Source organism: Armigeres subalbatus, chromosome 2 (assembly GCF_024139115.2).
Source record: "Armigeres subalbatus isolate Guangzhou_Male chromosome 2, GZ_Asu_2, whole genome shotgun sequence".
Classification (NCBI taxonomy): Eukaryota; Metazoa; Arthropoda; class Insecta; order Diptera; family Culicidae; genus Armigeres; species Armigeres subalbatus.
The window spans coordinates 113,482,240-114,485,053 of record NC_085140.1 but is presented as its reverse complement, the minus strand read 5'-3'; the positions used below and the strand labels follow the sequence as shown (position 1 = coordinate 114,485,053).

At 40.2% G+C, this 1,002,814-nt stretch overlaps 10 protein-coding genes and 2 long non-coding RNA genes across 18 annotated transcripts; 7 read left to right on the top strand and 5 right to left on the bottom strand.

The window, feature by feature from the left end:
- Positions 1–137,808: 137,808 nt before the first annotated feature.
- LOC134214974 (uncharacterized) lies at positions 137,809–138,729 on the top strand. Its single transcript, XR_009979986.1, has 3 exons — positions 137,809–138,081; positions 138,195–138,389; positions 138,453–138,729. It is a non-coding gene; the product is annotated as an uncharacterized LOC134214974 (long non-coding RNA).
- Positions 138,730–145,515: 6,786 nt separating this feature from the next.
- On the top strand, positions 145,516–147,927 carry LOC134214973 (uncharacterized). The gene is made up of 3 exons (XR_009979985.1): positions 145,516–145,782; positions 145,870–146,113; positions 147,481–147,927. It is a non-coding gene; the product is annotated as an uncharacterized LOC134214973 (long non-coding RNA).
- A 9,781-nt stretch (positions 147,928–157,708) lies between these two features.
- LOC134214971 (probable small nuclear ribonucleoprotein Sm D1) lies at positions 157,709–159,475 on the top strand. Its single transcript, XM_062694244.1, has 3 exons — positions 157,709–157,879; positions 158,001–158,308; positions 159,253–159,475. The coding sequence occupies exons 1-3, from the start codon at positions 157,866–157,868 to the stop codon at positions 159,309–159,311; spliced, it is 381 nt and encodes a 126-aa protein (XP_062550228.1). The 5' UTR covers positions 157,709–157,865; the 3' UTR covers positions 159,312–159,475.
- Positions 159,476–165,049: 5,574 nt separating this feature from the next.
- On the top strand, positions 165,050–168,584 carry LOC134210691 (cleavage and polyadenylation specificity factor subunit 5-like). Of its 2 annotated transcripts, XM_062686901.1 has the most exons (6): positions 165,050–165,412; positions 165,473–165,611; positions 165,731–165,856; positions 166,454–166,619; positions 168,024–168,138; positions 168,202–168,584. In XM_062686901.1, the coding sequence occupies exons 1-6, from the start codon at positions 165,288–165,290 to the stop codon at positions 168,221–168,223; spliced, it is 693 nt and encodes a 230-aa protein (XP_062542885.1). In that variant the 5' UTR covers positions 165,050–165,287; the 3' UTR covers positions 168,224–168,584. The 2 variants fall into 2 exon arrangements, with proteins under 2 accessions (XP_062542885.1, XP_062542886.1); XM_062686902.1 differs by lacking the exons at positions 168,024–168,138; positions 168,202–168,584 and adding an exon at positions 166,678–167,930.
- Positions 168,585–185,776: 17,192 nt separating this feature from the next.
- Positions 185,777–186,786, bottom strand: LOC134214970 (neurogenic differentiation factor 1-like). Its single transcript, XM_062694243.1, has one exon. The coding sequence runs from the start codon at positions 186,383–186,385 to the stop codon at positions 185,777–185,779; it is 609 nt and encodes a 202-aa protein (XP_062550227.1). The 5' UTR covers positions 186,386–186,786.
- Positions 186,787–186,969: 183 nt separating this feature from the next.
- LOC134214969 (enkurin-like) lies at positions 186,970–188,155 on the top strand. Its single transcript, XM_062694242.1, has 2 exons — positions 186,970–187,717; positions 187,786–188,155. The coding sequence occupies exons 1-2, from the start codon at positions 187,112–187,114 to the stop codon at positions 187,978–187,980; spliced, it is 801 nt and encodes a 266-aa protein (XP_062550226.1). The 5' UTR covers positions 186,970–187,111; the 3' UTR covers positions 187,981–188,155.
- Positions 188,156–195,601: 7,446 nt separating this feature from the next.
- On the bottom strand, positions 195,602–197,535 carry LOC134214968 (E3 ubiquitin-protein ligase parkin-like). The gene is made up of 4 exons (XM_062694241.1): positions 197,139–197,535; positions 196,539–197,080; positions 196,146–196,482; positions 195,602–196,082 (listed from the first exon to the last, which is right to left on the bottom strand). Exons 1-4 carry the CDS (start codon positions 197,394–197,396, stop codon positions 195,771–195,773), a joined length of 1,449 nt encoding a protein of 482 aa, XP_062550225.1. The 5' UTR covers positions 197,397–197,535; the 3' UTR covers positions 195,602–195,770.
- Positions 197,536–209,095: 11,560 nt separating this feature from the next.
- Positions 209,096–635,355, bottom strand: LOC134210688 (protein still life, isoform SIF type 1). Of its 2 annotated transcripts, XM_062686893.1 has the most exons (31): positions 635,223–635,355; positions 623,255–623,439; positions 623,072–623,190; positions 622,414–622,612; positions 622,200–622,346; positions 607,624–607,989; positions 607,251–607,464; positions 606,969–607,191; positions 606,686–606,902; positions 605,698–605,745; positions 591,002–591,194; positions 590,677–590,934; positions 590,472–590,616; positions 270,483–270,628; positions 254,041–254,452; positions 253,801–253,983; positions 253,319–253,747; positions 253,063–253,249; positions 252,888–253,002; positions 252,672–252,823; positions 252,183–252,487; positions 251,928–252,122; positions 251,760–251,868; positions 251,385–251,702; positions 251,155–251,312; positions 250,910–251,097; positions 238,417–238,588; positions 238,167–238,353; positions 237,947–238,097; positions 237,779–237,882; positions 209,096–212,175 (listed from the first exon to the last, which is right to left on the bottom strand). In XM_062686893.1, exons 1-31 carry the CDS (start codon positions 635,327–635,329, stop codon positions 212,087–212,089), a joined length of 6,021 nt encoding a protein of 2,006 aa, XP_062542877.1. In that variant the 5' UTR covers positions 635,330–635,355; the 3' UTR covers positions 209,096–212,086. The 2 variants fall into 2 exon arrangements, with proteins under 2 accessions (XP_062542877.1, XP_062542878.1); XM_062686894.1 differs by lacking the exons at positions 590,472–590,616; positions 590,677–590,934; positions 591,002–591,194; ... (8 more) ...; positions 623,255–623,439; positions 635,223–635,355 and adding an exon at positions 443,659–448,104 and having other exon boundaries at positions 251,155–251,702; positions 252,183–252,505.
- On the bottom strand, positions 635,341–766,346 carry LOC134210690 (uncharacterized). 5 transcript variants are annotated; one of them, XM_062686897.1, is made up of 5 exons: positions 766,296–766,346; positions 726,266–726,350; positions 725,594–725,683; positions 651,385–651,545; positions 635,341–635,476 (listed from the first exon to the last, which is right to left on the bottom strand). In XM_062686897.1, exons 4-5 carry the CDS (start codon positions 651,445–651,447, stop codon positions 635,375–635,377), a joined length of 165 nt encoding a protein of 54 aa, XP_062542881.1. In that variant the 5' UTR covers positions 651,448–651,545; positions 725,594–725,683; positions 726,266–726,350; positions 766,296–766,346; the 3' UTR covers positions 635,341–635,374. The 5 variants fall into 5 exon arrangements, with proteins under 5 accessions (XP_062542881.1, XP_062542879.1, XP_062542880.1 ...); XM_062686895.1 differs by having other exon boundaries at positions 725,594–725,729; positions 766,296–766,339; XM_062686896.1 differs by lacking the exons at positions 725,594–725,683; positions 726,266–726,350; positions 766,296–766,346 and adding an exon at positions 667,441–667,630 and having other exon boundaries at positions 651,385–651,743.
- A 51,758-nt stretch (positions 766,347–818,104) lies between these two features.
- LOC134209170 (uncharacterized) lies at positions 818,105–821,194 on the top strand. Its single transcript, XM_062685152.1, has 4 exons — positions 818,105–818,363; positions 818,532–818,633; positions 818,929–820,131; positions 820,191–821,194. Exons 1-4 carry the CDS (start codon positions 818,105–818,107, stop codon positions 821,192–821,194), a joined length of 2,568 nt encoding a protein of 855 aa, XP_062541136.1.
- A 107-nt stretch (positions 821,195–821,301) lies between these two features.
- Positions 821,302–823,669, top strand: LOC134209168 (uncharacterized). The gene is made up of 4 exons (XM_062685151.1): positions 821,302–821,336; positions 821,414–821,658; positions 821,797–823,272; positions 823,365–823,669. Exons 1-4 carry the CDS (start codon positions 821,302–821,304, stop codon positions 823,667–823,669), a joined length of 2,061 nt encoding a protein of 686 aa, XP_062541135.1.
- A 35,108-nt stretch (positions 823,670–858,777) lies between these two features.
- Positions 858,778–900,010, bottom strand: LOC134214966 (protein lin-28 homolog). The gene is made up of 5 exons (XM_062694239.1): positions 899,477–900,010; positions 871,866–871,972; positions 871,622–871,794; positions 871,437–871,563; positions 858,778–859,714 (listed from the first exon to the last, which is right to left on the bottom strand). Exons 1-5 carry the CDS (start codon positions 899,562–899,564, stop codon positions 859,709–859,711), a joined length of 501 nt encoding a protein of 166 aa, XP_062550223.1. The 5' UTR covers positions 899,565–900,010; the 3' UTR covers positions 858,778–859,708.
- Between the last annotated feature and the right edge of the window lie 102,804 nt (positions 900,011–1,002,814).

The following is a 1,002,814-nucleotide window of genomic DNA, read 5'->3' as shown; positions in this document are numbered from 1 at the left end:
CTAGTTACGTATTGCTTTCTACCCCCTTGTCTTTCTGAGACCAGTTGGACATAATTTAAATTATGTATTTGTAACGCCTAGATGAGAAAGGTTTAATGTTCATGCACCCCTTCGTACAATGGTTTTTAAGTCCTGGGTGAATATTTCTCAATTCTACCCAGATATAAATTCTCAGTTTTTGGTATTTTCTGTTTCTCAGGAAAAACGAAAACACAAGCACGAATTGCACGAAATTGACCTTCCACTAACCTCATCCAGATCCACCAACCTGTCAGACAAGTGGCTTGTATGTACACGCTTTCCTCCATTTAGGCGATGTACTTCGTGTCACGAATTCATGTATCTATTTTGTACTCTGTGTTGTTCGATATATGGTGAAAAGCCTTATTTCAACTTAAACGTCATTCTCTCATTTAAGGTTTCGCAAAAAACATTATAAAGCGTGTAATAAGATAATTAGAATAACAGACAAAAACAAAAAAAAATATACTAAGTTATGAACATATCAGAGCTACAAATTGAGATAGATTTTGCGTAGGAAATAAGACATAATATTATTTCAACACATATTAATATAATTTAATGGATTTTGGCTAATAATGAATTAATAAAGCTTTATTACTCAGTGTAAATATACAAACAAAAAGAGAAAAGCTTGATGAACTGATAAGGTATTTAAAAATGAGTATTTACTGCAATGTTTCGAAATTCATGTTTATAGATGTTCGACAATCTTGACACATTTTATTTCATTTTTTGCTTGTACATGTTGTAATCAACTAATGTTCAATTATGAAAAAAAATGAGACACTCAACAATCGGACGAGCGGCTCAAACTAAACACCCGCATCGATGGAAGACTCCCTAGCTTCTGTGACCACCGTTGGTGATGGTTGGCTTCGCTGCATTGAGAATAACTGTTTAAATTATATGCAATTATCGTTCTCTCTCCGGACTACGTAGCTGGGATCTGTGCCGTGAGGTCCGGCACGTTGCCATCGACCGACCGTGTGTGGGTGGAGTGGAATTAGCTATGAAGCGCACCATCAGCTTATAATGTTAATTACACTTTAGCTCCATTGAAAACAGAGAGAGAGAGAGCGGATGAGTCAGAATATAATATGGAAATCTCAGGATTTGATAGTGCCATTAGTTGTCGGTGATGGACCGCAGGAAGTGGCAGGATGGGGCTGGATTTAACGATTATTAATTTAACTTAAATTAAGAATAAATGTTGAGGAAGTCTACCGGTACTGGTATTTTCTCATTTCTAATCCACTTTTTTTAGCAGGACCTAAACATGCATATTTTTGCAGGAAAACATAAATATAAATATCACTGCTTGCTGCAAAAACATAAAGAAAGTGTGAGCTTAAATTATCTTCAATAATATTGTTTTATCAAGCTCTGTATTTCAAATTTTTTTAAAATATCAGCTCTCATTCAAACAGAAATATAATCATAAAAAGACAATCGTGTCAGCATCAATCCTTCTTTGAAAACCACTAATGAACTATGCAGAACCAATAATCACACATACACACAATTTAAAATTTAATTAAATTTATTGCTACACAGATGGTTGAATGGAAATTGGTTCTACCCGCAAACAACATAACTGTTGAGGTTGAAACAATTGCAAGTCATTACTGATGCAGTCTGCCGTTATCCTCCCAATTGTTATTTAATCCTCCCGCTTTGATCTCCCTCCATGTTGGGTGTTTTTTCGGTCCAAATAACCAAAATATTGTTCTACCTCTTTCATATCAACTGTGTGCTAAATAAATATACCACTCAGTGTTGTGCTTAATCATTATCAGACGATCATGATTGCAATTTTCCAAAAACTTTTCACGTGAAAACAGTAGGCGAGTTGTCGCCGGCGACAACTTCTCCAATTTTGTACTCAAACGATAATAAACACAGAATTTTCATTCAATCATTAATCTTCACTAATAATAGCTAATTGTCAACAGTCCCGTTATATCTTCTATTTGGCGTTATAGTTTCATGCTATATGAACAATAGTTAAAAGGTAACGTAAATGCTTCAAATCAAGATACGATTTTCAAACGATTTTAATCGCTGGCGAGTTTTAATCACTTGATAATTTAAAAGTAAAATCGCGGGTGAGTTTGATCATTCTCGATTTTTCGAAAATTTGATTTTTCCCAACCCTGATACCACTTTTCCAAAAACAATGATTTATTTGAAATTGAATTCCAAGGAAAATTCTTCGGATAAAACGGCATAGGTGATTATTCAGACTTACCTTGCATTGATTTTCCTGTTGAATATTTTACAGTCATTTCAACTAACCTGAAAAAAAAATTAAAAAAGAAGAATAATCTGAATAAATAAGTTTGAACAATGGTTGTTTGTTACGTAGATGGATTTCATCAATTTCTCTGTTTACTACCATTTCCACAACTGTTCCCTTTACTATTTCTTGTCGCAAGATTCAGGATAATATTGGTTACTTTCTTATTTTTCACCGGTTTGGTAAAAAATAAAGTAATTTTGAATACAAATGAATAGCTAAGAGTATCACGTTTACACTGGGAAAATCTAGATAATATATTTGTCTAGTGATTACCGACATGGTATCGAAACAAGAGTTGATTCGCCAGAAAACTATCTGCGGTGTAATGGAAACTCCATCTGCATCCCACACATGGATCGCGAAACACCTGAGTATTCATCATTCAACGATATTCCGCCAAATCGTGGAGACTTCGACGATCCAGCAACAGCTGGCTAACCCGGTGAACGCCAGGAAGCCATTCGAGCTGCAATGCAGCGGAAGAAGACGAATGTTTTACGTGGTTAGTCATAAACACGATGGAGCGTGCAGGCTCCCACGTTATCAAGGTCTGGAAGTCACCTGGAAGGAAACGATAAACAAGCTGTACCGAGATTGATTGCCGAAATCAAGGTGCGTCGCGAGGGACGAAGAAACTTATATCAAGGCAGATAACAAGATTTGTCGTTTCTGGAAAGTGAGGAAGGTGAACAAATTCACCAAATTCGTAATAGGCACTAAAGTTTGTTTCAATTACAATCCGGACACTTCATAGATTTTCTAGCTAACCAAGAAAAATGGTCAAATCTGCTCACTTAAAGGTGAATCCCGATAAAATTCTTTTTCAAACTTATGTAGCATAAATATCAGGAAAGAAGGACCAATGGAAACCAACATGTAACGCAGAATTGGGCAACTCCGGATCAACCCCATTCCTTTTGTAACAGGTTTTAAATAAATTATTAAAATTCATAACTATAGCGTTACGTGATTTATGGATTTAAAAAAAAATAATAAAACGAATAACTACATCTAACATTTTTATTTGTGAATGTCCTTGGAAAAATCAAAAAGTTGTACACATAAACAAATATTTGATTCTCAATGTGGAAAACGGAATGAGCAATATTTTTAGGAAAATTCTTCTGAATATCTGTGATGTAGTGTTCTAAAATTTTAAGGGAACTTTTTAGAACTTCCACGGGAAATTCGTTAGAATTTAAAAAGGGAAATTCGTTGGAATTTAAAGGAAATTCGTTGGAATTTGAAATTCGTTGAATTTAAAGAAATTCATTAAATTAAAAGGAAATTCGTTGGAATTTGAAAAGATTCGTTGGAATTTCAAAGGAATGTTGAATTCTAGAATTCGTTGAATTTCAAGAAATCAATGAATTAAAATTCAAATGAATTCGTTGAATTTCAAGGAATTCGTTGAATTTCAAAGAAATTCGTTGAATTAAATTTGCATAATGTAAAGTTCGTTGGAATTCAAGGAATTTGAATTCAAGGAAATTCTGAATTCAAAGAATTCTGAATTTCAAGGAATTCGTTGAATTCAAAGGAAATTTGACAAGAATTAATTCAAAGGAGATTCGTTGAATTTCAAAGGAAATTGTTGGAATTTCAAGGAAATTGTTAGAATTCAAGGAAATTCGTTGAATTTAAGAAATTGTTGATTCCAAAGGAAATTCGTTGAATTTCAAAGGAATTCGTTGAATTCAAAGGAAATTGTTGGAATTTCAAAAATCTCTTGGAATTTCAAAGGAAATTCGTTGAATTTCAAAGGAAATTCTGGAATTCAAAGGGATTCGTTGAATTCAAGGAATTCTGAATTCAAGAAGTTGAATCAAAGGAATTCGTGAATTCAAGAAATTGTTGAATTCAAGGAATTGGAATTTCGGAAATTCGTTGGAATTTCAAAGGAAATTCGAATTCCAAAGGAATTCGTTGGAATTCCTAAAGGAAATTCGCTGGAATTCCAAAGGAATTCGAATTTCAAAGGAATTCGTTGAATCAAACGAAATTCTGGAATTCAAAGGAAATTCGTTGAAATTCAAGAAATTCGCTGGAATTTAAAGAAATCTGCTGAATTTCTAAAGGAATTCGTGAATTCCAAAGGAATTCGTTGAATTCCAAAGGAATTCGTTGAATTTCCAAAGGAACGTTGAATCAGAAATTCGTTGAATTTCAAAGGAATTCGTTGAACTCAAAGGAAATTCGTTGAATTTAAAAATTCAAATGAATTCGTGGAATTTCCAAAGGAATTCGTTGAATTCCAAAGGAAATTCGTTGAATTTGAAGGAAATCTGAATTTAAAGGAAATCTGTTGGTAATTCCAAAGGAAATTGAATTTGCAAAGGAAATTGCGTTGAATTTCCAAAGGAAATTCGTTGAATTTCCAAAGGAAATCTGTTAGACTCAAAGGAATCTGTTAGATCTAAAGGAAATCTGTTGAATTTAAAGGAAATCTGCTGTTAGAATCTCAAAGGAAATTCGTTGAATCAAAGGAATCTGGAATTCCAAAGGGATTCGTTGGAATCCATGAATTGCTGAATTCCAAGGAATTCGTTGAATTCCAAGGAATTGTAATCCAAAGGGCTGGAATTCTGGAATCTGTGAATTCCAAAGGAATTCGTTGGAATTCCAAAGGAATTGAATTCCAAAGGAAATCTGCTGAATCCAAAGGAAATTGCTGGAAATTCTAGGAAATCTGTCAAGTTAAGGAAAAGCTGGAATTTCAAAGGAAATTGTTGAATTCCAAAGGAAATTCGTTGAATTCCAAAGGAAATTGCTGAATTCCAAAGGAAATCTGGAATTCCAAAGGAATCTGGGAATTTCCAAAGGAAATCTGTTGAAATTCCACGAAATGCTGGAATTCCAGGAAATCTTGAACGGAAATTGGAATTCATGAATCGTTGAATTCCAAAGGAATTCGTTGAAATTCGTAAATTGCTGAATTCAGTTGAACGTTGAAATTCGAATTTCCAAAGGAAATTGCCGAAATCAAAGGAAATTCGCCGAACTCCAAAGGAATTCGTTGAACTCCAAAGGAATTCGCGAATTCCAAAGGAATTAGCTGAACTCCAAAGGAATTGCTGAACTGGAAGGAATTGCGAATTCCAAAGGAAATTCGTTGAATCCAAAGGAAATCTGTTGAACTCCAAAGGAAATTCGTGAATTTCAAAGGAAATTCTGGAATTCCAAAGGAATCGTGAATTCCAAAGGAAACTGGATTTTCCAAAGGAATTGGAATTCCAAAGGAAATCTGCTGGAATTCCAAAGGAATGCTTGAATTCCAAAGGAAACTGGAATTCCGTTGAAATTCGTTTAATCCAAAGGAAACTGTTGAATTCCGAATCTGGAATTGAATTCAAGAAATTCCAGGAATTCAGAAATTCCACGGAAATTGTCTGAATCCGTGAAATCTGGAATCCAGGAAATTCGCTGAACTCCAGGAATTGCCGAATCTCAGGAAATTGTTGAATTTCCAAAGGTTAAGCTGGAATAGGAAATTGCGGAATCCCAGGAAATCTGCTGGAATCTCCACGGAAATTCGCTGGAATTTCCACGGAAATTCGTTGAATCCACGGAAAAGTTAAATGTTGAATCCAGGAAATCTTGAATTCCACGGAAATCTGTAATTTCCAGCGGGGAATCGCGAACTCCACGGAATTGCGAACTCCAGGAAATCTGCCGAATTTCACGGAAATTCGCCGAATTCCAACGTAGTCTGCCGAATCTCACGGAATCGTGGAATCTCCATCGAATTGCCGGAATTCTCACGGAAATTGCCGAATCTCCACTTATCTGCCGGAATTCCACGTAGTCTGCCGAACTCCACGGAATCTGCTGAATCTCCAGCGGAATTGCCGAATTCCACGAAATTCGCGGAACTCCACCGGAATTCGCTGGAATCCACGATTGCTGCCGGGAATTCCACGGAAATTGCCGAACTCCACGGAAACGCCGAACTCCACGGAAATCGCTGAACTCCACGGATCTGCCGAATCTCCACGAAATTCGGCCGAACTCCACGAGAATTCGCCGGAATTCACGGAATTGCCGAATCTAACGAATTCCCGAATCTTAACGTGAAATCTGCCGAATCTAACGGAAATCTGCTGAACTCCACGGAAATTGTCCGGAATTTCCACGGAAATCTGTTGAATATTCACGGAATTGCCGAATTCCAAAGGAATCTGCTGAATCTAGGAATTCGCCGAATTCCAGGAAATTCGCTGGAATTCCAAAGAATTCGTTGAATTTCAAGGAATTCCGGAATCTGGAATCTGAAATCCAAAGGAATTCCGAATCTGGAAATTCGCTGGAATTCAAAGGAAATCTCGGAATGTCCAAAGGAAATCTTGAATTCCAAAGGAATCTGCCGAATTCCAGGAAATCTGCGAACTCCACTGAAATTCGCCGAAACTCCACGGAACTGCGAACTGAATTCGCTGGAATCCTCGGAATTGCCGAATCCACGGAATTCGCGGAATTCCACGGAAATCTGCCGGAACTCCACGGAAATTCGCCGAATTCCACGGAATTCGCTGGAATTCCACGGAATCTGCGAACTCCACGAAATCGCCGGAATTCCACGGAATTCACTGGAATTCCACGGAATTCAACCGAATCTCATCGAAATCCGAACTCCACGGAATCTGCCGAACTCCACGGAATCTGCCGAATCTCCACGGAATCTCGCCGGAACTCCTATGAATCCGGGGAACTCCACGGAAATCTGCCGAATTCCACGGATCTGCCGAACTCCACGGACTCCGAACTCCACGAACTCCACGAAATCTCGCTGAACTCCACGGAAATTCCGAACTCCACGGAATCTGCCGAACTCCACGAATCTGCCGAACTCCAGAAATCTGCCGAACTCCACGGAAATCCGCCGAACTCCACGGAAATCTGCCGGAACTCAAACTCGGAATTCACGGAACGTCGAACTCCACGGAAATTCCGCCGGAACTCCACGGAAATCTGCCGGAACTCCACGAAATCGCCGAATTCCACGGAATCTGCTGAACTCCACCGGAATTGCCGAACTCCACGAAAATCCGCCGAATTCCACGAACTGCCGAACTCCACGGGAATTGCCGAACTCAATTTGAAATCGTCAGAACTCCACGGAAATCCGCGGAATTTCCACGGGAAATTGGTTGAATTTCCACGAAATTGGTTGAATTCGACGGAATTTGCTGGAATTTCGACGGAAATTCGTTGAATTTGGAAATTCGTTGAATTCCACGGAATTGCTGAATTTCCATGAAATTGCTGGAATTCCACGGAAATTGTTGAATTTCCACGGAAATTCGTTGGAATTTCCACGGAATCGTTGAATTCCACGGAAATTCGTCTGAAATTTCACGGAATTGCTGAATTTAGAATTGCTGAATTAATGTTCCGGAATTTCACGAAATTCGTTGAATTTCCATTGAATTCGCTGGAATTCCACGGAATTCGTTGGAATTTCCACGGAAATTCGTTGAATTTCAGGAATTCTTGAATTCTGGGAATTGTGAATTTCCAGGGAAATTGTTGAAAATCTCTGGGAAATTTCGCGGGAAGCTCTTTGGAATTTCATTGAGAAGTTCTTCCAAATTTCCCCGAAAAATTCCTCCTATTTTTTTTCAAAATTTTCGCGTATAGATCTTTGGAATTTCCTCTGGTTTCTTGTTTTAATTTCAACGGAAACCAATACGTTTTAAAACATTTGAATCTCGTAACTCACGCATGGTTGAAAACTGCTAAAAATATTTCGCTAAAAATAATTTTTCGTTTTTGATTCTAAACCGTTAAACAAATGAGTCTAGAACGGTTGTATACTATTTCGCCGAAAAACACTTCGCGGTACGCGGAATGCACATTTGTTCCAAAAGACCGCTGAATGCCATTTGACGGAATTCAGTTTGAATAATTATCATTGAAACATTTTCCGAATTTTCTGCTTAATTACTTACAATCCGGGCTAAATTCTTTAGGATTGCGATTTAAATAATGAAAGAAGGAAATCCCCAGTAACATTATGGTTTTTAATGGTTTTAAGGCATGGTCTTGAAGAGCGTTATAAAACTAAGAATGTTATTTGGGAATGGCCGCAACCAGTCGGTATAAGTAAATAAACAATGCCTTCTTGAAATGGACACTCGGTTGCTAGGTATAAAGAAAAGAAAGTCCCTTCTATGAATCAACGCATCAGCCCGGTAATGATAATGCCTAGATAATGCCTACGTTGAATGGATGCGTCTGCCCTAGAAATGGTCGAGTTTCACATTTTGCAAACCCGGACCCGACCCGAAACCGGAATAAAAAAATCAAACCCAACCGTACCCGAGAATTTTTGCATTCGTTAACCCGTACTCGACCCAAACCTGGCATACATTTTTTCGCTTTTGTTTTAAACGAATGAAATGTAAGCCAAAATAATGAACTAGCCTCACAATTAATAAAACTGAATAAAATAATGTTCAGTGTTTTATTTCTTAAACCCGTACCCGACTCAAATCCGATTTTTTTATCTCACAAAACCGTACCCGACCCGAACCCGATATTGTACTAATATTTCAAACCCGAACCCGTCGGGTTTCAAAACCCGAGACCCGACCATCTCTAGTCTGCCCGGTATAATGCGAAAGGAGTTGATAATTTCTTCTTTAAAAGAACGTGTCTGACCGGTATGAGGCGAAGGAGGAGTAACGCCTTCTTCAAATGGATGCATCTGCCCGGTATAAGGCGAAAGGAGTTGATAAAACATTCTTCAAAAGAACGAATCTGCCCGGTATAAGGCGAAGGAAAGGGCAATGCCTTCTTTAAATGGTAGCGTCTGCCCGGTTCAAGTCGAAGGGAGTTATGTACCACTATTAATGGGAAAAAAAGGCAACAAAAACCGAAAATCGTTGCCAGTAAAAGTAGTACATTTACATTTATAAAATTAATTTGGGCCGAAAATCTCGTAAATAAAGTTAATTCAATTCAAAATCATTTTAAACGACAGTAAACCAACTTGAAATTCAAAATAGGTTTAAAATCTGTTGCGGAAACATCCATGTTGTCAAATTTTCTTTTCAATAAGTTGATTTAAGTGGGTAGAACTGCACATGTACCACTTTCCTGCAGCAACGAAATTGCCATTGTGATATATACCAGAAATTAAAAAGTGCATTCCAGATTTAGTTGTCGAAAATCCCTTTTTCGTTATTCCATTACTAGACCTTTGCTCACAGAAGCAGTTGGTGTAAAATATAAAATCGCAAAAAATGGGTACCACTTTGCGGGCACCGGTTCATATGAATACCAGTCTATGTTTACATTTTATTTACTGCTACTAAGCAACAGGCAGCTTGTTGTAGCAATTCTTGATTTAGTATCCTGCTTGCTAGCAATAAGAATTTGATTTGCAAATAGATTGAGCTATATGTATGATTATCGAAATAATGAAATGGGAAAGGGACAGGAATCAAACCCTTGATCTCCTGCTTACGAGACACAAGCAGTGGCAGAAGACTACCAAGCATCTTCATAGAAATGTTAAATGAAGTGATACATACTGCCTGAAACAAATTAATTTAGCATTAGTATTAGCATCCCAACAAACAATTTAAGCAGAAAAAGCTAGTTTTTAGCTCAATAATAGTATTTTGGTTGAATAAACGCTCTATCAGCTTCCAATCAATAATTGTTGAGAATTGCCAAGGAATATTTAGTATTATTATTGTCGTGTGTTCTTTGACATTATTCTTCCAGACATCGTTTTGCTTCCCTTTTTATGAAAATTATGCACAAATAGCATTTCACAGCAGAATAAATCGAAATTTTTGTGTTTCAGGTAAAATTATTCTTTTGATGATTGCGAATTAACAATATTTTTTAAAGTGAGAAAGGATGTTTTTTTTTAGTGTTTCTCCCCCCCATCTATTGGGTCAACCTGGGAAACTAAGACTCAATTGTATAATTATATCTACGAACTTTCTTCTGGAAGGAGATTCTCTATTCATCCCGTGAAATTAGCATAAGTGTCTCTGCTTATGGAACCACCTCACTCATTTTGAGACCCTTTTTACAGGATTTTGATAACAAAATTGCAATAACAATATTGCAAAAACCATGCCGCACTAAAAAAAAACATTTGTTCGCATAACACAGAATAACGTTAGCCACGCTAACTAGTGTCAGATAAATAAGGATAAACAAATGCCAACAAGTAGGTATTTTGCTATATTAAAGCATATTCTAACCGAATGTTTGAAAATTTGGCAGGTAAAAAACGCTGTTAGCCAATAATTATAATCTTTGACAATAGCAACAAATTTACAAAAACTATTTAACTTTTATATCCAATACCAAAAAAAAATTTTTTTTTTGTTATTGTAATTTTGATAATTGAATCAGTTCTTCACTCAATAAAACATTGTAAATTTTAAAAAACCAATAATTTTAGATGAATGTTTTTCCTAAAGGGTAATTTTCCATCAGTTTCAAGTTCGACTGGCTGACGATTGAGCTATTTGTAGATTCGACTTCCTCGTAACATCCTGCTAAAGTAGGTGTACTGAACACTCTTGCTATTTATATAGATTTATTGGAGAAGTGTTTTCCGGTGGGCACGAGAACTTACCATCCCACAAATATAGTGGCAATAGCATCCTTAGCACCATAACGTACTTCCAAGCTATAATTAGCTATGATTGATGACAATTATCCCCGATCACCGATGACGGTCCCGTATCCGCACAGTCCACAACCCTAGTGGTGTGGGCACCATCCTAAGCCCGCATACCGCCACACACTGCTCCGACATGCGTTTGTTGATTTGTATACTCTGCGGGGACTCTTTGTCAACGCCGTATAGTGCCCTGGATGGAAGCCGTCGTCGGATCGCCTGCCGTCGAGGTGTTGTTTCGGAATTGATAGCATTATTATGAGTGATTTGATTTGCATTTTAAACCATCCCATCGCCACACCGCTCTGGCATGAGCATACTCCAGTTTCGAGATTGAGCCAGCAAGCGCCGACGTCAGCCCCTAGAACAACAAGCCTGGTGTCGCCGCCGGAGCAACAAAGGAAACGCCATAGAAAACTGGATCGCGGCCGCCATTAGCAGCAGGAGGCTTCAAGAAAGGGCTTTCGTTTTGGCTTTACGCTTGGCGCGCTCAACTGCTGTGGTTTGGGGAGAATAGTGCTGAATAACAGCTGAAGCAACCGGAAAGGCTCAATACGCATTAAAATGTTTATAAAAATCAAATGACTTAAATTAACATATTTTACAGGTCTGGAAGATCAGTTCGCCACGTGCTATTCAAATCTACAAATTGATTTTTTTATGACTGATACGCGTCATTCGATCCAAAATTAGAAGGTGAGCTCTGTTGGTTGTATCATCAAATAACGAAGAATTTTTTTGAAGGCACCTGTTAGCCTTAGTAATGCAGCATAAGCAAAGCTTAAACTACTAGAACATATTGAAAGCATATTTTTCATAGAATCAGGCATTATAATACTGGTAAGTATATTTCATATTGGAATTTATGTAACAATATGAGCACATAGAATGTAAAAAACTAGACACCTTTCAACAATTTTTGCCAATGATGGTTTCAATCATGAAATTAGTTACAGCGAGATCATTAGCCAACAACTTATTACAAAAAACTGAAGTTCGTTATGGGTTGTATCGTACACGCCTTGTAGCACTGTATTATTTTTACTACTTTGTTCAATAGTTACCGAATGTTCCAGATGTGGGAAAATTCAGGCTGAAGGTACATTTACCATCACTCCCTATGCCATATGGGTGCGTGCAGAACCATTAACCAACAGCCTGTTTGGTCCATAGCTACTGTTCCGGCAGCGCGGCAGATTATGTGCAGTGGGGCCACTTGGCTGCCGCCCTGGCTCGGTCCTTCAACCGATTTATTATGCGGGAATATAGAACCGTGGCGTCAACGCAAAAATTTATTGGGAGCCCAACAAAAGGATGGCTTTCGATCTAGGAGTGCTTGAAGCCAAATGGGTTATTCAAGTGGAAACAAATATTGGATTGAAAATATTATGAGAATGAATTTTGGTGTTAACAAAGATGAAAATGAAAATCTGCGCAGCTTCCCTATTCCTGTCCCAAACGTTTATCACTCGGCCACATTCCAACCGAATTATTTAGCTTCTAATGGTTAGCATCTTCTTTAATAATGTTTAAAAAATATGTCACACCTTGGTTGCGATGTTACGGAAGATGCAACTTGTACAAACCTGGAAAACATCAACATCTATATCGTATAACACAGGGCCATCTAAAACTATGATGGCTTCTGAAGCCTAAACAAAACAATTTATGGCAGCTAAAACTTGATAACCTATGAAAATCGCTATGAGGGTCTACTCGAACGACAAAAATAATCATAATGGTATTTGTAAATATCAAAGTTACTTGGGAAACAACTTCAAAATAAGGGATTTGCTTCAATGCCTTGAAACAAAAGTTGCATCATTTTGTTCCCCAACAAATGCATTCAAAGACGCGTTCAAAACAATTAACTGAACCGACAGTATCCACACTTCAACTGACCACAAAACACAACCTCAGTTGTAAAACTGCGTAGATAATTCTCATTGCTATTCATTGGGGCTCGTGATTCATCGAGCTTAGCGTCAGTTCAAAAGTTGCACGCACTGCAGTGACTTACCTATTAACGTCAATTGTGGTCAAGCCATCTTCACTGACTTCCATCGATACGTGAGACCAATAACACTGAATCGACGACAATCGAAAGTCATAGAACAATGCCAATATTTTACCGGCTGCAACCAATTCACCCATATGCGAACAAAGCGTACTGTCGTTTGGATTAGGCACCGCCACTCGTCCATTTTCGGAACCATTGCACGACAATCCGTTTGTCTTGGCGATTTGACGACTGATGGTCCTCCGATGTTTCCAATGCCATGGCGAACCTGCAGCACTGAATCGGTACGTGCACTTCATGACGATGGACGGACGTGTCTTTTCAGATCGGTTTGACGCCTACGCCTTATAACAGCGCGCTGCAGCGTCGATGGAGTGTAGATTGTAATCACATCACAGTCAGTCAGGCACCATCGCCCCGCCGCGCTTGGATACGGAGGTGTGATGCAAAATGAGGATTATGATGGGTGATTAGGCAATACCGTAAATGGGTTGCGATTGAACCAGCGAAGTGCGAAAATGCAAGGGAGGAATAGAACAATGGCAGAAAAACAAACGGTCCTTAATGAACATGGAATTCGCGGATATGTACAGAAACAGTTGAAAGTCGGACTTATAGTCGGAATTTCATGCAGAAGATTATCTCATATTCTGACTTCCCTATCATAAGCAACTATACTTCAAGACTTCAACGCTCTGGTAGCGAATTGAGGAATTCGCTACACAAACGCTAAAGTCGTGTTCTGCTGGAGTAAGGGTAGAATTTGATCCAGCTGGAAGACGAAAAAGTTCAGAGAAATAGAAGGTAAATCGTTACATTGATGTCAGCGTCCAGATGGAGTGTGGAGTGGAGTAAAATTTTACTACTGCCAGAGGGTTGGCCATCAGTATCACCTATTTTGCACGGAAGAATATCCGAAATCACAGCTGGAGACACCCAAATGGAGAAACTTGCAACCAGATAGACCATGTTTTGGCAACATTTCTCGGATGTTCTCTGATTACTACTACGTTGTCAGTAAAATTTGAGCACGGTAGGCAACTGTATCGAATGAAAGATCACAGCGGTCTTTCCGTTACAATATTCAGCGAAGAGCAGCCGAAAATGCAACCACCGTAGGAAGAAAATACAGTATGAAGGAAAGAATGGAGCAAAATGATATGCGGAGGTTTTATGAGCCTGTCAATGACATGCGGAGTAAGACAGCGCCATTTCCCGTCATGTGCAACGACCAAGACAGAATATTCTGACAGATAAAACTGAAGTGCATGTCGAATTGGAAGAAACACTTCGAGACTTTGTTGAACACAGTGGAAGCGACCCAAAATAGCACACTTGACATAAAAGAGTAACTGTGATTTATGTATGCCCAAATACAATCATATATGAGTTGCTGCACCCAAATTGTTGCTACTCGAGGGATGGACAAGTTGTAGAATCGCCTACCACTAGATGAGGTTAGAACAGCCATTAGAGAGCTGAAAACAATAAGGCAGCGAGGGAGGACCAGCTCCCGGCTGAATTTCTTGAACATGGCAGTGAGCAGCTTTATGAAGTATTATGTCGAAGATATGGGAAGACGAGGAATTTCCTGCTAGCAGCCGGTTGGACGGCCTTTGCTCAATCTTTAAGAGAGGGCATAGACTGGAGTACGCTAAGTACCAAGAAATAACCGTCTAGAGGTCTAATAGCCTATTCAGATTACGCCATTAATGACATAATAATTGGCGTTTCAGGGTAAATACGCTTTATGATGTCATTATTTACGTAATATTCCATACATTTTGCGCTGTCAAAAGATACCCGCTAAAAAGAGTCATGAAGAATTTATTACGAACAATTATTACGAGAGAGCTTTCGTTCTAACTGGGATGCAGGGAGAAATTCAACAAAACAAAACTGACAAGCGTCACGCTCTCTTTGCCAGATAGAAAATTCTCTCTGTTTTCATTTCGTTTCGTAGTTGACAGTCATGCTCTTTCTGTCGCAGCAGGGTCGAATGCATGTTAGATGGAAATCTTCTGAGCGCTGAAGAATAACTCGGATTGTGATGGTTTTGTGGAAAGCATTTTATATGATGAAAATAATGATGATAATTATCTATTCTCCACTTATTCAACATGAATTGTTTAAAAAACAGATGCTCTCTAGAATTAACATGAAGTCTTTAACTTAAACTTAGATTTAATAGAACAAATCGAATAAATTTTCAAAGTTCAAAAGGCCAATGCGGAAGACAATTTAAAACGTAGGAATGGTTGTAAAACGAATATATTTGATGAATAAACATGATTTCATGAATTGTTTCAATTCTGCTCCTTGAATGGCTTAATATACTTTGGATTTCAACATTTTTCACGTGGGACAGCTGTATGATTTGAATGGGATGTATATATAAAGTAGAATAACCTTAAATAAAACATGGATTGGTAATGCATTAATTCATCAAAATCCAGTTTAAATTATATCACATTCACACGATTCGATTTTTGTTAGAAGCTGTATCATTGATTGTCGAGTAGAACGCAATGGTTCAGTTTCCATTTAAAAAATAAATTGCTGAGTTGCCCTTCATACATGGAGATAGTGGTGGAAATACATTTTAGTTCGATAATATTTCTTGAAAAATTGGTCCAATCGTCCTTTTTTTATTTATTTGTGAGAATTCCCAAAAGTATCTAAATTTTTCTATCAAATCTCCGTTCGATCATAGTACAGAATCAAAATACTTTTTAAACTTAAAAATAAATTGAGGAATAGTCTGATTCCCCGAAGAACGGCGCTTCCAACTAATGAATGTAGCTTCGCTCATTATCCTTAATGAGAGCTTCAAATATTCTTCAAAAATCCCTTTTCATATTTTTTTTTATATTTTTTTTTCGTAGGAACTTTGTTCAGAAAAAATGTTCGATTGTCGCCACACAAATGCTTGATTTCGCAAATTAAATTTTAAAACTCTCCTTGAATTCAACCCTGTATTAGCGTGCAAATGAGGAAGCATGGAAACGTCAAGATATATTATCTTGCTGCAGTCTGAACACCTCGTAATAATTGGATACCCTCTCCTTAACAAAGTCATAAATAGCCCAATCTGAATAGGCTATAAAGGCGAGTTTAGTACTTTCCATTTAATTCCACTAAGTTTTGTTATCTTTTGTATTCCGACCTCAACTATGAGGACGTCTTCAGTGTCTCGTACTTGACTCGACCAAACCCAGGTGTTCGCCGCCAACATTTTTGCCTCGGTGCGCCGCCTCGTTTAAAAGTTGTAACGCCAGTATTTTTCACGCCGATTCAAATTTGAAGAATTCCGCAGAAGTTTTCGAGGAAATTTCGAAGATTCAGTGGGACCTCCGTAGATTTTTCCAATTGATCCCTAGAAATCATGTTAGAACTTCCAAGAATTTTTCCATTGAAATTTCGACAAATTCTCCGTGAAAACTAAGAAAAACTTCGACTGCAAATTTTGAAGGATTTCCCGTTGAAATCCAAAAAGTGTGTTTTTGAGATAGAATTTGTGAACGGAGATGAGTCGTTTGGCAGAAACCCATTTTGCCGAAAGCCACAACACAGCAAACATTGGAGGTGACTAAAGCGCTTATATGACCGAAATAGTTCTCTATGGTTTATATAGCTAAACTTGTTTTGCTGGTAAGGCTGAAAAGCTGTTTGGCCTAATTTTTCGTTTGACCAAGCAAACTATTTGGCTGAGGCCCATTGAGTCTGAAATTATTTTTACCGAAAATGTCATTTGGCAAATCAATTCCTTTGGCTGAAAAAACAGTTGGCTAAATTAGCTCAATTAGCTGAAATGGTCGTGTGGCAGAAAGGGTCATTTTGCCGAAACGGGTATTACGCCGAAAGTGTCGTTTGGCTAAATTGGTCATTTTGCCAATAAAAAGCCATTTACCCGAATAGGTCATTTGGCCGAATATGTCGTTTGGCTTAAATAGTTGTTAGCTTAGCTTTGACTGACTACACATATCTATGGTTGCTACTCCGTGATTCACCAGAATCAGTGAAATTGCACAAAGAATCAACTGGATGATAGCCTAGGATTGTTCAAGCATTCCCAGTGTGCAAGTTTCAGTGACACAGCATGACATGCACAGCACATGTTTCGAAATGGACAAATTGATATGAAATTTGCGAAAAAAGAATCCACGTGTCTCCAGTGACTCAGACCCTCAACCTCCTACTCTCTAGATAGGCGTGATAACCCCTACACAATAAGACCACTTAAAGGTCACGTTTGCGGAAAGACACCAGAATCCAGTACAAACCTCCACCGCGGTTAGCTCTTTTTTGCAAATTGAATATCTTTCGGATACTTGATTTGTCCAATAGCTACATGTGCTTTACTGTTGTATATCCACAGTCAAGCGAGCGCCCAACCCGTTGTTGGGGGTCGAAGGACAAAAGGTCGAAGGTCAAAAGATCCAGAAGGACAAAAGGTCGAAGGGTCAAAAGGTCGAAGGGACAAAGGTCGAAAGAAAAAACTGCGTCAAAAGGGTCGAAAGACAAAAGGTCGAAAGAATGAAAGGTGCTTCGTTTTATTTTTCTCTCCTTTTACCTTCTTTTTCTTCCTTTATTTTCCTTCCTCGTTCTTCCTTCTTAATTAATTTGTTTCCTTCCTTCCATTATTCTTGCTTTCCACCTACATCCTTCCCTTATACCTTTTTAGTCTCTCTTACATCTTTCTTCCTTCTTTTTCTTCTTTTTCATACTTTCGTCCTTCTTTATTATTTATTCTTCTTTTCTTTTTTGTTTCCTGTTTCTTTTCTTTCTTGTTTCTTGGTTCTCTTTCTGTTTTCTTTCTTCATTTTTTTCCTTCTTTCTTCCATCTTTCTTCTTTCTTTTTTCCTTCTTTCTTTCTTACTAATTGTTTCCTGTTCTTCTTCCTTCTTTTTTCCTTCCTTTTTTCTTCTTTTTTCCTTATTTCTTCCTTCTTTGTTCTTTATTTCCTCTATCTATCTTTCTTCCTTCCCTGTTACTTGTTACCTGTTACTATCTTTGTTTTTGTTTACTTGTGTCTTCTTCCTTCTTTCTTTCTTGATGTTTTCTACAATGTGTCTTATCTCCTTCTTCTTCATTCATTCTTCTGCTTTCCTTCTAATTTCCTTCATTTTTACTTCTTCCTTTCTTCCTTCTTTTTCTTTTTTTTTCTTCTTTCTTTCCACCTTCTTTCTTCCTGATTTGTTTTTCCCTTTTCCATCCTTTTTCTTCATTTTTCCTACTTTCTTTCTTCTTTCTTCTTTTTTCCTTCCTATTTTCGCTTTTCTTCATTCTTTCCTCTCTCTTTCTTTCTTCTTCCTTCCTGTTTTTTCTGCCTTCTTTTTATCTTTCTTTCTTCTTTTTGCCTTCTTTGCTTCTCTCTTCCTTTTTTCTTCTTTCTACTTTTTTTCCTTCTTTCTTTCTTCTTCCTTTCTTCTCTCTTTCTTTCTTCCTTCTTTCTTTTTTCTATCTACTTTTTTTTTGTTTTTTCCTTTCTTCCATCTTTCTTCTTTTTCCTTCTCTGTTACTCGTTTCTTTCTTCTTTTTCCTTTCATTGTGTCCTCTCTTCTTTTTCTTTTTTCTTCCTTCTGTTTTCCTTTATTTTTTCTTTCTTCCATCTTCCTTCTTTATTCCTTTTTCTTTTTATCTTTTTGATTCATAGTTGAACTTCATCTTAATCTCATTTCTTATTTCTCTCTTCATTACATGTCACTTTTTATTTCTCATTTTTTCCTTTATACTTCTCATTTCTCACTACTAACTACTCATTTCTCACTTCTCATTCCTCACTTATCAATTCTCACTTCCCACTTCATACTTCTCATTACTTCCTTCCTTCTCACATCTTACTTTTCACTACTCATTTCTTGTGTTTTTGTCTTTTCGACCTTTTGTCCTTCGACCTTTTGACCTTCGCCGTTATGACACATATTCGACCTTTTGACCTTTCGACCTTTTGTCCATTCGACCTTTTGTCCTTTCGACCTTTCGACCCTTCGACCTTTTGTCCTTTCGACCTTCTGACCTTCGACCTTTTGACCTTCGACATTTTGACACAGATTCGTTGGGGGCATGGAGTGCGATCCTCTCGTTTAATAAACAATGTGCACTCGCTTGACTGTGAATATACAACAGTAAAGCGATTGTACGACAATTGCCCGAAAACCAATTCCCCGAATGTAACAATTCCCCGAATGCAATTTCCCCGAATGTAACAATTCCCCGAATGTAACATTTCCCCGAATGGAACAATTCCCCGAAAACATATTCGCAATGTACTGTATGTATCCAAAAAAAGCAGCGTTTAAAGATACGTTCAAGTCTGTATTATTGGACATTACCAGCGCAATATCCTTTGATGAAGATGGGCGTGGTCAGGAGTAGTAATCCTCGCTTTCGTGATTTTTATCCTAGATTGAAATCAAGGATCACACCTTTCTTGATTTCTGATAGCAATTTGAATAAGGATTTCAAAAGAAAAATATGAGTATCACTAGTGTCCAATCTACAAAGTACACCGTAACTATGCTACGCTTGTCAGCTCAATATCCTTTGGTAGTATTATACTTATTGATCCTCCAAGATGTGTTTTTAAATTATAAAAATATCAGGGTAGAATGATTTCGAAGGTGCTTTTTGATCTATAATAGTCGAACAACGGCTGTGTTTTTAAAAAGCAAAATCGCAAACAGCAGCAATTCCGATTGAAAACGTTTTGGTAAATATTTTTATCTTCGAAATCAAGCTTCTGTCCTGTAAATACCTTCTTAAGAAGTATGAGGCAATGGTTGATGTGAATCCTTCTAAAAACAAATATTGCGTTTGCCTAGACTAAGGCAATGGTGAATGTGATTCCTTCTTTAAAAATAATGCATTTGCTCGGACTAATGCAATGGTAAATGCGTCGCTTCTTTAGGGAGTGTTTCCCCAGATTATTATTGTTATTCTATCTTTAATAACACGTACCTGCCCGAAATAAGATAATATGGATGTAATCCATTCTTAAAAAGAAAACATTTCCGCGAGGTAAGGCAATGCTGGATGTGGTCCCTTCTTCAGAAGTAGGTGTTAGCTCGAAATAATGCAAATATGAATGAATTGAGAATTATAATAAGGATTAATGTGCTCTCTTATTTTGATGCCAATTTGGCCAGAATAAGGAAAAAATATATATGTATTGAATGTATAATATTTTATCGGAAAACATTTTGCCGAATCCATTTTCTCAGAATAGCATTAGGCTTTTTTTAGGCATATAATTGCTCCAAATCTGGCAAGCGCGCTCTTATTAGAGATGGGCAAAACAGCTCATTGCAGTGAGCGGATCTGATCCGTTCAGCTCATTGAAAAGAGTCAGCTCCTTGGATCAGCTCTTCAGTTCTTTAATGTATCATAATTGTTATACTAAAAACATAATTGTTAATATTATTATTTTAATTATTGTTAAAAATTTGAAAAATTTATGTCATTCATTAATTTATTCATTCATTCATCATTCATCTATTTACCTTTCTTTGAAATTTTTAAAATGTTAAGCTACAGTGAGGTAATAATTTCTATTGAAAAACCGACAATTTTAAACTAATAACATTTCTGACCGTCTAGTTTTGAAGTCTAGGAGTTCATTTAGAACCATCACATTTATTTCTATACAAAAACTAACTCAACATTATTTTCTATTCATAATTCTAAGTTACATTTTGTTGATCACGTTTCTCAAATCGTTAATTTGAATAATTCAGTCCCTAGTCTCTGATATGTATATGAACCATATCACGTGTCATAAGTTTTCTCTGGGGGCAGTAAATCAATGCCTTGTTTGCGCGCGCTTCTAACCCTTCTAACCATGCGTAGTTGACATTTTCATACAAGCGAGCCCATTCATCTATATTGGTTCCCGAAATGCGAGAGAAATAAAAACAAGAGAGTAAAAAAAATACAGAGCACGGTGCTACAAACAAACCGAGTGCACATGTAGCAGTATGCTGGCGGGAAAACCCGTCGCAAGTAAAAGATCCGCTTCGTGCAAGACACAGCTCCCAGTTCGGTTCGTTTGAACCACACGATTCGCTCGCTAGAATCGGTCGCGACTGATCCGGATCGAGATCCGTGTCGCACGGATCTGAGCTGGTGGCGCAGCTCTCGCTTCCATGTCACAGCAATTTCGAGCTGGACGACGACATGAGCGGAACTGAGAGTTGTTCGGATCTTCGGATCTTTTGCTTAGTACGGTTCGCGTTCGCTACCGCACTACTAGGTATTTTTTGTGTGTCCGTTCGTAGCGCCGAGTATGTGGGTATGGGTTAAGAAATAGATGGCAAGCTAGATTATTTTTGCTTGTGTGTTTCTTATTCCTCTCTGCAGCAGAAATGATTTCTGTTGCTTGGCTAGATGGTGCTGTCGCTTGGCTTGATGGTGCTTGAGGTGCAAATAAAAACGATCAGCACGTGCGCGGTACTGGACTGGAATGCTCATGCAAGCTCGCTTGTGTTGTGTACCGCGAGCGTGGTATTTTCGTTTGTGCTGTACAAAATACAACAGCGCGCGTACTCGAGTGCGTACGCTCGAGGGAGTTTCTCTAGGCGCGTGTTTGACAAAGATTTCATCAATTTAAAGTGAGCTGATGAGCTGGGCTTCTTTAAAAAGATCCATGGCTCATCAGCTCAATGTAACTGAAAGCGAATCTTTGGAACAGCTCCTGAGCAGAGCGCCCATCTCTAGCTCTTATAGTGAACAAATTATCTCCTCTTCTTGTCTTATTATGGACAGACGTTCTCTCTCGAGTTTATATAAAGAAGGAATTATCTCCTCCATTAGCATCACATCGGGTAGACGGGATCATGTAAAGAAGGCACAGTCTCATTGATTTACTTTGTTTCACACAAACGAGTTCATTTAAAGAAGGGACTACCTAGCCTCTTTGCCTTATACCGGGCAAATGTGTTCGTTTGAGGTAGACATTGTCACTTCCTTTTGCTTTAAACCGGGCAGATGAATTCATCTAAACAAGGACACTAATACATTTAAAGAAAGCAATATCTCTTCACTTCGCCTTGGGCTGTTTTTCAACTTAGTGTTCCACTAGCATTTCCACAGTTATTGAAACCTCTCCCGTGCCTGCCAGTTGCATGAATGTCTTGTGTGGCAAGTGCAATGGACACACTGTGCTCAAAAAGCCGAAAATGCTGCTCACCCGGAAGCGTCCTAAGCCAAACCGAGAATCAAACTCGCAACCTCTGGATCAGAAATCCTCCAACCGCTTTGCGCGCACTCAAAAAGAAGAGAGAAGCATTCGGGGAAATGTTACATTCGGAATTGTTTCATTCAGAAATTGTTACATTCGGGGAAATGTTACATTCGGGGATTTGTTATTCGGGGAAATTGCCTTCGGGAAAATTGCATCCGGGGAATTAGTTTTCGGGGAATTGTCGTACAATCCAGTAAAGCACATGTGGAGATTGGACAAATCAAGCATCCTAAAGATATTCAATTTGCAAAAAAAGAGAGCTAACCACGGTGGAGGTTGGTACTCGGATTCTGATGGCTTTTCCGCAAACGTGACCTTTAAGTGGTCCTGTTGTGTAGGGGTTATCACGCCTATCTAGAGAGTAGGAGGTTAAGGGTTTGAGTCTTACAAAACACGTGGATACTTTTTCGCAAATTTCATATCAATTTGTCCATTTCGAAACATGTGCTGTGCATATGCGCAGCCAAGATTTTTAACAAAAAATGATTTTCGTACGGCCGAGTTGTCGAATAATATGCAATTAATTCAAATGATCAATAACGGCGCCGGTCACGTCCTTGTAGTCAGTTAGGGAGAGGGAAGGAATATTAGTAAGTATTTTTGATATTCGAAGACCATGTTTACCTCTGGGACTCCACAAAAACCACAGGAAGGATTATCAGTTAATCGGTAGACATCGTTGGGTCTGGATTCACTCTGATAAGCGATGCGACCATGTCATTTTGGCACAATTTTAACTATGATTCGGCCGCACAAAGCAGAACAAATTAACTACCTGCACACCGAGCAGGAGCACGATCAACCGCGTATCAATTGATTTACTTCTCGATCGCACAAAGCACAACTAGACCAAAGCGTTAAAAGTGTCGATAAACCGAGCATGAACACATGCATGGCAGGTGGAATATGCAAACCGTTAAGAATCGCGTTCTGGACGACCGAAACGACGCGCAGCATATGTCCAAACTGTGCAGGATCGCGCACTGGACAATCGGAACGGCGCGCAGCACTCTGTACTTACTTGCTCGATGGCTATGACAAACTATTGAAGATCGCGCTTGTTTCGACCGGAGCAAAGCGCAATACATGCGCATGAGGCACGGAGCACCGAATAGATATTTTATTATTTTCCCAACGACTAAAACATGCACTGCACTTACTTGCTCGATGGCTTCTTCTCTTCTTCTTATTGGCATTACATCCCCACACTGGGACAGAGCCGCCTCGCAGCTTAGTGTTCATTAAGCACTTCCACAGTTATTAACTGCGAGGTTTCTAAGCCAGGTTACCATTTTGCATTCGTATATCATGAGGCTAGCACGATGATACTTTTAAGCCCAGGGAAGTCGAGACAATTTCCAATCCGAAAATTGCCTAGACTGGCACCGGGAGTCGAACCCAGCCACCCTCAGCATGGTCTTGCTTTGTAGCCGCGCGTCTTACCGCACGGCTAAGGAGGTCCCTGCTCGATGGCTACTGCAAACTATTGAAGATCGCGCTTGTTACGACCGAATCAAAGCGCAATACAAGCGCATGAGCCCCCGAAAACCGTATCAACCCCGTTTGGCTTAAATGGTTGTTTTGCAGAAAGGACATTTTCGGGCTAAATGGCTGTTTCTGCCAAAATCTATTCGGACAAATTACTTTTTCGGCCAAATGACATTTTCAGCCAAATAAACTGTTAGGGCAAACAACTTTTTCGGTCAAATTACCAGTTAGGCCGAATGTGCATTTCGACCTAATACCGTTTCGGACAAACGTTTAATTCAGCCTATGGGAATTTGGTTAGAGTTAGATGGCACTCAGCCCAACGTGTTATTCAACCATGTGGCATTCGAACAAATGGCTTTTCGCCGAATGACTTTCGGCTAAACGACAGGTAGGGCCGTTTGTGCCGAAAGCCACAAGGCCAAAAGGTGTTTGGCCGAACAAAACCATTAGGCCAAAACCCATCTGGCCTACAATTTTATTTAGCCGAAATGGACATACGGGTAAAAATGTCTTTCGGTCTACTGGCCATTTCGCTGAAAAAGTCGTTCGGTCGAAATGGTCGTTTGGCAGAAAGGCCATTTGGCCGAAAATGTTATTTGGCCCAACGGGTGAATATTTTTGACATTATTAACCGTTCAGTAATCAACATTTGGCCGTTGAACCAAATGACATTATCGGTCGAATAGCCATTCTACCAAACGAGCCATTCTACCAAACCATTTCGTCTAACAACAATTTAGACCAAACGACATTTCCGGCCTTATATCCAGTTCGGCCAAACAACCATTTCAGCCAAACGACGTGTTGTGGAAGAGTACTTTTTAGGCCAATATAAAACAAAAAACTGTTTTCCGTTGTATAATCGCCAAAAACGGTAATTTCGGCCAAATGCAATTCGGCTTAATGGTTTTCGACTTAACGTATTGTTCGACCCTCACTCTTATTTATTAATTTTGCATTGAACTTTCGAAGAACTTCTTATGGACAATACCAATAATTATCTGTAGAAATCCCAAGAAACTCCTTCAAAATTCCGATTTTTATCCATTGAATTATCGAACAGTGTTCTGAACAATATTAGTTAAAATTTCGTATGATTCACCGTGGGTATTCCGAAATATTCTCCATAGAAGTTTTCAAAAATCCCGTACAAATTTAAAAGACAATGCATCCACAATGATGTTCACATTTTGAACAAATTCTGTGTAAACTTCGAAGAATACTCAGAACTCTTCCGTGGATTTTCCGAACATTTTCCTGTAGAAACTGGGAACAATTTTCGTACAAATCTGAGGAATTTTCCATTTAAATTCTAACGAATTTCCACGAAAATACCAAACAATTTTCTTGGTTATATCAAAAGTGCTTCCATGGAAATTCCACATAATTTTCAAAACTTCAAAGCAGCTGCTATGGAAAATCCTAAAATAATAATCAAATGAATATGAGGAGAAGCTCAGAGATTTTTTCCGACGAAATTGAAAAGATTCTCCTATTGAAGTTTCGAAAACATCCTGAAAAAATGCAGAAAAAATCTTTCAGAAACGAACGTAAGACAATCTTTACGCCGATTTACGCCGCCGCCGACCAAAATTGTGACAAACGCTGCCATCGTTGATTTTCGGACCGGCGCACACCTTCCTTCCATAATTCGGCTTATTAAAAACTTCGTAGTCGTAGCTTTCGGAGTATTTGAGCGTAAGGTATTGCAGACAATACTTGGCTGTAAACAGGAGAACGGTCCCAGTCAACACAAGATCGTACATGATGTCACATAAGATGCTAAAGTGGAGGCCATATAGGAACTTCCCCCTACAATATGTACGTATATCGCCTCCACTTTGGCATCTTATGTTGCATCATATACGATTCTATGTTGACTGGGGTTAACATCGCACGAGTCAAAGGTAAGAGAGGTGTGTGAAGGACTGGATATTGTTAAGCTTACGGCAGACTACGGTGGGTTGGACACGTTGTTCGTATGCCGAAAAAGTGACAAACAAAGATAATGTTCAACAGAGAACCCGGAAAAGATTGTAGTCTTCGTGGATCTGGGGGCGCCAAACGTTCAGCGTAGGCTCATCGAGGAGGAGCTGTAGCCCATCAAGTATCGAGTAAGTGTGAAGGGAGGAGTATTCTTTAAAAAATAAATTACTGCTGATCGCAGGGGTCGATATTATCCAAATGGTGAACACATATTCTTTATCTTGTGTATAGACTATTATAGATAGGGTGGGCATACTATTATGAAAGGGATAGGTTTTTGATGGCGGAATTCATGCATTCAAGTGAGAAATCATCCTCATTTCATCACATAATGATCTTTAATCTATAGTTGTGCCCTTATCCATAAGTGATAAAATAATAGTAATACAATAACCACGGTTCAATTATTATCTAATTGTATCAGCAACTACGAAATGAAACTGACAGTTTCGGGCTAGGCCTGGTACACACATCTAGTTTATGAATAAAACTTATCTAGTCTAGTCGACACAACAATAATTTTAGTTTAAACTTTTTCAAAACCAGAACCCAACCGTTTTTCAACGTAAGTCATATTAATACATATTCATGAATTTTAATTTTAATTTTAATTAATTTATTAATTTTAATTAAAAGGAAAATTTACTCAGAAATATTCGGAGCCCTAATAACGTAAATCGAGAATAAAACTACAAAGGTATGAGCAAAAAAGTTGTTCCTTTTTCTCAGTGATTTCAGCTCCAAAGCTCAAAATTGTGTATATGTTTGAACTTTAATTTGGTGAAATAATCTTGTAGCTTTCAATCTAAGTTCATTTGTTTACAATGTTCTGAAAAACTCCGATGTGAATATGTACATTATGTAGAAGATTTTGGTTTGAAAAATGTATTAGAGACAACCACTTTCCTCTGGTGAGACTCGAACCCATGTACCTTCCATACATTTTCAATCCTCCACATAATGTACATATTCACATCGGAATTTTGAAAGTCCATGTCGAGTGGCCAATACCCGAAAATAGGCAATTAGCTTTGATTTAACTTCATTTGTTTTTTAAATGGGCCTTTTGTCTAGATATAGAAAACCGATTACAATACCAATAAATGTATTCATTTGTTTTCATTTGCTAAAAACCAACTACGTTCCAAAAGCTCCACAATGGAGAAGCAATAGCATTGCATCCCATTTGTGTATGTGTGTTTTCATTTATAATTGTTAAAATGGTCACTATCATTCTGTAGGACTACTCTTGCCTCTGCTGTATGGCAACGTACATTCCAATCCAACTATTTAGTTATGTACATTGAACCATGTTAAATAAACGAACATTCCGTAATAAAGCTAAAAATAATCCTATAATTAAAGAGGTGAGTGTGTTATTTGTGCGTGAAAGTGAACGCATACAATGATATGGAAATGCTAATATCATCTTCCAAACCAAGACGTAAATTTTAATGATAAAATTAGAGGCGAAAGTACAGATTTGATAGTTTCGTTAGGCTACGATTTATAATCATCATTAAAATTGCCCTCTGCTCGCTTTCAAATCCACTTCTATATGAAAATCTTCATTCTTGTCTGTACTTACGCCTCTAATGAAAATGTACGTCCAAGTTTAGGAGATGATCGCTGTAGAAATATATAATTAATCAATCTTGAACCAATCATAACGAGATCTAGTTCGAGCTATTCAATTGTCTGATAGCGAGTTTGAAAATGCATTTTTTTCTAATTTTTTTCTAAAGGCTTAAAAATATTGAACCGGAGCATTTGCGTTCGAATAAAAATCTGCTCCACTGTTGGAAAGGTGGTAATAAATTAATTACTTAATCGTCTCAATTCACTTGCTCTTCGGTAAGGTTATTCGTTGAAACTGTCACTTTTAAGTTTGAATTTAATTCGGAAATTGAGCTAAATCCTTCCTTTTATCCATAATCAACTGAAAAAAGCAAAGCTCATTTTTATTTTAGCACAATCCAGTTATAAGTTGCAATAAATTTGGACAGCTTAACTAACATAACACTCGTGATAGATTTATTTTATTTTATTCTATTTGATAAAAAATAACATGGGAAACGTAGATGTTTCAACCCGTAACTATCGTGCACCTCTGTCATGATCATCTGCCAGACGCACGAGACAATAGCCAATAACGAACTGATAATGATCGGCTTAATTACAATTTCGACTAATACAAGTTATTAGAAATGCAATTGGCGGGTGACAATGATGATGATGGTGGTGACGTGCGATGCGATGGCACCGACTGATTGGGGGAGCTGTCGATAATAATCGATTTGCGTTCACCCCTTTCTGGGGTTCAATTTTCGTTTGCATCCAAATTGGTTTTGGCGTTTCGATCCCGACCCGAGAACTCTCACCCGAGAATTCCTCAGCCTGCGTTTGGACGTACATATGAAAAATTAAAAAAAAACATATGTTTTGACAGTTATTGTAATGATTTCTCTTAAAATAAAAAAAAACATTGAATGTATGTATTATATAATAACTGTACTGCACTGAATATGTATTTCCATAGCCTAGCGGTGAGATGTGTGACTACGAAGATGCTGAGATTAGTGTCCTTCGAAAATAAAAGCTGATTTGAAAAAGATAAGTGTTAAATTGACATAAAATTGGAGTCACCCCACATTTCTTTTACTCGGGCTGCCTCGTCCATATCCACACACAAGAAAGGGGACAGGCGATTAAGCCGTTTGCCTTATGTAATTGTTTTATACCGTCACGTATGACGACGAGAACGCAACAATTGGTTCGTGGAGTTCCTTTTCCGTGGCGTGCGAATGGTGGTTCCAAGTTCTCCCGGCAGTCACGGACGGAAAATATGATTTTTTCAGTATAATAATCTCAGGATACGTTTGTGACGACGACGACGTCCGGTAGTTGTGGGGCGGGAAACAGGGAGAAACCGAAATGGCTTTGCGTGTCGATGGTCTCGCCACGCGAAATGATAAATAATTTCGACTCTCTCCACAGCGGTTTCGGAAGTGGTAACCTGCATCTATGTCAGTGGAGAAGTAAAATTTATTATGATTTGTAACGATTCGATTTTCATTGAGTCGATTTCGACGAGCGACCGAACAACGCTCGTAAACAAGTGGTTGATGTCGATGTTATGATCTAATTTGCATCCCTCTGCCGGATGGGTTTCTTCGCCGAGCGAGGAGAAACATTGTGTTCGATTGATTGATATTGTGTCTCTCATATGCATGCGGTGTGGTACGTGTGGTGGTGGAACATGTGCCAATATGCACACAATAATCTCTGGCCCGGGGTAGCTGATTGGTCGGTAATTAATGAAATTACGGCCAACATCAAACGGGAGAACAAATTGCTCGATGCGACGAGATATTTGCATACGGGTGCGTGTTTGCATGCTGTATAATCTGGACTGCGCTCTGGCTCATTGCTGAGCTTTTGAGATCGATAACTGAGCATATGCATGTCAGCATGTGAAGCAAATATATTACACGCAGTTTGTAAGAACATTAAATTCAGTTATATCGTTTTAAATTCCGTACCGCGTTCCTTTAATGGAGCTGCGTCATTGGTCAATGTCAGTGTGAACCAAATGAACATTTCTTTCTTTCTAATAAAGATGTTCTCATGTAAGAGAGCTGAAAACACCACAAATTGAGTATCTTCTGACATGACCATTCACCATCCAAAAAATCGTTATTGGAGCAAACAAATAAAATTTTCATTAAACATTGGTTCCACAACATTTCATTTTTGGCCAAAACAATTAAAGTGGGTCACGTTTTTCAATATTAGTACCGGCCTAATACATGCAAAAGAAAACCTACATATTGGAATTTTTTTGTTTTCAGATGGTCCAAGAGTAAAGACGAGTAAATGTTTCAAAAACCCAGTAAGAAAGAACAGAAAAGATAATATAACTAAATCCCAAATTTGGCTTTATCACAGTCCAAAATCTTTCCACTATTCCTTTTCACGAACCTGGACCCTATGACCAGAAGAGATCATTTAGGGATTTCGAGCAGGAAGAGCCAAATTTATGAGTTTTATGAAATTGTAGATTTGACCTACTTTACAAAAATGTGGCATTGAACTTATTTCATATTCTACTATTCTTTAAAATGAAATTTCCGTTTTCATTTAACTGCGTTTTGCATTTTATTTATTATCATTTTTGTTGAATATGATGCTTCATTGGATATTTGGAAACAGCATGCACTAACAGCAGGACAAACTCTTACGCTTACGATCTAAAGTTATTATGCAGGGGATGTAAAGGTTCCGAAAAAAAACGCATTTTAATGAGACAATAATCAATCAAACGGTAGAAACCTAAAAAAATGTTGGCTTGATTTTGGTCAAACATTAGCCGAAGTTGGAAGATTGGAAGTTGAAATAAAATTCAAAATAGATATGAAATATCTAGATTTAAATCTATGGCTAATCTGTACTAATAAAATAATTGCCCTAGAAAGGTGCTGCTTAGAACAAACAGTTGTAGTATAAATAGAAATTCCAATGAAATTTGTTTAAAGAATTCTATAAATTCGATAAAATTCTCATCGTACTTGAAAATAAAATGAAATTTTAAAAATGATGTGTACAAATTCGTGATATTAAGAGCCGCTTTATCAACATGGAGTTTCGGAGTGCCGAATAAACTCGTTGTACTTCAAGAATTTTTTTTTGGGAAAATCCTTGAACCTGCAGCACTTTTTATCACTGTGATATTCAAATTGCTGGAAATCTTCTAATACACTTCAATTTTGCCTGAAGCTCAGTACACGGGGGTCGCTTTTTACGTGTTTTTTATGATTATGGCTTTTTGGTTATTTTATACATTGAGTTGACTTGAAGAAAATCAGATGATAGGTATTGAAATTTTTTGGAAATTTATTAATTTATGGAGAAGAATGGGAAAAGAAGAACAATGGGCCCTTATAAATATGTAATAAAAAATATGCCCAAGTAGTATGAACAAATAATAAATATTGAAGAAAAGAAGATGATCAGTTTTGTTCACGAATACACACAAAAATTCGATGGAAAGACATAATATTTCTAAATGAAAAAAAAAGTCTTCTGCTTTCGAAATTAAGCCTTTCGTGTAAGAATAAGTTTTAGTATCCTAGAAATATTTATTTGTGTCAAAACAGAATGATACAGCATTGAAAAAATAATTTGTTCAGATTTCGAGTAGTAAAAAGTGAGAAATCAGAAGTGAGTAGTGGGATTTCCGAAGTGTTGATTGAGAAGGGAAGAATGAGACATTCTTCATTCCTCACTACACAAAAGAAATAAGAAGTGAGAAGTCCGAAGTGACAAATGAGTAGTGAGAATTTTCGTTCCTGCTTCCTCCACGCTCATTCTTACTTCCTTCTTCTATTTTCCTGTTTTCTTCCTTTTTCTTCCTATTTTTCTCTTCTTTTCCATACTTTCTTCTTTTTTGTTCCTTCTTCCCTTTTCCTTTTCTTTTTCTTTTTCATGAACACATATCTCTCATCTTTCTTCTTCCCAGTTCTTTCTTTCTTTTTTCTTTTTTCTTCTTTCTTTTTTCTTTTTTCATTTCCCTTTTTTTCTTCTTTCTTTTTCCTGCTTCTACTTTCTACTTTATTTTTTCTTCTTTCTTTTTTATTCTTGCCTTTCCCTCGTTCTTGCTTTCTTCTTCTTTCTTCCTTTATCATGCATCCTTATTCCTAATTTCTAAATCCTAATTCCTTATTCTTTATTCCTTATTCCTTATTCCTTATTCCTTATTCCTTATTCCTTATTCCTTATTCCTTATTCCTTATTCCTTATTCCTTATTCCTTATTCCTTATTCCTTATTCCTTATTCCTTATTCCTTATTCCTTATTCCTTATTCTTTATTCCTTATTCCTTATTCCTTATTCCTTATTCCTTATCCCTTATTCCTTATTCCTTATTCCTTATTCCTTATTCCTCATTCCTTATTCCTTATTCCTTATTCCTTATTCCTTATTCCTTATTCCTTATTCCTCATTCCTTATTCCTTATTCCTTATTCCTTATTCCTCATTCCTTATTCCTTATTCCTTATTCCTTAATCCTTATTCCTTATTCCTTATTCCTTATTCCTTATTCCTTATTCCTTATTCCTTATTCCTTATTCCTTATTCCTTATTCCTTATTCCTTATTCCTTATTCCTTATTCCTTATTCCTTATTCTTCCTTATTCCTTATTCCTTATTCCTTATTCCTTATTCCTTATTCCTTATTCCTTATTCCTTATTCCTTATTCCTTATTCCTTATTCCTTATTCCTTATTTTTTATTCCTTATTCCTTATTCTTTATTCCTTATTCTTTATTCCTTATTCTTTATTCCTTATTCTTTATTCCTTATTCTTTATTCCTTATTCTTTATTCCTTATTCTTTATTCCTTATTCTTTATTCCTTATTCTTTATTCCTTATTCTTTATTCCTTATTCTTTATTCCTTATTTCTTATTCCTTATTCCTTTTTCCTTATTCCTTATTCCTTATTCCTTATTCCTTATTCCTTATTCCTTATTCCTTATTCCTTATTCTATATTCCTTATTCCTTATTCCTTATTCCTTATTCCTTATTCCTTATTCCTTATTCCTTATTCCTTATTCCTTATTCCTTATTCCTTATTCCTTATTCCTTATTCCTTATTCATTATTCCTTATTCCTTATTCCTTATTCAATATTCCTTATTCCTTATTCCTTATTCCTTATTCCTTATTCCTTATTCCTTATTCCTTATTCCTTATTCCTTATTCCTTATTCCTTATTCCTTATTCCTTATTCCTTATTCCTTATTCCTTATTCCTTATTCCTTATTCCTTATTCCTTATTCCTTATTCCTTATTCCTTATTCCTTATTCCTTATTCTTTATTCTTTATTCCTTATTCCTTATTCCTTATTCCTTATTCCTTATTCCTTATTCCTTATTCCTTATTCCTTATTCCTTATTCCTTATTCCTTATTCCTTATTCCTTATTCCTTATTCCTTATTCCTTATTCCTTATTCCTTATTCCTTATTCCTTATTCCTTATTCCTTATTCCTTATTCCTTATTCCTTATTCCTTATTCCTTATTCCTTATTCCTTATTCCTTATTCCTTATTCCTTATTCCTTTTTCCTTATTCCTTATTCCTTATTCCTTATTCCTTATTCCTTATTCCTTATTCCTTATTCCTTGTTTCTTATTCCTTATTCCTTATTCCTTATTCCTTATTCCTTATTCCTTATTCCTTATTCCTTGTTCCTTATTCCTTATTCCTTATTCCTTATTCCTTATTCCTTATTCCTTATTCCTTATTCCTTATTCCTTATTCCTTATTCCTTATTCCTTAATCCTTATTCCTTATTCCTTCACTTTGAGAAGATGGAGGAAGCCTACATCAGACTGAAGAGGGAAGCCAAGCGGATCGGACACGTCGAAGACGAAGTACATGATAGGAAGAGGTTCAAGAGAAGACAATGTGAGCCACCCACAGCGAGTTTGCATCGGTGGTGACGAAATCGAGGTGGTATAAGAATTTGTGTACTTCAGATCACTGGTGACCGCCGAAAATAATACTAGCAGAGAAATTCGGAGACGCATAGTGGCTGGAAATCGTACGTACTTTGAACTCCGCAAGACGCTCCGATCGAATAGAGTTCGCCTCCGTACCAAACTGACTCTACAAAACGCTCATTAGACTGGTAGTCCTCTAGGGACACGAGACCTGGACGATGCTCGTGGAGGACCAACGCGCACTCGAAGTTTTCGAAAGGAAAGTGCTGCGTACCATTTATGGTGGGGTGCAGATGGCGGACGATACGTGGAGGAGGCGAATGAACCACGAGTTGCATCAGCTGTTGGGAGAACCATCCATCGTTCACACCGCGAAAATCGGACGACTGCGGTGGGCCGGGCACGTAGCCAGAATGTCGGACAATAACCCGGTGAAAATGGTTCTCGACAACGATCCGACGGGCACAAGAAGGCGAGGTGCGCAGCGAGCAAGGTGGATCGATCAGGTGGAAGATGACTTGCGGACCCTCCGTAGACTGCGTGGTTGGCGACGTGTAGCCATGGACCGAGCCGAATGGAGAAGACTCTTATAAACCGCACAGGCCACTTCGGCCTTAGTCTAAATAAATAAATAAAATAATTATTCCTTATTCCTTATTCCTTATTCCTTATTCCTTATTCCTTATTCCTTATTTCTTATTTCTTATTCCTTATTCCTTATTCCTAATTCTTTGATAAGAAAATTATTTTGAGCTTTTGAGTGGAATGTCTTCACTTGTCATAAGACGAGTTTGTACAATCCCATTGAATTCCACCACTTAATTGTATCTTGACAGATACGTATTTCGACCTCAACGGTACGCATATGTTTTTCTACAATATGTCGCTTTCGGTTAAACCGATTTTCGACACAATAACCGCTTCGGTCGAATAGAGTTCGGTTAAATCAGGCATTCGAGCCTCTTGAAAGGATGCTTCCGAGCCTCTTGAAAGGAGGCTTCCGAGCCTCTTGAAAGGAGGCTTCCGAGCCTCTTGAAAGGAGGCTTCCGAGCCTTTTGAAAGGAGGCTTTCGAGCCTTTTGAAAGGAGGCTTCCGAGCCTTTTGAAAGGAGGCTTCCGAGCCTTTTGAAAGGAGGCTTCCGAGCCTTTTGAAAGGAGGCTTCCGAGCCTTTTGAAAGGAGGCTTTCGAGCCTCTTGAAAGGAGGCTTCCGAGCCTCTTGAAAGGAGGCTTCCGAGCCTCTTGAAAGGAGGCTTCCGAGCCTCTTGAAAGGAGGCTTCCGAGCCTCTTGAAAGGAGGCTTCAGCCTCTTGAAGGAGGCTTGAGGCCTCTTGAAGGAGGCCTCTTGAAGGAGGCTCGAGCCTCTTGAAGGAGGAGGCTTCTGAGGCCTCTTGAAAGGAGGCTTGAGGCCTCTTGAAAGGAGGCTTCCAGGCCTCTTGAAAGGAGGCTTGAGGCCTCTTGAAGGAGGCTTCTGAGCCTCTTGAAGGAGGCTTCTGAGGCCTCTTGAAGGAGGCCTGAGGCCTCTTGAAAGGAGGCTTCTGAGCCTCTTGAAAGGAGGCTTGAGCCTCTTGAAGGAGGCTTGAGGCCTCTTGAAAGGAGGCTCCGAGGCCTCTTGAAGGAGGCTTCCTGGAGCCTCTTGAAGGAGGCTCTGAGCCTCTTGAAGGAGGCTTCTGAGCCTCTTGAAAGGGAGGCCTGAGGCCTCTTGAAAGGAGGCTTCCAGGCCTCTTGAAGGAGGCTGGAGGCCTCTTGAAAGGAGGCTTCTGAGGCCTCTTGAAAGGAGGCTTCCTGAGCCTCTTGAAGGAGGCTTCCGAGGCCTCTTGAAAGGAGGCTTCTGAGCCTCTTGAAGGAGGCCTGAGCTCTTGAAAGGAGGCCTGAGCCTCTTGAAGGAGGCTTCCGAGGCCTCTTGAAAGGAGGCCTGAGCCTCTTGAAAGGAGGCTTCCTGAGCCTCTTGAAGGAGGCTTGAGGCCTCTTGAAAGGAGGCTGAGCCTCTTGAAGGAGGCTCTGAGCTCTTGAAAGGAGGCTTGAGCCTCTTGAAGGAGGCTTCCGGGCCTCTTGAAAGGAGGCTCTGAGCCTCTTGGAAAGGAGGCCTGAGGCCTCTTGAAGGAGGCTTCTGAGCCTCTTGAAGGAGGCTGGGCCTCTTGAAAGGAGGCTTCTGGGCCTCTTGAAAGGAGGCCTGAGCCTCTTGAAGGGAGGCTGGAGCCTCTTGAAAGGAGGCTTCCGAGCCTCTTGAAAGGAGGCTTCTGGCCTCTTGAAAGGGGAGGCTCTTGAGCCTCTTGAAGGAGGCTTCTGAGCCTCTTGAAAGGAGGCTTCTGAGCCTCTTGAAGGAGGCTTCTGAGCCCTCTTGAAAGGAGGCTTGAGGCCCTCTTGAAGGAGGCTTCTGAGCCTCTTGAAAGGAGGCTTCCGGGCCTCTTGAAAGGGAGGCTTCTGAGCCTCTTGAAGGAGGCTTCCGGGCCTCTTGAAAGGAGGCTCTGAGCCTCTTGAAAGGAGGCTTCTGGGCCTCTTGAAAGGAGGCTGAGCCTCTTGAAAGGAGGCTTCCGAGCCTCTTGAAGGAGGCTGGGCCTCTTGAGGAGGCTGGGCCTCTTGAAGGAGGCTTCCGAGGCCTCTTGAAGGAGGCTCTGAGGCCTCTTGAAGGAGGCTTCCGAGCCTCTTGAAAGGAGGCTTCTGAGCCTCTTGAAAGGGAGGCTCTGAGGCCTCTTGAAAGGAGGCTTCTGAGCCTCTTCAAGGGAGGCTTCTGAGCCTCGGTGAAGGAGGCCTCCGAGCCTCTTGAAGGAGGCTTCTGAGCCTCTTGAAAGGAGGCTCTGAGCCTCTTGAAAGGAGGCTTCTGAGCCTCTTGAAAGGAGGCTTCTGAGCCTCTTGAAGGAGGCTTGGAGCCTCTTGAAAGGAGGCCTGAGCCTCTTGAAGGAGGCTTCCAGGCCTCTTGAAGGAGGCTTCTGAGGCCTCTTGAAAGGAGGCTCTGAGCCTCTTGAAGGAGGCTTCCAGGCCTCTTGAAAGGAGGCTTCCGAGCCTCTTGAAGGAGGCTTCTGAGCCTCTTGAAAGGAGGCTTCTGAGCCTCTTGAAGGAGGCTCTGAGCCTCTTGAAAGGAGGCTCTGAGCCTCTTGAAGGAGGCCTGGGCCTCTTGAAGGAGGCTTCTGGGCCTCTTGAAAGGAGGCTCTGAGCTCTTGAAGGAGGCCTGAGCCTCTTGAAGGAGGCCTGAGCCTCTTGAAAGGAGGCTTCCTGAGCCTCTTGAAGGAGGCTCTGAGGCCTCTTGAAAGGAGGCTTCTGAGCCTCTTGAAAGGAGGCTCTGAGCCTCTTGAAGGAGGCTTCTGAGCCTCTTGAAAGGAGGCTTCTGAGGCCTCTTGAAGGAGGCTTGAGCCTCTTGAAGGAGGCTTCCTTGAAAGGAGGCCTGAGCCTCTTGAAGGAGGCTTCTGAGCTCGTGAAAGGAGGCTCTGAGCCTCGTGAAAGGAGGCTTCTGAGGCCTCGTGAAAGGAGGCTTCCGAGGCCTCGTGAAAGGAGGCTTCTGAGCCTCGTGAAAGGAGGCTCTGAGCCTCTTGAAGGAGGCTTCTGAGCCTCTTGAAAGGAGGCTTCCTGAGCCTCTTGAAGGAGGCTTCCGGGCCTCTTGAAAGGAGGCTCTGAGCCTCTTGAAAGGAGGCTCTGAGGCCTCTTGAAAGGAGGCTTCTGAGCCTCTTGAAAGGAGGCTGAGCCTCTTGAAGGAGGCTTCCTGAGCTCTTGAAAGGAGGCTTCTGAGCCTCTTGAAGGAGGCTGGGCCTCTTGAAAGGAGGCTTCCGAGCCTCTTGAAAGGAGGCTTCTGAGCCTCTTGAAAGGAGGCTGGAGCCTCTTGAAAGGAGGCTTCTGGGCCTCTTGAAGGAGGCCTGAGGCCTCTTGAAGGAGGCTTCTGAGGCCTCTTGAAAGGAGGCTTCTGAGGCCCTCTTGAAAGGAGGCTTCTGAGGCCTCTTGAAAGGAGGCCTGAGCCTCTTGAAAGGAGGCTTCTGAGGCCTCTTGAAAGGAGGCCTGAGCCCTCTTGAAGGAGGCTCTGAGCCTCTTGAAGGAGGCTTCTGAGCCTCTTGAAAGGAGGCTTCTGAGCCTCTTGAAAGGAGGCTCTGAGCCTCTTGAAAGGAGGCTTCCGGGCCTCTTGAAAGGAGGCCTGAGCCTCTTGAAAGGAGGCTTCTGAGCTCTTGAAGGAGGCCTGAGCCTCTTGAAAGGAGGCCTGAGCCTCTTGAAGGAGGCTTTGAGCCTCTTGAAAGGAGGCTGAGCCTCTTGAAAGGAGGCTTCTGGGCCTCTTGAAAGGAGGCTTTGAGCCTCTTGAAAGGAGGCCTGAGCCTCTTGAAAGGAGGCTTGAGCCTCTTGAAAGGAGGCTTCTGAGCCTCTTGAAAGGAGGCTTCCGAGCCTCTTGAAGGAGGCTTCTGAGCCTCTTGAAAGGAGGCCTGAGCCTCTTGAAGGAGGCTTCTGAGGCCTCTTGAAAGGAGGCCTGAGCCTCTTGAAAGGAGGCTTCCTGAGCCTCTTGAAAGGAGGCTTCTGAGCCTCTTGAAAGGAGGCTTCTGAGGCCTCTTGAAGGAGGCTTCTGAGCCTCTTGAAAGGAGGCTTCCTGAGCCTCTTGAAAGGAGGCCTGAGCCTCTTGAAAGGAGGCTTCTGAGCCTCTTGAAAGGAGGCTTCCTGAGCCTCTTGAAGGAGGCTTCCGAGCCTCTTGAAAGGAGGCTTCCGAGCCTCTTGAAAGGAGGCTTCCGAGCCTCTTGAAAGGAGGCTTCCGAGCCTCTTGAAAGGAGGCTTCCGAGCCTCTTGAAAGGAGGCTTCTAAATTATCATCTCTTACTACTCACTACTCCCAACTCACTTCGAATATCTCACTTCTTACTACTATCTTCTCAAAATACCATAATCCAAGGTTTTAGTAACGTTAAATATATAAACTAAGAATTGAATCGAATTTTGTTGAATAATAATCGAGAAGTCATATGAAAAAGTACTGTGGAGAGTGAGGAGGAGTGTTTCAGAGCACTATAACAAAGTTACCGTCGAACACAAAAATAAAAGAAATGTGATATTAAAAATTGGTTGACATTATTCTTCATTCTTCAAGAATTTTGGGAAAATAAAGAAAGCGATTCGAAAACAAACCGTGCTACATCTCATAACCTATTATTCCGGAACTGGCGTAAATTTGAACTTTCTCAACAACCATCACGAACGAGCAACTGGCCGAAACATAAATCAATTAGTCTCATAAATCACCCACAGCGCCCAACGCCACGACAATTAGGGATATAAAAGCACCACAAAACTCACCTGTTGATCAGCACTGTTGCTCTCAGCAATGTTGTTGTTGCCGCCGAACATCAAGAATGATTTTTTATATATGCACCTTACAGTGAAAACGCAGATGACGGAAATCACTAAACAGATAAAGCACAATAAAACAAGTGTCGAATAATCTGGTGCGATATGATTAGCAGAAATAAGTACAATTAAAAGCACGTCAGTGGTCGCGTATCAATTTCTGAAGAAAAAAAAAACGCTGATAGACAAGCACAAATATTGACTGAAAAAAACATGAATTACAAATTGGTTTCTATCCGAAAGTTATCACCTGTATCAAAATGTTTCATGTCATTTGTTGCTAAAACTTCATCCAAATATTGTTCATTGGTTTTCATTTTCAACATTCACATTTAAACACTGCTGAAACCAAGCTCATGTTTGTTCACCAGTATCCTTGTTTTTGTTCAAACGCACTTTCGATTTAAAGTTGATTGGCTATTCCGTTTTCCGCAAAAAAAATCAAATGGAAAACCGTTCGAATGATCCCAATTCGTTCGAAAGTTTTGGCTGTTTGTAAACAACCCGTTCTGGTGTTGGTCATTGGTATTATATTTGCGTCACGCTGGTACTCAGCTGATACTAGATGATAAAGTCCATAAATCAACACGATTGTATTAATAAATCCGGATTGACTGTTGATTGGATTTTTGTTTTACATAAACAAGCGAAGCACTGCACTCGATAGGCTTTTTTCACCTTTCCTCTCGACGAGTAACTTTTCAACAGATCGCAAAAAAAAACTTTGTGAATGCGAACGTATAAGCAAAACGAGAGGCCACCATATGAAATGGAGGCAAAGCACAGACTACCGAGGGTGCTTGTCTCTAGTTCACAGGTGGATTTTTTTTTCAGTAATTATCTATCCCGACAAAAACTCACTGATCGATATCGGGATATTTCAATTGGCAGCTGAATGGAGGCTTTTCAGTGAGTTAACTTATACATTCAAGGGTCAACCCCTGCTCATCCCGAAGTTGATTCCCAGGCCGACGCGATCCACTACTAGGAATGACTTGTTGATGCAACACCGTATCATATTGGAATTCCACGGAAATTGATCATCGTTGTTAGCGCTTTGCTTTTTTTTATCTCCACCACCGGACTCGCTGAGTTCAGCATCCACCGAAGGGATTATGGTTGATTAATTAATGTCGTAGTAGCGAGTAGCTTGACTGGCAGCAAGTGCGTAGGCACTGAGACAGCTGACAGCTGTGGTCAGGTTTGATTCTAGGAGTCATGTGTAAAAATAATAATAATAATAATAATAATAATAATAGTGTAAAAATTGCATAGCGTTTTCGAAATTGAGCAATAAGGAAAGTTCTTACAATCAAGAATAATGCGAGAAAAATGATTATTTACCGCAGTCGAGACTTTGTATGATCTTGTAGACCTAGAATGACTAGACGTATTAGTGCGGGGATAATGAATGCGATTTGCTTGAAGTGGTTATTGAAATCAGTTTCTTCCTCAGGCTTCGTCTACTTCTATCTAAAGCAAATCGAAGACTTTGTACATATATGTATTTTTTGTATCAATTAACTAGAGTAAATCAAAAAGAAAACTTTTACAAGGCCGACAGCAACAAATGGAACCACAAAACGCACCTCGCGCCAATCCTCATCGCCCTAATCGGTTCATTTAGAACTAATTATCCGCGAACAGATGCACGAGTGTCAGCCGCTAATGACGCATCCGATGTGTATCTTCTCTACATACAATGATCTGGGACCGACCGGTGTAACACGCACATTTTTTCCTATCACCTTTTTTCCACAAATCACGAGTCAGAGCGCAGTCATAGATGATTCGCATTAGCGCGCCTTCCATCAACCATTGGTAATCGCTTAGGACGTTGATGTACTTGCTGTGGGAAAAATTAATTATTTATATCCCGATGCCGGCCACTACTAGGCTACCCCTTGGACCAGTCACTGACTTCGCCTACAGACTATATTAGCATGGCAGTAGTAGGTTGACGGCTTTCAAGTGCTTCTGTTTCATCGTTTCAGCGTAGTAATGTAAGCAAATAACTGCCCAGACAGACATCATCATCATCATCATCATAGTCGTTCTCGCATCGATGATAGGCAGTGGTGCGCTAAGGGACAAGCCAACCGGAGTTCTGGTGCTCCTGTTTGTATTTACTGCCGTTCGATCAGAATCCAACGGAGAATGAGAGCGGAAGTTTACAATTTCCATTCTTAGATTCGAAATCATTGTTCACCGGTGGCGGAAGTGCTCTGTTTTTTATGTTTTTCTGTTTGTCTACACTTCGTTTGTGTTTTAAAGCAATTTGTTACCGTCAACATTTACATGCTCGGGAGGCTTACCATGGTAAGTGGAATTCATCAAGTGGATGCAAAATGGGAATAATTAGATTTTAGTTTCCAGCTTTTTTTAGATATTTTCGAGAAGAAGGATCAAATCCATAAGGAGGAGCTATGCCAAACAGCTTGACTCATGACCTAACGTCGTGCTTACTCGAGTATTTCCAATGCAATAATAATATAAAAATTAAAAAATAATAGGACACCATCCACAGTTTCCTCCATACAGAATAGTTCCCCTCCAACAAGTCAACAAAAAAAAAATGCTAGGGGAAGGAGGGGCAATATGCCTAGCTAAGCATAGACTGCTTTTATGCCTTAGCTATAAAGATTTTTATGGGTGTTTCTCCCTCACGCAACAGTTAAACAATATAGCTAGATGATGCCATATTAAAATTATAAAAAATCTCAATCATATTGAAAATATTCACATTTCAAAAAAGTGGTGATATTTCGTTGCCGGAAAACTCATGAGGCAAAACGCCTTTTAGCAGGCAGCTCTTAGGGAACAACGTACCATGCCATTTGAAAGAAGGCTTCCCAGCTTCTTGGAAGAATTCTAAGCCACTCGAAAGAAAGTTTCCTAGCCATTTGAAAGGGGGCTTTCCACCCCTTTTGAAAAGGGAATTCCGAACCTCCTGAAAATGGGCTCCCAACCCTTTTGAAAACAGGCTTTCGAGCCACTCGTGGGGGTTGGCTGAAAGAATTCCAAGCCCCTCGAAAGGAGGTTTCGGGCCTTTTTGAAAGGAGGTTTTCGAGCCTTTTGAAATGACGTTGCTGAACCTTTTGATAGTAGTCTTCCAACCATGTTGTAGTCTTTTGGTCATGTTGCTAATTTGACCAGTTTCTCACATAACTCCAGAAGTGAAGCAATTTTCAAGGATTTTATTAAGGTACCCCGGGGCAAGTGAAAATACGGGGTAAGTGGGTAATATGGCTGTCAATTAATCGGTGAACGTTTTTAATTGTAACAATGTTCTAGAAAGATGAAGCAGAATTATCAACGAATTCGCCTGACACAAAAAAAAATGAAATCAAAACCATTTGCGGCACCATACTTATGGTATTGTTTAATCATGACTTTAAACTACCGGCAAAATCTATCACTTTTATTTTAATTCATTTGAACATTTGAACAACATTTTCGATAGAGCCATTTTACCTGGTTTTAGATTGTTGTCTAGTGAAAAATAACTTCGACACTCATATATCATATGGATCTGAATCAAATGCAGTTGATATCGTTGGTTTAGTTGTTAAGAAGTAGTGTACAGTTGATTTACCAAATGTGTATTTTACTTTCTGAAAATTATCTCCCTCATGGAAAAGAGCAATGGTTATAACTATGCAAAATTTTCCGTTTACAGTGCAAACAATCTACTTATTCTACAATAGATCAACAGGTTTTGTCTTGTGTTTTGTTATTTTTAAACTTCGCATCAGATTAACAGATTTTAAGATAAATAAAGTGCTTAAGACATAAATTGGCCATTTCGTTCTATTATAAATTTATAACACCGACTGAAAAAAAACGTTCCTTTTGAGGTTCTAATTTATGAAATAATTTGTGTTAAACAGAGAAACATTCATTCGAAAAGTGAACAATTGCTTATCTCTTCCATCTAACACATTTGGTAAGAAAGTAAGCTAATGTAAAGCCAGATAACAGACAATTAAACGGTAAACCGGCTGTTGTCTTGATTTTATATCTGCTAACATTGTAATCCCTTTCTTTTGCCGAACGAAAGTCTCCCTTGTCACCGTACTAATTACGTAAGCATTTTTTCTGGGTTTTCAACACCCCCCCCCCCCCATGTAAGATTTTTCCCATACAAATCATTTTTTATTTATATGGAGCGTAGGAAATATGCAGCCCACCACTCCCCCCATAAGTGATTACGTAATTAGTGTACGACCCCCAAGCAATAAACTTCCACCGATGATCTGAAATACTACGAATCAGAAATTACATGAGCATTATATCTACATTTTTCAAATTAGTTTCGTTCGACAGTATAGAGCAGAATAGGTCCCACTTGCCCCGTTTGAAGGGTAAGTGGTAAATTTATTTAAGACACTACCAATATTTTTGGTACCGAATAAATGGCTTACAGCACGTCTACACTTCAACAACGGAAGCATATAATGATGTACTACTTGATACTTGATGGGCTACAGCTCTTCGATGAACCTACGCCGGATGGAGTATCCTTCTCCACTGGACTCGATCCTGGGCCAATCGCTTCCAGTCGCCCTGAACATTGAGCGCCCTCAGGTCCTCTTCAACTGCAAAAAGCCATCGGGTACGCGGCCTTCCACGAAGCCTGCGGCCTCTTCCAGGTTCTCTACTAAATATTATCTTCGCTTGACGTTCTTTCGGCATACGAACAACGTGACCAGCCCACCGTAGTCTGCCGTGTTGTATAAGCTTAATAATATCCAGCCCTTTATACACCTGGTACAATTCGTGATTCATGCGACGCCGCCAGGTACCGTTCTCCTGTTTACCGCCGAGTATTGTCCGCAGCACCTTACGCTCGAACACTCCGAGAGCTCTCCGATCAGCCTCCTTTAACGTCCATGTCTCATGGCCGTATAAAGCCACCAGAAGAACCAGAGTAGTATACAGCGCGAGTTTTGTTTTCGTTTGCAGACTACGGGACTTAAGGTGGTTACGAAGTCCGTAATAAGCCCTATTTGCAGCTGCAATACGCCTTTTCACCTCGCGGGTAACATCATTATCGCAAGTCACTAATGTTCCAAGATACACAAATTCTTCCACCACTTCAAATTTTTCACCATCCAGCACCATTTCGCTACCACCACCACTAATGAACCCACGTTGATTGCCAGTGACCATGTACTTCGTTTTGCTGGCATTGATCGTGAGTCCAATCCTCGCTGTCTCCCTCTTAAAAGGCACAAAAGCCTCTTCCACGGCACGGTGATCAATTCCGATAATATCGATATCGTCCGCAAATCCCAGGAGCATGTGCGATTTTGTGATAATGGTACCGCTTATTTGCACACCAGCTCTCCTAATCGCTCCCTCGAGCGCTATATTGAACAGTAGATTCGAGAGTGCATCACCCTGCTTTAATCCATCTAAGGTAACAAATGACGTCGATATTTCATCCGCAACCCTTACATTCGATCCGTCCCTTCCGCAACCCTTCGATCCGTCCAACGTTATACGAATCAGCCGTATCAGTTTCGCCGGAAAACCATGTTCAAGCATAATTTGCCATAATTCATTCCGTTTCACTGAATCGTACGCCGCCTTGAAATCAATAAACAGATGATGTGTCTGCAAGTTGTACTCCCGGAATTGGACAAGGATTTGTCTCAGGGTAAACATTTGATCCGTCGTTGATCGGCCCTCACGAAAACCTGCTTGGTATTCGCCGACGTAGGACTCTTCAAGCGGTCTCAATCTGTTGAACAGAATACGGGACATAATTTTGTACGCCGAATTAAGGAGGGTTATTCCTCGGTTATTGGCGCACTTCAGTCTGTGCCCTTTCTTAAAGAGAGGGCAAATGAGGCCGTACAACCAGCTAGCAGGCATTTCCTCGTCTTCCCATATTTTCGACATAATATGGTGCAGAACTTCATAAAGCTGCTCACTGCCATGTTTGAGAAGTTCAGCCGGGAGCTGGTCCTTCCCCGCAGCCTTATTGCTTCCACCTGGCAGCCACTTCAGTTTTATCTGTCAGCAAATTCATTTGTTGGTCGTTGCACATGACGGGAGATGGCGCTGTCTTTCTCCGCACGCCATTGACAGACTCATAAAATATAACGATGTATCCGTGGTTAATATCCTGAAATACCCTGTTTTCTAAGTATGCTTTAGCGATATTGCTGAACTAGCGTTTTTTTTTAGGTCCCACTTGCCCCGGGGTACCTTAGCTCTAACAGGAGATATATTCCTTATCTTTCTACGCTGTTGAAATTGACCAGTTTCTCGCATAACTTCGAAAATAAAACAATTTTCGAGGGTTTTTAGCTATAACAGGAGAAACTGATCGACATTTTTTGGAAAATATGCATTTTTCAGGGTTGGCTAAATTAGGCACTAAGGTGGCCAAAACCGGTACACTTCCCCTACTTCCAAGAAAACAAATATTCCTTTAAAAAGTCATTGAGAAATTTTTTCAGGAATTCCCTTAGAAATTCCTCCAGAAATTCTTTTGAAATAGCTTCGAAAATTCCTTAAAACAAATTCTTCGAAGTTCATTCCAGAATTCCCATGGAAATTTCTTTGGTATTCCGTTAGCTATACCTTGATTTATTCCACCGAAAATTCCTTTAGGGAATTTTCCATAAATTCTTTCTGGAATTTCTTCGAAAATTATTTTTGGAATTCCTAGAGGTGATTGATCTAGGTATTTCTTTGGAAATTCCTCCAGTAACTTCTTCGGAAGCTCCTTCGAACAGTCCTAGGGAATTTATTTTAGCAATTCTTCCAGAAATTGTCTTAAACCTTCGGAAATTCCGTTTCGAGTTTCCATAGAAATTGCTTCAGAAATTCATAAAGGTATCTATTTAGAAACATATTTGAAAATTTCTCCAGGATTTCTTTTCAAAAATCCTTTGGGAATTAGCGAAGCATTTCTCTGGACACTCTTTTTGTGATTCCTTCGGAAAATATTCCGAAAATTCCTATGCAAATTTATCCAAAAAAATCTTTGGAAATTCCCCCAGGAATTTTTTTGAAAATTTTTGAGTATGAATGTATGGTGAAAGTAAATCTCTAAGGAATTTTCAAAGCAAATGATTTCTTCAGAAATTGCTTCGGAAATATTTCCTGGAATTCCATCTGAAATTTGTCCAGGAATTCATTTGAAAATGGCAATACGTTTTTTTTTTTGCAGTTTGAGAAACTGCATATTTGATATTTTTGGACCGACTTCTAGCTCGGTGATGGGTGTCACACCACGATATAAACGTTTCTTGTCTCTCCAGAACCTCCATATTCCAAATTTGGTTCCATTTGCTGGATTAGTTCTCGAGTTGCGCAAAAATGTTTGTTCAATTTGTATGGGAGATCCCTTTCTAGAATACGGAGGGGTCTCGAACCAACAAAGACACATTTCTTGGCTTCAACACCTTCCAAATGCCAAATTTGGTTACATTTGCTTGATCAATTCTCTAATTATGCAGAAATTTTTGTTCCATCGGTATGAAAGCCCCCCTTTCTAGAACGGGGAGAGGTCTCGAGCCATCTTAAGAACCTTCCCCGGCACTAAAAAACCTTCTTCTTATTTCAATCAAAGTTAATTGCCTATTTTCGGAGATTAAACCACCCGACTTGGACATTAATTTACAATGTTGTGAAAACTCATATGTGAATATGTACGTTATGTGGAAGATATTGATTTGGAAAATGTATTGGAGGTAACCACTTTCCCTTCGATGGGACTCGAGCCCATGACCCTACAGTACGCTAGACTGGTGCTTTAACCAACTAAGCTACGAAGGACCTCCGTCGGCCTTCGCAACCTAGCGGCTACTGAACGAGCTCGAGATTCCCAAATTGGACGCATAGTCAAATCACTCGCAATCCATTTCGCAAGCCAACACTTCCACATGTGTATAGTACACGTCCACATTAGAGGAGCGTGAGTATTTAGAATGTATGGCGGCTGTACACATTCTTCATCAGCAACTGTACTGATCAAGTGAGGTTGTGTAAGCTATTTGCCAGTCGGTCGTCAAGCTCAGACCCGACCGCATTGCGTAGGCAAGAGCACGCAACTCAGGTTCAGTTCAATCTGAAGCTGACTTCTTAAACTTTCCACTTTGGTAGACATTTTATTGTGACATGTATGGTATTTAGAGCAGTGAGATGATGCAAAGCTCGGTTGGTCTACAAATGGTTTTAACTTCGTTATGTGCGTAATATCACTGGCTTCGGCCAGACATATACCAGTATTTGTTACCTGTCAAGGAAGCAGGGTCTACCACTGGTCGAATGTGACGAGGACGAAAGCATTGTTGTTTCGCGTAATGAGTAGGAGTCAGGATTAGTCCAGTTCCTGGGAAGTTTGAGTGCCGTTGACAGAGAAATCAGGTGCGTCAAGACAATGATAGAGCAGTGAGATGATGCAAGGCTCGGTTGGTCTACGAATGGTTTTGACTTCGTTAAGGGCGTAGTATCACTGGCTTCGGCAAGACATATACCAGCATTTGTTACCTGTCAGGGAAGCAGGGTCTACCACTACCACCGAATGTGGAGTAGTCCAGTTCCTGGGAAGTTTGCGTGCCGTTGACTGACAGGGAGGCAGGGTTTAACACTAGCGATCAATCTGGAGCAGTGAGACGATGTAAAGCTTGATCGAGACACCGCTGATACCGCGAACTCGCTGCAATTCGAAGGCGAGAGATTACATCAAATATTGACTAAGGTTGTTTCTTAGCAGCTGCTTCACAGCAATTTTGAACTTCCTTAAATGTGCTCGGATTTCAGAGCCGTGAATTAAGCATGGTATCGACGATTTCCATTCGCTAATTTCCATAATAAGAGAACGATTTTTCCCAGTTTCTGTGTTTCTACGTGCCATGTACAAGTTGGTCCGATTCCTGGTTTCATGTGAGTGAGGCTAAGATTGGACTGATGGACGGAGCTGCATTTGAATACAGGTCAAAAGTAGCAGATAATTGTGGTTTTCCATACACTATTTTCACACAGCGATTTTGTGTAGTTTGCTGTGGTTTCAAGACAGTTTTTGCGGCATCTCCCTAGACAGACACTAAATATTGCAGTTCAGACTGAACGAATGCTATGGTACATAGTGATGAGTTGTATCGTTGGAAGGAATTTAGTGATTCTCCAGAATATTCCACAATATGAACTTATATCGCTCCCAAGATTGTCCACATGAGCCTTCCAACGTAGAGTAGGATTGAATATCAATCCTAGGTACTTGTAAGTCTCTACTTTTTTATTGTTGTTGTGCCAACTGTAAGCTCTTCGTGGATAGCGTTTCTTCTCCGAGAATAAAACACCATGTAGTTCGTTTTTTTTTTGAGGTTCAATGACAGTAAATTTTCAGCGAAAAACATCTGCAGTTTGCATATGTCTTCCCTCATCTGCATTATCAAGCAAGCAGTGCTAGTAGCTGTGTACGCTAGCAATGTATCGTCGGCAAATAATCTTAATTTCAAATAATCGATAATTTCGATTTTACAGAAAATTAAGATTGATTGAAAGTTACGTTTATGTGCATGCTCCAAATATGTTTTGATAAATTCTTCCGAAATATCCTAGAAAATTTTACAACATATTTTTATCTGTGTTTGGCTTCTATTTAATGCTAATGTGTAGTTTCTGGACTCATTGAATTTATTATATTTTTAAGAGTCTATATGATTTTATATACAGGGGTTGAACAGAATGATCGGGACAGGCAAAATTTTGTCATAATTCAAACGACCAAAACTTTGGTAATTATCATTCTTCATTTTTCATTCTGCCACTGTTGGACGGAAACATTCATCAAGTTTTGGAGAATGATGTTCAGACCGGATTGTTTAGGGGCATATCAAAAATGCTTTTTTTATTTTAATGTTTTTGCTTGAGTGATTGTTATGTTGATGTCACAGATCGGTCTACAAACACTGAGTTCTGACAGTTTCCGTGAAATCCGAATCAAACATCATGAGTTTTAAAGACCATAACAAAGCTGAAAAATCATAAGGGTTGTATACAAGACACGACCGCCCAACGTAAACTACGTGAAACAGTTTGGTGAAATGAAGAATCTAGTGCCATGATCCATGAGTATTACAAAATTACTCTTTGGATTTCTTATGAAATTTACATTTTAAAAGGAACTAATATATTTATGTAATTAAAACAAATTTAGTGAATTCTCGAGTTTTGTATAATATGAGTTGTTTATTTTGTTTAAATTCATTTCATTGTTCTTTTTCGAATTTTTCGAAAAATATTCTAAATGAGCTTAACTAAACTTGGGTATTTCTAAATTTCAATTTATCAGGTATAATTGCACTTTTTACTATATTTAACCATTAAAACTTTAGAAATGAGGATAACTACCCTCAAATCACTGAAGACGCACACATGTTTTTGCAAAGACCACGCGTCAAAGCACACTCGTGATTTCGCTACTGACGGCATCATTTCGATTGAACTGTCTCCATCTCCATCTTTCGATTGATTGTTAATAATTCGCCTTCCCAATCACAAGCTGCAACAAAATCAAATAAGATCTTGAGAAAATGTCACCTGGCTGCCACTGATGCCATCCATACGAATTCATATTTGTAGCATCTCCTCCCGGGGCGCACTCGTGATTCTGCTACGGACGGCAACATTATGGCGTCGCCAAGTGGTTAATTTGCCCTTTGAACAATATTCGCCTCCCCTCTTCCTTTGCATAAGATGGTGGCCCTGAGAAGAACCGATTGACTCGTTCAGCAACTCCGCCGATGCTGGGACCGCTGCCCGCGACATTTCTAATGAAATGCCACGCGCGCGGGGGAGAGCAGTTTTCTTATCATCAATAAAGATGGCTCATTAGTCCCGCCTCTTTGTTGTCCGGTATGGCTGCAAATATTGTGTAACCGTCTCACACTCACCAAAGGGGCGTGGCTACAGATTCAACTTTATTGATTACAAGAAAGCAGGTCTCCCGCGCGCGCGAGCCATTTTGTTCGAGATATCGCGGATGGCAGACCATGATACCACCTTCGGCATCGGCGGAGCTTCTACCGGAAATTTTATTCCCGGCGATGGTGTGGGTCGCGCGGTCGTCGTCATTAACATTAGCAGTGCTCAGATTAAATTTTCTTGTATGAAGTAGGGGGAATGACGGCTTTGGCAGGTTTTGTTCTATTATTGTCAGGGGATTTTTGTTGGCCATATTTAATGAAATTTGGCCACAATATTCTTTGATATGCAAAGAATGTTTAGGCCAAATTTGAGCATAATTAGTAAAAACCCCCCTCACAATAATAGAACAAAACCTGCCAAAGCCGTAATTTTCCCTACTAACGATTGGCTACCATCAATGAAAGTAGCTCTTAAGTCACAATTTTGATTAAAGTAAAACTCAATTGCTTGGTGATGGCAGATTGTTTTCCGTCGGTAGTAGAATCACGAGAGCACGATTCAGAGAAAGATTTATAATTTTAGTAGATAGTCATCCATGCGAATACATTTTTGCAGCTTCTCCGTTTGACGCGCGCTCGTGATTCTACGTACATACAGAAAACATACGATGATTCAACTCATCCATGAGTTTTTAGTTGCTGAGTTGAGCTTGATTTGAATCGTCCATGAGTTTTTACCACAACAGTACTGAGTCTGAGTCTTCCCCTTAGACGTAGAGTTTACGTCAAAAATGTGCGAGCAAAAAACACGTCCGTACTCGATTTGGAATGAGACTGATTGCGCCACGCGCGCGGGAGAGAGCAGTTTCTTATAACCAATAAAGATGGCTCATTAGTCCCGCCTCTTTGTTGTCCGGTATGACTGCAAATATTGTGTAACCGTCAAACACTCACCAAAGGGGCGTGGCTACAGGTTCAACTTTATTGATTACAAGAAAGCAGCTCTTCCACGCGCGCGAGCCATTTCGCTCGAGATGTCGCGGAGACCAGACCATGGTACCACCTTCGGCATCGGTGGAGCTCCTACCGGAAATTTTATTCCCGGCGATGGTGTGGGTCGCGCGGTCGTCGTTCGCAGCATCAACAGCACTCAGATGGAATTTTCTTGCGTGTCTCTACGATGGCGGCTATGGTGGTGTTTATTTTTGCAACGGTTGCGTCTGAAGTGTCATCAGTGAAACCAGCTCTTAAGCCATAATTTGAGGCGAGACGAATTTTGATCAAAGTTCATATTAATCGCTTGGTGATGGCTGATAGTTCCCGTCGGTGGCGGAATCACGACCGTGCGTCTGGGACGCTACAAAAATTTATTCGCATGGATAGCATCAATACCAGTGAAATTTCCCCTCGAGATTATTAATTTTACTGCTACTTGTTTCAGGTTTAATTTCCATCCATGCAAATACATTTTTGCAGCTTCTCCTTATGACGCACGCTCTTCGTTCCCACCGATGGCGTAGGTAGCGCTCGTAACAGGATCGTTGCGACAGAGAATCCAACGATGGCAATGTGTTGCAGTGTAGCGGTAGAACCATAGAGCCAGCATCTGCATTTGAGTGAAATACTCTTGTGATATTCTGACTATCGAATGGTTGCTGTTGTGTTGGTGATAAGAAATCCGCATGATCTAAAATCTGTCCTTTTCAGGGCATTAAATTTTTCATTGGAGGAATTTGGTTTGACTGAGAGTAAATTCATGATATTGTTGCAATAAATCGGCAGCAGTAACGCAAAAATTCATAAGATTCAATCCATCATTCGACTTCTGCAGAGTAAGTGATTAAAAGTCCATCGAAAGATAAAGACGCTATTAGTGTTTGAAATCTATCCTAATTTTGCGACGGTCTCGAATTTGGAAATTTCCGTTTTACACCCTGTATCCCCTTAGACGTAGTTTACGTCAAAAAATTATTTCAACTTAACCTTCCTCCCAAACATAATGGTGGTCCTGAAAAGAACCGATTAATTTCCACTTATGTGCCTCATCAACAGCACGACGTTGATTGCCAGATTCAACGATGCTGTTGGGAACACGGATGAAAAGATGTACTGCTGTTGCCACTACCGCCACCACCACCTGACGGAAAATTTCATCCGCAACATGACTCATAAATCTCAATCAACGAGCCGAGCCCTCCCGTGCGAACGAAATCGTCCGTTCTCCGTGACATCTTCTTCTTCTTCTTCTTCTTATTGGCATTACATCCCCACACTGGGATAGAGCCGCCTTGCAGCTTAGTGTTCATTAAGCACTTCCACAGTTGTTAACTGCGAGGTTTCTAAGCCAGGTTACCATTTTTGCATTCGTATATCATGAGGCTAACACGATGATACTTTTATGCCCAGGGAAGTCGAGACAAATTCCAATCCGAAAGTTGCCTAGACCGGCACCGGGAATCGAACCCAGCCACCCTCAGCATGGTCTTGCTTTGTAGCCGCGCGTCTTACCTCACGGCTAAGGAGGGCTCCGTGACATGCAGAATTAAAATGACGCACGCACGCGAAACACGGGGCTTTTTATACACAAGGAAAACGAAGCAGTGGATCAAAAGGATCAAAAGTCTTCCCCTTAGACGTAGTTTACGTCAAAAGTTCGTCCTATATAAACTTTCTCAATCACTTATCAATCACTGAATCATTGTTCAAAATTAAATCCACAGCAAGAAGAGTAGTTAAGTGCTAGACAAACATCATATAATTGAGCTCAGAATCACGCTAGAATATTTCAATGAAACATTTTATAGTTCCTAGCGGTGGTACTATAGACAAATTATTTCTACTTAACATTCCTCCCAAACATAATGGTGGTTCTGAAAAGATCCGATTCATTCCCAATTATGTGCCTCACCAACAACAAATACTGGACTGCGCGACAGCCATCTGATGATTCGGCTCTACGCACGCCGTTAATTGCCAGATCCAAAAATGATGCTTGTAACACGGATGTAAAGATGTACTGCTGTTGCCACGGCCGCCACCACTATCGAACGAAAAATTTTCATCCGCACCACCACAGCCGTTGTCGCTAGGACCGCTTCTGGACGCCTTGGTCCGCTTTCCATGAAATCCAGAATGAGAATGACACGGGGCTTTTATACACAGGAAAAACGAAGCAGTGGATCAAAAGGCCCGTACCTCTTACTGCAATCTGATGTCCGTGTTGGGGATTTATGATTTTTGAATTTTTCACCCGGTTTGGAAAGAAATAACATTTTCAATAGTTTGCCGTTGATAATGAACAGTTTTAATACAATTAGCAAATTGGTGCAAAGAAAGATCGAAAGTTAAAGTTGCCATTACCGTTTGAAATCTTACATGATTTCGTTACGGTCCCCAATTTGGAAATTTTCATTTTGCACCCTGTATCCGAGGCTTCCCCTTAGACGTAGTTAATTTCAAAATGCGCGAACAAAAAACACGTCCGTACGTGCTGCTGTCTCGAACTGGAATGGGCCACGCGCGCGCGGGAGAGCAGTTTTCTTATAATCAATAAAGATGGCTCGTTAGTCCCGCCTCTTTGTTGTCCGGTATGACTGCAAATATTGTGTAACCGTCACACACTCACCAAAGGGGCGTGGTTACAGGTTCAACTTTATTGATTACAAGAAAGCAGCTCTTCCGCGCGCGCGAGCCATTTCGTTCGAGATGTCGCGGAGAGCAGACCGAGACCGAGCAGAAATTTTATTCCCGGCGATGGTGTGGGTCGCGCGGTCGTCGTCATTAACATTAGCAGCGCTCAGTTTAAATTTTCTTGTATGATGTAGGTGGATTGACGGCTTTGGCAGGTTTTGTTCTATTATTGTCAGGGGGGTTTTTGTTGACCAAATTTTATGAAATTTGGCCACAATATTCTTTGATATGCTATGATATGATATGATAATTGATATGAAGTACTAACGATCGGCTACCATCAATGAAAGTGGCTCTTGGGAGCGTCCACAAATTACGTAACGCTTAGAGGGGGGAGGGTGGTTGCGCGAAGTGTGACGACACATACATACTTTTTAGATGCTTCATACAAAAAGTGTGACATAGGGGGCAGGGGGGGTTGAAAATGCCCAATTTTTGCGTTACGTAATTAAAGGATCTTCCCTTAAGGTGACTCGGGGAGGCACTACAACCGTGTTATTTTTCCTATCTTTTGTCTCTTTCTAACATTGTCACCTCGTAATTTTGGAGTGGCGTATTTCGGTTTTCAGTTGTTTGATGTAACTGTAAATGTATCAGCATGTAGATTGCGAGTAAGCACGCGCCAGTGATACTTTTTCAAAATCATAGGGTTACTGCTCCTGGACTTCATCTCATAGCTCCGATATTGGTCCTACGAAAAACAAAGCAACGAAAAGGTATTTGACTTGTTTATTATTTTTGTGATTTTTTTCAGCAGTGAGCATGCATGTTAGCAAAAAGAAGGAACGAAATTGGTGCCGTATTTTTTTGTTTCGCGATGAGATGAATATATGTACAGTGAGATTGAAAACGGAACAGTTCCCCTATTTGTTGTAGAAAAAAAATAAGCATTAATGATAATCAATAGTATCAATAGAATTGGCAAATTGCTGAAGGGTTTCCGAATCGATTGATAAGCAAATGTCGAAAATAAGATAAAGACGCTATTAGCGTTTGAAATCTATCCTAATTTTTGTGACAGTCTCGAATTTGGAAATTTCCGTTTTAAACCCTGTATCTGAGTCTTCCCCTTAGACGAAGTTTACGTCAAAAAATCTGTAGCAAACATCAATACTGACGCCATACAATTTTTTTCAGTCATAATGCGAATCAATTGTTTGCATGGTCTCCTTCCGATACTTGCTTGGGATTCAACTACCGACGTTAGCGTTGCGCTTTGAAAAAAGTTTATCTCGGAACCGATTTCTTTTTCAATCAACAGGAAAAATACAAAATTAGTCTCTCGGGAAAATTTCATGTTGTGCCGACAACATCAAAATCGTTGCAAACGCCACATTAGTGAATAAATGCTTGGACCGGCACTAATGCTATGATTCCGCTACTAATGTCAAACAATTATGCTTTGTTCTATGAAGAAAGTTCGTCTAATATCAACATTCTCAATCACCAAAATCATACAACTCCGAATTACGCTAGAAAATTTCACCGAAGAATTTTCCAGTTCCTAACGGTTGCACTCTAGGAAAATTATTTCAACTTAACCTTCCTCCCAAATATAATGATGGTCCTGAAAAGAACCAATTAATTGCCACTTATGTACCTTATCAGCAGCCACTGGGCTGCGCGACCCCCATCCGATGATTCGGCTCAACGAACGCCGTCGATTGCCAGATCCGCCGAAGATGGGACATGGATGAAAATGATGTGCTGCTGCTTCCACGACCGCCATCACCACCGACCGAAAAAAATTCATCCGCACCATCACACCGCTGAGACAGCCGTTGTCACTGGGACCGCTTCTGGACGCCTTGGTCCGCTCGCCGCGACATTCAGAATGAAAATGACGCGCGCACGTAAGTAAAGTAGTAAAATTCTTCTTTATTGTTTCATTTTCTGTTCTACAATTATTTTTTACATGTACAGTGCTCGGCCGGCTAGGCCCTCCAACTTCAATTTTAAATTTTTATGTTTACATTGTTATTTAAGTGTTAATATGATATATCATGACGGCCTTTAGGAGGCGCTGGTGTGTTTTTTTAAATTTGATAACCTAACTACTATGTACACTAATATTTACAATAAGAAATTTGATAACCTAGATTGGAACTAGCGCCCTAATTGGAGCCTGATCCGAATGCAAGCAACGGACCTAAACTTTTCTTTACACTCACCAAAGCGTTCATGTAAGGTTTTATTCCGGCCAGACGGTGGACCTCGGATGTTCTTGTCCTGGGAGGGGTGTTGAGGATCATCCTCAGGAATTTGTTTTGGACCCGTTGAAGTTTGAGGTGGTGGGTTTTAGCGCAGCTCTCCCAGACCGGCATGCCATATTCGATCACAGGGAGGATGATTTGCTTGTAGACAGCAAGCTTATTTTTCAGGGACAATGACGACCGGCGGTTGATCAAAGGGTACAGTAGTTTCAACAAGACGTTACACTTTGTCACCGTTTTGTCAACCTGTTGCCTGAAAATAAGCTTGCTGTCGAGGGTCAAGCCAAGGTAGCCGGCCTCATTGGCCCATTCCACGGTCGTGCCATTGAGGATGATTTTACAGTCCCCAGGCGGAACAAGTTTAGGGATTTGGAGTGGGGAAAATGATGACCTGGGTCTTCGCCGCGTTGATACAGATCTTCCAGCTGGTGAGGTACTCTGTCAGGGCATCCAGGCCTCGTTGGAGTTTTGCCACTAGCGCTCTGATCACTCTACCGTTGTAGACGATGGATGTGTCATCTGCGAACAGAGACAGAATGCCGCCTTCTGGAGGTTCTGGCATGTCGGAGGTGAACAGATTGAAAAGCAGGGGCCCGAGGATACTGCCCTGGGGAACGCCTGCGACGATGTTGTGCGCATTGGAACTCGCTCCGCTGATTGAGACCCGGAATGTCCTTGCCGACAGGTAATTGTTTATGATTTTCACCAGGTAGCTGGGAAGATTGTAGCGTTGTAGTTTGTACACCAGGCCATCATGCCATACATTGTCAAATGCCTTCTCGACATCGAGTAAGGCCATGGCGGATGTTTTCGAGACAAACTTGTTCCGTCTGAGGACGTTGGTAACTCGGGTCAGTTGGTGTACAGTTGACCGACCGCGTCGGAAACCAAGCTGTTCCTCGAGCAAGATGTTGAGATTTTCGGCAGACTCAAGTAACCGATGATGAATAGCTTTTCGAATAGCGTGGATAAGCCTTAGAGGCGGCAGATGGGTGGCTAACTGTTGGGGCAGGAAGGATCCTTCCCAGGCTTCCGGATGGGGATGACTTTCGTTGACTTTCAGGACGACGGGAAGTAGCATACCGGAGACACTGATTAAAGATCAGCGAGAGGTGCTCAAAGAACGCAGCACTCATGTGTATGAGTTCGAGATTCAGGATGCTGTCGAAGCCTGGGGCCTTCATGTTCTTCGATGATTTGATAGAGGCCGTCAATTCCAACTCCCCCGAGAAGTCGTTGGGAATCAAATGGATGTTGTTAGCATGCTTGGATAGCTGCTTCGTGTGGACTGACGATATTCTGCCCAAGATTGTGTGAGCTGACGAAATGACGACCTATTTTAGCGACCTTCTCTGCAGGAGTTATCAAGCGATCCTTAGAGCCATTATTGTCTAGTGGGATCAAAGGTGGAATGGGCCGAGGCTTGGATTTTAGAATTTTGGTCATTTTCCAAAACGGCTTAGCATAATCTGGGAGAGTGCGGATCTTATTCGAGAAGTCGTTATTTTGAGGTCCACCATTCTGGCCTTGATAATTTTGTGATTCGATTGCAGCGTGTTTAAGCTCAGGCAGTCCAGTACGCTGAAACTGCCTGCGAGTGACATTCCGCAATCGAATCAAATCTTTGGTGAGTGTATCGATGTTTAAGGAGTTGCTTACCTGCCGAGCCGTCGGTACGTGTTGCTCTCGGGCCGCCGTGATCGCCTCCTCGATAGCGCACAGCTGGCGGTCGATACTTTCCGGCGTCTCCGGACGCACCTCGTAGTCGACGGTGTTATCGACGCACTGCTGGAAACGCTGCCAGTTCACTCGGTGGTAGTTCCGCCGTAACTGCTGGTGCCGATTGACCGAGGAGCCCAGTTCCGCCACCACCGGATAGTGATCCGAACTGAGCTCCTGGTATACAACCGGCTGCGAGACGTGGTCACTCAGGTTTGTTACGTAGAGGTCGAGCGTTGCGTGGGCACCGGACCGACTCAGCCGAGTGGGGAATCCGGGCTCAGGATCGTGTAGTGGCCTTCCTCCATGTCGTTGCTCCAGATGGTGCCGTTTCGATTGCCGCGACTGTTGCCCCAGGCTTGATGTTTGGCATTCAAGTCGCCGGCAATGATATACTGGCCTTGCCTCCGCGTCAGCTTGACGATGTCCTCCGAAGGGCAGCCGATGATCCATCGCCGGCTTTGGCTTGCGTTGGACAGTACGCCGCGATGAGCGCGATTGTGCCGACCGAAGTGGTGATTTCGACACCGATGGCCTCAATGACACTGAGCTGGAAACTTGGAAGCAGACGACAGTTGATGTTGCAGCGAAGAGCGATGGCCACACCACCTCCCCTGGTCGGCCGGTCGAGTCGCACGATGCGGAAGTCCGGGATGTTGATGTTCACCTCCGGTTTTAGGTGCGTTTCGGTGATGAACGCCACGTCTATTTCCTTCTCCTCAAGGAAATCCTTCAGCTCGATTGTTTTGCTCTTTAGCGAGCAAGCGTTCCAGTTGACCAGGCCCACCCTAGCAGCCATTTTCAATGATGAACATGCCAAGTGTGAAGACCTGGTCGAATCGGGTTTTGCAGCCGCGCAGTCGAGTGGCGAGCTGCGCGAAGATCGGCATCAGTTGCTCCGGAGTGTACAGCGGGGCAGATTCTTCCGGTGGGACGGCTTCGTTCTCCGACTGCCGACGGAACCCAGGAGGAGGAAGCGGGGGCCATTCGCTGGTGGATGGTGCCGACGATGCTGGAGCTTGGACCGATGCAGTTGCCGCTGCCAGTCGCTTGTGCGGCTGTAGCGGTGGGAGTATTGGAATCACACGACGGGGAGCCGGGATAGCTGGAAAGTTCACCTCGTTGATTACAGGAACACGGTTCTTCTTCGGAATGGTCCTGGTGGAAGCCTTCTTCCGGATTTCCAGGAACTCGGCTCGCTTTGGGCAGCCCTTTGTGGTGGCCCGATGTTTGTCGCCACAGTTGGCGCATTTGGGATCGGCCACCTCCATTTTGTCGCACTCGTCAGTCGGATGGGGTTCGCCACACTTGTTGCAGCGCGGCTTCATGCGGCAGTTCCTGGTGCCGTGCCCGAAATTGAAGCAGTTGGTGCATTGCGTGACATCGCGGTGCACTGGCCGATATCGCTCCCAGTCAACGACGGTGTAATTTATAACGCCAACCAGCTTCAGGTCCTTCCAGGTAGTGGAACCGTGCTCCAGATGGATCAGGTAAAGCTGGTCGCGATATTTCCTCGCCTTGTCGTGACGAGCGATCTTGTGGACGGCTACTGGCTTCAGTCCGCAACTTTCAAGCTCTGCTTGGAGCTCTTCCTCCTTCATGTCGTGAAGTCCTCGCAGCAAGGCCTTGAGCGGCTTCGTGCCGGGGTGGTCATGAGTGTAGTACTCATACTTGTGGACCTCGAGGAACTCCACGACGGATTGATGATGGTCCCTGTTGGCCGGCATCACTTTCACGCCCTCGCTGCAGAGCCGAAAAGTACATTTCAGCCCCTTAGCGATCAGCTGGCGAATTTTTGGTCGTAAATCCGGCGGATCGCCCTTCACAAACACGGGCGGGCACTTCTCCTTCCGCTCCGGTTGCACCTGCGGCAGCTGCGATTGCTGCTTCTTCCTCTTTTTCGGCGGATTGCCGGCGTCATCAAGCGGCAACGGCGAGAACACGTTGCTCTGCAAAAGCTGCTTGGAGGGGTTACCCGCGCCTCCAAGAGCAGTGCGCTTAGGCACTTTTCCAGCGACCGAATCGGCCACCGAGTCTCCCATGACGGGTCCGGGAGAAAATAACGCCAACGCGACAAGCGAAAACGCAAACAGCGAAAGAACGAGAAAAACACTTCGAAAAAATGCGCGAGCAAAAAACACGTCCGTACGTGTTGCTGTCTCGAACTGGAATCCTGAGGCAACGCGCGCACGCGAAACACGGGGCTTTTTATACACAGGGAAAACGAAGCACTGGACCAAAGGCCCGTACGTTACTGCAATCTGATGTCCGTGTTGGGGATTTATGAACGGAATTGAATTTTTCACCCAGTTTGGAAAGAAACAACATTTTCAATAGTTTAACGTTGATAATCAATAGTATCAATAGCATTGGCAAATTGCTGGAGAGTTTCTGAATCGATTGATAAACAAATGTCGAAAATCCATCGAAAGATAAAGACGCTATTAGCGTTTGAAATCTATCCTAATCTCGTGACGGTCTCGAATTTGGAAATTTTGGTTTTACACCCTGTATCTGAGCCTTCCCCTTAGACGTAGTTTACGTCAAAAAAAATGAAAAAAAAACCTTTTTTTAAGGTCACTCCTGACGGAAGCCAATTTTCAAAGCACTCGCGTTTTCAAGGGCACACCATTCGATACGGGAGCCACGCACAACTGTCATTTTTATATTTTCAGGCATGCTGCGACGCAGCAAAGCCGAAAAAAAATGACAGTTGTGCGTTGCTTCCGTATCCAATGGTGTGCCCTTGAAAACGCGAGTACTTTGAAAATTGGATTCCGTCAGGAGTAACCTTAATAAAGGGGAAAATGGTCTAAAATGCACCCATGAGAGAAAATAGCCCCATTGACATTACGTTTCGGAGCGAATGTTTTCCTTACATTTTGGCATTACCTATTAAGTACCGAGTCATATACACAAAAAATCTGCTATTGCTGTTATTGCTGTTGTACCCATTCAAAGAAAATTCTTCTAAATATGTTTAGATAAATTCTTCCGAAATCCCCTAGCAAATGTTACTATTTAAATAAGAATTTTTGTGGAAATTCAAAAGAACTTCTCACGAATGTTCAAAAAACCTTCATTTGAAGTTGTAATAAGAATTTATTTCATATAAGTTGGCGATTTCTTAGTTGACGAGACGGTCTACGAATAGTTGCAAGTCAAACGAAGCACAATTCTGTAGAATTTAACAAAGAAATTTAGAAGAATTCTGCGTAGAAGTATAGAAAAACTTTCTAGTAGATTAGGGAAAAAAATTTTCCAAATCAAATTTAGAAGATATGATTCCCGATTTGAAACATGCCCTGAAACAATCCGGAATAACTCCAATGTCCAATGGTCTGGACATAAATTTAACCTTATATTCCAAAAATAGATGAATTTTTCTCGTTGAACAGTGGCAAACCAAAAAAAAACTGTTATGGTCATTTGAATATTGACAAAATTTTGCCTGTCCCGATCATTTTGTCCAACCGCTGTACTTCACCACTGCACAAGGTTGCATTTGAGTGATTCCACCCTTCTTCCTCGGTGGGGAAAGTATTTTCTTATTCCTTACTTCTTGTGTGGACATTTTTTCTACTAGCTTTCCTTTTCTTTTTTCTTTCTTGTATGCATTTAGTAATATATCATATTTGTCCTGCTTATTATTATTTTTTCCATTTGCACCAACTTTTTGTCGTTTCCGGAAACTGATTTTTTATCTTTTCATTGCACTGATTTAGTTTCAACAAACAACTCAACCCTTTTTTTAATGTCTGCATAGGTTTTCCTTTCTTCTTTTAGCTAGTTGATGATTACTTTTTGTTGACACTTATCACGAAAGAACGGTATGAAATGCTGCACATTATTAAAATACAAAAATTAGGAAGCTTTCACCTTTAACGAGATGCAATACCATGCAATCGACCAATAATCGTTTCACGATAATCTGCTAACCAATAAAATATATCCGATCATCCTACTCGAAAAGGTCGATAATTAATATCAAACAACCAACGACGATTATTTAAATGGCTATGATGGTGCTCTTTCGAGTCCAATTCCAGTAGGCGCACACGCGGCACGTGAGTGCTCCAATCGATGCGGATAAATTGGTCGGTAAACAGATCCTGTGATGAAAATGGCATTTATGAGTTGGAGTGACAGTGATCCACTTAATGAATATTATCAACGGCACATGATGCTGCAAGACTTCGGTGCTGCATCCACAAACACACCTACGTACAAACGTGGGCAAATTTAATTGTTGGAATGTTAATGTCATTTATAATAATTGCTACACAACTAATAAACATAAATATTTACGGCTTGTTAAGGCAGATAACACCTCTTGCTCCAGGCGAGCCTCAATACACTCCAATTATCGTGAGATTCTGGCAACGTATGGGCACGGTCTCGGATTGAGTTTATACAATGGATATTATCTGCGATTGCAATCTCTCGACAAAGAGAGCTGGAGACGTCGCGGTGTCTCAACGTTGGGAAAATATTTTTAAAAATATCGCTGAGACACTTATAAAATAGTTTCTATTTCATAACATATTATACTGATGTTTTTATTGATTTAGTATTTATATCCATTCTAAATCCAGTAATTATTTAACTCCCTGAATGTTTACAAACGTATCGGAATTCAATTGGAATTATGGACAACTTTTCCCTAAATTTCCTATTCAGATAAAAAAAGAAATCTAGACTCATTGAAAATAACAAGTACTAAACGTACCCCAAGCATAGCGAAACTAAAACAACACAAAAACACCGACCGTCTCCTCCGCTTAATCTGGTGCTTATTTATATACACTTTAACTGCAACACTGCGCCAACTTAAGTTGTGATTTGCTTTAGATTGTTTCTTTTGTTGCATCCGACGATCTGCACCGGCCGGCTACTGCCGCGGCATTTCCCCGCCCACATCACGCTCACTTCCACGACGACGACGACGACGGTCGCCTGATGCAACGCAGATCCCACCTCACTCATTCTACAACATTCGAAAGGGCCGACGGAGCGAGCTGTTCGAAACAGATTCGCGCCGAAAATACAACACTTTGATGGCACTAAAAATAGAAATTCACTCTCGCAGCTGATTTACCCAACATTATTCGCCAGCAGCGGCGGCAGCGTGACCAAGAGCTGCAAAAAAAAACACGGAGCTGACTCCTCCAAAATGTTGCTTCCATTGCTCTGGCATTACATCCGACGTCTTTTTTTCTATTCCTTCTAATTGAACATAGAAACCATGAACAACCGGAAAATGTTTGTCGGAAATATTATGACTTTTAAGAGCGTCTAAGCAGGAAGGAAATGTGTAGATGCTATAATATAAATTAATATATTGCACTTTAATGATTGTGAATGGTATCATCAAGAAGTACTAGAAGTATTTATTACTTTTTTAATGCAAAAAAAAAACAAGTTGGTGGATTAATCTAGTTTTTTTTTTAATATTGTGCGATTTATTCATAATTATATCATATTTTCTATATTTCATCTTAATTTAGATTTCAAAAGCTGTTTAGTTTTTGGCAAGTTAATAAGTAATTTTCATCGTATTTTCATTCTGAACATTTTTTTAATTATATATGAAAACTTGTGGAATGCTTATTTGATTCCCATACTACCATTGTTTGTTTCCATTATTCAGAAGGAACTTATAGCAAAACTAATACACTCACCAATGAGGTGACTCCGTAATTCCAATCCATTTTCAAGCACTCACCTAAAATGAAACCAGAGAAAACCATTGTTAGTTTGAAACGTTAATCATTTGGTACATATTTCGCTCGCGACGACGACAAAAAGAAACTTAAAACATGGAGTGATTATCGCGTCTACGGAAGCTGAAATCAATTAATCAAACAGGAATGCCCGGTAACTACTATAATAATGACGCGGTAATTACGGGGCCAAGGACAAAGCTATTGTGTCGTGGTATGCCGTGTATAGAAGCGTAGTAAAGGTCGATGAAAACACCAAAGCATCAACTCGAATCGGGCACGACCGAAGAGCTACGAACAATTATGAACAAAGGTGGAAAAATGTTTCCTCCTGGAGTGAACTTAGAACCATGAGCGTTGAATCATTGCTCGGTGGCGTGATAGTTAAAGTTTGGAATCATGATTTTCACCAAGCCAACAGGTGCTTTGAAATATTTTTCAAATATTTAAATAAAAATGTAGGTTGAAGTTAGAGCTTATCAATATTACGACCCCACTGGCTAGAAAAACAATCCATAGACGTTATTTACTTGCTTGTAACAATTTTTCAAAAATCACTTTATCGAAAAAAATCTGTGATACAAATCACATGAAGTTCAAGTGCTTAACAGGATAAAAACCCACAGAATTTTCATATGTGCCTCTTCTTCGATTCTATGCTATCTCAATGCAATAGATAACAAGTACTCGTTCCATTTCACACCAATTGAGGAACTATTGACGGGGTGATCTAATGACAGTTCTTCTTTCTGTTCCAGAAGCTCATATTTTCCGCTTCGTTTATCTCCCATTACTGCACACAATACACACACAATTGGTGAATCAGATAAGTTTTTCTCCCGTTTCGCCACCAGCAAACATTTTAGCACAAGTGCCATTGATAACCACGAACAAACTTCACCCCGAATATCGCTGGGAACAGAAAGCAGATTATCCCATAAACAATTCCGCAAAACGGCCTCGTCAAGCTGTCTGGTGCAGATACATAACCCCATTGCCATCCATGCTTCTTGGTTGCTTAGAGCGCCATACGAACCAGTTTAGGCGGCGAACGTACGGGGAATAGCTGCCAAACGATAGCGAACCAGCCAAAACAAAAAACTGGAATCGGAAAAGAATAACCCACTGACGGAACTGACTACACTGGCACTGGAGGGATGGGGGCCTTGAGTTTTGGACGAGATTTCATGGCAGGAGCCGCATGTTATGTGTACCAAGCGGCCTTGTCCTGTCGGTCGCCAAGTTTGAATAGGAAGAAAAAAACTAAGATTGCGATTTACTCATTTGCTCCGCCCTTTACAATTGCTTGATTGTGTTCAGGGATGCTGTAAAAGAAGGTTAGCCTTGGGGTTTGAATGCAATGGAAATGTCACATTCAAATTGGAGAATTCAGTATGCTTATGGCAATTCTAGAAATAAAAAAAATCCATAATTTTTTAATGGATAAAATATAGAAAATAACAAATTGATAACACATACGGAAGAATCATTTAAATTTTTCCTAGAAAAGCATACAAAACTTTTGTTTTTGTATTTCTTGTGGAAATTCAATTGATTTTTCAAAGGAAATTTGTTTAGATATCATTTCCACGGGAAATTCGTTGGAATTTCCACGAAAGATTCGTTGGAATTTCCTCGGGAAGTTTGTTGGAATTTCCAAGGGAAAATCGTAGGAATTTCCTCGGGAAATTCGGTGGAATTTTCTTCGGGAAACTCGTTTGAATTTTTTAAGGGAAATTCTTTGGAATTTCCACGGGACATTCATTGAAATTTCCAAGGGAAATTCTTTGGAATTTCCTGGGGATATTCGTTGGAATTTTCACGGGAAATTCTTTAGAATTTTCACGGAAAATTCTTTGAAATTTCCACTGGAAATTCGTTGGAATTTCCACGGGAAAGTCTTTGGAATTTCCACGGAAAAGTTGTTAGAATTTTCTTTGGGAAATTCGTTGGAATTTCCACAGAAATTCGTTGGGATTTCCAAGGAAAATTGGTTGAAATTTCCACAGGAAAATCGTTGGAATTTCCACAGAAAATTCTTTGCAATTTCCACGGGAAATTCTTTGAAATTTCCATTCGTTGGAATTTCCTCGGGAAGTTTGTTGGAATTTCCAAGGGAAAACCGTTGGAATTTTCTGCGGGATGTTCGTTGGAATTTTCACGGGAAATTCTTTAGAATTTTCACGGAAAATTCTTTGAAATTTCCACTGGAAATTCGTTGGAATTTCCACAGGAAAGTCTTTGGAATTTCCACGGGAAAGTCTTTGGAATTTCCACGGGAAAGGTGTTGAAATTTTCTTTGGGAAATTCGTTGGAATTTCCAAGGAAAGAAAATCAGAAAAATTCTTTGAAATATGCATTCGTTGGTACTTCCACGAGAAATTCGTTGGAATTTCCACGGGAAAGTCGTTGGAATTTCCACGGGAAATCCGTTGGAATTTTCACTGGAAATTCGTTGGAATTTTCACAGGAAATTCGTTGGAATTTCCACGGAAAATTTGGGAGAACCATCCATCGTTCACACCGCGAAAATCGGACGACTGCGATGGGCCGGGCACGTAGCCAGAATGTCGGACAGTAACCCGGTGAAAATGGTTCTCGACAACGATCCGACGGGCACAAGAAGGCGAGGTGCGCAGCGGGCAAGGTGGATCGATCAGGTGGAAGATGACTTGCGGACCCTCCGTAGACTGCGTGGTTGGCGACGTGTAGCCATGGACCGAGCCGAATGGAGAAGACTCTTATATACCGCACAGGCCACTTCGGCCTTAGTCTGAATAAATATATAAAAATATTCCACGGAAAATTCGTTGGAATTTCCTCGGGAAATACGTTAGAATTTCCTCGGGAAATTCGATGAAATTTTCTTCGGGAAATTCGTTGGAATTTTCTTCGGAAAATTCATTGGAATTTTCTTCGGAAAATTCATTGGAATTTTCTTCGGAAAATTCGTTGGAATTTTCTTCGGAAAATTCGTTGGAGTTTCCACGGGAAATACGTTGGAATTTTCACTGGAAATTCGTTGGAATTTCCACGGTAATTCGTTGGAATTTCCAGGGAAAATTCGTTGGAATTTCCAGGGGAAATTTGTTGGAATTTCCAGGGGAAATTCGTTGGAATTTCAAGGGGAAATTCGTTGGAATTTCCAGGGAAATTCGTTGGAATTTCAGGAAATTCGTTGGAATTTCAGGAAATTCGTTGGAATTTCAGAAATTCGTTGGAATTTCAGGGAAATTCGTTGGAATTTCAGGAAATTCGTTGGAATTTCAGAAATTCGTTGGAATTTCAGGAAATTCGTTGGAATTCCAGGAAATTCGTTGGAATTTCAGAAATTCGTTGGAATTCCAGGAAATTCGTTGGAATTCCAGGGAAATTCGTTTGGAATTTCAGGGAAATTCGTTGGAATTCAGGGAAATTCGTTGGAATTCCAGGAAATTCGTTGGAATTTCAGGAAATTCGTTGGAATTCCAGGAAATTCGTTTGGAACTCCAGGAAATTCGTTGGAATTTCAGAAATTCGTTGGAATTCCAGGGAAATTCGTTGGAATTCCAGGGAAATTCGTTTGGAATTCCAGGAAATTCGTTGGAATTCCAGGAAATTCGTTGGAACTCCAGGAAATTCGTTGGAACTCCAGGAAATTCGTTGGAATTCCAGGGAAATTCGTTGGAATTCCAGGAAATTCGTTGGAATTCCAGGAAATTCGTTGGAATTCAGGGAAATTCGTTGGAATTCAGGGAAATTCGTTGGAATTCCAGGAAATTCGTTGGAATTCCAGGAAATTCGTTTGGAATTCCAGGGAAATTCGTTGGAATTTCAGGAAATTCGTTGGAATTTCAGGAAATTCGTTTGGAATTCAGGAAATTCGTTTGGAACTCCAGGAAATTCGTTGGAATTCCAGGAAATTCGTTTGGAATTCCAGGAAATTCGTTTGGAACTCCAGGAAATTCGTTGGAATTTCAGAAATTCGTTGGAATTTCAGGAAATTCGTTGGAATTTCAGGGAAATTCGTTGGAATTCCAGGAAATTCGTTGGAATTCCAGGGAAATTCGTTGGAATTCCAGGAAATTCGTTGGAATTCCAGGAAATTCGTTGGAATTCCAGGAAATTCGTTTGGAATTCCAGGAAATTCGTTGGAATTCAGGAAATTCGTTGGAATTCCAGGAAATTCGTTGGAATTCCAGGAAATTCGTTGGAATTTCAGGAAATTCGTTGGAATTCCAGGAAAATTCGTTGGAACTCCAGGAAATTCGTTTGGAATTTCAGGAAATTCGTTTGGAATTCCAGGAAATTCGTTGGAATTCCAGGAAATTCGTTGGAATTCCACGGAAATTCGTTGGAATTTCACGGGAAATTCGTTGGAACTCCACGGAAATTCGTTGGAATTCCACGGAAATTCGTTGGAATTTCACGGAAATTCGTTGGAATTCCACGGGAAATTCGTTGGAATTCCACGGAAATTCGTTGGAATTCCACGGAAATTCGTTGGAATTCCACGGAAATTCGTTGGAATTCCACGGGAAATTCGTTGGAATTTCCACGGGAAATTCGTTGGAATTTCCACGGGAAATTCGTTGGAATTTCCACGGGAAATTCGTTGGAATTTCCACGGGAAATTCGTTGGAATTTCCTCGGGAAATTCGTTGGAATTTCCTCGGGAAATTCGTTGGAATTTCCTCGGGAAATTCGTTGGAATTTCCTCGGGAAATTCGTTGGAATTTCCACGGGAAATTCGTTGGAACTTCCTCGGGAAATTCGTTTGGATTCAAACGGGAAATTCTTTGGAATTTCCACGGGAAATTCGTTGGAAATATACGGGAAATTCGTTGGAATTTCCACGAGAAATTCGTTGGAATTTCCAGGGGGAAATTCGTTGGAATTTTCACAGGAAATTCGTTGGAATTTCCACAGGAAATTCGTTGGAATTTCCACAGGAAATTCGTTGGAATTTCCACAGGAAATTCGTTGGAATTTCCACAGGAAATTCGTAGGAATTTCCACGGAAAAATCGTTGGAATCTCTACGGGAAATTCCTTGGAATTTCCACGGAAGCTTCGTTGGAATTTCCGCGTGAAAGTTGTTGGAATTTCCACGGTAAATTCGTTGGAAATTCGACGGGAAATTCGTTGGAATTTCGACGGGAAATTCGTTGAAATTTTGACGTGAAATTCGTTGAAATTTCGACGGGAAGTTTGTTGGAATTTCCACGGAAAATTCGTTGGAATTTCCACGGGAAATTCGTTGGAATTTCCACGGGAAATTCGTTGGAATTTCAAATTGTAAAACAAAAATTCATTTTGGGTCTTCCTTATAAAATTGCTTTTTCTAGTGACTGAGAGACACTTAAAGTATTAGGTGCATGAATCTGTTTTTTATTTCTGGCGTATGTATCCGCGCATACATTCGGGTATATAAATCAGCTTCAATCACTATTCTTCTGAGCTGAGCTTCAACTAGATCACCAATTTGCCTCGTTATAGTTTCCTTTATCATCGTAGGCACGCTGCTACCATAAGATGCTGACGAACTGTGTGCATCCCTGGGTTCGTCTTCGATACCATTCAACACAAAAAAAAACCATCACCTGATGGTACGCCGTAGCTGGAGCTGCAAATCCGTTCCCAACTTTAAATGAAATGCAGAAATAGTGAAGCGGAAGTTTCACGCTCTCGACGCTTTGTTACTGATTTCTTCCAGAATGCTCGAGCACAAACGTGAGTAATGCGAAAGGAGAGCAAAATTATAATGCAATAAAAATAAAATGATCGTTCTGCACGACAGTACAAGTTGCTATTCATTCTGAAGCTGATGTTTCAAAACGCGGTTACCCTCATCGCTCGAACATTGTAGAGTAATGTGGGGTCAGGCTGCGATAGAAATAAGTTTACGACACTAGAAAAAACTTATTTAATAGATTTAAACTGAATTTCGAGACAATGTCAATATTTGGAAAACTATGATAAACTTATGTACACTACTTCATAATATATTCATAGATATTAGAAGCATATTTAATATGAGCAGAACAGTAATATAATTAGGAAGAAAAGCTTAATGAAAAGCTCCCCCAAACACTCTATGCATGTGCTACTAGGAACGGCTGAGACACGCAAGGAGCGGCTTCCGTGCGCTCCCGTTTCCCATTATGTGCGTGGTTAGCGGAAATAGTTGTTTTATGCAAATGCTACCAATTGCGATTAATGGCATGGATTGTTGCCCACCGCTAAGGACTAGTCATTCGGTTTGCTAGGAAGCAACGTCCCAACCATTTATGATAAAGACGTTAGAGCACAGCAGAACGGAAAACGTGTTTGATAGAGTAGAAACAGATTTGTTTCTTGTCTTTTGCTTGGTTCTGTAAACTGTGATTTGAGAAATGTAGCCACGTCCTTTTTATCGTCAATGTGTCTCTTTGTTCTTGAGTTTCAACTTAGAACATTTTCTAATACATAAATTGGCATTGAATCTAATCTAGAATAGCAAAAATCGGAATAAACCCGATACATCAACAAGTTAAAACTGAATAGAACTTGATTTAACTGCAAAACTCTTGCCATCACATACAGAATCAGATTATTTTTGTTGGCACCGAAAATTAAATAACTTAACAATAGAAGCGTCATCGTCCCCCTCGTTGCTTTGCTGACACAAAATAAGCCAGAAGCACAAATTGGCGATGAGAAGCCGGTCTCGCACTCAAATTCTTTCTTCTCGTTCAAAACTCGTTGCCTGAAACAAATCGGTTTGGAACTATCTAAGTATTTCATCTTGAATAAATGCCAATATTTTGCGTTAGTACCATTATTAATCACTATTCTTTACCTTCGATGACTACCCATCTTGTGAAATTTGGCGTTTGGTGTCATCGTAATGTTCTTGTTAGCTAGACATCATATCAGACAGCTCAACACTAAAGAAAACTTCTAAAACTTAAATCCGGAACTAGACATTAAACTGTGTACAGTAACAACCAATAGTTTTTACCCTCGTGTCGCAAACGCTGTTAAGGTAGCGAGGCTTAAGTGTTTGAGAGAGTCAAGATGTTTACTTCTGCAGGCGAATCAACGAGCAGATCTGCGTTGGCGTTGACGTTGATTCATTGCTGATCGTTTAGGTTGATTCAAATCTAAAACCGCACGAACCACCGTTGATGTTGAGCTTCCTAAAACTACAATGTGACGCATTCGTTGCATGATGAAGCATTTGTATCAAATCTCGCATGCCCATCATACATGAAATTATCAACTTCTGGTTGAGTTATCAAGTACAAGAAATTATAATTATTACTACAATCACAGAAAAACAGATTTAACACTGATGAAATTTCCATCGCCCATAAAACGGTTGTTTTTAATTCAACTTATTTGCAAGTTTCACACTCAGAGGCGCGCGCATGTTTGTTGACTTTGTCGTGCAATATTCACGCAAGATGGTAATAAAGTAACTGAGCAATAGATTTTTCAGCTGTTGCATTTGTTTGTCTGTGGCACAAAGTTTTCCGAATCAAGCAATCTAGGGTAAAAGACCCAAGCATGGAGGAACTAAGTTCACAACATTATCCATTCATGCAAAGTTACAAACGCAGTTTTGATTAAATTTTATGTACATTGCCAGATTTAATATATGCATTTCGCTGATGTCTTCAAATTGTCTTTTGACTTATAAATTAATCGATTTGTCATATAAATTGCTGCGAATATTTCTCGCCTTTTTCATAACCCTCACAACCGCAACTAAAGGTTCTCCCACAAAAATTGGATAGCTTACTCTTCTATTTTGCCTGCTAACAAATACAAATGTTTCTACTCTGCTAATTATGTACACGAGATTGGAATATTCCTTAATTTTATGGGAAAATTAGTGTCACAAATTTTACAATTGCGTAGAAATTAACACACCTAGCGAATCTAATTGTACCGTTTTTCCTGCACGCACAGCGTAAAAATTGATTCAAAAATATGAAATAAACAATACAATCACCATTTCATTCATCATTCTCCATAATGTCACCGATAGTGTTACTACTTCTATCAGTTGTTTCGATTGCATTCGCTTTGAACTTGGATCTACAAGGGGAAACGCAATCGAATTCTGCCAAACCGTACACCGTACGAATACTAAAATCAGCTTGCCTGGGCTACCCCAATAAGTATGCCCGGGTTATGACATGTCGCACAAAAGTTAGTCGAAACGCCGCCACAACGATCTCATTCCATGGTACACTTATCCGACCCATTGAGACCATGTTCGGGTCGTTCGGTCTAAACTACAAGTACACCAACGGCTACCAACCACTGCTGATCGAACTGCAGGCGAACGCCTGCGAGTTACTACGAAAGAAATGTGGAAACGTAACAAGGTGGCGAAATTTCTCTACGAACTGGGGATCTTGGAGTACGTTCCGTGGATCAAACCCTGCCCATGGCCACCGGTAAGCACTCTAGGTTAGGTTCTAAACTGTTGATATTTGAGAAGTTATTTTGTGAACCATTTGTTTTTAGGGTAATTACAGTGTAGTCGATTTTACAATGAAGGAATCGAAAATGCCAAACTTCTTGCCGGCCGGAGATTTCAGATTCGACATGCGACTCTACGATGCGGACAATGAGACAATTCTAATACATCAAATTTTCTTTTCGATCAGAGCGAAGGGAATATTGGATTTGTCGATGGGAAAAAAGTAGCCAATGACATCTCAAAGTAAATTAACAAAATCAATAACAAACATAGCAAGTTAGTTTTGAAAATTCAACCACGTGTAAAATTGCACCCAATTTCAACAAACGAATTAACATTCGATATTTAATTAAATTTGACGGAATTTTTCAAGCAAACACGGTTTAAATTTATTTTATACTAGGCAAACCACCCCGATCTCGCTAGGGTTTTATTTTCGATCTGTCAATCATTTAGATCGTCAATCATGACATTCCACAGCCACATACAAAAAAAGCACCGGCAAATGCAAAAAATACTACAAAACATAATCAACAAATCTTTTTTTTCTATTGCCTCTGCTATTTAGGATGTGGGTTTTACACTTAATGCCTCCAACAACATTGCGAACAAGACTCAATTATATTGATATTATATTGAAATCATTGACGATTTGAACATGATAAATAAGATTTTCGATCCATTATGCTTTGTTTATTTATGATTAAATTAAGTATAATGCAAATAAGATTAGGTAATGTAATAAATGTAATTAATTTATTTAATACAATAAATATGGTAACTTTGATGATTTTATATAATGTATGGATTTATAGGAAATAATGATTAAACAGAATATAGAAAAAGTAGCAGCCCACCGAAGATAGATTTCACAAAATAGGTAATAGGGGAACAGACGGCTTTGGCAGGTTTTGTTTTATTATTGGCAGGGGGCTTTTTGTCGACCGAATTTTATGAAATTTGGCCACGATATTCTTCGATATGCAAAGAATGTTTAGGCCAAATTTGAGCAAAATCAGTCATAAAAAACCCCCCTGACAATAATAGAACAAAACCTGCCAAAGCCGTCATTCCCCCTATATTCGAGATAAATCTATTCCGCTTTTTGAATTAATAAGGACATAATTGTCTTAGCGCCTTACAATAAAAAACAAGTTAAAGCTGGGACTGCTTTTTATTAAGTTGTATAAAGAATTTTACAAACACAAGTTCCACGATTTTTTTGCCTTTCTCGTATACAAAGTATACGTAAAGGCTATAGGATCACTCCAAAACTGAACTTTTGATAGAAGGCTCGGATTAGGGACGTTCCGATATTACCGATATATCGGAATATCGATATATTTGTTTCGATATCCGATATTTTTGTATCGATATTTTACATTCAATATATCGGCCATATCGATATTTTCGCTTCCGATATAGATAGATCGAATAGGAAAAAAAGAAACTCAGAAAACAACCATAGCATTTTATTATGTGAATGAAAGTATCTCACATAATAAAATACATATGCAACTTTAGTTAAAATAACCATAAAACGGATCTGGAATGTCGTATTTTTGAAGGAAAATTTCTTGATAACGTGAGTGATGTGATTAAGAAGAGCGCTGCCGCCGTTCACAGATTTTGCAACTCACTGCAACTGCATCATCAGCTCGCCACTACTGGGCAGAATCTGTAACGTCGCTGATTCATAGATTCTCACGCCAATTCAACCATATATACATGTTCCTAGGGAAATTCAGAAAAGTTTCCTTTACAGATTAGGAACAGTTTCCTGTTAAGAACACCTCCTGTGCCTATTTTTAAGAATTTCCTGTGGAAGTTTCTGTCGTATATTCAGAAGAATCTTTCGTGGAAACTAAAGAGACTTTCCTTTGGAAGTTCAGAATATTTCTACGAGTTTTCTCGTGGTATTCCAGAATTTTCTATAAAAACTTTAAAAAATAACTTCCGTTAAACTTCTAAAGAAAGAGTTGGTTGTTGAAAAAATTATAATAAAAGAAATGAAATATGACAGAGTTTTCCATAGCAAGAAGAATGGTCACTGAAACATTAGCATCCGAAAAATTGCTTATTTATTTCAAAACAAAATCTTACAGACTGGAACTCACGTGAAAATATGAAACAATTCCCCGTGAAAACTCAAAAGAGTTTCCATTAGAAATTGAAGATAATTTCCTGTCTAATTTTCTGTGGAAATAAAAAAATAATGTCTAATTCAAGTGAAGGTTCGGATTTTTTTGTTTTTTCAATCTTGGGTTTATTTGGATGGCTCATTTGAATAGGTTCAGAATATTTCAACGGGTGTAAAAAATGGAATTTTTGATGAACATTTAAACAGATTTCCGTTGAAATTCAAAACAAAGAATTTTCTGTTGAATATAATCAGATAATATTCTGTAAGGATAAAAATTGATCATTTGTTCCGGAGAGATTTTTATTGCAAGAAGAATTGTCAATGTAATTCCAGCAAATTTCGCAGACAAATTCATGTGGACGGAAAAAAAATTGAGCGGCCACTACCGTTTAAATCTATGACGAACGCCGCCGCCGATGATTATTGAACTGGAACACACTTCTAGAAGCAGATTGGATTAACTAATAGAAAAAGTTATTTGTAATTGTTTTTGTAAATGAGTGGAAGAGTGAACATCTTTTAATTGTTCCCATGTCTGACATATCATATGATTTTCCGATATATCGATATTTTCATTGCAATATATCGGTGATATCGATACATTGATTCGATTATCGTATCGAATAAAATATCGATATTTTTAGGTATCGGAACGTCCCTAGCTCGGAGACCCATAGTGTTATATACCAATCGACTCACCTCGACGAATTGAGGTGATGTCTGTATGTGTGTATGTATGTATGTGTGTACAAAAATGTGAGCCACACATCTAGGTACTATGCATTATTTGATTTGCTCGCAACAAGTTGCAGTCGACGCGGATTGCTGTCTAGTTGTTTCCTATCGAAAATTGACCCGATCGGTCATTGCGTTCCAAAGTTTTTAAAAAAACATTGTTTTTCTGCCAAGGATCCTCCCTTGGGATTTTTTTTTTCAAAAACGAAAAAACATTTTTTTTTCAAAGATTGCAGCAATGCATTCAAATGACCGCAAATGTATATGAATTCTCGCTTAACTTTTTAAAAGGACCTAAGTGACATTTTTTTCATTAATTAATTTGAATACTGCAATCAATAGCTTTCATGTTGTTCTGTTGATTGCGCTATTAAAATTAATTCATGAAAAAATGTTACTTAGGTCCTTTTGAAAAGTTAAGCGACAATTGATAGAAAAAGTAAAACCTATCCCACTAAAGTGCTATTTCGACCTCTCTAATGTCAACCGTCTAAGACGAATTAAGTACTCTTCATTTAATTCCACCAATTATTTTCGATATCTTTGCAGATACGTATTTCGACCACAACTGTGTGGTCGTCTTCAGTGTCTCGTACTTGATTTGACTCTCGAAGTCAAGTCAAGTATGAGACACTGCAGACGACCACACAGTTGTGGTCGAAATACGTATCTGCAAAGATATCGAAAATAATTGGTGGAATTAAATGGAGAGTACTTAATTCGCCTTAGACGGTTGAATACATTCCACTAAAAGAGCTTTATATGTTTTTCTCTCTCTTATGTGTTTTTCTTTTTTTTAATGCGCGAGAAAGGCACCACCAACGCTAGGTGGATTGATCTGGTTTTTTATCAATACAAATTGGGAAGAAGAAAAACGTTTTTTTTTCTCAGATTGCAAATCAAGACGAATTAAAGTTATTATTTCTATTAGCTCAGCTTGCGTGAGGTGCCCCTTAATATTTTTGGGATATGGGATGGGATACGATTAAATTTTTGGTATTATCAGAAATCGTTTGGAAGGCAAATCAAAATTTCTAGAATTAATTGGGCATTGGTTTCGTTTTTGTATAGATGTAGACTAAATAAATGAATGGTTTCGTTTTTGAAAGAAAATGGTCTTATTCCCAAACTTTGATGTTATGAACGGGAAGATCCGAAAATTTGGAAAATTTGATGTAAACAATTCCTGAATAATTTATCTTATCGTTTTCGTAGGCTTTCAAATTAAAACAACATAGGGGGAATGACGGCTTTGGCAGGTTTTGTTCTATTATTGTCAAGGGGTTATCTATAACTAATTATGCTCAAATTTGGCCTAAACATTCTTTGCATATCAGAGAATATTTTGGCCAAATTTCATAAAATCAACAAAACCCCCTGACGTTCCCCCTACATTAACCCTTATCCTCCCTTGATACTTTTTAGGCACTAAAAAATGACTTCAAAAAATCATAACTCCGTTGATTCTCAACCGATTTTGACGATTCACCTACCAAACGAACCGGTTAAGTCTCTAGTTTTCAAACCTGGGAAGAGAATTGACATTGGCCACCTGGTTCCGGAATAATTCCGGGGTCGAGTGGGGTACCTTTTTTTTCAAATCAAATGACCTTGCTAAAAGTCTTAAAACTAATTTTTTTATGTGTCCTACTTCATGAAATCACGAGACATGTTCACTAGTGCGGCTTCCAGAGTTTCTTGGTGGGTTTGGACAGGTTCTGCGGCATTACGGGGACCTTGTTCCCCCGGGGAAGTGGCCACTTTTTGATTCGTTCCGAAACCCATCTTGCGATGTCTTAAACTTCATGATTCTGTGAAATGAGCTCAATAGAGTCTAATTTGAGGTACCTGAGTGGTTCTGGCCAGGTTCCGTGGCATTTCGGGGATCTGGTTCCCTCGGGGAAGTGGCCACTTATCGATTTGATCCGAAACCCATCTTGCGACGTCTCAAACTTCATGATTTCGCGGAACAAGTTCCACAGAGTCTAATTTGAGGTACCTAAGTGGTTCTGGTCAGGTTCCGTGGCATTCCGGTGACCTGGTTCCCCCGGGGAAGTGGCCACTTTTCGTTTTGATTCGAAACCCATCTTGCGACGTCTCAAACTTCATGATTTCGCGGAACAAGTTCAACAGAGTCTAATTTGAGATACCTAAGTGGTTCTGGTCAGGTTCCGTGGCATTCCGGGGATCTGGTTCCCCCAGGGAAGTGGCCACTTTTCGTTTTGATTCGAAACCCATCTTGCGACGTCTCAAACTTCATGATTTCGCGGAAGAAGTTCAACAGAGTCTAATTTGAGGTACCTAAGTGGTTCTGGTCAGGTTCCGTGGCATTCCGGGGACCTGGTTCACCCGGGGAAGTGGCCACTTTTTGATTTGATCCGAAACCCATCTTGCGATGTCTCAAACTTCATGATTTTGCGGAAGAGGCACTAATGAACATGTCTCGTGATTTCATGAAAAAGGACACATCAAAAAAAATGATTTAGGACTTTTAACAAGTTAATTTGATTTGAGAAAAAAAGGTACCCCACTCGACCCCGGAATTATTCCGGAACCAGGTGGCCAATAATAATTCTTTTCCCAGGTAACGTCTTTTGTTCTCCAATCAAAAATATACCAAACGTACTGTGTTTAGTTTCCAAATTACACTAAATAAAGTTCAACCAGTTCAAATCAAAGTGTCCGTTTCTCAGTATGTTGTGAAGCAGTTAACTGTGTCAGTCCAGCGGTTCTCAACCTGGGGTACATGTACCCCTGGGGGTACCTTCGCTGGGCCCAGGGGGTACCTCGGATTAAAATGCATAATGGCGTATTTTAACTTAATGATGAAGTTTTGATATAGGTATGTACATATTTTTCAATTTCAAGATTTTGTCTTGTACATAATATACATGGCGATCAGTAGCTCAAAGACTATTGAAACCTTCCCCTCACAACCAACGTAATGGATGAAAGGCTGATGAGGGAGAAAAGATCAAAAGGATAGAACCATTAATGAATATATTTTAAAAATCTTCTATGGTATCTACCTGATTGAAAGTAAGTTTTGAATGATAAGAATATGAATATGAGTAGTCGTATGAACCACTTAAAAGACATGGAGGCTTTTTGCGAAAAGCTCAGCTGCTTCGAAAGCCTTCTATTAAAAAGCTCGGAGAACTTCTTCCAAGAGTTTCGGAAACCTACTTTCAAGAGGTTCGGAGGCCTTAAAAGCCTTTCTTTTAAGAGGTTCGGAAATCTTCTTTCAAGAGACTACAACACGACAAGCCTAACTACAAGAGGCTCGGAAACCTCTATTAAAGTGGTTCGGAAGTGGTAAAGTGGTTCCCGGCCCGGAAGGCCCGGAAGTCTCCTTTCAAGAGGCCCGGAACCCTTCTTTCAAGAGGCCCAGAAGCCTCCATTCAAGAGCCCCGAAAGCCTCCATTCAAGTGGCCCAGAAGCCTCTATTCAAGAGACACAGAAGCCTTCTTTCAAAAGGCTCGATAGCCTTCTTTCAAGAGGCCCGGAAGCCTCCTTTCAAGATCCCCGGGAGCCTCCTTTCAAGAGGCCCGGAAGCCGGCTTTCAAAAGGCCCGGAAGCCTCCTTTCAAGAGGCCCGGAAGCCTCCTTTCAAAAGGCCCGGAAGCCTCCTTTCAAGAGGCCCGGAAGCCTCCTTTCAAGACGCCCGGAAGCCCCCTTTCAAGAGGCCCGGAAACCTCCTTTCAAGCTTCCGCGCTTTTCTTCGAGTGGCTCAGAATTCATCTTTCTAGAGGCTTGGAAGCCAACGTTCAAGAGGCTCAGAGGTATCCTTCTGAGATGCTTAGAAGCCTCGTTTTAGGTGGCTCGATGCCGCCTTCCAAGAGGCTCAGAAGCTTCTCTCCAAGAGTTCGTTGTAATGAATATTTCAGCCAGCTTTATGGAGAGTCATATGGGAACTGCTCCTGGAATTCATCTCATGGCTCCGACATTCATTCCATCAAACACAAAGCAATGGAACACAATTTGATGTGTTTCTTGCTTTAGTTTTTTTTTTCAGCAGTGCTATGTACATGTTGACAAAAAGAAGCAACGAAATTGCTCCTGTATTTCTTTGTTTCGCGATGAGATGAATATATGTTCTGTGAGATGGAGATCGGGACAGTTCCCCTATATTGTGTTATTTTTCAGTCCCCCATTTTTTATATATCTTATGAGTTACACTAATTTTCATTTACAGCAAAAAATAGGGGATACCTCAATTGATGCAAAAGTGCGAAGGGGTACCTCTCAAGAAAAAGGTTGAGAACCGCTGGTTTAGTCCATCAGTCTGGTTTAATTTATTCATTCAGTCAAAAAATAGCGATATGGATTCCAATCCCTTGCCTCAACATCTGTTCACGGTTGTTGAATTATTTTGATTCAGAAGGTTAATATCAGTCTTTTCGTGATTTTAATATGTGAGAATCAGGCCCAAAGAATTGGGCCTCTATGCAACTGTACTAACGACGAATGATTTATTTGCTTCCGATTTTTGTACTTTGTAGGCACTATTACATTAATATATTGAAGTGCTTAGGTGTAAGAATTTCGGTGTCCCACGGTAGGAGTTTTATGTTTTGATGATTTTTATTTAAAAATTCTTGGATTTTTGATTGGGAAACTGAAATTGTAATACTGTGAAGTGAATTATGAGTAATATAATTCAAATTTTTGTATTAAGAGTTAATTTAATTAAATGGCAATTTACATGGGAAAAATGTTCAAATTGTCGTACAACTTTCAAATACTGACAAATTTGATTGTTCAACTTCAATTCAGTAATTAAATAAGTCAGCGGATATCTCATTAATTTAAAAGTGTTTTGCCTTTATTTAGTTGGCGCTATTTGTCCATTTTACTCATATGTCAATAAAACCGTGTCAACAATGCAATCAGTAAAAACCCTAAATATTCATTACGATTTGCAGTTCAAGCACAGTCACTATGACACCATTCTGGTCAACACGCAAACGTATGACATCAAAAACTTTGCGTTACTGGGTGTCGATTAGGGTGTCCCAAAAAAAAACACTATGTTTGAAAAGTCATGGTGCTCAAGCTTTATATGGAAGAAAATCGCATCTGGAGCATTTCTGTAGAACAACCCAAAATTCCAAAAAATAGTTTAGAGGTTCAGACAGAGCGATTTTAGAAAAAAGCTGCTTTTTGCACTTATTGTCATATATTGGCTACATACGCCACATTTTAATCACTTTTTTAATCGTCAAATATTTTTTGATTTTTCTGTGGATCATAATGAGTATATTACATGGTAATTCAGTTGGTATTATGCAATTATATGGCCTCTAGAACCAATTCAATATTATAAAAATGCTTTTTTTCTCGGCAATTTTCGCAGAAATTTACCTTGTGTCCGTAAAATATTTTTTTCTCGCGCATTGTCAACCACTATTCAAAAAGTATTTTTTATAAGGAAAGTTTTCGTGAAAACAGATCGAAAAATTATTATAACGGGGCTGAGATATTAAAGATTTAGTAAACCCTTAAAACCATGATTTTTTGCTAATCTATTAAAATTCAACAATATTTTGGTGGATATTTCAACAATTTTAACGTTTTTGACACCAAATAGGTATGAGAATATAAATCCAGGCTGAAGTTTTATTAGAATCTTGGGTTGTTCTACAGAAATGCTCCAGATGGAATTTTCTTTCATATAAGACTTGAGCACCATGACTTTTCAAACATATTGATGTCGATTTGTCAATTTGTTTTTGAGTTGCGTTTTGATATCAAAGCCTACTTTTTACTTTCACTGATTACTGTCAAGTATTTGAACAGGATAAGATAGATTACTTATCATTTAATTACTCTATTATACATGTATAGATATCTTATAAGATGTTGTACGAATTTCGATACCTACCTCACGGTACTTTCCACTGCACATTGCTATTTCTGAATCTAATTATGGTCCGATGTCATAGTTTGATATTATACCAAAACGAGCCCCGTAGGACGGTTTTTTTAGAAGTAGACACTGTGATTTATTCAACAAGCTCATTATGTGCAATTCCATCATAACTGTGGACATAACTTTTTTTAATTTCAATACAATACCCGGCATTATACCTTTTTGTCTCAGGTACCCCCTGGGACCAGCGAAGGTACCCCCAGGGGTACATGTACCCCAGGTTGAGAACCGCTGTATTAGTTTGAAAAGGTAAGGAATTGAACTTATTGGTCTGTGGCTATCGATGAATCAAGGGTCGTTAGCAGGATTTAATAATAATAACTTGATAATTAACTTGATTCCAGTCAAGAAATATTTCCAATATGAGAAAAATGGTAGAGTGATAGAACGAAAATTACTATAATAAAGGTAAATAAATTCTATAAAACTGTAAATTAAGTCGATAACAAAACAGTAGAGAACTTATCAAACATATCTATTTTAGGCTCGCAACAGTCAGCCAGATTCAAAAACATTTCGTGGTAGATCCTGAAGATTTTTTGATGGTACTAGATGAATTTACTGTGGTTTGTTAATATTTCAGCAGCTTGGAAGCACTGGTGAAAAAAGGGCACCTATCGCCCTTCCATAGCTGCCACGCTTCTGTACCGGGCTACTCTCTTGCCAATTGAAACTTCCGCTAGGCAAACTTTGGAATGGTCTTGCTATTGACACCGCTCCATATTTGCTGGAGTTGCTGGAACAGGTCACTATCACAAGAACACATATCCAAATACAATCTGCACATTTCACAGAAAGAAAATTATAATTGGAAAAGCAAACTCATTTTATATAAGGTACACTGGGGGAAGTGTACCAGCCGAAATTCTGTAATATTAATCTATATATGTAACAAACTATACATTGCAATTTACACAACTAGCGATTCTAATTGACCAATTTATCTGCACGCACAACGTTTGTTCTAATTATAAAATACAAACCAACGCTATGTTCGTCATTCCGATCAGTAATCTCCGAAATGTCACTAAACGTGTTATTACTTCTATCAATCGCTCCGATTGCGTTCCCCTTAGACTTGGGCCCCCAACAGAACTTGCAGCCGAAAACCTCCAGACCGTACACGATACGCATGTTGAAAGCAGTTTGCTTGGAACATCCCAACGAGTACCTTCGGGTCATTGAATGTGGCATAAAAGTAAGCCGCGGTGCCGCCACAACAACCACATTCCATGCCATGTTTCACCGACCGGTTGAGACCATGTTCGGGTCGTTCAGCCTCAAGTTCCGTTATACCAGCGGTTACCAACCGCTGCTGTTCGAGATGCAAATGAATGCCTGCGAGTTCCTTGCGAAAGCACCGGGGCAGCGTGACCGAATGTCGGAATTCCTCTACCAGTTGGTGATCATCGAGTACACTCCGTGGATCACACCCTGCCCATGGCCGGTGGTAAGCACTCTTAATATTGTTGGTACCCTTGACAAATGATATTATTTTTATATTTTAATTGCATCCTAGGGTAACTACAGTATTGTAAATTTCCATCTGGAGGAATCAAAAATGCCAAGCTTCTTGCCGGCGGGAGACTTCAGATTTGACTCGCGGCTTTACGATGCAAACAATTTAACAATGATTAATCATCAACTATTCTTTTCAATCAAATCGAAGGGAATATTAGATTTGTCTATGGGGAAAAAATAGACATTAAGTATAATTGACAGAATTCTCTGTAATTTTTATCCTGCAGAACAGTCACGTTGCCAATAAATATCGAATAACTGTGTAACTATATAAGGTTATTGTAGAGCGGCGTTAGGTTAGGTATAGGATTTTTGGAAAAGTAATAAAAGTTTCCATAGTTTCTGTAACAATAGGACTCCAGTCGAAAACACCCGTCGTTACCTTACAAGGAGCCCACTGGAAATATGATTAAAACAGACTTTATTGGATTAAAATTCGACCATGGATGAAATGAGAGGTGTGCGCCGCCGCAGCCGGAATTTTTACATCGGCGCGCCGCTGTTCAATATTTCTTACCCCTTTAGAGCAAAATTGGTTGTACTGCTGACAGGGTTGGTGTCATTCTCTGAGCGATGATCTTGATTTTCTCACCAACACTGTTCTGACCTTCCCATCTGGACCTTTGTACACTGCAATTCAAGTATTTCATTCAACCAACATCCTCTATTCGAAGCTTCATCAATTATTATCACCAATTCCCTACACAATATTCGTAGAAGTTCCGATTGCTAGCTAGGACGATTACAAGCTAGCTGCTTGTGCCAGAAACGATTGTTTGTTTGTCGTGCCGCCTGTTTGCCTGTTTGTAAGCGGCACGACAGGTTCAAGTTGCGATCGTGATCGAACTGTATGGAATTGTTTCGTCCTAACAACAGCACGTTAGGCGTCAGCGGTTCAACATTTTGGGCGTGCTCCGGAACATGTGTGAGCGGCCTATTGTTGACAGTATTCATTATTTCACACAATACCAAGTCCTTCCACAGACTGGAGTGCGCCAATTACCGAGGAATAACCCTCCTTAATTCGGCGTACAAAATTATGTCCCGTATTCTGTTCAACAGATTGAGATCGCTTGAAGAGTCCTTTGTCGGCGAATACCAAGCAGGTTTTCGTGAGGGCCGATCAACGACGAATCAAATGTTTACCCTGAGACAAATCCTTGATAAATTCTGGGAGTACAACTTGCAGACACATCATCTGTTTATTGATTTCAAGGCGGCGTACGATTCAGTGAAACGGAATGAATTATGGCAAATTATGCTTGAACATGATTTTCCGGCGAAAATGATACGGCTGATTCGTATAACGGATGAAATATCGACGTCATTTGTTACCTTAGATGGACTAAAGCAGGGTGATGCACTCTCGAATCTACTGTTCAATATAGCGCTCGAGGGAGCGATTAGGAGAGCTGGTGTGTAAAGAACAGTATGTACCATTATCACAAGATTGCATATGCTCCTTGGATTTGTGGACGATATCGATATTATCGGAATTGATCGCCGTGCCGTGGAAGAGGCTTTTGTGCCTTTTAAGAGGGAGACAGCAAGGATTGAACTCACGATCAATACCAGCAAAACGAAGTACATGGTCGCTGGCAATCAACGTGGGTTCATTAGTGGTGGTGGTAGTGAAATGGTGCTGGATGGTGAAAAATTTGAAGTTGTGGAAGAATTTGTGTATCTAGGAACATTAGTGACGTGTGATAATGATGTTACCCGCGAGGTGAAAAGGCGTATTGCAGCTGCAAATAGGGCTTATTACGGACTTCGTAACCAGCTTAAGTCCCGTAGTCTGCAAACGAAAACAAAACTCGCGCTGTATACTACTCTGATTCTTCCGGTGGCTTTATACGGCCATGAAACATGGACGTTAAAGGAGGCTGATTGGAGAGCTTTCGGAGTGTTTGAGCGTAAGGTGCTGCGGACAATACTCGGCGGTAAACAAGAGAACGGTATCTGGTGGCGTCGCATGAATCACGAATTGTACCAGGTGTATAAAGGGCTGGATATCATTAAGCTTTAACAACCCGGCAGACTACAGTGGACTGGTCACGTTGTTCGTATGCCGGAAGAACGTCAAGCAAAGATAATATTTAGTAGAGAACCCGGAAGAGGCCGCAGGCTTCGTGGAAGGCCGCAGGCTTCGTGGAAGGCCGCGTACACGATGGCTTTTTGCAGTTGAAGAGAACCTGAGGGCGCTCAATGTTCAGGGCAACTGGAAGCGATTGGCCCAGGATCGAGTCCAGTGGAGAAGGATACTCCATTCGGCGTAGGTTCATCGAAGAGCTGTAGCCCATCAAGTATCAAGTAAGTACCAAGTCCTTCAGGTGTCTTTCTTCAGGCATTGCACGAAGACCATTTTTCAATTTAGCATTCAACTCAACACAAGTCACTCTAACAGGCTGCTCAGTCCGTGCGTTACCGCATGAATGTGAGTGGCCCAAGTAAACGCATGGTGAATGTTTGTCATTTGCATATTCGTGGCGCACTGGGTGATGTGAGTTCAGCTGTTTACTCCTCTCCCTCTTCGGAAATGTGAGATTGATTTCAAGGAAGGAAGAAAATAAAAAAAATAAATAAAATCCAGTGTTGCCGAATATTTACAACCCTGCCTCTCATACTCAACGAGTTCTCAAGTTGCAGCTGATCTAATATATTCACTAGCTTCTTCAGTCATTGACCAGCGCTAGTGAAGTTGGTACAATTGTTCGTATCTAGTGATGGTACAACTTCGAGGTGCACTGCACTAGAAGTCATGCTTGTAAAGAGTACCACCCATCTTTTTTCAACTCGACGGCAAACCTTGACAAAAAGTTATCTATTCCAGTGTTGGTAAACGTGAATGCGAAAGGAGAAGTTTGCTCTGGTGGAAGCATTCCCATAAGCGAAATTCGAGGTTTCGCCCTGATCTCACGACACTTGACACAACGTATTTCTTCACCAGCGAGCGAATCCGGAGAATACGATGGCGTTGTTGACAACAGTTTCTAAACCTTGATGTGCAGTAGCGATTATGCGTCAGAGTCAGTGACGGGAAATGTAAAAAAAATGTCGTGAGATTGCAATTACTAATTTGCTTTTTTTCGGAAGTTATTAACAATTCGAATTTTTTTATAAACACTTAATGCTTAAAAGATCCTAGAAGATTGTCGAACAGATCGTTGTTTTAAGTACAAAGTCAAAGCCATGAGAGCGAAATTAAAAAATGTCACGGAATGTCATGACATTAATGTCATTTGACACTAATTCGGCTCTCACGCCACCAATAGTTATAGGGTCCATTGAGGGCTATTTATATAAAAAACATAATTGTAAATAATGTGTGAAACGGTTATTAGATAATTAGTCCAATGGCATCGAAATGACATTTCCCGTCACTGGTCAGAGGGTTATCAACCTCCAACAGCTTGTTGTCATATTGCACGCATTCCCCATGCAGGTTAACCTATATTGTAGGAAGGGCGTGTTCTCCATGCTTCGAATCTCTTGTTTGAAGCCCTCTGATTGCACCTTCGTGTGGCACGCATTTCTTGCATCGGTCATATCATATACAGTAATTGTCAAACTTTTGGGCTTCTGGTTTTTGGGTAATTTCAATATCATTCACATTTTCAAATAGCATGCTGTCGACCATATTAAACATATTTGACCAGCATTCATCCAACTCAAGCAAATTTTGGAATCCGTCAAAAAAAAACGTCTTCGTCACTTCTATATCCAGTTCTTCTTGAAGTACTTTTATCATTCGGTTTGCCAAAAAAAAAGTCTTGAAGCTCTAATCGTGCCACAGTTAACAACTTCAAGGGAGTAACTACTTTATATTAGGCCTATTCATGTTTTCAAAAAGTACTATAAAAAGTAGTATAAATTTGACAGAAAGTTTATTTTAGCATAAGAACTTTGATTCCGGGCTGACCGGTTGAATTTTTGATACTTTTTACATAGACCAAACCTTCTCGACGATGCAATATATAAATTATATGTATAAGCAAAGGCTTTGTATCCGGTAACACATAAAGCATGCAGAAAGCATTGGAAAACGATGTTAGTTCTGTAAAGTACATAGTACCTTGCGACACGAACTTCTTTAAGCTTCTCAGGTTTACGCAACCACCCATTTAATTTCGGGACCAAACTGCCTGGAATCTCGTCGTCCCAGCCTGTCTGCAGACGCCATAGTTCCTGAAAATATGGAATTATCAACTGTATTGTGATTGAGCTAACCAAACATAACGGATCGAAGATGTCCATGATGAACTTCACCAACTGTCGTTTTGTAAGGATACTCTTACCAGTTCGGAAACTTTCAATAAGTTTTAGGAATTCCAACGAAAAGAAGAACTCATCAGAGCGGAGATCCCAAATAATGCCAAAAAACTTGTGGTACTTGTACTATTCTCAACGATCAATTCCGGATCCAGTGAACACTGAGTTTGACTAAAACTTCTCTAGCCTAAATCTACCGTTTCTATGCACATCGATGACTCGCTAAATAACGTTCACATAGTATTACTTAAACACCACACATTCCACACTTCTTCCAACTCTTCGGCGTTGAAATTTTTGACGAAATGTGCCATGACGGAATGAGAGGACACAGCTCCAAAGATCATCATCATCATTACATACTCGTCGGGTGGAAGTCCTGATCCACTCGACGAATGAGAATCTAGTGGAGCACTTGTTCTATGGCTGCTACAAAGGCGAACTCAGACAGGACAGGACGTGACAGGACCAAGTGCTTGGAGTTTCATGAAGTTAATCGGGTTCCAGCTTCCAAGCGAATCCGTAAAATAATATGTATTCCCACCGCATTAGCCGGAATTTTCCAAAATAAATCGATATATGTCACAAATTATGGATTGCAATTTACACAACTAGCGAATCTAATTGAGCTATTTATCTGCACGCACAGCGTTTGTTCCAATTATAAAACACAAACCAACGCTATGTTCGCCATTCCGATCAGTAATCTCCGAAATGTCACTAAATGTGTTATTACTTCTATCAATCGCTCCGCTTGCATTCGCCTTTAACTTGGATCCAAAACAGAACCTCCAGTCGAAAACCTCCAGACCGTACACAATACGCATGCTGAAAGCAGTTTGCTCGGAACATCCCAACGAGTACCTTCGGGTCCTAGAATGTGGCATAAAAGTAACACGCGGTGCTGCCACAACAACCACATTCCATGCCATGTTTCACCGACCGGTTGAGACCATGTTCGGGTCGTTCAGCCTCAAATTCCGATATACCAGCGGGTACCAACCCCTGCTGCTCGAAGCGCAGATAAATGGGTGCGAGTTCCTCGGGAAAGCACCGGAACAGCGTGACCAAATATCGAAATTCCTCTACGAGTTGGTGATCGTCGATTACGTTCCGTGGATCAAACCCTGCCCATGGCCGGTGGTAAGAACTTTTATTATTGTCGTTTATTGAGAAATAATAGTTTTTTTTTTGCTTTTTTAAATTACCTCCTAGGGGAATTACAGTGTCGTAAATTTCCAACTGGAGGAATCAAAAATGCCAAGCTTTTTGCCGGCGGGAGACTTTAGATTCGACTCGCGGCTCTACGATGCAAATAATTTGACAATTATTAAACATCAACTATTTTTTTCGGTTAAATCAAAGGGAATATTAGATTTGTCTATGGGGAAAAAATAGACAAGAAGAATAATTGACAGATGTTTTTACAATGTGGCGAATAGAGCATACATAACCATTATTATAAACATGAAGTAAACCAGAAAAAGGATTTATAATTTATACCCAGCAGTACAGTCACGGTTCGAATAAATATCGATTAACTGCATAGCATACAGCTAACCAACATTAGCCGGCTAACATATTTTATTTGAATTTTAATAAGTTTCTTTTAATTACCGATAGATATTCCCGACAAGTTATTGCGGTTTGGAGTTAGGTTCTGTTTCAACTAACTGCACTATGAAGTTCCCTAGCAGCACAATCCAGACCAATTTACTGCAAGCTACTTATACACATATGACTGAATTTAGTTGTATATGAGTAATACAAACTAGTTTACCACGTGTGCTACTCGGGTTTCGAGTAACTTCTTCTTCTTCTTCTTCTTCTTATTGGCATTAGATCCCTTTACTCGGGCAGAGACGCCTCGCAGCTTAGTGTTCATTAAGCACTTCCACAGTTATTAACTTAAACTTAAACTTAAACTTAAACTTAAACTTAAAATTAAATGAAAATCCTTTTTCGTTTCATCACTTATACTACTCACTCACTTTTCGCAAGAATTATCGCAGAACAATTACAAAATTGTATGGCCGCGCCGGTATTCGAACTCAGAATAGTAACAATAATAGCAGTGGGGATGCGCTTACTCTAGCCACACCACCACGCTATCTGTATGAAAGTGTTAAGTTATTTGTTCCACATAAGCTACTACCATTTGCATTTATGATGTAACGAAAAGACTCGAATATCTTGTCTTGTCTTGTCTTGTCTTAGCACATGCACAGCCAGTATTGAAAAGCACCCTGGAAATGTCGGTTGTACTCCCGAGCATTTTCTTGTCTGCATTAATATTTGCAGCATATTGTAAATTTGACACAAGACACAAGTATTAAAACGGCCAGGCCCACCGTGCAGGCTTGAATTTGGGAAATAACGAAAAGACTCGAATATGAAAGAAAAAGAGAAAACCAATGATTGGTGGCAATCGAAGTGATCAAAAAATTGTTATCACTCTCCAGGCTGCTCTTCTTTCCCGAAAGGCGATTTTTCACCGAAAATTTTCGTGAGGGAGCATCCTGTGCTCCTGAGATTGTGTGAGCATTACGAACCCTGGTAATAATGGGTATTAGTTGGCATAGTTTTTGATACAGTAGAACCGCTATCGTAACCTGACCACCGGGAGTGTATTTTGCTGAGTAGGCTTCGGATCGCGTTATCGCTTCTAAACTGAACCACATTGAAAACACGGCTTAGGCTTTTCAGATAACTTCACACAAATGATTTTTTTAGTCGCTTTGAATGCCTTTCCAACTAACAAAAAAATCCTTTCCTGTGGCACTCACGGATATGCAGAGGATTGCTCAATCCCTGATAGTAATGAGTGTAGAATAGGGTGGCTCAAATTAGTATGGGAAAAACTTTTTTCAATTTTTTTGATGGGCCGCCCTCTTATTCGGTTCTATTTGATGCCCTGATGCTCTGGACAAAATTTCAGCCAAATCGGCCAACGTTTGGGCGGTGCTAAACTCGTTGGAAGTTTATATAGAAAAATGTATGCAGAAACATCCAAAAACAGTAAATTGCAGCTGGACTACACAACTTACGATGAAGAACTATGGTACTCATTCAGATCTTGTAGAATTTAATACATAATGTTATGCTGAAAACCGCGAGAGAATAAGAGTTTGCCCGGCTAAGTTATTAGCATTTCTCTGAAGTGGGGTTTGAGCAAATTTCGTTTCTTTTACCTTTGAAAAGAAATAAACTCACCCCTACAACACTCCAGTAAAATGCTAATAACTTTGCGTAATAAACTCTAATCTTCTCGCGGTTTTCAGCATAATATTCTGTATTTAATTCTACAGGAACTGAATGAGTATCATGGTTCTTGATCGTAAATTGTGCCTTCCAACTGCAAATCACTGTTTTTGGATGTTTCTGCATACATTTTTCCATATAAACTTCCAACGAGTTTAGCATCGCCCAAATGTTGGCCGATTTGGCTGAAATTTTGTCCAGAGCATCAGGGCATCAAATAGAACCGAATAAGAGGGCGGCCCATCAAAAAATTTGTAAAAGTGTTTTTTGAGCCACCCTAGTGTAGAACTAATTTTCTCTTTTTAGTGTCATATTGACTGTGAGGACGTGACCGGCATCGTTATTGGTCTTGAATTAATGAAACTCTAGCATGTACAATGAGAATAGATCTCTAATATATCTAATAGATCCCAAGAAGACTATTCAATTGGTGTATATATCAAACTCCTAAATGGAGGACCAAAAATTGGTAGGGTGCTTCCATAAGCAGAGACACTTATGCGAATCCGCGGGACAATAAAGAATCTCCTTCCAGAAGAAAGTCCATACATACAATAATATAATCTAGCTCTCGTTTCCCGATTGACCCAATTCTGGATCCAGTGAACACTTCAATACCAAATTTTCAAAACGACCTATCTGCTTTTGTAATCAAAGATTCAAACGTCGATTTGGCGAAACTGATAGCACTCCCAGGTGAACCAACACCATCAACAGGTAGCAGAAACCTTCACCTATGGATGGCGCATAGATTCTCACCTGATATCTTCGACAATTCTCCTATGATTCCGAAGTTTTACCCGCATGTACAATGTACATTAGATTGATCAACTCCGTTAGCTCTATAACATTGCCCTCAGTGCATAGTGTATTGAATGTATTTGAATATGAATATTGCTTTATTGAATGAATATGAGCTCTGATTGCAAAACCAACATTCTCCCACCGTACTTCTGTAATATAAATCTACATATGTAACAAACTATGCATTGCGATTTACACAACTTCTTCTTCTTCTATGGCTCTACATTTCAGTTGGATCTTGGACGGTTTTTTCTATTTAGTATTCTATTACCATTCTCACAGTTTTTTTAATTGAAAGCCTATCTATGCCCGTCATTGCATGAGTATGCATCTTGTGTGGCAAGTACAATGGACACACTATGCCAGGGAGTCGATAATGTTACCCACCCGAAAACTAGACCGGAATGAGAATCGAACTCGTCATCTCCGGATTGGCAATCCTACACCTTTGCTCGCAAGTTCATCTGGAGACCCTTTACATAACTAGCGAATCTAATTGAGCAATTTGTCTGCACGGACAACGTTTGTTCTAAATCTAAATAATTATAAAATACAAATCAACGCTATGTTCGCCATTCCCATCAGTAATGTTCGAAATGTCACTGAATGTGTTAGTACTCCTATCAATCGCTCCGCTTGCATTCGCCTTCAACTTGGAACCACAACAGAACTTGCAGCCGAAAACCTCCAGACCGTACACAATACGCATACTGAAAGCATTTTGCTTCGAACATCCCAACGAGTACCTTCGTGTTATCGAATGTGGCATAAAAATAAGCCGCGGTGCTGCCACAACAACCACATTACATGTCATGCTTCACCGACCAGTTGAGACCCTGTTCGGGTCTCTCAGCCTCATGTTTCGATACACCAGCGGTTACAAACCACTGCTGATCGATACCCAGATGAATGCTTGCGAATTCATTGGGAAAACGGCGGGGCAGCGCGACCAAATGGCGGAATTCCTCTACCAGTTGGTGATCGCCGAGTACACTCCGTGGATCAAACCCTGCCCATGGCCGGTGGTAAGAACTATTATTATTGTTGATACTTGAGCAGTGATATTATTTTTATACTTTTAATTGCATCCTAGGGTAATTACAGTGTCGTTAATTTACAACTGAAGGAATCGAAAATGCCAAGCTTTATGCCGGCGGGAGACTTCAGATTCGATTCGCGGTTCTACGATGCAAACAATTTGACAATTATCAAACATCAACTATACTTTACGATTAAATCAAAGGGAATATTAGATTTGTCTATGGGGAAAAAATAGACAATAAGAATAATTGACAGAAATCATTACAATGTCTCAAATAAAGCATACATAATCATTATATTCATATAGTGTGGCGGAAAAAAGCTTTGTAATTTATGTCCTGCAGCACAGTAACGTTGCAAATAAATATCGATTAACTGCGTAGCCTACAGCTATCTTATATTTGCCAACTAATTTTTTATTTTGATGTTTATGACTTTGTGGGTTGCCGTTAGGTTCTGTTTCAACTTGCTTCACTATGAACTCTTGACACAACACATAGGATTTTCGTTGGTCCAAACTTTTCTGTAGAACAAACCAGCACAAACTGTTTTCCCATTTGGCAGTCGTTTGTTAAACAAATTTACAATCCGGCTCTATTTCATCCTTCAAAATGTTCCGTACAGATAATCGGCCATCGATCATGTGCCAAACAAGCGGATGGAAGCAAAAGCTGGATAATTTTATGAATTATTGCCGTCATTAATTCCCATGTTACATGTTACTTGGTCACATTGGATTGGCATCGGATTCAACTTCGATCGGACACATTGTATTGCTTCTGGAAAAGTGTGCCAGAAGCAGCAATTCACATAGCAGCAGTGGTGATTTGTTTTCAGTCGTGAGAAGAACATGAATACTGAAGTAAACGAAATATAAATTACAAGGCAAAATTCAAGGTTAAAATCAATCCCTAGTTTAAAGTTTCATCTAGGAATTTAAATTTGATAATTTATTGTATGTGTAACAGTTTAATGTCGATCTATGAAATAAATGAACATAAATCTATTATGAAAAAAAATCATAACTTGACTTACTTTCTATCATCGTCAAGCGGATACAGAATAGAACAATTGAGCAACATTTTGAGCATGATGGTCGTACAATTCGAATTTGCTACTCCGTGATTGACCAGTACAATCGGAATTGCACAGGAAACCAATAGATGGAGCATGGGAGTTGCTTTCCAAACTCGATGTGCACAGTCCGAGAGCTCTGGGACTATTAATGGTCAATTACGGCGCCGGCTACGTCCTTACTGTCTATCGGGGTCTATCACTCGCCCACTACAAGCCGAGTATTCCGCTGGTTTTTTTTTAAGATAGCGGATGGTCTTGGTTAACGGATCGCCTACATGATATGATACAAATGATGATTATGTATTCTAACTGGATGCAGAAACGAACTTTTCTGTTAATTTCCAATTCTAACAGAATGCTAGAATAGTTGCGTGTTGAAGCTATAGAGCAGAAGACAGAAACGGTATAAACTTCATTATCAGTTCTACCGATTGCAAGAACATGCGAATTATAAGAAAAGATACAAATAGGATAATGGAACGGCCCTGGGATTGAAGCTACGACCTCCTGCGATAGCCATTCGACCACCAAGCCCGTCGTGAATTGAACAATTGAGCAAATGGCTTTTTTTTTGTATAAGATCTTTCGGGGGAATTTGTGGACGAACTACAGGAGGGTTTTCCGGCAGAACACCTGGTAGAATTCCAGATGGAATTGCTGAAGAAAGTTCCATAGGTATTCTCGGAGGAACTTCCAGATGAATTCCCGGAGGGACTTCGGGAAACATTCCGAGTGGAATTCCCTACGCAACTTCCGCAAAAACTTCCGGAAGTACTTTCGGGAGCAACTTCCGGAGGAAATTCCGGTAGAATTCGTAATGCTCGGAGAAATTTTTGAATGAACTTCCGGAGGAACTTGTGAAGGAGTTTCCGAAGGAACTTGTGAAGCAACTTCCGATGGAACTTTCGGAAGAACTTCCAGAGGAACTTCCGGAGGAAATTCCAGTGGATTTCCTGGAGAAATTCTCGGAGTAATGTGCTGAGGAATATCTGAAGGAACTTCCGGAGGAATGACTAAAGAAACTTTCGGAGCAATTGCTGGAGGAACTTCATTTGGAATTCTTTGGATTTATTGAGGATCTTCCGGAGGAATTCTTGGATAAAGTTCTGGTGGAATTCCTGAAAGAACATTTGGAGGAGTTCCTGGAAGAATTTTCGGCGGAACTTCAGGTGGAATTCTAGAATGAATTTCCGGCGGAATTATTGAAGAAAATTTTGGAAGAATTTCTGAAGGAACTTTCGGCGGAATTCGTGAAGAATTTTTCGGCGGAATACTCGAAAGAGCTTCCGGCGAAATTCTTTGAGGAACTTCCGACAGAATTCTTTAAAGAGCTTCCGGCGGAATTCCTTAAGGAACTTTTGGTGAAACTCTTGGAGGAACTTTGGTGGAGTTCCTGATGGAGCTTTTGTAGGAATTACTGGAAGAACTTCCAGAGAAATTCCTGGAAGAATTTTCAACGGAATTCCTGAAGGAACTACTTTCGGAGGAGTTCCTGGAAGAACTTCCAGTGAAACTACTGGAGGAACTTTCGGCAGAATTCCCGGAAGAGCTTTCGGTGGTATTCCTGGAGAAACTTTTAGCCGGATTTCTTGAGGAACTTCCGACGAAATCCTTGGATGAATTTCCGGCGGAATTCCTGAAGGAACTTTTGGAGAAATTCCTGGAGGAACTTTCTGGGGAATTCCTGAAAGAACTTTCGGCGGAGTTCTTGGAAAAACTTCGGACGGGATTCTTTGGGGAACTTTGGGTGGAATTCTTTGAAGAACTTCCGGCCGAGTTCTTGGATTAGTTTCCGTCGGAGTTCTTGAATTAGTTTCCGGCGAAATTCCTGAAGGAACTTTTGTAGGAATTCCTGGAGAAACTTTCAGTGGAATTTCTGAAGAAGTTTCCGGCGAAATTCTTTGCGGATTCTCTCCGGCGGAATTCTTGGATAAAATTCTAGTGGAATTCCCGAAGAGACGTTTGGAAAAGTTCCTGGAAAAACTTCCAGTGTAATTACTGAAGGAACTTTCAGTGGAATTGCTGGAGAAACTTTCAGTGGGATTCCTGAAGGAACTTTTGGCTGAATTCTTAGAAGAACTTGTGGCAGAAGTCTTTAAAAAGAATTTTTAGATGAATTTCTGGCGGAATTCCTGAAGGAACTTTCTGTGAAATTCCTGAAAGAATTTCGGGTGGAATTCTTTTGAGGAACTTCCAGCGGAATTCTTGAATTAGTTTCCGGCGGAATTCCTAAAGGAACTTATGGAGGAGTTCCTGGAAAAATTTCCAGTGAAACTACTGGAGGAACTTTCGGTTGTATTCCTGAAGAAACTGTCAGCGGGATTTCTGTACGAATTTTCAGCGGAGTTACTATTAGAATCTCCTGCGGATTTTTTTGAAGAACTTCCGACGGAATCCTTGGATGAATTTTCGGCGGAACTACTGAAGGAACTTTTGGAGAAATTGCTGGAGGAACTTCCGGAGAAATTCCTGGAGGAGCTTTCGGTGGAATTCCTGAAAAAACTTTTGGCGGAATTCTTGAAAGAACTTCTGGCGGAATTCTTTGAGGAATTTCCGGTGGAATTCTTTGAGAAACTTCCGGCGGAGTTCTTGGATTAGTTTCCGGCGGAATTCCTGAAGAAACTTTTGGAGTAACTTCTGGAAGAACTCCGGAGAAATCCCTGGAGGATCTTTTGTAAGAATTCCTGGAAGAGCTTCCGGAGAAATTCTTGGAGGAACTTTCAACGGAATTTCTGAAGAAACTTCCGGCGAGATTTTTTGCGGAACTTCCTACGGAATTCTTGGATGAATTTCCGGAGGAATTCCTGAAGAGACTTTTGAAGAAGTTCTTGGAAAAACTTCCATTGGAATTCCCGAAGGAACTTTCGACAGAATTCCCGAAACAACTTTCAGTAAAATTCCTGGAGAAACTTTCAGTGGGATTCCTGGACGAATTTTCAGTGGCATTTTTGTAAGAACTCCCAGGAAAATTCTTGGATGAATTACCGGCGGGATTCCTGAAGGAACTTTTGGAGAAATTCCTGGAGGAACTTTCGGCGGGATTCTTAAAAGAACTTCTGGCAGAATTCTTTGAGGAACATCCGGTGGAATTCGTGGATGAATTTCAGGCATAATTTCTGAAGGAACTTTTGGAGGAACTCCTGGAAGAACATTTCGGGAGAAATTCCTTGGTAGCTTTTGTAGGAATTCCTTGGAAGAATTCCTAGGAGAACTTCTAGTGAAACTACTGGAGGAACTTCCGGCGGAATTCCCGAAAGAACTTTCGGTGGGATTTCTGGCTAAAATTTCAGCGGAATCTTTGGACGAATTTTCAGTGGAATTTCTGTAAGAACCTCCGGCGGAATTTTCTGAGGAGCTTCCGGCAGAGTTATTGGATCAGTTTCCGTCGGAATTCCTGAAAGAACTTCTGGAGGAACTTTTGTAGGAAGAGATTCCTGGAGGAACTTTTGTGGGTACTTCTGGAAGAACTTCCGGAGAAATTCCTGGAGAAACTTTCAGCGGAATTTCTAAAGGAACTTCCGGCTAAACTCGTTGAGGAACTCTCGGCGGAATTCTTGGATGAAATTTCAGCGAAATTTGTGTAAGATCTTCCGGCGGAGTTTTTGGATGAATTTACGGCGGAATTCCCGAAGAAACTTTTGGAGAAATTCCTGGAGATTTTTTTGGATTTGTGTGGAAATCTTGAAGGAACTTTCGGTGGAATTCTTGGAAGGCGCAATTCTGGGATGAATTTTCGACGGAATTCCAGAAGAAACTTTTGGGAGAATTCCTGGAAAAACTTCCAGTGGCATTACTGGAGGAACATTCGGCGGAATTCCCGGAAGAATTTTCGGTGGAATTCCTGGATAAACTTTCGGCGAGATTACTGGAGGAATTTACAGCGGAATTACTGAAGAATCAATTCCTGGCTGTGTAGCTTCGGCGGATATTTTATAGAGATTTACTTTGGTAAGCACCCTAGTAACATTTTGGTTTTATGCTGGTTTTATAACACTCTTGAAGAGTAAATTATGGTCTTCACGAGCGTTATAAAACTTAAAATGTTACTTGGGCAATGTGACCTATGGAATAAGATTACATTAATGCAAATTACTAACACTATTCTTTTGTCCAATCCAGTCCAAATATCGTGACAAGCGATAAAACGATTTGCGGACACTAATTGATTAGCATTAGTATAATAAACGCTCTCCGAATCTAACCAATTTGAATTTGAATTGTTTAAAAAATGATATATTTGATTACAATTTTCATAAAAAACGATTCTTTGGAGTAGTTTTCATACGACAGAAACTCAAATCCTATATGAAAAAGTACACCAACTACCAATTAAGACATCGGAAATTGAACTTTTCGAACATTGCACTGCCTTCATCATGATAGTCGTGATTTGATTCCTCCCATTTTGCACATCCACTACCAAAAATGTGTCAAGTGCGTGGGAATCACACTTTCCATCGTTTCATCACCTTTCATCGCACTATCGTCACAGCTATCGTCATTTACAACCGTGTACCACTGCTAACGGAATAGGACCTTGATTGACTTTGCAGTACTACAGTGCAGTGAAATACACACATGACATCAATCAATCAATCAATCGAACAACCTGTGTTGATTTATCTGAACCGCAATTTTTTTTAGAATTTGTGTGGGACTTCTGGAGCATTCTGTGTTATTAATTACACTGTGTATAGGTTTGTGTTGTTAAGTCAAAAACAAAAGAGAAAAAGAATTTAAATACTCCAGTTCAAGTATGCAAGAATGAACAATTTTAAAATCAGTAAAACGCAACTTTTGATGTTAAAATTAAAAAGCATTTCATTTTAAGACGTTTCCACAAGTTTTCTATTTTTTCATAGGGTTGAACAATTTGTTAAAATTAATCGTGTATTATAATGCGAACTCGATTTCGACCGCAAACGATCTTTGATATGTCGCTTGCTTCTGGCAATAAGATATTGGAAAATTTCGATTTTTTATTTTAAACTAGTTCACCGCTTTCACACGAACTTGATTCCTCTATCAAAACCATCTTTAACGACGAAGAAACAACGCAGAACGGAGAGTATCCAAAGTATCGTGTCACGATTCTGAAACTATTTATCCTTATCTGGATCAGCGCAACTTGGCGGTTCTAAACATTTCAGTTTAGTGTTTTCCTTTTCCAGCACTGGTATTCCATAGCACACCGTTATATACGGGCCATAATTTAAAGGGAGACTAAGTTCCTTCACCCAACAAGGATCAGCACAACGGTTCTCGTCCCACCGATAATTACCACTCTGCATCGGTGCATGTAAACAAATACTTTGCAAATGAGTGGTCCCCCCTCCATCGTATCAGTTTGCACTAGTTCGGCTCGGTGCAACGCAGCAATCTACCCACCATGGGATGAGATCCTTCAAGTGCCTCTTTACTTACGAGGCAATATCAATACCCATCATCCTCGCCTCTCACGGTGCCACGTGCCACGCTTGTCTCCGCCAATATTTATTCATGGGCTAGCACACGTAACCAATCTGACGCAGGACCCGCACATCCTTGTGTAGCACCTCACCACCATCCATGGTCGACTATCAGTCAGTGGGGCACCCCTCGGGTTAATAGTTGTTTTCGCTTGTTCTATTCACCCAGAGCAAATGAAATTATGACAGTTTTTTCCTTTCTTTTTCTCTTCGTAGGTTCCATTATCTCTGCTTCGAATCCACGTGTACCTACGGTGTAGGGTTGGTTTATTGGTTTTGGACATGCTATCTCAATTTGGATAAACATTCTTCTTTGCTTGCGTCCTTTGTAGCAGTAGACGGGTTTCGCCGGGTTAGATTTATTAGCGAAGAAGATTAGTTATTGTGCCCCGCGATTTAATCGTGCAAATTCTAGTTGTACATTAGGGCTCTATACCCTAGTTACAAACTCACTCCACTCGCCAAAGAAGACGATCAACGGATGCGAAAAACTGAAAGCATAAAAGCAGTCGCCGCTTCTCTGGCAAACATGTGGACTCCTGGAATGCCCAGAAAAAGCGAAAAAGCTTTACGATGATGTCGATTATAGATCCACATCTACTGGCATACACCAGCCCTGCCTTTATTTCGATGGGAAGAATACACACGCCTAGGAAAATAATCCACCACGCAATTGGGACCTACACTGTGCTGATGAGAGGATAACGGAACAAAGGCAATGACGACGTAATGTTGGAGTAGAGGGCGGAGAACGGCCCGCTGGCACAACATGCACTGACTGTTCTAACAGCGCAGACCAAGAAAATTATCATAAATTTCAGGAAACAGTGCTGATAACCTGCGATAGTGATATGGCTATGTATTTCTGAGCCAAGAAAAGTATTCCATGGTAATCTGCAACTTTAAGGTTATCTAGTGCAAAGCCAAATACATTTCAAATTCGAAATACTGGACAAGAACACATGCTTGCAGCTATGGTTATCAGGGAATTGTTTCCCTTCACTTCAATAGGAATCGCAATAAAAAAAATCTCGATAGTTCCATCAAACTACCACCCGATCGTCATAATTTTGAACAGAAATCGAAGACAGCTTCCCATTCATCAGTAACGAAACGACCTTCACCCTCGCCACCCGGCCCTTATTCAAACAAATCCCCATATTCTACCATCAACACTCGCGAACAACTCGATCCAGATGTGATGATGAGCGCTTCGCACGTCACTTCATTCGTTCGGTCGCTACGCCAGCCAGATGATAGCCCGACGAATGGCCACAGCAAAGCGGATTACGAACAAAAACAAATCAAAATTTTGCACAGTCATGGAGTTCGCCTTTCTGGCTGCTCCATTCTTGCGATTGCGAAGAGCCAATTGAATCGAACGAACGAACGAACTCCTCCTTGTGTTATTGGATCGAATCGAACGTAGTGCGCGCGGTCCAAAAACGGTACGGGCCCGTGCGATTCTCGTTCTATGCCGTACCGATGCGATGCCCAGAACAATCCCACACAGTCAGTGGTAGTTCACCTCGATTGTATGAAAAATGAATGCAGCGAGAAATAGAAAGGAAACTCCGAAAAGCCGGAGAATAACACAAATGGGTGTACCACAAGCGAAAAAAAAAAGAACACATTCATCACATCAACGACGCCGTAGAGGAGCATATGGCCTTCGGTCCCATCATCGAGGCCGAACTTTGAATGTTCAATCAATAACCATGAAAGTGAGAATTTGGTCCCTCGAATGTTATAATAAGAGGCGACAAGGTGCACAGCTAAAAATAAGTTGTCTTTTATTCATCAGATCGCGGCTGTCGATTCCTTTGGTTGATTGAGGGCAGCGCAGATTTTGAGCATTGAACTATTGTTCGATTATGGAATTAAATGACGTATAATAATTATTATATATTGTTAAAATACTGAGTAGAATATTTTATGATATTCAGAAGCTCAAATCTCAAAACTATTCGTAATGCAGACATTGTTGATTATTTCCTTTGCTGTATTTTTTTAAATTGAGCAAACATTGAAAGGAATCCAGATAGTATAAAATAAATAAATTTATTTGAAACATATTTGTATGCTAACTACAATTCAACTGAATCATAGATAGATTGGAGGTAAGGTCCAGGCATAAACAATTCTATGAGGAAAAGTGGCAAATCTAGTACAGATGTATTTTGGCTAGAGAATCACTGGACTGCTATGAACTATAAAGCCATCTGGAAATCTTCCATAACTGGTGTACTTGAAATATCATGATTCTGAGCATTCCAAAGTCGAGTTAAGTACGAGACACTGAAGACTGAAATAAGTATCTGCAAAGATCACAAAACGTAGTGGAATTAAATGGAAAGTACTAAACTCGTCTTAGACGATTGGATTCCGAAGTGTTTTGTCTTAAGTTTTCGGTGAACGAGATATTCTATCCTTTTGGATTACAGTATTGCTGGTTTTCCACTTTAACGGGTTGAACGTGTTTTAGGACATTGGAGTTGTTTTGGACGGAAAGCCTACTGTTGGGGAAAACTATATCAAGCTATCAAGGAAAGGAAAACTATATCAAGATATAACGCCTCAGGTTTTGGGGCGTTAATAAAGCTAAATGCTCATTAAATTTATTGAATTTCTAATACAGTTTATAATTAATATTTTATAAGCTGCCGACAACGAGTATTACAAAAGATTCGATGAGCGCCTGCAAAACTATAAATTCATCATTATAACATTTAAATTTAACGAATTTCATTGTCTTACTTACAATTCAGTAACGTCGAAATCAATAGAGACTTCTCCAACATTCTTGAATATTTATCCCGGGGTATGGAATCAACTATAACTCACTCTTAAAATAAGGATATTTACTTATAACAGAATTCTTTTGGACTTAATTTCCCTACTTCAAGATAAATCTAAATTTATGTCAAGGTTGGGAATTTACATTATTTGAATTGCTATTAGCTGTAAAATTATGTTCAATATGGCGTAAATTTGAAGGAACCTCTACTAGAGAGTCGTTCCCGGGACAAAAAATCCCGGGATTTACGAAATTTCGGTATTTCTCGAATTCCGGGATATAAAAGAGACAAATAACTGTGTTCAAGTTTGCTTGAAAAGTATGAGTTGCTTTTTGTCTACAGTAAATATACGCTGAAATATGTACATCATTCACTACATGCTAGACAGGATTCAATACCAAATTTTCAAAACGACTTATCTGCTTTTGTAAACATAGATTCAATCGGCGATTTATCGAATCTGAGAGCACTCCCACTTAAACCAACACCATCAATACCTAGATGAAGACTTCGGTTACCTGTTGATGGTGTTAGTTTGCGTGGGAGTGCTCTCAGATTCGACACATCGACGTTTGAATCTTTGTTTACAAAAGCAGATAAGTCGTTTTGAAAATTTGGTATTGAATTAAACAACCCGACTAGAAGAGCATAACAAAAACTGAACACAATTTTAACATATTGTGGTATTTATAACTTAATTTGATACAATTTTTGTTCTTAGTAGCCATTGTCTTTCAAATGTTATAACAGGATTTTATCATAATATGATTTAAAAATGCTCAACACCGAATTGCCCAACAGTAGGCAATTAAAATAGATGTAGCAAAGTCTACCAGTCATAGATATCACAACGCTAGTGATATCATTTGAAAATGTTGCCTAATTTGTAATATTGTTAGTTTCATGTTCTTGTAAAATATTCTTGTTCAGACAAAAACAAAAAAAATCTGTTTGTTGACCGCAATTCGGAGACCTATCTCGACCGGTAAAAACATTCCAACTGCACAGAAATAATATATTTTGTATCTGATTCTGTTATAAATTTCTAACAAAATATGTTATTTTTTTGATAAAATTGTAACAAAATTTGATAGTTTTTTGTTTCTAGTAGTGTAATTTTTTATAGAAATTTAGATATTTTAACAACATCCTGCACCATATTTTTAACAAATTTGGTTATAAAAATTTAGTATAACATAATAACATATGTTGATATAATTTTGATATGACTTTCTAGTCGGGTTATCATTAACAGTTAGTTGGGAAGGGACAAAGACCAAAATACTCGTGGTGACTCAAGGTTAGAGATTACTTTATTCAGGACGGACGGGGTAGGGATTTAGGTTTAGGTTATTTCAGCTGCACATCCGGGTTGTTGACGTCATAACTGGTGTGGCGTCCCGACTAGAAGAGCATAACAGAAACTGAACACAATATTAACATATTGTGATATTTATAACTTATTTTGATACAATTTTGTTCTCAGTAGCATTTATCTTTCAAATGTTGTAACAGGATTTTATCATAATATGATTTAAAAAGTGCTTAACACCGAATTGCCCAACAGTAGGCAATTAAAATAGATGTAGCAAAGTCTTCCAGCCATATAGATATCACAACGTTGATATAATTTGCAAAGGTTGCCTTATTTGTAATGTTGTTAGTTTCGTGTTCTTGAAAAATATTCTTGTTCAGACAAAAAAAAAAGTTTCGTATTGTTGATCACAATCTGGAGACCTATCACGAACTGTAAAAAATTGCAACTACACAGATACAATATATTTTGTATCTGATTCTGTTATAAATTTCTAACAAAATATGTTATTTTTATGATAAAATTGTAACAAAATTTGATAGTTTTTGTTTCCAGTAGAATGATTTTTGATAGAATTTTAGATATTTTAACAACATCCTGCACCACGTTTCTAACAAATTTTGTTATAAAAATTTAGTATAACATAATAACATAGGTTGATACAATTTTGATATGACCTTCTAGTCGGGGTAGCGTCGTGCTCGAATTATGCTTCGTTACCCTTAAATAAATACTGAGTACTGTATTATTTGAAATTTTCGCTACTGCTGGTGTTGCGATTTGTGAGCAAATTCTTGTAGCTAACAAATTTTCAATGATTTATATAAAGTTACTGCAGTTAGCGTTATAGCTACGTTATTAATGGAATTCAACTGTTTAACATATTTGTAGAATAGTCTTCGCCCTTAAAGTTCACCATACAACACATTTTTAAATTCAGCACTGGAATGAGTTATAATTACAAACTACAACCCAGATTACTAAACGTAACCCAGTAATCGTAACCCTAAATGATAGATTACATCCTTGGTGAGCTGAAGTGTGATTCCATGTTGAAAGTACAATGCAAACTTGTTTTTAAGTAATACATCACTAAATTAGTATTGCACCAAATTCACGTGCATGCTACATTATTTTCAGCTTCGATTTTTTGCTATTGAATAAAATTGTTATAAAAAAAATCATTTTGATTAATACTATAAAATATTCCGGGACAAGATAAAGGTTCGGGATTTGGACTCTCTAACTTTCACCGAGACGAGCATGATATGTGATCAAAATTTATCGACGCCATGAACACCAATTCAGTTCGACAAATTCGGTTGGTTTTTACAAATGAACTTTGTATTCGTAGCAAAGCCTTGTAAATTTCTGATCGGTGATATTTCTCGTCTTTCGGCCAAATTGCTACAATTGGTTTTTTCATATTGAAAATATCCTTGATAATAAAGTGCCAGTTTACTCTAAAAGTCTCGCGTGATTTTTGGAAGCATCGTATATCCAAAAGAGAGGCTTTCTTTTTTTCTATTTCGAATATTACAAAGTCATCTTATTCTTCTTATTGGCATTACATCCCCACACTGGGACAGAGCTACCCCGCAGTTTAGTGTTCATTAAGCACTTCCACAGTTATTAACTGCGAGGTTTCTAAGCCAGGTTACCATTTTTGCATCCGTATATCATGAGGCTAGAACCATGATACTTTTATGCCCAGGGAAGTCGAGACAATTTCCAATCCGAAAATTCCCTAGACCGGCACCGGAAATCGAACCCAGCCACTCTCAGCATGGTCTTGCTTCGTAGCCGCGCGTCTTACCGCATTACAAAGCCATACTAACATTTAAATCGAATTTTCAGCACAGATCTGAAGAAAATAGCTTTGTTTAGTGTGCTGAGGCAAAAGAAAGTGTAATGCAAGAGACATACATTGGACATACGATATTTTCAAAAATCATGCTAGAACTGTTTTCGGATAACCAATGAGAAACTAAGCCAAACAATCTGCTTGCATTGTATTACAGGCATACCTCGATAGTACGTACACCTGCGTTATTTTAGTGTACGTACTATCGAAGCACACTTTGATTTTTTTTTCGCCTTTTTGTTTACTTGGGAGCAAAATAATGTTTATAAAACCACCCCGAACCCAAAATTTCGATAGAAGGCTTTGTACTATAAGCATATTTGTATTTGTATTATAGTACACAACGGACCAACAGGCCCCAAAATTTCTTGAAATGGTGCCTACATGAAGCATTGAGGAAAATCATCGTCTTTGTAAATGTGGGGCTGTTGTTTTTAGGAAATATTGCATTTTAATGCTTCGGAACATCCATAAATTACGTGACATTTTTAGGATCAACATGTATAGGAATAATGTTTTAAAGATTGTTATCGTACAAAATTATACATGTTACTACAAAAAGCGACGATTGGGTGGGTTTTTAGATCACTACATTTTACGTGACGTATTTTGAGGATTTCCCTTGTGGATTTTATGGGAATGAAAAGCTTCAAGGTTGCCCTGAACTGTCACTGTCGTTGCGACTCTATTGGCTACATTGACGCTTCCTTACCAAAGCGACATACTGTCAGCTATAGCAACAGTCGCATCGCGTTGGTTTTGGAGGAACCTTTATTAGGATTGATAGTTTTATGAGTACATAACACTAAGATGTTTATAGCGATAACAAGATAACTGATTTCGAAGATTTGTGATGTATTTTTGTAAGTTATTTTAATTTTCTCATCCTGAGAGACGTTTTTGCCTTTCCCGTACACCGTGGTGTAACAGAAAGGCTATATGTTCTCTCCAAAAAAAACCTTGATAAGAGCCCGGAGGCCAGCATGGCCATTAGATCTCTCAATTCAACATATTCTCCGCCAAGTATAAAGATACTTTCTCTGAAGATGTGGGAATTGTTCTTCAAGAAACTAAGGAATTGCTCGTAGAACTCTCCCTGAAATTCCTACTAGAATTTCTTTCGTATTTCAGTCTAAAATTATTTCATAACTATTTTTGGAATTTGTATGGAAATTCAAAAATATTTTCCTCTGAAAATTCCTAATAAACTTTAATTGAAAAAACTTCTTATTTTAGATTTTCTTCTATATTTGTTTCAGCCACTGTTCTAGGAATTCCTCGGAGTATTTCCCCAGAAAACCCATCAAGAACTTATCTAAAAAAATTTCCTTAAACTCAAACCAGGAACTCCATCGCGATTTTCTTCCCGAGCAGGAGCTACGACCTCGATAACAGAAATTGGTATGAACTAGCCTTGCATAAGAGGTAAAATACCAAAAACTTATATGCAGAATACATGAGGCATAACATGCTTAGATATTTCAATACCAAACGAATAATAATTGGTTATGCATTTGGTATTATTCATAAAAGTTCATAAAAGAGTATGGTATCAATAACAGCATTAGGTATTATTGAGACCAATTTCTTCATTCTCCACGAAATCCTTTGGGAACTCCTTCGGATACTCACAAAAAAAATCCTTAGGAAATTCTTCCTGAAAAAGCAAAATATTTCTGTGGGAATTCCGAAACCATATCCCGGGTAATCCTTGAAGAAAATTTCTAGGGAACTTATAAAGGGATGTCTAGAGGAATTTGTGGAGGATTTCTTCAAAAAATTTCCGAATTCATTGAGGAATTTCTGAAAGAAAAAGCGGTATATTTTCGGAAGAATATTTGGAGAAATAAGCAGATGAATTTTCAGACAAATTTCTCAATAAATTTCCGGGAGAATTCTCGAAGAAAAAAATCCCTGAACAATTTTCCAGGAGAGTTGTTGGAGGAATGTTCGAAAGAGTTCTCGGGGTGTGGTGTGAGTAGAGCTTCCACGTGTACTTCTGAAGAAATTCAAAAGGAATTTCTGGAAAGATTTCGAGGTAGTTAATGATTTCTATCTTAGTGGAATTTCTGGAGTAACTCCAGAGAGAATGTCAGGAGGAGTTTACATGGGAATTTCTGAATGATTTTCTGGTGGAAGTGCTAGGAAAGGAGACGTGGATATTTCTAAGGGAATTCCTAAGTGAATTGCTGAAGAAATCACCAAGGAAATTAGCGAATATTTGGGCATATTCGAACGAATTTACGGAGAAATACTTGGCAATAATTTAAGATGAATGTTTGGAGAAATGTTTGAGAGAAACCACAATAAAAATCTTATGACATTTTGCTAGCGCACTCCTATGAATCCTAGTCAAATTATTGGAGGAACTTCCGCAAAAATTCTGGAGTAGCTTTCGGAGGAATTTCTGTAGGAACTACAGTAAGAATTTCTAGAGGAGCTTCCGGAGGATCTTTCGAAGGAACAAACGGAAGAACTTCCGGAGGTTCTTTCGGAGGAATTTGTGGAGGAACTCCTGGAGCCACTTCCGGAGAAACTCCTAAAAGGTCTTCCGGAGGAACTCCTGGACGAACTTCCGGAGGCATTTTTGGAGGAGCTTACGTAGGAATTCTTGGAAGAACTTTCGGAGGAATACCTCGAGGAACATCCGGATAAATTCCGGAAAATTTCTAATGCACGAAATTAGGAACTTCCGCAGAAACTCCTGGAGGATCTTTCGGAGGAACTCCTGGACGAACTTCCGGGGGAACTTCTGAAGAAACTCGGCATCGCCCAAGAAAGCAGCACACGAATAGCAAAATTTCACTTCCTTTTTTTTGGATCGCCTGTTTCTCCTCTTTATTGTGTATGACACGACAAATTAAGTATGTAAACCACTTTTCACACTTGATTATCACCACAAAGCGCAAATTTATACAATATTTGCTCTATGTTTCACTAAATAAAATCGGGACTGTTCGTTTTCTTTGACAGCAGCACACTTCGGAATAGAACGAGAGAATGTGTTGGGGAGCTACAACGCACGCGAGCACAAGCTAAAAAAGATACCACGCAGAATTATATGCGATTTGATTTTAGCGAAACTACGAAAAAAATATTCTAACTTACTAAATTTCTAAGAGAATTCCTTATCAAATAATTTACTTATCAAACGCTAATTTACTCGAGTTCAGTCGCAGACGGAATAGTTATGCTCTATGCAGCCTTTGTAGTTTCGGTGCCATCAGTAGCCATCACGGGCGTTTGCCATCCATTGTTCCCAGTGTTTTTTGTTCGCCAGTGCCTTTCAGTGGTAGAAATCGCACCATAAAATCAAAATGAGTGACAGTGTGTTTGTGAATACCGTTCAGTTTCGGTTCCGAGTTGAAAGCCCGCATTCCTCTTGGGCAGAAATCGCCAGCTTTTTTAAGCAGCTGATGACTGATTTATTACTTATGGACACAGCGTACAAAACGGCACATGCTCTCTCGCTGTACATCAAATTCGTTTCACGTGATGCGATGGACGAATTCATGAGGAGAAATATGAGGCCGCGAAAGTTTGTTTACTTAAGTGGGACGTCGGTTGAAGTTCGGATGGAAATGGCAGGTACCAATTTGCGGTACCTTCGCGTATTTGATCTGTCGCCGGAAATTAAAAACGAAAATTTATCGCTGGTGCTCGGATTATTTGGTAAAGTGGATCCCACGGAATGGGGTCAGGGACACCTGTTCACAGGTGTTCGGGGAAGATTTTTTTACGACGGACTGAAGGATTTATGCTTTCGGTGTCAAGTAGTTGGTCATCGACGGGATTCCTGCCCTCAACAAGCGCGGAACAAGCCTGGAAAGCAAGAGAAAGGTACCACGTATGCTGGCGTCCCTAGATGGAAAGGAAGAAAAGCAAGTATCATCGGAAACTTCGGATGATGACTTCATCGAGGTTCTAGAGGAAAGTCCAAAGTCAGAAAACAGGACACAGTCGGTTGTACGTGACAACAAATAGGCGGATAAAAGAAAGTAAGAAAGACGACGTAACACTGGAAGAGGTTGCAATCGCGATTAAGGAAGCTATATTAAGGAAGGCTCATCTTTCAGCTTCCGGGTCTGGCTCAAGTGCCAGTTCGACAACACGGCCGAAAAAGAAGTGCGTCCGGAGATCATATTATTAATAATATCAAGCTCTATCTGGAACAAGGGTGAATGACGCAAGAAAGGATTCTCTTCGTCGACTTCCCCTCTTTTGAATAAAAATGACAAGCAGCGGATTTCTTTGTATTTTATCATCTCAAAACGATAGAAAACAATGCAAACCTGCATTCTGAGGCGATAAACTGTAAAGAAATCCTCTGCTTGTTACTTTTATTCAAAAGAGGGGAAGTTGATGAAGAGAATTATCTCTTGCGACATTCGCCCTTTACCTGATAGAGCTTGATATATTATATTTAAAGGAATATTTATGTTATTTTTTGCTCTCGGCTCTGTATAGTGTTTCTTAAAACAACTGAGCCTCAGGGTGTCGACTCAAATTAGAGTATAAAATTCCCTGACTTTCCAGACCTCTCGTCGAAAAATTCCAGATATGAAAAATGTTATTTTTTTTAAATCCTAGTAGCGTATGAAAATCTCTGCCTGTGTGAATCCTTGAAGTCCATATGGGTTCCTGAGCTACTGGAAGCCTTATCAGTTCTAGAAACAGAACATTGAGAATTTGTAGTATATCGTAGGTAATTTTGGTTGTTCACAATGATTCAAGAAAATGCGCAGAACTCCTGAAATATTTTCATAATTCATTCCAAAATTGGCTCCAATTAATGTTATAAGTTTTCTGGTACTTCATCCACCATTGGGAATTCTCACGGACTCCCTGGAGTCGCAATGGACCTCCAAGTCTACTGACGGACTTCTTCAAATCGTCGAAGTTTTCATTATCTTTCTGGAAATTTGTGTGAAATCTTGTATCTTTTGATACGACTTTTGAATTCTTTCAAAACAATCGTGGAAGCTTCTAGAAATCCTTCTAATGCCGTTAAAAATCTTAGGGATTAGGTATTTTCGTATATTTCGAAACCTCCTTTGTCTCTCAAGCATACTTACGGAGTAAGAATTCTTATTCACTCTCTGTAGAGTTTATGGACTTCTAAAAATAGTTACGAACTGCTAGCAATCTTCCAGATAATTAAGAATGCAATCCCTACAAGCTCACATAAATCTATACAGCACACACAGTACGCCCAGCAAAACATTTTAACCCTCTAAGACCCGGGACGAACGGATTTTTTTCAAATGGCTCGCATTCAGCACCTGATCGTCGGAATTCCTCGCGGTTTCGTTTGTGCTCAATGGGAATAGCTATATTTTTGCTCTGATACATTTTCAAATAAAAATTTTTGTTCAGGTCCGAGTTATTGCTAAAAATAAGTGCAAACATCTCTTCAATATTCTGGACGTGTTCATGCCCAAAATTTATCAAATCACCCATCAAACCAACCCAAAAAGATATTTGTAAAGATTTTTAGTCGATTCCGATGTTTTCACCATTTGAGTAGGGCAGGATTGCCTGAATTCAGGGCCGCATTCAGGGGCTACAATGGTAGAGTATGGGCTAAAAATTCAATTACAATGAAATTTGCATGAGCATGCGGCTGCACAAATTTAAAAATCAGGAGTTTTAAATATTTAATTTTCAATTGAAAATGAGATTCTGAAATTCTTATCAGGGCCAGATTTAGGGGTCGAAATGGGGGTGACCAGGGGCCATATCACCAATTGCAATGAAACTGGGCATGCGACTGCTCAAACTTCATGAAAACACATCAGGAGGTCAAAGAACTCTGTTTGAATATGAAATTGACCTTCTGTAATTTTGACCAGGGCCGGCTTCAGGGGTCCAAATGGGGAGGGCAAGGGCCATATCACCAAAAGCAATGAAACTGGGCATGCGACTGCTCAAACACCATGGAAACACATCAGGAGCTCAAAGAACTCTGTTTGAATTTGAAATTGACCTTCTGAAATTTTGACCAGGGCCGGATTCAGGGGTCTAAATGGGGAGGGCAAGGACCATATCACCAAAAGCAATGAAACTGGGCATGCGACTGCTCAAACACCATGGAAACACATCAGGAGCTCAAAGAAATCTGTTCAAATGGAAATTGATCTTCTGAAATTTCAACCAGGGCCGGATTTAGGAGTGAAAATGGGGAAGGCAGTGCCATATCACCAATTGCAATGAAACAGGGCATGCGACTGCTCAAACTTCATGAAAACACATCAGGAGCTCAAAGAATTCTGCTCGAACTTCAAATTGTCTTTCCGAAATTTTGACCAGGACCGGCTTCAGGGGTCCAAATGGGAGAGCAAAGGCCATATCACCAATAAAAATAAATCTGGTTAGTGGGCATGCGACTGCTCAAACTTCATGAAAGCACATCAGGAGCTCAAAGAATTCTGCTCGAACTTCAAATTGTCTTTCCGAAATTTTGACCAGGACCGGCTTCAGGGGTCCAAATGGGAGAAACAAAGGCCATATCACCAATAGAAATAAAACTGGGCAGTGGGCATGCGACTGCTCAAACTTCATGAAAACACATCAGGATCTCAAAGAACTCTGTTTGAATTTGAAATTGACCTTCTGAAATTTCAACCAAGGCCGGATTCAGGGATGAAAATATGGAGAGCGGGCTGCTCAACCATCATGAAAACACATCAGGAGCTCAAAGTATTCTGATTGAACTTGAAACTGCTCTGATACAACTTTCAGGAATTTCTCCGGAAAATACTCCAGGAATTCCTCTAGAAGTTCCTCCAGGAATTCCTCTAGAAGTTCCTCCGGGAATTCCTCCAAAAGTTCCCCCAGGAATTTCTCCGAAAGTTCCTCCAAGAATTCCTCCGGAAGTTCCTCCAGGAATTCCTCCGGAAGTTCCTCCAGGAATTATTCCGGAAGTTCCTCCAGGAATTCCTCCGGAAGTTCCTCCAGGAATTCCTCCGGAAGTTCCTCCAGGAATTCCTCCGGAAGTTCCTCCAGGAATTCCTCCGGAAGTTCCTCCAGGAATTCCTCCGGAAGTTCCTCCGGAGGTTCCTCCAGGAATTCCTCCGGAAGTTCCTCCAGGAATTCCTCCGGAAGTTCCTCCAGGAATTCCTCCGGAAGTTCCTCCAGGAATTCCTCCGGAAGTTCCTCCAGGAATTCCTCCGGAAGTTCCTCCAGGAATTCCTCCGGAAGTTCCTCCAGGAATTCCTCCGGAAGTTCCTCCAGGAATTCCTCCGGAAGTTCCTCCAGGAATTCCTCCGGAAGTTCTTCCAGGAATTTCTTCGGAAGTTTCTCCAGGAATTTCTCCGGAAGATCCTCAAGGAATTCCTCCGGAAGTTCCTCCAGGAATTCCTCCGGAAGTTCCTCCAGCAATTCCTCCGGAAGTTCTTTCAGGAATTCCTCCGGAAAATCCTCCAGAATTTCTGCCGAAGTTCCTCCGGAAGTTCCTTCAGAAATTCCTTCGAAAATCCCTCCAGGAATTCATTCGGAAATTCCTCCCGGAATTCATTCGGAAGTTCCTCCAGGAATTCTTATAGAAGTTCCTCCAGGAATTCCTCCGGAAGATCTTTCAGGAAATCCTCCGGAAAATCCTCCAAGAATTTCTGCCGAAGTTCCTCCGGGAATTCCTCCGGAAGTTCTTTCAGGAATTCATTCGGAAATTCCTCCAGCAATTCTTTCGGAAATTCCTCCAGGAATTCATTCGGAAGTTCCTCCAGGAAATCCTATAGAAGTTCCTCCAGGAATTCATCCGGAAGTTTTTCCGGGAAACCCTACAGAAGTTCCTCCAGGAATTCCTCCATGAATTCCTCCGGAAGTTCCTTCATAAATCCCTCGGGAAGTTCCGCCATGAATTCTTCCGGAAGTTCCTCCAGGAATTTATCCAGATGTTCCCACAAGAATTTCCCTCAAAGTTCCTTCAGGAATTTCCCGGAAGTTCCTTCAGGAATTCCTTCGGAAGCTTCTCCAGGAATTCCTTCGGAAGTTTCTCCAGGAATTCCTCCGGAAGTTCCTCCATAAATACTTTCGAAAGTTCCTCCAGGAATTCTTCCGGATGTTCCTACAAGAATTTCCCTCGAAGTTCCTCCAGGAATTTCCCGGAAGTTCCTTCAGGAATTCCTTCGGAAGTTTCTCCAGGAATTCCTCCGGAAGTTCTTCCATAAATACTTCCGAAAGTTCCTCCAGGAATTCGCCGAAAGTTCCTCCAGGAATTCCTCCGGAAGTTCCTCCAGGAATTCTTCCGGAAGTTCCTCCAGGAAGTTCCTCCAGGAATTCCTCCGGAAGTTCCTCCAGGAATTCCTGGTGGAACTTCCGAAGAAATTCCTGGCGGAACTTCCGAAGAAATTCCTGGCGGAACTTCCGAAGAAATTCCTGGCGGAACTTCCGAAGGAATTCCTGGAGGAACTTCCGGAGGAATTCCTGGAGGAACTTCCGGAGGAATTCCTGGAGGAACTTCCGGAGGAATTCCTGGAGGAACTTCCGGAGGAATTCCTGGAGGAACTTCCGGAGGAATTCCTGGAGGAACTTCCGGAGGAATTCCTGGAGGAACTTCCGGAGGAATTCCTGGAGGAACTTCCTAAGGAATTCCTGGAGGAACTTCCGGAGGAATTCCTGGAGGAACTTCCGGAGGAATTCCTGGAGGAACTTCCGGAGGAATTCCTGGAGGAACTTCCGGAGGAATTCCTGGAGGAACTTCCGGAGGAATTCCTGGAGGAACTTCCGGAGGAATTCCTGGAGGAACTTCCGGAGGAATTCCTGGAGGAACTTCCGGAGGAATTCCTGGAGGAACTTCCGGAGGAATTCCTGGAGGAACTTCCGGAGGAATTCCTGGAGGAACTTCCGGAGGAATTCCTGGAGGAACTTCCGGAGGAATTCCTGGAGGAACTTCCGGAGGAATTCCTGGAGGAACTTCCGGAGGAATTCCTGGAGGAACTTCCGTCCTGGAGGAACTTCCGGAGGAATTCCTGGAGGAACTTCCGGAGGAATTCCTGGAGGAACTTCCGGAGGAATTCCTGGAGGAACTTCCGGAGGAATTCCTGGAGGAACTTCCGGAGGAATTCCTGGAGGAACTTCCGGAGGAATTCCTGGAGGAACTTCCGGAGGAATTCCTGGAGGAACTTCCGGAGGAATTCCTGGAGGAACTTCGGAGGAATTCCTGGAGGAACTTCCGGAGGAATTCCTGGAGGAACTTCCGGAGGAATTCCTGGAGGAACTTCCGGAGGAATTCCTGGAGGAACTTCCGGAGGAATTCCTGGAGGAACTTCCGGAGGAATTCCTGGAGGAACTTCCGGAGGAATTCCTGGAGGAACTTCCGGAGGAAGTCCCGGAGGAACCCGCGGAGGAATTCCTGGAGGAACTTCCGGAGGAATTCCTGGAGGAACTTCCGGAGGAATTCCTGGAGGAACTTCCGGAGGAATTCCTGGAGGAACTTCCGGAGGAATTCCTGGAGGAACTTCCGGAGGAATTCCTTGAGGAACTCCTGGAGGAGTTGTTGGAGGAACTACCGGAAGAATTCCTGAAGAATCTTCCGGAGGAATTCCTGGAGGAACTTCCGGAGGAATTCCTGGAGGAACTTCCGGAGGAATTCCTGGAGGAACTTCCGGAGGAATTCCTGGAGGAACTTCCGGAGGAATTCCTGGAGGAACTTCCGGAGGAATTCCTGGAGGACTTTCCGGAGGAATTCCTGGAGGAACTTCCGGAGGAATTCCTGGAGGAACTTCCGGAGGAATTCCTGGAGGAACTTCCGGAGGAATTCCTGGAGGAACTTCCGGAGGAATTCCTGGAGGAACTTCCGGAGGAATTCCTGGAGGAACTTCCGGAGGAATTCCTGGAGGAACTTCCGGAGGAATTCCTGGAGGAACTTCCGGATGAATTCCTGGAGGAACTTCCGGAGGATTTCCTGGAGGAACTTCCGGAGAAATTCCTGGAGGAACTTCCGGGGAAATTCCTGGAGGAACTTCCGGAGAAATTCCTGGAGGAACTTTTGGAGGAATTCCCGGAGGAACTTTTGGAGGAATTCCCGGAGGAACTTCTGGACGAATTCCTGGAGTATTTTCCGGAGAAATTCCTGAAATTTGTATCAGAGCAGTTTCAAGTTCAATCAGAATACTTTGAGCTCCTGATGTGTTTTCATGATGTTTAAGCAGTCCGCTCTCCATATTTTCACCCCTGAATCCGGCCCTGGTTGAAATTTCAGAAGGTCAATTTCAAATTCAAACAGAGTTCTTTGAGATCCTGATGTGTTTTCATGAAGTTTGAGCAGTCGCATGCCCACTGCCCAGTTTTATTTCTATTGGTGATATGGCCTTTGCTCTCCCCAGTTGGACCCCTGAAGCCGGTCCTGGTCAAAATTTCGGAAAGACAATTTGAAGTTCGAGCAGAATTATTTGAGTTCCTGATGTGTTTTCATGAATGAGCAGTCGCATGTCCAGTTTCATTGCTATTGGCGACGTGGCCCTGGCTCTTCCCATTTTAACCCCTCAATTCGGCACTAGTCGAATTTTCAGAAGGTCAATTTCAAATTCAAACATAATTCTTTGATCTCCTAATGTGCTTTCATGAAGTTTGAGCAGTCGCATGCTTAGTTTCATTGCAATTGGCGATAGGGCCCCTGCCCTCCCCATTTTCACTCCTATAACCGGCCCTGGTTGAAATTTCAGAAGATCAATTTCCATTTGAAACAGATTTCTTTGAGCTCCTGATGTGTTTCCATGGTGTTTGAACAGTCGCATGCCCAGTTTCATTGCAATTGGTGATATGGCCCTTGCTCTCCCCATTTGGACCCCTCAAGCCGGCCCTGGTCAAAATTACAGAAGGTCAATTTCAAATTCAAACAGAATTCTTTGAGCTCCTGATGTGTTTTCATGAAGTTTGAGCAGTCGCATGCCCAGTTTCATTGCAATTGGTGATATGGCCCCTGGTCACCCCATTTCGACCCCTAAATCCGGCCCTGATAAGAATTTCCAGAAAGTCAATTTCAATGGAAAATTAAATATTTAAAACTCCTGATTTTTAAATTTGTGCAGCCGCATGCTCATGCAAATTTCATTGTAATTGAATTTTAGCCCATACTCTACCATTGTAGCCCCTGAATGCGGCCCTGAATTCAGGCAATCCTGCCCTACTCAAATGGTGAAAACATCGGAATCGACTAAAATCTTTACAAATATCTTTTGGGTTGGTTTGATGGGTGATTTGATAAATTTTGGGCATGAACACGTCCAGAATATTGAAGAGATGTTTGAATTACGCACACTTATTTTTAGCAATGAATCGGATCTGAACATAAATTTCTACCTGAAAATGTATCAGAGCAAAAATATAGCTATTCCCATTGAGCACAAATGAAATTGCGAGGAATTCCAACGATCAGGTGCTGAATGCGAGCCATTTGAAAAAATCCCGTTCGTCCCGGGTCTTAGAGGGTTAACCACTGCAATACTGTAAATAATTTGGTCTGAATACACTCAGGTCGTTTAATTTTTGTCGATTGTGGCCTTCGGTTTAAATAAAGCAATGGCCCCATGGAAAAATATCAAAAAAAAAAATAGGTCGTGTTTGTGAAGAAGTGGCATAACTGGTCTCAAATCCTAAAGGGATCTATGCCTACTCCATTTATTTTATCGATTTTTAGTTGTTTTTCAAAAATGGTCTTAAAATTCCAGCATTGTTTTATTTATAGAAAGTTCAATTGTTGATAGAACTAGATGTCAGACAACTGCAACAAGCAAATAAGAAACTTAATAAGGAACATTAAATAGATAAGAAAGTTATTTTGAGCTGTGGAATGTTTTCACCTGTCATAAGTCGAGTCAAGTACGAGACGGCCTTACTGTTGAGGTCGAAATACGTATCTGTCAAGATACAATTAAGTGGTGGAATTCAATGGGATTGTATAAACTCGTCTTATGACAGGTGACAGCAAATAGAGCTTTTTGAAGAACTCGTAGAAATATGTTTGAAGACTCCTTGGCAAACTTTTTATATGAATTCCTTCACGAAGACATTCAAATTTGAGTCAATACTATACAATCTACTAAGTTGCTGGAGCGGAGCTTTTGAAAAAATCTACTGAACATCCATCGAGGAGCTCCAGGATAAAAACTATCCTTTGGGATTTTTTTTATGTTTCAGTGATAATTCTGAAGTAATTTCTGGACAAAATTATTAAAGATCAACCAGAATATATCCTGATGAAATTGTTTTATAAACATCAAAAGCAGCGAATGTAAAACTGAAACATTAGCATTGACAACAATATTATCCTCCTATTGCGTCCGAGCATGATTATTGATTATGGAGACATGGGGTACGAGACGAGTAACGTCATTTCTCAACAGTAACCATTTGAGCAACGTGGCTTTGGAACCTCTGTTATTGCTTAGAGATCAATAAAACAAACTCGAATACCATGTGGAACATGAAAAGGGCCCAGAGTAGACTGTTAGTCTACAATGACTGCCAACAGCAGTGGATGTAGCTGTCGACTATAACTGCCTCGGAGTATTGTTTATCGGCTATGCTGTCTGATGACCAGCTAAAACGCTATAATCATTCTGATCCGAGGTTTCAGTAGTTTTATTGGTCCTTTTTCAATGGATTAAAATTGGTTCAGAAGTTCATTGTTATAAGTGTCCTTAGTTTAGTATGTCGCTCAAGTTTTTAAAAAATCACTATAAATTTTCAATATTGGGATTTGTGATTTTTCCCTGACCTCAATCAAAATTTCCTGACTTTCCTGACATTCCAGGTCCAAAATGAAATTCCCTGACTTTCCCTGACTTTCCAGGTTTTTCCAGGTAGTCGACACCCTGTAAATAAACAAATTGAAAAAACTCAAAGGTGCAGCCCAATCGGGTTGCACGCAAAGGTGACGTTGAACTACGTAGCTATATGGTACAGGTTTTCGACTTTTCCGTTCGATGAGACCAATTAAAGCAAGCGTTTTTCAAGCCCATAACGAATCTGTTTTCGTTTTTATCCTGTTCTCCTGAGATTGAGTGGACATTACGAACCATAGTGATGTATATAATTTATAGACCAACATTTGAAAAAGATGATAAAAATAAAATTTTCAAATAAACGAGGATGAATAACACTCTCAACCGATCACATATCCAAATTATGAATTAAAAAAACTCGCTAGAGAGTAAGAATCGTTCGATAATTGTATCTCGATTCGAAGCATTATATTGGTAAATGCTACTTTTGAACTTATTTTCCTACATAACATTAATACACAATGTCAAACATCCGATTGAGCTTCATTGTTGACATTCAATTGGAATTAGTTAGGTTTACATTGAGGGTCTGTTCAAATATTACGTAACGCAGTAGGGGGTGGGGGGTTGTCTAATTTTTGTTACGATTGGTTACACAAAATATAGGGGGTGGGGGTCCATCGACATATTGTTATGCGTAACAAATTAATTGCATAGAGAAAAAATATTTAAAATGAAAATAAAATAGTTGTTTTCTTCAAAATAGCATATAATCTACAATGAATAACAATTTATTGTATCGTGTTTCAACTTCTAGCAAAAACAAGATTTTTTCAAAAAAATGTATCTGTTACGTGTTACGCATAGGGGTGGGGGTAGTTCAAAGTTTTGTTACAGAATGATACGAGGGGGTGGGGGGTTCTTGAAAACAACGATTTTCGCGTTACGTAATATTTGAACAGACCCCTGAAATAATAATTTTGTGTTTATTATTAATCGATTGCAAGATTTGAAAAGTTATCGCCGATGACAACTCTTCTACTTTTCACACTTGATCAGTTATCATTGAATGATGATTCCAATAATCTGGCTGATAGTGTGCCGCTGCCTTGACCACTGCTTGACAGTTTGAAATATTATTGATAATAATTATCATTCCTTCACGTGATTTGCGCCGGACTTTGCATTTACTCCGTAATCTTTGCATTTACACCTAGGAATCAGTAAAAACGAGCCCAAAAAAATAATAGAACACATCTGCAGCAGCGGAGAAGATTCCGATACTCTCTACTGGCATCAATAGACGTAAACGAGAAGCTATCGTCAAATGCCCCCATGCTTTAGAGAGAAAACGCGCGTGTAAGTTAGCAGAAACGAGCTAAAAGCCCTGTAAGTTGCATTAATTTGACGTCTATGATGGCCTGAGGGCCCCAGTTAGAGGGGACTTGAGAACAAAAGCGCAGAATCCGGAGATGGCGAGATCGATTCTCGATCTGATCTAAGATGTTTCAGGTGGGAAACATTCTAATGCTATGGCGGCAAGGAAAGCTTTCAATTAATTACTAAAGAAATACTAATAGATTACTTTGAAAAGTTCCAGTTGGAATGTAGTGCTATGGAAGAAGAAGCTTGCAATGCACTTATGAGATTGGCAGATTCACCGAAACCGATTCCTAAACTGTTAGCAAGTTTCAATACTAAATATTATCATACATAAATACTGTAATACAATGGAGTCACTTTTTACGCGGAGGATATGTGCCGCGTGAATTAAAACAACGAAAAAACCCGCGTAAATTCCAAAATATGTCTGAATAAACTGCAGAAATCCCAAAATTCGAGTGAAAAAAAAAATCACATAAAAAGCGATTCGTGTAAAAAAAACGCGTGAAAAACGACTTCAGTGTACATTGGAAATGAAGCGTTGACTCTTCCTTGATCGAATGGTCCAAGAAAATGGAAAATCCATCGAGAAACGGCTGAGATATTAACGATCAAAGTCTATCATATTTTCGTGACGTTTTTTGATTTTTTGCAATTTTAAAGTGTACCCCAATATAGAAAAGACAGACGTAGTTCTACGTCAAAAAACGCTAATTTATTGCCTTATTATCTGCCCATGACAACAATAAATTTCCAATGTTTGTATTACATACTAGCAGACCCGACGAACTTCGTTCCGACTAAAATTAATTTATTCTCTGATTAGATCTCGAGTTATGAATAAATCATTGTTTCATTTGTATGGTAGCCCCCCTTTCCAAAGCGGGGTGGGGTTTTGAACCATCTTAAGAACCTTCCCCGGCCCCAAAAACCACTGCATACAAATTTTCACGCTGATCGGATCAGTAGTTTCCGAGTCTATAAGGTTCAGACAGACAGAAATTCATTTTGACGTAAACTACGTCTAAGGGGAAGACTCTGATACAGGGTGTCAAATGAGACATTTCATATTTCCTACATATTTCTTAATTTTGATTATGAATTCTATAAACATATTTTTTGTTGCGTTATCACATCTATGACCATTTGTTCAGCAAAGCATCGAAATATTTAAGTTGGACCCCCGGGAACATTTTCTCGATTTTTAAGCTAAAATTAATGCCGCTTCTAATTCAGTTGCTAGCTTAAAATAATAAATTTGTTCTGCATTTGTTTGACTAGTATCCTGGTCGCAGAAACATAAAAACATAATTGTATTAAGATATAAATATTTCTGTTCTATTAAACTACCATCCGCTTCAAAAAAGACTGAAGCAACTACATCAAAATGAGCACATGTACACAAATCCGGTCAATGAAATTTCGAACGACCATTCTTTCGAAAATCTTTGAGTTAATCGCAAGGTATGCCGCAAAACAGTTGATCAAATTCCTATGGAGCTTTTTGCTCTCTTTATATAATTCTGGCACAGAAAGATATAAAATTATAAAACTTAAGAATCTTTGTTACAATGACAGAAAAATCAACAACGCATTCCATTGAAAGTATTAGGACAAAACTTAGGCAACCTTCGCACTCACAACAGAGATTGCATTAAAGAAATATTTTTATAATCCTCAAAAGATCTTGTTCCATTTATTTTTTTGGCGATTTCATAAGGATCATCGGAAAACTCTTTTGTGCCTGCTGTAGTTAGAATTTGTTTTTTAGGATAAAAAAATAGATTTAGAAACCAGTTCGTATCAGAAAACATTTCTTTTGTAGCACAATTCAGATCGATTTGGCTGCTTCTCAAGTCTCTTTGATTTTTGCAGAGAAATCTCTCACCTATTCAGAAAACCATAATAAAGCCTCTTCCTAACGTCAGTAACTACAAAAACCCTATGTTATTCTGGAATTTGATTTACGACTCATAATTTTATGACTCATGGAATGTATGACTCATAAAAAACACTTTAGGATTCCAAATTTGTGTTCATCGGTACTTAACTATTTCAGCACATAGCATACATTTTGGAATTGCATGAATACTTATATTAATTATGACAAAATTTCGTGGAATTTATTCCACATCTAAAGAGTTTCAAAAATTTCAAGTTTCAAAAAAATCGAGATCTTTATGCATTAAGTAATCATGGAAATGCTTGAAAACTTTCAGAAATATACTCATCGAATTTCATTTATAGATAATTCGAAGAAGATTCTTGAATCTTAGATTACACACTTATCCACATTTAGTAACATGGAGAAGACAAGTTGACACAGACACAGCGTTTTGAAGCAATCACAGCATCATTGGAAATCAATTGTACTTTCCGCGATTTTTTTTATGTTAGTTCTAGGACGAATGAGAGATAAACTTAGTCAAACAATTTCTATTGCAATCCATGCGCACAGTGCTTTAAATCGCCTTTGAAAATTACATCCCACCAGCTGGTTCCATGCCCCCCCCTTGACCGAGACAGTTAACAGTAAATAATATTTGAAAAAATGTTTTAGTGACAAAGGGCGCAGAATATGGAGCCGCGCATAATAAGGCACGCTCATGGTAGTACCTAAAGGCATAGTAACTTCTTACAGTGCCATAAGAATTGAGAACGCTATGCCTACTCACCTTTTTTGCTGCTGGTAGGCAAATTCGCCTCTATATGACCGCCTCAGCGGCACATCCCTCGAAGACGTTGCAGAGGAGAAGCTAATTCGGGCAGCGCACTACGTTGGACGAAAATAACGATGGTCGATGACTGGCACAGGACTGGTTTCTTTTTTGTTCTCTAAAGCGACGAGGAACTGTCGATGGCCAATGTTTGAACTGACGCGATGAGATTGTCCATGTTCTAACCTAAGCTTGCTGCACATGTTCCGTTACCTAACCTTCCCTCCCTACAGACCTTGCACCTTTTGACCTTAGCACGCTGGAAGCGCATACCCTCCCATCCAAAGAATCAGAATCAAAATGTGATACGTTTCCAATTTTGTGTCAATTTTCCCTTCGCTTGACGTCTTATTTTTCATCGCCAAGTTTGCAGCAGTCCGTCAGCGGGTACAGGAATTTTAATTGGTCCACAAGCCAAAGCTTGTCGCAGTCACCAAAAAACCCCGGCTGTCTGTTTCGAATGTTTGACGGACGGTGTGGTGGCTGCTGGCTGGTGACGGTTTTCCCCCGGTTTCGAATTCGAGAGGCCTCAGGACGGAAAAAAAAGCATGACTCGTGCAAACCGGCCCGAACCGGAGGGACAATTTTGGCAAGCAACTTGTCTTAAGTTTCGTGTGAGCCGTAGTGGAAGGCGCGCACATACACGGGGTCGATAGGCACAGAACAGAAGCGGTAGGTAGCAGTGACGACACGGACAGCCCATGTGATTTACATATAAAATAGATATAAAGTTGCACATAGCGACCGAGAACAACAAAAACAGAATCCCGATCCGGAACGATTGGGAGTAAGGAAAATGCGACACTTTTCCGCCCGTTTTTTTTTTTGTTCGTAGTACACCGTCTTCGGGTATAAAGTATAGTGAAGGGACTACCCAGCGGACCGGTTTCGGTGGAACGGTGTGTGAGTGCGGGACGTTAAATTTATAATCCTCTTGCAGTTCTACCAATCTGGCAAATCGCCAATCATCGAAAAGAATAGAGAAGTGGCGACGGAGATCCGTACCGAACCGACTCGAATGCTTCTCGATGTGCAGAATAGCGTTGCCGGTTGTCTTCTGTTGATGATGATGCTCTGCGATCTACGATTGCGGCAACTTATTTGCGACTCGCTTTGGTTACAAAGCAGTACACCGGCACTGAATTGCAACTAGAAATTGCGACGAAAAAAAAATGGATCCACTGTCCAGGCGGTGCACAAGGAAGCAATCTGGCAAGTGCAGCAGCACGAGGTGTAAATTTGCGTCTCATTAGAACGGATCGATTTCCGGCAATGGGTTCGCTAATTGATGCCAACAGTTTTGCCGCCCATGACAGTCGGCGGCGGTGGTGCATGATGCACTTTGCTGTCGTGGGGGAGTTGATGCTGCGGAATGAAATCCGCCGCAAGTAATGTTGGATTAATTGAAGAATTTTGTTGGTTTTCTCTGAAATAGTTTTTTTGTCCAAATATTACAGCTAGAATGATGCTTTTTTTTATTGATTTAAAAATCACCAAGGGATGCTTATGAATAATATTATGTTCAAAATTTAAACATTTTTTGTATATTAAAAGTATGCATGCGATCGTTTCAACAACATTTAAATCTAGATACAGATATCACAGTAACATGAGAGAGGATTTATAATATGACAAATGACGCAGAATTCAGTTTAAACTGAAATATAGAATAAAATAACATTATAACCATTCCTAAGAATTTCCAGGGAAAATTACGAAGAAATCTATGGTGAGAATTTCAAACATTCCCCGTGGGCTTCCAAAGAATTTCAAGTCGAGAATACGAAAAATTTCTCATGGAACTTCCAAAGAATGTTCCGAGAGACTTCAAAAGAACTTTCCATTGCAATTTCGAAAAATTTCTCGTGGGATTTCCGAAGAATTTCTTATGGGAATTCGAAGAATTTCTCATGTGACCTCCAGAGACTTTTCCGTGAGACACACGAAGAATTTGGTATGAGAATATAAAAAAAAAACTCGAGAATTTCTCATAAGGTTTCAGAAGAAATTTCCGTTAGACACCCGAATAATTTTCCTTGGGAATTTCGAAGAATTTTCCGTGGGACTTCCGAATAACGTCTCGTATGGAACACCAGAAAAATTTCTTGTGGGCACCCCGAAAAAAAAATACGTGAGACATCCCAAGAATTCTCCGTGAAAATTCCAAAGTAATACCCGTGGGACTTCCTAAGAGTTTTTGGAGAGAATTTCGAAAAAAAATCCCGTCCAACTTTCGAAGACTTTCTCCGTGGGACACCCGAAGAATTTCTCGAAGGAAATTTTAAAAAACCAGTGAGACTTCTAAAAAATTTTTCGAGAAAGCTCCGAAGAATTTCCCATGTGAATTTCGAGTAAATTTTCGTGTGACTTTCAAAGAATTTTTCGTGGAAGTTTCAAAGAATTTGTAAAGTGAGACTTCCGAAGAATTTCTATTCGGGCTTTTAAAGTGTTTCCCATCGGAATTAAAATAAAAATCCCATGAGAATTCAGAAGGATTTCCCGTGCAATTTACGAAAGATTTTTTTTAGGAATTCCCGATTCTTCGAAAAAAAAATTGTCATGAGACACAAAAAAATGTGTGCGGAAATTTAAAAAAAAAACTTCGTAGTACATCAGAAGAATTTCCAGTGAGACACAAAAAAAATTCTCGTGAGAATTTTTCGTGGGACTTCTAAAGGATTACCCGATTTTCTTGAGAAAGTCCCGACGAATTTTTCGTGAGACAACCGAAGAATTTTCCGTGGAATCTTCGAAGAGTTTCTCATAGGACCTCAGAAGAACTTTCCATTTCAGTTACCGAAAAATTTCACGTGGGATTCCCGAAGATTTTTTTTGTGTGACTTTCGAAGGTTTTCCCGTGAGACACTCGAAGAGTTTCCTATGGGAATTTATAGTAATTGTCAATAGAAAATCCTATGAGACTTCTGTAGAATTTTCTGTAGGACACCCGAAGAATTTCCCGGTGGACTTCCGAAGAATTTCTTCTGGAAGTTCTAATGCATTTCTCGTGAAACTTCCAAAGAATGTCCCGTGAGGCTTCCAAAAAAATTCTCTTGGGACCTCAGAATTTTCCATGGCAATTTAAAAAAAAAATCTCTTTCGACCTCGAAGAATTTCTTGCTGGACACACAAAGAATTTTACGGAGGACTTCTAAAGAATTTTTCATGGAATCTTCGAAGAACTACCCATGGGACTACCGAAAAATTTCCCTTGGGGCAAATTACCCACCGGACTTCAGAAGAATTTCACGTGGGACACTCGAAGGATTTCCCGTAGTAATTTCGAAGTCGATTCCTTGAAAATTCCGAAGAATTTCTCGTGAAAGCTCTGAAGAATTTTCCTTGGGAATTCCGAAAAGTTTTGAATTATTGCGCGTGAGACGCCCGGAGAATTCTCTGTGAGACCTCCGTAGATCTTTATTTTCTTTGAGACATCTAAAGAATTTCATGTGGAACCACAGAGATTCTGTGAGACTTCCAAAGAATTACTCGTGGAACCTCCGAAGAATTCCCCGTGAAATTTCCAAAGAATTTTCCGTGGCAATTCCGAAAATTTCCCGTGCGGGTCCCGAAGAATTTCTCGTGAGGATTCCGAAGAATTTTTCGTGAATTCTCGAAGAATTTCTCTGTAGACCTGGAAGAATTTTCTGTGGGACACCCAAAGAATTTTACGAAGGAATTCGGAACAATTTCTCGTGGAACCCCCGAAGAATCCTCCATGACACTTCTAAAGAAGATCCCATCAGACACTCGAAGAATGTTCCATGATAACTCCAAACAATTTCCCACGGGCTTTAGAAGAATTTCCATGAGATTCCAAAGAATTGTCCTTGAGACTTCCGAAAAATTTCCCGTGAGAGAAGAATTTCACGAGGGACATTTGTAGAATTTCTTGTGAAACCTCTGAACAATTTTTTGTGAGACCCTTGTGTGCAATTCTGAAAAAAATTCGCTTGGAATTCCCGAAAGATTACTCTTTAGACTTCGAAGATTTTCCTGTGGAACACCCAAAGAAATTAACGTAGGCCTTCTGAAGAATTTTCGTTGAACCTCCAATAAATTTCCCGTTACACTCGAAGCATTTTCCGTAAGAATTCCGAAGAATTGCCCACGGGACTTCAAAAGAATTTTTAGTGGGAGTTCTGAATAATTTTACATGGGTCATTCGGATAATAGAAGTTCTGAAGAACTTTCATTGGGAATTCGAAAGAGTTTCGAATGGTTGTCCAGAGAATTCTTGATGGGACTTCCGTAGAATTTTATTTACCGTGAGACCTCTGAAGAATCTCGTGGAACCACAAAAACATTTTTTGTGAGACTTCCAAGGAATTTCTCGTCGAACCTCCGAAGAATTTCCCGTGAGACTTCCGAAAAAAAAATCCACGAAGAATTTTCCTCATGGAACCTCCAAAGAATTCCCCATGACACTTTCAATGAATTTCCCGTGAGACACTCGAAGAATTTCCCATGAGAATTCCAAAGAATTTCCCACGGGACTTTTGAAGAATTTCCCCTGAGTGTTCCAAAGAATTCTTTGTGGGACTTCCGAAGAATTTTATTTCCCGTGAGACTTCCGAAGAATTTCTCGTGAGAATTCCGAAAATTTTCTCTCAAGACCTCGAAGAATTTACTGTGGGACACTCAAAGAATTAACCGTAGGACTTCCGAAGGATTTCCCGTGAGCATTCCAAAGAATTGCCCACGGGACTTCAGAAGAATTTTCCGAGAATGTTCTGATGAATCTCACGTAAGACACCCGAAGAATTTCCCGTAGTAATTCCGACTACATTTCCGTGGAAATTTCGAAGAGTTTCAAATGATTTCCCGTGGGTCACCTGGAGTTTTCTGTGGGAAGAATTATTTTTTCGTGGGACTGGAAAAATCGTCTATGGAAAGTTCCGAAGAATTGGAAACTCGAGATTTCACTTTTTTTTCTTCATGGTTGGAAAGTCATAAAACGTTAATATGGAGCATATTCACATAAGAAACAAATTTATGTTTATTAAATTATAAAAAAAACAAGAACTTGTCTCTTCATGAATGGCAGAGAGAAAAACCTGACGATTGTCTCGGAAACTAAATTATAACTACGACGTACAACAAGAAGATTAAGGAAATTTAATCAACTAAAATTGGAAACATTTCACTAAACTGATTCTCTGTCTTTCTAATATCTCCTAAGTGACATTTCCTGTGTTGCCTCCCTGCAGTGTGGTTCTATATTTATGCCTATTCCTAGAATGCCTATTCGAATCATTTCGTCCTTATTTTCTACATGCTGCCGATCTACTGTGAGCCACATTGCTTTGCATAACCATTCACAGATTTCTTTTCAGTCCCATTCATATCCCATTCCAAGATCTATCCCCATTAACCCTGACCTACTGAGGCGAGGGGTAAAAAAAACTTTCTTCCGTTCTCCCATCGACGTTCTCCATTCCGCATTCGTCGTTGTTGTTGACCCCGCCATCCCGCCCCGCCCGCAATCAATCTCCTTCCGAATCTCTTCCGAGCGCATACACACATTCACATCAGTTCGTTGCAGGCGGCACATTCCGCCCTTCCCGGAATTAGCGCATCATCCCAACCCAACGGTCCCGAATCCGCGTGCTCGAGAACACATCATCGCCAGCAACAAGAGCAACAACAGCAACGAGGACACGGCATCGACCCCAGGGCACATCCCGTGATGTAAGAAACCAGCGCGATATAATTATAGAATCGAGCCAACCTACCAACCAACCAACCAAACCGACCAAGTCGATTTGCCGAGCGGCAGATTTATTCGCGGCTTGATAGGTCGGTTGATACGCGCGCGAGCAGCGCACGGTTGTTTTATCGCCAGACGCGACGCGACTCGGGGAGATCTACGACTACGATACGAGATTGGGCTTGACTTGAACAGTCAGTGTCGAGTTGCGAATGTGATATTTTGGCATTTCAATGACGACACGGGGGATAAGTCCGGTAGGGACCAGAAGGTAGGGCGTACGACGTGTGGTCATAAATAGTATAGCATTAATAAGTACACTACTTTGGTATTTATTAAGTAACCACAATGAGACACATCGGACACGGATACTAATTGGCGCTGGTCGGTCGGTGTCCGATCCAAGCTATACCAACAGTAAATAAGTCTCTCGACGGAGCGGCGGAGGAAGCCTCATGTGAGTGTGCGAATTTGTTTTCGAATTTTGATTCACACCTGCAGTGAAGCGAATCTGCGGCAAGTGACGATATGTGCTCGGATGCATACACAGAGCAGAGCCGCATGCATGCGGCTTCATATTATGCGCTTTAGTCGCGGTCTCTAGCTTCGGCGGACGGGTTGCCAGCTGAAAGGGTTTTTAAATCTCATTCCTATCTTAGTTTACGGACGAACGAAACTTTGAAACGAATTTAATTCGTTCGGAATGTTTTCCCATTTGATTGAAAAAACGAAACCAAGATTCAATTATAATTTTTAATCAAAGCAATCTGTAAAACCCTACAATAATAAATTACTTTTTCCGCTGTTGTAGCCCGTAGCGACTGGTTGCCTAATTGTTGGCTTTGCTAACAGGAGCCACATCTGCGATAGGACGGATCTGAAGAATTTTACGAAACTCAACAACTAAAAAGGAATGGACGTTTATGGACGTATGTCAAGAATGACGCTCTGGTGGCAGAGGTCAATTTTGCTGTTACTTGAGGAGAACGAAGACTGCAAAGCTGTGCAGTGCGTGGAAGGATCTGGGGGACCATGGTTGTCTTTATCCTTCGGGAGCTTCTCAAATCTTGTGACGCATTGACAACGGCCCTGGAGACACGTTCGGACGACAAACTCACTTTAAACCTGATTCGAGAGAAGCTGTTGGACGAGGTCAGTAAATAAAATCAAAATTCAAATCGGGGATCAACACTGAAAGTCGCTGCTAGAAAAGCCATTGTGTGCCATTTTTGTAAGCAGCCTGGCAACAAACAACGGGACTGAAATCAGCTCAGAGAATAAAAAAACAGGGTCAAAGAAACAGAACTAGGAATGAGCGATTTTCGGGAAAATATTTCTTCGATAAGTTAGATACGGCATCAGGTGAAGTGGAGTTAGCAGATGGTAGTTGCTGTAGCTGGTACTGGCACCTGCGTGATAGGATGCGTGGACAGTTCTGGAACAACGAACAAAGTTGGATTGCATCACGTGATGTTTGTGCCGAAGCTGTCAACAAATCTCTTGTCGGTGCTTACTATGACCACGCGGAATGCAGAGACGAAGTTTGATGGTGAAAAATGCAAAATCATTGTCAACGGAAACGAGAGCGCCATAGCAACGAGCGATCAAGGGACTATATCGACTGAAGAAACCCGAAAACGGGGCTCGCTGCGAAAGTAGCCTCTCACATGCGAGATCGCCAGCACACGTGGCACCGGAGATTCGAACATCGGAAGCCGGATGTATTAGATGTCTTGTTGCAGAAGAATTTGATCAGCGGATTGAAAGTGGCCGATTGCGGAATATGCGAGGGATCCGAATGCTGTGTAAAAGGAAAACAAACTCCCTTCCCAAAGACCATCGAGAAAACAGACTAACGCACCGATAGATCTCATCCACTCGGACGAGAGCTGAAGCTTCAAATACGGTCGTGTATCTCCGGAATCATCTTCTCTCACGAGCTGTGACATGCACGTCGTTTGAGCTCTGATGGAGACGAAAGCCAAATGTTTCCCATCTGAAGGTGTTCGGGTGCAAAGCGTTTGTTCATGCGCCTGAGGAAAAACGAAGCAAACTCCAGGATAAGGCGAAGGAAATTACGTTCGTCGGCTATTCCAATAACTACAAGGCATACAGGATCATCGACATGACCACACCGACCGATGCAGACTTCAGTTCCTGCGACGAATCTATTCATGAAGAATTAGAAGAAGCTATTGTGAGAAGATCCGAGTGTTCAAATAGAGATGTCGTCCCACAGCAGTACCATGAAATAAGCAACATGGCCCTGGTTGCTAAACCTACAACCTGAACCAGATTCTATCGCTCGCGCTGTCTAAATTTGACCTGATGAACCGTTGGAACTCTCCCAGCTGGGCGTTTTAGTCAGAAGTTTGGCACTGACTATGACCAGGTGGCAAAACAGTTAAATTTTCGAACCTTGCTAATCATTGCCACACGTCGTCAGACTTCGTGCAGACGTTAAAACGGCCTATTTATAAAGAAGTTTACCTCTGTATTTATGCGTCAACCAAAGGGATTCCAGACTGATAAACCCGGCGAAATATGCCATCCAATGAAAAGTCTCTACGGTTTGAAGCAATCTGGTCGAATTTCGAACCAGACGACCCAGAAACCAGAAAATTAGGATTTCTACAATCATGTGCCGATGCGTGTCTGTACGGACGTACTCGAGGTAACAAGCAAGTGTTTATTCTTTTGTACGTAGACGACATTCTGATCCTCTGCGAATCTGAAGTCGAGTACGAAGCTAAAGATGCTGCGAGCAACAGGAAAAAAATTAAATTGAGGCTGCTGTGGAACGTGCGACAGTATCTGGAAGATTCACGTTGAATCAACAAAACTACATCCAGCGATTGGCATACCGATTCGGACTCGAAAATGCAAAACCAATCATTCCGATGGACCTCGGCTGGCTTTCTTCAAGTAAAGGAGGAGCAGACCAGTAAGCTACCAAACAACATCTCGTTCGCTAGCTCAGCGATCAGCGTGCCTTCCCTTACTGGGAAGGAAAGTGACCGCTCCAGATGCTAACGATTGGACTGAATCCAAACGTACGATGCGTTATCTGTCAGCAACAAGTCATTTACGATTACGCCTAGGCAAAATCCAACAGCGGCTTCCTCGTCGCTTTTGGTGGTAATGACAACAGCTGGACGGCAAGAAAGCAAACAAGTGTTGCATTGTCGTCAACCGAAGCCGATGTTCCAGTTCCAAGTTTCACCAAGTTCCAATGCATTAAGGACCTCGTTCAACAAGAACAAGCAAGAACTTCAATAAGTAGAGCTGCTAAGAATTTGTCGATTTGAAAACAATCCACATAAGCATAAACATTGAAAGGCATTCAAATTTTCAGAGCAACTAGTTTTGAAATCTCCCTCAAATGCAAAGGCGCTGGTCAACAAAAGCAATTTAAAATTGGAAAAAGTGATGAAGAATTCTGAAGAATTTTCCATGGCAATTCCAAAAAAATTCCCTTGGGACTTCCGAAGATTTTCCCTTTAGACCTCGACGAATATCCTGTGGGACACCCAAAGAATTTTACGTAGGACTTCTGAAGAATTTCTCGTAGAACCTCCAAAGAATGTCCCTTGAGACACTCGAAGAATTTCCCGTGAGAATTCGAAAGAATTGCCCACGAGGTTCCAGAAGAATTTCCCGTGGAAATTCTGAAGAATTTTAAGTGGGACATCCGAATAATTTCTCGTGAGATTTTTTTGTAGAATTTCTCATGGGATCTCCGCAGAATTTTTTGTGAGACTTCCCAAGAACTTGCCAGGGCAAATCCGAAGAATTTTTCGTGCGACTTCCAAAGAGTTGCTCTTTAGACCCCGAAAAATTTTCTGTGCGACGCGAAAGACTTCTGAAGATTATCTCATGGAACCTCTGAAGAATTCCCCATGGGATTTCTGAAGAATTTTCCGTGAAACACTCGAAGAATTTCCTGTGAGAAGTCCGAAAAAATTTCCCACGGGAATTTAGAAGAATTTCGCATAAGACTTCCAAAGAATTTCCCGTGGAAGTTCTGAAGAATTTCACGTGGGACATCCGAATAATTTCCCGTGAGACTTCTGATGAATTTTTCATGGAACCTCCAAGGAATATCCCGTGAGACACGCGAAGAATTTCCCGTGAGAATTCGGAAGAGTTGCCCACGAGGCTCCAGAAGATTTTCCCGTGGAAATTCTGAAGAAATTCAGATAGAACATCCGAATGATTTCTCGTTAGAATTTTTTATAGACATTTTCATGGGATCACCACAGAATTTTCTGTGAGACGCGAAAGACTTCTGAATATTTTCTCGTGGAACCTCTAAAGAATTACCCAAGGGACTTCCAAAGAATTTTTCGTGCGACTTCCAAAGAATTGCTCTTTAGACCTCGAAAAAATTTCTGTGGGACACGAAAGACTTCTGAAGATTTTCTCGTGGAACCTCTGAAGAATTCCCCATGGGACTTCCAAAGAATTGCTCTTTAGACCTCGAAAATTTATCTGTGGGACACGAAAGACTTCTGAAGATTTTCTCATGGAACCTCTGAAAAATTCCCCATGGGACTTCCAAAGAATTTTCCGTAAAACACTCGAAGAATTTCCTGTGAGAAATCCGAAAAAATTTCCCACGGGAATTTAGAAGAATTTCGCATAAGACTTCCAAAGAATTTCCCGTGGGAGTTCTGAAGAATTTCGCGTGGGACATCCGAATAATTTCCCGTGAGACTTCTGAAGAATTTTCCATGGAACCTCCAAGGAATATCCCGTGAGACACGCGAAGAATTTCCCGTGAGAATTCGGAAGAGTTGCCCACGAGGCTCCAGAAGATTTTCCCGTGGAAATTTTGAAGAAATTCAGGTGGAACATCCGAATGATTTCTCGTTAGATTTTTTTTGCAGAAACTTTCATGGGATCTCCACAGAATTTTCTGTGAGACGCGAAAGACTTCTGAATATTTTCTCGTGGACCCTCTAAAGAATTACCCAAGGGACTTCCAAAGAATTTTTCGTGCGACTTCCAAAGAATTGCTCTTTAGACCTCGAAAAATTTTCTGTGGGACACGAAAGACTGCTAAAGATTTTCTCGTGGAACCTCTGAAGAATTCCCCATGGGACTTCCAAAGAATTATCCGTGAATCACTCGAAGAATTTCCTTTGGGAAATCCGAAAAATTTCCCACCGGAATTTAGAAGAATTTCGCATGAGACTTCCAAAGAATTTCACGTGGGACATCCGAATAATTTTTCGTGAGACTTTTGTAGAATTGCACCGCAGAATTGTGAGACTTCCGAAAAATATTCCAAGGAAAATCCGAAGAATTTTCCGTGCGACTTCCGAAGAATTTCTGTTTAGACCTCGAAGAATTTTCTGTGGGACACCCAAAGAATTTTACGTAGGACTTGCTTGTGGCACCTCCAAAGTATATCCCGTGAGACACTCGAAGAATTTCCCGTGAGAATTCCAAAGAATAGCACACAATACGTGAGAAGAATTTCCTGTGGGAGTCCCAAAGATTTTTGCGTGAGACACCCGAAGAATTTCCAACGGAAAATGATTTACAAAGAAGTTCTCTTGGGAAATCTGAAGAATATCACTTAGGACACCGCAGAACTTTTGTAGAATTTCTTGTGAGTCCTCCAAAGATTTTTTTGTGAGACTTCCGGAGAATTTTCCATGGCAATTCCGAAAAATTACCCTTCTGACTTCCGAAGAATTTCCTGTGAGACATTCAAAAAATTTAAAGGTAGGATATCTGAAGAATTTCTCGTGGAACCTCCAAACAATATCCCGCTAGACACTCGAAGAATTTCCCATGAGAATTCCGAATAGCCCACCAGGCTTGAGAAGACTTTCTCGTGGCATCTTCAAAGAATATCCCGTGAGACACTCGAAGAATTTTTCATGGCAATTCCGAAAAATTACCCTTCTGACTTCCGAAGAATTTTCTGTGGAACACCCAAAGAATTTTACGTAAGATATCTGAAGAATTTCTCGTAGAACCTCCAAAGAATATCCCGTGAAACACTCGAAGAATTTCCCGTGAGAATTCCGAAGAATAGCCCACGAGGCTTGAGAAGACTTTTCCGTGAGAGTTCCAAAGAATTTCGCGTGAGACACTCGAAGAATTTCCTGTGAGAAATCCGAAGAATTTTCCACGGGCATTTAGAAGAACTTCCCATGTGATTTCCAAAGAATTTCCCGTGGGAGTTCTGAAAAATTTCCCTTGGGACTTCCGAAGATTTTTCCTTTAGACATCAAAAAATTTCCTGTGGGACACCCAACGAGCTTTACGTAGGACTTCTAAGGAATTTCTTGTGGAACTTCCAAAGAATATCTTGCGAGATACTCGAAGAATGTCCCTTGAGAGTTTCAAAGAATTTCGCGTGAGACACTCGAAGAGTTTCCTGTGAGAAATCCGAAGAATTTCCCAGGGAAATTTAGAAGAACTTTCCATGGGATTTCTAAAGAATTTCCCGTGGGAGTTTCAAAGAACTTCGCGTGAGACACTCAAAAAATTTCCCTTAGGACTTTCGTAGAATGTTTGTGAGACTACTGAAGATTTGTCCTTGGCAATTCCAAAAAATTACCCTTCAGACTTCCGAAGAATTTCCTGTGGAACCTCCAAAGAATTTCCCGTGAAAATCGGGTGACTGTTAGACCAATATAAAGTGCAACACATTTTCGATTTTTAGTTTTAAACTTCAAGAATAGTTAGAGGCGTCGAGAAATATGGGTTCTCTGGGAAAGTTGACCTTAAACACTTTAATAAATCGATTGAGCGAATCAAAATATTTGACGGAAAAGGTAATTTAGCAAGTAATAACTTTTATCAAACACAATCGTCGTTTCGGGGACGTTTCGAAATCTCTTTACAACGCACAAAGAGCTATAAGTCAAGGCGCTAGTATTTAGTGGCCGCTATTCATCATTCATGAGGTGAGACAAAAATTAGGAATTAAAACGACTTTTGTGAGATTCATCCAGCTTCTTGCCTTGCCCAATGACAGCTTTGAAAAGAAGCCTAGCTTATATTGTACCGGGAAACTAAAAGGATCGAATGAAACACGATAAGAATCGATTTATCATCGAGATGTTATGAGTATTTCCATCTTCTTCGATAAAATTCGAACCTACAATTTGGACCCGAAAAACAAATATCATTGGAACGGACCCTAAAACCGATGGTATGATAAACTATTCAGATTACTTAATTTATGATAATAAGGCTGTGAACCATTCCAGCAATTCGTTTAACTTTTAGTTAAAATTTGACAGTTCGATGGTTATTTTCCCATCATGGTTAAAATTTTACTCCGAAGCCGACCCATTTGAGTTTTGACAGATTGATAGTTATTAATGCTGTCCAATGAGCAGCTCGAAGTAGCTCGAAGTTGTTCCCGTCCTGCTCGTTCTTTTTTGTCAACAAACGGGCATGAGCGTGACAGGAACAACTTCGAGCTACTTCGAGCTGTTCATTGGACAGCACTATTAGGAACAAAATGGATTTGGCGCCAATTTTCTGGCGAACAAAGTTTAACTATCGAACTGTCAAATCTAACCATGCTCCGGAGCAGGGTTATTTTTAACCACGGAGAAATAGCCATCGAATTGTCAAATTTTAACTAAAAGTTAAACGATTCGCTGGAATGGTTCACAGCCTAAATATCATGATAACTTGAAGTAAATCTCAATTTTTCAATTCAATTTTGTTTCTCCAATTCAACACGATAATAATATAATTAATATTAATATAATAAATGGCATAATCTGAATAGGTTTATAAGACTCCTCCAGCGAGTGAACCCAAAACAGTCCCAAAACACTGGCAACCCTTCCGGTCCCGGACTAACACACCGACAGGCAGCAGACGTGATCTCTACTCCGCAATCATGATGAACCACCACAACATGCTGACTCGTTTGCTCGATTTTCGCGAATTTCTTGATCCGCACAAAAGTCCACGACTGTCCCTCCGGGGCCGTTGTTGCTCGTGATCGCTGTCGTTTGTTTGCTGCTTGCTGCCAACTATGTGGGCACAAAGTGAGCCGCCACCGATAAAATCGGTGACATTTCGTAATTTTTTTTTCGCAACACCGCGGCCAAGTCCTTTCAATCTCATTCGCTCGTTGCTCGCTCGCTCGCAATTCCAAAATGCTGTCAAACTAGAAATCCGCCCGTACTTCCCACCTGCTACCGCCCGGAGGCGTCTAGCTTTAGAGGTCACTCTCGTGAGCTGCACGGAGGGCCCCCACCAGCAAAGCATCAAGAACGTGACCCACATGAACGCACTCTGACTGGATTATTGTGTTTACGCTTTTCTCCCCTGATTCCAGCTGCTGGCTCCTCAGCCACCACGAAATGCACAATCATTTCCCATCTATGACGACGACGACGACGACCCAAACGACGGATCAGGGGGTTTCCTCTTGCGGTTTTTTATCTCTCAGTGCTTCTTCACCTTCTCACCCAAATGACAACACCAGAAGCAATCGCAAAAAAAAGGAATGCCAAACGGAATCCGATTGGAACCCAACGGGGTGAACTGGAATCGAATTGGTTTTACACTCGAGAAACTGAGAATTCCACTTGAGGGTTCACTTGTGCACCGATCTGTTTTGACGGATTTTTCGCTCGACACTTCACCGCGGGTGATACTATTTTAGGGCACTAAACTTCCGACCGATTGCAGCAACTTTTGTCACACGAGATTCACAAATACGCACAGAAAAAAAAATCCGCAATTCCAAACTGGGCGAACGTCCAACCAAAGTTTTGTGCTTCGTCTTTTTCACCACCGCTGCTGCCGACGAGAATTGGGAGTTTCAAGTCCTCTTTACGCTGCTGACTCTGATCCCGGACAGCTCGACTCGGGGGAAGGCGACGAATTTTCTTCCAATGTTTTCCACCGTGCACCGTTTTACAACAATCGAAAGGAACCTCCGCGACAAAAGCTGGCTGTGACTGCGACCAACAAAACCAGAATTATGATTCCTGCAGCTCTTGCTTCGATCCGATTGGATTACACACACGCACGGGGAAAAATCCGGAGCCCTGCCAAAAGAACGCACCGCTGCCTGTGTGTGGAGGAAAAACGCGAACGCCACGACGGACGCCGACAACGAGCTGCTAAAAAGTTATTTTCCTTCGTTTTGCCTTTTTTCGGTCTGGTCCGAGATCTACTGTCCCGTTCGTTCCAATTAGAACTTGCGCCTTTGATACGCGCGAGGTGTTTTCCTCCTACACAGCTGCTGATGATGGTAGGCCCCAGAGGCTGCGATGGTGATTATTGTTATAATGCCGTCCCGCTCGCTCCCACGCACGAGTTGTCAAACTTGGTCTTGTGATGCTGTGATGATGAATGGGAGAGCGTGACAGCTCCCCCGAAAAGTTTACACCCGCGCTGGCGTTGACCCTCCCGCACCAAAACCAAAACTCATCATCAATGATGACACAATCTGTCAAGAAATGAAAATGAGCGATCTATCGAGGAGTAGGACAAAGCTGTGTGATATTAAAGAATATTTTGAAGTAGGACTTCGTTCACACATCTAATTTTCACTGAGAAAAGGAACTATTTTCAAATGGGCTTACATAGGGTAAAATGCCCAATAGTGGACCCCCTAGTAGCGGAATTTTGCTCTTCCTGTCATACGGCTTAGAAATTTTCAAAATATTAACTCTGCTTGATATCTAACAACAAGCTCTGCATCCCCTCTTCACGATACATACATAAAACACCCAAATACGAGACGTTATTCGTTGAAATTAACATTTTAAAGTCTAACTGAATTCGCCCTATAGTAGACCCCCTGGGGGTCCATAATAGGAAATTGCTTCCCTATAGTCGACACTTCATTTGATTTTCATGTTTCGTTTCGGGACGTTCTTCTTGCCTATTATGGACCCCCCAAAATATTCCTATAATGGACACTCTCGTGTTTATTTTTTATAAAATTGTAAAAAATCATCTAATTTAACTTTCCATAGCATTTCCAACGCATGTAATCAAATCATAGGACTGTAAGGTAGGTTCTCGCGGTAGAATTTCATAGCAAAATGTTGACATTGTGCAGTAATATTGAAAAAATGGCTGGAGGGTCCACTATTGGTTGGGGGTCCACTATTGGTCACTTTACCCTAATTCTAACCTTGAATATCGGAACGGCGGCTGTGCTCTTCAAGTGAACTATTTTGGTGAACTTATGAGCCTAACAGAAATAATACCACCGACGAACCGACGTGTTACTGGCGCTGTTTGATTGTCCCATAAATTTTAACGGTCATTTGCTTTTGCGGGCGATCGCTTCTGTCAAATTAGCAAAGACGTACAAGATGTTTTTGCTGCAGCATCATGTTCTAAGTTGCAACTGTTATAACTGTTTTGGGGTTATTATGAGCGTAATTTGACTCACCTTTGAATTGACATCAGCATTTCAGGTGGTTTTCTTAAAATTAGTCCCGTTGGTTTTTTCCTAATTCGACTTCAATGATGCTGCAATGCTGTAATTCTACACAGAAAAAACAAACATTGTTCTAATTAGGGATCCTATATTAAGAGATGTGCGAATACTTTTCCAGACGATTTAGCAACGCTGTTACTTTTGTAAACAAACGCTGCCAGCACTTGCCATGGCGCAAAATGTTGGAGCTCGAACATGACTTTGCGCATAATGGCATTTTCAGATTTCGTTATCTAACGTCCAACAGTGCATTATCACTAAAAGAAAATTGCAATACAAATGAACAAAGTACCATGCATAAACTAGACTACTTCAACTTGCCAATGTAAAACAAATTGTTTATTCGACAAAACTTTTCGTAAAATCTTTTTCATTACAATCGCAATACCTTTCAATCCGCAGAATAACAATGTTCATTTGGCTCAGATTATGACAGCTCTCAATGCTCGATTGGCTCAAGATGGCCGCTTTCGCATATCTCTGAATGTTCTAATAATTATTTTACCTTTTTGATTTAAAAAGCGTTTGATTTTGTTTGAAATAAAAGTAGGATTGATTAACGTAAAAATTATGCTTTAGCATTGAAAGTGTTTCGAAACAATTTTTTTTTTTTTAACTAATTTTATTTGCTAATTATCTAATACATGCATTCATCTCTTAGACTAGGTGTTCCGTGTTTTCTTAACACTATCATCCTTATTTGCTATGTTACATTTTTAGTTATTATTAATACATTTCAATTGCCTCTGGCAGTTAGAATATTTCCTCTGGTTGAATTGAACCATGTAGGAATTACAATGTTTTCTACTTAAACTTAACCTTACCTAATTTATACTAAGGGTACAAGGAACTAATCGTTGCAATAGAAGATTGCAACGATTTTTGTCTAAAATTGGAAATTATTTTGTTGGACATTTGTTGCAATGTCTCAATATTAGAAATTCTATGAAGTTCATTGGTACTATACCACGGAGGCAACTTCAGAATCATTTTCAGAATTTTATTTTGAATCCTCTGAAGTGCCTTCTTTCTGGTATTGCAGCAACTAGTCCATATTGGCACAGCATACAACATGGCAGGTCTAAAAATTTGTTTGTAAATCAAAAGTTTGTTCTTAAGACAAAGTTTTGATTTTCTGTTTATAAGTGGATATAGACACTTAATATATTTGTTACATTTGGCTTGAAGGCCTTCAATGTGATTTTTAAAAGGTCATTTTTGATCTAGCAGAAGTCCTAAATATTTAGCTTCGCTAGACCAATTAATTGGAACCCCATTTATACACAGAAAGAAAAAATATTGTGATACTGAATATATCGTACTTTACATCTGAAAAGCGCCAAATTTTTGTTAAAATAAAAGTAATATTGATTATCGTGACTGTGGTAACTTTAATTTAAAAGTGCCTTTCGTTTTTCTTGAGTGTAGATTTAAAAGTTCTCCCTTTTACGATAAAAATTGTTGAACAGTCAAACCACCCGCTGATGTCAAGTCTATCGAGTGGACTCAATGACAGCAAAAGTGATCGAATTATTATTGTATTGTTTTTAAATTATCATCCGATCCCGCGTACGAATTCGATCCGAAACATTTTTTAAAAAGTTTGGATTGCGACGTCTGCAGCGGCAAGGGTTGATATTCTGTAAGCCTCCTCGAGATAAAGGTAAGTACTCTATATTAACGACCAGCCTGCTGCTGATTACCGCACCGTCGACCTTCGGCGACCGTCGACCTTCGGCTAACTAATAATTGATTTTCTTATTTCCCTTATTTCAGAATCAAGCCATGACCGTTTCAGCAAATTGTTTGGTACTGGAGCACTTTCATGCTGCCCGCTCCCCTTTTTTGTTATTCATGGTGAAATTCACTGCTCACCTACATCGAACGCTCGTGCATTTACTAGCAGTGTACTCAGGTAATTTACTAGCGGTGGCGAAGACTTACATGCCTCGAATAAAATCGGAGCGCCAGGTGAAAACATATTTTGAATGTGCGTTTATTATGTTACTCTAAAATAGTTCTATACGTTTACAGGCTGCTTAGGGTGGAAAATCGCAAGGGATTGTCTGCAGCGAATCAAAATAAATTGGCGGCGATATAGATAATCACCGAAGATGTTCTCCTAGTATTTCGAAATTGCCATGTCTTCCGCATTCCAGCACCAGGCAGAAACGCAGTATTGACTCCAGCGCAGAGATACAACGGCAACAGTTCTTAATTTAAAAGTTCATAGTTTTCGTTGAAAACAGCATGTCTTTTTCCATATTTTTGAATGAATTAAATAAAACTTCCATTTCAATGTTGATTTTGATAAGCAAACTATTCAAAACATGAATGTTTAAAAGGTTGTAAGTCAAAAAAGGTGCAAGATTTTTTGTCTTGGTTTATTTTTGATTTACGATCTTTTGAAAGTTCATGTTTGCATTACTCATTCAGTTTCCTCGGTTTCTCCTAAAACAATCATACTCTTTCTTTCACATTGTAATCATTTGGATTTGACAGTTCTATAGTTTTGTTTAGAAAAGTTTAAACTTTTAATTTCAGAGTTGCATGCCACTTTTGAACCGTCGTTGACGCAAAAGTTGCTGTACTTTTATTTCAAACATACGCAACTCTCTACGAAAAAGAACCAACGCAACTTTTTATTTTAACCAATGGTTTTTTTGATTCTATCAATGATTTTTCTTTCTGTGTAGTGACAATATGTCTGCTAGAAGGTTTCAAATAAGAAGCTCTCGGCTTATGTGGGAAAATTATAAGCTGAGTTTTGGAAGCATTCGGGGAAATTTTCCATTTTTGCAAGTAAGTGGAGAAAATATCCAAACTTTTTGCAATCTACTACAAATGACACGAAGGCTACGCCCTTTGGCTGAGAGACCTGTGTCATCTGCAAACGAAGATTTTTGACACCCTGGTGGTAAATCAGGTAAGTCATAATTCAAATGTTATACAATATGGGCCCCAGTATGCTGCCTTGAGGAACACTAGCTCTTACAGGTAATCTATCAGATTTAGAATTCTGATAGTTTACCTGCAGTGAGCGATCTGATAAATAATTTTGGATCAGTTTAATAATGTACAGAGGAAAATTAAAATTCATCAATTTTACAATCAAACCTTCATGCCAAACACTGTCAAATGCTTTCTCTATATCAAGAAGAGCAACTCCAGTCGAATATCCTTCAGATTTGTTGAGCCGAATTAAGTTCGTAACTCTTAATAACTGATGAGTGGTTGAGTGTCCATGGCGAAAACCAAATTGCTCATCAGCAAAAATAGAATTGTCATTAATATGAACCATCATTCTATTTAAAATAATCTTTTCAAACAGTTTGCTTATTGAAGAAAGCAAACTGATTGGGCGATAACTAGAAGCCTCAGCTGGATTTTTGTCCGGCTTAAAAATTGGAACAACTTGGCGTTTTTCCATTTATCTGGGAAGTATGCCAATTGAAATCATTTGTTAAATAAATTAACCAAAAAGGATAAAGAGCTCTCAGGAAGTTTTTTGATAAGTATGTAGAAAATACCATCATCACCCGGGGCTTTCATATTTTTAAATTTTCTAGTAATAGATCTCACTTCATCCAAATTAGTTCCCAACGAAGGGTCAAAACATTAACTTGGTTGAGAATGTCTTCGAAGCTTCGTGTAACCTGATCCTCAATTGGACTAGTGAGACCTAGACTAAAATTATGGGCACTCTCGAACTGCTGAGCAAGTTTTTGAGCCTTTTCGCCATTTGTTAATAAAATTTTATTTTCCTCTTTAAGCGCTGGAATTGGCTTTTGAGGTTTTTAAAAAATTTTCGTTAATTTCCAAAAGGGTTTCGAACTGGGATCCAACTTCGAGACATTATTCTCAAAGTTGGTATTTCTCAGAATAGCGAAACGTTTTTTAATTTCATTTTGCAAATCTCGCCAAATAACTTTCAACGCGGGATCGCGAGTTCTTCGGTATTGCCTTCGCCTCACATTTTTAAGACGGATCAGTAGCTGAAGATCGTCGTCAATAATAATGGAGTTGAATTTAATTTCACATTTAGGAATTGCAATGCCTCTGGCTTCGACAATTAAATTTGTCAAAGATACGAGCGCATTGTCAATATCACTTTTGGTATCCAAAGAAATATTAACATCAAAATTCCTATCGATATATGTTTTATATAAATCCCAATCAGCTCTATGATAATTAAAAGTAGAGCTGATTGGATTGTAAATGGTTTCTTGTGAGATTTCAAATGTCACAGGAAGGTGATCAGAGTCAAAGTCAGCATGAGTTACCAATTGGCCACACAGCTGACTTGAATCCGTTAAAACTAAATCAATTGTAGAAGGATTTCGACTGGAAGAAAAACAAGTAGGGCCATTGGGATATTGAATAGTATAATATCCCGCAGAACAATCTTCAAATAAAATTTTGCCGTTGGAATTGCTTTGAGCATTATTCCATGAACGGTGTTTGGCATTGAAGTCACCAATTACGAAGAATTTTGATTTGTTGCGAGTCAGAATTTGAAGATCAGCTTTCAACAAATTCTTTTGCTGCCCATTGCATTGAAACGGCAAATAGGCTGCAATGAAGGAAAATTGACCAAAATTTGTTTCAACAGAAACTCCCAAGGTTTCAAAAACTTTGGTTTCAAACGAAGAAAATAATTTATGTTTGATACGTCTATTAATGACGATGGCGACCCCACCATAGGCGCTGTCAAGACGATCATTTCTGTAGATAAAATAATTTGGATCTCTTTTAATGGAGAGTCCTGGTTTTAAATAGGTTTCAGTTATAATGGCAATATGCACATTATGAACTGAAAGGAAGTTGAATAATTCATCTTCCTTACCCTTTAGAGAGCGGGCATTCCAATTTAGAACTTTCACACAATTATTTAGATCCATTAAAACGGAGTCCGATAACAATTTTTTGTGTACTTTATACCAACCTGAACAGCTTCTGGTATGGTATTTGCTTTGAACATTGCATCAATCATGTGATGCAATTGTTCAGTTAAAAAATCAAAATCGGAAGCAGTCATGCTACCTGAATCGGCAACATGACCGTTATTTTCCGTTGGGACATGGGTATAAACCTAATTTTGAGAAGAGAAATTTTGTCTACCAGCAGCGATGTTTGCATACGTAGGTACATTGGAAAAATTGGAATTTACTGAAGTGCTTGCTACCCGTTGACGAGTGGCAAAATTTGTTTGTGAATTGTGGTGGGTATGAATTGCTCGACCGGTAACTGGTTTCGAAATTTGAGCGTTTGAAAAATTTCTACCCGTCGAATCTGGGATCCGATTGGAATTTCCCGTCATCAATTTTGCACGGGAATTCAAAACTTTTGCGTGAAGGGCATTCCCAGAAATTGGATTTATGATTGCCCCCACAATTTGCACATTTAAATTTATTGGAATCTTCTCTCACAGGACATGCGTCCTTGGCGTGAGAGGTTCCACCACAAATCATGCATTTAGCATCCATGTGACAAAGTTTGGTTCCATGACCCCACTTTTGGCACTTACGGTACTGGGTGGGGTTTTGGAAATTTCCCCCAGGCCTGCGGAAATGTTCCCATGTAACACGGACATGAGACATAATACAGGCCTTTTCCAAACTTTTCATATTATTTAGTTTACTTTTCGAGGGGTGCGCCACTTCCACGATGAGCCGTAGATGAAGCTTCCTTGGCACAAAGATTTTCGCGATTAGAATGATTTTCTTTGCGATGAAACTTTGACCTGCGATTAGCGCAATTAATCGCGATGAAGCGCGATAATGATGCGATAAACGCGTTGACAGCACGAAACTGCTCGAAAATTTTGACTGTCAAAAATGATGACATTTCTTGCTGTCCGATATTCGATCACTATATTTCCACAACAATTTCAATTTTCAATAACAATTTTACTTGAGTTGACGGAGTTTCGGGTCCTTCCGGTTTGTTCCCTGCTGCATTTCTGCAGTTCCACGTTTCGTTAGTCCCTTGTTTGGCTCTCTACGGAAAATGCGAGCTTCTGACAGTGTCCATGTTCCGGTGCGTTCTTCCTTGCTCGCCGTAGCGTTCCATTTGGATATTCGGTTCCATTTGGACAGAAGACCTAAGGTTATGAAAGTGTTTGAGTTCCGGATTTTAATCGAAGTGTTCTCCACATTGATCACCCGCTTCGGCGTTCCAGTTGGTCACTTGGTTGGGCATCTATGATAGATCTGTGCAGAACCTTATCCGGAGGTAATGATTGTTGATTTTGTTTCTCAAATGAATGATAATAAACAGTAATATAACACCGGCAGACTATTTTTTAAAGAATATGGAAAGGTACACTCCAGTACCATACCATCCCAATTGAAAGAATTCTAGAGAAGACTGGCTTCGTAAATCCAACCTTGGAAGACCTCACCGAAAGGCTGATTGTGGCTGATGTTCGTGAGCTGTTTGAACTCGCAAACCTCTCTGTGAGGGACCTACTGCTACGAAAATAGTTGAAGAACTTATAATAGGAATTTAATAAACCAATGGAACTCGAAATAAACGGAGAGAAAGCGCTACTGTTGAAGATAGCGGAGTCGTGAATAGGAACTGTTCTGATTTTGCTGTAAATTTCTGTTCTGATTTTACTGCCATTTTTAGAATGGTTGGAAGCTTCAAAAAGAAGGGGTTCTTTTGGGAAGTTTACCTATAAGATTAGTCCAAGATTTTAAATGGGAAAAGGACAATTTGTAGTTCTGTGGAAAATACGAATGATTTACAGTGGAAATTTTGAGAAATTACCGTAGAACTTCTTGAAAATCATTTGGGGAATTGCCCGCTTAAATTGTAAAAAAAATGTCCGAGCTCACTTAGCATACTGTTTATTCCATACCATCACGTAAACTACATTGTTAATTTAATAGATCGTTTTTCGCTAATCGTCCGTGTTCGGAAATATGATTCACTCGTACGAGATCCACTGAAACATCTACTGACATTGTGACGTTTGTGGCCAGTCCATACCACCGACGGTTACGAAAGCGCTTCCAAAGCCGAATTTTCTTATCTCCATGCCGCTAGGGCATTTACCGGCAAAAGCGAGAAGCCGATGCCCAAGGACGTTAATACGTTGGTGTCCTTGCGGGATTAGTTGTCACCGATGCCATTGAATTTACCTACTCGAAATAAACAAAACATGTTTGGTTGGTTACTCTGGTAACAATGGATCGCAGTTTACGATTCGAGCAATAAACAGTTGCGATAAAGCACGATGGGGTGCGATTATGCGATTCACTTCGCGATTAGTTGCGATAATAAAAGCGATGGCTTTTCGACCAGAATTTTATAAGATCTGGCAGCGATTAAGTGTGCAATGCAAAGTGGCGTCCCCCTCGTTACTTTTGTTAAAATGAACTAAATAAAATTCTTGAGAAATGCCCCTCTGGGAAGTATCAGAGTGGGATTTCTTTTTCATCTTAATTACTTGGACTGGTGAAAATCCAAGTAATTGAGAAATTTCAATTTTAATCTCATCCAGTGATTTATCATCACTGGGGAGACCTTTCAAGACGACTTTGAACAATCGCTCAGTTTTGTCGTCGTATGTGAAGAATTTATGGCGCTTCTCAGTTAAATACTGAAGAAGACGTTTGCGATCGTCAAAGGATCCCGGCAAAACGCGGCAGTCACCCTTCCTAGCAATCTGAAATGAAACCTTGATCCCCTGAAGGTTACTCAAAATCTCATTCCGGAAGCCAGTAAACTCGGCAACATATACCACAATTGGCGGAATCCTTTGCTTTTTCGCATGAATCGAATCACCTGGGCTAGAGGTATATTCGATTTGCTCAATTTCATCATTAATCAAATCGAACTGATTGCTCAGTTCGATTGGAGAAGAATTATTTCCGATATTAGAGTTAGAATGAATATCTGAATTCTCCAGCTTCCTTCTATTTTTTCCGCGCTTTGGCAGGACGGTCTTGAAACCTTGTTTCTTTGAAGGAAGTGGAGAATTCAGAGACTCCCCCTTCCTCTTGTTTTTATTAATGCTCATGGCTGAGCGTGGAGACGTGACCTTCTAAGAGGTTTTTTCCCAGAACGGTGTCCCTGCAGGATTACCACCGCTTGTCGGAATTTTACTTCCGCAAACGGGTCCAACGTAAAACGAAGGCACGGGTCCTTGCAAAGATCGTAACGGGATCAGTGGGTACAAATAGCGCTAAGAAGCACCGTTGAAATTAAAATAGCTTCGGGTAGTATTAAAAACTTCTTTCCGCAAAGAGAGAAAGAACCGCACAGCACGAAAGCACGATGCGGTCTGTTTCGAAACAAATCATTTTGCATAAATAAAAGTTTTTCCTTTTAACGCAAACATTGTAAAACTGTTGAACCATCCATTTAGAATTACTCTTCTTTTTTTTTGCCGGTGTCAGTTATTGTGCGTGATTTCTTGGTGACTGATTGAGCCGACCTTTCGTCAACCGTAAATAAATTGGACTTCTGGAATAAAGTTTGCCTACTGACTCCGCCAATTTCAACAACTAGGTAATTTATTAGCTCATTATAAATACTGCATCTTGATTAATTTGCGACTTTGCGAAATATAATATACATAATACATATGTTACGAACGTTTTCTTTTCTACACGAAAAAAAATTTCATAACGAATGTATTCGGCAAAACACATACATTTTTGCCATTGCGATTTCATAATGAAAAATATATCTAATTGGAATAAATGCTATGCGATACTGCATACGATAATCATAACATGAAACTTATACATTTCATGTCATATGTGCATATACTGATTAGGGTTGATAAATAACCTGCATACATAAATTTTATGGTCGTCATTTGAAAAACAATAACAAAACGATTAGATTCATAAATTAATTTTCAGTCCGGTGATTCCTACACTGGCGGAGAAAAAATTTCGATTTTCATAAACTCTGCCTTATGAAACATCAAAAATTCATTCCATTTCTATTTCATAAGCCCCTTATTAAAAACATAACAAAACTCACGAAATTCATAACTTTACCTTATGAAATTTATAACCCATTCTTGTGTAAAATTTTCATACGGTGTTCTTATGAAAGAACATGCGTTCATTTCGAGTGACATTTCAGGAGAAAAAAGTGAGTAATGTGGATGACCTGGTGGAAGCAGCTTAAACGGAACGGGATCGATCTCGGCAGCGTCATGTCCGAAGTGATCGTTAACTGGTTTCACCAGCAACGTGGAGCATGGCAACGCTCTGTACTGCACCGCTTACAAAGCGACCTAAACTACAAACACGAAGTTAGAGAACGAAAGGACGTCAGGAATGGAATTCTCCCAAACTGTCCTCAATCGGCGATGTTTCGAAATCCATGGTTGTCGGAGGTAAGTGCTGGGAAAAGAGGATGAAAATGGGAGTTTTTCCGTTGTATAAGTTTCTAGTGAATACTAAATTATGTTTCCTTCCTGCAGATGCAACTTTCGTGGGCCCTCGCACTGGTGGCAATGAAGGCATTCCTGATTGCGGTCCATCGTGCAGCAGTGCAACCCGTCACACCGGTCCGGTCTTCCAAAATGCATCATATATATTAAACAGATCCCGTGATTCCGTGATCCGTGATCCCGACATCATTCGACAGGCTAGAGGAATTTCAAAATTGGTGGACGGAAATACCGACAAAAGGACAATAATTGAAAAATTGATTAATAGTAAATGGTAAGTCTCCCTCCGGTGTGGCTCGGATACTTCTGGAGTCGCACAAACTTCTTCCAGGGCAAGCAGTGCAAACCGTCACACTGTTCCGGTCTTCTAAGAACCTTATCCCAATATGAATCATAATCAAATTTTCTCAATATTTATACTATTCCTATTCATCGACGCCCTTATCATTTAGTCCAAAGTATTTTGATATGAAATGTCATATTCATTATTACATGTTTAAAATTTGACTTCAAGATACTCTATCTTCTTCTTCTTCAATGGTTCTACATTCCAACTGGAACTTGGCTTGCTTTTCAACTCAGTATTCTGTTGGCATTTCCTCAGTTATTTAGTAAAAGCTTTGCTTTTCCCACCATTGCATTGAGTATTTATCTTGTGTGGCAAGTACAATGGATACACTACATCCAGGGTGTCGATAATGTTTCTAACCTGAAAACAACCTAGACCGGACCGAGAATCGAACTTGTCTCATCCGGATTGGCGATCCTACTCCTTTGCTCGCAAGGCTACTGGAGACCCGTACTCTGTACCGAGTGATTAATTTTGTAGCCTGAATAGGCTCGGAATAGGCTATGAAAGCCATAATTCAGGCTGCACCTATTACCATACCATGGAAAAAGTTCTATATGTCCCAAACTGCTTCACTTACTTGTCATAAGACAAGGTTTGTTTTTTTATAGATATGTTATTCGACCACAACAGTAAAGGCTCCGTCAGACGTTGCAAGCAAATCACTCGTGCGAGCGAATGATTTCTGAGAGCACTCGCAATTGCAGTCACACGTAGCAGTTTTTTACTTCGAGCAAATGTCAGATTTACTCTCATGCAAATATAAACAAAAACGAAAAACTTGTTTTTCGGCCACAAAATCTAATTTCATTCCAATTTTTGCAGTGCAACACTGTCACCTGAAAACGTTTTCACTTTTGCGAGCGAAAAATTTGCTAGTGCTGCACTAGCAAGCGCAATTCCGTTTCTGCGAGTTGAAAACTTTTAACGCTTAGCAGTCACACATTGCAAGCGAGCGTTTGCTTACGAGTTGTCATTTGTTTGCATGCAATCACTTTCAGTGTAGTCAGACAGGCAAATTTTTGACAGTTGTCACTTTCTGCGAGCAAAATGCTCGTTGCGAGTGATTTGCTTGCAACGTCTGAGCGCACCTTAAGGTCATCTTCAATGTCTTGTTAAGCTGAGAAGTACGAAAGACTAAAGACGACCACACTATTGAACTCGAAATACAAATCAGTAAAGTTACCATCAAGTGGATTTACAATATGATACTTAGTACTACATATATAACTCTTGTTTCATTATGAAAAACTTTAAACATAATTTTCTTTTTTTTTCCTTTTCTATTTTAGACTTCATCGCCAACATCGTGACATCCTCATTGGCATGCTTAGATCTCGGATCATAAGTTAGATCGCACTTTTAAAAACCAGCCATATGCTATGACTACCTCAGATAGGACGATTTAGTTGATGAAGAAGTACAAACCGTGAAGATGGCATTAGTATCATTAGTTTTTTTATTTGGAAAAACATGCCAACACCTTTTTTCTGAACTACAGCATATTTTTTTATGCAAAAATCAGATGATAAAAAACAATTTATATAATTTTTGAAAACGTGACTCTTTGGCAGTTGGCATTCTGGTTGACAGCTCGGCCTGTAGTAAAATCAAGTTAGGGGAGTTAAATTCACAAAATTATTAAGAGTTCCCGTGCACCATTCATAAAATTTTGAATTCAGTTTCAGTTTACATTCATAACAGATTCCAGATGTATATATATAATCTATAAATAATAATCTATAATAATCTCAATAACTCAAAAAAATCCAATTCGTTTTGAGGTATAGGACAGGAGATAGGAGATATGTTGTCTACCCGAGCAAGAGAAATTGGCTTAATGATACCTAATTCTGGTATCGATAGCAATCTCTGTTATGAACTAGCCCTGCATAAGAGGTAAAATACCAAAGGAATAATACTAAAAACTAATATGCACAATATTTGACCCATAACATACTCAGTTTTTAAATTGAATTTCAATACCAAATGAATAACCAATTATTATTTGTTTGGTATTGAAATACCTAAGCAAGTAATCTAATATGTAATCTGCATATAAGTTTTTGGTATTATTTTTTGGTATTTTACCTCTTATGCAAGGCTAATTTATACCAATTTATGTTATCGAGGTCGTCGCTCCTGCTTGGGTACTGCTACTAAGATTCTCTGTTGTAATGACTGTTACAAAACGTGTTTTCTTTCATTCTTGATAGTAATTTTAAATATATTTAAAAACTCATTGAAATCAAACAAACAAACAAAAAAAACATACAAATCCGTTTAGCGGTGTATATCATGTTTATTTGAATGTTAAAAACGTTCAAGTATTTTACAAGCCTAGTTAATGTAGTTTTTACTTATACTAGAGACAGACCAATGGTATTCGTACCACGATTCATACTGCTTGATAATGCCTAGCATATAGTATATTTGTAGTATTTATTAGCTTTGTGAATGATTGTGTTATAGTGATTCATAATAACTAGTTTTGAATCTACAATTGATCAACTGAGTTGACTTCATTTGACTTGAAACAAGACTAGACAATAATATCAGACTATTTAGCTTTCTTTAGTTTAGATGTTTAGAAGTTTGAGTCAAGCGACTTTATCTTAACGTAGTGTAATGTATTATTATTTGTATTTACAGTAATTAGAAAAGATGATTAATTAATAAAGTGTAGCTCGTGACTAAAAAAATAGTTAGGCGTTATTATTTTTGAAAAAAAAAATAATCTTAATAACTAAAACCCAATTTCACTTAAGAATTTCATTAGGCAAACTTATAAAATTTCATAAGGTTGTCTAATGAAATTCATAAGGCTACTTTAAGGTAAACATAAACATCAACTATAGGTCTGGTTCATCCAAAGTTCATTCAGCATCATAAGGTAACCTTATGATTTTCAAAGTGTTTCCTTGTGGCTAATTTTCATAAGGCAAATTAATGAAATCCAGTAGGTTTTTTACGGCAGTGTACGTTGTTTTCTTTCATTTTTAGGTTGCATGATTTTTTAAACACTTGTATTGTAGAATATAAACATTTGTCTTTATTCAAAAGTTTTCTTTCCATTACAGACTTATTTAAGAAAGCCTCACACCTCGGGAAATATTCCCAGCGGATTTTGGTCACCATGTGTTTAAGTGGAGCCGCGCATTTGATTTTCCGTAACCGAATCCTGAAAACATCACACAATCAGAAAATGGGGAAAAATTCGCGGATTAAATTCCCGAGGTGCGAGATTACCTTTAGTCTTAGCACATTAATTTAAAACCTCGTATATAACAAATTGCAGGCCGACGCAATCACTATCGTAGATGCGCGTTGATGTTGATTTTTCCGGCGCGGGATCCTCCATCAATCACTGAAACTTGAAAATTTTGTTGGCATGGTCGTGAATAAATTTTCTATCACATAATTATGTTACGTACCTGTTTTTCTCTCGGGCAGTATAAACTAAAATAATGGAAAAAATTGGAAACATTCACACGCGAGCTCACACGGATAAATGTAATTTATTGAGAAAAAAATGACCGGATCCAAATCGTCCATGTTGCTCCGGATCCAGCGCCGCTGCTTGTTTCTCAAATATATTTCTAATGAAATGTATAAGTTTAGACTAATACGTTGTTTTCTTTCATTTTTAGGTTGCATGATTTTTTAAACACTTGTATTGTAGAATATAAACATTTGTCTTTATTCAAAAGTTTTCTTTCCATTACAGACTTATTTAAGAAAGCCTCACACCTCGGGAAATATTCCCGACGGAATTCGGTCACCATGTGTTTAAGTGGAGCCGCGCATTTGATTTTCCGAAACCGAATCCTGAAAACATCACACAATCAGAAAATGGGGAAAAATTCGCGGATTAAATTCCCGAGGTGCGAGATTACCTTTAGTCTTAGCACATTAATTTAAAACCTCGTATATGCGTTTTAATTGGAAACAGTAAATATATACTTTTGCCGGTAAAAGAGATATCGCCAGGGGGGAGGACACTTGAATCTTTTGATTCGGTTTCATTTCCGATTTTTTCCTAAATCTTCTCGAATCATTTTAAATCTTTCAAATCTTTCAATTGATCCCGCAATTAAATCCCGCCTACGTTTTTGTTTTAGTGTACATCTGTCAAAGAACATCAACATGTCCGGAACATCTCCACCGCACCACCTCAACCAGAAAAACAAAGGAATTCTTTCAGGAGTCCTACTATAGGGATTCCTCTAGAAGTTCCAACGGGAATTCCACCAGAAGTTCTACCAGGGATTCCTCTAGACCAAGGATTTCTCCAGGAGTTCCACCAGGGATTCCTCCAGGAGATTCACCAAGGAATCCTCTAGAAGTTTCATCTGGTATTCCTCCAGGAGTCCTACTAGAGATTTTTCTAGAAGTTCCATCAAGGATTCATCCAGGAGCTCCACCAGGGATTTCTCCAGAATTTCCACCTTGGTTTCCTCCAGAAGTTCCACCAAGGATTTCTCCATAAGTTCTACCAGGGATTTCTCCAGGAGTTCCCACAAGGATTCTCCCAAAAGTTCCACTAGGGATTTCTCCAGAAGTTCCACCAGAGATTCCTCCAGGAGTTCCACCAGGGATTCTTCCTGGAGTTCCACCAGGGATTCAATCAGGAGTTTCACTAAGGAATCTCCAGAAGTTTCACCAGACCTCCTACTAGGGATTCTTCTAGAAGTTCCAACGGGAATTCCAACAGGTATTCCTTGAAAAGTTTCACCAAGGATATCTCCATAAGTTACATTAAGGATTTATTTAGGAGTTATACCAGGGTTTCCCTCGAAGTTTCGAAGTCGAAGATTCCTCCAGGAGGTTTACTAAGGAATCCTCCAGAAGTTGCACCAGACATTCTTCCAGGAGTTTCATCAGGGATTCCTCCAGGAGTTTACCCAAGGATTCCTCCAGGAGTTCTACTAGGGATTCCTCTAGGAGTTTCACCAAGGATATCTTCAGAAGTTATATCAAGGATTTATTTAGGAGTTGTACCAGGAATTCCTCAAAAGTTCCAAAATGAATTTCTGCAGAAGTTCAACCACGGATTGCTCCAGGAGTTCCATTAAGGATTCCTCGAGAAGTTCGACCAGGGATTCCTCCAGAAGTTACACCAGGGATCCTTCAGAAGTTCCACCAGAGATTCCCCCTAAAGTTCCATCAAGGAATCCTCCAGAAGTTGCACCAGACATTCTTCCAGGAATTTTTCCAGGAGTTTCACCAAGGATATCTTCAGAAGTTATATCAAGGATTTATTTAAAAGTTGAACCAGGAATTCCTCAAAAGTTCTAACCATGAATTCCTACAGAAGTTCAACCACGGATTCCTCCAGGAGTTCCATTAAGGATTCCTCCAGAAGTTCTACCAGGGATTCCAGCAAAGACTTCTGCAGAAGTTCCACCAGGCATTCTTCCTGGAATACCTCCAGGAGATTCATCAGGGATTCCTCCAGGAGTTCTACCAAGGATTCCTCCAGGAGTTCCACCAAGGATTCCTTTTTACCAGGGATTCCTATAGGAAGTCTACCAAGGTTTCCTTTAGGAATATCAGCAATGATTCCTCCAAAACTTCCTTCAGGGGTTCGTCCAGGATTTCCGCCAAGGACACCTGGACTCCACCAAAGAGTTTCAACTGGAATTCCTTCAAGATTTCTACCGCAGATTCTTTCACTATTGTCCCCAAGAACTTCTTTAGGAAATTCACTAAAAATTCTGCTAAAAGTTTTTCCAAGAATTTGTGGCTGAATTTCTGGGGGAGTTTCAGATGGATGATGGAGTTACTGTATGAAGTTGTGATGGAATCCCGAGCAAAGCTTGAGAGCAAAACGATAACTTGTTTTGATGTTTTGAAATCGCCGAATATGATTACTTAATTTGATATCTTTTTGATCGTTTTAACGGTTAAAATAACAAAATGTATAGCAGAAAAATCTTACTGTAACAACAAATCGAAAACTATTCCTGCTATCGATTAGAGCAAATCGAAAACTAAATTTGATATTGGTTCCGATAACAATTAAGTACAAAGTTTGATGTCAGATCATACAATTTAGAAATCTACAGCAAAATGAGATCAAAATATGTAATCAATCATTGTGACATGAGTATAGTTAACCATTGAAGAGCCCCTTATCCAGTTATAAATGTTACACACACACAAACACTTATTCCTATGTAAGACACTAAAGAGAAAGCCATCAATAAATCAGTTTTGTTATAGATACGCGTCCGAGTAGCATGTCATTCTTACATGGTGTCAGAATAGTCGGAAAACGAACGCAAAACGAACGGTCCGGTGGCGCGAGTTGTGTAATAGTAACTGAAATTACTAGAGAAAGTGAATATGTCTGAGGAAAAGCCATATTGATGCAGGGAGCATCAATTAAGCCCCGAAGCCACTAGTGATTGAAGAAAATATGGCGGCGAAGTGGAAGCTTTGGTGGCGTCAATTCCACTGGTATTCAGTGGCAACGGAGCTTTCGCAAAAACCTATACAAACGCAAGCAGCTACCTTCCTAAGCTGCATCGGTGAAGATTGTGTGCGTGTGTTGGATACTTTCGGACTCACCGACGTGCAAGAAAGTGATATTGGTGTGCTAAAGCAAAGTTTGATAGCTACTTCGTTCCCAAGTCTTGCCTCACATACGAACGTTATGTGTATGGGAAAATTGTGCAACAAGAAGGGGAACAGTTCGATGCCTTTTTGACGCGTGTGCGCGAGCAAGCGAAGAAATGTTCATTCAGTATTCTGCACGACTCACTCGTGAAAGACCGGTTGATTTCGGGAATGGTGTACGACAAATTAGTTCCGCAGCTTCTTGACGATGCGTTGGACTTGCAAAAAACCATCGATATAATTCGAAATTATGAGTTGTCCCTGAAACAGTATCAGGAAATGAGAAAGCAGCCAGAAGCTGAAGTGGATGTGATTTCAAAACAAAACGCTGCAAAAGCCCGTCGCGTAGTAAAGAACGAAACTGTGCAGTGTAATCGGTGCGGCAGAGAACATCAAAGAGGTTTTTGCCCGGCTTATGGAAAAACATGCTTTAAGTGCAACCAGGTGGGACATTTCGCTGGGCGGTGCTTCGGAGCAGGCGGTAGTAGTGTTTCGAAAAGCAAATCTGTGAAAAGTGTGACCTGTCAAAAAGAAGAGGAGCTATCAGTAGAAGAGCTTTTCATTGGAAGTATTTCGGATGACGACGAGAGCTCCGAAGAAGCTTGGTACGAGGAAGTGAAGATCAAAAACAAAACCGTGGTGTTCAAACTTGATAGTGGTGCGGCCTGTAACGTGATACCAATTAGTGTAATCCGTGAGCTGGGATTTGAAATGTTTCCGTCCAAAACCAAACGACTGGTTTCATACAGTAACCACAAAATGAGTGTAGCCGGTGAAGCGCAACTACCGGTGGTTGTCAGAGGAAAGTTGAACACTGCAACATTCAAAGTGGTTGATGGTGAAGTTACTCCTATTCTCGGAAGAAAAACCAGTGTTCGTTTCAACCTTATTGCCAGAGTGGATCAGCTGAGTATGGAACAATCGTTGTTTCAAGGTCTTGGTTGCGTCAAGGATTTCGTCTACGACATAGACCTAGTCGATAACCCTACCTTTGTCACCTTTCCTCCACGGCGAATTCCTCATGCATTACGGCGAGCAGTGAAGGACGAACTGGACACGATGGAGCGAATGGGTGTCATTCATCCTATCAGTAAACCAACACCGGTAACAAACGCAATGGTTATCGTTAGGCAAAAAGGTAAGCTGCGAATCTGTATCGACCCTTCTCAAGTTAACCGTAACCTCCTCCGTCGAATGCATCCCCTGTCGACAGTTGAAGAAATATCTGCTCGTATATGCCACTCCAAGTTTTTCACTATACTAGATATGAAAAAAGGTTTTTGGCAAATACCTGTATCGGAACGATCGATGGAATATCTGGCTTTTTCAACTCCTTGGGGTAGATATACATGCAAAAGGCTTCCCTTCGGATTAGCGTCAGCCCCGGAAGTTTTTCAAAAGTTAATGAACAACTTGCTTATGGGACTAGAGGGCGTTGAGAGTTCGATGGATGATATACTCATCCATGCCAAAACGGAAGACAGGTTAGAGGAATTGACAAGAATTGTTTTGAAAAGGATCGAATTGGCTGGACTGAAACTGAATAGAGAAAAATGTATGTTCAATCAAACATCAGTTAGATTTTTGGGGCATATTGTAACACAGCAAGGTCTACAGGCAGATCCGGAAAAGTTGAAAGCTATCATGCAGCTCAAATCACCAACATGTAAATTGGAATTACAACGCGTTCTAGGGACAGTCAATTACGTGGGGAAATTCATCAAAAATCTTTCAGCCATTACCGAGCCTCTGAGAAAATTGTTGATCAAGGATGTCGAATGGTTCTGGGATCGTGAGCAAGAGGATGCGTTTTGTAAAATTAAACAATTGATGATTTCACCTCCTGTTTTAAGTTTTTACGATGTCAATGCCCCAGTAACTCTTTCGGTAGATGCGAGTTCCAAAGCTTTTGGGGCGGTACTGTTGCAAAACGAAAAACCTGTAGCATACGCGTCAAAGTCCCTTACATCGGCACAAGAAAACTATCCACAGATCGAAAAGGAGGCTGCTGCGATCCGCTTCGCCTGTAATAAGTTCCATGAGTATATCTATGGAAAAGATCTAGTCATTGAAACTGATCATAAACCTCTTGAATCGATTTACAAGAAGTCTTTGGATAGGGCTCCTCCACGACTCAAGAGAATTCTATTGGACGTTTTGCAATACGATCCAAGGATCCAATATAAAAAAGGGAAGGACATTCCATTAGCAGACATTCTTAGCAGAGACGTAGACAACCATGATGCCCCAGAGAAAACGGATGAATTGGAGGTTCATATCTTGCTTCAAATGTCTCAACCTGCAAGACTCGAACTAGAGAAAGAAAGTGCAAATGATCCAGAACTTATACAACTTTCGAAGATCATTATGTCCGGTTGGCCAGATGACAGGCGAGACGTTCCAATCGAACTGCGCTCATATTGGAACTTTCGTGATGAATTGGCTTGTTACGAAGGTATGGTATTCAAATCGCACCAAATTGTCATACCAAAAAAGTTGAGAGCTAAGATTTTAGCGATTATCCACTCAGGGCATACAGGAATCCAAGGGTGTATAAGTCGAGCAAGGCAACAAGTATTCTGGATTGGAATGACGGCTGAGATAAAACAGATGGTGGAAGTATGCACTGTTTGTGAAAAGTATCGACGTTCGAATCAGAAGCATACAATTATCAACAATCAAGTTCCTACCTTGCCTTTCGAGATCGTCGGATCTGATCTGTTCCACTTCCATGGAGAGGACTATGTATTAATTGCAGACAGCTATTCAGGATACTTCGATTTTGAGCGCCTGAAACAAACTTCGTGCAGAGCAGTCATTGCAGTTCTCAAAAGATGGTTTTCTTGTCATGGAATTCCTCGAATCCTATATACTGACAATGGTCCACAGTACTCTTCAAGTGAATTTGCCAACTTCAGCAAGGAATGGTGCTTCGATCACGTAACCTCTAGTCCTCATTTCCCTCGTAGTAATGGATTGTCAGAAAGATTCGTTCAAACAGCCAAAAATGTGTTAAAAAATGTTCAGAAGACAAAACAGATATTGATCTCGCTATGATGCTATTACGGAACACCCCAAGGGATAACAAGTTACAATCACCAAGCCAGCGGCTAATGGGACGACGTTTGCGAACACCTTTACCGAGCACGCAGAAGTCCTTGGAACCATCTATTGTCGACAGGGTTACAGAAAAGCTGAAAGCCAAACGAGTACAGCAAAAAGTATATGCCGACAGAGGAGGTAAGGATGCTCCGGAGTTCACAGAAAAGCAGCATGTAATGATACGCAATACAAGGTCACGGATATGGGAAGCGGGTGATATCGAGAAAACTAGAACAGCCGAGATCTTATTTGGTGAAACTTTCAGATGGTCAGATAGTGCGCAGAAACGCCCGCGATATAAGAAGAACAATCTCGTCGCCGATTAACATTGAGCCTACGACTTCGGAATATAAGACTCCACCTCCGGATACCGATCCTGAAAAGTGCCCAACGGAAAGGGTACCACACATGCTTGCTGAGACAGTCGTAGAGAATCATCAAAGCGAAGAACAGGTGGGACAGCGCACAAGAAGTGGTAGACTGATTCGTTGCAGAAGAAACGACGATTTCGAATATTATTAATGCGGTTTTGGAAAGGGAGATGTGACATGAGTATAGTTAACCATTGAAGAGCCCCTTATCCAATTATAAATGTTACACACACACAAACACTTATTCCTATGTAAGACACTAAAGAGAAAGCCATCAATAAATCAGTTTGTTATAGATACGCGTCCGAGTAGCATGTCATTCTTACAATCATGATGATTCATATTTGAAATTAAATTATGATTTCAATTTGATATCGAAATCAAAATATGTTTTCTATAGGCTCTCATTATGTTTTCAGACTTTGCTCGGGATTCCTGGTGGATCAGTTTGATGGAAGCTTTGTACATTTTTTTAAGGAAATCCTGGAAGAATGTGGAAGGATTTTCTTCCATAAATTTTTGGTGTTATTCCTGGAAGAACTCCTAAAGAAAAAAAAACCTGAATTTTCAGGAGGAATTCCTGGTAATGTTCCTGGAGAAACTTTTTCAGGAATATCACCAGAAATTTGGTTTGGTTTGCTGGTGGAATGCCCGCTTAAATTTCGCTTGGAGGAGGTAAAATCGAAGCCAAAGGCTGATTGTTTCTTGGGGGGTCAGGATTTTTATTTTCCGCGCCCGAATTCCGAAAACACTGATATGCTAAAATACATTGGGAAAAAATCCGCGGGCCAAATTCCCGAGGTGTGAGGCAACCTTAACCAAATAGAGTGCGATGAAATCCAGTGTGCAACAATGTCCACTGTCTCAGCATTCTTCTAGGTACGCGGAACCGAATTGATTTCTCCGTTCAGGAACTTTACAATAAACGTAGCCTGCTGAATTTTCCGTCGTCGATCCAAGGTATCAAGACCAAGTAATTGGCATCGTTCGGGATAGGCAGGAAGATTCGCGGGGTCCCGCCACGGAAGATGTCTCGATGCGAGCTTGATGAATCGTTTTTGGATACGCTCGATTATCAGATTCCATGTTTCGTCGTTTGGCGCCCATACAATGGATGAGCTTTCGAGAATTGGCCTTGCGGTTCGGCAAACCGCATTGATAATGGGTAAATCTGATTTATTAACCTGTTCTGAGGAAGTTACGCTATAGTTTGTATTTATGCGGGATGCCATGGAAAATTTGAACCAATTTTTCTCTATTTGGGATCATTGCGACATTATGGCCCTTATGAAACAACTGTGTCGAATTTATTTCAACCATTCCAAAATCTCCACAATCTTGACCCTCCTGCTACACCGCATCAGATTTAATGATTTCGATGATGATTGCTAAAACGGTGTAATGTCTGTCAAACATTTTTGTTCGCTTCAGCTTTCTTTCAGCGGTGTTTATATCAAAACTTGCAAAAAAAAAACTAGAAGTGAAACAAGCTTGAAGATTTAACAAAAATCGTTATAAATCGTTCAGTAATAGTGGAGTATTTATCGAATATTTTCTTCTAGTTGTTGAAAACATCATTCAAAATGAAATTAGTGCGGTAAGTTTGACATTGTTTTTGAATTCTTCGATACTAACCAATAAGGATGCTCTCTGTGCTATATCTATAACCTCAAAGATTGCGTTCGGTATTTAATAACCGGTCCCGGTCCATTTTGTAGATTTTTGATGAAACTCAGCCACGAAACGGTCACGGTGGAACTTAAAAATGGAACACAAGTGCACGGAACGATTACTGGCGTGGACGTTGCGATGAACACCCACCTCAAGGCAGTGAAGATGACCATCAAAAACCGAGACCCGGTCCAGCTGGATTCGCTCAGTATTCGGGGTAACAACATCCGGTACTATATTTTGCCAGACAGTTTGCCACTGGAAACCCTGCTGATCGACGATGCTCCCAAGACGAGGGCCAAGAAACGGGAGGCTAATCGCGGTGGACAACGAGGACGCGGCAGAGGAACGCGAGGTAATTTTGATAGAGACATGGGTGATAGCCGGACTCTGTTTTATGACCTATTCAGTTGGTTGAAATTGCAATTTTTGTGTTCCTAATACTTAAGTGCATTCGTACATTCAGCGGAGTACTTAAATTATTTATTTCCCAAAGTTATCAATCTAATTCTTATACATGATAGATGAATATCCTACTGCAGCTGTATCTTTTCGTCATAAAGATTGGCTTAGTTATTCCAAGTAAAGAAACAAGTCGCTAGACTTGAACGACTGAACACTTTTATCCTCCATTCTCTTGAATGAAAAAGGGGACGTTTTTAGTGAACAAATTGACTTCAATTGAAATTATAACAGAAAATATAATGATTCTAAGCCATACGATGGCTAACTGATAAAGCCAACATCCGCTCCAATAAGAACTTTTTTATCGGCCTAACCTTGATAAGTTAGTATACTTTCGATCAATTAAAAAACTAATTTTTTTTCAACTTTTTTTAGAAGTATGTTTCTGTTATTTTTTATGTGATTTGTACAGCTTAATTTTGGTTGTATTGGAACTATGATAGACAAGAAAGATGTACGTTATGTAGAAGATATTGATTTGGAAAATGTATTGGAGGCAACCACTTTCCTTTCGATGGGACTCGAACCCATGACCCTACAGTAGGGTTATGGGTTCGAGTCCCATCGAAGGGAAAGTGGTTTCCAAATCAATATCTTCCACATAACGTACATATTCACATATGAGTTTTCACAACATTGTAAATTAATGTCCAAGTCGGGTGGTTTAACCCCCGGAAATAGGCAATTAACTTTGATTGAACAGACAAGAAAGGTTATTCTCTTATCGATTTCATGATTAAACTCTGGTTGATTCAATTCGTTATCTCTAAACGATATAATAGCCGGAAGTATTATTGTTGTTATCCAGTATGTTAATATAATGTCAACTTTCAGGTGGCCGCGGTGGTCCAAGAGGTGGACGTGGAGGCCCACGAGGTCGTGGTAGACGCTAAGATCCGGTTTACACTTAAGCATTCAATAATTGTCCCCATCACTCCCTGCATTAGAATTAGGAGTTTTAGGTACACAAGAATCCCATTTCCCATCATTTTTTTTCCAGAATTGATTTCACATAAAGTGAGTTGAAATAAACACAAACATATGAAAAATATCACAATTTTGTGTTTTATTTCAATTATTTAGAGAAAAATTCGTCTTAACAATACTGTCTTTTAGGAATGTTTACGCCCCAGCCACCAGTACATAAACACCGTAGATCAAGAAGCAAATAAAAAATAAGCATGCCGCAATGGCAAAAGATTTGGAATTTTCGCGGTGCAGTTTGTGCAGCATTTCTTCGTTGGTTTCGAGCATTTTCTTAATTTCCATGATTTCGGTTTCCACCTCTTTGCGGCGATCCTCCGGCATTTGTGGGTCCTGGAGCCGTCGTTCCATCTTCCGGATTCGCTCACGCAGGTCAGCTATTATTTCGTTGGAATTTTCGATCTATAAAGGATTTATTTGTGATTTAATAAATTAAAATTGTCAGTGATTTTAAACTTATACCTGCTTCTGAATTGCACATGGTTTGGACATTCTGATGTGATGCGAAATGATAAAAACTATTAATGTTAATAATTGTTATTTTATTGAGTACGGGAATCCGTTAGTTTACACTGTGTATCAGGTCAAGCAAAACCTTATGATTAATTACTATTAACCTCTATTAACGCAGACGGTATGAATATCTCAAATGTAAATTAATACAAACATTAAAAATTTGTTAGATATACAATAATAAATGATAAATAACAAACCAAAATTTTAGGAAAACGATATGCGTTTAATGATCGAGTAAATAAATAGAACCGCCCACCCCCGCTAAGCGCCTCCCACTAGTCCCACTCGCCCGTGCCCGTGCCACGGCGACGCTGCTCCGGCCGGTAAAGTAGGAAAACAAACCCTCAAACTGAAGTTTATAAAATTCCGCGCACGCAAAAAAAAAGTTGCTGTTTTACACGATAACCGCAAAATACTCAATAATTAGTACAAAATACGCATTTCGGTGACCAACTGGGACTACCCAATAAATGGGTAAAACTCTTTTACACGGTAACCGCAAAATACTATTTTTATGAGTACATTTTACGCAATGCCGTATACGTCACAAAATGACTTCTTTTTACTTCTCAATAGGGAGTAAAAAATATGCATTTTCATAAGTTTACCATCAACCTAAAAATGCGTAGAAAATAGTACCAAACCGTTTTCTATTCGTGCGTGCTCGCCATTTTGCATTTGAGTTACCAAAAGTTTTGGATAAGGAAAAAGTTGGGAATTCTTAAGCTTTCGGGTAAGAATTATTATTTTGAATATAAAATTTCCCTTGTTTTTGATAGATTATCTAATCATTAATAGGTATCTTTTGCCTTGTGACCGGCTGCTAAACTCACATTCCCAGGTTATGTGGATTAAATGAAAGTTCATGTCAAGCAGTTTCACTATTTAACAAGAATGAGGAATCCGGTTCCTTACGGAATACCGACTGTGAATCATTAGTTCCTACGTACTTTAAGCGTTTGGAACACATATTGTAATGTCACCTACCAAAACTACAGCCATAATCGGACGTTGATAATCCGTCACATCCGGAAGGCAAATATATGGAATTCGAAGACAACGTTGTTGCAACGAAGGATGAAAAAATCACAAATAGGAACTATGTTTTAATAAAGAATACAATGTAAACTTGTTTTATTTCCTTTTACGTCTGAAATAGTCGGTCTGAAAAAAAATTTAGTATTTTCGATGAGCCAAGAAACCCGCCCATATATTTGTTTACTAAAAATGCGTTAATTTCACTCATGAGCATATTTATTGGTGGGATTAAAAGTACGCAATTTTTGACATAGAGCTCGAATGCGCTTCCGGATGTGACGGATTATCAACGTAGCTGTAGTTTTGGTAGGTGACATTACAATATGTGTTCCAAACGCTTAAAGTACGTAGGAACTAATGATTCACAGTCGGTATTCCGTAAGGAACCGGATTCCTCATTCTTGTTAAATAGTGAAACTGCTTGACATGGACTTTCATTTAATCCACATAACCTGGGAATGTGAGTTTAGCAGCCGGTCACTAGGCAAAAGATACCTATTAATGATTAGATAATCTATCAAAAACAAGGGAAATTTTATATTCAAAATAATAATTCTTACCCGAAAGCTTAAGAATTCCCAACTTTTTCCTTATCCAAAACTTTTGGTAACTCAAATGCAAAATGGCGAGCACGCACGAATAGAAAACGGTTTGGTACTATTTTTTACGCATTTTTAGGTTGATGGTAAACTTATGAAAATGCATATTTTTTACTCCCTATTGAGAAGTAAAAAGAAGTCATTTTGTGACGTATACAGTGTAAACTAGAAATTGCGTAAAATGTACTCATAAAAAGAGTATTTTGCGGTTACCGTGTATGCATCTCGACTCGAGATAAAATATACACGGTTAGAAAAAAGTACCTAATTTTAGGTACTTTTTTTTTTCTCTTGCATCTCCCTCCCTCTTCCTTTTGTTATAATAAAGCAAAACCACTCAACAAGGGCAGTAAAGTGCGGTAAAGTGTGGGAACCCAACGTTAAGTAATCCAATGTTTACAAAAGTTGAGTGAAATTTACCTAACTTTTGGTTAGTTTCTATTCAAAATTATGTATATTTTACTCAATATTAGCTGAATTTGACTTAATATTTCGGGTATACTTATTCAAAAGGACGTATATGATTTTGTAAACAAAGATCCAAACGCCGATTTGTCCAATCTGGTGGCACTCCCACGCAAACCAACAACACCAATAGGTAGCCGAAGGCTCCCCCTACCTCTGTGCTGCCGTAATCTGAAAAAGTGACGTATACGCCATTTTCCAAAAATGATATTAACGAGTATTACTCATCGAGCTCTTTAACAGAAAAATGGAAAACATGATGTTGTAAAATGGCTGTTACGTCACTTTTCCAGATTACGGCAGTGTGGTGATGGTTTGCGTGGGAGTGCTATCAGATTGGACAAATCGACGTTTGAATCTTTGTTTACAAAATCACATACGTCCTTTTGAATAAGTACCCGAGATTTCAAGAAAAAATTACCTTATTTTGGGTTCCCACACTAAACCCCCGATTTGAGTGAAAAGTACCTAATATTAGATACTTTTTTCTAACCGTGCAGAATACTGCAGCTGCCCTCTAAGAAATCTGAGTCCGACAGGAACTTGACATCAAAGGGAGGGTCAGTGAGACAGAGTCCGATCTGAGTCTCAGCAGAGCAAGATCCGCCTTACATCTCGCGATTCTGCACCGGTTTGCGTCGAGCTCGTCTGACTTCGAACATGCGAAATGGTTTGACGTTTCAGCCTGATATGGGTCCGATGTCTTGCTATGGAACGTCAAGCCTCATCAAGCACTTGATTTGAGGCTCTTCTTCTTGTTTTCGTTTTCTTTAGTATTTTTTGATTAATGTACAATGTAATGACAACAATAAAATGATTTTTTATCTTTGTTTATTGAAAGAAACTTTATTGAATCAGATTCAAAATTCAGAATGATAAAAAACTAAGAACCGCTTAGATCTTATAGAAAGCAGCAATGTCAACCGACTGGCCAAAGTCTTCGAAATCCTGGATCTTCTCCTGCATCTCGTCAACGGAAACCTTGTCATTCTCGATAACACAGCAAATATGCAGTTTTTTAATACCGGGACCAGCTTGGTAGCACCCCAAAGCAGTCCGTCCATCTCGATAGTGCAAACATTGGTCTCCATTTCCTTCATATCGGTCTCATTATCCCACGGCTTGACATCCAGAATGATGGAACTCTTGGCAATCTTGTTGGCAATCATGGCGGGTTTCTTCGATTTCTTGTCTTTTATATATAAGAGAGCGTGAGAGTAAAGAAAATTTGACAGTTAGCCCATATATTTTCTGTCAAATTTGCCGTTTCCGTCGCCGTTCCGTTATATTGCGTTTGGGGCTTAAATCGTCGATTTCCCCATTGGGATCGTTCAAAAATTACGTCCATCGTTTTTCGGCATTTTCAACCCCCCTCCCCCCCTCCTGTCACAAACTGTCACAAATAATTGACCCCCCCTCCCCCTGTACGTACATGTCTCATTTATATTTTAGCGATTACTGTGGTTTATCTTTTTCGTACACTATTTTCACAATAACATAGTGAGTTATGTCCCTTACTAACAGTTTGAATGTTTTTAAAATGCAAGTTGTTTCTAAAATGCTTTCAGTATTTTTTTCTTGTGGACGGACGTCACATAAGACGAACCCCCTCCCTCCCCCTGTCACAAACTGTCACAAAACTCTGACCCCCCTCCCCCCCTCAAACCTTGGACGTAATTTTTGAACGGCCCCTCTTGGGAAAAATATTGCAAAAAGCAGTTTTTTTGAAAACTAAAGCGAAATATAACTAAATGAAGCATCCACCGGATATAGTAATGTTCAAGATTTTTTTTTATGTACAGGTTATCCGACTTCGTCAGTAGATGGGAATAACCAGCGCGGGGGGGAAACATACATTTTCAGTGCAAAACGTAAACAAACGAGCATAAATTCCATACAAAAATCCAAGATGGCTGAGTTGTGGATAGTGACAAGTAGGATAACCTGTACATAAAAAAATCTCGGTAATGTCTTCGCTATTGAATGATGAGTTGTGATGAGTTTTGAGACAAAAATACTTCCCCCATCCATCTGGAGAATACTTTTTCTTCTCGGTGGGTGGTTTTAATACTGGAGGGTGGTACGAGCACGTGGCTGTATTTCTCTTCTCGACAATGACTGGATGACGGTAATTTGAGCCTTAAGTGTGTGGGTTAACGGGGGTCGTAGTATTAAAAACAGCTGCTTTTGCCAATCTTAGGTTCTTTCTTAAATTACGTAACGCTAAATTTTGTGATTTTAGACCCCTACCCTCCCCCACGTAACACTTTTTGTATGGAAGGTTTTATTTTTTTTGTATGGATCGTCCCCCTCCCTCCCCCTTCAGCGTTACGTAATTTGTGAAAGAACCCTTAGACAGTTATCTATTGTCTACCCGGAAAAAAGATATTTTAGTTACTAGATAAAGATTGTCGCTGTCGTCGCTGTCCGGAACATCTTTTGCTGGCGAGGATAGGGGAGCTAAATGTCAAAGAAGGAAAATCCATACGATTTGACAGGTATGTACCACACATGTTTCGGACAGCAGAACAAAGGGAACAGTAGCGACAATCTTTATCTAGTAACTAAAATATCTTTTATCCGGAATAAACTTAGAACGCTTTTTATACCGAAGTTGGGTTTTTCTCCAGATACAGGCAAATAACTCACTTCGGAGGTGGTGCGCTGGATTCGCCCAAAGATGCGCCAAGCAACGCATCAATTAGTTTGACAGATAAAACTTCGGAAGAAAGTTCGGTTCGGAAGTCCCGACTTCCGAATTCTAAGTTGGTGCTACGCCGATAATATAAATATGAAAGTTACGCTTTTGCACCTTTTGCACGATTGTTAAGGAGATGTAAACAAATTTAGTGTCGGAGCTGTCAAATAAAAAGGCCTGTCAAAATTCTTGACGGAAAAGGTAAATAATTTATTAATAAATATACCTACTAGGTACACCTTGTGTCAACTGTATAAAAGAACATCAGCCACAGGGCATGATCAGTTCTTCTTTAACCACTTCAGCTCGCAACTGTCAAAGTGTCAAACGGAGAGAGAAAAAAGTGCAAAAAATTAACTCCTTTTACGAGTGCGAAAGTTTTTCTATCTTGGACTCCAAAGTTTATCATTTATTAACATAAAAAGTGCTACAATCAAAAGTGAACAAGTGCTTCGACCAGTTAGTAGTGGAATTTCGGCGATTGGGGTGTAAATTCTCCGGTAAATCCACCCGACAAAATCTGCCGCAGAGCGGCTTCGCCTGTCCGATCGCAGAAGTGAAAATCAAAGATGGCTACCCAGTCCGTAAACAAAACCGGCTCCGGCTGGCCGCGGCGTACCAGCCAGGGTACGCTGAATGACATCAGCAAACCGCAGGGCAACCAATCCATGACACTGAACCGGACCATCAATTTGTAAGTGAAGTTCGATTGTGCGAAAATATTTCGCGATTAATTTGGATGACGGCATTGCAGGTACCCGCTCACGAATTACACATTCGGTACGAAGGAACCGTTATTTGAGAAGGACCCGTCAGTGCCGGCCCGTTTCCAGCGTATGCGCGACGAGTTTGACAAAATAGGAATGCGCCGCTCGGTGGAAGGAGTTCTGCTGGTTTGTATTCAGTTTTTATGATGTGTGGGCAGGGCTGGTAGTGGGACGCAGTTATAAGTGGTTATAAGTTGATGGCTTCATGAACAATAGACAATGTTATAATATTTTATTGATTGCAGGTTCACGAACACGGCCTTCCGCACGTGCTGCTACTACAGCTAGGAACGACGTTCTTCAAATTACCCGGAGGAGAACTGAGTGCCGGGGAGGACGAAGTCGAAGGACTCAAACGATTGTTGACAGAGGTAAGTCGGCATGTTCGCTCAGTTGGTTTGTTTTTCGTTTCTTTTGTAGGTATTTCCGAAGGTAGTTGTAAGGGAAGATTGTATCAACTATCGTTTAAGAAAATAATTATGAGAATGTAGTTTTCCATGTATCGAAAAGAAATGTTAGTTTCTTCATGATAGATTATACAGACTATTGTAAAATGATTAATGATTGTAAAACTGTATAATCAAAATTGTTGCAATTTTGAAACAAGAAGAAACGTGATTCGATTGAAGATTGTCAAATGATTTAGTCAAATCAAAATTATTTTAAGGTAGTTTTACAATGTTGTACGATTTGACTAAATCGTTTCCTTGTAGTTGAAAGTTGTTAACATTTTTAATTCTATTCTGCTTGTATTGCTTCTTCACACAAAACATCAAAATCAAACAAAAATGTAACTAATCGCAAAAATCCTCACTACAAACAAACCGCACCATCACCACTGTGTATTCTCTCCATCTATATGTCTTCGTATGAAATACTACTACGATTACGAACCTATCTACTTTGAATCCTCACCACGAAAACGAACCCGTTTGTGTTATGTTGCGTTTGTATATCATCGACTTCAGACTCTAGGCCGGCAGGATGGCGTCAAGCAGGACTGGATCGTCGAGGACACGATCGGCAACTGGTGGCGGCCGAACTTCGAGCCACCGCAGTATCCATACATTCCGCCGCACATCACGAAGCCGAAGGAGCACAAGCGGCTGTTTCTGGTACAACTGCACGAGAAGGGTAATGTGTTTCGCATATATGCAATGCTTTTATATCTTAACTTAATCCTAATTAGTAGGTGTGTAACGGGCAGTCTGTAGGAGAGGGGAAACGTAAGCGTCCTATTTTAAATGGTATAACGTTCTTTTTTTAAAGTCTGAAGATTCGAGTGAAAATAAGATATCAGCTATTGAACAGACCAGAAAGAGAAGATTTATTTTCATACAAAATGGTCATGTTTGGGTATTGAAATCTCAATTTAAAAAAAGAAATGAGCAATAAAAAGCCTACAGATAAGTTTCATTGACGAACATCTCAAGTCATCTTCTGTAACAGTCGAATCACCATGACTCCAGAATTCCATTCCCAAACATGACTTTTCTGTATGAAAATCAATAATCAAGCCAATGTTTAAATGTATCTGCCGAGCCGCGATGTATTTCAACATTGCACATATAAAGCTGATTATTTTCTCCATGATTCCTCGTTTAAAGATTGTTGTGTTTGCAACTGTTATTAGTTTTGATTAGCATTCTTGCAAAGTATTTCTTGTTATCGCTAATGATCGATGTATGACGCTTACGTGGGGCCTAGGAAGTAGGATACCAATGTCAACACAATTTGTATAACAAAGGAAATGTTTTCACGGCCAAATAATTTGCCTTGTTTGTGTTGTATTTTTCATAATTTTGTTAATTGGTTCTGTGATACATTTTCTAGTGATGTGAATCGCCTAGGACATGAAAAAATGTTTTGATGTCAATTCAATTAAAAAATATTGTTATTAGTGACTATTTAAAAGCCATTTGTTCAAAAGGAATTGTTATAATTTGTTAAACGATAGTAATTGTATCTTTCGACTACTGTCAAACGTTTGTAATATATGAAACCAATGATACTCAACCAAAAATGTAATTAATATTTTGTGATTTGTAACGCATTTGAGAATTGTAAAAAGTTCCTTTTTCCGAAGATTAGCTTCACATAAGCAATATTCTTCAATTGACAAACTCCAGATTCGAGGTTACCACTAATTAGAAGAAATATCAGGCTTTTCGGTGACCGCAGATATAACTTTATTGTACCTGAATAGATTCAGACGACAGCTGTTGGAAATTACGATATCCATTCAATGATATGTTAATCGAATAAGAAAGTTTTTAGTCCGTCTGTGATAAAATTTATGTCCACAGCTGCAATTAATTGTATTTACCCAATATTGTACCCGTACATTGTTGTTAAGATGTAAAAATGTGTACTTCTTCATTGCTTTTCATCGATAAAGGCCTGTAAAAATGATGCAATAATAATGAATGCTGAAAAAAGAAAGAACGCCCCCTAGTTTAAATTTTAGTAATTAAGTGATTGGACTGAGCATCCGTTCCAAACAAAGCATACTAATCGCATTCAATTTTTTCCCTGCAGCGCTCTTTGCCGTCCCTAAGAACTACAAACTAGTGGCGGCCCCGCTGTTCGAACTGTACGACAACTCACAAGGATACGGTCCGATAATATCGTCCCTGCCGCAGGCTCTTTGTCGGTAAGTTTGCCTTTCTAGTATTCTGCTTTGGCTTTTAAATAAGCGTGCTCTTCCTCCCACCAGGTTCAACTTCATCTACATGTAAGATTACGGCAGCAGCAGACGGGATCAGGAGGAACCGCAATAGGTGGTGCCTCCCCCACCCGACCCAGTAAGCTGCGAAAAGGGGCGCAGTCGCTCGTTGGAAGAACCGGCTTAAGGTAGGAGGGATCCACCCTTTGTATGTGTATGTATGTGTGTGTGCGGGCGCGCGTGCGTTACGTAGCTGTGAGTGGTTGCGGCAGTGTAGGCGCGGTAACGAGATTGCGATTCGTTGATTTTTAAGTAATGGAACAATCTGCCACCATGAGATTGATGACTGGTCGACGCTGCTGGTTGTATTAGTTAAGATACGGCGCCGGGCGACCCGATCAGCTACGAAATAAAGTGAATGGAAATTGTGAAAACTATGGTTTCTTTTTGCTGCGGAATGTATAGAGAACACAAGCTGTTCAGAGAGACATGAAAAATAGTAATCTCACGATGGTGAGTGGATGCGAAAATGTTCTCGGGACAATTTTCGTCCTTCACGATTGTGTCTGTTCAGGATTTTTTTATCATAGGAAAACAGCACATTTTCATAGCATTGAGCAATTGGCTGTAGATCATCAGAACAGATAGGCCATGCAGCCTCAATAGAATTGAATAGCAGCCTGAATAGAACTGAATTACTTTGCAAGAGGTAGCTTACCCTAAGATGCAAGCATTGGGGACGATTTGCCCCAGTTGGAAGAGTTATAATTATAGTTTGGTTAAAGATGTGGTCGAGACAGCAAAAGTATGTCAAGACTCTGGTTGAAGATTATGTGAACGAGCTGATAAATAAATAGGTACCTGTAACAAATTTATTTCAAGGTTTAATGTCTCCTGGATGGTGGCGGTACTGTTGATAAGAATGTAAAAACATTATGGGCCCATAGATCATGGGACTGGTGTCCTCTGAAGCAAATATCTCATTGGATGCAGTAGAAGCAAATATTCTGCAAGACATCAAGCATGAGAAAAAACCAGGACTAGCACCGATGAAGGGACTCTTTACACACGCAGTGCTGAGCAAAGTTCATATTCGGCGAAATTTAATAGTCTATGAAAAACAAGGGCATTTCGTTATAAAATACACTGAACGAGTCAAGCCGAAAGCCAATTTTTTTTAGTATGTTTGCCATGAAAAAGGTAACAAACGGCGCACGGTATTTTGAATTTGGAGGAGCTTTTCACATGGCGTCCATAAAAAAGACAGAGTTACAGCGCGGAACGGTAATATGGAACCCATTGCGATAGATACCGTTGGGTTGCATAGTGAAGACGATGAATTGATGCTCAATACATTTTGAAGACCTACACTGCCGTTCTACGCATAATTGTCTTATGTACATAGGAAATCCCAACAAACATGGGACAAATATGCGTATGACGGCAGTACAACTTAGCAGCAAATGAAGCTACAGGGTATGGCAATCATTCGCTGGTGTCGGGTTACAAAATGATCGGTTGGCAAATTGTGTCACGTGTTTGGAAGGTAAGTAAGCCCGTCAACCATTCCAGAAGAGCGATACAAAACCATCAGAGTTACTGGAATTGGTGCATTTTGATTGCGATTCCGATGCGGTCCAATAGCTCTATCGCTGGGAAGCAACCATTATTTACTTTACAACATTTGTGGAATTTCTGAACTATGTATCTCATATCAAAGTCTTCAATTCGCCTATGAATGAGGATTCACATCGAGTCCCAACTTCTTAGCCGCCTGGACGCACCCCTACCCATCACAGTCGAGCCCCTTCTGAAAACAGGATGCAGTCGTCCCGGTCCTGTGTCCAGTGGATAGGCCTTCAGAAATCCACATGCAGGCAAATACTCAGCACGTCTGCCTTAGGGCCGATGCCCACGTAGCGGTTTTTTACGCAGCGTGCACGCCGCGTTCACGCAGGGTACCCAGCATCAAATGGAGTAATGCACACGTAAACGTGTGACCGACTACATTTGATGCTAGGTACCTTGCGTGGACGCGGCGTGCACATGCAGCTTGAAAAAACGCTACGTGGGCATCGGTCCTTAGGGTTGATCAGACCAGAAAAAAGCTTCTTTGATATTTTTGAAAATTCTTCCGACACGTGGTGGATTGTAGCGATGAATGCGAGCACGTGCTATTTGTACTGAGGATAATTTTTTCACATCTATGAGAGCCTTGGAAAATAATCACGAAAGTTGTCATTTTGCTGTAAGGCACAATATAAAGTAGTCACCGATCAGTGCTATGGTCGTCTTCACTGAAACATGGCGCGGTATCTAGTCAGGTGTTATAGCAACAGCCTAAAAACTACTATAGGATGAGTATTGGTTGCTGTTAAATCTAGCCTAAAGCCCAGAATGTCTTGGGAATGTCTTGAGCAGGTTTGGACGCCAATCCAACTGGGCGATCGAAAGCTGTTTCTTTGTTCAACATACATTTCACCTGATCGAACCTTTGATATTAATTATGTTGGAAATCTCTGCGTTGCTCATTGAGCTCAGAAAATATATGAGTACGTTGGCAACATAGAAAATTCAGCAAGTGAGCAAATCGTCTTTGTTGCGAAACAATTTGATGCTTGCAAGAAAAGTTATTAAGAAAATACTAAATCGTGGAAAATTCAATTGAACACGTAAAATAATAACATATCAATAGGGAGACTGGGTAGACTTGATCCCCTTTTCTGATTTCCGATGTATCACAGCCAAAAATAAATAAATATACGCGATTTCCACACAGACTCTCTAAGAAATATAGTATTTAAGGTGATTATAGAATGAAGCCTGTGGTGAATTTCAAATTCACCACACGTTTATCTACATACATTTTCAAAAGCCCAAATCTGACGTAATAGCTTTCGTACAGTGTCGAAACTTAAATTATGATTGTTCAGCATTACTAAGCAAACGATCTACCATTATTTCAGCGTTCTGGTTCTTTCATCTCGTGCTCTTGAAAAAAAGATTGGAAAAGCACGTGGTTTACAAAATGGCCGATTTCTGGGTTTATTGTATAATAAATAACCTTAACTTTACTGATGTATGACAGTTGTTGGGACAACACTGGTCCGCGTCATGTCGCATCCATTCGCGAAGTCGAAGCAAATTCTGCTCTTCCCTCCTATGGGAAATCCCATTGCTATCTGTCAGAGTTTGAGTGAAACATGGCCGCCATCTCCTCTCTGTTGCTCTACTGTAAAAACCCATAAAGAACTGTCATTGTTTGTGTGAAGAATTTTGCTTCGACTTCGCGAATTGTGGAGCGAACTTAAACATGCAGTAGATTGATACTCGAAGAAGTAGGAAAAGAGGAAAGGGAAATAGTGCCATCCGGGAGAACCTAAACAAACAAAAATTGGATTCAAGACAGGTTTGCAAGTTTGGAAAAGAAAAATAGTGCTTTAGTTTCGAGGTGAAGATTAATATCTATACAATAGGTTGGTTTTGTTTCGGTTATTGTGTTACCAAATCTGGTCGGGTGATAACAAAACATTCAACTAGTGCTGTGCTGCCCTTCTACGCATAATTGTCCCATGTTACCCTTGATGAAAAATCTCAAACTCGAGTCAATTTGTCCCACTGAAAAAATAAAGTTGATGTCTGATAATAATAGAGGCTGAAAACTGTTTAAATAAGTAGGGATTCGTTTTATGTCCCGGAAAAGTGTTGCCTGCTCTCATAACATCCCAAAAATATTTGTTAAATTTTAAGATCGAATCGATTTTATAAATTGGTGGGACAAATTGACTCGAGTTAGGATTTTTTCATCAAAGGTAACATGGGACAATTATGCGTAGAACGGCAGTGTGGTACAGGGGTGACCAAACGTTATTCGGCGTCTCACAGCATATAAATTATTTGAAGGCTGATTAGAAATTTCTGCAGGAAATAGAATAGACCGTATCTCATAATCGTAGGAAGGAAGGGTAGCCAAGGAAAAGAAGGCAAACTAAAATCCTTTGATCTGTCGTTAATAAAGGCCGATTATCAAAGACAGTTTGTATCGATTTAATCACAACAACAGTCCTTAAATTATTGTTGTTATTGACACACAATCGATTTTTTGAAGTGCTGTCAAAAATCGACTTTTATAATATTTGGGGGAAATTGATCCTTCTCCAAGAACTTGCTTTGATAAAATTAGGAAGGTGCCCTCAGATTTTTTAAATATTTTTCCTTCAAAACGCGCGGAATTTTCGAATTGCTGTGCGTATACGTGAACGATTTTTGTTATTGAATCCGACAGCACATGCAATTTTAAAATTTGGGGAGACTTGATCCCCTTTTTATGATACCTACGCAATAAATATTTTTTCCTGACAACCCTTCATCAAATCCGTCAAATCTACAAAAATTAGAAGCCTGAGAATAGATTTATATTTTTTTGAATTTTTTCGCCAAATTTTTGTATGGGGGATCAAGTGTCCCCATATTGAGGCAATAACTTCAAATCCAAATATCCTAAAACTTTGATGGAATGCTAACATTTTCATCAGTACAGATCATTAAGCATATTTATGGCTTTGTGCTGTGAAAAAACGAAAGCATATGGTCATTATTATGAAAAGTTGTTCAAATTTTGCTTGGCCAATAAAAAAATCTCTAGGAAGGTCAAAACATACAAACCGCCCTGCAGAATAAATAAGGTTGTCAATCCAAAAAATAACTCACCACATAAAGTTCATTTATCTAGAGGATCTATACTGAAAAATACGCTAGAACAAAACTACTTTAGTTCTCGATAAAACAGAGGTTGATCAAGTCTCCCCGGGGATCAAGTCTACCCACCTTCCCCTAATGGGCATTTTTGTTTTCTTTATACACCCAAAAAACAAATCTGACAATTATTGTATACAATCTTGGTATATACAATTCTGTAAGCTTTTTATGCAGATATTGTATTAAAATATTACAAATCTATAAAAAGTTTAATACAACAATTATATGGAAATCTTCCGAAATTGTATATGTCAAATTATTGTACCGTTTCTGTTAGGTTCTTATTATGCAGAACTGTATTAAAATCTGCCATCCACTGGTTGAGTGTAACTTTGCGTACAAAAATCCGATCGTTTCGCAGCAACATCTATCTTACAGATTAGGAAATATTCTATGAAGTCTTCGGGTTGCTTATATTTGAATAATAAGCGGGCCGCATCAAGGAACGATCTTACTGGGCGATTTCTATAGTAATTTCCATACTAACTTCAAACTGCTCGTGCTCGGTCAAATTAGAACCAATTCAGTTAACAGTTTATGTGCATTGTGCATGCATGAGCATGAGCATGATGACCGTGCATTTCGTAGTTGCTACTCCGTGATCCACCAGAACAATCGCAATTGCACAGCAGCACATGGAACCATAGGATGGAAGCATGGGATTTGCTTTCCAACCTTAATGTGCACAGTCCGAGAGCGCTAGTATTTTGGATGGTCGGCAAGGAAGGAATTGATGATGCAGTTACTTGCCCACTGCAAGCCGAGAACACCTCTTCACTTGCCACGAGTTCCTGCGGAATTTTATTGGAATCTGGGGGTTAGGTTTTACGGCAGAGGTTGCCAATGTGATAGTAATGAAAGAGTGGTGTATATTCTACTACAGTATACTCCCGCTGATCCGACAAATGTATGGCCGGACTATCGGGGTTTCTCTCGTTAATCCGACTGTCAAGTCCATACAAATGAACCAAAACAAAATCAAAGCACAAATTTGTAAACTGACATTTTGTGCTTTGATTTTTAATGTGTTAAAAAAATTCTGAATTAGCGAGATCCGGACTAGCGAGATCCGGATAAGCGGGGGGATACTGTAATTGGATGCCGAAACGAGCTTTTTTGCTCATTTCAAATTCTAACAGTTACCTGCTAGAACTTATCAAGTTATAGAGCTTATCAAGGATAGAAGATGGAAACGGTATGAAAAGCCCATTTCCAGTTCTAGCGATTGCTAGAACATGAGAAATATATGAGAGGCTACAAAGTAGGAGGAATGGAACGGGCCTGGGATTGAACTCACGACCTCCTGCGTATGAGACAGAAGCGGTAGCCATATCACCGACAAACCGACGTTCCTTCTCATATACAATTCTTCTAAATTCGTCGCAATTTATTCCACTTACTCCATCTGTGCGATGATTTACACAACAGCTCTCACATGTGTGCGGGCAAACTCGAGCATGCACTCACTAATGAATTTTATCAGCTATCGAATAATAAACAATATTCGGGATTACATTCCATCTGATAATTTTTATCATAAATATCAATCACCCCCCTGGCGTCCTATACTACCACAAGGGGTTTGACAATAGCCACCATGTCCACGGACGGTAGCTCATTACCGTCCGTTGTTATTGTACGAAAATAAACATTATGTGTTTTGTTTACTATTTGTTTTGGTTAAATCTGAAAATTGTTTTCGAAATAATTTGCAAGATTTCCATCTTTGACCATGGGAATTATGTTATTTGATGATAAAATATAATAAACTTACGAATTGGAGTGAATCAATAGGTGAAATCAAACGCTACACGAAATCATATTTCCAGGGATATAGCGCAGCTGTCACCCCCATACAGATGCACCGTAGTAAACATGAATTTGACACTTTTGGAAATTCTGACAGTTTTGGGCATTCTGACATTTTCGATTTGTGCACGCTTAATTCAGTTGACCTTTTTCCATGAGTTTCAACTGGGTTAAGTCCTCTAAATGACTCGTTTTTTTTGGCGTGCACGTGAGTGCAATACACGATTCAGAGGAATAAATAATTTTTAAGTTATAAATCTGTGTAAGTCAACGAATAAAAGAGTAAACATATCTAGGTATGTATTTTATGCTTGCTACGGTGATTTTGACTTTTGCTATACCCCTGCATATTTCATAACTTGTTCTCCCGCTCCGAATCAAACAAAAGATATTATTATTGTTTATAATGTGATGAGCATCACAGTTGAAATGGTCCGGGGATGCAATTCGAACAACATTCAATAGTGAAATTGAAATAAAATAAATGGTGTGCAGAAAGATGTTTTAGGATTATATTTACATGCCCATAATAGCTGGTATTATTTTTGAATAATTTGAAAATATGTAGCCAACAATAGTTTGGATAACATGTAGTTGCTTGTAAACGCACGATTCGGGAGAAGTACTTTTCAAAATGTATGCTGGACATATTCATGAAGATGTTCGCTACGCTGAAAAGCATGTCTTGCCACGGGGTTGATATCAATATATTCATGCTAGAACTATTTTTTAAGCTAAAAACGCTTTCTGTAGTGATGGTACAAGATTTTAACTGTCAATTATCAATTATCCTCTGTGAAGGAATTTCTGTGATCATTTCCGAAGGATTTTCTGATGGAATCTATGGAGAAATTTTCAAAGGAATCCTGGAGGAATTTCCTATGCGATTCCTGAAGGAATTTTTGACTGAATGGCTGAAGTAATTTCTGGGTGAACTTGCGAAGGAATTCCTGGAAGAATTCTTAAGTAATTTACAACATTATTTTGTGAGGCAACCAATTTTTTTTTACTTGTTTGAATCGATTATTTTGCTGCTAAAATCCATATATGGCAAGTTTGTTTTTACCTGGAAATTAATGTAAAACACCTGGAATAAACCTGGAAAAATCAGGGAATTTTGTTTTTGCAGATGAGTAGACACCCTGTTTTATCAAATGATCATTTAAGTCAGCAGTGACAGAACGAGTTATTCCGTGTATAGTAGAAAATCGAAAATTTGTTTTCAATAAAATGAAATATCTGCAGTTATCAGACGTCGCAACTCATTTCTGATTAGTGCGCATGATAGTACATCCATGCGTGCATGATGCGCACTACTAATGAAATATTTCAAATTGTCGCGGCTCACCGCGCAGCGCGAGTGCTCAATCGCGCGGTCCGGTTTGGTGGCGGCCCGACAATACTACACTGCAAGTAAAACAGCGTTATTTTTTTTGCCAATTTTGGAATTAGAGAGGCCCGTCGGTTTGTCGGTGGCCATATGACCACAAAACCCGTTGCTACAAACATCAAATGTTAACGTTCAAGCATAAGAGAGCAAAAAAAAATTAAATTACTCTAAACTCATGCTTAAACCTTTAATCTTTTTTTAAGTAGTTGTTCGTCGGGCGGTCTTATCTTGTATAAATATAATCCTTCTGATTTTTAAACTCTGTGATGCGATGTGAAGCGATCGTTGCTTAAAAGCCATAACAGAACGGCGGGGCCGTTCAATCGGACGCTGGTGGAAAAAGTGATGACCACGCTGATTGATTCAGGGATGCCGAAAATTTTGCATATGTAGTTGACAGATTGGTAGCGAAGACAATTCATAATAAACAAAGCGACACACGCGCTTCAAAGACTAAAACGTATCGAGAGGAGTGCTCTGCGAAGGTTTGTCAAACATCGGACAATCCCGCTCAAACGCCATTACGTCACACTCAACCGTGAGCACAAGAGAATCAGCAAGCGATGCTTTCATTTCTATCAGCGGAACATCCAGCGTAAGTTTCGATCGCAACCTAAGCAGTTTTGGAAATTTGTGAAGAAACGCGCAAGGAGTCAACGGAGTAACAGCTGCTACCACCCGCGATTTTTTTAGAGAAATTGGCGAATGTGTTCTCTAACCAGAATTTGACCGTGGAGCAAATTGAACTAGCAGCAAGACACACTTCGCTTCTGGGTCAAACACTTAGCATTGTTAATGTCGATGAAATGGTAATAGTATGAACCTCTTCAAAGCTTCAATCGTCTTTCAATCCAGGGCCTGCCTGACAGTTTCCCTTCTGTCTAGTGCCTACATCAAAAGACATATTGAATGATTGATGACTCCTCTGCTGTGCATCTTTCGTGGGTCTATGGCATGCGGTATTTTTCCTTCCTGTTGGAAGTCAGCGAACATGTTTCTGGTCTACAAGAAGGGAAATGGAGCCTTTATAGAGCCACTTTATGGAGTTCTAAATCAGGCACAGGAGATTCCTATACAACGGAAAGTATGGCGAAACTGACGTCAATTATTATTGACCTGTCAGTTGCTTTCGACATAATAAATTACGATAGAGGCTCTAACGATTGAGAAAATAAAAAGATTTGGTGTCAAAACAACAGACTTGTAGAATGGTTTCGTTGGTACAAGTCAGGTCGAGAGCTAAGTGTTATCATTGGAGATGATCAGGCTCCGTTAATTTCCGACCGATGTGGAATGCATTCCGCAAGACAGCCATTTGAGACCATTGATTTTTCTCCTATATTTCAAAGATGTGCACCTCCTTAGAACTCCACGACTACCCTATGCTGATGACCTCAAGTTTTATCTACAAATCGGCTAAATCGAAAATTGTATTTAGCTTCAGCGATAGCTACTAGTTTTCGATTAATGGTGTAAGTAATAATAAACCGTGTGATTGTCAACCCAACATCTGCGGAATGTTGTGAACTCTTCGCTAGATATTTTTGAATCCGTATTCAAAGCTCTGCTACCGATTATTTATTTATCATCAGACTAAGGCCGGAGTGGCCTGTGCTGCACATAAAAGACTTCTCCATTCAGCTCGGTTCATGGCTGCACTTCGCCAACCACGCAGTCTGCGGAGGGTCCGCAAGTCGTCCTCTACCTGATCGATCCACCTTGCCCGCTGTGCACCTCGCCTTCTTGTTCCCGTCGGATCGTTGTCGAGAACCATTTTCACCGGATTACTGTCCGACATTCTGGCTACGTGCCCGGCCCACCGCAGTCTTCCGATTTTCGCGGTGTGAACGATGGATGGTTCTCCAAACGCAACACTTTCCTTTCGAAAACTCCCAGTGCGCGTTGGTCCTCCACGAGCATCGTCCAGGTCTCGTGTCCGTAGAGAACTACCGGTCTTATAAGCGTTTTGTAGATAGTCAGTTTGGTACGGCGGCGAACTCTATTCGATCGGAGCGTCTTGCGGAGTCCAAAGTACGTACGATTTCCAGCCACTATGCGTCTCCGAATTTCTCTGCTGGTATCGTTATCGGCGGTCACCAGTGAGCCCAAGTACACGAATTCTTCAACCACCTCGATTTCGTCACCACCGATAGAAACTCGTGGTGGGTGGCTCACATTGACCTCTCTTGAACCTCTTCCTATCATGTACTTCGTCTTCGACGTGTTGATGACTATTCCAATCCGTTCAGCTTCGCTTTTCAGTCTGATGTAGGCTTCCTCCATCTTCTCAAAGTTACGTGCCATGATATCAATGTCGTCGGCGAAACCAAATAACTCTGCTACCGATGCCGAAGCTGAATCCGCCTCGCTAGACGTTTCTCGGACTTGATTAGCCTTACAACATGCGTGGTCACTCCCGCAATGGTCATCGCAGCCGCCAAGAAGCTGAAAAGCTCTCTGCCTCCGGGTCTGGATGGATTCCATCTGTTTTGTTCTGTCGCTGTTCCACTGCTTATGCCGAGCCTCTCGCTTCTCTTTTCTCCCGGTCACTCGATGATGACGTCTTCCGGAGATTTGGAAGCAATCCTATATGTATGTGCTATATGTTTCCTGTCTTCAAAAATGGTGTGAGAAGGGAAGTCAGAAACTACAGGGGGATAGTTAGCTTATCAGCTGCGTCCAAGCTATTCGAAATAATCGTTAGTGAGTAAATCGAAGAATTACATTTCAACAGAACAGCACGGTTTTATGCCAGGAAAATCGGTCACTACGAACTTGCTAGTTTTTACTAACACCTGTGTGAATGCCATGGAAAGCAAGGGATAACATCTACTACCGACTTATAAGCAGCCTTTGATAAAATGGACCACAGCATGCTGCTGACCAAACTTTTTCGGCTCGGTAGATCCACAAAGTATTCATCATGGTTGAGCTCTTACCTAACTGGAAGGAAACTTCAAGTGAAAATTGATTCCTATGTTTCATGAACATTTATTTGGTAATTCGATCGGCTAACGATTGTCACCGATTACAAAGTTTGCTGGATATCTTTGTTGCCTGGTGTCATCGGAACCGACTTATTATCAGTGTTCCGAAATGTTCCGTGATGACGTTCCATCGATTGAAGGAGCCAATATTGTTCGATTAGACGGCACGATACTTGAAAGAGTTGAGATGGTTTCCGATCTTGGAGTCAGGCTGGATCCAAAGCTGACATTCAACTATCATTATACTGCGATAATTTCCAAAGCAAATCATCAGCTTGGCTTTATTGCTAAAATTGTCAAAGATTTTACCGATCCATATTGCTTCAAGTCTCTGTATTGTGCGCTTGTACGACCTATCCTTGAGACCGCTCCTATTGTGTGGACGCCAAATGATGTATCGTGGTCCCTAAGGATTGAACGTGTTCAGCGGAGGTTCATTCGGATAGCATTACGCAGTTTGCCTTGGCGTGATCCAATGAATCTTCCAGCATACCTTGATCTCTGTAAACTGCTTGGTATGGATACCCTAGAAAGAAGAAGAAGAAGAGTGCAGCAGGCAACATTCGTTACCAAGGTACTGATCAACGAAATTGATTCTCCGCAGTTCCTTGCGCTACAACGTCCTCTCCGGCAACGATCATTGCTACAGGATCGATTCCATCGAACTGCGTTCGGCTACAATGTTCCGCTATCGTCGATGATCCGGACATTCACGGTTGTTGAATATCTTTACGATTTCGATCAAGAATCTTGTACCAGATTAACATCAATGTCACAACTGGCAACACTGCCGATAATTAGTGACGTGATTTGTTCGGCATAGAAATCAACCGAAATTACTACCGAAATCGAGTGAATAAATTCGGGAGTGGTTTGTAAATCGGTGGTTCAAGTGCTAATAATCGCGTAAATCGTGCAAGCAGGCGAAAAACTGCAACTTTTCATTATGAAATAATAGTTAGAACTCCCAGTGAAGTGCACTTTTTAGGGAGGAAACAAGTGATAGTGTGCAAAAGAAAGAAAAAGAACATCTTGCATGCAAGTTATGGTCTGTGATGGATAGTTAGTTTATTCATCTATGGACATTAATTGGAATAGTGCTGAAGTGCTTTTCATAACCAAATTGAGCCAAAGTGTTCAAAGTGAAAAAAAAAAAAATATTGCCGCATCGACCTATCCATCCAAACGTATGGAGTGATGACGGTAGGTACAGCAACAACTGTTTTATTGTTCTGCCTTAGAGAGCGAGTGTTGAAACACAGCGAGACAGTGAGACGAACGATCTCTCAACGCTGCTGGCGGCATAACAATACCGCACAGAAGGCAATACAAAAATCTCAAATAGGGGATGCTGGTCATAAAAGCTTCATGCCGGTATTAATATAACTTTTAATACATCACTATTATATTTTACCATCCATCTGACTTTACCTTTAGTTTGCTTTGACACTTGCTTATTTATTTAAGCCTGTTTTTTTTTTTGGTTTTATTTTTATAGTTTATTATTTACTTATTGTAATTTTGTCATATAATTTATTTTTATTTATATACTTATTTATTTATTTATTTTTATATATTTTATTATATTGTGGTGTATTCAATGTTATATAATAATACAATTTTTGGGAATGAATCAGCTAAAAATTGATAGTGGAAGACCAGAGTATAGGGCTAACCGTGATTAAGCAAAACATTTAAAGATACTGGTGATGATGTAATGATTCGTAAATCAGAACAAAAATATCCCAGGACTTTGAAGAGTACCCAATTACGGGGAAAACCCCAATATCTCTGGCCATACTACAAATTATGCTAGTTTTATATCCAAATAACAAAAAATGCAAAATAGCAAAATCAAGTTCATTCAAGTGAATCTACATCATGCAAAGGGAGCAACAGCTGTACTTTGTAAGAGATTTGCTGAGAGCAAACTGGATATCGCGTTAATTCAGGAGCCATGGACGAACAATAGTAGAATATTGGGAATTCCTACAAATACTTCTAAGGTATTTTACAAAACAGGACAGCAACCTCCCAGGGCTGCAATTTTGGTGAATGGAAGAACAAAAGTGCTTCCAATTACAGAGTTTATTGAACGAGATATTGTTGCGGTTATGATGGAGGTACCGACAATTCGTGGAAAAACGGAAATATTTGTCGCCTCAGCATACTTTCCGGGAGATGCTGACGATGTGCCTCCACCAGAAGTAGCTGCTTTTATTTCATATTGCAGGAAGCAAAATAAAGCTTTCATTATCGGTTGTGACGCAAACGCTCATCACACTATTTGGGCTAGTTCGGATATCAACAAAAGAGGTGAAAACCTGTTCGACTATATTGCAAAAAATGATGTAGATATATGTAACAGGGGGAACAAACCCACTTTTTCAAATGCCATCAGGCAAGAAGTTCTTGATTTAACCTTGTGTAGTCATACACTTTCGGAAAAAATCAAAAATTGGCATGTATCAGAAGAAATATCTCTATCTGATCACATGCACATATTATTTGAATATGAGGCTGGAAATCAACTCATAGAAACCAAAAGAGATCCCAGGAAAACTAACTGGGAATATTATATCTCAAACTTGGCTAGTGAGGCGGAAAACTTAAGCACCTCATTAAATACTAGTCATGGACTTGAAAAAGTTCTAAGCAACTTTCTTGCTTGATACTGAAAGCTTTTCAAGTCAGCTGCGCTGCTAAGAAACGATCTTCAAATAGAGACGTATCTTGGTGGAATACCAACTTACAAAAGATGCGGAAAAAACCCGGAAACTCTTTAACCGGGCTAAACGTACACAACAGTGGGAACAATACAAAGAATCCCTAACTGCTTACAATAGAGAAATTCGAAGATCTAAAAGGATAAATTGGATACACACTTGTGAAAACATTGAAAGTACTCCAGTAGCTGCTAGATTGCAGAAAGTCCTTGCTAAAGATCACACAAATGGTCTTGGGACTATTAAAAAAGATGACGGGTCTTTTACCAAGACAACTTATGAAACATTAGAAGTAATGATGCAAACACACTTCCCGTGTTCTATCATCAATTCACATGAGGACCAGAATGCATCTGTTATGCAAACTGGTGTTAATGAAGCCAGGCGAGATATTCAACAAACGAATAAAGTCACTGGGATCAATTGCACCATTAGCAATGCTGGCATTCTGGCCAATGAAATATTCACTGAACAGAAAGTTGAATGGGCGATCGATTCACTTGAACCCTTCAAATCTCCAGGTAGGGATGGAATTTTTCCTGTACTACTACAGAAGGGAAAAGCAATCTTAACACCCGTTCTGACTAAGATGTTCCAATCGAGCTTAATATTAGGCTATATTCCGACTGCATGGCGGGGAGTGCGTGTCACATTTATCCCAAAAGATAATAAGAAGGATAAATCATCCCCAAAATCCTTCAGACCAATTAGCTTATCGTCCATTATACTGAAAATAATGGAAAACTAATAGATGAGCATATAAAATCATCTTATTTAACGAATACTCCTCTGAGCAAAAATCAGTTTGCATATCAGGAGGGTAAATCTTCAGTAACAGCGCTTCACAAGTTAGTTACAAAGTTGGAAAGATCTTTTGCAGCAAAAGAAATTTCACTTGCAGCGTTCCTCGACATTGAAGGGGCATTCGATAACACATCTCACAGTTCAATGAAGAATGCTATGTTGAAACAAGGTTTCGATGTATGCATTGTTGACTGGATTGGCGAGATGTTATCAAAACGAGAAATATCGGCAAACCTTGGAAGCTCATCAATTAGTGTGAGAGCAGTAAAAGGGTGCCCTCAAGGAGGCGTACTATCACCTCTATTGTGGTCTTTAATCGTTGACGATCTTCTCAAACAACTGGAGGCTCGAGGCTTCGAGATAATTGGCTTCGCAGATGATATAGTTATATTGGTGAGAGGAAAATATGACTGTGTTATTTCTAATAGAATGCAAATTGCCCTAAATTTCATCACATTATGGTGTGAAAACGAAGGATTAAACATAAACCCTTCAAAGGCCACACTAGTGGCGTTTACAAGGAGAAGAAATTATTCTTTACCTACATTAAAATTGAAAGGAGCAGATTTGAAACTTTCAAACTCAGTCAAGCATCTTGGCGTTCGACTTGACAGTAAGCTGAATTGGAACTTACATCTTGAAGAAGCATTCAGCAAAGCTACAAATGCTTTATGGATAAGTAAGGCGACGTTCGGTAAAAAGTGGGGACTTAAGCCAAAAATGATTCAATGGATTTATACGGCGATTGTGAAACCCAGAATATCATATGCCGCATTAGTATGGTGGCCAAAAACAAAAGAAAGGGTGGTACAGAAGAAGTTGGGAAAACTTCAAAGATTAGCTACTCTTTCAATAACTGGTGCGATAAGAAGCACGCCGAACACAGCACTAGACGCTTTGCTCCACGTGCTACCATTGGATCAATTTATTCAATTAGAAGCAGAGAAGAGTGCTTTGAAGATCAAAAGAGATTCAAACCTCTTCGAAGGTGACCTAACAGGACATCCTAGTATTCTAAACAAAATAAGTATCAACTCACTGATCACAAACAACGATGATTGGATGAGAAGAAGATACAACTTTTATCGATGTTTTGATGTAATTAATCTTGAGCGAAGCACATGGACAAATGGTGGACCAAATCTTCGTTCAGGATCGATTGTGTTTTACACCGATGGTTCAAAACTGAACAATCAAGTTGGAGCAGGCGTGACTGGCCCAGGGACGAATATTTCGATTCCCATGGGAAAGTGGCCATCTGTTTTCCAAGCTGAAGTTCAGGCTATTCTTGAATGCTCTAATTTATGCTTACGGCGAAATTACAGGCATTCAAATATTTGCATAATGTCTGATAGTCAAGCAGCATTGAATGCTCTGAAATCAGCAAGATGCACATCTAAACTCGTTTGGGAATGTGTTCAGTCACTCCAAACCTTGGGTAGTCGTAACAAAGTGAACCTATATTGGGTTCCTGGTCATTGTGGCATTGAAGGCAATGAACAAGCTGATATGCTGGCAAGACTTGGTTCATCTCGACAATTCATAGGTCCAGAACCTTTTGTGGTGTATCTGAGTGTTATCTTAGAATGGAACTGAAATCTTGGGAACATTCAAAAATAGAGGACATTTGGAAGAACACCTTGATTGCGAGGCAGTCTAAACGTTTCATCACACCAAACGTATTTATCACTCGCAAAATCTTAGATCTTTCAAAAAAGATCTTAACACATATACAGGTCTTGTAACAGGCCATTGCCCGAGCCGTTATCACTTGAAGCTGCTAGGAAAACTTCAAGATGATGTATGTCGCTTCTGCGGTATACATGTGGAAGACTCGGAACATCTGTTATGCCATTGTCCGGCAATTTTAGAAAAAGATTACAGTTCTTCAACAGGGGCTGATAGAACCCTCTGAAGTTTGGAGAACAAGTCCCAATTTGGTAGTGCGATTCATCAGAACCATAATACCGTATTGGGAAGACGCTGGTAGTCAAGGTGATGCAATTGCTCTACATAGCAATGATGCGTCAACTTGACAAAGCTATATGAAATGGGGCATATATCACAATAGATCTAACAAATGGTCGCAGTGATTAAAATACCCAACAGGGAAAAAAAAAAAAACATCAATGTCGTACCACGAGCGTTATACGTTATACATAATGGAACCGTTTCGACGCATATGCTACTAAAATTAAATTGATCTCTGTCAGTGAATTCCTTTTCAATTTTAGTCAGGAAACCAAGAATGGAAGCTGAGCTTTGGATTCAACCCCGAGCAGGAGCGAAGGCCTCGATAACATAAATTGGTATGAACTAGCCTTGCATAAGAGGTAAAATACCAAATAATAATACCAAAAACTTATATGCAGAATACCTGAGGGATAACACGCTTAGGTATTTCAATAACAAACGAATAATAATTGGTTATGCATTTGGTATTGAAATTCAATTTAACAACTGAGTATGTTTTGGCTTATATATTATGCATATTAATTTTTGGTATTATTCCTTTGGTATTTTACCTCTTATGCAGGGCTAGTTCATAACAGAGTATGGTATCAATAACAGAATTAGGTATTATTGAGGCAATCTCTCCTGCTCTCCTGTGTACACAATGCCAAGATCTGTTGTGATCCGTAGAGCGATGAAAAGTTGCACATTTTGGGACACTGATCACAAACTTATTTCATCTTATTTCATCAGCTTGCATCAAAATTGTGATGCTGATTGGAGAGGAATTTCTAATGACCTAGAATCAACAACCGGCTATCTGTTCAATATGCAAGGAGCTGCTAAAATTGTGAAATGTTATAAAACAGCCAACTGTAATAGCACTCTCGTTATGTGAGACTGAATTCCTGACTTGCGAGTGGTGATGTGATGGAAAAGTCATTGTTCACGGATGTAGAAGTTAATTTACTGTGATAGTCAGATTGCCATCAGCATATACATTAAAAATTTTGTTAATTTTAAAAATTGAGGAAAGACAGCCGAAATCATTATTTGATGAAGTTCTACAGAACTATAAGTACTCACAATTACAACATTTTGAAACATCTGTAATGATATCATATGATACGCTTTTGGACGTAAAAAATAAACTAACTCAGTGTTTTTGCTTTTCATTTATATTCGTTATACAAAACCTTTTACAGAGTTTGCAATCTGAAACATTTGGCAACGCAAGAACATTGCTCATCCACATATTCATACAAAGCACCGCCTGTTTCCCTCACGATTCTAATTCCGGCCCTGCAATATCCGAAACTGGACAATCCCTCGCATCGGCAGTCGTACGGGTCTCTGTGATGACAACCGGGTTCCACCAGTGCTGCCTTCAAATCGTCATCCAACTTCAGCCGAGTTCGCAGCAGATTGCACGTGTTTTGACTCAACCGAAGCGACAACGTGTCCATGAGTTCGTCGCGATCCAAGGCTCGGTTGCGACGCAGCGCCTCCGACAGCAGACAGATGTAGTTCTTCGCCAGACGCAGCGTTTCAATCTTGGACAGCTTTTGCGGAACCGTTTGGTCGCACTTGACGATCACGCTGTACAGCTGAGGCAGCGGAAGGCAACGCCGGAGGCGATCCAACGCATCATTTAGGCCATGCATCCGGTTGCGTTCCCGTTGATTGGCTTTGAACCGTTTGGTGGCTTCTTTGGCCACCAGTGTTGACTTCCGGGACGATGCTCTGGGCTGAAAGGTCTTCATGTTGGAACTGATTGCATATTTATCGGGGAGCTTTTCACCCTCCATAGTTTGTATCGATTAGCGGAGGCATTTTCCGCGTTAATCTAATTTTCCAATCCTTATCAGGCTTATGCAAACGAGCGGTACTCGAGTGATAAGAGCTTATGTTGGTTTTGTTTAATTGGCTGTCATAAAAAGTGCTGACATGCTGAGGGTGTCCATGGAACAGTTACAGTTTTCCCCCAGATCCGGATGCCTTGACCACATTTCTGAATGCGCAGGGCTGTTAGGTTAACATTCCATAGATACTCTTATAGAAGTAATATTCTTGTTTTTGTTGAAATGCACTTTTGAAAATAATTCAAACGAATGCGACTCGTCTCATAACATTCTATAAGATTTGCACCTAATTCATTTTTCAAAATTTCGTAAAAAATTAAATACTGTAATTATCAAATTGCAATTCATGCCATGTAACTAGCAAATCAATATTTCACATAATTTCAATAACCCAGATTTACCAGCCCTGAAAATTAAATTCCTAACGCGCATGACCGACCAATTTCCCGCCAAACTAAATTTCCGGTGGTATCGCAGTTACCAAGGTGGAACCATTTGTGTTTGCCATTCAGGGTCATCGTCGGTTGCTATGGACCGGGCTTTTGTTTATTTGCACCAAATAATTTGACACTCGTAAGATTTGCAAACTTCTGGGACTTTCTCATCAGATTATCGAGTTCTTCCACCTGTTTCGGGTTGAAAACAGCCCAATAATAGAGTCCAGCCATCGTCATGTCCATCATCAACATTTATCATCATAACGAAAACATCTACAACGTGGAGAAGAAACCGCCCGAACGTCCACCGAAACCGCCGCTCTATCACTCGCGCTTTGAACATCAGGTCCGCCGAGAAACAAAGTCCAGCAAGGATGCCCATCGCACGATGGGCTACGCCAAAATTCCTCTGCAAAAACCGGACGAGTTTCTCAAAAAGAACTGCGGGATCCGCTTCCGGGCTACAAAATCGGCTCCGGTTCGCCTTTGTGCCGATCACAAACCACCTGTGCCGAAAAAAGAAGATCTGGATGCCTCCCGGCAGCAGATACTGAAGTGCGTCGATTTCAAGGTCGAGAACATCAAAAAGGTGGCTTGTGCCAACCCGAAGAAGGTTCGACCACGCTACGCGGATACAAGGAAAGGAGATTTTCACGATCTGGAAAAGTCGGGCCTGGTACCGGTTTACATGTGTCAACCGAAGTACGGCAAGGTCCCAGAGTATCTCCACCGACGCAAGAAGGACTTGGAAGCGCAGAAGCAACGGCTGATGGACAAGATGGCTGAACAGAAGTCCGCCTGTTCGGCGATTTCGCAGGAGGAACGGCTGGAACTGTTGAAGGTCAGCTTATTGAGTACAGTTTAGTGATTCCCAACTACAGAATTTTATCTTATTGTTGCACATTTCAGGGGTTGAAGAAAAACTGGGAAAATCTTCAGCGGGAGTACCAAAGTCTTCCATTGTTGATTGATACCGTGCCTAAAATGATCCGCAAAGCCAAATTGGAAAAAGGTCTGAAGGAGCTGGAGAAGGACATCCTGATGATGGAGAGCAGCCCCTACATCTATGTCTACAGCGATGACGAAGACAAACAGCTGCCTTAACAAAAGTGAAGTACATAACCGGAAGTGTTCCAGGAGGGTGTTCTCTATTTTGATATTTTCAGCTTTCATATAGTAAGACTCGTAATATTTTTTCTCTACTAAAACTAATAACGTGTGTTTTCGAGTGATTACGATTTTAGCCGTAGTATGTGAATTGTGCAATAAATCTGAAAAAATCTTCCGTATACTTAAAAGAATCGATATTTCAATTAGCAGTCTAATATTGCATGAAGAAGAAGACTAAACAGAAAAGATGGTATCCGAAATTTCCGACCCCGTACTAACTGCATTGAAATAAATAAATTTGATCGAAAATTAGACATTCTAACACGAACTTGCAAATGGGGCAAGATGGGTCAGCACATACTAAAGGACATAGTTCGTATTCAAAAATCCTCAGTTCGAGACAGCAGCACGTACGGACGTGTTTTTTTGCTCGCGCATTTTTTCCAAGTGTTTTTTCTCGTTCGTTCGCTGTTTACGTTTTCGCTTCGTCGCGTTGGCGTTATTTTCTCCCGGACCCGTCATGGGAGACTCGGTGGCCGATTCGGTCGCTGGAAAAGTTCCTAAGCGCACTGCTCTTGGAGGCGCGGGTAACCCCTCCAACCAGCTTTTGCAGAGCAACGTGTTCTCGCCGTTGCCGCTTGATGACGCCGGCAATCCGCCAAAAAAGAGGAAGAAGCAGCAATCGCAGCTGCCGCAGGTGCAACCGGAGCGGAAGGAGAAGTGCCCGTCCGTGTTTGTGAAGGGCGATCCGCCGGATTTACGCCCAAAAATTCGCCAGCTGATCGCTAATGTACTTTTCGGCTCTGCAGCGAGGGCGTGAAGGTGATGCCGGCAAACAGGGACCATCATCAATCCGTCGTGGAGTTCCTCGAGGTCCACAAGTATGAGTACTACACTCATGACCACCCCGGAACGAAGCCGCTCAAGGCTTTGCTGCGAGGACTTCACGACATGAAGAGCTCCAAGCAGAGCTTGAAAGTTGCGGACTGAAGCCAGTAGTCGTCCAAAAGATCGCTCGTCACGACAAGGCGAGGAGATATCGCGACCGGCTTTACCTGATCCATCTGGAGCACGGCTCCACTACCTGGAAGGACCTGAAGCTGGTTGGCGTTATAAATTACACCGTCGTTGACTGGGAGCGATATCGGCCAGTGCACCGCGATGTCACGCAATGCACCAACTGCTTCAATTTCGGGAACGGCACCAGGAACTGCCGCATAAAGCCGCACTGCAACAAATGTGGCGAACCCCATCCGACTGACGAGTGCGACAAAATGGAGGTGGCCGATCCCAAGTGCGCCAACTGTGGCGACAAACATCGGGCCACTACAAAGAGCTGCCCAAAGCGAGCCGAGTTCCTGGAAATCCGGAAGAAGGCTTCCACCAGGACCATTCCGAAGAAGAACCGTGTTCCTGTAATCAACGAGGTGAACTTTCCAGCCACCCCGGCTCCCCGTCGTGTGATTCCAATACTCCCACCGCTACAGCCGCACAAGCGACTGGCAGCGGCAGCTGCATCGGTCCAAGCTCCAACATCGTCGGCACCATCCACCAGCGAATGGCCCCTGCTCCCTCCTCCTGGGTTCCGTCGGCAGTCGGAGAACGAAGCCGTCCCACCGGAAGAATCTGCCCCGCTGTACACTCCGGAGCAACTGATGCCGATCTTCGCGCAGCTCGCCACTCGACTGCGCGGCTGCAAAACCCGCTTCGACCAGGTCTTCACACTTGGCATGTTCATCATTGAAAATGGCTGCTAGGGTGGGCCTGGTCAACTGGAACGCTTGCTCGCTTAAGAGCAAAATAATTGAGCTGAAGGATTTCCTTGAGGAAAAGGAAATAGACGTGGCGTTCATCACCGAAACACACCTAAAACCGGAGGTGAACGTCAACATCCCGGACTTCGGTATCGTGCGACTCGACCGGCCGACCAGGGGAAGTGGTGTGGCCATCGCTCTTCGCTACAACACCAACTGTCGTCTGCTTCCAAGCTTCCAGCTCAGTGTCATCGAGGCCATCGGTGTCGAAATCACCACTTCGGTGGGCACAATCGCGCTCATCGCGGCGTGCTGTCCAACACAAGCCAAAGCAGGCGATGGATCATCGGCTGCCCTTCGGAGGGACATCGTCAAGCTGACGCGGAGGCAAGGCCAGTATATCATTGCCGGCGACTTGAATGGCAAACATCAAGCCTGGGGCATCAGTCGCGGCAATCGAAACGGCACCATCTGGAGCAACGACATGGAGGAAGGCCACTACACGATCTTGAGCCCGGATTCCCCCACTCGGCTGAGTCGGTCCGGTGTCCACGCAACCCTCGAACTCTACATAACAAACCTGAGTGACCACGTCTCGCAGCCGGTTGTCTACCAGGAGCTCAGTTCGGATTACTATCCGGTGGTGGCGGAACTGGGCTTCTCGGTCAATCGGCACCAGCAGTTACGGCGGAACTACCACCGAGTGAACTGGCAGCGGTTCCAGTAGTGCGTCGATAACACCGTCGATTACGAGGTGCGTCCGGAGACGCTGGAAAGTATCGACCGCCAGCTTAGCGCTATTGAGGAGGCGATCACGGCGGCCCGGGAGCAACATGTACCGACGGCTCGGCAGGTAAGCAACTCCTTAAACATCGATACACTCACCAAAGATTTGATTCGATTGCGGAATATCACTCGCGTACTGGACTGCCTGAACTTAAGGCACGCTGCAATCGAATCACTAAAATTATCCAGGCCAGAATAATAAGATCCGCACTCTCCCAGATTATGCTAAGCCGTTCTGGAAAATGACCAAAATACTAAAATCCAAGCCTCGGCCCATTCCACCTTTGATCCCACTAGACAATAATGGCTCTAAGGATCGCTTGATAACTCCTGCAGAGAAGGTCGCTGAAATAGGTCGTCACTTCGTCAGCTCACATAATCTTGGGCAGAACATCGTCAGTCCACACGAAGCAGCCGTCAACGAGCATGCTAACAACATCCATTTTATTCCCAACGACTTCTCGGAGGAGTTGGAGATCTCAGCTGGCGAATTGACGGCCTATATCAAACCGTCGAAGAACATGAAGGCCCCAGGCTTCGATAGCATCCTGAATCTCGAGCTCAAACACATGAGTGCTCCGTTCTTTGAGCACCTCTCGCTGATCTTTAATCAGTGTCTCCGGCTCAGTTACTTCCCATCGTCCTGGAAGTAGCCTGGGAACCAGTGGCATAGCCACGGGGGTGGTTTTGGGCATAAATCCCCCCCCAAACACAAAATTTTTAGAAGAATTTTTTTTTTCGAAAAAAAAAATGTTCGGAAAACCCCCCCCAGACCAATTTTCTGGCTACGCCACTGCTGGGAACGATCCTTCCTCCCCCAGAAGTTATCGTCCTATCAGCCTTCTCTCAGGGTTATCTAAGCTATTCGAAAAAGCTATTCATCACCGGTTACTTGAGTCTGCCGAAAATCTCAACATCTTGCTCGAGGAACAGTTTGGCTTCCGACGCGGGCGGTCAACTGTACACCAACTGACTCGAGTTACCAACGTCCTCAGACGGAACAAGTTTGGCTCAAAAACATCCGCCATGGCCTTACTCGATGTCGAGAAGGCATTTGACAATGTGTGGCATGATAAGAAAATTATTTTGATCTTTTTAGTGGAATGTTTTCACCTGTCATAAGACGAGTTTATACAATCCCATTGAATTCCACCACTTAATTGTATCTTGACAGATACGTATTTCGACCTCAAAAGTAAGGCCGTCTTCAGTGTCTCGTACTTGACTCGAGTCGATCTTGACGTATCTGTCAAGATACAATTAAGTGGTGGAATTCAATGGAAATTGTATAAACTCGTCTTATGACAGGTGAATGTGTGGCATGATGGCCTGGTGTACAAACTACAACGCTACAATCTTCCCAGCTACCTGGTGAAAATCATCAACAATTACCTGTCGGCAAGGACATTCCGCGTCTCAATCAGCGGAGCGAGTTCCAATGCGCACAACATCGTCGCAGGCGTCCCCCAGGGCAGTATCCTCGGGCCCTTGCTTTTCAATCTGTTCACCTCCGACATGCCAGAACCTCCAGAAGGCGGCATTCTGTCTCTGTTCGCAGATGACACCTCCATCTTCTACAACGGTAGAGTGATCAGAGCGCTAGTGGCAAAACTCCAACGAGGCCTGGATGCCCTGACAGAGTACCTCACCAGCTGGAAGATCTGTATCAACGCGGCGAAGACCCAGGTCATCATATTCCCCCACTCCGAATCCCCTAGACATGTTCCGCCTGGGGACTGTAAAATCATCCTCAATGGTACGACTGTGGAATGGGCCAATGAGGCCGACTACCTTGGCTTGACCCTCGACAGCAAGCTTATTTTCAGGCTACAGGTTGACAAAACGGTGACAAAGTGTAACGTTTTGTTGAAACTACTGTACCCTTTGATTAACCGCCGATCGTCATTGTCCCTGAAAAATAAGCTTGCTTTCTACAAGCAAATCATCCTCCCTGTGATCGAATATGGCATGCCGGTCTGGGAGAGCTGCGCTAAAACCCACCACCTCAAACTTCAACGGGTCCAAAACAAATTCCTGAGGATGGTCCTCAACACCCCTTCCAGGACAAGAACATCCGAGGTCCACCGTCTGGCCGGAATAAAAACCTTACATGAACGCTTTGGTGAGTGTAAAGAAAAGTTTAGGGTCCGTTGCTTGCATTCGGATCAGGCTCCAATTAGGGCGTTCCAATCTAGGTTATCAAATTTTTATTGTAAATATTAGTGTACATAGTAGTTAGGTTAGCAAATTAAAAAAAAAACACACTAGCGTCTCCAGAAGGCCGTCATGATACATTATATTTTAAAAATTAGGTAAAAACATAATAATAATAATAATAATTAAAATTGAAGTTGGAGGGCCAAGCCGGCCGATCACTGTACATGTTTAAAAATAATTGTAGAACAAAAAATGTTTAAATAAAGAAGAATTTTACTACTAGGTACTTACTTCGTATTCAAAACATATTTTTCATTGCTGATGTAATCATTTTAAGGTTACTTTTGAGCATAATGATGTTAATTTGCTAATTAAAAATGTGTATTTTTTGTCTTTAAAAAAGCAATACTCGGACGGCTTGTTTTCATAAGAAATTACAGACATGTTTAAATGTAGTGCCATTTATTAATCCGAGGCTTTAAAATCCTTTGTTATTCAATAACATCATTGGCATTAAAATCATATGTGTGTAATTTAATATTGTGAATAAAAACAATATTAATTGCAGAATTTAAAGGTGACCCATCTTGCCCCTGCATTTTTTGATTGACAGAAAAATAGACTTCTACTTAAATGACTTAAAATGAAATAAAAAGTAGAATTTTTGTTATTTCATACCGCTGGCTTACAGATTATGAGCTATTCTTATAGATCCACGTTGAAAAGCTACATTAAAATGTTTTTATTTTGAGGCATTGAGGGTTCGCCTCATCTTGCCCCATCCTACCCTATTTGATGGATTGGCACACGTTTTCTGTCTTGGCTGTCCGAATTATAAATTTGAGACATCATCTGCGTAATCTTTGCCTATACACAACACTTTTCATTATACACTCGAACTTTGGTGCATGGATCAATCCGGTTGGGTCTCCAAAAATTTTGAAAACTCGCGAAGGTAGCTCCAGCCTTTCTGGCCAGCCCTCTATGTCGATCCCAATCTCGCCATCTGATGATATCAGACTGTCAAGGTATTGAAAACCTTCGATCATCCGGCTACTGTAACATTTGAGGGGCTGTTCCCGTTGCCACTCAACCACCTGGTCCTGCTGACGTTGATGGTGAGACCCGCCGCAAAGAAGCATACGGTCAGCTCGTTGAGCCCACTCCGCATAAAAATGCGTCGCAGTACTACCGTGAAGTACCCTAATTTCGCGCACTTAAGATCTAAAAGTTAAAACGTTCATTAAAAAACATGTAGTGGCCATTTGGAAACATTTGCTACTGCATCACGTAGTAGAAGGATTCTAGGTTCTCAAAAAAATGTTACTTGCAAATTTTGCTGCTATTAAAAAAAAATTGGAGCATGAATCCGAGACCGTTGTATGCTCCTTATTTCGCGCAAGAAAATAGGATAGTTCCTAATTTCGCGCAAGTGTTCCTAACTTCGCTCATGTTTGGAATTGAATATCGTTATTGGTTTGATGAAATATAATCAATTAACCAATAGAAGCATGCATCCATTGTTCAAAATATACAGATAACGATATCAGACAGCCGTCAGTGACCCATTCTTTAGTCGAAATGGTATGTGCCTATATTTCGACCCTGGAGCTTTGCTTAGATTTTACTTCATGCATTTTAATTGACACAAGTCATAATTCCTAAAATATCGTTTGCTTCTGAAATATAAACCATATTTTAAGAAAAAAGGCATTGTATGAGCAATGTTTAGCTGGTGTATGAAAAAAGTTTAAATTTTCGAAACGTCATGAAAGAAAGTCTTAAATTCCGCTATCTCTTACATAGGACATCTTCAAATATGTGTTTTATTCAAGACATCTTCAATATTATATACATTATCGAAAAAGCTGCTGTAGTTTTATCTTAAGTTTAGCATCAATTTACACATCGCACATTTTAGCATCATTTTACACATCGGATTTGGTAGCTATTGCAGGCACTGATCTATAAGATTTTTCAAGTCAACATTAGTCGATGTCGGTGGTTATCCACCTGAAAATTAGATAAAAAGCGTATGGGAATGAACTTTTCGGGTTCTGTTCAGTGTAAAACTGTCCTGTGTATTATATTGCTTTTGTTTCATTAGAATGTTGCAAATTAAACTACGCAACAACAATAAACGAAATAAGGCACCATAATTACTCTCATATACCTAATTTCGCTCACAAAGCGAAAGTCTAAATAAACACAAAATACATAAAATTTTACACTTTTCAATAGTAATGACGAATAAACATATCCAACAGAGCATAATGGATACAAATATTTCCAAAAAAGTAGCCAGTTTTGTACAGTAAAATCATTTGTTTACTTGGGTCATGTTCTTCGTCGCTGTGCTAAGCACAAGCAAATATGGCGGTCGATGCGAGGATCAAAATGAAATAATTTTATTTGGTGTACTAAACCAAGTTTGTTTTTCAAATTTTTTCGTGAAAAACGTTCAACAACAATGATATTTTGTAATCCTCCAGATTTTTCAATTTTGACTGGTACCTAAAAATTGAAAAAAATAAATGATTTTATAATGCGCGAAGTTAGGGCGCGCGCGAAATTAGGGCACATCACGGTAATATAACATAGCGTTTCCTCATCATTAGCGGAATCATCGTCTAGATGTTCCACAACAATAAGCTGCCAAAGCAAGCCCCAATGTATGGTACACGGTCAATTGCATCCACCATGATGTTTGATTACGCTGATGGAGATGAAATGCATCCTTGCCATTTCTTCAACTATCCGAATGGGGTCAGACAAAGCTCCGACCTTATCAGAAAAATCCCCCACCTTGAGAGAAGTTATAATTAAATCCCTATTGAATTTTCATTGTACTCAATTCACCTATCTTGTTGATGAGCATAGATTTGGGGGAAAAACTGACAATGATTTCGTGTGATATATACAGAATAATATTTTTCTATATTCACAACAAAATATATATTAAAGAAAATATAATTATTAACGGCTAATTTTGGCTAATCTCAATCTTTTGACCTGACTTAGAAGAAGCGCAAGAAATAAAGAAAAAATCCAACGCATGCATTTGTAACTAAACTCGCCCTCACAGTCCTAACCAAACCAGTGCGCTGCCATGCAGTCTCTGGTCCACGGGGTCTGGCAGACCCAGCACCACTCAAAGCCGCAGCCAGACCGAGTGCACACCATGTGCATGCAGCCTCCATCGCGTTCGGTGGCCGTTCGACACTGGGGGCAAGGTTTGGTTGTAACTTTGATGGCAATTTTGGAAGCCTCGTCCCACCGAGCTTCGGACGCACGCAGCGGGTCGATGGTGTAGTTCGGTGCGGTGCCCGCACTCGATTGCGGCGTTTCCAGACATTCCCCTATGTGGTACCCTTGCAGGCAGTTGCGACAGAACACGTACTGGAAGCAGTTTGAAACTTATCAAAACTTTAGAAATGGTAATTATGTTTTTCAAAAACCCACCCCACAACCATTCTGACATTGAACACGTTTGCACTCCGGATCCACAAGAAGACCCATTCCACATCCCGGTTGGGGGCACAGCACCCCTCCGTTTCTCAGGACATACTCCTCGGTGGCAAAGCGTTGATATCGATCATACTGTTCCTTCGACAGTAACTTGAAATGGTGCACATCCTCAATGTAGGAATTCGCGCAGCTCACCGGACATTGCAGTGTGTATCCACCATTTGGGTGTTCCAGAAATTGGCGCTCCAGCAGCCGAGATGCGCAAAATTGACGGAAGCAGTCGAGACAGGTTACGTGACCAGCCTCACAGGGAAATACCAGCACGGTGTCACTGGAATATGATTTTTGTAATTATTCAAAACATCTTATCGAGACCCCAGTCTGTACCTTATATCGATGCAAGCTATGCATGGAATATCCTTATGGTTTGTCTTGATCAGATTCAAAGGAGCAGCAAAGTCCTTCTCACCCCCGGAGGAGTGCTCCGAGCACTTGAAATAGAACTCAGTAAACGGTGGATCGCCAAGCTCGTTCTCTACGCAGGGAATTTCGTAGTTCTCACAGTGCCCAGTGATTCGTTTTTTCTTCAGCACATCATCCCAACAAGCGGGATCACGGTGGACCGTGAAGGCACCACTTTTACAACAACCACAACGTACTCGCAGCTTGCCAGTACAAACCTTCTCACACTGAGAGCAGTACACAAAGAAATGAGCTTTCCTTCGTTCCCGGGAAGGGCTTCCAGGTTTTTCGTTCACTTCCGTCATTTGGAGGTCGGTCAGCGTTTCACATAATGGCTTTGTGGAAACTGGTTCCTCAGGGGTTTCTTCGGAGATGGGTGTTTCTAATAATGTTTTCCCGTTGCTTTTCTTTGGGAATGTTCTCGCTTTGACTGCGTGGATGATTGACTGCTGACCGAGATCACACTCCTAAAAGGACATCGTCAGTGGTGACGCAACATCAATTTCAATATCTGATTCTACTTACGCTTATAGTAATCGTATCGGAGAGTTCCTTCCCGGCGAAGATGATTTTCAGCTCGTCCGGTGCAAGGCCGAGCTGTGGAGCCACAATTTGCTTCACGTCCTTTATATCCATGTGCGGTTCCAGATCCACCGACAAAGTATTGCCGGTATTTGTTTTCACGTAGATGCTCAGGGTGTTCGAGAGCTTCTTCCGTCCGAACGAAAATATTGCCAACATGTTGTAGATTAAATTCTTAAAAAAGTTCACAAAGTCGAACATTTTATTATACGCGAAAGATTGACACGAATATAACCCATTCCACGGTTGGACAGGATTTCTTTTCTTTCTGCAGATTTTGCCAAAATCTTGTACAAAATTAAAAATACGCAGCTCTTTAAACCCGAGACGAGATGCAAAACAGCTGATTGGTAAATAAAAATAAACATTGACGTTTCATCGCACAAGATCGCACACACAGTAAAAAAATGCGAGTGATGTGTCAATAGGGTGGTGCTTTTCCAATGGATTTCTGGATAAAAAAGTTAATTTCTTCTGAACTTTGTTCATATTGTTTATTCATCATCAGACTAAGGCCGGAGTGGCCTGTGCTGCACATAAAAGACTTCTCCATTCAGCTCGGTTCATGGCTGCACTTCGCCAACCATGCAGTCTGCGGAGGGTCCGCAAGTCGTCCTCCACCTGATCGATCCACCTTGCCCGCTGTGCACCTCGCCTTCTTGTTCCCGTCGGATCGTTGTCGAGAACCATTTTCACCGGATTACTGTCCGACATTCTGGCTACGTGCCCGGCCCACCGCAGTCTTCCGATTTTCGTGGTGTGAACGATGGATGGTTCTCCCAACAGCTGATGCAACTCGTGGTTCATTCGCCTCCTCCACGTACCGTCCGTCATCTGCAACCCACCATAGATGGTACGCAACACTTTTCTTTCGAAAACTCCCAGTGCGCGTTGGTCCTCCACGAGCATCGTCCAGGTCTCGTGTCCGTAGAGAACTACCGGTCTTATAAGCGTTTTGTAGATAGTCAGTTTGGTACGGCGGCGAACTCTATTCGATCGAAGCGTCTTGCGGAGTCCAAAATACGTACGATTTCCAGCCACTATGCGTCTCCGAATTTCTCTGCTGGTATCGTTATCGGCGGTCACCAGTGAGCCCAAGTACACGAATTCTTCAACCACCTCGATTTCGTCACCACCGATAGAAACTCGTGGTGGGTGGCTCACATTGACCTCTCTTGAGCCTCTTCCTATCATGTACTTCGTCTTCAACGTGTTGATGACTAGTCCAATCCGTTTAGCTTCGCTTTTCAGTCTGATGTAGGCTTCCTCCATCCTCTCAAAGTTACGTGCCATGATATCAATGTCGTCGGCGAAACCAAATAACTGGACGGACTTCGTAAAAATCGTACCACTCGTGTCAATCCCTGCCCTTCGTATTACTCCCTCCAAAGCGATGTTGAATAGCAGACACGAAAGACCATCACCTTGCCGTAACCCTCTACGGGTTTCGAAGGGACTCGAGAATGCCCCTGAAACTCGAACTACGCACATCACCCGATCCATCGTCGCCTTGATCAACCGTATCAGTTTATCCGGAAATCCGTTTTCGTGCATTAGCTGCCATAGCTGGTCCCGATCGATTGTATCATATGCGGCTTTGAAGTCGATAAATAGATGATGTGTGGGCACGTTGTATTCGCGGCATTTCTGCAATACCTGACGTATGGCGAACAACTGGTCTGTGGTAGAGCGCTCACCCATAAATCCCGCTTGGTACTGCCCCACGAACTCTCTTGCAATTGGTGTTAGTCGACGGCATAAAATTTGGGAGAGTACCTTGTAGGCGGCGTTCAGCAATGTGATTGCGCGGTAGTTGCTACAATCCAGCTTATCGCCCTTTTTGTAGATGGGACACACGACACCTTCCATCCACTCCTGCGGCAGAACCTCATCCTCCCAAACCTTGGTAATCACCCAATGCAGCGCTCTAGCCAGTGCTTCACCACCGTGTTTAAACAGCTCTCCTGGTAGTTGGTCAACTCCAGGGGCTTTGTTGTTTTCAGCCGGCCGATCTCCTCCTGATTTCCTGGAGATTCGGAGCCGGAAGTCACATGTCCTGCGCGCGTGCTCCTAGGTTCATTACCATACCGCCACCGTTGTCTGCCATATCGCCATTCAGGTGCTCTTCGTAGTGCTGCCGCCACCTTTGGATCACCTCACGCTCGTTCGTAAGAAGGTTCCCGTTTATGTCCTTACACATATCGGGCTGTGGTACGTGGCCCTTACGTGAACGGTTCAACTTCTCATAGAACTTTCGTGCGTTATTAGCGCGGTACAGTTCCTCCGTCTCTTCACGGTCTCGATCTTCCTGCTGGTGCTTTTTCCTCCGGAAAATCGAGTTTTGTCTGTTCCGCGCCCGTTTGTATCGTGCCTCGTTCGCCCTCGTGCGGTGTTGCAGCAATCTCGCCCATGCTGCATTCTTCTCCTGAACTAACTGCTCACATTTGCCGTCATACCAGTCGTTTCTCTGATCCGGAGCTACCGTGCCTAGTGCAGCGGTTGCGGTGCTTCCAATGGCGGATCGAATATCTCTCCAGCCATCTTCAAGAGATGCTGCGCCTAGCTGCTCTTCCGTTGGGAGTGCCACTTCCAGCTGCTGCGCGTAGTCTTGAGCTAGTCTACCGTCTTGTAGCCGCCCAATGTTAAGCCGCGGCGGACGACTCCGACGCGTGTTGATCACCGTCGAGAGTTTTGAGCGCAGACATACTGCGACGAGGTAGTGGTCGGATTCAATATTCGCACTGCGGTAATTCATATTGTACACTGCCGGAAAAAAACTTCCGAAAGAAAAGAGAAAAGAAAATCAATTGAAAATCATAAGGTTGCCTTATGGAACAGAATGAACCTTGGATGAATTTTGCCCATAATGAGACATATGTTCCTCATAAAGTTTGCCTTAAAATTTTCATTGATTGACCTTATGAAATTTCATAAGGCAGTGTTATGAAGTGCTTATATAGATGATTTACAAAGGCTACAAAGCAAGACCATGCTGAGGGTGGCTGGGTTTGTTTCCCGGTCCGGTCTAGGAAATTTTCGGGTTGGAAATTGTCTCGACTTCCCTGGGCATATAATACCTTATGAAAATAAAATAAAATGAATTCATTGGGTTTCATAAGGCAAGACTTATGAAAATCCAAATGTATTTTCTACCAGTGTACAAATACATAAAATCACAGATAACAGATATTTAGGCTAGAACAAATTTTATTGAAAATCCTGTGTAAACTTTTGAATTGATATAGAAAAGGTTTACTTCTACTGCGTTGAAGTCACTTGAATGTTTGCATAATTGCATGTTCATGTAAGTAAGATACCAAGTTATTACGATATCTATAAATGTACCCATGAGTGTTTCTCAGGCAAAAATGAGCCTCCCAGAGCAAATCATGGATAGGGATTTTAAAAACTATTCAGCAGCATAGGGGCCGTCCAGAAACCACGTGGTCATATAGGGGGGGGGGGGGGGGGGGGGGGGTTTTTGGAGAATGACCACGATAATATGGGGCACACACTTGTGGTATTCGTACCATGGTACAAGGCGACAAGAAAATAATTCCAAGGCTATCTTTAATGAAGACAATAATTGGTATGGCACTTATTTCAAGATTTTTGTACCATGGTACGAATACCACAAGTGTGTCCCCCATATAAGCCACATGGGGGGGGGGGGAGTGTTACTCTCGAACCACGTGGTTTTTTTACACGACAAACTTTTGGTGAATAACACGGGCTGTGTAAAAAATACAAATCATTAAAATTTAATGATTTAATCATTAAACGCAAAGCGCATCTTAGGGCCGATGCCCAAGTAACGTCTTTTCAACTCAGCGATAAAAAGACGTAGGTGTGCATCGAGAAAAACCGGTAACGCAGCGTCGGTCGTAACGCCGATGCATATTTGCGTTATTTGACAAGCTTAGCCTTAGATCCTTTTTCTACAAAAAAAAAAAAATAAACGAAAAAATAGGTTGCGATTCAGTCTCAATTTCCACAAAAAAAAAAATGGAAAGGAAAAATGGAAAAATATTAAAAAAATTCCGCCGCAGATGGTTTTTGGCATCACGCCGCCGACACTTTTGCATCAGCGTACTGCAGCTACAATTTTGAAAAATGTTAATTTTTTTACAATGATCCAAGAAAAAAACTTTAAAAGAATTTCTTGTGGATATTCAGGAAAAATCCAGTAAATAAATTTCCTGTAAAAACTTTGACATTACTTCATACAATCCTGTTAAAGTGCTGGCATGCAGAATGATTTTCGAACAATTCTCTCTGAAAAATTTTGCTTGGAAATTTTGCTACAAATTGTTAATGAAAAAAAAAACAAAACATCTCCAGTGTAAATTCCGAAAAATTTTCCTTAAGGTGAATCGCGTTGGAGCCCAATTTCAAATCTACATAGCACTTTTGAGGGCACATAACTTGAAAAGTAAACGACAGACAAAAGCAAAAAGTAGTTTTTCACTTTTGCTCACTTGCAGCATACATGAAAAAATGGTTTCCAGATGTGCTAACCGCCTAAATATTCACATTTGTGCGAGCAAAAACGCGAGGTGAGAGATAGCACGGCCATTGTGGCTGCCATTTTTGGACGCCGCCGTAACTCACCTTAAAACTCCGAAATAAATTCCATGTGAATTCTGTCTGAAAATTCAAAACAGTCCCGTGGGAAATACATATAATTTTCCATTGGAAAAAAATGTTCATATTTTCATATTTTATTTTACATTCTAATGAATTTCTTCGACAAGTTCTTTCGATTCTTCCAGGTTCGAATCGAAACCAATTTTTTTTCTTCATTTCCAAAATAAGTTTTTCGAACATTTTAAGGAGTGCACTTTAAAATGTTCAGTCTCCAGTTGAACCGTTTGTTTGAGAAACTGCATATGTAACATTTTTGGCCAAAATGAGATTTTTATATAATCTGAATCCTTGTTCAAAAATACGTATTCTGGCAAAAAATACGAAAAAAAAATTGTTCAGGAATGTATGATTTTTTTTCGTTTGTTTGAGAAACTACATATATCCAAGAACTTTGAAGAGCAATTGTGAAGTACTGCTTATAGTTTTAGCACTGGAAGTGCCACAAGGTGTTGAGTTTTGCCAAAAACAATTGATCTGTATCGAAGAAATCGAAAGATTCGGTGCCAATTTGTTCAAAAACAGTTTTTTGTTATTTTCTCGAAATTGTGTAAAATGGACTTATGCAGTTTCTCAAACAAATGATTCAAATAATAATTGAAGTCAAATTAACCCAATGGACCTACTGGGATATTATATCATACATCATTCATAAGTTAGTTAATTGGATAAATCGAATGATCCAAACTCCAAAATTATAATTGGTCTATAATACATTCATTCCTCTATGAGTCACTTATGAAAGGACCACTGACTGAAGCATATTCGAGATGTGGAATAGAAGTTCCTTGGAAAATTATTCGAAAGAACCATCTGAGTGACCGAGAAAATATTTTTAGTATGACATCATTGGCTTCCACGATATCAAAATAAAATTTCAAGCTCTGGATTGAAAATCTGTTTAATAGAGGAAAATAGAAATTTTTATTAAATAAATATAGAATTACTACAAATAATGCAAAATTTCCATAAACAGTTAAAAATTTTCCACAAAACAATAATAAATTAGCACTTGTAAAAGCAAAAATTGCAATTATGAAATAAGAATTTTCCATAAAGAAATCAAAATGTTCCACGAAAAAAATACAAAATTTTCATGAATAAATCAATATTAGCAATAAACAATTACAAAATTTTTATTTTGTGGAAAATTTTGTAATTATTTATTTCTAATATTGATTTATTTATGGAATGTTTGTATTTTTTCCGTGAAAAATTTGGATTTCTTTATGAAAAATTCTTCTTTCATATTTGCAATTTATGGTTTTAAAAGTGTTAATTTATTTTTGTTTTGTGGAAAATTCTTAATTATGGAAATTTTGCATTGTTTGTAGAAAATTTAATGGCAAGATCGAGTGAAAAACCCTAAATATGTACGTTAAATCCTTTTTACATCATCCTGAAAGGGTTAAATAACAGAATATAACAATAAATTCTAGAATACCAAAAGGAACCCAAAGATATTAAAGACTGTAGATTTAAAATGAAAACTTGCATATTAAACCAAAACTGTATAATTCAGGCAAAGGAATATAAAGGATATTGTGTTACGGTTCTGATTAGAATCATAAAAACTTGGCATAATGAAGAGAGTTTTGAGATTCTGAATAAAACTTGTTTGCGCTGCGAAAAACCTATTAAAATTGGAAGGTAAACTAATTTGATGATTCTGAAAACAATACTGAAATTTCTACCGGAATGCTACTCAAAAGAAACAACAGTATGCGGTTTTATTTGCATCTCTAAGATTACATATTAACTTTGTGATTCTCTGATAAACTTTTTGTTGTAAGAGTTCAGTTCAGATGCTTCGCTGAGGTTAATATCTGGAGAATTTCCAGTCCCTCCAGAGCTACGGAAGGTCCCAAATACTCTTAGGAATGTATAGCGATATTCAGTGATGAACTTTATAATTTATAATTTTTCTCGAAATGTTTATAACATATACGAGTCCACATTTTTTTGTATCCTTTTGTATCCACGAAGGTGTGCGAGTTCTAGATATCCTACTACCCGATACACATTACAACATGATAGCATCATTAAAATTTTCGAATTCATGAAAATTAATAATTTCCATGCTGGGTTTAGTTTGATTTTGAATCAGTTGAAATTGTCCATCTTCAAAATTGATCGGATTAACCATATGTTTTAGTTACATATGTTTTTTTTTTGTTTTTGTACTTGAAAAAAAAAAACAACGTAGTCTTAGGGAGGGGAGGGGGTTCTGCTAAATGACCACGACAAGCCACATTAGGGGAGGGGGGGGGGGTGGAAATCTTTAAAAATATGACCACGTGGTTCCTGGATGGTCCCCATCTTCCGTCGTCTGTAACCATTAGTGAATGAGTTCGTGGGAAGTTATCAAGCCGGCTTCGTTGACGGCCGCTCGACAACGGACCAGATCTTTACTGTACGACAAATCCTTCAAAAATGCCGTGAATACCAGGTCCCAACGCACCATCAGTTTGTTGATTTCAAGGTGGCATACGACAGTATAGACCGCGTAGAGCTATGGAAAATTATGGACGAGAACAGCTTCCCTGGGAAGCTTCCCAAGTAACCAAAAGTTCCTTTAAGAGTACAGCTTCAGCTTCTCCGAGCTGCTTAAGCGAAAAACGTACTCTTAAAGGAACTTTTGGTTACTCGGGTTACCAGACTGATCAAATCAACGGTGGATGGTGTGCAAAACTGTGTGAAGATTTCGGGCAAACACTCCAGTTCGTTCGAATCGCGCCGGGGACTAAGACAAGGTGATGGACTCTCGTACCTGTTATTCAACATTGCGCTAGAAGGTGTCATGCGGAGAGCCGGGTGTAACAGCCGGGGTACGATTTTCAACAGATCCAGTCAATTTATTTGTTTCGCGGATGACATGGACATTGTCGGTCGAACATTTGCAAAGGTGGCAGAACTGTACACCCGCCTGAAACGTGAAGCAACAAAAGTTGGACTGGTGGTGAATGTGTCAAAGACAAAGTACATGCTTGTGGGCGGAACCGAGCGCGACAGGGCCCGCCTGGGAAGCAGTGTTACGATAGACGGGTATACCTTCGAGGTTGTCGAGGAATTCGTCTACCTCGGATCCTTGCTAACGGTTGATAACAATGTTAGTCGTGAAATACGAAGGCGCATCATCTGTGGAAGTCGGGCTTACTACGGGCTCCAGAAGAAACTGCGGTCAAAAAAGATTCGCCACCACAGCAAATGTGTCATGTACGGCAGGTACGAGACGGCGTGGAGCGCAGCGAGCGAGATGGACAGACCAGGTGCAAAACGACTTGGCGAGCGTGGGGCGTTTTCGAGGATGGAGAGATGCGGCCACGAACCGTGTATTGTGGCGTCAAATTGTTGATTCAGTGTTATCTGTTCAGATGTAGACTAAATAAATGAAATTAATCACGGCGCTGTAATGATTACAGGTTGGTAATTTAACAATTACAGCCCGCTTCCTTCTGGTCGCCAGGAATTAACCTTGAGAAACTTCGGTGCCGTTTATTTGGCAAAGTAAACTTAAAAAAGCACTTGTCATAAGACGAGTTTGTACAATCCCATTGAATTCCACCACTTAATTGTATCTTGACAAAAACGTATTTCGACCTCAACAGTGAGGCCGTCTTCAGTGTCTCGTACTTGACTCGACTTAGTCGACTTCAATTATCGACTTAGTCGAGTCAAGTACGAGACACTGAAGACGACCTTACTGTTGAGGTCGCAATACGTATCTGTCTAGATAAAATTAAGTGGTAGAATTCAATGGGATTGTACAAACTCGTCTTATGACAAGTGAAGACATTCCACTAAAAAGCTCAAAATAATTTTAACTTTATTTATTTATTTATTTATCTTCATCTTCAGTGTTAACTGTACAGGCTGGTTTAAAACTTATATGCTAACTTAAAATTTGCCTTAATCTAGTTTTGAATATCGTTCTGCTACAATTAAAATCGAACCAATCAATGTCGTTGAGGAGGTTGAAACAACGTTCCAGCGGGTGGTTTTGCCCAAACAGTGTGGAGTGTCGGACAGACTGGAAGAGCTGACGTTGGCGGGAGCGACGGGCTGGGACATGAAAGTTAACTTGCTGCAAGAGCTCAGGGCAGTCCATGTGGTTGTTTATAATGTCAAATGCACATCAAATTTGGTGATTTCAATTATCGCCACTGGCGAAATTCCTTTCACAGTTCTGAAATTTAAACCTGAGTTAATTTTTGCCACCATCCACAGCATTGGTTGTGTTTTTCTTATTTTTACTTGGATTCGTCAGATTTTCTGAATGCACAATACGTGTTGCCTAAGCTCAGGGCGTTAGTGAATTAAATATCCGTTCAAACCACCATTCCTAGAGGACAAGCAAGGGGTGGCAAAAACTAGATCATGGGGGTGACAAAAAATAATAATGTGTGGCGAAAATTGAATCAGAATACTTGCTAACTAAACGGTATATTTATATGAATTAAAAATAATTTATCGTCATTATTAAATCAGATTTGCCGGAACCTCCCCAATAATTAGAATTTTTTGCCTTTTGCGTCAATTTTAGAGATAAACGTACGTTTAGGTTGGCGAAATAGAGTACTTCTACTCTAATAACATCAGATCTCGACGTTTCATGCATTTTAAAGTAATTTGGCATCAAAAGCAAAAATTCGATTTTAGACTTTTCCTTCGGTACCCCCGCAAACCCCCCCCCACCCCTGGGAAAAATTTTCATTGGTAAAAATTACAAAACTTTGATGAATTTTAGGCACCCCTAAATTATGTCCGATTGAGTTCAAATTTTGCATGGGGTCATATTTTGGGGTAATGAAACTTGTGAGGAATGTCTTTTTTTTTTAAATTAGAAAATGTCATTTTCATTGGCACCCTAAATTGTAAATTACGAAGAATATCCAGAATACGCCGATGATCCATACGAACCGTATTCAGAGATGCATCTGAACACGAGAACGCGTGTTCGTGTTCAAAACGTTCTGAACACTGCACACTGTTCCTCAATAACCAATCCGAAGATGAATAGTCTTCTCCCTTCTCAGGGTTGGACAGAGCTTTGAATAAACGTCACCATTTAATGCCCAAATGGGGGTTAAGATTGTCCAAGCGAGAAACAACGAGTTGTGCTGGAGTGCGCTCGTCGTTTATCCATGGGATAGATACACATAGGTACACATTGTAGTGAAGGCTCCGGTATCGACTTAACGATTTCGCAACTGCATCTAGACCAAGAATCCGTAATTAACTTTATGTGCTTTTTTAGCCATGTGCGAGATTCCACGTTTGCGCACTTGAACCAGATTCTGCCAGACGCGACACGAGTCAGCTAATGGAGACGCATGGCCTTTGAAACCGAAGTTTAATACTCAAGCACATGAGCTTTTGTATTTTGAACAGGTTTTAAGGTGAAGGTGGGTTGAGTACCAAAACAAAGCTTTGAAAGTATTGGTACGATGAAAACTGTCATACACTGTAGTAGTATTGGTGTTGTATTTATAAAATAACAAAGAATAATAGTAGGGTGGTTCAAAAAACGACCCAGCTCCACCACGCTCACTCGATTCCGTCCCATGCTCCGAGTGTCCTCAAAAAACCGATTTGAACAAAAACTGGTTGAGCGCAAGCCGGTTCAAGTTTGTATGAAAACTAGTATGGAAAACTAAACCTTTTATTACACTGGCTACGGCGCTTCCCCTCCAAAGCTGGCGAAAAGAGAACCCACATAGCTGAAAGCAACATTCCAGAGACTTCACTGAACGAAAATCGCACTGCAGGAAAGATCCATTGATTACGTATAGCAAATATAGCATTTTATACCCCACTCACCCTTATGTCACACTTTTTGTATGAAGCATCTGCCCCTGGTGCGATACTGTAGACTAGACTGGAACTATCTGCCCCTGATGCGATAGATATCACTGACAAATTCTGGGTATTTTGTTGAATTGCACGTTTCACTGATGCCTTATAAGAAGCCTAATTATCATGCGAAAGATTTGCAATCTCAATTAAAATCGACTCCTAACTATTGGAACGACCATTCAATATGGAGTTGAAGCTCTTGAATATTTCATCCAGTCATATGGTCTCCCCCTAGCTAGCGCCCAATGACGGAGTGCCAGAATCAGAATAATGTAAAATTCAACCTCGCCATATCAACTGTCATACAAACCTGAAAAGACTTGTGCACGATAAGCCTCTATTCAAACCAGCCCAAACCATTGGATGACATCCAAATTATAAATCATAATCGACTGAGCGTGACGGAGCAAAATTATTTTTTGAACCACCCTACTTATTAGTTTGCTGCTGCCGGTGCCGGTGCCCCGCGGTGTTTACATTCGCTCCGCGGTCAGTTTTTAATCGTATTTTTCGGGCAAAAATAGCAGTTTATATTAAGTTTTCGGTTTAAACAAGTGACTGATTTTGAAAAGTGATGTTTAATTTGCATTCCATCAACATTTCGGGCTGCTCATGTGCGGAGAAGTGAGTAAAAACTTGATTTTTTCCGTGCCCTTTGAGAAGTAGTGAAGTGCAGTGATAAACCCACCAAATCGCGAACGGCTATTAAATTGGCAGGAAACTGCTGATTTATGATAATATTCGAGCCGAAATACATAGGACTCGTTAGATAAACATGTTCATTATCACGGGAAGTGAATGAATATGCTGTGAACAGGTTAGTAATTTCAATATTAGACTTTTGTTCGATGCTGTTCGATGCATTCGAATGTTGGTGGGAGAGGAGTGCGGGAGTTGTGGGGTTGACCAGTGGAAGGTCCGGTGCCATATTGACTGCCATCGTGGTACTCTTCCAACTATGTCCTTAAGAAAGTGCGGAGCAGAGCTTTCTCCAGCAAAGTTGTCCAATTTTTTTTTGTTCTATTATGGACAAAATATCCTTCAGTTGAGATCCAGATGTTCCAAAGAATAAACATGATTCTGCACCATGCTCTGGTAAAATCTTTGAATCTGTAATGCATCGTAAATCACGATACATTACTGCAACATACATATTGGATGGGTGATTTTTTTTCCATAAACATGATTAAATATAATATTATAATAAATCCAAAAAAACTGGATAAAGACCTTCAATATTGATCCGTACATCTGAACGGCTAGTGATGATGATGAATATTGGGTGCCGATGTTCAGGATTTTGAAACATATCATTCGTTAATTGTTAGATTTTTTTTTAATTTGAATGGATGGTCTGTGATAGTATTTCACTAACAGAAGGATACAACTCCAGAATCCAATAGTGTTTGTGTATAATTATTTTATTTATTGAATACTTAGACATCTCAAAAAGTTACAAAACAAATAAACAAGAATCAGTTTTGCTCTTCCGCATTATCATTATCATCATCGTCGTTATCGTTATCATTTTTTCATTCTTCTGCTCTAGATGTTCTTTCCGTTTTTTTTTTTGCATTCGTTATGCCGGTGTTGCGTTTTTCCTTCCCTTCATAATCGTTTCCATTAATGAATCATCGTTATCATGTTATCATCATCATTCACAATCGTCACTCGTTAACATCTATCCATGCAGGTTATTTGTTTCTGTTCTTTGAAAGTCGCTCTTCTGTTTGCTGCTTACATTTCTTAATTGGCACAATTTAGTGTTTCTCTCATTTGTTTTCTAATCTTTCGTTTTGTATAGGGTTGCTCCTATAAGTGTTCGTTTTTTTGTGTTTTGAATTTTTGAATGTATTAAAGAGTATTATCCTTGTGATAAGTGTATGTGTGTGAAAGTGTTTGCCGATGTGTAGCAACGCAAAGTTAAGGGAAGGGGTTGTCTCATCGATTGATAGCTTGTTGTTTACTTTTGAGTAGTGTTTGGCTATACGAGTCTAATTTTTTTGGGTTGTCATTAATTTTTTTTTCTCGAGTGTACTTGTGTTAGTGTTTAATATGTACGTCCTATTTTTATTCGTTAGCAAACGCAAAATAATGTGGCTAAATGAAGTTCTTATTTTGTTAGCATTTTGTGTCTGCGTATTTGTTTTCTTGTGAACTTTTTATTTTCTGAATGTGTCTTTTTCATATAACGAACCACTGACGTAATTAAGTTTATCTTTGTTTTATATTTTTCTGTGTTTGATAACCATAGATTATTGATTGGGTACGGTCGATCACTTCTCCTATTGCAATTTTGGATTGCGTGCTCGCTTCACTTTTGAACGCGAAGGTATTGGAAAGTCAACATGGTTCTTTTTTCAGGGTGTTGATGATTTGCGTAAATGTGTTTGCTTAGGGCTCATGAGATTTGGTTCTCGTGGGATAAAATATCGTCTGAGAGGAATTGAAGTAAAATATTTAAATTAAATTAAATTTCTATCTCATCGTAATGTTTTAACTGGATAAACAGCACGTGGTGGATTTCTGTTTAGAATGATAAAAATCATATTTGTAAAATATCAACTGCATTGTCTTCATCGTTTTTGTTCTTTCTCGTATTCTGCTGAACGGGCTAAGGGATGTGCCTAATGTGTGTTTAAAACATAATTGTCGTGAAATTTTATCATTGTTTTTGTCGATTTTTCATTTCAGTTTTCTTATTAAATTTCATAATAATATTTCAAGTGGTTTTGTATGTATATTTTTATAAATACTTCTGTGAGGGAAAGAACGCGTGCAGTTGTCTGTTTTTGTTACTTGTTTTAGTTACTTTTTATGTAAAAGGAAATATACGTATTTTAACTATAGTTTGATGATTCTTTTTGCGGATTGCAAGACTTCCTAGATTTTAATTTTAAGTGTTTTATCTTGTGTTTACGTTTACTTATTTTTTCTCTTCTCTTGAGCCATTGTCAGTGTCACCCGTGGCCTGCTGTGATTGGAAAGAAGTACATTTTCTGTAGTATAGATGCATGGTTAGTGATTAAAAATTTCAAATAAAATTTTGAAATTTCTTCCGGGAAACTCTAGTTTTTTTTTCATTAAAGGTATACGTGTTTTTTTTACTCTTATTGTTTCTAAAATCACTAGATTTATAGAAAATTTGTAAACCAATTAGGAAAACCTTTAATTAACTAGATTAATTGATAGTGATTATCGAATTTTCTGCTTACCCCATTTGATCAAGGGTTTGCAACACAAAAGTCAATTTTATCTTCGTTCAACCAAAAATCTAGACCACTATAAGAGTTAGTCAAACTTGTTTTTAATCTGGGTTCTAACACATCCAATTGGATTCACAATGTATAAAATTCAATTCCCTTTCATTTAGGTTTAAGTTGTTTTTACTTTCAACTGCATTTTTAAACGATTTTTAAGTGTGTTCAAATTAAAGAATTAGTAATTCACAATCAAATGGTGACATCTTTCGTTTTTTTCTTAACATTAGCGGTAAAAGTTCAGTTTACTGCTAATATAGCTGCAATTACATCGTTTTTACTTTTCTGAATATTTAAAAAGTATCAGAAATACAAAGTAAAATAAACAGTTTCGTCTCGCTTCAAATCTGTCGCTTGACATTACATATCTCAACTGATATTCATGTTTACGGATAATCTTGCTACGTTTTCTGTCTTTGTGTGGGTGTGCCTCTGTGGTTATTATTATCTTCCATCGCTCCCGCTTCACAGTAATAATTATAATAGTAATAATAATCATAAACTTGTTTATTCTTAACTACATCTTGCAATTAGAAACTATCACTAAGTTTTGCTCTGCTCTCATAAAAATTCATTTTTGTTTCACTAATATCATCCATAGAATTTGCTTAATTTGTTTTTTCTTATGCTACTAGATTCTGAAATTTCTCACGTTTTTGGCTCCCTTCTCTCTCTCAGTCACATGACGCGAAAAATTTCATATAACAATAAACAATCGTCTTTCATATCCACTTGGAGTAAATACACCATGCTTACATTTCAAAACATTGGGGAAACAACGCTGGGGTCAAGAGTGAATAAAATGTGCGACAGTTCTCCTGTCCCCACATGGGAAGATTTTTCCTCTTCAACAGCAAGTGGCAGAACCGCCCTCCCATACACATTCCGCAGCAGTCAGACAAAAAGTCCCGCCCTTTTTTTTCTCTCAGACTGTTGTTACAAATTGCTCTTTCAGCTTGCACTCTACTCTTTGCCCGGCACCAATTTAACAGCCCCCATGGTCACATAGCAACCGCCAAATAAACCAAAACCCTTTCTCTGTCTACTGCGCAACTCTTGAGTGCTTTGCCTTGATCTCTATTGTTTACATACATTTGCCGTTTGCTTGCGCGCCTAACATGGGCGCATTGTTTACTTGTTTGAATCATCTTTACGTGCGGTCGAAGTCGACTGGGCATCACATAAACTAATCATGTCTCTAGGCTTCCACACCGGGGATCCTACAATTAAACAAGAAAAAAGTAAAAAATGGCCAGATTTAATCAATTTGCTTCGGTGGATTAGTCCAATCGGATGAAGAAAAGGAGAAATAGATAGAATGGAAGAAGTAGAAGAAAATAGAGGGGTTTCAGGATTTGGAAAGAAAGTGAGAAGAAACTACCGAGTAACTGGAGAACTCAAGGAAACCATAAGAACTGATGAACGAGAAAGGTTCATTCACTTAAAATCAATCAAAACTAATTAAGGAGGATTTGTTTATATTAAGTATAAAAATTATGAAATTGTGCTTTTTTCACTGTTTTGTGAAGTGCCAATGATCGTTTGCCAATTGTGTATTCCTAAATAAATTGTTTTCAGTGCTTCGATTGCATAAAATGTTTAATCTTTTATTTACTGCTGAACACTTCCATATGATAGCTCCGATGTTTTACGTCTTGCGTTCAAACGGTTTAACACACGTCATTAAGAAAATTATAACTAAATTGGTTCAGACTAATTGAAAATTACTACACTACTTAGTTGTGATTAAAACGAGCTAAAAAAGTCTAACTAATTTAAAAAGATTTGAATTTCATAAAAATCTACACTTGTTTACTTTGTTTTTTTTTTAACGACTATCTAATGTTGGAAAAATGTAAATAGTTTATCTGGTATTATATTACATACTACATTTCCTAAGGTTGTCATATTAAAGAGATGATATGCTTTTTAATCATTAACATAAGGATTTTTTTAATGTGTTCATGTTTCTAGTTTCCGAACATTCCATTTAACAATCGCAGTCGAATCGATTAAGAAATACTGGAACGACTTTTTCAAGTTTAACCCAATTACGCGTATTTCTCAATACGTGTGTTGCATATTTCGACTTCTATAAGATTTTTCGATCTAGTTGAAACTTAATCTGCCTTTCAGTTGGGTATTTTGAAGAGCTATTCAACAGTTATTATTTTTCCCCATTCAAATCGTTGATCGAAAGCATGATAGGTACTCTCTGTATGCCTACCATATCAGGATGGTCGGCAAAAAATCTAACTCGCCATCTGAAAATTTGGCATTCGATTCCCTAACTCACAAATTGTGAGTCCCAACTGGATACTGTGGTATGTAAATTTTTATCTCAGAACTAAACGTTCATTGGACTTTTTAGAATTTTTAAAAATTGAAAATTAAAGAATGCTAGAAAGCAAATATTATTTATCGGAATGGCTTATGGAGAACCTCCTCCTGAATCCCAAAAAATCTCATCCCTCGTTTACAGGAATCTGAAGAGTGAGAATCAAAAGATTTCCCTTCCAATCGTACGGAAAGATTAAATTTAAGTTGATTTTGTGTGGAGGCGTGAGGAGGTGCGTGGTACTTCATAGATTACCGTCGCAAGGAAGTTTTGAATCGAAAACTCGTTTAAAAACAATCACGACAAAGTTTAAAATGGCTGCTACAATTGTCGTTTCAATCCTCACCTCGCGTTTTTGAGGGTACAAGTCTCATGTAATAAGTAATGTAATCATTTTTGACGCATACTGCAACGCGACAAATTTAAAAAACTGGCTTTTGCTGGTTCCTGCAAAAAGCCGTGGCTGAATAACTTTGTAACAGTAACAAAGTCGGGCAGAAAGTTCATGAAAATTCCTGGAAATTCTTTAAGGCCATGTATACTCTATGCTTCACGGAGAAGTGGATTTGAAGAGCGGGACAAATCATTAAAGATATCATATGGAATCGCTATAGGACCTAGATTCGACGGATCAAGAAAAACCCTTCTTTAAAGTGGGCCGGCCGGTGTCGGGCCTAAACATACACTAGTTGGTCGATAAAATCCAAGAAATTTGTTGACCTATTTTCAAAATCGCTGTCGGAAGCAGGATGGTCGATATAAATATTCAAATTGAGACCAAACTGATTTGATTATTGTGGGAATTATGTGGTTTGAATCAGTTACCATCAGCGTGTGATTATAAATTAACACCCAATCGGTGAGCAGCAAGCCATGACTCGGACTATTCTTGTCAGCTCTCCGTGGCGAGCACACGCACCCATCGAGAGCTGCTGTCATTGCATTCCGAGCAACCATTTGTTGTCACACATTTTGGCAATCCTGCCAGGTTATTTTTTGAATCCTAACGCTGATATCAAAAGGTGATGGTTAAAACAAAAATCAAGCAAGGTGATTAGTGTTGCCATTTGTCTGGAAGACCGCTGGGAACTGGTTTGTGATTTGGAAAATCACAAAGCACATCTGGAAGACCGCTGGAAACTGGTTTGTTGTTCAGAAAATCACAATGCGCGTCTAGAAGACCGCTGGAAAATGGATTGTGGTTTGGAAAATCACAAACCGCGTCTGGAAGACCGCTGGAAAATGGATTGTGGTTTGGAAAATCACAAAGCGCGTCTAGAAGACCGCTGAAATTTGGATTGTGGTTTGGAAAATCGCTAAGCGCACCTGGAAGACGGCTGGAAAATGGATCGTGGTTTAGAAAATCACAAAGCGCGTCTAAAAGTCCACTGGAAAGTGAATCGTGGTTTGGAAAATTACAAAGCGCGTTTGGAAGACCGCTGGAAAATGGATTGTGGTTTGGAAAATCACAAAGCGCGTCTGGTCACATTAATTTAAAAAATACAATCTACTGACTTCCATATCGTTGATCTGCGATTGAAAACCACGATGTTGTTTATTTTGGAGGTCAGTTTTCAAAGGAATTAATCGGTTTCTCAAATGCAACATTTTTTTAGTTCATCTGAGTTTTCAGAATATTATGTTTCATTTGTATGGAAGCCCCCTTTCCAGAAGGGGGAGGGGTCAATAAAGCATAACAGAAATATTTCTTGCCTTCCGAAACCTCCATATGCCAGAATTAGCTCCATTTGCTTGATTAATGTTCGAGTTATGAAGAAATTTGTGTTTCCTTTCCAAAGTGAGGAGGGGTCTCTAAACATCTTAAGAACCTTCCCCGGCCCCATAATATGCATGGCGATCAGTGACTCAAAGACTATTGAATCCCTTCTTCCACAACCAGCACAGTGGATGAAGGGAAGGAATAAACCAATTTTAAAAATCTTCTATGCAATCTACCTGATTGAAACAAAATGTTGAATGATATGTTAAGAATATGCTTCTGAGCTAAAATTTAGAGTTTACACGTTCGGAAGCCTCCCTTTGTCTCGCATGATTACTTTTTTCCGAAAAGCTCAGTTGCTACATTGCAAGAGGATTGAAAGCATCCTTCTCCCAAAAGGCCGAGAGCCCCCTTTTTAGATGCCCGGAAGCCTCCTTACTAGAGGACCGGAAGCCTCCTTACTAGAAGCTCGGAAGCCTCCTTTCAAAAGACTCGTAAGCCTTCTTTTAAGTGGTTCGGAAATCTTCTTTCAAGAGGCTGGGAAGCCTTCTTTCAATAAGCTAGAAAACCTCTTTTCAAGTGGTTCAGAAGCCTCCTTTCAAGATGCCCGGAAGCCTCTTTTCAAGAGGTTAGAAAACCTTTTTTCAAGAAGCTGAGAAGCCCACTTTCAATAAGCCCGAAAACTTCCTTTGAAGTGGTTCAGAAGCCTGTTTTCAGGAGGCCCGGAAACCTCCTTTCGATGGCCAGGAAGCCTCCTTTCAAGACGCCCGGAAGCTTTCTTCCAAGATGCCCAGAAGCCCCCTTTCAAGATGCCCGGAAGCCTCCTTTCAAGAGGCCTGGAAACCTCCATTCGAGAGGCCAGGAAGCCTCCTTTCAAGACGCCCGGAGCATTCTTCCAAGAGGCCCGGAAGTCTACTTACAAGATGCCAAGAGGTCTGGGAACATCCCATGAGAATGAGAATTTCAGCCAACTTTATGGAGAGTATATATCCAGTTACACTTATTTTCGTTTACAGCAAAAAATAGGGGGTACCTTAATAAATGCAGAAGTGAGAATGGTACCTCTCAAGAAAAAGGTTGAGAACTGCTGGTCTAGAGGATACGTCGATGATGCCGACTGCTACGAAAACGGCGGAGATATCGTATGCAAAGGAATATCAGTGCGAGAAATGTGAGAACCCGAACAACGTAGCAAGAATAGTAGCTTGCTATCGATGTCATCGTCCGTATCATCGTACGTGTGTGGAGGAGGTCCGCGACGTTTGGCATAAGTACGTTAGGCATAATGACGTTAGGCATAAGTACGTTAGGCATAATGGACGCTAGGCATAAGGACGATAGGCATAATGCACGTTAGGCATAATGGACGTTTGGCATAATTCTGCCTTCTTTATGTCTTATGCTGTTCTTTGGGACATTTTATGCCTAAAGTCCATTATTCCTAACGTACATTATGCCTATCGTCCGTTATGCCTAACGTCCATTATGCCTAACGTACTTATGCCTAACGTCCATTATGCCTAACGTACTTATGCCTAACGTATTTATGCCTAACGTACTTATGCCTAACGGGGTATACCCGTGTGGAGGTACCTGACTATCTCAATTGTACACACACAGCAAAAAAATTTGACTTTTACTGGTAATGTAATCAATAAAACTAATGTAAATGCAGATCATGTAATCGTTTTCTCAATGTAATTACGCGTTGAAAATCATGCACATAAACAGAGCATGAATTAAACCGTATAAATACATCACCCTACACTTTATTGAAAACAATACTTTATTCACCCTGAAAATTCATTTATAAACAATTAAGTTTACATGATATTATGTGAACCGAAACTATAGATGGCCACTCTTGCGACGATCTCGGTAGAATATAAGCAAAACAAACAATTCCATCAAGGCAGCTGCAAATGCAGCGGGAAACCTTCGATTTCGACCACCGTCATACTAAAGTGAAGATTTTTCATTACGACTAAAAAACAGCATCCACGATGCTGCATTTCATCGGTGTACTTCATCAGGCGTTTACTTAAATCGATGGAAAAACTTCAAATTCTTGCACTTCATCCAGTCAGATATTCCCCCTTGACGGTGCGCATGCGCCTACTCAGAGCATGTAAATTTACATTACCTAGCCAGAACCCGATCACGACGGGTTCGATACTGTATGTTTGAATCGCCATAACTCAGAACCTGTTACTCTTTAGACAACATCGATTTCAAGAAGTGAAGACGGTAGAGTGGTATCAGAACGGGCTATCACTCTGCGGACCTGAGTTCGATTCTCATGTTAACCGATTTTTTTTATTTATATGGCATAAAATAGAACATGTAAATTTAAAGCAACGGATGATAAGTGATGTAAAGATAAAATGAAATGTAAATTTCTATCGTTTATCATGCTCTAATTATGTGCATGATATTTGATGTAAATGTACATGATTCGTTCGAACAGTGAAGTAGATATGTGAAAGCACTATTTCTCGGTCGACACGGATTCAATGACAAATCGAGTACCACGAAAAGGAAAAGGAAAAACAAATGAAGGAGAATGCATTGCAACACAAGCTACGCTGAAGTAGAAGAATCTCGACGAGAAATACGCGCTTCTGAAAGCAGAGTTTGATGATGATGAAGCTGGCAGTCGCCGAAACCGATGGCGCCAGAATATAGAATAGGCTCAAGGAGTTGATGGAATTTTTCGGTGGCAATCCTACCTTTTGGGACGCCGATCATATTTTTCCGTCTATTTCGATCGGCCCTAGCGTGGCTGAAACTGGTAGAAGGATGCTATTTAGGAACACTAAAATACTAACAAACCCTATGACTCAGGAAGGAATGTTTTGCCGAAACCCGTGACTGAAATAGCTAGCAAAATGAGCGTTGAGAGTGCGTGTTCAATCACAGATTGAGGGCAAGAAACACCATCCATCGTTAGATCCAAGTGCACAAACGGTCACCATAGCAGCAGCAGAACGATCTTCAACAATCAGAAGATGTGGTTAGCAGGATTTCGACTTTTCGGTTCGCTGATGAGACGAAAATCCTTTCGTGTCATCACTTTCACCTCTCACTCACTTTTCTCGTGCATTATCACAGAACAATTATACAAATTGTACGGCCGTGGCGCGATTAGAATCCAGAATATTAATACAATAACAACGTATTAACAATAACAGCCGTAGCGATCCGCTCACTCTAGCCACATCACCACGCTATCTTCAAGTAGGTATTAGGTTATTTGTGTCACATAAGCTACTACCATTTGTATTCAAGGGACGAATCAAGTATGACGCGACGTCCACTAATTTTTGAGATTTCTGACACGATTTTTGGTATACCTTGTATACTGACTATGACCGCATATTAGTCCCATATGAAAAACAAAAAACTGGCATTTGTAAGGCCGCGCATTACTCAAGTATAGGCAGCCCAATTTTCGCTAATTTATATTCGTTTTCTTCTTCTATTTGGCATGAAACTGGAAAGATTTCAAAATCTTTTTGTATGGGAATTTCAAATATTGTTTATTTGTATTTATAACACGAAGTTGACATTATAATTCGACGATGGAAAAATTAATATGTGCTAATTTTTGTTTGTTTTTAATTAATAGGAAAAAGGTTATGATGGAATTCTGAACAATCGATTTGTTTTCTAGATAAGTAATGAACGCAAAAATTTGTATCAGAAAATTGATCAATTTTTGGCGAGACAAAGTTCGCTGGGTAGCTAGTTTCGTGTAATTCCCGTAATATTGTATGTTGAAAACATAAAAATGTTCACCCTTTCTTGCTTGGATGAGGGCTCATTGACAAAGAAGTGGCTTGTCAGCTGATTCCCGTTAGTCAATTTGAAGAATTCAAGAAAAGATGGCAGCCAGTTATTCGCGTTGCCAGTGCAAGCACTCTAGGTCAGCTGTGTCTTACAATACAAACCATGTGGTATGGAGAGATCTTTCTCGTCGTTATCCATGGCGTGGTAACTAATCCACATAAACCTGGGAAGGTTACGCTCCTTTTTTGGAATGCAGCAGTAAAACCAAAAAAGGAATATCTCTCAAAGACAAGCTATTGAATGGTCTGCACCTTCTAATGTCGTTGATAACAGTGTAAAAATGTATCGCTAAGTGTGAATAAAAAAGAAGGATTGAAGGGGAAGTGGTTTCTTTACAGAAGAGATCAACCTTTGAAACCTGATGTATTTAAGATTGAGCAGGTTCACCGGCTCACCATGTTTGGAAAACTTTGTAAATAACATGAACGTGAGTCTGTGGAAAGAAGATTTTTCGGAAGCGGCCACGACTACTAAGACAGCCGTGATACAGAAGAAAAGATGGCGAAGTTGACTCCGGAGAATTGGCATCGAATGAGCTCAATACGACGAGGCGAATAATATTGAGATCCAATGTGAGTATGTTTGATTCTCTCGGCTTGATCTCGAAAATGCTCGTTCACGGTTAAATTTATTATTCGGGAACTTTCGAGAAATCTAGTTAGATGGACGTTATAACTATATAAAAGTACCCTCAGGGCACCCAATTGAAGTGATTTGGATAGGGAGTGTGAGATTGCCAACTTCCTATTGTTAACTCTCCATGAGAAAATTGCGGGCACTTCTACCCATGTATTGGGTCAATCTGGGAAACGATGGCTAGATTGCATTACAAATAGAGCAAATTTATCTCAAAACTACTCAAATTTGCTCCACTAGTTCTCACTCATGCGAGCAGAAGACGCTTCGGAGTTTGGACAACCGGTTGATAATGGATGTCGTCATTTCAAATCAATGAATTTAGAGTGTAAATACCTAGTTCTCATGGCTGTAAAACATTACGGCTCCGGAAGTCTCGGTAACCGTAATAGTGACCGAAAATGGAACTTGTCTGATCTACACAATATGGATATCAAGCATGATTTTGATAAAACTTTTTGAATATAATATTTTCATTTTTTTCTCACCTGGCCCCTAGTCCTAGTGAAACCGAAATAGTGGTCAATAATAAAACCAATTTATATGACATGTTGATGTGGAAATAACGAAATATAATTTGTTTGATCTAGATTAGCTCTAGATTTTTACGGTTTGATACTGTTGTGTTGGAACCTAATATAATTTACCTTTTCGAATAGCGCAATTCTTTATTTAGACGCCCTCCCCTGTACGCTACAGCGCTGGTTGTATTTAATGTTGGTTTCAACCATTCATTGTTTTTAGGAAATTTAGGAAATTTCTCCCTCCTCCTCCTAAATTATTATTAGATTTTTTTGGAGTTTGAAATTATTTAAAAATTCAATTAGATTTGGTTTAACTTCGTATAAACTTTATTTGAAAATACTTCAACTTCTTGAAATTTCTTCAGCAATTATTTAGTAGTTCCTTCGAGAATACCTTCTGGAAGCCCATCGAGATTTTTTGGTGAATCTATGAAGGGATTTATAAAAGTATTTTTGAAATAATTACCGCGGAAGGCAGGAGAATTTGCGAAAGAATGTCCACAGGCAAAATTTGGGTGGCAATGCCAGGAATGAAAATTGGGGGCTTTTGGATTTTTCTATGAAAGTTTCTGTGGGAATGGCTGAGAGAATTTTAAATATATATAATTTCCTGAAAGATTTTTGTGTGCATTTCACAGGAATTTGATAGTGATGAACTTATTGTTACATAAAAAATCACTTTAATAAAGACATAAAAAAAAAAAAAAACAGGAATTTGTGGAAATTTAGTGGAAATTTCTGAAGAGTTCCCGAAGTAGTTTATGAAGAATCCCTGAAGGAATTTCCGGAGGAACTTCAAGGAGTCTTTCAGGAAAAATTCCTTGAGGAAAAGCTGCTGGTCATTCTAAGGGACCATCCATAAAAATCTAAATAATACCAAGGTAGGTTTCAGAAATAATCCATGTGATAAATTCGTAATATCTCCGGAGGATTTATCTGATGAACGGAGGAGTTTTGAAAGGAATTCCTGAAGAAACTTTCGAAGAAATTATTGAAGAAACTTCCTCAGTAGGAATTCCTGGAAAAGCTTCACTTAGATTTTCTGGTGGAACATCCGTGGAACTAACTTCTGGAGAAACCTTCGGAAAAAATATGGAAGAACTTCCGTTGGAATTCCTGGAACAACTTCTAAAGGAAATGATTGAGGAATTTTCGGACGATTTTCTGGAGGAACTTCAAGAGGAATTCTAGGAGGAGTTCCTGGAAAAGTGTCCGGAGGAATTTTTGAAGAAACTTCCGGAGGAATTCCTGGAAGAACTTTCAGAGGAATTCTGATAGAACTTTCTAGGAGCTCCGGGAAGAATTCTTGGAGGATTTTTTAAAGGAATTCCCGGAAGAACTTTATAACTAATTACTGGTGGAAACTCAGAGGAATTCCTGGGAGTATATTTCAGAGGAATTCTTGGAGGAACTTTCGGAGAAATTCCTGGAGCAACTTGCGGAACAATTCCTGGAGGAACTTTCGGATGAACTCTTGGAGGAACTTCCAGAGGAATTCCTGGAGGAACTGCTGGAAGAATTCCTGGAGGAACTTCCGAAGGAATTCCTGGAAGAACGTCCGGAGGATCTTCCGGAGGAGTTCCTAGAGAAGCTTCCGGAGCAAGTCCAGTAGGAACTTCCAGAAGAATTCCTGGAGTAACTTCCTGGATGAATTTCCTGAGGGATTCCTGGAGGAACTTCCGGAGGAATTCCTAGAGGATATTCCGGAGGAACTCTTGTAGGCACTTCCAGAGGAATTCCTAGAGGAAATTCTGGAGGAATTCTTGGAGGAACTTCCGGAGGAATTTTTGGAGGAACTTCAGGAGGAATTCCTAGAAGAAACCCCTTAGGAACTCCCTGAGGAATTCCTGGATGAATTTGCAGAGGAATTCCTTTAGGAACTTCCAGAGGAATTCCTGGAGCAACCTCCTGAGGAATTCCTGGAGGAACTTCCAGAGGAATTCCTGGAGGAACTTCCAGAGGAATTTCTGGAGGAACTTCCAGAGGAATTTCTGGAGGAACTTCCAGAGGAATTTCTGGAGGAACTTCCAGAGGAATTCCTGGAGAAACTTCTGGAAGAATTCCTAGGTGAACTTCCGAAGGAATTCCTGGAGTAACATGAAGAAATTCTTGGAGGAACTTCCGGAGGAATTCTTGAAAGAACTCCTGGAGAATCTTCCAAAGGAATTCCTGGAGGAACTTCCGGAGGAATTCCAGGAGGAACTACCGGAATATTTTCTTGAGGAACTTCCGGAGGCATTTCTGCAGGAACTTCTTGAGGCATTCCCGTAGGAACGTCCAGAGGCATTCCTGGAGGTATTCCTGGAGGAACTTCCGAAGGAATCCCAGGAGGAACTACCGGAAGATCTTTTTGAGGAACTTCCGGAGGCATTTCTGCAGGAACTTTTTGAGAAATTCCGGAAAACTTTTGACGCTTGAAATTTTTGCTCGCCGACTCACGCCGCTGGCTAAAACTAATCTATTATGCCGCCGCCGGTAAAATTTTTATTGACGCACAGGTCTAGAAAATGTCACAATAATTTTCCATAGAAATTGAGAATTTCCAGGGGAAATTTAGAAGAAACTGTTATGGAAATTTGAAGATTTTTTTCCGTGAAAGTCAAAAAGAACGTTTCATAAAAATTAAAAAAAACTTCCGTTTCTTGAAAAAAATCTTTTCGTGGATTTTTTTTATATTTCCGTAGATATGCATAAAAATGTTCTGTATAACTTAAGAAGATTTTCAGTGCATACACTTGGTATAGGGCAGAGGTTCCCAAACTGTGGGTCGCGACCCCCAGGGGGATCGTGGGCTGTTCAGTGGTGGGTCGCGAAAGACAAATCTTAATTCATAGTTTTGTTACTATTTTGTCCCACAAATCTATTCCATATTTTGTCTAACTAATGATTGGATGATTAAAGAACAACAAACCTGATGAGGTCAATGGCCTTTTTTTGTTATACGATATTTGGGCAAATAGAAAGAATTCTTATACAATCCAAATGTAAGCCCCGAGCCCAATCCAAAATCAATCCTAATCCAATTCAAATCCGATCTCATTCAAGTCCAAATCTATTTAAAGTCCAATCCAAATCTAATTCAAATCCAATCCAAATCTAATTCAAATCCAATCCAAATCTAATTCAAATCCAATCCTCATCAAATCGAAATCCAATTCAAATTCAATCTGAAGAAATTTCAAATCCAATCCAAATCCAATCTAAATTCTATCCAAATCTAATCCGCATCCAATCCAAAAAATTTGCGGATTTTTGACAAATACAATAATGGGATATAAGCAATTTATTATAATTTGTCCAATCTAACGCGAACTCATTGTTATCCAATTTCACAAAACCAATGGATTTGGTACCTGGTGCTGGTGGGTCGAAAGCAATATGGGATTCAGCTAGGTGGGTCGCATATCCAAAAGTTTGGGAACCTCTGGTATAGGGCACTGCACGGGCTGCTTTGTTTCTTTCTCGCTGCAAAGAAATTAGAAAACAACAAAGCCAGTAAATGCCCCATTGGGCACTGCATGGAAAAATCTTTTTCTCCTTCGTTCTTCATAAATTTTGACATTTACTGGCGTTGTTGTTTTCTCATTTCTTTGCAGCGAGAAAGAGACAAAGTAGCCCGTGCAGTGCCCTATAAAATGCGAAACAAAGATGGAAGGGGATGAAAACCAAGGCTCTTTCGTATCCTGATGAAAACCCTCAAAAAGTAGTACTCGCATTTGAGTCATCCCTCATCTAATAAGAATGCGATAACCGACAGCTACGTACAACTGATAGCACGAATAAATTGATGGAGACGCGTGGTCATTCGCATGACCACATGTAGAAGAGCTTTATTCGATTGTTAACCCTTAAATGCGCAATGTTGTTTTAAAACAACAAACCGAAAATACGTTTAATGTTAATGATTTCAATGGTTGTTTACGTTAAAAATATTTCCGACGATTTCTAAAAAAATCGCCTTGCGCCTTTAAGGGTTAATGAGTGGTCGAAGAGGGCTAATATGAAAGGCAAATGTAATCTGCGACAAATTTGGGTTTCAGGTAGGTAATTGAGTCTGTAAAGCTGCTGATCAGCTCCTCCAGTGCGTTGAAGTTGAAGGGAAAGCAATCAAGGAAAATCAGAGGGTAAAGGCAAACTGGCATATTACAACTGGAATTCCAGGCAACAGATTTATCATCAGTGTTAAAAGATATTTACAAAGGGCCAGTGGCGTAGCCAGAAAATTGGTCTGGGGGGGGGGGTTTATGCCCAAACCCATCCCCGTGGCTACGCCTCTGCACATGGCTACTAAAAAAGACACTTTATTATTATTATTATCTTTATTTAAGAGGCTTTCAGCCCTTGGCTTGCTCATGGCTGCAGTCAAATCTTTGCTAAGCTTAGCTACTTGTTAAAAGGAAATCGAAATTTAATTTTCAAGAAGATAAGCGATTGTCTTCTTTTCAATACGATGAAATTCTCCAGAACTAAAACCGCTCAGTAAGTTCATCTTGAATGTTCGGAAACTGTAAACACATTTTCAGATTAGTTTTTTACTTGAAATGCAACACATTCCATTTGCGCTCCCTAAGTTGAATAAAAGTGGAAGCAGATTTTTGCTTAGGAAAATAGCAAAATATTCCTATTGGAAGCTACTAAATACTTTACTACTAAGGAAAACAAGATTAATTTGGACCACTAATTAAATTTTACTATATTTAGTACATTTAATAGCTGAACTGTGAATAAATGAGAAACATTTGTGCACACATTTCTTCATTTATTCTAAATAGATTTTTTTTTGCAAATATACAAAAATATCCAAAAGACTTTCTTTGTGATTAATGCAGTGGTGACGAAGACAAGTCAGTGTAGTTTTTGCTTACTTTTTTATATTCATAGCTAACTTGAGATCATGACAATCTAACCACTCCTCAACAAATAACTAATGTTCTACTTACATTTTTCAGTGAAGCACTCGTCCTCATGTTTCATGCAATCTTTTTCAGTGACGTTTACTTAGGATTATTTTTTTTACATGTGTTAACATTTTTGTATTATATATTTCTATGTTGTTTCGCTTTTTTAATCATGTTTTGTGAAGCACTCTTTCAATCAACTACTAACAAAAAACAAAGCTTTGAGTTTCTTTTCACGTTTATGTGTGGAAACAGAATATTTTTTAGCATGTTAATTTAGTAATTGAACCAAACAATACATCTACTGGAATAAGTTTACGGTAAACAGAAAGCTATAGTAAGGGACTCGTCAAAAGCAACATCACACACGTAATAAAAAGAAAACCTGAGACCGACCGACAGATGGGTTGTTGTGCAGGGGAACAGTCGTTCAACTAAAACCATTAGGAACATAATGCAGAAATATGAAGTACGGGGTCAACGGAAATCACGACAGTGGCGTCAATTGTTACAATAAGCGAGTCTAGTTATCAACTAAGGGAAGAAGAAACGCAAAAAGACGGAAAAAAGGTGTGTTAACCATTCGACACTTTTCGTATTACCGGATAAGCCCATATCGAGGAAGGTTCGACTGTTGTGCTCGCCGTCGGAGCAACTGGTTTAGTGTGTTTGTTTAAGTAAGTGATATTAGTCATTAGAGAGCACCACAGGAAAGTTGCTTGAAAAAAACGCAACTATTCGAAACAATTCGAACGGGGTAACTGCTTTCAGCACGAGATGCTGCTGTTCGATGGAGTTGAACTGGTTCCTGGTATGAATATCATACGCACTAGACGGTTAACAGTTTTTCGCTTGATTATGATTTAATTTAATAGTCTTGTTGCTGTACAAATTACTTCGGTCTAAGGGTAAATATGGTAGGATTAAAACGTGAAAACGTATAAAAAGTTACTACTTAAATCCAAAAAAGGGCACGATCTCGCTTTATCATTTAATTTTGCCTTACCCGCTTTTTCGATTTTAAAATGGAAGAATTTTTCTAAAAAAATATTTCGTAGATTGAATCAGCTAGCTTTTATCTCGATTTGTTTTTAAATACGACCTTTATTTGTTATGATTAAGTATTAGTAGAAAAATTCCTTTCCTTTCCAGCATCTTTAAACAACCTCCATCGACAAAATAACAATCTGATCTCTGTACTAATATCACCAAATTAAGGATTGTTTATGGATAAAGTTTGAAATATTTCTTCTTAATTTTGTTTAAACGTTTCTATTCATTTTTTCTGGTATAAACAACGAGTTTTGATATCGATTTGTCCTTTCTTTAAATTCAATATTTATCTATAATTAGTGTTTATTAAAATCGTTAATATAATTTCAATACTAGTAATATAAGTACGTCGCTTACAAGATAATTGGCACAAAATCACAACTTTTATATAAAATATTGTTTTTGTATTACACTTTCTTTCAACTGGATCTTACGTCGTTCGTTCAAAAAACATACTCTGCACCGAACCATTTCCTGTTTCGGTTGGTTGCTCGGAACATAACAGTGTCGCAAGAAAGGAAATCATAAAACATGCTGCAAACGGTTCGTCCCTTACGCCGTCATAATGTCATTGAGTCGCCTCGAGTAGAGTCAGTGTGGGTTGTCAGTGGAATAATGTTAATGTAGGCTAGCTAGAGACTGGGAGTAGTGTTGCCGCGTCCACCGAGGGTCGTGGAGTCTTTTCGTGTGATTCTCCCGCTATGTAGGACTAGACTGGTTAACGTTCACCTCTATAACACCTGTATTAGTTTGGATTTGTTGCTGTATGCCTAGCTGCTATATGTTAAGCGAATGTCAGCTGCCCTTCGTGGTTTCTTTCATGTTATAAATGTTGTATAATTCTGTCTGAGTAATTGGTTTTATTTGCTATTCTGTTGTTCTTTCATATATGTATATTCATCCTACTAGTTGATCTACTGCTGTTAAAATGTTCTTACAAGACATTAATACTAGTTTGCTTCTGGTTGGATTATTTGTTTACTGTATAAATGTTATGGTATCTCAGGTCGACACTCTATGTGTAATCTCTATTGGTTTTGTCCTATGTCTTGTTCTGTGTGTGATTCATTACTCGCGCTTATTAGATTTATTTAAGATTGAATAATGATTCGTATACAATACAGGGCCTAATTGTTGTTTTACTAACTAGATTCATAATTCAGTAATAAATTTTAAAAAATATTCAGGAGATTGCAATAAGAAAAAATGGCGTTTGCAACAATCAAGGTTTGTTGGAAATTAGAAACAGGACGAGAAATAACGCACATAGCAGGAAATTATCGCAAAACGAGTACAAAAATTACGGACCTACCTTCCCGTACAATTTTTAATGTCAAATAAAATCTACATCACCTCCTTTCATGTGACATCAGTTACCAGTCACCTTGTATTCTTGAACATAAATCCAAGTTTCACACCGTGTATTCGCGATATTTTAAAAACGACATCCGTGTGGAAAATTGTGGTCTGAGTAGACGACATGTCAAGTTTTAAGTAAATTTGCATTATACTCCTCTGGAAGAAGCCAAATTTAAAAAAATCATGGTAATCAAAGAGATCGAGATCTTATTTTTAAATTATTCATTGATGGAAACTAGCCAGCTAATAAAAACCGTTTGCAACACGATTCTTCACCAGAGGCATTTACCGTTTAGGAATTGAATTTTATTCCTACCATCAAAGTCCAATATCATGCAAAAGATTTAACGAGACTGTTGACATCGTTTTATTCTCTCAAATGAGAATTGGAATCATTACCGTTTGAGAATGATTCAGCAAAGCAATGGTATTCCGCTTTAATAGCATGTCAATTGCAGCACTCGAATTGATGAAAGGGGCAATCTTTTTTTAATGTCCAAAAGGACGTGACCAATGGTAAAAAATCTGCGACACGAAACAAGTACAATAAAACCTGAAAATTAGTCACAAGCTCCATTTGTGAATTCTTAGTAGGATGCTGTTCAATATTTGCTAGATTTTCTATCTATCTAACTGTATAACAGTTATGCTTTTGTGAACAGACTAGCCCTAGCAGCACACATGTTCCACATAACGTACTGCAGCTAATATGTGACCACAATCAGTCATAGTGAAGCTCCTGCAACCATTTTTGTCTGGTTTATACTACTCAATTTTTAAGTAACAATTATGAATTGATCCTTCTCGTTAAAATGATTGGCTAAATAGATTTTTTTCACTTTCTTAGGATGAAATACGCTAAAGAACTAATAATTCCATATTAGAGACGTTAGGATTGACTTGTGAGACTGAAAAACTAAAATAGAAAAAAGTACTGCCGCTTTCAAAAATATGTATTTTTTGAGAAAGTTGTCCCTAAATAAGTAAAAGAATCATGTGATTTTTTGACAGGAAACGTCAATTATTCAACATGCTTGAGACTAGACTAGAAGTAAAACATTTTCTCGATGTCAGCAACCATTTTTCCTGTCGGTATGCGTTACTTACGGAATTATGTACCGGAATATTTTACCGGTAGCAAAATCACAACTGATATTAGTTGATGTGGGAATGCATCATTTGCATACAAATCCACCATTTTTTTTCTATAATCAGTTTTTTTTTAATTTTGTAAAACTTGTTTATTTTTCTAATGCATTTTTTTTAATGAATTTTTGGATTTGGTCTCAGTTAAAATAGATTTCAGATATGAAGTAATATCAATACCCCTAAAAACCCAATAAGGAAGAAATAAAAATAAATATTTAATAACAGTAATAAGCAGAATCTCTTAAAGGAGGGGCCAAACATATGGGAATAGTAAACACTCACGATTGGGTGAAAAGTTCGTATTGATGTAATTGGTTTGGAGTGTAATCAGATAAGTCAAATCCACGTTTGAGCGTTTTGAAAATTTGTAATTGAACTCATCAGTTACAGAACAATAGAAATTACAAAGCACTAGGGTTCAGTTTGCATTTTGCCGTCGTTGCAAGCGAAAAGTTGTCTACGTGTGATAATAGGTTCGGTAGGTAGATACCAAACAGAAGATTTCAGTGCAATTCCGATTTCCGCCCCCCGTCCAACACTGATGTAAAACTTATGGAAACTGTTTACAAAACAAAACGTCGGAAAACAGATCTTTATGTGTGAAATTCACCTTGTCGGATGCACGACGCGTTACGAAATAATCGTGAGCCACGAAAGTTTCATTATTCGAACGGAAAGACTGCGGAAGTTCCTATGATTGTTGCGGAAGTAACATCCAGTACGTTAGGAAGTTTCATTTTCTACCATTTTTTGAGCCTCGATCATTTGTACATATATCTATGAGTGTACGAGGTGTCTTTATAGACCGCCGTCGCTGAAAATTGCAAAACATAAAGTGGAGATTTTTTATGATGGCCTGAAAAGTAAATACTTCGAGTGCTAAAAGGAAAGACATAGCAAAGATGCATGTCCTCAGCGAAATAAATGGATTCAATGGATGCCCAAGAAATTGTCAATTAAGTTTGCGGGAGTAGTCTTAAGAAAGTTTTAAGGAGGAAACTATCGAAGTTCTGGACGAAGAGATGCGGCAATCTGTGGAAAAGGAACAAAAGGACTCAACGAAAATAGTGTTTAAAAATAAAACGGACCAATTGTGATACGAGGGTAAAGGAATTATAAATTACACGAAAAAAAGAGAAAATGTAGCGGGAATACGCTGAAGAACAACGTAAGAAGAAGGAGGAGGATTTGCAAGAACAAGCGAAGTAAGCAGCTCGTAAAAACACACGAAAAAATGCAATGTAATTTAACTACTTTGATGTTTAGTAAGTAAATTGGCTCCGTAGAGTTCTATATAGAACAAATGAGCCTCAAATCAACACATTAGATTAAAACCAGTAGGATAATTGATCTGATAGTCGTGGGTATTCCTATAGTTGCGGTAGTGAAGTTTTTTTTTCCAAATATACACAATAAACGCAGCAACCCTATTATATGTCAATTAGTTGACCTGTCATTACGTGAAGAAGAGGAAAACAGTTTATGATTTCCAAAAATACTTTTATTTGTTCCGTGCTTTTATTTATTTCCTGCTCCCTATTGCCATAGTTGCGAGCCCCGAATGAAAAAAAATGGGATTAGTAACTATAGGAATACGATTTAGAAAATATCGCAGCTATTGGACCAATGCACCAATTATTGGAGGATTCATTTTAGGTTTACAATGAAGGGAGCTTTAGAATACTTTCTACTCAAAATGTAAATGATGACTTTTCGAATTCACCAATAAGGTAAGCAAAATAATGTATAATTTGTGTGCAAGTGAACAAACAGTGGTAGAACATGCTTAGTTTCTTCAATATTGGGTCAATTATCCTGCAATCAGTACATTTGAAACAAACAAAGTAGAGGATACTGGACAGTGGACACACATGATCCCCACTTTTTGTTTAGGACATTTCTTGATGCATAAATTTAAACACTTTTTGATGAACTTGACAGACAATTTAATTAGCTGTTCAAAACATCATTGATAGCAAATATGTTTTCCTGAAAGTTATCAACATATCGATTTTGTCAAAAGATAGAAAATTAGGCCTTTTCAAAACTTGCGGGAGACTTGAACCCCATATAGGGGAGAATTGATCCCTTTATGAGCTGAACATAAGGCCAAATAAACTATATTCAAATCCTAACAATTCGTCATTGTCCAACGTGAAAACAGTCTTGCGAATATAAAATACAATAATATCCCGGTTTTATCACCCCATTTTCTCATATGACAAAATCGATTTTTTTTAAATTTTTTTATTTGTATCACAAGTGTGATCCAGTTATGCCTTGGAAAGATAAAATACGTGAACGGAACCCGCTATTTCTTGTCAAAAAGGCTTACGAATTTCTTGACAGGTACTCAGAAATGATTCATAATAAACCACAGGGGGTGAAATTTATTTCATGAAAATCATTATTGTTTGCAATATTTTTTTAAATAATAAAAAGAAAAATTAAAATTTTCAAAAAAATTTGGGATGACAAAATATGGTCGAAAACGTGATAAAATCGGGTCAAAAACGTAATAAAATCGGGGGTAGACATAATCGGGGACTGACAAAATCGGGTCAATACTGTATTTTGGTAATAAGTAAGGCAAGTATTTTTGAACAGTGATAGATAGAACAAAGTAGGCATGCATTAAAATACAGTGGTCACTGGTCATTAGACTGGCCCAGGAAAGAAAAAGTTGTCTAATTCCACGGGGCACCCCCCAGGATTGTATCTTCGGGTGAGAAAATCAATCTCTCAAAATTTCAGCTTAATCGCTTGTTGCATAAGCTGGCGCATCTGATTTGAAGTTTGTATGGGGATTTCTGCCAAAATATATAGGAAAATACACCTCCTTCATTCATTAGATCTGGTAATTGGTTCTGATTGCTCGATTGAGCTCAGAATTGCAAAAAGGGCAGTTGGTATGTTACAGAACAATTTCACAGAACATCATGATGATTAAATGAACTTTTATATAGGTTTCGGCTGATGCGATTCGATCAAAAACCCAAAAATACACAAATCAGCTCCTAATAAATCAGCCGAAAATTATATAAAAGTTCATTTAATCATCATGCAATGTTCTGTGAAATTGTTCTGTAGCATACCAACTGCCGTTTTTGCAATTCTGAGGTCAATCGAGCAATCAGAACCAATTTCCAGATCAAATGAGTGACGGAGGTGTACAAACTTCATACAAATCCCATACAAACTTCAAATCAAATGCGCCAGCTTATGCAACAAGCGATTGAGCTGAAATTTTCAGAGATTGATTTTCTCACCCAAAGACACAATTCTGGGGGGTGCCCCGTGGAATTCGACAACATTTTTTTCTCCCCATAGTAATCTGGGCCAGTCTACTGGTCATATTACAACAACCATGATTCTTCCAAAAAGCTCTTTTTTTGTACAGGGTGCGGCAGAAAATAATGCGAAAATTGGTTCTATTTCTTATAAATCCCATTTGAACTGCTTCAAGCAATAATCTTAACATTTTCGAGGTCCGTTATCATTATAAGGTCTTTTCAAACAAATTTACTGAATGTGTGCTTTATTTTTATTAATAGTATCCTCAAGACGACGCTGGAGCTAGAACACGCCTTTTGAACCTAGTCCTCCGACATCAACTGCCATGTGCATTGTGCATGTTATTGCTGACAGCACAACTTGTTTCACTACTGAACATTTTACTGTGTTCCAACTATTCGAAAAGAAACAATATTTGCGTATGTGCCATCAAATATAACTCTCTTGCAATCTAAAAAGCGCAAGAGGTGGAGCCTACGGAAACATCCTTTGATTGCAGTAAAATTGCAATGATGTTGCAAGATACTACAGCGGAAAAAAGTAAAATTAAAATAAAAAACTGGATTCGATTCATGGATCTTGTGATTGACAGTCCTTCACTCTATCACAGCACCACTCAACACTTGGAAGGGACTGCATGTTGACTCACCATAAAAACCATACGATTATGAAGTTTTGTACTCGGGTTTTCTGTTACTTGATTGCACCATCACCGGAAAAAATGTGAGTTGTCAAAACGTTGAACAATACTAAATCAAACATGAAGACACACTCGACTTATCTGCAACTTAATTTAAACAAACAAATACATTTTGAAAGACGCATTGAACGCATACATGGTCAAAAATATGCAACTTAATGATTTTGTTTCGTGTTTGCAACATAAAGTGCAGTATTCTTTGGTTGTTTGTTTCCAAATGTCAAACACGTACTGAATTGCAATGTTAATGAAACATTGATCACTACTTGAACGTTTTTGACATCTCGATGCAACTTTTTCGTGCTTTGATGTTTTTTCCAATGCCTTTAAAGAAATTGAATAGAAACAAAGTGCTTTTTGGAAGATGTTGCGTGTGCTACTTGGGACGTTAGGATCTTTACACAAGAGTGGATGTTTTGCAGGCTCGTGCTTCAACATACGCCCCAATAGTATAACCCAAAAGATAAAGATCCAGACTGCTAGGGGGCCACAAATCTTTCGACCAAAAATTCATTTTGATCTTCAGCCATTGTTGGGTCGATTGGACGTGCGACATGGCACTCCATCATGCCGTAGGACAACGTTTTGATCCTCGGAGAATTTGGCCTTCCCCCAGGGAAGCACTTGGTCCTTTAAAATACCGATAAATAATTCGATGAAAACAGGCGGCAGTTTCAAACCGTTCGACGCCCCAAAGCCAAACATCATGACACCAGTTGGAATTTAAACTTTACTTTCTTCAGAACTTCCACAATTTTCTTCGGTGAAATAAACCGGTCCGTGCGGCCGTTGGCGTCAGCATCGATGCTGAAAAGCTTTTCGCGTCGGAAAAAAGGATTATATTTTTTTCTTTCTTCAACAAAGAAAGCAATCTTTTTGAACGAGTCACTCGTAGTTCATATACCCGGTCCGTAATCAAGTGGCGTTTCACTTAAGCTTTGGGAGGTACATGCAAGTGTTTTTTGATGGTTTTCGCATAAATTTCTCAGAAATTTTGACATCATTGGCAAATTTTCTGATGGAACGCACCAGGTTGCGACTAATCTTTCCACGAGCCGATTTGATCGCGTTTGGAGCACGGACGTCCACTTCCCGGCTTCCGCTACTTACACCCATCATGCAGAGACATTTTAAGGCGACCAAAAGACATCCTACCACCATAGCAGTCTCATTCGGCGTCTTCTGGGCGAGCAACAAACTAGTAATCACTTCTTTTGCGTTCATTTTTACAAATTTACAATACAACAATTACAATCTCTCGGTGCGGCTTTTGAAAGTAAACATAAACAAATATACTTTCAACAGAAATTAGTCACTAGCTACTCGAATTAACCCAATATTCAAGTTTAAACATTTTCGCATTGTTGTAACTTTGTAACTTTGTAACTTTATAACGTATCTTTGTAACTTTTAAACCTAATTATCCTGTCTCTAAATTGAAAATTGGCCACACCTCAAAATTCACGATGAATAGAATTCATGGTTAATCTTTTATATAAATAAAAATTAGCAAAGTTTCCTCCATAATCAATTCGTTTTTGGTATCCGTAAGGTTTGTATGCAAAAAACTGGTGAATTTGACGGGGGGAGGTAAAAAACGGTGAATACAACTTTGGATCAGTTAGGATCAGTGGTTGAGGAAAAAGAAACTATAGTATGGAAATTGATCCAGAGTGCGGTGCTGCCAATATTTCATTACTTTATAATCGGAATTCAGCCAAATCACACCATTTCCATTTGTTTGCCAAAGTTTTTGTGTAACAGATTCAATAAATTACAAATCGCATCGGACATCGTTCAACACCATAACTGAGGATATCCTACAATAAATGTACGCATATTTTGACATAATATACTTTCCGCTTTCCTTTTGAGAACAAACATCCAGGCAAAGCTGGGTATTTTTTGCTAGTTGTAAATGAATTGTTGGATGAGCCTACTGATAAATAATCTTTAGGAAGACAGAACAAGAAGACTGACGATGAAACACATTGAAAATAGAGATTGTAAGTAAACTTGCCCTAGTGCTTTTCTAGAATGTTTCCGTTGGAAAATTAATTTACTTTGAATTGTAAAATCAATTTTAATATAGATACAGTACATCGGCTCCGTAAAGCTCTAGAGCGTTTGAGCCTTTCAGATAAAGAAGTTAAAAAAAATAATTCGGGCAAATTTTCCATTTCAAAGAGTTTTTACGTGTAAATGCCAAAGATCATGTTCGAACTAATAGTGATGAGAAATGAATTGGGATTTTTTTTGTGAACAAATACTTTAATGAAATTCAACAAAAGTTGCAACACATGTTTTCTTATTTCAATCTCTTGGTTTTTCAATCATAATTATCGTCATACCATACCTGAACTTGAAGACATAAGTAACCGAATCGTGACTCTTTAAAGAAATATTTTTTTTCCGGACGCGAACTTAGCAATAGTTTTTATTTTGGAAATCGCTATTATGTGCAGAACGATGCTGCCTGTTCAGTGGGTTTCTATACCTTTATTATTGTTGTTTTGATTACAGTTATATCTTTTGATTTTGCTGCTACGAAGCTTGATTTGCTGTTTTGTTTTTGATTTATTTTTCTGCTATGTCGATCAGTGTACGTACGTTTCTGTCAAACGCTGTTCAATGGGGCAGCTTGATCTTACTTGAAGTCCTACTTGTTCAACACTTTTATCAAGCTACTTTAACCTACGTCAAGTTGATCAATCAACGCTCATTTCGTTGTTTGTTTCAGTTTTGAATCTCGTGACGAATCCTGTTATATAGTTGAGATAAAGCTTTGAGCATTTATTAAAGCGTTTGATTGATATTGACCTAGAATTTTGTTACAGTAACAATTTTGTAATTAGATATTCGAACTGTGATAAACATGTAGCTCAGACTCATTCTTGATGAATAATCACTGTTCCAAATTTCAAGGTCAGATCGCATCCCAGTTGGGTAGGCCAACTCTTACGTACACTGATCCATTAGGTTCTATTTTTGTTGATTATATTTTTTTTTGATTATTACTGTTTATTTATTCTGCATTTATGTTTGCATTTGATGTTTGCTTGTCCCTATAGGTAGAATGGTTAAGTTGTGTTAGATTATGACATCCATCGGTTGATTTACTGAGAGGTTTTATTTTCCATTAGGTTACACGCGAACCGTACTCGAGTTGCTATCGTTGTGTTAAAAAGATAATCCGTACCATTGTTTGAGCTGCGTTAAAAAAAACTAGATATTTATAACAAACGGTCCACCAACGGTTTCTGCGACTTCGCGGACACCTCTGAATATTGCTTTGACTCGACTCTTCAAGATCACGCCACGATCGCGGGATAGATGAACACAAACGGGTAACCGGGCTTAGACATGAATCTCATCGTGATCGAACGAACCCTGCTTGTCGAAGCTGGCCTGGTGGTACAGCTTGGCTCGGGACGATTTCTTCCGCGCACGACTTTGCCGTGCGCGGGCTTTTTGTTATGGAGGCTTCATGTCCTGCTGCATGATGCACTCCATACAAGAAGCGTAGACCGGCTGGTGCTGCTGTGGCAGCGGCTGAGGCTTGCGGTGGTGATGATCGTGATCGATACGGGCGTAGTGAAGGCTGGGGCTCTGACCGTAGTCAAGGAAGGTGGAACTGTCGACAGAGCGGGACGGAGTTAGACGATACGTACGTTGCGGAGACGAGCTACGGCTGTAACTTTTGGGAATGGGCATGGGGCCACGGTTGTGGTAACGTTCGGGGGACGGAACTCGACTGTAGAAGCGCTGAGGGGAGACTCCGCCACGACTGCTGTGACGTTGTGGGGATTGGGCTCGAGAATGACGTTGCGGTGACGGGCCACGACTGAAGCTTTGCTGGGGTGATAGACCGTAGCCGTAGTATTGCTGCTGGGGAGGAGATTGATTTCTGTAGTAGCGTTGTGGCGAAGGACCCCGGCTGTAGTTTCTCTGGGGAGATGGTCCTCGACTGTAGTTTCGCTGGGGAGAAGTACTCCGACTGTAGTTGCGCTGAGGGGAAGCCCCCCGACTGTAGTTCCGTTGGGGTGACGGGCCACGGCTGAAGGAACTTTGTGGAGAGATACCCTTGAAGGAAGATTGAGGCGACAACGACAGACCACGGGTGACAGAAGCTTGAGGTGAAAGGCCACGGGCATAATAACGATTGGGTGAGGTGTCACGGCTGTAGCCGTTCGCTGGCGAACTGCTGCGGCTGATTGACTTACGTTCCGAGGAAAGACTGTGACGTTTCTTATTCTCTATGGAAGACGTATCAAAACTAGTGTTGGGTGAATAGCCACAGGTATCGTAACTATCTACGGATTTTTTACGGTCGGTGCTTCCCACCGAAGCACTTCGTTTAGCTCGTCGATGTCGTTCTTCTTTGGTATTTTGGTAGATATGAGGATAGTCTTTCTCAACACCCAGATATTCATTGGACATAGAAAGGTAACAACGATTGGACGATTGGTATTGCTCATAGTCGGAGGACAAGTTGGGATCGGTTTTGGAAGCAGTACTGTCGGAGCTCTCGGATGGTTTACTAACGCTGGGACTGGAAGACCGTTTAAGGATTCCACTAACTACAGCTCCATTCGCATTCTTCTTTTTAAGGATGCTTTCGCCGGCCTTTTTGTTCGGGTTCGGGCTGGAGGACCTCCTTGCCCGGTCCGGACTTTTCTCAATTCGCACGTTTCGTTCGATATCGATGCTATTCCTGGGAGATTTTATTTTGATTATTTTAATGGGGCTCTTTTCTCGTTCAACGTTTTTACCGCGTTTAGGGGATTTAGATTTTTCTATGTTTGGACTGGCCGAGGCATCTGGCGAAGAGTTTGTTGATGATGCACTCAGCGTGTTCCGCGATTCGTGTGGTTCCGACTCTTGCTTCGGGGAATTGATTTCTGGTGGAGGGGGTGAAGGAAAGTCTTCCAGTGTGAAATGCTTTCCTTCATTCCTCGGAGAGCTTGAATCGGATTTACTTTCGTCGACAGATTTAGGAGATTTGCACGAGTTAGAATCATTGGACTGGGAGTAGATTGTAGTGACTGTGTTGTGTGTGGCAGTCGTGGTCATGGTCGTGTTCGTTGTTGTCGAGGTCGGTAGTTTTCCCTGCTCACTTTCGAGATGTTTTTCCTTGAGATCTTCCATGTATTGTTCGATATCGGTCTCGATTAGACTGTCAAGGTTCAAATCCTTCAGGTGCTTATCTATTGCACAATCGGTTTCGGTCTGTTTCGGTTCGTCGGTTTTCGTTTCAAACATTTCTACTACACTTTTATCACTACTAGGAGAAATTCGCTTACCTAAGTCCTTCATCAGTACCGGATGATAGGTGGCCGGTGGGTGCGATGACTGGATCAAACGGGCCTGACTTCCGGTGCTGCTAACGGACAGAGTTGATGTGGTGCTGTTTGGGATAGAGTTATTTGTAGAGCCGTAAAATGCGTATGTCGAAATCTACCGCCACTTACCTCAACGTTAGATGATTCGGTGTCTTGCCCAGTGAAGATTTAGGTTTGACTGAACCTTGCTGTGAATCGTCCTCGCCTTCGGATTTGGTTCCAGGATCTGCCTTTTCCGGCTCACGCTCGCTCATGTTACGTCTGCATGCGGCTACTTGTTCTGTGGAGACAATCATTACGGTTAGTCATTACATTGGAATTGCACGAGGTCTGCTATGGCACAACAAACCTCCAACGTCTCCGACGGTCTTACTGCGCATTCGGAACTGTCCGCTATACTGAGGGACCGGTGGATCATCGGCCTCCTGACTGCCGGATGTGGTGTTGTCGTAGTCGATGTTTCCAGACGAGTGGCGCTGATTGATCTTAGATTTTTTCGGCTTACCCAACGTCTGCGAACCTTGCATTATTTGCGGCTGTAATAATAATCGAAGTATAGCATTCGGGTTGAAAGAAAAAGGGGTTATGAATTTTCCAACCTGTTGCTTAGGTCGTTCCAGGGTTTGGGAGTTACCGGACGAACTACCGATGCCAGTCATTGAGCTCATGCTGCCACCCATGCTCTTGAGCGAAGGAATCGACATGTTGCGCACACTTTCACGGATGATCTGCCGAATCGTTTTGAGGAATGCATTACGGAAATCGCCAGTGCTGAAAAACAGATGATTAACGATTTAGGAAACTATTGATTTATTCTGTTCATGGGAATATAATTTTCTGGTAACAAAATCTCCATTAACGCCACATTTTCATTTAAATCAATTAAAAACGCTCTATTTTAATCAAGATTCGTGAATAGTTTGGTAATTGAAATGTAAAACTTTTTCCACACTTGTCGCAGCCTAGCCATCTGCTTTCACAACGCTGCTCTCTTCCACTATATGAGTAGCATCGAGACCGATATGCCAATAAAATTTAATTTTATTCTCCGCAATTTCCACAAGAAACTCTCTTTAATTTCCTCACGAAATTTTGTCGAAGTTTTACTGATCATCCGCGTTGAATTCTTCTGAATTTCTGAGGGAGTTTCACTCACGTCTGCGGAAAATTCTTTTAAATTTAAACGGGTTTTTTTTTTCGTGATTTCCCTGAAATTTGTAAGGTACACTGGGGGAAGTGGAAAAGGAAAAATCGATAGTACATGTTTGAATTAGTGTAAAACCAGTTTAAATTATTTAAATGCGTTCAATCAAAATGGGCTATCAAAAACAGTTAATTTTGCACCAACTGTGCTGTAATTCATACCATTTTGGTCGCTTGAAACTTTTGGAAATAGATTTTAAAATTAGGAGTTGTTTTTCCACTTACCCTAGTGGGATGGGGTAAGTGGAAAACCCATGTTACCTTGACCTTCAATAGTGATGAGTAGTTACATATAACTAAAATCAATACGATAATTGCTCTGAGTATCTTTTGTGGAATAATTTCATTACCTTAACGGAATAGATCCTCAAGGAATTCTCGTAATAGCTAGGGGAGGGCTGGTTTTGCCTTCTCGAACACTAAGTGTACGTAAAATCTATATGTTAGCTCCAAAGATGAACTTTTTGAAGGAAAAATGGGACTTACAGGGTTATAAACTAATCAACTTAGTTTAACGAATTGAGATGATGTCTGTATGTGCGTATTTGTATGTATGTGTGTTCGCAAAGCACATACAAAATTATCAGCTATTCTTAAGCACTTGTCCTTAACCGATTTGTTCGCAAAAAAAATTGCATTCAACGGCGAAACTTGTTAGGAATAAAAATTAATGTGAATTATACAATATATTTACCTATCAGTGCTATTTTTAACTTTCTTATATATTTTTTTCATATGGAAAACATGTGAAAGGCATCAGTACCGATAGGTGGATTAATCAGGCATTTTCTCATTTATATGAATCCAATCACCACTGGAATCACAATGATAACAAAAAAGGAACATATTAAGATTCACAGCTATCGAAATAAACCCTGGAGGGAAGAAAAAATTGCGTGATTAGAACATTATCCACTTTCCCCACAGTGTTTGATACCTGGGGTAAGTGTAAAATCTTTGAATTATTTGCATTCTTGGTACAAACCACTATCATTTGAATGGGATTAGTGATTCACTTGTAAAAAGAACAATTGGTGCAAATAAGAATTGATTTTATGAATGCAAATATCAATTTCTCGCGAAACCTAAAATTACAGTTCAAGCGTTAACCGTGTTAGTGTATGTGTTATACAAATTTCAACATAGTATTAGTGTGAGCATCAAAGTATAACATTGCATGATGCTATGATGTGGTAAAAACTGTAAAGTATGTACAATTCCAATTTTTCGAGTCGATTTTTACACTTACCCCCTTTTTCCACTTCCCCCAGTGTACCTTACTGAAATTATTCGTAATTTTCAGTGTTAAGGACAAGCCTCTCAGAGTCCAAAACTAAATGTATTCGCGTTTTCAATGGCACATCATTTACAACGGAAGCCACGCACAACTGTCATTTTTATTATTCCATTCATCAAGTGACAGTTGTGCACGGCTTCCGTTTGAAATATGATGCATTTAGTTTTGTATTCCGGGAGGCTTGTGACTTTCGTTTAACTTTTACTGACGTTCATTCGCCAGTTTCACTAATTTGCCTCTTAATAATGGAGACGTTGCTCCACAATCTACTAGGCCGGTAAATTGATTTGGTTTAATTAGGATATTGTAGAGGGATTAAAAATGTAATGCAAGGGCTCAGTGCCCTCCTCTACTAGTTCTCCCGTGGCGTGTGGGAGCGTTTCCCGAACAAATGCCTTTTGCCCACATCGACAGCAAAACATCATCGCTTGTGATGTCGGAAAATCGTGAAATCGATGCCCTTTTTCGTGACAATTCCTTCAGCTGAGCCTTTTGCAGTTTAGGTATTCCGATGCGAATTAAATGCTGATGATATATGATTCGCCATTGGATGAGTAGTAGAACTATAATTACATCAAAAGCTTCAAACCATGCTGAACCATTCATACCAAGTCCTGAACGATATTTTCGTTCAGCTCTACACATCTTAGTAGGTCCATTAACCCTTTCAGGCACAAATTTTTGTAAGCGGTATTACCCAGTAAATTTGATGTATTCCATTTGTTTTCATGATTTATAATGGAGAACTGACAAAACAAGTTGAAAAATATTTTTTTCGGGATGTACTAGATCATCCAAACTGTCCTTGAGTCCGGAACTAGCGATCTACAGTTACAATGCCAGCTTTTTTGTCACTCTAAGCTTGGATATGTATTCAACCATGTCCATAACATATTCCTAAAGATTAAAAGATATGGTCATATGGCTTTGGGATATCATGGGTCATCCAAACTGTCCTTGAGTACAGAACTTGCGATCTACAGCCACGAAACTGGATTTTTTCGCCACTAGAAGCTTGGATATGTATTCAACCATGTCCATAACATACTCTAGAGGACCATGATACATGGTAAGATGATTTTGGGATATCCCGGGTCATCCAAACCGTTCTTGAGTTCAGAACTTGCGATCTACAGCCACCACTCTAGCTTTTTTTGTCGCTTCAAGCTTGGATATGTATTCAACTATGTCCATAACATGTTCCAGAAGACCAGAAGACAAGGTGAGATGGTTATGGGACATCCTGGGTTATCCAAACCGTCCTTGAGAACTTGCGATCTACAATCTCCACTTTAGCTTTTTTCGTTGCCTCAAGCTTGGATAATTATTTTTTCATCGCTTCAGGCTTGGATATGTATTCAACCATATTCATGAAGATCAGAAGACATGGTTAGATGGTTTTGGGATATCCTGGATAGGAAAAATCCTACAAGTGGAGCATATCTTAAATTATCTTACGATATCCGATAAACCAAGTCCCGAATTATATATCCGTGCATTGCTGATGATGAGGACATTGCAAAAGCTTTAGTTGAACTGGTAGATATCGTGGGCTGAACTCGAGAACGTTTTAAAGAGCCTTGAGCATCTCATATTCCTGAAAATTGATGACTGGCTTGACGCTTCGAATGACTTAACTTGATTAATTTCAGAATTATCAAATAATGGGGAAGGGTCTTTGGCCGAATGCCACTAGGCCGAAAGTTGTTTGGCCGAATATACCATTAGGCCGAATGGGTCATTTGGCCGAAAGGGTCGTTTGGACGAAAGGGTCATTTGGCCTACAGATTTATTTGGCCGAAAGGGTCGTTTGGCCGATTGGGTCGTTTGGCCAAAAGGGTCATTTGGCTGGAAGGGTTATTTGGCCGAAAAAGTCATTTCTAGACCAACATTTGAAAAGGGCGTAACAGCCAAAATTTATTCCTTCTGATTCTTTGTCTACATGTATAGCTATATATGTGGACGAAGAATCAGAGGGAATTAATTTTGGCTGTTACGCCCTTTTCAAATGTTGGTCTAGATTTGGCCGAAAGGGTAATTTGGCCGAAAGGGTCATTTGTCCTAAAGGGTCATTTGGCCGAAAGGGTCATTTGTCCGAAAGGGTCATTTGGCCGAAAAGGTCATTAGGCCGAATGCAACTAGGCTGAAAGTTGTTTGGCCGAATATATCATTTGGCCGCACAGACCATTAGGCCGAAAGTCAGTATGCCGAATGAGTCATTTGGCCGAAAGGGTCGTTTGGACGAGAGGGTCATTTGGCCTACAGATTTATTTGGCCGAAAGAGTCGTTCGGCCGAATGGGTCGTTTGGCCAAAAGGGTCGTTTGTCAGAAAGGGTTATTTGGCCGAAAGGGTCGTTTGGCCGTAAAGGTCGTTTGGCCAAAAGGGTTGTTTGGCCGAAAGGGTCATTTGGCCGAAAGGGTCATTTTGCCCAAAGGGTCATTTGGCCGAAAAGGTCGTTTGGCCGAAAATGTCATTTGGCCGAAAATGTCATTTGGCCGAATGCCACTAGACCGAAAGGGTCATTTGATCAAAAAGGTCATTTGGCCGAATGCCACTAACACGAAAGTCGTTTGACCGAAACGGTCGTTTGGCCGAAAGGGTCGTTTGGCCAAGAGGGTCGTTAAGCCGAATTGGTTATTTGAAAAGTGAGAAATAAGGAAAAAGAAGAGAGGCGTCTCACTTCTCACTCCTCATTTATCACTTCTCGCTGTAAAAAACTGAAGAGCGCGAAGTGAGTTGTGAGACGTCTCACTATTCACTTCGCGCTTTTAATTTTTTACAGCAAAAAGTGAGAAGTGAGACGTCTCAGATCTCACTCCTCATTTCTCACTTCTCACTGTGAAAAAAGAGGAGCGCTAAGTGAGTAGAGACGTCTCACTACTCACTTTGCGCTTCTCACTTTTTACAGCGAGATGTGATAAATGAGGAGTGAGTAGTGAGACGTCTAACTACTCACTTCGCGCTTCTCACTTTTGACAGTGAGAAGTGAGAAGTGAGACGTCTAACTACTCACTTCGCGCTTCTCACTTTTGACAGTGAGAAGTGATAAATGAGGAGTGAGAAGTGAGACGTTTCTCTACTCACTTCGCGCTCCTAGGGTCAGAGAGTTGAGCACATTTCCCACTCGAAAACATCTTACATCGAGAATCGAACTTAGCATCTGCGGATTGATAATCCTACGCTTATGCTCACAAGAATAACTTCGGAAACATGTTTCCACAAGTAGTAGGGCAATTATATGATTTCCCAGAAGAACCAAACAGATTTTCATGGAACCTAAATTTTCTAGATTCGACAGTCTGAAATCGCTAGTGTTTTTTAGCTCAATGCGGGCTTGTGCTTTTTCGATATTGAAGATATCGAGTAAGACAGGTAAAATCTACCTGCCCGACTATTTTTAATCAATTTTGCTGGTTTACCGTTTCGATGGCAAAACTTCTTGAAGGCGCATCAGCTTATAAAAAGCAAGCATTCTTCCGGAACAATATCAAAAATGTTGATACTAATCCAGTATTCCGCGAGCTATAACGGCCGAAAATTTGCCTCTGGATCAAATTTAACGTTCTTAAAGGTCAACCATCCCCACTGTTCTAAGCATTCTGAACAATGTGGTAAATAATAAGCTGAGGATGCAATAGATCCACACTTTCTTATTTGCTGCATTGCTCAGATTGCTCCTTCTCACTTCTATCTTCTTCCTTTTTCAGTTTTTTCTTTCCTGCTTCTTCTTTCTTCTCCCTTCGAATTTCTCCCTTCGAATTTCTCCCTTCTTACTTCTCACCTTTCGTATCTCACTTTTCCCTCTTCGCTTCTTACTTCTTACTTCTCCCTTCTCACTTCTCACAATATTTTTTTTACTTCTCTCTTCTCATTTATTTCATTTCACTTTTCGCTTTTCTCATCCAAAATTATTTATCAGACCGCTCACTGCAGGCGAGACTGCAGGTAAACTATCAGAATTCAAAATTTGATAGATTACTTGTAAGAGCTGGTGTTTCTCAAGAGGCCACGGTCTAACCAGGTGGTGCATAAAATGGCCAAACAGAGTATGGAGCACCAAGATGGTGAATGGGGTTGAAAAGTGGTGCACAGTATAACCAGGTGGTGCATGAAATGGCACGGTGGCGCATCCAATACAAAGCATAGGGTGGATAGAGTGGCGTGCAATATAACCAGGTGATGCATGATATGTCCAAAGAGATCAAAGCGCACCAAGATGATGGATTGGGTGGCAAATTGGCGTAGCGTTTGGCTAGCTGGTGCATGCCCAGTCAGTCAACACAAGACCTTATATAATGTCACATAAGATGCTAAAGTGGAGGCCATATAGGTACTTCCCCATAGAATATGTACGTATATGTACGCCCACTTTAGCATCTTAAGTTGCACCATATACGATTTTGTGTTGACTGGGTGATATGACCAAACAGAGCCGGGAGCACCAAGATGGTGAATGGGGTGGCAAAGTGGCGCACGGTCAACCAGGTGGTGCATGATATGGCTGAAGAGAGCAAGGCGCATCAAGACGATGGATGGGGTGGCAAAGTGGCCTCTTAAGTAACCACCAAGCATTAATTAATGCATGTAATCAATCACAGATCAGCATATTAAATGCTAATTGCATTAGATCAGTTTTAACGATGTAAAGATGCATTCATTCATCAACTGTCAAGCAATGATACACTAGTTCAGCGTTACGAATGCAGCGATGCATTACTTATGTTTTATTTCAACATGTCAAAGTAATGAAGCATTATTTCGGTCGTAAAAGGGCCTTTTTCCTCTTTAAGTCAACTTTAATGGCTGTTGCAAGCATATATGGCTCCATGGTTATTTGGGCTACTGTTTGACCAGGTGGTGCATAAAATGGTCAAACAGAGAAAGGCGCACCAAGATGGTGAATGGGGTGGCAAAATGGTGCACGGTCTTACCAGGTGGTGCACGAAATGGTAGGGTGGCATATACAATACCAAGATGGTGGATGGGGTGGCAAAGTGGCGTACGTTTGGTACGGTGGCGCAAGCAGCATCAAGATGGTGCATGGGGTGGCAAAGTAGCGCACGGTGCACGAAATGGTCAGACAGAACAAGGCGCACCAAGATGGTGGGCGGGGTGGCAAAGTGGCGTACCGTTTGACCAGGTGGTTCATAAAATAGTGAAGCAGAGAAAGGCGCACCAAGATAGTGAATGGGTGGCAAAATGGTGCACAAAATGGCAGGTGGCGTATGCAGCACCAAGATAGTGAATGAGGTAAAGTGGCACACAGTATAACCAGGTGGTTCATGATATGGCCAAAGAGAGTAAGGAGCATCAAGATGATGGATGGGATGGCAAAGTGACGTACCGTTTGACCTGATGGTGCATGAAATGGCAACGTGGCGCATGCAGCACCAAGATGATGAATGAGGTGCCAAAGTGGCGCACGGTTTGACCAAGTAGCGCATGATATAGCAAGAGATTGAAAACAATTGAGCAGGAATGTGCTTATTCCGTAGACACTTTCGCTTTTCCGCTACAGAAATCAAGCGATCCGGATGTTTTAGATTATAAAAGGAACCGTGAAGGTCATTCACATACTTTCCGGATGCGATCCGGAGAATTCGGATTAAAAAACGAACGGGAAATGCTGTAGGGAACATGTTGTTTACAAATTGAGAGATTTTTTTTCATATTTTTTTTGTTTTCAGCAGAAATTTGTTCGTTTCCAAATTGCGATCGATGTTCCGGTGCAATGACAGATCGATTTGGATGGGTTTGTTTATGTCAAGATCCGAAAAGTAAAGTTTTTTTTTTGCCATAACTTTGTAGACCATAGTCCTATCCAGCCAATTTTCAATACGAAATGGTAAGACAGGATTCTCATTTGATACACACATACATTCTCATTTGATACACAATGAATGATGATACACATTTGAATGATGAACAATGTAAAAGCTTCCCCAGACCTAAGCGATTTCATCGCCGCAACTAGTCTCTGCAATTCTATCGTTGGATCGCTGCAGGCAAAATATGTATTTTGAAGGGAACATATAGCCTTTCAGTATAATTCGTGTCCGAGAAAGACAAAAAGGGGCCTCTGAATCAATAAAATAGGACACATAAAATAACCATTTACAGATCCTTGATATCTCTACTTGATGCCAGTCATGTTTCCGCTTGTTGCTGAAGATTTTCCCGTGGAAATTCATAAGAACTTCCTTGTAGCTTCAAAAATATTTCCGGTAGAAACTCAAAGGAAACTTCCGCTGAAAATCTGAAATTCCGCCAGTGGAAATTCATAAAAAACAAAAGAAATTCAGACAAATTTCTGAATAGGAAATAGGAGGAATTTTCCCTGGAAATTGGGAAAACCTTCCAATCGAAATTCAGAAAATCGAGAAAAATGATCGAAAAAGCTTCATGCTTCTCGTCTATCGTCGATGAATCAGTTGACAACAATTCTGCAATCCTTGTTATGTACCCAAACACATCGTTCTATGGTGGCGAGGTTACGTTTTCGTCTGTCGAATGAGCAACTGCTTCATCAGGATTGGAACTACATTGGATTGATATAAATGACAAATCTTAAAATTTTGTCTCAAATGCAACAGCTTAATTGACAATCGATCAAGCAATTGCAAAGAAGGAAAATAGAGGAAGCGGGCTTCCATGGGAAAGTTATTGGAGCGAGAAGTTTGTGAGCATGTTCTGGAGAAAATATTTGATTCATGGAATTAAGAATAAACATATAGAACACTCCTACTTGAGTCCCTTCCATTCCAGCTGCGTTCATGTTTTTTCAAATAATCATGTTTTGTTAATTATAACAGTAAAACATTTATTTGAATTCATGAATTTGATATACAAGCCTATAGTCAAATTTCAATCCCTTTTTCAACCCCCCTCTCACAACCTAGATACGTTCCCTGCTGTGAAAATAATCATATTATATATTATAACATTGAAATTCAAAAATTAAAATTAAAAAAAAAATCGGAGAAAAAAATACTCCGGATAATCGAGTCTAAAATTCCGAAGTTCGATACTCCGGATAATCGAGTCCCCGTAAAATCGAGTCTCATGATAGTCGAGTCCGACCTGTATTATGTAGGACCTAACACAAGATGCTTAGTTGGCCAGAAGAGATTTTTTTTCTTTAATGCCATTGACAATCTCAATTTATGGAATGTGAAAGAGAATAATACCGTTAACTGTATAACCACAAAACTCTCAACTAAAGGAACATAAAACTGTTCAAATTAGTTTTAAATGATTTTTTTCCATGCTATGAATGACATAGCGGCTGCTTTTTGCCTCACAAAACTTTCAAGCTTCAAGACTACTAAGTAAGATGGAAAACTGTACAAATAAAAAAATAAATAAAATACATATTCAGTAAACATACCGTTTGATGCGTTCAAAACACAGCTCGATTGATGTTAACTCGTAGAAAATTTTCAGAAGCATTTGCATTTTTTTCCTATTTCTTACAATTCCGATTCTTCTGATATCTTCGACACCTACGATTGATCAATTCTTCCCACGAGAAAAAGCGCATCCAATGCCCGAAACGTCAGGCAGAATTAAGGGATCCTATAATGAGAGATATGCGAAAGCGGCCATTGTAAGCCAATCGAGCATTGAGAACTGTCAAAACGTGAGCCAAATGAACGTTGTTATTGTTGCAGATTGAGACGAGATTGAGAGGTATTGAGAAAGATTTTAAGAAAAGTTTCATCGAATAAACAATTTGTTTTACTTTCGCGAGTAGAGGTAATTTAGTTTATGTATCGTGTTTCGCCTATTTTCATTTCACTTTTATTTTAGTGATAATGTTTATTTAAACACTGTTAGTGGACAGACAAACATATTCCAAATTATTATTAAATGCAAAGTCATATACAAGCTTCAACATTTTGCGCTGCGGCAAGTGCTGGAAGCGTTTAATAACAAAAGTAACAGCGTTGCTAAATCGTCTGGAAAAGTATTTGCATATCTCTCATTATAGGATCCCTAGTAGAAACGCAAACGTTTGCAACGTTTTGTTTGCTAATGAATCTCTGTAGAATTATCGTTTGTTAAACTAAAATTTCTTTCATGCAAGTGTTTTCTCAAAATTTTCATAAAAACGGAGGACATTTTAGCGCAAAAGAAGAACATATGATTTTTAATGAAAAAGGAGGACATGTCCTAGGATATCATATGGTCACCCCACTCCGGGAGCGTTAATTTCAATGTTTTTAGTAGGAATTCGTTGTTTCCCAAAACGCATCTGCTTTGGCATCTGCTATTCCGCTGCAGGAAGCAAGCGATAAGCGATCCGGATGTTTTCGGTTATGAAAAGAACGGGGAAGGTCATCCGCACATTTTGCGGATGCAATCCGGAGGTCGTGAATTATAAAATGAAGGGGAGCATTGTCCGGAACGTTTTATTTATAAATTTTGTGGTTTTTTTTCAAATATTTTTTGTGCTCATGTGAAATTCATTCCCAAGTTGCGATAAATGTACCGGTGCAGGGACGGGGAAGGTCATACGCACATTTTCCTTTATCTTTGTTTGCAGATGACACGGGCCTTTTCGCCAAAGGGCGAAGCCTTCGTGTCATTTGTAGTAGATTGCATAAAAGTTTGGATATTTTTTCTCCACTTAGGCCGATACAATTATTAAAAAACAATTTTGTCTCTTCCCCCTCGGATTATTTTCCAAAAAATAGTATTTTGAGGGGGCAACAAAATAAAATTCGGATAATTTTGAGGATTTTCAAAACATTCTTTAACAAATCCGAGGAGTTTTTTTTTTATTATTTTAATTTTATAATCCATTTTTTATTATTATTTTATTATTATAAATGGAAAATTTCCCCGAATACTTCCAAACTCAGCTTATAATTTTCCCACACAAGCCGAGAGCTTCTTACTTGAAACCTTCTAGCAGACATATTTGGGTGGGTTTCAATTAATTGGTCTAGCAAAGCTAAATCTTTAAGACTTCTGCTAAAAATCACATTGAAGACATTTAAGCCAAATGTAACAAATATAAGTGTCAATATCCACTTATAAACATAAAATTAAAACTTTGTCTTAAAAACAAATTTAGAATTTACAAACAAATTTTTAGACTAGCCATGTTGTATGCTGTGCCATTATGGACTAGTTGCTGTAATACCAGAAAGAAGGCACTTCAGAGAATTCAAAATAAAATTTTAAAAATGAATCTGAAGTTGCCTTCGTGGTATAATGCCAATGAACTTCATAGAATTTCTAATATTGAGACATTGCAAGGAATGTCCAATAACATAATTTTCAATTTTAGACATCCTAAATAATCAAAATCTTATGACCGATCGAAATATCACCATTTGAATAAATATATTTTCTGACCGGAAATATGCTGCTTTCAGGGGATATTTTTGTGGCATAGAGATTACCAAATGCATCATAAATATCAAAGTAAACTCAAAAGCTTTCGATATTCGGATGATAGAATCCTGAGATATGCTAGGATGAGATGATTTTCTTGTTTGTTTCAGCTCGAGCTTCAATTTAATTTATAAAAAGATTGTGGAGGGATTTATCATTTAATCATTAAATGATTTGTTGACAAAATTATTTTTTTTATCTTGTACTAAGCCATGTTTCTTTTTTGAAGAACCATTGTCAGGATACATGACGGCCATTGTCGCAACAAATGATAAACCTATCTCGAAATACAAAATTTAGTATGTGGTGAAGAAAGCATTTTACTTGTTTAGCATTTTTTGAAGCAAAATTTTAACTACGAACTTTAGGACACGTAGTGGTCAACAAACAAAGGACATAATTCGTCATTACTTACAGTTTGTATTTCTTACTCAATCACTGAAGCAGATGTGCTCAATGCCGAGTAACTATCTATCGTAACTCTAAATTTGCAATCAAATAAATATACATTAATCAAAGTAGTTTCTATATGCCATACTGCACTTGTCTAATTAGTGTATAACATAATTAATTACATCATCTCCTTAAATCCATAATGAAATGGACGTAACCGAAATAACCAGCCAGTAGAGTTATTGACGTCAACCCAAATATAATTAGAAATTTACACATTGAATGGTACTCTTCCAGGAAGATACATTTCGAATAGCATTTCCATTTGAATCCGTTACATCAAGTGTGGAATTCTCATTGACCATGCTAAGTAGGAGCATATGCTGCCGGGATTATGTGTCTGCATCATACGGATTCAGTCTCCCCGCAGTAGTGCCTTTCCCAGCACGAACAAGTGTCTGTTTAATTAAAAATAAAAATGAAACCCACTCCCGAGAAACCATTTGTTGATTTTATCCGAGTTGAATAATCCTATCGTCCGTCCGTCTCGGAAAGCTGATACGCTGCCACCGCACCGGCCGGTTGCGCCACAGAAAGCACATTTCCACATCCCTTTCATCGAACGTGTCTCATCGTCATCAAAACTATTTCCACAGATAAGCATCGGACCTTCCTTTCTCTGTGCAATTTAATCACCTTCGGTAAGCCGATTTAAATTAATAGATTTTTTCGCAATCACTCTTTTCAACGCCGAACGATAATAACATGCCCGAGACCCGAATGGTAAACAACTCACCTATTGGAAAGCACGTAGACTTTTTCCGATCTTCGTTGTAGTTGCGATCTGAGGTGGATCAACTCCCAGAGGAAGTGCGAATCCATGTCCTTGGCGGAGGAAGCACGGACCTGCACCTCGGTCACCGGTATCAGAACCTGGTAGCGGATGATCTCCACTTCGTTAGTGGCATTTTTGCTCGAAACGCCCTGTGAAGTGTAGATTTGAGATTACTAAGAGTTCAACGCCATTCTTTAACGGCTTACCATGAGCTTCTTCTTCTGACGCAGTCGCTCCTTGCACAGGAACACGACGGCCGATTTGAATACGAAGCACATGGCGTGCAGCTCGAGACCCTTCTTGATTTTGCCCAGGAAGTCCGAGATATTCAACCACTCGACGCCACCGTAGTATAGCAGGTCACCTACATGGGAATAAAAGTTGATAGATCCGTCTGCCCTGAGGAGATCGGTGGCAGTTGGGTGAGCCATCTTACCCGGACTGAGGTCGATCGGTTGCTTGCAGGACTTCTGGTGCTGGCGGAAAAGGTGATCGAAGATGGCACCGTACTCTTCGTGGATTCGTTGCATTTCGTTGATGTGCTCGGCGACCTTCTCCATGCCTTTGAGCGCTTCGACCAGGTGCAGGTGCTCGGCTGCGTTAGGATCGGTCAAGTTACGAAGCTGCTGCAGCAGCAACGGGTACTTGAGTATACGCTGGATGGGCTTGATCAGGAACGATTCCAGAGTGCTGCTGTGCTGTTGCTTGGGGTTGCGGGCGACTAAGAACTCCTGTAGCGCTTGATTACCTTCATCTGGGAGAAAAATGTCATGAGGTTTTCAAACAGAAAATAGTTCTTGCAGAATCTTACTGGGATGTAGAACCTTTTGCGCTTTACTGTGACTAGCGCAGAAGGAAGAATACAGCTTGAAGTGGTTTACGTAGTACAGGAAAGCTGAACCAATGGCAAAAAGTACATTCTGGAAAGAATTCAACCCTTTAGTATATTAAAATACAGTGTCTTCAATGCACGACATACTTTAAATTGACTAGGATGCTCCAGTTGATGAAAGTCTGGCTCTAGATCAAGCGCTTCCTCTAAATTGCTCAAGAACTGCCGTTGGAATGTTACAATTTCCTGAATATTTCCAAACAGAGCGGTAATTTCGGCGTTAGATAGAAAGGTCTCACGCTTCAGGGGTTCCAAGTAATACTCGAGTAGGTTGTTTAAATGCTGTTGATATTAATCCATTATTAGTTCATGTACAGCTAGAGAATTTGATGTTCAATTCACCTTAACGTAGGTCTTCTCCGTCTCGACCAACTCGAGAATCACCTTGCGCAATTTCTCCGCATCGGTTAGTTGACGTGACGGGGTGAGCATGGCGTTTGATACAGACGAGGCAACCGAGCCGGTGGGGCTCGATTTGCGAGTTTCCTGCGGGGATCGGCAAAAGCCGGTAACTTGTTCGGCCGATTTGAGCAGATTTTCGATCTCGAAGCTATTGGTACGGGAAGACTGCTTCGAGCGGTCCATGTGCGGATCGTTGGCTGACGGAGCCGGGGAGCTCTCGACCTCCGGAGAATACACCTCTTTACCTGAAATACACGAGCGTCCTTCATTTGCAGAAGAACATGAATATGATGGTGGTCATTGATTTGGAATAGTTTCAGAACTTCCCATGACGGAAGTCGTTGAACACATCGAAATTCAGAGCAAGACACACGGGGAAATGGAGAAGAACTCTTAAAGTTACTGAGATGAACGAATCGATAGACTTACGCCAACCAGGAGCAGGAACGATGAGCCCGGAGATCATTTCTTCGCTGATGACCGGAGGATCAGATGGCGGTGGAGGACACACCAGAGACTCGATGATGTCGTCAGTTGAGCGCATAATTCCCACAAGATCCGGTGGTTCTGTACGTGATGATCTGTGAAATGATTCAATCAAAATTAAACCTCACTTTTCGATGCAGAATCATTCGTGACATTTACCTCATCATCATGCATAAGGCTTGTTCTTCCTGGAGCACGCTTTCTAAGTACATCATGTCCAAATCCGAAACGATCGCGCCATTTATCACAATTATTTCATCGCCTTTGATAACTCCTACAACGGTTTCGAAATTATCTATATGTGATAAACCTTTCAACCGAAATGAAACCTTACCGTTTTGCATAGCTAGGCTCTTGTCCTCAACACGGCTGACGTAGCAGCAGAGTTCATCCTGACGATCAGCATTCTCGATGAGTTCGGCTTCGACCGAGAAGCCCCACATCTGCTCCAGTGTAGTTCGTTGTAACTCTACTTGATACAAAATTTTTGCGCAAACTTCAACCATTTCGTGAGTATGTAGCTGTTGACAGGGCAAAGGAAAACATTGCTTATTCGGATATTCTTCTCTGATACCTCCCAGGTCACTTACATATGTTTCGATCAGATCATTTCGATGAGGAACAAAATAGTTGTGATCTTCCATCTCGCGGCGTTTCTTGACCCGCACAAAGTGCTCCATGGGGTTGAGATTTTTGCGCTGGCAGGCACTGGCCAGGAATTCCTCCACCGACATGCCCTCGCGTAGATACACCGTAGCGAACGTGTTCTCCGGCAGGGCTACCTTGTAGGATTTCTCCGGCTCGTCACGGGTGTTCATCTGCATCGACCGACGGCTGGAGCCACTATTAGAGCGCGACAAGATCGGCGGACGGCGCTTGGTGGCTCCACGTCCCGCGAGCAGATTGTTCAACAGTGACGGTGACCGAGCGCAGATGAACGCATGGAACGAAGACACCGTGAAGACGCCCAGCTTGTTCAGCGTATTCTTCGTGGGACGCGATACGTGCGTTAGGAGAGACTGCGGACAAATACATGTAATTTGGTAAAGAATGGAATAAAGATGAAAAATACCTTTGGATTTGGAAGTTCTCCGTTCTGCAGTGACGCCATATAGCAGCGCAGACGGAATTGCTCGCAGTGCAATCGCTCAAGGTTCTCTTCCCACTGAAGAATCTGCTGCTGTATTTGGTGACGCGTGTCCGTGTCGGTGACTACACTCTGCTGCAAATCGGCCATGTGCTTCAGCTTGTGATCCTACATCAAGTCAAATTTGGTAAATGCTTTCTACACCCCATATCCTCTGTTACTTACCGATTCTATTGCTTTTTCTAAACGGAAAATCTCCTCTTGTAATAGGTGTAACGTACCAGTCTTACCACGATGTCTTGCAAACGCTGCAGCACAGGCACTATGTATACTGTTGACCCAGTTCTCCAGCTCGACCTGGCAGGGCGCCTGGAACAGGTACGCGTCGCCGAACGCCGTGCTCAGACAGAAGATGTAGTCCCGCTTCGGGTGCTCCGGTATGGGCTGCATGATGGCCCCGTCCACGATGATCAGGTGCTTCGGGGCAGCCTCGACCGAACGGCCCTCGCGCGAATCGCACGGATAGAACAACAGGGTGGTACCTTTCAGACAGACCCAGTAGCCCTTCCAGCCGCGCTTGCGGGCCAGCTCGATCTGGTGCTTCTTCCGCAGGAGCCATTTCTTTACCGAAAGGAATCTATAATGAAGGGGAAATAATGGAAAATCGTAAAATGAATAAATGCATAAATGAATATTTGAATATTTGCAGTTTCGTTTAATTTGACTAGTGTAGTAAGTTTTGGTCTACATACAAGAGAATTGAAAAAAAAACTCGGTGGAAGAAATGACCAATTTTTAATTCCATGGACAATTTTTAGCACAGAAAGTTCTCTAAAATTAGACAAGAAATTTTACCGAATTTAAAGCGGATTTTTTGAAATATTACAACGCAAAAGTCGTCTAAATTTGTAAGGAAAATTCTTCGAATTCTTCACTAAAAATTCGAAATTTCCTCGGAAATTTTGTCTTGGAAATCTTTGATAGTTTCAGGAGAAACTCTTCGGAAGCTCTAACTGAATTTATAAAAATTTCAACGGGAAATTATTCTTTATTTCCCTGGGGAAATCTTCGAAGTTTTCAAGTTTCTTCGGAATTTCATTGTGAATCAACAAAGGGGCCATCCGGTACCGAATCAGCGTGTAACCTCTAGACTTCTCCCTCTCTACTCCCGCCGAGGTTGCATACGCGGAAGTAGGCGTCTTCCCATTTTGCAATTGTGTGCTAGCGGATGTATGCCAAAAAGCCGTCGAGTACGCTCCCAGTCTCTTGCGCTCATTGGCACGGAACGAAGATCTGGCAGTTCTTCCCTGCCAAAGTAAATTGTTTCATCTCGCAGCGTTTTCGAAGGAGGGATAATAACGAGGTCTTACGTAGGTCGGTTGAGGATTTGCTGAATACCGTTTTTGCCAGATTCAAGCAATGATACATCGATGAATTCTTTCGCACCGTAGTGTCGGGTAGGTGCATTCGGGAATGGCCTGACTTTTTCCGACAACCTGCCCTCCCAGTGTAGCGTATTTTCTGGCGAAGCTGATCATTTCAAACACGAATCAATGTGGGATTTCAGACGGTTTATGATCTTTTGTCTAGAACATGATATCAAGAGCAGACTTTCATAAACTCGTTCTCCAGGCTGTTTTTTTAAAATTGGTTTAGGGAAGCCATTGCATTGGACTAAATTGAGTGTTCCGAATGGGCTAGATCAACTCTACGCAGCTCAGGGAAGTTAAAGACACAAAGACTATCGCACAATTTCATATTCTGGTGCCCCAAATATGAAGTGTCACACGTTAGCTACAACATTCATGCGCGATGCATCTAGCTAGAACTATTCACAAAGTTCGTCCAGAACTTATTTCACGGACTGTACAAGAAGAAGAACTATTCAAAGTCGTTTCTTCGAGGGACATGAACGTCCTTCAAAGAACGAAAACATACGAGTTTTTAAATTAAAAGATTGTGAACACTTTGGATTAGCATTTCACGTCGGAAGTTAACATTTCTAGATCCATTAGTCGGAGTGTCAGAAAAAAGGGCGAGGCCGTCACTTTGCATCGCAACATCAATTGAACTTTTTGTTTGAAAAGCACCATATGTGACATTGTTTAGAAAACGGACAATTCAGGGAAACGTTCAACCCCTAAGACTCGCATCAACCAAGTTTTGTACACATATATCGATTATACGAAATATATCACAGTGAACTCTCCCTAACTCGATGTTCTGTAGCTCGATATTTTGCCTTACTCGATGAAATTCAAAATCCCTTGAATCTAGCATACTGTGTTCCCTCCGTAAGTCGATATCTCCGATATTATCTAAGTCGAAGTAATTTCTCAATGCATTTTCACCTCGCTAACTTGATGTTGTCAGAATCAGTTCACAATTGCACGATTTAGTTAGAAGCTAGAAGTGAAAAGTGATAAGCAAGAAATGAGAAATAAAAAGTAAAAAGTGAGAAAAAAAAGTTATAAGTGAAAAGGTAGAAGTGAGAAGAGAGAAATTCGGTGTAAGAGGAAAAAACTGAGAAATGAGAAAAATGAAGTGAGGAGTGCGAATTAAGAAGTGAGAAGTGGAAAGTAAGAAATGAGTAGTTAGAAGTGAGAAATTCGGAGTGTGAAATGAGTAGTGAGAAGTAAAAAGTATGAAGTGAATAATGAAAAGTGATAAGTGAAAAGTGATAAGAAAGAAATGAGAAGTTAGAGATTCGGAGTAAGAACCGAAAAGTGAGAAGTGGGAAATGTCCTCACTTCTCGCTTTTCGGTTCTTGCAAAGTAAGAGAGAAATGAGAAGTGAGAAATAAGAAGTGAGAAATTTGGAGTGCGACCGAGGAATAGATAAGATCGATTAGAAACGAGATACTTTCTCTTTCTTTCTTTTTTCTGTCTTCTTTCTTCTTCCTTTTTTTTATCTCTCCATTCACTTCTCACTACTGATCATTTCGCTTCTCACTTCCCCTAGCTTCTATTTGTTTAACTACTCACATTGTACATCTCACTTCGCAACTATCACATCTTACTTCTCACTACTCATTTCTCGTTTTTTACTTTTCATTACTCACATGTTACTGCACTCATTTCACTACTCAATATTCACTTCCGTTTCCCAATACTCACTTCTCACTACTCTGTACTTGTTTCGAACATCCCGTTTCTCACTACTTAGTTCTCGCTTTTCACTATTTACCTCGAACATGTCACTTTTCATTTCACTTAGTAAGAAAACGTATTTCAACTATTTGACCAAACGGAATTCGGCCAAAGGGGCAGCAGGGACTATGTCCAAGGGCTTGACGACCCCTCCCCATGGCCGCTGCGAGTTAGGGGGCCTGCCTAGGATGTGGTGGGGTTTGACAGTGGGCTCTGTTAAACCTCTACAAAAAGCTGCATGTGTCTGTAAGCAGGCCCTATCAAACCCAGCCAGCACATGAACGTATATGGTGTCGTGTAGGATGATGAAGTGCAGGCGATAGAGGTACTTTTCCACACAACATGTATGTATATCGTCTCCAATTTAGCATCTTGTATTGCACCATGTACGATTTTATGTATACTGGGAAGCGACCGTGTGCCGCTCAAAGCGCACAAGCCCAACACGAGTGCCAACCGGCACATCAGGATTAATACCAGTGAGATCCTGATTACGGTATACTGGTCACGGCAAGCGACACACACCCGCGCGCGAAAGTAATGCAAAATAAACGATTTGTAAAATTAACGTAAATTTACATTCTTATTTAACCTCAAATAGAGATAAAATAAGGGTTGCTGAATGACATTAGCTTTCCGATTACTATCAATTATTTTCAATTTTCATCCTGTTTCTTTTTTTTACTATTCTTACGTTAAAGAAATGATGATGCGGGCGCCTAATCCGTAATTCAAATGAACAATCACAATCACTCACTTTGAGCGATTGATTGTTTATTCTCGCGAAGAATGAACAATTGAACAAATTAAGGAAATGCTAATACTGCTGTGTAGAAGTTGCATAGATCACATCACTTTCCATGGTGAATCCCGATCTATGTTACAGATTACCCCACCCAACTAACACTTCTTCCTTCCCGTGGTAATTGTGGAGATGCAGAGGTATTCTCGGTCTCTAGTAGCAACAATTACCACACACTCAATTCCCTCCCTTTCCCAACTGACTGTAAGGACTTGGCCGGCGCCGTTATTGATCAACATTTGCGAGCTGCTGAAACGTGCACTTCGAGAGTAGTTGGTAAATCCCAACCACTATTCACTTGGATCGTAGTGCAATTTGCACCAGTTCTGATCAATCACGGAGTAGCAACCATTGATATGTACAGTCAGTCTAAGTTAAGCTAAGCTAAGCTATTTGACCAAACGGCATTCGGCCAAATATAAATGTGTTCCCTTTCTGGATACCTCCCTAACTCGATGGTCCCTTCAATATTGAGTAAGTGAGAGTTCACTGTATATAAGAGTTAAATCGACTATCGCGTATGGTTGATTTAACCCTATTTGTGGTTGTATCAACCAAAAATATTGTTATTTGTAAATCATTGCAAAAATATTGCAGATTTGAATCAAAATCCAATTGATTCTACCATGTTTTTTTCTCCATGATAGCCTTCTGAACGCAGAAAAAAGATAGAAGAAGAAAGAGAAGAGAGTAGAATGGGTAGAACAAGATGGAAGAAGGAATAAGGGAGATTGCAAATGAAAATAAGTTACACTAAATTAATGATTTCGTGTGTGTTACTTCTACGTGAAGTTAAACGATTTACAATGATATGGAAATGCTAATATCATCGTCCAAACTTGGACGTACATGTTCATGATAGAATTAGAGGCGAAAGTATAGAATTGATAGTTCCGTTAGGATACGGCAGGCATGAAGAATGTTTTTATAGAAGCCGATTTGAAAGCGAGCGGAGGGCAATATTTGTGATGGCACATATCACACGACCTTCCCCTTCTGCCAAGCTCCCGTATGAAGGGGGAGGGAAGAATATCAGTGTGGAAGCTGATATATCTCCACAGGCAAAAGGAAGGTGGTTTGACTTGCTCATATGCCATCGCGTGCGGAAGGATTTGCTATCGACGAGTACTGCCTCCAAATTTCTAATATGACATCAGCATTTAGGGACACAGCAGGTATTTCCGTCCATCGTCATAGGGGCTAAAATCAACGAAAGCAACGTACATTTGCTAGAACTCCACTATAGCAGAACGTTTCTCCTGAGCTTACGATTTGATACGTATGAGTTTTACAAAAAAGCGTTTTTTTATTGGTTTTCGAGACTATGACGAACAGACGAAAATACCTGCCGTGTCCCTAGTCGAATAGGATTTTTATTGCACAGTTCTGTTTTCCCATGTTCTCTCCGAGGCAGCCAAGTTGGTTGCGACGAGACGGACGCAATGAGAAAACAGAACTGTGCAATAAAAATCCTATTCGACTAAATGCTGATGTCATATTAGAAATTTGGAGACAGTACTCGTCGATAGCAAATCCTTCCGCACGCGATGGCATATGAGCAAGTCAAACCACCTTCCTTTTGCCAGTGGAGATATATCAGCTTCCACACTGATATTCTTCCTCCCCTTCATACGGGAGCTTGGCAGAAGGGAAGAATGATATGTGCCATCACAAATATTGCCCTCCGCTCGTTTTCAAATCGACTTCTATAAAAACATTCTTCATGCCTGCCGTATCCTAACGGAACTATCAATTCTATACTTTCGCCTCTAATTCTATCATGAACATGTTCTTCCAAGTTTGGAAGATGATAGGGACACGGCAGGTATTTCCGTCCATCGTCGTAGGGGCTAAAACCAACGAAAGCAACGTACATTTGCTAGAACTCCACTATAGCAGAACGTTTCTCCTGAGCTTACGATTTGGTACGAATGAGTTTTACAAAAAAGTGGCTCTTTTATTGGTTTTCGAGACTATGACGAACAGACGAAAATACCTGCCGTGTCCCTATTAGCATTTCCATATCATTGAAAATAAGTTGTTTGTATGTAATGTTTCGTGTGTGGTTGTGATACATTATTATTATTTATTCAGACTAAGGCCGAAGTGGCCTGTGCGGTATATAAGACTCTTCTCCATTCGGCTCGGTCCATGGCTACACATCGCCAACCACGCAGTCTACGGAGGGTCCGCAAGTAATCTTCCACCTTGCCCGCTGCGCACCTCGCCTTCTTGTGCCCGTCGGATCGTTTTCGAGAACCATTTTCACCAGGTTACTGTCCGACATTCTGGCTACGTGCCCGGCCCACCGCAGTCGTCCGATTTTCGCGGTATGAACGATGGATGATTCTCCCAGCAGCTCATGCAACTCGTGGTTCATTCGCTTCTCCACGTACCATCCACCATCTGCACCCCACCATAGATGGTACGCAGCACTTTCCTTTCGAAAACTCCAAGTGCGCGTTGGTCCTCCACGAGCATCGTCCAGGTCTCGTGTCCATTGAGAACTACCGGTCTTATAAGCGTTTTGTAGATAGTCAGTTTGGTACGGCGGCGAACTCTATTCGATCGGAGCGTCTTGCGGAGTCCAAAGTACGTACGATTTCCAGCCACTATGCGTCCCCGAATTTCTCTGCTGGTATCGTTATCGGCGGTCACCAGTGAGTCCAATTACACAAATTCTTCTACCACCTCGATTTTGTCACCACCGATGTAAACTCGCGGTGGGTAGCTCACATTGTCTTCTCTTGAACCTCTTCCTATCATGTAATTCGTCTTCGACGTGTTGATGACTAGTCCGATCCGCTTGGCTTCCCTCTTCAGTCTGATGTAGGCTTCCTCCATCTTCTCAAAGCTACGTGCCATAATATCTATGTCGTCGGCGAAGCCAAATAGCTGGATGGACTTATTGAAAATTGTACCACTCGTGTTAATCCCTGCTCTTCATATTACCCCTTCCAAAGCGATGTTGAATAGCAGACACGAAAGACCATCACCTTGCCGTAACCCTCTGCGGGATTCGAAGGCACTCGAGAATGCCCCTGACACTCGAACTACTTACGCACATCACCCGATCTATCGTCGCTTTGATCAACCGTGTCAGTTTATCCGGAAATCCGTGTTCGTGCATTAGCTGCCATAGCTGGTCCCGATCGATTGTATCATATGCGGCTTTGAAGTCGATGAATAGATGATGTGTGGGCACGTTGTATTCGCAGCATTTCTGCAGTACTTGGCGAATGGCGAACACCTGGTCCGTGGTGGAGCGTTCGCCCATAAAACCCGCCTGGTACTGCCCCACGAACTCCCTTGCAATTGATGCTAGTCAACGGCATAAAATTTGGGAGAGTACCTTGTAGGCGGCGTTCAGCAATGTGAATGAGCGGTAGTTGCTACAATCCAGCTTGTCGCCCTTTTTGTAGCTGGAACACACGACACCTTCCATCCACACATGCGGCAAAACTTTCTAGTCCCAAATCTTGGTGATGATCCAGTGCAGCGCTCTAGCCAGTGCCTCACCACCGTGTTTAAACAGATCTCCTGGTTGTTGGTAAAACCCAGTGGCTTTGTTGTTCTTCAGCCGGCCAATCTCCTCCTGGATTTCCTGGAGTTCCGGAGCCGGTAGAATTATGTCCTGCGCGCGTTCTCCCAGGTCCATCACCATACCGCCATCTTCGTCTGCCACATCGCCATTCAGCTGTTCTTCGTAGAGCTGCTTATTTATTTATCATCAGACTAAGGCCGGAGTGGCCTGTGCTGCACATAAAAGACTTCTCCATTCAGCTCGGTCCATGGCTGCACTTCGCCAACCACGCAGTCTGCGGAGGGTCCGCAAGTCGTCCTCCACCTGATCGATCCACCTTGCCTGCTGTGCACCTCGCCTTCTTGTTCCCGTCGGATCGTTGTCGAGAACCATTTTCACCGGATTACTGTCCGACATTCTGGCTACGTGCCCGGCCCACCGCAGTCTTCCGATTTTCGCGGTGTGAACGATGGACGGTTCTCCCAACAGCTGATGCAACTCGTGGTTCATTCGCCTCCTCCACGTACCGTCCACCATCTGCATCCCACCATAGATGGTACGCAACACTTTCCTTTCGAAAACTCCCAGTGCGCGTTGGTCCTCCACGAGCATCGTCCAGGTCTCGTGTCCGTTGAGAACTACCGGTCTTATAAGCGTTTTGTAGATAGTCAGTTTGGTACGGCGGCGAACTCTATTCGATCGGAGCGTCTTGTGGAGTCCAAAGTACGTACGATTTCCAGCCACTATGCGTCTCCGAATTTCTCTGCTGGTATCGGTATCGGCGATCACCAGTGAGCCCAAGTACACGAATTCTTCAACCACCTCGATTTCGTCACCACCGATAGAAACTCGTGGTGGGTGGCTCACAATGATCTCTTTTGAACCTCTCCCTATCATGTACTTCGTCTTCGACGTGTTGATGACTAGTCCAATCCGTTTAGCTTCGCTTTTCAGTCTGATGTAGGCTTCCTCCATCCTCTCAAAGTTACGTGCCATGATATCAATGTCGTCGGCGAAACCAAATAACTGGACGGACTTCGAGAGAATCGTACCACTCGTGTCAATCCCTGCCCTTCGTATTACTCCCTCCAAAGCGATGTTGAATAGCAGACACGAAAGACCATCACCTTGCCGTAACCCTCTACGGGTTTCGAAGGGACTCGAGAATGCCCCTGAAACTCGAACTACGCACATCACCCGATCCATCGTCGCCTTGATCAACCGTATCAGTTTATCCGGAAATCCGTTTTCGTGCATTAGCTGCCATAGCTGGTCCCGATCGATTGTATCATATGCGGCTTTGAAGTCGATAAATAGATGATGTGTGGGCACGTTGTATTCGCGGCATTTCTGCAATACCTGACGTATGGCGAACACCTGGTCTGTGGTAGAGCGTTCACCCATAAATCCCGCCTGGTACTGCCCCACGAACTCTCTTGCAATTGGTGTTAGTCGACGGCATAAAATTTGGGAGAGTACCTTGTAGGCGGCGTTTAGCAATGTGATTGCGCGGTAGTTGCTACAATACAAATCCATTCAGGTGCTCTTCGTAGTGCTGCCGCCACCTTTGGATCACCTCATGCTTGTTCGTAAGAAGGTTCCCGTTTATGTCCTTACACATATCGGGCTGTGGCACGTGGCCCTTACGTGAACGGTTCAATTTCTCATAGAACTTTCGTGCGTTATTAGCGCGGTACAGTTCCTCCGTCTCTTCACGGTCTCGATCTTCCTGCTGGCGCTTTTTCCTCCGGAAAATCGAGTTTTGTCTGTTCCGCGCCCGTTTGTATCGTGCCTCGTTCGCCCTCGTGCGGTGTTGCAGCAATCTCGCCCATGCTGCATTCTTCTCCTCAACTAACTGCTCACATTCGCCGTCATACCAGTCGTTTCTCTGATCCGGAGCCACCGTGCCTAATGCAGCGGTTGCGGTGCTTCCAATGGCGGATCGAATATCTCTCCACCCATCTTCAAGAGATGCTACGCCTAGCTGCTCTTCCGTTGGGAGTGCCACTTCCAGCTGCTGCGCGTAGTCTTGGGCTAGTCTACCGTCTTGTAGCCGCCCAATGTTAAGCCGCGGCGGACGACTCCGACGCGTGTTGATCACCGTCGAGAGTTTTGAGCGCAGACATACTGCGACGAGGTAGTGGTCGGATTCAATATTCGCACTGCGGTAAGTGCGTACGTTCGTGATGTCGGAGAAGAATTTACCGTCGATTAGAACGTGGTCGATTTGATTTTCCGTTACTTGATTAGGTGATTTCCATGTGGCCTTGTGGATATTCTTGCGGGGGAAGAAAGTGCTTCGGACTACCATTCCGCGGGAGGCTGCAAAGTTTATGCATCGTTGGCCGTTGTCGTTCGATACGGTATGCAGACTATCCGGTCCGATGACCGGTCTATACATTTCCTTCCTTCCTACCTGAGCGTTCATGTCACCGATGACGATTTTGACGTCCCGCAGTGGGCATCCATCGTATGTCTGCTCCAGCTGCGCATAGAACGCTTCTTTCTCGTCGTCGGATCTCCCTTCGTGTGGGCAGTGCACGTTGATGATGCTATAGTTGAAGAAACGGCCTTTTATCCTCAGCTTGCACATCCTTGCGTTGATTGGCTGCCACCCAATCACGCGTTGGCGCATCTTCCCCAGCACTATGAAGCCGGTTCCCAGCTCGTTGGTGGTGCCACAGCTTTGGTAGAAGGTAGCCGCTCGATGCCCGCTTTTCCACACTTTCTGTCCTGTCCAGCAGATTCACTGCAGCGCTACGACATCGAAGTTGCGGGGATGTAATTCATCGTAGATTATCCTGTCGCAACCTGCGAAGCCTAGCGACTTGCAGTTCCATGTTCCAAGCTTCCAATCGTGATCCTTTATTCGTCGCCTAGGTCGTTGCCGATTGTATCGAGTCGTATTATCGTCTATGTCGTTCGTAATAGTTGTTTTTAAAGGCGGCTTATTGGGCCTGCGCAAACCTCCTATCTCGTCGGAGGGCCGTCGTGTCAGGGCTGTTTAGCGTCCCACCTAACACCAGGACTTGGGCTTGTGCGCTTTGAGCGGCACACGGTCGCTTTGGCGGAGCCTACTTGCGGATACATGCAGCTTTTTATAGAGGTTTAACAGGGCCCACTGTCAAACCCCACCACATCCTAGGCAGGCGCCACAACTCGCAGATGGCCTGGGGAGGGATCGTCAAGCCCTTGGACATAGTCCCTGCTGCCCGGGGTTAATTTGGTTTAACTTATTGCAAATTTGTTGATGGGCCGCTCTCTTTTTCGGTTTTATTTGATGCCATGATACTCCAAACAGAATTTCTGCCAAATCGGTCAATGTTTGGGTGGTACACCCAAAACAAATCTGTGTGACATTCTTTGTATCAAGCATTTTGTATCAAATCTCGCATTCAAACCGATCAGAGAATGTCATACTTGTTAATACAGCTCATTGCATTAAGTCGGTTTATTTGGTTTCGATCAATACATCCAAACGAATCTCGTTGGCTCCTCCTAGAACAAGTATATGAATCGTGTACAGCAATATGACTTTAACCCACACAGTCTTCCTGATTCCATTTAGCTTGATAACGGAAAAGGACACAAATATGCATGATGCTTATTCCACTCGTATCATTCATTGCTATCCCTGTTACCCTTCCACTTGTCACATCCGCATAGCATGAAACGTGGATTATGATTGCCTTTGGGCACGATGTTCCTCATCTGATAAATAGTCCAGATGGATGGCGCGTCAGTCAAGATGTGCTAAGGGTGGAGGGTCCGGGTTCGATTCCCGTCTTTGACCGAATTTTTTTGTATGGTTGCTGAGGTTGTCGAAGTATACAGCATTGCACTCCTCGATGGGGGAGTGTAAAATTAGATTCAATGTAGACACTAACACATAACCAGTTCTTATTTTCTCGTGGCCGGAGACCTAATGCAAGGGCCTGCCGTTTACTTAATACAATCTGAGCATATGTCGCAAATTATGGCAAACTGTACACGAAACTAATGCGAGATTGCAATAAAATGTTGCAATCTCTGGTTGGGTGATACTTAACTTTTTGGAAATGTATACGGAAAAATGTATGGAGAAACATCGAAAAACAGAAATGTGCAGATAGATGGCACCATTTACGTTAAAGAACTATGATACTCATTCAGTTCATGCAGAATTAAACACAGATTGTTATGCAGAAAACCGCGAGAAGATTGGTGTTTACCCGGTAAAGTTAGGAACATTATTAAGAAGTGGGGTTCGAGCAAATTTCGTTTCTTTTACTCATGAAAAGTAATTTATTAACTCATTCAACACTCCAGTAAAATATAAATAACTTTCCCGGATATACTCGAATCTTCTCGCAGCTTTCAGAATAACATTCTGTATTTAATTTTGTAAGAACTGAATGAGTATCATAGTTCTTCACCGTAAATGGTGTCAACTAACAGCAAACCACTGTTTTTCGATGTATCCCCAGATAAAAATCTCAATAGAAAAACAGTAGAAATAATTGTACCAGTACGATGAAATGAATGGTAATTACGCCAAACTTTATTAAGGTCACTCCTGACGGAATCCAATTTTCAAAGTACTCGCGTTTTCAAGGGCACACCATTCGATACGGGAGCAACGCACAACTGTCATTTTTATTTTTTCAGCTTTGCTACGTCGCAGCATGCATGAAAAAATAAAAATGACAGTTGTGCGTTGCTTCCGTATCGAATGGTGTGCCCTTGAAAACGCGAGTACTTTTAAAATTGGATTCCGTCAGAAGTGACCTTAATTGGCTCATTCACAATAGAATAACATCAGATTATATTGTTTTCTACCATACAATAAAAAATGGGAGTTGTTATGTATCTTTACAATAAAAAAAAATCGATTTCTTCTCAAACAAAATTTTGCCATTACAATAGACATTCTTCTTCTTCTTCTTCTTCTTATTGGCATTACATCCCCACACTGGGACAGAGCCGCCTCGCAGCTTAGTGTTCATTAAGCACTTCCACAGTTATTAACTGCGAGGTTTCTAAGCCAAGTTACCATTTTTGCATTCGTATATCATGAGGCTAGCACGATGATACTTTTATGCCCAAGGAAGTCGAGACAATTTCCAAACCGAAAATTGCCTAGACCGGCACCGGGAATCGAACCCAGCCACCCTCAGCATGGTCTTGCTTTGTAGCCGCGCGTCTTACCGCACGGCTAAGGAGGGCCCACTACAATAGACATTATTGTAATTGTATTGCCCTCATTTTGCCGGTAATAGAATCTATTGTACGTATAATAGACCAGTGCATGATGACGTAGGTTGACAGTTCACAGAGCTTTTTCACCGGGACTTAGCCTCCGGCGAAGCTTCCGATAAAATTGTTTCGTCATTTTATTCGCACGTAGATGTCCTTTGTGATTGATTTCATGCTGAATGCAAAGAATATCAATGAAATATTTGGATCACAGCAATTTTAAATTAAAAATATGAATTTTAATTTTCCCCTCATCGATTTTTCTATCACCTTGTAAACAAGCTCTGTGAACTGTCAAAATAAGTGAGGTTAAGTTACAGTTTGCATTGGTCTATAGAATAACAATATGGCAACTTGATTGGTATAATATGGGAATAGTAGAGTTTATTGTATTTTTATAATATTTTATTGTAAACCTATTGTATTTTTTATCCGGGTCTTCACACATTTTTTCGTATAAATTTCTAACGAGCTTACTGATTTGGCTGAAATTTTTTGTTTAGAGTATCAAATAGAACCGAATAAGAGGTAGGCCCATAAGAAAATTGAAAAAAAGTTTTGAGCCACCTTATAGTACAGTCAGTCAAAGCTAAGCATCTAAGTGACTGGCTGCTGATCTTCATTACCCTTAAGGCTCAAGAAAAAGTTTATCTCTGATAGGTGCAACAATCGTTCCCCTGAGAGATGTTCTTGAGAGGGTATTCCGGATATCCAGCTTTCCACGCTCGCCATAATGGCGGTTGCCATAAAATAATTTGACAGTATCTGCTTCCGACGCCGAACCGCCTTCGACGCTGCGTGGTATCTAAGCAATTAATTCGTTTTGTTTATTTACTGAAAACTCAGGAAAAGTGTTTGCCATTGTACTATCAGCCTCGATTCAATTAAAATATATTGATTTTCTATTTCCAGGACACCTTCCAACATTTAGTCAGGAGTGGATACATTTAACGATTTTTACAATTACTGAATGCATATATGTGGATGACCGCAGGCTCATCTGACCAGTAATGTAGATTTTGGATGCTTTCGTCGATGGCCCCTGACGCATCCCACATCCAACCGCTCAACCACGTCCAACCAACATAGAAGACCTTTCTGGTTCTTGGGGATTATGCAATGTCAGTCTGCTTAAGAATTTCTGCTAAAAAAAGCTAAAGCTTCACATTTTTGAGCTCATATAGAAATATTAGAATCATATTACTGTTCATGAATATTGATAGCTATTCATTGAAGATCTAAAAGTTAATTCCTTGAATGATGTTATTATTTCCTTGAATGATTAATATTTATTTGAAAATGTAACCATCGCGCAAACTAATTGCTTGTGTTTGATGCACATAATAATATCAATTTAATAATAGTCAGCTTCTTTTAGCTTTCTTTCAAATTTCCTACTTTTAATTTTCACAAATATCAACGAGAAATTCTTAGACATCCCAAACCGAAACTAGTTTCGAATGGTTATGGATTTCTCGTGGAAATACGGAAGAATTTGTCATTGGAATAAAGAAGAATTTCCCGTTGATAATTGGCAATTATTCCAAATTGTTACGATAAATTCAACTGAATGTCCAAAGAAAATTGTTCCGAATTTCCACGGGAACCCCATTACTATTCGAAAGAACTTCTCGTGAAAATTCGGAAAAAATCCTTGAAAAAAAAAAACGGTCAGTTTGAAAAACGACTAACACGCAGGGAAACAGCATAATAAACCCCAGAGCTCCCTGATGTTCGTCCCCCATCAATGAAGATGGATGCTAACAATATTGCTGTCTAATCTGTAGGTTGAGGTAGCCCAAGGTTTCTCCCATCCTACTCCTTCTTTTTTGTCAACAAAATGGAACCAAGCGGGAGGGGAAAAGGTTCGAGCTACTTCAAGCTGCTCATTAGTCAGGACTCGCATGCCAATACTTTCGTAAGCCTTAGTCATTACTGACAAACGGATTGAGAATGCAGCAAAGTGCATAGCCGAAAACATTTTAAATCCACATTATTTCTGGTCAGGAAAGACAGTCATCCATATAAATACATTCATTAGTTGGTAAAACTCGTTAAAGACTCCGCTCCTGAATAGCTGTTGGAAAATGTCCTGGAAATGTAAAAATATTAGAAGTTTTATAAAATCAAAGCTAATAATTTGCAAACGCTTTTTCGATTTTTTCAGTAAATAAACAAAATGAATAGTTGCTAAGATACTTTGCAGCGTCGAAAGCAATTCGGCGTCGGAAGCAGTTAGTGTCAAATTATTTTATGGCAGTCGCCATTATGGCGAGCGTGGAAAGCTGGATATCTCGCTTAACATCTGAAAAGGGCCACTCAAAACGTAAACATAAAGAAATGCCATTCGAAAAAGGTGCATCACAATTTCAATTCCTATTTCACAGGTTTATAAAAGCACTAAAACTTTTAAATACGTAGGGTGAGAATTTTTGAAAACTACATGTTAGGCTACCTATCAACACATGTTTTTTTAATCGAAATAATTAAACTTTTGTGTTGCCAATCTGAAAGTAAATCAAAAAGTAAATAGGGGAAGAGGCCCCAAAACGCCCCCCCCGATGCAAATCGCCTTTTGTGGTTTCCCTCATATTTACCGTCATTAAGATGTCCGTAACAAAACTAGATCTAAAATTATGTAGGTTAGGCGAAGAAAGTTTCAAAATAGTGCATGGGAAGGTCGGAAAAACCAAAAATTTCCACATTTTGAAGAAACATCTAACATTTTGGCGAGGCAAAACGCCCTAGTGGCAATAGCCTACAAAGTACTTGCGTCTCCACGCACTATCCATACTAGAATGCTGATTCGCCGACGCGTGGTACTTTGTTTCCTAGGAGCCGCCAGCTGAAAGGCGTTTGGCCTCATGAGTTTTCCGGCAACAAAATATCACCACTTTTTTGAAATGTGAATATTATCAATATGATTGAGATTTTTGACAATTTTTGAATGGCATCAACTAGCTACCTTGTTCAAGTGATGCATAATGTAAAAATACCCATGAATAGCGTTACAAATAAGACAATAGAGCAGTGTTTGCTTAGCTAGGGCATATTGCCCCCCCTTCCCCTAAACCCGAAAAATCAAACTATTTCGGCTAAAACGTGTTTTTACGTTTAAATCGACAAATATAAAAAGTGACGTCCTATATGCCTTGCCGGGTGAAATAAAAAAGTATCACCCAGACCCATTTTGTTTTTGCGCTGCCGTCAGGGCCAATTTTGCAGCATGAGTTATAGAGCTGTTGTGGAATGTTTAGTTGTTGCATACGGACATGACAGTGGTAGGGGAACATGCCTCAACCCCCCCCCCTCCGCTCCGGGGCAAAACGACTTTCGGGTATTAACTTATATTTAGGTGAAGAGGCCCCAAAACGCCCCCCGGGGCAAAACGACTTTCGGGTATTCACTTATATTTACCATGTTTGAGATAGCCTTAATAAAACTAGACGCGAAATTATGTAGGTTAGGCGAAAAATGTGTCAAAATAACAGATAGGAATGTAGGAAAAACTGAAATTTTCCACATTTTGATGAAACATTTAACATTTCGGCGAGGCAAAACGCCCTAGTGGAACTATCCTACAATGTACTTGCGTCTCCACACACTGTCCATACCAGAATGCTGATGTGCGTTGGTACGAATGGTACGTTGTTCCATAAGAGCTGCCTGCTAAAAGGCGTTTTGTCTCATGAATTTTCCGGCAACGAAATATCACCACTTTTTTGAAATGTGAATATTATCAATATTATTGAGATTTTTCTAATTTTAATATGGCATCAGCTAACTATTTTGTTTAGCTGTTGCGTGAGTTAGAAACACCCATGAAAATCGTTATAACTAAGGCATAAAAGCAGTCTATGCTTAGCTAGGGCATATTGCCCCGATGAAGAAAAAAAAAATGATTGGTCAACTGCTGACAAGTTTCAAGAACGAGTATAGAAATATCAAAGAGACTTACCCCGCTTTCCGAACCGCTCCGGTACAATTGAACGATGCTGCGGCGGTGCCAGTGGCTTTCGCTTTGTACGGTGAAGCCATCACGCTTTCCCCGTCGTCCTCATCTGACACGGCCGTCGTCAAGCTCATACGATCATCGTCGGAAATCTGTAATCGAGACGGGAGAGGCAAGGAAAATATTGTTTTATTGAAGTGGTTTTTATGGTGGATGGCACTCAGTGGTATAAAACATATTACGATCGATGTGATTTTGAAAATAATAGCTCCATTTCGAGGGATCAGCGATATTGCTCGCACCTAAGCTGGGGAGGGTGGACCAATGTATGCATTCCTCCAAATTCTTCAGAAACAAGACAGTAATCGATTGAAGGTGTTTCGGGTAGAAATATGCAAAGTGGAACGTACTAAAAATTTATACAAAATGCAATAACAGTATTTAAATAAAAGAAATGTTTTCATAGTAATATATTTATGATAATCTAAGCATTGGAATTTCATTCTTACAAGCATCTGTTACATACTGAATAAAATCTTCCTGCGAATGATTTCACGGTGCATTTCATGCCATTTGCCCGTACGAGATGTGAACAAACGGTAATGGACGCGAGATTTGAGTATTATTGCCGCAAGATGTTGGTCGAGGCAACCAGGGCCAGGTATTGATCCGGTTCCATTTACGATGTTTCTCCAACATTTTTTGTTTTGCCAGCAATAGGGACCGAGAGGAGCGAGTTTCCGCTTACGCTAGAGTGGATTTGTGTCGATGCATCCAGATGCCGTTCGTTGTCATAGATGCGGCTCGCTGTTGGGAGAAGGTGGAGGAAAAAAATGGGAAGCTCTGCATCCTAATCCGGCGCTCTCGGTATCCTGAGTTGCCGAGGGTAGAACAGTCATTGATTTGTCACGATTCAGCAATAATCTTTTATATGACAATATAAAACTGCACACTCGGTTGCATTCATTGCTAACATTCTCTCCGTGGAGTTAGGAGCTACCTTCACTTCGTACACTATCCGGTGTGTCATACACATTGCGACATCATTTTTTTCTGGAGTGTAGATAAAAAATCCACTTCTGAGCGGGATGGTCGATTGCTACCACTCGATTCGTATAAGCACTAAAAACCCTTTTAGAGTTTTAACAATGATTGGTGGATGGTAGCGAAAGCTTTCACATTGTGGGTGATTGCAAACTGGTTTGTTTGAATTATGAGCGCTACATCCCTCTTGACAATGGATTACGGGCGAGGATTTTTCTGTCTACTAGTGCAACAACGCCAATGGGGTTGTGATCTATTTCTCTGTGCTTCGGATAACTATCGTTGCATATTCTTGCTCCGTTGACACTCAATGCGTGACGCGGTTCTAATATAATGCGTTAGCAGGATTTGACTGACTTGTGATACTTCATTCGTAAAAAAACGTAAATCAATTCATATTCATGCGTACACTTGTCATAGGATATCCTCAGTTTAGAGCTAAGGAATATCCGATACGATTTGTCTGGGACTGTCTGGAAAAATTCTTCCGGGAATACTTTCAAGAAATTCCTCCATGAATTCCTTCAGGAAATCGCATTGGACATTTTTGCAGAAATTCTTTGGTGAACCGCTTCGGGCAACCTTCGGGGAATTCTTTCTTTCAAGGCGGCATTCTTGCAGCTTTTATTACAGTCATCGCTCCAAGAATTTCTGCGGAAATTCATCTAATTTTTTTAAATTAATTTTTAGAATTTTAAATGGTTCAGAAATCCTTTTTAGACTGTGGAAATTTATTTATTGAACTTCTAATAAAATTCTTGTGGAAATTTCTTTGTGAAAATACCGTCGGATTTCTCCTGTAAAAGTACGATCGGAGATATACGAAAATATAAAACAAAACTCCTCCTGAAATTTCTTTGTTTTTTTTTTCAGAAATAGCTTTTGATACAAATCGTATCGGATACCGTAGGGGACCGAAATTCGTAAAGAACCGTAATCCGTCCACCTCATGTGATATTCATGTATTGGGAAATAATTTATTAATAATTTAACTCATCCTGTTTATATACTTGACAGTAAGCTATTTGGCCATTGTCTCGAACGAGTCTAGTTACTCCACAAATGTTGTCGGTAAGGATCCAACAGCGAAATATCATACAGCGATGGTTTATGTTGCTGCAGAAAATGTGTTTATCACGGTGGTTTTTAGCCGTAAATCAATGAGTAGTTGGGTTGTCGTTAGCTGCAGCAGCACTCAAGAAAAAGTTTTCAGCTGTCTTATACACATCGAAGACATCTGCAGCGATTTGATAGAACATTATTGAGCGGTATTCGTAAGGTGACCAGACGTCCCGCGATTCGCGGGACAGTCCCGCTTTTTCGCCATTAGTCCCGCGCTAAAAAGAGTCCCGCGAAATGCCCCGCGTTTCACTTATTTCAAGATATAATGTCCCGCGAAATAAAGAAATATTTAATAAATAGCAGTAATTTAGTAAACGTTCTTCAAGAACATATAAGATTTTGAAAATTTATTATATTGATTAATGGTTTTCGATTTTCGTCACATACAAAGCATCGCTCCGGAGGCTTGATGAGTGGTCTTTCACCCAATGCCACGGCCACACTCGCATGTGGTTTAAACCTCTTTTCTGCGTCCAAATTATATTTCTTACATCTTAAATAAAATTATCATCAGTAACAAATAGATTAAGAAAGAGCTAAACAACTGTGCACTGTGGTAGTGCAACGCCGAGCGGCAGCACAAGCGCTCACTCAAAACACGTGTTTGCCGGTTTACAATTTTATTTCGTCCAAAAATTTCTCGAGTTTGAGGAATTTTGACAAGCCTGCTTTGTTGTATTCTAGGGATCCTGGTCAAATCCTCATGGACACGAGAACGAGGAATGATTCAATTGGATATCTACTAAAAGAGCTATAATAAGTGAAATAGAAGGTTTGAACGTGCTATTGAGGAATATTTTACTCAATCTGCAACAATAACAATGCTTTTACAGTGAAGAACTGAAATCATTTAAAAATTCACAGAAATAATAAATTTTCGAGATTTTGCTACTATACAGTCTGATTTATTAGAACAAATTTTTAAATTTTGTCCAACGTTTCGACATCGGGTTCGATGTCTTCTTCAGGGAAAAAAATGGTTTGCTCTTTGTTACGGAACGCCTATCATACTTAACAAAAAGCGATCAATATTTTTCTCCTGGAAGAGGACATCGAACCCGATGACGAAATGCTGGACAAAATTTAAAAATATGTTCTAATAAATCAGACTGCATTGCCGAAAAATCTCGAAAATCAACACTACAGTAGAAGTCAACAACTAGAAATAATAAAAAAAAACAATGGTCCTTTGGCCCAGATTCTGACAGTTCTGAAAGGATAGTTGGCTAAAGATCTCTGAATGTAGGATCCCTAGCTCAACAATTTCAACTTACATCGAGTTCGTATGTTGTTATTATTTCAGTAAAAACTTTACTTGAAATCTAAGCAAGTTCGACGAATTTTAAGTAGCTCGTATCTTTTTTTGTTTCAAGCTTACGGAAAAATTTATGATCTGTCAGTTTGCGGGGAATAATAAAAATCCTGAGTAAGATGTAGGCATTTTAAGCAAATTTGAGCGCTCTGCCTAATTGCATGAAACGAATAATACGATCACTTTGAATGTTAGCTAAAAGAATCATGCAACCAATACAAATAAGTTTAACCATCAGGAACTCGCACCGTTGTAAAAAGTTGAACAGATTCATTCATTCACAAGAGAGGTGAGATTGTGTGATTGATCCAGGGCCAAGCGAGTCCCAGTGGGGTTTATCAAATTTTAAAATTTTGACTTAAGCACATCTATCTTCTATCTTCTATCTATATATATAAAAATCAATCTATGTATGTATGTTCGCTAACTACTTCTGAACCACTTGGCCGAATTCAACCAAATTTGGTACACACGTTCTCTATCCTCAGGGGAAGTTGACAAAGGGGGTGGGAGGGTCATTTAGAAAAGGGGGAGGGGTTTTGTTTAGAAAACGAACAATTATGTGTAACTTGCATCTCCTAGGGCCGATTTCAATCAAATTTTGTACACATATTCAATATAAGGAGACAACCATATGAGAGTGTAATCTTTGAAAGGGGGGAGGGTCTGGAGGAGGGGTATGGTTCAGAAAACAGGTAATTCAGAGTAAATTCTGAACCCCTGCACCGATTTCAACCAAATTTGATACAAACATTCTCTACCTAAACAAAAGATAACAAAGCGGGTGGGGCGGTCATTGTAAAAAAAGGGAGGGTATGGGGAGGGTTGTCTTTATAAAACGAGCAATTCAGTGTAACTCCCAACCCCAGTACCCATATCAACCAAATTTTGTACACATATTCACTAAGAGTAGTCGATCATATGGAAGTGTAATTTGGTAAAGAGGGAGGGGCTGGGGGAGGGTATTGTTCAGAAAACAAGCAATTCAGTGTATCTTTTGAACCCCTGGACCGATTTCATCCAAATTTGGTACACACATTCTCTATCCTAAGGAGAAAATAACAAAGGGTGGTATGATCATTGGGAAAAAGGGATGGTAAGGGGAAGGGTTGTATTTAGAAAAGAGCAATTCAGTGTAACACCTAACTCCCAGGACCGATTTCAACCAAAATTGGTGTACACATTTTCTATCCCAAGGAGAAGATAACAAAGGAGGTGGGAGGGTCATTGGGGAAAAAGGGAAGTTATGGGGAAGGGTTGTCTTTAAAAAATGAGCAATTCAGTGTAACTCCCAGGATAAATTACAACCAGATTTGGTACACTTATTCTCTATTTTTGGAAGATGTTTATTGAAAAGGTAGAAGGGCCAAACAAATATATAAAAATAGATTGATACAAAGGAACAATTCTATGAGCGGTAGATCTACCTCTGTGGGTTTTGTGCTACAGCATTGGACATTTTAATTGAATAATTTACTTTTCAGTCCCTAGCAAAGCCGAATACATATAGCTATTAGCTATCTATATATCTCGGATACTTATTCAACGTATGTGACGTATGTGATTTTGTAAACAAAATTTAAACGTTGATTTCTGCAATCTGATAGCACTCCCACGCAAACCATCGCCACATACAGGTAGGGGAGGTTTCGGCTACATGTTCGTTGTGTTGGTTTGCGTAGGAGTGCCATCATATTTGACAAATCGACGTATGCATCTTTGTTTACAAAATCACATACGTCCTTTGAATAAGTACCTGAGATATATAAAACTCAATGTTTGTATGTTTGTGTGTATGCTCCAGCCTAACTTCTGAACCCATTATCGTATTGTTTAGTTATCGATCAATTTAACCATTTATCGAAATTATGGTTGCCCAGTGACAACCAATGAATAATGTGTTTCCTTCTGGATGGTGAATGTGATCCCTTCTTTAAAAATAGACGTTTGCCCGGAATAAAGGCATCGGTGGATGTTTTTCCTTCTTTAGAAATAAACGTTTGCCCGGAATATGGCGATTATGGGTTTGCTCCCTTCTTCAAAACCAGTCAATGTTTTCAAATGAAATCTGCCTTCTTCTGATCAAATGATGAAGTATCGATAAGAAAACGCAATTATCCTGTTGACCAATTGGTTTATTCATTTTCCGATTGTGAAAAAAAAACTGCGAATCAAACTGGCAATTCCGAGCAAGGCCGGGTACATAAAGCTATTTTTGAATAAAAACAAGGATTTAACAAATTTTGTCCCGCGCTGGAACAAAATATATCTGGTCACATTAGGTATTCGTCATCGGCAACACCAGCACTCAAGAAAAATTTGCTCGTGAGGATCGCCGTTCGATTTCTGTTAGTGATTGATTGGGGTATTATTGAAAAAATCGGACAATTTCAGGACACTCATTTTATACAAGAGAGAGTTTATTTGAGAAAAATGACCCCCAAAGTACGCATTGTTCTGAAACTGTGTCGGGGGGATAATTTTCACCAGTGTAAAAGATCTCTTTTCGTATCATAATTGGTAATCCTGAGAAGAACTGACTGTGGTTCTTGCGTACCACATGACAACAGCTTTATTCACACATCTGTTAGCAGCGACCGAGGCGTTCTTCAAGGTTAGCTGTCATGCTGCTGCATTAAATGCCATCACTGTTTCTTTCTTAGCATTTCCCCCTATAAAACTAAAAGTAAATCAGAATCGGCAGCCAAATAAAATTTATTTGAAGAATTGGAAATTTTCCATAAAAAAAATAAAAAATTGTCAATCAGGGTCAATTGACCAACAAATAAATATAAAATTTCCACAAATAATGCAAAATTTCCATAAACTATTGAGAATTTTCCACAAAACAAAGATAAATTAGCACTTTAAAAGCAAAAATTGCAATTATAAAAGAAGAACTTTCTATAAAAAAATCAAAATGTTCAACGGAAAAAATACAATATATTATTCGGCAGAAATTTTTTTTCTTGCAAAAAAATTGATTTGTGGAAATTTTTGTAATTGTTTAATGCTAACATTGATTTATTTATGGAAATTTTGTATTTTTTTCGTGGAACATTTTGATTTCTTTATGGAAAACTCTTTTTATATAATTCCATTTTATTGTTTTGTAAAAAAATCTTAATTGTTTATGGAGATTTTGCATTTTGTAAAAATTTTATATTTGTTTATTGCTCTTACCCTGACTTCTTTATTGTCAATTTCCTATTTTTTTATGAAAAATATCTAATTTTTAGGGGAAGTTTTTATTTTGGTTTACCAGAAATGCTTATTTCAATTTAATTTTTCTCCATATTTACCATAACTTTTAAACGCCACAACTGATTTTAAACAAATATTATAGAAATTAATTGAATAATTTTCAAAAAATCGATGCGAGCTTGCTTTTTAAAAATTATTATTTTAAATTCTGCCACATCTTCATCGTATGGAAATTCTATCTCATATAGAACCGCCTGCAAAAAAAGCAATGGTGGTGGATATTCATTCGACTTTTTTTTCCGTTCCTCAACCACGGTCCAACCAAACCACACAGGAATTCCCGAGTCGTACCAAAACGCAGAGCAACGCCACGGCCGCCGTATCATCCCGCAGAATCGCTCGCATCGCATTATGGCGATATTGACTTTGATGTTTTAATAATGAACGGTTTCGCTCGTTGCCGACGCTGGCTGCTGCGAATCCTGCCAAGATATCACGGTTCTGTGCCGGATTTCATCCAGCACCTTTCTGTTTCACGGGTCGCGTCCCGCGCACCTTGCTATGCGTTTGCTCCCACTCAACCCTGCTGCGAGGGTAACCAAGCCGCCCAAACACCTAATGGGTCTTTTTTTCGGTCCTGCTCCCGTAATCGCCTTGTTAGGCTGCTGGCTGGTTTCACCTTTGCGTGCTAATATTGTTATAGCCAACCTCCCGGACGGCCTTATTTGGCGGGGTGGGGGGAGGAAGTACCGGAAAAGAAATAAAAACATATCCCAAGGCAGGGTGTGAGATTTTTTTTCTCTGCTCGTTGCTCGTTCGCATGAGCATCATCTTCACCCGGTTAGAATTTTAATGGTCGCATAAAAATATATATTTCAATTACATCTCCGGTACAGTGAAGAAATTTTTACAAGTCGGTACTTTGTAGCCGACAGCATTCTGCCGTTAAAGTATATCTTAACTGCTTCTCTTTGAGGATGTGCGACATTTCCGCCATGTATTTTGAATATTTGAGTAGGAAGCGCGATACGATGGTTTACTCTTAGAATCAATTCAATATCTGTCTTTACTGGTATTACCTTCCCCAGCTGGGACGAACTTATATTTTTAGTGAAAACTGCTATAGTTTGCATTCGTAAATAGATTTGGATATGCCACATGGAAGTCGGAGGAGTTATCTACCCTAGTTTCATCATGACCTCCTTTCTCAGCACAATCTTGCTTTGAAGGCACACATTTTTCTCGCTGAGCTAAGGAATGCGAAATGAAATGCGAATGAATAACGAAAATTGTGATTTTTATTAGAAATTTAGAACATTTTTTAATATAATTGCAGAACAAATTTTCACTGAAAATCCCAGTTTTTTCTGCATACTTTGAGAAATTTCCCATGGAATAAAAAAAAATCCAACTGAAATTCGGGTAAAATAAATCCTTTGGAAATTCAGAAGAATTTCCCTTTGAAAGAAAAGTTTTTTTCAGAAATTGGCTCCTTAGCAAAATAACCCTAAACGTCCGTCGTCGACTATTTGTGGGTTGGCACACAGCTGGGTTAAGATACAGTTTCAAACAAACTATACAAACTATACAAACTTTCAAAATCTCCTATTGGCAATCAATGATGGCAATTGAGCTTCTCCGAAACCTGTAACCAAATTTACAACACAGAACTCTCTATGCAACCACGGAACCGATTTAGCAATGCAGTGAGCAACCGTTTCCTTCAGGATCCCCTCCTGAATCGTTTAGAGAGCTTCCCGGAAGCTCTCATTCCCGCGCTCGGCATGTTGACTTGGCCTTTTTTTGATCAAGCAACATAAGCATTCGAGCAAGCAGCGCAACGGTTAAGAGGAAGTAGCACGAACCCGGAAGCCAAGTGGGAGCGCGCGGCACAAAAGAAATAGCAGCGCAGAGACGCACATAGACAACACTCTTCTGGGCAACTGCAGTCACCGCCTTCGTGGGAAAACGAGCAAAAGAGGGAGGAGCGGGCGAGCCGCTGGAGAAACGGAAAAGCACTTTGCACTACACACCGGGGGGAAAAACCGGGAAGAGATTGTCAAGTAACACAAATATTTGTAGCCTGAAAGCACAATGTTCGGTAGCTTCGTGTTCGGCTGGGGCTGCTACTTTTAGTGCAGCTAGTTGCAGAGCAGGTTCCCTTTGCCACCACACCCAGCTGCTGCTTCTGCTGCCGGAGTGGAATTGAATACGAGATGATGTTTGTACAGTTTTTAGTTCTTTCCCATGTCTAGTGGTTGGATGGGGGCACGTGGGTAAGTATGGAAACGTATTTTGAGGGGATGCGATATGTTATTCTATCTTTCGTAGCACAAAGCTGCGTCAAGAAAACAATGTCCGTAAAAATGAGGACGCCATAATAGTGAAGATGGGAATCCTTTTGTCAACATTTCATTTACTTCAACTTTCTCCATCTGAAAATTGAATCCAGCTTTCGCTTAGTTTTTTCAATGCTTCAAGAATGAAATTCTTTACAATCTCGCATATCCCTGAGACCCTTTGCTCGTTTCCCACCACAATCGCCGAACAACGCCTCCGCATTCTAAAACTCGGTCCCTACGTCATCACATCCTGTTTCTAGATACCATACCCAAGATACAGAATCGCTTCAATTGCGAGCGTGCAGAAATACAAAGTGTTTCCTCCATGGGGGTACCTAGTTAAAGTTAGTTTAAAATGTCGTTATTTGTTCCACCCGAACGACGACGACGGTGCGGGTGACGACTGGGTTTGGATAGGGAAAAGGATTTTTCTGTTAGTTTCTCCCTGGGGAACCAGTAGGCCACAAGGGACGAATAAATAATCGTCAGCAAACTGCATTTAACTAGTACAGTCGGTCGTGAAATACGTGTAACGACTTGGAGACTGAGCAAATAACCGCTTGATGCATCAAACGATTAGAATTTGTTTGATTTTTTGCTGCTTCTTGGGATCTGTATGGCACAGTACTGACCCCTCTAGTGTCTAGTATTTACATTTCCCATGTACACCAAATAATATTATTCTGGCACATCTTGGAAACTTCAAGACTAATAATATGACTGCAATACATATCAATTACGACAATGCATGGATTATACACACTTTTCCGAATATACAAATTAAGAACATTTCGGATGTAGCCTCAAAAAACATGGTGGTTTTACATCTATTATCCGACTTGTGAACTGATTTTATAACTTCCAGGAGAATGTTTTTGTACGGATTAATAAAGGTTAGCAGCATTGTTTCTCCAAATACGTGGGATGTAAACATAACGGTTACATTCAGATTGCTGCTGTTTCTCCCGACGCCATACACATTCCGGTTTACTTCTGAATGCCATCACGGTCCTAAACTTCGGGTTGAGCTGAAGGTTAATTTAATCGTCGTTCTAAATCATTCGAAATGCATTATTTCACTTTTTGAAACAATGATTTGTTCTTGGTTTTAATGATGATAAATTTCGGGGTTCTCAACCGTAGCTTCGGCCGAAGTTGCAGAAAGAGTTTTAGTCACTTTTTGCCTGAAAATTGTATGAGTAGTAATTATTCACATTGAAGTTAAACTTATTTATAATTTATACCTGGACTGTTGTCAGATTAGTGTCAAAGAACTATTTGGCATTTTCCTGCAACATATCTTTGGTAAATAGAAAGCCTCTGCGCTGGTAGTCAAAGATTAATTCCTGCAATATCGGCATAGAACCGGAGCGGTTGTTTAGGCGTTCTTTAGTCTGCAGACCTCATAAGAGTACCCAGTGTAAAAGTGTGCCCAAAACCATGTCAGTCATTTTATCATCTGTAAATGCATTCAATAAACAGCAAAGTGTATTTTTTTTAGTTTTCATCCTCTTTGTTTTCATCTTGCAGTGAAGTATGGCGGTGTCAGTCCGTATTCTTCATACTTTGATTATTACCGTCGTTCGGGGTGACATTGGGCCTAGGGGGTAAGATTGGGCCAAAAACGAAAAATGTTTCAATTCCTAATATCTCAGAAACTGTTACGAATTTTGATCAAAACATCCAACGGATCGAAATTATAGTAAAATTCACGTCTAGGAAATCACAAAACAAATTCTAAGAACTAATTGTGTTCGTACTATAATGCTTGGAATTTGAATGTAAAACTATTGACCGAATGAACCCATATTAAAATAGTGTCATTAATGCCCCACAAATCTATTACATAATTAGTTTTTAGATCGATGGATACCTGGTTATCATGTTACGATAATCTGTTGTTGTTTTATCGAATTTTATGAATATTTATAAAGCGGTTCTAGTTTTTCGTAGCAACGAGCAATGCACGCTGAAAAGGGGTGAGATTGGGCCAAGCTTTTGGTTGCTTTGCCATACATAGTTGGTAAGAGCCGTAATGTAGGCAATTATTTTTAATGAACGATTGAATCGTTGCATCGTCACCGCGGAACTTTATTGTACTTGGCCCAATGTCACCCCCTGTGAGGGGTGAGAATGGACCAGTTTTAAACAACATATAACTTTGAAGAATTTCCCTCATTTATTATTTTTTTCCCACACAGTGATAAATTCATTGTTCAAGCTTGTACCAAACTAATTAAAACTTGATTCCAATGTTATCTACTAGAGCTTTGTAACATTTATTTGGAGCATACCACATTTTGGCCCAAGGACACCCCCGTTGGCGGTATTTTTAAGAACCTCGTGCAAATAGTGGCCCGGTTTCAGCGAGAATTACTCAAGTAGCGTTTTTGACGTAGAACTACGCCCTTTGAAGGATAGGGAAAGAGGGGTCGTTCTGTAGATTCGAATTTGAGACCGTCACCAAAAGTGGTCAAGAAGTATGTAGCTCAGCCCCCTTTCATTCGATTTTGGAAATTTAGGTATCAATCGATCGACTCCTTAAGATTTCCTTAACTATTAAAAACCATGGCTCAAAAGCTCTAAACTACTGAAAATTGAATTTCGCCAGGAACTGTCAAAATACGCCGTATTTAATAACGTATTCAATACGGTAAGCCAACCAATCCCGTTCGTGCATTATTTTAATTGCTAAGCCTACTTTCCAATGCCCTAAAAGCTTACTGTCAAGTAACTGAACAGGATAAGATAAATTATTTCTAAATTAATTACCTTTAACCTGCTTTAATTTATTGATAACAAGACCTCCTGAATCGAAATCCGTACCCATGGACGGATTCCGATTAAAAGGATCAAAGTCCGTACAGTTACTTTTGGACCAAACATTTAAATAAAATCAGCCAAACGGACTGGACCGCCACTATAAATGGTTCAATACGCACCTTGACAAGTAATTTCTTCGGTTTGTATTCCACTGATCTTATTTTATTCATTGTTAATTAGCAATTTAAGCACAATCACTTTTAGTACAATTATGGCCAATATGCGAATTAATGGCGTCCTAAAGTCCGTGTTTGCTGAATTTGTGATTTGTTTATTTTTTTTATTTTTATGGATTTAATTTCAAAGCCTACTATGTACCAAAACTACTACCCATTTCAATATGGGCCATTCGAATCGAGACATGATTTTGTCATCATAAGTTATTTGTTATTTGTTTGTTTATTATCCAACTGACAATGGTTGTTTCAATGAATATGAATTATTCTATTCTACATCTATTAGGTAACGTCTTGCCGCCTTACCGCCTTGCAGCATCTGATCAGTGCTTCGATATCATAGTTCTCGTTGAGACTTGGCTGAATGATGACACGCTTTCCAGACAGATATTTGGTCCTGCTTACGAGGTTTTTCGATGCGATCGAAATTCCAACAACAGTCGTAAAACAATAGGTGGCGGTGTACTGATTGCCGTGAATTCTAGTCTTAAAGCAAAAGCTGTCGAAAAATCATCGTGGGACTGCCTCGAGCAGGTTTGGATAACGATCGAATTTAGTGACCGTAAACTGTTTTTGTGTGCGCTATATATCCCACCTGACCGAGTCCGGGATACAGAATATGTTGAAGCTCACTGCAGTTCGCTTTTTAATATTCTAGAAATAGCAACTGCGCTTGATGAAATCATAATTTTGGGGGATTTTAATCTACCGAGCATAACGTGGATAACTTCACCCAACGGCTATCTCTACCCAGACACAGATCATTCTTCTCTACACACCGGAGCGGTAAAGCTTCTCGATAGTTATAGTTCAGCAGCATTAGTTCAAGTTAGTTCCATCGCCAACGAGAATAATCGTCACCTTGATCTCTGCTTCATCAGTGATCATAGCACAGCTACATCTTCACTGATTGCACCTGCACCGCTAGTAAAATCAGTGGCACACCATCCGCCGCTGCTCGTCGTGGTCAACCTCGGATTGACGCATGATTTCAATACCTCTTATGAATCCGTATCTTTCGATTTCCGCAAAGCCGACCATCATAACATCACTGAGCTACTGTCTTCCATCGATTGGCGTAACATCCTGGACCCAGAAGATGTGAATATCGGAGCGCAAACTTTTTGCAATGTCTTGGCGTACGTCATTGATCAACACGTTCCAAAGAAAGTTTGTCGTAAGATAGTTAGTCCTCCATGGTACTCCAGCTCGCTGCGACGGTTGAAAACTACTAAAAAAGCTGCTTTACGGCAGTTTTCCAAGCATCGTTCAGTCTCACTGCGCAACCATTATGTTAGGCTCAATTATGAGTACAAGCGAGCCAGTAAGGAGTGTTACTCTCGATATCAGCTTAATATTCAACGCAACCTCAAATCGCATCCTAAACGCTTCTGGCAATACGTCAACGAGCAACGCAAGGAATCTGGATTACCTTCCTCCATGACGCTCAATGACAACACGGCATCTACGACCCAGGACATTTGTTCGATCTTTTCCGAGAAGTTTTCGAGCGTGTTCTCAAACGAGGTACTAACAGCCGTGGAAATTGAGAACGCTGCGATTACTGCTCCGACCGTCAACCAAACTCTTGGCGCCTTCGACATTGATGCAACGATGGTTATCAGTGCTTCTTCTCGGCTTAAATGTAGCTTCTCTCCGGGACCCGACGGTTTTCCCTCGGTTTTACTGAAAAGACATTTGGACGTTCTGGTGACCCCGATACTTCTTCTCTTCCAAGCATCAATCAATAGTGGTATTTTTCCTGCTTGCTGGAAAACTGCAAACATGTTTCCGGTTCACAAGAAGGGCAACAAACGCGATATCAATAACTACCGCGGGATCACTTCGTTAAACGCTGTTTTCAAATTATTCGAGCTGGTTATTTTGGAGCCACTTGAGGCCCATTGCAAACCGTTTCTCAGTAACGACCAACATGGCTTCACGTCTGGGCGATCGACAGCTACTAATTTGCTCTGCCTGACTTCCTTTATAACAAATAGTATGGTACAACGTGCGCAAACCGATGTGATTTACACGGACCTGGCCGCTGCTTTCGATAAAGTGAATCACGACATTGCGATTGCAAAAATGAACAAGTTCGGCATTAACGGTAGCTTCCTACATTGGTTCCGTTCATACCTCACAGACCGTAAGACCGCGGTTATCATTGGAGATAACCAGGCTCCCAGCTTTATTTCAACATCGGGGATACCTCAAGGTAGCCACTTGGGTCCATTCCTTTTTCTATTGTACTTCAATGACGTGCATCTAGCTTTGAAGGCACCACGATTGTCATTCGCTGACGACCTCAAGATGTTTTGTCTAATTCGCTCAACAGAAGATAGTTGCTTTCTCCAACAGCAGCTTGAATTGTTCGCTGATTGGTGCAGACTCAACCGTATGATGGTACACCCGAAGAAATGTTCAGTAATTTCCTTTCCGCGGAAAAAAAATCCGATTCACTTCAGCTACCGTTTGTTAAACGCAGATATCGTACGCGTGGACAATATTAAGGATCTGGGAGTAATCTTGGATTGCCAACTTACATTTAAACAGCATGTATCGTATGTTGAGGGTAAAGCTTCTCGAACTCTTGGATGTATCTTCAGAATCGCCAAAAGTTTCACCGACATCTACTGCCTAAAAGTGTTATACTGCTCTTTATCGCGCTCCATCTTAGAATATTGTTCTGAAGTCTGGAGCCCAAACTACAACAATGGCGTTGAAAGAATCGAGTCGGTACAACGCAGGTTTTTGCGCTTCACACTACGCAAGTTACCATGGAGGAACCCTGTTCAGCTGCCGAGTTACCACGATCGTTGCCAACTAATTCATCTGGAGCCCCTGTACGTGCGTAGGAATACGGAGAGGGCTTTGTTCATCGCCGACGCTCTTCAAAGTCGCTTAGACTGTCCAACGATTCTTGGGCATGTGAACATTAACGTTGCCCCTCGGTCTTTGAGAAATAACCTCATGCTCCGTTTACCTCTCCAACGCACCAACTACAGCATGCACGGTGCGATTACTGGATTGCAAAGGATCTTCAACAGAGTGGCTTCAGTGTTCGACTTTAGTGTTAGTCGTTCTAATCTTAGACGAAGGTTTTCCAATTTGTTTGCTCTTCGTACATAGTTCTACTTTTCGTTTATTTTGTAACTTGTTGAACCATCAAGAGCCTGTACGCTTTAGTATTAGTTTGAATAGCATTATATAAAATCATTTGGGCTGTAAGATGCCTGTTGATAAACACATTAAATAAATAAATAAATAAATAAATAAATAAATAAATAAATAAATAAATAAATAAATAAATAAATAAATAAATAAATAAATAAATAAAGAAACGTCCGGCGGTACGAAAAACTTCTAATAGTCGTTGTCGAAACACGTCAGCAGAAACATTGTAGTCAAAGTATGAAAAGAATTGATTTAATTGATGGCAGATTGCACGGACGGGCTCGTTCAAAGCATAATTGCTGCTCCTCGACTCCAGAAAAAGAAAGCTACGATGACGAAGCGGTCTTTCTGGTGCGTATATTTGAATTTGGGTCAGCAATGCTGAACAATTGATGTCACCTGTGATCAATTTTCCTGCAAACGTTGCTTTAGCGAATCTTCTTCTTATGTCAAGTGATTCGATTCTCAAAATGACACCGCTCCTCGTACGGTGGCAAATTCCATTGGTCATGCCAACCAATAAAGCGTAGTGCACACCGCACAAATTTTTCTTGACGGCCTCTATTCGAACAATTTAATTGGCTTGAAAAGGACAACAACATCATTCGATTCCAATAAAGATCTCACCATGGAGCAATGGAGAGACCTGAACTCATCAGCGATTTTGAACCTAAAGCCAAGTTGACGATTGGCTCTGGTCACGATATCGTTATAGTGGACACGCAATGTGAGGGCACTGTCCAGGATGACACCAAGGCCCTTAACTTGCTGAGCCCGAAGAAGAGTCTGTCCGTTGAGGACGTAGTCGAATGTGAATGGCTGATTTTTCCGATGAAACGAGATAATGTTGCATTTTTCGATACTTAGTCTTAGCAAGTACCTTGAGCTCACTCAGCAAAAATATTTAACATGCTTTGTAAATAATAGCAGCCCGAGTAACATTTTATTATTTGGAATATTTTTGTGTCGTCTGCGAATAAGTAAAGGCATCCAGGAGGTAGCAACAGGGAGGCGTCATTTATAAAAATAAAAATTAGAAGGGGCCCAACATTGCTACCTTGCGGAACTCCAGAATTATTGGCAAACAGTTGGCATTCCGAACCAGTGTTGTAAAATGTCATTTGCATTCGTTTGTATAATTTTCCCAGAACTTTTTTCAGAAGGTAGCTATCAATTCATATTGTATGACGAACTTATAGCGGTTAAATGGGCCTACAACTGTAAATATGTAATCTGGGGCGTGGGAGGCAAAATGTCATTCAAAAGTTTTCACTCTCCAGCCTTTGATGTTATACTTAGAGCAATATACCCTTGGACAAAAATATAACCCTACTCAAGCGTTATGAGTACATTCAAAATTATGGAAGAAATTTTACTTCTAAAGAAAGTTATGAACAAATTATTCAAATGACATGCAGATGACATTTTACAAGCCTGTTCCGAACAACCTATTTTTACGCTGACCGAATGGTTTCACGAGTAGGATCTGAACCAGTCTACGCTCCTTGAGGATGCTCCAAGTCTCTCCAGTTTGGCAATTTCGTGGTCAACTGTGTCGTACGCCGCCTTCAAATCCATGTGTGCAGCAACAACCTGCCAACCTAAGTCCATGCTCCGCAAGCAGGAGGAAGTAAACTTCATCAGATTCGTGGATACAGAACGCTTCGGATAGAATCCGTGCTGATCTTTGTCGATGTAATTTTTGCAACACGATTATTTCAAATAACTTGGAGCAAGAGCACAAGGAAGTAATGCTCCGATAGTTCGCGATATCACGTTTGTCTCCTTTTTTTGTGAATTGGAAATATGAAGGAAAATTTCCAGTGTGTCGGGAAATTACTACGATGAACTGATTGCTAATTGGTGGCTTGAATCAGTGGCGTAGCCAGAAAATTGGTCTGGGGGGGGGGGGGGGGGGGGTTTTCTGAACATTTTTTTTTTGGGGGGGGGTTTTATACCCAAAACCACCCCCGTGGCTACGCCACTGGCTTGAATAAATATTTTTTTTGAAGAGGCTCGATTTTTTCTCTTAGAACATTTTTGGGACTTAGAAGTTTTTTCAGATGATGAAGAATTTTTGCATCGAATTTTAACATCGGACGTACGCAAACGTTTTCGTAGCCAAAAATATCCCCCTATGCAAAACTTGAGGTAAATCGGACATGATTTAGGGGTGCTCAAAATTAACCAAAACTTTTTTTTTTCTCGAAGGGGAAATAATGTTATTGTTTTTTTATGCCAAATGACTCAAAATGCATGAAACTTTGAAAATCAATTTTTAGAAAAAAATCGACTGTCTTTGGGACTTCGAAAAAATTTCTTATGACGAAAACAATTTTTCATCGAATTTAAGAACTGGACGAATCCCTAAATCATGTCCGATGGAGCTAAAATTTTGCATAGGGGCATATTTCACGGCTTAGGAAATGTTTGCGTGACCGGTTTTTTAAATTCTATGAAAAATTGTTTTCACCATAAGAACTTTTTTCGAAGTTGATTTTTTTGGAGTCCTTTGGCATCAAAAAACAAAACAATATTTTCCCTCAGTGAGAAAAAAAAGTTTTGATTAATTTTGAGCACCCCTAAATCATGCCCGATTTAGCTCAAATATTGCATAGGGGGATATTTTTGGCTACGAAAACGTTTGCGTATCGTCCAGTGTTAAAATTCGATGAAAATATCTTCATCATCTGAAGAAAATTCCAATTCCCAAAAATGTTCTAAGAGCAAAAATCAATTTTCTCCAACAATTTTTTGAAATAGCATCGGATCTCGACATTTCATGCATTTTAAGTCATTTGGCATCAAAAACAAAAAATCGATTTTCGACTTTTCCTTTGGTCCTCCCTTGGGAAAGTTTTAATGGGTAAAAATTTCAAAACTTTGATGAATTTTAGGCGCCCCTAAATCATGTCTGATTGAGCTCAAATTTTGCATGGGGTCATGAAGCTTGTGTGCAATGTCGTTTTTTTTTAAATTCGATGACATACATTCCATTGGCACCCTAGTTGAGTGAACCCAAAAGTTGTGTAGAGTAAATACGATCGTCAAGCCAGGTTTCGTGAAATCGTACGCTGCCTCCGATACAGTTAAAAAGAAGTTATCAATTTTTGTCCTTAGTCCACGCACATTCTGGTGGTAGACTCGAAGAATATTAGATGAACTATCGAGTGAGTCGATAGAAGTTGCAGACTGGAGAGCTTCACAACGGTTGTCAACCGGAAATAAGAATGTGTCGAGAGATTGATTAACCTCCTGCATATCTGGACCGAGTGGTCCTGGATTAGATGTAAACAGCTTATAATAAGTAAACAACTTTAGCCACTGCTCCTCCCGTTTTGATGAGTAACACCACTTTTGCGAGAAAAAAATGTCACTCATAACCCATGATTTAAAATCCAAACTCTACTTTTTTGGTAAATGTTGTGTTGAGAAAAAATTCCCGAGGAAATTTTAAAGAATTAGCTGAAGAAATTTCGGAATAGCTTTCCAAGGAATTGCCGAGGAAATTTTGACGAAAAATTTTCCGAAGAAATTCTATAGAAATTGCCGAAATTTCGAAATTCCAAAAAATGGCGAGGAAAAATCGGAAAAAAAATTCAAGTATATTTCGAACAATTTGCCGAAGAAATTTCAAAGAAAATTTCAAAGTAAATTTTAACAAATTTTCCGAGTTTATCGAAGAAATTGTTGGAGAAATTTCCGAAGAATTTTCCGAGTACAGTCAAACCTCCATGAGTCGATGTTCTATGACTCGATATCGACTCATGGAAGCAAATTATGCCATATTAAAAAAATATTTTCTGGATTACTGTGATGGTCCCTTCAAACAGCTTTCCAAAGAAATCCTTTTCTACATCTCGATATTTCCATGAGTCGATGGTCCCTTCAGTATCGACTCATGGAGGTTTGACTGTATATCCATACAATTTTCCGAGGAAATTCTAAATAACTTCCAGAGGTAACATCAAAGAGTTTTTAGTGGAAACTTTCGTAGGATTTGCCGAAAAAAAAATTGCATCCCGACAAATTTCCGAAGAATTTGCCGAGTAATTCTTGAAGAAATTCCTAAGGAGATTAGAAAGTTCTTCAGAGAAAACGCTGCGGCCTAATGCCGAACGAGCTATCTGTTGGTTTGATCACTTGTGTGCTATCTTATCGAGCGTGCAACTCCGTTCGTTGCCCGACGAGGAAAGAGGCAAAGTCATGACCTGCTTTTCACTAGTCAATGCTGGCAACCGAACCGTTATACGGATGATATTTGCATATCTGTCATCAATGCACGCTGGAAGTGGATTGCCCGATTTCTTATATATCTCACCCTCAAAGAAACCTCATAGAATTTCCCGAGGAAGTTTCGAAAATATTGCCGAAAAAACTTCGAAAGATTTTACCGAGGAGATCCCGCAGAATTTCTCGAAAAAAAATCCGAATTTTTATCAACCAGCTATTGAAGAATTTCCTGAAGGAATTCATAGCAGAGCGAGTAGCGTCGTAAGTCAACTCACAGCGTGTGTATCGTGGACCTTTATGACAACAAAATGAGCATCGCCAAATTTATTTTATTCCCTGCAAACGGCTAAGAATGACTTTGATGGAGATTATGCTCTGCATAGTGAAACTTGATATGTGAATGAATAAGCTTAACTAGTGGTAGTTTTCTCGATTTCCCTGGACATAGAACTATCATCGTATTGGCTTCATGGTATAATAAAACTGGAAATAAATGGCTAGCCTTAATAAAATAATAAAATAAAATCTCTTCTAGTTTGAACCGTAAAAAGTGGCATGCGTATAGAAAATCAGAAATAAAATATTTGTTGTATTTTGTCCTAGAGATCATATCACTGCGATGCATAATTAATGAGAACGAGTGATTCAATCAAACAAGCCAATTCATTTTTAAATGTTGCAGCTCTCTCAAACAGCAGCTTCACCTAATTTTTTATATCAAAAACCGAGACAAAACTTTTCAATGAATCCACTTTTAATTTTATTGTCGCTCATTGCTATTGGCAATCCATTTCAATAACGTTTAATTATTTGGTCAAGCCAAATACCACCTAGGGACACGGCAGGTGTTTCCGTCCATCGTCGTAGGGGCTAAAACCAACGAAAGCGACGTACATTTGCTAGAACTCCACTATAGTAGAACGTTTCTCCTAAGCTTACGATTTGGTACGTATAAGTTTTACAAAAAAGCGTCTTTTTTATTGGTTTTCGAGACTATGACGAACAGACGAAAATACCTGCCGTGTCCCTACATAAAATGTAAACAAAAAATCCGAACGATCAGAACTAGGGCAATTTTGTGAATGTTTCTCAAGAGAGTGAATTTTTGGTCAGAAAAATCGTGCTTAAGGGATGAATCTAATGAAAACAAAATTGTCTAACAGTTCAGAATAGTTAACCAGTAAACACAAATTAAATCATCCTCCTGCCACATGCCTCCTGTCAAGACATTTATTTTCATGACTCTTGCTCCAGCCATCAGAATTTGAAGTGATCGATGAGCTCCACTTTTTTCATCTATTCAGGGGAAATATTCTAGATGAACAATGATCAGAAGCAGGTGTTGAACTTAATCTTAATTAAAAAAACACCTTAATCAAGATAAAAAAAATGATCAGAAGCGTAGTTTCAAAAGGTTTCCCCAACGATCAGGCCACGCTGATATTTGTCAAAACTCCATAGAAGAAATGAACCATTTGTTTGAGAAGTCCATTTTACACTTTTTCGAGAAAACAACAAAAAACTGTTTTTTTTAACTAATTTGCACCGAATCTTTCGATTTCTTCGATACAGATCAATAATTTTTGGCAAAACTCAACACCCTGGGGTACTTTCAGTACAAAAAATGTAAACAGTACTCAACAATTGCTCTTCAAAGTACGTGGACATATGTAGTTTCTCAAACAAACAAAATTTTTTTCATACATCTCTGAACAAAATTTTTTTTTTTCGTATTTTTTGCCAGAATATGTATTTTTGGACGAGGATTCAGAATATATAAAAATCTCATTTTGGCCAAAAATGTTACATATGCAGTTTCTCAAACAAACGATTCAAATGTGTTCCTTACTTACAAAACCAAAAATATCTTTATGAAACCCAAAAGTTTCCTAGAACGAATCGGGGATACAACTCAGCCACCACCAGCGTGATCTTGGCATGCTCGTTGCACAAGTAGGTAAAAATGGTATCCTTGGAAATGTGAAAAAAAATCGTTAGGTTTTCGAATATTGGAATCCCGTCGTTTTTGAGCTCAAACAATCAAATTGTAAATTCTTATATATCTGGATTAATCTCTATGCTGGATTAATCGAACTATACTAATTTACATTTGACCAGGGGGAGGTTGCCATAAAAAAAAACCAGTTGATTTAACCATTGCAATGCAGTAATGTTTGCTAGCCAAGTGTTGAACTTATCATTTAAGGCTCCGTTATGCTTCTCCGGATTTGAGCTTTAAAATTAGGTTTAAAATGAAAGAACATGAAAAACATTCATTTATAGCATTTGATTAATGAAGAATAGGTAAAAAATGAATGAAAGGATCAACTCGGGAGTAGCTCGAGATTAGAAAGTTAATTTCATTTGAAAAAGAAAAAAAAAGTTGTTCGGGACTCCTCGGTTGATTTTTTTTAAATACCCAGGGAATGAAAGGTAAGAAGCTATATTTTCACGTAGGTGAAATACTGATTTTTTGTGATAATATTGTTCTACCAAACACGCTGCTGTGGAATGTGGGTTCGATTCTCGCAAAATTCTCCACTGGTCCACTGATTGACCTATCCGTGCTCTAATGCTAGGTATCAGTGTTGTAAAATGTCATTTGCATTCGTTTGTATAATTTTCCCAGAACTTTTTCCAGAAGGTAGCTATCAATTCATGATGTATGACGAACTTATAGCGCTTAAATATGCCTACAACTTTGTCTAACAAGACATTGCTGTAAATATGTAATCTAGGGCGTGGGAGGCAAAATGTCATTCAAATGACATTATGTCAAATGACACGTGACATTTTGGAGAGTTTTCACTCTCCAGCCTAAGATGTTATATTTAGAATAATGTACCCTTAGACAAAAATATAGCCCTACTCAAGCGTTATGAGTACATCTAAAATTATTCAATAAATTTGACTTCTAAAGAAAGTTATGAACAAATTAGTCAAATGACATGCAGATGACATTTTACAAGCCTGCTAGGTATTGGAACAACTTCTCGCAAGGGCAGCTGTTGTATAATTGGTAATTCGTCCGAGTACTTAATGTAATAGTGTGGGTTCAAGTCCCACCGGCAGCCGAATCTTTTTTCGCAATATCTCATAAAAACACCTTAAAATGGCAAACTTAAATATTTGTATCAAAATTAAACATCTTTTCCAAGCTTAGCAAAGCTAGGTATTAAGTATTTAGTCTGAGCGATCTCTGGTTAAAGACGAGGAGTGATGAGACGAGAGTGCTGTATATAGCTGTAAGATCTTTGCTTCTAACCTTTTCAAGCTTTTGCTCTGTGGAATCAAGTGTAGAAGGACAGATGCCAATCTAACAATGAGACGGAAATTGCTCATCACTATGTCCAGCAAACCGGAAGAATTGATTTTAATGTCTGCTAAATAATGTATTAAAATGTCTCTCTACGTGGCATTGCCTCTTTTAATTGAATTTGAGACAGCTCAAGTTCTTTGGGCTGTGGAAAAAAAACTTCAAACCATGTTTAAATAAATGCCAAAAAAAAACCGGTGCTTAAATTTTTCAGCACGAGGCTTGTGGATTGTGCTAGCTTTGAACGGCAAAAAGGAAAAATGATTCTATGGAATGTAAGTTAACAGTTCTCAAATTAATCGCTGCTTAGAGAAGGTTGCCAATGCTGGCAGTGAGGCTTAAAATTATTTCATTGATTTGAAGCCAGCGTAAAGTTCTCGATACCAATAGATGTTTTGAAATGACACACTTAGGCTGGAGAGACGTATGTTCTATGTTAAAACTTTAGTGCTCAATTTTTGGCCAGAATGTCCTTTGTAGGGAACACTTTGACCAGAATTAAATAAAACATGACTAAGTTGTCATTTACCTCTAGTCTTGATAAAAGGTTCAATCGCAGCTTAGAGCAGAAGTATTCCCCATTATGAAGATCTTTTTGGGCATTTATTCAATAAACATTTACTGAAGGCTTTGAGAATATGTGGACTTAAAAAATCGACAGTTTTAAGGAAATGCATTTGAAAGGTCAAAAAGCTTTATTGAAAGCTTTTGTTTTTGTACCTAATTCGAATTGCTTTTGATACCCTTCTTTTTCGCTAAAAAAAATCAGAGGAGATTGTGAACAAAAGCAATTGACATTATGAATCGTTGCTATGGAGACCGACCATTCATTATCGTAGTCGGAGCACTGCTCCATGGTAAAACGAAGCCACATTTAATTTTCATTGTTTTGTGCTTCGACGATGATGTCGGCCGAGCACATGGGTACTACCTATTATCGCAGTTCAGTTCCAATTTTGCAATTCTAAAAAAAAAAACAAAAAGCACCATAAATCCCCGCGATAATCATAAACCAAGCGCAGCGACAACAAGCGAGGGTAAACTGCGCTCGCCCCACAAAATATATGTACCCAAAGTGAAAACACAAAACAGCACATCGCAGTGTAAGTGGGATATTTTCCCTATATGATGCATTTCATAAAGCTAAGCTTTGGCTTGGGCGGGCAATCCTTTGTTTGGCCACTACCTACCACACCCTCGGGAGAGCAGGGAAAAAGGTAAAGCTTCTATACGCTTCTATCGTTGTACAGCGACTCAGCGAAAATATCTATCTATCTATCTTCTATCTATCTATCTATCTATCTATCTATCTATCTATCTATCTATCTATCTATCTATCTATCTATCTATCTATCTATCTATCTATCTATCTATATATATAAAACTCAATGTTTGTATGTTTGTATGTATGTTTGTATGTATGTTCCAGCATAACTTCGGAACGCATTGGCCGATCTCAACCAAATTTGGAACGCTCATTCTTTATCTTAAGGAGACGACGATAGGGGGGTTATGGATGCTGTTCGGAAAAGGGGGAGGGTGTGAGGGAGGGGGGTATTGCTTAGTCATCCATCAACTCAGTGTACTTTCTGAACCCCTTGGCCGATCTCAACCAAATTTGGAAAACTCATTCTTTATCTTAAGGAGACGACGATAGGGGGGTTATGGATGCTGTTCGGAAAAGGGGGAGGGTGTGAGGGAGGGGGGGTATTGCTTAGTCATCCATCAACTCAGTGTACTTTCTGAACCCCTTGGCCGATCTCAACCAAATTTGGAAAACTCATTCTTTATCTTAAGGAGACGACGATAGGGGGGTTATGGATGCTGTTCGGAAAAGGGGGAGGGTGTGAGGGAGAGGGGTATTGCTTAGTCATCCATCAACTCAGTGTACTTTCTGAACCCCTTGGCCGATCTCAACCAAATTTGGGACACTCATTCTTTATCTTAAGGAGACGACGGTAGGGGGGTTATGGATGCTGTTCGGAAAAGGGGGAGGGTGTGAGGGAGAGGGGTATTGCTTAGTCATCCATCAACTCAGTGTACTTTCTGAACCCCTTGGCCGATCTCAACCAAATTTGGAAAACTCATTCTTTATCTTAAGGAGACGACGATAGGGGGGTTATGGATGCTGTTCGGAAAAGAGGGAGGGTGTGAGGGAGGGGGGGTATTTCTTAGTCATCCATCAACTCAGCGTACCTTCTGAACCCCTTGGCCGATCTCAACCAAATTTGGAACACACATTCTTATCTTAAGGAGACGACGGTAGGGGGGTTATGAATGCTATTCGGAAAAGGGGGAGGGTAAGGAGGGACGGCAATTGCTAAGTTATCGATCAACTCAGTGTAAATTCTAAACCCCTCAGCCGATATCAACAAAATTTGGAACACACATTCTTTATCTTAAGGAGACGACGATAGGGAGGTTAAGCATGCTCTTGGGAAATAAGAGATGGTATGTGGGAAGGGGTATTGTTTAGCAATCGATCAACTCAATGTAAGTCTTGAGCCCCATGACCGATTTGAACCAAATTTGTATCAAATATTGTCTGTCCTAAGGAAACGATTTTAGTGGATATTGGTAGGTCCGTTTAAAATGGGGATGTAAACGAACAGTTTAGTATACCTTTTTATCGCATGGGTGAATTCAAACCAAATATTTAAACACGTATTGTTTACCCAAAGAAAACTATTTTAGAGAGGCTTGGAGGAGTTTTTGAAATGCGGGAGGATGTTGGGGTTGGGTATTGTTTAGAAAACGACTTTATTTGAAATCCTTCTTATTTAGTTCATCCGAGGTTCTTTGACATTGTACAATGCTCCGAAAACAATTCCTCAAAAATAGCAGATCCTCGACAATAACATTTCCCTGAATGAAGCAGGCCATTAACATAACACTATTTGGCCTAAGGTCATTCGACATGAAGTGAATTTGGGATAATACTGAACAGCATCAGAAAAATCTTTCATAGAAAGCATGCATTTGCTGGGTATAAAGCAATGATAATTGTTACCCTTCATCGGAATCATAGTTTGCCCGGTGAAAAACAATGAATAATGTGTTTCCTTCTGGATGGTGAATGTGATTTCTTCTTTAAAAGTAGGCATTTTCCCGGAATAAGGCAATAGTGGGTGTGATCCCTTCTTTAAAAATATGCGTTTGCCCGGAATAAGACATCGGTGGATGTTTTCCCTTCTTTAGAAATAGACGTTTGCCTGGAATAAGGCTATTCAAACCCCCTTCATCAAAATCAGTCAATATTTCCAAAAGCCTTCTTTTAATCAAATGATGAAATATCAACAAGTAAACACAATTACCCTGTTAATCAATTGGTTTTATTATTTTTCGATTGTGAAAAAAAACTGCGAACCAAACTGGCAAATCCGAGCAAGGCCGGGTACATAAAGCTAGTTTGAGAAAAAAACTATCTGCTTAAGGTAGGAGGGGGAGAGTGGTCCAATGCCAACAGCAATTCTCAAACCTGTAATGCTTTGTAATAATAACGATTCATTTAAAATATCACTGCTGCTAGTGACAATCAATTGATGCTTATTGCAAAATAATAATCCACAACCATGCGTCTCCATATTGAATTTATGCAGCATGTCGTAATTCCCTAACAGTATGCCTACAAGATAAAATGCAAACATCGATCGATCAAATCCGATCATAATTTTATGATGACACACTCCAGATTTCTTTATTAAGAAACCTCAGTGGCGCATTTCCCCCAGTGTCTCTCTCTAGTGTCTTCACAAGAACATGTAGAATTTGGCGTAGGTAAGCAGTAGCTCCCAAAAACCTCACAATCTGCTCCAACTTCTTCTCATTTGCATGATATTTATTCAAAAATATGCGTTCTACCCGTCCCGACACCGCCGGTGCCAGCCCCAAGCAACGCGTTCGTTGGTTGGCGCAGAATAAATAAATGAGAGATAATATTTATTGTGTGTATGCATTATTTTCTGCATACGTTCGGTTGTTGGCACTAGCACCCCGCCTCTTGACACTGTTTAACTTGGCTGCGGTGGGAAAAAGGAGTTAGGACAGGCGCTAAAGCTAAGGCATGACATGGCACGATGCTGCAGAACGGAAGCAAATCTTTTAAGTGAAGACAGCAGCGCGCACCATGCACGAAAGCATTCACCGGAAAAGTGCGCTTTCGAAATTGTCGGTATGTTTGATCGGTTTGGTTGACTGAACTATGTATCATTCGTAGCGAGTTTCAGTAATTGTTACATTTAGTAGATCAATGCTCAATGCTCTCAATCAGCCAACAATTTTAAGGCTAAATTTATTGGAATAAGCTGCGCTACACCTTTGTAAAACATTGCATGTCAGTATTCTTCAAAACAAAAAAAAAGTCTATATAATAAGCCACCCTACTATACTATTCGATAGCACCATAATGATATTTTGTAGAAGAATTTTTTTTTTGTTTCTATAAAATATAGTTTTGGCATAAAATGAATCCACGTAAATCCGTAAAAAAATGCTATGAACACTCCAAAGAATTTTCCGAATAATTTTCGATAGAGATTATGGAGAATTTCCGGTTGAAATTTTGGTGAATTGCTCGTGAAAAATTTGAATAAATTGGCATGAACATTACAAAGGCTTTCTTACAGAATTTTTGGTGGGTCTTACAGAGTTTGTGGTGGAAAATTAAAATATTATTAATATAATGTTGTAAATCTTGTAAATTCAAATAATTTTTAGTGGAAATTTTCAACAATTTCTTTAGAAATTCCGAAGATTTTCCATCGATAATTCCAAAGAATTTGCATTAGATCTCCTGAAGAAATTGCCGTGAAATTTATGAAGAATTTTCAATGGACATGTCGAAGAAATTCGCTTATATGTTCAACACAGAAGAATTTTCTGGGAAAATCCATTATAATTTTAGCCGAAGTTCAGAATATTACTTCAGTGAAATTCATTAGATTTTTCTGGAGAGATTATTTGAGTAAATTCTATTAAAAAAATCCGCGAAGATAAAAAAACAAACAAGTGTACTTCACACAAAGCTGATGTATTCATATTTTCCAGAAAAAAAATAAAATAAAAAAAGTCTACGTAAGCTTTTGGTATACACCCCGTCCCCCTACGTAGACTAACGTAAGAGTCTACGTGGTTTATGGGACGCCCGCATTCAAGAGATTCTTCCTCTGGGTGTGTTGGGACGCCCGCATGATGAATATTATTTTGGATCTAATGGATCACAATTCTACATTGGTGGGACGCTCGCAAGAAGTATGATGTAATTGTTGATCGGATAGATTACAATTCTGTGTAGTCTGACGCCTCTATACAAGTTATTCTGCTTTCTGCGTTGGTGGGACGCTCACTATAGATAAATTACACAGTATTTTGTTTTTATACGATTTTTATTCGCTCGTATTTTTGATTGTGTGACTTCAATTCACCATTTTGCAACATGTTTCAAAAACTCCTGAATAAATCAAAGAAAAATCACATGATAATTAATACGCGTTTAACCACGTATAACATTTAGGATGAGTGCAAAATTAGGAAAATGTAAATCGTGTAAAAAACAAAATCCAGTGTATGTAATTGTGGATCTGATTGATCGAAAGGATCTCAATTATGCGTGTTGAGACGCCCGAATACAGTAGATTCTTTCTCATCGTTGATGAGACGCCCGCAAAAAGAATTGTATGATTGTGGTTCAGATGGATCGTAATTCTGCGTGGAGGGACGCGTGTATACACGATTTTCTACTCGCCGCAAGAAGAATGCTATAATTATGGATCGGATAGATCACAGTTCTTCGTTGGTGGGACGCCAACGCCAAATTTCATAGAACTGCGTAGTCGTATTAATTAATGATCTATTATTACAAAAAATAAATAACATGAAACTTAGCTTTTGTATCGAGTTTATGAATATTTGCTTTTCCGAACAGTTTCACCGAGGTAGTACTGTTTGCCCCGCGGAGTCTGCATTATGCGATGCAAAAATTCCCCGTACGCTTCGGCTGCGTGTAACAATTTCCCTCCAATGGGTTCACAACCTGGCGTGGAGCAGTGTGTTACCAGCGAGCTGCTCTCTTTACTTTCTGCTGACTACTTCCGGTGTTTTTTTTTGTTTCGACACAGCACACAGGACTAGATGCATACACACATATATGGTTGATGTTGCCGAGTGCATCATGATGAGGCACATGGTGCATAGATGTGGGTCAAAGGAGCGAGCATCCAGTCAGCACTATGCCAGTGCTGTGTGCTCTTGTGTAACGATGACGTGCTTTTGAGTGGTACCTCTACCCGGTAATAATTACGTAGTTGTGCGGGGTTGGGGCCGTTTGAAATGCTTCGGCAAATTGTAGCCCGCAGGGTTGTAAGTGAATCAAATTGCAATTTACGGGATGGTTCCGTGTGGAGAGCAAAAGGAAGAGCACACGTCAAATTTATCTCGCTCTGTTTGAACTCTAAGGTATTTTTAATGGTTTAGGTGGACATGTGCTATTACTAAATTATTCAAAATATTGAAAACCCTTCCAACGAAGAGCGATTCGATGTTGAAATTAAGCGTTTTAAAACTCAATTTTGTTTGTGTTACAATACTTTGTTCTTTCGTAGAAATGACTGCAATAAACTTATGTCTCGATTGAAAAATAGATTCAATGGAAAGTATATTGTTGGATCTCGTAACTCACCAATTAAACAATCCAAAATATAACTTTTGCTCAACATCAACTCAACGTTTCCATAACACATCATTTTGAGACAACGGGTGAACTTTTGCTTTTGACGCCTTTCATAATCCTTTTTGTAAAAAAATCCAATTTGTGAGGATAAATGCTAATCATCCCTCCATCAACTGTCACAGTCATTCCACTTCGAATCTTCCGGATAACATCATCCAACTTTACAAGACATTCAAATCCCTCGTGCTCGTTCCCATCGGATATAACCCATGTCAGTTGCGTTCCCAGGTTGAGTCCCAACAATCCGTACATATTAATCGACACTCGCCCGTAAAGTGCTTGGTTCGGTCGGTGAGCGCGCGAAAGAACGCTCAAAAATTGTCTCCCAGATTGTGTTGCATCACATCGCATCGCAATCGGGTCCGACACTTTTCACTTTTCCAACCGGCTGAAAATCGAATCTAATCCAACAGCATGCGGCAGAATGGTTCCAATTGTGTCGCATTGGAACATCGCCGCCGCGGTCTGATGCTTCATCTTCTTCGCCGGATGTGCAATCAAAAAAAGGTCTTACATGTGCTAGCTTCCGAACCGGTTTGGGAGATGGGAGCAGTATGCCACGTTCATGCAAAAGTTTTTGAAATTCTCTATGAATTAGAACTGATTTACAAGTGTGAAAAATCTTCGATCTATAACATAACTCTAACTTGAAGATTGTAGCTTAACTATTAGTCGAAGATGTTAAATATGAAACATCATCGAACAATTTATGTAATACATTGAGAAGCATCTTGACGCTCCATCTCCCATGAAGCGATTCATTCCATATCGTTCGGCATCCATCCGAAGCGTTCTCCCGATAGCGGGACTGATTTTCCCATTTGTTCCGAATTATTTTTATATTATTTGGAATGGAAATCAATTTCTTCCGGCATCTCGTTCTGAGCGCCAAGCGCCGAGCGCTCTTGTAGCAGCGAGTCGCGCCATTGGAATTGGATCGAAAGTGGATCTAGGTACGAGAGAAATCCTTTCCCCATCCTTGCTGTGTAGAGTTATATTGCAGTCGTTACGACACATTGACATTCATATACGGTGGTTCTTCTTGTCGTGTTGCTTTGGGTGAATCACTTCAGCCGTAGTTTTTCTAGAAGTAAATTCGTGAGGCCGGGAGCTACTATACATGCCATAGACGTTTGAGCGTTATTTGCGAAAGATAGAGAAGGTGGTACCTGATTTATCGTGACATATTTCTCCAATACATATTGCTGAATGAAATGTCAAATGTTAAAACGCTTAAAGTGCTTTATATTACAGAGATATGCATAACTGCAATTCTTTATACATGTTCTTTTCATGTTTGAATTTCTTAACCAAACGTTTGTGCTCTTTCTCAGAACACGAAATTCTCAGTAGGAAATCTCCTTATAATTTTTCAAGTCATTGATCCCAAAATAACCTCAAAATCCGTTTAGAAATCGAACTACAAATTCATAAGCTTAGATTAGCATTGTACATATTATGGTTAATACTGGATAATTTACCATAAAATCAAATGAATACATAATTATAATCGTTAGCCGTGCGGTAAGACGGGCGGCTACAAAGCAAGACCATGCTGAGGGTGGCTGGGTTCGATTCCCGGTACCGGTCTAGGCAATTTTCGGATTGGAAATTGTCTCGACTTCCCTGGGCATAAAAGTATCATCGTGCTAGCCTCATGATATACGAATGCAAAAATGGTAACTTGGCTTAGAAACCTCGCAGTTAATAACTGTGGAAGTGCTTAATGAACACTAAGCTGCGAGGCGGCTCTGTCCCAGTGGGGGATGTAATGCCAATGAAGAAGAAGAAGAACATAATTATAATATTAGGATTCCTGCTTTACGAAAATACGTTTCATTAATTGATGGCAATCGGGATGGAATGTTTGTTCGAAATATGTTGCTCCAATCGATAAAAAGTTTTCCTCTACAGGTCTAGAATAGGATTTTACAACTCAATTGGAACTTGTTGTATCTTCAATCGACTACTTTTACTGGGAGATGGGCAGTGCTAGCACATTGATTTAGTGAAAAATCTTTCCTATAGTTTGCTTTTAAAAAAATCTGGTCTATTTGTTCTATCATTTGTAATTAAAGTTGAAAGTATAGGCAGAAACAAGTTTTAACATGGGGTAAGGTGAGTTGAATGTAAAAGCGATACAAAGTTGGTTAATTCAAATCAAATGTTTTAAATCAAGTCCCAAGAACCATTTATATACTATTAACAATCGAGAAAAAAAACATTTGTGATTTTTGGGAAGCATGCATTTTTTAAACCAGCAACAAGGCCAAACTAGCAACAAGTTGCCCTTCGAAAAATGTACCGCCACTGATCGAAGTAATCGATTGTCATATTCAACCAGTCAGCAGGTGGTACGATTGTGACACAAAATACGATTTTAAATAACTTATTAGCAATAAGATCTACAGCTACAGATAGAGACAGGTAGCACCAGGTAGGGTAATACAAAGGTAATATTAGTAGCCTCATTTGTTATTTTGTCTTTATTGTCAGCGATATTTGTATTCATTTAATTCTTGTTTTACAGTTTTGATACTTGAAACAAGAACGACATTAGCAATCTTAAACTTTTGAATCAACTATACTAGTTGAACCACACCGACTTTGCTCGGGTTTGTATTGTTTGCGTTCAAAGAACCAATAGCTCATTGCAGTGCCGCATTATTATTCATAGTATTTATATATAGAAGGCGTGTCGCACACATACATTTTTGCAATGCGGTAATCAATTATATTCGATATATTGATGAAGATGACTGCCTTGTTTCGGTAAATACTGCAACGAAACCTAGCAATATGAGTTTTTGTCGATAGAAATCGATGAGTAGAATTCTTCAATAATAATGAATCCTTTTTTTTTTTATTATAATGGCAAACACAAAACCAATTTGACCACTGTATTTTGTTAAATTTAATGCTGAAATCGTGCAATACGAATGTCTGCCGTAAACGAGGGACTCATTGAGCAGAACACAAAACAGAACCTCACGTTTCTCACTTCTCAAATCTCATTTCTCACTTGCCACGTCTGAATTTTCATTTCTCCCATCTTATTTATCACTTCTCAGTTCTGTCGTCTAATTTTTCATTTCTCTTTCTTCACCTCTCGCATGTCGGTCCTCACTTTACACTTTTATCTTTTCTCTTCTCACATCTTTTTTTCTCACTCCTCGCTTCTTAGATTACATTCTTTTCACTTCTTACTCATTACTTCTCATATTTCATTTTCTACTTTTCGCGTCTCGTGTCTCATTTCACGCTTCCAACGCTTCATTACTCTATACTCCCATCTCATTCGACACATCTTATTCTTAACTACGCCCTTCTAATTTCTCGCTTTACACTTTTCATTTTACTAATTTAATTTTTGCTTCTTAAATTGCGCTTCTCACATCTAATTTCTCAATTCTTGTGTCTCGATTCTCATATCACAATCACTCATTTCTCACACTAGTTTCGCACATATCATTTTTCAATTCTCACTGCTCTTGTTTCACCCTTTTCTTGTCAAATTTAATTCTCGCTTTTCCTACCTCACTATTCACTTCTTATGTCCCAATTCCCAGTTGACAGCTCTCGATTCGTTTCTCACTTTCCATCACTTACAAATTTTCAAGGTTTTTATCTTCCATTTCGATTTTCTCACTTTGAAATCTATGATCAAAATATGTAAGTCACACGTTTTATCAAAGTTTAGCTCGTAGACAGATCCAGCTGTCTTCTGTTAGATTTTTTTTTGCTCTAAAACAATAGTTTTTTTTGCCCTAAATAATAAAACAATAGTTTAGGGAGCAACAATACAATTTTCGTAAAATTTTTACGATTTTCAAAACATGCTTTATCAAATTCATGGATTTTTTTCATTCTATTATTTATTTTTTATTATATACACATTTTTTTTAAATTTTTAGGACGGCCTTATTATGAAAAATGTAGTAAAGATAACTTAGCACAATTTTTTAAATGTGTTCTTCCACGAATATGAAGGTCATTGAACATATTTTTTTATAATGTTAAAAAAAACTTTGAGAAATTTTAAATTTTATCTCAAAGATAAAGTGTGTGTCATCCTCTACCACTCACCCAGCGGGCGTTTGTCAAGTAGTACTACGAATAATTTGACCATATCTCATGCTCCGTTATGGTGTTCTTTTTGTACTACGAAGACTAGTACTACAAAAAGGATTAATTCCTGAAGCAAGAAAGGTTTATTGTAGAAACGGGATGTACTAGTTGTTCGTAACAGAGACAGCCAAACTTCACAAGGACGTCCTTACTCGTTCTAACTACTCAGGGAAAAGAAGGATTGTATGATATTTGCCAGAAAACCATTTGACAGAATAGACCAAATGCAAGAAAGTCATTCACCAGAATAGATCATTTGCCAGAATGTACCATTCCCCAGAAATGATAAAACTGTAAACTCCGATGATAATTGATGGTTAAAGAATAAATAAAGAATTATGGGTCTGAGCCATATGACATAAAGGTTGTTATATGAACGTAACACAACTTTGACCTGCGTCAAAAATGAAAATTATTTTGTATAACGGGGATATGGCGTGATTTAGTAATGATGGGTTCTTCGGTATACCGTTTTGATTCATATTCCGAACACTAAAGCACTTTTTATTGCACATGAATAAAAATATTGTTGTTTCCATGCTTCGATTGTTCGAAATTTGAGTCTGTTCGGGATTTGAGTCGAAACGGTTATTCATTTTCATGGAAGTGATTATTTAACATAACACACAGTTTTCGGAAGCACGGATACTATTCATAAAAAAAACATTAATATTTGCTTAATTCAAACAAATTGTTTACGAGTGGATATGACATTTCTTTGTCTCATTTCGGACACAGACTTTATTTCAAAAATTGTATTGACATTGTCTAGGAAACTGGAGCTTGTAACAATAGGTAAATATCATTTCGTCCCTTATATCAAGCAGATGCTTGCTTTCTGCGAAGGGATTATATAATTTTAACTTATACTTATTGACTACGATAAAACATGTAAATATGAAAAACAACAAGACAAAGAAGCCTTCATATCGAAAGTGTTACTTTGTGCCAGTTAACATTATGACAAATGACACGATTTCGAAAATTATCGCGATTACTGAAAAGAAGGAATCATTACTGAAAAGAACATTCAAAACAGTTTTGTGTGGCATTCTTTGTATTGAGCATTTTGTCAAAGACGTCAAAGACGAAACACAGAGTGCACTGTGAAAAACGCATAATGCGAATCCATATAGGTGACAATTTGTTGAAAAACTAAGTAAAACACATATTCATAACCCCACCCTCACGTTGAGATTGAACAAGAGTAGCCAAAACTGAACGTCAAAGACGAGACACAGGATACACTTTTTTTTTAATCTTCATTAACACATTCACACTTTTTTTTTAATCTTCATTAAATCTACAGATCTGTATACCTACAGATACAGATTTTAATCTACAGGGTACACTGTGAAAAACGCGTAATGCGAATCCATGTAGGTGACAATCATAAAGTACACTATGAAAAACGCGTAATGCGAATCCATATAGGTTACAATTTGTTGAAAACTAAGTAAAACACATATTCATAACCCCACTTTTATTTAACCTCAGGTTGAGATTGAACAAGTGTAGCCGAAACCGAACGTCAAAGACAAAACACAGAGTGCACTGCGAAAAACGCATAATGCGAATCCATATAGGTGACAATTTGATGAAAACTATGTAAAACACATATTCATAACCCCCTCTTATTTAACCTCACGTTGAGATTGTATAAGAGTAGCCGATTATCTCGGTGTTGAACTTAATCTAGAATTAAAAAAACACCTAAATAAAGATTAAAAAAAAAAAAAAGCCGATTATCTCGGAGAAGCAAAAAGTCAAATACGCCATAGCTCCGGTTAGCGCAGCAAGGGCTAAATACTGTGAAGGGGGCCCTGGAGCTTCACAGGCTCCGATTGCGGTTAGGTTCTTATTAGACCCCCCTAACCATTCATTCGTAGGCATGGTAAGCTTAAAGCCACATCACACCGAGAATTATGGGTCACCATGGGACTTTTACCACCGGAACAGGCAATCCGTAATATTATTCCTAGCCGGATAACCAGCTGCCGACACCATACGGCTATCTAGGCTGTTCGTGGAGAGAAGTTAACATTGACTTTACTTCAACTCTCAATGTGGCCGAACAGTCTTTCCTGGTGTATAATCCAAATAGTTAGCGTGTCAATCAAGATGCGCTAAGTGTGGAGGGTCCAGGTTCAACACTCGTCTTTGGCCGATTTTTTTGTAAGGTTGCTGAGGTTGTCGTAGTATACAGCATTTCATTCCTCGATGGGAGTGTAAAAATAGATTCAATGTCGACACAAACACTTAACCATTTCTTATTTCTCGTAACCGGGGACCTAATGCAAGGGCCTGCCGTTTTCTTAATGCAATATGTGCATTAGGGTGGCTCAAATTTGTATGGAAAAAACTTCTACAAATTTTTTTGATGGGCCGCCTTCTTATTCGGTTCTTTTTGATGCCCTGATGCTCTGGACAAAATTTCAGCCAAATCGGTCAACGTTTGGCCGGTGCTAAGCTCGTTGGAAGTTTATATGCAAAAATGTATGCAGAAACATCCAAAAACAGTGATTTGCACAATTTACGATAAAGAACTATGATACTCATTCAGATCGTGAAGAATTTAAAACAGAATGTTATGCTGTAAACCGCGAAAAGATTAGTGTTTGCCCGGCGAAGTTATTAGCATTTCTCTGAAGTGGGGTTTAAGCAAATTTCGTTGCTTTACCCTTGAAAGGAAATAAATTCACCCATACAACATTCCAGTTAAATGCTAATATCTTTGCCTGATAATCGCTAATCTTCTCACGGTTTTCAGCATAACATTCTGTATTTAATTCTCTAAAAACATCATAGCTATTATAGCTCTTCATCGTAAATTGTGCCGTCCAACTGCAAATCACTGGTTTTGGATGTTTCTGCATACATTTTTACATATAAACTTTTAACGAGTTTAGCACCGGCCAAACGTTGACCGATTTGGCTGAAATTTTGTCCAGAGCATCAGGAAATCAAATAGAACCGAATAAGAGGGTGGCCCATCCAAACATTTGAGAAAGTGTTTTTTGAGCCACTCTACTGTGCATATGTCGTAAATTACGCGAAACTAATGCGAGATTACAATATAATGTTGCAATCTCTGGATGGGTGAAGAAACCGATCATGCAACAACCCGAGCAAACACATATGTCAAACGACAATGTGGCAAACGACTGTATTCCAAATTTAAAAAATAGCATGGCCAATTCTGGGGAATGGTTCATTCTGGCGAACGACTGTCTGTCCGGTCTAGGATGTTTTCGGGTCAGAAAAATTCTCGACTCCTTGGGCATATTGTATCCATTGTACTTCCCACACCTCGGCTCGAGTTCATTCGGAATTGCATCAGAATCTGGGGGTTAGGTGCTATGGCAGAGGTTCGTCTTGGTTAACGGGTTGCCAATGTGATAGTAATGAAAAAGGTGATATATTCTAATTGGATGCTGAAACGAACTTTTTTGCTCATTTCGAATTCTAACAGTTTCCTGCTAGAGCTAATTAAGTTATAGATATAGGAATAGAAGATGAAAACGGTATGAAAGCCCGTTTCCAGTTCTAGCGATTGCTAGAACATGAGAAATATATGGGAAGATACAAAGTAGCAGGAATGAAATGGGCCTGGGATTGAACCCATGACCTTTTGCGTATAAGGCAGAAGTAGCAGCCACCAAGCCCCTTAGTTGACCGTTAGATAAGAATGGTTGACAGTAACACAAGAGGAAAATGTTTGTAGTCATCATGTTTATTGTCCTACTTACACGCGATGTCACAAATAAGTGTTTTCCAAAAAATATATTGGAGTTAAGAAAAAATATGTTTATAATTATTTATGTTCAAACACATTCTCGCAATTCTGCCAATACTGCCAAGTCGAATGACAGTAACATGAGAGAGAGCGCAAGCAAAGAGAGTCTTCTTTTTGCACATATGACATATTCTCAAAGCACTCTATAGAGTTTTCGTTCACACGCAAAAGAGATAGTAGTGCCTGTCCCATGAGCAGCTCGAGGTAGCTCTAAGTTATTCCCATCACTCTTATATCCATTTGTTGACAAAAAAGAACGAGCAGGACGGGAGCAACTTCGTGCTGCTCATTGGACAGTAGTAGTGTAACTAAATGCAGGCCAACCGAATCACTCTTCAAATCACAATAGGCACGAAAATTTCGGTTTGATATTCATTGCATATTGTGGAAATCTAAATAAAACACTTATGCAGGTTGCTATTTCAAACTGTGTAGTCCAATTGAGTATAAACTGCGCAATAGTGAGAAACATTTTAGGAATGTAATATTTTTACTTTAAGTTTGCAAATCATCATATTCTTCTTATTGGCATTAAATCCCCCACTAGGACATAGCCAAGTTACCATTTTTGCATACGTAAATCATAAGGCTAACACGATGCTACTTTTATGCCTAGGGAAGTCGAGACAATTTCCGAACCGAAAATTGCCTAAACCGGCACCGGGAATCGAACCCAGTCACTCTCAGCATAGTCTTGCTTTATAACCGCGCATCTTACCGCTAGGCTAAGGAATTTGCATATCATCAGTCTCTGTTTTGGCGATAAATTATTAAATATCTTAATAGTAAACAACATTAACTTTGTCTATGTATTTTAAACGAGGGATGCAACGTATTTCAGAAGGCAACTTGGAGTGCCGAAACAGAGGCAAAAACAAACTAAACAGTGAGACTGGAAGATATCCGCTACCGCAGCACTAGAAAAAAAGGCGATTCCGATATCCGCCGCAGTGCCCTGAAATACCTGCGAAGGGTATTAGAACTCATATTGCTCAACTCAAGAAAGCACAGCATTTAATAGAAAAACATGAATGGAAGATACAATCCTATTACGCCCATAAGTAGACTATGTGCTAATATTTACGAAACATTTGAAGTAAATGCTCTTTTCGTAATCGGCCAAAACCGGTTATTATTGGTTGTGCAAACGTTCATCCTCGAGTTCCTTCGACTTGTCCATCAAACCCTTCAGAAGAAACACCTCAACGGCTGCGGGCCACATTTGTTCTTTTTACTGTACCACCTCTCTGATCCTATTCCATTTCCAATTTCCATTCTACTTTACTTGTTAGAAGATTGGTTTCATCCTCCGGGTTTTTTTTTCTTCATTTAACTCACCAGTGAGTCCGCACCGGCCAGAGCCTTCTGGATGATCCATATCGGGCGTAGGCAGTCTTCCCAGAATGAGTGATTCCGGGAATGTTTCCATAATATTTGACACCGCAGGGGAAGTTTTTGCGTTCACGGACCGACGTTGTTGGCCGGTCGGAAGCAGTTCTATCTAACTCGTTCAGATGGAAGGAAATCGGGGACCCACTGGGCGAACGACACGATGACGACGACCCGCGTGCCACGTTTACTTGGGTTGGGTGGCCGATTGCTTCGTCGACGAGTGGCAAGGAGGCTCGCTTTGTAACGTTGGGCTATTTGCAATTTAAGAAACATAAATATTTGATGCTTGGATGAAGAGTTGAGATGCGTTTTTTTGCGGTAATCCCTTGAAGGGGTTTAAGGTTATTATTATTCATTTGCCGTTGAAGATTTAACGAGAACCTGAATGTAGCCCAAGTAGGGAGAAGAACCATTTCGTCTTCGGTAGCTCCATGTACTTTGTAATATTCAAATCATATTTAAATATATCGAAAATTAGGCGGAGAGCTGAAAGTTTAGCACAAGATTATTTTTTTCATTTTCTTGCTTGTAACGCAACCCTATACGCAAACTGGAAGAAAGAACGTCTGAATAATTTGCATGATGAATAAAGCTTTGTTTAGTTACTTTGAGAACCAAATGGATTTTGGGGGATTTTCCCTTGTTGTCGTTTGAGATTGGGTTGGAGAAGAATTTAAATCTATTGTTGAAGTTGGAAACATAGAAATGGCTGTAAATTTTCATCTCAAAATAAAAGAGATGATAAAAGGATTCGAAAATTTTCAATTTTTTCAAGCATTGCCGTATGATAAAATCAACTCTTGAACTGTAATTCATTCAAAGTAAAACGGGTCGATGTTTTACCTTTTAAAAATTAGAACCGACTCAAATTGAATTCATAGCGACTCAATTAGGAGAGAAACATTATTGCTTCGCAACTAATGATGCTGATTTTTATTAGCAGATTGTTTTATCTGATATATGCTTCCGAATGGAATTCATAATGAGATAAATGTTTAAAAAAGTACATTTTAAACTGATGCAATAAAAATAATATAACTTTTTCTATGAATCATGCCATAATAGTTGGATGTATTCCAAAAATTAGCATAGATCCTGATAGCACGGAGACGGTTCATGACTGCACTCGTGTAGGTGACTCGAATGGTGAGCTTTCTGAACTTTCCAGTTTGGTCTACCGAACGGAACACAAATTACTTCCACGCATTCGAGCACTGAGGCAATAGCCCTGGGCTCATCATATCTCATGGATCATCGGTCGTTAACGTCGGTCGTTCGGTCGGTCGGTCGGCGTCTGACACACCTGGGGCCATCGTCCTTCTGGGCGTTTGTCAAGCGAACCGAAAACCGGTGATGTCGAATCTGGTTCCATCAACAACTATCTACATTAAAGTTAAACATACACCGACACCCGGGGGTATGTACATCTGCTGCAGCCGCTGCTATCGTCTGCCGATGGTTGCGGAAAGTGATATACTTGTGGATATGTACCGGCTCACAGTTGCTACATAGAGGTCTGTTTGTCAAAGATTTGTGAACCGTTGCTAGCCGAATTGGTACATGCGTCATTATTATTGCATCTGATTATATACCGTTTTTAACATCTGTATGGAAGAAAACGCAATAGAAAATGGTAAGAATGGTTCATGTGCCACTTTTGATGGCAACAACCCATATGAGAAAAACACGACGACGATGACAGAAATAGCAAACGTCCGGTGAGCAAGTTACATACAGAGAGTCAGGATTTTTGGGCTCCATAGAGGGATATACGGATGGAATGCCCGGAATTGGGCCCCAACAGGGTACAGAAAATATGTTGCATTATACCAAGAATGTACTAATAATGGGGAAAGGGGGGTGGGGCGAGCGAATGTCGTTTTTCACTCCGAAGGATTTTGGGGATTCGTTCACCTTCCCGTGGGCCAGCTTTGCTGATTGCCGATGCGAGGTAAGAGAACTGGGGGACCGGAAAATTTGGAATGTCCTCCGACTTGCATTATCTGGCTGGTCGTCGCCCGGAATTGGTTTGCTTGGATTTGCGAGCGATGTCAAAACGGAAGATGGAAAGCGGACTACACGAATGGAGTTTGATTCCAGGCATTTTCCAATTAAGGAAAGCGTGTGTTGTTTTCTATGTTTTGTTTGATTGCGCAGAGCTAATGAGGAAAGTTTTTTGTTGGTTTTGGAAGATGTACAATCCTGTTTGGTATGCTCGTTTCTATTCGGAGAAAAACATATTTTGTCTGTTTTCAGACAACTGAGTAGATAATACCCAGATAGAGCAAAAACATGGCCAAACCATATACTTGTAGTCTTAAGGACAAGCCTGGAATCCAAAACAAAAAGCAATTTCCTTGGTATTTTGTTCCGAATGCCCTTGTGAAATTGTTCCGAATTTCCTTAGGAAATTCTTTTGAATTTCCGTTGAAAATTCGAAAGAATTTCCCCGGGAAATTCTTTCGAATTTCCTTGGGAAAATCTTTTGAATTTCCTCGGGAAATTCTTTCGAATTTCCTTGGGAAATTCTTTCGAATTTCCTTGGGAAATTCTTTCGAATTTCCTTGGGAAATTCTTTCGAATTTCCTTGGGAAATTCTTTCGATTTTCCTTGGGAAATTCTTTCGAATTTCCTTGGGAAATTCTTTCGAATTTCCTTGGGAAATTCTTTCGAATTTCCTTGGGAAATTCTTTTGAATTTCATTGGGAAATTCTTACGAATTTCCTTGGGAAATTCTTACGAATTTCCTTGGGAAATTCTTACGAATTTCCTTGGGAAATTCTTACGAATTTCCTTGGGAAATTCTTACGAATTTCCTTGGGAAATTCTTACGAATTTCCTTGGGAAATTCTTACGAATTTCCTTGGGAAATTCTTACGAATTTCCTTGGGAAGTTCTTACGAATTTCCTTGGGAAATTCTTTCGAATTTCCTTGGGAAATTCTTTCGAATTTCCTTGGGAAATTCTTTCGAATTTCCTTGGGAAATTCTTTCGAATTTCCTTGGGAAATTCTTTCGAATTTCCTTGGGAAATTCTTTCGAATTTCCTTGGGAAATTCTTTCGAATTTCCTTGGGATATTCTTCCGAATTTCTTTGGAAGTTTTTTTCGAATTTCCTTAGGAAACTCTTTCGAATTTCCTTGGGAAATTCTTTCGAATTTCCTTGGAATTTTTTTCGAATTTCCTTGGGAAATTCTTTCGAATTTCCTTGGGAAATTCTTTCGAATTTCCTTGGGAAATTCTTTCGAATTTCCTTGGGAAATTCTTTCGAATTTCCTTGGGAAATTCTTTCGAATTTCCCTGGGAAATTCTTTCGAATTTCCCTGGGAAATTCTTTCGAATTTCCCTGGGAAATTCTTTCGAATTTCCTCGGGAAACTCTTTTGAATTTCCTTGGGAAATTCTTTCGAATTTCCCTGTGAAATTCTTTCAAATTTCCATGGGAAATACTTTCGAATTTCCATGGGAAATACTTTTGAATTTCCTTGGGAAATTCTTTCGAATTTCCTTGGGAAATTCTTTCGAATTTCCTTGGGAAATTCTTTCGAATTTCCTTGGGAAATTTTTTCGAGTTTCCTTGGGAAATTCTTTCGAATTTCCTTGGGAAATTATTTCGAATTTCCTTGGGAAATTCTTTCGATTTTCCTTGGGAAATTCTTTCGATTTTCCTTGGGAAATTCTTTCGATTTTCCTTGGGAAATTCTTTCGATTTTCCTTGGGAAATTCTTTCGAATTTCCTTGGGAAATTCTTTCGAATTTCCTTGGGAAATTCTTTCGAATTTCCTTGGAAAATTCTTTCGAATTTCCTTGGGAAATTCTTTCGAATTTACTTGGGAAATTCTTTCGAATTTCCTTGGGAAATTTTTCGAATTTCCTTGGGAAATTCTTTCGAATTTCCTTGGGAAATTCTTTTGAATTTCCTTGGGAAATTCTTTCGAATTTCCTTGGGAAATTCTTTCGAATTTCCTTGGGAAATTCTTTCGAATTTCCTTGGGAAATTCTTTCGAATTTCCTTGGGAAATTTTTCGAATTTCCTTGGGAAATTCTTTCAAATTTCCTTGGAAAATTCTTTCGAATTTCCTTGGAAAATTCTTTCGAATTTCCTTGGGAAATTCATTCGAATTTCCTTGGGAATGTTTTTCGAATTTCCTTGGGAAATTCATTCGAATTTCCTTGGGAAATTCATTCGAATTTCCTTGGGAAATTCTTTCGAATTTCCTTGGGAAATTCTTTCGAATTTCCTTGGGAAATTCTTTCGAATTTCCTTGGGAAATTCTTTCGAATTTCCTTGGGAAATTCTTTCGAATTTCCTTGGGAAATTCTTTCGAATTTCCTAGGGAAATTCTTTCGAATTTCCTAGGGAAATTCTTTCGAATTTCCTAGGGAAATTCTTTCGAATTTCCTAGGGAAATTCTTTCGAATTTCCTAGGGAAATTCTTTCGAATTTCCTAGGGAAATTCTTTCGAATTTCCTAGGGAAATTCATTCGAATTTCTAGGAAATTCTTTCAATTTCCTAGAAATTCTTTCAATTTCTAGGAAATTCTTTCGAATTTCCTAGGGAAATTCTTTCGAATTTCCTAGGGAAATTCATTCGAATTTCTTAGGGAAATTCATTCGAATTTCTTAGGGAAAATCATTCGAATTTCCTAGCGAAATTCTTTCGAATTTCCTCGAAAAATTCTTTCGAATTCCCTTGAAAAATTCTTTCGAATTTCCTTGGGAAATTTTTTCGAATTTCTTTGGGAAATTCTTTAGAATTTGTTCGGAAAATTATTTCGAATTTCCTTGGGAAGTTCTTTCGAATTTCCTTGGGAAAATCTTTCGAATTTCCTTGGGAAATTCTTTCGAATTTCCTTGGGAAATTCTTTCGAATTTCCTTGCGAAAATCTTTCGAATTTCCTTGCGAAAATCTTTCGAATTTCCTTGGTTAATTCTTTCGTATTTCCTTGGGAAATTCTTCCGAATTTCCTTGGGAAATTCTTTCGTATTTCCTTGGGAAATTCTTTGGAATTTCCTTGGGAAGTAATTTCGAATTTCCTTGAGAAATTCTTTCGAATTTTAATGGGAAATTCTTTCGATTTCCATGGGAAATTCTTTCGAATTTTCATGGGAAATTCTTTCGAATTTTCATGGGAAATTCTTTCGAATTTCCTTGGGAAATTCTTTTGAATGTCCTTCGGAATTTTTTTTGGATTTCCTTGGGAAATTCTTTCGAATTTCCTTGGGAAATTCTTTCGAATTTCCTTGGGAAATTCTTTTGAATTTCCTTGGGAAATTCTTTTGAATTTCCTTGGGAAATTCTTTTGATTTTCCTTGGAAAATTCCTTGGGAAATTCTTTTGAATTTCCTTGGGAAATTCTTTTGAATTTCCTTGGGAAATTCTTTTGAATTTCCTTGGGAAATTCTTTTGAATTTCCTTGGGAAATTCTTTTGAATTTCCTTGGGAAATTCTTTTGAATTTCCTTGGGAAATTCTTTTGAATTTCCTTGGGAAATTCTTTTGAATTTCCTTGGGAAATTCTTCTGAATTTCCTTGGGAAATTCTTTTGAATTTCCTTGGGAAATTCTTTTGAATTTCCTTGGGAAATTCTTTTGAATTTCCTTGGGAAATTCTCTTGAATTTCCTTGGGAAATTCTTTTGAATTTCCTTAGGAAATTCTTTTGAAGTTCCTTGAGAAATTCTTTTGAATTTCCTTGGGAAATTCTTTTGAATTTCCTTGGAAATTCTTTTGAATTTCCTTGGGAAATTCTTTTGAATTTCCTTGGGAAATTCTTTTGAATTTCCTTGGGAAATTCTTTTGAATTTCCTTGGGAAATTCTTTTGATTTTCCTTGGAAAATTCCTTGGGAAATTTTTTTGAATTTCCTTGGGAAATTCTTTTGAATTTCCTTGGGAAATTCTTTTGAATTTCCTTGGGAAATTCTTTTGAATTTCCTTGGGAAATTCTTTTGAATTTCCTTGGGAAATTCTTTTGAATTTCCTTGGGAAATTCTTTTGAATTTCCTTGGGAAATTCTTTTGAATTTCCTTGGGAAATTCTTTTGAATTTCCTTGGGAAATTCTTTTGAATTTCATTGGGAAATTCTTTCGAATTTCCTTGGGAAATTCTTTTGAATTTCCTTGGGAAATTCTTTTGAATTTCCTTAGGAAATTCTTTTGAAGTTCCTTGAGAAATTCTTTTGAATTTCCTTGGAAAATTATTTTGAATTTCCTTGGGAAATTCTTTTGAATTTCCTTGGGAAATTCTTTCCATCTTCCTTGGGAAATTCTTCTGATTTTTTTTTGGGATTTCTTTTGAAATTCCTTGGGAATTTCTTTTGTATTTCCTTTAGATAATATTATCGAATTTCCTTAGTGAATTCGTTCGAATTTCTTTGAGAAATTCTTCGAATTTCCTTGGGAAATTCTTTCGATCTTCCTTGGGAAATTCTTTTGAATTTCCTTTGGAAATTCTTTCGAATTTCTTTAAGAAATTCTTTTGAAATTCCTTGAGATTTTTTTTTGTATTTCCTTGAGAAAATCCTATCGAATTTCTTTGGGAAATTCTTTTGAATTTCCTCGAGAAATTCTTTTATATTTCCTTGGGAAATTCTTCCGAACTTTCTCCAGAAAGTCTGCTGAATTTTTCCGCAAAGTCTTCCGAATTTCCTTAGGAAATTCTTCCCAATTTCGTTGGGAAATTCTTCCGAATTTCTTTGAGAAATTTTTACTAATTTCGTTGGGAAATTCTTCCAAATTTATTTGGGAAATTTTTCCGAATTTATTTGAACGAATTTTGTTGAACGTTTTTTTTTTGGTATCCTTGGGAATTTTGTTTTCCAATTTCCTTTGGATTTTTTTCGAATTTCCTTGAGAAAATTGTTTTGAATTTCCTTGGGAAATTGTTTCGAATTTCCTACGGAAAGTCTTCCGAATTTCCTCCGAAAAGTCTTCCGTATTTCTTCGGGAAAGTCTTCTGAATTTCCTTGGGAAATTCTTTCGAATTTCGTTAAGAAATTCCTCCAAATTTTTTTGAGATTTTTTTCCGAATTTATTTGGGAAACTCTTTCGTATATCGTTTTGAAATTCTTCCGAATTCTTTTGGGATATACCTACTTCCATGAAAAATTCTTCTGGGATTTTTTTTTTCATATTTTCTTGGGAAATATTTAAAAACTTTTTTTGGAAATTATTCCGGAATTTCGTGAATCATTCTTCCTAGTTTCTGTGTGAAATAAGAGTTTTTTGTGGGAAATTCCTTAATTTTTTTTTGGGAAATTCTTCTTGTTGGAATTGCTTCCGAATTTCCGTTTCAATAGGAATGCATGCAAAAGCTAAATATTTTGCAAACTTTTAAAGTCAATACAAAGTTTTGTTTTAAAAGAAGTAGATAATGCTAAAAAAACAAATATAAATTATCGCTCGCTTTCATCTGCTCCTAATAAGTACGACTGTCACGACCCTGTAGATTTCAAACAAAGCGTTGAATGCCAAATCTCGTTCATCCATAAACGCTAAAATTATATAAACCCATCCCAGACAGGTGAGAACTCATAAAGACCCTCCATCCCTCGAAAAATATTAGGACACATTCCGTTCCATAAATTACGGCGGGTTGTGGTTACGGGTGCTCACCTGAACCCTGTGAAATTGCCACGCAGCAAAAAAAATGGTGTCTTCCATTATGTACTTCCCGGCTTCGCTCCTCGAAGGAATAGAATTTGTTTACGACCTAGAAAGCAGTAACAATGAACTCCGAAACATTTCTTCTAGAGAAAAATCCCGACGCCGGGCACAAATGAGAGGTACCGGTGGAACAATGCCTCTCGATGCTTAGGACACTGAGCGTGGCACCTTTCTGGGTCGTTTTTCGTGATGATGGTGGTCGTTAAGCAGCTCGAAGGCAGGTTACAGCGGTCGAGCTTCACTCTGTGCAGCATAGAATGTTGGCAGACGTAAGCGGATAAATATTCATGAAATATTATATTAGCGTGAAAATCAGCTTGTTTCGAGTTGTGTCCCACGTTCCAAACTCCTCCGAAGTAAAGCCGCTCGCTCCGGTAGTTCTTGCCGCCAGGTTTGCATACGGAAAGAGGCGGAACTATGCACACCAGGTCACGTAGGTGAAATCGAACGGAGATTCTGCTCGGCGGCAGATGAGAAGGGTTCTTGTGTATAATTAAATCATTTTATGCTCGATACATAATTAGTACGGTGGAGGAGCGAATCCGAGAAGCCGACTGATGCGCCCGATAGCTTCACCGAGCCTCTACAGGAGTCGGTTCAGTTTCTTGGCTGGTTGGCTGACAAAGTGTGGCCACCACACGTGCCGAAGCTATTTTCATCGTAAGGAAATTAGATGCCAACCTTTCCCAGAAATGGATTCCTCGACGGCGGTATCGGCGTATCGTTCAAATCGTTCGAGCAGAAGTGTCGGTGATGTACATTTATCATGCATGGAACAGAATCAAACTCCTGCAAGAAGTTTTCTGTATAAAAGGCAAAATCGAAAATAGAACAGAATAATGTTCGGAGAATGTCTTTGTGTTAATTTGTAAATCATATTTTATCAAAGGTGTTCATCACTTAATATGTCTCTAGGAAATGTCGTAGGTGAATAACAGAAAGAAAGTCCATTTGTGACGTTTGTAAACGTTTCTAATATCATTCTACCAAAAGTAATGTCATTATTATAGTCTTTATTAATGAGTTTTGCGCTAGGAAAAGTATAAAGTTCTATTTTTGAAATTCAGTAGATAGCATTCTTTTAATGCAATACAAATTGCATCGATCACTAATCAAGGTTTGTCTTAAAGAGTCATGCTTTGTTTGGCTCATCGATCTGAATATACATTACAACCATAAGCCAGCTTTAATAAATTGATTTCAAAAACAGTATGTTGTATCGATTTTAATTTATGAGTTGCAAATTTTATGTATTATTTATTAAAAATATATATTTTTATGAAAGCAAATGATGGGGTTTCTAGGTATTGTCAAGGAGATTTTTGTTAATCAAACTTTTCAAGACGTGTCCATCAGATGCTTTAACATTCAAAGAATGCTTATGTTTAATATAAGCATCATTGTTCATAAAATAAAATATATCTATCCCGAAGCTGTTTTCCCTTGTGGTATATCGGAAATAGAATCTCCTATGCACCTTGAAGAATGATAAACGTGGTAATACCTGTCGTATTGTGTTTTCGAGAGACTATTACAGCTGCCCCCGCATATACTGTGGCGAACCAAAATCCGCACATCAAAGCACATCGGTGTCTGTGGAAGTGACTATAAAATACAATACGAAAGTAAATGCCACGTTTGCCTCTCCACCGGTTGCTCGAAAGACTCTACTCTCCAGATGTAAATACATAATCGCATCAGATTGTGAGTACTTACTTGTGATGGAAAAATCAATCCTTTGTGTGGGATTTTTATTGACTGAATTCTGGTCCTGTGGGACAAGACTTGACAATCGTTACGTAACAGTATTTTAACACAGGGTTTCTCGAGCTTTTTCGCAAATAGTATCCGCTTCAATAATCTCCCATTCTTACCAACCACTAAGGTTGTAAAGGCCTCGTGCCTGGTTTTGAGCTTCCGATAAATCGAGTGCTTAGCATTCCGTCGAACTGTTGGGGATGCATAGCGAAAATAAAATATTATCTTTATTTAAGAGAAATGCAGCCCTAGGCTGGCTCATCACTCAAATAAAAAATGTGGCAACTTTTTGGTTCACAGAAATTTGGCCTTTATTCTAAAATTCAGATTCTTGGATTTATATTTATAATGAATCTGATATATTGGTGTGTAGTTATGAGTTTTAAAATTTTGTTGGGAGCTAAAAATTCTTCACAAATCCTATAGATTTTAATTCCTAAATTTCCATTACCAAGAATGGTTGCTTTTGATAATTGTTGCATATAACTCGCTCTCGGCAGAGAAAAAATTCAACGTTACTTCTTCCATTCACTACAGCAAGTTTAAACTATTTGAAATGCGCAACACAAAGAAGAATGTATTTTTGTCATGCTATGAACAAATGTGATAGCCGATAAAAAAAATGGCTGTATAGGGCAAATGATCCGATAGTCGTGGGTGTTCCTATAGTTGCGGTAGTACAGTATGCGGAAAATCTAAGAATCAAACGCAGCAACCCACTACGTCCAATAATAAAGTGTTATGTCAGAATACAAACCCAGTGAAAACAGCATTGATTATCTTAATAAACTGGTAAATATCTTCAAAATACCTTACTAAATTTTCGCCTTTGCTCCAATAGTTGTGGTAGAGTTCCTATAGTTGGGAGTCCCGAAAGAAAACAATGGGATTCGCAACTATAGGAACACGAATTAAAAAATACCGCAACTATACCTAATACCGCAATAATTGGAGTTGTCATTTTAGTACGGAATACATGGAATACATGCGACGGAAGCATTTTTCCATTAAAATAGATGAGGAAAACTATCGAATATATATCCAAGGTGAGCGAAATAAGCTTTGGAATAAGTCTGGGAAAATGAATAGTGTTGGAACGTGCTTAGTTCCTTCACTATTGGATCATTTACCCTAGTCATCCTGAAAAAGCCATCGAAAATGTAAAAGCGACGTATTGATAATGAACTGATAAAATAACCAAAAATTGTAGAATTTCAAGTAAAAATAACAAACAATGTTCGAAATTCAATCGCTGTAGGCAGTAGGCATGCCTAACAAAGGAACAAAGGAATGTGATAAGAAAATTATTTTGAGCTTTTTAGTGGAATGTGTTCACTTGTCATAAGACGAGTTAATACAACCCCATTGAATTCCACCACTTAATTGTATCTTGACAGATACGTATTTCGACCTCAACAGTAAGGCCGTCTTCAGTGTCTCGTACTTGACTCGACTCGAGTCGTTTGTTAAAAGTCTTATAATTTTTGAGACCGATGTTGAACTTAATCTAGAATTAAAAAAAAAACCTTAATAAAAAATTTAAAAAATACCCAGATTAATCCACCTAGCGGTGATGATGCCTTTCTCGTGCGGTGAAACAATAGTATTTTGGGCATTACTTCTGAGCCCATCGTCCGATCGGGCCAATTTTCAATAGGAAATAATGAGACAAGATTCTGCGTCGAATGCAACCTGTTGCGAGGAAATTGGTTTAGGGTAAGTGCATTAAAAACGAGCTAGACTTTTTTACGCGCTTTTTTATGAGAAAAAGTATTTTGGCCATAACTACCAAGCCCATCGTTCGATCCGTCCATTTTCCAATAGGAAATAATAGGGCAGGATACTGCGTCGAATGCAGCCTGTTGTGAGGGAATCCGGTTAGAGTAAGTGCATTAAAAGTGAGATAGACTTTTTTACGCGCTTTTTTATGAGAAAAAATATTTTGGCCATAACTTCCAAGCCCATCGTCCGATCCGGCCAATTTTTGGAAACAATGGGACAGTATACTGCGTCGAATGCAACCTGTTGCGAGTAAATTGGTTGAGGGTAAGTGCAAAAATAGTGAGCTAAAATTTTTGCTCTTTTGGTGCGCACACACACACACACACACACACACACACACACACACACACACACACACACACACACACACACACACACACACACACACACACACACACGCGCGCGCGCACACACACACACACACACACACACACACACAAACACACACACACAAACGCGCGCGCGCACACACACAGAGACATCACCTCAATTCGTCGAGCTGAGTTGATTGGTATATAACACTATGGGTCTCCGAGCCTTCTATAAAAAGTTTGTTTTTGGAGCGAACATATAGCCTTTACGTATACTTAGTAGACCTGTGCGCCGAAGTATTTGTAAACGGCGGCGGCGTAAGGCCATTTTAACACCGGCGGCAGCGGCGTCGGCGGCGTCACGCCGTAAGCAATGTTCGGCGGCGGCGTGAATCGGCGCACATAGGAGTAAATGAGGTAAATTCCTGGCCATAATTATTTGGTGCTTTCATTGATGTTATGTACACTTGTATGAAGTTTAACTAATGTTACAATTTGATTCTGATCATTTTTGGCGACATTTGATTTTTAGTTTGATTAACCCTCAAACTGCCGATACGAATCTTGACAACTTAAAACAACTCGTTCTCTGTCAATTTTCTACTAAAATGCAAGCGGTTTCAACTGTGATCAAGGGGAATAGTAGTTCCAGCATGCAGATGGGTAAAATGGCCAGGATGACCCTCCCTCTTTTGGAGGGGGGAGTTTTAAAGTGTGGCATAAGTTTTGAGCAAATGTTTAGTATTTTGAAATTTTTAACGTCGTGACAGGTATTTTAGTATAAGTAAATAATGGTCAAAGTGAATGGTTGACAACAATGGCCAAATAGACATAAATTGACCTCCGGATGACCTCCGAATAGGTTCCGGAAACCCGGAATATCCGGTATAAAAGGCCAGCATAGAATCACCGAACATGTCGGTCTTCCGACACATCAAACTTCTTAGAATCTCATAGATAACTTAGAAAATGCCATAGTTTCTTAGTAGGGTAAAACTGGCCATTTGATGGCCACGGAACAGGTTCCGGAAACCCGGAGTTGCCGGTAAAAAATGGCCAACATAAAACTACAAAACAAATTAGGCTTCCAACACCTCAAACTTCTCAGAATCTCATAAGTAACTTAGAAAACGTCATAGTTTTTCAGTAGAGTAAAACTGGCCATGCAATGGCCACGGAACAGGTTCCGGACACCCGAAATTTCTGGTACAAAGGCAAACATAAAATACATAACAAATTTGGCTTACGACACCTCAATCCTCTTAGAATATCATGAGTTATCTAGAAAACGCCTTAGTTTCTTGGTATGGTAAAACTGGTCATGCGATGGCCATGGAACAGGTTCCGGAAATCCGGAATTTCCTGTAAAAAATGGCCCACATAAAACTACAAAACAAATTAGGCTTCCGACACCTCAATTTTCTCAGAAACTCATGAGTAATTTAGAAAATGCCTTAGTTTTTTGGTAGGGTAAAACTGGCAGTGTGGTTGCCAGGTTCCGGAAACCCGGCATTTCCGGTAAAAAAATTCCAACCTAAAAGTACAAAACCTATTAGGATTCCGACGCCTCAAACTTCTCAGAATCTCATGAGTAATTTAGAAAATGCCTTAGCTTCTTGATAGGGTAAAACTGGCCAAGCGATGGCCACGGAACAAGTTCCGGAAACCCTGAATTTCCGGTTCAAAAGGCCAGCATAGGTCGGAATATATCGGTCTTCCGACATTGCAATCCTCTCAGAATCTCATTAGTAATCCAGATAACGCCATAGTTTCTTGATAGGGTAAAACTGGGCATGTGATGATCACGGAACATTTTCCGGGAGCCCCGAATTCACGGTACAAAATGCCAACATAGAACTATAAAACAAATCCAAACCCTTATCTTACCTTACACCTCACTTCTCCGGTACTAAATACCAACGTAGCAATACAAAATAAATCAGTCTTCAAACATTTTTATGTTCGGATGGACCACTTTGACCGGCTATTAGATTTATCGCAGCATTCCCCGTATTCTTAATGTATAAGGTACCCCGGGGCAAGTGGGACCTAAAAAAACGCTAGTTCAGCAAAATCGTTAACGCATATTTAGAAAACAGGGTATTTCAGGACATTAACCACGGATACATCATTATATGCTTCCGTTGTTGAAGTGTAGACGTGTTGTAAGCCATTTATTCAACTACAAAAAAATTGGTAGTGACATAAATAAATTTTCCTGGGAAACCCACTTACCCCTTCAAACGGGGCAAGTGGGACCTATTCTGCTTTATACTGTCGAACGAAACTAATTTGAAGAATGCAGATATAATGTTCATGTAATTTCTGAGTCGTAGTATTTCCGATCATGGATGGAGTTTTATTGCCTGTCAGTCTTTTGTTTTTGGCAAAAAGAAAGGGATTGCAATGTTAGCAAATATAAAAACAAGACAACAGCCAGTTTACTGTTTAATTGACTTTTATGTGGCTTTCCATTAGCTTACTTTCTTACCAAATGTGTTAGATGGAAGAGATGAGAAATCTTTGTTCACTTTTCGAATGAATGTTTCTCTGTTTAGAACACAAATTATTACATAAATTAGAACTTCAAAAGAAACGTTTTTATTCAGGCGATGCGCAGTGTTGTAAATTTGTAATAGAACCAATGGCCAATTTATGTCTTAAGCAATTTATTTATCTGAAAATCTGTTAATCTAATGCGATGTTTAAAAATAACAAAATACAAGAAAAAACCTGTTGATCTATTGTAGAATAAATAGATTGTTTACACTGTAAACGGAAAATTTAGCATAGCTATAACCATTGCTATTTTCCATGAGGAAGATAATTTCCAGAAAGTAAAATACACATTTGGTAAATTAACTGTACACTACTTCTTAACAACGAAACCGACGATATCAACTGCATTTGATTCAGATCCATATGATATATGAGTGTCGAAGTTATTTTTCACTAGAAAACAATCTAAAAACAGGTAAAATGGCTCTATCGAAAATGTTTTTCAAATATGTCCCACTTGCCCCATGTATGTTAAAACTTAAGGGCAAGTGAAAATTTCAGATTTTGGCTTTAATCAAAACTTTTAAATCGTTTTCGATGTCACACAATTATTTAATTGCTCAAAATATTCACTTTCCACATCAATGATGAATTTAGAAACGACTATTTTTTTGGAAATTCATTGAATAAAAATAAAAGTGATAGATTTTGCCAGTAGTTTAAAGTCATGATTAAACAATACCATTAGTATGGTGCCGCAAATGGTTTTGATTCCAATTTTTTTTGTGCCAGGCGGATTCGTTGATAATTCTGCTTCATCTTTCTAGAACATTGTTACCATTAAAAACGTTCACCGATTAATCGGCAGCCATAGTACCCACTTACCCCGTATTTTCACTTGCCCCGGGGTACCTTAAATGCATCTCCAGTTACTCCAATACTATTGATAAGCAATGCAGTATCGGTTTCGATATAGTTCTTGTTATTTTCTCTCAAGAGGATCATGATAGCCTATTTGGACCCTTTACAGAGAGCAATCTCATTGAATGTGCGCCCCTTATCAATAAGAATTCAATCCTTTCTTGAGAAAACAGAACAGTAATACTATTATTCGACTAAGTATCGGAGCCCTAGCCACCTCTTTGTCTTGCTTCTACAATATCACCAGTAGAGCACCACACCTAGGATTTAGCTATATGTACAAAACCATTTCTAGCTAAAACATTTGTCCTGCAGTGAGAATTTCCTTCATCTGCAGGAAAAATTTAAGTTAGTTATACTTCAGATACTGCTATTGGTAGCGTAATCCTTAACTAAAACAACTTATAGACCTTGCTCGAAAAATGGATTTAGCTAGGGCTCGGTTTTGTAGATCTTACTCCATAAGACACTACATAAAAGTGATCTATTCAACGTTACATGACAAAGCCTACGAGGAACTGCAAAATAAATCAGTCTATCGACCCCTGAAATGGCCACGGGACAGGTTCCAGGATTTCCAGTGAAAAAGACCTACACCTAAGACCTACGACACCTTGAACTTCTGAGAATTCAACGAGTTTTCCAGAAAACGCCAAATTGCTCTTTTACTGACAATTTTATAGCCACAGAACAAGACTCAGAGTCCCTGGAAAGCCCATTTCGAAAGCCTAACGTGGCCTTTTGTACCGGATATTTCGGGCTCCCGAAACCTATCATGAAACTATGGCGTTTTCAAAATTAGTCATGAGATTCTGAGAAGTTTAAAGTGCCGGAAGACCGCTTAATTTCGTGGTTCTATGATGGCTTTTTGTACAGCTTGTTACGGGCTTCTGGAATCTATTCCGTTGTCATCACTTGGCCAGTTTTACTCTACCAAGGAACTAAGACGTTTTCTGGTTTTCTCAAGATATTCTGAGAAGTTTGAGGTGTCGGAAGACTTATTTGTATTGTAGTTTTATGTTGATATGTTTTACCGATGATTTCGGGTTTCCGAAACATTTTCCATGGTCATCCCATGGCCAGTTCTACCCTATCAAAAAACTATGTTTAAAACTTTGGCATTTTCTTAGTTACTCATGAGATTTTGAGAAGCTTGAGGTATCGGAAGACTGATTTGTTTTGTAGTTCAACGTTTGCCTTTTGTACCGGGAAACTCGGGTCTCCGGAACCAATAAGAAACTAAAACGTTTTCTAGATTACTCATCAGAATCTGAGAAATTTGAGGTGTCGGAAGCCTGATTTGTTTTGTATTGGTTTTTTTTTACCGGAAATCCCGGGTTTCTGGAACCTGTTCCATGGTCATCAAATGGCCAGTTCTACCCTACCAAGAAACTATGGCGTTTTCTAAGTTACTTGTGCGATTCAGAGAAGTTTGAGGTGTTGGAAGACCGATATATTCCGTGATTCTATGTTGGCCTTTTATACCGGATGTTTCGGGTTTCCGGAACCTGTTCGGTGATCATCCGGAGGCTAATTTATATCTATTTGGCTATTGTTGTCGACCATTCACATTGACCATTAATTACTTATACTAAAACATTCGTTATGATGATGATTTCAAAATACTAAACATTTGCTCTAAAAATGACACTTCCAAACTCCCCCTCTAAAAGAGGGAGAGTCATCCTGACCATTTTACCCATCTACTTTCTGGAACTACTATTCCCCTTGACCACAGTTGCAACCGCTTGCATTTTAGAAGAAAATTGACCGAGAACGAGCTGTTTGAAATTGTCAAGATTCGTTCCGGCAGTTTGATGGTAAAAAGTAACCTTGAGAAAAAATATGTTACCTAATTGTCAATTCATTCATCTAATCCGAGCACCAGCATTTTTAGCGTTATTGATTCATTGAGGGCCCTCCTTAGCGGTGCGGCAAGATGCACGGCTATAAAGCAAGACCATGCTGAGGGTGGCTGGGCTCGATTCCCGGTGCCGGTCTAGACAATTTTCGGATTGGAAGCATAAAAGTATCATCGACCCTGAGCATAAAAGTATCATCGTGTTAGCCTCATGATATACAAATGCAAAAATAGTAACTTGGCTTAGAAACCTCGCAGTTAATAACTGTGGAAGTGCTTAATGAACACTAAGCTGCGAGGCGGCATCGTCCCAGAGGGGGATGTAAGGCCATTGAAGAAGAAGAAGAAGAAGAAAGAAGGTTTATTTATAATTTGGCGTCAGTAGTGAGAACTTAAATTTAAGAAGATAATCAGTCAAGCGATAAGTCAATTGAAAAAAAGCCAGCCAGTTTCAAATATAACAAAATTTTAATTAAGGTGTCGGAAGCCTAATCTATTTTGTAGTTTTATGTTTGCCATTTTTTACCGGAAATTCTGGATTTCCGAAACCTGTTCCATGGCCATCGCACGGCCAGTTTTACCCTACCAAAAAACTAAGGCGTTTTCTAGATTACTCATGAGATTCTGAGAGGGTAGTTTTATGTCGGCCTTTTGTACCGGAAATTTCGAGTTTCCGGGACCTGTTACGTGGTCATCGCATGGCCAGTTTTACCCTACTGAAAAATATGGGGTTTTCTAAGTTACTTCTGAGATTCTGAGAAGTTTGAGGTGTCGGAAGCCTAATTTGTTTTGTAGTTTTATGTTGGCCATTTTTTACCCGAAATTTCGGATTTCCGGAACCTGTTCCGTGGCCATTGTATGGCCAGTTTTCCTCTTCCAAGAAACTAAGGCGTTTTCGAAATTACTCATGAGATTCTGAGAAGCTTGAGGTGTCGGAAGCCTTATTTGTTTTGTAGTTTTATGTTGGCCCTTTTTTCCCGGAAATTTCGGGTTTTCGGAACCTGTTCCGTGGCCATTGCATGGCCAGTTTTACCCTACCAAGAAACTAAGGCATTTTTTTAAATTACTCATGAGATACTGAAGATTTGAGGTATTGAAAGCCCAATTTGTTATGTAGTTTTATCTTGGCCTTTTGTACCGGAAATTCCGGGTTTCCGGAACCTGTTCCGTGGCCATTGCATGGCCACTTCTTCCCTACTGAAAAACTATGAAGTTTTCTAAGTTACTTATGAGATTCTGAGAAGTTTGAGGTGTCGGAAGACCGATATGTTCGGTGATTCTAAGCTGGCCTTTTATACCTGATATTCCGGGTTTCCGGAACCTCCTCGAAGGTTATCCGGAGGTCAGTTTATGTCTGTTTGACCATTGTTGTCAACCATTCACATTTATCATTAATTACTTATACTAAAATACCTGTCACGACGTTAAAAATTTCAAAATACTAAACATTTGCTCAAAAAATGACTTATGCCACACTTCAAAACTCCCCCCTCTAAAAGAGGGAGGGTCATCTTGAGCATTTTACCCCTCTACATGCTGGAACTACTATTCCCCTTGATCACAGTTGAAACCGCTTGTGATTTAGTTAAAAATTGACCGAGAACGAGCTGTTTTAAGTTCTCAAGATTCGTCCCGGCAGTTTGAGGGTTAAGGGTATATGGAATGTATTTTAAATTGGCGATCTATGAAAAAAAACACCAAACATCAACAGTTATAAGTATAACTGATTGGATAACATATTTTATCATTAGTATAACATTATCCGTCATAATACATAATGAAATCATGGATTTCTTGGCGATTCCTATGCGCTACAAACAAAGAACACTGAAAATCTAACTTTTTATTCAAACTAGTATAACTCTGAAGTTCGGACGAGTTCGGATAAGCTCTTGGCAGCAATAGAAGCTTGGAAAAGTTATCTTTCATTCTGTTCTGGTTTCAGAATTCTATTCTGTTTTATTCACAACTAAAACTTAATTTTAAAATTTGAGAAAAAGTATTAGCGTGTCTGAACAAGTGTTTAAAATATGCTTAGAGTGCATAAACAACCCAAATAAACATACTTATTTATTTCATTATATGATCTAACATACCTCAAACTAGAAAGTCCATGTTGAAAAGTCCATCAAAATAGTAAATAACGCTGCGAATAACTCATTTTATGAGCATATTTGAATGGAGAAAAACGCCATTAGTTTTATTTAAAAAACAACAGACTTTCATCGACTATCTTTCAATGTAGACATACTTGTTTCGCCCTGAAAACCCCACATGGTTATTCTACAAGCTATATATTATGGAATGGAACTAAATTTGTTTGGGTTTATTCAATTTCATAAATTTGGTTTATGGCCAGGTATTGACTATAGTTACTCCTTAGTGCGATGTGAAGAATTTTGAGCTGAGAAAAAAAAATCACGCAGCAAGGCATTTCATGCTTTTTATGAATTTTAGGTTTTTTTTTGTTCAATTGCTAGCCTCAGTCAGACTGATGAGGGGAGCATTCTAATAGCTATAGCTTGTATCTCCACAGCAAAAGTTAACATTATATCCTCCACTAGGACATTTCCGCATCACAGCACATGAGTTCATTGGAAAGTACTTCGGATATAAATCCAGAAATTCGTGTGGAAATTCCTGAAGATATTCCTCAGAAAATTCGAGAAAGGAATTAATTAAAATTTCCCTAATGAATTCCTTCAGAACTTCCACCAAGAATTCCCTTGAAAATTTATTAGGGTATTTCTTCGGAAATTCTTTCCCAAATTTTTTCAAAAGTTCCATCAGGAATTGCCTTCTACTTGAGGGATTTCTTCGGAAATTCCTTTACGGAATCTTTTGGGAATTTCTTCAGTAATTCATTCGAAACTATTTTTAGGGACTCCTTTGAAAATTCTTTTAAAAATTAGATACCCATGGAAAATCCTTCAAGAAGTTCTATGAGAATACCTACGGACACTGTTTTAGAAATACATTCGAAATCCATTTGGGAGAAAACCTTCAGAAATTTCTTATAGAAAATCTTTCAGTAATTCCTCAAAACATTTCTTCAGAAACTCTAAGAAAATATTTTTGGTATTCTTTCGAAATTTCCCTCTGGAATTCATTTGAAAAATCTCTTCAGGACTTCTTTTCTAATTTCTTATAGGAATCCCTTCGGATATTCCTTTAGCAACTCTTCCAGAAATTCCTGTAGACTTTCGAAGATTTCCTTTTAAATCACTTTAAGAATTATTTCGGGAATCTCTTCAGGATTTGTATTGGGAAATCTTCAGAAATTTAGTTTGTAAATTCCTTCATTTTTTTTAAAACGTTTTAAGGGTTTATTTTTTTTGAAAATAAGTTTAACTTTCAAATACCTTTAAAAGTTTCTCCTAATTCGAATTCTTTCCGGAACTATTCCTGCAGTAATTTTGTATGGTTTACTGAAGTAATTTTCTAAATACTTCCTGGAGGAAGTTCCAATTCAGTTCCAATTCCAAAACGTTCAAAATAGTGCCTTATGTGATCAATGCTGACGGAAAAAGGGACCAAATCGTGACTTTCAGTTCCAGAAAATGAAGTGAAAGTGACAAAATGTTGACCTTTATGTGGCAATGGTGCTTATTTAATTATTTCTCAGACATAAAATTATTTCGACTCATCAAGTTTATAAGTCTGCGGTCGGAATCTCTGTTGTTATGGAAAATATAGCAACGTTATAAAGAATTTTAGAAACTAACTTTCTTTCTTTTTTCCAATTCACTAAACATATATACATCTCATCGCGAAACAAACAAATACAGCACAATAATCATTGTAACTTTTCACAAACATGTGTGCTCACTGTTTAAAAAAGCACAAGCATAAGAAACAAATTGAATTAATTTTTATTGCGTTGTTTTTCTTTGATGACCATAGGAGCTATGGGATGAAGTCGAGGAGCAGTAAATCTACATTATGAGATCATGAATTTTACGAACATAAATGGACAACTTACTAGTAAGCATAATAAGAAAGTGTTCGAGGAAAATTTAGCAATTCCGATAAAATTAAACTACGCGCGCATGTTTTCTACAAGCTTTGCCAGACTTGGGTTAAATTCCACATAAGTTTTCAAAGTTTACGGGAAATACCAATCACATGCGTAAAAAGCGACTCCATTCTACGAAACATGTTAGTTAACTGGGTAAATAATTGAGTGGGTTAGAAGCAACAGGGTGTAAGTGACATTTTGGTCAACTTTGAGTTGACTATAGCAAAAAATGCTTTGGTTTTAGAACTTTGCGTCAATATATTTGAGTTTGACCCTCAATTAAGGGTTTGCCCTCTTATGATTTCAAAAAATATTAAGGAAACTCATGAGCTTCATTACTTCAAGCAAATTGAATGAATCCATGAAAAAAATGGGAATGTTAAAAAATCTTATCAAGCATTTATATTTTATCGCTGAAGACTTTTTTTTTCTTTATGGCCAAATATACTGAAACTAAAATTGTTTATGTTATGCATTGTATTTTGGATGTAACTTTTACAATTTAAAGAAGTTTTAAGAAAAAAAAAAAAGAAAAAAAGCAAGCAAGATCAAAACTTTTTTATACATTCCAAAAGCTTTGTACGGCAATCGAAATTATAATTTATTTATCAAAAAAAAAACAACAATCTTCTCCCCGTCTAATAAAAACTGTAATATTTGCGTCAAAATTATGTTATTTTAGAATTAGTTACAGCACAGATTCTTGCCAGAGATCAAAGAATCATTTCAAAATCTATTTTTTTGTTAATGACATGTCTGAACAAGCAGTTTGTTCGGAATATCATACGGTGCGCGTCAAATTCAAAATCATCAATATTTTTAAACATTTGCGATTTTTAATATTTGAGTATCCAAAATTTATGCATTTTCAGCTTCAGATGTATATCATCTGAATATATTTTTAAACTTTCACAAGCATTGATACGTAATCAATAAACCGCCTCAAATCCCATTACCTTATCAAACACAGATGCAGATTTTAATATTTCGATTCATTTTATGTTACAAAATTTGTATATTTATTTGTTACAAAAAATGGAAAGCATGTATGTTAGCTTAAGGAATGCATTAATGACCTTTCGACCAACCCCTTGCTCATTTTCGGTTTCCTCGAAACACTGGAAAGTATATCTAAAATTGAAAATATTAATCTGAACGTAAACAGTTCAATTGATACGAAATGAAATTTAATAGTTTTTGAAAAAACTTATAAAATCGACAAATCCCTGTGTGCATTAACTATGACATGGAACCCTTTCAATAAATTATTGTCGAAAATCCCATAAGAACACCAAGTTAAACGGTTGGCAAAATTTCAAAGCGAATATTAAGTCACGAAGAAGTTAAGAGCAACTTTCGGACTAAAAGGCACTTAGCGGTCATTTTTTCCGATCCGTCATTCAATTTCCGCCATAAACTCTACGAATTGGCCAAAATTAAAATTAGCCAAAAGTTTCAAAATAGTTGAAAAAAGTGACACTAAAAAGTGATCCGCTACCACGCCTGAGATTGCGGAATATTCGAATATTCTCAAGAATTCCTTGGGAACTTGCAGCAGGAGCTCCTTCGAAAATTTCTACATATTTTTTTCGTGAATACCTTTCATAATTCTTTAGGAAATTCATTCGGTAAGTCATCAAGAAATTCATTCTAGTATACCTTCAAAAATTCCGCCAGGAATTCAATCGGGAATTTCTCCAGGAATTCCTTCAAAAAACCTCCACAGATGAAACCAATTTCTCTGGAGATTCTTAAAAAACTCTTCTACAATTAATTCTGACAATGAGCAATTTTCAAAGGAACTTCTTAAGGAATTACCGACATGCTTAAATTTCTTAAAGAATTTCTTTGGACATTCCTACAAGAATTCCTTCGTATTTTTTTTTCCAAGGGAATCCTTCAGAAAATCTTCCAGACGGAGATAAATTCCGAAATTCCTTAAGACTCTAAAAATTTTCTTCAGGTATTCCTTCAGAACTTCCTCCAGGACTTTCTTCGGAAATTATTTCAGGAAAACCAAGAAATTTCTTTGGGAATTGTTTATCAAAATAAATCGAAACCGTTATTTTAAGAACAATTCTGGCTATTTAAGTACAAGGAGAGTGAAGGAAATGTTCAATTTGGTGGGTCACGTGCCCATCGTGTTCCAGCTTCAGAAGCCAAGTTACCATTATGCTTTCTGTAGCCAATAAGACCTTGGATGATCTAACATTTAACACGCTAATGCGGGTAAAAGTGACAGAGATAGAAGCAAACAAGTCTGCTGAAGGTATAACAGCTATTTAATTAATGCCCGATAGGTTGCCTTGGTTCGGCAGATGCAAACGATCTGCACACTATGATTTTTGTGTTGGCCAGCATAAAAGCGGACGCATGGTGCTTAGTTCCTTAGGAAATGCTCGACAACAAAACGTTCGGAGATTTCCTACAAAAGCTCTTTTTTAAAATCCAAAATTCTTATGAATTGAATTGAAACTTATGTTCAATTTAGTATGATTGTTTTGAGGCAAGACAAAAGTATAGTATTTTTCATAGTCTTTTTATAAGATCGTTTGGGATGAGTAAATTTCTTCATTAATATGAGTAAAGAACTGATCCCCAGTATATCTGTGATCTTTTAAGGAATATTCAGAACCGCTTTTCAGAAATTTACTCAATCAAACTACAAGATATTCTCCTAAAGCTGTTGTGACTATTTTTTTATTAACCAGAGAATTAATTTGAGAAAAAGTTATAAGCTACTTTTGAAATAACATTTCATATATTTCAACACTCACAATCAGCCTCTTGCACCTCTCAGCCCAATTACCAATCACATTCTCCCGTTTCCCAGCATGATGTTGGCACACATCCGCCGAACTTCACTAACAAGCAATGACAACATTTCCGCTCGGGGGGCAGATTTATCATCGCTGGTTGCTCATCATCAATATTGGAGTGATAAACTCACGGCGACATGAATAATGCGCGAAACTTTTCACCTTGCTGCGTTCGCCTTTGTTACAGCGACTGCTGTCATCTTGACTGAACGTTTTGCATCGTGTGCCGTCCACCTCCACCCCCGTTCCCCCGGGGTGTGATGAAAATGGGCGAGATATCCTACTTCAAGAATACAACTTGCCAAAAGTCGTTTTACCACTCGACGAACGGAAACCATTCTGTGCACACTTTTTTTTTCTCTAGCAATATTTATTGACGTCAAGCACAAATTCCCAACAAGCTGGCTCCATCCGGTGACGTGTGCAAAAGCTCTCACCGACTGACTGTGTCTGTGTGCGATGATCTCTATCGACTAACGATGATTGGGTTTGGGGTTAGTAAAAAACTTTGTAATGCAAAAATTGGTAATTGATGTTTACTTCCATCTACTTCCTAACATTTTATTGTGAAAAATATCTTGGGATTGTATAAACCTTTGATGCTTTTGCTCAAGTCTTTTCCTAACCACAAAGAGTTTCGTCATTTTTTAATGGACCCTTGTACATTGATGGCTTCCTGCATGAGCACAACACTATATACAATGACCACTCGAAATTTGCATTTTTGCTGTTGTCACTATTTCGATTTTTTACATAAGGGTTCACCCTTCCACCCCAAAGATACACGGAGCTTCGATCCAATTTCGAACACAATTGATTCAAAATGTTGTCATATTACATTGCAAAAATAGCGATCAACCTCTGATGTTTCAATAAAACCTTTTAAACAAAAACGTTTACCTTTGATTCTTGCTATCACAAACCAAAATTTAAAGCATCGTTCAAGCAGAAAAACATTTTCGATATTTTCTAACGCAGCCTTTACCCCACTAAAAGTCAGAATAGGTACCAGTCCACGTGGCAATCCAGTATCGTTGGTGTCGCATTTAGTAGGTGGGGACCAATTGATGCCGTCATGTTGTCTCGAATATATTGGAAACTAAATAAAGAACCAGCTGCTGTGTTTGGTTGGTTCACCATTTGTGAGTCAACATAGTCATTGAGGGTTTTTTTTTACCAATGGAAGATAAAAAAATGCAGAGAGGAAAACCGGAGCATAAATTCTATTTCTTGCCGTACGGAAAAATGAATAAATCAATTTCAGGTCAGGATGGCAGCATCGACCGATCGGAATAAGGAGACATAGTGTGCTAGCTTGAAATCTGCTCGGGTTTATGTTTCTTTTATCACAAGATTTTATCCTCCTTTCGATTTTTTTTTGCACTCAAATAGAGTAATCATTATTTGTGACTAATCCACACTTGAGTTCAAGAAATGCCTATTGTCGATTGGATGCATTAAAATTGATTATGTTTGATGTATGTTTGACCAATGACAATTGATTCCATTAAAACAAACTTCCCCATGTATAATGCATCGGAGTGAGCTGTAGCGCGATGCTCATCTTCAGTTTTGGGTGCAATTTGTATCGCAAACATGGAAAAAAAACTTGCAAAAAGAATCTTCCAAATTGGCTCTGTTCCGTTCCCGTGATACAGCACAAATTGATCCAAAGAGATGCTGTCGTCCAGTCAGTGCTGTTGGAAGCGCATAGCTACTGATGGCAATGGAGGCAGCAGATGTGGCCACCTTCTCGCAACGGGCACCACCGTACCGCTGCTATCGCGCCCCTCGATCGTAATAAAAATAATCTTTGAACGCGAACAAGACGTTGACATTTCAATTCATTCTTTTCCCGCTTCTGTTATTTCCGTTGCCTGTTATTTCCGTTGGGAGCGGTGTTCTGGGTGGTCGGGATAATGCACAACGATGACGCTAAAACCAATTGACATTTTTTGTGAGTTATTTTTTCCCTCTAGGTAGATTTTGTCACTTTGGAAAGCTTTTTTTCCCGTCCTTCACTCAAGTAGCTGAACTGAACTTATCGGAAAATAAATCGTAATCGATGTGACAAAATAGATGATGCGAAAGTAGAACCCTGCCCGATGACGACGAAGCATGGTATGGTGCGGTTCGGGTGAGATTCTGCGAGGGGTGCGACAATGATGAATGAAGATTGAATGCTCGCGATACTGGGAAATAGCTTTCGAAACGACTACAAATGTCAGTCGGATTTAGATAAATCATGTTTATCGGGCTCTGGTTATAATGACAGCGTGTTTTGGCGGTTTATTTTTCCGCCGTTTTAAAAATTTGATTCGAGCAATTGAACAAGATTATACTTAGTTCATTCGGTTCCACCTCCTATTGATTTTTTTTTCGCCTGGAAAATCGGTAAAACTCGCCGAGTAAAATCAAAATAATTTCCGAGAGAATTGAAAATAATATTCTTTGAAGATTTAGAAGAATTTACTGTGATGTTTCAACAAAAAATCCTAAAATAATTGAAAAATTTTAGGGGGAAACTATAAAAAATTGCCATGAAAATAAGAAATAATTTCTCTGCAAAGAATAAAAAAAAAACGCGTCTCTTGATCCAGGAAAAAATCCGAATAACTTCTCATGGAGGATCAAAGAATTTTTTTTTTGTGAATTCAGAGGATTTACGTTAGAAAAAAGACTTCCCTACTAGGGTAGGAATCGAACAAACACCTCTCAGCACGTAAACGTGACGCTAATTGCACGCCACCACCGTCGAGTCGGTAATACACCCAAATCTCGATTCAGCTATAAGTTATAGCCCTTTACCACAGATTTTATAGCCAATATATTTTCTTAAAAAATATTTTTCAATTTTATGTAAAACTTGTCCCACTACAGTCAAACTGCGTGAATTGAAGTATTTCGCAGAATGTGGTGTTTCTCATCAATTTTGATGGAGCAGAATGCCGCTTGAGTGGATTTTATTCATCGTTATTATTTTATTCATCACATGTATGTAAAACAAAGCGAAGCACACCGAGGCTGTCTCGTCAACGGCAAATACCATGAACCGTCAGCTCATTCTCTGTCCCGACCCCACTTGCATACACAGCGTGTTTGTCGATGTCCACCGCCCGTTAGCTTGGAGCGTGCAACAGTATCCCTCAAGAGTCAGAAGCCGAAGCTCGTTGAGGGCATCATTTGACATGGGCACTAGACAGACACACACACACGTAGGAGGTGCCAGAGACTCTTCATTTTTATCCACATTCTGAAATTCTAAACCTCGACCATCACCCACCACCGCCAACAGGTCATGGACAGCCGACCGACCGACCGACGCAGCAATTGGAACCACTACTGGGCACCGACTGACGACTGACCGGCTTGTCTCTCGCTCCCTCCGTGTGTGAATGTTTGAGTTGGATATGTTTATTTTAAAGTGCGGTAGGGTGTTCTGCCGACCGCAACTTGTTGTGGCATCCCAGGCACAGCCTCGGATCGGATCGGTCCAATGGGGAATCTCGTTAAAAATAAATCACGAACCTGGCGGTGATGTCACAGGAACAGAGCGCATATGGTATGGCGTAGAGAGCTTCCCGCCCCACCAAGGCTGCACGGTTTCATGGCGAGGAGGGTGCTGGTGGGAGTAACGAGATTTACGGGTCAGTCACTGCCGTGTCAGGCGGGGCACAATTCGCTGGTTGCCACGCTACGCTTTGTAAGCAGACAAACGGACGTGTCCTTTAGAAAGTTTTTCATAATAAAGGAAGTGTTCAGTGGCAAAAATGCACGCACCAAGCTTTGTGATTTATAAATTACCTTGTCTTTGTTATGTTGTTTAAAGTTTGACTATCTTGTTTGGTTGTCTGTGGCCTAGGTATATGTGGCGTATCGAAAAATCGTGAGCCCTAGACCTCAAAGAAAGGAAACGATGTGGTCAAAAAGATACATTGGGCTCCTGCCACCCAGCTCTTGGTGAAGAAGATCAATATTAGTTTAACCACAGGGAATATAGGTCTAAGGTGCACTAACTGAGAAGTTCTTACTATTCATTGTGAAATAAATTGCTTGAATTGTGAGAAATAAGTCGCAAAATCATCGAGTGCCAGATGTATTTATAATTCAGCATAATTCCTTACAAAACCGTGGAGATTTTTATATACATTACCTAAAATTCATACAGAAACGTTAAGATTACATTCAAAGCTTGATCAAGAATCTGGAAATTGAGGATAAGCGTATGTTAGTGCTCACTTTTATTGTTTAAATATGTAGAGAACTTTTATTCAAATTTTTCTCGAGCTTCAATGTCTATTCACTGTGGTTCACTTTTAAGGACAAGCCTCCCGATATCAAAATATAAAACTCCTCGCGTTTTCAAGGGTACACACACGGAATCCCATTTCGCGGAGGCTCACTATGCGGAATCCCATTTCCCAGAGTCTGGCATTCCGCGGAATGATGTTTTTTAACGGAAATTCCCCATTTCGTGGATTGATATTTCCTGGAATGATCCATTTCGCAGGAAAAAAATATACATTCTTATTTTGATTTAATTTAGAATATTTAAGCATGACAAGGTTATCATTAGCATACTTACTTATAAGAATAGAAGCGATCCTGTCCGGTTGTTCCTGGTTGGAAATTATTGTTCTGTAAGTATCCTGTGGGCGTGATTGGGACAGTTTTTTCTTCGGTTCCGACTTGTGATGTCAAAGGAAAGATCGCCGGAATAAATTATTAGTCTTCTCATTGGTTTGGACTTGTAATGTCGAAAACAATCTGGAAGAGCGTCGGATTGAATGATTTGTTCATCGGTTTCGACTTGTAGTGTCGAAGACGATCTGGAAGAGCGTCGGATCGAATGATTTGCTCACCAGTTTCGACTATCGAAGAAGTTCTGAAATAGCATCAGATTGAATGATTTGCTCATCGGTTTCCACAAAGAAACTCGGGAAGAGCTTCGAGCTGAATGATTGTCTAATTGGTTTCGACTTGTGATTTCAAAGACGCTCTAGAACAGCGTTAGCTTAAGGTGATTATAGAATGAAGCCCGTGGTGAATTTCAAATTCACCACATGTTTATCTACATACATTTCCAAAACCCCAAATCTGGCGTAATAGTTTTCGTACAGTGCCGAAAATCAAATTATGATTGTTCAGCATAACTAAGCAAACGATCTACCATTATTTTAGCCCCATACGGGTTATGGTTCTTTCATCTCGTGCTCTTGAAAATAAACATTGGAAAAGCACGTGGTTTACAAAATGGCCGATTTCTGGCTTCATTCTATAATCACCTTAAATGATTCATTCATCGGTTTCGACTTGTAGTATCGAAGGCGCTCTGGAAGAGCGTCGGATTGAATGTTTTTTTATCGGTTTCGAATTGTGATGTCGAAGACGCTCTGGAAGAGCGTCGGATTGAATGATTTGCTCATCGGTTTCAACTTGAAGTGTCGAAGACGCTCTGGAAGAGCGTCGGATTGAATAATTTGCTCATCGGTTTCTACTTGTAGTGTCGAAGACGCTCTGGAAGAGAGTCGGAGTCGGATTGAATGATTTGTTCATCGGTTTCGACTTGTGATGTCGAAGACGCTCTAGAACGGCGTCAGCCTAAATGATTTGTTCATCGGTTTCGACTTGTAGTATCGAAGGCGCTCTGGAAGAGCGTCGGGTTGAATGATTTTCTTATCGGTTTTGAAATCGCTCTGAAAGAGCGTTGGATTGAATGATTTGCCCATCGGTTTGGACTTGTAGTGTCGAAGACGCTCTGGAAGAGAGTCGGATTGAATGATTTGTCCATCGGTTCTGACTTGGGATGTCAAAGAAGTTCTGGAAGAGCGTCGGATTGAATGATTTGCTCGTCGGTTTTGGTTGTGTTGTTTCTTAACTGTTTCGGCTTAAAAAAGTCGAAGGCGGAAGAGCGCCAGCATAAATGATTTATTTTCTCATCCAATCTATTAAAATCATTTTTCTTCAAAAATATATTTGCATACTTACTTATAAGTCTTGTACATGAATCAGCTCGATATTACTGCCTAAATGCTGTTTTCTATCTCATACCGAGAAAACGTGCATGTAAAGGAGGGCACTCCAAGTATGTTTCAATATACTGGAAAAATGCAGACATTTTCAGATAGCGGTTTCCGGTTTTGTCTTATACCGCTCAGCTATTGTCTAAAATGCATACATTGCATACAAACTGCATTTTAGTTAGGAAGAACCCAGTTTTTCTCTAATACAGTCGACTTTCAGCATCTCGATGTTCTATAACTCGATACCTCCTTCATGTCGATGGTTTCCTCGGTCCCTTCAATCTACATACAGGGAACTGTTCCGATCTCCATCTCACTGTACAGATATCCATCTCATCGCTAAACAATGAAATGCGGCACCAAATTCGTCGCTTCTTTTTGTCAACATGCGTGCTCACTGCTGAAAAAAATCACAAAAATAATAAACAAACCAAATTCCTTTCCATTGTTCTGTTTTTGATGGTATGGAAATAGGAGCTATGAGATGAAGTGGCGGGCCGTTCCCCTATTTGGACATTTTACATATCGATAGCCTCCATATCTCGTGTGTGCTCTGATCATATTTTGTTCAGGATTCACTCTCCTTATGTCGATATGTTCAAATTTTTAGACTACTAGACCATCTTTGAACAATAACAAACGCATCAGTAACAAAAAATTACGTTTTTGTTTTATTGTCGTTTTCATATCAACGAGCTTTTTTGGATCTAGTACCCATTTTAATTTTCCTTCCATTGCTCGATCTCTCCCTATCTCGACTGTCCCATCAATATCGAGATTGTGACAGGCGAGTGTATCAGGAAAACGCGTAGGGTAAGTAACCTCATACTGGGCAAATGCGTGCATTTTAAGATGAAGTTTTTGTTTTTGTCTTATACCGAAAAAAACGCGTGCGTGCAATGAAGGCTAATAAAAGTATTCGTCAATATATCGGGCAAATAGATTTTTTTTATATAAAAAGTAGGGTAAGACGGTATAATATGCCCCCCTAAGGCAACTCCTTGATAACTTTTTACTTTTCAACGCAATTTATGCAAACTTTGTGTTATTTGGTAGTGCAGGAAGTCACAAATGCATTGCCCGTGAGTAGTCACATAAAAATATTACAGATAACACGTAATAAAGCTTTTTTGAAAAGTCGTGAAAAAATGAAATTTAAAAAGTGCCTGGGCAATACGCCCCACCTCAACCAAAATCATTTAATAGCCCTTCATTAGTATTTTATCAATCCCATAATAAAAAGGCTACAAATCCTTATGCGCTTGACATTAAAAAACCAACATAGGTCCATCCAAGCAGGTATGAATTACATTTCAATATTTTCCATACAATTTGGAAGCAACTGCTGCAGGCTCGCTGCGCTTGTGTCCAGTTGGTAAGGGCATATCGTCCTGCCTACACTGGGGCGTTTTGGCCAGTGAAACATGTTTTCGAAAATCGTTACATTTTTGAAGATGGAGACAATTTTATATCATATTAACAACTGAGAAAAGTAATTTTGTTGCCCAACTGAGTGTTCCAGTGCAAGTTTTGCGGACAGTATGCCAGAGTCGCTCCAGAATGTTCAGCAAAAAAACATTAAAAGTTACATCAAAACTGTGACTTTTTGTATTTTGCATATATTTTCATTAAGTAGGGACACGGCAGGTATTTCCGTCCATCGTCGTAGGGGCTAAAACCAACGAAAGCAACGTACATTTGCTAAAACTCCACTATAGCAGAACGTTTCTCCTGAGCTTACGATTTGATACGTATGAGTTTTACAAAAAGCGTCTCTTTTATTGGTTTTCGAGACTATGACGAACAGACGAAAATACCTGCCGTGTCCCTAATTCAAAAATATTCCCATATTCACGTAGGAAGATGGTTTTACAAATATTTATAGGTACCAACTGAATTTGACCCTTAGTTAGTTATAGTTTTCTAGAAATCAAAGGGGGGCGTTATGGCCAGGTGGGGCGCATTATACCGTCTTACCCTAACGGAAATCTGCAACCAGATACCTGGGGAGGCGAACCCAGATACACTAAGCCTTACTCCTTCTTCTCCAGTCATTACCCTGGCCCGCAATCAAGCAATACATCGGGGAGTTACTATTTGAGTATTGCGCTCTTTCCTGGACGTACACCAAGTGGTGTACGTATGCCACCTCGGTATTCTCCTTCCGTCCGTCCGTACCCCTTCCGTTCGTGCGTACCCTCAGAGTAGGCAATTATCTATTATTGAAATTCCGCGAAAGGGTCATATTCCACGAGATTATTTGCCGGGAAATTTCGCATTCTACGGAATGTCATTCTGCAATTTGGCAGTGTGTCCCGAAAATGTCGTTCGGTCGAACTGATCATTTGGACGAAAAAGGTGTTTGACCGAGCAGGCCATTTCACCGAAAATTACATATGTCGAAACTATTCGTTTGGCTGAAAGTGCCATTTGGTCGAAAAACTCGCTTAGTTTCGACGAAACTCGGGTTCGGATTTGATTGTGCCTTGCAATAAAGTAACAGCTTACGTAATGCTTTTCCAAAGGTGTCATAGATGTTTAAAACTTGTCTGCAGTTCAAATAGCTTGTGCTAGTAAAGCATTTACTGCTACAATCCACCATGTTGCGGCCAAATTTTCATAAATATCAAAGCAGCTTTTCTTTCTGGAAGTATGGCTTCCTTATGCGTTTATCTTTTATTGCTTATTTTTTATTGCGATTAAAAAAATAAGAGGATGAGTACATTTTTGTAATCCGCGGTACAATATAAACGCACACTAGCTGATTAACTTTCCGGGTCACAGAAGCAGAACAACAAATGCCGGATCGAGCTATCATTCTGCGTGTTTTGGATTAGGTATCAATCTTAAAACTTTAAACGTTGCATTCGAAACTCGAATAAATCGTTTTCCAACCGCACAAAATATAATTCAGCACCTGATCTGCGTCCTACTCAAAGCTTGATCAATCACGAACGATGCATTCAATAATTCGGATAACATTCGCTGTACCGTCATGGTATATAGGAATTGCATGGATTTTTCCGTAGCCTTCAACAGCGTGCAACATACGAAGTTGCCACAGAAGCTTCAAAGGGAGTTCGGGTTCACATGCGACGTGGATTTCTACTATGCTGATTGATCTCCGCAGGGCACCTGTCTTAGCTTAGTGATTGTTATTCAGCTTATTCGTCAAGAGTTTGCCTTCCTCTCTTAAGTGTCAGCCCCATCTGTATGCAAATGACCGACCCTTCTGCAAAGCTGAAGGATGGAGTACAGATGTTTGAAATATTCGATCTAATTTGTCTTTAAAATCAGAATTTTCCTACACAGTTTGCAAAGAATATGTTCTTTTATTTTTCTCAATTTTCAACAATTAAATACATTTGATTCAGTGAGTGCATCTAATAGATTGTTATTTAAGTTTTATAAATGTCACTTCGATTTGTCAAAATGGTACACGCCAGAGCAACGCGGGAGCAAATTCTGTTCAAAATTAGACGATTGGAGACGATGTACGTAGCGCAATACTTGGCCACTACCTTTCAGGCAACTACCGCCACTATCCTATGCTTCCTCCACAAGGCATGGAACAAGACTTTTACTCAATATACTATGCAGCACCTTTGGCGTGAACTGACGTACCGTACCAGAACATTTCACTTACCAGCGCTCGCAACAAGTAAGAAGTTTAAGTAAGCGCATTCTTGAATGAATTGGCCTTACAGGAAAAAGTTGATTGATCAAATTGATTATTTGGAAGAAAGCACCGTCTATCCGAAATGGTCATTTGGCAGAACGGACAGTACAAATGGGTCATACGACCGCAAATGCCGTTTGTACTGAACTCGAGTGGCGATCTCTCTTCGCTTATGTGGTCGGGTCGGGATCTGACGACCAACTGGCACAACCTCACACAACCCTACTCCATTGAGCTCGGTTGCTGATGAAGCAAGTGTGTAGGAGCCGGACAATACTAAATACTCATCCTACTTGGTTGGCATGTGTACAAAAATACATATGAGACAGTTAGTTCTGAAAATGTATTGCGAGAGTTTGGCGGGTGGCTTGGTGCTGGGAGTTTGGTTTCATCAGTACCTGCTAAGCTGCGGAGGCCGACGTAGCTTAGTAGGGAAAGCACCTGTCTAGCGTACTGGGGTCGTGGGATCAAAGCCCACCGAAGGGGCGGTTACCCTTCAATATTTTTTCCGAACTAAATCTATCACATTTTGTGCATATGCATAATCGAGTTTCAGACATAGCCGTTTGTTTGTTCAGTTGCTCAGTATCAGTTGTACACGACGCTGCAGGTGCGCTCTGCTGAACTTTTGAGTATTATCAGTTTTGCGATGTTATTATTTGCATGATGTCATTGTTTTCTACCAGTGCGTATTGATCTGACAATTTGGCTTCCTGTACTTACTGCTGGCTAGGAGGAAATAACTTTCAAAATGAGTGAAATGTTTGTTAATACGGTGGAATCTCGTTTCACAATTGACTCGCCAAGACCGTCGTGGAGTGAGATGGCTGAGTTCATTGAAAAACTCGAATATGATGTTTCGCTTGTAGAAAATATCTACAGAATGCCGGAAAACAGGAGTGTTTGTATCAAATACAAATCGAATGCAAATGCCTTTGGTTGCAAAGCCTTATTACATTTCAATTATGCCAATGGAAAAACAGTGGAAGTGTGCATGATGGCTGCTACGTTCGAGTTTTTGATTTTCTGACGGAAATTTCCGATGACGATTTGTCATTGGTGGTGAACAAATACGGAAAGGTAAAACGCATTACTTGTGAGAGGTTTCCTGTAAGCCTAGGGTTAGATCATGTTTTTACCGGGGTTAGAGGCATATGGACGTGGACGAGGCAATCCCGCCGTCGATTGTGGTTAATAATCGGATATTGACGGCTTACAGAAACCATGTTTTATATGTCAAGATACTGGCCATCGTAAAAGTTCTTGTCCGACCAGGAAAAAAAATGGAAACGACTGCGAATGAAACCAGAATTGTGGATACGCCGAAAAAAATAGTACAAGGTGAAGAACCGGATCCTGTGAAAAATGAAATTGTAGAACTAGAAGAAGAAACTATCGGAGATCATACTGATGAGCAGGAGGCGCAAATGCAGCAGACATTTGAAAATTCGGAAAGCAAGTGTTCGAGACACTTGTCATATATCAGTCACTGTGACTCATATGCGACCAAATCCAGTCACATTGAAGTTGCTGCAACAAAATCGATATGAATTGTGCTACTAGGGTCGATGATGATTTCATCCAGCGGACGTAAGGGATTGCTAACTGCTGGAAGTTGGTGAATGACTTCAAAGCCGTGATGAAAGAGATGACACGGAAGCTATAGGCAAGCTAGCATCGGGTCCAATTTGCTTCAACAGGATCTAGCAAACATGCTTCTCGGCGAAAAAGCTCTGTTCTGAACAATAAATGATATTTTTTTAACTATAGCATTCGGCTCCGTAAAGTTTGTAGAAAACGTGTGAGCCCTCATAAACAAAACAAACAAACTCCTCTGTTGGTCGTGGATTTGGTCACATGGCCAAAAATGCTGTTTGTCCGAACAGTATTATATATGAAAAAATATGAGTAATAATGAATAAGAAACCCGACCAGTTAGTAATAACAAAATTAAATCATAATTATATCAATATTTTTTACGAATAACAATACCTGCAATAATTTTGCTACAAATTCTCTGTCCTGGATGAAGAAATGAATATTCCATGATAATTTTGTTCTTTCCAATAACATAATTTGAAATAATTCTAGTTATTTTCGCCAGTAACAATTTTGTTACAATTTTTGTTATTTTAACTACATGTTTTATAACAACCTCTGTTAGAAAAAAAAATTGTAACAGAATAAAAAGTTCTAATATAAATCTGTTAGTATCTACTGGTCGGGAAAGAATGAGAAATGAACCATGAGAAACGATAAGTAGGAATTGAGAAGTGAAATAAATACTAAGAAGTGAGATGTGAGACGTCTCATTTCTCACTTGTTACTTCTCAATTTTCATTTTTTATATCTCACAGTGAGTAGAGAAAATTTAAAGTGAGAAGCAACAAGTAAAAAATGAAAAGTAAGTAAGAATTAAGAAAGGAGACATGCCACATTTCTTCAAATTTTCACGGGAGACTAATTCAAATTTCTAGGAGATTTTGCTTCAAATTTCTACAGAAAACACCTTATGAATTTTTATAGGGAATAACATGATTTTTTTTTAATTTATCGCAGATTGTCAATTTCCACGGAAAACTATTGTTTCTTGCGCGATTCGTAGTGCTTTATATAGGAAGCAGAACACTCGCAAAATTCTGATACATATTTGGTTTTGCTTTGTATAGTCTGTAAGTAAATTAATTCGTGTCCGATTTAATTTGTTTTGCTCATCGATTTTAGTTCACAGAAACTATCGAGCGTGGTATGTTTTTTCTTCTCGTCGAGGAATAATGATGGAGAATAAAAAAATCATGCATAATATAGATAATGGAATCTATAATTGAGCGAAGATAAATCCTCTGTCTCCAAACGAACTGTCAAACACAAAATGATCAGACGTCCCGCATTTCGTGGGACAGTTCCGCATTTTCACTATTTGTCCCGCGAATTGTCCTGCGTTTTACTTATTTCAAGATAATGTCCCTCAAAACACAGAAAAGTTTAAAAAATTGCAATCATTCAGTAAATATTTTTAAAGAACTTATTAGATTTTGAATAAGTAAAGTTTTATTAGTTTAATTGGTTAAATTGACTAAAATGGTTTAATTGGAATTGCACACCTACTTAGGGTCTATTTCATTAGGAGAATTAAACTTACAAGCGACAGTTCGAAAATTAAAAAAATATCCGGTCATAAGAATGACTGGTGCGACCCAGCAATTCCAATATGACATCGATAAAAAATGATTCAATATCTGTCAAAAGTAATCTTTGTCTGCGAGCAGGGTTATTTGATAATTATTGAAATGTCAATTTTAAGTTTAATTTCAGTTTTCTTCAAATGAGACAGACCCTCAAAGGTTTATAATAAATAAAAAGGATTGAAAGATCTAAATATGCTCGTTATCGATCCGTTATTTAAGATGACTGACTTGATACTAAAAAGATGAAAATAGTCTTCAACTAGAATAGAAGTTCTGAAATAATTATTTTTTCGATCACAGAATCAGAATCACAGAATCAAAAGGTTGATACACAATTATTAGTTTTTTTTTAAACAACTTTTTAAACATAATACATACTATTGGTCATCGCAGAACCATAAATTAATATTCCAACAACATTTTATACATGATAGTTCAAATTGAAAACAAAAATGTTTTCAACTATCAGTTGGTTGGGAAAATAACAGCTTTGTTCATTGAAAGCTGCTAAATGGCATTTGTTTCAGAAAAGGTTTCTGACGTTCGTTCAACCATTTCAATTTACATCGTGTTATTTTGTCGCTATTTATTTCAGTAAAACAGTCTTGAAAATTGAGCAAGCTCGATGAGTTTGATATATAGCTAAGATTTTGTTTTGTCTCACTCTTATACAAAAAATATAATTAATCTTCTGTCGGTTTTCCAAGGAAAAAATACCCAAATTGCATTTTATAAGAAAGGAAACTTGAAATAGCTCAGCGCACCTAATTTTCGTTGAAAAAAAAATCCGGAGTAAGTTAGCCGTCTACCTAATTACATAAAACAAAAAATGCGTTCTCTTTTAAATTTAATTTTTTTTTATCGTTTAACCATGGAATATTGAAAAACATACTGAAAATTGATTTCTTGCATAAATTCTTTTCTGTTGTTGTATAATTAACAACATAATGGAAGTCATAGGCAACGAAGGAAACCAGCGTTTGCTTGGACGGAAATTTCAGTTCAGTGTCTTGTCATTTTTTTTACAGCCTCCGCCATTATGGCACGCATGAAAAGTTGAATACGATGAAGCGTTAGAAAAATTTAAAGTTTTGTCTCAAGCAATTTTGTAAATTTAAACTTTATTCTTACTGATTACAAAAATGTGATCGCCGCCGTTTTTAATCATTGGCACTGAAACTTGAACACTGAAAATATTTGAGCAATCCCAGTTGACCATTAAGGTGTATCCTTGTGCAATTTCACTGTTTCTTGTACTCTTCACAGAGTACCAACCATAGATATGTGTAGTCAGTCAATGCAAAGCTGTACATACTAAGAAATTCCGTCAAACTTCTGCGAAAGAACCTGTTATATTTCTTTTTTTGCGGTAGTAATTCGTAATCTATAATCCGTTGAATTACCACGAGAATTAACGTTGAGTTATTTCGTCATAAATCCGTTGAATTATCATAAAAAATGTATTCATTTATAAATGTGTAGTTTTAGGCTCCGAGTAATAATTTAAACATTGTTGAATGAGGTGAACCGGTCAAGGGCCGAAAACCTCATTAATAAAGACAATAAAAAAAAACATTATTGAAGTCCAGCTGGTAATCATATGGCCTATAGAACAGATACAAAACCGAAACTACAGAATCGAATTCACCACAGGATTGCTTGATGTCCCAAAACAAATCTACAATTTCAACAATACAATAGCTTAGAGGTGTAATTTGACTCATCAAGATGCTGGCTGCTGACGACCCAGTGCCATGTTAGGCTTGATGTCCTGGGGTATGATATTTTCGATGGCCGTACCCAAGTTCCAAAGTGAAAAACAGATAAAAAGTTGGGTTGGTCCGGGAATAAGCGGTTTTGGGAGAGCTTGAGGCTACGTCCTTCCTCAAAATCACACCCGGCTGCTAACAAACTACAGTCACGTACAAAGACCGCTTACGCAGATGAAGCAAATACTGTCACTATCAATCCAGAGTGTGTCGTTCCAAAGAGTAGATGAGAACCATTCAGATGGGTTGAATAGGGGGAAGGTATCAGCTATCTTCCGTTGAAGCGTACCGGCACACAGACACACACACACCGACGACCGGTGGACCACATTTCTGCTCCATTGAGCCACGTCAAAAATCCGAATCGAATCGCTTGCATCATGATCCTTGTTCTTGTATTCCCAATTCTAGGATGGTGGGTACCAACCCAACAGCACGGCAACGTTACCGTTGTTGTTTCGGAGAACATGGTTCCCTTCTTTTCTTACAATGCAAATAGAAAGTGAAGAGGAGCAGAACGACGGACGAGTGGCACACTCGTCCCGAATTTAACGCATGAAACGTGTACCAGACTGACAAAACCAACTGTACCGTATGATTTCCACCCATATGCTGCTCCGGTCGCGTCGGACAGTGGCGTGTTTTCGATCGAGAGTAGGAACAAAAATGTTAGCCTTTAAGATCTGCATTGAATATTTTGTGGATGGTAAAATTCTTTTTCCAGTCTGTCGCACTTTTTCCAACTGACAAGTTCCTAGATCTGATCGTTAATCAAACAAGATTCGTTTCAAGATTCAATAATTTTCGAAAAACAACAGAGCGTTGATTTTTATACTTATACCACACTTCAAATACCCATTCTAATGTGCTCTGAAAATTCTATGAATTTGAAGCTTCATCAAGATGTAAATATATAAAAATTCTTTTCCTTTATCCTCCGGCAACTGTACCTTATTCGGTACATTTGAAACTGGAATGGCAATAACTACATCAGCGGACCGACCGACGACGGATATAGGATGGGTTGGGTTTCGGCAGGAGAAGTTGGTCGCCGAGCTTGAACACGGAGCTCAGGAAATGTGTTCATTGTTGTTTGTTCAACCGAGATCTGTACTAAGCGGTACCTACTATCCGCCCGTCACCATCCATCTCGCCGGCCTCCAGAGAAGCTCGCCCGCCTCTCAACTAGGACACTGGGACGTGTTCGGAAGATTTGTGAGTAGATTGAAATGAAACATAATATTTATCTAAGCACACCCGACGGCAGGAATTCCCTGCTGTCCCGGTTGAATGCCGGATACGTATGCGGGAGTATTTTTATGAGACATAAAACTCGAGCAAACAATGACACGAACAAAGGCAATACACAATTTGCACTGAAAACCCTTTTCATGGTCCAACACAAGCACGCTTTTACGCTTATGGCGTTAGCCCATAACTCCACTTACATCCATCTGACTGTATGTGAGGGCCTTCATTTAGCATAATCAATGTTGGTCCGGAGGGGGTGTAATTTCTCTAAAGTTGGTCTAGATTCCAAAGCATAATTGCACCCGTCGTTCAATAAGACAAGTTGTGCTTAGCAGGAGCCATAAAGGATATTTAGAGCCTCAAGTTTGAAAGTGATGCTGAACGATACATATGTTCAATTTAACTCCAATTAGAACAGAAACGGATTTTCGCCCTAGGGATGAATGAATTTCAATTTTGATCTGATTCTTAATTTTGATATAACTCTCGTTTTGGTTCTATATCTGATGCTAGATTTGGTTGATGTTTGGTTTTGGACATGTAATTGGATTTGAGAATGAATTTCATTTTTAAATTTGTTTTGATATTGGATCTATATATGGTTTGTTTATCTTATAATAATTGTCAGCGTTGAGTAGTCTTGCCATCCCTTAAAAGAATCTGTGCTCAACTGAAAGCTTTTCCATCTAACTTCTACTCAAACAGTCATTACAAATAACAAACTTTCTAATTCGAGGCAAATGGTATTTGATTTATCTTCTCCAAAAAACAAACGGTAAGTAATGTGCGCTGCGACAAAGCTATCTGCTGATTTCCGAGAAGTCGATACTTTCTGAAAGTGTCAGCTCGACGTCCATCAAATGTTCAAGACAATTGTTCCTGCACTCGAAACTTCTATTTACTTCCGCCTGTTGGTGCGAAGCTTGCGCTAACTATGAAATATTCACGTTCTGACTTCACACCGGGCACCAACAGCATCAGGCAGCTAATCAAGAAACTTCGCTTCAACCCCTTGCTTCAATCCTTGCGCTGCGCTGCTCGCCGGAAAACGTCATAAAGACGCTCGCCGTGTGGCCCTCCAATCCAGCTGGAACACTTCAATGATATGTCTACCGTCGAGAAGCGCTCCCACATTTTATTTTCCTGACGTGCCCTACTTTCAACTGAAAGCACAGAGAGATTGCACCGTGCCCGCGCCCCTCCCACAGGAACGAACGAGGTGCGTCACACCAGCGCGATGCATTTCCTCAGCCCACCCTCACAGAGCAAGCAAGTCGCAAACAAGACTCGAAACGGACTGACAGTAAGTGGATGGGCGGGAATCAGCGCGCGAGCTTAAAATTCAAACAAGGATTCCACCCCCACGGCATGTGGCCTGACCTGACTACCTGGGGAAGTGCGGTGTGGTATGCAGCTCGTCGCGATTCTTCACCGTTGTGAATAAAAGCTTCATGGAATTCTCGTCGTCTTGAACAGTTGTCGGTTGACAACGATTATCGACGATGATATTAGAAACAATATTTATTTTTTTAATAATAAATGATAACTGTCATTTATTCAGTCTCTGTGTAATTTTATAAATCTCGTCGCACTAGGGTGGTGCGGTATGGATCATTTTCCCCTAGCGTTGTAGGATGTGGTCGTTCTAACCGTGACAAACGATGACGCGTGATTGTTTCATTGCAGCTCGGTGCGACCCCAATAGTAGAATTGGTACGGTGGGTCACCTCTGGATGTTGGCCGCACAATGAAATATTATCTATTCATTTGAACCGGGTTAAACTGTAGAACAAACGCCAAAACCAAATAGATTTTGGATGACTGCATTTCACGGTGCCATTCGGTATGGGCAAACAAGCAAGTGCCGTGTTTCAAATATTATTTTGAAGTTAATTGAGGTGTCATTTTGTTGTGCTTCAAACAAAAATTCGATGAGATATAGCGTGGTAAAAACAATTTAAGAAACATTATAGTGTATCAATAGTAAAAACACTGTGCTGACACTTTTACAACTTAAAGCACTTCTTTATGTGCAATTGTTATTAAAACAATGTTCTAAACATTTGTTAAAAATCGTGAAAAGCTTTGTTACCGTGCCATCAAATTGTGCTATATTTTGAGTTTTTCTTAATATTTGCTTAGTGATTTTGGCAATGCAAAATTTGCTTTTATTGAAGATGTAACGAGGGATGATGAATTAAATTCCGGAATTGTTCCATGAACAAGCAAGGAGAAGATAACAGCGATAAACTGATGTTCTTTTCAATCAATTGCTACATTTACGATGCTGTACCTTCAAAATCTCGAGAGAGGGCATTTCTTGTCTTTAAATACAGAAATTTTGTAGAATTATCATCCTTGTTTTATGATGATGAAATGAGAAGCAGGGCTTAAAATTGATATAACAGAAAAGTAGCGGACTGCTCTTTCAGCTTTAATAATAAATTGGACCTGTGCACCTACTTCCAAGTGTGCAGAAATTATTGGATGACTACCCACAATTGTAACTATAATTGAGCTGATTTTGTTGTACAAGTATGCTCGGTAAACATAAACATATTTTCTATCAAGCTGCGTCTAATTTCCCAAAATAAACACAAATTAAAAGTGACAGTTGAATAATTTCCAAAAAAACGCTACTAACACCACAAGATTACGTTTGAAAGACATCAAATTATGTTGACAGATGTCTTATCGATCTCATTGGAAAGCATGTGCGATTTTTATGACCGGTTCATTTTTAATGTCACTTTTAAGTTGAATCCGATTTTAAATCAGGAAATAAGACGCAGCCTTAGAAATCGATTATTTCCTTTAGGAGCTTCAGGAATTGCTCCTATAAAACTTTGAGAAACCTATCAGAATTTCTTAAGTGTTTTACATATTTTCAAATTCAATTGTTTTTATTCGTAAACTCAACCAGATTTTTTTTATTTTTCTTTTAAAATTACTCCAACTTCTTGAACTTCTCTTGGAGTTACTTCAGATGTTATTTTAATAATCCCATTGAGAATATTTTCTGGGAGCCCATCAGGAAATAAATTTCCGAGGCAATATTCTAAGAAACAGATGGATTTACAGAAGTATTCTTGAAGTAATTTCCGCAAAAACTCCTGGAGGAACTCGAGGAAGAGAAGGCAGGATAATTAAAGCAAGAATTTCCAGGGGTGGATTAGGGTGCAGTAACAGGGAAAAAAATTGGGACTTTCCGAAAGTCGCATGGTCCTGATCCTGAACCACATAGTCACGCCGTTCTTGTGAACAACAAGTGTACTTTTTTCGAAGGTGCTGTACTTTTTACAACGGTCCGGGTCTCGGAAGGTTAAACAGAAACTCGAAATTCGGTAATTAATTTTACTGAAAAGAACGGTGATCTGAAAAATTACAACAGTTTCGGTAATTTTTTGCAAATTAATTTTAAACTGTAAAAACTGAATTTCGATACTTTTTTAATAATTTACAGAAAACTGTGAAACATATTGCCGATGAAAATGTAGAAGGGCTGTATAACCTATTTCAATACTAAGCTGGGATATCGGTAAACAAGCTCGGTAAACGCGTTGGATGACATCTCATTCAGCCATATTTTTTTCACATTCGGTTCTATTCTTGAGATCTTTCGTAAATCATTATGAAGGGAACTTGAATTGAATGATTTAGTATTTCTTAATGCATTTCGAAATCCTACAGTAAATCATATTGTCTGCTTGAAATTACCAGAATTACCTGAGGGACTTCTGGAAGAACTCCATGATGAACATCCAAAGGAATTTCGAAGAAATTATTGAAGAATTTTCCTGAATAATTTTGATGGAGTTTTTGTAGGTATTACGGGGAAAATTCAGAGAGGATCTTCCTGAGAAATTCCTGGAGAAGCTTCTTGAAGAATTCCAGCAGAAATTCTCCCAATTTTTCTGTTAGAACTTACAAAAGAATTCCTGGAGGAACTTCCGAAGCAATTCTCGCGTAACTTTTCAAAAGGACCTAAGTAACATTTCTTTCATGAATTAATTTGAATAGCGCAATCAACAGAACAACATGAAAGCTATTGATTTCTGTATTCAAATTAATTCTTGAAAAAAATGTTACTTAGGACCTTTTGAAAAGTTAAGCGAGAATTCTTGTAAGAACTTTTAAAGGAAAACATGGAGGAACTTGCGGAGGATTTTCTGAAGGAACTTTGGTGGAATTTCTTGAGAAACATCCGAAGAAAATCTTGAAGAAATATCCTATAAGAAACTGTATGGAATTTGTTAGGAATTCCGGGAAGATTAGTAGGAGAAACTTTCCAAAAAATTCTGGAGAAACTTCCAGAATTCCTTGAGGAATTCCTGGAGGAACTTCAGAAGAAATTCTCGAAGAAACTTCTTGAGGAATTGCTGGAGGAATTTGGAAGGATTTTTTTTTGGAATTCCGGGATGAATTGTTGGAGAAACTTTCCAAAGAATTCCTGGTGAAGCTTCCTGAATTATTCCTGGAAGAACTTCCAAACTAATTCCCTCAGGACCTTTCGAAGAAATTTCTGGAGGAACTTCTTGTTGTAGGAATTTTAGAAGGAATTCCTGGTAGAACTTTCGAAGGAATTCCTTGAGGACCTTCGGGAAAAAATTCTGGAGGAACTTCCAAAGGAATTCCTGGAGGAATTTCCGGAGCAATTCCTGGAGGAGCTTTCGGAGAAATTCCATGAAAAATTTCCGGCGGAACTCTTGGAGGAACCTCTGGAGGAATTCCTTGTGGAACTTCCGGAGGAAATCCTGGAAGAACTTCCTGAGGAATTCCTGGAGGAACTTCCTGAGGAATTCCTGGAGGAACTTCCTGAGAAATTCCTGGAGGAACTTCCTGGGGAATTCCTGGAGGAACTTCGGAAGGAATGCCTTGAGGACCTTTCGAAGAAATTTCTGGAAGAGCTTCCGGAGGAATTCCTGGAGAAGCTTCCCGAATAATTGTTGAAGGAACTTTGGAAGAAATTTCTGGTGGAACTTTTAAAGAAATTCCTTGAGGACCTTCGGAAAAATATTCTGGAGGAACTTTTAAAAGAAACCCTGGAGGAACTTGTGGAGGAATTTCCTGAGGAATTCCTGGTGAAGCTTCCGGAGAAGTTCTTGGAGGAGTTTCCGGGGAATTCCTGGAGGAGCTTTCGGAGAAATTTCTGGAGGAGCTTCCGGCGAAACTGCTGGAAAAGCTTCCGGAGGAATTCCTGGAGAAGCTTCTCGGATAATTGTTGCAGTAACTTTGGAAGGAATTTCTTGAAGACCTCCGGAAAAAAATCTGGAGAAACTTCCAAAGGAATTCCTGGAGGAATTTCTGGAGGAATTTCCAGAGGAATTCCTGGAGAAGCTTCCGGAGAAGTTCCTGGAGGAGTTTCTGGAGGAGTTTTCGGAGGAATTCCATGAAAAATTTCCGGTGGAACTCCTGGAGGAACCTCTGGAGGAATTTTTGGAGGAAACTTCAGAGGAATTCCTGGGGTTACTTACTAGGGAACTCCTGGAGGAACTTCCGGAGGAAATATGTGGAGGTACTTCTGGAGGAATTATTTGGAGGAACTTCCGGAGGAAATCCTGGGGGAACTTCCTGAGGAATTCCTGGAGGTAATTCCTGAGGAATTCCTGGAGGAACTTCCTGATGAATTCCTGGAGGAACCTCCTAAGGAATTCCTAGAGGAACTTCCTGAGGAATTTCTGGAGAAACTTCTTGAGGAATTCCTGGAGGAACTTCTTGAGGAATTCCTGGAGAAACTTCCTGAAGAATTCCTGAAGAAACTTCCTGAGAAATTCCTGGAGGAACTTCCTGAGGAATTCCTGGCAGAACTTCCTGAGAAATTACTGGAGGAACTTCCTGAGGAATTCCTGGAGGAACTTCCTGAGGAATTTCCGGAGGAACTTCGAGAGGAATTCCTTGAGGCCTTTCGAAGAAATTTCTGGAGGAATTCCTGGAGAAGCTTCCCGAATAATTGTTGGTGGAACTTTGGAAAGAATTCCTGTTGGAACTTTCAAAGAAATTCCTTAAGGACCTTTGGAAAAAAATGGTGGAATTCCTGGAGAAGTTTCTGCAGGAATTTCCGGAGGAATTCCTGGAGGAGCTTTCGGAGGAATTCCATGAAAAATTTCTGGCAGAACTCCTGGAGGATCCTCTGGAGGAATTCTTGGAGGAACTTTCAGAGGAATTTTCGGGATAACTTCCGAGAGAACTCCTGAAGGAACTTCCGGAGGAAATATTTGGAGGAACTTCCGGAGGAATTATTTGGAGGAACTTCCGGAGAAATTCCTTATGGAATTTTCGGAGCAAATTCCTAGAGGAACTTCCGAAGGTATTTCTAGAGGAACTTCCGGAGGAATTCCTGGAGGAACTTTTGGAAGAACTTTCGGAGAAACTCCTGGAGGAACTTCCGAAGGAATTCCTGGAGCAGGTTCCGATGGAATTCCTGGAGGAACTTCTAGAGGATTTATTGGAAGATCTTTCAAACAACATTTCAGAGAAACTTTCAGATGGAATCCCGGAGGAATCCCCGGAGAACCTTCTGCAGAAACTTCTCAGAGGTGTTTTCGGAGGAATGTCCAGAGGTATTTCTCGATGAACTTCCCAATGAAATTGTGGAGGAACTTCCTGAAGAATTCGTTAAGGAACTTCTGAAGAAATTCCGGAGAAATTTTGGTGCTTGAAACTAGTTCACGTCGACCCACGTCGCCGACGCCGATCACCAACGGCGTGACGCAGCCGCCGTTGGCTGAAAATGATCAGTCACGTTGCCACTGCAATAAATAGCAAAATGTTTGGAAAAATTCAGTAGATAGAAGATCTATTTTAGTGACACTAACTACTGCCAACTAAAATATCTGTTTTTTTAATCTGTCTTGAAAAACTAAAAACTAACGATGCGAAGCCTATAAGGTCTTGTGAATGTTAATGTGAAAAGTAATAAATGATATATGATAATTGACAAGTGAGAAGTAAAAAATAAGAAGCGACAAAAAAAAACTGAATTTGAGAAATAAGTAGTAAGTATTAAAACGTTTCACATTTCTCTTCTCATTCCTCATTTGTTAGAAGTGGGAAGTAAGATGTCTCATTCTTCGCTTTTCACGTCTCACCTTACTTTACTTTCACTTACTTTTGGGTAATGATCTATAAATAAGGTTTAAATATAAACTTTTTATTTTTCACTTGTTTCTTTTTATTTCTCACTTTCCATTCTCACTTCTTACAGTGAGAAGTAAGAAGTGGCACTTCTTATTTCTCAATTCTTATGAGAAGTGAGTGGTCTCACTTCACCCATCCCACTCCTAATTTCATCTTTCTCACTTCTTTTTATGAAAAGTCAGAAGCGAACTTTGCACAATGAGAAGAGAGAAGCGCTCTTTGCACATTTATTTTTCTCTTCTCATTTCTTATTTCTTGCTTCTTACTTTTCATTTATCTTTCTCATTTCCCACTGTGAAAAGTAGCAAATAAGAAAGAAACAGATAAATCCACCAAGCGTTGGTGGTACCTTTCTAGCGCATAATAATTTCATGAAAAATCGCAAAGAAGAGGTCAAATCAGCTTAACCTAAAATTTTAGCTAATTTGGTTGTACTTTGAGTGAAAACGCACAGTGGAAATTCGTTCCTCAGCGCTTCCGATTAAACTCTAAACATTGTATAAAGTGTAAAGTGAGAAGTGGTAGGTTTTACTTCTCACTTTTCACTAATCATTTCTTGCTTCTCACTTCCAACTTTGGAAAGTGAGTGGTGCGAAGTGAGAAGTGAGGCGTCTCACCACTCACTTCCCATTTTTTACTTTTTACAGTGAGAAATAAGAAATGATTAGTGTGAAGTGAGAAGTGAGACATCTCGCTTCTCACTTCACACTAATCATTTCTCATTTCTTATTCCTCATCCTCACTGTAAAAAGTGTCCCACTGCTCTTCAATCATTTATCATCTCACTTTTCACAGTGAGAAATTATAAGTGAGAAATGATTAGTGAAAAGTAAGGGATAAGACGTCTTGATTTGTACATAGTAAAAAATGGAGATAGCTATCTGGTTTGGATTTGACCACAAAACAGACGTCTTTTTTCACTCGACCAAAAAACTTTCGGCCTAATGGTCTTCGGTCAAATGGCATTCGGCCGAAAGGTTTTCGGCCTAACGGTCCTTTCCTTTAAAAAAGTGACGAAAAGGTTTAAAATTGCGTTTTAGCAAAACGCTCGAGTGGTGGTGTAAAATAACTCAATTGCATGTGAAACAATGGTAATCGCATGATTGTTTATTTATCTTAACAAATTGAGCCGAAATTTTATGGCTGAGGTAAAAGAATTGCTAATAGTAAAATATTATACAAGAAGGAGGGATTTAGCTCAACCGTCCCATTGCAGATCGTTAATGGATAACGGATATTGAATTGTAATAATAATAATTTATCCACAAATGTGCTACAAAAGATTATACGAGTGATTTTATGAGTAAGGTCATTTTGCCCAGTAAATCCGTATAGCATTGATCAAGTAATACCGCGAGCAAATTGATGGAGTCGCGTGGTGTGTAGTGCGTTGTTCGATTGATAATGGTTGGAGTGTGGTGGAAGCTAATTTTTTTTTCACTCAGCATTGCTTACAGGCTTCATTTGATCAAGTTGCGTTGAGACACTCTTACATATTATAGAGCTTTTCAATGAGAGTAAAAAATAATTTCCAATTGATTTCGTGTTGTTTTTTTGCGTCCATTCAATCACTTCAATTGCAACTTACAACTTCGTGTCGGTGTATAAACGTTCAGTCCACTTGATTCGAGTCGTTAGTGAAAGACAAAACTTTCAAGATAGTCTTCGGTTTGGGAGGGCCTGAATGACTCGTAGAGCAGTAACATTTCGAATATTTTTTTCATTTTCTCCAGCCTTTTGGTGCTATAACTTTCAAAGAAATGTTTCCATTTATGAATATGCACATATATAATTAGGCTACCACGATGATTAGTTCATACAATGGTTCAATATTGAATTTTCCAATTCCTAACAATCTGGGAACTTCCGAGAAACATTCGAATCTGTGCCCAGGTCACGAAACACACTAATTATCCCCTTACTTCCTGTTCACCTTTGAAAATGCCATCACCGCAATTGCATGCTTATGATGCCATAATTTCTATTTTTCTACCAAATAGATCAGAAGGTGTGTGTGTGGCAAAACGCAATATCTCATCTGCGACCTGCTTTTCGTTTCGCCTCGTCGTTTGAAGTTGGCCCGTACCTATACTCGACTGTTGCATCGCGCTACAGGCTACAGCCAGCCTCCGCACCAGTACTGTACGTGTGCATGTGTGCGTAGCTGCAAAGGCTGTAATTAAATTCAATTAGAAAATTATTCCAACAATTTTATGCAATCATCCAGAAGACCACTTGTTATTCCGGTGAAACTCTTGCAATTGAGCCGCTTTCTCTCGTTATCCAGCCGGGGAGAATCCGCCGCAGCGGGTGCTGCGCTGGCGGGGACGATGCTCGAAACGAATGAGAAAAGTACGACCGAACGGAAAAGCCAAACCCACAGGATCTGGAGTGGCTCATTCCGCCGCACACGGAGCACTGTCCCATTTCATTTCTCTGCCATGATTTTGAACACTTTACCTACCGGCCAGAGGAGGCGAGGTCGAGCACAACGAAACAAAAGAACTTGACCTTTTCCGGGTTTTGACGATGGATGGAAACGACGATGATGACGGTTTCCGTTTGACATTTTCCACAACCACGGAGCAACTTCATCTCTGGCTTGCGTGTGCATGAGCACATAAAATGTTTCAGCGTGCTTCAGTTAAGTTCAACAGGTTGTTACCCTTGGACGCATATTCGTTTCATGTGGCTATAATTGATAGATTTAATCTGAGTTATCAGAAGTAATCTTTGGTACATTACGTCGAGTAATGGTGTATATTTACCCATTAGATGTGAGGTATTTTGATCACATTGCATGATGTGTTTCAATTAAGGTTTGTTATCACTGATCCTGCAGCTCATTTATCGTGGAAAATATATTCGTAATTGTTGTTGCTAAAATTTCGACTGTTGGATTCCAGATTCCGCTTTTGCATATATTTGCCGAAAGAATATTACAAATCTATTGTTCAAATATTGAATTATCAAATTATGATATATATAGGTCAATGAATATCAGCCTCACCATATTGCACAAATAATACTCTCCCGGCACTCCCATCTGCCCAGCAGGACACGAAAAGGACAACGCCACACATAAATTAAGATTCCACTCACGATAATGATGATCACCGCCGACCGACGATGATGACGACGTTGATAAGAGAAACGTGGAAGCAAAACAACAATGTCATTAAAATCGGAAGAAAGTGCTGCTCGGTTGGGTGCGGGCTGGGATCAGCACCGTCGCTGTCGTCGGACGTGGGTGGAGGACACAACCCAGATAGGACAAAACCGGCAAAAGTGGAACCCTTTTCCAAGAAGATGGACAGATGAAGACCCTTCTAGTGTCTGTAGGGGAAATGTAAGATGGTGTAGTGCCTTGTTTGTGTATTTATACGTTGTTCTATTTTATGTACTTTCGCACTGCTAGCTTTGCAGTTAGGAAGTGCCAGTCCTAGCTTAGAGTCTTAGAGTGATGACTATGAGGCTGGAGACATTTCACTCATCAATTCTACTAGGTGGCGTGTAGTAACCAAAGCGTAGTCACCCTACTCTAGTAGTAGGCGAGAGTCGGCCAAAGGCACCACGACAGAATTTCAAGATACTGCTCTCACTCGCAATCGTATTCCAGTCCAACAGCCGTGCTTTATGTGCCCTGGTTTCTTAAGCAGGTGGGTGTTACATCTTTGCCAGCTGTGGTTTTACATGCGGTTTTCGTCTCCCACTTCGAGGACAAAGGATACCGAGCAGCGAAATGGAGAAATGGTTGTCTGACTGACTGGAAGATACCGAAAGGGACTCTACCGAATAAGCTGGCGGTTGCGTCGAAAATATTGATTAGTTGGATGAATTCCAGCTCTGAGTAATGAAATGGAGCTCGTTATAGTCGTGGGTGAAACGTGACATATTTTACTCTCGTTATGAGTTACACAATTTTTTTTCCATATAATTTAAGGCAACAAAGTAAATTCCCCATACGGAAACAAAACAATCGACTTGAGAAAAACGACAAACAAGTCATGCCAAATCATGACTTAAAAGCGTTATTTAAAGTTTTCTTGAAATTGGAGAGAAAATTAGTAGAAAATCGAAATTTTTCTAATTTTCTCATGTAATTCAGGTGAATATCCCCTGGAAAATTGAAGCAAAATTCTTCTTATGGGTGCTCGTTAGAAATATCGTCCTACTCGATGCTGCTTTTCCATCATTGCGGTCCGCAAAACACCCCGAAGACTTCAATTTGTGAAGATTTGCCAGCTGATGTCCATAATCCTTCCGTTTACGCTCCATAACCCAAAGTTATAATTGTCATAAATCACGCGTAGCACGTTCCAAAACAGACTCAACGTGACATCTGTGTCGCTCCTAATCTTAATATCCCTCTCCCTAATATAATAACATGGCCAGACAAATTCAAGCTGCCGCAAACAACATCCGGTAATGACCCGATAAAAATGAATTTTATTGATCATTCCCGTCAACTGATTGCCAGTGCCCAGGAGATTTCGTTTGGTCCTAAATAAACATAACACCCTCGTTCCTCCCCAGCAGCATGCCCCTTCGCCGCCGAGCCACATTTTTATTCACGCGAAATTGGCTAACACCCATAAAACATTGATGAATCTGGTGAAAAACAAACAGCCCGCGATTTTTAGCCAAACATCACTATTCGAACCAGACAGCGAAAAAGTTAACGTCGACGTCGACGTCGTCATCGACTCTGCACGTCGTCGCCGGCCGAGCCTGATTGACTTCGCGCGCTGCTGCTGCTGTCTGAATTTGTTTATGCAGAGGGTGAAAATGGGCCGCGCGAATAAATTGACTTTTGGAAAGGTCAAACCGTTCGAGGATTATTGTTCCTATCAGCGCAGCGCGGCTTTGTGGGAAGTTGCTGCCGCTGATGATGATGCGCCGTATACAATGTCGACTCTGATGATGTTGGGAATTTCTGACGAGTCACTTGGCGGAATACGTCGGTGATTTTTTTTTGCATTTTGAATGATTTCGCTTGTTCTTAGTTATTGTTGGATTTCATTTATCTATGTACATATACATTATTGTGGGCTCTTACACCCATGGATGGCAGATTTCAATACTGTTCTACATAATAAACTAACATAAACTGTATAAAATTTTGCCATATACACTTCGGAAGATTTTTGGTAGCATGCAAAACTTCGATTTAATTTGTTAGATGTAGTTGTGCCTTAGATTCGATCCCGCCGATTCAATTTGTTTGCTTATGGGTTATACCAAGAGTATGATAGGCGAAAGACGATTTAGTTCGGATCTAGTTGTCATGTTTTCTTTCGTTGTCGGTTAAGGTAATACGATGCAGTTCAAGTAAGGCTTTATAAATGGAGGAGTGACTAATCAATGCACACAGGTGTGTGGCATGAGTTTATAGAAAAAAATATTTTAGCTCTTTTAGTGGAATGTCTTCAACTGTCTAAGACGAGTTTAGTACTTTCCATTTAATTCCACCACGTTTTGTTATCTTTACAAAAACGTAGTTCGACCTCGACTGTGAGGCCGTCTTCAGTGTCTCGTACTTGACTTGACTAAGTCTCTTTTGACCCCTACAGTTACCTAACGTATTGGGCTGGTTCTTTTCCGATGGCACGATGCCACACATTTGGCGATGCTTCCCGGGCATAATCTAGACCTTACGTAAATTTAAGCACAATGGATACGTGAACGTACACAAACGTACCCATTATGCGTGGCTCTTTAAACAAATGCGTACACGTTTAATTGTATAGAGTACTGCATGATGACGTAGTTTGACAGTTCACAGAGCTTGTGTACAGGAACTTAGTCGCTGTAGCAACTTCCGTAGAAACTGTTTTGCTATTTATTAAGAATATTGATATCTTCTGAGATCGAATCGTGGCACAATGGTCGGATTCGTCAAATTTCACGACATAAATCGATAACTCGAAAACCATCAGTGCTAGAGTTTTGACGTCTTCAGAAGAAATGATCTACAAGAAGAGATCTATTTTTGGTGTAAGTTGTCATTAGGGTGGCCCTTCGGTAAATTTTTTTGGAAATGTATGTTTTTATCCTTTTGAGTTAGGAGTTCATATTATTCTACAAAGTTGTAGAGAATTTAATTCTAAGCATTTTTGCTCAATAAACATTTATTATATGAGATAAATATAGGTGATGTTTTATGACAAAATTGCTAAATTTAGATAGGGTGGTCCCGAAAAAAATAGTTTTTAGCTTCCACTTTCATCAATTCAGAATATTTTCAAAAACTGTCTTAGCATCGCTTCACGGTCTTTGGATGGCGCATCTTTTGGTTACATAAGATGGTTGATAGCTTTATTTTCAAGCATATTATAAGCGTTTTTTCATGAAAAAGTGATATTCTTCTGAGCATTATACTGCAGCTAGTAGCAAATATTAGCAAAAAATTCAATCGTAATCAGAAAGTATACATGCAGGCCCATCAACTCCATGGTATTTCATTTGTCCATGTTTGTCCACTTTTGTTTGATAATCATATTAGTTTTTGGATGAAAAATCAGCTATTCCATGGAAAACACATATACCCTATCTCTGATTTTTGCAATATTTGGTAGAATCATTCTTTTTCGAAAATAAATAAACTCACTTTTTAATTTTGTCCGATTTCGATTCAGGGTGGTCGAAAAAATCTACATTTTTGAAAAAATATTTTTTTAAAACATAATTTTTTAACTACTGGACCAATTATCAATGTTCATGGAATCACATGTAGTCATTGGGTACCCTCATTTAGAAACTGTGAAAATGAAATTATTCTGCGAATTAGCCATGGAAAACCAACTTGATTTTTATGATTTTGTATTTCGCCAGTAGCGCTCTTAAGCATTTATTTCATAAAAACACCTTGAAAATCGTTCCAGTAGTTAAAATGTCAAAATGATTTTTTCGACTTCTTACACGAGTTGATTTAAATATTTTAGATAAAGAACGATTCTTTGTGGGCTTTGTGGCCGTGCGGTTAGCGCCGTCAATCGTCTAGAGGCATGGACTATGGAGCGTGGGCTCGATTCCCGCCTCGGTAAAAAGGAAACTTTTCGTGATCGAAAAATTCTACACCGGTCCACTGGGTATTATGTGTCCTGTCAGTTGTCTAGGTGTTAAGTGTTCAGTCTGTACGACCTCTGGTCGAAGACGGTGTTCTTGTATTTTATTCTACCAAATATTGTGAAAATCCAAAAAATGATATATGTGTTTCACCCTAATTTTTCGTACACAAATAATACTATCGTCAAACAAAAGTGGGCAAACATGGACAAATGATAAACCATGGATTTGATGGGCCTGCATGTATACTTCCAGATTACGATTGAAATTTTTGCTAATATTTGCTATAAGCTGTAGTAGAATGCTAGGAAAAATATCACTTTTTCATAAAAAACACTTATAATATGCTTGAAAATGAAGCTATTAACCATCTTATGTAACCAAAGATGCGCCATCCAAAGACCGTGAAGCGATGCTAAGACAGTTTTTAAAAATATTCTGAATTGATGAAAGTGGAAGCTAAAAACTATTTTTTTCGGGACAACCCTATCTAAATTTAGCAATTTTGTCATAAAACATCGCCTATATGAGATAAAATAAATGTTTATTAAGCAAAAATGCTTAGAATTAAATTCTCTACAACTTTGTAGAATTAAATGAACACCTAACTCGAAAGGGTAAAAAAATACATTTTCAAAAAATTTCACCGAAGGGCCACCCTAATGACAATTTACACCAAAAATAGATCTCTTCTTGTAGATCATTTCTTCTGAAGACGTCAAAACTCTAGTACTGATAATTTCGAGTTATAGATTTATGTCGTGAAATTTGACGAATCCGACCATTGTGGCGTGGCAGGAGTCAAAGCATATCACTGAAATCAGATCAAAATGTTTTTGAACAAAAATTATGAATTTTTATTTTCGGCTCATCTGTTTCAATTCTAACACGTGGTAAACAAGCTCTGTGAACTGTCAAAACAGTGAGATTAGGCCAAGATCTTGCATTGGTCTATGGAGATTAGCGGAAGCACAATCCAAAACATTATTCTTGCATAATTTTTCCACATCCCAACTGCACTTTCTTGCAGTTTAGACGTCAGCCATATTAGGGAAGTTTTGGCCAATTTGTCCATCAATTTTTGAAAGTTGCTGTAATCATAGTTCTACCATCCCTTTGTCTGTCGTAACCCATCACGAATGTCTTCATCGCGTTGTCAATTTCAATGTCTGTCGGTGATCCCTTTCGTACGTCCTCTGATTGTTGTCTCTATAGAAAATGTTTGTTTGTTCCGTTACAGATATGAAACATTTTCAAGAATGGTACCTTCAGTATCGTAATTGACCTTCTCCGTCAAACATTGTATTTCGTTTTATATAGTCTCAGTCAATGCTTTGGCTTATTTTAGGTCAACTTTCCCGAAGATCCCATAGGGTAAGGGAGGTATTTTGAATCACCAGTTCGACGGCTCATATTTTGGACCACCGAGTGCAAATTCCTCTTGGTGGTTCAAAATAAGAGCCCCCGTAAGGGTGGTCTAAAATACATCCTTTGCCCTATTTTTCGAAGCCTGTAACTAATTTTAAAACCTCCCATATGAACAAAGGTTTAGAAAAAAATCTGATTGCATCTGACGACGCGTCATGATCAGAAATAGACTTCAAAGAGTAATTTTTCTTTTTGCCTTCAATCAGGTTATGTGGTCATGTTGGGCATTCTAGATATTTTCAAACTTTTTTTGGGTTCAAGTCCCATCCCTGGCCTATTATTTTTTGTTAATTTGTCTTGCAAAAACAATGCGGCAAGAAAGGTCAATTGGCGAAACTTTTTCGCATCGGTAAAAACTTGTAGTGATGGTAACAATATATCTGTGTGAATAAGAGGGACTCTGCTTTTAGGGTGTTGTTCGTATGTTTCGCATTTGAAGAATTTTGAAGGTCTGTGACGATTATGTTCTGGCATTTTTTGTAAACACTTATTATGCCAAGAAAAAGAATCTCTGCGGAATGATACTCCATCTTAGTTTGTTTTGGTCGGGCTGATAGATAATGATGTTTTGAAAGAAGGCTTCCGAGTCTCTTGTATGAAGGATTCCGCGCCTCTTGAAAAGAACTTTCTGAAAGGCGGTTTTCGAGCCACTTTAAAAAAGACTTCTGATCATCTTGAAAGGACGCCTCTGAGCCGCTTGAAAGTAAGTTTCCAAGCCTCTTGGAAAAGGAATTCCGAGCCCTTTGAAGATAAGTTTCCGAGCCTCTTGGAAGAAGGGTTCTAAGCCCCTTCAGGGGAGGCTTCCAAGCCTGTTGAAAGAAGGCTTCCGAGACTCTTAAAAGGACGCCGTAACTGAGCCTCTTGAAAATACGTTTCTAAACTTCTTAACAGAGCCTCTTGATGGGAGGTTTCCGAGCCTCTTGAAAGGAGGCTTCCAAGCCTCTATAAAGGAGCCCTCCGAGCCACTTAAAATGAGGCTTTTAAGTATCTTGCAAGGACGCTCCTGAGACATTTGAAAGTTTGGATCCGAGCTTCTTAAAGGAAGAACTTCGAGCCTCTTTAATGGAAGACTTCCAAGCCTCTTGAAAAGAGGCCTCCCAGGTAACCGTGAGTCACCAAAATAAGCCGTACGTACGACTATAACGCTATCACAGAGCTAATAAACTTTATACTGGCTCTCTATCAGCCCTATATAGCCGAAAAGGTGAAATAAAATGCTAATGGTTACCTGGGTTCCTAGCCATTTAAAAGGAGGCTTCTGAGCATTTTGAATGGAAATTTACGAATTTTTTTAAATGAAGACTCCGAGTCCCTTGAGTCCCTTCCTAGCATTTCAAATAAAAGCAGAATAGAAGAATAGAAGTATTGAGAAAAAAGCTTAAAAGAAGGTTCCCATGCCCCTTGAAAGGGGGCATTCTGGCCTCTTGGAAGGAGGCTTCCGATCCTGTTAAACGTTGGTTTCCGAGCCTCTTAAGAGGAGACTTCCGAGCCTCTGGAAAGGAGGCTTCCAAGAAGCGTTGAAGGATGCTTCCAATTGTCTTGAGACGAAGCAGTGGAGCTTTTAGAGGAAAAGTCATCTTGTCTCTTAAATAGAGGCTTCCGAGTTTGTAGATTTTATATTTTAGTTAAAAAACATATTCCTAACATATAACTCTCTCTTTTTTGCAAATTGAATATCTTTCGGATGTGCGATTGATTCGCATTCTATACCAGCCCGTCCAACCCGTTGTTGGGGGGCATGGAGTGCGATCCTCTCGTTTAATAAACAATGTGCACTCGCTTGACTGTGGATTAGGGTGTCCCAAAATTGGACCAAGTCTGGGATTTTGGGGGCTCAACCTTCAAATGAAAGCTTAAGGTGTAACAAAAGAAAAATTGTTCTACGACAACTCTGGGAAATGACGTTTAGGGGTGGCCCCGACGCGTTTTATGAAAAAAGTGCATTTTTTATAGGTAACATCGAAAATACCGGTATATCGGAAAGAAATTCTATGAAACCCATCCATTTTATATTTTTTACATTTAACTAAGGGTCTATACTTTATGGTTAAACTTTGATACCGCATGTTTTAGGTCTATATATTTTTCACTGATGCTTTAAATGCACAAAAATGATGAATTTTTCTTAATATTTTTTTATTAATGCACCCAAAACGGGTATCCATCATAATGCTTTCGAAACTAGATATACATAAAAAGATGGGGAATTTTATAACGAATATTTTGCTAAAAATAGCAACCTTCTATCTCTATCCGTTTAAAAGTTATTCACGATTTACTGCAGCTTGGAAAAAGACTTTTTGAAATTTCGGATCATAATACCTGGATCATGTTTAAGTAAAGAAACGCCTACTTTTCCATACCAACCAAATGAGTGCTTTAATAACCAATATAGCATTCATATGAGTTGCATAATAGTAGTTTGTGCAACTAGTTGCAAAAAGATGATTTTTTCAGCACGAGTTGTACGTTTATCCAATTAGGCTTGCCGAGTTGGATAAATACTACGAAAAAATCAAGTTTTGCAACGAGTTGCACACGCTATTTTTTGCAATGACGAAAAATGGGCTTTGGTATGATAAATCTGTACCAATATTGTATAGTTTAGTTTAATCCTCACGATCATTCTTACCAACAAATCATGTTGCTGCAGAGAGCAATCAGATGTTATCGTGCCACATTGCATAGTTCGACAAGCCAAGAAGCAAAGTTAAACTTGCTTTTGAAAAATGTTGATGTTATGTTCATCAAACTATTTAATTTATTACTAGGCGCCGAAAATACACTATTTGAGCACTTACCCAAGCTAATTCAGCAAAATGTATTCATGTAATTACTGTTCTGATGTTGGTCTTCCATTATAGCACCCAAATGAGTGCTATAATGAACTTTATGCAACTAATTTGAGTTGCATAATGTTCATTAAAGCACACATTTCGTTGGTATGGACAAGTAGGCCGTTTTATCACTCAAAGACGAACTGTAAACCAGGTATTATGATCAGGAATTGCAAAAAATTGATTTTAATACTTATTTGAGTGTTATAATGGAAACCCAACGATGGACCAGCAGTAACATGACTGACTACAAATTGTTCAGTTAGTCTAGGTGAGTACTCAAATAGATTGATGAATATGGTTTCAAAACTACCAATAGGTAGGTTCAGCTATCGTTTCATGGTTTGGTGAGCTGTGCAATGTTTCACGATAACATGGAAATTTATTGTTTTCTGACCAACTTGATTTTTTAACCAGCACGATCATGTGAAGTTAATCCGGCTGGATCATTTTGGTCCCGATTTATCGATGCAATCAATTTATCATTGTATTCAGTATTGGTAGGCAAAATAGTTCGTAATTAGTGAAGATTGTTCTTATTTCCAGAGATTCCGTAGATGGTAGATGCCAAATATTTCAATATGCATTATAAAATAATAATGATAATAGTAATTTGTGTAACTAGTTGCAAAAAGATGATTGATTCAGCATGGTTGTACGTTTATCCAACGAGGCTTGCCGAATGAGATAAATACTACGAGTGCTGATAAAATCGAGTTTACCAATTAGTTGCACACACTATTTTTTGCAATGGCGTAAAATGAGCTTCAATATGGCGTAAAATATGACAAATCGATATCAAAATGATCTAGTTGGATTTGCTTCACATGATCGTTCTTGCAAAAAATCAAGATGGTCACAAAACAACTAATTTCCATGTTATCGAGAAACATTGCACAGCTCGACAGTTTTGAAACCATATTCATCTATTTGAGCACTCACCCAGACTAACTGAACAATTTGTAGTCAGTTATGTTACTGCTGGTCCATCGTTGGGTTTCCATTATAACACTCAAATAAGTATTAAAATCAATTTTATGCAACTCATATGAATACTATACTGCCGTCATACGCATAGTTGTCCCATGTTTGCTGGGATTTCCTGCGTACATGGGACAGTTATGCGTATAACGGCAGTATATTGGTTATTAAAGCACTCATTTGGTTGGTATGGGAAAGTAGGCGTTTTTTACTTAAACATGATCCAGGTATTATGATCCGAAATTTTAAAAAGTCTTTTTTCAAGCTGCAGTAAATCGTGAATAACTTTTAAACGGATAGAGATAGAAGGTTGCTATTTTTAGCAAAATATTCGTTATAAAATTCCCCATCTTTCTATGTATATCTAGTTTTGAAAGCCTCATGATTGATACCCGTTTTGGATGCATTAATAAAAAAATATTAAGAAAAATTCATCATTTTTGGGCATTTAAAGCATCAGTGAAAAATATATAGACCTAAAACATGCGGTATCAAAGTTTTACCATAAGGTATAGACCCTAAGTTAAATGTAAAAAATATAAAATGGATGGGTTTCATCGAATTTCTTTCCGATATACCGGTATTTTCGATGTTACCTATAAAAAATGCACTTTTTTCATAAAACGCGTCGGGGCCACCCCTAAACGTCATTTCCCAGAGTTGTCGTAGAACAATTTTTCTTTTGTTATACCCTAAGCTTTCATTTGAAGGTTGAGCCCCCAAAATCCCAGACTTGGTCCAATTTTGGGACACCCTACTGTGGATATACAACAGTAAAGCACATGTGGAGATTGGACAAATCAAGCATCCGAAAGATATTCAATTTGCAAAAAAGATAGCTAACCGCGGTGGAGGTTGGTACTCGGATTCTGATGGCTTTTCCTGCAAACGTGACCTTTAAGTGGTCTTGTTGTGAAGGGGTTATCAAGCCTATCTAGAGAGTAGGAGGTTGAGGGTTCGAGTCCCTCCAAGACACGTGGATTCTTTTTCGCAAATTTCATATCAATTTGTCCATTTCGATACATGAGCTCTGCATATGCACAGCCAAGATATTTAACAAACAAAATGAATACCATTTTGATAGAATTAAAAAGACACAAACTAAAAATTTGTTTCGAAACCTCGCATTATATGCGATTCATCGGCAAACTTTTCATTTTACTTCTCCCAAATTCATGCACCATTGATTGAAGGAAAAAAGAACTATTCCAAAATCATATAATTTAGGAATTTATCTGTAAGCAAATTTTCAAATCTGCCAAACAACAATGGCGAGTTCTCGATAAACAACAAAGTAGACCAGAAATGTTCGTTGTTTTGATCCTAAAAGATATTTAAATTACGTTCAAAATGCGTGTTTTGGTTATACCACAGATACAGATATTTAAGCTAGAATCAATTTTATTGTAAATCATGTGTGAACTTTTGATATACCGTGCATCCCCGATAAATTGAACGGTACCTAATTCACCAAACGGAGTTCATTTTTAATTTAAACTTCTAGTTACTCTATTTTTATCAGAAAAACTGATTTCTGGCTGCTCTCTTTGCTGGTTTGTTTTTATTCTGCGTTCTGTTTCACAATGTTTCGTTTTTCTTTTCTCGATTCCACGTGCTAAATGATGTTTGAACCATTTTTAATTTGAACAATGTTCAAACGAGCAGGGTTCAAACTAAAAAGTGTTCAGATTAAAAACGGTCATATTACCGGGGGTCCATGGTACGCTGACTTACTATTGCCATCTACTCAACTAATTGCCGAAGTACATACGGACAATAGAGGTAATAAACTATAGAGGACGATTGTCGCTGCGATTCCCTTTGTTATCGTCCCCAAACATGTTGGGTACCTATCTGTCAAAACGTACTGATTTTTCCTTCGTTGACATTTAGTGCCCTATCCTCGCCAGCAAAAGATGTTTCGCCAGTGACAGTCTTCCTCTATAGTTTATTAGCTCTATTATACGGACGCAACTGATAAGTAACGGTCGGCTGCGTTTTACACAGTAATGATCATCGCGCCCCCGTATCCACGTTCCGAGTCGTGGGTAGGACAAGTAGGAAATGCCAATAACGGCAACAGCTCTGATACTAGCATTAGTTTCCACCTTTGTGGTAGCAGAGAACTTCACGATCATTCATATGTGTGCTAGTGTGGAAGGTATAGCAGGAGGAATCGTTTTGGTAGAACGTGGAACACTGAAAAAATAAGATAAACAGAATAGAAAAAGGACGAGCATACGATCAAACCCACGACCTCCAGCTTATAGATGAAAGCGGTAACGACTAGATCACCGAGCTTATCTTCGAAATCGATGCACATTCTACCTATACTGCTGCGAAAAGCATAATAGTTACTGTACCATGTTGATATTAAATCCATATCAATATGGGACAGTTATTCTTGCGGTAGCAACGTAATCAGTTCTCAAAATAGTCAGGACTTCACTACGGACAGAATACTAACATAATTTAAGAATTTTCTTACGATTATCCTAGGGTTATAGGAAACTTTTTTTCCGTTGGCATTTAATAATCCATTTAAGCGTACTTTATTTATCTTAACTTCCAAAATGTTTAATTAATTGCATTTGCTGATTTTTGATTTAGTAAGTCAAGTAAGGTCAAGCAAGGGCAAGTAAGTACAGAATACTGCACGTCGGTTCGGTCGTCAAAAACGCGATCCTCCACAGTTTGCATATGCCATCGGGCATGTATGGTGACTATTGCCCCTGCTCGGTTCATAGACACGTCGAACGATCTGGTATCGTTGCAGTTTGTGCGGTCGGGAAGTAAATCAATAGATATGCGTTTGATCGTGTTCCTGCTCGGTGTGCAGGTAGTTATTTTTTCCAGCTTAGCTGTATCATGGTTAGCTAAAATCACTGTGTATAAAGAATGGCACGGTCGTATCGCTTATCAGAGTGAATCCAGATCCAACGATGCCTACCACCTAACTGATAATCCTTCCTGTGATTTTTGTGGAGACGCAGAGGTAAACACGGTCTTCAAATAGCAAAAACCACCTACTAATATTCCTTCCCTCTTCCTAACTGACTACAAGGACGTGGCCGGCACCGTTATTGATCATTTGAAAATTAGAGTCACTGAAACTTGCACACTGAGAATGAACAATCCCAGTCAATTATTCAATTGATTCTTTGTGCAATTTCACTGATTCTGGTCCATCACGGAATAGCAACCATAGATATGTGTAGTCACCTAGTCAGTCTCATTCTCATTCTGTAACTCATTCCTGCCAGCCAATCACTTCATATTATCTTACCAGAATCATGGGTAGGACAATGCTTTGACTGTCCAGGAAAATTCATGAGTAGAACATGTCCTACTTGTCCCACCCACTCCCGGCGCCATTGATCGCGCCATCTCCAAACGATTGCCAATCGCGTTCCAAATGTTCGATGCATTTGAATCAACGGTTGCGGATATTTACTCACGTACATACATGTGCTGGAATATAAACAGAAGTAAAAAAGAAGTATTTGGATTTCCCAGCAAAATGATTCAACGCGTTGAATATTTTCCATGTGATAGTTAAGTAACCTGTCAAGGCTTTGACTAAGTTCTAATTAGACGGATTAGCTACATAGCTTATTACTACTGGAGAAGGCTCTCGGATATATAATTTAGTTTGATTAAATAAATCCAAACTACTCCTTGTTGAGTGGCTGCCCAAGAGTTAATCACCCACCACTTAGATACTGGAATAGCTAGCTGAAAATGAAGTCTTGTGATGCACCAGTGCAGTGTAAGTCATCAGTCAATTAGTTTGCAGTTCCTCAATTTAAGTTCGACATGCGATTAATAACTCCGAGCAAATCAATTGCAGCTTGGCTATCTGAACAAAGGTATATTACTTTGCCCATACGCGATGAACCGGGCTAGGTCCGAAAATCTCGTAAATAAAGATAATTTAATTCAATTGAACTTTGCCCATAACGTGGTGCTGCAGTGCGGATTGCACTCCACACGTAGTGGCAAATATTACCGCTTGAAAAACGGGGCAGTTTCTACTCAGTGATTTGAACTGTTCCGACATCAGTTCACGCACCTGTTTTACTTTCGATGAGGGAGTCGTCAGTGTAACAAATAATGCTGTTCGACGTGTACTTCCATCCAAATATTTTCTCCTAATTCTTTCAGGGTAATCGTTTTGAAAATGTGCTAAATTGAAAACTTCTTATGAGAGTGAGACTATCTGGAGCAAGAACAGTTTTGTCCCAATCAACCATTATCGGTAACAACGAAGCATCCATAGGAGATTTCCATCATATATAGTACATAAACCCAATAAAAGACGTATTTCCTGATGGGGATGTTATAAGTTACATCAATTGTGACAATTGTTACATCAATTGTGACATCTCGAAAATTCGGGTCGATTGTCCCTTCAATATCGGTTCATGGAAGTTTGACTGTAGAATGAATGTCAAACTCCAAATATAATACTGCTTAGAACCGCTTCGAAATTTGATTCTTTGAAGGTCCTCCGAGAAGGAGAATCTCCCATCAAGCGAGTGGCACCCATCATTGTGATAGCCCAGTTTGATCCGGCCAGTTTGTTTCCTCGCCGAAGTCATCATTCGGTGCAAAGATTGATTGCCAAAGATAGTTTGTTATTTAAAATTCGACAACTTGTTTCGAATACCACGTTTGATTCAAGAGTGTCTTAAACATCAATCAATGTTAGCAAGCTTCCAAAATTCGAAGTAATTACAAATTAAATATCAAAGGCTAGGACTTTTATACTTAAGAGCAAATGTGATTAAAATTTTATATGTTTTCCAGTATCCAATTTATGATTTCTGTGTTCATTCTACTATAAGAAATTCAAAAAAACGTCGAATAAACTAAAAATAATTATAATTGCCAATCTAAAAAAAATGTGTTTGTTTGTTATAAAATCATAATTCGTGCAAATAACGAATAAAAGACCAACAGCATTGATTTCTAGCAATGCAATGACAACTTGTCTCATTGAAAGCATACGACACGACATATGTACCCACATTCTTACTGCGCACATTTTCATCACCACATTTCCAATCAATCAAAATTTTCTTTAGAATTTTCTATTTCTGAACATCCGGCAGCCAGCCCAAAAGCGTCAGTGTCGATGACAGATTCCCGTTTGGCGGTACCGACCCGTCTGGTTCGCATCTGATGGCGGGAAGCTTCTTCAAAGGGCATTGACAGCGACGACAGGAAGGCGATGCACAGTGTGCAAATTCGAGCCAAAAAACGGACGCAATTCAACCACGGTATGTACATATCTGGAGATTACCTTAAAAAAATCACAAAAATCCAAAGAATCTGATGGTGCCGACCCCTTTGCCGTAAGAATACTGGAAGTGTCCTATTTTGTCCAATTTCCCCTACAAATAGAAGATTTTGCTAATACATATTTTCACATTAATCGAAAAGACAGGGAAAACCTTGACTTGTGTTATGGAAATATCATAATAGGCCTCCCATATATTTTTGAACACGGATAAGTGTCTCATTTTGTCTAATATCCCCTATAAAATGCTTCAGATGATACACATTTAAGATTCGAGGAGATCATCAAATGAGTTACTGTCAGTTATGGAATTCAGGACGATGAAATAGTGTTATCCTCGGACAATTCACTGGGAATCTGTTTAGTGTCTGTTTTCGTCTGATGCCCCCTATAATTTAAAAATATTTTCAAAAGAATAACATCAAATCAATTTTCAATTTAGGAAAATGTACTAAGATCCTTGAAGACTATTGTAGGCATATCAAAAGGCTATTCCTTTTTTGCAGGGTCCCTTCAGTGTCTCATTTTGTCCAATATCCCTTATACGTTGAACCTTTTTTTCAATTTATCAGAACACACAAATTGAAAGCTCGAGAAAATTTTGTGAAAATCGGCGAATTATCTGGACAAAGAAATGTGACTTTTCCTAGGGGGTTGAATAGTGTCTGATTTTGCCAAATATCCCCTATAGTTGAATGAAATTTTAAAATCAGATAGAGCAAATCAATTAATAACTATGAAAATTATATTAGCATCCTTGCTTACTTAGTGGACATATTAAAGAGAGGTTTTTTTTTTCTTTTTCAGAGTGCATCGTCCAGTGTCTCATCCTGTCTAATACCCCCTATACATTGAAATTCTTTTAATGCACAAAAACATCAATTAAAGCTCGAGAGAATTTTGTGAATTGTGCTAATTTTAGCAAATCACTTGAATAATAAAATAAGGACTTAGCCTCGGCCTTAGCTAATTAACAGGGAGCTGGGTAATGTCTGATTTTGGTCAATATCCCCTATATTTAAATGAAGTTCCAATATATAGTAGAGCAAATCAATAAATAACTTAGAAAACTATATCAAGATCTAAGCTGATTTTCACAAAATTCTTAGTTATTTTGATTTGTGTGTTCGTATGTATTAAAATATTTCCTAGAAGGATATTTGTCGGAATGGGACACTGGACGGTGCACTAAGAAAACCAACCTTTCTTTAATATGTCCACAATAATATGCACCGATCTTGATATAGTTTTTTAAAGTTATTTATTGATTTGCTCTACTATATATTGGAACTTCATTTAAATATAGGGGATATTGACCAAAATCAGACATTACCCAGCTCCCTGTTAATTAGCTAAGGCCGAGGCTAAGGCCTTATTTTATTATTCAAGTGATTTGCTAAAATTAGCACAATCCACAAAATTCTCTCGAGCTTTAATTGATGTTTTTGTGCATTAAAAAAACTTCAATGTATAGGGGGTATTAGACAGAATGAGACATTGGACGATGCACTCTGAAAAAGAAAAAAAAAACTCTCTTTAATATGTCCACTAAGTAAGCTATCTGATTTTGAAATTTCATTCATTTATAGGGGATATTTGGCAAAATCAGACACTATTCAACCCCCTAGGAAAAGTCACATTTCTTTGTCCAGATAATTCGCCGATTTTCACAAAATTTTCTCGAGCTTTTAATTTGTGTGTTCTGATAAATCGATAAAAAGGTTCAACGTATAAGGGATATTGGACAAAATGAGACACTGAAGGGACCCTGCAAAAAAGGAATAGCCTTTTGATATGCCTACAATAGTCTTCAAGGATCTTAGTACATTTTCCTAAATTGAAAATTGATTTGATGTTATACTTTTGAAAATATTTTTAAATTATAGGGGGCATCAGACAAAAACAGACACTAAACAGATTCCTAGTGAATTGTCCGAGGATAACACTATTTCATCGTCCTGAATTCCATAACTGACAGTAACTCATTTGATGATCTCCTCGAATTTTAAATGTGTATCATCTGAAGCATTTTATAGGGGATATTGGACAAAATGAGACACTTATCCGTGTTCAAAAATATATGGGAGGCCTATTATGATATTTCCATAACACAAGTCAAGGTTTTCCCTGTCTTTTCGATTGATGTGAACATATGTATTAGCAAAATCTTCTATTTGTAGGGGAAATTGGACAAAATAGGACACTTCCACTATTATTACGGCAAAGGGGTCGGCACCATCAGATTCTTTGGATTTTTGTGATTTTTTTAAGGTAATCTCCAGATATGTACATACCGTGGTTGAATTGCGTCCGTTTTTTGGCTCGAATTTGCACACTGTGCGATGGTTTGCTGCACCCCAAGACGAGACTTCCGGCGAAAAAACGGGACGGACAAATTTTGATGTGGTGCGAAGAAGTTGTGACGAATTGAGGTTTAATTAAAATGGTTCTTTTTGAAGGTACCCTGTTCGTGTTATGTTTCACTTGAAGTGATAATGTGATGTTCGTTTTAATTTGGAAGCTTCTAATTTTCGGACGGATAATTTGTCAATTCGAAGGAATAATATTCATTCTTTCAACCACTACTCGACTAATCTGATAAAGGAAGTAATTTATGTTGGAGTAGGTAATAATTGAATATTATAAGACTCAGTACACGCCGACAATTTGAGGAAGTTTCAAATTATTCTTCTTCCACGGAATTTAATTTCTTTCATTACTTCGATCCTTATTCGCTAATTGGCAATTCTTTGTGCCAAATTTGTACCCTGTTATGGCGCGTACAATTTCGTTCGAGCACTGCAGATAGAGTTTCATTCATCAGCAGCAGGGAGATTGAAAGGTGCAAGGCCAGAAAAGCTGCTACAACATTGCTGCGTAGTGTAAAATGCGATTAAGAGGCATTAATCCCGGCTCGGAGTTTGGTTGGAAGCGACACGGTGCGGTGTGGTGCTGCAGTCGGTGGCGCTTCGCCCTAATGGATGGGCGGATGGATGATGATGGCGGTGGTGGTGATGGGAATTGAGCTGCCGCACCCTGGATCCAAATTGAATTTCGTTCAAAGTGCGAAGCTACGAAAATGATTTGAACGAAGTTGAAGTGTTAGGTAAGTAGGATGCTCGACAGTTATAAGCAGTGATTGGGTGGAGGGTGGTTTCTTTTATCATCGACGGGACTAGATTGGATGACGACGTGGTGGTCTTCTCCGACAAGGATCAGTGCATTAATTTTCATTAGAGTGAAGTACAAAGAAGGTCGCTGGGTGAAAATGCGCTTTTCAAGAATCCTTTTAGCGACTGAAATAGTGCAATGATTGGAAAGTATTTGGTTTAGCTGTAATGGAAAATCAGAAGATTCTTTTAAGCTTTTAACTTCTCAAATGCGTTACATTTCATTAAAGCAAGCGAACTTTCCATCAATAAATGTTGAAATAAATATTGGGCATATTCCAAATTCATTAACGTTCGAAGATAAATCCCTCGAAAAGAAAACATCAAAGAAGTTTCATCCAGCAATGCATAAATTAGCTCACCCTTGTCAATCATGTCAAGCTCTCCCTATCGAATGAGCTCCTAATAGCGTCAAAGCATCTTCTGAGCACACCGTTGTCGATCAGATTTACTACTTACTCCACGGGCCCGTAAAGATTCAATCTACTTATGAACGCAACCGAGCCGTTCGGAAAAGTTTGGTCCCTTTCCGAACTTTCTAAGCCACTCAGTAGACCGCATCGTATAAAAGCGTGGGCCCAATTGCTTGGTGTCGCTCAAGTTTCCGCATAAGCTTATTACAAACTTAATCAAACAAAATTGTTGAACCCTCGACGTTCGGTACTGGATGTGCGTACGACGCGCTGGGACCCAATCTGCAATGCCGGGTGCCTGTCAGCGAACGGATACGGTTTTTGTTTGGGCTGTGTGCTTTCGAGCGTCGTATTCGTTAGAACTTGACGTTAACGGTTGGTGAAAAGGGTTTAAAGGACTGATTGCGGATTTTTGCAACTGGCCTTCGAAGAACGACTATGATGACTGCGAAACATTTACACATTTTTGTCAATACTCAGAACAAATCTATAAAATAATTTTCCTTCAAAAACAAATGGGCTTATGTATGTTCCAGCGTAGCTTCTGAATCTCTTTGGCCAATGTCAACCAAAATTGGAACAAATATTCTCTGTCCGGAGGAGACGATTTTCGGGAAGGCGGGGCTGTGATGTCATTAGAAAAGAAGGAGGGTGGGGTATATTTGGAAAATGCACAATTCAGTGAAAATTCTGAAACCCTCGACCATCACATTTAGAACACATATTCTCTGAAAATGACTTTTCCCGAAAATCTCATTTCCTCGAAATTGTTATCAATCCGAAGATGTCATTTCCTCGAAAATTAAAATAAAATGTCTTTGAAAATTACATTTTTTTTTCAAAAATGATATTTCCTCGAAAATAACAAGGCCAAATCTCATAACACATGTCTCCGAAAGTGACATATTTCCAAAACATATGTTCCTTCGAAAAAATATTTTCCTGGAAATGTTTTTTAAATGGAAATATCGTTTCCCCAAAAATGATCTTTCCCGTGAACGACGTTCTCACGGAAATGTAATTTAGCCGGAAGTGTGGTCTTTCGAAAATAATATTTCCATGAAGAGGACGTGTCCACGAAAATTACATTTTCTGAAGAATTCGAAAACAACATTTGAGAATGTCATTTTCCTGAAAATGACTTTTCCGCGAAAATAACATTTTAGCCAAAACAAAATTCACCGAGAATGTCAATTTCCCGAAAACAACATTTCCTTGAAAATAACATTTCTCTGAACATGTTTCCCCGAAGATGTAAATTCCCTAAAAACGTATAAAAACGTCATTTCCCCAAAAGTTTCATTTCCCCGAAAATGACGTTTCTTCAAAATGACTTTACCCTGAAAATAAATCGAATACAACGCTTTCCTGAAAATATTATCTCTCTGAAAACGTAATTTCTTCAAAAATATAATTTCTCTGAAAATGACATTTAGTTGTGCATGTGCTAAGACCAGACAAGACGATATAATATTTATCTTAGAATTACATTTCACTGAAAATGATATTTCCCCGAAAATAACAATTTCCCAAGAATGATTTTTTCTCAAACATTTATCTAAAGAGATTTTTTTTCCGAAAATTATATTCCCTCAAAAATAACATTTACCTGAATGACTTTTTACTGGAAATAACACTTTACTGAATTTTTTTCTTAGAAAATGACATTTTCCAGAAAATTATGATTTCCTCGAAAATAGCATTTCCTCGAAGTAACATTTCCCTGAAAATGAATTTTACAAAAAATAGCATTTCTTCGAAAATGTTACTTCCCCGAAAATGTTATTTCACCGAAGATGTCATTTCCTCGAAATTAATATTTCTCAGAAAATGACATTTTTTAAAAATGACCTTTCCTCGAAAAAAACAAGTCCAAGTCTCACACTTGTCTCCAAAAGTGACATATTTCCGAAAATTATGTTCCTACTAAAAAAATATTTTGCTGGAAATGACTTTTTAAAGGAAATAACGTGTCCTCAAAAATGTTTTATTTTTTTCATGAACGACGTTCTCACGAAAATGTCATTTGGCCTCTTTTTACGGCAGTTTTTCATACGTCACTTCGTTTTACGACCTCCTTTTTACGGCACGTTACGCCACGTAAAGTATTTGAACCATTATTGACATCTAGAAGTAAGCCTATAAGAAGGAACTCTTAGAAACCCAAAGCATAAAGTAGATGCTTTGTATATTCATCATTTGCCTTCAACAATTGATCCATTCCAGGTTATCCAAGAATTTCCTGGAGTCTACACGCGTAACCAACGACCTAAAGTCTACAAGCGTAACGAAAGAGCTGTTATCCCTTTTTAAAAATGGTTCATGCCCTATTTGATATATTAAACCAAATTCCGTTCCAGGTCATCCAAGATTTCCTTGGAGTCTAGGTCTTGAGGTCAACCCTTGTAACCGAAGGGCTGTTATCTCTTTTTGAAAATGGTGCATGCCCTATATGATCGATTAAACCAAACTCAATATGTCTTATGTTCCCAGTGTATTTGTCTTTCACTTTCATTTCAAATCCAGTCATATGAGTTGGTTTAAGATCTCCAAATTGTCCTGAAGTTTAAATAAAATTGTCAACCGAATCAACCAAGGCTTCTTTTATGTCAACGGTCGCGGTATCAACCCAATTATGTCCTCTGAATATTTTTCATTCACTTGCGTCTCAAATCCAGACATATGAGATGTAGTAAGATCTTTAAATCGTCCTGGAATTAGAATTAAATGGTCTGCCGAATCAACCAAGGCTTCCATGATGTCCCCAGCTGCGGTATCAACCTAATTATGTCCTCCGAGTATTTTTCTTTCACTTGGGTCTCAAATCCAGACATATGAAATGTTGTTAGATCTCTAAATTGTCCTGGAGATTGAATCAAATGGTCTACAAAATCAACAATGGCTTTAATGATGTCCCCAGCCGTGGTAACAACCCACAAAAAAATGTGCTTGGAGGAGGCGATTGGGTGCATACCTGTGCTGGGGACATAGGGCAGTTTGGGGAACCTAGAATATGTCATCTTCATTTATAAATTATATGCATGTGCTCGAATGACATAATCGGGAACCGAGGTGTGCCAGCCTAGGGCTAAAAGACTCGCTAATAAAGATAAAAATGGGAACACACCTTCATTGGGGACATAGTTCCAAGCGAGGTTGATTTGGTAGACTATTTGGTTCCTACTATGGGGCAATTTGAAAAATCCCACGTAAACTATAAATATTAGGAGAACACAATTGGGGTGATACATCATCCAAGTCAATGTTCATTTGGCAAGTAATCTAAATACAATTAGTGGACATAATGGCGTTGATATCGTGGTTGGGGACATAATAGAAGCCTTGATTGATTCGGTAGACCATTTGATTCAATCTCTAGAACAATTGGGAGATCTCCAGGACAATTTGTAGATCTTACAACATCTTGCATGCTAAAATTTGAGATGCAAGTGAAATACTAATACTCAGAAGACAAAATTGGGTTGACACCGCGGCTGGGGACATCGCGAAAGCCTTGTTTGATTCGGTACACCATTTGATTCAAACTCCTGGATAATTTGAAGATCTTACAACATCTCATATGTCTGGATTTGAGACGTAAGTGAAAGACAAATAATCGGAGGACATAACTGACCACCATAATTGAGGCACCATGGAAGCCTTGGTTGATTTATTAGACCGTTTGATTCAAACTCCAGGACAATTTGGAGATCTTGCAACACCTCATATGTCTTGTTTTGAGACGCAAGTGATAGACAAATACTCGGATAGACCATTTGATTTAAACTCCAGGACATTTTGGAGATCTTACAGCATCTCATATTCCTGTATTTGAGACGTATGTGGAAGACTAATACTTAGAAGACAAAATTAGGTTGACACCGCGGCTGGGGACATCGTAGAAGCCTTGATTGATTCGGTAGATCATTGAATTCAAACTCTAGGACAATTTGGAGACCTTAAAACATCTCATATACCTGGACTTGAGACGCAAGTGAAAGACAAATATTCGGAGGGCAAGATTTTGATAATACCGTGGCTGAGGTCATCATGGAAGCCTTGGTTGATTCATTAGACCATTTGATTCAAACTCCATGACAATTTGGAGATCTCCAACACCTTATATATATTGTTTTTAGACGCAAGTGAAAGACAAATACTCAGAGAACATAATTGAGTTGAAACCACGGCTCAGGACATCATGAGGGCTTTGGTTGATTCGATAGACCATTTGATTTAAACTCCAGGGCGATTTGGATTTCTTACAACTTCATACATGCAAGAATTGAAGAAGCAAGTGAAAGACCAATATTCAGAAGACAAAATTGGGTTGACACCGCGGCTGGGGACGTCGTGGAAGCCTGGGTTGATTCGGTAGACCATTTGATTCAAACTCCAGGACGATTTGGAGATCTTAAAACATCTCATATACCTGGACTTGAGACGCAAGTGAAAGACAAATACTTGGAGGCCATGATTGGAATGATACCGCGGTTGAGGACATAATGCAAGCCTCAGTAGATTCGGTAGACCATTTGATTCAAACTCCAGGACAATTTGACTATCTTATAACATCTCATAAGCATGGATTTGGAGATATCTTAAAATACCTCATGTAAGACGCAAGTAAATCTATTTAAAAGTAACCAACGATCAATAAATTAAGTGAAATAGGGGTAATGACGGCTTTGGCAGGTTTTGTTCTATTATTGGCAGGGGTTTTTTTATGACTGATTATGCTCAAATTTGACCCAAACAATCTTTGCATATCAAAGAATATTGTGGCCAAATTTCATAGAATTCGGTCGACAAAAACCCCCTGCCAATAATAGAACAAAACCTGCCAAAGCCGTCTGTTCCCCTACTAGAAATTTTAGCAAAAAATCTTTTTACGTCACATTTGGTTTACGGAAGTTTCCACAAAAATTCCATTTCCTGAAGAATGTAATTTCTTCGAAAATTTCCGAAATGTAACTTCCTTGAAAATAATATTCTCTGCAAATATTTCCCACTGGAAATAACATTTCCCCGAAAACGAAATTTCTTCGAAAACAACAACACCCCGAGAATGTTATTTTCCTGAAAATGACTTTCCCTGAAAATTATTTCACCAAAACAACAAGTCCCCGAGAATGTAATTTTCCTGAAAAAAACGTTTCTCGAAAATGTCACTTTTCTCCGAAAATAGCATTTCTTTGGAAACAACATTTCCTTGAAAATGACATTTCTCTGAACATGTTTCCTCGAAGATGTAATTGGCAGCCCTAACTTTGCACCGTTCAATGTGCAAAAACGATCCATAAAAAATGAAAAACGATCCGTAAATAACATCTGAATGGAACATAAAACGCTACCATAAATCCATAAAATAGTTCGAGAGATTCCATTAAGAATAATTTTATGATCCATTCCATTATGAAAAATGATCCATAAAAACTATATTTTGATCCATAAAATTTGAAATTTTCGCAATTTTTATCCTGATGATGATCCATAATTTCAGTAATATGATCCATAATTTTGTTCATATGATCAATAATTTTGATAATGTGATCCATAATACTTGGAAAGAAGGCCATTTGTCATTTGTCATCATTCATTTGGATCATTTGTCATACCTTCATGGGAAAATAGCAAAAATTGTATTGTTTTTCTTGACCATGTTAATGGAACATATTTCCCTATTAATTGTTAAATTTTAATCAAGTTTATGGAATCTCCTGAACTATTTTATGGTTTTATGCTGGCGTTTTATGGAACATTCAGATGTTATTTATGGATCATTTTTCCTTTTTTTCATGGATCCGTCTTTATTGTTTATATGCAAAAGTATGTTTTGCCGATGTAATTTTCCCGAGAACGTCATTTCCTCAATAGTTCCATTTCCCTGAAAATAACATTTTCCCGAAATTGACGTTTCTTTCTCTGAAAATGACATTTATCTTAAAATTACATTCCACCGAAAATGATATTTTCCCGAAAATAACAATTTCCCGAGAATGATTCTTTCTCGAACAGACATTTCTTCGAAAGTGATTTTTTTCCGAAAATTATATTCCATTAAAAAATAACATTTACCTAGAAATGACTTTTCACTGAAAATATTTTTTTCTAAAAACAACATTCTCCCGAAAAAGTTATTATTTAGGAAATGCCATTTCCCCGAAAATTATGATTCCTTCGAAAATAGCATTTCCCCGAAAGTAACATTTACTAAAAATAACATTTCTTCAAAATTGACATTTTTCCAAAAATGACTTTTCCCGAAAATGTTATTTCCCCGAAAATGTTATTTCTCCGAAGATGTCATTTCCTAGAAAGTAACATAATATGTTACATAACAATTATTATTTCCGAAAAATATGTTCCCTAAAAAAAAATTTCCCTGGAAATTCCTTTTAAATGGAAATAGCATTTCCCCGAAAATGTCATTTTTCCGTGAACGTCATTCTCACGAAAATGTCATTTCCTCGGAAGCGTGATTCTCCCGAAAATAATATTTCCATGAAGAGGACTTGTTCATGAAAATTACCTTTCCTGAAGAATGTAATTTCCCCAAAAATTTCATTTTTCCGAAATGGATATTTCTCTGAAAATGTCATTTCCGTTCCGTTCCTCTTCCAAAAATAACATTTCCCTGAAAATAACGCTTCCCGAATTCTGTGTTGAATCCTAGAATTAAAGAAACACACTAATAAAGCTTTAAAAAAAGCTTCCCCGAATATAACGTTTTCCCGAAAATATTATTTCTCCGAAATTGTCATTTCTACAAAAATATTATTTCTCTGAAAATGACGTTGTGTGTGTGGACTAAAATAAATACTCCCCCTAAACAATTAGAAAATTTCCATAAGAAAATAGAAAATTGCCAATAAAGAAATCAGGGTATGAGCAATGAATAAATATAAAATTTCCACAAATAAAACAAAATTTCCATAAACAATTAAAAATTTTACACAAAACAAAAATAAATAAGCACTTTTAAAAGCAAAAATTGCAATTATAAAAGAAGAATTTTCCATAAAAAAAATTAAATGTTCCACGAAAAAAAAAATTCAAAATTTCCATAAATAAATCAGTATTAGCAATAAAAAATAACAAAATTTTCCACAAAATAAATATATTTTTTCCATAACAAAATAAAAATTTTCCATTTTTATTTTTAATTTTCCAATGATCATTAATAAGCAATAAAAAAAAATAAGAAAATTTCCATAAAGAAATATAAAAAAGCAATCAAACTGTGCTTTTTTTCCATAGATAACCCCTTCTTTAAAAGCGTTTAAAGTTCATGTAAAATTTCATCAGCTTTATTGCTTTCTTGTATTTTTTAATGGAAATTTTCTTATTTTTTTATTGCTCTTTATTGATTACTAGCGAAAATACCCAGCTTTGCCCGGGTGCTTATGTTGCAAATGTCATATAGGTACTGAACTATTTGCAGCACCGCACTCTAGATCAATTTCAGTACGATTGTTTTGCTTCCCCAAAAGCTGACCCAAAATTGTGTTCTAATGATTTTTTACATTTCCCCGATAAATTTACAAACTTTTTGTATATACAAACCTTGCGAATCTTAAAACGAATCGATTGGGGAAAAAACCGGTCAACCCGTTCGCGAGTTAAATCGTCAGAAAGGAAATCTCAACTCATTTTTATTATATAGATTTTGTGGAAAATTTTTAATTTTTTATGAAAAAAATTATTTATTTTGTGGAAAATTTTGTAATTGTTTATTGCTAATATTGATTTATTTATGGAAATTTTGTATTTTTTTCGTGAAACATTTTCATTTCTTTATGGAAAATTCTTCTTTTATAATTAGCATTTGCTTTTAAAAGTGCTTATTTATTTTTGTTTTGTGGAAAGTTCTTAATAGTTTATGGAAATTTTGTTTTATTTGTGGAAATTTTATAATTATTTATTGCTCATACCCTGATTTTTTATTGGCAATTTCCTAATTGCTTATGGAAAATTTCTAATTTTAAATGGAAATTTTATTTAGCTGCCTGTGTGTGTGTGTATCTTCAATCTTACCCCCACTGTCCGGCAGTGGTATTATGGAAGAAAGCTGTCTTCAATAAAGTCAGCTTTAGTCCGGTAGTTAGAAGGTGTTAGCTCTACTGCAGCTCCAGTGACCCATTTCAGACTGCCTGGTAACTCACGTCCAGTCAGAGATTACTTTCACTTGCAATAAGCCCCGCCTGTTGATGCTACCATTATCAATTGGATAATGGATTCGTTAACAAACTTCCGGATTTTGAAATCCAGCCCGTATTTAGTTTTGGAATCATATAAAAACATTTTGAAACAATCTCACCAAATTGATCAAACTCCGGATAAATGAACTGAGAAAGAAAAGACCATAACTAGTGTCAACTAAAAAATCACTACTCTTCCAACGCTATTCCGAGCAATTCGTTATTGATCCATATTTTCCTGGAATTATCACACATTCAAACATATTTTCACCAAATCTCGGGTACTGTTTCAAAAGGACGTATGTGATTTTGTAAACAAAGATTCAAACCTCGATTTGTCCAATCTGTGGGCACTCCCATGCAAACCATCACGACCAACAGGTAGCCGAAGTCTTCCCTTACCTGTCTGTGGCGATCGTTTGCGTGGGAGTGGTATCAGATTGGACAAATCGACGTTTGAATATTTGTTTACAAAATCACATACGTCCTTTTGAATAAGTACCCGAGAAATATATCCGCGTATACAAATTACACAAACGGTTTCGCGCGCTCTAATAAGAATACACTTGAGTAAATATCACCAAATCTCAAACTTCAGATAACTTAAACTTTTTTCTTCTAGTACATATGCAAAATATATACATCAGCCGAATCCATTTCTTGCGGAAACGATAAAAAACGTGACAGCAAATTTCAAAGCAACCATCCGCGCGCATGGCTTGCTGCGATCATTTCTCTGAAAATGACGTTTATCTTAAAATAACATTTCACCAGAAGTAATATTTCCCCAAAAATAAAATTTTCCCGAGAATGACTTTTCACTGAAAATAACATTTTTTCAAAAACAACTTGCTCCCGAAAGTGTCATTTCCTGGGAAGTGTATTTTAATAATATTTTTTCGAAAATGACATTTCCCCAAAAATGAAATTTCTCTAAAAATGTCTTTTCCCGGAATATGTCATTTCCTCAAAAATTATATTTCTCTTCAAATTATATTCCACTGGAAATAACATTCCTCCGAAAACGACATTCTTTCGAAAACAACATTCCTCGAGAATGTCATTTTACCGAAAATGACTCTCCCGGAAAATAATATTTCCCCGAAAATGACCCTTTCTGGAAAACAACGGTTCTTCAAAATGTCATTTTTTCCGAATATGACGTTTTCCCGATAATGATATTTCCCCAAAAATGACGCTTCCCCAGAAATACCGTTTCCCAAAAAAGACGCTTCTTCGAATATATATGCCATTTTCTCAAAAATGTCATTCCCCAAAAAAAGGCAGTATCGCGAAAATGACGATTTCTCAGAAAATTACATTTTTCTGATATTAACAAATGACCGAAAGTATCTTTTCCTCGAAAATATCATTACCTGAAAAAAACATTTCTGGAAAAGCAACGTGCTGAAAAAATAATCTTTTTGTAATTTGTTGCATAAAAAACTATTAGGTTAGTCAAGAACATTATTTAGCTCTTTTTTAGTGGAATGTTTTCATTGTCATAAGACGAGTTTAGCACAATTCCATTCAATTCCACCACCTCGTAATACTTTTACATATACGTATTTCGATCTCAATTGAACCATTTGTTTGAGAAACTGCATATGAAACATTTTTGGCCAAAATGAGATTTTTATATATTCTGAATCCTTGTCCAAAATACGTATTCTGGCAAAAAATACGAAAAAAAAAATTTTGTTCAGAAATGTATGAAATTTTTTTTCGTTTGTTTGAGAAACTACATATGTCCACGTACTTTGAAGAGCAATTGTGGAGTACTGCTTACATTTTTTGCACTGAAAGTGCCCCAGGGTGTTGAGTTTTGCCAAAATCTATTGATCTGTATCGAAGAAATCGAAAGATTCGGTGCAAGTTTGTTGAAAAACAGTTTTTTGTTGTTTTCTCGAAATAGTGTAAAATGGACTTATGCAGTTTCTCAAACAAATGATTCAATTGTAAGTCGTCTTCAGTGTCTCGAGGTGGTGGAATAAAATGGAATTGTGCTATTTTTAATTTCGTCTTATAACAGCATTAGGTTAGTGTTTTTTTACGTCATTATTTTCGGGTGCAAACTTACATTGAAATGTTTTGAAAAAAAAAAACCGTTTCTGCTGCAGCTCGAATTAGATTCTCTCCAACATCCAATTATACCGCTGCAAAAGTCATTCCGCGAATTCCACCCGAACATAAAATCTCAGTCACCCTCGCAGTGATTAGCGTCTGACTGGCTCTTGTTTTCCAATTCACCTTTTTTTTGGTTATAGCTCGACTGTGCCGCGCTAGGTAAGGTAGCTTGGTAGTTTGCAGAAAACTCCATCGTTTTCCATTCACGTTTCCAATGGCAAAGTGCTTACTTACAGATGTGGTCCCGTCTAACGACCAGGAGTTGAGCCCAAGATCGCATTCGGTGTGGAAAGCAATGTTTGAATCTGACGTATCTATCACTTTGGCACCTCACTTGCCTGCCGTGGCCTCTAGTCTAGTCCGTAGGAAAACGCCACGAAAGGGATTTTGCAAGCTCTAGCCCGCGCAGGTCACAGGTCAAACAATGTTGGTGGTACTGCGCTGCTGGATGGGATTCGTGATACGCCTCGCCCAGCAGTGGTGGCTGGCAACACTGCACCGAGCACAATTGGACGAAGCCGGGTGCTTGGGATGTGGAATGGCAACTGAAGAATAGTCACCATGTAGTGATAGTGCCACTAGCATTGCACATTTATCATGGTAACACCCTTAGTGACGTTGTCGGTGCCCAGCTTTAGTGCCGCATATATATGCAGTACGTTGTTGACGAGGAGCGAGCGAGCCTGCGAGCGCGGCGCATACACCCACATAGTTACGCTTCACCTCGCCAGCCATAGTGCTGCGATGTGCGAGAGGGATTGGATTTGAATAGAATTATAGCGTTTCGCTGCTGCAACCAGGAACCACCATCGTCGTCATAGTCCAAGTAGTTATCGTCGACAGCGGTTTAGTTAGGATGTTTTTTATTCATGGAGGGAGACTCTGAAAGTACGTATGAAAACGGACTGCGAATTTTTGAAACCTAATTGACTATTGAAGACATATCGCGGGATCCTAAGCAAACAAGGCTAGAGGAGGTAATTGAATTTCTGAAACAATGTTTTCGAAGGTTCATGACGGTCAAATGATCGACACTTGCGGTGTGGTACAGCCAAAATCAATAACTTGGGCGAACAGTTTAACAGCATGTGCAATATTTTTGTGAATCCATTTGTCTTCCACTCGCTACGTCAATGGTCACCGTATGGTTCCGCTGTGTGCTATTTGCCCGAAGGCAGCCAGCAACCGCCGTGATGTTTTCCTGATCCTGATATACATATCACTATGCCAGCCAGTAACCATTTGAAGGATGGCTGTTATCACATGGGAACTCACAGCGCTGGAAAATCTCGATGGAATTAAATTGATGGATGTCTACCGGAGCTCGAAGGCAGAAATCGTGTGCACCGCACACACACACACACATGCACCCCGACAAACACACGATCCAGGGCTCGCGCAGTTCAGGATGTGCGGAAAAAAGCTCCGTGCTACTAAGCCACGTGACTACCGGTTGCAGTGTTTGATTGGGCCGGATTGCAGTTTTTCCCATTTTTCCCATGCAATCAATCGAAATTCGCCGAGTTGAATTAACATTTTGCATCATCAAGGCCGTCATATTCGGTGGGGATGAATTTAGATGAATGAATTTAAAAAGGTGCAAATGTGAAAACACCGCAGATGGATTCAGAAGTAATTCGAGTTATAATCTGCTTCATATTTCGGTAACACCTCCAGATCCTACGATCAATATTGTATTATAAATATTATATATGCTGAGGGATTATTGACGGAAAATTATATTCTGGGCGATTCCGGTAGGTTTAAAAGGTTGGTACGCGAGAGTTAATTTTTACGGGTTGGTAACTAAAAAGCTTACTGCTTACTGCTTACTTAGGCTTTTTGGAACTGAACATTATGGTAGTCCACATCAAAATTTGTTTATATTTTTGATTGTATGTTTTTGAGAATTCAAGAGTCCTGGCAAAATTCCAGGCAATTTGGTGGTTACTCTGTTCTCCATGTAAGGAGCGGCTCACAACGCGTCTGTTCCCCATGTTAGGGTTGGTTGACCATCGTCCGAGTGCCAGCGAGTGACTCACACACCACACTGCATAGTGTCGGCATCAAGAAGGCAGCCTCTTCAACGCCATGCAGGTAGCGCAACCCTGGTAAGGTAGCCTACCAAAGATTCTACAGTTACCAAGAAAGGCAAAAGAAGAGCAAACGGATTGATTCAATGGCAACAGATCCAGCAACGAATAAAGGACAACGATTGGAACGTTAGATCTGGGAACGTAAGATCTTAGAATGAACCCGCACGTGTTGGGCTTCTGCCTCGTGGCTTCAATACAGGAAATACGGTGGCCCAGAACTGGAAAACGTGAATTCCGGGAGGTGGATCCCATAGCTAACATTTCATTCAAGCACCACATCTATTATAGCGGTGGGGACAGAGCAGAACGTGGGGTTGACTTCATGATGATCGGGAAGCAGATGAAGCGTGTTATGCGGTGGAAGTCGATAAGCGACCGCATGTTGCGTGAGGGGCAAATTCTTCAACTATAGCTTGATCAGCATCTATGGCCCAACGAACTATAAGCCTGATGACGCGAAGAATGAGTTCTATGAGAGCCTTGATAAGGCCTACGGAGAGTGCCCAACACACGATGTAAAAGTTGCATCGGGGATGCAAATTTCGCAAATCGGAAGAGAAGATTTCTTTCGCCCTGTCATTGGTACGGGAAGCCTTCATTCCGCTACCAACGATAATGGTCTGCGACTTGTGATCTTTGCTGCTGCTAGAGGGATGACAGCAGGGACTATGTCCAAGGGTATTACGACACTTCACCACGGCCTCTGCGAGTTAGGGGGCCTGCCTAGCACTTGGTGGGGTTTGTTAGCGGGCTCTGTTAAACCTCTACAAAAAGCTGAATGTGTCTGCAATCAGGCTCTATCAAAGCGACCGTGTGCCACTCAAAGCGCACAGGTGCCCATGGAGTGCCAATTGGCACATCAAAATCAATGCCAGCGAGATCCTGATTATGGCATTCTGGTCGTGTGTTAACGGACCATGTCTTGGATATTGTAATATTGTGAAGGCGAGGGCTGGCAGTCTGACATTCTACTCTCTTAGTAGAGCCGGGTGACACTGACTCGAAACGGTGAGTGGGTAAATGGCTAGGCTGTCTTCCGTCTCCTAAAACCGTGGCGGCCTTGTAACAGCCAATCCTGCCACTAAGCTTTGCCTGCTGGGTGAGAGTAGTCTCAGATACCCTTTCCTGACTTGCGCTGATCTGACTCTAAACACGTAAGTGTCAACCCTTGCATGGTCTTCCAGCATGTCCTAAGGTGGGAAGAGAGAAGGCCGACAAAGGTGCCCAAACCGATGCCTTTTCCTTCCTTGGAGGAGGGACCATGGCCCAAGAGGCCATTGATTTAGCCCTGACGACCAATGAAGAAAAGACTGCGCCTAACCTTAAACGGCTCAGTCAGCAAACCGACGAAGGAGCTCAGAGCAAAGCCAAACGACGTGTGACCATAAAGGCCAAACGTCGTCTGGACAGAGCAGATCGGGGTGCAAAGGAGCCCGAAGGGCGTCGACCCGAGAAGGTGACTTCTCGGCCCAAAAAGGTGAAAGGCAGCAACCAGGCCAACAAAGAGGGTACCAGCAGGTCTGTTTTTTTTTATTTTTTATTAAGGAAAGAAAAGCCGGCCTGTGCCATCGGCACAAGGTACCGAACATCCCTGGCAGCTAATCAGTAGGGCAAAGCGGAGGTCAAACGCCTCTCGACCCGCAAAGAAAGCTAAAGACAGAAGCGGGGCCTTGTTGGGGAAAGTTGATAAGGAAAAGTACGCCGAAGCTTTTAAAACGATGCGGGTGGCCGAAAAGCTTTCGGCGCTGGGCTTTAACTTCTCGTGACGTCCACACGTCTGTAGAGTGGACGTCCAAACGCCCTATGCCAGCTCAACCAACTTCTCAGGGTCGACTCTTTCCTGCTTGAGGGACACAACGACACGAAACGGGGAGAAGCGGGGGACAACACAACAAAGCTATCGACGCAATTGCATGTCAGGGAAGCGGGTAATTAATTTAAGTACAAGATACATTTTACTTATTTATTTTAAATGGGTTCTCTTCATTTTTTTGATTTTAGTGGTTAGTTTCATGTTAGTACCGTTGCGGCCGATCGATGCTTTTCCCTACCTTGCGGTTGGGCGGAAATCCGCCGGGCGAGTGGTCCTATGATAAGACTTTCGGTGTCCGTTTCGTATGGGGTTCGAATTTGGGATAGGTTGGAGGCTCGGCAGAAGCTTGACTTGGTCCCATGCCAGAAACGATGTATCGGCAGATAGATACCATGGCCGGAGACGATAATGCTTTCGGTGTCCGTTTCGTATGGGGTTCGAATTTGGGAAAGGTTGGAGGGTCGGCAGGAGCTTGGCTTGGTCCCATGCCAGGAACGATGTATCGGCAGATAGATTCCATGGCCGGAGACGATAAACGGGCAGCTGTAGCCGGAGGGGTTAGACGGAGTTCACGGCTATCAAGGTGCTAGGTGGTGCTGAAATCTCCGTCCGATGCTTAGCAGGGTCTGAGGGGAACTCGATATCGGCCGGTAGACGACCGAATTTTCATTCACTCGATGAGTACGACCGTTACTATAGCCGGTGAGCTGAAATCCCTGGCAGGCACGTGAACAGGATGGGAAATCAGCTAGAGGTGGCCTGATTACACAGTTCGGAGCACACGCGAATACAGCACTCAAAATGCACCGAGAGGTGGCACGTTGCACCTGGATTGCACAATATCACCCTTCCTTGGTCGTGGACGGGTAGAAGCTAATCGTCCAGGTTATGTCGGATGCTTCTCGATTTTCCCAGCTAGGAAAGGGGGGGGGCTTCTTGGTTGCACTGAAACCGAGCCCGGATTATCAATCCTACTTTCGACCGGGGTTCACTTTCTCCGCCCGATTTTACACCCTTCGCGATCTGCTGCGTCCGCACTTTACAACGTCCTCGAACGAACTCCTCGTTTTTTCCGTTTTTTCATCCTTTCCTTCTCCCTCTTCTCGCTTTCGCCTGGATCTCTGATGTTCGCCCTTTTTCTCGCCGGGGTTGGGTTGAAGCGTCGCGTTAGTTTTTACACTATGAAGACGGAATACCCAAATAGGTTACAATTTTCCTGGGTATTCCGCCTTATGGGTACTTCATGCGCAGTCTCACAGGATAAGAGCTCTGTACGCCTAAGAGGCGGCCCTTTTTACACGCAGGTAGCCTACCTTGGGTTACCGATTGCGGATGCCCAAAAGGTGAGGGAGGGAGGGAAGTTTTAGATCGGCTGTATGACCAGTGAACAAACTACAGCCGCCTTCAGTGGATAGGTGCTATCGGTTCTTAGAGTTGGTCCTACACAAGTCCTACAACTGTAAGGGTCCAGACCGTAGCAACCTGTGTCGTCGTTGTGGTGAGGAAGGGCACAAGGTGCAAGAATGCGAGGCACCAAAGTGCCTCATCTGCGCCAGCAAAAAACAAGCCTGTAACCACGTTATGGGTGGATCTTCGTGTCCCATCGGAGAGACAAACAAAAAGAAGCAAGTGCAAGTAACACAGCAGCTGCTGTGACAGTCGGTCTCGGAGATGAGGATCGATGTCGCCCTTCTGGCTGACCCGTACAACGTCCTTGTCGTCCGTACCCGATCCAAGAGGTGGTACACTGCTCTGCTGAGGGTGTCGCGATAGCCAAGATCAATGGTGTGTTCTATTGTAGCTGCCAGATGATCGATAGGCTATTGTCTGACCTAGTGGGTCGTAAGCCGGCCGTCATAGCAGGAGATTTTAACGCTGCAACGTGCTCGCACCGAGGATGAAAGAGTAGACCACCGTGAAGTGTTTCAAGCCACGAAACTGGCCTTTAACAAGGCCATCAAGAGCAGTAAGAGAGCGTGTTTCGACAAACTATGCGAAGGAGCCAACAGGAATCCCTGGGGTGACGCTTATAGGACAGTGATAGCCAAGACCAAAGGGAGCTCTTCACCCCTCGAACGGTCATGGATAGGCGGGCGAGGATTATCGAGGTACTCTTCCCGTCCCGAGCTACAAGTCCCTGGCCTCCTGCAGCACAAGGCAATATGGGTGCGGTCCAAATGGTGGCTCCATTGACGAACGAAGAGTTACTCGCGGTGGCCAAGTCAAGCAATCAGTTCGGTTTTCGTAAGAGTAAGTTCACTTTGTGTTAACTCGGTGGTAAAGACTGCCGAGATAGCGATCCAACAGAAAAGGCGAGGTATTCGATACTGTGCGTTACTGACACTTGATGTGAAGAACGCATTCAATAGCGCAAACTAAGATGCCATCGCGCTCTCGTTACACCGGCTTTAGCCTGCCGGAGGGCCTGTACCGAATATCGGAAAGCTATTTTCAGAACCGTGTATTATTATACTAGACCGATGCCGGTCAAAGAAGCGATCCTTTTACCACAGGATTTCCACAAGATTCAATACTGGGCTCGATATTATGGAACCTTATGTATGACAGGGTTCAGAAGCTATAGTTCCCTCATGGAGTTAAGATCGTCGGTTTCGCCGATGACGTAACTTTAGAGGTCTACGGGAAGTCAATTCCCGAGGTAGAACTGACCGCAGCACACGCGGTCAGCACGGTGGAGGGTTGGATGCAGTGATTCACGTGGGTGAAGCCGCGATCGCATCAAAGCGGAGTTTGAAGCTCCTTGGGGTCGTGATAGACGACAAGCTGACCTTCGCTAGCCATGTCGACTATGCGTGCAAGAGGGCTTCGACTGCTATTGCGGCAATATCGAGGATCATGTGCAACAGTTCCAAGATGTGTGTCAGTAGACGTAGATTACTTGCAGGCGTTGCCGTATCTTTTCTTAGGTACGGCAGCCCGTCCTTGGCGAGAGCTCTGGGGGTAACCAGTTACCTGCGGAAGCTGGAAAGTACGTACCGCTTGATGTGACTCAGCGTGATATCTGCCTACCGCATGATATCACACGATGCAGCCTGCGTGATTACGGGCTGCCAGTCGGGCTAGTCATCCGGGAAGACGAGGAGTGTTTCGAGCAACGTGGCACCAGAGGAGTCCGCGAACGCCTCAGGGTGACTTCCGTTGCCAGATGGTAGCGCGAGTGGGATAACTCTTTTAAAGGTAGGTGGTCCCAACGGGTAATACCTAATATATCGAGCTGGGTGGGGAAACCCCATGTGGAAGTTCACTTCCATCTGACACAATTCCTGTCAGGCTCCACAGGTTTGGGCACGCGGAGAACCCCGTCTGCCCTGACTGCCCAGGTGTTGCTGAAACTGCAGAGCACATACTGTTCGTATGTCCTCGTTTCGACGCCGAAAGAAGAGCTATGCTAGACGTTTGCGGTTGGGACATAACCCCGGAGACGCAAACGAACTCCTACCACACGCACTCTTTTGTCCCACTCTACCCTACTGTATATCAAAAGATCCATTTGTAACTGTACGAAAACGTTTCTTAAAAATTACTCCTGAACATGTTAACAATTTTTCAAACCTATTAGGTACCCGAACTCTCGATAAAATAGTACTAACGGGTAACCACTTCCTCTTCTCTGTCGAACATCGTGATGGGGTGTCATACATTTGTAGCTACACATATTTCCAGAACCATCCCACAACCGAAGGTGCAGCGCAGCACAGCTCACCCCACCCGCAGCATCCAGAAATGGCGCAACCCCGCCGCTCGGTCGTGGGTGGAAAACAGTCGGGATGGAACATCGAAAAAGAAATCTATTTATCAATGTAATGATGTAATTTCGATCTAGTTCTGCTGACTGCTGACTGTTGCAAGCCCGACAGGAGGTGGAGCGCACACAATCAGGTTATTGGAATTTGAGTGTTTCTCGGAAATGTATGACGAATGAAATGGGAAACGAAGTGAGCACGGTCCGGATGCCGGACCGTGAGCTGGAAAAATGAGGGCACCGGTCAGCGTGATTTAATGTAATCACATTTCTGCAGCGCGATAATGCAGTGGAGCATGCCATTTCGGGCGAAATTCCTGTCGGTTTCCGGAAAACGATATGGCATCAAAACATGAGCAATATATATCAATTCAATTAGTGGGGAACTATTTCGCTGCAAGATATTTCTGGAATTCCACAGAAGATGTTCCAACCCTTGGTTTTATGTGTCAGCTTCATTAAAGCTTTTTAAAATAGAACTGCAACAGGAACCGGCTTTATTAGGTTAACTTCCTGAAACCCCGGCCATTCATCAAAAGGACATTTCTCCCCAGAAGATTATTAACGGTAATTTGAAAATAATTACAGCCATTTGTTCGCAGCCCCGGGCGCTATCAGGACGATGATCAACTCGGTTTCAGCAGTCTTCACGTTTACTCGTTTGCCCAAACTCATTTGGGTTCCAAGGCCATCCATCCGACCAGCAACGAGACCATTGAAATATTCCAACTATGTAGCGGCAGCACCAGCAGCAGTTCGTCGGAACGCAAATGGCCCCCGCTGGTGCACTTCAAATGGACCAACCAAACAATCATCGAGGAATGGATCGCAACGGGAACGGAGCAGAACGGAACAGTCACCGTGCGGTTGCCCGAATAAAGGTTTGATTTATGAATGTGAAAACTTGAACACTTTGAAATCCAAATGAGGTGGAAAAGTTTTTTTCGGCACACGATCCGAAAGCGTGGTTGCACGCAGACGTCGAAGTTTTTTGGAATTGATTGCATTTTCGGAAGATATTAAGTCTATCCGACTCATGCCACATTATTCATAGTTTATTTTATTCAGCAAAATTCCACGCCGTAAAATTTATTTAACTCAACATTTAAAAATGAACATTTGGATTAAAAAAAAAATCTATAAAAATGTGAAAAAAATGCTTGCCATTTCTAATTGCCTACAAAACATAAAGCCAATATAAAACTCGTCAAATAATAAATTACGCATAAAAGTTGGCGGAGGGCGATGAAATGCGATTTTTCTTTGTTGAAGAATAAAATTTTGTGATTTATTTGATAAGGAACTTCTGGTGAAGCAATAATATTCACCAGACATCGACATTCGTCGACCACAGTGTAGCACCGCGCCAGAAGCGCTGGAGAGAAAATTGAACTGTGATGATGCTAAAGTCACGGCACATTACCCCCCTCTGTATCCGCACCAACCTGTGTCGGTGGCCCGTAATGTCGTGGATGCGTACTCGGCAAATAATCCGTTCGGGTGGAAAAGGATCCGGGTGGTACGGAGATGCACGGACGCCCGTGTTGATTATGTTGAACTAGCGCGTCCCAGCTGGGTTGGATTGCTCGTCGAAAGCGAATCTACGGTAATCAAATTTTGCACACTGATGGTCCGCTGACTTGGCAAATGGTTCGGAGCGAAAAAAAAACACGAGTTCATGCAATTGGTGAGAAAAAAAATGATGAAAACTAGCGATGACTTCAAAGTTCGGCAGACGGGGAAGATGCTTGATGATGCGTATCTTCATTGGTGGAGGCTATTTTTGATGTACAGCATGGAAAGAAGGAGAATATTTTAGAGAAAGCTCTATGTTTCTTTTTCTGATCATTTCAGGATATAAGTCCTGTTGAAAAAAAAAAAAGGTTTTGTAATAATCTTTGACTTTATTTTAGATTCAATCAATCAATTCATTTGATTAATTAAATTAGGGTATTTAACGTATTTAGCGTCATAATATTTAAGGGTCGAATATTTTCAAATAATTTAATGATTTTAACTACTGCAATATTGATCGTTCCTCTCTCATATACTTTGTAACGTAGTATGAAACAATAAAACCTAGCTGTTTCACTCTTTTCCATCCAACCTGCGAAAGACTCCATATCCAACTGTCTATTATGAAACATATTAATACTGAAACAACCAATTCAAGTAATCCTAGAGCTAAGATGGGGTATTGACTCCCGAGGAGCTTGTGACTTCATATCACCACGGCGAACAAAAACCAACAAAGTGACGGTCCATTTGATTCGCTGCCGAACGACCACGTTAGCCAACCACTCAAGCAGAGCCCCGATGATCGTAAAGCTTTATGGAACGACGCCCCGACTAATCCCCCTGCTCTCTTTGTTCGCTGGTTCGGAAGTTAGAATGGTGGCCAGATTCGCGTTTCGCCTTTTCTGCCCTTGCAATCTTAGTGGTTTTTTTTTCGTCGACTGGCTGTGTTTCTTAGCGCCACTCTGAAGGAAAGACAGATGACTTCAGCTTATTGAAGCACTCATGGTGAAATGACGGGAGAAGGCAAAACAGGCTATGGGTATAAAGCCTTGAGAGGCAAACCTTCTTGCTGGTTCTCTCACGTATTTGCCGTGCTTGATTTAAATGCAATAAAATAACTGGCAGAAGAACGCTGTAGGACACAAGAATTTGCATACATTTTGCTAAAATTTTACAATTTCTTGAAGAAAATCGATTTTAAAGCTTAAACGTATGAACCATAATGTATCATGCGCCTCCACCCTTTATGCTGTCCCAGTCGAAACATCCGACAATATAAGATGTCAGCTTTCGGGTGTTTAGCTTTTGTTTTTGTAACAAAATTTCATTCCTTCTCGTTTATTGGGATTGGCGTATCAACTTATTTTACGGAAATGTGGAAAAAATACCAGATCATCTACGGCAAATATCTATTCCCTCTCTTTTTTACGAAAAATATGAACATGTCAATTGCAATAACAGATATTTCACTGATGGTTCTCGCATTAACGGATCCACTGGCTTCGGTGTTTTCAATGTAACTTCAACCACCTTCCGAAAACTTCAGGAACCGTGTTCGGTTTATGTTGCTGAGCTGGCAGCAATTAACTTCGCTTTGGGGATAATTTCAAATCAGCCCGTAGACCATTATTTCATCTTCTCGGATAGTCTTAGTTCTATCGAGACACTCCGGTCGATGAAACCTGTTAAGCACGCATCTTACTTTCTTACAAACATAAGAGAGCAGATGCGTGTTTTCAAATATACTATATTAACAATATGATTCACTCTCACGAAATTTTGGCGACACCGCATGTGGCGCCATCCGTGCCCAAAAGGATCGATACACGCTGAAACGAAACTACCCTAAATATGAGGATCGGTAAGCACACACACTTCAAAATGTCATCACAACAAAAAATAGTCTTATGTTTTTTTGTGCACATAATCGATTAAAGTTAATCGAATACCAACAGAAAATCAAATGTTGTAGCAAAATTTGGTAGACATTTTTTTACTAAAATTTATAACAAATTAGATGCTGCGCGTTGAACCGCCGGTGCACCATATTGATACACGGTGAAACATTTGGGAAGCTAGGAGGTTGCTGTTGAAGTTGATACTTAATATTCTGCATTCACTTCTCGTTTCATACTCGCTCTCTGTTCTCACCCTTTTTTGCCGGTTTTCATCTTACATTGGCTCAGTTCTGCAGCTCGTTTGGCTGCCATATATTTTTATTTTTTTGTTGTTTTAATTTTAAAAATATTTAGAGACATCAAATAATACCCAAGCAGCATAACTTGTTTCACTACTAAACATTTCACTGCGTTGCAACTATTCGGAAAGAAACAATCTTTGCATATGTGCCATCAAATATAACTCTCTTGCAATCTAAAAAGCGCAAGAGGTGGAGCCTATGGAAACATCCTTCGATTGCAGTAAAATTGCAATAATGTTGCAAAATACTACAGCGGAAAAAAATAAAATAAAAATATAAAACTGGATTCGATTTATGGATCTTGTGATTGATAGTCTTTCACTCTACCACAGCATACAACACTTCGAAGGGACTGCATGTTGACTCACCATAAAAACCATACTATTATGAAGTTTTGTACTCGGGTTTTCTGTTACTTGATTGCACCATCACCGGAAAAAATGTGAGTTGTCAAAACGTTGAACGATGGTAAATTAAACATGTAGACACATTCAACTTATCTGCAACTTAATTTAAACAAACAAATAAATTTTGAAAGACGCATTGAAGTTACATGGTAAAAAATATGCAACTTGATGATTTTGTTTCGTGTTTGCAACATAAAGTGCAGTATTTATCGGTTGTTTGTTTCCAAATGTCAAACACGTACTGCATTGCAATGTTAATGAAACATTGATCACAACTCGAACGTTTTTGACATCTTAATGCAACTTTTTTGTGCTTTGATGTTTTTCCAATGCCTTTAATGAAACTGAATAGAAACAAGGTGCTTTTTTGAAGATGTTGCGTGTGCTGCTTGGGTACGGTTCTTTGGGAAATTTGACAGTAAAAAAGTCAAAGAATCGACTGAGAGAAAAAAACAAGGTTATACTCAAGGACGTAAATCTTCGTTTATTTTATCGAAAATCATGTGTAAACTTTTGAATTGATATACGTTGGCCCACTACTGCCATCTACTCAACTGATTGCGGCAGTACATACGAACGCAGCAGATTAACAACCGTCGAACGCAGTCAATGTATTTGACAGCTGCATTCGGGCTGCGTTTTCAATAACAATGTTCCTTGCGCCATCTCCAATCGATTGCCAAACGCGGTCCCAATTTAAAACACTTTTGAATTAACGGTTGCGGATGTTTACACACGTATTGGATGCCAGCCTCAATATCTGTTATCTGTGGTTTTACTCTCAGTTGCATAGACGTTTTGATCAGACGCTCGACAATGCAGGCACGAATATCTCGCAGCATGCTGTCAAACTTCCATACCAAATTATCCACCCGATCCTTAACAGCCGATTGATAATCAAACGTAAAAAATGAATATCCACCGGGATTGAAATGAATATTTGGAATTGCGGTTGATTTGCACCGATGAATGATTATTATTTTACTTTATATACTAAACAGATTTATATATTTTAAGAATCTGACTTCAGAATGTTAAATCCATGCACTGCAGTATGAAATGATATTCATATTTTGATATTTCAAATTGAATATCAATGTACTAAACTGAAGATTGATTTTGACACCGCACAAAACAACGCTGGCACCGAGATTCGACGCTTCCTGCTGTTCGTGTACATACCGTCCTATTCATTCGCACATTCAAATTTGTGAAATACTGGCGACTAGATTGTGTGTTGGATGTCAACTATTTGAGTGTACCCCATAAAACATCCCACCTACTTTTCCCCCGATTTAGTCGGTTTTCGTCGGTTGGATCGGCCTACTTTGCAGCCGACTAATCGGTTGTTTGTTGCACAGACGCTTATGGGAGTTTTACAGGGGCGTTTAGCGATTAATCGATACATTAAATCGGCCAACCAAATCAACTGATTTGAAGCAACTTAGTTGGCAGATTAATCGGCTAACGTATTCTAGGGCACAACATCAATTAAACCGACGAAATCGACCGATGAAAACCTAAAGAATCGCATGATTAATCAACTGATTCAATTGAATAATAAAATATAGCCGACGAAATCGGTTGATTAATCAACTTATTTAATTCAATAATAAAATATAGCCGACGGAATCGGCTGATGAAAAGTAAGTTAATTGCTCGATTAGTAATTATATTATAAAGAACAATGGACGATTCTCGATGAAATCGGTTGTTTCTGTTCTACCAAATTAAGCTATAAATCGGATGTTTAAAACAGAAAACAAACATAACCCGACGAAATAGGGTGATTTATCTTTATTTAGTTGGGCGATTTTAGTTGACATCGCCGATGGTTGAGTTGTGCTGCAGAGACTGCTTCACATCCCGGCAAGACATTAAATAATTGGTTACGCCATCCTATACAGTTAGGGCAAAAAGCCGTATGCGCCGGCCCATGCGTTGACGATCGTATACGGCCCGGGTATGGAAGTCGTCTTCCTGGCGCCAATGTTTGTCACTTGTAAGGAAATAGGCTGATGAGAGAGATGATTTATCAATACTTTAAAAATAAATACGCACGAAGAAAAACAATAAACTTTACCTTAATAGAATGTAGACTCAAAATTGATCATTATTAGACCATTCTCAATAGATACATTCCTGCCTTCGAAAGTTGTTTCACCCAGCCTCCATAATCTCTGGCAGAGACTTTTTACGTATTTGTTGAATTAAAAATTGTATTTTGGCCATAGCTTCAGAGTCCATATAGATCCGACTAATTTATCATAATGGGATAGGAATCCTTGTCGAATGAAACCTGTTGCGAGCAAATCAGTTTAAGATAAAGTACCCAAAAATAGGCTAAACCTTTACCCGTTTTTGTATAAGAAGCTGTAATGAAAAATAAATTTTACACGAAAAAAATATAAAAGAATATATTCCGGCCATAACCTCTGAGCCCATTGTCCGTTCCGGTCAATTTTCAATAGGAAACAGAATTTCCCGTCGAAAATTGTTGCGAGTTAAGGATAATTGCCGAACATTTTTGCGATACTTTTTGCGCACACACGCGCACACATTCTCAACATAAACACACATACTTGCCATCATATTGCACTACATGTTGCAATTTACGTGATAGATATTCACATTTTTACTAATTTTAATAATTATATTTGGTTTACTAATCACAACATCTTCATAAGTAAACAGTACGCTAAGCAAATGTAATCTATCAACCATTATTCCGATTTAATCGGGAATATAAACACTACTTAATCCATTGATTGATACGTGGATATAAATAATGTCTGAGAGTCACCCGACAAAATAGGTTATCCATACAAATGATTTGGTCGGCACCAGATTTAGTTGGTATTCATGATGGTCGATTTCCACGATACCCGATTTCGTCGATGATAAAATCTACTGGTTTCGTCGAGACCTTGGTCGCCACCCAATTTCGTCGATGATAAAAACAGATGTTTTCCTTGACACCTGATTAAGTTGGTGATAAAATCAGTTGGTTTCATCGGCACCCGACTTCGTCGGTGTATCAAGAAATTTCCCATCTGTCAAATGTTTTATGGGGTAGTGTTATCATGACGGTCGAATGACATTTTGTCTGCACGGCTTATCATCCGTTTATCAACTCCCGATGAACATTTTTGTTAACTTAGTGACAAGCTAAGAAAATAATTATTTATTATTAATTTTTACTGAGAAAAAAAATTATATCACGCTCTGAAAATACTCAATAAAATTACAAATATGAAACATTTTGAATCTATTTATTCATCTGTTTATTCACAAAATTATTTTAAATATCCCTTGTCACGTTTTAACTCACATTTCAAAGATTGTTTTTCTGATTGAATTATGGTAGGATATGAACACAAAATAAAACAGCCGTGAAAACCAACACAATCGCACTCAAATTTATTTAGAATGTGGCAGTAATCCAGCTGCAATTTGACAGTAGGACAGTAAAATCTAAATGAAAGTTTTGAGTAAAGACGGGTTCATGAAACTAACGAGATTAGATCTAAAACGTAATATGAAAATTCGGAATTTGGTTGATTGCAAACTTGCTATTCAGTTTGCAGTCAACGAAATTGATCCTACGGTTTAAGCATATACGAATGTAGAAAATAATTCAAGTACTTCTGGGAGGAATTCGTTAATCAAATTGATTTTGATGGAGGGTAATTGAGTAACATGACCAATCCTGAAAAAGCATTTTTTAAAAAAACAAAATCGATCAGTTTGAACAGTTAAGAAGCAAAGCCCTCCAAATTGCTTTAATTGCAGTAAATAATGCAATATGTAAATAAAACTAAGTTTGGCCACCGAATCCATATGATTTCTTCCAAGGCCGATACAAATATTTAAGGACTATTTTGTCTCCCCCCCCCCCACCGGATTTTTTTTTGCCAAAAAATAATATTTTCAGGGGGCAACAAAATAAAATTCGGATAATTTTGAGGTTTATAAAACATTCTTTAGCAAATCCGAGGAGTTTTTTTATTTTTGACCCTTCCTTCGGAAGTGTATATAATTTCGCTTTGTATGCGTTACTCAGGCGTGTTACGTTATTAATCTACCAATAAATCTCTTGAATTATTAAATAAAATGTGTGGTATTAGGAACAAATTCACTTTAATATTGAAAATATGATTATGACAAATGATATGGTATGGAAATATGCATATTTTTCTGATTTGTTTCAAAGAAACAATTGATTTTAATTGAGGAACATATAGAAGCATGTACCAAACAATCTTCTCAGAAAAGCAAAAACGTAAAAATTTAAAGGGATTTCAAAAATTTCTTCAGTGGAAACTAGATAGCAAATGTGAGCATGTTTTGAGACACCAATAGACCACTTATTAGCATGTATGTGTGCGTATGTGTGCAAATTCTAAAATTCACTACCATACAAATCTAGCTCATTTTTAAAGTATTAAACAAGATTAGTTTTACAAAATTATGCATCAATGTGGCGAAATATATGTTATTATTGAACGCTATTGAGTTTCGTTCAGATCAATGACTGATTTAGTTAGTTCTGGAATAATTAATATCGAGGTCTCTGGAAATTACGGGTACAATATATGCTACCAGCGTTACGATAGTTACTAACCATGTTACAATACCTATTTAATCCGACGTGCGCTTGATAGATAGGCAGCATGACATACAGTGCGTATTCGTTCATTTTGTTGTTACTCAACACATGGAATCCGCCTTTGGGTAGGCAATTAATTTTTCACGTTATATGTTCAATCGCGGTGGGAAGTTGATTACTTTAATCTCGTTTTAAATACTGGAGTCTGATAATATTTTCTTACGACTAAGGAAGGGTCAAAATCTCACTGTAGGTGGATTAATCAGGGTTTTTATTTTAATATTTATTTTTTATTATCCCCCCCCCCCTTGACCTTTCGGAGACCAGTAGGACAAAATGTTAATTAAATATTTGTAACGGCCTAGTTTGCTCACCACGTCAAAATATAAAGCTATAACATCCTTTTGTTGTGGTATGCCATATTGTGGACCTGATCTCATTATCAATATGGCTATCTTATCTGCAAAAAAAAATCTGCACTTCATTATGCCATACAAAAGTTGAACAAAAAGGGGTGGGGGTGGTGGCAACACTTTATCAAAATTCAAATGACCATAACTCTGTGAAATATCAATAGATTTCTTTGGTTCTGCCAGGGTTCGAAAAGAAAACTCATCTTGTTTTAGAAAATTTATGTTCAAAGCACTGAATACCGGCAAGGATGTTATCGATCATTTAGTAATCTGCGTTCAATCACTTATTAGTTTGTCAATAACTTACTCCAGAGGCTAAATTTCAAAATGTGTTGTATGGTGGACTTCTAGTGCGAAGGTTTTTCTACAACTAACAAGTCGGTGTTTGAATTTAACTTATAACGGAGCTATAGCGCTAGTAGCAGTAACTTATACTAAATGATAAGAAAATTTATCCAAAATTTCAATCATTTAGTATAAGTTACTGCTACTAGAGCTATAGCTTCCTTATTAGTGAAATTAATTGAACGAATTGTTGGGCAGGGTTGTAGATAAACCTTTGCTCTAGAAGTCCACCATACATCATATATTAAAATTTAGCCTCTGGAATGAGTTATTGACAAACTACTAAATGATCAAAGCATATAACTAAATGATCGATAACATCCTTGGATACCGGAGAATATCAAGATTTTTAGTCACATTCTTGTTGGATTCACTGCTAATTGATGATTGGGAAGCCGCTAGGCCTATGATAAATTAATCGCGAAAAATCTTGCAAATCCGTTAAATCACTGCAGAGGATGCAGAGAAAATCTCGACTAATTTTTATTAATTTTGCCTTCGGTGAAAGCATGGATACAAACCCATCCATAGATATAAAACTGAAATTCTAACTCAGAAGGAAATTTAAGCATTTAAATGAAAGGCACTAGAAATATTAGTTTTGGAATCAATATTACGATAACATGTATTGATTATATTATTAAATTGAAATAAATTTAGCAAAAAATATTTGGCAGAAGAAGTTGCGAATACCTTCCTGCTTAACTAACATCAAATACATTTTTCGAGAAAAGTAAGAACTGTTGAGAACACCCGCATGTGATGCAAATTTCTGGTGGTTTACTAAAAACTAAACATTGCTTTCCACGCATATATGTTAGCACCTGGATGCTGGCAACTATGGATAAAAAATCTTGCGAAAAACTAGCTAATGCTTGCAATTATTTTCGACCCAAAGGAAATTAAATCAATATTTTCTAACGCGCCGCAAGCATTTTCTTGTATGCGGAACAGCTTCTATTGGAGCAGTCGGATCACAATTTATTTTTCTGTATTATCGAAAGTGTAAAAGAAAAAAAAATCGATTTGTGATGATCGATTTATTCAGAAAAGTATGGACATCCCTGCACTGTCGTATGAAAACTTTTCAACAGTATGACTGTCACTGTAAATTGGCAGGAAGATTAACTAGAATAAACAAGAAGAAAACACGTTTAGATTCCTCTTCGCTCGCTAGATGATGTTGTTATCACCGGCAAATGGTTCGCCATTTCGTTGTATGGAAAAGCTCGAAGTGAACCATATTGTTAATATAATATATTTGGTGTTTTGGTCAAAAGATCATTCAAGACTACCTTTGTTTGGGTCCCATCTCACTGCTCAATCCACGGCAATGACAAGGAAGACTCTCTGGGAAAGGTGGGCGCACAGGAAGGTGATGTTTGTGATAGACAATTCTCGAGCAACGAGATTTTCCCATTAGTCGTCAGAGTATTTACTCTTCAAAGTTGGTAAAGAAATTGGACACACAACGAACTTGAACGCTGACTATTTTCCATAGTTCCAGAAGTTTCTGGGCGAGCGTGGTTCACAGGTGAGGACTTAAGTCGAGGCTTCATTCGCGTGATGTCGAGACTTATGTCTAATCACTATTCACTAAACGCACATCTGTACAGAATAAACCTTGTCGATAGCAACTTATGTAGGTGCGGAGCCGGTTATGATGACATCGATCACGTAGTTTGGTCCTGCTCGGAAAATGACGCCTCCAGAGAGCAATTATTGGATACTCTTTTGGCCCGAGGTAAACAACCCTTCAGGGAAGTTCGAGGTGTGTTGGGGGATCGTGATGTTGTCTATGTGCAGGCCATTTATGGTTTTCTTTGTACTTCTGAGTCGTTCTGACATCAAAATCTATTTTATTTTTATTTCTTCAAAGTTTTTTTTTGTTTAGTCTCTGCCTTTTTGTTCTGTATTTTTTTAAATCGTGCTTGTATCAGTTCGCGATACGCAACTTCGTGTTAGGGATCAGTAAATCGAAATAATTTTATAATTATATTGATTTTTTTTATTTTTTATTATAGACTCTTTAAAATTTTATTCGAGTCTGTCAAGGGTAATTATATGGAATCCGCGTTTCAATTTCAAGTTTTTAATAATGGTTTCCAAAGCTCTACGTGAAGAAAAACTCAGCATTACAATTTGAAGCTTGGTGTTGTCATGAGTACCCTGTCGGACTGAAGAAACAGTTGCCCTTCTACCCTGCAGGTTAGTGCCCCTATGCAAGTTCAGTGCCATCCTGATGCCTCGACCGACTAAAGTAAAACTTAGTTTTATCGCTTTTAATGATTTGAGAGATTTATGCCACGATATTGTTTATCGCCGCCTGCAAATTCATTTTATCAAATGACAGCAAATTCTGCAAACTCTGAAAAATCTATGCAGTCCTGATGGATTATTGTGGAAGATTTCCATTGGTTATTGTTATTTCCAATTTTGTAAATATTTCCGTTGTAATCTTGAGTAACTTACGTGATATTTTGGAAGGTTTTCAGTGGAAAATCTGAACATTCAAAAATATTGCAAAATATTGCTCAGAAAAAAAATATGAGACTTTTGAGAAATTATCCGTGCAAATTTCGAACATCCTCTTGTCGAAATTCTAAAGAATTTCCCTTAGAAATTCCATAGTATTTCCCAAAAAAATGTAGTTGAAATTCCGAAGGATTTGACGTTGAAATCCAGAGAATTATTTTATGAAGAAAAAGTCGTTCGGGTGATTTGGTCATGTGGCTACAAATGACGTTAAGCCGAAATGATCGTTTGGTAGAAAGGGTCAAAACCCCGAAGGAACGGGTCCACATTTTCGGCTCTTTGACTCGTTCTCTCGTGTCGCCTAAATGGCATTCTCAGGCAAATAACCAATTCAGCCAAGCGACTTTTTCGACAAAGTCATTTTCGACTTAACAAATGTTCGGTCAAACGATTATTTCAACCAGATGGAATTTCAATAGATGGTCTTCGGCTAAACATGTTATTCAGCCAAGTGACATTCGAACAAATGGCTTTCCGCCGAAAGAATTCTGGCCAAACGACGGGAAGGTCCATTTTGCTTGAGGCCGAATAAGTCGTCATAGTCAGAAAGTAATGTGCACGAAATGATCATACGATCGACAATGTCGTTTGGCTAAAATGATCCTTTGAGCTAAAAAGTCGTTTGCCCGATTAGACCATTTGGTTGAAATGATCGTTTGGCGGAAAGGGCCGTTTGGCCGAATGGGTCAACATTTTTGACCATATCACCTGACATCTCGGCCGAATCGGCCAATTCGCCCGTTCGGCCAAGTAATATGTTTGCTCAAACGACTTTTCCGATCGAAGGACCAGTTCAGGCTATTCGGCCAAACGACCTGTTAACGCAAACGGTTTCTTCGGCCAAATTCCCTAGTAGCACAATTGCAGTAACTCATATATGACAGAATTTGGTCGAATATGAGTAATATAAACTTATTTAGAACATGTCAGCTGCTCGGATCCCGAGCAAAGTCGGTTAACAAAGTGAGAGCAAATTGATATTAAGCTCTGCTGTTGAAATTATATTGAAAACAAAATTTGATGTCAATTGTTAGTTAATACAAATTGATATCGAAACATGTTTTCAATATGCATTGCTCAGTTACCATAATGATAGCAGCTTTACATCAAATTATGCTGTCGATTATCTAAAATTTGTTTTACGAAGAATAAAAGCAATCTGCAAACAAAATATGCTGTTGTTGTTATGAATGCTCATAAAAATAATCTAATTGAATACTCATTTTGTTATCAAATTAAAAATCTCATGATATCAAATTTAGTAATCATGTTGATTTCATTGATAGCAAAATGTGTTTTCAGTATGATTTCACAGTGTAAAAATAAGCTCTCATTTCTGCTGTGTTAACCGTTAATCCATACAAAACGAGATCAACTGAAGTAATCAAATAATTGACATCATGACAGCAAATTTTGATTTCAATTTGATTTCAAACTTTGCTCGGGATTGCCAGTTCGACCGTGTGTCGTTTTCGGTCAAAATACATTTTAGGTTAAACCGTTTTCACCCTCATAATCGTTTCTGCCAAATGGTATTCGGCTAGATGACTTTCAGCTTAACGTGTTGTTCGGCCAAATGACCACCAAATGGCTGAATGACTTTTGACCAAACGACCCTTCTTCTTTTCGAATTTTTTTTTTCGAATTTCCAAATAATTTATTATGGACCAAATCCAAAGATATTCCGAAAAACTTTCGGTTTAAATTCTGAATAGTACTTTTTTTTTGTTGGGGCGTAGAACCACTGCGTCCATTGAGTTGAACTTTTGTGGTATACCCCTGATTACCCTTAACTATGTATTCGCATCTTGTAGGTTGATCACCATTTGTCAAGTAAACAATCTAAGACGCGTCTTTTCCCAGTCCGGTATAATTGAGTTAATAAAACCCACTACCTTTCCAGGATCCAGGCTAATGTTTTTCAAGTGATATATGCTCGGGCAGTGCCCGGTTATAAAGCCAGTGAAGGTGCAAAGAGCTCTCTTGCTGAGCTCCAAGAGCTTTTCGGTTACTTTAACACTTTTCGGCAACCAACCAGTTGGTCATCAACCTTTGTGCTTCCCAGGATTTCAATTCTATTTTTATAGTACAGTATGATAAACCGCAGAAAGGTTCTGGGCCAATAAACTGTGTGTTTGAACCTCGTTTTGCAAGCTCGTCTGCCTTTTCATTACCTTCAATGCCACAGTTTCCTGGAACCCAGTACAGATTTACGGAGTTCTCTTGGCACATTCGCAATGAAAGAATGCAGTCCCAGACAAGTTTTGATGTACATATAAAGCTACTCAATGCTTTGAGTACCGCTTGACTATCTGTGAAGATATAAATATTTCCTCTCTACACACATATTAGCACATTTCATTATAGCAAAAATTTCCGCTTGGAACACCGTTGGATAGTTTCCCATTGCCACTGAGATCGATATCCCAGGGCCGAAGATTCCTGCTCCCGTTTTTGTTCCTATTTTTGAGCCATCTGTGTAGAATTTTATGGAACCGTCTCGAACAGTGGGACCTCCGACTTCCCAGTCCATACGTGATGGCTCACGTATGTAATAAGGAATGTCATAGTTCTCCACAGGTTTCATCCAGTCTCCACTCATATTCATCACTGGCCCATATTGAAACTTTTGTGAGATACTCAAGTGGCCCACTAAATCGCCTGACTTGAATAACTTCAATCGTTTAAGTTTTTGCATATTCTTTTCCGCTTCTAACTGCACGAATTCATACAATGGTAGCAGATTTAGAATTGCATCTAACGATTTTGAAGGAGTGCTACGCATCGCTCCCGTTATAGCAATGGACACTAACCTTTGCAGTTTTGTCAGCTTCTTCTGTGCAGTAGCCTCTTTTGTTTTTGGCCACCATACAAGAGCAGCATATGTCAGTTTTGGACGAATAATGGAAGTATAAATCCACTTTATTTTTTTATTTTTGGTCTTAAGTCCCATTTTCTTCCGAATGTTTTAGAGCATATCCAGAAGGCACTAGTTGCCTTTCCGATCGCACACTTAATATGAGCATTCCAGTTTAGTTTAGAATCCAGAATGACTCCCAGGTATTTGACCTGTTCACTAAGCTGAATTTCTAGTTCTCCAAGCTCAAGAGCTTTTAGATCAAGTTCCTTTTTCTAGTGAATGGTACAGTTACAATTTTTGACGGATTAATGCTAAGGCCTTCCCGAATACACATGATATTGTCAAATTTCCCCCTCACTATGATGACAATATCATCAGCAAAGCCTACAACCTCGAAACCTTTTTCTTCTAAGCTTCCTAGAAGATCGTCTACAACTAAGGACCACATTAGTGGTGAGAGAACTCCTCCTTGAGGGCAACCTTTTGTTGCCCATACTGTAAGAGACGAACTTACCAAACTCCGAACTCTGAAGAGATTTCTCTTTTTGCAAGCATATGGTGTGAATCCGTTTGATAATGTTCGTGTCGAAGTTTCTTTTCTTCATGGCACGATCCATTGACGAATAAGAAGTGTTATCGAAAGCTCCTTCAATGTCCAAGAAAGAAAAAAAGTGCTATTTCTTTTAGATACCACTGTATGAAGTGCCGTAATTGTTGGCTTACCGGACTGGTAAGCAAACTTGAACTTAGACAGTGGATGTTTAATCATGTAATTTGAGTTGATATAATCACTCAACACCTTTTCCATAGTTTTCAATAGAACTGATGAAAGACTAATGGGCCTGAATGATTTAGGATGTATCTTATCTCGCTTTCCTACTTTTGGTATGAAGATAACTTTTTTTTTACTTTCCTCCAAGAAGATGGAATATAATTGAGTCTTAGACTTGCCATGAAAATCTCAATTAACGGCGGAATTAGCACTGATTCTCCGTTTTGAAGCATTGCTGGAATTATTCTGTCCGGTCCGGCAGATTTATAAGGCTCAAAAGATCTCACTGCATTCTCTACCCTGGCTTTCGTAAAGATATCGTCAGCCAAGGCTTGTGCAACATTTTTCGCATCATCAGACATTTTAGTTGTTCTTGCTGAACATCTTTGACTTTCAAACGAACCACTTGTTGTTGGGTCTACACACATAATCGATCCAGGAAAATGGGTTTTCATAATCAACTTTAATGTTTCACCAGAAGTTTGTGTGGAAAATCCATCCTTTTTTTTTCAGATTCCATAGTTCATTAGTATGCTCTTTTGCCCTCTGAAGTCTCGCGACTTCTGGAGTATTGCTAATATTTTCACACGTTTGAACCCAAGATCTTCTTTTGGATTTTCTTATTTCGTTATTGTACTCAGTAAGTGCACTCCTATACGGAGTCATATTCGAGGTTCTTTTTGCTTTATTAAAAAGTTTACGAGAACTCTTCCGCAGGTTCTCCAATTTTGAGTTCCTAATCCTTAGTGAAAATTGAAAATAACAATACGCAGAAATTATGAACAATTTTTGTTCAAATTTCGAAACATTTCCCACGGATTTCCGAAGAATTTATCATAATAAAAAGCATGAAAATTCCAAAGAACAATTTTCCGTTGAAATCCACATTCCAATAAGTTTCTTGATAATTTTCTTTGAAATTTTCAGAGAGTTTCCCATGAAATCCAGTAAGAGTTTCAATCATTTGGAAATTCCAAAGAAATTGCGTGTAAATTTCATAAAAGTTTGAGGGCTATTTCCGGAAGAAAATCCACAAAATAATCAATTGTTATTTTGGAAAAGCTTAGAGGAATTTCCGCGCGGATGTTCCAGTGAAATTCAAATGATTCCTCCGTTATTGTCTTGAAAATATCACAAAAAAGTCTTGAAGGAAAGAACGCAATGGAAAAATCGCCATGCCGATGCACCTCACTGCTGACCAACGTTATGACAAACGCCGCTGCCGATGATTTTAGGACCGGTGCACATCTCCACCTATGTTATCTTCTTTTCCCAAACAGCCTAGGTAGCCATGTAACACACACAAACTTCAGATAAGAGTTGAGATGAAAAAATGGTGTCATAACAGCAGTACAAGTGTTGATACAAGAGTTGTACAAAAACATATTGGTCTCATATATAGTTTGACTTATGTTTTCGGCAACACATCTAAAATCTCACAACAAATCTAAAAAAGTCAAATTTTACTAAGTAACAAAAATTATTAATTATGAAAACTTTTTATATCACTTCTAAATAATAAGTTTGTCTTATTTCAATGTACTTATATGTTTTGCTAAACTACTCTAGAAATTATCTATAGTTGACACTTGAAAATGATGATTCCCCATCATTTTTTTGTACGCCACGCATTTTTGGAAGCAAAAATATTTCGAAAATTGGATCCGATGGAATTCAAATGTCGGAATTAGGTATGTAGCAAGTAAGCAAACGTGAATATAATCTTTGGGGAAAGATGTGTCTCAAAGATATTTCGAAACAACTTTTTTAAAACCAATCTCACGATGACAGATGACACGGATCATAATGTATCTTTACCTCGCGATTTTGGACGCAAAAATGTTTGGAAATTTGTGCCCACTAGAGTTCAAATTCGGGAGCTATAGACGCTAATTCAAATAAAAATGCAAAGTTAAATCGTGAGGTGGAGATGGAAGATAGGATATCTAATATCAAATAGGATATCTGTTCCTATATTAATAACAATAAAGCAATGTGCACATAAAGTACATTGATTTCTCACCCAATTGTCAAGAACTGTGAGAATAATTATGCTCAATTCACATAATTTTTAATTGAGAACTACTTGATGACTTCAAAAATGCAAAATAATCACAAAATTAGTTTTCTAGCCATTTAAATCAAATTTGGTGCAAGTTATTGTTTACACACGCAATAGTATCCAATGTTCTATGCAATCAACGTCAATCAGCAATCGTTTCTATTCGTCGTCTGGAATCTGGAGAAATTTATACACAACGTAGGGTCGTCCCACCCTGGACGATATTGTAGAATAAATGGCATAATTGTTTAAGTGTTGAGTTCGGAGACGAGTCAGCCTAGAGCTGAAAGTCTTCTAATAAACATTAAAAAAAGGGTGTTAAGTAGGGTGCGTTTCTACTCACGATTGATGTGAATCATTCATGAGTTTTGAGATTTTGAGTTTTCCCAGCGTACGATCGATACTTATGTCAGCCTTGTGTGGTGGTTTGTTTAAAGCAAAGGAAGCAAATGCCATAGCAAGGCTGAACTCTAATCAAACTTACTGTTTCTCCTGTATGTATCTCCGTTACCGGTGCGACGCAGCAAAGCTGAAATAATAAATATGTCCTTATCCTTGGATATGAAAAATCTGTCGGAATCCGGGGTGTAAGGACCGAAAACCAAGGCCCACTTGTATTTCAGGCAGAAGTATTCCCAATCCTAAAATATGCGCGGCTTGGTCTAAGAGGAAACTATAGACATGTATTTCTTGACGGTTAAGATGCTATACAGTCATTGAAAGCGAACACTTACAACTCAAGACTGTGTTCTTGCACTAAACACTCTTGTCACTTGCAATCGCGTTACACTATATTGGATCTCGCCATCTCCGGATTGGCAATCCTACGCCTTTGTTCGCAAGGCTAACTGGAGAGCCAAGACTGAAGACATATGCGAGTGGGAGCAGAATACTCTAATCCAAATATCTAAGTGCTAAGATGTATGAGTTTGGATGCTCCATGGTACTTTTCCTGCATATGGAATAGCAAAATGATTTATTTCGTTTTGCTATTGAAAGTGGGATCTAGCCTTATCAACGTACAACTTGAGTACGGTTGTCAATAAAACAATAGAATTAATTCTTATGAAATCATCAAATCGCTTTTAACCTGCTTTAAAGCGGTAAGCCCTGTCATTTCGACAACACTTAAAATGTAATATCATTTATCCTTCGGGAGGTATTTTTACCTCCGTCATCGCAGGATAACGCCGAACATATATATTCCCATATAGTCACCGCCGGAACCCAGTGGTGTGATGTAGCGCGCTCTTAGTCAAGTGACATTATCTCATATTTTGCTTTTGTACCTTTCAACGAGCGTGTCAATAGCTTCCCGTCATTCTTGTTTTTTTTTTACTGTCCGCCCTCACTCAAGGGCCTCGGGCCCAGAAAAAAAGCTCATTTTACCCACCTTTTCCGAAAATGAGAAAGTACAAACTCATCGACGAATGGTAGCAAGATGAACGCTTCATGGTAACCAGCATATTATGCGAAAAATAATGACGAAGGAGTTCTACAATTGCTATTCTCAATTTTGTAAAGATGTTCAAAATTGGCTGAAAAAATGTGGATTTGAAAAATTCTTATTTTATTTTTGCTTTTCGAAAAACAAGAAAATGATTATAGTTTTTAAAATTTCAATTATATTTTTGCTTACATTAAAAATATATTTTACTACAGGGCATTTACATTTGACTTGACGTACGGTTTGCCGACAGTTTGCTGAGTGTAATCCCCATCCAACAGAAAGAAGGCAATCTTCCTCATTCGTTTCGTTCCTCCCACCTCGCAAAGCTGTCATCCAAAATAACGGGGAAAAAAAGAGGGAAAAAAGCAAAACGAAACTTTTCCACTCCGGGAAGCACAACACGCATCGGTCACATGCTTTCCAAGGATGGATGGCTGGGTTGCCATGCCATCGCTCGCTTCTCCTGCTGCTGGTGCGATGATTAGACAGGAAAGTAGGTTGCTAGCGATGATGACGAATTTGATGCTTGAAAAGGATCTAAAAATGATGGAAAAATTGAAGATTCATCCCAGTGAAGTCGATCACCGCCCATCCATCGTTGGTGGCTCTAATCCGAAAAATGGGCGAACGTGAACTGAAATCGGGATAACCCCGAATTAAAAGGGCTCCAAACCGGGCGGCGCTCGTTGGCAGATGTTTTGGTTCGGTTAACTTGGGTTACCTTTCGGTGCGCTGGGGTGGACGTAATTCGATTTTGTCATGTGTGTCTGGTTCGGCCGGCTCGTGGAACGGAAGTCGGTCGATCAGCGGAAAATTGCTCAATTGTTTGAAGGTATTTGGGATGTTATCCATAGCCCTCGGGGGAAAAAAATGTAAATTATTGATGGGCGAATGCCAAACAATTTCCTAATTCCATATGCCAATAAGCGTGTAAGTACCGAGAAGAAGTGTTTCAATATGCCATGCAAATTTGTTGAATATGGTACAGTTGGAAGATTGAAGATTGTCTTGAAGATTAATGTTTTAGGTGGATAAGTTGATTGGAATATGAACATGAATGATATAAAAAGTTTAATTGAAGTTATAGTTCAATATGATCTTTATCGGTCAGAAGAGATGAATATTGGAGAGGAGATTTTTTAGGGCATTAATCTCTTTGTTATGGGTGTAGAATAGTGAGAGTATTATTCTTTTGCGTTCTGAAAAATTCTGGATGCATTGTGAAGCCATATAAGAACATGGAAAAATTTGGTATTTCCTACCTTCCTATCGATTATTTTGACGCTGTTTTCGCCTAACCTACATAATTTTTGGTCTAGCAGGGTAGGAGAGAGGTCTGTTTTGGGGCCTCTTATCAACAGTTTCACCCGAAAACAAACGATCCAATCGAAGAGCGCATTTTCTATAGCACCTCGAGTGACCCTTGAGGTGAAACACATTAGAATCCATTTTCAAAACTATACATCACGCATTCAGATGCACAAATCTCTAAAAGCAGCATACATAAACCAGCGGAAGCGTATAAAAAAAAACACTAATTTACTGTGGTAACCGATGGGAGATGTTTTTTATTTTTTTAGAGGAAGCTTCTTCATAATGATGCAAAGGATGTCAATGACACTAATGAGAACAAATATTTTTATGGCAAAATGTCATATTTGTCGTTGGAGTTAGAACTTTGACGACGAGGCTATTGCCCTCAAACGTCTGTGAAAAGCCTTGCTCGGAGTAGCCAGTTTGACTAGCAGGTTTTTACAATCGGGAAATCGGGAAACTAAACTCGTCTTATGACAGTGAAAACATTGCACTAAAAAGAGCTAAATAATTTTCTTGGAATCGTGAAATGTTAAAATCAACTGGTCAACGGTTGTATTTTGTTATTGATACTTCATCATTTGACTTGACAGACATAATTTGCTTTTGAAAACATTGACTGATTTTTAAAGAAGGGATCAAATCCACCAAAGCCTTATTCCGGGGAAACGCCAGTTTTAAAAGAAGGGATCAAGCGCACCATTGCCCTAATCCGGACAATGGCTTTAGGCCAAATGTCTGCTCTTTTCAGTATGTCATTTTCAACGAAATGTCATATACGGAAAAATGTCATTTCTGAAAATTTAATTTTCCTTAAAAATTCATTTTTGGGGAAATCCTATTTTTTTGGATAATATTATTGATGAGGATTTGCTGTTTTAAAGAAGTTTTAACAATTAGTTTTCCCAGAATTGTATAATTTCAAAGAACCTCGGATGAATTAAAGTATGGGGTATTTTAATTACGTCTTACGTCCATTATACCTGACGACATATATTATGTCTAATGTTATCATATGCTTAACATACTAATGCATAACCTCGCACTCTTCACCACCCACACACTTTCCCCTCTTCCCAATGACTGTCCCACCCCATCTATAATCGTCTGTTAAAGTTAGAGATATGTGTCCCAATATTTGTTGAAATCGCTTAACGGGTTCAAAAGTTAAACTAAATTGTACGTATTCTAAACAATACCCATTTTCAATAACCTCCTGCATTCCAAATAACTCCCTAAATTGTAATTGTTTGTAAAAATTGTAATAATTGTTTCCTTTGGGGAGAAAATACTTGTTCCAAATTTGATTGAAATCGACCTGTGCATTAAAAAAATATACAAAACTGTTCGTTTCATAAATATGCCCTTCCTTTCATTTCTTTGTTACACTCTCACCCAATCTAATATCGTTTTTCTTAGAAGAAGAATATTCCCCCTCCCCTTATCGTCATTTCCTTAAGATAAAGAATGTATGTTCCAAATATGGTTGAATTCGGCCAAGGGGCTCAGCAGTTACAGTGAGTTAATCGATAATTAGACAATATGCCTCCTCCCACACCTTCCCCCTATTCTTAAGATCATTCCATCCCTTATCGTCGTCTCCTTATAATAAGGAATGTTTGTTTCAAACATGGCTGAATTCGGCCAAGGGGCTCAGCAGGCACACTGAGTTGATCAAAAACTAAACAATACCCCTCCCATCACACTCTCTCCCTTTTCCAAAGATCATACCGCCTCCCCCTACCATCGTCTCCTTAAGATAAAGAATGTGTGTTTCAAATTCGATTGACATCGGTCAATGGCTTCAGGTGTTATGCTGGAACATGTATAGATATACGAAGAAGATAGAAGATAGAAGACAGAAGAGTGTCATTCAAGTAAACAGTTTGCATATGCCACCGGGCATCCATGGTGAGATTTTTTTTGTTGTCGATGGACAGCAAAGGAAATTGATTAGTATTTGGAGGATTGTGTGTCAGTGCTAAGGGTATGCAATAAGACACTTTTTCCTAACGAAACGAAACGAAACGAAATTCAAAATATCTATGCGGATTCGAAACGAAATATATATTACATTCGAGAATTCGAAACGATACGAAATCATGGTGCATTTAATTCAAAATTTTACGAAACGAAACGAAATTATAATTTTTTCCGCGGAATTTTTATTGAACTAATTTTACATTATGTACGCCATTCTGATTTCGTTTGCAAGTCAAATAACTGCTTTGAGACCAATTTGAGACCAATAGAGAGAGTAACAGAAAAAGCGGTATGTGATAAATCGCCGCGTTCCCGTTCACCATTGGCGATAAGGCAATACCCCAGCATTTGTGCTGCTTTCAAAGGAATTCTTCGTGGAGTGTGTGCTCCCAAAACTTCCATATGCCAGATTTGGTGCCATTTGCTTGATTAATTTTCGATTTATGAAGAAATTGGTGATTCATTTGTATGGGAGCCCCCTTTTCAAAGATGGGAAGGGTCTCGAACCATCTTAAGAACCTTCCCTGGCCCCGAAAATCTCTGCATACAAATTTTTACGTCGATCGGTTCAGTAGTTTCCGAGTCTATAAGGTTCAGACAGACAGAAATTCATTTTTATGTATATAGATATATAGATTATGTGATTATGCTGAAGCATACTTCATATTGACTTATCAGCGTGGTTTTATGATATTGAGCTAACTCAAAACCAGAAAATTAATGCATAGATTATATTTGTTATCTAGTGGAATAATCTTCTTCTATATAATGAAAATGAGTTGAGATTTGCTTCATGACGATTTAACTCCCGAACGGGTTGACTGATTTGTAAGATTTTCTTCCTAATCGATTCGTTTTGGGAACCGCAAGGTTTGTATATACAAAAAGTTGGTGAATTTAACGGGGAAATGTAAAAAATCATTAGAACACTATTTTGGGTCAGCTGTTGAGGAAAACTTTGTTTTGTTTTTGCACAGAAATTGATCTAGAGTGCGGTGCTGCAAGTAGTTCATTGTGACCCTTTCAACACCCGGTCAAAGCTGGGTTTCCTTCGCTAGTCATTTATATATGTGCCAGGCGTATACGCAGATAGAGAATTGTTAAAAGCATACATTTTCTCGCTAGACGAATTCTCTGCACCTTTTTGAAAATGTACAAAGGTATTTCAGTTCGTATGTGATCGCAAAGTTTTTACGTCAGCAATTTGCCATATATAAAGAAATAATTTTTCCTTTCTCATACAAATACAAAAGGATATCATTTCCTTACAAATTTACTCTTTTTTAGGAAGCTTGGAAACCCATAGTCTTATATGCATTCAACTCGACGAACAAAGCTATTGTCTGTTTGTCCTTGCATAATGGGTGGCCACTAAATAGCGAGAATAAAAGAATTGCTCGGGAAGAAAACTACAAAGAAGTACAATCTACAGTTCAATCTGATATACGTTATATGAAGAGTTGGCCTTAGTCTTTATACTTAGAATAATGAATGATAGCATATGGTCCGTGGTTTATCATGCGGCGTAGTTTAGTCTTGTAGGTTTCACATGACCGTTGGACGGCAGCCATTTCCGGATGATGCTTCTGATCCTATTAATGAGTTGCTTCGTGTCTTTTGACTTTCAATCACCTTTGAAAACATTTAAGCACGGTCTACTTAAAACCCTTTAACAGTTTTCGAGATATTTTCACGTTAAAAGTTGTCCACGGTGTATATTTTCCACGATCTTTGTTTGTTCGAAAAATTTGTGCATCCTTTCTGTTTTGATGGCATTTTTGAAACTACTGAACATGTTGGATTAAAAGTGACAATTTTCTGAATATTATAAGGATTCATTTACATAAGGAAATATTTCTCTGATAGCATTAATGTTCTCATAAAAAAGTATTGAAGTATTGAAATTTCTGTTTTTTAGTGACCAGACCACTCGTTATGTGTTTGTGCATATGAGGCATGCAAAAATTGTTGTCAATTTTTCATCCCCAACCGACTTCAATTGAGTGCAAGTAACAGCTGCTATGGACAGTATGAGCCGGTCATGCCCTTACAGTCAATTTAGGATTAGGAGAGGAAAATTAGTTCGACACTCATTATTATAGGAAACCGAGGAATACTCTGCATCTCCGTGAGCACCACGGAAATCTTTGGTTTGTAGAAAAGGTAATTTATGTTTAGAAGAATATTTATTGTAAACGAAATTATTTTGAAAACTCGAAGATGAAAACCGTATTTCAAATCAATCCAACGCAAAATGATGTGCTTCGTTTAATAATAATATTTTCCTTATGGCCTTTTTAACTCTTAAGCGATGCTTAGTCATGCGCTTAAACCTGGTTTGAGGCATAAGAGATGAAGAAGTTGGCCTTTATTGAGAAAGAGGCACTCTGAATATACTTCACAAAGGCCTCAGAAATCCATGCCACGACTTTGTCTCTATGACAAAGTTGTACTGATCCGATTCATATCTGATTATATTAACACTGTTAGACTGACAACGTCTTAAATATTGAGTCGGATCACTTTTGAAGAAAAAAACAATGCGATAGAATAGTTAAAGATGTTTTTCGTTTTTTGTTGGACATTTCTAACAAAACACTGAAGATGTTTTGTAGAAGAAAACTAAGTACGTATTTGTCGACTCAGAATGGAATTTTGTAGAAAGCTTTAATAGAGAAATTTGTATGACATTATGTTTTGAAAACAGATTGAGGCTTTTGTTCAGCGGCGCAGCCAAAATTCTTGATAAAACACGACCGTATGAGACAGTATGGCTTAAGTCTAAATTTGTTGCGAAATTCCGCGAAATTCCGTTCAATTTCGAACCATCTGAAACGAAATTTTTCGAAATACCGCATATGCTTAGTCAGTGCTGCGTGTCGTTTCAGTTGTCCAAAACGCAATCCTCCACAGTTTGTATATGCCACAGAGCATGCATAGTTAGGAGTATCCATGCTCGGTTCTTAGACACTTAGCATGTTGTGCACTTAGACACTTCGTGCTTTGTGCGGTCGAATAATCGTCGCATCTCTTATCAGAGCTAATCCAGATCAAACTGGTGCAGGTAGTTAATTCGTTCTGCTTCATTGAACGTGTTAAGTTAGTTAAAATCAGGGATTAAATCCTAAAGAGAAAGAGCAAGTTTCTCACTTATCATATCTGTATATGTAGCATACCGCGAGAAACTTTTTTCCCACGCTGTCATGATAGAGAACTGATTCGGGATGTTATACCCCATGATAAATTTCTTTTAGAAAGCTCCAAATGTGGGAACCACTGGCTTTGATGATGCATTTCAACTTGTTCTACACAGCTGTGCAGTAACCAACACGAAAGGAGTGAAAACAAAGCGAGAATCACCATTTTTCTAGAAAATGTCAGATTTGAAATTTAGTGGCATTGTGAGTTCGCGATTGAGCGTGTTTCGTATCGGAAGCAGATCTGGGTTTTAGTTCTGCTCTATGCGGTCGGAAAATAATAAATTAGTTCGCGATTGATCGTGTTTCGTATCGGATGCGGATCCGCGGTTAGTTCTGTTTTGTGAGGTCGGAAAGTTAATTAAGTAGTTCACGATTGAACTGGTTTCATATCGGACGCGGATCCGAGTGTTGTGTAAATCAAATAGTTTTTATTGAACGTGTTTCGTATCAAACGTGAATCAGGGTTTTAGCTTTGTTTTGTGCGGTCCGAAAATAAATTAATTAGTTGGCGATTGAACGTGTTTCGTATCAGACTCGGATCCGGATTTTAGTTCTGCTTCGTGCGGTCCGGAAATAAATCAATTAGTTTTTATTGAACATGTTCCGTAGCGGTTCCAAATTTTAGTTCTGTTTGTGTGGCCCAAAAATAAATCAATTGGTTCGCGATTGAACATATTTCGTATCAGACACGGTTTTAGTTCTGTTTGTGCGGACCAAAAATAAATCAATTAGTTCGCGACTGAACGTGTTTCGTATCAGAGGCGGATTTGAATTATAGTTCTGTTTGTGCGGCCCAAAAATAAATCAATTGATTCGCGATTGAACGTGTGACCCGAGCTTTAGTTCTGTTAGTGCGGCCAAAAATAGATCAATTAGTTCACATCTGAACGTGTTTCGTATCAGACGAGAATTCAAGTTTTAGTTCTGTTTGTGTGGCCCAAAAATAATTCAATTAGTTCGTTATTGAACGTGTTTCGTATCAGATCTAGACCCGGGCTTAAGTTCTGTTTCATGCGGTTCGGGAATAAAGTAATTAGCTTTTATGGAACATGTTTCGTATAAGTTCTGTTGGAAAATAAATCAATTGGTATCAGACATCAGACGCAGTTCCGAGTTTTGGTTCTGTTTGTGCGGCCTAAAAATAAGTCAATTGGTTCGCGATTGAACGTGTTACGTATCACACGCAGACCCGGGTTATAGTTCTGTTTGACGTGCTTCCGAGTTTTAGTTCTGTTTGTTCGGACCAAAAATAAATCAATTAGTTCGCGCCTGAACGTGTTTCGTATCAGACGCGGATTCGACTTTTAGTTCTGTTTCTGCGACAAAAAAAAAATCAATTAGTTCACGATTGAACGTGTTCCGTATCAGACGCAGACCCGGGTTTTAGTTCTGTTTAGTACGGCTCGGGAATAAATCAATTAGTTTTTATTAAACGTGTTTCGTATCGTGAATCCGGATGTAAGTTCTGTTTTCTGCGGTCCGAAAATAAATTAATTATTTGTCGATTGAACGTGTTTCGTACCAGACGCGGATCCGGGTTTTAGTTCTGTTTCGTACAGTTCAGGAATAAATCAATTAGTTTTTATTGAATGTGTTTCGTATCAGACCTGGATCAGGGGTTTAGTTCGATTTTGTGCTTTTGGAACATAAATCAATTGGTTCACGAATGAATATGTTCCGTATCAGGCGCAGTTCCGAGTTTTGGTTCTGTTTGTGCGGCTCTCTGGCTCCCTGGTTTTAGTTCTGTTTCGCGCGGTTGGAAATAAAACAATTAGTTTTCATGGAACGTGTTTCGTATTAGACGTGGATCAGGGTTTTAGTTCGGTTTTGTGCTGTTGGAAAATAAATCAATAAGCTCGCGATTGAACGTGTTCATCAGACGCGGTTCCGAGTTTTATTTCTGTTTGTGCGGCCCAAAAATAAATCAATTAGGTCGCGATTAAACGTGTTCCGTATCAGACGCAGCCCCAAGTTTTAGTTCTGTTACGTACGGCTCGGGAATAAATCAATTCATTTTTATTAAACGTGTTTCGTATCAAACGTGAATCCGGATGTTAGTTCTGTTTTCTGCGATCCGAAAATAAATCAAGTTGTTGTTGATTGAACGTGTTTCGTATCAGACGCGGATCCGAATTTTAGCTCTGTTTTGTGCTGTTGGAAAATAAATCAACTAGCTCACGATTAAAAGGGTTACGTATCAGACGTTCCGGGAGTTCTGTTTTAGGATGTGGACAGCGCAGTATTTGGCTGAAAATATATGAGATTCCGAATCGTGTACATGCATTGAGAATGGATAGCAAACCCCAAGCCCCATTGTTTGTGCGATTTCGCATGTTCTAGCCAATGACTGAGAAGCAATTACGAATTGTACGATCATAATACGGTATGACCCTAAATATTCATGCTCATTTTGCCATTTAGTGACCTTGTTGATTTCTAATTATTTTTTGCAGTGTGAAAGAGATAAAGTAGACCTCGCAGTGCCCTATTGGTTGAGTTTCACACTCATTCATCCAATTGGTATCCATACGATGTAGACGAGAATAATTTGCTCCGGTGGAGAAGAGAAAAGAAAATGAACCATCAATTTTTCTCTCATTAGTTTGCAGCAAACGTTGAAAAGTTTCGTGCCAAAGCAGAAACCTACCCATTTTACCAGGCCATTCATATTTCTGGTTGAATGCTCATTTGCAGTCCCGTTGATTACTTTAATCAAATGGAAATGCATTCGGTGGTGGAATGAACAACAAATATGGACAGAAAGAGTTTTGAATCGTAAGTGGGTTGCAGAGAACTTTTTTTTTCTCGTTTGGCACAAAATAGAAAGGCGTTGATGAATCAAATATGCAAATATAAAAGAATAATCTTAAATGCACTGCACACGAATGGTAACAATTTGTCATTAAGCTCAATCATATTTCGCCGACAAAACCGAGTCGTATTAGTGCAGAAAATTGGTTTGATTTATCAATAGCATACCCTCAACGATTGTAGTTTATTATGTATTACGCAATGAATAATCTTGTTTGATAAATTATTGTCTGAATTTTTATACTTTTAAGGTCGAAGCGTTTAATTAAACGATTTTTGTCGACAGCTATAGAAATCAACTTCGAGCTCTCATTGGACAGAGCCAATTTCACCTACATAGAATAACCGCGGTTAATCTAGCCTGAGGTTTATTAAAAAGTGCCAATGCATTATTCTCTCGCCCATATGTCATAAACAGCCAGGATGATGAATGGATTCGCCAATATCGAGTGCCACGGCTGTCAACCACTTCAGTTTAGAGCGCCTGCGGAGGATGTGATCATTTCGCGCCATAATTGCAACCCGTGCCCCGGTTAGGGAGAATTGAGTAAACGATGTTTCATATGGACTTTTGTTTTGTAACTCCAGTCATAAACTTTTTTGTACCTAGCATTTTATAGTGTGAGTGTTATTTCAAGGTGTGAGTCAATATATGAGGAACAACAACAAATTTCCCAATTTTGTGGAAGCGTGGAATAAATCGGATTATCATCATACATCGCATGGATCTTTTATTCATGATCATGCGGCTTCGCTATGGGAAGATGTGTTCTTCCCAGTTTGAAGATTTCCAGGAATCCTATATTTTTGCTTTACTACATACCACGACCAATGATATACTCTTCTCAGAAATTCAAGAACACAACATTCCCAAAAAAGACCCCCCACTGAATGGTAAATTAACTGTCCATCATCGGTACGGCCAGAATTCACCGCACTGGAGCATTTTATTCCAATTCCTCATATAAAATGTAGCAACCTGCAACAGTTCGCACATCAATCAAAGTCGCTTCCAAACGTTGTTCCGCCGACCGCGGTGCGGGGTACTTCCGCTTTCCATTCATTGCTTGCAATCAACGCTGAAAAGCGTACAGCCTATGAACAGCCAACACTAAAATATTCAGCCTGACAGGAGCAAATATACAACACCGGCGGAAGCGGTTGGCTTGATAAAGTTCTATTTTCTGCGTGTGAGCTGTAAACTGGAGTTGATTTGGAAATATTTGACATTGAATAATGTTTTCAAAAGTTAACAATTGGAGATCAATGATCGTAGTGTGCTGTGGTAGGCTGTGATTGGGTGCAAATTTGAAAATCAGAGTGATACTGCTACTGCCCATGATCGCATATTTGTAACACGCGCATTTTTGTTCATTTTGTAAAAAGTCTTTAAATCGCTCAGAAAGCTGAATTTACTGCATCTAATCCCACAACAGTAAAATAGGCTTTACTATCTTGCTTATCCGTGGTAAGCTGGTAATGATTTAGTTTGTGGGGTGGATTGACAAACGATTTACAAAATCAACCAAAATGCAAATGTTACAAATATGCGATCATGGGCAGTGCAGTAAGCTGAAAAAAGTGACGTAAGCGCCATTTTACAACCTACATGTTTTCCATTTTTCTGTTAAAGAGTACGGAGTTTGGAAAATGGCGTTTACGTCACTTTGCCAGATTACGGCAAGATAGTGGAACAGCAAAACACCGTGTTATGACTGCTCGAGAATTGCATTTAGAAAAATATAGAAACAATACCTTTATTGACTGGGCACGTGAAATCTTGACTAGATTAGACCTCACATTCAGAATAATCAGCGATTCTTGTGATTACAACGATTATCGGTTGAAGATTTCTCCATTTCACGGTACGACCAACCATTTTTCACCGCTCAACTAGCAAGTTAGAGCTTTGAAGGATTCCCTTGTTTTACTCGGGGCTTCAATCGGTGCCTCGTGGCAACCCTTTTTCCCACTGGGGGCGCATACTCACGTAATCAGCTATACGCAGTTGATTATAAACATAGAACAAACAACTAACAAAGCATCAGTCATCGGCGCTAGCGTGACTTACCGCTTTGTTACACAGCTTTCAACGAAATTGTCGTTCAGCCGTCGTTGCTGTTGGCTCGCGCGCCGTCAGCGCGCCATCAGTCAACCAGAACAAGCGTTAAGTATTTTATGAGTGAGTGCGATAAACAACTACTGCCGTACCTCGTACGTACGAACGCTCGTAGTTCCCTCACTCGACCGTTTTAATGGGAAGGGATAGCTCCCCTGGGAATGCCAAAAGCACACAGCCTGGTGCACAAACGATCCCAAAAGTGATTTATGAGTCCTGTGCGGGCATATACCATCATCATCTAGCGAACCGCAATATGCATCGAGTGAATTGCATTTACAGCACATTCAGAGTGTCTTGCGACAGTACAAGGGGCTTACGTACGTCAACACACAGCAAGGTCATGGTCGATTTGGGACGCAGCACGCCCGAGGGCGCACCTTTGACGTCCTTGAACCGTCCGAACCGGCCCGTCCCTATTCAATTTCTGGCCCGTAGCTTTTCTTCTTTCTTCTTCCGAGGAATAAATGACGTGTGAGATATTTTAAGCTGCAGAGTACACACGCTCCGGTCTGTGTATTCACAGGAGCGCAAGGATAGGGAACGGTTGTGGTGGTGACGCAACATGGCGTCCCGAAGTGATGCTGGGGAAGAGGGGAACAGGCACAATGGGGGTTTTCGTGCAGCAGCTGTATAGACGGGAGAATCTTTTCATCAAATTTGCCGGAAGCTAATTGGAACAAAGCGCTGGAAATGTATTTAAGGCAGCGTTTTCCAATCTGTGGTTGGGGAGCTATCGGGGTTTCAGCGAAATTTGAAGCAATACATGTGTGTCAAATATACGAAGTTGTGAAAACATTGGTTTATTTGTTTGATCCAGGATATTAGAAACCTTCTCGGAATTTGTTGTCAGCACATTAGTATACAATAATTCTGTTCACAAAATTTGAGTTTGATTAGTTTTCTACATACTATTGTTATTAGATGGAAACATCATTTAATAAAATTTCCGGAAAAATCATAATTTCCGCAGGAGTTTGCCTTTTTCGCGATTCGCATCTAGTTGATTGTGGCCTCCGAATTTAATAAAACTAATGCAAAGATGGGGCCCTTCTTAGCCGTGCGGTAAGACACGCGGCTACACAGCAAGACCATGCTGAGGGTGGCTGGGTTCGTTTCCCGGTTCCGGTCTAGACAATTTCGGTATTGGAAATTGTCTCGACTTCCCTGGGCATAAAAGTATCATCGTGTTAGCCTCATGATATACGAATGCAAAAATGGTAACCTGGCTTAGAAACCTCGCAGTTAATAACTGTGGAAGTGCTTAATGAACACTAAGCTGCGAGGCGGCTCTGTCCCAGTGTTGGGATGTAATGCCAATAATAATAAGAAGAAGAATGCAAAGATAGGCAGAGAAATCGATAAAATCCATTAGCTGTTTTGCAGCGACACCAGTAAAGTTTGATATCTAGAGGTAATCCTTGAAGAGTTCCTGCACTGCCCATGATTTCATAGTTGACGTAACAACCATTGCACTTTCGCATGTATTTCGAATGATTGGATAAATGTAGCAAATTTGAAACATTTCAACCCGTAAACACTCAAATGAGATTTGGAACATTCAACGTATCAATGTTGCAACAGATGAATATGTTAAATGAAAATTGAGAAAGTGGTTGTAGCAAATTTGTAGATTCTTAATCATAAACTATTGGACCAACTCTTAGGAAATTTTGAATGGATAATTCTTTCAATTTCTCAGTGGCATTCTTTTGATTTGATATGGAAAGTTGTTCTTAATTTGAGCGGCTTTTTATTTCGAACGTTCAAGGCTAGTTATTCAAAATTTTGCGGAAATGCTTCTGGATTTCTAGAAAATTTTTATTTTGCGAGCAAGCCCATTATTTATGCTTGCATTTCGTATGCATCTTCAATCTTCCGCCGGAGGTAGACTACCGTAAAATTTGGACAGCACTGTCAAAATAGTGTAGAATCCAAAAGACAATTCAGGAATTCTGTGCGTGGAGTTTTCATCGAACTCAAGAAAAGAGGTAAACTGCCGGCGATATTACTCGTGTGAATTATACGTCCCCGGATTCATAGCTCTAAAGCAGCGGTTAACAAATATTTGTGAAAACATTTTGTTTCAAATTGATATTTTTCTTATTGGAGACCACGAGTTTGATTTTTTCGTTACTTTCTAAACAATATTATTGTTAACATTACTGGAGGAAACTCCGGGACAGCCATCTTTATCGGAAGGACCTTTGATTTTTGTCACCAACGTATTTAATCTGGAGCAAATGAGGCACGTAACCCATCAATTCCAATATTTTCCTTTAAATATATGTATACACATCAAAATGAGCTGGAGATGTTTTAGAAGAAGGAATTGCCGAAAGATTTCCCGTAGGAATTTTTGGAAGAGTTTTGTAATAACATGAGGAAATTTCTTCGAAAATTCCTTTAGGAATTCTTACGAAAGTCCATTAGGGAATTCTTTAGAAGTTACTGCAATAATTCCGAATCATTGTAGGAAGTTCCGGAGAAATTCCTGAAGGGAATCCTGAAAGAATTTCAAGAGGAATTTCTGAAGAGATTCCTAAAAATATCTCCAAAGGAAATCATACAAGATGGTTTTTAGAAAAAATCAAAAAAAAAACCAGAAAAAAAATTTCGAAGCAATACCTTGAACATCCGAAAAAATTACCAATAATGTTTTCGAAGAAGTTCTTAATGAGTTTCTGAAGGAATTTAGAAAGTCCACGAGGGGAAATTTCTAAAACAATTTCTGAAGAAAATCATAAATGAATTCTCACAGGGGCTTAAAACAAATCGGAAGGAATTTTTTAAGGAGTTTTCAAACGAGTTTCCGAAAAGGATTACTGAGGGAAATTTTGGAAAATATATTATTCAACGAGAATACCGAAAACATTTGTGAAAAATACCTGAACAAATCCAACAGGAGTTTTTGAAAAAATACCCGAAGCAATTTATTATCGATTTGAAAGTTTTCTTGACTTAAATTCCAGAGGATTATCTATATATTTTCTCCTTCAATTTACGAAAGAGTTTCAGGGGAATCTGAGAAAGAAGTTCTGGATTAATTTTAGAAGAATTTGCGGAGGATTTTTGATGGAATCTTTGGAGGAATCCCTGGATAAATGAATTTTCGAAAGAATACCAGGAGAAGGGTGACTAGGGTTTCTTACCCCATTCCCGGCCTAACATGCGTACGACTGCATTATTCAATTGATATATATGACAGGAATCAACTTTTCCTGAATTTTGTGGGCTGTATAATACTGCATTGGGGTTCACTTCTGCTTAAAAAATAGCTATTCGTGCTAAATATCGTTCAAAAAAGCTTTTATTTGATTTAAATTAACGAGGTGCAGCACTCATTTCAGTCATAGCGATTTCCATTCCGGCATATCATAAAACCAGTTCCCGGCCTAAGCAAAATTTCACTCAATCTTTCAACATTTTTCTCGCATTCTCTCTGGGGACGGTAGAAAATGCGACGTAAACAAAAATATGCACGTTCCACGACAACAAGATGCCAGATGGTATTATTTATAATCATTTTTATTTAGTTGAGAAGATATATTTACTCATCCAAATTTCTTCCAAATACTTAAAAACAATATTTTTTTCACCTTTTGAAATCGAGAAAATTATAAATAACATGATAGCGTCAACGTATTAGACAGTTTTCCTATTAACGATGAAGGATCATTTTCATTCCCCTGGCCTTTTGGCAGCACGGTGCGGCTAGAAGTTTTTGGGCCGAGGTGATTTTTTGTTCGGTTTGAGAATACATTTTTAAATGTATTCTAATTATGTTTATATAAGCTCTAGTGATACGTTCTAGTGATTAAATTGAAGTGCGTGTTCTAAGAATTATGGTGTGGTGATTAAAAGCTTGAAGCAATGATTGTAACGAGCACTAGGACGATTTTCAGGTAGGTGTTTATTTGATGATACCGTTTTGTAAAAGTGGAAAGAATCACTCCGGCTCAGTGGTGTGGCATCGGAGAACGAGATTTTGAAATCTACATTTTTATTTTCTACAATTGGATCAATTAGGAGTAAAACAAGTGATTGAAAAATATTGAGTATTATGAAAAATAAATGGGAGACTTTTTAAAAATTATCAACCATAAACCTACGACTTTCAAACAGTATGAATCATTAGTTTTCTGTGCAGTGAGCCGGGAACCGGGTCCATAGGCCCAAGTAGTGATTTACCCTATATGAAATTTATAAAAAGGAGGACAATAAGCTAAAATCTTGTCGATAAAGGTGGACATTTGATGGATAAGAAAGGCATGCAAAAAAGCTGTCAAATACAAAGATATGATTTTGATTTTGATTGGCCGATTTCATGATTTTCATTTGATTATAATATTACAGACTAAATTTTATTTGGAGTACAAATGAATTTAGTTGAAAATTTTACGTAAAGAATATTTAACTTAAAAGACACAGGCATCAGAGTAGTTAAAGCCAAATTATTCATGGTACGAAACTCAGTTTTGAGTGATATTTCAACTAGGCAAGTCATGTTATTTTAATTGCCCGAAATGGAATTTGAGCGGAACGATTCCGATGCCTCAGAAGATGGCGCCAGCTTTACTCAAGTCCCTCAAGTCTTCCGGCACACGAAAACTGTCCCATCGAACAGGGAATATAAAGACATTCAACAGGGAATATTCAACGCTCGATGCAAATTGGATATTTTTTTTAACACTCGTAGGCCCTAAATTTGAAATCTAAAATCATTTTTAAAAGTTCTTAGAAATTTGACTGTTTGACAGTTAGCTCACAGGTTGAAAGCGTGGCATATAATAAAATCAAGTTAGGGGTGTTCAATAGGCCAAATAATTAGGTTTTTCCAAATTGACTTAAAATAGTTCCCGTGCGCAAAAATTCATGAAATTTTGAATTTAGATTAAGTTTCTATAATAGATAGATATATTCAAGGTATGTAAAATTCCCAATACCTCTAACAACCAAATTAAGTTGCGAAAATTATTTTAACCCTTAAAGGCGCAAGGCGATTTTTTTAGAAATCGTCGGAAATATTTTTAACGTAAATAACCATTGAAATTATTAACATTAAACGTATTTTCGGTTTGTTGTTTTAAAACAACATTGCGCATTTAAAAAAACTCGTTTTATGACAAACAAATTAAGTTGCTATTTTGGCGACATATTATACAAAATGTATTGTAAGTAAACTCATGGTTTTCTTGGATCTCGCGATTTCCATTGTTTTGAGTGGATTCTACATGACGATTCGGAAACTACGCGTGGAATTAGTGAGATGCCATTTCCAGAGGATTTTCATAAAAAATACATCTTGGAAATAAAACGAATAAGTTTTTTCAAAAGGTTTTTAAGGTTGCCACAATAGCCAACTGATCTTCACCTCGAAAATTTATAAGATCATTGCGAGCGATTCATACAATAAAGCGAACTCAAAAAAAAATCCGACGCTTGCTTAGCTACAGCATGCCTTGGGAAGCATTTCTCGCGCCTAGAATCATTGGGACGTAACTGCATTGATCGATTCCTTTTCGTCGATGTTTGTTTTTATTAATGTGGCTAATTGCGGTAGTTTGCCGAAGATTTAAAGGTTTGGTGTGATAAAGAATAGTTGTATGTTGCAGCAGAATCAACTATCACGATTGCATTTGAGTCATCAACAAAATATAAAATCTATTAGAAGAAATCAATTACATTCATATGATTCTAAGCATGAGATTTGAATCATTTGTTTGAGAAATTCAATCATTTATATTAAATTTAAATTTCTGGAGAAATTTTTGAAAGAATGCTTGAAGGAATATCTGAAGGAATTCCCAATAGTTATGTCTATCTTATTACCCCTAGTCTGAATAAATAATAATAATAATCTCATTACCATTTAAGGTTTCGTAATATCAAACCAAAAACTGCAGGATGATGGTGAAGGTCGCCTTAAGTGAATACAACAGTTCAACTGGTTAATCGCCTATCTGATTACAGCCCCCCATTGGAATGCAAGATTGGACGCGTTCGCTTAGGACGCAGAATAATCGAGGAATAACTCGGGATTGTGATGTGTGCGGTCGGTGAACAAACAAATCAGTGCAAGATTGGACGCGATTGTCGGTGAATAAATAGGTGAGTCAATAAAAGTTTAATTTTAAATTAAATTAATTTTAGAATATGAATATTTCGATTTATGAAAACTAGTAGACCCAACGAACATCGTTTCGCCAAACATTATTTTTTTCTCTGATAAGTTCTCGTGTTAGGCAGAAATTTGGTAGACACGAAAGTGAGGATAGCTTAACGCAGGGTAAATTGTTTCTATTTATTGACATTTGTTTGGTCAAAACCGGAAAGTAAGGGCTAAGATGACCATTGTGGCAGCCAGTTTTGGATTCTGTCGTGATTTTTCGAATTAAGGGGTTGGGCAAACAGCTTTTATGTTCAATTTATCTTGCGTTCATAGTTTGAAGTGTGTACGAAGAGTAATTACTAAATGTCGTGAATTGAACAAAACCAAAGCGTGTTTAGTCAGTGTAGGTCAAAATCAAGTTTTCGATCGTGTGAATCACGATTGTAAAAACTTCAAAGGTTCTGTGCAAAAAGATAGGATAATTTGGAGCAAATTTCAGCAAATTATGGGAATTGCATTTCGCACACCTGAAATTAACATTCACAGTTCGGTCCGACAAAAGTGGTTTGCAGAAATCGCTCTTAATGGACCAATCAATAAGCAAAAACTGCCGCTATGAAATGAACAGATTGTGCCACCGTAGACATGTTCTGTCAAACACACATGAATAGAAATATGCGTATACAGTGCTGCCGTTGTTTTTATGCGGTGAGTGCAAAATGAGTTGCCTTGATTGATCCATAGATAACCAACAAGGATAAAAAAGAAGTAAAAACCTCTTCGAATCATTACTACTTGATACTTGATGGATTACAGCTCCTCCTTGATGTGCCTACGCCGAATGGAGTATCTTTCTCCACTGTGTTCAACCCTGGGCCAATAGTCAAATCGAATCATAACAAGCCATGCAAACATGTTTATCTCACTTGTATAGGGCACTGCACGGGCTGCTGTGTCTCTTTCTCGCTTCAAAAAAAAAAAAGAAAACAACAAGGACAGTAAACGTCAAAATTTATGAAGAACGAAAGAGAAAGAGATCTTTCCGTGCAGTATATGCAAAGAATGTTTAGGCCAAATTTGAACATAATTGGTTATAGATAAATCCCCTGCCAATAATAGAACAAAACCTGCCAAAGCCGTCATTTCCTCTAGTTCCAAATATTTTTGATTGTAGCTTGTAAATTAAATTATTGGTGTCTTGTTGAAGATCATTCCGTAAAATATGTATGGGAAAATAAAATTCGGCAAAACTTTTTGGGGAAAGATTCGAAAAGATCTGGTATTATGTATTGAAATCTATTTTTTTGTCTACTTTTCGGTGGTTAGTTTGATGAATTGCGCATAGCTGCGCCAAAGCGGGAAATTGACTGGAGCAATGTTAGAATGAGGACGCTGTCTTTGTTCTAGATCCTAGGGCCTGGGCTTGCGGGAGATCTTGGATAACATAAACTATGTCGGATAACCACTTTAACCTCAAAATGAATTCAATGTTTCAAAATTACTCTGTGGTGAAGATTTGAACGCAATCTCAGGTTTTGTCCGGCATTTGTATGAGGGCCCGCCACTGTGAACTGGTGCAAAGGATGTCAAAAATTAAGCAAAATCGATTTTTACAATTATACTTTGCTTGTTTTGGAGGCAATCAAAGGTGTTTTCGTATCATATGAATATGCTTTATCGATATGAACTTGGTTGCGGTGATTTTATTGGCCATTTGGCATATAAAGCACTAGCGCGACAACTGGTGCTATAGCTACGACTGGTACATCTAGCCTAGGCAGCCCCCACCAAGAAGCCATAATAAAACGCTTCGTTCTCGCTCTTTTTTCCGTCGGGGATCACATTTTTCCTTCCCACCTTACTGCCGGAGTAGAACTGTTTATGTAAATTACAAAGGGCTTGTACCAAAAGCTAAAGCGTTTTTTTTGCAAATGATTCCTGGTAAAAAAATAAATTGGAATTGGATTGATCAGATTAAAGGGGTATGTGAAAAATTTATTCAGTCGGACCACATAATCAAAGTCAACAAGAATCCACTATATGTAGATTATCTGAAAGGTGCACACTTCGAAAAAGCCATGTAACTTTAGATGCTTCGAGACCGACACCCACGAGCATCATTATTGACGAGAAATTGTGTCATGATAAATGTGAAAACTAAGTTCACTTTTAAATTTACACGGCTGTATTATTTCAACAAAAACGATAAAGTACCAGACGGGAATCGAACATTAGTTCACTGCGTGAGCGCCACTCACGCTACCACACAGCCAGCACCGCTTCATGAAGAGAGAGAGTTCAAAGTGAAACAAGTTCTACATTCTTCTGCGCATGCTCTGTTCATTGCATCAACCCGTCGGCTGCTTGGCTGTTGGGTGCGTGTGTTGTCGTTTCATACGTTCTTCGCACCGGTTGCTGTGCTTTGTGTTCGATGGATGTAAATTTCAGTTTGTTTTTCATTAAAACTGTGGCGATTGTACTGAAACTTTTGTGTGCATCCAAATTGACTGAAAAATACATCTCAATTCATATTACGTCTTGTGGTATTGTGTCAGTTTTTTCCATTACGTCACCTGTAACATTAATAATTTTTTGGTGTGTTAGTATTGAAATATCATTACTGGAAATAATAAGAATGTGGCTTTGAAACTGGCAAACGAGCACCAAATAGTGAAGAGGAAATGCTCAGCTGTGCCAACGACTTTGCTTTTACGCCACTTCTAATTGACAATAAATCGCTTGAAATGAAAATATAACTGAAGCTAGGAATACCGCGCAATTTCAAAATTTTATGCAGGCCATTTATAGTTTTCTTTGTGCTTCTGACATAAAAATCTAACATTTTGTTTTTTTTTTCTTTCTTTAAAGTTTTTTTTTGTTCTGTCTCTGCCTTTTTGTTCCGTAGAGCTCTATAGCTCTTGCCATCCGGAAGATGCTCCCAGTCGAACCATTCCTCGAGCACGACGACACGCCACATCGTCACTGACGCCAAATGCCCGGATGAGAAGCTGATATTTCCTGATCCCAAATCCTAAGCCCCGTCCATCCTTGAGCATTGTAAACTAACCTCGAGTCACCACGAGTACGCTGGCTTCTAACCCCTCTTACTAACCGTATAATAAAATGATATTGATTGTATATATCACAAAAACAATGGCTCCGTAAAGTGTTATACACGCCTGAGCCTACCAAATAAACGAAATTGGAAAAAAAAAATTTCAAAATTTGGAAAAAAAATAGATCTAGGGTAGATAAAATCCAACAAGAGATTTTCGTTTGATTAAAAAACCATTGATGAAGCATACGAACTTGGCATACGTCATCGAACTTAATTCTGGCTCGCGAAAAAGTATTAGTATTTGGCATGACTAATCAATACGTCCTTAGTCATGCGGTAAGACGCGCGGCTACAAAGCAAGACCATGCTGAGGGTGGCTGGGTTCGATTACCGGTACCAGTCAAGGCAATTTTCGGATTGGAAATTGTCTCCACTTTCCTGGACATAAAAGAATTATCGTGCTAGCCTCCTGATATACGAATGCAAAAATGATAATGATGAAATGGAAGTGCTTAATGAACACTAAGCTGCGAGGCGGCTTTGTCCCAGAGTGGGGATGTAATGCCAATAAGAAGAAGAAGAATCAATACCTTTCATAAACCCTTTGCAGATTGAATTTCTATTTCTTTCCTATTCCTAAACGGAACAATGCAACGAGCAATTGGATATACGATATGGACAAATGGACACAATGGACTAACGATGAGATGGACCCGGCAATGACAACAGCAAAGAATGTTTAAAAATAGATTCTGTGTGGATTCTGTACAGCAGAATACCACAGTAGATCACGGCACAGTAGCGGTTAAGAAACACAGAGTGCCTATCAAATAAAGTATGGAATAAAAAAAAGTTCTTTCGTTAACATTTGCAGTGTTAACGAATTTACTGTGAACTCAGGAGTGAAACAGAAACATTTGCTTCTACTGATGAAATACGAATAAAAAAAAACAAATATTTTTTTTACCTTAACAAACCAATTACGGTACTTGACAAGAATCGGCAATTAATCCATCACAGAACCGCAAAGTCCGGATGGCAAACCACAAAAAATGTAGCTATTTTTTCCGCCCATTTTGACTGGTTGGTAATCAATTATCGAATAATGTAATCATGAAGGATATAATGTAAATCAGTTTTAATGTTTTCCACTAAAGGTCGTCGCACTGTGGGACTGGAAGGCTATACTGGGAGGCAAGCAGGAAGTACGGTTATTACGTTCATCAGGCACCGGTCAGAATGATCGTAATTAGGGTTGCCATTGCATTATTGCTTTCGAAAGCAAATAACTTAGCGAATCATTCTCAAAAGATGCGGATTGTTATTCTAAAATTCCAAAGAATTGTGAGGTTCCTATTCATAACCTAAATTTGTTTGAACAATACTATTACTCGCAGACTCGATTTTTATTACTCATCAGGAATAAAATCAGAATCAGAATAAAAGGAAAGTCTGTATATAAATTTATTGCGGTCTCTATTATTCCCATTTCATCCAAATGGCTGGATTTCTTGTATTTGATTTGCAGATGCTTTTCATGTAATCATTCAGTACATGGAACTAATTAAGTTAAAGGTCCTGTAGTTTGTCCTGGAAGTCTGTAAGAGTAAAACACTACAACGTAACAAAGTGAGTTCGAACAACGGTTATCAAGATACAGAGTGGAATAACATGAACTTTGTTTTTTAAACCTGTAAGAATATTCTTTCATTACATTACGACAAACAAAAGTACTACATATGAAAACGTAGGTACCAATGGTGACTGTATTCAAAAATACATCACCGAAGTGGGAGCGATTTCCATCTGACGCAATAAACTGCAAATAGCTACACATTGTAGCAAGTGTGTCATAATTTATGCAACCCCGGAACTTTTATGCATGTTTGCTTCACTGCTGCTGCTGCTGCTGGTACCGATTGGTAGCCATTTCCAGCTGAATGGATGCGTAATTGGGAATGCAATTATGAGCTTTGACACGTATGTGAATCATTCCGAAAGGGGGGAGGTCACTGTGTGCGCTGAAGTGGTGTTGACATGCTGATAGAGTAGTGGGCGATTTCGGTGCAAGGGTTGTGTATTTTGCGAGTGCGAATTGTTGTATCACAAACATCATTAGAAAATTTAAAAAATGTCAAAATTTAATGTTTAATCGAAATGTTGAAGCAGAACTAATGGTCGTGAAGAAACTTAAACCTTCACCGTTAACAATGATAGAACAGTCCACATTCAAGAAAATTGCCCAATACTAGCCTGATGGAGAAGCAATCAGTCGAATTGATTCGGTTTGGTTCCAACAATTATTTAATTGCTGAAAAGGGCGATAAATTTATTGATGGAAGGAATATTTTATAATTCAGCAAGTGATGTAACGTGCATTCGTAGGTACTGGTAGATGTACAACAGTAGCGCGATAAAATGCTGAGTTGTGCCCTGGAGTCAATTAGCATAGGACTAATTGACTTGAAGTTATAGATAATGAGTTTTGCGATTAGTGAGGTAACCAAAAAAACAAATATATGGCTTGTAGTCCGATGGGATTGTAATTTCGTCTGACCACTTTTGACCACGACGGGTTTCATGGGCGACCTTGATAACCATCGAAACTCTCAAAGAGCTACGTAGCCGCTACTCGACCAATGCCAAAATTTCGCAATTTCAATCAGAGATGTCACACAATGTTCACAAATATATCCTGCTCACTTTCTTTAGAAACACGATGGAAGGCATTCTACAAAAAAAACTAATTTTCATATTAAGATAGGCCACAGAAATGTGCAATAGGGAGCGGAACCATTTGGGTAGCACCCCATATTCCCGTCAGCAACCTTAATAACTCGACCGCGTTCCAACCAAATGGCTTGATTTTTTGTGCATCACTAGATGTCGACAGAAACAAACCATGTACAAAAAATCAAACCGTTAGGTTGGAACGCAGTCGAGTTATTAAGGCTGCTGACGGGAATAGGGGGTGCTGCCCAAATGGTTCCGCTCCCTATTGCACATTTCTGTGGCCTGTCATAATATAACAATTGTTTTTTTTTTGTTGAATACCTTCCATCGTGTTTTTAAAGAGATTGAGCAGGACATATTTGTGAACATTGTGTGACATCTCTGCTCTATCTGCTTTTCTGTTATTTTTATTATAACTTACCACTCAGTGATTTGAGGAAATATGATCAAAATATCAACTAGTCAATGCTATTTGCATGAATCTATTTATATTTGAATTAATGTAAATACCCACTAAATAAAGCACAATTTCTTTTCATTAGTGCTCATCATGCGAAAAAGATCAAAGAGCCCAAATTATTTTAGCAGTAACGCAGCAACCAGGTCTCATTGCCACGATACTTCTATTTGTTTTTTTTTACAGATAGAAAAAAGTGCTTGCTGCTTGTTTTATGGCGATCACGACTGTTTCCAGTACTGGAACTCAACATAGTTCTTGACAAAGTAATATGGAGGGCTAGGATTGTTATCAGTGATATACTTGGCATACGACGAGTTAATCTTATTTAAGAGGAGATTCCGGAAATTTTGACTCAAATTTAAGATATTTCTTTATACAATTGGTAATACTTAAAGATTTGTTTTTTGTCAGTCTTTCGGACATCTATACCATTTTCTCGGCCGTAGCAGCTGCAGCTCTCATTGCCGCCACCTATCCGTCCACAAAGTCCATCTTCGTCCTATCCGACTCTGCTAGAGTTATCTCCGCACTCAGAGCGAAACGCCTAAACACCCCTGGATCCAAGGCATCCTAGCAAGCATTCACCCGAATACGATTTTTGCTTGGATCCCGGGGCACTGCGCAGTAACTGACAACACCACGGCCGATTATCTTGCCGGAATCGGTTTCAAGGTCGGCGATTTGCGTCAACCGTCCCTGTGGGAGACGTAGAAACCAGGATTAGGAAGACAGTACGAGACAACTGGGAAATGCCATGCAGAGCTTCCACTACTGGACAGCTGCGAAAAATCAAGAAGTGGTCTTCTGGACGGACCTGAGCAACCTAAAGGACCACCAAATCGTCTCTCGGCTGTTCTCGCACAACTTTGGGGGAGCCCCTTCCGGCCTATTTGCGACGTTTGCGGAGTCCACAACACTGTGGAAAATTATGTATGCCGATGCCCCAAATTCTAGGGACAGGAACGCCCATACGGATGATGCAGATGCAGACAGCATCATTGCCCTCATCAGTTTCCTTAAAGATGGTGGCTTATACAGAAACATCTAATTCAAACGGTTTCACGGGCATCCCGAGGATAAGCTCAAGAAAGACCCTTAACTCGCGACGCTCGGGCTTTCCTTGAATTCTCCCAAGGTGACCGGGCAACTCGGGAACCTTAACTCAGGTTCTGAGCCCCCTTCTTCAATCTTAACTATGGATTCCAATAAGGTCAGCTGTGAACACCTCCCCAACGTCGCTTAGCCCGCTACATCTATCCCCTGGTCGTTTCTTGCAGCACCGCAGGTTTTGAAAATGCTGCCTTCGAAAACTTAAATAAAGTTCTCCAGCTGAATAACCGTGATCTAATTTTATATTGTTTTCGATAGTTACCAGGCTTTTTGCTTAGTCTAGTTAACTGTTGGATAAATCTGCGGTCAATCTAGCACAAGTTTTCGGAAATCTCTTCGAATTAAAGGTTAGATTGAAGACTTCTGCGGTATGGTCCTCGCCTTAAGCCAATTTTAGCTTCTCCGGAGAGCAGCGCACTCGACGACAACAGGTCCTGCATCAAGGCCACCAATGGATACCTGGATCTCTACTGTAGACTGGTTTCGGATTTCTATCAACTTGCACTAAAATTGTTCATCTATGTTTCGTTCATGTTACTTAAATATTACTTAAATTTTTAATTTTAAGTTCCAAGTTTTATCAATGTTAGTCGTGATATTCATTCTTTAATTAAACTGAACCATTTTTAAATTTAGCTAGAAGGTCCTAAAGTTGGACTTGAGAGTGGACATTTCAAGACCACCCCCCTTCCAAGTGCCCCTGGCTTTGGAATTTACGACGAATGAAGAACTGATCCAAATATCAAAATTCACATAAATTAAGACAAACAAAATATATTTTTTTGGTTATCTTTGCAGATACGTATTTCGACCACAACTGTGTGGTCGTCTTCAGTGTCTCGTACTTGACTCGACTGGACAGTACTTAATTCGTCGTAGACGGTTTAATTCATTCCACTGAAAGAGCTTAATATATTTTTCCCAATATTTTTTTGTTTTTGCAATATTTCAATTACGTTGTGCTCATTGCTCAACAATCTCAATGTTGTTTCAGAGGGGAAAAATCAAAAAAGAACAATTGTTCTTCAATGGTCTTCTGCTCAATTTTCAACTTCTATACGGTTTTTTACTTGTCGCTCGATTGCGCCTACTTTTGACTCTGACCTTCATCATAATCCCTTTCACTTTGAGCTTAGGTTGCTCGTCTCACCGATCAAAGCTAATGAAATATCAATCAACAAGTTTATCGCGGTAATCAAGTCTCCTACCACAAATACATACCACACGACGTCATTAAATCGAAGTTGGTGGAAGAATTGAACTTGCTGCCATACTACTGGTCCGTATATTTGGCCTATCAATAAGAATTCGTGGCATTTGTTTTCTGCCATTTTTTTGTTTATTTTCTTTGTTTCATATGTCATACGGAATGATTTCTGATGTCGCTAATTTGGTTCGTTTTAGTCGGGCTGGCAGACAAATGATAAAATCAGTTGATTGAGGTAAGTACAGCTTACGATTGCATATTTGTAACAACCGACAAAAGTAGGCATGGAAGAAATGGGTTGTTTCCTCTAAGTTAGTGGGACGCCCGTAAGGAGAATGATTTTATTGAAGATCAGAATGATCCCAATTCTGAGTTATGGCAATAGATTGAGTTTAAAAGTTTCTTCTTCTGCATTGGTGAGACGCTCACAAGAAGTATTGAGTTATTATGGATCAAAATGATTACAATTCTGCGTGGAGCGACAAACGCATGTTACAACAAGGATTTGAATACACAAATTTATGTTTGTGGACCAAAATTATCACAATTGATCATAGTGGGGTGTTTCCATGTTAATTGATTAATTGAGTCTGAAAAGATTTTTTTCCTTTGCATTGATGGGACGCTTGTAAGAAGGATGATATTTTTGTATATCAGAATGATGACTATTCTGCGAAGTGGAGCTCTTGCCCGTGTTGTTGCAAATTAAAATTATTAATTAAATAAAAAAATAAAAATTAAAACAATTCCTCGTTGTGGACGCCCAAAAGTTTCTTACTCTGCGTTGGTGGGCCACTCACAAGAAGAAAGGTGTTATTGTGGTTCAAAATGATCACAATTCTGCATAGTGGGACGCCTGTATGTTATGGCAATTCATTGAGTCAGAAAGTATTTTCCTCGCCTGCTATGGCAATGAATGGAGCGCAAAAGTTTCTTCATCTGCGTTAGTGGGACGCCCGCACGTTATTGTGGAACAGAATGATGACAATTCTGCCTAGTGGAGTTTCCGTCTATTATGAATTGCGTCCAAAAATTTCTTCCTATGCGTTGGTGAGACGCTCGGAAGAAGAATGGTGTTGTTGTTAATCAATATGATCACAATTCTGTGTGGTGGAGCACTCGCATGCTGTGGTAATGATTTGAATCCAAAATTTTCCTTCTCTCTGATGATGAGACGCTTACAAGAAACAATGTGTTTTTGTGGATCAAAATGATCATAATTCAGCGTAGAGGGACGCCTCCATGTTATGACAATGAATTTAGTGCACTAGTTTTTTTCTCTGCGTTGATGGGACACTCGCAAGAAAAATTGTGTTCTTGTGGAATAGAATGATCATAATTCTGCGTGGTGAGCTCCCGTCTATTATGGGTTGTTTCCAAAAGTTTTTTCTTCTGCGTTGGTGAGACGCTCGGAAGTAGAATGGTGTTGTTGTAAACTAAAATGGTCACAATTTTGTGTGGTGGAGCGCTCACTTTTTATGACAATGAATTGAATCCAAAAGTTCCATTCTCTGCGATGATGAGACGCCCAAAAGAAAAAAAATGTGGTGTTGTTGATCAAAATAATCACAATTTGGCGTAGTGGGATGCCCTCATGTTATGGAAATGAATTGAGTGCTTATGTTTCTTCCTCTGCGTTGGTGAGACGCCCGTTAGAAGAATGGTATTTTTGAGGTTCAGAATTATGACATTTATGCGTGGTGGAGGTCTCGCCTGTTATGGCAATAAATGGAGTGCAAAAGTTTCCTTATCTGTGTTAGTGGGACACCCGCAAGAAGAACGGTGTTATTGTGGATAAGAATGATCACAATTCTGCGAGCTCCCGTCTATTATGGATTGAGTCCAAAAGTTTCTTCCTCTGCGTTGGTGAGATGCTCGAAAGAAGAATGTTTTGGCAATAAATTGAATCAAAAAGTTTCTGTCTCTGCGATTATTAGACGCTCACAAGAAAAATGTGTTCTTGTGGATCAAAATGATCCCAATTCAGCGTAGTGGAACGCCCTCATGTTATGGCAATGAATTGACGGCGCAAGAAGAATGGTGTTATTGTGGATTCGAATGATCACAATTCTGCGTGATGGAGCTACTGCCGATTACGGTTTGAGTCCAAAAGTTTCTTCCTCTGAGTTGGTAAGTTGGTGTTAATTTGTACCAAAATTATCACAATTCTGTGTGGCGGAGGACATACATGCTAGGGCAATAAATTCAATCCAAAAATATCTTTCTTTGGGATGAAAAGACGCTTGTGGATCAAAATGTTCACAAACTAGTGTAGTGGGACACACTCTTGTTATGACAATGAATTGAATCCAAAATTTTCTTTCTCTGAGTTGGTGAGACGCTCGGAAGATGGATGGTGTATTTTGAATCAAAATTATCACAATTATGTGTGGTGGAGGGCATGCATGTTACGGCAATAGATTGAATCCAAAAGTTTCTTTCTTTGCGATGATAAATCACTCACAAGAAAAATGTGTTTTGTGGTTCAAAGTGATCACAAAGTAACGTAGTGGAACACCCTCATGTTATGGCGATGAATTGAGTGCACAAGTATTTTCCTCTGCATTGGTGGGACGCCCGCAAGAAGAATGGTGTTCTTGTGGAACAGAATGATCAAAATGGTGCGTGGTAGATCTCCTGCTTGCAAGGTCAATGAATTGAATGCAAAAGTTTCTTCCCCGGCGTTGTTGGTGGGACGCCATCATGAAAATTTGTGTCTTTGTGGATAAGCATGATCTGATCACATTACTCCGTGGATTGCATCGAATCCAGTACGAGAGTTTGTTTCCTGTGTTGATGGAATGCCCACAAGAAGAATATTTTTATAAATTTAGCTTGGAATGATAACAATAACTATGTAGAAATTAATTTGGACTGATTCTGCTAAAAAGCTGTAAGATTTATTCAATGAAAACAAATTCGGTGAATTATTATGAAGGGAATTGCTTTAAAGTGTGTTATTATGAGTTTATTTTGCTACTAATTTATAATGCTGAGAATATGAACCTTGTGGAATCAAACTTCAGAATTCGACTCATTTTTCACAGATATTTTTTCTTCGTAAAATCTTCAATAAGTCTCAAGAATCACTAACTGAGCATAAATTCAATACCAGTAGGTAAACATCATTCAAAATAAATAACTCTCTCCAAAGATTGCGTTTCAGATTTAAAAGCACTCTCCAAATTAAAACATCCCATTCCCCACACCACATGAATCCCCCACTAACACCTACCTTCCGCAGGAACCGCTCGTTGCAGTCCTTGGCCGTCCCGCGCCAGTGCCGATGCCGGTACCGCGAGTTCCCCAGCTTGGACGATCCCTTCAGCTCCGCCGCTTCGTTCACCACTCGCTTGATCGTCTGGAAGCGTATCCGGTTGCAGCGGTGCATCGGTTTCATGACCGCACCCCGTTCCGGTTCCGAGTCCGGTCCGGACTTGTTGTGCTCGTCCTCGTCGTCCACCCAGGCACTGAGCACCCCCTCGACGAAGTTGTACAGCATCTGGATGTTGGGCTGCATCGGTGCCGCACCCGACGGGGTCGGTTCCGTCGGTTGTATCAGCTTGCGGTTTTGGCACACCTCCCGCAGCATGGTTTCGCTGAAGTGCACCGACCGGTTGCGCCTCCTGCGCGAGTTGAGCGATGCGGCCGACACGGACTTGGTTAGCTTACCGTTCCCGCACGAGGTTGATCGCTTTTTGGTTCGCGACCGGGGCAGCGAGCTGCGCGATTCCTCACGGGACAACCGCTTCTGGGCCATTTCGGCGTTTCGTGGCAGTGAATTACTTTTGATCTTTTGCGTTGAGTCTACTTGATGGGCTTGTTCAGCGAAGGCCGTGCAGCGAGCGTCGGTGCAGCGGGGCAGAGAGTTGCACTTGTTGTTGCATTCGTAGCAGAGAGGGCCGCACTTGGTGGTGGTTGGAGGGGTGGTGGTTTTGACCCGTGGGAGAGAGGCGCACCTCGGGGTGTCGTAGTAGTCGTACATGTAGCAGTTGGGATCGTTGCAGAGGGATTGGGCCGAACAGAAGGGATCGGTGCATTTCGGAGGGGATTGGCTGCGTTCGGTGGATCGCGAGGCAGGGTACGGGTGGTGGTGTTGGGAGGGTTGCTTGTTGATGTGGTTGATGTCGCTGACGGTGGCCGAGCGTTGGGTTTTGTTGCGCCGGGAACGTTCGCGACGCGAGTGTTTGGGAGCACTGGTGGTGACGGGGGCGGTGGATGAGGTTGGTGCCTGCTGGGTAGAGTATTGTTGGGACGGGATAAATTGGGAATGCGGATCACTGCGGTCTTTCGATTGGTAGCGGAAAGTTCGTTCTGGTTTTTGAGGCGCAACACGAGTTGGAGGATGGTCCAGATGCGAAGAAGATACAACTTCGCTGGCAGAATGACGAAGTTTTCGTTCTCGGTGATGCGAGTGTTCGCTGCGATCTCGATCTTTACGGCGAATGTCGGTACAGCTGCTCTGTGGAACTGCATCGAACGTATGCTTTTTGAGCTGCTTCAGGGGATACTGAATCCATTCGGTGGTACTTCTGTGAAAGAATTCTTCGTTTGGACCAAGTGAATGTCGTTTCTGTAATTTAGATCCACTCGATTTCTGCTGGGTAGCTTTAGGAGGATCAAAGTGCTGCAGAGGAATTTCTTCTTTTTCTTTGAATTTCTTCGGAGCACCAGCCTCCTCGTTAACTTTGCTGAAAATTTGTTGCTTCTTTAGCCATTCTAGAATGTCGTTTCTACTGAGGGCGATTTCACCGGTTCCTCCGGAATGTTGACGATGGATGGTACGTTCTCCAGATGTTCCACCGGAGGTTTGCCGTTGAAGCGGTTTCTTGGAGAGTTGATGAGATGCCTGTTCTTGCTGCTCTTTCTCGAATTTCTGTTGAGCGGATTTGGCTTTCTGCAAAAACTCGACACTCCGTTTGAGAGGTAAATTGAGAAGCCATTCGGAGATATCCGTTTTTAGCAGTTGAAGATCGCTTGGACCAGAAGAGTGCCGTTGGTGGCTGCTTTCTTTCGCGAAGTCTTCATCATCGCGACGAGCGGTGCGCTCATCGACTGATCGTGACGAGTGACGCTGCTTGAGGCTTCGGTCGAAACATTCGCCCTTTGATGTAGCACCAGTCTGAGGGCGCGGACCGGAGGGAGGAGCCGAAAGATCCGGTTTAGGTTTCGAGGGCGGACCGACCAGATGACCATTTAGGAGTTGGTGCTGCTGCTGCTGTTGTTGTTGCTGCTGTTTGATGTTGCGGGCATCAGTCTTATCAGTATGAGAGAGTTTCTCAATTTCGTATTTGTATTGTTTTAGCTGCTCTATCCATTTGATGTCGGCGTTGATTTGTTGGAGGTACTTGATCAGTTCCTCGTTCGTTAACTCTTGGCTCTGTTTCTGCGGGGCACTGCCGATATGAGAGTGATGCTGCATTGTCGCTGTGGTGGCCGGGTGGTGATGGTGGTGGTGCCCTCCGAAAGCAGTGCTGCTGCCGGGGGCGGTACCACTGATAGCGGTGGTAGTGGAGGAGACATTGATGTTAGCGCTTGCACCCTGTTGTTGTTGTTGCTGCTGCTGCTGCTGCTTTTGCTGTAGTTGCTGCAGAGCCTTAAGATCCGATAGTTTGTATTGAGTGTTACAGCGACAAACAGGAGTGCGACCACTGGCACCAGTGGCTAGCGCTCCACTTCCGCCATCGTCACCGCCTGAGCTGGGCTTTTTGGCGGACGAAGCCGTCGTCGTCACGTGGCTGCGCCCGGGGGCTACTGGGGTAATTTGAACGATCACACAGCAGCAGTGTAGTAATAAAGTGTTCTTGTTTTCACTGCTGTGGCTGCCGCCTTCGCTGACTTCGACGAGGGCTGCAGAACCGTTGCTGGCGCTTGCTGGTTTGTAGGCACTTCCGTTACACGATTTATCCTGCTCCGGATGTGGTTTTTGCTGGCTCTGAGATTTCTGTAACGCTGCCAGAATGAGCGCTGACTGTTGGGGGACGCCACGGGGAACTGGTTCAGGAGATGCGATTCGCTACCGTTGACCAGCCGTAGTCGTCGACGTCCTCGATGGTGTCTGCGGCGGAGTTTCTTCTCCAGGCAACTACTATTTATATAACTACTAGCACCACTTACTTTGAGAAGGCTTTTACAACAAATCAACGAACGTTGAGGAAAACTACTAGGCCTATCACGATTCAAAGGGTGAGTATTGTATATCACTCGCCAGCTATTCATGCCACCCTTTTTCACAGCTCATCACACACTTTCCTTATATTTCTTTTCTTGGAATAGAGGAGATACCCTTGATTTTTTTTCTTTATTGAGAAATAGAACTTTCTTCTCTATTATATTCTTGAAAGCTAAACCCAAGCAATCATCTTAATTCATCACATTGCATTCGGTCGGACTGGAACACAAAGAATAACGAATCTCGATAAACACTGAAATCTTATTATTTGCTTTAACGATTTTTTTTCGCTCTATATTTGCGAACCACACAAAGATTTCCACACATTCGTCTCACTCGCTGCAGACCTTGTTTTCACACGCTGTCCTAGCATCATTGTCGTCATTCGAATTACTGTAATCATCCCCTTTGAATTGGTTCTATTGCTGCTGTCAGCATCATTCCCACTTCCTCTTTTCACGATTCTCTGTTGCACATTCTTTCCACTAGTTATGTCCCAGTTCGATTCTTTTCAATTGCATGCGGCTACGGCAGGGTAACAGAGTTATATGTAAATATTCCCGATTTTTCCTATCGCGTGGCATTCACAGATTCCGATCCGATATCTGCACTCTCGCAAATGTGGTCCAGAAATTCTGGGGATTTCTCGCACTGCACCACAGCACGAGAAAATTGGTGTTTTCAACAATTACATAAAAGCTCCCTTAGCGTGCGACTGCTGCTGATGCAAACAGCTTGTTTTCGTTTACAGGCAGGACGGCGAAAATAGTTCATTCCTCGTTCCTCACCGTCGTCGGTTGGGATATCTGGGCGCTTCAGATCCTTTGTGTACGTATTTTTTTTCAAGTCGTCGACTGCTTTCGTCACACTGACTGTATTGTTTGCTATGTGAGTACAACGAGTGTGGAGTATTATCCTTCGCTAGGCGCCAGGCAGTGAGTTAGTGTATGTTTGGCTATAGATATATTTTCGAGTCTTGCTAGTTTTCCATTTCGAGGTCCTCTAAAATGTAGATTTGTGTATGAACTTTGAAGCACCTCGCACAAGCTCGCCTGGTTAAGCGTGTCCCTTCTTCCGTTTGCGTTTTCCGTTCCAAAAGACGATTCCACACGGCCAACAACAACAACTACCCGAGCCACACGAAAATCTGTTCAGGCAACTTCGAGGCCCGTTCCATCCTTCCGTAAGCGCGACCGCAACGAGTGATGACGTTCGCGACAACCGTACCGTGCCTAATACTCCTCGCAGCTCGAGAAGGGAAAAAAACTAAAAACTCACGACCGATTCCGTATCCGTACACACTTCCCCGGGGGCGCTGCCTGTAGGAGATATTTCAACCTACTGTCCGTGCCCAGCTGTATGCCAGTTGCCGATTGGAAACAGATTAGAACTTGCTTCCTTTTTCTAGCGCTGCACAGCCCCCGAAGCACTTCTTCAACACGCCCCGAGACGTCCGATGACCACGCACAATAGTTACTGCAGGAGGATCACTATTAAACTAAAACTTTCGGGAAAAAGTAGATGATTTTTTGGAGAAAGCACCCGTGCACAGCGACGAATGCATGACGAGATGACATGACGCCCATATTCGGAGGAAAATTTTGTCACTCTGTGCTCTCCGGAGTTTCGCTCCACGGTCGGAATGGGGGAGCCCATTGCTCCATGGATGGGAGAACTTCTCACCCCTTCCCATCACTGGCGAGAAAAGTCCGTTACTCTTTTCCCATTTCCGTTTCCCACCAGCTAAGAGTCTTTGGTGTGTTCAGCACGTGAGCAGCTGGTGGAGAGAGAGCAAGAACGGGAGAGAAAGTGACAGAGAGAGTGGACCCTGATGAAGTGGCCATTGATGATGGAGGGAAAACTGCACGGGCGAAAGACCTTGCAAAAAGGATGCTGGGAAAAAGCTCTCGGCTCGGCCGTGCCGTGATGATGCAATTAAAGCTCTTCTCGGTGTGGAGAAGCGATGCTCGGGAGAGATTAGCTGGAGGGATTACATTGTGGTGGAATGTAAGTTTGCACGTGGTCAAATTCGTACGTTTTTACACATTATGTTATTAAAAAAATGCTCTGAAGTATAATATATACACAATATATTTCCAATATAACTTTATTTCGAGGTCTTATTTGAATACGTATGGAGTGGAAAGGGGACTTCGACTTAGTGAAACAATCCATGATATAATGGGCACACACTATGTATGTGACAACATTCAATTATCAACAACTACACAATTTTTTTATATGTTTTTTTTAAATTTTGGTAAAGATTTTATTCAAAAGTGTACATTTGTTTCTAAAACGATTTAATAAAAATTTAATCTTAAGTTCGTCGAAGAAAAGGTTCCCTCAAACAAACTCGACGAGACAACCGCGACGCGATTCTATCGCTTGGTGACTGCGATTCTGTTGCTGTTGGAATGGAAGCGTAATACTTGTGACACATATATGATACCAATATCACTGTTCAGCATAAAACCATATGTCTGTCACCCAGAATCACGCTGGTATCACGATAGCACGATGATTTCCGTACCCTGCCCTTCGACCATTGTATTGTACGAAACAGAACATAATTTGTTGTTTGAAATGTCAAATACGCCGTTTGACATTTGAAATAAAAACAAACATTTGCAAGCTGACTGCGTAAAAATCGTTTTTCTGCAATTCCGGATGATATTTTTCACAACATTGGCAGCATAATTATTCGTAAGCCCATTATTTGCTACAATTATGCTCTGAAGATGTCTTCCTATTGATTTTGCCAGTTCTTGGGTTGTTTCCGGGAAGATCTACCGTCACTTTTGCATGTTATTCTATGGTTTGAGTTCTGTATTGTGGGATTTCGAACATTTTGTGCAAAGATCCCATGGGTTTTAATTGGAATGAGGTCTGGGGATTGGAAAGGATGTGGGATTTTTGATTTGCCATTAGTCAGCAACTATTTTTTTCAGATGGGAAGAATGTTTTGGACCATTGTTTTGGATAAATTCAAAATTGGATCTCTATGACTCAATTGAACGGTGCTGGCTTTATCCTACAAAATGTCCAAATGAATTAAACGATCAGTGCCGTTTGCACTGAAATCACCCCAAACCATAGAATAGAGTGGTTAACGTCCGCAGAAATAATTGCCCTGCGGAATATTTGCAAGAACTCGCATATTTCTGCTAAAATACCTATACGAAGAATTAGAAAACTATGACGTTTTCATATGACGTTACAGTACCAGTTTATGATTTCTATACATTTCGATGAAGAATATCGTTTTGGAAAGTGGTAGAATCAGTTTCGAAACAAACTGTCAAATAGATAAAACGGTGAAAAAAGATGTATGTCATCTTGCCACTGTATGCGTACAGCGTGATACGAAAATTATTGTGTGGAAATCATATGTCTGTCGATAGTATAAAAGGAACATTGCCCGCAGTGGCCCAACGATAGCAACACGGCGACTAGCTGTCGCGGCGATGAAATCGCTTAGCTCTAGGGGGCCTTAAACCTCAAGAACAAAATGTTTGGTTGCCATAGATCAATTTGTTCGTGGTCATCGTGAATTTGGCGTGGATTGCGAGGATTAATTATTTTGATAATAATTGTGGAGCTTATTATGGAAATAGCCAAGCGGGAGTCTAGTGGAAAACTTTCACTCCAGTCTGCGATGATTGACCACATATATTTGAATAACGGCAATTTTCCACGATTGCCTTGATTAATTTTTTGGGTGATCTACACATACTCCCACTTCTCAGGATTTGTTTTGTTATGAAGGCACATACCAACAACATTTTAAATCATTAACTCGAGCAAACATTGTGTTTGACCTAACGAACGGCAGGCATCGACGAGCCAGCCTCGGGCTGAAAGTCTCCTTAATAAAGACACAAAAAAACGAACAGTGGGTAATGTCTGTGACATAACCGCTAAGTAGACGTAGGACTTCCCTTGACCATGCCTTTAAAATACATAATATGTCCAAGTTTCTCACATCAACTATTTTGGATAAATAATCGGCGTTGCATACCATTCCTTGGCAAAATCTTCTCATCAAACCGACACAGAAATCAAATCTACCTCGAACAAAAATCATCAAAAAAAAATCAGGAAGTATCTGTCCGGTCACGAAATATTAGCCTCGACAGTGGCAACCTTCCCACTGAAGGACTGCCTGAAATAAACCACCAATCAGCTAGTGTCTTGTATCCCGCTTCTTTGTCAGCCAAAGCGTCATCATCATCAACGCGTTCGAGAAGTGCTTCTTCTTTTTTACGCTTGTTGTTCGCTGCTGGCGTCTATTTCTTAACAGGACTTTTCGCTTGATACAGGCCAATAAGCCGGGCAAGCGAGCTTAGAATTGCAGTTCAGGTGGGAAGTACATGTTCTTTTCTGAGCCAACATTGTTAGTAGTAGAAGGAAGGAAACACCCGGACATGGGATTTCGGGTGATAAGATTTAGAATTCATAACATGGGACGATCATTCAGTCACGTTCGCTTTGTGTGCGGTCAGTATCAAACAATGTTTTTCTACATATTTTTTTATCAATGCCAATATTGCATTGATCAATGCATTGATATTTAACGTGTATTTGCTTAGAATTTAGTTTTGGGTCGCGCGGATTTGGCGCAGAATGGATTTTCATGTCGCGCGGAAATGGCGTGGATTTGATTTTAGTCGGCGCGGATTTGGCGCGGAAAATATTTCAGGATCTCTCCGTAACAACCCTGCAATTTCTATCTCGAAGGGAATTGAAAGCTTTGATATTGATCTCTATCATTGGCTCTCTGAAGAACCGTTTGTTTTTTGGACATACATGCTGCATCATGTTGCTTTTCTTCAGCCCGTCTCGGCTCATCACCGATGCCGGCCGGTCTCGGCTCGACTCTGCTGCTGCTGCCGGTATCTGCTCAGCATTGCTGCTTTGTCGTGTCTGTAGGGTGGACTGCTGCTGTACTGGCTAGGTTTCGGCTGATGATGGTGGCTTCGATGACTTCATTCCCTGCTAAAAGGTGTGAGTGCTGTTCAATCGATGATGCGGTTGCTTCGCTTGTCCCGGTCAGAATGAAAGGAAAAAATTGCGTTGCGCTATTTTATGGCTTCTCGGCAGACCCAGCGGCTGCTCATTCGCTGGTGTCTGCACCAATCAGAACGTGGTAATGGAATGATGCAAGAATTATGCGGTACCCATATTTATAGGTTCCCTTGATCTCAATGTTTTTCATTGAAAACAGTTTCATGCCTATTGAAACAAGTTTTTCGGGTCTTATCAAGCATGGACATGGAAGGCATACTTGAAATCTGTCGATTGAGGGGCTCACCGCAGAAATTCGTCCACTGAGACGAACGCTATTAACGTTTAAAATCTTTCAACACAGCGTAACGCGGTCGATTTGAATATTTTGAAATGACACCCGGAATAGTAAAGAGAGACGTAAGTCCTACGTCAAAAAGGCATCGACTTATTTTCTTAAATTCGACATAAAAATAAAAAGATATTCTACACACAACACGGTCATAATCATGTACCCATTAAAAAAGTTAAACTGTCTTAACTTTTAATTGCTTAGTGCTTACTAAGTTTAGAAATGCTGCCACAATGAACGCATGGACCCTAAGGCACAAATCTTAAGAAATAAGTGATAAACAAATTTAACATTTCTATTTTAGTACATGCTGCAAGTCAGCAAAGATAAAAAAAATGGTTCCTCTGCAGCATGGGCGAGATTGCTGCAACACCGCACGAGGGCGAACGAGGCACGATACAAACGGGCGCGGAACAGACAAAACTCGATTTTCCGGAGGAAAAAGCGCCAGCAGGAAGATCGAGACCGTGAAGAGACGGAGGAACTGTACCGCGCTAATAACGCACGAAAGTTCTATGAGAAGTTGAACCGTTCACGTAAGGGCCACGTGCCACAGCCCGATATGTGTAAGGACATAAACGGGAACCTTCTTACGAACGAGCGTGAGGTGATCCAAAGGTGGCGGCAGCACTACGAAAAGCACCTGAATGGCGATATGGCAGACAACGGTGGCGGTATGGTAATGAACCTAGGAGCACGCGCGCAGGACATGCGACTTCCGGCTCCGAATCTCCAGGAAATCCAGGAGGAGATCGGCCGGCTGAAAAACAACAAAGCCCCTGGAGTTGACCAACTACCAGGAGAGCTGTTTAAACACGGTGGTGAAGTACTGGCTAGAGCGCTGCACTGGGTGATTACCAAGGTTTGGGAGGATGAGGTTCTGTCGCAGGAGTGGATGGAAGGTGTCGTGTGTCCCATCTACAAAAAGGGCGATAAGCTGGATTGTAGCAACTACCGCGCAATCACATTGCTGAACGCCGCCTACAAGGTACTCTCCCAAATTTTATGCCGTCGACTAACACCAATTGCAAGAGAGTTCGTGGGGCAGTACCAGGCGAGATTTATGGGTGAACGCTCTACCACAGACCAGGTGTTCGCCATACGTCAGGTATTGCAGAAATGCCGCGAATACAACGTGCTCACACATCATCTATTTATCGACTTCAAAGCCGCATATGATACAATCGATCGGGACCAGCTATGGCAGTAAATGCACGAACACGGATTTCCGGATAAACTGACACGGTTGATCAAGGCGACGATGGATCGGGTGATGTGTGTAGTTCGAGTTTCAGGGGCATTCTCGAGTCCCTTCGAAACCCGTAGAGGGTTACGGCAAGCTGATGGTCTTTCGTGTCTGCTATTCAACATCGCTTTGGAGGGAGTAATACGAAGGGCAGGGATTGACACGAGTGGTACGATTTTCACGAAGTCCGTCCAGTTATTTGGTTTCTCCGACGACATTGATATCATGGCACGTAACTTTGAGAGGATGGAGGAAGCCTACATCAGACTGAAAAGCGAAGCTAAACGGATTGGACTAGTCATCTACACGTCGAAGACGAAGTACATGATAGGAAGAGGCTCAAGAGAGATCAATGTGAGCCACCCACCACGAGTTTCTATCGGTGGTGACGAAATCGAGGTGGTTGAAGAATTCGTGTACTTGGGCTCACTGGTGACCGCCGATTACGATACCAGCAGAGAAATTCAGAGACGCATAGTGGCTGGAAATCGTACGTACTTTGGACTCCGCAAGACGCTCCGATCGAATAGAGTTCGCCGCCGTACCAAACTGACTATCTACAAAACGCTTATAAGACCGGTAGTTCTCTACGGACACGAGACCTGGACGATGCTCGTGGAGAACCAACGCGCACTGGGAGTTTTCGAAAGGAAAGTGTTGCGTACCATCTATGGTGGGGTGCAGATGGCGGACGGTACGTGGAGGAGGCGAATGAACCACGAGTTGCATCAGCTGTTGGGAGAACCATCCATCGTTCACACCGCGAAAATCGGAAGACTGCGGTGGGGCGGGCACGTAGCCAGAATGTCGGACAGTAATCCGGTGAAAATGGTTCTCGACAACGATCCGACGGGAACAAGAAGGCGAGGTGCACAGCGGGCAAGGTGGATCGATCAGGTGGAGGACGACTTGCGGACCCTCCGCAGACTGCGTGGTTGGCGAAGTGTAGCCATGGACCGAGCCGAATGGAGAAGACTCTTATATACCGCACAGGCCACTTCGGCCTTAGTCTGAATAAATAAATAATTCGGTCGACAATTGTCTTTCGCGCGTGACAGACGTTTCCCCGCACAGTTGACGTAAATAACCATCATAATTTCGTGTACCTAGTGACGAAAATAAAGTGTCATTCTGCGTAATATGTCGCACAGGAAGAACACCATTGTCGTGGATTTCAGTGTCCTCCCGAAACGCCCTACTTTGTCCCAGCTAAAGTAGTTTCTTGAGGAATCTCTCAATCTTAACTAATGTGAAAAGCATCCAACTGCACAACCTCAACGACTTTGTGTTTGTTGAGATAAACAGCACGTAGCCGCACGGCTATATCACGCAAATAAAAAGCGTTCATGAATTCGTGAACTAACAAGTTCACGCTGAATTTTTTCGCGAACAACAGCCACGGATTCGGGAACACAGCCACGTTTTCTGGAACGTTCCGGAAAACGTGACTGGTGTTCCCGAATCCATAAATTAAATCACGGTGTATTTTTGCTGGTGCACGAATTCGGGAACGCTTTTTTGAGTGCAAAAAGAACATCACCTCAAACACTCATTTCACCGTCTCGGCGTATTCTATCATATTCCGGAATACGTCGATGGTCCCACCACTACATTGAGGATTCATTATCTTCCTCCGAGAATGCCGAATAAAACCATATCGGACTGCCTAAAGCAATATGGTAAAAGTTTTTCTGTACAGAACGAGACATGGAAGAACTTTTTTCCGGGAGTAGCAAATGGTGTAAGAGTGAGTGGTACGAATGATGCTAGAAAAAGCCATACCATCTCGTATCGTTATCGATGACGAGCCCACGCTTGTAACTGGGCAAAAACAAAACCAACCCCAAACGAGACTTCCAGCAGCGACGGTTTCAACATCATCCAACAAACAACACAATAGTGACCCTCAGCCGATGCGAGCCGATGCAAGCGAAAGTGAAGAGGACGACTATGAGGACGAAGGGAAAAACAACAACGACAGTGACGGTGATGGTGACGAACAATCTGATAACTGCATTGGCGATTAAAGGTTGCATGAAGAAGAAAAAGTCGAAGGATAATATTAATTCTAGAAGCGATTTAAGGCCGTTACAAATATTTAATTGACTTTTTGTCCTACTAGTCTCCGAAAGGTCAAGGGGGGGGGGGGATAATAAAAAATAAATATTAAAATGAAAAAATCAAAAAACTCCTCGGATTTGATAAAGAATGTTTTGAAAATCCTCAAAATTTTACGAATTTTATTTTGTTGCCCCCTCAAAATATCATTCTTTGGCAAAAAAAATCCGAGGGGGGGGGAGACAAAATGGATTTTTAATATTTGTATCGGCCTAATTAAAAACGGAAAGCAGTACGGGGTTGGACTTTTCTTATACTGTGTATCAAGTATGATATCATAGAATCAAATTTGAAATCGAAAAATTGCGTTTATTATGCAGTAGAAGGAAAGTCCAACCCCGTACCGCTAACCGTTTTTAATTAAATGTCTCCTAGAATTTTTGAGAAGAGTTTTAAAAATCTTCTTGTATGCTTCCCAGTGTAATATTTTTCAGAAATCATCCTTCGATTTCTTCTTCTTCATGCAACCTTTAATTGTCAATAGTCCGGTACTGGAGCCAGCGCGAAGAGGCGATTGTCTTCTGCATCTGCAACAACAAGCGATAATCAAGAGGAAAATATTCCCAAAAGATCGTGCGGTGATGTTATTGCTTATGATGCAAGCGATAGTGAAAAAAAATGTTATTCGGACTGGAAAGTATGCAACACACGATCCAAGAACAATAATTAATTTTATTCAGAATGCATTGTATTTTATTATTGTGAAATATTATCTCATGAGACGAGCCAGCCGCGGGCTGAAAATCTCAAAAATAAAGATAAAAAAAGTGTTTATTTTTATCTTTCAATTTGGTGTAGGCTTGGGCTAGGGCAGCCAATTTTGGACTCTGTCACGATTGTCCTTAAATGGATTGTACAATATTAGTATTATTCATCTTTCAAAATGTATTCATATCATAGTAAGTCTTGGTTATAGCAAAATAAAGTTAAAATCAAGTTAAATATCAGCTCAAGCATTTTAGTATGATACCGTTTGGGACCGAAATCCGTACAGACCCGAAATCCGCCCAATTAAAACAACAAAAATCGAAAACAAATCACCACCCAGAAAACTCGTAGCTTTTGTTGCCACTTGCACTTGCATGCTGACTAGTATTCTTCCAAAAGTGACTGTATTCGAATTGTTAAAAAAATTAATTGTTATTTAATAAACCAAAATCAGTGGAAAACAAATCATAGGGATCGCTTCTCAATGTGCGTATTGAGTTATTAATAGCGCTAGTAGAGTAAAATCGACTGTAATTTAAATATTTAGTCACAAAAAGCTGTACGGATTTTGCTCCTTTGATTCGAAATCCATCCACGGTGGACATATTTCGGTTCAGGAGGCGTTGACTTTGTTCAATATTTTAACATGTTTTTCGTAACTTTCAATGCATAAAAGTGTAATACACCAAAAATAGAGGCTCTTGTGAGCCTGTACTAACGACGAATGTTTTATTTGCGCTCTATTTGTATTTTCTAGAGACTTTTACATATACACACCTGAAAACAGATTTTAATTTATGTAAAAGTCCCGATTTGGACCCAATTTTGGAGAATGCTTGGAATGCCGCACGCAGTTCTAAACTGCATAATTTCATGGTAGGTACTTAAGGTTTGTTAATTCAAAACAGTTAAGATCGCTGGGACCAAATATGAAAAAAAAAGTTTGATTACTTGCTGGCGGGCCTGGAAATTTTCGGTACACATTTTTACACATTTTCAAAATAACCAAAGTAAAATACATTTTTCTCAGAATGGCTAACACTTTTTTAAAGAAAAGCTAAACACAATATAGCAAACAACAAGTGGATTTATGCCATGCAAATCTGCAGGCGCTAACGAATCACTACAATTTTCGTCCATCAAATATCTTCATTTGTGACGAGACCGGTGTTTCATGTGTTCAGAATCACCTAAATCTGCTCGGCGGGTAGGCAAGCTGACATCTGCAGAGCGTGGGAAAAATATTAAGATCATGTTCTGTATGAGTGCCATCGGGATGTTTATTCCCCCATTCTTCGTGTTTTCAAGGCAAAGGATGAATGATCGTCTACTGCTCAACGCCCCTCCGGAGAGTGAAGGAGTAGCACAACCGAAAGGTTGGATGAATGGAGAATTGTTTGTACAATGGTTGCGTCATTTTGTAAAATTTGCCCGTCCTTCAACTGAATTGATTGTCCTGGATGAGCACAGTGGCCACAAAACTCTGGATGTTATTAATTTGTGCAGGGATAACAACATTCATTTGATCAGTTAGCCACCCCACACAAGTCATAAAATGCAACCTCTGGATAGAACTTTTATGAAGCCGTTCAAAGACAGCTACCATGAACGATGTAACATGTGGATGAGATCACACTCAGGTGCACGACTTGTTCGTGAAGCGTATTCAAAAGCGGCTCGATGGCTCGATATTTCATCATTCGACCCACATAAATTCAACATTGGAATTTGAGCCCGTTGAATGTAAGCCAGTGATTCATTCTGAGTATTCGAATGATGCTTGCGTCAAACCATCTATGTGCAAAGTACCAGAAATGTCCAAAGCTTTACTCGAGTTATCTCCAGTACCTGTTGCTGCACAACAAAAATCTAACGTCAGGAAAAGAAAACCACAAAAAAGTGAAATTCTCACATCGAATGCATATAAATCGGAAGCTGAGGAGAAAGAAAACATGCGACGTGCGAAAGAAAAGAAGTCAAATGCGAAGGTTCCGAAGAAAGCTGGACGTCCGAGGAAAGTAGAGGTTTCGGAAAAAGTGGAGATTGAGGAGAACGAAAGCGTTGTACAAGAACATTATTTTTCATTATCATACGAAGTTGAATTTGTCATTTTTGAAAATATGGATCTGTGTCCGGCAGGGATTGAATCCTAAAGAGAAAGAACAAATCTCTCACTTATCATCTCCGTATACGTATACGATATGTAGCATACCGCGAGAGACTTTTTTCACAAGCTGTCATGATAGAGAACTGATTCGGTAACCAACACGAAAGGAGCGAAAACATAGCGAGAATCACCATTTTTCTGTGGGGGCTGCCTATCCTATTCTGTTTTTTCGCACTTGTATACAAGTCTGATAAATTTGTTATCATGGCTTGTTATGATTCGGAACAGTTTTTGCCTCTTTTTTATCGTTGTTCGTTATCTATTGAGAGCGATTTCTGCAAACCCTGGTGTCCGGAATTGGGAGACTTGCTTTCAGTTTTAATAAAATGCTCATTATTTCATTCATCATTTAAAATGTTAAAGACACAATATACATATCTGTATCACTCTTACATTTATAAATAAATATTTGTACTATTGTTCAAATTAATAAAAAACACCATACCGATGTTCAATTACGTTATATCCGTTAGATTCCTTAGGTGTTCGGTATTGGGGGACTTCCCCTACTCTTTGACTAAAATCAAATTTTTTTTATAATTTTTAAGCTTGCGTTTCGATTTTATGTAGGTACATTTACCAATGAAGCTTTTTCGATGTTTTCACTAATATAAACAAGAATCAGTATTGAGGTTCTCAGTTTTCAGTGAGAGAAGTCACGCAATATTTACATTTAACTCTCACTCGCTCTCATAGAAAACATACGCAATGAAAGGAATTTCGCCTAATTTTCACATCATGAAAGCGCATCCAAGAATTGTAAACAAGCTGTTTCTGCTTCAATAATGTTACTTTTGACTCGAAAATTAAGAACAATATAATCGTTATTTGCACAGATCTATTAAAACTATTAAGAAATTTTGATTTCAATACAAATCAACATCCTTATTACGAGTGCTTGTAATGTGACAGGGAGCCCGCTACATTTTCATTTTGCCACTTGAAAAAAAAAAATCATGACTGTCACGAAAACTAACAGTACTGACAAGAGTCCCGAACAAAGATAAATATCTAATTGATAACAAATTCTATTATCCGGTTATCTTGTTATCATTTTGGCTGAATTAACAGCCAACATAACAAAAATGATACCAGAATTTTGTTCCTAAATTAACTAAATGAAAACAAATTAAGTTATCATTGATACTAAGTTGATAATTTTTTTTTTAATTTCTTTATTCGAGTGATTTTTTAAATAATTATAAAGTTCATCGCTGCCATTTTGTTAAACTAATTTTTTTCATACTAAAAATTTTTTTATGGGTTACTGTGATGACAGTACACTTGTCAAATGATTTTATTCCAAATTGCATTATTTCCATTAGTTGACCAACCCTTCACTATTAACTCATGGAAGTTTGACTGTAGATAACGATAACGGATTTGTATTGTGTAGCGCCGCACTCTAGATCGACTTCAGTGCGAGCATGATTGTTTTCTCTACATGCAATTTCTTGATTATCCAAAATTCTCAGGAAAATTTACCGCTCCGAATTATATTGCCGTTCGTGAATTATATAGCCTCAAAGGCATGTTCCGGGAGTTGCAAGGCCATGTTAAGTACTAATTGAACTACAACGTATGGTTCTCAAATACATATTTCATTATTTATGCTCTAATAAAACCCCGCCATGGTAATTATTGTTCTGATGATGACCACTGTTTTCGATGTATCGACCACCGAGAAGTACATCGAAAACAGTCGACATCATCAGAACAATATTCACATTTCATTATTCAACGACACCAGAAATGAAAGAACTTAACTTTCATATAAGTATATTATAAAAAACAAAAAACTTGAACTCTTGCACAAATTCCTGTTTTGGCAGAGAAATAAACAAATCAGTAGATATCGTTGGTAACGGAGAAAATCATCGTCTGCTTGGACGAAAATTTCAGTTCAGTGTTTGGAAACAGTTCTTGTCACATTACCGACCATGTATCAACAATGTGTCCCTAGAGAAGTCCCCATTAAGGTCACTCCTCACGGAATCCAAGTTTCAAAGTGCTCGCGTTTTCGGGGGCACACCACTCGATACGGACGCAACGCACAACTGTCATTTTTATTATTTCACGCATGCTGCGATGCAGCAAAGGCAGCAAAGCTAAATCAACAAAAATGACAGTTGTGCGCCGCCTCCGTATCGAGTGGTGTGCCCCCGAAAACGCGAGCACTTTGAAACTTGGATTCCGTCAGGAGTGATCTTAATTTAGTTTGTTTGAAAGAATACACTGAAAACCAAAACAACCCAAAAGTAAGTTGTTTTCACTCAAAACCGTGATTCGGGCCAATAACCCAAATTAGAGTAAAATGACTTTTCTGGCAATTTACCCAAAGCTGAGTTTAATTTATCCAAAGTGGACCTTAATCAACTCAAAATTGAGAATATTGAATTTACTCAAATTTGGGTTATTGGGCTGAGCAACCCTGGTGAGGTGCTTGCATCTTGCTCTAGTTTTGACAACAATCATGGGAAAGAAAGGGAAAACTACCCAATTTTGGGTAAATTTTTTCTGCGATATTCTCATCAGTGCGTAAATTGAACTTAAATTTTGGGTTGATTTATCTGTGCGTGTAGAATGCTTAGCACGATAATTGAACGACGTAAAATTTTAAAGAAAATGGCAAATTTGTACACCCAGGTTTTTTTTACACGGTTTAGTTTTAGTCGTTTAAGACCTTCAGCGTCAATGAAACAATAAGTTAACCCCACGAAAAAATTCACAAAAAATCAAAGAAAATTCAGGGGGTATTTAAAAAGCTGTGAAAGTTTAGGTTGACCGAGAAATTAATGAATTCCAACCGTGTAAAAAAAAACAAACCTGGGTGTATTGATAATATAATTTGTTATTATTCTGTTATCAGTTATTCACATGATTGATAGCAAAATATCAAAATAATAACAAGGATAACTTAGCGTGTTATCTGCCTTTGCTCGGGATAATAAACCATTGCAACACGTAAAGGCAAAATTTACAAAACTAGCAGCAATTCACAATGATCTTCTATTTCAAACAACAAGGTTTGATGAAATTCTAAAGGGGCCCATACAAACTTCGACATGTTGTACAACATTGACTCCGCCCTCAAGAAATTTGGCTCGGTTGGAGTAAAGTCGGACCGTCTGTGGGCAGGTTGTACAACTGCTAGACAGTACAACTTGCCCACAGACGATCCGACTTTACTCCAACCTATCCAAATTTCTTGGGGGTGGAGTCAAAGTTGTACAACATATCTGAGCGTGTATGGGGCCCCTAACGCATTTTAAATAAGCTTTAAAAACGGGCCTGGGAAAAATGCACGAATGGTGGTGAACGCATGGTTGTTTGTTTTGTCTAAATGGAATGAACGACAATCTTACGGTGAGGTGAAATTCGTCAAATCTAATTGAAAATTAAAGGATTTTGCTCACTTTTTCCATTTTTGCACAATAAGGAATATCAAATATTAAATTGTAATGGTAATATTCGTTCAAGAATGTCCTCCAAAGGATTATATAAATGCATTTATTAGTGAGCAGAGATGTCCAAAACAGTTGGCAAAAAATCTGCTCTTTTATTTTTCATAATTTTTAACAATCAAATAAAATTCATTCAGTGAGTGCAACTAATAGATGGATATTTGAATTTTCGAAATGTCACTTTGATCTGTCAAAATAATACACACCGACGCCACGAGAGCGCATGCACAGCGAATACACCGGCGTGTGATACAGGAGGAGATGCGTGGTGCAGTTTTCAGCAGCTAAATTTAAAAAAAATGTGGGCATGATTTTTATTTTTTAACGATACACGATTTTAGCCATCATTTCGTTAAACCGCCAAGGTGTCCTCCAAAGAGCCGAAACAGACTCAGCTCGCAGAAATCTGCGAACGGGATTCAGGAGAACTGCTAAAAGAACCGTATACCAAAATAGGAGCGATGTTGGAATTTTCTCTGGAGTGTTATTCATCTGAAGGATGCCGAAGTTCACGTTATGATGCATCATAACAAAGTGCTCCCTCTCAAAGTGCGAGATAACCGCGCGTGCAAAACTTGAGACTTCTCTCGAAAAATACCGAGCTCAAAGGAGAAAAACGAAACTCTCGGATTGATGACCATTATGTTGTCGTCTCACGGTTGTATGGTGACCTGAGGCACAAAGGTCTTTCACTAATTAAATTAACCTTGATAAATGGTAGTATTTATTTATGGCAGGGTTTTTTGTGATAACGTAGTTTACTACGACCTTTAAATTAATATCGTCAACTAGGGCTCCTTTATGAAATAATTTCTGGAAAAAACTGGAATCTATTTTTAACGAAGTTGAAAATGTAGTTCCAGTCAATAAATGACATAAGGTAACCATAGTTGGTTACAGCCACCAGAGCAGAGTCCCATTGCGCAAAAGCTCGATTCCGATCGGGAGCTTTGTCCTTTCTCGTCGCACACAGATAGCGAATCTGTGATTGCTCACGTGTGATGCTGCTGCCCAAACATTCGAGGATGGCACAGGAAAACGGGAGAGAATAAACATTGCTACCACCGGGATGGAACGGTTTTGCAAAGCTCAGTGGTGTACACATTCGGAAACTTGGATGATAAAGGACTGTGTTGATTATTAAATTTATGATTATCATAGAATAGCATTAGGATGAGTATCATATTACAAAATCTTGGAGGATTTGGTATTGTGGGTTTAGGAATATATTTGTTACTGAATATGAGGCTGCCGTATAGAAATAATTTATCTACTAAACATTGATTAAAAAGGCTGTTATTGTTTGATTTTCGTTTCAATTCATAAAAATAAGATATATCTTTCTATTCTATACGACCATGAATACAATTGCGATTATACAAAACATCGAAATCAAAATTGGAAAATCCCTTTTGCTTCTCCTTTTGTACTTCACCGTTGCAAGGAACGAAAATATGAACACTAAGATCGTAACAGAGAATACACAGAAACAGGCTACCAACTGAAGGGAAAGCGAGCTGAGCGAGCTACCATCAGGCAAAAAGAGAATTTCCACGAGCTATTTGCGACCATGCTGCATAGTGATGGTGTCACATGTTGGTATGAAGAGTATAGGAGTCGAAGCAAGAAAGAGAATGCTCTGCTGTTCTGCTTGGCGGTGTTGGTGATCTCCGGCATTGTTTAGGCATGTGTGTATGTGTGTGAGTACGAGGTAAAATAAGACAAATGGTAAAGATTTTTGGTGGAAAAGTATATTCAATATTCATATTTTTCGAAAAAGGTTTCACTACTGGCGACTACGAGGTCATGCTACAGATTTATCGCTACGTCTATTCAATTACATGTTTGGAGCGGGTCGCTGTCCCGGTGCTGCTGCTGCGGCGCCGTTACGCCGTCGTCGTGGGTTTGAGGCTGCTCTTCCGGGTCGTTACTACGGATGCTGCTGCTACTGCAACAGGAATCGAATCCTGCGTTGTTCGTTTTATCAGCTTCAGGCAACACTTTTTCATTGTCCTTTCGAGGGTTGAAGTTTGGTTTCTGGTGCTAATCGGGGTCACTGACGGTGGGACTTCTTTCGCACGTGAAAAATTCGCAATTAGGTCAATTATTGAGGTCACAGCGAACACGGCAACTACGCGGCACGCGACGTCGAATAACACCACCAGGAAAATTCCACCTTCACAAATGTGAGTCCTTGGCCATGCACGAGCGAAAACAGCAAATCACCTCAAGACAACACGTTCGAACGCAAACAACGGGAATTCCTCGAGAAAGCAAACGAACAGCGAAGGCGGAAGGAAACTTCACTAGAAGTTTGACGAAAACAATCAAATAAATGCGATTTCAGCACGCGAACTTCTGCTGCTGCACACACCACTTTGACGTTTTCGAATTCGAACTTCGACTTCGACGCGAATCGTCGTTCGACGGCCAGCCACACTCTCATTCACGTTTCTGCTCTCGTCAACAAAGCGAAACTGACGGCCTAATTGAATTGGTTCCCTTTCCACTGTACGGCGATGCAGTGCACTGGAGATCAGTATTTCGTCGATGGCTTTTTTCCTGCTAGCGATTTCCTCAAATGGAAGCTCCTGAAGTTCTTATGCGCTTCCTCTTATTCTATTTCTGTGCACCGCACGAGCGAAGCTTAAAATATACGATTTTCCACGAACTTGCCAAACTCTTCCTGGCTCCGCACAGCTGGCACGCTCCAGTGGTGGGAGGTTTGTTTTCCTCCAAACCCAGTGTGTACACGAACTGTGATTTCTTTTTATTGTAATTGGAGGAGTACGGTCAGGCGGCTTCTGACGCCACACGGATGATGGCGGTGGAAATGGAGACTACGCGCGTGAAAATTAGGACGGAAGTTCAAGCCACGCGACGACACAACGATGAACGGTCGACACTACTCGACACACAGACACCCAGCAGGGGACACATGGACACGCGCGAACGAGAAAAATAGTTGCTTTCTTCCAGGTTCTGTGTTTCCCGTGCTTTTTTTTCTCCATCCACTCTCGACGAGGAGATGATGACCTAGGACAGGAGTTCCCCATTTCAATGTATTGGAAGCGTAAGAATTGTGGTTTGTGTTTTTGGGTAAAGAAAAAATAATGTAGTTTTGAGTGAGATCAAAAAAATATTCGATCTCGTAAAAAATCACCTCCATTCCTTCACATTTGTCTAAGAGAAAAGTACAGAACCAAATAGAACAAACCTAGAGCAAACTATTACTTTACGAGGCGGCGAATACTTCGAAACTACACTCGATAAATAAATACTCCGGTAAGATTCTTCGAGAAGAAACCATTTTCAGTTAGAGCATTTTGCTTCAAAAGTGTTTTTGAAAAAATATCCTTTAAAGGTAGTTTTGATTAAGTGCCGAATCTACTAAAACGCGCACCAAGTTTACTCCAGAACAACTGTATAGAGAATCTGTATTCCATGCTCCAGGACGTTACAAAAATTTATTATTTTTTTTATCTAGAACTTTTGACGTTATGCATATAGAGTACCTATTTACAACAATTTCTAGTATCGTAGTGTGCCATGAGTGTGGCCAGTTACCAATTTCTCGGTGCCTGATCTTGCTCACGAATCGAATCTCAAGTTTGAATGTTTTTAGCTCCCAGTAAAAATCTTGAAAGCCTACCAAATAAACTGGCATCCATATCGTGAAAATTACTATTCATGGGAATTTCATGAAGCGAATACTTAGAATCCCAATCAACCTGAATATTGGGAACCACTGTTGTGCTTCTGCTTCAACGAGGATAGGTAAATAGCTGACGGTCAACCTCTGCCACCTTCGCTTGTCGTATAGTGTGACAAGTACGGTGCAAATAACCTGGCAATGACATCAGCTCGAGCGTAGGCTTCGGTGTGCAGATGGACGTTCGCTCCCGCCTAGCTTGGATGAGTAAATGTCCCGAAAAGAGTATGAGATTGAAATTAGAGCCAAAATTGTATTTCCTAACGATTGCTGATAATTGTACATTTGACTATTGTTTAGATTGATATTGAATTTCGAACGCATGAAAAAAAATCCGAAAAATGATTCTGAAATGAATAGCCAAGACCATGGGACCATGACGTTTAACTTTATTCGGGTTCAGATTCTCTCTGCACACATAAAACCCTACTGAAGGACATCATCGGTCCCTCGGTAGGTCGGCCGGTCGGTCGATGAACGGTTTTTCGAATTGTGCCCGATGATGGTGGATAGTGCTGGTTGGTAACGCATGGTTGGCGAAGCGTGTGTGTGGAGGGTAACGTTCGGATCGAGAGTGGTAGGTTAGGGATCAGGGAAAAGGCCTACACTTCGAAGCTTGGAGAATGGAAACATGTACGGTGCCGTCGAATCAGCAGAGATGGCTGAGCAGAAGAGAGCAAGGATTGCGAGAGCACGATTTCCATCGTAGTCCTTTCGTATTGCTTTCTTGATTCGAACAGTGGGCCAGCCAGATTAAGAAAAAAATCGAAGTCAATTAGAGATATTGGAAGTGTAAATACACATTAGCTGATTGTTGGTTTGGCATGTAAGCGAGGATTTTTTATTTACGATTTGCATAACGAATCCGATGTTGCATCACACGTTGAAGCATTATGTTTCGATTGGCCGATTCAAGAGAATTGGACAAGTTTGATGTTGAGTTCAATTTTTTGTTCTACCTCCATTTAACTTTCTCGTATTTAAATGAAAATTAGCTTGCCAGCTCTTGCGATGTCAGCAATACTTGAATTTAAATTCTCCAAAAGTCCAAAAAAAAAAACTTGTAACACTGGACGTAGCTCATGGCTTCTAGGATCGACTGGTGATCACTGCCAATTAATTGGAAAAATTCGTAGATTTTATTTGTACACTAAATAGCTGCGGGTTTGTCGCTTGAATTTGTTTTCTGTTCATTTACGTTGAAGTCATTCACATGTTTTATGATCATATAAGAATAAATAAAGTTTTTGCGACAATCTTATTTCGAGTTTTTGGTGGGTTGTCTACACTTGTCATAAGACGAGTTCGTACTATTCCATTCAATTCCACCACTTGATTGTAGCTTTAACAGGTACGTATTTCGACCTCAACAGTAAGGCCGTCTTCAACGTTTTGTACTTCACTCGAGATCTTCTAGTCGAGTCTGGCATGATTTAGATAGTACGAATTAGTCTTATGACAAGTCAATCTGATATATTCATGTCCGCATTAGTATTTTTCAGGGGGCCACCCAGGGGGTTGGTAAAGATAATAAAAATCCACATCAGGTTCATCATCATAAGCATATGTAGAAGCATACGGAATGGAGACGCATGGTGTATTGGTTCATCAAACTCCTTGTAACTAAATTATTATGCAAATTCCGCCACATCAATTCACTTTTGTATTTAACGATGATTACATTCGAAAGTGTTTTAACTTACCATGGGAGACATATTTTATTCAATCCTGTTCATATGAATAACTTTAAGCTTTTTAGTAATTGGAATGTAAAGTAAGCCTTGAATTTAAGACAACATAACATAATTCAGGTGCCATTTTTTCGCGTGTTTACCAAATTTTACTAAAAGTGATTGTGTTTAAATTGTAAATCGAAATTAATAGATATAAAGCAAATAGATCGCGTCTTAAGGTTTTTTAAAGCATTGAATGCGACAGTGTAGTCAAATAGTCGCTTTATTAAAAAAAAATAGCCAAAAATTAACTACGGATTTTGAACCATTGATTCAAAATCCGTTCACAGTGGACGGATTTTGATTCAGGAAGTGTTGATTTTGTTCATTATTTTGTCATGTTTTTCATTTTGTTCAATGCGTAAAAGTGGAACACTTTCAAAGTAAAGGCTCTAACGTGCGTGTATCAACAATGACGAATGTTATATTTGCTCTCAACTACTATTGTCTAAAGACTTTTACATATACTGAAGTCGTTGGGTGTATTTAGGTTATGATGTCGTACGGCATCGGATCTCAACCTGGGGTACATATTTTCCTGGGGGTACCATCGCTAGTCCCAGGGTAACGCGTAATTGCGGATGTATTTCAGTAAAAACTTATTGATAAAGCTATGATAATTTTTAAATTTTTTATTCTGAAACTTTGTATTATAGGGGAAGGTGGTCGGTTGCCGCCACTGGTCGGATGTCGGCACTCCGACGTAACTTTTGATAGATAACAGATATAGACATTTTGACATATAAGCACGATATTTTTGTGCAGACTACTGATCCAAACTGATGCCTATACTTCGCAAAAATTTTTTTTATCAAGTGAAAATCTACTCAGATTTTTTTTTCGGTTATTTGTTTAGTGCTAGGATAGGATGAGACAACTCAATTGAGACTGTCTTGTTGTTATTTAGTCGGTTGCTCTGACGAGGTGGTCGCCAGTGCATCCAAATTAATTTGGTACAAAATCTTCCAAATATTATGTACCAAAACTTGATGTTTTTCTTTCCATTTCATCCATTATTTATGTAAGAGAAGCAAAAGACTAACAGAGAGAAGTTTTCGCTAATGAAAATATGACTTTGAGATCGAAAATGACAGAAAGGTGAATGATAATGCTTAAAATAAACAGTTTTAAACCTTTACAACCCTTTAGATAAATCCATATGGCGTTTGCAGTTCAATATAAATTAATTTTGTCCCGAATAACTGTAACTCAAACATTTACGTGTTAATATCAACTTTACAAACCAGCAACACGGCCAAACTAATAACATGCTGCCCTACGAAAAACGCTCCGCCACCAATCAAAATAATCGATTGTCATTTTCAACCAATCAGCAACCGGTACGATTGTGACAGAAAATCGGTACGAAGACGAGCCAGCCTCGGGCTGAAAGTCATCCTAATAAAGACATAAAGAAAAAGAAAATCGGTACGATTTTTAATGGCTACTTGGCACATCCTATCCTAGGTTTAGTGTTACAAAACAAAGGTAAATTTATTACGTATTTACAAAGTGAATTTACTCTATTTTGTGATTTGATATTGATTGCTACCCTAGCGGTCGCAACTAATCATTTATTTTCACTTCTTAAACCGATTTCTAATGTTGGTTGTCTGTACTCAAAGATGGTCAGTTGTCGGCTCTTTTTTTTCCAAGCAAATATCAAGTCAAATCAAAGTTAATTGTCTATTTTCAGGTTATTAGCCACGTTCGTTGTGGGCGTAAATGACAATTTTTAAAAGCCTTATTAAATATGTATGTATTAAAATGAAAGAAAAATTTCATTGCCATTTACATAATAAATCTGGATCTTTTCAGTCATAACGTCAATAGTTCACAACCGACCGCCTTTTAATAAACGGCATAAAATAAACACTTATCCTAATCCCCTTCCATCCCTGAACATTGTAAACCTAACCTCGAGTCACCACGAGTACGTTGGCTTCTTCCCCTCTCTTATTAACTTCATAATAAAATGATATTGATTGTACATATCCCAAAGAACCATGGCTCCGTAAAGTGTTATACACGCCTGAGCCTACCAAATAAACGAAATTGAAAAAAATAAACACTCAGCAAAACTAGTTTTAATAGTTTTCTGAAAGATAAAATAAATCAAATCTCTTCAGCATTTATTAGCTTATGCCTATAGGCTTGCATTGTTATGCACATATCACATCTTTGTTCAGTTGCGCGAATGTTCTTGGTTTAGAAAAAAAGGTGCCGACAACTGACCACTTTCCCCTACATAATACGCATGGCGATCAGTAAATCAAATCCTAGTTAATTTTGCCTTCTATCTATGAAGGACAAAAGGTTTAAAAGAACAAAATGATGAAAAAACAAAATTGGAAAATCTTCAATGTAATCTGAAGGATCTAAAGGTTCGGAAGGAGAGGTCTAAAGAACTTTCGTGCGAGTAGAGCTGAGTAGAATCGTTGCAAAAGACTTGGAAGCCTCCTTTCTAGAGGCCCGGAAGCCTCCTTTCAAGAGGCCTTGAAGCCTCCTTTCAAGAGGCCCGGAAGCTTCCTTTCAAGAGGCCCGGAAGCTTCCTTTCAAGAGGCCCGGAAGCCTCCTTTCAAGAGGCCCGGAAGCCTCCTTTCAAGAGGCCCGGAAGCCTCCTTTCAAGAGGCCCGGAAGCCTCCTTTCAAGAGGCCCGGAAGCCTCCTTTCAAGAGGCCCGGAAGCCTCCTTTCAAGAGGCCCGGAAAGCTCCTTTCAGGAGGCCCAGGCCTCCTTTCAAGAGGGCCCAGGAAGCCTCCTTTCAAGAGGCCCGAAGCCTCCTTTCAAGAGGCCCTGGAAGCCTCCTTTCAAGAGGCCCAGAGCCTCCTTTCAAGAGGCCCGGAAGCCTCCTTTCAAGAGGCCCAGAAGCCTCCTTTCAAGAGGCCCCGAAAGCCTCCTTTCAAGAGGCCCGGAAGCCTCCCTTTCAAGCGGCCGCGGAAGCCTCCTTACAAGGGGCCCGGAAGCCTCCTTTCAAGAGGCCCGGAAGCCTCCTTTCAAGAGGCCCGGAAGCCTCCTTTCAAGAGGCCCGGAAGCCTCCTTTCAAGAGGCCCGGAAGCCTCCTTTCAAGAGGCCCGGAAGCCTCCTTTCAAGAGGCCTGAACGCCTCATTTCAAGAGGCCCAAGCCTCCTTTCAAGAGGCCCGGAAGCCTCCTTTCAAGAGGCCGGAAGCCTCCTTTCAAGAGGCCCGAGCCTCCTTTCAAGAGGCCCAGAAGCCTCCTTTCAAGAGGCCTGGAAGCCTCCTTTCAAGAGGCCCGGAAGCCTCCTTTCAAGAGGCCCGAAGCCTCCTTTCAAGAGGCCCGGAAGCCTCCTTTCAAGAGGCCCGGAAGCCTCCTTTCAAGAGGCCCGGAAGCCTCCTTTCAAGAGGCCCAGAAGCCTCCTTTCAAGAGGCCCGGAAGCCTCCTTTCAAGAGGCCCGGAAGCCTCCTTTCAAGAGGCCAGGCCTCCTTTCAAGAGGACCAGAAGCCTCCTTTCAAGAGGCCCAGCCTCCTTTCAAGAGGCCCGGAAGCCTCCTTTCAAGAGGCCCGGCCTCCTTTCAAGAGGCCCGCAAGCCTCCTTTCAAGAGGCCCAGGCCTCCTTTCAAGAGGCCCGGAAGCCTCCTTTCAAGAGGCCCAGGCCTCCTTCAAGAGGCCCGGAACCCTCCTTTCAGGGGCCCCGGAAGCCTCCTTTCAGGGGGCCGGGAAGCCTCCTTTCAAGAGGCGCGGAAGCCTCCTTTCAAGAGGCCCGGAAGCCTCCTTTCAAGAGGCCCAGAGCCTCCTTTCAAGAGGCCCGAAGCCTCCTTTCAAGAGGCTCGGAAGCCTCCTTTCAAGAGGCCCGGAAGCCTCCTTTCAAGAGGCCCGGAAGCCTCCTTTCAAGAGGCTCGGCAACCTCCTTTCAAGAGGCCCGGAAGCCTCCTTTCAAGAGGCCCGGAAGCCTCCTTTCAAGAGGCCCAAGGCTCCTTTCAAGAGGCTCAGGCCTCCTTTCAAGAGGCTCTCAGAGCCTCCTTTCAAGAGGCTCGAAGCCTCCTTTCAAGAGGCTCAGAAGCCTCCTTTCAAGAGGCTCAGAAGCCTCCTTTCAAGAGGCTCAGAAGCCTCCTTTCAAGAGGCCTCAGAGCCTCCTTTCAAGAGGCTCAGGCCTCCTTTCAAGAGGCCTCAGAGCCTCCTTTCAAGAGGCTCAAGCCTCCTTTCAAGAGGCTCAGGCCTCCTTTCAAGAGGCTCAGGAAGCCTCCTTTCAAGAGGCTCAGGAAGCCTCCTTTCAAGAGGCTCAGAAGCCTCCTTTCAAGAGGCTCAGAAGCCTCCTTTCAAGAGGCTCAGGCCTCCTTTCAAGAGGCTCAGAGCCTCCTTTCAAGAGGCTCAAGCCTCCTTTCAAGAGGCTCAAAGCCTCCTTTCAAGAGGCTCGGAAGCCTCCTTTCAAGAGGCTCAGAAGCCTCCTTTCAAGAGGCCTCAGAAGCCTCCCTTTCAAGAGGCTCAGAAGCCTCCTTTCAAGATGCTCAAGCCTCCTTTCAAGAGGCTCAAGCCTCCTTTCAAGAGGCTCAGGCCTCCTTTCAAGAGGCTCAGAAGCCTCCTTTCAAGAGGCTCAGAAGCCTCCTTTCAAGAGGCTCAGGCCTCCTTTCAAGAGGCTCAGAGCCTCCTTTCAAGAGGCTCAAGCCTCCCTTTCAAGAGGCTCAGAGCCTCCTTTCAAGAGGCCTGGAAGCCTCCTTTCAAGAGAGCTCAAGTCTCCTTAAAAGAGGCTTGGAAGCCTCCTCACAAGAGGTTTGGAAGCCTCCTATCAAGAGGCTCGGAAGCCTTCTTTCAAGAGGCTCGGAAGCCTCCTTTCAAGGGGCTCGGAAGCCTCCTTTCAAGAGGTTCGGAAGCCTCCTTTCAAGAGGCTCGGAAACATCTTTTTAAACATTTTGGAGAACTTCTTCCAAGAGGATTTTTTTTTCGAGAGGCTCGAAAGCTCAAATATAGGCTGCAATAGTGAAAAAGAGAGCTCCAAATCAATTTTAATGTTGTTTGGGACTATCCGCTATGAATATGAAATGGTGTAGTTTGCAATAATATGAATTTTAACATCTGTAATGTTCAGTTAAACGGGACCATGAAATGGATTAAGTACACAGGATTTTGTTTTTACACGATTTTTTTTCGCTCGTATTTTTGATCGTGTGACTTCAATTTGCCACCAAACTCTTCGCAACATGTTTCAAAAAATCCAGAATAAATCAAAGAAAAATCACATGATAATTAATATACGTTAAACATTTAGGATGAGTGAAAAAATGAGAAAATGTAAATCGTGTAAAAACAAAATCCAGTGTACAAATATTGAAGAAAACTTTGAAATTTTAACTGAAACACGTGCAGTGGGGTCGTTCACTAATTACGTATGCATTTATAGAGGAGGGGGGTTCTGTCATTTTTTTACGTTTCATATAAATAAAAAAATATTTGTGTGGGAAAAATCTTACGAGGGAGAAGGGGGATAGAAAAACCCAGAAAAAATGCTTACGTAATTGGTGTACGGCCCCTGTATAAAAACCTCGAAACGTTGTGAAGGAAAAAATGATAGAACAATACTTATCTTCAAGACAATTTGGAGAACGTGATGTTATAGGAAAGCAAAAAAAATATTGAGATATATGAACCATAAAATGGTAGACAACTTGACAAAAAATATTGAAAAAACGGAATGGTCCATACTTCTCAATTCTTACTTTTCATGTTTCGCTTCTCACTCTCCACTTCTCCCTTTTCGCTTTTCACTTTTCAATTCTCAATTTTCAACTCTTGCTTACCACTTCACATTTTTGACGTCTCACTGCTTACTTCCTACAACTCATTTGTCAATTCTCACATTTAACTTCTTGCTTTTCGTCTCTCACTTCTTTCTGCTCGCGTCACATTTCTCACTTTTCAATTCTCATTCATACTTCTTGCTTCTCCCATCTCATTTCTGATGTTCCAATTCTCAGTTCACAGTTTAAGATTCTTACTTTACCCTTGTCGTTTCTAAATTCTCACTTCCCATCACTCATAATTTATCATAATCATAATCGGTTTTCATTTAATTTAAAACTAAGGATCCAAGCAGCATTCCCTGGAAAACAACAGGAAGATTCTTCCTTTCCATTACACCAAATGGAGAAAAATTCTGGTTCTTATGTTCGTGGCATGAAATTCTCGATATGTGCGGGTTCACGATCTGCCACCCGAAATATCATATCGCGATGCCTCTTCCGTGATTACCAAGTTCGGTAAAATAAGCTCATTGTACGCGAACGGTTTCCTGCACAGTATCGGCTAGATATGTTCACTGGGGTACGTGGGTTCTATATGAATGTAGAACAAGACATCCCAGAGGTGCTCTTTTTCCATCACCGTAAAGGTAGGGTCCTTTACGATGGAATGAAAGTAAAGTGTTTTTCATGCAAATCTGGAACGCATGAGAAAAAGGTTTGTCCGATTCTGTAACAAAAGTGTAATGCAAAGCCGGAGATTAAAATGAAACACATCATACGACGTTGTTAGATGGAATGACAGGTGAAGACAGTTTTTGCTCCTACGTAGGTCTCGGCTAGTTTATTTAACCTTCTGCTAGGGGTTAGAATAAGGACAAAAATACAAATTCCTAACCCCATGAAGAACGTCAAAGAATCGTCGGATGTAGAAGCAAAAAGCCTAATTGCTGCTAATAAATGCTGCCACCGCCAAAAGAATTCAATTTTTATAGTACAACTTCAATTGTTAACACTCAGATAAACATTTTGATACGTAAATGAGGATTTCCTGGTTCAAACTCCAAACCACCGAAAGGTACTCAACATGGCCATTACGCTATGTATCTCGAATACTAATTGTCTAATTACCAATTATAATGCAAACTGGATTTATTTACATGTTACAACCCATTGTGCCACAACTAGACCCACCAGGACTCAACTGTTCCAAAATATGGCGCCATGTTTAAAGCAAACATGTGAAAGCCGTAGAACGTTTTTGCATTCGTCAAAACTGAAAAAAAAACGCTCTTTCATTCTAACACATACACAGCATCACAAGCCCAGTATCATTGCACATAGTAATAATGATAGAACTATTAATGAGAGTTATTTTATGAGAGCACTGTTCAGACTAGCATCGAGGATGGTGGGTCCATGTCCCCATAATCGCTCACTAGTTTATGCTTTGAGCTTAGGTGAGATTCTTCCTGGTGCTCCCAGTTCTGATCATGTGAGACTGGCTGGTGACAGTTCATCAATCAGATGTGGCAGCGCTTGGGATTATCCCTTGCGATGGAAATGGGAGCTGTCAGAGCTAGTGCACGGGAATATCTCGTACCTATATATGTAAATATGTACAGACACAGTTAGAAAGGATATTGTAATCGATTTTAGTTGGTTGCTAAGATACATTGTGACAGGTAACCAGTTGAGCAGTATTGGCTATGTCTATGACAACAAGTGCTAATATATTTCGCTCAAGGATAAGTACCTATGGCCCTCTAGAGCTGTTGATGATTATGATTTTTTATTCAACGAAATTCAAGTCGGCTTCAATTCGAGTCTAAGAGCTTTGTAACATCAACGTCACAATAATGAGATAAAATAGATGCCAGTAAAAAAACGCATTTGTATTTACTGAAATTTTTTTGAACTTTTCACGTGGAAAACATTGCAAAAAAACGTCTCATATTTCATATCTCATAAAAAATATGAAACGTTCAATTCAAAATGACAATGTTACAATTGATATGAAAAAAATAATAAAACAATGAAAAATGAGCAAAAACTTAGGCATTTTTTGGATAACTAAGGTGCACAGGATGAAGAAAAATGGAATCGTTTATTAATTCATTCGACAGATCTCGCACGACTCTATAGCTTTGTATAACGTATTATACAATCCATCCAGTTACCTACTGACAAGACGAGCGGTGATGGTGAAAGGGTGGAACCCCCGATCTAGACATCCCCACACATATTCTCAAGCGACGGGAAAGTGACAATGGGAAAAGTTTTTCCCAAGCTCTCCGTGCTTCTGTCATTGTATTGTTCTTCCAAAGCATCCAATTTGAATGAACAGCGGACGAGGACAAATACCCGCTCCGTCCTCAACCAATTCCCAGTTGGTGTAGTCTTCGCCTTCGACAGCTTGCTGGTTGCTGGTGGGGTGTGGTACGTGTACAGCGGCGGAGACCGAACCCCACCAACCCAAGTCTTCCGAAGTGGGGACTCGTTTGATGTGTGTTTGTTTGTTGCCTCGAAAAACTATTTCGGTCGGTCGGTATACGGATGAAATTGTTTCCGTATCCTGTTGTTTTGCGGAACGGTGGAGAAATGGAAATGGCTTTTCATCGGACTGTCGTCGTCGTCGACGGTTCGTCGTCATTTGAATTCCGGTAAGGGTATGTGACGTATCGAAATTGACGATTGCCAGCGATTCCGTCGAGTACGAAGATTTTTATATTCAGAGGAATCTAGTCGAAAATTGTTTATGTCGAAACTCCAAAGAAGTTATCATGGCAATTCCGAAGTGCTTTCAGAGAAAATTCGGGAAATCTTTCCATAGGAACTTCTAAAAATTTCCAGTGGAAATTCCGAAGAATTTCCCGTGGAAATTCCGAAGAATTTCCCGTGGAAATTCCGAAGAATTTCCCGTGGAAATCCCGAAGAATTTCCCAAGGAAATTCCGAAGAATTTCCCGAGGAAATTCCGAATAATTTCCTGAGGAAATTCGAAGAATTTCGAGGAAATTCGAAGAACTTTCCCGAGGAAATTCAAAGAATTTCGAGGAAATTCCGAAGAATTTTCGAGGAAATTCCGAAGAATTTCGAGGAAATTCGAAGAATTTCCGAGGAAATTCGAAGAATTTCCTGAGGAAATTCGAAGAATTTCCCGAGGAAATTCCGGAAGAATTTCCTGAGGAAATTCGAAGAATTTCGAGAAATTCGAAGAATTTCGAGGAAATTCGAAGAATTTCCTGAGGAAATTCCGAAGAATTTCGAGGAAATTCGAAGAATTTCCCGAGGAAATTCGAAGAATTTCGAGGAAATTCGAAGAATTTCGAGGAAATTCGAAGAATTTCCTGAGGAAATTCCGAAGAATTTCCCGAGGAAATTCGAAGAATTTCCGAGGAAATTCGAAGAATTTCCTGAGGAAATTCCGAAGAATTTCCGATGAAATTCGAAGAATTTCCCGTGAAATTCCGAAGAATTTCCGTGGAAATTCGAAAGAATTTCCGTGGAAATTCCGAAGAATTTCCTGTGGAAATTCCAAGAATTTCCCTGGAAATTCCCGAAGAATTTCGAGGAAATTCGAAGAATTTCGAGGAAATTCCGAAGAATTTCCCGAGGAAATCGAAGAATTTCGAGGAAATTCGAAGAATTTCCGAGAAATTCCGAAGAATTTCGAGGAATTCGAAGAATTTCGAGGAATTCGAAGAATTTCGAGGAAATTCGAAGAATTTCCGAGGAAATTCGAAGAATTTCTGAGGAAATTCGAAGAATTTCGAGGAAATTCCGAAGAATTTCGAAATTCGAAGAATTTCGAGGAAATTCGAAGAATTTCGAGAAATTCGAAGAATTTCAGGAAATTCGAAGAATTTCCTGAGGAAATTCGAAGAATTTCGAGGAAATTCCGAAGAATTTCGAGGAAATTCGAAGAATTTCCCGAGGAAATTCGAAGAATTTCGAGGAAATTCCGAAGAATTTCGAGGAAATTCGAAGAATTTCGAGGAATTCGAAGAATTTCCGAGGAATTCCGAAGAATTTCGAGGAAATTCGAAGAATTTCGAGGAAATTCCGAAGAATTTCGAGGAAATTCGAAGAATTTCGAGGAAATTCGAAGAATTTCCTGAGGAAATTCGAAGAATTTCCTGAGGAAATTCCGAAGAATTTCGAGGAAATTCGAAGAATTTCCTGAGGAAATTCGAAGAATTTCCTGAGGAAATTCCGAAGAATTTCCCGAGGAAATTCCGAAGAATTTCGAGGAATTCGAAGAATTTCGAGGAAATTCCGAAGAATTTCCTGAGGAAATTCCGAAGAATTTCGAGGAAATTCGAAGAATTTCCCGAGGAAATTCCGAAGAATTTCGAGGAAATTCCGAAGAATTTCCCGAGGAAATTCCGAAGAATTTCGAGGAATTCGAAGAATTTCCTGAGGAAATTCGAAGAATTTCCCGAGGAAATTCGAAGAATTTCGAGGAAATTCCGAAGAATTTCGAAATTCGAAGAATTTCGAGGAAATTCCGAAGAATTTCGAGGAAATTCCGAAGAATTTCGAGGAAATTCCGAAGAATTTCCCGAGGAAATTCGAAGAATTTCGAGGAAATTCCGAAGAATTTCGAGGAAATTCCGAAGAATTTCCGAGGAAATTCCGAAGAATTTCGAGGAATTCGAAGAATTTCCCGAGGAAATTCCGAAGAATTTCGAGGAAATTCGAAGAATTTCCCGAGAATTCGAAGAATTTCGAGAAATTCCGAAGAATTTCGAGGAAATTCCGAAGAAATTCCCGTAAATTCGAAGAATTTCGAGGAAATTCCGAAGAATTTCCCGAGGAAATTCGAAGAATTTCGAGAAATTCGAAGAATTTCGAGGAAATTCGAAGAATTTCGAGGAAATTCGAAGAATTTCGAGGAAATTCGAAGAATTTCCCGGAGGAAATTCCGAAGAATTTCCCGAGGAAATTCGAAGAATTTCGAGGAAATTCGAAGAATTTCCGAGGAAATTCCGAAGAATTTCCCGAGGAAATTCCGAAGAATTTCTCGAGGAAATTCCGAAGAATTTCCCGAGGAAATTCCGAAGAATTTCTCTAGGAAATTCCGAAGAATTTCCCGAGGAAATTCCAAAGAATTTCCCGAGGAAATTCCGAAGAATTTGCCGAGGAAATTCCGAAGAACTTCCCGAGGAAATTCCGAAGAATTTTCCCGAGGAAATTCCCAAGAATTTCCCGAGGAAATTCCGAAGAATTTCCCGAGGAAATTCCGAAGAATTTCCCGAGGTCTAACCGGACCTTTCTGGTCGAGTCGCTACCCGCGACGCTTTCAAGTACCGGCTAATCTTGCTGACCTCCGGCACCTCTGGTGTTGTTGAGAGGTTGGTGAACCATCGGCTTCGCGAATAGCTGGATGCTAATGGAAGACTGGTCTTCCGACAGTACGTCTTTCATCCTGTTCATGGGGCAGGCTCTTATTTCGCTAGCATAAGGAGGGTTCTTTAGTAGGTTTCGAGTAGGGAAATCATCCGGACCAGATATCCCAGGTATACTATCCCTGGATATCTCGAAGGCGTTCAACCGCATGTGAAGACTAGTTCTTCAGCAGCTCTGCATGACGATTTTCGACTCTGCGAGACTGCTTTCAAACACCACTACCTTACGGGGGGCTTTAGTTGAGATTTTAAAACATGATACATTTTTAAAGAGTCTCTGTACGAAAAGGATTGTGCAGGACATGTATCCGAATTATTCACTAACCGCACTTGAACTTCAACAATCTCATATTCGAAAAATATATCGCACCGTTCACCCTTAAAATACCAATCCTCACCGACGTTGTTCATTATCAGAAGGAACACAACGAGCATCGTCGTTGCCGTTGGTTAGGCATAGAGGTAGAAGTACGTATCATGGAAAGAATAAAAGGTTTCGAAAATGGCCTATTTAATGACCTTAGAAATTGCACCCATCACCAGTTGCTTGCACGGCCACGACTCGACGGGTCTGGTTTGGGGTTCATGTTCAAGTTTGGCATTTCCGTTGAAGAAGGCAAGGGTGCACAGAAAACATTTTTTGCGGCTTCGCCTGCACTCCATCCACTTGCCAGCAGTCCGACTGCGGTGTAGGTTAGGCTGTTGGCAGGTGCAATCTAAAATGGTTTATTTGCCGAGTGGTGGAAGGATGAGTGTGAATGTTTTCCAGCAAGCTCCAGCAAATGACCGGTTCATTCAATGCAAAAGTGAAAACTATATGGAGCGTGGTTAGGAGATAATAATTCACAGCACGAAGCGGCGATAAAGTGGTACATACTTTGTTCGTGTTTGGGGGAATTTTATGCAGACCCTGTTGTTGCGATAAATTATTAATTTGCGTTGGGTGCACAATGTTTGCCGGAGTTTGGAACTGACAAGCAGTTGGTTAGTTCACAAAAATGCTTGAATAAACTAGTATGTGAGAATAAACTCTGTAATTGTTCATTTGAGATAATGATATGATTCATATCATAAACTTTTTTTTTGAGATTTCTCTTCAAGGGCTTTTATATGACCAGATTTCATCCACGTCAGTTGAAAATAATATTGTTTTTCGTGACTAATGAGAAACCCAATAGATTGGGTAGTTAGGGTGTGAAAGATACATATTGGACTGATAACCTTCAACAGTCAATGGAGAAGACTAACCTGAAGAAAGTGGGCGAACTTTAGAAGAGCAATGGATGAAAATGCTTAAGAAGAAGACTTTTTTTTTCCAATGCGGTCATCATTTCGAAATAGCAATGGAAGATAAGTAAAATATACAGCCAATTCAAAATATGAGAAATGACAACACGAAAAGAGCAGCGTCGTCATTCTCCTAAAAACGAACGATTATGGGTCCACTTTTTCCTTTTTCTGTGCTCCGTTCATCATCACAATCTTCGCTAGAGAAATCTTCCTTAAAATCAACTGCCTTTTTCCTGCCTCGTTAACCCTACCGTGCCACTGAATAACCTTTTCTCAGTTCTTCATCCATTCGAAGACGTAGCGCCGTATCTTTGCTAACGCAATACGACGTTCCTCTTCGGAATTACTTCCCATCTGGGTTTGGAGTTTGAATGTGCTGCGACCTGGAAAAATGTGGGCAAGATATCAAGCCGACCGCTGCCCATCCGCGCGCGGGTGGTTCCTGTCCCCGGCACCTCACGGCACCAACAAACTGAACCGATGTGGTTCTTTTGTCCAGCCAGGTCCGGTTCATTCGACCGAGATCAAATTGGAGATGATCACGAGACCGTGCAGCGCGGAGAGAAATTGTGCCTTAAAGTATGGGAATGCATGCGAGCATGGTTGATTTACGGTAATAGAAATATCTGCTGACCGGACAATTGGTATACGGGGATGGCAAACCGGAAGCCGTTAGTTCGGTTAAGATGCATTTAAACTTTAAATCTTGTTGATTCAACCTTTTTACTTTTTTTTATTTCGTGCAATTATCTAGAAAGGTGATAACATAACAAAAAAAATCATAAATTGTTACGATGGTAGGGTTTCATATATTCCGAACACCTACCCGACCCGTAAACAATTGAAAAAAAAAAAATTATGTCCGAGCCCGACATCAACCCCTAATATTTTTATCCATGAGTTCAGTGTTGGTGCAAACGTTTTCAAGTCTCAATCTTCGAGCCCACAATGGCGAGCAAACTCGTTTGCGATGTTCAAGCACCGCATCACGCTTAAAAATTCAAGCTAAATACAAGGCTAAATATCATTATTTTGCTAATTTTCCATGCAATCAATTCGCCTCAAGAGCATTCATAATCAATCGGATCGCAATGTATTTTTTACACACACAATAATATCGATTACTTTATGCGCAAAACATCAACTCATTTTTTAACAATAAATAACACAGAAAATATTTTAAGATGATTCAAACGGTAAATCACTCCTGATTTGCTGATTTGTGTTTCATCTCATGCTTCGTCTGAATCACCAATGAATTTTCGGAAATTTTAGTTTTTCCTAACATTACTGTGTCAACAGTGCAGTGTAAACACTAGAAAATTATCTTCATTCTAAAAACTCTAATATATTCAAATCGACCATGTTTTGCAAGTTCAATCCATAATTAACTCACCACCTATCGATAATGAATGAATTTTCTCGATTAAAAAAGTTAACTACTTACAAAACAAATCGTACGTCATATAAGAGTAGGTACGAAAAATTATGATTGATTTCCATTTGGATGAGATAATTTTCATTAAAAATACATAGGCTACCGCAATACTTACTATGTACCATGCGTCTCCACGCTCATGCGGAAGATCAAAATCAGACATGTGAGACGTTGTTCCTCAAGATGACATTTAGCGAATGGGAAAATAAAGCATCCGAACGGTGTGGGATAGACCAAAAACATACACTCATACAACTTATACAGTTGAACCATTTGTTTGGAAAACTGCATTTATCAACTCCGCAGAATGTAAACGATTTTCTGCAAAAATAATTCCTCTGCCTTTCAAAACGAGTCAGCCTCGGGCTGAAATTCTCGATAAAAAGACAAAAAAAAATTCTTCTGCCTGACATAGGAGTGCTAATTTTTTTGTTATTTTCTCGGATATGTGTAAAAAGCAGTTTTTCGAACAAATGATTCAGTTACTTCACTTGTTATATGGCGAGTTAGTGGAAGTTCATTGAATTCAAGTAGTGGAATTAAATGTAATATGTCATACAGTGCTGTAATATGTAATATATCATACAGTTTTGACATGTAAATGACACAATATGCAAGCTTCCTCCAGGAATTCCTTCGACAATTGCTCCAGTCATTCTATCCGAAGTTCTATCAGGAATCCTTTAAGAATGCCTCCAGCAACTTCTTCGGCAATGTCTTCAGGAATTTCACCATTAATTTCGCCGGGAATTAATCCAAAAATTTCACTATTAGTTACTCCAAGAAATCTTCCACGAGCTCTTTTATAAGTTCTGCAGGGAATTCTTCCGATAATTCTTCGTGCTGTTTCTCTTAAAAATTTCTGAAAAATTGCACCGTGAAGTTCCTAAGAATATTCCGTGGAAATTCCGTAGAACTGCCAGTAAACATTCCTGAGAATTTCGCAAAAAAATCGAATTTCTTGTGTAAATTCCATAAAATTTTGCATGAAAGATTCGAATAATTTCTTGTGAAAATTTCAAAGAATATCTCCTGGAATTCCACCGAACATTCATACAAAAATTATACCGAAAATGAATTCATCCTTCCGGAGGAATTCCTAGATTAATTTCCAAAGTAATCCTGAAAAAAAATCACCAAAAACGTCAAGATTTCCACTGGGAGATCCTCCAGGAGTTTCTCCAAAAACTCCTCCGGGAATTCTTCCAGGAGTTCCACCGGCAGTTCCTCCAAGAGTTCCTCCAGATTCCTCCAAGAATTATTCCAGTAGTTCTATCGGCAGTTCCTACGGGGGTTCTTCTGAAAATTCTTCCGAGAAATTCTCCAGAATTTCCTCTGGGAATTCATTCAGGCTTTTATATAGAAATTCACCCAGAAGCTCCTCCGAGAATTTTGGAGCAGGGGCAACTTTTTGGGTCTTCTAATTCGTACTTTTTAGTGGTTTTATGAAACACATGATATTAGTTCTTGGCACTATTTCCTTCTAAGTTCCAAAACTTTGAAACAATATCCACAGCCAACAGTAAAGGCTGGATCCAAAGCACGTTGCGCTGGGCGTTGAAGTCAGCATTTTGTACTAGAACGCAACGCTAATAAACGTGACGCATTCATGCCCACAATGCAACGTTCGCGTTGTGCGTTTATTAAACAACAATAATGATATTTGAATTTCCAAACAAATCCGCTCTGAAAAATATTTATTATCAAATAGCAGAAAAACTCTAATATATTCAAATCGACCATGTTTTGCAAGTTCAATCCATAATTAACTCACCACCTATCGATAATGAATGAATTTTCTCGATTAAAAAAGTTAACTACTTACAAAACAAATCGTACGTCATATAAGAGTAGGTACGAGAAATTATGATTGATTTCCATTTGGATGTGATAATTTTTCATTAAAAAATACATAGGCTACCGCAATACTTACTATGTACCATGCGTCTCCACGCTCATGCGGAAGATCAAAAATCAGACATGTGAGACGTTGTTCCCCAAGATGACATGTAGCGAATGGGAAAATAAAGCATCCGAACGGTGTGGGATAGATCAAAAACATACACTCATACAACTTATACAGTTGAACCATTTGTTTGGAAAACTGCATTTATCAACTCCGCAGAATGTAAACGATTTTCTGCAAAAATAATTCCTCTGCCTTTCAAGACGAGTCAGCCTCGGGCTGAAATTCTCGATAAAAAGGACAAAAAATAATTCCTCTGCCTGACATACGAGGGTTTTTTTTTATTTTCTCGGAGATGTGTAAAATGCAGTTTCTCGAACAAATGATTCAGTTACTTCACTTGTTATATAGCGAGTAAGTGAAAGTTCATTGAATTGAAGTAGTGGAATGAATTCAAGAAGGTACACTGGGAGAAGAGGAAAAAGGGGGTAAGTGTACAAATCGACTCTAAAAATAGGAATTTTATATACTTTACAGTTTTTACCACACCATAACATTGTGTAAGAATATACTTTGATGTTCACACTAATACTATATTCAAATTTGTATAATAGATACACTAACATGGTTAACGCTTGAACTGTCATTGTAGGTTTCGCAAGAAATTGATTTTTCCATTCATAAAATCAAATTTTATTTGCACCAAGTGAATTTATATTACAGGTGACTATTACAATACAATTAAACTAATCGCATTCAATTTGTATTGGTTTTACACTTACCCCTGGTATCAAACACTGCGGGGGTTTATTTTGATTGCTGTAAATCTTAATATGTTTCTTCTTTGTTATCATTGTGGTTTCAGTGGTAATTGGACTATTGTAAATAAGAAAATGCCTGACTAATCCACCTATCGGTATTAATGCCTTTCACATGTTTTACATATGAAAAAATGTATGAGAAATAAAAAATAGCACCGGTAGGTGAATATGTTCCGTAATTCACATTCATTTATATTTATAGCAAGTTTTGCAGTTCAATGCAATTTTTTGTGCGAAAAAATTGGTTAAGGACAAGTGCCTAAAAATAGGAGATAATTTTGTACGTGTTTTGCGCACATACATACATACAAACACGCACACACAGACATCACTTCAATTCGTTATACTGAGATGATTAGTTTATAAACCTGTAAGCCCCATTTTTCCTATAAAAAGTTCATCTTTGGGGCGAATATATAGATATTATGTACACTTAATGTTCGAGAAGGCAAAACCAGCCCTCTACTAGCTATTACGAGAATTTCTTGGGGATCTAATGAAAGCCATTGGTTAAGCCAATGAAATTATTCGACAGAAGATACTCAGAGCAATTACCGTTTTGATTTTAGTTATAGGTAACTACTCATCACAATTGAAGGTCAAGGAAACATGGGTTTTCCACTTACCCCATCCCACTGGGTTAAGTGGAAAAACAACTCCTAATTTTTAAATCTTTTTCCACCAATTTCAAGCAGCTAAAATGGTATGAATTACCGCACAGTTGGTGCAAAATTGACTGTTTTTGATAGCCCATTTTGATTGAATGCATTTAGAACATTTAAATTGGTTTTACACTAATTCGAACATGCACTATCGATTTTTCCTTTTCCACTTCCCCCAGTGTACCTTATGTCATACAGTGCCGTAATATGTAATATATCATACAGTTTTGACATATAAATAACATGTTCTTTTACATAGTAAATTAATACATATTTTGCTGCAGAAAATTCGCTGAAACTTGCTATCGAAACTTATCTGACTTTTTTTTCGTTTTGTCAAATTTTGAATACTAACTAACCAACGGACTACTTTCAAGCGTCGAAAATTTTCCGGAATTTCTTAAGCAGTATTTTTACGAATTCCTCAGGAATTTTCTTCCACGAGTGGGATTTTTTTTTTCTACGATGGGAAGTTCATCAAGAAATTTCTCTGAACATTCCATTTCTTCGGAAGTATCTCCAGAAAATCTTCTAGAAGTATCTTCAGGATTTTGAAAGCTTGCAAGTTTTTCAAGAATGTCGTCCGGAAGTTCCTCCCGGACTTCATCCGGGTGTTTTTTTTCAGGATTTTGTTCGAAAGTTCCACCAGGATGTCGTCCGGAAGCTCCTCCAGGATTTTGTCCGAAGGTTCCTCAGGATTTCGTCCGAAAGCTCATCCAGGAATTCCTCGGGAAGTTCCTCCAGGATGTCGTCTGGAAGCTTCTCCCGGATTTCGTCCAGAAGTTCTCATGGGAGTAGCCAGGATTTCGAGCAGGGGGGGCAACTTTTTGGGTCTTCTAATTCGTACTTTTTTAGTGGTTTTATGAAAACACATGAATATTAGTTTTGGCACTATTTCCTTCTAAGTTCCAAAAACTTTGAAACAATATCCACAACCAACAGTAAAGGCTGGATCACAATAGCACGTTGCGCTGGGCGTTGAAGTCAGCATTTTGTACTAGAACGCAACGCTAATAAACGTGACGCATTCATGCCCACAATGCAACGTTCGCGTTGTGCGTTTATTAAACAACAATAATGATATTTGAATTTCCAAACAAATCCGCTCTGAAATAATATTTATTATCAAATAGGCAGAAAAAACATTATGCAAGCTTCCTCCAGGAATTCCTTCGATAATTGCTCCAGTCGTTCTATCCGAAGTTCTATCAGGAATTCTTTAAGAATTCCTCCAGCAACTTCTTCGGCAATGTCTTCAGGAATTTCACCATTAATTTTGCTGGGAAATAATCCAAAAATTTCACCATTATTTACTCCAAGAAATCTTCCACGAGCTCCTTTATTAGTTCTGCAGGGAATTCTTCAGATAATTCTTCGTGCTGTTTCTCATAAAAATTTTCTGAAAAATTGCGCCGTGAAGTTCCTAAGAATATTCCGTGGAAATTCCGTAGAACTGCCAGTAAACATTCCTGAGAATTTCGCAAAAAATCTTCGAATTTCTTGTGTAAATTCCATAAAATTTTCCCTGAAAGTTTCAAATAATTTCTTGTGGAAATTTCAAAGAATTTCTCCTGGAATTCCACCGAACATTTATACAGAAATTATACCGAAAATGAAATTTTCGGAGGAATTCCTAGATGAATTCCCAAAGTAATCCTGAAAGAAAAAAAAATCATCAAAAACATCAAGACTGGGAGATCCTCCAGGAGTTTCTCCAAAAACTCCTCCGGGAATTCTTCCAAGAGTTCCACTGGCAGTTCCTCCAAGAGTTCCTCCAAGAATTATTCCAGTAGTTCTATCGGCAGTTCCTACGGGGGTTATTCTGAAAATTCTTCCGAGAAATTCTCCAGAATTTCTTCTGGGAATTCATTCAGGCTTTCTTTCTGGAATTCATTTAGTTTTCTTCAGGAATTTATATAGAAATTCACCCAGGAGCTCCTCCGAGAATTTTTCTGGGAGCTCCTCAGGGAATTTTCCGAGATGTCCTCTGATGATGACGATGGTCCAGCTATATATACCCCTACAAAGGTTTCAGCTAGACGAGATTTGTCTAGATGAATTTTCCACGATTTTTTCCGAGGATTCTTCTGTTAGTTTCACTGGCATTTCCTCTGGGGGTTCTTGAAAATTCTCCCGGGAGTTTCTTCAGAAATTCCTCCGGAAGTTGCTACGAGAATTCCTCCAAGAGCTCCTTCGGGAATTCCACCAGTAGCTCTGCCAGGAACCCATTCAGGCTTTTTTCAGGAAATCATTTAGGCTTTCTTCAGAAATTTAAATGGAAATTTCTCCTGAAGTTCTGTAACTACCTCCTTTGACGTTCTCACGTCCTCACGTCCTCCTTACGTCCTCCTAACTAGCTCTCTTTGCTTTTGTGGTTCTCAGGGTCGGCTAGACACCTGCTCAGGAGAACACACGAACGTTATCTCAAACGAAGTGGACGTAACAAGGACGAGTCAGCAAACATGCGGGAAATTGAGGGTAAAAAGTAAAGAAATATGGTACATTTTATAGCATTTTATATTTAATTCTTTTCTGAATCGATTTAGGGTTAGTGATTAAGGATAGTATTGGTGAGGCCGATCGGAAACGTTGGGGCCCTTAGATGACATGCGAGAAATGTTCACATACCTTGCCTGCATACTTTTGGTTTCTTAGCTCACGGTCTTGGCAGCAGGATCGGTTTCAGTTTGACGTGTCCGGAAGGTGGTGTGGGAATTCTTCGCCAGATGACGACCAGGTATGGCATTGAGTCGGTAACGGATGACAACTAGACGATGGTAGTTGTTTTGCCGCCGGAGGGCAACTCGGCTCCAACCGATGCAAGATTAGTATGCCGAGGGACGCTGGTACCACGACCGGAAGACGGCGGTACTGATGGAGGTAATTGTTGGCCTCGTTGGCGATTTAGTCCACTTGCGGACGCTCTTCTCCGCTCTTCCGTGGAAAGATAAAGATAGTGTGTCAGTTGAGGTCAGTTGAGGTTATTGTTGCGAAGTGGATCCAGGTCACGTTCGGGTGCTGGCTTGTTCCAGCTGAGAGAGGGTGGCAAATGCCTTGCAAGATTTCCAGCTGCGTGGAAAACAGAAACGGCCGGTTGTCGGCCGCGGACGACGAATAGCCTCTGTCGTGGGTAGTCGGATGACGTACTCCCTGGGTTCTTAAACGGTCTGGTGAAGGATTGACCAAGGTACAGAATGTTGGATTTCTGTCGCCCGCCCAGTCCGGCATAGACCGCAGGAGGGGTTATGGCTACTCAATTTAGGGCACTGAGACCACCACGTGGAATGACGGCTGGCTGAGTTCCAGAAGGACAAGGGTTGGACGCGCTGAATTCCGGTGATTGGGAATGACCGACAAAATGTCTGCAGTTCTTAGTTTTGCACCCGTAAACTCCCGTTTCCGATTAGCGAAGTGTCCACCGTTGAGCGCTGATTCTCGATTTCTTTTTGGCACACGCGGGTTGGTTGTCGAAACGATTTTTTTTGGGAGTCTTCTTTTACGATCTGACTCGGTACCTGCTCGACTGCCTGGATTTCGGATCCTGCTCGTTCTTCCTCAGTTTTGCCTTCTCTGTCTTCACCCCAGATTTGGTATTATCGCGAGAAATTCGCCTTGGTAGATTTGTGCCATCAAGCTGGGGTGTGGGAGGCGTTAATGGTACATACACTCTCAAGCCATACTTAAAAATACTACGTGCGAAGTCTTACAATTTTTGTTTATTATTTATATATGGTTCCGCATTTCGTGTTTGTTCGTTGACTTATTGTTACCTTAAACGGTAACAGTTCTTCCGATAGTTTATGTGGGAGTTCCTCCGGGAAGTCCTCTAGGAATTCTTCTAGGAGATCCTCCTGAAATTCCTTCGAGAGTTCTTACGGGAGCTCCTCTGGCAGTTCCTTCGGGAACTCCTCCGGGAGATACACATCAGAAGAGGAACTCCCAGAGTAATTTCCGGAGGAACATCCGGAGGAATTCCCGTAGAAATTATCAGAGGAATTCTAAGTCGCTGAGTTAACTAAGTCCCGTTTTATTAGAAAATGCTAAGACAATGTAATAATAAAACCGGACTTAGTTAACTCCTTGATAAAGGTACAATATATGTATCCGAAACGTCGAATAAAAACGTAAAACCCGTTTTTGAGGATAAGAAGACTGAAAGCCATAACCTCAAAAACTATTATTATCTTTATTTGGGAAGTTTGCAGTCCAAGGCTGGCTCACCTCGAATCCAGGAATTCCCTGTGAAGTAAAAAACTTGATAAATCTCCTGGAGGAGCTCCCGGAGTTACTCCCACAAGCACTTCTGGAGGAATTCCCACAAGGAAGTCCTGAAATAATTCTTAGAGAAGTTCCTGAAGGAATTTCCGGAGAAATATCAGAAGTAATACCCGGATAAAATACCAGGAGGAATTAATGCCGAAATTCCCAGATGAAATCCTGAAAGTATTCCCAGATGAGCTGCTGATGAAATGACTGGATGCATTCCCGGGCGTTTGTTCTGAAGAAATTCCTGGAAGAGCTCAACGGAAGATGTCCTGGAGGAACTCTCAAATTAATTTCCGAATGAAATTCTGGAGTATATTCCGAGTGAAGTCCGGAAAGAATTCTAGGACAATTCTGCGAAAAAAATCCCGGAGTAATTCCTGAGGGAATTCCAGGAGAAGTACCTGAAGGAATTTCCGGAAAAATACCTGGAGGAATTTCCCGGGAAATACTTGGACGAACTCCTGGAGAAATTCTCAAATAAATTTGTAGAGGAATTCTTGAAGGATATTCTGAAGTAATTGCGAAAAGAATTCTAGAATGAAATCCTAGAGGATTTCGCTATTAAGTTTATGGCGGTTTTATCCCGGAGTAATTAAAAGAAGAGCTCCTGGAGAAATGACTGAAGAAGTTCCTTGAAGAATTTCCGAAGGAATTTCTTATAGATTTACAAGTGAAATTATGGAGCGAAATCGGAGAATTTCTGTCATAAATTTTGAAGAAACTTCTGGTGGAATTTCGAGGAAATTCCGTATGTATTCTTGATGGAACTCTCGAATACATTCCAGAAGAAATGCCGGAGATTTTGCCGAAGAAATGTCTAGCAGTAAAACTTAGAAAAAAGTAAAAAATCTTCAAGGAATTTCCTCATGAATTCCCTAAAAAATATTTAGTGAGGGGTTTCTAGATAAAAAGGAATTACAATTACATGAGAAGGATTTTCGAACGATTTTCAAAGGAATTTATGGATAACTTCCCGGAGGAATTAAGAAAGGGAGCTTCTAGAAGGAATTTAAAGAAATTTTATGACCCCGAAATGTTTGGAGTTGTTTTGAACTTTCATATGTATTAGGGATCCTGGATACCCTAATAAGTTTTTGGGAATCTTTTGAATTTCAACCACCTATTTCTGAATATGATTGGATTGTACAGTGCACATGTTAAGGGAATTCATTTCAGTCCCCGTTCAATCTTACCACCATTTAGGGGACGACGACGCCCCCCCCTGCCCACCTCTGGCTACGCCCTTGGAAGTTCTTCTATGATTTCGTCCGGAAGTTTTTCCAGAGTTTCGTGTGGAAGTTTTTTCAGGATGTCGTGTGAAAGTTTCTTCAGGATGTTGTCCTGACGATCTTTCAGGATGTCGCCCGGAAGTTCCTTTAGAATTTCGTTTGGAAGTTCTCTACGAATTCCTCCGGAAGTTCATCCAAGATATTCTCCGGATGTTCCTCCAGGATTTCGTACAGGAGTTCCTCTGTGATATCATCCGGAAGCTCCTCCATGATTTCGCCTGAATGTTCCTCAAGAATGTTGTCCGGAAATTCCTCCACGAATTCCTCCGGAAGTTCCTCTAGGACTTCATGCGGGAGTTCCTCTATGCTTTCGTTCGGGAGTACCTCCAGGATTTCGTTCGATAGCTCCTCCAGGATGCCGACTGAAAGCTCCTCTAGGATTTCGTCCGAAAGTACCTTCAGGATTTCGTATCGAAGTTCCTCCAGGATGTCGTCAGGAAGTTTCTCCAGGAATTCCTCCGGAAGTACCCCCGGAACCTCTCTCAGGATCTCGTGCGAGAGTTCTTCGATGCTTTCGTCCGGAAGTTCATCCAGGATTTCTTCTGGAAGCTCCTCCAGAATTTCATCCGAAAGTTCATCCAGGATTTCTTCCGGAAGTTCCTCCAGGACTTGATACCGTTTCTGGTACGGCCTCTTGCCCTCGAAAACCGTCGACAGGTCCTAGAAGAGGAACCGTCTTAAGCCCCAGATTACTGGTCTGGGGTAACGGTAGTCCACGGGGTGGGCACGCAAGGCCTCTTTTGGTCCTCGAGTCCCAGGGTCGGTGGAGGTAATGGGGAGGTTTTCAGACTTGCTACACAGACTTGGGGGTGACAATGTCAGACTGCCTACAAGGCCAACTTTCTGGACGGGTGGTTTGGATTTACGGTTCGGTCCAAGATGAATACACTACTATGTGCTCTAATCTGCCCAGTTTATGGAAGAGAAGAAGGCGGGGGTGAAAAATTTATATTCAGTGCCAAACGAAAACAAACTCTGGCTCTTTCATACTAAAATTCAAAATGGCTGAACTGTGAATTTGGCAGATTGTGGTCGACTGATGGCAGGACAGCACATGCTGGGGGATGACGATAGTCGCAAGACTTGCTTGGCTTGCTGGTCCGGCCGCCGGAAGGTGTGGCCGACGGAATGGCTGACGGGTGACGATGATTTGTTGTCGGATGCTCAAGATGGGTCGACGGATGGTGGAGCTCGCTGGATTGCCGATGGTTCAGCTGCCGGAAAACGGTTTGCGTTGTATTCGTTAGTTATGGCCGACGGGAAACACTCACACTATTTGTCGGCAGAGGCCCAGAAGAGGTCGACTGATGGCGGAACTCGTCGAATTGCCGACGGATGGTTTGGCCGACGGATGGCGTGACTTGTTGGGATGGCCGACGGATGGAGTGATGCGGAATTCGCAGGTTTGCCGATGAATGGTTCGGCTGACGCATAGCGTGGTCGGTTGAAGAGATGACGGATGACGTTGTCCTTACGCGACTTGTGGACAGATGTCCAAAATGGGTCGACGGATGACAGAATCCTTCAAATTGCCGATGGAAGGTTCAGCCGACTGAAGGCGTGATCCACCGGAATGAACGACGGTAAAACTCGCCCAATTCATCCCTCTATCACCGGTTTCAGAAGGAGTGCAGGCTCTTTCCAAGCAGCACACTTGTCATACATCAGCTACGGCAAATTGTGTACGACTTAATCAAGTCATATATGAGTTGCTGTAACCAGTCTGAGTTGTGCTACTCGAGTCCAGCCAAAAAAACTCTTAACACAATAACTTTTTGGAGGGGAATCGTTATCGAACTATTTACTTTGACTGCCGAGAACCAAGAGACAAGGCTTCGCATTGTTCGCTACCCGGTACCTCCTTTAGGCCATCGTCGATATTCCCACCCGTTCTGTATACCATAGCGCTAGCATCCCAGCTACCAACAGAAGCCTACCTCCAGGAATTTCTTCGGAAATTTTCCAGTTCTAGAAGTTCCTCCAGAAATTTCTTCGGAAATTCCTACGGAGGTCGTCTAAGAATTATTTCCGGAATTCCTACCAAAATTCCATCTTTTTCCTTCATTAAGATTTTTCCAAGATGTTTCTCCAGGAATTTCTTCATAAAATCTCCCGGGAGTTCTTCTGGAAGCAAAATCCCCCACCCCCGTTGATTCCTTCTTAGATTCCTGCAGGAATAATTTGAGGAATACTAATTCCTTCAAAATCTTTTTGAAATTTCTCCGAATTTCAGATATTCCATAAGAGCTATCACGATATTTCTATCGTGAATTCCTCGGATTATTTTGATTTTAACCGGATGTTTCTCTACAAAGTCCGCCAGTTTTTCCTCAAGGAATTTCTTCAAATCTCCATGGAGGTCTTCCAGAAATTCATTCAAGTACTCTTCATAAATAACTTTGAGAACTCTCCAGAAATTTCCACTGAACTCCTTTCGAATCTAACATAGAATTTCTAACACAACTCTCATCCACCCCCGGAAGTTCTCTCGGAAATATCTCTGGGAAGTTTTTTTCTAGGTATACTTATGGTAATTTAATTGCGAATTCCTTCAAAAATTAATCCGGAAATCCCTCCAGGTAGTTCCCAGAACATTCCTCCGAGAGAAATGCCCCTGGAAAATTGTTTTGGGATTCTTCAGCAAATTTCTTCAGAAATTCCTCTCGAATGCACACGGAAATTCCTCTGGAATTTTTTCTTGGTGCTTCCACCCAAATTTCGCCCCTGGAAATTCTTCCACAAATACTTCCGCCTTCTCTTCCTCGAGTTTCTCCAGGAGCTTCCGCGGATATTATTTCTACATATAAATTCCTTTACAGTTTCTCCAATAAATTGCTTCGGCAATTTGTTTTGAAACGCTCCAGAAATTCCTTAAGGTAAACTCCAAAAAATTCTCCAAAAATCGGAAGGAGTTGAAGAAAATCCAGGAGAAATTTGACAAGGAAATCCTGGTTGAATAACAGTATAATGTTTTGGATGAATTCTTGAAATCATTTTGTGTGGATTTCACGAAGGGGCCAATGAACATATCGGGATCAATTTGCGATTTGGGCGTAACTTATTTTGTAAACAAACATTGGAAAGGGAATTCCTGCTAAAACAAGCATTTTATGAGGAAACCACGGTATGGATCCGACAGATTAAGCTTTCCTCTACCAGATAAGGGAATTAGTTTGGGATTAAAACGCTTGCATTCTCCGGAATAAATGAAACAATGTTTGTTTACAAAATAAGTTACGCCTAAATCGCAAAGCAGTCGATATCTGCTGAAGGGATGAAGAAAACCCATCCAGCCATTTTCGAGTTATACGAATACGAACACAAACCATTCCATTCTTACAAACAGATAAAAAAAATTTGGTTTTCCAAATTAAATTAATTTTAGTTGATTTGAAATATTGAAATAATTTCGGACCAAAACATCAAAGAAATCTAGGGGCAATTTCTTGGGTTCCCGAAAAACAATGAACCTGCGTCTGCGTCTCATTTCCTAATTTGAAATCAAATTAAACTTGAAAGTGACGGATCAGAACGCGGCTCTATAGGAGATCGTCAGTTGCATTTTAGCAAAAATTCCGCTTGAGGCTCTTCCTAAATATTTTAACAACAGCCACTACACCTGATGGTATAAATGGAATATTTCCATTATCAGGCGACAGGTGGTGTTGCTGCGTGTTTGTATCAATGTAATATTGCATATACACTAGTGACATCTGCTGTTCGATATCGTAAGCTTTCAATGTTCCTTCCACACACACGAGGTGAAGAACAGTCCTGAATAAATTGAAAGTATACAACTAGAATTTAGTATGGAGGTACAATGAAATCTCTTTTATTGTTTAGAACTGTAAAACAAGTCGTAGGTACAAAAAATCTAAAAATTATTTGTTGCTTTTTGATCTAACTTTCATATTGATGCGATGCGTAGTTGATGAGAACGGATGATTTGTCCATACAAGGAAATTCATTTTACTTTAAATGTTGTGGCGCCATCTCGTTCAAACAGCACCTTTGTCTTTGCCTTATTAGTAAGCTATGTGTTTGCTGTTCTGGCGATATCGATGGTCCCACCAAAGGAAAAAGTACCTTCCCACTTCACCCCTGTTAAGGAAGTCGTCATGCTCAGAGCTGAGAAGGTTGAAAACAGACTCACCATCTGTGAAAATTCAGGCACAAAAGTGGTCTGCTCCGTGCTGCTTAACTGGAAGTACAGAATATGTTCTTCATCAGGCATGTTGAATAAGGAAGACACGCGACCAATTAATCTTGGTGCAGCTGCAAAAGGGTTCCGTCACCTACACCTAGGTAGACTTGAGAAAATAAGATCTCTAGTTTTTTAATTCACCGGTAAGCTCAAATGTAAAAGTGGGAAATCGATTTTTACTTGGCTTTTATCAAACATTCATTGAATAAACAAAAAAAAATGGGGTTCAATCAAAGGTAATTGCCTATTTCCGGGGACTAAACCACCCGACTTGGACGTTAATTTACAATGTTATGAAAACCCATATGTGAATATGTACGTTATGTGGAAGATATTGATTTGGAAAATGTATTGGAGGTAACCACTTTCCCTTCGATGGGACTCGAACCCATGACCCTACAGTACGCTAGACTGGTGCTTTAACCAACTAAGCTACGAAGGACCTCCGTCGGCCTTCGCAACCTAGCGGCTACTGAACGAGCTCGAGATTCCCAAATTGGACGCATAGTCAAATCACTCGCAATCCATTTCTCGCTCCTCTAATGTGGACGTGTACAATACACATGTGGAAGTATTGGCTTGAGAAATGGATTGCGAGTGATTTGACTATGCGTCCAATTTGGGAATCTCGAGCTCGTTCAGTAGCCGCTAGGTTGCGAAGGCCGACGGAGGTCGTTCGTAGCTTAGTTGGTTAAAGCACCAGTCTAGCGTACTGTAGGGTCATGGGTTAGAGTCCCATCGAAGGGAAAGTGGTTACCTCCAATACATTTTCCAAATCAATATCTTCGACATAACGTACATATTCACATATGAGTTTTCATAACATTGTAAAAAAAATGGTCTTCAGAAAAATTTATGTGCATCGACTTAACAATTTTTCTATCAAACCATCTTAATATTAAAGTGAGCTAACTTCAACTTTAATTAGAACACAGATGGGTTAAGAAAATTAAGTGAAATTTAAGATACTTCCACAGAAACGGTAAAAACGGTGTTTTCGAAAAATAAAACATTTCCTGAAACTTTTACCCAAGCAACCAAAAGTACGGATAAGATGGGATATTTTGGCTTAATCAGCTTGCATTTTAAGTAATTTTTTGTATGGCTGGAGTGGTTCGGTTAGGAACAAATTTAAGTAAAATGTGAACTTTTGGTTACTTGGGTAGTCTTCTGATGCAAGACCGTGATGAAGGAGGCTGGGTTCGATTCCCGGTTCGGTTCAGAAAGTTTTCTCGACTGGGCAGTTTCATCGTACCAACAATGCAAAAATAACAACAAAGCTCCGAAGTATCGCAGTTAATAATATAATGCCAAGGAAAAAATAATAGAACTTTAGAAACACTTGCAAGTATTTGAACTTTTTACTAGGTTAAGAAAATATCTTTAAAATATGAGAGCCTGAGTGAAATTTTGCAATTCTTATCAAAATTCTAGAAATGAAAGGGACAGTGTTAGGTGTCAGTGTTTGAGAAATTTGAATCTTAGGATTTAAAGCATTGATTGTTAAAAAATGCATATCGGCTGTTCTTGACATCGTCTGCCCTAAGGAAAAGCCTCCTTCAGTAGCATTAGTTTGTCGCGGAACACGGTGAAGATTAAAAGTTCTCGCAGAATATTCGAAAACCACGTTCTGTGAAAAAGACTCTTGCCTCAGATTATATATTCCCGCAAGCGATAAAAATACTGATGTGAAAAACATGGCACAGGTAGCTATCTTCTCAAAGAGAATTGTAGTTCGTCTTCAAATCACAGAGGAATTGACAGCTGTGGAAAAGAACACTGTCATTATGATGTTTCTAAGCAAGGAGGAGCATGATCATCTGTATAATGACATTTCCCTGCATATTGCATTATTCACCAAAAAAAATCAATATTCTTGAAGTTTAGACGATCGACAATTAACTTTATCATCGCGAGGGAACTCAACCATCAATTCCAAATGATGGAAGATGACAGACATGGAAGCTCAATACGTAGATTTGCTGCATTAGCGGGAAGTTCGTTGGCTTAGCCGTGGTACAATGCTTAAAAGATTGTATTCGCTTCGATAGGACGCACACTCTTTATCAGATAAAGGAAAATCAATGGTCGAGCTGAATGATCCTTTATAGGTGAATAAATAGCTTTTTATTCAGATATTACCACCTTGATTACTTAAATATAAAGTTGCAAGGCAAGGATCTACACGTCGAATTTTTATATTTTTTTCATTGATGCTTTTAAAACAAAATAATACTTTGGCACAGCTGCTAACATCATCTTGTTGAAAATATTTATGCTGAATTACAGTTTACTGGAGTTTTCAAGCCTATTTGCTGATTTTTTGAAAACACAGTCACAAAACTTTCATTTTCTCAACACTGCTATGAACAATGTACCTGAAATATTTGAAATGGAGATTATTAACCTCCAATGTAAAACCAGCTTAAATCTAATCTTCAGAAAGAAACATTTCTCCTAAGATTTTCTCTCTTCAGAAGCACTGTGAACAGCTCTTTTGAAGAATAAAAGCAGTAAAAAACTTGGAATCCTGCAAATCAATATGCGTCGAGTATTGGAGTAGCGAACAATTCCATGTTTCCCATTCTATTTTCAACCAAAAGACCTACTGCGTAAGAAAAAAACGATATTAAACAAAAAATATTAACTTTGTACACCTTAAAGTTAGAGAAATGAAGAAAAGAAAACATTCGTTATTTGATTAGTGATTAGTTAACGACCTCTATGAACTCTGGGGTTACCACAAACTTTTTGAAAACTGCCAAATATGTCGATGTTTCAATTTTAAAGAAAGCTTGCGCTGTACTCCTTTCTAATAGTATGTCAAAATGGACGCAGAATTTGTCACAAGGAACTTCGTCGGTAGTTCCGTTTCTTTATGCCTATAAGGAAATGATGTATGTTATAGAACCTGTCCCAAACTTCATAGAACTAGCTCTGGCTAATTACGAAACATAAATTATGATTTCTTCAACATGTTATGTTGTGTTTAAAAATCAATTTTCACTATAATAATTGATGAACTTTATCCAATGGGGGTAATATATTTTAACCTTGGATTTTGAACAGCGATTGTAAAATCTCACCAAATCCCTAACCTCATAAGAACTGTGCACTTTATTCAGGACAACACATGTGCTCAACAGGAAAAAAAAAGTTTCTCAATTCTCATTTCTCGCTTCTAATTTCTCACTTCTCATTTCTTACTTCTCATTTCGAACTTCTCTCTTTTCAGTTTTTCTCACTTTTCACAGTGGGAATGAGGGGTAAGAAATTCTCACTTCTCACTTCTCACTCATCATTTATCACTTCTCACTTAAAAAAGAGAGAGAAGAGCGTATTAAGAAGAAAAACGCCTTCCATCTCATCAATCATTTCTTACTTCCAATTTCTCACTTTATGCAGTGAGAAGCGAGAAATGATTATTTAGAAGTGAGAAGTGAGACGTCAAATGACCTATCTGGATAAATGACATATTCGGCCAAATGATTTGCTTCGTATTTAATTCGCATTTGCTCCGGAGATGGGTTTCGGCCTAATGGTTTGTTCGGCCTAGTGGCATTCGGCCAAACGGCACGGCTCCATCTGCCGTGCTAGTGCCTGTCGTCAAGTGTACTTACGACTGTGTTTTAATCGAGTACATGGTGCGCTAAATTAGCGAATAGAAATGTGTGTGTGTATCTTCAATCTAACTCCCACTGTCTGGCAGTGGTATTATGGAAGAAAGCTGACTGTAATAAAGTCAGCTTTAGCCCGGGAGTTAGAAGGTGTTAGCTCTATCGCAGCTCCAGGGACCCATTTCAGACTGCCTGGTAACTCACGTCCAGTCCGAGGCCACTTTCACTTACAATAAGCCCCGCCTGTTTATGCTACCATTATCAATTGGATAATGGATCCATAAACAAACTTCCGGATTTTTTAATCCAGCGCGTATTTAGTTTTGGAATCATATAAAAACATATTCCGGTTCAATGAACTGAGGAAACGATGATCATTTCTAGTGTCCACAAACAATTCACTTCACTCTTCCAGACCTATTCTGAGCAATGTATGTATGTTCATGTATTTCTGATATTATCACCCAGCCACACATATTGCACCAAGGACGTCCCAGTATACGAACTTCTCAAACGATTTCGCGCACTCAATTAAGAAACACACTTCACTAAAGGTCACCAAACGCGTAAATTTTAAACTTCAGATCACATAAACTTTTTGACGTAAACTACGTCTAAGGGGAAGACTCTGATACAGGGTGACAAATGAAAATTTCCAAATCCGAGACCGTCACGAAATCATGTAAGATTTTGAACGTTAATAGCGCATTCATCTTTCGATGGATTTTTGAGATTTATATATCAATCGACTCGGAAACTCTCCACCAATTTTCCAGTTATATTGAAACATTTGATTATCAACGTTAAAGTAGGGTATTGGACCATTTAGGCAGCACCTCTTTTTCCCGTTCGCAACGTGAGTCTAATTCGGCCGTTGTTCAGTGTAGTTGGTTTTGTGCTCTTCTTTTTGTGCGGTGCTTCGCACAAAAAGTAGGGTCAGACAGTGACCGCAGTCGGCCATATACATGCAAGCGCATATTTGTGCAAAGATAGGATGATCGATTGTTAGCAACGGCAATGCAATGTCATAATGCGATAATCGCAATGCAAAGGAACAAACATGTTCGATTGAAAGATAACTTAGGAAAATGGTAAGCCATTTTATGATAAACTGCAAATTGTTAATTATTGTTTATTATTAAATATGCGCCAAAATCAAAAGATTTCAATTTTAATTCAGGAAGTTTGAATGCACTTCAGATACTCTGTGGGTACAATCATGCGGGGCTTATTGTATACGGCTATAGCTTCGGAACGCATACTTTATTGAAACGGGCTATAGGTTTACAATAGAACTATTACTTTGTAGCTCCCGAATCTAAGATTCTTGCAATTATATTAATAATATGGTTGCACGAATATGTTATCCATAATGCCACTGCCAGATAGTGGGAGTTAGATTGTAATAAAATAGCACAAATACCCTATTCCCGTCCGCAGCGTTTACTACTCTGGCGCATCTCAACCGAATGGCTTGGTATTTGGTACCATTCTGACTCAAATCCCGAATATGACTCATATTCCGAACACTAACGTTTTAGCGCCCTAAAACTAAAACTGTCATTGGTTTTCCGCACTGAGGATCAAGATAACAAACGAATTCAAACTCCTGTGGAGAAAATTACACGAATAAAGTTAAAATGGGCTTTTAAAAGCTAAAGTTCGGAATATGAGTCATGTTCGGAATTTGAGTCAAAACGGTACATGGCTAGTATTTGTTGATTTCTAGTTGGCGCAACCGGGTTTTATCGACTCGCGCTTCTTTGTCGGACACAACAATACGACTATCCCTTCTCTGGCAACTATTCCTGGTCACTCCAAATAACAGAAGGCGGAGATTCTGCCAAAGGTCCAAGGCTCGTATTCTTCCACCAGTGATGACTCGATGCTCTGACTACCATTGGACAAAGGCACCTGTTTGTCCGTAGCCAGAGCAGAGATTCTTCTGTCTGTCGTAAAATCGCTAAATCGTGGTAAACGCACTCACCAGTATACACCCCCAGCAACAAACATATTGCACATCGATCACAGTAACTTATATATGCCCGAATTCTCTCACAATATGGTTACTGTAACAAGATTGGCTCAACGTGTGCTGCTTGGGATATCATAACCATGTAACGCTAGTGAGTTATTTTTATTTCAGAATAGTATTATTTAATAAACATACTCCACTATATCCACCTATATATTACTACAAATAAACTAGAATAGTGGTCGAAAATTTGGAATGAAACTGAATCCCTACTAATTTTACTCTAAGTCGAATGCAACAGTTGGAATTGCGAAAAGCATTATTACCACTTGGGGTTTAAAGTTAAAATATTAAGTTATCGTACCGTCGTCGGGGATACAACGGGTCAAATGGGGGTGAGAATGGGTCACTGTTTCAACTACATAGAATGCTTGTAGAATAGATTTAATATCTGAGAACAATAAAACTGAATTATAAGTGACCTTTTTGAACGATTTTGTTATCCGACCTCCAGACTGTTGGTGAGGGCTCGGACGTCACCCCTGACTACGGTATCCAACATTTTTTTTATATTTTAAGTTATGGTAATTTTGTTCTAAACCAGTGACAAAAGTAATCGAATGAATTATCTTAAAATATGACTACATTCCTCAATGCACCAGACTGTTCTACGTAGTTTACGTTGGGCGGTCGTGTCTTGTACATAACCCTTCAGATTTTTTCTTCTAGAGCATAAATGCAAAATATAGACATCAGCCAAATCTATTTGTTGCGGAACAAAAACATGACAGCAAATTCAAAAGCAACCATCCGCGCGCATGGCTTGCTGCGATCTCCTCGCTAAATTAGCGAATAGAAATGGCACAAAAAGTTGTGATTGCATGTGTTCAAATTGCAAGATCTATTGAACGTGAAAAATAAAAATCAAGATGTTGCTTACTACTGTCGATCTGGGGCACACAGTCAGTGAACCGAAATTAGAACCAGTGACGGTAAAGTGGTCGAAAGAGAATCATGGTTTATTTGGACATGTTTTATGTGGGCAACGCAACAATTATGTTTTATTTGGAGGACAACCAAATGCCTTGGGTGAAAGATGCCAAATCAACGGTCGAAGTGTGGAGGAAGTTGAAAAAGGACCTAACCCAAGGGGCAAGAGTTGCGTTGCAAGTGTCAATACTGAAGAAATTATGTAGCCTTGTGGTGCTGATATGGAAGAGAACTTGTTCCGGATTGGAGAGTTATTCGACCGACTTTCATGCGCTAGACAGAAGCTAAGCTTCATGTGGCAATGGTATACCGAAGTCTACAAGACACGTGAGCGTGAGACCGAGTGCAGAATGGAGGCCGTTGGATAGAAGAACCGCATTTGCTATGGATGCTGAAAGCAGGGTCACATCCGGATAAATTGTCCGGTGCTGCAAAAGGAGAATATCTATGTCGGAGGCGAAAAAGGCAGCGAAAAAAAATTTCTGGATATCTTTTGGCATAGGAGACGACCGGCAGCAGGGGAGCTGGTATGTGGATATTGGCTGCTCCAGACACATAGCCTACGACCTGAAGTTCTTTAGCGAGATTGACGAGAGCGTCAAGCGAAATCCACCGATGTTGGTGAAGGCACACTCTAGTGTATGAATGGTAAAGGCAAAGTGAACCAAGTCTGCATTTATTTATTTATCATCAGACTAAGGCCGGAGTGGCCTGTGCTGCACATAAAAGACTTCTCCATTCAGCTCGGTTCATGGCTGCACTTCGCCAACCACGCAGTCTGCGGAGGGTCCGCAAGTCGTCCTCCACCTGATCGATCCACCTTGCCCGCTGTGCACCTCGCCTTCTTGTTCCCGTCGGATCGTTGTCGAGAACCATTTTCACCGGATTACTGCCCGACATTCTGGCTACGTGCCCGGCCAACCATCCGGAATAGGATTCTCCTCGGAATCCGGAATAGGATTCCCCTCGGTTGGGGGCAGCAGGGACTATGTCCAAGGGCTTGACGATCCCTCCCCAGGCCATCTGCGAGTTGTGGCGCCTGCCTAGGATGTGGTGGGGTTTGACAGTGGGCCCTGTTAAACCTCTATAAAAAGCTGCATGTATCCGCAAGTAGGCTCCGCCAAAGCGACCGTGTGCCGCTCAAATCGCACAAGTCCTGGTGTTAGGTGGGACGCTAAACAGCCCTGACACGACGGCCCTCCGACGAGACAGGAGGTTTGCGCAGGCCCAATAAGCCGCCTTTAAAACAACTATTACGAACGACACAGAAGATAATACGACTCGATACAACCAAGTCTGCATGTCCCAGACTTAAAGTGAACTTTGTGGAGTCTAAGTGTGAAAGAATTAATAGAAGAGGGAAAATAGATGTAATGGAAACTTTTTCGATAGATACTGTATAAAAATAATACAATATAGTGTAAGATTTCAATACAATGATTGTATCAAAATCGTTCGGAATTGTAAATGCCAAAATTTTATACTGTTTCTGTAAGGTTCTTATGCAGAACTGTGTTAAAATCTGCCATCCGCTGGTTAGGTGCAGTAGGGCTGGATCGGGTGCAAGTAAAGGTGGCCTGAGCTCCGAATGCTGCAGTGTAGATGGAAAATGGAAAAGTGCAAGAAAGTGCAAAGCAAAGCAACCGTTTTTTTATCTGATAATGTTTCCCGCTTGCCGTCTTTGGATTGACAATCCTACGCCTTTGCTTTTTGGCTGCACATTTCGGATCGATTTGGTTGCAGCAACTCAATTGTGACTGATTTCACTTGTATAAGTGTTACAGAAACCTTTGTTTAACAATGTGGTACTCTAAATGGAGACCTCTGTAGCTAGGTAAGTTATCAAACAAACGAATGGAAAAAACATCTTTGATGTGGCGGAGTCAGAATTTAAACTTATGCTATACTTACTTGCTACTTCATACTTATGTTATATTCAAATTAAATTGAATAAAACAAATAACGGGAACCAAGGTGAAGTGCCCTTCTGGCAGAACACCTGGGAATGATAAAATAATTACAAAACGCCTGGAAGAAAAACTGGTCTAACGTAAAAAAAGTATCGAATTGAAGTAGTCAAGAAATTTGGCGCGAAGTTTACTTTTTTCAGTGAAAATATGCAATGTGTTGTTTTGATATTCAATAAATTAGCTATCTCGATGCTAATGTATGTTCATACCTCAAATTATTAAGACTAAACAAGGCAAACCGTTGTAAATTTGAAGGGAAGCAAATTTCGGTGGATTTTAACGTCCTGGAGCATCCGATACTGCAACATTTTCAAAGCTGCCAATAATATTATGAACAAAGAAAGACGTGTTGAGCTAATACGAGACCAAAGTTGGAAACAACACAACTAGTTCAATCCAGATGTACGCAACCAAATATTAAACAGTCATCATATGGTTCATGATGGTTCTGAAATAAATATATTAGCATATGGTAAATATTTTCATCTCTGGTTATTCCTGGTAACGAATCATATTCCGGTTGCCCCATGTCAGGTTTTCCACAGACACACAAATCACCGCCATTCATCAAAATTTGCTGTCGGTCGACACGGTGGGGAGCAGAAGGTGGTGCTCGTCATTATTCCGATTATTATGAAACACCAAACTGATTCTGCAAACACACATCAACCTCGCTGCAATGGCCGACTTGGTAGGTAGTTAGGTAGGTAGGTAATCATCGTTTGCGTTATCAACATTTTCTCTCCTGCCATTGATTCTGGCAGCTCGGCCGTGATTGCAATGCTATCATTCCACTTCGCGAGAACTCCGCCAACAGACCGGGGATCTACACCGAAGCTATGGGTGTGGTTGGCGCGATGGATACCGGACCGGAACGGAGGCAGATGCTTTATTGATTCATCTGTCTTGTACAGTGGAGCTCGTTCCGTACGAAATGGGCCATCGTTACATCCGGTCGTTCTTGTGAGCCATATGGAATCGATGCGCATTTTTTTGCGGTCGCGTCCCAGTGTGCGTTCGGTGAGAGAACTCACCGCAAAATGATTACGCAACCATTTGTTCTCCCGTTTCCCGCTGCCAAACTGCCATCAGCTTTTCCCCATCCTACAGAACCCGTAACTTATCGCCTGGCGCGAATTCCAATTGCGAGGCTATAAATATCCTTTGGGTGAACCGCAGAGCAACTAGCATCTCTGCTACCACCGGGGTTATTATAGTGCAGAGTGTAGCTTTATGGAATTTGATTTTGATAAAATCAAAAGGAAGTCCAGAATGCTATTTCCTCAAGATTTCTCCAGGAATGTAAATAAAAGCACAACAAACGAAAGATTTTAAAATAGCCGTTGACCATCTTATTATCAAGCGTGGAATATTGGAAGATATTATGTTTAGACGGAAACGGAAATGGTGCATCAAACCACAAAGGTTGGTGTCTTGGAACAATTGGAGTATGATTTCTTGTCGACTCATACTGTAGTTGAGAACAAGTATCATTCGGAGTGCAACCGGTGAAAATAATTTCATCCCCGCAGAAAATATAGGAAACAAAAGCACAATAGTGTTCCACCTTGACAGTCCTTGGAATGATGCAGTGATTTGTTCAACTGTGTTTATTATTTTGCATTGCGCCGCTGGAAAACATTATTTCGGAATAATGAGGAACCCACAACAAAAGATGAACACACCAGGAATGATGAGATGCGACGCGCGGTAAAGTTCCATTGTTGGTGGTAAATTTATTGTTCACAAACGGAGTGATTCATAATTATTATTATATAGAATTGTATTCTATTCAGCATCCGTATAGGTAAATTTTCGAAAGAAGGCATTAAATTTAAATATTGAATTCGATCCCCATCGCACAAACGTCAGGCAAATGCCCAAAGAAATTTTTCAATGAAATAAACTGAAGGATTGTGAAAAAGACACGACCGCATGGTACGCGTTGAATAGTTCCGTTGAGTTAAATTTATTTCGATGTGAGAAGTTGGATTTCTGATCATCATCCTCCCGAGGAGAAATCCCAACGCTGCTTTCAACCGATCGACCAGCTAGTTTCACATTTCTTTAATTACCCGCTGTCACAAAAAGGACCAAAGCAAAAGTTTCCGATTTTTTTTCGAACCCGTTTTTCAACCCCGAAAAGTTGAAAATATACCCATGTTAATTTTCCGGGATACCCATCGAAAGCCCACCAAAACACAAACAAAAAACAGGCTATGACAGCCGTAGAAAGTTTCCAACTCGTGGTCAAAGTGCCACAGAGATAACAGAAGTATTCCTAACTAAAAACCACCTCAACCGAAACAAAAAAAAAAGCGTGGACATGTGGAGGGTAACCAAACCAGTTCCACCTCCGTCCTTCCTCCAGCTATCTATCTTTTTTCTGCTCTCTTGAAACAAAACGAAAAACGATGGACAGTGAGCCAAGCTGTTTTCTTTCGGTTTAATCGAATCGTTGGAAAGTTTTCATTTTCCAATGAAAATTGCTGTCGCCGAAGCGGTATGGCGATACGGCTGGGGTGGTGTGCCCAGTCCAAAAAGTTTTGATTGTGTGCTTCCCCTCGTCAAGCGCAGCAATATGGACGGACACGTCGTTGCATCTGCTCGAATGAAGAAGCGCCGCGTGCAGCTCACGAACGGAGATGGCAAAAATTTAATCTTTCAAGATTATCCTGTTTGACTTTCCACTTGGGCCTGCATAATTTCATCTTCCTTCCGCGCGTGTTTGTTCCAGCCAGTAGAGTCGCCGCCGTGCGCGCCATCTGACACACCTACTTTTAACTACCGAAGCGAAGGCTACGATAAATCTTCGTTTGTTCATTCGTTCGTGCGTACCTACGCTTCTGTCTGTCAGTGCTTCATAGTAGCGGAAAAAAAACTTTGTTGTAGAAATTAATATGAAGGAAAAATCCTAATCCGTGGAAGTATGTTTTCGATCAAGGATTGGAAAATATAACAGACTGAGGTAGGGAAAGAGCACCATCAGTAGAATGAATTTTCAAGTTTTAATAAATGCTGTGACAAAATGTATGAGACGAAGCTGGAAGTAGTAGTTTTGAAGACTCTGTTGAACACTCATAGCTTTTACGGTTTGGTTTTCCGAATTGATTCCGAAGGGAATCCTTCCCGGATTCCGAAGGGAATCCTTCCCGGATTCCGAAGGGAATCCTTCCCGGATTCCGAAGGGAATCCTTCCCGGATTCCGAAGGGAATCCTTCCCGGATTCCGAGGAGAATCCTTCCCTGATTCCGAAGGAATCCTTCCTGATTCCGAAGGAATCCTTCCCAGATTCGAAGGAATCCTTGCCGGATTCCGAAGGAATCCTTGCCGGATTCCGAAGGAATCCTTGCCGGATTCGAAGGAATCCTTGCCGGATTCGAAGGGAATCCTTGCCGGATTCGAAGGAATCCTTCCTGATTCCGAAGGAATCCTTCCCGGATTCCGAAGGAATCCTTCCTGATTCGAAGGAATCCTTCCTGAATTCGAAGGAATCCTTCCCGGATTCCGAAGGAATCCTTCCTGATTCGAAGGAATCCTTCCTGATTCCAAAGGAATCCTTCCAGATTCCGAAGGAATCCTTCCCGGATTCGAAGGAATCCTTCCAGATTCCGAAGAATCCTTCCTGATTCCGAAGGAATCCTTCCCGGATTCCGAAGGAATCCTTCCCAGATTCCGAAGGAATCCTTCCCAGATTCGAAGGAATCCTTCCTGATTCGAAGGAATCCTTCCTGATTCGAAGGAATCCTTCAGATTCGAAGGAATCCTTCCTGATTCCGAAGGGAATCCTTCCTGATTCCGGGAATCCTTCCCGGATTCGAAGGAATCCTTCCCGGATTCCGAAGGAATCCTTCCCGGATTCGAAGGAATCCTTCCTGATTCGAAGGAATCCTTCCCGGATTCGAAGGGAATCCTTCCAGATTCGAAGGAATCCTTCCCGAATTCGAAGGGAATCCTTCCTGATTCGAAGGAATCCTTCCTGGATTCGAAGGAATCCTTCCTGATTCGAAGGAATCCTTCCTGATTCGAAGGAATCCTTCCTGATTCCGAAGGGAATCCTTCCTGATTCGAAGGAATCCTTCCTGATTCCGAAGGAATCCTTCCTGATTCCGAAGGAATCCTTCCCGGATTCGAAGGAATCCTTCCCGGATTCGAAGGAATCCTTCCTGATTCGAAGGAATCCTTCCCGGATTCCGAAGGAATCCTTCCTGGATTCGAAGGAATCCTTCCTGATTCCGAAGGAATCCTTCCCGGATTCCGAAGGGAATGCTTCCCGGATTCGAAGGAATCCTTCCTGATTCGAAGGAATCCTTCCCGGATTCCGAAGGAATCCTTCCCGGATTCCGAAGGGAATCCTTCCCGGAATTCGAAGGAATCCTTCCTGATTCCGAAGGAATCCTTCCTGATTCCGAAGGGAATCCTTCCCGGATTCCGAAGGAATCCTTCCCAGATTCCGAAGGGAATCCTTCCCGGATTCGAAGGAATCCTTCCTGATTCGAAGGAATCCTTCCTGATTCCGAAGGAATCCTTCCCGGATTCGAAGGAATCCTTCCTGATTCCGAAGGAATCCTTCCCGATTCCGAAGGAATCCTTCCTGATTCCGAAGGAATCCTTCCTGATTCCGAAGGGAATCCTTCCTGATTCCGAAGGAATCCTTCCTGGATTCGAAGGGAATCCTTCCTGATTCCGAAGGAATCCTTCCCAGATTCCGAAGGAATCCTTCCCGGATTCCGAAGGAATCCTTCCTGATTCCGAAGGGAATCCTTCCAGATTCCGAAGGAATCCTTCCCGGATTCCGAAGGAATCCTTCCGGATTCGAAGGGAATCCTTCCCGGATTCGAAGGGAATCCTTCCCGATTCCGAAGGAATCCTTCCGATTCGAAGGAATCCTTCCCGGATTCGAAGGGAATCCTTGGATTCGAAGGAATCCTGGATTCGAAGGAATCCTTCCCGGATTCCGAAGGAATCCTTCCTGATTCGAAGGAATCCTTCCCGGATTCGAAGGGAATCCTTCCTGATTCGAAGGAATCCTTCCCGGATTCCGAAGGGAATCCTTCCTGGATTCGAAGAATCCTTCCCGGATTCGAAGGAATCCTTCCTGATTCGAAGAATCCTTCCCGGATTCGAAGGAATCCTTCCCGGATTCCGAAGGAATCCTTCCTGATTCGAAGGAATCCTTCCTGATTCCGAAGGAATCCTTCCGGATTCCGAAGGGAATCCTTCCAGATTCCGAAGGAATCCTTCCTGGATTCCGAAGGGAATCCTTCCTGATTCGAAGGAATCCTTCCTGATTCGAAGGAATCCTTCCCGGATTCGAAGGAATCCTTCCCGGATTCGAAGGAATCCTTGAATTCGAAGAATCCTTCCCGGATTCGAAGGAATCCTTCCTGATTCCGAAGGGAATCCTTCCTGATTCCGAAGGGAATCCTTCCTGGATTCCGAAGGAATCCTTCCTGATTCGAAGGAATCCTTCCCGGATTCGAAGGAATCCTTCCCGGATTCGAAGGGAATCCTTCCCGGATTCGAAGGAATCCTTCCCGGATTCCGAAGGGAATCCTTCCAGATTCCGAAGGAATCCTTCCTGGATTCCGAAGGGAATCCTTCCCGGATTCCGAAGGAATCCTTCCCGGATTCCGAAGGAATCCTTCCTGATTCCGAAGGAATCCTTCCCAGATTCCGAAGGAATCCTTCCGGATTCCGAAGGAATCCTTCCCGGATTCCGAAGGAATCCTTCCAGATTCGAAGGAATCCTTCCCGGATTCGAAGGAATCCTTCCTGATTCCGAAGGAATCCTTCCTGATTCCGAAGGGAATCCTTCCTGATTCCGAAGGGAATCCTTCCTGATTCGAAGGGAATCCTTCCTGGATTCCGAAGGAATCCTTCCAGATTCGAAGGAATCCTTCCCGGATTCGAAGGAATCCTTCCTGATTCCGAAGGAATCCTTCCCGATTCCGAAGGGAATCCTTCCTGATTCCGAAGGAATCCTTCCTGATTCGAAGGAATCCTTCCTGATTCCGAAGGAATCCTTCCCGGATTCGAAGGAATCCTTCCCGGATTCCGAAGGGAATCCTTCCTGATTCCGAAGGAATCCTTCCTGATTCCGAAGGAATCCTTCCTGATTCGAAGGGAATCCTTCCCGGATTCCGAAGGGAATCCTTCCCGATTCCGAAGGAATCCTTCCTGGATTCCGAAGGAATCCTTCCCGATTCCGAAGGAATCCTTCCCGGATTCGAAGGAATCCTTCCTGGATTCCGAAGGAATCCTTTCTGGATTCCGAAGGGAATCCTTCCAGATTCGAAGGAATCCTTCCCGAATTCGAAGGAATCCTTCCCAGATTCGAAGAATCCTTCCAGATTCCGAAGGAAATCCTTCCTGATTCCGAAGGAAATCCTTCCCGGATTCCGAAGGAAATCCTTCCCGGATTCCGAAGGAAATCCTTCCCGGATTCCGAAGGAAATCCTTCCCGGATTCCGAAGGAAATCCTCCCCCGGATTCCGAAGGAAATCCTCCCCGGATTCCGAAGGAAATCCTCCCCGGATTCCGGAGAGAATCCTTCTCGGATTCCGGAGAGAATCCTTCTCGGATTCCGGAGAGAATCCTTCCCGGATTCCGAGGAGAATCCTTCCCGGATTCCGAGGGGAATCCTTCCCGGATTCCGGAGAGAATCCTTCTCGGATTCCGGAGAGAATCCTTCCCGGATTCCGAGGAGAATCCTTCCCGGATTCCGAGGAGAATCCTTTTCCGGATTCCGAGGGGAATCCTTTTCCGGATTCCGAGGGGAATCCTTCCAGGATTCCGAGGGGAACCCCCTTTTCCGGATTCCGAGGGGAATCCTTCCAGGATTCCGAGGGGAGCCCTTTTCCGGATTCCGAGGGGAACCCTTTTCCGGATTCCGAGGGGAACCCTTTTCCGGATTCCGAGGGGAATCCTTTTCCGCATTCCGAGGAGAATCCTGTTCCGGATTCCAAGAGGAATCCTTTTCCGGATTCCGAGGGGAATCCTTTTCCGGATTCCGAGAGGAATCCTTTTCCGGATTCCGAGGGGAATCCTTTTCCGGATTCCGAGGGGAATCCTTTTCCGGATTCCGAGGGGAATCCTTTTCCGGATTCCGAGGGGAATCCTTCCCGGATTCCGAGGGGAATCCTTTTCCGGATTCCGAGGGGAATCCTTTTCCGGATTCCGAGGGGAATCCTTTTCCGGATTCCGAGGGGAATCCTTCCAGGATTCCGAGGGGAATCCTTCCAGGATTCCGAGGGGAACCCTTTTCCGGATTCCGAGGGGAATCCTTTTCCGCATTCCGAGGGGAATCCTTTGCCGGATTCCAAGGGGAATCCTTTTCCGGATTCCAAGAGCAATCCTTTTCCGGATTCCGAGAGCAATCCTTTTCCTGATTCCGAGGGGAATCCTTTTCGGATTCCGAGAGGAATACTTTTCCGGATTCCGAGGGGAATCCTTCCCGGATTCCGAGGGGAATACTTCCCGGATTCCGAGAGAAATCCTTCACGGATTCCGGGGAGAAGCCTTCCCGGATTCGAGGAATCCTTCCTGGATTCCGAGGGGAATCCTTCCGGATTCCGAGGAATCCTTCCGGATTCGAGGAATCCTTCCCGGATTCCGAGGGAATCCTTCCTGATTCGAGGGAATCCTTCCTGATTCCGAGAATCCTTCCCGGATTCGAGGGAATCCTTCCTGGATTCCGAGGGGAATCCTTCCCGGATTCCGAGGGAATCCTTCCGGATTCCGAGGGAATCCTTCCCGGATTCGAGGAATCCTTCCTGGATTCCGAGGGAATCCTTCCTGATTCGAGGAATCCTTCCTGATTCGAGGGGAATCCTTCCTGGATTCTGAGGAATCCTTCCCGGATTCTGAGGGAATCCTTCCTGGATTCTGAGGGAATCCTTCCTGATTCCGAGAGGGAATCCTTCCTGGATTCGAGGGAATCCTTCCTGGATTCGAGGAATCCTTCCCGGATTCGAGGGAATCCTTCCGGATTCCGAGGAATCCTTCCCGGATTCCGAGGGAATCCTTCCCGGATTCCGAGGGGAATCCTTCCTGGATTCCGAGGGAATCCTTCCTGGATTCGAGGAATCCTTCCCGGATTCGAGGAATCCTTCCTGATTCCGAGGAATCCTTCCTGGATTCCGAGGGAATCCTTCCCGGATTCGAGGGAATCCTTCCGGATTCCGAGGGAATCCTTCCTGATTCGAGGGGAATCCTTCCTGGATTCCGAGGGAATCCTTCCGGATTCCGAGGGGAATCCTTCCCGGATTCCGAGGGAATCCTTCCCGGATTCCGAGGGAATCCTTCCTGATTCGAGGGAATCCTTCCCGGATTCCGAGGGAATCCTTCCTGATTCCGAGGGAATCCTTCCCGGATTCGAGGAATCCTTCCCGGATTCCGAGGGAATCCTTCCCGGATTCCGAGGGAATCCTTCCTGGATTCCGAGGAATCCTTCCCGGATTCCGAGGAATCCTTCCCGGATTCCGAGGAATCCTTCCCGGATTCCGAGGGAATCCTTCCTGGATTCCGAGGAATCCTTCCCGGATTCCGAGGAATCCTTCCCGGATTCCGAGGGAATCCTTCCCGGATTCGAGGAATCCTTCCCGGATTCCGAGAATCCTTCCTGGATTCGAGGAATCCTTCCCGGATTCCGAGGGAATCCTTCCTGATTCCGAGGGGAATCCTTCCCGGATTCCGAGGAATCCTTCCCGGATTCCGAGGAATCCTTCCTGATTCCGAGGGAATCCTTCCCGGATTCCGAGGAATCCTTCCTGATTCCGAGGGAATCCTTCCTGGATTCCGAGGGGAATCCTTCCTGATTCCGAGGGAATCCTTCCTGGATTCCGAGGAATCCTTCCTGATTCCGAGGGGAATCCTTCCGGATTCCGAGGAATCCTTCCTGAATTCCGAGGGAATCCTTCCCGGATTCCGAGGGGAATCCTTCCTGATTCCGAGGGGAATCCTTCCCGGATTCCGAGGGGACTCCTTCCCGGCGTCCGGGGGGAATCTTTCCCGGCTTCCGAGGAATCTTTCCCGGCTTCCGAGGGGAATCTTTCCCGGATTCCGAGGGGAATCCTTCTCGGATTCTGAGGGAATCCTTCCTGATTCGAGGAATCCTTTCCGGATTCCGAGGGGAATCCTTTTCCGGATTCCGAGGGGAATCCTTTCCGGATTCCGAGGGGAATCCTTTTCGGATTCCGAGGGGAATCCTTTCCGGATTCCGAGGGGACTCGTTTCCGGATTCCGATGGAAATCGTTCCCGGATACCGAGGGGAATCGTTCCGGGATTCCGAGGGGGATCCTTCCCGGACTCCAAGGGGAATCCTTCCCTTTATGGCGGTGCAGCCTCAATATATTATTTACTTATACATATTATAGGCATAACAATGAATTTCTGTCTGTCTGACCCGGAAACTACTGAATCGATTGGCGTGAAAGATTGAATATCGGGATTTTTGGGGACGTTGGGTTCTTAAGATGGTTTTAGACATCTTTCCACTGTAGAAGTGAGGGCTTCCATCTAAACGCAACATAAAGTTCTGTATAACTCGGGAACTAATCAAGCTTACCCAACAAACATTGGAGGCCAAATAAAGCCTTATTCCTTTGAAAATAGATTTCTTCAGCTAACAAACTAGTTTATTCAGCATAAATGTTTGCTGAGAATGGAACCAAATTTGGCATGTGGTGGTTTTTGAAGACAAGAAATGTTTCTATGATAGTTTGAGACCCCTCCCCGCTCCAGAAGGGACAGAGGGACTGCTGTACAAAAAAAAGACAAAAAAATTACTCAGTTTTTTTCTGTTACAAAGCGGAGTGAGACCATTGGGCTTTACCAAAGACAATCAATTGTTTAAGGCTCTGACTCAATTCGCGCTTGATTTCAATCGTTTATTAGTTTCAATATTTTGAGTTTTTCTCATCACTGGCTACTAGCCGCGGTCTTTTAGTATCTTTTGCCATAATATGCCTCTGTTGTTTTGGCACAATCACCGCTATGCGGATTATTCTTTATTGCTATACGTATCGTACTATTGCAATTTCCTCCATTAGCCATGTTTTAAAGCAAATATTGAACTACAGAGAGTCTATTGCATTGCCTTGTCTTATCTTGACTTCAGGTGAAGCATTAAAAAAAAACGAAACCTCCAAATTGAAAAAAGACAGCGCAACGCCAATCAGGCACCATGTGAGATCCAATTGTTTTTTGCATTCTAACAGCTCCAACCCACTGACGTCAGCAATCAGTGAGAACAACGAGGATAACGACACCGGTATCAAGTCCTTCTAATAATCATGCTGTTTTGCTAGATGGCCGGGTATCGTCAGGAAATCGACAAAAACTACACTGCACATAACCACGAATGACGTCACCCACAATTACCCAACTTGCATTGCCACCCAACCCGACTAACCTACCTTGCATTAGCTCCACCCCGCTGATATTGCTGCTGTAGCAGCAGCAGGAGAGCGAACGAGATTGGAAACGATTTGTCTTTGAATTGGCCACAAATTGGCGCTGATTGGAAATATCGACTGATACATAAGCTTGCTGGGGGGTGTTGCAACATTTTTTTTCCTTGCTCGGTTCGAGCTTCGATTTCAATTGGGTTGGTAGAGGTAGGAACCCAAATGGAGCGCGCACTGCCTGATGGTTAGGTGCCGACGTTGTCGTTGCCATTTTCGTCGGTTGACCAGAAAGTGGGGAATAATTACGGTTCAATTAGAGTAGCGGTAGCAAGTCCTTTTGCATCCCAAATTAGATGCCATGCCTGAACTATCTAATGCTGTTAGAGGACGACGAAAAGGAAAGTGAAAATTTTAAATTTGAATGCCGTGGGGCATTTGAGCACTGCTATATCCATACTTGTACGTGGAAAATGTATTACATAAGAAAATCACACTTCCATCCTTTCAAATGAGTTAGTATTTTCCTACTTAATTCCACCACTTAATTGTATCTTCACAGAATTTTTGACTTGAATAGTAATGCCAATAGTAAGACGACCTGGGAAATGTGTATACATACAACTATACCTACATACATAGATTTCAAACAGATATCGCAAAATTATTATTTGGAATTGTAAGAAAATCTGTAATTCACAGATTAAGTGTTCACAGTAAAACAGTATCATCCCTATTTGATTTTATTTACTTATTTATTTATTTAAAGACATATTGAAATTTCAAGTCTGGTACCAAACAAATGAGTATACATATTTATAACAATTTCGACCTCTCACACATTGAAGAGAGAAAGTGCTCTTCCACACATTTATTTTAGCGGTGCGAGATGCAAAAGTAAATAGGTTCTTGGGTTTATTGAAGTTTTATAACGGTGTAACTCTCGTTAGCTTTGTGACAAAGTTCGTTGTGTTGTCAATTAGAGACTGTTAGCTCGATGTCTTGTGTGACCTAAGAGCTGTTTGGATGATACATATTTCAGATTTTTATTAAATTGTAAACTCATATTAGAAAAAAAATATTTAAAACTAATTCAGCAAAACAGTTTTTCTGAAAAATTTAATGATACGTGTTTCGATTGCTTTCAATTGGGTTGTTGAGCAGAGAAAAATATAAGGTTTTTTATAGTTTAACATAAAGAGCAAGCTTTTCTGATCTCCAACATATTTTTATTTTGTTTGTAAACCTTTTATTTTCATTTTTGTATAGCAAACAATAAGCCATTTTAATCGATAGAATGACACTAACTTTCATAGAATGACAGTTGGCCCATGCAGCATAAGAACAAATTTTTAGTCCCATATAAATTTAAAATCCAAATTAAAAATTGTTCCGGGGCTCCAAAAATTCTGGAAAATTGAGGTTAGGCTCAGTTTTTTATGCAGATTCAGAATATGTAAAAACATATATACCCCTAAACAACCCAATTTCACCGCTTGCCTAAAAATTCCCATTATCATTAAATACACATTAATTGCATTACCGACCAATCATATTAGGCTGCTTGAGGGGTTGATTCAATCTTCCGAAGCGAATGAATGATTGAACTCACAGCGATCTATATCTTCCCAGCATGTAAATCAAGCATGCTAATCAGCGAAGTGATCGATTGCTTCCAGCCGATTGCGTCTACAGAGCTTCAGCATTGTACCTCTCATCGTTGGATGTTCGTTTCGCTTTCGCCTTTCAAGGAAGTACCCAACCCCACACCGTCGGTTATGCCGCTTTCCGATAATGTAAATATCTATCACGACGAGAAATGATTGATTCTTTCCGAGAGCCACCCGTGAATCTTTAATTTCATCGCCATGCGCCTGCACAAGGAAGCGATAATTTTCCATCCGAATGCTACCATTTCAATAATTGCTACCCGCAATGCTTCTGCCCCGCCTCGGCCCAAACAGCCGGCAAATTCGATTAGAAAGCGTTCTAATTGCCCGAAAGCAATCGATTAGAAGGGCCAAGTTGTTCCGGCAGTTTCTGCACCGAGAAAACTTTGCCGGTCCATCTCTCGATTGCTGTTTTCACAGTCGTTCGTTACAGAAGCGATAGTTGAACTGTGCTGAACAAGTTTTTTGGCCAGCAACTTTTCGTCCTCAACCGGGCGCCGGTGGTGGACCCGATGGATGGTCTTGGGTCTTGGCCGCATCACACCGGGAATGGGAGGAAAAGTTTTCGAGTCATCTGTCGGTGGCCACGTTTGTGATGGTGTGCGGGAGAAAGGGACGATGCGTCATCAGGCGCACCCGTGCGGTCACACCGCACCGAAGAAGGGTGCAGCCGGAAGCACTGGAAAGTCGATCAACAGCATTCCCTTCGATAATGAGAACTTTTCAATTTAATTGATATTGATTTTTGCAGCAGCCGAGGTAGTAGCAGAAGTTGCAGCAATATCCTATACAGGCAACGGCACCATCATCACATTGTTGGAAGTGCTATCTGGCGTGTTTTAATTACGTAATCGCTCTTTACATTAGATCGATTTATAACTCGTTCTTTGCTACACGGAAAATGGTGACCCGGGGATGGAATTCCTTTAGGCATTATTCCAATGGAAGTTGATAAATGTCAATTACCGGCGCGGAATAAAAATTACATGAATACTGTTCCAGTTGGATTTTATATTGCAGAATACCTTTAAATTGCTTGGAGGTTATTTGAATACGTTGTGGGAATAAGGAATAGATTCCATAGTATGTCAAAATTCTTAGTTTAGGATCCTCAGCAAATAAAGGAAAATAATAGCTGACTAAAAACAACACGACTAACTGAGCTTAACAAACTGCTAGCGCTAGGCAATCCCCAAAAACGGTCCCAAGGTAACGTTGGGAATGATTTCAGGTCCAACTGAACTTTTCCTTTTAAATTATGTAGGTTTTTTCAGTTCCCATCAACATTTTGGTTAAATACTGGTTTCAAAGCACTCTGTAGAGTAAATAATAGTCTTCGAGACTATAATAAAACAAAAATTGTTACTGGTGAAAAGAGCTCTATCAGTTGGGATATTTGAACGGCTGTTTCAATTGGAGTAACCTTGCTTTTGATAATTTTTGGCATGCTAACATTATGCTGATTGTTAGTTATTTAAGTCATCCTTTCTCGGTCTAAGTATGATGGATCTGGTGGCCGATCCACAATTGGAGGCGAGAGAAATCCCTCCAAACAACTTTGTCAAGCAGCGTATATTCGTCTACTGTTGACGCCCTCAATCCGCAAAAAAAAACGTAAGAAGCAGCAACCAAAGCGGAAGGAGATGTGAAGGCCTATTCGCGAAAGGCCTGAAATACACTGCAGCGAGGTCGTCAAAATAATGTCGACCAATAAGGATCATCATAAGTCAGTTGTTGAGAAGCTCGGGTTCCACAAGTATGAGTATTACACTCATGACCCCGCTGGCTCGAAGCTGCTCAATGTTTTGCTACAAACTCCATGACATGACGCAAGTAGAGCATAGAAGTTCTATGATAGAACCGTTTGTCACGACAAAGCGATGAGTAATCGCAACCAGCTTTACCTGGCCTGCCTGGACCACGGCTCCACTGAAGCTGAAGCTGGAAAGACTCGAAGCTGGTCGGCGTAATAAATCACACAGTCGTTGCCTGGAAGCGATATTGATAAGTAATCCGCGATCACACACAGAGCACTAACTGTTTTATTTCAACTTTGGGCTCGACACCCTAAATTATCGCATGAAGCTGCGCCCAAGCCTGAATTATCCAACGATTTAATGTGATGGAGGTGGCTGATCCCAAGTGCGCCAACTGTGACGATGAACGTTGGCCCACTGCAAAGGGTTGCCCAAAGTTCCTGGAAATCCGAAAGAAGACTTCTACTAGGACACTGTTGAAGAAGAACCGTATTCCTACACTCAACCTACTACTTCCCGTCAAGCGATTCCAATCCTCTCACCATTACTAGCGCACAAGCGATTTTAATTAAACCGTAAGTAAGGTCACCTTATTGACCCATTCCACTGAGGGATCATGATCTGCAGACAGCTGGGATTATTCATACGATGTATTTAGCACACCAGTCCATCAAGCCAATTATTGTAAAATGTCTTCCCAAAATCAAGTAAGGCGATGGCGGTGGTTTTGAATATCAACTTGTTTTTCAAATAGGCCTTCAATAAGACGCCGCAGATCTCCAGATCCTCCGAGAAGTCACTTGGAGTCAGATGGATGCTGTTTGCATGCTCGTTAGCAGTTCTCTATTCCAACTGACCATGCTCTGCTCAAGATTGTGTGAGCTGCCAAAGTGGCGACCTATTTCGGCGGTCTTATCTGGAGGGTTTATCAAGCTATCCTTAGAGCCATTGTTGTCATATGGAATAAAGGTTGGAATAGACCAAGGCTTGGATTTTAGAATTTGGGTCAATTAAAAAAAAATACACAGTATGGAAGAGCGTGGATCATATGGAGATATGACTATTCCTTAGGTCCACCACTGCTGGCCAACGTGTCTTAATCAAATCTTTGGTGATTGTGGCTACAATACCCTACCCTAACCTTACCGACATTGGAACGTGTTGTTTCCGGGTCATCAAGATTGCCTCTCCGATGGAACTCGATTGCTGGTCGATGTCTTGAGTCGTTTCTGGTCGCGCTTCTTAGTTGGCGTTGGAATCAATACACTGTCGAAACCGCTACCAGTTCGCTGCTGAAAACCGTTTGACCGTTTCTCATTTGGCCGATCATCATTTGGCTGATATGGCCGAAAATGATGTTCGACCGAACTGGTAATTTGCGCATGAGAGCACGAGCATTATGATACAATGCGTAATCCCTACTCCGTTATTGACTAGAATTTGCAGAATTGTTCAGAGAACCAAAAAATGGGACTTTGGGTTCCATTCTCAAGCTCATATATTTCCAATCAATAACGGAGCCGGCCGCGCCCTTACGATAATTTAAAAAGGGAAGGATTGCTAGTCGGCCTATCGTTGCTACTAGAGACCGTGTATACCTCTGCATCTGCCGATTTCTCAGTAACACGAAAATATACGCACTCTGTCGTTTTCACAAACAGGCCATTCGGACGAAAAAGTCGTTTAACCAAATATGTAACTTGACCAAAATGTCGTATACCCGAACTGGTTCCACGATCGAAAATATCGTTTAGCCGAACAGGTCATATGGCCGAACAATGATGAATGCGGAAAGTGTAAAGTGATTAATGATCACTTGTCATAAGACGAGTTTGTACCATCCCATTTAATTCCACCACTTGATTGTACCTTGACAGATACGTATTTCGATTTCAACAGTAAGGTCGTCTTCAGTGTCTCGTACTTGACTCGAATTAGAGACGAGACACTGAAGACGGCCTTACTGTTGAAGTAGAAATACGTATTTGTCAAGGTACAATCAAGTGGTGGAATTAAATGGGATGGAACAAACTCGTCTTATGACAAGTGAAGATATTCCACTAAAAAGCTCAAAATAATTTTCTTAACAAAATGATTAATGATATTCGAGAAGGAAGAAGTAAGAAATGAAAAGTGTGAAGTAGAGAAGTGCACCACTGCCTGCATTCTTCCTTCGGCATTCCGCTGTTTAAAATCTGTCACGCCGCTGAGCTATATTTTCCCACTTCGGTTTAAAATTCTGAGAAATATCCCTAAGAAATTTCACAGAGGAAAGTTGAAAAAGTGTTCCTAGAAAATTTCCAATAGTTTCCTGAAGATATTTCGAGGAAATTCCAAAGAATTTTCCGAGGAAATTTCGAAAAATTTCCATGGGAAGTTTTTAGGCGATTCCCGAAGATTTTTGTTTGTTTGAAAGTTTGTAAGAGTTTTTGGAGGAAATTCCAAAGAGTCTAGTCAGAAAAAGAGTTTCATTAGGTAATTGTGAAGCGTTTCCCAAAAAAAAAAAAATCAAATAGATTCTCTAGGAAGTTTTAAGCGTTTTCCGAGGAATTTTTTTAGATTTTCCTCAAGTAATTACGAAGCCTTTCCCGAGGAAATTCAAAAGAGTTTTCGGAGGAAATTCCGAAGAGTCCACAGAGTTTTGGAACCGTTTCTCAAGGAAATATCTCATAGTTTTCCGATTAAATTTCGAAGCGTTGCCCAAGGACATAACGAAGAAGAAAATCGAAACAGTTTCCAAAGAAAATTTCAAAAAGTTTTGCGAAGAAACGTTGAAGAATTTTGAGGAATTTTCGAAGCGTTTGTTGAGGAAATATCGAAGAATTCAACAATTCAATTCAACAATTTGAACAGTTTCCAGAGCATATTTCAAAGAGTTTACCTAAAATATTTCGAAGATTTTCCTGAGAAATTTCTGAAGAGTTTTCTAAAGAGATATTGAAGAGTTTTTCCAGAAAATTCCGAAAAGATTCCCTAAAACATTTTGAAGCTTTTACCGAGAAAATTCGGAAGAGTTTTCCGAGAAAATTCCGAAGAGCTTTCTGAGGAAAATCCGAATAGTTTCCCAAGGAATTTTCAAAGCATTGCTCGAGTAATATCAGTAGAAGCATAAGTACTAGACCGCTAGTGGCGCTGTAGTCATTAAAAGTATTTTGCCAAAATATGCTTTCACAAGCAGGCTTGTAAAATGTCATCTGCATGTCATTTGACTAATTTGTTCATAACTTTCTTTAGAAGCAAAATTTCTTCCATAATTTTGAATGTACTCATAACGCTTGAGTAGGGTTATATTTTTGTCCAAGGGTACATTGCTCTAAGTATAACATCAAAGGCTGGAGAGTGAAAACTTTCCAAAATGTCACGTGTCATTTGACATAATGTCAATACAAGTGAGTGACATGGAAGAAGGTAGATAGTGTGTTGTTCGTTGTCGCACTTCGGCGGATATTTTTGCTCCGAAATCTAAAGCTACGCTACGATTTTTTACGATAATCTGACTTCTTAAGTGTTGTGCTACCTGTGAAAATTGAAGATTAATCGAAAGCAACTGCCAATCGAGTCAGACGGCTTAATAATTTTGGTGTCGACTCCACCACCTCTTCCATTTTGGCTTCTGCTGTGCTGCATAGTTTATCATCTCACTCACCCGATGAACAACAGGAGTACTCGTGCTGTTACAATGGGTAAAGACAAAAATCCAGCACTTGCTTTGCCGTCCGGATCGACCAGTGACAGTCAAAACAAAAAGCGATCAAGAGACGATTTAGACCGTACTGATGAACATGTTGAAAATCTCGACGAACTGCTGGTGCGCTTTAAGCAGTTGATCGACGATGGTAACGCGAAAATACAGAAGCAAATTGAGAGTACTAATGCCGCTCTTGTTACCGAAATATCTACGCTTCGCAACGAGGTTCATCAGCTGAAAAATGACTACGCTCGTGATTTCTCCCAGCTTAGTGAGACCAGTGGCAAGACTGAGATGAACGTACAGAGAAACAAAGATGCAATCGCTAAATTACCTAAAGTTGTGGAGCTCATTCTCACTGGAGTACCCTATCACCAGAGGGAACGTACTGACGTTATAATGCAACGACTGTCTGCTGTTCTTGGCTTCGATGATGAGGATACACCGCTTGTTTATGCTAAACGATTAGCTCGAAATCCCATTGCCGTTGGTGCAACTCCGCCGATTCTTTTGCAGTTCAAGGCAGCTAGAGATGACTTCTTTCACCGTTATCTTTCAAAAAAGGACCTAAATTTGAATCAACTGGGCTTCGATGTCAACAAGCGTGTCTACCTGAACGAGAACCTGACCGACGTGGCACGTAACATCAAGGGACTGGCTCTAAAGCTAAAACGTAGTGGAAAAGTTCTTAATGTTTTCTCCAAGGACGGAACTATTTTCGTGAAGCCCATCGGTGATGTTGTCGCTCAACCAATCTTCAATGTGGACCAGTTGACGTGTTTCGGATTGAGCATCGAATAACCTTTCCTTGAAAGTTTCTCGTTTCCTTCACAAATATTTCCATGATTCCATCCTTGAAATGTCCTTTGAATACTCCACTCCTAAAAGCACAGAACATTTATAACCTATCCTAAATTTGTTTTTCTCTCAGTCCTTCATTATTACTCCCATGAATCCAATCCTACAGATTTCCATGTTATCTTCCTTCCTAAAAGTTAATGCCGCTGATGCAGAAGGATTTTTTTCTGTTCTGCAAACATGATATGATGTTGTTGCTGGAACCGTGATTCGAGATCGAGATCGTGGAGATGCTGTTGCTGTTGACTACGATGATGTTGCTGTTGCTGTTGTACAAGTGTGGGTTTAACGGTGGATGATGTTGCTAATGTAGTTTGTTATTTCAATTCGTCGAATTTGCGATCAATGACCACTTGTTAGTAAATATTAATATTAAGATGAATTACAGAATGTTTGTTTCTTGGTTCATTATCTTTTCGCTGTATCCATTCAGCCTCTCTTGTTTTTGCCGGTTCAACTTAATCCTAATGAAATCATGCTTTTCCGATGATGCCGGTTAGTCAAGATATCAACATTGCACGTTCAATCAGAGGTATTGCCAACATTCCACGAGCAGTAATGAATGCTGCGTTGCCGGATAACTCTATCAACATATGTCACATGAATGCTCAAAGTTTATGTGCTCGTCAGTCAAGTAAATTTGAAGAGTTCAAAACTTGCTTTGTAAATAGTAAAATTGATTTGATTTGTGTAACTGAGACATGGTTACATGAAGGTATTTCAGAGTCCACCGTTGCTGTTGAGGGTTACCACATGCTAAGAATCGATCGTAAACATTGCAGAGGTGGAGGAATTTGTCTTTATCATAAATCAGATATTTTATGTAAAATAATTGATGCTTCTAATGATTCTTTTGAGAATCGTACAGAATACATGTTAGTTGAAATAAGAATGAACTATCAAAGGTTTTTACTTGGTGTTTTCTACTGTCCTCCAGGCATAGATTGTTCAAACGTTTTAGAGCAAAAATTAGCAGATTTATCGTTAAGTTATTCTAATGTCGTATTAATTGGAGATTTTAATACAAATTTAAAAAAAGATTGCGCCAGAAGCAACCGTTTTCGAGAAGTTTTAAACAGCTTTGGATTGTTCTGTATCAACAATGAGCCAACCCATTTCTTTTCTGGTGGAAGCTCTCTAATTGATCTGATTTTGACAAATAACTCGAATTTTGTGCGGAACTTTAATCAAGTAACAGCACCGGGATTTTCTCAACATGATATTATTTTCTCTTCACTTAATTTGAAGCGCTCGAGAGAGAACATCCAAAATCCTTATAGAGATTATAATCGAATAAACTTTGACCGGTTGGAACACACGCTGACCGATTTGGACTGGTCTTTGCTCTATAGCATAAGCGATTCTAATCTAGCACTTGATTTATTCAATTTGCGCATCCTTGAACTTTTAAAATACTTTGTTCCTTTACGTTATCCTCGTCAAAAATGCAATGCTCCATGGTTTAATGACAATATTTTACATTGTATAATTGCCAGAGATGTAGCATATCGTCAGTGGATCACTACAAGGAGCGACTCTGATCATACTCAGTTTCGAAGACTCTGAAATAAAGTAACTAGTATAGTGAACAAAGCAAAGTCGGGCTATATAGTTGCAAACTTAGATTCAAGAAACACTAGCAAGGAACTATGGAAAAAACTGAAACAAATGATTGTTGTTTCTGGAACCAAAAGCAATACTAAATTTGTCACCACGTGTGATGAAATTAATGCTTATTTTGGAGAAAATTCCTCCGCTGTTTTTTCCTGAAAATTCCTGTTTTTCTTTCGCTGAGTGCAATGAAGCAGATGTTATTAGTGCCATTTTTTCTATCTCGTCCAACGCTACAGGGTTAGATGCTATACCTCTCAGGTTTATCAAATTAATTCTACCTTTCATAATCAATCCTATTATGTATTTGTTCAATTTATTTATTAACACCTCTAAGTTTCCACTTAAATGGAAGACTGCTAAAATTATCCCTATTCCGAAGAAATCTGCAGCAGTTAGCCTAAGTAATCTTCGTCCGATAAGTATACTCTGTGCCCTCTCTAAAGTATTTGAAAGAATTTTGAAATGTCAAATTCAGGAATATGTAAGACGATTTAATCTTTTGAGCCCATACCAATCTGGATTCAGATCTGGACATAGTACTTCGACAGCTTTGCTGAAAGTGCACGATGATATCAGTCAGTTTATTGATAAAAAGGGTGTAGCATTTTTGCTTCTCATCGACTTTTCAAAAGCTTTTGACAGAGTTTCGCATGTTAAGCTACTTAATAAACTATCGCAGCAGTTTCATTTCAGCCGCAATGCGGTACTATTGATTAAATCCTATTTAAGTTTACGTTGTCAAATAGTTGAGATTGACGGTAATCAATCTAGACCTATACACATTATATCGGGAGTGCCACAGGGGTCTGTCTTAGGCCCCCTCTTATTCTCATTGTTCATAAACGATCTACCTTCGGTTTTAAAAATTTGCATGATCCACATGTTCGCCGACGATGTACAATTATAATTTTTCTCTACTAATATAGGCATTGACGAAATGGTACGGTTGATCAATGCAAATGTGTCTTTATGGTCCCTGAATAATTTACTTCCAATCAATTCCTCTAAGACAAAAGCGATGTTTATATCGAGAAGACTGGTGCGTCCAACATTACCTCATTTAGTAATAAATAATGAACGTATTGAATATGTAAATAAGGCATCTAACCTTGGAGTTACGTTTCAAAATAACTTAGAATGGGATGATCAAGTTAATTCGCAATGTGGTAAGATATACGCTGGGCTTCGACATCTGAAATTCACTGCAGGAATGTTGCCTACTCCTACCAAAGTAAAGTTGTTTAAAACATTGTTATTACCACATCTATCTTATGGGCTAGAGCTAATTTTAAATGTATGTGCTGCTTCTTATAATCGACTACGAGTAGCCCTAAACCATTGTATTCGCTGGGTGTTCAACCTATCGCGATACTCAAGTGTAACGCATTTACAAAGAGAGCTTTTAGGATGCTCTTATCCAAATTACTTCAAACTGCGATGTTGTTTAGCAATTCATAAAATTATTCACCAAGGACCTCGATATTTGGCTGACAAAATGCAATCTTTTCGGAGCCTTCGCGTGCAACACTATGTGATCTCACATCATAACACCTCGCATTACGGTGATACTTTCTTTGTTCGTGCAATATTTTTTTGGAATCAACTTCCTTCTGAAATCAAATCGATAGATTCATACACAAGATTCCATAGACTATGCTTGAACTGGTTGAATGGAGAGAATTATTGAATGGAATGAGCGATAGATAATGGATATTATAATTTAATCAATAGTGTTTATAAGTATTATGTTGAAATAATGTTTATTAGTATTGAATTCGATTAATATTTTAATAAGTGGCCCGAGCAACAAGAAACCCGATTGTAGAATATTATAAGGATTAACCCTTACTCTACAAGTACGAGGAAATTCTAAAAAATGTTCTGAGGTAGTTGTAAAGCGTTTTCTGAGAAAAATCCGAAGAGTTTTCCAAAGAAATGTTTCCTTAAGTGTTTCCTAAGGTATTTTCGAAGAGTTTCACGAGAAAAAAAAAAAACAATTCGTCGAGAAAATTTCTTATTTGTTTTGTTGATTTTTTTAAATTAATTGGTGGAATTTAAAAAACATTTTCATGGGAGTTTTTGTGTACAAATCAGAGCACATTTTCGTATTTTTTTTCAGTGAAACCAAGAGGTTTTTTTGGGGAAAATTCGAGGGAATTATTCGTGGAAATTAAAAAGAAAACTCTATGGGAATGCCGCGGAAATTCAGAGAGATATTCATGGGGTATTTCAGAAACTTTTTGCAATTTCCAGAAAAAAAAAACAAAAGAGAAATTTCCTGTGAGAAAATTTGAAAGATATCGCGTCGTAACTCAAATGACATTTCTTTTGGAATTTAGATGAAATCGATAGTACATTCAAAGTTAAAAAAATACATATGAGAGAGTTGGTTCTGAAAATGTATTGAGAGAGATCGGCTGGTACCTGGTGCTGGAAATTTGGTTTCATCAGTACCCGCTAAGCTGCGGTGGACGACGGAGGTCCTTCGTAGCTTAGTAGGGAAAGCACCTGTCATGCGAACTGGGGTCGTGGGATCAAACCTCACCGAAGGGGCGGTTACCCTCCAATACCTTTTCCGAACTATATCTATCACATGTTGTACATATGCATAATCAAGTTTCAGACATAGTAATGAAATCGATATCAAAATTAAGATGACTATCACATAGGAATTCAGATAAATTTCCCGTGGTAATTCAGAGGAGTTTTGTAACGGAATTTCAAAGAAATTTCCGGAGGAAATTCAGAAGACATTCATTGTTTTAATTAAAAGAATCTGTTGGGGAAGGTGGGAAAATTAAGAAATTATTTCGCAAAAAGGCGAGAGAATTCTTCTAAGAAATAAAAAAAAACTCCTAAAAAAGTTATAGATATTTTTCCGGAGAATGTTACTAGTACCAGAAATAAAATAAAACGAAAAATCGTAATTTCGTTTCCGGGAATCAAGTACAATCTATAAAATGTCATGCCGATTCGCGTCGCTGCAGCGAAAAAACTTTCGACGTGACGCCAAAAACGCCGCCGCTGTCTAACAAAAATGTGACAATCGCCACCACCAACGATTTCCGGACTAGCATACACCTGTAGTGCGAAGTAGGGAGTAACAAATAAGGAGTGTTAGACGTCTCACTTTGCCACTGCTCACTCCTTATTTTGCACTTCTTACTTTCGACAGTTAGCAGTGAGAAGCGAAAAATGAGAAGTGAGGAGTGAGACGTCTCACGTCTCATTTCGTACTGTTCATTTTTCACTCCTCACTTCGAACTTCTCACTGTGAAAAGTTAAAAGTGCGAAGTAAGAAGTGAGAAATGTGAAGCCTGGAACGTACTTTTTAATGCTCACTCTAACATTTTTAGAACTTCATTTATGTGATTTTTATTTTTTAGATTAAAACTATTTACAGCATCAAGTCAGAAGTGCGATATGAGAAAAAACGTTTCTCTCTTCGTTCCTCACTCTTTTTTCACTCTTTTCACTTTGTACAGTAAGAAATAAGGAGTGAGAAGTAAGACGTCTTACTTCTCACTTATTATTTTTTTTGCTTTTCATTTCTCATTGCTCTTCGATCGTATGACCGTTCGGTCAAACGATATTTTCCTGGTCCTTTCTTGCCGCACAACTATTTCGGCCAAACAGAATTTTCGGCCAAATGACCTATTCGGTCTAACAACTTTTAGGCCAAATGATCTTTTCGACCATATGACATTTTCGGCCATATGTTCGGTCAAGTGGCATTTCCGGATACTTTCTGTTAAACAACCGTTGTGACCAAACCGCATTTTCGGCCAAACGACCAAATGACCTCGGTCGGATGTCGCTCTAGGCTGAATGACATTCTCGGCCAAACCGTTTTCAGCCTAATAACCGTTTCGGCCAATCGTCTAATTCAACCAAATGGATTTCGGTTTGATGTCTTTCGGCCCAATGTGTCATTTGACCATTCGTAGGCCGAATGATTTTCAGCTAAACGACCTTTCCTCGGGCCTCGATGAGGGTGATTATGCCGACAGAAGTTGTGATTTCGGCACAATTGATGTGGCTATCGCTTTTCAATACAACAAGCGATAGCCACACCGATTGTATAACATTTCACCGAAAACTATTTCGCGGAATTCTTTTTCGCGTTTGAATATTTCGCGGAACAACATTTGGCGGTACGTAACTTTTCGCGGTAGGACATATGGCGATTTGTACCTTTTCGCCGAATGGCTTTTGGTAGACTGTACCATTTCGCGGAATGCACCATTTCGCGGAATGCACCATTTCGCGGAATATTAATAATAATAGCCTTTGTCCAGTCAGCATTTCCATGTTACCATTTTTGACCCTTCCTTCGGAAGTGTATATAATTTCGCTTTGTATGCGTTACTCAGGCGTGTTACGTATTAATCTACCAATAAATCTCTTGAATTATTAAATAAAATGTGTGGTATTAGGAACAAATTCACTTTAATATTGAAAATATGATTATGACAAATGATATGGTATGGAAATATGCATATTTTCCTGATTTGTTTCAAAGAAACAATTGATTTTAATTGAGGAACATATAGAAGCATGTACCAAACAATCTTCTCAGAAAAGCAAAAACGTAAAAATTTAAAGGGATTTCAAAAATTTCTTCAGTGGAAACTAGATAGCAAATGTGAGCATGTTTTGAGACACCAATAGACCACTTATATGCATGTATGTGTGCGTATGTGTGCAAATTCTGAAATTTACTACCATACAAATCTAGCTCATTTTTAAGGTATTAAACAAGATTAGTTTTACAAAATTATGCATCCATGTGGCGAAATATATGTTATTATTGAACGCTATTGAGTTTCGTTCAGATCAATGACTGATTTAGTTAGTTCTGGATTAATTAATATCGAGGTCTCTGGAAATTACGGGTACAATATATGCTACCAGCGTTACGATAGTTACTAACCATGTTACAATAGCTATTTAATCCGACGTGCGCTTGATAGATAGGCAGCATGACATACAGTGCGTATTCGTTCATTTTGTTGTTACTCAACACATGGAATCCGCCTTTGGGTAGGCAATTATTTTGTCACGTTATACGTTCAATCGCGGTGGGAAGTTGATTACTTTAATCTCGTTTTAAATACTGGAGTCTGACAATATTTTCTTACGTCTAAGGAAGGGTCAAAATCTCACTGTAGGTGGATTAATCTGGGTTTTTTTACATTCGTTTAACACGAGATTCGTCGATTTTTTTTTTGTTTTTTTGATAAGTTTCCTAGACCGGCTCAGAAGTTGAACCCAGCCTTCTTCAGCATAGTCCTGCTTGGCAGCCTTGCATCTTCCCGCTAAGGAAGGCCTCCCAGAATATGTAGAAGTAGTTTTCAAAATTTCAATTGCCCCTTATACTGGGCAGATACATCCATTTGAAGAAGGTGTTATCAAGTCTATTCAACTTATACCGGGCAGATGCGTCTATTTAAAGAAGACGTTACTCCTGTCTTCGCCTTATACCGAGCAGACACGTTCTTTTAAACAAGGAATTATCAACTTCTTCGGCATTATACCAGGCAGAAGCATCCATTTGAAAAAGGCGTTACCCCACCTTTCGCTTTATACCGGGCAGACGCGTTCATTCAAAGAAGGCATTATCAACTCCTTTCGCCTCATACCGGGCAGATGCATTCATTTAAAGAAGGCATTTCCCCTCCCTTCGCCTTATACCGGACAGACGCGTTCTTTTAAAGAAGGCATTATCAACTCTTTTCGCCTTATACCGAGCAGATGCATCCATTTAAAGAATGCGCTACCCCTCCCTTCGCCTTATACCGGGCAGACGCGTTCTTTTAAAGAAGGCATTATCAACTCCTTTCGCCGGGCAGATACATCCATTTAAAGAAGGCGTTACCCCTCCCCTCGCCGTATACCGAACAGACGCGTTCTTTTAAAGAAGGCATTATTAACACCTTTCGCCTGATACCGGGCAAATACATCCATTTAAAGAATGCGTCACCCATCCCTTCGCCTTATACCGGGAAAACACGTTCTTTGAAAGAAGACATTAGCAACTCTTTTCGCATTATACCGGGCCGAACATATGGTGGGGTTTCAGATTTTGAAACCTGAAACCCGAATCACCGGATTCGGGTTTGAAAATTAGTACAATATCGGGTTCGGGTCGGGTACGGGTTTCTGAGATAAAAAAAAACGAACAGTGGGTAATGTCTGTGACATAACCGCTAAGTGAACGTAGGACTTGACTTGACCATGCCTTAAGGATACATAATATGTATGTCCAAATTTCTCACATCAACTATTTTGGATAAATAATCGGCGTTGCATACCATTCCTCGGCAAAATCTTCTCATCAAACCGACACAGAAATCAAATCTACCTCGAACAAAAATCATCAAAAAAAATTCAGGGAGTATCTGTCCGGTCACGAAATATTAGCCTCGACAGTGGCAACCTTCCCACTGAAGGACTGCCTGAAATAAACCACAAGTTGGCTCAGCAGGGATGTAGACTGTATCTCAGCCCTTCCACTGAAGGGCCTTCTAATCCGTGCGATAGCGACTGAAGGAGAACATTATTTTTAACTCTTAGAGCCTTGAAAAAGGCTGTTTGCTTCGGCTAAGTGCAAAAAGTAAGAAAACGATCTTTTCAAATAACCGCGAATTTCTAGTGATGGTATAAAAAAGACTGAATGCTCTGCGAGCGAATGCACTTTTCTTTTATACCTTATTTTGAATCTTCTCTGCTTCCCAATTGGTGGGCCAATCAGCTAGTGTCTTGTATCCCGCTTCTTTGTCAGCCAAAGCGTCATCATCATCAACGCGTTCGAGAAGGGCTTCTTCTTTTTTACGCTTGTTGCTCGCTGCTGGCGTCTATTTCTTAACGGGACTTTTCGCTTGATACAGGCCAATAAGCCGGGCAAGCGAGCTTAGAATTGCAGTTCAGGTGGGAAGTAGGGTGTTCTTTTCTGAGACAACATTGTTAGTAGTAGAAGGAAGGAAACACCTGGACATGGGATTTCGGGTGATAAGATTTAGAATTCATAACATGGGACGATCATTCAGTCACGTCAGTATCAAACAATGTTTTTCTACATATTTTTTTATCAATGCCAATATTGCATTGATCAATGCATTGATATTTAACGTGTATTTGCTTAGAATTTAGTTTTGGGTCGCGCGGATTTGGCGCAGAATGGATTTTCATGTCGCGCGGAAATGGCGTGGATTTTGATTTTAGTCGGCGCGGATTTGACGCGGAAAATATTTCAGGATCTCCGTAACAACCCTGCCATTTCTATCCCGAAGGGAATTGAAAGCTTTGATATTGATCTCTATCATTGGCTCTCTGAAAAACCGTTTGTTTTTTGGACATACATGCTGCATCATAAGGCTTTTCTTCAGTCTGTCTCGGCTTATCGCCGATGCCGGCCGGTCTCGGCTCGACTCTGCTGCTGCTGATGCTCAGCATTGCTGCTTTGTCGGGTCTGTAGGGTGGACTGTGTCGTATGTAGTATTCAGAGTAAGTGGCTAATGGGGGATCAAATGTCCCCATATTGAGGCAATAACTTCAAATCCAAATATCCTAAAACTTTGATGGAATGTTGACATTTTCATCAGTACAAATCATTAAGCACATTTATGGCTTTGTGCTGTAAAAAAACGAAAGCATTTGGTCATTGTTATGAAAAGTTATTCAAATTTTGCGTGGCCAATAAAAATATCTTTAGGAAGGTCAAAACATACAAACCGCCTGTCGTATTCCAGCCGAAAAGGGCTGAATGGAATCCGCCGTTGAAGAGCGGTGCGACTGTTCGTTTTTAAATTCGACAACAAACTGACGGTGCAATCTTCGTCGTCTTTATGATATTTACAATCGATATCATCTTATTATCAACATTTAGTAAGGGGAAAGGGTATAGACCAAGATACTCGTGGCGACTCAAGGTTAGATTGCGTAATTTCAGGACGGACTAGGTTGGGATTTAGGTTTGAGGTATTTCAGCTACTCATCCGGGTATTTGACGTCAATAACGGTATGGCGTAGCGTCGGGCTCGAGTTGTGGTTCGTCAGGGAGCATCTTCCGGATGGCCATAGCTTCGTATTACACAAAACAATAAGACAAAAACAAAAACGAGAAAGAAAAAAGATAGGGAATTAGACTTTGATGCTAGACGAGCAGGCATAGATGACCTGCATAATAAGCCATATCGCAAACCCCAAAAACACCTCTTATTTCCCTGTAGGGTTGTTTATCACGTACCACAAGGGTATCCAATAGTTGCTCTCTGGAGGCGTCGTTTTCCGAGCAATACCAAACTACGTGATCGATGTCATCGTAACCGGCTCCACACCTACATAGGTTGCTATCAACCAGGTTTATTCTATAGAGGTGTGCGTTTAGTGAATAGTGATTGGACATAAGTCTCGACATCGTGCGAATGAAGCCTCGGCTTAAGTCCTCACCTCTGAACCACGCTCGCGCAGAAACTTTAGGAACTATGGAAAAGAGCCACCGTCCAAGTTCATTGTGTGACCAAATCATTTGCCAATTTTGAAGAGTACTCTGACGGACTAATGGGAAAAACTCGTTGTTCGAGATTTGTCTATCATAAACTTCACCTTCCTGTGCGCCCACCTTTGCTAGCGAGTCCGCCTTCTCATTGCCATAGATTAGGCAATGGGATGGGACCCATACAAAGGTAATCTTAAATGATCTTTCGACCAAATCACGCATCTGCTCTCTTACAGTTGTAAGAAAGTAAGATGCGTGCTTAACAGGTTTCATCGACCGGAGTGCCTCGATAGAACTAAGACTATCCGAGAAGATGAAATAATGGTCTACGGGCTGATTGGAAATTATCCCCAAAGCGAAATTAATTGCTGCCAGCTCAGCAACATAAACCGAACACGGTTCTTGAAGTTTTCGGAAGGTGGTTGAATTTACGTTGAAAACACCGAAGCCAGTGGATCCGTTAATGCGAGAACCATCAGTGAAATATCTGTTATTGCAATTGACATGTTCATATTTTTCAGAAAAAATGGAAGGGACAGATATTTGTCGAAGATGATCTGGTATTCCTTGAATAGCGTGTTTCATGGACAGATCGTATTCAATTGAGGAACTGTCGTTGACGAAGTGAACTCGAGGTGGATTATAACTTGGAAGACAGAGATCTGACGATATGTAGTTGAGATAGACTCGCAGGTATCTTGAACGATGAGCCAGTTCAAGCATATTATCGAAGTTTTCTAATACAAGTGTGTTACTTGTTCCACATTTGATCAGTATTCTAAGTGAGAGCTCCCAGTAACGGTGCTTTATAGGAGTGACTCCAGCAAGCACCTCCAGGCTCATGTTATGCGTTGAATGCATACAGCCAAGGGCAATACGCAAACAACGATATTGAATTCGTTCCAATTTGATTAGGTGGCACTCAGCTGCTGAGAGGAAGCAGAAAGAGCCATACTCTAAAACAGAGAGAATAGTCGTTTTATATAGTTTGATGAGGTCTTCCGGGTGAGCGCCCCACCATGTTCCGGAGATAGAGCGGAGAAAATGGATCCTTTTCGGCATTTCTCTAACAAATAATCAATATGGGTCTTCCAGGTACACTTAGAATCAAACCAGACCCCAAGGTATTTAGAAGATAAAGACTGGTTTATGTCATCTTTCAACAGCTTTAGTTTCAGTTGAGCAGGATACCGCTTCTTAGTAAACACAACCAATTGAGTTTTTGCGGAGAGAACTCGATCCCTAAATGTTTGGCCCAAACAGTCAGGTTATTTAGTGAATTTTGCAATGGTCTTTGCAGGACTTCTGCACATGAACCTCTTAGAGAGATCACGGCATCATCTGCAAGTTGTCTAAGCGTGCATTGTCCTTCCAAACAATTGTCAATATCTTTAACATAGAAATTGTAAAGCAAGGGACTTAAACATGAACCTTGGGGAAGGCCCATGTAGCTATTTCTGGAAGTTGTCAGAGTGCCGAGAGTAAAGTTCATGTGTTTTACTGACAACAAATTGTACAAGAAATTATTCAAAATAACGGGTAATCCACTACTGTGCAGATTTTCCGACAGTACTTCTATGGAAACAGAATCAAAAGCGCCCTTAATATCCAAGAAAACTGAAGGCAGTTGCTCCTTGTGCGCATAGGCCAGCTGTATTTCTGAAGAGAGCAACGCTAGACAGTCATTTGTTCCTTTACCTTTTCGAAACCCGAATTGAGTTTTTGACAGTAATGCATTTTGTTCGACCCAATGGTCAATTCTTGAAAGGATCATTTTCTCCAATAATTTTCTCATGCATGATAGCATGGCAATCGGTCGGTATGAATTGTGATTAGACGCTGGTTTCCCAGGCTTTTGAATAGCTATTACTTTGACCTGGCGCCATTCTGGTGGTACGATGTTGTACTCCATGAAACAGTTGTACAGGTCAAGTAATCGTCTTTTAGCGATATCTGGGAGGTTTTTTAGAAGATTGAATTTGATATTATCGCATCCCGGAGAAGAATTGTTTGATGAAAGAAGAGACATAGATAGTTCCAGCATTGAGAATGGTCCACCCAAAGAACCGGGATCAAGCGTAGATTCTCGAAATAGCGGTTCAGCTGGTACGGAATCTGGACAGACCTTTTTTGCGAAGTTGAATATCCATCGATTGGAGTATTCTTCACTCTCGTTGGTGGAAATGCGGTTCCGCATGTTGCGGGCCGTTTTCCAAAGTGTTGTCATTGAGGTTTCTCGTGATAGTCCCTCGACAAAACGTCGCCAGTAGCTACGTTTTCTAGCCTTGAGAAGATTTTTGAGCTTTCTTTCAAGCCTCAAATACTCTTCGAAAAGCTCAGACCTTCCGTGTTTACGGAAAGCCTTGAAGGCATCAGATTTCTCGGAATACAACTTAGTACATTCATCATCCCATCCAGGAGTAGCTGGTCTTCTTATGACAGATGTACTTGGAACGCGTCGTTTCTGAGCTTCTAGTGCGCTTTTATGAATCAATTCGGTAAGGAATCGATACTCATCCAGTGGAGGAAGAATATTAGTTGATTCAATACCAATGTTTACCGCCGATGATTTTGCCAGTCAATGTTTTTCGTGAGGTCGAAAGGAACATTAACTGGCACTGATCGTTGATAGCCGCTTTTGATTGTGGTGACTATCGGCATGTGGTCACTACCATGGGGATCTTGGATTACCTTCCACGTGGAATCTAATGATAGTGAATTAGAGCATAAAGACAGATCTATTCGACTTTCCTGACCTTGAGGTCCTATTCGAGTTACTTCGCCTGTGTTCAAAATATTCAAGTTGAAATCGTCGCACAAATCATAGAAAATAGGCGCTCTGTTATCGTCTCTAGTTTCGCCCCATGCAATACCATGTGCATTCATATCACCCAGTATTAAAACTGCGCTCTGCGCTCCAAAGATGCCGACGATTAAGTGAGGCATTTGGGGGAATATACACTGAAGCTATGCAAAGGTCTTTATTCTTTACATTTACTTGGCAAGCGACGATTTCTAAACCATTAACAGTCGGAATGGGAATTTTGTAGAAAGTGTGACATTTTGATTCCCAAAAGAACGCCACCATAATGATCATTCCGATCTTGGCGAATAATGTTAAAATCGTGGAAGTTGATTTCATCTTCAGAAGAAAGCCATGTTTCACAGAGTGCAAATATATCGCAATCGGGGTTGCGAATTAAAAACTTAAACACGTCCAATTTATGTTTCAGACTATGACAGTTCCACTGCAGCACAGTGATTGTATCTTGTATGGCCGTATTATCCATCGAAAGATACAAGTCCTGCAAGAAGGGCCATGAAACAGTCAATTGCTTCAGATAACTTTCAACTGTTGGAATAAAGAGGTCAATGATTGGCCTCAATGAATTCGGAATATTGAACAAGTTCAAAATACGATCCACAAGATCCTTAAAGGATATCAATCCTTGCTTGGACGAGATTCTTTTATTAGAAGTGCGAGTAGCAGTTTTCTGCTCAGAGATATTCCTTACCTGATGTTTCTTTGTAACATCAGTTTTAGGCAATGGCGGGAATGTCTTACTGCAACATGGGTCAAAAGGAGCAGTATAGACAGGCTGCTTCGGAATTTTAAATAATCCCCCATTACCATCAGATTTCGGCAAGCTTCTAGGGATGATTTTGTTTTCTTACGGCGCAATCCAGGGAAGACAGTTTCTTCCTCTTTTCGGGTACGTGTACCTCCGCAGAATCATCCATATCGGATACGTCAGAGTCCGATTCGTCTATGGAAATGACATCATAAAAATCACTTACTTGAACGGCAGCTGAAATAGCAGCCGTTGCGTTGGCAGTTGCGGATGTGTCTTGCGACTTCACCATTTCTGCATACGACTGCTTAGAGCGCTGTACTAATGAACGCTTAACTTTTTGGGTGCGCTTTTGTACACCGGACATTCTTGCAAACCATGGGGAGGGTCCATGCCACAATAAGCGCACTTTGTAACTTGTTGTTGGCAGGACTCCTCCCTATGCCTTTCAAAACATTTGCCACAACGGGGCTTGTTGTCGCAAAACTCGGCAGTGTGCCCCAACTGTTTGCAGTTGGTACAATTGAAAACTCTGGGTACAAAAAGACGCACCGGAAACAACATATTTTCGATATCTACATATTTTGGGAGTATCGAACCGGCAAACGTTACCCGTAGCGAACCTGACTTCGAATATACTTTTTACCATCTACCATGGCTGCTGAATGCAATTCCTTGCAGTCCAGAATATCCACGGTAGATTGCAGGGCATTCTTTAAACGGCCTTTTCCTGCAAGCACATCCTTGCAAGTCAGGCTCGCTGCGTTAATTACGCCTTCAATGTCGACCTCCCGCGAGGGCACATAAACCAAATATTCCACATTATAGTTCTGGTCTTTTGCGATAGCATTTGCATCCTGGTATGTAGGTGCGGTTACACGTAGTTTGTTCCGATTGATTTGATGAAAATCAGTTTTCGGAAAACGACGCGTCAAATCACGTTTGATTCCTAGGAAATCAATACTTTTCACTTTCTGCCGAAAGTAAACAACCCAAGGCCCAGGCGAAGAAGCCTGGTAGAATCATGATACGAACGACATTGTCTTTGGGAGGCGTTTCGCCTCCGTTTTCTTCGTCCATGAAATGTAATACAAAATCCCCCCCCAAAAAAAAAAATAGAAGAGAAAAAAAAATAATACTAATAGGTTTTAATTATAATAATAACAAAACAAACACACACACAAAAAAAAGAAGAAAAAAAATTCAAAGTTTTTAATAATAATTCAGGCAACCTTTTTTGCGTTTCGTCCCACTCTAATGCAACGGTGCCACCCTTGCCTAACGACAGGCAGAGCACACAAAAGCTTCACCACTGGTGCGTGGATGAAAGTTAAACGAATGCAAAGAGACAATGGGATACAATCTTTTTACTTAGCCTGTTTGCTGCCTACCCGAGTAGGTAGCTTTGTCGATGACGACCTGATGCTGATTGATACTGATCGTCGTCGCAGCACTTGATGAAAAAAAAAAAACCAAACTAACGAGACTGCAATAGCATCGCTAGAACAGCTCGCTTCCTTAACTAGTCGGCTGGATAAATCACCTTGTAACTAGCTTTACACTCGCGTAGGCAACTTAACGATATAAAAACAACCCGCCGAATACTAAACGGGGGAAAAAAAACTCTAGCGGTATAAAGCGCGTCACGTGATGAGACACGGGAGTAAAATACGTCCGGCTCGTCCAGAAACACGACAAGGAATGAAGCTACCGATTCATTGGCGCACGCTTAAATGAAGCAAAGTTCGTCAGTATATTTGTATATTTGATTGCTTATGTTTAATGTACTATCCGCAATAGAAGAATCAATTCATAGTCTAGAATCACTTATACAAACTAAAATCATTAGCCACTTACTCTGAATACTACAGACTGCTGCTGTACTGGCTAGGTTTCGGCTGATGATGGTGGCTTCGATGACTTCATTCCTTATTAAAAGCTGTGAGTGCTGTTCAATCGATGATGCGGTTGCTTCGATTGTCCCGATCAGAATGAAAGGAAAAAATCGCTTTGCGCTATTTTATGGCTTCCCGGCAGACCGGACGGCTGCTCATTCGCTGGTGTCTGCACCAATCAAAACGTGGTAATGGAATGATGCACGAAATATGCGGTACCCATATTTATAGGTTCCCTTGATCTCAATGATTTTCATTGAAAACAGTTTCATGCCTATTGAAACAAGTTTCTCGGGTCTTATTAAGCATGGACATGAAAGGCATACTTGAAATCTATCGATTGAGGGGCTTACCGCAGAAATTCGTTCATTGAGACGAACGCTATTAACGTTTAAAATCTTTCAACACAGCGTAACGCGGTCGATTTGAATATTTTGAAATGACACCCGGTATAGTAAAGAGAGACGTAAGTCCTACGTCAAAAACCGGTCCGGGTCGGGTACGGGTTTAAGAAATAAAATACTGAAAATTGTTTTATTCAGTTTTGTTAATTGTGTGGCTAGTTCGTTGTTTGGACTTACATTTTTACACATATCTAGTTTGAATTTTCCGGGGAAAACTTTTGTGCGGGCTTAGATAATTAAATTATGTCGGGTTCGGGTCAAGTACGGGTTTACGAATGCAAAAACGGGTCGGGTTTGCATTAAATCTAAAAAAATACCCGGATTGCATGCAATTAAGCAGAAATCGGTAAATATTTGAATAATAATTATTCTAACTGAATTCGGCCAAATGGCATTCCGCGGAATGATTTTCGGTGAAAAGGTACATTCCGCGAAATGTCTTTCGGAAAAAAGGTGCATTCCGCGAAATGTGTTTCGGAGAGTTGATGCATTCCGCGGAATGTCGTACCGCGAAAAAAAATTCCGCGAAATGTTTTTCGGCGAAATAGTATACAACCAGCCACACCACCTGCGCTGGTTGACCGATCGAGTCTCACGAATCGGATGACAGGCTTTTCCTTCTCCTCATGGTACATGCCAAGAGGAGGATTCGGTTTTTGCAAGTATTCAGATGGCTGGTGAGCTGCTTGAAGTTCAGAGCCATTTGCTCCGGGCTGTATACCGGGATTCTCCGGAAGGAAGCGTTTTATTCTTAGGCTGGAGCAAGTGGTGCTGGAGTTTGAACCGAGGCAGCTGCCGCTGATAATTATAACTTAGACTGCTTTAAAAATCGTGTCTTGACTCGAAGCATTTACTTTTTGAACTATTTTTCTATTCTGTCACAAAACAATGCACATAACAAAACTGTTGTCATTTAACTCGTATAAGTAAGATTGATTCTAATTTTGTGTTTGTGTTTATTATCATTTGTTTTCAAAATTTGAAATGCTGTCACAGGCGACCACTCGTATATTTACATTTGAAACAGAAAGTTTTGTACTGAACGTAAAATGGAAAAATCTTCCCATAATCAATTGTCTTAGTTGTGAGTTTGTAACTCTTTTTTATGTTTAAAGGGTGTATAGAGTACTTTCTGATTTTTTTTCCTTACTAGCAGACCCGACGAACTTCGTTACGCCTAAAATTGATTTATTCTCTGAATAGTTTCTGGTTCTTTTGTATGGGAACCCCTTCTCATGTCAGATTTGGTTCCATTTGCTTGAATAATTTTCGGGAAATTGATGTTTCATTTGTATAAGAGCCCCTTTTTTAAAAGGGGAGGGGTCTTGAACCATCTTAAGAACCTTCCCCGGACCCGAAAACCTCTGCATACAAATTTTCACGCCGATCGGTTCAGTAGTTTTCGAGTCTATAAGGGTCAGACAGACAGAAATTCATTTTTATGTTATAGATATGTATATAGATTTTGCTTTCTACTTCCTATTAATTAAGAGGTTGGATATACATTTTTAAACATCCTTATATGCAATATCATAATTGTATTCAACTAGCTAATAAAATGCGTACTTCTTATTGCTATCGGGGGCGGAGTCAAGGTTCGCCGAACATGCTTGATCCTTTTTTTTTAATGAAGTCGTACAAGCCATATGTTTTTTGATGGTTGGTGTTCAAGTTGGCGCTCAAGTCGTTCATGTGTGATATTGGTAATGAAATAAATTGAGTATGCCGTTGTTGGTAGAACAAGGTGGATGCTTGACTAAACGAGAGGAAGAGTCAATTTTGGTCAAACTCCTTGATCGTGTGTACACGGCATTGTGCATGACAAAGGCGCCAGTTATTGATCTGCTAATTTAAATGGATTTTTGCAAAACAACATTTTTAATTTTCAAAATGTTGGGAAGGCCTAATAACATCGATTGTTTCGAAAAATATGGGATCTTTCTGCACACATAAGATGCTTGGGTCATGCATTATGTGAGCCTTTTTTGTGAGTGATTTCCTGGTTCTGAAGATAATAACAATGTTCAACAAGCAGTAATCAATTTTCCACAAAGTCAAACTATTTGACCCGAATTCTATGTTCCCGCCGGAAATTCGCAACAGTTTTCCTCCAAACGTAATTGTTCACTTCCTCGACAAAGTCATCATCATCATCATCGCATCCAGCAAGATGCAACAACCTCAAGTGGACTAACAGGTCCCATTAGCGCAGACTTTAAACAATTTCCCACTTCGCTAGTGGGCACTGCTGCTGCTGCCACTGAGCCTGACTTTGGTGCTGCTCCATCGTGGGACAACGCAGAACCGCAGTCGAAGCTTCAGCCAACTTTATGGCAGTAATTGAGGTCCTTTTGTGTGTGTGGGAGGAGCACGAGCCTTGCACATCAGCTGTTGTGTGGAGTGCTCTAATGATGAGGCTTACTTGCTTCATTAATTTACTTGAGCGAGTCACTTTGGGAGAAGCGGTTGATAGTGGCAATATTATGCATGTCAGTAAGAACAACAACGGCACTTTCCCTGTGTGCGTTGTTACCCGAGGACTGATGATGAAGTGGAGAAGATTTCTGTGGGATGCGAACCTTGCGAGGTAATTTTTAATGCTGTCTCTCGAGCGGGTATGATTACTCATGGTCGTTGAAAGTTATTGGACTGCATCCATTTTCCCAGAGGTTTGCTTTTACGTGGTGCTTGCATAGGAGAAAAATCAAAATGTTGAACGTAGCATGTTATACATGAGGTGCTTTCATACCAAACTAAAGAACAATCGCATGGAAATCTGACCCGCTTACGAGAGAAGTTTCGCTACTCATGATCGTTTTTGTAATATGCGTAACTTCTTCTAGCACTTGCTTCTGAAATTCCAGTTGAAACATCCCAATCGATGGTACTCATTCCTTTCCACCATGAATGATATTCCAACATCAGTTCTCGGAAAATATACGGCAAAGCATCAATTTCCAGCAGAAAAAAATTCTACCAATAGTCATATTTCACCACACACCGGTATCAGGTGTGCAATAAGCTCTCCCAAGTCATGCGTGTGTCGAGACCGACCACGTTTCACATTCCAGGGGTTTCACGCGATAACAACCGCTTATCATCGCGCCCGGTGCTTCGATGGCACGTGAACCCATTTGTTTTCCCACACCGTTTGAATGCGAGCACCCATCTACAAGCAAATCCAAACAAATTGAAACAAACCCAGCGCGATAGGAATTTCAAATATATATCAACTAAACATCACCCACAGTCGAATGGATGATGCTGGCATTGGTGACGGTGCGGTGGCCGCAGCGCAATTGTTTGTGCAATTGGATAATCCAATGCGAGCCACACTTGATACCGGCCTACTTGGCAAATATTCATCCAATCGGCTTTATAGTTTTTGGAAGTGTATCGCGCCCACGCAGCAAATATCGGAGCTCCGTGCAAAATTATTGGCCCAATGAACTGGTTATCCGTAAAATGGTTGTTTAAATCTAAATTTACTCATTAAGCTGCAAACAAAGCTTCGGTAAGCTTCTAATGCGCTAGGATTCACTTTATGTGCATTGCACATTGGCTCAGAGGGAAGCTAGACATTTCCTTATCGAATCTGATCTAATAGAGGGACAATTGTAAGTAATGAATATCGGCAGAAAGAAATGAGTAGCAAGGAAAAAAAATCGAGAAGCTACTTCTACATCCAGTACGTGGAAAGTCGTCCACTTCGACAGTGGAACCTTCAGTGAAGCATTTGGTCTGGAGGAAAACACAGGAATTCTGAGCGGTGACGAATTGGTTGCGGTTCTGCCAAAAGCGGGTGGACGCTACCATAACGAGGAAGGCGCAACAGGGCACAGGCATACTGGTGGCTATTAAAAGTGGTGAGGGTGGCCCCATACAAGGCCAACAAAGAGAGCAAGAAAGCCTGGTTCGACAGATTGTGTCTGAGCGCCAACTCGATTCCGGGCTTATTGGCTGATGATGGCCAAATCAAGAGGAACACTGGTCCTCCCGAGCGATATCCAATGAGGCTGAACCCATTGGCCACCAGCGGCTAGGATGGGAGCAGACGATGAAGAGGTAGCGAAGATGACGGTAGAGCAGCTAATGACGGTGGCAGTAAAGTACGTGGAGGAGATTGGAAGATTGTCGAACGAGCAATTCGGCTTTCGGAGAGCACGGTCTAATCTGGGCGCTATTAAATCGGTTTGGTTGACACTGCTGAAGTCGCCCTCGAATACAATCTGCGCTGTATCCGTTATTGCGCAGTAATAACATTCGACGTGTGGAATGCTGGACGAAGATTGAGAGCTCGTTGCTTCGGCTGAGAGCACACCGGTAGGGCTGTAATAGATTCTGGAAAGCAACTTTCAGCATCGAGTACTGATGATCTACGAGACAGAGGAAGGTATGGCTGCCCATCAAGGCAGGGATCAATCCAATCCACTGCTATGGAATTTGACGTACAATGGCGTGCTGGGTTGAAGCTTCTGGCAGATGTCATACTAGTGGGATTCGCCGTTGACGTAACGGTGATCGGAAGAGGGCAGAGGGAGTGGGACAACACGACTAAGGGTAGGTGGACCCATCGCCTAGTCCCAAGTATGTCGGCATGGATTAGCAATCCTCATGGAGAGCTAAATGTTGGCTCGGCCCAATACTTAACAGACCGCGGATGCCTCATACGTTACAAAAACGGCTGTGCACATGTTCCCGGTTCAAAGCGTAGAGGAGTGTGGTTTTAGAGGCATGCGGAATGAACACTACCAATGGAAGAATGTTCCAGAACGCAGGACAGTGAAGTGTTGTCGCAAGAGTGACGACTAAGATAGCCAGCATTGTTCAACGAGGTTGTCGCGCGGAATGGCAGCGGGCCGCCATTGCGGAAAGTGGACCATGAGTGTCAGAGTACACCGTCATCAAATATAATTTTCCATAATAAGCGGAAACGCAAGCGCCAGCTACGAACAACGTTGCAACTGTTATCAGAGTTATCAGAGTAGGCTAGATCCACCGCCGGGGATTAGTTGCGTAGATCGTGGCGTGCAAATACACCGGCTCCGATTCGTAGGGTCACCTTTGAACCGGAAACTATCTCCACCTAGAATCATTGGACCGACCTCGGCATTCGTCCGGACACCTGTTGAAGTGGGAAAGTGTTTAGGACTTAACGTTATAGCTAAAAAACTATACGCAGATGATGTTCCTTGAGGCTACTTTCCTGGATCAGTGGTTTCCACTGCCAAGTCAAGGACGGCGTTCATTCCCGACTGCTGAGGCCGCAGTTCGACGTTGGAAAACTTCGGATTGTCCTTGAGAACGGGACGTCGTCAACAGAAACGTGATCACTTCCTGTTAATTGGTTTTCACCAACACTCCCAGCGAAGTCAGTCTTAGATACTCGAACGAACGTGTCTTGGACGTGGTGTACAGGAACGGTTACAGGAATAATGGAATGTGAGCAGCCAGGAAAAAGGACCGAGTTTTCGGATGGGACACAACACAATGCAGCAGAGCCAAGGCGTTGCCAGCCCGGTTCTATTGATGTACCGTCAGCGTAGCCGGATTGATCGATGGATAAATGTTGATGATTTCCTATAGCAGAGCCGCGGTTGCTCCGAAACTGTGCCACAGCATCGGCGCCAGGTCCGGGACCGATTCACGCTTCTTGCTCAGCTCCAGCAAAGCGGTTTTGCGCGTTTCCGGATTAGACAGCTCGTTGATCCATTGGATTGTCCTTGAGAAAAGTTTTTATAAACTGAAGCTGACTAGGCATGTTTCATCATTTGAAAAATTAGAATTACTTCCTCAGTGATAGTATCTTGGGCACCGGACAGACTTCCAGTATTATCTATATCCAACATTATTGAGGAAGCCGCCGGAATAATTAGCGTAAGTATTGTTTTCAATACGTAGATAAAAATATTCTGAAAGTTGTCAAAGGCATTTCTTTTTTGAAAGAATTCTTTTGGGATCACGAAGAGATTCATTTTCAATTTTATTCGGGATCCCGAACAGAATCCTCTCGAAGAGAATCATTTTGAGATCCTTTTGTGACCCCGAAGGGAATCCTTTTGGGTTCTTGAGGCGAATCCATTTCGGATCCAGAAGGGAATCCATTTGGGATCCTGAAGGCAATTTTTGTTGGATCTCGAAAGGAATTCTTTTGGGATCCCGAAGGAAATCATCTTGGGATCCCGAAAAAAAAAAGTTTTAGGTTCCCGAAGGGAATCCTTTTGGGATCCCGAGAGGAATTCTTTCTCCTCTTGGGATCCCGAAGAAAAACGATTTAGGTTACCGAAGGGAATCCTTTTGGAATCCTGAAGGAAATGCTTTGGGATCCCGAAGGGAATCCTTTTGAAATCCAGAAGGGAATCCTTAGGAGATCTCAAATGGAATCTTTTTGGGATCCCGAATGGAATCCTTTTGGGATCCCGAAAGGTGTCCTTCCTCGATCCGGAAGGGACTTAATTTGGGATTAAAAAGAGAACCCGTTTGGGTTTTTTTTAAATCTTTATTTAAGTGATTTTTAAACAGTTTGGGATCCAGAATTTAATCCTTTTGGAATGGAATGGATGCAGAATGGAATCCTTTTGGAAACCCGAATGAAATCCTTCTGGGATCCCGAAAGGATGCCTTTTGGTATCCCGAAAGGTATTCTTCATGGATCCCGAAGGGAATCCTTTTGGGATCTCAAAGGGAATCCTTTTGTGATTCCGAAGCGAAAAATTTTGTTGTTCAATTGGAATGTTCTGGAAATCCCGAAGAAAATATTTCTGGGATCTTTCTTTCTGGAATTGAAGAGTATCTTTTTGGGGATCAAGAAACGAATCTATTTGGGATTTCCAAAGGACTCGTTTTGGGATCGCAAAGGGAATACATTTGGAATCCGTTTGAGATTCCAAATGGAATCTTTCTGGGATTTCGAAAAAGACCGTTTTGAGATCCTCAAAAGAATCTTGAAGGGAATTCTATTAGAATACCGAAGGAAATCCTGTCAGGATCCCAAAGGAAATCATTTTGGAATTTCGAAGAGAATCGTATTGATATCCCCAAGCGGAGCGTTTTTAGATCCCGTAAGTAATCTTTCTGGAATCTCGGAATGAATTGTCTTGGAATCCCGAAGGGAATCGTCTTGTAATCTTGAAGAGAAATCTTTTGGGATTTTAAACGAAAACAAATTCTTTTAAAATGCTGAACGAAATCCTTTTTGGACCCAAGAGCGAATCCTTTTGGAATCACAAAAGGAATTGTTTTGGGATTCCAAAAAGAATTGTTCAGAAATCCCAAAAGGAATCCTTTGGAATTCCAAAATAACTTCAATCGGGATCTTAAAAGGATTCTTATTGAATTTCTTCCGGGATTTCTTTCGGAATCTCAAAAAGATTCGTTTCTGGATCCCAAAAGGATACTCTTCAAGATCACTAAAGTATATCTTTCGGGAATCCAAAAACATTCCTTTGAGGCAACACAAGAATTCGCTTTGGAATCCCAAATGATTTCTGTATAAAATCCAAAAGGATTCCCTTCGGGATCCCAAAATCATTCTCTTTGAGATCCTGGAAAGATTCCTATCATGATCCCAAAAGTATTCGCATCGGGTTCAACAAAGAATTCCCTCCGGAATCATAAATAGGGTTCGCTTCGGAATCCAATCAAAAATCCAAACATTTCACTTCCAGATTCGAGAACGATTCGCTTTGAGTTCTCAATCCCGAAGCAAATTCTTTTGAGATGCGAAGGGAATACTTTTAGGATTCCGAAGTGAATCCTTTTGGGATCCCAAAAGGAATTGCTTTGGGATCCCTTATTGATTCCTTTTATTATATCGAAGGGATTCCCGAGAGGCATCCCTTTGTAAATTTCGAATGGATTATTTTTATGATTCCGAAGTTAATCTTTTCAGGATGCCGAAGGAGGAATCCTTTGGAAATCCTGATGGTAATCCATATAAGATCTCGATTAGAATTAGGGTAAAATGCCCAATAGCGGAGTTTTGCTCTTCCTGTCATTGCCTTCGAGATCGTAAAAATATTCGTTCCAGGATAATAAAAGGATTCGCTTCGGGTTCCTTAAAGGATTCCCCCCGGGATCATAAAAGCATTCTCTTTGGATTCTAATAAACTTTGTTTAAGATCCCAAACATTTCGTTTGGAAATCCAAAATCGATTCGCTTCGAAATCCCAAGAGGACTCTCTTCGGGATTCCGGAAGGATTTCCTTTGGGTACACATTTGCTTCCGGATCCCAAAAGGATATTGTTCAGATTGCCAAAAGGATTACCTTCGGGATTTAAAAACGATCCTCCTCATGATCCTATAACGATTCGTTTCTGGATCCCAAAAGGATTGCCGATGGAAATTCTTTCTGGATCCCATTGAGAATCCTTTTTTAAATCATTCATTAGAAATGGAAATTCTGAAGGAAAAGCAGGACGTTTAATAATCGACACCCACGCAGCGTTCTTTCAGCACTCGTGAAGATGCAGGTGTGCTAGAAAACGCTGCGGCTACGATGTAGAATATTTACTTAAATAGTAATTAGTAATTAATTAAATAATATTTGTAAAGGCCTACCTCAAAATTAGGTATAATGGACTTTACTTAATTTTGGCTTCCCACACCATAGTACCTTGTTGAGTGAAATTTACGTAATATCAGGTACTTTTTTCTAACCGTGTAGAGTCAAAAGGCTATCGAAGAGAGGCACTCCGTTGCAAAACAAATTAGGGTGTGGAATAAATTTTCCTTGGCTGGTAGTGTGTGCGGTTTCTAGTGATGAATTTCTGATACGAGTAATATTTTGTACGTAAGGGTATGCGATAATACACTTTTTCCTGGCGAAACGAAATTTAGAATGTCTCTGTTGATTCGAAACGAAACTAAATAGAGATTTATTGTCAAGACCTCGAAACGATATGAAATCAAGGTCCATTTAATTCGATTTTTTTTGAAACGAAACGAAATTTTAATTTTTTTTCCGCGAAATTTTTGTTGAATTGCTTATGTACACAATTTAAATACAATTTTTGGAAGTCCAATAAGGCCTTTACAAATATTTTTCGACATTAACGAAAAAAAAATCTATAAAAAGAGAAATCGATCAATGGAGGTAAACCCTTATAAAACTATGCGCGAGATATAATTTCTCACGAATTGTAATGTTTTTTAAATCCCTCTACTCCGTGATGTATTATAAAGTACGTCGATTTTTTTCAATTAAGGCTTAAGAAAAGTTGGACGATGAAAAGAACTTTCTGAATGATTGACCACCGGCTTTGTGTTGTCTGCCTTTTTCCGTCCTTCGAAAAATTGTAATTGTTATAGTGCTATACCGATAAATACTACAAACACTCATTCATGGTTTGATTCCAAATGGCAATGCAAATCAAGTGCAAAAAACAGCTACCACGAACAGTATGAGCTGAACCTGAAGGCAATCATGAGTCATTACTTTCAGCAATTCTACTGATCTTTTAATTCGTTGCAAAAAAAAGTTTACCATATCTTGCCGTCGATTTCCATGAGTTTGGCGTGATCCTTTGTTTATTTGGTTGAAGTCTGCTAATACTGGCATTCCATTAATAATACTGCACTGAAATAACTCTGATTATAACTAATAAAATAATAATTTCAAATGCTGGGATATTACCTGTACCCATCGTTCAGTATTATTCACTGAAAAAGCTATTGATAAACATAGTTTATTATATAAAAAATACTTTTCCTGCTTCAAATGTTCACGGACAGGACTTGAGCAAATATTTCAGCCCGAATGGTTTATGACGTTTGTCTCAGCAGCAGCTGGGGCATGTGAAAATGTAGCAAACTAAACTTGAGAGGAACCAGCCTCGGGCTGAAAATCTAGACATAAAAAAAAATGTAGCAAACTAATGTATTAGTTGCAACAAAATAGATTTCTGGTTGTTATATTACCAAATAAAATAAAAGCTTGATTTAACATTAATTTTGTTTTATAGTTTGAAATAACAAACGCTATTTTTGATTCAAACTACACTGCTTTTTCTCCGTGCATAAATGTAGAAAATTTATCCGCAGTACAAATATCACGTGCTATCAAAGCATCCATTGCCACAATCCACCTCGTGACGGTCGAATTTTCAAAAATATCGAAGTAGCTTTTTTTTCTGGAGGTATGTTTTTCTTAGGCGACTATCCGGCGCTTTTTTTGTTCCGATTAATAAGCGGAGGAGTAGATTATTTTATGCGCGATACAATACAGGTAACACAATTTAAAAACAGCCTTTATCATTTTTTTAAGCGGCGCAGCCCAAATTTTGAGTAATTTGAAGTACGATATTAGCTTAAATTACCTTAGAAATTCCGCGGAATTCCGTTAAATTTCGTTAAAAGCTAGTTTTTGATGACGAAATATAAGGGAAACGACAGCTTTGGCAGGTTTTGTTCTATTATTGTCAGGTGGGATTCCTATAACTACTCATTCTCAAATTTGGCATAAACATTCTTTGCATATCAAAGAATATTGTGGCCGAATTTTATAAAATTTGGTCAACAAAAACCCCCCTGACAATAATAGAACAAAACCTGCCAAAGCCGTCATTCCTCCTGTGTAAATTAACGTAACGAAACAAAATCAAGAAATCAGATTTCGCCATGCTCAAATGCCGCGGAATTTCGTTTCGCTCCACCTGAAACGAAATTTTTCGAAATACCGCATATATGCTTATTTTGTTATTAGTAAAGATAACTTTAGTTTCTGTTTTAGCATTAGCATTAGCATTAAGTAATTCTAACAAATTCGTAGGTGGGATAAATTTAATTTCTGTTTTGTTGACAAAATAATGTATTTTCTGACCTTTTTTGTTCCACCCTTGTGATTGAAATAGGAATAAATATCGTTAATATTGAGTATCTATCATAATATAGTAGAATGCAAATATCCTACCAGTATCAGTGTAACTGGGGTCCTCCTTGGCCGTGCGGTAAGACGTGCGGCTACAAAGCAAGACCATGCTGAGGGTGGCTGGGTTCGATTCCCGGTGCCGGTCTAGGCCATTTTCGGATTGGAAATTGTCTCGCCTTCCCTGGGCATAGAAAGTATCATCGTGTTAGCCTCATGATATACGAATGCAGAAATGGTAACTTGGCTTAGAAACCTCGCAGTTAATAACTGTGGAAGTGCTTAATGAACACTAAGCTGCGAGGCAGCTCTGTCCCAGTGTGGGGATGTAATGCCAATAAGAAGCAGAAGAAGAAGATTAGTGTAACTTTTTCCAAAAAGAAATTACTTCGTGATCCATGATTGATACGTATTCTGGTATTCGAGTCTTTATGATAATGAAGAGATAATCCTTATAGATTACATGACTTGGATTGACAATGGAATGATTAGAGAGCGGAAATTGTTTTATTTGTTGTTCGGAAATCCTCAAGAAGCATCACTGCCACAAATGAGAGATTATATTCCAGTTAAGTACTTCAGCATGCAAAATAAGATTATATCATTATGCATAACGATATCCTCTTAACATTCAAACTCTTTGTCCACTCCTCGGGTGTGCTCATCCAATTTTGTTTGTTCAGGCCAAGTTAGCAGCAGTAGTGTTATCTGGACTGGACCCACCGCAGCGGGCACCACATCCCCAGTCCAGTTAGTACCCATGCAGTTGTGCTTCTGTTTATCTTTGCCAACCGATACTGTTACTTTTATTCCATCGTAACCATAAGTTTCAATTTAGTTGCTTTCCGCATCGCAGAAGCAACTACACATAATGGACATGAGGGAAAAGTCATGCTTTTATGTTTGATTAAAGTTTGTGGTTTGGGATCGTCATAGACGACCACCGGGAAATCGAGCAGAACAAGAACTTCAACACCATCATCGTTAGCAGTACTGTTTGTGTGAGTCGTGAGCGACTATTTTCGTCAGTATTTCAATTAATTTCCGAAAATTTAATTATAAACAAAATTAATAATAAAATGAGTGAATAAACTTTTCACTGTTAAGGTGTCTTTTCGTGTTTTTTGCATCTCTCTACCGGAAATTTGCTGCCAACTGTAAACCCTTATTGTCAAGTTAGGCAATTTTATATAATATGACAAATTATAGAAAACACTTTTAGAAACATTTATTCATAATCATAGAGCATGGGTTGGAAATTCAAATCTATTAACTTTCAGCATAATCTTGATGATCGTCCGCATCTAGAAACTTGCATTCTCACATGATGTCAATTTTGGATCAGTACTGATATTTTTATCGATTCAAATATTATTGTTTCATTCCTTTATTTCCATGTAAATCATTCGACAGATCGCCAGAATACATTTTAAGAATAATGTGTTTGTCTCCTTCAGCTGGGTTCAGTTCGACGATTGGTATGAAGTCGATCGTAACATTTTTCGCATTCCCCAACATCTAAGAAGTTCGATGAAAACCATCCTGCCAATAATAGAAATAAACCTACCGGAGCTGTCGAAGCTATGACGTTGTTAATGTGCAAACATCAACAGCAGACAAAATATATATTTTAGTACCTTCTCTATACTTCTTGGCTGGTATTCGACGAGCGCGAATCAATTTCCATTAGCAATTTCGTCCTTTCGTGTTACCAGCAAATGCCCTCGTCACACGTCACCGCATGCTGCCGACAATTACCTATCTGATGTCTCCTACGTGATGGAGGCCAATCAACTATAGCTAACGCAGAAGCTAAAATTAAAAGCATTTTTCTTTTATCTCGCATCGTTGCAATGACGAATCGCCATATTGAGAGAAGATATTCTTATTTTGTATTGTTCCGATTTCCGGAAGGTTGCTGTACTAATAATGCTGCGGTGTTCTGGCATGTTGAACCTTAACTTAGTAACTTTATCTATATTCTATGCCGATCGTGCTAATAAAATTGACGGTTGGTCCACCTGCTGCTTTCTATTTTGAGAAGCATGCGGAAGTTTAGTGCAGAACGGTAAATGGTATTCATCCTGGTTCAATGTCTATCAATTTGGAGCTAGTTCAATTTTGTCATGGTTGAAGCTAGCAGCAGGCAGAATTCACACCGGCAATGACGTTTTTCAGACACACCGAAACGCCCGTTTCATGTTGTTCAATCTTCGAGAGGCTGCAATCTCCCCGGCTGCACCGGAGGGGAAGATCAGTTGAAGTGTTATCATCCTCTTGTGACAAGATTGTTCAATTGAACTCAATTATCTCGCGTCATGTTGTCCGTAATTGTATGCCATTTGCTGTCAACGTCGTCGTACAGATTGAGCAGAAAATGATGAAACGTTTGTCACTGCCAAGATCAGTCGGCCTGGATTGGGCGATAAGTGTTTCATCGAAGAGTGCATATAAATTAAATCGAAATTATATCCAACGAATTCGTGTCACTAGTTTTAAATCAGACTGGAGAAAATCCATGATTTAAAAAATCGAAATCACATCTCGATTTCCGGTAAGATTGTAAATCAGTTTTACCTATCACCGAATAAGTCTCGTCAAGTGTAATATTTGTAACCAAATCGAATACATTCCGTTCCTTTGGTTCCAAACAACCATCTAATCCATCTTCCCAATGTGATGTCTTCGCTTGTATGCAACTCGGTCTCGGAGAAAACAAATTAATTAATGTTGGCTAATTTGTTTCCAGGCAGCCGCAACTTGACATCTCGAGGTCATTAGCTACGGGACTAATTGTGATTGCTCGCGTCAGTCGGGCCCAGCAGTACGGCGGCCCAGCAGTCCCGGAAGAATGCACTCCCTAGTAGACCTGTGCGCCGAAGTATTTGTGAACGGCGGCGGCGTAAGGCCATTTTTACTCCGGCGGCGGCGGCGTCGGCGGCGTCACGCCGTAAGCAATGTTCGGCGGCGGCGGCGGCGGCGTGAATCGGCGTGAAGAATTTTGAGCTGAGAATAAAAATCACGCAGCAAGGCTTACATGCTTTTTATGAATTTTAGGGTTTTTTGGACAATTGCTAGCCTCAGTCAGACTGATGGGGGGAACAGCCGAATAGCTATAGCTTGTATCTGCACAGCAAAAGTTTACATTACATCCATCACTAGGACATTTTCGCATCACAGCACATGAGTTCATTGGAAAGTACTTCGGATATAAATCCAGAAATTCGTGTGGACATCCCGCAAGATATTCCTCAGAAAATTCGAGTAAGGAATTCTAAGAATTAATTTAAAATTTCACTAATGAATTCCTTCAGAACTTCTACCAAGAATTCCGTTGAAAATTTATTAGGATATTTCTCCGAAACTTCTTTCCAAAAGTTACATCAGGAATTTCCTTCTATTTGAGGGATTTCTTCGGAAATTCCTTTACGGAGTCTTTTGGGAATTTCTTCAGTAATTCATTCGAAACTATTTTTGGGGATTCCTTTGAAAATTCCTTCAAGAATTAGATACCCAAATCCATTTGGTAGAAGTCCTTCAGAAATTTCTAATGAAAAATCTTCCAGTAATTCATCAAAACATTTCGGAAACTCTAGGAAGTTATTTTTGGTATTCTTTCGAAATTTCCCTCTGGAATTTATTTGAAAAAAATTTCTTCAAATTTCTTATAGAAATACCTTCGGATATTCCTTTAGCAACTCTTCCAGAAATTCCTGTAGAACTTCGAAAATTTCCTTTTAAATTACTTTAAGAATAATTTCGGGAATCTCTTCAGAATTTCTATTGGGAATTCTTCGGAAATTTTGTTTGTAAATTCCTTTTTTTTAAACGTTTTAAGGGTTTTTTTTATTTGAAAATAAGTTTAACTCTCAAATACCTTTAGAAATTTCTCCAAATTCGAATTCTTTCTGGAACTATTCCTGCAGTAATTTTACTGAAGTAATTTTCTGAATACTTCCTGGACGAAGTTCCAAAAGAATTTCTGAAATTATTACAAATGCCTTTCCGGATGGGTTTCTGAAGGAATCCCTAGATAAATGTCCAAACTAGTTCTTGGTGGCTTTTCTGAAGAGATTTTCGAAGAAATTCCTGAAGAAATTTCCTACTCAATTGTTGAAGGAATAACCGAAAAAGAATCTGAAAGATTTTCAAACAGAATTTTAAAATAAGTTTCTGAAGGAATATTCGAAGGAATATTCTGAAAGTAATTTACGAATGAATTTTAAATGGATTTTCCAAAAAGCTAATGGAATTTACATAGAAATTCTTATATTTCTCCTGGAATTTCTTCAAAAACCCGGACAGTAGTAAAACAAATTTAGTTTTGACTCTAGAATCAAAATTACATGCCAAGAAAAACTTCCAAAATATCGAGATTGCAGGGCTGGTAGCGACCAATGTCGTTCAAAATAGTGTCTTTAGTGACCAATGCTGACGAAAAAAGGGACCAAATAGACCGTTTTCCATTTCACTAAACATATATTCATCTCATCGCAAAACAAACAAATACAGCACAATCTTCATTGTAACTTTTCACAAACATGTATGCTCACTGTTTAAAGATCAAAGAATCATTTCAAAATCAATTTTTTTTGGTTATGACATGTCTGAACAAGCAGTTTGTTCGGAATATCATACGGTGTGTATCAAATTCAAAATCATTAAAATTTTTAAACATTCACGATTTTTAATATTTGCGTACCCAAAATTTATGCATTTTCAGTTTTAGATGTATATCATCTGAATATATTTTTAAAAATTCACAAGTATTGATACGTTATCAATAAACCGCCTCAAATCCCATTACCTTATTAAACACAGATGCAGATTTTAATATTTCGATTCATTTTATGTTACAAAATTGTTATACTTATTTGTTACAAAAAATCCCTGTGCGCATTCTGTTTGCATCACTTATAGTTTATAAACTATAACATGAAACTCTTTCAATAAATTATTGTCGAAAATCCCATAAGAATACCAAGTTGGCCAAGTTTCAATGCGAATATTAAGTCACGAAGAAGTTAAGAGCAACTATCGGACCAAAAGGCACTTAGCGGTCATTTTTTTCCGATCCGTCATTCAATTTCCGCCATGAACTCTAGGAATTGGCCAAAATTAAAATTAGCCAAAAGTTCCAAAATAGTTGAAAATAGTGACTTTAGTGATTTGAGCTCGAAAAAAAGAGACTTTTTAGTGACTTGCCAAAAAATGTGACCAAGTCACTAAAAAGTGACCCGCTACCACGCCTGAGTTAGCGGATATTCGAATATTCTCAAGAATTCTTTGGGAACTTACAGCAGGAGCTCCTTCGAAAATTTCTACATATTTTTTTTCGTGAATACCTTTAATAATTCTTTAGGAAATTTATTCGGTAAGTCATCAAGAAACTCATTCTAGTATACCATCAAAAATTCCGTCAAGAATTCGATCGGGAATTTCTCCAGGAATTCCTTCAAAAAATCTCCACAAATGAAACCATTTTTTCTGGTGATTCTTAAAAAACTCTCTTAAAATTGATTCTGACAATGAGAAATTTTCAATGGAACTTCAAAAGGAATTACCGACATGCTTAAATTTCTTAAAGAATTTCTTTGGACATTCCTCCAAGAATTCCTTCGGAATTTTCTCCAGGGATTCCTTCAGAAAATCTTCCAGACGGAGATAAATTTCGAAATTCCTCAAGACTCTAAGAATTTTCTTCAGGTACTCCTTAAGAACTTCCTTCAGAAATTATTTCAGGAAAACCAATAAATTTCTTTGGGAATTGTTTATCAAAATAAATCGAAACCGTTATTTTTAGAGCAATTCTGGCTATTTAAGTACAAGGAGAGTGAAGGAAATGTTTAATTTGTTGGGTCACGTGCCCCATCGTGTTCCAGCTTCAGAAGCCAAGTTACCATTTTTGCTTTCTGTAGCCAATAAGATAAACGTGACAGAGATAGAAGCAAAGAAATCTGCTAAAGGTATAACAGCTATTTAATAAATGCCTGATAGGTTGCCTTGGTCCAGCAGATGCAAACGATCTGCATACTGTGATTTTTGTGTTGGCCAATCATCGGCGTGAAATACGAAATTCGGCGGCGTCGAGCCAACCGGCGTATGGCGTGCCGCCGAAACCTTGACCGGCGTCGGCGTACGACAATAAGTTTCGGCGGCGGCGGCGTGGTGCGGCGGCGCACAGGTCTACTCCCTAGGGCCCGCATTCCATCGCCGCCGGCTGGGGCATTTGTTTGTCTTTTTATTACATCCTTCCGCAACGCGGCGACCGACAGTTACGCTCTGGTCCTTGGAAGTCCTCTACATCCTCGTTTCGGCTCGGTGTACCACACAGTTGTTGGCTGTTTCGCCGCCGATGATTATGGTGATGATGATGATGATGGTTTAATGGCGGAAATGGACCGACGTAAATTACGATTGGCCTTCGGTGTTACAACATGTAACGAACCAGATGCCAGCGGTTTGTTGATGGTGGCAAGTTGTTTTCTTGGGGATGACAGGGGTCCATTAACAGTTGGACAGTGATTGAAAGCACGAAGTTTTTCCGCGTATCGAGGGAAAAGTGGAACTGGATGTGGCAGGGATCGAATTTAAAAATAGCCTCCGTTACATGAGCAATGAATAAAACTTATGAGATAAGGCACTTGAACTTGTTTGATCAGTTTTTGCGATATAATTGAATAAGAAAATGTTCCGAAATATCATTATTAATGACTAATGATTCATTAACAATTTTTCAGAAGGATTTGTTCTGGGAATGTTTTTAAAATTCCATCGGAAGGTTTGTTGAGAAGCACAGCTTAGCTTAATTTGATTGACTACCTATACCCTTCACAGTGGCTAGTCTTGTTTAGATAGGTACACTTATTGGGGTTTAAAAGCCATTCCCACTGTACATGATTATGAATTTCTTTTATTCAAATTTAGAAAACGACGCTGGCCTAGTCCTTATAGTCATCTCTGGATTGGGGAAGGTTCTAGTTCGATGCTTTTTGCTACAAGAGACCAAGGGATTCTTTGCATCTGCGTGAGCGCCACTATAATAAAAGTTGGTTAGCTAGGTAAGCGGTAAGCGTCTGAATATTTATTCGTATTGCAGGCCATGCTTCCTTCGACTGACGCGTTACGCAAGTGCCCGATATTGCAAGCATCAATAAATTACCTTCACTGCCTTTCGACTAGAGAAAAAAAGCTTATGTAAGCTCGATTGTTTCTACATTCTCTTTCGAATACCTCGATAAATTATTCTGATTTTTCATGGATTTTTTTTTTTAATTTTTCACCGTTTTTTACGAGTTTCTAACGTTTGGCCGAAAGTCATTCGACAGGAAACCATTTGGACGAAGGCATTGAGGCTTTATGGTTGTTTGGCAGAGTATACCATTTGGCCGAACAAACCATTTTGCTGAAATCCATCTGGTCGAAAATGTCATTTGGCCGAATGGTATTGTTGACTGAAAAGTTCACTTGGCCGGACAGGTCATTTGGTCGAAATTTTCATTCAGCAAAAAGGGCCATTTGGCAAAAAAAAATAATTTTGCTAAACGGTTCATATGTCCGAAATTATCGTTTGGCGGAATAGGTTGTTTGACCGAAATGGTCGTTTTATAGAATTGGCCGAACGGGTACAGCTGTAAATGTCGTCTGGCGGAACAGATCCTATGGCAGAAAATGCCATTTGGTCAAAGTGCTGTTTGGACGAAATAGTCGTTCGACAGGAAGAGTCATTTAGCGGAAAATGACATTTGATCCGTTCAGTCCGTTCAGTCAGAGGCTGGAAATGATGTTTGGCCGAACAGATCATTATTAATATCGTTTGGCCAAACAGCAATGAATCTAGTAGTGTGCATTAAGGTGGCTCAAAAAAACACTTTTTCAAATTATTGAAGGGGGGCCTTGTTTTTTGTTCTATTTGAAGCTCTATTGCTCTGGACTCAATTTCAGCAAAATCGGTCAACATTTGGGCGATGCTAAGCTCGTTGGAAGTTTATATGGAAACATGTATGCAGAAAACGAAATCGAAAAACAGTGATTTGCAGTTGGTAATATCTCGATAAGATCTTGTAGAAATAAATACAGAATGTTATGCAGAAAACCGCATCAGGGCACTGAAAAGAACCGTATAAGAGGGCGGCCCATCAAACAAATTGTAAAATAAAAAATTCCATACTAATTTGAGCCACCCTAGTGTACATTAGACCTGTTCACCATTTTCAAAAGTATTCCAGATTCAAAGTGCCACCCCTCTATTTCAATGAGTATCTTAAATGGAATCTCCTGACCAATTTTCAGCCAAATCCATGGAGATTTGGAGGTGCATCAAATGAGATTTGTGATTTTTTAGACTTTTTTATAGAAATGTCGTCTGAATGCATCAATTTAACTCCACATAGTAGAAGCATTAGTCGTGAATAGCTTCTTTAGACTATTACCTACCACTTTGTCATTGATACTAGGATGTTTAGAGGGCTTATTCTATAACTTTTTAGTAGATTTTGCTGAAAAAAATGGCTAAAAAACAGAAAAATATGTTTAGGTGCTTCTGGGGGTAGTAAAAATTTTTCAATATGTGCCCAATTAAATTATTCCGTTTATTTCCTTTAACTGTTGCGGAAGTTTCGTCCATTCATCAGTTTATTCTGAAAAATAAGCTTCAGCATGTAATAATGCAGTTTTCATGAAATACTCAACATTTGGATAGGGTAGTCAAGCAAGACCATTCCCCCATGCTAAAACAAAGTTGACCATGATTTATGAGCAATATCATCCAGTATGCTTGACCTACTGGTATGGAACTACAGTGGGTTATGTGGTAGTGTCAGGGCCTGCAGATCAAGAGGTCCACGGTTCGAGGCGCCGAGTAGATAAAGATTTTTTTTGTCAAGTCTTATGGAAAATGTTATGTTTTCAATGACTTTTCGGGGTCGTTAACTACATTTGAATGTGACTGATTCTATATTCTATACCCTTCTTCTAGTTATTGCATCACTCATGCCACTGACTAATTTTAAACAACCTTCAATTATTGAGATTATAATAAGTTCATGGCCATCATTGCAGTCACCAACGAATCGTCTACTTTGAGCGTGCCTACAGCGACACACTAGGAGTTAACTCTCTGTAATCAGTGTGGCGAAAGGCATCTACAGTTGATTTTCTCGAAGTTAAAAACCCTAATCGAAAAAGTATTTGGTAAGCGTAGTAGCGGATTCCTTCCTGCATAACCGGTACCAAATATTTGTCCCGATAAAATTACCCTTTTTGAGAAAACCCACGTAAATTACATGTGTTTCGCCATACAAAGTTCTGGCGGTTAACTCATGCTGGCTATTTGCGCATATACGCCTGGATGGTGGCAGCTGCGGGTAGAAAACCAGCCACTACCAATAATTCATTGTGAAGTAAGGATCGATCCGGTTTTGTTTGTGCCATGAGTTTGGTACAATAACTCAGAATGTTATTTAAACTTTAAACTAGATTTTTTTTATCACGCTCAATAATAAGTTTCCGACCGCGACAGATTATCGACAACATGGAATTAGCCACCTGGCTTGATAAATAAAATATCTTTAACTGCTTGGCGCCTCGAACCGTGGACCTCTTGATCTGCAGGCCCTGGCACTACCACATAGCCCAATCTAGATGCATATCAGTGGGTCGAGCATACTGGATGACATTGCTCATAAATCATGGTCAACTTTGTTTTAGCATGGGGGAATGGTCTTGCTTGACTACCCTATTCAAATGTTGAGTATTTCATGAAAACTGCATTATTACATGCCGAAGCTTATTTTCAGAATAAAGTGATGTATGGACGAAACTTCCGCACCAGTTGAAGGAAATCAACGGAATAATTGAATTGGGCACATATTAAAAATTTTTACTACCCCCCGAAGCACCTAAAATATTTTTTCTGGTTTTTAGCCATTTTTTTCAGCAAAATCTACTAAAAAGTCATAGAATAAGCCCTCTAAACATCCTAGTATCAATGACAAAGTGGTAGGTAATAGTCTAAAGAAGCTATTCACGACTAATGCTTTTACTATGTGGAGTTAAATTGATGCATTCAGACGACATTTCTATGAAAAAGTCTAAAATAACACAAATCTCGTTTGATGCACCTCTAAATCTCCATGGATTTGGCTGAAAATTGGCCAGGAGACTCCATTTAAGATACTCATTAAAATAGAGGGGTGGCACTTTGAATCTGGAATACTTTTGAAAATGGTGAACAGATCTAGTGTACATTGATTGATCATAATTGACGTCCAACTTTTCACACCTCACTCATTTCCCACTTCTCACTTCTAACCTTTCACAGTGAGAATTTAGTAATGAAGAATGAGGAGTATGGAGGGCAAAGTTTCAAGTTAAAAGTGAGAAAAGATGCTTCGGGAAGTGCTTCGTCTCAATAATTACTTCTTGCTTATCTTCGCTGTGAGAAGTGAGAAATGTGGAGGCAAATAACCAATCCGGCCAAACGACTATAATCTTTTTGGCGATGTGTCGCTTTCGGTAATTCCGGTTTTTAACTTAATAACCATTTCGGCCAAACGTACACTTTGGTTAAATAGGTTTGGCTAGATAATTTTTGGCCTAACGTGTTATTCGGCCAATTGGCAAAACAGCTTTCGGCCGAATGAGTTTTGGCCAAACGATCTTTATCTGATTATTTTGGATAAAATTTTGTCTAGCGCTTCAGGTCAGGGCATCAAATATAATGCTTCCATGGGTGGTCCATCGAAAATATTGGTTTGTTTTATTTTCATACTGGCGTTAGCTACTCCAATGGAGACGTATTGCAGATCCTTTCGATCTGCATGCATTTCCCCGCTTTGCTGACTCCGCAATAAATATTCACTGTTAAATATCTGTTTTAGCCTTAGCCGTACGGTAAGACGCGCGGCTACAAAGCAAGACCATGCTGAGAGTGGCTGGGCAGTTTTCGGATTGAAATCGCCTCACGATATACGAATGCAAACAAATGGTTACTTGGCTTAGAAACCTCGCAGTTAATAACTGTGGAAGTGCTTAATGAACACTAAGCTGCGAGGCGGCTCTGTCCCAGTGTGGGGATGTAATGCCAATAAGAAGAAGAAGAAATATCGGTTTTATCATCGTGATCTTCTTACTTTAAAGGTATTTTCCTCTAAAAACGTCTTACCTTCGATATCTCTTTTGAAATGACTTTTTAAATGCATCAACCTCTAGCAGTGAAACCGGTGGCCTTAATGGCCATGATTGAGTAAAGCCTGCAGAACAAAAAATACTCCAGGATTAAGATGATGTCCAATACGACAATAAGTTCTTAAGACCAGTAAATCTCGAAGCCTTTTACGTTTAGAAAAAATCACAAACAACTTTGAAACTTTAAAAGCAATTGATTTGAGTTTTTCCCAAGTAACAATCCTGTGACCGTTGAGTTTTATATGAATTTTATTAAGGTTTTATTGTGGGAATAAGCCTATTGTATTATGGTGGTCATAAACAATGCTAACGAACAAAGGTTTTATATCACTCTTGAGATATCCATAAAACTCTTATAAACCATGTTTTAAAACTAAACTTTTTGTTAGCATTGAAGTTTTCAAAATAGTTTTATTATTGCTTTCAAATGCGTCATAAAACCAGTTTGGGTCACTGCTTTAAAATTACTCAACGTGGTTGGATCTATTCGCCAAGTTGAATTTGGAATGCAGTGTTGCTGTATAACTTATACGTGAATCACGCAATAAGACGCATAATGAGGTTAGCATATTTTTACCGACATAATGTGAGTGCCATGTGTTTCTGATAAACTTAAGATGCTTCTCATTTCCCAAATTGAAAAAAATAGCTCAAAAGCGACAGGTAAAAAATCCCTGGTCGGTGTTATCCGATAACACCAATAATGGTTTTTCAAAAACAATTCGATTTCTGTCAATAGTAATTATGTTCTATGAGCAGGGTTATTTGAAAATTAGTGAACTGTAACTCTAATGTTAGTTTTGATTTTGATTTGAGAAATGAGACACATAAATATGAAATGCTGTTAAATATATGTACTTAATTGGATTGCGGCTTTTCATGGAAAGCCGATGCGATGAAGAATCATTTTAATTCACGATAATTTCGAGTTTCCGGTTCCTAAAAAAAGTTTCCTCATGCACATGTCCTCCTGGTTAAAGAATTTGCCCTTGTATACACATATTTGATTCCTGCTAATTACACCAAAAATACGAATATGTAATATTCCACTAATTTCAGGAAATTACTAACATTCGTAGATCTCTTATACGGATCCGCAAATCCGCCGAGAGCTTTTATTCCCACAGATTTGGCATCTTTGCCCGTTGGATGGAACAGTGCTTCCCGCCTTTGCCACTAGGCTACATGTGAGCGAACCAAAGGCTATCTGTTGTAGGGAAGTGTAATCATGACAAACTTTTATAACAAGTCTAAAACGGTCATGAAGTAACCAAGGATAATTATTAAGGCTATCGCAAAAGCCATTGAGCTTTTTATCGCCAGATTTTTTGTTTTCATAAAAAGGAATGTCGCCATGTTGAAACAATGATCGACGTCATAGCCGTGATTGAAAAAATACATCAATTACGATCAAATAGACTATTCGTTAGTGGAATTAAATTATTCCTGAGGTTTTTTGATAGAACCACGGTTACTTTATTACAAACTATTTGAAATTGAAATATTTTGAGTAGTTTGGAAAATTATTAAATTTAAGCTAAAGCTAAGCTAAAGCTAAGCTAAAGCTAAGCTAAAGCTAACTGTTGCTAAAGCTAAGCTTAAAGCTAAGCTTAAAGCTGTTAAAGCTAAGCTAAAGTTAAGCTAAAGCTAAGCTAAAGCTTAAGCTAAAAGTTGTTAAAGTTAAGCTTAAAGCTTGTTAAAGCTAAAATGTTGTTAAAGCTAAGCTAAAGCTTAAGCTAAAGCTAAGCTAAGCCGTTAAGCTAGTTGTAAAGCTAAGCTGTTAAGCTAAAGCTAAGCTAAAGCTAAGCTAAAGTTAAGCTTAAAGCTGTTTAAAGGTTAAAGGCTAGTTAAGCCAGTTAAAGAAGAAGTCTCAGCTAAAGGCTAAAGCAGCTAAAGCTGTTAAAGCTAGCTGGAGGTCTCCCAGCTGGCTTAAAGCCCGTTCAGCCCCGCCCCAGCCCGGGTCAGCCTGGGCTCTGCCCTGCCAGCCCCGTCCAGCCTGCCAGCCTGGGCCCAGCCCCAGCTCAGCCCCTGCCTGCCAGCCAGCCCCAGCCTGGGCTCAGCCTGCCCAGCCCCGCAACAGCCTGCCTGCCCAGCCTGCCCAGCCTGCCCCAGCCCCGGCTCAGCCCCCGCCCCAGCCCAGCTCAAAACCCTGGCTCAGCTCAGCCTGGCCCTGCCCCAGCCAGCCTGCCCCAGCCCGCCCAGCGCTCCAGCCTGCCCAGCCTGGCTCAGCCTGGCCCCAGCCCGGCTCAGCCTGCCCAAAGCCCTGGCTCCAGCCTGGCCCTGCCCGCCAGCCAGCCCCAGCTCAGCCCGCCCCAGCCCTGCTCAGCCTGCTCAGCTCAGCCACCAGCCTCCCAGCCTGGGCCTCAGCCCCGCTGCGCTCAGCTCAGCCCGCCTCAGCCCAGCCCGCTCAGCCTCACCAGCCCGGCTCAGCCCGCCTGCCTGGCTCAGCCTGCTCAGCTGGCTCAGCCCGCCTCAGCCTCCGCCCAGCCCGCCTCAGCCTGGCCTGTGCCTGGGCCTCAGCTCACCAGTGCCTGCTCAGCCCAAAGCCCGCTCAGCCTGGCTCAGCCTGCTCAGCCAGCCTGTGCTCAAAGCCTGCTCAGCCCAGCCTGGGCCTGCCTCAGCCTCCCAGCCCTTCAGGCTCAGCCCCAGTCTGCCTGTGCCCAGCTCAGGGCTCAGTCTCTGCCCGTCTCAGCCCAGCCCTCAGCCCAGCTGCCAGTGCCCCAGCCCACTGCCTGCCCCAGCCCTGGCCTCCGGGCCCAGCCCCACCCAGCCCTGCCAGCCCCGCCCCAGCTCAGCCCCGCCCAGCCACTGGGCCCCAGCCTGCCTGCCGTCAGCCCCAGCCCAGCTCAGCTGCCTGCCCAAAGTGCCAGCTCGCCCAGCCCGCCCAGCCCAGACCAGCCCAGTCCAGCCCTGGGCTCCCGCCCCAGCTGGCCCCAGCCTGCTCAGCCCCAACAGCCTGGCCCAGCCCGCCCAGCCCGCCCAGCCTGGGCCTCAGCCCGAGCCACCAGCTCCGGGCTCAGCCCGCCTGCCCGGGCTCAGTGAAGCTAAAGCCCGCTCAGCCCCGCCTGCCTGCCCACCAGCCTGCCTCAAACAGCCTGCCCGCTCAGCCTGCTCAAACTCAGCTGCCTGCCTGCAAAGCCTGGCTCAGCCTGCCCAGCCTGCCCAGCTGCCTCAGCCTGTCAGTGCCTGGCTCAAAGCACTGCTCAGCCTGCTTTAAAGCTGCAAACTTCAAGCTTAGCTAAGCTAAAGCTGCTCAGTTTAAAGCTGCTTAAAGCTAAGCTAGCTCAGCTGTGCAAAGCTAAGCTAAAGTAAGCTAAAGTTAAGCTAAAGCTAAGCTAAAGTTAAGCTAAAGCTAAGCCAGCTGTTAAAGCTAAGCTAGCTTAAAGCTAAGCTTAAAGCTAAAGCTGCTTAAGCTAAGCTAGTTAGCTAAGCTGCTAAAGCTAGCTTAAAGCTTTTAAGCTAAAGCTGTTTAAAGTTGCTTTAAAGCTAAGCTAAAGCTAAGCTTAACTTAAGTTTATTTCTGTCAAGGACAACTGACCTCATAAACCACTTTGAGATCAAAAACTGCTATAAAAACTTGACCCTTTCTCAAAAAATTACACTTTGAAAGAAAACAGCACAGCGCTATGAATTTTCCAGTTTCAAAACATGCTTTTCAAAAATGCATTTGCTTAGATGCAGTAACTCTGTTTTGATCCAATTTCATCCATCAACGAACTCAAGCCATTTATCAGCGAACCCTTACTTCTTCCTGGTACAAAAGTCACTTGAACTTTTTCCGGTCAACATCGTGTGTTTTCCTTTCAAAGCTCAAAAACAACAACTTGCTAAACAAGCCACTGGAAATGGGAAAAAGAAGCACGTATGTACGACATTCCGTATCATGTGCTGCATTTTGACAAAACAATATCCTTCGTCTATCTTCAGTGGAAAATCATTCTCCCCAACCCCGTCCAACCAACCAACGATGATCGACGGCGAGATTGACGGCGGTCTGTGGTACTGTTGAGAGCCCGCCGCCGCAGCAACGGTGTTGAGATCCCATTCACCTACCGGAACCAATGGCACTTGAAAAACGCCGGTAAAGGGTGCACTGGACGGCAGGAAGGTTACTCAAAAGGATTCAGTTTCAGACTTCAAGCCTCGTTCGGTCTCGATACCCAAGTGTATGGCTTTCATCATCCATCATCCGATAGGCGGTGATTCTTGTCGTGCAGGTTGGTCCGTGCTATTGTATCATGTTCGTCCATTTTCAGGTTACACGTTTGGACCGGCAACGTTTAAGCAGCAAAGCTGCGAACAACGGTGCCGTGTTTAAATCTTTGAACAAGGTTTGTTCGGCTCTCCTCTTAGCCAACGAGGGTTACAACAACTATGATGTATTTTAACCTCATACATCAATCAGCTTAAAATAGGTGTATCGTTTCAACCATAGCCGATTCTTCATAAGTCACTTTTAAAGAGAATGGAACGTTGGAAGAACCTGAATAGTAATCAACAATTTATTTCTAGTAGCGTTTAAATTGTTAACATAAATCGATGTGAGCAATCGAACATCTACTTTTTGGATCTAGTTTGAGCCGCTGCACAGTTACTATAATTCAATATTTTCAAAATAAGTTTAAATAAGTCCCCGAAGATGGAATTTGATTGATAGTGGTTCTAGTGGCAACGGTACTACAATCTGGCTCAGCTTCACGTCCCAAACTTGCAAAACTCAACTACAAAACCACAAACTTTCGCATCGTCACATCTGCGTGGAGTTGGATGGTTGGACCCGCTTACTCATACTCCATCCAACGACACGGTGCGCACGAACATGAAATTGTTTCCCCGGTAAAGTTGCTCTTCAGGGAAATTCGTTGGACCTCAACGGAACTGCGAGAGCAAGGGCAGCAAGCCAAATTATTGAATCCAAGTCAATACTCGTTACCATTCACTCCTCATTAGCCCAACAACGGCAACGTTTCCTGTTTTCCCGCTGTAACAAGGGCACGACTAGTCCAAACAGAAGAGCATCCCCTCTGACGCTGTGTAGCATTTGCGTTTAGGAAGCAATACGGACATCCCGAACCATTATCGTCACCTTGTTAAGAAACTCGCCCGTGCCAAATTTCGGCAAATTGTCTCCGACGGGAAGATACAAGGGACGCCATTTCATTAGCCGAGCCGGTTCGTCGGATGGGAGCGAGATTCCAAGTGTGGGATGAAGGAAAAACTTTTGATTTCCTCATTCAAGGTGTAATTGGAGTCGATTGTCAGGCGGTCGGCATCTCGTTGTGGCTTTGTTGATGGCTGCTCATCGGCGGAATATGGCTTTTGAGGTTTGACTTCCTGAGCTGGTCCGTCGTACGGGTGAAGACAATGAAAATTCGTCACCACAACCCAAGTTCCCGAGTGCGGTTGTAGCAGAACAATATATTGATAGTAGAAAAGGGCCGGGTGTTGATTTTCGGAAGCAATTAAAAGTTTAGAAAAAGTTGTGGATGCTGACGATAAGGAGAGGAAGTTGTTTCTATGGGTTCCGGATGGATTGGAGAAAGCACAGTTGCTTTAATGTGGCAGGGTAATTCGACAAATATGAAATCACTTAACTTCTCACAAATCTCCTTCCAAAGTGCTTCTTTAAGATAGGCTTGTCTGAAAAATGCGATACATATGTTTGCAGCAGGTGATGAATATTTTGAATTTCTAGAATTCACGCCTATTAAAATTTACCAAATTTTATTATTTTCGTGCTCACTGCTATACAAGTCACAATATTAAGAAACAAAACAAATTCAATTGCTTTGTTTTTGATGGGATGAAAATAGGAACTAAAAAAATGGAGTCCAATAGTAGTGTAACTTTGGTTACCTTTTGACTCATTAACTTGAACCAAAATAAGTTATTCACATAGGTTGTTTTTCTTTAAGTAATAGTATCAGGGACTCACAACGAAGCAAATGCGATTGCATCTATGCCTGTAAATGATTCGGCTAGGCAGCTTTTAATTGGCGCACTAATCAGCTAAAATTACGATTCTGCCATTTCGCAAAAATATCTCAAGTATAGCGTTAGATAACAAAAAGCTCAGTATGACCCATTCAGGGTGCAGCGTATGGCACGCGTCAACACTGAAGCTCCAATCTAACAGAGTCTAATAAATTTAATCTACAGGGAAAACTTTTAAGTCCCAGAAAAAAATCCCCCAAATTAAATTACAATTCTGTGTTATGAAAATTACTGTAATTAAATTATGCTCTGGCTTCATCAACCGTGGAACCCCTTCTCCACCATTCCATCGGTTGATGCTGGGTGACGACAACTGACAACACGGCATCCAAAGTCCTGATGCAGCCTAGCACCAACTAATGGACAGAAAAAAAACTGCTTCCGAATCAGCATCATCTGCGCGATGCGAGCACACGACTCAACGGAACGCAACGTGATTAAATTCTGCCCTTGTAACCAAACATAATCGTAATGAAAAAATTCCATCCGTCAAAACTGTGCAACTGCTTGCTCGGCGATGCGGGAAAAATTGTCCTGGTGGGGAAGATGGCAAGTTCGAGGCAGCAGCGCGCAAAAGTTGTAGATAGAGTAAATTGTGTGGCTTTTTGCGGGAAAATTTTACGTCATAAATGAGAAAACTATTCGCTAGTTAGGCGAGTCACGTTCAATCAGTTGGGGTTGAAGAACACTTTTGTAGGTATGGGAACGGGCAGGGAGAAAGCGGGGGGAAGCCATTTTTGCCGTTGCCATGCTAACCACCACCGATGATGCTTTATTTCAGGCGTAAAGCAAAAATTGTGTAGCACAAAATATTTGTTGGTGAAACGAAAGCCAAACTGATGGCCACATGAACTTACACACGTTGTTCATCTGCACCTCGAAAGTTTGGCGGAAATATTCCAGCTGGGGGAAAAAGTCACGCTCATTGAACTTTGGCAAACAAATGTTTCAGTGGGCCGGGTTTGACGGTTGCAGTGTATTGAGAAAGTGGTTTTAGTTGGAATGAATTTGTACACATCACGTCAATTGATTTCAACTGGGTTAATCAATTCACATTTGAAAATAAACTGGGTACTGGGTTGCTTCCAATTTTTCTAATGGTTCAAGAAAGAAAGCTATTATCATTTGAAATATGCATCCACTGCATTGCACTGTCGCACTTTGCCATCAATGCGGAATCTAATCTAATTTTGAAAAGTGCACGCACTAGATGAGAAAAACTTCTTCGTGACTTATATAAGGATTCTTTTCCTTGTGGTGGAATTTTATCACTACTTCCTTTCCCTTTTCCGAAACATATCAACGTAAGTGAGGCGATATGACTTTTGAGGATTATTTTTTAAACATATTGCACAGATTTTGGCGAGAAATTGAAGCTACACGATCAAAAATATGAGCTGCAAAAAGTCGTTAGAAAAAAGAACTCTGTGTAACTGTCCTTGCTTCGAATCGTAATATGAACTCATCGCACAACAAAAAACATGTTTTGTAGCGCGACACTGGACTTTGAATTCCGTCTTGCCGGGCCGAAGGCGATGTACAATCCAATTAAGGTGATTGTTTGATAAGGCCTTCTCGGAAACCACCTGCTTTTTACAATTTTTCTTGAAGAGCTCGAAAGACAACACCAAAATTTTGGTCCTGAGCCGAAGATTGGTGGCCGACAATTCCCCAACAGGAAAACTGTTTGCACTCTAGGCCACGCTATTGGCCGCAATTTTTCACAGTTCGAAGAGCTTAAATCCAGCAAGCAATCAAGGTTGTTAAAATTATCAGAAAATCGCATCGTTCCAACAATAGAAGATTTTGACTACAACTTGCGTGAGTGACCATGGATACACAGCTACTGTTTGACCTGGAGCTAACCTGCGCCTTCCAAGAGGCTCGGAAGCCTCCTTCCAAGAGGCTCGGAAGCCTCCTTCCAAGAGGCTCAGGCCTCCTTCCAAGAGGCCTGGAAGCCTCCTTCCAAGAGGCTCAGGAAGCCTCCTTCCAAGAGGCTCAAGCCTCCTTCCAAGAGGCTCGGAAGCCTCCTTCCAAGAGGCCTGGAAGCCTCCTTCCAAGAGGCCTGGAAGCCTCCTTCCAAGAGGCTCGGAAGCCTCCTTCCAAGAGGCTCGGAAGCCTCCTTCCAAGAGGCTCAGAAGCCTCCTTCCAAGAGGCCTGGAAGCCTCCTTCCAAGAGGCCTGGAAGCCTCCTTCCAAGAGGCCTCAGCCTCCTCCAAGAGGCTCGGAAGCCTCCTTCCAAGAGGCTCTGGAAGCCTCCTTCCAAGAGGCCTGGAAGCCTCCTTCCAAGAGGCTCAGCCTCCTCCAAGAGGCCTCGGAAGCCTCCTCCAAGAGGCCTGGAAGCCTCCTCCAAGAGGCCTGGAAGCCTCCTCCAAGAGGCTCAGGAAGCCTCCTTCCAAGAGGGCCTGGAAGCCTCCTTCCAAGAGGCCTGGAAGCCTCCTCCAAGAGGCTCAGAGCCTCCTTCCAAGAGGCTCGGAAGCCTCCTCCAAGAGGCTCGGAAGCCTCCTCCAAGAGGCTCAAGCCTCCTCCAAGAGGCTCGGAAGCCTCCTTCCAAGAGGCCCGGAAGCCTCCTCCAAGAGGCCTGGAAGCCTCCTTCCAAGAGGCTCGGAAGCCTCCTTCCAAGAGGCTCAGCCTCCTTCCAAGAGGCCTGGAAGCCTCCTTCCAAGAGGCCTGGAAGCCTCCTTCCAAGAGGCTCAAGCCTCCTTCCAAGAGGCCTCAAGCCTCCTCCAAGAGGCCCGAAGCCTCCTTCCAAGAGGCCCGGAAGCCTCCTTCCAAGAGGCCTGGAAGCCTCCTCCAAGAGGCCCGGAAGCCTCCTTCCAAGAGGCCTGGAAGCCTCCTCCAAGAGGGCCTGGAAGCCTCCTCCAAGAGGCCCAGGCCTCCTTCCAAGAGGCCTGGAAGCCTCCTTCCAAGAGGGCTCAGAGCCTCCTTCCAAGAAGGCTCAGAAGCCTCCTTCCAAGAGGCCTGGAAGCCTCCTCCAAGAGGCCTGGAAGCCTCCTTCCAAGAGGCAGGCCTGGAAGCTCCCTTCCAAGAGGCCTGGAAGCCTCCTTCCAAGAGGCTCTGGAAGCCTCCTTCCAAGAGGCCTGGAAGCCTCCTTCCAAGAGGCTCGGAAGCCTCCTTCCAAGAGGCTCAGCCTCCTCCAAGAGGGCCCGGAAGCCTCCTTCCAAGAGGCCTGGAAGCCTCCTTCCAAGAGGCCTGGAAGCCTCCTTCCAAGAGGCCTCGGAAGCCTCCTTCCAAGAGGCTCAGAAGCCTCCTTCCAAGAGGCTCGGAAGCCTCCTTCCAAGAGGCTCGGAAGCCTCCTCCAAGAGGCCCGGAAGCCTCCTTCCAAGAGGCTCGGAAGCCTCCTCCAAGAGGCTCAAGCCTCCTTCCAAGAGGCCCGGAAGCCTCCTCCAAGAGGCTCGGAAGCCTCCTTCCAAGAGGCTCAAGCCTCCTTCCAAGAGGCCTGGAAGCCTCCTTCCAAGAGGCTCGGAAGCCTCCTTCCAAGAGGCCTGGAAGCCTCCTCCAAGAGGCTCGGAAGCCTCCTTCCAAGAGGCCTGGAAGCCTCCTTCCAAGAGGCTCGAAGCCTCCAAGAGGCTCCTGGAAGCCTCCTCCAAGAGGCTCTGGAAGCCTCCTTCCAAGAGGCCTGGAAGCCTCCCTCCAAGAGGCTCAGCCTCCTCCAAGAGGCTCGGAAGCCCTCCTTCAAGAGGCCTGGAAGCCTCCTTCCAAGAGGCTCAGAAGCCTCCTTCCAAGAGGCTCAGGCCTCCTTCAAGAGGCTCAAAGCCTCCTTCAAGAGGCTCAAGCCTCCTTTCAAGAAGCTCAGGAAGCCTCCTTTCAAGAGGCCTCAGGAAGCCTCCTTTCAAGAGGCCTGGAAGCCTCCTTTCAAGAGGCCTCCTCAGAGGCCTGGAAGCCTCCTTCAAGAGGGCTGAAGCCTCCTTTCAAGAGGCTCAAGCCTCCTTTCAAGAGGCTCAAAGCCTCCTTTCAAGAGGCCCGGAAGCCTCCTTCAAGAGGCTCGGAAGCCTCCTTTCAAGAGGCTCGGAAGCCTCCTTCAAGAGGCCTGGAAGCCTCCTTTCAAGAGGGCTCGGAAGCCTCCTTCCAAGAGGCCTGGAAGCCTCCTTCCAAGAGGCCTCAGCCTCCTTCCAAGAGGCCTGGAAGCCTCCTTCCAAGAGGCTCGGAAGCCTCCTTCCAAGAGGCCCGGAAGCCTCCTTCCAAGAGGCCTCGGAAGCCTCCTCCAAGAGGCCTGGAAGCCTCCTTCCAAGAGGCCTGGAAGCCTCCTCCAAGAGGCCTGGAAGCCTCCTTCCAAGAGGCTCGGAAGCCTCCTTCCAAGAGGCTCTGGAAGCCTCCTTCCAGAAGGGCTCGGAAGCCTCCTTCCAAGAGGCCTCTCCTTCAAGGAAGCCTCCTTCCAAGAGGCTCAAGCCTCCTTCCAAGAGGCTCGGAAGCCTCCTTCCAAGAGGCCTGGAAGCCTCCTTCCAAGAGGCTCGAAGCCTCCTCCAAGAGGCCTGGAAGCCTCCTTCCAAGAGGCTCTGGAAGCCTCCTCCAAGAGGCCTGGAAGCCTCCTTCCAAGAGGCTCAAGCCTCCTTCCAAGAGGCCTCGGAAGCCTCCTCCAAGAGGCCTGGAAGCCTCCTTCCAAGAGGCCTGGAAGCCTCCTTCCAAGAGGCTCCGGAAGCCTCCTTCCAAGAGGCTCGGAAGCCTCCTTCCAAGAGGCTCGGAAGCCTCCTTCCAAGAGGCTCTGGAAGCCTCCTTCCAAGAGGCCTGGAAGCCTCCTTCCAAGAGGCCTGGAAGCCTCCTTCCAAGAGGCTCGGAAGCCTCCTTCCAAGAGGCCTCCGAAGCCTCCTTCCAAGAGGCCTGGAAGCCCTCCAAGAGGCCCGGAAGCCTCCTCCAAGAGGCTCAAGCCTCCTTCCAAGAGGCCTGGAAGCCTCCTCCAAGAGGCTCGGAAGCCTCCTTCCAAGAGGCTCGGAAGCCTCCTTCCAAGAGGCTCGGAAGCCTCCTTCCAAGAGGCCTGGAAGCCTCCTTCCAAGAGGCTCGGAAGCCTCCTTCCAAGAGGCTCGGAAGCCTCCTTCCAAGAGGCCTGGAAGCCTCCTCCAAGAGGCCTGGAAGCCTCCTCCAAGAGGCCTGGAAGCCTCCTTCCAAGAGGCTCGGAAGCCTCCTCCAAGAGGCCTGGAAGCCTCCTTCCAAGAGGCCTGGAAGCCCTCCTTCCAAGAGGCCTCAAGCCTCCTTCCAAGAGGCCTGGAAGCCTCCTTCCAAGAGGCTCGGAAGCCTCCTCCAAGAGGCCTGGAAGCCTCCTTCCAAGAGGCCTGGAAGCCTCCTTCCAAGAGGCTCGGAAGCCTCCTTCCAAGAGGCTCGGAAGCCTCCTTCCAAGAGGCTCAGGAAGCCTCCTTCCAAGAGGCCTGGAAGCCTCCCTTCCAAGAGGCTCGGAAGCCTCCTCCAAGAGGCCTGGAAGCCTCCTCCAAGAGGCCTGGAAGCCTCCTTCCAAGAGGCTCGGAAGCCTCCTTCCAAGAGGCTCCGGAAGCCTCCTCCAAGAGGCTCAGAAGCCTCCTTCCAAGAGGCTCAGCCTCCTTCCAAGAGGCTCTGGAAGCCTCCTTCAGAGGGCTCAAGCCTTCCAAGAGGCTCGGAAGCCTCCTTCCAAGAGGCTCGAAGCCTCCTCCAAGAGGCCTGGAAGCTCCCTCCAAGAGGCCCGGAAGCCCTCCAAGAGGCCTGGAAGCCTCCTTCCAAGAGGCCTGGAAGCCTCCTTCCAAGAGGCTCGGAAGCCCCTTCCAAGAGGCTCGGAAGCCTCCTTCCAAGAGGCCTGGAAGCCTCCTTCCAAGAGGCTCGGAAGCCTCCTTCCAAGAGGCTCTGGAAGCCTCCTTCCAAGAGGCCTGGAAGCCCTCCTTCCAAGAGGCCTGGAAGCCTCCTCCAAGAGGCCTGGAAGCCTCCTTCCAAGAGGCTCAGAAGCCTCCTTCCAAGAGGCCTGGAAGCCTCCTTCCAAGAGGCTCAAGCCTCCTTCCAAGAGGCCTGGAAGCCTCCTTCCAAGAGGCCTGGAAGCCTCTCCAAGAGGCCTGGAAGCCCTTCCAAGAGGCCCGGAAGCCTCCTTCCAAGAGGCCTGGAAGCCTCCTCCAAGAGGCCTGGAAGCCCTCCAAGAGGCTCGAAGCCTCCTTCCAAGAGGCTCAAGCCTCCTTCCAAGAGGCCTGGAAGCCCTCCTTCCAAGAGGCCCGGCCTCCTCCAAGAGGCCTCGGTGCCTCCTTTCCAAGAGGCCTCAAGCCTCCTTCCAAGAGGCCTGGAAGCCTCCTTCCAAGAGGCTCGGAAGCCTCCTCCAAGAGGCCTGGAAGCCTCCTTCCAAGAGGCTCGGAAGCCTCCTCCAAGAGGCCTGGAAGCCTCCTTCCAAGAGGCTCAAGCCTCCTCCAAGAGGCCTGGAAGCCCTCCTTCCAAGAGGCTCGGAAGCCTCCTTCCAAGAGGCCTGGAAGCCTCCTTCCAAGAGGCTCGGAAGCCTCCCTTCCAAGAGGCTCAGGAAGCCTCCTTCCAAGAGGCTCAGCCTCCTCCAAGAGGCCTCAAGCCTCCTTCCAAGAGGCCTCGGAAGCCTCCTTCCAAGAGGCTCGGAAGCCCTCCTTCCAAGAGGCCTGGAAGCCTCCAAGAGGCCTGGAAGCCTCCTTCCAAGAGGCTCAGAAGCCTCCTCCAAGAGGCTCGGAAGCCTCCTCCAAGAGGCTCGGAAGCCTCCTTCCAAGAGGCCTGGAAGCCTCCTCCAAGAGGCCTGGAAGCCTCCTTCCAAGAGGCCCGGAAGCTCCTCCAAGAGGCCCGGAAGCCTCCTCCAAGAGGCTCAAGCCTCCTTCCAAGAGGCCTGGAAGCCTCCTTCCAAGAGGGCCTGGAAGCCTCCTTCCAAGAGGCCTCAGGCCTCCTTCCAAGAGGCCTCGGAAGCCTCCTTCCAAGAGGCTCGGAAGCCTCCTCCAAGAGGCCCGGCCTCCTTCCAAGAGGCCTGGAAGCCTCCTTCCAAGAGGCTCGGAAGCCTCCTTCCAAGAGGCCTGGAAGCCTTCTTCCAAGAGGCCTGGAAGCCTCCTTCCAAGAGGCTCAGAAGCCTCCTTCCAAGAGGCTCGGAAGCCTCCTCCAAGAGGCTCGAAGCCTCCTTCCAAGAGGCCTGGAAGCCTCCTTCCAAGAGGCTCGGAAGCCTCCTTCCAAGAGGCCTGAGAGCCTCCTTCCAAGAGGCCTGGAAGCCTCCTTCCAAGAGGCTCGGAAGCCTCCTTCCAAGAGGCTCAGAAGCCTCCTTCCAAGAGGCTCGGAAGCCTCATTTCAAGAGGCTCGGAAGCCTCCTTTCAAGAGGCTCGGAAGCCTCCTTTCAAGAGGCTCGGAAGCCTCCTTCCAAGAGGCTCGGAAGCCTTCTTTTGGGAGGCTCGGAAGCCTACTTTTAAGAAACTCAGAAGTCCCTTTTTAAGAGGTTTGGAAGCCTTCTTTTAAAAGATTCGGAAGTCCCCAAAAGACCTCACAGTAAGCTTGCTGTATAAACGTAATTTGACTTGCAAAGTTTCACGGAAGATCGAAAATTTCAGAAGATCAAAAGACATGGTCAGACGGTTGTGGGATATTCTGGGTCACCCAAACCGTCTTTGAGTCTTGCGATCTACAGCTACGACATTTGCTTTTTTCGTCGCTCCAAGCTTGGATATATATTCAACCATGTCCATAACATATTCCTGAAGATCAAGAGACATGGTCAGATGGTTCTGGGATATATTGGGTCATCCAAACCGTCCTTGAGTTCAGAACTTGCGATCTACAGCTGCGACACTAGCTTTTTTCGACGCTTCATGCTTGGATATGTAGGGTAAGGTGGTCGGTTTTCGGCACCCTTTTGTTTTTGGTCAATAACTTTCGTCCAATTGCACAATGTGGTGATATTTGGAAGTGGTGATAGATGGAAGCATATAGGCATAAGCTAATAACTAGTGGAGAGATTTGTTTTATTTCATCTAATTGGAAAAAAGAAAAATGTTACCAATTTTCAGAAAAATATATAAAGCTCTTTTAGTGGAATGCATTCAACCGTTTAAGACGAATTAAGTACTCTCCATTTAATTCCACTATTTAATTTTCGATATCTTTTCAGATACGTATTTCGACCATCAATTTTGCTAAGCGTTGATTTTATGCCGATTCGGAAAAGGTGGTCGGTTGTCAGCTGTAGATCTTAAGTACTCAACTCAATGGGAGTTAATTTTAAGCAATTGGGTTCTAAAGCCCTACCTCGTTTATGATTGCAATCGATAGTTCATCGGTCAAGAATACCTTAACTTATGTTATAAAAACTCTGGTAAAAGTCTTAATCAGTAAAAATAATATTTTTGTGTTTAAGACAATTTAAGGCAAATTTTGTGCAACATTTCAGAAGGAATGAGCCATCAGCCCAAAACGTCAGGCCCAAATATTAACTGTCAAAGGTTGAGTCAAGTGCCCTATGGTGTTTTGCTAGTGCGTTTGAATCATATTATTCCGTACGTCAAACAAGACCGAAAATGTCCAGGAAGCATTTCTCATCTATTTATAAATTTCAAATTAAAAAATGTTCCTTTCGATTTTTGAGTCGAAAAAAAACTGACGTTTTCAGGATGATTAACTTTATCTTTCCCTGGAAGAAAATCGAATATCGATTCTTCATTTTAGGGCCCTTGCTGAAGACAGTACTCACTTTTATCCAATAGGGATACCTCAATAAATGAACAAGTTCGAAGGGGTACAAAAAGGTAAAGAGTCGCCGTATAACAAAAGCGCTTAAAAAGTAATCGTGCATTTTAATTTTCTTTTCCTTAGATATATTCAATCCGTTGTCTAGAATGGTTTTCTTGTGATCCACTTTCACCCCTTTATGTAGCTTATCATTCACGAAACTTGGCCTTTCTATTTTTTACTATAACATACACTTATTTAAAACTCTGTAACAACCAGATTGCCGTTAAACATTTGCAATTATGATGTAACATCATTTGAAATTGTTTGGTGTTCGATCCCATCCCGAATTGATGAATCGGTTTTCACCCTCGATCTTATCCGCAACCCAGCCGATTGAGCTTAAAAATTGACTGTTCCCGTTTTCATCAGAAATCAAATTTAGTCGAGAATTATTGTCGTGATACCTAATGGACTGAAGCTTAAATGGTCGAAGTGTGCTTGTTGTGAAATGTCTATTTAGTGCGAGAAAAGAGAAAATCCTCCATAGGATGTTTAGTTTGCTATGAAGAAAAGAATTTGAGGGACTTGTGCGTGAACAAAAAAAACATGTTCTCTTGGTTCGAAAATCGGTGGGTAAAGAAGGGTGAAGTGTGATACGATTACCGGCAATACTCACATTACTCAATCAATCGATAAAACGTTGAATACAATTATCTACCACCATGAAGCCAAGAGTCAGACAGTGCTCCACACTTGGTTACTGCACTGTAAATCTTCAATATCCGATGACCATCTTCCCCACAGCTTCCCATTGAAAGGTGTCACAATATTGCAGTGATTACATCATCATTCACACCTAATCGTGCCGACAGCATCGAGCGCAGCGATGGTGAAGATGGCGATGAAACACGTCAGGTGGCAACGATCGCAGAAACCAACGTGCACCAGGAGAAATCAATAGAAATAGGCCACATAAATACCAGTTGCACAAGGATTGACTGGCACTCTAGAGTGGTCCAATGGTGCAGAAGTTGGAATGTTTAAAGGAAGTGAAAACAACATATACGAATTCTATTTATGCTATTTTGTATTGAATGGATCACAGCTAGTCGATAAAATTATACGTTTTCGATGTTTAAGAATTCTAAGTTCGATTTATTGTAATTTATATTCGATTTTGAGTGTTTGAAACAATATTTGATTATTTTTTGAATCCTGTTTCCTTATCTTTTGAATAGAGGTATCAGATTATGCGACCTATATGATGTGCATTAATTTAAATTATTTCATGATACATAGTTGGGAATTTTATTGAAAAATGGGAAAATTCTATTTGTAGTAACGTAAAACTATTGCAACGTAACCCATCGATTTTCCAGGTTACCCTACTGTACCAAGTTGGTGAAGTACCGAAGGAACCAACGAGACACCGTTGGAACGTTGTTGCACATTTCCGAGTCGTCGCTCAATTCGTCGTTAATGGTTCTGCACCCGTGTTTCGTGGAAGAATCGCACAGATATATCAACTAAGCAGCTGCTCCGTAAGTTTCCAACAAATTCCATTCGAAACGGAACGTATATTTCATTCGATTCCCATTCGAGTTGAACTTTTTTCCCATTCACCGCACATCATCATCGTTGGGTACGGTGCAGTGTACCCACCTTCGTTCTCAACGATGGCACATCACCATCCCGGTTGGGGTGGTTGGTGTTCCAGTAGCGAGTTATCAATTCCGAATCGATTTGCTCACCGCTTTCGGATAAAGTAACAACTCGTAGTAATATGCATCACGTCCTCCGTGTGGTATGGGCTGGTGTCTAGAGCTGACGCCAAAGACAACCGGTGGATCTGGATGCAATCTCGTACAAAAAAAAAGTTCGAACCAAGTGTGGCATGAATGCAGACTTCGTTAGAACTATTTTCGATACGAATGTATGCATATGCAGAAGGAGGTACCCTTGCTACGACGAGCTCGTTGGTTCGATCTGGGAAGGGATTTAGCATAGATGTGCTTGGGTAGGAAAATTAGCAACATCCGAGATGGAGTGATTCCTTCCATCGTTATTTAAAATTGGGATGCGCTGAGCAAGGTACTGTGATTTGCATCTATTACATTGTTCGCCTGTACATTTTGTTCATCGAAAATACCACAAACCTAGGAGGTTGCTAAATAGACATTGTAAAACGATGTAAGACAAGTTGTCCTTTCCACCTAACGGCTTTAAGATTTGATTAGCATTTTAGTTATTCGCGAGTTATTGTTTCTTCTCAAATGCATTCAAATCATTGAGGATTTAAATTTGAACTTCAAAACAAAGCGATAACTGTTATCTTGTGCGCATGTAATGCGGTAGGAAAAAATGAAAAAAATCAAAGATGATTTACAATGCTTGACAGAGGACTATCGTGTGCAACTAAATTGTAACCTTAAGGACAAGCCTACAGGAATTCAAAATTAAATACACTCGTGTTTTCAAGGTTACCCTATTCAAACCGGAAGCCACGCAGAACTCTCATTTTAATTATTCCACACATGCTGCGACGTAGCAAAAATGACAGTTGTGCGCGACTTCCATTTTGAATGGGGTGTCCTTGAAAACGCGAGTGCATTTAGTTTTGGATTCCGGGAGGCTTGTCCTTAATGGGTTGTTGCATATTTTTCTGTATTCCTAATTCTGGTTATATTTTTTAGTAAGTATAGGAATTAAACAATTGATTGCGTCGGATCACCGAACACATAGTTCTCCCACACTCGGTCGCATCAAATCACGAAATTTCGATCCTGTTTGTGCAAATCGCATTCAAAAGCACTTACTTATCGTGAATGACACTTCATGGTTGCCATGGAAGATCCGGTGGCAAGCAGCACCGTAATCAGCACAGCTATCTATCATTTCAACATTGTTATGTCATAAGGGCCTAAGTTGTAGAAATAAATTTTCTTCTCAAATTACTCGGAAAGGTTATAGCTTCTAGCGAATTATTGTCTAAATGTGGCGCAGTTCCACGTTTTCAGCGAAAAATCAGTTGTTCACCATTTACGACGTAGACTCTTATGGAAAATCAACGTTGGTTTCATTGTTCGTTACGTTGGTTCCTGCCGGAGGCGGAGTGTGAGAATGCGTACCTTCATACATCATTCAAATCCTGTGTGCCGCTTCCCCTAGGTGGTCGCTCGCCAAATTTACCGGAATAAATCAACGAAACTCGTGGGACTCGTTTTGATGAACATTTTGCGTTCAATTAGGCGGACCCGTGGTAGTGCCTTAAAGTAGTATTGCCAACCAGGCATAGACCCAATGTCATATATTATTCTTATCTTCTCATCTTGTTTATTTTGTGTAGCAAGGTATTTGAAATAACGATGTTTTTTTCCAGTGCCACAACTGCGAAATAATATAAAAAGAATGTTCAATAAGGATCAATTTTACCCAATTGATATTCCTCAGTTGAACATATTTTTCAATGATCATCAAATACGCATAGAATTCGTATTCAAAGAAAATTTCACAGTACTGCCGTAGGCTGATGGCTCATGATATGGAATGAAGATATGAATAGATACCTCAAAAGATTGATAGCTGAACAATAAACCTTCAATAAGGCATCCTATTTGCATCAATCCAACTGTGAAGTGTGAACATCGACTTTGTGGGTGGGCGAACAAAGGTGCAGCATACCCTTTTTATACGAGCTTAAAAAGCAAAGCTGGGCGGCAGGTATCTCATACCGGAATGTGGTCAGACAATGAGTTTGAAGTTGAAAGGTCAGCAGATTAGCAAGTTATGGTTGGCTTGTTTCCGGTGGTTTAGATAAAGGTTGCTGAAGTGGCTTACACCTGACTTCACAGCTAATTGATGCGAAATAAGTTGAACATTGTTGATGTCATCGAGAATGGCATTTTGTTCTCCCTTCTAGGAAATATCTGGCTAGCGTACAAGCAGGAGTTACGCTTCAGATTGTTACTTGATGTAAATGTTCAATTTGAATTGGATAGAGTTCGGAATAAACTTAATTAAAGCACTTACCTTGAATATCCTCGGCGAAATTCTTTCTTTCAATTGTTCACAATCACTATCAAGATGGTATTTCAAATAATATAATTATATCATAGAGCATACATATTTGATTACATATTACATAACCATGTAAATGAAGACTCATGTCAGCTAAAATCCTTGTACTACCAATGCAAAAATTAATGTATAACTAGTTTGTATATGGATGCCATGATGCCAGCTTGTAGTTCTTCTATTCATGTAACAATGGTTCGCTTGTAGTTTTACTAAGCAACAATTTAGTGAAATGCCAATAACTTCGCCAAACAAACTTTGATTTTCTCGCTGCTTCCAGCATTCAAAGCTGAATTAAATTTTCTAGGGAATGAATGGTTTTTATTCTTTCATGACACGAGTTCCACGAGCTCCAAAAGTCAAAGAAAGTCAATGAGTTTTTAGTGGAATATCTTGTCAAGTCAAAATGAAGTAGAGTCAAGTACGAGACACTGAAGATGGTTACGAGACACTGAAGAGTTGAGGTCAAAATACGCATTTGTTTCGATCACAACGTAGTGGAATTAAATGGAATAGTATTAAACTCGTCTTGTTACAGGTTCAAAACACAGATTTTCGACATTTCTCTACACATGTTCCTTATAAACTTCAAACTACTAAAACTCAGTTCAAACATTGACAGAATTGGGTCCAGATCATCAGGGTTTTTATTTAATAGAACAGAATAAGAGGGCGGCCCATTAAAAAATTGAAAAAAAAAAAAATGTGTTGACTAATGCCATAGGTAAGGAGAAATGCCAAAAGTCGTACTAACGATTGTGCAGCTCCACCTAGTTCCTGTACATGACCAGAACTAATCTCGATGAAAAACGGCTTTTAAAGTTTACAGTTAACACTAATGAAATGAAAGACAGTTGTTAGTCTCCTTAATAAAGACACACAAAAAAAGAAAGATGGTCGCGTCTGAACCCCTCGACATTGAAGGAACCATAGAAATTAGGGTTGCCAGATGATATTTTCGAATTTCTTTGCAGTCGAGTAAAAATGCCATCAAATTTCTTCAATAACAACATTATGGTTATCAGCGAGAAATTTCAAAATCCAATAGGTTTGTACATTCAATCATCTCCTTATTTTATTGATGTAGGAATGTTTTTTTCTTAACATTCAAATTGTTAGAATTCAACAGAATATTCCTTAAAATTTTCACGAGATAGTGTAACGAGTTTCTCCTGTATTTTCTACTGATTCTTTAATTTAAATTCCACCGTTTTTTTTCAAACTGAATTTTCACGTATACCCTGCAGGGATTCAAAATTTACCGTGAAATATTTGAAGAAACTTCCAAAGGGTTTTCTGAAGGAACTTCCGGATATATTCCTGATGGAGCTTTCGAAGGAATTCCCGAAGGGCCTTTTGGAAGACTTCTGAAGAAATTTTGTAGTACGAATTCCTGTTGAATCATTCAAAGGATTTTCTGAAGGAATTTCTAAAGAAATTTCTGAAGGAACCTCCGGAGGAACTTCAGGAGGAATTCCTGGATGAAGCTTCGTAGGAATTTCTGGATGAACTTACGGAGGAGCTCCTGGAGGATTTTCGGAGAAATCCCCGACAATACCAGACAAATTCCTAGAGAAACATCACGAGGAATTTAAGAAAGAATTCCAGAACTTTTTTTTGTAGAAATTCATACAGGAATTCTTAGAGGAAACCCTGGAAAAATGTCCAAAGGTATTTCTAGTAGAATTACCAAAGGAATCCAAGGAAGAATTTAATGAGAGTGTGTAACAAGTTTTCTCTGAATTTTCTACTGAGTCTTCAATTATTTTTTTTGTGGATTTTCTCTGAATTCCTTTTAAGAAGATTTTCCTGTTGCAATCTACCGAGAAAATTCTGACAAATATTCATTCAACACCACAAAAATTTCAATTTCTTGTCGACATTCGTAAGAAGGCCGGCAATTTAATTGTGGACATAAAAGTGGTTCATTGGGTGCTAGGTCATTTGGCATAAAGTCATTTGGCATATTGGTCGTTTGGCATAGGGTCATTTGGCACAATTGGTATGTAATCACCGATTTGTTCAATTATTTATAATTATTATCGCTCGAACATTATAAGAGAGATGCTTTGAATTGTTTTGTTTTGAATTAAAGATTGTATCAAATCACTGCTCGAAGGAACATTGGTAGACTCCATGAAATTTTAATTATCTGTTTTTTCCACATAACATACTTTTACCTCTGGGTCAGTTGCAAAATCGTCGTTGACTAATACAAACTAAAACGACGAAAACTTGAATGGCAAAATTGTAAGTGCTCAAGATCAAACACTATTTAATTGATGATTTTTGCATGAGCTATAATCATCTCTTTAAAAGCATACTTTGTCGTGCATAAGTCTAAAAAGTATACGTTTCCTAAGTATACGTAAGATGATTTTCCCGGCATATGACAAAGGAAGATACGATTCTTTTTTTTTTAAATAATGCATTTGCCCGGCACAACACAAGTGAGAATATGTATGGTTCTTATTCTCAATGTATGCATTTATTCAGTTAAAGGAAAGGGAAGATATAATTCCATCTTTCAAAAGATGCATTTACTGGGAAAAAGGCAAGAGAGGATATGATTCATTTGTTCAATTAAGGCAATTGCTCGGTTTAAGGCAAGGGAAGATATGAACCCTTCTTTCAAAGGATGCATTTTCCCATCAGAAGCCAAAGACGATATGGTTCTTGCTTTCAATTAAGGCATTTGCTCGGATGAAGGCAATATAGAATATGATCCTTTCTTTCAAAGGATGCATTTGCCCAGAAGATGGCAAAATACGATAAGGTTCCTTCTTCTAATTCAGGAATTTGCACGGTTTAAGACGAGGGAAATATGATCCCTTCTTTCAAAGGATGGCAAAAGATCCAGCAGAAGGCAAAAGATGATATAGTTCCCTCTTTCAATTCAAGCATTTGCTCAGTTCAATGCAAGGGAAGATATGATCTCTCCTTTCGAAGAATGTATCTCCCAGCAGACGGCAAGAGAAGATATGGTTCCTTCATTCAAAGAATGCTGAAGTCAATGGGTCTTTCTTCCAACTCAGGCATTTGCTTGGGTCAAGGCAAGGGAAGATATTATATGATCCCTTCTTGCAAATGATGCATTTGCCCGGCAGACGACAAGAGACGATATGGTCCCTTCTTTCAATTTTGGCATTTGTTCGGTTTAAAGACAGGGAAGTGATGATCCCTTTCTTCCGAATAATTCCTTTGACCCAGCAGAAACCAAAGAGGATATGACTCCTTCGCTCGATTCAAGCATTTGCTCGGTTCAATGCAAGAGAAGATATGGTCCCTTCTTTCAAAGGACGCATTTGCCCGGCAGATGGCAAAAGACGATATGGTTCCTTCTTTTAGATCAGGAATTTACACGGTTCAATGCGAGGGAAGATATGATTCTTTCATTCAAAGGATGGCAGAAGGTCCAGCAGAACGAAATAGATGATATAGTTTTTTTTTTCAATTTAAGTATTTACTCAGTTAGAGGCAATGGAAGATGAGATTCCTTCATTCATAGGATGCATTTGCCTGGCAGAAGGCGAAAGATAATATGGTTCCTTCTTTCAATTCATGCATTTGCTCGGTGAGGAGATATGATCCCTTCTTTAAAAGGATGCATTTGTTAGGTTTAAGCCAAGCGAAAATATGAATCCTTTTTAAAAATCATGCGTTTTTCCTCTCTTTTATTTTAAAGCATTTATCTTTTATTCTAAAGCATGCGTCAGTCCTGTCTAGAAAGAGAACATATCTTATGTGAGGGGGTTGCGACCCCCCAACTTTGGGAAGCTATGGTGTAGTAGAAGGCCTGGAGCTCCATGAAGATTGACAAATAGAAAATATGTCTGCATGTATGAGCGCTTTGGTAGAGCGTGAAAATATGATTTCTTTAAAAAAAACAGAAATAGGCTTTTGTGAAATTAAGAAAAAGTTTTTGGCATACCCTTACATGAAAAACAAAACACGTTGATAGGTGTTAACATTTGAAACTTTCCCGTTTTACAGGAAGCTTCTTTACTCGTAACTAGCTGACCCGTCGAGCTTCGTCTCGCCTAAAATTAATTAGTTAGTACAATCATCTATTTCGTATTAACAATTTAAGTTTTAATGTTTGCTCTTTGATTCGTTTACGTTTGGCAGAGTAAACGTCAAATTTTTTTTCCACATCCCGAATTGGGTTCCATTTGCTTGATTAATTTTCAAGTTATGCAAAAATTAGAGTTTCACTTGTATAGAAGCCCCCACCTCGCTTCTTGAGCAGGGAGGGTCTAGAACTAGCAAAAAACCATTTCTTGTCTTTAAAAACCTCCACATTCCAAATTTGGTTTCATTTGCTTTATTAGTTTGCGAGTTATGCAGAAATATGTTTTTCATTTGCAAGGGAGCCCCCACTTCTAGAACAGAGTGGGGTATCGAACTATCTTAAGAACCGTTCTCGGTCCCCAAAACCTCCGCATACAAATTTTCACGCCGATCGGTTCTGTAGTTTCCGAGTCTAAAAGGGTCAGACAGACAGAAATTCATTTTTACGTATATAGATTTACCACGCCGTACAATCCTGCTTCCAATTATCATGTATTGCCCACAGTGTTGGGAAATGTACAGTAAAACACTGTGATTATGCGAATGTTTACATTTTATCCGGTCAAATTTCACGCACCGCACAAACCGAAATAGTTTTCAAAAAAAAATGTACGCCTCATTGTGACATTTTTTTGCTGATGAGGCAAACTGTTTGTTTGCTGCTGCCTGCTGCTGCGTGAGAGTCGAGCCGTCGGAGCGGTCAGCATTTGCATGAGATTTCTTGTTTCGGTTCGTGCGCAGCGCAAACAGAACAGAATCGAGTCGAATTGCCTGTGGCGCAAAGCCTAGAAAGAATGCTAGCCGTTGATATTAATTCATCAGTTATAGCCCCTAAAATGAGCAAGGAGTAATAAAATAATCATTTGCCACCAAAAACGGTCATACGTCGTGAAATGAGCGTACAGAAACATTAATTGTGGGGAGAGAAAATAATAAATTATTTTCTGACTGTCGTCTGCTTGGTCGTGGCTGCTGCTGCGGTAGCAGTGGTTTTGTTTTTCTTAGACTGCGTGGCAGAACGAATGATAAAAAGAAATGTCAACCGTTCCCGTCCCTGATGCCCCCATATAGTGGAAACAACGTAGCTGAATGGCTCGACAAATCTTACTTATCAATCACACAGGCCAAATAATAATTATGCCATTATGCCAAACGATTTTATGCCAAACGACATTATGCCAAACGTGGTACAATCGTTTATTGTGAGTGTTCAGGAGATTTTCTCAATGAAAATAGATACTATCTATTCTCATTGAGATTTTCTCACAAGAGTCAGAAAAAAAACTTGTGGGAATTGAGAAGAATTTACCCCTTTGGATGATTTTTTGTATTACCTTATACCAAAATTATCATTAATTTCCAGGATATTTTGCACTAAATTTCAATTCTTTTGAATTTGAACGAGATATTCCTCATAGTTTTCATCTGAAATTCTCTTTATTTTACACGGAAAGTTCTTTAAAATTTAATTTTTTTAATTCCACGGGGAATTCAAAGAGTTTCTCAAAATTTATTCTGTTCTATTCCATTCTTGTTCGGGTATTCAGAAAAACATAACAAACAAAATAAGAGATGAATTCAGAAAGAATCTAGATTAAAAATATCTGGATCTAGCTCAACGGTTGAATAGATTAAATCAAACCATTAAAGAACTCAGTCTATTTTTTGCGATTTAATATAAAGTAGAAGGCTAAGAGGATATGATTCCTTCCAATGTAATGATCGAAATACCTTTTTAGAATAGATTGAATGTATCTGAGGACAAGAAAACTAAAATATAATAGACCTTTTTGAACGATTTTGCTGTAGGACCTCCAGACTGCCGTTGAGAGTGAGGACCCATTTTCACCACAAGCCCATTGTCACTCGGCAATAAGTAGACAAGTCAAATAAGTAGACAAGTCTTCAAACATTTTGAAACGTCTTCAAAATGTCTTCACAGAGATTCAAAATTCTTCATGTTGAAGACATGTCTTCAAAACTGGCATCACTGATCAAGATAAGAAGAAATCGGGAAACGGGAGAAAAATTCAAATGGGTACTAGATCGAAAAAAAGGCCGTTGCTATGAAAAACGACAACAAAACAAATGTCATCTCTTGTTTTTTATGTGTTTGTTATTGTACAAAGATGGTCTAGTAGCCTGGAAATTTAGCAAAGGTGGAATCCTGAATAAAATATGAGTTGATTCAAAAGTATTAGATTGCCAATGTCGCTCCAAATCGCGTGACTAGCATCCAGTTTGATGCGCCCTGGCAGCCAAAGTTCCGATTCTTCAATTGTCAAATTAATGTAGTTGACAAAACAAAACATCGACATAGTTGTTTCATAAGGGCCGAAGTCGCAAATGTAAACAAATCGAGTTTATGTCATAGATCGAACCTTCTGAAAATGTACTATATGTAGCATATTAAAAATAGTACAAAATGTTGCTTTTTTGCTGTAAAAACGAAGAAATACAGAAGGACGATATTACATTTCCGTTGGCATTTTTTTCTTAGTGCGATTGCGCCCCGTTTTCTCCATGGTAGCAAAAGGGCTAAACTGTCTTTCATTTACGCAGTATGACACTTCGTTCTTGCATCAAAAACACATGTGAACAAAAGGGCTAAACGGTACTTTGAAAACACAACGGGGCGATGCAAACAGGCGATAATGACAAATAGGTTGACAGCCGGGCGTGGAATTTGGGCGAAAAGGATGTTGTGAAAAACATTATGGCGCATTTCTGAAGGGCGCAAGTGTACACTGTTATAAAAAAAGGACGACTAGTTCTTTAATCACATTTTCAAATCGAAATAAATCCGAAGTAAATTTTATTTACATGTGGCTTCTATGATTAGATATGGATGTATTTCATGCAAACTATTAGCATTTGAAATACCATCTACTTTTCGAACTATAATTGAAATCATGTCATGGAACATTCGAACCCATTTTTCTCCATTCGAGCTCATTGCGACATTGACCCTTATGAAACAACTGTGTCGACATTCTCTATAACATGACACATAAATAGCGGTCGTATTTAGAATATAGGGCACTGCACGAACAAATCTCTTTCTCTTTCTTTCTTCATGAATTTTGACGTTTACTGGCCTTGTTGTTTTCTAATTTATTAGCAGCGAGAAAGAGACAAAGCAGCCCGTGCATTGCCCTATTGAAGGCTTTATCGGGAGAACTAACAGCGTCATTAGCATTCTAGTACTCGAGCTACTAATAGAACACTACGGAATAGAGAGATATCGAGATGTAGAAAGCTTAAATGTATGTATAATGGGCCCCACCTGGCCAAAACGCCCCCCTTTGATTTCTAGGAAACTATAACTAATTAAGGGTCAAAATCAGTTGGTACCTATAAGTATTTGTAAACCCATCATAATATGTGAACGTGGAAGTATTTTTGTATAACACAATTAAAATAATAGCAAAATACAAAAAGTTACAGTTTTGATGTAACTTTCAATGTTTGTTTGTTCAACATTCTAGAGCGACGCTAGCATACTGTCCGCAAAATTTGCAATGGCACACTCAGTTGGGCAACAAAATAACTTTTCTCAGAGGTTAACATGATATAAAATTGCTTCCATCTTCAAAAATGTAACCATTTTCGAAAACATGTTTCACTGACCAAAACGCCCAAGTGTAGGCAGGACGATATGCCCTTACCAACTGTACACAAGCGCAGCGAGCCTGCAGCAGTTGCTTCCAAATTGTATGGAAAATATTGACATGTAATTCACACCTGTTTAAAAGGACCAATGTTGGTTTTTTCATGTCAAGCGCATAACGATTTGTAGCCTTTTTGCCTTTCTCGTACAGCAACGTTGTACCGAAAGGCTATCATTTCACTCCAAAATCAAACTTTTTATAGAAGTCTCGGAGACCCATGATGTTTTATACCAATCGACTCAGCTCGTCGAATTGAACAAATGTCTGTCAGTCCGTGTGCATGTGTGTGTGTGTGTGTGCACACGAAAACCGAAAAATATTAGCCACTTTTTCTTACAGTAATTCTTAGCCGATTGTCTCGTAACAAGTTGCATTCGACAGGGGACAAAGCCTTGTTGATCACTATTGAATTTGATAACGATCGACCATTGCGTTTAAAAGCCATTAAGAAAATGGAATCCAACTATATAAGCGCCATATAAGGTTGGTGTCTTGACTAAATGCGAGAAAGGCAGTATCATCACTCGGTGAATTAAGTTGGGTTTTTATTATGGGATTGATAAAATACTAATGAAGGGCTATAAAACGTCTTTGGTTAAGGTGGGGCGTATTGCCCAGGCACTTTTTGTAATCCATTTTCTCACAACTTTTCAGAAAAGCTTTATTACGTATTATCTGTAATATTTTTATATGACTACTCACCGGCAATGCATTTGCGACTTCCTGGACTACCAAATAACACAAAGTTTGCATAAATTGCGTTGAAAAGTAAAAAGTTATCAAGGAGTTGCCTTAGGGGGGGGGGCATATTATACCGTCTTACCCTAGATTGAAGGGACCAAGAAATCCATCGACATCGGGAGAGATATCGAGATGTAGATCTTCTTCTTCTTCTTATTGGCATTACATCCCCCACTGGGACATTGCCGCCTCGCTGCTTAGTGATCATTCAGCACTTCTACATTTATTAACTGCAAGGTTTCTAAGCCATGTTACAAGTTCTGCATTCGTTTATCATGAGGCTAACACGATGATGCTTTTATGCCCAGGGAAGTCGAGAAACCTTCCAAACCGAAAATTGTCTGGCACCGGAAATCGAACCCAGCCACCCTGAGCATGGTCTTGCTTTATAGGCTGAGGATAGTCGACTGTAATTCATACTCGTCTTCGAAATCGGTTAAGATGTTCCACTAAACAACTTCAACGGATCAAAATCAAGTCAATCAATGGTATCAGACTTCGGCTTATACAAGAATATTATGATTTTGTTTAAAGAAGTACAGTAATGGTCTGTGGTGAAGGACAGAATTATTCTTCAGTATGAATTAGTCCGAATTTCACATTAAAATAAGCTATAACAACAGTTTTCCTAAAATTCGTAACATAACACTATTTTGGCTGAGATATCTGCTGAAAGTAAGAAACCGAGCGCTCGGCTTTGCTGATCTTAGGAAAAGAATAAAAAAAAAGCCGTCGCTAAACAGAAAGTGTTTAATTTTTTTTTTATTTTGTGATATTTTTTTATTCAGAATTTGCAAATTGTGTAGCGGGCTTTGCAGAGCTGGGCTGAAAAGTGAAGTTCTGAGTGATCGTCTCTTCAGTGCTGGGGCCCTTGGAGGGGCCAACCTGGCCAACCCCACGCTACAACGCTGATCATCCCTTTTGAAGAGATATCGACGAGTTGATTTGATGATATGGTCAGTGCTTTAGAAGTCCTTATCATTTTCATCATTCATTACACTTTGTAAATTAAACAAGACCATTCTATTCTACCAAAAGATGATAACGTCAGCAAACTGCACAATGTGGTTTGCTAATTGGCGATTTTTTTTGTGATGCTTGATGTTTTAGTTATAAGGCAATCGAATGTCGATACAAGCGATGTTTAAATGTTAATGTACAGTGGTGTTCGGAATAATAGCAGAAGAGGTCGATTTTCATGCAAAATGGTCAACTTTGACATGCTTTGTTCGCCGATGACCAATTGAGCTAAAACTTTAGCAGCGAACTATAAATATGTCGAAATTTACATACACCAAATAAACATTATTTGAATCACTTTTTTGAATATGACATACTATGTCAAATTGATCGAAATAACAGCAGTTTTTGTTTTTGATGATTGGGCAATTGAAATGTCTGAATCTGCTAACAATATTTGCATTGATTTATGAATAACAATATTTATTGTTCATACAATCACAAATAGGGTAGAATCTGCCATATGCGATAGTTCATTCAACCCTCGTTTTCATTTGTTTCAACCATGCTGTCCAGCAGTCACTGTCAAATATTACATAAGAGAACAACTATTAAGATTGATTTTTTTCGGCGATAGCAGTCTTAATAAGTAGCAAATACTTTGTTGCTCCAACATCCGACGTTTCGGTTAATTTATTTAACCTTCTTCAAGGGGTTAACCTTGGAGAAAGTTAAATAAATTAATCGAAACGTCGGATGTTGGAGCAACAAAGTATTTGCTACTTATTAAGACTGCTATCACCGAAAAAAAAATCAATCTTAATAGAAAAACTTCAGTCGTCAATTCCCAGTCAACAATATTCATGATTGTTTCACTCTCGAAAATGCAGCGAGACTACACTATCGACAATACGATGAAATAAAAAAAAAAAGGAAAAGTGCAAATAGGCAAATAGCTTACACAACCTTACTTGATCAGTACAGTTGCTGATGAAGAATGCGTATAGCCACCAGACATTTTAAATACTCACGCTCCTCTAATGTGGACGTGTACAATACACATGTGGAAGTGTTGGCTTGAGAAATGGATTGCGAGTGATTTGAATATGCGTCCAATTTGGGAATCTCGAGCTCGTTCAGTAGCCGCTAGGTTGTGAAGGCCGACGGAGGTCCTTCGTAGCTTAGTTGATTAAAGTACCAGTCTTGCGTATTGTAGGGTCATGGGTTCAAGTCCCGTCGAAGGTAAAGTGGTTACCTCCAATACATTTTCCAAATCAACATCTTCCACTAATGTACATATTCACATATGAGTTTTCACAACATTGTAAATTAATGTCCATGTCGGGTGGTTTAATCCCCGGAAATAGGCAATTAACTTTGATGGAACTGAAAAAAAAGTGCCAGAAACAATATCGAACTAGTTAAATGGTTGTAAAAAAAGATTTTATTATTGCTTCAATAATGTGATGCGAAATTGAAACAACAATAGTATTGAATTAATTAAAGCAGTAAACCAGCATCTAAACAACAACTTTGGAGATTGAAACAACAATGTCTACGTTGTTTGACGCAACAATTGCACTATTCATATTATTTATAAAATCTACTAGTTAGTAACCATCCATTAAATTGTTCTCCAGATGTTTACAAAACAAAATCTGTTATTATTTTAAACAATTTGACATAGCATCTCTCTTTCAAAAAAGTTATTCGAATAGATTGATATTTTGAGTAGGGTAACGGTACCAATAGGTATTAGTAGATCCACAAAAGAAAATATTTTTTAAAAATTGATTTTTTTTTTAAATTTACAGCTTTAACATCTTAGCCAATATGGGAACTGCTCCTTGAATTCATATCATGTACCCAAATCAATATCATTCGAAAACAAAGAATTGGTGCGCGAATTGTTTTATTTCTCATTTTTGTGATTTTTTTCAGATGTGAGCACGCCGGATAATAACAAAATACGACACAAATTGAACCTAAATTTCCTGTTTTACGAATGTTATTGATATAGGAGCATGTTATTAATAATGGAACAGATACCCTACATAAGCTAATAAATTTGCTAACAAAAATGAAATTGATGTCATTTAACATCAACAGCTACAAAATAATGCTTGCACCACTAATGGGTACACTGTTCCTTTAGTGACGGTAAAAATTATTTTTGGTTCCCATAGTGGTACTATCCATTGGTTTCTTATGAGACTCGCCACTATAGGTGCAAGGGAGTCAATTTTATACAGGAAAATCATTGTTTTCAGTAGTTTTTCAAGTGAAATCTTAGGATAAGTTGCATTTAATAAGATATTTAAAGCACGACGCATCAACTGAAATCATCGTAAAGTGTATAACTATGATAAATCTCATTAAAACCCCACTACCTACACTATTGGTGCTACCTCCACTAAGGGTACGGTTACCCTATAGAAATTTCAAAATATTTGTAGTTTTCTGCTATAATTTCAGCTCAATCGGTCATCGAGTAACAAAATGTCATAGTTGACCATTTTGTATGCAACTCGGCCTGTCAGGCTGCTATTACTCCGAACACCACTGTATGTGCCTTGAAAATAGAAGAAATGTTTTAGTGTTTTATGATGATTCGCTTATGTTTCGGAGATTGTATCATAGTGCAAAAAATCGTCAACGGGCAGCACGGCATCCTTTAACAAACTAGTCTACATATGATTTTGTAACGTCATCCAATTACCAGGTTATATCGGATTCGATTGCGTTAAAATTGCAAATGTTTGAAATGGTTGCTTCAACCCTGAATCGGTGTTTAGAGCAATATTTGAATAAATTTACCTAGGGTTTCTAGATGATATTCAAAATATTTATAAATACTTTTTGAAAGAAATCCTGAAATTTTTTAGGAGTGAAAAAAGGTTTTTTTTGAAAATTCCGTGAGTTTTCCGGAGATAGATTACGGATCTCAATGAATAATGTCAAAAACATTATTTCAAAAATTCTGGATTGAATTCAGGAGAAAATTCTCAAAAATTTGGAAACAAATTGTTTTTGCATTTTTTGACGAATTCCATGAATAAACAAAGCTTGTAGCTTATTGAAAATGGTTGGTTTTTTTGGTCTTTATTTTTGTAATAAATAATAAGCTCATCACATAAATGGTTGGATTGATTTGAGAAAAGTTATGAGCGTAGCAGGTTCGGTTTCCAATTAAAATGCATTTTGCATTCCAATTTTGTCATCACCAATACTTTAACATGGAGCTATTATTTTCAACTGTCATCACCAATCTAATTAAAATACATCAAATTCAGATTATTTAGTACTTACCTCCGATGAAGTCAGATAGCACAGCCGCGAATCGGTGCTGTCGATCGACGCCTGTTGCACGATCCCGTAACGCGGCTCCCGATCGCTCATGTAGTCCGACCGCAGACTGTCCTGCCGATCGAAAACACCCCTGGACGAGACAGAGCTTGATATCAGTTTTGCAATACGGTTCCCCGACTGACCGCCCCCTTAATGAAACACCTACCTCTGCTCGAACGAGTCCGCCCGGTTGCTCTTGTAGCCCGAATCATTCAGGCTGGAATCCTGACGCAGCGAAGGTAAGGAATCCCAGGGAGAGCGCTTGTGTCCGCCCATTCCGACGTTGTTCTGCGATGCCACCAGACCGGCTCCGGAGCCGGATCCGAAGTTGGAACTACCCGAGCGCCAGCCGTCCGAGTGGCGGAACCACTGGGCGCGGGGCGACTCGCCGGTGCACGATGCGCATCGGTTTGCTGCCGAGTAGCTACGGTACAAAAAGAGCATTTGGTTGAGATATTCATGGTAACGGGGATTTTCACAAAAAGCATTACTTGGAATTGTGATCGCTTAGGTAGCCACGGTCCCGGTCTCGGTCCCGTTCACGTTCTCGTATCAGCTCGTTGCGATCGCTGTAGTAGCCATCGCGATCGCGGTCACGTTCACGTTCGCGCACCGTTGGAGGCCGCTCGGGGCCCAGACGGTGGGGCAGCGGAAGGGTTGATGATTTGGCACTGGCGGATGATCCTGAAATTTCGGAATAATTGATAACCAGGTTAGTCATATGAGTCCGGTGTCTCATAGTGACTGTAGGTTTGTTACCAAAAACGAGTAGAATTTCTTTTAGAGAACTTCTATGATTACCTATTGAGAAGCTTGATTATTGTTCTAAGTCAACTTATCTTTTATTAGCATTAGCTAGATATTTGGATTATTTTGTAAACCAACTTGAAATTTTGTCAGTTTTTCCTAGGACGAACTTAATCCGAAATTCTTTGTGTTTCCTTAACAAATTATTCAGCAATCCCACGGGAAATAATGAAAAAAGGGGAAGCGTCGCCCGGCCAAATGACTTTCCGCCGAATGATTTTCGGCCAAACGACCCCAAATATTTTTAATTTTTAGTTTAGGGGCCTTAGGTCGGCTGTTCGGCCACATTGAGAGTTGACGTAAAGTCAATGTCAACTTCTCTCCACGAACAGCCTAGATAGCCGTGTGGTGTCGGCAGCTGGTTATCTGGCTAAGAATAACATTACGGATTGCCTGTTCCAGTGGTAAAAGTCCACCATACAGGTGACCCCTAATTCTCGGTGTGATGCGGCTTTATGCTTACCGTGCCTACGAATGAATGGTTAGGGGGTCTAATAAGAACCTAACCGCAAACGGAGCCTGTGAAGCACCAGGGCCCCCTTCACAGTATTTTAGCCCTCGCTGCGCTAACCGGAGATATGGCGTAGTTGACTTTTTACTTCTCCGAGATAATCGGCTACTCTTATTCAACCTCATCGTGAGGTTAAATAAGAGTAGGGTTATGAATATGTGTTTTAATTAGTTTTCAACAAATTGTCACCTATATGGATTCGCATTATGCGTTTTTTTTACAATGTGCTTTGTGTATGTTACCTATATGGATTCGCATTATGCGTTTTTTCACAGTGTACTCTGTGTCTCGTCCTTGACGTTTGGCTTCGGCTACTCTTGTTCAATCTCAACGTGAGGTTAAATAAGAGTGGGGTTATGAATATGTGTTTTACTTAGTTTTCAACAAATTGTCACCTATATGGATTCGCATTATGCGTTTTTCACAGTGTACTCTGTGTCTCGTCTTTGACGTTTGGCTTTGGCTACTCTTGGTCAATCTCAACGTGAGTGTGGGGTTATGAATATGTGTTTTACTTAGTTTTTCAACAAACTTCCACCTATATGGATTCGCATTATGCATTTTTTTTTACAATGTACTTTGTGTTTGTCACCTATATGGATTCGCATTATGCGCTTTTCACAGTGTACTCTGTGTTTCGTCTTTGACGTTCGGCTTCATCTACTCTTGTTTAATCTCAACTTGAGGTTGAATAAGGGTGGGATTATGAAAATGTTTTTTACTTAGTTCTTCAACAAATTTTCACCTATATGGCTTCGCATTATGCGTTTTTTTACAATGTACTTTGTGTTTGTCACCTATATGGATTCGTAACATGCGTTTTTCAAAGTGTAATCTGTGTTTCGTTTTTGATGTTTGGCTTCAGCTACTCTTGTTTAATCTCAACTTGAAGTTGAATAAGGGTGGGGTTATGAAAATGTTTTTTTACTTAGTTTTTTTCAACAAATTGTCACCTATATGGATTCGCATTATGCGTTTTTTTTACAATGTACTTTGTGTATGTTACCTTTATGGATTCGCATTATGCGTTTTTCACAGTGTACTCTGTGTCTCGTCCTTGACGTTCGGCTTCGGCTACTCTTGTTCAATCTCAACGTGAGGTTAAATAAGAGTGGGGTTATGGATATGTATTTTACTTAGTTTCCAACAAATTGTCACCTATATGGATTCGCATTATGCGTTTTTTTTACAATGTACTTTGTGTATGTTACCTATATGGATTCGCATTATGCATTTTTCACAGTGCACTTTGTATTTCGTTGACGTTCGTCCATTGTTACGTCCTCTGTGTTTTTGTGACCTCTCTTTAGTCCCTAGCTGAATGCGTGTGAGTCTACATAATTGGCTTTCCTATAAATGGTTCCATTCTCCTTTCCAACTTCACTTCCTCTTCATTTCCCCTTTTCACTTCCTTTTCCGTCAGGTAAATGATGAGAAAGGCCAGTGAAGGCGATGGCACAAATCTCCCAAATTGAGGGGAACGTGCCTCCTGAGCCGACGTTCTGATACCTGATACCTGATAAGTCAACTTATCTTTTATTAGCATTAGCTAGATATTTGGATTATTTTGTAAACCAACTTGAAATTTTGTCAGTTTTTCCTAGGACGAACTTAATCCGAAATTCTTTGTGTTTCCTTAACAAATTATTCAGCAATCCCACGGGAAATAATGAAAAAAGGGGAAGCGTCTTGGCCAAATGATTTTCCGCCGAATGATTTTCGGCCAAACGACCCCAAATATTTTTAATTTTTAGTTTAGGGGCCTTTCACAAATTACGTAGCGTTGTAAGGGGAGGGAGGGGGTCAAGCCAAGCGTTACGATCCACACAAAAAAAAAATTCCATACAAAAAGTGATTTGAATTTTGTTATCATTTAGTCTAAGTTACTGAAACTATAGCTATAACTCCGTTACTAGTGGAATTCAAACAACGAACCATTAGGCAGAGTTGTAGAAAAACCTTCGCACTTGAAGTCCACCATACAACACATTTTGAAATTCAGCTTATGGAATGAGTTATTGACAAACTACTAAATGATCGCACGCAAATTACTAAATGATTGATAACATCCTTGCCTAAGGGTTCTTCCACAAATTACGTAACGGTTAATTTGATGATTTTGGACCCCCACACTTCCCCACGTAACACTTTTTGTATGGAAGTTTTTTTTTGTGTGGATCGTAACGCTTGGCTTGACCCCCTCCCTCCCCTTACAACGTTACGTAATTTGTGAAAGGCCCCTAAACTAAAAATTAAAAATGTTTGGGGTCGTTTGGCCGAAAATCATTCGGCGGAAAGTCATTTGGCCGAATAACACGTTATGGCGAAAGTCGACTATTCGAATTTAATTTGGCCGAACTTAACCTTTTCTGCGGAACGGTTATTAGATCGAAAACGGGTTGTATGAAAATTTCATTTGGCCAAAGCGTTTGTCCTAACAGGTCGTTTGGTCAAAAGAGTCGTTCGACCGAATGATTCATCTGGCCAAAAATGCCGTTTGGCTGAAATGTTCGATAGATAGAAAGGGCCAAAGTGTCTTTTTGGGTTATATCGGCACCAACTTTTCGAAAGGGCGAAACTGCGAAACGTTCTTTCATTCAATGGCGCTGGATTGCGTGGGTGAGCACAAATAAGCCCGCCAGCGACGTGAGAAGCTCTTGTTAACAAAAGCAGTTTTGCCGTTTTGAAATGTTGATGCCGATATGGCCGAACGCTCAACGGGTAATATGGTCAAAATCCTACGGCAAGCAAGCAGGAAATCCTTTCTAGCGGTCATGTTGCACAGTTTGGTGTTGTTGGAGGCATAACTTTTGAATTGTTGAGCAGTGTTGTGTCCAAAATCCATTTCAATTTTGTTGAAGAAGCTATTTTGTATATCAGCCATTCAAAGAAAGAAATTCGACTGGAAGATTTGGTGTTTTATTGTGTGGCTTTCTCAGTCTAATTTAGTCAAAATGATTCGCTTTGTTTTGCCCGACGTTTCGGCCTGTATTTTTGGCCTTTTTCAAGGGTGAACTAAAATAAGAACATGGACTTTAGGAGGTATACAACATAATACATAAAACATAGTAAAATATAACCTACACAGTCTACCGTTTTTCGTTATTAGGTTTGCCGTTTTTCACATAGGGAGGGCTTCTCGTAATCCTATCAAAATGCTGACCGATTTGACCATACGACAATTTCGGGCAACGGACTATTTAGGCAAACTGCATTTTTGGTCAAACGAGCTGTTTGGCCAAACGACTTTTCGACCAGTTAGGATGAACGACAATTTCGACAAAATGATATTTTCGAACAAATGGTATATTCGGCGAAGCACCTTTCAGCCTTGTAACGTCGAACGAACGGCCCTTCGCGTCGTTTGACCGAAAGGCTTTTGGGGAAACGCCATTTAATCGCATGTCACTTAGCCGAATAAAACGTTAAGCTGAAAGTTATCTAGCCTAACTCTGTCTGAAAAAAATAGAACGTTTCTACGAAACGATTATTAGGTCGAAAATAATTTGGTCGAAAATGGCATTTGGCCGAAAGTGAAATACAACCAAAAGGGACATTCGGCCGAACTTAAATTTTGGCAGAAAAGTTGTTTTCCATAACAGATCATTTGGCCGTATGGCCAAAAATGTCGATTAACCGAATAGATCGTTTGGCCGGAAATGCCATTTGGTAAAAATGATCTTTTGGCAGAAAGAGCATTTTCGCCCGAAAATGTCGTTTCTGCCAAACAGCAAATTCATCTTCCAAACTTAGACGTACATGTTCATGATAGCATTAGAGGCGAAAGTATAGAATTGATAGTTCCGTTAGGATATAAAAACATTCTTCATGCCTGCCGTATCCTAACGGAACTATCAATTCTATATTTTCGCCTCTAATGCTATCATGAACATGTACGTCTAAGTTTGGAAGATGATATTAGCATTTTCATATCATTGTAAATCGTTTAACTTCACGTAGAAGTAACACACACAAAATCATTAATTTAGCAAATTCAGTCAAACGGCATTTTTGGTCAAATGACCTAAATATTCAGCCAGACGACACTTTCGGAGGAATTTCGATTCCGGCCAAATTATACTTTCTTCCAAACGATCGTTTCGAAAAAATGGACTATTCAGCCAACCGACTTTTTCAGTCAAAGGAATTGTTCGGCCGAACGACATTTTCGCTCGTATGTTCTTTTCGACCAAATGACGCTTTCGGTCACAAACTTAAGACTGAAGGGTAGGGTGGCTCAAATTAGTATGGGAAAAACTTTTATCATTTTTTTTATAGGCCGCCCTCTTATTCGGTTCTGTGTGATGCCCTGATGCTCTGAACAAAATTTCAGCCAAATCGGTCAACGTTTGGGCGGTGCTAAACTCGTTGAAAGTTTATATGCAAAAATGTATGCAGAAACATCCGAAAACAGTGAATTGCATGATTAATTATGATTAATTATTTAACCTAGTGAATTGCAGTTGGACGGCACAACCTACGAAGAAGAGCTATGATACTCATTCAGATCTTGAAGAATTTAATACAGAATGTTATGCAGAAAACTGCGAGAAGATTAGAGTTTGCCCGGCAAAGTTATTGGCATTTCTCTGAAGTGGGGTTTTTGCAAATTTCGTTTCTTTTATCTTTGAAAAGAAATAAATTCACTCCTACAACACTCCAGTAAAATGCTAATATTTTTGCCTAATAAACTCTAATTTTCTTGTGGTTTTCAGCATGACATTCTGTATTAAATTCTACAAGAACTGAATGAGTATCATTGTTCTTGATCGTAAATTGTGCCGTCCAAATGCAAATCACTGTTTTTGGGTGTTTCTGCATACATTTTTCCATATAAACTTCCAACGAGTTTAGCACCGCCCAAACTAGTGATGGGCAAAACGGTTCATTCAGGTGAGCCGCTCTGAACCAAGCGTTCACTTAAATGAGCCGACTCATTTGAACGGCTCGTTCGTTACGATACTTCTAATACCTCTTTTTCTACTAGTAGACTTTTCTGATTTTCGAATTGATTTTTCTTGTTAAAAAAATGTTATTCGCTCAATCGAAAAACTTATATTTTCTTACGCCTCAAACTATTTTTAAATAAGTAATAAAAAAATCAAAGCTGGTTTTTAACCTTGCCCTAACATGCCCGATTTTGAACCAACATCAGGCCAGTTCACTCGTGCATCATTTTTTCAGTTTTTGTTTTTGATTTTTAAAATAACTAAAGACTTAAAAAATGGGTTTGTTGGGAAAGTTGGCCCTAAAAGAGTCAAAAAAGGTCAGGGAAAGGTCAATTATCGATCCATGTTTCAAATCGAGGATCCAGCAATACTGATTGGGCTACCAGCTTGTTTAATTCTAGCCAAGAAAATGCTAAGGAGTATGTAAGGCAGTGAGAGAATATGTACTGGCTCCGGAACAAACAAACAACAAATGCCAAAGATCGAGTGACACAGTGTTTTTTATTTGAACCGCGGTTCATTTGAGAGCCGCGGCTCAAATTTAGAGAGCCGTGGTTTGAACGCTTTTTCTTACGAATCGGTTCAAACGAACGGCTCATGAGCGTTCGCCCATCTCTAGCCCAAACGTTGACCGATTTGGCTGAAATTTTGTTCAGAGCATCAGGGCATCAAATAGAACCAAATAAGAGGGCGGCCCATAAAAAATACGAAAAAGTGTTTTTTGAGCCACCCTTGTTCGGTCAAATTATATATTCAGCCGAACAACTTTCAACAACCTATCTTCCGAACGATTCTTCTTCGTTCAAAACTTTTATTCCAATTCAACGACAAATTCTTTGGATTTCAACGGGAAAGCCTTTGGATTTTTCACTCGCAATTTTATTTTACTATTCGGAAAATTGTAAAGAGTTTTCAAGGAAATCATTGGAATTTTCACGAAATGTACTCTGCACTGCAAAAATCCATTTATATTATTTATGTTTGCCAAACATAAATATTGACTCACACCCTTATTCTTGTTTACGGGCGAAAGATACTCTCGAACAAATGCGATTTTTTCGAACCATTTCTCCATTTGATTTCACAAGTGAAACGAGTATGCGCTTGGACGTAGAATTGGACGATTTTTTTCACAACATTTGCAAAATAATGCCGCATCAACACTTCAGCTGTCTACTGTGGACCGATTTGCACGATTTTAACTTTAAACGAAAGCTAAGGCTTTTTCATTGAACGCATTAATTTTTTTTGCAATCGGATATTCGGTTTCAGATATACCTGTAAAATATGAACACAATGCATATTTTTTGAAAACTAATGAAATGTTGTCACATCAATATCTCAGCCGTCTATTATCCTATTTGTACTCTTTTTAGTCTCCATGAGCGATTCAATTTTGCTAAATGTATATTTTTCTGTACTTGCTTAACGACTGTATGATATTTAGCTTTATGGTTTTTCTTTCAGCCTTGGCAGAAAAAAAAGCGAGCCTCTATTCCTTGAAAAAGGTTTAATATAAAACCGAAACCGTCGGATGTAAAGGCAAACTCGTTTTTGCTGCTTTTACAGACTGCCAAGGCTGAAATAAAAACCATAAAGCTGTATATTTTTCTTCCGACTGATAGGCGACTTTGACGTGTGTCTTGATGCAGCCTGATTTTTTTTATTAAAAAGATAAATAATATTAAAAAAAGGTTTTTTTCTTCCTTTTTTCCATTTTAATAACCGACGCATGGCCAACTCAGCTCAAATAGATAAATAATGTCACTTCAAGATATCAAACGTTTGCTTAATGATTTAAGCTCTCTTGACTTTAAGCGGAAGCTAAAATATTGCCATGGAATGCTTTTTTTGCAATCAGATATTGGATCCTGTGGATATCTCTGAAATTTGAAAAATTTAACCTAAGTTTCGAACTATTTTTTCAAGCACAAAACATCAGTTATTTGCTATACAATTTAAGGTCATATACATAGAAATTGCAAGTAGGTGACTATGATTTAGCAATAAAATATGGGATTTTTATAACAAACGGCACATTTTAAACTGCTCCTCCTAGTTTTTTTGCCTTTCTCGTATACTAAGTATACGTAAAGGCTATATGATCGCTCCAAAAACAAACTTTTTATAGAAGGCCCGGAGACCCATAGTGTTATATACCGATCGACTCAGCTCGACGAATTGAGGTGATGTCTGTGTGTATGTGTGTGTGTGTGTGTGTGTGTGTGTGTGTATGTGTGTTTGTCTGTGCGCACCAACCCAAAAAAAAATGTCACTCATTTTTTAGGTACTTATCCTTAACCGATTTACTCGCAACAAGTTGCATTCGACGCAGGATACTCTACCATTGTTTCCTATTGAAAATTGGTCAGATCGGACTATGGGATCGGAAGTTATGGCCAAAATACCCCTCTTTTATAGAAAAATTGATTAAAAAATGTCACTCATTTTTCAGGCATTTATCCTTAGCTGATTTGCGCGCAACAAGGTGTATTCGACGCAGAATCCTGTCCCATTGTTTCCTATTCAAAATTTACCGGATCGGACTATGGGATCGGAAGTTAAGGCCAAAATACTTTTTTTTACGGAATAATCGCGTGAAAAAGTGTCACTCTTTTCTCGGGCACTTATCCTTAACAGATTTACTCGCAACAAGTTGCATTCGACGCGGAATGATGTCCCATTGTTCCCTATTGAAAATTGGTCAGATCGGACTATGGGCTCAAGAGTAATGGCCAAAATACTATTTTTATAATGCACGAGAAAGGCATCATCACCGCTAGGTGGATTAATCAGGGTTTTTTTTAAATAAAACTTAAAGTCAGATTCAAGGACAGATTAAACCGAGACGAGCGATTCCAATCCTTCCACCGTTTAACTGCACAAGCGACTGGCAGCAGCAGTTGTGTCGATTCAAGCTTCATCACCACCAGCTGGATTCTTCAGCAAATGGCCTTTGCTTTGTCTTCCTGATTTCGGCATCCGGAGAATGTTAATGTCTCACCTGAAGAATATGCTCCGCTCTACACCCTGGAGCAACTGATCCTCTCGCAACTCGCCACTCAGATGCGCGGATACAAAATCCGTTTCGACCAGGTCTTCACTCTCGACATGTTCATCATGGTGAGCGTCTACATCCCGCCTTTCGCATCGTGAAACTCGATCGGCCGACCAGGGGAGGTGGTGTGGTCATCGCTCTTCGCTATAACATCCAAGGGGCCTTTCACAAATTACGTAACGCCGAAGGGGAAGGGAGGGGGTCAAGCCAAGCGTTACGATTCATACAAAAAATCAAACCTTCCGTACAAAAAGTGTTACGAGAGGGAGGGTGGGGGTCCAAAAACTCCAAATTTAGTGTAATATTAGAAAGAACCCCAATGTCGCCTGCTGTCAAACTTGCAACTGAGTGTCATCGAGGCAATCGGTGTCGATGTTATCACTTCTGTCGGCACAATCACGCTAATTGCGGCGTACCTACTGCTCAACTCAATCCAAAGCCGGCGATGGTTCGTCGGCCGCTCTTTGGAAGAACACCGTCAATCTAACGCGGAGGCAAGGTCAGTACATCATTGCCGGCGACCTGAATGTCAAGCACCAAGCCTGGAGCAACAGTCACTGCAACCGAAACGGAGCCATCTGGAGCAATGATGTGGGGGAAGGCCATTACACGATCCTGAGCCCGGATTCCCCACTCGGTTGAGTCGGTTCGGCGTCCATTCGACATTGGACTTGTTCATCACAAACAGTGACCACATCTCGAAGCCAATCGTTTACCAGGAGCTCAGGTCAGATCACTACGCGGTGGTGGCAGAAGTGGGCTCCTCGGTAGATCGGTGTCGGCAGTCCCGGCGAAATTATCGCCGGTTCGACCATGACCGGTCCCAGGAATGCATGGACGACGAAATCGACTACGGGGTGCATCTGGAAACGTCGGAAAGTATCGATCACCAGCTACACTTGAGTACACTTGAGCTGTACGCCTGAGAGCAGCATGTTCAGGTAAACAACACCCTAACCATCAACATCCTAAACAAAGATCTCATTCGTTTTCGCAACGTGGTTCGTAGACAGTAGACCTCTTCATGTTTTCAAAAAGTATCAAAAATTCAACCGGTCAGCCCTGAATCACAATTCTTATGCTAAAATAAGCCTCCTGTCAATTTTCAGCTGATTTGGATGGAATTTCGAGGTGACTCAAGTCAAATTAGCGTTTTTAGGCTATCTTCAATGTTGTAAGAATACAGAGATATAAACGCCAAAAACCATCGCAACAATCTCTATACGAAAACTTTTGGTGTGCTCTACAAGTCTTGTGAACTTTGCGATTCATTCCGTTCACGTTTTGAGAACGGAAGTGTTTTTATGCACTTAATAGCTGAATTAGCTGAATATTTGAGGAGGCTTATTTTAGCATAAGAATTGTGATTCAGGGCTGACCGGTTGAATTTTTGATAATTTTTGAAAACATGAAGAGGTCTAGTAGACAGGTCTGTCTGCACTAATAACCCGTTGCAAACGCATGATCGAAATCATTAAGGCCAGAATGGTAAAACACAGAAAAAATGATGATCCGCGCTCTCCCAGACTGTGCTAACCTGTTCTTGGAGCTAACTTATCTCACACAATTTTGGACAGAATATCATTAGTTCACATGAATCAGCCGTCAGCGAGCATGCGAACAACATCCATCTGATTCCAAGTGAATTCTCGGAGGAGTTGGAGATCACAGCTGGTGAATTGACGGCCTATATCAACCCAAGCAGCACACATATTGCACAAAAGTTTATGTGTCCCATATGCAACCAAATTTAGTCACGTTTGAGTTGATGCAACTAAATCCGTCGGGATTGTGCTGCTAGGGAAATCATTAAAAAACATAAGGACCCCAGGCTTTGACAGCATCCTATATCTCGAGCTCAAACAAAGTTCCATTCTTTGTGCACCTTTCGCTGATCTTCAATCAGTGTCTGCGATTCAGCTACTTACCATCGTCATCGAAGTCTGCGAAAATCATTCCCATCCGGAGGCCTGGGAAGGATCCTTCCTCTACAAAAGGCTATCGTCCCGTCAGCCTTCTCTCAAGGATATCGAAGCTGTTTGAGAAGGTGATTCACAGCCGGTTACTTGAGTCTGCCGAACACCACAACATCTTGCTCGTCGAACAGTTTGGTTTCCGACGACATCCTTAGACGCAACAAGTTTGTTTCTAAAACCTCCACCATGGACATACTCGAATTCAAGAAGATACTCGACAATATATGCCATGATGGCCTGGCGTACAAACTTCATCGCTACAATAATCAATAATTAGGGGAACGGTTCGCCACTTCATCCCATAGCTACTATTTCCATCCCATCAAAAACAAAGCAATTGAGATTCTCACGTCCGAATGTGTGAGTGGCGATAAAAGGAAAACAAACACTCCAAGATGGTGCAACTCAGCAAAGATTGGGTAAAAATGAGTATATTTCCATATATTTTTTGACTCTTTTGAAATCATTGTGATGACCCAATCATTTTTGAGGTTATGAGCAGAAGGAAAACAAACATGTTTTTACACATGACGAATTGCACATTAGTGTGCGAGCCCTAAACGTCACTCATCTCTATGGAAAGGAATTTGGTTTGTTTATTATTTTTGTGATTTTTTTCAGTAGTGAGCAAGCATGTTGACAAAAAGAAGCGACGAATTTGGTGCCGTATTTCTTTGTTTAGCGATAAGATGGATATATGTACAGTGAGAAGGAGATCGGAACAGTTCCCCTATCTGTCGGTGAGTACGTTCCGGGCCACCATCAGCGGAGCGAGTTCCGATGCGCACGACATCATAGCAAGCGCCCCCCAAGGCAATATCCACGGAGCCCTGCTGTTCAACCTAACATCCGACAGGATGTACAATAACATCCGAGGTACATCGTTTGGCCGGGATGAAAACATTCCTTAAACGGTTTGGTGTACACGTGTAAGGAAAGGTTTTGGGGTCTGTTGCTTGCATTCTGACCAGGCTCTTATTAGGGAGCAAGTTTCAATTTAGGTTATCGAATACTTTTGTAAACAATAGTAATCGGACAGTAACCCGGTGAAAATGGTTCTCGACAACGATCCGACGGGCACAAGAAGGCGAGGTGCGCAACGGGCAAGGTGGATCGATGAGGTGGAAGGTGACTTGCGGACCCTCCGTAGACTGCGTGGTTGGCGACATGTAGCCATGGACCGAGCCGAATGGAGAAGACTCTTATATACCGCAAAGGCCACTTCGGTCTTACTCTGAATAAATAATAATAATAAATTGTAAACAATAGTGAACATAGTAGATAGATTTTCAAATTTTCTCATTCAAATCAATACCTCATCAAGCCTAATATGAAAAATTAGAGCTTAAACAATATTATTCAAATAAGGAAAATATCCAAATAATTATAATCAAAGTTGCAGGGCCTTGTGGCCAATCTATTGACCTGAAAGCAATAATGTACTCAAACAGAAATGATAAAAACAAATAGGGGATTTGTACCAGTGTTAGCCATGTTTCTAATTTGGTTAGTCTCTCGCATAACTCCAAAAATAAAGCTATTTTCGAGGGTTTTATTATCTCCAACAGGATATATATCCCTCATGGTTCTTCACTGTTGAATATATATTGAACGATATTTTTTTGAAAATTATACGTTTTTAAGGGTTGGCCAAATTAGGCACTAAGATGGTCAAAACCGATACACCTACCCCTAAATGTCTATGCGTCGAGACTGTAAACAACGTTGCGCGTGGCCTACTAAGATGTTTTTGCTTGCTATGGTGCACGTTGACCGTTGAAAGCTTCCCCTATGACTAATCAAACTTGTTCTAAACGTGTTCAAATACCGCTGAAACTAAATGTGTAAATTTTATACTGAATGATGCGTAACTTCTGCATATTCAGCCCTGATACTGTGCGCAGAGCCGAGCGTATGTTGAAAGGTAAGGCCAAACCAAACTCCATTTCTTGAAAATGAAGCAGAAAGATGTAGATTTTTGCCGGTCCCTCAACCTATCGCTTGTTTTACACCATTTCTCAAATCTGTGCGTTTCTTTTTTTAAAAGATTTCTCAAAGTTAAGTTCCTTTGCATGATTTCATGACTTTCTTTTTAAGTGTTGCGTGATATATATGTACGACACTCATGCTGTCTAACTCGATGTGTTTGTCTACAAACAATGCGTGAGACATCGTTGATTCGGAAAATAGATTGCGAGTGTTGCACCATGAGTCCGATATAGGGTATACGGATTCATCAGTACCAGCTTTGCTCCGTAACTAGGTTGGAGAAAGCACAATCTAGCTGAGAGTCATGGCTTTGAACCTCACCGAAGGAAAATGGTTACCTTCACCTTTTTTCAGTAAAATCGTTTACATACTGTACATGCGCTAGACCTCTTCATGTTTTCAAAAGGTATCAACAATTCACTCGTTCGGCCCAGAATCACAATTCTTATGCTAGAATAAGCCTTTTGTCAAATTCTCAGGTAATTCGTATAAAACTTCGAGATGACACAAATAGATTTAATGTTTCTTGGGCTGTTTTCAATTTGGAAAAAAAAATCTTACGAGAGATATAAATGCCAAAAACCATCGCATCAACCTCTGAACGGAAGCTTATGGTGTGCTCGCAAGTCTTGTGAACATTACGATTCGATTCGTTCATGTTTTGACCATGGTTAAGTGATTTTCAAACTTTTAAGTACATGAAAACACTGCTTCCCTTTAAAGTCGTTGTTCTACAAATTACTCAAATTTATTACAAATCATTGCTAATTTATTATATTATTATCCTCCTTTTTTCCCTGAACATTTTAATAATATAATCGCCAATGTCATAATTTTACACGTTAGGGTTTCTTCAAACAAGTTATTCGAACAAAGAAGCATTCGTTTTCGATAATATTTGAAGCCTACAACAAACGACTTCCAAATTTGGTTCATTCCACCATCCGTCTATATGCTTTTACCATCCAGTAGCAAGTGCAATCAAAGCTTCTGCGTAGAGCAATCACACTCATCAAATGCTTTAGCCGATCAAACCTTTGGCACAGCAGAATGTGATTGATTCGAACTCTACACAAATCACCCCATCCCGTTGTTGGGGGCATAGAGTGAGATGCTCTCGAATCATAAACAAAGTGCACTCGCTTGACTGTGGATATAAACAGTAAAGCACATGTGCAGATTGGACAAATCAAGTATCCGAAAGATATTCAATTTGCAAAAAAGAGCTAACCGCGGTGGAAGTTGGTACTCGGATTCTAATGGCTTTTCCGCAAACGTGACCTTTAAGTGGTCTTGTTGTGTAGGGGTTATCGCGCCTATCTAGAGAGTAGGAGGTTGAGGGTTAGAGTCCCTCCAAGACACGCGGATTCTTTTTAGTGGATTTCATATCAATTTGACCATTTCGAAACATGGGATCATAATATAATAAAATGAGCACACCAAAAGCTTCCGTTTAGCGGTTGTTGCGATAGTTTTTGATTTATCTCTATTAGAATTATTTTCAAAATTGAAAACAGCCCAAAAACACTAAATCGACTTGAGCCACCTCGAAATTTCATCCGAATTAGCTGAAAATGACAGGAGGCTTATTTTAGCATAAGAATTGTGATTCTAGGTTGACCGGTTGAATTTTTGATACTTTTTGAAAACATGAATAATGTGCACATCAAGTTGTCAAAACATTGTAATTGAAATCATTTTGTTCAAGTGAAATTTTCGGATTTGACCTATGGTGTAAAAATGTTGTCGCATTCCCATTCAACACAAGTTTGCATTTGATGCCATGCAAGTTGCTAAAGACATATTTCTGCCGCCATATACGATCTTGTGTTGACGAGGATGTCGATGCACTACATAATATGCTTGCATAAAAAGATTCCAAATTATTCTAGCTTACCATTCATTCCGACATCGCTGTTGCAAGCGCTGGCTGATCGTACCAATACTGAAATACAACACAGCGATCAGTTTGTTTTTGTTCATGGTGGAAAGGTGGTGTGCAGGAGGTGCCATTTGCTTACGATATTGAAAAGTTTCGGACATTACTCACGGGTGAAAGGTTTTGCTTGAGGAAAAAGCTATAGTGCTGATATAAAATTGGAAAAATGTGCTTCAGATGATTTTTTTTTCAGTCAGTGTATAGGACTTGAAGTGTTCAGAGAATAATTTATCACAAAAGTGCACGAGAATTCTACCCAAAAATAATTGAAAAACTCTTGAAGAGATGAAATCTTACATAAGTGACCCATGGCTAAGTGGCTCTTATTTCACATATTACAAAGTTAGAGCCTTGTCGTTTATATAAAATTATGGGTCCATTCAAACGTTGAAGCGTTATCAAAAATTAGAAATCTCGACAAATGATAATAAATGATTTTTTTTCATTACGACTATTCCCGTGGAATTCCATCTTTAGTGGTGTACAGAAGATCTCATTAGCATATGTATTAACTTAAACGATTCCTGCTATGGTGATAATTAAAAACAAATGGTTCCCTTTCATCGAGTTTCAAATTGTACTGTCGCCCACCAAGATTGAAGGGTGCTTTGCTAAGAAATATATTCGTAATTCTGAAGATATCGTAATCTTGAATTAAATAAGAGATAAAGAAGTGCAATATAGAAAAAAAGGTGCTTGTTAGCCTTCACTCTCAATAGAAATGTAAATTAGATGACGTCTATTCATTACGCTTAAAACAATGTTTGCCCCTTTTCACCAAAAATTCTATTATAGAGTATTTTATTTGTTTCATTAGCATGGACTCTCCCTATTAACTAAGTTACGTAAGAAATAGACGGCTTTAGATAGTTGTTCATAAGGTGCATTGCTAAAATTGCCATTTCTAATTGTTATTGCTTGCACGGTCTTGACCCACTTTACTCACTTCTTCGGATGGGATACGGACTCCGTTGGTTGGAGCCCGGCAGGCTTTCGGCCAACTCCAGGTTTTCCATACTCTGCGAAAGCAATGCCTCGAAGGTATGCAAGCTGTACGACTCAGCGTCCATTCCCTTGGCCAAGGTATTGCGCAGGTGCATCTCGTACTCCAGCAGCAGTCTCGACGTCGGCGATCCCGGTGTTGGTGTTACGTTTGGTGGATTCTACAAATGTTTGGAAACTTATTATCATTTTTGTTCTTCAAAGTCATTAACTTATCAAAACAAAACCTGATGATGATGTGAATGTCGTCCGCCGCCCTGTCGTCCATATGGTGGCTGATCCTGATCCGAGTTTCCGTTGCTCGAACTGGGTGTTGTAGCGTAGCACTGATTATCGAATATTACATTATCCGACGGAGGAGAGCCTTCGGCACAGCTGCGTTCACGTTCCAGTTCCAGATACAGTCCTCGGGAACCATGTTGGTGTACTCTGCCGATTTCATGTGACGATCTGAAATTGTTTGTGTTCAAATGTAAACGAAGCCTAATTCCCAAATAAAAGCCGCTTACCTTGACCCGGAAAAGCGGGAGCTCTGACTAGCGTTACGTGAGATAGTGCCGTTATTGTTTAACATATGTGCATTGTGAATAGTGTGCTGATGCGTGTGTGGTGTGTTAGTTGCAGAGTTATAGTAATTGTAACGTCGGCGTCCCATTTCCGGTGAAGTCACGGGGCTTTCCGCACTCGGCATTGGCTTCAGCATGCGCTTCATCGTCGATGTATCTACAAGATAGCGTAAATAGAACCGTCAATCGCAATTGAAAATAGAACGACACACTCAGCGGGTATATTTTAATCGCACAGTGAGCGAATCACTCGAGCTGATGGACGGTTGACCGCAATTCCCCATCCAGCGGTTCTATTCGCAAACGAGTTTCTTACCGACATTCATATCCTCGGTGCTCTTGGACTTGTTCCTCCTGGCGGCCTGGTTGTTGTTTATGATGTTATGATGCATATCGTGCTGCTCGCGTGACATGTCATCGTTGAAGTCCTTCGTCCGTGTTCCCGTGCCGGTCGAGGTTGTCTTGGTGGAACGTTCCGTTTGTTGCAGCGTTCCGCCGGCTTGGGTGCCCTCGGATTTGGAAGTTTCCTCGCCGGTACGCTGGCCGGTGCCCATGTTCGAGTTGGCTTCGTCCTGATTGATTTGCGAGCCGACGTGGTTTTGTGTCACCGACGATGACGTACCCGTGCCAACGTTGGTCATCGTGCTGGTTTCCTGTGATTTCGTTTGCCGGTTACCAGTTTCTAGAAGTTGAAGGTGGAAAATATTAAGCATTATAAAAAGCTAACATGTTTCAGGTTATTTGTAAAACAAAAACGCTAAAAAACCTGTTAAAAATGCTTGCAAAACTGTCGTGCAAGTATCATGACAACTTCAGTATTCATTACACATGTAAACAGTGAATGAGCTTTAGCTATAAAAGCTTGGTACAAAGCTTGCGATGTAACTAGCAGTCAATGCGTAAACACGCATACAGATATTGTAGATTCTAAAGATAATGTTATCAATCACTATTGGGATTGATAACATTATCTACATTATAGACCTCTTACATGACTTTTACTATAATGCCTATACATATTTATCATTTCCAGTTCGAGACAGCATCATGTACGGACTATAGACACTATAGGAACCTATAGTGTCTATAGTGTTTTTCCAAGTGTTTTTTCTCGTTGGTTCGCTGTTTACGTTTTCGCTTCGTCGCGTTGGCGTTATTTTCTCCCGGACCCGTCATGGGAGACTCGGTGGCCGATTCGGTCGCGGGAAAAGTGCCTAAGCGCACTGCTCTTGGAGGCGCGGGTAACCCCTCCAAACAACTATTGCAGAGCAACGTGTACTCGTCGTTGCCACTTGACGACACCGCCCAAGTAGCACACGCAACATCTTCCTAAAAGCATTTTGTTTCTATTAAGTTTCATTAAAGGCATAGGAAAAACATCAAAGCACGAAAAACTTGCATCAAGATGTCAAAAACATTCGAATTGTGATCAATGTTTCATTAAAATTGCAATGCAGTACGTGTTTGCCATTTGGAAACAAACAAACAAAGAATAGGGTAAGACGATATAATGCGCCCCACCTGGCCAAAACGCCCCACTTTGATTTCTAGAAAACTATAACTAACTAAGGGTCAAAATTAGTTGGTACCTATAAATATTTGTAAAACCATCATCCTATGTGAATATGGGAGTATTTTTGTAATACGTAATAAAAATAATAGAAAAATACAAAAACTTACAGTTTTGATGTAACTTTTAATGTTTGTTTGCTCAACATTCTGGAGCGACGCTAGCATACTGTCCGCAAAACTTGCACTTGAACACTCAGTTTGGCAACCAAATAACTTTTCTCAGTGGTTAATATGATATAAAATTGCTTTCATCTTCGAAAATGTAACGATTTTCAAGAATATGTTTTACTGGTCAAAACGCCCCAGTGTAGGCAGGACGGTATGCCCTTACCAACTGAACACAAGCGCAGCGAGCCTGCAGCAGTTGCTTCCAAATTATATGGAGAATATTGAAATGTTATTCACACCTGTTTAAATGGAGTTATGTTGGTTTTTTAATGTCAAGCACATAAGGATTTGTAACCTTTTTATTATGGGATTGATAAAATACTAATGAAGGGCTATGAAACGTCTTTGGTTAAGGTGGGGCGTATTGCCCAGGCACTTTTTGAAATCCATTTTTTCACGACTTTTCAAAAAAGCATTATTACGTGTTATCTGTAATATTTTTATATGACTACTCACGGGCAATACATTTGCGACTTCTTGGACTACCATATAACACAAAGTTTCCATAAATTGCGTTGAAAAGTAAAAAGTTATCAAGGAATTGCCTTAGGGGGGCATATTATACCGTCTTACCCTACTGCACTTCATGTTGCAAACACGAAACAAAATCATTAAGTTGCATATTTTTTACCATGTAACTTCAATGCGTCTTTCAAAGTTTAATTGTTTGTTTAAATGAAGTTGCAGATAAGTCTTCATATTTAATTTAGCACCGTTCAACGTTTTGACAATTTACATTTTTTCCTGTGATGGTGCAAGCAAGTAACAGAAATCCCGAGTACAAAACTTCATAATCGTATGGTTTTTATGGTGAGTCAACATGCAGTCCCTTCGAAGTGTTGAATGGTGCTGTGGTAGAGTGAAGGACTCAGAGTATTAGTGATTAATCATGGATTTAATCATGATTAATGAATAATGGGTTATTTAATCATTATTCATTAGTCATAATCATACAAAAAATACAATGTAATCATTAATCACTAATCGTTAATCATATAATTTTACATTCAATCATTAATCACTAATCATATTCATAATTGTTCTGAGTTTATTCATTAATCATCTATTTTAGTAATTGCATATCGCTTTTATTCATTAATCTTTAATCATAATCATATAATTTCTATATCTTTTAATAACCCAATTTGGAAGGAAGGTTACTTGCTTTTTGATCACTATCATTCAATTTGATTATTCATAATCATTAATCATATCGATCGTTAATCATTAATCATACACATATTGTGTCAACATTTAATCATGATTGGTAATCATTAATCATACTCCAAACGTATTATTCATTAATCATAATCGTTAATCATTGTCAAAAAATAATTTAATCGTTAATCATAATCATTAATCGTTGTCAAAAACGAATAAATCATTATTCATAATCTTTAATCATAGAGTTGAATGATTTAATCATAACAAATTTAATCATTCATTGGAAGCTTTATTCATTAACGCTCTGAAGGACTATCAATCACAAGATTCATAAATCGAATTCAGTTTTATATTTTTATTTTATTTTTTTTCTGCTGTAGTATTTTGCAATTGCAACATTATTGGAATCGTATTGCATTCGAAGGATGTTTCCGTAGGCTCCACCTCTTGCGCTTTTTAGATTGCAAAAGAGTTATATTTGATGGTACATACGCAAAGATTGTTTCTTTCAGAATAGTTGCAACACAGTGAAATATTCAGTAGTGAAACAATTTGTGCTGCTTGGGCGGCAATCCGCCGAAGAAGCGCAAGAAGCAACAGTCGCAGCTGCCACAACCTCAAGCAGTGCGAAACTGCGACCCGGAACGGAACCCGACCCGGAACTGCGACCAAAGCTCCGGATTGACCGCGAAAGGCCTAAACTGCACATTCCGGTTCTGCAGTGAAAGCGTTAAGGTGATGCCCACCAACACGGACCATATCCGACTCGACTCGGACTCGAGGTCCACAGATATGAATTCTACACTCATGACATCCCCGTCACGATGCCGCTTAAAGCTTTGCTGCGAGGGCTCCATGACATGGAGGAAAATGAGCTCATCCAGGAGATGGAAGTCGCGGTGCACAAAATTGCTCATCACGACAAGACAAGAAGGTATCGCGACCAGCTTTATCTGGTCCACCTGGAGCATGGCTCCACCACCTTCAAGAACCTGAAGCTGGTTGAAATAATCAACAAGACAGTCGTTGACTGGAAGCGATATCGCTCACTGCACCGCGACGTTACGCAGAGCACCAACTGCTTCAACTTCGGGCACGGAACCAAAAACTTCCGCATGAAGCCGCGCTGCAACAAATGTGGTGAACCCCACCCAACTGACGAGTGCGACTAAATGGAGGTGGCCGATCCCAAGTGCGCCAACTGTGGCGACAAACATCGGGCCACCACAAATGGCTGCCCAAAGCGAGCCGAGTTCCTGGAAATCCGGAAGAAGGCTTCCACCAGAAACCTTCCGAAGAAGAACCGTGCTCATGTAGTCAACGAGGTGAACTATCCGGCCATCGCAGCTCCCCGTCAAGCGATTCCAGTCCTCCCACCGTTACAACCACACAAGCGATAGGCAGCAGCAGCTGCGTCGCACAGTGTTTTCTAACCCAGGAATTCGTGATCGAAAATGTTTTGGCCATGAAAAGTTGATTTTAGAATCTCAGTTACTTTGGAGAAAAGTTTCAGTATGTTAAGGTGGTTATACAACAAAGCCACAAATCGGCCATCTTGGAAACCACGTGCTTTTCTAGTGATTTTCAAGAGCACGAATTGAGAGAACAACAACGCCCATGGGGATCACAACATCTGTAGATCGTTTGATTACTCATGCTAAGCAATCGACTTTAATTTCAGCATTGTACAAAAAATATTTCGCTGGTTTTGAACTTTTGATATTAGGAGTAGAAAACCGTGTGGTGAATTTGAAATTCACCACATGGCTTGATTGTATAATCACCTTAAAAACCCAAATTTATCCCCAAGTGGTGATTATGCCTTTCTCGATTCGATATGTTGGATTCGAATTAATGTTGTAAATGCTGTGCTAATTGCCTACATCTTGGCGGTTAAAATATTTGATGCAACTCTATCACGCTGCTTATAAATTACTCAATAATTGAGTAATTTTTAAGCAATTATTATGAGAGTAATGGATTGCGTCATGGCTAAATTGATTAATGACTTAAAGTGTGCATGTAAACAGCGTATTTGTTAAAAGAAAAATAGAAATATTATTCAAATCGAATGAGTTATTAGCAAACAAAAACAATAGTGTCCAACTAGGAAAGTTTCTCCGTCGAATGAAACTAGTTGCACTCGAATCAGTCAAGTCCTTCTATATGAAACGTGTTTAACAATAAAAATTCCTGAGGCTACACACACACACACACACACACACACACACAGTCAGACATGTGCTCAGTTTTTCGAGCTGAGTCGATTGGTATATAACACTATGGGTCTCCGAGCCTTCTATCAAAATTTGGCTTTTGGAGTGAAATTATAGCCTTCTGGTACAACTTTGTTGTACGAGAAAGGCAAAAATTTGAAAATAAAATTTGTATAAAATTTTTCAAAAGGGTAGATAACAACACACATTCTCGCCTACTGTGCAGGACAACGTCCGCAGGGTCATCTTTAGTCTTTACACTTACGCCAGACCTATGATTTAGCCAAATACAAAATATTCTAAATGATTATGATGTTATGATGATGTTATACAGAACTGGCATGAATTTCAAATTCCGCAGGAAGAAAAAACGCGTAAATAAAAAAAATTATCAAAAAGTCACGTAAAAAGCGACCCTAGTGTATTTGGGCAAATTGTATTATTTTTGAAATCACCATACAGCCAGGAATGTTGATCGGAGGAACTGCAGTATCGGGTAAATCAGTATTCTTTATTGAATGGAAACTATGGTTAGTGACGCCTCAAACATCATAAGTTTAAATATAATTTTATGTAAACAATTCGAAGGTACACCCAACCGGCGGATGTTAGATTTTCTAACAATTCTGTATAAGAATCTACCAAAACCTGTATAAGAACTGGGCATATGCGAAAATGTTAGATTCTTATACAAGTATTGTATAAGAATCTAACAATTTTGTAAGCTTTTCTAACAATATTTGTATGATAGCTTACATTTTTTGTATAAGAATCTAACAATTTCGCATATGCCCAGTTTTTATACAGGTTTTGGTAGATTCTTATACAGAATTGTTAGAAAATCTAACAACCGCCGGTTGGGTCATGGGTGTACTTGTTTTACCTATTTACTTTTCGAAATATCCCGGAATAATAATTGCAATATTGCAAAACAGGTTAACAGAAAAGTTTTCCAAAAATTTTAGTTTATTTCTTTTCATTTAGAATTCTCTGGAAATACCAATATCCCGATATTCTATATATTGGTATTTCTCTGTTAAATATCCGTCGATTCGATAATCATTTTAAAAATTTCGACATTAAGACAATAGGTCTGGTGTAAGTGTTTGTATCATGAACTAGATGACCCGGCAGACGTTGTCTTGCACAGTAGGTGAGAATGCGTGTTGTGATGTGCCTATACAAAATACCCATACAAATTCTAATTCTTAGTTATGCGGAATACAGACCAATTCATTTTTTATATGTAACAAGAACAAGAAGAAAACATATCCATACGGTACTTACGGAAAGCTAAGTCACATGTTGGAATGAAACCGTTAGTGCTTGAGTTATACTTTCAATCTCCTAATTAAAATTCTGCCCCATTTTGCCCCTACATGTATGCAGTTAATGTCAAAATGCTCATTTTTGAACAAAAAATTGTCAATAACTTCGTCAATATTGAAAATAAGAAGAAACTGTCTTCGAAAGGTTCATGTTTTTTATCGCGACGAAATGTAGAACATTCGAAAAATCTAAAAAATATATTGATGAAAGTATCGTGAAAATCTAATTTTTGGGGGTCGTTCATGAATAACGACTTTTATAGAAACTTTTTCTACAACTTTTTTGAAGACACCAATGATGTATCTTCATAATTGGAGGAAAGAGAATTTCCGTCTCACTTTTAGGGGGATTGGTAAAAAAAAAAAAATCCGAAATATGGAGCTTAACATACTGAAACTTTTCTCAGAAGTCACTGAGACTCTAAAATTAGCTTTTCATGGCCAAAACATTTTCGATCACGAATTCCTGGGTTAGAAAACACTGTGCGTCGGTTCAAACTCCAGCACCGCCGGCTCCATCCTTCAGCGGCTCCCTCCTCCTGGATTCCACCGACATCAAGATGAGCATCCTCTACCCCCGGAGGATTCCGCTCCGCTCTACACCCTGGAGCAACTGGCTCCAATATTCAGCCAACTTACGACTCGGCTTTGAAGCTGCAAATCCCGGTTCGACCAGATCTACACTCTGGGAATTTTCGTCATGTAGAATGGCTACTAGGTTGGGTCTGATAAATTGAACGCTTGCTCGCTCAAGAACAAAATCGTCGAGCTCAGCGATTTCCATCAGGAGAAGGAGATTGCCGCGGCTTTCATCACCGAAACCCACCTGAAGCCCGAGGTAAGTGCAACAATTCCGGGTTTTAGGCCAATCGAACAAGGTCCAGAGGGGGAGGAGTGGCAATCGCCTTGCGAAGCAACATCGCCTGTCGCCTGCTGCCGGACTTCAAGCTTAAATTCATCGAAGCCGTTGGTGTGGAAGTCACCACCTCCGTCGGAGTCGTCACTTTCATCGTGGCTTACTATTCCACACAAGCCAAAGTCGACGATGGCACGTCGGCCGAGCTACGAAGGGATATAGTCAAGGCGGCAGGAGCAGTTCATCATCGCCGGAGACCTGAACGCAAAGCATTAATCGTGGGGAAACACGGAGTCGTCTGGTCCAACGACGAACTAGTGGACCACTACACCATCCTGAGCCCTGACAGCCCTACCCGGTTGACACGGTCCGGGACCGGGACCCATACAACGCTCGAGATCTTTAGCACGAACATGCACGATTACGTCTCCCAGCCGGTCGTCTTCCAGGAGCTCAGCTCGGACCACTATCCGGTGGTGGCGGAAGTTTGAACTTCAGTGAATCGGCACTAGCTAACCCGGCGGAACTATCATCGAGTCGACTGGGGACAGTTCCAAAGGTGCGTAGACGACATCGTCGACTACCAGGCGCGGCAGGAAACACCTGAAGCAATCGATCGACAGCTGCGTTCCATCGAGGAGGCGATCTCGGTGGCTCGGGAACAACATGTAGGTACCGACGGCTCGGCAGGTAAGCAACACCCTGACCATCGATACACTCACCAAAGATTTGCGCCGGAAGTTCCTTCAGGAGTTCCTCCGGAAATTCCTCCAGGAATTCCTCCGGAAGTTCCTCCAGGAATTCCTCCAGAAGTTCCTCCAGGAATTCCTTCGGAAGTTCCTCCAGGAATTCCTCCAGAAGTTCCTCTAGAAATTCCTTCGGAAGTTCCTCCAGGAATTCCTTCGGAAGTTCCTCCAGGAATTCCTCCTCCGGTGAAAATGATTCTTGACAACGATCCGGCGGGAACAAGAAGGCGAGGTGCGCAACGAGTAAGGTGGATCGATCAGGTGAAAGATGATTAACGAACCCTCTAAAGATTACATGTTTGGCGACGTGCAGTCATGAACCGAGTTAAATCGAGAAGACTTTTATGTACAGCAAAGGCCACTCTGATCTTAGTCTGAGTAAATAAATAATAATAATTGATCACGTCGGGAAGAAGAAAAAAGATTTAGTTTCGCGATCGTTTTGTCTTTGATCGGTGCAGAAATGCCGGACAAAAAGTGTGATAAAAAGGTAAGTGATTTAAAAGCTCTCTACTCTCTCTAAAGGGATAATAGGCCATTACATTGGAGTTGAACATTTTGTGAAATACTACGAAGAAAATCACGAAAGTTGTCATATTTCAGTTAGGCTTAGTTGTTCCGGCCAACTTCCATCTTCGACTGCCACAAATTGATCGATGGCTTGATACAGCTCTTCAAGCTATTTGGGTATTTCCCGTGTTTGCTATCCTCTCGGCACTCCTTCACGTCGATGGAGCACTTGAACGCCGGCATTTCAACTGTAGCCAAACTGCAGTACCTAATCTAGTCGCTCGAAAGAGAGACACGTAAGCCGTTCGAAATTGTAGACATCGAAGCCGATAACCACGGTGCTGTATGGGAGACCCTACTCGTGAGAGGAGAACACCAGGCCAAATAGCGGCGTCATACAACAGCTGTTAAGTTTTTGTATCAGCAGATGCGCATCCTAAAGTCCGCAGCATCAGATGTCTTCCGTATTGCTTCGTACAGCACTTTTCATTACAGTGCCAAACGACAAACAACAGCGGAAGCAATGCAGAACGACGTGGTTGAAGTAGCCGAAGAAGATGTGGTTGAACTGGACATCGATACAACAGAATGAACGGAAACATTTGAAATTCCCAATTCGATGGTAGAGCGTGAGAAGCCAGCGGAAACAATGGAATTTAGAATGCATATCGAGTCTGGTTTGTGAAGAAGCGGATAATGGGCTACATGGATTACTATACATCAAAGTGGAAAGAGAAGAGGATGTGAAAAAGCAGCTAGGGTAAAAGTTCCGATAGTCGTGGGTGTTCCAATAGTTGCGGTAGTGTTGTTTTTACACAATCTACGTATTTAACGCAGCAACCCATATAGTCTATCAATTGGTTGACCTGTCATTACACGAAATACAGGAAAACAGGTTGAGAATTGCATCAAAATTGGTAAAGTATCACTAAAATACCTTCTCCTTTTCTCTGCTTTGCACCAATAGTTGCGGTAGTGTTCCTATAGTTGCGAGTCCCATATGAAAACAATGGAATTCGCAACTATAGGAACACGAATTAAAAAATACCGCAACTATTGGAACACTGCACCAATAATTAGAGGTACCATTTTAGGTAACAATGATGGATGCTGCTGCCATTAGGACCCCTTTCGGACCAAATATAATTAATAAACTTCCATGTGCCCCCTTGAGGTAAGTGAAATGAAGTATAGACTTGGTGTGAATCAATAAATAGTGGTGGAACGTGCTTAGTTCCTCCACTATTGGGTCTTTTACCCTAGCACAGTTGACGAGTCAGCGAAGGGATCGTTTAGTTACGGTAGGACCGATAGACCAATCCCCACCAAAGAAGACCCACGCTATGTTTAAAGGCAGCTATTATGCAAAGTGAATGCACCTCGGATGTTTAGCCATAAGATCATAGTTTTTGACCTCTAGTTTAAGGATCTGTGTCGATTAAAATATTTCATCGGTGAAATTTTGACTTTTTTACTATTTAAGGTAATATTTTTAACCTAAATACCTTTTCTGATTTTTCTAAATTTTTTGAAACAAGTTATATAAAATCCAATTACTATATTTTTTTCCTGATGCTTTAAGAAACATTTTCATATAAAAACATTTTTCATATGATGAAAATAGTAGAAGTTATATTAAAATTACTGCCAGTTCTAAATTCTCTGAATGTTTATTATGAATAGATCTGGAGCCTTCCTTAGCCATGCTGTAAGATGCACTGCTACACTGCAACACCATGCTAAAAGTGGCTGGGTTCGATTCCTGGTCTTGTCTAGGACATTTTCTCGCCTTACCTGTGCATAAAGTATTACCGTAGCCTCATGGTATACGAATGCGAAAATGGTAGCTTGGACTAGAAACCTTGAACTGAACACTAAGCTCCGACTTCCGAGGCGGCATATGTCAGAGTGGTTGATGTAATGCCAATAAGAAGAAGTATTATTAAATTTAAAACATAATATCACTTTTTAACATTTCAAATCAACAAAAAATTAAAACTACAAACTAGTTCAAAGTAGTATTTATGTCCTGTATTTCAAATTTGATTGAGCCTCAATGGACGTCTGCATTATATGACTACTGTTATATGCTACCACCGTGGATAACAGTACACTTGCATACTGTTCGTGGTTTTCCGGCATTTTGTAGTTTTGCTAGGTAGTATAGAAATTTCTGTGGTTGACTTCCGTTGTTTGCTCCGTATACTTTGTAAGGCATCCCTGTGATGCGCTCACAAAATTCAAGATCGCGGAATTCCTAAATAAGAAAATTTTCGGTGATTGGTAGCCCAACTGCCATTCAACTGTCACAAAAAGCTCGTATGGAGTCTGAATAGAGGTCCGACAATGTTACACTAAAACAGCAATCATCTACCTGTGGTAGGCTCTCCAATACCTTATAATAACCATTGCATTATTTTCCTTCAAAACACCCCGTTCAACTAAAAGACTTCGGCAGTAACGCCCAGTGAAACCAAGTTGAGCGTGATGGGTTGCGTTGACCTCTGATGTCTAGACTTCAGATTTGTCTTGATAGTTTTTTTTGCTATAGGGCCGAAAATTTGGTAGACCAATCCCTCTAGCTAATGTAGCGCTGGAAGAGGGGTTTTGTCTAAAATTGTGTCATACTCTCTTCCTTACAGAAGATGATTATGAACACAATTGAAATATAATCGAGCATGTTTCTTGACCTGTCCAGCGTTAAATTCTGTTTCTATGGTAACAAGTGGACGGTGCAGGGTTGCTGGTTTTTTGATAGACACGTATGAGATATGCAGTTACACAAGAATTCGCTATCGAAAAATGAAATATATTTTCGGTGTCAACAGTATTTCTAGTATAACTTCTGCTACTTTCATCATATGAAAATTGTTTTTATACGAAAATTTTCCTTGAAGCGTCAGGAAAAAAAGTGGTGCCTGGATTTCATATAACTAGCTACAATTTTTTTTTAAAAATCAGAATAGATTTTTAGGTTAAAAATATTACCTTAAATGATAAAAAAGTCAAATTTTCACCGATGAAATATTTCAATCGACACAGATCCTTAAACTAGAGGTCAAAAACACTATGATCTAACGGCTTAACATCCGAGGTGCATTCACTTTGCATAATAGTTGCCTTTAAACATAGCGTGAGACCTCTCGCAGACATGCATCTGAAACTTCTTTAGAATAATTTGTTCAAATTATTCGTCATCATGTTTACGGCTCCGTGCAGTTTCTTTTATTACACAATTGAGCCAAATAAATAAACGAACTGGTTAAAAAAGACCGTGAACCGAAGCTATCGCCACCATACTTTGCTCAACGATCCCGCTCATACTATCAAGTTTTCTTCTGCACCTGATGTCGATATCTCCTTGGCTTGATGTCCAATTCAACATTGATTACCAATCCAGGACCATCTTCCTCCAAATAAGTTAGCATGTTGGTACAATCCCAAGGAAATACGGTTCTCCTACAGACAGTCGCGCTCAAAGTTGTTAGCTATCACGGGATGTCTTTCGAAGCAAAAGAACTGCTGAATTCCGGTTCAGTGTTGAACTTCACCTCATCAGATGTATCCATCGCCACAGACAAATTGCCTACCATTTGTCTATCTCGTGCAAACTTCCCAAGGTCAAATGTCTCGACCAAAATTGATCTCTCCTTTGGCGGCGAAGTATATTGGGACCTACACACGGGTAAGAAACATTGGGCTTGCCCTACCTCATCGAAACCTTTTTCGGTTGGATCTTATGTAGCTCGACATCAGCAGATTCTGTCGGACGAACAGCTTGTCAGCTATTAGGTTCTGATTATCAAACAATCTGCTTGCGAAAAGATTTGTGAAGCATTCTACGAAAAGATTTGGGAAGCTATAACCATATGCAGATATCCAAACGAGTAATAAATTGTTCACCCACCCTGTTAGCCTGTCGCTAAAATTTTTACGTCGATGAACTTCTTTCCAGAGACGTCGATATCGTATCCGCTATTCAAACTCGACGTAAAGTATCAGCGATGCTCAAAACTGACGAATTCTCAATGATAAAGTAGGCTTTTAACTACATCGAAATACTTGACGACATTTTTCCAGAGGATCGTTCAGCCCAGCCATGACATGAGCTACGAAATCAGCAGTTCGTTGGCACACTCGGGTTCGTCTGGCAACCGGGAACAGACATCTTCTGCTTTAAGGTGCAGCAAATTTTGCCTTCTCCCATACTCTTCAAGCAAAGCATTACGTCCTACGTAGCTAAAATCTTTGATCTAAAATCTTCTATTGCAGTGGATTTTTTACAATAATTACTATGGTCAGTGCTCCAAAAACTTCCGCGGAAATTCCTCCACAAGTTTCTTTATATTTTTTTGGTTTCAAAATGCTGCAGAAATCCTCTGCAATATAAATATCAAATTCCTCATAGAATCCTTGTAAAAAAATCATCAGGATTTTTCGTAATTTTTCGTTGAGTATTCCTGCGAGTTATCTGAAAATATCGCAATTTGAATTACTGTTTTTTTTCTTTCAGAAATACCCTTTGAAAATTACATTCTAATATTTGAACGAATTTCTACTGAAATACCTAGGGGCAATGACGGCTTTGGCAGGTTTTGTACTATTTGTACTATTTGTACATGCTCAAATTTGGCCCAAACATTCTTTGCATATCAAAGAATATTGTGGCCAAATTCATAAAATTCGGTCGACAAAGACCCCTCTGCCAACAATAGAACAAAACCTGCCAAAGCCGTCTGTTCCCCTATTTAAGTGAGGCATCTACATCAAATTGAGGAACATTTTTGTACTGTCAATTGTTATTATTCGTTTTAGAAGAATACTATGAAAGCAATATAAAATGCTCAACATTTTATCAGAATTCCTTCGTATACATATATAGCTATGTATGAGGAATCAGAAGGAATAAATTTTGGCTGTTACGCCCTTTTCAAATGTTGGTCTAGATATATCATGCTATGTGGTTCCTTTTACGATAATCAATCAGAAACTGACACATATCTCGGGTGTTCATGTCTTTCAACAGACATGTTTTGTCATGCTGTCATGCTCCTCATAACGTTTGTTTAATGAATGCTCAAGAATGTAATCATGGCATTTAATAACGGCTTGTAAATGTCCGAAAAATAATCTAGATAGGGTAACAGTTCCGATAGTCGTGGGTGTTCCTATTGTTGCGGTAGTACGGTTTGCAGGGAATTTAAAAATTAAACGCAGTAACCCACATCACCGATCAATTAGTCGACCTGTCATAACACGATGGAAACAAAAATAACATTGAAATTTCATTTAAACTGGTAAAGTATCTTTAAATTACTTGATTTTTTTTCTTTCCCTTGCACCAATAGTTGCGAATCCCGTATAAATCCCATGGGATTCGCAACTATAGGAACACGAATAACAAAATACCGCAACTATTGGAATACTGTACCAATAATTGGAGGATTGATTTTAGGTAATAATAAAGGATTTTGATGAAATTATGGCACGCTTCGGATAAAATAGAGAGAATGCGCTTTCGGATGCACTCTCAAGGTAAGGGAAATGAAGTATGGATTAGAAGTTATAGAGAAATTAGTGTTGGAACGTGCTTAGTTCCTCCACTATTGGATCTTTTGCCCTAGACATAAAACTAATTTTCAAATAAATATGCTTAGATCTAGCATTATATTTGTTAAATTTTTACCTAAAACTGAATCCGCGCGTAGCCATTAAATCGTTATGTAAATCCGCGCCAAATCCACGAAAACAGCGAGATACGCGAAAATTGCGAATTCCGCGTAGTCGTAACAACCCTGCAGTTGGCTTCAATCCGATATAACTTCCCAGGCAGAAGCCATGAACAAAGTAACAAAACATGATATGGACTTGGTTGATATAAGAGATAAAATAACAGGCAACAATTTAACTTGCACCGAAATTTCATTAAAATATCAAGATATGTGATGGATAAGAACAAACTAATGGCACATGATATTGATCAATTCTAACAAGTAGCATAACTTGATCTTCTCATGATATTTGAGTGCAAAATATTGATATAATTGTCTGATTATTTATCTCTTATATCAATCATGTCCATATCTCATTTTGCTATTTGATTCAACATTTGATGAGCTAGTTTCGTCTACTCGGGTAGTGTATCCATTGTAATTCACTGCGCAAAATACATATTTATGCAATGGCAGGCACAGAAAAGTATTCAAATGATATCCGTGAAAAGTTTTGGGCATGAACTGGCTATTTCATCAAAACATAAAAAGTCTATTTGAAACTATCAATTCAAACGTTAGTTCAGTTTAAAGCGGAAAGTCTACCGGTTTGACACCTACCTTGAGTATTGATGGTGGTTCCCTGAGTAGTGTTAGCTCCGACATTGTCATACAGCGAGGTACTGGACGTGGCCGTGGCAATCTTTTCACTCCTGAGCGTTTCCGTTTCAGTGGCACGATTGGTTGCCCGGGGCAGCGTCGATGATCCTACAATTGGGAGAGTTCGGTTAGCTTCCGCAATGGTCATTCAGAGTTGAGCAATGGAAGGCCATACCTCTGTAGCGTGGATCCTGGGCCCGGATGCGTGCGTACTGCTCGGCGGTCATGCAGGTGCACTGGGGTTCCCGGGCCCGCGACGGACTGGCCGGGGTGCTGAGTGGTTTTCTTTTCGTTTTTACCTTGCCCTTCCCGGGTGGATCAAGTTTTAGTGAGTAGCTTGAGGAGGCCTTTCGTGAAAATTTGAAAGAAGGCGACTGTAAAACGTCGCACTATTATTAGGGTAAATGAATGATGTCGCTGGAGGTGGACACAGAGCGAGAGTGGCATACGATCGAGAGATTTGTCGAAGGAACGAGCCCATATAATGTGGCTCGTGTTCTTCGTTACGCGGCTCGACAGAGGAGGATACGGAAAGGGATGATTCGGTGCTGAAGAGGAGGGGTCATGTGTGTGAGGCGCGCTTGGTTTATGTCATGGAGTTTAGTATTGCGATTATTGTTAGATCGAATAATAGTGCAACATTTTAAAATCGTTTCTTGTTATATTAATTTAGATATTTAGTTAGTGGTTTGTCTTTTCTGGGAAATAGAGGATTGTGTATTCGAAAAGGCCCTAATCTCTAAAAGGATAGTACAGTTATCTCAGTAAATAAACACAGAATATAAGTTAGTAATTTGAATTTAGAAGTCTTCCATTAGTTTGATTATACTTACACAACATTCGCGGAACTGTTTGGCATCGATAGGAGAAGTAAAATTGAGACCCCAGGTGTCACTGGTCATCGGATCCTTCCAGTAGACGAAGCATTCTGACGCTTGGCCGATCCGAGTTCCTAAAAACAGGAAGATTATCGTTATGTTGGAAACCCACAAAACTTTTATGTGTCTAAAACAAACCTGGCTGAATTAGTCGAACGTCGAGAATCTTATCCACCTGGCTATTGTAGGCGGTGATGTGGAAGATGCACTCGGGCGAGTCTTGGATGCAGGTGATGTTAACAGGAACTAGATCTTCGGATACTTGTTGCCATTTGACGGTACCAGCGCCACTTGCCGATACGTGGAATACTTCTGCCCACAACCTGAATAAAATAAAAAGATTTTGGTTGGAAGGTTTGATCGAACGGTAAAACAAGAAATAGTGTACCAAATAATAATGAGAATGCCCCCTTTTACTTACAAAATTATTATTTGTCAATGGACAGTCGAGGAGAAAAGATACAAGTAGAACCAAAATTGCTGAACTGTGAATCTGTGCATCTGCGCGCGATTCTATTACTGCTTATTCATACTTAGGCCAGAGTTGGCGCTGCAGCATATACAAGGTCTTCATTTAACTCCGTAGGCTGCAGGTTATCTTCTACACCCAACCGGCGGTTGTTAGATTTTCTAACAATTCTGTATAAGAATCAACCAAAACCTGTATAAGAACTGGGCATATGCGAAATTGCTAGATATTGTATAAGAATCTAACAATATTGTAAGCTTTTCTTACATTTTTTGTATAAGAATCTAACAATTTCGCATATGCCCAGTTCTTATACAGGTGTTGGTAGATTCTTATACAGAATTTTTAAGAAAATCTAACAACCGCCGGTTGGGTGTACCTGATCGGTTCATCTTGCTGGCTGCATAAGTGCATACTTCGCCTTTTTGTACCCGTTGTGTAACTATCAAGAACAATTTTTCACTGAGTTACTGTTTGACATTCGGGATACCGCAGTCGTATCCCGAATATGAGAAAATAACTCAATGATACCCAATTTTGTTTTTGCTACCTTCTGCAGTTTTATGAACTTGGTGTGCATGAGAGATAAAAAAACAAAATTAATGTTTGTTTGATATTGAAATACCTGAGTCTTAACCTTAATCAGATGTTGGGGTTAATATGACCCAAAACTGAACTTCAAAGTAGAATAACTCTTTAACTGATGTTATTTTATGAAAATTAAGAATTTGACATGAAAAATGTATTTTAAGGTGCAACAAGAACGAACCCACAAAAAAACTCATGAATAAGATATTAGGGTCATGGTAACCGAGAAATGCGCCTATAAAGCTCAAAATAGGCTTCTTCTGCTGAAAAACTAGATTGTTAAGCTTAAATTGTTTGTTGGGTATCTTTGCACGATTGCTGTCCGGGATTCACGCAACATGTCCTGCCCATCGTACTCTTCCGGCTTGAGCTACCTTCTGAATACTGGGTTCGCCGTAGAGCTGGACGAGCTCGTGGTTCATTCTTCGCCGCAACACACCGCCAAAGATGGTCCTAAGCACCCGTCTCTCGAATACCGTCGAGGGTCCCACCCCACTACCCCGAATGCCATTACCCCGAAAACCATTGCCCCGAATGGGACACCACATCGAAATCCATGACCCCGAAAGGCCATTACTCCGAAAATAATTGGACAGATACCAAAATAAAAATATTTGCAAAGCATAAAAAAATATACAACTTAGAGTTAATTAGAGAAAAGTAATAAAGATTCAGTTTAACCAACATTTTTGTTAAGAAAATTATTTTGAGCTTTTTAGTGGAATGTCTTCACTTGTCATAAGACGAGTTTGTACAATCCCATTGAATTCCACCACTTAATTGTATCTTGACAGATACGTATTTCGACCTCAACAGTAAGGCCGTCTTCAGTGTCTCGTGTTTGACTCAACTTAGTCGAGTCAAGTACGAGACACTGAAGACGGCCTTACTGTTGAGGTCGAAATACGTATCTGTCAAGATACAATTAAGTGGTGGAATTCAATGGGATTGTACAAACTCGTCTTATGACAAGTGGCAACATTTTTGATTTTCGTGTAATTAACTTGGACTGCCATTTTGCAATTTCTTTATTTGAAAAAAGTCATGGTAAGGAAAAGGTTCAATTAATGCGTTTACCCGGTACAAGACGAACATAATAGATAATGTCTTCGAAGAAACACATCTGCCCGGTTTAAGACAAAAAAAAACAATGCCTTCTATAAATGAACGCTTTTGTCCGGCATAAGGCGATCAGTGAAGATGATGCCTTCTTTAAATCAATGCGTCTGCCCCGTATAAGCCAAAAAGAAGAAATAATGCATTCTTCAAATCTAGGAACTTTTTTCAAATAGGCGTAACTGTATTTGACCTTGAAATTTGAAACGACTTCTACTCTCTCTATTCAGCATATTCCGTGCAACTGACGTTACTACCTGATAGATCGCAATCTATTCTTTCTGTTGAGTACGTTAGTTGACTAAAATAGTTTGAATTAAGAGCACAATCGTCATTCCAAAAATCAAGGTCAGAATCAATTCCGCCCATTTGAAAAAAATTCCTAGAAATTAACACGCTTGCCCGGTATAAGGCACACATAGATAACGCATTATTTGAATAAACGCATCTGCTCGGTATATGACACACAGGGGAAATATTGCCTTCTTTGAATGAATGCGCTTACCAGGTATAAGGCAGACAGAGGAGACGATGCCTTCTTCAAATGGACGCGTTTGCCTAAAATAAGGTCAATTATTACTCATTCACCCACTCTTAATCGTTCTACCTTTTTTACTCACTCATCCAGTTTAACTCAATCATTTACTCTTACTCACTTACTCTGACTCGCTAACTCCCCTTTACTGACTCACTGATTCACTCCTACTCACTCACTTATTCATACCACTCACTCCCTTTAGCTCGCTGAGTCACACTTACTCGCTCATTGTATCTTATGTATTCACTTACTCTTACTCACTCAATCTTACTCATGCACTCCCTCTTACTCACTAACTCCCCAGTAAACCACATATCGTTCCTCGACCACCTCGAAGGAATCCCCGTCTATCGTAACACTGCTTCCCAGGCGGCCCCTGTCGCGCTCGGTTCCGCCCACAAGCATGTACTTTGTCTTTGACGCATTCACCACCAGTCCAACTTTTGTTGCTTCACGTTTCAGGCGGGTGTACAGTTCTGCCACCTTTGCAAATGTTCGGCCGACAATGTCCATGTCATCCGCGAAGCAAATAAATTGACTGGATCTGTTTAAAATCGTACCCCGGCTGTTACACCCGGCTCTCCGCATGACACCTTCTAGCGCAATGTTGAACAACAGGCACGAAAGTCCGTCACCTTGTCTTAGTCCCCGGCGCGATTCGAACGAACTGGAGTGTTCGCCCGAAATCTTCACACAGTTTTGCACACCATCCACCGTTGCTTTGATCAGTCTGGTAAGCTTCCCAGGGAAGCTGTTCTCGTCCATAATTTTTCATAGCTCTACGCGGTCTATACGGTCTATATTTATATTCCTTGCAATATCCTATACCAGTGCGAATGAATGTCTACGTGAATCGTAATACAATAGAAACCACTTCAGTCCAAATGGCTTGCAGTTGAAAAGATATAAATTGTGTAGTTTATGTTGGACAAAAATCCGATTCACTTCAAGATGTGCAGTATGGTGCAGTGGTGGAGTATCCGCCTGCAGATCCAAAGATCGCATGTTCGAGACTTGGTGCTGGTGAGATTTTTTTAATTTTTAATATTTTAATGCTTAATCGTAATACTGTTTGTATGATGTCGGGAAAGATCGTGAAATAAAACTTGTATGTATCTATATCGCCTCCACTTTGGTACGTATATAGCCAATCTGTGCATTATATACGAATAAGTTGGTTCTTATATAATAACCTATATCAAGAGTTATAGGTACCAAAATGTTGACTGGGTCACTTGCTCCCTCTTACTCACTTACTCACTTTTACTCCCTCGCTCACTCTTGCTCACTCACTCACTCACTCACTCTTGCTTACTCACTCACTCTTACTCACTCTTATTTACTCACTCTCTTTCACTCATCAACTCTTACTCCCTCACTTTTACTTGCTCACTCTTACTAACCCACTCACCCACTCGTCGATTCTGAGACCACGCTTCATCCGTTGCTTTTACTACAGCGACCAAGAAACAACTTCAACCTTGTTACCTTTGTAGCCATGCTGACGTGGACAACGGGATTTTACGGATTAAGAGCATTTAGTTCTATACTGAATTGAAACAGTACCAGGCGAAACGCAAACTATTATCCATTCATATGAATTCTGAATAAACTTTCATTGAGTAACATTTTTTTTCAATTGAAATGAAGTATAAACTTGAAATAATGACTGATTCGGGGTACTGGATTATTCGGGGTAGTGTGCCATTAGGGGTAATGACATTCGGGGTAGTGGAGTTCGGGGCAGTGGCCTTCAGGGTAATGGAATTATGGGTAGTGTCGTAGAGGCACACTCGAGCATTGTCCATGTTTCATGTCCGTAGAGGACTACCGGTCTTACCGGAATAGTCAAATTGTAACCGAATTACAAAGTTTACATATCGTTCGAGCTTGATCTTGATTAACTGCTCGTAGTTGCTACTCCATTATGACCAGATCAGCTGTTCTTGCACAGGGAACCAACAGATGTTTGCTTGGGACTAGCACACATCTTCAATGTACAAGTACTGGTGATCTCATTTGTTAGGTCATACTGGCGCCTGCCACGTCAGAATGCAAGTCAATGTAGGGAAGGGGGAGGAAATGATGATGCAATCACTCGCCCACTGCAAGCCGAATATACCTCTGCACTTGAAACGAGTTCATGTGGAATTTGTTGGAATTTTTGGGTTAGGTTCGAGAGGCAGAGGTCCGTCTTAGTTAACGAGCTGCCAATGTGATAGATAGGCGAAAGCAACTGATGGAACAAAGTTTACATATCGTTCGAAAGATAAACTCATAAATTTTGTGGCCATGTAGTGATACGCTGGTTCCAGATACAATGACCACCAGGAAATGACTTCAATGGGGACCTTATCGGCCAGGGGAGCATAAAAATCCCTCCACATCTGTCTTTAGACGGCTAATTCTTCATAGATTCTCACAAAACCGGGATGTATGGTCCATGAGAGAGTTTTTGACCAAAATGGCCACTTATGGAACCTGCAGGGTACTCCCGGGGAATCCGTAAAAGGGGACATTTCCGCTTTTACACCAAAATATGCCGTGCGACGGCTCTTTCGTCGTGATTTTTCACCAAATAGATGGCCAAGCGCTTGTTATAGATTATCGACCGATTATAATTGGCCACTTTTGAAACCTATGAGATGCCCCCGTGAAACTCGTAAAAGGGGGCAATTCAATTTTTACACAAAAAAAATCCGTGTGGTAATTCTTTCTTCGTGCTTTTCCATCAAATGGATGGTTATGCATTTGAAATCAAATATAGATCATATTGGCCGCTCCCGGAACCTGTAAGTTGCTTCCAAAGAACCCGTAGAAAGGGACATTTCCATTTTTACATCACAATATGTCGTGCGACGGCTCTTTCGTCGTGATTTTTTTACCAAATAGATTGTTTTGCACTTGAAATAGATTATCGACGACATTGGCCACACTCAAAACCTATAAGGTGTCTCTTAAAAGGAGGCTTTCGAGCCTCTTGAAAGAAGGCTGCCGAGCCTCTTGAAAGGAGGCTTCCGAACCACTTGAAAGGAGGTTTCTGAACCGCTTGAAAGAAGACTTCCAAGCCTCTCAAAAGGAGGCTTCTGAGCATCTTGAAAGGAGGCTTCCGAACCTCTTGAAAGGAGGCTTCCAACCCTCTCAAAAGGAGGCTTCTGAGCATCTTGAAAGGACGCTTCTCAGCAATTGAAAAGAGGCTTCCAAACCTCGTGAGAGAAGTCCGAACATCTTGAAGGGAGGTTTCCTAGTCTTTTGACATGAGGCTTTCAAGCCTCTTGAAAGGAGGATTTCGCGGTTCTCAGTATTTTGGAAGAAAGCTTCCGCGCCTCTTCAGATTCTAGATTTTAGTTTAGAAACATATTATTGAACATTTTGTATCAATCGTGTAGAATATATTTAAGATTTTCAAAAATTTGTTCATTCAACGTTTTGTCCTTTGGTCCTACATCCCTTCATACGATGTACTGCTTGTGGTTGACATAATTCAATAGTCTTTGATTTACTTATTACCATGCTTATTATGTACAATACAAACTATTAGAATAAAAACCCAGATTAATCCACCTAGCGGCGATGATGCCTTTCTCGTGCATCGTAAAATGTACTGAAAAAATCACATAGGAAAGGTCAAAAAAGCACTTTAGGGGGATAGATCGCATATTTTCTATCATTTTGCATGTTTTTGCATTAATTACTATGCATTCCCACCACTCTTGAAAAAAAATTTTTTTTTTCGATTTTGAAATTTTTTTCCAAGGGGGGACCCTTGGGAAAAAACAATGATTTTTCAATAATTCCGAAATGCAATGTCTAATCAGGCCAATTTTCAATAGCAAACAATGGGACCGCATTCCCCGTCGAATGCAACTTGTTGCGAGTAAATCGGGTAATGCTAAGTTCCAAAAAGTGTGTCTACAAAATTTGTACACATACACACATACACACACACACATACATACATACACACAAACAGACATCACCTCAATTCGTCGAGCTGAGTCGATTGGTATATAACACTATGGGTCTCCGAGCCTTCTATCAAAAGTTTGGTTTTGGAGTGAAATTATAGCCTTTACGTATACTTAGTATACGAGAAAGGCAAAAAACAAAGCATTATCAATAAGTTTTTATAGAAATTGTAATAAATCTGGCCAGCTGGTATAAGATTTCGAGAGTTCGAGGATACTGGAAGAAGACGTGATTTTTTAATACCAGTTCTTTTGAAACCTCAACTGCAACCCACAAACGAAACATCGAAGACAGGCCAGTGTTTACTATTTCATTAATGCAATCCCTTCCTGCCATGCAAAGCTTCATCCCAATACCCAAAACGCAATTCCTCTAACAGTTTTTTATCAAAAGAACAAAAACGCAAACGTTTGGCACTTTTATCTTGTAACTGTGATGTCATTGCAATGACCGAAACTTGGCTTGGTGATGACATTTAAAATTCCGAACTCTCCTACGATTATGTGATTTATCGTCTCGACCGAAATCCTGTCAACGCTTCGTCTGATCAAGAAATAGCTCTGACGCAGACTATCCTTGCCTGCGGACTACAACAGATACAGGATATACGTAATGTGAATGACAGATTGCTCGACCTGGCCTTCGTTAGTGACGCGGATAGTATTGAACTATTTGAATCACCAAGCGGAATTTTAAAACATGACGTCTTTTATAAATAAATTTGACTATCTTCGTAATACTAAAGATATTGGACAAAACTGCTGCTATTATGATTTCGAATCCTGCAACGAAGTTGCCATTCAAGCCCGTTCATTGTCGATAAACTGAGAATCGATTTTGTCGAATTGTGATGTGGATGATGCTGTATATCGATTTTATGGTATTATTTTTGACACCATCCACACACGGTCGCGCGATCCGAGATATTTAGTTTTGCTATGCAGTGTTCGAAAAAAAAAAATCAATTAATGTGCGTTTTTATTTGCATTTCATATAATCCCTTCCCATAGATCGCATCACTCACCAAAGAGAATCCAGATAAAATATCCTATATAACTATCACAAAACATCATCCCAGTCCCAAGACAATCGTGGAGATGGAGAGGTGTTCTCGGTCTTTAGTGGCAACGAGAGCCGAACTTACAATCCTTCCTTTCCTATATGGCCGTAAGGACGTGGCCGGCGCCGTTATTGACTTAAAATACGTGAGCTTCTGAAACGTAGACATTGAGAATGGATAGGAAATCCCATGTTCCATTCACATGGTTCTCTGTGCAATTTCCCAAGTTCCAGTCAATCACGGAGTAGCAACTACGAATTGTACGGTCATAATGCTTTCATGCTCTCATGCTCTCAGAATCCCTGGAGGAATATCCAAATGAACCACAGGGGGAATTTTATGAATTATTCCTGGAGGAGTTCCCGAATGAATTTCTGGAAGATTTACTGGAGAAATTCTAGATGAAATTCCTGGAGGCATTGTTTAATGTGCTTCAGGAAGAATTTCCGAAGAACAACCTGAATAGATTTGGGACAAGAAGTTCTAAATGAATTTCCAAAGAAATTATTGAAGGAATTTCTAAAGAAATTATTTTGAAAAACTCTCGGAAGAATTTCCAATGGATTTTCCAAACAAATTATTAGTAGAATTTTCATATGAATTTTTAGATTTCTACAATAACTCCTGATGGATCTTTAACAATTCTTTTAGGAATTCTGCCATGAATTTCTCCGAGAAGTCCTTCGAAAATTCTGACAGCAGTAAAAGAAAACCCTGTTTTGAATTTAAAATTAAGAATTGCAAAAAAAAAACAAAATATAGGGATTTCAGTCGATTCATCATTTTACTTCTTCGGATATTCTAGAGAATTCCTTAGGAATTTACCTCAGAAGTTGATTCGAAAATTTCTTCAGTAATCATTCAGGTCATATTTCATGAATTTATTCAAAAGTTTGTTCGAAAAATCCTCCTCCAAAATTAAATTCGGTTTTTTTTAATTTTTTTAAAACATAAATTAATTTAAAAAAAATCCGTTAATCACCCAGAAGTTCGAAAATTCCTTCAGGAATTCCATCGTGAATTTCTTTTCTCCTGAAAGATTTTTTTCCAAAATCCTTCAAAATACCTTCAAAAATTCCTTACGGTATTCTTTCGAAAATTCCTTTAAAAAATTGCCTGAGAATTATTCCAGAAACTCCTCCGGAATCTCTTTCAGGAATTCCTTTAGCAATACTTAAAGAAATTCTTCAGAAATTCGGAAGTTTCATACCATCGGCTCCCATAATTCCGCTAAAATTTCTTTCAGGAATTTCCGAACGAATCCCTAAAGGAATTTTCGAAATTCATGAATTTCTCTGTAAAATACTCCAAGAATTTATTCAGAATTTCCTCCAGGAAGTTTTACGGCAAATTCTCAGGAAATTACTTTCAAGATAGATTCATTTTTTTTTCGGAAATACATCAAGATATTCTTTTAAAAATTACTTTAGAAAATCCTTAAAAATCCTTAAGCCCACTTCTCACGGAATCTAGATTAGGAAGTCCTCGCGTTTTCAAGGGCACATCACTCAATACGAACGAAACACACAATTCTCGCGCTTAGTTCCATAGGGGCGTAACTGTATTGATTGATTTGTCTTAATCGATTTTATATTTAGTTAATAACTCAATTGTTTCAAAAGCTAGAACCGTGATTATTGATTCTGATGCAAGATACAATCATCCTTCATCACTCCACACCATTAAATCATCGATAAACTAGCGCAATTCGGTACAATAGTAAACAGGGGCCCTCCTTAGCCGTGCGGTAAGACGCGCGGCTACAAAGCAAGACCATGCTGAGGGTGGCTGGGTTCGATTCCTGGTGCCGGTCTAGGCAATTTCCGGATTGGAAATAGTCTCGACTTCCCTGGCCATAAAAGTATCATCGTGCTAGCCTCATGATATACAAATGCAAAAATGGTAACCTGGCTTAGAAACCTCACAGTTAATAACTGTGGAAGTGCTTAATGAACAAGCTGCGAGGCGGCTCTGTCCCAGTGTGGGGATGTAATGCCAATAAGAAGAAGAAGAAGAAGAAGAAGAAGAAGAAGAAGTAAACAGAAAACACCGACAAAGAGAAAACGATCTATACAGTTACGCCCCTATGAAACTAAGTGCGAGAATTGTCATTTTTATTATTTCTACTGTGCCGCAGATAATAAAAATGACAGCTCCTTCCGAGATTGCTTAGATTTTTTTTTCGGAAATTCCCAAACGAATTGTTTTTAGGATTTTTTTTCGGAAATTCATTTAGAAATTCCATCGGAAATTACTTTGAAAATTTTTATCGGAATTGTTATTCAAATTCTTCTGAAATAACTACGGAAATTGCTTAGGAAACTTCTTTGTGATTTCTTTTGGAAATTGCTTTAGGAATATCTGCGGGAATCGGTTTCGGAATTCTTCCAAACTTTTTTTTAGAAATTGCTTAAGCAATAATTTCAGGAATTTTTTGAATAAACTCTTACAGTTTTCCTATTATTATTAATGGAGTTCTCACGAAATTTCTTTAGAACTTCTTCCAGGAATTCTTTCGATTGTTTTTCAAATTCCTCCGGACATTCTCCGGAAATTTAATTAGAAATTCCTTGAGACATTCGGATATTCCTTTAAGATTATTTTCGGGAGTCACTGTCACTGAAATTTATTCAGAAATTCTTTTATGATAATTCGGAAATTACTTCAAGAGTTCTCCCATAAATTTCATCTTTAGAAACTCTTCCGAAAATTAGTATTTCCTATTTCATTCTTTAAAAAATTCTCGGAAAAATTCCTCTAACAAAATTTCAGGAATAGTTCCTGAAGAAATTTCATACGTTTTTACTGAAAGAAATTCCAAAGGATTTCCTGGAGGAAGTTTCCAAGATATTTCCGAAGAAATTTTCAAAAAAAATCTATAATAATCTCTGAAGAAATTTCTAAAAGAGTTCATAAAAGAATTTCCGATGAAATTTTCGAAATTTCCTCAGAATTGCTGCTTTGAATATTCAAATGAATGTCTTAGTGTGTCTCCAAAGGAATAGCTGGATTTATCTCCGAAGTAATTTCCTGAGGGTTTTCCTGAAAAAAAAATCCTAGACTAAATTCCGAAAAAATACTTGGAGGAATGTCCAAAGATATTTGTGGACATATTTAATGTTGGAAATGCCTTCAGGAGTTTCGTTGTCATTTCCGTTAGCAATTCGTTCGAAATCCCCTAAGGAAATTTCTGAAATTGTGTCCTAGCATAGTGGAAGGGAGTTACTGGAGAAATTTTTGAGGAAATGAAATTCCGAAGGAATACCTGAAACAAATTTTGGATTGGATGTTTTTGGAAAAACATTCTAAAATAATTGAATATACCTTTCCAATAAATTAGATGGTTGCATTATATTTTGTAGACGATAAAATGCGATAAGAATTTTGTAATATTCCAAATTGCCTGACATTTTTAAATTGATTTATCGCTTGACTGATTACACCCTCCATTGTAGTTCCTACTACTCACGCCAAATTATAAATGAACCTATTACGCTGGTACCCCACCATTACCAGAGCTCTGACACCGCCAGTGATATCAAGTTACGAACTACACCTCTATAGCGTTACGTTATATATGAACGAAACAAACCCATTCCATATGTTTACAAATCTGAATGAAATTTGATCAACTTTGTTAATGTCAACAGGTTCCTATTTAGTTTTATACTTGAAAATGACGATAACAAAACACTGAAAAAGTTCCCAAGCAGAAATCGAAATACGTATCTGTTGATACAAGCAAAGCTGATTACAGTGGAAATAAATGGAAGAATCGTCAAGTCCTATAACTGTGTAACATTTTTCCTAAGATGCTCTAAAATAATTAATAACTCAAACTCACTTGTCATAAGACGAGTTTGTACTATCCCATTCATGTAATTCCACCACTTGACTGTACCTTGACAAAATTACTCAAACTGTTGTCCGAAGGGGTGGAGACATATATTTTTTTAAATAATTGTATCGGCCTAATAGAATACATTTTTTTGGCACTGCAAAGAAAAGAGCTGAAATAAGTAAATAATTCCAGCAGTAAATATCTGTGGACTTCCTCATTGAGCTCATAGAGCATACTTGCGAGCCGGTTAACTTCCACTTTGGGATGTAATGCCAAGACGAGGAAACATAGATTCAATGAAATATCTCAAAACATGGCCTATGCTGGTCTGGATTCAATTGGTTCAATGACATTAGTATTATTTATGGTGGAACTTCATGTACATGGCGAAAAAGAATAGGAATTTTCGATTCAACTCTAAAACCATAAGAATACATCCAAGTCAAACTTCATTTAAAGGGGACCATCTCACGAGTTTTTCCATTTCGTTAAATCAGTTCGATTATCATCGAACTTACCACCTACCTCAGGAGATGACCGTCCCGCCTGCGTGAGGCTTGCCACGGCGAGTCCTCGTACCGATATGCTTTCCGTATCAGCGGCGCGCACGAACAGCTCAGTTTGTTACCCATTGCGCAACTTGGGCAGCCAGCCTGTCCTCCTGAGGTTCCTTGCTGTCACCACATCACACTGGCATCGGCCCGGGAGAGTGCTTGGCCTCGGTTCAGCGACTGCGATCGCTGGTTGTGTCTGTGGCTATAGTGACGGCTGCTGCCACGCTGTGGAAGAGGACCAACGAGAAACGAATTTGTTAGAAAAGGAGGAAGGCCTGTTGGTGGGAATATGCTGGTAGTGCGTGGAGGGATTGGCATTTAAGGATTTGACAACGCATTTCCTTGTTATTTAGGTGTAATTTATTGTTGGATTTAATTGTTCTGAAAACCGACGCAAACTCAATCAATGGCAGATATTACTCAGCGTATTATGGAACACTCAACGGCTGCAGGTGTTCATTAACAGATGCCTGCGGTATATAATTCGGGCCTGGTGGCCTCACAACTGGATCTCAAACAATGAGCTCCATCGTCGTTGTCACCAGAGGCCGATAGCAACAGAAATTCGGGATCGGAAGTGGGGCTGGGTCGGCCACACTCTACGTAGGGGCGGAAACGAAATCTGTAAGCAAGCATTAGACTGGAACCCAGCGGGACATCGCAGCAGAGGCAGACCCAGAGGCTCATGGCGGCGAAGCCTCAATAAAGAAATAAAAGAAGTCGACCGAAATCTAACCTGGCAACAGGTTAAAGCGATAGCCGGGCAACGCTCAGGATGGAAATCTTTCAAGTCGGCCCTTTGCACCACCGGAGGTGTACAGGATCCGTAAGCAAAGTATTATGGAAATAAACAATTTCGTACAAGTTTCTCCCCAATTTCATTTAAAAGAAACTTAATTTTCAGTTTTACTATCTTTGATTGAAAGGATGACAAAGAAGTCTCAAATCATATTAAGCATATTTAATCATATTAAAAAAATGAAATCTTCCGAAGCTTTTTCGCAAACTCGTCCCATTTCCGATAAGATTGATAGATGAAAAAACTTATGCGGCTATCCTTCGTACTAACTCCAAAGCATCGCCAATCGCCACGTTTTCCACTTGACCTAAATGCTGTTGAATCTGTCCCGCTCGTATATTTAATGAATCGCTGTGCACAGTCCGCGTGGAGTACAACCCGGTCATCCCTGCCCGTCCGATTCGTCCTCGGCAGGGTAGATAATAATGCGAAAGGTGAGTGTTCACTGCCAGCAGTGCGCTGCTCATCACCACGTCTCGTAGTGACCCTTCAGCTGGCAGGGGAGCAACACAGACAGTGTGCGATGGTGCAAATGAAAAAGGGCCTTCCATGGGAGTGTGCCAGATATTTGATATTGATTGAGTTTGCTTTTGGCTGTCGTCACTGGCTGGCGACTGCACTCTCTTGGTTTCAGAAAAAAAATTAAACCGGCAGAAATTTAAATTTTAAATTAAATGGTAATAGACTACGGGGTGAGATATTGGTGGCCGATTGAGAGTGATCTGTTATTAGGAAAAAGCTCGAGACAGTGTAGAAAGATGATCAGGAAAGGAGATGAGATAAGCTTAGTACTACGATGCTATTCTTGTGAAGAGACTATTGGTGAAGCATAAATTGAAGGGAAAAGGTTTTTCTTTAGGCATAGGAAATTGGAGATGAAAGGTCGCTTTACTGGACTGGAAGAATGTTCAATAGCGCAATTGCAGAGCCGGAGCAATTGAATATGAGATGCAGTTTTCCGGGCGGTGATTGATGAAACTTATCAGATATGCTAATTTATGAAGAGCGATGATATGATTATTACTAATTTTGAAGCTCTTCCAATTGAATTATACGAATTGTTATCAACAAGCTGATATTTTGCAGTAAACAAATTAATTCTACGTATTCTAATGCAAATACAAACTACTTTTGGACTAATACGACATAAAAACAAATGTATGTACAAGTGAGGCTATAAAATATTTACAAATTTATTTAACTCGAAATATTCACCGTAGTCGTTGTTAAATTTAATATCTAAGTTCTTTGTATGACCATCGCAGTGATTTAATAGTTTGAACTAGAGTTTAATCTTTAAACATGTATTCATATGGAATCGACACATGATGACACTTTCAGAAATTTATCTCTGTGAAGCGATGAATAGTCAACATTTCATTTTATATTTACAAGTTCACCATGATTGGTAGTAGTCGTTACGATTGGCATCGAAAAGCTGCGTGATAAAAAATAGCTTATTATGATATCATTCATCAGATGAAGGTCTATTTTCGAAAATAAACATTTTCAGTATTATTTTGCTGTTTGACATTATATTAGGGTTACTGAGGATAATGATATTTTTCAGGATTTTCGGCTTTCAGTCACATGAAAATGTTGATAATTTCAAATCATTGCCAACGTTTCGATCCGGGGGTTTGGATCTTCATCGAAACGTTGGCAATGATTTGAAATTATCAACATTTTCATGTGACTGAAAGCCGGAAATCCTGATAATGATATTGTTTCGTATAGTTTATTATTGTATCTTTTGTTTTATGTTTCATTCAGAGCCGTACTGACACCTTCATCTATTTGAAAGTACAGATCGTTAGGTAATTAATTTCTCTATTAATAAAACTGCCAATGAATCACATACAGTGGTTGGTTTGCTACCCGCCGCTGCCGTATCCAGGCGCCGACGTACATATATGTAAAATTAGCCCGCATGAGTTAACCACCTGAAGTTTGTATGGCGAAAGACATCTAACGCGGGTTTTCTCAACAGTAGGAACTTTTCACAAAAACCTATTTGGTACTAGTTATGTAGGAAGGGGTCTGCTACTATGCCTACCAAATATTATTTCGATTAAGGTGCTTATTTTCGAGATATTAAACATTAGATACCTTTCGCCATACTGATTTCCAAAAGTTAACTCCTAGTGTGTCGCTGTAAGCATGCTCAAAGCAGGCGATTCATTGTCGGCATTGTAAAGTCGAAAATTTAGATATTTTTGCCATCGTACCATTGGTACTTCGCATACCCGAAGGAATAGAAAAGATCCTAACTCCTAGTCCTTAGCCTCCTATGCAACAACCCCTATCCCTACCTCCTCTTGGTGCTGGCTGGGATACGAACAACCTTAGGGAAGACCAATCCTGGTGTGAACTATGGTTGTATCATGCTGACAAGGAAGGGGGGGGGGTTGCTTGCTCCTCTCCGGAGGTGCAAATTTTACTGAGCGTCTGTTCTCCGTTTTAGGAGCGGCTCGGAACAGCGGCTTTTCTCCATATAAGGGGCTGATCATCGTCCAAATGCCAGCGAGGGGCTCTAAGTGAAACTGTTCACCAAGGTCCTCGGGAAAATTTAGGGAATTTGATGTCAGGCCCTGCAAGCCAGCTTTAAAAAACCAACGCAATGAATAATCGACAAGAGAGTACGGACCGGAACAATCGCAAAGACCACTGGGACGGAAACTCGGTTCGTGGAACTGAAAATTTCTCAACTTCATCGGGAGTACACGCATATTCGCCGATGTGCACAAGGACTGTAGATTCCGCATCGTAGCGCTGCAGGAGGTTTGTTGGAAAGGATCAATGGTGCGAACGTTCAGAGGTTATTATACCATCTACCAGAGCTGCGGCAACACACACGCGCTGGAAACAGCTATCATAGTGATGGGCGATATCCAAAGGGGCGTGATCGGAGAGAATGTGCAGGTTGAGGATCAAAGGCCGGTTCTTCAACTTCAGCATAATCAACGTCCATAGCCCACACTCCGGAAGAACTGATGATGATAAGGACGCATTCTACGAGCAGCTGGAACGTGAGTACGACAGCTGCCCAAGCCACGACGTCAAAATCATCATAGGAGATATGAACGCTCAGGTTGGCCAAGAGGAGGAGTTTAGACCGACTATTGGAAAGTTCAGCGCTCACCGGCTGACGAACGAAAACGGCCTACGACTAATTGATTTCGCCGCCTCCAAGAATATGGCCATTTGCAGCACCTACTTCCAACACAGCCTTCCTTATCGATACACCTGGAGATCACCACTGCAGACAGAATCACAAATCGACCACGTTCTTATTGATGCACGGCACTTTTCCTACATTATCGACGTCAGGACATATCGTGGCGCTAGCATCGACTCTGACCACTATCTGGTGATGGTGAAACTGCGCCCAAAACTATCCGTCATCAACAATGTTCGGTACCGACGACCGCCGCGGTACGACTAGAGCGCCTGATGTCGCCACTGCATACGCGCAGCATCTCGAGGCAGCGTTGCAGGAAGAGGGTGAGCTCGATGGGGCCCCTCTTGATGACTGATGGAATACAGTTAAAGTAGCCATCAACGGCGCAGCGGAGAACAACGTAGGGTATGTGGGACGAAGTCGACGGAACAATTGGTTCGATGAAGAGTGCACACAGATTCTGGAGGAGAAGGACGCAGCGCGGGAAGCGGAGACAGGAGAAGAAACGACGCCTGGAAGAAGGGTAGTGCGTGGAGATGGAACAGCTATTCCGTTCTCAAGAAACATGCAAGTTCTATCAGAAGCTCAACGCATCCCGCAACGTGCCGCGAGCTGAGATGTGCAGTTGGAAGCAGAACTACGAGGAACATTTCAATGGCGTTGATAGTACAGGCAGTGAAAGTCAAGATAGCAGAGGAGATAACTACGTCAGCTCAGCAGAGGATAGAAGCCAACCAGCCCACACCTTGAGAGAAGATAAGAATATCATCCAACAGCTAAATACCCATAAAGCAGCTGGTAAGGATGATATCGGAGCTGAGCTCATCAAGATGGGCCCGGAAAGGCTGGTCACTTGCCTGCACAAACTGATCGTCAGAATGTGGGAAACTGAACAGCTACCAGTGGAAGAAAGGGGCCATATGCCCCATCTACAAGAAAGGCTACAAGCTGGAGAGTGAGAACTTTCAGTCGTCTGTCACCAATAGTGAATGAGTTCGTGGGAACTTATCAAGCCGGCTTCGTTGACGGCCGCTCGACAACGGACCAGATCTTTACTGTAAGGCAAATTTATCAAAAATGCCGTGGATACCTGGTACCAACGCATCATCTGTTAATGCATTTCAAGGCGGCAAACGCCACTTAATACCGCGTAAAGCTATGGAAAATTGTGGACAATAACAGCTTCCTTGAGCCTCTCTTTCCGTTTGGGGCACCCAGGAGGCCGCATTAATAGCGGTCTGAACAATTGTGTTGACGGCGAATTCACCGGGAGAAGGCTTTGCAAATCTTGCGAATGAAGGGCGTTGGCGAACCAGTGGCGCAGAACCCCTTCTCTCTTCGCCTTTCCATTTAATTCTACCTCAAAGCCAGTTCGAGCAACAACTCAACATGAACCACTCACTCGCACTGAAACTTTGATCAAAATTTTAGAACACCTGACGTTTACTTCGGCGAGATGCTTACTATTAAACACAGACGCCGTTTTATTGCCGGTTGACTATCTGCTCTGTCCGTTGCGAAGCCAAGAAGCTTGGGAACTTTACAGCATCCAGAGAAGACCGCCGAAGCTGATAAACACACCGTCTATTATCTTTACTCTTACCGGAACGTTTATTCAGGAGCATATCTACTTGGGTTGATCCTGGTGTAAGATCCGAGATTACTATCCGAAACCCGTACGTTGTTACCGCTGCTGTGAGTTCAGATATATAAGCAAGCGATGCCCCAACTCAGCTCAACTCTGAGGGAACTGTTCGTAGCGCCACCCCATCGATAACCCCATGACAACTTAGACATTGAAGACCAGAGCATCAGCAAAATGTGGAACACAGTCGCCAATCACGCAGTCTGCGGAGGGTTCGCAAATCGTCTTCCACCTGATCGAGCTACCTTACCCGCTGTGCACCTCGCGGTCTTGTTCCCGTCGGATCGTTGTCAAGAACCATTTTCACCAGATTACTGTCCGACATTCTGGCTACGTACCCGGCCCACCGCAGTCTTGGATGGATGGATGGTTCTCAGAAAAGCTGATGCAACTCGTGGTTCATTCGGCTCCTCCACGTACCGTCCGCCACCTGCACCCCATCATAGATGGAACGCAGCACTTTTCTTTCGAAAACTCCCAGTGCGCGTCAGTCCTCCACGAGCATCGTCCAGATCTCGTGTCCGTAGAGAACTACCGGTCTAATAAGCGTTTTGTAGATAGTCAGTTAGGTACTGCGGCGAACTCAGTTCGATCGGAGCGTTTAGCGGAGTCAAAGTACGTACGATTTCCTGCCATGGTGCGTGTCCGAATTTCTCTGCTGGTATCATTATCAGAGGTCACTAGTCAGCCCATGTACACGAATTCTTCAACCACCTCGATTTCGCCACCACCGATACAAGCTCGTGGTGGGTGGCTTACATTGTCCTCTCTTAAACCTCTTCCTATCATGTTCGATGAATTGAAAACTCCAATCCGTTTAGCTTCCCTTTTCAGTCTGATGTAGGCTTCCTCCATCCTCTCAAAGTTACGTGCCATAAAATCAATGTCATAGGCGAAACCAAATAACTGGACGGACTTCATGAAAATCGTACCACTCGTATCAATCCCTACCCTTCGTTTTACTCCTCCAAAGCGATGTTGAATAGCAGATAAGAAAGACCATCACCTTGCCCTAACGCGCTTCGAAGGGACTCTAGAATGCCCCTGAAACTCGAACTACGCACATCAAACGTGTCAGTTAATCCGGAAATCCGTTTACGTATATAAGCCGCCATAGCTGGTCCCGATCGATTGTATTATTTGCGACTTTGAAGTCGATAAGTAGATGATGTGTGGTAACGTTGTATTCACGGAATTTATGCAACACTGGACGTACGGCGAACACCTGATCTGTGGTAGAGCGTTCACCCTTGCAATTGGCATAAAATTTGGGAGAGTACCTTGTAGGCGGCGTTCAGCAATGTGATTGCGCAGTAGTTACTACAATTCAGCTTATCGCCCTTTTTGTAGATGAGACCCACGACACCTTCCATCCACTCCTGCGGCAGAACCTCATGCTCCCAATCGTTGGTAATTTCCCAGTGTAGCGCTCTAGACAGTGCCTCATCGCCGTGTTTAGATAGCTCTCTTGGTAGTTGGTCAACTTCAGGGACTTTTTGTTTTTCAGCCGGCAGATCTCCTTCTGGGTTTCCTGAAGATTCGGAGCCGGAAGTCGTATGTCCTACGCGCGTGCTCCGAGGTACCATACCTTCACCGTTGTCTGCCACATCGCCATTCAGGTGCTCTTCGTAGTGCTGCCGCCACCATTGGATCACCTCACGCTCGTTCGTAAGCAATTTCTCGTTCATGCTCTTCACAAATATCGGAGTGTGGCACGTGGTCCTTACGTGAACGTTTTAACTTCTCATAGAACTTTCGTGCGTTATCAGCGCGGTACGGTTGCTCCGTCCCTTGAAGATCTCGAGTTTCCTGCTGCCGCTTTTTCCACCGAAAAATCAAGTTTTGTCTGTTCCGCGGCCGTTTCTATCGTGCCTCGTTCGCCCTCGTGCTGCATTTTTCTCCCCAACTAACTGCTCACATTCGCCATCATACCAGTCGTTTCTCTGATCCGGGGGCACCGTGCCAAGTGCAGCGGTTGCGGTGCTACCAATGGCGGATCGAATATCTCTCCAGCCATCTTCAAGAGACGCTGCGCCTAGCTGCTCTTCCGTTGGAAGTGCCACTTCCAGCTGCTGCGCGTATTCTTGGGCTAATCTACCGTCTTGTAGCCGCCCAATGTTAAGCCGCGGCGACCGACTTCGACGCGTGTTGTACACCGTCGAGAGCTTTGAGCGCAGGCATACTGCAACGAGGTAGTGGTCGGATTCAATATTCGCACTGCGGTAAGTGCGTACGTTCGTGATGTCGGAGAAGAATTTACCGTCGATTAGAAGGTCGATTTGGTTATTCGTTTCTTGATTAGGTTATTTCTATGTGGCCTTGTGGATATTCTTGCGGGGGGAGAAAGTGCTTCCGCGGAAGGCTGCAAAGTTTATGCATCGTTGGCCATTGTCGTTCGATACGATATGGAGACTATTCGGTCCGATGACCGGTCTATACATTTCCTCCCTTCCTACCTGAGCGTTCATGTCACCGATGACGATTTTGACGTCCCGCAGTGGATATCCATCGTATGTCTGCTCCAGCTGTTCATAGAACGCTTCTTTTTCGTCTTCGGGTCTCCCTTCGTGTGGGCAGTGCATGTTGATGATGCTATAGTTGAAAAAAAAAACGGCCTTTTAACCTCAGCTTGCACATCCTTGCGTTGATTGGCTGCCACCCAATCACGCGTTGGCACATTTTACCCAGCACTATGAAGTCGGTTCCCAGCTCGTTGGTGGTGCCACAGCTTTGGTAGGTGGCAGTCCCTCGATGTCCGTTTTCCAAAATTTCTGTCCTGTTCAGCAGATATCCTGCAGCGCTACGACGTCGATGTTGCGGGAATGTAATTCATTGTAGGTTATTCTGTCGCAACCTGCGAAGCCTAGCGACTTGCAGTTCCATGTTTCAAGTTTCCAATTATGATCCTTTATTCATCGCCTCGGTCGTTGCCGATTGTATCGAGTCATATTATCTTCTTTGTCGTTCGTAGAAGTTATTTTTAAAGCGGCTTATTGGACTTGCGCAAACCACCTGTCTCGTCGGAGGGCCGTCGTGTCAGGTCTGTCCATCTAACACTAGAATTTGGGCTTGTGCGCTTTGAGCGGCACACGGTCGCTTTGGCGGAGCTTACTTGCTGATACATGCTTTTTATAGAAGTTTATCAGAGCCCACTGTCAAACCTCACCACATCCTAGACAGGCACCACAACTCGCAGATGGCCTGGGGAGGGATTCTCAAGCCTTTGGACATAGTCCCTGATGCCTATAACCCTGGGGATTATTGAAACGTTAACCCTTTTCTAGACACCCTTCAAATGAAACCCTTTACCCACTTTTCAGAAGGGTTACGTGGATTTATTGATGTGTCATTAGCCCCGAGCTGGATAGTGAGCCGGCTCCTCGTCCACGGACGTGGGCCCTAGAGGCAGTGATCACCCACGGTGTCTCTATGGGGAGATATTATTTTTTTCAAAAATCAATATCTCTGAAACACCTACCACGCGAAAGTATATGCTCTCCTCTTTCATATAGTGGGTAAACTAAAATGTTCTATCGGGGGATCTAGATCAATTATTGTTTTTTTTTCACTATTTTTAGTGCAAACTCCATAGAAATCTCAAATGATAGCCGATTTAACCCCCCCCAGAAATGTATGAAAAAACGACCCCCGATAGATCATTTTAAAAATGCACCTACGTGAAAGCGGAAAACCAATACTTTCGTGTAGTGGGTGTTTTAGAAATACTGTTTGTTTTGACCCTTCCTTCGGAAGTGTCTATAATTTCACTTTGTATGCGTTACGCAGGTGTGTTACGTATTGATCTATCAAGAAATCTCGTGAATTATTAAATAAAATGTATGGTATTTCAAACAAATACACTTTGACATTGAAAATATAATTATAACAAATAATATGACATGGAATTATGCCTATTTTTCTGATTTGTTTCAAAGAAACAAATGATTTTAATTTAGGAACATATAGAAGCATGTACAAAAAATCTTCTCAGAAAAGCAAAAAACGTAAAAATTGAAAGGGATTTCAAAAATTTCTTCAGTGGAAGCTAGATAGCAAATGTGAGCATGTTTTGAGACACTAATAGATCACTTGTATGCATGTATGTGTGCGTATATGTGCAAATTCTGAAATTTACTACCATAAAAATCTCGCTCATTTTTAAGGTATTGAACAACTTTAGTTTTACCAAATTAGGCATCCATAAGGCGAAATATATGTTATTATTGAACGCTATTGAGTTTCGCTCAGATCAATGACTGATTTAGTTAGTTCTGGATTAATTAATATCGAGGTATCTGGAAATTACGAGTACAATATATTAATCCACCGTTACGATAGTTACTAACCATGTCACAATAGTTATTCAATCCGACGAGCGCCTTATAGATAGGCAGCATGAAGCACAGTACGTTATCATTCGTTAAGTTGTCATTCAACCCATGACATCCGCCTTTGGGTAGGCAATTATTTTGTCAGCTTCAAGATAAATCACCGTGGGAAGCTGAGTAGTTTTATCTCGGTTTAAATACTGGAGTCTGGAAAAAATTCCTTATAACTGAAGCCCCAAACGCAATACAACGGAACAGCGACGGAAACGGAAAATTTGACAGCTAGCCCATATATTTTCTGTCAAATTTGCCGTATCCGTCGCCGTTCCGTTGTATTGCGTTTGGGGCTTAAGGAAGGGTCAAAATCTCACTGTAGGTGGATTAATCTGGGTTTTTTTTTAATAAGCCTCTTCGGACAAAGACACCGTGCACCTACCGATTTTCTTGGCGCTTGATATCCAACCCAACTTTTTTTCGTAGGCGCAGATGAAATGAGATGCCCGATGCAGAGTTGGCCTTATTTGAAGGAATTTTTAAGAGAAAATGGATGTCAGGCACCTCCACGGAACAATAGAATGCCAACCTGGTTGTTCCCATTCCAAAAACCAAGGCTACCCTTGGGACGTCGGAGGCTACAGGCCCATTGCGCCAACCAACATCACCGCAAATGTAATGGAACGGATGGTGAATAGAAGGCTCCCAGAATTCCTCGAAAGTACTGGCCGCCTCGTTAAAAGACAGCACGCCGTCCGTTTGGGCTGCGATACTAGTACTTTTTTGCATCGTTCTGGCAGATCTTCACAGATCACCATTTCGAGTTGGCTTCCTTGGACCTCTCCAAGACCTACAACCGTAATTTGACACCTGAAATTTTGGCGAAATTAAAGGTTCGTGGGATCACCAGAATCCTACTAGACTTCATCAAGATTTTTCTGTTAAATGGCTCATTCTGTTCGGGGACCAAACATAAAAAATTCTGTAGGAGGAAAACCGGGGTTCCCCAAGATTCGGAACCCTATGGGATTTTTACTCTGGTAAACGTGGAGGAAATCCTCTTGATCGCGCCTGGGAAACATCAGCAATATGTTCAGGTGGGCTAAGAACGTACGTTTGTAACTCATGGCTGCGAGTAACCAACGCTATTATCAACAGTCGACTCCTCATCAGTTGTATCTACTCTACATATAAACCCTATTACATACAGAAAATTGAAACTGTCTCAAACAGTAATGCTACCCTCATTTGTGTCCGCGTCATAGCGGTAATGAGTACGATTTACACTGGCAAACATCGGATGAAGTGGCCAGTTTCTGAGCCGGAAGGTTCAGGAAGCCGACACTGGGTGAAGCAGGACGTATCGAAAGCTTAGGCGACCAAATGGCACCATCGTAGTTCGTTCTGCCAGATGGTGAAAAATACCACCCTTCCGAGAGCCGACCTGATGAACCAACGCGAGCAAGTTGTTTTGTCGAGGCTCCGGGGGTACATCAACGCCACACACAATCTTGGCGGTGGCCACCGCCCTACCTGTGAAGCATGCGATGTTCAATTACCGGTAAACCACATCATCCACAACTGCCCCATATTCATAGCTGCCCAAATCGCCTACATTAACGACATTAATGACACGACAACCGCCTCACGGAACAATTTTCTGGACGAGCGGAGCGTTATAAATTTTATGAAACACTTCAACCTAAGTATTCAACTAAATTTGTCTTGTCGACCTGGCTACGACACGCCACGATGAACTCTTCGGACATTGACCTACAAGCGACGAATTCTGAAATTATCCCCCGATTCCTATAGAGATAGACTGACTGTGGGCTGAAAAACTATTTAATAAAGATTAAAGAATTTCTTCAAGCTATATAAAGAGCTAAGGTTTTTGTAACTAGAAAACGGAAACAAAACTCGCTCTTTACAAAATCCAAAGTCTGCGGATAGCTTTGAACATACATGATCCGTGAAGGAAAAAGGCGGACCAGCAAGCTTTCGAAGTGGGAAACTACAAAGTAGCATGTATTTGTATTTGTAATTTATTCATCGGACTGTGCTGTCTACATGAAATTCTTAAATCTAGTTGTGGCCAAACATTAAAAACATTACATACGGCTCAGCAAACGACAGCGAAATCTGGATGTTGAAATCTGGAAAAAATCTTGGCAATAAAAACACACTGAGCAACATTCCTCAGCTTGGCTAGAGTATCCAACCCGAGTAGACGACAGCGATCAGCATAGGCAGGCAAATTCAACGGGTCATTTCATGGAAGGCTGCGCAAAGCATATCTGACGAATCTTCTTTGCACAGATTCGAATCGCTCACTCCATACAGCCTGGTAGGGACTCCAAACAGCAGATGCAAACTCTAGTATTGAGCGAACCAGGGAGCAGTACAACGCTTTGTAACAGAACGGATCTTGAAACTCATTGGAGATTTTGAACATGAACCCAAGCAGGCGATTGGCTCTATCGATGGTATTTGAATTGAGAAGTGGTGGGTGTAGGTAAGCTTTTCATCCAAAATAACTCCTAGGTCTTTTACATGATCAACCCGTTGAAGTGGAGAACCAGCAATACTGTAGTCAAACTGGACGAAATTAGTTGTTCGTCGGGAACTTATGACACAGCATTTAGAAATGCTTAGAACCATCATATTCCGAGTACACCAGCCATTGAAGATTTCAAGAAGGTTCTGTAGTTCATAGCAGTCAGTGAGGTCTCGAAGAACTACATACATTTTAAGGTCATCGGCAAACAACAGCAGCATACCTTCACGTCGCAAAATAAGGGTTACATCGTTTATGAAAAGCGAGAATAGCAATGGTCCAAGGGTGCTACCTTGTGGAACTCCAGAAAGGTTCGAGAAATAGTCGGATGAATTATTTCCAATATTGACCGACATTTGGCGTCCAACCAGATTAGACCGGAGCCAGGTGCATAAAGCAAAAGAACAGCCCATTTTTTCTAGTTTTGCAAGCAGCAGGTCATGGTTAACTTTGTCAAAAGCAGATTTGAGATCGGTGTAAACGGCATCTATTTGGAATTTTTTACTCATGTTCTCCATCCAAAACGAAGTAAAACTGGCAAGATTCGTTTCCACAGAGCGACCGGGAAAGAAACCATGCTGATACGGGCTGATGTAATTTCTGCAGAAAGCGAACATTCTATCGTTCATAAGCGACTCGAACACTTTCGACTCCACTCCGAGTGATGTAATGCCATGGTAGTTTCTCACATCTCATTTGTCGCCTTTCTTGAAAACTGGGAACATAGTAGAGCATTTCCACTGCACTGGAAATTTCTTCTGCTGGAGTGATAGGTTGAATAGAAGACAAAGTGGCGCAGCTAAAATATCAGAGAATTTTTTTAGCACAGCCGATGGAAGAACGCTAGGTCCAGGAGAAAATGATGTTTTAGTCTGATGTATCGCTGACAGTACCATTTGAACGTCTACTTGAAAGACATCCACATCCACTACATTGCTAGGTATTCCACTTACAGCTCTATCAATGTAAACCTGAGAAGGCGAAAGGCCCGAGAATACACTTGAGAAGTGTTTAGCGAAAAGGCTGCATTTATCCTCAGTATTCAACGCAATGTCGTTATCGAGAAAAACACTTGATGGCAGTCCAGATTCCTTTCTTTTAGAATTCACGAAAGACCAAAACTTCTTGGGGTGTCGTCGGAGATTTGGTTGCGTGAGATGAACATAGTGTTTGTAACGGAGTTTATTATAGCACCGATAATCATTGCTGGCGATGTTGAAGTTCCGTTTAGTGAAGGCACACCGTCGAAAGGTATAAGCGCGAAGAGCTCTAGCGCGCACTCTTTTCATGTTCCGTAAAAGAGATTTAGTCCGCGGAGGTTTCCTCGGAGTCTTTCGCTTCGGTACAACGACTGAAACGCAATCACGTAGCAGACAGTAGAAGCGGTCTACAGCTGATTCGATGTCCAGGCGATCTAAAACATTCCAGTCAATACGAGACAAGCATTGTCGGAGCTGTTGAAAATCGGTTTTGCGAAAATTGAGCCGATCGTCACTCATAGGTTCATCGAAACATTGATTAAATCCGTTGTCAATTGATATATCCAACGCAGGATGATAGTTGTCAAGCGGCACAACGGCGTCCGGAGCCTCAACGATAGTGCATTTATGCAGTGAAGAATCATTGATAAACACCAAGTCGAGCATGTTTGAGTTCGAAATCTGATTGATTTGGCTGAGTCCAAGAAAAGCAATCCCATCGACTAGTTGGCGGCTGGCAGGTGTAGTTGCAGATAAAAGCGGATCAGGAAACAAATATCCGTGGTGGGAGAGAGACCAGACAAGTCCTGGTTGATTGAAGTCTCCAAGCAGAATAACCACATCCGGTGATAAGACCAAAGCGGAGGCAAATTCAGTAGCACCAAGGTGGAGTTGTATCACACTGCAATCATGTCGTCGGTCGGGAGGAATATACGAGGCGCCGATGAAAACGTTGTGACGTTGCGAGGCGCCGCTGAAAACGTCTCAATTGAATTAAATTGTCCTACGGCGATCTGGCAGGAAACAAGTTCATTGGAAACAGCAACTAGAACACCACCACCGCGCACGCGAGAGCTATTGGATATACTGCGGTCCACTCTATAAACAGCGAAATTGTCACCGAAAAGTTGGAGTGAGTTGATTCTCCCATCAAGCCAGGTTTCGGTGAACACATAAACATCATACTCGCCGTCAAGCACAGCCAGATAAACGTCGTCCAATTTGGTAGAAAGTCCTCTAGTATTTTGATAATATACTCGTAGACTCCTAGAGGGAGCGGTGTCCATGACAGAAGTCGAAACTGAGCTGAAAAGCGGCGAATTTTCAGGCAGCGACAGATCATTAACGTGATTATACAATATACATACTCGCCTGGTGAAGAAGATCGGAAGTCCCGTATACCATCACCGACCACAGGACCGGGACGACGACGATGGCGGGTGGCAGTGGATAGCACGACTGGGTCGGGAGCATGCGATGCACAGTTCATCGGAATCTCTGAAGACATTTTGCAGAAAAACAATACTCAACACAGAAATTGATACGTTGAGCTCGTGGAAGGTACGTACGTAGCTGCATGTAGCAGAAGAAAACCTGAGGGGCCCAATCTTTCGAGGAAATTGGAGGAACAATGTTCGTCGGTTCGTCGAAAATATGGCTCGACTATACACTTGGCAGTGGGTTGTGCCTCGCAACGCGGGATAGCTATTATTTAGTCACTGGACGCTAGGAAAGATAAAGACAATTATTTTTTGACCGAGTGTTCTGGTGAAATATCGTGAGGTATAAGTCATTCTGGAAGACATTGGACTGGAGAAACCTCAATTCATTTCAAAAATTACTTTGCCATAAGATAAATGTCATAAGGTTATTGCTATGAATTATGTGCTTTTTATTTTTTTATTCCATCATAAGATGATCCCAGTGTCCGTCGCTAGCTACAACCGTACGCAAGGATAAACTCAATCGTCGGCCAAAATCGATGGCTCGAATTCGCACTCCCTGCCACTGAACCCGTTCCGCATGCAAGAAGAAGGTATGCAGCAGCCAATTATCATTCGCGATTTTACACCGCACGCTTGGCCGACTGACTGGCTGACGCGATTAACATTTGTGTTTATCCTTTCGGAGGCTGTGTGCCGCTCGCTGCAGACTTGTTGCTCACGGAGTTTTATTGTTGGAAAGAAGAACCAGGATGGGGCACCACATACACAGGCAGGTGGGCTGCTACGCTACAGTCAGTAGTGGCACTGGCGGCTGGCGCTGGGCTGGGTGGAAATAGTGAGCAGGTGGGAGTGAAAGCCTTGTGATAAGGAGACTAGATAGAGAGTGAGAACAAGCGAGAAGGAGCACGGGCAACGCGTGTATTTTCGGTGTGTACAGGTGTGCCGAAAGATACAGCATGACGGTATCGGTGATAGTGGGAGGGGGAGGTGGTGGGGTGTAATGCCGTCACAGCGAGAAAGTGTGAAAATAGGTGTGTAGGTGTTCGGTGCTTTAGTTGAACGGTTATTTTCTGGATTTATATATTTTGCATTCATTCGTGGTTAGCTCTTGCCGTGGTTATTGCCAGGACTAAGAATCTGTGATTTCAGGTGTGGGAAAGGTTTGGTTTTTCTTTTGATGGGAAAATCCGAATTGTAAACATACCTCGAAGTGGCTCCAGCCATCGGCGTTCATTTTAGCAGCTTCTACGCTACCTTTAGCTCCCATTTTGAGAAGATTCTGTTGACTTGTTTGATATTATAGATCCTTTCTACACGGTTGATTGTTGTTTATGCAATGTAAGATGATATTTTTTTGTTTCGGATCTCAGTTGGTTTGAAAAGGCGATGGGGAAGATGAAAATAACGATAATCACACACTAACACTGACTGGTTCTACCAAAATTCAAATTCTAGCACTAATGATGTTTGATTCTACGAATTCCTCCTGCTCCTTGTAGGTTTCTTCCAGTTCAAAGATTTGAATCAGAATGTTATGCGTCAAACACACCCATCTCTCACAATCTGCGGGAAATATAGGACATCGGGGAAATGTATTCTTACAGTAATCCATAAATGGAATTAGTAACGATTGCATCACTACAGTATAGTGCATGAATTCTTACTAAACCCATTAGATGGATTGCAAGCAGAATCGTATATTTGAACAAAGATTTTTGTTTTCTTCTCTCGAATTCCCCCACTCTAAGCTGACATTTCAGCTGCTCAAAATTTTATTCCACTTGTATTCGGTTACTCCATCCTTTCAAAATTACCACCTTTCGTTATTCGATAATGAAACCTATTTTGGTTTGCAATCCACAGTCACTCAATGAAATTTCGCAGCACATTCCCTTAATTTACGCGAAAATTCCGACACCGAAAGAAACACTTTTCCCTTTGCATCCCATTGCTCCGATCGATAGTACAATGTTGGTTCTCCAGATCAGCTCATCCCTTCGCACTCACATCTCACCGCGGCGGAGCTCATCTCCCACATTCACGCTCATCTTCGCGATGACCGCTTCCGTTCTCTCGTATCCTAATTTTCCCGAAATTTTCATCGATTCCAACCAAACTTCATCACCGTTTTATCGCATGTATTCATCTCTATGTGAACACCTTTGGACCAGCACACATCCAAACACGCTCACGCTCCAGTCGAGTCGGGGGTCGCGTAAACTTTTGTGCCAGATGATGGTTGATTCCACGCAAAGTTACCAATGGACCGCACTCGACCATGTTTTATTGAGATGAATATGGGACGATTTGTTGTATAAGAGACTAAGTGTTTGCCATAAGTAGAAAGATTATCTGAGGGCTTAAATGAAATACATAATTGAATTAAAAAAATGATAAAACAAATGACAAAAAATTGTAGTGTTTCATGATACAAGGCGCGCGTAAAGTTTTTAGCAGACATTCAAAGGGTTAGATCTATTGAAAAAATAGAGAAAAATATCCAGCTTTGCTTGGATGTTTGTGTTGCAAATATCATATAAGTACTGAACTATTTGCAACACCGCATTCTTGATCAATTTCCGTGCTATTGTTTCTTTTTCCTAAACCACTGACCCAAAGTTGTATTCCACCAATATTCCAACAAAACCTTTCCGGCGTCAAACGAATTCACCAGCTTTTTGTATATGCAAACCTTACGGATCCCAAGACGAATCGATTAGGGAAAAACAATTGCAGGGTGGTCAACCCGTTTGTGAGTTAAATCGTCAGGAAGGAAATTCAAACTCATTTTTATTTATATAGCAGTTTACATTTATACTCTAAACTTGAAATTTTCGAAGCAAAATTGAATTTATCAATTCGTATTTTCACTGTTATTAACTAGGGTAAATCAACCTATTGTGGAGGAGTCAGCGTCTTGACCTTAACACTGAAGTAACAATTTTATTTAACGATATACTTGTTCGTAAATCAAGATCGATCCCTCTAGGGTTTCGATTCTCAACCTGATGCATTTTTAATTCTGGGGGCTTGGGTGGACCAGGGAATATCTGAGACGAAAATACAGGATGGCTGATGCCGGATCAGTATAGCATCCCAGTCAGCATTTTGGTACCTATATCTCTTAATATAGGTTATCATATAAGAATCAACTTAATCGTATATAATGCACAGATTGGCTAAATACGTACCAAAGTGGAGGCGATATAGGTACATACGAGTGTTAATATACGATTTTTGCCGACATCATGAGAACCACTGCACCATACCGCATACATAAACTACACAATTTATATATTTACAACTGCTTGAAACTTCTACAAGCCATTTGGACTGAAGTGGTTTCGATTGTATTACGACTCACATAGACATTAATTCGCACTGATATAGGTTAGTGCAAGGAGTATAAGTCATTACGAGTTTTTATTCACACAATTACGATTGAATTTCACTACGGTAAAAGTTATCGTATAAGATGCATTCAATACAACATCCTTCGAAAATAATCTGACAAAGCTTGATATACAATGCGATTCAGATTTTTGATGAACGCAAATGCGGCTTTATTTGCTGTTTGTTATACGATATGTGGTTTACTGGGATTATATAAAGGTAATTATTAATATGCTTTTAATTGTACAGTTTTCTTTCACACATTTATTGATCAATTTTTTAAAGCAGATACTTCAGTTGGTAGGTATTTGCATGAATCAGTTTTAACATACATTTTAATGACGAGTCAGGTGCAAAAAGAGAGGTATAAATCTTAAAAAAAAACGCAGAAATACTCTTCTGAGATTCGCGATAGTGGGACAGACATAAATCCCAAAATCCACAAGCAAAAAATTGATATATGTATATTTATATGTAATTAAAATTGACTCAAAATACTTTAGACTTATGTTCAATCTTGTATCACATATTCTTTTCAATTGGATCCTGTTTGAGATGAATATACAATTGACCTCGTAATAGTTAAGAAAATTATTTTGAGCTTTTTTTTTAGTGGAATGTCTTTACTTGTCATAAGACTAGCTTATATAATACCAATTATTTCATGTTTTTCCATAGGTTATGGACCATACCATGTAGTCGATCGCTCATTAGAAGTGACAAATTCGAATAAATATTGTTCACATTTTTTCTCGCTCTCAAACCGCTGATTCGCTCAGAAATGTAATGCAAACGGTTTTTTTCTGCTAATGTCCTCCCATGAGTGCAGTTTAGACCATTCTTCTTTCCATTAAAAATATTTGCTTTGTTATGGCTTTCAAAAACTATATAAAACGTTACAAATGTTACGTCATGTTCATGTTCGGATTTGTGTGCATCCACTTTGCGGTATTGTTTGTACCAAAATGTGTATGGAGCATAAGCGACCATTCACTTCACTGTCACCGTCGCAATCTGATGTGTTAATATTTTCTGTATCACTGCACTATGGTCCAGGATACAGCTTTACGCGGAAAGATGCGTTTTACGCCAAAACTATATTTTTAAAATTGTTCGAAATAGTAAGGCCATCATTATGGTGCTACCAGAAAATAGGGTGGCCCATCATATAATAAAATAGATTTTTTTTTTATTTTTCGGAATACTGACATGTTATGTTCTACAAAGTTGTAGCGTAGCTTATTCCAAGTTTGCTAAACAAGCATTTTTTGTAGCTCTTAAGTAGGCTGATTTAGAGCAATTTTACCTAATTGGGTTAGGGTGTACCTCAAGAATTTGTAACAACGATAAAAGAGAGGCAAAAACTGTTCCGAATCATAACAAGCCATGATAACAAATTTATCAAACTTGTATACAAGTGCGAAAAAACAGAATCGGATAGGCAGCCCCTACAGAAAAATGGTGATTTTAGCTTTGTTTTCGCTCATTTCGTGTTTGTTACTGCACAGCTGTCTAGAATAAGTTGAAATACATCATCAGAGCTAGTCCTCCCTGCATTTGGAGCTTTCTAAAAGAAATTTATAATGGGGTATAGCCTTCCGAATCATGACAGCTTGCGAGAAAAAGTCTCTCGCGGTATGTTACATATCGTATATGTATACAGAGATGATAAGTGAGAGGCTTGTTCATTCTCTTTAGAGTTCAATCCCTGTCACAAGGTGATATTTGTGAAAATGAAAAATAAAAAATCTACAGCTTTAACACTTTTTAAAAGTTTTATCATTATCACCGTATTGCAAGATTAACGAGAAAAGATGCATGCCCTCATTATAGAGTTATCGAAAAATAGGATGGACCATTTTATAAAAATGTGAATTTGTTTTTATTTTTTTTATTTTGCGGAATATTGACATAAAATGTTCTACAAAATTGTAGCACAGCTTTTTCCAATCAACTTTGCTATATAAACTTTTTATGTAGCTCTTAAGCTCACTTGTTTAGAGCAATTTTACTACTTACCAGGATTAGGGTGTCCCTCAAAAAACAATATTTATGATCTGTTCATTTCATTGTCAATCACAAATGTCACCTTCTGAAGACTTTTAGGGCTTTTCAAAACCCGTGTTTTTCTATAACAACATTGTCTGAATCTTCTTCCGTTGTCGAATTATATCAATTTACTTAAAAAAACATGACTTCAGTAAAATTTGTGAAACTTGAGACAAAAAAATTACATACCTTACATAAAATTTTTTGACATAATAAAGAATATGAATTCTCAAATGCCGTGTAAACATGTTGTTTTGGTCTACCCTAACTGAAGATATCAACTTTTGAAAAAAATGTAATTTTGACAGAAAAACGATTATAACTTTTGATCGAAAAAAGATATTGAGTATGTTTACCCATCAAAAGTTGCATTTTTTAGCTCTAAAAGTCACCCGAAGACGACTTTTTCAAGAATTCTAAAACAAAAAAAGTAGATCAAAAATACTGTTTTCTCGAGGTACACCCCAATCCAATTAGGTAAAATTGCTCTAAATCATCCAACTTAAGAGCTACAGAAAAAGATTTTCTAGCGAAATTTATTGGAATAAGCTGCGGTACAACTTTGTAGAACATAAGATGTCAGTATTCCGAGATAGAAAAAAATATTTTCTATTTTTTATATATGATGAGCCACCCTATTTTTTGATAGCACCATAATGACGGCCTTACTATTTCTAACAATTGTGTAGAACAATATTTTTTTTTCTAAATAATATAGTTTTGGCGTAAAATGCATCTTTCCGCGTAAAACTGTATCCTGGACCATAGTGCACTGTCAACCGAGCCGTTGTATGTTGATCTTCGAGCTATTTTTGTCTCTATTTCTCTGTTAGTAGGGGGTAAAAGTGACATGACCAGTTTACCTCCATCGTTACATGTTTTTCAGATAGCACATAAATTCAAATAATTTCTTTTAAACTTTTTTTTTATTTAAAATTAAAGAAAAAAAACACTTCATCTAGTATGGTTTCATAATAATCAAAATAAACGGTGTAAATGGTATTTTAGTTCAGAACCACGAACCCAAAGTTTGATTGACTTAAATTACCACCGAGCCGGAATTTCATCAAACTGGAATTTTTGGAAAGCATTAATGACAAAAGTTAGTAGACAAAACGTCGAAAGGACAAAGTTCGAAAGGTAAAAGGTCGAAATGACTAATGGTTGAAAATGATTAATACCAGCCATATTTCGGACCGATTAAATCCCTGATTCATGCATCATTTCCAATTAAAATATCTAAAATAATCATTTCCAAAGTATGCGTTCTGAAGAATAGCCAAAAAAAAACCATTTTAAATCCGGAAGAACTTCAAGACCAAGTGGCCAATCTTGGAAATCTATAAGGCTACTAAAACTTAAATAAATTCCACTTCCTTTTGGGAAAAAAAATCGTAAAAAAATGTTGAAAGATAAAAAAGTTACAGCCAAATAGTAGTTTGTGCAACTAGTTGCAAAAAGATGATTTTTTCAGCACGAGTTGTACGTCGAATTTACTCCACATGATCATTCATGCGAATAAATTATGTTGCGGCAGAAAACAATAAGATTTCATCTTATCTGCCAAATTGCATAGCTTGAAAAGCTATGAAGCGATGGATGCAATTGCCTTTGGAAAATTGTGATGTTATGTCCAACAAATCATTTCAATTATTACGAGACGCTTAGAGTACACTATTTAAACACTCACCCAAACTAATTCAGCTAAAAGTAGTCATGTAACTACTGTCCCAATGTAGGTTTTTCATTATAGCACCCAAATGAGTGCTATAATGAATATTATGCAACCCATTTGAGTTGCATAATGGTCATTAAAGCACCCATTCTGTTGGTATGGAAAAGTAGGCCGTTTTATCACTCAAATGACAACTGTAAACCAGGTATTATGATCAAGAATTGCAAAAAAGATTTTTATTTTCGTTTTCGTTGGTAACGGTAACGTTTCGTTGGTAACGGAAGGGTTAACTTCAAGCAGAAGTAATAAACTCATCTTATCAAACAAAGTTTAAGAATGAGCAATTTTCAAAGAAGGAGTAATTACTATGAAACAATATTATGAATATCTAAGAAATGAATAAAACTTATATTGTGCAGGATTGATTCTCCACGCTTCAGTTTCTTGTTCATTTCGACTTTTTGTTCCTTTCGACCTTTTGTCCTTTTTGACCATTTGTACCTTCGACCTTCTGTCTTTCAACCGTCTGCTATTCAACCTTTTGTCTTTCGACCTTTTATCTTTCGACCTTTTGTCTTTCGACCCTTTGTCCCTAAGCCTAACGCACAGAGTTCGTCAAAAATTCGCTGTTAAGTAGTTGTTTGCATGACTGCTCAAAAAGCATGAAATGCTTAAAATATAGTGCAGCATGGAAAATAATTCAAGAAATTCATAAATATGGAATTAAAAATCCGTTGCCTCTTTACCTCGTCTGTTCGGATTACCCCCATTGATATTTTAACTCAACCTGAATAGCTTTAGTGCTAAAACTGAAATGTCCCCTTCTACAAGTTCCCCGGGAACAACCCGTAGGTCCCGGAAGCGGTCAAAATCATCCATGGTCCATTTTATATTCATACCTCGCTTTCTAAAAGAAAACCATGAAAAACGAACAGTGGATCGACCAGTTTTGGCGCTAAAACTGAAATGACTTCTTCTACAGGTTCCACGGGGGACAATCCGTAGGTCCCGGAAGCGATCAGTGTCGCAAAGGTCAATTTTATATTCATACCTCGCTTCCCGATCGGAAACCATGAGGAACGAGCCGTTCAATGACTAGCGTTGGTGCTAAAACTGAAATGTCCCCTTCTACAGGTTCCTCGAGGACAATCCGACAAAGTCGTCAATAGTCCATTTTATATTCATACCTCGCTTCCTTACGAAAAACGAACCGTCGAATGGCTAGCTTTGGTGCCAAAACTGAAATGTCCCCTCAACGGGTTCCCCGGGGGCATCCCAGTGACTTCAGGATCTGTCTTTTTGGTTGGTTTTTCATTCTTGACGTATCAGAAGACTTCTGAAATGTCCAAAAGCTTGAAGCATGGTCCCTTTTAAAACTTCCGATTGGCACCGATTCTAAACAAATGGCCATATCTTATTTGATTCTGGTCCGATTTCGAATTTCAACATATGGTTTCAATCAAAAAGAGCCCTGCTTTATTAGTGGTTACTAATATTATTCTGTTTAAAAATACAACTTTTCCTAATACCCACCACAAATTTATGCTTGTGGACTTAACTTCGAAAAACCCGGAAAATTTCCGGTATCCGATGGCTTTGGTCGGTTCCACGAACATAATGTGAAACTACATTAAATTTCTAGTTCAGGCATCCCTGAATTGTCAAACTCGGATAATAATTGACATAGTTACAACACATCTAATTATGCCCACAATTTGCCTATCCCAGTTATTTTGGACATCTAAATCATACTTTCGAAAGATTCTTAAAAAAATTCAAGAAGTATTTAAACAGTTTTTCAGTTGCTCGTACCTATATGTTGAAAATACGCTTCTAAAAATTCCGTAAAAACGTCTCAATACGGAAGAGCAAGAGAAAAAATTTCCGAGGCAATCAAAAAAATCGTGCGGGCTTGCAATACATACTTCAAATAAGATAATTTTTAATTATTTATTTTTTGTTAGAGATGAACCATTCCATTGCATCCATTACATTGCAATTTTGTTTGATTTTTTCATTGGATTACACACGCACTTAGCTCAAAGAAGAAAGGGGGCGATCGAAAGCAATGAATAATAGAATCGAAAGGTATCGCAAGCGAGCCAAAATTACAAATTTTTGACTGGATGTAACATTGGCTCATCACGCAAATTAATCAATATTTAGGCGATAATACGTCGATTTTTAGGGAGATATTAACCACTGCTTCTTTAAAAAAAAAGTGTATCAAAAATATTTCTGCCTCATTATCCTAGATTTACACACTTCTTCAACTATTAAAAACAATTCTCTTGCGTGAAAAATCACCTATACTCGGTTTTTTAGCAGCCATGTTTCGTTGACCTATGCAGGCAGGCTACAGTTTTTTTTTGGCCAATAAAAGAGTTTTCTGAATGGACATAGGGACCGTACAGATATGACGTAAGCACTTATGGTGGGGGGTCTTTTTCTTACGCACCATATAAATTAAAAATCATGTGTATGAAACAAAATCTTACATAGGAGGAGGGGGAGTCGATTAACCCAGAAAAAATGCTTACGTAATATTTGTACGACTCCATACCTGCTTTAGCACATCAGATGAATGGATAACAACCACACTATGTCAGCTATCATTTTGACGTAGAACTACGTCTGTCTTTTCAATATTGTATATAATCCTTCATAGCACTACATTCCAGCTATGTCTTGGCCTGCTTTTCAACTAAATAATCTATTAGCATTTCTTAAGTTATTAACTGAAAGCTTTCAATGCCCGCCATAACATGTATCTTGTGAGACAAATACAAAGGATACACTGGGATCTTCTTCGCAGCTGCAGTGGATGCGTTCTGGGGAACTTTCTTCGGCTCGTTTTTACTGATTCCTAGGTGTCTGCCGGAATTCAGAATGAATCTCTGAAGGAATTCAGAATGAATCTCTGGGAGAATTCAGAATAAATTCCAGAGGGAAATCAGAATGAATTCATGGGAAAATTCAGAATGAATTCCTGGAGGAATTCAGAAAGAATTCCAGGGGGCAATCAGAATGAATTCCAGGGGGAATTCAGAATAAATTCCAGGGGAAATTGAGAATGAATTCCTGGAGGAAATTGGAATGAATTCTTGGAGGAATTCGAAGTTAATTCCTGGGGAAATTCGGAATGAATTCCTGGAGGAATTCAGAATGAATTCCTGGATGAATTCAAAATGAATTCCTGGATAAATTCAAAATGAATTCCTAGGGGAATTCAGGAAGAATTCATGGGAAAATGCATAATGAATTTCTGGGGGGATTCAAAATTAATTCCTGGGGAATTCTGAATTAAGTCCTGGGGGAATTCTTGGAAGAATTTCATGACACAGTTTTGAAAGAACTTCAGAGTAGAATTGTGCAATAACTGCAGAAGAAATTGCTACGGACTCCTCAGGGAGAATTTCTGGCTGAACTTCAGGAGATATTCGTGGAGGAACTCCAGAAGGAATTTATGTTTAAACTCTCTATGATCTCTTTGTATAGCTCCTTCAGGAAATCTAGGATGAATTCCTGGTTGAACCCCAGGAAGAATTCATATAAGAACTGCAGGAGTAATTTCTGTGGGATTCTCCTGAATGGAATCCTAGGTTTCGATGGGTTTCTGGAAAGACTCTAGAAGGTATTCAACGAGGATTCCTGAATTCCCAAAATCCTAAATTTCCAAATTCCTAAATTCTCAAATTTCTGAATTCCTAAATTCATAAATTCCTGAATCCCTAATTTCAATATTTGCTAAATTGCCATATTTCTAAAATCGTGAATCCCCAAGTTTCTAGCTTCCTGAATTCCTAAATTCTTAAAGTTCTAAGCTCCTTAGTTCCTAAATTCGTCGCGGCCCACAAGCAGGGCGTTAGGTAAGAAGATTCACGCCTCGATTGTGTGCTATTCAATAGATGGTATCTATGCCTCCCATTCACATTATGCCGCTACATACTTGTTCGTACCCTAGCGAACGGCTTTCAATCTGTTGATTTTCAAATAAAAACTTTTGTTTATCGATTATCCCTTATACTAAATAAATTAATATAAATCCCTGAATGAATCCTGAATTTTAAATTACTAAAATTCAAAATTTGATATATCGTGATTACTTTACCAGTTCACATTGCAGTTTTCAGCCTGAAAAAAGCTCTTGAGCTGCGATCCAACTTCGTTTCCCCCAGTGACCATAATCTTATCAACTGCACAAATCATCCAAATTCTTATTCCGTTTTCTCGGTATAAGAAAATTATTTATTTTTCTAGCTCATTTTTCACAAACTAATCTCGAAGAAATACAGATAAAACTAACTTTTGATTAAACATAATGTTAATGCCATAAAATATTTGATGGTTTCAATTCGAACGGCTTTCATACAAGCAGTGCAGTACCATCCTATGTGGGGAGGGTCCAGGGCCGACCCTCGAGGCCCTGCTTCAGTGACTGATCCACCACCTTTTTCAATGGGCACCACCAGACATTGAAAGCATGAGTGAAGCGGGCGAGCATTGATCTAATTCAATCAGAGCATCCTATGCCAATGAGTGAACAGCCTTGCTCAGATGGATACCAAACAACGATTATGAGCGATCGTTGCTGCGTAAACAACGAGCAACAGAGTTCTTCAAGCTAAACTTGCTATGGTTTCCAGGGATGCTACGACTACACTTGCTGTACTAGAATAAAATCAAAACAAATCAGGTGTTCTGCTTTATTTACTCTGCTTTCAACTTGCTGGGGGAGAGAAAGTATCAAAGCTTCCCATGCCATGTATCAGAGTTCAATTCTCATAGCGGATTTTTTTTATTAATGTCTGAAAAGATTTTTCTAACAACGTGTGGTAACAACACTCATTGTTAGGTTACCAAGTGATTTGCCTCGCTCAGTTGTCTCTCATTGGTGAGCGATGAAGATCTTTAAACATTGAATCAACGAACGCCAAATTTCAACGATCTAGAAAGCATCGGCGATTAGGCCGCAGCAGAGCATCAAGTTGGCATGAATTTAGCCAATTTTTACTCATGATCTGATTTTTTTCAATGCCTGGGCACCACATCCATTGATGTCACTGCGGTAAGTAGATCCGTCGTACCGCACTTCTCCTGGAAAGCAGGTACCAATTTGTATGGTAGCAACCACTACCCTGTGCAGATTTCCCCCAACGCTCCTCCTCCTATTAACATCAACAGGGGCGGAGACTCGGCGTGCGGCTGAAGCTAGGCGCAAGGCCCTACGTGCAACCAAGAAAGCTCAGCACCGACCACCCTTTCAGACCTAACGTCCTGGGATGCTACAAGGAGAAGCACTGACACCAGCGGCAAATCGAGAGCTGTTCCAATTCACCTTGATGCCAACGCTCTTGGTGCTTACTTTGCCTCCCTGATAGCCTCTTCCTCATCGCTAAAGAGCTGAGAAGAATGGATACGTATGCGTGCGTTTTGACAGTTTTACCACACAACCAGACTAAAAGTTGGACAAGCTACTATCGACAGCCGCCTGCTTTATGGTCTCGAGCTAACGTGTCCTGCTTACAGGAATCTCCCCAACACTCTCTCGCCTGCCTCTATCTACCCCTGATGAAGCTGCATGCGTTAACGCCATAGCATTCTTTCCGGCATTGCCGGATCCTAAGAAATATTGCCAGCACATGTCTCATCCCAGTGGCGCGCTAGCACGGAGCGAGAAGCTGGCTCATGCTTCCTGCCAGGATCGACCACACCATTTCCATACGGTTCAGAAGTGGAAAAAACATTGACGAATTAAGAAGATCTGTTGCGCACTGCAAAAAAAAATGACTTTTACTCGTAATGTAATAAATAAAACTAATGTAAATGCAGATCATGTAATCGTTTTCTTAAAGTAATTACACTGTTCGAACGTATCATGTACATTTACATCAAATATCATGCACATAATTGGAGCATGATAAACGATAGAAATTTACATTTTATTTTATCTTTGCATCACTTACCATCTCATGTTTAGGTTTTGTTTTAAATTTACATGTTCTATTTCATGCTAGGTATATAAATAAAAAAACGGGTAACATGAGAATCGAACTAAGGTCCGCAGAGTGATAGCTCGTTCTGATACCACTCTACCATTTTCACTTCTTGAAACAAACGTTGCCCAAAGAGTAACAGGTTCTAAGTTATGGCGATTTAATCATACAGTATTGAACCCATCGTGTTCGAGTCCTAGCTAGATAATGTAAATTTACATGCTCTGAGTAAGCGCATGCACATCGTCAAGGGGAAATATCTGACTGGATGAAGTGCAAGAATTTGAAGTTTTTCCATCGATTTAAGAAAACTCCTGATGAAGTACACCGATGAAATGCAGCATCATGGTTGCTGCTTTGTAGTAGTAATGAAAAAAACTTCACTTTAGTATGACGATGGTCGAAAACGAAGGTTTCCTGCTGCATTTGCAGCTGCCTTGATGGAATTGAATGTTTTGTTTACATTCTACCGTGATCGTCGCAAGCGTGGCCATCTTTAGTTTCAGTTCACATAATATCATGTAAACTTAATGGTTCATACATGAATTTTCAGGGTGAATAAAGTATTGTTTTCAATAGAATGTAGTAATGATGGAAAAGTGATGTATTTATACGGTTTAATTCATGCTCTGTTTATGTGCATGATTTTCAACGCATAATTACATTGAGAAAACGATTACATGGTCTGTATTTACATTAGTTCCATAACCAGTAAAAGTCAAATTTTTTTGGTGTGTACAACCGCTCTGTCCCGCTGGCCGACATTATTGCGAGAAGATAGAAAAATTCGAACGAGGGTCCGACGATCGACCGTCGGAAAGTGGTTCCGCAAACGTCAATCACGTGATGCACGGAAAATAATGTTGGTTGATTTTTTGGTGTGAATGTTGATTATTGAAATCAAAGAAAATATGAAACTTTAAACGAGTGTTACATGCTGCTATGTATTTTAAATAAGTTTTATGGAACTTTCAAAGCATTTCGGAACGTATTTATGCGATTTTGATACATTCTTGATACATACTGATTTAAAGGAATATCAACACTTTTCGCACAGTGCATGACATTTGAAGTTTCCGACACTCAGTCTTCTTCTTCTTCTTTGCTCCGCAAAATTAGAAGTTTTCTCTGTTCTCGCAATAAAAGTGGATAAGAAGTGTCGTCGGCCAGAATTGGACACGGATTTGGAGCAACAACGGCTTACTATCGTTAAGCAATATTAAAGGCACTACCGGCCCCTAGTATGAACTGGCTTCGCAGAAAGAACAGACAATCGTCTCGAGCAGTGTTGTGCTTAATCATTATCAGACGATCATGATTGCAATTTTCATGTGAAAACTTCTCACGTGAAAACAGTAGGCGAGTTGTCACCGGCGACAACTTCTCAAATTTTATACTCAAACGATAATAAACACAGAATTTTCATTCAATCATTAATCTTCACTAATAATAGCTATTTGTTAACAGTCCCGTTATATCTTCTATTTGGCGTTATAGCTTCATGCTAGTGAGGAAAAAGAGTTCAAAATGTAACGGTAAATGCTTCAAATCAAGATACGATTTTCAAACGATTCTTAATCGCTGGCGAGTTTTAATCACTTGATAATTTAAAAGTAAAATCGCGGGTGAGTTTGATCATTCTCAATTTTTCGAAAATTTGATTTTTCCCAACCCTGGTCTCGAGATTACGGATCGGCCATACAAAGGTCTCTCTCAATATAGTGGGGGTTCTGTCCAAAAACGAGTATTCTAGGTTCTCTGGGATCCCCGGCAGTATTCAAGACACTCTAGCCGACGACGAAGCCAAAATGGCAGGTCTATTCTGCTTTTTGAAGGATGCTGGGCCTTATTATCAAATCTAGCTAGACGGACTTCGTGAAAATCGTGTCAAGTCCTGCTCTTTGTATTACTCCTTCCAAAGCAATGTTGAATAGCAGGCACGAAAGACCATCACCTTGCCGTAACCCTCTGCGTGTGTCGAAGGACCTTGAGAGTGCCTCTGAAACTCGAACTACGTACATCACCCAATCCATCGTCGCCTTGATCAACAGTGTCAGTTTCTCCGGAAATCCGTGCTCGTGCATTAGCTACTATAGCTAGTCCCAATCGATTGTATCATATGCGGCTTTGAAGTCGATGATGTTTTATTAAAGTATTATTTAAGATGGCACCGTTAAGAATCTATAGTACAAAGCTGCTTGGACGCCATATGTTGACTAAGAAATTTTCTTAGTATCTTCTTCTTCTTATTCTTCTTATTGGCATTACATCCCCACACTGGGACAGAGCCGCCTCGCAGCTTAGTGTTCATTAAGCACTTCCACAGTTATTAACTGCGAGGTTTCTAAGCCAGGTTGCCATTTTTGCATTCGTATATCATGAGGCTAGCACGATGATACTTTTATGCCCAGGGAAGTCGAGACAATTTCCAATCCGTAAATTGCCTAGATCGGCACCAGGAATCGAACCCAGCCACCCTCAGCATGGTCTTGCTTTGTAGCCGCGCGTCTTACCGCACGGCTGAGGAGGGCCCTTTAGTATATTTTCCGCAAAAAATAAGGCGTCAGTTGATTGATTGTATCTGTTTAATGCCAATAGAAATGCCATTGTTATAAGATCTAAAAATATGAGGTGAACCTCATTAATAAAGACAATAAAAAAAAAAGATCTAAAAATACTTCCTCCGGTTACTTCCACTTTCATGAGTTAGTGGGACAAAAACAAAACGATTGGACAAGACGTTTAAAGGTTATTTTTTCTAAATGTTCAAGGTGTTTTTGCTAAGGCCGTTCTCAAAAGTTGGGCTAGAGTCAAAATGGCAAACCAGTGATGCAAATTATGTTTTATGATCATAATGAATGCCCGATTCTTTTTTTACACGGGGGATGCGTGCCGTGTGAAAAAAAAAATCCGTGTTATTTCGAGAAACCGTGAAAAAAAGGCCGTGAAAAAAATATCCATGTAAAAAAAGTAATCGGGTCTTTGTTAATATGGGGGATGCGTTCCGTGTAAAAATGAATCCGTGTAAAAAAAATCCGTGCTATTTCAAGAATCCGTGTAAAACATCCGTGCGAAAAAATCTGTGTTTAAAAAGAATCGGGTGTATATGCAAAATTTAAGAAAAATAAAAAATACAAAAATATATGGAATATCTCTGGGAAAAAATAACTACACGGGGGATGCGCTCCGTGTAAAAAAAGGTTTTCAGTTCAAAATTTGCAAAAATCAGTTTAAAAAAAGTTTTATGATTTCTCGACGAATCATGCAAAATGGAGCAACTTTGCAAAAAATTTGTGTGGGATTTTTTTTACACGGCCGTGTAAAAACAGAATCGGGTGTAATGCCATTCATTCCTTGACATGCATGTGTCATGTGTAGAATCATCCGCTATACATAATTCGAACAATTAGAAGATTGAATCCAATTGATTGAATAACCATACTGCAAAGGATACTTGAAACCATATTACTTTTCAATGGGCAGTGGCAAATCCGTAACGGTATTCAAACAACAAGTAAGGCGATTCTGAATTAAGTTACTCTGTAGATCGTACCCCAACCTAACATATTCATGTTCCTTTATAGCGAAGGACATATTTTCACGCTTAGTCTTTTAAACTTCAAAGAATTGTAAATTTTCACTCAATTCTAAAATGGTCGAGTACGGTTATCCAACTCTCTGGCCTTTTCGGGTGGAATCACTTCACTACTTTTTGCCCTCATCCATGGAAATCCTTCTGCTGCATGGATTCTTACGCCCCTCAGCTGTACGATGGCCTAGTTGGGGATTTGCTCACTCCACCAATGTACGACTGCTAATCCGTACTATCCCTCGTAGGCGATAACTAATATCCTTTGCTATCTCACCCTCACCTCACTACAATCGCTCCTCACCCCTCACCCAGCAGCGATTCACCTTTTTCGGGGATTTCCCTTGCCACAAAATGGCCCACTTTAATCGATGGTGCTGATTCACTGACAATTTTTCACTCGCAGTAATCCACTTGGTTACGCGATTATTCCAACGCGATTACCCTTTGGACAGCAGCCTATCTCCTCTCTTATGCTGCTTTACTGCACTTTTTTCTGCACTGGATCACCAAAAAATCGCAGCAAGATTTTCACCCGTCACACACACGCCCCATTACCTGTAGGGAATTTCGTCGCCCTCGCACCGTTATTCTATTGGAATTATTCACACAGCAATCGCAACACGCCAATGGAAACGAAAAAACTATTCAAATTTGTCCCTAGTCACAATTTTCCCGACTAAAAATGCTCGCCAAAATCGCAAATCGTATTTTTTCCTATCTACACGGAGATGAACGGGAAAAAGCTTCCGACCCACGACCCAACAGGACGAGATTTGGGCGAAAAAGTAGTTCACCAACTCGGTCGACTGCTGGATGCTGTGAGTTTTCTCACAGTGAGCGGTTGATGGGGTGGGGGCCGGGGAGACCACCAATACAACGGTCCTCATCAGCAGGAAACACTCATACGAGGACGTCGGAGATCAACACTGACGCATACATTCGCATGCAACCCGTAGACCGGAGAGTCGGAAAAATGGGAAAACTTTGGATGGCTGCGGCTGCGGACGGCGTACGAACACAGCCAGCAAGGTACGACTGATTTCGTTTTGTTGTGGTGCTCTTCTGTTGGGTGGAGAGCCGGGGCTGCTGCGAAGGATTACATTCGAGTGGAAAGTGTGGATTCTTACACACAGCCTCCATTCACTCCCGGTTTCGCACAGCGGGAAAGAAATTGAGGCAAAAATGAAGATTGACGAGATTTCTCTAGTGTATCAAAATAACAGATTTATTTCGTGTTTTGTTTTTTGAGTTCAACATTTTCGTAACAAATGCTGTTATAAATCTGGCTCAATATATTGATGACATATGAGAGAAGAGGTGGTATAATGAAAAGTTGGCTATATTTAAAAAAAAGGCTATAGATTAAAACACTATTTAGGGGTATGTCAACGATGCACAAGTCACATAACATGGGGAACAGGCGCTCGAGCAGTTCTGGATAAGAGGCCAAGGACTGCGAAATGGGCTCTATTTAAATCCTTCAAGTACGCGAAGTACCAATGACACGGATTTGTATTTGCCATGACGTGTTCCTCGAGCATAAAATTTCGCAATTAATTTGTACTCAAATAACAAGTATGTAATGTATATGACGCAATGAATCATTCCAAATAAAGAAGACTTTTTTCTAATTTTTTGGTAATTTTAGCAAATTTAATTAAATTTCCATACTAACACATATCACCAATTTTATTGTTTCATAGCATAGTAGGCGGAAATGCGTGTGTTGTGAACTGCTCATGCGAAATTTCCATACGAATGTTAATTTTAGTTTTTCATAATTTACTTAAACCTGCCCATGATTTTCACATGAGGAAATATCTAGACGAACATTTGAAAAGGGCGTAACAGCCAAAATTTATTCTTTCTGATTCTTTGTCCACATTTAGAGCTTTATATGTAGACGAAGAATCAGAAAGAATAAATTTTGGCTGTTACGCCCTTTTCAAATGTTGGTATAGATATCATATCAACCCGTCGGAAACTATAATGAACGTTTCCGCCGAAGGAATGAAGAAAATCCATCCAGCCGTTTTCGAGTTATGCGGATACGCACACAGACCATTTCATTTTTATTATACAGAAAAGAAGATAAATTTGTATAAATAGTTGTAAATGTTTGTAAATATAATTTAAATTAAAATATATAATTCTCACGAAGACAATTATTATGATTTCAGTTATATTTATGCTTCCAAGGTTCGGATGCGAGCGAAGCAAAATAGCGCCACTGTTCCGATTTATGAAGTTACCTGCCGTTCATTCAAACGTCCCATATCCACTCCACATAAACTCCAATCATCCCAAAACAGTCCATTTCCATTAGACTGCGAAGCACCACAGCCTCTGCCAGACACAACCCCAAATTGACACACATATACCATTGCGCGTCGTCTCAACCGAAAAGGGGGTTTTGTAGGAAAATGTGTAGGCAATCCCTTTCTGCATCACGGACGGATGATGTCGGCCAAGCAAGGAGCTGCATCGCTTAGTGTTGGTGAGTGAGACCAACCTCATTCGCTGACATCCAGACATTGGTGAGCTCGTGAGTTGATGAACTATGAGAAGGGATGCTGTCTGGTGAGACGCAGTGATACGTGATAAACAGTTGCGAGTTGGGAGGAAAGCTCCGATCATCTGTCAGACAATTTCCCGAGACTGACTGACTGAACGGCGGGTGAGATGTTCGAAGTGTTGAGAAAAATGAAACCGTTCTACCGAGAGCAATGAGAGCACCAACGCGATGGGACTGCATGCTTACTGTGGTGCGACTCTCCGATCTGAGGCAAAGCTACACAAATCGTTCGGTGAACAACAGAGGAAAAGTAATGGGAAATCACTGTTTAGTCGGGATATTCGGTGACCCATTTACAGTTCGAAGCACACATCCTCCCGGCTGGCTGCTGAGCGATGATGCTCCAAGGAGTCATAATTCATGTTGTTTAATTTCGGTCGAGCCGTGGCAACTCTCTTCATCATACGGATGATGTTGTTTTGGAGGTCGAAGTGTGAAAACGCTGTGGAGCACACACCGACATCGGGACAGTTTTGACAGCTCATGTGATAGATACCGGAGCGGAGGACAAGTATTGTGGAGACGTGTTGTTAGGAATGATTTACTATCGTTTGATTATGAGACTGAACCACCATTCACACGAGACTACTGCTGATAATGCCGTGCTTGTTTTCTAAATAGGGATAGTGAGGTGATAATTAGGAGATAGCTCATTCATAGTAACAATGCTTTCAAGACTAATTCCAATTTGAGGTTGATTTTATTGAAACTCAAGCCCATTCACTTGTCATAATTAAGATTATTTATATTAACAAGTAGTCATGCGTCGAGCTCGTTTAAATCGTGGTATTGTTTGAAATAGGATTGACAGAGGCCTACGTTTATTCTAATAAAATGAATGTAAATGGACCTTCAAAAAGATGCACACAATTGGAAATACATATCAAACTCATTGTTTACAGTGATTTTTAAAAATTACTAGCTGTATGTACCCGGCCTTGCTCGGAGTTGCCAGGTTGATTCGCAGTTTTTTCACAATTGGAAAATGAATAAACTAATTGGTCAACAGGATAATTGTGTTTTCTTATTGATACTTCATCATTTGATTAAAAGAAGGCAGATTTTATGTGAAAACATTGACTGATTTTGAAAAAGGTATCAAACCCAAAATCGCCTTATTCCGGGCAAACGTCTATTTCTAAAAAAGGAAAAACATCCACCAATGTCTTATTCCGGGCAAACGCTTATTTTTAAAGAAGGGATCACATTCACCATCCAGAAGGAAACACATTAATCATTGCTTTTCACTTGGCAAACCATAATTTCGATGAAGGGTTGAGTTGATCGATAACTAAACAATACCACTCGCCCCACCCTCCCCTTTTCCGTCCCACTATCGTCGTTTCCTTAATATGAAGAATGTGTGTTCCAAATTTGGCTGAAATCGGCTAAGATCAGAAGTTACACTGATGTGATTGAGAGCTGAACAATGCCAGTCCCTTCTCAACCTTCCCGTTTTATAAATATCATCCCTAACCCCTATCTTTGTCTTCTCGAGACAAAGAATGTGTGTTCTAAATTTGGTTGAAATCGGCCAATGGGTACAGAAGTTACACTGAGTTGATCGATAACTGAACAATACTCCTCCCCACACACCCTTCCTTTTTTCAAAGAGCATTCTCAACACCCCTATCGTCGTCTCCTTAAGAAAAAGAATGTGTATTCCACATTTGGTTGAAATCGTCCAAGGGGTTCAAAAGTTTTGCTGGAACATACACACAAACATACAAATATTGAGTTATACATAATATAACCACATATTATATAGATTTCTATGGCCCTTCTACCTTTTTCAATAAAAATCTTTCAAAGATAGTGAATATGTGTACCAAATATGGTTCCAATTGGTCTTGGGGGTTGGGAGTTACACAGAATTGCTCGTTTTCTAAAGACAATCCCTTCTCCTCCCTCTTTTCTCAATGACCATTTTACCTCCTTTGTTGTCTTCTCTTTTTAATAGTAACAGGGTCTCAGAAGTTACACTGAATTGCCTGTTTTCTGAACAATACCCCTCCCTCCAGACCCCTCCTCTTTTTCCAAATTACCCTTCCATATGACCGGCTCCTCTTAGTGAATATGGGTACAAAATTTGGTTGAAATCGGTCCGGGGAGTTGAAAGTTTGTTGAAATTGTTCGTTTTCTAATCAAAGCCCCTCCTACCATGCCTCCCCCTTTTCCAAATGACCCTCCTACCCCTTTGTTACCTTCCCCTAAGGATAGAGAATGTGTGTACCAAATTTGGATGAAATCGGCCTAGTGGTTCAGAAGTAGTTAGCGAACATACATACATAGATTGGTTTTTATATAAATAGAAGAAGAAGATAGAAGAAGAGAAGAAGATAGAAAATAGATAAAATTTATTTTTCTGTAAATATCTTTGCTGTGCATATGCACAGCACATGTTTAGAATAGGACAAATTGATATGAAATTTGCGAAAAAGAATCCACTTGTCTTTGAGGGACTCGAACCCTCAACATCCTACTCTTTAGACAGGCGTTATAACCCCTACACAACAGGACCGTTTAAAGGTAACATTTGTGGAAAAGCCATCTGAATCCGAGTAGCCAACCTTCACCGCAGTAAGCTCTTTTTTTGCAAATTGAATATTTTTCGGATGCTCGATTTGCCCAATCTCAACATGTGCTTTACTGTTGTATATCCACAGTCAAGCGAGCCCATTTTGTCAAGTGTCGGTCTTCCACTGTCATTAGTCGTTTGAACACAGGCGACAGCATGCGTAGAACAATAACATTCATCAAAAGCTTTAGTCAAGCAATCCTTTGGCACAGCAGAGTGTGATTGAATGTCACTTCTATACAAATTGTTGTTAGGGGCATAGAGTGTGATGTTCTCGATAATAATCAAGGTGGGCTTGCTTGACAGTGGATATACAACGGTAAAACACATGTAAAGATTGAACAAAACAAGCATCCGAAAGATATTCAATTTGCAAAAAAAACTAACCGCGGGGGAGATTGGTACCCGGATTCTAATGGCTTTTCCGCAAACGTGACCTTTAAGCGTTCCTAGGGGTTATCACGGCTATCTAGAAAATAGGCGGTTGAGGGTTCGCGTCCCTCCAAGACACGTGGATTCTTTTTCGCAAATTTCATATCATTTTTTTCCATTTCGAAACATGTGTTGTGCATATGCACAGCCAAGATATTTACAAAAAAAAAAGATTTTCGTACGGTCGAGTTGCCGAATAATATGCAATTTATAATAAAATTTATATTTATAAAAATTTAACAATTTATAATCCTAAAAAAATTAAGTTTATTGCGAATATAGTGAAGCAATAAAATCACTATTTGTATGCGAATTTCCAAATGCAACTAATTCGCAGTATCGGAGTTTTTTTTTTAAAGCAAGAAGTATTACAGACTGCGACTAATTGATTTCGCTGCCTCCAAGAATAGGGCCATTCGCAGCACCTACTTCCAACACAGCCTTCCGTTACGGTGCACATAGAGATCATCATTGCAGACAGAATCACAAATCGATCACGTTCTGATTGATGGACGGTACTTCTCTGACATTATCGACATCAGGACAGAGTGGAAACAGCAGACCCGCCTCTTTCAGATACAGAAGCGCCGCCTAGAAGAAGCGGAGTGCGAGGAGATGGAACAGCTGTGCCGTTATCAAGAAACACGCAAGCTCTATCAGAAACTCAACGCACTCCACAAAGGCTTCGTGTTGCGAGCCAAGATGTGCAGAGATAAGGATGGGAGCTGCTTGACTGACGATCGTATGGTGATCAAAAGGTGGAAGCAGCACTTCGATGAACACCTAAATGGCACTGAGAGTACGGGCAGTGAAGGTCAAGGCAGTGGAGGAGACGACTACGTCGGTCTAGCGGACGAACCAGCCTCCAGCTCCAGAGAAGCTGAGGATGCCATCCAATAGCTTAAGAACAATAAAGTAGCTGGTTAGGTCGGTCTCGGAGCGGATAAGCTGGCCAATTGTCCGCACAGGCCGATAGTCAGAATCTGGAAAACAGAACAGCCACCGGAGGAGTGGAAAGAAAGGAATAATATGCCCCATCTACAAGAAGTGTGGGAGTGTGAGAATTTTCGAGCGATCACCACCCAGATCATTTCCGCGGTATATCATCAATAGTGAACGAGTTCGTGGAAAGCCGGATTCGTTGACGGCCGCTCGACGACTGACCAGATTTTAACTGTACGGCAAATTCTTCATACATGCCGTGAATATTAGATCCCACCTGTTTATCGATTTCAAGGCGACATACGATAGTATAGACCATTGGTTCCCAACCTTTTCGGGTTTGCGACCCCCTTTTCGATCAGCCTGAAATCGTCATGCAGTAATCAAGAACAAAAATATGTTCTGTAATCATTTTATTTCATTATATTCTATTCTGATACATATTTCATTCTTCAGCAGTAATATTTGCTATGTGTGATATTATTGTACTTACTATTATGATACCAGATTTTTATACGAGGTTGCGCGTCTGATGAAACCAATCTCAAAACGTCCTCAATATTAAATCTGTTTCTTGCTTTGGACTTCATCTAGAGATTTGTTTAAAATCTACTCTTGGATAGGTTTAAAAAACTGTATTATCATCTAGAAAGCGCAATACACGACTTGGGGATAAGCTTCAAATAAATCACACCAAATCTGGTTCAAACTTTTTTTTTTCACGGGACGATGAATCATTCCTTATGTCTTAATATTCATTCTGAATTTCATCTGGAAGACTAACCAATGTAAACGAAACCGAATTGCGAACTAATGAAGCATCTTCTTGAACAAGCTCAGGAAAATATATATCAAACTATTGCTGCAGTGAGTCAAGATAAGCCCTAATTTCCAATTTGAGATCTGCATCTAATTTAGTTGATCCTTCCTCAATTAAACTGCACAGTTTATCAAACATTGTAATATTTCCTACATTAACTTTGCGTCGCCGTTTTTTACCATTGCATTGTCACAAAGGCTTGCAAATTGTCTCTGAATTGAATCAGATTGGTTTGCACTGCCCTGCAGCGTTTTTATTCGGTCAAAAAGGTCTGTTGGGTAAGTGCGACATATCTGCCATCCTTCCTCATTGAGGTTGGCAAGCAAATCATTCTTACCTTGACTTATGTAGAACTTTTTAATTCCATCCCTCAGTTCGAAAACTCGGTTAAGAACATTGCCTTTTGATAACCACATTACGCCAGAGTAGAGTATAAGGACCTCGTTATCTGCATGCAATTATCTGCAGAGTTTTTTGAATAAACGTGTGTCGAGAACTCCAGATTTGATATAGTTCACAATTCTTATATACGTTAAGCGGCTACTCCGTCTTAAAATTTTATAAAAAAAAATCGACGTTTCAAAACAGGAATTGTGTCATTCTTTAAAAAAATGTATGTATTGTAGCTATTATGTTGTTGCTTTTGGTTGGAGTTTTCAAAACACTACAGAAAAAAAAACTCTTCTCTCAAATCTCCTGAATTTGAGTAAAATAATAAATTGATATATGTCGACAAAAAAAATATAAACCAAAAAACGTGTTCACGATAGTTTAAACCACAAAAAAGGTGAATTTTCTGCAAAGGTTTCACCGCCCCCTTGGTATGGTCTCGCATCCCCCCAGAAGGTCGCGGACCACTGGTTGGGAGACACTGGTATAGACCGCTTAGAGCTATTGAAAATCATGGACGAGAACCCGGAAAGCTTACGAGACCAATGATGGATGGTGTGCAAAATTGTTTGAAGATTTCGGGCGAACATTCCAATTCCAATTCATTAGACCATTGAAAGATCAGTGCAATATCGAGATTAAGAAATCCGCGATTCTGTAACGTAAAAGCTACGTGGAAATGCAGGTTGCCTCATTCCAAGTACCTGTGGCCAAGGCTTCTTGGTAATTGATAAGGCTAAACTGAAAACTGAGCATAATTTAACCACTTCAGGCCTGCTACAGATGTCTTGGCTACGGTCACAAGTCTTATGACTGTAAAGGCTCTGAACGCAGTAAGCTAAGCCTCAGGCGTGGAGCAGAAGGCCAACAAGCTCGTACCTGGCAGTTCGCAGAATGGTGTCTGTCTGATCCCCGGGTACAGACAACATACACCTAACCCGTGTTCAGGCCTGTCCGGCCTCTAGAAGGGTCCAGACATGCAGTTATTACAATTAAACTAAAACCACTGCTAGGTGGCTCAACTATTGCTACAACAATTGGTTATCGAGTTAAAGCTAATGCAGCCTTGCTGTCCGACCCATACCGCACCACATCCCTGATAGTGGTTAGTATCATCACCTGACGATAAGGGTTTTGTCATAACATGTCATTGTAGCTAATATTGTCCTCCTAGATGGAGTATAGTGCAGTATACTAGAGTAGTCGATATTTTTGCAGCGAAACTAAGTGTCCGAGCAGCACACATGTGGCATAAGGGTTTATCTATCCTATATGTAACTAAATTTGGTCACATTTGAGTTGCAGCAACCAAATCGGTCCGTTAGTTCTAGCAGGTGACCTCAATGCGAGGGCAGTGGACTGGGGTTCCCGGTTCACCAACGCTAGATGTCATATACTGCTAGAGATTCTTGCGGTATTGGACGTAGAATTCTACGCTACACGAGTCAGTCGATGTGATACCGCTAGTAACTTACGAGGAGCTTATCGTAGCTGCAAGAGCACTTAAGCTCAATAAGGCACCAGGACAACATGGAATTCCAAAGCTGATCCTTAAATACGCCATTCTTCCTGATCCAGATATGTTCAAGAGCTGCCTCCAAAGATGCATGGATGAAGGAAACTTCCCTGATCGCTGGAAACGATAGAGACCCTTCGGCGTACAAACGTATTTGCCTACTCGACACGGCGGCTGTCCCTTGCACATCACAAGACCGAGATCATTGTTATGCAAAACCGTTGCAGCAAGCGAGGACCAGCTGATGTGCCTACGAGTAGCAAGCGCATATCGCACCATATTATATGAGACGGTGTGCATTACAGCTGGGTCGATACTCCTAGAGGAAGATGTGGAGTATTACAAAGAAAAGGACTCGGTGCAAGTGCGACGTTTCAAGAGAGCAGCATCACTGCTCAAAGCTGAAATGACAAAGAGCATGGGACACCGCTGTCAAAGGTCGTTGGATCCATAGGATAATTCCGGAAGTGTCAAATTAGGTTAGCAGGTCAACTTCAACCTAAGACAGGTGTTGTCTGAACACGGCTGCTTTAAAAAAAATCCTGCATATATGCTTCACAGATTCTGCGGAGTGCCCAAAATGTGTCGGCAAAGCATGTAATGTAGAACAATATAGTACGCAATGCCATGCTCCTTGTCAGTGGCACAGATACAACCCCGGACAACCTCGTCGAAAGGTTGTGTCGGGAGAAAGTTACCTATATGGAATGAGGAACACGGCATCTCAACAGATCATGACGAAACTGCAGCGAAGGTGGCGTCTTGAAAAAAAAAACCAGCAGTTACAGTAGAGGCTTGCTCACCCCGACAACAAACATGTTGCGGTTGGGCTGCGGGGATCTCCTTATGTAAATATAAAGAATCATGCGCGGGCATTGTTGTTGAGGTGCCCGACTCCTAGGGTAAAACGACCTATTATGGAGGGGTTGAGCACCGTTTAAAAACAAAATTGATTTGAAAAAATCATTAAAAATTATCCGTTGGTCTTTTTTCCGTATTGAAGTAGTCGAATAGGTTGCTCGTTAACTATAGTGTTGTAAATTTATGTCAATTGGGCTAAACTTATGTTGTTTTGTTTTATCACAATAAAAACAAACTACCGCAATAATAGGACGCAGTTGCCTATCGTTGCGACAATTTTTCAAGGTCAGTCCTATTGTTGCGGTATTGCATGTAATTCTTATGGAAATCGATACCACAACGATAGGTCCTTAGCACTACCGCAATAATAGGCTCAAAGGATTCATTTTATTAATGAAAAATGTTGACTTTTCATAATTTTGAACGGAATTTAGTCAAACAAAAGCTGTTTTGGTCGTTAATTCCAAGAGTTTTAGCGTATCCACAATTGTTTTTGATGCTATTATATCCAGAATGGACTATTTTAACACTACCGCAACATTAGGACATACCACAACGATAGGACGTTTTGCCCTACATGAGATTATGATACGGATCGCTAGGTTACTATCATAGATTATACTTTTTCCTTATTTCTTTTTTCTACCTACTTCCTATTTCGTTCTTATTTTCTATTCTTCAGTCTGCCATAATTCTTCTTCCTTCCTTAATTTGTGGGCTTCATGGCCGTGCGGTTAGCGACGTCAATCGTCTAGCCACATGTGCTATGGAGTGTGGGTTCGATAAGGTAAATAAGAAACTTTTCGGAAAATTCTCCACTGGTCCATTGGGTTCTATGTATCCTGTCCGTTGTCTCATGCTAGGTGTTATAAGTGTTCAGTCTGTACGACCTTTGGTCGAAGACGGTGTCCCTGTCTCAAAAAAAACCTTTCTTTTGTCTTCCTTTTTCCAATTTCTTCCTCTTCGACAAAACAAAACTTAACAAAATGGAAATGTTGATTGAACTCGTGGATTAGGTTCTTAAAGTTGCTCCAGAAATACGGATGAAGGATTAGCTTCAGAAATTTGATTCAAGTGAAGAAATTGAAATTTTTAATAGTATTTCTGCTCAATGAGGCAGCTCAAAATTGCTTCGTGTTTTTCGGGGCTTTATGAAACCTTTTATCTTAATCTTCCACTGTTTGATTGGATTAACAGTCATAAGCGGGACAGTTTCCATGATTTTGCTTTCCCATAATCATGTAAACGCATTCTCCACCAACATATCCCCATGGTTGCTTTCATACATACGGGAAAATTTACTGCGATGAAGCAGTCAATATCACTGGTCATCATCATCACTACCATAGAGAGTAGTTTTCGGTACTCGACAAGTCCCAGTCCCAGTAGTTCTGGAACAGTTAGTCCGTACCATACGAAATTCGGCTTATAGTTTCCGTTCCGTTGTTTGGTCATCAACTTTTCATGCACCTTATAAATATGCATGCGATCGTGTAAGAGTCTATTCATTGCCACCACTACCAACAATCCTTGCTTTCCATCGAACTGGCCTCTAGCCATATAGAGTGCTACCACTACTACTGGTGAGTGTGCAAGGAAGGCGAGCCGGGGTAGGAATTTTCAGAGGTAGATTTTGACTTTGCAGCACTTTTGCTTTTAGAGCGGAAAATTGTCTCTACCAGTGCAGTTCAGCAGCAGTCTGCAACCAGCAGTATCAAACCAGGCATCTCGTGGGGGTTGTATTGCGTCACTATTCGCAAAACGCCCCTTCATGGATGGTTTCATAAAAACGTCTTTGAACATCACACCCAATGTCGGATACGGGAGCGTGGAACATACTAAGTTTGATTACGTCAAATGTGTTTGTCGAAAATCAAGTAGTATTAAGGTATTAAGTATTCAATTCATTAAGTGCATTAACGTGATAAAAACAATGTCCTTTGAAAATAAATACCTCATTGAGAACTATTACAAGTATGGCATGACTAAACGTAACTAATCAACATGTTCTTTGAGTTTGTTCCATCCATTAGGGACAGATTTAAGACATCCAACATTTCCCATATACGAATATAAACAGCGACCACATCACAACCGGTGTCCTCGGAGTGTCATCTATCTTTGTTTTTGATGGTATGTATGTTGCGCTCTGTAACTGGAAACCGATGATGGTCCTTGTCGTTGATGTTCCATCGTCTGTTGGTTGCTGTTGTGTTTCCAACTTTGTCGTCTGGCCCAAAAGTGGATGCGTTTTTTCCCTCTTGCATAGAGGTACTACAAGAGCCAGACAAAAAAGAGTTGAGCAAGCAAAAATAGAGTTTCGGAAATGTTCCTTGTAATCTGCATTCATGCAATATTAACACTATTATAATCGATTTGATGTTTGAATTATCCTCTCTGAAGTTTGCTTGATGTTAATATCGAATCATTTATTAATAATCTCCGCCACAAAGCAGAGACGCCGATTCATCAGCAATCAAATTGTCAAGTTATGCATAAGATCAACTTCATCGTGCCCGATAGGGTTTGAGACAGAGTCAACCCCAGGGAGTAGCAAAACGCTCTTCATCGTTTGCTTTATTGAACTGATCTTGCACCGGTCAGCAAGAAAGAGAAGTTATTTTTATTTTCTCCCCCATTGAATCGGCTCCGCTTGAAGTTTATGAACGAAAATCATAAGGGTGCTTCTGAGGCGAGCATAACAATAACATGCTTTGTGGAAGAAACTCTTCGCATTTTTTAAGCGCTATGAGTAGGCAGGTAAATTGGATTCGCTCCGCTTATGATAGTGAAATTTGCAGCTATCATGCTTTTTTGGAGAAGTAAGTACTTATCAGGATTAGAATTAATCAGATAGAAAATGTATTCAGGCCACCATTGTTTTGTAAACGTTCTATTTTCATCAGGATTGGAAACAAATGCCATAGTTAAGCGAAAATTCATTAGATAGAAACACGGCAGGTATTTACGTCTATGGCCGTAAGGGCTAAAAGCAACGAAAGCGACGTCCATTTGCTATAGTGTAGGTGGCCAGTGTTTGTTATGATCCAAATGAATATCAGTTAAGGTTTTAAATTGACATATTTATCCAGTTTGGTTTTTCTGTTGTCTTTGCATTTTGAAAACATCTATTCATATCCGAATCATCATTTATTAGATTTTAAAAAACCCAGAATTATCCACCTAGCGGCGATGATGCCTTTCTCGTGCATCGTAAAATGTACTGAAAAAATCACATGGGAAAGGTAAAAAAAGCACTTTAGGGGGATAGATCGCATATGTTCTATCATTTTGCATGTTTTTGCATTAATTACTATGCATTCCCACCATTCTTGAAAAAAATTTTTTTTCGATTTTGAAATTAGTTTTCCAAGGGGGGACCCTTGGGAAAAAACAATGATTTTTCAATAATTCCGAAATGCAATGTCCGATCAGGCCAATTTTCAATAGCAAACAATGGGACCGCATTCCCCGTCGAATGCAACTTGTTGCGAGTAAATCGGGTAATGCTAAGTTCCAAAAAGTGTGTCTACAAAATTTGTACACATACACACATACACACACACACACACATACATACATACACACAAACAGACATCACCTCAATTCGTCGAGCTGAGTCGATTGGTATATAACACTATGGGTCTCCGAGCCTTCTATCAGAAGTTTGGTTTTGGAGTGAAATTATAGCCTTTACGTATACTTAGTATACGAGAAAGGCAAAAATATATAAAATTATCTACGTTGTACAACAGAATGCTTCTGTATCTGCGAGTTTCACCTGGAGTAAAGATTTAATATATAAGTAAGTAAGAAGAAGGAAAAAAAAGAATGAAGAAAAAAGGAATACGATAGGAGAAGTAAGAAGGAATAAGGAAGAAGGAAGAAAAAAGAAAGAAGAAAGAAGAAGGAAGGAAGACGGAAGAAAGAAGAGGAAAGAAAGGAGCAGGAAGAAGGAAGAAGAAAGAATAAAGAAGGAAGAAGGACGAAGGAATAAGGACGAAGGAAGAAGGAAGAAGGAAGAACGAAGAAGGAAGAAGAAAGAAAGAAGAAGGAAGAAAGAAGAAGGGAGAAAGAAGAAGGAAGAAGGAAGATGGGAGATGGAAGAAAGAAGAAAGAAAAAGGATGAAGGATGAAGGAAGAAGGAAGAAGGAACAATGAAGAAGGGTTAGAGAAGAAGGATGGTGGGAGAAAGAAGAAGAAATAAGGACTAGGCAAAATGAAAGCAGTATAAAAGAAAAAAGAGAAAGTAGAAGAAAGAAAAAAAAACATAAAAAAACTGGAAGAAGGAAGGAGGCATAAGGAAGAAGGAAGCATAACATATCAAAAACTGACATTAAAACTAACTGGATATAAGGTTTAATACATGTAACCGAAACGTCGAATAAAGACTAAAAACCCGTTTTTGAGCATAAGCCTCTTGAAAAGAGGCTTCCGAGCCTCTTGAAAGGAGGCTTCCGAGCCTCTTGAAAGGAGGCTTCCGAGCCTCTTGAAAGGAGGCTTCCGAGCCTCTTGAAAGGAGGCTTCTGAGCTCTTGAAAGGAGGCTTCTGAGCCTCTTGAAAGGAGGCTTCTGAGCCTCTTGAAAGGAGGCTTCTGAGCCTCTTGAAAGGAGGCTTCTGAGCCTCTTGAAAGGAGGCTTCTGAGCCTCTTGAAAGGAGGCTTCTGAGCCTCTTGAAAGGAGGCTTGAGCCTCTTGAAAGGAGGCTTCTGAGCCTCTTGAAAGGAGGCTTGAGCTCTTGAAAGGAGGCTTCTGAGCCTCTTGAAAGGAGGCTTCTGAGCCTCTTGAAAGGAGGCTTGAGCCTCTTGAAAGGAGGCTTCTGAGCTCTTGAAAGGAGGCTTCTGAGCCTCTTGAAAGGAGGCTCTGAGCCTCTTGAAAGGAGGCTTCTGAGCCTCTTGAAAGGAGGCTTCTGAGCCTCTTGAAAGGAGGCTTCTGAGCCTCTTGAAAGGAGGCTTCTGAGCCTCTTGAAAGGAGGCTTCTGAGCCTCTTGAAAGGAGGCTTCTGAGCCTCTTGAAAGGAGGCTCTGAGCCTCTTGAAAGGAGGCTTCTGAGCCTCTTGAAAGGAGGCTTCTGAGCCTCTTGAAAGGAGGCTCTGAGCCTCTTGAAAGGAGGCTTCTGAGCCTCTTGAAAGGAGGCTTCTGAGCCTCTTGAAAGGAGGCTTCTGAGCCTCTTGAAAGGAGGCTTCTGAGCCTCTTGAAAGGAGGCTTGAGCCTCTTGAAAGGAGGCTTGAGCCTCTTGAAAGGAGGCTTGAGCCTCTTGAAAGGAGGCTTCTGAGCCTCTTGAAAGGAGGCTTCCTGAGCTCTTGAAAGGAGGCTTGAGCCTCTTGAAAGGAGGCTTCTGAGCCTCTTGAAAGGAGGCTTCTGAGCCTCTTGAAAGGAGGCTCTGAGCCTCTTGAAAGGAGGCTTCTGAGCCTCTTGAAAGGAGGCTTGAGCCTCTTGAAAGGAGGCTTGAGCCTCTTGAAAGGAGGCTTCTGAGCCTCTTGAAAGGAGGCTGAGGCCTCTTGAAAGGAGGTTTCTGAGCCTCTTGAAAGGCTGCTTGAGGCCTCTTGAAAGGAGGCTTCCTGAGCCTCTTGAAAGGAGGCTTCTGAGCCTCTTGAAAGGAGGCTTCTGAGCCTCTTGAAAGGAGGCTTCTGAGCCTATTGAAATAAGGCTCTGAGCCTCTTGAAAAGGCCTGAGCCTCTTGAAAGGAGGCTTCTGAGCTTCTTGAAAGGAGGCTTCTGAGCCTCTTGAAAGGAGGCCTGAGCCTCTTGAAAGGAGGCCTGAGCCTCTTGAAAGGAGGCTAACGAGCCTTTGAAAGGAGCCTCTTGAAAGGAGGCTTCCTGAGCCTCTTGAAAGGAGGCTTGAGCCTCTTGAAAGGAGGCTTTTGAGCCTCTTGAAAGGAGGCTTCTGAGCCTCTTGAAAGGAGGCTTCTGAGCCTCTTGAAAGGAGGCTTCTGAGCCTCTTGAAAGGAGGCTTCTGAGCCTCTTGAAAGGAGGCTTCTGAGCCTCTTGAATGGAGGCTTCTGAGCCTCTTGAAAGGAGGCTTTTGAACCTCTTGAGTGAAGGCTTCTGAGCCTCTTGAAAGGAGGCTTCTGAGCCTTTTGAAAGGATACTTCCAAGCATCTTGAAAGGAGGCGTCTGAGCCTCTTGAAAGGAGCTTTCTGAGCCTCTTGAAAGGAGGCTTCTGAGCCTCTTGAATGGAGGCTTCTGAGCCTCTTAAAATGAGGCTTCTGAGCCTCTTGAAAGGAGGCCTGAGCCTCTTGAAAGGAGGCTTCCGAGCCTCTTGAAAGGAGGCTTCCGAGCCTCTTGAAAGGAGGCTTCCGAGCCTCTTGAAAGGAGGCTTCCGAGCCTCTTGAAAGGAGGCTTCCGAGCCTCTTGAAAGAAGGCTTCCGAGCCTCTTAAAAGGAGGCTTCCGAGCGTCTTGGAAGGAGGCTTCCGTGCCTCTTTGAATATTGAGTTTTCGTTTTTTTTGTATTCGTTTGGAAACAATTTTGTTTAATCTTGGGAATCTCGAGATCTTTGGAATTGCCTTCTAATAACATTTCTTAGGTTTGTGATTCGCATGGTAGTGGAGTCAATCGTGAGGAATCTTCTTACAATTGAAACGTTTTTTATGCACATTTTCTCTGCCGAATCGATGGCCCTCTGGAACTCCAGCAGTGCATGGTCGATGTCTTCGGTGGAAGCGAGATCGGTGTTGTGGTTTAGATTGCGGTCTACGATGCTTTAAAACTCAATCCAATCGACGTGATGGTAATCCTTCCTTGTTTTTCGTTGATTATTTATCACAATTTTTCCTCCACCGGATAGTGCTCGGATCGTAGGTCGTTGATGGTGAGTAAGTGGGAAATGTTGTCGGCTTGATAGGAAGATTCCAAGGTGGGTGGGTTTCCGACTTCTTCCTCACCACCTTTGCGGTTTGAAGGACGATCTAGACGGATGGAGATGTGTTCAGGGACACAAAAGATTAGATCCGGCTTGAGAGGGGTTTCTGGGTTAGCCATATCTGATGATGAATTGACCCAGGGTACGGATCTGCTCCTGTCTGTTATGAGATTTCTGTAGTGCGGTGACCATCTCATCGAAGATTTCCATTAGTTTCTGCACGCTGTATTTGTCTAGCAGCAGCTCTTCGGACATTCCACTATGAGGGCAGCTTTTGAATTTTTTCATATAAGTGTGGTCCACCCTGATGTGCATGCGACGCATGTACGAGATTGGATAGATAATCTATTCCTCAACTTTTCGCCCATTATCGATAATAAATAGTTTGAAATCAGTACAAAGAAGCGTTGACTCATCCTTGATCGTATGGTAAAAAACTGGAAATCCGTCGAGAAGCGGCTGCGATATTAACGTTCAAAATCGCAAAATGTAGCCCAATATAGAAATGACATACGTAGTCCTACGTCAAAAAGCTCATGTTCAATAATTTTTATAGGTAAAACGTTTTGCATTTGTTAAACGTTTGACAAAATCCGGGTCCAAAAGTTACTTGGCCTGAACCATAGTTAGTGAATGCCGGCAATGTATTCGTGTGTGCAGATATCAGATATACGTCGCAGGAATATGTCCGCCACTGTAATGCCTTCTGGTAAAATGAGATTTTTTTTCGGTTCCTAGTTATTTCCGTTGCTTCTAACCGAGATTTAGGTACCCACCATACGATTTTCATCCTTCCAGTGTCACCGTTCGGTTCTGAAGAAGTACTGCCGTGAAGCGGAAAAATTGTGCCGCTATCGAAAAGAAGCAAGCATTGCCTCCTCCACAAACTAACAAGCTTCCACCAGCACAGAGTGGTTTCTAAGCTAAAAGAATAGAACGGAGCATGAAGCTGAGTGCAAACTCAGTTTGCTTCGGTATTGAATAACTGAAGTAACTTTACGTAACAAATGGGAAATTTGTAGTTATGTGCCATTTGTAATAATTCAAACGGTAATGAGAAAACAAGCAATCAGATAAAATAGCATGACATTGCGTATCATAGATATGCGATCAGCGGAAGAACCACTGTGCAATGTAGAGGAGTTTTGTGCTTTCGCTGTTAGTGGAATTGTTGTTACCGTTGTTATTTGAAAGTGGATGATTTCCTACTCGCTTTCCTGCTTCGGCCAGCTCGTCTACATTTTTGTAGCATGTAGGTATTGCAGATTTTCTTTTCCAGTCCCATCTCAAGGCTCACGCGGTCGTCTCCCGTTCACTGTCAGGTCTGCAGAAGCGGCCACCACCAACGACCGTTCCTCGTTTCTTACAGGTTTTTTTTAGCCTGTGTTGTAAGTAGGTGGTATATCGGTAGGTACTTCACTAGTGAAGGTACGTAGTGGATGCCGCCTGCCGGAGGGCCGCATTTTGGTGATGTTGAACATTTTTAGCATTAGACATGCTTTGCATTACAAAAGCCGCATGAAATATGTTTTCCACGGCAATGTGAAGAAGCAGAAAGGAAGATCTAAAAAGTTCTCTCGTCGTCATCCTCATCAAAGCAGTTTGACATGAGACGGGGAGAGGGGGGTCGATGGGATTCCTGCACTCGTTTTGGTTGGTGATGTATGTACTGGCAAATTGGCTTTAAAACGAATGAGATCAAGATCAGTGGAGTAGCGAAATAAACGGTAATGATCTTTGTTTTTAAATTCGTTTGTCTCAAGTTGATGCGAAGAGACTTGTGAATATCTTATAAAACTATTAAATTAACTCGTTTGCAGTCTATTACGTAAATATCTAAATAGAAATGTTCCTCGGAAATAGTTATTTCATGATTCTGAATCACATCCAAAGATAACTGTGTTGGAAAAACGGCGGTGACAGCTCATCAGAAGGGCTAGAGTCGCTTTCACGATACAAAAACAATAATGGATGACAACAGCAGCAGGATTTAACCACAGCCGCAAAACGACATTTAGGATGAACCCGTAGACAAAGAAACGCATAGAGAACCCACGTGGTCGTCTGCATTGGTTTTCTCCCTGGTAAAATGGGTGGTTCGGCTTACAATGCATGATTACATTCATGGCATTTTTGTATATTCAATTACTTATTCTGTCACATTTTCAACTGAAACACTCAGTGATGAATTGGTGACTTTGTAACGAAATTCACGTCAATGAAGCTGGAAAATCACTATGCACAACATACTATCTTAAAAATGGATCCGTTTGCGTGTATTTGGTATCATAATTAAGGCCGCAAAACAACGGCCAGTTCTAGATTATAGGGATAAAAATCGTATGGAGTGAAGAGGATTTGGAAGATTACAACAAATAGAAAAGCAACATAGCTTTAATTGATCGCAGTTGATCGAATATCATACTGTGTGTATGAAATGGTATCCACGGAAACGCTTTTATTGTTACAGCGGCTTGCATGTGACAATAATCAAAGATATTTTTTTTTTTCTTTTTGTAAATCACCGGCCTTTATTTGGGTCAGGGACGCATCCGTCTGCCTACAGTGATGATGGCGGCCCACTTGAAGAGTGAGAAGGGGACTTGTTCATGAAATAATCAGCAGGGAGTTTACTCAACCGGCGATACTCAATTATTTCCCTGGCTTTGTTGGTCCTTTATCGTGATGTGCCGTTTTATTTTTAATTGATGGGGTAGAAGGTGGAGGTGGGTTCTACCAGGCTGAGAGGGGAGACCCTTCCCAACTTTCCCGGTCCGGGGTTGATTGGGATTCGATGTCCTTTGAAGGGGTTATTGTTATCTCATAAAATGGCAAAGCAATAATTTGTTATATAAATTAGGAAAAAACCGTGCAACAATATACAGTCTGCTTTCATCATCACGACGTTCTGTCCGAATTTTGATATGCCCTTTTTTGATGATTTTCTCGCTCTATTCACGTCACATAGGGCATATGGCTCGAACCTTAGCATTTGATCTTCATATATTGATACTCTAATTTAAATTATGCCACCAGGCTGCTTGCTTACTTTCGATTATTACGCTTATTAACCGAAAACAACAATAATTGTGCACAATCTATTATTTACGCCATCATAAATTTCTAGCGAAATGGACTTTATGATTGGCAATCCTAATCTTAGCTCTGGTGGTGGACGCTTTTTCAGCCCATGAAAGGGGTCATTCAAAAATGACGTCACAGGTTTTAGGGGAGGAGGAGGTCTAAGATTTTGTGACAGTACATGTACCAGGTATACAAAAAAGCGTGACAGAGGGTGGTGTGCTTAAGATTGTGTAGTATTCTAGAGTAACAGTGCCCGAGCAGGAGAAATTAACTCAGTAATACCTCATTTTGTTATTGATACCGTACTCTGTTATGCACTAGCCTTGCATAAGAGGTAGAATACCAAAAATTTATATGCAAAATACTTTGGGCATAACATGATCAGTTTTTTCAATACCAAACGAATTATAGTTTGTGATGTATTTGGTATTGAAAAACCTAAGCATGTTATGCCTAAATTATTTTGCATAATAATTTTTGGCATTATTTTTTGGATGTTTACCTTTCATGCAAGGCTAGTTCACACCAATTTCTGTTATCGAGGTCGTCGCTCCTGCTCGGGTGTAGATTGGGAATCGAGTAGCCTGAAGAGACTGGCCCAAAATGCATGAAAACCTGAATTTCAAAGTTTGTATGGGAAAAGTGATCCAAATGTATGGGGAAACGCAACCGTTTCAGTTTTTTGCTTCTAGGTGGCGCTGTAGTCGATGGATTCCTGTTGTGGACAAAATGTAGAACCTTTTTTATATAAGGAAGCGACTGGTGAAGACCGGATGTAAATCCCTTTGAAATTGGCCAAGTTATGAGCATCCAAAGTCGAGGGTGTCGAGCGTGTCCCCCAGGGGTGTTTAAAATGAGAGCAACGTACCACCGACCATTGCGGCGGCGATGCAGGCGTATTCGGTGCCGTGCGAAATCAAATGCATGATTATCACGCAATCTCGCGAATTTTTATCCGATTGGTAAATACTTTCCGTACTCTGTACAGTAGTGTAGCTAGAGAGGGATGGGGTGAAGTGATATTTGATCGTGCAAGTGGAATACATAAAATGGATTCAAAATCTAAGGAACTTGTTGTCCCAATTGAAAGTTTTAAAGGTGTAAAGTTGCCTTCAAACGGTGATGTGCTTGGTCGGATGCGTTTTATAATGAAAAATCAACACTTGAGTATAAAACCAGCAGCTAAAACTGTAGTAACTGAACTTCAATTTTTTTGGGAGAAATGTAGAATCCCTCTAATGCAACACTACAATGCTGTTGTTAAGCTCCTAAAATTATTTAACAAAATGCGAGCAATTATCAAAAAATCTTCTCACGCGGGAGATAAACAGGAAGAGCAAGAGTCTTGTTTCATTAATTATTTGGATCGATTGTTTGACATTGCTCGACGAAATGCATTAAATTTGATTAGAAACGATAAGGATAAACAGTTCCTTATTCTGCAAAGGGAAGTTGGAAGGCCTGGATCTGCCTTTGCGAGAGTTAAAAAAGGCAAAATCGAAGAAGAACCAACAACGGAACCAGAGCCTTCTTTGGAATCTTAATCACCTACCAGTGTTTTTACTAGGTAAAAATAGGTAAAAATATAATCAAATAAGGTGGTAACTTCTACTATATGTCAATATTTTTATGTCTTGCTTCCAGATGAGAAATCCTCCACTAGTAGAGCGTTTTCCGAGCGAAGTAAATAAAAAATAATGACTCCTATACTAGCTGCCACCCTAGACCGTATTGGACTAAGCGACCGAAATGCAATGTATGTTATTTCTGCGGTTTTAACAAGTGCTGGACTAAACTTAGGTAAGTTCTCCTTAACAGTACTTTTATTGTATTGTTCTTTCTCCTTGAGTTTAATTTTATTATATTGATAGTATCTTGTAACTAAAACAAAATCTTTATCAACTTTATCTATTTTCAGACGATTTTATCGTTAGCAGACAAACAATCTCAAGGGCCCGTGCAGAATATCGCGAAGAGATTGCTCAAAATATCCAAAGCAATTTCGATCTAAATGGACCACTTGTTGTACATTGGGATGAAAAGCTGCTTCAAGATCTCACAGGTATTTGAGTATTTTTTATAGCATTGAAATGTGTTATTCTGTGTTATGATTTTTGGATATCTTCTAACTAAGCGTGATTTGAAGTAATCGATAGGTTTTTTTGTTATTTGAAATTTCTTTCCTACAATTTTAGATTACCTTTGGTAATATTTGTTTTTTTTTTAAGAAGCTATTTGTAACATATTTTTAACTTTTTTTTAAAAGAACCTATCTGATTTTTTTTTCTTTTCAGGTACTGACAAAGTAGAAGGATTGCCAGTTTTGGTATCTTCTGGAGCAAATGTTCAGCTGCTTGGAGTCCCAAAATTGTCTTCTGGAACTGATGAAAGACAGGCAAACGAAGTTTGCAAATTGATGAATGCATGGGAACTAAGCGATCGCATCTGTGCAATGGGATTTGATACAACAGCAGCAAATACAGGAATAAAAAAAGGCGCTTGTACCCTAATCGAGAAGCGAATTGGCAGAGATCTTTTATGGCTGGCGTGTAGGCATCATATTGCCGAAGTTTGCTTGGGAAAAACTATTTCCTTCAAAAGGCCCTTCTTCAAGTATTTTTATAAAATTTAAATCGGCATGGCCTACTATGGATCAATCCTTTGATGAAAATATGGTAGACGAAAACATTATTGAGATCCTTGGTGATGAAACACAACATTTGATTGAATTTTTGAAAAACCAACTCAATATTCAACAGCAACGACAAGACTATAAAGAGTTGCTAAATTTATCTTTAGCATTTCTTGGTGTGAAAAGAATTAAATTTTCGCCACCAGGAGCACATAGCAATGCCAGATAGATGGCGAAAGCAATATATTGTCTTGAAATATGGCTGTTTAGAGGCCAATTTGACATGACCGATGATGAAAGGCGAAAAATTCCAGTAATGTGTGCTTTTATTTTACGAGTTTACATTTGGTCTTGGTTTAAAGCTCCTTTACCCTCATCAGCAGCACGAAATGATCTAAACCTGGCAAAAAATTGATAACTTTACGACATGCTTTCCCTGATCAATCAAGAAATGTGTATATGGCTGCGGCATCAAGATTTGCAAATCATCTATGGTACTTGAGTAAAGAACTAGTCGCTCTGGCTTTTTTCGACCCAGAAATATCTACTGATGAGAGAAAAGAAATGGCACACAATTTAAAATCTTGTAAGGGTGATGAAGTAAGAAAAATAAAATTGAAAGTATCTACGATCGATAAGTTGACTTCTTGTACGCTTTCGGATTTTGTTTCTCAAAATACGATGATTTTTTTTGAAATTTCTGGAGTATCAGCAAATTTTCTCAAAGAAGATCCTAGTATATGGGATGAATTGGAAGAATTTGTTGAAAGTAGAAATAAAATAAATTCATTTTTGATAGTGAATGACTGTGCTGAAAGAGGAATTAAACTAGTTCAAGATTTTAGTAGAAAACTGACAAAAAATGAAGAACAGCTTCAATATCTTCTCAAAGTTGTTCAACAACTTAGGCAAAATTTTCCAGGTTGCACTCGCTCTTTTATAAAGGAAGGCCTAGCAGTTGAAATAAATAATTAATAAAGGTATAAGTGTTGTTTGTTGATAACTTTGTAGTTTTATACAGTTAATAAATTATGCTATAAACATTAAAACTGTTGTTTGAAAAATATATAACTTATATAATATCCCAGGTTTCTCTGTCTTTCTGTCTTTCTGTCCCTCTGCCTTCAACGATTATATCATATCGTTCTAAAATTGATGCAACGGGAATCACGATGTCCGAAAACAACTCATTACAAATATTTCATGAATTTTGTCTCCCCTTAAAAACTTCAGCTCGTTGGCTTCAGTGGTAAGTCACCCCCTCCCTCTCTAGCTACACTACTGTACAGAGCACGGAAAGTATTTACCAATCGGATAAAATTCGCGAGATTGCGTGATAATCATGCATTTAATTTCGCACGGCACCGAATACGCCTGCATCGCCGCCGCAATGGTCGGTGGTACGTTGCTCTCATTTTAAACACCCCTGGGGGACACGCTCGACACCCTCGACTTTGGATGCTTATAACTTGGCCAATTTCAAAGGGATTTAATGAAATATCACAAGTTGGTGCATTATTACTATAAATCGTTTGTAAATTAGAAAGTGCTGCTTCAAATGAAAATCGTAAGCAGTATTTTGGCAACTGTTCTTCAAAAATTGTCCAAAAATGGTTTTTGTTAATTGTGCAGGGTAAAATAAATTCCCGTATTTTTCCAGGTTTTCCCGGTAGGTTTTCCAAAATTTTACCGAAAAACTTGAAAAGTGCATGATAAGGTTTTGAACACTTTAGTCCACATTATGTAAAAAATATATTTTATTTGAATGAAGAGAATAGTTTCTTGGTAAATAATTGTACAACATCATTTGTAAGTATCAATTCAGTTATTTGACAATAAGCATTGCATTCTAAATTTCGAACAGACTCATGACACGCAGTAAAAGTCTGCAATTCTTAATTGATTCGACTAAGATGGCAACGTTTGAGGTACTGGCTTCAGTCTGTTGGGATCAAAAACGGGGTTTTATGTTTTCATCCGACGTTTCGGACACATGTATTGTGCCTTTTTCAAGGAGTTAACTATGTTACGTTTTGTTGGCACGTTAGCTCTCAGCATAGGACCTATTTGTCTCCTCAATTCATTTTCCCTGTCTTGTGTGAGGTATTGCGGAAATTTAAATTGACCCGGCTCGCAGAAACTTTTGGTGCACTTTTCTATTTGGCACCACTTTAAATTCTAACTGCCATTTTGTTCAAAAATTTTTTGAGATGTTGATTGCACTCTAGAACCTATGACAACATGAGTCAATATCCATTTTAAGCTGAATAATGTTCATATGTCTGATATTTTATCTACTTTCTTGCATTAATAGCCTGTTCAATCGAACAGTCTTTTTTCTGTAAAAAGGTAAGCTAGGACTTTATTTTCAGTAAACCTCTCTTCTAAAAAGGATCATCTACTTTCTGTGCTAGATAGATCTTAAATTTTTTGCCATGAGAATGGAGAAAGAAGAAGAAGAGAACATTATTTTTGGCAACCGATCCAGTAACAAAATAAGAAGGGGCCCTCCTTAGCCGTGCGGTAAGAAGCGCGGCTACAAAACAAGACCATCTAGGCAAATTTTCGGATTGGAAATTGTCTCGACTTCCCTGGGCATAAAAGTATCATCGTGCTAGCCTCATGATATACGAATGCAAAAATGGTAACCTGGCTTAGAAACCTCGAAGTTAATAACTGTGGAAGTGCTTAATGAACACTAAGCTGCGAGGCGGCTCTGTCCCAGTGTGGGGATGTAATGCCAATCAGAAGAAGAAGAAGAAGAAGATTGCAATCTCGACACCAGGAATGTCAAGACCCTACATGGTTATTGTACTGCAAAATATTGAAATAAATGTGGTAACTATCTAAGAAGTCCGACGCCCTGAATCGGAGAACATGAATTCAGAGCAGTGTAAGGACCAGCTAACGGCTGAACCAAAATGTAGCCAAAATTCTTATTTAAGGTAAAAACCCAAATAATCGAAAGTTGCGTTGGGGAATTCAATTTTATACCGATTGATTCAATAGGAGGAATTGTCGTGAATTGACAAGAGTTCGGATTTGACAAGATGTGTTAATACTTATTGCACCCAAATTTGTATCGAAATGTTTTCACATCAAAGAATGTTGTGGCCGAGTTTCATTGAAACTTCACGAAAAACTGTAGATGACCTTAATGTTAGAGAAAAAATACTGTATAAAATAGGGCAAAGTTGTTTGAAGTGTGAAACATACTACTAAACAATCTGATAAACATAAACATTGCAGTTTATTCATCGCTTTTTTATACTTCCTTGAAATATAAGAGGATTCATTGAGTAAAAATAAAGTTTTATTTATAAGTTGTCATTAAATAACACCAGAAAATAAGAAATGCAATGTGACACGTAACTTTTTTTTATTCTGCTAATATTATAACATGGCAAGGCAGAAAGAACCATTCTCGCTTTTTTCATTGATGACATGTTGGGAAAAATAAGTTCAGAATAATCGAAATTAACTTGTTTGTTTAATTATTAATCCAACATTTTAGAATTATTTAATACAATTACTTGAATACGGTTGCGTTATGCTCAAAACTTTTGAGCGCTTCAAATAAAATACTGTTGTAGATACGTTCTTCATTTTCAAAACATATTTGGCGTAGAATAGTGTGTGAAATCAAGGAACTGACGTCGTGGTATCATATTACCCTTAATAATAATGTTCGTTGATCAAATGGGCAAAATAATTTGGTAAATAGTACATAACTTTTGACAGAAAAAACATACACCTAAGATTTTTGGACACAATGCACAATATAAGCTAAGCGTTCCATCGATTGATTAATATTCAAAATCGGTGGTTGCGAACCTAGCGGAAAAATAGTTTTCAAAAATAAATCCAAGATGGCTGCCAAACTCAATATGGCTACTTCTATTTTTATTATTGCAAATTGAGGACGCACTCTATTTCATTCCAACGATATGCTGATCTTTAAGATCGGTTGAGAAATGTTGGAATTACGACTGTTTTGGTGAGCCAAGAATTGACAAAAATCGAGGGGTTCATAAAAGTGATATCGTGTTCATGTTTTCAAAAAGTAACAAAAATTCAACCGGTCAACCCAGAATCCCAATTCATATGCTAAAATAAGCCTCCAGTCAAATTTTCAATTTTGAAAAACAATCTAACAAGAGATATAAACCTGGGGGTGCATCGAGCATCGTGGAACTAGGTCTGAGTTGACTGAAACTCTTCGGGTACGAAGTAAACAGATAAAACCCGTTAGAGAAGTGTTGGAGGGCCTTGATTTAGACTATATGAACCTTATCTATCTGTTGTTGAAAGAGATTGATGTTAGAATTTGATTATTTGTGTTTTCCTTGTCTGTCGCATTTCCCCTTGAAAATGTCCTCTTCTATTCGTTGTTTCCCGTCTTTTGATTTTGTTTGTTTTCATTTACAGATCAATGCCAAAATCCATCATCAAACAAATCAACCAATCGCAATCAATAATTTTAGTACCCTTATTTTTACCTCCTCCTTTTCCTATTGTGTATATGGGTCATTCCGCGCCAAGTGACCGAGAAAAAGTGAAAACTTGCAGGTGAATACTATGAATTCCAACCAAAATAGGTGTATCTACTTACTTTGGGCCTACATTTCGAAAAAGCATTTGATCCAACCGTTTGAGCCGCCCCTCCGGCCAAACACTCCTCCCTGTTTTTGAAGATTTTTAAAAACATGCCATTTTCAATAATCGATATCTCCGCCCCTGATAAAGCTACAAAAAACATTAGTACCAGTTTTCCGCTTGAAAATTTGTTAAGATTTTACAAAAAATATTTCAGATGCAAAGCAGTGTTGCCAACTATATTATTTTTGAAGGTAAACAATTATGATAATGTAGTTTTTTTTAGTTTTATTCGAATAATTTACAAAAAAAAACATATTTTTGCAGCACATAATGCTTTTGAGGCCAGTAATGCCAGATTCCCACTGAATATGTTTTAATGGTTTAAAGTTATTTTTGCAATTCCTGTTCATAATACCTGGTTTACAGTTCGTCTTTGATTGATAAAACGGCCTACTTTTCCATACCAACGAAATGGGTGATTTAATGACCATTATGCACCTCAAATGGGTTGCATAAATTTCATTAAAGCACAACATTAAGACAGTAGTTACATGATTACATTTTGCTCAATTAGCTCTGCTGGTGGGCTACAAAGGTTCAGTTTCAATAGATCTTTAAACGAGGGAAATGCTTTGATTCCATTAACTTCAAGTTTCGAGAGAGATCAAGTTTTGCTCCCGTAAACATCAGTTTGAAGTACTCGTGGATTACACATACACATACTGTATGAGTGCCTGCTGCTCCAGCTAAAACGCATTCGGGCGGCCGATGTTCGTCGAATTTGATAAATCCAATTTTGTAAAAAAAAAAATTTCCTTAAAGAGGGTAATATTTCAGTCAGATTCGCTAGAACCAAACGCTTCTGCTTCTGCACCCGTTTTCCTCCTTCACGCATGGTTTTGTACTCTTTTTTCCCTGAACTTTTTGTACGATTTCTTGGAGGAGATTACACCTCTTAAGATTGGGGCAGCACAAAATACCTTTTGTGTCAACGCATTTTTTCATGTTCCTTACTAAGCGTTCTGAGCACTGAAATTCATCTGAAGATAATAAAATTTTGATAATTATGTCAGAACATAAATTTATAATCAATAAGGGGTGGCCCATAAACCACGCTACATGTTCGAACCCCATCTTCTTTAATTCCTTAGTACAGATGTTCCCAATCTTTTTGGATATGCTATGTGGGTCTAGCAGAATCCAATATTGTTTGCGACCCACAAGGTGCAAAATGAATTGATTTTTAGAAATTTTATAAAAAAGTGAGTTATATTGGATTGGATTAGATTTGGATCTGAATTGGATCAGATTTTGATTGGATTTAGATTGGATTAGATTTAGATTGAATTTGGATCTGATTTGAATTGGATTTGTATATGATTTGACTGGATTTTGATTTGCTTTAGTTTGAATTTGGTTTAGATACGGATTGGATTTCGAATAGATTTTTCAATTGAATTTATATTGTTTTTGGATTGGACATGGATTTTGACGACCAGCTCAGTTCAGCATTCATATTTTCACCTGTTTTGGATACCTAAAGAAGGCTATTTAATTCTAAAAATTTATTGTTCTTTAGTCATTCGTTTATTAGTATTCCAAATCTAATCATTACTTATAATATTCAAATCTAAGTGCTGGTAAACATTTTTAGCACAAAAAAGGGACTCAAGTACGAATCAAGAGTTGTCTTTCGCGGCATATCAATGATTATCTTGCGACTACCCTGGGGGTCGATAAGTGTTTTTGACAGGGAATTGCCTGATAAACTCAAATCCGCCGAGAAATTAAAAAAAAAATTGTTTTGATAAAAATGCTTTTTTTTTTAGAAAAATAATGTAGTTGGCAACACTGCTTTGCATCTGAAATATTTTTTGTAAAATCTTCACAAAATTTCAAGTGGAAAACTGGTACTGATGTTTTTTGTAGCTTTATTAGGGGCGGAGATATCGATTATTGAAAATGGCATGTTTTTAAAAATCTTCAAAAACAGGGAGGAGTGTTTGGCCGGAGGGGCGGCTCAAACGGTCGGATCAAATGCTTTTTCGAAATGTGGGCCAAAGTAAGTAGATACACCTGATTTGGTTGGAATTCATAGTATTCACCTGCAAGTTTTCACTTTTTCTCGGTCACTTGGCGCGGAATGACCCAAATAAGATTTACTAAAGCTGCCATATATCAGCAACGACGCATTTTACTTTGTGTCGATAAGTGTTTCCGACTGGAAAAAGTCTGTTAAGCTCGAATCCGTTGAGAAATCGAAGAAAAAAATATACGTATTTTGAGAAAAATGCTTTTTTATTATTTTGTTAGAAAAATAATATAGTTGGCAACACTGCTCAGCATTTGAAGTATTTTTTCTGAAAACTTCATTCAAGTAGAAAACTGGTATTAAAGTTTCTTGTAGCTTTATCGGGGGCTAAGATATCGATATTTGAAAATAGCATGTTTTTTAAAATCTCCAAAAACAGGGAGGGATTATTGGTCGAAGGGGCGGTTCAACCACCATGGTCATATGGTTATTCAAAATAATGGACCAAAATTAATATGTGCTAGGTATTTTTCATTATTTTTAAATAGGTTAATTGCGCATGCTCGGTCACTTGGCGCGGAATGACCCATATGTAATCCCTAACCTCGAGTCAGCTGCGTGTACGTCGGTTACCCAAACTAACTCTTTTTATAAGAAGTTTAGCAGACATTGTAAAATGAGTTGTACAAAAAAACCGGCTCCGTAACGCCAAATGACAAATGAGCCTTCCAAATAAACGCAAGATTAAATAAAAGGAGACATAAACGTCAACAATCATTGCAACAACCTTTATACGGAAGTTCATGGCGTGCTTTACAAGTCTTGTGAACATTGCGATTCATTCCGTTCACATTTTGATCATGTTAAAGTGCATTAAAACACTGTTTCCCCTGAAAGTCGTTGTTCTACAAAATTCTTAGATTTATTGCAAATCATTGCTTATTTATTTTATTATTATTATTTTTTTGTCCCTGGACATTTGAGTAATATAACTGCCAATGTGTGACTTTTCATTAAATTCTGTGCTCAAAAAAAGCTCAAAATATTTTCCTTATTAAATTATTAAAAATCAAAAGCTGAACCTTTGTCATAAATTGGTACGTTAGGATTTCTTCAAACAAGTTATTCGAACAAAACATAAATCAAATCATATGATATTTGATGCTTTCAACAAACGACTTCTAAATTTGGTTCATTGCACCATATGTCTGTATGTTTTTATGATTGAGTGTATCATGGTAACAAGTGAATTCAAAGCTTCTTTGTTTGAACAACTTGTTTGAAGAAATCCTAACGTGCCAATTTATGACAAAGGTTCAGCTTCTGATTTTTAAGAATTTTATGAAAAGTCGCACATTGGCAATTATATTACTCAAATGTCCAGGGACAAAAGAGGAATAATTATATAATAAATTAACAATAATTTGTAATTAATTTAAGAATTTTGTGAAATAACGGCTTTCAGCGGAAACAGTGTTTTTATGCACTTAACAGCTTGAAAACCACTTTAACATTGTCAAAACGTGAACGGAACTAATCACATTGTTCACAAGACTTGTAGAGCACACGATAAGCTTTTGTTTAGAGGTTGTTGGGTTGATTTCTGGCGTTTATATCTTTTGTTAGACTTTTTTCAAAATTGAAAACAGCTGAAAAACACTTAATCCACTGAGTCACCTCGAAATGTTATCCAAATTAGCTGAAAATTTGACAGGAGACTTATTTTAGCATAAGAATTGTAATTCTGGGCTGACCGGTTGATTTTTTGATACCTTTTGAAAACATGAAAGGGTCTAGTGTACAACTAACGAGGGGTCCACCTTTCTGAAAAAGATAACTCGGATCATTAATATACTCGCCGAAAGCTTTCGAATGAATGTAAATTTAGATATTTTTAAGAACCTCGTGCAAATAGTGGTCCGGTCTTAGCGAAAATTACTTTATTATTTTTAGCAAAATGACCAGAAAATTATCTAACTCCATATCGCCCTTGTTGTTCATTCAAATCACTCTGCTCTAAATGATGCACAATCAGCAATGGTGCTAATATCCTTTTTAGGTTAGAAAATTATATTAGGCAAATATTACAAATATTTAATTAAAATTATGTCGTACTGCTCCCCAAAAAGCCAGGGGGTGGGAATAAAAAATAAATATCAAAATGAAAAAAATCAACAGAACACCTCGGATTTGCTTAAGAATGTTTTGAAAATCCTCAAAATAATTCGATTTTTTTTTTGACTCAAAACATTATTTTTAGTATAATTAATTGCATATTATTCAGCAACTCTGCCGAATGAAAACCATTTTTTTGTTAAACAGCTTGGCAGTAATTGACCTTTAAGTGGTCTTGTTGTGTAGGGGTTATCACGCCTAACTAGAGAGTAGGAGGTTGAGGATTCGAGTCCCTCCAAGACACGTGGATTCTTTTTCGCAAATTTCATATCAATTTGTCCATTTCGAAACATGTGAAGTGCATATGCTTATGCACAGCCGAGATATTTAACAAAAAAAAATATTTTTAGGCAAAAAAACCCGAGGGGGGAGACATAGGTAATTGTTTTATAATATTTGTATCGGCCTTATTAAACTTGACTTACACTCTGAGTTTGGAGCCAAAACATTAAATAATTTTTCGTTCACGTATTAGCAGTACCTCCTCATTTTCAGTAGGGTTACTGCTCCTGGACTTGTTTCTTAATATTGTGATTTTTTTTTCAGCAGTAACCACGCATGCTAGCAAAAAGAAGCTACGAAATCGGTGATGTATTTCTTTGTTTGGCGATAAGATGAATATATGTTCAATGAGATGGAAAAAGTTTTCGTCCAAAATAGGAGTGTGGTGACTGCGTACGTTATTCATCGAATACATGACATTTTGACTAGAGGTGTGCGCCGGTCCGAAAATCGACGGCGGCGGCGTTTGTCAGAATTTTGGTCGGCGACGGCGGCGTTTTCGGCGTCACGCCGAAAGCCATTTCAACCGGCGGCGGCGGCGGCGTGAATCGGCGTGGTGATTTTTTTATAACGTTCTCGATTTTTTTTTTCATTTTTTCGGGATAGTCTTCTCAGATTTTTTTTTTCAAAAATATTGATTATTGGAAATTGTTTTCGGATTTTCCACAAGAACTACTTTGCAGCTTTTTGTAATTCCTAAGGAAAATTTGTCTGGAATTTCAGGGGAAAATCATTCAAAATTTACAAACATTTAAAAAATTTCATGAGTTTTGTTCTTCAGAATACTCAACAAAAAAAATGTCAAATTTACACTGAACATTTGTCGGAACATCCACGGGAGACTTGAGAAGTTTTTACGGGAAACTCGCTGGAGTTTTAACCAGAAATTTTCCGCGGGAAATTTTTCAAAATGAGAAAAAAATCGATTTCAATGGAAATTGTTGGGAGATTTCACAGGAAATTCATTTTTATTGGCACGAGATTTTTTTTAAAAATTGCCATGGAAAATTCTACGAAATTTTCACGAAGAATTTTACACAATTTCCACAGGGTGACTACTACCTGGAAAACCTGGAAAAATGCTGAAATTATCAGAGAATTTCTAACACAATCAGGGAACTTTCAAACATGAAAAAAAATTAAACAATTTAAGAATTGACAAAAATACGTGTATCTAGCTTCAAAGGAATTTCTGGATAATTCCCGAAGCAATACCAATACTAAAGAAAGCCAAGAATTTATTCGGGAAATCAATTGGGTTTTGCTTGTAAAACATTTTGAGAATTCGCTCGGAAATTCTTCATGAATGTATTAAAAAATATATATAATAATTAAGGATTTCAAGGCAGTTCCTGGAAGAACTTTCGGAGAAATTTTTGGATCAATTTTCAATAGAATTTTCGAATGGCTTTAAAAAGGAATCACGTGTCCTAGGAATTATAGGCGTAGTTTTCTAAATTATTCCTGGGGGAATTTCCAAGATGAGTCCAAATCTTGAGGAAATTATGAAGGATTTCTGCTAAAGGAATTTTCGATGGAATACCGAATGGATTTTCCATTCCCAGAAGAATATTCAAAGTAATTTCCAAAGGTATTCTCGAACGAATTCTCCAAAAAATCGAAGAGTTCCACAGAAGGATTCCAAAATGAATTTTTTGAATGTATTCCCGAAGTAATTTAGGAATCAATTTGGCACTGTAATCATTAAAATTATTTAGCCATTTAAAATTATTTGGCTTCAATAAGCTTAACTTGGCATATGTTGTCTATCATGTTGTAGTGTATGATTGGTTGCATCAACAACCTCGGTTTGACACTCATATTACCGGTTTTTTGCTGCTATGTTTGATTGAGCACAATACTGCCCCCACTCGCATAACAGTCCCAGTTGACTTTTCGTCTCTTTTGAGTTAACCTAATGAATAGGGTTCATTTCTTATGTACTTCCATAAATCATAATAAAAATTGCGATTTTGTATGCCCATGAGTGAAAAAATACCGAGTTGAAAGTACTCGCATAACAGATCAACTGAGAATTTACATGAACTTATTGCTCAAAACTAAACAATGTTTCGATCAAACTAAATCGCTTCACGGTAATCCAGCGAATGATGAACAACTTAGCAAAATTTCAGCAAGATACGATGATGTTTCAATTTATTAGATTTTTTTAAAGTTTCATATGGAAGATGTGATTTTTAACCTCAATGGCTATTATATCAGTATGCGAAAAAACGGTATGGGACTAATATGTGAGTGGGGGCAGTATAAATGTTGGTCACATGAACTGGAGAGACATAAGCAGTTTTATACTTTTTCATCATCTGTTTTTCCGAACGAATTTCTAAAGGAATTCCCTAAAACATTTCCGAGGAATCTGAGATGAGCCAGCCGTGGGCTGAAAATCTCATTAATAATAAAGACATTAAAACGTTCGAGGAATGTGCTAAAGGAACTCGTAAAAAAATTTACAAAGGAATCGTCTAATGATTTTCTGAAGGAATATCCGTACGAAGTTCTGAAGGAATTTTTGATTGAATGATTAAAGAATTGTATGGATGAACTAATTTACGAGTCAGGGCCATAAAGCAAAACCATGTAGAAGGCGGCTGGGTTCTATTCCCGATCAGGTCTAGGAAATTTTTGGGTTGGGATTTTTTTGACCTCCCTGGTCATATAAATGTATCATCGTGTTGGCCTCACGATATATTAATGAAAAATGGTAGCCCGGCTTAGATAAACCGCTCATTTGACAACAGTGGAAGTGCTTAATCAACACTATAAACTGCGAGGCAGCAATGTGCTAGAGGGATATGCAACCTCTGCCAATAAGAAGAAAAATATGACGAGAAAAAATGTTGTGAGGCCACCAAAAATTTCTTTTGAAAAACGTGTTTCACAATATTTACTTGTTTGAATTGGCTATTTTGCTGCAAAAAATCGGTATATGGCACGTTTGTTTTTACTTCAAAATGAATGTAGATTATCTAAAAAACCAGGAAAAAGTAAGGAATTTTGTTTTTACAGTTGAGTAGCAAGGGGTCTACTAAAATTCAGAATTTATAAGTGAAATTTTTGAATTTTCACGGAAAATTTACGTAATTTTTTTCGGAAAGATTTTGGATTTCGACGGAAGATCTTTGTGTTGTCAATAAGAAATTCTTCAAAAGTTTCATTGGAAAATATTTAAAACAGGAAAGGGTCGTCGACCAAATGACATTTTCAGCCAAATAACTTTGGACTTCGGTCAAATGATGTGCTTGGTCAAACTACATATTCGGCCTAACAACTTTCGGCCTTGTGACTTTCGGCCAAATTACTTTCTGCCAAACGACTCTCCTAGGATCAAAAATTCCATTTCAGCGAGAAATTATTCGGAATTTCCACTCACAATTTATCTAAGTTTTTACGGAGAGGTTTTCGGAGGAAGAAAATTTTCACGGAAAATTCTCTGGGGTTCCAACGTGATGATGTGGGGATCATTCGGGAAATTCTACGGAAATTCGATTGAATCTTTGAAATTTCCACGGAAAATTTTGCAGATTTCTTCAAATTTGAATCGGCGTGGAAAATCAAGATCAGCGGCGTGACAAAATTTTGAGTGGCGGCGCGCCGATGCAAACATGCCGGCGGCGGCGGCGTGCCAAAAACTGTCGGCGGCGCGGCGGCGCACACCTCTAATTTTGACAGACGCAGAGTGATATTTTTCCCAAAAATTGAAATAAAAGCAAGTTGGGGTTAAATAAGGTTCATAACAAACGACAAATTGGTTAATACACACAAAAAAAAAGCGTTCCCAAATTTGTGAACCAGCAATCATTGATGTTGAATTGATGTTTGTGCCTATTATGGTATATATCGCTCAGAAAATTGGTTTTGCGGCAAATTTACGACATGATATGTCAATCGAATGAATGCGGCTGCTGCTATCAATTCAATAGACAGGGGTTACTCAATTGAGATATCTGTACTCAATTGATATCTGCGTAGGCCAAGTTCAAATAATTAAATTGACATTGAGATTTCACGGCACTGTTTAGTCCCTGTGAAGGATTCTGCCCACCCCCTAAATCTGGCCCTGGCCAAGATATCTCGCTTAACTTTTCAAAAGGACCTAAGTTAATTTTTTTCATGAATTAATTTGAATAGTGCAATCAACAGAACAACATGAAAGCTATTGATTGCAGTATTTCAATTAATTCATGAAAAAAAAATGTTACTTAGGTCCTTTTGAAAAGTTATGCGAGATATATTAGATATATTAGATAGGGGAACTGTACCGGTTTTGGCTAGTTCCTAATTTGGCCAATTTTTCGAATAACAGCAAAAATAAAGCAATCGGCAAGGGTTTTAATAGGAGATATACCTTTCACGCTGTTACGGTGCTTTCAACTGATCAATTTTTTTGGAAAAATATGTATTTTTCAGGGTTGACCAAATCAGGTGGCGAAAACCGGTGCACTTCCCCTACCAAAAATAATTGTCTATCTTACGGCGATCAACTGTGTTGGATATATCGCAATGTACCATTTGTATGGCTTGATGCTTGAACACTATTTTCTAACTTTTGAACGCAATGACCGATTGTTGTCATATTCAATAGTGATCAAATAGAGTTTATCCCCCGTCGAATATAACTTGATGTGAGAAAATCGGATGAGGATTACTATATGAAAAGTTGACTAATGTTTTTCGGTTTTTGTGTGCACACATACATATGTACACACGGACAGACAGACATTTGCTCATTTCGTCGAACTGTGTCGATTGTTATATAATTTCATGGGTCACCGAGCCTTCTATAAAAAGTTCGTTTTTGGAATTAAATGATAGCCATTAGGTATAACTTTGTTGTACGAGAGAGGCAAAATTAAAAATCTCCACAAAAAAAAACTTGTGTCCAGATGATTTGGATCATGTACTGTTTTTCTCCATTCATTGGACTAACACGACTAGTGAACGAAAAAAATAGGCCTATTATTCAATTTTGGATTCTGTAAAGAATATCTAGCTTATTTGTCTGCTAGAAAAGCTACATACGATATTGATCCCGAATTTGTTGGTCTTCCTACATAATACAATTGAATCTGATATTTTATGTTCTTATGTTGTACATACACTTTATGGCATTTCAATCAAATCAGCTATGATGAAATTTCACTACCAAAACACCCTCATAAAACGCATCGTCAATGTAACGCAAATTCTGATCTTGTGGCTTCTCCCTCCTCCCTCTTCCTCCCTTCTCGCAATCAATAGTGTGCCAACCCCATTTATGTGTAGTGTCTATGCTTTGCTAATGTTAATAATATCTTCGACCTTTTATACCTTTGCCTATCACCCCTAGGAATATCCGGGGAAAAATAACAGCGATAAAAGTGGTTATCTATCAGCACCGTGAGCCAACTTCTGGTTCCAGGATCCGGTGGCGTGGAGTTCTTTCACATCACAATAAAGTAATAAAACCGTTCCATACAAGAACTCTCTTCCGTTGGTGTCGTGTATCTCCAGGGAGAGTAGGCTCCGTACATAACATTATTCGTAGAACAAAATAGGACTACACGAAATAAGAGGTTGATACAAACGACCACCGAATGGATGTGTTACATAAAACAATGTAACTTTACACAATGAAAAAGCGTCACAATTCTGAGAAAATGTCCGAACTGATGCGTCCATTTGTCTGTGACGTAGGTAAGCGTGCCATTACTGCGTGGCCCTGTCTATTACTGCATCACCCTTTGCCCCAACCCATCAGTTGGCGTTGATAATGACGTCGTTATTGATGGAGCACACGATGACGAGTCAGCAGCCCGGAGGTATCCCCATCGGATCCATTTTCCACACGTAGAGGAAATTCCCCAACCATCCATCCATCCATCTATCCATCCGAAGAAGCAATGCAGCAAACGGAAACACTACGAAACATGATCCCGTTGCTGCTGCCGCCACCAGCTGGTGGGAGTGCTGTGTGGGAATCGCTACGTTGCACAGTGTTGCTTTTTGTCGATTTCGTGCGCTTTTTTAATAGCATCGTTTCTGTTGATTTTTTCGCTGTAGTTTGTTTGGAGGAAACGTTAGATATCATAAAGGGCTTTTTTTGAGAAAATCTGTGAAATGATCAATCCATCTAAAAGTGAGATAAAAATTTTACTTTTTCACCTAAACCGTATATGCGCCTAGTGTCTTCGAGAAAGTTGTAGCGGATGGTATTTTAGGCCACTTTGCCAAAAATCATGTATCTGTGACTTATACTTTACTAGATATGTGACATTTACCGTGGATTCATGATGATGATGATACTACCATCTATTGTAGCAAGGCACCTGCCGATAGCACTGGCCATATCTGACAAACGATTTGATCATGATTATACTATTGTATGTATTTCATCAAACTCCTGTATGAAGGGCCAAAAATGGGTGGGGTGGTTCCATAAGCAAAGACACTTATGCGAATCCACGGGATAAATAGAGAATTTCCTTCCAGAAGAAAGTTCGTACACACAAAATTATAATCTAGCCCTCGTTTCCCAGATTGACCCAATAGATGGGGAGAAGAGCCCGCCCTTTATCCACGAGATGTTAACAATAGGAAGTTGGCGATTCCACTCTTCCTATCCGAATCGCTTCAATCGGGTGCCCTGATGGTTATTTTTTATGGTATTTAATCATATAGTTTCAATATAATTTGGTAAATATATGTATATAATGGAATTCTCTCACCAAGTTTCAATTCCTTTGCCGTGGATGAGGGAGGACCTTTCTTCAATGCCAGCTAGCATTAGAGTTATGCCTTCAGATATAGAAAACCAATAGCTCTTCAAGAAATGTCCTGATTCAGATCGGGGAATATATTTCATTCTGGTTCAAACATCGAGAAATAGATTTCTTGATTTCTGTAAAGATGAAATAAAAAGACGGATGGCAGTATCATACATAATAACATAATTGTTTTGATTAATATGCATATGTATTTTGACTTTTTTGCCTTTCTCGTACAACAAACTTTTTTTTTCACAAACTTTTTTTTCTTTTTGTTGTATCGTTGTAATCAGAAGATTAACGTTATAAGTACAAAACAACTATGTTTTGCACCGTGGTGGGCTGGTTATTTAACAAAAAATGGTCAATAATTCTGCAGTGATCTGATAGGTGCAAGAATACGTGACGCCCATTACATTCGAAATACATTTTTTCTCTACACATAATATGAAATGACAAAAAATCAAGATATTACTGTACCAAAAAAACTGCAGTAGACAGGGTAGCATTTAATTCACAATGTTCTTTTTATTGAATATTCCATTGCTTCCAGTTCCAAGTAAACCTCGCAATCTGAGCATTCTGGAGATAACTTCAACCACTATCCAAATCAGCTGGCAGGAACCAGAGCGCAAAAATGGCGTAATCCATGGATACCGAATATACTATGTGTATCAGAATCAAACCTTTCTGCATCTTCCCATGCTGAAAAGTGATGCCATTCAGAACTCGATATGCTACTACACATTGTCCATCTTAAGTAAAAATGTACATGTGTCAGAAAAACTCCAAAAAACAATTTTTGCTTAAAAAAGTTTAACATATATGGTAAAATAATATGAAAGCAAGTTGTTTAGGAAAACTATATTTTCTAACTGGTTCCACAATATGTATTCAACCAAAGATAGTTTGATCAACCAGAAATCCGGGCTCGTTCACCCAGTAAGCCGTCAGCAACTGATCTCAGAGGCCAAACATCAAAAAGTGTTGATCCCACAGCTCTGCCTTACAGTTTGTAGTGTGAACTCCACCAGTTACTAAGTAACTTATACTAAATTATTGGAATCCTGTTGTCAAACAATATATTAAGAGATACTTGGGTTCAAACTACATAGCTGTTAGATGTCAAGCAACGTTGTAAAAAAAAACACTGGCGGGTAACATTTGTATACTTTTTGGTAAATTCGAGCGTGAAGAAAAACATTGTTAGATTTGTTTTTCAAACGGTGGTTTTAAACCTTGCGTTGGGTGGTCGAAACGCGTATCAAAAATGAGCGACCTTGTCCAGTGCGATACAGAAGGAGGAAAGACGGAAATATTGAACGCAGGCTTTCGGTGGATGGGTGACTGTCCAAGCCAAAGGGCGGACAAACGAAGCGAGAGCAGTGTTCGAGAGTGAGGTTTCTGAAACTGATGCATAGAGAGGTGCTGTTTCGCGAGAAATAAATTGTTGCAGTTATAATACGTGGCCTCCTTGCCGGTCACGAGTTAGTGAATCCCGTAGTAAGGACGCCCAAGGGCGACTCCCGCCGAAAATTGGTCGGCCACCGCCTCCTCGAGCTGATTCCGTACACCGCAACCGGATTCGGCCACCCGTCAGTGGTTTTATAGTTGGCTGTTTACATCACCGTCCGGCTAAAAGTCGATACCTGCGACGTCACCCGCTGGTCCGGTAAAGCAACTGCCGTCCGTCAAATGCACCACCGCCGCATCGAGGCTCGTCGGCTGTGAAATCACCTGGCCACCTATTGGTAACTACTTCGTCCGGCCGTTTGGGAAGCCGCTTAATCAGCAAGCTTCCGGCTGACTGCCTAGTCACCCGCAGCCCGTTGGCTGTATAATCGCGTGGTCGCCTATCACCCGCTTCTTCGTTCGGCCGTAGCCGTAGAATCGTCCTGCTTCTGTATTATCACATCGTAGCACGTTTACTGTACCACCATCACCCGTTCTGTTTTCCATCCGATAAACCACGAGATCGTCCTACAATCCGTCGGCTGCTTCAACGGCCGACCACCCGTTTTAGACACCGAAAGCTATTCCGGTTTGCAACCCACTAATCGAATCATCATGCGACACCCCGGCTGCATCATTGGCCGAATTTCCTCGGGCTGAATTTTCGATCGGTAGCCCACCGGCTACAAAACCGCTGGCCTTCTTGTCGGCAGCGTCCTTGCTTGACCACCCGACCACCGCATCATTACAAACCGCCTGTAAGTGTTTTTTTTGTAATAAATAATAATAAAATAAATAAGTAGATGATTCAAATCCAAGGTTGGGTCCTTCACGCTCCCGAAAACCTCCCCACACCAGTGACCCTGAGACCCGGAACAAAAGAGGCGTTTTGAGTCCACCCCAGACGGCTGCCGTTGCTAGACCAGCAGCTTGGGGTTTAGGCCAGTTCCCATCAGGAACTGAGCGTTTTCGGGGCCGCATAAAATAGGGTCTCATAAAATCTCTGGTCTCATAGTCTCTGGAAGTCACGCCGTCGATAAATTAATCGAACCCAAACCACTAAATGACCGACAACATCATTGAAGTTAACAAAAAGATTTGGATAAAGAAGCTAGATAATAGAAAACAAAAAAACAATAATTAACAATGTCGCAACAACATACATTCCTGAAACTTGACCATCAACTCCTGAAATTGGAAGGTTACTACATTTGAGCAGCTTTCGGTCGATTAATGTTATCAGATCAGAAATCCTTCAAAATAGATTCTGGTCGATGCCTACTACTCCAGCATGTGACATTTACCGTGGAAGGCCCCTAAAATCAGTTTTTTGAGCATAACTTTTTTTATATGTTTCAGGCACTTTTACACCCTTCTACAAAGTTGTTTGGCTAATAAAAATACACGTTTTTGTAAAACATTGCGAAGCTCTATCTCTTAAAATAGATAAGTTATTTGAGAAAATATGTTTTTTCTAGGGGTATTTGAGAATCGTATAACTTGGTCCGGCGCAAAATGGCGCAGACAACTTTTTAGTTCTCTGAAGCTGCTGTATGTTGACTCTTGCCTAGCGATTGAAGCTTGTGTTTACACGAAATTACAAACGAGTTATATAGATTTTAAATTTTCTTGTTTTTGGCCTTACTCGTACACTAAGATTATGTATAGGCTATAGGGTCGCACTAAAAACCAATATTTGATGGTGGCCCATAAGCCCATAGTTTTATATAGAAATTCGATAAACTGAGCTGATGTCTGTATGTGTGTATTAGTGTGTATGTGTAGACATTTACAAAATCATTTTACAAAATATTGAGAAGCGATTCCTCCTTATACAGAATTAATTAAAAAAGCAGAGATTTATAGAGGAAGTTTGAAATCTATATAACACACGTGTAATTTCGTGTAAACATAAGTTTCAATCACTAGAGAAAAGTAGAAGAACAGTAGTTTCTGAATCCTAAAAAGTTTTGTGGGCCATTTTGCGCCGGAACAGGCTATTTGATTTCTGAACACCCTAGAAAAACACCTTTTTCATTATAACTTTTAAGCTTTAAGAGATAGCGCTTCGCAATGTTCCACAAAAACGTGTAGTTTTGTTTGACAAATAACTTTGTAGAAGGTTGGAAAAGTCTTGGAAAAATAGAAAAGTTATGATAAAAATGTGATTTTAGGGATCTTCCATTGAAAAAGTCACATATTTTTAAAGTATAATAGTTAGACATGGGGTGTCTTTGGCAATATGGCTCAAAATACTATCTGCTACAGCTTTCCCGAAGACACTATGTGTATATCTAGTCTTAATAAAAAGTCTTTTAGTTTTGCACTTAGTGTACGAGAAAGGCAAAAAGGTGTCTTTTAAATGTCTACACATACACACATACACTCATACACACATACAGACATCAGCTCAGTTTATCGAATTTCTATATAAAACTATGGGCTTATGGGCCACCATCAAATATTGGTTTTAGTGCGATCCTATAGCCTATACATAATCTTAGTGTACGAGTAAGGCCAAAACAAGAAAATTTAAAATCTATATAACTCGTTTGTAATTTCGTGTAAACACAAGCTTCAATCGCTAGGCAAGAGTCAACATACAGCAGCTTCAGAGAACTAAAAGTTGTCTGCGCCATTTTGCGCCGGACCAAGTTATACGATTCTCAAATACCCCTAGAAAAAACATATTTTCTCAAATAACTTATCAATTTTAAGAGATAGAGCTTCGCAAATGTTCTACAAAACGTGTATTTTTATTAGCCAAACAACTTTGTAGAAGGGTGTAAAAGTGCCTGAAACATATAAAAAAGTTATGCTCAAAAACTGATTTTAGGGCCTTCCACGGTAAATGTCACATATCTAGTAAAGTATAAGTCACAGATACATGATTTTTGGCAAAGTGGCCTAAAATACCATCCGCTACAACTTTCTCGAAGACACTAGGCGCATATACGGTTTAGGTGAAAAAGTAAAATTTTATCTCACTTTTAGGTGGATTAATCATTTCACAGATTTTCTCAAAAAAAGCCCTTTATGATATCTAACGTTTCCTCCAAACAAACTACAGCGAAAAAATCAACAGAAACGATGCTATTAAAAAAGCGCACGAAATCGACAAAAAGCAACACTGTGCGTTGGTCCACCTCCGCGACGAGTGGGAGTTGTCGGAGGATCATCGGAGCAGTGGGAAAAGGTTAACGTCGCATAATAATAAAATATGGAAAGAAATTACGGTGCTACTCAATCATCATGACTGGCGGAGTGAGCCTATAGTGTGGTTGCCGATGGATACCGGACAGAAGATGATGCGAAGGGTAAATTTGATGGTTTTTTACTGTTTCTACGAGACTGGCAATCATATTACTTGTCGGGGCACTTTACGCATCCGAACGCAATTTTCGGCCCAAGTGTGAGTGGCCATCAAGATCGATTTAAGTTGATTTGTGGGCCGAGTGAAGTGTTTCTAGGATGTAATGAAGATAAACGGATGGATTACAGCCGATTGTTTGACCATTCCTCGAGAAACACCTTCTTCTAAGAAGAATGGCGTAGTTTATGAACGACACTTTCTAGTTTTCCAGTTGGGATCTTGTCATGAACAAGTCTCCAAGACTAAAACCATTATTATCATTGTTATCAAGAAGAGTGGAATCAGAAAAGAACAATAAATAAAGTGTAGCAGGTTTAGATTTTAGTTCATGTTATCAGGAATAACTAACTTGTTGTTTAGTGAAAGGTTGAAACGATAATGATTTTATACACAATTTTCGAAATTAGGTTTTCCATTTCCTACTGGAGTCAGTCGAAGCCAGTTAATTGGAGAAGGTCGTTAATGCCAGTGCAACTTAGTAACTGGTACTAAAATGTGTACATTGTAACATGAGGGGGCGGACTAAAATTGCTGGGTTATCTCTTCATTCATGTCAATGAACGGCTTTGAGCATTCTTTGTGCATCGATATAAAGTATGAGGAAGTTTTGAAGTATATGATGCCATGTGTTATGCACATGCCACAAGAATAAGAGAAATGGGAATATAAATAGAGAGAATAAGAGAAGACGATTGAATGAAAAAAAAATCGTGGACATGAGCATTATGACCATACAATTTATAATTGATACTCCGTGATTGACTAGAACTATAGGCGTAACTAGAGTCACGGGCTAGGGGGGCCATGGCATCAGCTGGTATAATAGATTTTTCTTAGACGAAAAATTTGTTTGAGTGTAAAAAGCATAAATAGCGACTCTGGTGTGAATGGGTGGTCCAGACTGGATCTGGTGTATTTTATTGTATTTCTAAGATTTCTTGAACATTTAAAAAAAGGTTATGCTCAGCGCTCTTTTTTAAAATCTTGGGGTGTAGAATAAATTTAATAAAATTTCGTCATATTTAGTACAAGTAATCCATGGATTTCTTAACATTTATAAGAGCTACTTAGTATACTACAACTTGTGTTACGAAGATCGACTTTTGAAGAAAGAAACTTGAAGAGTGAGACGTTAATTTTTAATTAAAGTTCCCAACAAACAAATTTTTAGTTTTGGAAATTTTGGAAAAAACATTCATTAGATTCCGGAAGAGACAGTTCCTGTTATACAATTAAAGGTTATCGGAATAATGATTGAAATATTTTAGAGATCCGAAAGGGACATTGAAGCAACAAATAAGAAATACATGAGTTCCAGGGATTTCAAAGAGAATTTTGAGGTGTCGTGGGGAAATCAGATAAATTTCTTTGTCAGAGTTTTAAATTTGTGTAATTTGCAAAGTAGAAATTCAAAGGGATCGTGAAATGAACAAATCGTGGTAGGGGAACTGTACCGGTTTTGGCCATGTTCCTAATTTGGCCAATTTTGTAAAAAATAAAGCAATTCACGACGGTTTTATTAGTTCCAACAAGAGATATATCTCTCACGCTTCTACGCTGATTTTAACTGATCGATTATTTTGGATAAATGTGTATTTTTCAGGGTTGGCCAAATTAGGCACTAAGGTGGCCAAAACCGGTGCACTTCCCCTTTAATTTAACTGGTTAACAGGACGACTATTCTTTCTTATTCTACAACATAATTAAAATGTGTACATGTTGTTCGAATTTAAAGCACATGGGCCGAATTATATTAAATCGGGAAACTAGTCTTTTCGGCTTGTAAAGACATTCCACTGAATATCTTCATATGAATTGAATAACAGTTTTGCGAGGTGCTTAAATAATAACCAATATCTATTTTTGGAAGGTTTTTAAAAGAAATATCGTTTGAGCTTTCATTAGCCGGAATTACCTGCATCCAACAATAACTATATAAAGTCAGTTGTTGCCCTCGATTTCCATTCATTTGTGGTCGAAAAGTGCTCCAATTTCATTTAAACGCGACTGCATTTGCCATCTAGGCTCGATGCTCCTAGGCTCGTTTTTCCAACGCTGCGTGCCCGCTGCGTTAAAAAGACGCATATGTGGAAAGGGAAAAAGTGGTAACGCAGCGAAGCCGCGCCGATGCAGAGCTATGTTATTTAAATAGATCTGCATCGGCGTGCGTGACTTGGCGTTGAAAAAACGCTTCGTTGACATTGGCATATAATAGAAAAGAAATACGATTGATGGATATACATATCTGAAAATCTATTCATAGTCGCCTCTCCACATCTCGATATTGAAGGGTCCATCGAGATTAGGAGAGGTCTAGAGAAACAGAAGGAAATTTCAGAAAAACCTCGTTGTTTTAAAAAACGAAAACAAAACAAATATCATATCATGTTTTTTATGTGTTTGTTATTGTCCAAACATGGTAGCCTACAAATTAGAATATATTGGTATAGGGAGAGATAATCATGAGCAAAATATAACCAGAATACATTGAGTTAGGGAGATATCGAGATATGGAGGTTATTGAGATGTAGAAAGTCCAAATGTACATATGTAGATTGAATAGGCTGAGAAAACCATCTACATAGGGAGTGATATGGAGATGTGAAGAGTTTACTGTAACTTTGACTTTTCGTCATTAAAGTCATAAAATTATAACAACATTTCAAATCTGAATGCAGAAATATGTATATATAGTAATTGAATTTGACTACATGTATCGGAATTTCCTTTTATTTTTTTCTGGGGGGGCCACAAGTGGGTCTGGGGTGGGCCAGGCCCCCCTTGGCCCCCCTTATTTACACCAATGACTAGAACTTACGAAAATGTACAGCGTCGGCCACGACGTTACAGTCATGTTATATCGACTCTCGTTTCTACCAAATACCGAGAACACCTCTTCATCTCCACGATTGCCTTGCGATACGGCAAATATTATTAGTAGCGCGCTGACTAATTTACTTCCCGACGGCACGAAACCGAACAAGATCGCTTCTGCAGTCTAAGAAAAGACGAAAAAAGAAAAGAAAAACCCTGAATCATCCACCTAGCGGTGTTTGTGCCTTTCTTGTGCATTATATATACTTAAAAGACTTGAGTGAGATTTTCTCAGCGTGTTTTTTGTATTTAAATCGTATTTTGGTCATAGCTTTTGATCCCATGTTCAATAAAAAACAATGGGACGGGTTCCTCGTCGAAAGGAACTTGTTGCAAACAAATCAGATAGGATCAAGATAAGTCCCTAAAAGATGAGTGAGTTTTATTTTGCGCACATACATACATACACGCACACACACACATACAGACAGACATCATCTTAATTCGTCAAGCTGAGTCGATTGATATATAACACTATGGGTCTCCGGGCCTTCTATCGCAAAATCGTCTTGAAAGTGAACATATAGCCTTTTCGTTGCACCTTGGTGTACGAGAAAGGCTAAAGGTAAAAGATGAAAAAAAGAAAAGGAAGAAGCTGAAGAAAACGAAGCAGGAAAAGAAGAAGTGGGGAAAAATAATAATAAGAAGAATAAAAACAGAGCAGAATGAAGATGATAATGCAGAAAAGTTGAAAAAAAAACACACAAAAGAGGAGAAAGAAAGTAGAACAGAAGAAAAAACCCTGATTATCCACCTAGCGGTGTTGGTGCATTTCTCGTGCAAAAATACTAACAAATATGAGTGAGTCTCTTTTAGCGTATTTTTAGCATAAGAAATATTATTTTGGTCATAAATTCTGATTCCACAGTTTGATTTGGCCAATTTCGAATGGAACTTGTGGCGAGAAATTCGGTAAATGCTAACTTCCAGAAGTGTGTCTACAAAATTTTGTTCACAAACATTCATACACACATAACAGACATCAGCTCATTTCGTCAAACTGAGTCGATTGGTATATAACACTACAGGTCTTCAAGCTTTCTATCAAAAGTTTGGTTTTGGAGTGATTTTATAGCCTTTAGTATACGATGCTTAGTATACGATAAAGGCAAGAAGAAAAGAAAAAGAATACAATAAAAGAATAAAAAGAGAAGAAAAAGTGAGATGAAAGATGAAAGAATAAAAGAAAAAGCAGAAAAAAGAGAAGAAAAAAAAGAATAAGAAGAAGAACTATAAAAGAACACCCTGATTAATCCACCTAGCGGTGATGGTCCATTTCTCGTGCAAATAAAAAAATGTATTTTGTCCATAACTTCCGAGCCCACGGTCCGATCTGGCTAATTTTCAAGAGGAAACAATGAGACAGGATTCTGCGTCGAATGCAACTTGTTGCAAACATATCGGTTGAGGATAGGTGCCTGAAAAACGAGTGACACTTTTGCCACATTTTATTGGGTGGGTGCCCACAGACATACACACAGACATCACCTCAATTCGTCAAACTGAGTCAATCGGTATACGACACTATGGGTTTCCGAGCCTTCTACCAAAAGTTTGTTTTTGGAGCGATCATATAGCCTTTACGTATACTTAGTATAAGAGAAAGGCAAAAAGACAACTAAGCAAGAGATAAATATGAAGGAGAAGGATAGAAAGAAGAAGAACAGAAGGTAAGAAAGAAGAAGAAGAAGCGTAGATAAGATAAAAAAATAAAAGGAAAGAATAAAATTGAAGAGTTTTGAATGGTTTGAATGAAGAAGAAGAATATTTATTTAAAAAGAGAAAATAGATAAAAAAAAAACCAGATTAATCCACCTACCGTTGGTGGTACCTTTCTCGCATTTAGTTAAGGCACCAACCTTATATGGGGTTTATATGGTCCGATGTACAATTTTCTTCATAACTTTTAAACCCAATGACCGATCGTTATAAAATTCAATAGTGATCAACGAGACTTTGTCCCCTGTCGAATAAAACTTGTTGCGAGAAAATCGGTTAAGGATTACTGTACGAAAAGTTGTCTAATGTTTTTTATAGCTTTTGTGCAAACACATACGCACACACATACACACACACATACAAACATACATACACACGGACAGATAGACATATGCTCAGCTCGTCGAGCTGAGTCGATTGGTACATTATACTGTGGGTCTCAGAAGCTTCTATAAAAAGTTCGTTTTCGGAGTGAAATGATAGCCTTTCGGTACAACTTTGTTGTACGAGAAAGGCAAAACACAGAAATGAGAGATGAAGGGTAGAAAATAAAAAGAAGACGATTTGAAAAATTAATGGATAATAGGAATAATAGGAAGAAGAGTAGAAAAAGATAAGACGATGAAGATGATTAGAGTATGATCACATACAAACAGATATAATACATTGAACATTCACTCGACAAATTCTTCGTCGTCCACACACTAACGACATCTGTTGTTTTCACTAAGTTGGGCTAACCACGCACCAGATGGCGTTAGTGAGCAAACTTAAGGCTCGAGCAAATCCGATTTGCGTGCCCCGAGTGATAGATTGGCCAACTAATGATTATTTAAATTGCCCAGTAAATCAGTGAAAGATGATAATTTCACGAGTTTTATGTCTGTTTGTCTGTGGTATGATCATCAGAAAATGAAGAGTAATAGAATAGAAGAAAAAGGAAAAAAGAAAAGAAGAGAATGTGAAAAAGAGAAAATAATTCATAAAAGAGAAGATGATTTATAAAAGTATGGAAAAAGATTAGAAAACAATTAGAAAACAAAACAAACAAGATAGATAATAAGGAAAAGGAGATAAGAAGAAAAACAATAGAAAAAATGAGAGATGAGAAAACGTATTAAGAGACGTACGTCAGTAGAAGAAAATTAGAAAAAGTATATGAGTAGAAGATAACAAAAAAAATTTCGTTTCAATTTTAACAATAGGCAATCGATCCTTCAACGGTAGGAGAAAAAAAATAGTAAGGAAACGAGTAGGAAAAAGTTACAAAAAATATAAGAGAAAGAGAATAAAAGAAGTAAAACAGAAGGCAAAGGAAAAAAAGAAGAAAATAAGAAGAAGAGAGAGAGAAGAGAAGGAAAAGAAGAAGTTTACACGAAGAAGTCTAAAAAAATATAGGAAGAAAAACAAAAAAATGGTTGAAAAAAACCGTTTTGTCTTTAGTCAAGAGATTTTCAGCCCTAGCCCCAGTTTAAAAATAAATCATGAAAAATAAGAGATATTGATTCGAAAAAGAGGATTCTTTGAAATTGAAGAGTTTTCAAAAAAGGGAAAAAGAAGATAAAAAGATTAGAAAAAGGAAAAAAATATAAAATGAAGATATTAATTTTAGGGAAAATAAAAGATAAAAAAATGCAGATTAACAAAAGTAAAGAAGAAAATTTGAAAAAAAAAGATGAAAAAGGAAATAAAGAAAAAAAGGAAAAAAAGAAGAAAACGAGGAAAAAAAAGAAAAATATAAGTCAAAGAAAAATCAGTAAAAAAACAGGACTAGAAGAAGTTGAGTAGAAATAGATGAGTAGAAAAACATGAGTAGAAGAGGATGAGTAGGAACAGATAAGTAGAGGAATTTAAGTAGATGAAGATGATTAGAAGAAGATGAGTTGAAGAAGGAAAGCAGCTGATGCTGAAGTTGAATGTAAGAAGATCAATAGAAAATGATGAGCTGATGAAGAGAAGGGACGAAGAACAAAAGTAGAGAAGAGGATGCGAAGAAAAATAGAGAGAATGAGAAGAATTTGTGAAGAAGGAAAGAAGTGAAAAAGAAGAATTTAACAAGGAGAAGAGCAAGGGAAGCAAAGAAAAATATTGTAAACATAGTGAAAAAAAACAAAGTTGGAAGAAAATTAGAAGAAAGGTTAAGGAGATTTGAAATAGAAGAGAGGAAGTAAAGTAAAGCTTGAGCTTGAGCTTGAGCTTGATTGACTGCTCGTAGTTGCTACTTCATTATGACCAGATCAGCTGTTCTTGCACAGGGAACCAACAGATGTTTGCTTGGGACTAGCACACATCTTCAATGTACAAGTACTGGTGATCTCATTTGTTAGGTCATACTGGCGCTTGCCACGTCAGAATGCAAGTCAATGTGGGAAGGGGAGGAAATGATGATGCAATCACTCGCCCACTGCAAGCCGAATATACCTCTGCACCTGCCACGAGTTCATGCGGAATTTGTTGGAATTTCTGGGTTAGGTTGGAGATGCAGAGGTCCGTCTTGGTTAACGAGCTGCCAATGTGATAGATAGGAGAAGGTACTGATGGAATTTCTAATTGGATGTAGGAAACGAGCTCTATAGTTCATTTCCAATTCTAGCAGATTACTGTTAGAATACTCAAGTTGAAAGTATAGGAATAGTAATGGAAATGGTATGGAAGTCCATTTCCAGTTCTAGCGATTGCTAGAACATGAGAAATAAAGAGAAAGATACAAAGTAGGAGAATGGAAAGGACCTGGGATTGATCCCACGAGCTCCTGCGTATGAGGCAGAAGCAGTAGCCATATGACTACCAAGCCCGCTTCGAAACAAGAGATATCACGCACTGAACTGATTAATTTTATTACCGGCAGCGCAATGCAGAACACAATAATTCGTCCGACCGCGCGATCTTTCTGCTGTCCGAAACAAGAGATATCACGCACTGAACTGATTAATTTTATTACCGGCCGCGCAATGCAGAACACAATAATTCGTCCGACCACGCGATCGTTCTGCGGTCCGAAACAAGAGAGATCACGCACTGAACTGATTAATTTTATTAGAAGAGAGGAAGTAAAGTAAAGCAAAGAAAAACAAAAGAAGGAAATTATAAAAGAGAAAAAATTAAAAAAAAAGAAAAAGAAGAAGATAGAAAAAGGAAAACAAGAAGATTAACAAAAAAGAAAATATTCGATTAGAAATAGAAAAGAAGAAGTTGAGTAGGGACGAAAGAAAAAAAAATAGAAAAAGAAGAAAATTGGAAAGAAAGAGAAAAGGGTTAGAACAAGAAGAGAAGAAAAATAGTACAACAAAGAGAAGAAGCTAAGGTAACACAAGAGAAGAAGGTTAGAAAATAAAAATATCAAAAAATAAGTAGAAGATACTCTAGAAAAATAAGAGAAGAACATTGGTAACGGTAGAGAAGAAGATTATAAAATGAAGACAAGAAGATTTTAAGAAAAAGTAAAAGAAGATGAGAAGAGAAAAACAGAAGAAAAGTAAAGAAGAATCTGCACGTTTAAAGAGATAAGCCAGCCTGGGCTGAAAATCTCTATAATAAAGATAGTAATCATAATAATCTGCACGTGTACCCAGAGATCATTTATGCTGTTTCGAATGTGGTACATGTGTATTGTGGCCCACACAAAATGGATTGCATTAATGGAAAATGTTCATGTTCATCAAGAAATTTCTGATGAAAAGGCCTAAGATCTGTAGACGTAACCAATATGGTCTCCATTTTCCTCGAGAATCAACTTCCCTGGAAACGGGAAATGTAAAATTATTTTTCCGGGATTTCCCGAGATCCCGGGGAATAAAACAATCACTGTAGAAGGACGTGATCGTTTGACGACTGAGAGCAAAGCGCCTTTCTCTATCTCAGGCGACCAAATCAAAGAATTGTGGATTCTTTGATCAATTTCGCATGAAAGGTAGTCATGAGAGGACGTTGTGCTTTGATTGAAATTAAATTTTTTAAACTCTTTCATTAGATATGTGCAAAGAATAATACCTCACCTCCTGAATCGAAATCCGTACATCGTGGACTGATTTCAAATCAAAGGATCAAAATACGTTCAGTTATTTTTTAATCAAATATGTATATTAAAACAGACTGATTGACTAAACTGTCACTGTAAATAATTCAATACGCATCTTGAGAAGCGATCCCTTCAATTTGTATTCCGCTTATCTTACTTTATGATTCGCAACTTGAAATTAAAATACAGTTAATTTTGGTAAAATTATTTTCCACACGAAAACAAATGGCGCCAGAAATTCCGCGCTTGGTTTTTCATTTATTGTGTTTTAATTCCAAAGCCTACTTTTCATCTCATTAGCTTGAAAACTTACTGTCAAGTTTATTCCAAAGCCTACTTTTTACTCGACCTCAGGGTGTTTGCTACAATGCTACATGATGATCTAAAGTGGCTAAAAACCTGAGAAAATTTTATGTTCGATTCGAAAAGCGTTAATTCCTTCTGCAAAACGTTCGCCATGTCATGAGCATCAGTATCTCCTCTGACTGAAGAGTAAGATCTGCCATGTCCTGATCAGCTCCGCTTTTATCTACTTCTCCATAAAGTCCATATTTTTCCTCGATATTGGAGAAAAGACGGTTTGAAATTTTATTTCTCAAAGGGGTGTAATCATATTACACTGTAATATTCTTAGAAAATGATATATGCTTCTTAATAGATGTTTTACTAAGGAAACAATGAGACGATGTTAGTCAAAACATGTAATTGTAACCCCAAAATCAATTGTTGTAAAATTTGAAAAATAAGAAATGATTAATTTGTTTATTAATTTTCCGGGAAATTCGGGAATCTTATTTATACAGAGGGGGGTCCGGAAATCCCGGAATGGAAGCCGTAGCAACTAACGGAAGGCAATAAAGCTTATCAAGCTAAAATATAGAGAACAATACATTTATTGATTTTATCGAGTTCATAAAATAACGTGAACCCATGACAGTAAACAGTATTTCCTAAACCAGGATGGGGTCAAACAGCTTGTCAATTTCTCGATAACTAGCTCCGTTACGGGTGTTGATCTACAGCTCTTGACTGTATTATTTGTTGTCGAGTTGATAGACTACATAGAACCTTCGACAACAAATAATACTATGTATTTGACATGCAAACAAAAATTCTGTTCCTAGAACATACGAAGTAAGGGGCTGTCCATATACCACATGGTCGGTTTTAGATATCCTCCTCCCCCAGTGTGGGCATTTGTTCACATAAATTTCAAAAATTTGTATGGATCGTGGACATTTGCCGCATCTCCCCTCTCCCCTAAACTGTCCACGTGGTATATGGGCAGCCCCTTATTGCCTCATACAAGTGGTTGAACCCTTTTAACGGTCTTTTGATTTGAACTTTGATCGTTAATAGAGATAGCGTAAAAGGAGGTTTTACAGTAGTCATTACACGGCACACACGCCACCTTCCATCAACTACTTCGGCAGAACCTCCTTAGGGGTCGTACACTTATATCGTAAGCATTTTTTCTCTGTTTTTCGACTCCTCCTCCCCCCAGATAAGATTTTTTTCATACAAATGATTTTTTAATTATATGGTGCGTAAGAAAATGATAAACCCCCCTCCCCCTATAAATGCTTACGTAACATGTGTACGGCCCCATTATTTCAAATTTTGATGTTTTGCTAGCACAGTGCACAGCAATCTAACATGAATGTTAGTTTCGTTCAACTACAAACTTGTAAGAAAATGGCTTACTTTTATTGTGTGAAGTGAAATTCGAAGAAGAAAAACATGTATTTTACTCAGACGATCACTGGTTCAGCCGCACTTTCAGTACATATTCCTCTCACGGCAAAAGGAATACAAAGTTATATTGAAAATCAAACATTCATTCATGTAGGTTGGATTCTTATCAAATAACGGAAAAGGTAATGTCACTAGGCGGATAAATTAGGGTTTTTATAACCAAGTGATTGCATAAAATATTTAATTAGCGGCAAAATGATCTCACTCATCCATGAAATTTCATTATATCGTTCCATTCAGTGAGCTCAAATCATTTAACAATCGACAACGAGCTTCAAATACATATTTGTAATTAGGGCGTATATGACTTGCCATCAAACAGATGAACTAACACAGGTTTCGCAAAATTCTTTCGTTACGGAAAATTCGATTGCGGAATAATTTTCAACTTATTTTTAGGCCATTTTACGTTTAAGGAAATTTTCTGTTTCTAAAAAGCCATTACTGCCAAGTGCTCCAGAAACTTCCTTCGACAAGAATCAAAATGTGTACATAAACACTCATACGAGCTTTCAAAACGAGATTATCCACTTCACTGTTACTCAACAGTGTTTCATCACCGACGACGACTACCGGAGCCACCAGCTAACCTAACTGGATACATGACAAGCCCTTGACAGCGATTATGTTTCTAAAATTATCTTTGCACTTAATTTCATTAATAAAACTGAAAACTCAAACATCATCACCGTCGCCGTCGCTCTTTGTCACCGGAAGTGTAGCTACGTATAGGAATAAAGTTAGTGGAAGCGCACGGCGAGAGAAAGGGAATCTGATCAACACTTAGCGAAGACTGCAGATTTAGGGCGATGGGTGTTTTCCGTCAACGGGTAAATGGGAGTACTTTGCGAGATGACATCGCATCGGCTTGGTAAGATGGAGCAGAGTCGGGTAATTAATTAATACCATGTGACTTCTCTGTTCGTCCGAATAAAGTGACTTAACTGAAAACTATGATCCATCTGGTCACAGTGGATAATGTACCCGACAGGAAAAAAATACATTTATTCGTATATTATTGTACTCTTAGAAAGCAAAGCCAGTGTGCGTAAGATATCAACAACGTATGAAGTCTTCGACGTCCTTCATTAGAGAGTTTCAGTAGAGATCATTGTCATCATTGTCACATCATCACCATCAATGACATCAGGATATCGGATTGACGCCCACTAAAGAGCGAGTGCTGTGAGTATCACTTTGTGCAGAAGGAACATGCACTTTGCTGATGTAGTCTATTTCAAACACCCCATCAACGGTGAAGGGCAGACCTATACAGCAAGCTGCACCAAAGAAAGCCTTCTTCAATGAAGAAAGTGTGAAAGATGGATCCGGTAATTCCTTAATTAGATTAAATCCTTAATTCTTTTAATTTGCATATAATGCAAACATGTTGGAGAAATAAATATCTCAGTACAAATTGAACATCGAGACATTGTCCATGCATTAATAAAAACTGCATTCAATTGTAATTGCAAAGTTGTCACAATCATCATACCATTAACACCATCCTAATCTTCATTATGGTGAATATTATTATTATTATTGCCGTGATATCGCACTTAATTTTAATTATGCTCTTGCAGCACTCAACTGCATGGTTCGAAGCTAGTTTCGAGATGATTTGAATCGATTGCGAATTCTTCTTACTGCACCATTTCAGATTCCAATTTCACATGTTCACACATATGTAACTTACTTCTATTAGGTCTTGCGGAAAGCAAGAGTACCTATAATGAGTTGAAGTTTTGGAAAGGGCGTCCAATATAAATCTGGTCGCACCAATTTCCAATCTAACACTTTCACAGGACTGCCGATGGTAACTGCCTATAGCTATCTGTTAAGGGTCGAGTACTTATTGGGTACTGTTATCCTTCTGACATCAGCTAAATATTGTATTGAAAGTTCCATGGATTGATAAGCAACACAGAGGTGTATTGCACTTACATCTCTTGTCGGTGAACAAGACACGTCGAAGTCGAACGCCGCTGCAGCTGCAAGACTTTTATTTCTGTTAATTTTGATACAGATCTGTTCTTCACTTGTCTAGAGCTTCAGAGGAATGTCATAGACCAGCTGTTCTCAACCTGGGGTACATGTATCCCTGAGGGTACCTTCGCTTGTTCCAGGGGTACCTCGGACAAAAATGGTTAATGACAGATGGATTACAATTAAACACAATTTAAGTTTTTCTAGTTTTATTTTTTTTTATTTCAAATAATTTGTATTGTACACAATGGCGATCAGTGAATCAAAGACTTTGAATCCTGTCTACCACAACCAGTACTGCGTATGAGTCTCGGAAGCCTCCTTTCAAGAGGCCCGGAAGCCTCCTTTCAAGAGGCCCGGAAGCCTCCTTTCAAGAGGCCCGGAAGCCTCCTTTCAAGAGGCCCGGAAGCCTCCTTTCAAGAGGCCCGGAAGCCTCCTTTCAAGAGGCCCGGAAGCCTCCTTTCAAGAGGCTTGGAAGCCTCCTTTCAAGAGGCTTAGAAGCCTCCTTTCAAGAGGCTCGGAAGCCTCCTTTCAAGAGGCTCGGAAGCCTCCTTTCAAGAGGCTCGGAAGCCTCCTTTCAAGAGGCTCGGAAGCCTCCTTTCAAGAGGCTCGGAAGCCTCCTTTCAAGAGGCTCAGAAGCCTCCTTTCAAGAGGCTCAGAAGCCTCCTTTCAAGAGGCTCAGAAGCCTCCTTTCAAGAGGCTCAGGAAGCCTCCTTCAAGAGGCTCAGAAGCCTCCTTTCAAGAGGCTCAGAGCCTCCTTTCAAGAGGCTCAGGAAGCCTCCTTTCAAGAGGCTCAGGAAGCCTCCTTTCAAGAGGCTCGGAAGCCTCCTTTCAAGAAGCTCAAAGCCTCCTTTCAAGAGGCTCGGAAGCCTCCTTTCAAGAGGCTCGGAAGCCTCCTTTCAAGAGGCTCGAAAGCCTTTTTTTCTAGAGGCTCAAAAGCCTCCTTTCAGGCTCGGAGGCCTTCTTTCAAGAGGCTCAGAAGCCTCCTTTCAAGATGCTCAGAAGCCTGCTTTCAAGAGGCTCAAAAGCCTCCTTTCAAGAGCCTCTGAAGCCTTTTTCCAAGAGGCTCGGAAGCCTCTTTTCAAGAGGCTCAGGCCTCCTTTCAAGAGGCTCGGAAGCCTCCTTTCAAGAGGCTCAGAAGCCTCCTTTCAAGAGGCCCGGAAGCCTCCTTTCAAGAGGCTCGGAAGCCTCCTTTCAAGAGGCTCAGGAAGCCTCCTTTCAAGAGGCTCAGAAGCCTCCTTTCAAGAGGCTCAGAGCCTCCTTTCAAGAGGCTCAGAAGCCTCCTTTCAAGAGGCTCAGAGCCTCCTTTCAAGAGGCTCAGGAGCCTCCTTTCAAGAGGCTCAGGAGCCTCCTTTCAAGAGGCTCAGAGCCTCCTTTCAAGAGGCTCAAGCCTCCTTTCAAGAGGCTCAGGCCTCCTTTCAAGAGGCCCGGAAGCCTCCTTTCAAGAGGCTCAGAAGCCTCCTTTCAAGAGGCCCGGAAGCCTCCTTTCAAGAGGCTCAGGCCTCCTTTCAAGAGGCTCGGAAGCCTCCTTTCAAGAGGCTCAGGAAGCCTCCTTTCAAGAGGCTCAGAAGCCTCCTTTCAAGAGGCTCAGAGCCTCCTTTCAAGAGGCTGGAAGCCTCCTTTCAAGAGGCCCGGAAGCCTCCTTTCAAGAGGCTCAGGCCTCCTTTCAAGAGGCTCAGAAGCCTCCTTTCAAGAGGCTCTGGAAGCCTCCTTTCAAGAGGCCCGGAAGCCTCCTTTCAAGAGGCTCAGGAAGCCTCCTTCAAGAGGCTCAGGCCTCCTTTCAAGAGGCCCGGAAGCCTCCTTTCAAGAGGCCCGGAAGCCTCCTTTCAAGAGGCTCGGAAGCCTCCTTTCAAGAGGCTCAGAGCCTCCTTTCAAGAGGCCCGGAAGCCTCCTTTCAAGAGGCTCAGGAAGCCTCCTTTCAAGAGGCCCGGAAGCCTCCTTTCAAGAGGCTCAGGAAGCCTCCTTTCAAGAGGCTCAGAAGCCTCCTTTCAAGAGGCTCAGGAAGCCTCCTTCAAGAGGCCTGGAAGCCTCCTTTCAAGAGGCTCGGAAGCCTCCTTTCAAGAGGCTCGGAAGCCTCCTTTCAAGAGGCTCAGGCCTCCTTTCAAGAGGCTCGGAAGCCTCCTTTCAAGAGGCTCGGAAGCCTCCTTTCAAGAGGCTCGGAAGCCTCCTTTCAAGAGGCTGGAAGCCTCCTTTCAAGAGGCTCGGAAGCCTCCTTTCAAGAGGCTCGAAGCCTCCTTTCAAGAGGCTCGGAAGCCTCCTTTCAAGAGGCTCGGAAGCCTCCTTTCAAGAGGCTCGGAAGCCTCCTTTCAAGAGGCTCGGAAGCCTCCTTTCAAGAGGCTCGGAAGCCTCCTTTCAAGAGGCTCGGAAGCCTCCTTTCAAGAGCCTCGGAAGCCTCCTTTCAAGAGGCTCGGAAGCCTCCTTTCAAGAGGCTCGGAAGCCTACTTATAGAAGACTTGGAAGGCTTCAAAAGTCCTCAAAGTCTTGTAAACAGCTTGATGTATAATAAACATATATAAATTTGAATTGGAATAACGAAAATTTCGGACAACTTTTTGAAGAACCATATGTACCGTTAGAGCACAGGTTCATTTTTAATATATATATACGCTTGTTTACATTTACAGCAGAAAAAATAGAGGGTACCATAATAAAAGTACAAGTTTGAAGGAGTACCTCTTAAAAAAAGACCGAGAATCGCTGTCCTAGACTAAGTGTCTGCCTCAGACAAATGAGATATTTTACAATTTACATCTTGTAGTAGATCTTTAACAACAAAGATATGAACGGAGGAGATAGATAAGATATTCTCATACACACAGTACACCATACTTACACTCAGAAAAGTTTCATTTTGTCTCTCATTTATCTACTTTTTTATGTTCCTATTGACGCTTTAACTTGAAGAGAAACCACAAGGAGCAGGGTAGATTACAAGCTTTTTACACTTTTACTTAAATTTAGTAGCTAACCCACACAATAAAGATACTAACAGGGATCTGAGGACAGAGTGTCTACGCTTCTAAGTGGAGTTGATGGAGCCACAGCTGTTGATACTATGATGCGAAATAGGCGATGATGAGCTGAAAAGATGGTTAAGCAGTTAAGGTTTTTCTACTTCTATACAGACTATGTACATTAGAATCAATCGTTGGTTTTTGTTTTTCATGGTAAGCATTAATTAAAATAGTAGCGTAGTTACACATACACGTAAGTCAACGGAAACGAAGTACCGACGGCAGTTCAATGATGATAGAAGATGCACATTCAGTTTTTTTTACACAGATCGAACGCACGCAGAACATGATGAGCAACGGATGCACACAAACAGGTCATGTTGTAGGGATGTGATGATTATTTGTTTTATCATGGATGTTGTTTCACAACAGGATGAGCATGAGAAAGCACCGAAGAGACAGAGAAGAAACAGAGAGATATCGTTTACTGATCAGAAGCTTCTTGTTTGATGTGAGATATGGACCAATAGTCTACAAACAATGAAAATGAGTTTTTTTTTCACACTAACACGACAGCAACGGCTATTCGATTGGGTGCCTCTTCTATCAACGAAAAAGGCGTACCTACTGCTTTCTCACCGTGATTTTCGGATTGATTCTTACTAAATATCTACTTGATAGAATGAATTGAAAACGGGAATCACTTACAGGTTCAAGGTGTATGCAGGAGTTGAACAGAACTGAACATGACGATCTATTACTGCAACAGCATCTCATGAATTGGCGGGTTTTACTAAAAGTGAATAGATGAAACGGGAGAAAAATGTGAATATGCTAAATGGTGCTATTAAATATGTGTTTATATTTTGTGCAAGTTGAATTGATTTGAGAGTAAATATAAACTGTATTACAATATAATTCAGAAAACGAGTTTAAATGAAACCTATTACTTCTGTAAGTAGGAGAGATGGTTCAGTTGTAGGCACCCCAACGTATCTTTTAACAGAAAGCAGATACTGTCGTTCTGAAAGCTGTCATTCATTTGCTGCATCAACATAATGTTTTGTGCCCAATGCCAAACTAGAAAGGCCCCTTTATTTAGTACTACGAACAAAATAATTTCTTTTAAATGAAAATAAAAACGAAAGTGTTGTGCTGGAGGTCGAGGCTTCAATTCCAGGCTCGTCCCTTCCATACTTTGTATAGTTCTTTCTGTGTTTCACGTTCTATCAAAACGATTCCTACTGTTATAACCTTCCACACAATCCCAAAAACCTAGCACCTATGAGGGGTCGTAAAGTTCTCTGCATCTTTCTTAAGAAAGTGTTCAACTACCCATTCTTCCCTTTCCTCAGCATTCGCAAGGACGTGGCCTAGACAAATCTCGACTATTGAAGAGTGCATTGTCTCCATCTAAGAGATAGTGATTAGTCCCAAATCAATACCTGTGGTATCGGATGAAAGTGATGCTACTCTCAATTCTCATACAATAGTCTTAGCTTGTACCACCTATGAATTTGTGCGAATTGCTCAATGCTAATGCTAATGCTAGTATAAGTTCATCACACACAAAGTGAAGTGATTCAATTGAACAAGTGAGTTCCAGTGCGTATGTATACAGTAAAATAAATCTATTTTGAGGTTCAATGACGAGTGAAATCAAATAACTTATTTCAATGAAATTTTTATGCCATTTTTCCAGAACTTTAGACATATAATTGATTGAAATAATGTTTTGGAGATGATCGCAGCAAGCCATGTGTGCGGATGGTTATTTTTGAATTTGCTGTCACGTTTTTGTTCGTTCTCGCAAGAAATAGATTCTGCTGATGTTTGTATTTTGCATATGTACTAGAAGAAAAAAGCTTAAGTGATCTGAAGTTTGAAATTCACGCGTTTGGTGACCTTTATAAAGTGTATTTTTGATTGAGTGCACGAAATCCTATCCTAATCCAAATCCAATCCAAATCCAATCCAAATCCAATCCAAATCCAATCCAAATCCAATCCAAATCCAATCCAAATCCAACCCAAATCCAATCCAAATCCAATCCAAATCCAATCCAAATCCAATCCAAATCCAATCCAAATCCAATCCAAATCCAATCCAAATCCAATCCAAATCCAATCCAAATCCAATCCAAATCCAATCCAATCAAATTCTAATGCAAATCCAATTCAATTCTAATGCAAATCCAGACCAAAATTCGATTCAATCCAAATCCAATTCAAATCCATTCCAAATCCAATCCAATTTTAGTTTCGCAGTACACTATTAACCATTTGGCATCAAGTAGTACTGCTTGCCAATAACTCCAAACTAATCTTACGCAAATGAATTCGAGCTTCCGAATAGCTTTGCAAAAAACGGCAACCATATTGACTTTTCAATTTCCAAGATATTTGCTCCTCCAGGTAATCCCGCTGTGGCTACTATGTCAGTACATTCCAAGATAATTTTCTAGATAATATATTTGGCTTTCTGAACAGCTTCGAACAGTACAGCATTGAATATTTGTACATTTCTATCAGATTGCGTTATATCATAGCTCAACTGGTAGTCTCATGTACATTGCCAAGTGGCTTCATGAAATCTTAATATGTTTTAATCAAAATCAATGCCCGCTGGACTTTGAAATTTTCTAGATCGTAAACCATTTTCCGTTAGTCTTCCATACGCACCTTGTAGTTTCACAAACTACAAAACATTATTTTCGGTCACCTTTCAGACACACCTTATAATTTTCCAAACCACAAACCATTTCCACCGATCTTCCAGACGCGCATTGTAATTTTGCAAACCACAAACCAATTTCTTACGGTCTTCCACGGCGAGACTTTGATGTTCTTCAAACCACAAACCATTTTTCCAGCGGTCTTGATGCGCCACCACAAACCATTTTTCGACGGTCTTCGAGACGCGTCTTGTGATTTAACAAACCACAAACCATTTTCCGACGGTCTTCGAGACGCGTCTTGTGATTAAGCAAACCACAAACCAAACGCCTTGTGATTTTGCAAACTGAAATATATCACTCGTCACAATTTAACCACTTGAATTTAACTCACCTCATGAAATCAGCGACAGGATCTAAAAAATAGACTGGCAGGACCACCAAAATGTGTGGCCCTAAATGGCCGGAACGAAATTGTGACGGCGAATCTCCGTGGATGCGTGAGCACGCTGCGGAGGTCTGACTAGAAGAGGAAAAGTCATGGCTTGCTGCTCGCCGATTGACACACTGATGTGTGAATCTATTAACACACGCTGAAGGCACTTTACTCAAACCCCACAACATCCGGGAAAGAGCGCCTAACATAGCTCTGGTCTTCACAAGTTCCAATACTCACGCTTCCACGGGTCTTCCGATGACAATTGACCGCCAGTTAAGAGTTGCGTACTTAGCCGATAGTGTAGCCTAGGCACTGTTGTCCTTCTGACATCAGCTAGAGTGAGAGGGTGCGTCCTGTGGGGTCTGCCTAGGATGTGGTGGGGTTCGACAGTGGGCTCTGTTGAACTTCTATAAAATGCTGCATGTTTCCGCAAGCCGGCCCTATCAAAGCGACCTTATGCCGCTCAAAGCGCACTAGCCTAGTCCTGGTGTTGGGTGGAACTTTCAACAAATTTGACCCGACTGATCGAGCGTCTGTTCACCAAGCAGGTTCGGTTCCAACAGCGTCTATTCTGGCATCCAGCGGCTGAGTATGAAATTCTATTCCCAGAAGCTATACCTGAGATGGCAGCTCCATCCCGGTGGATAGGGAACCTTGGGCCAACAACTTACTGTTCCCGAAACATCAATTTGTTAGAGAATCCGATAATGAAAGAATACGGACTGACTTTACGGCAACGACTTTTAGCACGAAACAACGGACACGAATATGAACATGAAACGTTTTAGCCCTAGCCCAGCAGGGTAAATTGGCACACCTTGCCAATGAGGCACACCGCATGAAGATTGAGATCCTGGGACTGAGTGAAGACCGTTTGCCTAACTTTGGAGAACACAGAACGCCGTCGGGACAAGTTCTGCTATACTCTGGTTTACGAGGTGAACACGCTCTCCGGCATCGCTAAGTTGGCTTCCTACTAAGCGCTCAGGCACACTCTGCGCTTATGAAGTGGGAACCTATAAGTGAAAGGATAATCTTTGCCAGATTTAGAACACGGGTCCGAAACCTTACTATAATCCAATGTTATGCGCCAACCGATGCTGCTGATCTGCAAGACTTCTACAGCCAACTCAATTCCGTCGCAGATAGAATTTCGAAGGGTGATATCAAGATCTGTATGAGCGACTTCAATGCGAAGATCGGGCCGGACAACTCGAACCATGAGCGCATTATGGGACGCCATGTTCACGGAGAAATGAGCGAAAACGAAAAGCTGTTCGCAGAATTTTGTGGTAATAACGACATGATGATCGGGGGTTCGCTCTTCCCTCATCGACCGGTTCACAAGGTCACGTGGGTCTCCCGTGACGGCTTTACAGAAAATCAAATCAACCACATCTGCATCAGCCGAAAATGGAGACGGAGCCTTCTTTATGTAAGGAATAAACGTAGTGCCGATATTGCGTCTGATCATCACCTCCTCATCGGCGAAATACGCCTGCGCATTGCGCGGATTCGACGGCAGTAGGAAAGAGTTGGACGACGATTCAACACACGCCGACAGAAAGATGCCACGGTGAAACGGTCCTTCGTTGAAAAACTGGAGACGCGTGCTGCAGATATTCCGGGAGGTTGCAGCGTGGAAGACCAATGGACCGCCATCAAGAATGCCTTCATCACCATCTGCGAGAAAAATCTGGGCGAACTGCGCACCCAAAGAAAACAATGGATCACCGATGAGACCTGGAGGAAGATAGAGGAGCGAAGAGTAGCCAAAGTCGCGATAGAGCGATCAAAAACCAGAGGAGCCAAGATCTTGGCCCGTCAACGATACTCGGCTCTGGAGAAGGAAGTAAACCGCTCATGTCGACGGGCTCATGCGTGGGCGGACTCTCTGGCTGACGAAGGAGAGAGAGCCGCAGTAACCGGGGACATTCGCCTCCTCTACGATATCTCACGGCGCTTAAGCGGGGCGAAGATGAATGCAACGATGCCTGTGAAAGACGCGAATGGTCAGTTATTGACCGACCCAACTGACCAGCTTAAACGCTGGTTCGAGCACTTCGAACAACTTTTTCAAGTGCCAGCCAGGCTACTACCACCTCGGCATGATCTGCGTAGGATCTGACGTATGACACGTGTCAATACCGAAGCTCCATCACTGCTACAGATTTAAACAGCCATCCAAAGCATGAAATCGAATGAAGCCCCAGAGGTCGATCGCATATCAGCCAAGATGCTCAAAGCTGACCCCATGACATCCAGTCAACTACTGCATCGTTGATTTCGTAATATCAGGAACACCGAAACTTTCCCGGCCGACTGGATGCAAGGTATCTTAGTGAAGGTGCCCAAAAATGGTGACCTGGCTGTATGCGATAACTGGCGAGGCATTATGTTGCCTCGAATCGAGAATCGAGAATCGACGAGATTCTGGTAGGTGCGATTGACCGAGAATCAAATAGCAGCCTATAACCATGGAGCACCTAAACGACTTCGAATTCGCTGATGAAGTAGCACTCCTCGCTTAACGGCGCTCTGATATGCAGAGTAAGCTCAACGACCTTGCCGAGCACCTCATCGACAGATTAAGTCATCAATGTCAACAAAACCAAATCGTTGGATGTAAATACGGTGACCCCTTCCAGTTTCACAGTAGCCGGGCAATCAGTGAAGAATGTTGAAAGCTTCCAATATCTTGGTAGTCAATTGGCGTCAGACAGCGGTACCAAGATCGACATGGGTGCACGGATCAAGAAAGCAAGGGCTGCCTGCCTGAGTTTAAGAAATATATGGAAAAACAGGCAGATATGTGAACGCATTTTCAACTCTGAAATCTGTGCTGTTACACACTAGCGAAACATGGTGTATATCAGTGGAGAACACTCAACGGCTGCAGGTGTTCATCAACAGATGCCTGCGGTATATAATTCGGGCCTGGTGGCCTCACAACTGGATCTCAAACAACGAGCTCCACCGTCGTTGTCACCAGAGGCCGATAGCAACAGAAATTCGGGATCGGAAGTGGGGCTGGGTCGGCCACACTCTACGTAGGGGCGGAAACGAAATCTATAAACAAGCATTAGACTGGAACCCAGCGGGACATCGCAGCAGAGGCAGACCCAGAGGCTCATGGCGGCGAAACCTCAATAAAGAAATAAAAGAAGTCGACCGAAATCTAACCTGGCAACAGGTTAAAGCGATAGCTGGACATCGCTCAGGATGGAGATCTTTCAAGTCGGCCCTTTGCACCACCGGAGGTGTACAGGATCCATAAGTAAGTAAGTAAAAGAGAATTGGAATCACCAGAGAAAATATTCGTAAACAATTTTACGTTTAGTAGAACGAAGCTCCAAATTTAGGTGCCTAATTGATAAGCTCAAACAGTATCTCTTTGGAACAGGTTCCCCGGAGACTAAAGAGGTCAGAAACCAACAGCTTTTTTGTTAGTGCCAAGAAAAAATCGAAAATCAATTGGAATTTGAGTTTTTGGCATCATTATGAAATATTGGGTCAAAATGGACCTCAATGTACAATGTATCGCTTTTTGTGGCGCTTCTCCTAGAGGTTGCTGGAAGCTGATTTTCTCAGAAAATCTTTATTTTCAAAATTAGGATAAGTCAGATTTTTTTTTAGATTTTTATCCTGTTGCATCGCAAAGATATAAAGTTGTTTTAGGTGTACTTGGGTCAAAATGGACCCCAATACACTAGGAAGGTTAAGACATTTACGGAATTATGTAAGATTTTGATCGTCAAAAGTGCCATTATCTTTGGGATTTTGGATATTCATATATCAATCGATTTGGAAACTCTCCAGCAATTATTTACTATAAACTATTGAAAATTCCAATTCTTGTCATACTGAGTACAAACTTTATAACCAACCAATCCTACTCATGTATTCCCAACACGGACATAAGATTGATTCAAGCTACTGGCTTTTTGATCCACCGCAAGTCTTTCTTTGTGTACAAAAGAAGCTGTGTAACTACCAAGTTTTGAAAGCGCCCCAGAAGGCGAGAGAAACCCCTTCAAGCATCTTTCGTCAAGCAACGTCTATTCGTCGTTGCCATTGGACGACGCCGGCCATCCGCCCGAAAGGAAGCGCAAGAAGTAGCTGACGTAGGCGCAAGCAATGCGGAAGGAGAAGTGGCCGCCTTTGTTTTCAACGGGCGATTCATGAGGGTACTGGAATGTACTTTTCGGTGCTGCAGCGAGAACGTGAAAGCGGTGCCGGCAAACATGAACCATCATCAATCCGCCATGAAGTTCCTCGAGGTCCACATGCATAAGTACTACATTCATTACCATCGCGGCACTCAAGGAGTTGCTACGAGGACTCCACGACATGAAAAAGGAGGAGCTCTAAGCAGCACAAGAAAGTTGCGGCCTGAAGCCAGTGGCCGTGCACAAGATCACTCGTTACGACAAGGCAAGGTGATATCACGATCATCTTTAAGTTGGCCCATCTGGAGCACGGCTCCACCACCTGGAGGGACCTGAAGCTGGTCGACGTTATAATCTACAACGTCGTTAACTGGGAGTGATATCGGATCGGATCGGCGATTCGCGACATAGCGCAGGGATTTCACGCCTCGCACTCGCCAATGATGCTGGGCAGGTGGCCGAACCCAAGTGCACCAACTGCGGAAACAAACATCGAGCCAGACACGTTGTAATCGCTTGGCAAAAATCCAGGCAAGAATGGTGGAACTCAGAAGTAATGACTTCTCCCATAAGATCCGCGCTCTTACAGATTGGGCCAAACTGTTCTGGAAACTGACCAGAATTCTAAAATCTAAGCCTCGTCACATTCGACCTTTGATCCCATTAGGATTAGACAATAATGGCTGTAAAGATCGCTTAATTACTGTGGGCTTTGTGACCGTGCGGTTAGCGACGTCAGTCCTCTGAACGCGTGTGTCCCGCTAAGGGGAAAACTTTTCGTGAAGCAAAAAATCCTCTGGTCCACTGGGTGTTGTGTAAATGTCCTGTTCGTTGTCTAATGCTAGATGTTAAGTCTTCAGTTTGTACGACATGACATCTAATTATAAATCCTGCAGAGAAGGTCTCCGAAATATGTTGACGCTTTGTCAGCTCAGCCCCAGGCTTTGACAGAATCGTGAATCTCAAACGCTTGAGTGCTCCGTTTTTCAAACACCTTTCGCTGATCTGTGATCAATGCCTCAGTTACTTTCGATTGTCCTGGAAGTCATCCAAAGTCATCCTCATCCAGAAGCCTGGTGTGGGGTTTGAGTAAGTTACCATCAGTGTGTGATTAAATATTAACACCTCAGCATGCCATTGGGTGAGCAGCAAGCCATGACTCGGCCTCTTCTTGTCACATCTCCGTGGCGTGCACACGCACCCACGGAGAGCTGCTGTAATCGCATTTCGCTCCGGCCATTTGGGGTCACACACGTGGAAAGAATCTTTCCTCCTCCCAAAAGTTGTCGTTGCTCCAGCCTTCTCTGAGCGTTATCCAAGCTATTTGAAAAGGTAATTCACCGCCGATTCTCCTTAGCCGTGCGGTAAGACGCGTGGCTACAAAGCAAGACCATACTGAGGGTGGCTGATTTCGATTCCCGGTGCCGGTCTAGGCAATTTTCGGATTGGAAATTGTCTCGACCTTCTTTGGGCATAAAAGTATCATCGTGCTAGCCTCATGATATACGAATGCAAAAATGGTAACCTGGCTTAGAAACCTAGCAGCTAATTCTTGGTTAAATAAGTTACGCGAAGTAATAACAATTAAAATAACGTCTGTAGAGAATGAGAGCAATTGTTATTTTTCACCAACAAGTAAGTTGCTAGGGTGTTCGCCGCTATCTTCGATCGTATCGTTGTTTCCTATAGCTCAATACTCCTCCTCAACGAAATGATCTTCAATTTAGTATAATCCCATCATAGTGGTGAATTTTCGTAACTTTACAGCATCTAGAGGCTTTGTTAAAGCATCTGCGACCATTTCTTCGGATGGACAATATTCCAACTTGATTACATTGCGCTCTGACAACTCCTTTACATAATGCTGTCTTGTTTCAATGTGTTTTGATCTTCTATTTGTTCGCTCCGAGTTGGTAAAACTCAAGCAGCTTTGGTTATCTTCTAAAACTTTTGTTGGCAATTTTTGACCTTCTCCAAAATCTTCTAATAAATTTCGTAGCCAAATAATTTCTTGACAAGTTTCACTTAAAGCGACGTATTCAGATTCCATAGATGAAAGAGTAATATTATTTAGCCCATAAAATAGCTCCTCCTTCGAACCATATGATTATATACCATAAAAAAACCATCAGGGCACCCGATTGAAGCGATTTGGATAGGAAGAGTGGAATCGCCAACTTCCTGTTGTTAACATCTCGTGGATAGAGGGCGGGCTCTTCTCCCCATCTATTGGGTCAATCTGGGAAACGAGGGCTAAATTATAATATTGTATGTACGAACTTTCTTCTGGAAGGAGATTCTCTATTCATCCCGTGGATTCGCATAAGTGTCTTTGCTTATGGAACCACCCCACCCATTTTTGGCCCTTCATACAGGAGTCTGATGAAATACAAACAGTAGTATAATCGTGATCAAATCGTTTGTCAGATATGGCCAGTGCTATCGGCAGGTGCCTTGCTACAATAGATGGTAGTATCATCATCATCATCATCATCATCATCATAAAATAGCTCCTCCTTCGTAAAAGCCAACAAAACCAGTGGTAGATTTGCGTGTTTGAATGTCTCCTGCAAAATCCGCATCTGAATACATCATTAATTCCGTTGAATCACCATAATGAAGTTTGAATTCTTTCGTTTTCAAAAGGTATCGCACAACTCGCTTAGCGGCAATCAAGTCTGCTTCTGTGGGTGATGTAACCTTTCTTCCAAGGATCGATGCGCATACAGCGATGTCCGGTCGTGCACTTGTTGCTACGTATAGAAGAGCGCCTACTAAACTCCGGAAGCTAACGTTATTTCCCAAAGTTTTAGTTTCGTCTGAATTCTTAATAAAACCGCTTTCCATAGGGGTATTTGCTCCTTTGGCATTTTTCATTCCAAATCTTTCTGCTAACCGCTCGATATATCCCTTGAGTGATAAACTATAGTTACCTTCATGTCGTTTCACTTCTAGTCCAAGGAATGTCAGGTCTCCAAGATCAATAAGCTTGAAAAACTTTCTTAGATGCGTATGGACAGCTTGGATTTCATCTTCAGTTTCTGCTCCAACTAAGATGTCATCAACGTATACTACGAGGTAGATAATTTGCTTGCCGGTTCCTTTCTTGTATAAACAGGAATCAGTTTTACTTTGTTGGAAACCGATTTTGAACAGAACATCTCGAAGTCGCTTATTCCAGCATCTTGCAGATTGCTTGAGCCCATATATACTTCTCCTCAATCTGCATACCAGTTCTTCTTGTCCCTTCATAATATGTCCTGGTGGCTGCCGCATATACATTTCTTCTTGCAATTCACCATATAAATAAGCTGTCTTGACATCCAATTGTTTAAGTATCAGCTTGCGTTTGCTTGCCACAGCCAGAAAAGTTCTCAACGTGGAATTGTTCATGACAGGGGCAAATATTTCTTGGTAATCTTCACCATATCGCTGAGTAAATCCTTGTGCAACCAAACGTGCTTTGTATTTGGTCACCTCACCAGCTGCATTGAATTTCTTCCGAAATACCCATTTGCATCCAATACATTTGCTTCCTTTTGGTAACGGTGTCAATTCCCACGTTCCATTTTCTTTATGGGATTCAAGCTCATCCTTCATAGCGGCCTGCCATTGGGGTTCTTCAGGCGATTCCAGGGCTTCTTTCAAATTTATCGGATCGTCCATTTCGGTAAAACCTTTTGCAATTAGTGCTTCCTGTGCCAATTTCGACGGTAATTTACCTTTAGTAGCTCGTGTTGATCTTCTAGGAATTTGTTGCCCATCTTCTTGATTGTCTATTTCATCTAGTTCTACAACTTCGGGTAAACTCTTGAAGCTATCGTTGCCTTGATCGAGATCAGTATCATCATCGTCGTCAGAAATTAATTCTATTTGATTTGATTCCTTATCATTACATTCCAAATTAACAGTGACTTCTTCCAATGAATGCTTTTCGCAGGTTGATTGGCCATCATTTAACTTCTCCAGAAACTTGGCATCACGACTGATTCGAACGGTGTTATCATTCAGATCCAGAAAACGATAAGCCTTTCTTCCTTCAGCATAACCAACGAAGATTAGTTTCTCTGCCTTTTTGTCCAATTTCTTTCTTTTCTCCTTGGGAATATGTACATAGGCTTCACTCCCAAAAACGCGCAAATGAGAATAGTTTGGCTTGTTCCCTGTCCAAATTTCAAATGGTGTCCTATCCAGTGTTGACGATGGCAATAAATTCTGCAGATAATTCGCGGTCATCACTGCCTCACCCCAATATCGTTTCGACAGCCCGGAGTCAACCAGCAAACATCTTAGCATCTCATTCAGGTATCTATTCTTCCTTTCAGCTTTACCGTTCTGTTGAGGACAGTATGGCGCAGTTATCTGATGTATTATATCGTTTGCAGCAAACATCTCCTTCATTTTATTATTGCAGAATTCTCCTCCACCGTCCGAACGAACTACTTTTGGCTTGCAGTTATGTTGATTCTTCATTAAATTGATGTATTGTTCTAGCCTTCCTCTAGCTTCTTCCTTATGTTTCAGCAAATACACGGTGCAGTAACGACTGAAGTCACCCATCAAAACCATGTAGTAACGATTTCCACTCGGAGTTGCAGTTTCCATTGGTCCAACTAGATCAGTGTGAATTAGGTCTCCAACAGAATGAGTTTTGGTATCGGAATGCTTGGGAAATTTCAATCTGCTCATTTTTCCTTCATAGCAAACTCCACACGTACTTCGATCATCACACTTGTTCATCTGAATTCCTGTACCAATATTTTCACGCACAATCATCTTGATGATCTCCGAATCGCGATGCCCAAGTCTCTTATGCCAAACGTGTAGACATTGTTTCGAATGGACTTCCTTCGACATCATCGTTTGGTGTACAGTCATCGGATCCAAATGATACAAATTTCCATTGCGAGTGCCAGTTACAATTATTTCTTCGTTTTTCATTATCTTACAGCCGTGTTTCTCAAACATCACAACATAATTGTCGTCGGTGATCTTGCTAATCGAGAGTAGGTTTGACTTCAGCTTTGGAACATGATAAACTTCCTTCAAAGTAACTTTCGTTGCATTTCCATTTCCATCTTTGGCATAAAACTGTCCGTTTCCGACACCACAAGCTTCAATTTGATTTCCATCAGCCAAACTGATACTATGCTTGCGCCTTGTATCCAGACGACCGAGAATCTTGGCGTCATGCGTCATGTGCGAAGTTGCACCAGAATCAAGATACCAGAGCTTCTCTTCTGTACAATTTTCAGCTACTTCAACTCCAAAACAAGCTTCTCTTGATGTTTTAGCGATATTTGCCCGGTGATTGCTTTTCTCCTTTAGATCAAACTTCTTTCCTTGAAGAAACATTTTACAATCCCTTCTAAAATGGCCCTCTTTGTGACAATAATGACAAACTTTCTTCTTCGATTCATACAACTTCGCTCTACGACCAGCTGCAATTCTAAATACCTTTTCAACATCTTCTTCCCCGTCTGTCCTCCGACGCCAGTCGTCCAAAAGCTTACCAGTTACATAATCAAGTGTTAACTCTTCTTCAGGGCGACCCTCCAGTGTGGTGACCAGTACATCATAGGACTTCGGTAGACTTGCCAGTATCACAGCAGCAATCCAGTGATCTTTGAACTTCTCACCCATTGCACTCAACTTGTGAATCAATGATATCATGTTGGCCAGGTGCTCCGGAACGTTTCCACCTTCAGTCAACCTCGTAGTTATCAACTTCCGTAAAACATACACTTTCGTTGCAAAAGTTGTTCGTTCATGGTATTTCTTCAATGAATCCCACATATCCTTGGCCGTGGTGGACTGCATAACATGTACCAATTGGCAATTGTCTAGAGTGAGTCCGATAAATGCTCGTGCCTTTCCGTCTTTGGTTTTCCAAGCTGCACTAGGTTCTTTCGGCGGTTCATTCGTTACAATCGAGAACAAATCCTCCTTCGTTAGAAGTAGCTCCATACCTCCTTCCTCCATACCACCTTCGTTTCAGCCATTTCAAGGATCAAGCAACTTTAACTTTCATGCGCTTACAGGAATCCTGGGCTCATAACCTCTTGGTTAAATAAGTTACGCGAAGTAATAACAATTAAAATAACGTCTGTATTTCGTAATGGTTTGTTAGAGAATGAGAGCAATTGTTATTTTTCACCAACAAGCAAGTTGCTAGGGTGTTCGCCGCTATCTTCGATCGTATTGTTGTTTCCTATAGCTCAATATTAATAACTGCGGAAGTGCTTAATGAACACTAAGCTGCGAGGCGGCTCTGTCCCAGTGTGAGGATGTAATACCAATAAGAAGAAGAAGAATTCACCGCCGGCTACTTGAGTCTGCTGAACCCCATAACATATTGATCCAGAAACAGTTTGGTTTCTGATGTGGTCGAACTACCGTACCGTACCAACTGACCCGAGTTACCAACAAGTATGTCTCCGGAACAAGTATGTCTCCAAAACCTTTTACACGGCCTTACTCAATGTCGAGAAGGCATTCGACTATGTTTTGCATAATCGCCTGGTGTACAAACTACAACACTGCAATCTTCACAGCTGCCTGGTGAAAATCATCAACAATTCCCTACTGGCAGATATTCCGAGTCTCAATCAGCAGATCGAGTTCTGATCTGATGTGCGCGACATCATCGCAGGCCTCCACCAGGGCAGTATCCTCGGACTCTTGCTGTTCAACCTGTTTACTTCCAACATGCCAGAACCCAGAATAATAAGGGAATGCAATATAAACATACATAAATATATACCATTACTTTGTTGTGTCGAGGATTGTTTCAAGACGTTACTTCTGCTGCTACCAATGTTCTGCAGTAGCTTTCTAATTCGAGCTTTCTAGCAAGATATTCACCTCTCGCGAGAACACTGATATTTGGCTTTGCCTATCAGATAAACGAAATATCCTTAAAAATTCATACTTTTAAGAATTTGAACCTTCTTTTTATCACTTCAGTGCGCGTTACAAAAAATCTGAATATATATCCGAGATAATCGAAACAAAATTAATAAATTAATGTTTTTGCATCTTGTATATACACAGATAAAAATATATCCCAAACAGTTAAAGAATATGTTTATGTGCAATTAATCGTGTGTGAGATCGAATTTTCTCTCTATTATTGATCATAAATACCAAACCGTAGCTTCACGTTGAATATTTAACCTTCAACAAGCACACGCAACAAAGACACTATCTTCGATGAACGGGAACAACGACCGAGATTCTGCTTTGGATATCCACCCACACCGACGAGCTGATGAATAGGATAAGAACTACGATGACGACGACGCCGAACGGGATACCAAGGGATGCAGCTGGGCTGTCGACCACCTTCTGCTTTTGTGATCAACCAACCTTCCGTGTCATTTCCTTACAATGGAAATCAACCGAAGAGAGACGGCAGTCGAGAATGTCGAGCGTCTCGGTGTTAGGTCATGGACGGTATGGATGCGGGTTGTGGGAGGTCGGTCGGTGCAGCACTTTTGAAGAGCCAACCAAAACGAACGTGGCAAAGAGGAACGACTCTTGAGGCTCCGCTTAAATGTCGTTTTTCCACACTGATCCGCTGCTGTTGCAGCTCCGTACCACACACACCGGGCCCGGTTCCCGTATGCTTCAATTATTTCCAAGGTCGTTGTGGGGCGTCGTCAGCAGGATTTCGACTGCATGCTTTCTTTCTTTCTTGGTGCTTGGTCTGCCAAGTACTCGAGTGCAGTGAATAGGCTGAATGGAAGGATGGCACCTTCGAAAATCTAGGACATATCGAGGTCAAATTGTGGGTGCCAGAGAAGTGTCGGACTGAATTATGCTTCGGTGGAATAGGTCACCTTTAAGATTCACTCGACCGTGAACCGTGCATTGGAGATTAGTTGAAATAGGTGGAATAAAGTTGAAGTTTCGGAACAAAACTATTATAAAATGTAATTTCGATTATTCGTTCTATAATGTTTATCAGTGTTTATAACGAATGAGAACAAAATTATATTCGACTTTCCCTTTGCAAATTCTCATTCCCTTCCTGCTATTGGAAAATAATTCCATATTTTATTCATAGAATAGTGCCTGAGCACATCATTATCCCTTTCAATGACTATCAGCCGAAGACAGGGTCCGCTCATCACATCCCATTTCAATCAACGAATCCATCGCGCTGTGACAGCAACCCTTCCACGCCGAACAATAGACATGACTGCCGTATCATCCCCACTAATTGAATGTGTGTTTGGGATTGTTATCAACCTGTTCCAAAAGTTTACCCTTCGAAGCCGCTCGCTCGCAGAAAAGGTTATACATACACGTGAATCAGTCAAGTGTATTACCCATTCAATGCTCGGCATGATACACCTTGCCAGGGCACGGAGGCAGTTGGCTGCCAAAAACCACCTAAGCCAACGCTATCATTCATCAACCAAACTCCCTTCCACCTTCCTCGAAGGGAAAATCCCACGATGCTAAGGTAGCGTGAATTCCCACCCTGAAAAGAGGAGTTGATAGCCAAATTATATCCGCGAGCACGGCGACAGTTGTTTGAAAACTGTGTGGATTCGTTAGGTGAAGGGTGTCTTAGCTTGAGAGCATATTATGATACCTAGTTATTATAAGTTTTTCGAGGATAAGCCTCCATGATTGGTGGAGTGAAGTCACAATTCGATGGTAGGACTATATGAGAAAACTTCCAATCTCATTTGTTTTGTCAACGTCTTGAATATATGTTTTACCAATCTCTTTCGCCTTCTTCCTTCTAAATTTCAATTACACAGCGCATGAATAACTTTCACACATAACGGCGACGCCTTGATCGAATCACAATCTATGTGAAATTTTTGTGTAAGACATACACAGTCGCTGAGTAATGCAATAGTGGATAGAGGCGCGAAAGAAGCTATTTGCCAGGCAGGAAGGAGGAATAGCTGAGGCAAGAACGGGGAATGCGTGAACTGAAGTTCTAGACACAACGCGAGATATAAGAGCAGCAGTTGCAGCAAGAGCAGGAAAGGTTGGTCGCTCAACTGGCTGCAGAGACAGATTTCTAAGAGAAACGATTTGTGATCCGGAAATAATTCGACAGCAGCGTCAAGAGAGTGAATGCGTCCAAGGACGATTATGGTGCTGTTAGTTGGAGGTCGATGAATAAACCTGTCCAGGCGGTGGAGGAGTGGGAGCAGGAGTAGTTATGAAAGCAAACAAAACAAAGTCTATGGAATCTGTATGGGAAGTGCCTGCAATCGTCCACAACAAGTCAGAGTTCAGCGAAGAAGACGAAAGTAGCGAGTAGTCGGACTATCCAGCGAAAAGCAGTGGTCACATCCAGAACCGGTATGGCAGCGTGCGGAGAACTCAATATCCTGACGAGCCATGGCGAGATATTGGCCGTATCTCGAAACAGAATCTCCCGAAATTTCGTGGAGAGCCGAAAGTCTAGTCGCTGTTTATCGGCAGCGTCAAGCTCACGACAGCGGCGTGCTGGTTTTTTACTGGGAGAACTTGAAGCGGCTACAGGATTGTCTACAGAGAGACGCACTAAAGGCAGCCAGAAGTCGTCTAGTTCTACCTGATGGTGGCCTGAGGAACCTATTCGGAAGGCCGGAGAAGTTGCTGCTAACAAAAGTGAGGAATGCTCCTGCGCCGAGAGGTGATCGTCTGGAGACCTTCATCAGCTTCGGAATCACGATGAAGCAACCGGGCGATCATTTTGAAGCTGCACAACTCAGAGACCATCTAGACAATCCAATGCTGGTACGAAGCTGGTCGAAAAGCTGCCACCAAACTTCAAGAAGGACTGGGTCCAGTTCAAATTTGAAAAAATGGACAGTTTGCTGAGGATGTTCACGAACTTCACCACTGAAATATTTTCGGATGTGTCCGAGGTTACGGAGTTCACACTACTGTCAGTGAGCGAGCGAGTGCGTCCTGAAAAAGAGAATCCCAGGAAGAAGGAGTTTGGGCATGTGCATGAATTTGATCAGAAACGGAGCAAGGGAATGCGAAGCGAGGTAGTTAGTAGACCGTGCTGAATCTGTTAACAAACAGATCATCTGATCAGAAATTGCGTTGAGTGCCGGCGACTGAATATCGCCGAGCGGCATGGAGAAGTGAAGGACAGTGACTGTGGGGAATCTGCCTAAACAAACACAGTGAGAGTCGCTGCTTGTCGAAAATCCGGTGCGTTGTGCGAGGTTGTCAAATAAACCATGGTCGGGGAAAACCGACCTCTTGGTTTTTTTTTTGTCGGTGTTTCAGACATACTTTCATTCATTCAAGAATGTTTACTGCTAGATTCGTAGTTCGAGATCAGAGCTACATTATTATTATTTATTCAGACTAAGGCCGAAGTGGCCTGTACGGTATATAAGAGTCTTCTCCATTTGGCTCAGTCCATGACTACAAGTCGCCAACCACGCAGTCTACGGAGGGTCCGCAAGTCATCTTCCACCTAATCGATCCACCTTGCCCGCTTCGCACCTCGCCTTCTTGTGCCCGTCGGATCGTTGTCGAGAACCATTTCCACCGGGTTACTGTCCGACATTCTGACTACGTGCCCGGCCCACCGCAGTCGTCCGATTTTCGCGGTGTTAACGATGGATGGTTCTCCCAGCAGCTCATGCAACTCGTGGTTTATTCGCCTCCTCAACGAACCGTCCGCCATCTGCATCCCACCATAGATGGTACGCAGCACTTTCCTTTCGAAAACTCCAAGTGCGCGTTGGTCCTCCACGAGCATCGTCCAGGTCTCGTGTCCGTAGAGGACTACCGGTCTAATGAGCGTTTTGTAGATTGACAGTTTGGTACGGCGGCGAACTCTATTCGATAGGAGCGTCTTGCGGAGTTCAAAGTACGTACGATTTCCAGCCACTATGCGTCTCCGAATTTCTCTGCTGGTATCATTTTCAGCAGTCACCAGTGAGCCCAAGTACACAAACTCTTCTACCCCCTCGATTTCGTCACCACCGATGCCAACTCGCGGTGGGTGGCTCACATTGTCTTCTCTTGAACCTCTTCCTATCATGTACTTCGTCTTCGACGTGTTGATGACTAGTCCGATCCGCTTGGTTTCTCTCTTCAGTCTGATGTAGGCATCCTCCATCTTCACAAAGTTACGTCTGTTTAATTCCATTGGATCCATTAATTACGTAACGCAAAAATTGGTCATTTTCAAGCTCCCCTCCCCCTATCATGTCACACTTTTTGTATGGATCGTCACACTTCGCTCAACCCTCGTCCCACCTCTAAGCGTTGCGTAATTTGTGGACGCTACATTATTACCTTGCATCGTTATTGCTTAACATTCTTCACATGGGGTGCAGCTTGCAGCCATTCCTTTTATTTGGACTGTTTAATAATGTTATGCATAAGCTAAACGCGAATTCTGAATGATGCCTTTACATACACCTTCCACAGTAGTATGACATCTCGTTATGTGTATATTCAGTTTTGTTTAATCTTTTCATATGATTTATTACTTTTCAGGATAACGATTCGGGTTAGTTACCACTCTGAGCACTCACTGTCATAAAGGAACCACTCCAAAGCAAATTAATGGCCGTTTTGGTTTAGTGGGCTAGTCGATACAAACAAAAAAAAACGGCAAGTGGCCTATCAATGCAGCAGCTTCTAACCTACCGGCTAGCAGAGAAACATGATGCAGTCGATAATGGCACACAGGGCTGTCAATTGCAGTGGTTTGGCACCCTAACTACCGAACTAAATCAAACCGAGCCATTACTCGTGGCTGGCTGCCTGGCGCAACTGGCTTTGGCAATGGCAACATCCATTTTTCCTGCCACTCCCCAAATCGAATTCATCGAGTGTTAGACAGACACGGAGGAAACACGCACATAGAAGGATCAATTTCGGATACAGTGTTTAATATTCAGGGCATCGAGCATCGTCGGTGCGGTGCCGGTGGTTTCCCACATTCGATTTGTGTTGCGCTCAATCACCAATCGAAAACACATGCCGTATGAGGTGCATAGAAGGGATGTTTGCTTCTGGCAAGGTTGTTACTCTCGGGACGGGAAAGTATGTATGTTTTGCGTTCTGAAAGTTGCCCTGGTAGAAGTCGACTGAAGTAGCTTCGAGCGATACAGGGATTGCAGGATGAAGTATCCGAAAAGTTTTCTTTTCATTGAATTATCTTTGATTCGTTGCGAGTGAGCGCCAAAGTGCCAACTTAAGACTGATAACTTTATGTGGGTTGCGTTGCATTTAGATGATAACATGTAACTTCGATGTGCCTCTGAAAAGCAAACAACAGTATCTGGAAAGCACAACCTTTTTTCCCATGGTTTCAAAGAGTTTTGCCTTTCTTGCACAACAAAGTTGTACTGAAAGGCTAAAGGATTACCCCAAAACACAACTTTTGATAGAAGGCCCGGTGACCCATATAGGTTAGTGTCACTTCTATTCACGTGACAAACATCTAGCTTTCAACGGCCTAGCAACCAAAGTACTAATTCAATGAATGTCAAACCGATGTTGTTGGTGAAACGAAACATTTACTACAACATGGTACATCATAAATAGCCAAGTTCGGCTTATTGAAGAATATGTTGATAAAACATTTGTATTGTCCACAGCGCTACTAGCGTTCTAGTGCTTATGCTTCTACTACTTTTAGAGTGGAATAACACTTGAAATAGTCACGAACAACCATGTTAAGACAGAATTTAAGTCCTGAGCGAAATGGATTTTTTTTGCCTTTATTAAAGAGATTTTCAGCCCTAGGCTGGCTCATCTCTTGAGAATAAGTTTTTTACATTGAATATTCACATTGAAATTTCACATCGATAAAAATTGTCACTCTAAACGTTTTTTTGGACCAGAAGTGTGCCACTTCAATTACTTATTCTAGTTTTTAGAGAATGGAACGAAAGTGGACCGAGTTAGAAATTTGAGAGAATACATTTCATTTTTAACTAAAGTTAGTCCTGCAAAGTTTGGCGTAAATTCCACGGGAGGTCTTTCTTGAAATGCTAAATTTTTCCTCTACATGAGTTTAATTGTAACTCATTTTCCGGAGGGAGTCACAGTATGGTATAGCCGGGTTGTCACCGTTATTGGAGGTTTGTTTGGTTCATTTTTTTTATTCAATGCTTTGTGTCTTTGGCTGGAACTTCACGGCTCAGGTATCTGTTGTTTCTTCCTAGGTTCATCAGCGTATCGGCGTATTCATTTCCTCTATTTCCAGATTGCCCCGGGTTCCACATAAGGGTAGTGCTACTATCTGTGATGCTGTTGATGGCTTGGATCCAGGAGTGCTTATTTGTAGGCGACTCCAGGGTGGCTAGTACGCTTGCCGAATCCGATGCTATTAGCGTTTTCTGGTTTTCGGAGTCGCCATGGCCTGCAATGATCCAACAGTCTGTGGGAATCATCTATTGCATCGGAAGTAACTCAAACACCGACTCTGCCAGAAGCTTTCGATCCGTCAGTGAATCGTGTTTCGGTGTCCCGGTATTTGGTTTGAATATGGCTTGTGAATAACGTCTGTGTTTGATTTTGGTTTGGGTTCTTCTTCAGCAATCTTTTCAACGACTAGTCTGGGGCCACTTTTACGCCAGCTTTTTGATCCCAGTCGTCGAAGTCCAGCGATTTTGGGCATATGTTACAATTAATTGCATATTATTCGGCAACTCGGCCGTACGAAAACCATTTACTTACGTAAAGGCAATCAAACTCATCAAATGCTTTAGCCAAGCAAGCCTTTGGCACAGCAGAGTGCGATTGAATTCGCATTCTATACCGTCCCGCCCAGCCCGTTACTGGGGGGCATGGAGTGCGATCCTCTCGTTTAATAAACAATGTGCACTCGCTTGACTGTGTATATACAACAGTAAAGCACATGTGGAGATTGGGCAAATCAAGCATCCGAAAGATTTTCAATAGCAACAAACGCACTGGAGGAGGGGTTTTGATAGCTGTTCGCTCTAGTTTCAAATCCCGACTAATCAGTCCTCCTAACAATACATCTGTAGAGCAATTATGGATCGCCGTATCTACTGTTGATGGCACTCTCTATGTCTGTGTTGTTTACATCCCCCCCGACCGAATTAACGACGCAGTCCTGGTCGAAAGGCACCTTGATTCACTTAACTGGGTGGTTTCACAATTGGGACCAAGAGACAACCTTATTATCCTGGGTGATTTTAACCTGAGCTCGATCACTTGGCAGCGCCACACATTGAGGTTTCTGTTTCCGGTCCTTTCAAGATCCTTGATTGGCCAGACGTCTCGTGGGCTACTCGACGCGTACAGCACAGCAGGATTGAAACAAATGAATGCAGTCGAAAATGAAAACGATCGAATACTTGACCTTTGCTTCGTTAGCGACGAACTGCGCGAGAGCTGTTCGATTATACAGGCTCCATCTCCGCTTGTTAAAATCGGTCGACATCATCCTCCCATACTGACACATCTTAAGATAAATCCGTACTGTCGCTTCTACGAGCCGTCTGAAAGCGTTTCGTATGACTTTAATAAGGCCAATTTCAACGGCATGAATGATTTTCTTGCACACGTTGACTGGGACGCTATTCTTCAAGACTCCGACGCCGATCTCGCTGCATCGACTGTGTCAAGTATATTACTGTACGCTATTGATCAGTTCGTTCCGCTGAAATCCGTATCCAAACCGGTTAAGCCAGCCTGGTCTAATGCTCACCTCAAAAACCTCAAAAGAGTGAAACGCGCGGCTCTCAGACAACATAGCAAATCGTTCTGATTCTACAAGAGCCAGTTATTTGAAAGCAAACTCTGACTATCAGCAACTCAACGACCACCTTTGTAACGTCTTTCAAAATCGTCTACAAAGTCGACTCAAGACTAACCCTAAAAGTTTTTGGCGGTACGTCAACGACCAACGAAAGGAATCAGGACTGCCCTCTTCGATGACAGATGGTTTATGCGAAGCCGAAACTACCCACGACATGGTCAATTTGTTTCGTTCCCAATTCAGTAGTGTCTTTACAAATGAGCACCTCGACCCTCAGGCTGTAGCCAACGCTACCAGGAATATTCCCCGTTTTGAAGCCGCTGAGCAGCCGTTCTTCGTTACCGACGATAATGTAATTACAGCTAGTAAGGAATTGAAAAAATTCAATTGGATGCGGCCCGGATGGTATTCCGTCTCTTATTGTGAAACGCTGCGCTGATACGCTTGCAAAGCCGTTAGCTGCAGTATTCAACCTCTCATTGACTACCGGATTATTTCCGAACTGCTGGAAACAATCATATTTATTCCCAGTTTTCAAAAAAGGATGCAAGAGGACTGTTTCAAATTCTCAAAGAATTGGTTCAAAAGTATGCACATTACATATCGAACGACCAACACGGGTTTATGCCTAAAAGATCGACGACTACTAACCTAACGTGTTTCACTTCCTTTGTAATTCGACAAATGGAGAGTGGCCATCAGGTGGATGCCATTTATACAGACCTTTCCGCAGCATTCGACAAGATGAATCATCAGATCGCCATTGCGAAATTTGACAAATTAGGCATTAATAACTCCATGCTCGGTTGGCTTCAATCCTATTTAACTGGACGGAGTATGGCGGTTAAAATCGGAGATGACATTTCACTGCCCTTTCCGGTTTGTTCTGGCCCTTTTTATTCCTGTTGTATATGAACGACGTTAATTTTGTGCTCAAATGCCTTAAACTATCGTATGCCGACGACATGAAGCTATATTACTCTATAAAGCATCCTCAAGATGCAATGTTTCTGCAACAACAATTCGAAGTGTTTGCTGAATGGTGCCGCATAAACCGAATGACATTAAATGTCGCAAAATGTTCTGTCATATCCTTCGGCCGCAAACATTCGCTCTTCCTATTCGACTACGCTTTGAGAGATATTCAGCTTCAACGCGAATCGACAGTCAAGGATCTCGGAGTTTTGATCGACTCGAAAATGACATTCAAGGATCATGTAGCATATATCGTTTCGAAGGCATCTTCACAACTAGGCTTCCTGTTTCGCTTTGCCAAGAAATTCCGGGATGTGTACTGTCTGAAATCACTGTTTTGTGCAACCGTTCGCCCAATCCTGGAGTACTCATCAGTTGTCTGGGCTCCGTATTACCAAAACGAAGCTCAGCGCATCGAAGCTATCAAGAGAAAATTCGTGCGCTTCGCTCTGCGACATCTAAGGTGGAGAGATCCGCTCAACCTACCAAGCTACAGTAGCCGTTGTCAGCTTATTAACCTCGACTCTCTTGATGCAAGGCGTAACGTGGCTAAGGCCTGCTTCATCGGTGATCTTCTACAAGGAAACATTGACTGCCCTACGTTGCTCAGCTTGCTGGACATCAACACTCGCCGCCGTAATCTCCGATCGCACTCGTTCATCAATCTCCCTGCAGCCAGAACTAACTATGGACTACATGAGCCGGTCCGAAGCATGTCCCGCTTATTCAATACGTGTTATTCTGTGTTTGATTTTAATGTGTCGCGAGAAACAAATAAGTGTAATTTTCAGTATATTTTTCGCTCTTGACTATAAGCTAACGTATGTACGTAGTTAATGTATTTATTTTAAGATAGCGGTCATTGGGGTGTCTATTTCACCTGTTGACAATAAATAAATAATAATAATAATAATAATAATTTGCAAAAAAGAGAGCTAACCGCGGTGGAGGTTGGTACTCGGATTCTGATGGCTTTTCCGCAAACGTGACCTTTAAGTGGTCTTGTTGTGTAGGGGTTATCACGCCTATCTAGAGAGTAGGAGGTTGAGGGTTCGAGTCCCTCCAAGACACGTGGATTCTTTTTCGCAAATTTCATATCAATTCGTCCATTTCGAAACATATGCTGTTCATATGCACAGCCAAGATATTTAACATATGTTTCTTGCAAAGTTTGTTGAGGGAATCGTTTGCTCTGTCTCTCAGTCTGCAGCTATTATCGCTTGCTTTGGTGCGCTCCATATAACTAATCGCCTTGCTGCAAAGGGTAGCTGTGGCTTTGTACCTAAAGGGCATTTCTCCCGCCTCAGCGCACGCTGGGTCTGCCGGTGTCGATGGAAGCAGACCGGAAATTATTCGGATGGCCCTACGGAAAAGCTTACTTGGAACGCTTTTTAACATGTCGATCCTGGTCTTACAATCATTCCGGATTCGGTTGCTGGGGTCACGGAAACTCACACCTATCCACTGTGACTCCTAAGATTCTGATTGTCTTTCTAGTAGTGATGGGGGAGTTGTCACTGGTGATGGGTTGGGGTGGTGGCCGGTGATTCATGTCGCAGATATGTGTTCTGACGCATTTATTGGCGGACTATAACCGGCGGAGCCAGCCCATTTGACAACCCCCCCAGACAACAGCTTGGAGTTTCCTTCGGGTGGATTTTGAATGTTTTCCGGTCGCCATTAAGACAGTATCGTGTGCATATACCAGTATATAAATACCTTTTGGTAATCTGGCAAATACGCCGTTCATCGCAATCGTTAAAGGTGTCACTGCAATGACCGATCCCTAGGGAACCCCGGTTTCTTCTCTCTCTAATTAAGACTCTTGGTTGCCTGAAAGTCGAGTAGTAAGAGTAACAAGTACTCGTCTAGGAAGATCAGTTAGCACATTTCATTTTTGTTTACCGATGTTGAGATTAGGATCGAAAACGATAGGTTAGGGGATCTTGATTTAAAATATTTGTTTGTAATATAGGTTAGTTTGTCCTTCATGACTATGCTTTCTTGCAGTTTGGTAATGGTCTCAGCGAGAGTTGAAACTTTATTAACTAAATCTTCCATTGTGCCACTTTTTTGAAATGTTTCCATGCGATTGCCGAGGTCCCTGGATCGTACTCTCCAGGTCCAAAATTTCCTTGCCCTTACTTGAAGCTGTCACCTTCGCAAAAGATTCAGCTTGGCCGGAGCCAGAGCGAGCCTTGCATTCCCATCGTGCTTGGGTGTACGTGACTCCTCGGTCGACCTTCACGAGCTAAATTTCCACTTCCTTTACGAATTCCGGACATTTCCGGCTTGTGGTGGGATGATCATTGTTTCGGCAAAATTTGCATGCCAGTTGTTCCGTGCAGTGTGGGCGGGGTTTTGTGGGGTTCGAGTCCTCTGTGTCTATGACAGCTTCGACTGTGTGATGTTTGTCGCAGTTTGCACAGATCTGAACAGCACTGGGCACCTCTTTCCTGTGTGTCCAAACTCCCAGTTGGGATACTAATTCCTATAGTTTGGTACCTAGACTATCCGAACTGGATATGTTCCGGAATAACGGTTCCTGCGATTGTGAGCACTATCGCTGGCGTGTTCTCCAGCTTGCCTTCTGGAGTTCTTCGCTTGTCCGGACATCCAACTGGTTGGATATTTTGCCATTATTGGGGCCCCAAGGTCCCCTAAGCGATTGAAGTGGCTCGTGGCCAACTCCATTGTTTCGCAAACGCGCCGCCAACCGACACGGGCGGGTTGGGTATTCGCTAAATGAGAGACGCACTACGTATGCGTGCTCTGTACCGAAGATACAAACGAAACCAAGATGCATTGATATGATGAACCACGCCGGCGGGTAAGATCACTTAGTTCTAGTTCAATGCAACCGTTCTACCACATGCGGTGGGGAAAGGCACGCTACCGCTGTTCAAGGTCAACACATTACCACACTATCCGTTTTCGATCGTAAAAAGTATGACGTACCATGCGTCTCCACCGAACCGAGAGGAGAAAATTCACCCCACTAGTTGCTTTGCACCCGAGATTTCAGCCGAATTGAATTACTATCCACCGAATGTGAGAAAACCTCGAAACGATAAAAAGACAAAAAAACAATAGAGCCTGAAAAGCACGACTGCTCAAAATGCCTTTTCACTGGAAATATGTCGATTTTGGCTGTTAGGCCATTTTAAAATGAGAGTCTAGAAATTATTCTTTTGAACAATTAATGGAATTTAAATGTGACGAACTCTTAGGAAGTTACTTTGACGTTGTGTACGATGAGTCCAAACGGACTTCAACGCCGCTTCAATTGAATCCATCGGAATAAAATGCCACTCCATTTACCGGGCAACAGATTGTTGGAAACTGTTATATCCCTGCGCATTTCAAGCGCAATCAAAACGTCATTTGACGAATCGAATGAAAAAATCGAAAGGTTCGAATACGAATGTCTAATAGACAGACGCTCAGTCCATTTCGATACTATACTCCGTACAAAGTAGTTCAACTTTATACAGCCATACCGAAAAAAAAAACTATCATTAGTTCCGTTTGTTCCAATATTATCCATTGATTTCTTGATTATTCATGTTTGTATATTTATCATTGGCGTAAGTAAGGGGAGGGGCAATTTTCAAAAAATAAAATAATTAATAAATGAAAAATTTTGAAGACAAAAGAGTTATCTCCCATATTCACCCTATCATAATGAAATGAGTGGAAGACAAATATTCTTGTTTCTCAATTCTGAGAAAGATTTCCATCAGAATACGAAAATAATTCTCATTAAAATCTGTTAAAAAGATCCTTCCATAATCATCGAAGAATTTCAACCGGAATCCAGAAGAATTCACACTGGATTGCTTTCGGTATTCGTCGAAGGATGGCTTCGGAATTCCTCGAAGATCTTGTTCGGAGTTGCTCGACGATTTACTTCGGAATCCCTTGGCGTATTTCTTCGGAATCATTCGACGATTTGCTTCGAAGTGCTTCGGAATCCCTCAACGGTTAGCTTCAACATCCCTGGAAGAATCCCTTCGGAATCGCTGGAGGATTCTTTTAGGAATTCCTGGAGAATTATTTCGGAGTCTCTCGACAATTTGCTTCGGGATCCCTCGACAAATAGCTTCGCAATCTTTTGATGATTTGTTCTTACATTCCGGAAAATCCCTGGAACATTCACGTAAGGGGCTGTCCATATTCCACGTGGACAGGTTTTGGTCATTTTTAGATGGGCCCCGCGTGGGCAATTGCTCATATTAATTTTCAAAAATTTGTTTGAACCGTGGACATCTGCCAAACCCTCTCCCCCCTAAAATATCTACGTGGTATATAGATGTCCCCTAAGAACTCCTGGAACATTCCCGTCGGAATTACTGGAATATTTTGGTCGGAATTCCAAAGTATTCCAATCCAAATCTCTAGAAGATTCTCAGCATAATCCCTGAAACATTTCCGTTCGATTATTTGTTCGTATCCCTGGAATATGAAATATGCAAAAATATTCACTGCTTAACGGTGGAAACCTGACGGCGATCCGGGACAATGTCGAGCGCTACTGCACTTTGACACATTAGCCATATGCTGCCAATTGGAGTCGTTTAACAATCATCGGCTGGTAAACAAACCCACTTCTTTACTGCAGGCTACAACAGGGAGCAAGTGCTTGGGAAAAGAGAATGGATTTGTTTTATTGATCCACAATTGCCTTAGGTGGGTGGTTTTGGACTGTATTGTATCATTGTATCAGTAAGATTACCTCACGTCCAAGACTATTTTAAAAGAAACTTCAAATAGACAAAATAGATCAAGGGGCTATATCCCCCCTAGGCATCGGGACTAGTTATGCCAATGATATTTATTAATTGCCCGCATCATAGACTGCGAATCACAGGTTACCATTCATTTCGAGAATTTATTAATAAGGTGCCATGCGTTTGCATGTACAATAGAACCGTTTCGCAAGGGTGCCAGTTTTAGCGACTGGTACGCCAAGTTGAAATTTTTCTTTAAGGTCAATAAAATTACCGATGGGGATAGAATGGTATTTTTCATCACACTTACCAAACTTTGAAGAGGCAGCTTTCGACGATTTGATCGCGAAGCTAAAAACTCGTTTAGGCAAAATAGACCCAGATTTAGTCCAGCGGTACAAGTTCAGTACCAGGGTACAGAACCCGAATGAATCAATCGAAGGTTTTATTCTAGCTTCAAGCCGAATATTGGGGTTTTGATAACTTCAAAGAAATACGCATACTTGACCGCATCATTGCGGGAATGAAGGACAGAAACCTGAGACAACCACTTTTGGGAGAAGAAAAGCAAACTTTGGTGAACGCGGAGAAAATAATTGTAACCTATGAAGCCGCGAAAGCTAATGCAGGTACTGCGTATGGGAGGCAAATTGAAAATTTAGGACAGATTGTAGCTATTCGTGGTAATTTGCAGGGAACGGCGTATGGCAGGTTAAAGCAAGCTTTGATCTATTAAGAAAATACAATAAAGAAGATTACAGTATAGGTAGTCGCGGGAGACAGCAGAGGTTCTGCCAAATCAGAATGGTAGTTAAACCTTACAGCTACGGACAACACGAAAAAGGGCAATAACAATTCGGCGCAAAGTTGGTGGACTTCAGATTAGAGGGTGGTATAACAAAACAAATGTCAGATTATTCCCAAATATTTTGCCATTTTTGTGGAGTGAAAGGTCACATTAAGAAAAAAATGTTTTCAGCTAAAGAATCTCCATAGAGATACAGTTAACTTGGTAGATTCTTACAGGCCAGGGCCTTCTGCGGACCGCCACATAATTGAAATGATGGGGCGGATGAAAGCAGATGATTCGGATGGAGACGAGAGAGATTATGGTGATTTGACTTGTATGATTGTATAGTCTATTAATAAGATAAGCGATCCGTGTTTAATGTTGAGGGGAATCCCTTAGAAATAGAAATTGATTGTGATTCATCTGTGTCTGTTATTAGTAAAACTAGATATTTTTCAAAATTCTCCAACCCTTTGGTCAAATATAATAAGAAACCTATTGTGGTCAATGGAACTAGTCTGAAAATTGAGGATGAGGCAATAGTCAGGGTTAAATTGAATAATAAGCTGGAGTTGATGCAATTATTAGTGCATGATAGTAAAATTAAATTTTGGAATTAAGAGGTGAGCCAGCCTAGGGCTGAAAACCTCTCAAACGCAGACAAAAAAATAGATTTTTTTTTAGGATTTTTTCGGAAATTGATTTAGGAATTTCTTCGGGATATGTTTGTTTTAGTAAATCTCAGAAATTCTTTTGGGAACTCCTCCAGGAATTCACCGCAGAAGAATTATATCAGTTATTCCTTTTGACATTCTTCCAGGGAATCCTTCGAAAAATTCTCTGGAAAGTCCCTCGTGAATTTCTTATAAGAGTTTCCGAAGGGATTTCTTAAGGAATTGCTGAAAGATTTTCTTAAGAAATTTCAGAAATAATTGCTGAAGCAATTTCTTAAAAAAGTTGGAAGGAATTACTAAACCAATTTACGCATAAATAAAGAAAGCAAGTTCCAAAGGAATTCATAATGAGGTTCCTGAAGGATTTATCCTGAAAGAATTTCGAAAGCTTTTCCTAAAACGATTTCCTTAGGTATTTCCGAATAATTTTCCGTAGGAATTCCAACCAAATTTCCAAAGTAAATCCTAAAGGAATTTCCGAAAAAAAATTAAAAGGAGTTTCCGAAGAAATTTCAAAAAGAATTTCCGAAGGAATTCTTTAAAGAATTTGTTAAGGAATCTTCGAAGGAATCCCTAAAAAAAATTCCAAAGCAATTCAATTTTTGAAGAAATTGCCAAAAACATTTTTAAGATGCAAGGATTCCTCAATGATCTTTCTAAGGTTTTCTTAAAAGAATTTTTGAAGGGATTATTTAAATTTCTTCTTTGAATTCTCGAAGGAATATCTTCTTTTTTCAGATGAATTTCTGAATTTATCTGCGAAGTAATTTCTTGAAAATTTTCCTTGAAAATCTCTGGAGGAAATTCCAAAATAATTCTCGATGGACTGGCCAGAAAATTCAAGAATATCGGAAATGTCTTAAGGATTTTCTTTGGAAATTCCTTTAGGAAGGCTTTCGGAAATTCCACAAGGAAATTCCAGAGGAATTACGGGAGCCGAGGGAATGGGATTTCTGATGGAATGCTTCAAGAAAATTTCGGAGGAGTTTCTGAAAGAATTCTTTAAAAATTCGAGAAATTTTCGAAAGAATTCCTTAATGAATTTATGGGAGTATTTCTAGATTCATTCGCGGAGAAATTCCTTGAATAATTTTGTAATGAATCACTGGAGGGGTTTGCGACGGATTACTCAGAACTTATAAACTTACTTACGAACTTTTGGATTTATTCCTGGAATATTACCTGGATGACTACTTTTAAAAATTTCTGGAGAAATTTCTGAAGCGAAGTAAATTCCAAAAGAGAAATATTGAGAATATTCGAAGCAGTATGATGACCAGACGAACTCAATTTACACCTATTTGGATGCAGCAACTCATAGTGGACTGGAATTGGTTATGCATAAGCCACATTAACTCATTTAAGACAAAGGTGCCGCTTGGGGATGGGTCGACTGCAATAATGTTTCACAACTGTCTGGATTTTCGAATAAAATTCCTGAAAGAATTCCCGAAGTAATTCTTGCAAGAGGTTCGGAAGAAATTTCTGAAGGAGTTCCTATATAAATTAAGAAATTAATATAAAATTTGAATAGGTTATCTGTTTGCAAATAAATTGAAATTTATTTCATGGATTCCTGTCATAATTCTTTAGGAAATTCCTTCAATAAACCCTGTTGTAATCTAATGAAGACGCCTTCTTAGTTGAAAATTTCGTTTAGCTGATTTAGTGTTCTAAATGGGGCATTATTGAAAACAAAAGAATCTTTTCAGAATCATCATTGTCGTTTAAACGGAGAAAATTAAAAAACTTAAGCTGAATAGTCTGTTTGTGTGAGTCAATATTGTTTTTTTTAATCTTTATTAGGCCGATACAAATATTTAAAATCTATTTTGTCTCCCCCTCCTCGGATTTTTTTTGCCAAAAAATAATATTTTGTGGGGGCAACAAAATAAAATTCGGATAATTTTGAGGATTTTCAAAACATTCTTTAACAAATCCGAGGAGTTTTTTTAGAGACCAGTAGGACAAAAAGTTAATTAAATATTTGTAACAGCCCTAGCGTGTTTTTTTTTAATTTTTAACTGAGTCAATATTGTTCCCAACGGTCAATACCTCTTCTTGGTTTCAGTCTTGAAAAGGACTGTGTAAAAATAATTCTTGAAGTTCCACTCACTTTGCCACCGGCGCCATAAAACACGATGCTCGTACATTGCAGTCGAAAACCAATTGTTGCAAATCAATATATTTGCGTTTGGTTCGTGCCGCTTCCGATTCTACTTATTCTTTCTTTATTCCGAACATTTTTGAGGATGGTGTCTTTTGGTATTCTGATGCCCTCCACTGAAAACCAGACAATTGGCTTCATTGGCAATGCGGCCGATGAGCCGTGTTATTTCCTTTTCCACGGTTGGAAACTCAAAGTCCATCCAACTGGGAGTTGACATTCGGCTTCTTGAATCGGTTGACCTCTGAGCAGTTTGCTCTATGTTAGTAAAGAGTCACAAACTATGATGGAAATTACAATCCATTCGGTATAGCTACATATTCCTACGTCATTTTTGCGTACAACCAGATTGGGGTGCACCTTTGAGTTTTTCTCAAGGTTCTCCAGCAAAACCTCCAGAAATTCTTTCAGGTACTCCTCCAAGAATTTCTATAAAATTCCCTCGGTAGTTCCTTTGAGCACTCTTCCAGGGATTCTTTTGGAAAACCTCCCGAAAGGCCTTTGTAAATGTCTCCAGAAATTCCAAAACAATATAAAATTCCTTCGAAGAAATTTCTAAAAGAATTCCCAAAATAAATTTCCGTAGGATTCCCAAAAGAATTTTTGGAGAGATTAACGAAAAAATGCTCAGAGGAAATTTCAAAAGGAATCTCCCAAGGTCTGAAGAAATTTCTGAAAGAGTTGCTGGAAGAAATTCCGAAGGAATGACCAAAGGAATTTCTAAAAACTTTCCAAAGGATTACTGGAATACCTTCTTAGTTTCCGAAAGGATTTCTTGAGAAATTACTGGAAGAATTCCTAAAATATTTTCCAAAGAAAATCCTGAGTCGATTTCCAAAGAGGTTCCTTAGGGAATTCCGAAGGTATTCCTAAAAAAATTCTGTCCCAAAAAAATAGAATTTAGGAAATTCTTTCAGGATTTAATTTGGCAATTCCATTCTGAAATTCATTTAGGAATTCCTCTGACTTTTGCCTTTCTCATAAAATTGTATGCCCAATACCTCGTTCTCCAGTTACCTACCTTGCACTGTACGTCTGCTGATAATATTCGTTTATTTATCCAATAATTAAGGGTATGCGATAACACACTTTTTCCTAACGAAACGAAACGAAACGAAATTTAAAATGTATGTGTTGATTCGGATCGAAACGAAACGAAATATAGATTTCTTTCGAGAATTCGAAACGATACGAAATCAAGGTTCATTTAATTCGAAATTTTTCGAAACGAAACGAAATTTTAATTTTTTTTCCGCGGAATTTTTATTAAATTGGTTTTGTACGCAATTTTGATTTCACTTTTTCGAAGTCGAATAACTGTTTTGCGACCAAAAGAGTTATAATAACAGAAGAGGCAATCTGTGATAAATCACCGCATGCTCGCCGTATATGGCGATAAGGCAATACCCCAACATTTGTGCCGCTTTCAAAGGAATTCATCGTGGACGTGGAGCGTGTGCTCCCGAATCTGATCAATTTTATATCAGATTTATATCAGTGTTCTTGGGCTCACTGGTGACTGCTGAAAATGATACCAGCAGAGAAATTCGGAGAGAGAAATAGTGGCTGGAAATCGTACGTACTTTGGACTCCGCAAGACGCTCCGATCGAATAGAGTTCGCCGCCGAACCAAACTGACAATCTACAAAACGCTCATAAGACCGGTACCCGACCAGTTAGTCATAACAAAATTTTATCACAATTATATCAGAATGTGTTATAAATAACAAAACTTGCAATAATTTTGTTGATAAGAAAATTATTTTGAGCTTTTTAGTGGAATGTTTTCACCTGTCATAAGACGAGTTTGAACAATCCCATTGAATTCCACCACTTAATTGTATCCTGACAGATACGTATTTCGACCTCAACAGTAAGGCCGTCTTCAGTGTCTTGTACTTGACTCGACTCGAGTCGCAAGTCGCAAGTCGAGTCAAGTACAAGACACTGAAGACGGCCTTACTGTTGAGGTCGAAATACGTATCTGTCAGGATACAATTAAGTGGTGGAATTCAATGGGATTGTTCAAACTCGTCTTATGACAGGTGAATAATTTTGTTATAAATTCTCTGTCCAAGATGGAGGAAAGAGAATTTCAAGATTGTCACACGCTAAAAATGAACTACTCAAAATTGAGTCGAATCCGACTCATTTTCATTAAAAACGGGACAACTCAAAATTTGAGTAAAACATACTACTTCAATAAAATGATGATTGCACTTAAACTAGGAGTCTATTTGTCGTAAAATGCACTTAGATAGATAGATAAACTTGATGCGCATCTGTCGTATTAAAAAATTGATGGAAGGCCAAGCTTAACTTTCGCGAAATCATCATTTTATTGAAGTAGTATCTCTTACTCAAATTTTGAGTTGTCCCGTTTTTAATGAAAATGAGTCGGATTCGACTCAATTTTGAGCAGTTCATTTTTAGCGTGCATAACATGATTATAACATAATGTGTTATGTTTATTTTTGCCGAAAAAAAAATTGCCTACATTTTTGGTAGATAGGAATTGGAGAAAAACGAAGGTACCACCTTCAGTATAACTTGAACCTACATGCAAAGATGAACCAGCTGGACACAGTTAATTGCCTACATTATGGATAATCATAATCTTTTCAAGAACATAATGTGTTATAGTATAGGCGATTTTCACCTCCATGTAACACAACGAGTTATATTTTTGTTTAATAAATAACACATTTAGTAATATTTTTGTTAAAACTAGAAGAAATTTTGTTACAATGGTTCTCGACAACGATCCGACGGGCACAAGAAGACGTGGTGCGCAGCGGGCAAGGTGGATCGATCAGGTGGAAGATGACTTGCGGACCCTCCGTAGACTGCGTGGTTGGCGACGTGTAGCCATGGACCGAGCCGAATGGAGAAGACTCTTATATACCGCACAGACCACTTCGGCCTTAGTCTGAATAAATAATAATAAAATAATTATATCAGTAAGTAAAGTATATAAAAATAAAGAAATTGTGAGATTTTTCATATACGGATTCGAATTTCGTTTAAAACCTTCGTTCACTTAAGAATTAGCGTGGTTTTACAGTATTAACTTAGTCAAAATTAGAAATTTAGTGAGATACTCAATTATGTATCCTCATCTGCCAGGCTTATAAGCAGATAGAGAATTGATATTACTGGATCAACATTTGAAAAGGACGTATCAGCCAAAATTTATTCCTTCTTATTCTTTGTCTACATATATGGCATACATTTGCTCACTAGAAGAATCCTATGCACCGTTCTAAAATGCACAAAGATATGTATTTCAGATTGAATTTCACAGACTCATAGTCTTATATACAATCAGCTCGACAAACTAAGCTATTGTCTGTGTGTCCTTGGCATATGAGAATAGCTGTTATGGTCAGTATGAACTAAAAGCAATCATAAGTACCTAAAGAACTTTCAGAAATTTTAATGATCTTTCAACCCGTTCTGTATTTTTTTGCAAATTCCATGCGAAGATCTCGAAATGCCCACAAATCTGCAATGTTCCTTACATATTGTACAAATAGTCAAAGAAGAGCTTATTAGCTTGATTAATTATACTACACATCGTAGTTGCTAATCATGATTGGCCGAGAAAAAACAAATATGCACAGCTCATTAAGGTGAAGGTGGGTTGAGTACCAAAACAAAGCTTTGAAAGTATTGGTACAATAAAAACTGTCATATACTGTAGTAGTATTGGTATCGTATTTATAAAAACCCAGATTAATCCACCTAGCGGTGATGGTGCCTTTCTCGTTCGTTCAAAAAGTTTGGAAAAATCTGAAATAACTCAATATGTGGATTGGTCTTATTTTTCATATTTGTTTATATGCATATAAAAATTCTCGCCGAACGCAATTTGTTGCAAACAAATCGGTTTAGCATAAGAGCAAAAAATGGCATTTTATTTTGTAGTTTTAAAATTAGTATTTTCGCCATAACTTTTGACCCAATTGTACGATCCGTCCAAGTATCTATAGGAAACAATGGGACAAGATTCTGCGTCGAATGCAATCTGTTGCGAGCGACCTGAGAAGCACAGAATCACAGTAACTTAAATATACAAACACATAATACATACACAAACAATATACAACACAAAATACATACAATATACATACACAAAAAGAAAACGAAAATGTCATTCCCATCACGCGAGCGGAGGGCAATATTTGTTATGATATAAATCTCATGACCGTCTTTCTGCCAAACTCCCGTATGAAGTGGGAGAGACAGAGACATCATCTTAGTTCGTCGAGCTGAATCGATTGGTATATAACTCTCCAGGCCTTCTGTAAAAGTTTGGTTTTTGGAGCGCTGTATGTTCGCTTTTCGTATAAAAAGGCTAAAATGGTGTTTCGGCCATAACTTCCGATTCCATAGTCCGATCTAGCCAATTTTCAATAGGAAACAATGGGACAGGATTCTGCGTCGAATGCAACTTGTTGCGTGTGAATCGATTAAGGTTAGGTGTCCGAAAAATAGGTGACATTTTTTGTGATTTTTATGAAAAAAGGTATTTTGGTCATAACTTCCGATCCCATAGTCCGACCTGTCCAATTTTCAATAGGAAACAATGGAAAAGGATTTTGCGCCGAATGCAATTTGTTGCGAGCAAATCGGTTGAGAATAAGTGCCTGAAAAATGAGTGACATTTCTTACGCAATATTTTTCGTATGAATTTGTATTTTGGCCATAACTCTGGATCCCATAGTCCGATCTGGCCAATTTCAAATAGGAAATAATGGGACAGGATTCTGCGTCGAATGCAACATGTTTTGAGCAAATCGATTGAGGATAAGTGCCCGAAAAATGAGTGACATTTTTTACGCGATTTTTTCGTAGGATTTTGTATTTTGGCCATAACTTTCGATCCCATAGTTCGATCTGGCCAATTTAAAAAAGTAGACAGTGGGACAGGATTCTGCGTCGAATGCAACTTGAGGCGAGCAAATCGGTTGAGAATAAGTGCCCGAAAAATGAGTGAGATTTTTTACACGATTTTTTCGTATGATTTTGTGTTTTGGCCATAACTTTTGATCCCATAGTCCGATCTGGCCAATTTCAAATAGGAAATAATGGGACAGGATTCTGCGTCGAATGCAACTTGTTGCGAGCAAATCGGTTGAGGATAAGTGCCCGAAAAATGAGTGACATTTTTTACGCGATTTTTTTGTATGATTTTGTATTTTGGCCATAACTTTCGATCACATAGTTCGATCTGGCCAATTTCAAATAGAAAACAATGGGACAGGATTCTGCGACGAATGCAACTTATTGCGAGCAAATCGGTTGAGGATAAGTGCCCGAAAAATGAGTGACATTTTTTACGCGATTTTTTTGTATGATTTTGTATTTTTGCCATAACTTTCGATCCCATAGTTCGATCTGGCCAATTTCAAATAGGAAACAATGGGACAGAATTCTGCGACGAATGCAACTTGTTGCGAGCAAATCGGTTGAGGATAAGTGCCCGAAAAATGAGTGACATTTTTTGAGTAGTTTTGCGCACACACACACACACATACACACACACACACACACACACACACACACACACACACAGACATCACCTCAATTCGTCGAACTGAGTCGATTGGTATATAACACTATGGGTCTCCGGGCCTTCTATAAAAAGTTTGTTTTTGGAGCGATCATATAGCCTTTACCGTATACTTAGTATACGAGAAAGGCAAAAACATAAAATATAAGTAGGGTGGTTCAAAAAACGACCCAGCTCCAACACGCTCACTCGATTCCGTCCCATGCTCCGAGTGTCCTCCAAAAATCGAATTGAACAAAAACTGGTTGAGCACAAGCCGGTTCAAGTTTGTATGAAAACTACCCAAGTAGCACACATGTCCCACATAGATTACTGCAACGGATATGCGACTAGATTTGGTCACTATCAAGTTGCTGCAACCATTTTAGTCTGACTTGTGCTGCTCGGGTAGTATGGGAAACAAAACCTTTCATTACACTGGCTACAGCGCCTCCTCGAACGCTGGCGAAAAGAGAACCCACATAGCTGAAAGCAACATTCTAAAGACTTCACTGAACGAAAATCGCACCGCAGGAAAGATCCATTGATTACGTAACGCAAAAAAATATCATTTTATACCCCGCTCACCCCCATGTCACACTTTTTGTATGAAGTATCTGCTCCTGGTGCAATAGATATCACAGACAAATTTTGGCTATTTTGTTGAAGCACACATTTCTGTTGCCACACTGATGCCTTCTGAGAAGCCTAATTATCATGCTAAAGACACGCAACCTCGATTGAAATCGACTTCTAACCATTGGAACGACCATTCAATATGCATTGTCTACAGAGTTAAAGCTCTTGAATATTTATCCATTCATATGGTCTCCCCCATCGCCAGCGCCCAATGACGGAGCGCCACAATCAGAATAATGTAAAATTCAACCTCGCCATATCAACTGTCATACAAACCTGTAACGACCTGTGCACGGTAAGCCTCTGTTCAAACCAGCCCAAACCATCGAATGACACCCAAATTATAAATCATAATCGACTGAGCGTGGCGGAGCAAAATTATTTTTTGAACCACCCTAGTTATTAGTTTGCTGCTGCCGGTGCCGTTGTTTACATTCGCTCCGCGATCAGTTTTTAATGTTTTTTTTTTCGGGCAAAAATAGCAGTTTATATTAAGTTTTCGGTTGAAACAAGTGACTGATTTCGAAAAGTGATATTTAATTTGCATTCCATCAACATTTCGGGCTGCTCATGTGCGGAGAAGTGAGTTAAAACTTGATTTTTTCAGTGCCCTTTGAGAAGAAGTGAAGTGCAGTGATGAACCCACCAAATCGCGAACGGCTAATAAATCGGCACGAAATTGCTGATTTATTATATTATTCGAGCTGAAATACATAAAACTCTTTGAATAAACATGTTCATTATCACGGGAAGTGAATAAATATGCTGTGAACAGGTTAGTAATTTGAATATTTAACTTTTGTTCGATGCTGTTCGATGCATTTGAATGTTGGTGGGAGAGGAGTGCGGGAGGTGTGGGGTTGACCCGTGGGAGGTTCGGTGCCATATTGACTGCCATCGTGGTACTCCTCCATCTATGTCCTTAATTAAATAATATTCTTGGGATACCAAAAAGTTATTTTTATTGTATACTAGCAGACCCGACAAACTTTGTTTCGCCTTAAATTGATTTATTCTCTGCTTAGTTCTCGTGTTGTGTAGAAATTTCTGTTTCATTTGTATGGGAGCCCCCCTTTCCAAAGGAGGGATGGGTCTCGAAACATCTTAAGAACATTTCCTGGTCCCAAAAACCACTGCATATAAATTTTTGCGTTTATTTTCACGTCGATCGGTTCAGTAGTTTCGGAGTCTATAAGGTTCAGACAGACAGAAATTCATTTTTATGTATATAAGAAGAAGATTGCTTCGGAGTTTCCAATTCATGACCAATAACGATGCTGGTCACGTGCTTATAGTCAATTTAGAATTAAGAGAGGAAAATTAGTTTAATACTCATTGTTATAAGAGACCGAGGAATGCTCTGCATCTGCGTGAGCGTTACGGGAAAGGAATCATTGGTTAGTTGAGAAGGTAATTCATTTGAAACCTTGTGGTAAGCGACAAAATATTTATTGTATACGAAGTTATTTTGAAAACAAGACGAAAACTGTGTTTCAAATCAATCCAACGCAAGATCAATGTGCTTCGTTTAATAGTCTTCGATAAACACGATCGATTCCGCATTAAATAATTTTGTGCTCTTCGATGCAGCCATTAGTTTTATCACTTCGCGTTCTCCCACACTAGCTGGCGTGATTAGCATCAACACGATCGATTGCACACTGGTTAAACAAATGTCTGCTACGCGAGGTAGATTTTTTTCACTTCGCGTTCTCCTGGACTAGCTGCCGTCTCATGACCAGCATATTGTACAAATAGTAAAACAAATATCACAAAATTTAAATTTGAATCATGGAAACACTGAAGACGTTTTATAGAAGAAAACTACATACGTCTTTGTCGACTAAGAATGGAATTATGTAGTAAGCGTTAATAGAAAAATTTGTATAACCAAAAGTTTTGAAAATAACTTAACGAATTTGTTTAGCGGCGCAGCCAAAGTTTTTGATATTGTAAAGTATGGTTTAAGTATAAATTGGGAATTCGCGGAATTCCGTTAAATTTCGTTAGAAGCTAGTTTTTTCTTGCGAAATTTTTGTAATTTTACGAAACGAAACGAAATCAAGAAATCAGATTTCGCCATGCTCAAATTCCGCGAAATTCCGCGGAATTTCGTTTCGAACCACCTGAAACGAAATTTTTCGAAATACCGCATATGCTTACCAATAATAGCAAAATATTTATATTTCAGATAAATCTCCATGTGACGAATGTTTGGAGTATGAGCCTGTTCGGGATTTTAGTCAAAACGGTACATACACAAAAACATTTACTACTATACAACAACTAACTTGAGAACCGCGGATGACATATTCTTGCATTCTTTAAATAGTAGAGTGTAGGATTATTTCGCTTTACGTTACATGCAAACCCAGTTGCAGAAAAGTGAGGAGATTCAGTCTGAGCATTGTCTTCCAGTATCGCGATTCCATAAACTTCGCACCCTTCAAAGACCAGGTGCCATGCGTCTCCATCGTCACACCCAACGTTCCAACTCGCGTGAAACCCATCCAATTACTTTCCACATTACTTTTCACCCATTTCCGAGCGTTTACCTAGCACTGCATTCAGCTACATTATTACAAAAAACCAACGATGACGTCATAGTATCGTAGTCTAGTCCCATCCCGATTCTAGAACTGCGTGACACACGTGAGAAATGAGCACCATTCTCCGTGTGTGACGGTGGAAATGGTTTGGATTGTAGAATGAGGAGCATCATATGCGATGGCAAAAGTTTTTCAAGGTTTTTCATTCAACCGTTGGTTCGTCAATTGTTAAATAATCTTCCTTTAACTGGTTTCTATATACAGGGTGCTTATCTCACATAACCATTCCTTACGATAAATGAACTGCTTATTATTTCTACTGATTTCGCGATGATGTGCGTTTTCTAGATTACGGCGCCAATGACAAATTATATGTAAGAATTATCTACAATAATTCTTTTAACAAAAAATTATGTTGGTCTAGAATTAAGATGGATTCTGATAAGATGTAAATCCAAACAGATTCAAAATGTGGTTATTTATACATGGAAGAGTTTGGACAATGGATTCAATGTACAATGCATCATATATGCTAAAAATTGTATTGTGTTTTATGACGATTATTAGGAAGCGTGTGTTGATGGGTGTTGATGGTGTTGATGGGTGACTTGTTATAGGAGTAGAATTAAAAAGCAACGGAAATAGTTACTCACCTTTAGCTACCGGTTTTGCGTATGAGGTTATCCAAACGACTTCTATTGTTGTGTGCTCCGGTTTCAAGAACGGGAAAAACTCCACACTCGGTGGTCGAACACTGCTTCCAACGGCTACTCGCTTCAACGACGGGAAATAGCAATTTAATTGTATTTTCACGAGTTTTTCTTGTCGCCGTTTCACTGCACTGTCCGCTTCCCCTTAACGGTGCACTCGGAACACTCGATTTCAACTTACGGCGAGGATTATCTCTATTCGTCACTATCCGGATCGAATTTCGATTAGATTTCTAATAATACTTTTAATTCAAGCGTCGTTTCAGTTTTTGTTTTGGCACATTGAGGCGCGGCGGCGGCTTCTGTCGTCAGAACGGTGTAAGTACACTCACGCACACGGACATCGGCGTACGCTGGGAACCCGGGAATCAGAAAACCGAACACCTTGTAAAGAGAAGCATACGAAACTGTGAGCGACCAATGGTGGACGCATTCGGTTGGTAAACAGACAACTATAAAACGTGATGAGCGGGAGAAGATCACAATGAGTGGAAAGTCTGGAGAAATCGGAGACAACATAGTAAATCACTGACTGCTCTTTACTGCACTATAGTATTTCGATCATTGGCGTAGCTGGGTGTAGTAGGTCACATATTCTACAAACAGATTGTGAAGGGTTTCATCTAAACGTTTTAAAATTCTTCATACTACATCTTCTTCTTCTTCTTCAATGGCTCTATATTTCAACTGGAATTTGGCCTGCTTTTCAATTGAATATTCTTTTAGCATTTCCTCGGTTATTAATTGAAAGCTTTTCTATGCCCGCCATTGCATGAGTATGTATCTTGGGTAGCAAGTACAATGGATACACTATGCCCAGGGTATCGAGAAAGTTTCCAACCCGAAAACATCCTACACCGGACCGAAAATCGAACTCGCCATCTCCGGATTGACAATCCTACGCCTTTGCTTGCAAGGCTACTGGAGAACTTTCACTAATTTTTGTGATAAATAAAGCCTACCAGGTAGAGTTGCACGCTTTTTGATTGTCATTATACCATACAAACTCTTCAAAAATATGACTACTGATGAAAATGTTTGCCTCATCTATTATAGCTATAGGTCTTGTTTACAGTCAGGATTTTTTTTCCTTCTAGGCTACATGTTGTGTTGTACATATTCTGATACCTGCATCTTTTCTCGGTCAAAGGGACCGTTCAGCCAAATGACATTTTCGGCCCTATGTTCGATCTGTTCTTTTTTCAGCAAAATTACCAGTTCAGGCAAATGAAATTTGACTTTCGGCTTAATGTTACATTCAGCCAAGTGACTTTTGGTGAATGACTGTCGGCCAAACTTTCCCTTTTTGAACAATTTTTCTTAGAAATTCCAAATATAATTTGAAAATTCCAAACAACTTTCCTTGGGATTTCCAAAGTAGGGGAAATGACGGCTTTGGCAGGTTTTGTTCTATTATTGTTATCTACTTCTTTTGGAAATTTCAAAGAACTTCTGATGAAAACTTTCCCGTGAAAAATAAAAAAATAACCAAGTAAATATTTCCTGGAAAAAATCATACGGTTGTTCCGACAAAATTCAAACGTTCTCCTGCTAATGTGTTGAAAATAACCCGAAGTAATCCATTAAAAAAATCTTAATGAAAAGAACGCAATCAAATAAATCACCATCATCGGTTGAGTCGGCGAAATAGAATTTTATTAAGCTTTCAAGCAATGTTTTCACTAGTCATAAGACGAGTTACGCGGTGAAAATATCATATGCTGAGTTTCAGTGATAAATTTCACCAACAATACTTACCATAACATGTGTTAGTACTATCCCATTTAATTCCTCCGTTTGATTATAACTTTCCGGATTCGACCTCAACAATAAGGCCGTCTTGGGTTCAATCCCAAGCCCGTTCCAATCACCTACTTCCTGTTCCAATCACCTGTTCCAGCAATTGGGACTTACAGAGAGGAAAAAATGTATATCGGCATCAAAGCAATTACCGTTACGAAGTGTCAGATGAATCCAGAAACGTTTTTTGTGAAAGTATTGGATTCCCATAGAAATTAGTTTGAATGACCTTTTTTTTCGAAGACTATTTCCTTTTGAAACGTATTCCAATATATTATTATTATTTATTCACACTAAGGCCGAAGTGGCCGGTGCGGTATATAAGAGTCTTCTCCATTCGGCTCGGTCCATGGCTACACGTCGTCAACCACGCAGTCTACGGAGGGTCCGCAAGTCATCTTCCACCTGATCGATCCACCTTGCCCGCGGCGCACCTCGCCTTTTTGTGCCCGTCGGATCGTTGTCGAGAACCATTTTCACCGGGTTACTGTCCGACATTCTGGCTACGTGCCCGGTCCACCGCAGTCGTCCGATTTTCGCGGTGTGAACGATTTATGGTTCTCCCAACAGCTGATGCAACTCGTGGTTCATTCGCCTCCTCCACGTACTGTCCGCCATCTGCACCCCACCATAGATGGTACGCAGCACTTTCCTTTCGAAAACTCCAAGTGCGCGTTGGTCCTCCACGAGCATCGTCCAGGTCTCGTGTCTGTAGAGGACTACCGGTCTAATGAGCGTTTTGTAGATAGTCAGTTTGGTACGGCGGCGAACTCTATTCGATCGGAGCGTCTTGCGGAGTCCAAAGTACGTACGATTTCCAGCCACTATGCGTCTCCGAATTTCTCTGCTGGTGTCATTTTCGGCAGTCACCAGTGAGCCCAAGTACACAAATTCTTCTACCACCTCGATTTCGTCACCACCGATGCAAACTCGCGGTGGGTGGCTCACATTGTCTTCTCTTGAACCTCTTCCAATCATGTACTTCGTCTTCGACGTGTTGATAACTAGTCCGATCAACTTAGTTTCCCTCTTCAGTCTGATGTAGGTTTCCTCCATCTTCTCAAAGTTACGTGCCATAATATCTATGTCGTCGGCGAAGCCAAATAGCTGGACGGACTTATTGAAAATTGTACCACTCGTGTTAATCCCTGCTCTTCGTATTACCCCTTCCAAAGCGATGTTGAATAGCAGACACGAAAGACCATCACCTTGCCGTAACCCTCTGCGGGTTTCGAAGGGACTCGAGAATGCCCCTGAAACTCGAACTACGCACATCACCCGATCCATCGTGGCTTTGATCAACCGTGTCAGTTTATCCGGAAAACCGTGTTCGTGCATTAGCTGCCATAGCTGGTCCCGATCGATTGTATCATATGCGGCTTTGAAGTCGATGAATAGATGATGTGTGGGCACGTTGTATTCGCGGCATTTCTGCAGTACTTGGCGAATGGCGAACACCTGGTCCGTGGTGGAGCGTTCGCCCATAAAACCCCCCTGGTACTGCCCCACGAACTCTTTTGCAGTTGGTGCTAGTCGGCGGCATAAAATTTGGGAGAGTACCTTGTAGGCGGCGTTCAGCAATGTGATTGCGCGGTAGTTGCTACAATCCAGCTTATCGCCCTTTTTGTAGATGGGACACACGACACCTTCCATCCACTCCTGCGGCAAACCTTCCTCCTCCCAAATCTTGGTAATGAAGCAGCGCTCTAGCCAGTGCCTCACCACCTTGTTTAAATAGCTTCTCCTGGCTTCAAATATAACCAGGCGGCATAATATTGAACAGTTATGATTATACGTTTTATTGCAGATCTAAAAATCATTATGAAACTAAGTTTAACAAATTCGCGAATTTGATACACTTTCATTGTGCTACGAAAAGACTTTACGAGACAGTGGCATAGAACCTCCCCCCCCCCCCCCCCCTTCGACCATTTTTTTTAGAAGTTTTTCTCAAACCTTTAAAGCCTTTAAAACCTATGTTGCAATTCTGAGCTCATTTGGGCATACCGAACCAATTTCCTGAACGAAAGAGTGACGGAGGTGTATTTTCCTATGGATTTTGGCTGAAACCACCATACAAACTTCAAATCAAATGCGCCAGCTTATGCAACAAGCGATTGAGCTGAGATTTTCAGAGATTGATTTTCTTACCCAAAGGCACAACCCTGGGAGCCCCCTGCATCTGTATCTGCCACACTTTGAATTTATTTAAATGTTCTTCCAGGGAATCAATATTCGAGCAACGCCTAACAATGTACCCTTTGTTATCAACAGAGCTTGTTACTGACAAACGCATTTCGCAACAAGTCTTTATTAGAATCCGAATACAGTATGACAAGAAATATTTGAATTATTTCTGTAATCAGAGTACAATTTTCGAATAATTCAGTAAAAGCCGAAACTATGATAGCATAAATCCGAAATAATGCAAAATAACAGGATGAATATATAAAATATAAAAAAGATTCCCTGAATTCTGCTAATTGTCTCTTATGTTTGCAACTGTGCAACAATTGTTTCTACGGTTGTTAACAAAATTTCCGAAATCGAAACCTTGAATTAGCAATAAAAAAAAGTCCGCAGTGCCAGCTGAAATTATTTGTTTATCTGCTATAAATGAGGTTTGCTATAATTGAGTGCGAGATTGCTCTTGTTTCGGACAGCAGAACGATGGCGCGATCGACCGAAATATTGTGTTCTGCTTTGCGCGGCTGGTAATAAAAATCAGTTCAGTGCGAGATTTTTCTTGTTTCGGACAGCAGAACGATGGCGCGATCGACCGAAATATTGTGTTCTGGGGTGGTATTGTGCATCTCGAATCGAATCACTCGATTCGTAAGTTTTTGCATTCGTTTCGAAAAAATTGCGGCATTATGTATTTCGTTCGACTTCATTCAGTCGCAGTACAAGATTTCGAATGGTGCTGTATTCAGGTGGGTGGCACGCCGCCATGTTTTTGCAGCCAACATCTCAGTGTAAAATTCATGATAGTATGTGTTTTGTTTACAAGCATCACATTTGATTCCCATTAGGATACAGAACTGTCAGTGGGATACGGTCGCGTAATGTTGGCTGCAAAACAAACCTATTGTGTGAGATAGGGATGCCACAGGGCTGGCTGTATTAGCTCAATCGAGTATGTTCTGTCAAACGAAATGTAAACAGAGAGAATAAGAGATAGCTGTCTCCGTGTTTAGTATGCCGCCCGCTGGAGAGACAACCTCCAGCGCATGGCGAATGTGAATAAACAGAGAGAATAAGAGTAATTTCACCTGCGTGTAGCATGTTGCCTGTTGGAAAGGCATACTTCAGGGCATGAATTGGCAGTTAATTGATAAACAAGCAAATTGTGCTCGATGACTATAAAAAGGAATATTATTTATTGAGCAGTTGCAACCGATTAAAACATTATGCCGATACGATATGTTTTGTAAATTGAGATATTGTCACGACACAAATTATAAGTTTTATAATTATTCGAGTTTATGCCACAGATCCAATTTTGAGCTAAATAATTTAAAGCTAAAGAAGGATTCGACAATAAATCAAACATCAAAGTATGTTTCCATGTGTCTTAGTTAAATGCACTTGGGTTATCTCTTCCGCATTTTTTTTTATTAAACTCAACTATTTTTACGTACACACGAATATACACGTTTTTACACAGATTTTCCCTATCGATTTTTTTCGATGGTTTATCGAAATCGGCATGAAATACGAGAAAACTAACTTCAAAAAAAAATTTAGTTGAAGTTGTTTTTACGCGGATTTTAATTAGATATTGCACATTGTCTGGAAACTATAACAGTAGGTATACTAATGACATTCTTTCCTTCAAGATACAATAATGAAACATTTATTCTCTTCCCGTAGATAAATAATAACAAATATAATTAAAAACTTTCAGCAAGAAATGACTCTCGAACAACATTCGAAAGCATTAAAGGTGACGAGTGTTTTTCATTCGACTTGAGTCGTTTTGCAGTGTGCTATCGAGTATCCATAATGCCAAAACATCTCGTTATTCTTGTACCTCCTCGAGCATACTCGAACGATGAGTCGTTTTCGAGATCGAATCGAAAGCCGTAATGCCACATATGTTTGACTCGATAGAATTACGTTCGAATCGAGATGCGCAATGCCACCCCTGCTTTGCGCGGCCGGTAATAAAAATCAGTTCAGTGCGAGATTTCTCTTGTTTCGGACAACAGAACGATGGCGCGATCGACCGAAATATTGTGTTCTGCTTTGCACGGACGGTAATAAAAATCAGTTCAGTGCGAGATTTCTCTTGTTTCGGACAGCAGAATGATCGCGCGATCGGCCAAAATAATGTGTTCTGCATTGCGCGCCCGGTAGGCCGGAAGTTAGTTTGTACTACTTTTCGCGCCCGATTCATGGCTAGGTAAAATCACTGTGTATAAAGAATGGCACGGTCGTATCGCTTACCAGAGTGAATCCAAATCCAACGATGCCTACCAGTTAACTGATAATCCTTCCTGTGGTTTTTGTGGAGACGCAGAGGTAAACACGGTTTTCAAATAGCAAAAACCACCTACTAATATTCCTTCCTTCTTCCTAACTGACCACAAGGACGTGGCCGGCGCCGTTATTGATCATTTGAATTTTAGAGTCACTGAAACTTGCACACTGAGAATGCTTGAACAATCCCAGTCAATCATTCAGTTGATTCTTTGTGCAATTTCACTGACTCTGGTCAATCACGGAGTAGCAACCATAGATATGTGTAGTCGGTCAAAGCTAAGCTAAGCTAAGCTAAGCTATAAATGAGGTTTGCTATAATTCAATACGATCCATTACGCTCATTATTCTACATGTACGAACGGAAGAGCTTCTACGGACACGAAACTTGGACCATGCTCGACGAGGACTTGCAATCACTAGAGTATTCGAGAGACGGGTGCTTAGAACCATCTTTTGCGGTGTGCAAGATGTGTTGTGGCGAAGGATGATCCACGTGCTCTCCCAGCTCTATGGCAAACGCAGCATCCAGAAGGTACCTAATGCCGGAAGGGTACGATGGGCAGGGCATGTTGCAAAAAATACCGCACAGCAACCCTACAAAAATGGTGTTCGCTTTTCATCTGGAAGGTACAAGACGGCGTGGAGCGCAGTGAGCGAGGTGGGCTGACCAGGAACAGAATGACTTGGCAAGCGTTGGCCGCAATCGTGAATGGAGAGATATGTTTTGAGATTTATGTAGCATGCATTTCCTCCTTCGCATTTCTATAGAGAATGAAAGCTCTAATTGAAATTGAGAAATTGCAGTACTGCTTCCATGCCGTTTCCATTTCTATCCTATAGCTTCAAATTGACTTTTCTAGCAGTAAGGGAGAACAGTGTAAAATGCAACAGTACCCAACCAGCAAAGACACCAAGTTCGTAATTCCGTTACTTTTCGAGATTTTTTTCGTTTGACAACACTCTAAAAATGGATTTTTCAAAACATCTTTTTCATTTTCATTTTAATCTATTGGCTATTGCGACTTATAAACATGAAAAATAAAAAGTTATAACCATTATGTTTGTCATATTTGATTTAACTGCAACTTGACAACGTTCAAATTATGGCAGTCGATCTCATACGCATAACAAAGTACAAGTCATGAACTTTAAATTGAAACCTGAACTGTAGAGTATTAAGCGAATGTAAGGATTGTTTCGTCAAAAACCATTTCCTACCATATGCAAAGGAGAAACCCATCACAAAAGAGTTGATGAACCAATAATGTACCATGCGCCTCCATATGCTTGCATGTTTATACAGGGTGTCTGCAAATTATCCGTACAACAAGACAAAATTATAATTATTTTTTTGGAACTAATTAAAAAACCAGCATGCATTTCATGTTATTGTAATAGGATTACATGAACCAAGCTGGATTTGTTCACTTCAAAAAAACCGCTGTATCCTGAGATATACGCCTTAGATCATGTCGAGAAAAAATCACGATGGCCGCACGTTTCTATATAGATACTTTTCAGATATTGTAGACGATTGTGATATAATTTCAAATGTCTCGGTCATCTTTTCGGTGTTTTTCTGGCTGTTATTTTCAAGATGGACCATTCCAAATGATAAATTCAATATAAATCCGGTGAGTTCGCAGGCAATTCCTTTTTGTTCGAAAAGAAACAGAAAAAAGTATTCACAAAAACTAAAGGTTTTTTTTAAACATGAAATGACTCCCCGTATTCCCAGAATATACATCTGTTAGAGCCTGCTGAGTTGTTATGCCCATAGAGCTACTGATTCAGTCCATTATTGTCTGTTTTTTGCGCTGTAGAAGCAAACTGTCAAAATCTGTACGGATAGTTTGCAGACATCCTATACTGCCGTAATCTGAAAAAGTGACGTATTTCCAAAAATGGTGTTTACCAATACTACTCATCGAGTTCTTTAACAGAAAAATGGAAAACATGCATGTTGTAAAATGGCGGTAACGTCACTTCTCCAGATTACGGCAGTGTACATCAAACATGTTCAAAACTTGTTGGCATAAAAAGCAATAAATCTCCAAAAGTAATGAAATTACGAACTTAGTGTCTTCGACAAAGTTTTCCAGGAGAACTTCAGCACATGTTGTAAAGTATAAAAATTATGTTTTTCAGCACACTCTTAGGGGGATTGATGGCACGGCAAATGCTGGGTAAAGCGTACCATTGGTACTTCGCTTACCTGAAGGAATGAAATAGAAACGATCGATATAGGATTCTAACTTCCCTTCCCAAATCCTGGACTGCATACAAAATTATGCAAGAATTCGGTGTTTCGCAACGAACTGCTCAACGTGCAAAGGAATTACAGATTGGAAAAGGTTTCATGAGCACCCTGGAGACCAGAGTAAATATGTTGTTTTTGAGCGATGATACTCTAACTGTAGTTAGGAACTTTTATAATAGTGACGAGATAAGTAGAGTATGTCCTGGGAAAAGGGATTTCGTTATTGAAAATATGACAGGAGAGGACAGTGCATGTACAGCGCAGGTTACTTTTATGTAATCTTCGTGAAATTATACGCATACTGTCTGCTTATGCATTTATCAGAATGTTAAAATAATGTTTAAAATCATTAAGGACAAGAAACTTATTCATAACATTTAAGAAACTTATCATGACTTGTTATAAAATACTTTGTGAAAATGTTGGTTGAAAACCTGTGATCATTGCCCGGGTACGCAGACACTAGAGAATGACCTGATGAATTTTCTTGAAAATATCGATTTCTTGGAATTTAAACAATGGAAGCAAATAGATCGTTGTGATACAAATTCAATGCGAATGGATGCAGTTTGTGGAAACATTTTTAGATTAATTAAACAAATTATCTCGAAAAGTTCGAAGTGAGCATGGAATAAATGAAACCACTAAGCAGAAAGTTATAGTTTTTTATGATAGCGACGACATAAGTAGAGCTATGCCAGGCATCAGTGGATCAACATTTGAGATCCTAATAGAAATTACACCATTGGTCGTTACGTGGATGCTGTGAGAACATCAAACACGGGAGGAGGTAGACGAATGATGTTGTTCCACTTTTCTGCTCACGTTTTATGCAAAACAACCAGCAAATGTTGGGTACGTTTACTATGTTTTCCAAATTGTTTGGTGTATTGGTGTACTCAAATTTTCTAAAATGGTCAAAATATTCGTTTTTTATGATTTTGGAAATGTTGGACCACAACGACTATATTTTTTTTTTGTGAAAATTCAAACATTTTTACATTACAAAAAAATTAGAAATGTTCATCGAACCGTTTTTTAGTTACATTTTTCTAAAAATTTCAAGTTTTCTGCCCATACACCAGCAACTCCAAGTGCATATATTATTTATAGTTAATATAGAACTAATTTATAGTAAAATCTGGAACTAACCGTTTCTGAACCATCTTGAAACTTGATGATTTCGACGTTGCCGGACCGACAGGTACCAATAATTTCGCCATGGCAGGACCATGAACAATTTCGCCGCACCAGCAAACATCAATAATGGTGGTTTCGAAATAATCGATTCCAATTCCGATCATCGGAAATTGACGATGTTCCTAGTAATGGTAATTAGAATAATATCTTCTTCATGATTTGCTACGTTATACAAGTTGTACTAGATTATTCAGAAAATTGAAAAATATCAGTTCCTTATAATCTTACCTAATCCTAACTAGTAGCTCAATTTGTAGAGCAGTTGCCTATCATGCAACAAAATAGAATAATCGAATACAATATATATTACATTACATAAAGAAACATGTTTCTAACTACCGTCATCGGGGTGACAATGGGTCAAATGGGGGTGAGAATGGGTCACTGTTTCAATTATTTAGGATGCTTGTAGAATGGATTGAATGTATCTGAGGACAAGAAGACTAAAATATAAGAGACCTTTTTGTACGATTTTGCTCTAAGACCTCAAGGCTGCCGGTGAGAGCGATGACCCATTCTCACCCCCCAGACCCATTGTAACCCCCGATGGCGGTAATAGTTATTTTTTCCATCTTGTATTCAGAATATTTGTTTTCTTTGGAATCAACGAGTGCTGAATCAATTGGTAGCGCTGCTGCCCAGAAATCCGGAGACGGTCAGGAAATTCTTCAACAAATGAAGGCAAATGAAATATCTGACAGAAACGATCGATATAGGATTCTAACTTCCCTTCCCAAATCCTGGACTGCATACAAAATTAATCAAGAATTAGGTGTTTCGCAACGAACTGCTAAACGTGCAAAGGAATTGAGCATGAGCATGGGCATGAGCAGGATAACCGTACAATTCGTAGTTGCTACTCCGTGATTGACTAGAACTTTCGAAATTGCACAGGGAACCAATTGAATGGAGCTTGGGTTTTAGCTATCATTCTCAATGTGCAAATTTCGGAAATTCAATGCATTTTACTAAGTCAATTACGGCGCCGGCCACGTCCTTACGGTCATCAAGGGAAGGAAGGATTATTAGTTCAACTCTCGTTGCTACTAGAGACCGAGTATACCTCTGCATCTCCACGATAGTCTTAGGATAGGATATTGCGTTAGTATGAAGGGATATATTATCTGGATTCACTTTGGTAAGTGATGCGATCTATGGGATAGGAATATATGAATGAGAATTAGAAGTACTAGAGTAATGAGAAAGTATTAAAGTGAATTCTAATGGGATTCATTTTTTACAATTAGAATTTGAATGCTATTGGATTCTAATACCACGCACACGTCTACCATACCATCGCTACCCGCACATCAACCTCACACATTCTTACTTGTATGAGGCCTGCACGAGCATAGCGACCGTATATAGCATTCGTATACGGGTACAAATGAATGCCAATCTATTTTTACATTTTATTTACTGCTACTAAGTAACAGGCAGCTTTTTTTATAACAATTCTATATTTAGAATCATACTTGCTAGCAATGAGAATTTGATTTGCAAAGAGATTGAGTTATATGATTAATGAAATTATCTAATAGGAAATTGGAAAGGGCCAGGGATCAAACCCTTAATCTCCTGCTTATGAGGCAGAAGCAGTGACACAAGGCCACCAAGCACCCTTACAGCTAAACGTGCAAAGGAATTACAGATTAAAAAAGTCTTTGAGCGATGATACTCTAACTGTAGTTTCGGATTTTTATAACAGTGACAAGATAAGCAGGGGAAAAGGGATTTCGTTATTGAAAATAAAGCAGGGAAAAACTGCATGTAGAGCGCAGGTTATTTATTCAATTCAAATTTATTCAATTTTCAAAGAGCAATATTTTACTTTTAAAATTGGATTTTCAATGTTTTCCAGCAGCCGCCCAAAAAATTGTATTCTGTCTGGTTCGCGTGGAACGCATACTGTCTGCGCATGCATTTATCATCAGAATGTTAAATTAATGTTTAATACCCTCAAGGACAAAACACTTATTCATAACCATTAAAAACGTATCATGACTTGTTTTTTAAATACTTTGTGAAAATCCTACAGAGAAATGTTGGTTGAAAACCTGTGATCATTGCCCGGGTACGCAGACACTGGAGAATGACCTGATGAATTTTCTTGAAAATATCTAATCCTTAGAATTTAAACAATGGAAGCAAACAGATCGTTGTGATACAAATTCAATTCGAATGGATGCAGGAGAGTTTGTGGAAACATTTTTAGAAAAAATAAGCGAATTATCTCGAAAAGGGCATGGAATAAATGAAACCACTAAGCAGAAAGTTATAGTTTTTTTTATGATAGCGACGACATAAGTAGAGCTATGCCAGGCACCAGTGGATCAACATTTGAGATCCTAATAGAAATTACATCAATGGTCGTTACGTGGATGCTGTGAGAACATCAAACACGGGAGGAGGTAGATGAATGATGTTGTTCCACTTTTCGCTCACGTTTTATGCAAAACAACCAGCAAATGTTGGGTACGTTTACTATGTATTCAATAGGTATGATTTTGACTACCCACGAATTGAATGTTTCTTTCTGCCATATGCAGAAAATCGTTCATTGATTATGGTGGGTATAATTTGTTCGACCGGTAACTAGTTTCGGATTTTCTATCCGTAAATTTAGGCCACAATTGCACCGATCTCTATCTACGAACCTACTTTATATAAATATAAATATTTTAAGCTCTTTTAATGTTGTTGTTTGCCGACAAAAACGTGTGCAATATAGCTCTGGTCCCCACAAGTTCATGTCTCACGCATCCACGGGTCGATGACACGACCGCCAATAAGTTTTGCGGGTAATTATTACTTTTAAGCTCTCCCAGCTCTTGTATCATAACCATAATTTAAGAAATACTTCAGTTCTCCGACCCAACATTCCTATATATACAAGGTTCAAGTTACAGTACGAAAAAAATTATATGATTGTACTCAAGAAGCTTGTTATTTTCACAATTTTATTAAGTTCATTCTAACATATTAAAATGAGGTATATACCCATCGTTTACAATGTTGTGGCCACGCTTTAACACTGCGTACTACTATGTTTGGAGGACGTTCAAAATTTCATTAAATTCAAGCTTCTGTCAGATACAAGGTATGTGACGCATGTATGATGATCATTGGAATCAAATTAACTTAATGAGAAAGCGTATTTCAGCAAAGTATGAGAAAATACACATACATTTAAGGAGTCAAATTCCTTGCGTGTATATCAAGAAGAGCAACTCCAGTCGAATATCCTTCAGATTTTTTGAGCCGAATTAAATTCGTTACTCTTAATAACTGATGGGTGGTTGAATGCCCATGGCGAAAACCAAATTGCTCATCGGCAAAAATAGAATTGTCATTAATATGAACCATCATTCTACTTAAAATAATCTTTTCAAACAGTTTGCTTATTGAAGAAAGCAAACTGATTGGGCGATAACTAGAAGCCTCAGCTGGATTTTTGTCCGGCTTCAAAATTGGAACAACTTTGGCGTTTTTCCATTTATCTGGGAAGTACGCTAATTGAAAACATTTGTTAAATAAATTAATCAAAAAGGATAAAGAGCTCTCAGGAAGTTTTTGATAAGTATGTAGAAAATACCATCATCACCCGGGGCTTTCATATTTTTAAATTTTTTAGTAATAGATCTCACTTCATCCAAATTAGTTCCCAACGAAGGGTCAAAAACATTCTCTTGATTGAGAATGTCTTCGAAGCTCCGTGTAACCTGATCCTCAATTGGACTAGTGAGACCTAGACTAAGATTATGGGCACTCTCGAACTGCTGAGCAAGTTTTTGAGCCTTTTCGCCATTTGTTAATAAAATTTAATTTCCCTCTTTAAGCGCTGGAATTGGCTTTTGAGGTTTTTTAAGAATTTTCGTTAATTTCCAAAAGGGTTTCGAACTGGGATCCAACTTCGAGACATTATTCTCAAAGTTGGTATTTCTCAGAATAGCGAAACGTTTTTTAATTTCATTTTGCAAATCTCGCCAAATAACTTTCAACGCGGGATCGCGAGTTCTTTGGTATTGCCTTCGCCTCACATTTTTAAGACGGATCAGTAGCTGAAGATCGTCGTCAATAATAATGGAGTTGAATTTAATTTCACATTTAGGAATTGCAATGCCTCTGGCTTCGACAATTAAATTTGTCAAAGATACAAGCGCATTGTCAATATCACTTTTTGTATCCAAAGGAATATTAACATATGTTTTATATAAACCCCAATCAGCTCTACGATAATTAAAAGTAGAGCTGATTGGATTATAAATGGCTTCTTGTGAGATTTCAAATGTCACAGGAAGGTGATCAGAGTCAAAGTCAGCATGAGTTACCAATTGGCCACACAGCTGACTTAAATCCGTTAAAACTAAATCAATTGTAGAAGGATTTCGACTGGAAGAAAAACAAGTAGGGCCATTGGGATATTGAATAGTATAATATCCCGCAGAACAATCTTCAAATAAAATTTTACCATTGGTATTGCTTTGAGCATTATTCCATGAACGGTGTTTGGCATTGAAGTCACCAATTACGAAGAATTTTGATTTGTTGCGAGTCAGAATTTGAAGATCAGCTTTCAACAAATTCTTTTGCTGCCCATTGCATTGAAAAGGCAAGTAGGCTGCAATGAAGGAAAATTGTCCAAAATTTGTTTCAACAGAAAGTCCCAAGGTTTCAAAAACTTTGGTTTCGAACGAAGAAAATAATTTATGTTTGATACGTCTATTGATGCCAATGGCGACCCCACCACAGGCGCTGTCAAGACGATCATTTCTGTAGATAAAATAATTTGGATCTCTTTTAATGGAGAGTCCTGGTTGTAAATAAGTTTCTGTTATAATGGCAATATGCACATTATGAACTGTTAGGAAGTTGAATAATTAATCTTCCTTACCCTTTAGAGAGCGGCATTCCAATTTAGAACTTTAGCACAATTATTTGGATCCATTGAAACGGAGTCCGATAACAATTTTTTGTGTGTACTTTATACCAACCTGAACAGCTTCAGGAATGGTATTTGCTTTGAACATTGCATCAATCATGTGATGCAATTGTTCAGTTAAAAAATCAAAATCGGAAGCAGTCATGCTACCTGAATCGGCAACTTGACCGTAATTTTCCGTTGGGACATGGGTATAAACCTCATTTTGAGAAGAGAAATTTTGTCTACCAGCAGCGATGTTTGCATACGTAGGTACATTGGAAATATTGGAATTTACTGAAGTGCTTGCTACCCGTTGACGAGCGGCAAAATTTGTTTGCGAATTATGGTGGGTATGAATTGCTCGACCGGTAACCGGTTTCGAAATTTGAGCGTTTGAAAAATTTCTACCCGTCGAATCTGGGATCCGATTGGAATTTTCCGTCATCAATTTTGCACGGGAATTCAAAACTTTTTTGCGTGAAGGGCATTCCCAGAAATTGGATTTATGATTGCCCCCACAATTTGCACATTTAAATTCATTGGAATCTTCTTTCACAGGACATGCGTCCTTGGCGTGACAGGTTCCACCACAAATCATGCATTTAGCATCCATGTGACAATGTTTGGTTCCATGACCCCACTTTTGGCACTTACTGCACTGGGTGGGGTTTTGGAAATTTCCCCCAGGCCTGCGGAAATGTTCCCATGTAACACGGACATGAGACATAATACAGGCCTTTTCCAAACTTTTCATATTATTTAGTTCACTTTTGTTAAAATGAACTAAATAAAATTCTTGAGAAATGCCCCTCTGGGAAGTACCAGAATGGGATTTCTTTTTCATCTTAATTACTTGGACTGGTGAAAATCCAAGTAATTGGGAAATTTCAATTTTAATCTCATCCAGTGATTTGTCATCACTGGGGAGACCTTTCAAGACGACTTTGAACAATCGCTCAGTTTTGTCGTCGTATGTGAAGAATTTATGGCGCTTCTCAGTTAAATACACAGCAAATAATTTTGAAAATTCAACGATGTGTAAAATTGCAGCCTTTCCCTTCAAACGAATTAACATTCGATATTCAATAAAATTTGATTGAATTTTACAAGTATGCTCCGTTTAAATTTATTTCGATTTAAAAGAATAGTGAGATCAATTGAATGTTACGTTTATTTGCATGCTCCGAATATGTGCATGAAAATACATTTAAAATCACAACATATTTTTATCTGTGTAGTGAAGAAGACGTTTGCGATCGTCAAAGGATCCCGGCAAAACGCGGCAGTCACCCTTCCTAGCAATCTGAAATGAAACCTTGATCCCCTGAAGGTTACTCAAGATTTCATTCCGAAAGCCAGAAAACTCGGCAACAGATACCACAATTGGCGGAATCCTTTGTTTCTTCGCATGAATCGATTCACCTGGGCTAAATGTAGATTAGATTTGCTCAATTTCATCATTAATCAAATCGAACTGATTGCTCAGTTCGATAGGATAAGAAACAATGTCAACATTAGATTTAGAAGGAATATCAGAAGTCTCCAGCTTCCTTCTATTTTTTCCGCGCTTGGGCAGGACGGTCTTGAAACCTTGTTTCTTTGAAGGAAGTGGAGAATTCAGAGACTCCCCCTTCCTCTTGTTTTTATTAATGCTCATGGCTGAGCGTGAAGAGGTTTTTTCCCAGAACGGTGTCCCTGCAGGATTACCACCGCTTGTCGGAATTTTACTTCCGCAAACGGGTCCAACGTAAAACGAAGGCACGGGTCCTTGCAAAGATCGTAACGGGATCAGTGGGTACAAATAGCGCTGAGAAGCACTGTTGAAATTAAAATAGCTTCGGGTAGTATTAAAAACTTCCTTTCGCAAAGAGAGAAAGAACCGCACAGCACGAAAGCACGATGCGGTCTAATAGACTTTGTTGTTTTTTTGTTATAATTTGACTGTTTCGAGAGTAGAATGACACTCGAAATGTTTCTTGGGATCCTACTACGCTTTGTTTGTATTAACGGATCTGCCTGGAATAAATCTAACTTGCTCGTTTTAAATATTAGCCATCGTTGCGACAACTAACGAAGGGCCAACCACGCGCCCCAACATACTTTCGAGGGTCACGAACTTTTGTTGGGGTTTGTAGGATGCTTCGAAAACCTGCATCATTTCGTGTGGCAATGAGATAGGATTTCATGTCGAGCGCAACTTGTTGCGAGCAAATCGGATAATTGATACACGTTCACAGATGAGGACCGAAAGCATACGTCAAAACTAGTATCTCAATGGTTCAACGAAAGAAAAATCTACGTTTTGGGGCGGCCAGCACAGATACCTGACTTCAACAGTAGAACATCTGTGGGCTATTTTGAAAATTAAGGTTCAAGAAAATTATCACACAAACATTCAACAATTACAAGTAATGGCAACTAAATGGGACAAAACATCAAAAGTTCTACATCAACATTTCCTTTCCTATCCCTAGTTACGGTAAAGATGGGCGTGGCCGGGAGTAGTAATCCTCATGCTTATGCCATTTTTATCTTATGCGTATGACGGCAGTATAGGTCTTCACACAAAGTATTGAACAATGGCCGTCTTCAGTGTCGAAAGTCGAGTCAAGTACGAGACACTGAGGACGGCCTTTTTGTTGAGGTCGAAATACGTATCTGTCAAAGGTACAATCAAGTGGTAGAATTAAATGGAATTGTACGAACTCGTCTTATGACAAGTTATATTATTATTTGGTAATAAAGTGGACACACTTTGTGTATTTTTTCTATCGTTTTATTGATCATTAGTTAGCAACTGAGAAGCAGGAAAATTGAGTTTTGGCGATAGGAGTGGATACACTTTTTTTACATACTGTATAGACAATTGCAGTCGATGGTGATTTTTTATCCAGAATCAAAAGAAAATAAATAAAAACACTTTGGATTACCAGATTTCTTCAATTATAGTTCTAAGATCTGCCATAGATGTTTTTCTCGATATTTCTCCGATGTTATCGAGATTTATTCTGAATTACCATTAGAATGAGAATTTCTCCAAATTTCTTGGGAAAATTCTTCTGAATTTTCTAGGAAGCTTCTTCTGACTGTGAATCTGTTTTTCTGTATTTTCACTTGATTTAGGTTCATTATACTGGAAACGAATCTAATACCCGATAGTCTCCTAAAAACCAATTCGACTTGACCCGATTCGACTATAAATTCAACTTGATTTGACTCGATTCAATTTTGAAATGGACTCCAATTTAGAATTGTACTGCGAGAAATTTTTAGAGATGAGATAGCCTAGAACAAAATTTTGAAACTATTCGGACGAAGTCGGACGACTTAAAGGCTCAATTCCACTCTACTGAAATCGATATTTCTTGGCTTAAGTTGACGTGATTCACGCTAATTTATAATTTATCTTCTTTCTTTCTTCGTTTTGTTTCTTCTATATATAAAAATGAGTTTGCGTTTTCTTTGAGGCAATAATAACTCACGAACGGTTGGACCGATTTTCAAGATTTCCTCATTGATCAATTTTCGCCTAGTTATTTATAATTTTACTCAGTAACTGAGTAGATGGAAGTTGGAGTGTTCCTCACCCTAATTCAACTGGAATCCACTCGGCTTAATAGATGGTTGTTTTAACATAAAAACGATTTAACTTGACCCGTATTGAGAAGATTTTAATTTAATTTAAAATTCTCCATTTTGACATCATATAATAATTGTTTGTTTCCATCGAAATGGATTTTTCTAATCTGGCATAATTAAATTGATTTAAGCTTTTTAAATCAATTTTCAGAATCAACATCTGCTAGCGGGCCAGAAAATATTCGGTACTTACATAATTTTCTACATGGTTTCAAAGTAATCAATGTTATTGTTTTCATCCTTCCAGGATGGTGAAAAACTATAAACACGATTTTATTGTGTTCAAATATAAATGTTTATTTTCGTTTTCACATAAGAGGTCTTTTGGTTAAAAATTTAATGGGAAACATGGAATTGTTTGCTACCCTGCCAACTCTTATTGATTCCGTAATCGGATCGGTGACCAAAATTCGTTATTGACTGCTTTCATTCTTGAATAGAGCTGAAAATATCTCATGAGAGATGTTTCTATCTGAAATTTAGCTCTGAAATTTGAACTCGTAGTTGCATTGGAGGTCAATAATCTCCAATTAAAACATTACATTATTTACATCATTAAACGGGGTTGAAAAAATGGAAATTTCGTTACTGTTTTCTCGAAAAAGAGCGAATAGGCCAAAAAATCCAGTTGAAGGGCTCCGATTTTACCAGCAACTGTGCCAAAGTGTTGATTCTGTTTCAAAAACTTTAATGCTGCACAATAAAAGTTCGATCATTCAGCTCAAACATTAGTTTTCTTTTATCTTGTAAAAAAATGCGTCGAGAAAAAACAACAACTCAAGCATGGTACCACGGCTCAGTCAACGAACTTCCCAATACTCCAGTATATCTCTGTATTCTGCTTCCATTTCTGTCAACATCGTTTGGAATGAGTACGGAATGAATTGAGTTCCCCCGCATCTAGCGATGATAAAATTGATTATTTTAATGATGAGCGTCAATTCTTTTATTTATTAAGACCACTAAATGTCAGATGAATCTATACAATAAACATAAACATAAACATTATTGATCGTTTCCACTCATAGACTCTCATATCAGAGACTCCTTCCGGTCAGTTTCCCTCAGACTTTTTACAGTAGTTATTCCACTCTTTGGTATCAAAGCTGTTCCTCTTTGAATTGAAGATAAAGACAGTTAAGCCATGTTTTTCGCATCGATATTTTCATAGGTTTCGAGAGAGTAGCATCTGAAGGAGGCTTTTTCACGTGACGTAGTTTTCAAATCTTCTGCGAGAACTTTTCCACCATCCTGGAATGGTTTTATCCGTTTTATAAAATCAAGAAGCCAGTTTTAAAACGATTTCGTGCGGTCCGTGAGCTATAAATTTCCACTTCTTGTTTGTCCGAAAGAAGAAAGTTTCTTGCTTCGATAATCCACTCTTCCACCAATAATTTGAATCAGTAAAAGTTGCGGGCCTGTTAAAAAGTATTTTTATTACACGCCGCGGGTCACAAAAAAATTGACCCAAGGGCCGCATCCGGCCTGCGGGCCGTACGTTGGGCAGCCCTGATATAACGGGCACAAGAAGGCAAGGTCGATTGATCAGATGGAGGACGATTTACGGACCGTCCGTACAAGTATGAACCCTGCTAAATATGGAGACACTGTTATGTACTGCAGAGGAAACTGCGGCGTAGGCTGCATAAATAATAATAAATTGTCAAAGCGACGGACAAGTCAGGTGCACAACTTAGCAGCGGCAAATGCTAATCAGATGCTAGGAACGATACGACGGACGCTCCTTAAAGAGTAAGTTTCTTAAACGTTCACGAACAGACCCGAATCTGATTCGTATGATGCCTTAGGAGTCCTACTCTAGTTTTATTTGGCAGATTCAGTATGGTTCTACGATCGGCAGCCTCTTCAGTGTCTCTACTCAGTCGTACTGGACTAAACGAGAAAAGGTAATGTAGAGAATGAATATTACTCAGTATCTTTTTTTCCTTGAAGGCTATTTTACTGGGGAGATTGACACCGAATCCAATCAAAGGACACTCTCATTTTTTTTCGGATCTGATCAGGATGAGTTGTTTTTTACCCAAACAGCGGATGTCAGAGATTTGTAAAGTTCTGCATTAGAACCTCACAGAAACCTATGCTTTTAACTAGGTTGTCTGTTCTTTCTAACGATCGAGCAAGTCGTGAAGATTTTTTTTAAATTTTGATTGCCTATCTTGGACTTTCCATATTTGAAATCATATAGCCTGCCGATCTTCGCACTTTCCCTCCATTCATGGACACTTTCCCCTGAAAGGTACAGTCGCCTCTTCATATCTCGATATTGAAGGGACCATCGAGATAGGGAGAGATCGAGGAATGGAAGGAAAATTGAAATGGGTACTAGATCGAAAAAAGTTCGTTGCTATGAAAAACGACAACAAAACAAATGTCATCTCTTGTTGTTGCTGTGTTTGTTATTTTCCTAAGATAGTCTAGTAGCCTAAAAATTTGTGAACATATCGACATATGGAGAGTGAATCCTGAACAAAATATTATCAGAACACATCGAGATAGGGAGGTTATCGAGATGTAGAATGCCCATATGTATGTAGATTGAAGGGACCAAGGAAACCATCGACATAGGGAGAGATATCGAGATATAGAACATCGAGATGTAGAGAGTCGACTGTATTAGGTCAGGTAGCCCTAAAACAAGTGAATGGTTTCCATTAGTAGTGGCGGACAGAATGGAGATTATCACTCACATATTAGATTAGAGTGTACCCGAGAAGAACTATATCATTTTGATTTGTGTTTTTGTTGATGCTTTAGCTCTACAGTTGCCTAAGTATGATTTACTAAAATTTTATTATATGTTAACCAACACTTATTTCAAAACATTTATACCATTCCCAGCTACGTCAATGATCCGGTGGGCAGAGGCCTTTTCCCAGAAGAAACGTTGCGTTACAAATCTGTTGCACAGTATCTCTTGCTCTCGTTTTCAAAACGGCTCAATTCGTAAAAACGTTTCTGATGTAATTTTTGTATTGACAGTACCCCACCCTATTCTCTAGGAAAAAAAAGTACTACGACACTTTCCCTTCGATAATTGATCACACAATTGTCAATTAGGATGAGGTTATTATGTAATTCTCACATCTCCTCCCACTCGGTCCGGGCATCGCGATACGGAGGAAACCTCTCACTGGCAATTTTCTCAATTCACTCTCGCACTCAAATGCTTTCGCCACCAGCAGCAGCAGCCGCATATGGATTGCCGACGATGACGATGATAATGATGATGCTGAGCCACGCGGATATTATGCTTTCCTCCCGAAACGCTGCCACACTGTAATAATCTTGTTTATGTGCGATCATCACCATCATCATGCCGTCGTCAGCCGAATCGCGCGAAGGAAATTGCATCTCCGCCCCTCACTCCATCGTCCGCATCCGTGGAGGGAGAGACAGTGCGAAACTCGAGAGAGGCGAGATGCTGAGCAGCAAACGGACACTCCGCACAATCCAATTCGAATGCTCTTGATTATTTTCACTCGGATGACACTTTTCCCATTTTCTTCTTCGGGTTTCGCACACTCGAGAACACCGAACCGGATGAATGGGTTGTAATGGAAAAGAAAAACAGGTTCCATCAAAAAAAAATCGCATTTACACGTTCGTTCACTTGAATTCGATGGCCAGCTTCCGGTGCATTGTGGGAGTGGTTGCTTGCAGATACGGTTTGGTTTTTTTTTCTGCTTGAGATGCAGTTTTATTTTTAGGCTAATTAAGCAAGATTGCAGAATACGAATAAAAAAGTGCTCTATATTTTATATTATTTGGTTCATGAAATGTATTTATTTCAACACTAAAATAATAGAAGGTGCCTTCAAGAAATTTCTATGAAATATTGTAACAGTTAAACAATATAACTAGCTGATGCCATTAAAAATTGTGGAAAGTCTTAATCATATTTATAACTAGCGAAAGAACAATGACGTTTCTTGTGAAGTGAAAAGATGTATTGCTGCTGCGTGTGATACCGAAGACTAGGGAAATCTGGATACACAATTACTTGTCATTATTAGGCAATAGACCTGTGCGCCGCCGCCGGTGGTTTTACTCACGCCGCCGCCGCCAACGATTTTGGGTCGGCGCGCCGCCGGTCATAACTTTGCCACGCCGATGACTAATAGCAATAAAAAATTCAATTAACTTTAATCGAGTCAATCTCGTTATTGACTCGATTAAAGTCATGATGGTGGCCTAACAGTTGAGGTCAAAATACGTATCTCAAAAGCAATACAACGTGATTGGAAAAGTACTAAACTTGTCTTATGATAATTCATGAATGATGTTAAGGTGGAATTCGTCAGAATTCAATTTCAAATCTACTTGAAGCGATGGTGTCTTTAAGTCGATGTAGAGACATGTATTATCTTGGTTAATGTATTAGTCGGTTGATTAGATTGAGAGTTTGAATGACACTTTATATAGTAATATAATACATACATTGTTTAACTGGTTTTTGGAATTCATCTAAGTCAAAGCCTCATTCTGTCGGGCACCTGAACTTGTAGGTGACTCGCAAAATATGTTTGTTGTGGTACATATGCTTTTGTGAGGGCCTTCAAAGCTCCTCCCCAATTATTATAGGATCTGGCATTGTTGTAGGCAAATCATAACAGCTTTTTTTGAAATTGTTTACTATTAAATTGTTTTACTATAATGGAAATTCCAGGAAATGTTTCTTCAAAAACTTCCAATTCCTGGAATTCCTGAGAATATTCTAAGAAGTATCGTTTCGACATTCATTTGAGATTTCCTTCGGAATTTCCTCCAGGGATTCCTTCGGAAAATATTCCAGAAATTACTTCGGAAATAAATAAAGAAGTTTCGTTGGAAATTCCTTCAGATATTCCTCTTAAAAGTTTCTTTTAAAATCCTGAGAGAATTACTTCAGACATTCTTCGGGAAAATTCTGTATGTATTTCATCGAAAATTCCGTACGAAATTCCTAACGACTTCTTCAGAATTCCCATTATCGGTTTCTTCAGAAAATCCTTTAAGAATTTCATTCGGAATTTTTTAAAGAATGCATACGAAAATGGTTGTAGGAATTCCTACGAAAATTCCGTTGGGAATTCCTTCGGAGACTCCTTAAGGAGTTAGGAGTTTCTCCAAAAATTGCTTAGGACATCCTTCATTTTTTAAAGCAATACTTTTGAAAATTTCTATGAGAATTTCTCGTTTTGGAATTTCTTTGGCAATTTTTCCGGGAATTATTTCAGAACTTCCTGCAGGAATTCCTTCAAAAATGCCTTCATGAATTCTTTCAGTAATACACTCTGATTTTTCTTCGTTTAGTGTTTATTTTAGTAATTCTTTCAAAAATTTGATTACTAACAGACGTAATTTTTAGATTATTTAAGGAAAACAATCTGGAGGATTACTCAAGCAAATTTTTGGAGGAGTTTTTGAAGAAATTCATAAAGGGTTTTGTGCAGGAATTTCCAAATAAATTTTTGAAGGCATTTTCTAAAAAGAATCTGAAAAGATTTTCGAAAATAATTCCAGAAAGAACTGCTAAATGAGTTTTTGTAGGTATTTCTTAAAGACCTCCCTTCCTCTTCCTAGAGGAAATTCCAGAGAAACCCGTAAACAAAATTCTGAACGAATTTCTACTAGAAATCTCAAAGGCTTGTTGATGGGTAGAAAGAAGGTGTGAAATGTTACCAAAGTCGATTCGATGGATACAGAATTTACTGATATCCCATCGTTATTAGCTGGTTATGGAACAGGTTCTCACAACGACAGCTGTTGTATAATTGGTAATATGTCCATGTACTTAATAAAGCAGTGTGGGTTTACTCCTTCCGACAGCCGAATCTTTTTTCGAAATTTCTCATTAAAAAACACCTTAAATGACAATCTGAACTGTGTGTATAAAAATTGAACATCTTTTCCGAAAAACCAAAAACCCTGACTTCCCTCACAAGTCATTAATCAAGAAAAAAAATCTCAAAAGCATTTACGAAAAAAAAATCCAAATACGTTTTCAGAGGAAATTCCTACTGGTATTTCTGAAGTAATTCCTAGAGTTCTTTTCTTAGTAATTTAGTAATCTATCCGCAATTGGGTTGTTTAGCAGAGAAAAATATGAGGTTTTTTTTATAGTTTAAGATAAAGAGCATGCTTTTCTGAACTCCATCATATTTTTATTTTGTTTGTAAACCTTTTATTAACATTTCTGTATAGCAAACAATATGTCATTTTAATCGATAGAATGACACTAACATTCATTGAATGACAGTTGGCGCATGCAGCACAAGAACAAATTTTCAGTCCCATATAAATTTAAAATGCAAATTATTAAAAATAGTTCCGATTTTCATCTGGTAATTTCCTTGGAAATCGCCTCGAGGAGCTCTACAAAACTCCTCCGGAATCGAATTCCAGAGAGTCTTTCGGAATTTCATCCAGGGCTTAGTTCGGAATTTCCTCCACATATTCCTTCAGAAATTTGTAAAGGAAAACCTTGGAAAATTCCTTAAGAATTCCTGAACAAGTTCCTAAAAGAATTTCCGAATTTTTAAAGCAACTCCTGAAGGAGCTTCCGACAATTTTAAATTTTTTTCCGAGAATTCCGTTGGACATTCCGTCAAGACGTCGTTCAGAAATTCCTCCAGGGATTTCTTCGGAAAATCGGCCGAATTTTTCAAGGATATAAATCTAGAAATTAAATAAATGTTGAAATTTTTCAACATATTCCTCCAAAAATTCAAAGGGTTTCTAAGAAATATTCTAGAACTTCCCTCAGGAATCCTTTAAGTAAGAAATTCCTCCAGGTTTTTTTTAGAAAATTCCTTCGGAATTCCTTCAAGAATTCCTTAGCAAATTCCTTCAGGAATTGCTTCGTAGAATCCTCTAGAAATTCTTCAGTAATTCCCTTCGGATATACCTTCCAAAAATCCTTCACAAATTTCTTTTGAAGTATCTACAGAAAAAGTTTTAGAAGTTCCTTCGAAAATTGTTTTAAAATTCCTCCAAAAAATCTCTAAAAAATTCTTCTGGAATTCATTTACGGATTCCTTTGGAAATTTCTTTAGGCATTGAAAATTTGCTAAGAATTTTTTTCGGAAATTAATTTGGGAATTGCTTCGGAACATTCATTTAGGAATTCCTTCGGATTTATTTTTTTTAGAAATTCCTTCGGAAATTTCTTAGATATTCCTTAGCAAGCTCCTTGACATTTTTTTCCTGATATCTCCATAGGAATTCCTTCAGAACTACCTTAAGCAATTCATTGAGAGATTCTCCAGGTAATCTTTAGACAGACAATTCCAGTATGTTTGGTAACCACAGGAAGAAATTTTTGGCCATTTCCTTTGGCCAAAATACCTTCAAAAATTGCCTTTGGGATGAATTCGGAAATTCTTTAAGAATTTTTTTTTAATGCCTGTGGAAATTTTTCCAAAATTTCTTTAAAAGGTTCCTTCTGATTTTTCGTCGAGAAATCTTCCGGTTCCCTAAGTTCTTCAGGAAATTACTTCAAAAATAAAAAAAATGGAAATGCCTTCAAAAACTCTTTTGAACATTACTTCAAGAATTCTCTCGAAAAGTCCTTAAGGAATCCCATTGAAAATGATTCAAGGAATTTCTTCGGAATTTATTTTAGGACTACCATCGGAAACTATTTCATTCTCTAATGAATTTCCGAATGAAATTCAGCAGGAATATTATATGATTTTACTAAATGAATTTCTCAAAGAGAACTTGAATGAATTTTACCTAAAATACCTATATGTTTTTTTCGCAGAAATTCTCATAGGGTTTTACCAAGACGAGCTCAGCCCCGTGGCACCTATATGAGTAGAAATCTCTACATCTTTCTTAAGAAGGTGTCCAACTAAAAATCTTTCCCCTTCCTCAGCATTCGCAAGGACGTGGCCAGGGCAAATGTCACCTGTTGGAGAGTGCCTTGCTTCCATCTAAGAGATAGTGATTAGTCTCTTACAAAAGGCTATGTTTGTACTACATGCGAATTGCTGAATGTTATTGCTAGATTCTCAAGGAATGAAATTTATAAGTAATTAGGAATTTAAAAAGAAATCCCGGTTTCCTCCAGAAATTCTTTCTTTGATTTTTTTTTTGCCAATGATTTTTTCATGCACGCCGGTTCACGCCGCCGCCGCCGCCGCCGATAAAATCCAACGGCGCACCGCCGTGACGCCGCCGCCGCCGGAGCAAAAGTGACCACCACGCCGCTGCCGCCGATTACATGACCGGCGCACAGGTCTATTAGGCAATGCAATGTATTTATTGACACTTTCATAGCGAGACTGATTCATACTCAAAACTCTTGTCTCCTCCTAATGGGCCAAATACAATGGATACGTTTGCGTGCGGTTTGACAGTTTTCCCATGGAAAAACTGTCAAAACGCACGCAAACGTATTACTTGATATTCTCCTGATATCACACTACGAATAGGGCCTTTTGCGGATTACGCATCCAACTTAGGTCCCGCAACATGCAAACGAAGTTTGCTCTATACAAAACTTTGATTATACCAGTGGACGTTAAAAGAGGCAGACAGGAGAGCTTTCGGGGTTTTCGAGCGAAAAGTGCTGCGTGCAATACTCGGAGGGAAATTACAAAATGGTGTGTGGCGCAGACGCAGAATCATGAGCTGTATCAAGTATACAAAGAAGAAAATATTGTGAATCGTATACAATACGGCAGACTCCAGTGGGCTGGTACCTAGTGCGAATGTGGGAAGAAAGAATAGCGAAAACAATATTCAATAGAGAACCAGATAGGGACCGGTGACTTCGTGGGAGGCCACGAACACGTTGGCTGCACGCTGTGGAATCGGACCTGGGAACCCTAAACGCTCGGGGAAACTAGAGGAACATCACCCAAGCCCGACGATTATGGAGCTCTACAATACGCCACGCAAAGGTGTATCGACGCTGTAGCCAACCAGGTATCCAGGTAGGTAACAAGCGAAAGAAAACCAGCTTTACCCGGGTGTTGTAAATGACACAACTATTTGCAGCACCGCACTCTAGATCAATTTCCGTGCGTTTGTTTTGTTTTCTTCAACAGCTGACCCAAAATTGTATTCTAATGATTTTTAACATTTCATTCACCAACTTTTTGTATATACAAACCTTGCGGATCCCAAAACGAAACGATTAGAAAAAATATCTTGCAAATCGGTCAACCCGTTCGCGAGTCAAATCGACAGGAAGGAAATCTCAACTCATTTTAATATATAGAGAAGATATTCACATGTCAAAAAAAATGATATTCTTTTGCCGGAAAACTCATGAGACAAAACGTTTTTTGCTAACAGCTCATAGAGTACAAAACACCACGCGTCGGGTAATCAGCATTCTGGTATGGACATTGGGTGTAGGCGCGTAGTACATGGTAGGTTAGTTCCACTTGGGCGTTTCGCCTTGTGTCGCGATTAGACACCCCTGTCGTAAGTACACTGTGGTCGGTCAAGGGATTGGTCACAACGATGGTCAAATGTCAGGTTAAAAACGAATAGCGCGAACGAAAGAGGAGAGCATTAAATTCGACACAATACGTGATCATTGCTGAGTCATCAAAATAGTAGTTCTTCGCACATTTGCTTCGATTAAAAGTAATATTATATACATTTTTTCCAATAAGATCAGTTATTTCAATTACATTTGCTTAGTTATTAAATAGTTATCGTAAGTGCCTTAATTATTGTATAAATACTTCGCCAGATATCATCAATACAATAAGGTACATGCTTACTTCGCTATATGTTTGACCGATCACGCATTCTAATAAGAATCACTCACAGATCCAGGATGAGTTTCATCGTACCTTAGTTAATATGCATCAGAAAGGAATTAGAATATACATATGATCTGAACTGTAAGTAGTAGCATTGAATTTATCCAGAACTTATCTAAATTTGAATATGTTATGTTAGGGAAGAGTAGCTAATACGCACATTGTCGTTACAAGATCCTGAAGCAAGGGGTTCACCAAAACTGTGAGTATATCGCCTTGTAGTATCGCAAAATGCTAATTAAAAACATTTTTTAGCTTAAAACTTTCCCCTAAAAAACTGGTTTGTTCTTGAGATTTAGAATATCCACTCCCCCACAACATCCTTCAAGAGTTTTGTACGTGGGATTGAGATGACAGGACGTCATGACCGATCAGTGTATCAGTGTAAAACATGTTCCGGCGTACCGAATGATAAACGACGTCAAGCACGTTCACTCCAAAGGTGGCTTCGAGATACGTAACTTCTTGTCCAACAGAGCCGAAGTACTGAGACGAACTGGGGAGATCGAACCAGGACCGTCAAAGGATTTCGCTCTCGTGCGAGCAGAAATCATCGAATCTGTGCTAGGAATGAGATGGCTGCCAGATGAGGATGTTTTCTCCTACACGCTAGCATTGCGAAGCGATCTGCAACCGATTCTGAACGAACAACACGTTCCCTCGAAACGAGAAGTTCTTAAGGTGGTCATGAGCCTATTTGACCCCTTGGGCTTCTTGTCATTCTTTCTGGTGCACGGTAAGGTGTTGATGCAAGACGTTTGGGCATCCGGAATTGCTTGGGATGAGAAGATCGGCGAAGTACTTTTCCAACGTTGGCGCCAATGGGTATCTTATTCCCCCCAGTTGGATACATTACGTATTCCCCCATGCTATTTCCAAGATCCATTCCCTATAAATTTTGACCGGCTTGAATTGCACATCTTCGTCGACGCAAGCGATTCGGCATATGCTTGTGTTGCGTATTACCGACTCGAAACGGAAAACGGAACTAGAGTAGCACTTATCGGCGCTAAAACAAAAGTGGCCCCGCTGAAAGTGTAATCCATCCCACGTTTGGAATTGAGAGCCGCCATTCTAGGAGTCCGGATCCTAGAGACCATTCAAAGCTTTCACACGTATCCTATAAGCCGCAGGATTCTCTGGAGCGATTCCAGTACTGTGCTGGCCTGGATACGTTCGGAACATCGACGATTCAACAAATTTGTAGCGGTACGGGGAGGAATGGAGATGGGTTCCTTCTGGAATAAATTCCGCTGACTTGGCTACAAAATGGAATGTTGGCCCTGACTTCTCCTCAAATAATTCGTGGTTCAGCGGACCGCAATTTCTATATCAATGCGAAGAATTCTGGCCTCAGCAAGCTAAGATACTTATAACTACCGAGGAACTTCGATCAAACCACGTACACTGCACAACTCCTCCGTTGATCGACGTCTCCAGGTTCAGCAGATGGCCTTTGTACTTCGATTTGTCGACAATATACGACGGAAGTCCAGAGGCGACAAGCTCCACCAAAGCCCTCTCCAACAAGATGAACTGAAGCGGGCCGAAGAAGTATTGTGGAAGGTTGCACAGTCGGACTCATCTTCTTCTTCTTCTACTTATTGGCATTACATTCCCACACTGGGACAGAGCCGCCTCGCAGCTTAGTGTTCATTAAGCACTTCCACAGTTATTAACTGCGAGGTTTCTAAGCCAGTTTACCATTTTTGCATTCGTATATCATGAGGCTAACACGATGATACTTTATGCCCAGGGAAGTCGAGACAATCTCCAATCCGAAAATTGCCTAGACCGGCACCGGGAATCGAACCCAGCCACCCTCAGCATGATCTTGCTTTGTAGCTGCGCGTCTTACCGCACGGCTAAGGAGGGCCCCATTTCCCGGACTCATTTCCCGAAGAAATCGCATCCCTTTCGGCCACAAGAGGATCCTCACCCAACGCCCGCCATGAGCGCGTTGCCAAATCCAGTTCCATCTACAAGAACTGGCAAGGAATATTAGAATCATACAAGATTACGTTTGTTTGGGTCCCATCTCACTGCTGAATCTACGGCAATGAGAAGGCAGACTCGCTAGCAAAGGTGGGCACACAGGAAGGTGTGGTTTATGACAGACATTTCTCGGATAACGAGTTTTATGCAATATGCAATCAATTTATCGACATGGAACAATTCATCAAGATAGTCCAATAACATGCCACATGCCAGTAGTATTAACATGAAACTATTAGACCTCTTGAGTTTGGAGTTAGTTTAGTTGTCTTTAACAAATTACAAATACAAATTTTCAATTATAATAAATTAACACATTGGAAACTTTAACACAAGTTGGCTTCATAAGTTTTTGTTGCATACACATTTTCATACGGTCTAATTTATAGAAAAATTTAATTCTATCTTTTTTATAATGATCAATCCTAGATACAATACAAATCATCGACATCATTTTTCCAACGCCCTCTAGAAGAGTCGGACTATCGCTGATTGACGGCTTACTAGCCACTAATGTGGTAAACGGAGTGATCCAACATCATCGGCGATTGCCAACATCTCCCACCATAGCGTCATCGCAGCATCAAAATGTGTCGGTATTCGGTGGCGTGTGGCACCCATCAGCGAAACCTGAACAGGAAAAATCAACACCCAAGTGTTGCAGTTTTTTTTTGCTTTTCGAAATGCCTGACGCCGCCAACAAACCAACAAACTGACGAACGGGAAATTATTCTCCCATCCATGTTGGCAAAACTCGTCAATTGCATCAGCTGTGCAGCAGCATTCTCGGGTACCGATGGAACTTTGAGCTCAATTTACTCGAAACACTTGGCAGGGAAGGGGCCGGGTGGCGTTTGGCTGAAGCGGGAAAAGAATGAGCAAACAGAGCGTAGGTGGAGCGGAAATAATTATGTTACCGAAATAAAGTTAATGCATTCGGGTGATGGATGTGGAGATAGTTTTCTCACATTGGGACAGACGAGATTCAATTGATGTTGGCTCGGTTTCCCCTTTTCGAATCAGAAGTTGTCACTCGGTATCAGCATTTGAAAAAAAAAACAGAAATCGCAGATTGTAGTTGGAACTGAAAAAATAAATCATGAAAAATGTTCTTTTCATTGAAAAAGGTCTAAGATTATTTCTTACATAATTCATCTAAAACAAGTTATTGTGCTTTCATTTGCTTTAGTCAATTCATTGCCATTTCTCTCATTCATAGAAAAGTCCAAGAGAAAAATACAAAAGAGCTTTTACAATCATATTTGAATGATCTTCGGCGTCTAAGTTACCTACATCGTTAGAAGAATCACAATTCTTAACAAGTTTTAAACGGTAAGCAATGCGAATCTCCAACAGCCTTGCTCCAAAGTTCGTTCAAGCATAGGAAGTCTTAAATTGCCGCAACCAACCACCCCCACTAACTCTTACCAAATATGCGTTTGAATTCTTTAGTGTTGAGAAGTAGGTCCGGCAACAACATTCCTCACAGTTTCGGGTTTGGTTCTCACGAGTTTTCTATTCCGGCCACATCTCAGCGGATCTCGCCGGATAACCTCCCCGCTTTTGAAGCTCCAAAATGGAAAAAAGGGAACAGAAGGAGGCAGAAATAGACTACCAATTCATTGCCTTTGCTTTTTTTTTCTACCGAACTCAGTACCCACTGCAGCTGGATTCCGATTCTCATGGTTACGGCGTCGTCGTGACGCCCTGTTCCGAGAAAAGTGCTTCTTCGCTGGTTCTCTTGTGACGTCCTTCGGTGACTAACCCGAGTCAAGGAGTGTTACAGTTGAGTATCAATTATTGAACTCATGGTAAATGGTAATTGACTCGTTATTAGTGTAAAGTGAATGGACTATTAGGTAGCTCATAGTCGAATGCATTCCATATGAATAGTTTTATGATTTATAACTAGAATCAAATCCTTGCACCGAACGATAATGAAACGGAGCCCACAATAAGTAAATCAATATTCGTTTTAATTTTCGAACGGTTTTATAATAACCAGTGTTGGGAAAAACCTTTAAATCTCCAAACTCATGGACGATTCAAATCAAGCGTGAGTTGAAACACACCCAAATCAGTATCTTAAGCTCATGACTGAATTGAAACATTTATTTGAATCATCGTAGATTTTCTTCGTGGGAAACAGTGAATTGACGTTCATCGTATAGAACAAATTGGCAAATTGATTTTGAACGCATTTATGAGCAAAAGGATTTTTGTTGGAAAATGAGTGAAACTATGCGGTTTGGCATGAAAATATCATCCGTGGTGCATTCCTTCTAATTCGCATCGAGTTTGCACGGGAGGCCTCGATAATTGAGATTCGTGAATGATTGTACAAACACTAATTATAACTATTGTAAACGTTTTAAACGTAACGTATATTGAAATAAGTAGGCCGGTCCAAAAATTGGCGGCGGCGGCGTTTGTCCGAATTTTGGTCGGTCTTTCCGGAGACGAGCCAGCCTCGGGCTGAAAGTCTCCTTAATAAAGACACACAAAAAAAAATTTTGGTCGGAGGTAGCGGCGTGATTTGCCGCGGCAAATTTATTACGCTCTTTTCGTTTCATAAGAAATTTCTCGCTATTTCCACGGAAAATTCTTCAGAGTTTTCGTGGGAGATTTCTCAAAACGTGGATTTCAACAAAAACAAAAATGGAATTACAACGAAAAATGGTTCCAAACTACCATTTTTTGTTAAATTTGTATGGAATTTCTTCGAAATTTCCACTGGGAATTGTCCTAAAATGGCTCAGGATTTCTACGTGAATTTTCTAAATTCTCACGAAAAACTGGGTATTTCAATGGATTTTTTTTTCGAAATTTTAGAGGAAATTCTTTGTGTTGTCCATAAGAAATTCTTCGGAATATAAAATTGGGTAATTATTTAAAACGAAGGAGAGGGGCGTTTGACCGAAAATCATTCGGCAGAGAGCCATTTGGCCGAATAATACGTGAAGCCGAAAGTCATCTGGCCGAATTGCATTTGGCCGGAATGAACGTTTGGCCGAAACGGCTATACAACGGAAAACATGTTGGTCGAAATTTCATCTTACCCAAGTGACATACGACCGAACTGATAATTTGGGCGAAAATGCCGTTTGACCGAAATGGTTGTTTGACAGAAGGGCCGTTTGGCAGAAAATGTCTTTTGTGCAAATGTCGATTACTGAATGGGTAATATGGTAAAACATTTTCATCCGTTTGATCAAATGACATTTTCGGCCAAATGACTTTTCTGGTCAAACGACTTTTCCGGTCAAATGTCTAGTTCGGCAGAACGGCATTTTCGGTAGTACAGACCCCATTCGATTTTGGCAACTTGTTCGGAACATTTATGTTGCCAAAATTGAATGTTGCCAAAATCGGATGGATTTTGTTTTCTCATGATATTTGACATTTCTTCACTTATTGTGACACTAGACACACTGTGACACTTTTTTTACACGGATTTTGAAATCTAAGCGAAAAAAATTGTGGGCGATTTTTTTTACAATTTTTTGTCTGTTTTGGGGTCTAATCCTTTTTTACGAGAATTCTAAAATTTGAACATTTGGCTTGAAAACAAAAAGTTGAGCGTATTTTTACAGGAACTATGAGATTTACGTGGTTTATGGGCAATATCAAAAATAAAAAAAATTTAATAATTTGTTGCTAAAATCGAATGGTTTTGTTGCCAAAACTGAATGTTGCCAAAATCAAATGTTGCCAAAACCTAATGTTGCCAAAATCGAATGGGGTCTGTATGTCAATTTCGGCTACATGAAATTTTCGGTCAGTTGGGTTTTGGCCTAGAGTTGAGTGGTACAAGAGTACGCACTTAGTTTTCAATCGATCATTTGGATCTTATAAAGCAAGCTTCTGCATATCAAATCAATGTCGACGATTCATATACTCTTCCTATATGTTTACCCAGCGGAAAAAAATATTAAAATTATTAAGATAGAACCTATGCCATGTAAAAATCGCACTCTTACCCCACCGGTGGTGCGCATCGGGTGGGGTAAGAGTACGCATTTATCCAATCCTGTGCTTTAAGTATATATTAACACAAATAAGAGTTAATAACATTCAATTGTTGTTTAATGAAAGTATAGCGAATGTTTGACCCTTTCAGGCCCAAATTTTTCCAAGCGGTATTACCCAGTAAATTTGATATGTTCCATTTGTTTTCGTGATTAATAATGGAGAAATGACAAAACAAGTAGAAAAATATTTTTTTGGGATGTGCTAGACCATCCAAACTGTCCTTGAGTTCAGAACTTGCGATCTACAGCCACAACACAAGCTTTTTTCGTCATTCCAAGCTTGGATATGCATTCAACCATCTCCATATCATGTTCCTGGAGACCAAGAGACATAATCAGATGGTTTTGGGATATCCTAGGTCTTCCAGACCATCCTTGACCGTCCAAATCTTGGGATCTACAGCCACGACACAAACTTTTTCGTCACTCTCAGCTTGGATAGGTATTCAACCATATCCATAACATATTCCTGAAGATCAAGAGATATGGTGAGATGGTTTTTAGATATCCTGGGTCATCTTAACCGTCCTTGAGTCCAGAACTTGCGATCTATAGCAACGACACTTGCTTTTTTCGTCACTCCAAGCTTGGATATGTATTCAATCGTGTCAATAGCACATTTCTGAAAATCAAAAGACATGGTCATCTGGGCCATCTAAAGCGTCCTTAAGTTCAGAGCTTGCGATCTACAACAATTGTAATATATGTGATTATTACACATATACACAGAAAGAAATAATGAAAAGTGATCGACGCGTAAATAATAAAGACGTGAAAAATTACACTATTCTGGGTGTACATCAGAGCGTTAATGAATAAAGCCTCCAATGAATGATTAAATTTGTTATGATTAAATCATTCAACTCTATGATTAAAGATTATGATTAATGAATTAATCGTTTTTCACAATGATTAATGATTATGATTAACGATTAAATTAATTTTTGACAATGATTAACGATTATGATTAATGAATAAAACGTTTGGAGTATGATTAACGATTACCGATCGTGATTAAATGCTGACACAATATGTGTATGATTTATGATTAAAGATCGGTATGATTAATGATTATGAATAATCAAATTGAATGGTTTGCATATTGATCAATTATCAAGTAACATTTTTATCAAATTGGGTTATTGAAAGGTATGAAAATTAAATGATTGTGATTAAAGATTAATGAATAAAGGCGATGTATGCAATGATTAAAATTGATGATTAATGAATAAACTCAAAACAATTATGAATATGATTAGTGATTAATGATTAAATGTAAAATTCTATGAATAACGATTAGTGATTAATGATTAAATCATATTTTTTGTATGATTATGATTAATGAATAAATAGCCCATTATTCATTAATCATGATTAAATCTATGATTAATCACTAATGCTCTGGTGTACATGAACCTTTTCCAACAATTTCGCCCCAAATGAATGCAATTTACATAGCATCATGACACTTATTCGAATAAAAAGTGTCATAACGCATTACAAATTGCATACATTCAGGTGATAATATCATTTAAATTTACGCTCTTTTTGGCATTCCCTTTATGTGCATTACTTTCGTGTAAATTTCAACAACGTTTTCTATCTGTGTATAGCAGGGTTGGGAAAATATTTCTTAGCAACTGTAGATCTCTAATTGAAAATTTAGTTTAGATGAGCTAGAATATCCAAAACTATATAACGATATCCGTAGAATTCCAGAAGATGCAATGCATATAGTTGAATACGTATCAGAAGCTTGAGTAGTGGAAAAAGCCATGTCTACAACTGTTGACTGCACCTCAAGGATAGTTTGGATGACTTTTATACTATCTGCCGATCCATTTTATACTTCTAGTAGATGTGTGGGTGTGGTTGAACTCGTATTAAAATTTTGTTTAACCCTTAAAAGGCCGGGACGACAGTCACCTCCTTCGAAGTACTCGTTCTCAGTAAAGCGTTGACCAAATTTCATGACCCCGGACTTTTCTCAAAGGGGATTAGTAGGGCTTTCTTTTGACTTAGGTGCCGCCCCGCTAGACCCCTCCCCGCGTTCATGAGTTTTGAAAATGTCTGTGTTTTTCCTTATTTTTTGCTATGATGGCCAAATTTCTTCAGTAATCAAGTGCAATAAAGTTCTGGCGTCATAAAATAAAGTATATACATGAAATATATCAAGTCGAAGTGATTTTGAACGTTTTCAAGTTATCTGATTACTGTAATTACCGATATTGAAAGCCATATTCCTGATCTAAGAGTTGTGGTCATATTTCTTAAAATCTGATCACGGAATAAACCAAATTGTGCCAGATAGGAGGGAAAAATATCACAAAAATCTGTAGACATATATGTTATCAATTGTATGTGTTGAATATACTATTTTGGAGCATTCCAGTTCATCCAAAATATCCGTAAGTTCAGGTCTTGAATTCTACCGTAGAAGCGAAAGGTGATGTGCACATAAAAATACTCAGAGTACCTCCTACTCAGTTCAAAAATATCAAATGACTCATGGGAAACTTTTCTGCGTGCCTCATTGTGACATTTTAGAATGCGCGAAATGTTCTGAAGTTCGGCTCGTAAGATCTACGCAACAACGGCCTCGAAAATGTTTTCGGCAGCTATCAAAACCCTTCCCAACAGATCCTTAGATACCTGCCAAGAAACGTTATACCAATCTATCTGCATTTCAATACACTGAAAGCCATCCAAAACGTCCTTAAGTTCAGGTCGTCAGATCTACAATCAAGTAGAAGCGCAATGCGTGTTTCAAATCAAGCCCAGTCATCATGCCCAGTTCAAAGAAATCAAATGACTTATTGGAAATCTGTCTACATGCCCCATAATGGTATTCTAGAATGTGCGGAAAGACAGGCCTGTCTTGGTAAGAGTAGTCACCATGCTACTACCCAAGCCGTTCCTGGGTGGACGTTAGGCAAAATAACAGCGATTTCAACAATGCTGTTCTCACAACTGGCCCTCTATTAAAATTTCAATTTCTGTTCGCTTCATACTCGTCGCTCGCTTGTGACACCTATCCATACTGTTCTTCATTGTTGCGCTCCCTCTTACTTTGAGCTTTAGATGTTGTACTCACCGATAAATGCCAATAAATCAATAATGATTTACAATGTTATGGAAACTCATATGTGAATATGTACGTTATGTGGAAGATATTGATTTGAAAAATGTATTGGAGGTAACCACTTTCCCTTCGATGGGACTCGAACCCATGACCCTACAGTACGCTAGACTGGTGCTTTAACCAACTAAGCTACGAAGGACCTCGTAGCTTAGTTGGTTAAAGCACCAGTCTAGCGTACTGTAGGGTCATGGGTTCGAGTCCCATCGAAGGGAAAGTGGTTACCTCCAATACATTTTTCAAATCAATATCTTCCACATAACGTACATATTCACATATGAGTTTCCATAACATTGTAAATTAACGTCCAAGTCGGGTGGTTTAATCCCCGGAAATAGGCAATTAACTTTGATTGAATTGAACCAATAATGATTGAAAAATGATGAAATTCCAGACGGGAATCGAACATTGGTTCACTGTGTGAGCGTCACTCACGCTACCACACAGCCAGCACCGCTTCATGAAGAAGCAGAGTTCAAATTGAAACAAGCTCTAGTTTCTTCTGCGCATGCTCTGTTCATAGCATCAACCCGTCGGCTGCTTGGCTGTTGGGTGCGTGTGTTGTCGTTTCATCCCGAGCAGCACAAGTCAGGCAAAACTGGTTGCAGCAACTTGATAGCGACCAAATCTGGTCACATATGAGTTGCAGTAACCTATGTGGAATATGTGTGCTGCTAGGGATACGTTCATCGCACCAGTTGCTGTGCTTTGTGTTCGATGGATGTAAATTTCAGTTTGTTTTTCATTAAAACTGTGGCAATTGTACTGAAACTTTTGTGTGCATCCAAATTGACTGAAAAATACTTCTTAATTTATATAACGTCTTGTGGTATTGTGTCAGTTTTTTCCATTACGTCACCTGTAACATTAATAATTTTTTGGTGTGTAGATACCTGCCAAGAAACGTTAAACCAATCTATCTGCATTTCAATACACTAAAGCCATCCAAAACGTTCTTGAGTTCAGGACGTCAGAAAATTTTCTACAATCCAGTAGACGCGCAATGCGGCCTCCAATATGTTTTCGGCAGCTATCAAAACACTTACTAACAGATCCTTAGATACCTGCCAAGAAACATTATACCAATCTTTCTGCATTTCAACACACGGAAGGCCATCCAAAACGTTCGTGAGTTCAGGTCATCAGATGTACAATCAAGTAGAAGCGCTATGGTTGTTTTAAATGAAGCTCAGGTGATCCTGCCCAGTTCAAAGAAATCAAATGACTTATTGAAAGAAATTCTGCGGGCCTCATAATAACATTCTGAAATGTGCGAAATGTTCTGAAGTTTGGCTCGTAAGATCTACGCAACAACGGCCTCCAAAATGTTTTCGGCAGCTATCAAAACCCTTCCCAACAGATCCTTGGATACCTACCAATAAACGTTATACCAATCTATCTGCATTTCAATACACTGAATGCCATCCAAAACGTTCTTGAGTTCAGGTCGTCAGATCTAAAATCAAGCAGAAGCGCAATGGTTGTTTCAAATCAAGCTCAGGTCATCTTGCCTAGTTCAAAGAAATCAAATGACTTATTGAAAGAAATTCTGCGGGCCTCATAATGACATTCTAGAATGCGCGAAATGTTCTGGAGTTCGGCTCGTAAGATCTACGCAACAACGATCACCAATATGTTTTCGGCAGCTATCAAAACCCTTCCCAACAGATCCTTAGATACCTGCCAAGAAACGTTATACCAATCTATCTGCATTTCAATACACTGAAAGCCATCCAAAACGTTCAGGTCGTCAGATCTACAATACTTGATTGTATGCAACGATCTGTTAGGAAGGGTTTTGATAGCTGTCGAAATCATTTTTTTTTTGCTAGCCGAACTTCAGAATATTCCACCCATTTTAGAATGTAATTGTGGAGCACTACGCTTCTAATTGATTGAAGATCTAAGGCCATGTACTCAATAACGTTTTGGACGGGCTTCAGTGTATTTAAATGAAAAAAGATCGGTATACCGTTTCTTAGCTGGTATCCAACGATCTGTTGGGAAGGGTATTAATAGTTGTCGAAAATTTGTTGGAAGCCGTTGTTTCGCGCATTCTAGAATGTCATTTGATTTCTTTGAACTGAGCAGGTTGACCTGAGCTTGATTTGAGACAAGCATTCTTCTTCTACTTGATTGTAGATTTGACGACCTGAACTCAAAACGTTTTGTATGGCTTTCAGTGAATTGAAATGCAGAAAGATCGGTATTACGTTTCTTGGCAGGTATCCAAGGATCTGTTGGGAAAGGTTTTGATAGCTGCCGAAAACAGCAGACAAGCTGAACATCAGAACATTCCGCGCATTCTAGAATGTAATTATGGGGCCCGCAATTTTATTTTTTTTCAATAAGTTATTTGATTTCTTTGAACTGGGCAGGATGACCTGAGCTTGATTTGAAACACGCATTGCGCTTCTACTTGATTGTAGATCTGACGACATGAACTCAAGGACGTTTTGGATGGCTTTCAGTGTATTGAAATGCAGATTGATTGATATTACGTTTCTTGGCAGGTATCTAAGGATATGTTGGGAAGGGTTTTGATAGCTGCCGAAAACATTTCCAAGGCCATTGTTGCGTAGGTCTTACGAGCCGAACTTCCGAACATTTCGCGCATTCTCCAATATCATTATAAGGCACGTAGACAGATTTTCAATAAGTCATTTGATTTCTTTGAACTGGGCAGGATGGCCTGAGCTTGATTTGAAACACGCATTGCGCTTCTACTTGATGGTAGATCTGACGACCTGAACTCAAGGACGTTTTGGATGGCTTTCAGTTTATTGAAATGCAGATTGATTGGTATTACGTTTCTTGGCAGGTATCTAAGGATCTGTTGGGAAGGGTTTTGATAGCTGCCGAAAACATTTCCAAGGCCATTGTTGCGTAGGTCTTACGAGCCGAACTTCCGAACATTTCGCGCATTCTCGAATATCATTATGGGGCACGTGTATTGATTTTCAATAAGTCATTTGATTTCTTTGAACTGGGCAGGATGACTTGAGCTTGATTTGAAACACGCATTGCGCTTCTACTTGATTGTAGATCTGACGACCTGAACTCAAGGACGTTTTGGATGGCTTTCAGTGTATTGAAATGCAGATAGATTGGTATAACGCTTCTTAGCAGGTATCTAAGGATCTGTTGGGAAGGGTTTTGATAGCTGCCGAAAACATTTTGGAGGCTGTTGTTGCGTAGGTCTTACGAGCCGAACTTCAGAACATTTCGCGCATTCTAAAATGTCACAATGGGGCACGCAGAAAAGTTTCCATGAGTCATTTGATATTTTTGAACTGAGTAGGAGGTACTCTGAGTATTTTATGTGCACATCACCTTTCGCTTCTATGGTAGAATTCAAGACCTGAACTCACGGATATTTTGAATGAACTGGAATGCACCAAAATAGTATATTCAACACATACAATTGATAACATATATGTCTATAGATTTTTGTGATATTTTTCCCTCCTGTCTGGCACAATTTGGTTTATTTTGTGATCAGATTTTAAGAAATACAACAACTCTTAGATCAGGAATATGGCTTTCAATATCGGTAATTACAGTAATCAGATAACTTGGAAACGTTCAAAATCACTTCGACTTGATATATTTCATGTATCTACTTTATTTTATGACGCCAGAACTTTATTGCACTTGATTACTGAAGAAATTTGGCCATCATAGCAAAAAATAAGGAAAAAAACACAGACATTTTCAAAACTCATGAACGCGGGGAGGGGTCTAGCGGGGCGGCAGAGGTCAAAAGTCGGCCTTAGTCAAAAGAAAGCCCTACTGATCCCTTTTGAGAAAAGTCCGGGGTCATGAAATTTGGTCAACGTTTTACTGAGAACGAGTACTTTGAAGGAGGTGACTGTCGTCCCGGCCTTTTAAGGGTTAATTAGAAAAGCTACTAGGGGAAGTGCACCGGTTTTGGCCAACTTAGTGCCTAATTTGGCCAACCCTGAAAAATACATATTTATACAAAATAATCGATCAGTTGAAAGCAGCGTTGAAGCGTGAGGGATATATCTCTTGTTGGAACTAATAAAACCCTTGCGAATTGCTTAATTTTTGGAGTTATTCGCAAAATTTGCCAAATTAGGAACATGGCCAAAACCGGTACAGTTCCCCTATTACAAATAATGATCGCACGTCACGAACATAAAACAGATTGGATTACTCAGAATATCTCAGATCAATCTATCGGTTTTCTTCTTCCAAAAGATGTGATGAATATAGTTGAACGTAAATCTAGACATTGAATGGCAAAAAACGCTAGTTTGCAAGCTTAAGAACATAGATTCTGTAAAAATATATTAGCTCTTTTAGTGGAATGTATTCAACCGTCTAAGACGAATTAAGTACTCTCCATTTAATTCCACCAGTTAATTTTCGTTATCTTTGCAGATACGTATTTCGAAAAGTAGAGTCGAAAAGAAAGTCGAGTCAAGTACGAGACACTGAAGACGACCACACAGTTGTGGTCGAAATACGTATCTGCAAAGATAACGAAAATCAACTTGTGGAATTAAATGGAGAGTACTTAATTCGTCTTAGACGGTTGATAGATTCTGTGCTACAAGACAGTTTGGATGACCTAGAATTTTCCAAGAATCGCATTTTTAAGCCGGGAGATGTCCTAGGAGCTGTAATGGATTTGACTGAATGCACATTGAAACTTTGAGGACTGATTACGATATCTTTTGTCCTTCCAGGAGCTGTAATGGATACAACTGAATGCATATTGAAGCTTTGAGGACTGAAAAAGGGTTTATTGTAGCTGTAGATCTCAAGTCCCGATCTCAAGGACTAATTGGATGACCCAGAATATCTCAAATCTATCTTACGATATCTTTTGCCCTTCCGGGAGCTGTGGTGGTTACAACTGAATGCATATTGTAGCTTTGAGGACTGAAAAAAATACTTTTTTTTGCCGTAGATCCCAAGTCCCGAACTCAAGAACAGTTTGGATGGCCCAGAATATTTCAAAATCATCTCACGATATCTGATGAGCTCCTAGGAGCTGTCATGGATTCAACTGAATGAAAATTGAAACTTTGAGGACTGAAAAAGGCTTTATATTAGCTGTAGATCTCAAGTCCTGTGCTCAAGGATAGTTTGGATGGTCTAGGATGTCCAAGGAAGATTAAAAATAGTTTGTTGTATATCACGGTAACTATACGGATACGTTTGAATAAAAATCTCATTATAAAACAGGATCATTCGCTACAAATATACCTAATATTTTATCTTCACCGTGTGCAGGACGTTTTAGGTTGTCGTAGGCAGCCCGGTGGCATCCCTATCTCACACAATAGGGTTGTTTTGCAGCCAACATTGCGCAACCGTATCCCACTGACAGTTCTGTATCCTAATGAAAATCAAATGAGATGTTTGTAAACAAAACACATACTATTATGAAATTTGTACAGAGATGTTGGCTACAAAAACATGGCGTCGTGCCACTCACCTGGTCGTAGGGCCTTAATTGCCCCTGCCTGATATTCTCCCCTGATAGGGGAGTTAATTTTAAGCAATTTTGCTGAAGACAGTGTGCATTTTTATCCATCGTGCGATTTTATACATCCATTTATGTTATGGATTTTCATACCTATTGTTCAATACTGGGCTAGAAGGTGGCATGCGGAGAGTCAGATGTATCAGCCGGGGTACGATTTTCAACAGATTAAGTCAATTTATTTGTTTCGCGCATAATACGGACATTGTCAGCCGAACATTTGAAAAGGTGGCAGAACTGAAACATGAGACAACAACAGGAATGCTTCGAAGACAAAGTGTATGCTATTGGGCAGAGCCGAGTGCGACATCAGGGCTCGCCTGGAAAGCAGTGTTACGATAGACGGGTAACAATCGAAGTCGAGGAATTCATCCACCTTTGGTCCTTGCTAACGGCTGATAATAATGCTAGTAGTGAAATTTAAAGGCACATCATCTGTGGAAGTCGGGCTTACTTCGGGCTCCAGACAAAACTACGGTCAAAAAAAATTCACACCCGCCCCAAATGTATCACGTGCAAAACGCTCATAGGAACGGTGGTCCATGATGATCCATAAGATAGCTAAAGCTGGAAGGGTACGATGAGCAGAATATGTTGCAAAAAGCAAGGAGCGCAGTAAGCTAGGTGGATAGACCAGAATCAACACGATTTTGTGAGCGTGGATGGAGAAGTTGGCCATGGAATATTAAAAAAAAGGTATTTAGAAGAATTCCTTGAGAAAATTCAGAAGAATTTTCTGAGAACATCTAAACAAATCAATAATTGGCTATGTTTTGAACTTCTCTTAGATGATGTCGCCCTTTCTGATGGACGTGTAGGACACCATTACCATTGGATTAATCAGAGGGGGCTCGCAGTTATTGTTTTAAAATAACAATTTAACTCTTTCCAATGTTTACTGCCACAAAACGAGAACGATTTGTGAACCGCGTTCATGGTAAAACTTTTCCGATTGACATCCCAACAAACATTGAAGGCTGATAGGAAGCCTATACAATCAAAATTGCCTTCTGATACAAAAAATGTAGCGTATTCAACTTAAAGTGTAAAGAAATTTCTCAAACAAATTCAACTAGGGGAACGGTTTGACCATGCATCCCATAGCTCCTATTTCCATCCCATCAAAAATAAAGCAATGAAAAAGAATTTGGTATGTTTCTTATTTTTGTGATTTTTTTTTTCTGGTGTTTCATATTTTGCTGTCAGTTTGAAAAATCTCGAATAGTTTTTACCTACATTTATCAGCTAAAAACTCAACTTACCAAACACAAAAAATGAATGCGCGCACGAATGAACCTTAGCACAAGTAAACATCAGTGACGACGTTCGCTCGCTAAAGCAAAAATCGATCATTATCCATGCTCAAACGATTCTGTGGAACTACTCTGCCGTGATTTCTGCACTATGAAGCCGACGTGGAGCTCCAATTTATGTTGGAGCAATTATCAAATCAAGCTACAGAAATTGCCGTCAACTTATTCAATGCTTTCAAAGAACGAATCCGAGAGACGATCAGAATATGCCGATCTTTTGACGTAGGACTATGTCTGTGTTTTCTATATTGGGGTACACTTTACGATTGCGAAAATCGGGGACCGTCACGAAAATATGATAGACTTTAAACTTTAATATCTAAGCCGTTTCTCGAAGGATTTTCATTTTTTTTTGACCATTCGATCAAGGATGAGTCAACGCTTCTTTGTATTTATTTGAAAATACTGGTTTTGAACTATTTATTATCGATAATTGATTAACAGTTTAGAAATAGGTCAACCAACCAATCACGTAAATGCATCACTAGCACAGACATCAAAAATCAATCACTTGCGGGTTTGGATCTAATCCTCAGTTTGAACAAGGTGTCACGCAGAGCAGACGCATCAAAGCGATCGCAGCAGAGCGGACACATCTAGACCAACATTTGAAAAGGGCGTAACAGCCAAAAATTATTCCTTCTGATACTTCTTCTACATATATAGCCATATATGTGGACAAAGAATCAGAAGGAATAAATTTTGGCTGTTACGCCCTTTTCAAATGTTGGTCTAGACATCATCATGGAGGCGCTTATAACATTTTCAAAAGAAATCCATCGCATTGGTGGTGGTGCTCGATGTGTTGCTGCATTCAACCTCAACGAACCAGCATTTCATTTAAGGAAAGGGTTGACCATAAAAATAGCACTGTGGCGATCCCGCACCGCCAGTGCCGATGCTGAAAATTTATTACAAATTGTGGTGTCAGTTAGTTGGAAAAATGGGAAAAGAAAAATTGGTTCTTCTCAGGACCAACATTTTATGAAAAGAAAGAGTTAATTGCGAAAATGGACTGTTTCGGTGGCATCGGGTTTGGCGTGGTAGCTTGGTTGCTGTTAGTGATTCCATCCATTAAAATTTACTGCATCATCTCCCTCCGGCGCGCTATAAAATTCGCTATTGACGATTGAGTTTTGCACTCTGGAGAAAGTTTATTTCGGATAGTCGGATCAACCTACTTTTGTATAAAATGGTGGCTTTTGTATAAAATCAATGAAGACGCCACCTCAGTAGAAACTATCTACAGCAACCACCCATCGGTGAACGTCGCTCGGACAGACAGATGCCAAGAGATAATGTTTTGTAACATGAAGAAACTTCGTCTTGAGTCAAATTTCTGTTGTTATTCCTCGCAACAATACGCATCTTAGATAACCAACATATCATAACCAAATCCAGAATCTTGCGAGAAAATTTAATAGGATATTTAGAATTTGTCATTCTCCGAACGGTCCGTTGTCTGCTGCGGAATTCTGATCAAAATGGCTTGCGCGCGTCGAAAAGCAGCTTTCTTATATCTAATGAAGAAACTTCATAAGCCCCGCCCCTTCATTAATCGTTATGAGTGCACATTATATTTACACCCATACAGATCACAAAGGGGCGGGGCTAACGGGCTTAATTTATTAAATACAAGAAAGCTGCTTTCCGGCGCGCGCGAGCCATTTTGATCGGGATTCCGCGGAAAGAGCGGAATGAGCGGTTCGACAAAATTTGATGCAGCGGAGCGGACACAGCAGCACGAAGGCGTGGGTAGCAGTGGCAAGGCGTAAAAATGTTTCCAAATGGTGGAGGTTCAGCGAAAAATCATCAAGTGGTGGTCGGACAATTTCAACGCAAGGTGCTGATAGGCGTTTGGATGCAGTTAGTTATTGGAAAGACGCATTGGGAATAGAAAATTGGTTCTTCTCAGGACCAGCATTTTATGGAAAGAAAGAGTTAATTGCGAAAATGGATTGTTTAGGCGGCATCGGGTTTAGCGTGGTAGCTTGGTTGCTGTTAATGATTCCATCCGTTAAAATTAATTACATCATCTCCCTCCGCCGCGCTATCAAATTTGCTAGTTACGATTGAGTTTTGCACTTTGAAGAAAGTTTATATCGGATTATCGGATCAACCTTCTTTTGTATAAAAACCTTTTTGGAGGACACCATCCTCAAAAATGGCCGAAATAAAGAAGAAATAAGCAGAATCAGAAATCAGAAGTGGCGTGAAACGTAACACAAATATATTTATTTGCAACGTTTGGTTTTCGCCCGCGATGTAAGCGTACGTGGCAAAGTAAGGATTGTGATGTCCCCGACTGAAAGCCAGTCGAGTGGCTTCAGCGGCCGATAAGTCATGTTAATTCCACGGTTAGAGAATCAAAGTCCATCCAACTGGGAACAACTATTCGACTTCTTGATTCAGTTGGCCTCCGAGCAGTTTGCTCAATGTTAATAAAACGACACAAATTATTATGGCAAATACCATCAATTTCGAATAGCTACGTAGTCCTACGTCACCTTTGCGTACAACCCGATTGGGCTGCACCTTTGAGTTTTTTGCTTTTTGAATAATTCTGTCGTGAAACAATTGATCAGAAACGATTGATATTTTATTCAAGACATTCAGAGCTACATTGATTAAGCAAGCGCACGAGATCTTGAATCATCTAATAATTCCTGATACGATCGTTGAAACTAAGACAACGCCCAAACCTGACGATCGGTACGAAGAACATGCCTCTATGGATGATTTTTCTGGCTTATCGGCTAAAGAACAACTCGTGAAGAGATTTCAGCAGATCAAACCACTTGCGCTGCCGGTGGCAACAACGACGCGAGGATCCTTGGAAGCAATCCGTAAATAATTCTACTATGAATCTGGGAATAAAGGGATCACACTGATTTTTATCGCTCTTGGAACCTTCCGTCCAACTTTGGTTGAACCAGAGCAACATTGCCAACAAAATCTGCAGCTGGCAACATATATGTCTACTTAAGTTTCACTTTGCCCGACCTAGCAAGGAATGATTTTAACATTTGAAGTTTGTCAATAAATATTGTTTTTCACCCAAAAGTCCAAATAAAGAACTTTTTTTATTTCTGAAGTTTTCACAAATACCGGTGTTTTACCGGTATTACTGGTATTTACTGCACCAAATACCGGTATTTGTCAAATATGGCCAATACCGATTACCCTATTCCACACTGATACTATTCCGTCCCTTTTCATGCGGGAGTATGGCAGAAGTAAGTTGGTGAGATTTATACCATCACAAATATTGCCCTCCGCTCGCTTTGAAATGTGTTTCTATAAAACATTATTCATGCTGCCGTATCCCAAGGAAACTATCTTCTCTAATTCTATCATGTACGTCTAAGTTTGGAAGATGATATTAGCATTTTCATAATATTGGATATGTTATTATTGAGATATTTTCGTCTGCTCTGCTAACCCTCTTGCGGGAGCCTGATAAATAACTATCAAAAAGTACCGTTAACCTTTTACTTTTACATTTAGTTGATGATAATTTGATGGTTAAAACCATTAAATTTCAATCAAAAGATCATTGATTTTATAATCGATTTTTTTTACATTTCATTTAGAGATAAACAAGCAAACAAGATTGCGGGTTGCATTTATAAAGTTTGTTCACGTTAAGTCTCGGACACCCATATTCCAATAAGTATTTTGAAAATTTCCACAAGCCACTGAGACTATCCATTTACATGACCAATAATTCTTTTGTTTGTTTTAATCAATTGGACATTATTTAAGTGTTCGAAATTTAACGTGGACAGACTTTGTGAGCTGGCTTACTAAACGAAAAAAAAACTATCGTTTCAAAAGTAGCAGCAAATCTTTTCAGGTCGCTTCAAAATCTCGCAACGAATTTGCGCTTTGGTGTCATATTTTTGTTTACTTCCCGTTAGTTTCAAAAAGTTTGGAATAAGCGGGTGAGGGTGAGATATATTGCATATTGGGCCTATTACACATCCAGTGTGGGAGACGAGCCAGCCTAGGGCTGAAAGTCTCCTTAATAAAGATGCAAAAAAAAGTATCCAGTGTGTATTGATGATAGATGTGGAACTATCTTCTATATAACGGATCTTTGGTCGTCATTGATCAGTAAATAGCAGGCCATGAGTCGGCATCTCTCTTGATATGGCAATCAACGACGACAGACGCCATACAGCACGCGCAATCAAGCCACCAGCTAGCTTACTAGGCGGGAACGGACCCCATAAAAATAGTATTTTTTTATTCTGAACATTATTGTCGTTCAATCTGAAGTTTTTGTGTTAAACTTGTTATGTTTAAATATAAAAAATATCGTCTCAGGATGTAAAAGTTTTACTGAAATGCTATGAATCGTACGTTGGAGAAAAACTCCGATGTGAATATGTACATAATTTGGAGGATTTTGATTTGAAAAATGTATTGGAGGTAACCACTTTCCTTCAATGGGGCTCAAACCCATGACCATCAGTACGCTAGACTGGTACTCCGTCGACATCCGTCGGCCTTCGTAACTTAGGGGCTACTGAATGAGCCCGAGATTCCCAAGTCGGACGCATAGTCGAAGCTCTCACAATCCATTTCCAAAACCAACGCTTCCACACGTGTGTAGTGCACATGTAATTATTTTATCACATAATGTACATTTTCTAATCGGAGTTTATCAGAACATTGTAAATTAATGACCATGTCGGGTGGTTCAATACCCGAAAAATAGTTTTGATTGAACTGGCTTATGTAGTCAAGCCTGTTACAATACGATCAATGGGAAAGTACTGTAGGATAGTCCGTCTGGAGAACCATCTATATAAAATATTCTACACACTTTTCTTTACCATGAAAATTCACAACAAACTTTCACTCGTAATTTTGATTAATTTTCCATTAACATTTTGTTCCACTCGGGTCGATCATCAACCACACTGCACACACGACACGTGACGTCTTCTTCGTCTTGAATTTTCCTCTTAGGAGCAGCAGCACGGCATCTTCTGTGCTTGCTGTGCACGCCAGCAGAAGGTTGTTTTTGTTGTCATTGCACAGCTCTGATGCGAAGCAACCGAAGATCCTGCTCCCGATGCAAATTTTCCGAGGATGTCCACTCCCAAACAACACCGTTTTGCATTACGATACAACTGCGAGCACAAAGCACATCCCACATGCACCGGAAACTGATCCAACAACCACTCCCCGCTTTTCACCAGTCTCCTTCCACCTTCTCCCGCTCACTTATTTTTCCTCAGGCTCTGTGGCCCACCTTACAGCATCGGTGCACTTTGCATTTTCCCACAGCAGCAACCCTCGGAGCGGAAATCCCTTTGCTGTGATTGCGCCCAGGCAGGTCCACCCTGATTTTCTTCTTGGTTGTTTCCTTTTGCTATTTGGCACACTTCCGCGACGGCGAAATACACCCTGAATTCTGAATGACTGACTGTTAGGTTCCCCCCGCCAGAACGGACGGCGATGACGGTGCAGCAGCAGCAGCAACGACAACGACCGACGACGCCCAAAGGACGATTTGTATTTGAAATTATCCTTTTTGACGTTTTTTTCCTACTTCCAAGCCCCTTTGCAGCCTGTATTCCAATTCGCCTGGTTTTTCCTCGAGAGACACACTTCACTGTAACACACTCTACACAACAATACGGTTTTTATGAATCGACGCCATACGAATCAAACGGCCCGGAGATTCGCACGTCTGCAGCTCGCCAGCGCTTCGATAGGATTATTTATTTAGGTTCCAATCGGCGGGCGACCAAGCCTGATTTTCCCCTGAAAAGCGACGACTTCGGCGGCCCACTCGTCGTCGTCGTCGTCGGCGTCATCGTGCCATCATCATTGTCGCACACACGGACGGGTGTGCAATCAATGTGTGCTCTGGTGCTCCCGATTTTATCGCGTGCTTCTCTCCGTTCGTACTCCGAATAATCAGCAGTGCAGGACTCTTGGTTCTAAGCCCCTTAGGGGGGAGTTGGATGGAGAGTTGGGGAAGTCGGATCGGCTTACATCAATTCGGGACGGGGTGCGCCCCACAATACGGCGAAGCGTGTCGATTCAAGGCTTTTTTTTTCAGTGTGAGACAATGTCTGAACAGACTGACAGAGGAATTGGCAGTGTTGTCATAGATCAAACGGAAAACAACTCGAGAAACAAAAAATAAAGCAAAAGTTAATACTTTCTAATACCCCCTGCTATTGAATCCGAATTCCATCGTTTTAATTTATTTAGAACTCAAAATTAGGAAGAGAGAATGTGCAATAATTTTGCATTGTACTGCGGTGAGATACAAAACTTTTGCTTTTAGTGATGGAATAAAAATAAACTAGATCCTTTTTTTAATGCCAATTTCAGCGAATTAATTGTGCAAAGCATAGTCAACATGAATGGGGACAATTGCAAAATAATTAAAGCTACGGACGTCATGCGTTGCTTTAATTGCTCTGAGTACGGACTGCAAATCATCTGTTTGATTTATTTCTTTAATTCTTTATTAGTATTATTTAGTATTTTCTTCATCGGACTGCTATCCAATATGCTCTGGTGATGAATAATGGTCCATAGTGCCCTGTGTAGTCGAGACGCCGGTAGACCAGGTGAGGCGTCATAACCTCACCGGAAGGACCGGGCTGACTCCGGGACTCAGTAGACTAAGATTCGCCAAGCAAAAAGAGCCTGTCCAGGACCCCCGGTAGTCGAGTGCGGACGTCATTCTCACACCGAAACTGGGGAACAGCCCTCGGCTCCTGGTGATAGACCAAAGAGGGGCCATTTTACTCCCTGCAAGCCAACAGCCAAACGTAAAGTTTCATGTCGCTGCTTCTCCGGAGGACTCCTTGGCAGGTAAAAGTTTCCTGTCTGGCCATCGTCAAGGGGACAGTGTCACCAACGCACAGTAGCGAATTCCTCGCCTTTTCCGTAGGATCGCTACCTCTGCCGTCTTTAGCACTGAGTTGATAGCGTCCACCGTGGACTTACCCTTCTGTTGCGCACACCCTAAGCGTGACACAGCACCTACATCGAAGCAGGGTTAATTGACATACCTACAGTGACAATTTGCACTCAACGGCCTGAAGTTGACTGCGATTTGTTTTGATGGGAGCTGTCAACAGTAAAAGTTTTGTATACCAAATGGCTATTGTATAGAGCATTGTAAAATTGACTAGTAATTTGTTATTCGTACCTATAAATTGTTAAATTATTCTACTTAAAACTAAGTTGATACGGTAAGCTAGCAAAACACAAATAATTGGAACTTAAAAACTAAAATAAATACTATATACAGGGACGAACAAGTGAGTCAGTAAGCTGGTCCCACATGCTAAGGATCCAGCCAGTGATACCGCGTGATATTAATGGTAACTAGGTCTAATTAGTACGAAAAGATAACTAAAACTAATACGTGTACTTAAAATTAAAGACTTGTTCGCATAAACGGTTGTCGCTGGTAGATACATCCATACAAACCCACGGAAACCTACAAACGTGAGTTGTTATATTTCTAACCTAAATGTAAAACTAAATAGAAAAAAAATGTATTTACAGAAAAATTTAATCGCGGTGCTAAATCGCGCAAATAAAGCCAGATTGAAATTTTTGGAAATTGTTTCCTTGTTGCATCCGCAACAATCTTAAATTTTTGTTTCTGGATCTACCTACGATGGCCAATAGAAGGAACCCAAGGCGGAATCGGGCGCTGGAAGAAAGCCTACAACAGTCGTGCCTGCTGTGTAATCTTCCAGACTGCAACGAGATGGTGTGCTGTGGCCGATGTAATCAGTGGTTTCACTTCGACTGCGTCGGAGTTAATGAAGACGTGGCTAATGTGTCCTGGAGCTGCCCGGATTGCTTGCCAGCGCCAGCTACAAATCCGGCTCCACAACTGCCACTATCATCAATACCACCGACAGCAAATACAGGTGAGCCAATTACACGATCGTCCCTACCACCACCGCAAACGCCGATGCCCCCGCCAAGAGCCTCAATAGTGCCAACCCCTCGTCCACGAACATCATTACACGACGCTCCCCCACCCACACCTCTTCCGCGTATTTCACGTGCACATGGTTCGTGTCCACCCGTTGTAGAACGCACGCTTGCAGAAGTGGAGGTTATTAACAGACTGCCAGCGGACCGTCGTATCCAGTTCCTGGAGCAGCAGGAAGCCATCGAGCAGCGATACTTGCTGCGTAGGTTTCAGCTGTTATTGGAGTCGCCAATCAACGATAATCCCGTGAATGAACAAGAATGCAGGACTACTAGGACAAACCAGGCCACCGTGGTGCCACCAGTGTATCATTCATCTCCAGTGTGTCACAATCAGTTGCCTCCACGTTCCACTCTTGAGAACAGGAACATATCACCGTTTGTTCCAATCTCGCGGCCAATTTCGAATTCGTAATCATAATCGACCGAATGTTTCGATGTTTCCTCCGCCGCTTGGCAATCTACAATCGAACTCTCCAGCTTTCCGCCCACCACCAGACATACATCGTCCTGTAGCTTCTTCATTCGTTCCACGTCAGCGCGGTTATTATTCGCATGCTTCTGCATTCTCCCATCCTCATGGCAATCAGCATCAGCAAGCTTCCACATTTGTCCCACTCACTGGTAATTTACAACCAATCGGTCCGGAGTACTATCCGTCAGCTTTCCACAACGATCCTACTGCAACAGGAGGAGCGACGCTGCTCAACAAAAGCCAAATTGCCGCTCGCCATGCAGTACCGAAGGAGCTACCAGTATTTACCGGTGAACCGGAGGAGTGGCCTCTGTTTTTCGCTTCCTTCGAAAACTCGACGCATCTTTGCGGGTTTACACCTGAAGAGAATATGGTTCGACTGCAGAAGTGTTTACGAGGTAAGGCGTTAGAATCAGTGAGATGTCAGCTGTTGCACCCTAGCAACTTGGAGCAAGTGCTTGGTACACTCAAGATGCTGTTTGGTCGCCCGGAAATCGTTGTACATTCGCTTCTACAGAAAATCAACAATCTACCGGCCCCGAAGGCGGACCGCCTTGGAACACTTGTCGACTTTGCTCTCGCTGTACGCAATATGGTGGCGACAGTCAAGGCCTGCGAACTAGAGGAGCACTTATGCAACCTCACCCTTCTGCATAGTTTGACCGAACGGCTTCCTCCGATGATCAGATTAAACTGGGCGACACATCGACAATCTCTTCGTGTCGTAACGTTGTCCGAATTCAGTGATTGGTTGTATAAGTTAGCAGAGGCAGCGAGTGCAGTGACCATGCCACAGTTTTCTACCGCCATAGACAGCAAATCTCGCCGAGGTAGGAAGGATGATGGATTCTTGAACGCGCACACTGAAGTAAGTCCAAAAGCGAGGCAGTTGGAAACAAACAACGGTTGTCTCGTCTGCCAGGGACGCTGCGTGGCTGTGGAGAAGTGCAAGCGGTTCATTTCGTTCGGTCTCTCCGCTCGCTGGGACACACTTCGTGAGCACAAACTGTGCCGCAGTTGTCTGAACAATCATCGTGGTCCGTGCAAGTCGGCGAAGCCATGTGGGAGAAACGGATATCAATACAAACATCATTGGCTATTGCACAACGATGGGAAGGACAAACTGGTTCAAGCAACAGCGTTCCCCAACAAGCCCTCGTCGAAAGATCATCGGATGTCGAGTCGTGCAATACGCATCGAGGAGGAGGAAAGGCCGTTCTATTCCAGTATGTTCCAGTAGTTCTCTATAACAACGGTATCGAGCTCCGCACTCACGCATTTCTAGACAGTGGATCATCATTAACACTGATGGAGGACAGTTTGGCGGAGGAGTTAAACCTGAATGGTGAGAAGTACCCCTTGTGTCTGCGATGGACTGCGGACACCTGCCGGTATGAAAAGGATGCCAAGATAGTCTCGCTCAACATCTCTGGCACACATAGTGGAAGCAGTCTGCACAGTTTAAAGGAGGTCTACACGGTGAAAGAGTTAAAGCTCCCTTCTCAATCTCTACCGGCTGATAATCTGTGTGCAAAGTACGTGCACCTGAAATCACTGCCACTAGAATCTTACAGCAACGTTCAACCAAGGATAATGATCGGTGTTAGCAACGCAAGAGTGATGCACGCTTTGGACAGCCGTGAAGGGAACCCAGACGAACCGGTGGCGATTAAGACTCGTCTTGGTTGGACTGTCTATTGCACTTGCCCATCGGCGTGTGTATCAGCTGACAGTACCGCTCCACTTAGCTTCCATATCTGCTCACATTCCCATGGACCAGATGAAACCCTACACGAAACGGTTAAGAACTATTTCGCACTCGACAGTTTGGGGATCAGAGCTCCGCAACAATCCAAGGAAGACGACAGAGCACTATCAATACTGCGCGATATCACCACTTTCCAGAATGGGCGCTATCAAGTTGGTCTACTATGGAAGTTTGACGATGTGCGTCTGCCAAACAATCGATCCATGGCGTTGAGACGTCACTACTGTTTGACGAAGCGGATGGAACGAGAACCACAGTTAGCTGCAACATTAAGAGCGAAAATGACGGACTACGTCAGCAAAGGTTATATCCGTAAGCTGACACCAGAGGAGTGTCGAGTAACTGGAAGTCGCACCTGGTACTTACCGATTTTCCCGGTATTCAACCCCAACAAACCGGGGACAGTTCGAATTGTCTTCGATGCAGCTGCAACTTTCGGAAATGTCTCCTTAAATTCCGTACTGTTCAAAGGTCCAGATCAGCTAAACGCTCTGCCACCAGTCCTGTACAAATTCAGATAGCGGTGAATTGGTCTAGGAGGTGATATCGCAGAGATGTTCATCAGATGCGGATTCGACCTGAAGATGAACATAGTCAGCGGATCCTGTGGTGTTCTAGCGAGAATACTATGGAACCTAGCGACTACGTGATGCAAGTAGTCACGTTTGGTGTTACCTGCTCGCCCAGCACAGCGCTGCACGTCATCAATAAGAAAGCGTCCCGATCCCGATCCCGAACAGATATCCCACTGCTGTCGATGCTATCCGTCGTCGTCAGTACGTCGACGATATGTTGACTAGTGTTGACACTGTGGAAGAAGCAGTCAAACTAGCAAATGATGTTTGCTACATCCACCGCAAGGGAGGATTCCACATGAGGAACTGGGTATCGAATTCACCAGCTGTACTCAAGGCCCTCGGAGAAAATCCGAAGTCCGAGAAGTCCATGGAGATGAATGCAGAGCTCGCTATGGAAAAGATTCAAGGTATGTGGTGAAGTACCACGACAGATGTCTTCCGCTACAAACTCTGTACGGATCGCAACAGAGATCTACTGTCTGGCGCCAAACACCCTACTAAAAGGGATGTATTACGCACGCTAATGGCGATTTATGATCCTTTAGGGCTCATTGCGCACTACCTGATGTACCTTAAGTTACTGCTTCAGGAGATCTGGCGGGCTCAAACTGGATGGGATGAGACCATCGGCCAGAAACATCTGGAGAAATGGTTGACTTGGTTGCGCATACTGCCTGAGCTGGAATCCGTCCGCATACCACGGTGTTACTTTCTCCACAATGCAAGGATTGACGAAGCTACAGTGGAGCTCCATACTTTCGTGGATGCCAGCGAAAGTGGCTTCGCTGCCGTGTCATTTTTCCGCTTCGAAATAGATGATAACATCGAGTGTGTTCTTGTTGGAAGCAAGACGAGAGTGGCACCTATCAAGTTCGTTTCCATACCTCGCTTGGAGTTACAAGCAGCAGTTGTTGGCGCGCGTTTGGCTCGTAGCATTGTAGAAGGGCACTCCATCAATATCGCTCACCGCTACTTTTGGACGGATGCCCGGGACGTTATGTGCTGGCTGCAGTCCGATCACCGCCGATATTCCCAGTTTGTGGCCTTTCGTGTTGGCGAAATACTTGAGACGACCGACATCGCTGAGTGGAGATGGCTGGGCACTAAGCACAACGTCGCTGATGATGGAACCAAGTGGAAGTTCAAACCAGACCTCAAACCAACAAGTCGTTGGTTCGTAGGACCTCCGTTCCTATGGAAGCCGAAAAGTGAGTGGCCAGTGTCGTCCCTACAGGGTGAGGAGACCTATAATGAGATTCGAGCTAATCTGCTGCATCACATCGAAAACAAACCCCAAGCTATTCTTCTGCCGGAAAACTACTCTTCTTGGCAACACTTGCGGCGTGTGACAGCATTCGTCAAGCGTTTCATCGAAAACATAAAGCGAAAGAAAAACAGGCAACCAGCAGAAATCGGTCCGCTCACAAGTGAGGAACTTTCAACAGCAGAGGTGTTTCAGTTTCAGCGAGCCCAAGAAGATGCGTACGGCGAAGAGTTAGCAGTAATAACAGACAGTCGCCGTCTGAAGAAGAAGAACCGCTTGTACAAAGTGAACCCTTTTATCGACGATCGTGGCGTGATGCGAATTCACAGTCGTCTTGGCGAATGTGACTTTGTAGACGAGAGTGATAAATACCCAATCGTGCTCCCGCGAGACCATCCAACTACACGTCTCATCGTCTCTAATGTTCATCAGCGTTACCATCACCAATGTCACGAAACCTGTGTGAACGAAGTTCGTAAACAGTTCTATATTCCTCGAGTGCGCAGAGTTTGCGACCAAGTGCGTCGTGAATGTCAGTCGTGTTTGATCACCAGTGCGAGACCAGAACCACCAGCGATGGGACCTCTTCAAAAGGCGCGAGTTGCAGCTTTATACGTCCATTCTCATACGTGGGTGTGGACTTCTTCGGCCCGTTTCGTCCTTATCAGTCGCCGACATGAGAAGCGCTGGGGACTGATCGTTACATGCCTAACAACTCGGGCCATACATCTCGAACTTGCCGCTTCGCTGAGCACCAGTTCGTGCATCATGGTTTTAAGAACTGCTTCGCACGTCGTGGGACTCCCGTGGAAATTCGAAGCGATCGAGGGACAAATTTTGTTGGCGCAGAGAAGGAGCTGAAGGCTGCGTTGGCGGGGCTAGACCTGGATATGCTGACGACTGAATTCACCACTCCGGCAACATCGTGGCGTTTCAACCCTCCAGCGTCACCTCACATGGGTGGCTCCTGGGAACGTCTCATCCAATCGGTAAAGAAGATTTTAGCTGCAGTTAAACCCCAGAGAGTGCCTACAGAAGAAGTGTTGAGAAGCTACCTAATCCAGGCAGAGAATATCGTCAATAGCCGCCCACTGACACACGTACCTGTAGATGACGTGTCGTCACCAGCGTTGACCCCAACCACTTTCTGTTAGGATCTTCGAACGGGTCCAAACCTCTTGTTCCGTATACTGATTGTCCGCTGACACTTCAACAATCCTGGAAGGCGTCGGAAGCTTTGGCAAATTGGTTTTGGCGGCGATGGGTAACAGAGTATTTACCTACGATAACCCGGCGCACCAAGTGGTTCTATCCTGTCAAGCCGATTGTGGTTGGCGACATTGTCGTTGTGGTGGATCCTCAGTTGGCTCGGAACTGTTGGCCGAGAGGACGGGTGCTCTCAGTCAAGAACTCGTCAGATGGACAAGTACGTTCGGCGGTCGTACAGACAGCTACAGGCATCTACGAAAGGCCAGCAGTTAAACTTGCGGTGTTGGATGTAGGCGCAAACCGGAGTGAGCTGGGCCAGGGCCCAACTACTGGGGGGGACTGTTGCGCACACCCTAAGCGTGACACAGCACCTACATCGAAGCAGGGTTAATTGACATACCTACAGTGACAATTTGCACTCAACGGCCTGAAGTTGACTGCGATTTGTTTTGATGGGAGCTGTCAACAGTAAAAGTTTTGTATACCAAATGGCTATTGTATAGAGCATTGTAAAATTGACTAGTAATTTGTTATTCGTACCTATAAATTGTTAAATTATTCTACTTAAAACTAAGTTGATACGGTAAGCTAGCAAAACACAAATAATTGGAACTTAAAAACTAAAATAAATACTATATACAGGGACGAACAAGTGAGTCAGTAAGCTGGTCCCACATGCTAAGGATCCAGCCAGTGATACCGCGTGATATTAATGGTAACTAGGTCTAATTAGTACGAAAAGATAACTAAAACTAATACGTGTACTTAAAATTAAAGACTTGTTCGCATAAACGGTTGTCGCTGGTAGATACATCCATACAAACCCACGGAAACCTACAAACGTGAGTTGTTATATTTCTAACCTAAATGTAAAACTAAATAGAAAAAAATGTATTTACAGAAAAATTTAATCGCGGTGCTAAATCGCGCAAATAAAGCCAGATTGAAATTTTTGGAAATTGTTTCCTTGTTGCATCCGCAACACCTTCCGAAAACCAAACTGGTTGCTCGATAGACCGTTTGTACCCTCTGCTTACAGTTTAAGCCTGTTGAGGATGATCCTCTCGAGCAGTTTACCAGTCGTGTCGATCAGGCAAATTGGTCAGTACGCCAACTACTGCCTTTTCCATCTCTCAGGGAAACGACACTCTACGAGGCATCTCTCTAAGCTAGCCTGAACATGTTTGGGTTCGCTATGATCGCTGCCTTGAGTGCGCTGTTTGGGACTCCATCAGGTCTTGCAGCTTTGTTCGTCGCAATGGAATTAGCCACTGTGAGTAACTCTTTGTTCGTCACCGGAGCCACCATTTCGGCCACACTCCCAGCGCCTTGCGGCGCAGAAGGCTAAGGACTTGTGGTTCGGGACGGGAAGAGTACTTCGATAATCTTCGCCAACCGGTCCGGTGATCATTCAGGGGGTGAAGACCCGACTAGAAGAGCATAACAGAAACTGAACACAATATTAACATATTGTGATATTTATAACTTATTTTGATACAATTTCGTTCTTAGTAGCCATTATCTTTCAAATGTTGTAACAGGATTTTATCATAATATGATTTAAAAAATGCTTAACACCGAATTGCCTGACAGTAGGCAATTAAAATAGATGTAGCAAAGTCTTCCAGCCATATAGATATCACAACGCTGATATAATTTGCAAAGGTTGCCTTATTTGTAATGTTGTTAATTTCATGTTCTCGAAAAATATTTTTGTTCAGACAAAAACAAAAGTTTCGTGTTGTTGATCACAATCTGGAGACCTATCACGAACTGTAAGAATTTGCAACTGCACAGAAACAATATATTTTGTATCTGATTCTATTATAAATTTCTAACAAAATATGTTATTTTTATGATAAAATTGTAACAAAATTTGATAGTTTTTTGTTTCCAGTAGTGTGATTTTTGATAGAAATTTAGATATTTTAACAACATCCTGCACCACGTTTCTAACAAATTTTGTTATAAAAAATTAGTATAACATAATAACATAGGTTGATATAATTTTGATATGACCTTCTAGTCGGGGAGCCCTTTTTGGTCTTGGCCATAACGATCCTATAGGTGTCACCCCATGGGTTCGCCTTAAAACCCTCGCAAAGGTTGTCAAAACACGCTCTCTTGCTGCTCTTAATAACCTTTATAAGGGCCAATTTCGCAGCTTGAAACACTTCACGACGGACCTATCTTTCCTCCTCGTTGCGTCCTATGTTTAGCCTTGAGGCAGGCTGATCGTAGGGTTGCAATCTCGGCACTCCACCAGTATACCGGGCGTCTGCCATTTCTTGACAGGGCTTTCCTCGGCGTAGTAGCGACGCACGCGCGTGGTAGGACACCTACCAGCGCATCCCCGCTTAGACTGTCGGTGTTGGCCTCCAGTCCCAGGGCCGCGGTAAAAACTTCACCCACCCTCGGACACCATAGTTGATCTTGAAGCGAATTGCTAAGTGATCACTATGGGTGTAGCCTTCGTCTACCCACCAGTCCAGGTCAGAGACCAGATCGGGGCTGACAAACGTTAAATCTATCCATGACTCGGCCCCATTCCTACGGAATGTGCTACTGGTTCCGTCATTGACTAGCACTGCGTCGAGTTTCGCAAGTGCCTCGAATAATGCTTGTCCCTTCTGATTGGTGCAGAACCTGCCCCATTCCACTGCCCAAGCATTAAAATTTCCCGCCATAACGAACGAGTTCCGACCTACTAGGTCGGACGATAGCCTATCGATCATCTGGTTTAACTGTTCTATTGGCCACCTTGGTGGGGCATAGCAGCTACAATAGAACACACCATTGATCTTGGCTATCGCTACATTCTCCGCGGAGGAGTGTACAACCGCTTGAACCGGGTACCTTCCCGTTGTGCAGATTGCCGCCGACCTAGACCCGTCCACCACCCAGTTGCCATTGTCGGCAGGGACGTTATACGGGTCGGACGGGAGGGCGACATCGGTCCTCGTCTCCGAGACCGACTGCCACAGCAATTGCTGGGCAGATGCACTGTGGTTCAGGTTCAGCTGTGTTACTTGTACGGCTTTTTCCTATTGGCATCTCCGAAGGGACACGCAGGCCCACCCATAGCATGGTTACGGGCCTGCTTCTTACTGGCGCAGATGAGGCACTTAGGTGCCTTGTCGCATTCCTGCGCCTTGTGTCCCTCCTTGCCACAGCGACGGCACAGCTTGCTTCAGTCTAGGTCCTTGCAGTCGAGCCGAAAGGCTATCGGCCGCTCGCAGCGATTTGAGGACATAGGCGTACTTGTCCTTGTCGGTTTTCTCCAGCAAGGCCTCGGCTCTGTCCTCCACCTTCTTTGCAGGTCGAGGGCTGTTCGACTTCCGCTCCCTACTGAACAGATGCCAGGGATTTTCATCCCCTATAGTGTGGGTACCAATGGCCGGCTGGGGCCATCTTGTGGCCCAGCGACTTGCGCCTGTTTGGTGCCTTTCACCTTCTTGGGCCCACGTCCTTCGGGCTCTGGTGCCCCGTCCAGACGACGTTTATGGTTGCACGTCTGGATTGCTACAGATTGAGCGTTCTCTTGCCCTCGCTGGCCGTAAGGGCGGAGTCGTTCGCCATAGGGTGGTAGTAACACCGATAGAGGAGGGGTCCACCACCTCCATCTCTAACGATTTTTGATTGTCAAAACTCATTGCTATTTGGGTACCCCCCCCCCCATAAATCCTGCTGGAGTAGTCGCCTTTAATGATTCCATGGTTATTTATGCCTGTCTTGCGGCAAGCAGGGAGGCCATGTGAGGGTTGAGAGCCAGATCAGCGCAAGCTCCCTCGTTTGTAGCTCATTTAGCCACCTTTTCACGTCAAATAGTGTTGACCGACCATCGTATCCAGGGGGTACCGCGCGGAGGCGAACTACACTGCCCACCACGTAAACTACGTCTTTTTTTTTTTTTTTTTACAAGGGAGAATGCATTTACACACTAACCCAGTACACGTGCATTGTAGTTGCCAAACTACCACACGGAAGTGTACTGGAGGGTCGGACTCGACCATACCGGTAATACCGACTAAACTCCCTTGGGCTCCACCATCGTTTCCCCCAGGAACTACCTCCCAGTACTACTTCTGGGGGATGGCAGTACTAAACGTACTCGCTCATTCTCGCTTACACAGGCACCCGTCCCGTGCGAGACTGACTTGGGTGCTCGCTCTATCGCACCCTCAAACACACCCTACATACTCTGTTGCACCTCTGTCATGCCGTGCGGGTCTAACTTGTGTGCCCACCCTTCTCATGCCATGTGGGTCTAACTTGTATGCCCACCCAAACCCTTGATTCATGCTCATACACTCCATGCTTGCACACAAGCTAACGCTCCTATGGGTCTGACTTGTGTGCCCACCCTTCTCATGCCGTGCGGGTCTAACTTTTGTGCCCACCCTACTCATGCCATGTGGGACTAACTCGTATGCCCACCTTTATCGTACCATGTGAGACTGCTCACCTCTTTCATTCAGTTCGCGCTGACACATACTACTCGAGTCATTCGACCTAACACTCCCTCTGGCATCCCTTGTGGGACGTTTCGCTTAGGTTCCCACTTCTGACATACCATGTGAGTCTGACTCACCTCGTTCATGCCATATGAGACTAGCTCAACTCGACTCAACTCATTCCTTTCGTACCATGTGAGACTGACTTGGATGCTCACCCACACTCCTCTGCCACGCCGCGGGGTATCAGTAGTCGTAGGAACCAACATTCCTGCGCTACTTCCAGCGCGGCGTGTGCAGTCCATACATACACCTATTCATTCACCCTTCTGCCATGCTTCGAGGTGACGATCTCGGTTGCCACCCGCTGCGCCATTACCTCTGCATGGGCAAACCATTCACACACTTCTTCGCGTTCGGCACTTTCGCTCTAACTAACCAATCACAAGTTAGTCATGCTTGTCGATTGTTGCTCGGCGCGCCAGATTCTCTGCAAGCTGCAGGCAATCTGAGTGGTTGCAGTCGAGACTGCGTTCCACTTCTCCACCGCTTGACACATCCTTTGGATAAGATTATCCGGAGTTGTGTCCCGGCCGCAAACGTCTATCATTGCTCTTCTTCACGGTTCTGGAAGTAGCTTTCCAAGATCCGGTACAGTCCCACCGACAGGCTAAGCCGGTGTAACGAGAGCGCGATGGCATCCCAGATTGCGCTGTTGAATGCGTTCTTCACGTCCAGTCTTGAGGACTGAATTGATAGCGTCCACCGTGGACTTACCCTTCCGAAAACCAAACTGGTTACTCGACAGGCCATCCGTACCCTCTGCGTACGGGTGAGCCTGTTGAGGATGATCCTCTCGAGCAGTTTACCCGTCGTGTCGATCAGGCAAATTGGTCTGTACGCCGATGGGTCACCCGGAGGCTTCCGGCCTTCGGCAGCAGTACCAACTTCTGCCTTTTCTATCTCTCAGGGAAACAACACTCATCCAGGCATCTCTGCATAGCTAGCCTGAACATGTTCGGGTTCGCTATGATCGCTGCCTTGAGTGCGCTGTTTGGAACTCCATCGGGGCCTGGAGCTTTGTTCATCGCAAGAGTGTTAGCCACTGCGAGTAACTCTTCGTTCGTCACCGGAGCCACCATTTCGGCCACACTCCCAGCGCCTTGCAGCGCAGGAGGAGGCCAGGGACTTGTGGCTCGGGACGGGAAGAGTACTTCGATAATCCTTGCCAACTGGTCCGGTGACCGTTCGAGGGATGAAGTGCCCCCTTTGGTCTTGGCCATCACGATCCTATAGGCGTCACCCCACGGATTCGCATTGGCACCCTCGCACAGGTTGTCGAAGCACGCTCTCTTGCTGCTCTTGATGGCCTTGTTAAGGGCCAGTCTCGCAGCTTGAAACACTTCCCGGCGGACCGCTCTTTCCTCCTCGGTGCGGGCTCGTTGCGTCCTACGTCTAGCCTTGAGGCAGGCTGATCGTAGGGCTGCAATTTCGGCGCTCCACCAGTATACCGGGCATCTGCCATTTCTTGGCCGGGCTTTCCTCGGCATAGTAGCGTCGCACGCGTGATAGGACAGCTATCAGCGCATCCCCGCTTAGACTGTCGGTATTGGCCTCCAGTCCCAGGGCCGCGGTGAAAACTTCGCTGTCGAAGTGATCGGACTTCCACCCACGGACCTGACAAGGATCACCCGCCCTCGGACGCTGCACACCATAGTTGATCTTGAAGCGAATTGCTAGGTGATAACTATGGGTGTAGCCCTCGTCTACCCTCCAATCCAGGTCCGAGACCAGACTGGGGCTGACAAACGTTACATCTATCCATGACTCGGCCCCATTCCTACGGAATGTGCTACTGGCTCCGTCATTGACAAGCACTGCGTCGAGTTTTGCAAGTGCCTCGAGTAACGCTTGTCCCCTCTGATTGGTGCAGCGGCTGCCCCTTCCACTGCCCAAGCATTAAAGTCTCCCGCTATAACGAACGGACTCCGACTCATTAGGTCGGCCGATAGCCTGTCGATCATCTGGTTGAACTGTTCCATTGGCCACCTTGGTGTGGCGTAGCAGCTACAATAGAACACCCCATTGATCTTGGCTATCGCGACACCCTCCGCGGAGGAGTGTACAACCTCTTGAACGGGGTACCTTCCTGTTGTGCAGATTGCCGCCGACCCAGACCCGTCCGCCACCCAGTTGCCATTGCCGGCAGGGACGTTGTACGGGTCGGACAGGAGGGCGACATCGATCCTCGACTCCGAGACCGCCTGCCACAGCAGTTGCTGGGCAGGTGCACAGTGATTCAGATTCAGCTGTGTTACTTGCACGGCTTTTTCCGATTGGCTTCTCCGAAGGGACACGCAGGCCCGCCCATAGCATGGTTCCGGGCCTGCTTCTTACTGGCGCAGATAAGGCACCTAGGTGCCTTGTCGCATTCCTGTGCCTTGTGTCCCTCCTCGCCGCAGCGACGACACATCTTGCTTCGGTCTGGGCCCTTGCAGTCATAAGACTTGTGCCCGGACTCAAGGCACTGGTAGCACCTGTCCACTGAAGGTAGCTGGAGCACGCTTACTGGGCATACTGACCAGCCGATCTTCAGCTTCCCTTTCCCAATGACCTTTTTGGCGTCAGTCACTGGTAGTCTGAGATAGGCTACCTGCGTACCAAAGAATTCTCTTAGACGTCCAGAGGACCGCTCAACCTCTGTGCCGCACTGCTCTTTGACGGCAGAGACGACGTCTTCCGCGGTCGTGACCTCATTCAGCTGCTTACACTGGAGGGTCACTTCCGCACCCAACGACCTGACCTGAGCGCCGTCACCCAAGACCTCCTGGGCAAGCTTTTCGTAAGCCACCCCGCTGGATTGCACGCCACGCTTCAGTACCAAGATCATTTCGCCGTTCTTGGTACGTCTAACGCTGCGCACGTCCTGGCCCAGGGCCGATAGGCTATCGGCCGCTCGCAGCGATTTAAGGACATCGGCGTATTTGTCCTTGTCGGTTTTCACCAACAAGGCCTCGCCTCTGTCTCTCACTTTCTTCGTAGGTCGAGGGGTGTTCGACTTCCGCGCCCTACTGACCAGTTGCCAAGGATTCGCATCCCCTTCGGCGGGTACCGATGGCTGGCTGGGGCCAGCTTGTGGCTCAGCAACTTGTGCCTGTCTAGTGCCTTTCGCCTTCTTTGGCACACGCCCTTCAGGCTCCGGTGCACCATCCAGGCGACGCTTCGCCTTAATGGTAGCGCGTTTGGGTCGCTTCGTACTTGGCGTTTTCTTGCCCTCACTGGCCGTAAGGGCGGTCGCCTCTTTCACCGCAGTAACACCGCTAGGGGAGGAGAAGGCCTTGGTCTGCGTACTTTTGGCTACCTTCTCTGCTGCCGCTACATCGCCTGATATAAGCGACCTGTTCTTGTCTTGCGACACGAACAGCTCGCCGGAGCACCAACAGGCTCTGCTTAAGCTCCTTGTTGGTGTTCTGCCTGCCGCTTACGAACTCGATGATCTCATCGAGTTGCTCGGCCACCACCCGTATCCCTGGTAGTGGCTCGTCAGGCGTGCAGGCAGGGCTACTCCCCACCACCACTGGAGACTCTTCGGTACTGCCAATAGCAGCAGCCGTCACTCCACTCGCTCCCTCTTTAATAGGGGATTCGCCAGACCCCTTTTGGCAAAGGGGTCCGTCACCTCCAACTCCAAAGACTGATTGCGTTCAATACTCATTGCTTATGGGTCCCCCTTGCGGCTGCCGCCGAATCCTACTGGAGTAGTCGCCTTGCGGCAAGCAGGGAGGCCATGCGAGGGTTGACACTTGCGTGTTCAGAGCCAGATCAGCGCAAGTCAGGAAAGGGCATCTGAGCCTACTCCCACCCAGTAGGCAAAACTGGATGGCAGGATTGGGCAGCGTGCTACAAGGCCCGCCACGGTTTTATGGGACGGAAGACAGCCTAGCCATTAGCCCACTCGCCGTTTCGAGTCGGTGTCACGTGGCCCTACTAAGAAAGTAGAATGTCAGACTGCCAGCCCGCGCTACACAATATAACAATCTCCAAATCCAAGTCCCATACACGCACCCAGTATGCCATAATCAGGGTCTTACTGGTATCAACCCTGATGTGCCAGTAGCACTCCCTGGCTTGTGCTTTTGAAGCGGCACATAGTCGCTTTGATAGAGTCTGATTACGGGCACTTGTGGTTTTTTGGGAGGGATTTTAGCAGAGCCCACTGCTAAACCCCACCACGCCCTAGGCAGTTCTCCCTGACTCACAGACAGCTGGGGAGGGGTCGTCTAGCCCTTGGACATGGTCCATGCTGTCCCTGCTGTAATCTACGTCTAAGGGGAAGCCTCTGATACAGAGTGTTAAATGAAAATTTCAAAATTCGGTACTGTCATGAAATCGTGTGAGATTTCAAGACAAAATTTTCAAAACGACTTATCTGCTTTTGTCAACAAAGATTCAAACGACGATTTGACAAATCTGATAGCTCTCCCACGCAAATCAACACCACCAACAGGTAGCGGAAGCCTTAACCTACCTATTGGTGGTGTTGGTTTGCGTGGGAGAGCTACCAGATTCGTAAAATCGTCGTTTGAATCTTTGTTTACAAAAGCAGATAAGTCGTTTTGAAAATTTTGTCTTGATTTGTAACATTAATAGGTCCTTTATCTTCCAATGGATTTTAATGATTTATATTTCAAACGATTCGCAAACTCTCCACCAATTTGCCACTAGTATTGAAACTTTTGGTTATTAACGCTAAACTATAGACAATTTTAGTTCTTTCTTCCATCATACATCCTCTATACAGCGCGTTCCAATCCTTGGTAATTGCCTATTTTTAGGGTATTATCAATTATTGAACTGGGGTGTTAGGATAGGGTGGTCCAGCTGCTAGACATTGGGGTCCCAACTCCCTTATAGAGTGGTAGGTGCTGCTAAAGCTGGGTAGTAGTATCGGTGGGATGATTCTCTTCTATATAGAGCGGAATCATTGATTCAGTGTACTATATTTGGTTTTTCGTTGCTTACGTCGAGCGGTCGTGTACTGTATACAACCACAAGATTTTTTCGTAAGTTCTGCTGATTCCTTGCCGAATATGAGTTTTATTGGCCGACACAGTGATATCGACGATGGCAATGTGTTGTTCCAAATGATTTCAACCGCAGCTTTTCCAGCTCTTTTGGCCAAAGAACGAAGAAGGACCAATTGTAAAATAAACAAATGTGAATCAGTATATTCAGGAATCTCGTTATCTTCCGTTAACTCTTGAAAAACTTGCTTATAACGCGCGTGGTTACTAACCCAATTGCAGCCCCATTTTAATATCAACTGCATAATTTGGGAAGAATGTAGCTTTTCATGTTTCTCAAGTGCTATAATACTCAATAATCGGCTCGTAGTATGATCAATAGAGTGATTCAAATTTTGACTTTTTTTGCCCCCTATGCTTAAACGATTGCTTTGGCTTTTTATTAAACTACCTAAATTTTTAGCTAATTTGGATATAAATTGGGTGAGCACGCGCGGTTTGAAGTTTGTATGAAAATTGCTATGAAAACAGTAACTTTCATGGAAAACCGTTCCCTAACGCTTCCCTTCATGCTCTAACAACATATAAGTACATCGGCAAAATAAAAAAATTTACAAGGAAACAGACCGTCGCTGTTGCGAAACGATTTGATGCTCGCAAGAAAAGTTATCAAGGAAATAATGAATCGTGGGAAATTCAATTTAAAACTTAAAAGAATAACATCAATATCAATAATGAGCATTTTTGTTTTCTTCATAACTTTGCTTCCAAATGAGGAATAGCTTCGCAACAACAACTGCCTTTCAGCTTGAGAAGTATTCTGTGTAGGCAATGTGTTGATTTCATTTAAATAGTTCATGGGCCACGTCACGGAACGGTCTTCCACATAAGTGTCAGTTTTCACAGTAATTTCCATACAAACTTCAAATGACGTGTGAACAGTCAAATTACATCCAAAATTACTAAAAATTTAGGAGGATTATTAAAATGGCAAATGCAACCGTTTAAGCATCGGGGGGCAAAAAAGTCAAAATTTGAATCAATCTAATGATCAATGAGTTGAGAGTTGAGAATTTCAATGCAAGTTGGATACATATCACGTCCATTTTGTAGGGTACTAAGTCGTATACTGTGCTTCTGAAAAGTAATTATTTCATATACATGCTAGGGCCTCTTCTGGTGAATAAAATTTTATATACCTATTTGCATCAACTTCTGCACTATTCAAAATATCCGGATTTTTCGCAATATATTCATTCTTCATTCCTTCTTTGCGTTTTTCATTCCTAGAAGCATTTTTATAGTATTTATTTTACTGGTATGATGAGTAAAAACTCAAAAAGAAAAATCATTCAAATGTGTGATACACATCATAAATAATTGCCTACATTACGGCTCTTGAAAACGCTGTATAGCGAATCAACCAACCAATATCATGAGATTCAACACACCATTTTCTTCATAACTTTTGAACGCAATGACCGTTCATGGTTATATTCGATAGTATTCAACTTGTTGCGAGAAAATCGGATTCTTTTTCTTCTTCTTCTTCATTGGCATTACATTTCCACATTGCCGCCTCACAGCTTCTAGTGTAAATGAAGCTCTTCCACAGTTATTAACTGCGAGGTTTCTGAGCTTACCACTTTTGCATTTGTACATCATGAGACTATCACGATGATACTTTTATGCGCAAGGAATTCCAAAAAAATCCAATCCAAAAATTTCCTAGGCCGGGCCGGGAATCGAACCCAGCCACCCAAGGCCCCTTTACTGTTGGCTAAAATAACCTGGTTGTCGTATTCTTTGTTGTAATCATCCAAGTCCGTAAACGCAGCGGTTCCATGCCTCAACAAAAAAAAGTCCGTAGCCACATTCGTATACGAATGTCTATATATAGACATTTCTCGACACAAAAACCTCCTTAACTATTGTGCATCTGGTAGATATCTCAATCTTTACTCAAGACTATTTTGGAGGACCTTGGGCATCTTATGTTCATGGAAATTAGGATCATATGCTGGATTGAGTACATATTGACGAAAAGGACATTACAAAAGTCATGATTGATCTGGTAGATACTTTGAACTGAATTAAAAAACGTTTTGTAGTAACATGAACACCTTGTATTCAAGAAAATGGAATAAACAATACGCGCAAAAGCCTAGTGGACCGGATTGGATATATGCCTAAGATAAGAACATTGCAGAAGCCTTGGTTGATATTGTAGATACTTTGGGTTGAACCTGAGAATGTTTTGGAGTACCTTGAACAACTCGTTTAAAAAAAATGTTTGCATGTTGTGTATATGCTTATAGAATTAGGTTGTGTACATATCAATGTTTATAACCTTTTGGAGTACCTTGAACATCTCGTTTTGAAGAAAATTAGGTTTGCAAGATGGGAATGTGTCTATTGGACCGAATTGGGTATAATCCGACGATGAGATCACTGCAAAAGCCTTGGTTGATCTGGTAGATAACTTGGGTTGAACTCGAGAATGTTTTAAAGTACCTCGAACAAATGTATAAAAATACATCAAAATTGTGAGATTTCAATACAATAATAATTGTATTAATATCTTCCGAAGTTGTATATGCCAAAATTTAATACAGTAGCTGTATGGTTTATATGCAGAACTGTATTAAAATCTGACATCCATTGGTTGTGTGTAGCAGTATCATCAGCTAGGGCATCACGAATACTGGATAGTATACCGTAGTTAGACCGGGGAAATTCGAATCTAAGGAATAAGCAAAGTATATGCTCCATGGAATTTTAGACTCCGCTGACTTCGCATACTGTCCGGAAGAGCCGCCCTCCGAAATTGTGCAAGGAGCAGGCAGAAATAATTTGCTGGTCGTTAAGGCTGGGTAGATCATAGATGCCAATGAAAAGAAGAAAAAGAAGAAGAAGATCGTTTCTGGGAGTCGTGAATTCTTCAATTTTACAGAGTTGGGTGGTGTTGAAGGCAGCCCACTGCCTCTTCTGGTTGACGATCTTTCTTACCCAGGCTTCTAAACCAGCCGATAACCGACCACAGGCAACATGTCCGCAGTTACGCTTACTGGCACCCTACAATGCGCTGGGATTTAGGCAAATGTATTTGCACGTAAGAATGGCCTGCATCCATGGATGCTTCGGACGATCGCTTTGTAGTGCAGCGATGAACTGGCGGAGTCCGTAAGAATTTAGATCGATTCATCGGGGGAGAGGATGCGGCGATGAATAGTGCAGCGGTTTCTGTCGAAAAAAACGCTGCAACTGTTCAGAGAGACTGTTAGAGAATGTGATTTTGTTTCAGGTGACGCCTTAGTTTGGCTTTTCTGCGTGGAATTATAAAAATGGCAGTTGTGCGTTAATTCCATGTCTAATTGGGTGCCCTTGAAAAAGCTAGTGAAATAAGTTTTGAATTCCAGAAGGCTTGTCATTAAATGGCCTGTAAAACCATTTGAATATCACGAAAATGTAGTTTTTCGGTAATAAGAGTGTGCATCTCGGGAAAAGCTAACAACTGAATAACAAAACATGATATGGACTTGATTGATATAAGAAATATCACTTAAATATCAATATATGTTATGGATAAAAAAAACTAATACAGTGAACGTTCGCTCATTTGGTTGGTTGAGGCGCTTTAAGTTGGGGGTTCGCATATCGGGGCGAAACCCAACTAAAAGGCAGCTGAACGTAAAAATGTGATGTCAAAAATGCATTGATATTCTTGGCGCGTAATTTTATTTTTGAAAGGCCTTTTTTAAGGAAACCCTCGAGCCTTTTTGAAGGGGGCTTCCAAACCTCTACTACTACCGTGGGGCATCGAAATCCGTACACTTAAGCACCTTAGTATATAAAAAAGTCATTAGAAAATAGGAATCGAATGTAAATAAAACGTTTGTCATTGACACAGACGCATGAAGGCTTCTACTTTTGAAGTGTTTTACATTTACTCATTAAAAACTACGGAAAACATGATAAAATAATGAATTTTCAACTACACCTGACTCAACTACTCCTGATTCGAAATCCGTCCACCGTGGACGGATTTCGAATCAATGGATCAAAATCCGTACAGCTATTTCTTAACTAAATATTTAAATTGAAACAGTCTGATTGACTAAACTACCACTGTAAATAGTTCGATACGTACCTTGAGAAGCGATCCCTTCGATTTATATTCCGCTTATCTTATGTAATGATTTGCAATTAGCAATTAATACACAGTTACTTTTGGTGCAGTTATGCTCTAACTGAAAACAAAATGGCGGCACGAACTCCGCGTTTGGTCGGTGGAGATTTGTTTTTGATTTTTGTTGATTTAATTTCAAGGCCTCTATCCAATTCTATGGCCTAAAAGTATGCCGTCAAGTATCTAAACAGGATAAGATAAATTATTTGTACATTAATTACCTTTAACCTCTTTCAATTTATTGATACAGGGGTTAGGCAAAATGATTGAGATAGGCAAAATTTGACCCAAATTCAAATCCTTAAAACTTTTTGAAAAATTGATGAAATTGGACAAAACCGGAAGCATTTGACGGCAAATTTAGTCAAGATTTAGGAACATGTGCGGTCACGAATACTGGCCACCGGACACTGGAAATGTTCCGGATTTTCGGAGGCCATGTCAAAAACACATTTTTTCTGCCGCTCGTATTTTTGTGTGGTTTGAAGTTACATCGATAAACATTATTTTCCTAGAAACTAGATCTTATTGAAAATTTAATGCGGGCTGTTGCGCTAAGATCCGTTGAAAAACATCCGAGATATGGCCATTTCAGTAAAACTGGTTCCGGATACTATGGTCAATTATGTGTGTCCTTCCAATCACGTATATATTATCCGGTACCATATCAATATTGGTATCAAACTTCAAGATTTTTCATGGAGATGCTTCAGGAAGCATATGCAGGACGATCAGTTGCCCTGACCACTCTGTAGTAGGTTCCTGGTGCCCTGGGGAAGTGGCCAATTTGAAAAACGTTCAGAACCCTATCAATATGGGTATCAAACTTCAAGATTTTCATGAAGATGCTTCAGGAAGCATATTCAGGATGATCAGTTGCTCTGACCACTCTGTAGTAGGTTCCAGGTGCCCTGGGGAAGTGGCCAATTTGAAAAACGTTCAGAACCCTATCAATATGGGTATCAAACTTCAAGATTTTCATGAAGATGCTTCAGGAAGCATATTCAGGATGATCAGTTGCCCTGACCACTCTGTAGTGGGTTCAAGGTGCCCTGGGGAAGTGGCCAATTTGAAAACGTTCAGAACCCTATCAAAATGAGTATCAAACTTCAAGTTTTTTCATGGAGATGCTTCAGGAAGCATATTCAGGACGATCAGTTGCCCTGTCCACTCTGCCTGATGATCAAGTGCCCCGGGGGAAGTGGCCAATTTGAAAAACGTTCAGAGACTTTTATGTGCAGCACAGGCCACTCCGGCCTTAGTCTGATAATAAATAAAAATCATGAATGGAGATGCAGGCGGCGTGGGACACAAAGTCTGGTACTGGATCGTTGCTCTACAATATCGCGGGTACTTGGCTTGCCTTCACCTGTTTTCCTGTTTTCTGCATTGGCTAGAAAACAGGTAAACAGGAACTGACACACCTACTCCGGATTGGAAACCCTACGCATCTGCTGCTGCTGGTAAGACTAAATGAGAAGGAACATAGTTTTACTGAACCCGTCAACTTCTGGAGGCTAATTCTCAGTCGATGAAAGCAAAAGCCTTGTTCGCTTCATACATTTCTCCCGCTGCCAAATGTTGGAGGACGGATACTAAATTTCGATCGCATTCATGAAATTCCACACGTGGTATGTATACGGCTGCCACATTTGGTTGTTAGATAAATGTTTTCAACAAAAAGGTAGGTGGCTAACAAGTTTAAATTTGTTTAATAAATCATTTACTATTTTTCAAATTCATTAACATTTTTTCCTTTGCTGTTTATCAAATTCATAAATGCATTATTATCTTAGACTGTGTGTTCCTTGCTTGATCAGCACTATCCTCCTTATGTGATGAGCTGATATGGTTTGTTTCATATTATAACATTTCAATTGTCAATTGTTTTTGGCAGTCGGAATTTTTCCACTGGTTGAATTAAACAATATATCGCTTCAAATATCTTCACAGAAAAACAATTTTAGCAAATAAGCAGATATTTTCGGACGAGATGTTTTAGATTTTGGCGGACTTCCAAGATTTTATAGAATGTTTTCCATTGGAATCTGAACAATTGCAACTGGATCATACGACAAGCACGTTCACTGTACTTTAGAAGATTTAAACGGGACTGGAGTTTAAAAGTTCTCAAGAATAAGATCAGACGCAAATATGGTGAGTCCATTCCATGTTTTTAATATGTGAAACTGATTTTTACTAAATACGGTCTGTGATCAAACATATACATCTTTGAAGTTCATTCTTGGTTAAATGTTTGATCCCAGATGTGTAAATACATTGCACATATCCATTTGATATTTGGGTGTATTTATACGGGGCTTGCTGTGCTGAAAATTACCTCAAGATGTGGTCTGTAGCTTCTTGTTATAGGGTTTTTGGATGCACAGTAGAGCTATCACCTTCTATCTCCAGGACTAAAAATGTTTCCATCTTTGGATATACAATATCTAGAAATAGATGTAGACATGTTTCTTCCATAAAAGACGTCTCCTTGGTGGGGGCATCCATCAATTCAGCTGTTGTTGGTCGACGGTACAGCAGCAGTGCCTTTCTCTGCTTTGTTCTCTCCGAGGCAGCCAAGTTGGTTGCGACGAGACGGACGCAATGAGAAAACAGAACTGTGCAATAAAAATCCTATTCGACTAGATGCTGATGTCATATTAGAAATTTGGATACAGTACTCGTCGATAGAAAATCCTTCCGCACGCGATGGCATATGAGCAAATCAAACCAACATCCTTTTGGCAGTGGAGATATATCAGCTTCCACTCTGATATTCTTTCCTTCCCCTTCATACGGGAGCTTGGCAGAAGGAAGGTCATGTGATATATGCCACCACAAATATTTTGCCCTCCGCTCGCTTTCAAATCGACTTCTATAAAAACATTCTTCATGCCTGCCGTATCCTGACGGAACTATCAATTCTGTACTTTCGCCTCTAATTCTATCATGAACATGTACGTCTAAGTTTGGAAAATGATATTAGCATTTCCATATCATTGTATCAAGTTTTTGTTGGAATTGTCATTTGCCATTACCCATTTTTGCCCGAGGTACCTCTGGGATCAGCAAAGGTACCCTCAGGGGTACATGTACCCCAGGTTGAGAACCACTGACTTATTACAAATAGCACAACATGATATTTTCATGATATTTCAGTGCAAAATATTGATATTATCGTTTGGTTTTTTATCTCTTTTATCAAACAAGTCTATATCTCATTTCTTTATTAATGCATGATTTGTTATTATTGAGCTATTTTCGTCTATGCTCGGGGCGTGAGCATCACTAGCTGGTGCAATTGTCTTCTTCTTCTTCTTCTTATTGGCATTACATCCCCACACTGGGACAGAGCCGCCTCGCCGCTTAGTATTCATTAAGCACTTCCACAGTTATTAACTGCGAGGTTTCTAAGCCAGGTTACCATTTTTGCATTCGTATATCATGAGGCTAACACGATGATACTTTTATGCCCAGGGAAGTCGAGACAATTTCCAATCCGAAAATTGCCTAGACCGGCACCGGGAATCGAACCCAGCCACCCTCAGCATGGTCTTGCTTTGTAGCCGCGCGTCTTACCGCACGACTAAGGAGGGCCCCGGTGCAATTGTCTTATTTCAATTATTTTGCAGTTAGTCAAATATCAACCTAAAGTCATAATGATTCAAAGGCGTTTTAATACATAATTTATTGAAGCATCCAGGGAAAATTAGTGCCAAAGGATTTGGCAACCGGGTCTTCAACTATCCCAGCCTTGACTGGGAAAAAATGTCACCATCAGGCGGTTATCACCATTATCACATTTCTATTTCGCATCCGTTCATCCTCTCGCGTCTCATCCTCCCTATCACGAACGCATCGCAGCTGAGAGAAGTTTTCTCCGACAATGCATCTTCGAGTTTCCTCTCATTTTCCATCATCGTCCGTCATCTGGTGGTTGCCATCATCGTGGATGGGCCAACCAAAGAATCATCGCCAGCGCCAACGTCAACATAGAATGAGTTGTGGTGTAGCAAAGGCACAGAGGCAGAGCGACGCGCGATAGCACGACAACAATGTATGTATCTATGCATCGCCGGGAGAAAATGTTTTCGCTTCCGGACTACGACATCACGGCCTCCGCCTGCCCCCGCCTGTCCCTGGCACTGTGGCGGCCCTGAGCTAACCCCCAACTGATGAGTTTGATTCGGGAACCATTCCTATGTAGGTTAACTGAGGGTGCGGCCGAGGCTTTCATCCAACTGTGCTAACGAAGTTTTCCTCTGGATTCTTCTGAATGAGAGAAACGAACTAAAGAATCCCAGAGATTAGCAGAAAATCGAAATGATGACGATGCTGAAAAAAAACTAATGTTCTTCCATCGTGGTTTCCCGTTCGTTTGTTTTGTCTTGGTGGCTAATGTTATTGTCGTTCGTTGCTTATGATGGCACTGACTGTATCAGATGGATTACGCGCATGTTAGATAAAGAAAATTCAATTAGAAAGTACCTCATCCCAGATCCTGTTAAAGTTATTGCGGAGGAAGGTCATTTGGTCAACTACAGCTGTTCGAACGAGAATAGTTTGTTTGAGAAACTGCATATATCCATTTTACAAAATTTCGAGAAAGCTACAAAAAAACATTTTCTGAACAAATTAGCACCGAATTTCTCGATTTCTTCAATACAGATCAATAGTTTTTGGTAAAATTTAACACCCTGGGACAATTCCTTGGGCCCTCCAGTTCGGAAACTGCATGCAGTACTGCATTATTGCTCTTCAAAGTGCGTGTACATATGTAGTTTCTTAAACAAACAAACAAAATCATACAATCCGAACGAAGTTGTTTTTTTTTCTTATTTTTTGCCAGAATACGTATTTTTTGACGAGGATTCAGAATATATAAAAATCTTATTTTCCCTAAAGATGTCACATATGCAGTTTCTCAAACAGACGGTTCAATTCTATCATGAGCATTGCATTGAACATGTACGTCTAAGTTTGGAAGATGATATTAGTATTTCCATACCATTGCATTGTAAAAAGCGTTTAACTGCACGCAGAAGTAATACACTCTTCTCATTAATTATTCATTCAGATTTCAAGATGTCTAAGGGAATATTTTAAGCACGAGCGCTGCATATCAACTTTGTAGCAGACGTATGCTTCCTTATATTTCCTGATAACCTAATATGTAATTCGTTGTACCCTAGCACCACCCACTGGTTGAAATCCAAACTAAACTGGTCTTTATCAAAATGGTTTTGACAACTTACACCAGACAACGGCATTTTTCTAAACCTCCTTGATTACGAGATATCCATTATGTTTCTTATGCATTAGCGTTGTATCCAGCTTTCCACGTTTGCCATAATGGCGGATGCTATAAAAATTTTGACATTAACTGCTTCCCGACACTGAACTGAAATTTTAGTCTAAGCAAACAGTGCTGTTTGCCGTTGCCAATAACAGCCAATGGGTTGTTTGTTTATCGTCAACAAGGAAAAAATGGTGACGAATATCCTTCGAAAAATACTATTTTATATTTCTGATACTATTATTATTACTAATATTTGCTTTATTCTAGATACTGAGATATCCTAATAACACTAATTTATGAGGCCCACACATTTATTAAATGGACATTCAAGTGGCTCCGCTAACAAATTATACCTTTAGAAATGACGAATGGTGATTCATTGATATGATAGTTCTTGTGCTGAAGTGGAAGAAACGCAAACTTCTAAAAAAGACGTTTTACCTCATGAAAATTTATCTTCAGAACAGAAGTACAATTAATAGAGGCATTCAGAGGGATCGAGCTAGATACGCTAGATACGGAATAGAAAACTATATCTTACAGTTCGATATCAAATATTTGCAAACGTTTTCATTTTGGTAACATAAATTTTTAGTTGGTTTAGTAGATTTAGTTGTCTGAAAAGAAATACCTGGTCTGGATTATTGAAACGTTTCACTACTTAATTTTAAATATGATTTTTAGCATATCCTTAATAACTTAATCATATACCATCGTGTGAGGCTTCTACTTACTACGGGGGCTACTTTCTTCTTCTTCTTATTGGCATTACATCCCCATATCTTATTGGGGGCCCTGCTTAGCCGTGCGATAAGACGCGCAGCTGCAAAGCAAGACCATGCTGAGGGTGGCTGGGTTCGATTCCCGGTGCCGGTCTAGGCAATTTTCGGATTGGAAATTGTCTCGACTTCCCTGTGCATAAAAGTATCATCGTGTTAGCCTCATGATATACGAATGCAAAAATGGTAACTTGGCTTAGAAACCTCGCAGTTAATAGTTATTGGATATAGTGGAAGTGCTTAATGAACACTAAGCTGCGAGGCGGCTCTGTTCCAGTGTGGGGATGTAATGCCAATAAGAAGAAGAAGAAGCTTTTTTGGAATTTTGATTTTCTAAAAAAATTTAAACGAAAAAAATACCAAATTTGAAACAGAAAGATTCCATCCAACTATCAACAAGACACCTGAATGTTAATAATGGTCATTCGATAGTAATTTACGTTATAACTCTTGTGTCAAAATGTCCAAAGTAGCCTCCGATTTGTCAAAAGAAGTCCCGCACGGCGGAACCTATTAACTTATTATATATCATGAGAATCCAATTTTGAAATAAAGTAAAAACCTTTGCGATGGAAGAATGGCTGTCTTTCTTTTCAACGGTTCAAATATTTGTCGCATACATAGGATATACATTTATAAAATATTTAGCAGTATGGATTAAGTTGTGAGAAATTCATCTAGGTACGAAATCCTAGTCGTGTCACATGCTGCGACGAACAAAGGACCTGTGATGTGGGAAAATAAAATTACGATGAGCAATGAGTGGTTCAGCACACCGAAATCTGGGTATTTTTCAAATCAATAATAATTCGGCTCCTTTCCTGTTTAACTATCTTTCATGTCAAAAGATAAAATCTTCATTTAAATATGAATCTGTTTGAAGTTGGAATAACAATCATCGTCCCTGGGGTTTGAAGCGTTGAGCATTTTGGTGAGTGAGCATTCTATAAATGTGTGGGCCTTACAAGCGGGATACCGTCGTGCGGGGCTTCTTTTGATAAATCAGGGGCTACTTTGGACATTTTAAAACAAGAATTATAACGAAAATTACTATAAAATTGTCATTATCACCAATCGGGTGTCTTGTTGATAGTTGGATGGCAACTTTCTGTTTCAAATTTGGTGTTTTTTCCGTTTAATTTTTTCAAAAAATCAAAAATCCAAAGTAGCCCCCGGAGTCAAAAGAAGCCCCACACGACGGTATCTCAATAACTAGAACAAAACGAAAATTAGTCATAAAAGTAGCATAAGATATATAAATATTATTTGTCGAAGCACATTCAACACCATTTTTTTCTTGATGACGATAAACAAACAACGCATTGGCTGTTATTGGTAACGGCAAATTCAATGTTTGCTTAGACTAAAAATTCAGTTCAGTGTCGGGAAACAGTTAGTGTCAAAAAATTTATAGCATCCGCCATTATGGCGAACGTGGAAAGCTGGATAGTGGTTGAATTCCAAACTAAACTGGCTTTCATCATAATGGTTTCACCACCCACACATCTTTGCACAAGATGGCAATATACCAAATCGTGACATCTTACCATACGGGTAATTACTTATACTCTTGCCTAGTGGTCGAATCCCGAATATAGTTGTACCTTCATCACGAGAATACAATTTAAGTTGATCATTAACATTCGCCACCGTGTAAGTTGTAGAATCACAGCAAACAGTGATCTGAATTTGTTGCGACCATCCACGCCTACTTTGTAATCCAACGATTATTTTTCTTTGCCAGGCTGCTTAAAACGTCAAACCTAAGACCAATATTTTTCGAATGCTCATATTTCTTTCAACGTCGTCCTCATACCACTTGTTTTTGCAAATTCGATAATTTTACAGTATTACCCAAATCTCAAATTACTTTTCATTGTCTTTTACCGAGTTTGGCTTACCTTTTTTTTTTGCCAAATTGTCATGCGATTTTCATTTTTCTCTATGGCTTACCATTATTTTTTGCCATTTTGTGTTTCCTTCTGAGGCTTATCTTTTTCTTTTGCCTAAAATGGCTTATCTTTATTTTTTGCCATACCGTTTCTTGTTTGAGGCTTACAATTTTCTTCTGCTGGTCAAATTTTATTTTGGTTTATTTTGTGAGTACACCTATAGATACACTTTGTGAAATCGTAGGTTCATGGTATAGTTTTTTTCGTGCTACTCCTTGCCGCCAAAACGGCTACCTGACAAACGATAAGCTATTGTTGAAACCAAAACGACACACATTGTGGTCTCATTCCTGAGGTAAGAGCTAATATTTGTGATACCTGCTGCCGCCTAAACGGCTACTTGACGTACAAATTGCTTTGAACTTGGTTGAGTGGTTCAATCTGGTAGGTTAGAAAGCAAACTTTACTTTCGCTATTTTGAGTAGCCGTGGGATCTAAATTCCATCCACAGATTCATACACAGCGGTTTTTTTTTTTACTATACGCAAACATATAAAGACTGTTTTTTAATTCGTATCGCTTGGCAATTTTATTTATGTTTTTCATGGTTTTATTCTAGTACTACACTTAATTGACGCAGCCTAAATATAGTTGAGTTTGTTGTGGCTTATATATTTTGTATTAGTGTGTGTTGCTCATTTTAGCTTGGAGTTTGTTTACGTTCTTTCTTCATTAATAAATTGTATTCGTTGGCATCTAATAGATCTTTCATAATGGATAATGATGATGAGTCCTATTGTACGGTTTGCAAGAAAAAAGAGACGGATGAATCAAAGATTTTAACTTGTATGTACTGCTTCTCGAGTGTTCATTTTAAATGTAAAAATATTATCGGTAATGCGATTCGTCGTATGAGAGAAATAGACTTTTTTTGCTCGGCGACCTACCAAAGAATACCAATCAATCACTATTGTCTTCCTTTGTTGTCGAAATAAAATCAATAATTTCTGCTTCTGTTGCTAAAGAAATGCAATCGATAACAGATGAAGATTACCAGCACAATTGAAAAATCACAGATAGCTCTTTCAACTAAATTTGATGAGATCTTTACAGAGTTTAAGGATCTCAGACTAGAAAATGACAAGCTGAAAAGTGAAATTGATCGCTTAAAAAGATCACATAGTCAATTGCAGGGGTCATTTAACAAGTTAGAGTTAAATGTTGATAAGACTGACCGAGCAGCCTTAGAGAATAATGTTGTTGTATGGGGTATTCCTGCCACACCGGATCAAAATGTGTCTCAGGTAGTTCATCAGCTACTACATTGTATAGGTTCTAATGGAAACTGTGGGTTTGTATCAGCTGAGCGGATGTTTGTTGATAGTAAGTCTCCCAATTCGCTGACTCCTATCAGAATTGTATTTCGTGATAAAGAGTCAAAAGCAGTAGTGCTAGACAAGAAAAAACAATTTGGAAAGTTATTGTCGTCTACGATTGATTCCGCATTTGTTGTTAACGGAAGACCAATGAATGTAACATTACGAGATGAACTGACTCCGCTATCACTGGAATTGCTCAAAGAGCTTAGAAAATGTCAAGAAATATTGAATGTTAAGTATGTTTGGACAGGTAGAGGTGGCGCTATACTTGTGAAAAAGGATAACAATAGTAAACCAGATTTAGTAAAAAGCAGGGATGATCTCCACTGTGTTATAAGTGTGCTAATGAAAAGTTCATCTGTACCTAAACCTGCGAATGTTTCAAAACCTTCTCCGTCGCCTAAACAGAAGAAGAGTGCGCATTAGATTTACAATAACAATGTATTATTCCGCAATAAAGTTAAATAATAAAAATGGATTCCATACCGAAATTAATTTTAAATAATTACTTTGATAGTCTACATGATTTTAATACTAAATGCAAACTAGATGGTACTAAATGTTTGAATATTGTACAATGGAATGTTAGAGGTATAAATAACTTTGAAAAATTCGATGAAATAATATATTTTGTGAATGAGTGTAAATTTGATATCGATGTCATAGTTATTGGCGAAACGTGGTTGAAAAAAGAGCAAGCAGAATTTATAATATTCCTGGTTACAAAGCATTTTACTCGTGTCGTGATAATTCTTCGGGTGGTTTAGTTGTGTTTGTTAGAAGTCCTTTAGAGAATAGACTTATAGAAAGTCGAACAATTGATGGTGTGCACTACGTTCATTTGGAAGTTAAGTTCAAAGGTAATCTGTTTAATGTCATTGGTGTCTATCGTCCACCTTCGTTTGATTATAATTTATTTCAAAATACTTTAGAAGGCTGGTTATCAAACGCCACACTATCTAAGCCAACTCTAGTTGTCGGTGATGTCAATGTTCCAGTTAATTTGCACAACAATAATATTGTAGTTAGATACAAAAATTTATTGGAATCATACGGCTATGTATGCACGAATAATGTTCCCACACGTCCAACCAGTAATAATGTACTAGACCACTTCGTTTGTCCGATTGACTTAGCTACAAAATTACAAAATCATACTGTATTCAATGACATTAGTGATCACATTCCTATTCTCTCCTCTTTCTTGGTAAGCAATGAAGGGAGAAAGCAAGAATTAAAAATTACTATCGTTGATCATGCCAAGTTACACAATCAGTTTTCATTATTTTCGAATGGTTTTCAAGTAACTGATGATGTTGATACAACTCTTAACTCGATTGTTACAACATATAGACAGCTTTTAACTGAGTGTACTAAGACTTTCACTAAAGTAGTAAGAATTAAAAATGAACATTGCCCGTGGATGACCTATGGCCTTTGGCGACTAGTATAAATAAAAAACAAATATCTTAATAAACTTAAAAGCAATCCTAACGATATTTGCGTAAAAGAGATGGTTAGTCATATTTAAGAAAAAGTGGAAAATGTCAAAAAACGAAGTAAACGTAATTATTACGAGAATGTACTCAAAAACTCAAATAACTCCAATATGTGGAAAAAATTGAACGAAATTTTCGGTCGGTCCAAAGCCAGTAAACAAATAAAGCTATGGCGCGACGGACAACTGTTAGACTCCAATGAGGACAATATAGAGATATTCAATATATATTTCTCCAGCATTGCTAACGAATTAGCAAATAAGCTACCAAAGCACAACTTTGACTATTTGAAACATGTTAAAGTTTTTAGCAACTCTATCTTCTTGCGTCCCGCCAATGAAAGCGAAGTTAGCACGCTAATAAGCCAACTGGACGTTAATAAAAGTAGTGGACAAGACTGTTCCCAGCCTACTTATTGAAAGCTTCAACAATCCCTTTTTCCAACATTTTATGTAAAGTCTTCAACCAAATAATAACTACTGGTTCATATCCTAATATTCTGAAAATAGCTAAGGTATCCCCAGTTTTCAAATGTGGTGATGTCTTTGACCCTTCTAATTATCGACCCATCGCAACTTTATCAATTATCAATCAGGTATTAGAAAAACTTCTAACTGGTCGTTTAGTGAACTTTTTTACTTTGAACAATGTGTTATATAAACACCAGTATGGCTTCCGAGAGGGATGTGGGACAGTTAATGCTATTACAGAGCTTATGGATGAACTAATAGCTGAAATTGACCGGAAAAAGATAGTTGGGGGATTATTCATTGACCTGAAAAAAGCTTTTGACACTATTAACCATGAAATACTTTTAAAGAAACTTGACAAATATGGAGTTAGAGGAGTGGCGAATGATTTGATAAGAAGCTATTTGACCGACCGAAAACAATTCGTAGTAGTAAATGGTGTTCGGAGCAGTCTTCGGTCTATTAATATAGGAGTCCCACAAGGAAGTAACATTGGACCATTGTTATTTTTAATTTTTATAAATGATCTGGGGAATTTAAAGCTACGTGGGACCCCAAAACTGTTTGCTGATGACACAGCGTTGTTTTACCCAAACACATGTGTTCATTCAGTTATTAGAGACATTGAGGCGGACTTGGTCAGTCTTGTCAACTTTTTTAATGGTAATTGTCTCTCTTTAAACATAAAGAAAACAAAATATATGATTTTTCATTCATTTCGGAAAAAATCCTCCAGCACACTGATCCTAGTGTTAATAACTTGCTGATTGAGAAAGTTGAGGCTTTCAAATACTTAGGATTACATATAGATTCATGTTTAACTTGGGATATCCATATAAAGTATGTATCAACCAGAATTTCTGCTTTATGCGGTCTTATGAAAAGAGTTCGTTCTTTTGTACCCAAGGAAGCATTGTTAAATTTTTACTATGCGTGTATTCATTCAATAATTCAATACCTTTTAATTGTTTGGGGTCATGCCGCTAAATCAAAGATAAAGAAGATACAAACACTTCAAAACAGATGCTTGAAAATAATTTACAACCTGCCTCCACTGTTCCCCACGTTTTCTCTCTACAACGATTTAAACCACAAAGTAATCCCGGTCCTAGGCTTGCGAGACTTGCAAGCAATAATTTTAATACATAATATCATACACAACCGAAATTTTCATTGCACTATTAGTTTACCAACAAGAAGAATTATCACTCAAAATACTAGGTATGCTAACGAACTACCGAGAAGTAGGTCATACACGAACTTAGGGCTAAGTCGTATTTCATGTCATGGTCCTCTGAAATAAAATAGTGTTCCAAACGACTCGAAAGCCATCTCGAATTATATTATATTTAAATCTAAATTAAAACAACATATAAGAAGGAACGTAATCGAATTTATTCTTTAATTGTGTCAACTATTTGCTATGGTAGTTTTTTTTTCTAGTTTTGCTGCTAGTTTTTCCTACGACTTGAATTATTTTTAGTTATTAAACTTACTGAAAGCCACGAACGTTATCATCCTTTCATTAATTTCATTTGTGTTTGCTAATTGTAAATCCCTTAAAAGGAACTAAAGTTCCACTGGGATTTTCCGATTAATTATTTTGTTTGTATATTAATTATCCGCGTTTTGACATTAGTTTAATTTGTAGTAAGTGTCCACTACCAGAGAAGTCCCTAGGACTTCCTTGGTGTGGGGGTCAGCGGAGGGTAAAAAAAAAAAAATTATGGCTTATCTATTTTTTTTTGCTATTTTGCTTCTCTGAGCCTTATCGTTTTCTTTTGCCTCATATAGGCTTACCCGCTTACCTTACTTTTTTGCCATTTGTTTTGCATTTCCATCTAGTCTAGTTTCTAAACTAGGAGGGAGCAACGACCGCGTCATTGTCGTAGCTTTACAAATCCTCGCTCTTCAATCAGCGGAAAATTTGTGTTCAACTCCGAAATTGGGAAGCGTGCTTACGCTCCAAGAAAAGAACACTGAATGATCATCGTTTATTTTTATTCGAACAATCTAGAATTCCCTGTCAGCCTACTACGATTGAATTTCAAATACGTTATCATTTTTCATTATTGTCGTTTTAAAATAGTTAAGTTTATTTCATTAATATTTTTATCGCGAATCCAATGTAATCAAAAATACGAATGCTTTTCTCGACTCACTTTATTCCCCACAGTGTGTAGTTCCAATTCTATTAACATTTTTTTGTATTGTTTGCAAGGAGAATGCTTTCATTGGCAATCAGACATTAAGGTTGAATTCTGTTATTGTATCGGCGCCATTTTCTGTTTGCTTACAATCATCACTAGAGAATCTGTCTTCAAATCTGACATCATAATGAGCCGTCTAAGACGAATTAAGTACTGTCCATTTAATTCCACCAGTTAATTTTCGTTATCTTTGCAGATACGTATTTCGACCACAACTGTGTGGTCGTCTTCAGTGTCTTGTACTTGACTCGACAAGTCGAGTCAAGTACAAGACACTGAAGACGACCAAACAGTTGTGGTCGAAATACGTATCTGCAAAGATAACGAAAACTAACTGGTGGAATTAAATGGACAGTACTTAATTCGTCTTAGACGGTTTAATACATTCCACTAAACGAGCTTAATATATTTTTCTGATCATAATGAGAACAAATAGAAAACATATTTTGATATCGACATCAAACTGATATCATAATTTGTTTTCAATCAATTTTTATTATAAACCAACGTCATGTTTTTAGATTAGGAAATCAGTCAAAAGTTATACTTTTAATTTGTGATCTTCTTATAAACTTTGCGACTTACATGCAGATAGGCAAAACATATTTTTAGCACTTTGCAAAACATATTCGAAACGGTTAAAAGGTTAGTTCGGCGTGGCTACCATTTTTAATCCAATTTGCAATGAACGTAAGAGCCGGATAAAAACTATAGTATTTTAAAAACTCCGATGTGAATATGTACATTATATGGAAGAATTTGATTTGAAAAACTCAAATGTGCAGCCAAATCGGGTTGTGCGCAAAGGTGACGTTGAACTACGTAGCTGTATGTAATGTACAGGTTTTCGACTTTTCTGTTCGATAAGACCAAAGCAATCGTTTGGGTGCATCTGATTTCGTTGTTTATCATGTGCTCCTGAGATTGAGTGAGCATTACGAACCCTGGTGATGTATATAATTTTTAGACCAACATTTGAGAAGGATGATACAAATAATGTTTTCAAATAATCGAGGATGAACAACACTCTTAAGCGATCACATATTCAAATTATCAATTAATAAAAACTCGCTAGATAGTAAGAATCGTTCGATAATTGTATCTCGATTCGAAGCATTGGTAAATGCTACTTTTGAACTTATTTTCCTACATAACGCCAAAACACAATGCCAAACATTCGATTTATGTAAGTTCATTGTTGACATTGACATTGTTGACATTGTTGGTAATAGTTAGGTTTACATTAAAATAATAATTTTGTGTTTATTATCAATCGATTCCAAAATTTGAAAAGTTATCGCCGAGGACAACTCGCCTACTTTTCACACCTGAGAAGTTGTCAAGTGATAATTCCAGTCATTATTGTATGAGAACGATTTAGTACAACCCTTGCTGATAGTGTACAGCTGCAACCATCACCGACGGAAACTGGAACAGAGACTACGACTAAGCACCCGCCACTAAGTCAGTCTAAAACCCCGGTGACTCATTACAGAAAAGCCCATCGTAAAAGCTGGGCTGTCAACGGCGTTTGGTGTTCATTCTATAGAGGTAGTCAGAGTAGACGCGACAAGGAAGTTTGACTGCTGTCTAAGACGAGTTTAGTAATTTCCATTTAATTCTACTATGGAATTAAATGGAAAGGGCTAAATTTATCTTAGACAGTTGAAGCCCCCAAGCTTTCGAGAGAAAACACGCGTGTAAGTTAGCAGAAACGAACTTCACCAGCTAAAAGCCCTGTAAGTTGCATTGATTTGATGTATATGCGAACAAAAGCGTAGAATCCGGAGATGGATGGCGAGAACGATTCTTGATCCGATCTAGGATGTTTTCGGGTGGGAGACTACTACTTCTGAAGAAATGCTGATAGATTACTATGTTCAATAGCAGGCCAAGTTCCAGTTGCAATGTAGTGCTATGGAAGAGAAGCTTGCGATGCCCTTACGAGACTGATTGATTCACCGAAACCGATTGCTAAACTGTTAACAAGTTTTCAATAGTAAATATTATAATACATCAATATTGTAACACACTGGAGTCGGTTTTCACGCGGAGGTTATGGACCGCGAAAAAATCACATACAAAGCGATTTGTGTAAAAAAACGCGTCCTTGATCGAAAGGTCCAAGAAAATTGAAAATATTAACAATCAAAGTCTATCATATTTTCGTGACCTTTTTTCGATTTTTTTGGAATCGTAAAGTGTACCCCAAAATAGAAAAGAAAGACGTGGTTCTACATCAAAATGTGGATGTAAGCACTTTCCTTCGATAGGACTCGAACCCATGACTCTCAGCACAATAGACTGGTGTTTTTAATCAACTAAGGGAGCATCCATAAATTACGTGACGCTTAGAGGGGTGACAGGGGAATTATCTGAAGTGTGACGATCCATACAAAAATTTCAGAAACTTCATACAAAAAGTGTGACACAGGGGAGAGGGGCGGTAGAAAATTGCCAATTTTTGCGTTACGTAATTAATGAATTTTTCCCTAAGATATGAAGGACCTCCGATGGCCTCCACAACTTAGCGGCTACTGAATGAGCCCGTGATTCCAAAATCAACCGTATAGTCGAAGCACTCACAATCCAATTCCCAAACCAACGCTTCCATAGTATTTTAAATAATTTGCCAATGCCGGAAATTTTGTTCGTAGTTTACCCGAACATCAAATCGCGAATTCTCCCGCGTGGTATCTATTTTCCGTTTTTTATTCACAGTCAAACTTCCTGAGTCGATGATCTATGACTCGATATCGACTCATGGAAGTAAATTATTCCATGCAAAAAAATATTTTCTGGGTTACTGTGATGGTCAATTTTGGATGGAGCTTTTCACGGATTTTCAAGGATCATGGAGGTTTGACTGTATTATCAGACCTAGGCCGGAGTGGTCTGTGCAGTGCAGAAAAATCTTCTTCATTCAGCTCGGTCCATGGCTGCACTTCGCCAACCACGCAGTCTGCGGAGGGTTCACAAAATGTCCTCCACTTGATCAATCCACTTTGCTCGCCTTCTTATTTCCGTTGGATCGTTGCCGAGAACCATTTTCACCGGATTACTGTCCGACATTCTGGCTACGTGCCCGGCCGATCGAAGTCTTCGATTTTCGTGGTGTGAACGATGGATGAGATGAGAATGATACTTTTATGCTATGGAAATGCTAATATCATCTTCCAAACTTAGACGTACATGTTCATGATAGAATTAGAGGCGAAAGTATAGAATTGATAGTTCCGTTAGGATACGGCAGGCATGAAGAATGTTTTTTAAAGAAGTCGATTTGAAAGCGAGCGGAGGGCAATATTTGTGATGGCACATATCACACGACCTTCCTTCTGCCAAGCTCCCGTATGAAGGGGGAGGGAAGAATATCAGTGTGGAAGCTGATATATCTCCACTGGCTGATATATGGAGTGGAGATATATCAACTTCTCCCAAGCATACGAATTTTTCAAGCACCTCGATTTCTTCACCACCAATACTAACTCGTGGTGTGTGGCTACGTTGTCCTCTCTTGAGCCTCTTTCTATCATGTACTTCGTCTTCGACGTGTTGATGACAAGTCCAATCAGTTCAACTTCGCTTTTCAGTCTGATGTAGGCTTCTTCCATCTTTTCAAAATTACGTGCTATAATATCTATGTCGTCGACGAAACCAAATGGCTGAGCGGACTTCGTGGAAATCGTACCACTCGTGCCACTGCACTTCGTATTACTCCCTCGATGTTGAATAGCAGACATGAAAGACCATCATCTTGCCGTAACCCTCTGCACGTTTTGAAGGGACTCGAGAATGCCCCTTAATCTCGAACTACGCACATCACCAGATTCATCGTCTCCTTGAGCAACCGTATTAGTTCATCCGGAAATCCGTGTTCGTGCAACCAGCTGCCATAGCTAGTCCCGATCGATTGTATCATACGCGGCTTTGAAGTCGATGAATAGATGATGTGTGGGCACGTTGTATTCGCGGCATTTCTGCTAAACCTGACTCTCGATTCCTCTCGATTATGGAATCGATTAATCGTTGGGTAATAATCGATTCAAAATATTCGATTATCACAACGATTAATCGATTAATTGAAGTAATCGATTAATTTTAAACATCTCTAGGGACACACGATACCCTCCATCCACTCTTGCGGCAGAACCTCATCCTCCCAAACCTAGGTAATTAGCCATTGCAGCGCACTAGCCAGTGCTTCACCACCGTGTTTAAATAGCTCTCCTTGTAGTTGGTCAGATCCAGGGGCTTTGTTGATTTTCAGTCGACCAATCTCCTCCTGGGTTTCTTGAATATTCGGAGCCGGAAGTCGAATGTCCTGCGCGCTTACTCCTATGTTCATTACCATACCATCATCGTTGTCTGCCACATTGCCATTCAGGTGCTCTTCGTAGTGCTGCCGCCACCTTTGGATCACCTCACGCTCATTCGTAAGAAGGTAAGAAGGACATACCTTACACAAATCGGGCACAGTCTCGATCTTACTGCTGGCGCTTTTTCCTCCAAAAAATCGAGTTTTGTCTGTTCCTCGCCCGTTTGTTTCGTTCCTCGTTCGCCCTCGTGCGGTGTTGCAGCAATCTCGCCCATGCTGCATTCTTCTCTTCCACAAACTGCTCACATTCGCCGTGCCTAGTGCAGCAGTTGCGAATGGCGGATCGAATTTCTTTCCAGTCATCTTCAAGCAGATGCTGTGCCTAGCTGCTCTTCCGTTGGGAGTGGCACTTCCAGCTGATGTGCCCAGTATTGGGCTAGTCTACCGTCTTGTAGCCGCCCAATGTTTAGCCGCGGCGGACGACTCCGACACGTGTTGTACACCGTCGAGAGTTTTGAGCTTAGACATACTGCAACGAGGTAGTGGTCGGATTCAATATTCGCACTGCGGTAAGTGCGTAAGTTCGTGATGTCGGAAAGAAAGAAAGTTTTTCGGACTACCATTCCGCGGGAGGCTGCAAAGTTTATGCGTCGTTGGTCGTTGTCCTTCGATACGGTATGCAGACTATCCTGTCCGATGGCCGGTCTATACATTTCCTCCCTTCCTACCTGAGTGTCGCCGATGACGATTTTGACGTCCCGCAGTGGGCATCCATCGTATGTCTGCTCCAGATGTGCGTAGAACGCTTCTTTCTCGTCGTCGGGTCTCCCTTCGTGTGGGCAGTGCACGTTAATGATGCTACAGTTGAAGAAACGACCTTTTATCCTCAGCTTGCACATCCTTGCGTCGATTGGCTGCCACCCAATCACGCGTTGGCGCATCTTGTCTAGCACTATGACGCCGGTTCCCAGCTCGTTGGTGGTGCCACAGCTTTGGTAGAAGGTAGCCGCTCGATTCCCGCTTTCAACACTTTCTGTCCTGTCCAGCAGATTTCCTGCAGCGCTACGACGTCGAAGTTGCGGGGATGTAATTCATCGTAGATTATCCTGTCGTAACCTGCGAAGTCTAGCGACTTGCAGTTTCATGTTCCAAGCTTCCAATTGTAATCCTTTATTCGTCGCCTAGGTCATTGCCGATTGTTCAAGTCGTATTATCTTCTATGTCGTTTATAATGGTAGTTTTTAAAGTCGGCTTATTGGGCCTGCCGAAAAAAAAAAAAAAAAAAACCTCCTGTCTCGTCGGAGGGCCGTCATGTCAGGTCTGTTCAGCGTCCCACATTTATTTAACGTATGCTTCATATTTCTACAAATAAATACATTCTTATGTTCCATTCTGAAGTTTGATGCTGCAAATGAAATAAATAATTATTTTCATTCCGCGTTTTTATTTTTTCAAAATTGAAGCAAATATTCAATACATTTGCTCTTTTTAGTGATAATCAAGTAGTGAACAAATTCCTGCAGTGATGAATATTTGAAATGTGTTCTTTCGTACTAGTAAGTATGTACAAGTTTGTGCTGTTAGCAATACGAGGGTTTTGGATGTCCACCTTTTTTGGCTATATATTTTCAAACATTTTTTTCAAGGCAAAAAACACAGGAAGCCTATACTTTATGTTGTGTGTGTGTATTTATTTTATTTAATCAGACTAAGGCCGAAGTGGCCTGTGCGGTATATAAGAGTCTTCTCCATTCGGCTCGGTTCATGGCTACACGTCGCCAACCACGCAGTCTACGGAGGGTCCGCAAGTCATCTTCCACCTGATCGATCCACCTTGCCCGCTGCGCACCTCGCCTTCTTGTGCCCGTCGGATCGTTGTCGAGAACCATTTTCACCGGGTTACTGTCCGACATTCTGGCTACGTGCCCGGCCCATCGCAGTCGTCCGATTTTCGCGGTGTGAACGATGGATGGTTCTCCCAACAGCTGATGCAATTCGTGGTTCATTCGCCTCCTCCACGTACCGTCCGCCATCTGCACCCCACCATAGATGGTACGCAGCACTTTCCTTTCGAAAACTCCAAGTGCGCGTTGGTCCTCCACGAGCATCGTCCAGGTCTCGTGTCCGTAGAGGACTACCGGTCTAATGAGCGTTTTGTAGATTGTCAGTTTGGTACGGCGGCGAACTCTATTCGATCGGAGCGTCTTGCGGAGTCCAAAGTACGTACGATTTCCAGCCACTATGCGTCTCCGAATTTCTCTGCTGGTGTCATTTTCGGCAGTCACCAGTGAGCCCAAGTACACAAATTCTTCTACCACCTCGATTTCGTCACCACCGATGCAAACTCGCGGTGGGTGGCTTACATTATCTTCTCTTGAACCTCTTCCTATCATGTACTTCGTCTTCGACGTGTTGATGACTAGTCCGATCCGCTTAGCTTCCCTCTTCAGTCTGATGTAGGCTTCCTCCATCTTCTCAAAGTTACGTGCCATAATATCTATGTCGTCGGCGAAACCAAATAGCTGGACGGACTTATTGAAAATTGTACCACTCGTGTTAATCCCTGCTGTGTGTGTGGATCTAAGTGAATGTGCAAAAGTTGTGTATTTTTGTTGAATTATGCAAATGTTTCTACCCTACCAATGCTGCACCCTGTCAAAACCCGCACCCTGCCAATGCCGTATTTTACCCTATCCGATTCGATAGCAATAGTAGAAAATGGCCTCATTTGTATTTTCCCGTTTCTCCAGATCATAACTTTATTAGTATGGCATCGGCTGACATTTGGCTGTGCTATCGACATGTTGTTCCATTGCAATCAAAGTTAATTACCTATATTCCGGGGATTGAAGGTCGTGGGTTCGAGTCCCATCGAAGGGAAAGTGGTTAGCTCCAATACATTTTTCAAATCAATATCTTCCACATATATTAGGGTGGCTCAAATTAGTGTGGGAAAAACTTTTTTCATTTTTTGATGGGTCGCTCTCTTATTCAGTTCTATTTGATGCCCTGGTGCTCTGAACAAAATTTCAGCCAAATCTGTCAACGTTTGGGCGGTTTTAAACTCGTTGGCAGTTTATATGCAGAAACATCCAAAAACAGTGATTTGCAGTTGGACGGCACAACTTACGATGAAGAACTATGATACTCATTCAGATCTTGAAGAATTTAATACAGAATGTTATGCAGAAAACCGCGAGAAGATTGTTGATTCAGTGTAAACTAAATAAATGAAATCTCGCTTAACTTTTCAAAAGGACCTAAGTAACATTTTTTTCATGAATTAATTTGAATACTGCAATCAATGGCTTTCATGTTGTTCTGTTGATTGCGCTATTCAAATTATTTCATGAAAAAAATGTTACTTAGGACCTTTTGAAAAGTTAAGCGAGAAATGAATAATATAACAGCACACATGCTCGAGTGTAAACGGGAAAACAGAATATTACATAATTCTAGTTTCCCCAGCAAACTATGTACGTAAGTTTAAAAAATATGTCATCATTTAAAAATAAAATCACTGGTAGGCTGTACAAATAAAGCTAATAAAATTTTTATTAGTTCAAACTCTTCGCTTCTTAGCTATAATAGTGACTACAAAAAGTGGTACGCTCCCATGGTAGCATCTTAAATTACACATACCAGAATGCTGTTTCTAGTAACTCTAGATGAAGGTTAGTGATTTTTGTTTTCTATTTTCAGTTATTATTTCTACCAGAATGCTTCGACATAAGTCTAAAACTCAATCCGTCATAAATAAGGGTTTTGGTTTTGAATCGTTTATGATTTTAATCGGTCAGCGTGTTAATGGTTTCCGTTGTCTCTTGTGAACTTGCATTGATTGCACATACTGTATTTACACGAACATCCGCATCTCATTCATCCGTTTCATCGCCATCCACCAAGCCAGGTTGAAATCCACACACGGTCTACGTCTAATATTGGAATAAACTCCACACGCCTGTCTGGTGATGTCTTAAAACTAACTTACGTTTATTATGGGGTTGTAAAAATACAAAAAAAAACATTTGGCAGAAAAAAAAAAAACACGTGAAAAGGAAGGTGCCAAAAAAAGTTACACAATCCTTCACACAAAGGGTCGAAACTTATGTACTCAGTAAACTGTTCTTAGTCTATCTTGCATTTAACAAAGTATGGAACATTTACGTTTTTTTGCAGTCCATCATAATCAGGTTTTCGTGAATTGTACTTTTCTACAATTAGGAATCGTTGGTTATCGTTTGTACTGTATGTTGATAATGCTTGCCGGTTTGTGTATGTGAGCGATGGTCTTCTGAGCATATGAGGTATATTATGTTGCGTTGACTGTAGCAAAGACACAAACCCATGAGCGCAGTTTCCAACCATGTTTTATCCATTGGAGATAATCATTATTGGTATCTGGCCCTGCTATGGAATTTTCCTTTATTCTGGTAGCGCCTTCGGTGTTTGAAGCAAGCAGTTGCTGTTACGTCTGGTGGAGAATAGGAGAATTAGAAAAGCAAATTAAAGACGGTTTGGCAGATATTTAACAAAAATAGAAAGCAAAACGCGAAAAAGAGGTTCATAGAACTTAAGTATTGATCTATCCTATTTATTCAATATTAATTTATTTTTCATTAACATAGTTTTGAGATCTGGATTGGAATTGAAGATTGGGTTTCAAAAGGATTTCAATTTAATTTGGATTAGTCGAAATTTGGCTTTGAATTGGATTTGTATTACATTCGGATTCGGATTGGATTTGGATTGGATTTGGATTGATTTGACTGGATTTGGACTGATTGATTTGGACTGGATTTGGACCTGACTGGATCTGGACTGGATTTGGATTGATCTGACTGACCTGGACTGACTCTGGACTGGATTTGGACTGGACTCCACTGACTTAGACTGGATCTGGACTGACTTTGACTGGACTGGACTGGACTGATCCGGACTGACTGCACCTGACTGGATCTGGACCGACTGGATCTGGATCCGACTGGATCTGGATCTTGGACTGGATCTGGACAGGGCCTGGACTGGCCTGACTGGATCTGAACTGGATCTGGACTGATCTGAACCAGACTTTAGACTGGATCTGGACTGATCTGTACCGATCCGGACTGGATCCTGGACTGGATCTGGACTGACCGACTGACTGATGGACTGGATCTGACTGACCTGGACCTGGATCTGACCGATCTGGACTGGATCTGGACTGACCTGACTGGATCTGGACCGGATCTGGACTGACCTGACTGACTTGGCAATCGATCTACTGACTGACCTGGACTGGATCTTGACTGGATCTGACTGACCTGACTGGATCCGGACTGACTGCACTTGGACTGGATCTGGACTGACCTGGACTGATCTGGATCCGATCTGGACTGGACCTGGACTGACCTGGACAGGGCCTGGACTGGGCCTGACTGGATCTGGAACTGGATCTGGACCTGACTGGATCTGAACCAGACTTAGACTGGATCTGGACCGGATCTGCACTGGATCCGGACTGATCCGGACCTGATCTGGACTGGACTGACTGATTGACTGGACTGACCTGACCTGGATCTGACCTGACTTGGACTGGATCTGACTGACCTTGGACTTGGACTGGATCGGAACCGACTGACCTGACTGACCGGATCTGACCGATCTGCACTGACTGATCTAGACTGGACCTGGACTGACCTTGACTGGATCTGGACTGACTGGATCTCGGACTGTACCTGACTGGATCTGGACTGACCTGGGATCCGACCTGGACTGGATCTGGACTGGATCTGACAGGGCCTGACTGGGCCTGGACTGACTGGATCTGAACTGACCTGACCTGACTGGATCTGGAACTCAGATCTAGACTGGATCTGGACTGGATCTGTACTGGATCCGGACTGGATCCGGACTGACATGGACTGACTGGATAGACTGACCTGGACTGACTCTGGATCTGGACTGACCTGGACTGGATCTGGACTGACTGGACTGGATCTGGACTGGACCTGGACTGGATCTGACTGACCTGGACTGGATCTGGACTGATCTGGACTGGATCGGACCGGATCTGGACTGGATCTGGACTGGATCTGGTACTGACCTAGACTGGATCTGGACTGACTTGACTGGACCTGGACTGACTGGATCCGGACTGGACTGCACCTGGACTGGATCTGGACCTGGATCTGACTGGACCTGACTGGATCTGACTGACCTGGACAGGGCCTGACTGGCCTGACTGGATCTTGAACTGACCTGGACCTGACTGGATCTGAACCAGATCTAGACTGGATCTGGACTGATCTGGCACTGGATCCGACTGGATCCGGACTGACCTGGACTGACTGGACAGGACTGGATCTGGACTGACCTGACCTGGATCTGACTTGACTGGATCTGGACTGGATCTGGACTGACCTGGACTGGATCTGGACTGACTAGACTGGATCTGGACTGACCTGACTGGATCTGGACTGGATCTGGACTGATCTGGACTGGACCTGGACTGGACCTGGACTGGATCTGGACTGGATCCGGACTGACCTGACTGATCTGACTGATCTTGGACTGGACCTGACTGATCTGGACTGGATCTGACCTGGATCGACTGACCTGGACTGACCTGGACTGGATCTGACTCGACCTGGACTGACCTGACTGATCTGGACTGACCTTGGACTGGATCTGGACTGGATCTGGACTGAACCTGGACTGACTCTGGACTGGACCTGGACTGGACTGGGACCGGCCTGGACTGGATCTGGACTGATCTTGGACTGGGCCTGACTGACCTGGACTGGACTGACTGGATCTGGACTGACTTGACTGCACCTGGACTGCAATTAGGACTGGACTGACTGGATCCGATCTTGGATCCGATCTGGACTGAACCTGGACTGGGCCTAGATAGGGCCTGACTGGACTGACCTGGACTGGACCTGACCTGGATCTGACTGGACTGATCTTGGACTGGATCTGACCGATCGGATCACTGGACTGGATCTGGACCTGGACTGACCTGGACTGGATCTGACCGGATCTGACTGGATCTGGACTGACCTGGACTGGATCTGGACTGACCTGACTGGACTGGACTGACTGGATCTGGACTGATCTGGACTGACTTGAACTGACTTTGACTGGATCTGACCTGGACTGACCTGACTGAACCTGACGGATCTCTGACTGGATCTTGACTGCACTCTAGACTGGATCTGGACCGACCTGGACTGGGTTTGACTGATCTGGACTGGACTGGACCTGGACTGACCTGGACTGACTCTGGACTGACCTGACTTGGATCTGGACTGGATCTGGACTGACCTGGACTGGATCTGAACTGGATCTGGACTGGCCTGGATCTGAACTGATCTGGACTGGAACTGGATCTGAACTGACTCAAACTGACTGGATCTGACCTGGACTGGACTGACCTGACTGGATCTGACTGACCTGGACTGACCTGGACTGGATCTGACTGACCTGGACTGACCTGGACTGACCTGGACTGATCTGGACTGGATCTGGACTGGATCTGGACTGACCTGGACTGGATCTTGACTGACCTGGACTGGACTGACTGGATCTGACTGGATCTGACCGATCGACCTGACTGATCTGGACTGACCTGGACCGACTCTGACTGACCTGGACTGGATCTGGACTGGACCTGGACTGGATCTGGACTGACCTGACTGATCTGGACTGATCTGACTGGACTGGACTGACTGGATCTGACTGGATCTGGACTGGACCTGGACTGGATCTGACTGATCTGACTGGATCTGACCTGGATCTGATCTGGACTTGGACTGACTGGACCGGATCTGGACTGGACCTGACTGATCTGACCGATCTGACTGGATCTGGACTGACCTGGACTGACCTGACTGGATCTGAACTGACCTGGACTGGACTGGATCCGACTGACCTGGACTGATCTGACTGACTGGACCTGACTGGATCTGGAATTGACCTGACCTGACTGGATCTTGACTGACCTGACTGGATCTGGACCTGACTGACCTGACCGACCTGGACTGACCTGACTGACCTGGATCTGACCTGATCTGACTGGATCTGGACTGGATCTGGACTGACTTGGACTGATCTGGACTCTGATCTGGACTGACCTGGACTGGATCTGGACTGACCTGGACTGGATCTGGACTGGATCTGGACTGGATCTGACTGGATCTTGACCGGATCTGGACTGGATCTGGACTGACCTGGACTGGATCTGGACTGATCTGGACTCGATCTGACTGGACCTGGACTGGATCTGGACTGATCTGGACTGACCGATCTGGACTGGATCTGGACTGGATCTGGACTGGATCTGACTGACCTGGACTGGATCTGGACTGATCTGACTGGATCTGGACCGATCTGGACTGACTGGACTGACTGACTGGACTGACCTGGACTGGATCTGGACTGACTTGGACTGATCTGGACTTGACTTGGACTGATCTGGACTGATCTGACCGATCTGGACTGACCTGGATCGACCTGATCGACTGACTGGATCTGACCTGGACTGGATCTGACTGATCTGGACCGATCTGACTGACCTGACTGGACCTGACTGGACTTTGGACTGACTTGATCTGACTGGATCTGGACTGGACTGACCTGGATCTGGATCTGGACTGACCTGGACTGGATCTGACCTGGATCTGGACTGGACCTGACTGACTGGACCGATCCTGACTGGATCTGGACTGGACTTGACTGGATCTGGACCGACCTGACTGACCTGACTGGATCTGGACTGGATCTGACTGACCTTGACTGACCTGGACCGACCTGACCTGACCTGGACTGACCTTGGACTGGATCTGGACTGACTTGGACTGGATCGACTGATCTTGACTGACTCGACCTGGACCTGGACTGACCTGGACCGACCTGGACTGGATCTGGACTGATCTGACTGGACTTGACCGATCTGACTGACTTGACTGGACTTGACTGGATCTGACTGATCCTGGACTGGACTTGACTGGATCTGGACCTGGATCTGGACTCAATTGACTGGACTGGATCTGGACTGGATTTGGACTGGATCTGACTGACTGACTGGATCTGACTCGATTCTGGACTGATCTGACTGGACTGGATCTGACCGACTTGGACTGACTCTGGATCGACTGATCTGGACTGGACTGACTGGATCTGACTGGATTGACTGACTGGACCTGGACTGACTCTGGACTGGACTGGACTGACTGACTGACTGGATCAATTGACCTGACTGGACTGACTGACTGGACTGACTGACCTGACTGGATCTGGACTGGATCGGACCTGGACCGACTGACTGGACTGACCTGGACTGACTGGATCTGGACTGACTGACTGGACTGGACTGGACTGGACTGACTGACTGGATGGACTGATCTGACTGACTGATCTGGACTGACCTGGATCGACCTGACTGACCTGACTGACCTGGATCTGGACTGACCTGGACTGACCTGACTGGACTTGGACTGACCTGACTGGATCTGGACTGACTGGACTGGATCTGGACCTGACTGGACTGACCTTGGACTGACTGACTGGATCTGACTGGATCTTGACTGACTGACCGGATCTGGACTGACCTCGGGATCTGGATCTGGACTGGATCTGGACTGGACCTGGACTGGATCTGACCGGATCTGGACTGGACCTGACTGGATCTGGACTGACCTGGACTGATCTGGACCTGACTGATCCTGACTGACCTGGACTGACCTGACTGGACTGACCTTGATCTGACTGATTGACCTGCATCTGGACTGGATCTGGACTGACTTGACTGACCTGACTGATCTGGACTGGACTGACTGGATCTGGACTGGACCTGACTGGGATCTGACTGACCTGACTGGATCTGGACTGACCTGGATCTGACCTGACTGGATCTGACTGACCTGGATGACCTGACTGACCTGACCGATCTGGACTGACTTGGACTCGATCTTGACCTGACTGACCGACTTGACTGGACTGACCTGGACTGGATCTGACCTGATCTGGACTGACTTGGACCGACCTGGACTGATCTGACTGGATTCTGGACCTGACTGACCTGGATCTGACTGACTGACCTGACTGGATCTGGATCTGATCTGGACTGACCTGACTGGATCTGGACTGGATCTGGACTGGACCTGATCGATCTGACTGACTGGACTGGATCTGACTGACTTGGACTGGACCTGGACTTGGACCTGACTGGATCTGGACTGGATCTGGACTGGATCTGGACTGATCTGGACTGACTTGGACCTGACCTGGACTGACCTGGACTGGATCTGGACTGACTTGGACTGATCTGGACTGGACCTGGACTGATCTGGACTGGATCTGGACTGGATCTGGACTGACCTGACTGATCTGACTGGATCTGGACTGGATCTGGACTGACCTGGACCGATCTGGACTGGACTTGACTGGACCTGGACTGACTGGACTGGATCTGACTGACTTGATCTGACTGGACTGGATCTGGATCTGGACTTGGACCGACCTGACTGACTGACCTGGACTGACCTGACTGATCTGGACTGGACCGACTGACCTGACTGACCTGACTGATCTGGACTGGATCTGGACTGACCTGGACTGACCTGGACCGGATCTTGACTGATTTGACTGGATCTGGACTGGACCTGGACTGACCTGACTGACTGACTGGACTGGATCTGGACTGGACCTGACTGATCTGGACTGGATCTGACTGGATCTGACTGGACCTGACCGATCTGGACTGGACCTTGGACTGATCTGACCTGATCTTGGACTGACTGACTGGATCTGGGACTGATCCTGGAATTGGACTGGATCGGGATCTGACCGAATTGACCTGGAATTGACTCGACTGATTGACTGACCTGGATTCTTGACCTCGATCTGACTGACTGGATCTGACTGGATCTGGACTGACCTGACTGGACTTGACTGACCTGGACTGGATCTGACTGACCGATCTTGACTGGATCTGGACTGACGGACTGGACTGGATCTGACTGACTGGACTTGACTGACTTGGATCTTGACCTGGACTGATCTGGACTGACCTGGACTGGATCTGACTTGATCTGACCTGGACTGACCTGACTGACCTGGACTGACCTGACTGACCTGGACTGACCTGACCGATCTTGGATCTGGACCTGACCGACTGACTTGGACATTGACCTGATCCGGATCGACCTGACCGACTGACTTGACTGACCTGGACCGACCTGACTGACCTGACCGACCTGGACTGGATCTGACCGACCTGACTGACTGGACCTGGATTGACCTGGACTGACCTGACTGGATCGACTGGATCTGGACTGACCTGACTGGACTGGACTGGATCTTGACTGACCTGGACTGACCTGGACTGGACCTGGACTGACCTGACTCTGGACTGGCCTGACTGATCTGGACTGACCTGGACTGGACTCTGATCTGACTGACCTGGACTGGATCTTGGACTGGATCTGGACCGATCTGGACTGATCTGGATCTTGGACTGACTGGACTGGACTGGACTGATCTGACTGACCTGGACTGACCTGGACTGGATCTGACTGGATCTGGACTGACTGGATCTGACCTGACCTGGACTGACCTGGACTGGATCTGGACTGGATCTGGACTGACCTGGACTGGATTGACTGGACTGACCTGGACTGACTGAACTGACCTGACTGATCTGGACTGATCTGGACTGACCTGACTGGATCTGGACTGGATCTGGACTGGATCTGGACTGACCTGACTGGACTGGACTGGATCGGACTGATCTGACTGACTGGACTGACCGACCTGACCGATCTGACTGGATCTTGATCGATCTGGACTGATCTGGACTGGATCTGACCTGGACTGACTGACTTGACTGACCTGACTGGATCTGGACTGACTGGACTGACTGGATCTGGACTGGATCTGACTGGACTGGATCTGACTGGATCTGGACTGATCTTGACTGACCTGATCTGGACTTGACTGACCTGGACTGACCTGACTGGATCTGACTGACCTGGACTGACCTGATCGACCTTGACTGGATCGGACTGGATCTGACCTGGATCTGACTGATCTGGACTTGACTGACTGACTGGATCTGGACTGACCTGACCGATCGGACTGGATCTGGACTGACTTGGACTGGATCTGACTGGATCTGACCGATCTGGACTGACCTGACTGACCTGACTGACCTGACTGACCTGACCGATCTGGACTGGACTCTGACTGGACCTGACTGACCTGGACTGACTTGACCGACCTGACTGGACCGACCTGACTCGACTGATCTGGACTGGATCTGGACCGACCTGGACTGGATCTGGACTGGATCTGACTGGATCTGACTGGACCTGGACTGACTTGGACTGATCTGGACCGGATCTGGACTGGATCTGGACTGGACCTGGACTGACCTGGACTGGATCTTGGACTGGATCTGGACTGACCTGGACTGGATCTGACCGACCTGGACTGACTGGACTGGATCTGACTGGACTGACCTGGACTGATCTGACTGGATCTGACTGGATCTGGACTGGATCTGGACTGGATCTGGACTGGACCTGGACTGACTGGACTGGATCTGGATCTGACTGGACCTGACTGACTTGGACTGGATCTGGACTGACTGGATCTGGACTGAACCTGGACTGGATCTGACTGACCTGGACTGACCTGGACCGGATCGGACTGGATCTGGACTGATCTTGGACTGATCTGGACTGACCTGACTGGATCTGGACTGGATCTGACTGACTGGATCGACTGACCTGGACTGACCTGACTGGATCTGGACTGACCTGACTGGACTGATCGACTGGACTGGACTCTGGAATTCGACCTGGACTGACCTTGGACTGGACTGGATCTGACCGACTTGGACTGCACTGACTGGACTGACTGACTCGGGATCTTGGTTCTGGACTGACTGACCGGACTGGATCTGGACTGACTGACTTGGACTGACTGACTGGACTGACCTGACTGACTGGATCGACTGACTGGATCTGGACTGACCTGACTGGACTGGATCTGGACTGGATCTGACTGACCTGGACTGACTGATCTGACTGACCGACTGGACTGACCTGGACTCGACTTGGATCTGACTGACTGGACTGGATCTGGACTGGATCTGACTGGATCTGACTGACCGATCTGACTGACCTGACTGACTGGATCTGGACTGACTGACTGGACTGGACCTGGACTGACTGGATCGGGACCTGACTGGATCTTGACTCTGGACTGACCTGGACTGATCTTGGACTGGATCTGGACTGACTGACCTGATCTGACCTGGACTGGATCTGGCCGGATCTTGGATCTGGACTGACCTGGACTGGATTTGGACTGATCTGGACTGGATCTGACTGATCAATTGACCTGACTGACTGACTTGATCTGACTGATCTGGACCAATCTGGACTGACCTGGACTGACGATCTGGACTGGATCGACTGACTGGATCTGGACTGACTGACTTGACCTGACCTGGATCTGGACTGGATCTGACCGATCTGACTGGATCTGGACTGGATCTGGACTGGATCTGGACTGACCTGACTGACTTGACCTGGACTGACTGGACCTGACTTGACCTGGATCTGACTGACCTGACTGATCTGACTGGATCTGGACTGACCTGGACTGACTCTGGACTGACCTGGACTGGATCTTGGACTGATCTGACTGGACTTGGACTGATCTGGACTGACTTGACTGACCTTGACTGGATCTGGACCGACCTGGACTGGATCTGACTGACCTGGACTGGACTGGATCTGGACTGGATCTGACCTGGATCTGACTGACCTCGACTGATCCTGGACTGGATCTGGACTGACCTGGACTGACCTGACTGACCTGGACTGACTGACTGGATCTGACTGACTGGACCTGGACTGACCTGGATTGATCTGACTGACCTGGACTGGACCTGGACTGGATCTGGACTGGACCTGACTGATCTGGACTGGATCTGACTGACTGACCTGGACTGACCTTGGACTGGATCGGACTGGATCTGGACTGATCTGGACTGACTGACTGACTCTGGATCGGACTGACCTGGACTCGACTTGGACTGGATCTGGACTGACTTGGACTGGACTTGGACCGACCTGACTGGACCTGACTGGATCTGACTGACTTGACTGATCTGACCGACTCTGGACTGGACTTGACTGACCTGGACTGACTTGGACTGGATCTGGACTGGACCTGGGATCGATCCGACTGGACCTGACTGACCTTGGACTGACCTGACTGACCTGGACTGGATCTGACTGATCTGGACTGACCTGGACCGACCTGGACTGATCTGGACTGGATCTGGACTGGACCTGGACTGGATCTGGACTGACTTGACTGGACCTGGACTGGACCTGACTGGATCTGGACTGGATCTGGACTGACCTGGACTGGACCTGACTGACCTGGACCTCGACCGATCTGGACTGGACTTGGACTGGATCTGGACTGACCTGGACTGGACTTGACTGGATCTGGACTGGATCTGACTGACCTTGACTGACCTGGACTGACCTGACCGACTGGACTGGACTGGATCTGGACTGGATCGACTGGATCTGACTGATCTGGACTGACCTGACTGGATCTGGACTGACTGGACTGGATCTGGACTGGATCTGGACTGGATCTGGACCTGACTGGATCTGACTGACTGGACTGGACTTGACTGACCTGGACTGGATCTGACTGGATCTTGGACTGGACCTGACTGGACTCGGGATCTGGACCGACTGGATTGACTCGACTGGACTGGATCTGGACTGGATCGGATCTGGAAACGGATCTGGACTGACCTGACTGACTGACCTGACTGGACCTGGACTGACTGGACTGGACTGACTGACCTGACTGGACCTGATCTGGACTGACCTGGACCGACCTGGACTGACCTGGACTGGACTGACCGACCTGACTGGACTGGACTGACTGGACTGACTCTGGACTGACCTGAATTTCGACCTGGACTGACTGACCTGGACTGGACTTGGACTGGATCTGACTGGACTTGGACTGGACCTGACTGGACTGGACTGACCTGGATTGACCTGACTGATCGGACGATTTGGACTGGATCTGGACTGATTTGACTGGATCTGGATTGATTTGACTGGATTTGGACTGGATTTGACTGGATTGGACTGACTTGATTGACTTTGATTGATTTGACTGGATTTGGATCTGGACTGGATCGACTGGATTGATTTGGACTGATTGGACTGGATCTGGACTTGGATTTGGACTTGATTTGATCGACTGACCTTTGACTCGATTTGGATTGACCTGGACTGATTTGACTGACGGATTGACTTGGACTGATTTGGATTGATTTGATTGATTGATTGGACCGACTTTGGATTGGACTGGATTGATTTGATTGGATTTGGATTGATTGGATTGATTTGGATTGGATTTGGGTTGATTTGTATTGGATTTGGATTTGGATTGGGTTTGGATTGGATTTGGATTGGATTTTGATTGGATTTGGATATGGGTTTGATTAGAAGTTTGGGTAATTAGATTTGGAGAATAAAAAACTTTTTTTTTGTATTTTTTGGAACATTTTTAATTTTTTTATGGAAAGTTTATTTTTGCTGAAGTTAATAGAAATTGATGAGACTTTGTGCTCATATCATTTTAGGTAATCAAAGGACAAAATTTTGAATACAATTTTGAAAACAAGTTGTTGTCAAGTTCCGATGACATAGAATACTTAGTTTGGTTTGAAGTCATAAAGGTATTATGGAAGCTTTATTAGTTTTGTTGAGAGTCATGGGAATTTACAAAACGGACTTAAAGAGCATCGAAAAAGCAAGAAATAGCCAAAGTCTTGGTGAAACTTAACGAATTATTGTTAAAGCTCAAACCAAAAATCGGCAGATGCTTTTCTATGACTCGGATCCATGGAAATTTGATTTTTTTTAGCAATTATAGTGTGTTGATCAACTCCAAACATACACAAATTGAAAGAATTTTTGGTAATCTTCTGACAGTGTAGACGGCTATTTTGACAAATTCAGATTTTTTTTTCACACATCAGAATAACTAACAAAACATTATTTTTGAACAAAGGAATGACATATTTCAACAAACAAATTTAGAACCAAATAACTTTTTCAAACAAGTGCAGAAGAGTTAATCCGGATGACTCCCATACTTACCGCAGGCTTATTCGGACAGTTCGCTACTAAGTGATCCTCGCCCTTGCAATGATGACACCGTTTCGGCAGGGGACCTAAGGCGCACATTTGAGCAATATGATTGGCAAACTCTCCACAATTATAGCATCTACAAAAAAAAGTGATTAAGCGGTACTCTTCTATTGTGGTCAAAAAATACATTCTACCTCATTTTTCTGTACTTCCGTTTAGCCCTTGGCCGGAACTCGCTGCCTTTGCATTGGCTTTGCGACGGTCCATAAACCTTGGTCGCTTCGTATCCCTTATCAGTCAATTTGGCTTCGAACTCCACAGGCTCGTTTTGCCCCAGCGACCGGAACCCCTCCATTTGAAGAACACTCTGCCGAGAGGAAATTTTCAAAATTAGTTAAATCTATTCAAATGTCAAAAAACATCTCTCCCCTCGCTTACCTGATGAACAAACACGTCCTGTCCACCGTCATCCGGCGTTATAAATCCCCATCCCTTGATCACGTTGAACCACTTGCAGAGTCCTCGCCTTGATTGCGTCCTCGCATCTGCAAATATGAACAAAAAAAGTAGCAGATATAAATAAGCTCTCATAGCTCACGCATCAAAAGCCATATCGGAAGGGGTCAAAACTATCGGATCAACGTCAGTCTTCGTCCGCTCGGTGATCACCAAGATTGAAATGGTCTGATAAAAGTGACACCTTTCCGGTTGTACGTCTGAGACAGCGCGGGCCCTGATTTCCTGTGAATTATTTGGTTCTCCGAAAGCCGACAATCAACTCTTAGTTGCTCGACAAGATTAAGAACAACGGCGACGTCTTGAACAATTTGTTAGAAAAAGTAGAAAGCAATTTTGAAGGTTGATATGAAATGGATCCGCTACCTGTCTAACGGTTTTTGTGCGGGAAATCATGAAAAGGATTTGCTGTTTTGTTCTTGACTGTTGGTGAGGATGGACAGGAAAAGGGGTAATGAAATAGTTTGCCGTTATTTTTGCGTGCGTGTTGGAATCCTCGTCATTCATGCGTCAAGTTTTTCTAGATTCCGTAAGATTTTTCAATGAACATCTCAGCTTTTAGTGTAGGACGGAACACAGTAATACCATACCTAGTCGGGGTTCTGCCAAATCGCACCATGCGTTAATAAAAATTAGGGGAAGAGGCCCCAAAACGCCCTCCCCCCCCCCTTCGGGGCAAAACGACTTTCGGGTATTCACTTATATTTACCATGTTTGAGATAGCTTTAATAAAACTAGACGTGAAATTATGTAGGTTAGGCGAAAAAAGTGTAAAAATAATAAATAGGAATGTAGGAAAAACTGAAATTTTCCACATTTTGATGAAACATCTAACATTTCGGCGAGGCAAAACGCCCTAGTGGAACTATTCTATAATGTACTCGCGTCTTTACGCACTGTCCATACCAGAATGCTGATGTGCCGACGCATGGTACGTTGTTCCCTAAGAGCTGGCTGCTAAAAGGCGTTTTGCCTCATGAGTTTTCCGGCAACGAAATATCACCACTTTTTTGAAAAGTTTAACTGTTGCGTGAGGTAGAAACACCCATTAAAATCGTTATAGCTAAGGCATAAAAGCAGTCTATGCTTAGCCTCCGAAAAAATTACATATCCTTATGCTGTGGTTTTACAACAAAGTTTGAATCAGTTTCTTCGGTAATTGATCATATAATTAAAAAAGTTCTTGCTCGTCATTTTGGGGGATGAATAATGAACTTGGTTTCAGAAAACCCGCATGAAACAGGAATAATTTGCATTTGGGAATAAAGGGGCCGAGAACTTGGCTTCTGGGGCTTAAATTTCGCTATTTTCTCGTCTCGTGTCGAACTCAATTTGCAATATAAAGAAGACTTCAGAAAGTATTCTGATTGTGTTTGATTCATCTGCTGAAAATGTCCCTGAATACTGAATGCTGAATACCTTCTGATCTTTTACAACATTACATCTCTATGTACAGTACAGATTTCAGATTTCATATGATTTCAGAAAAAACACAGAAAAGTATTCTGAATATCCCTGAAGCTAATGATTTTCATAATTAGGTATAAACTAAGAATTAAAGCCTGATACTTATACATAAACGGGAACCTTCTTACGAACGAGCGTGAGGTGATCCAAAGGTGGCGGCAGCACTACGAAGAACACCTGAATGGTGATGTGGCAGGCGAAGATGGCGGTATGGTGATGGACCTGGGAGAACGCGCGCAGGACATAATTCTATCGGCTCCGGATCTCCAGGAAATCCAGGAAGAGATTGGCCGGCTGAAGATCAACAAAGCCCCTGGGGTTGACCAACTACCAGGAGAGCTATTTAAACACGGTGGTGAGGCACTGGCTAGAGCGCTACACTGGGTCATTACCAAGATTTGGGAGGAGGAAGTTTTGCCGCAGGATGGAAGGTGCCGTGTGTCCCATCTAAAAATAGGGCGATAAGCTGGATTGTAGCAACTACCGCACAATCACATTGCTGAGCGCCGCCTACAAGGCACTCTCTCAAATTTTATGCCGTCGACTAGCACCAATTGCAAGGGATTTCGTGGGGCAGTACCAGGCGGGTTTTATGGACAAACGCTCTACCACGGACCAGGTGTTCGTCATTCGCCAAGTACTGCAGAAATGCCGCGAAAACAACGTGCCCATACATCATCTGGAGAGTTCATGCGAAGGCTTCGTGATTGCCAAAATCAACGGCGTCTTCATACGCAGTTGCTATGCACCTCCAAGGTGGACCGTGGAGCAGTTCAGCCAGATAATGGATCAGCAAACCGATAAACTTTCATATATCGGGTCGTGATGACGAAGATCAAACGCCCATCGACGCAAGCTGAAATGTGCCCGGACAAGTTGAAGGGAATTGTGGAGGGTCTTTTCCCGAAACATGAGCCGACCCTTGCCGCTCGCTTGCAGTGTCAATCGGATCTGTATCTTCATTACTTTCATCTACTCCCTTTCGCTTTGATTAGTATAATTTTCACCGAAAAATGCCAATAAATTAATTTCGATAAAGTTACGCGGTGATCAAAGCTTTCCTAATTATAGAATCCAATTGGCGAAAAATTGATGAAATACAGTTCGAATAAGATTCAATTTGGGCGAAGCATGGGCTTGCGAGAGTTATGCGTGAAAAGATTTAGCGCGCTCTTGTATGAATCTCTGAAAATATGCCACGAATCAATAGAATTGTTTACGCTTGCCGAACAGCACATTAACAGGTTGAAGTCGCTGTTATTTTGCCTGCCTTGATACAGTGATCACCACGTCACTATCCAAGCCGTTCCTGGGTGGACGTTAGGCAGAATAACACCAATTCAACAATGCTTGTTGTCTAATATGGCCCTCTGCTAATCTTCAATTTCTATTCAATTCACAATTGCCTGACTAGCTACCCACTAGTCGGCACTATCCGACTGCTGCTCGGCGCGCCAATTGCGCTGCAAGATGCTGACAATCTGAAAGGTAGAGACCGCGTTCTATTTTTCCACCTCTTGACACATCCTCTGGATAAGATTATCCGGGGTAGTGTCCCTCTCGCACATCTCAAACATTCCACTCCTCACATCGACGAAATGAGGACATACGAATAGTACGTGCTCGGCAGTTTCGTCGACCCCTGGGCAGTCCGGCCAGACACAAGCTGGAGAGTCCGTATGCCGAAACCTATGTAGGTATCACCTAAAGCATCTTGATACGCTAGGTATCAGCCGATGGGTCCACCTACCCTTAGAAGAGTTATCTCAGTCCCGTTGCCACTTGATAGTCGATGTGACTCCAGGCTTGACAAAACTCCTCACCCTCGCTAGAATCAAATAAAATCATCATCAGCAAAATGCTGCCTTCGCATCCTCACAATTAAGTGGAAGCGTAAAAAAGCAGAGGTACAAAAACGCAGAGTGAGGAAAAGCAAAATAAAAACACATGTGAGTGAGGCGTCGGGCGAAAAAGCATTCATTGAGCCCCCGGAGCGACGCTTTGTATGTGAAAAAATCTTGGAGGCTGTTTTGAGTGTGAGTGTAAGTGAGTGACGCACCACAAGAAAAAGATGAACAGATAGACTCGCTCTTGTTTTGCGACGCACAAGCTCGGGTTTAATGATGCACAATGTTGTGAGTTTTGATACTTATTTCTGCTCCTCAAAAAACTCTTGCTCTTGCTCATTTTCTACTCGGCAAGGAGTTTTTGGCAAGCCTGGGTGACTCTAATGGCTTTACGGGCTTCTCTGGTTCCGCGCATTTCGAAACTCTCCTCGTCTTCCCGTATGACTAGTACAATGGGTAACATACACGCAATCACACAAGCTGCATCTCGTGATACCGTGCGGTAGGCACTTATCTCTCTGAGGCACGCTAGCCTGTGTACACTCTCCAGCTTCTGCAGGTTACGTTCGACGCTAAGCGCCGATGCCCAAGCTGGGCCGCCGTATCTAAGGATGGATACGAAAACCTTAGCTAATAACCTGCGTCTGCTGGAGCGTGCCCCCGAGCTATTGGACATCATCCTGGATAATGCCGCAATAGCTGTCGAAGCTCTCCTGCAGGCGTAATCTACGTGACTGCCTAAGTTCAGTCTATCGTCGATCAACACCCCGAGGAGCTTCACCTCCCGCATGGAAATGATCTCACAGTCGCCCACGCGAACTGCCTCCTGTACCGACTTACGGTTGTTAACAACAAACAACTCCGTTTTATGATGAGCTAGCCCCAGTTGCCTTGAGCTCATCCATTCCTATACTATAGCTATCGCGCGGGCCGCCGTCAGTTCCACCTCAACAATCGACTCTCCGTAAACCTCCAGCGTTATGTCATCGGCGAAACCAACGATCTTAACATCTGGGGGGAACTTCAGTCTTGAAACACTGTCGTACATAGTGTCCCATAGCACCGGGCCCAGAATAGATCCCTGAGGGACTCCAGCGGTGATAGAAGCACTACCCTCCCCTTCATCGGTCTCGTATAAGAGTACGCGATTCTGGAAATAGCTTTCCAAAATGTTGTACAGGCCCACTGTAATACCCAACCGAAGTAACGAGAGCGCGATGGCATCCTAGCTTGCGCTGTTGAATGCATTCTTGACGTCGAGCGTCACAATCGCACAGAATCGAGTTCCCCTCCGCTTGCGTTGTATCGCTACTTCCGCAGTTTTCACAACCGAATTGAAAGTATCCACCGTGGACCTACCCTTACGAAACCCAAACTGATTGCTTGACAGGCCTTTTGTACCTTCGGTGTACAAGGTCAGCCTGTTGAGGATGATCCTCTCAAGCAGCTTCCCCGTGGTGTTCAGTAGGCAGATTGGTCTGTACGCCGATGGGTCACCTGGTGGTTTCCCGGGCTTCGGCAACAGCACCAGCTTCTGTCTCTTCCACCTATCGGGGAAACTGCGCTCGTCGAGTCATCTCTGTATGGCATCGCATGCACGTGACAGGACAGCTGTCAGTGCGTCCCCTGTAAGACTCTCGGTGTTACCCTCCAGTCCCAGTACCGCGGTGAAAACTTCGCTGTTGAAGCTTTGGGCCTTCCACCCACGGACCTGACGGGGACTCCTCAACCTCGGTTGCTGCACATCACAGCTGATCACGTAGCGGATGGCTAGGTGATCGCTGTGGTTGGAGCCCTCATCGACCCTCCAGTTCAGTCCCGGGGCTACAGAACGTAACATCAATGGTGTACGGTGTAGGCCTATATGCCTTTTTTTTTTTTTTTGCCGATTCATTTTTTTTATTGAATGAAAAACTTACAAACTAATTTACAGTGAGCTTGATGTGTAACAATCAATCAAGTATGTTTGATAATTGGAGCGTGGAACGCGATGTTTGAGGTGTGGTATAAATGTAACTAACATATTTACTAAAAACTAATACAATTTTTTGTCTCTCGCTTCTACTGAATTCTAATAACTCGGGGAATTGAAATCTTTCAAAGTTCTGTACATTCATTTTTCTTAGATTAATTGTTTTCAATTTATCAAGACACACTTTCCATAATGGTTTAGTAAATCTACACTCAGCAAATAAATGGGATAGCGATTCAGTCATTGCATTGCATTGTCTACATAAATTGCTGGAGCTTCAACCATGTCTAAAGTAAGAGTCCATATTCGGAATATTTTCATTAACTAGCAAATAATATACAGATTTTTCTTCTGAATTAATTACCTTAGACAAGCTAATGTTTCTCCATATATTATTCCAAATTTTATTCGAATATTTCAAAATTATTTCTGCATGTCCTTTATTTCTAATGTAATGTTCGTATAATAATTTACAAGAAAGGCGATTCGTTATTTCTGGAGGTAACGAGTCTAATTCAGAACGCAATAAACGTATGAAATCAAAAGCAATTGGAATAGTGCAATTATTCGAGTTATTGGTCAAGAATTGATTTACTATAAAAGAGTTATCGTAATTACAGTTTGCAAATGTATTAAGAAGTAAAGACCAGCTTTTACTTTCTGGATCGTGTAATCCCAATCCGCCTGATTTCCTAGGTAATATTAGTTGATTAAAGGCTACTCTCATCCCATGATTTTGCCAAAGAAATATTCCTACCATGTTTTTTAACTTCGCACAGTACTTGTTGGTCAGCTTTATGACTGAAGCGACATACCAAACTTTGGATAGAGCGAATGTATTCACAAATATTTGCTTTTGAATTAAATTAAGCTTTCTAGGTTGATTTACTTGGAGAACCATAGATACATTCTGCACTACAGATTTCCAATTGTCGTCTGACATTTGTTTAAACGAATTTGAAAAATGTATTCCCAAAATTTTAATACTATTTTCTATTTCCACCCAATCAAAACTTGTGAGATTTGCCGGTCCGAATCCTATTTCAATGGCTTTTGTTTTATTAATGTTCAACAACGCCCCTGAAACTTTTCCAAAATTTATGAATAATTGTCTAATTCTGCTTAAATCATTATATTGTTTATTATCAACGATATGTCGTCAGCATAAGCGTTAACTAAGTCTAGTTCATTTGAACACTCGGCTACAATCCTTTGAAGCAGAGGCTCCAAATAAAGCACAAATAAATGCATGGCTATAGGATCACCTTGCCTAACTGATCGTTCTATTTTGATTTCCCTGGATAAAGTTCCGTTTACTAATATTTTGGAAAAAGAAACATTCCTGGTCATTCTCAGAAAATCAATAAATTGTCTATTCAGATTCATCGCTTGCAAAGTGTCAAACAAAAACCTTGGCTCTACTCTATCGAATGCTTTTTCTATATCGAAAGAAACTAGTATCGCTTTTCTCTTTTGAATTGCAATTCAGCTATTCTATCTCTAATGGAACACGTGGCTTCAAAATGTTACGCTTGGGGTTAGCACACTTTTGGTCTGAATTAACCAAATCTGGCATAAGTTTATTCAGCCTTTCTTTTAAGATCCTTGTGACAATTTTGTAATCAAAATTTAACAATGTCAGCGGTCGATATCCCTCAATTTTGTTTCTCGCATTTTTTTCCTAACTAAAACTATCATCCCATCACATAATTTTTTCTCCATGTTTCCTCCCATGTTGCAATTTATTATCGCTGTTATTTCTACCTTCACTATATCCCAACTATCCATAAAAAATTCTTTTGGCAACCCATCTAAGCCAGAAGCTTTTTTCGAAGCACTGTTCTTAATTGCATGAAAAACCTCATCTTCCGTCACTTCGGCCATTAAATTTTCGTTTTGTATATTCCCCTCAGATATAATTCTCTCGGGCCTAAAATCTCTGTTGTCCTCGATCGGATGTGATTTAAAGAATGAATCAAAATGATTCACTATGTGTTCTTGAATCTCATCTGCTCTACATTCTTGTCTTCCGTCAATTTCTAACATTTTTATCTCGGTTTTACATTTTTTCTTTCTCTTTTCGCTTAATTGAAAAATCGATATTGGTTCGCCACTGAAATATATCTCATTGTTTCTAGAAATGAATGCACTAAAATCCCGTTGAAGTCTCAACATTTTTCCTTTGATCCTATTAATTTCTGTGATCTTTCGAATATCCGTCAGATAATCATCGTAAGCTTTGCGCAATGCAAAGTACCAGAATTCCATATTACTTTTAAAATCTTTATAAATTAATCCTGACTTCCACTTCATAAAAGATACAATCTTAGACTTCGCATATTCAGTCCACCAAACTAACCAGTTTCGATAATATCTTCTTTGTGTTACCCAATACTGCCATTTGGATTGAAACTCTGTACGATTTTGCTCATCGTGCAAAATCAATGATTTATAATTCCATACTCCTCTCCCGAATGGTTTTCCCAAATACGGTAACTTAATCTTAACAATTAAAGCTTTATGATCCGTGAAAGAAGAAACTTGGTATTTAGCATCAACAACATTAGTTGCAAGCGACTCGGATACATATAATCGATCAATTCTTGACCCAAACCCACTTCTTACAAAAGAGAATTCTTGTCTATTGCCGAACAAGACTTCCCACGTGTCCTGTAAACGAAGCGCCTGTCTTAATTTTTTCAACATGGGGCTGAAGTTGTTCGAATTTTGATTACTACTGTCTTTTGCATTTTCTATACAATTAAAATCGCCACCCAAAATAATCAAATCAGAAGAATTCCTTAAATAATATGGAACAGTCTGGTTAAAAAAATGTTCTCTATTGTGTCGGTTCACAGAACCCGAAGGAGCATAGACATTGCAAATAATGACGTCATTATTAAGCTTCAATTTTATAAGCCTCGAATCTAAACTGCGTTTAACATCACTACATTGAAAGTGTGCCTTCACAGCTATAGCTGTTCCCCTTTTCTCGTGATCGATATTATACACAACATCAAAACCATATAGATCCAAGTTTTCGTTTTCTACCTCTTGAAAAAGTATTACATCTACATCCATTAGATTTACAAATGTTCGAAGCGAGTTAATTTTGTTAGTATTAGATATGTTGTTCAGATTGATGCTAGCAATAGTGTATGAAATTTGTCTATTAGTATCACTGTTAGTCGCCATTGCATTAGTATTAACTTATTATACTTTCTTTCCTCTCTTTTTTCTGTTAGCATTGTGTGAAGCCGTAGACTTCATTGAGCTGTCTGTCTCATAAGCAGAGTTATCGCTTGTGTCCTGTATCAGTGCGTTAAACTGATTTGAATCATCTAAACTAGGTGTATTGTTCTTACCTACTATCGTCTTATCCAAACCATCACTACCACCGATGATGCTGGAAACACGAATCACTTTGTTGGGTGTAACAAAATCTGATGTTCGTTGCTCAGAGATGTTTGCTGACGACGAGGATGGTGTATCAGTGGTAGTAATGCTTGGATTTCCGATGCTCTTATCGTGCTTTCGGTTCAAAGCGTTTAGATTAACCATTCTAGGCTCAATCCAGTCCGTTCCCGCTGACCGTTTTGGAGGTTTCGGAATATTAGTAGAACCTTGCAATACATTCGCATATCCAGAAGCTGGTCGTTGCATCCTCGCGTTTACGCTACTGTGGTTACCAGTTATCTGTACCGCTTCAGCACATTTTGCGCCGTAGTGAACTTGTCTTCCGCAGTGCCTACACGTGATTTGCTGATTTTTGTAGGTGACCAATGTTGAATGTCCAGCCATGAAGATGTACGACGGGATAGTGTTCGTTAGTCGGATACGCAATTTTCTAACTCCGCTTGGTATTCCTTTCAGCTGTAGTGGTGTGTCCCAGACCTCACTCTTGATAGACAGAATTTCTCCATAAATCTCCATCTCGCGCTTGATAATGTCATCATCCATTTGAGGTGGTAAATCGTGTACTCGAACAATCGTAGCTCCATCATCCATTAGTAGTGGTACCATGAACTTGACATTGTCGAATGATACCTCGTGTTTCCTATCGTGACTTTCAACTATCTCCAATGCATATTCAAGACTGTCACACTCCACATATGTGATGCCACGTGATCCGTTGAATTGAAAAGACTTGATTCGTTCCGTGGGTATCTTAATCTTGTTGAAAATCAGATCCGTAACTATATCGACCTTTGGTTTCTTTGCCGCTTCCGAAAATTTACCATAAACGTGTTGATTCGAGTGGTGTTGTTAGTTCCAGCGTTGTTCATGGCAGCCATGTTGAACCAATGTGTTTCCGTGTGTTTGAGTGTTCTCTACACTATTAAGCTCTGTTAAGAGGCTCACTTATTTAGATTACTCACTTTCCTCAGCGTTTAGAAATACGACCGCACTGGTCAAATGCCGAATCGAGACTGTTAGACTCTCGGTGTTACCCTCCAGTCCCAGTACCGCGGTGAAAACTTCGCTGTTGAAGCTTTGGGCCTTCCACCCACGGACCTGACGGGGACTCCTCAACCTCGGTTGCTGCACATCACAGCTGATCACGTAGCGGATGGCTAGGTGATCGCTGTGGTTGGAGCCCTCATCGACCCTCCAGTTCAGTCCCCCGGCTAGGCCGGGGCTACAGAACGTAACATCAATGGTGTACGGTGTAGGCCTATATGCCTATTAGACACGCTTGGGAAGCTCCTTGAGAGAATCATCCTCAATAGGCTGACGAAATGTACAGAGGGAGAACGCGGATTGTCGAATATGCAGTTTGGATTCCGTAAAGCAGTATCGACGGTGGATGCAATTCGAACAGTGCTCGAGAGTGCTGAGAAGGCGTCCAAGCAGAAGAGACGAGAAGATCGGTACTGCGCAGTGGTCACGATAGACGTGAATAACGCGTTCCACAGCGCCAGCTTTGAAGCCATCGCGGCGGTGCTGCTCAGAATGCGGGTCCCCAACTATCTGTGCAATATCATTGAAAGTTATTTTCAGGGTAGAGTTCTGATGTACGATACGAACGAAGGACATAAATCGATGCGCGTTACAGTGGATGTGGTGCTTTTAGTCAGCAATTGCAAAGCGATCCAGTGGATGGAGATCATCGTTGGAGGACATGCGATTGCTTTGAAGCGATCACTGAAGCACTTGGGAGTGATGATCGACGATCGGCTAAATTTCAACAGCCACGTTGACAACGCCTGTGAAAAGTCGGAGAAGGCAATGAACGCAATAGCAAGGATTATACCAAACGTAGGCGGACCAAGAAGCAGCACGAGGCGGCTCGGCTGGGGTTCCGGCTTGGGGCAATGCAGGTTTGTTCCGGTTGATGGCCATTCGAGTCGCGAGCGCATATAGAACGATATCATCGGAGGCTGTATGCGTTATTGCTGGGATGCTACCCATCTGCATCACCCTGGAGGAAGACATCGAGTGTTATCAGCGAAGAGACACCAGAAACGTAAGAAAGGAGGTGAGAATTCGTTCGATGGCAAGATGGCAAGAAGAGTGGGATAGTACGGAGAAAGGGAGGTGGACTCACTGGCTCATCCCAAACCTGTCGATGTGGATGAACTCCAGAACACGTGGTATTCGACTACCCAAGGTTTGCGGAAGTACGTAGAGGAATGCCTGCCCTCGCAGAGCGAATGTGTCACGGAGAAGGCACGTGGAATGTGCTCAGTAGAGTCGTGATGCAGATACTGTCAGAGCTGCAGCGTAGATGGAGAAGTGACCAGCAAATAAGCGTAGTCTCGGGGAAAATCTAGGGCAGTGAGCAGTGTTTGGCTTCGGGACGTCGAGGCGTCGGCGAACCGGAATCGTCGGACCGGCCTTGGCACACGAACAGTCAACCTGCTGAAGAAAGGAGAAGAAAGCGCTTCGGGTATGTAGGGCACCGCCAGTGTGGACGTCATCCACCACAGTAACTGTCGGACCACCTCTGCAAGCCGAAGACGAAGTAGGCGCAATGCGCAAAAGCGTCCCCTGTGAAATCCGCCGGCAGTCGGGGCACTATCAGTGCAGAAGTTTTCTTCACCGCAACTGGTGGACCCTCTCCGACGCCGGGGGAGGAGGATTCGAGTTAGAAAGATTGTGGCACGACCACCAAGGATCGAGTAGGAGAGGATCAGCCAGCCAGTCGGCGAACTAGCATAGGCTAGGGGCCGGAATTTTAGAAGAAGTGCATGAGCACAGCTACCCCCCGAAGGAGTCGCAGCATCTCGTGGTCCCGGGGGGATCGAGGCAAGGAGGATAAGGGACCCGGATTTATCCGGGAGGCACATTTTTAGCAGGTCGGGAAGGAGCTCAGCCTTGTTCGCCTTTAAGGTGTCTGTCGCGCTTTGTCGCGTTTTGATGGCCTTTAACCCTTGTAAAAAAAAACACACACACACACATACACACGGACTGACAGACATTTGTTCAGTTTGACGAGCTGAGTCGATTGGTATATAACATCATGGGTCTCCGAGTCTTCTATAAAAATTTCGATTTTGGAGTGAAATAATAGCCTTTCGGTACAACTTTGTTGTACGAGAAAGGCAAAAAGAAGTTCTTTGTAGCAATGTATATTAATGTATTTCATTAGGTATATACAAGTTTTGTTAAAAAAAAACTTGCAGAATTGTATGTGTCGTAATTTGTATAAGATCCTTGCAATTTCGCATATACTCATTTCTTCTACAGATTTTGGAAGGTTTTAAAACAGAACTTACAGTTTATTGATACATACTGTCACATCTAAATCATAGTAATCAGACGTCCAAACATACGTTAACAACTGAGCAAATTTTGTATTACATATCTTCCAACAATACGGTATTAGGATGAACATGAAAATTTATGATTATACTGCAACAATGTGTCAAACTTGGTCATACGCATTTCAAATTCAGCCAAGATGCGGCACATTTGATACACTTTCTACGAAAATCTCAGAAAACACGATTTATGACAACTGTTGCTTCCATTCCGGAAAGCTGGAAATGAGCTCGCCATTCTTCAACATTGTTGTTGGACATGTAAAATATAATCCGCTCGATTGCGTTCCTTGTTCGCGCGCGCGCAGAAGTGGGCCCACCAAAGGGAGGGCGCGAGGGAACCAGTATCATCCTTTCCTAACCGTAGCTTATTAGTTTAATTTTTCTTTCCTATTGTTCGCAATTGAAATTTCTTCCTTAGTTTGCGTCGTTCTTTCCTTTAGTGTTTTTTTTTTCTCTCTCGCAGCATAACCCTTTTCCCAAATGTTTGGCATTCACAACTTACAAGCATGTGAATAAATTATGATTAGAAATACATTAGAGACATTAGAACGTCCTTTATTCGTCTGCCAAGCGTCAAATTCCCTTCGCTTACGAGGCTTGGCGTGGAGGAACAGAGGGAAGGAAAAACTTGTTCCTGGTGCGGAAAATGTGTTCCATCAAAAAGTAGCAAAATTTGATTGAAGCGTTTGTATTCGGTCCATACGGTTAAGAAGTGGAAAGGAAGCGGAAGGGCATCCTAGTTTGACCCTTGGGTTGTACGCTTCTTCCTTCTGAACCGCACTGCTTATAATGAAGGGTACTACCCAAAAAGCAAACGTTGGTTCGCTGTTGAGGGTTTTGACGTACCTCCCATCATTTTGTGTTATTATACCGTGCGGTGCCAAATTTTATGAACCATAAAAGTTGATGAAGATGGTTGGAAACTCATATTTATGCTATTTTTGAGAAACAATATTGGAACAATAATTAAAAAACAAAACTTACAACTCAAGAACACATATCTAAACAGCTTTTAAAGTGCACTTATCGTGAAGATCTGTATTGTATTTATAGCACATGGTTTAAGGTTCTCCACGGAACAAAGTTAGGTCTCGCACGGTAATTATAGGGCTGTATTTCTTCCTTTCTAGATGAGAACAAGCAGCAATGACGGTGGAAAAGAACGAAGCTTGAGCATGGAAAAAAATAAAACTGCGTAAGGTGAAAGGATGGCAGCAGATCTTCTTCCTGGATTCAATAATGGTTTACGCAGTGAGCACAGTGCATAACGCACAATGTTTGTGGAATTGAAATTAGGGCAAGCTGCTGCAAATACCTATATATGGGAAGGACTTGAAGCGAGCTAAAAAGTTCTTAGAAGAAAATGTTGTGATGAGGGGAGACATGAGACCGAAGGCGAGGTGAAGGTTTTAGAGCAGCAGCGCGGGACGAAGACTTCGCGGATCTAATTTTGTTAATAAAGGATTATTCAAATTAAGGCGGCAACAACAACGAGGAAGGACCTGCCATGCGCTGACCGTTCCGAATTTCGCTGAATGGACCATACGACTATGACAACCGGAGGTTGACGTATTGCTACATTTTGAAGCCATATCGAGCCATGGGGTTCTGCGTACCGCGAAGGTAACCATCTAAAAGATGATGGTCAGTTGTGATGGGGAAGTGATTTATGTGTAGTTTCGAATTTGTGCGTGCGGAAGGATTTTTTTTCATAAATGGTCGCTGTAGAATTATGCGTAAAAATTATGAGCTCTTATCGAATTGTCTTAGAATTCACTGAGGATATAACCGCTGAAGCGAGATTCTTTCCTAATTAGCACATTTTATGCGTTAGAAATTAAGGGACTTTCCATTCAACCTCATCTGTGAAATAATGTGTAATCTGTAAGAAAATGTTTTTGCGTTAATAAGATAATCCACCAAGCCAGTTTTAAAAACATTCTGGACCGATCTAAAAAAACAAAGGTTCTCCAATAGAAAAACAGTCACTGCGTTGTTCGATCAACTGCCAGTTTCGCAATAGGTTGTTGGAAAAAACGGTCTGTAAAGCTCAATTTTAGAGATCTTAATTACGGTTAAGCACGATCATGATCATATTATCTGCCAAGAATTGTAAAAGACATTAGACAACGGTATTTTTCTCTTCGCAAAAAGTTTCTCCTTACTGGGGCGGGAATTACACCCACACTCTTGGTATGCAAATGTACCAAGGCGGCTGACGCCGTCCGTGCGGCTATAAAGCCCACAATTTGAAAATTTTGATTGTAATAATTTATTTCCATATCACTGTAGAACACGAAGAGTGCTATATGTTCAAGGGCCACGCTGATGGAAAGATTCAGGGAATCCATTCTACATATCAAAGTGTCTTTGCGTGATGAGAGCAACGCTATATGGTAAGTGCGATGCAATGTGGTACAAAGTCGATCTTTGATGTCACCGAATAAACATACTTCAAAGAATTTTAATTTTATTAATTAATGATAACTCATAATTATTCACCCTCTACGCCCCCAAACTTTCCATAAAGATTGAAGGGACGGAACAAATTGGTTTTGAACGATGTGTGTTTCTTTCTATCAATTTTGAGCATTATGCATCACTCATTTTTTTTTATCTTGAAACGGAATATATCATTTCTAGACCATACATTTGAAACCAAGAGACATCTTAATGTAAATACGATCATGTACCTCTATCTCCATCAATATTACATATATAAAATGTGAGGAAGCCATGTGGAAATACATGCTCGAAGGCATATTTAAATCATATTCTAACCAAGTATTCATACTTCATAGCAATACTGCGCACTGCGCAGCGGGTCTCCTGTTTCCGCCCCAACAACGGTTGTCCTCTTTGACATCAAACAGCGTTGAAGGTAAGACGTTTCACTGTCCTGTAACGGTCACTAAAACCATTTTCAAACGGCTGGTCGTACAGAAGCCGATTTGCACACACTGGACATTAGGTCACGAATATTAGGGGGACCCTTGCTTACTGATTCCGTATCCGCTTCCTCGCAATATTCGGCTGACTCACCTCCAGGCACGTTCTTGAATAACTACGTAAAATCCCGTACCATATACCATACATATCTCTGCAGTCCAAAAAATACATTTCAGATATCAACTGCGTGATCTTTACTTATATACACCACGTTTCACGATAGAGTAGAACATTCAAACTTGGCTGGATTTCCAAAATCTTGCAAACTCGCGAAAGCAGCTTCAGCCTTCCTGAATAGTGCTCCCATGTGTGTGCATTCCAATTCCAACCACCCGACGATATAAGGCTGTCAAGATATTTAACCGATTCAATACGGATGGGTCATATATGACCCAAGACGAAAATCAGCTGTCAAAAATCAGTTTTAAGAGATAGAGCCTTGCTTCTTCAGAATTAAATGTTCCATCCAGAAAAAATATTGCCCAGGCCAAGTTACGGGCTTAGGGATGATCTAGAGCATCCAAACTATCCTTAAGTTTTAATTTTGATGTTCTAAGGAATCAACACCATTTTTTAACATATTCTGATTAACCAATTGGAATGGAAATGCTTTAAGATAATATCCGGCGCCAGTCTAGAAATATAACAGATCTTTTCCAATATCTACGATACTCCAAACAGTTCTTGAATTCAGATATTTAAATCGGTCAACAAAAAGATCTATGATGTCCCCACTATTTTTATGAGTTTGAACAGCTCCACGGTACGCCTTTACACCATTACAGACACACCACAAACTTCGGTCGACATCTACGACACTTCAAATTATCCTTGAGTACAGATCTTAATATTTTTATCGATCAACATAAAGATCTTCGCTGTCCCCATTAGTTTTATGACTTGGAATAGCTCCAGGATACCACGTAGCACAATAAGGACACACCACAGAATTCGTTCGACATCTACGACACTCCAAATTATCCTTAAGTAATATACGACACTCCAAATTATCCTACAGGTCTTAATATTCAAATCGATCAACGTGAAAATCTTCGATGTCCTCACTAGTTTTATGAGTTGGAATAGCTCCAGGGTTCCTCATTACACCATTACAGACACACTAGAGAATTCGTTCGACATCCACGACACTCCAAACTATTCTTGAGGTCAGATCCTAATATTCAAATCGGTCAACATGAAGATCTTCAATGTCCCCACTAGTTTTATGAGGTAGAATAGCTCAACGATACCTCGTAACATCATTACAGACACACCACAGAATTCATTCGTCATCTACGATACTCCAAACTCTCTTTGAGATCTGATGTTAATATTTAAATCGATCAACATGAAGATCTTCGATGTCCTCACTAGTTTTATGAGTTGGAATAGCTCCAGGGTTCCTCATTACACCATTACAGACACACTAGAGAATTGGTTCGACATCTACAGCACTCCCAACTATCCTTGAGTACAGATCTTAATATTCAAATCGATCAACATGAAGATCTTCGATGTCCCCACTAGTTTTATGAGGTGGAATAGCTCCACGATACCTCGCAACACCATTTCAGACACACCACAGAATTCGTTCGACATCTACGGCACTCCCAACTATCCTTGAGTACAGATCTTAATATTCAAATCGATCAACATGAAGATCTTCGATGTCCCCACTAGTTTTATGAGGTGGAATAGCTCCACGATACCTCGTAACACCATTACAGACACACCACAGAATTCATTCGACATCTACGATACTCCAAACTCTCTTTGAGCTCAGATGTTAATATTCAAATCGATCAACATGAAGATCTTCGATGTCCCCACTAGTTTTATGAGTTGGAATAGTTCAAGGGTTCCTCATTACACCATTACAGACACACCCAGGGCCGGATGTAGGGGGAGTGCAGGGTGGTCGTGGCCCAGGCCACCATAAATATTATGTACCAAAACCAACCTTTTTTGTACATTTTGGGGCCCCCACAAACTGTCGACCCCGGGGCCCCCTTCCGGCTAAATCCGGCCCTGGACACACCACAGAATTCGTTCGACATCTACGGAGCTACCAATTGTCCTTGAGAACAGATCTTAATATTCAAATCGATCAGCATGAAGATGACCCACTCGTTTTATAAGTTGGAATAGCTCCAGGGCAAATGTTAGGTTTAGTAAAATCCATTTTAGTGCAATACTGAAACCAATTATATTGTCGATTGAATGTGTTGCAAGTTTTCTTCAGTACTAGGTACACAATCCTCATTCATTGGATAGACTATCATCTCATGATACTCCTTGGTGGTTTCAATACTTATAGGAATGGTAAACATATCGTATAGTAAGTATGAGAGTACCAACGCCTTCGGGTACAACTTACTCTAATTCTGATCGATTACGAAGTAGCAATAACTCACATGTACAGCCGGTCATCAAGGGACGCTGTGATCTCCGTAGACCAAGCTTCATTCTATAACACCATTGACGATAAATGGAACGAAAAAAAAGTGGATGCGATGTTTGTGATCATAATAACACGTTTTTTTTTTAATACGTGCGTACTGTGTACGTAATGATGTCCTTTGGAGCAATTCCAACTAACAAGCAAGTTTGGGAACCTATGCGTCACTCTGTTATAGAATTCTGGAGTTCTGTAATTGTTTTGAGAATACTGTGATTTCTATATAATGGTGTAATGCTGTTCCATGATGGTTCTCCAACTAACAAACAAGCTTCAGAATCTATGATTCACTCTGTTGGTCTTCTCCAATATCTGAACTCATTTATGGTACCGTAGATATTCTGGGAATTTATTATTTGTATATACTGGTGTAATGATAATGATGTCCCATGGGGTTTCTACAACTGACACATACGCTCAGAATCCTATGAATCCGCCTGTTGGCCTCGTAGACCTCCAATATCTGAACTCAAAAATCGTTTGGAGTACCGTAGATATTCTGGGAATGTTGAAAATTTCATATACTGGTGTAATGATGTCTCATGGGGTTTTTACAACTAACATATAAGCTGAGTAGCCTTTGAAACACTCTGTTGGTCTTGTAGACCCCCAAGATTTGAATTCATGAATGATTTGGAGTACCGTAGATATTCTGCGAATATTGTATTTTGTATATACTGGTGTAATGATGATTCATGGGGCTTCTAACACATAGGCTCAGAAATCAATGAATCACTCTGTTGGTCTTGAAGACCTCCAATATCTGAACTCAAGAATGATTTGGATTACCGCAGGAACTCTGGGAATGTTGTGATTTGCATATACTGGTGTAATGATGTCCCATGGGGTTGCTCCAACTAACATACAAGCTCAGAATCTCTACAACAAAACTCTGTAGGTGTTGTAGAACCTCAATATCTCAAGAATGGTTTGGAGTACCGTCGCTATTCTGGGAAAGTAGTTTTTTTATACATTGACTTAATCATGTTCCATGTGGTTTCTACAACTAACACACAAGCTCAGGAACCTATCAACCACTCTGTTGGTCTTGTAGGCCTCCAAGATCTGAACTCAAGAATTGTTTGGAGTGACGTAGATATTCTGGGATTGTTGTATTTTGTATATACTGCTGTAATGATGTTCCATGAGGCTTCTCCAACTAAAACACAAGCTCGGGAACTTATGAATTACTCTGTTGATCTTGTAGACCTCCAAGATCTGCACTCAAGAATAGTTTGGAGTACCGTTGATGTTCTGATATCACTGCGATTTGATAAAAATAGTTTAATTATGTCTCAAGTAGCATTATCAACTTCAAATTAGGATTAGGGCCCCGTAAAACGCTTTTTTATTAATGTAGATCATCAAGATCTGAACTCAAGGAAGGTTTGGAAGCCCTAGAAGAACTCAAAAAAAATATTTTCCCCCATATTTCTACTGTTTCATGGTTTGCATACGTTTTTGAAGCAGATTGTCCAAAATTTATGTTGAAATACAACTAAAAAAAAATCCGTTTTGAATCGGTTAAAGCTTACGACCGCCTCCACCAACCGCCCGGCTACCACATAGTTTGAGGGATTGTTCTGGGTTTTTGAGATATTTCAATTATTCTGACATTGAATATCGATTTTTTTTTTCAGTGTAATTTAATTTTTTGACCAGTTCAATATTTTCTCCATAAACCACTATTAGTCCCCTATAGTTCGTTCTCAGACAGTTTTTCGTACAATGAACGGTATCCGAGTTGCAATTTTTTTCAATTAAGGCCGTTACAAATATTAAATTTAAATTATGTCCTTCTTGTCTCCGAAAGGTCAAGGGGAGGGGGGGGGGATAATAAAACATAAATATTAAAATGGAAAAAATCAATAAAACTCCTCGGATTTGTTAAAGAATGTTTAGAAAATCCTCAAATCATCCAATTTTTTTGTTGTTGCCCCATCAAAATATAATTTTTGAGCAAAAAAATCCGAGGGGGGGGGGGGGCACAATTGTTTTTAAATATTTGTATCGGCCTAATTTGCTCGAAAACACATACAACCTTTTCATAAATTATTTGAGGGCCGATTTTTTTTTAAATTAGTTTAAAATAGTTTATCTTGAATATCGAAAATATAAGACAAGTTACAATCGAATCAACTACATATCATCAAATTTGTCATTTTGTCGTCGATGTGTCATTTTGCGTGGAATTCGTCCCTTGGAAAACAACAATCGGAAAATATTTTCCAATATCGATCGATCAGTTATCCTTGTTTAAAGTACGCGTTTTATTATTTGTTAAAGTGAAAATTGTAATAGTCAACGAGAAGATGGCAGTTAATAATTGAATCATTTGTTTGAAAAACTGCATATATCCATTTTACACAATTTCGAGAAAACAACAAAAAACTGTTTTTGAACAAATTGGCACCGAATCTTTCGATTTCTTCGATACAGATCAATAAATTTTAGCAAAACTCAACACCCTGGGGTACTTCCAGTGCGAAAACTGTAAGCAGTACTAAATAATTGCTCATCAAAGTGCGTACATGACACATTCTTCGGACAGGTCCACCGGAGCACTAATTTTTCACACTCAATTTTTTGATATTACCTATGTATTACCCATATTCTCCAATACCTAAATCACCAAATAAAATATTTGGTATGATGATAGTTTGACGAAAAATAAGTTTTTGACTAATTGATAGTAATGACGAGTGACGGATGTTAAGACACATTTTCCCAAATTGACTGTAATTTGGATTCTGATGCATCAATTTGCACTCGGTTCTCACCTATTCAAAGATGAAAAAGTATAGAATCAGTGCCCTATTTAAAATTTGATTTAAATTTGTAAAAAATCTGAATCTGGATAAGTTGAAATCGGTCACTAAAAAGCGTTGTAACGTTACAAACAATTTACTGTTTTAAATTTTCTGAGAAGTACAGAAGAGAAGAAGAAGAAGGAGCAACTTCCGAAACGATTCCAGGAGGAATGCCCGGGAAATTTCCGACAAAAATGCTGGGGGAACTTGCGGGGAAATTTCTGGAGGTACCGGAAAAATGCTGGGGGAACTTACGGAGGAATTGCCTGAGGAACTTCTAAAGGAACTCTTGAAGGAACCTCCATAGAAACTCCAGGAGGAACTTTCGGAGGAATTACAGGAGAAACTTCTGGAAGAAATTCTGGAGGACCTTCCGAAGCAATTTCTAGGAATTCCCGAGGGAACTCCCGGAAAAAATGGTGGGCGAACTTGGGGAAGAATTCCCAAAGGACTTTCTGGAAAAAATCCCGGAGGACCTTCAAAAAAAAAATGCTGGGAGAACTTACGGAAGAATTCCTGGAGGAACTTCTGGAGGAATTGCTGGTGGGACTTCCGGAGGAATTCTTGGAGGAACTTTTGGGGAACTTCCAGAGGAACTCCAGGAGAAACTTGCAGAAGAAAAACTGGAAGAACTTTCGGAGGAACCCCATGAGGAACTTACAGAAGAATTCTTGGAGGAACTTCCGGAGGAATACCTGGAGGAACCTCGGAAGGTATTGCTGGAGGAACTTACGGAGAAATTCCTGAAGGAGCCTTCGGAGGAATTCCTGAGGGTACTTCCAGAAGAGTTCCTGGAGTAACTTCCGGAGGAATTCCTGGAGGAACTTCCGGAGGGATTCTTAGAGGAACAAAATTTCAATCGGCGCACAGGTTTATGAAAAAAGGGCAGGATGTGAATGAAAAGCAAGACTTTACAAGACTTTCATTTGTAATAGACGTCTCAATATAAAACGGTTTTAGATTTCAGCGTATGAATAAAATAATTAAAAAAAAAACAATATTTAAGGAAAAAGGTAAAGGAAGAAAAAAATGAAGATAATATATGTTTATATGTCGTGGTTAAGTTTTAGTTTTCTCCATACATTAACCTTCCACCGATTTCTTCAAAGCAAGCTCCCTAATCCGTCGCAAGAAAAGAACATCATCCATGGAGAGATCAGAAGAATCACCCCAATTAACAATTTTGTCTAGCATCCGCACTGCTTCGATCTGGTTGATTATTCTTGATGATAGGCATAGGAGATATGGGCCTGATGATTCCAAATCGTTTGAAGGTTCCGAAATGTTGAGCTGTGAATCGTCCTGTTCTTCTTCTGTCGCTGCCTGATCATCCAAAACCATGCTCTAAATATCTTCGTCTGTGAATGCTTTGCTGGCGTATCTCTCTTCAGAAAAATTCGGCAAGAATAGAGTCTTCATGTTTCTCAACATTGACCAAATGTGAGAGGGGAACAAGACTATCTCCCAGGAGTATGCCTATTTTCTTCCAAGACTGTTGGATCACTGTATTTTGCACTTCAGTCCAGGCCCCATGAATCCAGAAACAAACATCTTTCAAAGAGATTTGCTTCAAGCATTGATCGATGTTGTTTTCGTGGCTACGAGCCATGACGTGAAGCATAAATTTTGACGTAAACTACGTCTAAGGGGAAGCCTCGTACAGGGTGCAAAATGAAAATTTCCAAATTGGGGACCGTCACGAAATCATGTAAGATTTCAAACGGTAATAGCGATTATCTTTCGACGGATTTCCGAGATTTTGTTATAAATAGATTCGGAAACTTTCCACCAATTTCCATGTATTAATAGTATTATTTTTCCATTAATTGTATTGTATTTTCATGTATGCTAATTGTATTAAAACTATTCATTATCAACGGCAAACTATTGAAAATGTTATTTCTTTCCAAACCGGGTGAAAAATTCAGAAATAATCAATCCCGTTCAGTGGCGTAGCCACGGGGGTGGTTTTGGGTATAAAACCCCCCCCAAAAACAACATTTTTGGAAGAAATTTTTTTTTTTCGAAAAAAAAAATGTTCAGAAAACCCCCCCCAGACCAATTTTCTGGCTACGCCACTGATCCCGTTCATAAATCCCCAACACGGACATCAGATTGCAGTAAGGTACGGGCCTTTTGATCCACTGCTTTGTTTTCCCTGTGTATAAAAAGCCCCGTGTTTCGCGTGCGCGCGTCATTTTCATTCTGGATTTCAGGAAAGCGAACCAAGGCGTCCAGAAGCGGTCCCCAGTGACAACGGCTGTGGTGGTGCGGATGAAAATTTTCGTTCGATGGTGGTGGCGGTCGTGGCAACAGCAGTTCATCTTTACATCCGTGTTACGAGCAGCATTTTTGGATCTGGCAATTAACGGCGTGCGTAGAGTCGAATCATCAGATGGCTGTCGCACAGTCAAGTAGTTGTTGTTGGTGAGGTACATAAGTGGGAATGAATCGGTTCTTTTCAGAACCACCATTATGTTTGGGAGGAAGGTTAAGTTGAAATAATTTGTCTATAGTGCAACCGCTAGGAACTAGAAAAAATTTCAGTGAAATATTCTAGCGTGATTCTAAGCTCAATTATATGATGTTTGTCTAGCACCTAACTACTCTTCTTGTTGTGGACTTAATTTTCAACAATGATTCAGTGATTAATAAGTGATTGAGAAAGTTGATATAAGACGAACTTTTTTCATAGAACAAAGCATAACTGTTTGGTACCGGTAGCGGAATCATAGCATTAGTGCCGGTCCAAGCGCGCGCCAGAAGGAGAAGCTGCAAATATGTATTCACATGGATGGAAATAAAACCTTAAACAAGTTGCAGGCTACCTACTAGAATTATAATCTTGAGGGGAAATTTCACTTGACTGTTACTGCTATCCACGCGAATAATTCTCGGCAGCGTCTTTCTATAACACGCGCTTGTGATTCTGCTACCGATTGTTGTGACTTAAGAGCTACTTTCTCTGAAGGTAGCCAATCGTTAGTACTTCTGACAAGAAAATTTAATCTGAATGCGAACGACCGCATGAACCGCACCATCGATGAGAATAAAATTTCCGGTAGCAGCTCCGCCGAAGCCGATGGTGGGACTACGATCTGCTTTTCGCGACATCTCGAACGAAATGGCTCGCGCGCGCTGAAGAGCTGCTTTCTTGTAATCAATAAAGTTAAACCTGTAACCACGCCCCTTTGGTGAGGGTTACTGTTACACAGTATTTGCACTCATACCGATCAACAAAGAGGCGGGACCTAAGATCCATCTTTTTTGATTATAAGAAAACTGCGCGCGCGATGCATTTCATTTGAAATGTCGCGGAGAGCGGTCTTAGCATCGGCAGAGTTGCTGAGCAATTTATATTCGTGGAGTGGATCTTGTGGTCGTCGTCAACAGATGTTAGTGATTCGAAATATGCATTATTTGAAATTAATCGGTTCTTCTCAGGGCCACCATTTTATACAAAGGAAGATTGAGGCGAGGCGAATATTATTCAAAGGGCAAATTAACCGCTTGGCGACGCCATAATGTATGGATCAGTGGCAGCTAAGTGAAATTTTATCAAGATTCTTAATTGGTTGTGTTGCAGTTTGTGATTGGGATGGCAGATTATTATAATCGCTTGGCGACAGCAGAATGTTGCCGTCGGTAGTAGAATCACGAGCGCGTGTCAGAAGGAGAAGCTGCAAATATGTATTCGCATGGATGGAAATAAAACCTGAAGCAAGTAGCAGACTATCTACTAAAATTATAATCTTGAGGGGAAATTTCACTTGACTGCTACTGCTATCCACGCGAATAATTTTTGGCGGCGTCTTTCTCTGACGCGAGCTCGTGATTCTGCTACCGATGGAAAACAATCTGCCATCACCAAGCAATTAATTAAGCAATTATAGCAATTAATAAATGGTCGCATTAGCGAATTACGTCTGATGATGGCTGAAGAATAGTAGGCCAAAACGCGTAACGTGAAAAATGCCTTTTTGATTTCATCGTCACCGAAAAAAGCCAATCAATTTCGATTAATGAATTCCACGGTGATTAGCTCAAACCAGACCAAGCAATTAAGTTTTACTTTGGTAGCCAATCGTTAGTACTTCAGAGAAAAAAATGTTTATCTAAGCGCTACTGATGTTGATGACGACGACCGCACGACCCACACCATCAGTGAGAATAAGATTTCCGGCAGGAGCTCCGCCGATGCCGATGGTGCTTTTCGCGACATCTCGAACGAAATGGCTCGCGCGCGCGTAGGAAAGTAATCGATTAATCGGGATTTTACGACAACTTTTAGATGTCGATTACTTCGATTAATCGATTCATCGTTATGATAATCGATTAATTTTGATTCGATTACTACTCAACGATGAATCGATTCAATAATCGTCAAGAATCGAGAGTAATCGGTTAGTTACTAATCGATTAATCGAGATTTTACAACATCTCTAAGCATCGGCGGAGTTGCTGAGCAAATTTTATTTCAAATACATATGGGATATTGGAAAAATCGGTTCTTCTCAGGGCCTCCATTCTATACAAAGGAAGATTGAGGCGAGGCGATTTTTTTTTTCAAAGTGCAAATTAACCGCTTGGAGACGCCATAAAGTTGCCTGGCGTCCGTAGCAGAATCACGAGCGCGCGTCGGAGGGAGATGCTACAAAAATGTATTCGCAGTGGCAGTCAAGTTTAATTCTTTCAAGATTATTTTTTGGTTTTGTTATTCCAGCCTATGGCGTGGGTCGTGTGGTCGTTAGTGATTCGAAATATGCGGAGCACTTATCCAACAAATGTATAGCTTTCGGTGGAATGCCTTTCTCAGCCGCAAATTTTCGTACCGATGGAACAAAATCTCCATGGAACCAAGTATGAAATATGTCCCGTTGCATCCAAGCATTTTTTGAGGAAAAGTATGAGACAGGTACCTTAACCCCTTTAAATGCTCTAGGGTTGCGGGTTTTTCCAATCACAATCATTCGCAGCTTATGATCACCAGTCACGTTGGAGCAGGGCATAAAAATTATGCGCTGTTTGATAACTTTACGGTCTGGTGCATTGTTCTCACTGGAACCAACAAGTGTTTCAAAAGGACGCATTTTAAAAAATAACCCGGACTCATCAGCATTGTAAATCAATTAAGCGGTAAGCTCTTGTCCCTGTACTGTGTCGAGAAACTGCTCTGAGAAACCCTCAATACTCCCTCAGTCACCTAGCCTTGAAATTATGAGCCCAATGATCCGAGAATTTAAATGCTTCTGGAACACCGCAGCGTGCAGCGAATGCTTTCAACGTCATCATAGTTGTGGAAACGGTTTTGTTGAGACGCCGTTGGTTAAGATACCACAAAAACAAGCTGTCCTCCAATCTCTTGTGTGCACCAGTCAAAACGTACTTAAAGTTCATTTCTCGCCGGTGTGAAGCGGCTCTAAGAATGGATTCAGCATTTTCTCGACTTTCTCTCAGTTGTTCGATGAATATTGAACCATTCAGCAATGTCCGCTTTTGTCGTGTCCTCGCTCTCCAGGTCATTGAGAATACTGACTTTTTGCCGCAGGGTTAGATAATGCCGCTTTTTCTTCTCGAAATTATATTGTTTCGGTGCCATGTTTTAGAGCTATGTATTAACATCTCCAATTATAATTTATTCAAAACCTATGGGCGTTCGCTACGGAAACTACAATGGAAATAAGCATTCTAGTTAAGTACATCATAGGGGTGATTCAACTATGACGTCCATTACTTTTTTAGATTTCTAGACCCACCTACCCCCTCTGTCACGCTTTTTTGTATACCTGGTTTATGTACTGTCACAAAATCTCAGACTCCCTACCCCCCTAAAACCTGTGACATCATTATTGAACGACCCCATATGAAGCAAACCGACACACGTTAATCATACATTGAAAGCTAACCCATACATGATTAGTAAGCACGCGTATTTATTTAGTAACAGTTAAGCATGAATATATTCGATGTCGCTACTACGTCTACCAAAGATTTTTTGGATGAGGTTTAGTTTTGTGAAATTTCACTCAGATGCTTTTCCATATACTGATTTAGAAAAGTTTATTACTGATGAACCGCTGTGAGCACGCTCAATGCAAATAATTGATTATCAGTTATGATCAAAAAGTGTTACCAGAAAAGGATTATATTAAAACAAAAAGCTCTTGCATGCATAAACCTGACATTATCAAAATACATGATGCATTTTCGGGTAAAAAAGTTGAAAAACTGAAAAAAAATGTTTTTTTCCGATTTTGTCACCTTTCCTGTTATATCACCCCAAAATTCACTAGGGGGTGATAAAATCGGGATATTACTGTATCACCATTAGGATGTCTTGTTGGTAGTTGGATGGCAACTTTCTGTTTCAAATTTGATATTTTTGTCGTTTATTTTTTTTTAGAAAATCAAAAATCCAAAGTAGCCCTGGAGTCAAAAGAAGCGCACGACGGTACAAAATTTTTAAATTAATAAAAAAATCAAACACTGTTCCATAGTGGAAGTTATTGAATAAACTTGCCTTCTGCACACGTAAAAACATGTTCATCTCAACTGGCTTGTTCAGATTTTTAATATGTACCACTTGATGTTCCTTCAATTTTTTTAGGTTTTCGTGGGGTTAACTCAATGTTTTATTAAATCCGGGGTTTCGATACAACATGTCTCTTTCCACCTGGCTGCAGGTGCTTCCGAGATTTCAACTGTTCACTTTCATAATTTGCTTGATTATTATTGAACAAATTCGTTTTCTACCCTCGTAAAGACATTCAACACAATTAGCTTCAACGGATTTTTCATCATTCCAACTGATTTCTCAACAGCTGGACTCTAATGAGATCGAAGAACGCGCCATAGCACCTGTTAGGCCTCTTCCTATTTCAAACAATAACAAAACTCAAATCGGAATAGCACAATTTCCATTCCGTTTTCAATCACGCTTTCCTATACGCGTACCATTCTTCCCTACTTCTTTCGACATCATCGTTTGTACCGTTTGAGAGATTTTCCTTCCTCTAGGTCTTTGACATCGGGTTTATCTTTTCGACTCCTAACAGGGGATGACAAGGGTCACAGAAATTTATGTAGCAAACGTATGCTCTCCTCCCAAAACGCAGACACACACCAGCTTTCGTTATTATTTTGGTACCTGCTTTAAAGGTGATCACCCCATGATGACCTCGTGATTAAGATGCAGTGATTCAGACTCCGGAGTCAACGGAGCAAAACAAAAACACAACCGCTCAGGGTTGTGTGGGTATGTACCTTCAGTCTCGAAGCTACCGCCACTGGCTCCGCTCGGGTCATGTGGGTTGATATCCTCACTTGTGATCGATGTTGAATCCTTTGCCATTGTTGCTTTGCACACTACTGGGTTTCTTTGCCTTTGTCACTTACTATCACGCTGTATCTCACTTCACTAGCAGCTTCAACATTTCACCGTATCAAATCAAATTTCACATCCATCGAATTCATATCAAATTCCACCAAACGAACCACTTTCAACAGCAACAACGCAATTCAACTGCAGCCTTAGAAAATCCATCACGCTCGTCGGAACGAATGCACTCAAGTCATAAGCACTGGGTTTTTAGTAATTCGATGGAGCGAACCCCCCTCGATTGGATTTCTATGGCGCTACAAACACAAGGAAGTCTGTTCAGCGAACCGAATGCAATCATCCAACCCACCCAAGTCAGTGGAAATTGACCTCGTTGTAGACTCCGAAGAACGCACGCGCTCACGCACAACGCACTGACTGCCGTTTTCACGTTTTCCGTACTTCCGAAGGACTGGTCTATGCTGCGTTCGCTTCTAATGTTTATGCTCCACTATCCGAAACACAACATCAACAGGGTAGGGTGGTGCGAGCGGGATGGCGAATGTGCGTGTTGGCGGTCTCGTTTCTTCTCAAGAAAGGCATGGGATGTTGATCACCGAAAAAAAAAAGTTTGGCAATGTGCGTCTACGCATCAACCAAAAACACGCATCGTACGCAAGGAAGGTCATCCCATTGGTGCGAGCGGGACAACCACAGGTTCCTGCCAAAAAATCCCAATCGGTCAAATTCGAAGTGCGTATTTAGTTCGGTTGATCTACGACGGCTGGCCTTGTGCTGCCAAATGCCTTTCTCCTATTAGATTGGCTGGGAAATGTGATATGCAGTTGATTTGGAGAAATTATGGTTGGTTCATCCTTGCGAAGCTCAAATCCTTAAGTTGTTCTAGCTAATTTAAATGTTTAACCCCTTCAAAAATTAACCTGTATTTAATGTACAAAAAAAAAAAGATTTCACATGTCAATGTTTTAAGTTGAGCAAAGCAACTGGATGAATTCGTTCAGTTTTGGCAAATATCTTATCGTTTCACTTATCAAAATACCTAAATATCTCATTTATATCTTAAAGTTGGCTTTTTCTATAACATTAGATGAACTAAAACTGTTTGTTTCTAGTCGTTGAGATTTATCCAATTGGAATCTAACTGGATTTTTCATTTTCCAAAAGTCACATTATTTCTCATTTCAGGTTGATCTTTTCTAATCGTGACAAAAAAAAACTGGTGTGAATTGTGGGAGTTGTACGAACATTTTTATTCCTTAAGACAAATCATCATTAATTTCTTTTTCTAACTTACTGCAAGGACATGGCCAGAGCCATTATTGTGTGGGCAGAAACGGCAGAAGCGAAGCGAACCGAAAAGACCCCGGAAAAAGGAACTTCCGAATAATAGAAAAAGCTGTTGAGCTAGAACTACAAAAGTAATTAGATGCGTGTGCTCTCAAACGGTGTCAGGCCATTTGGCCGAATGCCGTTTCTTCTTTCTTCCCTCTCCCTTCTTCCTTCGTTTTTCTTCCTTCTTTCTTCTTTCTTCGTCCTTCGTCCTTCTTCCTTCTTCCTTCTTCTTTCTTCCTTCTTCCTTCTTCCTTCTTCATTCTTCATTCTTCCTTCTTTATTCTTCCTTCTTCCTTCTTCCTTCATCAATCTTCCGTCTTCCTTCTTCCTTCTTCTTTTTTCCTTCTTCCTTCATCCTTCTTCCTTCTTTCTTCCTTCTTGCTTCTTCCTTCTTTCTTCTACCTTCTGCGTTTTTCCTTCTTTCTTCTTTCTTCTTTCTTCTTCCTCTTCTTTCTTCCTTCTTTCTTCTTCCTTTTTCCTTCTTCCATCTTCTTTCTTTTTTACTCTTTCTTCCTTCTTACTTTATCGCTCTTCCTTCTTCCTTCCTCCTTCTTCTTTCTTCCTTCTTCCTTCTTCCTTCTTCCTTCTTCCTTCTACTTTCTTCCTTCTTCCTGCTTTCTTCTTCCTTCTTTTTTCTTCTTTCTTTCTTCTTCCTTCTTCTTTTTTCCCACTACTCACTTCTTACTTCGTAAGAAAATGTATTTCAACTGTTCGGCCAAACGGCATTCGGCCAAATGACCCTTTCGGCCAAATGGCATTCGGCCAAATGACCCTAAACCCTCTCAAACGGTTACAAGAATGGAATGAATAAAGTAGGCAAAGAAGTTGTAGATCTCCTCCTGGCATGGTCTCCAGCCCAATCGACATCGGTATATATACCTTAAGTCCCGTTCGTTACGTGTGATCGCAGCACTTGCTTCGTCGCTTCCTTCCATTCCGGCCACTGTGGTTCATCTCTGGCAATACCTACAACATAATCACGGTAACATTTCGGTAATACACCTCGATTGCGTCTTCTATACTGCAGTGCTACTCGCTCCTTCTGTGTTCGAACGTCTTCAGCAACAGAACCATCGGACATGGCACCGGCCCCAACCTTCAAAATCCGATGATGAAAACCCATCATTTTTATCTGCATCGCTAATCGCTTCATTAAAGATACTGCCAGTGTCTGTAATCGGAAGTTGCCCCAACCAACCAAAACCAACCTTTTTTGTACATTTTAGCGCCGTCACAAGCTGTCGGTCCCGGGGCCCCCTTCCGGCTAAATCCGGCCCTGGGTGTAGTGGTATCCATGGGCTCGCACAAATCCGTGTGGATTACTTCCAGTAGTGGTTTTCCGAAGCATTAAACGGTGCACGAGCCAACTTCCCCTTCAGACAACTCTCGCAAGTGGTACGGACACCACAGTCTTCCATAAGAAAACCAATCACTAGATCTTATGATTTCAACCGCAACTAAACATAAGTATCCCGATGTTCGACTCGACGATGTCACGTATGCTGGTAGCATTCGTTATGATTGCCCGCCATTTTGAGAGAGCTCTCGTAAATTCGTAGTTTATATAAAATGTCCGATTTGTCTGCAACGACTACTACTTCATCGTGTGCATCACGAATTTTACAAAACAACGCGCCGAACTTTGCGGTAAATTCTTTTGTGCCCAACGCTCCGAAGGAAATTAAACCGCCGTCCAACTCCCGAACGTAGAGTACGTTTTTCAGATACCGTTACCGACTCAGGCTATTTTCGTTTTCTTCCCATCTGCCAACACCGACGGTTGCACGCAATTCCGCGTGACAACTTCTTGTCATACGTCATGTGACATGTTAAACCGCTTTCGATCACCCAACTGTTACAAAACAACGCACTGGTTATAAAATATACCGCGCCACCAGTACTTCCATCAACATGTTTTGCTTTTGGATTGTTTTCTTTGTTTTCACTTCTCGGCTTTTCCTGAAACTTGGATTTCTTCTGCACGCGCCACTTTTTGCAATGTTGCTGAACATGACCCGGCCACTGACAATTGTCGTGATTTCTGATCCTTGACTCATCAAATGCTTCTTAGTGGCTCCCAATCCAAACGATGAGTCCATATTAGGAGAGGTTTGGAGTCTCTTGATAAATCTTGACCTCTTTCAATTTTGGATTCTTGAGAACTTCTTCTCTTGTCGTCTGCAGACAGAGGCAGTATGCCTCTGTTTTTGATGGTTTTCACTAAGAAGCTGGGAATGTTGCACCTATGAAGCTTGAACTCCAGACCATCATGCCAGACGTTGTCGAAGGCTTTTTCAATGTCAAGCAGGGCAATTGCTGACTGATAATGTTTTGTCCAAGACTGTGTGAGCTACCAAAGTGCCGGCCTATCTCAGCAGCCTTCTAATCAGGAGTTATCAGACGATCCATAGATTCATTGTTGTCTAACGGGATCAGCGGTGGAATGGGACGAGGTTTGGTTTTCAAATTTTTTGTCAATTTCCAGAACGGCTTAGCACAGACTGGAAGAGCGCTGATCCTATTAGAAAAATCGTTATTTCTGAGTTCCACCTTCTAGTCTTAATAATTTTGGTCATACGATTGCATTCGGTCTTTAAAAAAAATTGACCGGTACGTTGACACTGTCTTCGTTTAACATTTCGCAGACGGATCAAATCTTTGGTGAGTGTATCAATGGTTCGGGCATTGCTTACCTGACGGACCACCGGTACATGTTGTTCCCTCGCCTGCGAGATCGCTTCCTCGATGGATTGCAGTTGCCGATCGATGTTCTCAGTCGTCACGGGGTGCGCCTCGTAATTAATGTTATCATCCACGCACTTGGCACGATGATAGTTGCGTCGGGTGATATGGTGTCGATGTTCCGAAGATCCAACCTCCAGCATCAGTTCTTGATATACCACCGGCTGGGAAATGTTGTTGTCCATGTTGGTGAGGAAAATGTCCAGAATGGCATGGGCCCCAGATCGGCTTAACCGGGTTGGAGCATCCGGGCTCAAGATGGTGTAGAGTCCTTCATCCAGGTCTCGTTGAAGGATGTTTCCATTTTGGTTCCGTCGAGTGTTCCCCCGTCGAGTGCGCTCCGGTGCACTTTCCACAGCGGGGCTTCATGTGACAATTTATTGCTCCGTGCCCGAACGCGAGACAGTTGCCACACTGCGTCACGTCGCGTTTCTTCGGGCGGTATCTCTCCCACTCCACAATTATGTGGAAGAGTGCCCTTACTTTCTGAAGGTCCGCCATTGTGACGGAGCCCTTCTCCAAGTGCGCCAGATACAGCACATCGCGGTGGCTGTTTCCATCGGCTCGCTTGATAGGGAACACCTTGATTGGTTTCAGTTTGTTGGCTTGCAATTCTTCGATGATTGCCTCCGGGGTGTATTCCGGAAGGAATCGTGGTCCTACTTTCAGAGGCTTTGTTCCGAGAACATCGTGCGTATAAAATTCACACTTTTGGTTCAACAAGTACTTACCGACATACTGATAGTCGGCTGCAGTGGTGCATATAATCTTCGTGCCCACGCTGCACAGCTTGAACAGAGGATGGATCTGTTTCTTGGCAAGCTCGGTGCGAAGCGAGGCGACATCCTGCGAAGAGGGGAGGAATTTTCACTTTGGTGGGTAATTGTTGGTTGGCAAAACAGCATACTTGTTGTTTGCTAGTAGCCTAGTGTTTATCTCCGACGGGTCTGGGTAGGTCTGAATCATCATGTCGCGGCCGCTTGGAGCCACTTGGTTGCAGGCTTCCAGAGCGCACATTGCGCATTGTGAGCCACATCAAAATTTGTCACACGATCACAGTTAGTTCGTGTAGGTGAGATGAGACATTTACGGTCTCTCTGTATTTCTCTCTGTCGCCTCTCACGTACATGACAAATCCGAGCGCAATGCGATTTAATTACGCATCGCATTCTTCCAAGAGTGTGCATCATGCTACTGTTTCACATGCGACATATCATGAAACACAGCTCATGAGGCGGTCACATGTGCTGCCTTGAGCTGTACGGCTGTAGCAGCTTTTTATTGTTTTGATCAGCTTTTCCAATTCGCTTGATAGTAAACGGAAGAGAACCGAACCGAACGAGATCGTTATACCATAGTGGAATAGGGTGGGTGTAGTGTATCGAATCATTGTTTGAACCAAAATGAAGGTGTTTGGCGTGTCGTTGATTATTGTATGTCCAATTAGTTTATGCATAGAAACATTTAAAAGCAACAAACTTTACTAAACTTTGTTCATTATCTTCTTGAAAACATCATGAAATTACTCTGGTATGCTTAATCGGATTGAAAAAATCTGAAATATATAACTGTAATTCGCACCATAGCATTTGTTTTTGTGAAATCATGGTTTGAACTAACTACAGTACCTTTTAAATGTAATACTAAGTTCAAGCATGAAATGCCGTGAAAGTCCATAGGAACGCAAATTTCAATTCTTATTATTGGTCATCTTACGTTGGTTTAGTAGCTTTAAAAGAGTGGAAATCGTCCAAATTATCGATATGAAAATTGGACTTTTTTCGTATTTTCGTTTTTCTCGTATGAATCAAAATGTAAACAAAATAACTCCCGCCATGCGCTTGCAATACTCATGTCGGACGATAATAGCAGATACTTGTCTGCATTAACAAGTTCATACCATATTTTAGTTAAAAACCCGTTAGAGATGAGCCAGCCTAGGGCTGCAGGTCTCTTAACACTTGAGTACGTCACTTATTATTTTGTTAATTTCTTTTAATTCTAATTTAAGTTTCAGATTAAGATCAACACTAACGCACGCTGTTGTATTTGGACATGAAACCAAAGTGTATTCCTTGATGATTTACTCTGCAGCCCAAAATGATTTCCGGTCATTTTTGGCCATAACTGGGTAACCACGAGACAATTTACTGAAGCAACCTTCGGGAATCGGGTGATACAGAGTGATAATTGATTGTTTTTACCACCATGTCAAGCACCTCGAAATTTGTAAGATTTAGAAAGTTACCGCGATCTACAAATTTACACCCGATTCTTTTTTTACACGGTTGGGTTCTAGTCGATTATGACCTTCAGCGTCAATGAAACTATGAGTTCGCCCACGAAAAAAATCACGAAAAATCAAAGAAAATTTAGGTGGTGTTTCAAAAGCTGAAATTTTTTTAGGTTAACCGAGGAATTAATATATACCAACCGTGTAAAAAAATATTGTTGTAAGCAATAATATTGTAAAAATATTGCTTGTAAAAATCATCATGATAGAGGTATGTTTAACCTGGAATTTATCCGCTTGGCGGCTCTAGTATATGAGAAATTATTTGTAAGGTGGGAAATCTCGCAAGCTGTTAGATTTAGAAAGTTGTCGTCTTCTACATAGTTGTTCGGTTGGTGAAAGTCATTTTACAGGTTAAGTTTAAAATTCAACCGCTTGGCGGCGCTAGTGCATAAGGAATATTCAGTGAGCTGAAACATCTTGCAATAAGGGGTGACTAACTCTAAACTTTGCGATAGTATTACTCATTGTCCCGCAATAGTATTTCGTGGTATTTCTAGTAATTCATGATTTTCTTTAAACAACGATACGGTTGCTAGTTCGTTTGTTATGGCGTTTGTCAGTTAGTTGTTGAAACACAGTGCTCCCCCCGTTTTGGAAACACCTGATTTCTAGTTTCTTAAGATTGTCGAAAACTTTCAAGCTGCATTTTATATTTCTAATGGCAAACCAAAACGGGAGCCCCAAAGATTGTCCAATAAGTATTTGTAACAAAAAAAGTTGTTCAGTGATTTTCAAGGAGCCAGAAAACATGTGTTGCTTAAAACGGGGAATACTGTATTTATTGGGTGCGTTGCATTTCATGCTTTCCCAACCAGGGCTCTTCGATCGATTTACTATAGATACGACGTAGTTTTCGCTAGTATTCGTTAGTAGGGGAGAACGGCCAAAATGGCCACCTTAAGCTTTTCCGATGTTTTCACCTATATAAACAAGATTATCATTTTGTTTTTTTAGCCATTTTGCCCCAGGGGTGCGTTATGCACTGTTCACTCCTATTTCTGGATACTGTTGAATGTTTTGAGTTAGTTTTCCCTTGTTTTGTAAGCTGTAGGATTTAGGAAGCTGCCGTGTTCTACAAAGTTGTACATTTGATGAACCTCTATATAGAAGCAGGTTTAGTTTAGAATTCAACCGCTTGGCGGCGCTAGTGTATGACGACTTTATCGCTAGGTTAGATATGTTACAAACTGCCGAGTTAACCTTCCGGGACTCGCATTGTTGTAAAAAGTACAACACATTGAGTAAAATTGAGATATCTTTTTAGCCAGTTGACCAATTTGCAGTAAACCACCATGTATTCCCCAAAAAAATAGTTCTCCATCAATTGAGAAGATAATAAAAGTTATTCGATAGAATGCTCGGGTGAATATAGATAAAAAAAGGCTCAGATGCACTGGGAAAAGTGACCAGTAGTGAATTATTTATTTATTTCATTAACAATTCATACTAAAGAAGCGCGATTTTTTTCCATATAATTTCTGACAATAATCTTGGAGTTAATTCGCAGTTCTCACTCACCTATGACTGTAGATGGTCACCAGGCGGCCTTCCGGAAAACCCGGAACGTTCGAAAAAAATGGTAATTTTGGAAAGTTCGTCCTACAGAAGCGAAATTTTTTCTAAGCAATTTCTAACGGTGATCTTAGAGCTCTCACTCTGCTATGAACGCAAGTGGCCACCAGACGGTGTTCCGGATAATCCGCAACGTCCGTAAAAATTGTCATTTTGGGAAGTTTGTTCTACACCCAACCGGCGGTTGTTAGATTTTCTAGCAATTCTGTATAAGAATCTACCAAAACTTGTATAAGCGCTGGGCATATGCGAAATTGTTAGATTCTTATACAAATATTGTATAAGAACCTAACAATTTTGTATGCTTTTCTTACAATTTTTGTATAAGAATCTATCAATTCCGCATATGCCCAGTTCTGATAGATTCTTATACAGAATTGTTTGAAAATCTAACAACCGCTGGTTGGGTGTAGAGCAGGGCATTATTTTCTAAACCATTTCTTACGGTGATCGTCGAGGTAATACACAACCCTTACTCTGCTATGACCGTAGGTGGCCACCAGATGGCCTTCCGTATAATCCAGAGCGTCCGTAAAAATGGCCATTTTGGAAAGTTTGTCCTAAAGCAGCGCATTTTCTTCCATACAACTTCTGACAACAACCTTGAAGTAAATACCTGTGTCCCGCCAAACACGGAAACAAAGCGTCAACGCGATTTTGACATCACATTCTGACGTTTAGCTGCTTTTTAAATGGGTTTCACCCCAATTAGCGAACCCCTAACTAAAAAACGCCTTATTCTTCTTATTCTTCGTCTACATATTCTTCTTCGTCTACATATAAAGCTATATAGATATAACCAAACTGGTGGTCTCACGTGCACTAGCACTACTCTGCGGATGAATTTTAAACTTCATAATTTTTCAACATATTGGTTTCCAATTCCCGAACAACTTTGTAGAAGACGGCAATTTTCTAAATCCCATAGATCCAGAGATATCGAACTAAACTGATCTCTCATGTACACTAGCGCTGCCTTGCGGCTGAATTCTGAACAAAACAGTTTCTCAACATATTGGTTTCCAATGCTCGAACAACTTTATAGAGGAAGTCAACTTTCTAAATCCAACAGATCCCGAGATATCGATCTGATCTCTCACATACAGTAGCGCCACCTTGCGGATGAATTCTAAGCTAAACAGGTTCTCGACATAGTGGTTTCCAATCCTCAAACAACTTTATAGAAGACGGCAACTTTCTAAATCCCACAGATCCCGAGATATCAAACAACTTATCTCTCATATACAGTAGCACCTTCTTGCGGATGAATTCAAAATTATTCAGTTTCTCAACATATTGGTTTCCAATCCTCGAATAACTTTGTAGAAGACGGCAACTTTCTAAGTCCCACAGATCCCGATATATCAAACTAAACTGATCTCTCATATACACTAGCGCCGCCTTACGGCTGAATTCTGAACTAAACAGTTTCTCAACATATTGGCCTCTAGTCCTTGAACAACCTTGTTGAAGACGGAAATTTCCTAAATCCCATAGATCCCGAGATATCGAACCAAACTGGCATTTTCATGTACACTAGCGCCGCTAAGTGGGAGAATTCCAAATCAATTTTTTCTTGACTCATAGGCCGCATGGGATTAAAAATGGATATAGATTTTTTCCATTACGCCAGGGTTTTTAAAATTGTTATAAGAAACATCGCACCATTTATTGAGAAAATTTACTATTTTCATCGGTGTTCCGTTGGTTCCAGATCTTCCGGAGGACCAGCAGAAGATCCATTGTACTTGAAAAATGTCCTCAATGAGAGTATATATCCCCTTCATTATTTTCCCGAAAAAACATGTTGATATCATTTGAATTGGCTTCATTATAACGAATTGTACTTTGTACTTTTTATAACACGCGAGTTATCGTGTTATGAAAGTTGAAGCGAGTTGCGGAAGGTTAAGAAAGTTGTCATGTCCAATAAAAAAACTCGGTTGATATAAGCCAATACCAAAGCAGCACAATTCCAGTGAATGTGGTTATAGCAATTTAATTATGACTGAATCTGGTCGTATACAAGTTATTAAAACATGTGTGCTGCTCGGGTATGGAAGCAGATTTCGTCGAAGAAACGAAACAAATTCTTTTTCATTGCTTTGTTTTTCGTGGGATGAATATCGGAGCTATCTAGTCCAGGAGCAGTAACCCTATATGATATTCCAGAAAATATATAAAAATGAAGTAAACTTCCAAATACGTACTTAAGAACTTTTTCCGTATCGTACATCAATTAGATATTAATAATATTATGCATTTAAAAAATAAACCCCTAATGTGTGTCGAGGGACCAGTAAAAGTCAACACCATCTCTTGCCTACCTAGTCGTGTTAAATATGTTTTTCTACTTTTTCTCTGACGACTTATTCTCACTCGGTTCTTGTACCGTATTTTGCTGCAGCAACAGCATTGTCCTATTCATCGATATGGTATCCTCGCACGAAAATGACAAAGCATAATAGAAAAGCACATGAGCTGTCTCAATGCGCTGTTGCACATGAGCTATCTCACAGCTATCTCAAATAACAAGTACGGTGAGCTGGAGATGCGATGAGATCTTACTTCATGTGGCACATCGTAAAACGAAGTGCATGCGACAGGGCACACTCGCATAACTAAACTTGTGTATGCTCTGTTGTTGCGCCTCTCCGAAACAAAAAATAAATGAGCCAAGCTGTCGCACCGCTCACGGTCTCATTCGTGTATGCGTGAGATTTTTGGAAGCCTGGTAGCAAGCGCTGGCGAAACGTCTCGCGGGTGGCGCGGAATCGCGTGAAAAGAACGGTGCGAAAACGTAAACTAATCAGAGCTCGAGCGAATTGGGCTTATTCTACGAGTCGAGTGACGTGAGGTGAGTCGATTTTAGCAATTCTCGCTTAACTTATCAAAAGGACCTAAGTAACATTTTTTTCATGAATTAATTTGAATAGCGCAATCAACAGAACGACATGAAAGCTTTTGATTGCAGTACTCAAATTAATTCAAGAAAAAAATGTTACTTAGGTCCTTTTGAAAAGTTAAGCGAGAATTCTCACGTGAGGTGACCATGTTATTCAAATGGGGCTGTACGACTCTTCTCACGTCATTCGAGCAATCTCACGTCACTTCCCTCGTAGAATAAGCCCAAATAACATGTCCGATCGTGGCGCTAGTTCGTACTGGAATGATGACTTCCTGCCCAGTTTACATATTTTTATTGTTGAACATTTCGTTCAATTTGAATAATGTTGTATTTATTGATCAAGCCTTATTCTGTACAACAATTATAACACAAACACAAACAAACATCGAGTTTTATTGCGTTCACATCTCGCACTAGATATTGACGCTGTCGAGTCGATACTTTTCGACACTCTACTACGATTTTGAAGCTGTCGATACTTTTCCAGCAACCAATTCTTCACCATCAACACTGTTCAATCTTCGTTCAACTGGCTTTGCATTCCTTACACCAGGGTTAGGTAGGAGGATGGCACGCTACAAAAACCATCGCAATCCGGAGAGATTCTTCCCGATTTTGGCCAGCTGCCCCCAGCTTGTCGAACAAATCTTCCATATTTTCAAGATGCTCTGTCATGCAGCCACCTTTCGACAAACAAGATGATTCAGGTAATGGAAAATTGTAGACATGGATACTTTTTCATGATGGGTTTTTAATGCTTCCCACATGTCCTCCGCACAGTGGCTGTCACAATTTTTAACTACTTTGAACTGGCTGTCTTTGACTTCCATTCTTCCACACTTTTCCGTACTTTCCGCGACTCGAATCTAGAACCTGTGGACCATAACGGCAGAAGCAAAGCGAACCAGAAAGACCACGAAAAAAAGAACTTTTGAATATTGCGCAGATTCCGAATTATTAGACTCCTGCGCGAAAATTATTTGCGTGAATTTTTTTCCCGTGTCAAACACACAAATGAATTGACACTGTTTATTGTTTATTTGAGTAATCAAAAACATGTGTGTTCGATAAATAACAACAACAAAAAACAATTACGAAGATAGATTGAATGTATTGGCGTGCACGCTAAAAATTCAAAGTAAAACGAAGTTGCGCCAGAGTCTAAAAATTGATGCAATGGGCAATAAAAGGAAAAACTATTGAGCAATAACTACAAAAGTAATTTAATGTGTGTGCTCTCAAACAGTAACAAAAATGGAATGAATAAAGTATATGGGATCACTTTGCGGGACGAATGATTTGACTAGCTTTAAGTAATAACTAATTTATTTAGTCCAAAGAGGGTTTCTTAAATATTAATTCGAACAATGTGAGTTTCAATTCTATACATAGTTGCAAAATGTACAAAAGAGTAGGGAGCAATTAAGTTTGAATTCAAAAAGGTTTTGTGTGTACGGTGCAACGACTTAGCAAAAAATGTTGCGTTGCATATACGTGTTGCATAAGAATAGCAGATGGCGTCACGCAACAAGTATACAAAAAAGTTCAATATATTTGACAGTGTGACTGTTATTGGAATTTTGGCAACTGTGCATGGTGTATCCAGATAAGGGTGGTCGGTGATGTCTCCTACATGTTGATCATAATTATGATTATGAGCAGGGCTGACAATAGTCATTCTCGTCGTATGAAGAAAGCGAAAAAAATTAGTCTTCGTCATAACATTGCACGACGCAAAACCTATTCGTTTTCTTCGCGCCGCATGCGTATCACGACGATAGTCGCGCAGCCAAAAGTTATGACGATTTTCGTCGTCACTTCTTCACACAATTGATTGCACGTCATTATAGACGGACTGGTAAAAAACATAATAGCGTCTCAAATAAACAAATAGTAGGAAATTCGGTAACATAAATGTATCGAAAACATTCATAACGCTTTCATACGTTGCTTCAAATTCATTTTTACAAAGAATTAGTAAAAATCTTCGCATGGCAGCTGCCGCTTGAAGAATAACGGTATGAAGTCTTCGTTCTTCGATGTCGTCAGGACGATTTGGTTACACGACGAAAGCTAACGTCGTGCGCGTCATTGACGATGTGTAGAGTAGCAATGAAGACAATGCAACTCGTCGCTACTGTGGCATTTCGTGCTATGACGATGACGATTGTCAGCCCTGATTATGAGAGTCACTGAACGTACTAGACAGGCACTCTCAGAATTTGAATCGTTTTGTAATTGGTGCCAGTTTTTATCATTAGACTCTTACTTGCTGTGCATTCATATTTATCGCGAAACAAACCTATGAATTTATGTTCAAGCTAACCATTACCAGTGATGTTGCTGCTCAACCGCTCTCTTGAAGGGAAGTTCCTTTCTCAAGTTACCAAGTTGGAAAGCGAGTTAATAACACACCAAAAGCTGAAAATATTGATGACGTTCAGATCTAACGAGAAGTTCTCATCCAAAGCCGTTTTTCAAATGTTTTATAGAGTACGGTTTTGGATTTCCTCAATAAAATAGTGCAGAAGATAATTGAAGTTGACCCTCATGCTTTCATGAAGCTTAAATTTAGTTAAGCCCAGACTCTCTATAAAAAGCTTTTCGGTACAACTTAATGTACGAGAAAGGCAAAACGAATTATTACGTCTACTCAGTGTCAGTGTCAGTGTCAGTGCCTCGATGTGAGTTACACTTTGCCATTTTAGATCTGCCATATAATAGGTTGGACCTGGACACGTTTCATATGACACTGGTCATGACCCAAACGAATTTGTAAGACCCGACCATCATTACTGCGACAGATGGTCAGGTCTTACAAATTCGTTTGGGTCATGACCAAGCTCAGCAAACTGATTGACTCTCTTGCTTTGATAATTCGATAATTCACAGAAATTTTTACACGTTTGACAGGACTAAAATGTCTTAATCCAAGGTAATATAATTAAAGTCGTATCTTGATATTGAAGGGACCATCGAGATAAGGAGATATCGTGGAATGGAAGGAAAACTGAAATGAGTAGTAGTTCGAAAAAGGCTCGATGCTATGAAAAACGACAACAAAACAAATGAAATTCCTTGTTTTTGATGTGCTTGTTGTTGTCCCGAGATGGTCTAGTAGTCAAGAATTTTGAATATGTCGACATAAGAAAAGAAAATCCTGAACAAAATATGACCAGAACACATCGAGATAGAGAGATATCGAGATACCTACGGAGTACGGAGGTTATCGAGATGTAGAAAGTAAAAATGTATGTATATTGAAGGGACTAATAAAACCATCGACGTAGGGAGAGATATCATGCTATAGAACATCGAGGAGTAGAGAGTCGACTGTATATCTATGGTAATATGTTACACTAGAGTGAAAAACGATGATATTTGCTTTTTAAACAAGCATCCTAACATTTTAGCTAATTTGGAAGTAATTTGACTGAGCATGTGCAGTTTGAAGCTCGAATGAAACTTGCTATGAAAACAGAAGTTTTTGTGGAAAGCCGTTCCATAGAAAATTCTGAAAGGGAAGAGATCGTCTGTGTCGCGAATCGATTTGATGCTTTGCACCGCCGGAGGTGTATAGGACCCATAAGTAAGCAGTTTGCTTACTTTGGAGCCCTTAGTAGGCCCGACTTTCACAGATGATGTTTCTTCGTCCGTTAGCAAGAATCCAAGGAAGATGAATTCCTCAACCAACTCGAAATTATCCCCGCCTATATCGTGGCACTGCTTCCTAGGCGAGCCCTGTTCTGTCGCCCACTAGCATATACTTTGACTTCCAAGCGCTCACCACCCATCAAACTTCTGGTGCCTCACGTTTCTGACGTGTGTACAAACCAATTGACAGGATCTGTTGAAAATCTTATCCCGGCTGTTACACCCAGCCCTCCGCATGACAGCTTTTAACGCAATATTGAACAGCAGGTATGAAAGTTACAGTTGAACGAACTGGAAGTGTTGACCCGAAATCTTCACGCTATCCATCGTTGCTTTTACCAGTCCCATAAGTTTCCCGTGAAAGTTCGTCCATGATAGTCCATCGTATGCCGCCTTAAAATCGATAAACATATGGTGTGTTGGGACTTGATATTCACGGAAGTTTTGAAGTAATAGTAAAAATCTTCCCACGAACTCATACACTTCTGGTCACAGAGGGCGGAAAATGATCTGGGAAATCGGCACTTGTAAGCGGCACTTATAGGATGATGATGGCTCAAAAGTTTTTACACTCTAGCTTGTCGCCTTTCTTATGGATGGGACATTACTACAGTGATTCAAATTTTGACTTTTTTGCTCCTCTATGTCACTCTCCGCTGCGTCGTTAATAACTGCTTCAACTGTACTCCAGCAGCCCTCAAGAGGGGCCCCATCGAGCTTGCTATAGAGGCAACTCTTGCTTGAAATATTACTGGTATGCAATAGAGTTGCTGCTGTTGCTACAGATCTTACCAAGATGACCCTCAGTACCGAACATGGTAGATGACGGATAGCTTTGGCCGCAGTTTACCCATCACCGGATAGTGGTCGGAGTCGATGTTAGCGCCACGATAGATCCCCACGTCGATAATGTCAAAAAAGAAAGTCGTCCATCAATTAGAACCTGATCGATTTGTGTGCTTGGAAGTGTTTGCTAACAAAAGTAACAGCGTTGCTAAATCGTCTGGAAAAGTATTTGCGTATCTCTCATTATAGGATCCCTAGTATTCACATTCGGGCTACAAACGTTACTATTGACAATAATTAGGATCTTATCACCTATCAAATGAAAGCAAGTCGTAGTAGGAAAGTCTAGATCTACCCTCGCGAGTTTACTTTAGGGAACTATTCAGATTAATTTTAAAGCAAATCAGTTATTAAATGTATGATTCATTTTTCTCAAATTTGTTTATCATCAATTTCGTTGCGACGTTCTTCAAATCACAGACAAACAGACACAACAATCATCGATACTCGAGTCAAATATGAATCCCTGAAAACAGTTTTACGGTATGAAAGGATTCCGAAACATATCTCACATTGTCGTACCCCTCGAAATATCATATACGCAAAATCACGCACACACCTTCCCTCGTTCACCAAAATACCAAGCCGAAACGAGACACCATTATAACCGACCGCACGATTTAGTGCGTCTCATTAACAACAAAATGTTTCCCTCTCGCTCGGCTCCGTTCCACTACCTTGCCTACCCGCCGCCTTTGTCGTCAAGGTCGACAGCATGCTACGATTCCTATTCCTATACGCGTTTTCTAAATGGAATCGTGGCCGCCGTGCGTCGTCGTCGCTATCGTCACACCAAAGTCCAACAAACAAACGCGGGCGCGGGAGAATCCCACACCACCGACACCGACGACGGACGGATTGACGCGCGCAACGATCGGTTCCTGCTCTATACTACATACAACTGTGTGGGATAGAGGCGACCCCCCATTCATTCACTGGCTGGCTAAATATTTTCTACGAGTCTAGTTTTTTGGTAAACAACGTTCTCTGCCTCCTAGTTGGTTGGGTTACGTTCACTATGCGCCGCTGCTTGAAGAGGTATTGATTTAGCGTAGCATTTCGGAAGAATGCTTCAGTTTGTTCGCCTATATGGAATGCAAGTGACGCAAACTAATTCGTTATCGTGAGGTGGAACGATCCTCATCGCTTCCTAGTGCGCATCAGGCAAGAATTATTGAAACGAATGAGGAGCTGCAACGACAATGATGTCGAATAAATTATGCGCTACTGATGCGGTTGGATTCTTATTTGAATTTAGTTCAAGCGGGAATGCTCAAACACGTGGTATTTCTATGCGTACATTCATGCTTACAACTGCATATTAGTCGATATTTGTTCATATTTCATGAAATGTTGTTTACTTTTTTTCGTGCACTAAATAGGGCTTTGATAAAAGGCCAGAGGACCCATTGTATTGTACAAATACATATCAACTAATTAAGTTGGAGTTTGTCCACGTATATATACGTGTATGATTGTGTTCCAAAAACTCATTCATTCATTAGGAAATTTTTCTATTTTTTTTTTGCTAGCTCCAAGTTGCATTCGAAAGAAAAATCTGGCTCATTTTATCTTGGTATATTGGTCATTACATTCTAAGTTATGATAAAAATCACTTAAATATCACAAAGTTCTGATAATCACTGGTTTGCAATACAGTAAAAACTGGTCATAATTTTTTCCCCTGTCAGAAGAGGCAGTACATACGTTACTGATTGGAAGTAAACATAATTAATAGTTGGGATTTGTTATCTACAATTCTTCATGCCTGCCGTATCCTAACGGAACTATCAATTCTATACTTTCGCCTCTAATTCTATGATGAACCTGTACGTCCAAGTTTGGAAGATGATATTAGCATTTCCATATCATCTATTTGATGTTTTACCTTTCCAATGCACTTTTTTGGTATGTATATTTTATGATGTATGAAAAGGCATAACCACCATTGGGTGAAATAATTTAATTAATTTTCTGTAGAAACGACTGGTAAATGCTGGGTAAAGCGTATCATTGGCGTACCACATTTGAACGCTCAGGTTGGCAAAGAGGAGGAGTTTAGACCCAGAAACGATGGTATTATATAGAGACACGCGGAGAGAATAAAAGCAATTCTGGCTTCACGGCCAGCAGACAAAAAAATTCTGTGCGATCGGCAACATAAAAATTTGTGAGAACTTGAAGTGACTCTCCGTGTGAGCAGTTATTTCGTTTGCTCCATCCAACTACCCAAGTAACACCGAAAGCATCATTATTAACTAATATCTAATAATGTTGAATAAAGGACGGGAAAATGAAATACAAAACATGTTATGCTCAAGGTAAGCTATGATAAGGTTTTTGCAAAACATACAGCAATTTGATCAGAGAAGAAGTTTCATACTACATTCTCACAACTTGCTGATAACATGTAAATTTTTGACATTTTTTGGTTTTTTGAGATGTTTCGTTTTACATTCTCACAACATAAAACAAGTTTACAGGAAGATTTTACGAGCAATGTCATAACATGTTCATTTTTTGACATTGGTTTCGTCAGATACCGCAATGATAGAAGTTTAACGTAATTTCAACATCTTTTAAGATCAATGTTATGAACGTTCTTCATTGACCCTGTTGTTCATCAACAACTCGCCATATTGTTTTTCGTTTGCACATTCGAGAATTTGTTTACATGTCAATTTCAAAATTATTAGTTATATTTTTCTTCAATCAATGGCGCATGAATTTAGGAGAAGTAAAATGTAAAGTTAGCCAATGAAACATGAGCCGCATATAATGTTTCGACCGAGACTTCGAAACAAATTTGATTTATTTATTCAGTTTGTACATGTTTGTTAATATTATAAAAATGCATGCTTGTTTTCATTCGTTTTTTGTATAATATTTATTTCAGCATTTTTGTTTTGGTATTCAATTTGACAGAACCATGTTGAAAGTCGGTTACTGAAAGCATCCTTAGTACTTAAGCTTAGTCTTGTGAATGTGCAATCAAAAACAAGGTTGCACTGAAAGATGTTGAACAGTAATCAAAGCAGTTTTTCATACCAAAACGTAACATACTATATGTTCGAAAGATGTGTTTTCACACTCATACAACAAACCATGTTACTTGGGTACATATTTTCTTTTCTTTAGCATCATTTCTTTATATTCAACAATAAATATGATTAAATACAATATATAAATTTGCTATGAGAACTCTTCATTTACTGAACTTTTCAAACTTGTTTTATAATTTCTATAATGTTGATTACAATACCTATCATGCATTTAGTATCAATTGGAAACGTTACGCGGGCAGCTGGGACTATGTCCAAGGGCTTGACCATCCCTCCCCAGGCCATCTGCGAGTTGTGGGGCCTGCCTAAGATGTGGTGGGGTTTGACAGTGGGCCCAGTTAAATTCCTATAAAAAGCTGTATGTATCCGCAAGTAGGTCCCACCAAAGCGACCGTGTGCCGCTCAAAGCGCACAAGCCCAAGTCCTGGTGTTAGGTGGGACGCTAAACAGTCCTGACACGACGGCCCTCCGACGAGACAGGAGGTTTGCGCAGACCCAATAAGCCGCCTGGAAAACCAATCATTACGAACAATATAAGAGATAATGCGACTCGATATAATCGGCAAAGACCTAGGCGACGAATACAGGATCACGATTGGAAGCTTGGAACATGGAATTGCAAGTCTCTAGGTTTCGCAGGTTGCGACAGGATGATCTACGATGAATTACATCCCCGCAACTTCGACGTCGTGGCGCTGCAGGAGATTTGCTGGACAGGACAGAAAATGTGGAAAAGCGGGCATCGAGCGGCTACCTTCTACCAAAGCAGTGGCACCACCAACGAGCTGGGAACCGGCTTCATAGTGCTGGGTAAGTTGCGCCAACGCGTGATTGGGTGGCAGCCAATCAACGCAAGGATGTGCAAGCTGATGATTAAAGGCCGTTTCTTCAACTATAGCATCATCAACGTGCCCGGCCCACACGAAGGGAGACCCGACGACGAGAAAGAAGCGTTCTACGCACAGCTGGATCAGACATACGATGGATGCCCACTGCGGGACGTCAAAATCGTCATCGGTGACATGAACGCTCAGGTTGGAAGGGAGGAAATGTATAGACCGGTCATCGCACCGGATAGTCTGCATACCGTATCGAACGACAACGGCCAACGATGCATAAACTTTGCAGCCTCCCTCGGAATGGTAGTCCGAAGCACCTTCTTTCCCCGCAAAAATATCCACAAGGTCACATGGAGATCACCTAACCAAGAAACGGAAAACCAAATCGACCACGTTCTACTCGACGGTAAATTCTTCTCCGACATCACGAACGTCCGCACTTACCGCAGTGCGAATATTGAATCCGACCACTACCTCGTTACAGTATGCCTGTGCTCAAAACTCTCGACGGTGTACAACACGCGTCGAAGTCGGACGACGCGGCTTAACATTGGGCGGCTACAAGACGGAAGACTAGCCCAAGAATACGCGCAGCAGCTGGAAGTGGCACTTCCAACGGAAGAGCAACTAGGCGCAGCGTCTCTTGAAGATGGCTGGAAAGATATTCGATCCGCCATTGGTAGCACCGCAACCGCTGCACTTGGCACGGTGCCCCCGGATCAGAGAAACGGCGAATGTGAGCAGTTAGTGGAAGAATAGAATGCAGCATGGGCGAGATTTCTGCAACACCGCACGAGGGCGAACGAGGCACGATATAAACAGGCGCGGAACAGACAAAACTCGATTTTCCGGAGGAAAAAGCGCCAGCAGGAAGATCGAGACCGTGAAGAGACGGAGCAACTGTACCGCGCTAATAACACACGAAAGTTCTATGAGAAGATAAACCGTTCACGTAAGGGCCACGTGCCACAGCCTGATATGTGTAAGGACATAAACGGGAACCTTCTTACGAACGAGCGTGAATGGGGATGAGGCAGACGAAGATGGCGGTATGGTGATGGACCTGGGAGAACGCGCGCAGGACATAATTTTACCGGCTCCGGATCTCCAGGAAATCCAGGAGGAGATTGGCCGGCTGAACAACAACAAAGCCCCTGGGGTTGACCAACTACCAGGAGAGCTATTTAAACATGGTGGTGAGGCACTGGCTAGAGCGCTGCACTGGGTCATTGACAAGATTTGGGAGGAGGAAGTTTTGCCGCAGGAGTGGATGGAAGGTGTCGTGTGTCCCACCTACAAAAGGGCGATAAGCTGGATTGTAGCAACTACCGCGCAATCACATTGCTGAACGCCGCCTACAAGGTACTCTCCTAAATTTTATGCCGTGGACTAGCACCAATTGCAAGGTAGTTCGTGGGGCAGTATCAGACGGGTTTTATGGGCGAACGCTCCACCACGGACCAGGTGTTCGCCATTCGCTAAGTACTGCAGAAATGCCGCGAATACAACGTGCCCAGTGCCCACACATCATCTATTCATCGACTTCAAAGCCGCATATGATACAATCGATCGGGACCAGCTATGGCAGCTTATGCACGTAAACAAATTTCCGGATAAACTGACACGGTTGATCAAAGCGACGATGGATCGTGTCTGCTATTCAACATCGCTTTGGAAGGGGTAATACGAAGAGCAGGGATTAACACGAGTGAGTGGTACAATTTTCAATAAGTCCGTCCAGCTATTTGGCTTCGCCGACGACATAGATATTATGGCACGTAACTTTGAGAAGATGGAGGAAGCCTACATCAGACTGAAGAGGGAAGCCAAGCGGATCGGACTAGTCATCAACACGTCGAAGACGAAGTACATGATAGGAAGAGGTTCAAGAGAAGACAATGTGAGCCACCCACCGCGAGTTTGCATCGATGGTGACGAAATCGAGGTGGTAGAAGAATGTGTGTACTTGGGCTCACTGGTGACTGCCAAAAATGACACCAGCAGAGAAATTCGGAGACGCATAGTGGCTGGAAATCGTACGTACTTTGGACTCCGCAAGACGCTCCGATCGAATAGAGTTCGCCGCCGTACCAAACTGTCAATCTACAAAACGCTAATTAGACCGGTAGTCCTCTACGACACGAGACCTGGACGATGCTCGTGGAGGACCAACGCGCACTTGGAGTTTTTGAAAGGAAAGTGCTGCGTACCATCTATGGTGGGGTGCAAATGACGGACGGTACGTGGCGAATGAACCACGAGTTGCATCAGCTGTTGGGAGCACCATCCATCGTTCACACCGTGAAAATCGGACGACTGCGGTGGGCCGGGCACGTAACCAGAATGTCGGGCAGTAACCCGGTGAAAATGGTTCTCGACAACGATCCGACGGGCACAAGAAGGCGAGGTGCGCAGCGGGCAAGGTGGATCGATCAGGTGGAAGATGACTTGCGGACCCTCCGTAGACTGCGTGGTTGGCGACGTGTAGCCATGGACCAAGCCGAATGGAGAAGACTCTTATATACCGCACAGGCCACTTAGGCCTTAGTCTGAATAAATAAAATAATAATTGTCTGCTAAATAAGAGAAAAAAAAACATGTTTAGTATTGGATGAGCTACATTCCCGGAATTTTGAAATTTCTTGAACGAAATCTCCTGCAAAATTGTATTGCTGACAAGAATCGATAAATTGGGACATTATCGAGTTAACACGTGATTGTATAGGCTATATAAGAGCTAGAAGTGATCCTTCGGTGGTACATATCTATTGTTGTGAAAAACTGGCTGAGCCTTTCACGGAACCAACAGAAAAATAGAATAGTGCCCAGATGGGTGAACATGTTACATTACTCGCATCAATGCATATTTAACCTATGAATCTAAATCGAACGCAAAATTTGGTACTCTGAGACCAGATAAGTAATACTTATCAAGTATGTATAACCGATTTTCCCTATACCCTCTATGAAATTGGTATTTTGAATATTACTTTCTAATGCATTGACCATTCAGGCTCATTTTCAGTAGGAAATAATGAGATTTCTCGATAAAGCGTATCTTGGAATGAGTGAGTTACAATCCAACAGCTGAAACACATGGGTTTTTAGTATAATGAAATGTGGATTTCTTGTGGTATACCTTAAAAAGAATTTCGTAACGATATTAGTAATCGTTTTGTAACCTATAGGTCTAGATTCGACATTTCTATAGCAAATCATGCAAAACAATGAAATATCAATCATTGGGCTTCCAGCGGAAAATGAAAATTTAAATGTCGTTCTAAAATTAAACCAATCGGATGCATTCCTTAGAATTTTTTTTTTCGTCGCGGGTGAAACTTCACCACCAGCGAACTGCATTCTACGCTAAACCATTTAGTGAATGAAATTTTTGTTCTATTTCTGACTTCCGAAATCCAACACCGGAGCCATGCGTTTTTCCAACGTGCCCCTGCCCTGGTTGCACTTTGAGCACATGCCGGATTAGGTGGCAACAGCAACAATCGCAAACGGAGGGGAACGGACAGCCGGCTGTCACTGACCCCGACGTAAATATTCGGCACGCAGTGCTTTTAGAAGGAGAACGCATCTCGACACCGACATAAACAACGGGAACCCCGAGTGTGAGATATATTTCTGGTTTCGCCAACGACGACGCCGTCGACGCGGAGAAGCTCATCGAAAACTATTGGCTGTTCGAGCACGTTTGGATGTCGTCGCATCTCGGCAGTCGCCATGGGGGAGAAATCTTACTTCCACAATGGTGATTTATTAGAGATTTCCCAATTGCTTTCGAAAAGAACGCGTGGTCCCGTTCGTAGCAATGAATGTAAAATGGGCTTCCGAGTGAATTTGGAAAAAGGTATTCAGAATGAAACGCTGGCGTTGATATTGTTTGAACATCTTTATTACGTTTAGCTTAAGCCATAATTATCTATTTTGTAATACACATATAAGAGAATTTGAACCTCAGTACTTTTTCTCATAATAAGCAAATAAGGCTTTTTTAGCTGGTCCGAAGTGGAAAGAGGGTAGATAACCAATAAATTATTGTTAATCATAATGTAAATACCGACGTTATCCAGCTTTTTACGCGACAGTGCCATAATGCTTTGAATCACCCCTTTTGACACATGCTGCGTCCACTATAATTTGTATAAGTTGATCTTAGCAATCGATGTTTAGTTGAAATTTTCAGTGAAAACATTTGACTGTCATAAGTTTGTTTGGAATTTTCATGTTCATGAAGCATGGTTTCATATTTAAACAAATTGTTTCTTTTAGACCATAATTATTTTCTAGGTTTGCTTCTTCTAGGTGCCTGATTCAGGATAACTTTACAGAGAACTTGAACAGAGCGTTCAGTGAGTGAGTTGGAAAAGTTATATGCTTAACACGCTTCTGGGGTTCCTACGCATTTGGATATTTTTCACGATTTTCGTGCGAGGACTCGCGCGTTGAACAACAGTATGGCAGGGCGTTTTATCTAAATCTGAATTTATTTCAAGATCCCTAATCAATTCGTGGTCACAGAATGCTCAAATGCTGAAAAACAAATTATCTAAAAACCTCTGAGATAAAAGAATAACCTATTCATTCATAATTACTTATATAGATCGTCCTATGTCCTATTGCCGGGCCAAAAAGTGTAGAAAGGGGAAAACGATTCGAATTCCTAGCTAAATATAAATATGCATTAATGCAATATTTATAGAAGGAATAACGGTTGGAAATTTTTCAATCTCCATACAGAATAAATGTACCAACAAATCGTATTAAAAGGATAATAAGAAGATATGCATCACTCCTACTCCTCTATACAAAATCATCATACGTATGTTAGGACAAACATTAAAATTGACAATTTTTACGCACGTATTCGTCAATATAGAATGATATTGTCGTAACTTCCAGACTAAAATAGTTCAGTTACCAGTCAAGAAAGATCATTCGCTTCATGCTAAAAAGTGGGAAAAGTATTGAGAGTCTTTTCATACTAAAACTAATTACCTCGTGATTTGTGCTATTATCTCGTGGTGTATAATAATTTTTAGATATGAGAGACAAGCAATCAAAAAAGTAATACACAGTCCACTTCCGTCTCCGCACTGTCCAATTCCGCATTGAATCGAGAGTCTTACATGCTCACATAGAGCCGGTAATACAGGGTAAGCTTTACGACCTTCCGGTAAGCTGTGAAAAAAGAAATGGTCATTCATATCATTCGATATGGGATCATGTGAAGATGTCTCGTGAGCATGTCGAGGACGTACGAGACTTCATTCCAATCTTCCCCAATTCTCCGAATTCTTAAAAAAAATCCAACTGATAGCTATTGTGTTCTGATACGAGTTCTTTGTGGTCAATCAGAGTCCTAAAAAGAATAAAATCAGCCTTGACTTGAACTAGTTTTAAAAAACATACCTATTTTGATGTTTTACCAAATTTGACAGGGCAATAAATGGATCTAATTCATGGCTACCAAGATAGTATCATGAATTAAGTTCACAGCTAATGTCAAATTCGATTCACCCCCTGTTAATTTATGGCTAGCGTAAAAAGCTGGATATTCAAATTTCGAGTGAAACTTCGTTCATTTCAGATTGCAACTCAAAGACATAAATATCATTGCAGCTCCGGAAACAAGAGTGTTTTGACAAGTAAAAGTATGCTCGCTTGTGAATGCCGTTATGCCTACATACCATCAGCAATGATCGGAATTCATCAGTTGTTTCCTTTAAAATAATTTCATTCATGCTTTCTTACGTTGACTTGTTCCGTCTCCGAAGGCAGAAAAAAAATGTTGAATGGAATACCAACTATGTTATCAGCCTGTTTAGCATACATTACCGAAGCGCCGTATGACTAAGCATATTGTGAAGTGGAAAAGAAACCATTCGGTGGTGGTTACAAAGTAAACAAACCCACATGTAGTAATCCACGTTTCGGTTATAAAATAAGTAGTCTAGCGCAAGGGAGTGCAATATTGTTCAAATTATGTAACGTAATACTGTTCAGTAGACTGTTTTCTCAATGAACTAACCCATATTTTCAGTTACCCCAATTCACAGTGTCTACCCAGTTTTTTTTTTCCACATTCAGATAATTCGAACAATTTACCAAATTTGTTAGACTTTCCTAATTTGTTGGAAAAATCCAATTTGATGTGACCCAATGAACGATTGGTAACACACTGTCTGATCGTGGATGCAGATCGTCGATTCTTGGAATCGGCAAACAACATAGATGGAAGGATAACATCCATCAACACTACAAGCTGGACCCGTTTCAAGTTCAAGCGACCTCAACCATGTCGATCGCAGCTGCAGAGTGATGAAGTACCGTTTTGCTTCGAATTGCCGGACGCTTCGAAATCCGGACACTTCAATTGTTATTTGACTTTATTTACCATCTCAACAAGTATTTCTTGGGTTATCAATGTAGGGAACGATTCTCAGACTTGCAACCATTTTAACAAATGTAAGTAATCTGTGATCTGTGGTAAAACCTTGTAACCGTTCGTAGCTTCAGCTCGAGGTTTATTAATAACCGGTGGCTTAAGCGCCACTTCCGGGATACGGAAGACCACCGGTCGAGTTGTTTTGCCCGACTACTTCTCGACTTCTCTCCTCAGGGGGTCGAACGGTCGCTGGCTGAAACCTAAAATTACGCTTTGCGCCAAGTGTTTTCCCCAACTTGGCCACCTCCCAAGTTACGTTACTCAAACTCTCAAACTCTTCAAACCCGCCAACAAATCCCGACAGAAATTATGCGAGGTGAAGAACCGAAGTAGATGACGGAACGGAACGGAAAGCAAACGGAGCGATCTTTCAGCGGTTGCTTCAACTAAAGGGAACTAAAAACGGAACTACTCGATCTTCTTACTCAAACATTCGTAGGATTTATTTGTTTCGGGTTGAACACATTTGGGGTTGGTACGGAAATGGAAACGTTTATCTAGATCATGGCCATGTCTACACACTAGTCACATACCTGCGCAGGTTTTCTTCTTCGTCGACTTGCTGGGTTTCGCCGGCGCGATGGCGGCGAACCGGTTCGGAACGATGGCGTCGAACCTGTTCGTGGCGATGGCGGCGATGCTGTCCTTGACGATGGCGGCGACAGAAGAATCGCCTAGCTGCAGGATGGCGCGCAGCTGATGAGCCCGTGCTAGTATGGCCGAATTAAAGTTGCGAAGTGGGTGGCGGCTGGACGGAAGGCCTCCGATTTTCTCGAGAGAGCTGCGTCGACGGATGTCGCGCTTCCCGGGTTGATCTTCCCTCCGGACAAGGGCCAACGTACCTCCGCACGGCTTCGCTTTTACGGCTATGACCGCCCGTGATGAAATGAACCCCTGCCTTCGGTTCCAATCCGGCACCGTGGTACGCAATTGGCGACGTATTCCACGCGACGAGCTCTCTGAACGGTCCGTAGGGTTCGGACCACCGTCGATTAATTGGCGATCGACGGTTCACTTTTCGCTTCACTATTCTTACGAAACTTCACCACACTTCGTTTCGCTACCCCGAAGGGCGGGCCTTGATGAGCGCACGGACTCCACAAAAACTCCTTCAACGATCAAACGGCGGAAATGCCGTAAACCCTTTTCGCCGACTCCGGGTCGACCTCGAAAATTCCAGCCCGTACCAAAAAAAAGCGCCACGCGCTGGAAGTCCAACGCGAAACATAAATTAACATTTAACAGATAACGAGTAGTTCAACAACAAATTTACCTTTTTTTAGTACACTACACTTTTAAAATAGAAATTTGCGAAAGTCGGCTACACCGACAACAGAATTAAATCTAAAAAAAACGAACGAAAAATCTAATTACAATCACGTACAAGATCACTCCAATCACTTTAAATACCTCGACAAACTGAACTTTACTCAAACTCTGTAATACAAATTCTTAAAACTCGCAAAACTTCTAAATGCCAGCCGTTATGGAAGCGAAATGACCGAGTTTGAGTTTGTTCTTGAACAAGAAACCTTCTACAACAATTAACTCATTATTTAGCAATTGCGCCAATTTAAATTTCAAATGGCGACATAGAGTTCGCGCCTTCGGAAACATCGAACTAACTTTACTACATAGAACATTACAAAGTATCGTTGCCATATTGAATATGGCTGTCGTCATAGTACTCAAACATCACAACATTTAGTCGAGACACAAACCATGTCGACGAATTGCCTTCTCGTTGACACGAATCGAATTTAATTTGAATTAGAACATTATTTTACTTAAAAAGATAAAAACGTCAAAAACTACAAATATTAAATTCAACTAAAATAGACGACACGTAAAAACTATTTTCGAAAACTTATTTACATTTGATTTTGCTTAAAAAGATAAAAACGTCTGAAGCTACGGAAATTTACGTAGATTTAAAACGGTAAAAAACGTAAAACGTTACAACCTTGAAAATTGGAGGTAAAAGTTCAAGGCATGTCATGATCAACGGTGAATTTCGTCTTTCTTAGAATGCAGCTTAAGACTCAACATTAGAAAAACTAAGCTCATATGTTCTATATTCTATCATTTGCAAGGGGTATTAGTAATTTAATAACATAGTATGATAGCATTCTTTGTCGTTGATTAAAGAAATTGCTTGGAAATTCATAGCTTTATAATTATTATTACATTTTCTGAATGTCCGGACTTCGAGGCAAGTTTTTACAATTGCTTCGATTTCCGGACATGCTGAAATGATGTTGAATAACTGTTTATCAGTTAAGTTAATTGAAATCAAATGATTCGTAATTAGCAAGCATAGATAAAATTTCATTATATTTGAGTTGCTACACCCCAAAAGGAACATTGCTTGCTCTCAGCTTATCGATATATGCTTATACACATATTGTAAATTGAATCACTTTATTAATTGCACACAAGTAGCAAAACTTGACTTCAGTTTTTAGTTAAAGGTTGTCTTCAAAATTATTTTTTTAATCATTCACATTTTTGTTGAAAAAAAAAAGAAGTTCGTAAAACTTGCTTTTGTTAACAGAATTGTTGTGAACGACACCCGTCAAATAAAAAAATCTCAATATTTCTCGGACACGCCCGGATTTATCAATCCGCATGAATTCATTATTTCAATCGCTCCTTTCAATCCTTGATTTCTAATAGTAAACGGAATTCAAAGGACACATAAATACCATTAATGTCTATATTTCGAAGTATATCTTAATAATGATAAGATAATGCAGAATTTTAATTCTCTGATGTCCATCCCATCAAAAACAAAACAAAAATAAAAGGTACATATTTGATTTATTTCTTATTTTTTCCGCAGTGAGCACGCAGGTTTTTAGAAAGAGTCGACGTATTTGGTCCCGTATTTCTTTGTTTCGTGATGAGATGAATATATATTCAGTGAGATGAAAATCGGCTCAGTTGCCCCTATCATATTTATTCCTGGTATTATTGATTAGAAAAGAATATTGGTCTCCTAATGATTCTCATGCTCTATTGCAGCTTATCCACGTTGAATTTTAGAGGTAGTTTTGAAGAAAATATTTCATTACCCACAGACACGTCAAATGTCAGAAAAGCGTTTTACCTTGAAAGGGCAGAAGGGGGGGGGATGAGATTGTATGAAATTGTTAGATTTCCAATGTTATATATTGCAGTTAAATGCTCCCACTTGGTTTCAAATGCTGTGTTTTGGTATTCCTGGTCAATCTCGGAGCAGAAACTCCGGATGGTACTCACAACCGGGGGATGCCAGATGTCCATACAAATCTGCATAGAAACCTTACATTACGGATTTATATTAATCGAGAAATATGAATGCTTTATCCTAGTTGTCTTTGAACGGATTAAATTGGCTATTTGAAAATCAGTATAGTCAAACTCGAAGTGTCCGGAAATTCGAAGCAAAATTGTCCGGTATTTGAAGCATCCCTTATACTGTGTCCGGATTTCGAAGCAAGCGATGTTCAACGTTTTCGATTATATTAGCTATTACGTGCTCACAAAATGTCATTTTCAGTACAGTACATCAAATTTCATAAGTTATTTCATCTTGACAGGGTGTGTTTATCACTAAGTGTCAAGTACTTAATTCCGTTTGAAATATTGAACTGAAAATTTCGCAGTGCTTAGGTGTCCGGACTTCGAGTCAAAACGGTACTCTAGATTCCAGCGGTTACAAATTTGTTGAACGAGCTTCTGTGTCTGCTGTTATTTCTTCAAGCTCTTGAAGAGATCCACCGTGATGTCCACATCAGTTACAGCTTTGAGAGCACATCCGACCAGGAAGAGGAGGGTCGTCATAAGCTAGTGTTTGTTTCTCCAAGATTCGCACAAAATGCTTCTGTGTTAATTGATTGACCAGTTGAACCAGTTCGAACTTTTCTAGGAGCCGTGCCTTGAAGTCGTCAGCGTCCTTTGCTAATTTGCAACTGAAGATGAAGACTTAGTTCTTGAATTGCTTCACAGTTCACAGTTTACATTGCCGATCGACTGTACCGCCGTTTGAAACGAAAACGTTGGCTTATTTTTTCTCATGCTTGAGGCAGTCGTAGTGATTGCTGAACAGAGATTTTTGTTGACCGAAAATTTTCTTCAGCTTGTCCACAATGTTGTTGAAAACGAAATGGCGTGGGTGGCAGGGGGAGTTCAAAATCTTTTCTTGCACTGGTACACTACTTTTTTTACACCACTGGTCTTACTTACATATACAATAGACCTGTTCACCATTTTCAAACGTATTCCAGATTCAAAGTGCCACCCCTCTATTTCAATGAGTATCTTGAATGGAGTCTCCTGACCAATTTTCAGCCAAATCCATGGAAATTTAGTGGTGCATCAAACGAGATTTTTCAGACTTTCCCATAGAAATGTCGTCTGAATGCATCAATTTTACTCCACATAATAGAAGCATTAGTCCTTAATAGCTTCTTTAGACTATTATCTACCACTTTGTCATTGATACTAGGATGTTTAGAGTGCTTATTCTATTACTTTTCAGTAGGTTTAGCTGAAAAATTTGCCCAAAAACTAAAAGTAAAATTATGGTTGCTTCTGGGGGTAGTATAAATTTTCAATATATGCCAATTAAATTTTTCCGTTTATTTCCTTTGAGTGTTGCGGAAGTTTCGTCCATACATCACTTTATTCTGAAAAATAATCTTCGGCATGTAATAATGCAGTTTTTATGAAACACTCAACATTTGAATAGGGTAGTCAAGCAAGACCATTTCCCCCATGCTAGATCAAAATTGACTATGATTTATGAGCAATGTCATCCAGTATGCTCAACCCAGTAGTATAGATCTAGAGTGGGCTATGTGGTAGTGTCAAGGCCTACAGATCTAGAGGTCTACGCTTCGAAGCGCAGAGTAGATGAATATATTTTTTTTTACTTCGGAATCCTTCACCTACCTATTGATGGTGTTGGTTTGCGTGGGAGAGCTATCAGATTCGTCAAATCGTCGTTTGAATCTTTGTTTACAAAAGCAGATTTAGTCGTTTTGAAAATTTTATCTTGTTTTCTTCTCTAATTCAGCTAACGGCGCAACTCCCGATTCAGCTACTAACAGGTTAGACGTGATAGTGTCGTCAACGTGCGTGTATCGCACGTATGTAAATTATGCCGTGAATAAAAAAATTATAAAAATATTTATTTCACTTTAACTATTCACTGTGGCACTTTAATTTATTTTTGCTTGATTGTAATTGACTACAACAAAGTTACAAATTTGACTTATCCAAATTCGACTTATTTTCGATTATTCATTTCAAATATTTTGAAAAGAGCAAAAAAAATTTTCCAAATTTAACCTAATCACATATTTTTGAATCATTTTATTTTCTCAAAACATTACAATGCATTTAAAGCGTTTCAGAATATTTTTTTATATTTGGAAATCGTCCACCGGAAAAATACGACGTGAAAAAAAGTTAAAGAAAGAAACAAACCGTCATACCGATACCATGATTGTGCGATATTGGCTCTTTTCAGTCACACTATCAGATATTCGTGGCAAACAGAATCTCGGAGGTCCAACACCTTACAAGATCCGGAACATGGAGACATGTTGCCGGCACGGAGAACCCTGCAGATGTTCTATCTCGTGGTATTTCGCCTGTAGATCGTGTACAGAATTCGCTGTGGTGGAAGGGTATACCCCGTTAGGCATAAGTACGTTAGGCATAAAGACGTTAGGCATAAGTACGTTAGGCATAATGGACGTTAGGCATAATGAGCGTTAGGCATAAAATGACCCAAAGAACAAAGACCTATGACATAAAGAAGGCAGAATTTTGCCAAACGTCCATTATGCCTAACGTACATTATGCCTAACGTCCGTTATGCCTAACGTCCATTATGCCTAAAGTACTTATGCCTAACGTCTTTATGCCTAACGTACTTATGCCTAACGTCGCAGACCCGTGGTGGAATGGGCCTGCATGCCCAACTAAAGAAAAGAGTTGTTGACCCGAATCCCAAGAAGTGATGTGGACAAATCACATCTCGGAGAAGGATCAGTAGTAATAACTATAGCAACAGTATCTCCGCCGAGCAAAGTCTTCATCCTTCGGTCAACCTTGCATCATCTAGCAAACCTGAGAACGTGGCTGCTGCGATTCAAGCACAATGCTCTTCGGAATCGTGTTTTTTTTTATATCTTTATTAAAGAGATTTTCAGCCCTAGGCTGGCCCATGGAATCGTGGTGAAAACGGAAAGAAAACGGGTTCCCCAACCCTCGAAGAACTAGAAGATGCAATTCTCAAGTTGGTGAAATTATCGCAACACGAATTTTTCGCTCAAGAAATAATTGACCTTCAACGAAAGAGAAAGGCCAGTGCCACCTCTCGCATCAGAACGCAACATCCACAGTTGTCCGAAGGCATATTACGGTTGGCGGCCGGCTAGAAATCGAATGCTGAGCTCTATCGATGATGTAATCAAAATCCTATATCGACAGAAATTCGAGAGCGTAAATGGAGGGGCCCTCCTTAGCCATGCGGTAAGACGCACCGCTACAAAGCAAGACCATGCTGAGGGTGGGTGGGTTTGATTCCCGGTGCCGGTCTAGGAAATTTTCGGATTGGAAACTGTCTCGTCTACCCTGTGCATAAAAGTATCATCGTGTTAGCCTCATTATATACGAATGCAAAAATGGTAACTTGGCTAAGAAACCTCGCAGTTAATAACTGTGGAAGTGTTTAATGAACACGAACACTGTGGCGGCTCTGTCCCAGTGTGATGATGTAATGCCAATAAGAAGAAGAAGAAGAAGAAGAAATGGAGGTGGGTCGGCCACACATTACGAACGAGCGGAGACGAAATCTGCAAGCAAGCGCTGGACTGAAATCCAGCAGGAGATCGCAGCAGATGCAGACCCAAGGCCTCGTGGCGGCGTAGTTTCAACATGAAAATAAAGGAAGTCTACAGGAATCTGACCTGGGTCCAGGTCAAGGCTGAAGCGAGCAGCCTCCCAGGATGGAGATCTTTTACGTTGGCCCTATGGAACCCTAGGGGCGCTCAGTGGGGGGAGAGTGTTCGAGAACGATTTTGGCCACTCAGTGCGCAAAGCCTCACTAGGAAAATAGTTCACAAATGCATTACCTGCTTCCACAATAAGCCCGTCGAATAAGATCAACTGGTGGCTGTTGGTGGAGCTGACCAGCAGAGCGTGTCACACCAGCTTCACCATTCCTACGCGTTGGTGTCTACTACTGTGGGCCATTTCGGGTGTGCTATCCTAATCGATGAGGAGTCTCCGTGAAGCATTACGCTGCCATTTTTGTTCGTTTGGATACCAATGCGGTTTACATCGAAATGGTGGCCGACCTCGCCACACAAGGATTCATAGCCGCTCAAAAAGGTTTGTTGCTAGACGCGGAAAGCCATCTGAAATCATGTGCGACAATGAGTCCAACCTCGTGGGCGGATAAGCTCGCTGCCCTATTCAAAAGTCAACAATCCCAACAATCCATTGCGGCAAGCGCGGCGGACATTCGAACAGAACTCAAATTCATTCCCGCGAAATCCCCAAAATTCGGTAGTCTGTGGGAGGTGGCAGTGAAGGCGACGAAACAATTGGCACGATTGGCACAATTGGAAAACGATTGGCTTGAAAACTACTAAGCTTGGTTGAATTCCATGCCACTCACTCAGATAAGCAGTGACCCGAATGACTTCAGCGCGCTAGCTCCTGGACAGTTCCTAATCCATTGACCACCAACAGCGGTGATCGAGCCAGTTTCTTAGAACAGGTTATCAAGGTAGCAATAAGCTCTAGAGTACGTTCAACGCATTTGCTCCCGGTGGTCAATGCAATATCTGCCAGATCTCCATAACAGGACAAAGTAGACCCGACAAAGGAATATAATTAGTTTTTGGAGCGATGGTACTTCCTCCACTGAAGTGGCTGGTGGGGCGTTTAACTCACATTCACACAGGAGCGGTCGGGAAGTCAGAGTGGTCACAATCCGAACAACAAACGGGAGCCTTGTTCGGGCAATTTCGAAGATCTGCATCTTGCTCATCAGCGACAACGAGCGTCCCTCTACATCAGAGCAGAACTAGACCTCCTCCAACGAGATGCAGGAGCACCAGTTAAGTGTTGTGTTGTATACAATTTTCAAAAAACTCAAGGAATGTTTTGTCCCGGTTGCCATTTCGTCCAAAGGCCACTGGCGTTCCAGCAAGATCACGACACCTCGATGCTGTCTGTTGGATTTGGATCATACTCACAAAACTGGCACATCCACTCGCTCAACTATTCTTTTTTACCCATACATATACCTTAAAATTTAGTCGCATTTGAGTTGCTGTAACCAAATCGGTCTGGATTGTGATGCTTGGGAGGTACTCTTCGGTACCTAAGTCGATAGTAACTCAGAGCAGTCTGTCTGAAGCTACCCATTACCAGCCAGGTCATACAACGTCTAAGCTAAGCCACAGCAGATACGAAGGTGCCATTTTTAAGATACGATTCCACGTTCAACCCGGCGAACGCATCGCCATTGGCGCAAGAACGCCCGCGGAGGCGTGTTAGCCATCGCGACAGGAAAGTCATTATTAGCTTGTTTTTATGGAGAAAAAAATCATCTCTTATTTGTTCCAGTTTTACAATCCCGCTCGAAGCAAAATGTGTTGCTTGAGGATCATCTAATGAGGACCATTGGCTCAAGTTGAACGTTTCGTATTCATAGTACACCCGATTATTTTTTTTTACACGGGGGATGCGTTCCGTGTAAAAAAAAGTTTTCAGTTCAAAATTTGAAAATCCGTGTTAAAAAAGTTTTATGATTTCTCGACGAATCATGAAAAATAGAGCAACTTTGCAATAATTTTGAATAGGTATTATTTTCACACGGCCGTGTAAAAAAAAATCCGCGTAAAAACAATGATAACACTGGACGACAAAATCAGAAAGAAAAAAGTTTGTATTCGAGATGCTCATGTGTTGCATTTGCAGTTCTTGACCTCTAACATCGACTGGTTACTGGCGTTTGTTGTTTGATTGGGACAATACCGAGATTATTTGGTCACAATGTATGAAGACCATCATCGCTTTAACGGCGTTGATGTTACTTGCATGTTTGAATTATTGCATGTTCGGATTAGTTCAAATACTAAGATATTAAGACATCAAAAAGGCCCCATGAATGTTTTCAGGCACAAATAGTCCTCTTAGGGGAAACGTGTGATCCAAATTAGTTTTATGCTGATGTTCAAGGTTCTCAAATTTATTCTGGAGTTTATATCATTGGATCTAGCAGATCATCTCCACCTAGTTTCAAACCAAAATAAAACCCTGGTGTCAAACCAAAATCGGCGTTACACATGAGCTGAAAAAAAAAGTTTATGCAAATGCTGTGTGGTTGAACGACATGAGACTCTCCAGCAGCAACAGTTTGTGAATGAAGAAAAATGTGTGACAATTTTGCCATACATTTTTTGGCATACTGTCTTGATGTTCACGGAGCACGAAATTTAATCGGATAAAATGTAAATATTCGGACAGTCTTTGTGTTCTACTGTACTTTTCCCAACACTGTTTGTAAGGCTTTCGGTTGGATACCAGAAGGTGTGGACATTGTAAACTAATTGATATTAATTCCAGAACAAATTGTAAATTCTAGAACGTCTGGATTAAAGTAACTCAAAAAGCATATAATATGCAAGGACTCTAAGAAATTATATCTTCTTCTTATTATTATTGGCATTACATCCCCACACTGGGACAGAGACGCCTCGCAGCTTAGTGTTCATTAAGCACTTCCACAGTTATTAACTGCGAGGTTTCTAAGCCAGGTTACCATTTTTGCATTCGTATATCATGAGGCTAGCACGATGATACTTTTATGCCCAGGGAAGTCTAGACAATTTCCAATCCGAAAATTGCCTAGACTGGCATCGGGAATCGAACCCAGCCACCCTCAGCATGGTCTTGCTTTGTAGCCGCGCGTCTTACCACACGGCTAAGGAGGGCCCCAAGAAATTATATGGATATGCTAAATTGATTTCAGCTTTATATTCAAGTATATTGATTGAATATAAAGAACCAATTAATCAGAACACCAGTACAATTAGGAGAATCTAGAAAATCTGCATGAATCTAATATGGTTTGCATATAATAAACAAGGGTTCTAGGGACTTATATGGACATAATGGGTTGATTTCGCTTACATACCAGGCGTAGTTGCCCTTGTAGACCAATTGAACTGAGCCCCAGACCAATTTGGAGAGCCTAGAAGTTCTACATTAAACTAATTTGAACTGCATATAATACGCAAGGACTCGAGGAACTTGTATAATGTCGATTATGCCTAATGTACTTATGCCTAACGTCTTTATGCCTAACGGGGTATACCCCAGGCAAGTAAAATCTCATCATGAAAAGCCATGTACCTGATCCGTTCGTCGTTTCTAGTGAACTGCCACATTCGAATTCTACGCCATCGACCGTTCCAGCACCGGGATGCACGCCTGCTAGTCTCATAGAAGCCCCTATTTCCCTCAGCAACGTCGAGCCTCTCCTGCCAGCGTTCAGCAGTCATCCTGATCCTGTGCACGAGGAAGGAGCTTCCAACCCGTCATTGCAGGTAAGTATGCACATTAGACCTCTTCATGTTTTCAAAAAGTATCAAAAATTCAACCGGTCAGCCTAGAATCACAATTCTTATGCTAAAATAAGTCTCCTGTCAAATTTTCAGCTAATTCGGATAAAATTTCGAGGTGGCTCAAGTCGATTTAGTGTTTTTGGGCTATTATCAATTTTGGAAAAAATCTAACAAGAGATATAAACGTCGAAAACCATCGCAACAACCTCTATACGGAAGCTTTGGGTGTGCTCTACAAGTCTTGTGAACATTGCGATTCGTTCCGTTCACGTTTTATCCATGTTGAAGTGATTTTCAAGCTTTTAAGTGCATAAAAACACTGTTTCCCCCAAAAGTCGTTGTTCTACAAAAATCTTGAACTTACGACAAATGATTGTTAATTTATTATATTATTATTCCCCTTTTTTCCCAGGGATTTTAAGTGATAAAATTGTCACTGAGCGATTTATAGTTAAATTCTTAAAAATCAGAAGCTGAACATTTGTCATAAATTAGGAACGTTAGGTTTTCTTCAAACAAGTTGTTCGAACAAAACATAAATCAAATCATATGATATTTGATGCTTACAACAAACGACTTCCAAATTTTGTTAATTTCACCATATGTCTACATGCTTTTAACATTGAGTGCATCGTAGTAACAAGTGAAATCGAAGCTTCTTTGTTTGAGCAACTTGTTTAAAGAAATCTCAGCGTGCAAATTTATGACAAATGTTTAGCTCCTGATTTTTAAGAATTTAACGATAAATCTCACATTGACAATTATATTACTCAAATTTCCAGAGAAAAAAGAGGAATATTAATATAATAAATTAGCAATAATTTGTCATAAATTCAAGAATTTTGTATAATAATGACTTTTGGGGGAAACAGTATATTTATGCACTTAAAAGCTTAATAATCACTTTAATATGGACAAAACGTGAACGGAACGAATCGCAATGTTCACAAGACTTATAGAGTACACCCAAAGCTTCCGTATAGAGGTTGTTGCGATAGTTTTCGACGTTTATATCTCTTGTTAGATTTTTTCCAAAATTGAAAATAGCCCAAAAACACTAAATCGACTTGAGCCACCTCGAAATTTTATCCGAATTAGATGAAAATTTGACAGGAGACTTATTTTAGCATAAGAATTGTGACTCTGGGCTGACCGGTTGAATTTTCGATACTTTTTGAAAACATGAAGAGGTCTAATGCACATCCCAAGCAACACCTCTTGTTGCTCAGTGAGTAACAACAACTGTGGTGTGACTTACTGAAGGTCTGACTTATGCACAACGCGTCGTATTTGGAACTCCTTTGTGACACAAAAAGCGCAAGAGGTGGAGCCTATTTGCAACATCTTGCTGCTACAATGAAAATAAAAACACAAAAACCAACCGGGAATCGAACCATGGACCTTGAGATTTGCAACCTTCTACTATAACCATCACACCAACAATTCTATTTGGAGATTCTGCCACAAGTGCACTACATAAACAACAAAGTCATTTGTAACTTCATTGTACCTTGTACGGAACATGCAAGGGACTGTCAAAAATAAAATACTGCTCAGCTGAGCTCAAAGTGTTTTGCAACATATCAGAAACATTGTCGTAACAGCAATGAACCGAAGTGTTATTAATTCTGCAACTTATCTGTTTTGTTTCTGATATGAAACACATCGAATTTTAAACCAACCAAGAAGTCAGATGGATAGAATATTGCGACGCCACTTAAACGGAAATGAAACATTGTGTTTTTCTGAAACTGGGAAGTGGCTTTAATGTGACACGATGTATTGCCAATGTCTTCAATGCAATTTCTTAGGAACAAGCACCTATTTGAAAGATGTTGCGCGTGCTGCTTGGGATATATGTTTGGAATAGTATCTCCCCAGTAATGTTTGTGGATTCCAGTTGTGATACCCTACTCGAATCATACCGAATTGATGCACCATTACGAGGTGCAACATCAGTCACGATACCGCATGATATACTATCTGGATTCCCAATCACTCACCCAATCAATTCTGTCTGTGTACTATCAGAGGTTCACGCACAAAAGTGGTAAAATTACGTTTGCTCGTAGCAAGTTGTGACTACGACGTGTTAGTTTTTACGGAAACTTGGCCACGTGCTGACATAGATAGTAGTGAAATTATTACACATTTTATCGTTGTGATCGCAATGCATCGACCAGTAATCATATGCGAGGTGGTGGAGTGCTAATTGCTGTCAAAACTGCTCTTGAAAGCGATTCCATTTATTTGGTTAATTGCGTTTGGTTGGAATAAATCACAGTTTGTGTCAAATTGAAGCTTCGTTAACTGTTTATAGTAGCTACCTACCTTCCACCAAATTCTGGCACTTAGTTATACACTAGGGTGGCTCAAAAAACACTTTTACAAATTTTTTGATAGGCCGCCCTCTTATCCGTTTCTATTTGATGCCCTGATGCTCTGGACAAAATTTCAGCCAAATCGGCCAACGTTTGGGCGGTGCTAAACTCGTTGGAAGTTTATATGGAAAAATGTATGCAGAAACATCCAAAAACAGTGATTTGCAGTTGGACGGCACAATTTACGATCAAGAACCATGATACTCATTCAGTTCTTGTAGAATTAAATACAGAATATTATGCTGAAAACCGCGAGAAGATTAGAGTTTATTACGCAAAGTTATTAGCATTTTACTGGAGTGTTGTAGGGGTGAATTTATTTCTTTTCAAAGGTAAAAGAAACGAAATTTGCTCAAACCCCACTTCAGAGAAATGCTAATAACTTAGCCGGGCAAACTCTTATCTTCTCGCAGTTTTCAGCATAACATTCTGTATTTAATTCTACAAGATCTGAATGAGTACCATAGTTCTTCATCGTAAGTTGTGTAGTCCAGCTGCAATTTACTGTTTTTGGTTGTTTCTGCATACATTTTTCCATTTAAACTTCCAACGAGTTTAGAACCGCCCAAACGTTGGCCGATTTGGCTGAAATTTTGTCCAGAGCATCAGGGCATGAAATAGAACCGAATAAGAGGGCGGCCCATCAAAAAAATTGAAAAAAGTTTTTCCCATACTAATTTGAGCCTAGGGTGGCTCAATATACTATACTCAATAGTATAATAAACTATACTAGTTCTATCAATTGGTGATTTCAATCTTCCTAATTTGCACTGGGAATTCGACGAGGATATTAACGGATACATTCCATCGAATGTTTCTTCCGATACTGAACAATGTTTCACTGAAGCAATGATTGCAAGTGGCCTGAGACAAATTAATAGTTTTACAAATGCAAATGGCAGACTATTAGACCTTGTATTTACTAATCTCCCGGAGTATATCGATGTTGTCACACCATCCTCTCCGCTTCTACCAATTGACAATCATCATTTCCCAGTAATCTTACTACTTGACGAATGTTCCACGCCACTAATACCTGACGATTGGGAAGATTGCATTAAAGATGACTACTCAGTCTGTGACTTTGACTTGTTGGATTCAATTTTTGTGAGCATCGATTGGAATCAATTATCGGATAGCGGTACAATGAACCTGATGTTATCAACATTCTACAAATCACTCTTCGGAATTATCAACCAGCATGTTCCTCAGAAAAAACAACGATTTTTGTCTGTGTTCAACAGGCCATGGTGGACTCCTGAACTACATAATCTTCGTAAGCTGCGCAATCGTTACTTCTTTATGAAAAGCGAGTCCGATAGGACTAGGCTCCGCGATCTCGAAACTGAATACAAAGCAATTCTCTCTGCTACTCACGACAACTATATTCTCGAGATCCAAACTTTCGTAAAGCAAAACACCTCTTCCTTCTGGGATTTTATTAGAAAACGAAATGGAATCCCCGTCTCGGTCAGCTTCGGTGAAACTACTTCTCACTCATATAAGAAAGCTGCCGAACTGTTTGCGGAATACTTTGGAAGCGTGTTTAGCAATGCATCACCTGTTTAACGAAGGAACACATTCGAACAAATGTTTTTTTTAAACATTAGTCTACGGTGCTCACAGATTACTCCAGATGATGTTCAGGAAACACTAAAGGATCTAGATGCAACTAAAAGACCTGGAACTGATAACCTTCCTCCTGTACTTCTGAAAAATTGTGCAGCTTCGCTTGCTGTTCCCATCGCTGCTATCTTCAATCTTTCGATACAAAAAAAGGACTTTTCCTACCGCATGGAAATTTACATCACTGACACCAATCCATAAATCCGGAAGACGTCGCATTGTTGCTAACGGATTATATCCATTCTCTGAGCCCACTGCAAGGATTCGAGAAGATGATCCAAACTAGGCTGTATAGAGCTGCTGCACCGATTATTGCTGACTCTCAACATGGATTTATGGAGAAGTGCTTTACGACATCCAACCTCATGTGGTCTGTGGCAATAATTTCACGCGAATTGGAGTTAAGGCGACAAGTTGATTCAGCTTACGTGGACTTTGCTAAACCGTTTGATATGGTACCGCACAATCTAATCATTACAAAAATGAATCACTTGGGATTACCTGCATGGATCTTAAATTGGCTTTCTCCGCACCTTTTCATTCGCTGCGCTTTTATGTGAAGTTGTATTCTGAACACTCCAAGAAATTCGTCATTCCATCTGGTGTACCACAAGGCTGCGTCCTTGGCCCTCTTCTCTTCATCATCTATGTGAATGACCTCGCCGGTCTGCCATTGGCTTTCGCTGATGATCCAAAAATTTTCCTTGTCATCGACTCCTTGACTGATCGTGCTGTGATACAGGATGACTTAAGGTGACACGGGAAGCACGAACAATCATCAAATTGTCATCATTTCATCATTGAATACGTGCTTACTCGCAATCTACATGCTGGTACATTTACAGTTACATCAAACAACTGAAAACCGGAATATGCCGCTCCAAAGTTACGAGGTGACAATGCTAGAAAGAGTCAAAAGATAGGCACAATAACACGCTGTGTAGTGCCTCCCCGAGTCACCTTAAACCGCTTGCTGATTTGGTGTGACCACAACGGCATGCGGGTAAATGCCAAGAAATGCAAAATACAATATTTTTCTTCCGCTCAAACAACATTATTGTTCATCCACAGATAAAAAGACATAACACTCGTCAAATTTCCATTCTTCACTAATTTATAGATCAATACAAATAATCATTAGTTGGCCAATCGATCACTCGTGGCGTGCACATCGCATTTGCTCTAGTTTGAAGTTTGCTCACTATGGCCATCTGGTTTGTGATTCGAGCGACGATAAATTTGATGAGTGAATGTTCAATGTGTTATGTGTGTTTGTCTGTTGTTCATCAGTATCAAATTGGAACGGTTTATCTGAATCGCGTGAATTCAATTTGTGACCTAGGTGTTACTATCGACTCAAAGTTAGCATTTAACGAACACATAAGCATTGCAATCTCCAAAGCATACACGGTACTAGGCTTTATAAGACGACATGGGGCTGAATTCTTAGATATTTATTGTCTTAAGCCACTGTTTTGTGCGCTAGTACGTAGTATCTTAGAATATGCATCCCCGGTAGGGTCCCCTTTTTATGTCACGCGCTCCTTAAGAATTGAACGCATTCAAAAACATTTCATTAGATTTTCCTTGCGACAATGACCATGGAACGACCCAGTAAACCTCCAAGGGTATCCTGACAGATGCAAATTGATCGATCTCGTAACCTTTCCTGCCAGGCGTACTAAACTACAAAGGCTTTTCATATTTGACCTTATTGTAGGTAATGTTGACTGTCCAGATCTTTTAAGTTTAATCCCATGGAACGTTCCTCCTAATAGATTCCTAAATTCCCCGTTTAGCTATCCCATTTCGTAGAACGAATTTCGGTTGCAATAATAGTTTTAACATGTGCTTGCGTTCTTTTAATGATGTTTGTGATGAATTCGATTTCTCAATGTCCAAAAAAAAATGTAGTGCGAGAATTAGTTTTTAAGTTGAGAATTAAGCAGTCTGTACGACAAAGTCGAAGATGGTGAACAAATACAAATACCAATTGAGCTAAATTCCAACCATTTGAAGAATCTAAAACATCTGCATCAAAACAATATAATAGGCAACGACTTTAGGGGCTTGCTGGGGCAATATGGTTTGATTTCTGTTTTGAGGTTCTTTTAATCGGTAAATTTTACTCATATTGAATTTGGTAGACCGAAGTTTTCTACATTCTAAATGACAGCATCCATACTCCAGCTGATCTAGCATAAAACAATTAGGATCTCTAGAAACATAATAAACTAGAATACTACAGGAAACTAGATGAGGTTGATAAGACAACCGTGAAAGAATTGTGCAAATCGCTTAGAAGACGCCCAGGAACCTGCTGTTTGAAATCATGATTCGAATGCAGTATTCGACATAACCAAGAACATGTACTTCCCAACATACAATTAGATTCAGGTTGCCCATAATACAAGTTCCATGCAAATGCTTGCGCACTTGTTCATTTATTCATTAAACGGATGAGATGAAATTTGCCTAAAAAGTTTAGTCACAAGATGAATCATCACACAAATGTACCATGCGTCTCCATATGCTATTATGCTGCTGAACAGTTTTTAAAATCAATTTCTATCGTTTCCTCTGGGAGGCCCATTTTTGTCTGAAAAAGACCTTTGGGGACATTCAGATATCGTATTAACTTATCTGAACATGCAATCATGCAAACATGCATCTAACTTCAACGTTGTTAAAGCGATGATCCCTTTCCTACTTTGTGACCAAAAAATCTCGAAATTTTCCCAATCAAACAAGAAACGCCAGTAACCAGTCAATTTTAGTAGAAATACTAGAATAAGAGACCAACGAAGACGCCATCTTGTTTCCAATCGAACCATCAAAACCGGTTCCAATTCGAGTTGTTTGCTTTTTTCATTAATAAGCAGCAAGCAAAAAGTTCAAGTTATGCCAGTATGATTTTCACGATTTCATACCTTTTCAACAGTTTTTCACTCCGTCGGTCGCTGCTTATTCATTTCATTTATTTAGTTTACATCTAAACAGATAACACTGAATCAACAATTTGACGCCACAATACACGGTTCGAGGCCGCATCTCTCCATCCTCGAATGCGCCCCACGCTCGCAAAGTCGTTTTGCACCTGGTCTGCCCACCTCGCTCGCTGTGCTCCACGCCATCTCGTACCTGCCGGATCGGAAGCGAACACCATCTTTGCAGGGTTACTGTCCGGCATTCTTGCAACATGCCTTGCCCATCGTACCCTTCCGGATTTAGCTACCTTCTGGATACTAGGGTCGCCGTAGAGCTAGGCGAGCTCGTGGTTCATTCTTCGCCTTCTTGCACACCGCCAAAGATGATATAAGCTGCACTCGAACTAAATATTTTATTCAGGTGTGAGAAGGCAACTGATTTTCATCAAGAATTGTTTTGAGGGAAATTCACCAGCTGGGTGCACGATAGCATGACTGCCGTAATCTGAAAAAGTGACGTATACGCCATTTCCCAAAAATGGTGTTAACGAGTACTACTCATCGCGCTCTTTAACAGAAAAATGGAAAACATGCATGTTATAAAATGGCTGTTACGTCACTTTTCCAGATTACGGCAGATGAGTGACAAGTCGTCATAGTGAATCATATTTTCACTTATTTTGGAAATTCGTTTATCTCTCAGTCAAGCTATCTATAAATGTTCCTTCCTGTGATACTTGTTATAGGGAGTTGCACAATGCCGCATCCCTTCCGACACCGTGTTCGCTCCAAAAATATCACTTCGTACTCCCTAACCCACATAGGAATGTGTCTCTCAATGCGATTGACTCAACTTCAACTCGACGAAGAAAACAACAAGTCCCCAAATGTTTTATACGCCACATACCTTCAAGGCATCCGTGCGTGTGCTGTATGTTTACCGCACTCCAACTACGCTATCTGAATGCGTCAATAAAAAAGTGGCAACCAGACCAGCATCGGCTTGGCTGTCTGTAGTGGAACGAACAAAATTATGTGAACTTCCATTCGGTAGTATGTGTCGTGCACGTATGAATAACGAGGTCATTAGCTGTTTGTTTTTTGTTTTGCTCTGGAATTTTGTATTTTGATAGTTTTGTTTTGATTCTCACCACTACCACCGTTGAGCCGCAAGCATGGCCGAGTGGAATGCATGCTTTGAATGTGTGATTTATACGGATTTAAAACGTGGAACGGTTTCGCCCAAATTAAGTGCGCTTTCGAAATGGAATGTGCCTCTTTTTAGGTTTGTGAACGTCTTCGTTGCGCATTGGTTCCATTGATGAAGTAAGCGCATTTTGTGGTGGTATGGTTGCAGTCTCTGTCAATCGAATTCATTGAAAATTGATATCATTGTTCCAAAACCGCATCCATAATATGCCCACTACGTCGCTACCGATTCCCATCGGATACCATGCCGGGAAGACCGAACCTGCTCGAACAATTGAGAGGAAGATACTCGCAGGTTCAGCCTGCTGGCACGGTATGGTGTAGATGAAACTGACGCGCGCGCGGTGGTGTTCTCACGAAAACAATCGAACACCCGAAATTAGGTCAATTTGAAAATTGAATAAGCGCGTGTGCATCTCAGAACAAAGCCACATGCGGTCGATCGGGTTTCTTCTATCACCCTATCTTGCGCGCATCGGGCGGCACCGATCAGAAGAAGCGAAAGTGGTTGGGTGTTGGTTTTCAGTCGACTTCCGGTGAGAGATAGGGCATTTATTCGGAAGGTGCTATATCCGTTGTGCGAGAACCGCTATAGAAGCGTTTTGATTGGTGGTTCGGTGGTAAAAGATTGTACCTAAATTGTATATCAGCGATTTTAGATTAAGAAAATTGAAATGTAGATTCGTTTTATTCATAGATATAATGAATACCAATTTTACAGCACAGCCCATTCATTATTCGTAATAAAAGCCAAAAAAATATTTTTCAGTTGAACTATATACATTTAAAAGTGTTTTTAAAAAGTTTATCTTGGGAATTTTTTTTCAAGTCTAAGGAATTAGTGTAGTACTTAATCAAAAATTTATATCAATTAATTGCAAATTTGGAATCAATTCATTGGAATGTATTGGGGACTTCCCTTAGCCGTACAATAAGATATATTGAGATGCGTGCAATAAGACCATGCTGAAGGTAACTGGGTTCGATTTTAGTTGTTGCGGGTCTCTGGTGGCACGCGTGGTATAAAAAAAACGAATCATTTATCGCATAGGTGCGCATAGCCTGGTCCCAGGAAAACGTATGCATGGAATGAAAGAGTCTTGTACTCTTTTGCATTACTTCGTAAACCTTCTGCTATGAAAAAAAAGTCATCTTCTCTGTATATATTTCCGAGCGAAAGGGCGATAGCCCCGAATGTCATTAGATAAATTGATTTTTTTCAATAAATTTACGTTTACGTTTTCTAATTTATTTTATATATTTTTTTTTCATATTAATATACATGACAAGTGTTTGGCCTCACGGCCCTTCAGCTTTAGTATTATATAAATTTAAGGTTTGCTTGGAAAACAAAAGGAGTTATTTGATAATATTATTCTATTTAGAATCTATTTTGACATGGGAGCCTTAGAGCATTGAAGGCATTGATGAATTTTGAAATGTGATAACCTAGCTACTAATTTCTTCTTCTTCTTCTTCATATTGGCATTACATGCTCCACTGGGACATTGCCGCCTCGCTGCTTGGAGTTCATTAAGCACTTCCACAGTTATTAACCGCGAGGTTTCTAAGCCGAGTTACCATTTTTGCATTCGTATATCATGAGGCTCTCGAGAAAAACGAAAAAAAAGCCCTCTAGTGCCAGTCTAGGCAATTTTCGGATTGGAAATTGTCTTGACTTTCCTGGGCATAAAAGTATCATCGTGTTAGCCTCATGATATACGAATGCAAAAATGGTAACTTGGCTTAGAAACCTCGCAGTTATTACCTGTGGAAGTGCTTAATGAACACTAAGCAGCAAGGCGGCTCTATCCCAGTGCGGGGACGTATTGCCAATAAGAAGAAGAAGAAGAAGATATCATGATGCTAACACGATGATACTTTTTATGCTCAGGGAAGTCGAGACAATTTCCAATCAGAAAATTGCCTAGACCGGCACCGGGAATCGAACCCAGCCACCCTCAGCATGGTCTTGATTTGTAGCCGCGCATCTTACCGCACGGCTAAGGAGGGTCCATAACTACTAATTTGCACTAATATTTACAATAATTTGATATTCTTATTAAAAACTAGCACACTCAACGCATTCTGTTCGAGATGGTGCAACGGTCCCTAAATCTTTCTTTACACTCACCAACGCTTTCATGTAATGTTTTCATTAGACGATAGACCTGGGAGGAGTGTTCATTATCATCATCCTCAGGTACTTGTTTTACACTAGTTGGAGTTTCAGATGATGAGTTCTAGCGCAGCTCTCCCAGACCGGCATGCCATATTCGATCACAGAGAGGATGATTTGCTTCAAGACAGCCTATTTTTCAGCGACAATGACGACCGGCAGATTGACTTCGTAACCGTCTTGTCAACCTGTTGCCGGAAAATAAGCTTGCTGTCGAGGTTTAAGCCAAGGTAGTCAGCCGTAGTGCCCATTCCACAGTCATGCCATTGAGGGTGTTTTGCAAACCTCTGGTGGAACATGTTTGGGGTTTTTTAATGGGGGAAATGATCACCTGGATATTTGCTGCGTTGATACAAATCTTCCAGCTGGTGAGGTACTCTGTCCAGGCCTCGTTGGAGTTTTGCCACTAGCGCTCTAATCACTCTACCCTGGTAGACGATGGAGGTGTCATCTGCGAACAGAGACATAATTCCGCCTTCTGGAGGTTCTGGCATGTCGGAGTTGAACAGGTTAAACAGCAGGGGCCCATTGATACTGCCCTGAGGGGCGCCCGTGCCGATGTCAAGCGCATTGAAACTAGCTCCGCTAATTGCTTTTTCAAATAGCTTGGATAATCCTGAGATAAGGCTGATGGGACGATAACTTTTCTGAAAGGAAGGATCCTTCCCAGGCTTCCGGATGGTGATGACTTTCGCTAACATCCGCTCGAAGAACAGAATATTCATGTGTTTAAGTTCGAGATTCAGGATGCTGTCGAAACCTGAAGCCTTCATGTTTTTCGACGATTTGATATACTTAGTACATCATTTCGCCAGTTGAGATCTCCAACTCCCCCAAAAAGTTGTTGGGAGTCAAATGGATGTTGATAGCATGCTCGTTGACGACTGCTTCGTGTGGACTGATGGCATTCTGTCCAAGATTGTGCGAGCTGACGAAGTGACGATCTATTCTAATGACCTTCACTGCATGAGTTATCAAGCGATCTTTAGAGCCTTTGTTGCCTAATGGGATCAAAAATGGAATGGGGCGAGGTTTGGATTTTGGAATTTTGGTCGATTTCTAGAACGGCTTTGAACGGTTGTATTTTGTTCAAAACTTCCGAGCCCATTGTCCGATCTGGACAATTTTCAGTAGGAAACAATGGGACAAAATTCTGCATCGAATACAACTTGTTGCAAGAGGTTCGAAGCAAGTCGGTTAAAGATAAGTGCCTGAAAAATGAGTGACTAATTTTTTATTGTTTTTTTCTTTTTTTGTAAAAAATGGTGTTTTGTCCATAACTTCCGAGCCCTTTGTCCATTGCGAGCAAATCGGTTCAGGAATAGTGCCCGAAAAATGAGTGACACTTTTGCTACATTTTGGTTCGTAGGTGCGCACAGATACACACACACTCATACACACCTCAATTTGTTGAACTGAGTCGATCGGTATATAAAGAGGTATATAGCACTATGGGTCTCCGGGTCTTCTACAAAAATTTTGTTTTTAAAGCGATCATATAGCCTTAACGTATATTTAGTATACGAGAAAGGCAAAAACACTATCTTCGAGGTCCACCATTCTAGCCTGGGTCACCCAAATCGCCTGCTCGATGGAGCGCAGCTGCAAGTCGATTTTCTCCGAAGTTTTAGAGGCGCCTCGTAGTTGGTATTGAAATCGACAACCTGCTGGAACCGTTCCCAGTTTGCTCGGAGGTGATTTCGCAGAGACTGCTGATTACGATTGACCAAGGAGTTCACCTTCGCCATCACTGAATACCCAAGCAACCAAAAGTACGGATAAGATGGGATGTTTTGGCTTAATCAGCTTGCATTTTAAGTAATTTTTTGTATGGCTGGAGCGCAAAAGTGAACTTTGAAGTTCTGTTAAGGTGCTTGGAACTCGATGTGAACCAAGAGTGAACTAATTGGTTCGGTTAGGAACAAATTTAAGTAAAATGTGAACTTTTGGTCGCTTGGGTAGTGGTCCGAGCTGAGCTCGTAGTAGACATCCGGCTGCGAAATGTGATCGTGCATATTTGTGGTGAACAGGTCGATTATAGCATGGACCCCGTATCGACTCAGCCGAGTAGAGGAATCCGACTCAGAATCGTGTAGTTGCCTTCCTCCATATAGCGTTGTTCCAGATGGTGCTGTTTCAATTGCCACAGGCTTGATGTTGGGCATTAAAGTCGCCGGCAATGATGCACTGACCTTGCCTCCAAGTGAGCTTGACGATGTCCCAACGCAGGGCAGCCGATGAACCATCGCCGGAATTGGCGTGATGTACGCCGCTATGAGCGTAATTGTTTTGACAGTAGTAGTAACTTCGATACTGATGGTCTTGATGCCCCTCAGCTGGAAGCTTGGCAGCAGGCAACAGTTGATGTTGTATCGAAGAGCGATGGACACACCTCTTCCCCTGCTGGACGGCCGGTCCAGTTATACGATGCCGGAATGTTGACGTTCATTTTCGGTTTCAGATGCGTTTCGGTGATGAACGCCGGCGTCTATTTCCTTCTCCACAAGAAATCCTTCAGATCGATGGTTTGGCTCTTGAGCGAGAAAGCGTTCCAGCTGACTAGGCCATGTTCACAAATACAGGTGGGCATTTCTCCTTCCGCTCTGGTTGCAACTGCGGCTGCTCCGATTGCTGCTTCCTTCTCTTCGGCGGGTTGCCAGCTTCGTTGATTGGCAACGACGAATATACGTTGCTCTGCAAAAGCAGTTTGGAGGGGTTACCCGCGGCTCCAAGTGTGCTTCTGCTACTTTCCCGCGACCGAGTTGGTCACCGAGTCTTCCATGGCGGGTCCGGAAGAAAATAACGCCAACGCGACGAAGCGAAAACGTAACATAGTGAACGAACGAAAAAAAAAACACTTGGAAAAAATGTGCGAACGAAAAGCGCTTCGTACGCGCTACTACCACAAACTGGAATGAGATAGATTGGATATTCGAACCTAACACTGTATCAACGTTCAGCACTGCAACGATTTCTGTGGAAATCTGTGGTTTGATGCAATTTGATGATTGGAATATGTCATAGTCAATGCAGTGAAAAAGTTATTGCCAGCACCAACTTTCAATTTACAATTCAATACCAAATTTACAAAACGACTTATCTGCTTTTGTAAAAAAAGAATCAAACGTCGATTTGTTGAATCTGACAACACTCCCACAGGTAGCCGAAGTCTTTACCTATGTGTTGATGGTGTTGGTTTGCGTGGGAGTGCTCTCAGATCTTCATAATAAAAATTATATAACGTTTTGGCTTATTACACTTGACTTAGACTAGGAGTTTGATCCAAGTCAAGTGTAATAATATGATTTCATATAAAATGAAAACTAAAGTATAAAATAATGTATATTAAAATATTTTCCTGGAAATTATTTTTTGCGGACTTTTTTGAAACATTTACATGTAATACAGCGATTTTTAAATATTTTTTTTTCAAAAATTCGCATAAATTAACTTTAACATACCGAGCAACTTTCACCGAATGGACGCGCAGTTTAACACGATCTTTCAAGCACTATTTCAATTATTACCAGGATTTAGGAATGGAATTGGTAGACATTTTTTATGCCATTCATTCCGCAATGCAATCAATATCAATGAAATCGAATTTATTATCAATTCCATACGAAGAAGCTTATACATGAAAAAGGTAGAATGTAATAAATATACACAATTTGATTGGTGTTAATTGATATATTCAAATCAATATTACTAGAAAAAATAGTTATAATGAACATGATATGAGCACTGTCTATAAATTACGCTGAAATGCAATTTCGACATATATTGCAGCAAAAGAGTACAAACCCAGACAAACAATCCCAGTTATCTGTAAACCACAATGATGTTCATCTCATTTACTTTCATTCTGTCAAATCCACCATTTCTTCAAATAACATGTAAAATATACAGGGGATGGACAAAATAATTAGGATAGGCAAATTTTGGGTTAAATTAGATGTGTTGTAACTATCTCAGTTATCATCCGATTTTGACAATTCAGGCATGCCCGAACTAAAACATCAATGCAGTTTGACGGTATGTCCATGGAACCGACTATGGCCACCGGATTCCGGTGATATTCCGGGTTTTTCGGAGGTAGGTTCAAAACCGTACATTTGAGGTGGATATTAGGAGAAGTTGTGGTTAAAAATTGAATAATATTAGTAACCACAAATGAAGAAGGGCTCTTGCTGATTGTAACCATATATTGAGATTTGGAGTCGGACCAGAATCAAGAGATATGGCCATTTCTTTATAAACGGTTCAGATCGATACTTATCAAAGGGGTCAGGCCACAACTTCATTTGAATCTCGCTTTTTGATAGATCGTGCACTATGATTTTATTCTAGAAGGCCTCTAATGTGTCAAGAATGAAAAACCAATTTAATAAACGGATCCTGAAGTCGCTGGGATGTCCCCGGGGAACCTGTGAATGGGGACATTTAAGTTTTAGCACCAAAATCAGTCATTCGATGGCTATTTTTTCATGGTTTTCGATCAGGAAGCGAAGTATGAATATAAAATGCTCAATTGACGGTTCTGACCGCTTCCAGGACCTACGGATTGGCCCGGGGGAATCTGTGGAAGGGGACATTTTAGTTTTAGCACCAAAACCAGCCATTCGACGGCTCTTTTTATAGGTTTTCGATCAGGAAGCAAAGTATAAATATAAAAGGACCATTGACAGCTTTGACTGCTTCCAGGACGTACTGGTTGCCCCCGAGGAACCTGTGGAAGGGGATATTTTAGTTTTTACACCAAAATCAATCATTTGACAGCTCTTCTTTAATATAAGCAAAGTATGAATATAAAATTGTACATTGATGACTCTGCCGCTTTCAGGACCTACAGATTCTCCCCAGAAAACCAGTGGAAAGGAACATTTGAGTTGTAACACCAAAACCAATAACTCGACGGCTCTTTTTTCGTGATTTTTGATCAGAAAGCGAAGTATGAGTATAAATTGGACCATTAATGGATCTGACCGCTTCCAGGAATTACTGATTGCCCCCGGGGAACTATGGAAGGGGACATTTTAGTTTTAGCACAAAAAACAATCATTGGACGGCTCTCTTTGGCAAAACATACTTTTGCATATAAACGATAAGGACGGATCCATAAAAAACTAAAAAACGATCCATAAATAACATCTGAATGTTCCTTAAAATGCTACCATAAATCCATAAAATAGTTAATGAGATTCCATAAAGAATAATTTTTCGATCCATAACTAAGCTAAAATTTAGCAATTAGTTGGGAAATATGTTCCATTAACATGGTCAAGAAAAACAATACAATTCTTGCTATTTTCCCATGAAAATATAACAAATGATCCATAAATCTTTGGAAAATGATCCATAAAAAACTATATTTTGATCCATAAAACTTCAAATTTGCGCATTTTTTTATCGTGATGATGATCCAGAATTTCAGTAATATGATCCATAATTTTAGTCACATGATCCATAATTCTGGCCATTTGATCCATAACTTTGTTCAAATGATCCATAGTTTTGGTGATATGATCCATAAATTTTGATAAATGATCCATAGATTTTATTAAATGTGTGGATCAATTAATATAGTTTCATTGGCCTTCTTTCCAAGCATCATGGATCACATTATCAAAATTATGGATCATATGACCAAAATTATGGATCATATGGCTGAAATTATGGATCATCATCAGGATATAAATTGCGCAAATTTGAAATTTTATGGATCAATATATAGTTTTTATGGATCATTTTTCAAAGTTTTATGGATCATAAAAATATTCTTTATGGAATCTCTCGAACTATTTTATGAATTTATGGTAGCGTTTTATGGAACATTCAAATGTTATTTATGGATCGTTTTTCATTTTTTTATGGATCGTTTTTCCACATTGAACGGTGCAAAGTAAGGGCTGCCGCTCTTTTTTCATGGATTTCAATCAGAATGTGAAGTATGAACAAGAAATGGACCATTGACGGCTCTGACCGTTTTCTGGACCTACGGATAGCTCACGCGGAACCTGCCTACTTCATACTTCGCTTCCTGATCCAAAGCCATGAAAAAAGAGCCGTTGTATGACTAGTTTTGGTGTTAAAACTAAAATGTCCCCTTCCACAGGTTTCCTGGGCCAATCTGTAGGTCCAGAAATCGGTCAGAGCCCTCAATGGTCCCTTTTATATTCATTTCTCGATTCCTAATCGAAACCACTAGAAAAGAGCCGTCGAATGACTGGTTACGATGCTTAAAATAAAATGTCCCCTTACACAGATTCTCCAGGAGCAATCCAAGGGTCTTGGAAGCGGTCAGAGCCGTCAATGGACCATTTTATATTCATACTTCACTTCCTGATTGAAAATCGAATGACTGGTTTTAGTGCTAAAACTAAAATGTCCTCATTCACAGGTTCCTCGGGAGCAATCAGTAGGTCCTGGAAGCGGTCAGAGCTGTCAATGGTCATTTTTAATTCATATTTCGCCTTCTGGTCGAAATCCATGAAAAAAGAGCCTTCGAACGACTGGGTTTGATGCTAAAACTAAAATGTCCCTTTCCACAGGTTCCCTGGGGCCAATCCGTAGGTCCTGGAAGCGGTCAGAGCCGACAATGGACCATTTAATATTCATACTTTGCTTCCTGATCGGAAACCATGAAAAAAGAGCCGTCGAATGACTAATTTTGGTGCTAAAAATAAAATGTCCTCTTCCACAGGTTCCTCGGAGGCAACCAGTTGGTCCTGGAAGCAAAAAAAGAGCCGTCGAATACCTGGTTTTGGTGGTAAAACTAAAATGTCCCCTTCCACAGGTTACCCGGGGCCAATCCGTAGGTCTTGAAAGCGGTCAGAGCCGTCAATGGACCATTTTATATTCATACTCCGCTTCCTGATCGAAAACCATGAAAAAAAGAGCCTTCGAATGACTGATTTTGGTGCTAAAACTTAAATGTCCCCATTCACAGGTACCCCGGGGACATCCCAGCGACTCCAGGATCCGCTTATTCAATTGGTTTTTCATTTTTGACACATTAGAGGCCTTCTAGAATAAAATCATAGTGGATCATCTATCAAAAAGCGAGATTCAAATGAAGTTGTGGCCTGACCCCTTTGATAAGTATCGATCGGAACCGATTTTAAGGAAATGGCCATATCTCATTTGATTCTGGTTCGATTCCAAATATCAATATATGGTTCCAATCAGTAAGAGCCCTACTTCATTTGTGGTTACTAATATTATTCAATTTTTAACCACAACTTCTCCTAATATCCACCCCAAATTTACGAACCTACCTCCGAAAAACCCGTAATATCTCCGGAATCCGGTGGCCATAGTCGGTTCTATGGACAAACTGCATTAATTTTCTAGTTCAGGCATGCCTGACTTGTCAAAATCGGATGATAATTAAGGTATTTACTACACATCTACTTTTACCCAAAATTTGCCTATCCTAATTATTTTGTCCATCCCCTGTAAAAGCGTAAAGTTCAATACTATTTTTAAATCGATGAACTATAAGAAGTATGGAAAAATAAGAATATATATGAAGCGCTACATTATGGAGAAACGCACGAAATCATCATGCTGACGTTGAAAGGGATCAATATAATTTGAAAAGAACTTTTTATATGATTTGTGATTTTTATATGGTACATATTCAACACGTTACGACATAAGAGGGGCTGGTTCGAGGTGGAAGATTTTTACTAATTTAGTAACATAATTTACATATTTCCCCTATGCTAAAATAATTCGCATTCTTAAATATATATCTCGCGCTTAGTTTCATAGGGGCGTAACTGTATTGATCGATTTCTCTTAATCGATTTTATATTTTGTTAATAACACAATTCTTTTAAAAGAGACAACCATGATTATTGATTCTGGTGCAAGATACAATCATCCTTTATCACACCAAACAATAAAATCATCGATAATCTAGCACAATTCGCTACAAAATTAAAAAGAAAACATCGACGAAGAGAAATCGATCAATGCAGTTACGCCCCTATGAAACTAAGTGCGAGATATGTATATTATAAACTAGTCGACCTGGCAGACGTTGTCCTGCATAGTAGGCGAGAATGCGCGTTCTGCACTACTCAAGCGAAATTCCTATACAAATCTTAATTTCAGTTTTCTCATCCTTATTCGTGATTTTTGCATGAAGAAATATCATATAAACCCGTCGGAAACGATAATGAACATATTTGCCGAAAGAATGAAGAAAATCCTTCTAGCCGATTTCGAGTTATGCGGATACGAACACAGACCATTTCATTTTTATTATATAGAAGATGAAAACTATCCATCAAATAAGATGTGTTCGCCCATTGTTCATTGTATTGTTTACCCAACAAGAGTTTAAAAAACAAATGACGATTAAAAGGTGGTAAGAACTAGGAATTCCAAGACAGATATTTTTATGAATATGAAACAAAAATACCATGTTAAATAATGTCACTTCCATAATTTATGTCTCGGCTCAAGTACAAAGGAATTCCGCGGAGATTGTTCATAGTTTCCTTATTCCAGAAAATAAAACATAGAGGAAAAGGGTGGTTATTAACGTAATACGGGAAGCACGAATAATCATCGAATGACCATCATTTTCTTAATCAATGCAAATATGTTTCCTTCAAAAAGTGGGGAGTGCCTCTCCGAGTAAAATTCAGTAAATTCATATGAATTTATTATTTCGAAAAACAACACAGCAGTAAAAAATCTTCTGTAAAAAAAAATTATTCTCCTCATGAGCCTTGACTTGACCTTGACCTTGACCTTTTGAAACCAGTCACTTGTTTGAACCGAAAACTTTATATAAACTGCTATTTTTGCCCGAAAAAAAAACTATTGAAAACTGATTGCGGAGCGAATGTAAACACCGGCACCAATCTCAATGAGATGGAGAAAAAGGACAGTTCTTCTAAAGTAGCACATTTTGCTACAAAATTTCATAATTAGAATTTTTAAACTTTAAATACTACCGTCAATAAGAAATCGGTGAATGCCCTACATTTGCTTTAATAAATAAGGGTCAATAGTTAAAAATAAAGCAATTTTAATTATGTATTTAATTATTAGTTTTATTTCCAGAAGTTGTGAAAACACAAATCGCTACTAATTCTACACAGCATGGAAGTTGTCGTTTCCCATATAAATCCCCATAAATTTAAAAGTTAAATGTAGATACGTTACGTTTATACAAGTCCTACGTCTACTCGCGGTTATGTTAAAAACATTACCCGTTGCTTTTTTTAATTAGGGGGTAATAACAAGTGGAAATACCTCTAAAAATATGTATAATTTAAAGATAACTTTTGTTGTATGTGAGATGGAATGTTACATAGTTCAGCAAAAATATGTTATTTTGCTTGTTTAACAACTTTGTAGAAGAGACATAAATGGAGAAAATCATTGGAAAGAGCTAGAATGAAAAATAAGATTTTAAAGGGTGTTGCGGCGAAAAAGCGTGAACAGCAGTAATGTCATGCATGAGTTATCATAGGTAAAAAGATATGTGTGATAGATTGGTAGTTGTAAGGCGAAATTGATAAAGAAGCTCGTATAGCACAAAAATATCCTTTGATCCGGTTTATTACCGAGGCCAGGTTTGTTGTTAGGTATGAAATACGCAGAGTGAAGAATTGTAAGTCCAGATCATACATTTAGATAGCTAGAATCAAATAAAGTTAATCCTTTTAGCTTTAGCTGTGAAACACTACACCCGGTGTTAACAACATCTGCTGAAAGAACTTCATAATTCTCCTGTCAACAAAGGGGTTTTTAAATAAAACGTCTTAAGTTTGTTATACATAAGAGATAGAGACTCAGCATGGAGTTCAGTGCGTGTTTTCTCTTGTTCCGGACAGCAGAACAATCGCGCGATTTTCCGAAATATTGTGTTCTGCATTTTGCGGCCGATAATTACGTTAATCAGTTCAGCGCGTGTGTTTTTTCGGAGTAGCTATCGAACAAGCGTTGTGCAGTGCGTGTTTTAGTCGTCGCGAAGTTATCGAATCAATCTTCGGGGAAATATGTAAGACACGCGTTGCTTTTTCGTTTTTGTATCATCCTGAATATAGCGCTGCTCAAATGAAATAATTAGTCGCTTACCAAGGCGATTTCCAATTTATTTCCTTCCCAAATAACATACTATTCCTTTACAGTGCGCTCATGGAGATGCAGAGGATTCTTTGGTCTCTTGTAGCAATGAGAGTCGAACTAATTTTCCTCCCCTTATCCTAATTGACTGTGAGGACATGGCCGGCATCGTTATTGGTCTTGAATTGAAGAAACTCCGAAGCATATACAGTAGGGTGGGTCAAAAACACTTTTTCAAATTTTTTGATGAGCCGCCCTCTTATTCGGTTCTATTGGATGCCCTGATGCTCTGGACAAAATTTCAGCCAAATCGGTCAACGTTTGGGCGGTGCTAAACTCGTTGGAAGTTTATATGGAAAAATGTATGCAGAAACATCCAAAAACAGTGATTTGCAGTTGGACGGCACAATTTACGATCAAGAACAATGATACTCATTCAGTTCTTGTAGAATTAAATACAGAATGTTATACTGAAAACCGCGAGAAGATTAGAGTTTTTTAGGCAAAGATATTAGCATTTTACTGGTTTAGCACCGCCCAAACGTTGACTGATTTGGCTGAAATTTTGTCCAGAGCATCAGGGCATCAAATAGAACCGAATAAGAGGGCGGCCCATCAGAAAAATTTTAAAAAAAATTTCCCATACTAATTTGAGCCACCCTAATGTACAGTGAGAGTAGCTTTCTAGTCCCGAGAAAACTATTCAATTGGTCAGCTGTGCATTATTTGCTGTTTCTCGGCCAATTACGACTAGCAACTACGATGGGTACAGTCAATCAAGCTAAGCTAAGCATAAGAGATAGAGACTCAGCATGTTCAGCAAAGTTGCTCGCAATAACATTTGCTACAACTATGCGGAAGACACCACGTGTCCATCTCATTCTGATGGGAAAATAATTTTCTCAACTCACTTCAACCCTATTTCCTAAATCAACGCTTTTCGAGTTTTTGTATTTCGATCGTGGAAATGACGAAATAAAACACTGTGCATTGGTACTTCGCGTACCTAAAGGACCCCATTTCGCGATCCTTGGCCTCTTAGCCAGCAACTCCTCTCCCTACCTCCCCGTGGTGCTGGCCAGAATGCGAGCAACCTCAGTGAAGATCGGGTTACCAACACCGGTGGGAGCTATGCAACCGAAAGCTTTCAGTCACGAAATGAAACGTTATTCGACTAGACAGAGAAATAAAGTGGAGAGAAATTTCATGCTCTACCGTTTTGACTCAAATTCCGAACACTCGCTTTTAAATGCCATTCTGGCTTTATTCGTGTAATTCTCTCCTAAGGATCTTGAATTCATTTGTAATCTTGATCCTCAGAACTGAGAACCGATGGAATTTTTAGTTGTAGGGTGCCAAAACGCCAGTGTTCGGAATATGAGTCATGTTTGGAATTGAGTTGTAAAATGTCATTTGCATTCGTTTGTATAATTTTCCCAGAACTTTTTTCAAAAGGTAACTATCAATTCATGACGTATGAGGAACTTATAGCGCTTAAATGTGCCTACAACTTTGTCTAACAACACATTGCTGTAAATATGTAATCTGGGGCGTGGGAGGCAAAATGTCATTCAAATGACACGTGACATTTTGGAGTGTTTTCACTCTCCAGCCTCAGATGTTATATTTAGAGCAATGTACCCTTGGACAAATGCAACAAAAGTTGGACTGGTGGTGAATGCGTCAAAGACAAAGTACATGCTTGTGGGCGGAACCGAGCGCGACAGGGCCCGCCTGGGAAGCAGTGTTACGATAGACGGGGATACCTTCGAGGTGGTCGAGGAATTCGTCTACCTCGGATCCTTGCTAACGGCTGACAACAACGTTAGTCGTGAAATACGAAGGCGCATCATCTGTGGAAGTCGGGCCTACTACGGGCTCCAGAAGAAACTGCGGTCGAAAAAGATTCGCCACCGCACCAAATGTGTCATGTACAAGACGCTAATAAGACCGGTTGTCCTCTACGGACATGAAACATGGACAATGCTCGAGGAGGACTTGCAAGCACTCGGAGTATTCGAGAGACGGGTGCTTAGGACTATCTTTGGCGGTGTGCAAGAAGACGGTGTGTGGCGGCGAAGAATGAACCATGAGCTCGCCCAACTCTACGGCGAACCCAGTATCCAGAAAGTAGCTAAAGCCGGAAGGGTACGATGGGCAGGACATGTTGCAAGAATGCCGGACAGCAACCCTGCAAAGATGGTGTTTGCTTCCGATCCGGCAGGTACGAGACGGCGTGGAGCGCAGCGACTTGGCGAGCGTGGGGCGTATCCGAGGATGGAGAGATGCGGCCTCGAACCGTGCATTGTGGCGTCAAATTGTTGATTCAGTGTTATCTGTTTAGATGTTAACTAAATAAATGAAATGAACCCTTGGACAAAAATATAGCCCTACTCAAACGTTATGAGTACTGTAAAACCTCTTTTTACGCTCCCTCCTTTTACGCTACCTCCTTTTACGCTCCCTCTTTTTACGCTCAAAATTCCAAATAACGCTCCCTCTTTTTACGCTCCAAATTCGAAATAACGCTCCCTCTTTTTACGCCCTATAGGAGCGTAAAAAAAGTTTCAAGCATTTATATGAGGCAAATTTGGATTAGTTTCGAAGGTTGTTTTTAGATGATCTAAGTACTACGGATGTTCTAGAATCAGAATATAGGCTTGCATGCGAAGTGGTATTAGCGGTTGTCATGATCTACGAGCTCCACACAGTCAAGATCTGTTGACCAACCTTCGTAATGGAGACAGTTATTGAAGAATAAACGAGTTGTGTGACCCCTTCTTGGTATATGTTTGTATTCCAAGTAGTTCTTGTTGTTGTCGTAGGCTCCAGGTAGTCTACGAACTCCACAGAGTCAAGGTCTGTGGATCAACCTCCGTAATGGAGGCAGTTATTGAAGAATAAACAAGTTGTGCGACCCCTTCTAGGTATATATTTGTATTTCAAGTAGTTCTTGATGTTGTCATTGATGCCAGGTAGTCTACGAACTCCATAGAGACAAGGTCTGTGGATCAACCTCCGTAATGGAGGCAGTTATTGAAGAATAAACAAATTGTGTGACCCCTTCTGGGTATATGTTTGAATTCCTAGTAGTTCTTGTTGTTGTCGTGGGCTCCAGGAAGTTTACCAACTCCATAGAGTCAAGGTCTGTGGATCAACCTCCGTAACGGAGACAGTTATTGGAGAATAAACAAGTTGTGTAACCCCTTCTTGCTATATATTTGTATTCCAAGTAGCTCTTGTTGTTGTCGTAGGCTCCAGGTAGTCTACGAACTCCACAGAGTCAAGGTCTGTGGATCAACCTCCGTAATGGAGGCAGTTATTGAAGAATAAACAAGTTGTGCGACCCCTTCTTGGTATATATTTGTATTCCAAGTAGATCTTGATGTTGTCATTGATGCCAGGTGGTCTACGAACTCCATACAGTCAAGGTCTGTTGATCAACTTTCGTATTGGAGAAAGTTATTGAAGAATAAACAAGTTGTGTGAACCCTTTTTAGTATATGTTTGTATTCCTAGTAGTTCTTGTTGTTGTCGTGGGCTCCAGGTAGTCTACGAACTCCATAGAGTCACGGTCTGTCGATCAACCTCCGTAATGGAGGCAGTTATTTGAAAATAAACAAGTTGTGTGACCCCTTCTAGGTATATGTTTGTATTACTTGTAGTTCTTGATGATGTTATTGATGCCAGGTAGTCTACGAACTTCATAGAGTCAAGGTCTAATGATCAACCTTCGTAATGAAGACAGTTATTTGAGAATAAACAAGTTGTGTAACCCCTTCTTGGTATATATTTATAAACCAAGTACTTCTTGTTGTTATCGTGGGCTCCAGGTTTTCAACGAATTCCATAGAGTCAAGGTCTGTGGATCAACCTCCGTAATGGAGGCAGTTATTAAAGAATAAACAAAATGTGTGACCCCTTCTGGGTATATGTTTGTATTCCAAGTAGATCTTGATGTTGTCATTGATGCCAGGTAGTCTACGAACTCCATAGAGTCAAGGTCTGTTGATCAACCTTCGTAATGAAGACAGATATTAAAAAATAAACATGTTGTGTGACCCCATTTTAGTATATGTTTGTATTTCTAGTAGTTCTTGTTGTTCTCTTGGGCTCCAGATAGTCTACGAACTCCATAGAGTCAAGGTCTGTGGATCAACTTCCGCAATGGAGGCAGTTTTTGAAGAATAAACAAGTTAGGTGACCCCTTCTGGGTATATATTTGTATTCCAAGTAGATCTTGATGTTGTCATTGATGCCAGGTATTCTACGAACTCCATAGAGTCAAGGTATGTGGATCAACCTTCGTAATGGAGGCAGTTATTGAAGAATAAACAAGTTGTGTGACCCTTTTCTAGGTATATGCTTGTTATTGGTAGATATTGTTATTGATGCCAGGTAGTCTACGAACTCCATAGAGTCAAGGTCTGTTGATCAACCTCCGTAATGAAGACAGTTATTTGAGAATAAACAAGTTGTGTAACCCCTTCTTGGTATATATTTGTATTCCGAGTACTTCTTGTTGTTGTCTTGGGATCCAGGTAGTCTACAAAGTCGAGGTCTGTGGATCAACCTTCGTAATGGAGGCAGTTATTGGAGAATGAACAAGTTATGTAACCCAATCTTGGTATATATTTGTATTCCATGTAGTTCTTGTTGCTCTCGTGGGCTCCAGATAGTCTACGAACTCCATAGCGTCAAGGTCTGTTGATCAACCTCCGTAATGGAGGCAGTTATTGAAGAATAAACAAGTTGCGTGACCCCTTCTAGATATATATATTTGTATTCCAAGTAGATCTTGATATTTTCATTGATACAAGGTAGTCCACGAACTCCGTAGAGTAAAGGTCTGTTGATTGACCTACATGATGGAGGCAGTTATTTAAGAATAAACAAGTTGTGTGAACCCTTTTTGGTATATGTTTGTATTTGTAGTAGTTTTTGTTGTTGTCGTGTGCTCCATGTAGTCTACGAACTCCATAGAATCAAGGTCTGTTGATCAACCTCCGTAATAAGGCAGTTAATTGAAAATAAACAAGTTGTGTGACCAGGTAGTCTACGAATTCTATAGAGTCAAGGTCTGTTGATCAACCTTCGTAATGGAGAAAGTTATTGAAGAATAAACAAGTTGTGTGACCCCATGTTGGAATATGTTTGTATTCCAAGCGGTTCTTGTTGTTGTCGTGGGCTCCAGGTAAACTCCATGGAGTCAAGGTCTGTGGATTAACCTCAGTAATGGAGACAGTTATTGAAGAATAAACGAGTTGTGTGACCCCTTCTTGGTATATGTTTGTATTCCAAGTAGTTCTTGTTGTTGTCGTAGGCTCCAGGTAGTCTACGAACTCCATAGAGTCAAATACTACGGATCAACTTCCGTAATAGAGACAGTTATCGAAGAGTGCACAAGTTGTGTGACCCCTTCTTGTTATATGTTTGCATTCCAAGTAGCTCTTGTTGCTGTCATTGGATCCAGGGAGTCTACGAATTCCATAGAGTCAAGGTATGTTGATCATCGTCAGTAATGGAGGCAGTTATTGAAGAATGAACAAGTTGTGTGGCCCCCTTCTAGATATATGTTTGTATTCCAAATAGTTCTTTTTGCTGCTGTGGTATCCAGGTAGTCTACAAACTCCAAGAGTCAAGGTCTGTGGATCAACCTTCATAATGGAGACAGATATCAAAGAATGCACAAGTTGTGTGACCCTTTTTTGGTATGTTTTTGTATTCCAAGTAGTTCTTGTTGTTGTCGTGGGCTTCAGGTTGTCTGCGAACTCCAAGGGTCAAGGTCTGTGGATCAACTTCCGGCCTCGAACCGTGTATTGTGGCGTAAAATTGTTGATTCAGTGTTATCTTTTTTTTTATGACCGTGAACCTATGCAATGGACGCATTCTATTATATGTACCACAAAGGGGTTGTACCATTTTTGAAACAAGGCGAAAGATTTCTGTTCACGCGTGTAGATCTTAAGGCCTATTCCAGGGTTTTCTTGGCTGACCGTGAACCTATGCAATGGGCGCATTATTTTACAGTTAAACCTCCATGAGTCGATGTTCTATGACTCGATATCGACTCGTGGAAGCAAATTATTCCATACTAAAAAATATTTTCTGGGTTACTGTGATGGTCCCTCCAAAGAGCTTTCCAAGGATTTTGTATTCTACATCTCGATATTTCTATGAGTCGATGGTCCCTTCAATATCGACTCATGGAGGTTTGACTGTATATGTACCACAAAGGGGTTGTACCATTTTTGAAACAAGGCGGAAGATTTATGGTTCCGCGTGTAGATCTTAAGGCCTATTCCAGGGTTTTCTTGGATGACCGTGAACATATGCAATGGACGCATTCTATTCTATGTACCACAAATGGGTTATACCATTTTTGAAACAAGGCGAAAGATTTCTGGTAACGCGTGTAGATCTTAAGGCCTATTCCAGGGTTTTCTTGGATGACCATGAACCAAGGCTATGGACGCATTCTATTCTATGTACCACAAAGGGGTTGTACCATTTTTGAAACAAGGCGAAATATTTCTGGTTACGCGTGTAGATTGTAAGGCCTATTCCATGGTTTTCTTGGATGACCATGAACCTAGGCTATGGACGCATTCTATTCTATGTACCACAAAGGGGTTGTACAATTTTTGAAACAATGTGAAAGATTTCTGGTTACGCGTGTAGATCTTAAGACCTATTCCAGGGTTTTCTTGGATGACCGTGAACCTATGCAATGGACGCATTCTATTCTATGTACCACAAAGGGGTTGTACCATTTTTGAAACAAGGCGAAAGATTTCTGGTTACGCGTGTATATCTTAAGGCCTATTCCAGGGTTTTCTTGTATGACCATGAACCTATGCAATGGACGCATTCTATTCTATGTACCACAAAGGGGTTGAATCATTTTTGAAACAAGACGGAAGATTTCTGTTTACGCGTGTAGATCTTAAGGCCTATTCCAGGGTTTTCTTGGATGACCGTGATCCTAGGCTATGGACGCATTCTATTCCATGTACCACAAAGGGGTTGTACCATTTTTGAAACAAGGCGAAAAATTTCTGTTTACGCGTGTAGATCTTAAGGCCTATTTCAGGGTTTTCTTGGATGACCGTGAACCTATGCAATGGACGCATTCTATTCTATGTACCACAAAGGGGTTGTACCATTTTTGAAACAAGGCGAAAGATTTCTGGTTACGCGTGTAGATCTTAAGGCCTATTTCAGGGTTTTCTTAGATGACCGTGAATCAATACAATGGACGCATTCTGTTCTATGTACCACAAAGGGGTTGTACCATTTTTGAAGCAAGGCAAAAGATTTCTGGTTACGCGTGTAGATCTTAAGGCCTATTCCAGGGTTTTCTTGGATGACCGTGAACCTATGCAATGGACGCATTCTATTCTATGTACCACAAAGGAGTTGAACCATTTTTGAAACCAGACGGAAGATTTCTGTTTACGCGTGTAGATTGTAAGGCCTATTCCAGGGTTTTCTTGGATGACTGTGATCCTAGGCTATGGACGCATTCTATTATATGTACCAAAAAGAGGTTGTACCATTTTTGAAACAAGGCGAAAGATTTCTGGTTATGCGTAAAGATTGTAAGGCCTATTCCAGGGTTTTCTTGGATGACCGTGAACCTATGCAATGGACGCATTCTATTCTATGTATCACAAAGGGGTTGTACCATTTTTGAAACAAGGCGAAAGATTTCTGGTTACGCGTGTAGATTGTAAGGCCTATTCCAGGGTTTTCTTGGATGACCGTGAACCTATTCAATGGACGCATTCTATTCTATGTATCACAAAGGGGTTGTACCATTTTTGAAACAAGGCGAAAGATTTCTGGTTACGTGTGTAGATTGTAAGGCCTATTCCAGGGTTTTCTTGGATGACCGTGAACCTATGCAATGGACGCATTCTATTCTATGTATCACAAAGGGGTTGTACCATTTTTGAAACAAGGCGAAAGATTTCTGGTTACGCGTGTAGATCTTAAGGCTTATTCCAGGGTTTTCTTGGATGACCGTGAACCTATGCAATGGACGCATTCTATTCTATGTATCAGAAAGGGGTTGTACCATTTTTGAAACAAGGCGAAAGATTTCTGGTTACGCGTGTAGATTGTAAGGCCTATTCCAGGGTTTTCTTGGATGACCGTGAACCTATGCAATGGACGCATTCTATTCTATGTATCACAAAGGGGTTGTACCATTTTTGAAACAAGGCGAAAGATTTCTGGTTACGCGTGTAGATCTTAAGGCCTATTCCAGGGTTTTCTTGGATGACCGTGAACCTATGCAATGGACGCATTCTATTCTATGTATCAGAAAGGGGTTGTACCATTTTTGAAACAAGGCGAAAGATTTCTGGTTACGCGTGTAGATTGTAAGGCTTATTCCAGGGTTTCATTGGATGACCGTGAACCTATGCAATGGACGCATTCTATTCTATGTACCACAAAGGAGTTGAACCATTTTTGAAACCAGACGGAAGATTTCTGTTTACGTGTGTAGATTGTAAGGCCTATTCCAGGGTTTTCTTGGATGACTGTGATCCTAGGTTATGGACGCATTCTATTATATGTACCACAAAGGGGTTGTACCATTTTTGAAACAAGGCGAAAGATTTCTGGTTACGCGTGTAGATCTTAAGGCCTATTCCAGGGTTTGACCGTGAACCTATGCAATGAACGCATTCTATTCTATGTATCAGAAAGGGGTTGTACCATTTTTGAAACAAGGCGAAATATTTCTGGTTACGCGTGTAGATTGTAAGGCCTATTCCAGGGTTTTCTTGGATGACCGTGAACCTATGCAATGGACGCATTCTATTCTTTGTATCAGAAAGGGGTTGTACCATTTTTGAAACATGGCGAAATATTTCTGGTTACGCGTGTAGATTGTAAGGCCTATTCCAGGGTTTTCTTGGATGACCGTGAACCTACGCAATGGACGCATTCTATTCTATGAATCACAAAGGGATTGTACCATTTTTGAAACAAGCCGAAAGATTTCTGGTTACGCGTGTAGATCTTAAGGCCTATTCCAGGGTTTTCTTGGATCCGTGAACCTATGCAATGGTTGCGTTCTATCCAATGTATCACAAAACATAGGTCCAAGCTCCAGGAGGTTTTCGTAAAACTTTAAATACGTGAAAACGGTGATGAACATCTTACTGTGCGTTATCAAGGATCTGCACCACTCATGACTTGTTGATTTTTTGGCGTACCAAGAACATCTTAAGGCCTCAGCATTCAAACAATTGGACGACCATGATAACGGAAACAATTTGGATGACCCTAATACCAAAATTGGTAAAAGACACATCTTAAGACTAAAAGTGAGTTAAATATCAAATTTTGCTTACCTAAAAGATTGCAAACTTTTTTTACGCTCCAAATTCCAAATAGCGCTCCCTCTTTTTACGCTCAAAATTCCAAATAACGCTCCCTCTTTTTACGCCCTAAATTCGAAATAACGCTCCCTCTTTTTACGCTCTGATTCCATTTACGCTCCCCCGTTTTGGGCGCAAAAAGAGGTTTTGCAGTACATCTAAAATTATGGAATAAATTTGGCTTCTGAAGAAATTTATGAACAAATTAGTCAAATGACATGCAGATGACATTTTACAAGCCATTTGAGCCAGAACGGTACTGCTAATTATTTTCATAACACTTCAAGAGTTTTCTAGGATTTTCTATCACGGGCATAGTCAGGGCCGGATGTAGGGGGGGTCCGGGGGGGCCGTGGCCCCGGGCCCCCACAAATCTTATGTGTTAAAACCAACCTTTTTTGTACATATTGGGGCCCCCACATACTGTCGGCCCCGGGGCCCCCTTCCGGCTTAATCCGGCCCTGGGCATAGTTAAATTAAAAACAGTTTTCATTCAATACCGACCGTTACGTTGTTGCATCCCTCCACGAATATTTCCAAAAAATAAATGCATTGCCTTCGACCAGCTGCCTCTGTTTTGCATCAACCCAAATTTAGGTGGGTGCTGCGAACAAGTCCCACATCAGCAATCAGCAGCATCAGCATATCCGAAAAGCGGATTAACGCATCGAAGTCCACACAAAAGACCACCTTTCATCCTGCTCGATTGTGTGCCGACCTAGTTGATAGAATCGCCCCTTGGATTGCTGCTGGTGCGGGATGATGGCCGAACCCGTGCCAAAAATGCCATGTGAGATGCTCAACCAGAGTAGGTAGTGGACCCCTGAATTGCATCTCTTTTCATTTCGATTCCGTTTTCAATTCAAATTCGGTTCGGACATTGGCACGAGACCCTGATGGGTTTTTCGTACTACAGGCACTAGTTTTACCAATGCATTGTGGGATAATATGCAGGTTGCCAAAAAATAAAATGTATGAATGTTTGAAGCAAACATACATTTTCAGTTGATTCTTGATAATTGGAATACTGAACTTTGTATTGGGTTATTTAGGAATTATGAAATAATTCCTATGTTAAAATGTATTTGACGTTGACACCAGAACAATGGTATTGTCATGTTTATGTATTATTTTATTAATTCACACATATAGATAAATCTACACAAAGACAAAATTTGCTTAAAAATGGTGAGTTCTTCTCTCCAAATAACAACTTGATGAAATTTATAAGTTCTGCCACAAAAAATACTTTATACACAAGTTTGCATTATTTTGGCCACATTTTTCCCTATTGTGTAGCGCATTTCGATCGAGTGAGGTTAATTTTTTATTTATATGCTTTTTAGCAATATTTTCGGATCATCATTAGTGGGAACGATTTTTTCAGATTGATGAACAATAGCCGCACTCGATCAGCATGCGCCATAAGGAATAAGATATTATCGGCTTTATCCGCAAACAAACAGCGCCCTATATTATTGCATCACAGATAGACACAGTGGGTAGCGGAGTAGCAACAAAAAAAAATCGATTGCTTCCGTTACCGATCCTGGGGTCCGAACATCGGACATTGATTGACAGCTACATTGTAGTTGCTAACTCAAGTGTCAATTAGGAGAAAATTGACGGCGGTAATCTCGATGGCCTGTCGAAAGTGTGTCGTATGTTCAAATGGAGGGCCCTAATCGGAGGCTTTGACAAGTATGCAAATTCTGACAAGGGGAAACTGGATGTGAAAAAATCAATTATTCTTACATGTTCTCGATTGAAGCTAGAAAAACGTTGGTTGGTTGGTTTAACTGATACCCACAAAAGCTAAAACTAAGGAAAATTTGTTCAAATAGTCGTTTGAGTATACTTCTCTAAACTCAAAATCCCTGCGCCATGGACGAATTTCTTGCTTAATGAACACAAAGCTGCGAGGCGGTAATGTCATAGTGGGGAATGTAATGCCAATGAAGAGAAGATGGACGAATTTAGCATCTTATCACAGAAGGCACCTCAAAAAGTAGATTATGGATCGTTCGTTGTCCACAATCAATAAATCGAATAAATCATGAGACGGAAGTATTTCGTTGATGTGCAGCTTACGGTTTCAAACGCTATATGTTGCTCTCGAAATGCAAATAAAGCGATCATTCGTCCAACAACGCACATACCTACTATTCAAAAGAAATGTAATGCTCTCACTGCAAAGCTTCAAACCATGAATGCTTCAACAACCACACACCAGTCAGGTTTCAGACATTACTCTGCGTGATTTGAAAGACCAATGTGGTGGCGCTCGAAAACAACGAAAACAAAAAAGAAATAAGCGCAGTTCTCGGAAATACCTTCGTTCGGTTCAAATATTATGAGCAATGCTCTGATGAAATGATGTGTTGATGGATGTGAATTCCATTCCGGGTGAGGGGCGGCACCCTTTCCGCCCTAAAAATGTGGCACGCTACTAATTATGCTCCCGCGTGCATGGTTGGTTTGGAGATTTCCACAGAGTCAGTTCCTGGCGTCTAGTAGGAGCTGAGTGATATGCTGTTAAATTTTTAGATTATGTGAAGATTTTTGATCTGAATTCATATTTGATTATTTTATTTGACAGGTAACTTGGACAAGTCGTAGACTTATTAGGCATTTTGGTTAAGCAATCTGATTATTCACACTTACATATGAGTTGAGTTCATTTTTCATTTATTTAGTCTACATCTAAACAGATAACACTGAATCATCAATTTGACGCCACAATACATAGTTCGAGGCCACATCTCTCCATCCTCGAATACGCCCCACGCTCGCCAAGTCGTATTTCACGACTAACATTGTTATCAGCCGTTAGCAAGGATCCGAGGTAGACGAATTCCTCGACCACCTCGAAGGTATCCCCGTCTAACGTAACACTGCTTCCCAGGCGGGCCCTGTCGCGCTCGGTTCCCACAAGCATGTACTTTGTCTTTGACGGATTCACCACCAGTTCAACTTTTGTTGCTTCGCGTTTCAGGCGGGTGTACAGTTCTGCCACCTTTGTAAATGTTCGACCGACAATGTTCATGTCATTCGCGAAATAAATAAATTGACTGGATCTGTTGAAAATTGTACCCCAGATTTACACCCAGTTCTCCGCATGACACCTTCTAGCGCAATGTAGAACAACAGGCGCGAAAGTCCATCACCTTGTCTTAGTCCCCGGCGCGATTCGAACGAACTGGAGTGTTCGCCCGAAATCTTCAAATTCAAATCTTCAAATTGTCGAGCGGCCGTCAACGAAGCCGGCTTGATAACTTCCCACGAACTCATTCACTAAAGGTGAAAGACGTCGGAAGAAGATCTGGGATATCACTTTGTAGGCGGCATTAAGGATGGTGATCGTTCGAAAGTTCTCACACTCCAGCTTGTCGCCTTTCTTGTAGATGAGGCATATAACCCCTTCCTTCCACTCCTCCGGTAGCTGTTCAGTTTCCCAGATTCTGACTATCAATTTGTGCAGGCGAGTGGCTAGCTTTTCCGGGCCCATCTTGATGAGCGCAGCTCCGATACCATCCTTACCAGCTGCTTTATTGGTCATTAGCTGTTGGATGGCATCCTTAACTTCCCTCAAGGTGGGGGCTGGTTGGAGTTTATCGTCCGCTGCCTTGACTTTCACTGCCTGTACTCTCAGCGCCATTCAAATGTTCCTAGTAGTGCTGCTTGCACCTTTCGAGCACCACGCGTTCGTCCGTCAAGATGCTCCCATCCTTATCCCTGCTCGCGGCACGAAGCCTTTGCGGGATGTGTTGAGCTTCCGATAGAACTTGCGTGTTTCTTGAGAACGGCACAGCTGTTCCATCTCCTCGCACTCCGCTTCTTCCAGGCGGAGTTTCTTTTCCTGAAAATGGCGGGTCTGCTGTCTCCGCTTCCATCTATAACGTTCCACGTTCTGCCGGGTACCTTGCTGTAGCGCGACCGCCCTCGCTGCGTCCTTCTCTTCCAGAATCTGTCTGCACTCTTCGTAGAACCAATCGTTCCGTCGACTTCGTCCCATATACCCGACGTTGTTCTCCGCTGCGTCGTTAATGGCTGCTTTAACTGTAGTCCAGCAGTCCTCAAGAGGGGCCCCATCGAGCTCACCCTCTTCCGGTAACGCTGCCTCGAGATGCTGCGCGTATGCAGTGGCGACATCAGGTTGCTTCAGTCGATCTAGGTCGTACCGCGGCGGTCGTCGGTACCGAACATTGTTGATGACGGATAGTTTTGGGCGCAGTTTAACCATCACCAGATAGTGGTCAGAGTCGATGTTAGCGCCACGATATGTCCTGACGTCGGTAATGTCGGAGAAGTGCCGTCCATCTATCAGAACGTGGTCGATTTGTGATTCTGTCTGCAGTGGTGATCTCCAGGTGTACCGATACGGGAGGCTGTGTTGGAAGTAGGTGCTGCGAATGGCCATATTCTTGGAGGCGGCGAAATCAATTAGTCGTAGGTCGTTTTCGTTCGTCAGCCGGTGAGCGCTGAACTTTCCAATAGTCGGTCTAAACTCCTACTCTTGGCCAACCTGAGCGTTCAAATCTCCTATGATGATTTTGACGTCGTGGCTTGGGCAGCTGTCGTACTCACGTTCCAGCTGCGCGTAGAATGCCTCCTTATCATCATCAGTGCTTCCGGAGTGTGGGCTATGGACGTTGATTATGCTGAAGTTGAAGAACCGGCCTTTGATCCTCAACCTGCACATTCTTTCATTGATCGGCCACCACCCGATCACGCGCCTTTGCATATCGCCCATCACTATGAAAGCTGTTTCCAGCTCGTGTGTGTTGCCGCAACTCTGGTAGATGGTATGATTACCTCTAAACGTTCGCACCATTGATCCCTTCCAACAAACCTCCTGCAGCGCTACGATGCCGAATCCACGGTCCTTGAGCACATCGGCGAGTATGCGTGTGCTCTCGATGAGGTTGCGAGTTTTGCAGTTCCACGAACCGAGTTTCCAATCGCTAGTCCCTTTTCGTCGCAGTGGTCTTCGCCGATGGTTCCGGTCCTTACTCTCTTGTTGATTGTTCGTTGCGTATGTTTTTTTAAAGGCTGACTTGAAGGGCCTGACACCAAACCCCCTAAATTTCCGGAGGACCATGGTGCACTGTTTCGCTTAGAGTCCCTCGCTGGCACTCGGCACTGATCAGCCGCCCCTAACACGGAGAACAGACGCTGTTGTGAGCCGATCCTGACATGGAGAACAGACGCTCCATAAGATTTGCACCTCCGGAGAGGAGCAAACTCCCTCTTCCCTGTCAGCACACGACCATAGTTTCCACCGGGGTTGGTGACTCGATCTTCCCTAAGGTTGCTCGTATCCCGGCCAGCATCACGGGGAGGTAGGGATAGGAGTTGCTGGGTAAGAGGCTAAGGACCGCAAGATAGGGTCTATTTTATTCCTTCAGGTACGCGAAGTACCAATGGTACGCTTTACCCAGCATTTGCCGTGCCATTCTGCCTTTCGGTAGGCAATTAATTTGTCACTTTATAGGGTACAGAACCATTTGGGCAGCACCCCCTATTCCCGTCAGCAACGTTCATTACTCGAGCGCATTACAACCGAATTACTTGTTTTTTAGTTCATGGTTAGTTTCTGTCGATATTTAGTGATGTACAAAAAATCAAACCATTTGGTTATTTGAGTTATTAACGTTGCGAACGGGAATGGGGATGCTGCTCAGATGGTCCCGCTCCCTACGTTCAATCGCCGTGGGAAGTTGAGAACTTTTATCTCGTTTTAAATACTGGAGTCTGACAAATTTTTTTTACGACTAAGGAAGGGTTAAAATCTCACTGTAGGTGGTTTAATCTGGGATTTTCATAAGTGTAGTTGATTTTGTTTAGCTGGGGAGTTAGAACTAGGGTTTCTCACCCCATTCCCGGCCTAACATGCGCACGACTGCATTATTTAATTGATATTTATGACTAGGGGCAACTTTTCTGAATTTTGTGGGCCGTGTAATATTGCGATGGGGTTCACCTCTGCTTCAAAAATAGTTATTCTTGCTAAACACCGCTTGAAAAAGCTTTTATTTGATTTAAATTAACATGGTGCAGCACTCATTTCAGTCATAGGCGATTGCTTATCCGGCATACCCGAAATCTCCTCGGCATACGCAATATTTTACTCAATCTCTCAACATCTTACTCTCATTCTCTCTCTCGGGACGGTAGAAAATGCGACGTAAACAAAAATATGCACGTTCCACGACAACAAGGTGCCAGATGGTATTATTCATAATCATTTTTATTTGGTTGAGAAGATATATTTACTCATCCAAATTTCTTCCAAACACTTAAAAACAATATCTTTTCCACCTTTTGAAATCGAGAGAATTATAAATAACATGATAGCGTCAACGTATTAGACAGTTTTCCTATTAACGATGAAGGATTATCTTCATACTAAAATAAGACTTATGGCCTTTTGGCAGCACTGTACAGCTAGAAGTTCTTGGGCCGAGGTGATTTTTTGTTCGGTTTGAGGATACATTTTTAAATGTATTCCAATATGTTTATACAAAATCTAGTGATACGAACAATTACAATAGATTGAAGTGCGTGAGTTTAGCATTATTGTGTGGTGATAAACAGCCTGAAGCAATGGTTGTATCGAGCACTGTGACGATTTTCAGGTAGGTGTTTATTTGATGATACCGTTTTGTAAAGGTGGAAAGAATCACTCGGGCTCAGTGGTGTTGCAACGAAGAGCAAAAGTTTGAAATCTACATTTTTATTTTCTATAATTGGATCGATTAGGAGTGAAATAAATGGTTGAAAAATATTGAGTATTGTGCGAGATAAATAGGAGACTTTTTTAAAATGATCAATCATAAACCCACGGCTACTAAACAGTATAAATCATTAGCTTTCTGTGCAGTGAGCCGGGAATGGGGTCCATAGGCCCAAGTAGTGATTTACCCTATATTAGTATAAAGCTCTTTTAATGTTCATGTCGTTTAGTACCAACCACAACTTAACATATGGTCAGTTATATGCCATGACTCGTTCCCATGTGGATCTCCAGTAGCCTTGTGAGCAAAGGCATAGGATTGCCAATCCGGAGATGGCAAGTTCGATTCTTGGTCCGGTCTGTTTTCGGGTTGGAAACAATCTCGACTCCCTGGGCATAGTGTATCCACTGTACTTGCCACACAAGATACATACTCATGCATGGCGGGCATAGAAAAACTTTCAATTAATAACTGAGGAAATGCTAATACAATACTAAGTTGAAAAGCAGAAGAAGAAGAAGAAGAAGAAGAAGAAGAAGAAGAAGAAGAAAACTCGTTCCCATCCCGCAGCAACAGGCCTAAGATATGTTCTATGTGCGTTTATTGAAACGTTTGAAATTTCCACCTGAGTCTGAATCGTCACTCTCCTCCGCATCCTGAGTCCTCCTCATGAAAATCAGAACCAATATTGGCAGAAAGAGTTTGTGCGTTGCTTTTCGCAGCTTCCCAGGTTTGAATTATTTTTTCAGCAGTCTTTAAAGTTTGGTCTGGATCACTTAAAATACGTTGTTTCAAAGCTACATCCTTCAAACCTGCAAGCAATCTATCTCTAATTGCAGTGTCTTTAAATTCCCCATATGCACAAAGCTCCGCCTGAATTTTCAAAGCAAGCAAAAATTCTTCAACAGATTCATCTAAATCCTGTACACGTTGATTAAAGTTAATTCTTTGGCATACGCCAGAAGCAGTTTTGTCCAATCTTGCTTTAAGTTTTTCAACCATGACATTCAAAGGAACTTCAAGCAAATCTCCGGTGGGAAATAATCTTCGCAACTCAGAATAAATAAACGGACCACTCAAAGTGATAAAATGCGATTTCCGATCATCTTCTGCAATCTTATTAGCGAGAAAGATCGTGGTTGTAATGGGATAATGACATTGTACGTAATCAAATAACCTGCTTGCAGCCTGAGCCCCAACGCTTCCGCTTACACTCACCAGAGTCGAATTGGCATCGGTAATAGGCGTCTCGTAATGTCGTATTCAGTGTCGATTTCTTCTACAGCGTCGTTTTCCGTCGGTTGCTTCCAGCACCACCGCATACTCAGCGAGTCAATAGAATGTCCTCCAAGATTTGCCGAAATTTGTGTTTCGATCTCCAGGAACACAACCAATCCAGCGGGTAATTAATTACTTTTTCACTAGCGTTAGTCCTCAGCTTCCGAAATTCCAGTAAATGTGTGAGCCAGTGTAATTTTAATCGCACTTTATTTCAAGATCCTTTCTCCGAATAGATCCGAATTATCCTCGTCGCCACTTTTAAGTTTTAAAGATGAGGTGGAGCAATCTCAGGAGCAATGTTGTTCACTCGATGATTGTTCAAGGTAGAAGAGAGCTCTTCGACGTTTATTCGAAGTATTTTAACAATCTGACAGGCGTTACACTTTTAACAGCACAAGCACGTTTAAATATAATTACCCATTCTTGGGGTATATAACAGTTATATGTATATGAAATTTTTATTGGCTTTGGCAAGAATTGAAAATTTCAATAGCTTATCGTTTAATAATCTTAAGTTTCAATGAAATTGACAAATTGCTGGAGAGTGTCCGAGTCGATTGATATAAAAATATACAAAATCCATCAAAAGATAAAGGAGCTACTAACGTTCGAAATCTTCCTTGTTCGAAATGTTGACACCCAGTATAGTAAATAAAGACGTAAGTCCTACGTCAAAAATATGTGTTGAAAGTTAATTAATTTTGAAATAAGTTTATTCCACTAGCCTAGTAGTTATCAGTCTGAATCCTGATTGATCGGGATTGAGCATAGAAGTTTGAGATCGGAAGGATTGGATACGCTTTTTAATTTCTGTTTCATTTTTTTCATATTTTAGAATTCCCCTTTTTACATATATTTATATTTTCTATGTCTTATTTACACAGATGTATATAATTTTATATTTTTATATATTTTCATTTATCCATAGTTATCATAACCTTATAATTAAGGTTGTTATACAGCAAAGCCACAAATCAGCCGTCTTGGAAACCACGTGCTTTTTCTAGTGATTTTTCAAGAGCACGAATTGAGAGAACCACAACGCCCATGGGGTTGAAACATGCGTATATCGTTTGCTTACTTTTGACAAACAATCGACTTTATTTTCAGCATTATACGAACATTGTTACGCTAGATTTGTACTTTTAATAATACGAGTAGAAAACGTGTGGTGAATTTGAAATTCGCCACATGGCTTGATTGTATAATCACCTTAAATGCTTAAAATAAAAGAGATAATGCGACTCGATATAATCGGCAAAGACCTAGGCGACGAATAAAGGATCACGATTGGAAGCTTGGAACATGGAACTGCAAGTCGCTAGGTTTCGCAGGTTGCGACAGGATGATCTACGATGGATTACATATTACATCCCCGCAACTTCGACGTCGTGGCGCTGCAGGAGATTTGCTGGACAGGACAGAAAGTGTGGAAAATCGGGCATCGAGCGGCTACCTTCTACCAAAGCTGTGGCACCACCAACGAGCTGGGAACCGGCTTCATAGTGCTGGGAAAGATGCGCCAACGCGTGATTGGGTGGCAGCCAATCAACGCAAGGATGTGCAAGCTGAGGATTAAAGGCATCATCAACGTGCATTGCCCACACGAAGGGAGATCCGACGACGAGAATGAAGCGTTCTATGCACAGCTGGAGCAGACATACGATGGATGCCCACTGCGGGACGTCAAAATCGTCATCGGTGACATGAACGCACAGGTAGGAAGGGAGGAAATGTATAGACCGGTCATCGGACCGGATAGTCTGCACACCGTATCGAATGACAACGGCCAACGATGCATAAACTTCGCAGCCTCCCGAGGAATGGTACCACTACCACTACCACTACCTCGTTGCAGTATGCCTACGCTCAAAACTCTCGATAGTGTACAACACGCGTCGAAGTCGGACGCCGCGGCTTAACATTGGGCGGCTACAAGACGGTAGACTAGCCCAAGAATACGCGCAGCAGCTGGAAATGGCACTCCCAACGGAAGAGCAGCTAGGCGCAGCGTCTCTTGAAGATGGCTGGAGAGATATTCGATCCGCCATTGGTAGCACCGCAACCGCTGCACTTGGCAGACTCTCATATACCGCACAGGCCTCTTCGGCCTTAGTCTGAATAAATGAAATTAATAATTAAATGCTTCATATTTTATCATTTTATTTTTTCCAAGCACTTTTTAATACAACTATCTATGCTCATTCCGCGGATATAAATTAGACTCGATTGATCTGGTGACGCTGATTTCTTGAAGCTGAGGTCCTTGGGCCAGGGAAACTGTGAACTATTTTTCAAAAAATTTAATCCCAATATAAATATTTTTATTTCCTTTTTCAGCTGAAACAAGTGTTGCTGAGGAAGTTTGTATCACACCAAGAATCAATTTGCTCTCCTTTGATTTTCATGAATTTCAACGTTTTTTTGTATACTTATTCTTTTATTTTCATACATTTGCTTAAATTATCACGGAGCTCCATATGTTTAAAATAATCTCGCATAAACAATCAACTTGCCATAAACGATTTAGCTAACCAAATGACAATTATTGATCTTCACTTTCAGAAACATTGGGTGCTGACGAAGATTCTGAAGCAGCATCACACTACAAAATCTTATATTACTACAATTTATTTTTTCAGAAATATGCTGCAGATTCCTAAATCAATGCAATTGTTTTGCCAAAATCAATTTATTCATATTACATTCAAGAGCAAAATATCACCTTTTATAATATCAATACCAGTAAAAATATAACATTTACGGTTTTTCGCCAAGAAAAGCACCCCTTAATAACCCATTAAAACTCCAACTCCAGATACCCATGAAGATCGCGCAACTTCTCCGCATCTTCTTAAGTAGGTACCCAGTCAACACAAGATCGTATATGATGTCACATAAGATGCTAAAGTGGAGGCCATATAGGTACTTCCCCATACAATGTGTACGTATATCGCCTCCACTTTAGCATCTTATGTTGCATCATATACGACTTTTTGTTGACTGGGTATCTAATCAAGGCTTCCCCCCCAAATCCCCACTGATCGTAAGGACCTGGCCAGGTGTTGAACAAAGGGATCGTTGAATGAAGAACATGCCAAGCCCCAGGCTGTTTTTCTGGCACATCTAACGTCCCTATCGACAGCCAACCCAGGATAGTGTGAGGTCAGATAAGCTATACTATGCTATGCTATGATATTTCGTCACATAATTGATTGCAGTCACTATATACAGACTGGTTAAAACCGGAATGGCATCGCATGTAAACAAATAGTAGGAACTCTGAAAACATAAATATATCGAAAACATTTATTACGCCTTTATACGTTAATTCAAATTCATTATAACAAAGGTTTAAAAAAAATCTTCGAGTGGCGCTGCAGCGATTTGGTTGCACGACGAAGCAGTGAAGAGTCTGAAGAAACTACAGCTCGTCGCTAGCATTTTGGGCTGGAACGATTACTATTGTCAGCCCTGCTCTGCTAGGCATGTTTGCTATAGAGAACGGCTGTTAGAGAAGTCTCTGGAATAAAGCACCAGCGTTTTACAGTTGGTTTGTTTTTGCTACGGTAGTGTGATTAGGTAATAAAAACGAATCGCCTGCTTTGAGCGTAATTACAGCGGCACACTAGGAGTTAACTTTCTGACATCAGTATGGCGAAAGGCATCTAAGGTTCGATTTCTCAAAATTAAGCCCCTTCATCGAAAAAATATTTGGTAGGCGTAGTAGCGGACACCTTCCTACATAACCGGTACCAAATAGTTTTTCATGAAAAGTTCCTAATTTTGAGAAAACCCGCGTTAGATGTCTTTCGCCATACAAATTTCTGGTGGTTAACTCATGCTGGCTATTTGCGCATATACGATAGCGCCTGGATGTGGAAGCGGCGAGTAGAAAATCAGCCACTGCCAATAATTCATTGCACGAAAATGGATTTTTTTTTAACAGAAGCTTAAAAATAGATTCTATGACACTTTTATTCTCGTGATCAGAGACCTAATGGAATGGCTTGCTATATTGACTTAATGCATTATATGCATGAGCCTCAGCTCAATGCAATCTGCGCATGGAATAAAATACATATATTCATTAAATCGTGCATTCTCATAGCTGGATCAAGCCCTTAATTATACCTTGCCTGTGGGCAATTTATGAAGGAATTGTTTCTTCTTCTTGCCTTGCTAAGCGTTTTCCATAAGAAGAAAAAGTGTATTTATGCACGATGCAGTCGGAAAACGTATTGAGAAAGAGAATTTTTAACACCTTCACTAGAATGCTTCTCCGAGCGAACTTACCTTGCGTATGAGCACTGAGCAGCCTATATTATGCCGTCTTACCCTACCACATAACGTGACTGAATACATGGAGGGTAGGTTCTTCAATTCTGCCTTCCCTAAACTGTTTGTAGCAACAGAAATTGCCTAAGTAAATAGAAATTTGCACTGGATTAACCATTTCGATCTATAAATATCTTTATTTTTATTTGGAATCCCATTGAGTCTGTTGTTCATTGACACCCTCTATTTTTCATCACCTGTCAATCATCAATGGATTACTGGAATTGTGCCACTTGTTCTTTCCATCCGAAAATAAACAATTCTCCCTACAAAATGTCCTCCATTTTCCTTCCCATACCCCATCAGTCAAAAGTATGCTTCCATCAGTTAGATCCACCTCTAATCGATAAAAAACGACACCCTACACCGTTCAGGATTGGCTGCTTTTTTAGCAACTTTTTACGCCTTCACCAGTTTTACATTTTCCCCTCCAACCATCCAATACGGAAACCGCATGCTCACATACTCGCGGTCGTCCTGAAAAGTCCCTTTCCCATCCATCCAGCGAGGACGGTATGAGTCGGCACTGCCAGTCAGCCGCGTTTATGATCGATTTTATTTTTCCACCCCACAAACGAACGGAACAATCGAATTCAGCATTATTTCCTTTGCGTGGTCTGGTCACGTTGTTGCCGACCTTCACCACGCTGGCTGCCGCCTGGCAACGACGTCCTTCTGTTGATGCGAAGAGGGTGAGATCCTGAACGGGACAACCCTCCGAAGTTTGACACACGTTGGTAAACAGACCAAACAGTTGGATGTGGAGTGGGAAGCCGGCCGGCACGGTTCATCGGGCACGGTTCATCGCACCCTCGTTTTATACCGAATCTAGATTCGAAGGATTTCGACGGGAAGGATCCTTATCGATTGTTCTGGTGAGTCGAAAATTTGCTGCAGTAATCGATTTGAGGGAGGGATACAGTTTCACATGTCGTCAGATGGAAGGTCGTTCGGGATACTGTTTTTGCTGTCTTGTGCAGCCTGGATTTTGGTGGAAATTTTATGAATATTCATGGAAAGTAAGTCAAATCAATATTCGTTTATTTTACTGGCATTTCTTTACTCACTATGAGATTTTTAACTGTAATGGCAATTACATCAAAACAACTGTCATTGGGTTTTGTGTTATCGAATCAAATTGTAGTGATTGAAACAATCGAAAAAGAAAATTGTGCTTATTTACGACATTTTTAATTTGTGTTTTCTAAATTTAGAAATAAAGGTTTTGAGCAGTCACTAAGACATTTGCTTGTGACAAGTGTACAAGTGCATGTCGAATTACTCCAGTACTATTGAGTAAAGCAATGCAGTATCGGTTTCAATACAGATTTTGTTTTGTTTTTCTTATAAGTTTCAGAAGGAATAAAGTATTATGATAAGGTCCCGCTATTTAGACCCTTTGCTGAGAGTTATCTTATTAAAGACGTGCCCCTTATCAATCATAACTTACTCCTATATTATGAGAAAATCATAGGCGGAATTAGCTTCGATGCCTAGGGGGGCTATAGGCCCCACATCAATTTGGGGCTTCATTCCAAAAATACTCGAACATTTTACCACCTCATTAAGTTATCATAGTGGTAATGTGGCAAATACGGTCCAACCACCTAAGGCAATTGCGGATCAATCACATTCATCCATATTCTTTTTTCACAAGCACGTGCTTTCTGTTGTAGCCAACAGTATCGAAGTGGTTTTGTTTACTAACCGATATGATTGCTACAACGGCTCAAATAGATAGCATTTTGCTATTGCGTGTAAGTGTAGTAGCGCTCGACATTGTTCCGCACACTCAAAGGACGATATGTGGCGGATCGCCGTCAGGTTCCCATCGGTCGGTAGGCAGTGAGTATTTTTGAATATTTCTTAAATATTCTATTTATCTCAAATGAAAAAAAAAATGGAACATTCCTCCATGGATTCCGGCGGAAATCCTCCAAAGATTTCGATGAAAATCCTTTACTTATTCCGACTGGAATGTTTCAGGCAATCCGACGGGAATATCCTGAGATTTTGACGGGAATCCTGCAAGCATACCAAGGGAACCTCCTATGAGTCTGAAGGAAATATTCCAGGGATTCCAAGTCCTTCCGGGATGTCGACGAGAGTACGGGATGTCTCAGGAGTGCTGCTGGGATTTGCGGACGATATTATTATTATCGGGATTGATCGCCGAATCGTGGAAGAGGCTGCATGACCTTTTGTACCAAAATCATAATTTTTCGTACATTTAGATCCTCCCGAAAACTGTCAGCCCCGGGCTCCCCTTCCGTAGACCCTAAATTTGATGTTTAGAATCCATTTTGAAAGATTTTGAAAATTTGACTGGTTGACAGCTTGGCTCATAGTAAAATCATGTTAGGGGTATTCAATACGCGCACCAAATTATGTTTTAGGCTTAAAGGTATAATGAACGTAATGGGGTCTCCAGTAGCCTTGCGTGAAAAGGCGTAGGATTGCCAATCCGGAGATGGGGAGTTCGATTCTCCAGGTCTAGTATGTTTTCGGGTGGGAAATATTCTCGATTCCCTGGGCATAGTGTTTCCATTGTATTTGCCACACAAGATACATACTCATGCAATGGCGGACATAGAAAGCTTTCAATGAACAACTGAGGAAATACTAATAGAATACTAAGTTGAAAAGCAGGCCAATCTCTAGAGTCATAGAAAAAGAAGAAGTATAACGTACGTTTCTGCTAAAGGAATGAAGAAAATAAATCCGGCTGTTTTCCAGTTACGCGAATATGAACACAGACATTTCATTTTTATATATACAGAGTCAAAATATGTAATAATCTCAATACCTCTAAACAACCAATTATGGAACACTTTTGTCAACAAGTAGCTACTTCACAATCAATTTCACTATTTCCAAAGGTAAACGAATTTTTATCTGCAATATAAAATATGTACCTAGCAACTTATCATACATGACAGGCTTTTATCATAGAGTATAGCCCTTCGAATCAGTCCTTTATCCTAACAACTGCGAAAAACGACTATCACGGTTAGATACAGATCGTGAGTGTTGTATACAGAGAGGATAAGTGTGGATATTTTCATTTTAATTTGGTTTTAATCCCTGTCGACATCCTAGATCGAAAGTAATAATTGCATGTTAGTGCTGTAATGCAGGAATTGCATTAGCAGTATTAACAAATTTGTAACTAATATTTGGTTTGAAACAAAATTGTTAACATCCGCCGCCATCTTGGACTCAGAGTGTTACATAATATAATTATTTTATATCGAATGGAAGTTCAGTAATTCTCTTATAATCAAACCTATTTTAGGTTGAATATCACATGGTGGGTCGAATGCTTGGATTCTAACTATGGTATTCATGTATTAATAAATATTTACAATTATTGGTTGATTTTGTAGCGTTTTAGAAGTAATAAAATGGAGGGAGTGTAGGCACATTTATGAACATGATGTTACATTCCTGACACTTTTTGATTACAGCTCAGGTTGATATGAAAGCCAGATCACCCCGGAATATATCAGCAGGCTTTGGTAAATCCTTCCAAAGTTTCAAAGGGCAAAAGCAAACACAAAAACAAAACAAAAAGTTATCCCGCCAAAGTGAATGAAAAACGTAATGCTGCCACCTACGGTTTCAACGGTGAAGCAATAAATAAGATTTCGCTATTCGTTCACTAGTGGCGCGCTGGTGCCTAACGCACATACAACAGCATGAGGGAAACTTTCAGTCGCTGTTCTTACCAACCGAAACGGTTAGAAAAATATACCGACAAGTAAGGTAACTTGCAACACATTGACTTGATAGCATGCAGATATGTACATATTTCAAGGCTGTACAGAGGAAAATTTGTGCTTAATGCGTTTCTCCTGGTTGACCCCAGGTTTGTTTTCGTGCAGTTTATACTCGATTACACTGAAAACAAGAGTAAAGTAGATTTAACTAGGATCGTGTGGTAAAAAGAACAATTCCTAGTGTTGTCAAAATAACAACATTGTATTTAAAAACATTATGCTACCGCAGTATATTTAACCATGTTCATGGTAAAAATAACACCTGCTCCTGTTCATTCGTTTCGTTTTTTTCTCATATAATACCGTTTTGCTTCGAATTGCCGGACGCTTCGAAAGCCGGACACTTCAATTGTTATTTGACTTTATTTACCATCCCAACAAGTATTTCTTGGGTTATCAGTGCAGGGGACGATTCTTAGACTTGAAACCATTTTAACAAATGTAAGTAATCCGTCATCTGTGGTAAAAATATGAAAATTAGAGATAAAAGTTGAAGGCATGCCATAATCAACGGTGAATTTCGTTTTTCTTAGAATGCAGCTTAAGACTCAACATTAAAAAAACTAAGCTCATATTTTCTATATTCTATCATTTGCAAGGGGTATTAGTAATTTATTAACATAGTATGATAACACTCTTTGTCATGAATTAGAGAAATGGCTTGGGAACTCATAGCTTTATAATTTTCATTACGTTTTCTGTATGTCCGGACTTCGAGGCAAGCTTACAATTGCTTCGATTTCCGGACATACTGAAATGATGTTGAATAACTGTTTATCAGTTAAATTAATTGAAATCAAATGATTAGCAATGAGCAAGCATAGTTACAATTTCATTATATTTTAGTTGATACACCCAAAAGGAACATTGCTTGCTCTCAGCCTATCGATGTATACTTATGCACTGGTATCACTTTATTAATTGCACACATGTAGCAAAACTTGCTTTCAATTTCTAGAGAAAGGTTGTCTTCAAAAGTTTTTTTTAACCATTCACATTTTTGTAGAAAAAAAATACAAGTTCGTAAAACTAGCTTTTTTAACAGAATTGTAAAAAAGACACGTTGTGACAACACGTGTGACGACACCCGTCAAATAAAAAAACTCAACATTTCTCGGACATGCCCGGATTTATCAATCCACATGAACTCATTATTTCAATCGCTCCTTTCAATCCTTGATTTCTAATAGCAAACTGAAACGGATTTCAAAAGACACATAAAAACTACTAATGTCTATATTTCGAAGTTAACAAAATGAAAAGATAATGCATAATTTTAATTCTCCGATGTTCACTCCATAAAAAAAAATAAAAGGTATTTGATTTATTTTTGTGATTTTTTCCGCAGTGAGCACGCAGGTTGATAAAAAGAATCGACGTATTTGGTGCCATATTTCTTTGTTTCGCGATGAGATGAATATATATTCAGTGAGATGGAAATCGACACAGTTCCTCCTATCATATTTATGTCTGGTATTATTCATTAGAAAAGAATTTTGGTCATCTAATGATTTTCATGATCAGCTTATCCACGTTGAATTTGAAAAGTAGATTTGAAGAAAATATTTCTTTACCCACAGACACGTCAAATGTCAAAAAAAAACCCAGATTAATCCACCTAACAGTGATGATGCCTTTCTCGTGCATTATAAAATATATTGAAAGAATCACATTAGAAAGGTCAAAAAAGCTCTTTAGGAGAATAGATCACATTTTTTCGATCATTTTGCATGTTTTTGCATTAGTTAAAATGTATTGCCACCATTTTCGGAAAAAAAATTTTCGGTTTTGTTTTTTTTTTCCAAGGGTCCCCCCTTGGGTAAAAACAAAGATTTTTCAATAATTCCGAAATGCAATGTCCGATCGAGCCAATTTTCAATAGCAAACAATGGGACCGCATTCCCCGTCGAATGCAACTTGTTGCGAGTAAATCGGATAATGCTAAGTTCCAAAAAGTGTGTCTACAAAATTTGTACACATACACACATACACACACACACATACATACATACACACATACATACATACACACATACATACATACACACATACAGACATCACCTCAATTCGTCGAGCTGAGTCGATCGGTATATGAAAATCGGCTCTCCGGGCCTCCTATCAAAATTTTGATTTTGAAGCAATATTATAGCCTTTACGTACGAGAAAGGCAAAAACGTTCTACCTTGAAAAATTAAAGGGGGGATGGTGGGGAAGATTGTATGAAATTATTACATTCCCAATGTTGTATATTGCAGTTAAATGCTCCCGCTTGGTTTCAAATGCTGTTTTTTGGTAGTCCTGGTCAATTTTGGAGCAGAAACTTCGGATGGTACACACAACCGGGGGATGCAAGATTTCCATACAAATGTGTATAGAAACCTTACCTTACGGATTTATATTAATCGAAAAATATGAATGCTATATCCTAGTTGTCTTTGAACGGATTAAATTGGCTATTTGAAAATCAATATAGGCCAAACTCGAAGTGTCCGGAAATTCGAAGCAAAATTGTCCGGTATTTGAAGCATCCCTTATACTGTGTCCGGATTTCGAAGCAAGCGATGTTCAATATTTTCGATTATATTAGCTATTTCGTGCATACAAAATGTCTTTTTCAGTACACTACAGTAAATTTGATAAGTTAATCTTGACAGGGTGTGCTATCACTAAGTGTCAAGTACCTAATTCCGTTTGAAATATTGAATTGAAAATTCAGCAGTGCTTAGGTGTCCGGACTTCGAGTCGAAACGGTACGCGTCATTTTATTCGATTGAAAATCGTTCTCTGTTATTTGATAAATGTTTTTATAAAATGAGTGCGCAAAACGATAATCAAATAGTTTAAATCGCCATTGCCGGTACAGATGAAGAAGCAGAATTAATTGGTGGTTTGTATACCAATATTATAGAAAAATATATCGTAAAACTTTTTATCTTTTTACAGCCCGTGATGAAACTCAAAGTTCCGGGAAAAGATCGTGGACAGTAGTTGGCTGCTGGATTCATCAATTCGTTTAATTTGGTAATATTATTTTTGCGTTATACTTGTTTTATTTTATTCATATAAAATTTTTATTGTATACAATAGGACATGGACATGGTGAAAAGAGGGAACATCTTGCGGTCATGGATGAAGTGATATCTTTGCAAATGGCAAATTGGACAGGTTCTTGGGAGGAAGCAGCAGCTGTGAGAAATACCAGTTGATTTTATCAATGAAATATTTTTGTAAATGCTTAGGGAAATAAACATAAAATAGTTGTTATTCATTGTTATTGTTATTCATTGCATCAATTATTTAAAGATAAAGTTACATAAAAAATTATAATGCAGTTGAATTTACCAGAGCATTAGGGATTAATCATAAATTTAATCATGATTAATGAATAATGGGTTATTTAATCATTATTCATTAATCATAATCATACAAAAAATGTGATTCAATCATTAATCACTAATCGTTAATCATAGATTTTTGCATTTAATCATTAATCACTAATCGTATTCATGATTGTTTTGAGTTTATTCATTATTCATCAATTTTAATCATGGCATACATCACTTTTATTCATTATACTTTAATCATAATCATACATTTTTATATGTACCTTTAATAACATAATTTGGTAGAAAGGTTTCTTGATTCTTGATCGCTATTCAAAACATTTAATTTGATTATTCATAATCATTAATCATTAATCATATCGATCGTTAATCATTAATCATACACATATTGTGTCAACATTTAATCACGATCGGTAATCGTTAATCATACTTCAAACGTGTTATTCTTTAATCATAATCGTTAATCATTGTCAAAAATTATTTTAATCGTTAATCATAATCATTAATCATTGTCAAAAATAAATAAATCATTACAGTGATCGTTCGCTAATTGGGGCACGACCTCACCCTAACTAGCGAATGCCGTTCGCTAATGAATCGCCTGCTTTGAGCGTACTTACAGCGGCACAGAAGGAGTTAACTTTCTGAAATCAGTATGGCGAAAGGCATCTACGGTTCAATTACTCGAAATTAAGCACCTTAATCGAAAAAATATTTGGTAGGCGTAGTAGCGGACACCATCCTTCATAACCGGTACCAAATAGTTTTTCATGAATAGTTCCTAGTCTTGAGAAAACCCGCGTTAGATGACTTTCGCCGTACAAATTTCTGGCGGTTAACTCATGCTGGCTATTTTGCGCATATACTATAGCGCCGGGATGTGATAGCGGCGAGTAGAAAATCAGCCACTGCCAATAATTCATTGGGGCGGTTTGACAAGCGTCAATGTTGTTTACTTTTTGCATTGAACAAAAGAAAATTTTACGCGCCAGAAAATATCAATCCCGCCAAACACGGAAACAAAACGTCAACGCGTTTTTGACATCACATTCTGACGTTTAGCTGCTTTTTAATTGGGTTTTGCCCCAATTAGCGAACCCCCAACTAAAAAGCGCCCCAACTAGAAAAACCCCAATTAGCGAACGTTCACTGTAATCATAATCTTTAATCATAGAGTTGAATGATTTAATCATAACAAATTTAATCATTCATTGGAAGCTTTATTCATTAACGCTCTGGAATTTACTACATAGAATTATCATTTTAAATTCAAAAAATGTTTGTTTTTTTAACATTTTATTTCGGTCAAAATAACTATGTTTTATGGTATTTTTGACATTTGTTTGTTTATTTTGCAACCATGGTCAAAAATACTACACAATCCGTTTGAAATGAATGTGGTATGTAGTCTGCACAAATCAATTGGTGTTGTGCATTTATTTTAAACTATCAATATGATATTTTTTACCACAAGGCAGTTTTCAGTGTAGTATCCTCGCCGTGTAACGATTTAATCTTGCATAGATTACTGTTTTACTCTAGCTTAGTATAAACTTTGAAAATATGATAAATGATTAATACAAATCCTAATTTTAGTTTTTTGCGATTTATTCAACGTTACCCATGATTTTCGCATGAGGAAGCATCATATAAACCCGTCGGAAACTAAAACGAACATATCTGTTGAAAACAATTAATCGCATATTATTCGGCAACTCGGTCGTAGGGAAATATTTTTTTTTTGTTAAATATCCACACATATGCACATATGCACAGCACATGTTTCAAAATAGATAAATTGATATGAAATTTGCGAAAAAAAAAAGAATTCACGCGTCTTGGAGGGACCAGTGTTGCAATTTTTCGACAGATGTGTTTGAAACCGAACAGAATATTTTTTCAGTGTTAAATCCTTAAATCCATCAACAAATAATAATGTTGGAGTGGACAGGATTGTGATTTTAACATTTATCTTATCTTGTCATAAGACGAGTTTGTACTATCCCATTGAATTTCACCACTTAATTGTATCTTGACAGATACGCATTTCGACCTCAACAGTAAGGCCGTCTTCAGTGTCTCGTACTTGACTCGACTACGAGACACTGAAGACGGCCTTACTGTTGAGGTCGAAATGCGTATCTGCCAAGATACAATTAAGTGGTGGAATTCAATGGGATTGTACAAACTCGTCTTATGACAAGTGAAGACATTCCACTAAAAAGCTCAAAATAATAAAATAACAAAATAAAAACATTTATCTTATCTTGTTTGAACAATTAGGAAAATTTGGTATTCTTGAGTGCTAAAACGTTTATAACGTTTGATAAGACAGTTTTTTCCCCAGTATAAAACCGTTATTTTTACAGTGAAACCACTCAAAACAAAATTGAAGAAATAATCAAATTTATTTGTATATTTCGTATTTTTGGCAACACAGACAACCAAAAATAATAAAACTGACTGCCCGCAACAATCTGTGAAAACTTAAAATAGAAAAAGGAGGGAGATGTATCCCAAAGGGTTGTGCCAATAGAAGTGCTAATGGTCAAGTAAGTTATTATTTGCGGAATGAATTTTAATGATCATTTATGTTTTTCAGACGACAGCATGAAAGGTGCTTTTCTGCTGAACGTATGAGCATGAGCATGATTGACCGCCCACGGTTGCTACTCCGTTATTGCCAGGTCAGCTGCAATTACACAGAGAACCAACAGATGAAGTTTGGGACTAACATCATCTTCAATGTTTAAGAACTGATGACCCAAAAATAAGCAATACCAGCGCCGGCCGTGTCCGAATGCAGGTCAATTAAGGAATGGGTAGAAAAATGTTGACATGATACTCGCTTTAATAGAAGCCGACGAGTCATCTGCACTTCCACGAGAAATCACTGGGATGTTGGATATATGGGGAAGGTATTGTGGCAGGGTTCGTTTTGGTAAACGGTATGCCGTGTATAGCGTGTAGTTTGATTAATTCAAAACATTATCGAACGAACACTAATTATGTTAATTACAGACTGCACTAAGCAGAACAAAATTGTCGATGACCAGCCGATCTCTCTGCTAACCGCACAAAGCAGAACAACATTTTCGATGACCAGCCGATCGTTCTGCTTACTAACGCGAACTGAATCTTCACTTTCTATTTAAATTACTCACCCGCACATAGCAGAACAACATTTCGATGATCGGGCGATCGTTCTGCTAACCGCACAAAGCAGAACAAATTATGTGATGACCGGCCGATCGTTCTGCCTACCAAATAAATCACGACTGTACGTTACCTCTGAATGCTGAACATTTGTCTTTCAAGCAACAAACAATCATGATATACTTTTTCACTCAATTCCGACAGAAAATTTGATACTCCTAAATAAACGTCTCTGAGGTATGTTTTTAAGTAATGCATTGTGATGAATTAAATCTATTCACATATGCCGCACAAGCAGATCAAAAGCTTCTGATTCTCGCGAACAATCTGCATATCTAATAAAAACGCACTCTGATCTATTTTCTTACCAACCTAGCATTTTTACCACTCTTCAATGAATCAGCTATGTTTTAGACTTAAATGTATTTTCTACTAAAAAAATGGAAAGCGAAGAAGATAGTTGACAGAAGAAATATATTTGAAATAGGCATTGTGATGGAAGATTTGAAGATAGTCAAAATAGAAGGCAAGCAAAGGCCAGAATAAATATATTGTGAAATGAACCTCCGTAAATCGGATTTGTCTTACTCCAATCCATCTTCAATCATCCATCATTCATTAATGAATCAATCATTAATGAATGTACAATAATTAAAAATTACATATTAAAAAGAAAATGCAAAAATAGATGATAAAATTTAAATTTGAGGGGACGATTTTTTTTCCGCCTTACTTGCCCTCTGTAAAGAAAAAAATGAATGAATAAAGCAATGAAAAACAAACGAAATCCTAAGACCATCAATATACACCATATTAGATACTTACAATAGCTTCATATTTGTCTTACCTGCAATCGTTATCTGGATTACACATTAACTACAACTACTACAAGGGTTCATTCATGTTCGACCGTTTCAAGACCTGGCCCTATCCACAAATAAAATCTCGTAAAGCTAAAATATAATGGTACTTCGGCCGTGCACAAACCGGGGCAAACTGATAAAAAACTTTGCAGGAGCAAATTCGATCAATTCTTTGCACTAATCTGCAATTAGGGATAGTGATTGATCACTATGTCAACGGCTACTGCGGAGAGCTGTGCGACAGATTTAAATGGATTGCGGGTTCTTTGCACCGCATGAGATGCTCAGTATCTACAACAGACCTCCATGTCACCACTGGATCCAATCATTTCGGTTCAACGATTTGTATTATTAAAAGACAAATCAATATGGTGGGGATGTTAAAAATAACACTTAGATATTCAGTGACATTTGGACAAACGATTTTCCCCCTTTCCACAAAACTACATTTTACTAGGCGCCTTTTAACTCTAAAGGCATTTTCTTCAAATCTGTTGTCATCAAAAGCTGAACGTTCTATCTGTATGAATTTGATTTAAAGACATTTTATATTAAAACTCTTTCCACCTTCGTTCACCCTTCAATAATTTAGTGGGCCTGAGTAGAACGAGCTTGCCTCAAAAGCAAAGGCATGTTTAGCTGGTAAATGTATATATATATATATAGGTGTGCACTTTGATATAAAATAGAGAAGCATTCCATCGTGGAACAGACTCACCGGACAATCCATCTGGATATCGGATTCACTGGGTTTCTTGAGAATCACAAAAACATGGTTCAGCTTCAGTTAAAAACATTTACAATACACAACTGACACACACAAGGAAGCGCGATACATTTGAATTGAAGTCATATCTACAATCTCCACCATTTTCCAAATCTACAAAACAGTACTTTTCAAGTCAAACTAAAACTTTGAAAGGTAAATTGAATAAAATAGGTACAGAAAAAATGACGGGAGCAAACATTTTTCGGTGCTTTTCTGCTGAACGTATCCCTCCAAAAACACAGAAATCCCGTGCCATTCGCGACATGTATCTGGCTCGGTGTCTGAAGAACAACCGTCGGAGGATCTGCCTCGATATGGTTTTGAAATCCATCACGTCGAAGTGATCTGTGTGGCCAGAACTTTAAATGCCGATCCAGATCGTTACATACAAGCCCCAACCTCGTTTGGGGTGAGAATCTGCCCGCTCACATGATTATCGAAGGAAGCAAAATTCGTCTGCAATACAATTCTGAAGGTAATGAAATACTAATAAACAACCACAGTGAGCTTTAGTACTATTTTTCCTTATAGAATCAATATCGCAGAGCTTCGCAGCGATGGTGCCTTACGGTGATTTAGGACCATGAACTTCCAAGCGAATGCACATCATTATTTATTGTTGCAACATTTGGAAAAGGATGAGCATGCCAATATACTTGCGCAAGGACATCAACAGGATGATGGTTCCGACAAAGCCGAATAAAATCAATAATATTAGATAATAAAATCTCGAATAAAATGAACAAAATAATTATAAATGTACAGAATTTCATTTTGACATTTGTATACATATACAGTGATCGTTCGCTAATTGGGGCACGACCTCACCCCAACTAGCGAATGCCGTTCGCTAATTGGGGCGGTTTGACAAGCGTCAATGTTGTTTACTTTTTGCATTGAACAAAAGACAATTTTACGCGCCAGAAAATATCGATCCCGCCAAACACGGAAACAAAACGTCAACGCGTTTTTGACATCACATTCTGACGTTTAGCTGCTTTTTAATTGGGTTTCGCCCCAATTATCGAACCCCCAACTAAAAAGCGCCCCAACTAGAAAAACCCCAATTAACGAACGTTCACTGTATGTATATCTAAATTGAAAATGCACACATGAAATTGAGAACGAACACGGCTTGTTATTTTGAAAGTATCGCCAGTTGATTCTAATGTAAAATGCACATGTCGATTTGAGAGGAAAATGTTATTTTAAAAAGTTCACTCTTGTCAAAGCTCTTGCCTAGGTGACATTTTCTCAATTGTAGTTTTTACAATTCTATACTTTCTACTGAAAACCACTAACTGATTTTCTTAATTTTACCAACGTTCTTTTACTTTTACCAACGATTTTTTTTTGTTTGCACGTGCTAGATTATGACAGTTTAGCTGTCAATCGATTTGCTCTGCGTAGATGAATTATAATTATTCTTAATCCTCGAAGAGGGTTAAACCCTTTATTCATTTCATGTTTCTGCCACGTTCTCAACCACGTCTTTGAATACTGAAAAGTTCACTCGTCAGTTTCATTGAAAACGCTTGAAAATTTCATTTGCTCTTTCAAAATTATTTTTGAAACGGATTGGTTTTCGAAGTATCCGAAATGGATCAACCTGGACCATCGTGTGCGCCGTGGGGAATAGTTTCTACAAAACGGGTTAGTGATCAGACCATGGGTGAAATCGCAGCTCAATTTGTGCAAAGGGATGGTTTAGAAGCCAAATGCGCTATTGATCCCGGTAGCGTTTGTAGTTACGAACAGGCTTCGTATGATTCTGGAAACATCATACGCCATTTCCGTTCAAAACATCCGGAGAGATCAGTGGAAGTTGGATTAATGAGCGAAGATGCACATCGGCCAAAAAACCACCCCAAGTAACAATTCTGTGACCGTTGGGTTTTATATGAATTTTAATAAGGTTTTATTGTGGGAATAATTAAAGCCCATTGTTTTATGGTGGTCATAAACAAAGCTATCGAACAAAGGTTTTATATCACTCTTGAGATATCCATAAAACTCTTATAAACCATGTTTTAAAACTAAACTTTTTGCTAGCTTCGAAGTTTTGATAATAGTTTTATTATTGCTTTCAAATGCGTCATAAAACCAGTTTGGGTCACGGCTTTAAAACAACTCGACGTAACTCGATCTGTTCGCCATGTTGAATTTTGAAAGCAGTGTTGCTGTATAACTTATACCTGAATCATGCAATAAGACGCATAATGAGATTAGCATATTTTAACCGACATAATGTGAGTGACATGTGTTTCTGATAAACTTAAGATGCTTCTCATTTCCCAAATTAAAAAAAAATAACTAAAAAGCGACAGGTAAAAAATCCCCTGGTCCTAAGAATCTCCGGTGTTATCCAATAATACCAATAAAGGTTTTTCAAAAACAATTCGATTTCTGTCAATAATAATTATGTTCCATGAGCAGGGTTATTTTAAAATTATTCAACTGTAACTCTTATGTTTTGATATTGATTTGAGAAATGAGACACATACATATGAAATGCTGTTGAATATATGCACTTAATTGGATTGCGGCTTTTCATGAAAAGCCGATTCGATGAAGAATCATTTTATTTGACGATGATTTCGACCTGTCATAAGACGAGTTTATACAATCCCATTGAATTCCACCACTTAATTGTATCTTGACAGATACGTATTTCGACCTCAAAAGTAAGGCCGTCTTCAGTGTCTCGTACTTGACTCGAGTCAAGTACGAGACACTGAAGACGGCCTTGCTTTTGAGGTCGAAATACGTATCTGTCAAGATACAACTAAGTGGTGGAATTCAATGGGATTGTATAAACTCATCTTATGACAGGTGAAAACATTCCACTAAAAAGCTCAAAATAATTTTCTTATCAAGATGATTTCGAGTTTCCGGTATCTAAAAAAGGAAGAAATCACGAATGAGTAATACTCCACATATTCGTAGATTCACTAATTTCGGGAAATTACTAGCATTCGTGGATATCTTATACGGATCCGCGAATCCACCGAGAGCTTTTATTTCCACAGATTTGGCATCGTTGCCCGTAGGATGAAAAAGTGCTTCCCTCCTCAGCCACTAGGCTGCATGTCATTGAACCGAAGGCCATCTGTTGCAGGGAAGTGTAATCATGACAAAGTTTTAAAGCATGTTTAAAACGGTCATGAAGTAACCAATGGGAATTATTGAGGTTATCACAAAAGCCATTGAGCTATTTATCGCCAGATTTTTGTTTTCATAAAAAGGAATGTCGCCATGTTGAAATAATGATCAACGTCATAGCTGCGATTGAAAAAATTACATCAATTTCGATCAAATAGACTATTTTATAGTGGAATTAAATTATTTCTAAGGTTTTTTGATAGAAGCATGATTACTTTATTACAAACTATTTGAAATTGAAATATTTTGAGTAGTTTGGAAAATTATTTTATTTCCTGTCTTCATGTGATTATTCGATAATTTCGAAGCGCGTTGATTTTAGGCTTCTACAAACTCAATATTCACGATAAATTTGGTTGCGCATGTCATTCTGCTGTATGAACTACTTAAATAATGCTACATTTTCAACATCAAATCAGAAACATTATTTTCCACACATCAGATTTACATAGGGGGCATTGTTATCTATTGAAAATAAAAACAAAGGCAATCGAATGACAATAAATAAAATCCATGATATGAAATTGAAACAGTTTTATTGTTACTCTTATGATGGTCACGACAACCTCTTATAGAGTATCAACCAATTCAATACAATGTTTTATTGTAGTTTTATTACTACTCTTAATACGGTTTTAATAACTTCTTCTAGGTTGGTCCATTAGGCCGGAAGGCTATCTTAATGATGTCATGAAGAGGTTTTGGTGGAGTTATAAGTTTTATAAGCAACTGGTCATGAAAACCTCCTATAGAGCATGATAAATCTTAAAATGTTACTTGGGCACGCATCGTGATAAAACTCCCTATCGCGATCGATAAAAACCTTTTTGTTGATTCGATCATCAAAATGATTGCAAAGCACAATATGTCGCTGGCCAGTCTTGAATGGGATGGCTTTAAATAGCTGCATGAGTCCATAGCGTCAGCCCTCGGCTTAACCATCAATCGCCAAAACGTCAAACAATTGCTAACTTCAGCAGCGAATTATGTTCGAACCGTCCTGGCTGAAGAAATGCAGGCAAAACTGATTTTTTTTAAAATCGATTCCGCTTCGAAGCATCATCGGCATGTGCTGGGCATTAATGCTCAATATGTCCTGCGGAATGAGATTGTCATCCGTACACTGGGTAAGTAAATTTGTTTTGTCTTATCTAAATGTTAGTACACAAGTTCAGGTTCAAGTTTAAGTAACTACGAAAGTAGCTCCTCGCGTTTTAACCGACAAATGCTACTATAAAAATTACCCAAGTAGTGAGCTACAATCATGCACCTAATAAAGCACTTTCTCGCGTTACAGGCATGATGGAAGACAATGAACGACAGACAGCTGAATTTCTGAAAGCTAAAATCCTCGAAGTTGTTCACAGCTACGGAGTTTCTACCTCGCAGATATTGTCTGTGACTTGCGATAATGGATCGAACATGATAGCGGCGGTAAAACTATTGAAAAAGGAAATGGCTCAAGCTATTTTGGCTTTACTTAGCGATAGCGACAATAGAGAAATATGTCTCGATTCAGATGATGCGTTCCTCGACTTGTTGAACAATGAGTTCCAGAATAGCCTGAATCTCGTCCGATGCGCTGTGCACACGCTACAGCTCGCTGTACTGGAGGTCGTGAGTAAGTCAGATGAATCAGTCAAAGCCATCACCACTATTGCCAAAAAGCATCGAAAAATAAAATACAAAACACATTTCCAACATCACGATGCCAAATATCCACCTATCTGGGACTAAACCAGATGGGGCGGTATTTATAAAATGAATGCCAGCTTTGTGTCCCAGCAGACATTTTTCGACGAATTAGCGTCACAGTTTCCAAAAGTCGGTAAGCATACTTTCTATTTGTACCAATATATTTGTATAAGTCGGTCGAATATCACTATTACATGCCGTCTTTGGCTCGTCCATAGTCCTCCGTCCTCCGAGGGACTCGTTGAAGGAATAAAGAAAATCCATCCAACCGTTTTCGAGTTATGCGAATACGAACACAGACCATTTCATTTTTATATATGTAGATTAAATCTGACTTAATACATAAAATGAGTATTTAGCCTTAACATCAATTCAATGTCATGTAGGCAGATAGGCAAAAGCATTTAAAGAAATTTAACCCTTATACGACCAACAACAAATAACATACGTGAAAGCCCGATAGGGTACCCGACGCAGAAATTGTTTTTTTAACCAGTAAAAAATCAGAAACTCTCCTCACGTCCCCCCCCCTCATTGTAACCAAGTGATTTTATCACAGGTGTTACATTTTGTCGAGCTCTCAGATGTCACCAAGTTTCAGATTCCAGCTATGTCGGCCACCTAAGGGTTAAAATAGGTATGAGGCTACCCAGCAAGGAAGGTTACTCTAACTTGACCCTAATATGAGTGTAACCTGTTAGAAAGTTACTCTAATATTCTCACTAACTTTAGGGTAAAATGAGACTAAAATTAGACAGATCTGCAACACTTTTGTTAGGTATGTTTATGTTTGTTGCATGATTTGATCTAACATGTTAGTCTAACTTTAGAGTGAAGTTAGTTATGTTTCGCAGTGGGCGGTTAGGGTATTGTTAGAGTTGTTTGAAAAGGGCTTTTATGCTGATTTATTTACATCCAGCTGTCATTCATGGCAGAATGATTATGTACTTGTGAAAATCGTGAAAATACATAACCAAACTGCCTCGAATGACAATGGGATGTAAATTAAATATCAAACAAGATCAACAGGAAGTTTTTTTTTACATAAATTACATTTTCCGGAGATTCTTCCAGAAGTTCCGTCAGAGATTCGTATGAGTTCCTTCGGAGATTCCCCCAGGAATTTTTTCAAAGATTCCCGCAGAAGTTCCTTAGGGGTTTCCTCCAGGAATTCCTGGAAAATTTTTCCTCCAGGAAATTCTTCTGAGATTCCTCCAGAAAATCCTTCAGTGGAAGAAAATCCTATAAGATGTCCCTCGGAGATTTCTCCAAGAATTAAGATTCCTCTTGAAATTCCTGAGGGATCCCTCTAACAGTTCCTTTGGAGATTCCTCCAGGAATTCCTTGAAGATTTTTCCATGAGATCCTTCTAAGATTCCTCCAGGAAATCCATCAGGAGTAGCCTCGGAGATTCCTCCAAGGATTCTCGCGGAGATGCAACCAGAAATTCCTTCGGGGACTCCCACTGGATTCCCCTACGGTCTCCTTGAGAGATTCCTGCAAAAGTTTCCTCGGAGATTCCACAAGAGTTTTTTTCGGAGATTCCTCCGCGGGTTCCTTCGAAGGTTCCTCCAGGAGTTGCTTTGGAGTTTGCACCTGTTATTCCTTTAAAGATTTCTGCAGGAATTTCTTCGGAGATTAATCCAGAAGTTCCTTCGGAGATTCCTTCAGAAGTTCCTCCGATGATTCCTACAGGAGCTCATTCGTAGATTCTTCCAGAAGTTATTTTGGATATTTCTCCAGAAGCTTCCTACAGGAAGCCTTGCCAAATACCTAAAACAAAACACTTCCAGAAGTTAGTTCCCCTTTCCTGACTATTTGGATCCAATCTTACCACTTAGTTCTGATAGTAGCATTGCTGAGCGTCATTTATCCTTATAAGTTTTATGTTAATGTCAATTATTGTCGGTCGAAGAAGCGCTGGGAAACCACGAGAAACAAACACGTGAAATCAATTTTACTTTTTTCCTTTCTTTTCTTCAGTATCTGTGCACCGACCGAAACCGGTCAGCGGAGTGAAACAAAAAGAACTGTCAAAATTTAAAGAAAAAATGGAATCAGCATAAAAGCATAAAAATGGTTATGTATTCGAGCCGTAACATAACTAACAGACCCTAACCAGTGTCTAACTTCTAACAGATTGTTACTCTGGGTACTATGGTGTGCACGCTAAAAATGAACTACTCAAAATTGAGTCAAATCCGACTCATTTTCAATAAAAACGGGACAACTTAAAATTTGAGTAAAAGGTACTACTTCAATAAAATGATGATTGCACTTAAACTAGGAGTGTGTTCAACTTGTCATAAGGCGAGTTTGTACAATCCCATTGAATTCCACCACTTAATTGTATCTTCCCAGTCAACATTTTGGTACCTATATCTCTTGATATAGGTTATTATATAAGAATCAACTTAATCGTATATAATGCACAGATTGGCTATATACGTACCAAAGTGGAGGTGATATAGGTACATACGAGTTTTATTATACGATTTTTTCCGACATCATGAGAACAGTATTACGATTATACATAAAAATATGAAAAATAAAAAACAAATCTTACCAGCACCAAGTCTCGAACAAGCGATCTTTGGATTTGCAGGCGGATACTCTACCACTGCACCATACTGCACATCTGGAACTGATTTGGATTTTTGTCCAACATAAACTACACAATTTATATCTTTACAACTGCTTGAAACTTCAACAAGCCGTTTGGACTGAAGTGGTTTCGATTGTATTACGATTCACATAGGCATTCATTCGCATTAATCTAGGATAATGCAAGGAGTATAAGTCATTACGAGTTTTTATTCACACAATTACGATTGATTTTCACTACGGTAAAAATTATCGTATACGATGCATTCAATACAACATCCTTTGACAATAATCTGACAAAGTTTGATATACAATGCGATTCCGATTTTTGATGGACGCAAATGCGACATTATTTGCTGTTTGTTATACGATATGTGGTTTACTGGGTTGATAGATACGTATGTCGACCTCAACAGTAAGGCCGTCTTCAGTGTCTCGTACTTGACTCGAGTCGGGTGGCTCAAAATACACTATTTCAAATTTTTTGATGGGCCGCCCTCTTATTCGATTCTATTTGATGTCCTGATGCTCTGGACAAAATTTCAGCCAAATCGGTCAACGTTTGGGCGGTGCTCAACTCGTTGGAAGTTTATATGCAAAAATATATGCAGAAACATACAAAAACAGAGAATTGTAGTTGGACGGCACAATTTACGTGTTGTAGGGGTGAATTTATTTCTTTTCAAAGGTAAAAGAAACGAAATTTCAGAGAAATGCTAATAACTAAGCCGGGCAAAGTCTAATCTTTTCGCGGTTTCCTGCATAACACTCTGTATTAAATTCTTCAAGATCTGAATGAGTATCATAGTCCTTGTTCGTAAGTTGTGCCGTCCAACTGCAATTCACTGTTTTTGGGTAATTCCTCATACATTTTTGCATATAAACTTCCAACGAGTTTAGCACCGCCCAAACGTTGACCGATTTTGCTGAAATTTTTTTTCCAGAGCATCAGGGCATCAAATAGAACAGAATAAGAGGACGGCCCATCAAAAAAATTAAAAAAAGTTTTTACCATATTAATTTGAGCCACCCTAAAGTACATATATTTTGTTATTAATACAGCAATTTGAATTTTTTTTACAGCAATTTGAATTTCATCTTTGAAAAAACCGTTTCAACTTGCCCCGGTGTACCTTATTTTAACACGATTTTAAAATAAATACCAACGCCGGATATCTTCTTCGTAGTTTAGTTAAAATTAAATCACACATATTTGTGCGTAGTATTTTTTTCAGTGTGTGTTTGATATGCTAAAATATTCAAACTGGAGCTTGGCCTGCTTTTCAATTAAGTATTCTATTAGCATTTCCTCAGTTAATAATTAAAAGCTTTTCTATGCCCGCCATTGCATGAGTATAAAGGAGTTTGATACGGAGAGGAAGTACGTAACGTAATTAATTCTACACTATCAGCAATGACTCATCTATGCAGCTCCCGACAGTTTCTTTTAAATACTGTTAGAGTTGGCTATTGCCTGACGATGAGAGGCAGATGATTCCTGGTTGACGCACCTCTGACTGATGAGGACGCTCTTCCGAACGGACGTCGTATGATGTGGGAGGATGAAAGACCGAGCTCGATCATTTATTCCAGGTTGGAGGTGTTGAAGAAGGTACGGTGGTAGTTCACTAAGGTAACCGCGCTGAAGGAAACAGCAGATGTAAAGGTACACATGTTCTATAGGAGATCCCTGCCTAAAGTTGTGTGGCAAATCACTGCTGTTGTTCCACGTCAACGCAGGCCATAGACGAAACATACGGTAGCTTCAAAACTACGGTGCAGTTGCAGCTTCAGTAATCAGTGCAGCTGTGAGACCTGGATGGTACACAGTATCACAATATGTGTATATTGGGACGATGACAGCTTTGACAAGTTTTCTGCTAGTAGTCTGCAAAAATAAAATCTGGAATCTCCAGAATGTTCGAAGGGTGCTGTAAACTTTTCTCTTGACTTCGTTGACTTGGGGTATCCCGATGAGATCTCTGTCCATAGCGAGTCCTAGGCTAGTGACTTTGTCCTTAAGTTGGATGATATCTCCGCAAACGATGATCGTTCTTTACAGAAAACGTTGGCGAGTTTTTTTGGAATTGGGTGTTAGAAAGTTTCGTTTTGACCAGTCTTCAATTGAATTTAGGTCTTTGTTGATGGAATCGATCAACCTACCAATCTGATCGACAGGTCCAGAGATATTGATCTGGAGATCGTCTACGTATAGTTGATATTTGCAATGGAGAACGGACGGAAGATTGTTAACATATAGACTGAACAGCAAAGCGCTCAAACATGAGCCTTGTGGAGTACCATCTGTCAGTCGAAGCTCCGCGGATGTGGAATCGTTGAGCTTAACAGCTTGCTGGGGCCCTCCTTAGCCGTGCGGTAAGACGCGCGGCTACAAAGCAAGACCATGCTGATGGTGGCTGGGTTCGATTCCCGGTGCCGGTCTAGACAATTTTCGGATTGGAAATTGTCTCGACTTCCCTGGGCATAAAAGTATCCTCGTGTTAGCCTCATGATATACGAATGCAAAAATGGTAACTTGGCTTAGAAACCTCGCAATTAATAACTGTGGAAGTGCTTAATGAACACTAAGTGGCGAGGCGGCTCTGTCCCAGTATGGGGATGTAATGCCAATAAGAAGAAGAAGAACAGCTTGCTACGGTGTTTGAGAAACGAGGAAATTTATTCACAATTGAGGCAGCGAAACCGAATTCATGATACAGTTTCCTTTTGAGGATCTGGTGTTTGATACTGTTGAACGCCAGAGAAAAATCTACAAAGATCATTACGGTGCAATGTTGGTTGTCGAGATTGGTGTAGAGGTTGTGCACGACTTCTGTTGTAGTAGTGCTATAACCGCGGCGATATCCTGATTTATGCGTGGCCAGAGTCCAGATGGTCGGATATCTGCCCCAGCAGAATCTATTCGAGGATTTTCGAGATCGCTGGAAGCACGCTGACGGAACGAAAGTCCTTCGGAGAATCTGGCATTTTTTCGGAATAGGTGTAACAATGGCTTTTTTCCGCGATGACGGAAAGGTTTTTTCTGCTATGATGGCATTGAAGGTGTGGTTCGGAAGAGGGAGTATGAACGGGCTCAGCATATTTATGAAGGAAATTGGAAGATTGTCGGACTTAACCTCGAACATTCTCCTGCTTACTTCTTCTATATTGGTGTGTCGGAAGTGGAATTCTTCTTGTACATTTACGGGTGGTATAGGTAGATGTGCAGGATTTTCCGTATCGCGACTGTTCTGAAGTCCCTCAGTGAAAAACTGATTGTGCTGATTCGCATCAAGATCACTAGAAATTATATTTTTCTTCGTATTATGCACTCCTTCCGTCTGTTTGGTTGGGAGCTCGTGTGAAAAGTTTCTGTCGGCATACTATTTTTTTGCGCTTTATCTTGGGTACGCTCGTATTACTCCTTGCATGAAAAATTTGGAATGCTGGAAAATTCAAATCGCCCCCAATGAATATTTTCCCGGTATGTGATCATAGGTAGCTATTGCTAAATTTGAATATTTATGTTTATATTTATAATGATGACATTTCTTCACTCAAATCCTTTTCGATCAGTGGTAATGTTTCAAAGAATGTTGATAGTTCTGGATAACGCAATAGGTGGGAAATAGAATACAAATTAATTAATTAAATCGCAAAACTTCAATCAATCAGTTTAGGAATTTCCCAGAAAGTCCTATGTTTTAGTTTTTTCTAATACCCCTCTTTAAAACAATAAGGAGAATAACGATTCTGGAATAAAAATGTTTTACTGAACGGGATAGAGGATGTCGTACAAGGTCTTGGCGGCATTTCCTCTCACCACTGAGAATTGTGGGGCTTGCCTAAGATGTGATATGGTATCACAACGAGCACTGCTGAGCTATTATAAAAAGCTGTATGTATTAACATGTACCTAGGTCCTACCGAAGCGAACGTTTTTCGCTCAAAGCACGCTAGCTTAAGGCCTGTTTTTGGGAAGACCTGGCACGACGACCCTTCGTCTAGACAGAAGGTTTACGCAAGCTTAACAAACTGCCGTTAAAAAAAATCAAAAGTTTACTTACATGAATCTACCTAAACGAAATCATTCTTCTAAAATTAATTAAAAAATCATTCCATGTTCCATGTCTAGGCAGGCACACGCCATCTCAATCATGACAGTTGATTTGTTTTTATGTTGAAAACTTGAATCAACGCACATTATGCATGATTTGTTCTATGCGGGGATTTACCTCTGCGCGTTATTTCCGCGTAGCCTTCCAAATTTTTCTTTTTCCCCGTAATATTCCTGCCACTCTGAGTATTGCCTCTGATACGATTCGGGCTCCGAACATACAGTGCGTCTCTTTCTGTGATAGCCTGTTCGATGTCTCGTGTGATCCACGGTGTAGGTATGTCGCGAACTTGTATCACTCTCTCTGGTGCGTGTACTTCCAAGAGGGACTGCAATTTTGCTGTTGGGAGTTCAACCTTGAGGTTAACATCATCTATGTTATAAATTTCTTAATCATCAGCTGCTTGGAAATCAGCTCGAAGACGGACAATATCGATGTGCTGTCTGTGGCACAGCACGGGGTACACGGATGTCAGCGATCAGATAAACGACTTCGTGATCAGAGATCGAGGTTCCATAATGTGTAGACCTCTTCATGTTTTCAAAAAGTATCAAAAAATCAACTGGTCAGCCCAGAATCACAATTCTTTTGCTAAAATAAGCCTCCTGTCAAATTTTCAGATAATTCGGATAAATTTTCGAGGTCGCTCAAGTCGATTTAGTGTTTTTAGGCTATTTTCAATTTTGAAAAAAATCTAACAAGAGATATAAACGTCGAAAACTATCGCTACAACCTCTATACGGAAGCTTTTGATATGCTCTAAAACTCTTGTGAACATTACGATTCTTTCCGTCCACGTTTTGACCATGTTAAAGAGATTTTCGAGAAATAGTGCATAAAAACACTATTTCCCATAAAAGTCGCTGTTATCCAAAATTCTTGAATTAATTGCAAATCATTGCTAATTTATTATATTATTATTCCTCTTTTTTCCCTGAACATTTAGGTAATATAATTGCCAATATGCCCTCCTTAGCCATGCGATAAGACGCGCGGCTACAAAGCAAGACCATGCTGAGGGTGGCTGGGTTCGATTCCCGGTGCTGGTCTAGGCAATTTTCGGATTGGAAATTGTCTCGACTTCCTTGGGCATAAAAGTATCATCGTGCTAGCCTCATGATAATACGAATGCAAAAATGGTAACCTGGCTTAGAAACCTCGCAGTTAATAACTGTGGAAGTGCTTAATGAACACTAAGCTTCGAGGCGGCTGCCGCGGCTCTGTCCCAGTGTGGGGATGTAATGCCAATAAGAAGAAGAATTGCC

What these genes read in the sequence shown, in the direction of transcription:
- LOC134214966 (XM_062694239.1), bottom strand. Translation starts at nt 899,564, where the DNA reads ATGGCAAAGGATTCAACATCGATCACAAGTGAGGATATCAACCCACAT. An exon ending in CGGTAGCTTCGAGACTGAAG is followed by an intron (nt 871,973 to 899,476) that starts GTACATACCCAC and finishes TCATATTTGCAG; the next exon opens with ATGCGAGGACGCAATCAAGG. An exon ending in CGGAAGTACAGAAAAATGAG is followed by an intron (nt 871,564 to 871,621) that starts GTAGAATGTATT and finishes TTTTTTTTGTAG; the next exon opens with ATGCTATAATTGTGGAGAGT.
- LOC134214968 (XM_062694241.1), bottom strand. Translation starts at nt 197,396, where the DNA reads ATGTTCGACTTTGTGAACTTTTTTAAGAATTTAATCTACAACATGTTG. An exon ending in CCGATACGATTACTATAAGC is followed by an intron (nt 197,081 to 197,138) that starts GTAAGTAGAATC and finishes ATGTCCTTTTAG; the next exon opens with GAGTGTGATCTCGGTCAGCA. An exon ending in ATAGCTTGCATCGATATAAG is followed by an intron (nt 196,483 to 196,538) that starts GTACAGACTGGG and finishes ATCATATTCCAG; the next exon opens with TGACACCGTGCTGGTATTTC.
- LOC134214969 (XM_062694242.1), top strand. Translation starts at nt 187,112, where the DNA reads ATGTCCATCATCAACATTTATCATCATAACGAAAACATCTACAACGTG. An exon ending in AACGGCTGGAACTGTTGAAG is followed by an intron (nt 187,718 to 187,785) that starts GTCAGCTTATTG and finishes TGCACATTTCAG; the next exon opens with GGGTTGAAGAAAAACTGGGA.
- LOC134209168 (XM_062685151.1), top strand. Translation starts at nt 821,302, where the DNA reads ATGGAACCTAGCGACTACGTGATGCAAGTAGTCAC. An exon ending in TACGTGATGCAAGTAGTCAC is followed by an intron (nt 821,337 to 821,413) that starts GTTTGGTGTTAC and finishes GATCCCGAACAG; the next exon opens with ATATCCCACTGCTGTCGATG. An exon ending in TGCCGCTTCGCTGAGCACCA is followed by an intron (nt 823,273 to 823,364) that starts GTTCGTGCATCA and finishes TTGTTGGCGCAG; the next exon opens with AGAAGGAGCTGAAGGCTGCG.
- LOC134210691 (XM_062686901.1), top strand. Translation starts at nt 165,288, where the DNA reads ATGGCTACCCAGTCCGTAAACAAAACCGGCTCCGGCTGGCCGCGGCGT. An exon ending in CGGTGGAAGGAGTTCTGCTG is followed by an intron (nt 165,612 to 165,730) that starts GTTTGTATTCAG and finishes TATTGATTGCAG; the next exon opens with GTTCACGAACACGGCCTTCC. An exon ending in CTGCCGCAGGCTCTTTGTCG is followed by an intron (nt 168,139 to 168,201) that starts GTAAGTTTGCCT and finishes TCCTCCCACCAG; the next exon opens with GTTCAACTTCATCTACATGT.
- LOC134209170 (XM_062685152.1), top strand. Translation starts at nt 818,105, where the DNA reads ATGGCCAATAGAAGGAACCCAAGGCGGAATCGGGCGCTGGAAGAAAGC. An exon ending in ACCACCGACAGCAAATACAG is followed by an intron (nt 818,364 to 818,531) that starts GTGAGCCAATTA and finishes CACCCGTTGTAG; the next exon opens with AACGCACGCTTGCAGAAGTG. An exon ending in CGAGCAGCGATACTTGCTGC is followed by an intron (nt 818,634 to 818,928) that starts GTAGGTTTCAGC and finishes GCCCACCACCAG; the next exon opens with ACATACATCGTCCTGTAGCT.
- LOC134210688 (XM_062686893.1), bottom strand. Translation starts at nt 635,329, where the DNA reads ATGGGTAACAAACTGAGCTGTTCGTGCGCGCCGCTGATACGGAAAGCA. An exon ending in ATGATCTGATCGAAACATAT is followed by an intron (nt 253,250 to 253,318) that starts GTAAGTGACCTG and finishes CCCTGTCAACAG; the next exon opens with CTACATACTCACGAAATGGT. An exon ending in CGTTCCTGCTCCTGGTTGGC is followed by an intron (nt 252,488 to 252,671) that starts GTAAGTCTATCG and finishes CGTGTATTTCAG; the next exon opens with GTAAAGAGGTGTATTCTCCG.
- LOC134210690 (XM_062686897.1), bottom strand. Translation starts at nt 651,447, where the DNA reads ATGGGAGCTAAAGGTAGCGTAGAAGCTGCTAAAATGAACGCCGATGGC. An exon ending in ATGGCTGGAGCCACTTCGAG is followed by an intron (nt 635,477 to 651,384) that starts GTATGTTTACAA and finishes CCTCTTCCACAG; the next exon opens with CGTGGCAGCAGCCGTCACTA.
- LOC134214970 (XM_062694243.1), bottom strand. Translation starts at nt 186,385, where the DNA reads ATGGAGGGTGAAAAGCTCCCCGATAAATATGCAATCAGTTCCAACATG.
- LOC134214971 (XM_062694244.1), top strand. An exon ending in ACGCGGCAGAGGAACGCGAG is followed by an intron (nt 158,309 to 159,252) that starts GTAATTTTGATA and finishes GTCAACTTTCAG; the next exon opens with GTGGCCGCGGTGGTCCAAGA.